This window comes from Hyperolius riggenbachi, chromosome 3, assembly GCF_040937935.1.
Source record: "Hyperolius riggenbachi isolate aHypRig1 chromosome 3, aHypRig1.pri, whole genome shotgun sequence".
NCBI lineage: Eukaryota > Metazoa > Chordata > Amphibia > Anura > Hyperoliidae > Hyperolius > Hyperolius riggenbachi.
The window spans coordinates 420,390,015-421,527,775 of NC_090648.1; the positions used below are offsets into that span (position 1 = coordinate 420,390,015).

At 44.4% G+C, this 1,137,761-nt stretch overlaps 6 protein-coding genes across 25 annotated transcripts; 3 read left to right on the forward strand and 3 right to left on the reverse strand.

The window, feature by feature from the left end:
- Positions 1–226,217: 226,217 nt before the first annotated feature.
- Positions 226,218–408,649, reverse strand: PRELID2 (PRELI domain containing 2). Its single transcript, XM_068277536.1, has 6 exons — positions 408,506–408,649; positions 317,585–317,642; positions 314,592–314,665; positions 276,308–276,468; positions 233,988–234,093; positions 226,218–228,345 (listed from the first exon to the last, which is right to left on the reverse strand). Exons 1-6 carry the CDS (start codon positions 408,578–408,580, stop codon positions 228,289–228,291), a joined length of 531 nt encoding a protein of 176 aa, XP_068133637.1. The 5' UTR covers positions 408,581–408,649; the 3' UTR covers positions 226,218–228,288.
- SH3RF2 (SH3 domain containing ring finger 2) lies at positions 303,681–781,215 on the forward strand. Of its 15 annotated transcripts, none has more exons than XM_068277521.1 (17): positions 313,426–313,484; positions 327,423–327,496; positions 356,362–356,420; positions 384,758–384,902; positions 424,291–424,407; positions 428,795–428,892; positions 433,627–433,706; positions 592,449–592,873; positions 678,563–678,832; positions 692,678–692,773; positions 696,092–696,415; positions 735,150–735,247; positions 748,244–748,414; positions 761,873–761,959; positions 770,785–771,020; positions 775,311–775,651; positions 780,333–781,215. In XM_068277521.1, exons 8-17 carry the CDS (start codon positions 592,496–592,498, stop codon positions 780,669–780,671), a joined length of 2,340 nt encoding a protein of 779 aa, XP_068133622.1. In that variant the 5' UTR covers positions 313,426–313,484; positions 327,423–327,496; positions 356,362–356,420; positions 384,758–384,902; positions 424,291–424,407; positions 428,795–428,892; positions 433,627–433,706; positions 592,449–592,495; the 3' UTR covers positions 780,672–781,215. The 15 variants fall into 15 exon arrangements, with proteins under 15 accessions (XP_068133619.1, XP_068133622.1, XP_068133623.1 ...); XM_068277522.1 differs by lacking the exon at positions 356,362–356,420 and adding an exon at positions 366,193–366,366; XM_068277518.1 differs by lacking the exons at positions 313,426–313,484; positions 356,362–356,420 and adding an exon at positions 303,681–303,775.
- GRXCR2 (glutaredoxin and cysteine rich domain containing 2) lies at positions 428,741–595,927 on the reverse strand. Of its 3 annotated transcripts, XM_068277533.1 has the most exons (6): positions 595,794–595,927; positions 580,579–580,689; positions 569,492–569,670; positions 455,386–455,824; positions 433,147–433,344; positions 428,741–429,006 (listed from the first exon to the last, which is right to left on the reverse strand). In XM_068277533.1, exons 4-6 carry the CDS (start codon positions 455,716–455,718, stop codon positions 428,788–428,790), a joined length of 750 nt encoding a protein of 249 aa, XP_068133634.1. In that variant the 5' UTR covers positions 455,719–455,824; positions 569,492–569,670; positions 580,579–580,689; positions 595,794–595,927; the 3' UTR covers positions 428,741–428,787. The 3 variants fall into 3 exon arrangements, with proteins under 3 accessions (XP_068133634.1, XP_068133633.1, XP_068133635.1); XM_068277532.1 differs by lacking the exon at positions 580,579–580,689; XM_068277534.1 differs by lacking the exons at positions 580,579–580,689; positions 595,794–595,927 and adding an exon at positions 573,198–573,282.
- A 71,187-nt stretch (positions 781,216–852,402) lies between the features above and the next one.
- On the reverse strand, positions 852,403–953,758 carry LARS1 (leucyl-tRNA synthetase 1). Its single transcript, XM_068277537.1, has 32 exons — positions 953,657–953,758; positions 942,190–942,308; positions 937,860–937,947; positions 935,287–935,367; positions 934,316–934,453; positions 930,548–930,709; positions 928,291–928,403; positions 927,109–927,172; positions 925,446–925,513; positions 923,757–923,982; positions 923,564–923,651; positions 918,531–918,607; positions 917,536–917,589; positions 916,109–916,249; positions 914,121–914,198; positions 912,436–912,521; positions 910,651–910,716; positions 910,489–910,571; positions 910,245–910,383; positions 908,549–908,761; positions 900,210–900,267; positions 900,057–900,120; positions 897,209–897,392; positions 895,353–895,443; positions 893,978–894,118; positions 892,147–892,287; positions 887,775–887,885; positions 885,839–885,949; positions 875,274–875,378; positions 870,702–870,797; positions 861,255–861,387; positions 852,403–854,013 (listed from the first exon to the last, which is right to left on the reverse strand). Exons 1-32 carry the CDS (start codon positions 953,660–953,662, stop codon positions 853,808–853,810), a joined length of 3,531 nt encoding a protein of 1,176 aa, XP_068133638.1. The 5' UTR covers positions 953,663–953,758; the 3' UTR covers positions 852,403–853,807.
- Positions 953,759–1,000,768: 47,010 nt separating this feature from the next.
- Positions 1,000,769–1,091,004, forward strand: RBM27 (RNA binding motif protein 27). 4 transcript variants are annotated; one of them, XM_068277538.1, is made up of 21 exons: positions 1,000,769–1,001,058; positions 1,031,705–1,031,823; positions 1,034,282–1,034,418; positions 1,034,762–1,034,844; positions 1,036,839–1,037,011; positions 1,042,625–1,042,888; positions 1,049,939–1,050,163; positions 1,052,420–1,052,557; positions 1,054,852–1,055,001; positions 1,055,713–1,055,863; positions 1,057,273–1,057,426; positions 1,058,209–1,058,457; positions 1,059,704–1,059,859; positions 1,068,549–1,068,671; positions 1,070,637–1,070,711; positions 1,072,010–1,072,165; positions 1,077,869–1,077,973; positions 1,080,747–1,080,938; positions 1,086,303–1,086,389; positions 1,089,504–1,089,614; positions 1,090,834–1,091,004. In XM_068277538.1, the coding sequence occupies exons 1-21, from the start codon at positions 1,001,000–1,001,002 to the stop codon at positions 1,090,918–1,090,920; spliced, it is 2,994 nt and encodes a 997-aa protein (XP_068133639.1). In that variant the 5' UTR covers positions 1,000,769–1,000,999; the 3' UTR covers positions 1,090,921–1,091,004. The 4 variants fall into 4 exon arrangements, with proteins under 4 accessions (XP_068133639.1, XP_068133641.1, XP_068133640.1 ...); XM_068277539.1 differs by having other exon boundaries at positions 1,000,770–1,001,058; positions 1,059,704–1,059,835; XM_068277540.1 differs by lacking the exon at positions 1,052,420–1,052,557.
- Positions 1,062,594–1,065,508, forward strand: LOC137564123 (uncharacterized). The gene is made up of 2 exons (XM_068277542.1): positions 1,062,594–1,063,090; positions 1,063,445–1,065,508. Exons 1-2 carry the CDS (start codon positions 1,062,661–1,062,663, stop codon positions 1,065,496–1,065,498), a joined length of 2,484 nt encoding a protein of 827 aa, XP_068133643.1. The 5' UTR covers positions 1,062,594–1,062,660; the 3' UTR covers positions 1,065,499–1,065,508.
- Positions 1,091,005–1,137,761: the final 46,757 nt, after the last annotated feature.

The window sequence follows — 1,137,761 nt, forward strand, 5'->3', positions numbered from 1 at the left end:
CAGTACAGGTATGCAGTGGGCTGAGGGCTCACTGAACAGAACAGGTATGCTGTGGCAGGATCACTGAACAGCTATGCAGTGGCAGGATCACAGTACAGGTATGCAGTGGGCTGAGGGCTCACTGAACAGAACAGGTATGCTGTGGCAGGATCACTGAACAGGTATGCAGTGGCAGGATCACAGTACAGGTATGCAGTGGGCTGGGGGCTCACTGAACAGAACAGGTATGCTGTGGCAGGATCACTGAACAGCTATGCAGTGGCAGGATCACAGTACAGGTATGCAGTGGGCTGAGGGCTCACTGAACAGAACAGGTATGCTGTGGCAGGATCACTGAACAGGTATGCAGTGGCAGGATCACAGTACAGGTATGCAGTGGGCTGAGGGCTCACTGAACAGAACAGGTATGCTGTGGCAGGATCACTGAACAGCTATGCAGTGGCAGGATCACAGTACAGGTATGCAGTGGGCTGAGGGCTCACTGAACAGAACAGGTATGCTGTGGCAGGATCACTGAACAGGTATGCAGTGGCAGGATCACAGTACAGGTATGCAGTGGGCTGGGGGCTCACTGAACAGAACAGGTATGCTGTGGCAGGATCACTGAACAGCTATGCAGTGGCAGGATCACAGTACAGGTATGCAGTGGGCTGAGGGCTCACTGAACAGAACAGGTATGCTGTGGCAGGATCACTGAACAGGTATGCAGTGGCAGGATCACAGTACAGGTATGCAGTGGGCTGAGGGCTCACTGAACAGAACAGGTATGCTGTGGCAGGATCACTGAACAGCTATGCAGTGGCAGGATCACAGTACAGGTATGCAGTGGGCTGAGGGCTCACTGAACAGAACAGGTATGCTGTGGCAGGATCACTGAACAGGTATGCAGTGGCAGTATCACAGTACAGGTATGCAGTGGGCTGAGGGCTCACTGAACAGAACAGGTATGCTGTGGCAGGATCACTGAACAGGTATGCAGTGGCAGGATCACAGTACAGGTATGCAGTGGGCTGAGGGCTCACTGAACAGAACAGGTATGCTGTGGCAGGATCACTGAACAGCTATGCAGTGGCAGGATCACAGTACAGGTATGCAGTGGGCTGAGGGCTCACTGAACAGAACAGGTATGCTGTGGCAGGATCACTGAACAGGTATGCAGTGGCAGGATCACAGTACAGGTATGCAGTGGGCTGAGGGCTCACTGAACAGAACAGGTATGCTGTGGCAGGATCACTGAACAGGTATGCAGTGGCAGGATCACAGTACAGGTATGCAGTGGGCTGGGGGCTCACTGAACAGAACAGGTATGCTGTGGCAGGATCACTGAACAGCTATGCAGTGGCAGGATCACAGTACAGGTATGCAGTGGGCTGAGGGCTCACTGAACAGAACAGGTATGCTGTGGCAGGATCACTGAACAGGTATGCAGTGGCAGGATCACAGTACAGGTATGCAGTGGGCTGAGGGCTCACTGAACAGAACAGGTATGCTGTGGCAGGATCACTGAACAGCTATGCAGTGGCAGGATCACAGTACAGGTATGCAGTGGGCTGAGGGCTCACTGAACAGAACAGGTATGCTGTGGCAGGATCACTGAACAGCTATGCAGTGGCAGGATCACAGTACAGGTATGCAGTGGGCTGAGGGCTCACTGAACAGAACAGGTATGCAGCCAGGAAGAAGTTAAGCCTAACTAATCTTTCCCTGAGAGACAGTCTGCAGCAGCTCGCCCTACTCTGACTAATGCAGGCACACGAGTGGCCGTAATGGCCGCCGCTGCCTGCCTTATATAAGGGGGGGTGGGGCTCCAGGGGCTAGTGTAGCCTAATTGGCTACACTGGGCCTGCTGACTGTGATGTAGAGGGTCAAAGTTGACCCTCAGGTGCATTATGGGGCGAACCGAACTTCTTCCGCAAAAGGTTCGCGTGCGGTACCCGCACGCGAACCACCTAAGTTCGCGCGAACCCCGTTCGCCGGCGAACCGTTCGGCCCAACTCTACCAACAATACAAGGTTTCTCAAATATATGCACAATTACACAGATATGAATCACATACAAAATATTATTCAATAGTAAACAATTGAAAGTGCACAGGTGGACAGTTTTAGTAAAAAAAAAAAATGTATCGATACTCTTCAAAAAAGGAGGATGGAAATGTTATATTATATCTAAATATATATGTAACGATTGGTGTCAACACGCAGAGAGAATCTGATTATTGGTGATCTGCAGATTCACCAGTAATGCAGATATACACCAGATTATAAATGATCTGCAGAATCACTAATAATCCAGGTATGTCTAACCTCTGGACACCTGAGATATGAGTGTACAATGTAACAGTAGCACTTTGAGAGAGAACCGCCAGAGGAACTGGAGGTATGAAGGCCAAAGGCTCCCTAGGAGAGGGGCCTAGGCTTGGTTGCAAGAAGCCCTGCTGCTAATATAAACAGGCTTGCCCTAACTAGGTGTGAGGGCCTATTCTCTATGCCCTGGAACCGGGTTATGGTATAACATAGAAATGACACAGTATCCTAGTCTTGGGTGTGAGGTCTGTAGTCACAACACCCTGGAACTGGTCTAAAGCATAACATAGAATAAGCATGAGAAAGTATTCTAGCTCAGTGTGGATTCCCAGGTCCTTCCTGGTTCAACCACACTGTAGGATCTGACTGAGGTCTGTGTGCTAACACATAAGCATTTGCAATGACAGATGATGTGAGACTGAGGGATGAGTGGTTATATAGTGCAGCGCTGGCCAGCGCCGCCCAGTCCCTTCCAGCCAATGCGCATACAAACTTGGATCAGCTGACCAAGGGAGTCAGCTGATCCCTCTCTGCTTCCCATAAAGCTTCTGTCTCGCCGCGCGCGCACGCGCGTGTATTCCTCAGCCTATGTGCACAGGAAGGCTGCACCAGGTCAGACACATGTCGCCGCGCGTAAACCACCGGACTGGACGCGGAGACGGCCGCCACGCCGTCAGAGCACGCGGCGGCCATTCCGCAATCCCTTACAATATATACAGTAATTACACGTGCAATAAAGTCACAAGCAATGATGAAATAAAGTGCAACAATATGGTCGCACTATAAGTGCAAAATAGGGAAAAAAGATGACCAAACAAATGTGAGAGCAAATATATTTATTTATATTCAAAATATTGATTCAATAATGAGCACAAACCCTATCCCCCATATCCACAAGAGTTTAGGGATAGAGGCAACCATCGTGTGAATACACCTAATGAAAGAGATCAATTGAGATAGATACAGTGCAGATAAACAAACTCAAAAATGGCTAAATAAACCACTTACAATAGGAAGAAGGGAGATGGGGATACCCCCAGGACACTGGAAAAGCCAAAGTCTTAGTGCACCTCACTGGACACCCCCTGCTTCTGAAGAGCCCACCAACACATATCAGAGGCTGCGGTTTTTCTGAGTTAAAAAAAGTTTCCCGTCCTCCTAATGCTTCCTGGAAGCGTGATCGTACGCTTCCAGGACTTTGTGACTGTGGCCATCTTGTGGCCAAATAGTAAAACTACACCCACATCCATTTTTTTATTAAATAAATACATTTTTTTTACATTTAAAATTAGCTGTTTAGCTTCCACACCAAAAATTATCCAAATAAAATTTTTAATACAAAAATTACAATACTAAAAAAAAAACATAGTTACCTAAAGGTCTGAACTTTTTAAATATACATGTCAAAGGAGTATATTAATATAATTTTTTAAATTATAGGCTTGTAAATAGTGATTAACTCAAATTTAAAAAATGCACCTTTATCTCCACATAAAATTAAAATATCGTAACCATACATTGTGATAGGGACATAATTTAAATGGTGTAATAAGCAGGACAAATGGGCAAATAAAATACATGGGTTTTGATTACGGTCGCTATAATGGCCAAAAACTGAGAAACAATGATTTTTTTTCCATTCCTTTCTTAATAATCCTGTTAAAATGGATTTAGAATAACTTCTTAGCCAAATGTATCACCCAAAGAAAGTGGTGGAAAAAACAATATATAGATCAATTCATTGTAATGAGTAGTGATAGTTATTGGCAAATGAATGGGAGGTGAAAGTTGCTCAGATGCAAAAAATAAACAACCCTGTGGGCTTAAGTGGTTAATATTCCAAAAATATATACATAAATGCTTGAATCCATAAATTCACCCACAGACATAGATCAGTAACAACTGTACAGTGCAATACACGTGGAAGATGACTTTTAAGGCAACAACGTTTACGTGTTTTTGATCACAAGGTTCCTTCTTCAGGCCTTTATAAACACAATTATATCTGAGTAGCATAAACTAAGAGCAAAGGGTACAAATCATCTGGACCATGGGCGTAGGGCCCGCGGTCGCAGGGGTCGCCGTGGCGACCGGGCCCGCCTCCTAAAGAGGCGGGGGAGGGGCCCGGGGGCCTGGACCCCCCAGGTGTTGATACTGATTCCCGGAGGCAGAGCAGGATTCTGCAGCGGAGCAGCCAGTTTCTCCCGGAGGCAGAGCAGGGCTACGGCAAGATGGCTGCCGAAGCCCTGCACTAGAGACTATTTGTGTCTCCAGTACAGGGCTTCGGGCTCCATCTTGCCGTAGCCCTGCACTCTGCCTGTCAGCGAGGGAGAAACTGGCTGCTCCGCTGCAGGATCGTCGCTGGAGGAGCTGCACGAGGGAGGCTGGTTGAACGTCGGGGAGCTCACGTCAGAGGCTGGCCAGGTGAGTGAATTTTTTTTATTTGTACAGGTTTATTTTCTGGTGACTGCCCCCACATAACGATTCTTTTTTCTGGTGACTGCTCCCCACATAACGATTATTTTCTGGTGACTGCCCCCACATAACGATTATTTTCTGGTGACTGCCCCCACATAACGATTATTTTCTGGTGACTGCCCCCACACAACGATTATTTTCTGGTGACTGCCCCCACATAACGATTATTTTCTGGTGATTGCCCCCACAACGATTATTTTCTGGTGACTGTCCCCACATAACGATTATTTTCTGGTGACTGTCCCCACATAACGATTATTTTCTGGTGACTGTCCCCACATAACGATTATTTTCTGGTGACTGTCCCCACATAACGATTATTTTCTGGTGACTGTCCCCACATAACGATTATTTTCTGGTGACTGTCCCCACATAACGATTATTTTCTGGTGACTGTCCCCACATAACGATTATTTTCTGGTGACTGCCCCCACATAACGATTATTTTTTTCTGGTGACTGCCCCCACATAACGATTATTTTCTGGTGACTGCCCCCACATAACGATTATTTTCTGGTGACTGCCCCCACATAACGATTATTTAATGGTGACTGCCCCCACATTGCGTTTATTTTCTGGTGAATGCCCATACATTGCATTTTTTTTCTGGTGAATGCCCCCACATTGCGTTTATTTTCTGGTGAATTCCCCCACATTGTGTTTATTTTCTGGTGAAAGTTCCCACATTGCGTTAATTTTCTGGTGAATGCTCCCACATTGCGTTTATTTTCTGGTGAATGCTGCGCACATAACGATTATTTTCTGGTGACTGCTCCCCATATTGCGATTATTTTCTGGTGAAAGCTCCCACATTGCGTTTATTTTCTGGGGAATGCTCCCACATTGTGTTTATTTTCTGGTGAATGCTGCGCACATAACAATTTTCTGGTGACTGCTCCCCATATTGCGATTATTTTCTGGTGAATGCTCCCACATTGCGATTATTTTCTGGTGAATGCTGCGCACATAAAATTTTTCTGGTGAATGCTGCGCACATAACAATTATCTGGTGAATGCTGCGCACATAACTATTATTTTCTGGTGAATGCTGCGCACATAACAATTTTCTGGTGAATGCTGCGCACATAATAATTATCGGGTGAATTCTGCGCACATAACGATTATTTTTTTTCAGACTAGCATCTTGCTACTAATTGCCCTATTTCCTCTGGGTGCTGCGTATGTTTGCAAATTGAACGTGGCACCCATGCTGCTGGAAAGCAGAATTGATATAGCCATGCACAGCTATGGGGATTTGGATATGTGTGGGCTTCGGGTGTTGCGAGGGGGGGGGGGGGGCGTTGTTGCCGGGAGGGGGGGCCCCACATCCAGATTCCGCATCGGGGCCCAGAGGTTTCTAGCTACGCCACAGATCTGGACAATCATAAAGCTAGGTAATACAACCCTTAAAATGCCCTACTTGGGAGCCGCATGGAATCGGGACAGCCTGGGACCTTAAAAATCATCTTGCACTTGTACTTGTATTGCACTGTACAATCGTTATTGATCTATGTCTGTAGACAAATGTATGGATTGAAGAAATGTATGTATATCTTTTTGCAGTTTTTGGAATGTTAAAAGAAGAACTCCTCTTTATGGTGGTTTCCTGATATTTTCTGCTTTGCCGATACATAATCCTTGTAGTGAATTAGGATCTTGACTGTTGGAGTGGCACACCATTAAAGAGTAACTGTTAGGCATACAATCTAAAATCAATTCTCTATAAGTAGCTGTTCTACAAGTAAAATGGATGCTAAAGAGGCAATATAAAAGTCTCACCTTTTTGCTAATTGATTTTTATTCCTCATGCCCCCTGGCTCTAATGTGGTACGCAGAGTAGCAGCCGCAAAAGAGAAGTGACGTCACATGCAACTTCAGCCTTGATTGGCTGAAGTCTCTGTCACTCTCTTCACTGCCAGCTGCTAGGACGCAGGAAGCGGGGCCAGAAGCTGTCCCCTGACACTGTCCTCGGCCCCCCCTCCTGCAGTGTGCCATGTCTGCACTCCCGCCGCATCTTTCTCCCCCTGCATACCCCCTCGGCATCCCTTCTCCTCCCCGCACTATTACAGAGCAGAGTGGGGAGGGATAAAGCCAGCACACACAAACTCACATCTTTATGGTTCCATGCGCTGGAGTTCCCATCTATACTCTCTGCACTGCCTTCGGTGGTAGTGCAGAGATAATGGACAGGAACTTCAGCTCTTGGAACTATTAGTAGGTGAGTCGGTCTGCACTGTCTTTATCCCTCCCCACTCTGCTCTGTAATAGTGCGTGGAGGAGAGGGGATGCCAGGGGGAATACTTAAGCATATGGGGTCCAAGATGGCCACCACCAGAACCAAAAGTTACTGGATTTTACAAGCGTTGTAAAATTTGAATTAAACCATGGACAGCGCAATACATCTGTTAAGTAAGCAGAGCAAGTAATTATCTACTTGCTTATGTGTTTTTTTTTATTAATGCATTGTATGGCTAACAGTTGTTCTTTAAAGTGGATCCGAGATAAATTTTTTTCATTGCATAATTGTGTTCCTCTCATATAGTTTATAGGGCTTTCCTCAAGCCAAATACTTTTTTTGTTTTGTTTTAATACTCTAATTCCCTATAAACTAAACAAGCCTCGCCCACAGCTTCTCCAGAGAACCTTGGCACTCTAAGCCTTAGAAGCATGGGCTAATGGGAGCTCAGTCTGGGCAGGAGGAGGAGGAGGTTACTAGCCAGAGATTTCAAAGCCAGAGGGGAGGAGGGGAGTGAAGTTTTCCCAGGCTGAGGGCTGGAGATGCTATCAGCTTGTCTGTGTGTGAGGTGACAAACAGAAGATGGCTGCCCTCATTGTATCACAGGGATAAATGATCATAAACTATTGAAGCTGTTTGCAGCTAGATGTGTTAAAAAATCTAAACTTTAGATAAGATATATAGACAAACTACTTGTTATAGTTAGTTTTTCATCTCAGATCCACTTTAAGGATATATTATATCTTACCTCCCAACATACCTGTATGCACTTACAGTAAATAACAAACCATTTGGACAGGTTCTAGAAGGGAGGAAACAGAGCAGACAAAAGATGAAACTATGTTCACAATAAGCATGAGAGGGTTAAAGAGGTGCCCAGGTGTAGTAAAACTACCATATGTTAAAAACCACAATAAAATTCAGAAAATGAAGGAGTGAGGGGGCTTAGCTCAATAAGAGCAGTCTCATGTGACAAAGACATTTTAATAAAGCTCAGGCAAAGTGTTTCACGGGTCAAACCCGCTTCATCAAGCAAATACAAGGGCCTAGAGGTACCTAATGTACAATACTCCGTATCCAATTTCACACATTATAAACAGTAATAGGTATATTTAAAAAATCTAGTTAGGTAAAAAGCATACTCTTAAGTATCATTTGAAAGGTAGGAGTGGGTGCACCTAAAAAAGGGGGGGTTTACCATCAAAATGAACACTTATTTGTATGTACTGGCAGTCATGCCGATACAATTCAGAAATACGCACTCTCTTGGAGTGTTTATGGACTTGGATATTATCCCTGATTGTATCTCATCTGAAGTTTATGAACCTATGGTTGCCACAGCATCTTCTTGTCAATGTACTGCAGTAGTCTTCTGTGACTTCTGGATTGTTAATAGATTTGTCTCTGATTTCTGATTTTATATCAACGTGACTTAATCTAGTTAATAAACTTTTGGTTGTACTTAGCAACCTGTCTTGTCAGTTTATTACCGTAATCCTCTGTTATGGGGGTCAGCACATCTAAAAGCCCATAACCTCCTATACCACTATAACCAGCAGAGATTAGTGGTCCCTGACATTTAGGATTTATGTAGAGTTTCCCATATTATTTGCATATCTACCCCTTATTATCTCACACATGGTTATTAGTGGCGTAGCAATAGGGATTGCAGAGGTAGCAACCGCATTGGGGCCCTTGGGTCAGAGGGGCCCCAAGGGGCCCTCCCTCAAGCACAGTATTAGCTCTCTATTGGCCCTGTGTTGGTAATAATCACTTCTATAGATGCTTTAAATAGTATTAATCATTAACAAAATTTTTCCCATCCCCTACTTGCACCTCTGACACTGTTGTTGTCCTTGGCAGGTTTTGGTGCGCCATATCAATTGTTATGTATAGGGTGCTTGGGGGGCCCCATGTAAAACTTGCATCGGGGCCCATAGCTCCTTAGCTATGCCACTGATATTTATCAACTTGCAAAATAGTCCACCTGATATTCTACATCTCTTTTGAGATATATTCAGAGCTCCACAAATACTGAGTCTGATGCTTTGTATCACTTGCAGTACTGTAGTATTGGCGTCCAGAAATTTTGTGACCAGACAATCTACAAACCTATCGTCTGCACTATCTGATAAAGCCCCTCCCTCGTCATCCCCACAGCTTTGAAACAATTATCTTGTTGACTTACGCCTTGAAGAATAATGCTGGGAATACACCACAGGGGGGCGTAGCAATAGCCATAGCAGCTGCCATGGGGCCCTGCAGCATAGCAGGCCCAGTTGGTACTTAATGTATTCGCCATTAACTTTCTTAAGTTTCTTCACCTTCTGGCTCTGTCTCAGTGCCCATGAACTATGTGCACGATAATGTAAATTGCCCAATTAACTCATATCCATAGGGTAGGGGCAGGTGGCTTTGCTTAATAATAATAATAATAATACCTTTTTTTGTATAGCGCTTTTCTCCTGTCGGACTCAAAGCGCTTGTGAGGCAGCCACTAGAGCGCACTCAGTAGGCAGTAGCAGTGTTAGAGAGTCTTGCCCAAAGAGCTCCTTACTGAATTACTGGCTTACTGAACAGGCAGAGCCGAGATTCGAACCCAGGTCTCCTGTGTCAGAGGCAGAGCCCTTAACCAGTACACCATCCAGCCACTGAGGGGTGCCTCCAACTGAGGGCCCATTGAAAGTTTTGCTATGGGGCCCCATGATCTCTAGCTACTCCACTGATACACCATGGGCCTGATTCACAAAGCGGTGATAACTCAGTTATCACACCTAAAAGACTTTAGGCTTGATGACCTTTGCACTGCTGAGTTAGCACCGTTTTGTGCTCTTTATCGCGTGCAAAGTCCCGTGCGCAAATTTTTGCGCGCGCAACTCCGTGCGCAGCGCACATAGGGTTTAATGGGCGCATTGCGCGCACTGCACCGTGCACTGTGCGATTGCGCTCGCAAAACCTTGCGAGCGGGAATTTCACGCGAGTTTTATTTTATCACGCCTAAACTGAGTTTAGGCGTGATAAAGGGCTTTTCACAGGCGTGCAAACATTTTGCACCGCTTTGTAAATCAGGCCCATGAGTTTTTTTGGCAGATGGCTCAATAGATCATGTCCGACAGGTCCAATCCAATTTCAATAGTTTTTCTGATCAATTTTCTCATAGAAGTGAATGGAAATCAAGCAGAAAAACAATCAGAAAATTGTTTGGCCAGTAAATCTGACAAAAAAACTAATTGTCTATACCCAGCATAAAACAGCATTACCAAACAGTGTGCAACAAGCTGATCTTGGACTTTGCTATTACTTTACGGGTGTGGCTTGACACCCAGGTTATGCACCCACCTTTACAAACGGTAAGGTGTGCCAGACGGTATGTGGCTGAATGGTATAATGGTTAAGGGCTCTGCCTCTGACACAGAAGACCAGGGTTTGAATCTCGGCTCTGCCTGTTCAATAAGCCAGCACCTATTCAGTAGGAGACGTTAGGCAAGTCTCCCTAACACTGCTACTGCCTATAGAGCGTGCCCTAGTGGCTGCTGCTCTGGCACTTTGAGTCCGCCAGGATAAAAGCACGATATAAGTGTTTGTCTTTCTTTCTTGTCTTTCACTCCAGAACTACTACTACACAGACACACTTATTGGGATGGGCAGATGTTTTACTGAGGATGTCAGATGGAAAGATAACTGTCCATCCACAAACATCCTGCAATCTTTTATATAATTTGCCCAGTGGCTGACATCAGGCCATTTCCAGCCAATCAGCCGCTTCCTTTTTCTAGAAGATGAGAAGATCAATACTTGTCACACAGAGATTTTATAACAATTTAAAGAAGTACCGGTATGTATGTGACAACGAGATAATTAACACTGCACATGGCTGGATCTTTCACGACTACAGAAAACCCATCTCTTAAAATTTATTTTGCAGATTATTTATTATATTTTCTTGTTCTGAGGTTTAAAAGGTTTACCGGAATGAAAAACTAGAAATTACGTTAAGTTCTGATTGAGCACTCCACTTGCAGTGCTTATTTTTTTAACTAAAATATATCTTCGAAGGTGCAAAGATAAAGATTTTACAGAAGGTTGCATGGTTTGCTGTCTACTTTCATTATTTCACAGGAGGCAGGCAAGAATGGGAGTGAAACTCCTTTTCCAGCAGAAGCAGAACTGGAGCATTGATCAGAATAGGTAAGATTTTCCTGTTTTTGCTTTGTCTTCAGAGGTCGTGTGTGTAGACACAGTGCCTGCAGCAGGTATACATGAAAAAAGGCACCTTGAAAAAATGGTACTTGGGATTGCTGCTAGTAGACTATAGCTAATATTAGCGATATTCTATTGCTGGATTCTAATAGTAAAATATCTGAAATGTTTCCCTATATTTTACTTTGGCTAAACACCCCTCTCTCACACACAGAACCCTCCCTCTACCGATGCCTAACCCTGAGACTCACTCCCCTGGTGGTGCCTAACCCTATATACCCTCCTCTCCCTGTGGCCCCTAACCCTACTAACCCTCCTAAACCTTAACACTTCCCCAACGCAAAGTCATGATATGCAGCAAAGAAGATACATTTTGGCACCTGGAGGTGCACAGTTAGCAGCAGACAAGTTGCGTTTGGGTGCGGAGTGGCCCCTATGCAATGACGCAATTTGCATTTCCACAGACCCCCAGCATCCGCGATGCTATCGAGTGCCACCTGGCATAATCAAAGGTGCCAGGTCCAGATGGCCTGACTGCAGAATTAATTAAAATTCTTTAGCAACAGGTGTCCCCAACACTATCTACCCTGTACAACTCAGCGATAGCAGCTGAATCATCCCTTCCTCGGGTGATGATGCTCATATCAAGCTGATTCATAAAAAAAATGAAAGGACCCCTCACAGCCTGGCTCTTATAGGCCCATATCCAATCACAATATCAAAATATTAACAAAATGAATGGCTAATCAATGTGTGTGAATCCTACTGTGACTTATCCACCCCAACCAATAACATTTATAATGAATTCCAAGACACAAAAGTGTGATAGAGCCCTGCCCTTGTGAGCTTACAATCTATAAAGAAGTTTTCAACAGGTGTAGCTCTTAACTTCCCCGGTGGTGCATTTCTGTCTGGAATTATGAGTCAAAAACGGTACATTGTTTTTCAAGAATTCTAGGCCTCCAATACTTAAAGGCCAAATGTCAAAAAACCGTCCGCGGCCTCCGTGCTGTTCCGCCGGGTCCCCGCCGCTCAATAGCCCCCCGGGCCGGTTCCCAACCTCATGGCCCGGGATGGGCTCTCCTGCCTGCACAAATATGCATGAGCTGGCCGCAGCTGCGCAGTCCGCATAGCCGCAAGTGTGGCTGCGCAGCTCTAGGGCCAACCCCCTGATCCACGCAACAGGCTGTTTCCTGTTGCGTGGATTGGGGGGTTGGCCCTAGAGCTGCGCAGCCGCACTCGCGTCCATGTGGACTGCACAGCCGTGGCCAGCTCATGCAGCCATCTTTGTGCAGGCAGAAGAGCCTGACCCGGGCCATGAGGTCGGGAGCCGGCCCGGGGGGCTATTGAGCGGCGGGGACTCGGCGGAACGGCATGGAGTGCGCGGACGGCGTCCTCCGTGCCTACAAAAGTGATGCAGGTATTTAACTTTTTTTGACATTTGGCCTCGGAAGTCCTTTAATTCATAACTCAACAAAATATGACAAAATAAAAGCCTGATAGACATTCTGCATATAAATAAAAGACTAATGCACAATTTTGTTGAATTAATTAAATTTATGAATTAACTTAAAACATTTTGAAACTGTACAAATAAAGCAGGCAGAGAGAAGTCAAAATCCAGGCAGACATCGGTGCAGGCGACAAGCAGAGAGAAATCAAAATCCAGGCAGACATCGGTGCAGGCGGCAAGCAGAGAGAAGTCAAAATCCAGGCAGACATCGGTGCAGGCGGCAAGCAGAGAGTAGTCAAAATCCAGGCAGACATCGGTGCAGGTGGCAGGCAGAGAGTAATCAAAATCCAGGCAGAAGTCAGTGCAGGCGGCAACATGTACACATGTATACACATGTATATTTATGTGTATATACATGTGTATACATGTATAAACATGTATATATACATGTACAGTATATACATAAAATACACTTTTCCTGCATATAAAGCTCCGGCTGCACTGATTGGCGCCGGGTCCCCGGAACAATAGTGAGGATGTGGGGATCCCGGCAGCCAGAGGAGGCTGCATGTAGCCAGGGGGAAAGGCAGGAGTCCCGCAGTGAAGGGCCAATCACGCGTGGGACTCCTAAACTGCATAGAAACAATGTGATTCCCTACCCCGACCTGAGCTCGGGCTTACCGCTCGCAGCATTTTTTTCTCAGGTCGGGGTTACCGCCAGGGAGGATAAGCTGAAAGCAATATGCCCGGAAACATTTTTACTGGACCTTGCGCTATGCCGGCTCTACTTTGTAGACACTCCTTCTCAGGATTCTCAACAGATTCAATTTACAATACCCCACCTATGTCTCAAATGATATTATTGGCAGCCAAAATGGTGATATTTAATCTACACCTCCTAACATTAATGATGTGCTTGACAAACTGAGCCGCCTACTGGATCTTGAAAAATTGGATGCTCTAATACATAAAGACGCAGGTATTAAAAAGTTCTTTAAGAGATGGAAATCATATCATCTCTATTATCTCAAGGGCCCACAGCTACATTCGGCCAATTGGAAATAAATCCAAACACAAGTCAAATTGCATAGACATCAGGGAGAAAAGGACTGAGAGAAGGAGGGGGGGAGGGGGGTTGCTTAATGTTACTATTGACTGTTGCTATAAGACACTGTACTTTTCCTTGCACACCCACATACGAAACCCCATTCAAGGGAGCATATGTGTTGATATCTATGTTTTATAGATTGGAACATGTGGATGAATTCTAGTATTACTTATTAGAAACTCCCAATAAATTATTGTTGGAAAAAAGGTTAAATTTTCAAATGATAAATCTAAATTTCCTGTTTTTATCCATATGTCGGTGAGGAGTGGCCGCTTTTCCTGATCAATTTCTATGAACATTGAATGATGTAGGATAGATTTCAATTTCCTCTATTTAAAATAATTTTTCAAATTTATAGAACGTAGCAATTTTTCTAGTATTCACTCATTTATTTTCTTAATTGGGGAAAAATTAAACACATATGTGATACATTGGTCAGACTTTTCAGATTGAGGCTTCTTGCACACCAAGACGTTGCATTAGGTGGCACGTTAAGGTCGCATAACGTGCACCTAACACAACGTATGGTGCTGCAAGAGCCGACGGTAGAGTGAGCCGCGTTAGGCGGCTCGAGTCCTATAATGTCTCCCAGAGTGGCGCTGATTGGCCAGCGGGACCACGTGATGCGGAGCGAGACACTCCGCATCACGTGGTCCCGCCGGCCAATCAGCGGCCGCCAGTGCAGTGAATATTAAGTAGCCATGTGCGCGGCTACTGTAGCTGGCTCTCCCCGCCTCCTCTCCGCCCCCCACTGCGCATGTGCAAACAGTCTAACGCGGCTATAGCCGCTCCAACGCCGTAGCATGCTGCACTTTACACAGAACGTGCAGCGTTACATGTAACGCAACGTGGGCTGTGTGAACAGCCCACTTGTGTTACATTGCTGTGCGTTGGGGGAGCGTTACAGGCGCACTAACGTGCGCCTGTAACGTCTTGGTGTGTAAGCAGCCTGAAAGGAATCAGCCAGGTAATGTGCATTGTTTAAAAGCAAATAAATATGTCCGCCTCCATATCTCTCTCTCCTTGGGTTCCTTTAGAGCAGGGGTCTCAAACTCAATTGACCTGGGGGCCGCAGGAGGCAACGTCAGGATGAGGCTGGGCCGCATAAGGGATTTCACAAAAAAAGTCAATCAGCAGATCCCTCCCCCCCCCCCCTTCCGTCCCTTGCATTGATCTTTATTTCAAAATCAAATTCACACTGAAGCGAACTATTTTGCCTATTTTACCTTATAATTCGCTTCAGTGCTCCCATTACAAGTAATCCTCAGTGTCCCCGCCACAAAACGAGGGCTGCAGAGCCCCCAAATCGCCCGGGGGGGGGCAATCCGCCGGCATTTCTTGGAAGGGACAGAGCTTTCAGCTTCAGCTCTGCCCCTACATGACGTGCATGGAGGCAGAGCTACAGCTGAAAGCTCTGCCTCCATGAGCAGCAAAATCCACGACCAAGAAAGTCGTGGATTTTGCAGAGGGGATTTGGGGGGTATAAACCCCTCGTTTTACTAGCTTAGTTTAGCAGGGCTAATAGTGCTTAACATGGCTACAAGTTAAAAAAAAAGTTAATTTAGACTCGCTTCAGAGTCTCCTTAAAGGACACCTGAAGTGAGAGAGATATTAGGAAGACCACTTGTTAGCACGACAGATGGTCAATGAAATGTTAATTATTTTAATTGCGTATGTTAAAATTGTACGCAAATGTAGCTGATGGTCCATCTCTAAGCTGCATAAAATTAACATAACATTTGCATCTGCTTGAAATTATTGGCATCTCATTGGCCATCTCTAATTAGTACTAGGTTTGTTCTACACTAAAAGAATCTATAACCTCATTTGAAAATCCCCAGGGTGTAGTTTATGTAAAATAAAATAACTTGACATTTATTGAATAAATGTCCTGGTTTCACAAACCCTCACCAACCTATTTTAATTGACGGCACTGGCATTCCTTGCAATATTTTCATAATATAGATGTAAATCTCAATGCAGAGCTCTGCATTTAAAACATTTTCTATTTTTCTCTGAATTTATGTCTAATTATTCTCAGAAAGCAAGGGCTCCAAATAACTTGAGCAACTGTCTCTCTTGGAATTGCCTTAGGTTAGTAACAGAGGTGGGAAATTGAACATACCAGTCCACCTGTTTGTGTGTGTTTCTTAACCCCCAATCCCCCCACCACCACCTTGAGCTCAGTTGCATTTTCCCTTTTTTTTGTTTAGTTTTTTTTTTGATTGTTTGTTTATTTGTTTTTTGTAATGGAGATGCAATTTGAATTGGATCTTGCACCTGATGTTCCACCTTTTCCCGACCACCGCCCCTTATTCCCTACATGGTTAGTATGTTCGGTTCAAAAAAGACATCCGTTCATTAAGTTAAACCATAAATGAAAAATAAGAGTACGTCTAATGTATACAACAAATCCCAGTTAATACTGGGAGGCCAATTATTCTTAGAATGGAAAAAATCCTTCCCGACTCCAGATAAATTCCTGGATCAACACCACAGGGAAAAACCTAATAATCGTAGTCAGGGATGTGCAAGGAAAGCATCCAAGCCCTCTTTAAGTTCAGATATAGAATTTTCTGTAACTCCTTCCTGAGGTAAGAGATTCAACATTTCAACTACTCTTACTGTAAAGAACCACTTTCTAAACAGATGGCAAAAGTGTTTTTTCTATGCACAGATCATGTCCTCTTGTCCTTTGTAAAATCTAGAGGTAAAAACTCACCTGCCCAAGCTCTTGTATTGCCCTCTGATGGATTTATACAGGTCTTCCTTAATGCTCTTGTATGAGACCATTTGAGTGTTAGCATTAGATATTATGTGGCTTCTCAAAGATGGGGTACAGCCAGCGATCCTCATCCTGGTCTTGCATGTTGTATAACTGCTTAGCCCCTCCCATGGTTAAATTATATGGGGGTGAAGGCGATTCAGAAGCTGATTCAAAAAACTTTTGAGAGGCAGATCCAGAAATCGTAGACTTCTTCCACAATTTGAATGCTCACGTAGCATTTTCCTATTTCCCCCATCAGTGTGTGCAAGTAATTGAATGGGATCTGACAGACTTAAAGCAAACCTGAACTGAAAATTAAAAATCAAAATAAACATACACAGGTCATACTTACCTCTCGTGTGGTCCTTTCTGAAGATGTATTGGTGCTGATCTTCGTGCAAGAGCACAACTGTGCTTGCGCAGTAGCACGGAGCTGCTCGTGATTGAGCTCCTCTGGCTTGCCACTCTCTGCATGAAGAGGAGCGTGGTCACAATCTGAAATCTGACACTCTATTGTCAGGTTTTTTTTGTAGGTCTGTGTGCAGTGACAAAGGGAGTCAGGAGGACGTGGGAAGCCGCTGCAGGATCCGGAGGCTTTCCTCTTCTTGTAGCTGTTTTTTTTTCACCTTAGGGTTGCTTTGGGTACACTTTAAAGAGTGACTTAAATTAAAAGATTTCACTTACCTGGGGCTTCCTCCAGCCCACTGTAGGCCACGAGATACCCTGGCGTCCTCCTGGCTCCTCTCCGTGTCCCTCTGGCGGCTCCTGTTACCAGTGATACCCAGGCTGGGTGTCAGGCCGGCTCTCCCTGGATCCTGACGCTTGTCATCATCACACCGGCCGCTACGCGTCATCACGCCGGCCAGCGTGACAGGTCTGCACATGCACGGAGAGGAGCCAGGAGGACCCTGATGCCTACGGTGGGCTGGCAGAAGCCCCGGGTAAGTGAAATCTTTTAATTTAAGTCACTGCTCCGGGTCCCTTTAACTGATTAAAATATAATATTACTCAGTGTAATAAAAGGTCAGTTCATTACATTTTACTCCAACTTCCCTACAGTGTGTCTAAAAACCTGTATGAAGCCCCATATGCATTACACAAACTAATTCCATAGTCCAAGTGTAATGTTTTCACAGGTATAAAGTGAGCAGACTAAGTGGTGTAATGCATGTTCCAAGGACAATGCTGAGGATGTCCCAGCTCACTCTCAGATGGATATAGAATGTAGTTGAAGTTCTCACAGCATATAGCAGTGAAGTGATGATGAAGTGTATATTTCACACAAAGGATATATTCTGGTAATCCCGACACTTTCTGCACAGTGGGATGAGTCAATTGTATGTGATTGAACATAGAATTCTCACAGCAGTAACTAAGTGTGTTACACCTGTCCGCCTCATGAAACTGCCACAAGATTAATGATGTTGAATGTAGGTTCTACAGACAAGACTTAAGGATCGCAGCTAGGTAGTAACTGTCAAACCTAAAGATTTTCACAAGCTTGTGAATGTTGGCTATAGATTCCACAGAAAAAAAGTCTTAAAGTGGACCTGAACTATAGCTCCCAACTGTTCAATTTTCGGAGGGCTAAGTCCCTCTTTGGGAGCCATGTTTCTCTGTCCCTCTTTCTTCCTCATTTGTCCCTCTTTCAGGACTGATGTAATATATGTATTTTTCTACTGAAAAAAATGTGTTGAAATTGTTTTAAACGTTATCCCCATTCATTGTATGTATATTTCTTATTTGTAAATGTTATAAGAGGGAACTAATGATAATAGAAGAGACCGGCGAGGCTTCAATTTTAAAACAACACGGTTTACATTTGAATTCTTTGTGGTATCCGTGGCTAGGGTTGTGGCAGGAACATGATTAGAGGTGTGGCAGGGGTGTGTCTTAAAGGTTTCCCCCTTTTTCCTCTCAAAAAGGTGGGAGGTATGCCTGAACTCTTGCATACGACAGAAGAAAAACAGAGAGAAATGCACCCAGTATGTATTTAGTTTTGTCTGTCCATTTCTCCCTCATCTGTGACTAATCATCAGTGTAATTTGAGCTCTCAGCTGTGGCAGCTGGCTGTCTCAGTAAAGCAGCTAATTTGTAAACACAGGATGTTAACCCTATGTCTGCTTCCATGAAAGCAGTAAATAGACACTCTGCAGATTTATTGCAGGATTTGTTTCAGCTGTAACAAAGAAATATTTTTTTTCTGTAAAGGTTATTAAGCTGTTGCTTACCTTTTAGAGCAGAGAGACAGTTCTGAGTTCAGGTCTGCTTTAAGGCTATCCCAGGGTAATGGAGGCCACATCAATAGTTGTATATGTATAGGGTATTCCATAGCATTTTATGTAATGTTTATATGCACTGTTATGGATTAACCACTTCATCTCCCCGGGGACGAGTAACTATGTCCCTGCAAAATGCCATAACTATGTGCAGGGACGTAGCTACTACGTCCCTCCCCACCGTGCGTTCCCACTCGCCCCCCAGCACCCTCCTGCACTTGTTACCGCCGCCAATGGTTAGCCGCTAGATCAATGAATGGGAACACAGTTCCCATTCATTGATCTAAGTCCCAGTGTGAATGGAAGCAGCCGTCCATGAGAAGGCGCCTCTATTCAGAAAGACCATCCATGCATCACTTCCTCTATGCATAGTAATACTACGCATAACAAAGTAAGCAGCAAGGTCATCTTGTAGCCAAAAAGTAAAATTACATCTACATTTTTTTTCAATAAAGGATCTATTTAGAACTTATTTTTACATTTTAAATTAACCTCCCACACTCCCCAATAGTTAACCCCCCAATTTATTATTTTTACTTTTTTTATTTTTTATTTTTTTTAAATTAAAAAAAAGATTTACAAATAAAAAAACATACATGAATAGTTACCTTAGGGGCTGAACTTTTTTTAATATGTATGTCGAGAGGGTATATTACTATTACTTTATAAATGATGGGCTTGTAATTAGGGATGGACGTAAAACTTGACAAATTGCATCGGTATTTCCAAGTAAAATATTGGCGCCATACATTGTACTAGTAAAAAATGTTAAACGTTGCAATAACCAAGAAAAATGGGCAAATAAAACGTGTGGGTTTTAACTACGTTAGCATGTATTATTTTAAAACTATAATGGCCGAAATCTGAGAAATAATGATTTTTTTCCATGTTTTTCGTATTTTTCCTGTTAAAACAGTTTTAAAATAAAATAACTATTAGCAAAAAGTACAACCAAAGAAAGCCTAATTGGTGGGAAAAAAAACAAGATATAGATTGTTTCAATGTGATAAGTAGTTATAAAGTTGTGGGCGAATGAATGGAAGGAGGAGGACAGGTGAAAATTGCTCTGTTTTTTTAAGGAGAAAAACTCTTGGAGGTGAAGCGGTTAAGTCACTTGAAACATAATGCATATGTAGGTGGCACTTGCATGCGAACTTCGCCATTAGACTGCCATGGACACCTATAGGCATTTCTGTGTTTCTGCATCTATATGCAATGGACACGGAAAGGTGTTTTAATACAAATCGCCTCTGTCCTGCTGCAGTCTTTTTGTTTCTCCATATTCTTTTCCCAGGTACAAATAATTCAGAGTTAGTGCAGAATTATGCAAATATTACTGAAAATCCATGTATCTTGAAAATGGACCAGTTAAGTGCTTTCCCTGCAAGATTTGACTTGTCCATTCTACAATAGAATTTCGTAATTCATCTGTATCATAATAATTAGTATCATTTTCAATCATCTTTAATTTATTTGCACCTCGATGACATCACTGCTGTGCGTCCGTACAAAAAGGGCATCGGGAAAAAAGGGCGCGGGGTGTAAACGATAATATTGTTTTGTATTTAGTGTACAAATAATGTTTTACAAATCTATAAATCATTAAATAATGTGTATGAAATCAGCAATAGTGAAAACGTTAATCTTCTCTGTTTCAAAGGTGAAACTTATAATTACGTTTGTTAAAAAAACAATAATATATGTTTAATTGTTATAATTGTATATTATTGTGATTAACCTTCATTTATGGTTTCTTCTTATAATAAAATCAGAAAATATTGTTTATAACGATGATATAAATATAACGAAGTTCGTAATGAGTGCTGTAAAACATTAGTAAGTATTACTAAAATTTTACTAAAACTATACCTAACCCTACTCTCACACAGAACCCTCCCTGTACCTATCCCTAGCCCCTAGACCCCCTGGTGGTGCCTAAACCTAAGACCCCCCTGGTGGTGCCTAAACCTAAGACCCCCCTGGTGATGCCTAAACCTAAGACCCCCCTGGTGGTGCCTAAACCTAAGACCCCCCTGGTGGTGCCTAAACCTAAGACCCCCCTGGTGGTGCCTAAACCTAAGACCCCCCTGGTGGTGCCTAAACCTAAGACCCCCCTGGTGGTGCCTAAACCTAAGACTCCCCTGGTGGTGCCTAAACCTAAGACTCCCCTGGTGGTGCCTAAACCTAAGACTCCCCTGGTGGTGCCTAAACCTAAGACCCGCTTGGTGGTGCCTAAACCTAAGACCCCCCTGGTGGTGCCTAACCCTAACCACCCCCCTTAGTGATCGCTTTATTATGTGGATAATAATGTTTTACAAATAGTGACTGTAAAAAATATATTGCAATTTAAAGTTACGTACTGATCGCTTTATTTTGTGAATAATAATGTTTTACAAACAGTAAGGGATAAAATGTTAAATAATGTTTTAGTTAAATAGGTTAAATATGTTTAGTTTTTTTATAAACGTTATTCGTCACGGGTGCATTTTATAAACGTAAATCATCACAAGCACAGTTATAAAACATTAAAAATCTCCGGCCGGCGCTTTTTATCTCCGGCGCCCATTTTCCTGTTCGGCACCCATTAAACGATATTTATTATGGGAGTGAATGGCAGTGCCCTTTTTGTCCACTAGCTACCTTCGCCCTTTTTTCCCAGCCCCCACTGCTGTTTATTGTAGACTTAAATGTATTGCCAAAATCTACATAAAGTATGCCAAACACAATTCATACAACTGGTAGGGATGAACAATGAGATGCAAATTAGTTTGAAATTATGCAAATCTATGCTGTTTGAAAATGGACCAATTAATTTAAACCCAGGGTTAAATTGATTGGTCCATATTTAAGCTGCATATATTTGCATACAAATGTGCATACATTTGCATCAACTCTGAAGAAGAAGCATATCTTTGATCATCCCTAATAGCTGGCACTGGCGTGTAGCTTTGTAGAAAAAAAAAAACATTGGCGAGCTAAAGGTAAATTATGCTATAGGTAGTCTAGTAGTATACTGGTGGTTGCAAAGATTTAAAAAAATGATTGTATAGTAGATTCTGATGATAAGGCATGTACTCTTCATTCACTAGTCATCACTTGTCACAGCTTGTGAGGGGAATTTAGACTTCTTTCCCTTTTTGTATTCAAAAAATTTCCAAAGGAATAAGTGACCACAACAACCTGTTACACTTTACATAGCTTACTTTACAATGAGACTGTAATCACTTATTCAAACTAATATGGCCCAATGCAAAGAATCCATTATTATAACAGCATAATCACCAGCCAACCAGCTAGCTTTTACCTATTTCCTGTAATAAATCTTTGTTGGTTGCTGTGGGCAACAGCACTACACCTTTGTTCGGCACCATATCACAGGAAGTGTGATAACTTGACTCTCATCACAGCAACAGCATAGGAAATAGAATTTCTTAGGCGTCGTCAAAGTTTCAGGAGTTTATTCAGTAAACAGATATACAGATGCTTATCTCTACATGTTCGTTACACCTCAGCGAAGCAATTGGTCTGTAGTAAGTCCTCTTTGCGTTACAGGCTCTTGGTCCATTCCTTTTAAATGGCAACCAGGCTTTCTCTTATGATACATCTATACTATGTTGCACTTAGGCCTCAATACAGCATACAGTTAGATAAGATAACAAGACATTACAAAAAGAGTACAAAGTGGAAGTCATCAGCCAGAAGTCAGAAGTCCCCCCCCCCCCCCCCCCGGGAGCTCGTTAGCTCTTCTTATACTAAACTCTAAAGAGTTATATGCGACATCATCTTAGCAGGGACAGATCAATAACTCATCGCCTGTTATTGGCTGACAAGACCCCGTGATATCATGACAAGCACAGTCTTTACTGTGCATGCCCTGGGAAATTACATCTTCCCTTGACCTGTCCCCTCTTCCTGGAAGAATATTTGTTTAATGTACTTGTGAGAATATTTTCATAACAATGGCTCATGTGTATGTTGTTCGTCACCAGCTGGTCTGTGCACTGGATATCTCTGATACAGCCTTGGGAGTTCCAGTACAATGTTCTACTGAAAATCAGAACTGTTTTTATTTATCTCTAAGAGAAATTCTCCTTAAAGGGAGATTCTGCACATCAAGTCTTTTAACTTAACTCAGTTAAAGTAACTGAGGCCTACAAATTCAAGCATATAATACTTAAATTCTAACATCTCCCACACTAAATCGAGCTCTGATACCCACTACCTCCCTATGCTGTCCAGGCCTTATGCCACTGGACATTGCTCCACTTATTTGTGGCAACCATTTTCTTCTATAGCCACCATTCAGTCAGTGGAGAAGCAGAACAACTGTTTTGATTGTGCCGTGAGTCCACTGGTTTCATGCAGTAACTCAGTTGCAATTGGTTGACCCCAGGATTCGGTCTGTGGTTAAGCTTGCACTCTCACTCTAAAAAATAGTTTCAGAAGGTAACACTGCTGTGCATCCCCTTCACTGATATGTTACTGCACCTGGAATGAAATAAGGGGAAAAAATAGGGGAGCTTCCTGTGTGTAAATGTAGTTCTATATGTGAATTGACCCACTATCAAAGCTGCTCACCTCAAATGTTGGCTGACATTTGTCTTATAACATAGATCAGCGATAAAGGTTTATGACGATGAGTGGTTGACAGACCTCGCTAACACGCCTACTACTACCTATAGAGCGCACCCTAGTGGCTGCAGCTCTGGCACTTTAAGTTTCCCAGGGGAAAAGTGTGATATGAGTGTTCTAAGTCTTGTCTTGTCATTTAAACATCATATTTTGATACAAACAGCAAGATGGTACATTTTAACAAAATGGCAACTAAAGACAACACATCATCCATTTTGGATGAAACAGACAGCTATTTTGTATACATCAATATTGTGACTTGAATAGCCATATCAAGAAGCAGTGGTCCATTTGATTTTTGTAAAACACAACATGCGGCCATTGGTCTTTATAAGTCTGGTACAGTAGGACTGAATCAGGACCGCACTGAGGAAAACTTATTACTGTTTCCTTTTTAATCATTTTCTGAAAGAGTAAAGCACAGTAAGCCTTCTCACTTCACTAAAAGTCCACCTGAATTGTTTATTACTGTTAATGCGTACAATACAGTAACTGCTGATGAATGGCTCAAATAATAAACAATGGACCTGTACGTTGTCCATCCATAATATAAATGATCTAACACAACTTTGTAGTTACAAGGTAGAAAATAGGTTTCTGCCGTGTGAATAGGTGAAATGTATCTCATTTGGACAAAGCCTTGTTCTTGTGTTTTCCACAGAACGACACCACAGGGCTGCAATGTAATAGAACATAAGGCTGCAAATGACAGAAAAGACTTTGGAATAAATAGGAATAGAAGGTACAATGATTGAATTCAGGATTGAGCTCTCACTACGCTTATTCGCACATCTTAACGGATGGACAAAAAAAATCACAGACACAAATTTTCCTTTTTTTCCCTCTTTTGCAACGTGGAAAAAAATCACACGCCACAGTGATAATTACATCTTTACAACTGTCATTTTCCTCAGACATCATTTGCCTTTCTGAAGGTAGCTCCTACTATTTTCCTTCACACACAATGACATGGGAATCAAAGCAGCCCTTGTCACACAGTCAAAAGAGAGCCCCATGGGCTGCAACAAAAGCCAGAGCCAAGGAGAACGGGGAACTGACAAAATCGCACACGTTCCCTGGGGAAGCTGTTGACAAAAAATCATAGTCGAAGCGGAGGGGAAGAGGAAATAAAAGGTCAGATTGTTCTCAGCAGAGATCCCACTAAATAGCTTTACAAAGGCAGTTATTTCCCGATTTCCTTGATAAACCTTTTAAAAAGAATGTACAATGTTTGTTACCATAATTTCTATAATATTGGCCTGCTGATTTTTTTTTAAAGGGATTTTCTCAAAAAATAGGAGTTTCCAGTTATTTTTTACTTGCAGCAGCACCTGCTGGGGAAATCAGGTACTGAGGCATAATAGCCAGTTAAATTCTTTTGGACTTCCTGAGTAAAGCCCTGGTACACATTTTCAGTTACGATTAGCCAATCACTGACCAATTGTACCATTTCCATGTTGTATGAGGAATTACCTACAAAATCTGCTCATACTATGTATAACCGATTGATCCTCATATTACGCAGAGGTAAAATTGGTCAGTGATTGGCCAATCAGTATTGACTATAAAACTAGAAATACATCTTATACAGTATATAGAAAACTGTCCGAATTAACAAGTGTTAGTTGCATCCCACTGTAGGTGGGCTTTGGGTGTGTCATAGGTTTCAACCACATTAGGAGCTTTCTATTGGCTTTTATGATTATGTGATTGACAGCTTATCCAGTGCGCAGGTACAGAACCCCAGACGAAACTGGGAGCTTCCATTTGACCTGTGCTCTGATTTCATGGAATCAGTCTTTTGCTACAGACTGTGAAAGTACAAGAAGGTTTATCATTCTCGTGCCTGCCAGTCTGTGTATCTGGGTAGATAAAGTCCTGTTCTCTAGAATACGTCTTTAAATTGGACCTGAACTCACAGCTTCCTCTCTGCTCTACAAACTAAGCAACAATATACTAATCTTTAAAGAAAAACATTATCTTTGTTACAGCTGATACAAATCCTGCAATAGATCTGCAGGGTGTCTACTGTCTGTTTTCATGGAAGCAGACATATTGTTAAAATCCTGTGTTTACCAATTAGCTGCTCTGCCATGGCAGCCAGCTGAATCAGTTGAGATAAAATTACAACTTGTGATTTAGTCACAGATGAAGGGGAATTAGACTTAAAGCTCTCTAATGTGCATTTCTCTATGCTTCTTTCCTGTGCAAGAGTTCAGGTCCACTTTAAGAAGAACTCTGGATATAATCTTCTGCTAAAACATTGGTTCTTAAAGGACTTCTGATGCATCAAATATTAAACAAATTTTACTCACCTGGGGTTTCTTCCAGCCCCTAGCAGTAGTCTCCGTCTCTCGCCGCAGCCACGGTCCTCCGTGTTGTCCCGCTGGCAAAGATTTTGACCACACCAGCGGGTCAAGTCTTCTGTGCCTGCGCGTGCATTCATGCCCACAGGTCCACTGGCGTGTTCTGCACCTGGGCACAACTACTGCACAACTACTAAAAGTCCACCTGAATTGTTTATTACTGTTAATGCGTACAAAACAGTAACTGCTGATAAATGTTTAAAATAATAAACAATGGACCTGTACGTTGTCCATTCATAATATAAATGATCTAACACAACTTTGTAGTTACAAGGTAGCAGTACGTGCCGGGTGACGTGGACACACAGGCGCAGAAGACCCAACTCGCCAGCGGGGTCGCAATCTTTCCTGGCAGCCAGCGGGACAACACTGAGAACCGGGGCTGCGGCGAGGAACTGAGACTACTGCTAGGGGCGGCTGGAAGAAACCCCAGGTGAGTAAAATCTGTTTAATATTTGTCGCATCGGAAGTCCTTTAAGTGATTCAGGGTTTTACATTGCAAGAACCTTACAGATTCTTACAATCCCCCCAAGAAGAGTTATGTACAGAATTTTCACACAAGAATCTGTATCTATCTTTTTACTATTTCTATTTAACCTATACCTAATCTAGCGTTCAGACAGTTCATATGGGTCTCAAAGGCATTTTTTTTTTCTTTTTATGTTTCACCTTTCCATTCTTATTCTTTCACACTCTTCCTTATATAGGTGTTTGTGCATTGGGAGAGAGAGCAAAACATCTTGACCCTAATTCATTGTGGTAATGTACAGAACCAAACTGAGAAAAAAAGTTGTCTGTTCAAATATTTATGATTAAGGACAGTTAGTCCGAAACATGTCAGCTACCTAATGCTTGCCCTGGATGTTTTGGATATGTCCAACAATAAAGGAAATATTTACTGACATGTGCGGACCCTCTCTTTTTCACAAATATTTATGGACCTAACTGTTTATGCACAGAGTCCGGGTCAGATTTAAGCCAAGGCCACATAGGACATGGCCTAGGTCACCACAGGATCAAGGGCGGGTGTGTGGCAGGCTATAATGGGAAGGGGGGGTCACCTGGCTATCTATACTGGAGAGTGGGGGTCATCAGGCTATCTATAAGGAGCGGGGTCATCTAAAATCTTCTACTGAAGGAAGGGCGGAGGAGTCATCAAGCTATCTAAACAGGAGGGTTTGCCCTTGGAGCAATCAGATTTGGCCCTCAGGTTGTTTTCCCACTTTGCATTATCTATAATAAACACAAACTGCGCCTGCCAAAGTACAAACGGGTGCAATAGCATATGCTTCAATCGAGTGTTCGCTATCACAAGTCCTTGAATATCAGTCTATAGTGCTGTGACAGCGCTCCTCTTCTTTTCTACAATTTAAACATAGAAAAAACAATCGCACATAGTGCATTACTGTGAATGGCAAAGTACAGTTCCCCACACGTGCATAAGTGCTCAATTGTGCATCACTCGTGGTCTCTACAGCCCCTCCACACTAGCAGCTCACCAGATTGACACCACCTCACAGTCCAGGTGGGTCTAGCGCTTAGCCTATAGAGCGGCCAACTCCAATGACACTTCCACGATAGTTTAGTTCACAATTGGATGATCCATATTTAATGACAAGTTCCACATGAAAAACATATAAGAACACACATAGCATAAAACCGTTGGGCTAAAAGTTATGGTCTGCGCAATATCAGCGCACTCACTTGTGTAGGAAGATAACAGGCATTTCAGGCATTGCAGCCTAGCAATAAAGCTTCTCTGCTGGCGGTGTCGGCGTCCCGAACTTCCCCGCTCCTCGTGGCAGCCTGTCTCCTGACCTTCCAGATCCCAGTGACGTCAGCGCTCCTGGTCACGCCCGACGCGTTTCGTCCAATGGACTCATCAGGGGCTGACGTCACTAGGGCGCTGACGTCTTTTATACTGAGGGCTAGCTCTATTGTGTAGTCTATGGGTGTCAAGGCATCCACTACTTCCTTATTATGACGTCATCAGTGGCCGTCTGGAACACTGATGTCCCAGCCCTATCTGATGACTAAAACCTGTGATGAGGGTTAATGCCATCTTGTGGCCAAATTACTAACTTCCACCCTTTTGGCTGAAGAAAATCTTACAGTCTAAAACAGTGCCATCTTGTGGCCATTTAGCTAACTTATTAAAGCTAGGTTTGCCAGTATATCAACTCATGATTGAACATAAGGGTGGAACACCCTTGTTTAAGAATATATTTTATATTTTGAAAAGTCCCAATGTTCCAGTTTTTTCTTGTTTTTTCTGGTTCAATGATTTTCATTATCTTTTTCATTCGGAATAAAAAATCTTGTTAATAAAAACCGAAAACTAAAAACTAAAAAGGACACATTTAAGATTTAATAGAAATCAACTCCTCCATCCTGCCTATTAATTTCAACATGGGGGACTGGTTAAAGGTGGCCACTATCACCATCCCTATGATACTCAAGGGGTCGACGAAGCCCAGATGAAAGGGGGCTTTGCACAAGGAGCTCAATATCTTTGCTTCTATTACTTACATGTTTCCATTAAGGATCTTCTACTTGAGGCACCTTGTTGTTTAATTGGGCAATAGCTGTTTATTCCTGGGCTGCAATACCTTGCCCTCTAATTACAGACAACAGTCACAAAAAGATTCCTTTACCCCCAAATATCAACACCTCCTCAGTTTACATGCTGTAGTGCCACCATTGGCACCCGCCTACTGAGTGAGAATGCTGTGTATCTCCTCCCCATCATATACTGTGCCCTTAATTGGCCTCTATGTCCCCTCCCCTTAGCTGGTGTGGTAATGTAAACAAGTGTGTGACCCCCACTTTAAATATACAAAGGAGCCACAGGATTCTCAGTGTTCAAAAATTCATACATCATTTGTAATAAAACAATTTAAATCAAAATCTACATTGAGTCCCCTCGGGGACAGTGATCGCATATTAAATATCCATCTCCCCTCCGCTTGGGAGATGTCCCTCACTACACTCGAACCTCTCCACCTCTTAACATGTGACTCTACCCCCATAAACTTCAGTCCAGCGGGGTCTCTATTGTGATGTGTTTTAAAGTGATTGGAAACACTATGTGTGGCCAGTCCTTTAATTATGTTTGCCACATGTTCCCCTATCCTTTTGTGTAATGATCGGGTGGTGCGCCCCACATATTCTAGCCCACAAGGGCATATCAAAACATATATCACCCCCTTCTGCGGCACGTGATGCATTGTTTTATCCTGTGTTGGTAACCTGTGTTTTTTGCAGTGAGAGTGTCCCCTCTACATGGCTGTGCCTCTCTACAGCCTCTGCAATCCCGGCAGGGAAAGAAGCCCCTTTGACCCAGGAGGTTGGCCGTATTTACCTTCAGGGGGTCCTGGAAGCTGGGAACTAGCTTCGACCTAAGATTGGGCGCCTTCCGGTATATAAATCCAGGTTTTTTTGGGAGTGCCCTCCCCAGCGTCCCATCCAGTTGCAGAATGCGCCAGTGTTTCATAATAATTCGGTTTTTATTAACAAGATTTTTTATTCCGAATGAAAAAGATAATGAAAATCATTGAACCAGAAAAAACAAGAAAAAACTAGAACATTGGGACTTTTCAAAATATAAAATATATTCTTAAACAAGGGTGTTCCACCCTTATGTTCAATCATGAGTTGATATACTGGCAAACCTAGCTTTAATAAGTTAGCTAAATGGCCACAAGATGGCACTGTTTTAGACTGTAAGATTTTCTTCAGCCAAAAGGGTGGAAGTTAGTAATTTGGCCACAAGATGGCATTAACCCTCATCACAGGTTTTAGTCATCAGATAGGGCCGGGACATCAGTGTTCCAGACGGCCACTGATGACGTCATAATAAGGAAGTAGTGGATGCCTTGACACCCATAGACTACACAATAGAGCTAGCCCTCAGTATAAAAGACGTCAGCGCCCTAGTGACGTCAGCCCCTGATGAGTCCATTGGACGAAACGCGTCGGGCGTGACCAGGAGCGCTGACGTCACTGGGATCTGGAAGGTCAGGAGACAGGCTGCCACGAGGAGCGGGGTAGTTCGGGATGCCGACACCGCCAGCAGAGAAGCTTTATTGCTAGGCTGCAATGCCTGAAATGCCTGTTATCTTCCTACACAAGTGAGTGCGCTGATATTGCGCAGGCCATAACTTTTAGCCCAACGGTTTTATGCTATGTGTGTTCTTATATGTTTTTCATGTGGAACTTGTCATTAAATATGGATCATCCAATTGTGAACTAAACTATCGTGGAAGTGTCATTGGAGTTGGCCGCTCTATAGGCTAAGCGCTAGACCCACCTGGACTGTGAGGTGGTGTCAATCTGGTGAGCTGCTAGTGTGGAGGGGCTGTAGAGACCACGAGTGATGCACAATTGAGCACTTATGCACGTGTGGGGAACTGTACTTTGCCATTCACAGTAATGCACTATGTGCGATTGTTTTTTCTATGTTTAAATTGTAGAAAAGAAGAGGAGCGCTGTCACCACTTTGCATTATGTTTGGCCTACTCTAGAACACCAGAGAAGCTATATTGGAGGGTAAGTCCTAGATTACTAGGGAAGCCATAATGGGATGGGGAAAGCACTAGATACCAGGGAAGTGTTTTGAAGATGGAGGAGCCCCCTAGACCAAAGGGAACTGTATAATTAAAGGAAGGGGCCACTAGACACTAGGAAACTGTATAGGGGAGGGAGAAAGGACACTTAGACATCAGGGAATTGTATAGGGGAGAAAGGGAAAACCACTAAACACTAGGGAACTGTATAGGGGAAGAAGGGAGCTATAAGACACCAGGGAATGTTATAAGGGAGAGAGGTGGCCACTAGAAATTGAGATTGGCCCGCAACTTGGTCTCAGAGCTCAATTTCAGGCCCATTTTGTATTTGAGTTTGACACCCCTGTACTAGAGGGAAGGGTCAACAGTCTACCTCTACTGGAGGTGGGGAGGGGTCACCTGGCTACCTATACTGAAGTGGCAACTGCTGACAGTGGTCTTGGGCAGTAAAGAGTACAAATCAGGCCCTGAACAGAGTGAGATACTGCTTGCTTTGCAATTGGAAAAAGCAGTTATATCCCACAATACAATGGGGTTCACAGATAAAATACTGTCATGGCCATGGACAGGACGTCACTCTGTGGCAAAGGTTTCAGCACAATACCAGCTACACCTTCCTCAGGTGTTCCTAAAGGCATTGTTTTCCTAAGAAAGTCTTATAATAATAATTTGTTTATAATCTTTTACATTGCTTTTGTAATTGTTTTCAGTAGCCTTCTAATCCACCATAAGCTTGATTATGTGCTGTATACTGTTAATGTGTCAGTATTTAGTTTAATATTGTTGTTTCAAGAGAAGGGATGGCAGAGAAGAGTAAAAACAGTTCCTGCGGACAAACCCAGCAGCAGGCTACAACTGTTCCCACGTACCTCTGATGAAACATGACGGCGTGATGCAGCTGCTACCTGATGCCTGCTGCCTTCCTAACCACACCACATGTATTATTTGTAATAACTGTGCTAGAATAATGCCATGTTTATACAAGAGTGCATCTGAAATTGATCTGCACAATAATTTCAGCAGTGTACTTTATTCTTCTGTATACAGAGAAGCATCAGAATAGGTTTGCCGAATCTACAGATTACGTCTGTAACTATCATAACCATGGTAAGTCCAACTTCACTGCGATTTCTTGCAGTTGGACATTTAAAAAATATATATACAGTATATGCCTTTGTTTAGAAAACACCAATTTTAACGTATTTGGACAGCAACATCTACAATCCCAAAGGATCAGGCGGAAATATATGCCCCTTCATAGAAAAATATTCAGAGGCATACTGCAGCTCATTACTGAAGCCCATCCATCATAAGGTAGTGGAGGTCATCTGAGATACAATCCTGGGTCATTTTGATAGAGGTCAGGTGGTAGACTACCTGTGGACAGGCAGGTGCATCTGTTAATACCATAACTTCACACTGACCACCCCTTACAATTAGAGGCCTAGCACCGTTACCGCATATCCTGCAAGCTTAGGCTATTGAACCAATCTCTGGACCAAGTGAGTCACTCACCAAGCTTGGTGGTGGATCTTCATATTAACTTCACTTTCACAAACCTGATATCCAGGCTGTTAATAGTGTAGCCTTGAGTCAAGGTAATGCAAAAAGATATGTCAGAAGCTGAGGTGTAAATGAACGCCCATACTAGAAAAATCTTATAGACAGACCTTTCAGTAGGTCACAGCTGTTGTGTACCTCTGCTGACAAGTAAGGATGGGCATATGCAGCTGCTATCTGATGACTGCTACATTCGGCTACACTAGGATTCTGTTGGTTTGGATAGCCTCCTAAGATGTTGCAGTGGTGCAACTTTCTTCCCAGCCCAAGTTGGATCACTGACTCCATCATGTCATCTGCCACCTCCTGCTCCAATCCTCCTCTGGAGAACAAACCTCAGATAGCAAGAACACAAACATACTTTTACAAGTCACAGACAAAATAGACAGACCACCCTTTTATTTGCGGTTTTATTTGAAATATTCTTTTGATTCAACACTTTAAAGCGAAGTCTGATTTTCGTTAAATAAATCTATGCCTGTCAGTTTGACATTATTTCAGAGACCATTGTGGATTGCTCTTTATTTGTGGAGGGAAACCAAAAAAAGTGTCCATGACTGTAAGCCTCACCACACAAACCAGTCCTGGTGATGATGAATAGTAACAGTAATGAACAGTTTAGACATATACTATACAGACAAGCAGAAGTGCTGCTCAATGCAGGGAGTAATTTGCAGAAGCAACATAGATCCATCTTGAAAATGGAAGTTGTAGTGTTATATTTTTAGTTCGTGTTAACTTGTTAGTGCATCTTTCAGGTAACATTGTTGGTATAGTTGGTATATTTAAATTTGTATTGTCCATTGGTGAAGAGGTGTAAGGCAGGGGTCCCTAACCTTTTTTGGCCCGGGGACCGCTTTCCTGTCCAAACACTTGTCCAGGGACCCGGGGGTGGGGGCGGGGGAAGAAAGTCGGGGGCTTGTTGTCAGCAAATAGGATTGAGCAGGGAACAGGGCTATGGTGCGGGCATATGGAAAAACCACTGGGCCTCAAAAACAATCTCACAGAGGCACAGATGTTCCACAAGTATTAGATAGCCTCCTCCCCAGTTTAGATGGCTAGATTTGCCCCCAGTGTTATGTAGTCCCCTCTCAAGTATTGATAGTTAAATTTACCCCCAGCTTTCTGTAGAACCCCCCCCCATCCCCAGTCAGCCTTACCACCATGGGTCTGGCATCTTCTATTTCCTTTCCATTGAGCAGCATGCAGCTGAGAGTTTTTCAGTACGGAGCCATACAGAGGAAGCACAACTGATGTTGTAATGAGAACTGCACCACCTACTGACACTCTGATGCATGCTGCTCTGCTGGAAGGGGAAAAAAAAGAGAGAGACAAGCACAAAACAGCCCAGGGACCTTACTTAGTGCCTTAGAGAGGAGAATTTTTTGTTCACAAGGCATGTAGGCTATTACCACAGTGCACGGAATTGTGGTACCCTACACATACTACCAGCAGATACTGCAACTTATTGACCATAAAATAAAAGGAAAATTAAAACTGAGTTAGTGTGATCTGATGCATTATAAGTAAACACTGCCTACAGCAGCCAGCTGAGTGAGCTTGCTTAGCAGACTTAAACGAATCCTACAGTCACCAGCAAAAACGGGATCCTGAGGCAGGGCTAATACTTGAGTCTTCAGAAAAATGGAAGTGTTTTTCTCACTTACAAATCTGCACTGTTGGCCAACAGTCAACTAAGAGCACTTTAATGTTGACAATAGGGAATTACATGCAATGTGAAAAAAAAAAAGCAGCAGTGCCGGCATTTCTTTTACCATGGTGGAAAATTGCACATCACTCCCACTGCACCGCAATTGTGCATTGGAAAGTATTGTGCTTTTTTGTGTGTGTTTTCACATTGCGAAAAACGCACACAATTTTTGGCAAGTGTGACTCCTGCCTGAATGAAAAGAACACATAGCCCCTCCCCACCCCAGCTTCAAGTTCTCCATACCCACAGCAGAGGTGGCTGACTCCAGAAATACAGGGGCAAAATAGCCCCTCCTCTCCATTTCAAGAGGTTCATCTTTAACACTTGTAGACAAGGAAGCTCTACAAACAGACTTTTGCAGGAACAGGGTGAGCCATTTTTCAGCTTCACCGCACGCCCACATTTCCTGGCGCCTTAATTAGATGTACACCTCCTGAGACCCTTACACACTGGCCAGCTGTGTAAAAGTTAGTCAGTAGAGATCACAGGACATTGTAAAGGTTTCTTCTGAAGTCTTTGTAGTTTTTCCTAGTACCCCACTTTTATTAGCAGTCAGGACTGCAGTACGGCTCCTGTCTTTTTGATAGGATGCTCCCTGTTGCCTACAGTCTTAAATGTTCCATGAAGCCAGGAAACTCCATCCAAAGGCGGCCTTTGGGGGGGGGGGGGGGGCGAGTAGGGCAATTGCCCCAGACCCCGCAGCTAAAGTTGGCCCTGAACCGTGAGTACATCATGCCCGTTGTGCTGGCCGGTCACCTAAAAGTCCCCCCTCAGGCTCACTGAGGCTCTTTCTGGTTGGCTCAGGCACTGACCAGGCGGCGCTCGTCCTGGATTGCACGCCCGCGGCCGGGAGCGCTCTGTGCATGACGTCACTAGGACTGTCACAAACGTATCCAGTGGTACTGAGTGTGCTGAAACTAATGTAGCCTGTAATTTGCCAACTACAGCAGCGGGGTCGGTAGAAGAAATTAGTGTGTTATGTACTTTGTTAATTTTGCGTACAAAATGTTTCTGAATCATTAATTCAGTTGGTTGAAGCCCACTAAAACAATATAAGAATAATTATAATACATAATGTAATCAATCGGCGAATGGTTGTACTATTGGCCATTTTATTACATTACGTATTTTAATTGTTCTTATATTGGTTGGCTTAGTGGCCTTTAACAAACTTAGTTATTTTTTAAATAATAATGAGTACAGCATTAGAGGGGGACAAGCCTGTGAGCGTGTTGGTATGGAATATGGTCCACACTTATGGCTCTAGGCCCTGTATATGACACTCACCCTAGGCCCCACATACTCAAAGGCCGCCTCTGCTCGATCCTCTTCAAACTCAGCTGCTCAACTAACTTCCTGCCACCAGCTCCTGTTCATATACTTTATCAGGTCTCCATATATAGGGCTTAGCTCAGTCCCTATGTCACACTAACTTCAACAGCTGTAGAAGTTAGATTCATTACTCTGTAATCAAACAACATAAAGGTATGCATGGATTTGTGACAAAATTACTGTAAGTCCATGTTCATCATATTAAATTATTTTGAAGGTAAAGTGAAGTACCAAAATCATTAAAATACTATCTATTAGAAGGTACAATAGCACCAGATAAGTTTGCTGAACAACCCAATGGTGACTTTAAGTCATCTTGCATCCTCATGCAGCCAGCTGTTTTCAGTATTTCAGAATGTGGTCTTCACTACCTTGCCACTGATTTATTTATTTACTTATTTTTTTCAGCAGTCAAGTTATACATTTGTTTAATGACACACTAGAACAAAAGTTTGCCTTCTTAAAACCACTTAACGACCGCCTAACGCCGATAGGCGTCGGCGGGTCGTTAGTGGTATAGCATGGAAACGGCCGCTCGATCGAGCGGCCTTTCCATGCCAGTTCACGGAGACTGTCTCGGTGAACAGTGTGCCAGCCGCCGATCGCGGCTCGCACGCATAATGTAAACATCCGGGGAAGAAATCCCCGCTGTTTACATCACACGGCGCTGCTGCGCAGCAGCGCCGTGACGTAGATCTGCGATCCCCGGCCTCTGATTGGCCGGGGATCGCCGGCATCTGATAGGCAGAAGCCTATCCTATCAGGCGCAGGACGGAACTCCGTCCTGCGCCACTCACAGGGTAAGGGAGAGGGAGGGAAAGCCGGGGAGGGCGGAAAGCGCTCCGGAGGGGGGCTTTGAAGAGCCCCCCCCCCCGGAAAGTGCGGGTAGCCGGCGGCGATCAGACCCCCCCAGCAGGACATCCCCCTAGTGGGGAAAAAAGGGGGGAGGTCTGATCGCCCTGGCTATTTCCTGATCGGTGCTGCGGGCTGGAGAGTCCACGCAGCACCGATCAGAAGAAACTACCCTGGTCCTTAAGTGGTATTTGCGATAATTCAGATTGCCCCAAGCATATGATGTCCCCCACGATGCATCACTGCTGAACATGCAAATCATTTGTTGTCCTTGCAAGCTAACCACATCTCCAGAACCACTGGAATGTAATGATGTCCCAGCTTGTTAATTGTACAGAGCCATAATAATAATTAACAAGCTGACACATCATTGCAATCCAGCGGTTTACATATACAATAAAGGATGATTTGCATATTCAGCAGTGATGCATTGTGGGGGACATCATCTGCTCAATCTGAAATATTGCAAGTAACTTATTTTTTATAAAGGCAAACTTTTGTTTTGTATGACATTTTGTTAGGAGAGCTTTTTGGTCCTTTGTAGTCCATTACCCACTCCTAGGAGGTCTGGTTCACCATGAGCTTGCTTAGTAATCTGTGTCACAGTACAGTGTCCTTAGTTTGTCATTAGAAATTACTCATAAGACTTCTCACAGAACTGTGTATCATAGGATAGGAAACTGATTTGTTTTCATCTACTGTATAACTATTCAAAGTTTTCATTCCAAGGTGCAATGATGTAAGAATTTGCAATCTATATAAAGATATATTTTATATAAATGGATCACACGTGTCTGCAGAAACTGCAGTTGATTCCCTGCGATAGCCCAACTCACTGGAATTCAATGCTCCTGATGTTTAACCGCCTGCTACAACCAGAGAAAGCCGTCAAACAATATTTGTATAACTACAGTCAAAGCACATGCTCTGGGGAGATGGGGTTGTTCTGTCCGAAGTACTGGACAATTATGTGAAATGCCTGCAGGCTCATGCGGCCATTTGAGGAGATGACAAACCTGGTGAGTCGCAGTGAAGGCGCCATCAGCAACTTGATCCCATATGCTTCCTGGAGCGTGCCATGCGTAAAGTGGTTGAACAAGCTGTGGAGCAGCGTGAACAGGAACAGGAGGAAGAGTTGTGGGATCAACTACCAGCAGAACCAGATGTTTCCTCAACGCCTGCAGCAGCACAGAGGAGGTGGGAGGAGGAGGAGGAGGAAGAGTCGTGTGGGAAAGAGGAGTCAGATGAGGAAGGTGTTTTTTTTTTTGAGGAGGAGGCAGAAGAACTACCACAGCAGGTGTTGCAGGGAGCTTGTGCTGCTTAAATTTCCCATGGTATTCTTCGTGGCTGGGGGGAGGAGGAGAACTTACCTGACATCACTGAGGAAGAGCAAGAGGAGATGGATAGTACGTCTGCATCCACATTTGTGTAGATGGCGACTTTCATGCTGTCCAGCCTGTTGAGGGACCCCCGTATGAAAAAATTCAAGGGGAAGGACCTGTACTGGGTGGCAACACTAGTAGACCCTCGGTATAACCACAAAGTGGCAGAGATGTTACCAAATCACCAGAAGGCAGAAAGGATTCAGCACTTGCACAACAAGCTGGCAAGTATGCTTTGCAGTGCGTTTAAGGGTGATGTCACAGCACAACGGAATAAAGGTGCCACTGCCAGTAATCTTCCTCCTCCCATGTCCACGCAGGCAAGGACAGGACGCTCTAGCGATCTCATGGTGATGTCGGACATGCGGACATTCTTTAGACTTAGCCCTTATGGATCCACCCTCCGCCAACTCCTGGACCGGCAGGTAGCCGACTACCTGGCCTTAACTGCGGACGTAGACAACAGCGATGATCCCCTGGACTACTGGGTGCACAGGGCTGATACACTAGGATAGTTTATCAGTAACAAACCATGAAGGATGACCAGCCAAGGATTCTGGGAGAACATGGTATTTATACTGTCAGCCTTCAAAGGAGGCAGCTAGGCAATTTGCATAACAAATGTATGCAAATTCCTCAGCAGCAGAGCAGGTCTGAAACTTGCAAGGAAAAGACAGGTCTCTTTTCCAGAGACCTGCAGCCCTCAGACTTAAGGAATGGTCAAACAGCTGTCTGTCTGTGCAGACAGCTGAGCGGATCATTACAGTGGGCTCCCTGTCACTCACTTCCTAAAGGGGGTCCCTTTCACTCACTACCTAAACGCGGTCCCTGTCACTCACTAGCTAAAGGGCTCCCTGTCACTCACTAGCTAAAGGGGCTCCCTTTCACTCACTACCTAAACGCGGTCCCTGTAACTCACTGCCTAAAGGGGTCCCTGTAACTCACTGCCTAAAGGGGTCCCTGTCACTCACTGCCTAAAGGGGTCCCTGTCACTCACTGCCTAAACGGGGTCCCTGTCACTCACTAGCTAAAGGGCTCCCTGTCACTCACTACCTAAAGGGAGTCCCTGTCACTCACTGCCTAAAGGGCTCCCTGTCACTCACTGCCTAAAGGGGTCCCTGTCACTCACTGCCTAAAGGGGTCCCTGTCACTCACTGCCTAAATGGCTCCTTGTTACTCACTACCTAAAGGGGTCCCTGTCACTACCTAAAGGGCTGCCTGTCACTCACTACCTAAACGGGGCTTCCTGTCACTCACTACCTAAAGGGGGTCCAGGCTGGCTACATATACTGGGGACACTGGCTGTTTGTCATTATGTGCATTTGCTGGTGAAAAGCTGTCTCTTATTATGTGCATTTACTGGTGAAAAGCAGTTTCTTATTATGTGCATTTACTGGTGAAAAGCGGTTTCTTATGTGCATTTACTGATGAAAAGCGGTCTCTTATTATGTGCATTTACTGGTGAAAAGCGGTCTCTTATTATGTGCATTTACTGGTGAAAAGCTGTCTCTTATTATGTGCATTTACTGATGAAAGGCTGTCTGTCATTACGTGCATTTACTGGTGAAACGCTGTCTCTTATGTGCATTTAGTGGGGAAATTTTGTCAGTAAAAATAATCTTTTCGTTATTCAAAGGAAAACAGAATGGTGTGGCACTTCTCCTTTAAGAGGTGTACTGCTTCCAGTTTCTGGGCGAGTTAGGTGTGGCCGAAGTGGTCAATCTGTTGCTGACAGGCTGTATGCTGCATGTGATGCTTACGTAAGACGTGTGCTCCGCTCTAACAGTTGAAGGAAGGAACTTGAACATTGCATGAAAAGAAACAGGATGCGTGCATCTTCCGTCTATAGCATATACATTTATTGCCAGTGTTCAACATTCAAGTGAATTCTGTGCATAGCATCATTCCATCGTTGCATATACAACTTGTAAATATTAAAGATGTGGTACCTTACAGTTCCTGGTACTAGCCTGTCAGCATGGGAGGTGGGAGTGCGGGACAGATGTGGGCCTGGCCAGTTGTATATGCAACGATGGAATGATGCTATGCACAGAATTCACTTAAATGTTGAACACTGGCAATAAATGTATATGTTATAGACGGAAGATGCACGCATCCTGTTTCTTTTCATGCAAAAAATAATCTTTTGTCAGTAAATTTTTAGGTATTTGTCAGTAAAAAATAACGTGAAAGGTTGGCAACACTGGCAGGCTGCGCGGCGTAACGCGAAAGATACAGGCAGCCCACCTCACGCTTGGGCTTCGCGGGGGAGGAGCCGAGGACAGCGAGCGAGAGTAGGGTGGCCGCAGGCAGCCATAAATACGCAGTGTGTGACTGCGTCGCACTCGCAGAGCCTCTCAACCTGAGTCAGTTCCGAGACTAGCAGACTCGCAGGCAGCCAAAGCCAGCCAGGAGCAAGCCCATGAAAGAGGGGTAGGAATGGGGTATCACATGCATGCGTAAAGAGGTGGAAAGTGTGGGTGTGATTAGGCAGGAAATGGGTGTGGTTATGTGGTTGGGCGTGGTTAATTTAACCATTCTTATAGGCGCCAGAGAAAATCTTGCACCCAGGTGCCAGGCACCCCAGGCTCACCCCTGACTAAGTCGGTCCCCAGTTCCCACACAGCATCTCTGCCTGCAGGCCGCTTGACTGCCTTCTCCGCCACCACCAACAGGGTCCAGGACTCCAGGTGGATTCCTGAATTTGCTATAATAATTTTTCTGGTGCGTGTATATGCCTGCCTAATTTTTCTGGCTACACTGTGGCTGCAACAACAAAACAAAAGGCACGTACATGTGTCCATTCTCCTTCGTGATCTTTACCTTGCTGCGGTGAAGGGGCTTGCGTATCACAATGAAGCAATGAACGCCGGCTATATGAAAGTGTTGGGGGGGCACACCAAAGATAATAAGGTTGTTGCTTCATTGTGAACAGACCAAATTCGATCAGCTGGACAGTCACTGTTGTTCTATCATTGACCTACCACAGCCCGGCGACCATATGGGCCTGAAAACCACCATGGTCTGCACTCTCACCATGATGCGCACCAGTCCAGCACGGCCGTCACTACACAAACAGCTGTTTGCGGTGCGTTACACAGTGCGTTTGGTGTGTCAGTGTGAAGCAGTACACTAATTACACTACCTGATTGATGTATACACATGCAAGATGTTTTAACTTTTAAATCACTTTAGGCCTCCAATTTAGCATGCAATTTGATTTCTGCCCTTAAAACGCTGCTGTGCGTCAAATCCAGATTTTTCCCCGGGACTTTTGGCGTGTTTCCCACTCCGCCATGCAAAACTCCAGGTGTAAGACCCTTAAACATCTTTTCCATCACTGCGGTTCGCGATATTTGCACGAACCCGAACTTTTGCGGAAGTTCGCGTTCGAGCTTCGTGAACCTAATATCGAAAGTTCAAGCAATACTCCTCACCCAGCCCCCTTACCTAGCCTCACCTCATCCATCACCCTCACCTACTTCACCCCACCCAGCACTCTCACCTGTCTCTTTACACCCAGCATATTCACTTGCCTCTCCCCACTCAGTACCTACATCTTCCTCTTACCCAGCACCCACACTTAGCCTCACCCCAGCTAGCCCCCTCGCCTACCTCTCCCACCTCTCCCCACCCAGCACTCTCACCTAGCCTAATCCCAGCTAGTGCCCTCTCCTACCTCTCCCCACCCAGTACACTTGCCTAGCCTCACCTCAGCCAGCACCCTCACCTACTGTACCTCTCTCCACCCAGCACACTCCCCTACCTCTTCCCACCCAGCACACCCAAATATCCTTACCCCACCCAGCACACTCACCTGCCTCTCCCCACTCAACACCTTCATCTTCCTATCCTACTCAGTACCCTCACCTAGCCTCACCCCAGCCAGCACCTTCACCCACCTCTCTCCACCCAGCACACTCACTCAGCCTCAGCCCAGCCAACACTCTCACCTACCTCTCCCTACCCAGCACCCTCATCTGCCTCTTTCCACTCATCACCTTCATCATCGTCTCTTCACCCAGCACCCTCACCTAGCCTCACCCCAGCCAGCACCCTCACCTACCTCTCCCACCCAGTACACTCACCTAGCCTCTTCTATCCAGCACACATGCCTAGCCTCATCCCAGCCATCACCCTCACCTACCGCTCCCCACCCAGCATTCACCTACCTCTCCCCACCCAGCAATACTTATTTGCCTCTCCCCACACAGCACCTTCTTCTTCCTCTCCTACCCAGCACCCTCACTTAGCTTCACCCAGCCAGCACCTTCACCTATCTCGTCCCACCCTGCACACTCACCTAGCCTCACCCCAGCCAGCACCCTTGCCTACCTTCCCCCACCCAGCACCCTTGCCTACCTTCCCCCACCCAGTACGCTTCCTTAGCCTCACCCCAGCCAGCACCCTTGCCTACCTTCCCCCACCCAGTACACTCTCCTAGCCTCACCCCAGCCAGGACCCTCACCTAACTCTCCTCACCCAGCGCACTTCCTTAGCCTCACCCCAGCTAGCACCCTCATTTAGCCTCAACTCAGCCAGCACCCTCACTTCCCACCCACCAACACCCTCACCTAGCTACAAGTGCATTCCCGGATAATGCAATTTATTTTTTTATTAATTTCAAGATTATTACTGTATTATTTGTTTTCTACTACACATACAGTGGAGGAAATAATTATTTGACCCCTCACTGATTTTGTAAGTTTGTCCAATGGCAAAGAAATGAAAAGTCTCAGAACAGTATCATTTCAATGGTAGGTTTATTTTAACAGTGGCAGATAGCACATCAAAAGGAAAATCGAAAAAATAACCTTAAATAAAAGATAGCAACTGATTTGCATTTCATTGAGTGAAATAAGTTTTTGAACCCCTACCAACCATTAAGAGTTCTGGCTCCCACAGAGTGGTTAGACACTTCTACTCAATTAGTCACCCTCATTAAGGACACCTGTCTTTACTAGTCACCTGTATAAAAGACACCTGTCCACAGAATCAATCAATCAAGCAGACTCCAAACTCTCCAACATGGGAAAGACCAAAGAGCTGTCCAAGGATGTCAGAGACAAAATTGTAGACCTGCACAAGGCTGGAATGGGCTACAAAACCATTAGCAAGAAGCTGGGAGAGAAGGTGACAACTGTTGGTGCGATTGTTCGAAAATGGAAGGAGCACAAAATGACCATCAATCGACCTCGCTCTGGGGCTCCACGCAAGATCTCACCTCGTTGGGTGTCAGTAGTTCTGAGAAAGGTGAAAAAGCATCCTAGAACTACACGGGAGGAGTTAGTGAATGACCTCAAATCAGCAGGGACCATAGTCACCAAGAAAACCATTGGAAACACATTACACCGCAATGGATTAAAATCCTGCAGGGCTCGCAAGGTCCCCCTGCTCAAGAAGGCACATGTGCCGGCTCGTCTGAAGTTTGCCAATGAACACCTGAATGATTCTGTGAGTGACTGGGAGAAGGTGCTGTGGTCTGATGAGACCAAAATAGAGCTCTTTGGCATTAACTCAACTCGCTGTGTTTGGAGGAAGAAAAATGCTGCCTATGACCCCCAAAACACCGTCCCCACCGTCAAGCATGGGGGTGGAAACATTTTGCTTTGGGGGTGTTTTTCTGCTAAGGGCACAGGACAACTTAATCGCATTAACGGGAAAATGGACGGAGCCATGTATCGTGAAATCCTGAACGACAACCTCCTTCCCTCTGCCAGGAAACTGAAAATGGGTCATGGATGGGTGTTCCAGCACGACAATGACCCAAAACATACAGCAAAGGCAACAAAGGAGTGGCTCAAGAAGAAGCACATTAAGGTCATGGAGTGGCCTAGTCAGTCTCCGGACCTTAATCCAATAGAAAACCTATGGAGGGAGCTCAAGCTCAGAGTTGCACAGAGACAGCTTCGAAACCTTAGGGATTTAGAGATGATCTGCAAAGAGGAGTGGACCAACATTCCTCCTAAAATGTGTGCAAACTTGGTCATCAATTACAAGAAACGTTTGACCTCTGTGCTTGCAAACAAGGGTTTTTCCACTAAGTATTAAGTCTTTTATTGTTAGAGGGTTCAAAAACTTATTTCACTCAATGAAATGCAAATCAGTTGCTACCTTTTATTTAAGGTGATTTTTTCGATTTTCCTTTTGATGTGCTATCTGCCACTGTTAAAATAAACCTACCATTGAAATGATACTGTTCTGAGACTTTTCATTTCTTTGTCATTGGACAAACTTACAAAATCAGTGAGGGGTCAAATAATTATTTCCTCCACTGTATGTGAGTTGTCACAGACATTAGACTGTTTTCCATCATACCCTATGTCATTACTTGAAAAAGGTTGGCAATTGCTTCTCTAATGCAACTGTCATTTGCCTTTTCAGTTCTTTCTTTCTGTGGAGTTAAGGCTTCATAAAGGCCAAAATACATTGGGCTTGATTTACTATGCGGTGCTAACCTACTTAGCACGTCTAAAGTCTTTAGGCGTGCTAACCAGGGTGCTGAAAAGGTTAGCACCGGTTTTCTCAATCAGATCGCACGCTAAGTTTTGCGCGCGCAAAGTCCTATGCGCGTGCTAAGTCCCATAAGCTTTAAAGGGCACTTCGCGCGGAGCGCCCTGCGCTCTGTGCAGTGCGTGCGCAAGAACTTTGCGCGCGGTACTTTGCGCACGATCACTACTTTTCACATTTAAACTGAGTTTAGATGTGCTAAGGGCCAGTGCTAAAGTTAGCACCGTATTGTAAATCGAGCCCATTGTGTGTTTCATATTTTTTTTAACTTTGCTGCATTAAAAGGCAAGAAAAAAACAAGAGCTACAATTTAGAGGATGAACATATTCAGCATTCCAATTGGATTGAGTTGATTGACCATTTTCATGATTATAAGCTGAGAACTTGATTTACAATTCTCAGCTAAATTAGCCTCTTCACTGCCGCCAGTACAAACACCTCTCAGTACTGGACCAATTTTTTGCTTTGGAACATAGCTCATTTGTAGTCTACAAACATTAGGCTGTCTTACTGTGGCAAATATTTAACCCTGCAAATGAAACAAGAAATAATAAAACAGCACATTTTTTTTTCAATTTGACATAACAAAATAATTTTTAAAGTTATTTTTGAGTTCGCATGTACCGTATTTTTTGGAATATAAGACACATTTTCTCCCCCCAAAAAGTCTTATATTCTAAAGACTGAGTCCCCAACTTACGATCGCCCACGGATACGAACCACCGACTCGCCGCAACTTCTGGGATTCTCTGATTTGTCCGGCTGTGTGATCCTCTGGCCTCCCGCATGTCACTGCTCCCCCTGTGTAAGAAAAATTAGTGGCAGCACCCGCTCATCTCACCAGTTATTCCAGAGGTGATCAGCAAACCTCGCAACTCCTGCACGGCTCCCACTAGTGAAGGCTTCTGCTGATGACATGATCAGCAGAAGCTCTCACTAGGGGAAGCTGCGTGAGTGATAAGAGATCTGCTGATTACCGCAGGAATAGGTGGTGAGGTGAGCCACACTGAAGCTAATGGATTTTACACAGGGGGAGTGGAGCCATGTGAGGGACCAAAGGACCACACAGGGGGGCAGGAGGACCACACAGGGGAACATGAAGGAACAAAGGGGGACTGAAGGATGACACAGGAGGGTAGAATAGGACACAGGTGGAAAATGGGGGAGAACATCTACAAGATGCTCCTGGAACATGGAATCACCGGGAGATATATATATAGTTTCCACCCTCTTCTAATTTTCTCTGAAGAGTCATGGGGGTCTCAAAACAACTCTAGAAGACATGGGCGTCTCAAAACAATTCTAGCCTCAAATGACCTGAAGACAGATTGTTCACCATCATGGTTTAGGGGAAGGATACAGAAAGCTGTCTCGGAGATTTCAGCTGTCTGTTTCCACAATTAGGAACATATTGAGGAAATGGAAGACCACAGGCTCAGTTCAAGTTAATGTTCGAAGTGGCAGACCAAGAAAAATCTTGGATAAACATAAGCTTCGAATGGTGAGAACAGTCAGTCAACCCACAGACCAGCAACAAAGACCTACAACATCATCTTGCTGCAGATGGAGTCGCTGTGCATCGTTCAACCATTCGGCGCACTTTACACAAGTAGATACTGTATGCGAGAATGATGCAGAGGAAGCCTTTTCTCCGCCCACGGCACAAACAGAGCCACTTGAGGTATGCTAATGCACATTTGTAGAAGTCAGCTTCATTTTGGAATAAGGTGCTGTGGACTGATGAAACTAAAATTGAGTTATTTGGGCATAACAGGGAGCGTTATGCATGGAGGAAAAAGAACACAGCATTACAAGAAAAGCAGCTGCTACCTACAGTAAAATATGGTGGTGGTTCCATCATGCTTTGGAGCTGTGTGGCCAGTGCAGGGACTGGGAATCTTGTCAAAATTGAGGGACGCATGGATTCACTTAGTATCGGCAGATTCTGGAGACCAATGTCCAGGAATCAGTGACAAAGCTGAAGCTGCGCCGGGGCTGGATTTTTCAACAAGACAACGACCCTAAACACTGGTCAAAATCCACTAAGGCATTCATTCAGAGGAACAAGTACAGTGTTCTGGAATGGCCATTTCAGTCAACAGACCTGAATAAGTTAATGAGAGTTAAAGAGAGCTGTCTATGCTCGGAAGCCATCAAACCTGAATTAACTAGAGGTGTTTTGTAAAGAGGAACGGTCCAAACAGGGTCGTAACTAGACATCACTGGGTCCCCTGCGAAACTTTGGATGGGGCCCCCCACCCCCCTCGCTTTCTGCACAGGAAAACTGAGGACCAATGTGTTTTCCCCATGCAGATAAAAACACTTAGAACTAAAGAGAGAGGTATATGGAGGCTGCCATGTTTTTCGTTTTAAGCAATACCAGTTGCCTAGCAGCCCTGCTGATTCTTTGCCTCTAATACTATTAGCCATAGCCCTTGAACAAGCATGCAGCAAATCAGGTGTTTCAGACTTCAAAGTCAGATCTGACAAGACTAAAACTTGATGCTGACAAAACTGAGGTTCTTGTTATCGAGGGCCAGGGCTCAACAGCAAAGCAGCCCAAGTCTCAACCAACACCGCTAAGGATAGGGAGCTCAGACCTGAACAACTCAGACTGTGTGCGCAGCCTGGGAGTACTGATTGATGGGAAATTAAGCTTCAGGAATCAAATCTCAGCTGTTGTGAAACATTCCTTCTTTCACCTAAGGAATATTGCAATAATTAAACGCCTAATTCCTTCAGAGGATCTTCCAACCCTAGTTCATGCCTTCGTCACATCAAGGTTAGACTACTGCAACGTCCTCTACACAGGCCTGCATAAGAAAGACTTACGCCGCCTGCAATTAGTACAGAATGCCGCCGCAAGGCTGTTAACGAGCCAACCCCGCCATTGCCACATAACACCAACCCTGAGCTCACTCCACTGGCTACCGATAAAATGGAGAATTCTGTTTAAGATTGGCTTACTGACATTCAAATCCTTGCACAATCTGGGCCCTGGATACCTGAAGGACTTGTTGCAACTACATCACACCCCCCACAATCTTAGATCCAAAGGACATAACACCTTAGTCACCCCCAGAGTCCACCTCAAAACCTTTGGAGACAGAGCCTTTTGTCATGCTGCCCCTACACTTTGGAACTCCCTGCCACACCCAATCAGGACAGCTCCATCTCTGGAAGCATTTAAGTCTAAACTGAAAACCTACCTCTTCAGTCTGGCATTCATGAACATCTGACTATCTCCTCTGTAACACAACCCAGCCTGCAACCCTGTATTAATCTGAGACACAGCTATGCGCTTTGAGTCCTATGGGAGAAAAGCGCTTTACAAATGTTATTGTATTGTATTGTATTGTACTAGCTGCATGCTTGTTTCTGGTGTTATTCAGATACTAATGCAGAGAAATACACCAGCAGGGCTGCCATGCAACTGGTATTGATTAAAAGGAAATAAACATGACAGTCTCCATATACCTGTAACGGTTGGGTGCTGCAACTCAGACGTCTGATTATAGGTGATCTGCAGTATCACCAATAATACAGACACTATACCTGATTATGTGGTGATCTGCAGAATCTCCAATAATGCAAGTATAGCTGGTAGAGATACAGACAGAGTTGTGTATTAGTGCAACCGTAACTTTAATAGTAAAGAGGAACTTTACCAGAGGAGCTGGTAAAGTACTATCAGTACACTGACTGTATATACTAGCACAGACCTTTCCAAAGGGCTGGAATAGGTACAATGGGGGAATAGGAAAACACAGACTAGTCCTTCACCAGAGGGACTGGCCAGTTACTAGTAGTGAAAGTGACTGTATAGACTTAATCAGACCTTTCCAGAGGAGCTGGAAAGGTGCTATCAGTCACTAATGGAGCAATAAGAAATTATCTCCCCAGAGGGCCCACTGGTGAGTAGAGAGGTCAGACAGGCTAGGTTCGGCAACAGAGAGGTAAGTATCAGTACAGAATCGTGAGGCAGAAGAGTAATCAGTAATCAGGCAGAGTTCAGCAACTAAGCAGATAGGCAGAAGTACAGAAGCGTTAAGCAGGAAGCAAGGTCAGAGATATAGCCAGAATCATACACAGGTAATCAAATACAATATAACAACAATCCTAGTCTTGGTGTGAAGTCCTTGGTTTCAACACCTGGCACTAGTCTAATTTCTGAGCGCTAACACAAAGTATTCACGACAGCAGACAGGGAACGAATGAAGACTGGAGGCTTAAGAAGTGGAGGCACGCTTCCAGCCACTTCCACCATGGAATCTGCCAATCGGCGCGGTGAGAGTCATCAGTGACGTCAGCCGACCGGCAGGTCAGCTGACGCGCCTTCTGCCCGCATAAAGGTCCTGTCTCCATGTGAGCTGGAGATAACATCGTTCCCGGCGTGCTAGATGCCAAGGGAATGAATAACGCTTGAGAGCCAGGGAGAGAGGCGGCTCTCAAGACCCCCCCCCCCCTGCGAGTCAGCTGCCGCCAGATCCATGCTTGTTACAATACCTCTCTCTTCAGTTCCCCTTTAAAGGAAACATCAGGCAATCTATGCTACCCCTAGATCTACTTACCCAGGGCTTCCTCCAGCCCCTTGCAGCCGACAAGCCCCTCCCTGTTCCCAGTACATACATACACACACAGCCTTATTATTTTACTACATGAGAGCACATGCTATATGGAGGAACAACAATGACATGCTGAACGTAAGATATAGCATCAATGTAACTTTGGCAAAACATTCAGAATGTTACTGATTGATACTGTTATTATGGAAATTTATGAGACAACAAGCTCTCAATGAGGCAGTGACAGTCAGACATCAATCTCCACTCCATTGTGTTGTAAAAGTATTCAGAGGCCATAAAGTCATTAGACAGTGTGATAAGCATCTAGGAATCCTTTTGTTGAAAGGGAAAGTCTACAAACAAAGGAGTCACATTTTGAAAAAAGTTGTAAATAGAGATGTCGCGAACTTCCGATTTTCAGTTCGCGAACACCATTCGCGAACTTCCATGGAAGGTTCGGTTCGCGTAAAAGTTTGCGAACCGCAATAACTTCAATGGGGAGGCGAACTTTGCAAAATAGAAAAAATCATGCTGGCCACAAAAGTGATGGAAGAAGTTTCAAGGGGTCTAACACCTGGAGGGGGGCATGGCGGAGTGGGATACATGCCCAAAGTCCCGGGGAAAAATCTGGATTTGACATAAAGCAGCGTTTTAAGGGCAGAAATCACATTGAATGCTAAATTGCAGGCCTAAAGTGCTTTCAAACATCTTGTGTTTGCATGTGTATGCATCAATCAGGGAGTGTAATTAGAGTACTGCTTCACACTGACACACCAAACTCACTGTGTAACGCACCGCAAACAGCTGTTTGCGTAGTGACGGCCGTGCTGGACTGGTGCGCAACATCGCCAGTGTGCAGGCAGTGGCAGTTTTCCAGCCCATATGGTCGCCGGGCTGTGGTAGCTCAATGATAGAACAACAGTGACTGTCAAGCTGATCAAATTTGGTCTGTCCACAATGAAGCAACGACCTTATTATCTTCTTGTATGTAGGTAGGCATAGGTAGGAGTCCCAGTATAGGTAGGTAGGTAGGCATAGGTAGGAGTTCCAGTATAGGTAGGTAGGCATAGGTAGGTGTCCCAGTAGTTAGCTAGGCATAGGTAGGAGACCCAGTATAGGTAGGTAGGCATAGGTAGGAGTCCCAGTATAGGTAGGTAGGTGCCTCAGTAGTTAGCTAGGCATAGGTAGGAGACCCAGTATAGGTAGGTAGGTGCCTCAGTAGTTAGCTAGGCATAGGTAGGAGTCCCAGTATAGGTAGGTAGGCATAGGTAGGTCCCCTAGTATAGGTAGGTAGGTAGGTGTCCCCGTATAGGTAAGTAGGTGCCCCAGTAGTTAGGTAGGCATAGGTAGGTGTCCCAGTATAGCTAGTTAGGCAGGGCTTGGCTGGCACAGTAATAACAATTACCAAGGTCCAGCTGCAACAGATAGGGCTGTATAATGTCAGTGTCAGTGAGCAACACACAAAAAAAAACACATCAGGAAAACATTAGAGCTCTCAAAAGAGCTGTTGAGGGGTGCTATTTTAGCAATAAAAATCAGCCAGGAGCAAGCCAAGAGCCTAACTAATCTTTCCCTAGGAGAAAAAATATGCAGCAGCTCTCCCTAGTCTGTCTATTTGCAGCAGGCACACGAGTGAGTGTCATGGCTAGTGAGCCTGCCTTATATAAGGGGGGGAGGGGCTCCAGGGCTTAGTGTAGCCTGAATGGCTACAATGTGCCTGCTGACTGTGATGCAGAGAGTCAAAGTTGACCCTCATAGTGCATTATGGGGCGAATCGAACTTCCGCAAAAGTTTGCATGGTCCAGGCAAACGCGAACCACCAAAGTTCGCCTGGAACCATTTGCAGACGAACCGTTCGCGACATCTCTACTTGTAAAGTCTTTGTCAAGTCTTTAGAACTTTGCAGCAGTGAGAGACAGATGTTTTTTACGAACCCTAGGGAGCAGGGACAGTGTACAAATTCCAAAGTGTGTATGAGTCCTTATCTGTGTGGTGGACACATGCAGTCAATATAACAATGCTGTGAGAGCAGAAAACTTTTTTTTTTCTCCATGCCTTTAGCTGTCAGTCTCTCAAACTTTCCCCCCACGGGCCCCCTGTGGCATCTGGGCCCCCATGCGGAGGCATCCCTTGCAGGGTCTATTGTTACGCCCCTGGACCGTCCAAAATACCTTCAACCAGAATCCAGACTCTCATTGGAACCTACAGGAAGTGTTTAGAGGCTGTAAATTCTGCAAAAGGAGGTTCTACAAAATATTGATTTCATTTCTATGGTGCCCAAATGTATGCACCTGCCTAATTTTCTTTAAACAATTATTGCACACTTTCTGTAAATCCAATAAACTTTTTCACTTCTCAAATATCACTGTGTGTGTGTCTCCTATATGACATATTTAACTGACATTCTTTTATTTAACAACCAACGATTTACACAGGAAAATCAGGACAATTAACAAGGTTGCCCAAACTTTCGCTTCCCACTGTATATACACACACAGTGCTGCCCATAATTATTCCTACCCCTGGTGGCAAATTTTAACTTAAAGTTACATTTATTTAATCAGCAAGTAATTTTTTGACGGGAAATGATATAGGTGTCTTCCACAAGATTAAAAAAAGACTACGTACAAGAGGCATTATTGTGGAAAAAAACATTTTTCAGCTTTTATTTACATTTGAGGAAAAAGTCTCCAGTCCAAAATTATTCATACCCTTCTCAATAATCAATATAAAAGCCTTTATTGGCTATTACAGCAATCAAACGCTTCCTATAATTGTAGACCAGCTTTTTGCATGTCTCCACAGGTATTTTCGCCTATTCATGCTCATCAATGAGCTCCAAATCTTTCAGGTTGGATGGTCTTCTTGCCATTACTCTGATCTTTAACTCCCACCACAGATTCTCAATTGGATTCAAATCAGTACTCTGGCTTGGCCACTCCAAAATGTTAATGTTGTTTTCTGCTAACCATTTCTTCCTTACTTTTGCTGTGTGTTTTGGGTTACTGTCATGCTGAAATGTCCACTGGTGCCCGAGGCCAAGTTTCTCTGCAGACTGCCTGATGTTGTCGCTGAGAATCCTCATGTATTGCTCTTTTTTATGGTGTAGTTTACTGTGATTAGGTTTCCTGGTCCATTGGCTGAAAAACACCCCCAAAGCATTAGGTTCCCACCACCACATTTGACAGTGACGATGGTGTTCTTTGGTTTGAAGGCTTCTCCTTTTTTACGCCAATTGAAGGAAACATCATTGTGACCAAACAATTCAATTTGTGTTTCATCTGACCATAACACAGAAGACCAGAAGTCTTTTTCTTTGTCCAGATGAGCATTTACAAAGGCCAAGCAAGCTTTTGCGTGTCTTATCTGGAGAAGTGGCATCCTCCTTGGTCTGTATCCGTGGAACCCAGCAGTGTGCAGTGTCCATTGGATTGTCTGCCTTGAGATACCACCAGCAGAGCCCAGATTCACCAGGATGGCCTTGGTGGTGATCCTTGGATTCTTTTTCACCTCTCTGACTATCCTCCTGGCCTGCACAGGTGTCACTTTTGACTTCCAACCACGTCCTCTGAGATTTTCCACAGTGTGGAAAATCTTGTATATTTTTAATAATACTTTGCACTGTAGCCATTGGAACTTGAAAACATTTAGAAATGACCTTGTAGCCCTTTCCTCACTTGTGAACAGCCACAATGCGTCCTCACTGAGCTCCTTTGTCTTAGCCATGACTGTCCACAAACCAACCGCAGAGAGCTGCTGTTTTTCACCTGTTGTGTTGATTAAAACAGCTGTTCCTAATTAATCAGGGTAATTAGGATGGTTTAGAACAGCTTGGGCTATTTGGAATGGTTTTTGGATTTTCCCCCAGACTGTGACAGTTTGTGAAGGATATGAATAATTTTGAACTGTACACTTTTTGCTCAAATGTAAATAAAAGTTGAGAAATGTTTTTTTTTCCACAATAATGCCTCTTGTACATCATCTTATTATCTTTTGGGAGACACCTATGTCACTTCTCTTAAAAAAATTACTGGTTGAATAAAAATATATTTAAGTCAAAATTTGCCAGGGATATGAACAATGTACACTGACTACTTTATGTTGTATAAACGTGTCATATCCTCGGTGTTGTCCCATGAAAATATATAATATACTGTATTTATAAAAATGTGAGAGGTGTACTCACTTCTTGGAGGTACTGTACCTTCTTGAATAATTTGGCAAAACTTTTTGGCATTTTTTTTTTTACTGGGGCCATAATTAAGAAGGATATTTAGAGCATTCATATGTCGCACTAAAGGGGGAATTCTTGCACAAGATAAACCAAATTGAATTCCATTCCCAAGAATGCTTTCAAACAGCATATTTTGAAAGCAGTGAGAATTAAATAATCCCACTGCAGATGTGTCATGATCGCTGCTGCAGCAGGTATTGCTGGAAGTAGTAGTGCTGCAGCTCAGGCAGTTCTGATCTCTTTCCATGCAAGCTGCATAGCTTTGCCTGCCTTTCCCTGCTGTCAGCTTGTGACTGATTATCATTCACCTGTGTGGGAATCTGCATGTCTGCTCCCATTGGATGACCTCAGTATAAAGATCTGCTTCCTGCAGGACTCCTCGGGTTATCATAGCTTCAGTTTAAGCCTGTCTTGCTGTTGCTTCAGCCCCTGATCGTGTTTCTTGTTCCAAAGATACTTTGCTGGTCTTTGCATCATATATTGGTTCATTGCCAATATATATGCATACCAGCACGTTTATTATTTTCCTTGTATTCGTGTTACGTTGATACATCAGTGTCGCTGATGTATACGTACACAAACTGTTTATATCCTGTGTGCAGTTAGTCAGCTTTCCAGCACGTTTTGGTAGTTTGCGCGTATCGTGATCACCCGTGCTGACCAAGTTATCCTGCTCCTGGTTCTGTTTGTGGATTGCGTTCATCTCTGCAAAGAGATAACGAATCCTTCTGAATTCTGTTCTGTTACTGTTTGTGGATTGCGTTCATCTCTGCGAAGAGATAACGAATCCTTCTGAATCCTGTTTTGTTACCGTTTGTGGATTGCGTTCATCTCTGCGAAGAGATAGCGAATCCTTCTGAGTCCTGTTCCCCGTATTACTCCAGTCCTAGTCAGTGTTCCTGCTTATGTCATATATCGGTTCATTGCCGATATATACATATGTTAGTCAGACGTTACAAATAGTTTCATTGATAGCTGTAATTGTAATACGCTAGGAAAACATACTTATTGTATATTTGTCTGTGTTACGTTCATCTATCTTGATCCTGCTATTTCCTGACTATCCTGTCCTGTCTTTGTGAGGCACACCATCTCTGCTACGCATTTCTGCCTCATTCCAGTCTGTCTTGTTGTGGACGCTTGCTGTCACTAAGTAGCGGCTAGCTAGCAAGCGTTCATTCTGTCTACCTGTCCTGATCTCCTCAGTCCTGGTTTATGCGCTCAGCACTACCTTGCGCTGAGACGTTATCGCAAAAGTATTGTTTGTGGCTGTCGGATCTGCACCGGCTCTGTGCGCCACAATCTCGTATTGGAGTCAGTCCTCCCCTCCACTATACTAGGGATAGCCTGTTTCCTTGTGCTAGTGTGTGTACCTCCTTCACGTCAGCTCATGCGTTGCATGCTGACTGTGGAGAATACACCACCAAGCCTTATAAGATGAAGACAAACCAGTACCACCACAGATTTTCAATTGGATTCAAATCAGTACTCTGGCTTGGCCACTCCAAAATGTTAATGTTGTTTTCTGCTTTCCATTTCTTCCTTACTTTTGCTGTGTGTTTTGGGTTACTGTCATGCTGAAATGTCCACTGGTGCCCGAGGCCAAGTTTCTCCGCAGACTGCCTGATGTTGTCGCTGAGAATCCTCATGTATTGCTCTTTTTTATGGTGTAGTTTACTGTGATTAGGTTTCCTGGTCCATTGGCTGAAAAACACCCCCAAAGCATTAGGTTCCCACCACCACATTTGACAGTGACGATGGTGTTCTTTGGTTTGAAGGCTTCTCCTTTTTTACGCCAATTGAAGGAAACATCATTGTGACCAAACAATTCAATTTGTGTTTCATCTGACCATAACACAGAAGACCAGAAGTCTTTTTTTTTGTCCAGATGAGCATTTACAAAGGCCAAGCAAGCTTTTGCGGGTCTTATCTGGAGAAGTGGCATCCTCCTTGGTCTGTATCCGTGGAACCCAGCAGTGTGCAGTGTCTATTGGATTGTCTGCCTTAAGACATTACCACCAGCAGAGCCCAGATTCACCAGGATGGCCTTGGTGGTGATCCTTGGATTCTTTTTCACCTCTCTGACTATCCTCCTGGCCTGCACAGGTGTCACTTTTGACTTCCGACCACGTCCTCTGAGATTTTCCACAGTGTGGAACATCTTGTATATTTTTAATTGATTAAAAATCGAAATCCGATTCCCATGTAGTGTGCAAGAGGCTTTAAAGTGATTTGTTTAAAAAAAAAAAACCTACCATGCGTCAGGCTTAGGTAGGCCACAAGTGCTGCGTAGTTTTAACTTGCGGCGGTCCTGGACCGGTTTTATAGTGTATAAAGAAGAAAGTTAGATTTATTATCAATTGTGCAGGAAAGTGTGGCAAATAGTTATTATAGCAGCATGAGCTAAACCATTATTCTGCTCTACCAATGGAACAACATCAGTTTGGCATTGCCTTTTAACAGAGGGCTTTTTGGTCATTTTAGCCCTCTATCCTTTCCAAGGGGTTCTGGGTCACCATGAGCTATCTGAGTATTCCTTGGGGACAATGTCAGCACAATCATGTTTAATCAGTAAAATAAGCTCATTCACAATTATGTTGTCTTTTCTTTTTCTTTTTCTTTTTGTCATTTTTTTTCTTTTTTAATATTAGCACTACTATGCGGTTTTACAAACCTATTTCGATCTGGATAGTGCTGCATTCTGTAATATTTGTACACTGTGAATAACTTTTAAGACAACACAAAAGCAAATCATTCATGGTTTACTCCCCAGACTCGTCCTGACTTTGCCTCTAGCCACTGTGCGTTTTTACTTTATAATGCCTCATTTGACAAGATGATTTCTCTTTTCGCTTCCGTCCTCTTTTCTTACACCTAGCATTGTGAAGTTGTGACTGACATGCTAAATATTTCAAAATATGGCTTTATTTCCCAAGAAGAAGAATACTGGAGGGGCACCAGTGTTCTTACACACCATTCACAGCAACTTTTCATGCCTCTGCAAAAGTAGTTTTATTTCAGCCCTTTCCTGTGGTAAGCTGGAATATTTCTCACTGATTACAGATGCTAGTTTTCTTTCACTTCACAAAAAAAAGACTACGACTATGTACGTAGTATAACCCGCCTAAATTACATAAAATAGTTGATGCTCCCAAAAGCCACCTGAAGCCCATCGGGACTCCATCAGGACTGTTGTATGGAAAGGGGATAGAGTTGTAAAGTTATTAGTAGGCAGCTTTAGGGTTGGTTCAGATGGTTATCTGAACCAGCAGCCACCCGCCGTCATGTTCACATGCTATTCTGCAAGCGGCGCTTCCCGTTGTTTGCTCCTTGTGTCATGTTTTTTAAACCAACAGAGGGGACACAGAAGTGCCGCAGTTGCAGAACCTGGACACTGCATGCTGTGTCCAGGAAAAATTGAAATGACGGGAAAAATGGGAAACAAAACATGACATTTGTGCAACGACCATAAATTAATATATATAGATCTCTTGGACCTAATATAATAATGCGGAAAGCGCAGCAGAAGCTGGAAGCCTTATACATTACCTGCTTCGGCAATCATGTTTCTTCCACTTCCTTGTTAGTTAGCAAGTGCCGTGCAGCCAGCCAATCACCATGCGACTACAATCCCCACATGGTGATTGGCTGGCTGCACGGCACTTGCTAACTAACCAGAAAGTGGACCAGGAAGTGGAGGAGAGCCACCTATAGTTACGCCCCTGCCAAGAGCTGTCTTTTCATTTGAATGGGAAGCACTTAAATGACAAGTGCTGCGGCCGTCATTTACCACCACGCAAGCATTAGTGTGGACCAGCTCGAAAAGCTCAAATAAACTAAACTGAACAAGGCAAATTCTAATAGCAGTCAGATTTGTAAGTAAATACTGTAATATAAAAGTGTGGGAAAAAATAACTTTTATTGCAGCTGCAGCTTTGTTTCGCCCCTTTGCATGTTCGGATAGTGAGTGGGTTAATCAGGAGTGGACATACCACTCCTCAAAGTAGAAATAATAGTTCAGACTAGAATATATTTAGTAACCTTATAGTAGAAAACATACTGAATGTGGTGGCAATGGAACGTGACTGTGGCAAAGTGACAAGGGTAAAGCCTGAAAATGAAAAGTATGGAGTATGCTAGATATAGTCATAGCAGTGGCTCGATAGTGTACTGGTTAACCTCCCTATCGGTATGATTAGTTCCAGATGTAGGATCTAAAAGTGGTGCAATTTTTTCACTAGCTTTTAGACCCTAAAAACAGGGAAAAAAATCATACCGCAAAGAGGTCTGCATCAGCCCCTGCATATAACTCACTCAAGCTCGGTATTACCACTCTGAGCTGCGGATTTCCATCCCAAGCCTGACCGAGCTTACCACTAAGGAGGACAAGGACTCTGTCTCTGACACAGGAGACCAGGGTCCGAATCTTGTCTCCTTTTCAGTAATCCAGCACTTATTCATTGAGGAGACTCTAACACTGCTACTGCCTATAGAGCGCGCCCTGGTGGCTGCATTGTCTGCTTCAGTAGCAGCTCTATTTTGAGCACTTTCTGCTGGTCTTTAAGTCCTTCGACAGCCGATTGCAATTGTAGGTTTTGATCAATAAATTGACCTGAGCTTCAGCAACCAGAAGATCATGGCACTGTGAATTTTTGGCACTGTGGAGTTCTCCTTCAGGGCTAAACTTTTCTCAGACATGGGGCCAGATGCAGTAAACAGAGTAAAGTTACACTTGTAAGGCCTTTTTGCATCTGTCCCTTGATAAGCAGAGCAATACTGAAAATGCAGTTTCTTTGTTTCTACAAAAAAGAAAAAAAGATTTTATGTGGTGTCAATATTTCAAATGAGTACTGACATATCACAGGCAGAAAACTTTGAGCCAGATATGTTACACAGAACATTTATAATGATTGTCACAGCATACACCAGATATTACGAATCTAAGTGGCTGAGCGATGGCCAAGAACATTGTCACCCCCCCAACCCACCCTGTGACCTACCTCGCACACTGCTACATTTGCCTTCCCATAGCAACAGGCTAGTATTGTGCCTGCAGAGCCTTAGCCCAGCACTGTCATTCCAAGGGTGTTCTATTGAGGTTGACCTTACTTTTCATGCTGGTGCCATGGAAGTGATTGGAACACTTGAATTCAATCATTCGGAGGGGCGGCCAAATACTTTTGGCAATATAGTGTATATTGGTAACAGCTAGTAGAGAGCAGAAGTCACAATTTCGATAGGGACACTGGAGGATCTCACTTAGGGATCTCTCAAGTCTTGGAGCAGGTATGCAGCCTGTCAGGACACAGGCATCTGTGTGTAGCAAGTGACAAAAAAAAGGGCACTGCTTGTGCAGGTAGATGAGAGATGTAACAAAGCCATAAGGGGCTTGATTCACTAACCGGCGCTAAGCCGGTTAGTGTGCCCTAAGACTTAGTGTGCGCAAACTACGGCGTTAGGTGGTTTGCGCCCACACATTGGATACAGCCCCGCTCACTGTGCGCGCAGCGTGGGTGCGCCTATACTAGTGCACGGTGCGACGATATCGTCGCACCCGCTGCCCCCTTGATAACGGTGCCCCCGAAGCGGCGCATTAATGTTATTGTCGCACCGCGCACTAATATAGGCACCCCCGCGCTGTACGCGTAGTGAGCGGGGATGCGCGCAAAGTAGCTTTGCACACACTAGGGGGGAAAAAAGGCTTTTCACACCGGCGCTAACACTTAGCGCCGATTAGTGAATCAAGTCCAAGGAATAATCCTCACCGGATCTGGTGGCTGAGAGAGTCATAGGACAACGAGCATCTTAAAGCAAATCTGAAGCAAAAATAAACTTTTCATGTTGCATCTATATAGTTGCGTGCTCTAACATCATGTCAGCACACTGTATTCAAGTCTGATGAAGGCTGAATAGCTGAAAGCATACTCCTAATTCTCAGGGCCGGCGCTACCATTAAGGCAAAGGAGGCAGCTGCCCCAGAGCTTGTAGGGGCCCCCAGTGGCTACAATAGGAAAAAAAAAATTCAAAATCGGCCTTGTAGTTTTTGAGAAAATCGATTTTAAAGTTTTAAAGGAAAAAAAAACACATTTAAAAACCTGCCGACTTTAATGGTTAATAGCAAATCCACTTTAAATGCTAGAAACCCTAAATTTGCAGGATATGTTAAGGAGATCATTAGGAATAAAAGGAAAAAACAATTTTTCAAAAAGACCTTATAGTTTTTGAGAAAATCGATTTTAAAGTTTCGAAGGAAAAAAAGTATACTTTTAAATGCGGTAAATGTCACTTTTAGTAGCAAACCTAACGGTAGTGTAATTTTACAGGCATCAAACGAAAGCGCAATAAATTTCCTGATGGGGTTTCCAGGGGGTCTATACGCAGCCGCAGCGCTTTGGCCAGGGATCGCTATACAGCCGCAATATGGCTGTATGAAGATCCCTGGCATGTTTTCCTATTTTCCCATTTATTTATTTTTTATGTTTAGAGTGTGGGAATTTAAAAAGAAAATTGTGGGGTCCCCCCTCCTGAAACTTTTTAACCCCTTGTCCCCCATGCAGGCTGGGATAGCCAGAATGTGGAGCTCCGACCGATTGGGACTTCACACCCTGACTATACCAGCTGCAAAAAAGGTCCCCTAATGTCGATTTTTGTTCCGGGGTATATGTTGGGGGGGGCCCCCCAGGTTTATTTTGCCCTGGGGCCCCATTGTTGCTTAAACCGGCCCTGCTAATTCTTTTAAGTTTGCCAATAAATGGTATCATCCTGATTCAAAACTTCTTGCTTAAACATAAACTTATGAGATAATAAATTGTATGTGTAGTACGGATAATTAATGGAATGTTAGTAGCAAATAAAAGAATCCCATATTTTTTTCCAGTACAGGAAAAGTTAAAAATTGAATCTCTAAGCTCTTCTCTAAGCCAGTCGACTAAAGGTGTGTACAGACCTTTTACTTATGTCGACCATCGGAGATCAGAACCCAATCCCCCTGGGTGACATTGCTGGGCTGGCCGGTACAGACACATTTCAGCTGTGTAGCGGACAACTCACTCTGTTGCTATGCGCCGGGGGGTGGGGGGGGGAGGTAACTTACACAAATCCATTGTGCAAAGCCATCTGCTAGTGAAGATCCTGAGACATTTAGTGCTATGCTACTTAAAGTTTTATATGAGGGTTAATCACTTGTTCGTTTTGTGGCAGTATATCTATGCTCCCGGAGACTTCATCTCAGCTCCGGGGGTAGATATATAAACGTCCCCAGAATCACTGCTCCACGCGCTCCCAAGCGGTCTCCTGTGTGCGATCATGTGGCTGCAAATTAGTAGATCAGTGAATGGGAATGGATGTTCCCATTCATTGATCAAAGTGCCTGTGATCAATGATCTCCAGCTTCTATGAGATGCCGGCGGGCATAGACAAAGTAAAAGTACTGTGAAAACATACACATTTTTTTTTATATGTATGTCATGAGGGTGTATTACTGTTATCCTTGCAAATAGGGGCTTGTAATTAGTGATATAGTCTAAACAAATGCAAAGCTGAAAAAATACACCTTTATTTCCATTTAAAATATTATTGCCATACATTGTAATAATATACCAATCCTGATGCACTCTCCTTCACACCTGCATTCCTGTAATAGACCAAAATAGCCTCACATAGCGTAATACAGTATAGATACACCAAATACAATTATTCCACAACAGGCAAGCGTCCCACAGCGAATGTGTGTCATACTGCGTCTTTCACACACGTGGGTCCACTGCACACTCCCTTCCACCAGCAGTTCACCTTGCCTAAGCCACCTTGGCTTTACAGGTGGATCATACATTTTTTGTAACACTCCATAGTATCATACGGAATGAGACAATCAGACTTCTATAGGAAAATACGTGTGCCCGTGCTCCTCCCACCTCCGTGTGCCCCTGGCCGCAAAGAACCTCCAGTCACCGCCGCTGTTGCGTTATCCCGCCAGCTGTGACATGCATTGTAATAGGGAGATAATTTAAATGTTGTAATAACTGGGACAAAATGGCTAATAGAATGTGTAGATTTTATCCACAGTAGCACGTTTTTATTTTTAAAATTTTATTTGAAAACTGAGAAATTATGTTTTTCTTATTATTCCCTTAAAATGCATTTAGAATAAAATAATTCTTTGTGAAAAGTACCCAAAGAAAGCCTACTTTGTGGCAAAAAAACAAGACATAGGTCATTTCTGTGTGATAAGTATTGATAAGGCTATCAGCAAATGAATGGAAGGAGCGCTGAAAGGTGAAAATTGCTCTGGTCCATAAGGGTAAAAAACCCTTAGTGGTGAACTGGTTAAAGCATTGAATATCGGAGGCTAGAATGTTAACACTGTTAATGCTTCATCCTGACAGCAGTTCTGTGTGTGGCACCAGATTCAGAAGCAAAGGGACTGGCTTGCCCATCAGTGTTAACTATCTGGACCATGATTTTTGAAAATATGAAAAAAAAAATCATTAATATATACCTTGTTTTGTTTGGAATATAAGGGTCAATCCATCATTAGTAGTGCACTGCACTTGACTAGCTAGATACTTTATTGATGTCAACGTAGTTGGGGGGGGGGGTTTTGCGGGGTTTTTTTGCGGGGGGGGGGGGGGAGATGGTTTTATTTAGGAAGTTTACAAAGAAAGTTATGATAGTTATGGTTTTCCAGTAAGTAAGGATTTCTACTGCATATTTTATAGTCACAATATTTATCATCCTGTACTTTTAAAGGGAGTCTGAAGCCTTTTTTTTAATAAAAAACAGATGCCTAAGGAGAGGAAAGAAGGCTCTGGACCCTATAGAGCCTTCCCATTCTCCTCCTGGTGTCTGTGTACCCCAGCAGGCTCCTCCGTTAGCAGTCCACGACCAAATTGGTCGTGGAGCTCTCTTCCAGTTTGGGAAGACTTCAGCAGTCTTCAAAAGCACTCGGGCTTCCAAAGACTGGGCGCACCGTATTGCGCACACACGAGCGCCCTCTTTTGCGCACTCCAGAGCTGCCAGTCTTCGGAAGCCCGAGTGCATCTGAAAATTGCCGAAGTCTCCCATGGCTAGAAATACAAACAGAAGAGCCTGCGGGGAACAAGGAGACCAGCAGGAGAACGGGAAGGCTCTGTAGGACCCAGAGCCTTTCTTCTCCTTAGGTGAGTATCTGTTTTTTATTTTTTAAAAATGCCTCAGGTTCGCCGTTCCAACACTGGGACCCTACGAGCCCTCTGAAATGCAGAAGGTGGATGTCCAAAGTTGCTGTGTCTGAGAAAAAGCTTGTCTAGAGGCTGAAAGTGGAGTTTCCTAATTTAGATTGTTTGCTAGACTAGATGGCAGGGCCAGTTCTAGCTACAGTGGGGCCCCTGGGCAAAGGTAACTTGGGGGGCCCTAGCAACACCCCCTGCAGCCCCGAGCCGGCTCCCAGGACCCATCCCACCACACAAAATCATTAGGTGTCCATCATATATCCCCAAACGCTTTGTTGGGTTCTCATTATTCCCCTTCTTCTTTCTCTTACAAATTCAGAGTTTACACACAGTGAAGTCTTAAAGGGACTCCGAGCAGTGCAGAAACTATGGAAAGATGCCTATCATTTTAAAGCTCTCTTTCTCCTCTTTCCAATAATATATAAACCACCACCCTACGCCTTTTAGTTTTCGCTATTTTCGCGATTGAAATTGCCGCGGCCGCGATTTCGATCGCGAAAATAGAGAAAACTAAAAGGTGTAGGGCAACGATTTAGGTGTCATCAGAAAGAGGAGAAAGAGAGCTTTAAAATGATATCCATCAAGCCATAGTTATATTGTATTACACAGGACGACACTTTCCCCAGTGTCAGCAGCTCCATTCTGCTGAATGCAGCTGCTGACTTTGACAAAAAGTCGCCCTGTGTAATACAATATAACTATGGAAAGATGGATATCATTTTAAAGCTTTCTTTCTCCTCTTTCTGGCGATACCTAAATCGTTGCCCTACGCCTTTTAGTTTTCTCTATTTTCGCGATCGAAATTGCGGCCACGGCAATTTCAATCGCGAATATAGCGAAAACTAAAAGGCGTAGGGTGGCGGTTTATATATCATTGGAAAGAGGAGAAAGAGAGCTTTAAAATGATGTGCATCTTTCCATAGTTTCTGCACTGCTCGGAGTCCCTTTAAATAATCCAAGCAGGACATGAGGCAGCACTGTGCTCTGCACTTCTCTCCACCAACCCCTCTTTTCCTCGTTCTCTGCAGGCATGTATAGGATGCACTCTTCCAATATTCACCTGTCACACACCTTCTAGGCCTAAGTCTAGGCCTCCGTGCCGGTGCTCGCCTCCTGCAGGTACACCACTCCTGCCTCAACGTAGTGCAATAGGACAAACTGAGACAGCACACAAATGGCTTCAGTCAAAAACTGTATTGAATAGCATGCAGAGGCACACGTACGACATGTTTCGGGCTGAGCCCTATCCCCACTAACCCCTCTTTAACTCGTTCTCTGCAGGCATGTATAGGATGCACCCCTACAGGCTCTGGGGCCCTGGGGCAATTGCCCCTTTTGCCTCTATGGTAGCGCCGGCCCTGCTAGATGGGATGAATACCAAACGTCCTCAAATCCAAAAAGGTTCTCGAATATCTCGAACCTTTCAAATTAAATGCAATTTCAACTTAAATTTACCGAATCCTGTACATAAGAATTGTGTGATCCATGTAAGGAACATACTTAGAAATCCAAACTCTTTATTCTTATGAACAATGAGTCCATACTTCTTTCTTCTACACAGAAAGAAAGTGACCTGAAAAGGACAACTGACATGAGATGTATATGGAAGCTGCCACATGAATTTCCTTTTAAAGCAGCAGGGTCAGCCATACTATGCCAGGAAAAATCACTATATAAGTAGATAACGACTTGCTCTACTTACATAACAGATGTATTGTACTGTCCACATTTTTATTTTAGTGAATTTTATATAGTAAAGAGAATTTTTTTCCTAGCATTTGCCATCTTTATTCCCTCCGACTGAAGCCAATACTGATGTAATTTCCTCCCTTACGTTTTTCTCCTAAAAACTGCTCTGTCATAGCTAGCTTGCTTTGTAAACATGTGTGCACAGCAAGATCAGATTTCAGCCTTGTGTCACACAGAACTGCCTCAGCCAGTCAGTGACGATCATGAACGTGGGAGGGGTGATGACAATCTTTCTTCTCATTGGCAATGTGCCAAATAGAGCTAGTCTGACTCAAGGCCAGTGCACACCTAAAACCTCTAGCAGATCTACAAAACGCTAGAGGTTTTTAAAGCAGATTTCAGAGCGATTCTAGGTTTTAGCGTTTTTTGGAGTGTTTTTGTGTAGCAGATTACAAATATTGTTACAGTAAAGCCATTACCGAACAGCTACTGTAACAAAAACGCCTGGAAAACCGCTCTGATCTAGCGTTTTTCAGAGAGGTATTCCACTGTCCTATACTTTAACATTGAGGCAGAAATGCCTCAGAAATCTACAAAATGCTGCAGCCCCTGAGTTTGCGTTTGTGGAAAAAACGAGCCACTCTGGTGTGCACCATCCCATTCACTTTCATTAGCCAAGCGGTTTTCCCCCTGCAAGCGTTTTAAAAAATGCTTCAGAACCACTCTGGTGTGCACCAGCCCTCTGATAAGATTTATTACAGCAGAAACATTCTGATTAGATTTGAGAGATTGCAATGCAGGGTGAGAGTCCAGGCTGCATAATGAATACAGTGTAGTGTGTAAATGGAATTTGATTGTATGTCTGACAATCCCTCTTTAAGCAATACAAGTTGCCTGGCTATCCTGCTGATTCACTGCCTCTAATACTTTTAGCCATAAACCCTGACAAGATTAGCTGCGTGCTTGTTTCTGGTGGGATTCAGACACTACAGCAGCCGAATACAACAGCAGGGCTGCCAGGCAACTGATATTGTTTAAAAGGAAATAAATATGGCAGCCTCAATATAGCTTTCACTTTAGCTGTCCTTTAGGGCCCGTATCCACTTGTGCGTTGAAGTTCCGTCGCGGAAAATGCGTCTACGAATCCGCGTGCGGGTGCGGATTAGTTCGCGTTTCCATGCGGATTTTCACGCGGAATCGTTTGCGGTTTGCGCTATGCGATTTTAACCATATCAATGCCGGTAAGCATTGACATGGGTTTTTTAAGCGGAAACGCCGGGAAAACCGCAAGACTAAAATGCTTGCGGTTTTCCTATTTAGTTACATTACCGACGAATCGCGTGCAGGTGTGCGGCATGCGAATTCTGACGGCTCTGCCGTACAGATTTTTTCTGCACAGCAGACCGCATAGAATTCCTGACAAGTGGAAACAGCCCCATCCACTTGTATTGGTTATGCGAATCTGCATGCAGAAAACGCATGCAGATTCGCTCTAGAAGAAACGGGCCCTCAAAGCATCTGACGTGAGGAGGAAGAAGAGGCTAACATATTTTTCCCAAACAATGCCTGCTGCCTAGCTGTCCAGCTGATTGTCTAGGGCATTATGAAAGAGTTGGGGAATTATGGGAGATCTCATCCTACCACCTTGAATTTAGGCAATATTAGTGTTTCTTCAGTTAGAATTAAATGACTGATGCTTGGATCTGCGGGTAAACTGAATGTGAACACAAACATTAAAGGTTTTTACTAATATTCAGAGTTGCAGTTGTCCTGCACGGGTACGACAATTAAAGGTTCGGGGAAAAAAGGGCACACGGTAACGTTGTTAGTAAAATATGGTTATTTAATACAGATATTTTTCCATTAAAACGTAAAATATCTATGTTAAGATATTTTACTATGGCCAAACCTAACCCTACTCTCACATAGAACCCTCCCCCGACACCTAACCCTTAACCCCCAATACCTAAAAGTGCAGACCACCCCCACCAAACACGTGAGAATAACCAGAGACTCCAGCATGGAGTAACCCGAGATGCAGAGTGCAGCGGAGAGAGCTCAGAGCCCCCCACCACTGGAGAGGACAAGCGGCAGGATGATCTATCCCCCAGCAATGGCTGTCATCTGCCAGCTGGAACAGTAATGTCAGCAGAGATCTTTGGGAAGTCAGTCTTGCTCCCATCCTACTTCATCAGCCCCCCACCCCATGCCCACCCTCTCAGGAGCCGTACCTTCTGTGTGGCAGCTGGAGGACAGGATGGTGTTCGGAGGTCTGAAGATGTAAGGCAGGTAGCGAGAAAAGCATTTCATCTTCAGCTGAAGATCAGTGTGCTCAGTCCATGATGAGCGAGGTGTCAGCAGGGCGCACATATTCAGCCATGTCTCCAGGGCACAGCACGCCAGGGAATCCCACACCGGTCCCCATCATTCCGCCTGCAGCAGCAGCAGCATTGTCAGCCTCCCATGACTGCAAAACAGGAAAAAAGGGCGCATGTGGCAAAACAGTAAATATTGTTTATAGGATGAAAACTATATTTATCGTCCTAATTAAACGTGCGCCCAAATTTCCGCTCCAGCAGATGAATCCCGCCCAATTAGCCCACTTGCCACATGTGCTCTTTTCCTGTTTCAGTCCTGCACTGCCAGATTGGTTGCAAAATGAATGACCCCAAACTATCAGAACCAAAATAGAAATCTCTATTCCAGATACATATTTTCAATCCTGCTTCCCGAAGGTTTCTCTGCAGTGAATGCCACTTTCTTATGCATGCCCTTATTTGCACACATTTAAAAATGGGGACCACAGAAATTTGTGTGCCCGTGAAGTCCGCAGGTATATATCTGTACTGTAAATCAATATTCTACCATGAATAACTTAGTAATGCTTAACCTAGTAGTGTTACCCTCACATGAGAACTCCCTTTCGATGCCTAATCCTAAGGAAGGACCCCCACCTCGCTGATAGCTTACCCTAAGAGTCCAACTACTGATGCCTAATCCTGAGGACAAATGCTGATGCATTATCCTAAGGACACTCCCTCTGGTTCCTAACTCTGAGAACAGCGCCCATGCCTAGTGCTAAAGACCCCCCAGCCAGTGTCTAACCCAGGCTTTCTCAACCAGGGTTCCCTGGAACTAGAGTTGAGCCGAAATTTTCGTAATTTTGCATTACTATAATTACGCATGCGAAATTTGCGATTACGATGCGAAATTACGGTAGCGTAATTGCCATTAAAATCGTAATTGAAAATACTGTAAGCGTAATTTTCAACGCATAATTTCGCGTTTCGTTCATACCGTAATTTCGCATTAAACCGTAACGCTCCCGTATAAAAAAGCCGCCGACTTTAAGGGTTAATAGCAAAGCCCCCTTAAATGCTAAGAGCCTCAAATTTGGAGAATATATTAAGGAGATCAGAAGCAATAAGAGAAAAAAAAGATCGATGTTAAAGTTTCAAAGGAAAAATGTATACATTTAAAAACCCGCTGACTTTAACGGTTAATAGCAAAGCCTGCTTAAAGTTTAGGAACACCAAATTCCCAGGGTATATTAAGGGGATCAGTGGGAATAAGAGGAAAATTTTTTTTTCAAAAAGACCTTATAGTTTTTGAGAAAATCGATTATTACGTTTCAAGGGGGAAAATGTCTTTCAAATGCGGAAAATGTCAGGTTTTTTTGCACAGGTAACAATAGTGTATTATTTTCATAGATTCCCCCAAGTGGGAAGAGTTTTACTTACTTCGTTCTGAGTGTGGGAAATATAAAAAAAAACGACGTGGGGTCCCCCCTCCCAGACCTCTTTAACCCCTTGTCCCCCATGCAGGCTGGGATAGCCAGAATGCAGAGCACCGGCCGCGTGGAACATACTTAGAAATCCAAACTCTTTATTCTTATGAACAATGAGTCCATACTTCTTTCTTCTACACAGAAAGAAAGTGACCTGAAAAGGACAACTGACATGAGATGTATATGGAAGCTGCCACATGAATTTCCTTTTAAAGCAGCAGGGTCAGCCATACTATGCCAGGAAAAATCACTATATAAGTAGATAACGACTTGCTCTACTTACATAACAGATGTATTGTACTGTCCACATTTTTATTTTAGTGAATTTTATATAGTAAAGAGAATTTTTTTCCTAGCATTTGCCATCTTTATTCCCTCCGACTGAAGCCAATACTGATGTAATTTCCTCCCTTACGTTTTTCTCCTAAAAACTGCTCTGTCATAGCTAGCTTGCTTTGTAAACATGTGTGCACAGCAAGATCAGATTTCAGCCTTGTGTCACACAGAACTGCCTCAGCCAGTCAGTGACGATCATGAACGTGGGAGGGGTGATGACAATCTTTCTTCTCATTGGCAATGTGCCAAATAGAGCTAGTCTGACTCAAGGCCAGTGCACACCTAAAACCTCTAGCAGATCTACAAAACGCTAGAGGTTTTTAAAGCAGATTTCAGAGCGATTCTAGGTTTTAGCGTTTTTTGGAGTGTTTTTGTGTAGCAGATTACAAATATTGTTACAGTAAAGCCATTACCGAACAGCTACTGTAACAAAAACGCCTGGAAAACCGCTCTGATCTAGCGTTTTTCAGAGAGGTATTCCACTGTCCTATACTTTAACATTGAGGCAGAAATGCCTCAGAAATCTACAAAATGCTGCAGCCCCTGAGTTTGCGTTTGTGGAAAAAACGAGCCACTCTGGTGTGCACCATCCCATTCACTTTCATTAGCCAAGCGGTTTTCCCCCTGCAAGCGTTTTAAAAAATGCTTCAGAACCACTCTGGTGTGCACCAGCCCTCTGATAAGATTTATTACAGCAGAAACATTCTGATTAGATTTGAGAGATTGCAATGCAGGGTGAGAGTCCAGGCTGCATAATGAATACAGTGTAGTGTGTAAATGGAATTTGATTGTATGTCTGACAATCCCTCTTTAAGCAATACAAGTTGCCTGGCTATCCTGCTGATTCACTGCCTCTAATACTTTTAGCCATAAACCCTGACAAGATTAGCTGCGTGCTTGTTTCTGGTGGGATTCAGACACTACAGCAGCCGAATACAACAGCAGGGCTGCCAGGCAACTGATATTGTTTAAAAGGAAATAAATATGGCAGCCTCAATATAGCTTTCACTTTAGCTGTCCTTTAGGGCCCGTATCCACTTGTGCGTTGAAGTTCCGTCGCGGAAAATGCGTCTACGAATCCGCGTGCGGGTGCGGATTAGTTCGCGTTTCCATGCGGATTTTCACGCGGAATCGTTTGCGGTTTGCGCTATGCGATTTTAACCATATCAATGCCGGTAAGCATTGACATGGGTTTTTTAAGCGGAAACGCCGGGAAAACCGCAAGACTAAAATGCTTGCGGTTTTCCTATTTAGTTACATTACCGACGAATCGCGTGCAGGTGTGCGGCATGCGAATTCTGACGGCTCTGCCGTACAGATTTTTTCTGCACAGCAGACCGCATAGAATTCCTGACAAGTGGAAACAGCCCCATCCACTTGTATTGGTTATGCGAATCTGCATGCAGAAAACGCATGCAGATTCGCTCTAGAAGAAACGGGCCCTCAAAGCATCTGACGTGAGGAGGAAGAAGAGGCTAACATATTTTTCCCAAACAATGCCTGCTGCCTAGCTGTCCAGCTGATTTTCTAGGGCATTATGAAAGAGTTGGGGAATTATGGGAGATCTCATCCTACCACCTTGAATTTAGGCAATATTAGTGTTTCTTCAGTTAGAATTAAATGACTGATGCTTGGATCTGCGGGTAAACTGAATGTGAACACAAACATTAAAGGTTTTTACTAATATTCAGAGTTGCAGTTGTCCTGCACGGGTACGACAATTAAAGGTTCGGGGAAAAAAGGGCACACGGTAACGTTGTTAGTAAAATATGGTTATTTAATACAGATATTTTTCCATTAAAACGTAAAATATCTATGTTAAGATATTTTACTATGGCCAAACCTAACCCTACTCTCACATAGAACCCTCCCCCGACACCTAACCCTTAACCCCCAATACCTAAAAGTGCAGACCACCCCCACCAAACACGTGAGAATAACCAGAGACTCCAGCATGGAGTAACCCGAGATGCAGAGTGCAGCGGAGAGAGCTCAGAGCCCCCCACCACTGGAGAGGACAAGCGGCAGGATGATCTATCCCCCAGCAATGGCTGTCATCTGCCAGCTGGAACAGTAATGTCAGCAGAGATCTTTGGGAAGTCAGTCTTGCTCCCATCCTACTTCATCAGCCCCCCACCCCATGCCCACCCTCTCAGGAGCCGTACCTTCTGTGTGGCAGCTGGAGGACAGGATGGTGTTCGGAGGTCTGAAGATGTAAGGCAGGTAGCGAGAAAAGCATTTCATCTTCAGCTGAAGATCAGTGTGCTCAGTCCATGATGAGCGAGGTGTCAGCAGGGCGCACATATTCAGCCATGTCTCCAGGGCACAGCACGCCAGGGAATCCCACACCGGTCCCCATCATTCCGCCTGCAGCAGCAGCAGCATTGTCAGCCTCCCATGACTGCAAAACAGGAAAAAAGGGCGCATGTGGCAAAACAGTAAATATTGTTTATAGGATGAAAACTATATTTATCGTCCTAATTAAACGTGCGCCCAAATTTCCGCTCCAGCAGATGAATCCCGCCCAATTAGCCCACTTGCCACATGTGCTCTTTTCCTGTTTCAGTCCTGCACTGCCAGATTGGTTGCAAAATGAATGACCCCAAACTATCAGAACCAAAATAGAAATCTCCATTCCAGATACATATTTTCAATCCTGCTTCCCGAAGGTTTCTCTGCAGTGAATGCCACTTTCTTATGCATGCCCTTATTTGCACACATTTAAAAATGGGGACCACAGAAATTTGTGTGCCCGTGAAGTCCGCAGGTATATATCTGTACTGTAAATCAATATTCTACCATGAATAACTTAGTAATGCTTAACCTAGTAGTGTTACCCTCACATGAGAACTCCCTTTCGATGCCTAATCCTAAGGAAGGACCCCCACCTCGCTGATAGCTTACCCTAAGAGTCCAACTACTGATGCCTAATCCTGAGGACAAATGCTGATGCATTATCCTAAGGACACTCCCTCTGGTTCCTAACTCTGAGAACAGCGCCCATGCCTAGTGCTAAAGACCCCCCAGCCAGTGTCTAACCCAGGCTTTCTCAACCAGGGTTCCCTGGAACTAGAGTTGAGCCGAAATTTTCGTAATTTTGCATTACTATAATTACGCATGCGAAATTTGCGATTACGATGCGAAATTACGGTAGCGTAATTGCCATTAAAATCGTAATTGAAAATACTGTAAGCGTAATTTTCAACGCATAATTTCGCGTTTCGTTCATACCGTAATTTCGCATTAAACCGTAACGCTCCCGTATAAAAAAGCCGCCGACTTTAAGGGTTAATAGCAAAGCCCCCTTAAATGCTAAGAGCCTCAAATTTGGAGAATATATTAAGGAGATCAGAAGCAATAAGAGAGAAAAAAGATCGATGTTAAAGTTTCAAAGGAAAAATGTATACATTTAAAAACCCGCTGACTTTAACGGTTAATAGCAAAGCCTGCTTAAAGTTTAGGAACACCAAATTCCCAGGGTATATTAAGGGGATCAGTGGGAATAAGAGGAAAATTTTTTTTTCAAAAAGACCTTATAGTTTTTGAGAAAATCGATTATTACGTTTCAAGGGGGAAAATGTCTTTCAAATGCGGAAAATGTCAGGTTTTTTTGCACAGGTAACAATAGTGTATTATTTTCATAGATTCCCCCAAGTGGGAAGAGTTTTACTTACTTCGTTCTGAGTGTGGGAAATATAAAAAAAAACGACGTGGGGTCCCCCCTCCCAGACCTCTTTAACCCCTTGTCCCCCATGCAGGCTGGGATAGCCAGAATGCAGAGCACCGGCCGCGTGGGGCTCCGCACCCTGACTATACCAGCCCGCATGGTCCATGGATTGGGGGGTCTCGGAAGGGGAGGGGCAGCCAAGCTTTCCCCTCCCCCTCCGAGCCCTTGTCCAATCCAAGGACAAGGGGCTCTTCTCCACCTCCGATGGGCGGTGGAGGTGGAGGCCGCGATTTCCTGGGGGGGGGGTTCATGGTGGCATCTGGGAGTCCCCTTTAAAAAGTGGTCCCCCAGATGCCCACCCCCCCTCCCAGGAGAAATGAGTATAGAGGTACTTGTACCCCTTACCCATTTCCTTTAAGAGTTAAAAGTAAATAAACACACAAACACATAGAAAAAGTATTTTAATTGAACAAAAAACATAACCACGAAAAAAGTCCTTTAATATTCTTAATTAACCATTAATACTTACCTGTCCCTTTAAATAAATGATCCCTCGCAATAGCCTCGGAAATGTTCTATCAGTTACAATGTAACAAAGTTATTACAATGTAACAACTTTGTTACATTGTAACTACGCCGCACCCGACGTCACTCGCCGCTCGGCCGCCGCATACACTTACGCGTCCTTGCAGGACGCTAAGTCCCCGCCGGCTCCCGCTGTCCACCCCGCCCACATCTGTCACCCACGTGTCACCCACATGTGGGTGACATGTGGGTGACATGTGGGAGAGGCGGGGAAGGCAGCGGGAGCTGGCGGGGACTTAGCCTCCTGCACGGACCCGACAGAGCTCTGAGCTATATAGCTCAGAGCTCTCTAAGCATCTTTGTATTTGGGCTCCAAGGAGCCCCATTGGTCCTTAGCAGACCAATGGGGTTCCTTCAAATCAGAAGGAACCCCATTGGTCTGCTAAGGACCAATGGGGCTCCTTGGAGCCCAAATACAAAGATGCTTAGAGAGCTCTGAGCTATATAGCTCAGAGCTCTGTCGGGTCCGTGCAGGACGCGTATGCGGCGGCTGAGTGGCGAGTGGTGTCGGGTGCGGCGTAGTTACAATGTAACAAAGTTGTTACATTGTAATAACTTTGTTACATTGTAACTGATAGAACATTTCCGAGGCTATTGCGAGGGATCATTTATTTAAAGGGACAGGTAAGTATTAATGGTTAATTAAGAATATTAAAGGACTTTTTTCGTGGTTATGTTTTTTTGTTCAATTAAAATACTTTTTCTATGTGTTTGTGTGTTTATTTACTTTTAACTCTTAAAGGAAATGGGTAAGGGGTACAAGTACCTCTATACTCATTTCTCCTGGGAGAGGGGGTGGGCATCTGGGGGACCCCTTTTTAAAGGGGACTCCCAGATGCCACCATGCGGCCTCCACCTCCACCGCCCATCGGATTGGACAAGGGCTCGGAGGGGGAGGGGAAAGCTTGGCTGCCCCTCCCCTTCCGAGACCCCCCAATCCATGGACCATGCGGGCTGGTATAGTCAGGGTGCGGAGCCCCACGCGGCCGGTGCTCCGCATTCTGGCTATCCCAGCCTGCATGGGGGGCAAGGGGTTAAAGAGGTCTGGGATTGGACCCCACGTCGTTTTTTTTTTATATTTCCCACACTCAGAACGAAGTAAGTAAAACTCTTCCCACTTGGGGGAATCTATGAAAATAATACACTATTGTTACCTGTGCAAAAAAAACTGACATTTTCCGCATTTGAAAGACACCTTTTTCCCCTTGAAACTTAAAAATCGATTTTCTCAAAAACTATAAGGTCTTTTTGAAAAAAAAAAAATTCCTCTTATTCCCACTGATCCCCTTAATATACCCTGGGAATTTGGTGTTCCTAAACTTTAAGCAGGCTTTGCTATTAACCGTTAAAGTCGGCGGGTTTTTAAATGTATACATTTTTCCTTTGAAACTTTAACATTGATTTTCTGAAAAACTATAAGGTCTTTTTGAAAAATTGTTTTTTCCTCCTATTCCTTCTGATCTCCTTAATATATTCTCCAAATTTGAGGCTCTTAGCATTTAAGGGGGCTTTGCTATTAACCCTTAAAGTCGGCGGATACCTAACATTGATCCATGCGTCAACTTTTCCGCTTGGGAGCATGACCATACGCATTAATTTCGTAATACCCACTGTAATGCGAAAATTATGCGAAAATTACGCTTACGCGTAATTTCGCGAAATCCTTCTTCATTACGATTATGTACTTACGGCCATAATCGTAATTACACTAATTACGCAAAATTTCGCGAAATCGTAATTACGTCAGTACGCTCATCTCTACCTGGAACCCCAGGGTTCCTCGAGTACTCTGCAAGGGTTCCTTGGCATTTTCCCCCATCGTGGGGGTAGTATAATAGAGCACATTATATTAGGTGATACTTCAACAAAAAGCACTAAATTGGGGGGTCAGGAGACAGTATAATGAGTGGTAGTGTAATAGGGGCAGTGAAATAAACAGCCACACAAACTTTTAAAGACCATGCCTCCTCCAAAATAAATGCAGGGGTTCCTCGAGATCAAAAAATTGTTTGCAGGGGTTCCCTGATATCCCAAAGTTATTTGCAAGGTTCCTCCAGGGTAGAAAGGTTGAGAAAGGCTGGTCTAACCCAATGGAAACCCCCCACACGCTAATGCCCAATCCTATGTGCTGATAATTTTGGGGGCCTAAGTTAATAGCCGCAATAAAATAATGGGTGGCCCCGACATCCAAATTATCTATAATAAGCCAATATGGCAGCACCTAAATCATCCGGGCACCTCTGGCACCCACATTTACTTCTTCGCCCTAATTTAGCTGTCTTGACATTTGATCCAGTTGGTCTTTTGTGACACAAGTGAGTGACCATAACGTGTCTTATCTTTTTTAACAGCATAAGCATATATATTTCAAAACTACATTTTCTAACCTTATTGCTGAAGTGTAACCCAAACTTTAAATATTAACTTTTGACTTTGTGTATCATAATTTATAGACCCAAAGGGATGTTACCTTGTAGAGTGATGTGTGATGGCAACTAAGCACCACAGCATAACATTGTCTTATTCAGCTCTGACTGTATAAGTTCTGTTGACACATGACAGGTTTGCTTTAATATGTTACCAGATTTTGATATACAAGACATTTTTGTGTTGCCGCTGTACCTTTCTGTCATTAATGTCAAATACACAAGATGACAGTAATAGCCTTCCAGCACCTAAGAATACAAAACAAGATGAATCTATAAATGGATTTTGTCAAGTTTCCTCAGTACTTAGTGAGTTAATAACACCAGCAGCACACAAAAGATGAATGGACAGTCATTACAGTCATTACGCCTTACAGAAAAGAAGCATGGAAGAAAACATTGTTTCTATAGTCTGCTCAGAAGCTATTGAGGTGAATTCACAGAAGGAACATTCTTTTAGAAGTTGTTTTGCTAGTTCCATTTACATTATTCTTGCGCATTCTTATATAACTTGTATGGTTCATTTATGTGAAGAAAAACAGCACTTACAAGCTCTGTTTATAAGTTCTAATTAGATAAGTTGTTATGATTATATTTTTGTATTCCATATCGGAATAAAAGTCTTACTGTGAAATTGCTAAATTTGCTTTTAGTATAGCTTTTTAATGTGTGTTTTTGTTAGTTGCAGGTTGACATGCAGAAACGAACTGTGTCATGTTGTTCCGTCCATTGAGTCTTTTAAAATCATGATAAACAAACAATAAAATGAGGAAATTACAAAGAACATAAACCAGGAACATTTCATTATGTTTCTGGGTATTCAGACACTGTTAAGTCTTTTTTTTGTCTTCCCTTTTTTGGTAGTTTTTAGGTTTTGTCTGATGGTCAATAGCGATGGTCAAAAAGATGCACATTTTGTAAAATATAATAATAATAATAATAATAATAAAAATAAAAGAACCAATTGAATCCCACCATTGATTGGTCCATTTTCAAGATGCATACATTTGCATTCAAAATGTGCATAATCTTGCATTACTGTGGAATGATTTGCATCTTATTGAGCATCCCTAATGGTCAAGTCAATGGGCATTATAGTGCTCTTAGCAGCAGTGTTTCAATCACTGTATATGAATTCCACGAGATGGCCAGCTTATTAGACATAAGTAATCATTTTATTCTTCAAAACCATAATCTACATGTGAAATGTCAATGTTTTGGGACTCTTTATTTATGTATTTGGTGTGCTCTTTAAAGTTACAGACTACCAACAAGCTCATGGTGAACCAGAACTCATTGGAGTGTAAAAGGGCTACAATGGACCAAAAAGCCCTTTTACTAAAATGCTATGGAAAAAACTCTGCTTTCCTAGATCAGAAAGTATTTGCAATAATTCAGGTTAGAGTTAAAGCCAAGATTTCTCCCAGTGCATCACTGCTGAGATATGCAAATTATCCATTGTGAGCTAAACACACCTCCAGATCCGCTGGAATGCAATGATGTGTCAGCTTGTTAATATTACAGAGCCACACTAATCCAACATGCATACAGACTGTGCGCTGTTCTAGGGTCCCATTTTTAAGGGAAGTGTCGGCCTTTAACTATGGACCCATGTCGCAATTTTGCAAGCGATTTTTTTCTGCGACTGACATTTTTGTGCGATGAGCAATAGCTTCCGTGATTTTGTGATGTGGGTGTTTGTGCGATTACGTTAATAGCATTTTACGATGCGTGGTGATTCTGTCCATCATGGCAGTTTGGATATTTAACTGGTTCCCCGCCGCCGTACAGTATATCTACGCTCCTTTGGACTTCACTTCCCCGCCCGGAGCGTAGATATACGTACCCCCGCCGCTACCGCCGATGTCCGCTCTCCCGCTCGCACTCCCGCGATCGTGCACGCCGCTGCCCGCTCGCCCGGAGATCAGTGAACGGGAAAATACATTCCCGTTCGTTGATCTCTGCCCCCGCAATGATCTGCTGCTTTCGCTAAGCAGCTCGATCATTGTGAAAAAAAAAAAAAAAATCCCAGCCTCTTTGTACTTCCTCCAAGCTTCCGGAAGGAAGCTTGGAGGTCGCATTAAACTGTTGCCATCTTGTGGCCAAATAGTAAACTACACCCTACACATTTTTCACACACACATACATTACTTATACACAAAAAATTAACTCATTACCTCCCACACTCCCCATTTTTTTTTTTTTTGTAATTAAAAAAAAAAAAAAAAATTTACAATTAAAAAAAATACATAAATAGTTACCTTAGGGACTGAACTTTTTAAATATTTATGTCAGGAGGGTACAACACTGTTACTTTATAAACTATGGGCTTGTAATTAGGGATGGACGCAAAACTGAAAAAAATGCACCTTTATTTCCAAATAAAATATTGGCGCCAAACATTGTGATAGGGACATAATTTAAATGGTTTTATACCCGGGACAAAAGGGCAAATACATTTCATGGGTTTTAATTACAGTAGCATGCATTATTTAAAAACTATAATGGCCGAAAACTGAAAAATAATGTTTTTTTTCCCATATGTTTTCCTATTTTCCCATTAAAACACATTTAGAATAAAATTATTCTTGGCATAATGTCCCACCTAAAGAAAGCCTAATTGGTGGCGAAAAAAACAAGATATAGTTCATTTCATTGCGATAAGTAATGATAAAGTTATAGGCGAATAAATGGAAGGAGCGCTGAAAGGAGAAAATTGCTCGGATGCTGAAGGGGTAAAACCCCTCAGTTGGGAAGTGGTTAAGATCCCAAATTTCTCCTGTACATCATTGAAACTCATGTGGTCCTCCAGGTAGGAAGATGGATAGGGGAATGTTTGTTCGGTGAGGGTTGTGCGATCCATCTTCCAATGAGTACTGGCCTTTAGTTGACTTTTTTTTGTGCTGTGTGTTTATCTAGGAATATTTAGCTTCATGAGAGACACCATGCACCGATTGGTTTTAGCAGTCACTTACAGTAAAGGTGGCTGCACAAGTTACAATTTTTGTTTATTTTGATTCATTTTGAACAATCCGATCCAATTTTTTGGGTGATTGGAAGTTTTGAAGAAATTGTTAGATTTATAGCGCACGTGTTCAAAATTGCCATAATTTCAGAAAAAAAAATTATAAATGCCCAAAAAGTTGGTTCAATAGAAAATACTTCTGCATGGCAACCTTTCACTTAGTAATCAACTGTTGATAATTTTTCATTTTGATAGAACTACATTTTCCTTTGTGACATTTATACTGTAGTTGTATTCCATCTCTGTACATCTATTTATTATCTCATGCAATCCTCATTTGCTGTTTAGCATTACAATAACCACTGAAAAAAACACTGCTACTTACAGCTGCATTTACCACACTTGATTGTGCTACAAACATTCAATGATTTCTGTTTATTAATTACCTAACAACCACATCATGCCAATGGGCGTGAACACGGCGGCAGCCCCAGGACAGCCTAACACAGATTAGCGTCAAGTCCAGGAGCTGCAGTTTAGCAGGGAACGTGCGCATGCACGCGCGATCGTTCCCTGCCAGTTCACAGAGCTCCACTCCGTGAGCAGCCTGCTAACTGCGATCATGGCTAGCAGGCCGTTAGTAAACGAAAGGGGAAAGAAATCCCCTTTGTTTCCATTTGTACATTGCCGATACTTGGCTGTCCCTTTAGAGTGGCGGTGGATCGAAGCCCTCTCATTGGCCATCCTAAGGAAATCAGGACGGGGCAGGGGGTGAGAAGGAAAGGGAGGGGGGAGGGAGGGAAAAATCAGGCACAGAAAGCCTGAAAAAAAAACAGGATTGAAGGAGCGATCAGAAGCCTCCAAACAAATGTCCTGTTAAGGACAATAAAATGAGTTAATATTCATTAGTGTACTTAGTAGTAGGGCTGTGCAGCAACCTGACAAAGCTGCACAGCCCTGTGTTGTGAAATATGGCCTGGTCACTAAGGGGGTGTAAGCCTGTGGTCCTGAAGTGGTTAATTACTTAATTTAACCAAGTACAATACAGTTACATATTATGATAGTGCTACAAAAAAAGCACAATTCTACTGTATATACAGCAACACCTGGCAGCCTTCCTGTACCTCCTAGCGAGGTCCTAGTGGCTTTCCGGCTTCCCCAGAACACCCAAGGCAGCGTGTCACCTGGTTGGTAACTGGAAGATTATATGGGATTTTTTTTCTCTTTTGATATTAACTTAATTTTTGGGGGAAATTTCCCCCACTCTAGACATAACAAAAAAAATTAAATAAAAAAAAATATTTTTTTTATTAAATATTGTTTCCCACTCTCTTTTTAACATATCCTGCAAATTTGGTGTTGCTAGGCTGTAAGGGGCCTTTGCTATTAACTGCTAAAGTCGGCGGGAACTGTTTCCCACAATCTGTCATTGACCGGCATTTAAAAGTATATGTTTTTTCCTTTGAACTTTTAAAATCGATTTTCTCAAAAACTATAAGGTCTTTTTGAAAAAAAAAATTCCTTTTGTTCTTAACATAACCTGAAAATTTGGTGTTTTTGGCATCTAAGGGGGCTTTGCTATTAACCGTTAAAGTCGGCGGCGGTTGGAACATTTCCCACACGCAGTAGAGATCTTTAAAATTGATTTTCTCAAAAAGGTCTTTTTGAAAAAACATGTTCCTCTTGTAGTAAGTGACCCCCTCCACGTACCCTGCAAATCTGGTGTTTTTACTATGTAAGGGGGCTTTGCTATGAACCATTAAAGTCGGCACAAATTAAAGTCTATGGGAAAAATGCGAACCCAATTTTTTGGGGAAAAAAAGGTTTGCGCAAACAAGTTCACTGGCGAACCGTTCAGGCCATCTCTAACAGGGAGTTATCTACGAAGTGTTGTGTACCAGGGAGAAGAATGTAAAGTATTTATTTCCTAAATTATGTACCCTCCAAATATCGACCAGTTTGTGGTATTTTAGTGCTTTGAAAGGGCTGCTGGGTGTGTCCTCGAGATGTAGGCAGTCCCCTTGAAAGTGTCTAATTGAGGGTCAAATGGGATGGTGAAATCGCAACCTATTTATTATTTTCTCTTTAAAGAGTAACTGTCAGGCTGCAGAAGCTAATTTAAACCTCTATTCTCCTGTGTTAAACCGTTTAGAAGGAAGCCAAAAAGGCATTAGTGAAGATAAAAATCTCTCTTACCTTTGATGTGTGCTTATCAGCAAAGCTGTTAGACCCAAGCAGGACGCAAGCCGCATACTATACTGCAAAGCATTCTGGGGCCCTCCCCTCGGCTGCTAATGAGACGTTACAGCAGCTTGTAATCAGTCCAGCGCGTAGCACTGATAAATCTCCGGGCAGAGTACACTGCAGGAGTCAGCTATTGTTCCTAGCCACATGGCTCATTAATATTCACTGCACACTGTGTTATTCAGTACGAGCTTTTCTGTGATCAGGAAGCAGGCAGGACATGACGACACAATTGGCTTCATAGAAGTCAGAAAAACATGGAACCTGCCATGAGCTGTCAGGAGCATCAATCTCTGCATATACTATATACAAATTCTGTGAAGTACAAACGTGGACAGTGAAATGCATATGTAATGTAAGTACAGCCAATCTTTAGCTACTGATATATGTGTTTATTTTCTCTGAGACCTTATACCTAACAGCTCCTCTTTAACTACATTCCTGACTTAATTTTTTAAATAAAACTTACCTGCCCCTTTCCTAAGGGGTATATATTTACCAACATTGCGCAATAGCCATTAAGATTACGGATTCCTATAAAGAATTGTGCTTCCTCATCTTATAAACTTAAACAAGTTTACAGCTCACTTTGGAACTGAAAATAATTGTTAATCCACAAGACTTCTCTTTAATTTTAGTGTTAACAAATCCATTGGTTGTATATTTTTTAGTGTTTGCCTGGATTGAAATTACTTCTAAAAAGTGTCTCCTGCAGGAATGTAATATCAACGTTATTTTACATCACATCAGTACATCATCACGTCACACCATCTCCCTGCATGAGTATGGAGAGTGCTTAGCTAAGCAATTGCTGCAGTTAAGACACATTCTCTCCTTCCTTACCACCCACAGAATCCTGGCGGAAGGTAGGGTAAGATGTTAGAGAGCAGATTGGAATCGTGTTGGCATAGTCGATCAATGGGTAAGCCCCCTATGAAAGTACCATTACAAAGTCAATAGTAGAATATCTGTAACAGTGCTTTACTGATGTAATACCTGAACTGTCCAAACTGACAGGCATACTGTATTAATCAAACATAAGCTACAATATACCCAGTTAAGCTATGAGGAATGACCAAAAGTAGTGCACTAAAAATACCACATTAATGAAACACATATGGGCATTTTCAAAGTAAATCATTTTCTAAACAGAACTTCTGCAGTTTACCATGGCTGGGTCACTCCTTGTCTCTTACTGAGAAGAAGGCGGAAGCGACTGATAATCTATACATTGCTGCACTCTGTCTAAGCAATCTTTTGTACTTCTGAGTAGAGATGGCCCAAACCTCTGATTTTCGGTTCGCGAACCGGGTTCACGAACTTCCGCAAAAGTTCGCTTTGTGCGATTTTTCTCGAATTGCAATAGACTTCAATGGGGAGGCGAACTTTGAAAACTAGAAACACTTATGCTGGTCACAAAAGTGATGGAAAAGATGTTTCAAGGGGTCTAACACCTGGAGGGGGGCATGGCGGAGTGGGATAGACGCCAAAAGTCCCGGGGAAAAGTCTGGATTTGACGCAAAGCAGCATTTTAAGGGCAGAAATCACATTGAATGCTAAATTGCAGGCCTAAAGTGCTTTAAAACATCTTGCATGTGTATACATCAATCAGGTAGTGTAATTAGAGTACTGCTTCATACTGACATACCAAACTCACTGTGTAACGCACCTCAAACAGCTGTTTGTGTTATGACGGCCGTGCTGGACTGGTGCGCACTATGGCGAGAGTGCAGGCCGTGGTGGTTTTCAAGCCCATATGGCCGCCGGGCTGTGGTAGCTCAATGATAGAACAACAGTGACTGTCCAGCTGATCAAATTTGGTCTGTCCACAATGAAGCAACGACCTTATTATCTTGGGTATGTCCCCCCCTCCCCTCCAAGACACTCATATAGCCGTCGGTCATTGCTTCATTGTGATACGCAAGCCCCTTCACCAGGGATGGTCGTAGTCAGCCAACTTTGCTACGCTGGAACTGCGCGTAGTTCTACGCAATTACACTTCGCAAACTATGGCTATGAAATCAGAGACTTCGCTACGTTTGCATTTCATAGACTACGCGTTAAAATACGGAAGCTTCGCGTAGTGCGAAGCGTAGTTTATGCAGACGCTAATGCCCTTATGCGGAAACATTTCTGCAATAATCCGCTAACTATGCGCATGGGCGAACTAATATATGCGTACATTCCACCTTCCAATGCGGAATTGTATACGTATAGAAGGGCAATAATATTTCTGCGCATGTGCAATGATCCGTATAGACGCAGTTACCGCGCGCGTAGTTGACTTCGCAATACATACGTCAACTACACGTAGTGTGCGAAGCTCCGCACAGCGGTACTACGACTACGCAGAAATACGTACGCAATGTTTTTAAACTTCGCCTATGAACTACGATGCGTAGTTGCGGACTACGACCCGTAGATTCGCACTGGCGTAGTTTACGAGCAACCCTGCCCTTCACCGCAGCAAGGTAATAATCAGGGGAATTGGTACATGTACATGCCTTTTGTTTTGTTGTTGCAGATGCAGTGCAGCCAGAAAAATTAGGCAGGCATGTACACGCACCAGAAAAACTACTATAGCGGTCGCTGCTAGCAGCGGCCTTAAAAATTCAGGAATCCACCTGGAGTCCTGGACCCTGTTGGTGGTGGCGGAGAAGGCAGTCAAGCGGCCTTCGGGTATAGGTGCTGTGTGGTGAGTGACTTAGTCTTGGGGCAGGCAGTCACACGGCGTGCAGGCAGAGATGCTGTGTGTGGGCACTGACTTAGTCTTGGGGCGGGCAGTAGCCCTCCGGGATCCATGCCTCATTTATATTGATAAAGGTGAGGTACTAAACACTTTTGTGACTTAGGCGACTTCTCTTCTCAGTGACAATGCCTCCAGCTGTGCTAAAGGTCCTTTCTGACAGGACGCTTGAGGCAGGGCAAGACCCAGTAGTCCAAGGGTTCATCGCTGCTCACAGTGTCTACATCCACACTTAAGGCCAGGTAGTCGGCTACCTGCCGGTCCAGGCGTTGGAGGGTGGATCCGGAAGGACTAAGGCGAGGCGTTTGACTAAAGAATGTCCACATGTCCGACATCACCATGAGATTGCTGGAGCGTCCTGTCCTTGCCTGCGTGGACATGGGAGAAAGATTACTGGCAGTGGTACCTGTATTGCATTGTGCTGAGACATCACCTTTAGGCTTCTTGCACACCAAGACGTTGTGTTAGGTGGCACGTTAAGGTCGCATAACGTGCACCTAACACAACGTATGGTGCTGCAAAAGCCGACGGTAGAGTGAGCCGCGTTAGGCTGCTCGATGCCCATAATATCTCCCAGAGTGGCGCTGATTGGCCAGCGGGACCACGTGATGCGGAGCGAGACACTCCGCATCACGTGGTCCCGCCGGCCAATCAGCGCCCGCCAGTGCAGTGAATATTAAGTAGCCATGTGCGCGGCTACTGTAGCTGGCTCTCCCCGCCTCCTCCGCCCCCCACTGCGCATGTGCAAACAGTCTAACGCGGCTATAGCCGCTCCAACGCCGTAGCATGCTGCACTTTGCACAGAACGTGCAGCGTTACATGTAACGCAACGTGGGCTGTGTGAACAGCCCACTTGTGTTACATTGCTGTGCGTTGGGGGAGCGTTACAGGCGCACTAACGTGCGCCTGTAACGTCTTGGTGTGCAAGCAGCCTTAAACACATTGTAAAGCATAGTTGACAGCTTGTTCAGCAAGTGCTGCATCCTTTCTGCCTTCAGGTGAGTTGGTAACATGTCCACCACTTTGTGCCTATACCGAGGGTCTAGTAGCTTGGCCACCCAGTAATTGTCATTCCCCTTGAGTTTTATTATACGGTGGTCCCTCAACAGGCTGGACAGCATGAAAGACACCATCTGCACAAAGTTCGATCCAGATGTACTATCCATCTCCTCTTGCTCTTCCTCAGTGACGTCAGGTAGGTCGTCGTCGTCCTCCCCCCAGCCACGAACAATACCACGGAATTGTTGAGCAGCACAAGCCTCCTGTGACACCTGCTGTGGTTCTTCTGCCGCTGCCTCCTCCTCCTCCTCCAAAGAAACACCTTCCTCATCATCCGAGTCTGACTCCTCTTCCCTACACGACTCTTCCTCCTCTTCCTTCTCCCCCTCTGTGCTGCCGCAGGTGTTCATGAAGCATCTGGTTCTGATGAGAATTAATACCACAACGCTTCCTCCCGTAACTGTTCCTGTTCACGCTCCTCCACAGCTTGATCCACTACTCTACGCACTGGTGGCTGCGGAAGATGAGGTGTTCTGTGTTAAATAGTCAACCATGTCCTGACAATCTTGGGAGTTGATGGGACGTGCCTTCTTCTGAGCACTGTACTTTGGTCCAGGGCCGGACGAAATCACATCAGCACGAAATCGCACAGACCTGCCGGGTGGCCTTCCTCTGGGTCTGCCTCTACCTCTGCCTCTACCTGTTTTGTCCGTTGTGTCCATATCGGGGGGGATGAAGTGAAAAGTATGCACTGACTTGACTAATACAATGTATAGTCACACAGGTGCAGTTAAGAGGTATGCACGGAGTGGTATATCACACTGCGTGCACTCACGTAGGTAGGTGGGTGCACTGAACACAACAGGTAGGTATATGCAGTGATGGGTATTACAATGTGCACCTGTCACACATAGTCAGACAGGTACCGGACAGGCACAGTGACACTGCGTGCGCTCACGTAGGTAGGTGGGTGCACTGAAGTGAACAGGTAGTAGGTATATGCAGTGATGGATAATATAATGTGCACCTGGCACAGCAGTAATTATACTACCAAGGGGCCAAAGGCCAGCTGTGACTGACTGACAGGGCTGTATATAATGCAAGTGGGCCACACAAAAAAATAAATAAAAATAGATCACAATAACAAGATTAGCTCTCAAAAAGCTGTTAAGGGATTCTTTTTTTAGCAATAAGAATCAGCAAAGAGCAAGCTAAGAAGCCTACAAGAGCCTAACTAAGCTTTCCCTATAGGTCTCTGCACAGCAGCTCTCCCTTCTGTAATTAATGCAGACAAACGAGTGAGTGAAAAGCCTGATGCTGCCTTCCTTTTATAAGGGTGGTGGGACTCCAGGAGGGAGTGTAGCCTGATTGGCTACAATGTGCCTGCTGACTGTGATGTAGAGGGTCAAAGTTGACCCTCATGATGCACTATGGGGGCGAACCAAACTTCCGGAAAAGTTTGCGGTTCTCCGCGATCGCGAACCCCGGAAGTTCGCCGGGAACAGTTTGCTGGCGAACCTTTCGGGCCATCTCTACTTCTGAGCCACCCATCATTCTTGCTCGGATACCCCAGCTGCTTCACGGTTTGATATCTTACATAAGCTGGCACATGTGATGCATCCTCTTTCAGGTTGGACAAGATCCAACTCCTACCCTATGGCCAAAGTAGAAATGTCAACGTTGACAGAACAGTTTGCATAAAGCATATTTTAGATACTATCCACAAACAAAATGAAACATTGGGTTAGTGGTAGCGAGTATAAAATGACTGGCAAGGTAAACAAATGGATGTACTGCACACTATTATTTCCTCTGCGTATCAAACAAATGCTGTCATGTCTAATCCCCTGGGGAATTACAACATGGTGCCAAATAGCCGAAACAAGCATTTCATATGACAGAAAATGCATTGAACCAAAATATGAAGAGACAATTTAATAGGATTAAAAATAGATGGCCTAAGGACACTAAGCAGGGAACTAAGCATGCTAAAGCTCAAATCAATGACCCTCGTGTTATTGACTTTAGTTAGAGATTCATGGGTACATATTTATTGCAGTTATAGCAAAATACAGAGAATGTTAGTTACCGTATGTCAAAGTTAGCTGGAATACAGTTATGTTATGTTCAATAAATTAGTGTACAAAAATGTTTGATTTTTGTCTTCTGCAGTGACAGAGGTATCATCTCATTGGTCAGTAAATCTAACTTGAGTGTGCATGATCCATGGCAGATTTCAGCAATCATGATTAAAAGGAATCTAAATTTTAATTAAAAATAAACCTACTATGCCATATCAATGCTACACAAGACATTTTGTCACTAAACGTTACTCTCAACCATTTTTATCCTGCTACAGTATATATACTGTATTATCTTGTCCTCATATTTCATCATTCTATGATGTAACCACATCTTCACTATACTTTGTGTGATATGAATATTAATCTCTGGATTGTATTGCATGTTAGATTTTTTCCCAAGATCTATTCTGCACTGATTGGTGGATATAAACATATTTTACACAAAGCCAATCAAATCAGAGCTACTCATGTGTTCATGATCACTGTTATAACAATTAGTGGTGATTATTTAGTGAAAATTTGTAAGAGCCATTTCACACTCAAAACGCAAATTACGATTTTTATTTTCTTTGCAGGCGATTAGCAAAGCACTGAAAAGTGCTCAAGTGTGAACCAGTCCAAAGTGTTTAAAGTTCAGTGAATTGAGATGAAATGGGCTGCTAAAATTTTGTTGTCAAAAAGATGTATTTTTATTTATATTTTATATTATTGTAGTCCGTATCTAGCCTAATCTGTTAAACTGCCCGTTCAGGAAGATGGCACCTTAATTGGCAGCCACAGAATTCTGGCCTTTTCTTCCTTTTTTCCTTTTTTCTTTTTTGCACCCCCCCCCCCCCCCCCCACCCAATGTGATCCAGTGTAGCCTGGGACATTGGTGCTGGTCCTCATGGGGAGTTCAGGACCTGGAGTTGTTTCCGCCTTGCCGCTGCCTGGGTCTGTTGTCTGTGCAGGTGTGGAGTCCACCGCTGCTACGCAGGAGGTCGAGGGTTCCACTGAGGTCAGAAAACACTGCACCGATTGGAACATCTTTGACCTTGCTGGATGCCGGTCTCCAAAGGTATTTTTGCCCATTCATCTTTATCAATGAGCTCTAAATCTTTCAGGTTGGAGTGTTTTCTTGCCATCACCCTGATCTTTAGCTTTATCCAAAGATTCTCAATTGGATTCAAGTCAAGGTTTTGACTGGGCCACTCCAAAACATTGAAGTTGTTGTCTGCTAACCATTTCTTCACCACTTTTGCTGTGTGTTTTGAGTAATTGTCATGCTTAAATGTCTACTGGTGCCCAAGGCCAAGGTTCTCTGCAGACTGCCTGATTTTGTCGTTGAGAATCCTCATGCATTGCTCTTTCTTCATGGTGCCATTTACTGCAATTATTCCCTGCTCTATTGGCTGAAAAACACCCCCAAAGCATTAGGTTCCCACCACCATATTTGACAGTGGGGGGTGGTGTTCTTTGGGTTGAAGGCTTCTCCTTGTTAACTAGTGTTGGGCAAACATCTAGATGTTCGGGTTCGGGCCGAACATGGCCGCGATGTTCGGGTGTTCGAGCCGAACTCCGAACATAATGGAAGTCAATGGGGACCCGAACTTTCGTGCTTTGTAAAGCCTCCTTACATGCTACATACCCCACATTTACAGGGTATGTGCACATTGGGAGTGGGTACAAGAGGAAAAAAATTTTAGCAAAAAGAGCTTATAGTTTTTGAGAAAATCGATTTTAAAGTTTCAAAGGGAAAACTGTCTTTTAAATGCGGGAAATGTCTGTTTTCTTTGCACAGGTAACATGCGTTTTGTCGGCATGCAGTCATAAATGTAATACATATAAGAGGTTCCAGGAAAAGGGACCGGTAACGCTAACCCAGCAGCAGCACACGTCATGGAACAGGAGGAGGGTGGCGCAGGAGGAGAAGGCCACGCTTTGAGACACAACAACCCAGGCCTTGCATGAGGACAAGAAGCGTGCGGATAGCAATTTGCATTTTGTCACCATGCAGTCATAAATGTAATACAGATGAGAGGTTCAATAAACAGGGACCGGAAACGCTAACCCATCACAGATGTTCATTGTTCATGTTACTTGGTTGGGGTCCGGGAGTGTTGCGTAGTCGTTTCCAATCCAGGATTGATTCATTTTAATTTGAGTCAGACGGTCTGCATTTTCTGTGGAGAGGCGGATACGCCGATCTGTGACGATGCCTCCGGCAGCACTGAAACAGCGTTCCGACATAACGCTGGCTGCCGGGCAAGCCAGCACCTCTATTGCGTACATTGCCAGTTTGTGCCAGGTGTCTAGCTTCGATACCCAATAGTTGAAGGGTGCAGATGGATTGTTCAACACAGCTATGCCATCTGACATGTAGTCCTTGACCATCTTCTCCAGGCGATCGGTGTTGGAGGTGGATCTGCACGCTTGCTGTTCTGTGTGCTGCTGCATGGGTGTCAGAAAATGTTCCCACTCCAAGGACACTGCCGATACCATTCCCTTTTGGGCACTAGCTGCGGCTTGTGTTGTTTGCTGCCCTCCTGGTCGTCCTGGGTTTGCGGAAGTCAGTCTGTCGGCGTACAACTGGCTAGAGGAGGGGGAGGATGTCAATCTCCTCTCTAAAGTCTCCACAAGGGCCTGCTGGTATTCTAAGGGTCCCTACAATGCTAGAAAATTTGCCACTGCTGAGCAATTGCCCTTTGAAAAGATGTGAGATTTTGGAAAGTGAAATAGGGAGGCAATGAAAGCCTATGGGGGATTTTACCAATTTTGGACCCCTGTAACTCCGGTTTGCAGAGATGTAGGGACCCCATCTTTGGAATCCAAGTCTAACAATATGTCTTCTACCTGCATGAGACATTTTGTGAAATTCAGACGTTGCTAACGGCCATGGCTGAGATTTATGTACGTCAGCATCACTACCATTGAAATAGCCCGAATAAACAGGTTTTTGTGACCCTAGGCTATGACCTCTTCGGCCTAGGGGCCCGAAACTCACCAGTTATGATCCCCCTAACAGTTCCTACAATGCTAGAAAATTTGCCACTGCTGAGCAATTGCCCTTTGAAAAGATGTGAGATTTTGGAAAGTGAAATAGGGAGGCAATGAAAGCCTATGGGGGATTTTACCAATTTTGGACCCCTGTAACTCTGGTTTGCAGAGATGTAGGGACCCCATCTTTGGAATCCAAGTCTAACAATATGTCTTCTACCTGCATGAGACATTTCGTGAAATTCAGATGTTGCTAACGGCCATGGCTGAGATTTATGTACGTCACCATCACTGCCATTGAAATAGCCCAAATAAACAGGTTTTTGTGACCCTAGGCTATGATCTCTTCGGCCTAGGGGCCCGAAACTCACCAGTCATGTTCCCCCTAAGGTTCCCTACAATGCTAGAAAATTTGCCACTGCTGAGCAATTGCCCTTTGAAAAGATGTGAGATTTTGAAAAGTGAAATAGGGAGGCAATGAAAGCCTATGGGGGATTTTACCAATTTTGGACCCCTGTAACTCCGGTTTGCAGAGATGTAGGGACCCCATCTTTGGAATCCAAGTCTAACAATATGTCTTCTACCTGCATGAGACATTTCGTGAAATTCAGACGTTGCTAACGGCCATGGCTGAGATTTATGTACGTCAGCATCACTACCATTGAAATAGCCCAAATAAACAGGTTTTTGTGACCCTAGGCTATGACCTCTTCGGCCTAGGACTGTATTGAACGCGACCCACGCATTGTGCGCATTCTGGACAACACCAATTACTGGGTTTATACCCTTCTGGATCCACGGTACAAACACAATGTTCCAAAACTGCTTGAAGAAAGAGTCAGACAGGTCAAAATGGAAGAATACCAGCAGGCCCTTGTGGAGACTTTAGAGAGGAGATTGACATCCTCCCCCTCCTCTAGCCAGTTGTACGCCGACAGACTGCCTTCCGCAAACCCAGGACGACCAGGAGGGCAGCAAACAACACAAGCCGCAGCTAGTGCCCAAAAGGGAATGGTATCGGCAGTGTCCTTGGAGTGGGAAAATTTTCTGACACCCATGCAGCAGCACACAGAACAGCAAGTGTGCAGATCCACCTCCAACACCGATCGCCTGGAGAAGATGGTCAAGGACTACATGTCAGATGGCATAGCTGTGTTGAACAATCCATCTCCACCCTTCAACTATTGGGTATCGAAGCTAGACACCTGGCACAAACTGGCAATGTACGCAATAGAGGTGCTGGCTTGCCCGGCAGCCAGCGTTATGTCGGAACGCTGTTTCAGTGCTGCCGGAGGCATCGTCACAGATCGGCGTATCCGCCTCTCCACAGAAAATGCAGACCGTCTGACTCAAATTAAAATGAATCAATCCTGGATTGGAAACGACTATGCAACACTCCCGGACCCCAACCAAGTAACATGAACAATGAACATCTGTGATGGGTTAGCGTTTCCGGTCCCTGTTTATTGAACCTCTCATCTGTATTACATTTATGGCTGCATGGCGACACAATGCAAATTGCTATCCGCACGCTTCTTGTCCTCATGCAAGGCCTGGGTTGTTGTGTCTCAAAGCGTGGCCTTCTCCTCCTGCGCCACCCTCCTCCTGTTCCATCACGTGTGCTGCTGCTGGGTTAGCGTTACCGGTCCCTTTTCCTGGAACCTCTTATATGTATTACATTTATGACTGCATGCCGACAAAAAGCATGTTACCTGTGCAAAGAAAACAGACATTTCCCGCATTTAAAAGACAGTTTTCCCTTTGAAACTTTAAAATCGATTTTCTCAAAAACTATAAGCTCTTTTTGCTAAATTTTTTTTCCTCTTGTACCCACTCCCAATGTGCACATACCCTGTAAATTTGGGGTATGTAGCATGTAAGGAGGCTTTACAAAGCACAAAAGTTCGGGTCCCCATTGACTTCCATTATGTTCGGAGTTCGGCTCGAACACCCGAACATCGCGGGCATGTTCGGCCCAAACCCGAACATCTAGATGTTCGCCCAACACTACACGTGACCCGTTTGGCCAATCACAGCAGTAGCCGAACGTTCGGGTAACGTTCGGCCATGCGCTCTTAGTTCGGCCATATGGCCGAACAGTTTGGCTGAACACCATCAGGTGTTCGGCCGAACTCGAACATCACCCGAACAGGGTGATGTTCTGCAGAACCCGAACAGTGGCGAACACTGTTCGCCCAACACTATTGTTAACGCCAAATGAAGGAAACATCATTGTGACCAAACAATTCCATTTTTGTTTCATCTGACCATAACACAGAAGACCAGTCTTCTTCTTTGTTCAGATAAGTATTTGCAAAGGCCAAGCGAGCATTTGTGTGCCTTATCTGAAAAAGTGGCATCCTCTTTGGTCTGCATCTGTGGAATCCAGCAGTGTGCAGTGTACGTTGGATTGTCTGCCTTGAGACATTGCCACCAGCAGTGCCCAAATTAACCAGGATGGCCTTGGTGGTGATCCTTGGATTCTTTTTCTCCTCTTTCACTATCCTTCTGGCCAGCACAGGTGTCACTTTCAGCTGCCGACCACACCCTCTGAGAATTTTCACAGTGCGGAACATCTTGTATTTTTTAATAATGCTTTGCACTGTAGCCACTGGAACATGATTTAGAAATGACCTTGTAGCACTTTCCTGACTTGTGCGCAGCCACAATGTACAGCCGCAGGTCCTCACTGAGCTCCTTTGTCCACAAACCAACTGCAGAGAGCTGCTGTTTTTCACCTGTTGAGTTGATTAAAACAGCTAATTAGGATTAGAGATGTAGCGTACGGTTCCAGGCGAACTTAGGGGGTTCGCGTTCGCCTGCACCAGGCAAGCTTCTGCGGAAGTTTGATTCGCCCCATAATGCACTATGAGGGTCAACTTTGACCCTCTGCATCACAGTCAGCAGGCACATTGTAGCCATTCAGGCTACACTAAGCCCTGGAGCCCCCCCCCCCCTATATAAGGCAGGGTCTGACGGCCATTAGCCTCACTCGTGTGCCTACTAGAGAGAGGAAAGGGACAGCTGCTGCAGACTTTTTCTCCTAGGGACAGATTAGTTAGGTTCTAGGCTGCTTTGCTTGCTCCTGACTGATTATTATTGCTTTTAAAGCACCCAGCAACAGCTCTTTTCAGAGCTCAACCTGTACATTTTTTTTTTCTGTGTGTCAAACTGACACTTTTGTTGCATGCACAGCCTTGCTAATTGATATTGTGTGTGCCACTGCCAGCAGCCCAGCACATTCAGTGACTACCTGTGTGTGTGACAGGGAGCTGCACATTGTACTACCCAGTACTGCATAAACCCCAGTACCTGTTGTGTTTACTTAACCCACCTCATCACTGCATATACCTAGCGTTGTGTTGAGTGAACCCAGCTCACTGCATCTAACTACCTGTTGTGTTGTGTGAACCCACCTGGCCACCTCGCTGCATCTAACTACCTGTTGTGTTGAGTGAGAACCCACCTCACTGCATCTTAAGTACCTTTACTGTTCAGTGAATCCAGCTCACTGCATCTAACTACCCAGTACCTGTTGTGTTTACTTAACCCACCTCATCACTGCATATACCTAGCGTTGTGTTGAGTGAACCCAGCTCACTGCATCTAACTACCTGTTGTGTTGAGTGAGAACCCACCTGGCCACCTCACTGCATCTAACTACCTGTTGTGTTGAGTGAGAACCCACCTCACTGCATCTTAAGTAACTTTACTGTTCAGTGAACCCAGCTCACTGCATCTAACTACCCAGTACCTGTTGTGTTTACTTAACCCACCTCATCACTGCATATACCTAGCGTTGTGTTGAGTGAACCCAGCTCACTGCATCTAACTACCTGTTGTGTTGAGTGAGAACCCACCTGGCCACCTCACTGCATCTAACTACCTGTTGTGGTGAGTGAGAACCCACCTCACTTCATCTTAAGTACCTTTACTGTTCAGTGAACCCAGCTCACTGCATCTAACTACCCAGTACCTGTTGTGTTTACTTAACCCACCTCATCACTGCTTATACCTAGCGTTGTGTTGAGTGAACCCAGCTCACTGCATCTAACTAACTACCTGTTGTGTTGAGTGAGAACCCACCTGGCCACCTCACTGCATCTAACTACCTGTTGTGTTGAGTGAGAACACACCTCACTGCATCTTAAGTACCTTTACTGTTGAGTGAACCCAGCTCACTGCATCTAACTACCTGTTATGTTGAGTGAGAACCCACCTGGCCACCTCACTGCATCTAACTACCTGTTGTGTTGAGTGATAACCCACCTCACTGCATCTTAAGTACCTTTACTGTTCAGTGAACCCAGCTCACTGCATCTAACTACCCAGTACCTGTTGTGTTGAGTGAGAACCCACCTCACTGCATATAGCTAGCATACCCCCGAGATGGACAAAATGGACAAACCAGGTAGAGGAAGAGGTAGAGGCAGACCCAGAGGAAGGCCACCAGGCACCGGCAGGTCTAGGGCTGTGCGAGGTGGTGTTGCTGTGATTTCTTGCGGACCCGCCCCAAAATACAGTGCTCAGAAGAAGGCACGTGCCATCACTTCCCAAAATCGTGAGGAGGTGATTGAGTATTTAACACAGAACACCTCATCTCCCGCAGCCACCAGCGCTACAACAAGCACCCCATCCGCTGCATTTGACACTTCGCAGGAGTTATTTGGTGGTGGTGGTGAAATCACTGATTCCCAGCCACTACTGCAACAACAACAAGAAGGCGCAGGTACACCACCTCATACGTCTGAGTTAGGTGGCGATAGTATGGACGTAACGTGTGTGGATGGGGATGATGGTGGACCACCTGAAGTTGGTGCACTTGAGGAGGTGTCTGAGGAAAGCGCAGCTGGCCAGGAGGATTATGATGACGATTATACGGATACCACATAAGTTCCCGGTAGAGGAGATGACCAGGTGGACAGTTCAGAGGAGGAGTCAGAGAGGAGTAGGAGGAGACGACTCCATGATAGAAGCAGAGGGAGCTCGTCCTCAGAAACAGCTGGGGGCAGTGTCCAGCGCCATGTATCACCAGCTATAACCAGCCAGCCAACATGCCCTTCAACGTCAGCTGCTGATGCCACCCTAGCGCCATCACCCCAGGGGGGTTCAGCGGTTTGGAAATTTTTTAACGTGTGTGTCTCAGATCGGAGCAAAGCCATCTGTTGTCTCTGCCAGCAAAAATTGAGCCGTGGAAAGGCCAACTCTCACGTAGGGACAAGTGCCTTACGAAGGCACCTGGAGAGAAGGCACAAACAGCTATGGCAAGAACACCTGAGGAAAAGCAGCACCCCTCAAAAGACAAGCCACCCTCCTTCTCCTCTTCCTCCTTCAGGTGCATCATCTTCATCCACTTTCTCCCTTGCACCTTCACAGCCACCCTCCTCCACACCGCCTCTTTCCTTGAGCGGTTCCTTCTCCTCTGCCCACAGCAGTACCCAGCTGTCCATAAAGGAAGTATTTGAGCGGAAGAAGCAAATGTCTGCCAGTCACCCTCTTGCCCGGCGTCTGACAGCTGGCGTGGCGGAACTATTAGCTCACCAGCTATTACCATACAAGCTGGTGGAGTCGGAGGCTTTCCGTAAGTTTGTGGCCATTGGTACACCGCAGTGGAAGATACCAGGCCGCAATTATTTTTCACAAAAGGCCATACCCAAACTGTACCGTGCAGTTGAGAGGCAAGTGGTGTCATCTCTGGCACACAGCGTTGGGTCAAGGGTCCACCTGACCACGGATGCTTGGTCTGCCAAGCACGGGCAGGGCCACTACATTACATACACAGCCCATTGGGTCAACCTGGTGACCGATGGCAGCAAGCAGGGAGTACGTGGCTGCGCAGAGGACCGACTTGTCACACCTCCACGGCTTGCAGGCAGGCCTCCAGCCACCTCCTCTACACCTGCTATCACCGCTTCACTGTCGTCATCCTCCTGCTCCTTGGCTGGTGCCGCCATCTCCTCTCCAGCTACACAGCCCTAGCACCCCAGGGCCTATGCTGCATGCCAGGTGCGACAGTGTCATGCAGTGTTAGACATGTCTTGCCTGAAAGCGGATAGTCACACTGGAGCAGCTCTCCTGGCTGCTCTTAACAAACAGGTGGAGCAATGGCTGACCCCGCACAAGCTTGAGATCGGCAACGTGGTGTGTGACAACGGCAGCAATCTCGTTGCTGCGTTGAATTTGGGAAAGCTGACACACATACCCTGCATGGCACATGTGCTTAATCTGGTAGTGCAAAGATTTGTGTCCAAGTACCCAGGCTTAGAGGACGTCCTGAAGCAGGCCAGGAAGTTGTGTGGGCATTTCAGGCACTCTTACAAGGCCATGGCACGCTTTGCGGACATTCAGCGTAGAAACAACTTGCCGGTGAGACGCCTGATTTGCGATAGCCCGACTCGCTGTAATTCCACCCTGCTGATGTTCTCTCGCCTGCTAGACCAGGAGAAAGCCATCACCCAGTACCTGTATCATTACAGTACAAGGACACAATCTGTGAGGATGGGGATGTTGTGGCCCAACAACTGGACACTGATGCGAAATGCATGCAGGGTCATGGAGCCATTTGATGAGGTGACCAAACTGGTGAGTCGCGATGAGGGCACCATCAGCGACTTTATCCCCTACGCCTACTTCCTGGAGCGTGCCGTGCGTAGAGTGGTGGATACAGCTGTGGAGGAGCGTGAACAAGAAGAGTTAGAGCAGCAGGAGTCGTGGGAGCCATTTACACACGAACCCGATGTTTCCACAACACCGGCGGCAGCACAGAGGGGGGAGGAAGAGGAAGAAGAGGAGTCGTGTGGGGAAGGAGAGGAGTCAGACGCTGATGATGGTGATGATGAGGAAGGTGTTTCTGTGGAGGAGGAAGAGGCGGCGGAAGGAGAACAACCGCGGCAGCCATCACAGGGGGCTTCTGCTGCTCCACGTTCCCGTGGTATTGTTCGTGGCTGGGGGGAGGAAGAGGAGTTGCGTCCCGTCACTGAGGAAGAGCAAGAGGAGATGGAGAGTTTGTCTGCATCCAGCTTTGTGCAGATGTCCTCTTTCATGTTGTCCAGCCTGTTGAGGGACCCCCGTATCAAAAAACTCAAGACGAATGACCTGTACTGGGTGGCCACGCTACTAGACCCTCGGTACAGGCACAAAGTGGCGGACCTCTTAGCAACTCAACAAAAGGCGGAAAGGATGCAGCACTTGCAGAACAAGCTGTAGATGATGCTTTACAATGCATTTAAGGGTGATGTGGCTGCACAACGCAATCAAGGTACCACTAGCAGTAACCCTCCTCCTCCCAAGTCCACGCAGGCAAGAACAGGACGCTCCAGCGATCTCAGGGTGATGTTGGACATGCGGACGTTCTTTAGTCCAACTCCTCACCATAGTCCTTCCGGATCCACCCTCCACCAACGCCTGGACCGGCAGGTAGCCGACTACCTGGCCTTGAGTGTGGATGTAGACTCTGCGAAAAGCGACGATGAACCCTTGGACTACTGGTTGCGCAGGCTTGACCTGTGGCCAGAGCTGTCCCAATTTGCCATACAACTTCTCTCTTGCCCTGCCGCAAGCGTCCTGTCAGAAAGGACCTTCAGTGCAGCTGGAGGCATAGTTACTGAGAAGAGAAGTCGCCTAAGTCACGACAGTGTTCAGTACCTGACCTTTATCAAAATGAATGAGGAATGGATCACGGAGGGCTACTGCACAACCGAAGACTCTAGGCGAATTCCTGAATTTTTAAGGCCGCTGCTAGCAGCGGCCGCTACACTAATTTTTCTGGTGCGTGTACATGTGCCCATCCCCCTTCGTGATCATCACCTTGCCGCGGTGAAGGGGCTTGCGCATCACAATGAAGCAATGACCGCCGGCTATTTGAGTGTCTCGGGTGGGGGTGGCACACAAAAGATAATAAGGTCGTTGCTTCATTGTGGTCAGACCAAATTTGATCAGCTGGACAGTCACTGTTCTTTCATTCAGCTACCTCAGCCGGGCGAGCATATGGGATGAAAAGCCACCATCACCTGCACTCTCGTCATGGTGCGCACCAGTCCAGCACGGCCGTCACTACACAAACGGCTGTTTGCAGTCACTGCATACCTTTCACTGCATCTGTGACTGCACATTATACCAGGCAGTCAGTGCATAACTTGCACTTGAATGGATACACTTTTAAACAATTTAAAAATACAACCATCTAAACTTTCAAACAATTTAAAAATACAACCATCTATCATTTTCAAAAAATTTTAAAAAAGGGCAAAAAAACGTACCCTCCGTAAAACATTCTTGGCAAATGCTTTCGACTTGGTTTGTCTTCCGCTGGCTCAAGGGTCCATCTGACCACAGATGCCTGGTCTGCAAAGCACGGTCAGGGCAGCTACAGCATGGGTCTCAGCAGGCTCCCACTTCGGGCCGGAATCCAACCTTCATTCCCCGCGGTGACAATGGCAGACTTGCCCTCCATAACGGATTCCCGTTAAAGGATTTAAAGTTAATTCATTTCAAATACACAGCAGGGCTTTGAAAGTCCGCCTCCTGTATTGTTATTTTTGGTCACTACCTCGGGGCGGGCGTGCATGCCTGCCTGCTGCCCTCCTTGGATGTGTAGTGGTAGCCGTTTCTCAGGCTCCACACCTGATTCCATCCCTCATTCCCCGGCCATTACCCGGGGTCACAAATGGCAGACTTGCCCACCTCCATATGATTCTCGTGAAAGGAATGTGGTGTCATCTTTGCCCGCCATAACTGGTTCTCGTTAAAGGATTTAAAGTACATTCATTTCAAATACACAGCAGGGCCTCGAAAGTCCTCCTCCTGTATTGTTATTTTTGGTCACTACCTCGGGGCGGTCGTGCATGCCTGCCCGCTGCCCTCCTTGGATGTGTAGTGGTAGCCGTTGCTCAAGCTCCACACCGGATTCAAACCCCTCATTCCCCGGCCATTACCCGGGGTCACAATGGCAGACTCGCCCGCCTCCACAGGATTCTCATTGTAGCGGTACTGAACAAGTACACAGCAAGTAGAAAATGTAATTTAAAAACAAAATGTAAGCTTTTTAACAATGCCATGGAAAGTTGAGAAGGAAGTCACACATTACCTGACATCACTGAGTGAGGAAGAGCAATCTCGCCATGTTGCGCAGTAGTCCAGCATGGCCGTCACTACACAAACAGCTGTTTGCCATGCGTTACACAGTGAGTTTGGTGTGTCAGTGTGAAGCAGTACTCTAATTACACTCCCTGATTGATGTATACACATGCAAGATGTTTGAAAGCACGTTAGGCCTGCAATTTAGCATTCAATGTGATTTCTGCCCTTAAAACGCTGCTTTGCATCACATCCAGATTTTTCCCCGGGACTTTTGGCATGTATCCCACTCCGCCATGCCCCCCTCCAGGTGTTAGACCCCTTGAAACATCTTTTCCATCACTTTTGTGGCCAGCATAATTTCTTCTATTTTTCAAAGTTCGCCTCCCTTTTGAAGTCTAGTGCGGTTTGCGAACTTTTCCGCGAACCGAACCTTCCGCGGAAGTTCGCGAACCGAAAATCGAAGGTTCGCGACATCTCTAATTAGGATGCTTTAGAAAAGCTTGGACTGTTTGGAATGGTCTAGAACTTTGGATTTTCCCACAGACTGTGACAGTTTGTGAAGGGTATGAATAATTTTGTACTGGACACTTTTTGCTCAACTGTAAATAAAAGCTGAGAATTTTTTTTCCCTACAATGATGCCTCTTGTACATCGTTGTATTATCTTTTGGGAGACACCTATGTAATTTTCTGTCTTAATAAATTACTTGGTGGATGAATAAAAGTAACTTTAATTTAAAATTTGCATGGATGAATAATTATGGGCATCACTGTGTGAAAATACCGTATATACTCGAGTATATGCCGAATTTTTGAGGCCCAAAAGTGGGGGTCTCAGCTAATACTCGAGCCAGTCATTAAAGCCCCCCTCCCCGTGTGCACCCTTCACCGCAATGTGTAAAGAAAAAAAAAAGCTGAGCAGCGCTAATGATCGCGCGGCCCTCTCCCCCACTCGCTATATGTAAAGTAATGCGCGTCCCTTCCAATTGCCGCTATGCGTATAGTAATCCACGTGCCCCCCTCCCTCCTCCGCTTGCCGCTATGTATAAAGTATGGTCATCCCCAGACTGGAGGGTATGGCTAACCTTTGAAGTGTCCTCCGTGTCCCCCGGGTATCAGGATATGTAGCCGCAGCGCGAGCGCTTCCGAACCACGCTTTGTCGGGATGCCTCTTTTCCTGTCCGTCGCAGGCGCTTTGCTATGACACTTGCATTGGCACACGTGATCAGAGAAGCAACTAGAGGGCGTCATAGCAACGAGCCTGTGACTGATAGGAAGAGGCATCTCAGCGTGGTTCGGGAAGAATCACTCATGGCGCGGCTGCATATTCTGATAACCAGGGGACACAGAGGGCACTTCAAAAGTTGGCCATACCCTCCGGTCTGGGGGTGAGGGAATATCCTGCGGATTACCATACTTTACACATAGTGGGTAGCGGAGGAGGGGCACGTGGATTGCTATATGCATAGCGGTAATCCGCGTGAGTGGGGAGGCGGATTACTTTACACATAGCAGCAAGCGGGGGACGGGGGCACTCTATCATTATTGCAGCTCAGCTTTTTTGCTACACATTGTGCTGGGGGTGCTCTCGAGGGATGGGGGCAAACTGTCATTCGTGAAAGAAAAGCATCTGATAACAGGTTAGAGCTTTTCTGGATTTTTACAAACTGTGTTACTTTGGGTTCAAAGTTCCCTCTCTTCCTTCCCCTTGGGCAACCATGTTTAGTTTAATTGCTATGGTTATTGTAGTCTATAGTAATCTTTATTGTGCTTACATTAAGATATGTATTAAAGGCACACAATGTGGTCTGGTTCAAACTGATCGCAATTGCAATCGCCTACCAAATGTGCCATCGCTGCAGCACTCTGCATGTGATAACAGCTATTTTATTGTACAAAATATGGATAGGAGGGATTGTGAGTTAAGTTCTCACTGGGCCTACATATTTTTACAGTGTTTCTCTCTATAAATACAGTCATTGTTACTGACCTAATGTTCTTGCATTTCCTATCCTAGGCCTATACTCGGGTCAATCATTTTTTCCAGGATTTTTAGGTAGAAGTTGGGGGGTCGGCTTATACTCGAGTATATACAGTGTGTGTGTATATATATATATATATATATATATATATATATATATATATATATATATATATATATACAAAATAACATTTTGTTTTTAATATTTAGTTTGTGTTTCCAATTAAATATAGTACCTAGAGAGTCAAAGAGTCAAACATTTTTTGAAACGGAGTGTCTGTAAATCGGGGTATGCTTGATTTCACACCGTGGTAATGTACGTGGTTTGATGTACGTATGTTCAAATTCCCCAGGGCAATATTTACATGGGATGTATGTTTTTTTAACAAAGCTTGTGCAGGTTTCCTATGCTTGCTTCAATCTCCTCCACCAACCTCAAAAATCATAGTGAAAGAATAATTGTCTTCCAGAATCTAAATTGTTATAGACTGTGGTAATTATTAAACTTGATTAGGAACCTGAGTTAAAGTGACTCGATCGCTCCCACGCCGCCGTCCTCCGCTGCCCGCAGCTTTGGGAACCTGGTTCCTTCACTGACATCAGTCGCGGCCAGCTACGCAGGAGAAGTGCGCCCTTCTTTTACGTTAGACTGGCTCCGGCTGACGGAAGTGCGGGGACCCGGTTCCCGAAGCTGCGGGCGGCAGAGGACGGCCAGGGAACGATCGGAGCGGATGGGGCTGAAGGAAGCCCCAGGTATGTATAACATCTTTTTAATTTTTCAGCTCCTGGTACACTTTAAGAGTAATATGGAGGCTGCATGCAAGTTGCCTGGCTTTACCCCCCCCCCCCCCCCCCCCCGATCCTGTGTCTCTAAGGCCTCTGGGCCACCCTATGAGAACTTTTCGACAAATAAAAAAAGATAGCATCATTTGGGACTGCGATTAAACACCACAAAGCTTGAGATTTCCGGAGCAATCTGAAGAAATGAATTTGCCCCTGCATTCCTTCAACGCGATTGCTCCGGGATTGCTCAAAAAAATTGTAATTAACCAACATTTAAAACTTTGCAGTGGAACCACCCTTATAGGATTCCACTGTTGCAGGGCTTTGCTGATTGCCAAGTGCTGCAAAAGCACTCATAATGGGCCCTAGCCCTAATGCCTGGTACACACGATGAGATTTTCTGGCAGATTTAATGCCATATTGATTATTTCCAACATATCTGATTTCCGATCCTTTTCCCATTCAATTTTATGTAAAATCGATCGGAAATTAGATCAGACATGTTGGAAACAATCGTCTGGCAGTAAATCTTCCAGAAAATCTGGTTGTGTGTACTAGGCATAATACTTTTAGCCATAGATCCTCAACAAGCATGCAGATCAGATGCTCTGACTCAAGTCTGATTGGAATAGCCACATGCTTGTTTCAGGGTTATGATTCAGATAATACTGATGAAAGAAGATCAACAGGACTGCCATGTGACTGGAATGGGTTAAAAGGAAATAACTATGGCATCCTCCATATCACACTCACCTTAGGTACACTAAAGTGGCACTTTGCTGTAAATAACGTAAAGAGACACTGAAGCGAAAAAAAAATGATATTATGATTTGTATGTGTAGTACAGCTAAGAAAAAAAACATTAAGATCAGATACATCAGTGTAATTGTTTCCAGTACAGGAAGAGTTGAGAAACTCCAGTCGTTATCTCTATGCAAAAAAGCTATTAAGCTCTCCGACTAACTTAGTCCTGGAGAGGGCTGTTATCTGACTTTTATTATCTCAACTGTAATTGAACTGTTTACTTTTCCTCTGTTAGAGGAGAGGTCATTAGTTCACAGACTGCTCTGAAAGACCCATTTTGAATGCTGAGTGTTGTGTAATCTGCACATATTATAGAGTGATGCAATGTTAGAAAAAACACTATATACCTGAAAATAAAAATATGAGAATATTTTCTTTGCTGCTAATCTTCTAGTAATTATTCATAGTAAACAACCAATTAATTATATCATATTTTTTTTTCGCTTCAGTGTCTCTTTAATGTAAAAAAAAATGTTTTTTGGTTTTTTTTTACAATATTCATTTTTAAATGATTTAGTCAATGCTTGTCCATTGTAAAATTTTACCTCACACTTGATTTACATCCCTATACATCCCTTCATTTATCACAGATGCTGGCATCTTTACAGCTGGCAAGGAGTAAAACTGCTGACTGCTAACTCCCCATCCCCTCTGAGTAGAAAAATCAGTTGATTTCCAGAGTGCTCTGGGGAAGAAGGGCAAATTACATCATTGCCATTGCAAAATATCCCTTGGGGGGGGGGGGGGGGGGGGTAAGGATACATACCAGATACCATCATCCTGCTACATATAGATATGAGGAGTTAGTGCTGCTTAGACCAGGATAACCAAGGTAAAAATGGGTATCCTGCATAACTTAGTACGATCTTCTTTGTGTCACCAAAGTGTCCCTTTAACCTATTTTAGTTCCTGGACGTAGAAACTACGTCCAGGAACCATGCGCGCTGCCGCGGCCAATCGCGTGCATGCACGCACGCTCCCGGCCTGCGGTTCGTTAGCCAGGCAATCAGTGAATCGGGCTATAGTGCCCGATCACTGATTCCTCTCCCCCGCTGAAAAGCGACAGCTTCTCTCGGAAGCTGCGCCTTTTCTTGCTGTTACCTCCCCCATGCGTCTCTCTAAGCGTTTGTTACGTTTAGAGTGATGTCATGTAAACAAACTCATGGCCGCCATCTTGTGGCCAAAAAGTAATACTACAACTAAAAGTAAAAAAAAAATAAAAATCAACACACATTTACATTATAAACCTATTGTTTACATCCCACCCTCCCAAAACTACCCAAATAAAATGTTTAATATAAAAAAAAAACATTACAATAAAAAAAATAAAATGTAAATATTTACCTAAGGGTCTAAACTTTTTAAATATCATTGTAAAGATGAAATATTTCTATATTTTTTTTATTTTAAACTTGTAAATAGTGATAGATGCAAAACGGAAAAAATACACCTTTATTTCCAAATAAAATATTGTCGCCATACATTGTGATAGGGACATAATTTTAACTGTGGAATAACCGGGACATATGGGCAAATACAATCTGTGAGTTTTAATTATGGAGGCATGTATTATTTTACAACTATAATGGCTGAAAAATGAGAAATAATGAATTTTTTTCCGTTTTTTTTCTTATTCTTCCTGTTAAAATGCATTTACAGTAAAGTGGCTCTTAGCAAAATGTACCCCCCAAAGAAAGCCTAATTGGTGGCGGAAAAACAAGATATAGATCAGTTCATTGTGATAAGTAGTGATAAAGTTATAGGGTAATGAATGGGAGGTGAACATTTCTCAAGTGAAAACGACGGAACGCGAATGGGTTAAGCTTCTGTAAAGAAAAGTAGGCAATGTGATTCAAAGTTCTGTGAAAAGAACTGTAATAAAAAGAACTGCACTACACAGGTATGTAAAGAGCATAACAATAAAAGATCTTATATAGCTAGCGGACTGAGAATGTCTTATCTATATATATATATATATATATATATATATATATATATATATTATATATATATATATATATATATATATATATATATTTGGACATATAATTTAAATACAAACTTCAACATAAGGGTATGAAACTTGGCATCACTAAAATGGAGAACCGCTTTAGAATTCCTGCATTATGAAAAGTTACACGGTTGTGCCGCATATTTTCATACAGCAGAACTTTTTGTATTTTCATCTCAGGCTTTTAAAGTACTCTGTGTAAGCTAAGAAATGCCGCTTCAAGATATATTTTGATGCAAATAAAAATGTCTGCTGTTTGCCATGTGGTCTTGCTTAGACCTTATGTTGGCGTTTTAGAACATGACGAATGCTATTTCAAGACTTTTAACTAAGCTCTAGCATTTATCCATTGCTGAACATATGGAGAACGGGCTAAAATCTTAGTTTTATCCAGACGTACGGTACTTTCTGATTTAATTTTCAAGTTACTGCATGAGAACTCATTTCAGTTATGCGAATGGCACAGAGTAAGAAAACAAGGCAGCGAGGCAGGATAATTGCATGTGATGGGATTTTTTATAGCTAGAATCAGACAAATGTATATGTTGTGGTCTAATCAGCTATTCCATATTCAGTGAATTTGTAGCAATATCTCTCATTATATTGTACAGCAGGCCTAGGCATTCCCATGATTGTAATGGTTGTTTTTATTATGTAATTTTTAAAGTACTTCTGTCACTTTCTCACATATACACCCTCACATATACTCCCAACTTTTTGAGATAAGAAAGAGGGGCACAAGCCACACCTCTGACACACCCCTAATCACACCCTTGCCACACCCTTAGTCACGCATGCCATAAAGATATATGAAAAATGTTATTTTATAATTCAAACCACACTGGTCTTTTCTATCCTGGTTCATTTCCCTTCCTGTTAACATTTGAAAATAAGAAATATATACATTTTAAAGGATGGGAATAAAGTTTATTGTCAATAAAACACAGAGCGACAGGGTTCCCAGAGAGGGACTGTCCCTCCAAAGTAGGGCCAGTTGGAGCTTTGACTAAGGGCTGGTTCAGGATGGCTGCAGGTGTCCATCTACGCCGTTTACTGTCAGTTGCATAAGTGCTGCATTGATCACATTTTCTGAGATGCCGAGTTTGTGGTTCTATATGCCCCTAATGCAGGTGTGTCAGACTCAATCACGTGAGGCACCAAAATCTAAAACCTAATTTAGGTCACGGGACAAATTTTTTATTAAGATTTAACATGTATTGCACAGTCTCAAATTAAGTGGTGTAACTATAATTAAAATGGTAGGGCAGCTCCTCCTCCTTCCGCAGAGAAGTGCAGAGGAGCAGTTTAAAATTTACCTGCACCTGTTGTGGCAAAAAAGTATGAAGGTGAAATGTGTCTCAGGGCATGATGTTAGCCTTTATTTCCCCTATTGTCTTTTTGGTAAGCTGGGGAAGCATGTTTTACCATCATGGTAATCATGGCGATCACGGTAATTTTGCTGAGGGGGGTCCCATGAGTTGTTGCTCAAACTGACAATGTTGTAACCAGAAACCCTGTCACTAGTGTACTCCTCTACTCCTCTGGATGGGAAGGCATAGCGCTGTTGTTTTTTACTGCTTAAAAGGAATCTGAGGTGAAAATAAACTTATGAGCTGAGGAATTATATGTGTAGTAGAGCTAACAAATAGAACATTAGGGCAGACAGAATAGAGCCCAATATAGTGTAGTATGTACTGGTATGTGGATATAACAAGTAAGTATCTATTTATACTCACAAACATTGGTTACAGTCCAGGTAACCACTATATCAGCAGGTGAGGAGATTAGACCTGTCCCTACTCAGGATTAAGAAGTCGCTCTCTGTAGATAGGAAATAAGGGGCAACAGGAACTGTATAAGCAGACAGAGGCACCAAAAAGATAAAATATTCTAAAACGTTTAAAATGAGGAGGCAGAGGTGGACTTACCTCCTCCAAGCAGACACACACAAGTGTTGGGTACATTCAAAACAACAAAAATTTATTTATATACTCCAGAAGTGCCAGTGCAACACATTTTGCGGGCATCTCCCGCTTCATCAGGCAATAGAAAAGGAGCATAAAACTCAAATAGGTCTGGTACAAAGCTCAGCGCCTCTCTCTCTCTCTCCACTGAGGCATGGACGGAAGAAGCCGCAGTTTGCGTCGAATTGCAACGGCACTGCACGCCTGCGCCTGTTCGCTCTGTCCTACTCTGGCAAGCCTTCTCATTGGGGTTCCTCACTTTAGGTTGGTTTCCACACCTCTATACCACTTTTTCTGGCACGGTTACCTGTACCCTGCCTTTATACACACCGCTTGTTTCTTTACTGGTGCGCAGCGCCAGCTTCTCTGTACTGTAATGCACTTTCTACTCTTCAGTGGTCATTCACTGCTTCACTTTCCTACACCCGTGCATACATTATGCAGGGTGCAAGTGCACATGCTGCTTCTGCTTTCTAGTGGCTTACACTTATTCTGCTTTCTCACACTTTCCAGTGCATGGAGGACTTTGCTATCTGATTATTGCTGATACCTCTTATATGGAGATCGTATACCATTGTATAGTATAGGGCCATTACAATTGTACAATTGTTTTTATGGTTTTAATTTTTATATGGATTTGATAAAGGCTTCATTATATTTTCAATTGTGTTGTGGTGCGGTTCATTGATGGCCATTCCCTGTTCTCTGTTGTTGTTCGCTGTATTTATTGGCCTTTCTGCACACAACTGGCTTTACTTATTGTCACTTACAAGCCTTGTGTGCATTCATGATGGTGCTTGTCCCATGTGTTGTGGCGTTCATAAGGGATTGCTCCTCTCGGCCGCAGTATGGTCTGAGACAGCGACAGAGGTAGCTGATATTTAGGCAGGGGTTTATGTAATAAACAATAATATATGGATGCTGACCCTGGCTGGGATTGAACCCTGGTCTCTCAAGTCGAAGGCGATGCTCTTGACCACTATGCTATAGCTCAGAGTTCCCCAACCCTGTCCTCAGGGCCCACCAACAGTACATGTTTTGCCAAAAACCACAAACATGCACAGGTGAGGTAATTAGTGTCTCAGCAGAGCTGATTAACTACCTCTGTGGATTTCCACAAAACATGCACTGTTGGTGGGCCTTGAGGACAGGGTTGGGGAACACTGCATAGCTGACACAGACTCAGGATGTTTGCAGGTTAGTACTGGTTACTCAGCTGACATGTATTGCCACCCGTGTCAGCTGATCTTTCTCTCAGCTGATACTTAAACAAGATTATGCCTGTGTGTGATTGGCTGCTGTGTGCATGTGGCCGGCCACTGATTGGATGACTGGAGTATTTAAGGCTGGTCAGTGCACTTGTTCCTTGCCTGTGATAGCTTCTAGCTTGCTGGTTGCTGGGTGTGCTGATACCTGCTGTTTATATTGGATTATCTGGACTTTGACCTCGGCTTTGATTACTGGACCTTCCTTGTCTGCTGCCTGAACTGACCTCTTGCCTGGAATATCGTAATGACCCTTGCTGCCTGGTTTGATTTCGGAAACGTTCTTTGACTACTCTCTGCCTTGCCCTCCGGTACTGTGATATTTCTGCTTACCCGTGTATGACCCTGGACTGTTGCTGGACTTTGTTATTCTGTTTCCTTGTTTGGCCTGGATGTTTATTCACTCACATTGCATTCAGCTCCAATACTTTGCACACTAAAGGCCTGGGTGTAACCGAAGTTGGGTAGGTGTTGCCTCCTCACCTCCTGTTCAAGTGGGGAAGCGCCACATAGGGTGAAGCATGTGGAGTTAGATTGGGGCATTGGAGCTGATTCGTGGGTGGATATCCCTACAGGCCTAACACTGTACTTTCAAATGATCTTATCTGCTATCTCTGCCATGGCAGTCAGGTGACAGGGGGAGAGATAAAATACAACTTGTGATGAGAGACAAATGAGGAGGAATTAGACAGGCTAAATGCGCCACACGCCACCCAAAGTCACGCCGTGCTGCTGCAAACCGCTGCTCGGCCATACTGATTGGCCGACAGGGAACCCTGGAAGAAGAGCAAAGAAGAAGGGTATCCCGGCGGCTGGGGGGAGATGCCTAGGTCCCGCTGGCAGCGCCGATCGCGTGCGGGACCCAGGAAAAGCCAGCACAAGGAAGTTTTGGGCCAGCCTGAGCTGAGCTTCTGCTTACCGCTCTGGGTAAGTGAATTCCAGCCCGAGCTCAGCTCAGGATTACTGCCAGGGGGGTTAAACTGCTATCAGTCAGCGAGGATAAAAATAAACAAACCTAACTACCACTTTCCCTATCTCCAGCAATATCTCTCCATTCCTCTCTCTATTCCAGCCAAAGACAGACTGCAACATCGCGGGCGCTGTGGCGTTTTATAGGGGGAGGGTGAGTCCATGAGGGAGTGCAGGCTGATTGGATGCCATGTGCCTACTGTGATGTAAGGGGGCAAAGTTTAGCGCCATGATGTTGTATGGGGCGGGTTGAATAGCGCCAAGTGCTTGCGGCGAGCACAAATACCTGATCTTGAACAAACACATTTGACAAGGCTTGACAAATATGTTTAGAAGAGTTGTAGTGCTGGAACAGTGAGGTTGAAGGAAATGGGGGAAGCCATGAGAATATCCAAAGGCTCCCCGCTACTGTGGTAAGTATTTTTTGTCACTGGTACACTTTTTAGGTATGCTAAGACATAGGTCTCAATTCACTAAGCTTATCTCCTGTCTTTAATAACGTTCCTAGGGGGGTCACCATGGTGATGAGGCATGTTGTATTCAGGAAATATTTTACCTCAGGCATACCTAAAGTTAACTCTTCTGTCTTTAAGTTAACGCTTCAATCCTTAAAATAACTCCACAGTTAAAGACAGGCTGTTTATTAACTGCATGTGAAACTAACTACAGAGGAGGTAAATTAACTACAAAGGAGGTAACTTAACTACAGAGGAGGTAAATTAACTACAGAGGAGGTAAATTAACTACAGAGGAGGTAACTTAAGGAATGAAGAGATAAGATTACTCTCTTAGGCCTCAATTCACTAAGATCATGCTGGAGATAATAAGGAAAGAGAAAACTTACCTCCACATAGTTCGAGAGTTATCTTATCTCTTCATTCCTTACGTTACCTCTTCTGTAGTTAATTTACCTCCTCTGTAGTTAATTTACCTCCTCTGTAGTTATTTTCACACGCAGTTAATAAACAGCCTGTCTTTAACTTTGGAGTTATTTTAAGGATTAAAGAGTTAACTTAAAGACAGAAGAGTTAACTTTAGGTTTGCCTGAGGTAAAATGTTTCCTGAATACTACATGCCTTATCACCATGGTAACAACTCTAGAAGAGTTATTAAAGACAGGAGATTAGCTTAGTGAATTGAGGCCTTACTGTGTGGAGGTAAGTTTTCTCTTGCCTTATTATCTCCAGAATGATCTTCGTGAATTGAGGCCAATGTCCAGAAATGTTTTAAGTTAATATAGTATACCAAGTTGTTGTACTGTGACATTTCTACACTTGAGTTTGCATGTTATCTTTTATCTACCTTTTTTTAATCTTTTAAATACAATATGGCAAATAAAATAAAGGGGAGGGATTTATTCCACATTTTATTCCTGATTATTGTCCAATTCAATCACCTATGGAAATGGGATATTATTATTTAGCACCAGCATCTTGCGTGGCACTGTACAACAGAGGGTACAAACAATCAACCATTTCAAAACAACAGGTTGAAAATAGATGACAATTTAACGGGTTATCAATGCATTGTACATAGCGGTGTAAAATATGTAACCACTTCACACAGCAGTTATAGCACTTCCCATTTGGATTTACAATCTGAGGGGTTAAGGAGTAGAACAATAGGTTGGGAGTAGCTGTGTGCCAGGTGGTAGTATGTTGGTCGATGGTTAGTTAGTGTCTTCGGTAAGGTTATATGCTTGCATGAAAAGGTGAGTTTTCATATGGTGCTTAAAGATGGTAGGTGTGGGTGAGTGACAAACAGATTGTGAAAGAGGGTTCCAGAGAAGAAGGGAAATTGAAGGGAAGTCTTTTATGTGAGAATGAGAAGAAGTGACTTGAGGACAAGAGAATCTTGTTAGCAGAGCAGAGATTACGTGCAGGGCGGTATCTGGAGACAAATGTTGTTAAGTAGGGTGGAGCTTGACCATAGAGTGCTCTGCAGGTGAGAGTAAGGACTTTGAATTGTATCCTTTGTGTGATAGGCAGTCATTGGAGGGACTGACAGTACGGGTTGGCATTTGTGATGTGATTGTGAGAGCAGAGATGGATTCGTGGCACAGAGTTCATGATGGACTGCAGTGGAGCCAACCAGCTAGGAGGCAGGCCACATATGAGGAAGTTGCAGTTAGAGGGACAGTCCCTCTTTGTGAACCAAATCCCTCTGCCCCTTTTTTTTCCTCATTTGTCCCTCTTTCAGGACTTGTGTGCAGACCTGTGTAAATATATGTTTTTTTTGCTGAAAAAATGTTTGACTACAAACTTTATTCCCATCATTTAATGTCCCTGTCCCCGTGAGTATTTCCAGATTTAGGGTCTAAAAGCCATGCAATTGTTTCAAAAGCTTTTAGACCTTAAAAACAAGAAACAAAACATTCCACAGAGAGATCTGCAACAGCTCCTGCATATAACTCAACCAGGCACGTGATTACTGCTCTAAACTGTGGATTTCCATCTTCAATCTGACTCGGGATCACAGCTAAGGAGATTAAATTGATATATCTCTTAATTTCAATTGTTAATATGAAGAAAAACTAGTGATGATAGAAAGGACCAGTGTGGTTTGAATTCTAAAAAGTGGCAGAGGTGTGTCTTAACCACTTCCCCTCCCCTGGGACGAGTGACTACGTCCCTTCATTTCCCCTTATCTTCTTGCAGGGGCATAGCTATTTTAAATGAACCCCTTACCTCTCACACTCCCCAGTAGTTCCAGTTGTAACCAACATAATTTTTGTAAAAAAAAAAAAAAAAAAATTACAATATAAACAAAAAATACATAAAAAGTTACCTTAGGGACTGAACTTTTTTAATATGTATGTCAGAGGGTATAAAACTGAAAAAAAATGAACCTTTATTTCTAAATAAAATATTGGTGCCATACATTGTACTAGGGAAAAATTTTAAATGTTGAAATAACCGGGACAAATGGGCAAATAAAATGTTTGGGTTAGAATTACGGTAGCATGTATTATTTTATTTTAACTATAATGGCCGAAAACTGTGCAATATTTTTTGCCATTTTTTTTCTTATTTTTTCCTGTTAAAACACATTTAGAATAAAATAATTCCTAGCAAAAGTACCCCCCAAAGAAAGCCTAATTGGTGGTGAAAAGAACAAGGTATAGATCATTTTGTTGTGATAAGTAGTAAGTTATAGGCAAATTAATGTAAGGAGCACTGACAGGTAAAAATTGCTCTAGTTTTTCAAGGGGAAAAACCCTTGGAGGTGAAGTGGTTAAAATGTCTCTTTTTCTCATCTCAAAAAGTTGGGAGGTATGTTATCAACACATGAAACAATCACGGCATCCACAAGTAATTTGTGTGAGAAAGTGGCAAATGCAGGAAAGGTTTTTAGATGAAGTCGTCAGGAGCGAATAGTGAATCAATGTGGCATATGGAGTTTTTTTGTTTTAGGCTATCCATATCCCTATATGCCTTTAGTTTACTTTTCTATTTTGGTTTTTCAAGTGAAGCTAAACTTTCAAAATCAAACTGACCTCCTCAGGTCAGACTATCCTCAGTTAAAGTAGACTTTAGAGAAAAAAATTCTACATGTTTTCCTACCAACATCCTTCTTACAAGACATATTACATTCATAGCAGCTCTAAATTAGGCCCATATTGCAGAGGGCCAGGGCAAAGTGACAGCATGAACAATAGCTGCCCAGAGATGTCAGCTGTGAACTAGAGAAGACCAGAGATGATCAAAGAAAGCCATCTAAGCTAGCCCATCAAATGCAGGCAGAGAAGTATTTTCTATAAGCTGAGACAGTTATTGCAGTGGGCAAACTCACCCATCATTTTTAGAAGAATACCCAAATAAAAATGTAATTTCCAAAGGAAGGACTTAGAGTGTTACAGCTGTGTAAGACTTTTTCTTAAAGAGGACCCGAGGCGGCATATTTAAATCCTAATAGGACCAAGAGGCATGTCATGTGCACAATGACATGCCCTTGTGTCATTCTATCGCCACTGCCAGCCCTACCTGTTGTTCACAGTGCACCCACCTACCTACATGAGCGCACGCAGTGTCACTGTGCCTGTCCGCTGCCTGTCTGTGTGTGTGTGACAGGTGCACATTGTAATACCCATTACTGCATATACCTACCTACTTGTTGTTCACAGTGCACCCACCTACCTACGTGAGTTGAACATACGCAGTGTCACTGTGCCTGTCCGCTACCTGTCTGTGTGACAGGTGCACATTGTAATACTTATCACTGCATATACCTACCTGTTGTGTTTAGTGCACCCACCTCATCACTGCATCTACCTACCTGTTGTGTTCAGTGCACCCACCTACCTACGTGAGTGCACGCAGTGAGATATACCACTCCGTGCATACATGTTAACTGCACATGTGTGACTGCACATTGTATTAGTCAAGTCAGTGCATACCTTTCACTTCATCCCCCGATATGGACACAATGGACAAAACAGGCAGAGGTAGAGGCAGACCCAGAGGAAGGCCACCCGGCAGGTCTGTGCGAGGTCGTGTTGATGTGATTTTGTGCGGCCCTAACCCAAAGTACAGTGCTCAGAAGAAGGCACGTTCCATCAACTCCCAAGATTGTCAGGACTTGGTTGACTGTTTAACACAGAACACCTTATCTTCTGCAGCCACCAGCGCTACTACAAGCACCACATCCATTGCATTTGACACTTCGCAGGAGTTAATTTGTGGGGAATTAACGGATTCACAGCCATTGTTGTTACAACCAGATGAAGGCGCTAAGCAAGTTACACTATGGACGTAACATGTAAAGATGATGAAGTACCTGCTGTTGGTGCAGTTTTTGAGGTGTCTGAGGCAAGTGAAGCTGTGCAGGAGGATTATGATGATGATACGGATCCCACGTATGTTCCCAATAGAGGAGATGAACAGGGGGACAGTTCAGAGGGGGAGTCAGAAAGGAGTAGGAGGAGACGAGTTGCTGAAAGAAGCAGGGGGAGCTCGTCGTCAGAAACAGCTGGTGGCAGTGTCCGGCGCCATGTATCACCAACTATGGACAGGCAGCCAACATGCCCTTCAACGTCAGCTGCTGATGCCACCATAGTGCCATCACCCCAGGGGGGCTCAGCAGTTTGGAAATTTTTGAATGTGTCTGCCTCAGATCGGAGCAATGCCATCTGTTGTCTCTGCCTCCAAAAGGAAAAGCCACCCTCCTTCTCCTCTTCCGCCTTCAGGTGCAGCATCTTCAGCCGCTTTCTCCCTTGCACCTTCACAGGCACCCTCCTCCACTCTGCCTCTGCCCTTGAGTGGTTCCTGCTCCTCTGCCCACAGCAGCCAGGTGTCCGTGAAGGAAATCTTTGAGCGGAAGAAGCCAATTTCTGCAAGTCACCCCCTTTCCCGGCGTCTGTCAGCTGGCGTGGCGGAACTGTTAGACCCTCGGTATAGGCACAAAGTGGCCGGACATTGTCAGGAGCCTGAATGGAGAAACAGGGTTTGACCACAGTTTGCAGTACACAGACACTGGAACCAGGAATTAAGGTGCAAAAAATAATGATTTATTGCAAATGCAATGGAGCACGCATACATGCAAGCGTAATGCAGTATCACACAAACATATGTACAGCACACAATATATACAAATAACCCGGGAAGCAGTGACAAATATGTGTAACACCTAACTATCTATCTATCTAAAGTGCACAATAATATATACAGGAAATATATTCACATCAATCACAGTACAGACAGGGATCAGGCAGAATATCAGAGTCAAACAGGAGAGCAAAGTCAGCAACAGGTTATCAGAAAGCACAGTACCAGGGATTAGACAAAAGCAAGGTCTCAGACAGCATAAACAGGTTTGGCAACAGGAAGGCATACATAGGAATCAGGGCAAGGAACAGGAACCAGGGTGTCCAGAACTCAGACCTGGGAACATAAAGTTCTGGCAATTAGCAAGGGGAAAAGGCAGTCCTTAAATAGTCCAAGTGATCAGCAACCACAGGATGCAGCTGGTGGTGAACAGTTTTAATGAGAGCTCCCATGAAGCCATCCAGAGGCCAAACAGGGAACTGCAAGTCTTTGTGAAGGCAGTAACAGGCCACCTGCTGGTGGATGGTGGAGGTTCAGGATAAGGCAAAGTCCTCAGAGCCCTCTGCTGGTGGAATAAAAGAAGTCCAGGACAGTCCTGTTCCATGTTGCCACCAGCAGGCAGAAAGTGACAATACAAGGTTCCTGACATATCCCCCCCCTTAAGGAGCGGCCTCAGGACGCTCCACCATGATCTATTAACCCTACCACCAGGGTCCCAAGAGGTGGCAGGCAGCAAACACCTTGGCAGAATGGATAACAGGTGCCAATGCTGGGTGGGCAGGGAGGGAAACAAAAAATAAAACTTTGCAACTTGGTCTGCAAGAAACTGGAACAGAAACTGGAAAACGAAAATATCAAACATAACAGCAGGCTGGTAGGTATCAGGCAGGATCCAAAAAAAAGCAAACAGAACACTGGATAGTGGATACCAAAACTGGGCGGGCAGGGAGGGAAACAATCTGAAAAAATAAAACATGAACTGGACCAGCTGTGCAATGAAAAGTTTCAAAACTTGGACCTCAGGAAGCTGGAACATGGATTGGAAATCATCAGACAAGGAAGCAGATAAAACAGGAGACTGGAGGACATCAGGCAAGGTATCAGGTTGGCAGGTCTCAGGCAACATAGCGGACTGGCAGGCATCAGGCTTGAAAACGGGTTGGCAGGGTTCAGGCAGAGCAGGAAACTGGCATGCATCAGGCTTGGCAGGAGACTGGAGAGGATCATCAGACTGAGCAGGAGATTGGAGAGGATCAACAGGCTGAGCAGGAGACTGGAGAGGATCCTCAGGCTGAGCAGGAGACTGGAGAGAATCATCAGGCTGAGCAGGAGACTGGAGAGGATCATCAGACTGAGCACGAGACTGGAGAGGATCATCAGACTGAGCACGAGACTGGAGAGGATCATCAGACTGAGCAGGAGACTGGAGAGGATCATCCGACTGAGCAGGAGATTGGAGAGGATCAACAGGCTGAGCAGGAGACTGGAGAGGATCATCAGGCTGAGCAGGAAACTGGACAGGAGCATCAGGTTGAGCAGGAGGCTGGACAGGATCACCAGACTGAGCAGAAAACTGGACAGGCTCAGGCTGAACGGAAAACTGGCAGGCACCAACATGCTTGGCAGGAAACTGGCATGCATCATCAGGCTGAGCAGGCGACTGAAGAGGATCATCAGGCTGAGCAGGAGACTGGCAGGCACCAACAGGCTTGGCACCAACAGGGCAGACAGCGGTTTTGGCACCATCAGGAGCGTTGGTAACAAGAGTCTGTGAAGGCTGGACAGGAGCAGAAGTCTGTGGAGGCTGGGCAGGAGCAGAAGTCTGTGGAGGCTGGGCAGGAGCAGAAGTCTGTGGAGGCTGGGCAGCAGCAGAAGTCTGTGGAGGCTGGGCAGCAGCAGAAGTCTGTGGAGGCTGGGCAGCAGCAGAAGTCTGTGGAGGCTGGGCAGCAGCAGAAGTCTGTGGAGGCTGGGCAGCAGCAGAAGTCTGTGGAGGCTGGGCAGCAGCAGAAGTCTGTGGAGGCTGGGCAGCAGCAGAAGTCTGTGGAGGCTGGGCAGCAGCAGAAGTCTGTGGAGGCTGGGCAGCAGCAGAAGTCTGTGGAGGCTGGGCAGCAGCAGAAGTCTGTGGAGGCTGGGCAGCAGCAGAAGTCTGTGGAGGCTGGGCAGCAGCAGAAGTCTGTGGAGGCTGGGCAGCAGCAGAAGTCTGTGGAGGCTGGGCAGCAGCAGAAGTCTGTGGAGGCTGGGCAGCAGCAGAAGTCTGTGGAGGCTGGGCAGCAGCAGAAGTCTGTGGAGGCTGGGCAGCAGCAGAAGTCTGTGGAGGCTGGGCAGCAGCAGAAGTCTGTGGAGGCTGGGCAGCAGCAGAAGTCTGTGACGGCTGGGCAGCAGCAGAAGTCTGTGACGGCTGGGCAGCAGCAGAAGTCTGTGACGGCTGGGCAGCAGCAGAAGTCTGTGACGGCTGGGCAGCAGCAGAAGTCTGTGACGGCTGGGCAGCAGCAAAAGTCTGTGACGGCTGGGCAGCAGCAAAAGTCTGTGACGGCTGGGCAGCAGCAAAAGTCTGTGACGGCTGGGCAGCAGCAAAAGTCTGTGACGGCTGGGCAGCAGCAAAAGTCTGTGACGGCTGGGCAGCAGCAAAAGTCTGTGACGGCTGGGCAGCAGCAAAAGTCTGTGACGGCTGGGCAGCAGCAAAAGTCTGTGACGGCTGGGCAGCAGCAAAAGTCTGTGACGGCTGGGCAGCAGCAAAAGTCTGTGACGGCTGGGCAGCAGCAAAAGTCTGTGACGGCTGGGCAGCAGCAAAAGTCTGTGACGGCTGGGCAGCAGCAAAAGTCTGTGACGGCTGGGCAGCAGCAAAAGTCTGTGACGGCTGGGCAGCAGCAAAAGTCTGTGACGGCTGGGCAGCAGCAAAAGTCTGTGACGGCTGGGCAGCAGCAAAAGTCTGTGACGGCTGGGCAGCAGCAAAAGTCTGTGACGGCTGGGTAGCAGGCCGTGTAGCAACAGGCTGGGTAACTTCAGACAGGGTGGCAACAGGCTGGAGAGCTTCAGACAGGGTGGCAACAGGCTGGAAAACCTCCGGGGTCTGGGCCGTTGGCTGAGCACCTGGCTGGGCCGTTGGCTGAGCACCTGGCTGGGCCGTTGGCTGAGCACCTGGCTGGGCTGTTGGCTGAGCACCTGGCTGGGCCGTTGGCTGAGACCCCGATACAGTCTGTGCGGGCTGGAGCGGAGCCTGTGCGGGCTGGAGCGGAGCCTGTGCGGGCTGGAGCAAAAATTCTGTAGACTGGATGCAAGATTCTGCAGAACAAACGGTTGGATTGGTTTCTGGTGTATGTAAAATCTGCAAGAGTTGTGAGATAAAGGCTAGAGTCTGTATAACTTGTGTCACAGGAACATTGGCTGGAGGCTGCACCAGACAGGAGTCGGCTGGAGGCTGCACCAGACAGGAGTCGGCTGGAGGCTGCACCAGACAGGAGTCGGCTGGAGGCTGCACCAGACAGGAGTCGGCTGGAGGCTGCACCAGACAGGAGTCGGCTGGAGGCTGCACCAGACAGGAGTCGGCTGGAGGCTGCACCAGACAGGAGTCGGCTGGAGGCTGCACCAGACAGGAGTCGGCTGGAGGCTGCACCAGACAGGAGTCGGCTGGAGGCTGCACCAGACAGGAGTCGGCTGGAGGCTGCACCAGACAGGAGTCGGCTGGAGGCTGCACCAGACAGGAGTCGGCTGGAGGCTGCACCAGACAGGAGTCGGCTGGAGGCTGCACCAGACAGGAGTCGGCTGGAGGCTGCACCAGACAGGAGTCGGCTGGAGGCTGCACCAGACAGGAGTCGGCTGGAGGCTGCACCAGACAGGAGTCGGCTGGAGGCTGCACCGGACAGGAGTCGGCTGGAGGCTGCACCGGACAGGAGTCGGCTGGAGGCTGCACCGGACAGGAGTCGGCTGGAGGCTGCACCGGACAGGAGTCGGCTGGAGGCTGCACCGGACAGGAGTCGGCTGGAGGCTGCACTGGACAGGAACTGACTGGAGTAATGGATGCTGTTGGAAAGTATTTGCGTTTTGTTTTATGAACCAATCTGGAAACAGGAACAGGTTCTTGTGAAGTAACCGGAAATTGCCATGACCAAGGTGTGGATTTGATGGCAGTTTGTAATTTTACAGGCTTTTTACTTTTTACAGGTTCTGAGCTCTGTACATGGTTGGAGATATATGGAGGGTGAGCAGAAGGAGGAGAGTGGAAACAGGAAGAAAGGATCTCACGCCAGACAGTAACCAACATAGAAGAAAATTCACGCTTACAGAGCTTATGCAGCATCAATGACTCAGTTGCATGTATACAGGCAGACACAAAACCTTCACTTTTCTCACAGTAATAATTAATAAATCCTTCTCTATCTTTTCTCAGAAAATCAAACAAATCATCAATCAGTTCAGAGTCAAAAATAAAATTAAATTCTTCCTTGCTGGAAGACTGACATTGGAGCTGTTTAACTGCAGTGGACTGGGAGTGAGTGGTATTCAGAGGATTAACAGAAGGAATATCTAAGGGCAGGATCTCTGAATAGGCAGCAATTAAGGCAGCAGCTGGTTCATGCTTACAACCTTTCTTATGCATTAACTTTTCCACGCTATTCTTACAACCTGAGACAAAATCAGTAGATTGTCTGGAATAGAATTCAAAGAAAGCACTTCTATCCCTCTTCAGATATCTATAGTACATATCTACCTGTTCAGATGTGAAATCAACATTAACTGGGTTTTGAGCAGGTAAAGCAGAAGCTACAGAACATGATGCAGAGACAATTCTCTGCCATGCAGTCAGCAAGAAGGAGGCTTTCCCATACTTGCATATTCCCTGATTGATCAGAGTCTGGAGGGAATCTATGCAAGCTTGAACAGTCTGCTTGTTTTTGTTTGAATAATAATCAAGAAATCCTGCTCGGTCACTCTCAAACAAATTAATCAGAACTGTTATCTTTTTATTGGTAAATGGAGGCAGGTAGTGGTCTCCTGGAGTGGGAAATGCAAGATCATACCACAGTTTGATTATGCATTCAAAATCAGGTGCATAAAAAGCTCCATCTTTAATATAACCATACACTTGGCTAATAAACTTTAGCAACTCTTCTCTGGGGTAGTTTGCAAAGAAATCACGACATTCATCCTCTGCATCCTCAGCCAATAATGCATAATAATCCAGATCTTGCGGACTCATTCTGACAGACAACAGATTCTCAGTATCCTGTATAACTGCAGTGGTCAGTAAATGTATGGCCAGAACTTTCTGTCAGGAGCCTGAATGGAGAAACAGGGTTTGACCACAGTTTGCAGTACACAGACACTGGAACCAGGAATTAAGGTGCAAAAAATAATGATTTATTGCAAATGCAATGGAGCACGCATACATGCAAGCGTAATGCAGTATCACACAAACATATGTACAGCACACAATATATACAAATAACCCGGGAAGCAGTGACAAATATGTGTAACACCTAACTATCTATCTATCTAAAGTGCACAATAATATATACAGGAAATATATTCACATCAATCACAGTACAGACAGGGATCAGGCAGAATATCAGAGTCAAACAGGAGAGCAAAGTCAGCAACAGGTTATCAGAAAGCACAGTACCAGGGATTAGACAAAAGCAAGGTCTCAGACAGCATAAACAGGTTTGGCAACAGGAAGGCATACATAGGAATCAGGGCAAGGAACAGGAACCAGGGTGTCCAGAACTCAGACCTGGGAACATAAAGTTCTGGCAATTAGCAAGGGGAAAAGGCAGTCCTTAAATAGTCCAAGTGATCAGCAACCACAGGATGCAGCTGGTGGTGAACAGTTTTAATGAGAGCTCCCATGAAGCCATCCAGAGGCCAAACAGGGAACTGCAAGTCTTTGTGAAGGCAGTAACAGGCCACCTGCTGGTGGATGGTGGAGGTTCAGGATAAGGCAAAGTCCTCAGAGCCCTCTGCTGGTGGAATAAAAGAAGTCCAGGACAGTCCTGTTCCATGTTGCCACCAGCAGGCAGAAAGTGACAATACAAGGTTCCTGACAGACATGTTACCAACTCACCAGAAGGCAGAAAGGATGCAGCACATGCAGAACAAGCTGGCAACTATGCTTTACAATGCGTTTAAGGGTGATGTCACAGCACAACGCAATAAAGGTACCACTGCCAGTAATCCTCCTCCCATGTCCACGCAGGCAAGGACAGGACTCTCCAGCGATCTCATGGTGATGTCGGACATGCCGACATTCTTTAGTCCAACGCCTCGCCTTAGTGCTTCCGGATCCACCCTCCACCAATGCCTGGACCGGCAGGTAGCCGACTACCTGGCCTTTAGTGTGAATGTAGACACTGTGAGCAGCGATGAACCCTTGGACTGCTGGGTGCGCAGGCTTGACCTGGCCAGAGCTATCCCAATTTGCCATCCAACTTCTGTCTTGCCCTGCCTCAAGCGTCCTGTCAGAAAGGACCTTCAGCGCAGCTGGAGGCATTGTCACTGAGAAGAGAAGTCGCCAAAGTCACAAAAGTGTTCAGTACCTCACCTTTATCAAAATGAATGAGGCATGGATCCCGGAGGGCTACAGCTAGACTAAGTCAGTCCCCACACACAGCATCTCTGCCTGCATGCCGTGTGACTGGCTGCCTGCTCCAAGACTAAGTTGCTCCCCACACAGCACCTCTGCCCACAGGCCGCTTGACTGCCTTCTCTGCCACCACCAACAGGGTCCAGGACTCCAGGCGAATTCCTGAATTTTGACCGCTATAATAATTTTTCTGGTGCGTGTACATGCCTGCCTAATTTTTCTGGCTGCACTGTGGCTGCAACAACAAAATAAAAGGCATGTACATGTGCCCATTCCCCTTCGTGATGATTATCATGCCGCGGTGAAGGGGCTTACGCATCACAATGAAGCAATGACCGACGGCTATATGTCTCAGGGGGTGGCACACAAAAGATAATAAGGTCATTGCTTCATTGCGGACAGACCAAATTTGATCAGCTGGACAGTCACTGTTCTGTCATTCAGCTACCTCAGCCCAGCGACCATATAGGCTGGAAAGCCGCCATCACCTGCACTCTCGTCATGGTGCGCACCAGTCCAACACGGCCATCACTACACAAACAGCTGTTTGCAGTCACTGCATACCTTTCACTGCATCTTTGACTGCACATTGTATTATACCTGGCAGTCAGTGCATACCTTTCACTTGAATGGATGGCAGACTTGCCCTCCATAACAGATTCTCGTTAAAGGTAGTAAAGTCTATCAGTGTCATATACAGCAGGGCCTCGAAAGTCCTCCTGTATTGTTATTTTTTGGTCACTACCTCGGGACATGCATGCCTTGCCTGCTGCCTTCCTTGGATGTGTGTGGTAGCTGTTCCTGCTCCTTTGCCCACAGCGTGCCTGCTGCCTTCCTTGGATGTGTGGTGGTGGTAGCCGTTTCTTAGGCTCCCACTCTGGACCGGAATCGAACCAGGATTCCCCGGCCATTACCCGTGGTCACTGGTCACTCATAATGGCAGACTTGCCCTCCGTAAAAGATTCTCGTTGCAGTTACTGAGCAGCAAGCAGAACAAGTATAAAAAAAAAATAGATGTAAGCTTTAACAATGGTAGAGAAAGAAACATCGAAAGTTGATAAGGCAGTCAGACATTACCTGACATCACTTAGTGAGGAAGAGCAATCTCCCCATGGTGTGCACCAGTCCAGCACGGCCGTCACTACGCAAACAGCTGTTTGTGGTGCGTTATACAGTGAGTTTGGTGTGTCAGTGTGAAGCAGTACTCTAATTACACTCCCTGATTGATGTATACACATGCAAGAAGTTTTAAAGCACTTTAGGCCTGCAATTTAGCATTCAATGTGATTTCTGCCCTTAAAACGCTGCTTTGCGTCCAATCCAGATTTTTCCCCGTGACTTTTGCCGTGTATCCCACTCTTACATGCCCCCCTCCAGGTGTTAGACCCCCTTGAAACATCTTTTCCATCACTTTTGTGGCCAGCATAAATTTTTCTAGTTTTCAAAGTTCATCTCCCCAATGAAGTCTATTGCGGTTCGCGCAAACTGAACTTTCGCGGGAGGTCCGAGAACCGAAAATCGGAGGTTCGGGCCATCTCTACTTGTCGCTAGCCTGCTTTGTTTATGTGAGGCTTGCTATTCAGCCTCCTCCACTCCCCCCCCCCCCCCCCTCCTGATAACATGTTCCCCCCGCCGCTCTCCACCTCTGTTAGTTTTCTCCAATAGGAAGCCAAGCCGTGACCCAGGAAGTACTTTTGGGTCACGGCTTGGCTTCCTATTTTAGGAAGCTAATAGAGGCGGGAGTGGTGGGGGAGCCTAGTAATAGAGGGGGGCGATGCGGAGGAGGCCGATTAACAAGCGGCACATAAACAAAGCAGGCTAGCGACAAGCAGCAGCGATAGAATGACACAGAGGAATGTCATTGTGCACATCATATGCCTCTGGGTCCTATTAGGGTTTTAAGGTGCCGCCTCAGGTTCTCTTTAAACTGGTTACATCGTTGAACTAGAAGATGTGAGTAAGGTAACCGCAGGCACATAGAGTTGGTTTGGATACCAAGTCTTTCTCAGGAAAGGTGCACATGCACACTGCTTGATATTCGGCATCAATATCCAGCATTTTCGATCATAATGATTCAATTCTACAAGAGACCGATGCCACAACATGGTGTTAAGCTTCCCATGCACTGGCAACGTTTAACATCACATGCAGTGCATAAGAATTGCAAGAAATGCAGGTTTTGTCACTACTGTGGAAATACAAAGAGACTCAAACCAGGGATAAGGAAAATAACAAAGTTTTACAATTGTTAACATAAATTAAGCAAGTGGCATCAAAACGTACATTGAATTCGTGTACGTAAACAATGCAAATAAACCAGGCAATCAAAATAAGGAATAATGCAACTGCAAATAAAACCATACACAGGACTAGCAATTGCAATCAGGGATATAAATGTTAAGTGCTCCATGCATACAGTGGATATGCAGGATAGCCTTAAAGCTGAATGAAACCCAGCATTTCTTTTTTGTTCTAAAAAAAATATTTACAGCATGTTATATACTACCACCATTTTTTTTTTTTTTACTAGAACAGCATTGAATTAGTTAAACACAGGGCTTGAAAGTTCAGTGCAGAGAAAGCTGGAAAAATCCAAAGTGGATATAATGTTATCGTGTGTTTACTTAATTGTATCAAGTGAGGAATGTGACACATTCTTTCTCTGGCTGTGCAGAAGCTCCTGGACACAGACAGACACTCAAAGCATTTCTGCCTTCAATACAAGATGAATAAAACCAGTTATGTATAAAATGCAAAGTCAGCTCTCAAAGCAAAACACTGTACTTTTGGGAACTTGTAATTTCGAAATGAATAATAATACTTATGCACAAATGCAAATATGATAACCGTATGGCATATAAAAAGTAGAAAAACATGTTTTTATTGAATATTATGTCAGGGTTTTGCTTTACGCAAATATTTTAGTGCGCACACTTAACCCTGGAACCTGGTTAATATATGCACATGAACTATATACAATATATACACATACAAGGCAACTAAACTAGATATCGACAAGCAATGAGTAGTCATACAAGCAAGTTCAAAACCAGAGAATCATACAGTAATATAATCCCTAGGCAAAGGATTACTCAAGGAATAGCAAAGGTCATACAGACAAGGCAACATGGATGCGCAGGGTACAGGAACAAGGCAGGGAGGGCTAGATCACAGGAATCAGGACCAGGTAATAGGCTTGAAGAACTACCAATGAACTGGTCAGCTGGGGCTGATTATATAGTATGCTGTGGGAGGTCAGATGACATTGTCTAGGTGATCGCAGACCTGCCCTCATTAGCAGTCTGCAACGGAATAGTTCCTGAAGCAGAAACCTCTGCTGGTGGGCAGAGAGCAGTTCAGGCTGCATAATCCCCAAAGAGAGCAAGGACATCTGCTGGTGAGACAGAGGAAATTCATCCAAATAGTTCATGATGTTACAAGCAGATGCAGATTGTGACACATGGACACTCGATCATAATTTCACTAGATTTCTGGCCAGACAAGATCAGTTTATCATGCTGGAAAGATCTTGCTTGGAAGGGCTCGGTTTGGTGCATGGCATTATCGGTAATCGATTAGCCAATGACCGATGAACCACTGTCCAGTCCCCCCCCCCATATGTAATGTGCCCCCTGGGCCTGTGGTGAGTGTTTAGGAGGTGCTTAGGTTCACCCTCTGTTGGCACACTCCTCCTGTGTCTTGTGTCTTCTCTTCATTTGTGCCTACACTACGTGACCTGAAGGCCCATATGAGGTCACGCACTTGCCAACGGGTCATAGGACCTTGGTGGTGATGTAGGGAAGACACATGAGAAATTGCACCAGCTGACAGGTGAGCTCTGCAACGTTCACCACGGGCCCAGGGGTACACAATAGATGAGGAGAGCTGTGGGCCCAACAGGCAGAGGTAGATTTCATGCTGATGGGTTTTAGCGATAGATCAAATGAAAGTTCATTATCTATCTAATGGTGGAATCTGCTGTCCTTCTGGCAGTGTATGACCACATTAACCAAATTATACCTCCTATTCACATGGTTAAAGTAGATTTACATCATATATATTTCCAATATCTCTTATTAATGGTGAAGTTAATCTTGCGTAATATGTTTGGATTGTCAGTGTGATTGGAATGGATGAATGACAAGCCTCCCAGGAAGTGTTAATTGGGCACTTAAGTAAATGTCAAATCTTTCTTGCTCAGTGAAACCCTTGTCACATTGTTCATATATTGTGAAGCCACATTCTGTAACATCCACTGCTCTGACACAGTCTGGCGTAGCATATGAGAAGTCAGTTCTTTCATCTTCTCTGGATACAGTAAAAATGTATATTGAGTCATCCTGTTACAGGTAATGCCAAAAAAATGTTTAATGATACAGTATGTCTGTCGTTCCTTTTCCCTCTGCTCTCTTTTACGTAAAAATGAATGATGACATTTTATCTTTTCATCTAAAAATGCCCTCATGACATTTTTCATAGGCAGTCTGTCATACAATGCACACTGCACTTGTTGAGTGTTATAAAAATATAGGGGATGAGGTGAAATCGAGGCATATTAACCCCCCTAACACTGGCACAGACTGTGTCACTGCAGCATGGTAGCAAACTGGCAAGCACCTTGCAGTATAGGATTCAAGAACCCAATTCTCATCTAGTCCACAGTATGTATGGAATCCTCATTTACTTTGTGTTTGCATGGTAATTTTCTTCCACATCATAAAAACATAATGACAGGTTAAATGGCTTTTTCCAAGCATACCTATGAATATGCCTCCAGGAGATTTGGGCACAGGATAAAGCCACTGGGAGACTTGGGCGCAGGATACAGCCAATATATGGCTTACCCTACTCCTGCACAAGTCCCGGCGGTGGTAATTACTATTCCCCTTCCAGGTCACCATGGATAGTGGGGGTAAGATGTAATTCGGCTTCCAGCTATTGCAGTGTTTTAAAAGTAATTTGAGCCCCACTTTTGACGGCACTCAAGTTGCTAACTGAGCGACGCTATCGCCATAATTCCTATTACAGCCTATGGTGGCGTCAGCTGCGCCCAAATCTCCTGCGCTGTTTTAACCACCCTGGCGTTCTATTAAGATCGCCAGGGTGGATGCGCAGCACTATTTATTTATTTTTTTCCCATCATGTAGCTAGCCTAGCGCTAGCTACATGATGCCCCCCTCCCTGCGCTATCCCTCCCACCCCTCCAATCGCCGCCAGCGCACTCAGCCCATAAGGAAATCCCGTTCTGAACGGGATTCCCTTTAGGGCTTCCCCCGTCACCATGGCGACGATCGTGACGTCATCCGGCGTTCCGATCTACCCCGCAGCGCTGCCTGCCACTGATTGGCCAGTCTGCGCCGGGGTCTCGGCGGGGGGACGGCGGTTACGCGGCGCATCGGCGGCAAGCAGCGGCGATCGGGACCAACATGCAGCAAGCAAAGTGCTTGCTGCGTGTTTGAAAAAAAAATTGTGAAAATTGCCCCAGCGGGGCCTGAGCGGCGCCCTCCGGCGGTAATGGACGAGCTGAGCTCGTCCATACCGCTAAGGAGGTTAACAGAGCTCATTCTCCTATATGGACCCTGTAGAATATTGAATTATGAGCCCTTCTAATCACATAATGAGTGATGTAAATTGTTGGATGCACCTTGTAAACTGTAGGGATGGTCAATAAATGAATTGAGCTGATGCAGGATTTTGCAAATTCTGTATGCAAATGCATGCAGCTAGAAAATGAACCAATACAATCACACCAAGGTGAAATTCTATTGGCATATTTTTAAACTCATAAATTTGCATAAATAATTTGCATAATCCTGCATCAGCTTGGAATGATTTGCCTCTCATTGACCATCCCTAGTAAACTGCTATACATGAGGGTCATCCAGAAAGTAATCCCTCTCCCCCTCCCCTCCAGCTGTCAGGGATGTTTATGGCAGCAGTATTTTCTGCATCGTTTTAACTCTTTCCTGGCTCATTTTAAGATCTTTCCTTCCATGCCTTGCCCTAAGTGCCAAATTGTCACTGTTTTAAAGGACACCTGAGCTGACTCTACATCTATGCCAGCATGTGTAGTTTGGAATCCTTCTACTTACCTGTAGCAATAAAGCGTTGTACCGTTTTATCCATCAGCCATCAGTGAAAGCAGAAAGTTTTAAATCTGGATGATACCATTTATTGGCTAAAAAAAGAGTAAGCTTTCAGCTAATAAGCCTTCTTTAGACTTTGTTCCATTATACTGACAATAGTAGAGCACACAGCTATACATACATTCAACATTGCAAATAGATCTATAGATATCATTCAGATGCCTTAATTACAACAGAACACACAAAGGAGGACAAGTACTGATCATACAGAAGCATCATTTCTCATGTATACATGATGCCCAGAACACTGTCGACATTCAGGCAGGAATGCAAAATTACAGGGAGCACAAGTGGACAGAGCATGAGCTGTTCCTTTGTTGAATGGGAGGCAAAGCACCACAACAGAAAGAAACCCATTAAAACCAGTGATCACTAGTTAGCGTATTGGACACAATGGTGTTGGGTAAGGGGGTGGCGGTTGGCGACAGCAGGCCTTGGACACTAGTAAGTACAAATCTGGCCGAGTGTAATTTATAGTAAAATTGTTTTGAAGCTTGATGTGAGAGTTTTCTCTTTGTGAGCGCTGGTGCATGTAATGCCTGTTTGCGTGTTGACTGGGGTGGCTAGACTATAGACCAATTCAAAGAAGGAGATTGTGTCCTGATGAACTGGCATAATGCAAACAAACTGGTATTGTATGATATGTATCGACTGCTTTGCAAAGAAAATGTAGCATTTCCAAGCAGATATATGGCAGACAAAAATTATAGCTTTAAAGTGAAAAATTACTTTTATGAAAGTTTTAGAATGCTTCAACAACAGAAAATTAGAGTTTTGGACTGGCTCAGCCAGAGCCCAAACTTATATCCAATAGAGAATCTGTGCGGTGACCTGAAGATGGCTGTGCACAAAAGATGGTCTCACAATCTGACAGATTTGGAATGCCCTAACAGCAATGGTAGAAGAAAAGCGCTGGGCATCAGTGTGAAGTCTCCAAAGTTTTAATCTATTTGGTACAGTACATAAACAGCAAAGAGAAACGGCTGTTAGGCCACACCTTTTTCTCCCTTTGCTGTTTTTGTACTGTACCAGATAGATTAAAGCTTTGGGGCAATGACACTGGTGCCCAGAGCTTTTTGTTCTAATTACCAAGAAGGCTTGTCTGGTCATGCCTTTGCTTGTTAACCACTTGCCGACCGCGCACTCATAACACGCGTCGGCAAAGTGGCAGCTGCAGGACCAGCGACGCACATCTGCGTCGCCGGCTGCAGGCTAATTAATCAGGAAACAGTCGCTCGCGCGAGCGGCTGCTTCCTGTCAATTCACGGCGGGGGATTCCGTGAATAGCCTGCGGGCTGCCGATCGCAGCTCGCAGGCTAAATGTAAACACAAGCGAAAATAATCCGCTTTGTTTACATTTTTACAACGCTGCTAACAGTAGCAGCGTTGTACTAGATCAGCGATCCCCGGCCAATCAGCGGCCGGGGATCACTGTCACATGACAGGAGCCTGTTAGAGGCTGCACAGGACAGATCCGTTCCTGTGCAGCCTCCAATCTCCGGGACAGGGATGGAGAAGAGGGAGAGGGGGAATCCTGCGATGGAGGGGGCTTTGAGGTGCCCCCCCCCCCCGCCACCCACACGCATGCAGGAGCGATCAGACCCCCCCCCCTCCCCAGCACATCATCCCCCTAGTGGGGAAAAAAGGGGGGCGATCTGGTCACTCTGCCTGGTATTTGATCTGTGCTGGGGGCTGTAGAGCCCACCCAGCACAGATCTTAGTAATCAGCGCTGGTCCTTAAGGGGAGGGGGGGGGGGGTAAAGGCTGAGTCCTGAAGTGGTTAAAGCAGGATTTTCAGCCACAAAATCAAATTCCACTTAAACAATGCACTGTGTTTATAATGCAGTCTGGAATCTTACCCTGCATTGCAAGCACTCCAATCTATTTAGAAATGTCTCTGCTGTAATTATCTTATCTCAGTCAGCCAACCAAAAGGGAGAGAGGGAAGCTTGTCATCTCCCCTCCCAAATTCCAGCTCCTCAGTAATTGGGCTGAGCACAGTTCAGTGTGACAGGCTGAGCTGAAACCTGATGCTGTACTCACACGTGTTTAAAAAGCAAGCCAGAGATGAAACTGCAGATTGGAGGAGAAAGTAGGGGAGGAAATGGCATCAGGATTTAGCTTCAGTCTGTGGGGAAAAAGATATGGAGACTGCCAGGAACAGAATTCTCTTTGTTTACTATATAAAATTCACTGAAATCAAAACATGAACAGTACAATATATCTGTTATGTAAGCAGATCAAGTATTTATCTACTTAACTATGTAGGTTTTTTCTTTCCTGGCATAGTATGGCTGACCTTGGTGCTTTAAAAGTGTTGCTAATCTCAGCTATTCAACTACTGATTTTGTCTACTGGTCCTGTTGTAGATTTAAGCCTGTCAATGCACCTATCCACCAACCCTGGTCGCTAGGGTCGGAGATGATTTGATCTGCCCCGCCCCTTTTAATTAGGCAGCCAGCTCACACTTCAAAACACAAGCAGACCCCAGAGACAGACAGCGAGCGACACTGTGCAGCTGGCAGGGAGGCGGACATGCCCAGCTGTACTAGTGTGGTTTTTATCATCTTCCTTCTCCTCATGGAGCACACCGCCCATGCTAGAGGCTTGTTCTGACCAGATGATGCAGCTGCATATGGATGTTTTGAGCAGGCACACCATTCAGAGAATAAAGACGATAGAACCTATGCATTAGTAAAGCCTAGTGGCACAGGATCGTGGATTAGGTATGTCCACCTCTCTGCCAGCTGCACGCTGTCCCTCACTGTCTATCTCTGGGGGCTTTCTAACACTGTAGAGAAGGAGACAGACAAATGGGGCACGAGGGTAGAGGTTGGGGGCACTAGCCCCAAACCTTTTGACCTAACGATGCCTCTGAACCTTGGCATGTGTAATTCTGTCCTGTTTCATCGAGCATCATGGACTTATCTATTTCTGAGCAGCCTATGAAGCTCGAGGGCAACAACTTCGGAGCAAAGCACCCAGTGCCCTCTAGAAGTACAATTCTATCACTTTATGTACCAAGGGACTCATTAGACCACATACATAGGGTAAGGCAAGCCTAATTAGCCTGCAGTGAACATGACCTTATTTTTAGTCTGATATTTTTTAACTCAAAGTCAGGTTGGCTTCTTTAATTTGTGATATTTCTTGAATTCTTTAGTGGATACTGAACTATTTCCTTAGCTGAGGGGGAACCATATAGTATCAGTCACCTTAGAAATGATGGAAAAACAACATCTAAATTTGGGCAGCCTTATTCTTTTTCATCATTCTAAATCACCGCATATTCTTTTGTGAAACTCCCATCCGCAATGTTTTGTTGCATTGTGCTTTGCTCTCGAGTTTGACAGGGCCTTGATGGATGTCAGCGCTTGGAAGTTTTATACTACACAGAAACAAGGGAACAGAGTGCAATTGCTACTTTCTGCTCATTCTTGTGTTATGCAATAAGCTATTGTTGTCTATCAATGCCACCAATTACTGTCAGTGAAACAATGTTTGTCCAACTGTGCCATTGTCAATAAAAATGTAAATGTGAACAAAACAGGTGATTAATTGAGCAGGTGAACTGTAGAGAACTCCTGCAATCAGCAATGGTTAAAGTAAGGATAAGATGTAAAATTCTCTCCTTGTTACAGTATTATAAAACTTCACATGTCCTAGTTTAAAAGTGTAAATGGAGTTGTGGGTGAAAAAATATGCCAACAAGAATAAAATACATTAAAAATGGAGGAGGACTTACCTCCGAACGTAAGACACTGTTAGGGCCCAGCCACACTATAAGCGCTTTTTATTATTATTATTATTATTTAGTATTTATATAGCGCTGACATATTACGCAGCGCTGTACAGTGTGTATATATATATATATATATATATATATATATATATATATATCTTATCACTAACTGTCCCTCAAAGGAGCTCACAATCTAATCCCTACCATTGCCATATGTCTATATTATGTAGTGTAAGTACTGTAGTCTAGGGCCAATTTTAGGGGGAGCCAATTAACTTATCCGTGTGTTTTTGGAATGTGGGAGGAAACCGGAGTGCCCGGAGGAAACCCACGCAGACACGGAGAGAACATACAAACTCTTTGCAGATAGTGCCCTGGCTGGGATTCGAACCAGGGACCCAGCGCTTTAAGGCGAGAGAGCTAACCACTTCACCACCGTGCTGCTTTTCTGAGCGTTTGTGATTGATTAGCACTTTCTGAGAGCTTTTTAAAAATCGCTCCCTTTCACTTTCATTATAATTGCGGTAAAAATCGCTGTGATTTACCACCATTTTAATGAAAGTGAATGGGAGCAATTCACACTCCAAGTGCTTTTCTAAGCACGAGTGATAGCTCTTGCTAATTACCCATAAAATTACATTAGCAGGTGCTTTTTAAATAACTGGCACTTAGAAAAGCACTTGGTGCCCTTTTCTAATAGCGGCGATTGCGATGCTGAATCGCAAAATCGCAAATCGCTAGTGATTTTTAAATCGCTACGGTTTGTCTAATAACATAGGAATCGCGGTAGGTAATTTCCAGTACCGCAATTCGTTTTTTAGTTAAGCGTGATAGCGCCGCGGAGTGATTTTTGTCACGGTTTTACTATGCAGTGCATTTCATAGCAAAATTGCGATAGCAATCGCCTGTAAAATGTGGAACTTTGCTGAATCGCAATCGCTAGCGTTTAGCACGAACGCTAGCGATTGCTAGTGGAAAAGGGCCCTTGCAGTGTTACCCAACCCTTAGGCCCCGTTCACATCACAAACGCGGATGGCCACGCATGCGGAACGCAACGCACGCCATCCGTGTTTGTGTGCGTTGCATGGCTGATACCATCACTGAAAAGTGAATGGGACAGCCACGCGTTTTTACAAAAAATGCCGCACAGGTTCGGGAACGCATGCAGTGTGAACATCAGACATTGCACTCTACGCAATGTCTGATGTCATGCGTGTCGGCCACCTGCACGCGTTTCCAAAACGCGGCTGGAAACGCGTGCAGTGTGAACGGGGCCTTAGTGTATTTAGAAAACCAACTTTATTAAGAAAATTTTACACATTTTGCGCGATGTTAACACTTCTTCTGGTGGAGGCACCAAACACACAAACTATCTGCTACAGATACTCTCTACTTGAAGAGTAGGGAACATCCTGCAAAACATGTTGCAATTGTAGTAAAATTTCTCTAATAAAGTTGTTTTTGAAATAGACTTACATAGTCTTACATTCAGAGGAAAGTCCACCACTACCTCCTTTCTAAACAGTTTTTTATGTATTTATTCTCGTCTGTGATCACCTATCATTCCATTAATTATCATCCACCCTTGGTGGTGGTGGTGTGTGTGTGTGTGTGTGTGTGTGTGTGTGTGTGTGTGGGGGGGGGGGGGGGGGGGGTGATACCCACTTTTTACCCACTTTTTACCCACTTTTTACCCACTTTTTACCCACTTTTTACCCACTTTTTACCTCTACTAAAGCAATGGCTGGACAGTGTAATGGCATGACACAGGGGACCTGAGTTCAAATCTTGGCTCTTCCTGTTCAGTTAGCCAGCACCTATTCAGTAAGGAGTCCTTGAGCTAGACTCCCTAACAATGCTACTGCCTATTGAGGGCACTCTAGTGGCTGCAGCTCAAGTGCTTTGAGTCCGCCAGGAGAATAATATAAATATTATTTGTCGACGAGACAAATAATATATACAGTGGTGTGAAAAACTATTTGCCCCCTTCCTGATTTCTTATTCTTTTGCATGTTTGTCACACTTAAATGTTTCTGCTCATCAAAAACCGTTAACTATTAGTCAAAGATAACCTAATTAAACACAAAATGCAGTTTTAAATGATGGTTTTTATTATTGAGAAAAAAAAAATCAAAACCTACATGGTCCTGTGTGAAAAAGTGATTGCCCCCCTTGTTAAAAAATAACTTAACTGTGGTTTATCACACCGGAGTTCAATTTCTGTAGTCACCCCCAGGCCTGATTACTGCCACACCTCTTTCAATCAAGAAATCACTTAAATAGGAGCTATCTGACACAGAGAAGTAGACCAAAAGCACCTCAAAAGCTAGACATCATGCCAAGATCCAAAGAAATTCAGGAACAAATGAGAACAAAAGTACTGTAATTGAGATCTATCAGTCTGGTAAAGGTTATAAAGCCATTTCTAAAGCTTTGGGACTCCAGCGAACCACAGTGAGAGCCATTATCCACAAATGGCAAAAACATGGAACAGTGATGAACCTTCCCAGGAGTGGCTGGCCGACCAAATTTACCCCAAGAGCGCAGAGAAAACTCATCCGAGAGGCCACAAAAGACCCCAGGACAACATCTAAAGAACTGCAGGCCTCACTTGCCTCAATTAAGGTCAGTGTTCGCAACTCCACCATAAGAAAGAGACTGGGCAAAAACGGCCTGCATGGCAGATATCCAAGGCGCAAACCACTTTTAAGCAAAAAGAACATTAAGGCTCGTCTCAATTTTGCTAAAAAAACATCTCAATGATTGCCAAGACTTGTGGGAAAATACCTTGTGGACCGCCGAGACAAAAGTTGAACTTTTTGGAAGGTGCGTGTCCTGTTAAATCTGTCGTAGAAGTAACACAGCATTTCAGCAAAAGAACATCATACCAACTGTAAAATATGGTGGTGGTAGTGTGATGGTCTGGGGTTGTTTTGCTGCTTCAGGATCTGGAAGGCTTGCTGTGATAGATGGAACCATGAATTCTACTGTCTACTAAAAAATCCTGAAGGAGAATGTCCGGCCATCTGTTCGTCAACTCAAGCTGAAGCGATCTTGGTTGCTGCAGCAGGACAATGACCCAAAAGACACCAGCAAATCCACCTCTGAATGGCTGAAGAAAAACAAAATGAAGACTTTGGAGTGGCCTAGTCAAAGCCCTGACCTGAATCCTATTGAGATGTTGTGGCATGACCTTAAAAAGGCAGTTCATGCTAGAAAACCCTCAAATAAAGCTGATTTACAACAATTCTGCAAAGATGAGTGGGCCAAAATTCCTCCAGAGCGCTGTAAAAGACTTGTTGCAAGTTATCGCAAACGCTTGATTGCAGTTATTGCAGCTAAGGGTGGCCCAACCAGTTATTAGGTTCAGGGGGCAATTTCTTTTTCACACAGGGCCATGTAGGTTTTGAGTTTTTTGTCTAACTAAATAATAAAAAACATTTAAAACTGCATTTTGTGTTCAATTATGTTATCTTTAACTAATGGTTAACGGTTTTTGATGAGCAGAAACATTTAAGTGTGAAAAACATGCAAAAGAATAAGAAATCAGGAAGGGGGCAAATAGTTTTTCACACCACTGTATTATATGTTTAATTCCTGCCATATTTATTTTCAGGAGTTAAATACTGCTCCAAATTTATGCATAAGCATTTTACATATTTATACAACAGGAGGTAATGGCAGCACTTCCAAATGCAGGCTGCACCCAAATTGACCAGCTGCATAGATGTGCAGAGCCCAGAACACAGGCAGATTACACAACTTGCATTCAATATAGATGCAGCAAATGGAGGATGATAACTTCCACAAATAGCAACAAAAAAGAGTTCATAAACGCTCTGAGCCCCTAGGCCTCATACCAGTCGGTGGAGGATCAGGTAAGCCAAGCCATGAAAGATGAATGAACAAAAAAGGAGGATCCGCAGGCCAGACCAGGTTGAAGTAAAAAAGGCCATATTTTATTTGAAAACCACAAGGGTAAGAGCCCACTGTGGCTAACCATGTAGGAGTACGAGAAGTCGAAGGAGACCGAAAAAGACTTGGTGAAAGAATGGACCCTAAAGTTCGGGCCCTTCTAGCAGAAAAATTACACTCTCTATCTAGGATGGTCTTAAAGGGAAGGTTCAAGCAAAATAAAAAAGAGTTTCACTTACCTGGGGCTTCTACCAGCCCCATGCAGCCATCCTGTGCCCTCGTAGTCACTCACTGCTGCTCCAGTCCCCTGCTGGCAGCTTACCGACCTCGGAGGTCGGCGGGCCACATTGCGTACATTTTTACGCATTCCCGCTAGTGCAGGAACATTAACGCATACATTTTTACGCGTTAGTGGTTCAATGCATACATTTTTACGCATTGAACCAGTAATGCGTAAAAGTGTATGTGTTAATGTTCCTGCACTAGCTGGAATGCGTAAAAATTTACGCAATGCGGCCAGCCGACCTCCGAGGTCGGCAAGCTGCCAGCGGGGGACTGGAGCAGCAGTGAGTGACTACAAGGGCACAGGATGGCTGCATGGGGCTGGTAGAAGCCCCAGGTAAGTGAAACTCATTTTTATATTTTGCTTGGACCTTCCCTTTAAGTTTTGTGTCCGGATGCAGCACCGGAATGTACTTTTTGATGATACTAGTAATCTTATTAAACTCCAGGCTGTAACCGGTAACAAAAGTAACCTTGTCCTCTCCGGTCTCACCCCAAGTCCTACTTTTCAGTAAGTCTGAACGTGGTCTCCTGAGACCCTTGTGTCGTCCCATGGCCAACTGTTTCTTTGTATATCCTCTTTGTTTAAGTCTAGTTTCTACCAAATTGCACTCTTGTTCCAAGTCACATGGATTCGAACAGTTACGTGCCGCCCTAGTAAATTCACCCATGGGGATGGCATTAATGGTGTGTCTGGGGTGGCACGAGTTAGCAAGCAAGATGGAATTGCCCGCTGTAGGTTTCCGAAAAATTCATGTAGAGACTGAGTGTAGTAAAGGGTCTCCCTTGAGGGTAAGATCCAGGTAATCAATTGTAACCGAGTTTGAGCTCATAGTAAATTTTAAATTGAGATCATTGTCATTAACATAAATCAGGAATTCCCCCAGGAGGGCAGGAGGACCCCCCGTCAATAAACCTACCATACCAAATGATATGGAAGGCATAGGGGTTATCATCCCCAAAGATGCGGAGCTCCTCCCACCACCCCATGTAGAGGTTCGCTAGGGAGGGGGAAAATTTTGCCCCATAGAAGCTCCACATCTCTGGAGATAAACCCTGAATCAAACATAAAATAATTGTGTGTGAGGAGGTACTCCACGGTCCTCCTGAGGAAAGCCCGTAAAGAAACATCAAAAGAAGAGTATATACGAAGATGAAAATCCATGGCCTCCAAGGCTAGGCCGTATGGGATAGAGGAATAAAGTGATGTGACATCCATAGTCACCCACAAGAACCCATTCTCCCACACAAACCCATCAAAACTGGAAAGGACATGGCGAGTATCCTGCAAATACCCCAGGAGTCTAGTAACAAGGGGATGTAGATGTGCATCAACCCACTCCCCCAGACGCTCACCCATGGAGCCAATCCTGGCCACAATCGGCTGGCCCCGGGGGGGAACGTTCAGTTTATGGATCTTCGGGAGGTGGTGGAAGACGGGCACAACCGGGTGCAATGGGCACAAGTATTCGGACATATGTTTAGTTAAAACACCCGTGCTGTGCCCGAAGTCCAACAGCCCCCGAAGATCCTGGAGGAAATCCTGCGTGGGGTCCCAGAGCAAAGGATAATACACATCCCCCAACTCTCTAAGGGCCTCCGCTCGATAGTCCAAACGCGTCCTGGACAACTACCGAACCCCCTTTATCAGCCGAGCGTATGACAATGTTAATATTGCTCTCTAGAGCAGTTAAAGCTTGTCGCTAGGAGACACGGAGATCGGACGGAGCCCTGGACGCCCTGGACAATATTGTCAGTTCCCTTTCTACAAGGTCCTGGAATAAATCTATCTCATGAGACCTGGCATTAACAGGGTAAAAGGATGGATTCGAAATGGTAACGGGAACCACCTGGTGTATTCCCACCTGGTCGGGTGCTACCTCGTCCAGGTCCCGTAATACATGGAGGGTCCTAATGTCCCGAAACGAGGAAACATCCTCAATACATTTCAAGGGCAAGGACTGTGAATCACGGGACCCCATGGGATCCAAATCATCCAATAGAAAATGCTTTCTCACTACTAAGTTCCTCACAAATTTGTTGAGATCTAATATAGTGTGAAACAGGTCAAAATGACAAGAGGGAGCAAAGGATAGTCCCCTAGACAGGAGTTTAATCTGATCAGGGGAAAGAGTATAGCTAGAAAGGTTAACAACATTGTGGGTGGAAAGGTGAGAATCCTCTAATAAGGATTTAGATTTTCTATGTTTACGCCCCACTCGCCGGGTACGTTTCTTTTTTGTTTCCGTTTTTTTGGTTTGGTTGTTCTCCTGGGTGTTCTGTAATAAGACGTTGGAGGAATGGGGACACCTGATGTCTGGAGTACCGTAGGGACCCCCGGTGTATGAGAATTGATAGGAAATACAGTTTGCAAATTGGAACGATGCGTTTCTGACCCTTCAAAAGTGTCAGACTGGGTGTGACATTCTGTGGAGATGCAGCTGCAGGCAGTCAGGATGCCCCCGCAGCTGCTTCGGTTTCCCTGTCGGGTGTTTCTCCTGTCCTCCGGGCGTCTAGCACGTAGATGGGATTGTCAGTGGCTCATAGATTGGCTTTGTCGCGCGCGCGCACAGACAGGACCTTTATGCGGGGAGGAGGCGCGTCAGCTGACCTGCCGGTCGGCTGACGTCAGAGGAGACTCTCGGCAGCTCGAATTGGCTGATGGCATGGGCGTGGCCGAGGGGTCTCCTCCGCTTCTTAAGCCTCCGAGAATCACTTGCAAATGGTCTGCTGTTGCAAATGCTTCGTGTGAGCACACAGACCTTAGATAGTTGCGGTGTGCTTTGATCTGGGAGGAAACCAGGGATTTCGCACAAGACTAGGAATTGTTATTACTACTGTTATTATTGCTTGATTATCTGTGTATGCCTCTGGCTCACTTCTGACTACTCTTATGCTATCTGATTCTGTACCTTTTCCCATCTGATTCTGTTGCTGACTCTGCCTGAAATACCTCTATCCTTCTGCCTGCCGATTTTGTACTGTATCCTCCTGTCTGTTGCCGAACCGATCTGTCTGACCACTCTACTCACCAGTGAGCCCTTGTCACTGGTGAGGTTCCTTACTGATAGTACCCACCAGCTTCTCTGGTGAGGTTCTGCCAAACTAATCAGTATTACTGTTGCACCAAGCACTGTACACTTGCTATTACCTTGTTAGCTATACTTGCATTATTGGTGATTCTGCAGATCACCATATAATCAGATATAGTGTCTAATTTATTGATGATACTGCAGATCACACAATAACCAGATGTAACGATTGGTGTCAGCAAGAACAGATTTTCTGATTATTGGTGATCTGCAGTATCACCAATAATGCAGATGTTATACCTGATTATGTGGTGATCTGCAGAATCACCAATAATACAAGTGTTTGGTGCAACAGTAAATATTGATAGAGATACCCACTATCCCAGAGGAACTGGTAAAAGGGGGTATCTTTAAAGAACACAGTAAACAGTACTCCAGCAGGCTGGAGACACAGAGGAGTTCACCCGAGGAGCGGGTGATGCACAGTAAGACAATATAGAGTGATCACTTGAGGAGCGAGTGATTCAAACTGTACTGCAGCAGGTGATCCCCTGAGGGGCAGGAGATCCAAACAGTACTGTAATAGCTAGTCACCTGAGGAGCAGGTGATTAAGACTGTACAGCAGCTATCAACCTGAGGAGCAGGTGATTAAGACTGTACTGCAGCTATCTACCTGAGGAGCAGGTGATTACTAAACTGAGAGTCCCTCACCAGGACTAAGCTCATTGGTGAGGGCAGAAGAGTCAGACAAGCAGGTTCGGCAACACACGGACAGATACGGTACAAAGGTAGAATACAGAATCAGAGTGAGGGATAAGCTAAGTCGGCAACTGGATCAGATAGGTAAAGGCACAGAATCACAAGACAGAAGAGTAGTCAAGGCTAGCAGAGGGTCATAACAAATAATACAATTCAATTAGTACTTTAAGCTATCAACAGAATCTGGCTAAGTGTGGATCCCCAGCTCCTGCTGGTTCTAGCACACTTTCGGATCTGACTATGGGTCTGAGTGCTAACACGTAGCATTTGCAACAGCAGACAAGGAACAACTGACAGGCATGTTCTATATATATTGGGAGCGCTCCTCAGCACCGCCCCAGTCACTCAGCCAATCAGGATCAGTGTTGGAGTCAGCTGACCGGCTGATCAGCTGACTCCCCTTCTGCTAGCATAAAGATCCTGTCTGTGCGCGCGCGCAGACCTCAGTCTATGTGCGACTGAGGGACCAGGCAAAGTTCCATCATGTAACAATGCTGGCTGAGATGCGGGGACAGCCGCCATGCCGCTCAGCACTGCGGCGGCCTCCCCCTCATTCATCACAGTCCCAGGCACAATTCCATCATGTACCCGCGCGGCGGAAACCACCGGCTGAGACGCGGAGATAGCCGCCATGTTGCGGCGGCGTCTCCGCTATCCTTTACACCAGACTTCTGTTTGCTACACCAATCGTTACAGAACAGCAGACCAAAATGTCAATGGATGCACTGTGCAGTCATGTTGAACTTTTGATTAACCATTTGACCCTTGCGGTTAACACCCAACATACTCAGATTAGTCAACTGTCTGAAGTAGTGCACACCATTCAAGCACTTAATGCACCAGTGTCATCCCCTCTTGTTATGGAGCCCAGAATGCCTCTCCCTGAAAGGTTTTCTGGGCACAGGGCCGATTTTCAGAATTTTAAGAATCGGTGCCTTTCATATTTTGAGTTATGTCCTACCTCTTCGGGTTCTGAGAGTCAGCGAGTTACCTTTATAAAGACTTTATTATCTGGTGACTTGCAGACTTGGGCTTACAGTCTCCCCACTGGTCATGAGGCATTAACATCAGTTCAAGAGTTTTTTAAAGCAATGGCTATTATATATGATGATCCAGATTTAGCTATGACGTCAGAGAGGAGACTCAAAACTCCCTGACAAGGTCAGAACACTGTTGAAATTTACGCAGCTGGGTTTAGAAAGTGGGCGGTGTCAGCCAGATGGGGGCAGTATGCTTTACTAGACTGTTTTTTATCAGGGTTATCTGATGCTGTTGCTGATCTGATGTTAAGCCACCCAGAACCTAAAACGGTAGACGAGGAAATCTCTTTAGCTGTCAAGATTGACCGTCGAAATCGTTATCAAAGGCAAACTCAAGGTAGAGCGTCAGGAAGGCCTTCCTCTGTTCCTTTCTCTGCTCCTACCCCTTCTTCTCCCCCTCACGACGAACTGATGCAAATCAAACAATCCAAACTCTCTGAGGTTGAGAAAAATAGGAGACGTACTTTGCCTGTACTGTGCAGAGAAGGGTCATGTGGTACCAACCTGTCCCAGGAAGGCGGAAAACTCTATCGCCTAGGTGTAGCTGGAGAGACTACCCTAGGCGATTCTGTGTTACCTCTAAAGAATAGTCGATTACTTCTCCCGTGTTCTATCGCCTGGGAAGATCAAATCCAATCTACCCAGGCTTTTATAGAGTCGGGTTCCGCAGCAAACTTTATGGATTATGATTTTGCTGTTAAGTTTGGTTTTCCTCTTCTCTCTTTAGGACGTCAGATTGTTGTTACTGCAGTGGATGATTCACCACTGCAGGGCAAACAACCGCTTTCTCATACTCCTGTACTGTTGTGTTAAATAGGGGCTTTGCATAAAGAACAGATACAGTTCTTTGTACTCAAGATGGCTACCTCCACTGTGATCCTTGGTATGCCGTGGCTTCAAAAACATTCCCTTCAGATCGACTGGAGTTCCAGGCTATTGTTGAGCTGGTCCTCCTACTGCCATTATCATTGTATGGAAAAAGTCACGGTGTGTGCTACCAAGGTTCAAGTGGAAGGGTTGCCTATTCAGTATTCTGATTTTGCTGACGTTTTTTGTCCCAAGGCGGCAGACAAACTTCCTCCTCATCGAAGTTTTGACTGTCCCATTGACTTGAGATCAGGTTGTATGCTCCCTAGAGGCCATTTATATAACCTTTCTGGGTCTGAAAAACTTGCCATGCAGGAGTATATTAAAGAAAATTTAGCCAAAGGTTTCATCCGTCCATCTAGGTCCCCGGCCGGGGCAGGTTTCTTTTTTGTACAAAAGAAAGACGGTGGCCTTTGGCCATGCATCGATTACAAAGAATTGAATAAAATGACTGTAAAAAATCGTTACCCTCTTCCTCTGATTGATGACTTATTCGCTCAGATTACTGATGCAGGTATATTCACTAAACTCGATCTCAGAGGGGCATACAACCTGATTCGCATAAGAGAGGGTGACGAGTGGAAGACAGCGTTCAACACACCCGATGGGCACTACGAGTATCTTGTGATGCCCTTTGAGTTGTGCAACGCACCCGCCGTCTTCCAGGAGTTGATTAACAAAGTCTTTAGGGAGGTTCTGGGGCGGTTCGTCCTAGTCTACTTAGATGACATACTCATTTTCTCATCTAATATTGCTGAACACAGGGAATATGTGAAGTACGTTTTAAGGAAACTACGACAAAATTCCTTGTATGCTAAACTCGAGAAGTGTTTATTCGAAGTTTCTGAAGTTCTTTTCCTGGGGTACATAATCTCCACCACAGGACTCTCTATGGACCCCAGGAAGGTTTCTGCTGTCCTGGAGTGGCCCCAACCTTTAGGGTTGAAGGCACTCCAGCGATTTCTTGGTTTCGCTAACTATTACAGGAAGTTTATCAAAGGATTTTCTTCTGTAGTCTCACCTCTCACTGAGCTTACCAAAAGGGGGGCAGATATATACAACTGGTCACCAGAAGTTCAGTCTGCATTTTCATCACTTAAAAAACTGTTCTGCTCCGCCCCCATTTTAAGACATGTGGACATTACTCTCCCATTCATTGATGAGGTGGATGCTTCAGAGATCGGGGTTGGGGCTGTATTGTCTCAGCACTTCCGGCCTGCAGGGCAGGTTGCACCCTTGTGCTTTTTTCTCTAGGAAGTTTTCCCCTGCTGAGAGAAATTATGATATTGGGAATCGAGAACTATTGGCCATCAAACTTGCGTTTGAGAAATGGCGACATTGGCTCGAGGGGGCTGAACATACTATCACAGTCTATACCGATCACAAGAACTTAGAGTATATTGAAGGGCCTAAACGCCTCAGTCCTGGACAAGCCCGTTGGTCCCTGTTTTTCATGAGATTCAGATTCATTATTACATACAAACCTGGTAGTAAGAACATCAAGGCTGATGCATTATCCAGATGTTTCGAGCCCGAGACAATACAGCCCTCAACTCCTGAAAGCATCCTCCCCGAGAAAGTGGTTCTGGCTGCTACTGAGACTTGGGAGGATTGGGCATCTACTCTGAAATCTTAACAGCAGGAGGTTCCAGAAGGGAAATGTTAAAGTAAAATTAACTTACTCAATGAGGCTTCTCCAATTCGTGCCAATGAAAATGAAATCTTTATTCACTCAGCTGAGGACCTTTTTATATACCAGCATTTATTAAAGCAAAAACAGGCTAGCTGCAGCCTGGCCAGTTACAAAAAGGTGCAGACTTCCTTCCTCTGTTGGTCTTTATACCCAAGTTAACATGCTAGTATATCCCTCCCTCCAAACAGTCTGTCATCCCATGAGTCCAATGAGCAATGTCCAAAGGAGACTGGACTTCTTCTTTGGGCGGGTTTTCCCTGTGTCTTTCAAGAAACTTCCTGTATTTTAGCTTTCACTTTCAGGCTGACTTTCGTTTCACTGGAAATGGAACAGTGGTGGAGTTTCGTTATGACCTCTAGCCAGTGATCAGCAAAGACAAATCCGCCCATGGAAATCTGGTTCAAACTGCCCTTCCCAGAGAATTCCTTCTCTCTGTGCCTGGTACGACAGACAGGAGGGGGGAGGGAGGTCGTTCTGGAATAGAGAGGCTTTAAAACAGTAACTGTATTCTTCATACACATTAATTTTGGTTACATTGTGTGATTCCTAAAACAATACTATGATCATATTCTTAAAGTGTCACTCTTACACACTGTTCTGATTACATGAATGTGGCTCTTATAGCCACGTAAGAATATAAAAGATATATCATGTGATTAATTATAAATCTTAAATTATTTCCACATTTCCCTCCTGTGGCTTGATTATATATATGAAAATATTTACATTCACATTTCTGTGCTCATGCTTGCTTAAGCCTCGGTTATCTGCAAATGTGTCTCCACTACAGGGATTGGAGACTCAAGCAAACACAGCCTTCTATTCCGCTTTACTGCAAATGGGTATGCACTACAGCAAGTCAGGGCATAGAAGTGAAATGGTCAAAAAGAAAATCAGGCTCTGGCCGTGAGCTGGAATAATTGCCTCACACGTTGGCCTGGTCACCCCCCTCCAGCATGCCATCATAATCTCCTCCCAGGTCACCGTATGATTCTTCATCATGCTGTGCTAAGGCTGCATACATAGTAGTACTCATATGCTTATCTATCAATCTTGCAAAAAATGTTCTCAGCATTGGAAAAATACAGCAGGCTAACAGGAACAGAACCATAAGAACAGTTAAAAATGCGATACCAAAACTCTGAAAAAATGAGGTCCAGCTTCCAAACCAGTTCTGTAACCAGTCTGTTACTGGGTTTGAAACACCTGAGTTTCGTTTCAGCTCTTCAGATAGGTCTTTTAACTGCTGAAGAGCCACTGGCACTTTTCCATCAGGGGACGTATTATCTGGAATGTAGGTACAACATTGTTCCCCAAAAAATTCACATACACCCCCTTTTTCTGCCAACAGCATATCTAATGCAATTCTATTCTGCAATGCTGTTAATGATGTTGCTTTCAGTTGCTCTGTCAAACCTTCGATAGCATCTCTAGTATAATTAACAAATCTTTGCTGATTGTAGTAAATATAATTAATCCAAGGCGCATGCGCGACGTCACGGAGATGGCAGCCTAGGCTCTGAGCTCCAGCCCATCGCTCTCTCAGAAGAGCCGCTCTCCGCTCCTCTACGCCTCAGATCCGCACGGCTCACACCGGGTCAGACGCCCTAAGACTCCCTCCACCTGATGGCCGCAAAAGGACCCTCCAAATCACCGCAGGCTCCGGGCACAATGGATCGCTTTCTCCGCCCCGCGCACACCCAAGATGGCGCCGATCAGCCAGACCACGCTGACAACACCCCGCAGGCCAGTATAACGCCGGACACTACACCGGTAACTGCAGCTTTCCTGGAATCTACACTAGACAGGCACTGTAAAGCCATACATGACTCCCTCCAGAACATATTTTTATCCGCTGTGAAAGACATTAAGGCAAACATAGTAAGCCTGGGCGAACGTACCAGCGCTCTGGAGGAAAAAGCAATCACTCTCTCTCAGAAGCAGTCAGCCATTGAGGACGAGCAGGTCATAATACAGTCAGATCTGAAAGCGATTCGTACTACACAGGAAGACTTTGAGAATAGGGAAAGAAGGCAGAATCTGAGGGTGAAAGGGGTCTCCATGTCAGTTAAGCCTGACCAAATTAAACCACACTTGCTGGAACTATTCAAATCGATTGTGACTGACTTTCCAGACGAGTTATGGCACATGGACAGAGCCCACAGGTCCTTAGGGGAACGCCAACCCCACAACCAAAGGCCTAAAGACATTATAGTCCGGATGCACTACTATGAAGCTAAAGAGGCCCTGTTGCAGGCATTACGCAAAGTCCCATCTCTCACTTTTAAAGGAGATGAGATCCACGTTTACAATGATTTATCCCTCATTACCCTGGCAAAGCGCAGAGCCCTAAAGCCAGTCACACAACTTCTGCGAGATGCGGCCATCCCTTACAAGTGGGGTTTCCCCTTTCGCCTAACTGTCAACCGTCAAGGGCTGACCTTCACCTTAACCGATATCGATGATGCCCCCCTCTTTCTCAAGCAAATGGGACTTAAACTACCACCTTTACAACTCACCCAGAATCCCAGATCTCCCTCTATGTCCTCCCCTCCCAGGAAGGCACGTCACATCTCGGATTGGACTCGAGTCCCCGTCCGGAGCCTCACATACAACCAGACCCAAGAGGGCATGGAAACCTCAACTAGCTGAACTCTCTACTACATCCCCTCTATTTCCTAACAGAGGGATCCTACACCCCCTGCACTATCTTTTGAGCCCCTAACAAGATGCTCTGATACCATCATTGCTGATACCACAAAATCATCTCTGTTCCCGGCTCTCAACGATCTAGACACTGGGACTCTGGTCCCTGGGCCGCTACCCTCCGGTACTTCCACATGCACCTCAGGAGATTCCCTTACGGGCTTATCTGGCTCTTTTGGAGTCTGGTACCCCCAAAGGCTTTCTCACCCAGGCAGCTCTTTTTGGCTGCTAATACCCATGGCCACTTACTTTATAGTGGCATAAGCTTTCTTTCTCTATATCAATCAGCATATGTTTATATCGATATGTTTCTATTACTGATATGGAAGTATGTTTTGTTAAGGTTCATATCTTGTTTGTTTCTTGTTTTCTGTGGGTCGCGATGGTCGGACCCTACCGCATACACCTCAAATGTGCTCCGCATTGCCACGGACTATGGTTAAGCTGATCACGTTAAATACGAAGGGCCTAAATATACCTCAGAAAAGACTCACCCTATTAAAAGACCTCAAAAGACTGGACATAGACATTGCTATGCTCCAGGAAACTCACTTAAGACAACGGGACTGCATTAGGCTGGGGAACAAGCTCTACTCTAAGGTATATTTGGCCTCCGCCTCGACTAAACGGGCAGGTGTTGCTATTGTGTTCAAATCAAATCTCCCCTTACAGATCACAAGATCCGTATGTGACCCAGATGGTCATTACCTCATACTTATCGGATCCCTGGCGGGCAAACCCATTACCTCCTTTCTGGATAAACTTCAAAAATTAAAAAACGGCACTTTAATCTTAGGGGGAGATTTCAATTTGGCTTTCTCAGCCGTCCAAGATAGAAGCCTTGTAAAAAATTCCTCCTCAAAAGGTACTCATGACCGCAACTCGCGTAATTTCAGGGCACTCATGAGAAAGCATACATTGCTCGATCTATGGAGAATCTCTAATCCAAAATCTATCGAGTATACTTTTTTCTCCCCTCCTCACGCATCTCACTCTCGCCTGGACTATTTTTTCACCAATTCCACCCTATTACCTCTTTTGGACAAGTCAGAAATACTACCAATGGCATGGTCCGACCACCAGAGTGTTGTCTTACACCTAAACTGGCTACGTAGACCCCATAAGCCTTTAAATTGGAGACTCAACGAAGTCCTCATACGGGACAAAACCTTTGCCAGTGAACTTAGTGAGGAGTTGCGGTCATTCTTCAACACAAATTCTACAACTGTATCCTCCTATGGCATTTTATGGGAGGCTCATAAGGCATTCATACGGGGACTGTTCATTGCTGAAGGCTCCAGGAGAAAAAAACTCTCCTCCCAAAAATTTCTTTCCCTCCATGCCACTCTGATTAAGGCTCAGTCAATCTATAAAACGTCACCTACACAGGAACACTTCACTACAGTACAAAATCTAAAACAAGAAATTCGTTCCCTACAAACCCTCCAACTTGAGAAAAGCCTGAGGTGGTCTAGGCAACTCTTTTTTGAGAGGGGAAACAAACCCCAAACCATACTAGCCCGAAAATTGAACCCCAAATCCTCCCAGCAACTGATCTATTCCATGAAAGACTCAGAGGGTACAATACACTATGACCCCCAGAAAATTGCCCATATTTTCTCTGACTACTATTCTCAATTCTATAGCCTACCAGATTTATCTAAGAAGCCCACCTTCATCCCTAAGTTAGACTCATTCCTTTCAGAACTCAACCTCCCAACCCTTACGGAGGCTCAATTGACCCTACTTAACAACCCAATAACAGACACTGAGATTCTTGAGGTACTAAAATTCCTTCCCTCCTCTAAAAGCCCCGGCCCAGATGGCCTCCCCTACTCATACTATAAGACATTTAAATCTGATCTAGTCCCACACTTAGTCAAACTGGCGAACAAAATACTCCAAGGAGACTCACCCCCCTCCTCCATGTTAACTTCCTTACTTACAGTAATACCTAAGGAGGGGAAGGATCCCCAACTCCCTCAGAGCTACCGACCCATTTCTCTTCTAAACTCAGACCTGAAAATTATAACAAAAGTCATGGCCAATCGTCTCAACCCTATCCTAACCACACTTATCAATAATGACCAGGTAGGATTTATCCTAGGACGCCAAGCCGGCGATAACACCAGGAAAGCAATAAATCTTATCTCACTCATGAGTCAGAGTGGCAGGCCTTCTCTGCTCCTAAGTTTGGATGCAGAGAAGGCCTTTGACAGATTATCCTGGCCTTATCTATTCCGGGTATTAGAACACCAAGGCTTCAAGGGACCCTTCCTCTCCTTACTTCAATATCTATACTCCACCCCATCCACCTCAATTAAGCTCCCTTTTGCCCCCACACAACCCTTGCGAATACAAAACGGCACTCGTCAAGGATGTCCCCTTTCCCCTCTATTATTTGCCATAAGCATTGAACCTCTAGCCTCAGCAGTTAGATTGAATCCGAATATACATGGGGTTCGACAAGGCAAACATGAACATAAGATATCTTTATTTGCTGATGACGTTTTACTCACAATCACACAACCTCTTATCTCTCTCCCGGCATTGCACTCCACCATAAAAGAATACGAATCCCTCTCAGGCTTTAAGTTAAATCAGGATAAGACAGAGGCCCTTCCCATTAAAATACCCCCCACCCTAATGTCCTCCCTTAAAGCCCACTACCCTTATAGATGGAAAGTCCACGCTCTCAAATACCTAGGAATAAACCTTACACCTACATATTCCACATTATACAAGCAAAACTATCCTACACTCATCCAGACCATTCTCAAAGATCTACACAAGTGGACCGCATATAAAATTTCTTGGATGGGAGAATATATTCCCTAAAAATGAACATCCTCCCACGCTTCCTATACCTATTCGAAACCCTACCAGTCCAAGTCCCCTCAACCCAACTCTCCAAACTACAGGCTGAGTTTTTCAAATTCATATGGAACCACAAACACCCGAGAATCCATAAAACTATACTTCTATCCCCACGAGAATCAGGAGGCCTGGCAGTCCCCCATTTGAAGCTTTACTATCAGGCTACCCATCTCAGACAGTTAACTGAATGGACTAGCCCAAAAGTTTACACTAAGTGGGGCCTAATAGAAGCTACAAGCATCCTACCAACCACTTTAGCCTCACTTATCTGGTCACCAGCTCCCCCAAAACTCCCCCCCCAACACTACATTACCCACTATACACTTCTCTACCCGCATATGGAGGAGCACCATGTCTACTGCTCATCTTAGGTCTACCCCCTCCCCACTCTTCCCAATACTGGGAAATCAATCTTTTCCTCCTGGAGCCTCAAAACAATTCATGACCCGCTGGTTCAGTTTAGGCTTTTTTAATCTTAGAGATTGGATTAATCCATTGACGGGTAAAATCTGGGACAGAACAGCACTAGAAGAAAAGACCCTGTTCTCCCCCCAGATGTACCTAGAATACTATCAGATTAAACACTTCCTTCAAAAAATCACCAAAGGAGCAAGCGTAATTCCTTCCTGGACACAATTTGAACGCCTATGCAACTCGAGAGGACATCAAAAAGGTCTGATATCACAAATTTACTCCCTCCTCCAAACCAAATCAAATTCCCACACCCCCTCTCACCCCTATAGGGCCAAATGGGAATCTACCCTCTCCACCCCTATTACGCTAGAGGACTGGGAAAACATTTGGGAAAATGCTAAACACAGCTCCATCTGCATACAAATAAAAGAAAATATATACAAGATCCTCTTCCATTGGTATTTAACCCCAGATAGACTCTCCAGAATATACAATGGACCTTCCGATTTATGCTGGAGAGGATGTGGATATAAAGGGACCCTTGCACATATATTTTGGTTCTGTCCTCTCATCGATACACTATGGAGAGACACCCAATCACTGATTCAACATGTTACTGGCACTCCTATCCCTCGTGACCCCCTCTACATGCTATTGGGCAAAACCATACCTGGTGTCCCCTCACACACAATGCACCTAATTACTCACATCCTGACAGCCACCAGACTCTCCATAGCAGCCGCGTGGAAACAAATAGCCCCACCTACAATCTTGGAGATAAAAACTAAAATCACTTGGTACAAAACTATGGAGAAAATGACAGCTTCCCTGAGAGACTCTGAGGACAGATTCCATAAGATCTGGGACCCATGGACTTTCAGCTCCTCAGACTACATACCCCCCTAAAGAGGGATCCTGACCACCCACCCCTCCCTAACATTTGCCAGAACCCTAATCACTATATCACGCCCTGTACACCCACCTCAAGGACTTTATATTATCTCCCCTTTTTTTTTTTTTTTTTTTTTTTTTAGGCCCTTCCTCTCTTCTACCTTTAAATAGGACTAACCTCGTATGAGGTAATACCCAAGGCTACTATGTGGAGTGTCTGACCATCGTGACTCACCTGGACCTGTTGTCCATCACTTCTTTATTCTCACTAGTTGTTATTTTCTTACATTTCAGCTGGTTGACCTTTAATGGTAAATAAACTCCATTTTCCCTTATCCCTTCCCCACCACCCCTCCCTCGCCCTTCCCCCTCCCTCAATCCCTCCCCCCTCCCTCAATCCCTCCCCCTCCTTCCCCCTCTCCCACACATAATGCTGTCTACTCCATCAAGGACTTATTTGTATTTTTAGGATCCATCTTAGGGAAGTAGACAAATATACGAGCCACATGAAGACTGGCTGAAGATCTTGTCACCTTAAGATTCCTACATCATAGACTCTTAAACTCTGTACGACTTGTAAATTAACTTCTACTCTCTTCACAGTCTTTTTGTTCCATCTTAATTATTTAATAAAAACCAGTGTTACAAAAAAAAAATATAATTAATCCAATCCACATTTTTGTTAACTGTTGGCCATAGGAAAACTGACTCAAACCCTGCAGCAATTTGGTTCCTAGCCTTGAACTCATCTGGCACCCCTCTGGGGACCCCTATCGCGTCGATATTTACATATGGGTCCAAACTCCCTTTTGGTGCCTCCCTTTTACTCCGGTGTACCTTTTTATCCACCAAAATTTTAAAAGACTCCTAGGGCAATATAGTTACATGTTCTATCATCCAGACAGGGGCACACAACCCTTTCCATTCTGGTGGCAATGATGATTCTGCTTTGTTAGGTTCACAAGTCCACCAAGTATCTTCTAACTGCCATTTTGTTCCTAGGCTCAACCCTTTATCATTTGTTACCTCCAATTGATTCACACTCATCATACTCTGTATCATACATTCTAATTCAGACCCACTCGCCACTACTGGTACCAGAGCAATCTGCGGTCTAGCCGCTGCACACACAATACAGTCAGACACATTCATTTGGTTTGCAGTAAAAATTGCCAAAGTAGTCCAAAAATTCCATCGGTCACTAGAACCTTGTTACTAGTCACGTTCATCTCATTAATACTGTCCGATGGGGATGGGTCAGTAGTCTCTTTGTCTATCCTGTCGTTGCTTGTTAATGGAGGTCGTTCAGTCATTGTCATTGTCATTCCAGGGCTCTTCTTCTTCTTCTTTTTCCCTTTAAAATGCTATGGTTTTAACCCAACTTCCCCTATGTAGCCTTTTAGGTATCTGTTCCCCCTTTTTTATCTCCTTTTCACCATGGTTCAAGATAAAGAACTACACCTGTGCCTTAGGAAGAATCTTCTAATATCTTCCCACAGCCTTTGAGATCGTGGTCGCACTGAGGCTCAAGCAAATGTTCCCGTCGCCTCAGGATCTCAAATTTCCACCCCTCTTTTCCCCGTGGTGCTAACTATCAAGAACAGATTGGATCTGGCTACTGTTTTAAAAGGAAATGACCGCTAAGCGTTCTTCTTGACCAAGATGCAAACAACATTTCTTTTATTTCAAAAACACCGAAGTTCATGTGAGTGTTCGTAGTAAGCTGTGGCTCTGGATCTTTAATTAATATGGACTCGGAAGGCCCATGTGCGCCCTCTTACAATAGCTCAAATGTTCCCATGTAGTGTTAAATCTAATTTAGCCACCAACCATCCCTCCTGTTGACACATGTAAGAACTCATGTGTCATAACCACAATTCAATTGAACATAGCCAGTCAAAGGAAGGTTAGTAGGTCAGCAGTGTACAGGGTGACCTAAAAGTAAAGTCTTAGACTGCAAGTCAGCAGAGGGAGCTGTAGTTGTAGACGTTAGGACTGCCAAGTCGTTGCCACGGGGGATGAGGGGACTGGGAAGTTGCACACATGTGAATGGCCAGTGTTGTGGGAGCCCAGAGAACATCCATGGAACATAGAAACAAGGCTGTGGGACGGGTGGGCTCCTCAGTTGCTGACACCTAACCCGCTGACGCCATTAAGCCGCAAGCGTATGCATGATGGGAAATCATACAGACTGTCAGTAAAAACAGTGGGGGACGGAATCCCATATAACAGGCTGGCTTAGGGAAAGCGATAAAACACACAGCTTGAGCAAAGACGCAGAAAGAAGCTTATCTATTCTACAATGTTCTTCAGCTCACTACTGTAAGACCAGCTTAGTTGTTGGTGTATTCCCTCCTGTGCACATAGAACTGATCCGCAAAGATTTGTTAATTCCTCTGCGGAAAAGTCACCGCGCAGATGCGGACGGGGAAAAACATCCTCTGGCCAATAGACAACAAAGAAAACAAAGGTGCAGGGGGGGGGGCAGGGTGGTGCAGCTTTGGACAATGATACGTAGGTGCCCAAGCAAACTGGCTGTGCAGTATAGGCGGGGCAGAAGGGGGGGGGGTGGTTGGATGGATGGAGCTGGTGGGGTGGGGCTGGTGGGGGTGGGGTGTGGCCGGTGGCGGGCTCTTGGCAGAGAACTACAGTCATGCATCCCTCTGCACAGTTCATCATTAGACAAAGCATTGTAGTCAAAATATTTCCATCAAAGTCATTTTACTTAACTTCTTCTAACATACCCATAAATTATATAAAAAAATGTAATCATGTGACAATCAGACAATCAATCAGTCGATGACAATGACCCATATTCCACAACAATGCAGCAATCAATTGTTCCCAGAAAAAAAAAAGAAAATCATCATATTTGCGTGGTTTCTTTTTTTTTTTTTTTTTTTATATATCCCGCTTTCTGGGTTTCACAAAATATATATATATTTCTTTCAAACAAACCTTTTATCTTGCTACATGCATTCTTTCAAATCACTCTGTTCTGCCTGTATACACACACACACACACACACACACAATCCACCATCTAGCTGGGATCAGTAGTCCATGAGGCTTCTTGCCCCCTCCTCAGAAATGTGGGCGTAACCCATACCTTCACACAGATCCCAGGCAGAGTCTCCACTCGAATTTCACAGAATTTAACATTATAAACACATTCCAAGTAACCGACATTCACAGACAGACAATTGCAGGCAGTAAGAATGCCTTTAAATCTCCAATCTTCAGGCAAAACATCAGACAAACAGATTATAAAACTTTTACAGACAAGCAAACAAACAGCAGCTCATAACTTGTACTGGTGGGGGGAAATCTCTCCTGTAGCCCCCCTCCTCTCCCTCTGTTGGATATATATACCTCCCAGGGCTCTAGTGATTTAGATTTCAGAGCTCCTGAATTCCCAGCTTCACATCTCTTACACAATCCTTTTAATACCACACTGTAACGTTCTATTTTGACATTCTCGTGTCCATCAATAAATTCACTTACACATTTGCCTTCTTACTAGGGTGACCTCAAGGTTGCAGTGATTTTCCACAACTGCGGTACCCTTACCCACACCACGTCACTGTGGACCTCGAGCCCTCTGGGGGCACTGTCGGGCCAGGTGACCTTTCAAACCACATTCAAAACATTCTCCGCGTTCTCTGCGACCTTCGTATTCTTTAGATCTGCGCTTTTGTGAGCGCGTGTGGCGGCTACCACCATTCACATAACAATTACTTTCATCCTTGTTGCAATCATAAACATATGCAGCAGCTTTCTTCCCTTTCTTCCCCTTCCTCTTAATCACACATACAGGGTATCGGGTGCATTCTAGAAAATCGCTCGGTCCGCAAATTCTATGATCCACCACATACTGTGTGACACACTTACATATCCCTTCAGTCAAAACTTCACGTATAGCAATCTTAAATCGTTCATACGAGGAATCTGTTGCTTCGGCAGCAGGGGGAGCTATACCTCTATATTTACTGAAAACCTCCATCACTTTATCCAGTAGCTCATCTATGTCTATGCCGTTTACATTATCTTTCACCTCATGTGTCTGGGAGGCCCTATCCACCTTTCGTGGGAGGGGCTTGGTTTGGTCTTGGGCTTGGGGAGGGTTCTGAGGAACCTGACATGCAGTACATGGTACCTCCTCCAAGTCTTTGTTCTCCGTTCCTAACCAATATGTTAAGACTTGGCCCCTCCTCGTATATGCCTCTAGTAGCCATCTTTGAGCCTCTAGTAAACCATATTGCTTTTCTAAAATCACATTACCCTGAGCATCACATTTAATTTGAGAAACAAGGTTTCTGCACCCCTCAGGGTGCAGGTGCCCTGAAAACCCATATTTACTTCTCCACAGGCTGCAATATTTTACCCATTCATCTATATACAGCACTATGATGTAACAATTCCTGCTGTTTCAATCCCGTTCACTCACTTATTGTTGGATTTACAATGTCCTGCGGTCCCCTCCCGGAAAATGTACTGCCTTCTATGCACAAAGATGTAACAATTCCTGCATTTACAGTGCAAAGATCTTACAATTCCCGCTGAGGCAGAGTGCCTGCACTAAGATGGAAACGTTCCTGCTAAGGCACCTCGGGGGCTGCAGCTGAGACCGGACAACACTCAACGTGATGAACCTCTGTGTGGGGCTGACACTGACTGAAGTACAGAAACAACCTGTGATCTAGATCCACTCCGATATTACTGCCTGTTACGCGGCTGTGTTCTATTACAAGAACTTACAATTCCGCTGAGGCACACGGTAGCTTAGGAAACTGACCACAGATTGTGTCATACAAAACAATATAACAACACATCAAAACTTATACTCTAATTTTGCGCAGCCCTGTGTATGAGAAGTTACAGAAATAAAAGGTAGTACTTACAATTAAGAAGCTTTCAGGACACCCGAGAACTTTGTTTTAGAATCCTAAGCAGGCGATTTCACCGACATTGGCTGAAGAAGTCTCACGGTTCGAAATAAACCGTATGTCACAAGGACATGAGACCTAGTTGCGTTTGGCCACCTTTTAGAAGGGAACGTTTTCCCCCGGTGGACTTTCACCGGCCTGCTATTAGATTGTTCGCCGGTCACAAACGCGCTCCTAGGCCTCAATTCTTTGTGACTATAGGTTCCCGGTTCGACAAGGACCAGATGTTAAAGGAAAATTAACTTACTCAATGAGGCTTCTCCAATTCGTGCCAATGAAAATGAAATCTTTATTCACTCAGCTGAGGACCTTTTTATATACCAGCATTTATTAAAGCAAAAACAGGCTAGCTGCAGCCTGGCCAGTTACAAAAAGGTGCAGACTTCCTTCCTCTGTTGGTCTTTATACCCCAGTTAACATGCTAGTATATCCCTCCCTCCAAACAGTCTGTCATCCCATGAGTCCAATGAGCAATGTCCAAAGGAGACTGGACTTCTTCTTTGGGTGGGTTTTCCCTGTGTCTTTCAAGAAACTTACTGTATTTTAGCTTTCACTTTCAGGCTGACTTTCGTTTCACTGGAAATGGAACAGTGGTGGAGTTTCGTTATGACCTCTAGCCAGTGATCAGCAAAGACAAATCCGCCCATGGAAATCTGGTTCAAACTGCCCTTCCCAAAGAATTCCTTCTCTCTGTGCCTGGTACAACAGACAGGAGGGGGGAGGGAGGTCATTCTGGAATAGAGAGGCTTTAAAACAGTAACTGTATTCTTCATACACATTAATTTTGGATACATTGTGTGATTCCTAAAACAATACTATGATCATATTTTTAAAGTGTCACTCTTACACACTGTTCTGATTACATGAATGTGGCTCTTATAGCCATGTGAGAATATAAAAGGTATATCATGTGATTAATTATAAATCTTAAATTCTTTCCACAGAAACCAGATGGAGTTTTCTTTGTACCACTACAATTTCGATAAAAAATTCTTCATGTCTTCCATTTTCATAAGAATGCAGGGCATACAGGGGTTGCCAGAACTCAGGAGCTGCTAGACAGATGTGTTTGGTGGCCATCCATTGTGTCTGATTGTAAAGAGTTTGTCGGAGATTGCTCTGTGTGTGCCAGGAGTAAGCCGTCCAGGCGTGCTCCTGTGGGTACTCTACAGTCGCTACCAGTGCCTGAACAACCATGGACCCATCTGTCCATGGATTTTGTGGGTGAGCTGCCCAGATCTGAGGGGAAAACAGTTATCTGGGTGGTAGTCGATAGGTTCAGTAAGATGGCCCAGGGCTTTATCCCGCTGGACGGACTCCCCTCTGCTCAGGAACTAGCAGAACTCTTCATTCACCACATTTTCCGGCTGCATGGTATCCCAGAGAATGTGGTGTCAGACAGGGGAGTCCAGTTCGTCTCCAAGTTTTGGAGGGCGTTCTGTCATCACTTAGGTATGAACCTATCATTTTCCTCTGGCTACCACCCACAGACTAATGGGCAAACGGAAAAGGTAAACCAGTCCCTTGAGCAGTTCCTCAGATGCTATGTGGCAGATGCTCAATTGAGCTGGGTGAAGTTTTTGCCATTCGCAGAGTTTGCCCATAGGGTAAGGGTAAGGCAGGGAACTTTGAAGGAGATTTGGAGTTTGGTCAAAAGAAACCTGGGAAAGGCCATTCAGACCCAGAAAAAACAGGCAGATTAGAGGCGCTCTGTGGAGTGGGATTTTGCACCAGGTGATACGGTGTGGGTGTCTACCAGGCATTTGGCTTTGAAACAACCTTCTGCGAAGTTGGGTCCCAGATTTATAGGTCCATACCCCGTGTCCAAAAAGATCAATAGTGTCACATATGTCATTGCTCTACCTTCCTGTATGAGAGGTGTGAAGTCATTCCATGTGTCTCTGTTGAAACTTGCTGTGCATGTGGATTCCTCCCCCCCCCCCCCCCCCCCCCCCCCCCCCCGTGGTGATTGATGGGAAACCTGAGTTTGAGATAGAGCAAATTTTGGACTCTCGACGGGTGCAGAACTCCATACAATACCTTTTTCACTTGAAGGGGTATGGGCCTGAGGAGAGATCTTGGGTACCGGGACATCGTATGCATGCGGAGGAACTTAAGGAAAGGTTTCATGAATTGCATCCTGAGAAGCCAGGTAGACCGTATCCGTACTCCACGCCTCAAGGGGGGGTTGGGTACTGTAACATTCTGTGGAGATGCAGCTGCGGGCAGTCAGGATGCCTCCGCAGCTGCTTCGGTTTACCTGTCGGGTGCTTCGCCTGTCCCCCCGGCGTCTAGCATGCAGAGGGGATTGTCAGTGGCTCATAGAGTGGCTTTGTCGCGCGCACGCGTGCACAGACAGGACCTTTATGCGGGGAGGAGGCGCGTCAACTGACCTGCCGGTCGGCTGATGTCAGAGGAGACTCTCGACAGCTCAGATTGGCTGATGGCATGGGCGTGGCCGAGGGGTCTCCTCCGCTTCTTAAGCCTCTGAGAATCACTTGCAAATGGTCTGCTGTTGCGGATGCTTCGTGTGAGCACTCAGACGTTAGATAGTTGCGGTGTGCTTTGATCTGGGAGGAAACCAGGGATTTCACACAAGACTAGGAATTGTTATTACTACTGTTATTATTGCTTGATTATCTGTGTATGACTCTGGCTCACTTCTGACTACTCTTACGCTATCTGATTCTGTACCTTTGCCCATCTGATCCTGTTGCTGACTCTGCCTGAAATACCTCTATCCTTCTGCCTGCCGATTTTGTACTGTATCTTCCTGTCTGTTGCCGAACCGATCTGTCTGACCACTCTACTCACCAGTGAGCCCTTGTCACTGGTGAGGTTCCTTACTGATAGTACCCACCAGCTTCTCTGGTGAGGTTCTGCCAAACTAATCAGTATTACTGTTGCACCAAGCGCTGTACACTTGCTATTACCTTGTTAGCTATACTTGCATTATTGGTGATTCTGCAGATCACCATATAATCAGGTATAGTGTCTAATTTATTGGTGATACTGCAGATCACACAATAACCAGACTTCTGTTTGCTACACCAATCGTTACACTGGGATCCTAAATTATCTGAAGAGCTGAAGCTCACATTCTTTTTTGGAGTGAATTTCTTTAAAATACATTCAGGCGACCTATAAAAAGATTCCCATCTCCCCCATTCATATACCACATTTTTGTTATAGTCATTAGTATCTCTCAGAAACTTCACACGTTTGGTCTCCATGATTATTGTCTCCAGCTTATTGATGTTAGATTTCAGCTTGGAGTTCAATTCAACATAAAGAGCCAGGGTGTCAAACGCCTTTAAGTCTTGATTCGTTTTGTCTATCTGAAGCTTCAGGTCTATAAGTTTTTGCTCTTCATATGTGATTATAAGTTTCATAAGTTGTAAAGAGCAATCTGATATTTTTACATCTTTTATATGTTATTTTTGATGCTATTATTGTATTTTTGCATTGTATCTTTTAAGGATGTATGTCCCTTTAAAGAATGATTTGCATGCTTCCGGGGGCGGGGGAGTTTTTCTGGAAACAGTAAATTCGGGCGCCTGAGGCTAGTGGACAAATCGGGCGCCGCCATTCACTTCTATAATAAATATCGTTTAATGGGCGCCCGGTAGGAAAAAAGGGCGCCGGAGAAAACTAACGTTTTAAAAGCGGCGCCCGGAGACTTAATGTTTTATTACTGTTTCTCATGATTACACATTATTTAATGATTTATACATGTTTAAATATTATTTTTAAACGAAAACCAGTACAATATTTTTCCCAAACATTATTTTTAAACGAAAAAAATAACAGGGGGGTCTTAGGTTTAGGCACCAACAGGGGGGTCTTAGGTTTAGGCACCAACAGGGGGGTCTTAGGTTTAGGCACCAACAGGGGGGTCTTAGGTTTAGGCACCAACAGGGGGGTCTTAGGTTTAGGCACCAACAGGGGGTCTTAGGTTTAGGCACCAAAAGGGGGGTCTTAGGTTTAGGCACCAACAGGGGGGTCTTAGGTTTAGGCACCAACAGGGGGTCTTAGGTTTAGGCACCAACAGGGGGGTCTTAGGTTTAGGCACCAACAGGGGGGTCTTAGGTTTAGGCACTAACAGGGGGGTCTTAGGTTTAGGCACCAACAGGGGGGTCTTAGGTTTAGGCACTAACAGGGGGGTCTAGGGGTTAGGGGTAGGTACAGGGAGGGTTACTTAGGCACCAACAGGGGGGGGTCTTAGGTTTAGGCATCAACAGGGGGGTCTAGGGGTTAGGGGTAGGTACAGGGAGGGTTACTTAGTAATTTTTTTTTAAACGTTATTATGCGTTTCATTATTTAAACGAAAGATTAACGTTTTTACAATTGCCGATTTAATACACATTATTTAATGATTTATAACGTTTAAAAACATTACTTTTAAACGAAATACATTTTTAAACGTAATCCATGTTTATCGTTAAAAACCCGGCGCCCTTTTTTCCCATCGCCCCTTTTTAACGTACGCGTTTTTCTCCCTCCTGGCCTCATATAAATTCTTCCTTGAACAGGTTCACTTTTAACTACGATTAAGGGCAGATGGTAGGCCCGATACGCGTGAGTTGATCCTGTGATTTTATTGCCATGTCTGTGGATTTTTCAAATAATTTATTTCAACCTGGTCTGGCCTGGGGATCCTCCTTTTTTGTTAATTCAGCTTCCACAAATAGTTGATGTTCAGTACTAGACTCTTCCACGATGTTCACGTGTCCTCACAGAAGAGACCTAAACACTAACAATTAAAACAAACCAAATAAATGGTCTACACATTTTCTTAAGAAAAGCAAAAAAATTGGCAGCGACTGAAATTAACCATTTCAGCCCGTGGGTATTTTTCACCTTATGGACAAGAGGAATTTTACCATTTCAGCGCTCCTCCCTTTCATTCCCCAATAACGTTATCACTACTTATCACAAAGAAATGATCTATCCCTTTTTTTTCCACCACCAATTAGGCTTTGTTTGGGTGGTACATTATGTTAAGAATTATTTTATTATTTTATTCTAAATGCATTTTAACTGGAATAATTAAGAACACAAATGCAAAAAAAAATAATTATTTCTCGTTTTCTTAGTTTTCGGCCATTCTATTTTCAAAATACCACATGCTACCGTAATTAAAATCCACACATTTTATTTGCCGATTTGTCCCGGTTATTGCAACGTTAAAATTATATCCCTAGTATAATGTATGGTAACAATGTTGTATTTGGAAATAAAGGTAAATGTTTTCAGTTTTACATCCATCACTAATTTTTAGCCCATACATTTATAATAATATGCCTTCTTGACATTCATATACATTTTTTTTATTCCCTAAAGTCAGTACAAGTACACTAACGCTACATAGGCTACATTGTAACTAGGGAAGTGACGCAGGCTTCAATGGAAGCCTGCATCACGGGTGGCCTGCGGGGAGATTAAATAAATCTAATGATCAGCTACAGGAATCGGCAGCGGAAGCAAGGGGGGGCGGCTCTATTTAAGAATAAACATTGTTTTTGAACAAAAATAGTGTTTATTCTCTGCGGAAATGTACGGATTGGCACAGCAGCCAATTCCCCCAGTTCCCGGCAACATCGCGATCGCAGATACCTGCCCACACAATCACCTGCACAGCCCCCCCCCCCAACTGCAGGGACATGACTAGCGTGTCCCTGTGGCTGTAGCAGCTGCGGACGTGAAGCTCACGGGTACTGACCCTGATCTTGGCATTCCACTGGCCAGATCTCCCTTCCGTCAGGGGTACCACTAGCTACTTAATACAAGAGATGGCTCAAAACTCAGATTTTGGGTTCGCGGACCGCGGACGTGAACTTCCGCAAAAGTTCGAGTTTGGGCGAACTGCCATAGACTTAAATGAGCAGGTGAATTTTAAAACCAAGACTGTTGCTGACTACAAAAGTGATGGAAAAGTTGTTTCAATGGATCTAACACATGGCAGTGGGATACATGCCAAAAGTCCCTGGGAAAATCACGGATTTGACGCAGAGCAGGGTTATAATCCCTAAAGGGCAGAAATCACATTGCATTCCTAAATTGGAGGCATAAAGTGTTTTAAAACATCTTGCGTGTGTATATATGGATCAGGTAGTGTAAGCAGTGTACTGCTTCACACTGACAGACCAAACTCACTGTTTAACGCTCCGCAAACAGCTGAAAAATGGGTGGACAATCATTCCCCAGAAAAATCTGATGGTGATCAGAATGGATCTACCATGATGCCGGCAAGAGTTACCGTTCAGTGACAGGCTTGGGGGGGCCAACATAAATTCTTTCCTGACACGCTGGAATTTCTGTGTAATCTTTCGACCACATTAGGAAAGTATGGATGGATGGCTTGAAGCTGTACCTTGTGGCAGCTCTCCAGAAGTACTACAAGGTAAATCATGTGCTGCCAGAGAAGATTGTGGTGTACCAAGATGGTGGGGAGTGGACCTTAATTATTCCCCCGGATATGCACTGGTATAATACAGTGTGCTAGGCCTGGCACGGTACAGCAAAGACCAGCTGCCAACTGTGGGCTGTATCTATGCAGTGTCACCCACAAAGAGAGCTATGGTATAGTAAGTTAAATCACACAAATACAGTGGAAAGATATGCACTGGTATAATACAGTGTGCTGGCGGGTGGACTACAAATGCCAGCTGGCAACTGTGGCTGTATCTATGTGGAAAGATATGCACTGGTAATACAGTGTGCTGGGGGGTCCCATGGGTTGTTGCTGCACCCCAGCTCATAGCGACAATGGCCTCAATTCACTAAGCTTATCTCCTAACATTTCAATCCTTAAAATAACTACAGAATTAAAAGAGAATCTGAAGCCACATTAAAAATGGCTTTTTAGCTTATATTCAGCAGGGGCATGTTTGCCCCTGCTAAAACGCCGCTATCCCGTGGCATAACAAGGGGTCTTTACCCCCCAAATCCCCCCTGCAAAATCCACGACTTTGTTGGTCGTGGATTTTGCTGCCCCTGTGCGCTTCCGTGTGAGGCAGGGCTATGAGCTGCAGCCCTGCCTCACACGCATCTGTCAGCGGCGGATCTCTGCCTCTCCCCGCCCCTCTCAGTGAAGGAAGTGAAGGGGCGGGGGAGAGGCGGAGATCCGCCGCTGACAGACTGGTGTGAGGCAGTGATCTCCGGGCACCATGGAGGGGATATGGGGTGTAAAAAAACCCTCGTTATGCCGCGGGATAGCGACGTTTTAGCAGGGGCATGCATGCCCCTGCTGAATGTAAGCTAAAAAGCCTTTTTAATCTGCCTTCAGATTGTCTTTAAAATGTTAAGACAGGCTGTTAATTAACTGCATGTGAAAATAACTACAGAGTAGATAACTTAAGGACTGAAGTGATAAGATAACTCTCTCACTGTGAAAACTTATCTATATACCTTAATAAGGCAAGATTGATGTGTGGTGATAAGTTTTTTCTTGCCTTATTATCATCTCGGCTCTCGGTTTGCCTTTTTGTTCTCCTAATATGATTATAAATAGTTTTCGTTACATCCCAAAATGTTGATTCTTGTGTTATCTTGTCCTTTGTTCTCTTATCTAACACCATTTGGCCTTTGCTCCTCTGAAAAAGGGCAGAGTCAGAGAGATGAACAGGTTGCTTCACCTCTTAAAGAACAAGCGACACCCATGCTAACCTAGGAATAAAAAACACATATATAAGTAGATAAATACTACTTCTACTTAAATAACAGATGTATTGTGCTATCCACGTACTGATTCCTGTGAATTTTATAAAGGAAAAGCAGAAAATCCTATTCTAGACAGTGGCCATCTTGCCAAGCTAATGCTGACACAATATCCTCCCTGACTGTTGTTTTCCCTCCTCACTTCTCTTGCTCATTGTATATTTATTAGCTGCCCTCCTCCCAGAGTCTTCAGACACTCCCACTGAGGTGTATACTAGGAACTACACTGTCTTATCCTCCAATCGCTGAGTCACCTCAGCCTTTCTTGTAAACACAAGTGAGCAGAGGTGTTTCAGATAAGAAAGCTAGGCAGGGAAATAAATGGAAGAGGAGGAATATATTATAAATAAAAAGAACTCCCAGCATTCAACTCTTTGGCACTGTTTGGCATTTGGGCCAGTGCTCATAAAGTATGTGATAACTCCAAACCATAACAGCAGAAAAAGTTTTGCAAGTTTTGAATGCAGAATAAGCATCTTTATCACTTAATACACTCAGACCAGTTGCTGTTGAAATTTGATTTTTATGGTGACAATACCGCTTTAAGGTGGCCATACATCAGGCGACTTGGCGGCTGATTGACCATCCGATTCGATTATTATAATCAAATTAGATAAAAATCAGTGCCGCCAAGTGCATGCCCGAACAACAGAGAGACCAATTTCGCGACAAAAATTGGTCGTATTGTCGATCACGCAGTGCTGCAAGATGGCGGGCCAAAATTGGTTGGTGGGGTGAGCGGCGGTTCGGCAGTTAATTTCAGAATGAGCGACGAAATGACGAAACCCCTGCCGCTGCCGGTGAATGTATTAATGTGTGTCGTGTCCCACCCGCCCCCCATCCTGAAGTACCTGACTTCATGTATGCGGCTGTTAGAACCCGGAGAGATGGACAGACACCGCGTGGAGGCTGCTTCAGGGCAGGTAATGTATAAATGCGCATGGGGGGGCCCATTAATACATTACGGCGGCAGTGTGGGGGGTTTTGTCGCTCATTCCGAAATCAACCACCGTACCGTTGCACGACCGACCAACCAACTTTGGCCTGACATCTTTGGAAATCTGACAAATCGGAAAAACGGAAATCTGAAATTGGCATTGGTGGAAATTGGAATTTTCGTGAAATCGTAAACGGGCATTTACGACCGTCCATAATAAAGAATTGACCAATACCATTGGCCAATTACTTTCAGACAGCAAATAATTGTTTTAGTCAGTTTCAGTCAGCATATAATTTTATGAGTGTGGAGGTTTATAGAAGAAAAAGAAGTGAAACAAAACAGCAGTCAGTTGGTAGGGGAAGAAAAAGTAAAGGGTACCTTCCCACACAGTTACATCATGCAAATGTGACAGGGCCACCATGAGGGGGGACAGCTGACACTACAGTGAGGGGCCCGAGCCCCCCACAACGCACTGGCAGGGCCACATGTGCTGGCTGCAGGCCTGTGGCTAACTCACCAGCTCCCCACGTTCCAGCACTGATGTCACTTTTCTCTCCCCACTGTTACCTGCCTCTGCTCTGCCTGTAGTTAGAGCAGGACTACAAGAAAATGGCTGCTGATGTCCACAAATGTGGACATCAGTGGCCATTTTTTAAAGCCCTGCTCTAACTATAGACGGAGCGGAGGCAGGGAGAGAAGTGTGATGTCATCGCTGGAACGTGGGGAGCTGGTGAGCGAGCCATGCCACCAGCACATACCACTGGGGGCACCTACAGCTGACAACCGATTCTAACTGCACCCACACCAGACTTCCTATACTGGGGCACCACCTATACCTGGCTTCAAGCTACTTATACTGTGGCACCACCTATACCTGGCTACCTATACTGAGGCACCACCTATATCTGGCTACCTATACTGGGGCAACACTTATACCGTAACCTGGCTACCTATACTAGGGAACCACCTATACCTGGCTATCTATATTGAGGGCACCACCTGTGTGTGGCTACCTATACTGGAGCACCTATAGCTTGCTACCTATACTGGGGGCACCTGTACCTGGCTAACCTATACTACTGGTGCACCACCTATACAAGGCTACCTATACTGGGAGCAACTATACCAGGCTACCTATACCAGGGCACCACCTATAGCTACAACATGCCATGGCCACGCCCACTTTATCGATTGTGCGCCGCTTTCTTCTGTGTCAGTCACACACATTTTGCCATGCTCTTTGTGCACGGGGTGGGGTGGGTAGTGGGTGGGCCCTGGGGGGGGGGCAGGCCTGATGATGTGTGAGGGGCTCCAAAATTTCTGATAATGGCCCTGAAATGTAATGTGATTTGGGGGCACCACAAAGTATTTACATTGTTTACATCTCAGATACAGATTGATTGATTTTTTTAAATTTTTTTTTTTTTTTTTGCATCCTGCATTGGGGTGACAAATGAAAATTCCTTTAAAACTGCTCATAGTATCTAAGGTGGATTTACCTTCCCATTCCCTCCAGCTTATTTGCACATAAATGTGATCTATTTATAAGTTTATATTCATATTTTTAATGATTGATGTATTCTTTTTTTTTTTTTACTTTTTTGGATACTTCACAGAGCAACGCATTTTGCAGGTGTGACCCGCTTCATCAGGCAGATTAAGTAGTACTGATACGAGCACTAGATAGACCAAATGCCTCTGTATATTATCCTGTTATTGGCATCTCTTTTCCAAATATTTTCTCCTAACCTAGCCCGCCCCTCTCACCCTTTTTTCCTATCTACAGAAAGTAACTTCTTAACCTGAATGGTGTCAGGTCTACGCTCCCCCCCCCCCCCCCACCACCTAAACATACACACCTACCTATTCAATGGTTGCCTTGGTGGTAGCCCTCATTTTTTAATACCATTACATACAAAATATGTTTATTTAACCCTAACCTACACACTATTGAGGGTACTCGATCTTTGCGTTGCTATGCCACTGGTCCACGAGTCACATTGAACAAATATTAAGTGACACATTGCAAGTTTTCTGCAACCATTTGCAATACATTGTTCAATTTTAATTAGCACTTCTACAGATGCAATATCTAGTAATATCCTTCATAAAGATTAAAACAATTTCAGATTTTGTCATATTTATGGTTTCCTGCCATTCTGTCAGTAATTTAAAGTTCTGCTTGCTTTTTACCTTCCCTGCAATTATAATTCAAGATATTATGATATTATATACCAGTCACTGCACCTGTTCACGGTACCTGTGTGTGTGACAGCTGCACATTGTATTGATACCAGTCACTGCATACCTGTTCACTGCACCTGTGTGACTGCACATTGTATTAGTCAAGTCAGTGCATACCTTTCACTTCATCCCCCCCATTATGGGCAAAACAGGCAGAGGCAGGCCACCCGGCAGGTCTGTTCGAGGTCGTGCTGTCATGATTTTGTGCGGCCCTGGACCAAAGTACAGTGTTCAGAAGGCGCGTGCCATCAATCCCCAAGATTGTCAGGACACAGTTGACTATTTAACACAGAACACCTCATCTTCTTCAGCTTCCGCATGGAAGCATGACATATCTTCCTCCTCCTGCTCTGATTCTGGCACCCCACTTAACACTCAGTCGGCCGCCACCACCAAAGGGCCATCACTCCAGGGCTCAGCGGTGTGGAATTTTTTTTGTGTGTCTGCCTCAGATGAGAGCAATGCCATCTGTACTCTCTGCCACCAAAAATTGAGCCATGGAAAGACCAAGACCCGTGTAGAGACAACTTCCTTACGAAGGCACATGATGACAAAGCACAAACTGCAATGGGATGACCACCTGAGGAAAACCAGCACACAAAAGCAAAGCCACACACCGCAGTGGAAGATACCAGGCCGCAATTATTTCTCAAAAAAGGTGATACCCAAACCGTACCGTGATGTTGAAAGGCAAGTGGTGTCATCTCTGGCACACAGCATTGGGTCAAGGGTCTATCTGACCACGTGGTCTGCAAAGCACGGTCAGGCCTGCCCGAAGACTGTCAGTCACCGCACACAGCATCTCTGCCTGCACGCCGTGTGACTGCCTGCCCCAAGACTAAGTCGCTCCCCACACAGCACCTCTGCCTGCAGGCCACTTGACTGCCTTCTCCGCCACCACCAACAGGGTCCAGGACTCCAGGTGGATTCCAGAATTTTTAAGGTAATTTATCTGGTGCGTGTACATGCCTGCCTAATTTTTCTGGCTGCACTGCAGCTGCAACAACAAAACAAAAGGCATGTAAATGTGTAAATTCCCCTTCGTGATCGTTACCTTGCCGCGGTGAAGGGGCTTGCGTATCACAATGAAGCAATGACAGACGGCTATATGAGTGTCTCGGGGGGGGGTCACACCCAAGATAACAAGGTAATTGCTTCATTGTGGACAGACCAAACTCGATCATCTGGACAGTCACTGTTGTTCTGTCATTGAGCTACCTCAGCCCGGCGACTATATGGGCTTGAAAACCGCTATCGCCTACACTCTGGCCACGGTGCGCACCAGTCCAGCACAGCTGTCACTACACAAACAGCAGTTTGTGGTGCATTACACAGTGAGTTTGGTCTGTCAGTGTAAAGCAGTACTCTAATTACACTCCCTGATTGATGTATACACATGCAAGAGGTTTTAAAGCACTTTAGGCCTCCAATTTAGCATGCAATGTGATTTCTGCCCTTAAAACGCTGCTGTGCCTAAAATCCAGATTTTTCCCCGGGACTTATGGCGTGTATCCCACTCTGCCATGCAAAAACTCAGGTGTTAGACCCCTTGAAACATATTTTCCATCACTTTTGTGGCCAGTATAAATGTTTGTAGTTTTCAAAGTTCGCCTCTCCATTGAAGTCTATTGCGGTTCGAAAAGTTTGCGCGAACCTAACTTTTTGCGGAAGTTCACGTTTGAGGTTCCCAAACCGAAAATCGTAGGTTCGAGCCATCTCTAGTTCTGGTAAATAATGATGTATACATTTCACTTGCTTATCTCTTTTGTTTACTGTATCATATTCCTTTCACTCTTAGGACCCATTTCCACTTCTGAAGTGATGCGAGTGCGGCTACATAGCCACATTGCATCACTTCTGCTTGCAGTCGCGTCACTTCCGCATCTCCCACTGCGGAAGTGATTGGAGGAGATGGGACGCGGATGTGGCATGCTGCAGATTCTCTGATCGCTCTGCACCACTCCGCATAACCAGCACATAATGGAAACTATCCCATTGCTGTGCATTTGTTACAGCTTGGCCGCAGTGCGATGCGGCTATGTTGCCGCATTGCACCGTGTACAGTAGAAACAGGCCCTTAACTGATACCAAAACGGACGGCCCAGTGAACCATGAGGGGAGGGGGAATCCCTCACACTGCATCTGTTAACCCTGTGTGTGAGAAAGCTCTCTCTGGCAGCTGCAGCTGCCTGTGTCCTGTGTCTCTGACTGAACTGTCTGCAGAGAGCAGAGGAAATGTAACTTGTTATAAACATTTGTAATTGTATGTGAAACCTGACACCACAGCTTTTCATACTTTTTTGCTTTGTAGTGTGATATGCAAAAAACACGGTCTGTGCATTGAAGCAGACACCCCTCTTGCGAATGATTTGTTTTAATAGAGCTAAATCCTACACACAATGAATTAAAGCTTTTGCGTCTGATATTTAACATGAAAAGTAGAAAAAGGTTTACACAGCTAGTTAGACATTGCTTGTACATTGTCATTTTAGAACACTTGGGTATTGATAGTGTTCCTTTAAGGAGAACCCGAGGAGGGGTTCTTACATCGCAATCCGCATACAGACTCTGGGTCTGTCTATAGAGCCCAGCCTCTGTTGCTAGTTAGTTCCCTCCAAAGCCCCCCTGCGCGCCGTCAGACCCCATAAAACACAGCCGCGCTATGCGGCTGTGTTTACCTCATGAATGTCAGTCTCGGCTGCTCCTCCGCCTCCTGAATTGCTCCGGTCCCCGCCCGCATCCCTTCCCTCCAATCAGCGGGGAGGGAAGGGACGTGGTCGGGGACCGGAGCGATTCAGGAGTGGCGTGGCGAGACTGGCATTAGTGAGATAAACACAGCCGGCTGCGACACGCTGCATGTCGCCAGCGCGGCTGTGTTTTATGGGGTCTGACAGCGCGCAGGGGGGGGCTTTGGAGGAAACTAATTAGCAACAGAGGCTGGGCTCTATAGGCAGACCCAGCCTCTGTATGCGGATTGCGATGTAAGAACCCCGCCTCAGGTTCTCTTTAAAGACCCTTTTTCTACTGACCGTGTTCCAATCTGAAATTCATATCAGACACAAATTTTTGATGCTTTGGAAATCACAGGGGCACTTTAACCTCTTTAGGATCCTTGGTAAGCATATCCACGCCCCTTTAAACTTCACGTGCGGATCAGGGGGGTAGATATGCGTACTGCTGCCTTACCGTCGCGTTCACCGCGATGTTTTCCGCTGATCCACCGTCGCAGCCCCCTCCATCTGTGATCAGGATGTAAGAATCTTTTGATTCTCAATCCCGATCACCGTTCCCGTGTCTTCGGAGAGCTTATTAACGTCGCATAAGCTCTCAGACCCGACACTTCCGTGTTCGGCTTTGTTCTATTAATAGAAACATGGTCTCAAGAAGTAAAATACACCTATTTATGCCACTATACTGTTTTCCATAGAAAGTTTATTATTTTTTTTTTTTACTTTTAACCCCTTCCATCACTGCCCCACAGTTACAGAAATAAAACACTTGTTAAAAAATTTTTTAAAAAAATTACATTTAATTTTTTTACATACATAGTTACCTTAGGGACTTTTGTAATACGGATGTCATGAGAGTATATTTTTTTCAAAAAAAGTTCTTGTAATAAGTGAAAAAGTATTAAAAATCCCTAAATGGCAAAATGCTCCTTCATTTCCAGTTAAAATATTATCACCATACATTGTACTAGGGACACAATTTAAACGTTGTAATAAACCGGACAAATGGGCAAATAAGATGTGTGGGTTTTATGTACCAAAGCACATTTTATTTTAAAACTATAATGGCTGAAGAATGAGAAATATTTTTTTTTCCTTTTTTTCCTTATTATTCCCTTTACAATGCATATAAAATAAAATAATTCAGAGCAAAAACTACCACCCAAAGAAAGCATAATGTGTGGCGAAAAAAACAATATATAGATCATTTCAGTGTGATAAGTAACAAGAAAGTTATCGCTGAATGAATGGGAGGAGCGCTGAAATGTGAAAGTTGTTTTGGTTTTTAAGGGGAAAAACCTGTGATCCTGAAGTGGTTAATGTTCACTAATTGCGGTGCCCCTTTCACTCTGTGGCGATCGGGTGTAATTCGATTTTTACCTAAACGTAATTGCGCTACTTGCTGAAGTTTTCCTGCAAATGAATTTAGCCTGCTACTGTGCAGGTTTCTTGCAATTTTCCTATGCAGCCTGAAACCCCAACCCTTTTCTTCCAAAAATCTGAATTGTGCAGTTCATAATGACAATACCACTAAAATCACACCGCATGAAAAATCACAATTGGAAAAAGTGGAATCATGTTCTTATCTCGATTTTAAAATTTGCAGTGGAAAAAGGCTCTAAGTGATGATTTCCAATGAAAAAATTGTACATAAAACAGGCTGTAAACACACTTTTTCTAAACCAACTCGAAGCCCACTGATTTATTACATGACATTAACATTCAGTTAACGGTGTATAAAAGAATTTTTAACTTCGCAATGAATTAACTGCTAATAGATGGCAGTAGCAAGTACAAAGATGAATACCTCAGCTGTATGACAAATGTCAAGGCAATACAGAGACATTCATTACAGAGAAATAACATCATTTTTCACCCGCCTGTGCTGTTGTAAATGGACCTAATCCATATTGTCTGAGCAAAACGTGGGCAAATGGCTCCAGCAATTTATTCATTTCATAAATATGTTATTAACCTGTGAAAATTGCATAATTTCAGCTCTGAAGAAAATATAAATAGATCATGAGATTTATATTACTGCATGGCTTAAAAAAAGATGGATAACCAGGAAACAAAAGTGATTAGTTATGTGTATTCCAGAGCTATAAGCAGCCCATTAAAAATTAACAAACTTTTGAACACGTAGTCTTTCCAGCAGCTGCTAAATTATTTTCTGTTGTGCTTATCCACATGATGGAAAGATATTTATGCCATAAAGAATTGCAATTAGCCTCAATTAGTTAACTTGACTTCATGTGTTCATCAAATGTATTTTTGTCTCCATTCGGCGTTAATCTTAATAGTTGACAGGTTGTGTTGGAATACACACCAGACATGATCAATAAATGGCAAATTTGTAACAATAAAGACAAAAGAAATACCGAGAGCCCAATATAGTGTAGTATGCAAAACAAGGGGTCTGAGCGCGCCCAGACTGGTGCTGCTGCTCTCTAAGGCTGCTCCAGACATTACATCTCATTTCTGCTACTTTAAACCTCTTAATGGAAAGACTGGACCGAAATTTCAGTGGATTCTAATGTATCACTTCTCCAGCAACACCTATAATCTTTCAGAACACCTGGATTACTTGGAATGGCAAAGATTTAAGCTGGATTGGATCTTCCTTGGGATCACACACTGCTGGACACTGCACACCTTCCTTGGAATTGACCAGAGACCTTAAAGACTTTCTGCCTCTTTGTGCCCACCCTCTCCCACCCTGTGAGTAACTTTCATCGATTATCTACAGCATCTATGCTCAATAGACTATATTTTTCTACATATACTATATATTATATCTTCAAACTCCTAAACAAAGGACTGTGTTTTCAAATCCACGCTGTTCATCCATACATCTCTGTGTAAGGACAATTCAGTCTATAGATGCCCTTTGATCTCTGCAGGATACCAGCCACAGCTGAGAAAGTTCACACCTTGACTCTAAATAGGGCCTTTCTCAGCAGGAGCCCTGAGCTGTCTCTTGTCCATCCTAATGTGTAAACATCAATATTCAGCAGAGAGACTTCTAGCTGTATGCCAACCAAGAAATATTTATCCAATTGACAAATCAACAATAATTCTACTTAAAGGGAAGGTTCAGGGAGGGTGGGTAAAAAATAAAAATCAATTTCCACTTACCTGGGGCTTCCTCCAGCCCGTGGCAGGCAGGAGGTGCCCTCGCCGCCGCTCCGCAGGCTCCCGGTGGTCTCCGGTGGCCGACCCGACCTGGCCAGGCCGGCTGCCAGGTCGGGCTCTTCTGCGCTCCAAGGCCCGGAACTTCTGCGTCCCACGCCAGCGCGCTGACATCATCGGACGTCCTCCGGGCTCTACTGCGCATGCCCATACTGGGCTGTCAATAGCCAATGTGGAAATTAATCCTGTTGCCTGGTCAGACCATCACACTATCCACTTCTCCCTCTCAATACCAGCCGTCAAACACCAGGTCAAGAATCAAATAAAATACCGCCGCTTAAAAGGGCTAACACCTCAACATATCCGAGATAACCTTAGTTTTGATGAATTGACTGACTCCAGCTTGGACCCTGATACTCTGGTGTTTAAATACAACAAATGTGTGTCCTCCACCTTTGAGACCATTGCTCCTCTGTGCACCAAATATCTTACTCCACACCATCATGCACAGTGGTTTGATAACGCTATAAAAGAGCTGAAAAGACAAGGCCGAAAACTTGAGAGACTGTGGTGCAAATCTCAGTCCCCAGAAGACAAACATGCCTTAATCCTCCACTTGAAGAACTACCAAAAGGTAATTACGGGAAAAAAATCATCCTTTCTATCACAAGAGATTGCAAATGCAGTTAACAAACCAGCCCAACTGTTCCGCACAGTGGAAAAACTCTGCAACCCGGCGTGTCAAAAACTTAATATCGAGTTTTCAAAGGACCTCTGTGACCAATTTGCCCATTTCTTCACAGACAAAGTCTCCGCTATAAGGTCCGCCATCCAACTTACAGCATCTGTGCCTAATATAGCGTTGAAGACCATTAGCAGAGACATCGTAACACCTTGGTCAAACGTCAAAGAAATTGATGAAGAAGTCACATCAAGCATCCTCCTTCACCTCCGCCTAACTACCTGTGACCTGGATCCTGGCCCAACACAGTTCATGTTGAACTGCCCCGACCTGTTCGTACCGGTATTCCTCAAAATTGTTAACTGTTCCTTACAATCAGGGATATTTCCTGCTTTACTGAAGGAAGCAATCATCAGGCCTCTCCTCAAAAAAACATCCCTGGACCCAGATGCAATGACCAGCTACAGACCTGTCTCTGGCAGGGTCCTCCACTCCCTAGTGTAATCTACAGGATCATGTGCTCCTGTCCTATGACAGCCTGTACTTGTATTACTGGGCCTACCTAACCAGCCCATATTGCATGATCATGTATTTTGTACAATTTGTATGTATAACTTTGTTCTATGTGTATAACCCTATGTATGTCATCCTTGTATCATTGTATATATTTATTGTCCAGCGCTGCGTAATATGTTGGCGCTTTATAAATACAATAAATAATAATAATAATAATAATAACCTCCCCTTTCTGGGCAAGCTAATTGAAAAAGCTGTTTACCTCCAGCTAGAAGCCAAAATCCTGCAAAACAACACTTATGACCCATTCCAGTCTGGCTTCAAGAAACACCACAGCACTGAAACTGCCCTCATCCAAATATGTAACCACCTGCTCATGGCAAGAGACAGAGGAGAGTGTCCGATCCTCATACTGCTAGACCTTTCTGCAGCCTTTGATACAGTTGACCATGACATCTTGATAAACAGGCTACAGGAATACTGCGGCATTGATGGCATAGTTCTTCAGTGGTTCCAATTCTTCTTGAGTGGCAGAACCCACAAAGTGTCTATGGGGCCCTCCCTGTCCACCCCTGTATCACTTAAGTATGGGGTGCCCCAGGGCTCAATCCTCTCTCCCCTGCTTTTCACGATTTACATGTTACCGCTTGGAAAACTAATCCAAAAACATGGCCTGACATACCACTGCTATGCAGACGACACCCAACTATATCTTTCCTTCAAGCCTGGTGTGACAGACCCAACTCTAACTATAAACGCCTGCTTACGTGAACTACAGCAATGGATGAATGACAACTGGCTGAAACTAAATGCAGACAAAACTGAAGTCCTTCTGATTGGAGGGCAGAGCATGATAACAAAACAACTTAACTTGCAGTCTTCATCACTGGGAATAGGAGGCACGGATCTACGCAGCTCTGATCATGTGAGTAGCCTGGGAGTTCTAATTGATGGGAATTTAAACTTCAGAACTCAAATCTCTGCTGTGGTGAAATCATCCTATTTTCACCTGAAGAACATTGCAAAAATCAAGCACCTCATCCCCCCAGAAGATCTGCCAACCTTAGTCCATGCCTTCATCACATCCCGACTGGACTACTGTAATGCTCTCTACACTGGCCTTCCAAAAAAGGTCTTGTACCACCTACAGCTGATACAGAATACTGCTGCCAGACTGCTAACCAACCAACCCCGTCACTGCCACATAACGCCAGTCCTGCACTCCCTTCACTGGCTACCTATAGAATGGAGGGTCCTATTCAAGATCGGCCTACTGACATTTAAATCCCTGAATAATCTGGGCCCTGGATACATGAAAGATATGTTGCAGCTGCGTAGCAATCCCCGCATTCTCAGATCCACAGGTTCTAATAATCTAGTCATACCCAGAGTCCACTTGGAAACTTTTGGTCCCAGAGCCTTCTGTCATGCTGCCCCTACGTTTTGGAACTCCCTACCTCAACAGATCAGGACAGCTCCATCCCTGGCCGTGTTTAAATCCAGACTGAAAACCCACCTGTTCAGTTTGGCATTTGCAGAATTATAACTTTTGTTGTGTGAATACTTCATCCTACTACCAACTACTGAATCTGAGAGAGCCTAAGCGCTTTGAGTCCTATGGGAGAAAAGCACTATAGAAAGGTTATTGTATATTGTATTGTATTGTAAAAGTATATAATGTATATACACACAAACGTGGGTTACCCCCTAGGTAACCACTGTATAGGCAGGTGAGGAGATTAGACCTGTCCTCACTCAGGATTAAAAGTCGCTCTCTGTAGATAAGGAAAAATGGTGATCAACCCCTCCACCAGGGGTGGATATTGATCATGTAAGAGTGAACAGAGGCGCCAGCAGGATAAAAGGTTCTAAAAGGCTTAAAATCCCTCAGGAGGTGGTGGTGGACTCGCCTCCCCGAAGCAGACAAGGTACCGTCAGTTTTATGACAACAGGTTTATTAATATACTCCAAAACAAACAGTGCAATGCGTTTCACGGGTATGTTCCCGCTTCCTCAGGTAATAAACAGATAGGAGTGCACTGTAAAGACAGAGACAGATAGCGTGTCCTTAGACCAATGTATATGTGTGCTGAGGATTTTTGGTGTATAGCTACGTTAACGTGAATAATGGGTAAACAATGCTGTGGTTAGAGGTATTTTGGGAGAGGGGGTGAGGGGCTGTGCAGGGATTGTTATAAGAGTAAAAATCGTAGTGAAAAAGGGGGGGGGGAAGGGACTATTAGGGGAGGGGAGGTTAGGGAGAAAACAAGGGTGGCAAAACACATTGCAATCAAATGTAGTAAAATGCAGTAAATACTACTGTAAATTACTGCATTTTACTACATTTGATTGCAATGTGTTTTGCCACCCTTATTTTCTCCCTAACCCCCCCTAATAGTCCCCTCCCCCTTTTTCCCTCTCCCCCCCCCCCCCCCTTTTCACTACGATTATTACTCTTATAACAATCCTCGCACAGCCCCTCACCCCTTCTCCCAATATACCTCTAACCACAGCATTGTTTACCCATTATTCACGTTAACTTAGCTATACACCAAAAATCATTAGCACACATATACATTAGTCTAAGGACACGCTATCTGTCTCCGTCTTTACAGTGTACTCCTATCTGTTTATTGCCTGAGGAAGCGGGAACATACCTGTGAAACGCGTTGCACTGTTTGTTTTGGAGTATATTAATAAACCTGTTGTCATAAAACTGACGGTACCTTGTTTGCTTCGGGGAGGCGAGTCCACCACCACCTCCTGAGGGATTATAAGCCTTTTAGAACCTTTTATCCTGCTGGTGCCTCTGTTCACTCTTACATTACAAATTGCAAATTTGGTTGCTATTTGTATGCAAGTTGAAATTGGACCAATCAAACACAGTTACAGTCAGATTTGACTGGTTCAGTTTCAATCTTCATGCAAATTGCAATCAAATTAACATCAACTTGGAAAATGTTTTCTCTATTTCACACAAGTTAATGGCTTGGGACGCAGGCACGCACGCACGCACGCACGCACACACACACACACACACAATATTTTGATTGCCCAATTTGACCTCTTTCATGTTGTATGAGGGCCAACAAATATTGAATACTATGAACAGATTGTGTATGTTAGCTCTCATACTACATGGAATGCAGACATAGAACCAGGGGTGTTGCTAGAACCAAAGATCAGTGGCATGTGCTATCTATTCTGGGGTGCCCCATATGTCTCCCAGGCAGAATCACAGCTGTGGAGCTGTAAAGCCTCTGTGGTGGCATACTGGGAGTTGTGATGCATAAATGGGGGGGTATGCTGGGTGCTCTGGTGCCTCTATGGGGGCATGTTGGGTGCTGTGGTGCCTTTATGGGGGCATGCAGGGATCTGTGGGTAATATATGGGGCATGCTGGGAGTTGTGGTGCCTCAATGGGAGGCGCATGGGAGGGGGTCCACCAGAAGGTCAGGGAATGCTATGGGGGACTGCTAGAAAAGCTGGCAGCAGGCCAGCCTGCCCAGCACAAAGCCAGACCAGCCAGCACAGAAGCCAAGTAACTCTGCCTAGTTATGTTTAAGTGGCACTGCTTATTTATGGGATGTGCTGCATTTATTTATTTATTGTATTAATGGGGAGGGAGGTTTCATCCAACATTTTGCTGGGCAGGCTGTCTTAGACCGCTGTTAAGTTCATGTACATTTGGCTCCACCTATGACCACACCCACACTCTGGGGCGTGGCCTCACCAATTTTTCATCTGGAGTGCCCAAAAGTGCCCAGGATCTCTTAGGATCCTATTAACGCCCCTGCATAGAACACCAGACCATACTCCAATTGCTATACTACATGGAAGTGATTCAGTTGGCCAATCAAATTTGGATGTATGTATGCACCTTTACTGAAATTCAGAACACATCCCCATTCTGTGTGTACAAACTGTGACATAGGGATTGATGCACTAAGGGCCAGTAAATCTATCTTGTGCAGACAGCACATGGGCAAGTTATCACCCAAGCTTTACCTAGGCTGCAGCCGCTGCAACATGCCTGCCCACAGAGCCTCCTTAGCTGTCTGAGTTCTGCTGATTATGGTCATAGGCAACATTTGGGCACTCTAAGGGCACATGTTCACTAGAAACGAATTCGTATTGCGTATTTCCACAAAGCCTCTGCAACTAATGCATATCAATGGAGTAGCTTCCACTGAATGCCATTGTGGAGTGATACTTGACGCTGCGGGGAGAAATATGGCACGCATCAGATTCCCCCCAGCAGTGAGTGACAGCCACATCCGGACTTCCAGGAGATAACAAGAAGACACCCACGGCTGTCAGCAATACGAAAAGCCGGATGCAGAAAGCATCTGGCTAATGGAAAACGGCCCTAAAAAAATTAGGTGGTATACTTAGAGTTGTGTCAGGAGATAGCCTGACCTCCTCAAGAAAGATCAGTACGGTTCCTTCTGCTCATCTTCTCTTACAGCTCCATTATCCCATCAGACCATGCACTTCTTAAATGATTAGTTTGACTATGTTTCTATGGGGTGTATACAACAAACCACGTAAGCAGAATTACGCGCCTAAAGTCTTACTGCATGATGAATAGCACAGAATGCAATACATTACATGCAATGCATTATGCTTTACTTTTCACATGTAATTCTGCTTATACCAATGTATTGCATTCACCCCTATGGGGTTAATGCACTAAAATACAGTAAATCTGCCTTGCCAGAAAGCACACGGGCATGTCTATTGGTATTCATGCCATCTGAGCAGCATGGGTTGCTCAATTAGCCAACACATGCTACTTGGGTTGTGCCTAACACAAATAGCATAACACGCGTTTTGCAAGCACCATGGTGTAATGTATTTACTTGTGTGTGTGTGTGTGTGTGTGTGTCTGTGTGTCTGTGTGTGTGTATATGTGTAAGTATTTTATTCTACCTTTTCATAGGACAATGTTGAAGATATGACACTTAGATACAATGTAAAGTTGTCAGTGTACTGCTTGTATAACAGTGCATATTTGTTTTTGGGAAAAAAAAACTGTAAAAGTAAGTGACAACACCCATAAATGAAAAAATATCTAAATTCTGCCCAAAGAGACATTTCCCTCCCTGGGGTTTTGTTACTGGTTAGGGTTACAAGGTCTCAGTTGTGGATGGGGTGCAAGTGTGTTAAATTTGGTGTTATTGCTTTTACAATGTTTCATTCTGGAAGTTAAACATTAAAGGAATACTATCTATTGAAAGGACTTTTTTTTTAATACTCTATATTAGTGTACACATTACCACTAGTGCTAGGGGCACTTTATTTATTCACTCAGGTCTCTCTCTCGCTATCCCTGCTTAAAAATTCATTTCTCACACAGCTCACAAATATATTTCACTGTGGCACTCACAGCATGCAGCAGACATGAGGAGAAATAGGCTGATCTGAGGTGATAGCAGGTAACTAAATGAGCTGTAATATTGCTGGAATATAACTAGGTATAACACTAGTCTGTGTTTACACTCAGACTGGTTGCCTGCTTGTGATGATTCACTCCAGTCTGCATCCACTTTACAAGCTGCTGAGAGGGGCAGACCACTGTCTACAATTAGCATTATTAGTATCTTTATCAGTCAAGAGAAGCAAAGATAATAAACACACATTGCTAGAATCTTTAACCCCTTACCACCATATCAATAAGATTCTTTCAGCAAGGTGATAATTAAACTATAAACTGAGGAGTTGATAGCAACTCCCCTGTGCAGAGACATGGTCTAGCCCTCTGGGAGCCCAGTATTTAGATACATTTTGTATCCAACACTGACACCAAAACTGATGGAGGATTTTAGAGCTGAGAGGAACAGCTGTGTGAGGAATCAAATTGCTCCTAGTACTTGTCCTAATGTGTGCTACAACATACAGCATTTAAAAATAAATGCATACATAGATAGTATTCCTTTAAGCCACGTGGGAGTAAACAGAGGATCTAAACCACTTCAGGACCACAGTGTTAATCCCCCCTAGAGACCAGGCCATTTTTCTGCTAATAGGCCACTGCAGCTTTAAAGGGAAGGTTCAGGGAAACCTGTAAAAAAATAAAAATCCCTATCCACTTACCTGGGGCTTCCTCCAGCCCGTGGCAGGCAGGAGGTGCCCTCGCCGCCGCTCCAGAGGCTTCCGGTTGTCTTCGGTGGCCGACCCGACCTGGCCAGGCCGGCTGCCAGGTCGGGCTCTTCTGCGTCCCACGCGGGCGCGCTGACGTCATCGGACGTCCTCCGGGCTGTACTGCGCATGCGCAGAACTACTGCCCGGAGGACGTCCGATGACGTCAGCGCGCCCGCGTGGGACGCAGAAGAGCCCGTCCTTGGAGCGCAGAAGAGCCCGACCTGGCAGCCGGCCTGGCCTGGTCGGGTCGGCCACCGAAGACGACCGGAAGCCTCTGGAGCGGCGGCGAGGGCACCTCCTGCCTGCCACGGGCTGGAGGAAGCCCCAGGTAAGTGGATAGGGATTTTTATTTTTTTACAGGTTTCCCTGAACCTTTCCTTTAAGGCTAAGCTGCAGGGCCGCACAACACAGCACACAAGTGATTTCCCCCCCCCCCTTTTCTCCCCACCAACAGAGCTCTCTGTTGGTGGGGTTTGATCGCCTCCACCATTCAGCCTATGACAGCCGATCACTCCCCAGCCTATGGAGGGGACAGCCGTGTCACATGGCTGTCCCCAGTATATCGCTGCTGCAGATCGCAGCGCTGTACTAACTGAAAAGATGGCGAAACAGTCTCCCGATTGCTGCTCGGAGACTGAAGGCGGGGCAGAGCTCTGCCTCCCAAGCAGGAGATGCACACACAGCCTGTGTGCAATCTGCAGTAGCCGGCCCCAGGACTTGACGCCCATTGGCGTTAGGCGGTCCTGGGGCTGCCACTGCAGCCACACCCATTGGAATGGGGCAGTCTTCAGGTAGTTAAAGACTTGTTGCTCTACATAACGATGGCCTAGGTTATAGGGCCATATGGACGTCCCTGATAATCTATTTGAGAAGAGGTAAAAATTTCACATGGGAAAGAGAATATCAGCTACTGATTGGGATGAAGTTCAATGTTCTATCATTATATACTGTATATATATATATACCGTATATTCTACAGCTCTAAAGCTGTACTTCAAATAACAATGCTAAAATGTAGTAAATAAGCTTTTTCTAAATTCTGATAGTTGAATGTATTCGTAGTTTAACAGTGGCTGGGAAAAATGTTGCCTTGTGTCTGTGCTGGTGTGTGGTGACAGACAGCTTGGATTGGCAGCAGCCAGACAGACTCACAGGCAAATGTCACTTCCTCCGAGGGAGCCACTTACATTCCACACAGCACTTATCAGAAATCATAAAATGCTTTTAAAAACCAGATGCCAAGATCCGTTCTATGACTGGAAAGTAGAACTTGGAAAATATGAGTGTTTGAAGGTCAGAGGTGTAAAAGTTACAGCAGACCGCCTAAGGGTTATTATTCCATCTAGAAAGTTGAAATGCATACAAGGCCTCTTTGCAGATCTGCATTTTTCATGCTTTTATTTAAACTTTCATTCTTGTCTCCACCCAGGCAATACAAATTACACTGTGACCTTGCCCTAAAATGCAAGTTTGTCTTGGGGTGCATACACAAATTAAATTTTGATTGATCAATGACTGCCCAATTTTACCCCCCCCCCCCCCCCCCCCCATGTAGTATGAGAGTTTTCCTAAACAATCTGTTCATAGTATTCAAAAATTGTTGGTCCTCATACTACATGGAGGTGGTAAAATTTGCCAATCATTGGCCAATTAAAATTGGAGGTGTATAGGCCATCTTAAAGACTGGTTCACACATGCAAATTTGTTTGACCAAGTATTGACCGATGTTACCACTTCCATCTTGTACGAGAGCTTACCTACACAATCTGTTCATAGTATTCAAAGTTTGCTGGCCCTCAAACTACATGTAGGTGGTAAAATTGGTCAGTGATTGGACAATCATGATTGAAAATGTGTCCCAGACTTAAGGGTTCATACACACATCCAATTTTGAAACACCAATGATTGGCCAGTTTTTACTACTTCTGTGTAATATAAGACCTACCTGCACAATGCTTGCACTGTTCATAGTGTTCAAAATATATTGACCCTCATACTACATGGAGGTGGTAAAATTGGCCAGTCATTGGTCAATCAAAAGTGGATGTGGGTACGCACCCTTAAGCCTGGTACACACTTTCTATTATGATTGGCTAATGACTGACCAATTTTATCACCTCCGTGTAAAGTGGGGGTCAACATATATTGAATACTATGAGCATATTGTGTAGCTAATCCATCATTTGGCATGGAAGTGGTAAAATAGGTCAGTGATTGGCCAATCAAAATTGAAGGTGTGTACTAGGCCAGAGGCAAATGATTAACTGCATTCAAAGTCCAAAATGTTTTCCAAGTCCCATGTAAGTCCTCAGTGAGAGCTTGTTTTTATGTGTGTATGCTCCTTGATTAGCTTATTTCCATTAGTAGCAGTAGGGTATTGTACTGTGTTAGCCATCAGTAAAAGCAAGAAGTTTTAAATCAGGATGATACCATTTATTGGCTAACTAAAAATGAATAAGAATAAGCAAGCTTTCGGCCTTGCAGCCTTCGTCTGGCTTACATCCTGTTAGTTTGCAGGCTGGTGGTACAGACAGCTATATACATGCAACATCAAAAAGAAAAACAGTTTCTTTTCAAGCATAAATACATGTCATTAAGATGCTGTTTACGATACCTCTATGTCAGTCCAACTCCCAGGTCTGTGAGCATGGAGTAAACAAGGATCCTTATCTCAGCTAACAACCTCTCACCCCATTTAAATGTTCTGTTTCAATTAAGGCATCTTAATGACATGTATTTATGCTTAAAAAAAACAAAACCTGTTTTCCTTTTTGATGTTGCATGTATATAGCTGTCAAAACTCACTTCTTCAAGGAGGCCTACCCGACCTCGATGCTGCCCTAACTCTCTCTGCTGAGAACCTCTTGATGCAACACCCCACCCCCCTGCTTTCATGTCACCACCCCTCCCTCTAGATTGTAAGCCTTTGGCAGGACCCTCTGCTCTTGTGTATCATACTTGATTGTACACTCTACTCAGAATATGTGAACTTGTATTATTAGCACTACCACTCCAGTGTATGATCTGGCATTGTATTACTACCTGTATTGTGTTGTGTATCTTATTGCTTTTTTATTGCCTGTATTGTTGTTTTTATTGTCTATTACCTGTATTGTGCTGTTGGTCACCCCTGTTGTAATTGTCTGTAATCCTATGTATTGTACAGTGCTGCAAAATATGTTGGTGTTATATAAATCCAATAAATAATAATCTTTGTATTCATAATCAAGCGAACTATGCATTAGTGTCTACTCCTGCACAACGCTGAAGAAAGACTAAGAACTTTACATGCAAACTAGCTACTATATTACCAATTTTCAGGATATTCCAGATCTCAAATTGTATAATAAGTCAATTTTTCAGCGTTTCAATCTGCAGCAGCTTCCCTGCAAAGCTACAAAAGTAGAAGTATGCTTATCCTCAGGAAAAAAAAAAAATCAAAAACCTAGATGAAACACTATAAACTGTTATTTATGTTCAGACCATTTGGAGAAACACAATCAAAATCTTTGATGCATCTCATTTCCTTTTATAATAACAGCTTCTCCTTGTCACCTCCCCTCTGGTACATGGACCATATCCAACAGGAACCAACGCAGTTGGGATACTGCATGGCCCATATGGAAGAAGTGCCTGGACACAGGAGTTTCATACTGGACCTCACCCTTAGCAAAGTGTGTCATTCTGGCTTGCACCACACTGGTAGTCATACCAACGTAGACCAACCCACATGGGCATTTCAGTCCATACACCACAAAGATACTGTGACAGATAAGACGACCACAGATCTACACTTTTGCACTGGATCTAGGATGACATACAAAATTGACTTTAATGGTGGAATTGCATTCCATACATGGAAAGGTACCTTGTCTCCCTTTAGGCACTACTTCCTTCCTCACTTTTCTCACATCCAATCTGCATGCTAGATCACATACGGTTTTTCCACATCTATATAAAAATAGTTCAATTCAGCAAACAGTATGCCAAACTTTGCATCCTGCTGCTGCAGAATCGACCACTACTCCTGTAATACATTTCCAACTTGACCATACATGAGCATACAAAGGAATGCGGCTGAACTTCTGACTATTCCTGCTGCGAATATTGTCCAGAAAGCTACTTTTTTTCAAGTGCAACCACTTTAATACTGATTTTTCACATCCTCTTTCTACCAACTTGCCAGTTATGCGATCCACTGCGACAACATGCTTACGCTCAGTGGAGCAAATATGCAGAGCCAGCAAATATTGTCCTTTAGAACTACCCTCCAGAGTGGAAACTGTCCATACGTAATAAATTAGTGTGCGCCATGGCTCATTCACTAAGTGGCAATGTGGGGAGGTAAACTCTTATGTGGTAAATATTATTATTATTAGTTGACAGAGGCTGAAAAGCCAGTATTAAATAAAGGTTTGGTATTAGTCCCTCTGCATGATATGGATTTTGATGGAATGGGAGATTGGCTTCTTTGAGTTTGTCAGGTCAGTTAAGCTGAAAATGTACTTTAAACATACCTCCCAACCTTTTGACATAAGAAAGAGGGACATGCCCCTGCCACACCCCTCGCCATTCGTATCACATAGAATTTAGAACCAAAAGATGTCGTTTTATCATTCAAAACTGGTCCTTTCTACCACCATTATTATTATTGTTATTTTATTTTAACATTTGAAAATAAGAAATATATGAATTTAATTGATGGGAATAAAGATTTGAGTCCTTTGAACACATTTTTCAGTAGGAAAATACGTGCTGTATATTAACACACATCTGTATATCAGTACTGAAACAGGGACAAATTAGTAAGGAAGAGGGATTCAATTGCCAAAGAGGGACTGTCCCTCCAAAGGAGGGACAGTTGGGAGCTATGCTTTATAGACTCCCATTGTAGTTCCAATGTTTTGTTCAGGCCACCTATAAGTTTCGGGTGCTGTCTCCAATTTTTTGCTGTACTACGTTTGAGTGCAGGTGTGGTGGACCTGCTGGAGGTTTGGCCTAGGCTATACCAAGTCCAGAGATTGTTCACACGGTTACACCAGAGGTGAGGTTGGAATTCCCCTCAACTGCCTTTTTATTGTGTACCTACACAGCAGGACATTAAGTGACTTGTGACAGGATGAGTGATGATGAGGCTTTGAATTTATATGTTTTTGTATAATTTGTGATTCTTGTATCTATGTTAACCACGTGACTTTTTGTTTGTGGTTTTCCCCTTTATAAGATGAATCGTGAGAGATCAGAACGCTCAAGACCCCCTATCAATTCGACCAGTGGGTGCAGGATCTGGGAAGCCAATCTAATCCAGGAATATGCACAAAAGGATCCGCAGGCCAACAGTGGTAGAAAAATGCTGGTATTCTTTATTCAGGAATTCCACATGGCAAATGTTAAAAATCACAAGGTTCAACTGACGCGTGTCGGGCTTACAATCTGCCCTTAGTCATAGTTCTAGCCTTAGTACTATGACTAAGGGCAGATTGTAAGCCCGACACGCGTCAGTTGAACCTTGTGATTTTTAACATTTGCCATGTGGAATTCCTGAATAAAGAATACCAGCATTTTTCTACCACTGTTGGCCTGCGGATCCTTTTGTGCAATTTCCCCTTTATAAGAAAGGGCTCTTGAAAGTAAACTTGTTCCTATTCACGATACCTGTCTCTGTGTATCATTTCATGTGCATAGGAGGCGGCATGCCATCAGATCAACTTATAGATCGTAGACTGAAGTTTCATATTTTATTTTCTGTTTATAAGTGTTAAGTTAGAATACAAGTAAAGCATCTACGCTTACAGGTACCATCAGGTTATCATATCATTTTTGGGCAAGATACCTCTTGACTAGTGCACTTTACAGATGGCAGCTTGGTAAACCCAGTCAGCCAGGGAAAAACTTTAATAATGAAACAAGAGTTTATGTGAAATGCACAAAACTTTGGGCATTGCAAATTATTATGTTTTCTACACACTATGCATTTAAAAAATGATCCTGAACTAGGGCTTAAATTAATTATATGATAGCCTTGTCTGAATTAGCACACTGAGATAAATGGCACATCGTTTAAAGGTCATACAAATCATTATGAAAATGTTACTAAAACACAAGTTTAGACACCGCTTTTATATGGATTTCATGAACTTTATTTTAACTTAATCATGCATAATGGGATTTGTTAGGGAGAAAAAATGTAGCTTTTTGCAAAATATCCATTGCATGAATTAATAAGACTCAAGCTCCTCCTCCACAACCTCCCTCTGTCTGTTTACTTGCCTGCAGTCTGAACCACTTCCTTTTTAGTCACGTGACCATGAAGAGGAAATTTGACTGCCCTGTCAGCTGCAGCCATGCTTCCCCAACAGCCTATCATGGTTGTAAGTCTCTAGGAAGGAGGCTTAGTTTCAGAATGATTAGAAGGTAGTGATACACAGGCAGCTAGAAGTTAATAAAGATACATTTATGTTAATGATTGCCTTCCCATCAGGGGCGTTGCTAGCCCCAACGATTAGTGGCATGTGCCCTGGATCTATTCTGGGGTGCCCCGGATGTCCCCCAAGCAGAGTAATGGCACCACAGCACCCAGCATGGCACCACACAGTATCCAGCATGCCCTACAGAAGCAACACATCACTCAGCATGGTACTACAACAGCACCCAATATGGCACCACAGCACCCAGCATGGAGTTACAGCACCCAGCATGCCCCATAGAGGCACCAGAGCACCCAGCATGACAAAATAGCACTCAGCATGGAAACACAGCACAGCAACGGGGGTATGCTGGATGCTATGGTGCCCCTATGTACACATATTGGGTGTTGTGAGGCCATGCCAGGTGCTGTGATGCCTTTATGGGGGCATGCAGGGAGCTGTAGTTCTTCTGTGGGGACATGCTGGCAGTTGTGATGGGGTAGGAGCATGGGGGGGGGTCCACTATAAGGTCAGTGAATGCTATGGGGTGGACTGCTAAACAACCTGGCATCAGGCCAGCATGCCCAGCAGCAAGCCAGACAAGCCAGCAGAGAAGCCAAGTAACTCTGCCTAGTTATGTTTAAGTGACGCTGCATATTTATGTGATATGTTGCATTTTTTATTATTTTTTATTATTATTATTATTAATGGAGATGGGACTTCATCCCACATTTTGCTGAGCAGGCCTATTTAGACCACTGTTAAGTTCATGTAAATATGGCTCCACCCATGACCACATCCACATTCCTGTGCATGGCCACACCCATTTTTCTTCTAGAGTGCCCAAAAGTGCCCTGGATCTCTTAGAATCCTAGCAACACCCCTGCTTCCCATCTCAATTAGCAGCCAACCATATTTTTATTATAATTGTCGTATTGCTGTCTTTTATATTAACGCTATAATTATTATTTATTTATTTAGCTGTGACACCTTCTGCAGCGCTATACAGAGTACATTGTCATGTCACTAATAATTCCTCTATACAACCAGCAAAGGACCGGCACCACACAACGTATTGTACAGCTCTTCTTAGTGCTTTATTGAAATAAGCATGATCGCAACAACAGACGCTGTTTCGGCCTCCTTAGGCCTTTTCAAGTTGCTTAGTGATCATCGTAAGTTTAATCGCGGGACACTGCTGATGGACTGTATGGATGAACTCATCCAATGTATGTCGTGGCCCCCTCCATATGCAGAACACGTCGTCAATAAAACGCCACCAGCATAATGCATGGTGGTGGAAAAGGGGGTTCAGATAAACAAACGTCTCCTCATATAACCCCATAAATAAATTTGCATAGGAGGGGGCCACATTAGAGCCCATAGCAGTGCCCTGCAACTGTCCAAAGAACCGCCCACCAAATTCAAAATAGATTGGTATCTTATGACACATTCTGATTGCACGCAACCACAGCGTAAGTTTCTCATTAGGCTCCTAGAGATAGTTCTCAGAGAGAACTATTTTGAATTTGTTGGGCGGTTCTTTGGACAGTTGCAGGGCACTGCTATGGGCTCTAATGCATTATGCTGGTGGCCTTTTATTGACTACGTGTTCTGCATATGGAGGGGGCCACGACATACATTGGATGAGTTCATCCATACAGTCCATCAGCAGATTTCTTTTCTTGATGTACAGGTCACTTTAAGAGAGGGGACTTTGTCTACTGATTTATTTACCAAGCCGACGGACAGGAATTCCACCTTACACTATGGGAGTTTACACCCTGGTGCTGTAAAGGATGGAATTCCTGGAAGTCAATTTATGAGGATAGACCGCATAGTGAGCGAGCCTGCTAGTCGTGCTACCCGGAGAATTGAATTAACAAATACATTTTGTTCAAGAGGCTATCCACCTGAGGTGTTACAGCAGGAAAGGCGGAGGCGCAGACGTGATACCCGTTTGTGTCGACCTTTAACACCTGTAGTGATGTTGTGGCTAAAACGTTACGCAAAAATTGGCATCTATTGCGGGAGAGTTTCCCGAGGGTGCCTGAATTTCGATATCTGCCTATGATGTTGTTTCGCTGCGCACCGGCGCTACGTGATAAATTACGCATCAGAGTGGCGCCTCCTGTTCAGGCTCGCACACACAGAACTGGAATGTTTCCCTGCCTGTCCTGCCATATGTGCAATAGTGTTATACGCAGTAATAGTTTTCAACATCCGACCTTGGGCACTGTTTATCATGTCAGGGGGCATTATACATGTGATTCTGATCATGTTGTGTATCCGTTGAAATGTCCATGTAGTTATATCTATATAGGCATGACGACTCAGAGTCTTAAGACTAGGATTTCTGCTCACAAATCTGCTATTAGGAATGGCACGGCAGGACAGGCAGTGGCAGAACATTTTAAGGCTTGTGGGCATAACGTCTCTCAGCTGAGGGTAATGGTTATTGATGGGGTGTCTCCCCAGTGGAAGGGAGGCAATAGGCAGAAAGAACTGCTACGTAGAGAGGCGGGGTGGATCAGGCGAATGGACGCCATGGGGAGGGCGGGGCTTAATAGAGAGCTGGACCTGGGGTTCTGTATTTGAATTGCATAGTCACTGCTGTTGCCTCTTTTATAATATTGATGTGTATCTGTATACCTTCTTACAGCTTCATTGGGATTGTTTTTAACTTATTTTTAACAATTTTTGTTTTATAGATCAATGGAAAATGCCAATTTGGAGCAACAGGAGAGTTCCCCTTAAATTCAGAACGGTTGGGTGAGTGCTGCGGCTTACACACTCTAGTGGTGTGTTTTGTATCCTAGGTTACAGGGGTGGACTTTGTGTGGTTTGAGTACCGCCCTCTGTATGTACGCATAGGCTGTTTGGTCATCCGGATTTTTGGCCGCTTTAGCACCGCCTGCCGGTTCTATGTATAGCTTATGCTGTTATGCGGAGAAATGGACGCAAGTGATTGGTAGGCATCGGTCAGCTGAGTGTGTCATGTGACTCCTCATGTGATTATGACGTCATACAGCTTGCCTCCGTGAATGGAGGCGGCGGTTTTTGTATCAAGATGCGCCCGTTTCTGCTTACTTCATAGATGGCTACAGGTGGTGCACCTTCCTGTTTGTCTGATAGGTGAGACGTGATTTGAAATGTATGTATCTCATTGGCTTGTTTGATTATGGGAAAAGTCTCCCATCAGGTCCTCCATTTTTTGGCTTTTCCGATTGGTCATTTGATCCTATTGGGAGGAGTGGTGTTATAGTATATATATGTGTGTATTGCACAAATGTTATTTGATGATCACTAAGCAACTTGAAAAAGGCCTAAGAAGGCAGAAACAGCGTCTGTTGTTGCTATCATGCTTATTTCAATAAAGCGCTAAGAAGAGCTGTACAATACGTTGTGTGGTGCCGGTCCTTTGCTGGTTGTATTGTCGTGACCCCTTGGTACCGGGGTGAGGACCTTGGCAGACCGCTCTATCTATTTGAGCCTGCAGTGTTGCTCCTGGGCACTTGGAGAAGATTCTAATATTTCCTCTGGGATCTCACAATCTAACCCCTACCTGGAACATGTTGCCATGGTGCCCCAGATCTAATGAGTGGCAGGAGGGGGCACTGGGTGTAGCGGCGGGGGGGGGGGGAGCGGGCAATTCAGTTAAAAACTCACCTGTCTTCAGATCGCCGCACACAGGCACAGCTTCCATGTGCTTCCAACTTCCTCCCCGCAGCGTCCGTCGTCTTGGTTACAGCGCCCCTATGATGAGCCCCCGCTGCTCTGCCCAGTGCTCCCTCTTACACTAGGGGAAGCTGCCTATCTAATCTATGCTGGGGGACCATACCTATCTAATCTATACTGGGGGAACCTACCTATCTAATCTACCCTGGGGAAACCTAGCTATCTAATCTCCACTGGGGGAACCTACCTATCTAACCTATACTGCGGGAACTTACCTATCTAATCTATACTGGGGAAACCTACCTATCTAATCTATACTGGAAGAATCTACCTATCTAACCTACGATGGGGGAACCTACCTATCTAACCTATACTGGGGAACCTACCTATCTAACCTACGCTGGGGGAACCTACCTATATAATCTATACCGGAGGAAGCTGCCTATATAATCTATACTGGGGGAAGCTGCCTATCTAACCTACACTGGGGTAAGCTGCCTATATAATCTATACTGGGGGAAGCTGCCTATCTAACCTATGCTGGGGGAACCTACCTATCTAACCTATACTGCGGGAACTTACCTATCTAATCTATACTGGGGAAACCTACCTATCTAATCTATACTGGAAGAATCTACCTATCTAACCTACGATGGGGGAACCTACCTATCTAACCTATACTGGGGGAGCCTACCTATCTAACCTACGCTGGGGAAACCTACCTATCTAACCTACGCTGGGGAAACCTACCTATCTAACCTACGCTGGGGAAACCTACCTATCTAACCTACGCTGGGTAAACCTACCTATCTAACCTATACTGGGGAACCTACCTATCTAACCTACGCTGGGGGAACCTACCTATATAATCTATACCGGGGGAAGCTGCCTATATAATCTATACTGGGGTAAGCTGCCTATATAATCTATACTGGAGGAAGCTGCCTATCCAACCTAGGCTGGGGGAAGCCACCTATCTACAGCCAAGCAAAGCTCCAGGGCCCCAGCCCAGCAAAGCAGAGCCCTCAGCAAAGCAAACCCCCCAGCCTAGCAAAACCTCCTGGTCCCAGCCCAGCAAAGCATACAGCCAAGCAAAGCCTAGTAAATCCCCCAGCCCAGCAAAGCCCCCAAAATACCCCCAGCAAATTGCCCAGCCCAGCAAAGCCCCTACAAGTCACCTAACAAAGCCAGGCTGGCTTAACATCACCGTCAGCCAGGCTGGCACAGCATCACCATCAGCCAGGCCGGCACAGCATCACCACCAGCCAGGCCAGCACAGCATCACCACCAGCCAAGTACAGCGCACAGGCCAGCCAGCCGAAGGCAAGACAGAAGCCAGGTGAGGGGCTTATATATGTGAAATACTGCCTATTGAATATATTTAAGTTACGCCACTGCTATGTTTGTTACTCCACTGCTATGTTCAAGTACATCTGGCCCCACCTATGACCACGCCCACAGCATGGCCACACCCACTTTTCACCACGGCTCGCTACGCACACCGCACAATCATTCCCTCTTGGTGCTCAGGGGTGCCCCGGATCTCCCAGGAACCTAGAAACGCCCCAGCATGGTTATATGTGTCCATTGTAGTCAGAGGGGCCCCAGTATTAATCCCTCAGTGTAGGTAGCCAGTGATACCACCCAATATTAGGTAGCTTCCTAGTATGCCAGAGGGGCCCCCAGTATTGGGTAGCCAGAGGTAGCCCCCCAGTATTGGTAGCCAGAGGAGCCTCCATTATCAGGTAGCCCCCAGTATAGTTAGCCAGAAATAGTCCACCAGTATAAGTAGCTAGCTAGAGGAGCCTCCATTATTAGGTAGCCTCCAGTATAGGTAGGCAGTAGCAGCCTCCAGTATTAGGTAGCATCTCCCAGTATAGGTAGCCAGAAGTAGCCCCCGTAATATAGGTAGATAAAGGAGTCTCCAGTATTATGTAGTATCTCCCACTATAGGTAGCCAGAAGTAGTCCACCTGTATAGGTAGCCAGAGGAGCCTCCAGTATTAGGTAGCATCTCCCACTATAGGTTGCTAGAAGTAATCCCCAGTATAGGTTGCCAGAAGTAGTCCCCCAGTATAGGTAGACAGAAGTAGTCCCCCGGTATAGGTAGCCAGTGGCGCCTCCAGTATTAGGTAGCCCCCAGTATAGGTAGGCAGAGGAGCCAATATAGGTTGCCATAAATGTCCCCTACCTCCATGCAGAGTTGTGTGAGCAGAGGAGAAACGTACTGTATTTTCAGATTATAAGATGCACTTCTTTTCCATCAAAAATGGGGAGAATAAGTCCCTGCGTCTTTTAGTCTGAATACAGGGAGTCCCCGACTTCCGGTTGCCAGCCAATACTAACCGCCGACCCACTACTTGTCTGATACTCCCTGCACTCCCTTGTGTCTGCCTCCATGTTCTCCTTTGTGTCTGCCTCCGTGTCCTTCAATCTCTGCCTCCGTGTCCCCCAGTGTCTGCCTCTGCGCCCCCCAGTGTCCGCTCCCTGTGTGTGCTGTAATCAGCGGCAGCAACTGCTTGTATCACTCACCTAACCAGACGATGCCCACGTGGAACAGCGGCTCCTTTCTCACTCACTCCTTTCCTCCAGTGCCGGAACTTCCTTTTTGCGTCATTACACCCATGATCAGCACTAGAGGGAAGGAATGAGCAAGAGAGGAGCTGCTTTTCCCCGCGGGCATCGTCTGGTTAAGTGAGTGATACAAGCGGCTACTGCCAATAATTACAGCACAAATATATTTCACTGTGGCACTCACAGCATGCAGCAGACATGAGGAGAAATAGGCTGATCTGAGGTGATAGCAGGTAACTAAATGAGCTGTAATATTGCTGGAATATAACTAGGTATAACACTAGTCTGTGTTTACACTCAGACTGGTTGCCTGCTTGTGATGATTCACTCCAGTCTGCATCCACTTTACAAGCTGCTGAGAGGGGCAGACCACTGTCTACAATTAGCATTATTAGTATCTTTATCAGTCAAGAGAAGCAAAGATAATAAACACACATTGCTAGAATCTTTAACCCCTTACCACCATATCAATAAGATTCTTTCAGCAAGGTGATAATTAAACTATAAACTGAGGAGTTGATAGCAACTCCCCTGTGCAGAGACATGGTCTAGCCCTCTGGGAGCCCAGTATTTAGATACATTTTGTATCCAACACTGACACCAAAACTGATGGAGGATTTTAGAGCTGAGAGGAACAGCTGTGTGAGGAATCAAATTGCTCCTAGTACTTGTCCTAATGTGTGCTACAACATACAGCATTTAAAAATAAATGCATACATAGATAGTATTCCTTTAAGCCACGTGGGAGTAAACAGAGGATCTAAACCACTTCAGGACCACAGTGTTAATCCCCCCTAGAGACCAGGCCATTTTTCTGCTAATAGGCCACTGCAGCTTTAAAGGGAAGGTTCAGGGAAACCTGTAAAAAAATAAAAATCCCTATCCACTTACCTGGGGCTTCCTCCAGCCCGTGGCAGGCAGGAGGTGCCCTCGCCGCCGCTCCAGAGGCCTCCGGTCGTCTTCGGTGGCCGACCCGACCTGGCCAGGCCGGCTGCCAGGTCGGGCTCTTCTGCGTCCCACGCGGGCGCGCTGACGTCATCGGACGTCCTCCGGGCTGTACTGCGCATGCGCAGAACTACTGCCCGGAGGACGTCCGATGACGTCAGCGCGCCCGCGTGGGACGCAGAAGAGCCCGTCCTTGGAGCGCAGAAGAGCCCGACCTGGCAGCCGGCCTGGCCTGGTCGGGTCGGCCACCGAAGACGACCGGAAGCCTCTGGAGTGGCGGCGAGGGCACCTCCTGCCTGCCACGGGCTGGAGGAAGCCCCAGGTAAGTGGATAGGGATTTTTATTTTTTTACAGGTTTCCCTGAACCTTTCCTTTAAGGCTAAGCTGCAGGGCCGCACAACACAGCACACAAGTGATTTCCCCCCCCCCCCCTTTTCTCCCCACCAACAGAGCTCTCTGTTGGTGGGGTTTGATCGCCTCCACCATTCAGCCTATGACAGCCGATCACTCCCCAGCCTATGGAGGGGACAGCCGTGTCACATGGCTGTCCCCAGTATATCGCTGCTGCAGATCGCAGCGCTGTACTAACTGAAAAGATGGCGAAACAGTCTCCCGATTGCTGCTCGGAGACTGAAGGCGGGGCAGAGCTCTGCCTCCCAAGCAGGAGATGCACACACAGCCTGTGTGCAATCTGCAGTAGCCGGCCCCAGGACTTGACGCCCATTGGCGTTAGGCGGTCCTGGGGCTGCCACTGCAGCCACACCCATTGGAATGGGGCAGTCTTCAGGTAGTTAAAGACTTGTTGCTCTACATAACGATGGCCTAGGTTATAGGGCCATATGGACGTCCCTGATAATCTATTTGAGAAGAGGTAAAAATTTCACATGGGAAAGAGAATATCAGCTACTGATTGGGATGAAGTTCAATGTTCTATCATTATATACTGTATATATATATATACCGTATATTCTACAGCTCTAAAGCTGTACTTCAAATAACAATGCTAAAATGTAGTAAATAAGCTTTTTCTAAATTCTGATAGTTGAATGTATTCGTAGTTTAACAGTGGCTGGGAAAAATGTTGCCTTGTGTCTGTGCTGGTGTGTGGTGACAGACAGCTTGGATTGGCAGCAGCCAGACAGACTCACAGGCAAATGTCACTTCCTCCGAGGGAGCCACTTACATTCCACACAGCACTTATCAGAAATCATAAAATGCTTTTAAAAACCAGATGCCAAGATCCGTTCTATGACTGGAAAGTAGAACTTGGAAAATATGAGTGTTTGAAGGTCAGAGGTGTAAAAGTTACAGCAGACCGCCTAAGGGTTATTATTCCATCTAGAAAGTTGAAATGCATACAAGGCCTCTTTGCAGATCTGCATTTTTCATGCTTTTATTTAAACTTTCATTCTTGTCTCCACCCAGGCAATACAAATTACACTGTGACCTTGCCCTAAAATGCAAGTTTGTCTTGGGGTGCATACACAAATTAAATTTTGATTGATCAATGACTGCCCAATTTTACCCCCCCCCCCCCATGTAGTATGAGAGTTTTCCTAAACAATCTGTTCATAGTATTCAAAAATTGTTGGTCCTCATACTACATGGAGGTGGTAAAATTTGCCAATCATTGGCCAATTAAAATTGGAGGTGTATAGGCCATCTTAAAGACTGGTTCACACATGCAAATTTGTTTGACCAAGTATTGACCGATGTTACCACTTCCATCTTGTACGAGAGCTTACCTACACAATCTGTTCATAGTATTCAAAGTTTGCTGGCCCTCAAACTACATGTAGGTGGTAAAATTGGTCAGTGATTGGACAATCATGATTGAAAATGTGTCCCAGACTTAAGGGTTCATACACACATCCAATTTTGAAACACCAATGATTGGCCAGTTTTTACTACTTCTGTGTAATATAAGACCTACCTGCACAATGCTTGCACTGTTCATAGTGTTCAAAATATATTGACCCTCATACTACATGGAGGTGGTAAAATTGGCCAGTCATTGGTCAATCAAAAGTGGATGTGGGTACGCACCCTTAAGCCTGGTACACACTTTCTATTATGATTGGCTAATGACTGACCAATTTTATCACCTCCGTGTAAAGTGGGGGTCAACATATATTGAATACTATGAGCATATTGTGTAGCTAATCCATCATTTGGCATGGAAGTGGTAAAATAGGTCAGTGATTGGCCAATCAAAATTGAAGGTGTGTACTAGGCCAGAGGCAAATGATTAACTGCATTCAAAGTCCAAAATGTTTTCCAAGTCCCATGTAAGTCCTCAGTGAGAGCTTGTTTTTATGTGTGTATGCTCCTTGATTAGCTTATTTCCATTAGTAGCAGTAGGGTATTGTACTGTGTTAGCCATCAGTAAAAGCAAGAAGTTTTAAATCAGGATGATACCATTTATTGGCTAACTAAAAATGAATAAGAATAAGCAAGCTTTCGGCCTTGCAGCCTTCGTCTGGCTTACATCCTGTTAGTTTGCAGGCTGGTGGTACAGACAGCTATATACATGCAACATCAAAAAGAAAAACAGTTTCTTTTCAAGCATAAATACATGTCATTAAGATGCCGTTTACGATACCTCTATGTCAGTCCAACTCCCAGGTCTGTGAGCATGGAGTAAACAAGGATCCTTATCTCAGCTAACAACCTCTCACCCCATTTAAATGTTCTGTTTCAATTAAGGCATCTTAATGACATGTATTTATGCTTAAAAAAAACAAAACCTGTTTTCCTTTTTGATGTTGCATGTATATAGCTGTCAAAACTCACTTCTTCAAGGAGGCCTACCCGACCTCGATGCTGCCCTAACTCTCTCTGCTGAGAACCTCTTGATGCAACACCCCACCCCCCTGCTTTCATGTCACCACCCCTCCCTATAGATTGTAAGCCTTTGGCAGGGCCCTCTGCTCTTGTGTATCATACTTGATTGTACACTCTACTCAGAATATGTGAACTTGTATTATTAGCACTACCACTCCAGTGTATGATCTGGCATTGTATTACTACCTGTATTGTGTTGTGTATCTTATTGCTTTTTTATTGCCTGTATTGTTGTTTTTATTGTCTATTACCTGTATTGTGCTGTTGATCACCCCTGTTGTAATTGTCTGTAATCCTATGTATTGTACAGTGCTGCAAAATATGTTGGTGTTATATAAATCCAATAAATAATAATCTTTGTATTCATAATCAAGAGAACTATGCATTAGTGTCTACTCCTGCACAACGCTGAAGAAAGACTAAGAACTTTACATGCAAACTAGCTACTATATTACCAATTTTCAGGATATTTCAGATCTCAAATTGTATAATAAGTCAATTTTTCAGCGTTTCAATCTGCAGCAGCTTCCCTGCAAAGCTACAAAAGTAGAAGTATGCTTATCCTCAGGAAAAAAAAAACATTAAAAACCTAGATGAAACACTATAAACTGTTACATAGTTACATAGTTTTTTGGGTTGAAAAAAGACATACGTCCATCGAGTTCAACCAAAGAACAAAATACAACACCAGCCTGCTCCCTCACATATCACTGTTGATCGCTGTTATTAATCTTCAGACCATTTGGAAAAACACAATCAAAATCTTTGATGCATCTCATTTCCTTTTATAATAACAGCTTCTCCTTGTCACCTCCCCTCTGGTACATGGACCATATCCAACAGGAACCAACGCAGTTGGGATACTGCATGGCCCATATGGAAGAAGTGCTTGGACACAGGAGTTTCGTACTGGACCTCACCCTTAGCAAAGTGTGTCATTCTGGCTTGCACCACACTGGTAGTCATACCAACGTAGACCAACCCACATGGGCATTTCAGTCCATACACCACAAAGATACTGTGACAGATAAGACAACAACAGATCTACACTTTTGCACTGGATCTAGGATGACATACAAAATTGACTTTAATGGTGGAATTGCATTCCATACATGGAAAGGTACCTTGTCTCCCTTTAGGCACTACTTCCTTCCTCACTTTTCTCACATCCAATCTGCATGCTAGATCACATACGGTTTTTCCACATCTATATAAAAATAGTTCAATTCAGCAAACAGTATGCCAAACTTTGCATCCTGCTGCTGCAGAATCGACCACTACTCCTGTAATACATTTCCAACTTGACCATACATGAGCATACAAAGGAATGCGGCTGAACTTCTGACTATTCCTGCTGCGAATATTGTCCAGAAAGCTACTTTTTTTCAAGTGCAACCACTTTAATACTGATTTCTCACATCCTCTTTCTACCAACTTGCCAGTTATGCGATCCACTGCGACAACATGCTTACGCTCAGTGGAGCAAATATGCAGAGCCAGCAAATATTGTCCTTTAGAACTACCCTCCAGAGTGGAAACTGTCCATACGTAATAAATTAGTGTGCGCCATGGCTCATTCACTAAGTGGCAATGTGGGAGGTAAACTCTTATGTGGTAAATATTATTATTATTAGTTGACAGAGGCTGAAAAGCCAGTATTAAATAAAGGTTTGGTATTAGTCCCTCTGCATGATATGGATTTTGATGGAATGGGAGATTGGCTTCTTTGAGTTTGTCAGGTCAGTTAAGCTGAAAATGTACTTTAAACATACCTCCCAACCTTTTGACATAAGAAAGAGGGACATGCCCCTGCCACACCCCTCGCCATTCGTATCACATAGAATTTAGAACCAAAAGATGTCGTTTTATCATTCAAAACTGGTCCTTTCTACCACCATTATTATTATTGTTATTTTATTTTAACATTTGAAAATAAGAAATATATGAATTTAATTGATGGGAATAAAGATTTGAGTCCTTTGAACACATTTTTCAGTAGGAAAATACATGCTGTATATTAACACACATCTGTATATCAGTACTGAAACAGGGACAAATTAGTAAGGAAGAGGGATTCAATTGCCAAAGAGGGACTGTCCCTCCAAAGGAGGGACAGTTGGGAGCTATGCTTTATAGACTCCCATTGTAGTTCCAATGTTTTGTTCAGGCCACCTATAAGTTTCGGGTGCTGTCTCCAATTTTTTGCTGTACTACGTTTGAGTGCAGGTGTGGTGGACCTGCTGGAGGTTTGGCCTAGGCTATACCAAGTCCAGAGACTGTTCACACGGTTACACCAGAGGTGAGGTTGGAATTCCCCTCAACTGCCTTTTTATTGTGTACCTACACAGCAGGACATTAAGTGACTTGTGACAAGATGAGTGATGATGAGGCTTTGAATTTATATGTTTTTGTATAATTTGTGATTCTTGTATCTATGTTAACCACGTGACTTTTTGTTTGTGGTTTTCCCCTTTATAAGATGAATCGTGAGAGATCAGAACGCTCAAGACCCCCTATCAATTCGACCAGTGGGTGCAGGATCTGGGAAGCCAATCCAATCCAGGAATATGCACAAAAGGATCCGCAGGCCAACAGTGGTAGAAAAATGCTGGTATTCTTTATTCAGGAATTCCACATGGCAAATGTTAAAAATCACAAGGTTAAACTGACGCGTGTCGGGCTTACAATCTGCCCTGCCTTAGTCATAGTTCTAGCCTTAGTACTATGACTAAGGGCAGATTGTAAGCCCGACACGCGTCAGTTGAACCTTGTGATTTTTAACATTTGCCATGTGGAATTCCTGAATAAAGAATACCAGCATTTTTCTACCACTGTTGGCCTGCGGATCCTTTTGTGCAATTTCCCCTTTATAAGAAAGGGCTCTTGAAAGTAAACTTGTTCCTATTCACGATACCTGTCTCTGTGTATCATTTCATGTGCATAGGAGGCGGCATGCCATCAGATCAACTTATAGATCGTAGACTGAAGTTTCATATTTTATTTTCTGTTTATAAGTGTTAAGTTAGAATACAAGTAAAGCATCTACGCTTACAGGTACCATCAGGTTATCATATCATTTTTGGGCAAGATACCTCTTGACTAGTGCACTTTACAGATGGCAGCTTGGTAAACCCAGTCAGCCAGGGAAAAACTTTAATAATGAAACAAGAGTTTATGTGAAATGCACAAAACTTTGGGCATTGCAAATTATTATGTTTTCTACACACTATGCATTTAAAAAATGATCCTGAACTAGGGCTTAAAATTAATTATATGATAGCCTTGTCTGAATTAGCACACTGAGATAAATGGCACATCGTTTAAAGGTCATACAAATCATTATGAAAATGTTACTAAAACACAAGTTTAGACACCGCTTTTATATGGATTTCATGAACTTTATTTTAACTTAATCATGCATAATGGGATTTGTTAGGGAGAAAAAATGTAGCTTTTTGCAAAATATCCATTGCATGAATTAATAAGACTCAAGCTCCTCCTCCACAACCTCCCTCTGTCTGTTCACTTGCCTGCAGTCTGAACCACTTCCTTTTTAGTCACGTGACCATGAAGAGGAAATTTGACTGCCCTGTCAGCTGCAGCCATGCTTCCCCAACAGCCTATCATGGTTGTAAGTCTCTAGGAAGGAGGCTTAGTTTCAGAATGATTGGAAGGTAGTGATACACAGGCAGCTAGAAGTTAATAAAGACACATTTATGTTAATGATTGCCTTCCCATCAGGGGCGTTGCTAGCCCCAACGATTAGTGGCATGTGCCCTGGATCTATTCTGGGGTGCCCCGGATGTCCCCCAAGCAGAGTAATGGCACCACAGCACCCAGCATGGCACCACACAGTATCCAGCATGCCCTACAGAAGCAACACATCACTCAGCATGGTACTACAACAGCACCCAATATGGCACCACAGCACCCAGCATGGAGTTACAGCACCCAGCATGCCCCATAGAGGCACCAGAGCACCCAGCATGACAAAATAGCACTCAGCATGGAAACACAGCACAGCAACGGGGGTATGCTGGATGCTATGGTGCCCCTATGTACACATATTGGGTGTTGTGAGGCCATGCCAGGTGCTGTGATGCCTTTATGGGGGCATGCAGGGAGCTGTATTCTTCTGTGGGGAAATGCTGGCAGTTGTGATGGGGTAGGAGCATGGGGGGGGGGCCACTATAAGGTCAGTGAATGCTATGGGGTGGACTGCTAAACAACCTGGCATCAGGCCAGCATGCCCAGCAGCAAGCCAGACAAGCCAGCAGAGAAGCCAAGTAACTCTGCCTAGTTATGTTTAAGTGACGCTGCATATTTATGTGATATGTTGCATTTTTTATTATTTTTTATTATTATTATTATTAATGGAGATGGGACTTCATCCCACATTTTGCTGAGCAGGCCTTTTTAGACCACTGTTAAGTTCATGTAAATATGGCTCCACCCATGACCACATCCACATTCCTGTGCATGGCCACACCCATTTTTCTTCTAGAGTGCCCAAAAGTGCCCTGGATCTCTTAGAATCCTAGCAACACCCCTGCTTCCCATCTCAATTAGCAGCCAACCATATTTTTATTATAATTGTCGTATTGCTGTCTTTTATATTAACGCTATAATTATTATTTATTTATTTAGCTGTGACACCTTCTGCAGCGCTATACAGAGTACATTGTCATGTCACTAATAATTCCTCTATACAACCAGCAAAGGACCGGCACCACACAACGTATTGTACAGCTCTTCTTAGTGCTTTATTGAAATAAGCATGATAGCAACAACAGACGCTGTTTCGGCCTCCTTAGGCCTTTTCAAGTTGCTTAGTGATCATCGTAAGTTTAATCGCGGGACACTGCTGATGGACTGTATGGATGAACTCATCCAATGTATGTCGTGGCCCCCTCCATATGCAGAACACGTCGTCAATAAAACGCCACCAGCATAATGCATGGTGGTGGAAAAGGGGGTTCAGATAAACAAACGTCTCCTCATATAACCCCATAAATAAATTTGCATAGGAGGGGGCCACATTAGAGCCCATAGCAGTGCCCTGCAACTGTCCAAAGAACCGCCCACCAAATTCAAAATAGATTGGTATCTTATGACACATTCTGATTGCACGCAACCACAGCGTAAGTTTCTCATTAGGCTCCTAGAGATAGTTCTCAGAGAGAACTATTTTGAATTTGGTGGGCGGTTCTTTGGACAGTTGCAGGGCAGTGCTATGGGCTTTAATGCATTATGCTGGTGGCCTTTTATTGACTACGTGTTCTGCATATGGAGGGGGCCACGACATACATTGGATGAGTTCATCCATACAGTCCATCAGCAGATTTCTTTTCTTGATGTACAGGTCACTTTAAGAGAGGGGACTTTGTCTACTGATTTATTTACCAAGCCAATGGACAGGAATTCCACCCTACACTATGGGAGTTTACACCCTGGTGCTGTAAAGGATGGAATTCCTGGAAGTCAATTTATGAGGATAGACCGCATAGTGAGCGAGCCTGCTAGTCGTGCTACCCAGAGAATTGAATTAACAAATACATTTTGTTCAAGAGGCTATCCACCTGAGGTGTTACAGCAGGAAAGGCGGAGGCGCAGACGTGATACCCGTTTGTGTCGACCTTTAACACCTGTAGTGATGTTGTGGCTAAAACGTTACGCAAAAATTGGCATCTATTGCGGGAGAGTTTCCCGAGGGTGCCTGAATTTCGATATCCGCCTATGATGTTGTTTCGCTGCGCACCGGCGCTACGTGATAAATTACGCATCAGAGTGGCGCCTCCTGTTCAGGCTCGCACACACAGAACTGGAATGTTTCCCTGCCTGTCCTGCCATATGTGCAATAGTGTTATACGCAGTAATAGTTTTCAACATCCGACCTTGGGCACTGTTTATCATGTCAGGGGGCATTATACATGTGATTCTGATCATGTTGTGTATCCGTTGAAATGTCCATGTAGTTATATCTATATAGGCATGACGACTCAGAGTCTTAAGACTAGGATTTCTGCTCACAAATCTGCTATTAGGAATGGCACGGCAGGACAGGCAGTGGCAGAACATTTTAAGGCTTGTGGGCATAACGTCTCTCAGCTGAGGGTAATGGTTATTGATGGGGTGTCTCCCCAGTGGAAGGGAGGCAATAGGCAGAAAGAACTGCTACGTAGAGAGGTGGGGTGGATCAGGCGAATGGACGCCATGGGGAGGGCGGGGCTTAATAGAGAGCTGGACCTGGGGTTCTGTATTTGAATTGCATAGTCACTGCTGTTGCCTCTTTTATAATATTGATGTGTATCTGTATACCTTCTTACAGCTTCATTGGGATTGTTTTTAACTTATTTTTAACAATTTTTGTTTTATAGATCAATGGAAAATGCCAATTTGGAGCAACAGGAGAGTTCCCCTTAAATTCAGAACGGTTGGGTGAGTGCTGCGGCTTACACACTCTAGTGGTGTGTTTTGTATCCTAGGTTACAGGGGTGGACTTTGTGTGGTTTGAGTACCGCCCTCTGTATGTACGCATAGGCTGTTTGGTCATCCAGATTTTTGGCCGCTTTAGCACCGCCTGCCGGTTCTATGTATAGCTTATGCTGTTATGCGGAGAAATGGACGCAAGTGATTGGTAGGCATCGGTCAGCTGAGTGTGTCATGTGACTCCTCATGTGATTATGACGTCATACAGCTTGCCTCCGTGAATGGAGGCGGCGGTTTTTGTATCAAGATGCGGCCGTTTCTGCTTACTTCATAGATGGCTACAGGTGGTGCACCTTCCTGTTTGTCTGATAGGTGAGACGTGATTTGAAATGTATGTATCTCATTGGCTTGTTTGATTATGGCAAAGTCTCCCATCAGGTCCTCCATTTTTTGGCTTTTCCGATTGGTCATTTGATCCTATTGGGAGGAGTGGTGTTATAGTATATATATGTGTGTATTGCACAAATGTTATTTGATGATCACTAAGCAACTTGAAAAAGGCCTAAGAAGGCAGAAACAGCGTCTGTTGTTGCTATCATGCTTATTTCAATAAAGCACTAAGAAGAGCTGTACAATACGTTGTGTGGTGCCGGTCCTTTGCTGGTTGTATTGTCGTGACCCCTTGGTACCGGGGTGAGGACCTTGGCACACCGCTCTATCTATTTGAGCCTGCAGTGTTGCTCCTGGGCACTTGGAGAAGATTCTAATATTTCCTCTGGGATCTCACAATCTAACCCCTACCTGGAACATGTTGCCATGGTGCCCCGGATCTAATGAGTGGCAGGAGGGGGCACTGGGTGTAGCGGCGGGGGGGGGGGGGGGGGAGCGGGCAATTCAGTTAAAAACTCACCTGTCTTCGGATCGCCGCACACAGGCACAGCTTCCATGTTCTTCCAACTTCCTCCCCGCAGCGTCCGTCGTCTTGGTTACAGCGCCCCTATGATGAGCCCCCGCTGCTCTGCCCAGTGCTCCCTCTTACACTAGGGGAAGCTGCCTATCCAATCTATGCTGGGGGACCATACCTATCTAATCTATACTGGGGGAACCTACCTATCTAATCTACGCTGGGGAAACCTAGCTATCTAATCTCCACTGGGGAAACCTACCTATCTAACCTATACTGCGGGAACTTACCTATCTAATCTATACTGGGGAAACCTACCTATCTAATCTATACTGGAAGAATCTACCTATCTAACCTACGATGGGGGAACCTACCTATCTAACCTATACTGGGGAACCTACCTATCTAACCTACGCTGGGGGAACCTACCTATATAATCTATACCAGAGGAAGCTGCCTATATAATCTATACTGGGGGAAGCTGCCTATCTAACCTACACTGGGGTAAGCTGCCTATATAATCTATACTGGGGGAAGCTGCCTATCTAACCTATGCTGGGGGAACCTACCTATCTAACCTATACTGCGGGAACTTACCTATCTAATCTATACTGGGGGAACCTACCTATCTAATCTATACTGGGGAAACCTACCTATCTAATCTATACTGGAAGAATCTACCTATCTAACCTACGATGGGGGAACCTACCTATCTAACCTATACTGGGGGAGCCTACCTATCTAACCTACGCTGGGGAAACCTACCTATCTAACCTACGCTGGGGAAACCTACTTATCTAACCTATACTGGGGAACCTACCTATCTAACCTACGCTGGGGGAACCTACCTATATAATCTATACCGGGGGAAGCTGCCTATATAATCTATACTGGGGGAAGCTGCCTATCTAACCTACACTGGGGTAAGCTGCCTATATAATCTATACTGGAGGAAGCTGCCTATCCAACCTAGGCTGGGGGAAGCCACCCATCTACAGCCAAGCAAAGCTCCAGGGCCCCAGCCCAGCAAAGCAGAGCCCTCAGCAAAGCAAACCCCCCAGCCTAGCAAAACCTCCTGGTCCCAGCCCAGCAAAGCATACAGCCAAGCAAAGCTTAGTAAATCCCCCAGCCCAGCAAAGCCCCCAAAATACCCCCAGCAAATTGCCCAGCCCAGCAAAGCCCCTGCAAGTCACCTAACAAAGCCAGGCTGGCTTAACATCACCGTCAGCCAGGCTGGCACAGCATCACCATCAGCCAGGCCGGCACAGCATCACCACCAGCCAGGCCAGCACATCATCACCACCAGCCAAGTACAGCGCACAGGCCAGCCAGCCGAAGGCAAGACAGAAGCCAGGTGAGGGGCTTATATATGTGAAATACTGCCTATTGAATATATTTAAGTTACGCCACTGCTATGTTTGTTACTCCACTGCTATGTTCAAGTACATCTGGCCCCACCTATGACCACGCCCACAGCATGGCCACACCCACTTTTCACCACGGCTCGCTACGCACGCCGCACAATCATTCCCTCTTGGTGCCCAGGGGTGCCCCGGATCTCCCAGGAACCTAGAAACGCCCCAGCATGGTTATATGTGTCCATTGTAGTCAGAGGGGCCCCAGTATTAATCCCTCAGTGTAGGTAGCCAGTGATACCACCCAATATTAGGTAGCTTCCTAGTATGCCAGAGGGGCCCCCAGTATTAGGTAGCCAGAGGTAGCCCCCCAGTATTGGTAGCCAGAGGAGCCTCCATTATCAGGTAGCCCCCAGTATAGTTAGCCAGAAATAGTCCACCAGTATAAGTAGCTAGCTAGAGGAGCCTCCATTATTAGGTAGCCTCCAGTATAGGTAGGCAATAGCAGCCTCCAGTATAGATAGCCAGAGGAGCCTCCAGTATTAGGTAGCATCTCCCAGTATAGGTAGCCAGAAGTAGCCCCCGTAATATAGGTAGATAAAGGAGTCTCCAGTATTATGTAGTATCTCCCACTATAGGTAGCCAGAAGTAGTCCACCTGTATAGGTAGCCAGAGGAGCCTCCAGTATTAGGTAGCATCTCCCACTATAGGTTGCTAGAAGTAATCCCCAGTATAGGTTGCCAGAAGTAGTCCCCCAGTATAGGTAGACAGAAGTAGTCCCCCGGTATAGGTAGCCAGTGGCGCCTCCAGTATTAGGTAGCCCCCAGTATAGGTAGGCAGAGGAGCCAATATAGGTTGCCATAAATGTCCCCTACCTCCATGCAGAGTTGTGTGAGCAGAGGAGAAAAGTACTGTATTTTCAGATTATAAGATGCACTTCTTTTCCATCAAAAATGGGGAGAATAAGTCCCTGCGTCTTATAGTCTGAATACAGGGAGTCCCCGACTTCCGGTTGCCAGCCAATACTAACCGCCGACCCACTACTTGTCTGATACTCCCTGCACTCCCTTGTGTCTGCCTCCATGTTCTCCTTTGTGTCTGCCTCCGTGTCCTTCAATCTCTGCCTCCGTGTCCCCCAGTGTCTGCCTCTGTGCCCCCCAGTGTCCGCTCCCTGTGTGTGCTGTAATCAGCGGCAGCAACTGCTTGTATCACTCACCTAACCAGACGATGCCCACGTGGAACAGCGGCTCCTTTCTCACTCACTCCTTTCCTCCAGTGCCGGAACTTCCTTTTTGCGTCATTACACCCGTGATCAGCACTAGAGGGAAGGAATGAGCAAGAGAGGAGCTGCTTTTCCCCGCGGGCATCGTCTGGTTAAGTGAGTGATACAAGCGGCTACTGCCAATAATTACAGCACACACAGGGAGTAGACACTGGGGGAAACTGAGGCAGACACAAAGGGGGACACGGAGGCAGATACTGGCAGGCACGGAGGAGGACACTAGGGAACAGGAGGAGGACACAGGATGACACTGGGGGGCAGGAGGAGGACACTGGATTATACTGGGGACAGGAGGACGACACTGGATGATACTGAGGGGACAGGAGGACACTGTGGGACAGGAGGACGACAACACTTGGGGACACTTACAGAGCGTTAATTAAAAAAAAAAAAAAAAAGTATATTATGATTTATTTGTTGATGGCTTTATATGTTGAAAATAATGATGAATGAAAAGTGATTATTTAAATATTACATTATGATTTAACTCAAAAATATAAATAAGTATTATTTTATGTGTAAACGTTACTGGTCACCGGCGAAGTTGGGAAACATAAATTATCACGGATGCAGTTTGAAAACGTAAATTATCACGGGCACCCTTTTTTCCTGTTCGGTGCCCGTCAAACCATATTTAATATAGGAGTCAATGGCGGCGCCCTTTTTGTCCACCTGCCTCATGCGCCCAAATGTCCTGTCACCCCTCTGGTATACTAATATACTACACCATATTGGGCTCTGTTGTCTCCTCCTTTTTGTCTTACAAGAGAGAGAAGTTTGTATGTTTTACAATGAGCTATACACTGTTGCCATGATTTCCAGCAAGTTTCCTAAAAAGATTATAGCATCTGGAGACTGAATTGAACTATAATATTTAGTGGCATATAGTTACACAATTACTTGTAAAGTGATTATAGATTTTTTGGGAATATAGAATATAGAACTTTTGGGAAGTGGGAATACCCTTTAACCACTTGAGGACCACAGGCTTTACCCCCCCCCCCCCCCCCCCCAAAGACCAGGCCATTTTATATATAAATTTTTTTTTTTTACATTTATTTACCCAGCCTGCCCTCTTTCCCCCCGCCAGCCAATCCCCGTGATCGGATGTCATAGGCTTCAGCCTGTGACAGCCGATCACTACTGAGCCTCAGGAGGGGACAGCCGTGGATCGTAACGCTGTACAAGCTAATTAGACGGAGATAGCAGCATCAGCGCTCACCAACTCCTGCACAACAGTTGGCTGATGGTGTAATGGTTAAGGGCTCTGCCTCTGACACAGGAGACCAGGGTTCGAATCTCGGCTCTGCCTGTTCAGTAAGCCAGCACTAATTCAGTAGGAGACCTTTGGCAAGTCTCCCTTACACTGCTACTGCCAATAGAGCGCGCCCTAGTGGCTGCTGCTCTGCTCTGGCGCTTTGAGTCCGCAAGGAGAAAAGTGCAATATAAATGTTATTTGTCTTGTCTTGTCACAACAGGCCCCAAGGACCTTACGCCAATCGGCTTTAGGAGGTCCTGAGGCTGCTGCCGCTGCCACGCCCATCGGCGTTACATTGGCGTTACGTTGTCGGCTACAGGTTAAAGTATCCCTGAACCAAAAAGCATAGGCAAATGCAGGGAGGATTACTGCTGCCCAGAATCCCTCCTCAGACCAGGGCCGTGCAGTGTCTGGGGACAGGCACAAATTGAGATACCAGAATATCTGCAAGCATCCTGCAGCTCACTGCACTGCCCCCTTTCTTTCCCTGCTACAGTTGACTTTGGATGTGGCAGCAGCATGTGTACAGAGCATGGAGCAGTAGCGTGTGTACAGAGCATGAAGCAGTAGCGTGTGTACAGAGCATGGAGCAGCTCTGGGGAATGTAACAGAGCCAGGTATAAGCACAGCCCTGTGCCCTGCTGTGTGAATGCTTCACTTTCCTCTTCATTAGCAATGTCAGCTGTCCCCATTATTATCTGTATCCAAACTGCTTCTGATCGATCCCTTTGTCGATCGGGAGCAGATCGGAAATTTAGGAAATAATTATCAGATCCTGTCAGTCGGACGGGAAATTGCATTGTGTGTACCCAGCACGATGTCCTACCATATTATTATACTGTACTGTGCATGGGTGAGGGAGACCTTTCAGGAATCCCCTCCATGAAAATCCTGTGTTTGTCCCTTAAGAAGGGTTCTGTGCAGTTAACTATGACTATGAAGATTGTGCTGTGTGGCATACATCACAGTACCCGTCTTACCACTCTGTGTCCCCTGGAGTCCCCACAATCTTTCTCTTAAATATTTGACTGGGCGCCTGTCGAATATGGAAAAGGCATCATCCTCCTCTGTCAGCAGCACCCAGTCCGTCTTACCTGATGCCCCTTTCTAACCCAGTTGCTGCCAAATTGTTCCCCCTTTACACCCCTTTGATAAGAGAGCGTGCGTCTTTTCAATGCACAATCGCAAGTGCTAGGCTTCCACATGTACAGTACATCATTGATGTGCATTAAGAGTGTGTGATATCGCTGACCTGGAAGCAGTTCCAAAGTTTATGCCATTTTTAAAATGGAAGAGCTAATATTCTAATGGGGACAGCGGCCGAACGGGATGAGGGAGGACTAAAGACAGCATGCTGGGCTGATTCTGTGGAAGATAAGTACTAAGAAAATAATCATTTCAGGAGGGAAGGGGTCGGGGGGGGGGGGGGGGGGGGTTGATTCAGGGGTACTTTCCTATCCTGATAGGGTTTTTCAAAATAAACCAGAGTAATATAGACTGAAAATCTAGGAAAAAAATGTTTTATAATTAGAAGATACATTAAGAGTGAATATCATGCTCTGGAGCAAGTAGTGAAAGTTAAACTGGAGAGAGAGGGGGATCTGGCAGTTTCTATATTAGAAAATACTCTATTCCGTTTTAAAGTGTTAATCCAATTCAGGCATATATGAGTGAAGTGGTGGGAACAAAAAATAACCCCCTTGACCCAGTATAAACCATAGTTTATAAATGTCTCAGGCCTCTTGACAACTGCAAATCGCAAATCCAATTTCTGAGTTGTAATTCCGATTTTCCCTCAATGCTATCAACACAAGAAGAAAAATGCAGAAAAAAATGCAGCAGGCAGGACCGATTCAAAACTGCAAACCAGAATCGCACGTAAAGAATCGCGTCAATTTGGTCAAAATCTCAAATCTGAATCACATGTAGTCTGCAAGAGACCTCAAGCCTCACCTAGGCCTTTATGCAATTAACTTTACTCATGAGTTTTCTCACAAGAGATACATTTTTTTTCTTATCTACTAAATACATTTTTAGCACGTGGCAATTCAAAAACTTCTAAAAACTATGTAAAGAAGTAATCTCCAATGCTTTGAATGGTTAAAAGACGGTTTATTGATAAGTTGTAAGAAAACTCTGGACAAAAATGTATGGAATAGAGTCCCTAGAAAGAGTTATGTTGTCAAATACACTTAAACAGAATCTGTTTAAAAAAAACAAAAAAAACAGCCTCTGGGGGTACTTACCTTGGAAGGTGAAAGCCTCTGGGTCTTAATGAGTCCTCTTTACCCTCCAGGATCAAGTGCTGGCTGTCCCGAAACATGTAAACGTAAATATTTGCCTTCCCAGCTCCAGCGCAGGCACAGTAGCAGCTTTCCAACAAGCTCCGGCACAAGTAGCCGAGCCCGATTGGGTCTGCTCTACTGCGCAGACACAAGTTGCCTGCGCAGTAGAGCAGACCGGGTCGGGCTCAGCTATTTCCACCAGAGTCCATCGGTAAGCCACTACCGCGCCTACGCTGGAGCCAGGAAGGTAAATATTGCAGGTTCTACTGTGCCTGCGCCACAGTGCTGGATCGGGGCCCGCCAGTGCTGGATCCCGGAGGGTAAAGAGGACAGGGGAAGCCTCATTAGGATCCAGAGGCTTCCCCCACCCGAGCCTGTTTTTCTTGCTACAGTTTAAAAATACTTCTGATTACTTTGGGATTTGGGAGAAAACACAGGAGAAATATAATTGAATGAGGGATCCTTTCTACATCGGCATGATCTCTATTTTCCATTGCATTACCACTGGGAACCACAAAGGGAATTATACAAGGGAAAATAAAAAACCTTAGAACAGTCCCAGCCACTCATGACTCCCACCAACTCCTGGTCATAAGTGGGAATCAGAGGAATTCGAGCAAGATAAGGGTACTATGCAGGAATTGATTAAAAAATGGTTTGTTTTCTTGCATGTCCAGAAATATAGGACAACTTTAGCTGTTAAACACTCAGTGGTTAATAAGAAGGAAAGTTTAGAGGGAAATCCAATGAACAAATCGTATACCTCCTAGAGGAATAAATCTTCATTCAATTCTATGCATATAAATAGTGATGTGATGAGTGTTGTTAATAGGTTAGTTTTTAGAAGCTATTAGTAAAGTTTTAAATATTAGAGGGGAAAATTAATTCCTAGTGGAAAAGAGCATGAGATAGATCAGAAAAAAAGATATCTCCATTGTAATTAGACTGGACGACAAAGGGAATAGTAGCAACTGATAATGAGAAATATTAAATAGAAACAGTGGGTTACCATGAGCAGATTTTAGCAGTGTCGGAATATTTATTTATTTTACAGCAAAAGAATATTATTATTATAAGAATTAATTCTTTATTATGAAGTATTTGCAATATGCACTGCAAGTTTTTCTTTTTTTGTACACTGTTTTCTATTTTCTATTTTCTTCTCCTCATTTCAACCTATCATACATTATTGAAGTTTCAGAAAAAAAACTGTCCACCAGGGGCCAATCAAATAATTTCAAATAATTAGAGGAAAGATTTTTCTCAAAGGAACAACGCGTTTCACAGGTCACGATCTACTTCCTCAGATCAATAAAAAAAATACCTTAATAGCATAGAGTATAGGTGCTATAAGATTAAGATTAGAGGCATATACACTCTATCCCCTATCCTATTAAGGAATTTTGTATTGACCTGAGGAAGCGGGCCATGACTTGTGAAACACATTATCACTTTGTTTTTGGAGTAAACTTTTTTCCAGTTGAACTGGTGTCTATATCATCTATAGATGTAAGCGATTATCTTTCTCTTTTTTATTTATAATTTTTAAAAGAAACCCTAAAATAGAATACACAGGTGGTGCCTCCATCCTCCTACCCAATATGTAAAAAGAAGGTTCTGGAAAGCATAGAGCCTTTCCTGTCCTAATTTAAGTCAGTTCCGTTAATCCAGCTCCATTACCCTGTTGAAAGTATTCAATTTGCTAGGTCGAATACCTCTTTAAGGATCCTTGTGCGGACTTTGGAAGTACTCCTGTCCCCTCGTGTACCTCCAAAAACTTTAAAAACCATACTGCGCAGACGGGAGTACTTCCAAAGACCATACCGAAGACCTGTGTGTGTAAATTCAACAGTGGTGGAATGACAGGACAAAGAGACCGGTAAAAGCCCTATGTTATCCAGAGCCTTCCCTCTACAAAGGTCGGCATCTAACCTAAAGAGAGTTTCCATTCTTAAGAGTTACTTTAACTAGAACAAAATAATCCTATATATTGGCAGAATATTATTTGTTCAAACTGGTTTGCAGCAGTTCTGAAAAAGGTAAAAGCAGTAATCAGTGCTGGATTTACATCACAGCAGCCTATAGGCACAGATGTCCTGGCACCCTGGACTTCGCCTTCCATGAACCTACAAACCCCTGCCAAACCGCACTGCAATTGTGCTGGCTGACCCAGCTGTCACTTCTTCCTTACTTTCCTTGCCCGTCACAGTTAGCTACATAGATAGCCAGAGGTACCCCCAGTATTAATTAGCTAGAGGCGCCCCCAACTGAAGGGAAATCTTATCAGAGGAATGCCGAGAGCTGGGTGGTCTCATTTACACTCCACTCCAGACTCTGCATAGGGAAGGAGGGAGGCATTTATAGAGGAAGGAAGCCGCCTTTCCCTCATCAGGCGCCTGTAGGCACGTGCTTACAGTGCCTTATGGTAAATACGGCCCTGGCAGTCATTCTTCTTTCAAAATGCCTATTACATGAAAAGCAACAATGAACAAGCTAGCATGTCATAGCATATGTAAGACATGAAAGACCAACACCAGGGGAAAATGTTTTCCAGGTGAAGGGACTTTTTTGTTTATCTACATACGTTTTCATTACATAAATACTGAGTTTTAACTTTTTACATTTTTATATGTTTATATCTCTCTAACTAAAACCTTCACACTTTTTTTTCAGATTAGAGTTAATATTATCAATTATCATAGTGCTAATTAGACTAAACTAATTAATCTACTAGACTGTTGCGTAGTTCAAAATCACTGAGTTCGGTGTGTGCTGATTGGATCATTAATGCAACACGGTGGTCTGGCGGATGGTATTGAAAGCCTGTTGCTGTATTATGATATGTTATCATTTGTTTACAAATGGCTTAACCTGCATACTATAGGCCCATACACACGTCTGATTTTTGCAAACAATGGGTCGTTTGAACGTCCCGTCGTTCAGTCGTTCGCCCGCCAAATAGGGCGTGTGTACAGACTGCCCGGCGGATCGCTCAAACTCAGTCTTATCACGCGAACGACAGTCTGTACACACGCCCGATTTGGCGGGCGAACGACTGAATGACGGGACGTTCAAACGACCCATCGTTCGCAAAAATCAGACGTGTGTATGGGCCTTAAAGTGAACCTCCAGACTAAAAATCGACTCAGCAGCACTGAAAGGGCTTGGTGTTTCTTTAACAGTTTCACAGCATCAGAACTTTGTTTCTCTTATACAAGCCTCATTTTTAGCTGCACAGAAGAAAACTGCCCGGGCATTTTTCCCCTGATGCTGTGCAAAGCATGATGGGATTTCTGATTTTGTTGTTCTCGTTCTGCTGTTTTGGTGCAATTTTTTTTTTTACATTTTTAATTTGACATTTGAAGCCTAGCGTGTGCAGCTGGGAGGAGGTCAACAGGACACAGGACAGTTGGAACGGTGTCTCCTGCTCCCTGTCACCTCCTTTCAACCAAAAAGATGGCTGCTCCAATGACAAAGATGGCAGCCCCCATGAATCACAAACATTTGCCTGTTCTTTTAAAACAGGGTGGGTAAAAAATGATATTACCTATCTATTCTAATTAACATAACTAATGTAACTTAATAACAGTATGTTTGTTTAGGCTGAAGTTCCCCTTTAAGGATACTTCAGCTCTAGAGCCTACATATCGCTGACTATTGTTGTTTTGAGGAGAGCATCAGCTTTTTTTTTTTACTATATCTGCTTTTCTTCACCTAACACAGCAAGCCCACTATTGTTTCCCTACTTGTCTAGGTATTTAGTGGAGCGTGGTCTATTTTTACTCTAAGTGTTTTTTATTCAGGTATCTGCTGTTTAATGTTAAATATATGTCCCTATAGAACTCTACCTCTTTAGTATGCATTGGAGAGAAAGTGTGTTTGTCAAAACGTGTAGTCATAGATTTGCATTGGGCACATCCAGAGGCGTATATCTAGAGGGATGCAGGTATGGCTCATGCCATGGGCGCCACAGCAACATGGGCACCACGTCTCCTCTTGCGCTGTGCTGCCATGCCTGCCCCTGTGTCTCTCCACAACGCGTAATGACAACACACGCACCTCGCCCATAGGCCCCGCCTACCGCCTCGCAAGACGAGCCTCCCGGAAACATCGGACACTGCGCTGCTGGCCACAGCGCGTGCAGCTTTGCCGCAGAGGGGTATAGCGGGTGGATTTCCCGCTGACAAGCAACTTTGAATTCTTCATTTTGTGAGTATTCTCTTTTAATGCGCAATAAAGTTCAAACCATTGGTAACACACTTAGAGCGCTCCTTTCTTTCTCAGATGCTTTTTGCACACTCCCTATTTGGAGCAGCACATCGTGTGATTGCCTGGTTTGGACAAGTGATATATTGGATCTGACTGGTTCCGGTTATCTGGAGTTAAAGCGCAAGGAACAAAGGAACACTTTTTTGTTAATCCCACAAGGGAGCTAACAAAATACATCCATGTGCACCTTACACACACCAGCATAGGCAGTGTGCACGCTGACAATGGTCACAGACAAGGAAAGGGGGGACACACTGAATTACACCTTGTCCACAGGGTTTAGACTTCAGTCAGAAACATCTAATCTACATGCTTGTTAACAGGGAATCTGAAGTGAAAATAAATGTATGATATAATGAATTATATGTGTAGTACAGCTAAGAAATAGTAGCAAAGATATGAGTCTCATATTGTTTCCAGTACAGGAAGAGTTAATAAACTTCAGTTGTTATCTATGCAAAAGAGCTTCTCTGAGCTCTCTGACCAAACTTGGTTAGCTACAGTGCTATTTTCTGAAGGACTTATACATCAAAGAAACAGTGAAAGACAACTTCAGATAAGATTTTACTGCAGGGAAGGTCAAAGGGTCATTAGCTCTGCTCTGCTCTATTTCATTAGAATAGAGTATGCTTTGTAATTGCAAGTATGACAGAATGATGCAATGTTATAAAAAAAAGCTATATAACTGAAAATAAAAATGAGACTCTTTTCTTTGCTATTAATTTTCTATTAATTATTCAAAGTACACATACAATTCAGTATATCATATGGTTTTGTTTTTTCGCTTCAGTGTCACTTTAAGGGTCATTGGCTAAAAGTATTAGAGGCAGAGAATAAGAAGGACAACCAGGTAAGTAGTATTGTTTAAATGGAAATAAATATGGCAGTCTCCGTATCCTTCATAGTTCAGGTGTTCCTTAAAGAGAAACCGTGACCAAGAATTGAACTTCATCCCAATCAGTAGCTGATACCCCCTTTCCTTCGAGAAATCTTTTCCTTTTCACAAACGGATCATTAGGGGCTCTGTATGGCTGATATTGTATTGCTGTTTACAGCTGTTTCCAACTGCCAAAAAAGCAAGCAGCTACATTCTATTATTGATGAGATCACAGTGGAGCTCTTGCATCCCTTGGGAGTTATTGCCAGTCAGCTTTGAGTGCCAGACACTTCTTTAACCCTCCTCCTCAGACTTTTCTTAATGGAACTGGCAGTTGTATAGAAGAATTCCATATCGGGCAGTGGGCTAAGAATGTACACACCAAACTACTCATGTGGGGATCAGAACCCTTGGGCAACATCGCTGGGGTGAACTGTACAGAAATGTCAACTGTTTAGCTGATGATGTGCTGTATTCCTATCCTGGGGGGAGAGAGACAAAGTGGCGCATGCGTGACATCACCTAGCTGGGGTGCGGTAGGAACAATGATGTTGGCTGTCACTGGAGAGTTGATCCGCCAGACAAATTACTTGCATGTTGAGGATCGGGAATCACACCACTCTATACACACGCCTGATTATTGTCTGAGGTGGTCGTCATCAGCCGCCTCAGCCAACTTTAGTAGTGTGTGTGTACGGCCTTTAGATTTCAAAGACCATATTCCTGTAAAGACCCAAGTTCTTCATATAAATAGCTTATTTTTTCTTAGAAAGTGGCCTCCTACTTAGAAAGGTCTTGTAATGATCCGGGGGCGATTTCCAGTCAGCGCACACCACGTGCGCTAAAGCAGATGGAAATCCCCACAATCACAAAAATTGGCCCTAGACTACAGTACTTACACTACATAATATAGACATATGGCAATGGTAGGGATTAGATTGTGAGCTCCTTTGAGGGACAGTTAGTGACAAGATATATATATATATACACTGTACAGCGCTGCTTAATATGTTGGCGCTATATAAGTACTAAATAATAATAATAATAACTAAACGCGGTCACCGCACATTATGCGCAACAGTGACAAGCACGTTAATAGTACGGTCACCGCACGTTAAGCGCAACAGTGACGTTTTGTACCAACCCTGACTAACAAATGAACACGAAGAACAAAAGACAAACAGATAGCGGGAACGCTTGCTAATCGGTTGGCTAACACCAGACAACAGCAAGCGTTCGTTCCAGACAAAACAGACTGAAGGAGTAACCAGTAGCAACCGCTGCTAAAGTTATACTCCAAGACACAGACAAGGGAGACCCACCGCCTCTAGCACTAGGGTAAATGCAATCAAGGAACAAGACTGAACTAGTCACTATCCGCCACCGCAGGAGATAGTACAATCGCAAGGACAGGACAAGACAAAACAAGAATAGGAAGTACAAATAATACAGAACCTGACTGCACTAGGAGTGCAAAATGCACTCCCCAAGAATTAACCACCCTAGAATATTAGCAACAAGATACAAAGAGGCTGAGGCTCTAAGGTTAGTCTCACTAGACAGAAACTATGACGAGCAAGGAATACTGGGAGGAAGTGACATTTATACTGAAAACCTTCAAGGAAAGCAGACAAGCAGATTGCAAGATAAGTAGATGCAAATCAGTCAGCCTTGCAAACTGACAAAAAGGCCTCTTTTCCCTGGACTGAACTATGCAACCTGCATAGGAAACCAAACCGTCCAGGGAATCAATGCCAGCAGAGTGGATTCTGAAAGGTCTCCTACTAAAAGTTATAGGAAAGGTTTATGTGAGTTCTATGTACCTGGCGTGGTAATAATTTGGGTATCCTTTTATACTTATTTTGAGAAACAATATCATTTGTGTATGTAACCTATCAATTTGTTATTGGTACCAGCAAATCTAGTTCATGTACAGTGGAATCTTTCTATTCACAAGATTGAGAAGGGGTGGTGGCAAAAGGTTCTTTGCCTATGTTATGATGTTTGCAGTTTTTCCATGTGCACTGTCTGCAAGCTGCTCTGCACTAAATCTCATCAGTGAAGGTTGTCATTTGTAGGACCTCACAGCACCTGTTATGGTCTGCTCCTCCAGCTGGTAGGTTTGGTATGGTGTGATTGTTCTGTCACCAGTGCTATGAACAATGAGTTGAGTGTTAATATCTTCATTTTTAAGATCTAATCACAGTAGTGGAAAGTGAATGATTTACAACCATTCACAACATCATTCAAGAGAGAGAGGCAGAGAATGTCATATGGTTTTATGCATTGTGTAATTCCATAACAAAATCTGCTGTGGCTTATAGCAAGTAAAAAGCATGATTCTATATACTAATAAAATAACAATTATACATACAATGTACCCTAAAACAATATAATACAACCCCCCCCCCCCCCCCCCCAAAAAAAAAAAGGTGGTAGGGACACTAGACTGGTAGAGATCAGATTGTCTGTCTGCTTCCCTGAGGGATAGTTAGTGATAAGATTATGTACCATATTTTTCAGACTTTTAAGATGCTCCTGACCATAAGACCCACCTAGGTTTAGAGGACAAAAAACATCCATGTTGAAGGGGCATCTTGTATATTATGCCCTCTTTGTACCTCATGCCCCCTTGCACCTCTTGTGTCTCCCTGTGTCCTCCTCTGTCCCCTTTGTGCCCTTGTGTCCTCCTCTGTCCCCTTGTGTCCTCCTGTGTCTGCCTCTGTCCTCCTTGTGTCCTTCTCTATGACAGTTTGTCATCCTCTATGCCTCTTTGTGTCCTCCATTTTTCCCTGTGTCCTCCTCTGCATGGGCACAGTACAGGGAGTCCACGACATTGTGGAGGATTTGAGGTTCGTATTGGCAGGCGTTCATAAGTCAGGAACTCCCTGCATTTGGACTATAAGATGCAGTGACTTTTTCCCCCCATTTTTGGGAGAGAAAAAGTCAGTCTTATAGTCCAAAAATACAGTATGTGCTCTATAAATGCACATAATAATAATCCTCTATAATAAAATTTCTGTGTCCCTGTGTGTGCTGTCTCTGTGTAGCTGGGTCTGTGTTTTTTACGCTACTGCGCATGTGCGCAGCACAGATCCAGCCTCACAGAGACAGGAGGACAGGGACGGGGCCAGAGCACCAGGCGGGCGTGTGAGCGGGCGGCCGGCGGATGCGTGAGCCCACGTGTGCGGCGGTTGCGCGCAGCATATGCGGCGGCTGGCGGCGAGAAACACAGACCCTAGAGCCTGTTTTTAAATGGGCTTGGGTCTGATAGTAATAATAATAATAATGTATGTAAAAGTGAAGCATTCTCACCATACAATAGCTCTGGGGGAGTAAAGCCATACTCTCATCTTCTATGGGGGTCACATTGTTGAGAGGTCCCTCAATGCTTTGCTTGGTGTCTTTTACATGCTGATTCCATTGACTGGCCTCCAGAGTTTGCAGATACAGATAGTATGGCCAGTTGGCCACAATGGCCTCAATTCACTAAAGGCAGTTTGGTAAAATAGTTAGGGTCAGTAAAATGCTGCATTCTGTATTTTACACTTTTTTGTAAATCTTACCAAGATTTCACCAATGCGGTAGAAGATTGGTAATATACCCCAAAAAATGGTTCATTTCCCTAAGCCCTGTTCGGTAGTCTCGCCAGCTGTGGAGCAGGTCATGCAGGAAGACATCAGTATTTTCTTATAAGTCTGTGCATGAGCCATTCTATTTCAGTGCATCACTGGTATCCCTTTAAATGTGCATCTGTGCTAACTAGAAAGAGCTCTTCTGTGTATCAGTATACAGATATGCACAGCTAAAGGGATACAGAAAAGCCTTTTTAAATGTTTCCTTCTTCTGTCTGGCTGTTCTAAAGTCCCACCCACCAGAGTATCAGATCAAATAGAGTGAGAAGCAGGGCTCTGTGGCTCTCCATTTTGGCTGTTTGGTTCTCCCTATTGGCTCTCTGCTACATCTGTCAACTTTTACTGCATAGAGATTGTGAGTTACTGGCTGGTCAGAGCTGGAGATAAATACTGAACACTTTTATTTGATTTACTGAATGTTTTGATCTTTGTGAATTGCTATTTCTTGAGGTATTTACCGTACAATTCGATAATGTACCTCACTAGTAGGTAATTTTTCTTAGGAATAGCCAGGTTTAATGAATTTGGCAAGATGATTGGTAAAATTAGCTGTTTTCTGCATTACTGACTGTGGTAATGCTTAGTGAATTGAGACCAGTGAGACAAAGGAGACCTTTTCAGCCACCACACCATTAGAGGGAATGGAGTAGTAAAAGGAAATAGATTGCAGGCAGTCTTCACAGGGTCACAGTGATGGGAGTTGGTGGTGGTAAGCAGAGCACAAGCAGGAGTAAAAAGAGGAAGATTTCAATGGACTAGTCATATATTAATACATTTTTGTTTTTACATAAAATGTTTCTTAAATTTTTAAACAAAACAAACGGTGGTAATATGCATTTTCATGTACCTGATGGTATTACCTGTTAAGTGTAACATATGACCAGTACAAAATGTACTGACCAAAGATAAGTACAAAATGACCCCAGATCGGGAGACCTTGGGGGCCATTCAACTGGCCCATGATGACCAATCCACTTTCCAGGAAACGGTTCATCTAGGAATGCTCGGACCTGTCACCCATAATGGGGTGGTGCACTATCTTGCTGGAAAAACTCAGGGAACGTGCCAGCTTCAGTGCATAAAGAGGGAAACACATCATCATGTAGCAAGACTTAGACTTTTATCTTTGGGGTGATCTGAAGGCAATTGTCTATGCTGTGAAGATACGAGATGTGCAGCACCTGAAACTACGGATACTGGAAGCCTGTGCAGGCATTTCTCCTGCGGTGCTGCTATCAGTGTGTGAAGAGTGGGAGAAGAGGGTTGCATTGACAATCCAACACAATGGGCAGCACATTGAACACATTTTATAAGTGGTCAGAAACTTGTAAATAACTCATGAAAGAATAAAGTTATGTTAAAACCAAGCACACCATAGTTTTTCTTGTGAAATTCCCAATAAGTTTGATGTGTCATATGACCCTCTTCCTATTGAAAAAACAAAAGTTGGATTCAAAATGTCCGACTTCAAAATGGCCGCCATGGTCACCACCCATCTTGAAAAGTTTCCCCCTCACATATACTAATGTGCCACAATCAGTAAGTTAATATCACCAACCATTCCCATTTTATTAAGGTGTAAAAAATGGCCAAGTAGTAGTTTCTTAGTTGTAAGTATCACAATACATCTTTTATTCCCTGATGTTATGTGTGTTGGATAAGGCTGGAAATAGAGATTAGTTTTGTTTCACTCAGCCCTATAGAGAGTGCTTCAGGCGTATGGTGGTTTATTTTGAACCTGATATTGTTCAGAACCTGTATACAGCGGATCAGTTCATTCTGAGAGCCGAGCGCCAAAACAGGGCGCCGTCATAGCAGCAATGCTACCGCCCCGAGTAGCAGTAATTCTGGGCTCTGGCGGCTGCCAGACCCCGAATTACATCTCCTTCCGAGTTGCGACAACTCGGAGGTGGAATAGTATTGAACGCCGCCTCGGAGTTTAGCAGCAGTGGGGAAAACCGTCATTTGGCTCTCCCCAAACCGAACTGAGCAGCGCCAACATAATATGCACCCTGTATACAGTATTATTTCACATAGGGCGGTGGGGTCCCATGTGGTGCCTTGACGATTTGTACCTTGTGTGGTTTATAAGAGAGCAACCACTTCCAGCACTCTCTGGACACCTGAGTGGAGACGGGGTTGTGAATCTCCACCTGCCTTATGTGGTCGGTTGCTCCGCCCCCCAGTGCTTTGTGAGTACTACTATTTCTATATTGCGCATATCACAATAAGTATGATTTGCACATAGCTTAGGGGATCATATTTATATGAGCCCTCAACAAAACAGATTGAATCTGCACTCTGTTAGCTATAGTCTTATTATATAGTGAGGGTGATTTAGGTGCCCAAAGATTAGAGGATCGCTTTTAATACATTCCAGCTGCCTGGGACTGCTGGTACCTGCTGTATGGTTCTTGGGTCATTTAGTAACTCCAACCCTTCCTGCGTCATTTTAGTTAATAGAATTCTGCAAAAGCATTGGTTCAGGGGCTACAGGGGCCCCTCCTCCTCCTGTGCAGGGAGCAGTGTAATATTTACCTGATCCAGTACTGTGTGTGTGTACTGTGATTCCTGGCATTTGCACAATCTGTGCCGCTATCCTACAGCTCCCAATCATGTGACTTGCACTGGTAAAGTGTACTGGAGCTGGAGGATGGAAATACACAGCGTGTGGTTGCCGGGAAGTACAGAGACCTGCAGCGCTGGAGAGGAAGGAAGTCATGTCAATAACATGATTTCTATCCGCACCATAGTGGAGACATGACTTCCTTCCTCTTTTAAAGTCTGAAGAGGATATTGCCATCAGTAAGAGGGGGAGATGATCATAAAGTCCTGCCAGCGAGGGGGATTTTTATTTGTATGTAGTTTTGTCTATTATTTTTTGGATTTGGGTCACCACTGTTGCCTATTTTTGGAGTATGAGCGGTGTTTCCTGCACTTTTAAAGAGAACCAGAGACGAAGCACCCGCATGTATTTTATTACTTCTATCAGTGGGAACATGACAGTAAACACCTACCCTGCTTTTAATTTCATTCTTCTCTGCTTAATCTGTCTGTTATCAGCTGTGATAAGAATCCCAGACTGAGCATTCAGTCTAGGTTTGACCTGGAATCATTATAACTGAGTCAGTCTTCTGTGGAGTCTTTTCAAGCCCAAGCCTGCCCCCTCCTGGCTCAGCTTTCCTACTTTGCATACTCAGAGCTGATGACATGGGAGGGGCTGCTCCTGCAGAAAGAAGCTCTGAAACAAGTGTGCCTCTGTGATCTGTGTGCACTGTGCAGCCAGTCATCATTATTATCTACTGTATGCAGTTTCATTTCTATGAGAGACACTTCCTACAGGCAGCCACACAGCATGCCAGAATAATAAAGTTAAAAGCACACAGATGAAAGCCTGCAGAAGCAGCCCTGCTTGACTATAGTTTCATAGAGTCTAGACAGCACATCCAGAACAGCTCATAACCTGGAAGCAGAAGGGATCTGAGCCGGTGGCCATATTGGATTTTTCCTAGAGCAATAATGGATAAAAAAAAAAACACTCAAAAAAGCACACCAGTGTGGTGAAATTATCAGGTAGAGCATTTATTCTTTACAAGCTATCTGCTGATGTTTATTTTGTGTGAATCGTTCATCCCTGGTTACCTTTAAACACCGACTAACTCCAGGATAAGAGTCTAGTTTCTATGCAGCGTTATTTTCAGCTATTGCTGATTGTGTCCTCCAAGGAAGAGTCATCACACAGTGTATCTGTTATCTCATCTAAGCTAAGCAAGCAGTGGGAGTGTGCAATTTTTTGTAATGATCATGTAATAAAGCTTGTTTGGTGTTTACACTGATTGCCAACTAATACTTATGACTGGATTTAGATATTCAAATTAATCTACGTTTTCAAGGTAAACTTTCTCCAGGCAATTGACTTTTACCTTCTTATGAGAACATAATGCACAACAACCCAATCATGGTAATTCATAGACTATGTTTACAAAGCATGCAATCATTATAATCTCGAAAAACCATGAACTAATGAGTTCAGAAAGATGCAAAGAGGCCATTGACTTTGAATGTATCCTTTGTTTACTAAATTCAGGACTTTGTCTGTTACAGACAATATGACCCCACACTATGAAAAGACTGAGTTGTTTTGTTTAAATACAAGTTTTATCCTTGGACACCATTATATTGAAATATTACAGCAGCAATATGAACATTGTACTTGATTTAATTACTTTTTTAACAAGCAAACTATGTTAAATTATATTCTTTTAAAAACTCATAGTGTTACCAGATATCATTTCTGTATTTACTTCCTGTAGTAATGGCACTGCTCCAAAACAATACCTCCCTCTTTTGGAAAACACAACAAGGGGGGAAACCAGGAGCCCAATATAGAGTAGTAGGCACTGGTGATAAATAATGTTGAAATAGTTCGTCGATCGTCGCGAAATTGCACACCGTTCCCGCTGCGCACCTGATCGAGCAAGTCAACATCTTGCAGCATGCATGATCGAGAATGTGAACAATTTTCGTCCAGAAATTGGTTGCATTGTCGGTCAGGCATGCACTTGGCAGCACCTATTTTCATCTAGTTTGATTATAAAAACCGAATTGGGATGGTCGATCGGCCGCCAAGTCGCCTGATATATGGCCACCATTACAGTGTGCAGATTCCACACTTGTAAAGAAAAGTGATGAGTCACCTTTGTAAATTCATAGTGGTCTGCAAACTGAATTGAAAAGATGAATGTGAATGTTATATTAATAAATGACGTGGGGCACAGTATGCGATTGCAAAGTTTAAAAGAAAATGGAATTTCCATTCAAGAACAACTAGTGAATTATTAAGTTGGAGTAATACCACAGTTTATTCCATTATAATGCAGCCCGATTTTAAAATAACCCTTTATTATTTTGCTTTTGGTGTTTTGTGTTCAAATGTAATACTACAAGTACCACAATGCCCTGTCCAACTTTAGATTTTATTAATGGTGCCCAATTTAAAGTACATTGAACTGAGAGGGATATAGTGGTTGCCATATTTATTTTTAAACAAAATCAGCTGACTGGCTGTCCGGATCTCTTAGGCTGCAGTAGTGTCTGAGTCACACACTGGAAACATGCATGTGGCTTATTCAATCAGACTTCAGTCATAAACATCTGATCTGCATGCTTGTTCAGGATCTAATGCTGGGAATAGACGGGTCGATCCGGCGGCCGATTAGCCGCCAGATCGACCCCCGCCGCATCCCAGCTCGTCCGCGCGGATCGATTACCGCTCGTCCCCACCGGCGCTTCCTTATCAGCGCTCGATTCCCTGCCATTGTCCGCAGGCGGGGATCGAGTGGGCGGGAGTCGAGCGGCTTGATCGGGCCAGCTGAATATTATCAGCTGGTCAATACACGGTACAAAAACGTACCGTGTATCCCCAGCATAAGGCTAAATGTGTTACAAGACAGAGGCTCCTCAAGACAGCCAGGCAATTTCTATTGTTTAAAGTAGACAAGGGGTGAGAGTGATTTGGAAGCTGCTGTTATAATTTAAGTAGGCCTCAGTTATTTGGACGGAGTTTAGGTAAAAGGCTTGGTTCGTAGAGTCTACCTTTAAGAAGAGTTTCTCACAGAAGAGATGATGCAGGCAGTTACCAGGAACATGTCCCTGGTGGAAGGCCATAGGCCTAAACTGCCCCAGACCGTTAGACGACAGAAAGGTAAACATAGCTAATATTTACCAAACATTGCATTCCTTGTAACTAGGTTATAAAGCAACCGGAATATTAATGAATTAGGTGCACGTCATGACATCACGAGGAGTCTGAGCCAATTGTAGGTTTGGGGGGATGGCTCAGATGATGTCACATTTAACTCTTCCCTGGTCAGTATTAAATCAGCAGTCGGCTTACGGAGAGGCACTCTTTGCTTCCTGTCACGGCTGGTTTCAACCTTTTACTTATTTATGTCTTGCCACCTTACCTAACTGTATGCTGTATATAGTAGATAGGCCTCCGGGCTATGTAGTTTAGATGTAACTTAGTATAGATAGACAGAAGATAAAGCCTGATTACCATTCACCAGGAATGGAATCAAGAAGCTGTAACGCAACGGACGTAATACAGAATAATCTGCTTTGCTAAGATGTAACAAACTGTACTGTCTCATCTGTTGACTGAATAAACTCCTAAACTCTGAGGACGCCTAAGAAGCTCTATCTCCAATGCTGTTGCTGTGAGGAGTCGTGTTTGCAGCTCTTGATAATGAGTTGCTGGTGCCGGAATAAAGGTGTAGTTTTGTTGCCAACAGCAACCAACGTATAGTTTCTTACAGCTGCCATATTTATTTCCTTTTAAACAATACTAGTTGCCTGGCAGCCCTGCATATCTATTTGGCTGCAGTAATGTCTGAATCACACCAGAAACAAGCATGCAGCTAATCTTGCCAGATCTGACAATAATGTTAAAAACACCTGATCTGCTGCATGCTTGTTCAGGGTCTATGGCTGAAAGTATTAGAGGCAGAGGATCAGTAGTACTGCTAGGCAACTGGTATTGCTTAAAAGGAAATAAATATTGCAGCCTCCATATCCCTCTCACCTTGGGTTCACTTTAAAAGGAAATATGACATCCTCCATATCATATGCCTAGATCAGGCTTTCTCAACCAGGGTTCCATGAGGACTCTGCAGGGGTTCCTTGGCATTTTCCCCCATCGTGGGGGAAGTATGATAGAGCACATTATAATAGGTGGTACTGTAACAAGAAGCACTAAATTGGGGGCTCAGGAGACAATAGAATGAGTGACAGTGTAATAGGGGGTAGTGAAATAAACAGCCACACATTCTTTCAAAGACCATGCCTCCTGCAAAATAAATGCAGGGGTTCCTCAAGATCAAAAAAATGTTTGCAGGGGTTCCTTGAGATCCAAAAGTTGTTTGCAGGGTTCCTCCAGGGTAAAAAGGTTGAGAAAGGCTGGCCTAGATTGACTATTTTATATGTCACTGCCTTGTGTGGCACAGCAGGCATGTACCATGTGTTGAGGGGTGCATATTAATTCGGCGCCGCTCAGTTCGGCGAGGTGAGAGCCGAACGACAGCTCTCACCACTGCTGCTAAACTCCGAGGCGGTGTTAAGTACTATTCCACCTCCGAGTTGTCGCAACTCGGAGGGAGATGTAATTCGGGGTCTGCCAGCCGCCAGAGCCCCGAATTACCACTACGAGCCCCGCGCAGAATAGCATTGCTGCTGTGGGGCGCCCAGTTTCGGAAACCAGCTAATCCGTGTGTTGAGAACCTATAGCACTGACAACTTGGAAGCGTCAGTTAGTATCTCATGGATGACACATTACGGTGCTGGCTGTTTGGTGTAGTCTTGGTTTGTTTCAGGTTCACTATGATATACATTAATCTCAGCATATTTTGTTGGCATCAAACAAGAAAATGTTCCATATTTCCTTTTTTTTCTTTTCTTCCACAGAGGACATCAATAATACAAATCTACCATAGTGGGACATCCACTATTCCCTTTTCTTTCATTTTGAAACTATGATGTCTCCTTATGCAGTTACTGCAGCAAAACATAACATATTGCTCACTTTAAATGAAGAGAATGTGAACATTACAAAGTTTTATGGCAAAAGAGAGAATAAAACAGTTTATTGTAAATGACAATAATTCATATGCACATGAGATGCATACTTCAAAGTACATTGTGAAAAACCTAGAACAACAAATACTACTACACTGAATATGGAAATACATATGCTGGCTAAAACAAAGGCAGATGTACAAATGTGTTGGGTCCCTGACCCCTGTCCCCATGACATACAGTCATAAAATAATAAACGTAACAATCTTTCTGCATACCACACTGGCTGTTCTTACGGAGCTAACCCTTGACACATTTCAAATATTGTGTGCTGTGTCCATTGAGATCAACTTTTTTTCTTAATATTGAAATACTGCAATACACTGGAATAGCACAGTTCCAGGAACTGTCCCTGGTGACTCCGGCTGGCAAAAGTAAAAGTGCATACATCTGCCAAATATATTCATAGGCGTTTAGGTCTCTTTAATCTAACTGGGTATTTCATAAAAAATGTAAATAGTGGCTTTTTTCATAAAAACTTTAAGTGTGGTTCATCTATGAAAACACTCCTAAAACGTTTCAAAGTGAACATTTTAAAGGTATGGACGGTTTCTCAGCATTTTTCTACCTCTACTCCCAAATCCTCTTAATGGTGTAAACAGATCATTGTGATACAATACCAGCGCTGAATGCAAATTTCCGTGACCCAATAACACCATTTTATTTCTAATTTTTTTAAAAAAAACGTTTGGCTACATGAGATTCATTAAAGTAACAAGTTGGCATCAGTACCGAATTGGTTTATGGCAGTGATATTTTATACTAGAAAACATATTCGTAGCTGATTTGTTTACTCGCTGACTTAAAATAAAAGTAATACTGTTCCCATGATAATAAGATTTCATGTTGCGCTTTCTGAATGAATGATAAAAGTTTAAGTGGAACTAAATTCTTGTCACAGAAATTTCTGAAACAAAAGCCTACTTTTTCTTTGCTATATTTAAAAACAAAACAAAAAACAAAACAAAAAAAAGCTACAAAAATGTGCTCACCGATTTGTGTCCACCATAACTGTGAAATGGTCCACGGTACCACGGCAGTAACTAAGCTTTGCATATCAGAACGGTGGGAGGGACAGACTCGGAATCTACATGATTGTATGTGATACATGATACATGGCTACATGCCAGTCACTCTAGAAGAAATTTCCCACCATCTTTCACACAAAGACGGTGATCTCGTTTTTGGGACAATCTCCCAACCCACTACAGGTGTTGCCTTACAATCATTGAGTGCAACATAGCACAATACATTTTAAATCAAATTCAAAGAACATTTTGTTTCAGTTATATAGAGTGTGTAACAGGGCTACAACATTTTGGGGTTGTTATTGCTGTCTGCGCCCAGACTGGAGAGGTTACATTCTTTCTGGGACCTCAATGAAGCTTTGTTGGTTTAATAATATGAAAACTAAGAGTTTTAAAGGGATAAAACGAGTGACAATAATGAAAAATAGTCTGACATTTTAATTTACCCTCACCTGGCATAAATAATTTAATTGTTGCTGTATATGTTATCCTTAAAGGACACCAGAACTGAGAGGGATATGAAGGCAGCCATATTTATGTCATTTTAAACCATACTAGTTGCTTGGCTGTCCCACTGATAATCTACCTATAATGCTTTTAGGCATAGAACCTAACCAAGCTTGCAGATCTGATATTTCTAACTGAAGTTTGACTGCATCAGCCTCATGTTTGTTTCAGGTGTGTGATCCACACACTACTGCAGCCAAATAATCACCAGGACTGCCAGACAACTGGTATTGTTTAAAAGGAAATCAATATGTCAGCCTTCATATTCCTCTTAGTACAGGTGTCCTTTAAAGTCATTGCCCCACTTTCTGTTTGGTCTTTGGACAAAAAGTGGTAGAAATTCTAACTGTAGCAGTACACGTGAAAGAGGTTTATTCCTTCCACCCTCCTATCACACTATTCAAAGCTACACTATTTCTATGAACAAATCTGTATGAGTAATATGGTCACACATTAACGGTGCTCAGAATAATAACATAACTAAGGACCCTTTTCCACTAGCGTTCGCGCTGAACGCTAGCGATTGCGATTCAGCAAAGTGAACACATTTTCCCGGCGTTTGTGATTGCGATTTTGCTATGCAATGTACTGTATGGCAAAATCGCTGCAAAAATCGCGTTTGAGTCAAAAACGAATCACGGTAGTGGAAATGACCTACCGCGATTCCTATGTTAAAAAGCAAACCATAGTGATTAAAAAATGCAATTTTGTGATTCAGCATCGCAATTGCCACTAGTGGAAAAGGGTCCTAAGTCATACTGTTCATCGCTGGCCTTTCTTGCCTGTAGCTGGCTGCAATGATTGCTGCTTGTAACCAGTTGTAAGGTATGGTGGCAACATTGTATTTTTTGGATAATGCAGCCACATGTAGGTGTGCTGATTTTTCAAAAATCATCAAAGCAACCTAGGCCTCATTCCCACTGGTGCGCTTCTGTCCGCTTTTCAGCAACATGTATCAATCTGTAACATTGCTGTGTTGATAAAAAGCGGACAGAAGCACACAAAGTGGAAATGAGGCCTTAAAGAGACATTGAAGCGGAAAAAAAATTATGATATCATTTGTATGTGTAGTACAGCTAAGAAATAAAACATTAGGAGCAGAGACATAGGTCTAATATTGTTTCCAATACAGGAAAAGCTAAGAAACTCCAGTTGTTATCTTTGCAACAAAGCCATTGAGCTCCATGACTTTCAAAATCGCAGAAAGCTCTGTCTTCCTAAGCTTATTATCTGAAGTGTCTGTCAATGTATTTTCTTTTTCTCTGCAGAGAAGGGTTCAAAAGTAAACTTGCCTGCTCTGTAAAATCATTTAGAATGCTGAGTAGTGTGTAAACTGCAAATATTAGAGAATGATGCAATGTTGTAAAAAACACTATAACTGAAAATAAAAATATGAGAATATTTTCTTTGCTACTAATGTTCTAGTAATTATCCGTACTACACAACCAATTCACTATATCATATATTTTATCGCTTCAGTGTCTCTTTAAGCTCCAGGCATGTAATCTAGAACAGGAAGTGACCGTGTAGTCTGCACGTTGTCCGGTGAATAAAAATGCTTTATTCAAACAGCCATAAGACAGGCACAAGTCCATCACCAACATCCTATCATGTTGGTGATGGACTTGTGCCTGTCTTATGCCTGTTTGAATAAAGCATTTGTATTCACTGGACAACGTGTGGACTAGACTTTCACTTCCTGTTGTTCAGGCTTGAGCACCCCGTTTCCTGCACCCCGGTTCAGTCTGTGGACGGAGGTTTTTGAGCAGAAAGTCACTTCTTGTCATAATCTAGAACAGGCCTATAGGTAGAGGAGTTTGTCTAGCATTCTGCCAGAATAGTACTGACAAAGGACAGCACAGCATGGGGTTTATGGTCCTGTATACTGTACAAGGCTAATGCTGGATACACACCATGCGTTTCCGCGTCGAATGCGTCCGTCGATACGCGTCGATTCGATTATTTCCAAACATTTCCGAACGAATTTCGATGATTTTTAGGTCGATTGCCATGTAAAGTATGGCAAATCGACCTAACGATCCATCGAAGCTTGAATCGGACATGTCGGAAATAATCGAATCGATACGTATCGACGGACGCATCGAGCGCGGAAACGCATGGTGTGTATCCAGCATAATACAGGCACAAAGCATTTTGAGTTTTTGCCATGTATAGTTTGCCTTAGATCCACCCTTTTCCATGATGTAATATATATATATATATATATATATATATATATATATATATACACTGATACAGATGTATACTTAATTTAGTAGACCCTTTATGTAGCTGCTTCTGGGAAAATACAAATCTATAAAAAAATATTTAAAAAGTTGATAATATGCCTGTTTTCAACGGCTCCTTGTATTCCTGAGGAACGCGATAACAATTGTAAATACAAAGTACAAATTACTCATACCACAAAAAAAAATAAAACATAATAATTTGCACTGTACTTATAGGAGTACGCTTTACAGCCCTGATTATTTACTACAGTTAGAGAACAGTGAAGTAGGTGGGTTCCAACAAACCTGTTGGAGTTCTTGAATTCCTTAACAAAAACTTGTTTTTCTGAAACCAGGCAAATTTTGCTTGCGGATTGTGGTTCTCCGTAAGATTCCATTAAACCTGTTCCCACTTTTTTTTTTTTTTTTAACGAAAACTGCATGCAGTTCAATGCAACTGCACAAAAATAGATAGTAAAATGCATGCCGTACTGAGGGGGGTGGGGGGTCACAGTCAATGAGTCTGATGCAGAATTTGTGCAAATTCTGTATGCAAGTTTATCCCACTTGAAATTGGGCCATGTGAATTTCACCTTGGTAGGATTCAGTAGGTCCATTTTCAAGCTACATATATTTGCATAAAATAAGTGCATAATCCTGCATCTCATTGATCATCAAGGTAAGTGAAATATATGCCATGCAGATGCGGTATATTTGCAGTGAGAATTTTAAAGTAATACTGAATAGAACTTGAAAAAAATTAGATACTCTCCTCTCATGCATAGAATTTCAACAGGGGACAGCAATAGAACAAAGGCATGGAGCGAGGGCCAGGAAAGATCTATGGGATAAGCCCAGTAACTTATTTTTTTTCAGGGTCACTCCGGTATTGCTTTAACTGCAAGTGATGCTGCTTAACTACTATTTTACCAACCTTTTTAGCAATCTTTACTATGATCTAATGTGGCACAGATACAGTTTGCAAGCTTCTGCTGGTGTTTACAGATTCTTTGGTATAAATTGCATTTTTTTTGCAGTTACTGTAAATGACAGGTGAACGGAGTGCTTGTGGTTTACGTTCTCAGTAAACAGGACTCATCCTCTTGTTTTACAGCACTTATCTTGGAATGTGTAACAGTCAAACAGAGTTGGTTTGAAGATTATATCATAAAACCATAGTAAAGCAATGATGTAGAAGGCTGGGCGTCTTTACTTCCTGGATGGATACTTGTCATCACATGAATCTGTCGGTACTTTGATCGATTTTCTACAGTAGCACGTGGAGTGTTCTAGTATGCTCGCTGCACTTGTAAGTCCGTATTGATGAACTCCTACTCTGTGGTTTTGAGGTTAGAGGTGAGGGAGCCAATATAATTGACTAGTTTAACCATTCCTCGAAAGCCTTGGCATTTAAAACACACTTGAGCCTTGAGAACATGCTGCATCAATAGAGCCTGTGAGATCCTCTGACTTGTCACGATGTAATTCAGTGTGGTGTCAGCAGACTGAGGTTAGGAAAAAGGGCAACCACATCTCTCCCGCAGCATAGTCTCCATAATGGCAATACTCTGTGAAAAGAGCACACCATTTACACTCCTGTTAAGAACACTGTGACCAGTCATTAAACACACTAGATTTACAACAAAGTTACACACAATCTGATGCTATAAACTATTCTAAATAAAATTGTAATGTACAAAGCTCCTTAAGGGCTCAGCCACACTATAAGCACTTCTCTGAGCGCTTTTGACTGATTAGCGCTTCTTGAGTGTGTTTTAAAAATTTTCTCCCATTCACTTTCATTAAAATCGCCGTAAAAATCGCAGCGATTTTTTGCGTACACGATTGCAGCGATTTTTACTGCTATTTTAATGAAAGTGAATGGGAGCAGTTTTTAAAAAGCTATTCAATCACAAAGCATTTAGAAAAGTGCTTACCGGTATATATAAAGACATGACATAACTAAAGTTGTTTGGGTAAAACCTTTAATGACTGACTGTACAAGATTTTTTTGCAAGCTTTTGAAACTTTAAGTTTCTTCTTCGGGCATGATACAGATCAGATCATGCCGTGGTTTTGGTCCTGAACCTTGTTGGATGTGTATGAGCCTTTACTGGTAGAGGATCAGCAAGACTGCCAGACAATTTGCATTGTTTAAAGAGGAGCTGTTAGGTATAGGGTCTCAGAGAAAAAAAACACATATCAGTAGCTAAATATTGGCTGTACTTACATTACATATGCATTTCACTGTCCACGTTTGGATTTCACAGAATTTTTATATAGTATTTGCAGAGAATGATGCTCCTGACAGCTCATGGCAGGTTCCCTGTTTGTCTGTCTTGTACGAAGCCAATTGTGATGTCATATCCTCCCTTACCCTGCTTTCTGATGATTCGACTCACAAAAAAGATCAGGATCAAAGATCCTAATGGTTCATGATTCGGACAACACTACTGTGCAGTGAATATTAATTAGCCATGTGGCTAGGAACAATAGTGGACTCCTGCAGTATACTCTAACGGAACGTGTGCCCTGTGAACAGCACATTGATTTTTCAGTGTTGTGAGCTTGGCTGCCTCTGAGAGGCTCCCTATGCTATATCTATCTATTCATTTGGCACTTTTTATTGGTCTGATGAAGCGGGCTCAGACTCGCGAAACACGTTGCCTGTGCTAAATAAAAATCTTTTGTGATATACAAAGATTTCGTCATTGAGGTAAGCCACCTCATATCCTTTTTTGTTTTAAGCTGTTTTTAGATGCTTTTATTCCAACCGGGGCGCCTCTTTATTCCTGTTGTGCTTAGTTTACCCCCACACACGTAGTGTTTGAGGGGTGGTGACAGACCACTGGTGGTTTTTACCACAGTGGACGACTGTCCCTTCTTTTTCCAACGAGAGCGACCACATCCAGGTCCCGGCTAGGACTACCCCTAATGGAGTCGGGTTTATGGTCTCCACCTGCTTCATATGGTCGGTTGCCCTTGCAACCCCCTTTTGTGAGTAGTAACTTTTCATTTTCCATTATTTATTTTCACACTGACATACTGCACTATTGGGCTCCCGTGTTGTCTCCTATATTCTTTCCCACAGGGTGCCGAGACACCCCCACTCCATTACCTCTGCCCAGAGTCAGTTTCACATTTATTCCAATAGACTAATGACAGATAATGGATCCTAGAATTAGAATGTAAAGAAATGCAACACTGGAGTGGGCAGGATACCTGCCATGTTTTAGAATAGGGTGGGTAATATTATCTGTGTAATACATATTATTCACACTGCTGTGCTGATTACTTTGTCATTGCAATACCAGCATGTGGTACTGTAATAGTCAGACACCATAACTGATAATGAATGGAGAAAATAAACTCCCTAGGCAACTGTATTTCACTTACATCTTCAAATAACAAAATCTGATGGTGTAAGTACAATTCATGCACTGTGCATGCTTATTTGCTGCTGCTCTTTTAGGGTCCATTTCCACTAGCCACCGCGCGCGGCTGTGAGACGTGCGGTGGCACTTGCTGACGAATCACAGAAGCTGTGCCATGCACGGCTATGGGATTTGCTGCCTCCCGCGCGGAAACTGAGGGCAATGCCGGCCGAATCGCTAGGGCAAGCGATTCGGTCGGCGCCATTATTTCCTATGCCAGAGTTTCCCTGAGCGATTTGCATGCGGAGAAACTCTGCGGATTCGGCACTAGTGGAAACAGGCCCTGATCCTTTTGACTTCAAGCTCTATTTCCCAATTATGCCTCCAACGTCTGCAACCCTGCATGATTGATTCCTCGCCTAGCTCTCAACCTCAGTTTCAGGCTGCCATGTTCATTTACCATCCTGCAGTTATGGTCCCAGTCTACATCACCAGATTACAGTTTTCAAGTATCTCTGCCTTCTTATACCTCCTTTCATTTTTCAGATCATCCTGAGAGTAAGGCCACATACACACATCAGACCATAGTCTTTTGAAAATGAAAGATCACAGACCAATCTTACCACCCTTCATGTAGTATGAGAGCCATACTCTACACAGTCTTTTCTATAGAGCTGAACTCCCCATCAGAAAAAAATCTTTGCAAGATGCTGCACACACCGATGCTGTACAGACACAAAAGATCAGGATCTGCAAAAGATCTGTTCCTGCCAAAAATCCATTCCTGCAAATTGCAATGATAGTCTATGAGATCTGCAGATCATCATACACACATGATTTAACTGACATTCATCTGCAGATCAGATCCACCAGGATGGATTTTCAGATCTGCAGATGATTGTTTGATCTGCAGATGAATGTCAGTTAAATCATATGTGTATGATGATCTGCAGATCTCATAGACTATCATTGCAATTTGCAGGAATGGATTTTTGGCAGGAACAGATCTTTTGCAGATACTGATCTTTTGTGTCTGTACAGCATCTGTGTGTGCAGCATCTTGCAAAGATTATTTTCTGATGTGGAGTTCAGCTCCATAGAAAAGACTGTGTAGAGTATGGCTCTCATACTACATGAAGGGTGGTAAGATTGGTCTGTGATCTTTCATTTTCCAAAGACTATAGTCGGATGTGTGTATGAGCCTTAAGGCTCCATATCCAATTTGACTTGCAATAGCCTTTTCTTTTTAAACACTGGTTCACATTTTGCCTTCATTATCCAACCAGATGTCTCTTCTTTCATTGCTGTGTCATCTGGCTTACTTAACCTTCTTTCACATCCACATTCCACCCCTTGTTACCTTCTCTTTCACATTCATGCGGTGCATTAGATTCATTTCGTGCCCTTTCACTTTTCTTTAACCACTCCACTCTCCTACTTCCCGTCATCAGATTCATTCTGTGCCCACCTACTCTTCTTCCACCACTCCATCCGCATTCCTGCTTCCTAACCTTCCTCAGATTCATTCTGTGCCCACCTACTCTTCTTCCACCACTCCATCCTCTCTCCTGCTTCCTAACCTTCCTCAGATGCATTACTGTATGTGCCCATTTATTTTTACTCCACCACTCCATCCACTCTCCTGCTTCCTAACCTTTATCAAAATTATTCTGCACCCATTTCCTCTCCTTCCACCACTCCATCCACTCTCCTGCTTCCTATAAGCTTCATCAGATTCTTTTTGTGCCCATTTCCTCTTCTATCACCACTCCATCCACAATGCTGCTTCCTAAACTTTATCAGATTTATTATGTGCCTATTTACTCTTCTTCCACCACTCCATCTGCTCTCCTGCTTCCCAACCCTCATCATATTCACTATGTGACCATTTCCTCCTCTTCCACCACTCCATCTTCTCTCCTGCAGCCTAACCATTATCAGGTTCCTTTTGTGCCCATTTGCTCTTCTTCCACCTCTTCATCTGCTCTCCTGCAGCCTGACATGCATCAGATTCATTATGGGCCTATTTCCTCCTCTTCCACCACTCCATCTGCTCTCCTGCAGCCTGACATACATCAGATTCATTCTGTGCCCATTTCCTCCTCTTCCACCATGCCATCTGCTCTCCTGCTTCCTAACCTTCATCCTATTCACTTTGTAACCATTTCCTCTTCTTCCACCACTCCATCTTCTCTGCTGCAGCCTAACCTTCATCAGATTCTTTCTGTGCCCATTTCCTCCTCTGCCACCGCTCCATCTGCTCTCCTGCAGGCTAACCTTCATCAGATTCCTTCCGTGCACACCTACTCTTTCTGCACCACTCCACCTGCTCTCCTTCATCAGATTAATTCAAAAAGTGCTGTATAAAGTGCTAGCATTATGATAAATATCTTTAGGCAAGGTGTGGGAACTAGTATCAATATGGCTCAGAAAAGGGAAATATTGGAGATATCAGGATTCATTTGCAACACTGGCATCTCTGCACCAAAATCCTTCAGTGATGAGATAGCTGGCTCAAAAGCAATGGGCTACAAATTTAAAGGACTGCTATAGCGAAAAAAGAAAGCAGTGAAAATCTGACAGAACCAACAGATTTTGTACTAGTCCATCTGTACATGGGGTTTTTCTCAGGGTTTTCTTTGTTATCAAAAGCATCCTAAACGGCAGTTGCTAAGTCCAACTGCCACAATACTAATATACCAGCCAGCCTCCCTACTCCCTTCTAAAGTCAGCCAGCTTTCCTACTCACTTCTAAAGCTAAACATCTAAAGCCTCGTACACTTCTTGATTTAAGTCGGCTTAGGCGGCCATTTAAGGACAACTGCAGTGAGAAAAATATGGAGGCTGCCATATTTATTCCCTATTATACAATACCAGTTGCCTGGCAGTCCTGCTGGTCTATTAGGATTTAGAAGTGTCTGAATAATGTCAGAAACAAGTATGAAGCTAATCTTTCAGATCTGACAATAATGTCAGAAACCCCTGATCTGCTGCATGCTTGTTCAGGGTTTATGGCTAAAAGTATTAGAGGCAGAGAATTAGCAGGATAGCCAGGCAACTGGTATTTCTTAGTGGACCCATATTAAAAATACAAGATTTCAGAAATAAAATCTATTTTCTAAATCATAATAATAAATAGCAGCCTTTTTTCAGTTGTATGATGACAAATATAAAATATTTTACATTTATTGGAGGAACTCCTCCCTTCCTTTCATATTGCCGGGACAGAATCCGACAAACTGGTGGAGTAGGTGGTGTCCAGCAATTGAGGAATTGCTAATGGCTGCCACCTGTATAACCCTAGTTATGAAAAGAGAAGGGTGAAAAGCATGCACTGAAATGCTCATAGGCTTGAAGGAGTGTCAATTATCTTTGTATGTGTCAGAGTGGTGCAACTAAATATTTTGAATTTAAAAAATTTTTGGTTTGGGTCCGCTTTAAGAGGAAATAAATATGGCAGTCTCCATATCTCTCTCTCGTTTCAGTTGCCCTTTAACAAGGCATGTGTACAGTAACCCCTGACCAGCGAGACCCGCAAGTGATTCACCTGGTGGATAATTCACCTCCAGCGACTGCCAACTTCATTGTGCTTTCCGCTCCCCTGCCTAATGGGCCACACACCCTGCTCCGGTGTCTGCCCCCCCATAGCAACACAGCATGTCGTCAGCTCCACAGCTGCTTCACATCTGTGCAGCCTGGCACAGCGATGTCGCCCAAGGGGATCAGGTAGCCATACCCAGTGGGCAACATCCAGCAAAAGGTGTATACACGCCTTGAGTGTCCGCACTGTCCCATCTTTCAGTTGTCAGTCATGTGTCACTGCTCAGTTAAGTTACCTTTTTGGCTCCTTGTTTTAAAAATCTTTGTGCAAAGGTTTCCAGAACACAGTTGAGTAATCCGGCACCGGTAATTGCTATGGTCCCTCGCTGACTGAATTCTGTCCTGTAATAAAAATAACATACTGTAATATGAAGCTTACTTCCAGAAATGATAAAATGTTGAAAAAGCTGAGTGGATCATTATGCCTGCTCTTTAAAATAGTAAAGCTGTTAAAAGAAAATAAATAAGTTACACAGTTTAAAAAGTAGTGTTTCATTAGCATTCCCGACACTCTTGAGCATCCCCCAGCCACCTATTAAGAACGCAAGAATTGAGCTGAATGGCGGTATTTGCATTAAGCTGGCCAGCAGTCCTGTGCTTGCACAGCAGCTCATCTGCAGGGGGGTGCCGCAGGCAGTGGATGTGCAACTGCATCCGCTCTACATGAGTAGGCCTAATGTCTGCATGGATCCATTCTATTCTTGCCTGCAGTGCTTAGTCCCATTACTGCAACCCCCCTGCCATGCTAACTACTAGCACTACACCAACTATACCTAGATACACTCACAAGAATACTAATAATTATCTGAACATTTATATAGCGCTTTTCTCCTGTCGGACTCAAAGCACTGAAGAGCTGCAGCCACTAAGCGCTCAAGAGGCCACCCTGCAGTGTTGGGGAGTCTTGCCTTACTGAATAGGCACTGACCCTAGCCAGGAATTGAACCCTGGTCTCCCATGTCAAAGGCAGTGCCCTTACCCAGTACACTATCCAACAATAGCTTATTAGAAAATTTCTGATCATAGCAAGTCAAGAAAGTCTCACACTCCTGCCTGATGCATACATGCAAAAACCGTGCTCCTTCAAAAGTTCCAGCTGTGTTAATTACTATTCGCTCTTCAGGCCGCCAGGGACTCAGGGGGAAAGACTTAATTACGCTGTTTTTAAAGTAATTTGGGCTCCATCTTTTGAGGGTGCCCAAATTACTGTCTGAGTGTTGCTACAGCAGTAATTCACATTACGGCCTATGGTGGCGCATTGTGCGCCCAAATTTCCTGGTGCCGTGTTGCTGTTTCGTGCCTGATCCTGATTTCATCTCCTTCTTTGTCGGTAATGCAGCAGCCAGGACAGTGACACCTAGTGGCTGCTGCGGGACCACCAGAGATACCCAGTGGGGAAGAGGTAAACTCCATCACTGCCGCTGCGCTGATCTGCAGGTCTGCATGAATGGAAACAACCAGGGGAGCACAGAAGGGAGGTCTGGTGGTGGAGGAGGAAGGAGGAAGTCTGGGCTCCTCCTCTTGGTTGTTGAGGGGAGGGCTGCTACCTTATAGTTAAGTCAGTGGCAGCAGTCTATGCAGTATTTGGTCCCACATAGGCAGGTTGAGTGATCTGTAAGTGGTTTATCAGAAGTTGTGCTTTTGTGTATAATTGTCTATGGAGAACCATGTGATCAGTTTGTTCAGGTGATAGATTTGTACTGCACTGTACAATGCAGCCATAGGTACACCCCCACCTCCCTCGCTTTCTGCACAGGAAAACTGAGGACCAATGTTTTTCCCCCATGCAGATAAAAACACCTAGACTTAAAGGAAACATCAGGCAATCTATTCTACCCCCAGATCTACTTACCCGGGGCTTCCTCCAGCCCCTTGCAGCCAACAAGTCCCTCGTTGCCGCTCTGCTCCCAGTACATACATACACACACAGCCGTATTATTTTACTACATGAGAGCACATGCTGTATGGAGGGACAATAATGACATGCTGAACATAAGATATAGTATTTACTGTAACTTTGGCAAAACATTCAGAATGTCACTGACTGATACTGTCATTACAGGATCTTGGACTCAGTATGAGACAACCAGTTCTCAATGAGGCAGCGACAGTCAGACATCAATCTTACCCACTCCATTGTGTTGTAAAAGTAATCAGACACCATAAGCCTGTGTGTGATAAGAATCTAGGAATCTCTTTGGAGTGATTGCTGGATAAGGGACAGTCTACAACTTTTTTTCAAAATGTGACTAGTCCTTTGTTTGTAAGGTTGTACATGAAGTCATCAGAACTTTGCAGCAGTGAAAGACAGATGTTTTTACGAACCCTAGGGAGCAGAGACAGTGTACAAATTCCAAAGTGTGTACGATTCCTTATCTGTGTGGTGGACACATACAGTCAATAGAACAATGGTGCGAGAGCAGAATACGCTTTTCCTCTCCATGCCCTTAATCTCTCAAACTTCCCCCCCCCCACGGGCCCCCTGGGGCTTCTGGGCCCCCCTGCAGAGGCATCCCTTGCAGGGTCTATTGTTACGCCCCTGTTACTTATTTTAGACAAACAATCTTAGGGAAATAATCCAGGAGCAACTCGCTACATGATAGCCTTTAAAAATTCATAACTTTAATTTCATTCTTCATAAAAATGTTTCAGCAGCAAAGAGACATAAAAGGTATACTTCACAGACAGGAGGCAGTATAACAGGAGGGTCGACGATCTTTTCGCCCTGCAATAAGGGCTTTCTCAAGTCAGTTTTTTTGAAACTAAAACAATCTTGAGAAAGCCCTTATTGCAGGGCGAAACGATTGTCGAACCTCCTCCGCACCACCTGTTATACTGCCTCCCGTCTGTTAAGTATGCAATTTTATGTCTCTTTGCTGCAGAAACATTTTAAGAAGAATGAAATTAAAGTTATAAGGCCATCATGAGGCGAGTTGCTCCTGGATTCTTTCCCTAAGATTGTTTGTATCTACTGTACTGTTCTCTATCCGGATGTTGCACTGCAGTTAAAGCATGGTTAATGGACATTGAGGCATAGGTGAGCACTCCCTCCTTTTTCTTCCCGTTTACATATAGTCATACTTGTTTTATGACCTTTTGTGAGATGGGCCCCAAAGCCATAAAGGGTGCCAAGGGGAGGCAATGGAACTGCATTCACATAAGCAGTTTTTCCTCTGGATGTGTGATATAAACAGAACTGTATGTACCTTTATCTTCCCTGGACACAATACTATTTTATGTCTGTATTGTAAAAATGATCAGAACATCATTAAAGTGCTCAGCTCTCAGACTGAACCATCAGCCATCTGCACTGTAGCAATATTATCAGCGCAAGTTATTTATCTCTCTGAGTGATGTGCAAATGGAAATTTGCTGGGAGAATATCGATTGTAGATCGATTGCCGTAGTATAACCCAACATTGAATCCCCATTGCAATGACTCAGCCACAGAAAGAAATCTATTAATGCGATTCATCTGATGAATTATTGACTAGTTAAGTACCAGAGCTCTATTCTAATTGTTTTCCAGATCGGAGTTTAATTAAAGTGCCTTTGATATAAAAGATAGAGCTACATCTCACAATAGGTCAGCTGGTCTCCCAAAGCCGAAGTTAGTGGAATAATGGACGCTAATTGAGAGTTCTGGCTCTGCATGAAAGGCTGTTCTCTAGAACTGTGGCAGCTATTGCTTAGAATCACTGCATCTGACACCGAAGCATTGATGGATGACTGCGCTAGTACAGGAGCTGGAGAGTGACATTTTAATCAGTGTAGTTACAGCCCAACCGGTTTAACATATATTTATTGATACATGTATTGTGCTATCCGCACTGTACAGCCCATGCAGCTCCAGCTTGTACTGTAATATGATAATTTCACATTCTGGAAGATTTTGCCTTAACAGGAAAACACTTTTAGGCCTGGGGCCCACTGTAAAGTGCGAATCGCAATCGCTGAGTACTTACTTTTTTGAGGCATTTTTCAGAGCATTGTCCGATACTTTTGAAGCCATGTTGAAAAAAATACTGGTGATTTAACAGCAATGTGAATTGTGCGTTTTTTTTGTTCTAGGCAGTAAAATTGCTGCAAAATTGATTTTGTAAAGCTACTGAAAAGAGATTTTTGAATTGGAGCACAGCCACCCAAAATTTGTGGCAGGAACTATAATTGTGATTTGGGGGAAATGCAATCACTGACTGTGGGATCACTTCAACTGACTGTCAATAACCTAGCGCTTTTAGAATCGCTGGTGATTCCATGGCTGAAAAAGTTAATGTAGGTCCCGGCTCTTACCCTGTATGTTCTTGAAGCAAAGAATACATACAGATGAAAGAATGTTCTTACACTTAACTGCACATACAGCATTAGTTTAGTTGTAGACAGGGCTGTGGAGTCAGTTAAAAAAGCATCCAACCCTGAACTCTCAATTTATGATTCCACCAACCCCGACATCCTATAATTTGCATATTGCAGTCTTGCATGTAGCATAAAATTAAAGCTATATTAAAGTCAATGGGAATCGTTTCTTAACCCATTTGCGTTCCCACTTGAGCAATGTTCACCTCCTATTCATTAGCCTATAACTTTGTCACTACTTATCACAATGAACTGATCTATATCTTGTTTTTTCCACCACCAATTAGGCTTTCTTTGGGGGGTACATTTTGCTAAGAGCCACTTTACTGTAAATGCATTTTAATAGGAAGAATAAGAAAACAAAACGGAAAAAATTCATTATTTCTCAGTTTTCAGCCATTATAGTTTTTAAATAGTACATGCCTCCATAATTAAAACTCATGTATTGTATTTGCCCATATGTCCTGGTTATTACACGGTTAAAATTATGTCCCTATCACAATGTATGGCGACAATATTTTATTTGGAAATAAAGGTGCATTTTTTCTGTTTTGCATCTATCACTATTTACAAGTTTAAAATAAAAAAAATATAGAAATATTTCATCTTTACATTGCTATTTAAAAAGTTTAGACCCTTAGGTAAATATTTACATGTTTTTTTTATTGTATTTTTTTTTTTTATATTAAACATTTTATTTGGGTATTTTTGGGAGGGTGGGATGTAAACAGTAGTTTTATAATGTAAATGTGTGTTGAGTTTTATTTTTTTTTACTTTTAGTTGTAGTTTTACTTTTTGGCCACAAGATGGCGGCCATGAGTTTGTTTACATGACGTCACTCTAAGCGTAACATACGTTTAGAGAGACGCATAGGGGAAGCAACAGCCAGAAAAAGCAAAGCTTCCTGTAACGATTGGTGTCAGCATGCAGAGAGAATCTGATTATTGGTGATCTGCAGTATAACCAAGAATGCAGATATATACCTGATTATTAATGATCTGCAGAATCACCGATAATACAGATATATTGCTAACCTCTGGACACCTATGGTATGTGAGTGTTTGGTGTAACAGTAATACTTTGAGTAATGGACCTGCTGAGCAGATGATCAAAGGCAGTAAAGGAATACTGCTCTTGAGGACACAGAAACCTTCCAGCAGCCTGAGACTCTCCAAGGGGTGGAGTCAGGCTGGAGGTAGGAAGGACCAGAAGGTGAGTGACACCTGAAGGTGGATGTCACTATCTGATCTGGAGACTATCTCTTAATGGGAGAGATAGCTCTCGAGGTCGGGCAAGCCAGGTCGGCAACACACGGTCAGATAAAGTACATAGACAGAAGGCTGATTCGGTATCCAAGGCTAGCAGGGTTTGGCAACAGAGTATCAAATATGCGAGGTACCGAATCAGAGGACAGAGGAGTGGTCAGGAAAGCAATAAGTCATAACAGATATCAAACAATGCCTAGTCTGGGTGCGAGGTCCTTGGTCTCTACACCCTGGAACTAGTCTGATGAATAACAGAATGATCGCACAAGTTCCCTAGTCTTGGGTGTGAGGTCCGTGGTCTCAGCACCCTGGAACTAGTCTGGAGTATAACACAAATGATAATGCAAGTTCCCTAGTCTGGGTGTGAGGTCTGTGGTCTCTACACCCTGGAACTAGTCTAAGCATAAACAGAATAACAATACAAGTAATCTGGTTCAGTGTGAATTCCCAGGTCCACCTGGTTCAAACACACTGTTGGATCTGACTAAGGTCTGAGTGCTTCCACGTAGTGTTTGCAACGGCAGACAACTTGAGACTGGCCAGCAGTAACTATATATGGAGTAGTGCTCTCGGGCACCACCCCTAAATGATCAACCAATAGAGTACTGCTCTGGAGTCAGCTGATCGGCGTGATCAGCTGACCTCTCCTTGCCCAGTATAAGAGTTCTGCCTCTCAGCGCGTGCGCGTATTCCTAAGCCTGTGTGCACTAACAGACTCAGCCACACGCTGCCGCGTGCAAACCGCCGCGCTGGATGCGGAACCAGCCACCTTACTGTTGTTACATGCGGCTGCTTTTCCGCGTTCTGCCCTACTACTAGATGCACGCTTCCGCGTGCACACGGCCGCATTGGACGCGGAATCAGCCGCCTCCTCAGCAGCACACGCAGCGGCTTTTCTGTGTTCTCTCACACTTCCAAGAGAAGAAGCTGGCGCTTTTTCTGCGGGGGAGTGGAATCAGCGATCGGGCACCATGGCCTGATTCACTGATTTCTGGGCTAACGATCCGCGGCCAGGAGCGTGCGTGCATGCGCGCGATCGGCTGCGGGAGCGCACATGGTTCCTGGTCGTAGTTTCTACGTCCAGGAACCAAAATAGATTAAAAAAGAAAAAAGCCAGATTCTTACCTATGGAGAGGGAAGGCTCCTCTTCCAGTGGCCTCCATTAAGCGATGGCTGTCCCGCTTGAATCCCCCAGCCTTAGAGGACTTTAAAAGTCTATGGGAGCCAAGTCCTCCCAAAGACAGGCAGCTCCATACAGCGCACATATGGAGCGGCCCGTCTTCAGAAGCAATGAGGCTTCCGAAGACTTCCAAAGCCTCCCTCCGGCGGCGGAGACAGCAGCATTTGACCATATTGGTCGAATACTGCCACGGGGGAGCCAGCGCTAGAACATAGACCGGGAGAGGAGCTTGAAGGCTCTACAGGACCCAGAGCCTTCCCTCTCCTTAAGCGGACCCAAACCAAACATTTTTTTAATTCAAAATATTTAGTTGCACCACTCTGACACATACAAAGAGAAATAAACACTCCTTCAAGCCTATGAGCATTTCAGTGCATGCTTTTCACCCTTCTCTTTTCATTACTAGGGTTATACAGGTGGCAGCCATTAGCAATTCCTCCTTTGCTGGACACCTCCTACTCCACCAGTTTGCCGAAATCTGTCCCGGCAATATGAAAGGAAGGGAGGGGTTCCTCCAATAAAGGTAACATTTTAGATTTGTCATCATGCATCTGAAAAAAGGCTGTTATTCATTATTATAATTTAGAAAATTGATTTTATTTCTGAAATCTTGTATTTTTTTATTTGGGTCCACTTTAGGTAAGCATCTTGTTTTTTTTTCAGCAACGATTCCCATTGACTTTAGGATGTTATCTGCTTTTGGGAGCAAAAAGCTCCTGGCCAGGAAGCTGACACTCTACCCTGTCGGCCAGCTCGGCCTGTTATTGCCAGTGTAAATGTCCCATGCACCGAAACCTAGCCGATACAGGTTTCCAGTGAATCATTTAAACAGACAATATTTGTTACATTCTAACTTTTAAAGTACCTCTGTGTGTTGTTGTTTTTTTTTTTTGTACACCAGAGATGCATTTCAAGTAAACTTAGGATATAGCTGTAGAATAGCTGTTAAATAGAAATCAAAACTAGTCCTTGGTAAGCGTACTTGTAGAGGACTCAGACAGCAACAAATAACATTGATCAGGCCTGATGGTGGCCATACGTGGTACAATTGTTTCATCCAATCTTACAATTTCTATGTAGTATAAGGGTAAATTAAGTGAGTATACTGAAATGATAATTTACATTACACAGAAATGGTAAGATTGGATGAAAAAAATTGTACCATGTATGGCCACCATTAGACAATCCAACTGTGGGTATAGCTAAAGGTGCCCACTAAACATACAATCTTTTTGAGCCAATTTTACCAAATCTATGTAGCATAAGGGTAAAGTGATTGAGTATATTGAATGGATAATATAATGAAGTTACCTTCTATTACACAGAGATGATAAGATTGGATGAAAAAGATTGTACCATTAGTGGCCAGCTTAAGAGTAATGTGCAGGTTCTCTGCAGGAGAATTAGGGGATTCTTTCTCTATTACACGTTCTTCATGCACAATCTTAACCAGGTTTACGGGTGATAGACAACACCTCCGTGTTCAATGTGCACAGCATTCTCAGTGGATTCACAACAGCTCTGTGAGGAGTGCATATGTAGAATATAGTACTACTTGGTAACTTAAAGAGAAACTGTGACCAAGAATTGAACTTCATCCCAATCAGTAGCTGATACCCCCTTTCCCATGAGAAATCTTTATCTTTTCTCAAATGGATCATCAGAGGGTTCTGTATGGCTGATATTGTGGTGAAACCCCTCCCACAGTGGGATGTCAGGACCATGGTCCTGACATTTTCCTGTCTGTGAACCTCATTGCATTGTAGGAAATAACAGCTGTTTACAGCTGGGTCCAACTGCCCAAAAAGCGAGCAGCATCTCCTTCCACTGACATCACTTGCCAGCAGTAAAAATGTCACAATGTGGTAAATGTCAGATGTAAATCATGGAGAGGAAAGATTTTACAATAGGAAAACACTGACTAAGGCCTCGATTCATCATTCTCTTTGAGATAACTTTTTCCAGTTTGTTAAATTACCGAATTCGAAGTTTAGCGATTTCTAGCTGTATTCATCAAGGTTTTTCCTCATTCGGTGTGAATTCGATAACAATTCGGTAACCATTCGGTAACGTGTCAATATTTCCATTTTACAGCGGTAATTTAACACAAGGCCATAAGATTCCCATGGAATTGTGGGTAAAAGGCAGTCCTTTGAGCACTACGTAGCAACATTCTGAATAGGGCTTTACACCTGGACCACGATTCTGGAAGTGGTTGGGACAATCCCACAATTTGATAGGAGCCTTTTCTAAAAAATTATAGTGCAGCTAGCAAATTAGTTAACCCTGACACTGCCTGTGTTCTCTTACAAGATGATTCAAGAGAAATGCAGATGTCGTGTTATAGCAAATAAATCTATTCTCTTACAAATTTATATGGTTGCAGACCTTATTCTTGCCCTTCTGCACCTTTGAATCACTCTCAGCTGATACATAACCACTTCAAATGGCTCCATCTTCTCTGTCAGCAATGATCTGACAGGAATAACGACAGAGCAGTGAAGGAGATAACTAATCCTAAATGTAACGCTAAACCACGCCCACTTTCTTTTTCATGAATTGCACTTTATTCCGTTTTAGCGAATCGTTACCTAATCGTTACCGAATGTTCGCTAACAGCTGTAGATAACTTTGATGAATCCTGAAATTAAGTTAACAAATTCGGTATTTTACCAAACTGTTAACAAATTTGCTAAGTGTTGATGAATCGAGGCCTAAATCTTTTATACATAATTACTGTAAAAATTGTTTTTTTATTACATTATTTTCACTGAAGCTCCTCTTTAAAGGGACACTTAAGTCAAACAAAAAAAATGAGTTTTACTCACCTGGGGCTTCCAATAGCCCCCTGCAGCTGTCCGGTGCCCTCGCCGTCTCCCTCCGATCCTCCTGGCCCCGCCGGCAGCCACTTCCTGTTTCGGTGACAGGAGCTGACAGGCTGGGGACGCGAGTGATTCTTCGCGTTCCTGGCCACAATAGCGCCATCTATGCTGCTATAGCATATATCATATACCATATAGCAGCATAGAGGGTGCTAATGTGTCTGGGAACGCGAAGAATCACTCACGTCCCCAGCCTGTCAGCTCCTGTCACCGAAACAGGAAGTGGCTGCCGGCGGGGCCAGGAGGATCGGAGGGAGACGGCGAGGGTACCGGACAGCTGCAGGGGGCTATTGGAAGCCCTAGGTGAGTAAAACTCATTTTTTTTGTTTGACTTAAGTTTCCCTTTAAAGTGAACCTAAAGTAAAAAAAAGCCCCTTTACTCACCTTGGGCTTCTTCTAGTCCCCTATAGGTCCTTTGCCATTACCCTGCGCTCAGCCATTCATCCGGCCGACTGACGAGCCGGCTGACCACTGCGCATGTTTGGGGCTGGCTGTGCGCGCCCTCTATAATGCTGTTATCGTGCTCCCGAGACTGGGAGCATTCTGCGCATGTGCAGCAGCAATTTTGCTTACTGAGCAAACGCAGCACTTGGCTTTATTCTTACAGCCAATATGTTGTTTATCATTATATGATTTTTGTGTACATTTCAGGTATACAGTCACTATCGGATATGTATATTGATTGGTTTATTCCATTTTTGTGAACCAAGCACTGCTATTACTGTGTATACAAGTTATTTATGATGACTTATCTGAGAAATGGAAATGTTATCATATTTTCTCTTTTAATTACAGTTTGTTAGGAGTCAGTGCTTTTTTCCCCCTTGACTTCAGGTACCCAAAAATTACTCCGGGCCAACTCCTCGACTCAAAAGCCCTGGTTATAGACCAGGAAATAATCAAAATATCTTCCACATATGAATCTTTCCCCTGGGCTACTACCTAACCCCAGAATAATTGCAATAAGAAAGCTCCTAGTCTTGTATTGCCCAAAGAAGTACACAATATGGAAACATTGAATGAATAATGCTCCCACGCTCATCTTCTCTGCACTCCTGGTGGTATTCATCAGGCAAATAATAGACATGAATGAATATGAAAAAAAGGGAGGTGTAATAAATATGCCCCCTGATACCCTAAAGTTACTGAATACATTAAAATGTTAGATACGCAGAGCTGCAAAGTAGGGTCTTTATAAGTGTGAGACTGTGGTATAGTAAATGTAAAGGACAATTTCTGGGCATAATGCAGCATTATAACAGTATCAAACTTTTTATTATATCAAACACTAAAAATGAATGAAGAGTGTAGTATAAAATACTTATACAAATGCACATGGATAGCCTCAGCTGAACACTTTGCTACTCCCGCCACTTTTGTATTGCACGTAGTCCTTCTTTGTTGCCTTTGTGGAATTGAACACTGCCTTGTGATGCATGCATCTTACATCTATTAAGAAATCTTCCTACATTGTGACTATTCTATAGAGCTCTATACATTTTGTATGTTTACATTTGTACACTGTTCCCTCACTGCGTAGGAGAGGTTTTATTCTCTTGTATTACATTTTTGAAAATCGAATGTACATATATCTAGGACATCTGCTAACATGGCTATCCACATGTTTCTACAAGTGTGACATTTAGAATTTTATACAGTATTCATGATTTATTTTTATTTAAAATAGTTTTCTTTCACATTATTGACAAATTGTTGTTTACATTTACTATATGATTTTTATGAACACCTATAAGGGCCCTACTTTGCAGTTTTTTTTGTTCTTTTTGTCTTCCCTTTACATTAAAACTGTAATTTCCAAAGTGAAAAGAGCCAGAATGACACTTACCACTATTATGACTGTTCCCCCTCCTTTTCACCTAATGCAGTAACAGCTAATCTCTGTATTAACCACTTGTGTAGAACTCACCTAGTGACCAGGCCATTTTTTTCCTAATTGGGCCACTGCAGCTTTGAGGCCAAGCTGCAGGGCCGCACAACTCAGCACACATCACACAGTCTGACTAAATTAGCCGCATGCTTGTTTCAGGTTTTGACTCAGACACTATTGAAGACTTCTGTAGTCCTGTTGCCAGGCAACTAGCATTGTTGAAAAGGAAATAAATATGGTAGCCTCCATATCACTATCACCTTGGGTTCACTTTAAGCAACAGGCAAGCACTGTTGCAGCTCCTAAAGGCCTTTACTGTATTTGGCAGTACAATACTCTCTTCACCTCTACTGTCTTTGAATATAATTTTTCCTTCTTAAAACAGAAGGTATTTACAATATTACACATTTTTTTCACTTTGAGCACAGCTGGACATGTCTGATGAACTGATATTTTGATTGTAAGAACAAAAAGACATAGTTTTAAAGATTTTCATTAGATTTGATGATTTATCAAATCTAGTGTAAACACAGCAGCCATATCTGTGTGACATAAATTCTGGTTCATTGAGCTCTAGCACTATACTGTTATCAGGAATGTGTAAGATCCTTAGTTTTCAGGCGGCGACAGACCCGGGCTACAGCTCGGACTTTCGGCGAGCCGCTGACATCACTGGAGTGCAGGGTGACTCTCAGACTCCATTGGATAAACGGAGGACCCGTTCCCAGTACGCGCTCCGCAGATGTAAACATTAGTTCACGTGTGCCTACGTGTCAGCTGACATGCTGATCAGTGATTGGTTTAGTTTCAATTCTGCTTTTATGTTGACTGGTTAGTCCTTGTATTTTAACACAGAGAGCGCCCCCAGTCATTGTTCGTGATAGCATTAGCTGTGGCTTGTTGCTGGGTATGCGCTCTCTTCCTGATTGATTCCTGTTGCAGGTTACTGCTTGTATCCTGACCACGCTAACCTCTGATTGGTTCCTGTTGCCAACTACTGCCTAATACCTGGATTATGCTTGCTGGCTACCTGGATTGACCTCTGCTTGGACACGGACTTGCATGAACGTTGCCTGGACGGACCTCGGCTTAACTTGACTACGCTATCTCTGGAAAGTAATATCTGGACTGCCTTGCCATTCTGGAACATCTGTCTCTGCAGTCATCTGACTCATTCGCCTGGATTGCCTCATCCTCTAGGCGACTATATACATATACTTGTGAATACTGTACCCATTGCATTGCTAAGTTATCAGGTTCTGTTGGTGGATTACTATCAGGTGTTACGGGCTGGGCTATAGGTCAGTCATATGGGCATACAGCCTGACCTATAGTTATTGAGCAGACAAGCCTGACAGAATGTTTGTTCAGCAAGATAAAAGTGTTTGGGCTACTATGTACTTTTGAGGAGAGCTGTTGCTTGCTGCAGTTCAGCTTCTCTCGGTTGCACTGGCTTGTTAACCCTTGCAAATAAAAATAAATGTGTATACAGACAGGTTCTACTTAGCCTTAGTAGTATATGTACCCATGTTTCTCATGCCACGTCAGCTACGTTTTAAAGTTTTCTTCACGAGGAAAGGGGATACCACAGACTATATGCTGCTTTCACTTAGAGTTGTACTATTTATAGGTATAGTATAAACTGGTAATGTCATTTTGCCATTAATACCAATCCCACTTTACAAGATTGAATTTTAGTTTTGTTTTTATGTATAAGCTTATGGCACAGTATTCCAGGGAGATACAGTGGTTTGCGAAAGTATTCGGCCCCCTTGAAGTTTTCCACATTTTGTCCCATTACTGCCACAAACATGAATCAATTTTATTGGAATTTCACGTGAAAGACCAATACAAAGTGGTGTACACGTGAGAAGCGGAACGAAAATCATACAGGATTCCAAACATTTTTTACAAATCAATAACTGCAAAGTGGTGTGTGCATAATTATTCAGCCCCCTTTGGTCTGAGTGCAGTCAGTTGCCCATAGACATTGCCTGATGAGTGCTAATGACTGAATAGAGTGCACCTGTGTGTAATCTAATGTCAGTACAAATACAGCCGCTCTGATGGCCTCAGAGGTTGTCTAAGAGAATATTGGGAACAACAAAACCATGACGTCCAAAGAACCCACCAGACAGGTCCGGGATAAAGTTATTGAGAAATTTAAAGCAGGCTTAGGCTACAAAAAGATTTCCAAAGCCTTGAACATCCCACTGAGCACCGTTCAAGCGATCATTCAGAAATGGAGGGAGTATGGCCGAACTGTAAACCTACCAAGACCAGGCTGTCCACCTAAACTCACAGGCCGAACAAGGAAAGCGCTGATCAGAAATGCAGTCAAGAGGCCCATGGTGACTCTGGACGAGCTGCAGATTTCTACAGCTCAGGTGGGGGAATCTGTCCATAGGACAATTATTAGTTGTGCACTGCACAAAGTTGGCCTTTATGGAAGAGTGGCAAGAAGAAAGCCATTGTTAACAGAAAAGCATAAGAAGTCCCGTTTGCAGTTTGCCACAAGCCATGTGCGGGACACAGCAACCATGTGGAAGAGGGTGCTCTGGTCAGATGAGACCAAAATGGAACTTTTTAGCCAAAATGCAAAACGCTATGTGTGGTGGAAAACTAACACTGCACATCATTCTGAACACACCATCCCCACTGTCAAATATGGTGGTGGCAGCATCATGCTCGGGGGGTGCATCTCTTCAGCAGGGACAGGGAAGCTGGTCAGAGTTGATGGGAAAATGGATGGAGCCAAATATGGGGCACTCTTGGAAGAAAACCTCTTGGAGACTGCAAAAGACTTGAGACTGGGGCGGAGGTTCACCTTCCAGCAGGACAATGACCCTAAACATAAAGCCAGGGCAACAATGGAATGGTTTAAAACAAAACATATCCATGTGTTAGAATGGCCCAGTCAAAGTCTAGATCTAAATCCATATCTGTGGCAAGATATGAAAACTGCTGCTCACAAATGCTGTCCATCTAATCTGACTGAGCTGGAGCTGTTTTGCAAAGAAGAATGGGCAAGGATTTCAATCTCTAGATGTACAAAGCTGGTAGATATCTGTAACGGACAAGGGGAAAAAAGGAGAGGGAGAGCGCACTCAATAGACAATTTGAGAAAACTGGTTAGCCATCCGTGGAATAATCTCACCTGAGATTCTTGCCTATTAGCCCATATGGGTTGGTCGGCTGAAGAGCTTTTGTCCCACTCAGAACCGGGGACCAGGTCTTTCCAGCGATCTTCCTCCACAAGATGTACTGGCACATATGCCCCTCCGTCTACTAAACTTCAGTCCTGGATCAGATGTATTTCCACTCCTCGCAAATGCTACCTACCGCTATAGGCGGCCACATTTATGCATAGTGTCTGCACAGAGGTGTCTTGGATGTGCAGGAGGAACCAACTTTGTGCCTAGATTACTCCACGCAGCTCTGTATGCTTAACACTTGTAATGCATGAGCTCGTGGAGCCAGGAGCTGGCTGTTTGTGTGAGGGGTAATGGCTGAGAGAAACTCCACTCTGCGTATCTTGCACAAGCAAGCAGCAGGCAGCTGGAGGGAGGTTTGTGAGCTGACAAGCAAGTGCGTGGTAGAAAGGATAAAAGGCGGCTGCCGTGTAGTGTAGTTAAAAGTATTTATTCTAATAAACAGCAACGCGTTTCCGAGAGCTCAACTCTCTTTCATCAGGCTAAAATATTGGTTACAAAGTAACAAGTTTTAAATACTTAAAGCGGAATATAACCCTGCATTTCAACTTTGCTCTAAAACATTATTTACAGTATATTATATGCAACCAGAATTTTTTTTTTTACTAAACCAACATTGGAAGGGTTACACAGGGCTTTAAAGTTCCTGGAGATTTCTGCAGACGCATCCAAAGCTGACATAGATACATTTATGTAAACAAAATGTATCCAAGTGTTGAATGTGACTCATCTCTCTCTGACTGAGAAGGAGCTGGAGGACAGCCAAAGAGTGTGTAACATTTCTCACTAGATACATTTAACTAAATAGAATGTAACAATCTGAACTTCTGCATATCTCTCCACGGAACTTTAAACCTCTGTGTTTAACCCTTCCAATGCTGATCTAGTAAAAAAAAATGCTTTTTGCATATAATATGCTGTAAATAATGTTTTAGAGCAAAGTTGAAATGCAGGGTTATATTCCGCTTTAATGTCACTTGACACAGGGTTTGAATTAGCCAATACCCCATCAGTATGCAAATGTGTTAATAGACCAAGATGCATAGCAGCTTAAGATAATGCTTATCTCCATTTAAAACCTTAAACATTTCATTTGGGCACTATACTGCCACCTTAATGGAATTCAGGTAACAGATACTGGCTTACAACCCTGTACAATGTTGCTTTTGCTGGTCCCAAAGCATTGAGTGCATATATCTTTAAATATTGACATCATATTCGGGAACACACCTTTCTCTCACAACACAATACCAGCCACAGTTCATAACCTTCTGTGATTGCACGGTAATTGTACAGGAAGGATCCAAGGTAACGAGTGAAGGACTATAAAATTACATTGGTCCAAGTTGTGATTTTCTATCTGGTAAATGGCCATTGTTACATAAATGTTATCATCACAAGCAGTTCTATCCGGCTGTGAATATGATATAGGCATGTAAAACAAGATGCATTGATAACATTTGATACATAACTGTTGGAAACCTATAATTTTGGGGGATTGGGAGCAGATGTCTGCAATCAATACGACTGTTTGGAATGTTGTCAATCATGTATATATTTAGCCTGATTCCAGTCTAGATGACAATGAAAATCAAATTGCTAGTAAGATTATGAGATATGATGTTCCTATGTAAATGAAAAACACAGTCATGCATACAGGCCGGAGAAAAAAAAATTCCCTTAATGATGGAAGTTTCTACTGAGCGTTTGTATCTACAGTTTAAAAAATGTAAATTATTCTGTACTGATTTAGTTTTCATTTAGTTCTTTATTATTTGTTCTGTATGAAATTATAAAGCTCAACCAAATCTCAAATTGGACAAGGCAATTTTTTTTCTTTCCCATAATAAACTATTTTTATTTCAAATGATGAAGCAAACACATGTAATGATTGCAATATTACAGTGTTCTCCCCAGGCTCTTTTAGTCGGGTGCTCCACCCGGCTAGTTTTGATGAGCATCCGGCTGTCATCGGCTCACCTCCTCCTATGCTATAAGCAGAGTTGCGCACAGAAGCACCGGCCCTGCATTCTCTCATATTGCCCCACCCGGCTACTATTTCATGCCACCCGGCTGTAAAAAAAATTCTGGGGAGAACACTGTATTATATTATAGAAGCGTCAGAGCAATCATAGCATTGTATATAGCATATGTACAAAAATGGCAAATTTATTACTTAGACAGCACTACTGCAATATTCAGGGATTACCTGAGAACAGTGAAGCATCCACTCATGAAAGGTATCAAAATAATATTTAACTTTATTACTAATCAGCCAAAAAGTGATAAACAACCTTAAAAACAAGTAAAAATACAGGGACCAGGAGATCCACACCACAGATATAGCAGATTTAAACATGTATGTATAGGCAAAGCTAATGTTCTCCAATAAGGGCTAACAAAAGCCTAAGGCGGCGCTGTTATTTCCATAAGAGCTCCTGCGCACTTTTTACCTGCTTTGATTCACAGGTGTAAAAACACCCACTCTTTACATTGCACTATGCATTAGCACTAGCACCTTATGGAATCGTAGTTTGTGTTTTCATTGATTAAATACTGTCACTTTTTATATCACTGTACTGTAATTGAATTATCCATGACGCGGGTCATACCCCATTGAGGGCTTTTGTTAGCCCTTACTGGGGAACATTAGCTCTGCCTATACATACAGGTTTAAACCTGCTATATATGTGGTGTGGAACTTCTGGTCCCTGTATTTTTTGTTGATTATTAATAATGTTTTATATGTAATTTGATACCTTACATGAGTGGATGCTTGACTGTTCTCAGGTAATCCCTGAATATTGCAGTGATGATGTCTAAGGCCTCGTTCACATCATTTAGCGCAGATGGCTGTGCAATCGGAACGCAACGCGTCCGATCGCACGCCATCTGCGCTGCTATGCGCTGCAGATCCCATTCATTACAATGAATGGGATCTGTGCTGCGATTCCCAAAAATGCATGCAGCACGCGATAGCGCAATCGCGCTGCCACGCAGCACATATGATGGGTACGGTAGAAGGGCTGTCTATGCCCTTCTACCGTTCTTGCGTGTCGCACACTATGCGCACTGCCAAAATGCGCACGGCAGCGCGTATAGTCTGAACGAGGCCTAAGAAATATTTTTGCCTTTTTATACATTTGTCTTCTCTATTTCTAGCACACGGATTTCAGCCAATATAATAATTTATATTACATAGTAGTGTGCACCCTTTCTATTCATAGGTAACGTATGGGTGAACACATTCCATATTACTCTTATCAGTACTTACTCCATACCATGCATCTTGTATTGTGCCCACCATCAAGTTGTCATTAACTAGGCCTAACAAGGCAAATTCTAATGCATAAAGCAGGAAATCTTTTTATACAGGTCCAATCTCCTTTGCATTAGCAAGAGATGATCAAGGATATGCAAATAATGTTGACATGCTTTTAATTTTCATATAAATTGTATGCGGCTTGAAACCAATCAGATTCAAGATGCATACAATTTACATGTAATATGATAAGATTATTTGTATCTCAAAAGATCATCTAAGACCATCTTTGCGAAATGGGAAAAAAAGGGCAAAGGAGCCCTTACGGAAAAAACGGTACAGCCATAGGCGCCCATATACATTGCTCCAATTTACATATCCACATGCCTTGGTACTCACCTCTGGGCGCCCAAATTTACCTGCTGTGCTGCAAATAGCAGCTTTGTGGAAGTGCCTCAGAGCGCCCAAATTTACATTCTTTGCCATGGGTGCCCAGGCTTGCCAATTTGCAGCAATTTGTTTATCGGTCAGTCTTGGTTCCTGCGATTTTATCACTGCCTCTGGGCACCCAAATTTACATTCTTCGCAGGAAAATCGCGGTTTTAGGGCGGTTCCTCGGGGCGCCAAAATAGGGTGGTTCTGTTAAGGTTAGGAGGTGGGTTAAAGGAAGACTTAAGCCAACCTAAAAAAATGAGTTACTCACCTGGGGCTTCTACCCGCCCCCTGCAGCTGTCAAGTGCCCACGTAGACTCGCTCCGATGCTCCTGGCCCCCGCCAGCAGCCACTTCTGCTGGTTTCGGTGACAGGAGCCGACAGGCCTGGGAACGTGAGTGATTCTTCGTGTTCCTGACCACAATAGCAGTATAGACGGTGCTATTGCGGCCAGGAACGCGAAGAATCACTCGCGTTCCCGGCCTGTCGGCCCCTGTCGCCGAAACCGGAAGTGGCTGCCGGTGGGGCCAGGAGCATCGGAGCGAGTCTACGTGGGCACCAGACAGCTGCAGGGGGCGGGTAGAAGCCCCAGGCGAGTAAAACTCATTTTTTTAGGTTGGCGTAAGTGACCCTTTAAGTGTTAGGCATCACCTGGGGGATTAAGGGTTATGCTTAGGTAGAGGGAGGTCTTAGGGTTAGGCATCAGTAGGGGGAGGGCTTTGTGTGAGAGTAGGGTTAGGTTAAGTCAAGACATCGTAATATATTGGTAAAGAGTACTGATATTTTACTATTGGAATTTAGTATATTCCAATAGCAGCCATTCTTACATAGATGTGCTTTGGGTGCTAAAGCAACCTTCCTTTTTTTTTTTTTTTTTTTTTTTTACTGGCAGCATGTTTGGCCCTTCTCCTTAATTCTTTCAGGCAGCAAAAAAAAAAAAAAAAAAGATAAACAGCCTGGTTATTAACCACTTAAAAAGTGAAGTGAACCAGAGACTAAGCACCCTCAAGTATTTTACTATAATATAATATAATATATATATATATATATATATATATATACACACACATTAGCGAAAGCACCTACCCTGCTCTCTGTTTCATCCCTTACTGCTCGGCCTGCTTGTTATCAGCCCTGATAAAATCCCTGACTGACCATTCAGCCTGGCTTTGCTCAAGAATCATTATAGCTGTGTCTGTCTTCTCTGATGTATTTTCAAGCCAAGCCTGCCCCCTTTCTGGCTCTGCTATAATGACTCAGCTATAATGATTCCTGAGCAAAGCCAGCCTGAATGCTCAGTCTGGGATTTTATCAGGGCTGATAACAAGCAGAATGAGCAGTGAAGGATACAACAGAGAGCAGGGTAAGTGTTTTCTCTAATATTCCCACTGATATATATGGTAAAATACATGAGGGTGCTTTGTCTCTGGTTCACTTTAAGTACCAGCGGTCTCTGCCCCCTTAAAGACCAGAGACCGCTGGTACAACAAACTGTGGAATACCGACGAATTGCCGCACATACCGAAAACTGCCGTCCGCGCCACACGCCGGGAACCACCCACTCTACTGTCTCTATGACGGCAGAGTCCATTGAGCCGGTCAGAAGTCGCTTTCGTTGGCTCCTGACCGTGTCTATCAATGTAAGCAAATGGGAGTTGCTTACGTTGATAGACTGGGCCAGGATCCAATGAAATCGGCTCCTGACCCGCTCACAGGGCTCTGCCGTTATAGAGACGGCAGAGTGAGTGAGCTGTAGCAGGGAGAGCACGGCGCGATTGGCAGGAATGATGAGAGCAGCAAGAACGCGCCGCGTCGGTGAGTTGAAATCTACACCCTGGCACCCAGATAAGCATCAAAACAGGGCGTAGATTTCAATTATCGTCATCCTGAAATGGTTAATGTTTTCACTGTACGTAAATGTTTATCTCGCCTTGGGTATACTTTAACCATAAATCTAAAGCTAGATGTAAGATGTAATAATTTCACTGCTAAGCTGCCTACCGTTTGGGATAAAGCGCTGTCAGAAATGCCTGGATGAAAGTGTAGGGCGGGATTCTTTTAAGACCATGAAAGACTTGCCCTTTTTCACACCATTCAAAAAGAAATACATTATTTATAAATCTTGAAACTGAGCGTTAATCCACAGAAAACAGTTGAGGGAGGTTTCATGAACAGGGGAGGTTAAGGTTAGGAGTCAAGATGGCAGATTTGGTTTAAGTGTACCCGAGCCAAAGCTCGGGTACAAAATCACATACTTTCCAAAAAAGTGAGAAGCCTCTGGATCCTATAATGGCTCCCCACGCCGTCCTCTGGTCCGCTGTTGTAGCACGTGGACCCTCCAAAGGTTACCTTTACAAGGCCTTAGTGTTTTTACAAGTGCTTATCAGGAATATGATTAGTGCTGCACTCCTCTTCAAGCATAGGCGCAACTATACTGTGCCTGTATGAGTACATCCGCACCTGCGCAGTAAGCCTCGCCGCTCATGCAAGAGCTGCCGTGCTCCTGCCAGAAGAGGAGTTCGGCCCTGATCAGCTGAAAAGTCCCAGTCAGAGGACAGTGTGGGAAGCCTCTGGAGGATCCAGAGTCTTCCCTCTTCTTAGGTAAGTATGTGTTTCTTTAAGAAAATCAATTAGCCCAGCGTCGGGCCAAGGCAGAGGCAAGAGAGGCTCCAGCCTCAGGGCCGCAGTGTAGGAGGGGGCGCACAACTCACTCAGCTATCATTACACTATTGTGTTTGAGCAGAGAAAAATAAGAAAAGGGAATACATAGCAGTGACTGCAAGCCAGATACCTAGAGTTTAAGGTGTTGGGGACCCTGGGGTGCCTCTTACAGTCTAATAGCAATCAGCGTGTGACGGCTGGGGTGGGAGGGATGGAGAGGCGCACTTTGGTTTCTCAGCCTTGGGTGCTGGAGGACCTTGTCCCGGCTCTGAATTAGCCTGAGAATAATGGGGAGAAACAGCAAAACCACTACCTCATTACCAAGATCGGAATTTAGGGTAGTGTATAGTCACACCCTGTGTTGGCATTGACCTAGCTAAGCCAATTCTAAGCATATTTGCCACTGCAGTGCTGAAAAATAAGACTAAGACTGCCATGCTGGATCTCCTTTAAGCTGCAAACAGCCAGCACAGTACTTAAAAACTAAGGAATCACTTTTGAATCAAATTCTTAAAAAAAAATAATGAATAAAACATCAAATGACGATGTAATATTCTTTCTATATTTGAATTATGTAGCTATGAAAAGAATGCTAGTCCCACATGAAAGCAAGGAGTCGATACTGCGGAAGCCTGTGATGACCAGTGCCCCGAGACGTAATTCACGAGGATGTTCCTGTACATGACCGGCTCCTGAACCAGGAGAAATGCATTCTTGTGCTGCTCTAATTTCTTCTCCAGCAATACAAAAGAACACGCACTGTTCATAAATCCTGTATGGTTTATGCAGCCTGTTTTAGGGACATCTTTTGAAATTCTGAACAAAATGCCTCAAAGTCATGTCTGCTTTGTAGACTTGCAGTAACAATACTTCATAATAACTATCTGCTCTTCACCGTGCATTCTGCTATAGATCAATACAGAGGAAAAAAAATTACCAGGCAAAAGAAAGCTTCACTGTGTATTTTTTCATAAACTATTCTATTCTGAAAAACAAAATGTACTGGTTGCAGTCACAATTCCTAAAAAAACAAACAAAAAAAACTGCTGCCTGTTACTAAAGCAGAACTGAAATAAAAAGATCACTTGTACTCCATTAGATAAGCCACATTATAATAATTTCTAGGAACAAAACTAATTTTTCCTTTAAAAAATAAAAGTTGCCTGAAAAGATTAATAGGTTTACTTTCATTATATCCTGGGAGCCTTATTAGTGTGCCCCATTAAGCTCTGCAGTAAGCTGTCCGTACTGCAGGAGTTTGCTATATATGGGGCCTATTTCCTCCAGCAGTGAAAGAGAAGATGGCAAAGAGTGTCTCTACCTTCAAATTACACTGATTGTAATTGTATGTTCCTGAATGCAAGGCTTGTTGACTGAACTAAATATGACATCATTATGCAAGGTGGCTGCTTACATACCAGATAAGAACATTACTTTTAGGGCAAAGACAGGTAGGATAACTATATAGGCATGAGGAGTTGGGAGACAGGTTTTAAGCCCCGTCTACACGAAGCGATCCGGCGGCTCGATTAGCCGCCAGATCGCCTCTTCCGCATCCCCGCGCGTACCCGCCGCGTCCCCGCTCGCACGTCGGATTCGATCCGCCGCTCGTCCCCGCCAGCGCCGCTTATCTTACGCTCGATTCCCTGCCATTGTCCCCTCGTGGGGAACGAGCAGGGAATTGGCGGTGGCGAAATCCGACCTGACTGATCTTCTCAATCGAGCCGCATCAGCGGCTCGATTGATAAGTCACATCGCCTCGTGTAGATGAGGTTTAAAGTTGTAAGCTCATGTCTCACTGTAGTTCCACTTTAAAGAGTCACTGCAATAACATACTGTATAGTCAGGCCCTGTACTAGACTTTTTGCTGCCTGAAGCAAACTTTTGAGGAGTCCCCTCCTTTCCCCCAGGAAAACACAGATATATATATATATATGTATATATATATATATATATATATATATATATATATATATATATATATATATATATATATATATAAATTGGAGCGCTCCATAGCATAAAATCAGTGGGGACGTTTATTGCACAAATAGAAAGACTACTTAAAAGATAAAAAATTTAATATCACCTGTAACAATGGTGGGGACCGGATCACTTCTCTTCAATGCGGCAGATCTAACCGGACTGTGGCCAGCAGCGTGTTGTCCGGTAGCTTCGGACGACCGGTGGCAGAGTATAAGGAACCTGCCTGTTAATGTTGAGGTTTCCGCCGAGACCCAGGCGCAATCCGCCACTTCCGGTTCTCTGCGCTTGTTCCCCGCTAATGACTGGAACATAGGCCGCACTTCCTGATAGGCAGAGGGCACGTTCTCAGTACGCCCTCCACAAAGGTAAACAATAGTCAGCTGATTGACACTTTGCAGACGCGTCTGCTGTGATTGGATGTGGGGAGTGTGGCCGGCCATTGATTGGATGAAAGTTGTATTTAAATGCGCAGAGTGCTCCCAGTCATCGCTCGTAATAAGCATAGCTGTGGCTAGTTGCTGGGGTGTGCACTCACATTGTCTGAACTATTGGAATTTGACCTTGGCTTGTATTTGACCATTCTGGTTTGCTGTTACTATTCCTTGCTTGATACCTGGATACTCTTGCCTGCTGCCTAGACCGACCTCGGCTTGTTACCTGGATACTCTTGCCTGCTGCCTGGACCGACCTCGGCTTTTTACCTGGATACTCTTGCCTGCTGCCTGGACCGACCCTTGGTTGTTTACTGGATACTCTTGCATATACCTGGACTGACCTTTGCCTGTTACTTGCATAATTTTGCATGCTGACCTTGCATGAACGCTTAAAGCTGCTGGGATCATCCACTGTCTGTTTCCTGAACCATGTGTCATTACTGACAATCGACGCTGAGGGACTCATCCTCCTAAATCAAGGTACTAGTTCTGTGTGGTACTTATGAACTATTGGACTGTGCTATAGTTTTCTCAGTGGGGTTCTGGCGGGTTATTGTCCTCTACCTCAGTCTGTATGCCTTGCACGTTAAGACCTGGGGTAACCGTAGTCAGGAGGCAAAGTGTCCTGATCATGCGGGGCTTGTCTATAGGTGAAGACCAGGGACCGGGCTCAGAGCCATGGCACTAGATTGGGGCATAGAGACTGATTGGGAACATAACCTGTCAAGCCTTACACAGAGAGGTGAGTGGGTCCTACCACTTCGTCAGGACGCTGAGGGCACGCTGGACGTAGGATCCACTCACCACTCCGCTGCTGATCATCCCAAGCTACCGGATACCGCGCTGCTGGGATTCAGTCCCCATGACTGTTACAGGCGATATTCAAATTTTTATCTTGTAAGTAGTTTTTCTATTTGTGCAATAAATGCCCTCTTTGATGTTACGCTATTAAGCGCTCTATTTTTCTTTAGTGTTCTGCTCTATTCAAAGTCAAGAGCAGTACCTGTGCGGATCATAGGAGACACTGGCCTCAATTCACGGAGCATTATCAAACGTTTATCAAACACTTTATCAAACGTTTGATGATTTACCTCATTAGTAAAATCTCACTAAGGCTCGTTACACACCAAAAGCGTGCAGGAGAACGGCTCCTGCACGCGTTGCGGCGTGTCGTCGGGAAACTCCGGTGCGACGCTGAGTAGCGGCGGTGGTAGTTAATTACCCCCGAAGGGGAAGCGCCGATTCCCGACGATAAAATGCGCCGGGACGCGTCGTACCGCAACGTATCGAAACGCAGCGTCGGGTGTGAAAGGTAAAAGGAAAGTCTATGGGCTTTCCTTCTACCTTGGTTAACGCAAAGTATAGACTTTGCGTTAAAACGCCAGAAGTGGGCTCTGGTGTGAAAGAGCCCTTAGGTGTTATATATTTGTTGAATGTTTTATCGGTAAAACATTCGATAAATATATAACACCTTAGTGAATTTAAAATCAGATTTTACCCATGAGGTAAATTATCAAACATTTGATAAAGTGTTTGATAAACGTTTGATAATGCTCCGTGAATTGAGGCCACTGTGGGCACTCCAGCTTGTTAGAGCACAAGGAAAAAAAAAAGGATTTTCTTGTTGGAACAATAAAGGCTGATAGGTGTTCAGCTGAGTGCAGATATGTAGTGGGTGGCTGTGTGATGACAGCTAAAGGTCACTGGCCGGGGCAGCATGCGCGCACACACACACATGCACGTACAGTATACTTTCCTCAGTCATACATGCACAGCAATAAGCTGCAGGGAAACCAGAGGGCAGAACGGCACATGAAGAGGCGGGGCTAGCAGAGAGCAGTGCATATTTAAAGAGAAACTCCAGTGAAAATAAATTAGAAAAGTGCTTCATTTTTACAATAATTATGTATAAATGATTTAGTCAGTGTTTGCCCATTGTAAAATCTTTTAAATCTCTGATTTACATTCTGCCATTTATTACATGGTAACATGTTTACTGTTGGCAGTTGATGTAGCTGCTGCATGCTTTTTTGGCAGTTGGAAACCGCTATAAACAGCTATTTCCCACAATGCAACAAGGTTCACAGACAGGAAATTGCCAGGAGTACCACGGTCCTCAGAGTTTCTTGTGGGAGGGGTTTTACCACAATATCAGTCATACAGCGCTCCCTGATGGCCTGTTTCTGAAAAGAAATAGATTTCTCATGTAAAAGGGGGTATAAGCTACTGATTGGGCTAAAGTTCAATTCTTGGTCGGAGTTTCTCTTTAACCATTTCAGCCCGCGGGGATTCAGTGTTCTCCCCAGAACTTTTTTTACAGCAAGGTGGCATAAAAAAAGTAGCCGGGTGGCATGAAAAAATAGCCGGGTGGGGCAAGATGAGAGAATGCAGGGCCGGTGCATCTTTGCTTATAGCAGAGGAGGAGTTGAGCAGATGACAGCCGGGTGCTCACCGAAACTAGCCGGGTGGAGCACCCGGCTAAAAGAATTTTTCATTTTATGCATCAGAGCAATTTTCACCTCCCATTCATTCGCTAATAACTTTATCACTACTTATCACAATTTATTGATCTATATCTTGTTTTTCCCACCACTAATTAGGCTTTCTTTGTGTGGTACATTTTGCTAAGAATTATTTTTTTATAAATGCATTTTAACAGGATTAATAAGAAAAAAATTGAAAAAATTCATGATTTCTCAGTTTTCGGCCATTATAGCTTTAAAATAATCTACGCTACCATAATTGAAACCTACAGTGGGTTGCAAAAGTATTCGGCCCCCTTGAAGTTTTCCACATTTTGTCCCATTACTGCCACAAACATGCATCAATTTTATTGGAATTCCACATGAAAGACCAATACAAAGTGGTGTACATGTGAGAAGTGGATTGAAAATCATACATAATTCCAAACATTTTTTACAAATAAATAACTGCAAAGTGGGGTGTGCGTAATTATTCGGCCCCCTGAGTCAATACTTTGTAGAACCACCTTTTGCTGCAATTACAGCTGCCAGTTTTTTAGGGTATGTCTCTACCAGCTTTGCACATCTAGAGACTGAAATCCTTGCCCATTCTTCTTTGCAACACAGCTCCAGCTCAGTCAGATTAGATGGACAGCGTTTGTGAACAGCAGTTTTCAGATCTTGCCACAGATTCTCGATTGGATTTAGATCTGGACTTTGTCTGGTCCATTCTAACACATAGATATGTTTTGTTGTAAACCATTCCATTGTTGCCCTGGCTTTATGTTTAGGGTCATTGTCCTGCTAGAAGGTGAACCTCCGCCCCAGTCTCAAGTCTTTTGCAGTCTCCAAGAGGTTTTCTTCCAAGATTGCCCTGTATTTGGCTCCATCCATCTTCCCATCAACTCTGACCAGCTTCCCTGTCCCTGCTGAAGAGATGCACCCCCCGAGCATGATGCTGCCACCACCATATTTGACAGTGGGGATGGTGTGTTCAGAGTGATGTGCAGTGTTAGTTTTCCACTACACATAGCGTTTTGCATTTTGGCCAAAAAGTTCCATATTGGTCTCATCTGACCAGAGAACCTTCAGAATCAGAATCAGGTTTATTTCGCCAAGCATGACTGGGTCATGCCCGGAATTGGGTTCGGTACAAAAAACAGAGAACTCAGCGGCACGAAAAGGCAATAACAAAGACATTAAAAACAACCATGACAACTTACAACAAAAACAGTAGGAAGATGTATGCTAAAAGAGTGTAGCGTTACAGAAGTATGGCACTAATAATGACAGGGGTGGCAGGAAAACAAAAAAAAAAAAAAAGACACACAGTCAGTGGATGACCTATCGCTCATATCAATGGACCATATGATCTGGCAGCTGGCCTGAGCGAGGGAGCCAGTGAATGGAGTTCAAGAGTTTAACGGCAGCAGGGAAGAAGAAGTTCATATGTCTGGTTGTTTTGGTGGAAATGGTCTGTAGCCTTCTTCCGGATGGGAGCACATTAAAGTAGCGGTTGCCTGGGTGAGAGCGGTCATTTGCGATCCTTTGTGCTCTGGAACGCAGTCTGGAGTTGTAGAGGAGGTCAAGCGAAGGTAGTGATTTCCCAATGATTCTCTCCGCTGACCTGATGACCCTCTGAAGCTTGTATTTGTCCCTGTTTGAGGATCCAGCATACCACACCAGGATAGAGGTGCAGATGACGGATTCTGTAGTGGCAGAGTAGAAGTTTGACATAAGCTCCTGTGCCATCCCGAACTTCCTCAGTTGGCGAAGAAAGAAGAGTCTCTGTTGGGCCTTTCTCTGTGTGGTGCTCGTGTGAGTCTTCCAGCTCAGGTCCCTGGAGATCTGGGTACCGAGGAGGCGGACACTAGATACCCTTTCCACCTTGGTGCCTTCAATGAAGATTGGAGGTGGGGTGGGGGCCTGCTTCCTGAAGTCAATAACCATCTCGACGGTTTTGGCTGTGTTGAGGACCAGCCTGTTTTCCTTGCACCAACGGCTGACTCTGTCGACTTGTTGACGATAGTCTTGCTCATCCTTGTTGGTCACAAGACCAATGATGGTGGTGTCGTCTGCGAATTTGACGACCTTGACCGAGTCTGCTGTGGATCTGCAGTTGTTGGTGTAGAGGGAAAACAGGATTGGCGACAGGACGCAGCCCTGTGGGGCACCTGTGTTAGTAGACCTTGCATGGGAGGAGATCTTGTCAAGCTTGACGACTTGTGATCTGTTGGTCAGGAAGTCCGTGATCCAGTGGCGTAGGGACGAGTGGACGTCAAGTGCCTCCAGGTTGTTCTGGAGGATGCGAGGGCAGATTGTATTAAATGCCGAGCTGAAGTCGAGTAGGAGGATTCTGGCGTATGAGTCAGGTTTATCCAGGTGGTCACTGATGAGCTCTAGGCAGATGTTGATGGCATCGTCAGTGGACCTGTTTGCTCTGTATGCGAACTGAAACAGGTCTAGTCGGGGGAGCGTGGAGTTCTTGAGTACGGACAAGACTGCTTTTTCTAAGGTCTTCATGATGACCGAGGTGAGGGCCACAGGCCTGTAGTTATTTAGATCGGACATGCCCTGCTTTTTGGGGACGGGGATGTAGACCTCTTGAAGCATTTTGGGACTTTGCCCTCCTGCAGGGACTTTGCATAGATGGAGGAGAGGACGGGGGCTAGCTGCTGCGAGCAGGATTTTAGGCATGCTGGTGACACTCTATCCAGGCCGGCGGCTTTTCTAGGGTTGAGTGAGGCCAGAAGGCGTCTGACCTCGGCCTCGCTTGCTCTCGGTAGAGGTGGGCTCGATTCTGACTCAGCATCTGCAGGGGGGGGGGGGGGGGGGGCGCAGGGTATTTGGGGCCCAACTGATTCTGGCTGGTTCTCGAACCTGCAGTAGAAGGCACTGAGCTCTTCGGCTAGCTTGATGCTGGGTATGGCGTGCTGAGGGGGGGGGGGGCTTATAATTGGTGGCAGACTTGAACCCCTTCCAGACGGCTCGTGGGTCGTTTGAGCTAAGATTGTGCCTCAGCTTCTCAGAGTATTCTTACTTGGCTGCCCTGAGTTCCCTGTTGAGGTTGTTCCTTGCTGCTCTATACTCGTCCAGGTTACCTGACTTGTGCGCTGTTTCTTTCAGTCTCCGCAGTTGCCGCAGTTTATTGGAGAACCACGGCTTATTGTTCGGGTAGACCTTGAAAGACTTGGTTGGAATGCAGGAGTCCTCGCAGAATGCGATGTATGAGGCGACGTTGTCGGCCCACTCATCCAGGTCTGGTACTTCCAGAGCCCTCCAGTCTGTGCTGTCAAAGCAGGCCTGAAGTTGAAGCTTCGCCTCGCTTGACCACACTTTAGTTGATCTCATGACTGGTTTCGCTGTCTCCAGTTTCCGTTTGTAGGTTGGAATCAGGAGGATGAGGCTGTGGTCCGAGGAGCCAAGATCTGCGAGCGGAACTGCTTTGTATGCGTTTTTTTGGACCGTGTAGCAGTGGTCCAGAGTGTTCAGATTCCTAGTAGGGCAGTCAACATGCTGATGATAGCGTGGGAGCTCTTGGCGGAGGTTGGCCTTGTTGAAATCTCCCATGACAATGAACAGCGCGTCTGGGAGGGACGCCTCCCACTGCGAGATGGTATCGCTGAGGTCGCTCAGGGGTTGTTTGATGTCAGCGTCTGGTGGTATGTATACTCCTGCCAGGTCTGCAGTTGATAACAGAAGCTCGAAGTCTGGCGAGCATTTCCTGGCGAGCACAGAACTGGAGGGACACCATAGTGAGTTGATGTAAAAGCAGATGCCACCTCCCTTCTTTTTCCCGGAGAGGGCGGTGTCGCGGTCAGCCCGGGTAAGATTGAAGCCTGGAAGTTGGAGGGCATTATCCGGGATGCTGTCGTGCAGCCACGTTTCCGTGAAGCAGAGGATTGGTGTGTGGCTGCTGAGGCCCCTCTTGTCGCTGAGAAGGCTGAGTTCGTCCAGCTTGTTTGGGAGGGAGCGGACGTTTGCAAGGAGGACTGAGGGGATTGATGACCTCAGCCCTTTCTTTTGAAGTCTGACTCGAGCTCCTGCACGACAACCTCTCCTGCGCTGTCTTGCCCCAGGGCTGTGAGTAGAACCTGCGATCATTAGAGCATGGCTCCACACCGAGTTGTACAGGTGCCAGTCCTTTGGGTGTAGGGCAGAATGTGCTTCCCAAGCGGTAAGCTGAGACTTGCTGAATGTGATGACAGGGGTGTTAGGAGGTGTGGTACGTGCAGGAGCTGGGGGTAATTGTGTAGGAGTACCCATTTCGACTGCAGAGGAAGTGGCTCTGAAATGCAAAAACAGTCCGTCATCTGTGCAATGAGCAGCGCAACACAGACCGTCGCCTGAGCTCTGTAACACAGACCATCGCCTGGGTAAACAGTCCATCACATAAGCAGTGCAACACAGTCCATCACATGAGCAGTGCCACACAGACCATCCCAATGAGCAGAGCAACACAGACCATCGTATGAGCAGCGCGGCACAGTCCACCCCTTAAGCAATGGAACACAGTCCATCATATGGGCAATGCCACACAGTCCATCACAAAAGCAATGCAACACCATCCTGTCCCTGAGCACAGACCAGCACATGAGCAGTGCGGCACAGTGAGCAAATAGGGAAAGATCGTCTCATGAGGCTCACAGCAGCCCAGCAACAAGCTGTGGGCACCTTCAAGTTTGGAGCCGGGGGACCCCCTCAAGTTTGGAGCCAGGAGGCAGAAAGTGGATACAGAAGGGGGGGGGGGGGATCAGCAGTAGTGCTCACCTGATGGTGCTGTAGCAGGGGCTCTGTGCGCTGGTGGTGAGGGGAGGCTGGAGGAGGTTGCAGCAGCGTGAGTAGGCCATGCTGCCTGTGCTGGATCCAGTGCGGCAGTGTGTGGGACCCTGACGATGGAGAGCTGGGGGACCGTTGTGGCCGCTATGCTGCTTGTCTCTGGTGGAGGCTGGAGTGGGGGACACTATTCCACATTGTTGCTGTGTCTCCCACATGGCTTGTGGCAAACTGCAAACGGGACTCTTTTCTGTTAACAATGGCTTTCTTCTTGCCACTCTTCCATAAAGGTCAACTTTGTACAGTGCATGACTAATAGTTGTCCTATGCAAGGAAATGTACAGCGCTACTTAAAAACAGGCAAGTGCCTACCTGCAAAAGAGTGCAAGCCCCACTTGTGGGATATAATACACACCGAGCATACACATGACCTGTCTACCACTGGAGGATGTTGGTTTCCTGTAACAGCTTGCATGCAACCTATTAAGTACTCGTCCCTCCCACTGCGAAGAAGTCAATCCTCCATGGGAGGGGCCTAACACTAACTAAATCCTAGCCTATGTATATGCATAGCCTAGGTGCGGCTAATCAAGTAAAATCAAAAATTGCGCAAAAGGTGGATCAGCGCAACACCAGGCCGCCTCCGAATGGACTTAATAGGTTGCATGCAAGCTGTTACAGGAAACCAACAACCTCCAGTGGTAGACAGGTCATGTGTATGCTCAGTGCGTATTATATCCCACAAGTGGGGCTTGCACTCTTTTGCAGGTAGGCACTTGCCTGTTTTTAAGTAACGCTGTTCATTTCCTTGCTATGTACTAATTTAATTTGCTTTTGGTCAGCTGCTCCCACTTAACAGCCATGCTTTTGGTGTATATGCAGAGCTTCTGTTTGGGTTCAAGGTGCGTTTGTGTTTCCTGGGGGGGGCTCAGCGCATCTCTGATGGAGGCCATTCGGAGGCTGCCTGGTGTTGCGCTGATCCACCTTTTGCACAATTTTCAATAGTTGTCCTATGGACAGAGTCTCCCACCTGTCGATCTCTGTAGCTCGTCCAGAGTCACCATGGGCCTCTTGACTGCATTTCTGATCAGCGCTCTCCTTGTTCGGCCTGCGAGTTTAGGTGGATGGCCTTGTCTTGGTAGGTTTACAGTTGTGCCATACTCCTTCCATTTCTGAATGATCGCTTGAACAGTGCTCCGTGGGATGTTCAAGGCTTTGGAAATCTTTTTGTAGCCTAAGCCTGCTTTAAATTTCTCAATAACTTGATCCCTGACCTGTCTGGTGTGTTCTTTGGACTTCACGGTGTTGTTGCTCCTAATATTCTCTTAGACAACCTCTGAGGCCCTCACAGAGCAGCTGTATTTGTACTGACATTAGATTACACACAGGTGCACTCTATTTAGTCATTAGCACTCATCAGGCAATGTCTATAGGCAACTGACTGCACTCAGATCAAAGGGGGCCGAATAATTATGCACACACCACTTTGCAGTTATTTATTTGTAAAAACTGTTTGGAATCATGTATGATTTTGTTCCACTTCTCATGTGTACACCACTTTGTGTTGGTCTTTTTGATGTGGAATTCCAATAAAAATTGATTCATGTTTGTGGCAGTAATATGACAAAATGTGGAAAACTTAAAGGGGGCCGAATACTTTTGCAACCCACTGTATGTATTTTATTTGCCTGTTTGTCTCGGTTATGACACCATTTAAATGTTGTCCCTATCACAATGTATGGCGCCAATATTTTATTTGGAAATAAAGGTGCATTTTTACCGTTTTGAGTCCATCACTATTTACAAGCTTATAATTTAACAAATGTTCGTAGTATATCCCCTTCAAATGAATATTTAAAAAGTTCAGACCCTTAGGTAACTATTTATGTCGTTTTTTTTTCTCTCCATTAAAAAATTTATTTGGTTAATATTTTGGTGTGGGAAATAAACAGTTAATTTTTAATGTTCTTATATGTGTAAATTGTAATGTGAAAAATATGTAGATGTAGTTTTACTATTTGGACACAAGATGGCCACCTTGAATTTTTTTTCCCCTCCTTGTGCTTCTCGTTCACTGATCCCAGGGCTACCGGGGGACACCACGTGGACACACGTGCGGCACCGCAGCAGAGCAGCTGCCCAGAGCTTCACGTCCGAGTGGCAGAAATGGTTAAAGGACTTATGAGCCGAAATAAAAAAAAAGTTAAGTGCCTGGCTGGCAGGCTACTGGCTGTTTCCTGTAGCGTGGATCAGGAGGGGGGGGGGGGGAGCCCTAGAGCTGCGCAGCGGCACTCGCGTCTGTGCGGACTGCAGGAGAGTCCAACCCAAGCTGTGGGGTAGGGAGCGGCCCAGGGGGACGATTTAACTGCGGGGACCCGGCGGAACTGCACGGAGGGCGCTGATGGCGTCCTCCCTGCATTCAAATTTCAGGCAGGTACTTAACTTTTATTTTTTATTTGGGCTCGTAAGTCCTTTAAGAGGTGTGCCAGCACACACAAACTAACAGCAGGCAAGCTCCATGCTTTGTGAGTCAAGTAGTAGCAGCAGAGCAGAGGGAGAGACTGAAATAGATCAGCTGTGTGTAGAGCTGGTGCTGTCCCCTACAGTCTGCTGCCCTGAATCACCTGATTGTTTGCTTCATGTATTCATATAGTATAATGCAGAGGTGCCCAACATTTTTTGACCGATGTACAATTTTAGGAGCACAATTGTATACTGTATATACAGAATGGAAAATATAGTGCAGTCTGGATCTATCCTTGAAGTACTTTACGATCTACTTAATGGGCACCACTGGTATTATGCAATAAATAATTCAGGATACTATCAAATACCACTAACTGCAGTCAACGTCTGGAGCTTGTCTACACAGTAGCCAAACTCCACTCTCACTACCTAATGTTTTTGTTGCTCCTTTTGGCTACATAGTACCTGAACTCCACAATCGCAATTTCTGCCCCTACAATGTTTGGCTACATAGTAGCTGAACTCCACCACCCAAATTAACATTTTTAATGAAACTTTGTTGCAAGTCTTTGCAACTTTTGTATGTGTTCATATGTAATGCCAATAAAAATGCATTTGTATCAATTTTTTTTTAAAATGGCCATTGACTTGCACTGAAATACAAAGTGCACACGTAAAAATGCAGATTTCCTGCCTAAATTTAAAGGGGACCTAAAGCGAGAGGGATATGGAGGCTGCAATATTAATTTCCTTTTAAACAATGCCAGTTGCCTGGCAGTCCTGCTGATCTGTCTATAATATTTTTAGCCATAGACCCTGAACAAGCATGCAGCAGATCAGGTGTTTCTGACATTACTGTCAGATCTCACTAGATTAGCTGCATGCTTGTTTCTGGTGTGATACACTACTGCAGCCAAATAGACCAGCAGGACTGTCTGGCAACTGGTATTGTTTAAAAGAAAATAAATATGGCAGCCTCCATATAATTCACACTTCAGGTTCCCTTTAAAATGCATAGAAACTGCAAAACACAAATTACACACAAATACAAAAATTGTGCTACCACTGAAAAACATTAGTGTGGCAATGGCCATGCTAGAAAACCATAAATAGCTTGTGCTTTCAAATAAGTGTGACGACCCCTGCCTAAGTGTTTTGTTGTTGAAAGTATTTGTTCACATAATTCCCCTTAAAGTTCCATAAGTCAAATTCCTCCCTGCTTATACTTTTAAAGTGTTCCTGAAATGACATGCGATTATATATATACACACACACACACACACACACACACCAGGGCCCTTACCTCACGCTGTGGGTCAGCCACACAGACACCAGTGATGGGATGAACTTTGGATGAAGTTCGATCCTGGGGTACAATCTCTCTTAATGTTTTATTTATCATCCGTACTGCACATAGAATTAATCATCTCATACGTTTCTTTTAACTTCAGGTTATCTTTAAGGCATTGCCAATTACTCAAGTAAAATGTTGTAACTACTTGAAAGGAAACCCGAAGACTGAAAAAAAAAAAGTTTCACTTACCTGGAGCTTCTGCCAGCCCCCTGCAGCTATCCCTGTGCCCGCAATGTTACCAAACGATCCCCTGGTCCCTCGCCACGGCTCACTTTGGGTTCTGGCAGTCGCCGTCCACTGCGTGGCCCTGGCCACGCGTGTCCTCATTCGTCTCTGTTCGCCAAATGCATACTTCTCTGGCGCAGTAGATTTTCGCATATGAGGACGTGTGCGCGGCCAGGGCCTTGCAGGCGCAGTGGCCATCGTCGGCGAGAAAGAAAGTGAGCCGCGGCAGGGGACCAGAGGATCATTTGGTAATGTCGTGGGCAAAGGGCGGCTGCAGGGGGCTGTCAGAAGCCCAAGGTTAGTAAAAAAAAAAAAAGTTCCCCCCCCCACAGTGTTCAGGTCCGCTTTAAATACCTATTATAGAGACTGAAGAGTATATTCCTTAAATTGCAACACTTGGTTCAGAGTTTTATTCTACATTGATTGATTCCCAATTTGACCACTTACCCTGGGAGAAGGTTCTGTGTCACTTCTACATTTTAGCATTCCAGGGTTAAAAGGATTCTTGATGCTTGTTGTGACATTTCTCCTCGTTTCCCTGATGAAAATGTGGTTTATATGGGGACATTTCCTATAAAGGAAATGTCTTTCAGACAGACCTCCAGCTCTGCGTTTATTTTTCAGAGAGGCTGTCAGGCTCTGTAAAACTCACAATTCTGAGTGCAAAACATCTCAGCAGGCCTGACAAGGGGAATCGGGAGGGTCAGCTGCGCTGTGTGATCAGAGCAGAGGACTGTGCTGATCAAGGTAATTTCATTGTCACATGGGTTCCTCTTAGCTAAATATCTACAACCCATTATGAGTTTCATTAAGAGCAATTTCCAACTTTATTAATGTTACTAAAGTGTACAGGCTTCAATATCACTACAGTTCTGCCTAGACAAAGAGAACACTCTGATGATCATTGATTTCCTATCAGCCATTCCCAGCACCGTGCCTCATACAAAACTTTCTCTGAAAAGCATTTATCCTGAAATGCAGCTCAACACTAAAAGAATATATATTTACCACCGAGAAGAACACAAGGAGGAAATGGATGGGATAACATAAAATTACTACTTGGCCACCGGTGTCACTTGCGTATGCATTCATCTGCATTTATCATTCAATTTCCAGCTTTATTAATACCACTTAGCTGTGCACGCTTCAAATCTGCCCGGACAAAAGGAGCATTGATTTCCTATCAGTAATTCCCAGCACCGCGCCTCACACAAAAAAAAAAAAAAAAACTCTGAAAAGCATTGGGCCTGAAATGTATCTAAACTGTAAAATAATGTATTTACTACCAAGAAGAATGTGAAGAGGAAATGGACAAAATAATAGAAAATGACTGCTTGGCAACTGTTGCCCTATACATGTGCATTCATCTGTGTTACCACACTAATGGCCTGCTATAAAATATTGTTAGTTTGTGAGTGAGGTATGGTACTATGTTAGTCATGGTGGTGCAGATCTGCCAACATCAAACAAAAGTAGATTTGATAAATAGCTTCAAAAACTAACTGTATTTAGTCAGCTTGCAAGAAAACTGAGACATCTAAAATGGGGGATAATTATACAATGATACTTACCTGGAGCTTCCTCCAGCCCCATGAGGTGCGTAAGCCCCCTTGCCGTCCTCTCTGACTGCTCTGTTGTCATGCAATTCCCAATTCCCCTCCCCCCCCCCCCAGTAATCTTGCTGACCGTCCTTTTCTGCACATGCGTGAGTCGTCTCGGAGCCCGGGGCGTGTTCTGTGCATGCGCAGTAGTACTGCAGAAGAACCCGTCTGGCCAGATTACCAGAAGGGTTTCAAGACAACGGAGTGACCGGCACGGAGCCCACGTACCTCATGGGGCTGAAGGAAGCCCCAGGTCAGTATAAATACCTCCATTATAGATGTCTCAGGTACACTTTAAGCCTTGTATACATGCTAGATGGTTCTCAACTGAGGCAACCCAATTGAGGCTTCCTCTGCTGCACTAAAAATAGGTGACACTCTAGTACTGCAGGGGAACGTTGCATTCCATTGATTAGTTTGTTTGAAGCGTCTGCTTGATTTAGTCTACTGTATGTATTGAGTTTGATGGTGGCATTTGATATGCCTGTTCTAGTTGTAATTTAAGTTTTCTAATAATAATACCAATACTCTACTGTCTAGCCTATAATTTGCTCATCGTTTAAAATGATACAGGGCTCACCACCTTTAGTTAGTTAGAATTTGCTCATACCTTATTTTATCTAATTACTCTACCTTGACATCAACAAACATGATGTCCTGATAAAGTGATCCAAGTGGTTCTGAAACATTAGATTATTAATTCTTACACTATTTTGTGAATGATGATTTGGTTCACTTACGTCCTAAAAAATTAGGTTCCAAACAGAAAGTAATGTATCCTAACCGCCAGTTCTACAGAGTTATATAAACTCATTGTGGCTCCAGACAAAGTGGTCACTTGGACCATGCCACATGTGGAGCATTCCTGCCTCTCTCATCTTACAGAAGACTATCCTATGGTATGCATCACGATTGTGATTTATGCAATTACCTTGTCTGGCATTTGTATGGTAGTCCTATCATTGCATAACAATATATAGGCAACTTTAGACTGTCAGTTCCATGACCATCTTCCCCATGCACCATCCCTGTTTTTTTTCATCATTGTTTAGCACTATTCTTTGTGACACTGCTGCATTGCTTGGGACCTGGGTTGATTCCATCATTGGATCATACAGATCCAATTTTGGTTGTCCTTGTAGGATTTGGCTTATTTGGTGAATGAGGCAGCAGATATTGGTCACTCCTTATTTCTTACATGACTGAGAACTACTGTAACCCGTAGTTTTTTGTTATGTGTCATAGCAATTTTAATTAGTTTTAAAGTTCTTTGTACATGTGTATGTAGGTAGAAAAAACCAAAGTCTTGTAAAAGTATTACCTTTTAGTGGCTAACTGATAAAGTTAAATAATGCAAGCTTTCTGGAATCTAGTCCCCTTCTTCAGGCATATTTCTAGATGTTAGCTGTAGTAAAACACTGATGCAGGGAAGCTGCATGAAGATGGCAGTTGTACTGGTTGCTGTTTAGCAGTTAGATGTCATGTGATCAGCAGGCTGGAGCCAGTGAGCTTATGCAAGCAAACATGAAATCTAGCAGGTTTCTGAAGATAGTGAAGCCAAGTCAATCATGTTACATAAGGAGTCATGAATCCCATTCCACAAGTTAAACCTTCTGTTAATGTCTTGAACATTTTCATAAATTTGTACTCAGAAATCTTTCTTGCTTGTTCATTTTTGAAGTTACCCTTAAAGAAAACCTGAACTGAAAATTAAAAGTCAAAATAAGCATACACAAGTCATACTTACCTTCCATGTAGTCTACTCCTCAGTGTCTTTCTCTTGCCCCGCGTCCTATTTGCTCACTGTGATCAAGGGAATTTTCCGTCCTCCATTTTGAAAATGACCATTACCCCATAACCGCTTCCTGGTCAGCACACAGTTAAACTGTAACATCGCCCACTTGAGCCATAGGAAATCGTGGACATTACCTGGTACATCAGTTTTCCTCTCAGCTATAACTGACAGCAACTGATATTTTACTGACAGCAACTGATATATTTCAGATCTGACAAAATATTGTCAGAACTGGAAGGGATTATTGTTAGAAGAAAATGGTGAGCTTCTGAGAGTAACTGATGGCAAGGTAACTATGTAATGTTCATTTGAAGTTACCTCATGTGTTTATTTTAAATATTTTTACTCAGTACAGGTTCTCTTTAAGAATAAATACTTTTAGATCTTGCATGCTGTGTCCTGGTTCGCAGAAGTGTTGGCCCACTGGTGTGTCCATTTTACCCTCATTAATTTTAAAGCGGTGATGGTTCATTCTTGTGCGCAGTTTTTGTCCTGTTTCTCCTATATAGATTCCTCTTGAGGGGCATTTCATGCAGCGTATCATGTATACAACATTGGATGATTCACAGGAAAATTGGTCTGATATTTGATGATATTTCTGTGAGTTTGGTATTTGTATTTGGCTTGTGCACAAGATATAAGGGCAGGTCTCACACCTTGCGTTATTACAGGGTAATGTGCCTGGAGTTTCTGGTGTAGATAATGCACTTCTGATAATCATTTGTCTCAAATTGGGAGGTTGTCTGAAAGCAAGCATTGGTAAATCAGGAAAAACTTCTTTCAGGCGTTTGTCTTTATGAAGTATCGGTTGCAGGGCTTTCGATATCTTCCTCAGTGTCTTTAATCTTGGGTTGTAGGTGACCACTATTGGGACTCTGTTGTTTTCAGTCTTTGGGGTGTATTTCAATAGTTCCTCTCTAGATTTTAAAGTTGCTCTGTGTATTTGATCATCAACGATTCGTGGATGATATCCCTGATCTATGAATATATTACGTAGTGACATAAGTTGTCTGTCTCTGTCCTCTGAAACAGAACATATTCGGTTATACCTCAGAGCCTGGCTGTAAACAATAGATTTTTTGGTGTGTTCCGGGTGGAAACTATTCCACTTGAGGTAAATATGCCGGTCAGTTGGTTTACGGTAGATGGATGTTTCTAAAAATCTATCTTGTATATAAATTGTAGTATCCAGGAAACTGACATGGGAGGATGAAAAGTTGAGCGTTAACTTGATGTTCTTGTGGTATTCTGAGAAGTTTTTGTGGAATGTGATTAATTCTTCCTGTGATGCTGTCCAAATTAATAGGATATCGTCTATAAATCTGAAGTAAGCCCATGGTTTAATTTCACACGTTGAAAGGAAGTTTTCCTCCAATCTGGCCATAAATAAATTTGCATACTGGGGTGACATTCTACTTCCCATAGCACTGCCCATTGTCTGTAGATATACATTATTCCCAAATGAAAAATAGTTATGAGTTAGTATATATTTGATAAGTTGTAGTGTGGGCTCTGTTGGTAGATCATTCAACTGAAGGAAATGTTGGCAAGCTGCAATACCATCCTCGTGTGGAATGTTGGTATAAAGGGATTCAACATCCATTGTAGCCAGGATAGCACCCTCTGGGATTGGACCCATGGCAGTCAATTTGTTAAGAAGGTCAGTGGTGTCCTGGATGTAGCTGGCTGTATTCCTTACCATGGGTTTAAAGATGTTTTCTACCCAGCCAGATATCTTTTCTGTTAGTGTCCCCAAACCAGATCATCTCTGGTTTGGGGACACTAACAGAAAAGATATCTGGCTGGGTAGAAAACATCCTTAAACCCATGGTAAGGAATACAGCCAGCTACATCCAGGACACCACTGACCTTCTTAACAAATTGACTGCCATGGGTCCAATCCCAGAGGGTGCTATCCTGGCTACAATGGATGTTGAATCCCTTTATACCAACATTCCACACGAGGACGGTATTGCAGCTTGCCAACATTTCCTTCAGTTGAATGATCTACCAACAGAGCCCACACTACAACTTATCAAATATATACTAACTCATAACTATTTTTCATTTGGGAATGATGTATATCTACAGACAATGGGCAGTGCTATGGGAAGTAGAATGTCACCCCAGTATGCAAATTTATTTATGGCCAGATTGGAGGAAAACTTCCTTTCAACGTGTGAAATTAAACCATGGGCTTACTTCAGATTTATAGACGATATCCTATTAATTTGGACAGCATCACAGGAAGAATTAATCACATTCCACAAAAACTTCTCAGAATACCACAAGAACATCAAGTTAACGCTCAACTTTTCATCCTCCCATGTCAGTTTCCTGGATACTACAATTTATATACAAGATAGATTTTTAGAAACATCCATCTACCGTAAACCAACTGACCGGCATATTTACCTCAAGTGGAATAGTTTCCACCCGGAACACACCAAAAAATCTATTGTTTACAGCCAGGCTCTGAGGTATAACCGAATATGTTCTGTTTCAGAGGACAGAGACAGACAACTTATGTCACTACGTAATATATTCATAGATCAGGGATATCATCCACGAATCGTTGATGATCAAATACACAGAGCAACTTTAAAATCTAGAGAGGAACTATTGAAATACACCCCAAAGACTGAAAACAACAGAGTCCCAATAGTGGTCACCTACAACCCAAGATTAAAGACACTGAGGAAGATATCGAAAGCCCTGCAACCGATACTTCATAAAGACAAACGCCTGAAAGAAGTTTTTCCTGATTTACCAATGCTTGCTTTCAGACAACCTCCCAATTTGAGACAAATGATTATCAGAAGTGCATTATCTACACCAGAAACTCCAGGCACATTACCCTGTAATAACGCAAGGTGTGAGACCTGCCCTTATATCTTGTGCACAAGCCAAATACAAATACCAAACTCACAGAAATATCATCAAATATCAGACCAATTTTCCTGTGAATCATCCAATGTTGTATACATGATACGCTGCATGAAATGCCCCTCAAGAGGAATCTATATAGGAGAAACAGGACAAAAACTGTGCACAAGAATGAACCATCACCGCTTTAAAATTAATGAGGGTAAAATGGACACACCAGTGGGCCAACACTTCTGCGAACCAGGACACAGCATGCAAGATCTAAAAGTATTTATTCTTAAGGGTAACTTCAAAAATGAACAAGCAAGAAAGATTTCTGAGTACAAATTTATGAAAATGTTCAAGACATTAACAGAAGGTTTAAATTGTGGAATGGGATTCATGACTCCTTATGTAACATGATTGACTTGGCTTCACTATCTTCAGAAACCTGCTAGATTTCATGTTTGCTTGCATAAGCTCACTGGCTCCAGCCTGCTGATCACATGACATCTAACTGCTAAACAGCAACCAGTACAACTGCCATCTTCATGCAGCTTCCCTGCATCAGTGTTTTACTACAGCTAACATCTAGAAATATGCCTGAAGAAGGGGACTAGATTCCAGAAAGCTTGCATTATTTAACTTTATCAGTTAGCCATTAAAAGGTATTACTTTTACAAGACTTTGGTTTTTTCTACCTACATATATTGTTTGGCTAACACGGTACAGAAACATTTTTACTACTATCATTTGTACATGTGTGAATTTTTTGATACCAATAAAATGATTTTTTGCATTGCTCTGGCTGGATTCTTTCCTTTCTTGTACTGTACATAGTCTTACGACTGGCACGCTTGCTATATTTGAGCAGTGCAGATATGTCTTTTGCATGAGTTATATTACACATACTTTATGCACATTTGAAATGATAGCTGTTGCGTAAACAGGGCCGGTTCTAGACTTTTTGCTGCCTGAGGCAAACTTGTGAGGATTACCCCCCCCCCCCCCCCAATTTGGAATGATCGCACTGCACCCAGCAATTTACTCTGCTTCAATTAATGTTCTTACATGACATGCTGCAGCTCAAAACAATAGCACACTGGCTGGCTTTGAGTCTGTGACAAAGAAATTGCTCACCCTCAGCCACTCCATACCTCCCCAGTCAGGACAGCAGTGCCACCTCCTCCCTTCTGCTGTAAAGTCAAATGAAACACTGCTGCTCTCTTGCCTTCCCCCTCCTCACTCACTGTCAGACTCCTCACACAGCACAACAAGCTGCTTTTCCCCAATAATGACCTCTTCTTAAAGTCGCTTCTCCTCCTACTCTGACTGCATGCTGTTATTGTAAACACACAGTACAAACATGCTGCCCCTGCAATCTCTGCACCTGATGTAAATGTTTCACCTTGCTTCATGAGAGAATCGTCCCTGTGCATAGCGGGTTTCTTACCAGTTAGGATTGTCTTTGCATTCCCTGTACACGGACTCCTCATTCATGGAGGCATACTGGACCCATGTCAAGCATCGGCTCTTCAAAGTCATAACTCGTGCCTTCATGTCCAGCCACGACTCCTCTTCCAAGTATACATTTGACACTTTCAGGATACCGCTCTGTGTAGAACAGGAAAGTCACATGACAGGTCAGGCTACATATGTATAGGGGGATGACACAAATTCTAAGTTCAGTACCATCTACACTATTTAACCACTTGAGGACCTAGGGCTTTACCCCCCTTAAGGACCGGCCACTTTTTTTCCATTCAGACCACTGCAGCTTGCATGGTTTATTGCTCGCTCATACAACCTACCACCTAAATGAATTTTGGCTCCTTTTCTTGTCACTAATAAAGCTTTCTTTTGGTGCTATCTGATTGCTCCTACGATTTTTACTTTTTATTATATTCATCAGAAAAGACATGAATTTTGACAAAAAATGATTTTTTTAACTTTCTGTGCTGACATTTTTCAAATAAAGTAAAATTTCTGTATACATGTAGCGCGAAAAATGTGGACAAACATGTTTTTGATAAAAAAAAAAAAAAACATTCAGTGTATATTTATTGGTTTGGGTAAAAGTTATAGCGTTTACAAACTATGGTGCAAAAAGTGAATTTTCCCATTTTCAAGCATCTATGACTTTTCTTACCACCTGACATGTTTCATGAGGGGCTAGAATTCCAGGATAGTATAAATACTCCCCAAATGACGCCATTTTGGAAAGAAGACATCCCAAAGTATTCACTGAGAGGCATAGTGAGTTCATAGAAGATATTAATTTTTGTCACAAGTAAGCGGAAAATGACACTTTGTGACAAAAAAAAAAAAAGTTTCCATTTCTTCTAACTTGCGACAAAAAAAAATGAAATCTGCCACGGACTCACCATGCCCCTCTCTGAATACCTTGAAGTGTCTACTTTCCAAAATGGGGTCATTTGTGGGGTGTGTTTACTGTCCTCGCATTTTGGGGGGTGCTAATTTGTAAGCACCCCTGTAAAGCCTAAAGGTGCTCATTGGACTTTGGGCCCCTTAGCGCAGTTAGGCTGCAAAAAAGTGACACACATGTGGTATTGCCGTACTCAGGAGAAGTAGTATAATGTGTTTTGGGGTGTATTTTTACACATACCGATGCTGGGTGGGAGAAATATCTCTGTAAATGACAATTTTTTAATTTTTTTTACACACAATTGTCCATTTACATAGAAATTTCTCCCACCCAGCATGGGTATGTGTAAAAATACACCCCAAAACACATTATACTACTTTTCCTGAGTACGGCGGTACCACATGTGTGACACTTTTTTGCAGCCTAGGTGCGCTAAGGGGCCCAACGTCCTATTCACAGGTCATTTTGAGGCATTTGTTTTCTAGACTACTCCTTGCGGTTTTAGGGCCCCTAAAATGCCAGGGCAGTATAGGAACCACACAAGTGACCCCATTTTAGAAAGAAGACACCCCAAGGTATTCAGTTAGGTGTATGGCGAGTTCATAGAAGATTTTATTTTTTGTCACAAGTTAGTGAAAAATGACACTTTGTGAAAGAAAACCAATAAAAATCAATTTCCGCTAACTTTTGACAAAAAATAAAATCTTCTATGAACTCGTCATACACCTAACAGAATACCTTGGGGTGTCTTTTTTTCTAAAATGGGGTCACTTGTGGGGTTCCTATACCGCCCTGGCATTTTACGGGCCCAAAACCGTGAGTAGTCTGGAAACCAAATGTCTCAAAATGACTGTTCAGGGGTATAAGCATCTGCAAATTTTGATGACAGGTGGTCTATGAGGGGGCGAATTTTGTGGAACCGGTCATAAGCAGGGTGGCCTTTTAGATGACAGGTTGTATTGGGCCTGATCTGATGGATAGGAGTGCTAGGGGGGTGACAGGAGGTGATTGATGGGTGTCTCAGGGGGTGGCTAGAGGGGAAAATAGATGCAATCAATGCACTGGGGAGGTGATCGGAAGGGGATCTGAGGGGGATCTGAGGGTTTGGTCGAGTGATCAGGAGCCCACACGGGGCAAATTAGGGCCTGATCTGATGGGTAGGTGTGCTAGGGGGTGACAGGAGGTGATTGATGGGTGTCTCAAGGTGTGATTAGAGGGGGGAATAGATGCAAGCAATGCACTGGCGAGGTGATCAGGGCTGGGGTCTGAGGGCATTCTGAGGGTGTGGGCGGGTGATTGAGTGCCCTAGGGGCAGATAGGGGTCTAATCTGATAGGTAGCAGTGACAGGGGGTGATTGATGGGTAATTAGTGGGTGTTTAGGGTAGAGAACAGATGTAAACACTGCACTTGGGAGGTGATCGGACGTCGGATCTGCGGGCGATCTATTGGTGTGGGTGGGTGATCAGATTGCCCGCAAGGGGCAGGTTAGGGGCTGATTGATGGGTGGCAGTGACAGCGGGTGATTGATGGGTGGCAGTGACAGGGGGTGATTGATGGGTGGCAGTGACAGGGGGTGATTGATGGGTGATTGATAGGTGATTGACAGGTGATTGACAGGTAATCAGTGGGTTATTACAGGGGAGAACAGATGTAAATATTGCACTGGCGAAATAAGGGGGGGGGTCTGAGGGCAATCTGAGCGTGTAGGCGGGTGATTGGGTGCCCGCAAGGGGCAGATTAGGGTCTGATCTGATGGGTAACAGTGACAGGTGGTGATAGGGGGTGATTGATGGGTAATTAGTGGGTGTTTAGGGTAGAGAATAGATGTAAACACTGCGCTTGGGAGGTGATCTGATGTCGGATCTGCGGGCGATCTATTGGTGTGGGTGGGTGATCAGTTTGCCCGCAAGGGGCAGGTTAGGGGCTGATTGATGGGTGGCAGTGACAGGGGGTGATTGATGGGTGGCAGTGACAGGGGGTGATTGACAGGTGATCAGTGGGTTATTACAGGGAAGCACAGATGTAAATATTGCACTGGCAAATTGATAAGGGGGGTCTGAGGGCAATCTGAGCGTGTAGGCGGGTGATTGGGTGCCCGCTAGGGGCAGATTAGGGTCTGATCTGATGGGTAACAGTGACAGGTGGTGATAGGGGGTGATTGATGGGTGATTGATGGGTAATTAGTGGGTGTTTAGAGGAGAGAATAGATGTAAACACTGCGCTTGGGTGGTGATCTGATGTCGGATCTGCGGGCGATCTATTGGTGTGGGTGGGTGATCAGTTTGCCCGCAAGGGGCAGATTAGGGGCTGATTGATGAGTGGCAGTGACAGGGGGTGATTGATGGGTGGCAGTGACAGGTGATTGACAGGTGATCAGTGGGTTATTACAGGGAAGGACAGATGTAAATAATGCCCTGGCGAATTGATAAGGGGGGGTCTGAGGGCAATCTGAGCGTGTAGGCGGGTGATTGGGTGCCCGCAAGGGGATGATTAGGGTCTGATCTGATGGGTAACAGTGACAAGTGGTGATAGGGGGTGATTGATGGGTAATTAGTGGGTGTTTAGAGGAGAGAATAGATGTAAACACTGCGCTTGGGTGGTGATCTGATGTCGGATCTGCGGGCGATCTATTGGTGTGGGTGGGTGATCAGATTGCCCGCAAGGGGCAGGTTAGGGGCTGATTGATGGGTGGCAGTGACAGGGGGTGATTGATGGGTGATTGACAGGTGATCAGGGGGGATAGATGCATACAGTACATGGGGGGGGGGGGGGGTCTGGGGAGAATCTGAGGGGTGGGGGGGTGATCAGGAGGGAGCAGGGGGGGGGGATAAAAAAAAATAGCGTTGACAGATAGTGACAGGGAGTGATTGATGGGTGATTAGGGGGGTGATTGGGTGCAAACAGGGGTCTGGGGGGTCTGATGGGTGCTGTGGGCGATCTGGGGCAGGGGGGCGGGGAAATCGGTGTGCTTGGTGCAGACTAGGGTGGCTGCAGCCTGCCCTGGTGGTCCCTCGGACACTGGGACCACCAAGGCAGGAGGCAGCCTGTATAATACACTTTGTAAACATTACAAAGTGTATTATACACTTTGTATGTGGTGATCGTCGGGTTAACATCCCGCCGGCGCTTCCGTATGGCCGGCGGGATGTTGCGGCGGGTGAGCGGCGCCAGGCGGAGGATCACGTCACTGATGACACGATCGCTCCGCCCATGCCCCTACAAGGACCGCCGCCATTTGTCAATACGGCGGTCCTTGCGGGGTCCACTTCCCAGCCGCAAATTGTATATACGGCGGTCGGGAAGTGGTTAACTTATAGTAACTTTCTACAGATTCAGACTGCTATAAGAAAATGAAATATAGCACATCCAATGAGCTTTCATTTTACTGTTACAAGATTGACTGCTATAGCCCATTCCAGACTAAGATAATATGTGAACCAGAGGTTTTTTGGTCTCTTTCAACCCCTTACACACTTCTAGGCATTCTGGTTCTTTATCAGCTCTCTGGGCAATCTGTAACTCTGGGTGTTTCAAGTCCTACCCCATAGCACCATATTAATCCATGTCATGCACTGATGATGACCAACCAGTCTAAAACAGTCTGTATGCATGTTGGATTATAGTGGCTCTGTAATATTAACAATCTGACACATTGTATTCCAGAGGTTCTGATGGTGTGGTTAGCGCACAGGGGACAACACTGGGTGATTTGCATACTCAGCAGTGATGCATTGTGGCAGACACCCATAACAGAAACACTCCAATCTGAATAATCTTAAATATCTTTTGTTTTAAGAAGGCAAACTTCAATTGTGCGTAGCATCTTAGTAAGAGGGCTTTTTGATCTCTTTCAGCCCCTTATACACTCCTAGGAGTTCTGGTTCACCGTGGGCTTGATTGGCAATCTGTATCACCAATACATCAGAAATGTATTTTCCTATACATAAATGCTAAAAAGACAGTTGGGATACATCTACATTAGCAGTTCCAGTTGCATGCTTGAGAATGTTTTTATAGTGGAATCAGCAAAGCCTCACGGAACTGGGATTCATTGAAATTTATGTGTCAGAATTATACATTCAATACATACTGTACAAGAAAGCTCACAGAAAGCCAAGAGAACCTTCTGTTGGGATTCATGGAGCTTACGGTACATGTTCTCCTAAGTTTTCTCTTCGGTGACAATTTTTGTAATGTTCTGTTTAAAGTAACTTCTAAGCACTCTGCAACTGAAGATTATTTTCAGATTATTTCCTAGCTTGTCCGTGGCTTAAAGTGTACCTGAGCTGAGGCTCAGGTACAAAATCACAAGAAGAAGGAAGCCTCTGGATCATAATGAGGCTTTCGTCACTATCATCTGGTTCCCCTACCACCAGGTGTGGACCTCCAAAGATTACTGAAAAGGGCTTGTTGGTAAACTGTTCGGGGTTGCGCTCCTCTTAAAGCACATGCGTAGCTGTGCTAATATGACCGTGCATGCGCAGTAAGCCAGAACCGCTCATGCACTACAGAGGCATGGCCACGCTTGTGCTAAAGGAGGAGTGCGGCCCCGATCAGCTTGAGGGTCCGCGAACAGCAAGGGAGATCAGAGGACAGTGAGAGAAACCTCATTAGGATCCAAAGGTTCCCTCTCCTTAGGTAAGGATGTGTTTCTTTTTAATAAATGTGGCTTTGGAGTTCTCTTTAAAGGGACTCCGAGCAGTGCAGAAACTATGGAAAGATGCATATCATTTTAAAGCTCTCTTTCTCCCCTTTCCGATGATATATAAACCGCTGCCCTACGCCTTTTAGTTTTCGCTATTTTCGCGATTGAAATTGCCGCGGCCGCGATTTCAATCACGTAAATAAAGAGGACTAAAAGGCGCAGGGCAACGATTTAGGTGTCGCCAGAAAGAGGAGAAAGAGAGCTTTAAAATGATATCCATCTTTCCACAGTTACATTGTATTACACAGGCCGACTTTTTCTGCTGAATGGAGCTGCTGACACTGGGGAAAGTGTCGTCCTGTGGGCCAGACCGATATCCCCATATTTTTCCTCCACTTGTCAAACATTTTTTATGTGCGTCTCACCTATTCAGTCCCCTTTTTCTTTATATCCGTCCCGCTTTTCTCCTGGATCCAAGGAAGGTCACCTATAGGGCTCCCTACAATTTCTTCCTCTGCCGATACCCACCTCTTCTCACCGCAATTCCTGTTCCAGTCTATAATTCAGACTAGGACAGAAGCCTCAGATTATTGTTTAAAATCGGGGACCGCGAGACCCCCCTTCTCTCTCTCCATCGTCTGCAATCTGTAACTTACCCGGGTTTTCTGGCCCCTCCCTATGAATCTAACAATAATGCTTTTCAGCTGCTTAAAGAAAGGTGAGGGAATCGGGACTGGCAAGGCCTGAAACCGATAAAGGAAACATGGGAGAACTTTCATCTTTACAATGGATATTCTGCCAAACCAGGGGAAGCACGGGCGATCCCATGCCTCCAGATCCTGCTTTATTCTTCCCAACAGGGGGATATGGTTCTCGTTTACTATATCCTTTAGATCAAAACCGATTTTTACTCCCAGGTACTTCATTATATCCTGCCGTTTAAATGGGAAGCTCTGAACCAATGTTTCCCTTTGTTCCCCTCTCACCCCCCCCCCCCATGCGATTGCTGCACTCCTATCAAAATTAATCTTCATATTGTAAAGTCTCCCCACCTTTTCAAATTCCCTCATTAAGCTTGGCAATGAATTATGGGTGTCCCTGAGATAGACCAGCATATCATCTGTGTATGCAGATACTTTATGCTTCTGTCCCCCGATTTCCAAGCCCCGTATGCTGGAGTCTCCCTGAACCCTGCACAAGAATGGCTCCAGTAACAAAGCAAATACCAGCGGAGAAAGTGGGCAGCCCTGGCGCGTCCTGATCTTAATTTCGAAAAGTTCTCAGGTCACCCCCATTGGCTCTTATCCTAGCATTGGGAAAGGTATATAGGCCCATTATTCTTGCACACATTTTTCCTTGTAACCCCACATGCTTTAATACACCTTCTATAAAGGACCACTGCACCCTGTCAAAAGCCTTTTCAGCATCTGTGGACAAAAATACGACAGGGTTGGAGTGGGCCCTCGTCGAGCATGCCAAATCCAGGGTACGGGTAGTGCCATCTCTGGCTTCCCGCCCCCCAATCAATCCCATCTGGTCTGGGTGTACTAACTGATTCATAAGTGGTGCCAGCCTATTGGCCAGGGCTTTCGCGAAGATTTTAATATAGACATTCAATAACGCAATCGGTCTATAGCTTTGGCACTGCATTGGATCCTTCCCATCCTTGTGCAGCAGCGAGACATAGGACTCCTGCATACGGGGCATAAACCCATGGCCCTCCCCCTCCCCCGTAGTTAGTCCATTAAATGTTTCTGCTAAATATCCCACTAGTTGCTCACAGAGCTTTGTATAGTATTCTGTTGTTAACCCGTCTGGCCCGGGCACTTTACCTGGTGGCATTTGTTTAATTGCTTTTTTAATTTCTTCAATCTGGATCCAAGATTCTAGGGTTGAGGCATTTCCTCTGACAGTCTGAGCATACCACTCTCCTCTATATATACCTTCTTATTTCCTCTCTTTTCTTTTCTCTCTCCCCCACTGTTGTCTCGGTTTTTAGATTATATAACCCTTTATAATATTCTCTAAACACCCAAGTTATTTCTCCCAGCTCGTGGACCAACCTCGTTTTCTTATTCTTTATACAGGGAATATAATTACTCCTTTGTTGTTTGTTATGGCCCTCGCCAGCATAGAGCTGCACTTATTACCATATTCATAAAAGGAATGGTACTGGGTCTGACTCAAAGTCAAATAAAAATAAAGTTAGGTAGCCTTAAAATTATGTCACTGAATGTCAGGGGGTTGAATATCCCGGAGAAGAGAACATCCATTCTTAGGCTATGTTATAGGGAGGGGGCGGACATAGTTTGCCTCCAGGAAACCCACTTCAAGGGCCCACGGGCTCCAAACCTCTATGATAGCTACTTCAAGACAATATACTTAAGTGGATTACAACCTTACAAAGTAAAAGGAACGCCCATTTTGTTGGCAAAAGATGTTACATTTGTTTTAAAGGAGGAATACGCCGATCCACAGGGGAGATTTAATTTAATTAAGGGAGAAATGAAGAATAGGATGGTCACGTTGGGATCATATTACGCGCCAAACACTAAACAAGTAGAAACCCTGGGGAAATTTATTAGTACGTTGGAAAAATTCAGGGAGGGCGGTGTAATAATATGCACAGATTTAAAACTGTCTTTAGACCCCCGGATGGATAAATCCGAAGGAAGATCAACGACATCTCTGGGGACTTATAAAAAAAAAAGTAGAGATTTATTACGTAAAGCACAACTTGTGGATGTTTGGCGTGTTTGTAATCCCACAGTGAAAGACTATACATACTATGCTCAGATGCATAAATGTTACACCAGAATAGATGTTCTGGTGTCACATGACATACTCTCTAGTAAATGGCTCGGAAATTGGCCCTATAACATTGTCCGACTATGCACCAGTAATAATGAACTTAAATTGGGGTGAAAAAAATAAGGGGACCTATGATGTGGTGCTTAAACAATTCACTGTTGAGAGATGAGGGGGTCGTTCAAAAAACGAGGGATGAACTGGCTTCATATTTTCTGCTGAACTACAGGGGTGAGGCATCTGAAATGACGGTCTGGGAGGCCCACAAATGCTACATCAGTGGTATTTTGATACAAGAAGGGGCTAGAAAGAAAAAGGAAAGGGATATGAATATAAAAGACACATTGGAAAATATAAAGAGGTTGGAACAACAGCATAAAGGTGAGAACACAGAAGGCCACTTGGATGAATTGAGGAGGGAAAGGGAGCATCTAAGGGCTCTGTTGTTCCACAGGGCTAAAAATATGGCACTAATGGTGGCCATATATGGTACAATAAAAACGTTCGATTATCCCGTTTATTCGATCTAAATGATCGAATTGAATGAAAGTTGAAAAAAAAAATTTCGATCAAGAAATTTGAACGATTATCTGTTTTTTTCGAGAAAAATCAGATTGGACATGCTGGAAAAATCTTTATATTCGATCTAACGGAATAATCGAACGAAATTATCTAATTGAAAAAAATGAAAAAATTTTACCATGTATGGCCACCTTTAGATACAGCTGCAAATTATGATTTGCTGATGCAAATTCTGAAACATCTGGGCTTTGGGATTTGCATATGTGCTCCCGCCCATATGTGATCACGCATGGACCTGCCCTTTTGTCACACATTAGGGGAGGGAACAGGTTGTTGAATACAGTCATGAGGTAGTGCAAGATTTGAGATCTGCAGTGCCAGAGCAGTAGTTCTCTACTAAAAAACCTTTAGCAACATGTTATGATGATGGCTTTGTATTTCAGTAGTTACATTACGCCGCTTGAATAATACTGATTTTAAGGTAGAAAGCTCCTCATCCAATCTGAATGATCCCAGTGATACCCTTGGATCTGGGACCATTATAGTAAGGCAAGTAGGTAGTCTTTATTTTTGCAGGAACAAAGGTCATTTAAATGAGGTGTACTATACAGTAAGAATACTTAACACTTAAATTTTATTAGCATACTTAACATTACTTTTTTTTTTTCCATTTTAAAAGTATTAGATACATTATGGTATGGTTACCGCCTGTAATTATGCCTTGGCAATCAGATATTAATTAGAAAGCACTGATAAGTGATAATTACAGGGGTGCTACCGTTCTATTTAATGATTTTAATGTATCAAGACCAAACTAGTAATGGTCTTGTAATTATAAAAATGCATGATAGCTGGCATGCAACACTTGGCATTCACCCTAGTGACAAATTGTTAAAGTGTGGACGTTATAAAAAAATACTTACCTGACCTAAATAGCAGCAGGTCATTTCATCTATTTAAAAGCAAGACATTTTTAATACTCTGCTGCTGATATAACTTCATCTAATTAAAGATTGTGTTTCTCTATGCAATACACACCTACAAACACATGTAGACTGAGTCCAACATAAATCATATCCTTTTACTGATTTGGTAATAGACTATTAGCTTAGGTCATGCCCTTATCAATATTGTCAACTTTCTATTTTTAAATGACATGAGCAAGGTTCCTCCCCTTGTCTGCTGATAGGACAGTGCAGATTACCAGTTCACTGGAAAGGCTAGTATCTCAATCTCACACTAACAGAATGGCAATACGCAGAAGAGCTTTCCCAATTCCAATCCATATTTACAGCTGCTCATGGATAACACACCGATATCGAAACAGAAACCTATACTTTGGCAGACATAACATCCATGTGATCATACATTGTGTATTACTTAATGTGCACCTGTAGAAACATGCAGCACGGTAAAATAAATATGCAGGTATAGTACCAACTCTACACATTTGCTTTCAGTCTTTTTTTCACAGTAAGGGTTAATTACTGGTGCTATAAATAACAGTATATCTGCAGCTAGATGAGGTCAGACTGCAGTGCAACCCTCCATGATACCTGGTAAAAAGGTAGTAAAATTGTATGTGGCTCTGACAAACATGACAGCAAGGGAGAGGAGAAAAGCCCAATAGGTTATTATAACTCTGTATGGGAGCTTACTAAACAATAATAAATAGAGCAGGATTGGAAATGTAATCTTCAAACTTAGAATTTTAACCCTTAAAGCCAAAAGAATATGAGACTACAGGTTAATCATCAGGCTAATTTCACTTTGAGATTTTAAACAATATTTTATATTTTTGTAGCGTACACTGATAAACATCCTGTTCTTAATCAAGTTTGTTGATGAACATAAATAAAACATGAAGGAGCTGTTTAGAGAAATAAAGTACTGTAGATTTCAGCCATTAATTAAAATAAGAATTCTAATTGAAAGCTCCAGTTTTCTTTGTGCGGTCTAGGTAAATCAGCAGCACAGTATGGTGAGAATGAAATAGAGCGCACGGGACATTAAGGCGTATTCGGGAGATACCATTGCCAATTTCCTTCTAAAAAGCTAGTTGTCACACGGTCATGCAGATTTTCTAGTTATAATTGTTGTCTCACACCTATAACAAATACGCAGGTTAGATATCTGTGGACATTTAGAACACTTTATTTGCACTACCTGTTCCAAGAGTGCGATATACAAAGTATTATATTAGGATCGGCACTACAGGCAGAAAACTAGTATTCAGAAGCTGGTCAGAAATGACCTCCACATTTCTATTGTGATAGACATGCTTTAAAGAGAAACCGTCACCAAGGATTGATCTGCAACCCAATCAGTAGCTGATCCCCCATTTCCCATGAGGAATCTTTTCCATTTCTCAAACTGATCATCAGGGGGCACTGTATGGCTGATATTGTGTTGAAATCCCTCCCACAGTGTGATGTCAGGACCATGGTGCTGACATCTCACAGTGGGAGCCTCGTTGCATTGTGGGAAATAACAGCTGTTTCCAAATGCCAAAAAAAGCAAGCAGCAGCTACTTCCACTGACATCACATGCCGGCAGTAAATATGTCCCCATATGATAAATGTCAGAATGTAAATCGGGGCGAGGGAAGATTTTACAATGAGCAAACACTGACTAAATCATTTATACGGAATTATTGTAAAAATTTAAACTTTTGTTCATCATGGTGTTTTCACTGGAGTTCCTCTTTATGGCCTGGGGTGCACTTGGCGGTTGTCTAAAAACGCTGCCAAAATCGCTCAACAACTCCAAAAAGCACTTTGTCAAGGAAAGTCGATGGGAAATCACTATAGTGATTGTGATTAGGGCAAATTGCTATCGCTCTGCCTGCAGGATTTTTGGAGCTATTGCACTCTAATGCAAGGTATAGGACTGCTGCAAACTAGCTTTTGAATTGATGTTCAAAAGCAGTTTTGCAGCAATTTTGTGTGCTGCGATTGTGCTTATAATAAAGTTTGTTACATGCCAGGTCTCCCAGTTTCCATGTACGCTAGCTCCTGGAGCATAACCCCGCCCCTTTGCACAGAGATGCAGTGACATTTAGTGCAAGGGGGCAGGGCAACGCTGCGCATGCTGATGGACACAGACACCTGGCATGTAACTAAAACGTTATTCAAAAGATTGGAATGCACAGTTCCACATGCAAATCACCGCCAAAAATTAGCGCTGCTCTCAGTGGGTCCCTGGCAGCATTGGAGAACAATTTCTGCAGCATTGGTGAATAATTTTTGTTGCAATTAATTCTATTTTCTACAGTGCTGGAAGCAAGGCCGGATTTACATTTTTTCCTCCCCTAGGCCAACTTTCTTGCAGCACCCCTCCTATTCCTTGAGCAGCCTCCGCTTCCCTCCTATTCCATGTACAGCAGCCCACTTCAGTTATATACAGATACCTTGGACAGAAGCTTCCTATTTCCAGGTGTTGCTCCTTATTTGCAAGCTCTTTATTCCATTTGCAGCCTCTTCTTCTGTATGCAGCAATCCCTCTACCATGTCTAGCAGCCCTTTGGCCAGCTACCGCCCAAGGTCCTGGCCTTGGTGGCCTTTCCATAAATGTGGCCTTGGCTGGAAGGAGTTGATTTTTTTAAAGCACACCTGAACTGAGAGGAATATGGCAGCTACCTTATTTATTTTCAAATACCAGTTGCCTGGATGCTGATCCCTTTGGCTGCAGTAGTGTCTGAATCACACACCTGAAACAAGCAAGTGGCTAATCCAGTCAGAAACGCCTGATCTGCATGCTTGTTCACGGTCGGTGACTACAAATATTGAAGGCAGAGGAACAGCAGGACAGCCAGGCAATCTGCATGGTTTAAAAGGAAATGCATATGTCAGCCTCCATATCCATCTCACTTCAGGTGTGCTTTAAAAATTCACTCCTTCCAGCTCTGTAGAAAATGGAATTACTTACAACAGAGATTATTCTCCAGTGATGTCAACGTTCCAGACAAAGGAGCACCAGCATTCATTCTCCAGGGGATTTTAATGAGGCAATCCGGAACATAACAACCTTCCTTATGTATGTAGGTGCTACATTTACTTTACAAAAATAAAAATTACCATTGGAAATGCCATTGAGCGAAGAGGATAATTTGACACGTGTATTTCAACACGTGTACACAAAGATGTATTGAACTCTCGGCCATTCGATTTTGTATCATTGCCATAAGTGTTGATGTACGCAATTGAGAAAAAATGACAATTTGTATAAGGAGCGGTGAGTGATGTGTTACACTTGGCAGAGCCTGAGGAATGAGGATTTGTAGTGTACAAAAGAAGTTAGAAAAAGAAGCTCTATAAAAGATTCAACAAAAAGGATCACAGATAACAATAGCAAGGAAATGTACAGGGATGAATGGGAGCCATTAACTATATTAGAGACCATGGATTTTCAAGGCCTTTTATCCTGAAGGACTGGATAAAAGCGAGGAAAAAAATTGAAATATCCCTAGTTTTCACTTTAAAATGTTCCCTGTGAGCATACTGTCCTTTCTCTTCCCTCATGTCAGTTTCTGAAAAAGCACAATGTTTACTTCTCCACCAACAACATAGAAGAGTTACCATTAAGAGGGTCAGTCCACTCTAATTTCATCTTCTGGTACATGAAAATTTCATTTACTGTATATGGTAGTTCAGCAGATTCTGATGAATACATATTAATCCACTGTTCCCAGAGAACTTATGGAACCACATCCCGCTGTCCCCTTTTCTTCATTTGTTCCTCTTTCAGGACCGATATATAGATCTATGTATATATACAGTATATGAATTAGTCTATGGAAAAATGTGTTTAAGTCTATCTTTCTTAAGGGTCCCATACACTGAACCGAAATTGATCGATCGCAAATCGATTGACCGGCCGATCTCGATCGATTTCAATCTGACATGCTGGAAAATCTAGGTCGATCTGTTGAGATTGCTTATCATTTTGCATTGGACCTAATCGAAATCTGATGGCAAAAAAATGCCATCAGATCGATTTTCAATAGATTCCATACTGAAATATAGTGGAAATCTGTTCCTAGTAAAAAAAATGTTCCTAAACACATCAGATAGATCAGAAATTTATATGATGATCTATCTGCTGCTAATCTAACAAGTGTATGGCCACCTTTACAGTATTTGTATGAGGGAAAATGATGGTCGAAAGGACCAGTGTTTTGAAATATAATATGAATTTGAAAATTACATCTATTGCTTATTAATTTCTTGTAATATGCATGACGAGGGGTTTGGTGGAGATGTGACTAGAGGTGTGGAAGGGGCGTGTCTTTAAGGTGTGCTTCATTCTTACCTCAAAGTTTTTTTCTCATCTCCTCATGAAAGTGAGGAATAGGAGCAAGAGCAGTATAGTCATAGCATCCTTATTGGAACTTAAGAATTAGGTGTGGAATACAGCCTAAGGGTGTTAACCCCTTTTTGATGCCTAATATCTCCACATTAACATGAGGGGGGGGAGGTTAGGGATAAGGTCCGTACACACGCCGGACTGCAGGCAACGACGGGTCTGTCGTCGCCTCCCGCTGGGCGAGTTTTCAGCAGACAGTCCGGCGTGTGTACAGTCTGTCGGTGGACTGATACGGCTGTCTCTGAGCGATCCGCCGTACCATGAAGATGCCACATCTGCCAAATAAGTAGATGGAAACACTGCTGCAATCCTGACAGAGTATCAGTAAGGACTTAGTGCAAATGTTCTTTTGGTTTGGTTTTCTTATAACCATTACCTGCTTCTGGTTTTTGAATTGGGATCTGTCCCAGTATTACCGATGCTCAAGTCTCCACAGGAACACCACCCCCTGTAATACAATTCTAATATAGAGACGGCAAACAACAAGTATAGCAACCTTGGTGTATTGAAGTAAGTCCAGAAAGTGCACAACTAGTTTAGGGCGGAGCCCTTCATCGTGTCATTTTGTTATGACCAACCTGACAGGTGACAGCAGTTAATGTAGCACAAATAGAGGTGTTTTAACCCTACAAAACTAAATGTTAACTTTGATTAAATTAATACTTAAGAAAACAAAAATCTTTTATGACCGGTACCTAGATTTAGTGGTGGAGCATGCATTTACTTACGGGGAGCTGCTTCATAGCCCTCTTTGTCCATATGGAAGTCTCCATCTTCTCTCCGCCTTAGGGGGAGGTTCGCAAAGAAAATTTTCCTAACTTAATGCTCACGTCCCTTTAAAGTGTACCTGAAGGGAAAAAGTGCCCAATTTGTAGAGACTTCCCCCTTCACCTCAGCATTCCAGCTCTGGGACCCCCAAAGCTTGTTGACTGGGCACGGGCTACTTGACAGGCGGTTTGCATTGCATCCTCTGCTTTTTCCACCGAGACAAAGAAGGGGCTGCATACTACTCTGCAGATGCTAGATGTCAAGCAACTGTGCGGTGAGGCTATACTTGTTCTTTTATGGGAGCACCGCCATCAGCTGCAGGAGGTCCCAGTGCTGGAAAGGTGAGTTGGAGTGGAGGTGTATGAGGAGGTATCTAAATTTTTGTCGAAAGTTTTGCACAGGCTTGCAGTGCAGTCAGGTTATAGCAGGGCTGCAATTTGCTGGTTGCAATCGTGTCCTAAAGCAGGAAGTGATCACAGTAAATCAGAGCCTTAGTGGCTTGATTCCACTAGGGGTGATTCGCAGCGTTTCCCCGCATACAAATTTGGATGGGGAATCAAATTCACATGCCTGGGCGTTGGAGTGGAGGTTTGGGGAATGACAACGCATGTGGATCCCCATATTGGTGCATGGCGTGACTAGAAGCATTCGGATGCACACTCCCATCGGGGCAAGTGCTGGCGTCCGTCTCGGAGACAAATGCTGGCAGAAGTTACGGTAGATACAGAGCCTTACAAATCTATCAGCCAGCCAATCTGATCACACTTTCTCCATCATTCTCATAGGTTCTGGTACACACAAACACTAATTATCAATCACCACTTCATTGAAATTAATTTGTCAATTCTTTGAAAGTGAAATTTGAAAAGAAAAAACCTGCAGGGGAAACTTTCATGCTTACTTCTTTCCATGTGCAACTGACAAGAAACTAGAACTACCATCAGTCACTGGCTGGCATACTAGGTCTGACTAATAGGAGCACTCTCTACATTACCTTTCCTGAATGTTAATGAACATGCCGCTAATTAGCATGTGATATCAAACAATTACTCACTTTAATTAAAGCTACATTAGCTTTACTGCGAAAATGGAATGCACTAAAAGTGCCTGGTTTTCCGCCAATGTGATTCATCTTCGTATGATTTGCTGCTGTTTACTACACCAATGAATTGATTAACCTCTACAGTGTGGTGTTTTTCAGTTCATTATGTTGTGAAAATGATCTGAATGACAGAGTGGCAGCATCCTGTTTATGGCTTTCCATCAGGTGCATCCTATTATTCCAACAGCCTCACCCACCCTCATTCCAAACTATCCAACATCAGCACCACAAGCTAGCTATACAGAGATGAAACTGTACTCTTCCTTCACTTGTACATCAATATTCCCAGACTACCCATCAATACATCAGTACACTAGTCAGCAATTTTAATATCTCTCTCAGATATGATTGAAGTGATTGTATTACTGTCAGGATGAGAAGCTCATCTCTCAATGTAACTTATTTCCACATGCAACCTAATGAAATGCGAGATGTGGAGGAAAAAAGACTTTGTATTCATCCTTGTAATTAGACTCGTGGATTAATAGTTAGGTAATGATGAAAGCTGACCGACTGCTGTTAGCACTTGGTATTCATATGTGCTCAGTGACCTCAACAAATGATGGCGAGGTCATGCAAATGTTTACAGATTTATGCAAACTGCTTGGTCCCCAATCTGATTCCCTTTACTGCTAAAAGCTAAGTAAATTATCTGCCCATTCCATGATTCATTTGGAGCCGCTTCCAGCTGGTTATAGCCTATTTAAATTGATGGATTTCAAAAGACCCCGCTTGGCAAATGCTGCATACAAGACATTGACAGGCAAGGCTTGTCTTCATACGAGCCCAGGTTTCCTACCTTGTAAATCCACTCTCGCTGGTCTGACATGGCGTGAAAGGAAAAGTCAAATGCAAGTATTAAGCCGGATCCATGATGCATTACCACGGCTATTTGTAGGCAGTATGAAGAAATGAGAATCTTAAATACACAGTTAAAGCATAAACACCGGACACTGATAGTAAAAGCATAAAACGGGATAAACACGGAGCAGCCCTTGTTCGTTTTACTGGGATTTATTTCTGAAACATTACTGATGAGGCAAGAACAGTGAAGGATAATAGGAAGATGTTACAAAGAATTAAAGGCCGGAAACTTTGGAATGGACAATATGCCATAATAGGGAAAGTGGTAGGTAGGAGGTGCCCAAAAAATAAATTAGATTACAAAGTTGTTGTATGTGGCGTGTAAAGGACTGATTCGACTGACTATCGGGTGCCCAAGAAAATACAAGGTTCAGATCCTACCTTCAATGAGCAGACTAAGCCAGTAAGCTAGTAATCAAAAGTTTTTTTCTTATTTTTATTATGCACTTAGCTGGACACCGTGTTTCACGGTAAAAAATGCTTCCTCAGTTCAATTCTCGCACCTTATTTCACTAAGGGTCTTGCTCTAGCCGCCCATTGGCGCCCCCCTGATATAGGGGTCGCCTCTTGGCTTAGCTCTGAGAGGAACCATGTGAAGCAGTGACCAGCAAAGGCTGAGTGAGGACAGTACTTCCCCGACATGCTCGTCCCAGTGGTTTCCTTCCAGCAACCCCTTCTTGTCAGTATATTTACACATTCGTTACCATAACATTGCGATTTGACAATATTGTACCAGACTGGGCTTCTGGTGTCTGTTATTTTCTTCACAAGTTTAAAGATCACCTATAATAGTTCTTGTACGATACAACAAGCTTGTGCGTGATTAAACACTGGCGGAAAGACATTGGATTAGAATGTGCATACTTTGTATGCGGAGAATGCTAGACAATCTTGGTCCAATTCATCTAGGAAATGAGGTGCTGTAGATTGTTCTAGAGATACCAGTTAAATTTAGAGTAAAATATAAAGTTGGATAGGAAATTCTGATCTAAAGGCAACCGAGCACATAGAATAGTTTTTTTTTTTTTTTTAATAAACCTTCCCATAATGGAGGTCTGTAATTTAGTGTGCTGTTGTGGTGGTTGGGGTAAGTGTCATTACTTACCTATGAAGTGCTACTGTCCTGGCCCTCCATCCATATCCTATTCACCATTTTGTTCAGGGAGAAACCACAGATGCCACATTTTTTAACTTCCCATCGTCCAGCGCAATGTGTGATGGAAGATGTAGCCCATGGATGCGAGATCATCTCTGTACTTGCATCCACAGACTATCTCCCAACATGCATTGCAGCAGGTGCAATTTCCCTGGAAAGTTGAACACATCGAAGCTGCAGTCTCATGTGGATGATGACCTGTCATGTCTGAGCATGACTGTTTTCAGATGTGACTCAGTAAGGGGAGTCGCCATTCTCCCACCCATGCTGAGCACTAGTAAGCTACTGGCCAGGGCACGGGAACAACTAACAGGCAGCGTGGTCACTGCATTTAGCCTCCCCGTGAGAGAGGCCTTCTGCATTTGTGCATGTCCAAATAATATCAAAGTTGTATATTTTATGTCTGCATGTTTTACAATAAATATATTTAAAATACCTGGCTGGCTGATTCTTCTAGATTCAATTCCTGTTAAGATGACAGTGTAATTTTATTGAAAAGATAGGTGTGCAAACTTATCCACTTATGCTATCATTACCCACATATAAAAATGGAAGGATCTGGGAGAAGGGAGAAGGCAGCAGCCAGCACTTCCCTGTGTGTGCAGATCACCTAAACCCCCTCCATCCCCTCCCTCTTATCAAAGATGATCTCTTTGTGGCCAGTACTGGAGCACTACAGGTGCAGTGGCGTAGCAATAGAGGGTGCAGAGGTAGTGACCGCATCTGCACCCTTGGGCCAGAGGGGCCCCGTCGGGCCCTCCCTCAACCACAAAATTAGCTCTCTATTGGTCCTATGCTGGTAATAATCACTTCTATAGATGCTTTTATTAGTAGTAATCATTAACTGTTCCCCATCCCCTTCTTGCACCTCTGACTGTCCTTGTCAGGTTTTGGTGCACCGCATCAATTGTTATGTATATAGTGCTTGGGCCCCTAGCTCCTTAGCTACGCCACTGTACAGGTGGGCAGTCATCTTTCTGTCCCAGCTCAGTATGTAAAAATCATTTAAATCAGACCTGAACTCAGAACTTCATCTCTGCTCTAAAAGATAAGCAACAACATAATAACCTTTAAAGAAAAACATTTCTTTGTTACAGCTGATATAAATCCTGCATTAAATCTGCATTGTGTCAACTTCCTGCTTTCATGGAAGCACACACAGGGTTAACATCCCGTGTTTTCCAGTTAGCTCTGTGCTGAGGCACCCAACTGACACAGCTGAGGGATCAAATTACAACTTGTGCTTAGTCACAGATGAGGGGGAATTAGACAGGCTAAACTCTTTAAATGCATACAGGGTGCATATCTCTGTTTTCCTTCTGTCCTGTGCAAGAGTTCAGGTCCACTTTAACCCTTTCCGCATCTTTCCTGGTGTCTTTATAAAAGAACTAAATAAAAGAGCAGTTAGAAATGATTTTGTATTGTAGGCAGAGCAAGGTCATGAGAGGGGACACGTGGCTTTTTATGAACGTGAATGGTTAAATACTTTATTAAACACTGAGCAGGGCCACAAAGAGGTAATGACAGCACAGGGAGCGGGGTGGGTGTATGGTGTGGTTGACTGCTCTGTGCTGGGAAAAGGGCTCCCTCCCAACCCTGTTGGAAACCGGAAGCTAAAAGACCAAATTAGGAGCAAACCAGGCTGGTATTTTACATACACAGAAAGTACAGGCATGCAATATACAACACTTAGGAAAGAAGTGGAGTTAGACAATGCCAGTTTCAGAAATTCACTGCTCGCTAAAGATTGAAAGAAATATGTTATCATTAAGGGGCACATTCATCATTACCCACAAATAAGGATTTTGATCTCTTTGCTGGCCCTAAATCTGTTGCTTTTAGATATTGCCCTGGCAAAAGGTAACTTATTGCACAATGCTTGCAGTTTCTCTGCTGCCCCTTAAGTAGAGTAACCAATGACACAGTCAGAAAATCCCAGGATTACTGGCCTGTGTCATATTGGGGGAAAGCAGCAAGAGTCTCATCACCTGCAGAATGAACTCGACTGTACTAAGCTTTGCCAACAACAAATGAGCCGGATGATGCCAGCGGGTTCAATTCAATGTTTGGATAGCTTGAAAAATGTAAATGCATTTTAGGTTTTATTTGTTTGTTTTCTTCTTATTTCTTTATATTGGGGCTGACACCAATAGTATTTAAATCCCTTCAAATTTAAAGGGATACTGTAGGGGGGTCTTTGGAAAATGAGTTGAACTTACCTGGGGCTTCTAATGGTCCCCCGCAGACGTCCTGACCCCGCGCAGCCACTCACTGATGCTCCAGCCCCGCCTCCAGTTCACTTCTGGAATCTCTGACTTTAAAGTTGGAAAACCACTGCGCCTGCGTTGCCGTGTCCTCGTTCCCACTGATGTCACCAGGAGCGTACTGCGCAGGCACAGACCATACTGGGACTGTGCAGGACGCTTCTGGTGACGTTAGCGGGAGCGAGGACATGGCAACGCAGGCGCAGTGTTTTTCAGACTTTAAAGTCTGAAATTCCAGAAGTGAACTGGAGGCGGGGCCAGAGCATCGGTGACTGGCTGCGCGGGCACAGGATGTCTGCAGGGGACCATTAGAAGCCTCGGGTAAGTTCAACTCATTTTCCCCCGACCCCCTACAGTATCACTTTAAGAATTTCACCTTAGGGTCTTTATTATTTATATAGGGTTATTTTTACCCATTTGTATTTATAAATGTATACAAAATAGATACATATATAATATGCAGTAGAATTAAATTATTTTAGGATTTGTTTCTCTGTCAGATTAGCTAATTGTAACTATTTGCATACATTAGAACATTGCTTTGGGATAGACTGGTTGTTTTTAGAAGGTGATCACATCCCTCTTTGTCCTGGAACTGCTAACTAGACATTCATTCAAATTTAAAGAACTGTAGGGTGGGGTGGAGGCTTACTTGAAACCTTCATATTGTGCAGTAACTCCTGTTTAGAAACAGTCTTTCTTCTAAAACTAAACCTACCCTAACTGCCTCAACCGTGTTGTAGCCCGGGGTTCTGCCTTAACTTGCAGATGATTGATATATGAAATTTCGAGCTTAAAAACAGTACAACCTGCAGTATTAGGGACAACAAATAATCTAAAACAGAAGCAACAGTAGGTACAGCTAGGCTGGGTGATCACTTAAGTCTTCCAAGTGAAATTTATTTTAACAATGTTAACATTTGTATAGTGCTTTTCTCCTGTTGATTTCAAAGTGCATAAAAGCTGTAGCCAATAAGGGGGCACTGAATAGGCCACCCTGGAGGTTGAGGGTGTCTTGCCCAAGGACTCCTTGCTGAATAAGTAACTGGCTGCAGAAAGGTGACAATCCAGCTTAATTCTATACACAATTTAGATTATTTCCAAAGACAAAGTATGTTTTTAAATTAACATGTTCATTTATAGACATACAGAAGCAGGTTGATGTGGTTGAAAAGTTAATGGAAATCATTAAATTAAATACCTGATGCAATTAATACACTAAACTCCTCGGCTGACATTTAAAAACCATTAGCACACAGAGGGAAGCAGCATCAAGCATGCTGTATAACAGATGAACACAGATGCGTCAGTGTAAGCACAGTGACTCTTATAAGGAATCTTACAATCTACCTCCAAGAATATTTTTCCCACAACCTTTCCTCCAGCCTCCAAATATAGTGACAACGTTTGCTAAAAAGACAGGGCTAGAGCCTGTTCCTGCACGCTTCAACGGCCTGGCAATTGAGATCACAATCCTGTCCTTTGTAGTTCTACATATGCTTGAACGTGTGGCAGTCCAGACCAGGGGCGCAACAATAGCCATCACAGGATGAGGGGGGGGGGAGGGGTCCTGTACAGAGCGGCAACTGAGCATTATACATTACCAGTTTACAAGTGGCATGCCGTTAGCCAATCACCATGCAGCTTTTGTAACCGTTACATGGCATGGTGCTGAAGCCACATGATTATTGGCTGGCTGCACAGCACTTGCAAACTGAAGAGGAAGTGAAAAAGGGACTTGTATTGCTGCTTGGAGCAGATAAATATATAACGCTGCTCTACCACTCTGCATTATGTACAGTACCACCCTCCCCAGCACCCCCCTTCCCCGTGACAGAGGTTGACAGTGTAAAATACATAGCTGAAAGTTTGATGATTGGAGTTTGATTTCAGTTGCTGTTCAAACTTGCCCAATTTGATTCACATTGATTTGAGACACTTATTTTCTTAGGATATGTAGTGGAGAACCGCGCCACTTAAATTATCAGCTGCTCCAGTGGACTAGGTGTTCCTCCAACACCCTAAATACCAAAAGATTAATTATATAAAATGTCCACAGCGCTATAGATTATATAAACCAATTTTATTGTTTTGCAATAAAAATCAATGGTACCAAAAAGACCTTAAACTAAAATAGCACCTGTCCCCACTTATTTTCTTAACTATGTCCTGGTGCCCTCGGGTGGCTAAACTGCTCGTTTGTCAAGCAGTTCAACCACCAGGGCTGTGAAGTTTTTAGGTACCTGGAGTCGGAGTCGGGAAAAAATGCACCAGCTCTGACTCCTAATGAATTTAAACTGTAATTAAAATAGGAAATATCATAAAATGTTCTATTTCTCAGAAAAGTCATCATAAATTATATATACAGTAATAGCTGTGCTTAGTCCACAAAAATGAAATAAACCAATCAAAAATAGTTACTTGTGCTGCTTCAATAAAGCAGTCCCCGTATTTTTGAAATCGGATATACATATCCGATTGTGACTGCATACCGTATATACTCGAGTATAAGCCAAGTTTTTGAGACCGAAAAAGTGGTCCAAAAGTGGGGGCCTCGGCTTATCCTAGTCATTTTTTTTAGTGAGCCCCCCCCCCCCCCCCCCCCCGAAGTGTAGCAGCCACCACAATCAATAGTTAGGCTGAGCGGTGACAGCTGCGTGTCCCCTGCAGTCGAGTGGAGTGAGTTCTGCAGCAGTTGAGTGTGTCCATCCGTACAACTCCCCCTGCCTCCTGCTTGGTTCTTCCGGTAGCTCCCGATGTCTGCGTACAGCTGCTGCTCCTATTTCCAGAAAGTAGTCACCACACTGACAACACTGTGACATGCCGAATACAGCTTATATCCAGTGCGTCTTGCCGTTCCGATTTCCTCTTCCACTACCACACGACATCCATCTCTCTATTTTCAGCATTCAGCAAATCTGTTCTCATGGTGACCGGCCCGCCTACTCACTGATGTATGTGGAAGAGGGAGATTGGAGCGGCGAGACATGCGCTGGATGTGAGCTGTATTCAGCATGTCCCAGCACTGTAAGTGTGGTCACTACTAGCTGCAAATAGGAGCGGTGGCTGTACACAGACTTGGGGAGCTATCAGAAGGACCGAGCAGGAGGCAAGGGGAGTTGTATGGATGGACACACTTAACTAGAACCGGCAGCTGTACGCGAATGGGAGTCCACTGAACTTTACGGTACCCTGCCTTTACCAGCCAGTGACTGAACACAGTTGAAAGCGACAGACTGGTAAGACAGAACAACCTGTATCCTCTTTTGTCCTGGCCTATAACATGAATATGTAGGCAATGGTTTCTGTTTTAAAGCCAATGGGTACCAATTTAAAAATAAAAAAGTCAGTTACTCACCTAAGGAGAGGGAAGGCTCGGTCCTAATGAGCCTTCCCTCTCCTCTCCCGGTGCCCTCGGTGCTGCGCTGGCTCCCCCGTTCGCCTCCGCCGCAGGGACTTCGGAGGTCTTCGGGAGCACTCTGGCTTCCGAAGACGGGCCGCTCCATACTACGTACGCGCGAGTGCGTCATAGAGTGCGCTTGCGCATGCGTACTATGGAGTGGCCCCGTCCTCGGGAGCCCGAGTGCTCCCGAAGGCTTCCGAAACATCCCTTCGGCAGCAGAAGTGGCAGTATTTGACCGAACTGGTCAAATACTGCTATGGGGGATCATGCACAGGACCGGTCACCGGGAGAAGAGAGGGAAGGCTCATTAGGACCGAGCCTTCCCTCTCCTTAGGTGAGTATCTGACTTTTTTATTTTTAAATGGGTAAACATTCACTTTAAAGAAGTACTGGCTGCCAAGTTGCACAGCTGTGTAACACTGCTCTGAGCGGCAGGAATCACTGTTGTTGGGCTTACATTTCCCTTGGCAGCTTTTTGTAAGTGTGCAGGTGCATACTATAGCTGCTTTTCTCCATGCAGACCCTCCATGTGGTCACAGTTTCTGCGAGCCCTGTTGCCATGCCAACCCTCGCTGCTAACCAATAGTCCGCTTGCATACATACAGCAAGCATAGCGCAGCTGATCCATATTGATCTGCACTTGTCCTCCTTGTCCGCCTGTCACAATGTTTACCTGTTACCACCAGTGTTACCACCTGCAGAGACCTTCCATGCAGATTTCATGTCTTCTGGGTGTCCCTCGGCTTATAGTCGAGTCAATATGTTTTTCAGGTAAAAGTTGGGGGGTCGGCTTATACTCAAGTATATACGGTATATGATGTGTACACAGGAATCTTTTATATATAATAAATAACATCTATGCTGTAAGAATAAAGCCTGATGTGTAGCTGTGTCACACAAATATGGTCAATGAGATGCAAATAATTTTGCGTTGATGCTGGTTTATGCAAATTTATGGACTCCTTTTGCTCATGAAATCAAATAATTTGATATGTTGTTAAAATTTGGTTTGGTAACTATGAATTAAAGGGTACCTGAGACGGATGAAAAGAAAAGTTTTATACATACCTAGGGTTTCCTCCAGCTCCCTTCAGGCTAATGAGTCCCTCACTGTCCTCTTCCACCACCTGGATCTTCTGCTAGGAGTCCCGGTAATTCAGCCAGTCAGCGCCACTTCCACAGCCAGGAGCATTCTGCATCTGCGCAATAGTGCTGCGCAGGTGTAGTAGGTTCCTGTCGGCGGAGTGTGTGCATGTGCACTGCGCCCAACTGGCTCAAGTGCCTGGACCCATAGCAGAAGATCCAGGTGGTGTAGGAGGACAGCGTATGTATAAACTTCCATCTGTCTCAGGTTTACTTTAAGTTACACAGTAGTACTATACTCTACATATGCACTCCCCACAGAGCTGCAGGGAGTCCACTGAGGATGTTGTGCACATTGAACACAGAGGTGTTGTCTATCACCCATAAACCTGGTTCAGATGGTACATGAAGACTGTGTAATAGAGGAAGAATCGCTTCATTCTCCTGCAGAGTACCTGCAAATCACTCTTACATGTACCCACATGTACATTGCCTAGGGCCTGATTAATGTTTTGTTCATGTCTGTACCTTCTACAAGTACTCTTACCAAAGACTAGTTGAAGGCCTCGTTCACATCTATGCAGCGCAAATTGCTGTGCGATTGGAACACAACGCATACGATCGCACGCCATCTGTGCTGCTACCCGTTGCACTGCTGATTCCATCCATTGACGGTGAATGGGTCAGCTCTGCGCTCGCAGGCAGAATGCATGCAGCATTACGCAAGCGCATCATACTGCTGCGCAGCGCATTTGATGTGAACGGCAGAAGGGCTGTCTATACCCTTCTGCCGTTCTTGCTTGTTACCACGTCATACGCGCTTCCAAACGTGTGAAAGCGCATAGGATGTGAACGAGGCCTAAGTCTGATTTAGAGTTAGAATATCAGCTGGATAGCCAGGTAACTGGTATTGTTTAATAGTAAATAAATATGGCAGCCTCCATATCCCTCTCAGTTCAGCTGTCTTTTAAAATTCCTAAGTGTTGGCAGTTAAGAGATGCATTTTATGTTACATACTTTCAATCAACAAGATTGTAATATGCAAATTAGAGGAGTCAGAGTCAAGGAATCTGAGTCAGTAGAATCCTAACCTGAGGGGTCGGAGTCAGAGAATTTTGGTACCGACTCCACAGCCCTGTCAACCACTCAGCTGCTGGCGACAAGGGGCATTCAATGGAAATATCTGGTATCTGTCACGCTTGATATACAACTATGTTACCAGGCGGGCAAAAAAGCATGTCGCATCTGAGCACAGCAACCCTGAGTATAATATTTGCTCAAGTGTGTGTGTGTAGGGAGGGGGGTGTAAAGGCTGCTGGTGGCATAAGGAAGCACTGGGGTGGGTAAAATGGGCACACAGGGACACAAAGAAGAATTAATGGGGGACATAGCTGCACAGGGGCACAAGGCAGCATTAGTGGGCGGGACAAATTAGCCACTGTCAATGGTAATATCGGTTTGTTACTAGAGTTATTTGAAGGTCTCTGCAATTTCTAATATTGACACTGTATAACTTAGCTATGACCATACCTCTTTCTTACAGAACAAATCTGTGGCAAGTATATATACAAACAGTCCAGAAAAGTAACAAAATGAGCTTTACATACCCGGAGCTTCCTCCAACCCCTGGCAGCCGACATATCCCTCGCGGCAGCTCCGGTGACTCCCGGTCCGATTCGTTGTGGATGCCGATCTCGCCAGGTCGGGATCCACTACGCCTGCGACACTGTTAACCACGCTTACCTGCGCAGAAGGCTCCAGACCAAGTGAGCGTGATTTACAGCGGTGCTCGCGCAGTGCCAGGTTGGCATCTGCAACTGAGAGGATCCTAAGTCATTGGAACTGCGGAGAGGGACATGTCGGCTGCCAGGGGCTGGAGGAAGCCCCGGGTAAGTAAAGCTCATTTTGTTACTTTTTCCTGATGTTTCCACTTAAGGACCGCAGTGTTGAACCCCCCTAAAGACCAGGCCATTTTTCACTAAATAGGCCACTGCAGCTTTAAGGCCAAGCTGCAGGGCTGTACAACTCAGCACACAATTGATTCTCCTCCACTTTTCTCCCCACCAACAGAGCTTTCTGTTGGTGGGGTCTGATCACTCCCCCAATGTTTAATTTTTTTTATATAAATATTTATCTGATTATTTTATGAATACATTTTGCCATTTATTTAACTTTTTTTTGCCCAGCCCTCCCTCCCTCCTCCCGCCAGCCAATCACTGTGATCAGCTGTCATAGGAATCAGCCTATGACAGCTGATCACTCCAGTGTCTCCCAGGGGGACAGCCGTGTCACACAGCTGTCCCCAGCACAGCACTGCCTTAGATTGCAGCTCTTTACACTTATTAGACGGCATCTAACAGTCTCCTAGTTTCCCCGTCTAACAGTCTCCTAGCGGCGGTTGCCACTGGGAGACTGATGGCAGAGTGGAGCTTCATCATTCATGCGGAGATGCTCGTGCATCGGCGCGTGCCATCTCATGCAAAACACGCCCTCAGGACTGCACGCCAATCGGCGTTAGGCGGTCCTAGGCTGTCGCCGTGTCCACGCCTCAAGAGGTTAAGTTACGTTTTATAGCTACAAAGTTTGTGTACAAAATATACAGTACTATTTTTATTACTGTTGTATTCAATTTAAAACATATTGAAAACAACCATAACATTGTTTATACTATATACAGTATGTCCAAATCCAGAACTGTCTGAAAGCAAGTCAATTATCAATATTTCATATTTCACAGGATTCAACTTACAGTTCTATTCCGCGAGTTGTAGTGTAAGTTGAAGTTATTTGTAATTAGGGCATCACTTGTATCCCCAAATATTGTATGTATCCAAGTTTAGCTGCTCTGGAAAGAATTCTACCAAATTCTTATCCTGTGTAATAACGGGCTGTATCTCCTTGTGCATGTAAGAGATTATGGGCTTGATTCACTAAGTGTTAGCGCCGTTGTGAAAAGCCCTAAGCTGCTAGTGTGCGCAAACCTACTTTGCGTGCAGCCCCGTGCACTGCGCGTGCAGCGTAGGTGCGCCAATATTAGTGCGCGGTGCGACAATAACATTGCACCTGCTGGCCCGGTGCGACAAAAATGGCGCATCCGCTGCCCCCGAAGAGGCGCATCATAGCGCTGCTCAACGGGCACCCAATGCGCCATTTTCGTCGCACCGGGTGTGACTTTTAAGGGCCAGCAGCGCGCACTATTACCTGCGCTGCGCGTGCAGTGAGCGGTTGTTGTTTCAAATGTGTGGTCGCAAACCATCTAACGCCGTGGTTTGCGCACACTAACACTTAGGGCACACTAACCGGCTTAGCGCCGGTTAGTGAATCAAGCCCCATATGAGCTACCAGTGCAATCAGGGGCGTAGCAATAGGGCTTGCAGAGGTTGCAACTGCATCGGGGCCCTTGGGCCAGAGGGGCCCCGCAGGGTCCTTACTCAACTGCAGTATTACCTCTCTAAAATCACCTGCGCAAAACAGTAGTGCTAAGCAATACTGTTTCGCGCTTTTAAGTGTGAATGGGCCTTTATAGAAAGGGAATTATAGATCAGGATGAACTGAATGTTTGTCTATACTCCATGCTGTATTTTTGGTTTGGGAAAGATGATAGGAATCTGTGACTTGCCGCAATCCCAACATTGCAAGGAATATACTTTACAGTACATTAATTCTACATCGATGATAACAAGCAGCGCATTAACGTGTACCTGAGGCAAACCTCTGGTCAAAAAACAGATACTGACCTAAGAAGGAAACCTCTGGGTCCCGCAGATGCTTCCCATGCCATACCCAGTTACAGTCCGGACCACTTTTTGTGTTGCTTGTTAGATTTCTTATCTTGACCACAGTTCTCATTAAGCACAAGCGCTGCCTAACTGTGCCTGCATGAGTACGCCTGTGCCTGTGCAAAAGCAGCTTTCTGCTACTGCGCAGGTGCAGCTGTACTTGCATGGGTGCAGCACGCCCAAGCTTATCCCTAAAGAGGAGCTTGTTTGCGATCTTCAGGACGATGGGACCCCTCTGCAGGATCCAGAAGCTTCCTTCTTCTTAGGTAAATTTTTGCTGTTTTGACCTGAGATTTGCCTCTGGTTCACTTTAAGTGGTAATTGCTGGTATCATGCAGGAATATAGCAGTGCATTTCACCAGGTCAGCATACCGATGTTGTGAATTTGTGTATTTTCTGGCACTGTGAGGCTGTGAATGTGGGTGGCTAGGTAGAGTGGTGAGAAGATCCTTTATTCTACAGTATTTTTGTTTTAATGAGGGGTTGTCTTTCTGATGTTTTGTCGTCTTACATATATTCGCTAGTAAAGGATGAGCAAGCAGAATTTCAAAAAGCTAGAAATGGGACAAATCTTCAATTTCTTCAAATCAAAAAAGAATCGAACAAATCCTGTGCGATTCAAATTGTGTGATCCATGTAAGAATCGTAGTTTGACTCCGAATATACGATTCTAAGTCTAACTACTGTTCTTACACGCATCACACAATTCTTATGTACAGGATTCACTAGATTAAAAAAAAAAAATCTATAATTTTTGGTATTTGGATTGGAGAAAATGTGGGATTTGACCCATCTCTACAACAAACACTTGTGTCCAAGGGGGCCTCCACAGAAAGGGCTAATTTACCTGTATGCTGTCTTTTTGCTCTGGTGCTTCATGCTGCTCTCCATCCTCCCTTGTTTCATACTGGAAGCTCTGGCTATGAAGCAGGAAGTACAGGGAGAGGAAATCATCCAGGTAAATGAATCCTCTCTGGCCCCCTCCCTGGACACGAGCAGGTGCAGCTTCTTGTCTCGTGAAATTATGCTCACTAATCCAGATTTGTTAGAGTTCATAAACGATTTCTCTCACTAGAAAGCGAAGATGTGATTTTTATGCAATTTACGCATGGCTGCTCTCTGATCTGATAAAACATGACATGGCACTTTTTCTGCTGAACGGATATTGATGTTCTCAGACTGAACCTGTAGGTGTCCAGTCTGGGGTTTCATCATTTTCAGGGCAGAACTATAGATCATGAGTCCATCCAGCAAAACTTTGATAGGTCCTTCCAGTGTTCACAACCCTTTCCCAGTCTCCCCCAGTGTACCCACAAACTGTCCGCCCGACTGCCAGGGTTCTTATAAGTGTGTCCATCATGATCACCCCACCCATAACAAGTACGGCCACCACACCTAATCTATTGGATGGACCCCTGTATGTAGTGGGATGCAAAAGTTTGGGCAACCTTGTTAATCGTCATGATTTTCCTTTATAAATCGTTGGTTGTTACGATAAAAAATGTCAGTTAAATATATCATGTAGGAGACACACACAATGATATCCGAGAAGTGAAATGATTGGATTTACAGAAAGTGCGCAATAATTGTTTAAAATTAGGCAGGTGCATAAATTTGGGCACTGTTGTCATTTTATTAATTCCAAAACCTTTAGAACTAATTATTGGTACTCAAGTTGGCTTTTTAAGCTCGGTGACCCCCGACCTACATACACAGGTGAATCCAAATATGAGAGAGTATTTAAGGGGGTCAATTGTAAATTTCCCTCCTTTAATTTTCTCTGAAGAGTAGCAATATGGGGGTCTGAAAAAACAACGCTCAAATGACCTGACAACAACGATTATAATTTAGGGAAGGATACATAAAGCGGTCTCAGAGATTTCAGCTGTCTGTTTCCACAGGCAGGAACATATTGAGGAAATGGAAGACCACAGACTCAGTTCAAGTTAAAGTGGAATGAAACCTAGCATTTCTTCTTTGCTCTAAATTATTATTTACAGCATATAATACATACGAATATAATTTTTTTGAAGTAAAACAGCATTCAAAGGGTTAAGCACAGGACTAACTTTTTCTCCTGCAGGGAGATTCCACATCCGAACTGGTGATAACCTTATATTGTGTTTACATTCTTCACTTGATACAATTAAGTAAACATTCTCTGACTGTGCAGAAACTTCTGCTAATGAGTCCTGAACTGAAACACTGCTCAGAAATCATTACTGGGTGCATTACAGTAGAATTGCAACAGTTATGAATAAAATGCACTGGCAGCTTTTAGAGTAAATAAACTGAACTTTGGGAACTTCTCATATCTAAATGAATAATAATACTTGTGCACAAAAGCAAATATGATAACTGTATGGGTTACAAAAATTAGTAAAACACATTTTTATTGAATATTATGTCAGAGTTTTATACCGCTTTTAAGGCTCGAAGTGGCAGACCAAGATAATCTCGGATAAATAGAAGCGACAAATGGTTAGAATAGTCAGTCAACCCTCAGACCAGCACCAAAGACCTACAACATCATCTTGCTGCAGATAGTCACTGTGCATCGTTCAACCATTTGGCACAATTTACACAAGGAGATGTATGCCAGAGTGATGCAGAGGAAGCCTTTTCTCTACCCACAGCACAAAAAGAGCCGCTTGAGGTATGCTAAAGCACATTTGGACAAGCCAGCTTCATTTTGGAATAAGGTGCTGTGGACTGATGAAACTAAAATTGAGTTATTTGGGCATAACAAGAGGCGTTATGCATAGAGGAAAAACACAGCATTCCAAGAAAAACACCTGCTACCTACAGTAAAATATGGTGGTGGTCCCATCATGCTGTGGGGCTGTGCGGCCAGTGCAGGGACTGGGAATCTTGTCAAAGTTGAGGGACGCATGGATTCCACTCCGTATCAGCAGATTCTGGAGACCAATGTCCAGGAATCCGTGACAAAGCTGAAGCTGCACCTGCTCAAAATCCACTAAGGCATTCATGCAGAGGAACAAGTACAACATTCTGGAATGGCCATCTCAGTCCCCAGACCTGAATATAATTGAAAATCTGTGGTGTGAGTTAAAGAGAGCTGTTCATGCTCGGAAGCCATCATACCTGAATGAACTAGAGATGTTTTGTAAAGAGGAATGGTCCAAAAAACCTTCAACCAGAATCCAGACTCTCATTGGAACCTACAGGAAGCGTTTAGAGGCTGTAGTTTCTGCAAAAAGGAGCATCTACTATATATTGATTTAATTTATTTTTGTGGTGCCCAAATTTATGCACCTGCCTAATATGGTTAAACAATTATTGCAAACTTTCTGTAAATCAAATAAACTTAATTTCACTTTTCAAATATCACTGTGTGTGTCTCCTATATGATATAATTAACTGACTTTTTATCGTAACAACCAACGATTTACACAGGAAAATCATGACAATTAACAAGGTTGCCCAAACTTTCACATTCCACTGTAGGAGGGAAGAGAGAGTATGTAGTTAGGAGATCCCCAAAGCTCTAGGTGCCACTGCCATTGCAGGGGCTGCCCCTGTATAGTTACACCCCTAATGAGGCAGCACTATTATGTTATTTGACCTGTTAATAAGTATAAAGCTTTTGGTTCAATTTTGTGCGTTGCTTGGATAACATTGCCTCGGGGTCAGGTGTCCTTTAAGAAAAGGTGGGGGGAAAGGCTTCGCATCCCTAAACACATGCTGCAATTGAATGGTTAAATCGCACAGGCATACACCGCCTCTGCTAGACTGAAAAATGCATGCCCTGCATCCAAGACAAGTGCTAACATTTATTAAACTAGGAGGAACTTTATCTTCCAATATGGTTTGCATGCAAAGTATATTATACTAGACACTTGCGCCACGGTGAGGCAAACCTCCGGGCAAGTGACCTAACCTAAATTTAAAACCTTAGGAGCAGCTAAGCAAAAAAAAAATGTGTAACTTACATTTGGTTGAACAGCGAGGAGAACGCCAGCGCATACCACTAAGGCTGCATCCGAAATGACTACCAGCTCAGTGTGCAGCACCTAAATAGATTTTCTGCACACTTTGCATTCAATTCAGATGCAAATCATATGCAAATCTGCTACTACTTATTGTGCAAACAGTAAATTCAGGAGGAGGGGCTGGGAGCAGCTAACCTGACAGTTACATAGTTACAAAGTTAAGAAAAGGTGGGGGGAAAGGTTGCGCATCCCTAAACACATGCTGCAATTGAATGGTTAATCGCACAGGCATACACCACCTCTGCTAGACTGAAAAATGCATGCCCTGCATCCAAGACAAGTGCTAACATTTATTGAACTAGGAGGAACTTTAGCTTCCAATATGGTTTGCATGCAAAGTATATTATACTAGACACTTGCGCCACGGTGAGGCAAACCTCCGGGCAAGTGACCTAACCTAAATTTAAAACCTTGGGAGCAGCTAAGCAAAAAAAATGTGTAACTTACATTTGGTTGAACAGCGAGGAGAACGCCAGCGCATACCACTAAGGCTGCTCCTCCTGAGTTTCCTGTTTGCATAATAAGTAGTAGCAGATTTGCATATGATTTGCATCTGAACTGAATGCAAAGTGTGCAGAAAATCTATTCAGGTGCTGCACACTGAGCTGGTAGTCATTTCAGATGCAGCCTTAGTGGTATGCGCTGGCGTTCTCCTCGCTGTTCAACCAGGTGTCCTTTAACCCTAAGGCTGCTTTCACAGTGAGACGTTACAGGCGCACGTTAGAGCAGCCTGTAACACAGCCCACCGCACAGTAATGAAAAAATCAATGGGCCATTCACAGTGCCCACATTGCGTTACATTGTAATGCTGCACGTTCTGGGTAAGTGCAGCATGCTGTGCGTTATACTGGGCTTTAGCTGCGTTAGGCTGCTTGCACATGCTCAGTGACTAGCCACATGGCTAATTAATATTCACTGCACTGTGGTGACGTAACCTGGACTCATAGTGTTGTCTGGATCATGAATGAATCGTTAATTTGATCCGGATCTTTTTTGTGAGTCGAATCATTCGGATCATCACAATAAATGATCCGGTTCACAGTGGATGTCTGTCTGGAAGAAACAAGAACATACAGAATGTACAGTGCAGGGAAAGTCCTGTCCTGCTAGTCATTTCACACCCAGTCTGCTTCCCTAGTAAAATGATTCAAATGATTCGGTTCAAAGATCTGGATCTTTTCAATGATCCAATTCGAATCATCCGAATCCTTGAAAAGATCCGGACTTCCCATCCCTATCCTGGAGCGGCTGTTCTATCAGTATAGATAGAACGAAAACAGCGCACCAAGAGCCGCATGACGCGGCTCAATCTGACGTCCAACTTCAACACCACCATGCGTTGCGTTAGGGGCATGTTATGCGATCCCTTAAAATGCAACGTCTTGGTGTGAAAGATGCCTTACAGTGAGAAAAAAGGAACATTGTCTAGTTCTGTCTAGGACTGGGATTGTTCATACATATGTTTATTTCATCTCACGTCAGTTCAGGTTCCCTTTAGGGGTAACCTAAAGTTAAAAAAAAATATGCCCATTTACTCACCTTGGGCTTCTTCCGGTCCCCTGAGGTTTTCCTGGTTCCTTGCTTTGTCCCCCTCCAGCACTGGAGGGCATCCTGTCCCACACTTGTCCTCTATGCGGCATCCTGTCCCACACTTCTCCTCTACCGTGCTCACATGGCCGTGAGTGCTCTAGCAATAATTGGTACCGTGCAATCGCAGAATGCTCCTGGCCACAATAGGACGCGTGTGGCCAGTGCTGCGCACGTGCAGTAGCCAGCCGTCTTGTCGGCCGGATTACGGGGGAGGGGGGGGGGCAGCAGAGGAACAGATGAGCTTGGTATGATGGTGAGGGACCAGGAAGACGTCAGGTGGCTAGAAGAAGCCCCAGGTAAGTAAATGGACATCTTTTTTTTATGTTAGGTTTACTTTAGCTGAATAGTTTAGCATAATCCTGAAGTTAAAGAGAAACCGTGACCAGGAATTGAACTTCATCCCAATCAGTAGCTGATACCCCCTTTCCCTCGAGAAATCTTTTCCTTTTCACAAACAGATCATCAGGGGGCTCTATATGGCTGATATTGTGGTAAAACCCCTCCCACAGTGTGATGTCAGGACCATGGTCCTGTCAGTTTCCTGGCTGGAAACCTCGTTGCATTGTGAGAAATAACAGCTGTTTACAGCTGGGTTCAACTGCCAAAAAAGCAAGCAGCATATCCTTCCACTGACATCACCTGCCAGCAGTAAAAATGTTATCATAATGTAAATGTCAGAATGTAAATCAGGGAGGATTTTACAATGGGAAAACTGACTAAATCATTTATACATAATTATTGTAAAAATGAAGCACTTTTTTAATTACATTATTTTCACTGGAGTTCCTCTTCAAGTTTTCTAAATATGGAAAGTATAAAAACGGACTTCTGCTTTTGGTAAAGCAGGGTTGAGCACATCCACATGAGGCGAGGTCCACTTGTCAGGAGAAACAGCAAACACGTAGCATGCAGCCTTACATTGTTTAGCGTCCGTAACCTCACTTCCTGGGGGCACAAAACTAGAAACATGCATACAGGGACAAGAAAGTAACAGATGCTTTGAAAAGTAACACAGTAAATAGAGATGATTACTGTTGTTACCAAAATATACACCTTATTTTAGGTGTAAATAAAACTCACATTCCTCCAGAAATGAAAACCGACTTCAAAAGTATTCATCTTCCATTGCTCAAGATAGAATGTACTGCTAGTATAGAATTTACTGCTAGTATTTCTGGAACTTTCCACAAGAGCAGAATTTAGAATAAATTCCAAACCTGAATGCATATATCCGTATATAAAATATTCATATTTAATGTGCATGCTGGGGAAGACATAAATCTAAAATAATTAGGTACCTTATCACCATTTGCCATACCCCATTCACCCTGCAGACGGTCCACAAATAGGGAGCCTATTACACTGACAGCTCAGCCCAGGCTTGCAAGACAGGCTGCTTTCTATTATTTCCTAAGCCAACCCCCCCCCCCCCCCTCCCAAGCATTTTTATGGTCCAATCACAGCCATCCTTTCTATATTCACTTCACTATTACAAGGATTTATGGTAGAAGTGCAGACAGCCAAGATGTGCAGCCACCTGACAAGGAGGTAGGATAAGTCGCTATGACCCCAATCTTATTAGTGTCCAGCGAGATAATAAAAAAACAAATTGGAGCCCTCACTGAAGGTGATTATTAGTTTTACTGCAGGATTTCTGTGCATGGAGGTTCTGTCTGCTCCTCCAGGCCTAGTGTCATTAGGTATAGCTGTCACTGAACCTCCTTAGAGCTACCTGTTATTGTACTCGCCAAGCCCACAGTAAAGCCCCAATCATATATTACTTTCTGACTTACTGGAGTTCAGCAATCTTAGAAGCAATACATCTCTGTCAGGCCTTAACGTATCTGGCACTCTACCTAGAGAGCTGGCTTACACAAACAACGTTCCCATATATATCTATTTCACAAAGAATCCATATATCTCACCTCATGTTGCCTGTAACCATGTTACGACTTCTGACATTCCGTTCACAGAAACCTAAGGTTTCAGTTCAATGATTTTGTTCTTAAAAGGATCATTAACAGCCTTTTTTGTTTACTCACAGCCTCAATGAGTTTAAAATGGTGTACACAGGCCCTGATTTACTAATATTGGAAAGCAATGGGGAGTATGTGTGGTGAAGAAAGCCTGGATTGGAATACTTTACAACTGCGTATTTAGTATATAGGATTTTAAACGCACTGCGTGGACACACTATTTCCAGTTAACACTTAAATTGACTGGGAGATAGAAAAAATGTATACATACCTGGGGCTTTCTCCAGCCCCCTCCGGTCTGATCGCTCCCACACCGCAGTTTTCCGCCTTCTGGATCCTTGGTAACTGGTCCCGTAAGTGTGGCCAGTTGGCGAATGCGCAGTGTGGCTGCGCAAGCTCCCCTGTCTTGCTCCCATGGCTGGGAGCATGACAGGGAGCGCACGGATGGCTGGGTATGCACAGTAAGCCCTGACTAGCCAAACTTACGAGAACAGTTACTGAGGATCCTTACTGCGGTGTGGGAGCGATCAGACCGGAGGGGGGCCTGAAAAATAAAAGTCAAAATAAACATACACATGTCATACTTACCTCTCGCATAGTCTGCACATGAATCTCTTTCTCTTCTCCCGTGTCCTGTTTGTCCACTGTGAATTCTGTGGCATTTGCCATCCTCCATTTTGAAAATGGCCATTACCACATAACAGCTTCCTGGTCAGCATACTGTTAAACTGTAATATCGCCCAGTTGAGCCATAGGGAAACATGGACATTACCTTGCTCATCAGTTGTCCTTTTAGTAATAACTGACAGCAACTGATATATTTAATTTCTGATAAAATCTTGACAGAACTGGAAGGAATCATTGTAAGAAGAAAATGGTGAGTTTCTGAGAGGAACTAACAGTGAGGTAAGCATGTAATATTCATTTGCAGGTACATCATGTGTTTATTAAACTAGGCATAAGCCCGCCCATTTAAAATGGGCACTAGGGCGCCCCCTTCACCACCTTGCCCATGCGGCGCTCAGCGCTTCGTGCACGGCAGTGCTCCCACTGCACCCGTCCTACCGTTCTCCAACATCCGCCCGCATGCTACACGTGTGCAGTAGCGCAAACGCACGGGCACAGGGTCAGGAGAGGACGCAGGGACACAGGGATTTTATTATAGAGGATAATTTTACTTGGTTCAGGTTCACTGTAAAATTCAGTTAGCAAGCAGCAACTGCTCATTCAACAGCCGATCTGCCAGGAATCCTGTATACTAAATTTAAGTTGTAATTACGCATGGACATACTACGGGAAGGGTGGTGCATTTTTGGTGGTGTCATTTGTGTTGTAGGCAGCGGTTGTGGTGTTCACACGCAGGCTGTCCTGTGTGCGCGTGCAGGCTTTGGGCTTCCGCGTTTGTGGTGTGCATGCGTAGGCTTGAGGTGGCATTTGCGTTGTATGCAGCAGAATGGTATTCACATCTAGGCGGTGGTTGTGGTTTGCGTTGCTTATTATATAGGATGATCGGGTTTACTTCTCTGACAGAAGCCACGTAGGGATGTTTTCATGAGTGCAATACATTTACCACATGATTTTTCCTGACAGAATCATAATGCCTGCAGCATTTTTCATGCGATTGAGTTCCTATACACAGTATAGGAGTGAAGGAAAATCACACACGAAAAAATAAAGATTTTTTGCAATTCGTCAATTCAGAATATTTTCCCATTCGTTTTTTTCCCCTCCTGTCTGAATGTGAAGCAAATGTACCGCAATCGCAACGTACGCCTGACTGATCAGACGAAAATCACAGTGCAAATGTTTCACAGTGGAAAACAGGCGAGCATGCAAAATGGACGTGGTGGAAATTGGGCCGCAGGAGCCCTCACTGTAGGCTAGTGGTATTTATTTCTGGAGGTCCGCTTTAAAATCTCAGTAGAAATAAAAATTGTGCATTTATGGTTGTGAGTTACAAAATGGTATGCCACTTACATGCAGTATTGTATTCCAGGAAAATATAGGACTTACCTTTCTTAGAAAGGATGGAATGACATTACTGCAAGTTGCAATCCTCCGCCTGTACACAATGCCTGTTGCTGGGTCTGTTCAGGAATGGGAAGAAAGAAAGCCAGCGGGAGATTAGACCACTTCTCTGTAAAGCATTGAATTTCTCTAGGCACATGGATGAAATACCGTAGATGCTTTTTTTTTTTTTGCACTAAATATTACTTGAACCAGGAATCATCATTGACCAAAGACAGAAGTTAGGCAGATCACAGAAAAGATATATATTTATTAAAGAGGAACTCTATCGAGAAGGGGGGGGGGGGGATCAATACATTGCAAAGTAAGTAGTTAAAAAAATACAATAAAGGTCAAGAAATGATTGATATTCACCATGTAATTTGTTCATATTGTTTGATCCACAATGAGGAGGCACGTGACCATCTTTACTACTGGCATACATGACAAAAAGACATACGGCACCAACCCCCTAACAATGCGATAGACTAAAAGGTTGTTTTTTTATGCAAATGCACAGCGGTAGATGCTGGTTGCTTGGCAGTTGAAAAAAAAAAGCCATTCATTCCCACAATGCAACAAGGCTCACAGACAGGAAACTGTCAGGACCTAGGTGCTGACATCACACTGTGGGAAGGGTCTCACCACAATATCAGCCATACAGACCCCCTGATGGTCTGTTCGAAACATGGTAAAAATGCCTCATGTGAAACAGGGTATCAGCAACTGATTGGGATGAAGTTCAATCCTCGGTTAAAGTCCCCTTTAAGTTGAATCTAATCTGCAATCAAATACACCCACCTAAATCTGTAAAGACAGGTGGACTTTACAGGCATTGTGTTTGTTTCAATTATGAATAAAACAGCAAGGCAAAACTAGGAATAATTACATGCTTACTCAAAGCATGGATTGCTATTAAATTGCTTTGCCTCAAGTGATTACTTCAAGTAAAAAGCATATAAAAAAGCATATAAACAACTCAATATCATCTCAGAAAAAAAGCAGGATATGCACTATGTAATTCTCAGAACACTATACACGGTATAATAATGGTTATGTGAGTGGCTAGTTGTCCATCAGAGTACATAGTACATCAATATGCTTTTAACTTGAGATAATCATTTGAAATAAAGCAATTTACAGACATTTTATACTTTTGTATCCATCATAATATTATAGTGTGTAAGCGTTCACAGAACCTACTTTCATGTTTTTCAAGGTACGAGGTGATGGTAAATACATTACATATATAGCCCCTACTATTACTTGTTACTATAACCGGAATGCATATTCCTTTGCATTTTCTATCAAGTAATAATAACTGCAATGAAAAAACTCACATGCTATATATCAGAAGTATAACTGCCAGCAGTAAACAGTAGAGAGACCATGTTTGAGGTCACAGAGAAAAAAAAAATACCCCCGCTGCTTTTACAATGTAAAAGAAATTCAAGGATACTTTAATCATTGACATGAAACTGTATAAGGGCTGGGGCCCACTACAAAGCACAAATCGCAATCACTGAGCACCTTACGTAGCGATTTGTGTTTTCTTTTGAAATTTTGTTTCTGTGGTTCTGGGTAGTAAAATTGCTGCAATATTGATTTTGTACAGTTATCCTACACTTTGTATTGAAGCGCAAATAGTGCAAAAATGCACGAGGACTCATGATTGCGATTTGCCAGTTTTGGAATTGCCCACTATTGTACCGGTGCCTCTGGCGCCCCAAATTTCCGTCAATATTACCATGGATGCCTATGGGGCACCCAAACTTCGGTGGCGCCCGCATTTATCATGTATAGCAACGAAGGTGGAACAGCTATTGGTGCGGGGAGATGGTCATGGCTAGGCATGGGTGGTGGGACGGTTAGAGATTGGGGAGATTGCAGGTTAGGGTGAAGGGGGAGGTTGTTATGGGTTATGGTAGTGATTGGTGGTGGGGTTGGATAAGGTAAGGCATAAGTGGGGGGGTTGGTTAGGGAGAGCTCGTGTGGGAATAGGATTAGCAATAGTAAAGTATCGGTATTTTACTAAAAGAATTACCATGGCTCAATAGTAGAATATTGGTAATTTTACCAATATCCTACTAGCGCCTATTTCAGGCAACTAAATTTCCACAACACCCGTTTTCCGTGTACATGTTAATCTAGGTACACACATGCAATCAATATCACCAGCAGGGCTCAGAATCAATCCCTCAGGGAACAGTTTGGGGCCTGATCCTGTCATTTCGGTGCTGCCATAGATTGTAATGTGAGCGGTGCTCACTGTGCAATTTGGGCGCTGGTAATAACAGGAGCCTGAATTACGATAAAATCACTGTAATTCAGGGTGCCAGCAATAGCTAGACCCTGAATTATGTGACTAAGGGTATAATTAGGTAATCAGTAGGGGAATAGATTTGCTATATTCCTTGAGATTACCTAGCACAGGAAAAACCATCTTTCAGCTTCTCCATGTGCCCAAATTACCATATGAATGAATCATATGTACTCCTGATCCTGTGAAAACACGTCGCTAGATGGGTAAGGGTGGAAACAAAGTTAGGTAGCATTCAGCTGAGAATGGAAGGTTGGGTGCTGCTGTACACACACAAGATTATCAGCAGAGGCGGTCTATAGCGGGCACCTTGGCTCCCGTCTAATATCGTTCCTCGCGAGATGACACCAAATGGCATCCTGGAGGAACAGAGCCACTTTGCCGCCGCTAATCTGTGTTAGGCGGGTGGCAAGAGGTTAATATAGTTTGTGTATGCATAAACCTGGGCCCTTTTCACACGTTGTGTTGCAATGCAATAATATTCCTACGGGGCTTTCACCTACAGTGTGGTAAGGTGGGTACCCATGCATTCCCAGTGTGGCACTCCACAGGTGTGGCACTCCAGAAAGGCGCAGCTGGGCGTGGCACTACACAAAGATTCTTTAGAGCTCAAACTATTAGAGAATTTCTGTGAAGTATTGTACTCTACAGAGATCCAATAAGTGGATTATGGACTTACCGGTCAGCTGTTCCACTGTTGTGATATCTGTAACTTGTTTCTCTAAAGGTGTTGGATACTAAAAAAGATAAAAATAAAAAAATAAAAAAAACTGAAAAAGAAAATACAGTACAGGATCTTCTCAAAAAATTAGCATATTGTGATAAAGTTCATTATTTTTTGTAATTTACTGATAAACATTAGACTTTCATATATTTTAGATTCAAATACACACAACTGAAGTAGTTCAAGCCTTTTATTGTTTTGATATTGACGATTTTGGCATACAGCTCATGAAAACCCAAAATTTCTATCTCAAAAAATTAGCATATTTCATCCGACCAATAAAAGAAAAGTGTTTTTAAAACAAAAAAAGTCAACCTTCAAATAATTATGTTCAGTTATGCACTCAATACTTGGTCGGGAATCCTTTTGCAGAAATGACTGCTTCAATGCGGCGTGGCATGGGGGCAATCAGCCTGTGGCACTGCTCAGGTGTTATGGAGGCCCAGGACGCTTCGATAGCGGCCTTAAGCTCATCCAGAGTGTTGGGTCTTGCGTCTCTCAACTTTCTCTTCACAATATCGCACAGATTCTCTATGGGGTTCAGGTCAGGAGAGTTGGCAGGCCAATTGAGCACAGTAATATCATGGTCAGTAAACCATTTACCAGTGGTTTTGGCTCTGCGAGCAGGTCCCAGGTCGTGCTGAAAAATTAAATCTTCATCTCCATAAAACTTTTCAGCAGATGGAAGCATGAAGTGCTCCAAAATTTCCTGATAGCTAGCTGCATTTACCCTGCCCTTGATAAAACACAGTGGACCAACACCAGCAGCTGACATGGCACCTCAGACCATCACTGACTGTGGGTACTTGACACTGGACTTTAGGCAATTTGGCATTTCCCTCTCCTCAGTCTTCCTCCAGACTCTGGCACCTTAGATTTCCGAATGACATGTAAAAGTTGCTTTCATCCGGAAAAAGTACTTTGGACCACTGAGCAACCGTCCAGTGATGCTTCTCTGTAGCCCAGATCAGGCGCTTCTGCCGCTGTTTCTGGTTCAAAAGTGGGTTCATGCTTCCATCTGCTGAAGAGCTTTATGGAGATGAAGATTTCATTTTTTAGCACGACCTGGCACCTGCTCACAGTGCCAAAAGCACTAGTAAATGGTTTACTGACCATGGTATTACTGTGCTCAATTGGCCTGCCAACTCTCCTGACCAGAACCCCATAGGGAATCTGTGGGATATTGTGAAGAGAAAGTTGAGAGACGCAAGACCCAACACTCTGGATGAGCTTAAGGCTGCTATCGAAGCATCCTGGGCCTCCATAACACCTGAGCAGTGCCACAGGCTGATTGCCTCCATGCCACGCCGCCTTGAAGCAGTCATTTCTGCAAAAGGATTCCTGACCAAGTATTGAGTGCATAACTGAACATAATTATTTAACCACCTGAGCGGTCTGGACGAGCTGAGCTCGTCCAACACCGCCGGAGGTCGCCGCTCAGGCCCTGCTGGGCCGATTTTAATCAAATAAAAAGCAGCACACGCAGCCGGCACTTTGCCAGCCGCGTGTGCTGCCTGATCGCCGCCGCTCTGCGGCGATTCGCCGCGAGCAGCGGCGAAAGAGGGTCCCCCCAGCCGCCTGAGCCCAGCGTAGCCGGAACAAAAAGTTCCGGCCAGCGCTAAGGGCTGGATCGGAGGCGGCTGACGTCAGGACGTCGGCTGACGTCGATGACGTCACTCCGCTCGTCGCTATGGCGACGATATAAGCAAAACAAGGAAGGCCGCTTATTGCGGCCTTCCTTGTTTATTCTGGGCGCCGGAGGCGATCGGAAGATCGCCTCCGGAGCGCCCTCTAGTGGGCTTTCATGCAGCCAACTTTCAGTTGGCTGCATGAAATAGTTTTTTTTTTATTCAAAAAAAACCCTCCCGCAGCCACCCTGGCGATATAATCAGAACGCCAGGGTGGTTAAAGGTTGACTTTTTTTGTTTTAAAAACACTTTTCTTTTATTGGTCGGATGAAATATGCAAATTTTTTGAGATAGGAATTTTGGGTTTTCATGAGCTGTATGCAAAAATCATCAATATTAAAACAATAAAAGGCTTGAACTACTTCAGTTGTGTGTATTTGAATCTAACATATATGAAAGTCTAATATTTATCAGTACATTGCAAAAAATAAAGAACTTTATCACAATATGCTAATTTTTTGAGAAGATCCTGTAAATGACTAAAGATCACTGCTGTGCATAGAGATAGCATGAGAAATATACAGGTGATCAAAACAGCAAGAACAAAGTCTACCCATTACTGGCCGCACGCAAGGCCATTTAAAAATGCAATTTTTGAGAAATCTTACCAACATGTAAATAGTAAGAGGAGACTTTTGAATTTTCTGCTTGAATTATTCAATGTACCCAATTTAGGCCTCTTTTCCATGGACAGTTGATAGGCAGTGAAATGCCTCTTAAAGGGAACCTTAACTGAAAATAAAAGTCAAAATAACCATACACAGGTCATACTTACCTCCTGTGCAGTCTACTCCTCAATCTCTTTCTCCTCTCCTGCGTCCCATTTGTCCACTGTGATCAATAGATTTCTCCGCCCTCCATGTTCAAAATGACCATTACCCCCTAACAGCTTCCTGGTCAGCACACTGTTAAGATGTAATATCACCCACTTGAGCCATAGGGAAACATGGACATTACCTTGCACATTCAGTTGTAACTGACAGCTGCTGATATATAACTGACAGCAACTGGTATATTTCAGTTGTGACAAAATATTGTCAGAACTGGAAGGGATCACTGTAAGAAGAAAATGGTGAGCTTCTGAGAGGAACTGACGGTGAGGTTAGTATGTAATATTCATTTGCAGCAATATCATGTGTTTATTTTAAATCATTTTGCTCGCTTCAGGTTCCCTTTAAACTCTCACAACTGTTCACTGCTGCCTGGCAACTGCTTGCTGCTGCATGGTAACTGCTCACTGCTGACTGGTAACTGCTTGCTGAGCACACAGTTCAACTGTCCGTGGAAAAGAGGCCTTACTAAGCTAAAGAAGGGGCAAAACAATCCTTTAGTACAATCTTTTTATCACAGTTGTTTAATCACTTTTTATTTCAGTAGTAAAATTCACATAAGCCACTGAGGGAGTCCTGTTAGTTTGGACCAGAGTTTAAGGGTATACAAGGGTAATATATATATTGCATTGGTGTTTTTAGCCCCATCCTTGCATGCCACAACTTTAGTAAATCAAACTCAAATGTGGTTAAATCTAATGCTGACATTATACTATGTAGTATAGCCGTCACAGCCTCCGTGGAAGCGCCGCCATGCAAAATGGCCATCAGGCTCTCCGGTCCCTGCACCTACCATTACCCTTGGAACCCGCACCAGTATGTGTGATGTCACTGTTGATGTGAATTAGAATTTCTATCCTTTGAGGACATGAATAAATTATCTTGCAAGCAGTGCCGACCTAAAAGTCTCTTCTTCCTACCATATGAACTTAACCCTGTTTTGTGGTCAGCGCACGCTACAGCAGCCTTTAACGGGGATCTGCCAGTGTCCTGTCTGTTGCTCAACACCTAACAAGGGTCCACAGTAGGAATGACATGTGGCAATTGGTGAAGGGGGAACATGTTCTTAAAAAAATTGAAGTACCTGGGAATGAATGGACAGGACCTGAATCACTAACCACGTCCATTCATAAAAGTGAAAGCAAAAAAAGACTGAACACTTCAAGGAGAGTGTATAGCGCCATCTAGTTTCCATCTAGTGGCGGTGCGCTGAAAGTATCAAAATCACAGAAATCCTTAAAGAGGAACTCCAGCCTAAACAAACATACTGTCATTAAGTTACATTAGTTATGGTAATTAAAATAGATAGGTAATATAATCTCTTACCCACCCTGTTTTAAAAGAACAGGCAAATGTTTGATTTCATGATGGCAGCCATCTTTTTGGTTGAAAGGAGGTGACAGGGAGCATGAGACACAGTTCCAACTGTCCTGTCTCCTGCGCACCTCTCCCAGTTGCTAGGCAACGTGAACAAGAACATAGGAAATCCCATCATGCTCTGCACAGCATCAGGGAAAAAAAGCCCGGGCTTTTTTTCTTTGATGGGTGGAGCTTAGCTAAAAATGCAGCTAAAGTAGATTTTTAGTCCGGAGGTTCACTTTAAGCAAAGTCTGCAGCATGTTACCGCATAATCCACCAAACAGATTATGCAGGAATGCAAGTCCATGGGCGACACAGTAAGTGTGCAAAACGGGAGCATGATAGGACGCAGCGCACATGTGCGGACCAACGGGAATTCCAGTGACTTACTTCCTGTCCAGCAGGGAGTATGTCCCTTGCTGGGGGTGGCGCTAAGCATATGACCCCATCGCCGCACCATAGCGCAGGGTAATTGAAGGCTGATTTCTGTGGTGCCATGCATCGCTGTGCTAACATTAGCAACTGGACAAAAAACCATCACTGGTACACAGGCACCACCATGAAGTGTCCTAGACACAGTCATATGGGATCAGGAGTCAAAATGCACATCTCAAAAACCTGAAAAATCCCATGATGGTCAGAGCACTAAAATGGAGTCACTCGGCCACTAAGGGGTTAGAACTGTTGTCTTGCAGTGCTAAAGTTCTAGGCTTGAATGGCAATGATATATAAATGAATAAGATCTATACCGTATAAAACAGATAGAGCTTGGTTTTCACGCTGCCATTTGTTGAGCTCATTGATTTTCAGTTCAGGTTCAGTTTAATCAACTATAAATTAAAATACACCAAATCCTGCTCCTTTTCATTATCTCCCCACAATGTTTGCTATAGTACGAATGCCTCAGGGCATACACGGAGTGCAATAACTAAACACTTTCACTATAAACTACATGCCAGCAGCCTTCAAACATAAAGCAGTGGGAGTAGGAAGCCAGCAAGGCTATGATTATCTGTCATCTTTACTAAAAGTGACATGAACAGGTAATAGAACCGTCAGACATTATATTCGTTGTGGTTAATATAATGGCCAAACAGGAGAAAATATTAGCGCTGTGTACACTGTTACAATCCTATTTCTTGAGTATTAGATTTATGGCCACCAGGTAAGAGAAGTGCTCACATAAGCATCTGCACGCACTGCGCTTTCTAGGTGTGCTACCGCACAAAAGCATAGAAAACAACTTAGGAACTCTGAGCCCCAGTACATGTTTTACGTTGCTGGGAGGGAGAAGGCGTCCCCAAAAATAGGTGTATGGGTGTAGGAGGGGCAGTTAGAGACCATTTCCATTGCATATCACCATCCCGGTTGCAATGTGCTGCAATTCTGATCCCGTTTTGCAGCATTTCCCAGACACAATTTCCCATACATTGCAATGTGATTTTCATGAGATCATTATGTACGGCAGCCTTCATGCCGCATAGGTAAATTGCATAGTACTGCGATTTTCGTCCACTTCCATAGACTACAACCTAAGGCCTCTTGCACACTACATACAATTCCGATTTTATCTGATCCGATTTTTGATTCAGATTAAAAAACGTACTGCATGCTGCCAAGTTTTTCAATCGGAATCAAAAATCGGACGTAAAAAAACAACAAATCGGAATCGCATGTAGTGTGCAAGAGGGCTAAATGCAATTGCAGGAAGACTGGAGCAAGCAGTGTGACTGCGCTTAGGTAAAAATTGAATCACGTCCAAGCGCCACAGTGGGAAAAGGACACTGCAATGACCCTGCGATTTTCTGAGTGTCGGAAAGCGGTCAGTGAAAAAGGGTTGTTAGTGATGTAAATTACTCAGTGCGGAAAATAAATAAATAATAATAACAGAATATTATTAAGTAGTTTAAAGGGAACCTAAAGCAAGTAAAATTATTTAAAAGAAACACGTGACGTAGCTGCAAATGAATCTTACATACTAACCTCACCGTCAGTTCCTCTCAGAGGCTCACCATTTTCTTTCACAGTGATCCCTTACAGTTCTGACAATATTTTGTCAGAACTGAAATATTAGAGTTGCTGTCACTTATATATCAACAGCTGTCAGTTACAACTGAATGTGCAAGGTAATGTCCACGTTTCCCTATGGCTCAAGTGGGTGATATTACAGTTTAACAGTGTGCTGAACAGGAAGCTGCTATGGGGTAACAGCCATTTTTAAAATGGAGGACGGAGAATTCCATTGATCATAGTGGACAAAAGGGACGCAGGAGAGGAGAAAGAGATTGAGGAGTAGACTACACAGGAGGTAAGTATGACCTGTGTATGGTATTTTGACTTTTTATTTTCAGTTCAGGTTCTCTTTAAAGGGACACCTCTATGAAGTTAGAATGGTGTTCGGGTAGGGATGGAATTAACCATATGATGTGTTCACCAGCAGCAAACTTCCTTCCCACAATGATCAACATGAAGTCAGCTGGGCAATGGCATTTATGAGCCTGTGTGCCGTGATGGAAACTCAGGTTCACAAATATGGCCACCACTGCTAACTCATTTCCTATTGATCTGCTGACTTCCTATTATGGGATGTAATTTTGCTGCTGGTAAACATGCCATAAAAAATGCCATACCTGCTAACAATGTGTAAAGTAGAACTACATGAATTGCCCATTTCTCAACAGTGGAAGAATTTCACCTTAACGTATATGCAGGGGTATAAAAAAATGAATTGATGCAAGTGCTTGTATACCAAGCCGTGCAGTACTGACAAGCACACAATATAATTGTACTGTTACTCAGCACCACAGGCAGGTGATTTTGCAGTTTTCTTGTGTGGTTTTATACACCTTTTAAAGAGACACTGAAGTGAAAACAAATATGATATAATGAATTGGTTGTGTAGTACAGATAATAACTAGAACATTAGTTGCAAAAAAAATTCTCATTTTTATTTTCAGTTGTACAGCTTTTTTTTTATAACATTGCATCTTTCTCTATTATTTGCAGTTTATACACTAGTCAGCATTCTAAATGTTTTTTACAGAACAGGCAGTGAACTTTTGACCTGTCCTGAACTGTTCTCTGCAAAAGAAAAAAACAATACAGTTAGGCAGGGAACACACTTGACAGTTTTCGTACGCGTTTTCTGCACAGAAAAACTGAGAACTCATGTTAATCAATGGGCTAGTACACACTTAATATGTTGTTCGCGCGGAGAAAAAAAACTGACATTCTGCATCATGACTCTGCACATGTTGTCAGTTTTTTGTATCAATTACATCAGCTGCTATGAAAAAACGCGCGCGGTTTCCTGCATAGAGACACACTTGGTGTGCAGAAAAAGTATGCAGGAAAACGCGCGCGGAAAACTGAAAGTCAAGTGTGTTCCCTGCCTTAAAGAGAATCTGTATTGTTAAAATCGCACAAAAGTAAACATACCAGTGCGTTAGGGGACATCTCCTATTACCCTCTGTCACAATTTCGCCGCTCCTCGCCGCATTAAAAGTGGTTAAAAACAGTAGGTTGATGTACAGTATTTCCACACATAGAAAATACATTCATACACAAGCAGGCTGTATACATCCTTCCTTTTGTATCTCAAGAGATCATTATACACAGGCAGTGTGCATAGAGGGGCCAGGAGGGGGGAGATGCATCACAGAACCACAACACTGAAGAACTTGGCAGCCTTCCAGACACAGGCTGACAAGTCTGACAAGAGAGAGATAAGTTGATTTATTGCAGAGATGGTGATAGTAGAACGTGCTGCAGTAAGTCAGAGCACATTAGAATAGCTTTTGGAACTTGTAGGATGATAAAAAACAGGATGTAATTTTTGTTACGGAGTCTCTTTAAGATAACAGCCTTGAAACACAGAGCTCTCTGCGACTTTGAAAGTCGTGGAGGTCAATGGCAATTTGCAATGATAACTGGAGTTTCTTAAAGCGGTATCGTCACCATAAAAATCAAATTTCAACAGCAACTGAACTGAGTGTATTAAGTGATAAAGATGCTAAGCCTGCATTCAAAACTTTCAAAACTTTTTCTGCTGTTACGATTTGGAGTTATCACATTCTTAAGGAGCACTGGCCCTTTAGTAGTTGCTGCCAAAGAATTGCATGCTGGGGGTTCTTACCTATAATCTATTCCTCCTCTTCCCTTTATTTCCCTGCCAGCTGCTTATCTGAAACCTAATCCCCTACTCACTTGTGTTTACAAGCAAGGCTGAGGCGACTCAGCGATTGGAGGAGACAAGAAAAAAAAATAAAGGGCAGAAATGACATCACGAGTTAGCCTTAACTGTGGGCAAAAGACATGGCCCCAACCAGGAACAGAATTCTCGTCATTTATTTTATAACATTCACTGAAATCAAAACGTGGATAGTATAATACATGTGTTAAGTAAGTAGATAAAGTATTTATCTACTTATATATGTGTTTTTTTCCCTGGCATAGTATGGCTGATCCTACTGCTTTAACTCTTCCTGTACTGGAAAGAACATTAGACTTACGTCTCTGCTCCTAATGCTTTATTTCTTAGCTGTACTGCACATACAAATCATATCATAATTTTTTTCCCACTTAAGGGTAGGTTCACCTTGCGACGTTAAAGTCTCGCGTTATAGCCCTTTCTAACGTGTACAAACGCACTGCAATGCAAAGTCAATGCTACATTCACAGTGCATGCGTTGCGTTATAGTGTAATGCAGCATGTTCTGTGAAAGTAGTGCTTGCAGTGCGTTTTCCACGTTATAGGCTGCGTTACTGCGTTTGCACATGCTCAGTGGATTTTGGTTTTAATTTAAAAAAAAACTAACGCATGCGCCGTTTGCCACGATAGCGGCGCATTTGATGTGATGTTAAGGTTGCATTGAAATGACAGCTAAACGCAACGCAATACACCATAATGTGTACTAACACATTATGCTTTTGCCTTGCGTTACTACCTGCGGTGGGACCTTAACGTCGCACCAAAAACGCAACGTCAACTGTGAACTTAGCCTCAGTGTATCTTTAACATTTTCTGCTAAAATAATGGATTTTGTTGTAGAATTGTTGGTTTTGTTCTGGTACATTTTTGGGCTCAGCCTTCCCTTCCCCATTTGGGGATTAAAAACCACATCAATTCTCCTAAAAACACATGCATACAATTCAATGAGCTGAGCACCATCGGTTGTTACCAGTATATACTTGAATACAAGCCGACCTCGTGTGTAAGTCGACTCCAATATTCGACCCTCTTAAGCTGGAATTTTTTTATTGACTCAAGTATGAGTTTACCCAGCAACATTAATGGCTGCACTTGGGGCTCAGGAGGGGTTAATGACTGCACTGCATACAGTATTGCAGCCATTAACCCCTCCTGTCCCTTAAGTCCAGCCAATACCTCCTTCAGGCCCCCAAGTGCTGCAATTATTTACTCCCTTTTATGCAGCCCAGTACCCCCCCCCCCCTGCCTTTTTCCTTGTTATTTGTTGTGGCCAGGACCTTCAGACTTGTGTTTTCTTGGCATTTCCTTTCCTCAAATTATCACTTACCACTGGGTAAATTGCTGCAAATGGGAATGTCACTGATAGTACACACATTGCTCAGTGTTGCCAGTGTCTCGTGTATAAGTTGACCCCTATACTTTTATGAAGTGAATCAGACCTCAATTTCTAGACTTATACTTAAGCGTATACAGTATTTTAGGATAGAAAACCACAGTTCTTTTGTGTTTTTTTTTTTTTTGCACAACCTGATCACTCTAGTCTAGACTGTGGACATCTGTAGCAGGGTTCCACAGGGTTCTGTTACATTTGATTTCATGTTTCTTCGAATGGGAAGTTGTCATGATGTGTTTTTAAACTGTGGCACTAATAATCTTTTGCAGACCATTATATTATTGGTCCTTAACATTCCCTTTGTATTTTGCAGAAGAGCTTAAACTTCACATCTAGAAAAACCCAACTTCAATGAGAATTCTGCCTGTGAGAGACCTTTTTGATGCAGTAAGTCCATTCTATCCCCTGTTGCTCTCCTTTGTCTTATTGTGTATGGATTCTTGCAATTAACTGCCTTCTGCAACCCCATCTTGTCATTGTAAAATGGCCTCCAAGTTTTAGGCATCCTTTCCACGAGCAGCTCAAGGTGGTGCTTCTACCGCCTGTCAGCTGCTCCCATTCAAAGGCCAGGTCCTTAGTAGCACTCAACATGGACGGTGGTTAACCCAACCCTGCCTCCCCCCAATGGAGTTACATCTGAGCACAGCAGATGTGACATGAGACGGTTTTTCATTGCCAGTTAATGCCACAGTGTGTCAAACATGACATGCGTGGTGTTACTACATGCATCCATTCATATGCATGCAATTGCTGCCAAATGATGCCTGTGGTCAGCAGCTGAAAGGTTGAACTGCTTGACAATGAGCAGTTCAGCCACCTGTGGAAAAGAAACGTGTGCATGCTACAAAACAGATTCTGTTTTACTACATTACTATTTTCACTTACATGTTGTTATTTTGTGGATTATTTCCACCTCTAAGGTATAACTGGTTTATTAGGCACTGGTCCATACGCCTGCAAAGACTTTGGCCTCTTTCACAGTGCGACGTTAAAGTCGCACGTTATAAAATATTATAACGCAGAGTAACGAACAGCAATACTAAGTCTGTGCGACATTCACAGTGCACACGTTGCGTTAATATGTAACTTGTAGCGTTATTAAAAAGTGCTGCATGCTGTGCATTTAGCAATGAATCTGCTGCGTTACGTGTGTTGCACATGCTCAGTAATGTTTTTTTTTCTGTTTTAAAATGTTTTGCATGCGCTGTTTTTGTTCCATAGTAAATACATTGTATAACGTGCGACTTTAATGTCGCAATGTGAAAGTGTAGATGCGTTGCGTTATGCCCGCGTTGTGCGACCTTAACGTCGCATCAAACACAACGTCCTACTGTGAAAGTAGCCTATGAGGCTGGTTTTACAATTGTGGATTGCGGTGCGAGCGTCACAGAAATCAGTGCAGGAAGTCAGTCAATGGGATTGCCGACAGTCCGCGCATGGGTGACACACTGTGCTCCTGTCCTTTACACTTACTGCGTCACCCATTGACTTGCATTGCTGCATAATCCATGCGGTAGGCACAGATCATGCAGCAATGAGCTGCAGACTTTGTGGCGGGAATGCGTCAGTTTGGATACTTATGGCACACCATGTTAAGTGTGTAAGACTCCATATACTTCCATGGCCCTTGCGGTGAGAAAGCGTAACAAAGGTGTGACGCAGTGGCCAAGTGTAATAGGGGGCCTAAAGTGTACTTTCAGCAGTGTTAAAACTGTTTAACCTGCCCCCAGTGAGTACGGCAGGCACGAGTCCAGGCGACCTCCGCCAACAAGCCTTTGTCAATGAGCTTCTGGGTTCCCAGTGCTGGAACGGTGAAGTGGACTGGGGAAGGCTCTGGATTATCCAAAGGCTTCCATTTATTTAGACGAGTACCCATTTGGGGCACTTTTTTCCCTTAATGTACACTTTAATGGAAGAATGAGCCATTACTATTTTAAAAACATTGAACGTGTACAATCCAAGGGGGTAGTGCAGTGTTCTACCAAGACATTTTTTTCCAGGCGGGTGGCATGAAATAGTCGCCGGATGACATTTGAAAAGCGCCAACATATTACGCAGCGCTGGACATTAGTTTAGGTTACAGACAATATTTAGGGGTGGCATGAAAAAGTAGCTGGGTGGAGCGAGTTGAGAGAATGCAGGGCCGATGCTTCTGTGAGCAACTCTACTTACAGAAGGTGGTGAGGACAGGAGGTGAGCCAATGACAGCCGGGTGCTCACCAAAACTAGCTGTGCAGAGCACCCGGCTAAAAGAGCTGTAGTGTTTGCGCTCCTCCAGTACTAAAATGTCCCACAATGCAAATATGACTCCACTCTGGTTCGCCACACCTCTAGGTAAGTTAACCCCCACAAGTATATGCAATTATGGTGTATAAGTGTTCCAGGTCCTCATAACCAATATCTCCAGCACTTGATGGTAGATGTTAGCAAAATGTTAGCAATTATTACTGTCCTCCTTGGTTTAAACAGCCATCCTATTCATCTGGCACAGGTCTATGGATGTCCAATATCCTCAGAAAAAAAATAGAGAAAGAACCACATATAGTGTAGCATTGTTATGATCATCAATGATAACCTTCAAATCAATGCTTGGTGCTCCGGGAACTAACAAACGCACCCAGAGCTGGAAGCAACCACCTCCACCAGCGTGGGTATGCAATGCATTAATCAAATGTAATTGCTGACCGGATTACAGCACAGCTTGATGAGCTTGGGTAGATATACAATTGGATCCTCAATTACCCTCCAGACAGACCAATCCCATGGAACCAGGGCTGTGGAGTCGAGAAGTCGGAGCAATTTTTGGGTACCTGAAGTCAGTGGTTTCATAAACTGAGCAGTCAGTGTTGGATGATTTTGTACTGACTCCACAGCCCTGCACGGTACATCCCAAAGTTTAATTGCAGTCTTAAAAACAGATAAAGAGCCTACATATTCCATGCTCCTCTGTTCTGCACAACCACTTCAAAAACTCAAATTCACAGAATTTAAGTGGAAGGGAAAATGGGGTTGAGTTTTTTTTTCTTTTTAATAAACCTACAGATAGGGTAACTAATAACTAAGCCTTTGGATGACAGGTCTCTACAGCATGAGATCTATAGTCTCAAAATACAACAGATTCCCTAAGCTTAGCATTTTTCCTTTTTGAACCATTGTTTTGCTACTTTCTTCATATTATTACAATAATATTTAGAAGAAAAATGTTTGTAGACATCCTCATAAATATTTCAGAACTCAAGGTTTCTGAGCAGTAAATATTTCATGCACCACTTTTGCGATTCGGCATTCTGTATCGAGCAAAACAGGAAACAATTTTGCCTGTAAACTATACAATTATTGATAGCAATACAACAGACCTTAACACAACTGCTTTGGGACAATGTGGCAGGATTTGACATGGAGCAGGTTAAAGCGACATTTTAGGGCCTTTTCACAATACAAAACACAAATGAGCTTGTGGAACACGTTTATATACAGTTTGTATTGCAAACATTTTTTTCTTACTTACCTACTGTATATGCTTCAAGGATACCTTAGCAGTCACAAATTTTCAAAATCAAGGAAGCAGTCATGTACAGGAAGCCTAATGCCCACTGCCCTTCCCATTCTCTTATAAAGGCCCTGCGAAGTTACAGTATATTCTGGCGTATAAGACTACTTTTTAACCCTTTGAAATCTTCTGAACAGTCAGGGGTCGTCTTATATGCCGGGTGTCATTGATGCCGGGGGATACGCCCTATCCTGTTACCGTCTCTCAGATCTCGCTGCTGAGGACTGTAGTGAAGCTGGGCAGGCGCACATGTGCGAGATCTGAGAGGCTGACAAGGAGGTAAATAGGATACAAGGGTTGGCCAGAAGGGAGAAAGAGGCGTGTTTTATGGGCACAGCGCAATCTATTCTTCCATACCGCTCTGATAAACAGGTAGAGCAAGGAGAGCTGACCAGTCCACTTAGGACTAACCAGTCATTCGCCTATATAATGTTATATACTGGGTACCACATACAGTACAGCACCAGTATCTGTTCATACATAGCACCAGCATATGATTTTTTTAAATTTTTTATTAGGTGTGCATTGGAAGAGGGGTAGTCTTATACGGCGAGTATATCCCAAACTATATTTTAACTAGAAAAGTTGGGAGGTTGTCTTATACGCCCAGTCGTCTTATACGCCGGAATATACGGGTACTTCCTGGTCACCGAAGTTGGTGACTAGGGCCTAGGCGCTGTCTTGGGAAAGCAAGTCTTTGGCTGTGCGCCCGCGAGTGCTCTGAGCATTTGCACTACATAGTCATGATGTAGTGCACATGTGCAGACTGCTCCCGGTCGCGTGGTCAAGGACGCGCTTAGCCAGGACAGCGCCTACGCCTTATTCACTGATAAGTAAGGAGGTAAGGAGGTAACGTCGTAGGGCTTTTATAAAAGAGGAGGAGAACAGAAGAAAACATTTTTTAATTTGTTAAGGTATCCATTAATGAAAAACGTAGATGCAAGCAGAATTGTCAGTCGATAACATGCTAATTTCAAGTTGATGCAAACGTTATGCATATTTATGCAAGTAGAACAAAAGCAGTCATTGATGATTTTTGACTGGTCCAATCATAAGGTGCATAAACTAGCATACCATTTGCATCAACTGAATTATTGGCATCTCTGGATCACTAACATCACTAACAGGCATGATGCCAGTGACCTTCCCAGTGTGGGAAGGAATTTGAGGGGGAAGGGGGGGAGGAGGGAATTGAAGCACTGAATATATACTTAGTTAGGTTTCTATAGCAGTCTCCGTCCATCTCACAAGTGTCCATTCACTTCATAATTGACGCTGCAAGAATGGAGAGGAAATCAGCTAGACAGCAGTAAAAGGCAGACTGAAGTGCCTCAGCTCTCCAACACTGTCAAAAGCTAGAAAAAGTACATTTAACTAAGTTCCATTTTAAAGGCCAAGAGAGAGGAAGTTCAATGTGAAAGACTGGAGAACACTAGAGTCTCTTATCTTTTAGCAAATAAAAAAAAACCAATTGCAGGTAGGCTTCTTATGCCGGGCATACACGGCATTTCCAGTCCTTATCAATCGAGCCGCTGATGGCTCGATTGGTAATATCCGACAGGTCCGATGACCTGCCGGATAGATTCCCCGCTCGATCCGGCGCGCACGAGCGGGGATGTGCCGGCATCGAGCCAGCGGCTCGATCCGGCGCATTATTGGCTAGGTGTATGCCGAGCATTACACCTGCTCTTTAGCTATTATTTTAAAGTGACCCATTCTTCATACATACTGTCTTTCAGTCACTTACAAAACTGCCATGTTTAACCACTTGAGGACTACAGTCTTTCTAACCCTTAAGGACCAGGCACTTTTTTTCCATTCAGACCACTGCAGCTTTCACGGTTTATTGCTCGCTCATACAACCTACCACCTAAATGAATTTTGGCTCCTTTTCTTGTCACTAATAAAGCTTTCTTTTGGTGCTATTTGATTGCTCCTGCGATTTTTACTTTTTATTATATTCATCAAAAAAGACATGAATTTTGGCAAAAAAATGATTTTTTTAACTTTCTGTGCTGACAGTTTTCAAATAAAGTAAAATTTCTGTATACATGCAGCGCGAAAAATGTGCACAAACATGTTTTTGATTAAAAAAAAAACCATTCAGTGTATATTTATTGGTTTGGGTAAAAGTTATAGCGTTTACAAACTATGGTGCAAAAAGTGAATTTTCCCATTTTCAAGCATCTATGACTTTTCTGACCCCCTGTCATGTTTCATGAGGGGCTAGAATTCCAGGATAGTATAAATACCCCCCAAATGACCCCATTTTGGAAAGAAGACATCCCAAAGTATTCACTGAGAGGCATAGTGAGTTCATAGAAGATATTATTTTTTGTCACAAGTAAGCGGAAAATGACACTTAATGACAAAAAAAAAAAAAAAAAAAAGTTTCCATTTCTGCTAACTTGCGACAAAAAAAAAATGAAATCTGCCACGGACTCACCATGCCCCTCTCTGAATACCTTGAAGTGTCTACTTTCCAAAATGGGGTCATTTGTGGGGTGTGTTTACTGTCCTGACATTTTGGGGGGTGCTAAATTGTAAGCACCCCTGTAAAGCCTAAAGGTGCTCATTGGACTTTGGACCCCTTAGCGCAGTTAGGGTGCAAAAAAGTGCCACACATGTGGTATTGCCATACTCAGTAGAAGTACTATAATGTGTTTTGGGGTGTATTTTTACACATACCCATACTTGGTGGGAGAAATACCTCTGTAAATGACAATCTTTTGATTTTTTTACACACAATTGTCCATTTACAGAGTTATTTCTCCCACCCAGCATCGGTATGTGTAAAAATACACCCCAAAACACATTGTACTACTTCTCCCGAGTACGGCGATACCACATGTGTGGCACTTTTTTGCACCCTAACTGCGCTAAAGGGCCCAAAGTCCAATGAGTACCTTTAGGATTTCACAGGTCATTTTGCGGAATTTGATTTCCAGACTACTCCTCACGGTTTAGGGCTCCTAAAATGCCAGGGCAGTATAGGAACCCCACAAATGACCCCATTTTAGAAAGAAGACACCCCAAGGTATTCCGTTAGGAGTATGGTAAGTTCATAGAAGATTTTATTTTTTGTCAAAAATTAGCAGAAAATTGATTTTTATTGTTTTTTTCACAAAGTGTCATTTTCCACTAACTTGTGACAAAAAATAAAATCTTCTATGAACTCGCCATACACCTAACGGAATACCTTGGGGTGTCTTCTTTCTAAAATGGGGTCATTTGTGGGGTTCCTATACTGCCCTGGCATTTTAGGGGCCCTAAACCGTGAGGAGTAGTCTGGAAATCAAATTCCGCAAAATGACCTGTGAAATCCTAAAGGTACTCATTGGACTTTGGGCCCTTTAGCGCAGTTAGGGTGCAAAAAAGTGCCACACATGTGGTATTGCCGTACTCGGGAGAAGTAGTAAAATGTGTTTTGGGGTGTATTTTTACACATACCCATGCTGGGTGGGAGAAATAACTCTGTAAATGGACAATTGTGTGTAAAAAAATCAAAAGAGTGTCATTTACAGAGGTATTTCTCCCACCCAGCATGGGTATGTGTAAAAATACACCACAAAACACATTGTACTACTTCTCCCGAGTACGGCGATACCACATGTGTGGCACTTTTTTGCACCCTAACTGCGCTAAAGGGCCCAAAGTCCAATGAGTACCTTTAGGATTTCACAGGTCATTTTGCGGAATTTGATTTCCAGACTACTCCTCACGGTTTAGGGCCCCTAAAATGCCAGGGCAGTATAGGAACCCCACAAATGACCCCATTTTAGAAAGAAGACACCCCAAGGTATTCCGTTAGGTGTATGGCGAGTTCATAGAAGATTTTATTTTTTGTCACAAGTTAGTGGAAAATGACACTTTGTGAAAAAAACAATAAAAATCAATTTTCCGCTAACTTTTGACAAAAAATAAAATCTTCTATGAACTTACCATACTCCTAACGGAATACCTTGGGGTGTCTTCTTTCTAAAATGGGGTCATTTGTGGGGTTCCTATACTGCCCTGGCATTTTAGGGGCCCTAAACCGTGAGGAGTAGTCTGGAAATCAAATTCCGCAAAATGACCTGTGAAATCCTAAAGGTACTCATTGGACTTTGGGCCCTTTAGCGCAGTTAGGGTGCAAAAAAGTGCCACACATGTGGTATTGCCGTACTCGGGAGAAGTAGTACAATGTTTTTTGGGGTGTATTTTTACACATACCCATGCTGGGTGGGAGAAATAACTCTGTAAATGGACAATTGTGTGTAAAAAAATCAAAAGATTGTCATTTACAGAGGTATTTCTCCCACCCAGCATGGGTATGTGTAAAAATACACCACAAAACACATTGTACTACTTCTCCCGAGTACGGCGATACCACATGTGTGGCACTTTTTTGCACCCTAACTGCGCTAAAGGGCCCAAAGTCCAATGAGTACCTTTAGGATTTCACAGGTCATTTTGCGGAATTTGATTTCCAGACTACTCCTCACGGTTTAGGGCCCCTAAAATGCCAGGGCAGTATAGGAACCCCACAAATGACCCCATTTTAGAAAGAAGACACCCCAAGGTATTCCGTTAGGAGTATGGTGAGTTCATAGAAGATTTTATTTTTTGTCACAAGTTAGTGGAAAATGACACTTTGTGAAAAAAACAATAAAAATCAATTTTCCGCTAACTTTTGACAAAAAATAAAATCTTCTATGAACTTACCATACTCCTAACGGAATACCTTGGGGTGTCTTCTTTCTAAAATGGGGTCATTTGTGGGGTTCCTATACTGCCCTGGCATTTTAGGGTCCCTAAACCGTGAGGAGTAGTCTGGAAATCAAATTCCGCAAAATGACCTGTGAAATCCTAAAGGTACTCATTGGACTTTGGGCCCTTTAGCGCAGTTAGGGTGCAAAAAAGTGCCACACATGTGGTATCGCCGTACTCGGGAGAAGTAGTACAATGTGTTTTGGGGTGTATTTTTACACATACCCATGCTGGGTGGGAGAAATACCTCTGTAAATGACAATCTTTTGATTTTTTTACACACAATTGTCCATTTACAGAGTTATTTCTCCCACCCAGCATGGGTATGTGTAAAAATACACCCCAAAACACATTTTACTACTTCTCCCGAGTACGGCAATACCACATGTGTGGCACTTTTTTGCACCCTAACTGCGCTAAAGGGCCCAAAGTCCAATGAGTACCTTTAGGATTTCACAGGTCATTTTGCGGAATTTGATTTCCAGACTACTCCTCACGGTTTAGGGCCCCTAAAATGCCAGGGCAGTATAGGAACCCCACAAATGACCCCATTTTAGAAAGAAGACACCCCAAGGTATTCCGTTAGGAGTATGGTGAGTTCATAGAAGATTTTATTTTTTGTCACAAGTTAGTGGAAAATGACACTTTGTGAAAAAAACAATAAAAATCAATTTTCCGCTAACTTTTGACAAAAAATAAAATCTTCTATGAACTCACCATACTCCTAACGGAATACCTTGGGGTGTCTTCTTTCTAAAATGGGGTCATTTGTGGGGTTCCTATACTGCCCTGGCATTTTAGGGGCCCTAAACCGTGAGGAGTAGTCTGGAAATCAAATTCCGCAAAATGACCTGTGAAATCCTAAAGGTACTCATTGGACTTTGGGCCCTTTAGCGCAGTTAGGGTGCAAAAAAGTGCCACACATGTGGTATCGCCGTACTCGGGAGAAGTAGTACAATGTGTTTTGGGGTGTATTTTTACACATACCCATGCTGGGTGGGAGAAATAACTCTGTAAATGGACAATTGTGTGTAAAAAAATCAAAAGATTGTCATTTACAGAGGTATTTCTCCCACCCAGCATGGGTATGTGTAAAAATACACCACAAAACACATTGTACTACTTCTCCCGAGTACGGCGATACCACATGTGTGGCACTTTTTTGCACCCTAACTGCGCTAAGGGGCCCAGAGTCCAATGAGTACCTTTAGGCTTTACAGGGGTGCTCAAAATTTAGCACCCCGCCCACTTGCCAGGACAGTTAACAAACCCCACAAATGACCCCATTTTGGAAAGAATACACGCTAAGGTATTCCATGAGGGCCATGGTGAGTTCATAGAAAATGTTATTTTTTGTCACAAGTTAGCGGAAAATGACATTTTGTGAAAAAACAAAAAAAAACCACAAAACCACAATTTCTGCTAACTTGTGACAAAAAATAAAACATTCTATGAACTCACCATGCACCTCACGGAATACTTTTGGGTGTCCTCTTTCCAAAATGGCATCATTCGTGGGGTCTGTCCTGGCATTTTAGGGTCTCTGCAATCATTACATGTATGGCCAGTATTAGGAGTTTCTGCTATACTCCTTATATTGGGCATAAGGGTAATGCACTGTGGGCTGAAAGGAAAAATTTACGTCAAACAATCAATCAATGTGGATGAAAAAATATCTGCCAAAAAATTTTGGAGAAAAAAAAAAAAAAAAAAAAAAAAGAGGAAGGCGTCTGCCAGGACATAGGAGCTGCCGCCCCAAAAATCCAAACCCACCAGCTCGTATGCCCTGGCAAACCTGATTTATCCATTCACACCGATCGATGTGGATGAACAAATCATTGCCAGAGTTCTTTTTTGATACAAAGTGTTTGCCAAAGCATATGAATCCCCAACACCACTCCTCGGCCCATATGCCTCGGCAAACGTATCTTTTTGACTGCGGAGGAGAAATCTCGTCCTGCAGCGCTGCATGCACCGACTTATGTGTAAGCTGACAGACGCGCATTGTTCTGTCAGGATGCACCATCAGTGCTGCAGCTGATTGGTCGGTCTGGATAGAAAAAAGAGAGAAGAAAAAAGACAAAACAATACAAAAAGGAGGAGAAGGCGTCTGCCAGGACATAGGAGCTGCCGCCCCAAAAATCCAAACCCACCAGCTCGTATGCCCTGGCAAACCTGATTTATCCATTCACACCGATCGATGTGGATGAACAAATCATTGCCAGAGTTCTTTTTTGATACAAAGTGTTTGCCAAAGCATATGAATCCCCAACACCACTCCTCGGCCCATATGCCTCGGCAAACGTATCTTTTTGACTGCGGAGGAGAAATCTCGTCCTGCAGCGCTGCATGCACCGACTTATGTGTAAGCTGACAGACGCGCAATGTTCTGTCAGGATGCACCATCAGTGCTGCAGCTGGTTAGTCGTTCGCTCGGTCCACCTGGAAGGTTATTGGATGGAAAAAGGAAAAAAAATACAAAAAAAAACAAAAAACAGGCAAGCAGCAAAGCAATTACTTCATTAACATTAATAAACTGAACTTTTTTAATAAAAACCTTAACATTGCAAACTAAACATTAGCTTCTTTGCTTACCTGTTTTTTGTTTTTTTTTGTTTTTTTTAACTTACCTCCCGAGGACAAACCTCTCCTCCCCCATGGGACAATGTGCGAAGTGCAAATCGCACAGAGTTGTGGCGAAGTACATTACGCATTTTGTCCCAAGTGAAAGGAGAGGTTTCTGGCAGCCCTGTGTATTACGCTCTCTCAAAACCAGATGTTTGGTTTCACACTGCATATTGACATATCCGGTGGGTCGAGCCCGCCGCACCGTATCGTCCAAAACAGACCTTCAGGGAATACCACAAGAGTAGCATTCGGCCTAGTAATGAACTGCGTCGCCATAGACTAACATGACTTCCGGGCCGATCGAAATTGCCACAGAAGCCACGCAGTAACGTAGGCATGCACTAGTGTTAAGTCAAGCACTTCCGGCGTAGGGGGGGACCGCAAAGTGTGACTTTCGCTAGGCATTTTGCCCTAACGCATCGCAGCAGTGTGAAATAGCACTGAGAGACCCTTGTGTGCCTACCGCTGTGTCTGTAGTTCCCTACTCTCTAATAGTGTACCTGCTCATGGTACCTCTCAAAACACTCCCCTAGGCATAGTCCAGGCTGGTCAGGGCAGCGGGGACAATAAACAGTGGTGTCACGCCTTGTTCCAGCCCTGCTGCAGACACGACAGCGTTTTCTTCGGATTCGGTGACCTGGGGTACTTGGAATCGGATAGGCGTAATGCCTTCCATGCAGCCTGCTAGTTGCATCTTGGGGTTGGGCCCGGGCACCTCCTGGATACAGGAGTTCCATAGTGATCTGTCTCTGAAATTGTAGAAACGATCCAGTTCTCCCAGCCTTACTGTAGAGAACAAAGCTGTTGTAAACTGCCAATTGAATTAAATAAAAGGACACTTTTTTATACCAGCGCCTTGTTTTGCGGGAAAGTAAATAGGGCGCTAACCTCTGGTCATTGAAGTCCACCCCTCCCATGTTGGTATTATACTCGTGGACGACAAGGGGTTTTTCAATGACCTCAGTTCGCCGTTGAATTTGGACTGTCGTGTCTGCGTGAATGGTGGACAGAAAGTAAACGTCCCTCTTGTCCTTCCATTTCACCGCGAGCAGGTCGTCAGCACTCAATGCGGCCCTCTGCCCCCGTTGAAGTTTGGTGGTAATGAGCCGTTGGGGGAAGCCCCGGCGACTATGCCGCACGGTGCCACAGCATCGGATTCCTTCTAACTTTAAGTGCTGATAGAGGGCCACACTTGAGTAGTAATTGTCCACATAAAGATGGTACCCCTTCTGGAACAAGGGTGACGCCAAGTCCCACACAACCTTTCCACTGCTCCCCAGGTAGTCAGGGCATCCGACCGGCTCCAATTTGGAGTCTTTTCCCTCATAGACTCTAAAATAAGATGTATAGCCTGTGGCCCTTTCACAGAGCTTATACAGTTTCACCCCATACCGGGCGCGCTTGCTTGGGATGTACTGTTTGATGCCAAGGCGCCCGGTAAAACGTATGAGGGACTCATCTACGCAGATTTGCTGTTCAGGGGTATAAGCATCTGCAAATTTTGATGACAGGTGGTCTATGAGGGGCCGCATTTTGTGGAGCCGGTCAAAAGCAGGGTGGTCACTTTCATGACAGGTTTCATCATCATTGAAGTGCAGGAAGCGCAGGATGTTCTCAAATCGTGTCCTGGACATGGCAGCAGAGTACAAGGGAACATGTTGTGATGGGTCTGTAGACCAATAAGACCGCAACACATTTTGTTTGATTTGACCCATGTTTAAGAGAAGGCCCAAAAAAATTTTAAGTTCGGAAACTTGGACTGGTTTCCACCGAAATGGCTGGGCAAGGAAGACATTCGGATTGGCGGTTAGAAATTGTGTGGCTTTACGGTTGGTCTCTGCCACGACTAGGTCTAAGAGATCCTGGGTGATGAACAGATAAAAAAAGTCTAGGGGCGATCCTAGATTATCTGTCATCACCTGGACTCCAGACTGGGCGGTGAAAGGGGGCAGTACGGGTGCGGCGGTATCAGGGGATTGCCAATTTGGATTTGCCAGCACCTCTGGTAAACTAGGGGTAGTACGGGCCCGTCTACTTGATGGCTGCGACTGGGGTGTTACTACACGTGCCACCGAACCAGTTTCAACTTCCACGCTGGTGCTCGCCACTTCACCAGGGTGTACGGAAGTACTGGTTCTAGGTCCAGGAGATGCTGTGCTGCCTGCCCCACCATGAAATCTCAGACCAGCACGAGCACCACTCTGCTGCCCTTGAGGCTGATCCTGCGCCACCTGCTGTCCAACGACATGGGGTGTGGTACGGCTGGCTCTAGCCGGGACCTCAACCTCGTCATCACTATCGGTCAGTGAGCCACTGCTCAATTCAGGTACAAACTCTGACCCAGATGATTCGTCGAATGGTTCGTCCCAATCGTCCTCATCCGACTGGGCCATGTACCTGAGAACCTCATCATCGGAATACCCCTTTTTTGCCATGGTGGACTGCTAAATTTAGGGGGTATTCCTCTGAGACTACCCAGAAAAAAGAGCACCTACTTAGCGAAAGGGAGTATTTGAGCGGTAGAAAGCTGTGATCACTGAGTTTTGATTAAAAAAAAAATCAAAACTGATGTTTACAGTGCACAGCTAGTGTACAGTGGTTTTTGCAGTGATCAGAAAAAAAAATTCTGTCACTGCGGTGGGGTGGGCTGAACGCAAGTGCAGGCGAGCGATCAGACCTGATCGGGCAAACACTGCGTTTTTTAGTGGATCCTAGTGACCCTAATAGATCTGACTGCGATCAGTAATGATCACTTACAGATACTATATAGTAACAATGTTGATTAGCGACAGTGATGACGCTAATTAGTGACTGTGGTGCAGTGGGCTGAGCACTAACTGACACTAACAAAGGGGCCTAGCTAACTGGCCTAACTGCTAACACTAGTGATACTAAAAAAGTGACAGTTTCCACTGATCACTGTTTTTAGATCACTAGGATAGTGACAGGGGGGTGGTGGCGAGTGGGGAATCAGAAGCAATCAGAAACAATCACAGGCCAATCACGGGACAATCAAAGCCAATCACAGGCCAATCACGGGACAATCACAGGCCAATCACGGGACAATCACAGGCCAATCACGGGACAATCACAGGCCAATCACGGGCCAATCACAGGCCAATCACGGGGCAATCACAGGCCAATCACGGGACAATCACAGGCCAATCACGGGACAATCACAGGCCAATCACGGGACAATCACAGGCCAATCACGGGACAATCACGGGCCAATCACGGGACAATCACAGGACAATCACAGGCCAATCACGGGACAATCACAGGCCAATCACGGGACAATCACAGGCCAATCACGGGACAATCACAGGCCAATCACGGGACAATCACAGGCCAATCACGGGACAATCACAGGCCAATCACGGGACAATCACAGGCCAATCACGGGACAATCACAGGCCAATCACGGGACAATCAAATACAATTACGGGACAATCAAATACAATGACAGCACAATATGACAGCACAATCAAATACAATGCACTGGGAAGGTGATTGGGGGGGGGGGGGGGGGGTCTGAGGGCGATCTGAGGGTGAGGGGGGTTGATTAGGTGCCCGCACGGGGCAGATTGGGTCCTGATCTGATGGGTGGCAGACACAGGGGGTGACCGATGGGAGGTCAGTGAGTGATTACAGGGGAGAATAGATGTAAACAATGCACTGGGGAGGTTATCAGGGGGGGGGTCTGAGGACAATCTGGGGGTCTGGGTGGGTGATCAGGTGCCCCCAAGGGACAGTTTAGGGTCTGCTCTGATGGGTGGTGGTGACAAGTGACAGACAGGTGATAGACAGGTGGTCAGTGGGTGAGGCAGATGCAGTACAGTATACAGTATACAGGGGTGGGGGGCTGGGGGGGGGGTCTGGGGGGATCTGAGGGTAGGGGGGGGTGATCAAGGGACCCTAGGGGGCAGTTAGGGACCTAATCTAAATAATAGCGTCGGCAGATAGTGGCAGGGGGTGATTGATAGGTTTATTAGGGGGTGCTTGGGTGCAAACTTGGGTCTGCTGGGGTGGTCAGGGGGGGTTCTGAAGGCTGGGGTGGGCGATCGGGGGGTCTGTGGGTGTAAAAAACCTGTTCTGTGCTTGCTCTAACAGGGCTGCCTCCTCCTCCGAGATCCGTGCGAAGATGCGTGCAGAGGAGGAGGAGGCAGCCTGTATAATACACTTTGTTACGTAAACAAAGTGTATTATACAATACTATTGGCCAGATCGTATTTTTAAACCCCGCCGGCGCTGCTAATTGGCCGGCGGGGTATCGGGCAAGGTGGGCGGGACCTTTCGCCGCGGGGAGCGCGCGTCATAGATGACGCGATCGCTCCCCGGACACGCCTTAAGGACCCGCCGCCGTCAGGCGTATTGCGGTCCTTAAGGCGTCCACTTTGCCGCCGCCCATGGGCTGTGGGCGGTCGGCAAGTGGTTAAAGAAAACCTGAACTGAAAATTAAAAGTCAAAATAACCATACACAGGTCATACTTACCTCCTGTGTAGTCTACTCCTTAATCTCTTTCTCCTCTCCCGTGTCCTGTTTGTCCATTGTGACCAATGGAATTCTCTGTCCTCCATTTTGAAAATGGCCATTACACCATAACAGCTTTCTGGTCAGCACACTGTTAAACTGTAACATCGCCCACTTGAGCCATAGGGAAGCATGGACTCATCAATTTTCCTCAACTGAAACTGACAGCAACTGATATATAACTGACAGCAACTGATATATTTCAGTTCTGACAAAATGTTGTCAGAACTGGAAGGGATCATTGTTAGAAGAAAATGGTGAGCTTCTGAGAGGAACTGATGGCGAGGTAACTATGTAATGTTCATTTGAAGTTACTTCATGTGTTTATTTTAAATAATTTTACTCAGTACAGGTTCCCTTTAAAGAGGAACTGTAGTGAAAATAACAATTAATCAAATGATTTATTGTTTACAATATTAGTTCATAGATGATTTAGTCAGTGTTTGCAGGTGACCTGGAACGTTAGTTACTGAGAGTTCTATGCACATTTCTTGCTTGGCAGTTGGAAAAAGCTGTTGTTATTTCCCACAATGCAACGAGCTTCACACACAGCAAACTGTCAGGACCTTGGTCCTGACATCACATTGTGGGAGGGGTTTCACCAAAATATCAGCCATACAGATCCCCCTGATGATCTTTGAGAAAAGGTAAAGATTTCTCGTGGGAAAGGGGGCATCAGCTACTGATTGGGATGAAGTTCAATCCTTGGTTAAAGTTCATCTTTAAATACTAACATGAGTCATACACTTTAATGTATGATGCGCAAAAGCACAATTACATACAGTATTTTAAAATATGCTAATAAATACATTATTTCATAGGCATCTGGTAGTGATGGTCACATATAAGAACTCACAGAGACGCATGTGATTTGTTTGATCAGCTGAAAGATTTGCAAAGCTCTGATTTGTTGTGATCACATTCTGCTTAGCACATGATCATAACTAGCGAATCAGAGACTTACATATTTATCACCTGACCAAACTGATCACGTTTCTCCAGGAGTTCTCCTAGACATGTCCATCACTAGAGTCTGGATAGTCTATTGGTTAACAACACCACTTTTGACACAGAGGACCAGGGTTCAAATCCTGCAGCCAGTTACCTATTCAGCAAGGAGTCCTTGGGCAAGGCTCCCTAACACTGGAGGGTGGTCTTCTGAGCATGCCCTTAGTGGCTGCAACTATCAAGTGCTTTAAGTCCCACAGGAGAAAAGCACTATACAAATATCAGCATTATTATTAACTCATTACATAGCTAAACATTTGCATCATCTCAGTTAACCACTTCCTGCAAAAATGACGTTTTAAAACGTCAGTTTTTAGTACTTTACAGTGCAAAACAGACATCTTAAAATGATCTGTTTTATAGGGCAGAGGACTAGGATGCACCCGTGGGTACGTATGTATGTGGCCACTTTCCGCCACCTATGGGCATTTGGGAAGTGGTTTAAATACAGCATAGCTTTGCATTAATGTAAAAAATATGTAGGCATACATAGAGACTTAGCCTTTTTTATGCCTGCACAGTAATATCAGTGTTATGTTTTCACGTTGTGGTTGAGTATTTCTTTCCCTCGTGAAGCGGTTAGGTTGTTTCCAGTATTGTCATCCCTTCTCCCTTCTTCAGAAGGCATTACTCAGCTGCTGTCTAGCGACCCTTCTGTACAGCATTCGATCAGAGCGGTCAACACAAATTGTTGGGAAATTGTGTGTTGGGCCATAAATTACCAGCGTATTGTTCAAATATAAATGATGCTCTGATAAACTGAACAAGAGAAGGATAGGCAGCTGTTTGGTCAGAAAACAGCATTGGAAGTGATGACCTGGGAGGCAATTAGTCACCACCACTAGATAGTAAATAAGAAGCTAATAAATCTGGCTTGCATGCAAACTGTATGCTGCTTTAAACTGGGCTAATCAAAAATGGCCAGAAGGGCATTTGTTTGGCCAATTCCAAGCTGAATAGAATTTGCTTTGCGAAAGAGAATGTCTAGGATCTCATTCACATTTCTGATGGGACACAACCTGATGTTCCTTTTAACTTGGTAGCAGTGCTCATGTCCTGGCCACCCAAGCTTGCTAACACCTTCATATTAATCGGTCCTACATAGCATACGCCAGGATCTATGCAGGACCAAGCAATATTGGCCATCATGTCCACAGAGGCATAGCTATGCTTTTCAGCACCTGGGGACAAAGACCTCTGGACAAATTGGGCATGACCATGAATCAGAATGTGGGTGTGGTCATGGGAGGAGCCAAATGTACATGCTGTAATGCTGTTTAGATCGCCAGATGTGCCTCCCTTCCCCACGTTTAGATAGCCAGATGTACCCCCTATAGTTATTCAGATGTGCCCCCCTTGTTCTGCAGCTGTTAAAAAGGAGCTGTCAGCCATACTATCTCAGGAAAAGAAAAAAAAATTATATATATATATATATATATATATATATATATATATATATATATATATATATATATATATATATATATATATATATATATATATATATATATATATATATATATATATATAGATAGATAAATACTTGCTCTACTTACATAACAGATGTATTGCACTGTCCACGTTATGATGCCTGTGAATTGTATAAAGGAAAAGTAGAGAATCCGATTCTAGACAGTTTCCATATTTACTGTGGCTATTTTGAAGCCAGTCGTGATGTAATATCCGCCCTTAGTCTCCTCTGCCTGATTTGCCTGCCCTTCACTATAGAAAGTGCATTGTTTCAGCATGAGAAATGTTGGCCAATCAGAAAGGAACAGAGGTGTGGGAGGGGAAAACAGGAGGGAAAGAGGCTTCAGCTAAACAGGCTGCATTAAAGGGGCACTACAACACCAAAAAACTGTAAAATTTAAAATATGTGCAAACATATACAAATAGGAAGTACATTTTTTTTTCCAGATTAAAATGAGCCATAAATTACTTTTCTCCTATGTTGCTGTCACTTACAGTAGGTAGTAGAAATCTGACAGAAGTGACAGGTTTTGGACTAGTCCAACTCTTTATAGGGGATTCTCAGGGATATATTTATTTTCAAAAGCACTTAGTGAATGGTAGTTGCTCGGTCCAACTGCCAAAAAACTGTGTAGGGAGCAGGGAAGCTGGCCAGCATCATTGTTTAAGTCCTTTTTCAGGAATATCTTTATAAGGAGTAAAAGCCTTGCTGAGAATCCCCTATGAAGAGATGGACTAGTCCAAATCCTGTTAATTCTGTCAGATTTCTACTACCTACCGTAAGTGACAGCAACATAGGAGAAAAGTAATTTATGGCTCATTTTACTCTGGAAAAAAATGTACTTCTTATTTGTATATGTTTGTACATATTTAAAATTTTACAGTTTTTCGCTGTAGTGCCCCTTTAAGCCTGAGGGGAAGTAGGGAAGCAAAAAAAGACAACCTAGCATGCCCTGCAACTTCTCTTTTGTGTACCAAATAAGAGTCATGTAAAGTCGGGAATGATAATTTATCAACAAGAAAAGTAATAGTGATTTTAACTTTTGGATTGCCTGATTAGCATCCTTATTACTTGTTTACCAGATAAAAATAAAGAATTGATTTTTGATTTTATGCCCGACAGTTACTCTAACACTTCTGCACTCCCCTGCAGAGGGAGGAAGAGAAGCAGGGGCACTTCAGGCAGCCAGTGAGCTGCCTCTCACTCAGTTGGGGGGTGCGGTGGCCATGTTCTGCACTCCCTTACAGTGCTGCGCCTGGGGACATGTGTACCCCTTTACCACCCATAGCTACGCCTCTGCATGTCCATCTGGTAAGCAGCCAAGAGAGTTGGTTTTTCAGTTGTTTTCAATCAGACTCTAGAAGAATTAATTCCTGATCAGTAAATGATCAGATGACTGGTAATGCCCCCATTTCTTATCAAGTAATTCCAATATATCCGCAGTTTGTATGGGGGACACAGGGCTCTCACATCCCCTAGTGCCAATTGAGGGGAAGCTGTAGCTGCTCCAAGCAGGGAAGAGAGCTGCGCGTAGTCTATGATTGGAGGATATGCTCAGTGCAGAAACAGGTGTTCTAAATATCTGTAAATGGCTGTGTTTTTAAGTATTATAATTCAGACACTATTGCAGCCAAAGAGATCAGCAGTACCGTCAAGCAACTGGTACTGGTTTAAAAGCAAATAAACGGCAGCCTTTATAGCCCTCTCACTTAAGGTGCCTTTAAGTTATCATTTCTCTGGATGTCGCTCCCAGCACAGGTTATAAGCATGCCCCATGACTGTTGCAGGTCTCTCTATAGGAGGTCTATACATGACCAGAATTTGGCATAGCTGGTGTCAATAGCCGATTCATTAGTAAAGTATATGGAACCAGCTTAAAGAGACCCTGAAGTCTCTTTTTTCCCCTGTTTTGCTCATATCATCCTGTTAAGAGTTAATGCCAGAGTGAAATCGCCACATCCCCATGGCAGATGAGTGATTTAATATAGAGAAAGTGACCTGCAAAGTTCCACGACTGTGCAGGTAACAGATCATGCTGCCCTGGCTCGCAGGGTTTTTCTTCCTGGAGAGGCTGAGCTTTCAGCTGTAGCTCTACCTCTCCGCAATCAATCTCCATGGATCTCCACCTCCTCTCTGCCCCTCTCAGTGAAAGAAGACTGAGGGGGGAGGGGAGAGGCAGCAATCTGCAGAGATTGACTGCGGAGGAGGCAGAGCTACAGCCTGAAGTTCTGCCTCATTGAGGAAGTGAAGCCCTGCGAGCCCTGGAGCTCTGCAGGGCTAATGCTACGTACACACATGCGACAACGATCGTTCGTTGAGAACGACGAACAAACTTTTAATTGATGAAAGAACGACCTATGTAAAGTTAGTTTTAAAAGGTGTGTAACGATCTGATCGTTAGAACGAACGTTACATCACGTAAAGCAACTATTGCGCCTGCGCATAAAAATTAGAAGTTTCAGGGAGAAATAGCGAAATGCGCATGTCAAGCCTAGTACGAACGACCGTTTCCAACGATGTACTACTTTTGCAAACGATCGTCGTTGGTTAAAATCCGCCGAGACAGAACTTTCTTTTGTAGCGATTTGTCTCGTTCGTCGTTTGCCTTAATAGTCGGTGGTTCGTTTTTTGTAACGATTGTCGTTGGTAAAGATCGGGGAACGATCGTTACAAACGACTATAGTCGCATGTGTGTACGCACCTTAATCCTCAGCAATAAATCTGTCATCTGCCACAGGGATGCTGCAATTTCACTTAAGCATTAACTCTTAACAGCACTATATGAGAAAATCAGGGGAAAAAAGAGACTTCAGAGTCTCTTTAAGGATAAATGCATGTTATTTTGATCTTTAATACAAAACAACCAAGAAAAAGGTTCCTACATAGCAGTGGCTTAACTACAATTCATGGGGTGCCCCAAATGTTCCCTTGCCTTCCCTTGGTGCCCCTTATGGCCTTGGGGCCCATCTCACAAGGGGCATAAAACAAGCGTGGCCACCATGGTCTTCACACTCAAAACAAGTGTAGCCACAAAAGCACCTGATCTGAAGTATCGTATGAAGGGATGGTTAGGAGATGGGGCCCCCACCTCTCTGGACTCCCCTGCGATCGCATGGGCTGCTTCCCTCTAGTTGGGCCCCTGCTACATAGATGTTGAAAATAGTTAATTATAGCTCAATATGGCGTATGGTTGTACCAGCAACGGACAAAAAAAAAGGCACTATTTTGGGGTAACAGTAAAAAAGGGTGCAGGAGGCTAGTGGACAAAGCGGGCGCCGCCATTCACTCCCATAATAAATATCGTTTAATGGGCGCCCGATAGGAAAAAAGGGCGCCGGAGAAAAATAACGTTTTAAAAGCGGCGCCCGGAGACTTAATGTTTTATTACTGCTTCTCATGATTACACATTATTTAATGATTTATACATTTTTTAATATTATTTTTACACGAAAAAAAACAGTACAATATTTTTTTCAAACATTATTTTTAAACGAAAAACAGTACAATTTTATTTTTTTTACATTATTTTTAAACGAAAAAACCGCACAATATGTTTTTGAAACGTTATTAATGCTTATCACAGGGGGGTCTTAGGTTTAGGCACCAACAGGGGGGTCTTAGGTTTAGGCACCAACAGAGGGGTCTTAGGTTTAGGCACCAACGGGGGGGTCTTAGGTTTAGGCACCAACAGAGGGGTCTTAGGTTTAGGCACCAACAGGGGGGTCTTAGGTTTAGGCACCAACAGGGGGGTCTTAGGTTTAGGCACCAACAGGGGGGTCTTAGGTTTAGGCACCAACAGGGGGGTCTAGGGGTTAGGGGTAGGTACAGGGAGGGTTACTTAGTAATTTTTTTTTTTAAACGTTATTATACGTTTCACTATTTAAACGAAAGATTAACGTTTTTACAATTGCCGATTTAATGCACATTATTTAATGATTTATAACTTTATAAAACATTAATTTTAAACGAAATACAGTACAATACATTTTTAAACGTTATCCATGCTTATCGTTTAAAACCCCGCGCCCTTTTTTCCCAGCGCCCCTTTTTAACGTACGCCTATTTTGGATATCATGACATATCCATTCTTAATCCTTGGCATGCCCTTCATGGCTGGAAATTGGATATATTCTGAATTAAAAGAATGTCTCCTCCCTATGCTGATTGCATCTACTCTGATGGCAAGTAAGGCATCCCCAGTGGCGTCCTTGGGGATAGCAGCCTTTGCATAGGAGCTATTTTCCTCAAGAGAGGTGCCTTAGATTTATCAACATACTATGAGGTTTGGAAGCATGCAAAGCTAGAGATGGCCATAGTTATTATACTCCCTGAACGAATCCTGTGCACACTCCCAATTAGCACTTACTCTTAGAAGCTGTGTATAATATTTATTACCAGCTGAGAAAGACGGATGAACGCAGACAAGCAAGTTGTTTTAGTAAAGTTTTGTAAAATATTTGCAATGCTTATAGCTTTTGTACAAATAACTTTCACTCCATAAAGATAAAGTTGTGCCTAAGGACTTCCACTGAGTGCGAAATTGCAATGCAAATTTTCACATTAATACTGAAACCAATGCAGTTCAATGGAGCCATCGAAAAATGTGTATACTAGTGGAAATAGGTCTTTAGTGTTGAGTAAATGGACTTTCTGACCAAAGCACAGTTCCTTCACAAGCAGTGGCATAGTGGATAGCACTCTCGCCCACCAGAGATGGGGTCCGTCCTCAGTTCAAATCTGGGCAAGAACACTATCTGCAGGATATTCTCCTCGTGTTTGTGTGGTTTTCTTCTAGACGCTACGGTTTTAGGGATTTGATTATAATTTGCCTTCTTAAAACCAAAGGTAATTGCCATAATTCAGCTTTAAGTGAACAACTGTGGTTTACCATGATGCATCACACCTGAATATGCAAATCATCTCTTTATGCCCCTGAAGCATGCTCGGAAGTGACTCATCATAGGAAACCACAGGGCTTACACCTTTCCTAGTGGCTATGGGCCATCTGTGTATTTTGTAGGGATTTGACTGTGATCCCCTAATGACTATATTCTCATCCAACCTGATGGAGCTTGAGAGGTGCTGCATAGATGAACGGACAAATCTGGCCAAGGACACCAATACTTGGCCAGATTTGCCCGTTCCTCTTTGCAGCAAACTTGTGGCATAATATTCAAATGAGCAAAGGCTGTGAATACTTCTGTACATGTGATTTCAATTTTCCATAACCTCAAGTAAACTTTTTTTCTTAGGCCCGGTTCACATCAGTGGTTTTTTCCGAAACGTAAGCGGAACGTATATTGTAAAAATGAAACAGTTGTGAATGGATCCAATTAACCTATGGATCCATTCATATGCGTCCGTTGGTATGGATACGTTCCGTTCCCCGGATCCAAAAACTGCTGCAGGCCCTAATTTTCCAGACCGTTCTGCCTAGCGGATTGGGGGCAATGGGAAACGGAACGTTTCTTCACACTAGTGAAGAAACGGACCGTTCCACAGGGAAGGGGGGGGGGGGGGGGACATGGGCCGGCGCGATCCTGAGCGACGGGAGGGTGAAGCAGCTGGGCTAGGGAGGCTAAATACATACCTAATCTTGTGCAGCAGCCGGCAGTAGAGGCTTCCGTCGTCTTCCGCATAATGTGACTACATGACGCATCATGTGACTAGTCACATGACGCACTGTGTACTCATGGCGGAAGAAGAGGAAGCCTCTACCGCCGGCTTTTGCACAAGATTAGGTATGTATTTGCTGAATGAAAATGGATCCGATCAATCATTGATCAGATCAGTTTTCACACAGGCCACGGGCCACGGACTGAGCCATCCGGATCCGGTGAAGCAGACATTGGATCCACTCACTGGATCCGTTTTGGCCCAAAACGCAGATGTGAACTAGGCCTTATTGTCATTATTGGAAAAAGTGATGCATTGTAAATACTTTCCATTCCGGATGCATGCATATCATATAATATAAATATAAAATATATATATATATATATATATATATATATATATATATATATATACAGTGGAGGAAATAATTATTTGACCCCCTCACTGATTTTGTAAGTTTGTCCAATGACAAAGAAATGAAAAGTCTCAGAACAGTATCATTTCAATGGTAGGTTTATTTTAACAGTGGCAGATAGCACATCAAAAGGAAAATCGAAAAAATAACCTTAAATAAAAGATAGCAACTGATTTGTATTTCATTAAGTGAAATAAGTTTTTGAACCCTCTAACAATAAAAGACTTAATACTTAGTGGAAAAACCCTTGTTTGCAAGCACAGAGGTCAAACGTTTCTTGTAATTGATGACCAAGTTTGCACACATTTTAGGAGGAATGTTGGTCCACTCCTCTTTGCAGATCATCTCTAAATCCCTAATGTTTCGAGGCTGTCTCTGTGCAACTCTGAGCTTGAGCTCCCTCCATAGGTTTTCTATTGGATTAAGGTCCGGAGACTGACTAGGCCACTCTAAGACCTTAATGTGCTTCTTCTTGAGCCACTCCTTTGTTGCCTTTGCTGTATGTTTTGGGTCATTGTCGTGCTGGAACACCCATCCACGACCCATTTTCAGTTTCCTGGCAGAGGGAAGGAGGTTGTCGTTCAGGATTTCACGATACATGGCTCCGTCCATTTTCCCGTTAATGCGATTAAGTTGTCCTGTGCCCTTAGCAGAAAAACACCCCCAAAGCAAAATGTTTCCACCCCCATGCTTGATGGTGGGGACGGTGTTTTGGGGGTCATAGGCAGCATTTTTCTTCCTCCAAACACAGCAAGTTGAGTTAATGCCAAAGAGCTCTATTTTGGTCTCATCAGACCACAGCACCTTCTCCCAGTCACTCACAGAATCATAGAATCATTCAGGTGTTCATTGGCAAACTTCAGACGGGCCTGCACATGTGCCTTCTTGAGCAGGGGGACCTTGCGAGCCCTGCAGGATTTTAATCCATTGCGGTGTAATGTGTTTCCAATGGTTTTCTTGGTGACTGTGGTCCCTGCTAATTTGAGGTCATTCACTAACTCCTCCCGTGTAGTTCTAGGATGCTTTTTCACCTTTCTCAGAACCATTGACACCCCATGAGGTGAGATCTTGCGTGGAGCCCCAGAGCGAGGTCGATTGATGGTCATTTTGAGCTCCTTCCATTTTCGAACAATCGCACCAACAGTTGTCACCTTCTCTCCCAGCTACTTGCTAATGGTTTTGTAGCCCATTCCAGCCTTGTGCAGGTCTACAATTTTGTCTCTGACATCCTTGGACAGCTCTTTGGTCTTTCCCATGTTGGAGAGTTTGGAGTCTGCTTGATTGATTGATCCTGTGGACAGGTGTCTTTTATACAGGTGACTAGTTAAGACAGGTGTCCTTAATGAGGGTGACTAATTGAGTAGAAGTGTCTAACCACTCTGTGGGAGCCAGAACTCTTAATGGTTGGTAGGGGTTCAAAAACTTATTTCACTCAATGAAATACAAATCAGTTGCTATCTTTTATTTAAGGTTATTTTTTCGATTTTCCTTTTGATGTGCTATCTGCCACTGTTAAAATAAACCTACCATTGAAATGATACTGTTCTGAGACTTTTCATTTCTTTGTCATTGGACAAACTTACAAAATCAGTGAGGGGGTCAAATAATTATTTCCTCCACTGTATTTTTAATTATTATATATACACTCTTTGGACAGCAGAGGGGGGACAGGCGGAGTGCAGGCGTGCGTGCGAGTCTTGACCACCATGCGCACGCGTCGTGGGCGTGCATGTTGACCATGTGTGTGCATTCGAATTGCAGGTGGCAGGCGTTGCGGGGGGTGTTGGGGAGTGATGGTTGTAGCCAAGGACTAGCACCCATTTTTAAATATGGGCCTTTCAACATATTTATATATACACCTTATATATACACTCACACATAAGCCTGCATAAAAAAAATGTGCAGAAAAGTTACCGCCTCTGATTATATGTGAGTCAGTGGAGCAGAACGGATGGTGAAGCAGGTTTCGTTACTGGCAGAGGAGCATAAGGATCTTTCACTAGTGGTCTTGCTCTTGCCAGCTGGCTCCCTGCTGTGTCCGTGCCCCCCATCCCCTGCAACATGGTGTGCAGAGTGCGCCGCTCAAGACTACCTGTGTCCCAAAGGCTTGTGGTGCTAGCAATGCAATAATCAGGTGTCCTTTCTGTATGGCAATTGCTGTGTCTCATTTCTATGATGTCAACTAGTGGCGTCTTGAGACAGCTGTATCATCCTTTGAGCACATCTGACTATGGGGAGAGGTGATGACTTGTACTGGGTGCACATCTGGCTACTGTAGTGCTGGGGGGGGAGCATACTAGGAAGGGGCGATTATACATGAGTCAATAACTTTTTCCTGGATTCTGAGGGAAAAGTGGGTACCTCGGCTTATATGCGGGTTGGCTTATATGTGATTATATACTGTATACACACAAAATACTGTAATACTAATAAAAGCAACAACCAGTTTACACATGAATACTAATAACTGCAGCAAGCACCAGTCCAGAAGAGCTCACCAACCAAAAGAATGGGAGGCCCAGAGACTGGAAGTTTTAGAACAGATTTGGCAATGTTCCTTTAGAAACCCTTAGTCATTTTTATAGCTCTGGAGAATTCTGTTGGACACTGTACAAAGCAATTATTAGATGTAAGAAGCCATTAACCAAATGCTGTTCAGACATCAATACAAATGTATTGTCTACATAAACTATAGTATCGGTCTGTGTCTCCTAATATTAACCTATGGATGGATGCCAGAGGATTAATAAAATCCAATACATTTCTACAAGTTTAAGTTAGAAGAAGTTGATAAAAATTAACAGAAAAGTTGCAGCGAGCCTAACGAACGGCCTTCAATTCGTAGAGCAAACATGATTAAGATTGTTCAAATCGCATTTATATGCAAAAATACTCAGTAAAAAGCTCAAAATGGAATACATCACTGTCTCTAGTAAAAATTGCTTTCATAAGATTAGTTTTAGCTATAATTTTAAACCCACCAAAGAAAGGATATAGTGTCATCTAAAGGCCACATGGAGAATAGCACTCTATCTACAAGTCATAATGTATTGAGCCAAGTAAGGGCATCATGAATGCATCAGTTAGTACCTTAGGCAACAAGCGCTATAGATAAATAAAGCCTATTCCTTTCAAAATGCACAAGTCTTGATTAGGTAAAGGTGGAATGTGATCTTGATTAGAACTGACAGCACAGAGGAACATCTGTACTTGAGCCATTACATGAATCAGAGCTGAGCATCTGATTTAAAGGCAAGGCAGAATATACTGTATATTCTATTTAAAACATGGAAATACACTTTCCTAAGAGCTTAAAGCACACCTGAACTGTTCTTAACTGCTTAACGACCTCTCCATGCCAATTGGCGTAGACGCGGCGGCAGCCCCAGGACCGTTCAACGCCAATTGGCATGAAGTCCTGGGGCGGGGTTTGCAAGAGATCGTGCATGCATCTCCGCTCCGTCATCCGATCGCCGCTAGGAGACTGTTAGACGGCAAAACTGCCTTCTATATACAACGTACAGCGCTGCGATCTAAGGCACACGGCTGTCCCCCTGGGAGGCACAGAGAGCGATAGGCTCTCATAGGCTGATGTCTATGAGAGCTAATCGCTGGGATTGGCTGCCAGGGGGAGGGAAGGAAATGAAATAAAACAAAATACACATTTATGTAAAAAAATTAAGTAAAAATAAACAAATACCCCAGCAGCTATCAGAGCCCACCAACAGAAAGCTCTGTTGGTGGGAAGAAAAGCCTACGGTCTTCAAGTGGTTTAAGTGAACCTTAAAGGAGTTATCAGGGAAAAAAAATATTAAACACAAGTGCTACTTACCCGGGGCTTCCTCCAGCCCCAAGCTCCTAGCATGTCCCTTATCGCAGTTCTGCACGCAGCCGTTTGCCGCAGCTCCGTCCCGGTCCCCGGCGATGACCTCCAGGTTGGCCTGTAATGCGCCTGCATGAGTGGCGCTGTCAATCACCGCCACATGGACCGGAGAGGACTGCGCAGCAGAACTACTGCGCCTGCGCAGTCCGCTACGGTCCACGTGGCGGTGATTGACAGCGCCGCTCGCACAGGCGCAGTACTGGTGGTCGGCCTGACGTCATCACCGGGGACCGGGACGGAACTGCGGCGAACGGCTGCGTGCAGAGTTGCGGCGAGGGAGCTTGGGGCTGGAGAAAGCTCTGGGTAAGTAGAGCTTGTTTTATTATTTTTTCCTACAACTCCTTCAAGTAAAAATAAACGGATGAGATGGACAATTGTATCTATCCTTTCACTCCTAAAAATGACTTTTAGATATCCCACAGTTTTATGTTATGTTTAAAAAAACTTAAAGTAGACTTATTGTTTTGTCTCAGTTCAATAACAAAGTTTGCCCTGTGTCTCAGAAAGCTAAAATATATTAACTATTTTATCTCCCCCCTGCTCTCGAAAACCCAGTGCTCTGCCAGGAACGTAATTCCTTATCAGCGAGGGACACTATATTGTCTGACCGGGTCCTTACTGGAAAGAAACCATTAAGCCTGGTACTCAACGCCTGACAGGTCCTGCAACATCCCCTTGACTATGCTCTTCAAGCGACGCTTCTTCCTGCTGGCGGATATGCACAATGTCACACGACGCTACATGTCGAGAGCAAACAAGACTTCAAGCGATCGCGGTACTTTGCGTGGGAGTCGTCGGGGATCTTAGCGATCCGATCTGCCGTGACAGTCATTATTGCGACAGTCATTATTGCGACGCTAAGCAACATTCATGTGGTCGCGTGACCCATACATCCAGACATAAATGCACCACCAGGGGATGTTAAACAGGGTATAAAGTGACACTGAAGCGAAAAAAAATTATATAATGAATGCATATGTAGTATGGATAATTAATAGAACATTAGTAGCAAAGAAAAGTCTTATATTTTTATTTTCAGTTATATAGCTTTTTTTTATAACATTGCATCATTCTCTAATATTTGCAGTTTACAAATGACACTCTGTATTTTAAATGATGAAACAGAGCAGGCTAATGACCCTTTGAACGTCCTGGCAGTAAAACCTTAAACACGAAACAGCAAGAGACCGGCTGAGGCAATTGCTCCAGAAAACAGCACTGTAGCCGACCAAGCTTAATCGGAGAGCTCAGAGAAGCTCTTTCACATAAACAACAACTGAAGTTTCTTAACTCTTCCTGTACTGGAAACAATCTGATACTATTTTATTTGCTACTAACGTTCTATTTCTTAGCTGTACTACACATATAATTCATTATCTCATAAGTTTTTTTTCACTTCAGATTCACTTCAAGGCCAAAGGTATTGGAGGCAGAAGATCAGGAGGACTTTCAGGCAACTGGTATGGTTTAGAATGAAATACATGTCAGCCTCCATATCCCTCTAACTTCAGGTTCCCTTTAAGTGTCAGCATACATAATATAAACAGGGTTGCTCATCCGGATCCCGGGTACCCGGGTATCCGACCATTTTTACGGTATCCGGATCGGATCCGGATACCTGGGCCACTATCCTGATATCTGGCCGCATAATCCGGATACCCGCGGATATCCGTTCTACTACCTGGATCGTGTAACTAAAGGGAATGATGTCATTCAGCCAATCAGAGGGCTCCCAGCAGAAGCCTTAGCAACCAAGCAACCAATCACATAGGGGAACCTTGGCCAGTCCCTCCTGTATATAAGGAGGGGGGCCATGATGAAAAAATCGTCCTTGCTGTGACTGCCACTGAGATAGTTTGTCCAGTGTGTATTGTTAAGCAAGTGCATTATCCCAGTGATAAACCCAGCGTTTTTGAACACCAACACCTGCTGTACATAACACTGTTGTCTATTGTAGTGTAGCTAGTAGTGTTTTATATTGTTATAGTTAGTTATTGTGTCAGTCTGTGCTGTCTGTGTGAGCTGTGACAGTCTCTGCTGCTGCAGCTCTGCTATTCTGTGTCTTAGTGTGCTGCTGTTTGTGCACATAGGCCAGTGCTGGTGCTGCCTCAGCTACACAGTTGGAGGATTACTGTGTAGTGTGTAATTGTATATTGTGTAGTTCAGTACTGCAGTCAGTGCTAGTTGTGTTAGCAGGGCCGGCCCTACACTTTTTGCCGCTTGAGGCAAATTTAGGAGAAAATTGCTGCTGCCCAAGCCCCCCCCCCCCCCCCGGAGGGGTAGCGGGCAGGTCGGGGGTATTGCGCCTAGCGGTGGGGAGGGGGGGTCGGACCCCCCCCTTCCTCGCCTGGGTCCCCTGATCTGCGCTCCCCTCCAGCTGTAATTAGGAAGCAGCCGCTTGCAGATCGTAAGAGGCACGGGCGGGGAGGACTCACCTTATCCGCGTTCCATCGTGCGCTCCACTGACGTCACTTCCTGCATCGCCGTCTACTTACAATAGAGTGGGCGGCGATGCAGGAAGTGACGTCAGTGGAGCGCTCGCTGGAACGCGGAAAAGGTGAGTCCTCCCCGCCTGTTGCCTCTTACGATCTGCAAGCGGCTGCTTCCTACCCCCGTCCGACCCCACTCCCCACTGCTAGGCCCAATACCCCCGACCTGCCCGCTACCCCTCCGGCTCGGCGGCCGGCCCCCCGGGCGGGTGCCGCCCCTAGAAGTTTGCCGCCTGAGGCAAATGTTTCACCCCGCCTCATGAGTGGGCCGGCCCTGTGTGTTAGACTAGTACTGTCCGTGTGTGTGTGACTACTGAATTTCTGCTGTGTCTTGAGTGTCAGTGTGACAGACCGTCCGTTAGTGTGCACACTGTGTTCTACTGTGCTCTGTCTGTATTCATCACCCCCCAATTTCAATAAAGTACCCCACATCCATCATACGTGCAGTATGTCTGCGGGCACTGGCAGCCGGGGGAAGGCCATCAAAGGCAAAAAGAGAGGAAATATTGCTGGCACAGTCACCGCCAGCAGTTCTGCCATACTGCCCATTCAGCCGGTAGCCACTGGCCGTGGACGCACTGGGCGCCAAGCTGATAGGGGGAGAAACGCTGCAGTGGTGCATCAGCGCGTAGCGTCAATTTTTCAGCAGGGCAGGCGGCGCAAATTGGAGGAGAAAGACGCCGAGCCTGTGATGCAGCTAATGTTGGATGAGCAGGGCACCAGCAGCTCTGCAACAGAGAGCTCCACCCCCACCACCACTCCTGTTCGCAGGAGCAGCAGCAGTCGCCCAGCAGCAGTGCATGGGGACTTGTCGTCGGTCATGTCGACCCCAGCAGGCCTACCCTCAAGTGCTGCTGAGTTGCTGAGTCCAGACCCCACGTGCACAATCAGGCCTGTTACCACAGAGGTTGAGGGTGATATGCTTTCCCAAATGGGATTTATGGCTGAGTCACAGATGGTGACGGTGGTTGTTGGGGAGGGGTCCTACTCCTTGCCCGATGTGTCAGACTCAGCAGAAGAGGAGTTGGGGTCCGCAACATCCCATCCGTTGTTTAAGGAGGGGGAGTCTGGCGATGATTATGATGATGAGGTGAAGGACAGAGACTACCACCAACCACAGGAGGGGCATGTTAGCTCCTCTGAGTCTGAGGAGGAGGATACGTCGGTGGGTCTGACACGGAGGATCATGATCTCGGACATTGGCAGGAGCAGCAGTGAGCAACAGCCTGCTGCTTTATCTTCTGCCGCTACCACCAGCCGCACCACTCAACCCAAGGCCCCAACCCCCGCAGCAACAAAAGTAACAGCAGCAGGGCGTAAGGGGACATTTTTATCCCCCATCTGGAATTATTTTAATCTGCCGTCACTGGAGAGGAAGTTTGTCACCTGTAAGGGGTGCCTGGTGAAGCTGAGCAGAGGTAGCACCCCCGCCACCTATGGCACCTCCAGCTTAATAAAACACCTGGCTGGTAAACATCACAAGGAGCATGAGGAGTTCTTGAGGCTGAAGGTAGTTGGCACTGTCAGTGTTCCACCCCAAACCACCACCGGAACCCCTTTTTCCACTCCTACTGACACGGAGGCCTGTTCAGGCAGCCAGTCCTCAGTGGTCGCCTCTGCTCCCTCCTTGGCTTCCCGTGCAAGCCAGAAGCGACACCAGACCCTGCTGACCGAGGCATTTGCTATCAGGGCTCAGCCTCCCAGCAGCCGTCGGATCCGCCTGCTCAACGGCCTGCTTACACCGGCCATGGCCTCCCAGCTCCTCCCGTACTCCTTTGTGCAGGAGGGGAGCCAGATGCGTGCACTCCTGCAGTGCGCAGCGCCGGATTGGCCTGTCCCCAGCCGGCACTATTTCTCACGGACGGCCATGCCAGCACTACACCGCTTCGCAAAGACCAATGTGTAATGTGGGCTTGATCAATCGGTGGGTGAGCGGGTCCATGTCACTATGGACTCGGGGAGCAGCCATTTCAAGACAGGCCGCTATTTGTCATTCACCGCACACTGGGTCAGTTTGGTGGAAGTGGGTGAGGAGGGGACAGCGACATCATCAAGCCAGTGGGTGGTGCCACCCCGCAGTAGGGTCAGGGGAAGTGCAGCTAGTTCCTCTGCTCCGGTTCCACCCTCCGGCACACCCTCCGCCGCCAAACGCCCCCGCCTCAGCAGCAGCAGTGTGAAGGCCCGCCACTGCCAAGCGCTGCTGGAGATGGTCAGCCTGGGCAAGCAAAGCCTGACCGCAGAGCACATTCTGGACAAACTCAAGGAGCAGGAGAGGCGTTGGCTGACCCCCAGAGTCGGTGTCCGATAACGGGGCCAACCTTGTTGCTGCCATCCGCCGGGGAGACCTCACCCACATCCTCTGTCTGGCCCACGTCCTGAATCTGGTGGTTTAGAAATTTTTTAGCACCTACCAGGGGATGGAGCCACTTTTAAAAGCTGCTCGCAAAACGGTGGGTTATTTCCGCCGCTTGGGCAGTGCCTCATCGGCCCTGGAAGCTGTGCAGCTGGAGCTGAACCTGCCACGGCACCATCTGATTGACGTTCCAACACGGTGGAATTCCACCCTGGCCATGTTGGAACGTCTGGTTGAGCAGAGGCAGGCTGTCAACCACTACTTGGCCAAAGCCACCACCATGTACAGGAGCAGCACCAGCAGCCACCTCCCGGAGATGATACGGATTGCTGAATGGAGAAAAATGCAGCTGGTGTGCATGGTCCTGGCACCCTTCCTGGAGGCCACCGACTTGGTCAACCGGGACAGGGCGTCAGTTTGTCAGTGCGTGACCATGGTGTGTATACTGCACAAGGCCCTGGATGGTCTGATTCAAGTGGGAGAGAGAGACTTGATCCAGCAGGAGCAGCAGGCACCTGCACAGTCCACCTCTGTGCAGCAGGAGGAGGAGGTTGAGGACTTGGAGGAGTTGGAGGTCCCTGACCTTGAGGATCAGGAGGCACTGCCGAGTGCAGCTGCAGTGGTGCGGGGGTGGAGAGAGCAGGGGGCGTTTGAGGAAGAAGAGGAGGACAGCACTTATGAAGATCATGTGCCAGCAGATATGGCAGCCCTCTTCCCCATGGCAGTGCACATGTTGCAGTGCCTGCCCAGGGACCCAAGGGTCAAAGAGATGCGTGGTCGGGAGGACATGTGGATCACCCTGATGCTGGACCCACGGTTGAAGGGGAAGCTGCATCAGTTCCTGCCTGCAGCAGGAGGAGACCCTGAGCGCCAAATGAGGAAGTTGCAGCGGTCCCTGGTTCGGCGCTTGGAGGAAGCCTTCCCCCAGACTCCCCCAGCCCCCCCCCCCTCCACTGTCACAATCCAGTCAGCACAGCAGCAGGTGCCTGCGTCCATCAGCAGCAGGCCCCCATCAAACCTGCTGTCTCTCACAAAGGAGCTGTACGCCACGCTGGTACAGTTGCCGAGTGGGGAGGTGCATGCTTCAACAGCATTTGGCTTTCAAAACCAGAACCAGCGCCTGACCCGGATGGTGGCAGACTATATGGGGTCCTACAGCGGCCTTGACAGCGACACCACTGTAGCCCCCTTTGATTACTGGGTCCAGCACCTGAAAATTTGGAGTGAGCTGGCGCAGTACGCCCTGGAAGTCCTTGCTTGCCCCCCTTCCAGCGTGCTGTCCAAAAGGTGCTTCAGCGCGGCCGGTGGTGTGGTAACAGAGAAGCGCTCTCGTCTGTCCACCCAGTCTGTGGACAGACTGACGTTTCTTAAAATAAACCAGGCTTGGGTGGTCGGTGAATTCCTGGCCCCTGTTGTTGGCAAGAGGGGGAAATGAAGCGGCTGGAAATCGCACTATGCCTGCCTTACTACCACCCTTTACCACCACAACCTCCAGGCTCCGCATAAGCCTGCTTCAAAATTTTTTGACAGCTGTAATACACTACCAACACACTAGGTGCCATGGTAAACACTATTAATGTGTAATTTTTTGGGGATGTGTCTGTGCTGTTCGAGTTGTGGGGAGGCCCCAACTGCGGCAGTACGACCGCTTCCTGACTGGAAACTCATCTAATTTTTTAACTTGCCAAGGCACCCAAGTGCCGTGGTGAACTATAATCTAAACACTATTAACCTTCCTGGCGGTAAGCCCGAGCTGAGCTCAGGCTATGCCGCGCAGGAGGATTTCTCAGGCCCTGCTGGACCGATTTGCATAATTTTTTTTGGTACACGCAGCTAGCACTTTGCTAGCTGCGTGTACTGCCCGATTGCCGCCGCCGATCGCCGCACCGCCCCCCCTCCCCCCTAGACCCCGTGCGCTGCCTGGCCAATCAGTGCCAGGCAGCACTGAGGGGTGGATCGGGACTCCCTTAGACGTCACGATGTCCATGACAGGGGAAGCCCTTCAGGAAATCCCGTTCTTTGAACGGGATTCCCTGATCAAAGATCGCCAATCGAAGCGGGCGGGGGGATGCCGCTGTACAGCGGCTATCATGTAGCGAGCCCTAGGCTCGCTACATGATTTTTAAAAAAAATGTAAAATTTAAAAACAGTGCTGCGCTGCTCCCTGGCGGATTCTAATAGACCGCCAGGAGGGTTAATGTCTAATTTTTTGGGGATGTGTCTGTGCTGTCCGAGTTGTGGGAGGGGAGGCTGCATCAACCTACTCATCCTGCTGCTCCTGTCTGTGGTACCCACCAACACCAGGGTCCACACTAAACTGCATCGTCTGCTGCCACCAGCTATTACGCCACTACAAATACAATAGCCTGCCACCAGCTATCACGCCACTAGCCCACTACAATAGCTTTAATTTTTGGGCGATGTCAGAGCTGAAAACTGCCATTTCCCAGTTGTGCGATTGGACACAATGTGGGCTGCACGACAGCTGTCTGGAACCTAGTCCTGATGTGAATTGACAGCTTTTTTTTTTTTTTTTTTTTATGTCCACCAAATAATTAATTAGTATTTCCCTTTAAAAAAGCATGATGCTACATGCATCATTTACCCTAAAAACCATTTTAAAGCTATTTAAAGGGCACTTCCGGGTTTTCTATCAGGATACCCGAATAGGTCGGGTACCCGCGGGTAATTTGGTCGGATATCCGGATCGGATCTGGATATCCGCAAGGTCGGATCCGGATACCCGGATATCTGGGTACCCGGATCCGGGCGGGTAATAAAAAGCACTACCCGAACATCCCTGAATATAAATAAAATGTAAAGGTTATATAGATATATAAGAAGTACGGTATATAAAATTATTCATGTATTAATCAGTGAGTTTTGCTACATGCTCCATTTTCTGAAAGTAATGGCCTTATAGCCCAAGTCACTTAGGTCACAAAGGCCTCGATTCATAAAGCATTCCCGCATGCGGATATGCTGAAAACAGCTCACTTTACCGACCACACAGCAAAATCTGTATTCATAAAGGCTTTTTCCGCATGAAAAGCCGACAATTCGCGAGCAGAGTGATAAATCACCGCCTTGAGCGGTGATTATCATAACAAAAGTAACAAGTAGTCAATTCATAAAGATTAGAGGTATCGGTATGTGGACGGGTATTACCGCTACCTCTGATGTGGCGAGAAGCGTGCGGAATACATTGCAGTGAATGGGACAGACCTCCCAAGCAGCTGCAGAGAGAACACCGCACGGAGGGACTCGGCCTGCTTCTCCTGTTTCCGCATGTCTCCCGACAGCCTAACGCCTGCCTACAGCGGAATATCTCCGCACGCCTGTCACATCTAGCTACATTTTTATGAATTAACACCCTGAAGGCTGAAATACCGACAGCGGTGTTTCCCCGCTCGACGTTACCTTACCAACAGCACTTTTATGAATCGAGGCCTAAGTTTCAGAAAATTGGAGTTCATATAGAGATTAGCAGTTAAAGAAAACATTCTAATTAGCCAGCTTTCAGCAAACTGTTCTGTTCCCGCTGCTCGGAATGTTTGCAAGTATGGCAGAACTAGTGGACACTGCTGCTCAATAATTCTGGCTGCAAACTGTATAATAAAGAGCAGCACGTCACTGGATCTGACTGTAAGGCAGCAGGACTTCATTCAGGCACCTGTTCTGCTGTTCTGTGGCCATTTTCTATTTCCTGCAGTCTTTTCTAGCCATATAATAGATATAAGATGCAGAAAGCTTGCTCCATTACATGACTGAGACCGCACACCAGCAGGCCAAGCATAGATGGCTAATGTGAGCTTCGAGGGACCCTGGGTGTGAATGGAGCATTCAAGACTATGCAGGCTGAGCTATTACCTTAAAGTAAACCTGTGAGAAAAAAAAGTGCCCGGGGTACTTACCTAAGGTGGGGGGGGGGGGAAGTCTCTAGATCCAAATGAAGCTTCCCCAGTCCTCCTTTGCCTTTTGTTTCAGCGCTGGCTCCCCCGAACAGCACACTGCAGCTTCCCATCAGGCTCCGGTAGAAATAGCCAAGCCCGATCGGGTCAGCTCTACTGCGCTGGCAACTGGCATCTGCGCAGCAGAATGGACCCGTTCGGGATTGGCTATTTCCGCTGGAACCCGAGGGAAAGCTGATACTGCACCTGCGCAGGAGCACAGATGTAAATATTGCCATGTGCTACAGCACACACCGCAGATTTTCACGGGTGCCAGCGCTGGATTGCATAAATTAGGATAAAGGGGGAAGTCTCTCCCCTAGGGGCACTTTTTTCCCCTACTGGTACACATTAAAAGTAATCCGAGGCAATTCAAACAAGGAGGCTGCCATACAGTGTACGGCATTAAACTTAAAGAGAGGTGGGCTCAAAAAATAAAAAAAGTAGGCTACCTGATCCGCGGGGCTAACCGGATCAGGTAGCTTCAAAAACCGCCGCTCCCGTGGCCTGCAATGGCCCACTTTTGTGACCTCTGCACTGAGAGACTGTGTGTCTCTCATAGCGTGCAGGGAGGCGGAGGAGCGGCAGGAGGCGTGGCCAGGGAGAGAGCTCCCCAATGGCAGCTCAGGAAACCCTGCAAACACACCCCTAGCGGGTGTTTTGATCAGGGAATTCCTCTCCCCAGCTTTTACCTCAGAGTTAGCAACAAATCCTGTCGCTAAACTCGGGGGGGGGGGGGGGGGGGGGGGCAGAGAGCAGCGGTTGGGGGACACAGAGCCTTGTCATTAGGCAGAGAACATGGGTCAGTGTCCCATCTGTCCCCATCTGAGATCCACCTTGGGTTCTCTTTAAACCTGAACACTGTACTATGTAAAAATCAATTATGAGGTAATACATTGGTATTGTTTGGATGAAGTAAAAACTAGCGTGTCTTTTTAGAACGGACACCTTATGTCAGTACCGAATACAAAATGTGTTACCCAGAGCAGTCACTTAATATTTTCTATTTGCTGTAGAAAACACAATAATAATTCTTTGTTGTTCCTAAATCAAGCTTAGTGCCCTCAAGACCACTGATTAAAATGATCCATTAAACAGTAGAGGCCCATAGTAGTTATTGGGGTACTTAAGCTGAAACGCAGTCTGGGATACTTTTTGCTTCCCAACTGCTTTTTCGCAGTTAAAATTTATATTACTTATGAACCAATTGCCGCCTTGTCTGCCTAAGGGCTATAAACAGCACAATCAAGTAACAGTTTTGCACCCTGCTGTAAAAACTGTAAAACAGCAAAACTTTACTTCAGCTCCTCATAAGAAAATACATAAAGGGTGAAACCGGTCTCCTGTAATGTCAATATTTGGAGAATGATTCCTTGGGGTCTCCAAGTCTGCTGCAATTTGTTCTGGCTGTAGGCCTCTGTATGTAGTAGGTACTAACCACCCACAGCTCTCGGCATTACCAGAGACAAATGTAGTCATTAATTGTATTGCTGCACTGAGCACTCTAGTAGAAGGTCTAAATATAATGGGAATGAGATCAGGAAACTAGAAGAGCTTCTATTGTCATTATTTGCAGGATACCGCGGCCACAGAGAAAATGCAGTATTTTTCATAGGCAATAGCATGAATAGATGTGATAATGTAATTCTAGGGAAAGAATCACTGCTGTCCTTTAAAGCTAAGAAATTTCCATTTTCATTATCCCGATCCATCTGTTTTGTATCTTTGAAAACTAAAGAGACCAAAAACTGGACTGCGCTCTGCATACTTTCATTACACAGCAGTCAAATTAGGTTTGTTGTTATGGATACTGCAGGGCATTGACAACATATACACGTTCATTCAGCATTTAAGGAATAGAGATTCACTGTGGGTACTGAGTGATGCCAATATCCTTACCAAACTGAGAATATATTTCATCAGATCTAAAGTATATTGGGAGAAATGGGTTGAAAGGTTCTGTCTGCCCAAAAGATAAAATACAAAACAGACCGCCCTCTCGGTTAGAGGCAAAGAAAGGATTACAAAGTCACTTATGGCTACTAAGCGAATCCAGTCCAGCTACACAATGTAAATCAAGACAGGTAAATCCATGCTCTTCAAATGCCCAGTCCAGCTCCTCTCATAACCATCATGGATATATGCAAGAAAAATTGAGAGCTTATAGTGTGAATATGTATGAGCTGTAGGGTTGCCACCCAGCCGGTATCTGGCCGGCCCAGCCGTTAATTTTGCTACAAAGCCGGCGCCTGAATTTTTTTTTTACCGGCAAGTCATTTGCCGGTAAAAGGCTAAACTGACTCCTGCCCTCCTTACTGCGCAGTGGCCGGGCTACGCATTGTACCAGGCTGCTCCGCCCCTTCTCCCTGTCACCTGTGAAGATTCGGCCACGTTGAAGCTCCGCCTCCCAGCAAGTTTTGAATGGAGCGTGTTCTTGCAGGGGGTGATGGGGAGCAGAAGAAGCTGCCGCCAAGACTTCAAGGAGAGGGCTGCGGGACCTGGCACTTCACCGCACTGAGGAGCGATGGAGCAGAACAGCAAACTGAGGAAGGGGAGAAGAAAGCCAGAGCCAGCAGCAGCGTGATGAAGAATGCATGTTGGGGAGGAGCCTGAGGTAGTATACGCTGTCTGGCTTTCAGTCTGGCTTGTTTACTTTTTGTGTCTCTCCCCCTCCTCCCCTCCTCTCCCTCCTGAATGTTGTGTGTGGTGTGGGCAGAAAAGGTATGTATGTGTGTATGTGTAGGTGTGTGTACAGTGTGTGTGTGTGTGTGTGTGTGTGTGTGTGTGTGTGTGTGTGTGTGTGTGTGTACAGTGTGTGTGTGGTGTGGGCAGAAAAGGTATGCATTTGTGTAGGTGTGTGTACAGTGTGTGTGTGTGTGTGTGTGTACAATGTGTGTGTGTGTGGTGTGGGCAGAAAAGGTGTGTGTGTGTGTGTGTGTGTGTGTGTGTGTGTGTGTGTGTGTATACAGTGTGTGTGTGGTGTTGGCAGAAAAGGTATGTGTAGGTGTGTGTACAGTGTGTTTGTGTGTGTGTGTGTGTGTGTGTGTGTGTATACAGTGTGTGTGTGTGTGGTGTGGGCAGAAAAGGTATGTATGTGTGTAGGTGTGCGTACAGTGTGTGTGTGTGTACAATGTGTGTGTACGTGTGTGTGTGTACGTGTGTGGTGTGGGTAGAAAAGGTGTGTGTGTGTACAGTGTGTGTGTGGTGTGGGCAGAAAAGGTATGTGTGTGTGGTGTGGGCAGAAATGGGTGAAGACAGAGATCTGTGTGTCTGTGTGCGTTCGTGCGTGTGTGTTTTTGAGTGGTGTATGTTCGTGTTCTAAATTGGGGTAGTGTTTTTGTGTCTCTCTGTTTGTGCCGTGTCCTGTGTGTGTCTGTGCCATATCCTCTGCGTGTGTATCCCTCTGTGCCCCTTCCTCTGTGTGTGCGCCTCTCTCTGTCGCCCGTCCTCTGTCCATCTCTCTGTGTGCCCATTCATGTGGCACTGACATTGTCGGCAGCACTTTATAGAGTATATAGGCATGTCACTGACTGTCCCCAGAGGAGCTCACACTCTAATCCTACCATAGTCATAGCCTAATGTCAGTCCATATTATTATTATGTATTTATATAGCACTGACACCTCCTGCAGCACATTATAGAGTACATTTAATTTAATTCTGCCATAGTCATAGTCTAATGCACTACCATATTATTATTATTATTATTATGTATTTATACAGCACTGGCATCTTCTGCAGCACATTACAGAGTACATAGTCATGTCAGGGTCTGTCCTCAGAGGAGCTCACAATCTAATCCTGCCATAGTCCTAGTCTAATGTCCTAACATTATTATATGTATTTATATAGCACTGACCTCTTCTGCAGCACTTTACAGAGTACATAGTCATGTCATCGACTGTCCTCAGAGGAGCTCACACTCTAATCCTACCATAGTCATAGCCTAATGTCCGATCATATTATTATGTATTTATATAGCACTGACATCTTCTGCAGCACTTTATAGAGTACATAGTCATGTCGCTGATTGTTCACAGAGGAGCTCACAATCTAACCCTACCATAGTCATAGTCTAATGTCCTACCATATTATTATTATTATTGTGTATTTTTATAGCACTGACAAATTCTGCAGCACATTACAGAGAACATAGTCATGTCACTGACTGTCCACAGAGGAGCTCACACTCTAATCCTACCATAGTCTAATGTCCTACCATATTATTATTATGTATTTATATAGCACTGACATCTTCTGCAGCACTTTACAGAGTACATAGTCATGTCACTGACTGTCCTCAGAGGGGCTCACAATCTAATCTTACGATAGTCATAGTATAATGTCCTACCATATTATCATTATGTATTTATATAGCACTGACATCTGCTGCAGCACCTTACAAACTACATAGTCATGTCACTGACTGTCCTCAGAGGAGACCACAATTTAATCTGTATAATAGTGTACCATATGTCCTAGACTTTTTTTTCCCACTGCATCTTGTTACTTAGCTCCCACTGCACCCTAGCACCTACTGCATGTCTGTCACCCACTACTTGTTAGCATCTTCTCATGCTGGATCTACACCATACAATTTTTTGGCAGATTTACGTGCCAGATCGATTATTTACAGCATGTCCGATCTGAGCATCAATCAATTTTTTTGAGCTATTTTCTGATCAATTTCTTTTCGTTTTTATTGAAATCTATCAGAAAATGGCTCAAAAAAAAAAAAAAAAATCGATCCTCAGATCGAACATGCTGGAAATAATCGATCTGGCATGTAAATCTGCCAAAAAATTGAGAATGAGAAGATGCTAACAAGTAGTGGGTGACAGACATGCATGGTGTGCATCCAGCATTACTACTGTCACTTGTCTCCTGCTGCCTGCCTATCACTACCTGCTTTCCACTAAAATATATTAATTAATATCTACCTTTAACTAGAATCTACTGATCACCACAAGCCTCTCATGTGAATCGACCAATCACTACCAACCTGCCACTTGAATAGTTGATTAATTAAGGTATTCAAGACGGGTAAGTTTACCTTTCTGAATTTGATTTGCCCCATCCAAAGAAGTGATATAGCCCCTGCGAAAGCTTATACTCTGTGCCTGTACTGATATTAAACTCACTGAAGTGTTGCCTGATCTTTGCTCCCTCCAGTATGTACAGTGTAAGCGGTTACTCTGTGCATGTACTGATAGTAAACTAGCTGCAGTGTGTGGTGATCTCTGCTACCCCCAGTATGTACAGTATAAGCTGTTACTCTGTTCATGTACTTATAGTAAACTAGCTGCAATGTGTTCTATCCTCTGCTACTTCCAGTATGTACAGTATAAGCTATTACTCTGTTTCTGTACTGAGAGTAAACTAGCTGCAGTGTGTGCTGATCTCTGCTACCTCCAGTATGTACAGTATAAGATGTTACTCTGTGCCTGTACTGATAGTAAACTAGCTGCAGTGTGTGCTGATCTCTGCTGCCGCCTCCAGTATGTACAGTATAAGATGTTACTCTGTGCCTGTACTGATAGTAAACTAGCTGCAGTGTGTGCTGATCTCTGCTACCTCCAGTATGTACAGTATAATCTGTTACTCTGTGCATGTACTGATTGTAAACCAGCAGTATTGTATGTACAGCATTAGCTGTAAAGCCTGATTCACACATACAATTTTGATTAGCCAATTTTACTACTTCTAGGTATTATGAGAGCTCAGCTCTGTTCATAGTACTGTATATAAAGTCTGTTGGCTCTCATACTACATGGGGGTGGTAAAATTGGTCAGTGATTGACCAATCAAAATTGAATGTGTGTATGCATCTTTACTCTACGCCTATACTGATAGTAAACTATCTAATTAAAGGATAGCGGCTCCGTCCAACATTTTGCTGGGCAGGCCCTTCATCTTTAGGTTACACGCTGCTAAGTTTATGTACATTTGGCCACGCCCACTCTCTGAATTACCACACCCATTTTTTCCGCTGGTTCTTCCTGCCTGGTGCCCGGATCTCCTGGGATCCTAGCAACACCCCTGCCTTTCACCCCTCTTCTAAGATTGGCATCAATTACAGCCAATCACCAGCGAGTGTTGCCGCGTCCCCTGGCTGTGTTATTCACTCGCACAGGCTGGGGTAGGAGGAGGAGTCGGCAGCTGACAGTTCTTGCTGCCTTTGTGAGCTGCACATGTGCCCGGTCTCTGTGCTGGCTGGCTCCACTGTACGCAACAATAATGGCTAGCTGTACAATAGATAGGACCTTTTTAATTTCTCTTCACCGGCTGGGAGTCCCATCTAAGGGATACCATGGATAGGTCTCTATATTTTAATGTTATGCCTATTAACAACCATAATCTGTTGTAATCATGCCCTCTTCTTACTGTTCTTGTTCAGTTTTGGCAGTCATCTTGTGCAATTTTGAAAAAAATAGGGCGTAACAGACCACACCCACTTTCAGGTCACACCCCCAAGCCGGTATTTTTTTTACTCAAAAGGTGGCACCCTAATGAGCTGGTACCCCTCACCACACTCCATGAAGCAAACACCAGCATCTGAAACACATAGTCCCACCAGTGTCAGGACACTCTCCCTCCCTGCCTGTTCTTACCCAGCTGTCCTCTTCAGGGCCAGATTTATACTCTTTACCACCCAAGGCCAATGTCACCAGCCGCCCCCTTTTGTATAGGACACTTGTATGGAGTGGACACCGCTACATCCCATCAAAATCCACGACAGTGCACGACCTGGTTAGCAAGTCCAAAAGTCACAAGAAGGAGAAATGGTCCGCACTTGTCAGTGAAGATTTCCTTTATTAATGGACATATCCAAGAACATCCAGGGCAAACATCACATAGCTGACATGTTTCGGACTAACCGTCCTTAATCATATGCTATGATTAAGGACGGTTAGTCCGAAACATGTCAGCTATGTGATGTTTGCCCTGGATGTTCTTGGATATGTCCATTAATAAAGGAAATCTACACTGACAAGTGCGGACCATTTCTCCTTCTTGCCCCTTTTGTATAGGTAGTGAGATGACCCCTCCCCCTTCCCTCCAGTATAGGTAGCCAGATGGCCCCTCCCTCTTTCGCTCTAGTATAGGTATCCCGATGACCCCCCTCCAGTAAAGGTAGCCTGATGACCCCTTCCCCTCCAGTATAGGTAGCCAGTTGACTCCCTTAATCCCTCCCTTTCCCATTCGCCCCCTTTCAGTACAGCTCGCATCCACACTGCAGCAGCCATCAGTATCACTCACTTCTCTGCTCGTCTCCAGTGCAGAAGCTTCCTCTTCCCCTCCGTCTCTAATGATGCCCAAGTCCGTAGCTGCCCACCACAACGCCAACGTGCACAGAGAGCAAGGTGGCCGCTGCACAGGTGACTGGCAGCAGGAAGATTAGGCACTCACTAGATCTCCCTGCATTGCAGTATTTGAAAGCTTGCAAATACTGCACTAGTTTAGTCTGCTGCTTTGGTGCCCTTGTTCCTGTGGTGGCCTAGGCCTAAATCTGGCCCTGGTCCTCTTATAAATCCGGAGGTGAGAAGTAATAGCGTTAAAGGGAAAGGCAATGGAATCCACAGATCACTCCTTTCACTGCTTGCAAACAATACGACTCAAAAGCAACTCTAATAGTGTAAAACAATCATATTATATAAAAACTGAATAAAAATTGCAATCACATGGATCAGTGTACCTCAAACATTTAACAGTAGAGTGACAAGGGTTTCCAGGTGGCCGCTTGCACCACTGTAGCTCCAAGACCCACGTGTCCATCCAGGAAGAATCACTGAGATCACTTGGGCCGTAGCTCCACCCTACGCATTCCATCAGACTTCTGATGAGCATTTTTTTAACCCCTCTGTTTTTAAGCCCCATTTAGCTGAGGTTATTTGTGCATTGCAAACCAGCCACTCTTGACTTGACTGAGTTTGACCAGGTGGACCCTTGTGTGCAGTATATTGCCCAGTCTGTCTCCACCACAGTCTTTCTATTGTGTGGTTTTATGCACATATAATTCAACTTGCCATCACTGTTCTATGTCTCAGGGCTAGCTACCTAGCTACACCCCACTCAAACACAGAGATGTCTACCTGTGTTTGACATACATATTTGTGTGTGTGTGTGTGGGGGGGGGGGGGGGGCAGGGGAATCAGCAAAGACACCCGCATAGACAGCGCTTTTTCAGAGGCTAGGTTCTTGTTTTTATTTTTACACTGTCCAACAGTCTCAATGACTTATTCGATATGATTGTAAGCCTTTGGGCAGTATCCTCCTCCTTTTGTGTCTTACCTGATCATCGGTTGGAGGAGATTTTAAACTAGGATCTGGGTGGAGGCGGGAGGATAAAGTCTCAATACGTAGACAAGATGAGGTAAAAAGACAGTGGGAGCCTAACATTATGGGGGGTGGAGACAGTGTAAAGATTAAGGAGGTTGGTAAAAATTCAAGTAGCCCATTTCATGTAAACAAAATTGGTAAATGTGGTGGTAAAAATATAAAGTGCATGGTAACCAATGCTCGGAGCCTTGCAAATAAAATAGACGAACTAGAGTTCATTCTGAATGACAAAGGCTATGACATTGTGGGAATAACCGAGACATGGATGGATGAAAGCCATGACTGGATAGCTAATTTAAAAGGATACAATGTGTTTAGGAGGGATAGAACAGGGAAAAAAGGTGGAGGGGTGTGTCTCTTTGTTAAGAATTCTCTTACAGCTGTCCTCAACGATGAGATGGAGGAAGATTGCAAAGATGTGGAGTCCGTTTGGGTAAATATTCATGGTGGAAATAAAAGTTGCCAATTGCTTATTGGGGTATGCTACAGGCCACCTCTTATTAATGAAGCTGCAGAACTGCGATTACTACAGCAGATTGAAAAAGCTGCAAGTAAAAATGAGGTCATAATTATGGGCGACTTCAACTTTCCAGACATTGACTGGAGTATTGAGGCTACCCATTCTGGTAAAAGCAGCAGATTTCTGGCAGCACTACAGGACAATTACTTGACTCAAATGGTAGCTGAAACAACTAGGGGGAATGCGTTACTGGAGCTGATCATTTCTAATAGACCAGATAATGTATCAAATGTGCAGGTTCAAGAACATTTGGGAAATAGTGATCACAACATGATAACGTTTGATCTGGTGACTGATAGGCCACGGGGCAGCGGGACCACTAAAACTATGAATTTTAGAAAAGCAAAGTTCAATCAAATTAGGCAGGCACTAAGTTTGGTGAACTGGGATAATGTACTACAAGGGGAAGACACTGAAGGGAAATGGCAAGCTTTTAAACTTATACTCAATCAATATTGTAGTATGTATATCCCATATGGAAACAAAATATCTAGGAATAAAAAAAGGCCTCTATGGATGAATAGAAAGGTTAAAGATAAAATGAAGAGGAAAAAGAATGCCTATAAGGTCTTAAAACAGGAGGGGACCGAGGCTGCACTAAGCAATTATAAGGAGTGCAATAAAAATTGTAAAAAAGAAATTAGGCAGGCAAAGATTGAAGCTGAAAAACAAATCGCTAAGGATATCAAATCTAACCCAAAAAAGTTTTACAAGTACATTAACTCTAAAAAAAGAAAGGTTGACTGTATAGGACTCCTAAAGGATGAGGGTGGGAACTCAATGGTGGATGACCAAGGTAAGGCAGAGTTATTAAATGCTTTCTTTGCTTCTGTCTTCACAAAAATAACAGCACTGTTGCAAACTACAGAGGCGGAAGAGTCTCAATCTTCTAACTGTAATATTAAATACTTAATGCAGGAAGAAGTGAAGGCAAGACTAAATAAATTAAAAATAGACAAGGCACCTGGCCCGGATGGCATGCATCCTCAGGTCCTAAGGGAATTAAGTTCAGTTATAGATAAACCCCTTTATCTTATCTTTTGTGACTCTTGCAACTGGCAGAGTCCCAGTGGATTGGTGTACAGCCCACGTTTTCCCATTATTTAAGAAGGGCAAAAAAGCAGATCCAGGAAATTATAGACCTGTAAGCTTAACATCAGCTGTATGCAAACTATTTGAGGGGTTACTAAGAGATACTATACGTGACTTCATAGTAGAAAATAATCTTATTTCTCAGCATCAACATGGGTTTACTAAAGACAGGTCCTGTTTGACTAATGAGGTAGTGAATGCTAATATGGATATTGGGAATGCTGTAGATGTGATATACTTGGACTTTGCAAAGGCCTTCGACACTGTTCCCCACAAAAGTCTGGTGCAAAAGTTGAGGATGCAAGGACTGGGGAAGAGTCTGTGTGCATGGATAGGGAACTGGCTAATGGACAGAAAACAAAGAGTTGTGGTCAATGGATCGTACTCAAAATGGGAGACTGTTAGCAGTGGGGTCCCACAGGGGTCTGTTCTGGGTCCAGTGCTCTTCAATTTATTTATTAATGACCTAGTAGATGCAGTAGTGAGCAATGTTGCTATTTTTGCAGATGATACAAAATTGTGCAGAATCATCAACTCTCAAGAAGATAGTGTCATATTGCAACAGGATCTGGATAGGATGGCTATATGGGCACATACATGGCAGATGAAATTCAATGTTGACAAATGTAAAGTCATGCATTTTGGACGTACTAATGGTCTAGCACCATACAAAATAAATGGGATACAGTTGGGGACATCAAACTTGGAGAAGGACTTAGGAGTACTCATTGACAACAAGTTAAATAATCGTACTCAATGCCAAGCCGCTGTAGCTAAAGCTAACAAAATTTTGGGATGCAATAAAAGGGAAATAAAAACTCGAGATGCTAGCATAATATTGCCCCTGTTTAACTCTCTAGTAAGGCCACATCTGGAATATGGAATTCAGTTCTGGGCACCAGATTACAAAAAAGATATTGCACTTTTAGAGCAGGTGCAGAGACGAGCAACAAAATTGATATGTGGGATGGAAGGTCTCGCTTACCAAGAAAGGTTAGATAAACTGGGTTTATTTAGTCTAGAGAAAAGACGCCTTAGAGGAGCTCTAATTAACATGTATAAATACATCAGAGGGCAATATAATAGCTTGGCGGATGAGCTTTTTGTCCCTAGGCCTTCTCTAAGGACTAGAGGACATGATCTGCGCATGGAGGAAAAACGTTTTAGCCATTTATTTAGGAAAGGGTTCTTTACAGTAAGAGTGATTAAGATGTGGAATGCATTGCCACAGGAAGTCGTTATGGGAAACTCTATACCTGCATTTAAAGGAGGCTTAGATGCTTTCTTTGCGTTGAAAGACATCCATGGCTACAATTACTAGGTAATGCCTAATGATGTTGATCCAGGGATTTTATCTGATTGCCATCTGGAGTCGGGAAGGAATTTTTCCCTTCAGGGGCTAATTGGACCATGCCTTGTAAGGGTTTTTTCGCCTTCCTCTGGATCAACAGGGATATGTGAGGGAGCAGACTGGTGTTGTACTTTATATTGGTTTTACTCGATGGACGTATGTCTTTTTTCAACCAAAATAACTATGTAACTATGTAACTATGCACCTCCATTACTGTGCACGCATGCTATGCATTTGAGTGAACCCAACGTGCCTAATCTCCATGCTCCCCTCCAGTGACTAAGCATTACCTTGTACTCATACTGTGCTGCATGATCTGCTCTTTCTTGTATTCAGGTATTGTCATTTTGCTGTATGTCACCCCTAAATATTGTCTGTAACCTAAACTAATGTCCAGCACTGCGTAATATGTTGGCGCTTTATAAATACAATAAATAAATAAATAGGCAGCAAATCTGTCCACACTCTATCTGTAAATAATAGGACTGATTGAGCCAATTTTTGACTCCTGTGTTGCAGCAGAATACTGGTCAAAAAGGTATCAGCTGCAGATATTAATTTCTAAGCAGTTGTCTACATAGCTTTCTAAGGAGAGGGGGAAAAATGTATAGCAAAGCCCTGTACCTTCAATCTGCTCATAGTATTCAAAATGTGTTCACTCTCATACACATTGAAGTGGTATAATTGGGTCTAAACAACCTTAAGTCTGGTACACAGAAGTGGTTGAGACTGGATCCGATGGGCAGCAGCTTGGGGTTGAGTTCTGTATAGACTTGTCACTAGTCCAGCGGCGCTATCTTGTTATCTTATGCTATGTGGAAAGTTGGAATGGTGGTGTGCATGACTGAGCAGTAGGACCGGCAGCACTCAACTAGGACATTCTGCCAGTCCGGGTCTCTTGCGGAAGCATGAGTGGGCTGTTGGGGGACACCATACTTGCTAGGTTCTTGGCAGAAGGGGCTCCTAAATGGACTGATGACACAATCAGCTCATAGTATTCAAAATCTGTTGTCGCTCATACTACATGGAGGGAGTAAAACTGGCTAGTCAAAACTGAAGGTTTGTACCAGGCTATATACTCTTGTGCAAAACCCAAACTAATAGTCAACTTACCTGAACTAACCAAGCCCAATCTATGCGCCACTGCACATTTTCCTTGACCATTTTTTAGAAAACATATTTGTTAATATTACCACGTTACCCCATGTTGTAGTTTACCTTTTAAGTGATCAGTGATAGTACTTTCAGCTCCTCGCTGTCAGCACCTCAACACTAAGCACTGGTCAAATCCTCACCGTTCAATTATTAAGAGCTTGTGAAGAAGCTGGGATTAACCCTCATCTCTTTTATGTGTACAGCAAACTGGACAAGGGGCTTTACGTGTTATCATCACAGACATGAAATTGGATTTTTTCCCCCTAAACACGGCCATAAATAGCTGCGTCTGCAACAGGTCTATTTACCCACCTCCCTACACTATATGGCTGTTTGTGAAGTCCCTTCACTGTAATGACAGAACACACAAAGCACAATGCCAACAGCAGCCAGAACTCAAAGATAAATAACCTCCCTGCAAGCCAACAGCAACTAGAACAATATAGTGCTGCCACCTCCCAGCCATCTGCTGCCTGGTGTATGTCAAGCACGCTAACATTTTCTTGTCTGTCTCCGTTCAGCAAAGCATTTTTATCTCAATTAAGACAATGTCGATTGGTAAGCTGCAGGAGCCGTGGTGCTCTATACTATCTCAGCAAAGTTGCACTCGCCATGATGCTTGTACTGACAGTGCAGGTTACCGATATACTTGCCAGGTGCTGTTTATTATAGATCCTCTCGCTCCATTAGTAGTACTAATGGAGTCAGATCTATAATGAACAGCACCTGGCAAATATGTCAAGTAACCTGCACTTTATTATCTAGCACAATAAAAAAAGCTGCCCTGCATTCAGGAAGTTCAGACAGGTGCTTTTCACTTATGTGTAGGTGTATTGGCTAAACGTCCAATCTTCCAGAGTAACCAAGGTAACACATTTTAGGATTTTCAATTGCCATGAATTTGTCACTAAGAAAGTTGGCTTGCTTCTTGGCACGATAATTTGCCTTCATGCAGGTTGTCACCTTTTTGGAAACCTGTAAATTACAGGGCACAATTTATTACCCACTAGGCCGTGGTCTTCTATGGCTTTCTTTCAAGATCAGTAGATCTATTGTTTATGGAATATGAATTTCACTGAATAGGACAGTCTAAAGTACTTTGCGAATTATTTTTATAGTCTAAGAATCACAAAATGGCTCCCGAGACCATAATAGTAATAGGTACAAGCAATCTGTATAAAGTATGCCACCTCTTGCCTTGTACTATCTTCGTGAGTTTGAACTCTGATAAATCATAGGTCATGGTGTGCTGCTGGTCTCTAGCAGTGAAGGCAAGTCATGCAGTAGTAGCCGAGAGTGTTTTCAGATGGCTGTTAACACAGTGCTGTCTGTACTGTCCTATTTGTACAATAAAATAAATAAATAAATAAAACATACCAATTGTAACGATTGGTGTAGCAACACAGATGTCTGATCATGTGTGATCTGCAGAATTACCAATAATACAGACAATATACCTGATTATGTGGTGATCTGCAGTATCACCAATAATACAAGTATAGCAGGTAAGCAACGAGGTATGTAGTGCTTGGTGCAACAGTAACAGAATAGTAGCTAAACCTCATCAGAGGAGCTGGTGGGTCCTTATAGAACAGTGTAACTGAGTAGTTAGACTTAACCTCACCAGAGGAGCTGGTGGGTACTATTAGAACACAGTAACTGATAGTTTGGCTTAACCTCGCCAGAGGAGCTGGTGGGTACTATTAGAACACAGTAACTGATAGTTTGGCTTAAAGAGAACCAGAGACGAAGCACCTTCATGTATTTTATTACATTTATCAGTGGGAACATGACAGTAAACACCTACCCTGCTTTTAGTTTCATTCTTATCTGCTTAATTAGTCTATTAGCAGCTGTGATAAGAATGCCCGACTGGCTCAGTCTAGGTTTGACCTGGAATCATTATAGCTGAGTCACTCTTCTGTGGAGTCTTTTCAAGCCCAATCCTGCCACCTCCTGGCTCAAATTTCCTGCTTTGCATACTGAGAGGTGTGATGACATGGGAGAGGCTGCTCCTGCTGAGAGAGAAGCTCTGAAACAGACAAGTTTTCAGACTAATATGCAATATGATCTGTGTGCACTCTGTCTGCATACTGTAGATACTGATGATGACTGCAGTTTCATTCCTATGAGAGAGACTTCCTACAGGCAGCTGCACATCATACCAAAATGAAAGCACACAGCAGCCTTTCTCATATAGCCTAGATAGCAGCATAGTCTCATATAGCCTAGACAGCACATCCAGAACAACTCATAGCCCGGAAGCAGTAGGGATATGAGCCGGCGGCCATATTTGATTTTTCCTGGAGCAATAATGGATAAAAAAAAACACTAAAAAAGGCACACCAGAGCGGCGAAATTATCAGGTAGAGCATTTATTCTTTACAAGCTATCAACTGATATGTTTATTTTGTGTGAAACGTTCATCTCTGGTTTCCTTTAACCTCACCAGAGGAGCTGGTGGGTACTATCAGGACACAATAACTGATAGTATCCACCAGCTCCTCTGGTGAGGTGAAGTCAAACTATCAGTAGAGCACCTCACCAGTGACAAGGGCTCACTGGTGAGTAGAAAGGTCAGACAGGCTATGATCAGTAACAAGCGAGCAGGCACAGTACAGAATCGACAGGCAAGAGAATAGTAAGATATCAGGCAGGGTTCAGCAACAGAGTTAGATAGGCAGATGAACAGTAACAATAAGCAAGAGCAGAGTCAGAGGGTAGCAAGAGTCATACACAGAATATCACTAACAGTATACAATCCTAGTCTTGTGTGAAATCCCTGGTTTCCTCCCAGATCAAAGCACACCGGATACTATCTAAGGTCTGAGCGCTAGCACATAAGTATTCGCAACAGCAGACAAGTTGCGAGTGAACAGAGAAGGCTTATGAAGCAGAGGAGACTCCACCGCCACGCCCACAACAATCAACCAATCCGGAGCGCAGTGAGCCTCCTCTGACGCCAGCCGACCGGCCAACTGACCCGCCTCCTCCCTGCATAAAGGTCATGTCTCCGCGCGCGCCCGCGCGATACGGCAACTCTATGTGCAAACGACAGACCCGTCCTCGGTGTACTAGATGCCAGAGGCACGGGCGAGGTCCCTGAACATGAAGGCAAGGCGGCTGCGGAAACACCTTGTGTCCGCAGCCGCCATTACTGCGGGTGTTACATCAATTAAGTCACTGTGATCTCCTGGAGTCCTCTTTGCAGTTTCCGCCACGATCCTGGTTTTTAATCGCCAGTTTTAGGCAGTGTTTACAAAGAAAATGGCCGCTAACCAGGAAGTGAGGTTTGTGTATACATATATACACACACACACACACACACACACACGTATGTGTGTGAATATATATATATATATATATATATATATATATATATATATGTATATATATATATATATATATATATATATATATATATATATATATTTATGTTACAGTATAATACAAGTTTTTATTACAAGTGAATTATCTGCATTCCAGTCTGGGATGCACAGTTTCTCAGCATGTGACAGGCAGCTCCCTCCCCTGCCCAACCCCCCAAATCCCCCTCCCCCCCCCCCCCAAGCCTCACAATCTGCATCACACAGACAAGCTGAAACTAAGAGCAAACAGCGAGGTGTAAACAAAGCAAACAAAGCCTGCAGGGGGCGTGCATTACTTGTATTCATTACAACAGCCCATTCCTCCCTGGGTCGACAAAGCTTGACGAAGAAAAGATTAGCTATTTTACAGACACAGCGCAACTAGAAAAGGCTGCAGTAATCCAGACCACATTAGAACAAGTATAGGAACTTATAGGATAGAAGAAATAAGGCTGAACATTTTGTTATAGAGCCTCTGAACCAAACCATCTAGGCTTAATTTAATAAGACAATGTTCAAACAGAAATCACTGGAAAGAAAATATAAGTCAACATGGGGCCTCCAAAGTCAAGCCCCCCCCCCCCCAACCTTGTTACAATGTTGTGGATTAAGGGGCTCTACTATTGTTCCAAAGTCCCAAAAAGATGTGAAATCGATTGAGCTACCTAGGTTAGCCCATGAAAATGGCGATCTAGACAGCCATCCTCAGATCTCAGATGAATAGGTTTAGGCACTTTCTCGCAAAACGTTTAATAAACCAATAAAATGCTAAGTATATATACTGTAGTTGAATATTTTAACACAGCCAGCACTCGAAGTCTGGCCACTTCACGATATGGGTGGCCAATGTGCGAAGTGGCCGGTTGAAGCAGCCAATATGCAAAGAAACTTGTAGTCAACTTAGATGTTAGGACTTTGGCCAGCCAGAATGCAAAAGTACAAAAAGGAGCTTCTCCTGTAGAGGCAACAAGCACAAATACAGCAGCGGTGAGCAAGCTGTACAATACTTTTGGGCGAGAGGGCTGCAATTGGTTGAGGATGGTGGTAGTAGGAAAGTAGAATTTACCGGGGATGGTCCAGGCAGCAGGGCAGGCGAGCAGTTTCAAGGTGACCATACATCTAAAGATTTTGCATCCTAATTGACCAACCGATTTGATAAAATTATCAAATCTGTTGGTCAAGTGCTGCAACAAGCATGCCCCATCGAAAGATTCAACTGATTTTGGGCCGAAATCAGTCAAATGTATTAATCGAGCAGGCTGTAATTCCTACGTTGAGGACGGTGGTTGATTGGGTGCGCGGCGGTAACAGCTTGTGAAATATTGAACAAGCGAAGGAGCCCCCAACCGTTGTCCCCCCAATGTTAATGTGCCCCCTCTGTTGCTGAACAGGTAAGAGATTTTAATGCACGAGCACCAGAATGTGTCCAGCTTCTTTCTTCATTCACGTCCCACGTGGCTGTAATGTATAGTACTGGTGCGCGTGACGTCACACGTGCTATGTGCGGCAGCCACGTGGAAGGCGAATGGAGACGAGGGAGAAGCTGGACACTCAGGGTGACCAGACAGGTGAAAGAAAAAAGAAGTTGTGTATCCTGCGCTAGCTTCAGCTCGGTATGGCCCTTTAAATGTGTGTTATGCCCACGGTGCTGCTCCCTCCACTGGGTGGTGCCAGAAATCTAGCGTATGGGGAACAAGAAAACAAGGGTGCGCTCCTATGGTGCATTAACTTTTTATTTGATAATTCCACGCTAAAAACAATTTGCACTTACAGTGTATGTGCAAGTTTTGCACATGTAGGAGGCCGCCAGCGAGTATCACCCACGTCTTGAGCCTGGCCAGGGCTTTAAGGATCCGTCTGCGATGGAAAGCAAGGGGACTGGGGACCAACCGCCGCCTCCTACACCTCTCGGCAAGCCGTCTGATCGTCACGGTGACGATCAGACGGCTTGCCGAGAGGTGTAGGAGGCGGCGGTTGGTCCCCAGTCCCCTTGCTTTCCATCGCAGACGGATCCTTAAAGCCCTGGCCAGGCTCAAGACGTGGGTGATACTCGCTGGCGGCCTCCTACATGTGCAAAACTTGCACATACACTGTAAGTGCAAATTGTTTTTAGCGTGGAATTATCAAATAAAAAGTTAATGCACCATAGGAGCGCACCCTTGTTTTCTTGTTGACCAGACAGGTGGAAGGAGATTTGAATGTATGGGCACATTAACATTTAGGGGGACAGCAGCGGATGTAGCAGCAAGAGGCCAATTACCAAGAGTTTTCATGCTAAAATCGATCGGGAATCGGCCTGCAGTATATGGGCAGCCAACAGATCTCTCGCTGGTCAGAATTGATCAGCGAGAGATTTGTCTCTTGGTCGATCTGCTCATACAGTGCTAGATTTTTTTTGTAGATCTTTTCCTAATTAATTGCTCCCTGTTCTCAGACCATATGGACAGCAATAAAACTGTTTCAACCCTGTGATTCCCTATCAAACAGTTGTGGAAATTGTTTGGTGGAGGCTCTAATTTAACCACTTTGTGGGATGCGAAGGTTTAGGCAACCTTGTTAATCGTTATGATTTTCCTGTATAAATCGTTGGTTGTTACGATAAAAAATGTCAGTTAAATATATCATGTAGGAGACACACACAGTGATATTTGAGAAGTGAAAAGAAGTTTATTGGATTTACAGAAAGTGTGCAATAATTGTTTAAACAAAATTAGGCAGGTGCATAAATTTGGGCACTGTTGTCATTTTATTGATTCCAAAACCTTTAGAACTAATTATTGGAACTCAAATTGGCTTGGTAAGCTCAATGACCCCTGACCTACATACACAGGTGAATCCAATTATGAGAGAGTATTTAAGTAGGTAAATTGTAAGTTTCCCTCCTCTTTTAATTTTCTCTGAAAAGTAGCCACATGGGGGTCTGAAAACAACTCTCAAATGACCTGAAGAGAAAGATTGTTCACCATCATGGTTTAGGGGAAGGATACAGAAAGCTGTCTCAGAGATCTCAGCTTTCTGTTTCCACAGTTAGGTACATATTGAGGAAATGGAAGACCACAGGCTCAGTTCAAGTTAAGGCTCGAAGTGGCAGATCAAGAAAAATCTCGTATAAACAGAAGCGATGAATGGTGAGAAAAGTCAGAGTCAACCCACCGACCAGCACCAAAGACCTACAACATCATCTTGCTGCAGATGGAGTCACTGTGCATCATTCAACCATTCTGCGCACTTTACACAAGATGATGCTGTATGTGAGAGTGATGCAGAGGAAGCCTTTTCTCTGCCCACAGCACAAACAGAGCCACTTGAGGTATGCTAAAGCACATTTGGACAAGCCCGCTTCATTTTGAAATAAGGTGCTGTGGACTGACTACTCTAAAATTTTGTTATTTGGGCATAACAAGAGACGTTATGCATGGAGAAAAAAAAAACACAGCATTCTAAGAAAAACACCTGCTACCTACAGTAAAATATGGTGGTGGTACCATCATGCCAGTGCAGGAACTGGGAATCTTGTCAAAGTTGAGGGACGCATGGATTCCACTCAGTATAAACAGATTCTGGAGACCAATGTCCAGGAATCGGTGACAAAGCTGAAGCTGCGCCAGGGCTTGATCTTTCAACAAGACAACAACTCTAAACACTGCTCAAAATCTACTAAGGCATTCATGCAGAGGAACAAGTACAATGTTCTGGAATGGCCATCTCAGTCACCAGACCTGAATATAATCGAAAATCTGTGGTGTGAGTTAAAGAAAGCTGTCTATGCTCGGAAGCCATCAAACCTGAATGAATTAGAGATATTTTGTAAAGAGGAATGGTCCAAAACACCTTCAACCAGAATCCAGACTCTCATTGGAACCTACAAGAAGCGTTTAGAGGTTGTAATTTCAGCAAAAGGAGGATTTACTAAATATGGATTTTATTTCTTTTATGAGGTGCCCAAATGTTTGCACCTGCCCAATTTTGTTTAAACAATTATTGCACACTTTCTGTAAATCCAATAAACGTCATTTCACTTCTCAAATATCACTGTGTGTCTCCTATATGATATATTTAACTTATATTTTTTATCATAACCACCAACGATTTATACAGGAAAATCAAGAAAATTAACAAGGTTGCTTAAACTTTCGCATCCCACACTGTAGGTGCACCATTTTGTAGGATGTTTTTGCGCAGTTCACAGACAAACTGTGCAAGCACAAAGTGCTCACAGCCATGGAAGCAAAATTGAGAGGGGCATGAAGGGCATTCTTATATGTACAAGAACAGCTCACCCTGCTGCCGCTCAAGTCCCTAGCAGTGTAAAATACTATTCCCCCTCAGAGTGTATTGCTGGAGCCCCGAATGGCCCTTATGCGCCCTGCGTAGTACAGCATTACTGCCATGGGGCGTCTAGTTTCGACGCAGAGTCGTGTGCCAAAACCACCTGCTTCGCATAGAGGCGCAGTAGCCGCGACCGCAGCTATGATCAGGGATCTTTTGGAGTGGACAGCGGAACCCTGGGAGGCAGCATAACTACAGCAAGGGACCGAATACTAGACTACAGGTGGCCACTAATGATCCAATCTTTTCATTTCTATGTAATATAAGGTAACTGCCCAATGTATTCATTCAGTATATTCACTCAATTTACCCTTATACTAAATAGATTTGGTAAGATTGGATGAAAAAGATTGGATCATTAGTGGCCACCATTACAGTGGCTGGAAGAAGCTCCACGTAAGTAAATGTAATGTTTTCCAGTCCAGCTTGGATATACTTTAAAGCAGTTAACTCCGAAAGTGCCTTAACGACATATCAGGCATGATGGAAGTGACTGGAGACAATCTCAATACTAGTGGCCTACTTGCATATTCCACTTCCGACTGTAAAAATATGCCATACGAGTTACGTTTGTAGAATCTGCAAATATAGCTCCCATCAGTTAAAAGAAAAAAAAACAAAAAAGGGAAAAAAAAAAACTGAAAGTAGACTTGCACTTTAACCCTGACTACAGCATAGATCATTTAAACAATGCAAAATAATACTGAGCACCACTTAGCTGCTCCGGCAACGAGAGAGTCTAAAATCATTCTTCCGGTGTTCTGTTTAGTGTCTTATGTGAACATTTGCTTTACAACACAGGAGATGGGAATCTTACTATTATTGTCTATTCTGTTTTATATTTGTCCCAGGTGACGCAGAGAATTGTACGTCTGCAGCGAAAGAAAAAAATGGGGCATCAAAGAATCTTAGTTAAGATTCTAGCAGCAGCGTCTTGTCCACGGTTATAGACCTTGTGAGACCCCGGTGAGCTGGATTTATGGCCCTATCTTCAAGGTGAACCTCTCATCTTTTATGTACTGTTACATGACATACGCGCTGAAGCACTGATTGAGGAGAGATTTGCTCATGGCAAGAACATTTTAATATAGATGCTTTCAAATTCTGCCAGCATTGTCACACTAAATAAATGCAAAAGACACACCAAGGGGACATTTCAATGCAAAATAGCACAGGTAACAGTCACTTCCCAATTACTGCATTGGAAATGTCCTTGCCATGTGTTTACTGGAAGCCCAAGATTGTGAAACACATTAGAAATATATAGTGGGATGTGGGTGTCAAAAACACCCTCTAGTTAAAAGATACAGGAGACAAAAGTGGGAGCCCAATGGTGTAGTATGTCAAAAACAATTGAACGTAATAAAAGTAAGACACTACTCATAAATCACTTATCAAATCAGCAAGAAATCTAGCGCGACATCTAGACCAGGTATCTCTTCTATCCACATGTAAAAAAGAACAACCCACCATGGCAACACAACCTTCTTTCATCACCCGTTTTTGTTCTAACCACAACAAGATTAGGTCTGTTTTGAATAAACACTGGAAAACATTACGGAAAGATCCCTACCTATGTCCAAACTTGGATGCCAGACCTAAACTGGTTTTCAGAAGAGCAGAAACATTAAAAAACATACTTGCACCAAGTAAACCCAGAGCTCTTACCTCAGGTGAACCTTTCGCTTACAACAGACCATGCATACTAAGATGTAATTCCAGCAAATGTCGGGCATGTGAATATCTACATCCAGGTACTCTTTCCTTCACATGCAATATTACACACGAAACATTCAATATTCGCCACTCTTTCAGCTGTAACACAACATATGTTATTTATGTGATAACTTGTCCTTGTGACAAGCACTACGTTGGCAGAACAAGCCAACAGATGAGAGCCCGTATAGGCCAACACAAAAGAAATATTAACAAAGCATACCCTAAACACAGCCTATCCAGGCATTTTGCAGAACATCATGATTCAAATTCAAAACTTTTTATTTTTACACCAATTGAACACATCCCAGACAACCTTTCCCCTACTGAACGGATGGCTCGATTACGAGCACGAGAGATGTATTGGATCTTCAATCTTAGAACACTTAAGCCAGAAGGGCTAAATGAGTGCCTGGAACACAACTTTTAACCCCCCCCCCCAAGCCACCCACTGTTCCTGCCAACACCACCTACAGCGTTACACTTTCCTTCACCTTCAACTTTACCCCTCCTTTAGTCCCTTCCAACCCCCTTTTTTTTTTTTTTTTTTTTTTCCATGCCTCTCCCCCACCCACCCCCTCCCTCTGCACCACTTCCCTATCCTTGCTATTGCCATAACCTTACCCCACACTTCTCACGATTTCTCTCATACCATGCTATCATGAGTAATGTGCATTTACAACCGCATACAAATTATCATTTATATGTCCCCATTTACAACACATCCCTATTCATTAGAGACCACATTGTCACCATCACCCCATTAAAGTTAATATAACAACTATTTACCATCCAAATACTGACCTCCTTTAATTTTCCTCCTATAATATTCCTCATATAAAAATACTCTTATCACCCCTTATTTACAGAACAACATGGTAGAAAAAAAAAAAATAAAAAAAAAAAAATAAAATATTTTTATATATTCCAACATCAATCTTCTAATTTCTGTAGCAACCACGACTAACTCTAATCCATTCATGGAAAAAAAAAAAAATTATATTTCTAATCCTATGCTGCCATCCAGTGGTGATAAAAATACATTACCTAGCATTTCTCTAAATCCATTCTATTCCTGATCCTATGCTGCCATCTAGTGGTGATAAAAATACATTACCTAGCACTTCTTGAAATCCAGTCCATTGAAAACATAGAAGGACTGGCAAACACATTGGGAGCCTATGAGGCGACCTCTTCCAAAATGGTGCCGCCTAAACTTCCTGTAGGAGTGGCTTGCGTGATGTCATCACAAACAAGCCACACCCCTCCTCAACCTCGGCAAGTGTGCAATCCTGCAGCTGCTAATTACATCCATAATCTATTTAGCCCAGTGAGAGATGCCTCCCACTAGAGGCTCCCTTTGCTGAATCTGTCATTTAGTTTGGTAAGTGAATCTTAACCTGCTCTTTATTACTGTCTGCCTACAAGCGCTCCCCCTGCTGCTGGACATTCAGATGATGCACATTATGTGTTTTTGTAACTTACTTAGTGACCAGCTCTTTTTAATATGCAGATAAGCGCAGACCATAGAGTCTAGCACTGTCTGCTGTGTGTTCCTTTCTCCCTAACTTCCCTCTCTATATAGAGCTGGCCAAGTCTTCTTAGTACCACATTTTTTTATCACCAATTGATTCATGTATGTAAATAATTTTATTACAACTCCTATGAATCCCCCTAGATTTTTATACATATAAACTTGCAGCAATTTTATTTTCAATGACAATGTCATTCCCTTAGGATTTTTATATACATTGATTTGCAACACTTCTATTATTTATTCATTACTTGTTCATTTTTTATAATGGTTTCTAGATGCATGCATTTGCAGCAGTATTATTATTATTATTATTGTAGTTATGTGTATGTGTGTATGTGTATGTGTATGTGTATGTGTATGTGTATGTGTATGTGTATGTGTATGTGTATGTGTATGTGTATGTATGTATGTATGTATGTATGTATGTATGTATGTATGTATGTATGTATGTATGTATGTATGTATGTATGTATGTATGTATATATATATATATATATATATATATATATATGTATATATATATATGTGTATGTGTGTATATATGTGTATATGTATGTATGTATGTGATTTTTTTTTTTTTTTTTTTTTGCTGCACGCCTCCTGAACACTAATAACTGTATCAGTTGTCATTACTCCCAATTAATGATAATATATATATGGACCTTAATTGTAGGCGTGCACAAGTGGATATGAAAGTATGTAAATATGCAATTCATGTGATAATAACGTTGTGTTGTATATATGTATATATATGTATATTGTAATATTCTGGTATGCTAAGGAGCCTCTTTTTACTGATGTAGGCACTGTTATTGGCCTGAGGAAGCGGGCTCTGACCCGCGAAACGCGTTGCCTGTGCTACTAATAAAAACCTTTGTTAAATACAAAGATTTTTTCGTCACTGAGGTAAGCTACCTCAAATTTATTTCCCGTTTTTAAACTGCTTTTAGATGCTTTTATTACACCAGGGCGCCTCTTATACCCTTATTGTACATTAGAAATATAAAAAGGAGCATCTGATTAACCACATTTGCATAATTCTGATTAGATTTAAAGGCCTAAATGTGAGTACTGTTTCCACCTGTGACCTGTACATAGAGCTATATAGTTCCAAAGTAACATATGTTGATGAAAGACCTATATCCGTCAAGTTCAACATACTCTACACAGCCTCATCAATTATGTTTCAGGTCTGCAGGACTAGATGACGTCCACAAGTATGCCATTACTAAAAAACAAAACAAAAAAATCCCTTTACAATTCCAGATAATACAGTGGCTTGCAAAAGTATTTGGCCCCCTTGAAGTTTTCCACATTTTGTCACATTACTGCCACAAACATGAATCAATTTTATTGAAATTCCACGTGAAAGACCAATACAAAGTGGTGTACATGTGAGAAGTGGAATGAAAATCATACATGATTCCAAACATTTTTTTTTACAAATAAATAACTGCAAAGTGGGGTGTGTGTAATTATTCAGCCCCCTTTGGTCTGAGTGCAGTCAGTTGCCCACAGACATTGCCTGATAAGTGCTAATGACTAAATAGAGTGCACCTGTGTGTAATCTAATGTCAGTACAAATACAGCTACTCTGTGATGGCCTCAGAAGTTGTCTAAGAGAATATTGGGAGCAACAACACCATGAAGTCCAAAGAACACACCAGACAGGTCAGGGATAAAGTTATTGAGAATTTTAAAGCAGGCTTAGGCTACAAAAAGATTTCCAAAGCCGTGAACATCCCACGGAGCACTGTTCAAGCGATCATTCAGAAATGGAAGGAGTATGGCACAACTGTAAACCTACCAAGACAATGCCGTCCACCTAAACTCACAGGCTAAACAAGAAGAGCGCTGATCAGAAATGCAGTCAAGAGGCCCATGGTGACTCTGGACGAGCTGCAGAGATCTACAGCTCAGTCAGGGGAATCTGTCCATAGGACAACGATTAGTCGTGCACTGCACAAAGTTGGCCTTTATGCAAGGGTGTCAAGAAGAAAGCCATTATGAACAGAAAAGCATAGGAAATCCTGTTTGCAGTTTACCACAAGCCATGTGGGGGACACAGCAAACATGTGGAAGAAGGCGCTCTGGTCAGATGAGGCCAAAATGGAACTTATTGGCCAAAATGCAAAACGCTACGTGTGACAGAAAACTAACACTGCACATCACTCTGAACACACCATCCCCACTGTCAAATATGGAGGTGGCAGCATTATGCTCTGGGGGTGCTTCTTTTCAGCAGGGACAGGGAAGCTGGTCAGAGTTGATGGGAAGATGTATGTAGCCAAATACAGGGCAATCTTGGAAGAAAACCTCTTGGAGTCTGCAAAAGCCTTGAGACTGGGGCGGAGGTTCACCTTCCAGCAGGACAATGGCCCTAAACATAAAGCCAGGGCAACAATGGAATGGTTTAAAACAAAACATATCCATGTGTTAGAATGGCCCAAAGTCCAGATCTAAATCCAATCGAGAATCTGTGGCAAGATCTGAAAACTGCTGTTCACAAACATTGTCCATCTAATCTGACTGAGCTGGAGCTGTTTTGCAAAGAAGAATGGGCAAGGATTTCAGTCTCTAGATGTGCAAAGCTGGCAGAGACATACCCTAAAAGACTGGCAGCTGTAATCAGGGCTGTGGAGTCGGTCCAAAAATCCACCGACTCCGACTCCTCAGTTTAGGATTCCACCGACTCCGACTCCACGACTCCGACTCCTAATTTGCATATTACAATTTTGTTGATTAAAAGTATGTAACATGAAATTCGTCTCTTAACTGCCAACGCTTAGGAATTTTACAAGACAACTGAAGTGAGAAGGATATGTAGACTACTATATTTATTCCCTTTAGACTAAAACTAGTCCTTGGTAAGAGTACTTGTAAAAGGTACAAACCGGAACAAAGAACATCTATCAGGCCCTAGGCAATGTAAGTGTGGGTACATGTAAGAATGATGTGCAGGTACTCTGCAGGGGAATGAGGAGATTGTAAACAGACAACACCTCTGTGTTTAATGTGCACAGCATTCTCGGTGGATTCCCTGTAGCTCTGTGGGGAGTGCATATGTAGAGTATAGTACTACTGTGTAACAAAGTAAACCTGAGACAGATGAAATTAAAGTTTTATACATACCTGGGGCTTCCTCCAGCCGCCTTCAGGATAATCAGTCCCTCGTTGTCCTCCTCCACCACCTGGATCTTCTGCTATGAGTCCAGGTACTTGAGCCAGTCAGGCGTAGTGCGCATGCACACACTTCGCCGCCAGGAGCATACTACACCTGTGCAGCACTATTGCGCAGGTGCAGAATGTTCCTGGCTGTAGGAGCGGCATGCGGCCGGACAGCGCTGACTGGCTGAATTAACAGGACTCATAGCAGAAGATCCGGGTGGTGGAGGACAGCGAGGCACTGATTAGCCTGAAGGGGGCTGGAGGAAGCCCCAGGTATGTATAAAGCTTTACTTTTCATCCGTCTCAGTTACCTTTTAATTTGTAGTCCCCAAACCAAATTTTAATAACATATCAAATTATTTGATTTCATCAGCAAAGGGAGTGCATACATTTGCATAAATCAGCATCAATGCAGAATTACTTCCATCTCATTGACCATCTCTATTAGTGACACAGCTACACATCAGGCTTTATTCTTACAGCATAGATGTTATTTAGTATATATAAGAGATTCCTGTGTACACATCATATATACAGTCACAATCAGATATGTATATCTGACCTTAAAAATACAGGGACTGCTTTATTGAAGCAGCACAAGTAACTAATTTTGATTGGTTTATTTCATTTTTGTAGACTAAGCATAGCTATTACTGTATATATACTGTATAAATACATTATTTTTAATGACTATTATCTGAGAAATAGAACAATTTATCATATTTTCTATTTTAATTACAGTTACAAATTCATTAGGAGTCGGAGTCGGTGCATTTTTTCCCGACTCCGACTCCAGGCACCCAAAATTGCCCGACTCCACGGCTCCGACTCCACGACTCCGACTCCGACTCCACAGCCCTGGCTGTAATTGCAGCAAAAGGTGGTTCTACAAAGTATTGACTCAGGGGGCTGAATAATTACGCACACCCCACTTTGCACTTATTGAATTGTAAAAAAAGTTTGGAATCATGTATGATTTTCATTCCACTTCTCACATGTACACCACTTTGTATTGGTCTTTCACGTGGAATTCCAATAAAATTGATTCATGTTTGTGGCAGTAATGTGACAAAATGTGGAAAACTTCAAGGGGGCCGAATACTTTTGCAAGCCATTGTAAATCTGCTTCCTAGTTCAAATAATACTGCATCTTCCAAAGCAACTGAAACGGATTTAAATTGAAAAGGTCAGCTAACCTCGTAAATCCAGTTATTGATTTTTCTATCTCTACTAGGGATGAGCTTGAATTCTCTTCAAAATTAATTTTTGCATCAAAATTTACATTTTCGCCTGATGTTACATTTGAGAGATATACACCATATTTTTTGCTCCATAAGACTCATTCTCCTCACCCCAAAAGGTGTGAGGGAGTCTGTATGTCTTATGGTCCGAATAATACACTATTTGGGTCGGTGCCAGACCCATAGCAATCCTCTGCAGAGTATAATGGCAGCAGGATTCCCTCACCTCTCTCCAGCCGCCACCCTCCTTCCTGTCTTGTGTCCTATCTTCATTGTTGCTGACCCCCCCCCCCCCCCCCCTGCCTTACCATGGACCCCATGCAGCATGTTTATACTCACGTACATGCCTCCAGGTCCCAGAGAGGGGGCTCAAGAGCCAATGAAGAGGAGACACTAAGGAAGGAGCGCACTGTCCAGAAAGGCCAGTGTATCCGCTGGCTTTATACTCTGCAGGGGTTACGGGGGATTCATATGGGGTATTGGAGAAACCGCTTGGGGGGGGGGGGAAGGGCGGACGGACAGGCACTGGCTACTGCTACCTTTGCTCCAGAGGACACCCCGTGGATTTTTTAAAATTCATTTTAGTATTTATATAGCGCCGACATATTACACAGCGCTCTACAGAGTATATTGTCTTGTTACTAACTGTCCCTCAGAGGAGCTCACAATCTAGTCCCTACCATAGTCATAGTCTTCTTTTTGGTAAAAAAAAAAAAAAAAAAAAAAAAGCTGTTTTTTTCATGCCCATTAAATTCAATGTTGCTGGCAAAACTGCCCTTTCACATACCCATATATTTATTATATGTTTATACCATCTGTGCAAAAATTTGAAATGTTGGTGAAAAATTATGGCGTAAAGAAAATGGTTACATTTGCTTATCTCTAATTTGTACTTGCAAAATTAAAACAAATTCCACTTCTTGACCACTTTCATGTAATAAAATCCATAGTTTCCATCGTACCTTCCTTGTAATTAGCCCATCCCTTTCTGCACACCCACAATGCATTTAACCCTTCCACAGATTATATGTCCAAACGGCTATGTGTAATGACCCAAGTTGTTCAGGAGCCCCTGAGAATAAATGTAATTTAAAACTACAGTATTCACAAAAAAAAACTAATAAGCTTTCTAAAGCTGTCTAAATGTAGCCACACACTTCATTTTAGTATATACAGTATTTCTCTGTAATATGGGAAGTACAAGCAATCTTTTTGATTGATTGAAACATTTGAAAAATCTGACCAATGTGTGTTCACTCTTTCCCCAATTATAGGTCTATGAATCAACAAATTGACAATCTGTCTTACACCATTCAATCTTGTGGAAAAAAAAAATTACAGAACTTTCTGTCACTCCTGAGTGAGTTTTATTGCAAACAGCCAGGTGTTTATCGCAATGCCATAAAATCTTATCTTTTTATTAGACTATGTGTGGCCACCTTAAAGAGAACCCGAGGTGGGGTTCTAGGAATGAAATCCCCATACATAGGCTGGGTCTGCCTAAAGAGCCCAGCCTCTGTTGCTATTTAGATTCCCCCTAAGCCCCCCCCCCCCCCCTGCGCTCAGCGAGACCCCATAATTCACAGCCGCGGGTTCCTAGAACCCTGCCTTGGGTTCTCTTTAAGGCTCCCTGCACACTGCGTCACATCGCGTTACACTTCCCTACCACAAGATCGATGCAACTATATGGAGACCTGCACACTTCGCGTGATGCAACTTTATGTGCCGGAAGTATCCAAATTGGCGCAATACCGACGCACAGTCTGCAGGGCTTTACTGCATGATCTGTGCCTACCGCACGGATTATGCAGTAATGCAAGTCAAAATGGGACTCAGTAAGTGTGTACAATGGGAGGGCGGTGCGACGCAGCGCACATGCATGGACTGACAGGAAACCCAGTGACATACTTCCTGCCCAGCAGGAAGTAAGTCACTAGTCAGGGGGCAGCTCTATGCATATGACCGTGTCGCTGCATCGTGGTACAGGGTCATATGTAGGTTGATTTCAGCAGTGCTACATGGGAGTGGTCAAATTGGCCAATCAAAATTGGATGTGTGTGCACCTTTAGTCAAAACGTTAGGCTTGAGAAAACATTCCTTAACCACTTGAGGACCGTGGGCTTTACCCCCCTTAAGGACCAGGCACTTTTTTTCCATTCAGACCACTGCAGCTTTCACGGTTTATTGCTCGGTCATACAACCTACCACCTAAATGAATTTTGGCTCCTTTTCTTGTCACTAATAAAGCTTTCTTTTGGTGCGATTTGATTGCTGCTGCGATTTTTACTTTTTATTATATTCATCAAAAAAAAGACATGAATTTTAGCAAAAAAATGATTTTTTTAACTTTCTGTGCTGACATTTTTCAAATAAAGTAAAATTTCTGTATACATGCTGCATGAAAAATGTGGACAAACATGTATTTGATTTAAAAAAAAACCCATTCAGCCTATATTTACTGGTTTAGGTAAAAGTTATAGCATTTACAAACTATGGTGCAAAAAGTGAATTTTCCCATTTTCCAGCATCTTTGACTTTTCTGACCACCTGACATGTTTCATGAGGGGCTAGAATTCCAGGATAGTATAAATACCCCCCAAATGATCCCATTTTGGAAAGAAGACATCCCAAAGTATTCACTGAGAGGCATAGTGAGTTCATAGAAGATATTTTTTGTCACAAGTAAGCGGAAAATGACACTTTGTGACAAAAAAAAAAAAAAAAAAAAAAAAAAAAGGTTCCATTTCTTCTAACTTGTGACGAAAAAAAAAATTAAATCTGCCACGGACTCACCATGCCCCTCTCTGAATACCTTGAAGTGTCTACTTTCCAAAATGGGGTCATTCATGGGGTGTGTTTACTGTCCTGACATTTTGGGGGGTGCTAAATTGTAAGCACCCCTGTAAAGCCTAAAGGTGCTCATTGGACTTTAGGCCCCTTAGTGCACCTGGGGTGTAAAAAAGTGCCACACATGTGGTACCGCCGTACTCAAGAGAAGTAGTATAATGTGTTTTGGGGTGTATTTTTACACATACCCATGCTGGGTGGGAGAAATCTCTCTGTAAATGACAATTGTTTGCTTTTTTTTTTTTACACACAATTGTCCATTTACAGAAAGATTTCTCCCACTCAGCGTGGGTATGTGTAAAAATACACCCCAAAACACATTATACTACTTCTCCTGAGTACGGCAATACCACATGTGTGGCACTTTTCTGCACCCTAACTGCGCTAAGGGGCCCAAAGTCCAATGAGTACCTTTAGGATTTCACAGGTCATTTTTGTTTCAAGACTACTCCTCACGGTTTAAGGGCCCTAAAATGCCAGGGCAGTATAGGAACCCCACTAATGACCCCATTTCAGAAAGAAGACACCCCAAGGTATTCCGTTAGGAGTATGGTGAGTTCATAGAAGATTTTATTTTTTGTCACAAGTTAGCGGAAATTGATTTTAATTGTTTTTTTTCACAAAGTGTCATTTTCCGCTAACTTGTGACAAAAAATAAAATCTTCTATGACCTCACCATACTCCTAACGGAATACCTTTGGGTGTCTTCTTTCTAGAATGGGGTCATTTGTGGGGTTCCTATACTGCCCTGGCATTTTAGGGGCCCTAAACCGTGAGGAGTAGTCTAGAAAACAAATGCCTCAAAATGACCTGTGAAATCCTAAAGGTACTCATTGGACTTTGGGCACCTTAGCGTACTTGGGGTGTAAAAAAGTGCCACACGTGGTACCGCCGTACTCAGGAGAAGTAGTATAATGTGTTTTAGGGTGTATTTTTACACATACCCATGCTGGGTGGGAGAAATATCTCTGTAAATGACAATTGTTTGATTTTTGATTTTTTTTTTTGATTTTTTTTACACACAATTGTCCATTTACAGAGAGATTTCTCCCACCCAGCATGGGTATGTGTAAAAATACACCCCAAAACACATTATACTACGTTTCCTGAGTACGGCGGTACCACATGTGTGACACTTTTTTGCAGCCTAGGTGCGCTAAGGGGCCCAACGTCCTATTCACAGGTCATTTTGAGGCATTTGTTTTCTAGACTTCTCCTCACGGTTTAGGGCCCCTAAAATGCCAGGGTAGTATAGGAACCCCACAAGTGACCCCATTTTAGAAAGAAGACACCCCAAGGTATTCCGTTAGGTGTATGGTGAGTTCATAGAAGATTTTATTTTTTGTCACAAGTTAGCGGAAAATGACACTTTGTGAAAAAAAATAAAAAATCAATTTCCGCTAACTTTTGACAAAAAATAAAATCTTCTATGAACTCGTCATACACCTAACAGAATACCTTGGGGTGTCTTTTTTCTAAAATAGGGTCATTTGTGGGGTTACTATACCGCCCTGGCATTTTACGGGCCCAAAACCGTGAGTAGTCTGGAAACCAAATGTCTCAAAATGACTGTTCAGGGGTATAAGCAAATTTTGATGACAGGTGGTCTATGAGGGGGCGAATTTTGTGGAACCGGTCATAAGCAGGGTGGCCTTTTAGATGACAGGTTGTATTGGGCCTGATCTGATGGATAGGAGTGCTAGGGGGGGGGGGGTGACAGGAGGTGATTGATGGGTGTCTCAGGAGTGGTTAGAGGGGAAAATAGATGCAATCAATGCACTGGGGAGGTGATCGGAAGGGGGTCTAAGGGGGATCTGAGGGTTTGGCCGAGTGATCAGGAGCCCACACGGGGCAAATTAGGGCCTGATCTGATGGGTAGGTGTGCTAGGGGGTGACAGGAGGTGATTGATGGGTGTCTCAAGGTGTGATTAGAGGGGGGAATAGATGCAAGCAATGCACTGGCGAGGTGATCAGGGCTGGGGTCTGAGGGTATGGGCGGGTGATTGAGTGCCCTAGGGGCAGATAGGGGTCTAATCTGATGGGTAGCAGTGACAGGGGGTGATTGATGGGTAATTAGTGTTGGTTTAGGGTAGAGAACAGATGTAAACAATGCACTTGGGAGGTGATCGAACGTCGGATCTGCGGGCGATCTATTATTGTGGGTGATCAGATTGCCCGCAAGGGGCTGGTTAGGGGCTGATTGATGGGTGGCAGTGACAGGGGGTGATGGATGGGTGGCAGTGACAGGGGGTGATTGATGGGTGATTGACAGGTGATCAGTGGGTTATTACAGGAATGAACAGATGTAAATATTGCACTGGCGAATTGATAAGGGGGGGGTCTGAGGGCAATCTGAGCGTGTAGGCGGGTGATTGGGTGCCCGCAAGGGGCAGATTAGGGTCTGATCTGATGGGTAACAGTGACAGGTGGTGATAGGGGGTGATTGATGGGTAATTAGTGGGTGTTTAGGGTAGAGAACAGATGTAAACATTGCACTTGGGTGGTGATCTGATGTCGGATCTGCGGGCGATCTATTGGTGTGGGTGGGTGATCAGATTGCCCGCAAGGGGCAGGTTAGGGGCTGATTGATGGGTAGCAGTGACAGGGGGTGATCGATAGGTGGCAGTGACAGGGGGTGATTGACAGGTGATCAGTGGGTTATTACAAGGAAGAACAGATATAAATATTGCGCTGGCGAATTGATAAGGGGGGGTCTGAGGGCAATCTGAGAGTGTAGGCGGGTGATTGGGTGCCCGCAAGGGGCAGATTAGGGTCTAATCTGATGGGTAACAGTGACAGGTGGTGATTGATGGGTGATTGATGGGTAATTAGTGGGTGTTTAGGGTAGAGAACAGATGTAAACACTGCACTTGGGAGGTGATCTGACGTCGGATCTGCGGGCGATCTATTGGTGTGTGTGGGTGATCAGATTGCCCGCAAGGGTCAGGTTAGGGGCTGATTGATGGGTGGCAGTGACAGGGGGTGATTGATGGGTGATTGACAGGTGATCAGGGGGATAGATGCATACAGTACACAGGGGGGGGGGTGATTAGGAGGGAGCAGGGGGCAGTTTAGGGCATTAAAAAAAATATTGTTGACAGATAGTGACAGGGAGTGATTGATGGGTGATTAGGTGCAAACAGGGGTCTGGGGGGTGGGCGGGTCTGAGGGGTGCTGTGGGCGATCAGGGGGCAAGGGGGGGGGGGAATCAGTGTGCTTGGGTGCAGACTAGGGTGGCTGCAGCCTGCCCTGGTGGTCCCTCGGACACTGGGACCACCAGGGCAGGAGGCAGCCTGTATAATACACTTTGTATACATTACAAAGTGTATTATACACTTTGTATGCGGCGATCCGGGTGCTAGTAACCCGCCGGCGCTTCCGAACGGCCGGCGGGTTACAGCGCAAGGGGGGCGGAGCCAGTTGCCGGCGGACGATCGCGTCACGAATGACGCGATCGCGCCGCCCATGCCCGTACAAGGACCGCCGCCATTTGTCAATGCGGCAGTCCTTGCGGGGTACACTTCCCGGCCGCCAATTGTATATACGGCGGTTGGGAAGTGGTTAAAGTACCCCTGAACCAAGGAAAAAAAAATATGAATAAAGCTCATGGTGGGCTAGATTACTTCCTCCAGAGTGTCCTGACACTGCTTGTTGTCCTCGGGGGTACCTTCCATTTGCAGTCCTGAAAGTATTCGATGGGATCTTCCAGTTGAATACTCAACCGGGAAGTTCCCCCAACTGGCGATGTGCAATTCAGAACTGTGCAGGTGCAGTTTCTTTTCAAATAATTTTATTGAGGTTTACAGTAACAGCTTATGGCAATACAATGAGAAAATAGGGAATAACATATCCCAATTAGCAGCACATCATGACCCTTGAATAACAGTATTTTATGCATACACCACAACTCAGTGCGAAACACTGGAATCCTAATAGGCTGCCTGATTATGTAAACTGGGGGGGGGGGGGGGGGGGACAGCCCCCCAATGCAACCAACCGGACTCACCAGCACAGAGTGACTGGGATGCCCTGAGTAGGGACATTAAACCCGTACATTCCACAAACCTGACCTCGGTTCCTCTTAAGGAGGACCGCTTTACACTTGGGGACAAAACATTAAAGAAGGAGAGAAAAGAGAAGAAAAGGAAATAGTTAGGGGGGGGGGGGGGGGATGACCAACTATGGTTCTGAGAGCGACTGTCCTTATAAAAGGTGACCTATAGTAAGTTTGTGCAGGTGCAGTTTCAAACCTTGCATGCACATGGAAAGCAAGCACTCTCCCATCAGTGCTTCCACTGCAGGCACAGTTTGAAACTCGCCCATGTGCAGTTTAGAATAGATTTCAGAAAAACTTCTAGAAGGCTTGAGGAGGAAAAAAAGGACTGGAGACAGGGAACAGATGACAACTGTGACAAACATCCGCCAATCCTGTTTTACTATGCCACAGTTGCCATTCAGATCTCATCCACTAGAGGCTTCTGAAGGCTAATACACTGTGAGCAAAGGAAACATTAAAGATTGAAAGGGTTTGCCCATACATGGTACAATCAGTAGAAAGAAATATTAATTTCGTGCTGGAAATCTGGTAATTTGCTGCCACCACTCTGCAGATTGAAATGAGGTGGAGCGACCTCAGACTAGCTATTCCTAAAGCAAGGAAAAAACTTATTTGCAGCCTAACTAGCCAAATCACACAATTTTTAAAGACAAAACAATGCGGTAGTGTCTCTATACACAAAAAATATACAGTACATGAAAACTGCCAAATATATCAAGCAGTTGGTTCAATAGACAAACAGAAAAGAATGAATAATTGAAGAAAGAAGAAATGAAGAAAGTCTGAAATATTCCGAATACAGTGTTTGGCTGTGTCCAATAAGCGGTTAAGTCTTTGTGCTGAGTAATCTGAAGTATTGCAGTTTGGCCAGTATCCGGCTCGCCTGTCGATAGATGGATGGATTCGATAAATGATGAACAAATGACACCAAGATCTGTGGTATCAGAGCTCTTAGAGGGCTTATCTGGATGGTAGGGGCTGATATGGGAGCTGATGCCCTCCTAGCAAGAAGGGTGTAAGGCATCCGGTAGTCACCAGTTACCCTTCAGATCCAATATCTCAATCTCCACCATGATCTTTACCTATAGCCAAGCCCCTGCTTGAATTGGAGACTGATTGCATCTACCTAACTTTGGTTGCCCCAGGACTTATTTGTGCAAAGTATTGGATCTGAGGCCAGGGTAAACTATGAAACACTCAAAACCCAACTAATACAGAGCTTAAGTTTATACACAGTAGATTAGATGACTTACTAATACAAGGGTTAAAAAAAACCTCCAAGTCTGAAACCAGCCAAAGGTCATACACAGAGGATGCAGAAGGCAGAGGGATAAACCAGGGGACGAGACAGAAGCGTGGTCAAACAAGTCGAGGTCCATTAACACAAAGGGCTGGTGCACACCAAGCGGGTTGTCTTGCGTTTTTACAGCCGCTTGCGGCTGTGGATACGCTAGGGTAATGTATTTCAATGGGGTGGTTCACACCAGAGCGAGAGGCGTTTTGCTGAAACGCATACTCCTGGGCTGAGGCATTTTTTGGATTGCGTAGGCGTTTCTGCCTCCAATGTTAAGTATAGGAAAAACGCAAACCGCTCTGAAAAACGCCAGTTCAGAGCGGGTTTTGCAGGCGTTTTTGTTACAGAAGCCGTTGAGTAACAGCTTTACTGTAACAGTATTTGAAATCTACTACACCAAAAACGCTACCCAAAAACTCAACGCTAGTTGAAACGCTTCATAAAAATAAGAAAAAGCATTTCAAAAACCGCTAGCGGTTTGCGGATCTACTAGCGGTTGTTGGTGTGCCCCAGGCCAAAGAGCAATCCCAAAACGCACCCGTCGCTGAACAGGAAACTGATCATAACAGGCGTGGAGCCCAGACAGAAAGAAACCTTTGTGTGATAAGTAGCGACAAGAAAATGATGCAGTTCAGTCTCACCAGGATCTTAATTTGCCCAGAATGATCTAGAGAGGAATTGGCTGTAAGCCAACTGCCATGCAAAGCAGAGACCTGGCAACTAATTAAACTAGTGAACCAGGTAAGCTACATCTAGAGCTGCCACTAGGTGACAGTAGAGCTCCTGCAAGCTTTCCATCCAACAGGCAGACGAGGAACGTAACAAGAACGCACAATACTACGATTCCTAACTAAGGTAAACTCCAGCCCCCTATCAAACAGGGAGAAACCTGGCAGAATATTAGACTGATTTTGCACATAAGTCATATCAATTAACAGATTGCATATTGGCATTCAGTAAAACGTTACAAATTCACATATTGAGACATGAGTATTAAAGAGTAACTGTTAGCCCCAAAAATGAAATTTAAATCTCTATGACAATGTTTTATTTACTATTTAAGTGAGCCAAAAAGGCAATGCAGCAGTTAAAAATCAATCTATTTTTTTACTATGTAGCCTTTTCCACCAGCTCCGGACGCAAAGCCGCATATCAGATACTGCTTAGCATGCAGAGCATGCCTATGTCTGCCCGACCCCCCTCTCCCCCCCAGGACCAGGTGCCGATATATTCGCACCACAAACAGCTGACCGCTCTGACACGGAGAGAGAGCGGGAGCACTTCCAGCGCAGCCACCGCAGAGCAGCCGCCGCCGTGCATCTCTCTCACATGTGATTCTCTTACATGTGACTCGGCGGCGGCTGCTCTGCGGTGGCGGCGCTGGAAGTGCTCCCGCTCTCTCTCCGTGTCAGAGCGGTCAGCTGTTTGTGGTGCAAATATATCGGCACCTGGTCCTGGGGGGGAGAGGGGGGGGGGTCGGGCAGACATAGGCATGCTAAGCAGTATCTGATATGCGGCTTTGCGTCCGGAGCTGGTGGAAAAGGCTACATAGTAAAAAAATAGATTGATTTTTAACTGCTGCATTGCCTTTTTGGCTCACTTAAATAGTAAATAAAACATTGTCATAGAGATTTAAATTTCATTTTTGGGGCTAACAGTTACTCTTTAAGCAGAAATCTACAACTCAGAACATGTATTGCTCAGTGTGTGTATGTGTCAGACTGACCTTAACTTCTGTAAAAATGGGTCAGCTGGCATATTTCTAGTTGTTCGACTGGCATACCTGCAGAACAGCTGTGTAAGGAACACAGATAAATATCTCTTTGAAGCTTCTGGTAAAGTGTAAAGGTGTGAGGTTTGGAGCCTGTCAGGCTGGTAAGAGTGTACTTTATGAGGTTCTGTCAAAATTGATGAATGCTTTTTTGTCAGTTGGGGTGCTGATAAGAGTGAAGAGCTGAAAGCTAATTAACTTAATTTTTTTCTGCTGAAAGTGATAGCTGGAGAGGTTTAACCAGTTGCCATGTTCTGTTGTGAGACTGCATAGGAGTCATTCATGATGTATTCGATATGAAATATAGCGAAGGCGTCACAACAACAAGTAGCATCAGGAAGCTCTGGAGAAGGTAATCAAGCCCACCATGAGCTTCATTAAATAGTTTTTTTCCCAGTTCAGGGGTACTTTAAAGCAGAGTTAAAGTTGCACTAAATTTTTGGACAGAGTGCTGTTCGAGTTTGAAAAAGCCAGTGGCATGGTAAAATGTATTTGTGATATCAATGATTATAAAACATGAAGACAAGAATTCTGCAAGCAACAAGTTCAGCTTGGTAACTTTTATTTATAAATAAACAGGGATTCATAATTTTTCACTCGGCTGTTACGGAGTTCTGTACAACTTCATGTATATCTGGATTGCTGCCAAGCAGAGTCAGCAAAAACTGCTTCCAAGCAACCTGAAAGGAATGTGCTGCTGCTTGTACCAACTAGCCTGAAGACATTAATATATAAGCCCTGACAGCAGGAGATCACTAGCCCTTCTACAGGGAAAGAATATCAGGAGAGCTGCTACCCAGGACAGGATGACCACAACACAGCATCATTTCATACAACGGAGAAATAGAAACGCATACAGTAATAGCAAAGTGCCTTTGATGCATAATGTAGCAAGGAAGAAACAAACAAGTGCATTAGTGTATAACAAAAGTAAATACCATACTTGGGCTTGGGATAGTAAATGAAATGCACAAATTCCGAGTTGATTCAGATTTGCAAAAAGGTTTTATGCAAATATATGCAGCTTGAAAATGGACCAATAGAATACCATCTAGGTTTTGCTGGATTGGTCCATTTCAAGATATATAAGTTTCCATGTAAGATTGGTATAGTCCTCCAGCAACTCATCATGCAGTTGAAGCCTGATAGGTCCAGCTACTGTGTGGAAGTGCAGACACGCCCCCTCTGATGTCATACTCCAGCCTCATGGTAAACGAGACGCTAATAATCATGGCTTGCAGAGAAATGTATTCCAAATTGTATGTAGCCTGAAGCCAGGACACATCAACCTCCTCATTATTTTGATTGGTCCAGTTTCAAATTTTATTCAATTTGCAATAATTAATAAATTAAGCAAGGATTATTAGCATCTTGTGGATCATTTGTGCTAATTCCTCACAAGAGATGGTCAATTAAATGCAAATTTTTCTAGCCTACAGGCAAATTTATGTTTACTCAAGTTCATTGATCCAATGACAACAAAGAAAAGTCAAAGTTTTCCAGGCAGTTAATCATCGACCAGAGTACATACAGATCAATATGACTAAATATTCGAGGTGTGAAACCATGAGATTGTTGTAAGATGAGATCAATAAAAAGTCAACAATCATAATATAAAACTTCCGAGTAATGCATTGTCTCAGTCAACATATATCCCACCTAAAGAAAAAAAAAAGGGGGGGTGGGGGATCAAATGGCTATCATTTTGGGGTAATAATATTGAGAAGGAGACTATCTGTGCTAGGTCAGTATCCCTGCTTCTAAAAGCTATGCATTCTACCCATTTAAAAAGGGGCATTCTCTTGCCAAGTTTATGCCAGCTTCTATGTCAACATAAATATGCTTGTACTGTGTATAGAGAAAATTAACAGTATAAAGTCCTTCTTCCATTAAAGGCAATCAGCCATTGGGCCACACCTACTATAGTAAAGAACCCATTATGAAAAACTTTGAGAACCTGTTGAGGAGGCACAAAAAATCAAGGCCAGGCCCCTGGTAAGAGCTATATCCACAGGAAAAGTTGGATTCCAATATATGTAGGTCAAAGATTGAAACCACGCCCTCTGAAGCAGGTACCAGAGACAGGTGGATACAGTATAGGCAGTCTCACTGGGGTGTTCCAGTCAAATTCTGAGATCTAGAGTTTCAAGCAATGCAGCAGTCCCACACAGACTGTTCATTTGTATATCAGTGACGGTGGTTTGGATAGCAGAGTCCCAAAGGGAACGATACTTAGGTTGTTGGGTACAAAAGTGATCTAGCAAGTGACCATAGATTAGGGAAATACTGTGAGGAGGTATTCACAAGCGATTCCAAAGTGTGGCTGATACAGCTACTGTGGGTACCAGTCCTAAAAGTCAAGTTGCAGTAGTACTTTCATTGTGGGGGAGGGCGGGAAATCTATTTTTTTAAGTGGGCCTTTTTTATGATCTGCTGTCAAAAGCTGTAGGTACAGAGTGAGGTAACATAAACAGGCCCACTATTTTCTTCTGGAGAAAACTAATGGCAGATGAGAGATATTTACCTAAACAGAGGGAAGCCTCAGGATTCTATGTCCCCCCTCCACATTGGGGCAGCGCTCCTCTCCTGTTACTAGCAAGTCCGTGCATGATGGAAGAGGAGGTGTGCGGCCCCGATATAATTGGAGACAATACCTTGTCGATAATCTTCTGGGAGGCCGTGCTCAGTGAGGGGGTGGGGGTGGGGGGGCATTAGAGCACTGAGGGAAGCCTCACTAGGATCCTGAGGCTTCCCTCTCTTTAGGCAAATATCTAATCTTGTAGCTGAGCTTCGGCTCGGTTACACTTTAATGAGAATGCCGATTTATATTTTCTCAGCAAAGTTAACTACGGTAAGTAACTATAGACTTGTTTAAAGTGTAATTCCCCTTACCAACTGAGTAAAATAATAATAGGTACTGAGGCAGCAGCAAACATTCCCATGAGATGCTATTCTTCTATGCAACTATTTTGTTGCTTTCAAAACTGTATACACATCATCAATGTGGCAAATTTGGGCATGCCCCTGGTAATTACAGTATTGTTATTGCAGCTATAGCGGCACCCAGTGTATAATTAAAATGGAGGTGTGAGATATAACCAAATGCTTTCCAAGTACGGTAATGATGGAGGGCCAGAGAGCAGTGGCGGGGGTAATTGATACGGTGCAAGGGGTTCAGCTATTATGTAGCTGACCCACCCATAGTGTTACTCAAGACAGGGGAGTTAGTTTTACAAGTATGTAGGTTACGGTTAGGAATAGGTAGGTTAGGTAAAGCAATAGTATAATAGATATTCTACTATCGGCATTAGCTAGCTCCCAATAGCGGCTTCACCCGGCACCCACATTTCCAGGAGCCTTTATTCAATGTACGCCCCAACATCACCTACGTCCAAGTCACGTAAACAGCATTCCACCTACTTTGTGGTATTCCAAATCTATCAGTCTTCAGAGTCTACTGCAGACTCCTTATCTGTCCTAACTCACTTCAGCAATGAAGTGTTTCCATAGACCTCTGGGAGATGAAATCCAGTGCTTACATGTCAGACTCACAAGTGGCATAGAAATGAGTACATCTGCACAAAGGCCATTTTTTTCCCTTTTTCTGGAATCAAAGCACATCTGGCCACAGGCGACATGCACAACCTAAACTTATCAAGGTGACACCCTGTCCTATTGTATCTGCACAGCAAAGGACAGATCCTAAATCTAAATATAAAGTGATGGCAGGTCAGATATCACAATGTAACTACCAATGTTTTGTATTGGCAAAGGACAGTGTACAAACAAAGCCTGGGATTGTTTCAGGCTAAAGGTCCGTTCACACGCCGGACTGCAGGAAACGACGGTTCCGTCGTCACCTCCCGCTGGGCGGGCTGTCCAGCGACAGTCCGGCGTGTGTACAGTCTGTCTGCAGACTGATACAGCTGTTTCTGCCGGGCGGATCGCTCAGAAACAGCCGTATCAGTCTGCCGGCAGACTGTACACACGCCGGACTGTCTGCTGAAAACACGCCCAGCAGGAGGTGACGATGGACCCGACGTTTCCTGCAGTTGGTTCAACTTATCATTCAGGCCTAGTAATTATAAAATGACTCAGTGGCATATGTCTAAAGGTGCCCATTCACGCTACAATAGTTTCTTCAGATTCAACACAATTTTTGCAATGAAATTGTACAGAAAAGTGCACACTTTGTGGAGAAAATAGATGAAAAACAATTCTGTGGTTGATTGGAATAGAAAATGTTGTCTATCGGAATGTTGGTTCTGAGATCACATCGGAAGAGAGAAAGGTGCCTTATTAACCACTTAAATACCAGCGGACTCTGTCCCCTTAACCTGCCTGGCGTTCTGATTCCCGCGGCCCTGCGGCCACAGGAACGTTTTTTGCACTTTTTTTCCTTCATGTAGCTAGCCTAGCGCTAGCTACATGATTCCCCCCTCCCTGCGGTGTCCCTCCCACCCCTCCTATCGCTGTCGGCGCAATGGCCCGCCCGGAAATCCCATTCTGAACGGGATTTCCTGGAGGGCTTCCCCCGTCGCCATGGCGACGCACGTCGTGACGTCGCACGTCGTGACGTCATCAACGTTGGCGACGTCATGACGTCACAGGGAGACCCGATCCACCCCTCAGCTCTGCCTGGCACTGATTGGCCAGGCAGCACACGGGGTCTTGGCTGGGGGAGCCCTGTATCGCGGCGGATCGGGTAAGGCACGCAGCAAGCAAAGTGCTTGCTGCGTGTTTTAAAAAAAAAAAATATTCAAATCGGCCCAGCGGGGCCTGAGCGGTCACCTCCAGCGTCTCTGGACGAGCCTAGCTTGTCCAGAACGCTAGGGGGGTTAAGGACCAGAGACCGCTGGTACAATACCGTCGGAATCCTGTCGAATCGCCGCAACCGCCACGCGCCGGGATCCTCAAGACATCCACTCTGCCGTCTCTATGACAGCAGAGTCATGTGAGCCAGTCAGGAGCCGCTTTAATTGGCTCCTGACCGTGTCTATCAATGTAAGCCTATAGCAGTTGCTTACATTGATAGACACGGCCAGGAGCCAATGAAATCGGCTCCTGACCGGCTCACAGGGCTCTGCTGTCATAGAGACAGGCAGAGCAAGTGAGCTACGACAGGACACAGCAGGGATTCAGCGGCGAGATCGCTGGGAGTGACAGACAGCGGATGTGTTGCAGCACTGATTAAAATCTACGCCCTGCCAGCCAGGTAACCACCAAAACAGGGCGTAGATTATCACCTCGTTACTAGAGATGGGAAGTTCGGATCTTTTCAATGACCTGGATGATTCGAATCGGATTATTGAAGAGATCCGGATCTTTGATCCGAATCTCGGATTATTTTACTAGAAGCATTCGGGGGTGAAATGAATAGCAGGACAGGTCTTTCCCTGCTGTGGACAGGAGAAGGGGAGGGGGGTGGACACAAATAGAAGGGGAGAAGATGGACAGAGGGCAGGGAGTGGACAGAGAAGGGAGGAAGGACGAGCAGAGAGCAGAAATGTTTGCTTGCACACAATACCCACATGCTGCAATCATATGCTTTACATACATTTCACCTATATGTTCATCTGTATACCTTGAATGGAAACGGTCGCACAGTGAAAGAAAGCATTCCCAGAAGTGAAGTGAAGTGCAGCTGTTTAGTGCCGAGTGCAGGAGGATCATATTGCGCTGCAATCACAGTGCCTGCAAAGTTACTGAGCTGTGCTGAGCTGAGCCAAAAGCTTCCCAATGTGCTCACTGTGCACAACTACGGAACAGACAGCCTATAAAGAGCAGCACGTTATAGCCAGTATGTGTGCTCTACACATATCTGGCAGTGGCACCCATGTCCCCTCTCTCTCAGCTACCTGTCTCCCTGCAAGGCTGCCTCCCCCCAACAGAGCAATCGATCTCAGCTCTGCTTCCAGGACCCCGCTGCCCGCTGAAAGGGGGCGTGTCACTCCTGGCCCCACCCCCTTTTGCGATCTGAATCGTTCATTTTAATGATTCGGATGATTCGAGTCACAAAATAGATTCGGATCAAAGATCCGAATCGTTCATGATCCGGACAACACTACTCGTTACTTAACCTCCTTAGTGGTATGACCGACACCGTGTCGGGCATATACTGCTCCGTGGCCCCAGGAGTCACCCATAAATAAACGTGCCAAATAGCTGTAAATCCTCTAGCTAGCACTAGGCTAGCTAGTAAGAGTGTCTGGCACCCCTGGATCCCCCCATTTATACATTACCCTCCCCCCCGGCACGCACAGCCCCCCGGCACAGCTCCGGTCTCTCTATGGGGAGGATCGGGTTTGCGCATGACATCGACGTCACATCATCTGCGATCCTCCCCATAGTGAAGACCAGAGCTGTCTGGGGAGGCTGTGCCGATCGCTGGATCCAGGCTGGGTAATGTATAAACGGGGGAGCGGCGGGGATCGGAAGGTGCCAGAGACTTCTTCTAGCTAGTGCTAGCTAGAGGGTTTATAGCCATTTAGCACATTTATTTAAAAATCGGGCAAAAAGTAACAAAGCCTCCTGAGCAGCGTAACACTCAGGAGGTTAAGTAGTTAACTGACTCATTTATGGGAACAATGAATAATTACCTTCTTTTTAATTTCAATCGTAAAAATAACATCAAATCATTACAGCTGATGAAAATATTGTAACGTGAATGGGCACTTAGAGAAAAACACACTTGTCAATGGAGCACAGCATTCTCTGGCATTACATCTGAGCTAATGATGAATTAATGCCAGCCAGGTGTTTGAAATAAAGAGAACTGCAATTAGTATAGGCCGGGTGTGCAGTGTGATGATCAGAGTAGTGGAGAGGGAGGACTGAGCTGATAGGCTGAGCAGCAGCAGCTCTGTTTTATTTCCTCAGTCTGTGCAGACAGCAGCCTGTATGATTCATCAGCAGCTCACATACTCACACTGCAGCCGTCCGATTGCTCTGGGCTCTTCTACTCTTACCTTATTGAGATAGCTGCTGACCACCTCGTGGAAGGGATAGTGATAGACCTTCTTCACGTCCACTGCGACCCCCATGCTTCACTCACACCACTTCTCCCTTGTCCCTTCCACTCTGTTTCTTCCCTAAAGCGCCATGTTTTTGAAGCTTCCTTTCGTATAACTTTATTGGTCGCAGACAAACCTAGCTGGAACATTCGAGAGAGCACAGAGTTAACTTTCCACTATGTCACTTGTATCATGTGGGGAGGGGGCTGAGAATGTAAACGTGCTTATCTGCAGCCAGCACAGGAGCTGCTGACATTGCGTGACCCTTGCAGTGCTTTGTTCAGTGCTGTGTGCTTGTTGCATACTTTAGATGGATAGCTGTAATGCAGTTCCCATAGTGGCAGTATGTGGCTTTATTTGAGTGTACTGTCACTGTAGCAATCTTTTTAATAAGCCAGTTCTAGGCACAAATATCAGAGTCATGTTGGTGCTTGGTATAGACTGGTTTATAACACATCGGTTTCTCTTGCTTTTAAACTGGGCATAATAAAGTTTTGAATTGGGCATATTAGATGATGGTAGTTAATTGATACCAAAGATTATCAATGATTTACAATTTGTTTTGAATTGATGCACATGTATACAGGTAGTCCCCAGTCAGGGGCGCCTCTGGCCATTTTGTCACTCCAGGCAAGAAAACCTGTGGCAAAACCCCCCTCCATGAAAATATTCGCAATGTGGCAGCTTTTCACCAGAAAATAATCGTATCACAGTAGTGGTTCATTGCAATACTAGGAGCCGCCGATCTACTGCCACCATGGGCGTCTGTAGAAAATTTTCCGGGGGGGGGCAAAACTGGGGAGAGGAAAATTTGGGGTGGTGTTGTGTGGCGCGTGAAAAATGGATGTTGTCACGAACCAGAATGTGGGTGTGGTCGTGGGTGGAGACAAGTTTACATGAACTAAGCAATGGTGGGACATTAGATTAGGACAGTGGTGGCAAACCTTTTGGAGGTCGAGTGCCCAAACTGCAAAGTCACTTTACTATCACAAAGTGCCAACAGCAATTTAAACTAAATACAAACGTTTTAACTCATACATGAACATTATGGAAAATCCAAGTTGAAAATAAACTGTGAATATAAACAATTTCATCCATCCTACTCCTGAAAAATGTATTCATTTTTTTAGAACCTCCCAGTTTTCATTTTCTGTTTTAAAAAGCGGAAAAAGTAGGTTTAATGCTATTGTCTCATATGATGATGATTCAGCTTTTTCTCGCAGTTAGCAATCATGTGACCCCCAACATGACAAATTCAGCAATCATGAGGCCCCCCCATCAAGACAAATTCAGCAATCATGAGGCCCCCAACAAGACAAATTCAGCAATCATGAGGCCCCCAACAAGACAAATTCAGCAATCATGAGGCCCCCAACAAGACAAATTCAGCAATCATGAGGCCCCCAACAAGACAAAGTCAGTAACCATGAGGCCCCCAACAAGACAAATTCAGCAGTCAGGAGGCACAAAAATAGACAGCATTTAACATAAATAGGCTTAATATTGTAGACACCTCTCACCTGGCAGCAGTTCCCCAAAATACACTCAATCTTACAGCAGTGGTTCCCCCAAAATAGGTAGCCCCAGGTCTATAGGTGTCCCCAGAATAGGTGGCCAGCGGTATAGATGTCCCCAGAACTGGTAGCCAGGGGTAGAGATGTCCCCAGAACAGGTAGCCAGGGGTTTATGTGCCCAGTATATGTAGGCAGGGGTATATGTACCCAGTATATGTAGTCAGGGGTATATGTGCCCAGTATAAGTAGCCAGGGGTATATGTCCCCAGTATATGTAGACAGAGGTATAGATGACCCCAGTATATGTAGTCAGGGGTATATGTGCCCAGTATATGTAGTCAGGGGTATATGTGCCCAGTATATGTAGTAGGGGGTATATGTGCCCAGTATAAGTAGCCAGGGGTATATGTCCCCAGTATATGTAGACAGAGGTATAGATGACCCCAGTATATGTAGTCGGGTATATGTGCCCAGTATATGTTGCCAGGGGTATATGTGCCCAGTATATGTAGTCAAGGGTATATGTGCCCAGTATATGTAGTCAAGGGTATATGTGCCCAGTATATGTAGCCAGAGGTATATGTGCCAGTATATGTAGGTAGCGGTATATGTGCCCAGTATATATTGTCAGGGGTATATGTGCCCAGTATATGTAGTCAGGGGGATATGTGCCCAGTATATGTAGGCAGGTGTATATGTCCCAGTATATGTAGGCAGGTGTATATGTCCCAGTATATGTAGGCAGGTGTATATGTCCCAGTATATATAGCCAGGGCTATATGTCCCAGTATATATAGGCAGGTGTATATGTCCCAGTATATATAGCCAGGGGTATATGTCCCCAGTATATGTAGCCAGGGGGTATATGTCCCCAGTATATATATCCAGGGGTATATGTCTCTGTATATGTCCCAGTATATGTAGCCAGGTGTATATGTCCCAGTATATATAGCCAGGGGTATATGTCCCAGTATATATAGGCAGGTGTATATGTCCCGGTATATATAGCCAGGGATATATGTCCCCAGTATATGTAGCCAGGGGGTATATGTCCCCAGTATATATAGCCAGGGGTATATGTCGCAGTATATGTAGCCAGGGGTATATGTCCCAGTATATGTAGGCAGGTGTATATGTCCCAGTATATGTAGACAGGTGTATATGTCCCCAGTATATGTAGGCAGGTGTATATGTCCCCAGTATATGTAGGCAGGTGTATATGTCCCCAGTATATGTAGGCAGGTTTATATGTCCCAGTATGCAGGTGTATATGTCCCAGTATATGTAGGCAGGTGTATATGTCCCAGTATATGTAGGCAGGGGTATATGTGCCCAGTATATGTAGTCAGGGGTATATGTGCCCAGTATATGTAGTCAGGGGTATATGTGCCCAGTATATGTAGTCAGGGGTATATGTGCCCAGTATATATAGCCAGGGGTATATGTGCCCAGTATATGTAGTCAGGGGTATATGTGCCCAGTATATGTAGTCAGGGGTATATGTGCCCAGTATATATAGCCAGGGGTATATGTGCCCAGTATATGTAGTCGGGTATATGTGCCCAGTATATGTAGTCAGGGGTATATTTGCCCAGTATTTGTCGTCAGGGGTATATGTGCCCAGTATATATAGCCAGGGGTATATGTGCCCAGTATATGTAGTAAGGGGTATATGTGCCCAGTATATGTAGCCAGGGGTATATGTGCCCAGTATATGTAGGCAGGGGTATATGTCCCCAGAATAAGTAGCCAGGTGTGCCCCAGCAGGAGGGGAGCAGCGCAGAGAAGAGGGAGAGCTATGGGCACAGTGGGGAAGGGCGGACGTCTCCCCCCCCCCCTTTCCCTCACCTTAGGGGTCTCTCCTTCCCTCGCTCTCCCCTCCGGAACGAAGTGTGCAGTGGCTGGCAGGGGGCAGAACTTACCTCGTCTCGTCGTCGCAGGCGCCGGATGGATTAGCCGCTAGTCTGGTCTGGACCAGACCAGAGTGCGGCATCAGAACTTCCGAAGCAGGAGCAAGACAAGGTAAGTTCCGCCCGCTGCCAGCCTCTGCACACTTCGTTCTGGAGGGGGGAGCGAGCGAAGGAGGGAGAGCCCCCTAAGGTGAGGGAAGGGGGGGAGACGTCCGCCCTTCCCCACTGTGCCCATAGGTCTCCCTCTTCTCTGCGCTGCTCCCCTCCTCCTGGCTGCACGGGCACGCGGCCAGGGGGGGGCAGCTGGCGGCCAGGGTCGGGCAGATGCCCGATTTTGTCATATGTGCGGACGCCCATGACCGCCACTATACCACTGTGTCCAATTGTAAAAATTTACTGCTTGATTGTACTTTTGGTACATTTTTGCCATGGATTGATGATTGATCGATGTGGTGGTTGATAATCGCCATATTCGATCATTTTGAAATAATCTGTATGTAAAAATGAATGCATGTATTGACAGCTATAGGCTAGGGTTACTAATAACAAGATTGGGTGATTCAATTGTAAGGGTAAGATTGGTGGGGCAAAGTAGAGAGTAACAAGGAACATTTATAATTACTTTTCTCCTGGCAGACTTAGTGCTGACTCGCTCAGTAGGCAGTAGCAGTGTTAGGGAGTCTTGCCCAAGGTCTCCTACTGAATAGGTGCTGGCTTACTGAGTAGAAAGAAGCAGATATTTGAACCCAGGTTGCCTGTGCCAGAGGCAGAGCCCTTAACAATTGCACTATCCAGAGAGAGGAGGAAACGACAGCCAGCACTAGGGGAAGGGGGAAAAGCTGAATGAGGGAGAGAGGAGGAGTGGAGAGAGACTGAGAATAGCCTGACATGGAGCAGAGATCTTATTTGTATTGCAGCCACATAACACAGAGGCGACTTGCCTGTAATGTGACTCCTGTCCTGCCAGTCTCTCACACAAGTCAGAAAGCAGCCCTCCTGGAGTCTAGGGACAGTCTAATTCTTTTCAACCCAGGGGCAAACGCAGGATTTTTAAGGGGGGGGGGATTCCTGAAAGGTCCAGAAGTACTTATGTCCCCGAGTGCTTCCGAATACAGGTGGCTCCATACTGCCCATGCACAAAAGTGGGCTGGCGTATTACGGAGCTGCCTATCTCAAGGACACGAGTGTTTCTGAGGGCTTCTGGTAGCAGCAAATTTGAACAGGGTACAGCGCTGGAACAACTCCCCAAGAGAGTAACGGGAGATAGACTTAGTTTGGACAATTCAGTGGAATATGCCACATAGTATCACATAGCGCAAGCGGTAGCCATATGATGCAGGGATATATGCATCTGCGGAAGATGGTGGCGCTATATAAATACTAAATAATAATTTTGCCTCACCAGGATTGCACTTTTATTTATCTTTCCTGTATGACAAGAAGACACAGACACCCAGCACTAAGGGAAGAGGGAAACAAAGGTGAATGAAGGAGGCTGGTGCACACCAAGAGGGCTTCTGGGCGTTTTTCAAATCGACAGTGATTTCAAAAAAGCGATTGGCTAATGTTACCCTATGAGGGTGTTCCCACAGCAGCGTTGTGATTTTTTAAAATCACAAGTATACTGCATGTTGCATTTTTTTGAGCGATTCATTCAGAAATAGCTCTGAAAATCGCTTCACAAAATCGCACTCACTAATTGCTAGCAATTGCTATTGTGATTTTGGTGTGCACTAGCCCAGAGAGAGGAGGAGTGGAGAGAGACTGAGAATAGCCCGAGATGGAGCAGAGAGCGTATCTGTATTGCAGTCCCACATCACACAGAGGCTACTTGCCTGTAATAGGTCTCATGTCCCTGCTGGTCTCTCACACAAGTCAGAAAGCAGCCCTCCTGGAGTCTAGGGACTGTAAAAAAAACTTTTCACCTTGTTTAACACCTTATCCACACATGCAGTCATTATAACAATGGGGAGAGACCAGATAGATTTTTGCCAATAGACCCTCCAGGCAAGCTCTGAATCATGCTGTGGATATTTACCAGCTTGCCTGCCCTCTAATTGCACTTTTATCAGCTAACCTAGTATTTTACATTGCCTTAAAGGGAACCAGAGAGGAACGAAAAAAAAAAAAAAGCTTTTATACATACCTGGGGCTTCTTCCAGCCCCATAAGCCTGGATCGCTCCCACGCCGCCATCCTCCGCTTCCTGGATCAGCGGTACCGGGTCCCGTCACTTCCAGCGGACGTGGCCAATTGTCCACATCACAGGGGCTCCCTCCATGTATGTACGCGTGAGGCTGCGCAGTAGGCAGCCTCACGCGTACATACATGGAGGGAGCCCTGTGTGATGCGGACAATTGGCCACGTCTGCCGGCCGACTGGCCGCCTAGCGGCCATGACGGGACCCGGTACCGGCGGATCCAGGCAGCAGAGGACGGCGTGGGAGCGATCCGTGCGTATGGGGCTGGAGGAAGCCCCAGGTATGTATAAAAGCTTTTTTTGGTGGTCTCTGGTTCCCTTTAAGCCTCATCTACACGTTTAGATGAGGCGGCGATACGGCGGCTCGATTAGCCGCCGGATCGCCTCTTCCGCGTCCCCGCCGCATGTGCGCCGGAATCAATACCTGCTCGATTCCCGCTCGTCCCTGTGCCACGCCGCTTATCTTCCGCTCGATTCCCTGCCATTGTCCCCCCGCGGGGAGCGAGCAGGGAATCGGCGGTGGGGAGATCCGTCCTGTCGGATCTTATCAATCGAGCCACATCAGCCGCTGATGCGGCTCGATTGATAAGATCCGACAGGTCGGATCTTGCTACTGCCGATTCCCTGCTCGTTCCCCGCGAGGGAACAATGGCAGGGAATTGAGCAGAAGATAAGCAGCGCGGCGCAGGGACGAGCGGGTATCGAATCCGACGCGGGCGAGTGGGGACGCGGCAGGGACGCGGAAGAGGCAATCCCCGCCGGATCGGAGCCTCATCTACCCGTGTAGATGAGGCTTAACATTAGGGAATGCCATACAAAGTGTTGTAAACAAAAGGTTCGTAGATTCCTTATTTCAGACTGAGCAGTTAGAGGCTTTCATTAGAACTTTTTATCTCTGTTCCCTATGTTTTCAGTCTCTAAGGACAGGAAAAATAAACTTTTTTTCCCCTCAAAGCCGCCCTGCCATAAATCTGGCGCTCTAGGCAATTAGCTTATCAGCTGGTCTCTAGAGGTGCCTCTGTCCCCAATTAACGAACGAGATAGGGACTGCATAGCTCCCAACTGTCCTTTGGAGGGACAGTTCCTCTTTGGGAGCCCTGTCCCTCTTTCTCCCTAATTTGTCCCTCTTTCAGAACTAATGTACAGATTGGTGTAAATATGTGTATTTTTCTACAGAAAAAAATGTTTAATTGACTCTAAACTTTATTCCCATACTTTAAATCGATTTATATTTCTTAATTTCAAATGTTAATAAGAAGGAAAATGAACCAGAATAGAATGGACCAGTGTGGTTTGAGTTATAAAACAACATTTGTGTTATAAAATCTTTATAGCATGTGTGACTAGGGGTGTGTCTGGACGTGGTTAAAGGTGTGGCTTAAGTGTCCCTCTTTCTGATCACAAAAAGTTGGGAGGTATGGGACTGTAAGTTTGTTCTTAACCTAAATATGTTCTTAAGTCGGAACATTGTGCCATCTCTGTCCCCTGTACCTCCTCTGTGCCTCCAGTGTCCCCTCTGTGTCACCTCTGCCCTCTGTATCTGCTTATACAAGTTTAAAAGCCTTTTTTTTTCTTTGCATATTTTTAAATTTCGATTTTTTTTTCTCAAAAACTACAAGTCCCATTTGAAAAAAAATATTTTTGACTTGTTCCCATGACAACACAGAATCCATGGCGTTCGTATAGGCGGGTCGTTCGTAAGTCGGGGACTACCTGTATGCAGTTACCATTGATTTTGATTGGCCCATGTTCAGTGTGCATATAAGGCCTCTTCTTTCATGGGTGGCTGAACAACTCGCTTGTCATGCTGTTTAATTACTCCTGACCTTCTAATAAAAAAAAATTGTGATGTGACACAAGGGTCACAGCACAATCCTTCCCCTTTAGCACCCCCCCCCCCCATCCCCCGCTCTGCTCAGCTGCTTGAGGATGGGCTGGGAAGAAGTGTCACCAGGAAGTGTCATCAGGCACGCCTCCACTCTCCGCTGTTAGTTCCTAGGTGCACAGTATGCTGTGGAGTTGCTAAGGTGATTGGGTGGGTGGCAGTCTCTCAAGTTGCTTGGTTTCCAAAAGGTTGTAGTAAACTATGCCCATACTATTTGGCCAATAACAACGCTTTACGCTGTATAGAGGGTGCTGTGATTGGAGAATTGTTCACTATGAGGTTTCCTTCTGGGTCCCCTAAAGTAGAGTAGTGTCGGTGAATGGGTGCAGCTGCCATGGAAAAGAGGCATAAATTCAAACGATACATTTGATGGATTATTGCAAACTGGAATGAAAACAAATTTATATCAACTCTGAAAAATGTGTATCTTGTATATCTTTGATGCCTGTTAGCTTGGTAAGCTGTTGGGTAAAGCTGGCATTACACTATTCAATCACCACACTATTTCAATCAATATTACAAGCATTAATATGGGCTATATTTCATTGAAAGATAGAACTGCAATGTTGGTTTTCAGTTGCTCACAAAATAATTGATCATGATATTGAATTGTAATTCAGGAAATAATATTGATCAAAAACAAAAAAAATCTATTAATAATTGAATACTGTAGGATCAGCTTGACCCTTAAGGTGGCCACACACGATACAATAAAATGATCCGATTTTACAGCTATTCGATAAAAACGATCGGATCTCCCGAAAAAATCGAAAGCTTTTTTTTCATTCGACTGAAAAATCTGATCGGATTTCACGTTTTTTTAGATTTTTATCTATCCGGAATGCCAGATATTTTTCTTCAATTTCTCTAAAGATTGTATGGTGTGTGTTAGATTGTCAATTTATGAATATACACACCCAAGCAATTTTTTCAGAGTTTCCAATCATTTTTATCATAATTGGGGAAAAATTGAACATAGGTGTGTGGTACATTGGTCAGATTTTTGAAATGTTACAATCAGTCAGAAAAATTGATTAATTCTTAAATTGAACAGATATTTAAAAAAATTGTATGGTGTGTGGCCACCTTTATTCAATCCGATGTCAGTTAGGGCCATTTTCCACCAGCGCGTTTGCGCTGGCTGAATCGCAAAGTCGCAAACCGCTAGCGATTTTACAATCGCTACGGTTTGCTTTTTAACATAGGAATCGCGGTAGGTCATTTCCACTACCGCGATTCGTTTTTTACCCGAACGCGAACGCGCGGCGGAGCGATATTTGCCGCGATTTTGCTATGCAGTGCATAGCATAGCAAAATCGCGGCCGCAAAACGTCGGGGAATCACCGGTTTTGCGATTCAGCAATCGCTAGCGTTCAGCGTGAACGCTAGCGACTGCAGGTGGAAAAGGGCCCTTAGGGCTAGTTATAACTGGAGAGCTTTTCAGTGCTTTGCTGATCGCTGGCTGAACTGCTATTAGACCATTCTTACTTCAGTGTTTCGGATTTGTATAAATTGCAAATGCACTGTATGCAGCATTTAGGCCGTAATTGCGATGCGATTCTTGGTCCCCCAAAAAAAGAATCGCAAAACACAATTGCCAGGAAACCACTGGAAATCCGTAAGGCAGCCCTCTTACACCCCCTGTGTGTACAACTGGATGACTAATAAACACAGCTGATGTATTCGGATTAAATTTTGTCAAGAGTTAAAGGAACTTGAGACTAATACTGGCCTAGATCAGGGCTTTTCAACCTTTTCACCAATTGTACCACTTTCATTGCCTGAAAATCTTAAGTACCACCAGTGTGCCTGCGCTGCTGCGCAGTAGATTGGACGTGATTGGGCTTGGCTGTTTCTGCTGGAGCCTGAACGGAGAGCAGCTACTGCGCATGCACACACACCGACAAGGAGAACTTTGGGGCTCCCAGCGCTGGATCCCATCTGCTGAGGAGGAAGGGGGAGACCTCTTTAGGATACAAAAATGGCGTTTGAAAAATGACAGTTGGAAAATGACAGTTGGAAGATGGAAGTTGGAAAATGACAGTTGAAAAATGGCAGTTGGAAAATGACAGTTGGAAAATGGCAGTTGGAAAATGACAGTTGAAAATGACAGTTGGAAAACGGCAGTTGGAAAATGACAGTTGGAAAATGGCAGTTAAAATTTGACAGTTGGAAAATGGCAGTTGGAAAATGGTAGTTGTAAAACGGCAGTTGGAAAATGGCAGTTAAAATGTGACAGTTGGAAAATGGCAGTTGGAAAATGACAGTTGAAAATGGCAGTTGGAAAATGACAGTTGGAAAATGGCAGTTGGAAAACGGCAGTTGGAAAATGGCAGTTGGAAAATGACAGTTGGAAAATGGCAGTTAAAATTTGACAGTTGGAAAATGGCAGTTGGAAAATGGCAGTTGGAAAATGGCAGTTGGAAAATGACAGTTGGAAAACGGCAGTTGGAAAATGGCAGTTGGAAAATGGCCGTTGGAAAATGGCAGTTAAAATTTGACAGTTTAAAAATGGCAGTTGGAAAACGACAGTTGGAAAATGACAGTTGGAAAATAGCAGTTGGATAATGACAGTTGAAAAATGACAGTTCAACTGTCATTTTTCAACTGCCAAATTTAAACTGTCATTTTATAACTGCCTTTTTTAAACTGTCATTTTCCTACTGTCAAATTTCAACTGTTTAACCACTTCGCATCCAGACCTTGTTTTCCCCTTATTGACCAGAGCAGTTTTGACGCTTTTGCGGTGTCCCTGTTTAATCACCAATAACTTCATCTGTACTCGTGCCACATAAATGATCTATATATCTTTTTTTTCAAGACAAACTAAGCTTTCATTGGGGGGTATTTGGTCCCAAGTAAAATGTTCCTCTCTATGCATGTTAATGGGAAAAAGGGGGGGGGGAAATAAAAAAATTTCACTATTTCTCAATTTTGACCAATTTCTGTTTAAAAATCAAAAGTACGATTGACATAAAAACTGTGCCACCAGTTAAAGTCGCCCCAGTATAGATATCCAGATGTGTCCCCAGTATCGCCCCATCCCCCCAGTATAGCCAGATGTGTCCCCAATATTAGCCCCCCCAGCATAGCCAGATGTGTCCCGTGTTTGCCACCCCCAGAAGAGATTAACAGATGCACCCCCTGGAATAGTGCCCCTCTTTATAGCCAGATGTGTCCCCCGATCAGGATTACCCCCATTATGGCCAGATGTACCCCCAGGATTAGCGCTGCCCCCCATTATAGCCAAACATGCCCCCAGTATTAAGTTATGGGCCCCCCCAGATGCCCAGATGTGCAAAATGTGTAACCCCCCCTCCCCTTGGTTCCTCAGATGCCCCCCAGTAAACATGTATACCCCCTTTGCATATTTCCTCCCCTCCCCCCAAGAAACTATAGCCAGATGTTCCCCCCCCCCCCATCAGGCAGCCCCCTCCGTGCACATAGAGTTAATAAAAATGCACAAGCAAGCAGCGACACTCACCTACCTCGGTCCTGCGACGAGCCTGAAGTCTGATCCTCCGATCCCCGCTCTGCAGTCAGCCGCATATTGCCGGTAACCCGGGTCCCAGCTTGATGACGTCATCAATCCGGGACCCGGGTTTCCGGCAATATGCGGCTGACTGCAGAGCGGGGATCGGAGGATCAGACTTCAGGCTCGTCGCAGGACCGAGGTAGGTGAGTGTCGCTGCTTGCTTGTGCATTTTTATTAACTCTATGTGCGCCGAGGGGGACAGGTGAAGGATCGCTGCAGTTCACTACTGCAGCGATCATTCATGGGAGGAGGGTATACTAATTGGCCAAAAGGGAACATGTTCCCTTCCACCAATTAGTATTGCAGCTGACAGTGCCGGAGGGTGCACTCTAAAGAGCACCCGACCGTGCACAGCAGGGCTGCAGCCAGGTCAGTATATCTACGTGGCTGTGGCTTGGAGGGTGCCACAGCTGACGTAGATATACTGTAGTGGAGGGGAAAGTGGTTAAAGGACCACTACAGTGAAAAAAGTAAGCAGTTAAAGGAGAATTGAAGTGAGAGGGATAGTGAGGCTGCCATATTTACACTCACCTAAAGGATTATTATGAACACCATACTAGTACAGTGTTTGACCCCCTTTTGCCTTCAGAACTGCCTTAATTCTACGTGGCATTAATTCAACAAGGTGCTGAAAGCACTCTTTAGAAACGTTGGCCCATATTGATAGGATAGCATCTTGCAGTTGATGGAGATTTGTGGGATGCACATGCAGGGCACAAAACTACCATTCCATCACATACCAAAGATGCTCTATTGGGTTGAGATCTGGTAACTGTGGGGGTCATTTTAGTACAGTGTACTCATTGTCATGTTCAAGAAACCAATTTGAAATGATTCGAGCTTTGTGACATGGTACATTATCCTGCTGGAAGTAGCCATCAGAGGATGGGTACATGATGGTCATGAAGGGATGGAGATGGTCAGAAACAATGCTCAGGTAGCCGGTGGCATTTAAACGATGCCCAATTGGCACTAAGGGGCCTAAAGTGTGCCAAGAAAACATCCCCCACACCATTACACGACCACCACCAGCTTGCAGAGTGGTAACAATGCATGATGGATCCATGTACTCATTCTGTTTATGCCAAATTCTGACTCTATCGAGCCTCATCAGACCAGGCAACATTTTTCAAATCTTTAACTGTCCAATTTTGGTGAGCTTGTGGAGATTGTCGCCTCTTTTTCCTATTTGTAGTGGAGATGAGTGGTACCCGGTGGGGTCTTCTGCTGTTGTAGCCCATCCACCTCAAGGTTGTGCGTGTTGTGGCTTCACAAATGCTTTGCTGCATACCTCGGTTGTGTGCGTGTTGTGGCTTCACAAATGCTTTGCTGCATACCTCGGTTGTAACGAGTGGTTATTTCAGTCAACGTTGCTCTTCTATCAGCTTGAATCAGTCGGCCCATTCTCCTCTGTCCTCTAGCATCAACAAGGCATTTTCGCCCACAGGACTGCCGCATACTGGATGTTTTTCCCTTTTCACACCATTCGTTGTAAACCCTAGAAATGGTTGTGCGTGAAAATCCCAGTAACTGAGCAGATTGTGAAATACTCAGACCAGCCCATCTGGCACCAACAACCATGCCACGCTCAGAATTGCTTAAATCACCTTTCTTTCCCATTCTGACATTGTTTGGAGTTCAGGAGATTGTCTTGACCAGGACCACATCCCAAAATGCATTAAAGCAACTGCCATGTGATTGGTTGATTAGATAATTGCATTAATGAGAAATTGAAGAGGTGTTCCTAATAATCCTTTAGGTGAGTGTATTTCCTTTTAACCACTTCACCCGAAAGGCGTTTTTACCCTAATGGAAAAGAGCGAGTTTCACCTTTCAGTGTTCATCCCTTTCATTTGCCAATAGCTTAATCACTACTAATCACAATGTAATGATCTATATCTTGTTTTTTTCACCACCAATTGGGCTATTTGGGGTTTAAATTTGTTTTCAGTAATTACTTTATTTTCTATGCATTTTAAAGTGAAAAACAAGGAAAAAATGAAAAAATACACTATTTCTCCAATTTCATCCCCTATAGTTTTAATATAAACACTGCTACTGTACATAAAACCAACACATTTTATTTGCCTATTTGTTCTGGTTATCACAACATTTTATTTATGTCCCTAGTACAAAGTATGGTGACAATATAGTATTTGGAAATAAAGGTGTATTTTTTCTTTGGTGTTTCCCCCCCCCCCCTCCTATTTTCACGTGTACATGCACAGGGATACACGTGCAGGCGCGGGAGCGCGCATGTGCACACGCACAGCGGCAGCAGCACTGTCTGACTTATAAAAACATCCCGGAGCCATTAAGAGTCTCTAGCAGGACTCTAATGACAAGTCAGCTTGTCATTAAGTGGTTAAGCAATGCCAGTTACCTGGCTTTCATGCTGATCCTCTGCCTCTAATACTTTTAGCCACTGCTCCTGAACAAGCACATGCAGATCAGGTGTTTCTGACATTATTGTCAGATCTGACAAGATTAGCTGCATGCTTGTTTCTGGAGTGATTCAGACACTATGGCAGAGACATAGATGAGCAGGGCTGCCAGTCAACTCATATAGTTTAATAGGAAATTAATAGCAGCCACCATATTCTTCTCACTTCAGTTGTCCTTTAAGGGAGTTATTTTGCATCCTAAAAATCAAACAAGCTGACACTTACCTGGGGCTTCTATCGGCCCCCTGCAGCGGTAACGTCCAACGCCGTCCTCTTCAGATGCTCGTTCCCCGCCGCCAGTCCCGATGTAATCACGCCAGTGATTATACTGCGGCTGTGCGCCCATGGCCACTCACGTGCTCGCTCCCGCACACATCATCGGGAGCTTATTTTGCAGGTGCAGTAGATAAATACTTGATCTACTTACATAACACATGTATTGTACTGTCCACGTTTTGTTTTCAGTGAATTTTATATAGTAAATGGCGAGAATTCTGTTCCTGGTGGGGGCCATGTCTTTTGCCCACAGTTAAGGCTAACTCGTGATGTCATTTCTGCCCTTTACTTTTTTTCTAGTCTCCTCCAATCGCTGAGTCGCCTCAGCCTTGCTTGTAAACATAAGTGAGTAGGGGATTAGGTTTCAGATAAGCAGCTGGCAGGGAAATAAAGGGAAGAGGAGGAATAGATTATAGATAAAAAGAACCCTCAGCATGCAATTCTTTGGCACCGACTACTAAAGGGCCAGTGTTCCTTAAGTATGTGATAGATAGATGTATGGACAGTGTAATGGTTAAGGGCTCTGCCTCTGATGTAGGAGTCCTGGGTTCAAATCCTGGCTCTTCCTACTCAGTAAGCCAGCACCTATTCAGTAAGGAGTTCATTGGGCAAGTCTCCCTAACACTGCTACTGCCTACTGAGTGCGCTCTTGTGGCTGCCTCGCAAGCGCTTTGAGTCCGACAGGAGAAAGGCGCTATACAAAAAAAGGAATTATTATTAATTAACTCCAAATCATAACAGCAGAAAAAGTTTTGAAAGTTTTGAATGCAGGCTTAGCATCTTTATCACGTAATACACTCAGACCAGTTGCTGTTGAAATTAGATTTTTATGGTGACGATACCGCTTTAAGTGAATTAAAACATTAGAAATAATTTGTGGAATAAGGAATTTGGTCCTGTTGCTTGTTGCCTTCCAGGTCCCACCTGCTCCTTACTTTGCACCATTTTAGTATTTCCACTGCCTGTGCAGTCTGTTGACCAAAAGCGCCCCTCTGTGCATGAGTGTATAGACACTAGCCATGTGTAAGTTCCCAACTGCACATGCTTAGTAAAAAGAAGAGCTTGCAAAAGATGCAAAAGACAACAGATACGAGAACTTCCATTGGACATGCACGGTTCGGAACTCACATATTCCAGGTAGAAAAAAAGAGCTTGTGCCCATTCTCTTTCCATTGGGCTTCTCAAAGCACCAGCGCCAAGTTTTGGGCTGGTTTCGCCCTGTCTCAAACATCACTCAGGGCTGGTGCACACCAAGAGCACTTCTGAGTGCTTTCTAAAATGCTAGCGCTCCCAAAATGCTTGGCTAATGTCTTTGTATGAGATGGATCACATCAGAGCAATGTGATTTTTTTTTTCTCCAAACGCAAATGCTGGTCCTACAGCATTTTGGAGGTGATTCAGCCTCAATATTAAGTATACGAAAAGTGGAAAATCAATCTAAAAACTGCTAGAACAGAGCAAATTTTTTTTCTAAGCGTTTTTTTTTTTTAAAAAAGCTGTTCACTTCCAGCTTAAACTGTAAAAAAAAAAAAAGGCTACAACAAAACGCACCAAACATTGCTAGGCATACCTAGAAAATCGCTAGGCACATGCCTAAAATCGCTTCAAAAAACACTTTGCCTTTGCAATTACACCCATGATTTTTGGTGTGCACTAGCCCTAATAAAGGACAAATCAGCCTAAACATTGTGTCAGTGCTTTGCTGTGCATTCTGCTTCAAAATAAATGAAGAATATTCTGCTGAAATTACTGTTGATATATCGCTGTCAAATACTAAGAAATGGATGACAGTCGCAGTGTCCAAATGCAACAATTGTCTTCAGTCTCTAACACGCCAGCGTGGAGGATATGACTCAGTGAATGTAATTGTATTATGGAATTAGGGGCTCAATTAACTTAGATATGATTGGTAAAAATTTCATGTGGTAACAAAACCTTGACTTGACTTGAGTTTTTCATACATGCTGTAATTTTTCAGGAATTTATCAAAAAAGACAATTCACAAAGGTTTTTATCTCATGCGATACATTTGATGGATTATTGCAAACTGGAATGAAAAATGGAAGCCAGATGTGATACAGATAGCATTATACTGGTAAGTAAAGAGCAAGTCCAAGCTGCATAAAATGAACAAAACATTTGTATCAGCTAAAAACCATTAGCATCTTATTAACCATTTTTAATATCTATACAATAATATTGTGGATTTGTGTTTTGCAGTACATGTGAAATTAGGAACATTCTTACTTTCCTGAATAGTTTAATTAAAGCAAACCTGTTATTTAAAAAAAAAAAAAACTATGAAAGTTAGATACTTATGGTGGCTCAGTAGAGGGAAGCCCCTGGATCTTCCAGAGGCTTCTCTGATCCTTCTTCAGCCCACTGCTGGTCGTCTGGACCCTTTTTTTCATGGCCATGCCCCATTCATAAATGAGTGTGGCTGAACTGTGCAGGCACACTGACCATAATAGCCTGGAGCTGTGTAGGAGTGGCTCTGAGCTACTGCACTGAGTCTTGCTGCACAATGCGGTTGCGCTAGTACACAGATGGAAGAACAGCCAGGTGAACCTACTTGACAAGCCTTTGTTGAATAGGTTCAGAGGGTTTCAGCCCTGGACAGGGCCGGATTTGTACTCTTTACTGCCCTAGGCCACTGTCACCAGCCGCCCCCCTTCAGTATAGGTAGTGAGATGACCCCTTCCCTCTAGTATATGATAGCCTGATGACCCTCCCCCCCAGTATAGGTAGTCAGATGACTCCCTTAATCCCTCCTTCCCCTCCCCCCCCACCCTTCAGTATAGGTAGCCAGCTTGCCTTCACACCACAGCAGCCATCTGTCACTCATTTCTCCGCTCTTCTCCAGTGCAGAAGCTTCCTCTTCCTTTCCGTTTCCAATGCTGCCCAAGTCCATAGCCGCCGGCCACAATGCAAACATGCACAGAGAGCGAGGCGGCTGCTGCACAGGCAGCTAGCAGCAGAATACCACAGTCAGGCACTAGCCTGAACTCCCTGCATTGCAGCATTTGCAAGCTTGCAAATGCTGCACTAGTTTAGTCTGCTGCTGCTTTGGTGACCTTCTTTCTTTGGTGCCCTAGGCCATGGCCTAGGAGGCCTTGGCCTAACCCCTGCCCTGGAACTGCGAGCTCAAAGGAGATGGGGGATGCCTCTGGAATAATAATAATAAAAATTATCAAACATTATAAACCACATTCCTGTACTATAAAGGGAAAAGATGACATTCTAAGTGTGGACTTTGTTATTGAACAAGTTTGCATTAGCAAGTGTATTTATAAACTGAAATGCAAAGAAAATTGAAGCAAAATTTCAGCAGTTGCTCAAATCAACCAATCAGAATCTTGGGAAAACAGATTTGAATTGATTTCCTTGGTCAAATTAGGTTACGCTAAGGCTAGGTTGACACTACTGTATATGTTGAATGGAAAATGTGTACAATTTATCTGACATACCTTCCATTCCTGTACATTTTACATCTGTCTGTATCAGTTTTGATTTGTAAACAGAACAGACAGAAAAGTCATTGCTGTAAAAGCCTTCTCCCCTCTCTGCATTGCTTTCTGTGCTGCCACCAGCCATTCCAGTTCTACTTGCAAAATGGATAGGAATGGCTTGCGCTGCATCTGTTGGTATTGGGTATTCAGTTAGTTTTTTTGCGGGTCAGGACTTTCCTAACAATAACATGAAATCCATTTTCATGCTCGTTCTTCTAGGTCTCTACAGTCTGGAAATAGTTTTTTTTTTGTGTTTTTCATTCATGTGTGAACCAGCCTTTATGAAGAAATTGACTTGAGGGTTGCTAATAGTTGATAGGCAATAGACAATGTACTGATGATCAACAGTACATAAAAACATTCATTAATATACTGCTCTGAATTCCAGCAACTGCAGCATTTCTGGGTGAATTTGCAGTTGATCATTTAGAGAAACTTGGGGTTGAAAATGTAGAAGCTGCCATCTTTGGACATTTTTTTTTTGTAATCCACTTGCTTGGCTGCATTACTGCTCTTGAAGCTACGTACACACATGCGACAACTATCGTTCGTTGTCAACGACAAACGAACTTTTAATTGAGGAAAGAACGACCTAAGTAAAGTTAGTTTTAAAAGTTGTGTAACGATCTGATTGTTAGAAGGAACGTTACATCACGTAAAAGCAACTATTGCGCCTGCGCATAATAATGAAAAAGTTCCATGGAGAAATAGTGAAATGCGCATGTCAAGCCTAGTTCGAACGACCGTTTCCAACGATGTACTACTTTTGCAAACGATCGTCGTTGGAAAAAATCCGCCAAGCTAGATAGTTCGTTTTTCCCGATCTAGCTCGTCCGTCGTTAGACTTAATGGTCGTTGGCTGCTTTTTTTAAACGATCGTCGTTTGAAACGATCGGGGAACGATCGTTTCAAACGACTATAGTCGCATGTGTGTACGCACCTTAAGGCTCAAAAGTTTGACACTTATCTCAAACCAGCATGCAGCCAGTAAATCAGTAAGGAGTCAGAAACCTTCATCTGTATACTTGTTCTGGGTCATTGTCACAGACTAAATATAGACTCGAGGATCAACACCATAAACGGGCAAGTAGCATTTCTGAAAGGGAACAGAGATGGCAGTTTTCATACCCCTGTCACTACAGGTATTCCTTAAAAGATAACCGAGGTGACATGATGAGATAGACATGTGGATGTACAGTGCCAAGCAAATAAATTACCATGTTTTTTGTTCCTTTTTTTTTCTTTCTCTGCCTGAAAGAGTTAAACATAAGGTATGCAAGTAACATTTTCTGTCTGGGTCGGGACTGGGTTGGGTTATACCATTACCCTCACTGATAAGGAATTATAACCATAAAACTTTACTGGCAGGTAATAGTTTCTGAGAACAGGAAAGAGATAAAAATAATCAATAGTTCATAGATTTTAGCTCTGGCATGCTTCAATGAATGTGTCATTGAGCAGAGACAATGAAACCGTAAAAACTTAAAAACTTGATTTAAATATAAAATCAGGAAATCTAAAAAAGTAATTTAGGAGAAAGGAGGAAAGATACAATTGTATATCTCATCAGGTTGTCACCTTTGATGTCTTTTTTAAAGTGAGATTTAAGTAAAAAAATGAGTTTAACTTACCTGGGGCTTCTTGCAGCCACCTGACATTGTCCTGTGCCCACGACGTGGGTCCGACTCCCTCCGGCAAGCAGTGGTGACTCCTGCTAAGCTGGCCAGTCAGCGGCTACTGGGCATGCATGGCCCCAGCGGCTACTGCGCACACCCTGATCGTGCTTCTGTGGCTGGAAGCTTTCTGTGCATGTGCAGTTGCAATTTTTGCATACTATCATGCGTAGAGCACTCCTGGCCACGGGAGAGCGGTGGGGATGCGCGTGGCCGGCTAGCATTGTGAGGGTCGCCACTGCCTGCCTTAGAGACTCTGAAAAACAGCGTGCGCACAGGACGACTGCAGAGGGGTGCAAAAATCTCCAGGTAAGTTAAACCTCACAAGCAGTTGTGAGAGTTTGAGAGGCTTTTCACTGCCTATCAACTGCTCATGGAAAAGGGGCCCATCACTCTGGGATGGAGATGGCAGTTGAGATGCTAATAATCCTGGCTTGCATGCAAATTATTTCCAACTTGGAACTGGGGCAACCAGAATGGGTTTGAAGTCCCAACTCCAACCTGCATATAATTTATATTAAATTTGAAAGTGAGCTGGATTTGCTAGCATTTCATTGAGCATATCTAGCCTGGGACAGCTGTTTATCTCAGTTTTTGAAGGGAGGAGCTGGAAAATGGAGTGAGAGTGCCAGTGACTATTAGAGATGGTAATTATTGTGATAATTATTCTATCCTTCATGTAAATAATGCAAAATGTATGCTGTTTGGAATTGGGCCAATCAAATCCTTCCTATCCAGGCCTCTTTCACATGGGAGGCTGAAGGTTGTGAATTTGCTGCCTGTTAGCTGCTCCCATCCACTGGCCTGTTGCTAGCCCTTAGTGAAGAGGCTGACCCCCATGGAGTTACATCTGAGCGCAGTAGTGCTCAGACTTGACAAATCACAGTTCACTGGGTAACGCTACCCCATGTCAAGCACTGACACACCTGGTGCTGCAAACACTGTCATTCAGCTGCACTGCACCCGAATGGCGCTCTTGGCCAGCAGCCAGGAGGCTGAACTGCTCGATTAGTGCTCAGTTTAGTCTCCCGTGTGAAAGAGGCCTTACTAGCTTTGTGTTTGCAGTTGTAGAAGCCCTGAGTGGAGGGTAGATGAAGCCAATGATCCTTTCTGCTGATTGGATGATGCACTGCTTTGGTTGTTCTGTGGAATTACGCCACTTTTGCTCCAGCTTTACTTGCTCCAGTTTTGGTAAATCTTCCCATCATACTGTTATTTTTGTCTAACCAGTAGTTCTGACACAATGGAATTTCTAATATTTATGCACTTTGAAATCGTATGTTACAATTTTTTTTAACAGCGTGGAGATAATGAACGACTATATCCCTCCGAATCCTCAGCACATATCGGGCAGGGCTGCAGGCCACTCTCATCACAAGCAGGACAGCGCAATGCACGGTAAGACTCTTTAAACCGATTGGCTAACATGGTGAACTTGCTGCCATGACATATAGCACAGGGGGAACATCCCGACCCTTTACACTGTATGCACTGGTGAAGGTCTTCATCATCCTGCAATGTTAAAAAGAGCAAAGTCAGACACCTAAGGAACAAAGGCCCATATACATTTAAATTTCGCCTGTGTTTTCTTCTACGTTTTATATTTTTTTACACCTTGTCAATATAATTCCTGTTAAACCACCGGCATGCAAGAAGATATAGCACAACCCCCGGTATTTGGCACAGGCAGAGATCACCTGATGCACAACTCCACGAAGCCGCCCCCGCCATGCTGTATAAAATACTTACTGAGCCTCTGGGTTTTCTACCCATCCTGTTGCTCCTTGCGGCTTCCCAGCGTTCTCCATCTACGGCTACCGGCATGTCACCTCTGACACGCACCGGATCACGTGACATGCCAGGAGCCATGCACAGACGCCGTACAGCCGCTAGAAGCTACAGGAAGGGTAGAAGACACTGGAGGCTTTGTAAGTATTTTATGCCTGCAACACCCCCCAAAGCCCTGCCCCTGTTATTCCCTCAGGCATGCTGGGTTAGTTGAGATTTCTGATTGCCTTTGTTGTCTGAGGAAAAAGCTATGAACTAGCGGCACCATGCTAAAGGACAGCTGCACTTCCGTCTGTGTACCCGCAGATGGGGGTATACAAATGTGAATGCAGCCATTCAAACATATTCAAAAAACTCTTGTTAAATATGTTTAGAGGGTCCCAGCGATGGGTGGGGTGGGGCGAGGGAGGATGGAGAAAATGGGAACAGGACCGTGAACTGTTCAGTAATAATCAGATCACGCTGCCATACACCACACATGGAACACCTGTCCTCGGAGGGCAACTTACTTCCTGCTTACTGATGCCCTCTTACTGTGTGACTCCAGAGGCACATGTGCGCTGTCAGGACACGCAGTAAGAGGGTGTCAGTTATCAGGAAGTGCAGCGCCCTCAGAGGAAAGTTTGTTCCATGTGTAGTATGGCAGTACGATCTGGTGTGTCTACTATCTCCCAGCTATGCAAAGAGCGGTGTCTGGCAACGGATATCCCACTGTGTTTGAACAGGCAGAAGCGCTGGTGGGTGGAGCCCTGCCTGTGATTGCACTGGCTTTGGGCGTTCTCTGAGCTGCTCTCTGCCCCACACGCCGTGGCCACTGAGAAGACGGAGGAATTATGGACATTCAGATTATAAGACGCACCAACGTCTTTTTCGGACACATCTTTGAAAAATACGGTATATACTGTACTAGATTTTTGTACAGAACACAGTGCTATTATGCAGCAAATCTTTATGGATGTTTAAATGTGTGAAGGGTTAAATACATTTTGTGTTATTGTATTATGTGACAGCGTGGGACCTCTTCTTGAGGAGCTAAAAACAGTTGCATACCAAGCTAATTTAGGCTGAGCTCTTATCTGTCATCAGTTGTTTCTAACCATACCAAGGTGCCTTTAGTCCAGCAGTAAATCTATTTAAAATAACTTCTCACCTACCATAGTTTTAGCTTTTGTTGGAAATGTATAACCTGTCTACCTCAAGCTTATGTGTGCAATTATTACTGTACTTGAATTTGGACTACGTAAATTAATGCTTAGCACGTCCTGAAACTGATCAGTTCACTCTTTTTGTGCACTCTGCCTATTTTTTTCTGTGAGGCAATAAAACATTTACTTGTATAATGTATTAACTTTCGATTATAGCTGTATCTTGGCTTAAGCAATATATTAGCTGTCATCCTAGTACGTCTATTGAGATGGGCTCAATTTGTAGCCTTGTGTATGGTTTTCAAAGATTGCCTTCACCTGTGAAGTAAATTTTTCTAGGTAAATATATTGTGTGAGATAAGGGGAACCTGGTGTAAATCATGCCACAGGAAGCTGAGTAGATCTCATACCGCTACTTAATCACCCAGGTTGCCCTGGTTTATAAGGTCAGAGATGGATTATAGCCTTATGTGCAGGTGGTTTTATATTGGATTAGAGCTATTATTTCTATCCTCTTCTCACAGGCCCGGACCATGGCCTTTTAGCATCAAACACACCATTATGAGCACCCACATTAATACTTATGGATGATTGCAGTAAACTTTAACTTTGACAGTATATATCAACATTTTTGTTTAGTTTGCAAGCTACCTAAATAATACAAAAAAACTTTTGAAAAATTACTGCATAATTAGTAATTTAATTAGTAAATTAAATAATTGGAAGGGGAATCTTTTAAGTGTAAACTCGTAGAAAAAAAAGACTTTCAGCAAAAACGTAAGTTTAAAATTACCCCTGTCCTCTTTATCAATAACTAATCTTCTGTTAGCATAAGAGAGAAACCACCTAGTTTCTTTAGGTAGAAAAGAAATTGTATAACTATTGTTTTTATCTTCCGGCAAGGAATAGAAATGAGGGCACAGTAGGCCACGCTGTCAAGATCTCTGTGTCTGGGCCTCCGAAGGAAAGGGGTGCAATTTTTATTTATTTATTTTTTTTATTGATGCACTTTGACAGCAAATCACATTTGTAATAAATTTTGAGGGCTAAACAGACAACTGTATTTATGTACAAAAGTACAATACTGCTTCAAATAAAGAATCCACTTTTTTGAGTTAAACAATAAACTCTTCAGATCAGCTTACTACGAACGTTACATCCACACGCTGAATTGTAAAACAGTGTTTCTCAACATTTTATTGATATGTACCCCTTTTAAAACCGTGTACCCACCAAGTACCCCCTAGCATAGTAAACATTATTACAAGTACCCCTTGACAAATATATATTTAATCATAATACATGATAATTGGTTCTAAACTATTACCAAGCATTTATTATTGCTTTTAATTAGCTAAAACATTAATTTAGGGCTGTTTAAATAAGATGTATCATTTTCTAAAACTCTTAATTTGTTATTCTTGGTAATGTATATCAAGCCCGAGTACCCCCTGGAACCATCAGAAGTACCCCTGGGGTACGCGTACCACACGTTGAGAACCTAGGTTGTAAAACACTACTGTCCTATCGGGAGCGTAAACACTGCAGCCAGTCACTAGTGCACGCGTGCTAATACTCCTGATCTTTATTGTAATTACACACGCAAGAAGATCAATATACCTGGACTGCCTGCACTGCTAACACATTACAGATTCCAGACTTTTATTTCATAGCTGGGTACACACATATACATACATACACAAGGTTGTGGAGTTGGAACAAAAAAATCATCATCCTCATCATCCAACTCCTTAGTTTAGAAAACCTACTTAACCACCCTGGCGTTCTGATTAAATCGCCAGGGTGGCTGCGGGAGGTTTTTTTTTAAATTAAAAAAAAACTATTTCATGCAGCCAACTGAAAGTTGGCTGCATGAAAGCCCACTAGAGGGCGCTCCGGAGGCGTTCTTCCGATCGCCTCCGGCGCCCAGAATAAACAAGGAAGGCCGCAATGAGCGGCCTTCCTTGTTTTGCTTACATCGTCGCCATAGCGACGAGCGGAGTGACGTCATCGACGTCAGCCGACGTCCTGACGTCAGCCGCCTCCGATCCAGCCCTTAGCGCTGGCCGGAACTTTTTGTTCCGGCTACGCTGGGCTCAGGCGGCTGGGGGGACCCTCTTTCGCCGCTGCTCGCGGCGGATCGCCGCAGAGCGGCGGCGATCAGGCAGCACACGCGGCTGGCAAAGTGCCGGCTGCGTGTGCTGCTTTTTATTTGATGAAAATCGGCCCAGCAGGGCCTGAGCGGCAGCCTCTGGCGGTGTTGGACGAGCTGAGCTCGTCCAGACCGCTCAGCAGGTTAATACTTACAAGGGGTGTGGAGTTAGTACAACAAAAAATCATCCGACGAAGCCACGGACTCCAGGTACCGAAAATTACTCCGACCATTCGACTTAGACTCCACAGCCCTGTGTGCGTGTGTATACATATGTATATATATATATATATATATATATCAGTGTTGCCAACTCATCCCTTTAATTACTGACACAGATGAATTATACAGGTTTCGTGGCTAGGTAGATGCAGTTAAGGCACTGATTATGTGTAAGAAGCCCCAGAACCTGTATAACTTAGATGAGTTGGCAACACTGATATGTGTGTGTGTGTGTGTGTGTGTGTGTGTATGTATGTGCAACACTGATATATGTTTGTAGCAATTTGTCAGCAACCCTCAAACCTAATATTAGGAATTCCATTTGAGAGTATATCAAATTCTTACTTGAATATTCAGTGACTTGATTCCATGAGTCTCGTAGTCTTCCACCGATGTGTACTGTAAATCTCTTTGAAGTGCTCGTTTTTGTTTGGGTGACCATTTTGGACTTTCAGGCTCCTCTTTATTGATTACTGGAGTTCTTATGATCTTCAAATTATTGGTGTAGATGATGATTTTGCCAAAATCGATAACATCGGAAGTCTATAAAAAATGCAGAGAAAATGTAATTGTATTGCTTGTATACAGTTATGGATAACCTGCTAAACCCTGCCGTGAAATGTAGACCCTGCCTTCTCTTAAAAGTTGCACTCATTTTAACTTTTCTTAAAGTGACACTGAATCGGAAAAAAAACGTAGGCTATAATGAATTGTATGTGTAGTACCGATAATTAATAGAACATTTGTAGCAAATAAAAGTCTCGTTTTTATTTCAGTTGTATAGCTTTATTTTTATAATATTGCATCATTCTCTAATATTTGCAGTTTACAAACTACACTCTGACCCTTTGAACTTTCCAGCAGTAAAACCTTAACAAACAAGAAAGAATGCGAGACGGGTTGAGGTAAATGCTTCAAGTTTGGTTGGAGAGCTCAGAGAAGCTCATTTGCATAGATAATTGATGTTTCTTAAAGGAGTACTGCAAAGGAGGGGGGGGGGATACAGTTTAACTTGCCTGGGGCCTGTGGCCACACAGGGACAAAAAGATACTCCGGTTCCCACTGTGGCTCACTTCTGGATTTTTTGCGACTTTAATGATGCAATTCACTGCACCTGCAGTCAGCTGGATCGAGGCAGCGGCCGCGCAGGTGTTGTGATTTGCGACATTACAGTCGCAAAATCCGGAAGTGAGCCGTGGTGGGGAACTGCAGCATCATTTTGTCCCAGCGTGGGCACAGAATGTCTGCGGGGGACCATCAGAAGCCTCAGAGAAGTTAAACTCCCCCCCCCCCCCCTTAAGTACTCCTTTAACTCTTCCTGTACTGGAAACAACGTAAGACTCATATCTTAGCTACAAATGTTCTATTTCTTAGCTGTACTACACAATACTACACTATGTGCTGTACAAATCATTATCTTATAAGTTTATTTTCACTTCAGGTTCCTTTTAAAGTGGACCTGAACTCTTGCACAGGACAGAAGGAAAACATATAGAAATGCAATCAAAAAATCAAAGCCGAGTGGCCCTGCATGTGCACCCTGTATCATGCATTTAGAGAGTTTAGCCTGTCTAATTCCCCCTCATCTGTGACTAATCACCACCGTAATTTGATCTCTCAGCGGTGTCAGCTCAGGAATCTCCTCTGCCACAGCAGAGCAGCTAATTTGTAAACACAGGATGTTAACAATGTTTGCTTCTTTGAAAGCAGGAAGTAGATACACTGCAGAAGTATTGCAGGATTTGTATCAGCTGTTACAAATAAATGTTTTTCTTTAAAGGTTATTATGCTGTTGTGTATCTTTTTAGCGTACAGAGGAAGTTCTGTGTTCAGGTCCACTTTAAGGTAAAAAAGAGCTTAATATTTTATCGTACATTGGGAGAGCTTTTGTTAGTCGGTTCTTTCTCTACGTCTATGTATCATATTTTTATTTTTTTAAACAATTTTTATTATTGGCATTGTCATAAAATGAACACACTTTTTAAAATAGCCAGTTGTAAAATAGCCAGTTGTAAAATAGCCAGTTGTAAAATAAGCATCATTTATTTCTTGTTTAATTTTAAATACAACTTATGTATGACAAAGGTGTCAACAGCAGAGAATCCTGAGACATACCATATAATCTATATATGTGGCCAGATGATGACCAGAGATAAAGCACTTAAGGCCTTAATTCACTAAGATCATGCTGGAGATAATAAGGCAAGAGAAAACTTACCACCACCCAGTGAGAGAGTTATCTTATCTCTTCATTCCTTAAGTTACCTCCTCTGTAGTTAAGTTACCTCCTCTGTAGTTAATTTACCTCCTCTGTAGTTATTTTCACATGCAGTTAATTAACAGCCTGTCTTTAACTCTGGAGTTATTTTAAGGATTGGAGAGTTAACTTAAAGACAGAAGAGTTAACTTTAGGTTTGCCTGAGGTAAAATGTTTCCTGAATACTACATGCCTTATCACCATGGTAACAACTCTAGAAGAGTTATTAAAGACAGGAGATAATCTTAGTGAATTGAGGCCTTAGGCTAGGTTCACAGTGCTCAGTTGCGTTGCAGGAAAAATCTGCATGTCAACTTACTGCCCATACAATTCTGTGGGTTTGTTCACAGTAATGGATCGCGTTATTCTAACTTGCTGCATGCAGGCTTTGCATTAAAGTATATGCCCAGTCTACATTGCAGTTCACACTCATTTTAACTCGTGCATTATGCAACTGGCCACTGTGAATCCAGCCTTAAAGGGAACCAGAGACGAACTGTATTAAAAAAATGAAAAAGCTTTTATACATACCTGGGGCTTCCTCCAGCCCCATAAGCTTGAATCGCTCCCACGCTGCCTCTATTGCCGCTACCAGGTTCCGTCACTTCCGGTGGATGCGGCCAATTGTACACAAGAGCAAGGACTCCCTCCATAGCCTTACGCATGCGCCTGCGTAGTGTGGAGGCGCATGCGTAAGAATATGGAGGGAGTCCCTGTTCTTGCGTACAATTGGCCGCGTCTGCCGGCAGTGACGCACTGCGATTGCGTCGACTGGCCGAAAGTACGGGTCTCGGTACCGGCGGATAGAGGCAGCGGAGGACGGCGGCGTGGAAGCGATCCAGGCTTATAGGGCTGGAGGAAGCCCCAGGTATGTATAAAATCGTTTGTCCAGTGTCTCTGGTTCTCTTTAAAGGACAACTGTAAGGGACAACTGTTCCACTAGCGGCGAATGCGATGCTGAATTGCAAATCGCTAGTAATTTTAAAATCGCTACAGTTTGTATTTTAACATAGGAATCACGGTAGGTAATTTCTACTAACGTGATTCGTTTTTTACTTAAACGCGATCGCGCCGCGGAGCGATTTTTGCCGCAATTTTGTTATGCAGTCCAGTGCATAGCAAAATTGCGATTTCAAACGCCGGGGAAATGTGTTACTTTGCTGAATCGCTAGCGTTCAGCGCGAACGCTAGCGATTGCTAGTGGAAAAGGGCCCTAATGAGAGGGATATGGAGGCTGCCATTTTTATTTCTTTATAAGTAATACCAGTTGCCTGGCTGTCTTGCTGATCCTCTGCCTCTAATATTTTTAGCCTTAGACCCTGAACAAGCACGCAGCAGATCAGGTGTTTCTGACATTGTCAGAGCTGACAAGAGTCTAGTTTTGATGAGCACCCAGCTGTCATCGGCTCACCGATGTTGCGCACAAAAGCACTGGCCCTACATTCTCTCATCTCCCCCTACCTGGCTACTTTATCATGCCACCCGGCTGGAAACTATTTCTGGGGAGAACACGAAAATAGATCAGTAGGGCTGCCAGGCAACTGATATTTTTTAAAAGGAAATAAATATGGCAGCCTCCATATACCTCTCACTACAGTTGTCCTTTAGGCTGGGTGCACACATGGCTGTGCGTGAAAGGCCGAGTCTGTCATGTAAGGGTTTTTAGTGCGTTTGCGTTTTTTTTTGGCATATGCGATTTTCTAGCCTTTTGCCTGCATTTTACGTGTTTGCGGTACGTTTATACAAAATGCATATTTTCCATGCATTTTTTCAATTGTGTTTTATGCAAATCACTAGGAATGCAACAAGAACCAGAAATGCATCAGAAAACAATAAAAAAATGCATAGAAAAACGCATTTCATTGCCTTGCCATTGACTTTCATTATGTGCGTTTTTGATGTGTTTTTAAAAATTATGCAACAAAACGAGCGTTTAAAAAAAAAAAGCATGTTTTAAAACGCATATGTGTTTTTAAAGAAAACCTGTAACTAAAAAAGTTCCCCTGGGGAGTACTCCCCTCGAGTGGGGGAAGCCTCCGGATTCTATCGAGGCTTTCCCTGTCCTCCTGTGTCCCACGGCGGACTTGCTGTGCCCCTCCCAACAGCGGGGATGTAAATATTTACTTTCCCAGCTCCAGCGCAGGCGCAGTATCGGCTCTCCGCTTGGAGATAGGCAGAAATAGCCGATTGCTGTCAGTCTGCTCTACTTCGCAGGCGCAAGCCTCCTGCTCCTGCGTAGTAGAGCAGACCTGACAGAGATCGGCTATTTCCACCTATTTCCGCACTGAGAGCAGCAACAGCGCCCCCACTGGAGCCAGGGAAGGTGAATATATCAAGCCTTGTCAGGCTTGTTGAGCTAGGAGTGCGGGACATTTCGGGGGAGCCAGCGATGGATTGCCTGCAGCTACAGGGGATGGGGAAGCCTCATTGGGACCCTGAGGCTTCCCCCTCCCGAGGTGAGTACCCCACAGGGGACTTTTTTTTTGTTACAGAGTCTCTTTACCCTCCTTAGCGGTAACCCAGAGTCAGGCTTGGGAGGGAAATCCGCAGCTCGGAGCAGTAATCCCAAGCTGGATCCGTCGAAGGTGTGGAATGTGCAGGGCTGCCACAGATCTATCAAGCGGTATGAGGTTTAGGATCTGACAGCTTGTGAAAAAATTGCACTACTTTTGGAAAAAAAAAAATCTGGAAATAATCATACCGCCAGGGAGGTTAATATGCGTTTTTTTTGATGCGGCCAATTGACTACCATTAGCGGCAAAACCGCTGCATTTTTCGCAATGCAAGTGTTTCTGCTAAATGTGTTTCTAGCCTTTAAGAGAACCCGAGGCTGCAAATTTTAATTAAATAATAACACTGCCTGATCTGTGGGGCTGGGCGGATCAGGTAGCCGCAAGTGCTGTGGCCAGCGATCTTCTAGTTTCCGTGACCCCTGGGATCATGACGCTGCAAGCTGTGCTCTGTGTCTCTCATGATGGCAATTTTAGGGCTCACAGCGCGGTGCGGGGGGGCAAAGAGTGGCGCATGGGGACATAGAGGCATTTCATGGATCATGCCTCTGTGTCCCATTCCACTTTAAGGATCTGGACACCCACTCACTATGGGGTTCAGACTAGTGAAGTTTCAGTGTATAGTTTAGTTTGTCAGTGTCCTTACACTTGGGTGGGCCTAAAATGGCCTTTATTCTAAACAGGTGGGGCCAGGTGCCAGAAGTCATTTGATGCAGGGTCTTCGGTGCGGGACAAGGCTGCTTAGTAGGGATGATCACATATGCAAATTCTTCTGAGTTGATGCAAATTTTTATGCAAATGTATGCAGCTTGAAAATGGACCATTCAATTTAAACCTAGGTTTAAATTGAATGGTCCTTTTTCAAGCTGCATATATTTGCATAAAAATTTACATAATTTCAGAAGTATTTGCATCTCATTGATCACCCCTACTGCTTAAGTAACTATCAGGCCTGGAACCCACTGAAATCAGCAAACGCGAAACGCTACCGCTAGCGTTTTGTCTGAGCGGTTTGCAAGCGGATTCATGCGCGTTTTCGGTCGCGTTTTGCAACATTGTATTTTTTTGCTCAGCGGTTGCGTAGCGTTTTGCGTTTCGCGTTTTTATCCTGATTGGTCCTGTGAATTATTTTTCATTTTGTTACAGTGTGCTGAACCGCAAAACGCTAGCAAAACCGCTCAGTTTAGGTTTTGCTGAGCGTTTCCGCTAGCGTTTCAATACTTTACATTGAAGCGTTAACGCTCCCAAAATGCTGCAGGTCCTGCGTTTGCGTTTCTGGGAAACGCAAACGCTCCTGTGGAGGTTGCCCCGGTACTTATCCGTTAGCCGGGCACATCCTCTAGGTGGAGACAAAACTCCACCAGAGTTACATCTTTCACTACTATCCATGTCGGCCTGGAGGGGGAATAGTAATTTGCGCCACCTGCCGGATGCGCCCGGCTAACGGATAAGTACCGTTGCCCCATCCATTAACATTAGCCCAGCGTTTTGGCAAAGTGGTGGCGTATCGCAGCGCTGCCAAAACGCTGCCAAAAGCGCTCCTGTGGGTTCCAGCCCTAACTTTTTTTTTTTTTTACTAGGAGGCTGCAGGATTTTGTTAAATACTCTGGAGGTTCGCTTCAACATAAAACGTATCAATTGGAACAAGACTCGTAGCTGATCCTCTTCTCATACTCTGTTCACAGAATTAGGCTTTGTTCACATTATAAATCCAAAACGCTGAATGTTTTTGTGCGCAATTTTTTTCAAGCGATTCCTGGCTTTTTTTGAGTGTTGGGTGATTTTGTGTAAGCGCTTTTGATGCACGATTGAGATTTTCACTTCCTGAAGTCAGTCAGGAAGTGAACTCTTTGACCCTGAAAAGAATAAATACAATCTATTTATTCTTAAAAGTGCTCGAGAAATCGCTATACAAAGCGATTTTTCAAGCACTTAGCGATTTTCTCTATACCTTCCATTGAGCCAAAGCGCTCAGAAAATGGTACAGGCAGCGCTTTTGGAAGCGAATCGTAATCGAACTGCTCATATGTGCACACACTCATAGGGAATCATTGCACAAGTGCTTTTAGGGCGAACTCTAAAATAGCCAGCGCTTAAAAAAATACACCAACGCTCATAGTGTGAACAAGCCCTGAATCCTTTCTAAGGACAGCTGTGGACGTGAAACAAAGTTTGAGGGTAGAACCACACTAGGCAGAATCACATATGCGTTTTTCACTATGTGCTATGGAAAACGCGTATGCGATTCTGCCTAGTGTGTTCCTACCCTAAAAGTGCTGCCAAGTCCAGCAGATTTTCTTTCAAGTGCTTTGCTGTTACGGCGCTCCAGAGTGTGTGTAACAAACAGCCAAAACCCACAGCTGAGCTGCCCCCAAGCTTCTTCTCAGTGACTCCAGCTAAGCAACAGACTGAATATAAAGCTTTCATAAATAAACATGCAATTTGAAATCAAAAGGTGTGTGTAGGCTACAATGCTGACTGCTTCCTAAAGTATTATTTCTAGTTGGTGACCCAAAGCTAGTATTCAGCAATTAACATCAGAGCACCTGCTTTGTGTACTTGTTTAGGGACAGTGATTTTGAAGGTATTGGGCCCTTTTCCACCACCCTGCATTTTGAGATCTAATTTCGATTGCTAACAGATCGTGCAAACGCAAGATACAGAAAAAATAGTGGAAATGGCCCCTTTCCATGTGTGATCCGATTGTGTAGGGATTTTGGCCCAAGAGCAAACGTCGTTCTGCGATTGAGCTCTACTCTACTATATGAGTATAGCAGCTCAAACGCAATCACATTAGTGGAAATTGGTTTAAAACGCAATTACGATCACGATTGTGATTGTGTTTCTTAGTGGAAAAGAGCCCTTAGTAGTAGTGTATCTATCAGCATGGCAACCGGTGGCATTTCTAGGAGGTCAGATAAAACAGCCTATGCAGTTCCTTCAGGCATAGTCATATTATTACATATTAGGAGTAACATTGGTGCCCCTTTTACACTTACAGGTTAAACCTGTGTTGCATAACACTATTTTACCAAAGTGACTGAAATACAATGAAAATCTATGGAGACTTTCACACCTGAAGTAACCAATCCAATGCAAGGGCTTCAGCGCATTACCGCAAGCACCACGCTTAACGCACCGTACTTGGGGTAATGAAAGTCTATTGGTGATGCAGTAAGTGTAAACACCGGAGTGCGGAGCATCACTCATGCGCAGAATGGCGGGTATCCAAGAGCCATACTTCATGACCATCAATAAAGTCTTAACGTAGATAGAAAACGGACAAGCGCTCAGGATAACTTGCACATCAGATAGCAGATGAAAGATAGGGCAATTAGCCCCCCTGATGAGTTGCTAAGGCAACGAAACGTTGGGCGGAGCTACGGAGTGACGTCATTCGCACAGCACCAGCCGGACGCGGCTGACTGTATGTGCGCAGAGTTTTGAATTTTATCTACAATATCAGCACCAGTAAATGGGGTTTCCCCGATACACCTAGGGGATTAGTTAAGAGGCAGAGGCGTACGCCTTGCCATCAGCTGAGCATAGTGCGACCCCTGCACCCCCTAATCCGCTCTAGTAGTGAATATTTTGTGAGAGTACTAGTTGCAATAAGATATCGAGATTTTTTTGTCTGCATTTTTATTGGAGTTGCCAGCCAAGCGGGCTGAGCTTTTAGAAGTTTATGCTTTTACGCTATGAGGAACTCTTTATTTGCTCATACAGAACTTCAACTGAAACTGGTGGATTGATCGTGAGGCTGCGGGGTGGCCAATACCCTGAAGGCCGCAACATCTGGTGAGTCACCCCCTGAAGGGGGGCTAATTGCCCTATCTTTCATCTGCTATCTGATGTGCAAGTTATCCTGAGCGCTTGTCCGTTTTCTATCTACGTTAAGACTTTATTGATGGTGCACGCATCTGGGAAGAGCGCTCCCACTACACAATCTTGTCCATTAGAGACTGATTAGTGGCTATATCTTGCCTGGACTTGATTTTCCACGTTTATTGCAATTTATTACTTGTATATGAGCGCAGTATTGGGGTGTTCTTTTGCTTTTGAGTATACTTCATGACCAGCAGGGAATATGTCCCTGAACAGGGGGAAGACGGTATGCATATGACCCTGTCGGCACTCTCTGCCACAGGGGCATATGCTTTTCGGTTTTTTACGTTGATGTGGGATGTGGCAGGAGCATCGCATTGCACCAAAACGCAACAATCAGGTGTAAAACTGGTCTCGCTCTCTAAGTTTTCTCATCACTTTTAGGGTTTTAAACTGTCTCTTTTGCTAACATTATGTTATTGTGATGATCAGTGAACATATTTCTATTATACAACTGGACTCACCTCTTGATTTTTGTTTTGTATCTTGTACTTATTCGGGCTAGATCAGAAGTCCAGTGGCATAATGATCAAAGAGCTGTTATTTCTATTTCGTATATTTGTATTTGTGTATCCAAGTTTATTTTATCACATTTATAAGATATGTTCCCCCCAGAGCCATGACTACAAATCATGGGATCCCCCTGCAAAAACATCATGGAGCCTCCCTTCTTAGCTTCCACCTACTTCCATTAAACAAGTGTGGACAACCCCACAAAATGTGTAGATCATTATCATCATCATTATTATTATTATTATTATTATTTAGTATTTATTTTTATTTATTTATTTTAAGTATTTATATAGTGCCGACATATTACGCAGCACTGTACAGAGTTTATTGTCTCGTCACTAACTGTCCCTCAGAGGGGCTCACAATCTAGTCCCTACCATAGTCATATGTCTATGTATGTATCATGTAGTGTATGTATCATAGTCTAGGGCCAATTTTAGGGGGAAGCCAAAACTCATCTGTATGTTTTTGGAATGTGGAAGGAAACCGGAGTGCCCAGAGAAAACCCACCCAGACACGGGGAGAACATACAAACTCCTTGCAGAAGTTGACCTGGCTGGGATTTGAACCGGGGACCCAGCATTGCAAGGCGAGAGCTCTAACCACTACGCCACCGTGCTGCCCATTTAGTATTTATATAGCGCCGACATCTTCCGCATCGCTGTACAGAGTATATTGTCTTGTCACCTAACTGACCCTTGGAGGGGCTCGCAATCTAATCCTTACCATAGTCATTTATAGTGATGTAGCGAACATCAAATTATCAGTTCGTGAATGCAAATTTACCGCAAATTATCACAAACCGGCTGTTCACAGCGGGCTCCATAGACTTAAAGGGACTCCGAGCTCACAATAAAAAAGAAAGTTGAACTCACCTGGGGCTTTCTCCAGCCCAGTGCTGGTCGGGAGGTCCCACGACGGCGTCCTGGCTCCTCTCCAACACCCCGATCCGGAATGGCTGACAGGCCGCAGCCCGGGCGACACTCTCCCGAGTGTCGGGCTGCTCCTTCTGCGTATGACGCGGATGACGTCACACGCCGGCCGCCTCGCGTCATCACGGCGGCCGGCGTGAAAGTACTGCGCATGCGCGATTAAAGCGCGCATGCGCAGTACTTTCACGCCGGCCGCCGTGATGACGCGAGGCGGCCGGCGTGTGACGTCATCCGCGTCATACGCGGAAGGAGCAGCCCGACACTCGGGAGAGTGTCGCCCGGGCTGCGGCCTGTCAGCCATTCCGGATCGGGGTGTTGGAGAGGAGCCAGGACGCCGTCGTGGGACCTCCCGACCAGCACTGGACTGGAGAAAGCCCCAGGTGAGTTCAACTTTCTTTTTTATTGTGAGCTCGGAGTCCCTTTAAAGCGGACCCAAACCAAACATTTTTTTAATTCAAAATATTTAGTTGCACCACTCTGACACATACAAATATAAATAAACACTCCTTCAAGCCTATGAGCATTTCAGTGCATGCTTTTCACCCTTCTCTTTTCATAACTAGGGTTATACAGGTGGCAGCCATTAGCAATTCCTCCTATGCCGGATACCACCTACTCCATCAGTCTGCTGGATTCTGTCCCGGCAATATGAAAGGAAGTAAATGTAAAATATTTTATATTTGTCATCATGCAGCTGAAAAAAGGCTGCTATTTATTATTATAATTTAGAAAATAGATTTTATTTCTGAAATTTTGTATTTTTAATTTGGGTCCACTTTAAATGGCAGCCGACTTTAGCAGTTAATAGTAAAGCCCCCTTATGTGGTAGAAACACCAATTTGAAGGGTATGTGGAGAAGGACAGTGGTTACAAGAGGAAAAAAAATTCAAGAAGACCTTATAGTTTTTGAAAAAAATCGATTTTAAAGTTCTTGTGCAGAGTATGGGAAATGTTTCACCGGCTGCCGACTTTAGCGGTTAATAGCAAAGCCCCCTTATGTGTTAAAAACACCAAATTTGCAGGGTATGTTAAGGAGGGCAGTGGGAACAAGACGGAAAAAAATTCAAAAAGACCATATAGTTTTTGAGAAAATTGATAAAGTTAGATGAAAAAAGTAGAAAAATTACTGCGCTAAAATGAGAGATAATGTATTAACATGTATATAAAAGTATTTTCAATTTTTTTTAAATATATGTTCAGAGTGTGGGAAATATTTTAAAAAAATGATGTTGGGTCCCTTCCCCCCTTCCCAAGCCTCTTTAACCCCTTGCCCCTATGCAGGCTGGGATAGCTAGAATGTGGAGCCCTGGCCACGTGGGGCTTCGCACCCTGAGCTATACAAGTACGCATGGTCCATGGTATGGGGAGCTCTGGGGTAGAGAGGCGGCCAAGCCTCCCCCTCTAATAGTACGGGGTATTAGTAAGGCATGGCGGAGCGGCTCTAGCTATACTAACTATAGCTGATGCTAAAGGCATCTTTGAATTTTGTCTCCAAGGCTCCCTATTGGTCTAATATCAGACCAATGGGGATCAGGAGGATCCCCATTGGTCTGTTATTAGACCCCCAGGGCCTTCCTCATACCATGAATCATGCAGGCTGGTATAGTTCAGGGTGCAAAACCCCACACGGCCGATGCTCCGCATTCTAGCTATCCCAGCCTGCATGGAGACAAGGGGTTAAAGGGAACCTGAAGTGAGTAAAATTATTCAAAATAAACACATGACGTAACATCAAATGAATATTACATACTTACCTCACCTTCAGTTCCTCTCAGAATCTCACCATTTTTTTCTTACACTGATCCCTTCCAGTTCTGACAATATTTTGCCAGAACTGAAGTATACCAGTTGCTGTCAGTTATATATCAGCAGCTGTCAGTTACAACTGAATGTGCAAGGTAAATACCATGTTTCCCTATGGCTCATGTGGGTGATACTACAGTTTAACAGTGTGCTGACCAGGAAGCCGTTATGGGGTATTGGCCATTTTTAAAACACGGATAATTCCGTTGATCACAGTGGACAAATGAGATACAGGAGAAGAGAAAGTCATTTTCGATTGGGCATGCACTTGGTGGCACCGATTTTCACCCAATTCGATTATAATAATCGGAATCGGATGGTCAATCGGCCACCAAGTCGCTTGATGTATGGCCACTTTAAATTTTTTCCTGCAACCCTTCAGGACAGACACATAGCAATATTTGGCTTCTAGGAACAGAAAACATTGGGAGAACTAGATACAAATTCAATGCAAACCATTAGTCAGGCAATATCTCTGTAGCATGCTGGTGAGCCCAGCATGCTACAGAACATGTAGGAACTCTGCATCATAGAACATGTAGGATTATGAATCGGGTACCTATCAATCAGAGTGTTTTCTACACATGCAGTGGCAGCATGCTGGGTCTTTAGAGCAGGAGCCTTTCCAGCAGAAATAAGCAAAGCGGCCACAGTTCATATTCAGGTTCTCAAGGCAGCTGTCCCACCCCAAGGTTGTCAATGTCTGTTGTTTTGCCGTGCAGCTGCTCTGGAGAGTTACTGAACATATTGTTACCAGATGTGCCAATCCCTGAGCAGAGCAGTGTCATTCATGCTCACCTTTTCATGTTCCCAAGCCACATCCCCCCCCCCCCCTCTTCTCCTCAGCGCTGCCTGATGTCCAGTCTTCATGGCTGCCGCCAGTATCTCTCACCATGTGGCTTGCTGATATGCACCGACGATTTATATAATGAGATTCTGGATGTGTTGGGAAGAAGAAGCTGAATGTGCTTTAGAAACCAGAAATGGATAGAGTTCGCTGCTCCACTCGCAACTCAAACTGGAGGACAGTGGGGGTGGCAGTGAGTAGAGGGGTGCACCCTCATGACTCAATCATCAAAAGACTGGCACCTCTCAAGCCTATGTCTCGGCCCAGCCAGTCACAAGCCCCCTAGTGGCCAGATCGCACAATGTCTTCCAATCGGTTCCAGCACACAGACCATGCAATCTGTTGGTGCAATCGGTGTGCAGAAATCACTGGAATTTTGGCAGCAGACAGGCTAGAACTTGTGAGTTACAGTAAGACAAATTACACACTATTTCAGGGTATAGAACTGCCACCACTCCTGCAGAAGGGCAGGAGACTTAACCTCACTGATACGGATACCTGCAAATAAAACGGTTAAAACACACTCTATTTTAACTAGCTATCAACAGTAGTAGCGACTCTGCAGAAGGCTAGGATTTGTTTTGTGTTGTTGAATAGTAGGCGTAGCTGAAAAATAACTGACTTTTAGAAGTCTTATTGCAATATAAATAATTAATATATACAGAAAATAATTAAAATCAACAATTATGGAGACAATAGTAGCGCAGCATAAAAATAAAAAAAGGAAGAAAATATGAATACTTAGGTTCAGGTAAAAATATATCCTTTCTGGGAAAACACACGTGAAGTTCTTTTGTTTCCAGAGTAAAGTTCAGACAAGATGGCTACTAACCACATGGTCCTCTGGCTAGCAGCAGCATGCTTTCATGATGATGGAATTTGGAGGACTCCAGGGAGGAGTCCCTGTCAAGTTGTTTTGAATAACCCACATTTTTGAGTGGGGTCTCAGGTTCAGCCCAGGGGCTGGACAGGGTGCAGTTAACCTTCTGGGTGGGTTTCTTGTGCCCACCAAATATGACACTTTCCATATCTCAGCTTACGCTTCCCGCACACACATAACAGTCACAGATTCAGAATCCTCAGAATATGACAGTACATATGACATCAAACGTGGTTGGTGTTGCAGATTCTGTCTTGAAGTATCGGAATACCTCGGGTTCTGGGTATGTCAGTGGCATCAATTTAATATTAAAATGTTCACCAGATCTCGACCAGCAGAATGATATAACTTTCGTACCTCTCATATAAACGGTATTCCTTAAACAAGCTAAAATCAAATATTACATTTATGTTTAACCTTTTCTCCTCCCCCGGGACGAGTAACTACGCCCCTGCAAAATGCCACAACTCTGTGCAGGGGCGTAGGTACTATGTCCCTCCCGCCGCTTCCCCCCACTCAGTACCACCGTTCATTACCGCCAATCACCCGCTGCTAGATCAATGAATGGAAAAATAATTCCCATTCGTTGATCTAAGTTCCCCTGTGAATGGCTGCAGCCGTCTATTCAGATGTCTCTGCCATTCATGAATCCCGTGCACGTAGTGCTTCCGTTTCTGTACTAACAGTACGGAGCTGAAGTCACCACTGAGGACATCTTGTGGCCAAATTGTAATATTACATCCTCTTTTTTTTCAGTTTATCATCCCTAATTACACTTTTTTTTTTAAATTAATCCCTGACCTCCCACACTCCCCTAAAGTTACCATTTTTGTATTTTTTTAATGAAAAAAATTACAAATTAAAAAAAATACATTAATAGTTACCTTAGGGACTGAACTTTTTTAATATGTATACAAAAAACTGTATACTACAGTTACTTTATAAATGATGGGCTTGTAATTAGGGATAGACACAAAAACTTAAAAAATGCACCTTTATTTCCAAATAAAATATTGGCGCCATACATTGTACTAGGGAAAAATTTTAAACGTTGCAGTAACCAATACAAATGGGTGAATAAAATGTGTGGGTTTTAAGTACGGTAGCATGTTTTATTTTGAAACTATAATGGCCGAAAACTGAGAAATAATGAATTTTTTGCAATTTTTTTCTTATTATTCCCATTAAAACTGAGTTAGAATAAAATAATTCTTAGCAAAAAGTACCCCCCAAAGAAAGCCTAATCAGTGGCCAAAAAAGCAAGATATAGATTGTTTCGTTGTGATAAGTAGTAGTAAAGTTATAGGTGAATGAATGGAAGGAGCACTAAAATTGCTCTGGTTTTTTAAAGGTAATGTCCAAGCAAAATAAAAAAATGAGTTTCACTTACCTGAGGCTTCTACCAGCCCCATGCAGCCATCTTGTGCCCTCGTAGTCACTCACTGCTGCTCCAGTCCCCCGCTGGCAGCTTGCCGACCTCGGAGGCCGGCGGGACGCATTGCGTACATTTTTACTCATTTCCGCTAGTGCAGGAACATTAACACATACTTTTTTATGCGTTAGTAGTTTAATGCGTAAAAATTTACGCATTGAACCAGTAACGCGTAAAAATGTATGTGTTAATGTTCCTGCACCAGCGGGAATGCGTAAAAATGTACGCAATGTGTCCCGCTGACCTCAGAGGTCGGCAAGCTGCCAGCGGGGGACTGGAGCAGCAGTGAGTGACTACGAGGGCACAGGATGGCTGCATGGGGCTGGTAGAAGCCTCAGGTAAGTGAAACTAATTTTTCATTTTGCTTGAACCTTCCCTTTAACAGGAAAAACCCTTTGAGGTGAAAAGGTTAAAGCTGATGGGAAGGCTCCGCCGTGTCTGGAGACCTGCTGTGTGGGATGCTCGCTTTTTGCTGGGATCACCAAATGGTATCCTTTCAAAGGGCATGTTCACACTTGGGTGTCACTGGCCCATGAAGGAACTTCTTTTGATCAAATTAATTACGCAAACAGGTCTTATCAGAAAGCATACTTGGCTCTCCTGAAAAGAACTCTGCTAACAGCTATGAAAAAAACAGACCCCCAGGCTTGACTGCAAGGACCTACACATCCAATTATGATCTGGCACTTCCATGACAGACGGTGCAGGAAACCGATTGCGATGGCGTTTTCTTTTCTCACGGTTCTTCCATGACACCTCCCCCGAGAATAGAGGCATAAGCCATGCATCCACAAGATGTGTGGCGTTGCCGCTTATCTGGCTGACAGGTCTCAAGCTGCCAGTATGGCGGGAAAACTCATTGGAGCCTGCGGCTCGGTTTACCTGGACAGGTCGCTTTCCTTTACCCTCGGGATTGACCCGACATGGACCTTTTTGGACACGCCACCGTGTCGGATGTGGGGTCTGTCAGGACTGCTGACAACGGGCAGTGGGTCAGGTTAGGTATATCAACAGCCACCTCACGCAAGGACTTCTTGCTAAGTGGCGGTGGACATAAGGGAACCCCGCGGGAATCCCTGGACCTTTCCAGCTCCTGACAGACTGCACATGTCTTGCAGTGTTTTGCTACATTCATGTTCATCCTGGGCCAATAAAACTGTTTTCGAATACAGTGTCTTGCACACCCCCAAGTGCCTGGCCAGTGGGCTGTCATGTGCGGAGTGCAGCATGTGCCCCCTGTATGCACTCGGTACCACGAGCCACTTGGTATACGCAAGTGGGTTACCTGCAGTGGGCTGTACAGACTCACTGTACAGTCTCCCACCTTCCCACTACACCTTGAAAGCAGCCCCATCTGCGAGGGGCTCAGAAGCTTGCTGCCTGAGCGCTTCCAGGCTTGGGTCACTTTGTAGTGCTGTTGTGAATGCTGCACGGTCAGTTTCAGCCAGCTGGCTCATGTCACATGAGGTCAACAGCTGAAAGCTTCTACTTCTGGGGTCAGCACGGGACGAGAAGTCCAGCACTGAGTCCACATCCCTTGCAGCACTCTGAGTGACGGCTAGCTCAGGTACAACATTAACACTACAATCAGTGACATTTCCCACTTCATTGACACATGCGTTATTGACAGTGACAGGTACAGTTACATTTTCATCACAACAGTTAGTGCATCAAACACAGGTACCTTTCACTCAGGTACTATTGAACCCGGTACCCTTGAACTGGGCACCTTCAACCTACCTCCCCCTGGTGCTCCCCCCAGTGTTTAAAGTACCTGGTGGTGGGCAGAGAGTCCATCTCCTTCTGTGAGCGTCGAGGCGGTTACGGCAGGTTCATAGTAGGACACAAGCTTGCCCAAATCGGTCCCCAACAATGCAGGGACCGGGAGATCATCCACAACCCCAACAATCCTTTCTTGAACCCCCACCCCCCCAGTCGAGCTTCACTCTCGCTTGGGCTATGTGTAAAAGGGTGCCCTTCACTCCAGTAAGGGCAAGGGATCGGTTGGAGCTGATGCTCTCTTTTGGAACAAGGTGTGAGTGAACTAACGTGATGTCTGCTCCGGTGTCTTGGAATCCAGTGACAATCTTGTCGTTCACTCTAACAGGCTGCTGCTGGTCGGTTCGGTTGCAGATTTCCTTTCCGCGGGCAAACAAAACAAACTCTGGAGATCCAGGCTGTGGTTCGCTGGTTGGTTGCATCTGCCGTGGGTGAAGTACTGGGGGTGCTGGTGGTGTCTGCCTCCACTCAGGACAGTCGAATTTCATGTGGCTGGGCTTGCGACAGTAGTGACAGGTGACGCGTACAAGAGATAACATCGCTGGAGACTTGAGCGCAGGATTCAGCCAGTATATGGCTGATCCTGCTGCCGCACAAGTCCCGGCCGTATTAAATACTATTCCCACTCCAGGCCGCCATGGATAGTGGGGAATGAAATAATTCGGCTTCCAGCAACTGGAAGCCGAATTATTATGTTTTAAAAGTGTTTTCAGCTCCGTCTTCTGACAGCGCTGAAGTTACTCCCTGTGCGTGCTATAGCCGTAATTCTCATTACGGCCTATGGTGGCGCCGGCTGCGCCCAAATCTCCTGCGCTGCCCCCAAATTTCCTGCGCTGGTTACAGTGTGTTCGCAGGTGACCTGCTCAGGCCTGGGCACAGCAGCTGCACTGAGTGGCCCCTGTGGTGGAGGGCTCACAGAGGCAGGAGGGTCGGCCCGGGTATTCGGCGGACCCCCGCCCAAGCTAAATGGTGCAGTTCTGCGTGTGTCAGGCAGCCGGGTAGTCACAAAGGTCTCAGCGAGGTCTGCAGCAGCAGTCACTGACTCAGGCTTCGGCTTCAGAACAAACTGTCGTACCTCAGCAGGGCAAATGTTCAGAAACTGTTCTAGTACGATCAAGTCCTCCAGGACATCATAAGACCCTTTGGCGAGGCCTACAGTCCACTGGCGGCATGTGGTGCGTAAACTGCTGACCACATACGGATAAATCCGTAGGCTTTTTCTGCCAGGACCTGAACTTCTAGCGATAGGCTTCTGGCGTCAGCTGGTATTTGGCAATGATAGCATCTTTTATAGCCACATAATTATTGTCTTTTTCCACAGGTAACTCAGCAAAAGCATCAAGCGCTTTGTAGCGCAGCAAAGGTGTCAGATGTCTGGCCCACTGGTCTTGGGACAGAAGATACTGACTGCATGCTTTTTCAAAGGATCACAAAAACAAGTCAATATCAGTGTCTTTTCAATAGTAACGAATTTAAACTTTGCACTTACAGGTGATGCGGCTCCTTCAGTAGAGAGGCTGGGCGATGAACTCCATCTGGCCTGTTGTACCTTGGCCATGTTCAGTTCATGCTGGCGCTCCCGCTCGGCGGCATCCCTCTCTGCTTGGCGTTCCGCAGCTTGGAGTTGCTCATGCGCTTGAAGTTCTGCAGCTTTGCGCTCCTCATGCGCTTGGCATTCTGCAGCAGTAGCTTGGTGTTCTGCAACAGTGGCTTGGCGTTCTTTACGCTTTTGCTCCACCATGTACTGCAGGTACTTTTCCAGGTCAGTGTCCATCAGCTTTTGTAATGCCTGCTGCATTACCAGGTCAGCACAAATGGACAGTCCAGTACTGGCCGGTCTCCTGCGTAGTCGTTGTAGCAGGGCTTCAGGATTCTCAACCTCTGTACGCATAGGATCTTCAGTCTCTGGTTTTCCTCGACTTGAGTGAGATTGGCTGGTGTCCACCTCAGCAGACACATCCCCCTCCCACAGTTGTTGGGTATCCCATTGAAACAAGTCTCTTATCATGTCCTGTTTTGTCTTGCGGAGGATGTCAATGCCCCTCGCTTGACAAAGATTTTCCAGATCTGCTTGGTGCATGTTCTTGTAGTTCCTGGACATTTTCATGCCAAATAAAATAAAAACTTTTGGGTAGGGGTACTGGGCTACACAGTCTCTCTGTATATATAAAAAATATGTTGCATTCAGCTAGCAACCAACGAATTGGTTCATTTCTCGACAGGGCTAATTCGATAGCACTATCTGAGATACTTTCAACACAACACAGAGCCCAAACACTGCCAAATACTGTCACTAGCCCCCTAGTGGCCAGACAGCACAATGTCTTCCAATCGGTTCCACCACACAGACCATGCAATCTGTGGTCGCAATCGGTGCGCTGAATCCACTGGACTTTTGGCAGCAGACTGACTATAAGGGAGCTTGTGAGTTACAGTAACACAAATCACACACTATTTCAGGGTATAGAACTGCAACCACTCCTGCAGAAGTGCAAGAGACCTAACCTCACTGATACTAATACCTGCAAATAAAACGGTTAAAACACAGCCACATTTCATATTCAGGTTCTCAAGGCAGCTGTCCCACCCCAAGGTTGTCAAGTACATGTCTGATGTTTTGCCGTGCAGCTGCTGTGGAGAGTTACTGAAAATATTGTTATCAGATGTGCCAATCCCTGAGCAGAGCAGTGTCATTCATGCTCACCCTTTCATGTTCCCAAACCACATCCCCCCTTCTCCTCAGCGCTGCCCCATGTCCAGTCTTCATAGCTCCCGCCAGCATCCCTCACCATGTCACTTGCCGATATGCACCGATGAGTCATATAATGAGATTCTGCCTGCAGGCATGGAGCTAAGCAGCAGTGGGAAGAAGGAGCTGGATGCGCTTTGGAAACCAGAAATGTATAGAGTACTCTGCTCCACTCGCAACTCAGACTGGAGGACAGTGGGGGTGGCATCCAAAGGCTTGCACCTCTCAAGCCTATGTCTTGGCCCGGCCTGTCACAAGCCCCCTAGTAGCCAGAACGCACAATGTCTTCCAATCGATCCCAGCACACAGACCATGCAATCTGTGGTCGCAATCGGTGCGCAGAAACCACTGGCATTTTGGCAGTAGACAGGCTAGAAGTGAGCTTGTGAGTTGCAGTAACACAAATTACACACTATTTCAGGGTATAGAACTGCCACCACCCCTGCAGAAGGGCAGGAGACCTAACCTCACTGGTACTAATACCTGCAAATAAAACTCTATTTTATCTAGCTATCAACAGTAGTAGTGACTCTTCGGAAGTGGTGGTGGTGTCAATGAGAACACTGGATGCTACAGGTTTACTTCAATAATTTATATATCTCTAAATTCAGTACTGTACATTTTTTCACAACTGCCCCTCAGTGGAATGGGACACAGACTGCACCTTCATTCTCCTGGGAGACTAGGTTCCCCCCAGGTAAGCTAACTGCCAGTTATATTGGATACTTGTTCCCAAAACTAGGTAACTTTCAACAGTGAAACAAGTTAGGATGGAGATGCATGAAACGGTCTCGGTCTGAGGTTTTTGAGGTCTGAATAACAGGAAGCCAAAAATTAGTACAAATGTATACATTATGTGTGTTATCTACATAAAGAGCCGTATAGTGAATCCAAAGCCCTGTGTATGGAGATGCAGTTCATGCATTCATGTTTGACTTTAGTGTACAGTTTTACAGTATTTTAAAATTGCTTCATTGATCGTATTGTCACATAGTCACAAGACAACTGCAATTGTAATGTGTGTGAAACGGCCTAAGGTCACTGCCCATGCGCGGCCCCAGCCTTGCGCCTCCTCAATCACACTCCTGTGGCTGGAAGGGCTCTGTGCATTCGCAGTTAGGCCTGAAACACACCAGAGGAGTTTTTCTGAGCGTTTTGAGTTTTTAAATCTGCTGCTAATGTTATCCTATGTGTCTGTGCACACTGGAGCAATGAGGTTTTGTAAAAAAACCCATAGCATTACATTGGGAAGAGCTTTTAGAGGTTTCAAAAGCTCTTCCCAATGTAATGCTATGGGGTTTTTTACAAAACCTCATTGCTCCAGTGTGCACAGACACATAGGATAACATTAGCAGCAGATTTAAAAACTCAAAACGCTCAGAAAAACTCCTCTGGTGTGTTTCGGGCCTTAGTAAAGATTTAAACTGCCATCGAGGAAGCGCGCAGCAAGAGATGCACATGCGCAATAAGAGATCTTTTGGAGGGGCACATTGAAGCAGATTGGGAGGAAACCAAGGAACCTTCAATGCTACTGGGGGGTTGGAAGAAGCCCCAGGCAAGTACCATGGAACTTAATCCCATCTTAGGTTTACTTTAATATCACAGCGTTTGCCATTTCACTCTCAGCTCATATGATATCTTTTTTAAACAGTGTCTGCTATTAGACAATGAGGGCCTGTTTACACTGGTAGTGCTGCAGAGCATCATAACGCAATATGCAAATAACCTGCACTTGAAAATGTGTCTGGTTTCTTGTAATGGGCAAGTTTAGATCTATTTGCTGTAACGCATGCTTTGTGATAACATACTGTTGCATCCATTTCTGTGTGCGTTATGTACATAGAAAAGCAGATGAAAATGCACAGCAACTGATGAGCAACTGAATCAGTTAAAACATATCAGATGTTACAAGTTACCAGTGTAAGCCCAGTCTAAAACCTCATACACATGCCTGAGTTAAAGAGAAACCGTAACCAAGAATGGAACTATGAACTTCATCCCAATCAGTAGCTGATACCCCCTTTCCCATGAGAAATCTTTTGCTTTTCACAAACAGATCATCAGGGGGCTCTGCATGGCTGATATTGTGGTGAAACTCCTCTCACAGTGTAATGTCAGGACCATGGTTCTGACATCACACTGTGGGAGCCTTGTTGCATGGAAAAAACAGCGGTTTACAGCTGCCAAAAAAAGCAAGCAGCTTCTTCTTCCACTGACATCACCTACCAGCAGTAAAAATGCCACAATGTGATAAATGTCAGAATATCAATCTGGGAGTGGAAAGATTTTACAATGATCAAACGCTGACTATATCACTTATACATAATTATTATAAAAATGAAGCTTTTTTTAATTACATTTATTTTCACTAGAGTTCCTCTTTAAGTCAGCTGAGGCGGCCGATAACGACTGCCTCAGCTGATAATCAGGCGTCCAGGGCAGCCAGCGACCCCAATCAGAAAGCGATCCGATGGCGGATCTACTCACCACCAGCTACGCCGATCCCATTGTTTGCACCGCTCCCCTGTCCGCCTCTTGACAGTGCGCTCACGCCGCTCATCCTATCTCCATTGCCCCCCTGCATAGTAACTCAGCGTGTTGTCAGCTACACAACTGACATGCATGTGTGCAGCCCGGCCCATCGATGTCACCCAAGGGGATCAGGTCCTGATCCCTGACTGGCGACGTGAGTTCTCAGGGTGTACACGGCCTCAAAAGAATAGTGGAAGGACTGATTAAAAGATAGTGAATTAGCTTTTGTGCCATTGTAGTTAAATAGAGCACCCACTGCACTTTTTTTTTTGTTTTAAACCAACTTAATTTGCTGGACCACTTATTTTCTCCAGCTTTGGCAAATCAACCCCATGGTGAGGTCTCTATATTGCATCTTATGTTTCAGGCAAGCACCACTTTGCTTTTAGTTGTATGTGAAGTGGTGTTTTTCTATGATACAGAACATCATGATATTGACAAATCATTACTGAATGCAGGACTTACTTTCTGGTCAGCTCCATGGCCGCTGGAAAACAGTGGATCGCCAGTTAGTCTGTAGGAGGTCCCATCTCTGAAGACACTTATCCTCTTAGCTGTCAGTCGGGCTGTTGGATAATACTGTGGATGAGTTTCCCCTGAGCTGAAATAGTGTTCTGACGACTCAAAACTGTCATGCAGAAAACTATGGGGATACTCTTCATCCGGCGACTCCAGTTCCTGGCCATCTTCAAAGACCTGTTTGAGCACCCGGCCACTGTATGCAGAAGAGATCTTAAATCTCACCTTTCTGGGTCTTTCTGCATATCTCTGGTTTAACTTTTTCTGCAGCTCATCCATAGGAAAGGTTTCTCTGTTGTGTTCTATTCATTTACTTGTTCAGTAAGTGCATGTGTACCTGTGTGCGTCTCAGTGCAGCTTCCCTGTATTTTGTCTTCATTTGTTCCTGCAACGATAAATAATTCACGCAAGGTCTGATATCTTCTCATGTAACCTCAGAACCAGCAGCACCTTATTAAGTATTAATAAATGCTCAGGAAAGCAGTAATTGTATATATGTGGTGACGAATGCTGCACTTTTGCCTCGACTTCCTTTAGGTGAGTCCTTTTGTAAACATTACAGGATCAGCAGCCAGATATGAAATGAAGCTTTTATTTACAGAGTGAATCTGAGACTCACCCAGTCTTGGATCATCCTGCAGGGCCATGATCTGCAAATTAATATCGGAGTCCTCAGGGAGTGGAGTATTTTCAGGGCATTTTCCCACCTGCTGCTTCTTGTTTGCATTCTGAGTTTAACATGTCTTTGAATAAGTTTTAACGTCGAAGTTGTTCACTATAATTAACAGAACTATGTTGGAGATATAGGATCTTGCAGTTAAACCTTGAGGGCCCTACCCACTCACTCAGCCCCCACAATGACCCTCATAACAAGTTAACCTATATGCCAGAGTCATATAATAAGTGCAGCCACCATGACCCAATCAGGAAAAAAGGCGCAGTAGAAATTACAGAAAAAAAATGGCAAGCCATAGGCTCCTAGTATAAAAGCAGCAAAATGTACCTTCTTTGTCGCAAATCGTGGATTTCATAATCGCCAAGTTATGCAGCAGTGAAGGTGAATTTCGGCTACGTGCCCCCTATGTGATGCCACAATGTGCATATTTGAATGCCTCGGCACCCATCATTCTATCGGGAACCACAGGGCGTCAAAATTTAGCTTCTTTGCCACCAATCGCAGCTTTGCATCAGCGCCTCTCGGCACCCAAATGTAATTTCTTTGCTGCAAATTGTGGGGGGTTAAGGTTTAGGCGAGGGGGGGGGGTTAAGGTTAGGCACTTCTAGGGGGGTTATGATGAGGCAGTCAAAGGTTTATGCACCACCAGGTTAGGCACCACTGGGGGAGTAGGGCGTCGGTAGGGGGAAGGTTCTGTGTAGGAGTAGTGTTAGGTTTGGCCATAGTAAAATATCCGTAAACATTACTGATATTTTACTATCGGAATCAGCAGTAGAATATTGCTAATTTTAGCAATATTCTACTAGCGGCAATCTCTTTTTTTCCTCTGCACAAAACTCTATACAAAAACTTAAAGGACAACTGAAGTGAGAAGAATATGGAGGCTGCCATATTTATTTCCTATTAAACAATACCAGTTGCCTGGCAGCCCTGCTGATCTACTTGGCTGCAGTAGTATCTGAATAACGCCAGAATCAAGCATGCAGCTAATCTTGTCAGATCTAACAATAATGTCTAACACTTGATTTGCTGCATGCTTGTTCAGGGTCTATGGCTGAAAGTAGAGGCAGAGGATCAGCAGGACAGCCAGGCAACTTTTATTGCTTAAAAGGAAATAAATATGGCAGCCTCCACATCCGTCTCACTTCAGTTGTCCTTTCAGTGACCTTTAGATCTGTTGGGGAGGTTAGTGTTAAATTTAGGCCCTGTCTGCTTGTCTACTTAAAAACCGTAGAGAACGCATATACGGCATAAGGCAATTACTATATGCCATATGTTACCAGAATGTCTCAATCTCAGTCAGATATGGATGTCCGTGATGGTTTTGGATAATTCTGGAACATAGAAAGTTGGGGACTTGCATGTGAAATGCATACTGAACAAAGACTGCTGCCATTATTTTTCTCCTTTGTATAATTAGTACCAACTCTATTCATCATCATCAAGGCCATGATCCCAAATAACCCAAACTGTGTAAAAGATGTATAGAGAAATAGCAGGTATTAGGAGTCCCAGCTACCATGGAAGGCCTGTCCAGTCAACGTACCAGAATCTTACTGAATTGCTTTGAATGGCGTGACAGAGCAATATCCAACCAACTAAGATCATCCTGAGATGGTTCTTAAAGCTACACACACACACACACACACACACACCGGAAGATGGATGGAGGAATCCATACCCATGCTACCCTACAAATGAGCATTCCTCAATCAATTTTCTTATTGTGGGAACATATGACGGCACGCGACGGGCGCGAACGAGAGTTCAAACGATACCGGCATTTTGCACGGGAGTCTTTGGGCATCTTAAAGTTCGGGACCGTGATGGTCATAATTGCCGCACGTTGCAAAACATTGTTAGTTTAAATGCACCCACATTTTGAAATCGCAGAAACAATCGCATGTCAAGTAAAACATTGCTGTGAAAAGTCGCATTGTGGGTACGTGCCTTAACTTACATGTATTTAAAGGTCTTACTTTTCTGCAAAATATAGTATATCTACTTTGCCTGTAACTACTGTTGTAAGTAAGCAGTAAAGATATGCTAGAGTGTCACACTAATGTTACATGACAGAATGTTTCCGCACCTTTGAAAGTCAGGATATGTTTCAATAAAACCTTTTTACCCCCGTGTTCTTTTTATGTGCATATACAAAGGCAGCCAACCAGGATTCCTGCCATCTACAGCTAATTACTAATTCAAGAAGATGAGTTTGTGCACAAAAGACTGTGGCCAGCCATATACTATGGCATGGTTACAAAAAAAAAAATTAAATGTAAAGTTCACTTAAAGTAACTTAAAGTGAAGCTATAATCAGTAATGTATCTGCATTATTGATATTAGTTCTATTTTAAAGTAGGAGCATATAAACTCTATCATTTACAATACAAAACTGACCAATACTACTATTTTTAAAATACAAAAAACTAAAATGTACCCTGTACTCCATTCTTGCTGAAGTGTTTACAAGATCTGCACGGGGGGGTTGGGGGGTGTTAAAGAGAGCATGAGGTGGGCTCAAAAAATGTAAAAAAAAGTAGGCTACCTGATCCGGGGGGCTGAGCGGATGTCATGAGGCAGAGAACATGCCTCTGTGTCCCATTTTCCCCCCATCTGCCCACCTCGGGATCTCTTTACTACCAGGAAGGGGAGGGGCGGTCCTTGCAATGAAATAAGAGTTTGGAAGAACATAGTTCATGAACTGTAACTAGTTTACTATCAGTAATATCACAGAGCACTAGCTTGTACTGTATAACTGTCTTAGGGGATAAAATATTGCAAGCATGTAGCATTATGCCCCATTTTAACAATGTATAATAAGTACCATAACACATTAAACTACCTAGCAATTGTAGGAATTCAGAGCTGCCTGCAAATTGAAAAAAAAGGTAATTTTTAATAACATATTATAAGTTATTTATATATATATATATATATATATATATATATATATATATATATATATATATATATATATATATATATATATATATATATTATTTATAATAACTTATAGTTTTCTAAAAGTGTATTGACCACTTAAGGACCACAGTCTTTTCGCGCCTTAAGGACCAGAGCCTTTTTTCCATTCAGACCACTGCAGCTTTAACGGTTTATTGCTCGGCCATACAACCTACCATCTAAATGAATTTTACCTCCTTTTGTTGTCACTAATACAGCTTTCTTTTGGTGCTATTTAATTGCTTCTGTGATTTTTAGTTTTTATTATATTCATCAAAAAAGACATGAATTTTGTCAAAATGAATTTTGTCAAATAAAGTAAAATTTCTGTATACATTTTTGTTCAAATTTATTGTGCTACATGTCTGTGATTAAAAAAAAAAACATTTGGTGTATATTTATTGGTTTGGGTAAAACTTATAGCGTTTACAAACTATGGTGCAAAAAGTTAATTTTCCCATTTTGAAGCATCTCTGACTTTTCTGACCACCTGTCATGTTTCATGAGGTGCTAAAATTCCAGGATAGTATAAATACCCCCCAAATGACCTTATTTTGGAAAGAAGACATCACAAAGTATTCACTAAGAGGCATGGTGAGTTCATAGAAGATTTTATTTTTTGGCACAAGTTAGCGGAAAATGACACTTTGTGACAAAAAAAAAAAGGTTCCATTTCTGCTAACTTGTGACAAAAAAAAAAATGAAATCTGCCATGGACTCACCATGCCCCTCTCTGAATACCTTGAAGTGTCTACTTTCCAAAATGGGGTCATTTGTGGGGTGTGTTTACTGTCCTGGCATTTTGAGGGGTGTAAAAATACACACCAAAACACATTATACTACTTCTCCTGAGTACAGGGATATCACATGTGTGGCACTTTTTTCAACCCTAACTGCACTAAGGGGCCCAACGTCCTATGAGTACCTTTAGGATTTCACAGGTCATTTTGAGGCATTTGGTTTCTAGACTACTCCTCACGCTTTAGGGCCCCTAAAATGCCAGGGCAGTATAGGAAGCCCACAAGTGACCCCATTTTAGAAAGAAGACACCCCAAGGTATTCCGTTCAGGGCAGTCTCTAGGCTAAATTTTACCCAGGGTGAGGGTGTAAAAATCGCCAACCCCCCCCCCATGGAGCCAGGCATAGGTGCCCGCAGTACAGGTTAGCTACATAGGTGCCTCCAGTATAGAGTAGCCTGTATAGTTGCCCCCAGTATAGATTAGATAGGTAGTTGCCCCCAGTGTAGGTTAGATAGGTAGGTGCCTGCTTTATAGGTTATCTACGTAGGTGCCTCCAGTATAGGGTAGCCCATATAGTTGCCACCAGTGTGGGTTAGATAGGTAGGTGCCCGCAGTATAGGTTAGATAGGTAGGTTCCCGCAGTATAGGTTCGATAGGTAGGTTCCCCCAGTATGGGTTAGATAGGTAGGTTCCCCCAGTATAGGTTAGATAAGTAGGGTCCCCCAGTATGGGTTAGATAGGTAGGTGCCCCCAGTATAGTTTAGATAGGTAGGTTCCCGCAATATAGGTTCAACAGGTAGGTTCCCCAGTATGGGTTAGATAGGTAGGTTCCCCCAGTATAGGTTAGATAGGTAGGTTCCCCCAGTATAGGTTAGATAAGTAGGCTTCCCCAGTATGGTTTAGATAGGTAGGTTCCCGCAGTATAGGTTCAATAGGTAGGTTCCCCCAGTATGGGTTAGATAGGTACGTTCCCCCAGTATAGGTTAGATAGGTTCCCACAGTATAGGTTAGGTAGGTAGGTTCCGCTGTATAGGTTAGTTAGGTAGGTTCCCCCAGTATAGATTAGTTAGGTAGGTTCCCGCAGTATAGGTTTAGTTAGGTAGGTTCCGCAGTATAGGTTAGTTAGGTAGGTTCCCGCATTATAGGTTAGGTAGGTTCCCGCAGTATAGGTTAGTTAGGTAGGTTCCCGCAGTTTAGGTTAGGTAGGTAGATGCCCCGCAATATTGGTGTTAGGTAGGTTCCCGCAGGTATGGGCGGCATGAGTTGGGCGCAGGAGAGGGGGAGCGGACATAATAGTAATAACTCACCTGCTTCCGCCGAACCTGCGCTGCTTCAATGTCCTTCCTTTCCCGGCATCTGTCTCATTAGTAACAGCACTTCCTGTGATGACATGCGGTACGTCATCACAGGGGGCGCTGTTACCAGGCGACGGACGCCGGGAGAGAAAAGATGTTGAAACTGCGGAGGAACGGGTGAAGAAGGTGAGTTATAACTATTATGTCCGTTCCCCCGCTCCGGCGCCCCCCCTCCTGCAGCACAATAAAGCTCCCCGGGTGATTGCACTTATCGCACGCCCATAGAAACGGGGCTGATTCCGTTAGGGGTATGGTGAGTTCATAGAAGATTTTATTTTTTGTCACAAGTTAGCGGAAATTGATTTTTATTGTTTTTTTCACAAAGTGTCATTTTCCACTAACTTGTGACAAAAAAATAAAATCTTCTATGAATTCACCATTCTACTAACGGAATACCTTGGGGTGTCTTCTTAAATGGGGTCACTTGTGGGGTTCCTATACTGCCCTGGCATTTTAGGGGCCCTAAATCGTGAGGAGTAGTCTAGCAACCAAATCCCTCAAAATGACCTGTGAATAGGACGTTGGGCCCCTTAGCACACCTAGGCTGCAAAAAAGTGTCACACATGTGGTATCTCTGTACTCAGGAGAAGTAGTATAATGTGTTTTGTGGTGTATTTTTACACATACCCATGCCGGGTGGGAGAAATATCTCTGTAAATGGACAATTGTGTGTAAAAAAAAATAAAAAAAAAAAAATTGTCATTTACAGAGATATTTCTCCCACCCAGCATGGGTATGTGTAAAAATACACTCCAAAACACATTATACTACTTCTCCTGAGTACGGCGATACCACATGTGTGACACTTTTTTGCAGCCTAGGTGCGCTAAGGGGCCCAACGTCCTATTCACAGGTCATTTTGAGGCATTTGGTTTCTAGACTACTCCTCACGGTTTAGGGCCCCTAAAATGCCAGGGCAGTATAGGAACCCCACAAGTGACCCCATTTTAGAAAGAAGACACCCCAAGGTATTCTGTTAGGTGTATGATGAGTTCATAGATTTTATTTTTTGTCACAAGTTAGTGGAAAATGACACTTTGTGAAAAAAAAAAAAACAATAAAAATCAATTTCCGCTAACTTTTGACAAAAAATAAAATCTTCTATGAACTCGTCATAAACCTAACGGAATACCTTGGGGTGTCTTCTTTTTAAAATGGGGTCACCTGTGGGGTTCCTATACTGCCCTGGCATTTTAGGGGCCCAAAACCGTGAGGAGTAGTCTGTGTGAGAAAACGCAGAAAAGCCGCCGCGTGTGCTCAGAACAAGGCGGCTGATTCCGCATCCAACGCGGCGGTTTGCACGTGTGGGCCTACATCTGCCAGTATGGCTAAACGCGGAGAAACCGCCGCATGCTCTGATAGGGGTGCGGCTGGTTCCGCGTCCAGCGCGGCGGGTGGTACACAACACATGTCTGGTGTGGCTGGGACTGATAGTCCACACAGGTTCAGAAGGACGCGCGCGCGCTGAGAGGCAGAACTTTTATGACAGCCAGAAAGGAGTCAGCTGACCAAGCCGGTCAGCTGATGATTCAACCAGTTCCCATTGGTCCAGCACTTAGGGGAGGCGCTGGAGAGCGTTGTGCTATATATACCGGGTGCTGGTCATTCACTGGTTGTCTGCCGTTGCGATCACTACGTGGAAGCACTCAGACCTTATTGTCAGATTTTGTGTTATCATTCTGTTATACTTCAGACTAGTTCCAGGGTGTTGATGATCAAGGACCTCACACCCAAGATTAGGGACTTGTGTTACCATTCTGTTATACTCCAGACTAGTTCCAGGGTGTTGATGATCAAGGACCTCACACCCAAGATTAGGGACTTGTGTTACCATTCTGTTATACGTCAGACTAGTTCCAGGGTGTTGATGATCAAGGACCTCACACCCAAGATTAGGGACTTGTGTGACCATTCTGTTATACTTCAGACTAGTTCCAGGGTGTTGATGATCACGGAGCTTACACCCAAGACTAGGCATTGTTTATTATCTGTTATGACTTACTGCTTTCTTGACCACTCTTCTGTTCACTGATTCGGTACTTCGCTATATCTGATACTCTGTTGCCAAACCCTGCTTGCCTTAGGATTACCGAATCAGCCTCCTGTCTTTGTACTTTGTATGTCCGTGTGTTGCCGACCTGGCTTGCCCGACCTTGAGAACTATCTCCTCAGTTAAGAGATAGTTCACAGATCAGTCAGTGACATCTTCCATTGGTGTCGCTCACGCTCTGGTCCTTTCCTCTCCCAGTCTGACTCCTCCCTGTGGGAGATTCTCAGGCTGCTGAAAGGTACTCATTCTATAGTGCAGTATTCCGTACTGCCTTTGTACCTGTCCTCCTGATATTGTTCTCAAAGTATTACTGTTGCACCAAACACTCATATTACTCAGGTGTCCAGAGGTTAGTATATATCTGTATTCTTGGTGATACTGCAGATCACCAATAATCAGACCCTCTCTGTGTTACACCGATCGTTGCAGTCTGGAAACCAAATGCCTCAAAATGACTGTTCAGGGGTATAAGCATCTGCAAATTTTGATGACAGGTGGTCTATGAGGGGGCAAATTTTGTGGAACCGTTCATAAGCAGGGTGGCCTCTTAGATGACTGGTTGTATTGGCACTGAAGTGCAGGAAGCGCAGGATGTTCTCAAATCGTGACCTGGACATGGCAGCAGAGAACATGGGCATGTGATGTATTGGGTGCGTAGACCAATAAGACCGCAATACATTCTTTTTGACTAGACCCATGGAGAAGGCCCGGAAAAATGTTACGTTCGGAAACTTGGAGTGGTTTCCACCAGAAAGGCTGGGCATAGTAGCTTATTGGATTGGCGGTTGCGTATTGTGTGGCATAACGGTTGGTCTCAGCCACAATTAAGTCGTACCAGCAGTGATCAGAAAAAAAAATTCTGTCACTGCGGTGGGGCGGGTGTGGGTTTGGCCGGGTGATCAGAAGCCTGCAGGGGGCAGATTAGGACCTGATCTGATGGGTAGCAGTTACAGGGGGTGACGGAGTGATTGATGGGTAATCAGTAGGTGATTACAGGGGAGAATATATGCAAGAAATGCACTGGGGAGTTGATCAGAGGGGGTCTGGGGGGCTATCTGAGGGTGTGGACGGGTGTTTGGGTGCCCGCAGGGGGCAGTTTAGGGTCTGATCTGATGGGTAGCAGTGACAGGGGGTGACGGGGTGATTGATAGGTGATCAGGGTGTGATTAGAGGGGAGAATAGATGCAAGCAATGCACTGGCGAGGTGATCAGGGCTGGGGTCTGAGGGCGTTCTGAGGTGTGGGTGGGTGATTGGGTGCCCAAGGGGCAGATTAGGGTGTGATCTGATGGGTAGCAGTGACAGATGGTGACAGGGGGTGATTGATGGGTGATCAGTGAGTGATTAGAGGGGAGAACAGATGTAAATATTGCACTGGGGAGGTGATAAGGGGTGGTCTGAGGGCAATCTGAGGGTGTGGGCGGGTGTTTGGGTGCCCGCAGGGGGCAGATTAGGGTCTGATCTGATGGGTTGCAGTGACGGGGTGATTGATAGGTGATCATGGTGTGATTAGAGGGGAGAATAGATGCAAGCAATGCACTGGCGAGGTGATTAGGGCTGGGGTCTGAGGGCGTGGGCGGGTGATTGGGTGCCCAAGGGGCAGATAGGGGTCTGATCTGATGGGTAGCAGTGACAGGTGGTGACAGGGGGTGATTGATGGGTGATCCGTGGGTGATTAGATGGGAGAACAGATGTAAACAATGCAGTTTGGAGGTGATCTGAGGGTGGGTCTGTGGGCGATCTGATGGTGTGGGTGGGTGATCAGATGCCCGTAAGAGGCAGGTTAGGGTCTGATCTGATGGGTGGCAGTGACAGGGGGTGATTGATGGGTAATTGACAGGTGATCAGTGGGTGATTACAGGGGAGAATAGATGTATGCAGTACACGGGGGTGGGTCTGGGGAGAATCTGAGGGGTGGGGGGGTGACCAGGAGCCCCCAGGGGGCAGTTTAGGACCTAATAAAAAAAATAGCGTTGACAGATAGTGACAGGGAGTGATTGATGAGTGATTGGGTGCAAACTGTGGTCTGAGGGGTGGGCAGGGGGGGGGTCTGATGGGTGCTGTGGGCGATCAGGGGGCACAGGGGGCCAGATCAGTGTGTGTGTGTGCTCACTATGTGGGCTGCAGCCTGCCCTGGTGGTCCCTCGATCACTGGGACCACCAGGGCATGAGGCAGCCTGTATAATATGCTTTGTATACATTACAAAGCGTATTATACGCTTTCTATGCGGCGATCCAGGGGCTAATAACCCACCGGCACTTCAGAACGGCCGGCGGGTTACTGCGCCAGGTGGGCGGAGCCTATTACCAGCGCAATCGCCGCATAACCGCGCCCCCCCCCGCTGGTCAGCCGATCAGCTGACTGCGGTCCTTTAGCCCCAGACATTGCGTCCGCCCATCGGCTGTCTGTGGACGCTATGTGGTTAAAGGGTACCAGCAATCGGGGGGGGGGGAAGGGGTGGTAGGAGTTAGACCTCCCAATATGGGTGTGCCTCTTTATAGTCCAGAGGCTTCTCCGGGGCCACTCTCGACCCTCCTGCTGTTTGCTGTGACCCTCTAAAGCACAGGTGTCAAATACAAGGCCTGCAGGCCGAATGCATCCTTTGTTGCCATTGTATGTGGCCCTTGAGAGCTTTAAATGTGCATCAACCCACAGGACCCCCTCCGTGAAATTAGCATGATCTAAATCTAAATCCCCCCTCCTCGCGCGCATTTGACTGGTAAAATACATATCTCCACACTTTTCCCCCACCACCATTTCCCCACATAGTAGTGCAGAGGAGCAGTGTAATATTTACCTGCTCCAGTGCTGCGTCTTGTCTTCTGTAACTGGATAGTGTAATGCATAACGCCTCTGACACAGGAGACCTGGTTTGAATCTCGGCTCTTCCTGTTCTGTAAGGCAGCACCTATTCAGTAAGGAATCCTTGGGCTAGACTCCCTAACGCTGCTACTGTCTACTGAGTGCACCCTAGTGGCTGCAGCTCACGCCCTTTGAGTAGGCCAGTAGAAAATCACAATATAAATGTTATTTGTCGTGTCTTTTCCATTCTTCCTAGCAGCTGCACGCGCTAAACCTTCTCACCTCCATCTCCTGTTTACGTGACATGCATTCAGAGCTAGAGGTATGCAGGATAGAGCATGTGTCAATCAGGAGGATTAGAGGAGACCTGAAGCAGCACTGGAGCAGGCAAATATAAAACTGCTCCACTGCTCTACTCTGCACTAGCGGGAGGAGAGGTGATCCAGAACCCCCATGGTCACTATAGATGTCAGTTTTATTTGTTCAATAAATGTTAAATCTTCGTTAACAATTTGGTCCCGACTTAGACTGTTTTAGATTTTGGCCTTTTAAGCGATTGAGAATTTTCTACAATAAAGTTGATTGCTTGTGGCCATACTCCCCTCTGTGTACAAGTGTGGATGGAAGCCAACTTTGGCTAGCTAGCACACATGGCCACTTTTTCAAAAAACACGAGCTATGTACACACGCTAGTCTACTGTCACCTGTTAGGAACAAGCTCAACTCTGTGGGTGATACTTTACTTTCAGTTACAGATCTGGTATGTTGGACCTTTAAGTGACCTCGCCGGACATCTATACACATACACATAATCTTGGGTGTGATAGCCCAGAACTGCCAACCTGGCTAAATTTAGTTTAACTTGTGTATGTAGCTTCGTACAGATGTCTGACAACCCAATTTCTTATATTTTAGTGGCTCTCCTGTTCAGAAAACGTTCATACAGTATTTATTATTCAGATCAGGAAGAAGGAGATAACTAGAGCTTGAATTCTTCTGATCCATATCATTAAGTAAATACGGGAGATTTAAAGTCTTGGTGGAAGATGCTGATGAGCTACTGCAAATTATTAGAGCTTCCGTAGATATTTGAAAAGGCTAAAAAGATTTGTATTGTTCAGGGTGAAATGTATTCAGAATTAGAAAAAGAGGAGGTTACAGAATTGCAAGAGCCTTAAAAGCATTTCTAGTATCAAACGATACATGGGGCTTCTTTCTGCCACCCTGCACTCTATCAGGCCTCTCTGAGTCCTCCCTATTCCCTCCAGTATGCTGATGTCCTCCCTGAACTGCACAGACGAGGCCCAGGTCACGCACCTCCTCAATCGTGCTTCTGTAGCCTAGAGCGTTCTGCACATGCACAGTTCATAAAGAATTAACAGCGCATGACCACACTGCTCCTGGCTAGAGACACACGGTCAGGGCAAAACATGTACAGTCGGTGATATTTTGGAGGTGGACAGCAGCACACTGGAGGGGAAAGCGGATCGGGAGGATTCCAAGTGACCTGACTGACTGACTGTAAGAGGGGGCTGGATGAGGCCACAGGTACGCAAGATTCATTCCCCCCCCCCCCCCCCCCTTGGGTTTTCTTTAAGGTTTTGTAGGAATGATACTTTGGCTGGAATAGTCAGTACTGTCCTGGTTGGCTGACCACCCCCAAAACAAAAATTTGATAGTATCAGAAAAAAAGATCCACTTAGCTGGATTTTCAGTTAAAAGATCCACTAAGCTGGATTCTTTTAACCGAAAAATCAGGAAAAAGACAGGCGCTTAGGGTTACATCAACCTGTGGTGACGGGGAGGTAACATTCACAGTTGCATCAACGATCCTTAGACTAACTAAGTTTGAAATCGGTCTTATAGGTCAGCTGCATTAACTATTGGCTGGTCTGTAGATGTCAGACAAGAAGCAGCTACAGTCAAACTAACGTGTTTGGCTATCTTTATTGGCTGAAAGCAGATGATCTGCTCCACTGCTTTAAACTTTAATTCAGCTACATCCTTGTTGATTTGGATAAGTGCCTTGGCTGTCAGGAGATGTGTCCCGCAATATCTACCGGTACATGCCCTTAAAAATGATAAATGTGATATTCCAGTTCATTAAAACAGTTGCTCTGAATATATGTCACTGCTACATTTTGTTGCATTTCAGGTTATTTTTTAAAACATTCCAGACGATCCGTTTTGTGATTTGCCAACAAATTTATAGTGTTGCCAACAATTTTTCTGATTTCTATTTGTGAAAGATCAAATGTAAAAAAAAATAGTTTCCAATATATTCAGATCTGTTTTTGGGCTTTTTGAAGATCTAATTATTGGCTTGGATAATATGTGGGGTTTTTATATCTTTCCATAAGTATGCCCTTTAGGCCTAGTTTGTCATTACATATGAGATGTAGTATGCATTTGTCTGGGCTGATGTCATCGTTTAGGGATCAGGAGTTTGTTAATGCAGGCTGAAAATCTGGATTATCACAGTCCACTAAGGATATTGGTCTGAAGTGGTGGTGCTGCATATTCACAGGTAAAATAGGTGAGTATCTTCATGTCATGAATAAAGATTCTGATGCAGATATTCTTGGATATGACTTGGTTGTCAATATTTAAAACTGGTAGGTAGTATTTCTCCTGCAAGATAATAAGGTTATAGCCCAGTGAAACGTTTATTGCAATAAGGCAAATTCCAATAGCAATCAGGATGTCAATTGATGATACAACTAGTATCCTGCTCTGCCTAAATTTAGTCAGTTGGTCGGTCAGTCGGGTGACCATGTGACTCCTAAATTGGGAAGAATAAAAGAGCTCAATCTAGTTGAAAACTGGATTGGAAGTGGTGCAAAGGTTGTGACTAAGGTAGTATCAAAAGTGGAGCATGGAATAGTGTGCACAACATCAGATGCTCCCACAGAGTGCTGCCTTTTGCTTGTCTAGCCTTCCCCTTTTCTTCAAGAGCGGTGCACACACCTTCACTGGCACCGATCAGTGTGTCTATATTGCAATTTCTCAAAGTGACACTGAAAATGATCTGTTCAGATTATTTGGGGTGACAAATCTTTCTGGTGTGTACATGTTTTTATTCTGACATGCCCTCTTTTCATGAGCAAAATCAAGTTATTTGATGCTCAAATAATAATACTCTGTGCAGTACATCAGTGAGGAAGTTGAAGTTCCCAACTAAAAGTTTGTTTGTACCTAGAATTCTGCTTACTCAAGAAAGTAAAAAAAATGTATCAAATATATAATTTCTATGAATCAGTAAAATGGCAAAATCAATTTTTGGGGATTAATTTCTGAATAATTTGCTCCTTAGATTTTTTTTTATTTGTTTGAATAGAAAGTTAATTTTTACCTGTAGCTAAAAATATGCCTTCCCTACTTTTAATGTATTGTTTATTAGAAAATGAATCCCGCTACAGACATCTACGGCAAGTCATTAACATAATGTCTACTCACATAGGTAAAGTTATGCATATTATGCCACCTTCATTATACTTAATGGGGATATGTTTCCAATAAAATTAAAGAGAATCTGTACTCTGAATTCTTGCAATAAAAAGCATACCATTCTATTCATTATGTTCTCCTGTTCCCCTCTGTGCTGTTTCTGCCACTCCCTGCTGCAATCCAGTCTTAAAATTGCCAGTTTTAGGCAGTGTTTACGAACAAAATACATGGCTGCTAACCAGCATGTGATAGGCTGAGAGAGGCTCAGTCTGTGACTCATACAGAGCCTGGAGGGGGCATGGAGAGGGTGTGTATAGCTTCTTCCTATCACAAGCAGAGCAGCACATTCCAGCCTGAGCTGACAAAGCTGACAAAGGAAAGAAGATTAGATTATATAACAGAGATAATACAGCCACTGTGCAACTAGAAAAGGCTGCAGTAAGACGGACCACATTAGAACAGGTATAGGATCTTATAGGATAGAAGAAATAAGGCTGAACATTTTGTTACAGGGTCTCTTTAACATGCTAACTCAAGAATAGCCTCTTAGTAAACGGACAACCTGTTCGTTTCATTCCGTTCTATTTTTCCTTCGTACCTGTAATCTACAAATATATCAGCAGGACTAAACAATTATAGATCTGCATTTTCTCCACAGATGAGTACGAGAGGAATCGTTATTTGTTTTCAAAGGGGGGGGGGGAAGTAAAATTGACTGGGATAATGATTATATCCTGCCTTTTTTCAATTAACAAATTATCATAAAAAATGTGGTATGTTTAAGAAAATGTAACCTAACATAACCTCCATGGAAATGCAGAGTCAAAATACCTACTTGAATTGGCTTATTTAATGGGGTAATTAAGAAATACTGTAGTTAAAAGAGTTCTGAGTTTTGAGTATTCATTTGAATGGGCACTAAACAGAATTTCTAATGTATATCTGTATGAGAAATGCAGGCTACCAGGTGTAAATAGCAGCATCAAGCTCAGTGCTGGCCATACAAGTATAGATTTTCATGCAACAAATAAAGAATAGTATGAAACATGGGAGGTTTTAAAATAGTTTACAGTATTTTATTTAGTCAGGTCTTCATTTTCCAGCTCTGCTGAAAGAATTACATTTTATTGAAATAATAATTAATCAATCGTTCTACTTTGCATACTTGGTAGTTCCACTTTGCGAACTAATACATTGTTATATTATACAAATATAGATATATGCTTTGTGATTCAGGCAGCACGGTGGGGTAGTGGATAGCATTCTCGGCTTGCATCGCTGGGTTCCTGGTTCGAATCCCAGCTAGGGTGCTATTTTCACTGATATTGTAAATTCTCCCAGTGTCTGTGTGTGTTTCCTCCAGGCACTCCAGTTTCCGCCCATATCCCAAACACGTACAGTTGAGTTAATTGGCTTCCACTCCAAAGTGGCCCAAGACTTGGATATATGACTATGGCGTGAATTACCAAGGACTCTCTCAGGGATAGTCTGACATAACTATATACTGTGTAAGAAATTCTACAGAAGATGGCAGTACTTTATAACTACAAAATAATAATAATGCTTAATTTTTTATGTTAAATGACACGTGAAGTGGGAGGGATTTGGATGCTGCTATAAATATTTTCTTTGAAATATTACCCATTAGCTTTGCATATCCGAGCCTCATATGTCCTGGCAAAAGTAGAGAGAGAATGATCTGGATAGCAGTGGCGTAGCTACGGAGCTATGGACCCCAGGGCAAGCTTTACAATGCCCAATCCCCCCCCCCCCCCAGTACTCTTTACATAACAATTGACACACGGCGCACCAAACCTGCCAAGGACAACCACAGTGTCAGAGGTGCAAGAAGGGGATGGGTTTGTTAATGATCCCTACTGTTCAGAGCATATATAGAAGTGGTTACTACCAGCACAAGACCAATAGAGAGCTAATACTGCAGTTGAGGGAGGGCCCCTCTAGCCTAAGGGCCCCGATGCGGTCGCAACCTCTGCACCCCTTATTGCTATGTCACTGCTGGATAGTTGAGGTGTACTGTAAGGTTCATGTTACATGTTGACCAGACTGCCTGTCCTCTTGACAAGTGGTATGTTTTGGTCTTAATCCTCTTTGCTGTCTTTTTTTTTTTAATCCAGTTTATTATTTTTTCTCTGGCTACAGTAGTAACAACTATTCAAAAAAACTATTCAGCTCCTCCACTATATAAGGCAAGGAAAAGCCCTAATTTCTTAAATGACACCTGAATTGAGAGGCATATGCCATATTTATTTCCTTTAAAATAATACCAGTTGCCTGGCAGCTCTACTGATCTTTCATGCATCAATAGTGTCTGAATCACCCACCTGAAACAAGCATACGAGGAACCTTGTCTAATTTAAGTCAAACATCTGATCTTCATGCTTGTTCAGGGTCTACAGCTAAACGTATTAAAATCATTGGATCTGCAGGACAGCCAGGCAATATGCTTTGTTTAAAAGGAAATACCTGTAAATATGGCACCCTCCATATCCCTCACACTTCAGATGTCTATATATTGCTGTATATTTGATATTTGTGTGTAATCTCACCCTCCCAGTGATGTTTCATCTATGCTATTTCGGTATACAGTCCTCTGCCCCCAAAAAATCATGGGACGCCAGAGCCTATATGCAATTTAATTTTTTCAAGTTTCCATCCAAGGTGATATTTTCACAGCTTGTCATAAAATGCCCTTTATACCACCTGCAAGCAAGAAAATATTAAACAAAGCACTTTTTCACCAACTTGTGGGTTCTTTTTCAATTGTAAAATGCTTAAAAGTTAGTTTAAACAGAGTATGAAAATTATCTCCTTGGAGATAACTCAGGAGAAAAAGTTAATTGCAAATGGGCCCAGGTGTTATTTCTGCTCACTTCAGAACACACAACAAACCATTGTGCAACAGTGATGCACCTTGCCAGCAGATGTCGCCACCTGTGATACATTTAAGAATGTAAGTTGGGGTTGGGGAGAGGAAAGATTTTACAGTGGGCAAACATAATGTACAGTAGAAATGAATATTGCAAATATAGGAATTTTAATAATTTAGTTACATTCAGTAAGAAGATCCTCCTTAGTTTGAAAATGTCATTAAACGGTCACTGCTGAGATGTGTAGCCAGCACTGCACTCAATGTTAAGGCCTCATTCAGATCATTCAGCGCAGATTGTTGTGCGAACTGAATGCAACACGTACAGATCCCATTCACTACAGTGAATGGGATCTGCGCTGCGATTCCCGATAATGCATGCAGCAGTGTGATAGTGCATTGCATATAATGGGTATGGTAGAAGGACTGTCTATGCCTTTCTACCGTTCTTGCGTGTCGCACACTATGCGCGCTGCCAAAATGCGCACGGCAATGCGCATAGTCTGAACAAGCCCTTAAGGTTTGCTGAAGTGCTGGTGTTGTTGCTTGGAACTTCATCCAGGTTCACAGACCTCTAAGCAGAACAGGGAGCACTCAAAAAATTGATCTGTGTTTTATGTTACTAGGCTTATCCAACTCTTAAGTGCACACTGCAGTTTGATAGCTCACCAGGGTAAATTTTGATGGAGGTAAGTTATAAGTTATACCCCACATTCTAATCAAAAAGCTCTCTGGCACAATCACCTGTGGACCAAATGTCACAAGGTCATCCCTTGAGGCGTTGTCCTGGATTGAATGCTTATTTATACATGGTACCTTGTAGGATGTCAGTGTTATTTAAAGAGAATCTGTACTCTAAAATTCTTACAATAAAAAGCATACCATTCTACTCATTATGCTTGCCTGGGCCCCTCTGTGCTGTTTCTGCCACTCCCTGCTGCAATCCTGGCTTGTAATTGCCAGTTTTAAGCAGTGTTTACAAACAAAAGACATGGCTTCTAACCAGAGTGTGATAGCGTGGAGAGGGTGTGTATAGCTTCTATCCTATCACAAGCAGACCAGCACATTCCTGCCTGAGTCCGACAAAGCCGTCAGAGGAAAGAAGATTATATTATATAACAGAGATAATACAGCCACTGTGCAACTAGGAAAGGCTGCAGTAAGACAGACCACATTAGAACAGGTATAGGAACTTATAGGATAGAAGAAATGAGGCTGAAAATTTTGTTACAGAGCGTCTTTAAGTTTCACTATTCACAATAAAAGTACTGCTGTCCTATTAAACCAGCTCACAACAAAAGGTTGTTTTAACGTATTGACCGGAGCAGTTTTGATATTTTAGCTATATCCCTACTGATATAGCAATAAATGTATCACTATGTTTATATTAGGTTTTGTTGTTGTTTTTTTCTCTGTTTTTTTCTGGGTGGTAGGAACTAGAGATGTAGCGAATGGTTAGCCGGCGAACGGTTCCAGGCGAACTTAGGGGGTTCGCGTTCGCCTGCACCAGGCGAACTTTTGCGGAAGTTCGATTCGCCCCATAATGCACTATGAGGGTCAACTTTGACCCTCTGCATCACAGTCAGCAGGCACATTGTAGCCATTCAGGCTACACTAAGCCCTGGAGCCCCACCCCCCCTTATATAAGGCAGGGTCCGGCGGCCATTATACTCACTCGTGTGCCTGCTAGAGAGAGGAAAGGGACAGCTGCTGCAGACTTTTCTCCTAGGGACAGATTAGTTAGGTTCTAGGTTGCTTTGCTTGCTCCTGACTGATTATTATTGCTTTTAAAGCACCCATCAACAGCAACAGCTCTTTTCAGAGCTCATCCTGTACATATTTTTTTTTTTCTGTGTGTCAAACTGACACTTTTGTTGCATGCACAGCCTTGCTAATTGATAGTGTGTGTGCCACTGCCAGCAGCCCAGCACATTCAGTGACTACCTGTGTGTGTGACAGGGAGCTGCACATTGTACTACCCAGTACTGCATATACCCAGTACCTGTTGTGTTTACTTAACCCACCTCATCACTGCATATACCTAGCTTTGTGTTGAGTGAACCCAGCTCACTGCATCTAACTACCTGTTGTGTTGAGTGAACCCACCTGTAGTTAGTGTATTTGGGATAAGCAAAACATACAAAAAAATCCCTGCAGGTGCACCACAAACACCAAGCTCAAAGTCTAAATAATTAATCAGGGATATACCAAAGACATGGAAGATCAAAAATTGAAAAATTACTTTTTCTTTTTTATTTGCAAAAAGGTGCAGAAATATGTACACAAAATCTTTAATCACGTAAAAAGTGCTTATAATTGATTGAAAAAAAGGCAACAACATCGATTTGTTTCGGGTTAGTAACCCTTCTTCAGGCCTTTAAATATAGTGAACATCTACAAAATATAAAAACACCACAATTAAAAACTGTAATACAATCAAAAGAACTGTAGTACAATCTAAAAGGACAATTCCCCTTAAGAGTAAGAGAAAGGGGGACACTTCCCCTTTAAGAACAAGTGTGAAAAATAGAGTAACTCATAGTAGCATACAGCGGACAAAAGAACACCAATTGACGTGAAAAAGTGAGGGAGTGAAACATGATGAAGATGAAAGTGCACTTCAAGAAAAAATTGTTTAAGAAGATGAAGTAAAGAACAATACAATAGTACATATTTCTGCACCTTTTTGCAAATAAAAAAGAAAAAGTAATTTTTCAATTTTTGATCTTCCGTGTCTTTGGTATATCCCTGATTAATTATTTAGAGTGAACCCACCTGGCCACCTCACTGCATCTAACTACCTGTTGTGTTGAGTGAGAACCCACCTCACTGCATCTTAAGTACCTTTACTGTTCAGTGAACCCAGCTCACTGCATCTAACTACCCAGTACCTGTTGTGTTTACTTAACCCACCTCATCACTGCATATACCTAGCTTTGTGTTGAGTGAACCCAGCTCACTGCATATAACTACCTGTTGTGTTGAGTGAACCCACCTGGCCACCTCACTGCATCTAACTACCTGTTGAGTTGAGTGAACCCACCTCACTGCATATACCTAGCATCCCCCGAGATGGACAAAATGGACAAACCAGGTAGAGGAAGAGGTAGAGGCAGACCCAGAGGAAGGCCACCAGGCACCGGCAGGTCTGTGCGAGGGGGTGTTGCTGTGATTTCGTGCGGACCTGGCCCAAAATACAGTGCTCAGAAGAAGGCACGTGCCATCACTTCCCAAAATCGTGAGGAGGTGCTTGAGTATTTAACACAGAACACCTCATCTCCCGCAGCCACCAGCGCTAAAACAAGCACCACATTCGCTGAATTTGACACTTCGCAGGAGTTATTTGGTGGTGGTGGTGAAATCACTGATTCCCAGCCACTACTGCAACAACAATAAGAAGGCGCAGGTACACCACCTCATACGTCTGAGTTAGGTGGCGATAGTATGGAGGAGGGGGATGATGAACCACCTGAAGTTGGTGCAGTTGAGGAGGTGTCTGAGGAAAGCACAGCTGGCCAGGAGGATTATGATGACGATTATACGGATACCACATATGTTCCCGGTAGAGGAGATGACCAGGGGGACAGTTCAGAGGAGGAGTCAGAGAGGAGTAGGAGGAGACGACTCCATGATAGAAGCAGAGGGAGCTCGTCCTCAGAAACAGCTGGGGGCAGTGTCCGGCGCCATGTATCGCCAGCTATGGCCAGCCAACATTCCCTTTAACGTCAGCTGCTGATGCCACCGTACCGCCATCACCCCAGGGGGGCTCAGAGGTTTGGAAATTTTTTCACGTGTGTGTCTCAGATCGGAGCAAAGCCATCTGTTGTCTTTGCCAGCAAAAATTGAGCCGTGGAAAGGCCAACTCTCACGTAGGGACAAGTGCCTTACAAAGGCACCTGGAGAGAAGGCACAAACAGCTATGGCAAGAACACCTGAGGAAAAGCAGCACCCCTCAAAAGACAAGCCACCCTCCTTCTCCTCTTCCTCCTTCAGGTGCATCGTCTTCATCCACTTTCTCCCTTGCACCTTCACAGCCACCCTCCTCCACACCGCCTCTTCCCTTCAGCGGTTCCTTCTCCTCTACCCACAGCAGTACCCAGCTGTCCGTGAAGGAAGTATTTTGAGCGTAAGAAGCAAATGTCTGCCAGTCACCCGCTTGCCCAGCGTCTGACAGCTGGCGTGGCGGAACTATTAGCTCGCCAGCTATTACCATACAAGCTGGTGGAGTCGGAGGCTTTCCGTAAGTTTGTGGCCATTGGTACACCGCAGTGGAAGATACCAGGCCGCAATTATTTTTCACAAAAGGCCATACCCAAACTGTACTGTGCAGTTGAGAGGCAAGTGGTGTCATCTCTGGCACACAGTGTTGGGTCAAGGGTCCACCTGACCACGGATGCCTGGTCTGCCAAGCACGGGCAGGGCCACTACATTACATACACAGCCCATTGGGTCAACCTGGTGACTGATGGCAGCAAACAGGGAGTACGTGGCTGCGCAGCGGACCGACTTGTCACACCTCCACGGCTTGCAGGCAGGCCTCCAGCCACCTCCTCTCCACCTGCTACCACCGCTTCGCTGTCGTCATCCTCCTGCTCCTACTTGGCTGATGCCGCGATCTCCTCTCCAGCTACACAGCCCCAGCACCCCAGGGCCTATGCTGCATGCCAGGTATGACGGTGTCACGCAGTGTTAGACATATCTTGCCTGAAAGCGGAGAGTCACACTGGAACAGCTCTCCTGGCTGCTCTTAACAAACAGGTGGAGCAATGGCTGACCCCGCACAAGCTTGAGATCAGCAACGTGGTGTGTGACAACGGCAGCAATCTCATTGCTGCGTTGAATTTGGAAAAGCTGACACACATACCCTGCATGGCACATGTGCTGAATCTGGTCGTGCAAAGATTTGTGTCCAAGTACCCAGGCTTAGAGGACGTCCTGAAGCAGGCCAGGAAGTTGTGTGGGCATTTCAGGCGCTCTTACAAGGCCATGGCACACTTTGCGGACATTCAGCATAGAAACAACTTGCTGGTGAGACGCCTGATTTGCGATAGCCCGACTCGCTGGAATTCCACCCTGCTGATGTTCTCTCGCCTGCTAGACCAGGAGAAAGCCGTCACCCAGTACCTGTATCATTACAGTACAAGGACACAATCTGGGAGGATGGGGATGTTGTGGCCCAACAACTGGACACTGATGCGAAATGCATGCAGGATCATGGAGCCCTTTGAGGAGGTGACCAAACTGGTGAGTCGCGATGAGGGCACCATCAGCGACTTGATCCCCTACGCCTACTTCCTGGAGCGTGCCGTGCGTAGAGTGGTGGATACAGCTGTGGAGGAGTATGAACGAGAAGAGTTACGGCAGCAGGAGTCGTGGGAGCCATTTACACCCGAACCCGATGTTCCCACAACACCTGCGGCAGCACAGAGGGGGGAGGAGGAGGAGGAAGAAGAGGAGTCGTGTGGGGAAGGAGAGGAGTCAGACTCTGATGATGGTGATGAAGAAGAAGGTGTTTCTGTGGAGGAGGAAGAGGCGGCGGAAGAAGAACAACCGCGGCAGCCATCACAGGGGGCTTCTGCTGCTCCACATTCTCGTGGTATTGTTCGTGGCTGGGGGGAGGAAGAGGAGTTGCGTGCGGTCACTGAGGAAGAGCAAGAGGAGATGGAGAGTACGTCTGCATCCAGCTTTGTGCAGATGTCCTCTTTCATGTTGTCCAGCCTGTTGAGGGACCCCCGTATCAAAAAACTCAAGGCGAATGACCTGTACTGGGTGGCCACGCTACTAGACCCTCGGTACAGGCACAAAGTGGCGGACCTGTTAACAACTCAACAGAAGGCGAAAAGGATGCAGCACTTGCAGAACAAGCTGTCGATGATGCTTTACAATGCGTTTAAGGGTGATGTGGCTGCACAACGCAATCAAGGTACCACTGGCAGTAACCCTCCTCCTCCCAAGTCCACGCAGGCAAGGACAGGATGCTCCAGCGATCTCAGGGTGATGTCGGACATGCGGACGTTCTTTAGTCCAACTCCTCACCATAGTCCTTCCGGATCCACCCTCCACCAACGCCTGGACCGGCAGGTAGCCGACTACCTGGCCTTGAGTGTGGATGTAGACACTGCGAAAAGCGACGATGAACCCTTGGACTACTGGTTGCGCAGGCTTGACCTGTGGCCAGAGCTGTCCCAATTTGCCATACAACTTCTCTCTTGCCCTGCCGCAAGAGTCCTGTCAGAAAGGACCTTAAGTGCAGCTGGAGGCATAGTTACTGAGAAGAGAAGTCGCCTCAGTCACGACAGTGTTCAGTACCTGACCTTTATCAAGATGAATGAGGAATGGATCCCGGAGGGCTACTGCACGACCGAAGACTAAGTCAGTCCCCACACACAGCATCTCTGCCTGCAGGCCGCTTGCCTTCTCCGCCACCACCAACAGGGTCCAGGACTCTAGGCGGATTCCTGAATTTTTAAGGCCGCTGCTAGCAGTGGCCGCTACACTAATTTTTCTGGTGCGTGTACATGCCTGCCTAATTTTTCTGGCTGCACTGCGGGCGGCTGCAACAAAAAAACAAAAGGCATGTACATGTGCCCATCCCCCTTCGTGATCATTACCTTGCCGCGGTGAAGTGGCTTGCGTATCACAATGAAGCAATGACCGCCGGCTATTTGAGTGTCTCGGGTGGGGGTGGTGCACAAAAGATAATAAGGTCGTTGCTTCATTGTGGTCAGACCAAATTTGATCAGCTGGACAGTCACTGTTGTTCTATCATTGAGCTACCACAGCCCGGCGAACATATGGGCTTGAAAAACGCCACGGCCTACACTCTGGCCACGGTGCGCACCAGTCCAGCACGGTCATCACTACGCAAACAGCTGTTTGCGGTGCGTTACACAGTGAGTTTGGTGTGCCAGTGTGAAGCAGAACTCTAATTACACTCCCTGATTGATGTATACCCATGCAAGATGTTTGAAAGCACTTTAGGCCTGAAATTTAGCATTCAATGTCATTTCTGCCCTTAAAACGTTGCTTTGCGTCACATCCAGATTTTTTCCCGGGACTTTGGGCATGTATCCCACTCCGTCATGCCCCCCTCCAGGTGTTAGACCCCTTGAAACATCTTTTCCATCACTTTTGTGGCCAGCATAATTTTTTCTATTTTTCAAAGTTCGCCTCCCCATTGAAGTCTATTGCGGTTCGCAAACTTTTACGCGAACCAAACCTTACGCGAAGGTTCGCGAACCGAAAATCGGAGGTTCGCGACATCTCTAGTAGGAACTGCAAGCTAGCTTGGGTGCTCTGGGTAGGTAGTATCTATGTGTGTGTGTGGGGGGGGGGGGGGGGGGGGGCGCATGGGATATTTTTGGTGGGTGAGAGCTACAGCCTGGTTGGTTGCACTGGGTGGGAGGGAGCTAAAGGGTGGATTGGTGCTGCAGGGTGGGAATTGCCTGCATCAAGATTACTGTGGTGGGCCATCAAACTGCATGCAGTATGAACTGGTTGGGTGGGAGCTGCATTGTGGTTGGGAACTGAAAGGTGCAGAAGTAGAATGAAAGCGCTGGGCACCAAAGTTGAATGCTTCCAGACTTTTAATCCAACAGGTACATACAGAAAAAAAACAGCTGCAGTGTGGGATATCTACCTATATAGCTAGTCTCACTTAGAATGCATATAAATAATTAAGAGGGAATAGGGAGCCTAAATATATTCATAATTGGTGTCTATTCATGTTTATTAATAATGAGAAAAAAATTGTACAAAACACAAACCCTCCCATGGCCATCTTTCATTCCATGTTAGTGCTTTTTTCTGTATGGTAACTGTTGGGTTAAAAGTCTGTAAGCATTCAACCATGGTGTCCAGTGCTTTCGTTCTACCGTACTGTGAGCACAAAGTCAGCTCATCAGCCCGATTGTGTACCAGCCGCCCTACCTCTTTCTTTTTGGAACTGAAAGGGTTCTGGGTGCTCTGGTTGGGAACTGAGTGGGTGGTGGTGGGTTGAAGCTACTGGGTGGGTGTTGGTGGGTTGAAGCTAGTTGGTGGTGGTGTGGGTTGGAGCTGCTGGATGGGTAGGAGCCTCTAGGTGGGTGGAAGCTGCATGGGTAACTAGTTGCTCTGAATGCGTGAGCTGCAAGTGGACTTGGTGTACTTATCTGTACTCCAGCAATATAATAAAGCCCTAACAAGTTAACTCTAACTCGCTGTGTATGACGTAGTCTTTTCAACTGATGAACCATCCAAATGTAATGTATTGTTCACTGTACAAATATTCCTCATTTTATTGCTTTTAATATTTGTAACATTAATTTGGAAAAATAAAAAACAAAATAAAACCAAAAAAACTTCAGAGAATTTGCACAGTAAAGACAAGCCCTGATCATGTATTTAGTATTAGTTGATGGAAATACCCTTGTTATATGAATGTATTGTGGAATAAAATTAGCTGTCAGCTGTCCTCTGAAATGCCTTACTGTTGTCATAGAGGCTTCTGTGGCTGACTGACAAGCTGACACTTAATAACAAAACACTATGCTGCAGCTCTGGAAATACAACATTTTTAAAACACCTTTATTAATGTCGCTAAGAGTATCCAAAAAAGCACAATACAATACTGCCCTAAAAACACTTAAAATAGTGCGGAGCGCTTCTCACACTTCAACATGCAGCCATCCACAAACACTCCATTCACTCTGGTACCGGTACCAACTGACAAACTGACGACAATATATAGAGATGTAAATGTTCTGTGTAGAAATGTCAGCCAGTGTAGATGTATAAGGGATGTTATATGAACCATTTATAATGATGGTAATTGGCTTCTTCTGCAGCATTGATGTCAGTCCTCAGTGTCTCCTGACTCAGTGCTTTCATTTTTAGTTGGAATTTAGAGGTAACTGCATAGGTACAGACCGCTTAATCTCTGAAGTGGAGGGAAGATCATTATTTAATTAAGTGATTATGAAAACAACTAATCATTATTCATTCATCAAAATAAATTGTAATTAAATATGGTTTCAGTGGGATACAAATTAAACTGGCATTAGACATAATATATTCAGTGAAACCATACAGCACTTGTAGGAACCGGTCTGGGTGATTGCTTTAGGTTGCTGCACCTTTCTTCTTCTGCTGACTAAAGAAGAACTCCGCCAAGTGTAAATAGCTCCAACACTGTGCAAAATGTATTTTTCTCCAACTTCAAGCACTCTTCATGCTTTTATAATGACTATACAGACTATACTAACAGCTTTTCCCTATTTTCTGTATGGACTATTTATAGACTTGTACAAGCTGAACATATTGTTATTATTATTATTTAGTATTTTTATAGAGCTCACATCTTCTGCAGTGCTTTACAGAGTATACGGTCTTGTCACTAATTTTCCCTCAGGGGTTCACAATCTAATCTTTGTCATAGTCCTATATGCCCATTTTAGTCTAGGGCCAATTTAGGGGGAAGCCAGGTAACTTATCTGTATGTTTTTGGAATGCAATAGGAAACCGGAGTGCCTGGTGGAAACCCACACAGACATGAGGAGAACATTCAGACTGCGTGCAGATGTGGTGTCCCCGATTCAAATCCCAGCCAAGGCACTATCTGCACAGAGTTTGTACGTTCTTCCCATATCTGCATGTGTTTCCTCTAGGCACTCCAGTTTCCTCCAACATCCTAAAAACATACAGATTAGTAAATTGACTCAACCCCAGTGCCCCTCTTAATTGGCCATAGACTATAATACATAAACTACACAATACATACATAGACATATGACCATGGTATGGATTAGATTGTGAGCCCCTCTAAAGGACAGTTAAGTGACATGACAATATACTCTGGACAGTGCTGCAGAAGATGTTGTCACTATATAAATACTAAATAATAATAATGTCCTTTAATAGTTCTGAAGTAGCAATGGTTTGCAAGAACAAGTATTTATGATAAAAGCATTGGCTAACAAAAGCTTTATCCAGCACAAATTAAAAAAAAAAATCTTGTTTACCATATAAAATATGATTCTATTTGGCAAGTACCATCTAAATGCTGCATTTGCAGACAATGCTTGTAGCGGTTTTACCAGCTGCTGTAATTAATTTTCAAATGAGGAAAATGTACGCACAGACTGAAAAATTGCCATGGCTGTTCCTCATATTTACTTGTGTAAAGTAGTACATTTTTTTTTCTTATTCTTAAGGGAAAAAACATACGGTATCTCCAGGCTTTCTCATTCACATTTTAGAGGAAATTACCCTATCATATTTTATATTTTCATTAACCGTATGTGTTGTTTCGCAAAAGGTAACAAGCATAAAGCATATCCAAAGTGTAATATCCAATAATGGGGCCTTAGGCCTCAACAAAAGTGTCTCAAACTCGCTAAATGAATTCCCTTTATTAATTAAGAGAAAAATGCTTAGCACGGAGTGAGGCTATTAGCTTGAATTAGACACACACTCTTTACAATATGCTTCAGTTTAGTTATTCCTTGCGGACATTCCTAGAGATGCCAGTTCAATTTTCTGAAAATGGTCACTGGGATTTGAGATTTATACCTTGCGAATCCAGCTCTCCCACAGGCAGTCCAGCATCATGCACAAACTGGTCTGTTCACATAGAGGCAAGGCATGTGCCAGATGGGAGCGTGGAGGAGGAAAATAGGAAAAATGGGAATCAGAATGAGGCATGAATGTTGACTTAAAGGGGCTCTGTAACAAAAATGTCATTGTGTTTTCTACCATCCTACAGGTTCCTAAACCTATTATTATGTGCTCTGGCTTACTGCAGCACTTTATACTATCACCATCTCTGTAATAAATCAGCTTATCTTTCCCTTGTCGGACTTGTCATCCTGTGTCTGGAAGGCTGCCAACTCTTCAGTGTGATCTGCTATGCATGCCCCCTCTATGCACACTCCCCTGTGTGTGTGTGTGTTATTTACATTAGCCAGCTTTTCTCTGCTCTCTTATCTTTTACAAGCTGGATAAATCCTCTGTTCACATACTGATGAGTCACATACTGCAGAATTACAGACAACCAGGCAGAGCTGTCTGCAAGAGTAAACAAACAATCAGCTTGTAATTCTTCAGTGAGCTTCATGGGGAAAGAAACACACAAAAGATCTCTTGAGATTCAAAAGGAAGGCTGTATACAGCCTGATTGTGTATGGATGTATTTTCTATGTGTGGGCATACTGTACATCAACCTACTTCCTGTTTTGGTGGCCATTTTGTTTGTTTACAAACAAACTTTTTAAAACTGTTTTTAACTAATTTTAATGCGGCGGGGAGCGGCGAAATTGTGACAGAGGGTAATAGGAGATGTCCCCTAACACACTGGTATGTTTACTTTTGTGTGATTTTAACAATACAGATTCTCTTTAATCATTTCCAAATGGAATGCAATAATTACTTTCCTAATAGATATGTGAATGACATATGGGGAAATATAAAAACACAGCTACAATCATTTTTTTCCATATACAGTTCCTTTTTGCTATGTATTAGCAAACTGGGTACTCTTCAGACCTGATTTACTAAGTCTTCTCTAGAGATTAGAAGGGCTTCAATTCATAAAGAATTATCGAATGCGGGAATGCAGAAAAAAGCTGATGTTACCAAACCTTTTGTAAAATGTAAAGGCTGATACCGCACGGCAAGCTGAAATTACTAGTAGGGATGGGCTCATGAGTAATCCGTAAGGACTCAAATTCATAATTAAAATGAGCCTTAATTGCCGCAGCAGTGCGGCTGGATGATAAAGGGTTATTTACCCATAATTCCGCCGTCCTGCCTGCGCTCCAAACAGCTTGCACGTGTCCTATTGGACGCGTTGCAAGCCTCACTATGCGCACTTCTTCCTTCAAGCTTGTCAACCTCCTGAACTCCCATTGTCCTCCCTCCTCCAGTGGCTCCCCCTTTTCCCCATTGGCTGTTGAGGAACCGTCTAGCATAACACTGTTGAGATGTATCTTGCCACTGCTGCTATTGTGTTCTACCTTATTATTTATATTATTTATATCGATTATCTATATTGTTACCACAACTATAAGCCATGTATGTGCCAAATGCAATTCAGGACATGACCCATTCATACTTGGCGAATAAATTTGATTCTGATTCTTCAGAAAAGTAGGTAAAAAAGTAAAATTTAACTATTCTGAATATTTACTTGCTCGTTCGGAGTTCAAAGGGAAATGTATTAATTTCTGAAAACTTCTTTCATGAGAAAACTCTGGAGACAGATTTGCATAAGGCTGTATGAGCCTGACATCTAGGCTTGAGGGAGTTTCCATGCTCGGAAGAGAGTTGCGGTTGACTTTCCTGGCATATAATCACATGTCAGTCTTTGTTTGAATGTGCAGTTCACTAAAATGTTTCCCTGTATTTGAAGTGATCTGTTTGCCCAATACGCAATTTTTTGATGCAGCTAATTTACAGTTTCAGTTGTGGAATTAGCATGTGGATTTAACCCATTATTGCTGAGATTTTAGTGTTGTTGTTCATTATCTCCACATGTGGTTGATTACGAGTAGAAAACATTGTTGTTCCATTTTCATGTTTATTGCCTTCACTTGAGGACTCGCATTCAAATGATGCAGGAGTTGTCGTGCACATTTTTCCACCAGTGCATGTTTTCTGATTAAGTTTTCTTTAAAGGATATCTGAGGTGATGCAATACATCTGTTTTTAATTACCTGGGGCTTCTTTCAGCCCCTAGAATTCACTTGTGTCCCAGACCCTCGCTGCAGCTCCGGTCTTCATATGGGCATTTCCAAACATCACAACTATTATTGCAGTGCCATTGTTTCCTGTATCACTGTTATACATTAATTATAGCGGAATATAACCCAGAATTTCATCTTTGCTCTAAAAGATTATTTACAGCATATAATATACTAACACAACGTTTTTTTTTTTTAGTAAAACAGCATTCAAAGGGATACATCACAGGGCTGACTCTTTCTTCTGCAGAGAGAACCCGCATTGGAACTGCTTATAATCTTATCTTGTGTACACATTCTTTACGTGATACATTTATGTAAACATTCTCTGGCTGTGCAGGACTTCAGCTGATGAGTGCTGAAGTAAAAAACAGATCAGGAATAACTGCTGGCAGCATTTACAACAGAATGACAACAGTTATAAATAAAATGCACCAGCAGCTTTCAACGTAAATTAACTGAACTTTGGGAAGTTCTAATATCTAAATTAATATTAATACTTGTGCACAAAAGCAAATATGATAATTGTATGGGTTATAAAAAGTAGGAAAACACATTTTTGTTTAAAATTTTGTCAGAGTTTTAAACCGCTTTAATATACATTGATAGGTAGGATAAATTCATACACACTACATATATACTTAACCAGTTCGGCCTATCTGGACGAGCTTCCTCGTCCAGATAGGCACTGGTGCTGCCGCCGGCTCGTGCGCGCGATCGGGCGCGCCCCCGCGCGCGCTCCCGCTGCCCGCCACTAGCCCCCCGATCAGTGAATGGGAATATAATTCCCATTCACCGATCTAACTTCCCCGCAGAAATACCGACGCTTTCTCTCCAGAGAGCGCGGTATTTCTGCCCCCAGGAAACAACTCCTCAGCATTTTAGTTCCTAGATGCGAGCTGGTTCGCATCTAGGACTTTTTTCACTGTGGCCATCTTGTGGCCAAATAGTAAACTGCACCCACATACATTTTTGATAAAAAAAAAACATTATTTTACATTTAAAATTAGCAGTTTCCCTCCCACACCAAAAATTACCCACATACACTTTTTTTATTAAAAAAAAAAAAAAACAATTAAAAAAAAAAAAAAAACAACATAAATAGTTACCCAAGGGTCTGAACTTTTTAAATATGCATGTCAAGAGAATATGTTATTATATTATTTAAAATTATAAGCTTATAAATAGTAATGGACGCAAATTGAAAAAATGCACCTTTATTTCTAAATGAAATATCGGCACCATAAATTGTGATAGGGACATCGTTTAAATGGTGTAATAACCGGGACAGATGGGCAAATAAAATACATGCGTTTTAATTACGGTAGCGTATATTAATTTCAAACTATAATGGCCAAAAACTGAGAAATAATTAATTTCTTCCGTTTTTTTCTTATTCTTCCTGTTAAAATGCATTTACAGTAAAGTGGCTCTTAGCAAAATGTATCACCCACAGAAAGCCTAATTGGTGGCGGAAAAACAAGCTATAGATCAATTTATTGTGATAAGTAGCAATAAAGTTATAGGCGAATGAATGGGAGGTGAACGTTGCTCGGATGCATGAGATTTTCGGCACTGCGGCGCTGAACCGGTTAAATGACATATACAAAACTGTGGAAGAAGGCTCATCCATGTATGAGCTTACAGTTGAAAAACACAGGTGACACAAACATCACATGAGGTAATATGTACGCTGTAGCTGAGGTTGCACTGAGGCAGTGTGTACGCTGTAGTCTGAAGTTGCATTGACTCAGTATGTGTGCTGTAGCTGAGGTTGTACTGAAGCAATGTGTATGCTGTAGCTGAGGTTGCATTGACTCAGTGTGTGTGCTGTAGCTGAGGTCGCACTGAAGGCAGTGTGTACGCTGTAGCTGAGGTTGCACTGAGGCAGTGTGTTGTACGCTGTAGCTGAGGTTGCACTAAGGCAGTGTGTACGCTGTAGCTGAGGTTGCACTGAGGCAGTGTGTACGCTGTAGCTGAGGTTGCACTGAGGCAGTGTGTGCACTGTAGCTGAGCCTGTGCTGAGGCAGTGTGTACGCTGTATCTGAGGTTGCACGGAGGCAGTGTGTACACTGTAGCTGAGGTTGCATGGAGGCAGTGTGGGCTCTGTAGCTGAGGTTGCACTGAGGCAATGTGTATGCTGTAGCTGAGGTTGCACTGAGGCAGTGTGTATGCTGTCGCTGAGGTTGCACTGAGGCGGTGTGTACGCTGTCACTGAGGTTGCACTGAGGCGGTGTGTACGCTGTCGCTGAGGTTGCACTGAGGCAGTGTGTGCGTTGTAGCTGAGCTTGCACGGAGGCAGTGTGTGCGCTGTAGCTGAGGTTGCACGGAGGCAGTGTGTGCGCTTTTGCTGAGGTTGCACTGAGGCATTGTGTATGCTGTAGCTGAGATTGCACTGAAGCAGTTTGTACGCTGTAGTTAAGGTTGCACGGAGGCAATGTGTATGCTGTAGCTGAGGTTGCACTGAGGCAGAATATACACCATAGTCTGAGGTTGCACTGAGGCTGTGTGTACACTGTAGCTAAGGTTGCACTGAGGCAGTGTGTACGCTGTAGCTGAGGTTGTGCTGAGGCAGTGTGTATGCTGTAGCTGAGGTTGCACTGAGGCAGTGTGTGCGCTGTAGCTGAGGTTGCACTGAGGCAGTGTGTACGCTGTGGCTCAGGTTGCACTGAGGCAGTGTGTACGCTGTGGCTCAGGTTGCACTGAGGCAGTGTGTACGCTATAGCTGAGGTGGCACTGAGGCAGTGTTTACGTTGTAGCTGAGGTTGCACTGAGGCAGTGTGTACGCTGTAGCTGAGGTTGTGCTGAGGCAGTGTGTATGCTGTAGCTGAGGGTGCACTGAGGCAGTGTGTATGCTGTAGCTGAGGTTGCACTGAGGCAGTGTTTACGTTGTAGCTGAGGTTGCACTGAGGCAGTGTGTACGCTGTAGCTGAGGTTGTGCTGAGGCAGTGTGTATGCTGTAGCTGAGGGTGCACTGAGGCAGTGTGTACGCTGTAGCTGAGGTGGCACTGAGGCAGTGTTTATGTTGTAGCTGATATTGAACTGAGGCGGTGTGTGCACTGTAGCTGAGGTTGCACTGAGGCAGTGTGTATGCTGTAGCTGAGGGTGCACTGAGGCAGTGTGTATGCTGTAGCTGAGGTTGTGCTGAGGCAGTGTGTACGCTGTAGCTGAGGTTGCACTGAAGCAGTCAGTTGCGCTCGGCGGATCAGTCAAAAATAGTCTTATCAGGCTGCCGACAGCTTGTACTCATGTGCAACTGTCGGCAGAACAACCGTCCCGCGGGAGGGTCTGAAGGACCCGTCGTTTGCAAAAGTACGGTGTGTGTACGCGCCTTAAATATACTATCCACTATCTACTAATATGTTACCTACTTTTTCTTATCTTCTATTCACTAATTTAATCTACTCACAATATGAGAAGGTGGGAGGAAGGTGTTGTTGTTTTTTTTAGTCTGTGCTTTTACTTAATCTACTATATATCTTAATAACCTAAACATCCATCCTCGCTCCAACCTTATTTCCATCCATCCCACCCACAAACACATGCTCCCCCTACCCTGCGGTCTGATCCGTCCGCAATTAACTTACAGCAGTCCACGACCTCTTCCTCTCCAAATCCCTCACCATCCTCGCACTCACTGAGACATGGCTCATCCCCTCTGACTCTGCCGCAGAGGCTGCCCTCTCCTACGGGGGGCTTCACCTCAGTCACACCCCCAGACCAGACAACAGGATGGGGGGAGGGGTGGGTCTCTACCTCACCCCACCTACCTCCTACAATTCACATCATTCTAGGCCCACACCATCCGCCTCTACCACCCCCTCCCTTCCATTGTTGCGGTCTTATTCCGCCCTCCGGGCTCCTCCCCACAATTTCTCGATGACCTGGCCTCCTGGCTCTCTCACATCCTTTCCTCTGACCTCCCCACCATCATCCTTGGGGATTTCAATATTCCGATCGATGAAGCCCAGAGCTCCGCTGTGACCCGGCTACTCACCATTGCCAACTCACTTGGACTAGTACAACATGCCAACACCCCCACTCACATTGCAGGTCACACTCTCGACCTTATATTCACTAAATCCACCACCACTGCAGACCTGGACATCGCACCCTTTTCACCCTCAGACCATCACCTTCTCACCTTCAACCTCCTCATGGAAGGCACCTCCAAATTACCTGCCCACCCACCTGGTCGATGGCAGCAAGACCTATGCAAGCTCAACCCTAGTGTCCTTGCTGACCCCCTCCATGCCCTCTCCTCCACTCTCCCCACCCTAACCTGTCCTAATCTTGCTGCAGCTCAGTATCGCCAAACTGTCATGAGCCCTAGAGAAAGCTGCTCCACCAATATTTTGCCGCAACCGACCCCCTAACCCCCAGCCCTGGCGCACTACCCATACTCGCAACCTTCAGGGGAAAACACGCGCCACTGAACGGAAATTGAGGAAAACTAGACTTAACCAGGATTTCCTACAGTGCAAGACCAACCTGCTGCAGTTCCACACTGCCCTTGCTCATGCGAAGCAGGAATACTTTACCAAGCTCATCGGAGCACAAGCTTCCAACCCCCGGCGTCTTTTTGCCACTTTCAACTCCCTGCTCAAATCCACCCCCCCACCCTTCCTTTCCTCCCTCTCTGCCACAGATTTAGCCACCCACTTCACCAACAAAATTGTCTCCATCCGCCAGGAAATATCCAATCTTCACCTCCCACCCCCTACCAACCAGCTCTTCCTCCACCCTATCCTCCCCTCACCTCCTTCACTCCTACTACCACCGAGGAAGTCAACCACCTACTGCAGACTTCCCATACCACTACTCCCCCCCCCCCCTTGACCCCATCCCTTCTGATTTACTCCAGCCTCACTTCACGGAATTGGCCCCAGTCCTCACTACCCTGTTCAATCTCTCCCTATCCACAGGCACCTTCCCCTCAGACTTCAAGCAGGCCACTGTACTACCCCTGCTCAAGAAACCCTCCCTCGACCCCTCGCTACCCTCCAACTACCGTCCTATCTCCCTCCTCCCCTTTGCCTCAAAACTCCTTGAGCGTCTGGTTCACAAACGCCTGACCCAGTACCTCAATGCCAACTCACTGGTAGACCCACTGCAATCTGGATTTCGGCCTGCCCACTCAACCAAAACTGCTCTCACCAAAGTGGTCAACGACCTTGCCTTAGCTAAAGCTGAAGATAAATACTCCATTCTCCTCCTCCTTGACCTTTCAGCAGCTTTTGACACAGTAGATCATCCCCTACTCCTCCAGTCCCTCCAGTCCTTGGGCATTCACGATCTCGCCCTGTCCTGGCTTTCATCCTACCTCTCCAACCACTCCTTCACGACGCCTTCAATGAGTCCTCGTCCACCCCCAACCACCTATCGGTGGGACTCCCCCAAGGTTCGGTCCTAAGCCCCCTACTGTTCACCCTATACACATCCTCCATTGGCAAGGTTATCTCCTCAATGGGTTTTAACTATCATCTGTATGCAGATGACACCCAGATCTACCTCCTCACCCCTGACATATCCACCACTACCATGGACAAGGTCTCCTCCTGCCTATCAGCCATCTCCTCCTGGATGTCCGCTAGGTTCCTGAAACTAAATCTAGACAAAACGGAATTTATGATCTTCCCACCCCGGCTATCCACGAACCTCCCAGCATGTCACTGTTAACCACACTACCATTCGCCCTACCTCTCAAGCCCACTGTCTGGGTGTCACCCTGGACTCCGCACTCTCCTTCACTTCCCACATCCAAAACCTCACAAAGTCCTGCAACTTCTACCTTCGTAACATCTGTAAGATTTGCCCTTTCCTGACCTCTGCCACCACCAAACTCCTCATCCATGCCCTCATAATTTCCCGCCTTGACTACTGCAATGCCCTGCTGTCTGGTCTCCCTATGACCCGAACAGCCCCACTGCAGTCCATCATGAATGCAGCAGCCAGAATTATCCACTCCTCCCATCGCTCCACCACGGCAGATCCCCTCCTAGAATCCCTCCACTGGCTTCCTATCCAGTCCAGAATCAGATTCAAGATACTGTGTCTGACCTGCAAATCTGTCCACAAAACCTGTCCAACCTACATTTCCGATCTTACTCAGAGGTACACACCTAGCCGCTCACTCCGCTCTTCCTATGAACTTCGCCTTACCGCCCCCCGCATCACCCAGTCCCATGCACGCCTTCAGGACTTCTCAAGAGCTGCTCCAACACTATGGAACTCCCTACCTCCACCCATTAGAGCAGCCCCCTCCTTCAACATCTTCAAGAAAGCCCTCAAAACTCACCTTTTCACTCTGGCCTACTACCCCTCACAAGTGCTCTAAACCCACAGCTGAACTCTGGTCCCCTACCTTTCGTGTCTTTACCTCTCCCTCTAGATTGTAAGCCTTTGGGCAGGGTCCTCCTCCTTTTGTGTCCTACCTGATCAAGCACCTCCATTACTGTGAACCCATGCTATGCATCTGAGTGAACCTAAGTTGCCTAAGCTCCATGCTCCCCTCCAGTGACCAAGCATTACCTGGTACTCATACTGTGGTCTTTCTTGTACACTTCCTGGAAGGATCGGCACCACACAAAAAGTTGTATTTATAAGCTCTTCAAATCTTTATTGCATAAAAAAATCGACAAGGCAGTGACAGCCTGCTGTTTCGGCCCAGAGTGGCCTTTCTCAAGTTGCCAGAATAGTCAAATGCATGCAAGCACACTTCATAACCCTGCTTATATAGCCCTATCCTTCCAGGAAGTGTGCATTTTTTGCCCCTTGTGGTATAGGGGCCAGGATCATGGCACACACTATATACCCTGAGCTTGGAGGGTGCTCCCAAGTGTTTGTTTATGTGGTCTTTCTTGTATTCATGTATTGTCATTTTGCTGTATGTTACCCCTAAATATTGTCTGTAACCTAAACTAATGTCCAGCGCTGTGTAATATGTTGGCGCTTTATAAATACAACAAATAAATAAATAAATCTACTGTCTACAAATATATGAGCTGCTGTCTCCTATTTCCTAATATTCCATCTTCTAATGTAAACTATTCGCAATTCTATGGGAAGGTGGGAGGTAGGATTTTTGTTTGTTTGTTTTCCATCTTCTATCTACTAATATAAACTATTCACAACTCTATGGGAAGGTGGGAGGAAGGTTTTTTTTTCTTAAGTCTATGTTTTTACTTAATCTACTATTATACTGCTATATAACTAAAGCATGCATTACCTGATCCGGCTGGCGCGAGTCCCCCGGTCTCCTCTGTCTTCTTATCCGCTCTGGGCTCCAGGGCTGCAGCTTCACTGTACTTCCTGTCCGGGGAAGTTTAAACAGTAGAGGGAGCTCTACTGTTTAAACTTCCTGTCGGGACAGGAAGAAGTGAAGCCTGCCAGAGCCCAGCGGAGAAGGAACAGCGGTGACCCAGGATAAACGCCGGCCGGCTCAGGTAATGTATTGCCGCTAGCGTCGGTTGTCGGACATTTGAATGCCGATATCGACGCACTCCCGACCCGCCGACGATCGAGCAAAATCTTCCGCACGGACGGATCGTTCGGTCAGCATTTGCACAACAATTTCACAGCAGATTCGATCATAGTGATCGAATCTGCTGTATATCGTTGGGAAAAACGTTAAGTGTATAGGCCCCTTTAATCTACTGTCTACAAATATACAAACTACTGTCTCCTATTTCTTAATTTTCTTATCTACTAATGTAAACTATTCACAATTCTACAGGAAGGTGAGAGGAAGATTTTTTTTTGTTTTCAGTTTTTTTTCCCTTAAATCTATCCTTTTACCTAATCTGTCACCCAGTCATCAACTATCACTACCTGCACTATCTGTCACCCAGCCACAGGTCCGGATTTGTACTTGCCCAACTGTTACCAGCCGCCCCATTGTCAACCACATCTCAACCAACACCCGCCCACCCCCCCCCTTTAGTAAAAGGATGCAGATGACCCCCCCCCACACACACACACACACACACACACTTCTGTATAGGTAGCCAGATGTTTCCCCCTCTTTCCCCTCTCCTGGGTAGCCAAATACTTCCCTCCTCCCTCCCAGGTAGCCAGATGCTTCCACCCCTCCCTCCCCTATAGCTAACCAGATGCCTCTCTTCCCCCTTCCTGATAGTCAGATACCCCCCCCCCCCCTCTCTCGTAGTCAAATGCTCCCCCCTCCCTCCCTTGTAGCCAGATGCTTTCCCTCTCCATCCCACGTAGCAAGAGCCTTCCCCATCCTCTCCCTCTCAGGTAGCCAAATGTTCCCCCCATCCTCCTTCCTCCGAGGTAGCCAGATGCTCCCCATCCTCTTCCTCGCTTCCAGATAGCCAGGCGAAGAGAGTGATTTGTGATTTACTCAGTACATATTTTCTTAAACAAGTTTGTGTTATTTCTGCTTTAATCTTTACATCTATATTTAGATCTAAATAGTCAGTAAGTGGGATTAGCTTGTCTGAATCCGTAAATGTTATATTAGAGAGTCTTGTAACGTTGAAATACCTGGAAAGTTTATCTTGGCAGAACGATACATTTGCCCCCCCTCTCCCAGTTTATCAGTTAAATAATTATTCAAAGACTAGTTTGCCTAAGCCCATTAACATAACAGGCTCTAGGCCTTACTGGCAACCCCCCTCCCCTGTGACCGCCGCATGTCCATGCACGCACAAGGGTGGGCGCGCGCACACACGTCCATCCGCGCACACGCCTGGCCCCTGTGATCTGCGCTGTGCGTCCCTGTTGCCGTAGCAACTACAGGGACACGCGCAGAAGCGTTGAAGCCGGAGAACTGTGTGCACATGCGCAGAAGGATTCTGCACGGACACACAGGAGACGCAGAGACACTTGCATATTATTTTATAGGATGTTGGAAATTCTCAGTCTAGTGGGCAACAGGAAGTGGGCAACAGGAGACCATAAAGCTTTAGGGCTGGTTCACCCGCGGGCCTGCCCGGCTTTCGGAGGCATTGCGTTCGGCGGCATTGCGGCAGCGTTGCGTTCGATCTTTCAGTGGCTTTCCCTGGCGTTCAGTTGCAGTCAGCGTTTTTCTCCCCCACAGTGGCACATTAGCCGCAGCGGTTAACCGTCCCAGGATGCTACATGTTGCATCCAGGGTTGCCTCAAACGCCAGGGAAAATTGGGATCTGAACGCCGCGTTCGCACAAACGCCTGTAAAAGCCTGTTTAACGCTGAGTCCCGAACACCTGCGGTAAACGCGGGGTAGACACCCGTGCGAACCAGCCCTTATACTGCTGCAGAGGCAGTTTGGCTGTTATCTGTGGGCTGTACTACAGTTGTTTAACAGCTGTGTGACCCCAGGATTCCAAAATTAGGCTACTGAGTTCTTCAGATAACAGGTCTAAGCAGCTGGGCTAACAGAGTTAAAAAGCCATATGCCCCTAGATACCAGAATTAGCTAGCCATTGAGCCCCTATATGCAGTATGTAAATTAAGTAGCCATTTTGCCCCCACCCTTTCAGATCCTGATTTTAAAAAAATATTAGGTAATCAGATGTGCCCCCCCCCCATATAGTATTAGATAGCTAGCTGTACCCCCATGTAATATTAGTTGGCCAGATGATGTGCTCTTATATAATATTATTTATCCAGACATGCCCACCGTATTGTAATAGGTTGCCATATGTGCCCCCCATATAGTATTTGTTAGCCAGATATGCCATCCATAAAGTATTAGGTACAGCCTGTACTTGTATTACTGGGACTACCTAACCAGTCCATAATCACATGATCATGTATCTTGTACCGTTTGCCTTGTGTAACTTTGTTCTATGTTGTATAACCTTGTTACGTCTGTCATTCTTGTATCATTGTATATATTTATTGTCCAGTGCTGCGCAATATGTTGGTGTTTTTTAAATACAATAATAAAAGGTAGCCAAACGCGCACCCCATATAGTATTAGGTAGCTAGATGTGCATCCCCGCTCTCCATGCAGACTAGCTGCAGCAAAGTAGTCAAAAATTAGTAACTTAGCTGCTGTGTTCCCTGTATCTGTTCAGCGCATGTACTCTGCTTTCTCATTCAGCTGCATCTAATGTCTGCTGGTGAAGTGATCACAGACACCACTGCATGGTAGCTATGGAGACTGTAATGCTGGAGGAGAAAGGAGGATCTGCTGGAGACTGAACAGGTCGGTTACCTCCAGAGCCGGGACAAGGTCCTCCAGCCCCCAAGGCTTAGACCAGGGGTCTCAAACTCAATTTACCTGAGGGCCGCAGGAGGCAAAGTCAGGATGAGGCTGGGCCGCATAGGGGATTTCACAAAAAAAGTCAATCAGCAACCCTGCCCCCCCCCCCTCCCCCGTCCCTTGCATTGATTTTTATTTCAAAATCAAATTCACACTCAAGCGAACTATTTTGCCTATTTTACCTTATAGTTCGCTTCAGTGCTCCCCTTACAAGTAATCTGCCGTGTCCCCACCGCAAAACGAGGGCTGCAGAGCCCCCAAATCGCCCGGGGGCAATCCGCCGGCATTTCCTGGAAGGGGCAGAGCTTTCAGCTTCATCTCTGACACTCCTGACTTCAATCGCGGCGCATCGCCGCCTCTCCCCGCCCCTCTCTGTGAAGGAAGAGTGAGAGGGGTGGGCAGAGGCGGCGATGCGCCGCGATTGACGTCAGGAGGGGCAGAGCTGAAGCTGAAAGCTCTGCCCCTTCCAGGAAATGCCGGCGGATTGCCCCCCGGGCGATTTGGGGGCTCTGCAGCCCTCATTTAGCGGCGGGGATGCGGCGGATTACTTGGGAGCACTGAAGCAAACTACAAGGAAGCTTTTGCCGGCGCGGGCCACAAAATATTGTATCGAGGGCCGCAAATGGCCCGCGGGCCGCGAGTTTGAGACCCCTGGCTTAGACACCAAAGTGCGCCCCCCTCATCCCTCCCAATCCAGCCGTCACACACTGATTGCTATTAGATTAAGAGGCGCCCCAGGGCCTCCAACACCTTAATCTATAGTTATCTGGCTTGCAGTCGCTGCCATGTATCCCTTTTTCTTATTTCTCTGCTTCAAACACACTAGTGGAATGAAAGCTGAGTGAATTGTGCTGGAGCCTCTCTCGCCTCTACCTTGGGCCGGCCCTGTAAATGGGGGAGTATTAAGTATACATGGGGGAGTATTTAGTATAAATGGGGCAATATTAAGTATAAATGGGGGAATATTTAGTACAAGGGGGATTATTTAGTATAAATGGGGGAGTATTAAGTATAAATGGGGGAGTATTTAGTATAAGGGGGGAGTATTTAGTATAAATAGCTGTGTATTTTGTATAAATGAGGGAATATTTAGTATAAATGGGGGAGTATTTAGTATAAATGGAGGAGTATTTAGTGTAAATGGAGGAGTATTAAGTATAAGTGGGGGAGTATTTAGTATAAATGGGGGAGTATTTAGTATAAATGGGGGAGTATTTAGTATAAATGGGGGATTATTTAGTATAAATAGGGGATTATTTAGTATAAATGGGGGATTATTTAGTATAAATGGGGGAGTATGAAGTATAAATGGGGGAGTATTTAGTATAAATGGGGGAGCATTTAATATAAATGGGGGAGTATATTAATTATACATGGGGGAGTATTAAGTATAAATGGGGGAGTATTTAGTATAAATGGGGGAGCATTTAATATAAATGGGGGAGTATATTAATTATACATGGGGGAGTATTAAGTATAAGTGGGGGAGTATTTAGTATAAATGGGGGAGCATTTAGTATAAGGGGGGAGTATTTATAGCTGAGTATTTTGTATAAATGAGGGCGTATTTAGTATAAATGGGGGAGTATTTAGTATAAGGGGGGAGTATTAAGTATAAATGGGGGCGTATTTAATATAAGAGGGAGTATTTAGTATAAATGGAGGAGTATTAAGTATAAATGGGGGGGTATTTAGTATAAATGGGGGAGCATTTACTATAAATGGGGGAGTATTTAGTATAAATGGGGGAATATTAATTATACATGGGGGAGTATTAAGTATAAGTGGGGGAGTATTTAGTATAAATGGGGGAGCATTTAATATAAATGGGGGAGTATTTAGTATAAATGGGAGAGTATTAATTATAAATGTGGGAGTATTTAGTGTAAATGGGGAAAATTAAGTATACATGGGGGAGTATTTAGTATAAATGGGGGAGTACTAAGTATAAATGGGGGAGTATTAAGTATACACGGGGGAGTATTAAGTATAGGTGGGGGAGTATTTAGTATAAGGGGGGGTATTTAGTATAAATGGGGTAGTATTTAGTATAAATGGGGGAGTATTAATTATACATGGGGGAGTATTTAGTATAAATAGGGGAGCATTTAATATAAATGGGGGAGTATTTAGTATAAATTGGGGAGTATTGATTATACACGGGGGAGTATTAAGTATATGTGGGGGAGTATTTAGTATAAGGGGGGAGAATTAAGTATACATGGGGGAGTATTTAGTATAAATGGTGGAGTATTTAGTATAAATGGTGGAGTATTTAGTATAAATGGGGGAGTATTTAGTATAAATGGGAGAGTATTTAGTATAACTGGGAGAGCATTTAATTTAAATGGGGGAGTATTTAGTATAGGTGGGGGAGTATTAGTATAAGGGGGAGAATTAAGTATACATGGGGAGTATTTAGTATAAATGGTGGATCATTAAGTATAAATGGGGGAGTATTTAGTATAAATGGTGGAGTATTAAGTATAAATGGGGGAGTATTTAGTAGAAATGAGGGAGTATTTAGTATAAATGGGAGAGCATTTAATTTAAATGGGGGAGCATTTAGTATAAGGGGGGATAATTAAGTATACATGGGGGAGTATTTAGTACAAATGGTGGAGTATTTAGTACAAATGGGGGAGTATTTAGTATAAATGGGGGAGTATTAAGTATAAATGGGGGAGTATTTAGTATAAATGAGGGAGTATTTAGTATAAATGGGAGAGCATTTAATTTAAATGGGGGAGCATTTAGTATAAGAGGGGATAATTAAGTATACATGGGGGAGTATTTAGTACAAATGGTGGAGTATTTAGTATAAATGGGGGAGTATTTAGTATAAATGGGGGAGTATTTAGTATAAATGGGAGAGCATTTAATTTAAATGGGGGAGTATTAAGTATAAGTGGGGGAGTATTTAGTATAAGGGGGAGTATTTAGTATAAATGGGGGAGTATTTAGTATAGTGAGTGAATTGTGCACCCCCCTCCTACACTGCGCCCTGAGGCTGGAGCCTCTCTCGCCTCTACCTTGGCCCGGCCCTGGTTACCTCCCCGCTTGCTACTCTCCAGTTCAGTGAAAGTTTGTGGTACTTCAGGGGCGTTGCTAGGATCCTAAGAGATCGGGGGCACTTTGGGGCACTCTAGACAAAAAATGGGTATGGCCACGCAGCAGAGTGTGGGTGTGGTCATGGGTGGAACCAAATTTACATGAACTTAACAGCAGTCTAAGTAGGCCTGCCCAGCAAAATGTTGAATGAAGCCCCCTCTTCATTAATTAAAAAAAAATACAGCATATCACATAAATAGGCAGTGTCACTTAAACATAGCAAGACAGAGTTTCCTGGCTCCTGTGCTGGCTGGTCTGGCTTTCTACTGGGCGGGCTTGCCTGCTGCCAGGTTGTCTGGCAGTACCCCCTATAGCATTCCCTGACCTTCTAGTGGACCCCCTTCCATGCTACCATGGGCATCCCATTGAGGCACCACAACTCCCAACATGCCCCATAGAGGAACCACAACTCCCTGCATGCCCCCATAAAGTCAGTTATTTCATTTTTAAAAGACAAGCAACATTTTCACCAAGCACATAGTTTAAATGTAAAAACATCAGGAGAAATGGCAATAACTATACATTACTTATTATATAATACGAAAAACTTACCAACTCCTCCCACCACATTTACTCCTTCTCAAGTTGTGAGCTAAAGGTAGAACATCTTTACAAGAACATAGGTTATCACAACAAATGTCTTAGCAGGCTTAAAGTGCCTTTCAGCTGTTCATAGCAATATCAGGAGAAATATTGGAAGGGTTCCTTAAAGTCTCTGAGATCGTCATAAAGAAAAAAAGATAGAATGTAGGGTTTCTATTTCCAAAATAACTTTTTTCCACATGTAATTTTGCACCTAACCCATCCAGGTGTAACAGGAATGGGAGTTCACCGTGTATGTCTTGAGTAGAAGGTGGAGAACTATAAATCCAGCAGTTAAAGATTTCTTCCTTTGCAGTAGCTAGAAAAGGATGACCAATATCTGACAATTCAATCACTTTGTCAGCAGGAAGTGTGCCCTCATTCTTTGGGCCCATACACATTCCCAACTGATGTCGCCCATCAGGGACAGGAACTGATCCCCACTGGAGACATCGTTGGGCCGGGCTGCACACAGGCATGTCAGCTGTGTAGCTGACAACACACTGTGTTGCTATGCGGGGTGGGTGAGGGATGATGAGCAGCACATACGTAAAATGACACGGTGGGCAAGAGAGTGGTACGAACAATGGGATTGGCGGGGAGATTGGCAGCACTGGCTTTGAGTAGATTATCCTGGTGGATCACTCCCGAGGTGGGGTTGCCAGCTGCCATACATAGGCCTGATTGTTGGCTGACGCAGTCGTTATCAGCTGCCTCAGCCGACTTAAGTCAGGCATGTGTACAAGGCTTTTGGCTCAGAACCGTGAAAAAGAAAAATATCTATTCTTTACACACCTGCTTTTTGCACACCTTGTGAAAGAGAAGCGAGCCCCTTTCCCAGAATCTACTGATTACAGGGCAGTCCCATACAAAATGCAGTCTGCGTCATTTTGTTTACATTTAGGACATTGATTGGTGTAGTGTGGTGAGGGCTGTGCATATTTTTGAAAATAATGATAAAAAAAAATAATCAAAAACATCTAATGACAAAAAGGAGAAACCAACAAAGTCAGACAAAGCAATCCACAAACTAATTTTGGGTTAGCAACTTATGAATGGAAAAAAACAGCATGGCAGGTAGTGCCCTCACTGTAGGTTTCCTTTGAGAAAGAGCAAGCTTATTCTGCTAGCAGTTGGGCAATCTTTACAGCAGCTTGCAGTGGTTGGAACAAGAATGAGCAGAGCTTTTAACATTGTTAGAATAGAACTGCAATGACAAGCCTAGAGAACATGACTACAGGGTTAGGTAGGTCCTGAATTTGAACACCATTAAATAGAATGGGGCATTGTGACTAACATCCCTCTCAGCCCAACCTGGCACATAGGTTTTCATCATTTAGGGCCAATCCTTGTACCAGCAGACAGAGAGGATTTTGTAACATGAAAAAAAGGAAACGGTGCATTGATAATAACAGAAAAATAAAACAACCATTAACAAATAAATAATATACCCATAGTAAAATAAAGTAACAATATTATAAAGCAAACCTGAACTGAAAAATAAGATACAATAAATATATACACATTACATAAACAGAATGTGGGATATCTACCTGAACTTGTCATAAAGTCTCACCGACAGAAGGTAACATATAGAACAAAGTAGAAATTGTAGGGAGCCAATGTGACAGTTACAAATAAGGCACTTTATTATAAATACACAGCAAATCCATAGTTACCCTCCCCTTTAAAACCATAAAATTAGCTGCCAGCTTGATATGAGAATAGGACCTATACTCTAAAGGAGTGCTCTCCAATTATCCGTATACCGGTATATAATTTATCTTCAGGGCCCCCAGGAAATGTTTCCGCAATTTTAATTCTGATACCCGACTTGCTGCTACTGCAGACCGGCTTTCGCCGGGACTCGCGTGTCCTTTGATTTCTGGAGCTTTCAGGAGTTCTCGGGCGGGTACTATCGGCAAAGCCGGTCTGCAGTAGCAGCAAGTCGGGTATGCGGCTATGTAATTAGGCCACGCATGTAATGAGGAGCGTAGAGGCTAGAGGTGTGCAATATCACTGTGAAATGGATGGCTAATTGAGGACTGATACTATCTATGTCACCTGACTTGCTTTATGAGGATTAAAATTGCGGAAACATTTCCTGGGGGCCCTGAAGATAAATTATATACTGGTATACGGATAATTGGAGTGCACTCCTTTATTCAATTCAAGTCACTTTATTGTCATTGTGTAACACAACGAAATTACTTTTCATGACAACCCCACGGTGCATATAGGGAACATAGTGATAGTAACAAGTATAGGTCCTATTCTCATATCAAGCTGGAAGATAATTTTATGGTTTTAAAGGGGAGGGTAACTATGGATTTGCTGTGTATTTATAATAAAGCGCCTTATTTGTAACTGTCACATTGGCTCCCTACAAATATATACACATCTTTCTTACCTCCCACGTAGTCTAATTATCAATCTCTTTATCCTCTCCCACATCCTGTTTGTCCACTGTGATTGGTCGAATTCTCAATTCTCCATTTTAAAAATGGCGATTACCCCATAACAGCTTCCAGGTCAGCCCTCTGTTAACCAGTAATATTGCTTGAGCCATAGGGAAACCTGGACATTACCTTACACATCAGTTTATATAATTGATATAGAGGAAAAGGGCCCTAAGGCTTTCAGCTTCCTGAGAGACAAGTCTGACAAGACATTGGCTATCATTCATAAAGCATTACCGCATGCAGTAATGCAGAAAACAGCTGACTTTACCGAGCACTTAGCAATATGTCAATTTATAAAAGCAGTTACCGCATGAAAAGCTGAAATTCCTAAACAGTGAGGTACATTACCGACTTGTGCGGTAATTACCTCAACATGTGTCAGTAAATGTCAATTCATAAAGATTAGAGCAGGCGGTAATGGCACGGAACATACCGCCTGCTTTGAAGAGGTGATAAGAGAGGGATAGGAGCAAAGTTAATGGAGATTCACAAGCAGAAGCAGTGAGATCTCCCCCAGGTAGAAGCAGCGAGAGCAGGACAAACAAGGTTTCCCCTAAATATTTTAGTCTGTGTGTTTAACCTCTTGGGTTCCTGTTTTTAAGATGTGTATCAAAAAGCCTGCCATGTGTAACGTTTCTTGGAGTTTTTCTACGCTATGGCAATTAAATAGATTGTTAAGAAAGACTAATAGACAGATATAGAGCAGATTCAGGGCAAGCATAGGCAGTATAACAAAACATGCACATCTAAAGGGAAGTTGGGAATGCCTCTTTTATTGTAATGCTGTCTCAGCACAGAGAACAGGAATGTAACAATGTAACAAAACTCTTCTTGACAGTTGGGCTTCGGTAAAACACTGCACTTGTTTTGCAGCTGTGAAAATGTTTATGAATTAGCACACAAAAGTCTGAAATATCGAATGCGGTATTTTCCCGACCACATTTTTTTACCGCACAGCCTTTTATGAATGATAACCATTGTCAGAACTGGAAGGAGTCATTGTTAGAAGAAATGGTGAGCTTCTGAGAGGAACTGATGGCAAGGTAAGTATGTAGTATTCATTACCAGGTACATCATGTGTTTATTTTAAATCATTTTACTTGGTTCAGGTTCACTTTAACCACTTCGCCATATCTGAACGCATATATCCGTCCAGATAGGCAGTGGTGCTGCATCCATGTGGTGCGCGTGATCGGGCGCGCGCCCGCGCGTGCTCCCGCTGCCCTCTCCGATCAGTGAATGGGAATATAATTCCCATTCACCGATCTAAGTCCCCGGCAGAAATACCGACGCTTTCTCATCAGAGAGCGTGGTATTTCTGCCCCCAGGAAACTTCTTCTCTTCATTTTAGTTCCTAGATGCGACATCGTTCGCATCCAGGAATTTTTTGAATGTGGCCATCTTGTGGCCAAATAGTAAACTGCACCCACATACTTTTATTAAATAAAAAAATACATTATATTACATCTAAAATTAGCAGTTTCCCTCACAAACTAAAATTACCCAAATACATTTTTGTATTAAAAAAAAAAAAATTACAATTAAAAAAAACAAAACTACATAAATAGTTACCTAAGGGTCTGAACTTTTTAAATATACATGTCAAGAGAGTATCTTATTAAATTTTTTAAAATTATAAGTTTGTAAATAGTGATGGACGCAAATTGAAAAAATGCACCTTTATTTCTAAATAAAATATCGGCGCCATAGATTGTGATAGGGACGTAATTTAAACGGTGTAATAAGCGGGACAAATGGGCACATAAAATGCATGGGTTTTAATTACTGTAGCATGTATTAATTTTAAACTATAATGGCCAATAACTGAGAAATAATGATTTTTTTCCATTTCTATCTTAATCTTCCTGTTAAAATGCATTTACAGTAAAGTGGCTCTTAGCAAAATGTACTACCCAAAGAAAGCCTAATTAGTGGCGGAAAAAACGAGATATAGATCAATTAATTTTGATAAGTAGCGATAAAGTTATTAGCGAATGAATGGGAGGTGAACATTGCTCGGATGCATACGATTTTCGAAGATGTAGGCTGAAGTGGTTAAAGGATACCCGAAGTGACATGTGACATAATGAGATAGACATGGTTATGTACAGTGCCTAGCACACCACTAACTATGCTGTGTTCTTTTTCTTTCTCTGCCTGAAAGAGTTAATTATCAGGTATGTAAGTGGCTGACTCAGTCCTGATTCAGACAGGAAGTGACTACAGTGTGACCCTCACTGAAAGAAATTCCCCTTTTTACCTCTTTCTTGCTCTTAGAAGCCATTTTCTGCTAGGAAAGTGTTTTATAGTTGAAATTTCTTATCAGTGGGGGTCACACTGTAGTCACTTCCTGTCTGAGTCAGGACTGAGTCAGCCACTTACATACCTGATATTTAACTTTTTCAGGTAGAGAAAGAAAAAAAGGAACACAGCATAGTTATTTGTGTGCTAGGCACTGTACATACACATGTCTATTTCATCATGTCACATGTCACTTCGGGTATCCTTTAAATTTCTGTTGGTCTGATCCAATCGGGTCCTTTTACATTGAATCAGTTGCTTTCAGTTATAACTGAAAGGAATGGACAACTAATGTGCAAAGTAATGTATATGTTTCACTATGGCCTTTACACTCAGCGCTGAAAAACTGAATATGTTTTCTACAATGTACTGCTATGGAATAACTGATCAGTTAAAACGCGTAATTTTTTCAGCGTTCAGTTTGTCCATGGAAGCTCTCTGCCTAGCATCATCACACTCCTTCCCCTTTATCCTCTGTGGTAGTGATGCGTCACCATGGCAGACACATCGCTCATAAACGGACTAAACTGTGCAGCTTTCACTGGCACAGTCAGACAGTCAAACAGTCCTGCTGTTACACATAGGATACATTCAGACTTCTGTCAAATGTCCATTGCAGTAATGGAACTCAAAGTTCCAACCTGCACACCTTTTTGATATATGACTATCGTAGGAGCAATGCTATTATGACATGCCTAATGCAACAGACATATGTGATCGTTGGTTTCATGGGTGTTCCATTCCATGGACAGTGACTGCATACAGGGGCTTCTCTAGCCATTTTGTCACTCCAGGCGAGAAAACCTGTGATCCCCCCCCCCCCCCCCCCCCGTGTGGTGCCCCCGATGAAAATAATCGTAACGCAGCAATGTTTCAACGTAAAATAATCGTAACGCAGCAATGTTTCACCATAAGGTAAAAGTAACGCGGCAATCTTTCAACAGAAAATATTCATAACGCAGCAATGATTCACTTAAAATAATCGTAATGCGGCAATGTTTCACCAGAAAATAACCATAGCACAGCAATGATTCGCCATAAAATAATCGTAATGTGGCCAGCGTTCACCAGGAAATAATCATAATGGGCCAGCGTTCACCCTAAAATAATCGTAATGTGGACAGCGTTCACCAGGAAATAATTGTAATGTGGCCAGCATTCACCAGAAAATAATCGTAATGTGGGCAGCGTTCACCAGGAAATAATCGTAATGTGGGCAGCGTTCACCAGAAAATAATCGTAACGTGGCCAGCGTTCAACCGAAAATAATTGTAATGCGGCAATCTTTCACCAGAAAATAACCAAAACGCAGCAATGATTCACCATAAGATAATCATAACGCAGCAATGATTCACCAGAAAATAATTATAACGCAGCAATGATTCACCAGAAAATAATTATAACGCAGCAATGATTCACCAGAAAATAATCGTAATGTGGGCAGCGTTCACCAGTAAATAATCGTAAAGTGGGCAGCGTTCACCAGAAAATAATTGTAACGTGGGCAGCGTTCACCAGAAAATAATTGTAATGTGGGCAGCGTTCACCAGAAAATAATCGTAACGTGGGCAGCGTTCAGCAGAAACTAATCGTAATGTGGCCAGCGTTCACCAGAAGATAATCGTAACGTGGCCAGCATTCACCAGAAAATAATAGTAACGTGGGCAACGTTCACCAGAAAATAATCGTAATGTGGCCAGCTTTCACCAGGAAATCATCGTAATGTTGCCAGCGTTCACCAGGAAATTATGCTAATGTGGGCAGCGTTTCACTAAAAATGTATAATCACCTGTAAAAACAAAAGCATTTACTCACCTGCAGAAGACTCCTGTAGCCAGCCGGCGGTGGCACTGGTCCCTGGTGCGTCACACGGTGCCTTCAAGTCATGTGACAGGCGGGGGCGGAGTTAGGGGCGGCACCGCACGTATAGACAAACTAGCGTATGGTCGCTCGCTCTGCAAGGAGAGGGAGATGGGGCGGACCAGTAGGCAGCGGCAAAGCACATATAAACTAACTGACGTGCGGCTGCTCGTTCTGAAGGAAGAGGAAGGGGGCGAACCAGTAGGCAGCACCGGGCACAGGCTGAGCTGCCTGTCACAGCCGGCGCCGACCTGATAATGAAAAAAATAAATAAACACACAGCGCGGTGAAAGAGCGCCCATTTCCACCCACTGCGCTGCAGGCCACAATTTATAGTTGCCTGGTGACAGAGATGGCCATGACTGTGCGGTCATCGACCACTGCAAGTAACACAGTAGTTAGAAAAAAAGACTTATCCCGCAGAAACGCGTCCTGTCTTTTTTTGTTTTGCTTGTGGGTACTTTAACAAAGAGACAGTAGGAACATGTTGATTGGACTGTGCAGATCAGCAGCACAATGATTACTCACTGCTGTAGGCAGAGTGTATGACCAACGATGCAGGCAGCTTCCTCCTTCATTCCACAATCCTCAAGGAGGTATTACAAGAGACAGAGTGGCTCTTACATTACTGAACTATCTTATCAATTCTTAAGTAAGTGAACCTGTGTGTTTTGTTTGCCTGGAGCTTGGAATGAATAGAGCTCCTATATCTATGGCATAGTATATCCTATATCATAGACATTCATACATGACTGCTTTTTCACAGTTGTGCCTTACTATTTTTAAATAACCTTCACATTATCTGTAGATACTTTAGTACTAGCAGCGAGGTCATGTTACAGCTCATGCTAATTATATATGTTTGGACTAACAAGCCTAGCACTTTAGGAGAGTCTGGCAATAGTTATGTTTTATAGTTATGTTTTATTATTGTACTTCCTGTAGCTTTGTGCCATTCTAGGCAATGCAGAGAGGTTGAACTGGTTCATCTTTTAGACAGCACTCTTGCCAGCATCACATAAAGGTCACAATCAAGTTATTTCGCTAGAGTGCCCATATCAGTACTCTTTTATTTTTAGAGGTACTGAATCGATTGATTTCATATTAAGTTTCTTTGTTTTGTGTATAAAACATGCTGTTTTTATATTTGTATTGTAGTAGAGCACATATTGGCAAATGCTTTCAACTCATCCAAAATATCTGTATTTCAGAGCAGAACAGTACATCATTTCACATGTATACTTCTATTTACGAACGCGTACCCGAACCGAAGCTCAGCTACACAACATTAGATACTTTCCTAAAGAGAGGGAAGCCTCAGGATCCTATTGAGGTTTCCCACGGTCTGCTGTCACCGTTGCTGAGCACAGCATCCCCCCCCCCTTCGAAGATTAGAAACAATGCATTTTGGCTGATTCTATGAGGGTCACGCGGCTTCTCTTCCGCATTTATGGCAGCAGATGCACAGTAGCATGGAGTACAGGGCTCTTTGCTACTGCACATGCACGGGCAGGCTCGAGCTTATAATGCGCGGTCATGATTGCGGAAGAGGAGCCGCATGGCCACAATGAAGAGGGGGTCCGCGCTCAGCATCAGGGGCCCTGCGGACCACCAAGGGAAGCCTCGAAAGGATCCTGAGGCTTCCCTCACTGCAGGGTAAATATTAATTTTGAACCTGAGCTTTGGCCCGAGCTTGCTTTAAGAGAAAAACATCACCCAGAGCTGTATCATCCACAAGGCAATCAAAGAAGGTGCCTAGGTCCAGACTGAGTGCCTTGTGGAACACCTGCCACCCCTTCATTATTATTGCTTGTTAAATTAATAGTTAACACAAAGTAAAATTCTTAAAATCATACTGGGAATTCATGTAGCGGTGATGTACTCATTGATTCTCTCATTGCCCAGAGGTAAGGGTGGGATCACACTTGCATCTGCAGAAATCGAAGATGATTCCTCGAAGAACATTGAAACTGGAACGCTCGCGGCGTGAAGCTGGGGTAAAGAAGAGGATGCAGGGGGACATTGGAGAACACGGGAGACAGCACGATATGGAGCTGCGGGCAAGAGGAGTATGCAGGGGGACATGGCGGACACCAGGAGGACATGCGCGACAGCGAGGGACAAGGTGGACTTAGGGGGACATGAGAAAGGATAGTGGAGAACACTAAAGGTACAAGGGGGACACGGGCGCTCAAGAGGTGGCTCCAGCAAGGAAGAGGTGGCACAGTGGGGAAGATGAGGTCACACAGCACAGGAACTTGTGTGTTCATAGAAATATAAGACATCCCCTGAAATAAGCCCTAGCACATCTTAAGTTAATATAAGACACTGTGTTATTTTTGGGGGAAACACGGTGAACATAATTATTCAAACCCCTGGCAAATTGTGCCTTAAAGTTACTTTTATTCAACCAGCAAGTAATTTTTTGATGACAGTTTTTCACTGTGCGGAACATTGTGTATTTTTAAATACTTTGCACTGCAGCCACTGGAACTTGAAAACATTTAGAAATAGCATTGTAGCTCTTTCCTGACTTGTGAGCAGCCACAATGCACAGCTGCAGGTCCTCACTAAGCTCCTTCGTCTTAGCCATGACTGTCCACAAACCAACTGCAGAGAGCTGCTGTTTTTCACCTGTTGAGCTGATTAAAACAGCTCTTCCCAATTAATCAGGGTAATTAGGATGCTTTTGAACAGCTTGGACTACTTGGAATGGTGTAGAACTTTGGATTTTCCCACAGACGGTGACAGTTTGTGAAGGGTATGAATAATTTTGGACTGGACACTTTTTGCTCAAATGTAAATAACAGCTGAGAAATGTTTTTTTCCCCACAATAATGCCTATTGTACATCGTCTTGTTATCTTTTGGGAGACACCTATGTCATTTTCTGTTGAAAAATTACTTACTGGTTGAATAAAAGTAATTTTAAGTCAAAAGTTGCCCGGGGACTGAATAATTATGGGCAGCACTGTATACGGTCTATAGATAGATAGATAGATAGATACGCACTCGCGCACACTTCCTCCTAGTCCGTGGATTGATGTTGCACAGGAATAAAATGTACCGTAAGTCATCGGCTATAATTCAGGATATTGCTTGAAGTAAGCTTGTAAAATCTGAAATGATCTCTTTGCAATTTTAATGCTTGCAGAAAAGCTGTTATTTTTTGCGTGAAAAACTTTAGTTAAAATATAGATGACAACTTAATTATGCAGTCATGACATAAATCTCAATTTGAAATTAGAAGATAATAAGCTCTCTTCACTGTGTCGTTAGCATTTTCTCGGTGCATTCCTTTGCTTTTAGTTTGTTCAAGATGGAAAGAACAGAGATGTAAAATTCTAGTTAAAAGCTCTCTTTTTAATTATCCTTTATTATCTTGATTGCATATTATACAGTTAAACCTACCACAAGTTACTTATCTCAGGTGATGTTAAATTACATATGTATGCTCACACATGCAATTATCATATTTGTCATAGTCGCTTTGTAATTCTTCTTTTTAAGCTTTTCCTAGGATTATGTAAAGCTGGTCACAGTTACTGGTTTTACTACACACCGGACTATGTATATGTTTTACCTTTGTCTATAACAGAGCTATATACCACAAATTGAAAATGACAGGGACAAATTAATTTGCATCAGTGTCGCCAATTATGAAGGTGCCAGTTTTCATAAAGCGAGGATTCCCATGTTATAATAAAGTGGGCATGTCCCACGATTAAGGGTACAAAAAGCTTGGGGTTTGAATAGCTTAAAATCACTGCGCACTGGTTTGTGGGCATTCAATAAGAACTAAACTCAGAACTTATTCTCTGCTGCAAAAAAATAGCCACAGTATTATGGGGAAAAAATTCATTAGTTTATGGAAATTCGAAGAAAAAAAACTGACATTTTAACTTTGTTTCACTTTCCAAGGAGCACTGTAAGGGTTAAGCGTCAATGTTTACTATAAAAGGAGAGCACCTGCAGTCTTTTCACAGATGCTGATAAGAATTAATTAGACACTTTGAGCTGGCTAAAAAAAGCACAACATAGAGCAGTGATTTTCTTCAGCAGCTGCATGTGGAATAAAGACTTTTCATTGTGTGCTGTGCAAGATTTCTGGTCCATTTTAAGGATGAGTGAACTAAATGCAGTTTTGCACAAGGGGAAACTGCTGGTGGATGCAGGCCATGGCAAAAGGGGTTGCTGTCTCTAGTCGCTCTGCTCCACAACGCTCTCCATCTTCCTGACCCTTTGCCCTCATAGCGGAAGTCCTTAGTGGACATCTTCACTAGTATCACAGGCCTAGAACTTCTGTCAGATTTTACTGCAGTCTGCATCCCCACTTGTAGAAGTTCTCTTGCTTACTGTTCCTTTCATGTGATTGGAAATTAGTGGAAGCTCTTCAGAAGGTAGAAGAAATAATCACAGACAGAAATGTCACTGAAACAGTAGTCCCTAAGGCTGGTTTCACAGTGGGACACTACAGGCGCACGTTAGAGCAGCCTGTAACACAGCCCACCGCACAGCAATGAAAAATCAATGGGCTGTTCACAGTGCCCACTTTGCGTTACTCAGTAACGCTGCGCCATAACAGAACGTACTGCATGCAGTACTTTATAAGCGGCAGAGCCACGTTAGACTGCTTGCACATGCGCTGTAATGTTGGGGAGGAGCGGAGAGCGGCCAAGCACATGGCTAATTAATATTCACTGCACTCAGTGACATGCAGTGTTTACTTCCTGGAGCGGCCGCTCTGTGCGGCGATTGGCCGGGCGGGACCACGTGATGCCGCATGCGTCCAAAAGTGCGCATCACGGACGCCAGAGTGAGCTGCACAACGCGGCTCACTCTGACGTCCACATTAGAGAGCAGCAGGCGTTGCGTTAGGGGCATGTTATGCGACCATAACGTCCCCTAAAACGCAACGTCCTGGTGTGAAACCAGCCTAATAGTAACATCTGAACAGTAAAAAAATGTGGATCTCACTTTGCTTTTCTATCATATTACCAGCTGAGTCTAGGAGACAGGAGAAATGTTCCCAATAAAACACTTAGGGCCTGTACACACTGCTGCGCTTGCGTTGCGTTTTTAAAAACGCATGCGTTTTTAAAAACGCAAGGTCTTTTGAAAAAGAATGAAAATCGTGATGACTTGTACACACTGGTGCGATGCGTTTTTAAAAAAACGCAAACGCATTGCCTGCTGCGCTTTTTTTTTGCCTGCGTTTTTGCCTGCGTTTTTCAGAAGTCAGTATCCCAGAAGACTCTGCAATGTCCTGATTCCTGTTGAAATGTAAACTAGAAAAAAAACAAAGGATTCTTTAGCCAATCAGCAATTACAAGAAAAACGCAAACGCACAAAAAACGCAGGCAAAAGCGCATGCGTTTTTAAAACTACAGGAACTTTAAAAACGCATGCGCTTGCGTTTTTGCCTGCGTTTTTCAGTGTGTACAGGCCCTAAGAGCAGTGATGGCTAACCTTGGCACTCCAGCTGTGACAAAACTACAAATCCCATCATGTCTCTGCCTTCCCTGAGTTATGCTTGAGCCTGTCAGAGTATTGCAATGCCTCATGGGACTTGTAGTTCCACCACAGCTGGAGTGCCAAGGTTAGCCATCAGTGACTTAGAGAAATGGAAAGTCGTCTGACCCCTTTCTATGTATCACTCGATAAAAAAAAAGTTTTGTTTTTTATTTTTGCTTGCTGGAAGAGAAACATAACTCTTTCTTTAAAGGAAACATGTAAGTTTTAAAAAAAAAAGTTAGATACTTAAAGAGAACCCGTACTGAGTAAAAATATTTAAAATAAACACATGAGGTAACTTCAAATGAACATTGCATAGTTACCTTGCCATCAGTTCCTCTCAGAAGCTCACCATTTTCTTCTGACAATAATCCCTTCCAATTCTGACAACATTTTGTCAGATCTGAAATATATCAGTTGTTGTCAGTAAAATATCAGTTGCTGTCAGTTATAGCTGAGAGGAAAACTGATGTACCAGGTAATGTCCATGTTTCCCTATGGCTCAAGTGGGCGATGTTACAGTTTAACTGTGTGCTGACCAGAAAGCTGTTATGGGTAATGGCCATTTTCAAAATGGAGGACGGAGAATTCCCTTGATCACAGTGAACAAATAGGACGCGGGACAGGAGAAAGACACTGAGGAGTAAACTACATGGAAGGTAAGTATGACTTGTGTATGCTTATTTTGACTTTTATTTTTCAGTTCAGGTTTTCTTTAAAGTGGTCTAAAACAGAGAATTTCCTTTTTTGTTCTAAAATATTATTTACAGCTCCTTCTGCTTGTGATCTGCATTCGAAGAGGTGATAACATTATCTTTTGTTTACATTTCTCAGTTACTACAATTAGTCACAGCCAGCCACATCCTGAAACGAAACTGCACTAAGTTGTCAAGCAGAGACAGATGAGAAATTATCACTAGATAGCTGCTGTATTTATATATTAAAATCTAGTAATAAAATGCAGTGGCAGCTTTCAGAGCAGATAAACTGTACTTTGGGAACTTGTAATTTGTAAACAGACAATATTACTTGTGCACAAAAGCAAATATGGTAACTGAAGGGGTAATAAAAAGTAGGAAAATGCCTTTTTATCGAATGTTATGTCAGAGTTTTGTACCACTTTAAGAGAGAAACCTCTTGATGGTGTACTGTAGAAGCTTCCAATCCATCTCGGAGCATACTGCTGCTGTGCAGTGCCCCTCCGAATATATCTGCTAAAAGCTTGTCTGATCTGTTCCCATGGCTGTACCCTCAGGTTCATTTTTTAAAAATAAACTGTTAAAAAAATTGCAACAGGAGTCAGCACGTATGAAAGTTACACAATCTATATACTGTAACATGTAATGTACCGCACATTATGTAGTTTACACAAAACCCTTTTAACTTTTGTGCTAGCATGTAATGTTTACCAGTGGTTAATGAACACAGCAGTATGTCTGCTGTCCTGCATTTTACCACAGCGGACAAACAGACATGCAGAAAGTACCCATGCTTTCTTATAGGTCCTTTCACATGTAAGTTCCAAAAACATACAGATAAGTTAATTGGCTCCCCCTAAAAATTGGCCCTAGACTACAGTACTTACACTACATAATATAGACATATGGCAATGGTAGGGATTAGATTGTGAGCTCCTTTGAGGGACAGTTAGTGACAACATATATATATACACTGTACAGCGCTGCGTAATATGTCGGCGCTATATAAATACTAAATAATAATAATAATAATAAGTTGAGTTATTGTCCATTCTTGTCCACTGCAGAAGAAAGTTCTTTCTTCTCTGCTTAAGTTCGCTTTAAAACGTTTAAGAAATAAAGATTTCAGAGGCTGTAAAACAAGTTTTTATATAGCAATCACATCAGTATTCTAGCCCTGCTGATTTAACCTTCCTGGCGGTAAGAAGCTCAGGCCCCGCTGGGCCGATTTGCATAATTTTTTTTAGCAAAGTGCTAGCTGCGTGAGCAATCCGAACAAGCGGCCCAGCCAGTAATCCTCAATGGATCCTCCAGTGTGTCTCCGACCATGTGCAGATCATATAAAGAAGGAAACAAAGCCTATATGGCGTAGTATGTTTGTTTTATCACCACAAAGTGCTCAACATGCAATATTTCACAGTCCGTGGCCCAGCACCATAGCATCCTCCTTATACAGGCATCACCACATTACAACAGGTAGCCTCTTACCAGATATCATGGCTGACCCCACTAGACCAGCATAACAAGGTGTTGGACCAGCTTGAATCTGTTATTGCAGCACAATGGATTTCTCAGCTCCTTAAACTGAGACACAAACTCGCATAGCGTAATACTGCTTTATTCCCAATAAAAAGAATTAAAAGTGCACTCACTGGGAATAAAGCAGTATTTCGCTATGCGAGTTTGTGTCTCAGTTTAAGGAGCTGAGAAATCCATTGTGCTGCAATAACAGATTCAAGCTGGTCCAACAACTTGTTATGCTGGTCTAGTGGGGTCAGCCATGATATGTGGTAAGAGGCTACCTGTTGTAATGTGGTGATGCCTGTATAAGGAAGATGCTATGGTGCTGGGCCACGGACTGTAAAATATTGCATGTTGAGCACTTTGTGGTGATAAAACAAACATACTACGCCATATAGGCTTTCTTTCCTTCTTTATATGATCTGCACATGGTCGGAGACACACTGGAGGATCCATTGAGGATTACTGGCTGGGCCGCTTGTTCTGATTGCCAACTGTTATAATTGGCACTGATATCTGGTGAGCATGACCGTTTTTCTCAAAAGGATAACGTCTGGAGGTGTGCCAAGCGTATAGGTTCATCAATTCAGAACTTTTTTTGAAAATTGGAACTTTTTTTATATTTAGGACTTTGTAACTTGGACTTTTGTTGGAAAGTTAATTAAGCATTCATAGTCGTGGACATTACATTAATCAACCTACTGCCCGCATAGAGCTGTTGGGACGTATGGGGAAGGTCTGTTATTGCGTTTTTATATGTGGGTCCTGGAAACTAGGTCATTTATATTAATGCAATATTGCTGGATTCCATCAGAGCATTAGTGAAATATTGCATTGGATATACATGTAATTTTATATTGTTATTCATAAAGTCCTGCTGAGCGCTAATATCATTTTAATATAAATATTAGATTTAGGGTATACACCCCTTGTTGATTACAGCGCACCAGGCAAAGAAATTCGCATTTTTGTAGTATTGGTTAGCACAACTACATCTTTGCCGTGAGGAGCGCACTATTCTTCCGATTTAGTGCGTGAGCAATCCGATCGCCGCCGCTACCCACCGATTCGCCGCTGCCGCCCCCGCCCCCCCCCCCCCCCAGACCCCGTGCGCTGCCTGGCCAATCAGTGCCAGGCAGAGCTGTGGGGTGGATCGGAGTCCCCTTTGACGTCACGACGTCGGTGACGTCATCCCGCCCGTCGCCATGGCCACGGGGGAAGCCCTCCAGGAGATCCCGTTCTTTGAACGGGATCTCCTGATCTCCGATCGCCTCCGCGGCTGTCATGTAGACAAGGTCTCGCTACATGAAAAAAGAAAAACATTTTTTTTTTAAACGGCTTTGCTGCCCCCTGGCGGATTTTCATAAACCGCCAGGAGGGTTAACCCAGCAGTAAGGCTACTGGGAAGAATCAATGCCTCCTGGACCAATTTCTTAGTGGAACCTTTACTAGACTCCCCATAATCTCTAGTGGTGACTGGTAGCTGTTACATGGCTGTTGGTTGTTAGATGCCTAGTGTCATTTTGTAGTTCTGGTGGCCTTGCTGTGTCAGGTGTTTGTGTGAATGTTTAGCTAATAAAGCTAAGCAAACAGTATGAAACCTTTTTAATAGATTAGATACAAGATTTGATTAAAAACATCAACTCTACAGAAACTACATAATAAAATAGGGAAAAACTAATCAATATTTTATTGAATTCCACAGGAAGTTGGGTGGTGAACACCCTAGAAAAAAACACAGAGACAACGGGAGCCCATTAGTGCAGTATGTCACTTTTTTGTGGAGAACAGAGTCTTAGAAAGAACATATACTCACAAAGGTGGGTGGAATAAAGGGGCAACCAACCACATGAAGCAGGTGGAGAACTTTAGCCCGTCTCCATTTGGGTACCTCCAGGTATGTCTGGAAAAGAATTACGACCTGCAAGTGGTGGACTCCCAACAGGCCTGAAATTCCCTCCCCTTTGTAAGAGAAGGGGAGGCGAGACTAGCACAACATGGGAAAGAGGTGCCCAGGGTAGATTAAAACTAGAAACATTTAAAACAATGTAAACTCTAAAAGCTAGAAGTGGCTTACCTCTTAATATGACCCAATCAGTTGAAGTAAGCAATTTATATTTGTACTGGCTAATGAATTGAATGGCAATGAATGCACCATTCATTGCCATTCACCTTGCTGCGCTCCCCACCTTGCTGCGCTCCCCACCTTGCTGCACTCGGGGCCGTATGTCTGCGCCCGCCCCCCCCCCCCCCCAAGCTACGCCTCTGGGAGGATAAGCAGAGGCAGCCAGGAATGCACCGAATAGAGACAGTGTAACATGTAGTTCTTTTTTTTTTCTTTTTTCTTTTTTTTGCAACTTTCCTCACTAAGACCATCTATTTGCAGTTTTTTTTCTCTTCTCTACAAAGTCTTAGATAGATATCAGGTTTTGTTTTTGCAGAAACATTTTTTTTTCTGCAAATCAAAAACTTATATAAAGTCTTATGCAGTCTTACATAAGGAATTTGGGGAACAATAAAAATGTTCTTAGTACTGAAACCACTTCTTAATAGAAAGCTCTCCAAGTAGGCTGTAACACTATGGAAATGTCTAGCCTTGCTCAGTGCTTTCTAATACATATAATCAATGTAAAATTAAAGTGGACCATGCAGTGGGACACTTCCTCCCTGTATAAGTTGTATAATATACATTCTCACTACCTCTGCAGCATTACCTGCACTGACAAACTGTACTGAGCTCCACTACGCCATTATAATGGCAAGAGGATTCAACTATGGCACGGCTAAATCTTTTTCCATTCTCTGCATGTAATCCCTGCTTGGCCGCAATACTGCTCCAGACCCAGGATATCATAACATCAAGGCACTGAAGGGAGTGTGGCTAGGCAAGGCAGAAGGATTGCAATCAGCAGATGTGGATGTAGCTGGGTTTCTGAAGTGGCAAGTCCAGTCAGATGCCAGCATTCTCTGAGGCACAACAGAGTCTTGTTAGGCTAGGTTCACATTACACATAAAAATGGCCATATACTCGAATATGAACTGATCCAAGTATGAACCAAGGTACTTAGTTTTTATTCACACACCGGAAAAATAGTTTGACTCGAGTAGAAACCTAGGCTGCTACTTTCAACATCCCTAACCTAATATTACTTCTCTAGTGATCTACTTCCCCCTTCCTCCACTTTTATAGTGTTCTATGGTGTCTAGTGATCCTCATCTCCCTTTCCTATAGCACGTTCCCTGGTTTCTAGTGATCACCCTCCCTCTCCCATAGCGTTTCCCCTGATGTCTACTTGCCGCCCTTCCTCTCCCATAGCATGTTCCCTAATGTGTAGTGTCCGCCCTACCTCTCCCATAGTCATTTCCATGGTGTCTAGTGCTCTTATTCCTTCTCCAATACAGCCTTACTTGGTGTCTAGTGGTCCCCCCCCTCCCCATCCTCCACCATACAGCATACCTGGAGTCTGGTGGCCCCCTGTCCCTCTCCCATAGCATGTACCTGGTGTCTTTAACGCTAGTTTAAACTGAGATTTTGCTTTGGGTGGCATTTTAGGAGCAAAAAAATATTTATTATACTGAAGAATGTACGGTAGTTTGCATTACTTCTTGTTTCCTATTCCTTTAGACTGTAAGCAAGGGCAAGAGTTCTTTCCCTGCTGTTTCTTGTAATTATAAAATATTTTGTTAGACATTACCTAAATTGGTTATTTTTTAAAAATTATTACATTAAAGACAGTGGCATAGTTAAGGAACTACAGGCCCCAGAGCAAGTTTTACAGTAACCCCCCCCCTTCCCCCCCAAATACTCTATACATAGCAACTGATACGGCGCACCAAAACCTGCCAAGGACAACCACAGTGTCAGAGGTACAAGAAGGAGTTGGGGAACAGTTTGATTACTACTATTTAAAGCATCTATAGAAGTCAGAGTACTGCTGTACTGTGACAGGAGCAATGACGAGCTGGGGTTGGGGTTGAGGCAGGGCCCAGGCCTGGATTTACATCATAGGAGCCTATAGGCACAGATGTCCTGGCACCCTAGACTCCATAGACCTACAAATACTGCCAAACCGCACCAGAGGATGGCTGGCTGGCCCCGCTGTCACTTCTCCTTAGTTCCCTTACTCATCATATGTAGCTACCAGTGACCTTTAGTATTAGGTAGCCAGATCTATCCTCAATATTAAGTAGCTAAAAATGCCCCTAACTGGAGGGAGATCTGGTCAGTGGAATGTGAAGAACGGGTGAGAAACCTCTCATTTACGCTCTGCTCGGGACTTTGCATAGGTAAGGCAGGAAGGAGGTAGGATCTATGGGAGGGGAGTGAGCTGCCTTTCCATCATCAGGCGCCTGTAGGCACGTGCCTACAGTGCCTTATGGTAAATCTGGCCTTGGCAGGACCCCTCTGGCCTAAGAGCCCCAGTGTGGTGGCATCCTCTGCATCCTGTATTGCTATGCCACTGATTAAAGGAACAACTGGCAGGCAAACGAGGTAGAGCCAAGCCATCATCTTAAATAAAAAGTTGAAATTTAGAAATTTGCATATTAATTCAGTAAGGCCCAGTGCACACCAAAACCGCTAGCAGATCGTCAAAACGCTAGCGGTTTTGGGAGCAGAGAGCAGATATTTGGCCGGGTGCACACCAAGCGGATTTTGTATGCGATCCACCAGCTGCATCAGCCAGTGAAAACGCTTGGCTATTGTATTTCAATGTGTGGTGCACACCGGCGGTTTGAGGTTCTTTAGCAAACCGCAAACGCGCAGCAGGAGGCGCGTTTACAGCTTGGCAAAAACCTCAAACCGCCGGTGTGCACCATCCCATTGCAATACATTAGCCAAGCATTTTTCCAGGCGGATGCGGCCGGCGGATCGCTCCAAAAACCGCTCGGTGTGCACTGGGCCAGAGTTGGAATTACTTATTTTAACTATATACTATAAACAGAAAATGTCAGAAAGGTAAGCTTGTGGTTTATCTATGTCACTTCCTGCAAATATGACTTTCTGGCACATTGACTCCTTCCTGTCAATCTACTCTAAATACAAGCAATCTTATATAGATTTCTTAGCAATGCAAGAATGCCATTCTATATTATTTCATTAAAGGCAATCTGTCAGGACAAGTGCTACCTGTCACAGCTCAGCCTTGTATCCAGCCTCAACTGTGACAGGTAAAGAGCCTTTCTGGCAGGGTTTCTTTCATGCCTCATACACCTTATTTTACTAGCTTTTAATTTGTTTTTCTCCGTACCATGCTTCCCCTGCTTGTGTTGCTTCCTGTAAAGTGTTGGTATATTCAGTAAAGTCACAGAAACCACTGATAGGAGCATACCATTTCATGAACACTTTTTGGGCCTTCCGCGCTGAAAATCCCACTTTACTCCATGATAACACATAGGAGGGGCTTTTTCATAATCCTGTGTGCTGATTAGGGGATCAGCTTTGTCTCCATAATTTCATCCTTAGAAGAAATCATGTAAAAGTGTAGATGATGCAATAGCAGTACTTGAACATTGTATACATACCTGACAATATTTCCTTTGCTGGAGCATATCCATGAAGGAGGCATACTGATAGGATGATTTTGCTCCCTTCACTCCTTCAGGTCAACTTATTCTATCATTTTTGGTTCTTACCTGCTACCATGATTCTTACATGCTACCATGATTCTCGGACCACTGGATAATGGGATGCTCCAGACAGTCTAGAGCTAAATAGCAGCCCCTAAAATGTTCTGCTATCTGTAATCAGACAGATAGTACATCCCACAAACTGTATAATACAGTGTATATTCACAAAACCTCAACTTCTGAAAACATTTGTTTCAGGTTCATTATGACAGCAGAACTCCATGTGGTGGTCATTGGCTCCTCATCCTGTGATTATTGTAAGCCCATCACAGTTATACCTGTTGAAATAAGGGGAAAGGATGGCTCTGGTCATTTAAGGGCCAGAACTGTCCGTTCCCGGAGTGGTTAGGAAAAAAACATGAATTGGCCCCAAGGGAAGGTTGATGGAGGTCACCAGTCAATAACTCTTATACCGGCTTGTAGGCTGACTATTTGCATAGAAAATTGCCCTTGTTTAGCAACACAGCGACAGAATGGCATGCACCAAGGCAGATCTACTCCCACTGACCAGTAGACCATTATGAAACCTCCAAAGGCCTGCTCCGCCACACTGCAATACCATTCATCCCGCTCTTTACCTATAGCTTATAGGCCAGTGTTTCTCTTCTATTGCAGGTGGACAGATTTTTGTGTAAGCCAGTGTTTCTCATACCTGTCCTCGTGACTCCCCAATGGTGCATGTTTTGCAGGCAACCTCACCTCAGCACAGGTGGGGTAATTAGTGTCTCAGCTACAATATGGCCGCAGTTACATCATCCCCATTGCCATCCCAAACATGGCCGCCGCCAACCTGGCTACGCGTCATTTTATTACGCCTCTGGCCGCAGCGCCCTTGACGTCATTTCCGTCCCTTTCACTTCCGCCGCTGGCCGGTTCAAATGGATCCTGTTGCCGCGCAGGGCTCTCTGTCCAGGCGCACCAGGATACGCACACCGTTCACACGGTAAGTCCTCTTCTCTGCCGACCCTCGAACATAGATTGCTTCCCCTCCCCCTATTAGTGGTCCTTTCGCCTCCATCACTTACATTAGATATCTCCACTCTGTCCTGGCGCCATCTCCACCTTAGGCTTTATACTTACGTAGAGGTCCTCCACCACTAGTTTAAGTATTAACCCCTTACACTCCTTACCACACATATAGTATGCTATTCAGAGATTTATTCTATTTGCACTGCTGGTTTAACCTCCTTGGCGGTAACCCCGAACGTAGTTCGGGGTAAGCCGCCGGAGGGTGCCGCTCAGGCCCTGCTGGGCCGATTTGTTTAATTTTTTTTTTTGCTGGACGCAGCTAGCACTTTGCTAGCTGCGCCAGCACACTGATCGCCGCCGCCCCGCGCACGATCGCCGCTATCAGTCGCGCCGCACGCCCCCCCCCCAGACCCCGTGCGCTGCCTGGCCAATCAGTGCCAGGCAGCGCCGAGGGGTGGCCCGGGACTCCCAATGACGTCCCGACGTCAGTGACGTCAGTGACGTCATCCCGCCCCGTCGCCATGGCGACGGGGGAAGCCCTCCAGGAAATCCCGTTCTTTGAACGGGATTTCCTGATCGGAGATCGCCGAAGGCGATCGAAGAGGGCGGGGGGATGCCGCTGAGCAGCGGCTATCATGTAGCGAGCCCTGGGCTCGCTACATGATATAGGAAAAAAAAAAAACTGCTGCGCTCCCTCCTGGCAGATTTTTTTATACCGCCAGGAGGGTTAACTAGTGTGGGTTTTTCTATACTCATATCGGCTGTCTTGGAATGTACTGGTATTATACATTGGGTGTTTTTAGTTTTATTTATGCTGACAAAGATCTTATTAGACTATTTTACTCATTGAATTGGTTTTAATTTCAAAAAAATTGTTATTAACACTAGATTAATAATAATTTTAGGTTTCTCTCTGGATAATATTTATTGAACTTTGATGTAGGGATGCCTTTTTGAGCATGTATGAATCCTAGTTGGATACTAATTTTACTTGATTTTTGTATGTATATATCTATTTTGCATGTATATATCTATTTATTTTCTAATGTGTTTTTTATCTATGTGGCTTGCAGTATCCTAAGTGCCACTTCTTATATATGTTACGGCCAGAACCCGAAGTGTGGCCACTTCTAGTTCTGGCCGGCCACTTCGGGTTCTGGCCGGCCAATGCGCGAAGTGGCCGCAGCGCAGCGGCCAATGTTAGAAATGGAATGTTTCCTTTTATTATGAATGTAGTTTTCCGGCCGTCTCTGGCCAAAATGTAGCAAAACAGTTCGTTCATTAAATGAAATGAAGCTGGCGGCAATGTAGAAGGATGAAGCCGCCCGGCTTCTGCTCCGCCTCCTCTCCTCTGCCCCTGCCTCTCTCTCTTCTCCCCGATACTGGCAGCAGGGGACATGCATGTCCCCCCCAGAGTCGTTCGTCGCGGCAGGCAATCCTGTCGTTCGTCCCTGCAGAGCGGGTGCTGGCAGAAGCAATGTCTGCAGCCTCCCCGCTCTGCTTTCCTGGCGCCACGAACGACTCTCGGGGACACGCGTGTCCCCGCCGGCTACCCGAAGAAGAGAGAGAGAGAAAGAGAGAAGAGGCAGGGGCGGAGGAGAGGAGGCGGAGCCGCCAGCTTCATTTCATTCAATGAACTAACTGTTTTGCTACATTTTGGCCAGAGACGGCCGGAAAACTATATTAATATTAAAAGGAAACATTCCATTTCTAACATTGGCCGCTGCGCTGCGGCCACTTCGCGCATTGGCCGGCCAGAACCCGAAGTGGCCGGCCAGAACTAGAAGTGGCTACACTTCGGGTTCTGGCCGTAACATATATATTTTTAGGCACTCACTCGACCTGAGGAAGCGGCTTACGCCAAGAAACGCGTTGTCATTTACTGTGCTTTTGCAACCAATAAATGAAATTATATTTCAAATCTTTGATATCTATTATCTGATTTGATTTGGTTACCCAAATATTCATTTAAATTTTACACAATCTCATAACTATCTTTGCTGTGCTTGAAACCATTTGCTTAATAAATGCTTGCTAAAATTCTGCTATTTCTATCTCAATCTTCATATTGATTTTGATATTTTATTCTAGAATAGTATATAGCGTAGCTTAAAGCTTTCCACGCAAGTTATTCAATGCCAATACATTATTGTGTTCTATTTGAAGTTCAAAAGTTTCATTGAAAAGCTGACTAAGAAGTGTGAATATTAAATCCATAAACAGATAGTTGCTTACATTTTTCAAGGTTAACCCGATTGCCTGAAAACTTGATTTATGGACTATAATACATTTTTTGTAGTGTTACTTGTTTCTTGTTTCTTCATGTGTAATGTCTTTAGATTTCTCTGATTACTCAAAGTTCAAAGCATAGACATGAACCCTGGGAACAAAACACGACCAGATTAGTAAATCTACAAATGTGTAAGAACCCTCTACCCTCTAGTGCCAATAAGCTACTTATGTAAGGCTCTGGTCTGAACTGAACACTGCATTGTCTTACACTACATAATATAGACATATGGCAATGGTAGGGATTAGATTGTGAGCTCCTTTGAGGGACAGTTAGTGACAAGACAATATATATATATACACTGTACAGCGCTGCGTAATATGTCGGCGCTATATAAATACTAAATAATAATAATAATAATAATTGTCTGAACTTAAAATGAAAATCCACCTTTGCTGAGAAATAAGCAATACATTGAGTTAAAGGGAACCTGAGGGGAGAAGGGTAATGAGGATATGTTTCCTTTTAAACAATGAAAGAACTCAGATAGAGTGACCAGATTTTTGCGGGTCCAACCTGGGAGGGGGAAGGGGGGGGCGCCGCGGCGTAAAGTGGGGAGGACTGAGGAGCGCGCAGCGATGAAGACTGTGGGGGGGGGGTTGCGGCGCGCGTAGCGCCGCGGCGGAAAATGGGCGTGGCCATGACATTGTATGGGCGGAGCTAACGTAATGCTGTAACAGCGAGGCATAAGAAAGCAGTGTTTACGCCATGATGTGGTCAAACGAGACTTTGCATCATGGGTGTGCAGAAACTGTGTGATGCTAATAGTATACCGTAATCACAAAGCAGCAAACATAGGCATCTATGACCATTAAATAATAAATGCAGTAATAGTTACCCCGGACACCAGAAAATAAACGCAATGGGCAACATGTCAGCACAAAATAAACGCAATGCGGGCAACATGTCAGTATAAAATAAACGCAATGCGGGCAACATGTCAGTACAAAATAAACGCAATGCGGGCAAACATTTCACCAGAAAATTAACGCAATGCGGGCAAACATTTCACCAGAAAATAAACGCAATGCGGGCAAACATTTCACCAGACAATAAACGCAATGCGGGCAAACATTTCACCAGACAATAAACGCAATGCGGGCAAACATGTCAGTACAAAATAAACGCAATGCGGGCAAACCTTTCACCAGAAAATAAACGCAATGCGGGCAAACATTTCACCAGACAATAAACGCAATGCGGGCAAACATTTCACTAGACAATAAACGCAATGCGGGCAAACATGTCAGTACAAAATAAACGCAATGCGGGCAAACATTTCACCAGAAAATTAACGCAATGCGGGCAAACATTTTACCAGAAAATTAACGCAATGCGGGCAAACATTTCACCAGAAAATTAACGCAATGCGGGCAAACATTTCACCAGAAAATAAACGCAATGCGGGCAAACATTTCACCAGAACATAAACGCAATGCGGGCAAACATTTCACCTGGAAAAGAAAGCATTTACTCACCTGGCAAAAGTCTCCGGCCTCTGGCGCGCTGCTCCCGGGACCACATTCCTCCTGCTCGTCTCCCGCGCTGACAGGGCTACGGCAAGATGGCGCCCGAAGCCCTGTACTGGAGACACAAATAGTCTCCAGTACAGGGCTTTGGCAGCCATCTTGCCGTACCCCTGCTCGCCTGCCGGTGTCGGAACAGACACCAGAAGACTAAGGAGGCTGGAGCGGGGCTGCAGGCAATGAACTGGCACGGCGTCAATAGACGCCGCTGCCAGTTCATGAGGATAGAGTGGCCAGAGTCCCAAGGCCGGGACGTCCCGCTGCTGAAAGCGGGACGTTTCCCGGGACCTCATGCTGCCTGGGACAGCGGACCCCGAATCCGGGACGCGTCCCGGGCAATCCGGGACGTCTGGTCACTCTAGAGTACACTGGGTGGGGCCTAGGGTGACACTGAGTGGGGAGGGTACACTAGGTGGGGAGGAGGGTGACACTGAGTGGGGAGGGTACACTGGGTGGGTGAGGAGGGTGACACTGAGTGGGGAGGGTACACTGGGTGGGTGAGGAGGGTGACACTGGGTGGGGAGGGTACATTGGGTGGGTGAGGAGGGTGACACTGGGTGGGGAGGGTACATTGGGTGGGTAAGGAGGGTGACACTGGGTGGGGAGGGTACATTGGGTGAGTGAGGAGGGTGACACTGGGTGGGGAGGGTACACTGGGTGGGTGAGGAGGGCGACACTGGGTGGGGAGGGTACACTGGGTGGGTGAGGAGGGTGACACTGGGTGGGGAGGGTACACTGGGTGGGTGAGGAGGGTGACACTGAGTGGGGAGGGTACACTGGGTGGGTGAGGAGGGTGACACTGAGTGGGGAGGGTACACTGGGTGGGTGAGGAGGGTGACACTGAGTGGGGAGGGTACACTGGGTGGGTAAGGAGGGTGACACTGAGTGGGGAGGGTATACTGGGTGGGTGAGGAGGGTGACACTGAGTGGGGAGGGTACACTGGGTGGGTGAGGAGGGTGACACTGGGTTGGGAGGGTACAGGGTGGGTGAGGAGGGTGACACTGGGTGGGTGAGGAGGGTACACTACATGTGAAGGGTACACTGGGTGGGTGAGGAAGGCGACAATAAGTGGGGAGGGTACACTAGGTGGGTGAGTATGGTGACACTAAATTGGAAAGGGGGGATAAATTGGAAAGGGGGGATACACTGTGTGGGTGAGGAGAGCGCCCTCACCTTCTTCTTTTTGCCCACCTACAGCAACACTGACCTTCTTCACCATCTCGTTGGCTCTGTCCCCTCGTGGCCCGGCAGCTGTGCATCATCAAACAGCATGCTGGGGGAGGGGCCGGACAGCCGTGCGGGACATTGCCAGCTCGGAGGAGGAGGCGGCCCAGAGAGTCCAAGAGGCAGCCTGGAGGGCGGAGGAAGCGATCTGAGGGCGGCTCCTAGGGTGGAGGAGGCGGCAGCCCAGCTGATCAAGAAGCCTGGAGACACTAGTGGAGAGCAGAGGAGGCGGATCGGAGGGCGGAGGAGGCGGATCGGAGGGCGGAGGAGAAGGGAGCATTCAGCCACTGACCAGAGTCCTGCGGCCGGGACGTCCTGACTGAGCAAAAAGCGGGACGTTACCTGGGACACCAGCCAGCCTGGGACAGAAGACCCCAAATGCGGGACGCGTCCCGGCCAAAGCGGGACGTCTGGTCAGCGTAACTCAGAACATCCTCTCTGCTCTAAAAGATACGCAACAACATGATAACCTTTAAAGAAAAAAAATTTTGTTGCAGCTGATACAAATCCTGCAATAAATTTGCAGTGTCTACTCCTTGCTTTCATGGAAGCAGACATATTGTTAATACCATGTGTTTACAAATGATTTATCTGCCGCTACCGTGGCAGTCATCTGACACAGCTGAGGTATAAAATTACAACTTGTGCTTAGTCACAGATGAGTGGGTATTAGGCTAAACTCTCTAAATACATACAGATTGAATTTCTCTGTGGTTTCCTTCTGTCCTATGCAAGAGTTCAGGTCCACTTTAAAGAGAATCTGTATTGTTAAAATCGCACAAAAGTAAACATACCAGTGCGTTAGGGGACATCTCCTATTCCCCTCTGTCACAATTTCCCCGCTCCCCACCGCATTAAAAGTAGTCAAAAACAGTTTTAAAAAGTTTGTTTAGAAACAAACAAAATGGCCACCAAAACAGGAAGTAGGTTGATGTACAGTATTTCCACACATAGAAAATACATCCATACACAAGCAGGCTGTATACAGCCTTCCATTTGTGTGTTTACCTTCTGTCCCCTGCAGCTCTCATCCACTAAATAGTGACAGGCTGATTGGTTCTTCCTGCAGACAGCTCTGCCCGTGTCTGTAATTCCTCAGTATGTGTCAGCCAGCTCCTTTTACAGCCTAACAGAGGAGGATTTTTATCCAGCTCTCTCACTGATATCAGAGAGCAGAGACGCTGCTGGCTTATGTACATAACACACACATGGGAGTGTGCATAGAGGGGCCTGGAGGGGGGTGTGCATAGCAGATCACACTGAAGAGTTTGCAGCCTTCCAGACACAGGGCGATAAGTCCGACAGGGGAAAGATACATTGATTTATTACAGAGACGGTGATAGCAGAAAGTGCTGCAGTAAGCCAGAGCACATTAGAATAGGTTTAGGAACTTGTAGGATGGTAGAAAACAGGATAACATTTTTGTTACAGAGTCTCTTTAAAGATAATCTGAAGCCTCGTAAAATGTCACTTTTTATTTAACAATTCCCTTCTACACTATCACCCCAGCTAAAACGCTGCATTCCCGTGGCAGATCGCTGTATCTAAACCTTCCAAATCCCCAAGGCAATATTGGGGGAGCACTTTCTTGTAGAGGCAGAGCTTAGTGCTGTAGCTCTGCCTCTACTCACATCAATTCCTGCTAATCGCCGCCTCTCCCTGCCCCTCTCAGTCGTCTTTTACTGAGAAGGGCGTGGGAGAGGCGGTGATCAGCAGAGATGATGCTAATGGAGGCATAGCTACAGCAGTAAGCCCTGCCTCCCCGGGCAGCAAAATCCATGACTTTGAAAGTCTTGGATTTTTGCCCCGGTATTTGGAGGGTTTAGATACAGCGATCTGCCGCAGGGATGCCGCGTTTTAGCTGGGGTGATAGCGTAGAAGGGAATTGTTAAAGAGACACTGAAGTCTCATAAAAATCATCTTTTTATTTCAAATATGTCTTTAACATGATAGCCCTAACTAAAACGCTGCATCCCCGCGGCTGAAATCGAACTAAATCCCCCCTAACACCCCCTCCCTCTCCCCCGCAAAATCCACTACATTTTTGGTGCTGAAAGAGGCAGAGCTTTCAGCCGCAGCTTTGCCTCCTTACGCGTCAATCAGCGTGTATCAGTGAGGGAAGACTGAGAGGGGCGGGTGGAGGCGGTGATCTGGCGCTGATAGACGCGTGGAGAGGCAGAGCTGTAGCTGAAAGCTCTGCCTCTCACGGAAGCGCTGCCCGGATTGCCTACCCCGGGGAGTTTGGGGGGATTTAGTTAGTTTACAGCAGCGGGGATGCAGCGTTTTAGTTAGGGCTATCATGTTAAAGACATTTATGAAATAAAAAGATGACTTCAGAGTCTCTTTAAATGAAAAGTGACATTTTAGGAGGCTTCAGAGTCTCTTTTAAAAGAAAGTGTACAGAAGGATCCGCAAACCAGGCAGTGGTAGAAAAAATGCTGGTATTCTTTATTCAAAAATTCCACATAGCAAAATGCAGTAAAATCACAGGGTTCAACTGACCCGTGTCGGGCTTACAATCTGCCCTTAGTCACTATGACTAAGGGCAGATTGTAAGCCCGACACGCGTCAGTTGAACCCTGTGATTTTACTGCATTTTGCTATGTGGAATTTTTGAATAAAGAATACCAGCATTTTTTCTACCACTGCTTGGTTTGCGGATCCTTCTGTACACATTTATGGATTGGCCTGGCTTCCCAGATCCTGCACCCACTGGTTGAATTAGTAGGAGGTTTGAGCGTTTTTGACTTTCTGACTTTAAAAGAAAGACATATATGGCAGCCTCCATATCCCTCTCACTTCAGGTTCCTTTTAAGATGTACTTATTGTTAGGATTAGTAGGACATATTATTTCAAATTGCTTTCCTTTTATATTTGACTTTCAGTGCTCTGCTGATTCCTTCAAGGCTGGAAGTGTCAGAGATTCCTGTCAGTCACTTAGTTTGTGCAGTTGTGAAAAATCAGCAACATCTGTTGCTGCTCTGTGAGCAGGTAATTACTAACGTCGGTAGATTACACACCTTGGCTTTTGTGATGACTACACTACCATGCACTTGTCCTATGCATCTTCAGTATTTCTTTGTCTGTGTTTCCTCGTGCCATGTGTGTTGTTTTTGGATTTCTGTGCCTGCCTTCTGTTATACTGTTACCTGATCTAGGTTTTCTTTGTTTCCCTTATACTATGCCTTCCTGTATCCAGGAAAATGGTACCTTGCAGCACATTCTGATGAACACTAGTGGGCACTTACATTCCACGCTCTGGGGAAGCTTCACAGTTTCCATCAGTGCAGAAATTAACAGTGCCCTAACAGGTTAACAGTACATACAGTTTTCTTTCCACAAGTATACAGCTCTGCTATGTAGTACTTTGTACTCCTCCAGTTGCAGCATTGCGACTCTGAAAATAAGCCCTAGCATGATTTTTGAGGATACTCAAAATATAAGCCTTACTCCAAAAATAGACCCTAGTTACAGTTAATAAAGTAAATTTACAGTGGGAATCGAAAGTTTGGGCTGCCTTGTTAATCGTCATGATTTTCTTGTATAAATCAATAAAAAATGTCAGTTAAATATATCATATAGGAGACACACACAGTGATATTTGAGAAGTGAAATGAAGTTTATTGGATTTACAGAAAGTGCACAATAATTGTTTAAACAAAATTAGGCAGGTGCATAAATTTGGGCACTACAAAAAAAAAAATGAAATCAATATTTAGTAGATCTTCCTTTTGCAGAAATTACAGCCTCAAAACGCTTCCTGTCGGTTCCAATGAGAGTCTGGATTCTGGTTGAAGGTATTTTGGACCATTCCTCTTTACAGAACATCTCTAGTTCATTCAAGTTTTATGGCTTTCGAGCATGGACAGCTCTCTTTAACTCACACCACAGATTTTCAATTATATTCAGGTCTGGGGACTGAGATGGTGATTCCAGAATGTTGTAAGTGTTCCGCTGCACGAATGCCTTAGTGGATTTTGAGCAGTGTTTAGGGTCATTGTCTTGTTGAAAGATCCAGCCATGGCGCAGCTTCAGCTTTGTCACTGATTCCTGGACATTGGTCTCCAGAATTTACTGATACTGAGTGAAATCCATGCGTCCCTCAACCTTGACAAGATTCCCAGTTCCTGCACTGGCCACACAGCCCCACAGCATGATGGAACCATATTTTACTGTAGGTAGTAGGTGTTTTTCTTGGAATGCTGTGTTGTTTTTCCTCCATGCATAACGCCCCTTGTTATACCCAAATAACTCAATTTTAGTTTCATCAGTCCTCAGCACCTTATTCCAAAATTAAGCTGGCCTGTCCAAATGTGCTTTAGCATACCTCAAGCGGCTCTGTTTGTGCTGTGGGCGGAGAAAAGGCTTCCTCTGCATCACTCTCACATACAGCATCTCCTTGTGTAATGTGCGACGAATGGTTGAACAATGCACAGTGACTCCATCTGCAGCAAGATGATGTTGTAGGTCTTTGGTGCTGGTCTGTGGGTTGATTCTGACTGTTCTTACAATTCGTCACTTCTGTCTATCCAAGATTTTTCTTGGTCTGCCACTTCGCTCCTTTATTTGAACTGAACCTGTGGTCTTCCATTTCCTCAATATGTTCCTAACTGTGAAAACAGACAGCTGAAATCTCTGAGCCAGCTTTCTGTATCCTTCCCGTAAACCATGATGATGAACAATCTTTATCTTCAGATCACTTGAGAGTTGTTTTGAGACCCCCATGTTACTACTCTTCAGAGAAAATCAAGAGGTGGGAAACTTACAGTTGACCCCCTTAAATACTTTCTAATAATTGCATTCACCTGTGTGTGTAGGTCAGGGGTCACTGAGCTTATCAAGCCAATTTGAGTTCCAATAATTAGTTCGAAAGGATTTGCAATCAATAATAACACATTAGCCTGTGCTAATAAAAATCCCTTGTAATAACTACAGAGGTTTTGTCATTGAGGTAAGCTACCTCATATCACTTTTCGATTTTAAGCTGATTTTAGATGCTTTTATTACACCAGGGCGCCTCTTTCCCTTTTACGTGCAATCAATAAAATGACAACAGTGCCCAAATTTATGCACCTGTCTAATTTTATTTAAACAATTATTGCGCACTTTCTGTAAATCCAATAAACTTCATTTCACTTCTCAAATATCACTGTGTGTGTCTCCTATATGATATATTTAACTGACATTTTTTATCGTAACAACCAACAATTTATACGGGAAAATCATGACGATTAACAAGGTTGCCCAAACTTTCACATCCCACTGTATATCGTATCCAGGCAGCTTCTGTATGCATGTAAAAACAGTAATCAGTTGGTAATAGAATGCAGCAGAATAAGTAGACCCTTCACCAAGAAATGCAGACACCCCCTTTAAAAGAACCGCAGTCCAAAGACCCCACATGACCCTAAACAGTAAGGGTTGATAAAAAATATTTTAAAAATTGTATGGTTTGTGTGGCCACCTTTAGCCATTAGTAACATCAAAACATCACGTTTAGTGAAACTGATTATTTTTGAAGCAATAGAATAAACTATTTAGGATGTTTTTGGAATAATTTTAACCACTTCACAACTGAGGGGTTTTACCCCTTGAGCACCAGAGCAATATTCAACTTTCAGTGTTCCTTCCATTTATTCGCCTATAACTTTACCACTACTTATCACAATGAAATGAACTATATCTTGTTTTTTTCACCACCAATTAGGCTTTTTTTTTTGGGGGGGGGGGGGGGGGTACATTATGCCAGGAATTATTTTATTCTAAATGTTTTTAACGTGAAAATAAGAAAAAACTTGAAAAAAAATCATTTTTCAGTTTTTGGCCATTATAGTTTTTAAATAATTCATGCAACCGTAATTAAAATCCACGTAATGTATTTGCTCATTTGTACCAGTTATTACACCTTTTAAATTTTGTTCCTATCACAATGTCTGGCGCCAATATTTTATTTGGAAATAAAGGTGCATTTTTTCCATTTTGCATTCATCACTATTTACAAGCCCATCATTTTTAAAAAAAATAACAGTAATATACCCTCTTGACATACATATTAAAAAAAAGTTTCAGTCCCTAAGATAACCATTTATGTATTTTTTGTCTTTTTTTATTATTAAAAAAAAATGTGATTACCTTGGGAATAGTGTGGGAGGAAAATAGCTCATTTTAAGTGAAAAAAAAATGCTTGTAATGTAAATAAAAAAAAGAGGATATTGATATAATTTTAGTATTTGGCCACAAGATGGCCTCAATCTTTTTTTTGTGTGTTTTCTAAGCACACTATGTAAGCTTACAGGAAGCGCACTGTGAATTGGAAACTTTTGTTTTTCACAATGATCACGCGGCACCTCATGGAAGCCGCAGATCATTGCTTCCAGGACATTGATCAATGAATTCACATTCATTGATCTCCAGGCGAGCGGTTGGTGACGTGAACGAGTGCCAGATTGCGCGGGAGTGTGGACAGCGGCGGTAGCGGCAGGGGCGGGACCATCGCGGCCAATCAGGAGAGGAGAGGAGGCAAAGGATGGCTGTGATTGGCGGTCAGGGACAGCGCCCCCCGCCTGATTGGATAATGGTCTAGGAGATAGAAGAGGGTGGGCGCCATGTTCCCGTTCGTGGATCTGCGGCGAGGGGGGCCCGCGGATGATATGCGGACATACAGCGGGATGAAATAACTAGAGAGCCGGTGCACAGATGCACCGCTCCGATGTCAGCCACCAGCAGTGGTGAAGATCGTATGGATGAGGCGGACACAGAAAAAGACCAGGCTCGTGCCAGAGCCACCTATGCAGCAAGTCGGCTGATACCATCAGCGGGGACAAAGTCTGTGATCATCACTTGCCTGCAGGGAAGGTGAAATAGGCAGATGCAGCACTCAGAGCCGGGATTGAGTAAGTGAGTGCACTCTAGTCTGCCCACGCACTTCCTTCTGGGGGACACATGGATGCACATTCGGACTATAACACGCACCCACTTTTCCCCCCCACTTTTGGGGGAGAAAAAGTGCGTCTTATAGTCCGAAAAATACGGTACTTTATTTTCTATGCATTTTAAAAGGAAAAACAAGGAAAAAATGAAAAACTACACTATTTCTCCAATTTCATCCCCTATAGTTTTAATATAAACATTGCTACTGTACATAAAACCCACACATTTTATCTGCCTATTTGTCCTGGTTATTACAAGATTTGAATTAAGTCTCTTGGACTAAGTATGGTGACAATATATTATTTGGAAATAAAGATGTATTTTGTCTATGTTGTGTTTTTTGTTGTACTTTTCTCACGTGCGCGCCAGTGATGCTCATCCGAGCTAGGATATCCGAGATACTCGGATATCCTAGCTCTTTTTTCACTATTCGAGCTCGAATACCGAGCTCGAATAGTATTAGCTATCCGGGCTGTGCTATCCGAGCGCACTAGGATAGCAAGCAGCTATCCGGAGATATCCTAGCTATCCGAGCTCGGATAGCGTCACCAGCTCGGATAGCGTCACGTCAGACGTCACCTCAAATCCTCACAAGCGAATCAGAGGGCTCCCAGCCCTCTGACTGCAGCCAATCACAGAGGGGGAGCCTGGCCAAGTCCCCCTCTATAAATAGTGGGCGCCATGTTGCCTCACTCGTCCTGCTTGCGACTTACTGACTGACTGTACTGAGAGACTGCTCCAGTGCTTTTTGTCTGTGTGCAAGTGCATTTATTGTGTTCTAAACCAAGCGTTTTTACACTCCAACACTTGATATTCAACTGTATTGCTTTGTATTGTAGATAGATTGTATTTTAGGCAGTTTAGTTTGTGTGATTAGGGACTAGGGAGGGAGACTGTCACTGGTGCTGCTGCAGCTGCAGCAGCTAGGCCCTGTGCCTAGGCAAGGCAGCCTGCCCTGCTCTGTGCTCTAGTCTCTAGTTACCTGTGCTCTCACCTGTCCTACTCTACTGTACTACTTCTGTGTTAGATAGATTTGTACTATTTTGTAGTTAGCAAGGCCCAGCTTTACTGCTATACCTGTCCTGTATCTGCTCTCTGTAATATAGTCACACCTGTTCTATTATTTAGCTAGATTCTTCTATTGTTTAGCTAGTACTGTAGTGTACTCTAGTCTGTGTATAGGGACCGCCCATCACTGCGTTACCTAGGGTCTTTGTGTGCGCAGTGCACGTCTGCGATGTCCGCACCCTCTCGTTAGTGCTACACCTGTCCTATTTGTTTATATTACTTCTATTGTGTATTCGCTGAATTTTGTACTGTACTGTAGTCTGTGTATAGGGACACCATCAGTCAGCGTCAGCTAGGGTCTTTGTGTGCGCAGTGCACGTCTGCGCTGTCCGCACCCTCTCGTTAGTGCTACACCTGTCCTATTTGTTTATATTACTTCTATTGTGTATTCTCTGACTTGTACTATACTGTAGTCTGTGTATAGGGACACCGTCAGTCAGCGTCAGCTAGGGTCTTTGTGTGCGCACTGCACACTCTCTCATTAGCGCTACATCGATCTCTGCTGTAGAGTACACCGGTCCGTCACCTCACACACCCACCACCACCACCAGTCCCACCCCATTAAAGTACCCCACTTGTCCCACCCGCCTATACATAACTTTTTTTTTTCATTTGTATAATATTAAAAATATACAATGTCTGGCACTGGCAGCCGCGGTTTGGGCAGGGGCAGCAAGGGCAGCGGCAAGAGAGGAGGTCGTGGGCGTGGCAACCGCGCCACCACCACCACCATGCGCAGTTCTGCTTCTGCACCAGTGGCTATTCCGCCATTAGCCACTGGCCGTGGATGCCTTGGCCGCCCAACAGCTGGGAGTCACGCTGTAGAGACACAGCAGCAGCAGCAGCAGCAGCAGCGTGTGGCGCAGATGTTCCTCCCACCGCCAGGTCGTAGCCGTCTTATTGAGGAGAAGGACGCAGACTCTGTGGTGGAACTGATGGTGGATGAGCAGGCCACCATTAGCTGTGGAACCGAGTCCTCCACCCCCGCCACCACTCCTGTTTGCAAGAGCAGCAGCAGCCAACCAGAACTGCCTGGGGAGGAGGAGGAGGAGTGCAGTTCTCCAGCCCCAGCGGGCATCACCAGCACACTGTCACTCAGCAGCACCTTCTTCTTGTTATCCCCAAGCACAGCGGGGCTATGGAGTGCTGTTGCGGCAGAATTGGAGGAGGAAGAAATGCTGATGGGCACTTTGGGGGATGATGCTTTGGACAGTCAGACAGTGGTGACTGTCCCTCAGCCCATGCATGCAGAAGGGAAGTTTGTGGGGTCATCCCAGCAGGACATGTTTGCGGAGGGAGAGGATGATGATGACAGGGTGAAGGACAGAGACTGGGTGGCAGATCCTGAGGATGTCATCAGCTCTGAGGAGGAGGAGGAGGAGGATGCATCTGTGGGCCTTGCTAGAAGGATCAGCATCGCAGGCATAGGCAGGATCAGAAGTGGGCGTGCTATGCAGGCAACACAGGGTGCTGATCCGGAGGCGGAGAGTTCTGCCAGTGCCACCAGCCGCACCAAGGACCCCCCCCCCCAACCACCACAGGGAGAGCAGCGGCAGCAGCACCTTCCAGCCGAAGAGGCAACTTCACCTCCCCAATTTGGAGTTTTTTCACCCTGCGATATGTGGAGTGCAAGTATGCCACCTGCAACCAGTGCCGCCAGCAGCTCAGCAGAAGGAAGGAGCCCTCTGCGTACGGCACCACCTCTCTGGTCCACCATCTGGCAGGGAAACACTTCCATGAGCATGAGGAGTTCATGAAGTTGAAAGAAGCTGGCAGTGGCAGACCCGCCACCACTGCAAAGCCGTCGGCAGCAGCCACCCGCCCTCCTCCACCTCCTCCAGCAGCACCAGCAGGAGTGCGTCAGCAACGCACTGCTCCTCCTCCCTCTGCAACTCCTGCCGCCGACACTGAGGCCTGTTCTGGCAGCCAGTCCTCAGTGGCCTCCTCTGCTCCCTCCAGTGATTCCCATGCCAGCAAAAGGCGTCGCCAGACCCTGCTCAGCGACACCTTCCAGGGGGTGGTCAGGGTTCTGCCTCCCAGCAGCCGTCGCGTGCGTCAGCTGAACGGCTTGCTGGCACGGGCCATGTGCTCCCAACTCCTGCCTTATTCCCTTGTGCAGGAGGGGAGCGACATGCGTGCGCTCATGATGTGTGCAGCCCCCGATTGGCCAATCCCCAGCCGACATTATTTTGCACGCATGGCCATCCCTGCACTTCACCGCTCTGTGATGGACAATGTCGGGAGAGGGCTGGATCACGCGGTGGGTCAACGGGTCTATGTCACCATGGACTCGTGGAGCAGCCGGTTTGGGACAGGCTGCTATCTGTCCTTCACCGCGCATTGGGTCAGCTTGGTGGAAGGGGGTGAGGAGGGGGGAGCAGCATCAGGCACTGTCAGAGCAGCAGCAGCAACAAAGCAGTGGGTGGTGCCACCATGCAGGGTCAGCGGAATTGCAGCAGGTTCCTCTGATCCGCTTCCATCCTCCGACACACCAGCCCAAACCCCCCGCCTCAGCAGCAGCGTGAAGCCCCGCCACTGCCAAGCGCTGCTGGAATTGGTCAGTCTGGGGAAGACCAAACTGACGGCGAACCATGTCCTGGCCAAACTCCGAGAGCAGGAGAGGAATTGGCTGACCCCCAAAGGCCTCAGAGTTGGAAAGGTGGTGTCCGACAATGGGGCAAACCTGGTTGCTGCAATCAGCAGGGGAGACCTGACCCACATCCCCTGCCTGGCGCACGTCCTGAACCTGGTAGTCCAAAAGTTCCTGCGGACCTACCAGGGGATGGACCGACTCCTTGAGGTGGCAAGGAAGGTTGTGCGTCATTTCCGGCACTCGCCTGCAGCCGTAGCGAGCCTGGAAGAGGTGCAGAATGAGCTGCACCTGCCACAGCACCGGCTCGTGATCGATGTTCCAACTCGCTGGAACTCCACCCTGGCAATGTTGGAGCGTCTGGTTGAACAGAGGCAGGCTGTCAGCCAGTACCTTGCACGAGCAACAGTTGCCTCCATCACTGCAACTGGGCGTGCCGCCACCAACCTCCCATCCATCATCTCCACGGAGGACTGGGGACACATGCAGCAGGTGTGCTCAGTCCTGGCACCCTTCCTGCAGGCCACCAACATGGTAAGCAGGGACCATGCAATGGTGTGCGAGTGGGTCCCCTTGGTGTGTGTGCTGGACAGGGCCCTGTATGCACTGCTGGAAGAGGGAGCGGCAGCCTTGGACGAGCAGGAGCTGCAGGCAGCTTCACAGGCCACCTCTGAGGAGGAAGGCTTGGAGTTGGTGGAGGTCCCTGACCTTGCTGCTGATGAGGGGGAGAAGTGGAGCGTGGAGAGAGGATGAGGTGGAGGAGGCAGAGGAAGAGGAGGACAGCACTGTCGGCTCTGGGCCTGCCGATGATGTGCCAGCAGACGTGGCCAGACTCTTCCTAATGGCAGCGCACATGCGGAGGTGCCTGTGCAAGGACCCAAGGGTCTTCCAGATGAAGCAGAGGGAGGACATCTGGATCTGCATGATGCTGGACCCACGTCTGAAGGGGAAGCTCAGCCAGTTCCTGCCTGCAGGAGGAGACCGTGCGCAACAAATGAGGGATTTGCAGCTGTCCCTTGTTGAGCGCTTGGAGGAAGCCTTCCCTCAGCCATCCACCACCACTGTCCAGCCAGCATAGAGGCAGCAGCAGGTGCCTGCATCCACCAGCAGCAAGCGCACGCGCACCACAGACCTGCTGTCTCTGACCAACGAGCTCTACATGAGTGTAGAGCTGCCAAGGACTAGAGAGGAGGTGCCTGCAGCAGCATCCTTCTCCAGTCACAGGCAGCGCTTGACCCGCATGGTGGCTGACTACATCAGGTTCTTCAGCGGGCTTGACAGCGTTGCCCCTGTTGATCCCATGGAGTATTGGGTCAAGCACCTGCCGATCTGGAGCAAGCTTGCGCAGTACGCCCTGGAAGTGCTCTCCTGCCCCCCTTCCAGCGTACTGTCAGAGCGTTGCTTCAGTGCAGCCGGTGGAGTCATCACTGAGAAGCGATCTCGTCTGTCTCACAAGTCTGTGGACAGACTGACGTTTCTCAAAATGAACCAGGCTTGGGTGGAAGGCAAATTCCTGGCCCCTGTTGTTGGCGAGAGGGGGACATGAAGTGGCGCGCACACATTACACCTGCTGCTGCTGTATTTCTTCCTGCTGTCTGTGTCTCCACTGCCAGGGAACACATTACAAGGTGCTGCTGCCCATGCGCCACCAGCTATTACGCTCAAAAATAGCTGCCTGCCCTGCATTATTTTGAAAAAAAAATTAAATTATTTTAGAGGTGTCCGGGTTGAAAACTGTGCTGTCCCAATTGTGTATTGGACACAATGTGGGCTTCACGACCGCTGTCTGGAACCTCATAGTGTTTATTTACGGCCCTGGAACCACCGCTAGGACCCAGGGCCTATTATGTCTCGCTGCTTGCCCTCCTGCTTCCTGCTGCCAGTGTGCCACACACTCATCCTCCTCACGCTGCCTGCTGTTGTATTTTCTCCTGCTGTCTGTGTCTCCACTGCCAGGGAACACATTACAAGGAGCTGTTGCCCATGCGCCACCAGCTATTACGCTCAAAAATAGCTGCATCAATTTGAAAAAAAACATTTTTTTAATTAATTTAGAGGTGTCCGGGTTGAAAACTGTGCTGTCCCAATTGTGCATTGGACACAATGTGGGATTCATGACCGCTGTCTGGAACCTCATGGTGTTTATTTACGGCCCTGGAACCACCGCTAGGACCCAGGGTCTATTATGTCTCGCTGCCTGCCCTCCTGCTGTCTGCTGCCAGTCTGCCACACACTCATCCTCCTCACGCTGCCTGCTGTTGTATTTCCTCCTGCTGTCTGTGTCTCCACTGCCAGGGAACACATTACAAGGAGCTGTTGCCCATGCGCCACCAGCTATTACGCTCAAAAATAGCTGCATCAATTTGAAAAAAAACATTTTTTTAATTAATTTAGAGGTGTCCGGGTTGAAAACTGTGCTGTCCCAATTGTGCATTGGACACAATGTGGGATTCACGACCGCTGTCTGGAACCTCATGGTGTTTATTTACGGCCCTGGAACCACCGCTAGGACCCAGGGTCTATTATGTCTCGCTGCCTGCCCTCCTGCTGTCTGCTGCCAGTCTGCCACACACTCATCCTCCTCACGCTGCCTGCTGTTGTATTTCCTCCTCCTGTCTGTGTCTCCACTGCCAGGGAACACATTAAAAGATGCTGCTGACCATGCTATTACGCTCAAAGATGCTGCTGACCATGCTATTACGCTCAAAAATAGCTGCCTGCATTATTTAAAAAAAAAAATTGTAATTAATTTAGAGGTGTCCGGGTTGAAAACTTTGCTGTCCCAATTGTGTATTGGACACAATGCGGGCTTCACGACTGCGGTTTGGAACCTCATGCTGTTTATTTATGGCCCTGGTACCACCGCTAGGAACCAGGGCCTATTATGTCAGTCACATCACACTGCCTGACACACACTACTCCTCCTGTAGGTGCATTAGGCTTCTGCAGTCTGTGTGCTGCTACCACTGCCAGGGAGAACAGAAGAAGAACTATTTTCTGCTGCCAGCCTGCCACCTGCCCACCCACTCTCCTACCAGCTATTACCACACTACAACTTGCAACTACTTCCTCCTCCTGCTGATGTCTGTGTTTTACCACCGCCAGGGTACACAAAAAAAGGCGCTGTGGCTTGCAATATGCCACTACCTACCTATTATGCCATCAACACAAATATAACTATGGTGTTATTAAAATAAAATATTTCCACAAATGAAGTAAAAAAAATATTACAAAAGAAAGGAAAACCAAGACACATAATATAATGATAGAGAAGAAGAGGAAGAAGAAGAAAGAAGAAGAAGATATAGAAGAAGAAGATGAAGAAGATATAGAAGAAGAAGAAGAAGAAGATATAGAAGAAGAAGACAAAGAAAAAGAAGATATAGAAGATGGAGGAGGAGGAGGAGGAGGAGATAATTGAAGAAGATGAAGATGACGTAAATGAAGACTTCCAACTTACAACCATTTTGGACACACCTTCTCATGCAAACACTTTTCATGAAGTTAATTTACTATTTTTGATACCTTTTTTTTATAACTACTACATCACCACATAATCACTTGATGTTTTTCTTCATAAAAAAGATGGTTTCATGCATCATTGACCTCCAATACAAGTTTTAAAAGCTATTTAAGGCCAGCTCGAATATTTTACTCGAATACAGACTCGGATAGTGACGTCGGATTTCCGAGGTCGAATCGGATATTTGATTAACTCGAATATCGAACTTCGAGTGAATTCGGATAGTTTACTATCCGAATTCGACCAAACACGAATAGGATAATGAGCTATCCGATCAACACTGGTGCACGCGCACGGGAGCATGCGCATGCACACGCATAGCGGACCTAGCGTTAGCAGCGTTACTTAGCTTATAAAAACATCCTGGAGCCGTTATGAGGCTCCAGTAGGACGATTTAATACGCTTGCTTGTCTTTAAGTGGTTAATAGAGAAGGTCAATTAATAATTTTATTATGTAGAGGGTAAGGTTTAAAAATTGGGAGTGGTTAAACCTGTTCAATCTCCCTTATACAGATCTTCCTGGTAGTTTATTGGTCCCCCATATGTTTCCCTGGTGGTCTAGTGTTCCACCATAAGCTTCCCTGGTGGTCTTGTGGTTCCCCATATGTTTCTTTGGTGGTCTAGTTGTCCCCCATACATTTACCTGATAGTAAAGCTCCCTTGGTAGTCTTCTGGTCTTCCATATGTGTCCCTGGTGGCCTCTCCCATATACCTGTCTGAGGTCTAGTGGGCCCTATATGCTTCCCTAGAGATCTAATGTCCCCCTTTATGCTTCCCTGGTGGCCTAGGGGCCCCCAATATGCATCCCTGGTAGTCTAGTGGCCCCCTATATGCTTCCCTGGTGTTTTATGGCCCCCCAATATGCATTGTTGGTAATCTAGTGCCCCCCATATGTTTCCCTGTTGGTAGAGTGGGCCCCCATCACTTCATTGGTGGTCTAGTGGTCTCTTATAGCTTTCCTGGTGATCTAGTGGTCCCCATAGCTTACCTAATGGTCTAGTGGTCTCCAATACTTCAATGGTGGTCTACTTGTCTCCCATAGCTTCTCTGGTAGTCTGGTGGTCCCCCAAAGCCTTTCTGGTGGTCTAGTTGTCTCCCATATCTTTCCTGCTGGTCTGGTGGGTTCCCTGGTGGTGGAAAGGGGGCCCATATGCATAGGTTTGCAGCAGGAAGCATGGCGGGTATATATTTACTCATCTCCCCTAGTTGCAGTGGTGGGCAACTCTTTACCTCAGCTCAGATCGGCATCCAGCTTCCTACTGCAGCTAAGTACTAAGTCTGGGACCAGACACTATAGACAGTGTGATGCTGATCTGGAGTGGAGCAAAGACCATCACAGGAGCAACGAAAGGTGAGAGCCATTCCTGCTCTGTGCCAGCCGTTGGGGATTGCTATGATAAGTGCTCATCGTAGTGATCACCAAACCAACTGGCACGGCTCCTGATCCATTCAGGAAGAGATAAGCTGTCAAATGACAGCTAAATCTCCGGTGCTGGAAGTGCGTGAATGTGGCGGGAGACCTGGCAGAGATTGCTGGACACATAAAGGGCAGATATTTTAATTAGCTGCATCTGTAAGTGGTTAAAGCACATTGGGCATGATTCACAAAGCTTTTTCACCTGTTTTTCTCTGTTTTCACCTTATCTATGTTACATTTTTAAGCTTCCAAAGAGCAACAATATAATTAAGGTAAGAAAAGTAATATTGAAAGGAAGTTAATCAGAAACAACTTTGCTTTGAGTGATTATTTTGTGTGTAAATGTGGTGAAAGGTTATTTTTATCAATTAGGTGATAAGTCATTTATGAGAAGTTTTGTGAATAGAGCCCATTAAAGACAAACATACTGTATGTCCAAATCCAGATTGCATCTGACGAATTCATGGTCGCTCTGCATGCAGCATTTTCAGAGTGATTTCATGAGGGAAAGCAGGGACCAAAATTGCTTTCCCTTACATCACTACGCTTTTAAGTAGCAAAATCGCTCTTAAAAAAACAGTGTTCTTTAAAGTGGGTCCCAGGCAAAGTTTAAGGCAGGTTAAGTAATTTGGAGCACATATGTAACATACAACTTTCCAATTCAGAAAGTAAATAAAATGTTGTTTAAGCAACACTGCAATCTAGTGGACAAACTATAGTATAGATGAATCCCTGGTTAGAGAAATGTGGTCTTGTTATGGATCCTACTCATGAAAATATCGAAAACAAACCACTAATTTGCCAGACCAATTAAAACTGACCACCAAAAACAAGTAAATACCTGAATAAAAAAAAAACATGTATTTAAAAATATATAAAATTATTATTATTATTAAATGGTACTGATCCATGAAAAGGTAACCCAACAAATGTGATGCCTGTAATCACTGCGGCAAAAAAAAAAAGAGTTAAAAAAAAAAAGTGAAAACCTGACAAAAATAACAAGTGTTAAAATGAAGTCTGTATTAACTCTATATCATGAAATTCTGACAATAAGTAACCGAAAAGGGCAACCACAAAGAACAGTGAGAGAGAAAAGACAGCACAGAAAAGAAAAATCTTTGCTCATATCTAAGGGTGTCATGATTTATAAATTATATTGGGAGAATGCTCCAGCCAACCAAGGAATAGCCATGATTGTGGTATGCAGATAATGTAAATGTGTTTGCCCAAAGACACATCTTGTGTAGTTATATCCCATATACTAACCAAAGGTTGTAAGTATGTATGGGACCTGTGGGTGGAGACTTATGGTGTCCATACATGATACAATTGTTTTCATCCAATCTTACCATTTCTATGTAGTATAAGGGTAAATTAAGTAAATATACTGAAAGAAATAATTTATATTACAAAGAAATGGTAAGATTGGATGAAAAAAATTGTACCATGTATGGGCACCATTAGTGTGGGCAGCAGCTTAGTCTTAGTGTGGGCAGCAGCTCAGTGTCAGGGTTGTGGTATGCATGGATACACCTGTGGGTGGCAGCTTAGAGTGGGTGGTGCAGTTGTGGGGGACGGCTTAAGGCCTGAGCTCACTAACACAGTTGTGTCCACTTTTGTCTGCTTTGAAGCATTTGTAACATTGATGTGTTGCTGAAAAGGGGACACAACTGTGTTAGTAGACCTGGGTCCCTAGAGTGGACAGTGCAGCTATGGGTGGCAGCTTACAGTGAGTGGTGGCTTTGTGTGGTGCCTGATGCTTTTGCGAATCGGTGGTTTCCTAGTTGTTCATAAAAATATGGAAACTATGTCAGACCTCATTTAAGAAATGAGATCTATATTTGTAGTCCTACAATACCTATACTATAAGACAATGGTGTGTTTAAAGTGTACCAGAGACAGCCCTTCACAAATAATTTTTACTTACCCGGGGCTTCCTCCAGCCCCGTAAGCACTGATGCCATTCTATGGTTAGCAACAATCAGCCCCGGTATCTGGCTCAGTCGCGTCAGTCGAGGTTTGCGCATGCACAGAAGACCCTGACTGATGCAACTGAGCCAGATACCGGGACAGACCGCGGGATGACGGCGAGGGACTTATCCATGCTTATGGGGCTAGCGGAGGCCTTGGGTAAGTAAAAAATCTTTGTATAGTGCTGTCTCTGGTTTCCTTTAAGGAATATATCCACATATCATATAGTTTACTTACTTAGCATGGAAGGAAGCTCGTGCGCCCCTCCGACTCCGCCCTACACGTTTCGTCACGCACCGTGACTCATTCAGGGCCTGAATGAGTCACGGCGTGTGACGAAACGCATAGGGCGGAGTCGGAGGAGCGCGCTGATGTCATCCGGAAGCAGGGGATGTGGTGGGAGCGAGCGACTCTGTGTTGTCCGCAGTGGAGCCGATACTTCTAACTGTGAGCCTGCGAGTTTGCTACTATCTTATTAAAATAATTTAATCTACATTTGCTTCATACTCCTTGGCTGGCAAAGCAGTGTGGATGATATATACAACAGTTCAAGATGCGATTTTGGTGAATGCAATCACAGATGGGGGACCCGCTGTATGTTCCCTATAAGGTGGTGGCACTACCCCCTGGTGTGCTTCACAGGGTGCAATCTATAGCCTGATACAAGCAGTACTGGGCACTATGTGCATTTTTTAATAGCTCACCTACACTTGCCATGGTTGGGGGAAGGGGGGTTGCTATACTGGCAGGGGCGTAGCAATAGGGGGTGCAGAGATAGCGACCGCATCAGGGCCCTTGGGCCAGAGGGGCCCTCCCTCAACTACAGTATTAGCTCTCTATTGGTCCTGTGCTCATAATAATTACTTCTATAGATACTTTGAATAGAGGAAATCATTAACAAGCTGTTCCCCATCCCCTTCTTGCACCTCTGACACTGTAGTTGCCATTGGCAGGTTTTGGTGCGTCGTATCAATTGTTATGTATAGAGTGCTTGGGGGGGCCCCATTGTAAAACTTGCATCGGGGCCCACAGCTCCTTAGCTACGCCACTGTATACTGGCCATTCTTTTTTATTTGAGGGGGAGGTAGTGTAATAATACTGCTCTCACTTGCTATGTGGGGGAGGGATGTCAGGCTAACCACACTTGCGACAGATGCAGAGCCTTACAAATCTATCAGCTGATCAACTGATCACATGCTTCTCAATGAGCTTTCCTAAGTATCTCCATCCATAGTTACCAGCCTGCAGGCTAGCGATGTTTCTGTACAGCCTTGGTCCTGTAATGTTATCTGAGGGATTGAGTCCTGATCCCTCCCAGGGGACACGCCTCCCTACGTGTGCACGGGGCTTATGCACTGCAACGCAGGTGACCACGCTTTCTTCAGAAACATACAGCATTTGTGTTTCTCTCTGTAGCAGTGCTGACCTTATTCAAGACATGGAATGTGACACTGCTTCATTGCATGCAGGAATGCGTGCACTAGTGCATTCTAGGAAAGCACATAGCATATAGCTAGCCATACATCTAGCGATTCTGACTCAATCCACAAAGCGATCAACTTTATTAAGGAATCGACTTCAATATGGTTGATCGAAAGTCGATTGGCTAGTGACCCACACACTACAAACGATATCCCATGCGATTCACATTCGATCTGACCAATGTTGTGTCTACATGCTCTGAATGCATAAATCTATCCAGAGTTGATCGATTGACATGCAAACAGTAGCCGATTCCTGTGGGATCGACCGATATCTTCCATCCTTCTCGATCAACTAAGCTGGTCAATTCGACATGTAATCAGCCACTTTCATTGAATGGGAATTCTGCAACACACTCGATTCTCTCTCAATTCTATAAAATGATCGAATCGATTAGCGGATCATACAGCCAAATTGCTAAATGTATGGCTACCTTAACCACTTGAGGACCTAGGGCTTTCTACCCCTTAAGGACCGGCCACTTTTTTTCCATTCAGACCACTGCAGCTTTCACGGTTTATTGCTCGCTCATACAACCTACCACCTAAATGAATTTTGGCTCCTTTTCTTGTCACTAATAAAGCTTTCTTTTGGTGCTATTTGATTGCTCCTGCGATTTTTACTTTTTATTATATTCAGCAAAAATATAAAGTAAAATTTCTGTATACATGCAGCGCGAAAAATGTGGACAAACATGTTTTTGATAAAAAAAAAACCCATTCAGCGTATATTTATTGGTTTGGGTAAAAGTTATGGCGTTTACAAACTATGGTGCAAAAAGTGAATTTTCCCATTTTCAAGCATCTATGACTTTTCTGACCCCCTGTCATGTTTCATGAGGGGCTAGAATTCCAGGATAGTATAAATACCCCCCAAATGACCCCATTTTGGAAAGAAGACATCCCAAAGTATTCACTGAGAGGCATAGTGAGTTCATAGAAGATATTATTTTTTGTCACAAGTAAGCGGAAAATGACACTTTGTGAGAAAAAAAAAAAAGTTTCCATTTCTTCTAACTTGCACCAAAAAAAATGAAATCTGCCACAGACTCACCATGCCCCTCTCTGAATACCTTGAAGGGTCTACTTTCCAAAATGGGGTCATTTGTGGGGTGTGTTTACTGTCCTGACATTTTGGGGGGTGCTAAATTGTAAGCACCCCTGTAAAGCCTAAAGGTGCTCATTGGACTTTGGACCCCTTAGCACAGTTAGGCTGCAAAAAAGTGCCACACATGTGGTCTTGCCGTACTCAGGAGAAGTAGTACAATGTGTTTTGGGGTGTATTTTTACACATACCCATGCTGGGTGGGAGAAATATCTCTGTAAATGACAATTTTTTAATTTTTTTTACACACAATTGTCCATTTACAGAGGTATTTCTCCCACCCAGCATGGGTATGTGTAAAAATACACCCCACAACACATTGTACTACTTCTCCCGAGTACGGCAATACCACATGTGTGGCACTTTTGTGCACCCTAACTGCGCTAAAGGACCCAAAGTCCAATGAGTACCTTTAGGATTTCACAGGTCATTTTGCGGAATTTGATTTCCAGACTACTCCTCATGGTTTAGGGCCCCTAAAATGCCAGGGCAGTATAGGAACCCCACAAATGACCCCATTTTAGAAAGAAGACACCCCAAGGTATTCCGTTAGGAGTATGGTGAGTTCATAGAAGATTTTTTTTTTTTGTCAAAAGTTAGCGGAAAATTGATTTTTATTGTTTTTTTCACAAAGTGTCATTTTCCACTAACTTGTGACAAAAAATAAAATCTTCTATGAACTCACCATACTCCTAACGGAATACCTTGGGGTGTCTTCTTTCTAAAATGGGGTCATTTGTGGGGTTCCTATACTTCCCTGGCATTTTAGGGGCCCTAAACCGTGAGGAGTAGTCTGGAAATCAAATTCCGCAAAATGACCTGTGAAATCCTAAACGTACTCATTGAACTTTGGGCCCTTTAGCGCAGTTAGGGTGCACAAAAGTGCCACACATGTGGTATCACCGTACTCGAGAGAAGTAGTACAATGTGTTTTGGGGTGTATTTTTACACATACCCATGCTGGGTGGGAGAAATACCTCTAAAGGGCCCAAAGTCCAATGAGTACGTTTAGGATTTCACAGGTCATTTTGCGGAATTTGATTTCCAGACTACTCCTCACGGTTTAGGGCCCCTAAAATGCCAGGGCAGTATAGGAACCCCACAAATGACCCCATTTTAGAAAGAAGACACCCCAAGGTATTCCGTTAGGAGTATGGTGAGTTCATAGAAGATTTTATTTTTTGTCACAAGTTAGTGGAAAATGACACTTTGTGAAAAAAACAATAAAAATCAATTTTCCGCTAACTTGTGACAAAAAAAAAAATCTTCTATGAACTCACACAAAGTGTCATTTTCCACTAACTTGTGACAAAAAATAAAATCTTCTATGATTAAGGGCCGAATGGCCTGAAACATGTCAGCTTATGTACTTTATATTTGCTGTAAGGACACGTCCTAAATAAATTACGGAATCTGTGTAGAGAACTTGTTGCGGACCACATCTTTTCTAATCCTGGTATTGCCGTACTCGGGAGAAGTAGTACAATGTGTTTTGGGGTGTATTTTTACACATACCCATGCTGGGTGGGAGAAATAACTCTGTAAATGGACAATTGTGTGTAAAAAAATCAAAAGATTGTCATTTACAGAGATATTTCTCCCACCCAGCATGGGTATGTGTAAAAATACACCCCAAAACACATTGTACTACTTCTCCCGAGTACGGCAACACCACGTGTGGCACTTTTTTGCACCTAACTGCGCTAAAGGGCCCAAAGTCCAATGAGTACCTTTAGGCTTTACAGGGGTGCTCACAATTTAGCACCCCGCCCACTTGCCAGGACAGTTAACAAACCCCACAAATGACCCCATTTTGGAAAGAATACACAACAAGGTATTCCATGAGGGTAATGGTGAGGTCATTGAAAATCTTATTTTTTGTCACAAGTAAACGGAAAATGACACTTTGGCCTAGTGCACACCAGAGCGGTTCGGCTGCATTTTGCGATCCGCTTGCGGGTGCGGATCTGCTAGGGTAATGTATTTCAATGGGCTGGTGCACACCAGAGCGGGAGGCGTTTTGCAGAAACGCATACTCCCGGGCTGCTGCAGATTTTGGATTGCGGATGCGTTTCTGCCTCAATGTTAAGTATAGGAAAAACGCAAACCGCTCTGAAAAACGGCACTTCAGAGCGGTTTGCCAGGCGTTTTTTGTTACAGTAGCTGTGCAGTAACAACTTTACTGTAACAATACATGAAATCTACTACACCAAAACCGCTACACAAAACCACAAAACGCTAGCTGAAACGCTGCAGAAAAATAAGAAAAAGCGTTTCAAAATCTGCCAGCATTTTGCGGATCTGCTAGCGGTTTTTGGTGTGCACTAGGCCATAGTTAGAAAAAAAATTAAAAAAAAATTCTGCTAACTTGTGACAAAAACTAAAATCTTTTATGAACTCACCGTGCACCTCACATAATACTTTAGGGTGTCCTCTTTTTCCAAAATGGGGTCATTTGTGAAGTCTGTCCTGGCATTTTAGGGTCTCTGCAATCATTACATGTATGGCCAGTATTAGGAGTTTCTGCTATACTCCTTATATTGGGTATACGGGTAATGCACTCTGGGCTGAAAGGAAAAATGAACGGCAAACATACCTTGCTCCACATCAATGGCAGATCTTCCTCCACATCAATGGCAGTGATAACCTCAGGAGAGAGACACCCCGTGCCACCCTGCACTCAGGGTGAGCCACCAACTTATGTGACTGGGCCTCAGAACTTTAGTATACAGCATTATGCCTGTAGGATACAGCAATATGCCTGCCAATAGAGATGACTCTGTGTGGCATTAAAGGGACACTTAAGTCAAACAAAAAAAATGAGTTTTACTCACCTGGGGCTTCCAATAGCCCCCGGGAGCTGTCCGGTGCCCTCGCCGTCTCCCTCCGATCCTCCTGGCCCCGCCGGCAGCCACTTCCTGTTTCGGTGACAGGAGCTGACAGGCTGGGGACGCGAGTGATTCTTCGCATTCCTGGCCACAATAGCGCCATCTATGCTGCTATAGCATATATCATATACCATATAGCAGCATAGAGGGTGCTAATGTGTCTGGGAACGCGAAGAATCACTTGCGTCCCCAGCCTGTCAGCTCCTGTCACCAAAACAGGAAGTGGCTGCCGGCGGGGCCAGGAGGATCGGAGGGAGACGGCGAGGTCACCGGACAGCTGCAGGGGGCTATTGGAAGGCCCACGTGAGTAAAACTCATTTTTTTTGTTTGACCTAAGTGTCCCTTTAAAGCATCATCATAGGCCCAAATCACATATAAACCGGGGGTGTCCACACTCAAGGGAAATTCAAACATGCCGTCTTATATCGCCAACCCAGGACAGATCAGCAATATCAAGCATGGAAACCGATCCTTCTTCCGACTTTTATGCTTACCCGTTTGGTTTTCAAGCTTACCTCTCCTCTCCCTGCGACAATGTGAGAAAGACCACTGAGTGTGTGCCTACTCCTGTGTCTGGAGTTCCCTAGGTTCTAATAGTGTACCTGCTCGTGGTACCTCTCAAAACACGGCCCTACGCATAGACCAGGCTGGTCAGGACAGCGGGGACAATAATAAACGGTGTCAGTCCTTGTTCCAGCCCTGCTGCAGACACGGCAACATTTTCTTCGGATGCGTTGACCTGGGGCACACGGAAGCTGATAGGCGTAATGCCTTCCATGCAGTCGGCTAGTTGCATTGGGGGGGGGGCCTGGCACCTCCTGGATACAGGATGTCCAGAATAATCTCTTCCTGAAATTGGAGGAAAGATCCAGTTCTCCCAGCCTTACTGTAGAGAACAAAGCTGTTGTAAACTGCCAATTGAATCAGATAAAAAGACACTTTCTTATACCAGCGTCTTGTTTTCCGGGAAATTAAATAGGGCGCTAACCTCTGGTCATTGAAGTCCACCCCTCCCATGTTGACATTATATTCGTGGACGACAAGGGGCCTTTCAATGACCTTAGTTGCCCGTTGAATTTGGACTGTCGTGTCTGTGTGAATGGTGGACAGAAAGTAAACGTCCCTCTTGTCCCTCCATTTCACCGCGAGCAGGTCTTCAGTACGCAAGGCGACCCTCTGCCCCCGTAAAAGTCTGGTGGTAACGAGCCGTTGGGGGAAGCCCTGGCGACTAGGCCGCGCAGTGCCACAGCATCGGATTCCTTCTAACTTTAAGTGCTGAAAGAGGGCCACACTTGTGTAATAATTGTCCACAAAAAGATGGTACCCCTTCTGGAACAAGGGTGACACCAAGTCCCACACAACCTTTCCACTGCTCCCCAGGTAGTCAGGGCATCCGACCGGCTCCAATTTTGAGTCTTTTCCCTCATAGACCCTAAAACGACATGTATAGCCTGTGGCCCTTTCACAGAGCTTATACAGTTTCACCCCATACCGGGCGCGCTTGCTTGGGATTGATGCCAAGGCGCCCGGTAAAGCGTAAGAGGGACTCGTCTACGCAGATGTTCTGTTCAGGGATATAAGCATCTGCAAATGTTGATGACAGGTGGTCTATGAGGGGCCGAATTTTGTGGAGCCGGTCATAAGCAGGGTGGCCCTTTTCATGACAGGTTTCATCATCGTTAAAGTGCAGGAAGCGCAGGATGGACTCAAATCGTGTCCTGGACATGGCAGCAGGGTACAAGGGAACATGATGTACTGGGTTCGTAGACCAATACGACCGCAATACATTCTGTCTCATTAGTCCCAAGTGAAGGATAAGGGCCAAAAAGATTTTAATGTCGGAAACTTGGACTGGTTTCCACCCGAAAGGCTGGGCATACATGCTCTCCGGGTGCTCGGTGATGAATTGTGTGGCTTTACGGTTGGTCTCAACCACAATTAAGTCCAGGAGAACCTGGGTGATGAACAGCTGCAAAAAGTCTAGGGCCGTTCCTAGATGAGCTGTCGCCACCTGGACTCCAGACTGGGCGGTGAAAGGGGGCACTACGGGTGCGGCGGAATCAGGGGATTGCCAATCTGGTTGTGCCAGCACCTCTGGGAGTCTATGGGTACTACGGGCCCGTCTTCTTCTTGGTGGCTGCGATGGGGGTACTACTGCACTTGCCACCGTACCAGTTTCAACTTCCATGCTGACGCTCACCACTTCGCCAGGGTCTACGGAAGCACTGGCATTAAGTCCAGGAGATGCTGCGCTGCTGGTGCCTGCCTCACCAAGAAAAGTATCATCAGCGCTAGCACCACCCTGCTGCCCTTGAGGCGGATCCTGCGCCACCTGCGGTCTAACGACTTGGGGTCTGGTACGCCTGGCTCTAGCCGGGACCATAGCCTCGTCATCACTTTCGGTCAAGGAACCACTGCTTTCTACAGGTTCAAATTCGGACCCGGAAGATTCGACGGATGATTCTTCCCAAAATAACTCATCCGACTGGTCCATGTACCTGTATACCTCGTCATCGGAAAGCCCCCTTCTTGCCATTGTGGATTACTAAATTTATGGGGTTTTCCTCCGAGACTACCCAGAAAAAAAGAGCACCTACCTAGCAAAAAGGGAGTATTTGAGAGGTATTGGGGTTGGTGGGAAGTGGGGTCTCAGAGGCAATCAAACAATCACGGGACAATCAAATACAATTACAGCACAATCGAATCCAATCACAGCACAATCAAATCTGATGCACTCGGAAGGTGATGGGGGGAGGGTGGGATTGGGTGTGGCGGGAAGTGGGGTCTCAGGCAATCAAACAATCACGGGGCAATCGAAGTCGATCACGGGACAATCAAATACAATTACAGCACAATCGACTCCAATCACAGCACAAGCAAATCTGATGCACTCGGAAGGTGATGGGGGGAGGGTGGGATTGGGTGTGGCGGGAAGTGGGGTCTCAGGCAATCAAACAATCACGGGGCAATCGAAGTCGATCACGGGACAATCAAATACAATTACAGCACAATCGACTCCAATCACAGCACAAGCAAATCTGATGCACTCGTAAGGTGGTGGGGGGGGAGGGTGGGGTTGGGTGTGGTGGGGGGGAGGGTGGGGTGGGGTGTGGTGGGAAGTGGGGTCTCAGGCAATCAAACAATCACGGGGCAATCGAAGCCGATCACGGGACAATCAAATACAATTACAGCACAATCGAATCCAATCACAGCACAATCAAATCTGATGCACTCGGAAGGTGATGGGGGGAGGGTGGGATTGGGTGTGGCGGGAAGTGGGGTCTCAGGCAATCAAACAATCACGGGGCAATCGAAGTCGATCACGGGACAATCAAATACAATTACAGCACAATCGACTCCAATCACAGCACAAGCAAATCTGATGCACTCGGAAGGTGGTGGGGGGGGGGGGGGGGTTGGGTGTGGTGGGGGGGAGGGTGGGGTTGGGTGTGGTGGGAAGTGGGGTCTCAGGCAATCAAACAATCACGGGGCAATCGAAGCCGATCACGGGACAATCAAATACAATTACAGCACAATCGAATACAAGCGCAGCACAATCGAATACAAGTGCAGCACAGTCAAATACAATGCACTTGGACGGTGATTAGGGGGGGGTCTGAGGGCGATTTGAGGGGGTGGGGGGTTGATCAGGAGCCTGCACGGGGCAGACTGAGTCCTGATCTGATGAGAGGCAGACACAGGGGGTTACTGATCAAAGATCAGTTAGTGATTGCTGGGGAGGACAGATGTAAACAAAGAGCAGGGGATGTAATCAGAAGGGGGGTATGAGGGCAATCGAGGGCCTGGGCAGGTGATCGGTTACCCCCGCGGGGCAGTTAGGGTCTGCTCTGATGGGTGGGGGTGCTGAGGGGTGATGGACAGGTGATAGACAGGTGATCAGAGGGGGATCAGAGGGGGATCAGGGGGTAAGATAGCTGTATACAGATGTATACAGTATACAGGGGGGTAGTCTGGGATGGGGTGTGGGGGTGATCTAAAGGTGGGGGGGAGGGGATCAGGGGTGACTAGGAGGCAGTTAGGGACCTAAACTAAAGGGCAGCGTCGCTAGTTAGTGGCAGGTGGGGGGGTGGGGGTTTTACAGGGGTGCAAGGGTGCTAGGCAGGGGTCTGCCGGGGTGATCAGGGGGGGTATGAGGCCTGGGGTGGGTGATCAGGGAGGCTGTGGGCAAAATCAAGCTGCGTGCAGTGAGACTTACAAGTGCTTCCTCCTCGCTGGTGGTCTCAGGAACAATGGGACCACGAGGCGAGGAGGAAGCACGTATAAGGCACTTTGTTTACCTAACAAAGTGCCTTATACACTCTGATTGGGCAATTATGCGGATTCCTCCGCTCGCCGGCTCTGCTAAGTGGCCGGCGAGCGGAGACAAAATGCCCGAGTAACGATCCCGGGCGGAGGATCGCGTCACGGATGACGCGATCGCTCCGCCCATGCCCTTAGAAGGACCGCTGCCTCTGTGGGTGAGCCGGTCCTTCAGGGCTCCACTTCCCGGCCGCCCCTGTGCGTTAGGCGGTCGGGAAGTGGTTTAAGGACACGTGAGGTGAAAATAAACGAATGAAATAAACAATTGTATCTATTCTCCTTCTCCAAAAAAATGACTTTTTAAGATATTCCGCAGTTTTCTTTTATATTTAAATCTACTGTTTAAGTTTTTACTATTTTATTGTTTTTGCTCAATGACACATTCATTGAAGTATGCCAGAGCTAAAATCTATGAACTATTGACCATTTTTATCGCTTTCCTTTTTTCCATTTTCTGCTACGGAAAGTGTTTTATAGTTGTAATTTCTTATCAGTGTGGGTCACACTATAGTCTGACCCAGTCCTGACTCAGACAGGAACTGCCACTTACATACCTGCTGTTTAACTCTTTCAGGCAGAAAAAGAAAATGATGAACACAGCATAGTTATTTGTGTATAGCAAAGAAATGAACAGCGCTACTTAAAAACAGATAAGTGCCTACCTGCAAGAGAGTGCAAGCCCCACTTGTGGGATAAAATACACACCTAGCATACACATAACCTGTCTACCACTGGAGGATGTTGGTTTCCTGTAACAGCCTGCATGCAACTTGTTAAGTACTAGTCCCTCCCACTGCGGAGAAGTCATCCCCCTATGGGAGGGGACCTAACACTAACTAAATCCTAACCTATGCATATGCATAGCCTGGGTGCGCTACCAAGTAAAATCGAAAATTGAAAATTGCGCAAAAGGTGGATCAGCGCATCACCAGGCCGCCTCCGAATGGCCTACAATCAGAGGTGCGCTGAGCTCCCCCAGAAACTGCAAACGCACCTTGAACCCAAACAGAAGCTCTGCATATACACCAAAAGCAAGGCTGCTAAGTGGGAGCAGCTGACCAAAAATGAATTAAATTAGTACATAGCAAATATGAACAGCGCTACTTAAAAACAGATAAGTGCCTACCTGCAAGAGAGGGCAAGTCACATTTTGGTGTATATATAGAGCTTCTGTTTGGGTTCAAGGTGCATTTGCAGTTTCTGGGGGGGGCTCAGCGCACCTCTGATTGTAGGCCATTCGGAGGTGGCCTAGTGATGCGCTGATCCACCTTTGCGCAATTTTCAATTTTACTTGGTAGCGCACCCAGGCTATGCATATGCATAGGTTAGGATTTAGTTAGTGTTAGGTCCCCTCCCATAGGGGGATGACTTCTCTGCAGTGGGAGGGACGAGTACTTAACAAGTTGCATGCAAGCTGTTACAGGAAACCAACATCCTCCAGTGGTAGACAGGTTATGTGTATTCTAGGTGTGTATTTTATCCCACAAGTGGGGCTTGCACTCTCTTGCAGGTAGGCACTTATCTGTTTTTAAGTAGCGCTGTTCATTTCTTTGCTATGTACTAATTTAATTCATTTTTGGTCAGCTGCTCCCACTTAGCAGCCTTGCTTTTGGTGTATATGCAGAGCCTCTGTTTGGGTTCAAGGTGCGTTTGCAGTTTTTGGGTTGGCTCAGCGCACCTCTGATTGTAGGCCATTCGGAGGCGGCCTGGTGATGCGCTGATCCACCTTTTGCATAGTTATTTGTGTGCTAGGCACTGTATGTCTATCTCATCATGTCACATGTCAACTCAAGTATCCTTTAAGCATGCCCACCAGACAGTACAGTCTATTGAATTGTCTAATGTTCTTGTGTATTTCACACTGATATGCACTGCTGGAATCAGTATAGCCATGTGTAAGTGAGCACAAGCCAACAAGAGTTGTATTTGTTCCACTTTGCATCAACAGCGACCACATATGGCATTGGTACTGTATTACCACTTCCTGGGGTATCTTTGCAGGCAAAATAATTAGCAGGCATCAGTCTCTATTTCTACCTAAAATGTGTATTTCCAACTATACTAGCAATGTTTAGGAGTTCAATTCCTTGAAATCGTAAGTATCAACATTTATTATCCTATTAACATCATATTGAAGTTTAAGATTTGCTCATTTCTGCCCCAGAAGACGCTATCCAAACAACACTATTTTGGCAGGTGTTAAATATATAGTCCAAGCTGCCACTAGAGGCCAGTGCAGCTCCACATGGCTGCATCCTCATTAAATCCATATGCTGGATGACACAAATTATAATCATAATTAAAGTCCCATTCACTTCAGACTATCTGCTGTGTATCTTGCTGACACTGATTGTACTATGTGTAAAACTGGTTAAAAGAAGACTAGCAAAGCCAGTCATATGCCTATTTTGCCCTCACCAGTTTGGAAGGGGAGAGGCTCAGAGTTATTCACCCAAACTCTGAATAAATCTGTTATGATTTTCTCACCTTTCTGTACAAACAGGAAGTGGGTAAAGATCTCCAAAACTGACAAGACAGTATTTTCTGAAGGATGTTGGAGAGTTAATATTTTCTGACCCGTATTTGTCGCATTTCCTGTCAGTTTATGTCTCCAGTGGGGTCACTAAAAGCAGTAACAATACCTCAAAAGCCTATAATCCCTTTCTACACTATCAAAAACTAAAAGTAAAAAAAAAAAAAAAAATCCTTAAACTGGACTTTATAGCAAACACGTGGTGGTGAAAAAAATAAGTTATATACTTCCCTAAGAATAGGAACCAGAAACTACACACATCCTCCTAGACTCCACCACCACTGGCCTGGACCCTCTTCTCTGCGTCTGGCAACGGTGGGGTTGAGGAGAAGACGGAAAGCCTCTCAACTATCTAGAGGCTTTCCTCTACCTAGGCAAGTATATAACTTTTTATATACCTCTGGTTCACTTTTAAAAAATAAGGTGTGTAATGATATTTACTAAAATGTGTAAATCTTAATTTGGGATATGGAGATAATGTTGAGATGAAATACTCAAAATCAAAAGTAGAAGAATCCTACCTAATAAAACCTACAGTGGAGGAAATAATTATTTGACCCCTCACTGATTTTGTAAGTTTGTCCAATGACAAAGAAATGAAAAGTCTCAGAACAGTATCATTTCAATGGTAGGTTTATTTTAACAGTGGCAGATAGCACATCAAAAGGAAAATCGAAAAAATAACCTTAAAGAGAATCTGTATTGTTAAAATCGCACAAAAGTAAACATACCAGTGCGGTAGGGGACATCTCCTATTACCCTTTGTCACAATTTCGCCGCTCCTCGCCGCATTAAAAGTGGTTAAAAACAGTTTTAAAAAGTTTGTTTATAAACAAACAAAATGGCCACCAAAACAGGAAGTAGGTTGATGTACAGTATGTCCACACATAGAAAATACATCCATACACAAGCAGGCTGTATACAGCCTTCCTTTTGAATCTCAAGAGATCATTTGTGTGTTTCTTTCCCCCTGTTCTCATGCACTGAAGTTTTAGGCTGCTCTTTTCTTCCTGCAAACAGCTTTGCCCTTGTCTGTAATTTCTCAGTATGTGAAAGCCCAGCCAGCTCAGAGGACGATTTATCCAGCTTGTAAAAGATAAGAGAGAAGAGAGAAGCTGCTCTAATCTAAATAATACACAAGCAGTGTGCATAGAGGGGCCTGGAAGGGGGAGTTCATAGCAGAACCACAACACTGAAGAACTTGGCAGCCTTCCAGACACAGGCTGACAAGTCTGACAAGAGAGAGATACATTGATTTATTACAGAGACTGTGATAGTAGAAAGTGCTGCAGTAAGCCAGAACAGATTAGAATAGCTTTTGGAACTTGTAGAATGATAAAAAAACAGGATGCAATTTTTGTTACGGAGTCTCTTTAAATAAAAGATAGCAACTGATTTGCATTTCATTGAGTGAAATAAGTTTTTGAACCCTCTAACAATAAAAGACTTAATACTTAGTGGAAAAACCCTTGTTTGCAAGCACAGAGGTCAAACGTTTCTTGTAATTGATGACCAAGTTTGCACACATTTTAGAAGGAATGTTGGTCCACTCCTCTTTGCAGATCATCTCTAAATCCCTAAGGTTTCGAGGCTGTCTCTGTGCAACTCTGAGCTTGAGCTCCCTCCATAGGTTTTCTATTGGATTAAGGTCCGGAGACTGACTAGGCCACTCCATGACCTTAATGTGCTTCTTCTTGAGCCACTCCTTTGTTGCCTTTGCTGTATGTTTTGGGTCATTGTCGTGCTGGAACACCCATCCACGACCCATTTTCAGTTTCCTGGCAGAGGGAAGGAGGTTGTCGTTCAGGATTTCACGATACATGGCTCCGTCCATTTTCCCGTTAATGCGATTAAGTTGTCCTGTGCCCTTAGCAGAAAAACACCCCCAAAGCAAAATGTTTCCACCCCCATGCTTGACGGTGGGTACGGTGTTTTGGGGGTCATAGGCAGCATTTTTCTTCCTCCAAACACAGCGAGTTGAGTTAATGCCAAAGAGCTCTATTTTGGTCTCATCAGACCACAGCACCTTCTCCCAGTCACTCACAGAATCATTCAGGTGTTCATTGTCAAACTTCAGACGGGCCTGCACATGTGCCTTCTTGAGCAGGGGGACCTTGCGAGCCCTGCAGGATTTTAATCCATTGCGGTGTAATGTGTTTCCAATGGTTTTCCTGGTGACTGCGGTCCCTGCTAATTTGAGGTCATTCACTAACTCCTCCCGTGTAGTTCTAGGATGCTTTTTCACCTTTCTCAGAACCATTGACACCCCACGAGGTGAGATCTTGCGTGGAGCCCCAGAGCGAGGTCGATTGATGGTCATTTTGTGCGCCTTCCATTTTCGAACAATCGCACCAACAGTTGTCACCTTCTCTCCCAGCTTCTTGCTAATGGTTTTGTAGCCCATTCCAGCCTTGTGCAGGTCTACAATTTTGTCTCTGACATCCTTGGACAGCTCTTCGGTCTTTCTCATGTTGGAGAGTTTGGAGTCTGCTTGATTGATTGATTCTGTGGACAGGTGTCTTTTATACAGGTGACTAGTTAAGACAGGTGTCCTTAATGAGGGTGACTAATTGAGTAGAAGTGTCTAACCACTCTGTGGGAGCCAGAACTCTTAATGGTTGGTAGGGGTTCAAAAACTTATTTCACTCAATGAAATGCAAATCAGTTGCTATCTTTTATTTAAGGTTATTTTTTCGATTTTCCTTTTGATGTGCTATCTGCCACTGTTAAAATAAACCTACCATTGAAATGATACTGTTCTGAGACTTCATTTCTTTGTCATTGGACAAACTTACAAAATCAGTGAGGGGTCAAATAATTATTTCCTCCACTGTAAGTGTCTCTGGGTCCCATGTTTGTGTGTGTCCCTGCGCTTGCGCTACTGCGCATGTGCCACAAGGACAGCCATTGTGTGGACAGGGCAGGACAGACAGGGGACCGGGCGGGCGTATGCGCGCATGCGCTTACACGTGGTGGCAGTGACAGACCTAGAGCCCGTTATTAAACGGGCTAAGGTCACTAGCCATGTATAATACAGTAACTTTTATTAAGAGCTCATCTATATGGATCCTTTTAAAAATGCCCATTGCCCAAAGCTATAGATAAAAGCTGAAAGAAAATCTTAACTAAACTTACAGTATTTCAGAGATGATTAGCTAATTTTTTTTTCCAATTTGATGCAAACTGTAATGCAATTCATATGGAACTTGGAATTAGGCTAATCTGAATTGGAAGTGGCTGCATTTTCAAGTTGCATATAAATTGCAACATAATTTGCATCATGTTGGAAACATTTCCAATTCATTGAATACCTCCCAACCGTGATAACATCATTATAAAAGTGTGCAGTGGCATCTCACCTGCCAGAGCTGCAGTCTCTGTTTCTCGGGGCTGCACATAGCATATTGGATATTATGGATTACGGTACCTTGTCTAACAACAGCTTGAAGCTCTAAAGGGTTTTTTTCCACCACTTCCACTCCCTTGCAAGAGGTTTCTTTACAAATGAAGGACACAGCAGGGTCAAACAATCATGGTGTGTTGTACACTTCACAAAGACTCAGCCTTATAAGATCTTCAGCGGTGTAAAGAAAAGGTATTTATGGGATCATATTTGTGAGGAGGGCTCACCCGTAGCTTGTTTGCAGTATATATCTTTAACTAAAAAAGGTCAAAGTAAAAATAAACATACAATACTCACTTTATAGCATGAAGCAAAAAGAATAAGCTAAAATGCTTAGAATTAATATATAGAGGAGGTAGTGCTAGACTTACCTCCTCCAAGCAGACACAGGGAACCGTTGGTTTTGACAGTCAAGCAAAATTGTTATTTACATACTCCAAAGTTTTGTGCAACACGTTTCACAGGCATGACCCTGCTTTATCAGGCAATAAGGTAGGAGCATATAACTGTGATGTCAGAGACAACGGTTTATGTAAGATTTGCATGTTGGTACGGCAGTATGTTAAACATACATAGATAGGAAAATAACCCAAAAGTTCAAAAATAACAAATATGACCTTAGACATATTCATAGAGATAACCCAATTTACAGTATAAAATAATGCATGTGAGAGTGTCCATGCATATGCGTAAGTAACTTTGTAAGCACTTGCATACAGTTGCTCAATTACTGTGGCCCCTACTTTTATCACCATTCCCCCCCTTCCCCCTTTTTTCTTACTTGTCCCCCTTTCTCTAGCTTGCACTATTATAGACACTTACGTATATACAGTGGCTTGCAAAAGTATTTGGCCCCGTTGAAGCTTTCCACTTTTTGTCACATTACTGCCACAAACATGCATCAATTTTATTGGAATTCCACGTGAAAGACCAATACAAAGTGGTGTACACATGAGAAGTGGAACGAAAATCATTCATGATTCTAAACATTTTTTTACAAATAAATAACTGCAAAGTGGGATGTGCATAATTATTCAGCCTCTTTGATCTGAGTGCAGTCAGTTGCCCATGGACATACCTGATGAGTGCTAATGACTAGAGCACCTGTGTGTAATCTAATGTCAGTACAAATACAGCTGCTCTGTGACAGCCTCAGAGGTTGTCTAAGAGAATATTGGGAGCAACAACACCATGAAGTCCAAAGAACACACCAGACAGGTCAGGGATAAAGTTATTGAGAAATTTAAAGCAGGCTTAGGCTACAAAAAGATTTCCAAAGCCTTGAACATCCCACGGAGCGCTATTCAACCGATCATTCAGAAATGGAAGGAGTATGGCACAACTGTAAACCTACCAAGACAAGGCCGTCCACCTAAACTCACAGCCCTAACAAGGAGAGCGCTGATCAGAAATGCAGTCAAGAGGCCCATGGTGACTCTGGACGAGCTGCAGAGATCTACAGCTCAGGTGGGGGAATCTGTCCATAGGACAACTTTTAGTCGTGCACTGTACAAAGTTGGCCTTTATGGAAGAGTGGCAAGAAGAAAGCCATTGTTAACAGAAAGCATAAGAAGTCCTGTTTGCAGTTTGCCACAAGCCATGTGGGGGACACAGCAACCATGTGGAAGAAGGTGCTCTGGTCAGATGAGACCAAAATGGAACTTTTTGACCAAAATGCTATGTGTGGTGGATAACACTGCGCATCACTCTTAACACGCCATCCCCACTGTCAAATATTGTGGTGGCAGCATCATGTTCTGGGGTTGCTTCTCTTCAGCAGGGACAGGGAAGCTGGTCAGAGTTGATGGGAAGATGCATGGAGCCAAATACAGGGCAATCTTGAAAGAAAACCTCTTGGAGTCTGCAAAAGACTTGAAACTGGGGCGGAGGTTCACCTTCCAGCAGGACAACGACCCTAAACATAAAGCCAGGGCAACAATAGAATAGTTTAAAAGAAAACATATCCATGGGTTAGAATAGCCCAGTTAAAGTCCAGATCTAAATCCAATCTGAAAACTGCTGTTCACAAACGCTGTCCATCTAATCTGACTGAGCTGGACCTGTTTTGCAAAGAAGAATGGGCAAGTATTTCAGTCTCTAGATGTGCAAAGCTGGTAGAGACATACCCTAAAAGACTGGCAGCTGTAATTGCAGCAAAAGGTGGTTCTACAAAGTATTGACTCAGGGGGCTGAATAATTGCGCACACCCCACTTTGCAGTTATTTTTTTTTTAAATGTTTGGAATCATGTATGTTTTTCGCTCCACTTGTCACGTGTACACCACTTTGTATTCGTCTTTCACGTGGAACTCCAATAAAATTGATTCATGTTTGTGGCAGTAATGTGACAAAATGTGGAAAACTTCAAGAGGGTCGAATACTTTTGCAAGCCACTGTATAGCTGCTCTCCCCTACTTCTACTACCACTAAGGCTATATTGTTGGGTCATGTTTTTGTGTTTGTGTGGGTGTGTACACGTGGACACATATACTGTGTGTGTGTGTGTGTGTGTGTGTGTGTGTGTGTGTGTGTGTGTGTGTGTGTGTGTGTGTCTGTGTGTACACATTTGCACATATAAATGGATACTCTCACATGCATTATTTTAATACTGTTTATTGGGTCATCTCTATGAATTTATTTATGACATATTTATTATTATCTGAGATTGCGGGGATTGCTACGCAGCTGCAAAATCTTGTCAGAACTGGAAGGATTTTTTTCTAGAAGAAAATGCTGAGATTCTGAGAGGAATTTACGGCGACAAGGTAAGTGTGTGATATTCATTTGAAAGTATGTTGTGTGTTTATTTTAAATCATTTTACTCAGTTCAGGTTCCCTTTAAAGTACCCATGTCCCGTTTCCTTCCTCCCCTTAAACTTTTAATAGTGTTTTACTATTGGTGCTGTGACTAAGTCACATCCTCTCCTCTGGTACACCCTGTGGCACCCGTTATGCTCAGTTGTAGTCTTTGACTGAGGCAGAATGTTGAATATGAGCGGGGAGAAAGTGTTATTCCTCCCCTGTGCGCATCCATAATTCTGCCCCCTCCACCTGCTGCTTTAGTCCCACTTTATGTTTCAATGCACACAGCACGGAGGGGAGCTGCAATTGTGTGCGGGCATCTGATTATTGAGGTTGGATATCCTTCCGACCTCAATTAACACAAGCCCGGACACAGCGCGGCTACCCTGTGCGCTGTTTGCAGTGAAACATATAGGGACCTAAGGCCACGAGTGGAGGGGGCGAAGTTAAGGACGAACAGAGGGGAGGAAACACTGTCACTTCCTCCCCGCTCATAATTATTGCCAGAACGGTGCCACAGAGGGCGCTGGAGGGGGGAGGATGGTGCTGTGTGCTGTGACAAAGTCACAGCACCAGTAATACAACAATTTTAAAAATAAAAGGACCAGGTCAGGTGTACTTTAAAGAGAAACTCCGACCAAGAATCTAACTTTATCCCAATCAGTAGCTGATACCCCCTTTTACATGAGAAATCTATTGCTTTTCACAAACAGACCATCAGTGGGTGCTGTATGACTGATACTGTGGTGAAACCCCTCCCACAAAAAGCTCTGAGGACCGAGGTACTCTTGGCAGTTTCCTGTCTGTGAACCTTGTTACATTGTGGGAAATAGCTGTTTACAGCTATCTCCAACTGCCAAAACCGCTAGCAGCAGCTACATCACCTGCCCACAGTAAAAATTTCACCATGTAATAAATGTCAGAATGTAAATCTGGGAAAGGAAATAATTTACAATGAGCAAACAATGACTATATCATTTATACATAATTATTGTAAAAATGAAGCACTTTTTTATTACATTATTTTTACTGGAGTTCCTCTTTAAGTGCACTTTAATTTCTGTTTCTGCTCCTCCTATATTTGATGTGAGCAGGCACCTTAGCTGTTGGAGACTCGTTGGAGACGCTGCTGCTGTATTTAAATGTAAACAGCCATTTTGTTCAGTTGAGTACCACACCTGTCAGTATTTTCTGAAATGTTTTGAGAATATGATAGTTTGCTTATTATTTGCATATTGTTATGCAGATGAATATGACAAATACCAGTAAATAACTGTCACTTGCATTGCATGCTTCTTTTGTCTTGTACACATCACAAATAATAAACATCACCGATGACGAAGGTTACATATTCAGCTGCGTGAAGCGGAAAATGTACAAGTATTTTCATTCATTATTCACAGGTAGACCTCCAGTCAATGCAGCTTTGTTGGCGTAGTTTGTTTACGCAACCTTTAGAAGGTTAGGAAAATGTTGTAAAACTTTATAATTATTTTATAATAGTTCTATTTATCCTGAAGGTCCAAAAGTAAATCCACTCGAGTTTAAACCTTCTTGAAGGCATGAGGCATGAGCAATATTACATGTAGTCCTGCTATGTTGCAAAAGACCTTACAATATATATATATATATATATTTTTGGGGGGGGAGTGGGGAAAGACTTGAACATCTTTCATATTTTACTGCTCTCTGTGTCCCATCTGAGGAGATTTTCCCTTAATTCCTGTTCCTGTCAGTTCCTGTGAAGGGGACAGGAAGAGAAAACATTTTCTTAAAGGGAAGCTGAGGAAGTTTAACTGAGAGAGAATATGGAGGCTGGCCTATTTAGTTTCAAACAATACACTTTGCGTGGCTGTCCTGCTTATTATCTGCCTCTAATACCCAGAATAACATGCAGATTTCTGACAAAAATCTTATAAGATCAGCTGCATGCTTGTTTCAGGTGTGTAAGTCCAACAGGACTGAAGCTAGTAAGATCAACAGGACACTGGGCAATTTTTTTTGTTGGAGGTAGGGGTAAATGGACAGAAAAAAGCACCATGCTGTATGCAGGCAGATATAATAAAAAGTGCATCCCAGAAAATCTCATAAAAACACATTGGAAATCATACGCAAAAAAATGCATAAAACACAGAAAAAAAGCACGTGTAAAATAGTTCATGGATTTTTGCATACAAAAATCAAGTATGGATTCAGGCTAGCACACCGGCTTCAAAGTGCAAACAATTCAGTTTAATGCTTCATCAGCACATATGCAATGACAATTGTTTTGGGGCCACGGCTGGTCCCCTTTACATTCTGGAGAAGTGGACCAGCCGTGGCCCCAAAACAATTGTCATTGCATATGTGCTGATGAACCAATAAACGGAATTGTTTGCACTTTGAAGCCGGTGTACTAGCCTGAATCCATACTTGACTGTTGATGTACCGGGTGCTTTGGCTTAGCACCCACAGGCTATGCACCCATCCTTTGGGTAAGGTGTGCCATCTCCACGATTTCCTTGTTCTCGTTTGCATACAAAACGTTTGTTAGTTTAAAGAAATAAATGATTAAATTAGGAGATATGTACATGTAGAGATGGGCCGAACCTCCGATTTTAGGTTCGCGAACCCCGTTCGCAAACCTTCGCGGAAGGTTCGGTTTGTGGAAAAGTTCGCGAACCGCAATAGACTTCAATGGGGATGCGAACTTTGAAAAATAGAGAAAATTACGCTGGCCACAAAAGTGATGGAAAAGATGTTTCAAGGGGTCTAACACCTGGAGGGGGGCATGGCGGAGTGAGATACATGCCCAAAGTCCCGGGGAAAAATCTGGATGTGACACAAAGCAGCGTTTTAAGGGCAGAAATCACATTGAATGCTAAATTGCAGGCCTAAAGTGCTTTAAAACATCTTGCATGTGTATACATCAATCTGATTCAGGGAGTGTAATTAGAGTTCTGCTTCACACTGACACACCAAACTCACTGTGTAACGCACCGCAAACAGCTGTTTGCGTAGTGACGGCCGTGCTGGACTGGTGCGCACCATGGCGAGAGTGTAGGCCATGGCAATTTTCAAGCCCATATGGTCGCCGGGCTGTGGTAGCTCAATGATAGAACAACAGTGACTGTCCAGCTGATCAAATTTGGTCTGACCACAATGAAGCAACGCCTTTATTATCTTTTGTGTCCCACCCCCACCCGATACACTCAAATAGCCGGCGGTCATTGCTTCATTGTGATACGCAAGCCCCTTCACCGCGGCAAGGTAATAATCACGAAGGGGGATGGGCAAATGTACATGCTTTTGTTTTTTTGTTGCAGCCGCCCGCAGTGCAGCCAGAAAAATTAGGCGGGCATGTACACGCACCTGCCGGTCCAGGCGTTGGTGGAGGGTGGATCCAGAAGGACTATGGCGAGGAATTGGACTAAAGAATGTCCGCATGTCTGACATCACCCTGAGATCGCTGGAGCGTCCTGTCCTTGCCTGCGTGGACTTGGGAGGAGGAGGGTTACTGCCAGTGGTACCTTGATTGCGTTGTGCAGCCACATCACCCTTAAACGCATTGTAAAGCATCATCGACAGCTTGTTCTGCAAGTGCTGTATCCTTTCCGTCTTCTGTTGAGTTGGTAACAGGTCCGCCACTTTGTGCCTGTACCGAGGGTCTAGTAGCGTGGCCACCCAGTACAGGTCATTCGCCTTGAGTTTTTTGATACGGGGGTCCCTCAACAGGCTATACAACATGAAAGAGGCCATCTGCACAAAGCTGGATGCAGATGTAATCTCCATCTCCTCTTGCTCTTCCTCAGTGACGGGACGCAACTCCTCTTCCGCCCCCCAGCCACGAACAATACCACGGGAACGTGGAGCAGCAGAAGCCCCCTGTGATGGCTGCCGCGGTTGTTCTTCTTCTGCCGCCTCTTCCTCCTCCACAGAAACACCTTCCTCATCATCATCATCATCAGAGTCTGACTCCTCTCCTTCCCCACACGACTCCTCTTCTTCCTCCTCCTCCTCCCCCCTCTGTGCTGCCGCAGGTGTTGTAGAAACATCGGGTTCGGATGTAAATCGCTCCCAGGACTCCTGCTGCCCGAACTGTTTTTGTTCACGCTCCTCCACAGCTGTATCCACCACTCTACGCACGGCACGCTCCAGGAAGTAGGCATAGGGGATCAAGTCACAGTTGGTGCCCTCAGCGCGACTCACCAGCTTGGTCACCTCCTCAAAGGGCTCCATGACCCTGCATGCATTTCGCATCAGTGTCCAGTTGTTGGGCCACAACATCCCCATCCTCCCAGATTGTGTCCCTGTACTGTAATGATACAGGTACTGGGTGACGGCTTTCTCCTGGTCTAGCAGGCGAGAGAACATCAGCAGGGTGGAATTCCAGCGAGTCGGGCTATCGCAAATCAGGCGTCTCACCGGCAACAAGTTTTTTTCACGCTGAATGTCCGCAAATACTTCCTTTACGGACAGCTGGGTACTGCTGTGGGCAGAGGAGAAGGAACCGCTGAAGGGAAGAGGCGGTGTGGAGGAGGGTGGCTGTGAAGGTGCAAGGGAGAAAGCGGATGAAGACTTTTCACCTGAAGGAGGAAGAGGAGAAGGAGGGTGGCTTGTCTTTTGGGTGCTGCTTTTCCTCAGGTGTTCTTGCCATAGCTGTTTGTGCCTTCTCTCCAGGTGCCTTCGTAAGGCACTTGTCCCTACGTGAGAGTTGGCCTTTCCACGGCTCAATTTTTGCTGGCAGAGAGAACATATGGCTTTGCTTTGATCTGAGACACACATGTTAAAAAATTTCCAAACCGCTGAGCCCCCCTGGGGTAATGGCGCTACGGTGGCATCAGCAGCTGACGTTGAAGGGCATGTTGGCTGGTTGTTCCTAGCTGGCGATACATGGCGCCGGACACTGTCCCCAGCTGTTTCTGAGGACGAGCTCCCTCTGCTTCTATCATGGAGTCGTCTCCTCCTACTCCTCTCTGACTCCCCCTCTGAACTGTCATCGGTCATCTCCTCTTCTGGGAACATACGTGGAATCCGTATAATTGTCATCATAATCCTCCTGCCCAGCTTCGCTTTCCTCAGACACCTCCTCAACTGCACTAACTTCAGGTGGTTCATCATCCCCCTCCTCACACGTTACGTCCATACTATCGCCACCTAACTCAGACGTATGAGGTGGTGTACCTGCGCCTTCTTCTTGTTGTTGCAGTAGTGGCTGGGAATCAGTGATTTCACCACCACCACCAAATAACTCCTGCGAAGTGTCAAATGCAGCGGATGTGGTGCTTGTGGTACCGCTGGTGGCTGCGGGAGATGAGGTGTTCTGTGTTAAATAGTCAAGCACATCCTGATCTTGGGAAGTGATGGCACGTGCCTTCTTCTGAGCACTGTATTTTGGACCAGGTCAGCACGAAATCACAGCAACACCAACTCGCACAGACCTGCCGGTGCCTGGTGGCCTTCCTCTGGGTCTGCCTCTACCTCTTCCTCTACCTGGTTTGTCCATTTTGTCCATCTCGGGGGGATGCTAGGTATATGCAGTGAGGTGGGTTCACTCAACACAACAGGTAGTTAGATGCAGTGAGGTGGGTTCACTGAACAGTAAAGGTACTTAGATGCAGTGAGGTGGGTTCACTCAACACAACGGGTAGTTAGATGCAGTGAGGTGGGTTCACTGAACAGTAAAGGTACTTAGATGCAGTGAGGTGGGTTCACTCAACACAACAGGTAGTTAGATGCAGTGAGGTGGGTTCACTGAACAGTAAAGGCACTTAGATGCAGTGAGGTGGGTTCACTCAACACAACAGGTAGTTAGATGCAGTGAGGTGGGTTCACTGAACAGTAAAGATACTTAGATGCAGTGAGGTGGGTTTCCTCAACACAACAGATAGTTAAATGCAGTGAGGTGGGTTCACTGAACAGTAAAGGTACTTAGATGCAGTGAGGTGGGTTCACTCAACACAACAGGTGGTTAGATGCAGTGAGGTGGGTTCACTGAACAGTAAAGGTACTTAGATGCAGTGAGGTGGGTTCACTCAACACAACAGGTAGTTAGATGCAGTGAGGTGGGATCACTAAACAGTAAAGGTACTTAGATGCAGAGAGGTGGGTTCACTCAACACAACAGGTAGTTAGATGCAGTGAGGTGGGTTCACTCAACACAAAGCTAGGTATATGCAGTGATGAGGTGGGTTAAGTAAACACAACAGGTACTGGGTATATGCAGTACTGGGTAGTACAATGTGCAGCTCCCTGTCACACACACAGGTAGTCACTGAATGTGCTGGGCTGCTGGCAGTGGCACACACACTATGAATTAGCAAGGCTGTGCATGCAACAAAAGTGTCAGTTTGACACACAGAAAAAAAAAAAGTACAGGATGAGCTCTGAAAAGAGCTGTTGAGGGGTGCTATAAAAGCAATAATAATCAGCCAGGAGCAAGCTAAGCAGCCAAGAACCTAACTAATCTTTCCCTAGAAGAACAAGTCTGCAGCAGCTGTCCCTAGTCTGTCTCTAGCAGGCTAGCAGGCACACGAGTGAGGCTAATGGCCGCCGGAGCCTGCCTTATATAAGGGGGGTGGGGCTCCAGGGCTTAGTGTAGCCTGAATGGCTACAATGTGCCTGCTGACTGTGATGCAGAGGGTCAAAGTTGACCCTCATAGTGCATTATGGGGCAAATCTAACTTCCGCAAAAGTTCGCCTGGTCCAGGCGAACGCGAACCACCAAAGTTCGCCTGGAACCGTTCGCCGGCGAACCGTTCGGCCCATCTCTATGCACATGTAACATGTCACTACTTCACTAAGTGTGCCACGAAAAACACCTACAAGTACAAATAGTATCAAATTCCAACCACATTCCAGCTCTGGCAACATCATCTTTATTCGCTGTGAGCATAGCCAATAAACCCAAGGATCATGTGAACATACCTCAAAATATTTCTACAGATGTTGTGGCTGGAAGTGGGCTTTAAAAAAAGAACCCGAGGTGACCCTAAAGCAAAAAATGAGATACTTTCCTAAGAAGAGGAAAACCTCTGGATCCAGCAGAGGCTTCCCACATTCTCCTTCAGGCCTCGTTCAAATTGTGTTCCGTTCGCGTGTCCGTCCGGGTTGGCCTTTTTTTGAGGCAATTTTTTTTCCTTTCCCGGTGCTTGGGTGGGTGATGCGTTTTTGTTAAAAGCGCTTTTCTAAGCGATTTTCCCGAGCGTTTTTTTAATTCAGTCCCTGATACAAGTCAGGAAGTGAACTCTTTGACCCAGAAAAGAATAAATGTATTTATTCTATTGTATTTATTCTTAATAACACAAACACAATCACTACATAAAGCAATTTTGTGAGCGTTTTGTGTTTCTCCTATACTTTCCATTGAGGCCGAATCGCCCAAAAACTGGCCCACGCCCTGCTTTGCCGACACAGCGACTGATATGACTGATTTGCACGACCCGCGCTGATACGAACCTTCTCATAGACATTTATTACGCAAGCGTTTGGTGGGCAATTTTAAAAATTGCCTGCGTGTAAAAAAAAAAGCCAAAATCGCCTACAGTGTAACGAGCCCTCAGACTACCGGCGCAGTAGCATGGAGCCATGCATGGAGGAATGGCTTTGGCTTGGTGCGCAGGTGCTGCTGCACTCACACAGGTACTCCAGTCTGGTTCCAGGGTGCTTCCAACTTCTGCTCCCCACTCTCACTTCAGCTCCACCTGCTTACCATTTCTAGGCCTGGCTTCAATGTCCAGCGCCTCTGACTTCAACTCCACTGTGCCTACTACTGAACCTTCGGCAGGGTTTGGCACTCAGTGCCTGTGAGGTCTAGCTCCCACTTACGGTAAGTTCCTGGGTGACTCCTACTGAGCCTTTAGGGGAGAGGGTTAATTTAACTACCGCCATAAGAGTTCGAATAACGGCAACAGTGCCCAAATTAACTTCCCTGGCGGTGCATGTTTGACTGGAATTATGAGTCAAAAGCGGTACATTTTTTTCAAGAATTTTAGGCCTCCAATTCTTAAGTCATAAATCGCCAACATATATTGGAATAAAAGCCTGGTAGACATTCTGCATATAAATAAAATAGTGATCAATTAAGGTTCGCAAATGCAATCAAAGTTATAGGCCAGGCAGTGCGATCATATATTAAAATTGTAGAAACAGTCAAGTTGTATGTAGCGCAACACAGTCCTGCTATTTGGGGGGACCAGTGTTCCCTAAACCATCCAGTTGGACCAAAGTTGATCAGTTACTTGTTCATCTGTGACGTTCTTTAATTAGGTTGTCACCTCCACCACACCAAAAATTGGAAAGGGACTCACCCTTTACTAAGACCCCCAATTAGGTCTCAGTTACGCCTTGGGGTTATTCCCAGGTCACCCCCGACCTCTGCGATCCCCACCGTTGTCTGTTCCACTGTGTAAAATTTGGCATCAGCTGCTTGATTACCTCCATATAAAAGACTTCTCATAGCATAATACTGTTTTAATGGTTAAAACTTTAAAATGTATTGCACTTACAATATCCTTCGATAAATGAGCTTTATAATGGGCTCTCCCCCGTATCGGTGGCCTCTGGAGTGCTCTCTCGATCAGTGTTGTTGAAATGAACGGCCGTTGCGCACACAGCCGTCCGTGTCACCACGCATCCACCCGCCCGGTTCTACACTCCACGCGGTTGCATAGGGTCCCGCCTAAGACTGGAACACATAATTGTTGAATTAATTAAATTTATGAATAAACTTACAAAAATGTGAAACTGTACAAATAAGGCAGGCAGAGAGTAGTCCAAATCCATGAAGAGGTTGGTGCAGGCGGCAGGCAGAGTGTAGTAAAAATCCAGGCAGACATTGGAGCAAGCGTCAGGCAGAGAGTAGGTAAAATCCAGACAGACGTAAGTGCAGGCAGCAGGCAGAAAGTAGTCAAAATCCTGAACGACAACCTCCTTCCCTCTGCCAGGAAACTGAAAATGGGTCGTGGATGGGTGTTCCAGCACGACAATGACCCAAAACATACAGCAAAGGCAACAAAGGAGTGGCTCAAGAAGAAGCAAATTAAGGTCGTGGAGTGGCCTAGTCAGTCTCCGGACCTTAATCCAATAGAAAACCTATGGAGGGAGCTCAAGCTCAGAGTTGCACAGAGACAGCCTCGAAACCTTAGGGATTTAGAGATGATCTGCAAAGAGGAGTGGCCCAACATTCCTCCTAAAATGTGTGCAAACTTGGTCATCAATTACAAGAAACGTTTGACCTCTGTGCTTGCAAACAAGGGTTTTTCCACTAAGTATTAAGTCTTTTATTGTTAGAGGGTTAAAAAACTTATTTCACTCAATGAAATGCAAATCAGTTGCTATCTTTTATTCAAGGTTATTTTTTCGATTTTCCTTTTGATGTGCTATCTGCCACTGTTAAAATAAACCTACCATTGAAATGATACTGTTCTGAGACTTTTCATTTCTTTGTCATTGGACAAACTTACAAAATCAGTGAGGGGGTCAAATAATTATTTCCTCCACTATATATATATATATATATATATATTTACAGTACTGCCCATAATTATTTATACCCCTGGCAAATTTTGATTTAAAGTTACTTTTATTCAACCAGAAAGTAATTTTTTTGACAGGAAATGACATAGGTGTCTCCCAAAGCATAATAAGATGATGTACAAGAGGCATTATTGTGGGGAAAAACATTTCTCAGCTTTTATTTACATTTGAGCAAAAAGGTGTCCAGTCCAAAATTATTAATTCCCTTCTCAATAATTAATAGAAAAGCCCTTATTGGCGATTACAGCAATCAAACGCTTCCTATAATTGCAGACCAGCTTTTTGCATGTCTCCACAGGTATTTTTGCACATTCATCTTAAGCAATGAGCTCCAAATCTTTCAGGTTGGAGGGTATTTTTCCCATCACCCTGATCTTTGGTTCCCTCCACAGATTTTCAATTGAATTAAAGTCAGGAGTCTGACTGGGCCACTCCAAAATGTTAATGTTGTTGTCTGCTAACCATTTCTTCACCACTTTTGCTGTGTGTTTTGGGTCATTGCCATGCGGAAATGGCCACTGGTGCCCAAGGCCAAATTTCTCTGCAGACTGCGTTGAGGATCCTCATGTATTGTTTTTTTTTTCATGGTACCCCTGTGATTAGGTTTACTGGTTCATTGGCTGAAAACACGCCCAAAGCATTAGGTTTCCACCACCATCTCAGGATTTTGACTACTCTCTGCCTGCCCTTGTGAGGGAGGGTAGCTGATGACAAGCACACCCATGATCTAAAACCTCCTACTAAGCTCAGAAGTAATGGCTGCCACCTGTATAACCCTAGTTATGAAAAGAGAAGGGTGAAAAGCATGCACTGAAATGCTCATAGGCTTGAACGAGTGTTTATTTATCTTTGTATGTGTCAGAGTGGTAAAACTAAATATTTTTAATTAAAAAATGTTTGGTTTGGGTCCACTTTAAGAAAAAAATTGAAAAAATTCATTACTTGTCAGTTTTCGCCCATTATAGCTTTAAAACGATACATGCTACCATAGTTAAACACACTTATTTTATTTGCCCATTTGTTCCAGTTATTGCACCATTTAAATTATGTCCCTTTCAAAATGCTAATATTTTATTTGGAATTAAAAGTGCATTTTTCCACTTTTGCGTCCATCACTATTTACAAGCTTATAATTAAAAAAATAATAGTAATATACCCTCTTGACATGCATATTAAAAAAATTTCAGCCCTTTAGGTAATTATTTGTGTTTTTTTATTGTTATATATATATATATATATATTTATACACAAGATGGCCTCAGTCATTTTTTTTTCTTCCTGTAAGCGAGTGATCACACTTACAGGAAGTGAATGGAGGACGTGTAACTTTTTTTTTCTTTAGACAGATTGCGGCTTCTCATAGAAATCAACGGTCTTTCTAATGGGGACTTAGATCACTGAATGGGAACTGCATTCCCATTCATTGGTCTCCGGGCTAATGGGCGGCACGGGAGCGCACAGGGGCGCACACGAAATGCTACAGGAGTGCGCAGCTGCAGCCTTTTGGACGTAGCAAATACGTCCAAAAGGCTTAAGTGGTTAAGGTAATAGTTGAAAATGCCATCGATTGATCACGCTTACAGGAAATGAAGGGAGAACGTGCAACTTTTTATTTTCTTTAGACAGATTGTGGCTTTTCATAGAGGTCGACGGTCTTTCTAACGGGGACTTAGATCACTGAATGGGAACTGTGTTCCCATTCATTGATCTCCGGCTAATGGGTGGCACGGGAGCACGCAGGGGTGCGCGCGATTGGCCGCAGGAGCGAGCAGCAGCAACCTTTTGGACATAGCAAATACGTCCAAAAGGCTTAAATGGTTAAAGAAACAGTTGAAAACGCCATCATTCAGGATCGATTGGGCCTACCAGTTTCTTTGTTTTCATACAATACGTTTCTTCACTAAAAATTGTAGCGTTAATGGGCACCTTGAGTCATAATGTATGCATGGAGTTCTGCTTTAAATGAGACCTTGCAGTACTTTGTATTTTATATTCTGGCATTGTTTCAGCTCTAAGATAAACAAAATTATGCAGTGACATCGTTATAAATTTATATCCTTGTAAACTAGTGTAATCATACACTCTGCAGCTGAAAAGCTCTCATTTCTTTGACGAAAGTACACTGCTGGGACTTGTTTTATTGCGGATATCGTAAAGGGAATTGAAGAATTTAGCCTAATTTCTCATGAACCTTCAGCAACCATACCCAGACAGATAGGAATCAGTGCAGCACTCACAACTTCCTGCTTGGGAATGAAGCCAGTGCTCTGAACTGCTTGTAAAGGGTTAAACTGGGCTGAGCATGTAAGCCGACAGGTTCAAACAAACTATGTGGAAGTTTTTAATGCAGCCACAGCTTCAGGGACGAAGCTTGTTTATCCCCTGAGAACTCACGCTTTGCAAGAAAAAGGTTAGTAGCGAAAACAAATTATGTTTGTTGCTCACTTACATTAGCAAACTCTTCTTTGGGACAGATGTGACCTTTCAGCCTCAGGATGTAAAGTATATAGAGTGTTAGGATATGCTGATAAAAAGACTGGGGTGACATTAAACTTTTTCAAAGCTAGTTAGTTGATTTCTGTGACTGAGCATCAATTAAGCGCTTTAAGGTTCTCATTTATTAAAGGTGCCAATACTACACATTGATGGTATCCAGTACTGGGGAACACTGCTTACTAAAGCTATAGGTGAAAGTAATGGAATGATGGATGGATGGATGGATGGATGGATGGATGGATAGATAGATGATACTCCCATCAAGATGCAGTCTTAGGAAAGGTGATCACTTCAGTAAATTGGTCATTCTGTAAACAAATCAAATTGAAATTGCTTCAGATCAAAGGTATATAAAATTGATCATTAGATTGTCAATTTAGATTTTCTTGGCATTGATTTTATGTTTATTTGTGATCATTTTAAAGCTGTACAATCAAAAAAAATTCTGATGGTATGGCGATTTTAGGTTAATGAACAATGTAATTCAAAATGAAGTCTACATTCATTTTTGTTTTATTTCATCACTAAAGAACGAGTGCTTTGCTGAATCCCAATAGTCTAATCTGCGAGGCGAGCCAGTCAGTGCTGGTCATCTTGGTATTAGTGTTGTGACAGCGCGGTATAGGAGTATTTCTATGAGGGAGGCTCTGGTGGAGCAGACTGCTGAAACTATTGTGGTTAGATGACTGACAGTGAAAACACTCCACCAACTGTCACTGCACACCTGAGGCCTGATCCCGTTGAATCTATTGCTAGCATTATGATAGTCTGCCTTATGTGTTCTCACATGACGCAGCTGTAATATCAGTGTCTTGTGAGTTCAAGATGTCTAGTGAAAAGTTACCATGTTTTCTTTTAAAATCATTCTGGCATTCCTTTCTATTGATCCAATTTAGGTTTTTTATATAGAGAGATTGTTTATTATGAAAAGTGGGGGCAAATGAGAGAATGTTTTCAACTGCTCTGCCTAGGGAAAAATATACCTTACTTGTGTTAGGATGAAGACTTCTGTTTATCAAGTGTAAAGTCATTGGGAACCGCTGATTAAAATAAAAAACAGATACTTACCTAAGGTGAGGGAAGGCTCCGGGTCCTAATGAGCCTTTCCTCTCATCCCTCAGTGCCCGTTCCAGCGCAGGATCTCCCATAGCAGTATTTGACTAAATTAGTCAAATACTGCTCTCTCCAGCGCCAAAAGAGGTCTTCGGAAGTCTTTAGGAGGACTCAGCTCCTGAAGACTTCCGAAGTCCCATGCAGCGGGGGATTCAAACGGGGGATTCTGAGCTGCATCAAAGGCACCGTGAGAGGAGAGAGAAGGCTCATTAGGATTCATTACCTCTCCTTAACCTATTTTGGTTCCTGGACGTAGAAACTACGTCCAGGAACCATGCGCGCTACCGCGCCCGATCGCGCGTGTGCATGAGGTTCGTTAGCCAGGCAATCAGTGAATCGGGCTATTCCTCTCCCCCGCTGAAAAAGCGACAGCTTCTCTCGGAAGCTGCGCCTTTTCTGGCTGTTACCTCCCACATGCGTCGCTCTAAGCGTGTGTTACGCTTAGAGTGACGTCATGTAAACAAACTCATGGCCGCCATCTTGTGGCCAAAAAGTAATACTACAACCAAAAGTAAAAAAAAATTAAAATCAACACACATTTACATTTTAAACCTATTGTTTACATCCCACCCTCCCAAAACTACCCAAATAAAATGTTTAATATAAAAAAAACCATGTAAATATTTACCTAAGGGTCTAAACTTTTTAAATATTAATGTAAAGATGATATATTTCTATATTTTTTTTATTTTAAACTTGTAAATAGTGATAGATGCAAAACGGAAAAAATGCACCTTTATTTCCGAATAAAATATTGTCGCCATACATTGTGATAGGGACATAATTTTAACGGTGTAATAACCGGGACATATGGGCAATTACAATACGTGACTTTTAATTATGGAGGCATGTATTATTTTAAAACTATAATGGCTGAAAACTGAGAAATAATGATTTTTTCCGTTTTTTTCTTATTCTTCCTGTTAAAATGCATTTACAGTAAAGTGGCTCTTAGCAAAATGTACCCCCCAAAGAAAGCCTAATTGGTGGCGGAAAAAACAAGATATAGATCAGTTCATTGTCATAAGTAGTGATAAAGTTATAGGCTAATGAATGGGAGGTGAACATTTCTCAAGTGAAAACGACGGAACACGAATGGGTTAAGAAAGTATTTGTTTTTTATCTTAAGCAGCAGTTCCCAATGCCTTTAAAGAGGAACTGTAGCCAAGGAATGAACTTCATCCCAATCAGTAGCCGATATGCGCTTTCCCATGAGAAATCTTTTCTCCAGTGGATCATCAGGGTGGTCTGTGTGGCTGATATTGTGGTGAAACCCCTCCAACAGTGTGATGTCATGACCTTAGTTGTGACAGTTTGGTGTCTTTGAACCGTGTTGCATTATGGGAAATAACAGCTTTTTCCAACTGCCAAGCAAGCAGAATCTCCATCTGTGCATAGAACTCTCAGAAACAAACATTTTGCACAGATCACATGGCAGAACTAAAGATGTCACCTCCTATGATAAATTTCAGAAAGTAATTCAGGGAGAGGAAAGATTTTTACAAATGCACTGAGGGAATAATTTATAAATGAATATTGTAATAAAAAATAAGTAATTTTATTTATTCTTATTTTCACTACAGTTCCTCTTTAACCTTTATTTTTTTATATTTAAACATTTTTCTTACCAGTAAAAGACGGTGTTCCATCAAGCCTTATTAAATTCTTATACCCAGTGAGGTTGGTATTGTTCAGGAAGTTTAAGTCCACCATAGCTGCGTACCACTACCTGGTTCATACCAGTTTACATAAATCTTAACATTAGACTTTGTAAGGAGTGGGACCTCCCCCCTTGCAAAGCAGCCTTGTAGAATGTTAACAATAGGTTCTTTACTGTCTTCATGAAAACCACTAACAGACAATAATTCATTAACAGCTAATTAATTCACAAAGCTGTCAGCTAACTGATCGCTGATTTACATGTAAGGAAAATTTTCCCCTTTTTCCCTAGCTCTCAGGGTACATTACAACTAAGTATGCTGATATTCCAGTTCAGTGGGTACTGGAATAGGAAAAATGCCTTTTTGTCCTGTTATCAAACACTCTGGGATCAGAGTGGAGGTAAACATCATATGGGCGGCGGGCCCCTTTCTTCTAATATCTTGCATGGCAATGATAGAGTTCCCCCCTCTAGAGTAATATTTGTAACAATGCACTGTCAAAAGTGTGTTGTTTTTTCTTTTCTCCTATGAAACAAGATACTGTGATTTCTGTGCTAAAAAAAAAAAAAAAAAAAAAAAAAGGTCTTCGTTCACATTCTGTAACTGTTAGAGATATTTCCATTGTCAGAAAGTTTGCTTCCATTCAGTTTTCTCTGAAGCAGATAAAAATTGCGCAGGAGGAGCTCCGTCAGGCGGCAATGTTAAAAGCTTTGATAAATGGTAATTATGGCACCGATAAACTATTGGGCACAAGCTATTTTATTGGGTGCCATAATTATAATTGATAGCCGCTACTTGTGGCTTTTAACATTACTGGTGGTAACATTATGGTGGCAAAAATGTTGGGAGATGGGGTAGAGAGCGGTAGTCCTTAGGGGATAAGGTTAGGCACCACAGCAGGTTAACATTGGCTGGGGGGGTTAACGTTAGCTGGGGGGTTAAGGTTAGGCACTGGGGAAAAGTTAAGGTTAGTCACCACCAGGGATGTCTTGGAGTTGGGCATCAGTAGAGGGATGGTTCTGTGTTAGAGTAGGGCATGGCAGGGCCGAGGCGAGAGAGGCTCAAGCCTCAGGGCGCAGTGTAGGAGGGGGCGCACAACTCACTCAGCTATCATTCCCCTATTGTGTTTGAAGCAAAAAGAAATAAGAAAAGGGGATACATGGCAGTGACTGCAAGCCAAAAAACTAGAGATCAAGGTGGTTGGGGGTCATGGGGCACCTCTTAAGGTGGCCACACACCATACAATTTTTAAAATATCTGTTCAATTTAAGAATTGCAATCAATTTTTCTGACTGACTGTAACATTTCAAAAATATGACCAATGTACCACACACGTATGCTCAATTTTCCCCCAATTATGATAAAAATGATTGGAAACTCTGACAAAATTGCTAGGTTGTGTTTATTAATAAATTCACAATCTAACACACACCATACAATCTTTAGAAAGATTGAAGAAAAATATCTGGCATTCCCGATCGATAAAAATCGAAGAAAACGGGAAATTCGATCTGATTTTTCAGTCGAATGAAAAAAAAGCTTTCGATTTTTTCAGGAGATCCAATCGTTTTTATCGAATTACTGTAAAATCTGATCATTTTATTGTATCGTGTGTGGCCACCTTTAGTCTAATAGCAATCTGTGTGTGATGGCTGGGGGGGGATGGAGGGGCGCACTTTGGTGTCTCAGCCTTGGGTGCTGGAGGACCTTGTCCCGGCTCTGGAGTAGGGTTAGCTTAGATCATAGTAAAATGGGTTAGCTTAGATCGTAGTAAAATGTCAGCAAAGATTACAGATATTTTACTATAGTAATTAGAAGAATATCAATAATTTTACCGATATAGACTAAAATTACCAAGTAGCAAGGTAAATTACCGACTTGTGAGGTAAATACCTCATAAATGTCAATTCATAAAGACCTCCAGGCTGGAGCTGTCCTGAATATAACAAACAGCCATTTTATAAACTATTTAAATTATTCAGAAAAATAATATAAAGTTAATAATAAAAACATATTTCCCTAATTTCACAATATTATTACGTAGCAATTCAAAATCGTTAAAAAAAATCATAAGAGTTTTGAGCTGATACAAATTTAATATTGATTTTATGCACCTTGGACTTGCACTTAAAAAAAAAATTAAATACGGTACATTTTTTAAAAAAATGCTATCTCTTTATCATATGTTTCATCCATTTTCCATGCACTGCAATAATCCATCAAATACAGAATGAAATACCATGACGTATAAATCTTAGTGAATTGCCATGCAGATTTTGGTAAATTGCTGAACTATTACCGCATGTGTGAAAATCTTTGTGAATTCAAAGAAGTTTAAGGGCCCATTCACACTAGAGCGTTTTGCTAGCGATTTTGTCAAAATGCTCAAACGCTAGCGCTTTTCAAAGCGCTAGTGTAATTAAAGTCTACGGGCCCGTTCTCATTTGGGTGACTTGCTAATCTCCGCAAATCGCTAAACGCGTAGCCTGCACATTTTCAGGCGATTTCCCGGTAAATCGCGTTTTAGTGCTATAGAAGCGCAAAACGCGGTCGCTAAAAAATCGCCAGGTGTGAATGGTGATTTTTTTTTTTGCCAAAAAACGCCAGAGCAAAACGCTAGCAAAATCGCTAGCGTTTTGCGATCAGCAAGTGTGAATGGGCCCTGAAACACTAAAATATATTTAAAAAATAACCCTCTGTATGCTACACAGACTATGTGAAATGAAAAACTAGCTTAAAACTTGCTGCACAGACTTAAAAAGGGCCTTTTTTATGTCAGCCCTCATATTTTTTCTCATTCTTCTATTCACTCTTGACCTCACAATGAGAACAAACAGAACATGATGACATTGGCCATCACGTCCTCTGTGAGGTTTCTCTACTCTCTGATCTCAGAAGATGTGGAGGAGTCTCAAGTAGTTGATTACATTCATTATTTTTGTGCAAAGACTGACTGTACAATTGCTTTAAAATAAATGTGGGCAGGTTTTGTTATGAAGCACTAGTAATTTGATGAAGGCAGTTTCTTAATGCTGATTTAGCTCCAGTCATCTCAGTTCATGCCCTTTAATCATGCTGCAGAGGAATACTTCCTGTTGTGAAGTTGTGTAGTGAGTAGTGTCTTGTACAGCCTATTGCTAGACTGTTTGTGCCACAAGAACCAGTGTTGCTCGGATACCCCCAATCACGAATTCGAGTAAATCCAGCCACGGCAGTATCGAAATCCGGATATGCTGTGATCGTGATCCGGATTTGAAACGGAATTCCGAATGTGAATTCTGATTTTGATTTTAGCTGTGATTGCATGTAGAATCCGTGATCATGGCCGTGAACACGGATTTGACTTTAACGTTAATAGCAAAGCTCCCATACAAGCTACAATCACCAAAATTGCATGGATTATAAAGGTGAGAAGTGGCTACCACGTAAAAAAAGATTCAAAAACAACTTTTCGTTTTTGAGAAAATCGATTTTAATGTTTCAAATGAAAAAAGTATTTGTCTAAAAAAAAAATTCGCCTAAAAAAAAAACCACACCAAAACCCGCCGAATGGCAAATATATAGTACATGGTAGAAACACCACATTTGCCAGATATGTATGTAAGAAGAACGGTGGGAACAAGAGGAAAACATTTTTTTTTCAAAAAGACCTTATAGTTTTTGGGAAAATCGATTTTAAAGTTTCAAAGGAAAAAGTATGCATGTAAATGCGGTAAATAATTGTCATTTACCGCATTTAAATATATCCTTTTTTCCTTTGAAACGTTAAAATTGATCTTCTCAAAAACTATAAAATCTTTTTGAAAAAAAAAATCCTCTTGTTCTCCCTGTTGTTTCTTAACATATCTGTCAAATTTCTGGCATGTAAGGGGGCTTTGCTATTAACTATTAAAGTCAGCGGGTTTTTTAGGTAATATTCTGGGCCATGATCAGGAGCCGGATTTGAACCACGAGAGGTGATCACGAATTGGGAGTCCGACCTTGTGATCAGGAAAAACAGCTTGTAATCACGGGTTACCGAGCCGTGGAGAGCAACACTGACAAGAACCAGTATAGCTGGAATGTTGGGCATTCTCTTCTGCAGGGAAAGATCAAATCCTGCAGAATGTTGGGAAAGGTGGATAATTTGGATAGCATTAGTAAGTGAATAGTAAATGCACTGTCAGTCTGCAAATAACCTTCAAGGTAGACAACGTTTTTGGTATTTGAAACCTATCAGGCTGATAAGGCTGTTGGATAAAACGTATAGAAAAACATCCCTAGCCGAAGCCCAGTATTAAGATTAATGTGGGTGTTATCTGTCTTTCACAGCACTATTGACGCAGGAGGATGGAATGTTCACCTTTCATCACCTTCTGCTCCTTATTACAACTGTTTTAACACGTTATGCTTCTTTAATGTCTATTCCTTTTATACCCATATCCTTGATTTGTCTGAAGATGCAGAACTTTGCGAAAGAGAAAGATATGTTTTTGTTACCCTGTCTTGCTCTAATTTTGAGGGCATGTAGTTTCAATACACATTTATACTAGGTGTGATGCTTAACTACTTATTAAAAGTACAATAATTGTTCTTATAAAGGATATTTCTAAAGATGAGTTTGCTTTCTCTGATAAGGGCATGAAAAGTAGTTTTAGAGATGTACAGGGGGGTACAGAGAAGCATCACCCTGTTCAAAATAGTTTCATTACTTTGCAGCCTGTAATAAAGTCACACACAAAACTTCTGGATTTACTTATTCAGCGCTTCGCTACCAACTCTGTACGTCTAGATTTTGTGATATTTACCAGTCTTTACGGTACTGTTCAAGCTCAGTCAAATTAGATGGTGATGATGGACTGCCATCTTCCCGTAATCATTCCAACGATTTTCATTAGGGTTTAAAGCGTCCTGAGCAACTATTATAAAAAAAAAAATATTTAAAGCGAACCTCCCCATAATCATCCTGCATCTTCTGGCATGCACTAGCGACCCAGGAACACTAAATCTCCCAGCATGCACGATCGGCCGGTGACGCACTGGACTTGTAGGCACTTTGAACCGCGGCATTCACAGTTGCAAGATGGATGCACTGCTACGGAGTAGCCCTTGTAGGTAAGTTAATTTAAAACTGCCCCTTCACATAGCACACATACTTTACAAACCAAGCCATCTGAGCACCTCTTATAAAAAAAAAAGTATTTTAAACAAACCTCCCCTTTAGGGGAGGTTTGTTTAAAATACTTTTTATAAGAAGTGCTCAGATGGCATCAAGTCTGGACTCTGATCAAGTCACACAAGGACATTTCACCTTTTTTCTCCTTTTAGCACAAATGTGGTTAAAGTGGACCTGAACTCAGAACTTCCTATCTGCTCTAAATGATATGCAACAGCATAATAACCTTTAACCACTTCAGCCTTCAGTCGTTTTCACTTTATGCATCCGAGCAATGTTCACCTCCCATTCATTAGCCTATACCTTTATCACTACTTATCACAATGAACTGATCTATATCTTGTTTTTCCGCCACCAATTAGGCTTTCTTTGGGTGGTACATTTTGCGAAGAGCCACTTTACTGTAAATGCATTTTAACGGGAAGAATAAGAAAAAAAACGGAAAAAAATTATTATTTCTCAGTTTTCAGCTATTATAGTTTTAAAATAATACATGCCTCCATAATTAAAACTCACGTATTGTATTTGCCCATATGTCCCGGTTATTACACCGTTAAAATTATGTCCCTATCGCAATGTATGGCGACAATATTTTATTTAGAAATAAAGGTGCATTTTTTCCGTTTTGCATCTATCACTATTTACAAGTTTAAAATAGAAAAAATGGAAATATTTCATCTTTACATTGATATTTAAAATGTTTAGACCCTTAGGTAAATATTTACATTTTTTTTTATTTTATTTATTGTAATGTTTTTTTTTTTTATTAAACATTTTATTTGGGTATTTTTTGGGAGGGTGGGATGTAAACAGTAGTTTCTTAACCACTTAACATCTCAGTCGTTTTCAGCTTATGCATCCGAGCAATGTTCACCTCCCATTCATTAGCCTATAACTTTATCACTACTTATCACAATGAACTGATCTATATCTTGTTTTTTCCGCCACCAATTCGGCTTTCTTTGGGGGGTACATTTTGCTAAGAGCCACTGTACTGTAAATGCATTTTAACAGGAAGAATAAAAAAAAAAATGAAAAAATTCATTATTTGTCAGTTTTCGGCCATTATAGTTTTAAAATAATACATGCCTCCATAATTAAAACCCACGTATTGTTATTGCCCATTTGTCACGGTTATTTCACCATTTAAATTATGTCCCTATCACAATGTATCGCGACAATATTTTATTTGGAAATAAAAGAGCATTTTTTCCGTTTTGCATACATCACTATTTACAAGCTTATAAAAAAAAAATAGAGAGAAATATTTCATCTTTACATAGATATTTAAAAAGTTTAGACCCTTAGGTAAATATTTATGTTTTTTTTTTTTATAGTAATGTTTTTTTTGTTTTTTTTTATTAAACATTTTATGTGGGCATTTTTGGGAGGGTGGGATATAAAAGTGTTTTATTTGGGGAAATATTGGTGTATTGTAATGTTTTTGGGAATTTACTTGTAGTTTTACTTTTTGGCCACAAGATGGCAATCTCGATTTTTTTTACATGACGTCACTCTAAGCGTACAATGTACGCTTAGAGAGACACAGCTTCAGAAAGAGCGAAGCTTCCGAGAGAAGCTGTCGCTTTTTCAGCGGGGGAGAGGAATCAATGATCGGGCTCCATAGCCCGATAAATTGATTCCGTGGCTACCGACTCCGCGGCCGGGAGTGCGCGTGCACGCGCTCGATCGGCCGCGGGAGCGCGCGGGAGCGCGCCTGTCCTCCTTGACGTTTTTATACGTCAAGGAGGACAAAGTGGTTAATGTAAATGTGTGTTGAGTTTTATTTTTTTTTACTTTTTGTTTTAGTTTTACTTTTTGGTCACAAGATGGCGGCCATGAGTTTGTTTACATGTCGTCACTCTAAGCGTAACATACACTTAGAGAGACGCATGGGGCACGCAACAGCCAGAAAAGCGAAGCTTCCGAGAGAAGCTGTCGCTTTTTCTGCGGGGGAGAGGAATCAGTGATCGGGCACCATAGCCCGATTCACTGATTGCCCGGCCTACAAACCGCGGGCCGGCAGCACGCATGCACGCGCGCGATCGGCCGCGGGAGCACGCGGACGCGCACATGGCCTCCTGGGCGTAGCTAGTACGTCCAGGAGGTCAAAGTAGTTAAACAAAAACATTTCTTTGTTACGGCTGATACAAATCATGCAATAAAACCTACAGGTTCTACTTCCTGCTTTCATGGAAGAAGACATTAACATTCTGCGCTTTCAAATGAGCTTTTCTGCCGTGGCAGTCAAGTGACACAGGGGAGAGGTCAAATTACAACGTGTGCTTAGACACAAATGAGGGGGAATTAGATAGGCTAAACTCTCTAAATACATACAGGGTGCATTTCTCTATGTTTTCCTTCTGTCCTGTGCAAGAGTTCAGGTCCACTTTAAATCTACAGTGTGCTTTGAGTTATTTTTACGTTAAAAGGGAATTTTTATTGTTACGTTAAAAGGCATTTTTTCCACAACAATTTGGTTGTATTTTACCCTGTTCATTTTTCCTTTTACCCTTACAAGGACCCCAGTCCCTTTTGCAGAGAAACACCCCAGGATGTGAACACCATCATGCTTCACTGTAGGTATAGTGTTCTTTGGATGATGAGCTGTGTTGGCTTTCCACCATATGTATAATTTAGTGTTAAAGGACAACCGAGGTGACATGATGAGATAGATGTGTTTGTACAGTGCCAGGCACAAAAATGACTATGCTGGGTTCCTTTTTTTTCTTTCTCTGCCTGAAAGAGATAAACATCAGGTATGCAAGTGACCGTTTCTGTCTGGCCGGGACTGGGACAGACTATAGCATAAACTTCACTGATATGTAATTACAGCCATAAAACACTTTCCTCTCAGTAAATGGTTTCTGAGAGCAGGAAAGGGATAAAAAGGTCAATCGTTCATAGATATTAACTTTGGCATACTTCAAATGCATGTGTCATAGAGCAGAGAGCATGATACAGTACAAACTTAAAAACTAGGTTTAAGTATAAAATAAAACTGTGGGATATCTAAAAAAAAGTCAGTTTTAGGAGAAGGAGGATAGATGCAATCTCATCAGTTTATTTTCACCTCGGTTGTCCTTTAAAGGACCTCTGTCACGAAAATCTTAGAATGTAAAATATATGTAAACATATACAATTAAGAAGTTTGTTTCTTCCAGAGTAAAATGAGCCATAAATTACTTTTCTCCTACGTTGCTATCACTTACAGTAGGTAGTAGAAATCGGACAGAACCAGCAGGTTTTGGACTAGCCCATCTCCTCATTGGGGGGTTCACAGGGATTTCTTTATTTTCAAAATGCACTTAGTGAATGACAGTTGCTCCATCCAACTGCTAAAAAAAAGTGTGGGGGTAGCAGGGAGGCTATTCAGCAGCTTTGTATGAATCTTTTTCAGGGAGTGTCTTTAAAAAGAATAAAAGCCATGCTGAGAATCCCCTATGAAGAGATGGACTAAGCCCAAAACCTGTCTGTAATGTCAGATTTGTACTACTTACTGTAAATGCCAGCAACATAGGAGAGAAGTAATTTATGGCATATTTTACTCAGAAAGAAACATACTTCTTATCTGTATGTGTTTTAAGTGTTAAGATTTTTGCGACAGGCCAAATAATTTTAATTTGGACTCATATGACTATAACACCTTTGTAATTAGACTTAAAGCGGAATATAACCCTGCATTTCAACTTTGCTCTAAAACATTATTTACAGCATATTACATGCAAAAAGCATTTTTTTTTTATTAGACCAGCATTGGAAGGGTTAAACACAGAGGTTTAAAGTTCCGTGGAGAGATATGCAGAAGTTCACATTGTTACATTCTATTTAGTTAAATGTATCTATTGAGAAATGTTACACACTCTTTGGCTGTCCTCCAGCTCCTTCTCAGTCAGACGGTGAGCCACATTCAACACTTAGATACATTTATGTAAACAAAATGTATCTATGTCAGCTTTGGATGCGTCTGCAGAAATCTCCAGGAACTTTAAAGTCCTGTGTAACCCTTCCAATGCTGGTCTAGTAAAAAAAAAGGCTGGTTGCATATAATATATTGTAAATAATGTTTTAGAGCAAAGTTGAAATGCAGGGTTATATTCCGCTTTAAGAGTATTTAAGGTGCATTTTGACAAAGCTCAATCCAGACTTAACATGGCCTTTCTCAAAACAGTCTGGCATAACATTCAACAAAACATAACTCTTTAGTTTGCATACAGTTTAAAAAAAAAAATAAAAAAAAATTAAAAAAAAGGCTTGCCACCTCTTTTCAGAATGTTTTGCCACCCATAGTTACTGGTAATTGTTTACTTTTTGTTGCACTATTGAGCACTGCAGTGCTCCAGAAATAGTTGCAGTGCTTCATAAACATGTTTTTATGCTAAACTAATGAAAATAATTACAAGTGATCACAGGTGGAAGCCAATGAGCTGGGTGTGAAACCGAGAAGGTGATTAATTACAGCATGCTTAAGTTTGCAAGTAAGGGCGATCCTTTATCCATATCAATAAGTATGGTGTTTTTTTCGACACTATGTATACCTGCAGTTACCAACTGCTACACTGCGCTTGGATCTATCTTCTGTTAAACTTGGTTTTAAAATCAGCAACAAAATGCTAATACATATATGGTATGTCAGTTTGTATAGATGCAAATTGTTAAACCTATATACACAGGAGGAGCGTTACACAGTTGTATACAGAGGGATCAGATGCTAGTTCCCCAATTGTACACTTATAACACTGTCCCATATAGGCACAATTGCTGCACTGCAGTCTCTAGGACAAATTGTTCCTTTAAAAACTTGCAGAGGAAATTTTGACCAGCGCTGCAGAAAATGTTCGTCACCTTCACCAGCACTCGAAATCTACAATGGTTATTAGCAAGTGCGGGGTATTCTCAGGCTCCCTCACCTAATAGTTGTGCTCCACGTCAGCAACTGCCACCATATACAGTGGAGGAAATAATTATTTGACCCCTCACTGATTTTGTAAGTTTGTCCAATGACAAAGAAATGAAAAGTCTCAGAACAGTATCATTTCAATGGTAGGTTTATTTTAACAGTGGCAGATAGCACATCAAAAGGAAAATCGAAAAAATAACCTTAAATAAAAGATAGTAACTGATTTGCATTTTTATTGAGTGAAATAAGTTTTTGAACCCTCTAACAATAAAAGACTTAATACTTAGTGGAAAAACCCTTGTTTGCAAGCACAGAGGTCAAACGTTTCTTGTAATTGATGACCAAGTTTGCATACATTTTAGGAGGAATGTTGGTCCACTCCTCTTTGCAGATCATCTCTAAATCCCTAAGGTTTCGAGGCTGTCTCTGTGCAACTCTGAGCTTGAGCTCCCTCCATAGGTTTTCTATTGGATTAAGGTCCGGAGAGTGACTAGGCCACTCCATGACCTTAATGTGCTTCTTCTTGAGCCACTCCTTTGTTGCCTTTGCTGTATGTTTTGGGTCATTGTCGAGCTGGAACACCCATCCACGACCCATTTTCAGTTTCCTGGCAGAGGGAAGGAGGTTGTCGTTCAGGATTTCACGATACATGGCTCCGTCCATTTTCCCGTTAATGCGATTAAGTTGTCCTGTGCCCTTAGCAGAAAAACACCCCCAAAGCAAAATGTTTCCACCCCCATGCTTGACAGTGGGGATGGTGTTTTGGGGGTCATAGGCAGCATTTTTCTTCCTTCAAACACAGCGAGTTGAGTTAATGCCAAAGAGCTCTATTTTGGTCTCATCAGACCACAGCACCTTCTCCCAGTCACTCACAGAATCATTCAGGTGTTCATTGGCAAACTTCAGACGGGCCTGCACATGTGCCTTCTTGAGCAGGGGGACCTTGCGAGCCCTGCAGGATTTTAATCCATTGCGGTGTAATGTGTTTCCAATGGTTTTCTTGGTGACTGTGGTCCCTGCTAATTTGAGGTCATTCACTAACTCCTCCCGTTTAGTTCTAGGATGCTTTTTCACCTTTCTCAGAACCATTGACACCCCACGAGGTCAGATCTTGCGTGGAGCCCCAGAGCAAGGTCGATTGATGGTGATTTTGTGCTCCTTCCATTTTCGAACAATCGCACCAACAGTTGTCACCTTCTCTCCCAGCTTCTTGCTAATGGTTTTGTAGCCCATTCCAGCCTTGTGCAGGTCTACAATTTTGTCTCTGACATCCTTGGACAGCTCTTTGGTCTTTCCCATGTTGGAGAGTTTGGAGTCTGCTTGATTGATTGATTCTGTGGACAGGTGTCTTTTATACAGGTGACTAGTTAAGACAGGTGTCCTTAATGATGGTGACTAATTGAGTAGAAGTGTCTAACCACTCTGTGGGAGCCAGAACTCTTAATGGTTGGTAGGGGTTCAAAAACTTATTTCACTCAATGAAATGCAAATCAGTTGCTATCTTTTATTTAAAGTTATTTTTTTGGATTTTCCTTTTGATGTGCTATCTGCCACTGTTAAAATAAACCTACCATTGAAATTATACTGTTCTGAGACTTTTCATTTCTTTGTCATTGGACAAACTTACAAAATCAGTGAGGGGTCAAATAATTATTTCCTCCACTGTACAGTATAAGCGATACCACTTAAAATTAATCCAGGGTATTACTCATAGAAACCTTAAAGATAACCCGAGGTGGGATTTAATTATGTTAGTGGGGCACAGAGGCTGGTTGTGCACACTAACACCAGCCTCCGTTTCCCCATGGTGTGCCTCCAGGACCCCCCTGCGCGCCGCTATACCCCCAGCAGTGCTAGCGACACACAGCGTGTCGCCAGTACAATGTTTACCTATGCGGTGTCAGTCAGCGCCGCTCCCCCGCCTCATCTGTATCAGCGCTACCCGCCCCCGTCCCTTCCCTCCAATCAGCGGGAGGGAAGGGACACGGGCGGGTAGCGCCGCTGCGGAGGAGGCGGGGGAGCGGCGCTGACAGACACGGCATAGGTAAACATTGTGCTGGCGACACGCTGTGTGTCGCTAGCACTGCGGGTGGTATAGCGGCGCGCAGGGGGGTCCTGGAGGCACACCATGGGGAAATGGAGGCTGGTGTTAGTGTGCACAATCAGCCTCTGTGCCCCACTAACATAATTAAATCCCACCTCGGGTTCTCTTTAAAAAACACTGATGTTTTATTTAAGGTTGTGCTTACAGTAACGCAATGAATTGTGCTCACTTTGTTTTTTTAAATTTTTTTTTTTTTTTGGTGTGAACTTTATATCTTTCACTTGGCTGTTATAACTTGCATTGAGAAAAAACAGCTGGATAAATAATTTCTGTGTGTGGATACATGCATGTGCGTTCTCTAAGCCCACTGTAGGATGCTAATTTAGCCATTTTTGCTATGTGCATTTGAAGAGCCAATCTCTAGGGATCACTTGATTAAAGACCACATTGATTTGCTTTAGATTATTAAAATTTTTTTTTACTAAACATCAGTAGAAATAGATTAAACGTAACTGTAGTGTTTAGTCTCCCAGCAGGTAGATGTAATCGCAGGGTAGTGTGTAGACTCCTAGCAGATATATGTAATCACATTAATAGACTACATTTCCCAGCATGCATTGTGGCTGCTGGGGGCATGCAACATCACCGTGGTTGCTTTGAACTGCAGTTTTGTGGCACAGTAAGAAGCAAGATGGAGGCACGTGGCTATACAGGGGTGCTAGAGAGCAGTACATGATCGATAATGACACACACCATTTACAAACATTCCTTTGGGGGAGGCTAGAGTCATTTCTTGTTCGATTCTGGTGCATAGGTAAACTTGAAAATATTAATACAGAGCCTCTGGTGCTCAAGTGGGCCCTCTGCCAACAAGCCACACAGTGATGCAAACTACTGAAATATTCATTAATTGTTCTGCAGGCTCTGTTTGCTTATGCATGGATATTTTTAGTCAGAATGAAACACTGGGCAAAAAAAGTGCTCGCCAAGATTAAATCTTCTAATACAGTAAGAAGTAATGGGGCTTATTTATAAAAGTGCACCGTGTTACATCATTGACAAAAACCTACCCTAAGTTCAAGTGCTTACCACAGTGAGCCCCAGCTTTCCAGTGCCCCTAATATGTTCCTCAGCCACCCAGTTCACTTTTAGTGTGTTCCGTGTTTGTAGCATGTGCCAGATTTCTAGCATCTCCCACAGTGTGGCCCAGTTTTCCAGCTGCTCCAAAATGGATCCCAGCTGTCCAGTTCCTCCACTTTGTAGGTACTCTTACAGTGTGAGTCCAGCTTTATAGTACCTGCTACACACTGAAAAGACTAGGACCACACTGCTAAAAGACGGGAATAACTGTGGCAGAAAGATTATAGAGGAGATACAGTAGTGCTGCCAAGGATTGTGGAGAACTGATTTCAGGCAATTGGTAAGGGGACCTGTTTGTGCTGGCAGAGGTTAAAGAGACTCTGTAACAATTTCTTTCAGCCTTAGTTCTTCTATCCTATGAGTTCCTATGCCTGTTCTAATGTGCTGGGGCTTACTGCAGCTCTTCCTAATTACACTGTCTCTGTAATAAATCAATGTATCTTTCCTCTGTCCTGTTTGTCGGGCTAAGGCTTTGATTGTGTGGAATGTGCAGGGCTGCTTGTGATTGGTAGAAGCGATACACACCCTCTGCAGGCCCCCTGCATACTCACACACTATGCTTAGCTGAGCCTATTAGAAGCTGGTTAGTTTGTTTGTAAACATTGCCTAAAACTGTTAATTACAAGCCAGGATTGCAGCAGAGAGTGGCAGAAACAGCACAGAGGGGCACAGGAGAAAATAAGGAATAGAATGGTATGCTTTTTAGTGTAAGAATATTAGAGTACAGATTCTCTTTAAGTGGGAAGTTTCTACATATGCTAGATGAGCTTTGAGAGCCTTATGTGATTGCTGGCAGAGACTGGGGAGGGGGGAGACAGCTGGAATAAGTAGGGTGGCATATATATCTACTGAGATGGCCTATGAGGAATATGAGTGATTTGTGATTACACACTTTGGCATCCAGGGGTCTCTGACCGCTGAAGGGATGCTATGATTACTCAGTGAGCTCCTAGGATGTCTAAGACTAGTACATTAGAGGAGCGAGATTAAGTGGCTGAGTTTCCTGGCGCGTACTAAGTTTCCCCTGCACCCTCCTTTTGTGACTGCTGTTGGTGACACCTCTGACTGCTGGAGGGCGAGCATGACTTGCGGTATTAGAGATGTGTGGCCATTGCTACTGTAACGGGTGTTACTAACTTGCATTATTGTTAGTATCGCACATTACTATAGCTACGGTAACGCCACTCTAGTACCTCAGGTCACGTTAATGGCATAAGTGATGGTGCTGCAGGCGGGAGTGAACGTAATATTGCCGTGCGCTATGTGTGCACCGCAGGGATATGGGCATTTGATGCATCAACCCCTTGATGAGATAACCATATACACATATAGCCCTACCAAGAAATGAACTGAAGTCCCTCTCTTTTTTTCTAGTACAGGAAGAGTTAAAAAAAAAAGTTATCTATGTAAAAGAGCTTGTCCACAGCTTGGCAAAGTCAGTCCAGTTTCCTGAACAGTTAATAGAAGCTAAAACACTGAAAAACACTGAGCTAAGACATATAATGAGGTTGTACTGCAGGAAGGTTCAAAAGGTCATTAGTCCTGCTTCTTTAGCTTAAAAGACTATATATTGTTAAAAAAAAAAGTTTACAATGATCCTTGTGTGCGCTCCACTTCTGGTGTGTAGCCCCTCCCCATTTCAGACAAGTGCTGTGGTGCTAATGTGGCACTTTCTCTCGGGTAATGAGTTCCATGGCACTTCTCTGAAAGGGGGCAGGGCTAGGTGCTGGAAGTCCGGTGCCCACAGGGATTGTGATTGCATAAAAAGAAAAGGACCCATAAGTCATTATAACTTTACCTGAAAAAACAAAAGATAAAAAGTTTATATCACGCTGTATAGTTGCATTAAAGAAAACCAGAGCTGAAGCTCTGGTTCAGAAACAAATACTTATTTATTTATTTATTGTATTTATAAAGCGCCAACATATTACGCAGCGCTTACCCAAGAAGAGGGAAGCCTCTGTAACCTATTGAGGCTCCCCTCACTGTCCTCCAGTCCCCTGTTGCTCGCCGGGACCCCCTTTAACATCGGGGCTGCACTCCTCTTCTGTCATGGCTCTGGCTTACTGTGTGGACATGGCCGAACTCGCGCAGGTGCAGTAGAGCCCCGCTCGTGACAGAAGAGGAGCGCAGCCTCAATGTGATTTCAGCACTTGTGAGCAATTTTCTGGGGGTTTGAGCGAGGGTACACTTTAAATCCAGAGTGTGGCTTCTAAGCTGCAACTGTGACAGTCTGATACAATCTTAAAAATGAAGCTATAAAACTGGAAATAAAAATGGTTAAAACAGAAGTTGAATAATTTAATAATAATTTAAATAATAACATATATTGTATCTTTTACATTGAAGATGTACCGATTTGCAAACATAGATGCTCTTCTTGGTCTTTAGGAAGTGTTGTGGTCAGTGTTATCTATGTTACGGCCAGAACCCAAAGTGTGGCCACTTCGCGTTCTGGCCAGCCTCTTCGGGTTCTGGCCGGCCAATGTGCGAAGTCTCCGCAGCGCAGCGGGCAATGTTAGAAATGTTATGTTTATGCCGTCTCGCTGCGGCCAAATTTATGACAACTTGCTTAATTTAATTAAATATAGCCGGCGGCAATGTAATAGATGAAGCCGCCGGCTTTCGCACTGCCTCTCTCCTCTCCACCCCCCCCCCCTCTCCTCTCCCCGCCTCCCATACAATAAGTAGCAGCCGGCGGGGACACTCGTGTCCCCGAGAGTCGTTCGTCGCGACAGGGGAATCCTGCCATTCCTGCAGAGCGGGTGCTGGCAGAAGCAATGTCTGCAGCCTCCCCGCTCTGCTGCCCCTGCTGCGACGAACGACTCTCCGGCTGCATGTCCCCACCGGCTGCTATTTATTGTATGGGAGGCGGGGGAGGAGAGAGGCAGTGCGAAAGCCGGCGGCTTCATCTATTACATTGCCGCCAGCTATATTTCATTAAATTAAGCAAGGTTGTCATAAATTTGGCCGCAGCGAGACGGCGTAAACATAACATTTCTAACATTGGCCGCTGCGCAGCGGCCAGTTCGCACATTGGCCGGCCAGAACCCGAAGTGGCTGGCCAGAACGCGAAGTGGCCACACTACGGGTTCTGGCCGTAACATATACATCACTTGGGTGCTGCAAGGAACCCATATATTCCCTCTGTACAGCAAAGCTCGCATTCAGACAGGCACACAATGAGAAAGCAGCAGCATTTTATAAATTATTTTGTGAATCACAAATGACTCACTTGAAGCTGAGCTATAAAAGTAAGGTGCACATCTGCAAACTGTCTCAAGGAAGAGTGCATGAGAGAGAATTCTCCTTCAGATCATTGGTTTTGTATTCAAAAACACACAGTCTGTGCCAGATAGTTATCCTAAAAACCATGACCTGATTTTAAAACCACCATTTGTTTGTTTCTCTTTTGCAGTCTGGAGGCTATACTGATATGACCTTCCTGGTGAATACTTGGCTACCATGGGTGATTTAGTTATTCTTGACCTACTGGATTGCTCTGTGTGTTTAGGAAAACTGGACGCTACTGCTAAGGTGTTGCCATGCCAGCATACCTTCTGCCAACCCTGTTTGCAGCGGATTCTGAAAGCCAGGAAAGAACTGAAGTGCCCAGAATGCAGGACTCCAGTGCATTGCAGCATAGAGGAGCTGCCAGCAAACTTGTTGTTAGTACGCCTACTGGAAGGCATCAAAAGTGGGCAAGGCCTGGTGAGAAAGAATTCCTTCCAAAGGATGGGAGGGCTTTTTACTAATGACTCCTTCAAGAAATCTCCAGAGCAGAAATCTTATCATGCATTCAACTACAGATTGTTTCCAAAGACCCGGATGCCTTTAGAAGGGGTAAGAAGCACCAGATTTCCATTTATTAAAATCTAGTATTATTCTTGTGTTTTGATGATAAAAAGCTGGTAAATTGATGCATATTATTGTAGAATTCTCTTTGTTGAAAACTGTTCCATCAATCTCATTGTTTAAAGTACCTCTTCAAGCCAAACTTTGAAAGCCAAACTTTGAAGGCTGCCATTACCGCCCATCTTCTTAAAGGACAACCGAACTGAGGGATATGGAGGCTGCCATATTTATTGTCTTTGAAACCTTACCAGTTGCCTGGCTGTCCTGCTCATCTCTTTGGCTGCATTGGTGCCTGAATCAGACACCTGAAACAAGCATGCAGCTAATCAGGTCAGATTTTTGTCAGAAACACCTGATCTGCATATGCTTGTTCAGGATCTATTGCTAAAAGTATTAGAGGCAGAGGATCAGCAAGACAGCCAGGCAATGTGTATTATTTAAAAGGAAATAAATATGGCAGCATACACATCCCTCGTACTTCAGTTTTCCTTTAAAGAAAGAATGTTTTCAAATACAAGCTGGTCACTCCTGCTTACATTGCAAAATGACTCATCACTTGTTGGTAGCCTCTATTCTGTTCCTGCACATCTGCACAGAGATGAAATGATGCATCAAAGCACAAATTACAGCCAAGCATAGCAGGGAGGTACTTAGAAAGCAGTAAATAAGGGTAAGCACACTCTGCAGTTTGTTAACCATCAATATGAGCACAGTTTATATTAGATATAACATTGTTGACATGTAAATATGTTGAAAAGCAGGTAAAATTACTGATACAGTACATTGATCGTGCTCTCTGCCCTATCCCTGTCAAGAATATGAACAAAGGACCATATTGTAGAGTGCACTAACATCATCCATCTTGCCTGGTACTGCCTGTTTCTTAACAAAAAGGCCAATTTGACTGCAGCTAGCAGCTGCAGGCAAAGCTCAAGGTATTAATAGAACATGTGATTTTATTGTACATCACTAGAGGGCCATTGCAAATGAGTCTATGCCTCCTTAAGGAGATCACAAGGAATTCGGTAGAAGTCCTGCCCTATTGGCATCCACTCCTGCCCTTTGGATTTTTATACCTTCCTAATCTTAAAGGGAACCTGAAATATATATACATATATGGGGGCTGCCATCTTTATTTTCTTTTCAACAATACCAGTTGCCTGGCGGTCCTGCTAATCTGTTTGTCTGCAGTAGTATCAGAAACATTGGATCTGCATGCTTGTTCATGGTCTATGGCTAAAAGTATTAGTGACAGAGGATCAGCAAGACAGCCAGGCAACTGTTTAAAAGGAAATACATATGTCCATATCCCTCTCACTACAGTTTCCCTTTCAGAGGATTTAATGAACTACTACCATTGGGGTTGTATAAAAAGCAAATATTGGTGCAAAACAGCACATCCAGATGAGTGGTGTGTAAAAACATATGCTATGCCCATCCTATTACTGTGGTCTCATAATTAGGTCATCAGAGTGTGGTGCTATGTGTTTGTCATAACCCTTCAACCCACTCTGGGACAAAACCAGTTACATTCTACTAAATGAGAAATGGCTTTAATGTACATCACTGGAGGGGTCCAGAGATTTGGGAGTAACTTGTGCCCCAATACATGGAATTGGAATGATAGCACAAGTCCTCACTCCTGTCACCAGCACCCCAGGACACAGGATGCTTAGAACCTACAATCACTAGAAGTGTCCTGAGACTGAAGGACTTCATAGAAAATAAAACTGTATACAATTCTGAATAGTTTAATCCTCTGAGTGTGTGTTTTGTTCTTAACACAATAACTAACTAGGACACACACACACACAGCCATCTCTTACTTGTTCCTACAAAGCAAACTAAACAGAGTATGTCATGTCTGGCATTTGAAAACAGCCCAAGTATGTTTGCTTTGGCCTAAACTTCAGAGTGCTGAGAATATTAAACAGTATTGCTTCTCTGCTTGTCTGTACAAGGATTATATCATAAACTACTTTGGAGGATAAATATTCATAGTTTCAGTGAGAAAGTCCAAGTAAGTTATAAAATGTTACAGTATGCTGAAACGATCTGCTATTATTTAGCATAATTGTGCGTAGAAATGGTTTAGTTTAATAAAAGTATCTAGAACTTTTGGTATCTGGTTTAACTTTTAGGGAGCTCCTCTAACACAATGCTTGTTAACACAGCACGTTACCACATGTGAGATCACTGCAGATACAGCTGTATGGGCATGTTCACATCACTGCGTTGTAACAGATCTCTTTACCCTAATGCGCTTTTACAGTGCTTTCCTGGACAATGTGTGCAAAAACAATTCTGGGAGGTTCAGTAGTTGGATTTTAGGTTTGAAAACCAGGTACGGGTAAGAAAAGGAGACAAAAAGAGCACCAGAAGGGCCTATAGTGTAGTACAGTGATCTACAAACTTGGCTCTCCATTTGTTAAGGAACTACAAGTCCCACAATGCATCGAGGGAGTCTGACAGCCACAGTCATGATTCATAAAGGCAAATGCATTGTGGGACTTGTTCCTTAACTACTGGAAAGCTAAGTTTGCAGATCACTGGTGTAGTATTTCTGGGAAATGTAAAGAAATAACTACTCACAAACGGGGGTTGCTATAGGAAACCACAATTTCGGGCATGTGGAGGAGGACCGTCTCCACTCAGTTGTGATGACTTGGTTGATCAACGTGGGTCTCCAGAAAAAAAAACAAAGGACCACTGGATGTAGTCGCAGAGGTAATACCTGGGGGGAGGAGACAATGCAAGATGGAAGGAGGCTTCCCAATTGTGCTACAGTGTGTGGTGAGTGGAGGTAAGTAATATGAACAGTCTTACCTTGTGATAAGAGGTTAAGATTTTTATTGTTAGACACCAGTATATAGGTAGAAAAAACAACGTTTTGTAAAAAAAATAATACCTTTTAATGGCTAACTGATAGAGGTAAATTATTCAAGCTTTCTGGGATCTAGTCCCCTTCTTCAGGTATATTTCCAGATGTAAGCTGAAGTAAAATACTGATGCAGATAAATAGTAAACACGAAGATGACAGTTGTGCTGGTTACTATTTATCCGTTAGGTGTCAGGTGATAAGCAGGCTGGAGCCAGTGAGTTAGTGCAAGCATACATGAAATCCAGCAGGTTTCTGAAGATCATGAAGCCAAATCAATCATGTCACTGGCTCCAGCCTGCTGATCAACTGACACCTAACGGATAAACAGTAACCAGCACAACTGTCATCTTCGTGTTTACTATTTACCTGCATCAGTGTTTTACTCCAGCTTACATCTGGAAATATGCCTGAAGAAAAGGGGACTAGATCCCAGAAAGCTTGCATAATTTACCTCTATCAGTTAGCCATTAAAAGGTGTTATTTTTTACAAAACATTTTTTCTACCTATATAATTTGTTTGGCTAACACGGTACAGAAACTTTTTTGCTACTAGACACCACTAAAAAAACAACACATTTCACGGGACCTGTCCACATCCTCAGGTCAATACAATACAGTGTCTGAGCTGTGTAGCTATTACTTACCTCTACTCACTACACATTGGGCTCTATTCACAAAGATGACAAAACACCGAAAAATTTTACCGAAAAATTTCCGCCAGCGGTAGACTCCGTATTTTTTCCACATTCACTAATATTTTCCGCATGTTTTCCGCATGCGGGAAAAAAGATGCGGTAACAGCCATTATTCATGCGGAAATCATGCGGTAAAAAGGTCGCATGAAAAAGTGTTTAAAAAAAAAAAGTCCAGCAAGCACAGCCCATAAGCCTCCAGACTTCATTAAAGTCAATGGGATGCGGAATATATCACCTACCGGTACTACTTGTAGGTGATAAAAAATCGGTAAATAATGATGAAATTATGCGCCTGAACAGTTTTGAGAATTGATTTTTCTTTTCCAGAAAATACCGACTTTTGCGGAAATTTTTCCGCATGAGTCCCACACTTTTACCGCACTTTTTCCGCATGCAGAGAAAACATGCGGAAACCTTTGTGAATGTGAACTTGCCGATGTTTTGGTTGAAAACTTTCCGCATGTACTTTACCGCATGCGTACGGTGACCAGACGTCCCGGATTGCCCGGGACGCGTCCCGGATTCGGGGTCCGCTGTCCCAGGCAGCATGAGGTCCTGGGAAACGTCCCGCTTTCAGCAGCGGGACGTCCCGGCCTCGGGACTCTGGTCACTCTCTCCTCAATGAACTGGCAGCGGCGTCTATAGACGCCGTGCCAGTTCATTGCCCGCAGCCCCGCTCCAGCCTCCTCTTCCGGTGTCTGTTCCGACACCGGCAGGCGAGCAGGGCTACAGCAAGATGGCTGCCGAAGCCATAGACGCCGTGCCAGTTCATTGCCCGCAGCCCCACTCCAGCCTCCTCTTCCGGTGTCTGTTCCGACACCGGCAGGCGAGCAGGGCTACAGCAAGATGGCTGCCGAAGCCCTGTACTGGAGACCTATTTGTGTCTCTAGTACAGGGCTTCGGGCGCCATCTTGCCGTAGCCCTGTCAGCGCGGGAGCTATGCAGGGAGAAGGTGGTCCCGGGAGCAGCGCGCAAGAGGCCGGAGACTTCTGCCAGGTAAGTAAATGCTTTTTTTCCAGGTGAACTGTGCATTGCGTTTCTTGTCTGGTAAAATGTTTGCCCGCAGTGCGTTTCTTGTCTGGGGCAATGTTTGCCCCAGTGCGTTTCTTTTCTGGGGAAATGTTTGCCCGCAGTGCGTTTCTTTTCTGGTGAAATGTTTGCCCGCAGTGCGTTTCTTCTCTGGTGAAATGTTTGCCCTGCAGTGCGTTTCTTCTCTGGTGAAATGTTTGCCCGCAGTGCGTTTCTTGTCTGGGGAAATGTTTGCCCGCAGTGCGTTTCTTCTCTGGTGAAATGTTTGCCCGCATTGCGTTTCTTGTCTGGGGAAATGTTTGCCCGCAGTGCATTTCTTTTCTGGTGAAATGTTTGCCCACAGTGCGTTTCTTGTCTGGGGAAATGTTTGCCCGCAGTGCGTTTCTTTTCTGGGGAAATGTTTGCCCGCAGTGCGTTTCTTTTCTGGGGAAATGTTTGCCCACAGTGCGTTTCTTTTCTGGGGAAATGTTTGCCCGCAGTGCGTTTCTTTTCTGGTGAAATGTTTGCCCGCAGTGCGTTTCTTGTCTGGGGAAATGTTTGCCCGCAGTGCGTTTCTTTTCTGGGGAAATGTTTGCCCACAGTGCGTTTCTTGTCTGGGGAAATTTTTGCCCGCAGTGCGTTTCTTTTCTGGGGAAATGTTTGCCCGCATTGCGTTTCTTTTCTAGGGAAATGTTTGCCCGCAGTGCGTTTCTTGTCTAGGGAAATGTTTGCCCGCAGTGCGTTTCTTCTCTGGTGAAGTGTTTGCCCGCAGTGCGTTTCTTTTCTGGGGAAATGTTTGCCCGCAGTGCATTTCTTTTCTGGTGAAATGTTTGCCCGCAGTGCATTTCTTTTCTGGTGAAATGTTTGCCCGCAGTGCGTTTCTTGTCTGGGGAAATGTTTGCCCGCAGTGCGTTTCTTTTCTGGGGAAATGTTTGCCCGCAGTGCGTTTCTTTTCTGGGGAAATGTTTGCCCGCAGTGCGTTTCTTTTCTGGGGAAATGTTTGCCCGCAATGCGTTTCTTTTCTGGGGAAATGTTTGCCCGCATTGCATTTCTTTTCTGGGGAAATGTTTGCCCGCATTGCGTTTCTTTTCTGGGGAAATGTTTGCCCGCATTGCAGTAATTTTCTGGGGAAATGTTTGCCCGCATTGCAGTAATTTTCTGGTGAAATGTTTGCCCGCATTGCATTAATTTTCCGGTGAAATGTTTGTCCGCATTGTGTTTATTTTGTACTGACATGTTGCCCGCATTGCGTTTATTTTGTACTGACATGTTTGCCCGAATTGCGTTTATTTTGTACTGACGTTTGCCCGCATTGCGTTTATTTTGTACTGACATGTTGCCCGCATTGCATTTATTTTGTACTGACATGTTTGCCCGCATTGCGTTTATTTTGTACTGACATGTTTGCCCATTGCGTTTATTTTCTGGTGTCCAGGGTAACTGTTACTGCATTTATTATTTAATGGTCATAGATGGCTATGTTTGCTGCTTTGTGGTTACGGTATACTATTAGCATCACACCCATGATGCAAAGTCTCGTTTGTCCACATCATGGCGTAAACACTACTTTCTTATGCCTTGCTGTTACATCATTACGTTAGCTCCGCCCATACAATGTCATGGCCACGCCCATTTTTCGGCGCGGCGCACAGCCCCCCCCCCCAGTCTTCATCGCTGCGCGCTTCTCAGTCCTCCCCACTTTTCGCCGCGCCCCCCCTCCCTGTCCCAGGTTGGACCCACAACAATCTGGTCACTCTACGCATGCGGGAAGTCATTGAGAATAGAGCCCAGTGTATCACAATTGGGTCGCCTCCTACCATCTTGCATTGTGCAAAAACAAGCGCTTTCCATAGCAAATGACAAAGCTATGAAATAACAAGTGCATTTACTCACACAATGTGCGCTGCATGTTATGGATTTTCAAGTGTGCACAATATCCAACACACAAAAGTCCTTATTCAATTCACTTTTCCTGCTGCATTTTTTTCCCAGGAGATAATTTTTCAGCTTCTGTTTAAAATAACTTTTCAGCACTCTGCAACTAAAAAGGTACCAAAAAGTGGCAAAAAAAATGCTATCAAAATTATTTTAAAGTATTTTCTTGCTTGTTGGTGGCTTAAAGGGCATTTTATTGATAAAATATCACCTAGGAGAAAAAGTGAATTGCATAAGGGCCATAGTGTGAATGTGCCTGTAAAGATTTGAATTCACAAAATTCCAGTTAAAGTGCTGTGCGCTGGCAGCATATGACTGTTTTACTGGTGTTTACCCAATGTACATGAAGCCTAACATGAGCAAAGCATACATTACATAGATAACCATTACGTATCTTGTGATATTTGCAAATCTTTGTGTCCACCTCTGGACATCTTCACTAAAAAATCTTTTTAATAATGCTTGGCTTGTTTAAGTGCATGAAACAGCAGCTGTTATCCACAGCAAAGTAGCTAGGTACTCTAGCTGCTGTGGCATGGCTTGCTGTAGTCATTTCACTCCGTGGACTAAAAAAACAAGGCCCTGGCACTTTTACTGCAAAAAGCAGAACCTCTGTGGAGCATAAAATACAATTATAAAACTGTCTCCCAATTCCTTATTGACTATATAGTAATCATACCTGTCTTTGACCCAAAGACCTCCTTCAATGAGTCCTCGTCCACCCCCAACCACCTCTCAGTGGGAGTCCCCCAAGGCTCGGTCCTTGGCCCCGTACTGTTCTCCCTATACACATCCTCCATTGGCAAGGTTATCTCCTCCATGGGTTTTAACTATCATCTGTATGCAGATGACACCCAAATCTATCTCCACACCCCTGACATATCCACCACTACCATGGACAAGGTCTCCTCCTGCCTATCTGCCATCTCCTCCTGGATGTCCGCTAGGTTCCTAAAACTAAATCTAGACAAAACGGAATTTATGATCTTCCCACCCCGGTCATCCCTGGACCTCCCAGATGTGCAGGTCACTGTTAACCACACTACTATTCACCCTACCTCTCAAGCCCGCTGTCTGGGTGTCACCCTGGACTCCGCACTCTCCTTCACTCCCCACATCCAAAACCTCACAAAGTCCTGCAACTTCCACCTTCGTAACATCTGTAAGATTCGCCCTTTCCTGACCCCTGCCACCACCAAACTCCTCATCCATGCCCTCATAATTTCCCGCCTCGACTACTGCAATGCCCTTCTGTCTGGACTCCCTAAGACCCAAATAGCCCCACTGCAGTCCATCATGAATGCGGCTGCCAGAATTATCCACTCCTCCCATCGCTCCACCAGGACGGCTCCCCTCCGTGAATCCCTCCACTGGCTTCCTATCCAGTCCAGAATCAGATTCAAGATATTGTGTCTGACCTACAAATCCATCCACAAAACCTGTCCAACCTACATTTCTGATCTTACTCAGAGATACACACCAAGCCGCTCACTCCGCTCCTCCAATGAACTTCGCCTGACCGTCCCCCGCATCACCCAGTCCCATGCACGCCTCCAAGACTTCTCAAGAGCCGCTCCGACACTATGGAACTCCCTACCTCCACCCATTAGGGCAGCCCCCTTCTTCAACACCTTCAAGAAGGCCCTCAAAACTCACCTTTTCACTCTTGCCTACCACCCCTCACAATTGCTCTAAACCCACAGCCGAACTCTGGTCCCCTACCTCTCGTGTCCCTACCTCTCCCTCTAGATTGTAAGCCTTTGGGCAGGGTCCTCACTCCTTTTGTGTCCTACCTGATCATGCACCTCTATTACTGTGCACCCATGCTATGCATTTGAGTGAACCTAACTTGCCTAACTCCATGCTCCCATCCAGTGACTGACTAAGCATTACCTTGTACTCATACTGTGCTGTGTGATCTGGTTTTCTTGTATTCCTGTATTGTCATATTGCTGTTTGTCACCCCTAAATATTGTCTGTAACCTAAATTAATGTCCAGCGCTGCGTAATATGTTGGCGCTTTATAAATACAACAAATAAATAAATAAAATAAATAAATAAATAAATAAATAATGTTTGTTAAAATCTGAATTCAATTCCTGGTCACAGTAGCTAGTGTGAGTACCCATTTGAACAATACCAGGCTGCATGGTCCATGATGTGGAACAAACCCTGCACGAGGAAGCAGAAATATTTCCTCTCTCTTTTATTTCAATTAGTCTTTTACATTTAACCCTATATATGAATAGTTAGGGGGTTAAAATGATCCCCTTAACTGTTTACCTGGGAAGGGGAGAACATCCAGGGACCTCCTTATTACCCTGAAATGTGACACAAGGTGGATGGGTATGAGCCCCTTGTCCTTCATATGAAAAAGGCGACTTTGCAAGAGGGGGAAAGATTTTGCATTCAGCAAGCCATTTATCCCTTGGAATTGCATCAGGACCTCTGTTCGGGCTGGTGCACACCATGGACTTGATTCACGAAACCGTGACAGCTGCTATTACGGTCGCGCTAGCGTTTTGTGCGCGTTATAACTCGCATAATGTTTTTTCCGTGCACAAATGCGAATTTTCGCGTAAAAACATGGCCGTTTTTGCACGAAAAATTGCGATTGTGTGCAAAATTTCATGATTGTGCACAAAAACTGTTAAGAGCATTATAACGCTCGCAAAATGCTAGCGCGACCATGATATCAGTTATCACAGTTTAGTGAATCAAGCCCCAAGAGCGGTTCTGAGCGTTTTTTAAAATGCTTGCATAGTGAAAACCGCTTGGCTAATGAATATGAATGGGATGGTGCACACCAGAGTGGTTTGTTTTTTCCCCAAACGCAAACTCGGGTTCTGCAGCATTTTTGCGGTTTTCTGAGGCGTTTCTGCCTCAATGTTAAGTATAGGAAAGTGGAAAATCGATTTAAAAATTGCTAGATCAGAGTGATTTTCCAAGCGTTTTTGTTACAGAAGCTATTCAGTAATAGCTTTACTGTAACAAAATACAAAATCTGCTACACAAAAACTCTCCAAAAAATGCTAGGCATGTTTAGAAAATCGCTCTAAACATGCCTAGAGTTGCTCTGAAAAAACGCTTCAAAAAACGCTAGCGTTTTGTGGTGCGCACTGGCCCTTTCTCTGTTTCTGCTTTATACAGTATTAGACTTACTTTTGTATCTCATTTCTATTTGCCCCTTCTCTTTCTAATCCTCACAAACCATAGCTCAGTATTTTAATACTTTTACCAATATAGTTTTACAAATATAGTCTATAAAAACATGCCAGGTTTGAAAAAAACTGCATTTTTTAAGATTTTCATTCATAAGTAATAGCAACACAGTGAATTTGTGAAGCAGGAAAAATGATTTGCAGTAAGGGTGTAATAAATAATTATAATTGTATATCATGCTAACTTAATTTAGCAGAATCAACGAAATTAAGCTGACCAGCATAATAAGGAAGTGTTAAGCGTCCCCTGTGATCCCTCAATGATTATACTCCAGCAAAATAAATTCACAGTAGAACTTGCAAATTTTATTGACTATATAATGAAAAGGTTAATCACACATAGTAAAAATTCCTCTAGAGGAATAAAATATCTGCAATGGTTACAGATTTTAAACTTTTATTTAGTGTGATCACTTGATTAAGGATATGTTCTCAGTGGGAAGGGTAAAAGTCACATCACATGTTGTGAATGCGGCAGGATGCATACGGCGAAGCATACAGTACATAGAAAGTATGCTTCACTGCTACTGCTGATGCTCACATTATGCAGTTCCCCACTCCATGCATAATGTTATGCCTCCACGGATCCACCGCACTTCTAATGTACTGATGTGACCATGCTATTGCAAAATAATCGCATCACGTTTGCAATGCGATTTTATTGTCCTACGCACCATTGTGAGCATAGCCTAAGTGAAAGCAATCAAAAATGTCACTTTAAATCTTTACACAAATGCATCCATTTTCTGTTTTGATAAAATGACTTGAACTACGTAAAAAAAAGAAAACTTGATAAAGATCGACCGAAAAATTTAACAAAAATGCTCATTATCCTGACAGTTGTACCTGTCTCAGTTCAATAACTCTGGAGAGAGTTCATTATTTCTCTTTTTGTTTTCTGAAGATAAAAATGATCACGCCAGTAAAAACAATCAAATCAAATAAAAACTGTAGCATTCAGTTTTCATGACTCACTATCAAATATCAAATTGACTTTGTAATATCACCGAGTACCTGCACAATGATAAACTAGGTGCCTTTGAGCTGGGAGCACACTGCAGGCCAATCTTCAAAGCTGCTGTACAACTAGAGCACTGTAGAGCTGCAGCACAAAGGAGACTGGAAAGCTGACACAAAATACACACAATTTTCCTGGATCAGAAAAATGGCATATCCTATAACAATATCATAAATCATGACTACAAAATGGTGTAGTTTTAAAATGTGTAAAAAAAAAAAAATGTTACTACGTCTTTACTTCCATCATATGACTTCAGTTCATCTGTAAAGTGTAACTGTAATTATATGGATGTAATTATCAAGCAGCTACTGTTGTTACAGGCAGTAGTTTTTTTTCTAGGTTAAAGCGGTATGAAACCCGGAATTTCTTATTTGCTTTAAAATAATATTTGCAGCATATAATATACTACCACAATTTTTTTTATTTTTTTTTGCAGAACAGCATTCAAACAGTTTAACACAGGACTTTTTCAATAGAAAGCTCTACGTTATCTTGTGTTTACTTAATTATAGCAAGAGAGGAATGTAAACATTCCCTGGCAGTGCAGAAACTCCTTCTAACTGTCCAGATCAAACACAGTTCAGAAAACTTCACTGGGTACATTATAATATATAAATACTGTAGCTATGAATAAAATGCAATGGTAAGACAATTAATATCGTTAGTAAGACAATGTCCTAATGTTTTCTTGAATTTAAGGCTGGATTCACAGTGGTCAGTTGCATAACGCACACGTTATTAGTGTGAATTACAATGGAGACTGGACATAGAGTTTAATGCAAAGCCTGCATGCAGCGAATTAGAATCACATGATCTGTTACAACGCAGTGCTGTAAAAAGAGCATAGAACTGTATGGACAGTGAGTTGACATGCAGAATTATTCTGCAACACAACTGACCACTGTGAACTATTCCTAAAGGTAAAAATTCTATTATTATTATTATTTACACAGCGCTGTACAGAAGATATTGTCTTGTCTTGTCACTAACTGTCCCTCAGAGGGACTCACATTCTAATCCCTACCATAGCCGTATGCATTGTTGTCAGCATGGCCAATTTAGAGGGTCAATTAACGTCAATTAACGTATCTGTATGTTTTGGGGATGTGAGAGGAAACTGGAGTGCTCAGGGGCAGATGCTGGGAGAACATATAAAGTCCATGCAGATTTGAACTGTGTACCCAACGCTGCAAGGTGAGAGTACTAACAGAAACCGTTCATATTGCTCCTCATTTCAGGCATAATGTAACAGACATAACAGAATTATAAAGATGTAAAAGTAAGGAGAGAGAGGGCGCGGCACTGCCATTATGAACTCTTCATTCCTGCAGCTGTGGGCTCAGCAGTATGACTGTAAACAAAACTCCCAGGGTAAATGGTTTGGAGATAAAACAACAGCCGTGTGCCAAACCACCAGAAAGCAATTAGAAATATGACGATATGAACTTAAAGGATACCACAGCCCACAGGCTGTGGTAAAATAGAAGCTGCAATGTGGAGGGAAAGAAAGACACATACTTACTGCTTCCCTCGTTCCCTGCCGCCGGGTCCCGCTCATCTGCTACAGCTGCCGGTACCGACCCGACTCTCCTGACCCTTCACCCGGACATACTACGCTGGGCATGCGCAGTATGTCACTATACTCTTCGCTTCTGCCGTCGCATCATGACGACAGAAATACGGACACTCCCCCGCCTCCTCCTCTCCCAGCGTGTGCGCTCCAATCTAAAGCTAGCGTGACATGCTAGCTGGAGTTCACACTGGGACAATCGATGTGGAGAGAGCGGAGGGGGAGTAAGTTACAAAAACACGGCCGGCTGGAGGGAGGGAGGGAGCGAGTGAGTGGGGGGGGGCGGGCAGGCAGCGAGTGGGCGGGCAGCGGCAGTACAGTCCAAGCATTCTGTACATAGATGCAATGACATCTATGGTACAGCAATTAAAAAATTATCCCCACATTTATCTCTGCATATATGTATATACATGCAAATATGCAGAGATACATGTGGGGATAATTTTCTTGCTGTACTATAGATGTCATTGCATCTATGTACAGAATGCTTGGACTGTACTGCCGCTGCCCGCCCACTCGCTGCCTGCCCGCCCCCCCCCCACTCACTCGCTCCCTCCCTTCAGCCGGCCGTGTTTTTGTAACTTACTCCCCCTCCGCTCTCTCCACATCGATTGTCCCAGTGCGAATTCCAGCTAGCATGTCACGCTAGCTTTAGATTGGAGCGCACACGCTGGGAGAGGAGGAGGCGGGGGAGTGTCCGTACTTCTGTCGTCATGATGCGACGGCAGAAGCGAAGAGTATAGTGACATACTGCGCATGCCCAGCGTAGTATGTCCGGGTGAAGGGTCAGGAGAGTCGGGTCGGTACCGGCAGCTGTAGCAGATGAGCGGGACCCGACGGCAGGGAACGAGGGAAGCGTTAAGTATGTGTCTTTCTTTCCCTCCACATTGCAGCTTCTATTTTACCACAGCCTGTGGGCTGTGGTATCCTTTAAATAGCTCTAATACTTACAAAATTCAATTTGGCCCTAGGAATGCACCTTAAAAAAAGAAGCTCTGTTCACCCACTATGTTCATATTCTGTATAGGGTAGTGTTGGCTGGTCCTCCATGGCATGGCCGACTGTTCAGAACCGCCCTGGGTTTGCATTTCCTGCCAGGGGCGTAGCAATAGGAGTTACAGAGGTAGCCACCGCATCCGGGCCCTTGGGCCAGAGGGGCTTCGTAGGGCCCTCCCTCAACTGCAGTATTAGCTCTTTATTGGTTCTGTGCTTGTAATGATCACTTCTAATGCTTTGAATGATAATAATGATTAACAAGCTGTTCCCCATCCCCTTCTTGCACCTCTGGCACTGTGGTTGTGTTTGGTAGGTTTTGGTGCGCTGTATCAATTGTTATGTATAGAGTGCTTGGGAGGGCCCCATGTAAAACTCGCACCGGAAGGAATCCATAGCTCCTTCGCCACACCACTGTTTCCTGCCCCCACCTAGCCCCTCTGCAATTTCCTTGGATGGTATGGGGAGAGTTATGTTGCTATTTTTTGTTGAAACTGGCAGACACACAATGGGGTAAAGGGCAGAATTATGCCTGTACTTATATTTTGTAAGAGCAGCTATCATTTAAAGAGGAACTCCAGTGAAAATAATGTAATGCTTAATTTTTACAATAATTATGTATAAATTATGTAGTCAGTGTTTGCCCATTGTAAAATATTTTAAATCCTTGATTTATATTCTGACATTTATCACATGGTGACATTTTTACTGCTGGCAAGTGATGTAGCTGCTGCTTGCTGTTTTGGCAGTTGGAAACAGCTGTAAACAGCTCTTTCCCACAATGCAACAGGGTTCACAGACAGGAAACTGCCAAGAGTAGGTACTCAGAATTTCTTTGTGGGAAGGGTTTTTACCACAATATCAGTCATACAGCGCCCCCTGATGGTCTGTTTGTGAAAAGGAATAGATTTCTCATGTAAAAGGGGGTATCAGCTACTGATTAGGATAAAGTTCAATTCTTGGTCAGAGTTTCTCTTTAAAACCTCAGAAGATGGTGAATTTGGCCCAATGTGGTCATCTAAACATTTCAACATGGATTTCTCAAGAATATGCCCCCTGCTTCATTGATTCATGGTTGTCCAAAACTAAACATAGTGTGTTCATCTGAGCTCATTGGTCAGTGATTTTTTTTTTTGTTAGACTAGGTTCACTGTGGTGCGTTGCACTGTGGTGTGACGACTGCATTGTAACAGGGCTTGTGGCACTGCAATGCACCACCTATACAGGTACGGTGTAATGGCGTGCAACATCCCAATGCAGTGCATTACCGCATAATGCGCGCGTTAACAGTTTCAGTGAAGCATACTTTTCATTGACTGCTTTACTATATACGACACCTTGCATGGTTAACGTGTGGTACCACTTTCCCTCTTCATTGCATTGCGTTCCTGCTGTTACAGAAAACGTAATGCCCACTGTAAAGCTAGCCTAAACCAACTGCTGAAGGACTGTTAGCAACTGTACAGCACAGCACTACATAAATTGTAATACTGCTTATGGTATACATCGTGATAAACACATTTCTTTATGCTAAATTGAGTGCTGAGGAAATCGTTTGGAAACTGCCCATTTAGGATCATACAGGCGTTCAGTTCAATAATTGGTTTTGCTGATATTTTAAAATGACACCTAATCTAGTCAGACAAGTCGCAGACATATCTGGACTTTGAAGTCTAACTCTGAATTTTCAATAGGTAAAATTATTCATATGAATGATTTCCATCTTGAAGACCTTACCAGTGCTTTTGAGCATAAAATTAATTTCAGCGAGTGACTGGTTTTAAAATACAACCTTTTAATGTAATATCTGGTGCTCAATTTTCAGTCTGAAGGAAGTCTTTCGAAAGGTGTTTTATAGATTCTCAGAGGTTTCCCTCTCTTCCTCTTAGGAGCGATAATCACAAGAAGGTTTTAGCTCTGTTCTCTGAGGTGACTATAATATAAATGGCAATGCTTGCCGAGCAGGGAATTTATGTGAAGTGTCATGGCTTGCACAGTGAAGCAAATCTTGTATTTGCTATTTTATTATTGTGCCATATGAGCAAGTAATGAGGTTACTAGCATTCCTAGCAGATACTTAAAGGTAAGCTTAAGTGACATGTGACATGATGAGATAGACACATGTATGTACAGTGGCAAGCATAAAAATAACTATGCTGTGTTCCTTGTCTTCTAATTCTTCCTCAAAGAGTTAACATTCAGCTATGCAACTTAAAGTTTCTCTCCAGTCGGGACCCAGATGGACTATAGCATAATTCTCACTCATAAGAAATTAGGCTGGGTTCACACATACAATGTGTAAAGTTCCATTCCAGTCCTGTCCTGTCCGTTTCAACAGTTTTGTTTCAGTTTTCTATCAGTTTTAACTGACCGTAACAGAACTGATAGAAAACTGATTACAAGAATAGATACAATTGTTTATCTTATCCTTTTTTTAACTTAAAATTCACTTTATGGGCCTTTGGGGTGGGAAAAGTCCAAAACTACCACCTTGCTGTGCTTTCACAGGCAATGTGGAGGCCTCATCACACATCACGGAAAGTGGACGCCGTCTTCTCTACATTCATTCTTTGGTGTATCCAAGTAGCTTGTTCCAGACCACTTGCGGCCAGTGGGAGCCGAAGGTCTGCCAAGGTCCAGCTGTAGCCCAGGGCAGATGTGCTCCCCAATATGCAGGAATGGATCTGTGTTTCCGGGACTATAGCAGACTGCACAGCAGTGAGGTCCGATTACTGCATTGGATGCCGCTGGTCTGACTCAGAGTGACAAGTGTGAACGACTTCTATTTATAAAATAGGAGCCGTTCACTGTGGAGCAGAGAATGAACAAAAAAGTCTGTTTCTCCGCTTAAGTGGGAACAGAGCCTAATAAGATTTTCCCTTTATCTTGGACAAAACTACTAACATACATCTGAATCCAGGGGTGTTGCTAGAACCCCAGAAATATATCTCTTGGCATCAGCAGAGGGAAAGCTATGCTCCACACCAGAAATTCCAAAAAGTGAGTGTGGTTGTGGCAGTTTGTGGGCACAGCAAACAACATTTGTGATCCTAGCAGGGAGTCTAACAAGAAATCAGTCACCTCCTCCAGCCAAAAAGGAAGAAAAGGGCCCCTCATAGCTTTCCAAAAGTAGTCCTTTATTTACCACTATAGTGACCAATGGGAATCCTCATTGGGGAGGATTTGAGATGCTTTTGCTGGTGCTCCCTTAGTATAGTGGCATCTGGCAGAGGTTTAGTCTTATCCTGTGGTGGTGCGGTTTGGTACAGTAATGTTTTGAATGGCTCTGCAATTACAATTGTAGGAGAGAACAACAACAGAAGTTAGTTTATCATGCTAAGCAAGTTACAGGAACTGGAGCGATAAATGTGTAATTTAATCAGCCAGTAACTAATGTGCGATTCAGAGCAAAAGGAGACCACGTGCATGTTATCTCCTGGAATGTAAGCAGGCCAAGGTACTGTGGTGAAATCTCACAGATTTTCCATAGAGGAACATGGGGGATAGAAATAATACGTAGTCTATTTTGTGCCCTTGTTGGATGAAGTTTGTAGAAAAGTTGGGAAGTTTCTGTAAAGTGGCTTCACTTCTCTTGTTGGGCCATTGGGTTCAAAAATATGAAGAAAAACTTTCCAGGTACAGAACTTTAAAAGTAGGAATTTGAAATACAGCATTCTTTACTTTATAGAAATTCTTTTAAAACCTGTGAAGTTTAGGAAGTTAGCATTCTTTTTTAAAATGAGCCTCTTTGTTTAACGGCAGAAGTCACATGGTTAAGATCACCTTAACCCTTTAGCAGCTAATTTATTTAGATCCTTGCAAGTGCTCCATGCCAATTTATTTTAGTACATTTTTATTTGTTACATTTTCTCGCTTCTAATTAGTACTGCCGCCATGTGTATCCACTTAAGGACCAGGGGATTTTCCTATGATCGGTGCTGCATGAGCTCTCCAGCACGCTGCCTCGATCAGGATTGAGCCAGGGCGACCACACTTGCCCCCCTTTTTTCCCCACTAGGGGGATGTCCTGCTGGGGGGGTCTGATCGCCGCCGGCTATTTCTGCTTAGCGGGGGGGGGGGGCTCCTCAAAGCCCCCCTCCGCAGCGATTTCTGCCCTCTCTGCCCTTACCTGCCTCTCCCGCAGGCTATGGGCTGCACAGGACGGATATCCGTCCTGCGCCGTCTAGGATAGGCTTCAGCCTATCAGATGCCGGCGATCTGCTTTACGGGCTGCTGCGCCGTATGATGTATACAGCGGGGATTTCTTCCCCGCGTGTTTACATTTCACGTGCGAGCCGTGATCGGCGGTTCGCAGTCTGTTCACGGAGACACCCTCCGTGAACTGACAAAGAAAGGCTGCTCGAACGAGCAGCCGTTTCCATGTAATACCACTTACGACCTGCCAACGCCTATCGGCGTTAGGCGGTCGTTAAGTGGGTATTTATGGCCACTTGTCACTAGCGGGCAGTGTGAGACAATAGCAGAGAACTTCTGCTTTCAGTTTGTATAGTTTCTGCTAGTAGAGGGAGGTTAAAGCATTCCTCATAATTTCTCTAAAGAACTGGCTGATCAGTATGGCAAATTTTTCATATATTTGATCGCAATTAAGATTGTAAGTTGGATTTGTTGATGCTGCGGATAAATTACATACAATCTTTTCTTTCAATCGGAATGCTCTTATCAAAAATATGATTGCTTGCTAAAAATCGCATTGTTAATTGGCACCTTAAGTTATTCTTGATGAAGTGATTAAAGCTGAGCTTCAATACCAGCTTTCCATTCAAATTTACACTGACTTGAAAATGAGCTAATGAAGTCCAGTACTTAGCTGTGAGCTAATTAACCATCCAGCTTTATTGCTTTTGTGATTTGCATTGGAATCCAAAACTGAATCACTATTAGTGAGTGTGTGAGACAGGTCATTATGGTGCGCACTAACACCTGGTAATTTTGGCACATGAAATTTCGGCTTTACTATGCGCCAAACTTTCCAATTGTTATTTTTACATGTACGATGATTGTGAATATCCCCCTCCTTTGCTGAACATCTGAACAGAAACGCTATCAACCAATAAATGTTTTTAGTTGACAGTAATACTTTTCCGGAGATTCTGATTTTAGCTTTGGCTCCCTGGTAAGATAGTTGTTCAATTTACAGTACATGCGGGCTTTACGTAGATGGGGTACAGAAAGAAGATCTTTTTTTTCCAATCCATTTGCCGCTAGCCTGGTGTCAATTAGCCAGCAGATTGAAACCTGCAAAACTGCTGTGTGGCAGCATACTTTGTTATCCGTACATCGTGATTTACTGTGCTAGACTTCTGCAGTCTTTATTTACCAAATAGATAGCAAACAAAATCCATCCGAGGCTTCTTGTACTTCAGCAGGTTTCCTTGTGTTTCATTAATCAGTTCATTGACTTGTTTTATTTCGCCTAACGGCAAAGGATTTTATCAGAGATAGGAATGTTTTGTCATTCTTCTGGGGTCTGCACCGAACGGCACAGTCCGTTCCACATAGTAAATCCTGTTGTCATGCTTTTATAAAGGGGGACTTAGGTAAGCTAAGCGGAGTGTAGATTGCAAATGACTCGCATTTATTTGACGTGCTTAGGGCCATGTCGCAGGTGGAACTCACTAGTAGTGGCAACTAGACTTACATTGCATGTATTTTAATCACTTGAGTCAATGCTCTGTTCCACAACTCCATGCCCAAAATGGAGGTGGCGTAGTACAATGAGTGGGCTTATGGGGCTATTTAGTCACCCCCTGAGGGAGAAACTGCTGAATGATGATGTGGCCAGGTTGTGTTGGTGGCTTATTTGTACTCCTTAGACAAAATTATCAACCCTTTGAAAATTCACTGACCCAAAGCATACTAGTTGCTCAAATGCAGCCAATTTAGAAAATGGTTACTGTCCCTATAGTTAAATCAGACATATTTACAAAAACATGCATTATTCCGAGTCGGGACAATTGAACCATTACCACTCTCATTGTATTACCCAGCCTCTTTTTTTTAGATTTTTAAGGAGGTTAGCAAAAGCCCCTTGTCTTTAACTTGAGACTATAGTGTTTTGCAGGGGGGCTAGGTGTGCTTTTCCATTCTCCTCTTTCACTTGGTACCCTCCCTCCATGTAGGTTGTCAGTTGTAGGGAGCAGCATTCTTGTATGCTCCGCCTCACTGGCCACCCAACTATATGTTTGCTTTAGGGCCCTTTTACACTAGCAATCGCAAAAGAAAATCACAAACGCAAGCGATTTTTCATCAATTTTGTTATGCGATTGTGATTTTGCATTTAACATTAAAGTACAATGGCAGGTTAAATTGACATTGATTTGCATGCATTACTGCATAATCCGTGCGTCACGCAGTAATGCACGGATGACTTTCTGTGTGTAAATGGCAATTTAACAACTTCCGTTGCACCGCAACACATTAAAGGGAACCTAAACTGAGAAGGATATGGATTTTTCCTTTTAAAACAATACCGGTTGCCTGACTCTCTTGCTGATCCTGTATCTCTGATACTTTTAGGCTACTTACACACCAAGACGTTGCGTTAGGTGCTACGTTAAGGTCGCATAACGTGTACCGAACGCAACGTATGGTGGTGCGGGAGAGGACGTTAGAGTGAGCCGCGTTAGGCGGCTCTATCCGCATAAGGTCTACCAGAGTGGCGCTGATTGGCCGGCGGGACCTCGTGATGCGGAGTGAGACACTCCGCATCATGTGGTCCCGCCGGCCAATCAGCAGCCGCCAGTGCAGTGCATATTAACGGGACTCCGAGCTCACCCAAAAAAAGAAAGTTATACTCACCAGGGGATTTCTCCAGCCCAGTGCTGGTCGGGAGGTCCCACGCCGGCGTCCTGGCTCCTCTCCTTCTCCCCGCTCCGGAATGGCTGACAGGCCGCAGCCCGGGCGACACTCGGCAGAGTGTCGGGCTGCTCCTACCGCGTATGACGCGGCTGACGTCACACGCCGTCCGCCTCGCGTCATCACGGCGGCCGGCGTGAAAGTACTGCGCATGCGCGATGAAAGCACGCATGCGCAGTACTTTCACGCCGGCCGTCGTGATGACGCGAGGCAGCCGGCGTGTGACGTCAGCCGCGTCATACGCGGAAGGAGCAGCCCGACACTCTGCCGAGTGTCGCCCGGGCTGCGGCCTGTCAACCATTCCGGAGCGGGGAGAAGGAGAGGAGCCAGGACGCCGGCGTGGGACCTCCCAACCAGCACTGGGCTGGAGAAAGCCCCTGGTGAGTATAACTTTCTTTTTTTGGGTGAGCTCGGAGTCCCTTTAAGTAGCCATGTGCACGGCTACTGTAGCGGCATCTCCCCGCCTCCTCTCGCCCCCCACTGAGCATGTGCAAACAGTCTAACGCGGCTTAAGCCGCTCAGAACGCACAGTACGCTGCACTTTGCCCGAACGTGCAGCGTTACTGTGTAACGCAACGTGGGCAGTGTGAACAGCCTCATTGACTTTGTAGTTCTGTGCGGTGGGCTGCGTTACAGGCTGCGCTAACGTGCGCCTGTAACGTCCTGGTGTGTAAGTAGCCTTAGAGCATGAAGATCAGGTGCTCTGACTGAAGTCAGACTGGATTAGCCGCATGCTTGTTTCAAGTGTGTGATTCAGCCACTACTGCAGCTGAAGGGATCAGCAGGACTGCCAGGCAACTGGTATTGTTTAAAAGAAAACATCCATATCCCTCTCAGATAAGGTTCCCTTTAAGTATGAAAGTCTCCATAAACTTTCGGTGACTAAGCGGCCTCTTGCAGTAAAATTGCTTACCGCAATGCCATAATTTAAAAGGGGCTTAAGGGTTTATGATTCTGGAGAGAGTAAGGCCTGGTGCACACCAGAAGAGTTTTCCTGAGCGTTTTGAGTTTCTAAATCTGCTGCTAATGTTATCCTATGTGTCTGTGCACACTGGAGCAGGGCCGTGCCGAGGCAGAGGCGAGAGAGGCTCCAGCCTCAGGGCGCAGCATAGAAGGGGGCACCCAACTCACTCAGCTATCATTCTCTTATTGTGTTAGAAGCAGAGAGAAATAAGAAAAGGGGATACATGGCAGTGACTGCAAGCCAGATAACTAGAGGCTAAGGTGTTGGGGCGGGTTTGAGGGCCCTGGGTTGCATCTTAGTCTATTAGCAATCAGTGTGTGACGGCTGGGGTGGGAGGGATGGAGGGGCGCACTTTCGTGTCTAAGCCTTGGGTGCTGGAGGACCTTGTCCCGCCTCTGCACTGGAGCAATGAGGTTTTGTAAAAAAACCCATAGCATTACATTGGGAAGAGCTTTTAGAGGTTTTAAAAGCTCTTCCCAATGTAATGCTATGGGTTTTTTTTTACAAAACCTCATTGCTCCAGTGTGCACAGACACATAGGATAACATTAGCAGCAGATTTAAAAACTCAAACCGCTCAGAAAAACTCCTCTGGTGTGCACCAGGCCTGAAATTGTTTTTTCCTCATTATTGAAGGAACCCTGTTGTGGATCCAAATAGTGGTGGGATCACAAGTCCCTAAGGACTCAAACTTGTGATTTAAATGAGGCTTAATTGCCTCAGCTGTGCAGCTGGGATAGAGGGGGTTAGTTACCCATAAGTCCGTCGGACTTGTTGCGTTTCAAGAGTCTTGCACGCGTCCTATTGGACGCATTGCATTACTCACTACCGCGCACTTTCTCCTTCAAGCCAATAGGATGCGTGCAAGACGTTTGGAGCGCAGGAAGTCAGACGGACTTATGGGTAACTACTAACCCCCTCTCCCAGCCACACAGCTGAGGCAATTAAGCCTCATTTAAATCACAAATTAGAGTCCTTAGGGACTCGTGAGCCCATGCCTGGATCCAAGTATGTAAATCCCTTGCTATATCCTGAAAGACAAGTGTTACCAAGACTACTATTAAAGGACCACTATCGCAAAACTTTGTAAAATTTAAATTACATATGTACACATACTTATAAAATACTTTTTACTATGTTGCTATCACAGCAATCTTACAAGTCTGACAGATTTTGGACTAGTCTATCTCTTCTCGGGGGATTTCCTTTATTCTTTACAAAAGCACGTCCTATAAAGGATTTTTACAAAGATGCTGTACACACTCATTCGCACACAATTTTTGTTGTCGTACTGAGTTAAAAATAAATAAAACACTGAGATTGCCCTATGAGGAGATGGGCTAGCCCAAAAACTGTCAGATCTGTCAGATTTTTACAACCTATTGTAAGTGACAGTGCCACCCCCCAAAAAATGATAGCGTCCTTTTTCTCTGGAAAAAAAAATGTACATTTTTATCCTTATACGTTTTATATCTTACAATTTTTCGCAATAGAGTTCCTTGAGGCCCCTTTCACATTTACCACGTTGATGTGCATTGTGGTCTGCTCTGTTGCAAGGGCCATTAGTCACAATGAGACTATTCACACTACCCGCGGTGCCATGCAATGTGGTAGAAGTAGCTAAATCAATGCTAAGCCGCCACAAACTCTGCATTGCGTTGCTGCATGATCTATGCCTACCTGCACGGATTATGCAGCAATGCAAGTCTATGCCGATGCATGGCGACGTGGTAAGTGTGCATGATGAGCGGCGATGTTATTGGCGTAGTGCACAAAGCGACAGTAAATCAGTGACCTACTTCCTGTCCAGCAGAGCAGGGAGTCACTGAATGGGGGGTGGCGCTATGCATATTATCCTGTCAGCGTTCTCTGCTGCAGGGTAATGTGAAAGGGAGCATGGAGTGGCTCCAAGCTCTCCTGCTGCAGGGTGATTGCACCGCATCAAGTGTGAAAGTAGGCTAAAAGTTTATTACCTAATTAAAGTATTCCTCTTCTTAACCCAACCGGCTGAATACAGTTTTTAGACACAGTAATTACGTGTTAGTTTACATTAAACCAGCTTGGTTTCATTGGTTGGGAATCGCCCAACAGTGTTTCCTGTTGTTATATGGGTTCATAAACTGTATGTTGTTTGCTTTGGATCTATTTAAATCACATGCATAATGCAGCCTCTTTTGTTTAATTATATATTTATATTTTAATATTTATCCATATTTATATACGGGGCCACTGCAAGCACACACTGGAGTCCTGACGACCACCAGTGGATTGTACTATATAAATATATGTATGGTATTATGTATGGTAGTTTATGTACTTGCCCCTACTCCTTGTATCTCTGGTATTCCAATGACATGACTTTGTTCTAAACTGGGGAACAGGAAGCATACAAAAACATGTCAAACTGTGGCATAGATGCTAATAAAAACACAGTTGTGCCCCACACATACTTGTTAGTAAAACATACATAATACATTTCAGCTAGAAATGCTATTGAGGTGCATGGACATTTTAGTAGCATACAACTTCTACTAGAGAAATCTTAATAGTCCCAAAAGGACCTCTTTAGCTGGGACACACACCATGAAGAGAATTTCTGTAGTAGAGGAGGAAAGGTTGGAACCATGGTTGGAGTTTCTTCTGTTTGTAGTCTCATGTTTTACATTTTGCTGAAATTCAAGTGTAAAATTAAAATTCTGTGGAAACTCCTTCATACAAATAACATATATTGCAAATACTACGTATGAGAAATATTTATATGGTACAGTAAAACAACACACACAAAACAACAAAGACTGAAGAATAAGAACACTGGTTTGGTTTGTGATAAAAAATCGTTTGAAAGCGAAACGAGAACTTGGCAACACTTCGATGTCCTACATCTAATGCCTGACCTGAAATCTTTTCTATGACTGCAGCAGATAGCTTAATGATATATCCACCCACACTACTAATTATCAGTCTTGCTAGTTTTGTCGACAAAATGAGGTGTTCTCTCTTCATTATACACATGACTCACCTGCTGCTCTAGATAGTATTTTAAAGCTTCACCCGTGTGATATGTATTCAAAATGCATTATTTGGTCACTGCGTTACATTTATATAGCTAGTTTATCGTTTTTTCTTTTTACATAACTATGCATTATTTAAACAAAGACATAATCACAGCTCTCTGTTATCCCTGTGTTGGAGGGAAAGCACTTCTCTTATGTCCCACTCTGTCATGTTTCCATTTATAATTGGCACATTTTCTGTTAAATGTGTTTAAGTTTGCTTCTAATAGATAGATCTGTATAAATTAATATTATTGTGTTCTTCTATAGTGCTGGCATCTTTCTCAGTGCTTTTACACTATATGTAGTATAGTCAGGGTCGGACTGGGCCACAGCAGTACAGTTTTTTCCCTCGGTGGGCCCCGCCTCCAGGTCTCTGGTGGGCCCCCCTCCTTGTCTGACAGAGCTGCAATTGCTGCCTGCAGCACAAAAATTCTCTTCTCAGTGCTGTAATCACTCATGCTGAGAGCAGTGGCGTAGCTAAGGAGCTGTAGGCCTCGATGCAAATTTTACAATGGGGCCCCCCAAGCACTCTATACATAACAATTGATACAGCGCACCAAAACCTGCCAATGGCAACTACAGTGTCAGTGGTGCAACAAGGGGCTTGTTAATGATTACCACTGTTCAAAGTATTTATAGAAGTGATTATTATGAGCACAGGACCAATAGAGAGCTAATACTGTAGTTGAGGGAGGGCCCTTTAGGACCCCTTTGGCCCAAGGGCCCCGATGCGGTTGCAACCTCTGCGGTTGCAACCTCTGCAAAGTAGGACATTACTTTATATTGATGTAATGTCCTACTTTGCAGGCAATTACACCAAGCTTTGCTTTTTTAGTAGGAGGGCTTTTTGATTCCTTTCATCCCCCTATACATTCCTAGTAGTTTGGGTCACCCTGAGCTGCTTGGTTACTCTGTTGTACTTTATATTGAAGGAGGGGACTCTATGCAAAGTTTTGCTGAGCAGCAGTGTCTCTGAATTACAATGCTGCTAAGATCATGTACATTTGGCCCTATCCATAATACATCATGACCACGCCCACCTTCCGGTGCATGGTCACGCCCTTTTTTTACCGCAATCATGGGATGTGTGGGCCCCAGGTTGAAATTTCTTTGGTGGGCCCCCAGTGTCCCAGTCCGACCCTGAGTATACTCATGCCACTAGCACAGGAGGGATGAAAGTGGGTTGGGGAGAAAAGCAGGTCCCTCTCACCCCCGGGACTACTTTTACGCCCTTGACTTGACGAACAGCATATGTTGCTAAAAACCCTCCAAACACTTCAAGTTACCTCTCCTTAATTGGTTAATTTGCATATATTCAGCAGTGGTGCTCTGGGAGACATCTCGAGCTCACTCCAACCTGAATTATCGCAAATTCTTTCTGTTTTAGGAAAGCAAATTTTTGTTTTACCTCTCCTTACAACAGACAAAGCACTAAAGTTTGCTAAAGCATCGCAATGTATGTAATTCTACTTGTGGTAGTTGCAGGGCCGGATTTCCATAAGGCACTGTAGGCATGTGCCAATAGGCACCTGATGATGGAAAGGTGGCTCACTCCACTGCATGAGCGCCTCTCTCCCTCCTTCCTATGCAGAGTCCTGAGCAGAGCGTAAATGAGAGGTCACTCACCCAGCTCACTTTAGTCAGGGGCACCGCTAGCTACTTAATACTGAGGTTCCTTTAGCTACCTAATATACTAAGGGGCACCTGTAGCACTATGATGGGCAAGGGAAGTAAGAGTGGGAATTAAAGAGGAACTCCAGTGAAAAGAATGTACTAAAAAAAGTGCTTCATTTTTACAATAATTATGTATAAATGATTTAGTCAGTGTTTGCCCATTTTAAAATCTTTTAAATCCCTGATTTACATTCTGACACTTATTACATGGTGACATTTTTACTGCTGGCAGGTGATGTAACTGCTGCTTGCTGTTTTGGCAGTTGGAAAAAGCTGTAAACATTTCCCACAATGTAACAAGGTTCACAGACAGGAAACTGCCAGGAGTACCACGGTCCTCAGAGTTTACTTTTGGGAGGGGTTTCACTACAATATCAGTCATACAGCGCCCCCTGATGGTCTGTTTGTGAAAAGGAATAGATTTCTCATGTAAAAGGAGGTATCCGCTACTGATTGCAATAAAGTTCAATTCTTGGACGAAGTTTCTCATTAAGAGAGAAGTGACAGCTGGGCCAGCCAGTACACTTGCGGTGCAGTTTGGTGGGGGTTTGTAGGTTCATGGAGGGCAAATTCTAAGGTGCCATGTGAGGTAAATCTAGGTCTGGTTAGTTAGTAATTTCTGCATATAAATAGGACTTTGCTATGCAGGAATTTCCTTTGTATGTTATCGGGAGGTTGTATGCCTGTATTAAATCTTAATGCACTGAGACTGTCTCATGTTTTTATTTTTTTTTTCCTGTATATTTTTGGAAACAGTGATCAATGCAAGACATGGGTATGATCCCAGGCAATAGCTATGACATGATCTTTGTCTCCTCTATGTGTGATAGGAGTCATGCTTGTACTCGCACAGAGCGCTTGCTGGGAGAATAGCCAGCTTTCAGTATCAGTAAACAATGTTTATTTCTCAGGAATGACTCATTGATAGGAAGTTGATCTACGGCCATGTTTGGATATTAAAAAACACAAAGCATAGGTTGTTTGCAGGGATTACCTTTCTGTTTGTGAGTGTGGTGTGGTGTGGTTCTTGTTCTAAAATGAAATGTTAAGATGTCTTAAAGACCTCTAAGTAAGGGATTAGGGTTCTTTGTAATAAATAATGTGTTAGATATATTTAAAAACATCTTCTAATTATCAGTCTAGGATTTATAGATAATAACATAAAACAAAGGGCAATACCAAAGGCATGTAGCTAGTGGAGGAGAAGGGTCAGGGCATTATCACAGGCCTTTGGAAACTCTATGAACTCGTAACATGCTTGGAGATTATTTCAGATGATAAGTAGAGGTTGCCAATGAAATGCTAATCATTTTGTCTTGTATGCAGATTTAATGCAAGATTGTAATTGGGAAAGTTCAAAATGCATAGAAAGTGCATTTGACTGACTCAATTGCTTATGCTGGGAATACATCATGAGTTTTTTTGGCAGATTTACTGGCCGATCGATTAACCAATTGATTTTCTGATCAATTTCTATTCAATTTCTATTCACTTCAGAAAATCAGATCGGACCTGTTGGAAATTGTGTATGGATCGTGCTTCAGCATGTATCACTACTTGTCCTTGCTCCGGCTTGCATGCTCTAGTGTCCTGTGCAGCTTCTGAACTGGCCACTAGAGCTCCAGGGTGTTGGGGCTTTACTCTGTTTTTAGTTGAAGTAAATGTTAAGTTTTGGTCACTGACCTACCATGTTCTGTTTTTCTTTATTAGTGCAGCAGTTTTTAATAATCAGACTTTTTATGCCCACTAATAGTGTCTTTTGATGCTGCACTTGGAGTATGGGATTGGTAGTTACTAATATTATTACTGTAGTCCTAATTGGGGTCCTTTTCTACATTGATAAGGCTGCTTATTTTGGACACAGCAGTGGAGTTTGCTATGAAAACCACTATCTGGTTCTGGATGCAAGTAAATATGTCATTTAGGAGCTTAGCATTTGCTCCAGGCTCTTGTGGGCCATAAATTAGGATGAAGCTACAAGGAGTCCAGATGCCTGCAGCGCCGGTATCAGAAATTATATATCCTAGCTGCAGCTTAGTGCTGTTTCATTTTACTGTATTAAACTACGAAACTGCATTCCTGTGTACTATCATGAAAACTCTTGGCAGCTTCACAAACAACATTGCATATTATCAGCTTCATTATTTTATGCGATGCAGACTTAAGCAATCATTTCCACATTAAAACATGAGTGTGATCATTTTACTTTGCCTAAGGCTACCACAGTTTTCTACCAACCAACATGCAGAGTACAATTAGGTATCTGCATAGGAGAGCTGTTCCATGTAGTAAAAGTAACTCCCATATAGCATTACTTAAGAACAGTGGACAGAGCAAAACACAGTTCTGTTTCTTATGGGTCTCAATGACTTAGGGCTTGTTTCCACTTTGCATGTCATACGTCGGGGGGTGGAGCTTGCAATCCCATTCATTATACTGAATGGGATCGCAGGCTGAATTGCCCCGAAATGCAGCAAATGATGCGCGGTGATTCAGCTGTGAATTGCCGCGATTGAGTGGAAACGGCAGACAGTGCAGTCTATGCGCTGTCTGCTGTCCCTGCAATCGCGTTTCCTTAAGCATACCTAGAAGTGTGCTATATGGAAACAAGCCCTTAGGCCTCGTTCACAATAGGGACGTTGCTATACGCTTTTCACAGCACATTGCGCTGTGCAGTTTGCTAGGTACAGCTTTTTCCATTGATTCTAATGTAACAAGTTCACATCTATGCACTTTGTTATTGTCTGTTTGAGAAACGTGGTGTTGCAGGCATTTCTGTGCATTGTGCTGTAAAGCGCACAGCAATGCAAATAAATGGATGCACTTTTTAGCGCATAGAAAAGCATAGCAATGCGCTTTGGAGATGCGTTTTGGTTTTTTTACCCCTAATAGAAAAAAAAAATCAAATAAAAACAAATCTTTATTGACAGCTGCTACATCAAATAAGCAAAACATGCAGAACAAAAACGCGTTTAAGCACATGTTAAATGTATGGGTCCGCTTAAAAAAAGCGCATCTCAACGCACTGAAATGCATTATGAAATGCGCATCCCGGCATGCATTTTTTTTATCATGTGTTTAAATACATTTCTGAATGCACCCAATGTGAACGAGGCCCTATGTGTATGTTCTCACTGGAGTGATGTGATTTTGTAAAAATCCCTCATAGCATTGCATTAGCAAGAGCTTTTCAAAATCACTAGCAGTTAAAAAGCTCTTGTAGTGTGAAAAGGCCCATAGTGTCAAATCCAAGCAGGTTGTGTGAACGTGGCCCTGAGTACTACATCTTAGAGCATCCAAGCCTCATGCAGATAGTATCTTTGGTGGGAATCAAACTCAAGAGATGTAAGCCTGAGAGTTAATAACCACTTAGCCACTATATTGTCATTCATCAGCAACCAGGAGTGCCTATGTAGGAAAAAAAGTGCCAGTAGTTTGGGGCGTCAGGTAAAGGCGCTAGAATATTGGGGATAATGCTGATCATCTATGAACGCTTTAGCCAACCTACTTTCCACACTAACCCTCCCCCTACCTATTTCTAATATGAATTTCCCACTGTAGCTAACTCCTATAACTAACCCCTACTATTATAATACGCCTAACACTACTAGTCTCTTCTTGCACCTATTCCCCTACCGGCCATTAGAGATGTCGCGAACCTCCGATTTTCGGTTCGCGAACCGGGTTCGCGAACTTCCGCAGAAGGTTAGGTTCGCGGAAAAATTCGCGAACCGCAATAGACTTCAATGGGGAGGCGAACTTTGAAAAATAGAAAAAATTATGCTGGCCACAAAAGTGATGGAAAAGATGTTTCAAGGGGTCTAACACCTGGAGGGGGGCATGGCGGAGTGGGATACATGCCAAAAGTCCCGGTGAAAAATCTGGATGTGACGCAAAGCAGCGTTTTAAGGGCAGAAATCACATTGAATGCTAAATTGCAGGCCTAACGTGCTTTCAAACATCTTGCATGTGTATACATCAAACAGGGAGTGTAATTAGAGTACTGCTTCACACTGACACACCAAACTCACTGTGTAACGCACCGCAAACAGCTGTTTGTGTAGTGACGGCCATGCTGGACTACTGCGCAACATGGCGTGATTGCTCTTCCTCACTCAGTGATGTCAGGTAATGTGTGACTTCCTTCTCAACTTTCCATGGCATTGTTAAAAAGCTTACATTTTGTTTTTAATTTACATTTTCTACTTGCTGTGTACTTGTTCAGTACCGCTACAATGAGAATCCTGTGGAGGCGGGCAAGTCTGCCATTGTGACCCCGGGTAATGGCCGGGGAATGAGAGGTTTGAATCCGGTGTGGAGCCTGAGCAACGGCTACCACTACACATCCAAGGAGGGCAGCGGGCAGGCATGCACGCCCGCCCGCCCCGAGGTAGTGACCAAAAATAACAATACAGGAGGAGGACTTTCGAGGCCCTGCTGTGTATTTGAAATGAATGTACTTTAAATCCTTTAACGAGAACCAGTTATGGCGGGCAAAGATGACACCACATTCCTTTCACGAGAATCATATGGAGGCGGGCAAGTCTGTCATTTGTGACCCCGGGTAATGGCCGGGGAATGAGGGATGGAATCCGGTGTGGAGCCTGAGAAACGGCTACCACTACACATCCAGGGAGGGCAGCAGGTAGGCATGCACGCCTGCCCCGAGGTAGTGACCAAAAATAACAATACAGGAGGCGGACTTTCGAGGCCCTGCTGTGTATTTGAAATGAATTAACTTTAAATCCTTTAACGGGAATCCATTATGGAGGGCAAGTCTGCCATTGTCACCGCGGGGAATGAAGGTTGGATTGCGGCCCGAAGTGGGAGCCTGCTGAGACCCATGCTGTAGCTGCCTTGACCGTGCTTTGCAGACCAGGCATCTGTGGTCAGATGGACCCTTGAGCCAGCGGAAGACAAACCAAGTCGAAAGCATTTGCCAAGAATGTTTTACGGAGGGCAAGTTTTTTTGCCCTTTTTTTAATTTTTTTGAAAATGATAGATGGTTGTATTTTTAAATTGTTTGAAAGTTTAGATGGTTGTATTTTTAAATTGTTTGAAAGTTTAGATGGTTGTATTTTTAAATTGTTTGAAAGTTTAGATGGTTGTATTTTTAAATTGTTTAAAAGTGTATCCATTCTTCCTCCCCCCAGCCACGAACAATACCATGGGAACGTGGAGCAGCAGAAGCCCCCTGTGACGGCTGCCACGGTTGTTCTCCGCTGCTTGTCTTTTGAGGGGTGCTTCTTTTCCTCAGGTGTTCTTGCCATAGCTGTTTGTGCCTTCTCTCCAGGTGCCTTCGTAAAGCACTTGTCCCTACGTGACAGTTGGCCTTTCCACGGCTCAATTTTTGCTGGCAGAGACAACAGATGGCTTTGCTCCGATCTGAGACACACACGTGAAAAAGTTTCCAAACCGCTGAGCCCCCCTGGGGTGATGGCGCTACGGTGGCATCAGCAGCAGCTGACGTTGAAGGGCATGTGTGCTCCCTGGCCATAGCTGGCGATACATGGCACCGGACACTGCCCCCAGCTGTTTCTGAGGACGAGCTCCCTCTGCTTTTATCATGGAGTCGTCTCCTCCTACTCCTCTCTGACTCCTCCTCTGAACTGTCCCCCTGGTCATCTCCTCTACCGGGAACATATGTGGTATCCGTATAATCGTCATCATAATACTCCTGGCCAGCTGCGCTTTCCTCAGACACCTCCTCAAGTGCACCAACCTCAGGTGGTCCACCAACATCCCCATCCACACACGTTACGTCCATACTATCGCCACCTAACTCAGACGTATGAGGTGGTGTACCTGCGCCTTCTTGTTGTTGTTGCAGTAGTGGCTGGGAATCAGTGATTTCACCACCACCACCAAATAACTCCTGCGAAGTGTCAAATGCAGCGGATGTGGTGCTTGTTGTAGCGCTGGTGGCTGCGGGAGATGAGGTGTTCTGTGTTAAATACTCAATCACCTCCTCACGATTTTGGGAAGTGATGGCACGTGCCTTCTTCTGAGCACTGTATTTTGGGGCAGGTCCGCATGAAATCACAGCAACACCACCTCGCACAGCCACAGACCTGCCGGTGCCTGGTGGCCTTCCTCTGGGTCTGCCTCTACCTCTTCCTCTACCTGGTTTGTCCATTTTGTCCATCTCGGGGGTATGCTAGCTATATGCAGTGAGGTGGGTTCTCACTCAACACAACAGGTAGTTAGATGCAGTGAGGTGGCCAGGTGGGTTCACACTCAACACAACAGGTAGTTAGATGCAGTGAGCTGGGTTCACTCAACAGTAAAGGTACTTAAGATGCAGTGAGGTGGGTTCTCACTCAACACAACAGGTAGTTAGATGCAGTGAGGTGGCCAGGTGGGTTCACACTCAACACAACAGGTAGTTAGATGCAGTGAGCTGGGTTCACTCAACAGTAAAGGTACTTAAGATGCAGTGAGGTGGGTTCTCACTCAACACAACAGGTAGTTAGATGCAGTGAGGTGGCCAGGTGGGTTCACACTCAACACAACAGGTAATTAGATGCAGTGAGCTGGGTTCACTCAACAGTATAGGTACTTAAGATGCAGTGAGGTGGGTTCTCACTCAACACAACAGGTAGTTAGATGCAGCGAGGTGGCCAGGTGGGTTCACACTCAACACAACAGGTAGTTAGATGCAGTGAGCTGGGTTCACTCAACACAAGGCTAGGTATATGCAGTGATGAGGTGGGTTACGTAAGCACAACAGGTACTGGGTAGTTAGATGCAGTGAGCTGGGTTCACTCAACAGTAAAGGTACTTAAGATGCAGTGAGGTGGGTTCTCACTCAACACAACAGGTAGTTAGATGCAGTGAGGTGGCCAGGTGGGTTCACACTCAACACAACAGGTAGTTAGATGCAGTGAGCTGGGTTCACTCAACAGTAAAGGTACTTAAGATGCAGTGAGGTGGGTTCTCACTCAACACAACAGGTAGTTAGATGCAGTGAGGTGGCCAGGTGGGTTCACACTCAACACAACAGGTAGTTAGATGCAGTGAGCTGGGTTCACTCAACACAACGCTAGGTATATGCAGTGATGATGTGGGTTAAGTAAACACAACAGGTACTGGGTAGTTAGATGCAGTGAGCTGGGTTCACTGAACAGTATACAGTAAAGGTACTTAAGATGCAGTGAGGTGGGTTCTCACTCAACACAACAGGTAGTTAGACTTAGATGCAGTGAGCTGGGTTCACTCAACACAACGCTAGGTATATGCAGTGATGAGGTGGGTTAAGTAAACACAACAGGTACTGGGTAGTTAGATGCAGTGAGCTGGGTTCACTCAACACAAAGCTAGGCATATGCAGTGATGAGGTGGGTTAAGTAAACACAACAGGTACTGGGGTATATGCAGTACTGGGTAGTACAATGTGCAGCTCCCTGTCACACACACAGGCAGTCGGTCACTGAATGTGCTGGGCTGCTGGCAGTGGCACACACACTATCAATTAGCAAGGCTGTGCATGCAACAAAAGTGTCAGAAAAAAAAATGTACAAAAATGAAAAGAGCTGTTGCTGGGTGCTTTAAAAGCAATATTAATCAGTCAGGAACAAGCAAAGCAGCCTAGAACCTAACTAATCTGTCCCTAAGAGAAAAAGTCTGCAGCAGCTGTCCCTTTCCTCTCTCTAGCAGGCACACGAGTGACTGTAATGGCCGCCGGAGGCTGCCTTATATAAGGGGGGGTGGGGCTCCAGGGCTTACTGTAGCCTGAATGGCTACAATGTGCCTGCTGACTGTGATGCAGAGGGTCAAAGTTGACCCTCATAGTGCATTATGGGGCGAATCGAACTTCCGGAAAAGTTCGCCTGGCGCAGGCGAACGCGAACCCCCAATGTTCGCCTGGAACCGTTCGCCGGCGAACCGTTCGGTACACCTCTACCGGCCATAAGCTGGTGCCCAAATTACACATTAGGCACTGTTGTAGCCAAAATTAACATTGCGATCTATGGTGGCGCCCAAATAAACTACCTTGACCATGAGTACCTGCAGGGCCGGGCCGAGGCATAGGCTGGAGAGGCTCCAGCCTCAGGGCGCAGTGGAGAAGGGGGCGCACAATTCATGCAGCTGTCATTCCTAATTGTGTTTGAAGCAGAAATAAATAAGAAAAGGGGATACATAGCAGTGACTGCAAGCCAGATAACTAGATATTAAGGTGCTGGGGACGTTGTGGGGCCTGTGGCCCTCTTAGTCTAATAGCAATCAGTGTGTGACAGCTGGGGTGGGAGGGATGGAGGGGCACACTTTGGTGTCTCACTCTTGGGTGCTGGAGGACCTTGTCTCAGCTCTGAGTACCTGTGCTTTTATTTTCCCCATCATTGACAGAAAGCCTGCATCTTGTCTGTATGGGCAGCTAGAAACCATGTTGAATGCTCAGTTTTCTAAATACAGTATAATCATTGCATTGTAGTAACTGTAGACACAGCTTCTCTGGGAAACAAGTTTTTGCTTCATTCTCATTGGGCCTAAACGACTTGGTCCCAGAGCTTAATTTTGGCCCACTTTGTATTTGAGTTCGACACCCCTGGCCTAAAGGATATGAATGAAAAATGTGATGGAGCAAGATTTTCAGTAAGTCTCAAGGACAATGTTTATTGATTCAACATCCTACCTTAAAAATAAGACAAATTTTGAATAAAAAAATGACACTTTAACTTTCTGTATTCCATGATGTTGCAGTCAAGCTGTGTGCTGAAATGAGAAGGAAATACAGCGTATGACAGTGGAAAGCCTGGAATTAAATTCTGAGCCTGTTTTTCAAGCTTTGGGAAGCTACAGCAGAACAAATTAAACCACGGCAGGTCAATTTTACTTGTCTGCAGAATGACTTTTAAGGCAGTGAAAGTATTGTCCTGAAATAATAATGCAGTGGAATGAGGTAAATGGTTCAGAGGAGTCATGTAGGAGTTTTTATTTAATAACTAACACATGCCACTTGGGAGTATACCATAAAATCCTCTGATAGAACCTTCACGCTGAAGGTATTAATAACTCTGAATTGGCAATGCACTCCTGTATGTGACATCACACTGTTTTCCATATTAAATGTTTCCCTTATGAAATAAGTAGTAAAATGAAGGCACTGAACATGTTTTATGCTGCTAAGTTGTTGATGGTAATTTTCATCATGTTAGCTTTTATTTTTTTGGTCAGTGGTATTGGCCTGACTGTTTAAGAAAGTTGTTGTGAGAAGAGATGTCTTGGATAGTAAAGCCTTGTACACACATTCAACTTTGATTGGCCTTAACAATTTTCCCACATCCATGCAGTATGACACAATCTGACTGCTTATAGTATACAAGACGTTTCACCCTTATACTACATGAAGGTGGTAAAATTGGGTGTAAACAACCTTGAGTCTGGTACTCACATATATCTTTTGATTGGACATTTCCCCACTTTAATGGTGGCCATACATGGTACAATTTTTTCATACAATCTTACCATTTCTATGTAGTGTAAGGGTAAATTAAGTGAATATACTGAAAGGATAATTTAGGCAGTTACCTTATATTACATAGAAATGGTAAGATTGTATGAAAAAATTGTACCATGTATGGCCATCATAAGGTGTGTATATCTATGTGCACAATAACCGAAGTGGTCGACGACAGCTGGCAATCTCACTATAGGATTACAGCGCCACCCGGTGGATGGAGGGAAAACTGCAGTACTGGATCCCAGGAAGGTGAGTGAGTGCTGAGCTGCTGCAGACTCTCTCGTGGTGTGATTTTTTTGTGGTATGATTTTTTTCATGCTTTTAGGGTTTAAAAGCACATAAAAAAATTGTACAGCTTTTAGATCCTAAAATCAGAAGGAATCATATCACCAGGGAGCTTAAAGGACAACTGAAGTCAGAGGGTTTTGGACGCACTCATATTTATTCCCTTTTAAACAATGCATATTGCCTGGCTGTCCTGCTGATCCTCTGCCTCTAATACTTTTAGCCATATACCCTGAACAAGCATGCAGATCAGATGTTTGAATGGATTTGGTTTTAGCTGTGTAATTCAGATACTACTAATGCTTGAAACTTGAACAACATCGGGCAATTGGTATGGTTTAAAAGAAAATAAATATGGCAGCCTCCAAGCGCCTTTACCCAGATGCTATTGCTACCATAAATGGAATCAGACCCTGCTGGGTCACCTGTGGTGCGGAGTACAATAACAGGCAGGTGATCTTTTATTATTATTTAGTATTTATATAGCACCAACATCATCTGCAGCGCTGTACAGAGTAAAGGCTTGTCACTTAAAGCGGTTTAAAACTCTCACAACATTTTCAACAAAAATGTGTTTTTCTACTTTTTATAACCCATACAATTATTATATTTGCTTTTCTGCACAAGTATTAATATTCATTTAGATATTATACTTCCCACAGTTCAGTTAATTTACTTTGAAAGCTGCTGGTGCATTTTATTCATAACTGTTGTAATTCTGTTTTAAATGCAGCCATCAGTGATTTCTGATCTGTTTTTCACTTCAGCACTCATCAGCTGAAGTTCTGCACAGCCAGAGAATGTTTACATAAATGTATCAAGTAAAGAAGGTGTACACAAGATAAGATTATAAGCAGTTTGGATGCGGGTTCTCCCTGCAGAAGAAAAAGTCAGCCCTGTGATGTAACCCTTTGAATGCTGTTTTACTAAAAAAAACATTGTGTTAGTATATTATATGCTGTAAATAATCTTTTAGAGCAAAGAAGAAATTCTGGGTTATATTCTGCTTAAACTGTCCCTCAGAAGGGCTCAGAATCTATTCCCTACCAAGGTCATATGTCCATGTGTGTATCGTGTAGTGTATGTATCATAGTCTGGTGCCAATTTAGGAGGAAGCCAATTAACTAATCTGTATGTTTTTGGGACATGGGAGGAAACCACAGTGCATGGGAGAAACCCACACAGACAGGGGGAGAACATACAAACTCTGTGCAGATAGTGCCCTGGTGGGGATTCGATCTGCTATGGTTTCAGTCATGCCTTATTTCTATCAGTAGAAGTATTCTCATGTGTAAGCAGGAATTACCTGTTGTCTCAGTTCTGATGATGTACTTACATTGGCTCCCAAAAGGCATGTAAAATGCGGGAAAAAATATTCACAGAAGCTTTTTGTCAGATCAGATAAAAGCTGTTTGCTTAATTTATGGATGACTTGTGCAGGTCAAGCACCTTGTGTAGCACTCCCCTTGCATATGAGAAACAAGCTTTGAGTATGTCAGCGTCTAGACCTCATGTTTAATGCAGGTGAGGCGCATACCATCCCCATGAATCTGCAGGGATTGGTTGTTGTCTGGTAATGAGGCCATTTGTATGATGTCTTTTCTAGCCTACTCATATTTTGCGAAAATAGCAGAGCTTATTATTAAAAGATCAAGACGTTTCTCACTAATTCTGACTAGTAATACAATACAGGTGATACCTGATTATGCAGAACACAGAGGAAGGAATGCCCCCCAGGATAATGAAAAAGAAATATAATATGTGCATCTGTGCTTGGAGATTTAGCAATATTGTAGATTGTATTTACAGGATTAGTGTTTTGTGACGTCTTAAAGAGAGCTGGAATTCATCCCTTGTGTCATTTTATGGATATTTATAAGCATCTGTAATTTAAACAGGATTGCCTGGATACAGTTTTCATGTTTAATATCATTCAGACAACTGTTTCCTGTATTCTGTGTTAGCCACAATCCTTGCTGGAATACCCAATGTAACACAGCTAATTTGGGCACAGCCATAGGCCAATAGTGACCCTCAATGAGTAATATGGGTGCTGCCAGGTGAATTACGGCTATAGTGGTGCTCACTAATTTTGGACTGGCAATACCGGACCCAAAGCATAGGTACAAAATTTGATACTTACCTTTACAGAGGGAAGGCTCAGGATCCTATTGAGACTTCCTTCGGTGCTCTGATGTCCCTCATCGCTGAGCATGGCACCACAGAAGATTAGTGACAGGGCATTGTCGCTAATCATATTGGAGCCGTACGGCTCCTCTTCTTGTAGCGTGACTGCGCAATAGCTGACCCAACCTGCCCGCGCATGCGCAGTAAGCCGGAGCTGCGGGCAGCGTGTTACTGCTCATGCGCTGCCTTGCGCAAGGTTACTGCTCGTCCACTCTGCAAGAAGAGGAGCTGAGCGGCCTCCGGCCTCGGTGTGGAGAAGGGCCGCGCTCAGTGACGGGGGACATTGGACCACCGAGGGAAACCTCAATAGGATCCAGAGGCTTCTCTCTCTTTAGGTTAGTATCTTATTTTGATCTGTTTTACAATAGAAACTGTAATTCGGGGGCCAGCAAGTTATGCAGGTAATAAAATAGTTAGCTTATCAGTAGGAGAATAGATGAGAAAATAGGCAGGAGAATAGCTAGATCAGAGTGTACCATCTTTCGGCTTCACCCTGTCTAAGGCATTATCGGATAATGTAAATGATCCAGAAAACCTGCCCTGAATGTTTAAAAAAATGTCTGCTGTTAGCTGGAAGAAGTTACACTTGGCTGGTGTCACAACTTAGCAAAGACTGATGTGAGGTTAGTAAATCAGCATTTGTACAGTCGCATTATTGTGCATGTACCTGTCCTACAGTGATCATTTGACTCTGTTATGAGATGTGGCTGTTGTTATTTTCTACGCATTCTTAGAAAGGAACATAAGAAAAACCCAACTCAGATCATCTACTGTTTCTTCGAAACAAGTGTGCCTTCTTAAAACAGAAGGTATTTGCGATAATTCAGGTTGGAGTGAACATATGATGTCTCCCACAATCAGGGCCGGGCCGAGGCAGAGGCCAGAGAGGCACCAGCCTCAGGGCTCAGCGTAGGAGGGGGGCGCACAACTCACTGAGCTATCATTCCTCTATTGTGTTTGAAGCAGAGAGAAATAAGATAAGGGGATACATGGCAGTGACTGCAAGCCAGATAACTAGAGAGTAAGGTGTTGGGGTGGTTGGGTGCCCTGGGACACCTCTTAGTCTAATAGCAATCAGTGTGTGATGGCTGAGGTGGGAGGGATGTATGGGCACACTTTGGTGTCTCAGCCTTGGGTGCTGGAGGACCTTTGTTGTCTCTGTACTCTAAACACACCTCCAGATCCACTAAAATACAAAGATGTAGTAGCTTGTTAATTGTACTGAGCCCCTTACACAATCCTAGGAGTTCTGGTTCACCATGAGCTTGCTGGGTAGTCTGTAACTACTGTTTCTTCTAATAGAGTTCATGCTTTCATCAGAAAAGTAGGAAACCTCCATCGAGAGCACTGGCTACGGGTGTCATCTGGACAACCAAGAGCTCTAGCAATGCACAACACAGTCCCGACTTGGAGACGCATCAATTCTAGGTCAACACTGAAGGAAAAAGGGGAAAAACTTCCTACGTTTTGATAAAAGTGAAAGACATCTGTGATATAGTCCCGTAATCTAAATAAAAGCATGTCCTAGTGTAATCATGTATTTCTGAATGCTTGGCTTTCTTTGTGCTATTGCCGTAGGAAGATATTTTTTGCCCTTGAATGAAGTCAGGTATTATGTGACACTTCTGTTGCATTTTTTACTAGAATCAATCGCGCCGTTCCACTCCGCTTGCCAGCACCAGCAGTTTGTTTCTCATCTGTGACACGTAAAAGAGCAGATTGCAAGTGCAAATATAAATCAAGCCTTTGATAGCAATTATTTGAAGACACCTGTTATTTAGCCCAGGTGATGAATTCGGGATAGTTTGCTTCCCTTTGGGAAATGTCTACATTTCATGGCAAAGTTATTTTTAGCAGTCTGTAATTTTCTAGGCATGTGTTGTGTAAGCTAGCGATCTCCAGCTAAATGTATATGCATTTGCTCACACGCAAGGCAGTCTAATCCACAATGATGTCCCAAAAATGAGGATGCTTTTTGGCAGTGGCGGGCGGCTACGTTCTTATTAGGTGATCAGCGTTAAACACATGCCTGTCTTGCTTTGGAACTATTTTCTGAGACCGCATAGCCAGTTGTAGTCCAGGGCTATGATTTACTGGAGTGCAATTTCAGCTTTACAATTTCCAGCATCAGGACACCTAGTGCAAATTTTTATCCAAAACAGGATTTAGAAAACATTACTAGCAATGCTACTCCCAAAAGAGAAATATACTCTGTGTAACCTTTTCTGTCATTATTATTAAAAGATAACTATTGCAAAAATTAACAAAATTTAAAATACACCTGTATAAATTACCTTTTTCCTATGTTGCTGTCACTTACAATAGGCAGTAGAAATGTGACAGATCTGACAGATTTTGGACTAATCCATCACCTTCACCGGGAAACCTCAGTAATTCCTTTATTTTCAAAAGCACCCCCTGAGTGGCAGTGGTACAGTCCATCTGCCAGAATAGTGTGTACACAAGAAGACTGGCTTTTCAGTGCCACTGCAAAGGTCCTTTACAGGAAGAGCTTCTGAAAAGAATGAAGAAAATACTCAAAATTAGAGTTGGGCCGAACCTCCGATTTTAGGTTCGCGAACCGGGTTCGCGAACTTTCGCGGAAGGTTCGGTTCGCGTTAAAGTTCGCGAACCGCAATAGACTTCAATGGGGATGCGAACTTTGAAAAAAAAAAAAAATTATGCTGGCCACAAAAGTGATGGAAAAGATGTTTCAAGGGGTCTAACACCTGGAGGGGGGCATGGCGGAGTGGGATAGATGCCAAAAGTCCCCGGGAAAAATCTGGATTTGACGCAAAGCAGCGTTTTAAGGGCAGAAATCACATTGAATGCTAAATGACAGGCCTAAAGTGCTTTAAAACATCTTGCATGTGTATACATCAATCAGGTAGTGTAATTAAGGTACTGCTTCACACTGACACACCAAACTGTTCACTGAACAGAACAGGTATGCAGTGGCGGGTTCACTGAACAGGTATGCAGTGGCAGGATCAATGAACAGGTATGCAGTGGCAGGATCACTGAACAGGTACGCAGTGGCAGGATCACTGAACAGGTATGCAGTGGCAGGATCAATGAACAGGTATGCACTGGCAGGATCACTGAACAGGTATGCAGTGGCAGGATCAATGAACAGGTATGCAGTGGCAGGATCAATGAACAGGTATGCAGTGGCAGGATCAATGAACAGGTATGCACTGGCAGGATCACTGAACAGGTATGCACTGGCAGGATCACTGAACAGGTATGCAGTGGCAGGATCAATGAACAGGTATGCACTGGCAGGATCACTGAACAGGTATGCAGTGGCAGGATCACTGAACAGGTACGCAGTGGCAGGATCACTGAACAGGTATGCAGTGGCAGGATCAATGAACAGGTATGCACTGGCAGGATCACTGAACAGGTATGCAGTGGCAGGATCAATGAACAGGTATGCAGTGGCAGGATCAATGAACAGGTATGCAGTGGCAGGATCAATGAACAGGTATGCACTGGCAGGATCACTGAACAGGTATGCAGTGGCAGGATCACTGAACAGGTACGCAGTGGCATGATCACTGAACAGGTATGCAGTGGCAGGATCAATGAACAGGTATGCACTGGCAGGATCACTGAACAGGTATGCAGTGGCAGGATCAATGAACAGGTATGCAGTGGCAGGATCAATGAACAGGTATGCAGTGGCAGGATCAATGAACAGGTATGCACTGGCAGGATCACTGAACAGGTATGCAGTGGCAGGATCAATGAACAGGTATGCACTGGCAGGATCACTGAACAGGTATGCAGTGGCAGGATCAATGAACAGGTATGCACTGGCAGGATCACTGAACAGGTATGCAGTGGCAGGATCAATGAACAGGTATGCACTGGCAGGATCACTGAACAGGTATGCAGTGGCAGGATCAATGAACAGGTATGCACTGGCAGGATCACTGAACAGGTATGCAGTGGCAGGATCACAGTACAGGTATGCAGTGGCAGGATCACTGAACAGGTATGCAGTGGCAGGATCACAGTACAGGTATGCAGTGGGCTGAGGGCTCACTGAACAGAACAGGTATGCAGCCAGGAAGAAGTTAGCCTAACTAATCTTTCCCTATGAGAGACTGCAGCAGCTCGCCCTACTCTCACTAATGCAGGCACACGAGTGGCCATAACGGCCGCCGCTGCCTGCCTTATATAAGGGGGGGTGGGGCTCCAGGGGCTAGTGTAGCCTAATTGGCTACACTGGGCCTGCTGACTGTGATGTAGAGGGTCAAAGTTGACCCTCAGGTGCATTATGGGGCGAACCGATTTTTTGCGAACTTTTGCCGCAAAACGTTCGCGTGCGACACCCGCACGCGAACCACCTAAGTTCACGCGAACCACGTTCGCCGGCGAACCGTTCGGCCCAACTCTACTCAAAATACCTACAGTGGTTTGCAAAAGTATTTGGCCCCCTTGAAGTTTTCCACATTTTGTCACATTACTGCCACAAACCTGAATCAATTTTATTGGAATTCCACGTGAAAGACCAATACAAAGTGGTGTACACGTGAGAAGTGGAACGAAAATCATACATGATTCCAAACATTAAAAAACAAACAAAAAAAAGTGCAAAGTGGGGTGTGCGTAATTATTCAGCCCCCTGAGTCAATACTTTGTAGAACCACCTTTTGCTGCAATTACAGCTGCCAGTCTTTTAGGGTATGTCTCTGCCAGATTTTCACATCTAGAGACTGAAATCCTTGCCCATTCCTCTTTGCAAAACAGCTCCAGCTTAGTCAGATTAGATGGACAGCGTTTGTGAACAGCAGTTTTCAGATCTTGCCACAGATTCTTGATTGGATTTAGATCTGGACTTTGACTGGGCCATTCTAACACATGGATATGTTTTGTTTTAAACCATTCCATTGTTGTAGAAGCTTTCTTGCAGGTTTGTTGCTAGAAGTCTGTTTCTGTGTTGCTTGAAGAATCTGTCATTTTGCATGTAGCCATTACTTCCCCAGTGTCTTTCCAGTTTGCTTGTAATTACCTTTGTTGATTGAAAGCAAATTGACAGCAGAATCGGTCTTCTTTACATTGCACCACTCAACTGATGTAATCCTACTGGCCTCACCCATATTTATAGACTCTGCACAATATTGCTGCAGACTGATTTGTTTGGGTTATGTTAGTGGCAGCAGTAATTTCAGATACGTTCTTGTCTCCGTGCAAGACACCTTCTCCCCCCCCCCCCCCCCCACATGTTTAAAGCCATGTGGTTATTGCTAGTCATTGACCATGTCTGGTCACAGTGCTATACAAACGCCAGTGCATATGGAGCTATACAAGCAAGTAGCTGTGCTCAATTCTAGTGTGCTTCATTACAATGACTCTGGAGAGATGAGTGAGCAAGGCAGACAGCAGAGGAAGGTGGGGGAGCTGGCTAGATTTTTCAGACTATTTAGATCTCTCCTCTGAGATAAACTTTATTTACAAGCAAGCAAAGGTATACCTAGAGGCGCCCAGAGCTGGGGGGGGGGGGGGGGGGGGGGGATGGGCGCTGTTTCAAATAGTAACCTTCCATTTCTCTGATACAGGTGACTATACCTCAAGTCAGGTGTTTTTGTGGCTACTCTTGTTATGGGTGTGACGATTATGATGGCCACACTTAGTGCAGGAATACATACTGGGGCAATTAGCAGCTTTTTACTGCTAATCGCCAAGTCACCAGCAATCGCTAGTGTAATGTAAAGTATATGGCAGTGATCTCAGTGCTCTAATTGCCATTGATTCGCAGTGCATGCATCACTTTTTCATTATTTTTGAGCAATTGCGATTGCAATGTTTTAAAAGCACCAATAGTGATCACAAAATCGCAAAAATGTACACCAAAAAAAAAATCTGCGTTTTACCGTGAAAATCACTGCCACAAAACACTAGCACTAATCACTAGCATTTTGTGATCCCCAGTGTGTATGGGCCCTCATTTTATGATCCTTGTGAAATGGGCCCAAGGACATGAAGGGCATCAAGGGGAGGTGGGGGATGGGTTGTGAAAACTAGGGGGGGGGGCCCATCAAAGTTTTTCTGGGATGCCCCATGAAGTGTAGTTACATCACTGCAAGCAAGTCAGGTAGTGACAAAAATAGTTAGAAAAAAAAAATACCTAAAAATGGACTAGTGTTCATACTACAGCAGTAATAAAGGTCAGGTATGCATCTTGCTGTGCCTGTTTGGAAACTGATACAATTCTCAGAATCTGAATCAATTCACAGTATCAGCCTTGCGTGTTTACTTCATACCCTCCAGCAAAACATGTGCATCCAAATAATCCACTAACCAGGCAAGCCAGATTTTGGTACGAGTTTAATCATGCTTGTTCAGACAAAAGCCCAGAGCAGGAAAACGATGAGCTTGCAAGAATAAAAGCATGTTAATTAGATCGTAACCTAATTTAGGCAAACTGTAAGGAGAGAATTGTGACTTGATTCTTTATTTGATTGCTAATAGAACTGAATAAATGATATACATCATAACAGTTATAGGATTCAGTCTACTGCACTTGCTAAACAACATCCCAATGCAGTAAGTCAAATCATATAGGATACATATTGGTTGGCAAGTGTGGATGAACAATTTACTTTCACACAACTGTAGATTTGGACATACAGTATAAACAATTAAAATCTTTTGTCTACAAAATGTATTTCACTTTAGCCCATTACTATTATTATATTTTATAGCATTGACCTCTTCCAACAAGCTTTGCAGAGTGCATCGAATAATTGATGTCACTAACTGTCCCTCAGAGGAGCTCATCATCCTATAGCCTTACCATAGTCATACTCTAATACCCCTACTGTAATCTATGCTCAGTTTGGGGGAAAACCAAATAATCTACCAGTATGTAATATATAAACTCCACATGGGAAGCACAGAGGCGTAGTGGCTAGTAGTCTCACCTTGCAGCACTGGGTCCTAGGTTTGAAACTCAGCCAGGGCACTATCTGTCCAGAGTTTGTATATTTTCTCAGTGTCTGTGTGGGTTTCCTCTGGGCATTCCCGTTTCCTCCCACATCCCAAAAATATACAGATAAGTTAATTGGCTTCTTCCTAAAATTGGCTCTAGACCAGGGCCAGATTATCGACCAGGCAACAAAAGCAGTCGCTTGAGGCCCCATCCGGAATCTGAGGGGCCCCATCAGCAATGCAGAACCGGCCTTTGGGCTGTGAAAAGAAGAGGGCACAGCACAGGAAGGGGGAGCAGTGGGCACAGAGCAACGAAGAGGGGGGCAGACTCCCCCTCTCACCTGAGCCCCCCTCCAGAATCCTGCTCAGTGGCAGCCAGCGGAGAAAAACTTACCTCTTCCTGGTTCCGGGCACCGGAGCTCTGCATGCTGCTAGTCTGGTCTTTTCAGTTGTCCAATGCCTATAGCTGGCTACCTATACTGAGGGCACCTATAGCTGGCTGCCTATACTGGGGGCACCTATAGCTGGCTGCCTATACTGGGGGCACCTATAGCTGGCTACCTATACTGAGGGGCAACTACACTCGGCTATGGGGGGGGGCAAATCTGGGAGCTTTGTAAAAACAGTGCAGGAGGCGCCACCATAGACCGTAATAGGAATTACGGCTATATCAGCGCTCAATGAGTAATTTGGGCGCTGTCAGAAGATGGAGTACAAATCACTGCAAAAACACTGTAATTTGGCCACCAGCAATAGCTGGAAGCCGAATTACGTCTTTCCCCCACTATCCATGGTGGCATGGAGGGGGAATAGTAATTAATCAGGCTCTGCCCCAGACTACAATATATACACTACACAATACATACATAGACATGTGACTGCGGTAGGGATCTGAGGGACAGTTAAGTGACAAGACAATATACTCCCTACAGCACTGAGAAAGATGTTGGAGCTATATAGATACTAAATAATAATAATAATAATAATAATAATAAGTGTTGCGTCCTAGCCAGGACACACGCATAAGACTGAAAGGTGAGAGCGATAGCTCTAGCAATGCAAAGTGAGAGCGCTAACCATTTAGCTCATTGTATAAGGCCTGGTTCACACTTTTGAGCTTTTCAGCGCTTTGCTGATCGCCGACAATCAACTAATTGCTGTTACTAATGTCTCCCTATGGGATAATTCTTACTGCAACGTTTGCAATTTGCATAAATTGCAAATGTGCTGCATGCAACGCTTGGGGGTGATTGCAAAGTGATTCTCATTCTGTTGAATGAGAATCAGCGCAAACCATGATGCAAAATTGCAATCATGATTCGCGATTGTGTTCAAAGTGTGAACAAGCACTAATGTTCAGGTAGGTGGCTGTGTTTCCAGCATTAATTACAAATCTTGCCACAGTAAGAAAGTTTATTAGACTTTGTTGATAAATGGTAGCCTCTGTTTTGGTGCCCATTGGCTGGCAACTACCACTTCTCTCTTTCATGTCTCTTTTGCCTCTCGCCATCTGACCACCACAGTTCAGGGACCTTATTCTGAATTCATTTATTAGAAATGTATTTCATATTTTAACTGACATAAAATGTAAAGTACATGGTGCTTTATAGGGGTCCTATAAAGTCTAGTTACGCCACTGATAGCAACTGCAAAATGATGACCAATAAATGTATAATGAAACTTTCTGATGGTAAGTAAATACTGGCATATGCACACATGGGGAGAAAAACTTGAGCTAAGTACTTTAAAATCGGAAACTGCTATCTATTGCAACACTGAAAGTGACTGGAAAATTGGATGATTACAGTGGGCCACTCGCTGTAATTTCCGTCTGCCATTGCCATGTCACTCTGAGACCACTTCACATATATTAGCAGTACCTGCCACTTTTATTCTGTTTTATGATTACTTTGTCTGTCTGTCTGTCAGGTACGATCGTACCCTTATTACCCTTATCATGAAGTGTTATTGCAGGGCTCAGGTGCTTAGACTGTCATTCAGAGGATCATTTGCAGAAAAAGAAAAAAAAAACGTCGAGTAGATTGCTAATTTAAATTACAGTCAAGACTGACTTTGTCTAGTCGGGATGTAATATTCATTTTTTTTTTATTAAATTGAAAGTTCAAAATGTAGTTTTCACAAAAGCCAAAGGCTCTGCCTAATGTAGTCCTATCTACATGAGAAGGCTGTAATAATTCGTGACGTCAAATGGAGGCAGACATTCCAAATAAGATTGCTCTCTAGGTAATCAATATTCCATTAGAGCAAACTTTATGAAAAATGTTTGCAATAAAATTTATTTTTATAGGACTTGTATATCTCCAACAGCTGCCAATGTAGCTTGTATTGGGAGAGGCTGGAGAGTGCACAGCTTAGACAACACACAGAACATTTATATTGTGCTTTTCTCCAGGCGAACTCAAAGCTCCAGAGCTGCAGCCAATAGGATCATTAGGGAGCCTTGCCTAAATACTCCTTACTGGTTTATGCACTGGCTTGAGCCGGTATATGAACCCTGGTCCAAGGCTCAAATCCCACATCAAAGCCAGCAGCCTTACCAGTATCCTATCCATGTGGCTTATCACCGATTACTATATAAGCAGCGTACGTGAATTTCGGGTTCCAGGGAAAATCGGGCGCAGGAACAGTGCCGATAGTAGAATATCTGTAAATTTACCGATACTCTACTATTTAAAGTGGTAATTTTTGTTGGTAAAATATTGGTAATTGTTACCGATATTTTACTAAAGCTAAACTTAACTCTACTCTCACACAAGACCCTCCACCACCAATGCCTTACCTTAATCCCCCTGGTGGTGCCTAACCCTAACTGCCCCCCCCCCCCCCTGCACAAACCCCCTTCCTGACTCCCAATTCTTCCCAACACCTAACCGATCCCCCTCTCCCCGCACAAATGCCCTTTTTGATGCCGAACCCTAACCATACCACTACACCAAAAATGGCCAACGATATAATTACCTGGCATGTGCCCTATTTGCCTGATACCATATAAGCATTCTATGTTAAACGAGGAAATAAACACCTACAGGTAGCAACAGCATTTTTGGATATCATATGATAGAAGATTACTAATGGCTGATACTTATCCTACATAATAATGTGCAAGTGCCTCTGCGTCCCATCCCTCACTTCCTGTGTGTGTGGGTGTGTCCCGTGTTTTGCGCTACTGCGCATATGCAGGGAGGGTCAAGAGACACTGAGGAGAGCTGAGGGACAACGGGGCCAGAAGGGGCAGGCGTGTATGTGTGCGGGTGGGCTCGTGCACGCAGTGGAGTTGTAACAGCCTAGCCTATTTTTAAACGGGCTAAGGTCACTTGTAAGCAAATAACGACAAACAGTTGTTGGTTTGAATGTTTATCATTTCAGTATCTAGTTTGGAACCATACAGAAATAAATCGAAGCACATGCAATGCTACACACAATATACCAGGAGAGATCCTCTTACAGTTTAACTTTTGAAAGTCTGTGATCTATGTAAAACCCTGACACAGGGTATCCTTATACTTCAATTTAATAAAAACACTACTTGTCAAAAAGATCAGTAGTTATATCTAGATGAGTTGTTTATTCTGTTTGAATGCTTCAAATAGTTCAATAAATAGAAAATGAAAGAGAGTTGAGTAGACATCTGCACATATCAGATCTGAATATCTCATATTCTCAAATTAAACTATACATAACAAATGGTTTTATTGTTCGATATTATACAAGGGGTGGCTCCTATCATCCTATTTCCTTTATGTATCAGGGTTTTATGATCTGATACAAACTGAATGACCAAAGGACAAATTGTATGTTTGAAATGAACTTTGTGTATTACCTGAACATCTCTCTTTCAGTAAAAATGTATTACTCAAAAAAAAAATTGTCCAAAAATAACATCGGTATGCAATGACTATAGAGAAGTCACTCACTGACGGTGTATATGTTACGGCCAGAACCCGAAGTCTGGCTACTTCAGGTTCTGGCCAGTCAAAACGCGAAGTGGGCGTGCACCTGCGGCCAATGTTAGAAATAAAAAGATTTCCGGAACAGTCATGCATTTTGTGGCCGTCTCGCTGCGGCCAAATGTATCCAAGGTGGTTAATTTAGTTAATTCCTCTGGCAGCAATGTGATAGATGAAGCCGCCTCTTCGGTTTCATCTATCACACATGCGCACTCGCCCGCCGAACATCGCCGACATCTTCCACCGCAGCATCTGGGGGTCTCCTTCAATAAGGAGACCCCCAGAGCTCCCCGTCGGGTCACCGCACACTGTAGAAGTCCCCCATGTAGCTGCGCCTGCTCCCCTGCATACATACCGCTGCAGATCACCCGACGCCTCTCGCCGCAAAATCCGTCGTGTAATTACAGTGTATCTGACACTGTAATTACTGTGCGCATAGAAGGAGCCCGGGCAAAGCATCTTTGAATCTGCAGCCTGGGCTCCCCATTGGTCCGCTGTGTGAGCCATTTTATTGGTTCAGACAGCGGACCAATGGGGAGCCCAGGCTGCAGATTCAAAGATGCTTTGCCCGGGCTCCTTCTATGCACGCAGTAATTACAGTGTCAGATACACTGTAATTACACGACGGATTTTGCGGCGAGAAGCGTCGGGTGATCTGCAGCGGTATGTATGCAGGGGAGCAGGCGCAGCTACATGGGGGGCTTCTACAGTGTGCGGTGACCCGACGGGGAGCTCTGGGGGTCTCCTTATTAAGGAGACCCCAAGATGCTGCGGCGGCGACGTGCGTTAGCCAGTTTAGACCTGCTTTTTGCAGGTCTAAGCTAACGCTCATGTCTGTCTGAAGTATCGCTTCCCGGAGGCATGATAAGGGTATTTGGATAACGTGTTAAGAACTCGCTGGGTGATTATATCGTCCAAGCGAGTTATTTTCCACCTGGGGGGGGGTCTAAAGTTTTATAAGATTAGGCGATGCTCCCATCTCCTAAGTTAAGAACTCGCCAGTGCTTAGCACTGGCGAGTTCATCAATAGAATATGGCCCTTAGAATGGTGTATAATCATCCAAGCATATTCAGAGTTACACATATGCCTGTGTGAGACATTGGTCATGCTCATTGTAAGCAATACGACTTTGTAAGGGAGCTCTGGACATTGACCAGTACCATAGATGAATGTAGGACCTGCCAATATTGTAGGTATGTACAACGTTCAGGGTAGGTTGTAATTTTCAAAGGATCATTCCAGCAAAAAAAAAAAAAAGCAGGTAAATCTTTGGACTACTAGTCCATCTCTTCATGGGGGATTCTCAGGGCTTCCTTTTTTTCCATAAGCATTTCCTGAACGGCAGTTGCGAAGTCTAACTGCCAAAATAGCGAGAAGGAATGCTGGCTGGTATGTTTCAATTTTGTGAGTTAGATTCAGCAACTGCCATTCAGGAAATGCTTTTGAAAACAAGGAAAACCCTGAGGCAGGGAACACACTTGACTTTCAGTTTTCCGCGCACCTTTTTCTGCACACCAAGTGTGTTTCCATGCAGGAAAACGCACGCGTTTTTTCACAGCAGCTGATATAAATGATAGAGGAAACAGAGTCATCATGCACAATGTCAGTTTTTTTTCTGCGTGCGAACAACACAGTAAGTGTGAACTAGCACATTGATTAACATGAGTTCTCAGTTTTTCTGTGCAGAAAATGCGCACAAAAACAGTCCCCTGCCTCAGAATACCCCATGAGAAGTTGAACCAGTAAAAATCTATCAGTTCTGTCAGATTTTAACTGCTTACTTTTGTTACTGGAGTGGTCCTTTAATTCTGGGTGTTCTTTTAACTATGGAATAAATGAACTGCTCACCACTGCTTCTTCTATCATCAGTTTCACACAATCTTATTAAACATAATTTTGTGTCTAAAATAAATTGTGATTTACTCTGTAATGTTCTGTTTCTATAATGTATTATATTTATCGCCAGGTGGTTACCATATCACTATGTACGGTAGTCTCAGTGATTTTATTTAGAGCATATGTCCATAGAAGTTGAAATATATGTATATTTGCATACAGCGAATGAAAATAAAGCGTTGTGTCTGGTCTATAATGAGATCTGGGTGTGTCGGCCATAAATTAGTGTTGGTAGTAAATTTACTCTTTAACAAGTCTGCCCTGTTTCTTCCTTGCCACTCCCCGGAGTCTTGTTGTATTTCAGTGTTCCATGGGAGGAGTGTACATAGACAGTGCGGTAATTATAGATGAATGCACCAATAATCAGAGTGCCCCATAGAGATTGTTTCCTCCAGGATCAGCCTTACATAGACAGAAAGTTTTGAATCAGGACGATGCCATTTATGATGAGTAAAGCTTCCCAACATAACTATTATGATAGTTTAGTATTTATATAGTGACGACATTTTCCGCAGCACTTTACAGAGTATATACAGTATATATTGTCTTGTCACTAATTGTCCCTCGGAGGAGCTCACAATCTAATCTCTACCTAGTCATATGTCTATGTGTTTATTGTGTACTGTATGTATCATAGTCTTGGGCAAGATTCTTTTTTTTTTAGGGGGAAGCCAATTAACTTATCTGTTTTTGGGATGTGGGAGGAAATTTGAGTTCCCGGGGAAAACCCACGCAGACACGGGGAGAACATAGAAACTCCTTGCAGATGTTGACCTGGCTGTGATTTGAACAGGGGACCTAGCAATGCAAGGTAAGAGTGCTATCCAATATGCCACCATGCTGCCCTACCATGGTGCAATCCTCTACTGCTGCTTCCATAATGGATTTTTGCCATATGAAATTTAGGTATTTCATCTGCAGCTTTATAATTACCAACAAGTAGTAGTTAAACTGCAATGTCAGAAACTTGCCCTGGCAGAGATAAAAGACTGCAAACAGTGCGTAGATTTCAGTAGTCTAGTCTGAAAGACATTTGGTTGCAAAGCAATGATTTAAAGGAACACTATCAAACCAAGGGCCATATGCAATTCACTTTTTCACCTGAGTTTTCTCCTAGGAGATCATTTTTCATCTTCGATTTAAAATAACTTTCCAGTACTTTTCAACTAAAAAAAAGTAGGAGAAAGGGTACTATCAAAAGTATTTTGAGTATTTTCTTTCTTTCTGATGGCTTAAAAGGCATTTTATTGACAAGTTTAAAAATATCACCTATGTGAAAACTCAGGAGAAAAAGTGAATTGCATATGGGCCCCAGTGTTCTAAAATGACAATGCACAAATAATGTCTGAGGCCCAGCTCACATTGCCTTTTTAAAGGGATACTGTAGGGGGGTTGGGGGAAAATGCGTTGAACTTACCCGGGGCTTCTAATGGTCCCCCGCAGACATCCTGTGCCCACGCAGCCACTCCCCAATGCTCCGGCCCCGCCTCCGGTTCACTTCTGGAATTTCAGACTTTAAAGTCTGAAAACCACTGCGCCTGCGTTGCCGTGTCCTCGCTCCCGCTGATGTCACTAGGAGCGTACTGCGCAGACATAGACCATGCTGGGCATGCGCAGTGCGCTCCTGGTGCCATCAGCACGAGAGAGGACACGGCCATGCAGGCGCAGTGGTTTTCTGACTTTAAAGTCAGAAATTCCAGAAGTGAACCGGAGGCGGGGCCAGAGCATCGGGGAGTGGCTGCGTGGGCACAGGATGCCTGCGGGGGACCATTAGAGGCCCCAGGTAAGTTCAACTCATTTTCCCCCAACCCCCCTACAGTATCCCTTTAAGCCAAACTGATCCGGTACAGCGGATCTGGTCTCTGCTTCACCAGATCCATATGGCTTGGTGCACACTGGCAAACGGATCTGTGAAAACTGATCTGATCACCGATCGATCAGATTAGTTTAAACTCCATTTGCCAGGTGAGGGAAGGTGCAGCAGCAGGGAGGATGGGTGAGCGAGGGTTAAGACATACCGATTCCTGAAGCTGGCGGTAGAGAGGGTCTCAGGCTTCCAACTTCGATCATGTAGTCACATGACGCAAAAGATGACGGAAGCCTGAAACCCCCTCTAAAGCTGGCTTCAGGAACCGGTATGTTATAAACCCTCGCTCTCCCACCCGGCCAGCTGCTGCTCCCTCACTCACCCACCCAAAGGCAGTGCTGGGCCGAAATTACGCATGAGCGTAATTACGCATCGTAATTCAATGCAAATTTACTTACGCGTAATTATTTATTATTTTTTATTATTTACGCGTAAGCAGTAAAGTGGTATCGTAATTAAGCTGTCTACCGTAATTGCTAGGTATGCGTAATTTTACGAAGACTTCAGCGTAATTTTACGCGTAATTACTAATGTAAAAACTCCCCTTTTCTAAGAGTAGCCAATCAGTCAACATCCTAAGCAACCAATAGTATCTTCTCCCGCCCTTCAGTATATAAGCGTACGTTTTGACGTATACGAATGATGTGTACGCAATAGCTGTCACATTGACGGCTATTGCGTACATATCGTCCGTATGCGTCAAAAAGTACGCATTAATGGGTATTACGGCACTACGCGTAACATCGTAGCGTAAGTGCCTACATTACAGTATCCTTACGCGTAACTGCGTAAGTTTACGCGTAATTACAGTGATGACCCGTAGATAATTTAGTACGCCGTAACCGTAATTGCTTAATGTGTAATTGCGTAGAATTACGCGTAATGACCCGTAAGCGTAGATTTTTCCATTACGACCAGCACTGCCCAAAGGCCCTGCTCATGTCCCCAGACCACTCACCCCCTGTGGATTTTGCCCCTTACCTGTCAATTTCTTCATTAGTGTGTAGTCCAGAAAAATAGGTTCTGCAGCATTTTTTGGGGCCATTGAGCGGAATGTAGGCAACGGATCCATTCAAGCAGATGGATGTGAACAGATCCATAGGTTAACATTGGATCCATTCGCATCCGTTTGTACAGTATCCGTTCCGCTTTTTAACTCTAATGCGAACCGGGCCTAAGTAGCTGTGTAAACTTTTTCCTACTTTTTATGTTAAATATCAGAGGCAAAAGCTGTAATTCATTGTGTGTAGATTTTAGCTACATTTGGAACGTCTCATTTGCATAGGTGAATCTCCGCAGTCTGACATGCTAAGAACAGTGTAATATTGGAGCAGAGTTATATGCAATGGCTTTAGTATCAGGTTTCATCACAGTATTAAACATTTTTTTGTTGCACATAAGATACTTTCTGCAGAGAGCTCTCAGAGACAGGCAGTGAAAGCTCTCTCTCACACACAGGGTTAATGGATGTGGTGTGAGGGAATCCCCCTCCATTGATGATGTAGTCCATCAGATTTTGTCCATCACTGAGGCAGGGAACACACTTGACTGTTTTCGTGCGCGTTTTTGGACAGAAAAACGGAGAACTCGTGTTAATCAATGTCCTAGTACACACTTAATATGTTGTTCGCGCGCAGAAAAAAAACTGACATTCTGCATCATGATTCTGCACATTGTGTCAGTTTTCTCTATCAATTACATCAGCTGCTATGAAAAAACATGCGCGTTTTCCTGCATAGAAACACACTTGGTGTGCAGAAAAAGTATGCAGGAAAACGCATGCAGAAAACTGAAAGACAAGTGTGTTCCCTGCCTGAAGTGTGAAAGGAAATTGATAACAGTAAGGGCTTGTTCACGCTTACAAGCGCTAGTGCAATGTTAGCTTAAGTGAGTGTTCTCACATAAGTGTTGAGCTTTGTATCCAATCGCAAATGCAGCTCCTGCACCATTTTCTGAGCTTTTGTGATTCAATAGAAAGTATAGGGAAATTGCAAATCACTTGAAAAAGCGCTTTGAATTGCGATTTCCCAAGCATTTTAATGAATAAATACATTGTATTCATTAATTTCCGGGTCAAAGAGTTAACTTCCTGACTGATGTCAGGAAGTGAAAAAAAAATTGCTCCATAAAAGCGCTTAGAAAAGTGCATTTCTAAGCGAAAATTGCTCAGAAAGCGCTTGGAAAAGCGATTGGGAAAAAAACCCTATAAATCGCTCAGCGCTTGCAATAGCGCTGGCAATTTATAATGTGAACAAGGCCTCAACAAAGAGATAAGAATTCAAGTGTTTACACCCGTACTTAGCAGCACTTCCCAAACAATTCTTATCTCAATTGAAAAAATAAAACATGTTAATCGATAGCGTTCAGTGGAGTTGATACCACTCTCAAAACACTGGGTCTTCTGTTTGAATCCCACCCAGGGAACTATCTGCATGGAGTGTGTATGTTCTTCCCACGTCTATGTGGGTTTCCTCCAGTCACTCTAGTTTCCTCCCATAGCCCATAAACATATTGATAAATTAATTACCGTATTTCGCGCCGTATAAGACGCTCCGGAATATAAGACGCACCCAGGTTTAGAGGGCAAAAGCCAGGGGAAAAAAAATACTAAACCTGGTGCGTCCATATTCCAGGAGTACATGTCGTCCTGTGTGTCCTCATGTGTGCTCCTGTGCCCCCATGTGTCCTCCTGTGCCCCCATGTGTCCTCCTGTGCCCCCATGTGTCCTTCTGTGCCCCCATGTGTCCTTCTGTGCCTCCCATGTGTCCTCCTGTGTGTACTCCTGTGTGTCCTCATGTGCCCCCCATGTGTCCTCCTGTGTGTCCTCATGTGCCCCCCATGTGTCCTCATGTGCCCCCCATGTGTCCTTCTGTGCCCCCCATGTGTCCTTCTGTGTGTTCTCATGTGCCCCCCATGTGTCCTCCCGTGTCCCTATATGTTCTCCTGTGCCCCCCATGTGTCCTGTGTGTGCTCATGTGCCCCCATGTGTCTTAATGTGCCCCCATGTGTCTTGCTGTGCCTCCTCATGTGTGCTCCGGTGCCCCCCAAATGTCATCCGGTGCCCCCATGTGTCCTAATTTTCCCCCCTTGTCTTAGTCTCCTGGCCCCCCAAGGAAGGTCAATAGCGGCGGCAACTTACCTTTGGCAGGCTCCCGCGGTGATCCTAGATGATTGCGCTGCCCCCCTGTGAGAAAACGCGGAAAAGCCAGCGCGAGCGCTCAGGATAAGGCAGCCGATTACGTGTTCAACATGGCGGATTCCGCGTCCTACGCGGCGGTTTACACGCATAGGCCTACATCTGTCCGCATGGCGGAGCGCGGAGAAACCGCCGCGTGCTCGGATAGCGGTGCGGCTGGTTCCGCGTCCGGCACAGCGGATACATTGCAAAACAGATCTGGTGTGGCTGGGACTGATAGTCCACACAGGTTCAGAAGGACGCGCGTGCACGTTGAGAGGCAGAGCTTTTATGACAGCCAGAAAGGTGTCAGCTGACCAAGCCGGTCAGCTGACAAGTTTACCACTTCCCATTGTTCCAGCACTTAGGGGAGGCGCTGGAGAGCACTAGGGTATATATACTGGATGCTGGTCATTTCTCTGGTGTCTGCCGTTGCGATCACTACGTGGTAGCACTCAGACCTTTTGCTATCTGTGTTGTTATTCTCAGTTATACTCCAGACTAGTTCCAGGGTGTTGATGATCAAGGAACTCACACCCAAGACTAGGGAATTGTATTATCGCTCTGTTATACTTCAGGCTAGTTCCAGGGTGTTGATGATCAAGGAACTCACACCCAAGACTAGGGAACTGTATTACCTCTCTGTTATATATCAGACTAGTTCCAGGGTGTTGATGATCACGGAGCTCACACCTGAAGAATAGGCATTGTTTATATCTGTTATGACTTCCTGCTCTCCTGACCACTCTCTTGATCTCTGAATTGGTACTTCGCTATATCTGATACTCTGTTGCCAAACTCTGCTTGTCCTTGGATTCCGTTTCTGTCTCCTGTCTTTGTACCTGATCTGTCTGTCTGTTGCCGACCTGGCCTGTCCGACCTCGAGAACTCTCTCCCCGGTTGGGAGATAGTTCACAGACCTGTCAGTGACACTTCACTTCGGGTGTCACTCACACTCTTGTCCTTCCCACTCTCTGCCTTGGGGAGCCTCAGGCCATTGGAAGGAAGCTGTTCTTTAGGCAGTATCTCCTACTGCCTTGCACCCCCTGTACGGGGTGCTTTCCTCAAAGTATTACTGTTGCACCAAACACTCAGTTGTTACTCAGGCGTCCAGAGGTTAGAGATATATCTGATTATCGGTGATACTGCAGATCATCTATAATCGGGTATATATCTGTATTCTCGGTGATACTGCAGATCACCGGTAATCAGATTCTCTCTGTGTTACACCGATCGTTACACCCCCGCTTGCCTCCTCTGCCTCCCCCCTGCTTATCTGGCCCCCCCAGGTGTAGCAATAAGTATCGGTAGCTTACCTCCGCAGTGCGCCCGCGATGACTGCAGACATCCGTCTTCCAGGCACTTCTCGCTCTAGTGACCGGCTTGAACTGATGACGCGAAGTTCAAAGCCGGTCACTAGAGCGAAAAGTGCCTGGAAGACGGATGTCTGCAGTCATCGCGGGCGCACTGCGGAGGTAAGCTACCGATACTTATTGCTACACCTGGGGGGCCAGATAAGCAGGGGGGAGGCAGAGGAGGCAAGCGGGGAGCAGCGCAATCATCTAGGATCAGCGCGGGAGCCTGCCAAAGGTAAGTTGCCGCCGCTATTGACACTCTATGGGGGGGCCAAGAGACTCAGGCAGGGGGGAGGAAGACAGGCACAGAAAGGCAGGGAATCCCCGACGTGGCGGCAGGTCACGGTTCGTATTGGCGGGCGTTATTAAGTCGGGGATTCCCTGCTTTTGCCTTATAAGACGCAGGGACTTTTTCTCCCCATTTTTGGGAGAGAAAAAATGCGTCTTATATGGCAACAAATACGGTAATTGGTCCTAGACTACAATCGACATAGGACTATGGTAGGAGTTAGATTCTGAGCCCCTCTGAAGGACAATTAGTGGCAAGACAAAAGACTGGGGAAGATGTAAGCTATATAAAAACACAATAGTAAATGAAAATTTCATGAACATTTTCACAAGATTTTTGTTATGATGCTCCATGACCTGCTTTCACCTGATGTGTATATGGAAGGGCTGCTACATCTGAATAATCAGCGCCTATTTTTACTTGGAAGCAGACATTCAGAAGTACTCGGAACATCTGACTGGCCAATGGTGATATAAACAAAGGTGCTAATTGGCCAGAGCTCCTGGACTCTCAGTATCTTTGTTTGAATCCCAAGTGGCCAATCTGAGGGCTTGCATATTTCTGAATAGCTGTTGCCAGGTATAAAGAGGTGCTGATTATCAATTGTTGTTCAATCATTCCAGCTGCAACCACTTTGCATATACTGAAACACTGAAACTGAGAAAGTTTCATTTTAATTTTTAACTAGTTGTTGGCTGTGCTAAATTTATTGTGGGCTCTCTATACCCACTTTCAGGTCCATGGCAATAGAAAAGTTGAATGGACCCTGAAGGGGTCACCCTGTAAAAGACACACTGATTTAAGTGATTTTTATTTCACACAATGTGAAAGTTTGCACTTATGGAAACTTGTTTTTGCTGAAATCAAAACCTAATGATATTGGATAGCCTTGCCCAAATTAAAGATGCAATGGCCAAGTACAAGTGGCTGCCGCCAGCTCCGATGTACATGAATAGGTAAAGCACCATGCCATCGTCTATGCTGAACATTTGCAGCTGCCTGCAAGCCCCCAACAGTTCTATTGATGCCGTAAGAGGCGTTGGACCCACCCCTGTCTACTGCATATGGGCCCTTGGTGCAGCATCCAACAATTCTCTTAACCCTTTTTAATCCAATTTCTGGATCCCCTATATCCCCTTTCCCCCATCATTGTTTTCCAGTGTAGAGGGGGAGGGATGTGATTGATCCAGGGAGTGCAGCAGGATCTCTACCTCCTTGCATTAGCCAAACTCCTTCCCCATTACACACATGCCAGAATAATTGCACAGCCCATTGTGGTGCCAGAAAGGGGGATCAATGTTGAACTTTCTGTGACACTTTGATCCACATAGGGTGACTCCATGCCAGACTACTTTCTGCAAAGTTGCAATTTATCTGGCAAAAGTACCATTTAGCGGCGGCTGTTTTTCCTATGTCGCTACTCGCTAGTTGATGCTATAACAGGAGGCAACTTACTAATCGTAGTCAGCAGTTAAATAACTTAAAGAGGAACTCCAGTGAAAATATTGTAATAAAAAGTGCTTCATTGTTACAATAATTATGTATAAATATTTAGTCAGTGTTTTCCCACTGTAAAATCTTTCTTTTCTCTGATTTACATTCTGACATTTACCACATGGTGACATTTTTACTGCTGGCAGGTGATGTCAGTGGAAGGAGATGCTGCTTGCTTTTTTGGCAGTTGGACCCTGCTGTAAACAGCTGTTATTTTGCACAGTACAATGAGGTTCCCAGCCAGGAAACTGACAGGACCATGGTCCTGACATCACATATCAGCCATACAGGGCTCCCTGATTATCCATTTGTGAAAAGGAAAAGATTTCTCATAGGAAAGGGGGTATCAGCTACTGATTGGGATGAAGTTCAATTCTTGGTCACAGTTTCTCTTTAATTAGGCAACCCTGCACATAGACAGCAGAAGCTATGGACACACTGCACTAGTAATCACATTTCAGAGTGCAAAATCTTTTTCCTTGACCTCTTTTACTTGCCTGTTAATTCCCCTGGTTTAGTATAAATGTAGCAGTGAAATAATATCTAATTTACCCTGCCAAGTTTATGGGGGAAAAAAAGTACTTCTTTAATTTGTTATCACTTTTTCTACTTAAGTATCGTTATAGAAATTTGTAGCGTATGACATTTTGGCGCTAGTACACAGAACGAGCTAGTTTGTGACCAATATGTATTTGGCGTGTATGCTTACAATGCATGTGAGGGCCCAGCATGGCAATACTTGTACAAAAACTGATAGCTGAGCCTTTTCAGGATAGGGAAACTGTTTAGATTAGAGACAATGAAATGCTTAATGATATGGTAAACAGTATGCGTGTGTTTCTAATGGATGTCCATTTCTATGTGAATGAGCTTGATAAACAATAAAATAAAGCAGTCTAAAGATCCTACAGAAAACTGAAAGAGGCAGGAGTGGCAACAACAGAACAACATGTTACAAAGACAGCAAATACTACATCTGGGTCTACACTTGTTGACTACGACTGAAAGACATTGCGGGCCCAACCTTGCTGTGGGATTTCCATGAAAGGAATCGGGGTTTAAGGTGTAATTCTGCTGAGTATCTAAGGATTTACTAATTGGATAAGCTTTACATGAGCGATGAGAGACATACACTATTTTAGAAGCAGGTTTTATTGTAAAGCTAAATGCAATCAGTTAAGTACAATAGGAAGAAATTAGGGAAGGGGGTTACAGTAAGGACATGAGTAATAATTCATATCTAAACATGTGTTTTATTGCAATACAAAGCTACAGTAGTCCTCTTTCTTTCACAAGGCTTATGTGGGATCTTCATAAGAAATGGAAGGGGGAGGGGTGATTACAACTTGCCTCGACTTCACCACAAGTACTAACGCTGCCAGCAGACGCACTTAGCTGCAAGCTGACACTATCAAAATATTTGGTCTAGCAGCATTCAGCATGCTACCTAATATGGGAAAAACAATGCCACAGCATTGCTTGTCGTCTGTTATAAATAACCTAGTACTTCTAGCTTTCTGAAAAGAGGGAGCGACATCGTTCGGCTCCAGCATTTGTGGACAATTATAAACTCTTGCCCCCCACCCCCCAAATCCCTTCAGTCAACTACACTGTAAAGAGCTCAAACATATATTCCAAATCTTATTAGTCCTTTTCTACATTAGTGTCTTCTGCTAGCATGTCAATCATTCAGAGGTTGGACAAACGTACAGCTCAGTACCAGGGCCTGTTCTAGTAACAATGGGGCCTCAGGGCAAAGTTAACATCTGGCCCCCCAACAGACACCTTGCCCAAAAACCCGGCATTAGGGGCCCTTTGTTGCAGCCAAATTTCCCTCCTGGGCCCCTGAGCCAGCTGCTGACCCTCCCTCCCAACCACCTCCCAACTTGACTCTGCTCCCTGGGGCCTCTGCAGAGTCTTTGGTAGTGTATCGTTTTACCTGCCCACCAGCACAGAGGCCCCTCCCTACTCTGCCAAAGATTCTGCAGAGGCTCCCGGGAGCAACAGCTAAGATGGGGAACCTTTGGGGCCCTTACGGGATCTGGGGCAATCGCCCTCTTTGCCTCTACGGTAGTGTCGGCTCTGCTCAGTACTGTATAAGAAAATACACCTTTTAATTGGAGGAATGCATTTATTTATACAGATGTTTATATCAGACCTAAAAGAGAGACAACACAAGCATCAGAGATGGAGGATTTGTGTGAGAAAACGTGGAAAAGCCTCTGCGTGTGCTGATAGCAAGGTGGCTAATTCCGCGTCCAGCGCGGCGGTTTGCACACAGAGGCATGCGTCTGGTACTGGGTGTGAACGCGGAAAAGCCGCCGCATGTACTGATAGCGGGTCGGCTGGTTCCGCGTCCAGTGCGACGGTTTGCATGCAGCATGCGGCTGGTGTGGCTGGGTCTGTTAGTTCACACAGATTCAGGAATACGAGCGCGCGCGCTGAGAGGCAGAACTTTTATGATGGCCAAGGGGGGGATCAGCTGACCAGGCTGGTCAGCTGACCTCAGAGCTAGTGGCTATTGGTCTATCACTTAGGGGTGGCGCCAGAGAGCGCTACTCTATATTTAGTTACGGCTGGACACTCACAAGTTGTCTGCCGTTGCGAACACTACGTGGAAGCACTCAGACCTTAGTCAGATCCAACAGTGTGTTTGAACCAGGAGGACCTGGGAATTCACACTGAGCCAGATTACTACTGTATTATTATTGTGTTATACTTCAGACTAGTTCCAGGGTGTAGAGACCACGGACCTCACACCCAAGACTAGGGAACTTGTGTTATCATTGTGTTATACTTCAGACTAGTTCCAGGGTGTAGAGACCATGGACCTCACACCCAAGACTAGGGAACTTGTGTTATCATTCTGTTATACTTCAGACTAGTTCCAGGGTGTAGAGACCACAGACCTCACACCCAAGATTAGGGAACTTGTGTTATCATTCTGTTATTCATCAGACTAGTTCCAGGGTGTAGAGACCACGGACCTCACACCTAAGACTAGGCATTGTTTCATATCTGTTATGACCTATTGCTTTCCTGACTATCCCTACGCTCGCTGATTCGGTACCACGCATATCTGATTATCTGTTGCCAACCCTGCCTGTCTTGGATACCGAACCAGCCTTCTGTCTTTGTACTTTATTTGTCCGTGTGTTGCTGACCCGGCTTGCCCGACCTTGAGAGCTATCTCTCCTCTTTAGGAGATAGTCTCCAGATCAGTTAGTGACATCCTCCTTCAGGTGTCACTCACTCTCTGGCCCTTCCTACTTCAGCCGGAGACTCTACCCCTTGGGAGATCTAAGGCTGCTGAAGGGTTCTCGTGATTCTCTAAATAGCAGTATTGTCCATACTGTCAAGGACCACCTGCTCATCAGGTGGATTACTCAGAGTACATACAGTTGCACCAAACACTCACGTTATATACAGGTGTCCAGAGGTTAGTACTATATCTGTATTATTGGTGATTCTGCAGATCATCAATAATCAGGTATATATCTGTATTCTTGGTGATACTGCAGATCACCAATAATCAGATTCTCTCTGTGTGCTGACACCGATCGTTACAATTTGGTTCTGAAATAGGAATCAGTAACTTTGTTGTCTTTGGGGTGGCTGAGCACAGGTCTCCTTACCACTAAAGTAAATAAAGGCACCCATAAATGCAAAAATGGCAGTGACAGAACAAGGCCACAGGCCAGGGGCAATAGCACCCCACAAGCCACAACCTCCAATACAGACCAAAAATAAGTCCTCTGTCATTATGCTCGAGTCTTCAGCAATTTTATTTTACCACATCACATGTAGGGTTGGCGATGCTTAGGAGAACTCATGGAGAATCATGTGATCAGTTTGATCAGCTGATAGATTTGTAAGGCTCTGATTGGCTGTGATGACTTTCTGGTTTAACGCATGATCATGGCCAGCAAACCAGAACCTTACAAATCTATTAGCTAATCAAACGGATCACATGCTTCTCCATTAGTTCTCCTAAGCATTGTCATCCCTATTCACATTTTAAAGGGCACTTGAATTGAGAAGGCTATGGAGACCGCTATGTTTATTTCCTTTTTTTTTTTTTAAATCTTTCTATTTATAATTTCAAGATATAACAAACAAACATTGCTGATATCCACACGCAGGTGGTTTACAGCAACCATACAAAAAAAGACAAGAACAATATGCGCATGTCTCAGTCTCCACTAACATTTACCAACTATCCTGGTACCCCCCCTCCCCCTCCCCCTCCCATACAGAACAGTATCCTTCATACACTGTATATTGCACTTTGGACATCCATCAAGATATAAGCCAAGGTTAGAAGTAATTTCAGTGTCAATAAGAAACATATAGCTATATTGGTTTCTAGGTATATTAAAGAAGTATACGGCACCATAAGAATCACCAGTTGGTTCTTTAATTTGTATCCTTGTTGCTAGTCCAGGGTTTCCAGATTTTCCCAAATTTTTGTGGACAGCCTCTAGCTAAATACGCAGCTTTATACAAATGGAGGGAATAATTTATTAATTTTTTCCAGCATTGTACTGATGGTGGGTCTGCCTTTTTCCACTTCAACACTATTGCTTTAAGGTAATAATAGAGCAGTAGTCCAATTAATGTTCTCTCCGCACGTGTGTTCGCTAGTTTTGTGGTGTCACCAAGTAAACAGTACTAGGGGTCGCAGGGGGTATTTTTTTTAGTAATTTTTGTGATATACTCACATATGGATTTCCAGAGAGGAGACACCCCAGGGCAGGTCCGCATAATGTGATCTAGATCTGCATCTGCTGCACCACATCTCCAGCACAGCACCTGATTATTAGGGTCAAATTTAGATATCTTAGCCGGGGTCAAATATGCCCTATGCAAGATTTTGAATTGTATTAACTTTTCTCTAGACACTATGAGGTATCCGAAGGGCTTGATCCAAGCGTCCTCCCACTCCTCATCATCAAGGTTAGGGAGAATATTAAGCCAAAGCTGTTAAAATGAGGTCACATGCGGTTCAGTTAATAAGAGATTATTTTGATATATTACAGATAAGACCTTTTTTAGGGTCTCATTCAGTAGTATTCTTCTAGCTCCGTAGTATTAAGGCGAACTGGTATCTTAGCAAATTGGGAATCATAGGCATGCCTTGAAGGTTAAAGGAAAGTTGAAGGTAGCGGAAGAAATACGAATTTGGAAGGGTAAATCGTTCTTTAAGGGAATTGAATTGTACAAGAGATCCGTCTTGAATAATGTGCTCAATGTGAGTCACCCCTCTGGAAATCCATATTATTGGGTCTGAAATAGAGAAAAAGTGAGATAATTTCGGATTGTTCCATAGAGGAACATCTTTATTTCCTTTTAAACAATACCAGTTGCCTGCTAATACTCTGCCTCCAATGCTAGGTACACACGATGCGTTTTTATTTTACGATTTTCCGTCCGATCGATTCTCCGCTCAATTCGCTTATCTTTCCTAATCAATTTCCATTTACTTTTATGAGAAATCGGCCAGAAAAATGATCGGAAATAATATCTGACATGACAGAATTTATCTATCGAACCATCTATCTGTCAAAAAAAAACGTATGGTGTGTACCTAGCATTATACTTTTAGCCATAGACCCTAAACAAGCATGCAGATCAGCTGCAGGGGGGTTGATCAAGTGAACCTTGACAAAAGAATGCACACAAAAGAGACAGGAGCCCTATATAGCATGGTCAGTTTAGAGAAATTAATATATGGAAAATGGCGGTGCTCACCAAACCTTCAGCGTGTGTGGGAAACACCCGTCCCACACTCATACCATAAAGTAATGGTTTATTAACCATTACAGAGAAAAAAAAGTAAAAAACATAGTTCTAAGTAGCGTTGGTACAATAAATATGCATGCTTATCTTCTCATGCTACATATCACTTCAGGTATACTTTAACTCACTTAATATCGTCTCACTTTGATGTAGGCCATGCCACTTTGATGTAGGACCTAACTCCAGGGTTTCTTAGATCAGAGTTCCCCAACCCTGTCCTCAAGGCCCACCAACAGTACATGTTTTTCAGAAAACCACAAACATGCACAGGTGAGGTAATTAGTGTCTCAGCAGAGCTGATTAACTACCTCTGTGGATTTCCACAAAACATGCATTGTTGGTGGGCCTTGAGGACAGGGTTGGGGAATACTATCTTAGATAATTTATGCATATACACATGATGATGCTTGAGTTTGGTTAATGAACATTGTTCTGGGAGAGGAGGGCAGCCATTAAAAGCTAGGAGACAGTTGGGGATGCTTGACTAATAGGAACAGTGGTGGACACTGGACACCATAATAGGTGTAATTGTCACTCAGCCTACACCCTATGGTGTCTGCTGTGTTTACAGTGGAGTAGATAATTTTGGCGCAGGCAATGCTTCACTAAAATGGATGCCCAACAGAGCGTGCCCAGAGGGTCATTTGGGTGCAATAAATATTGTAAATCAACAGAGCATGAGCTTAGCAGCAAACACGGTGCTGCTATCGGCATATATTGCCAGAGGAGGGGGGGGGGGGGTCAGTTAGGGTTAGGCATTGGTGGAGGGAGGTTTATTGTAAGCATAGAGTTAGGTTTAGCGATTGTAAAGTATCAGTAAAAATTACCGATATTCTTTCTTCTTATTCCCCAGTAGTAGAATATCAGTCATTTTACTTATATTCTAGTGACTTTTCCCAGCATCCAAACTACTGCGTCGCCCTTTTTAGATTTACGCTTTTACAGTGCCCACCTGATTCTTGTCTTGTGCAGTTTGTTCACCGTAAAGGAAATTTTAAGCTAAGATCCCTCTACTGTCAAATGCCAACGTTAGCCTGTTGCCTGGTGAACACTAGACAAAAATAATACAATAAGCTTCAATGACAGCATTCATACAGATGTTCATGCTTGAGGTTTAATCAGCATTGCATCTGGTGGATTCAGTGGCGTAACTAAAATTCTTGGAGCCCCCCAGGAAAACTTGCACAGACCTGATTGGCTATTTCCGCTGGAGCCCGAGTGGGATGGGGCTAGCGCGCATGTGCAGGGAGGCAACACTTCAGGGATCCCATCGCAGAATTGAGAGGATGGGGTAAGCCTCTTTAGGATCCACAGACTTCCCCCTCCCGAGGTGAGTACCACCTAGAGGAGATTGCAGTGTACTGAGTCTACTGTGAAATGCACAACTCCCCCTGACCCTATCTGCTTATTCGGTACTGAGGTGTGGTGTTTGGCAATACTCACTTAGCCAAATTCAAACACCAACACTATGTAAAATATCAGCTATAACGATCTTTTAACTGGTTCTAGACCGCGCTAATTGAAATATACGCCCTGTTTGGGACTGTGAGCCAATCACATTGGTTCACGTTGATCACAGGGTCAGGAGCAAATTAAATCGGCTCCAGACTGGCTCAGAAAACTCTGCTGTCATAGCGACGGCAGAGCGAGTGAGCATCAGCGATGGGAAAGCGCGGTGGGTCCGTGACATTGCTGTCCCCTGTTTTTTGCACTAGTGGACATTGGTCCTTAGGACCAAAGGACAGGTGCGATCAATAAAAAAAAAAGGATCTGCTTACATAGAGGTTCCTCCAGCCCCTGGCAGCCTGTCTCTTGCCACAGCTCTGGTGTCCCTTGATCACCTCGCCAGGTCGGCATCTTCTGCACCTGTGCGAGCACCTTGCCATACCGCTCGTGCTCATGTGGCCTGGAGCGTTCTGCACAGGTGCAGAAGTACTATGCCTGCACAGCAAGCTCCAGGCCATGTGAGTGCGAGCGGCACGGCAAGGTGCTCGCACAGGTGCAGAAGATGCCGACCTGGCGAGGTCATCATCTGCAATGGAGAGAATCCAGGGACACCGGAGCTGCGACAAGGGACAGATAGGCTGCCAGGGGTGAAGGATGCCCCAGGTAACCAAGTAAGTAGATTTTTTTGTTTGTTTGTTTGTTTGCTTGCACCTGCACTTTAAGGGGCCAGAGTCCACTGGTGTTGAAGTGGTTAAGAGAAAAAGAAATCTGCAGCTAATGCAAAATACTGGGCTGCATTGTGTTTATTAGAACTTCAGCGGTTTGTAGCAGCATTTTACTGGACTTGCTATCAATGTGAAGGGCTGCCTCACTGAACAGTACTACAGCAAAGGAGACAACATAATAGAGTCCTCTTTTTATTGTTACAATGTAGGCAGGAATAGAGAAATACTTCTGCTATAAAGTAAACCTGAAGTGAAAATAAACGTATGAGATAATTAACGTTATGTGCAGTACTAATAGAGCATTGGTAACAGAACGGAGTCTGATATTTTTATATTCAATTTAATGGCTGAATGTGCAAGGCTGCATTCTAAACAGGAGCCATGACAGTCTGATGTACAATCTACTTACTGGTAAATTAGTTGCAGAACAAATAGAAATATGACTCTCAGAACTTTCCAGCACTAAAATGTCTTTTCAGGACATCAGGCTAAATTTGACTGTGTTTGACTGCTATACTTGCATAGATAGAGCTAGTTTTTTTTTTTGTAGCATTTACAGGAATACAGAAAGGGACAGACAGTTTATCACTAGTCCTATAAGCACCTGTTTGTGTCATCATGTCACATCAGCTGTAGAGAGAAGGATATGGAGGCTGCCATATTTATTTCCTTTTAAACAATACCAGTTGCCTGGCAGCCCTGCTGATCTTTTTGGCTGCAGTAGTGTATGAATAACACCCGAAACAAGCATGCAGCCAATGTCATCAGACAACACAATAGACAAATATATGCGCGCTGCATGTTACAACCAGGACTAACGAATATTATGTCCAAAGTAAATGAGTTCTCTAATACCAGTGTCTGACAATGAAAGGAGGAAAGGTAGCATCCAGTGCAGCTCTCTCAGCGGTGGGATTTGACAAGTGTCTGTATCTGAAAAAATTCTGAAATTCCAGAAGTGAACCGGAGGCGGGACCGAAGCATCGGTGAGTGGCTGCACGGGCACAGGATGCCTGCGGGGGACCATTAGAAGCCCCGGGTAACTTCAACTCATTTTCCCCCAACCACCCCTACTGTATCCCTTCCGTTTGCAAATTGCAAAAGAAATGCAGATACAGGATCGCATACATTTGCAGCATATCTCACATGCTCAATGTTCCACTCCTCGGACATCGACAAGGGTCCGTGGTAGGTCTGGGGTCCAGGCAAGCCCTGTGTGCTTAGTTTCGACACACACACCAGTGTGTCTTTGTCAAGTCAGGAGCTGACTTGACAAAGACACACTGGCGTGTCGAAAACGTGTCATCATTACAACCCGGCACACGGAGATGGCCTGGACTCCAGACCTACCCTTGACCCTTGTTGATGTCCTCCGCTGGCCACGGTCGATGTCCGAGGAGTGGAACATTGAACATGTGAGATTTGCTTGCAAATTTATGCGATCTTGTACGTGCATTTCTTTTGCAATTTGCAAACCGAATTAAAGGTATTGCACCATAGAGACACTTTCTCCTTTTTTTGATACAGCTAATGTCAGCAGATCTTACAAAGTCAGAAACACCTGCCTGATCTGCTGCATGCTTGTTCAGGGCGTATGGCTAAAAATATTAGAGGCAGAGGATCACCAGAATAGCCAGGCAACTGGTATTGCTTAAAAGGAAATATGGCATCCTTCATGTACCTCTTACTTCAGTTGTATTTTAAGGCTGGTTTCTCACGTACACCTTAGCATCCACTTGCAAACAAAAAATGTATATACACCCCCACATTGGAATTGATGCCCAAAAAACTTGAATCCCTGTTATTTTTTCTGTTTTGTTAAGATTTACTATTAACAGCTGTAAGAAACCTTTTGTGATAATATGGTATTTAACCAGTTGACCACTGAGGGGTTTTACCCCTTGAGCACCAGAGCAATTTTCACCTTTCAGCACTCCTTCCATTCATTCCTCTATAACTTTATTATTACTTCTCACAATGAAATGAACTATATCTTGTTTATTTCGCCACCAATTAGGCTTTCTTTAGGTGGGACATTATGCCAAGAATTATTTTATTCTAAATGTGTTTTAATGGGAAAATAGGAAAACATTTGGGAAAAAATAATTTTTCAGTTTTCGACCATTATAGTTTTTAAATAATGCATGCTACTGTAATTAAAACCCATGACATTTATTTGCCCATTTGTCCCAGTTATTACACTGTTTAAATGAAAGTCCCTATCACAATTTTTGGCAACAATATTCTATTTGGAAATTAAGGTGCATTTTTTTCAGTTTTGCGTTCTTCCCTAATTACAAGCCCATATTTTATGAAGTAACAGTGTTATACCTTCTTGACATAAATATTTAGTGTTCAGTCCCTAAGGTAACTATTTATGTATTTTTTATTGTAATTTTTTTTTATTACAAATTTGGGGAGTGTGGGAGGTAATGAGTTAATGTATAATGTAAAACTATGTATATGTAAAATGCTTTTGGGTGTAGTTTTACTATTTGGCCACAAGATGGCCACAGTAACTTTTTGTGAATGTGGGTATACTTTATGGGTTGTTTCTCAGTATTGCATTGTAACTGATCGCGTTATTCTAACTTGTTGCATGCAGGCTTTGCTTTGTATTAAAGTCTGTGTCCAGCCTCTATTTCAGTTCACAGGCATTATAACGTGTGCGTCATGCAACTGTCCACTGTGAATCGACCGAAAAAACTCATCGTGTATTCCCAGCATAAGACCTGCACAAAGCAGGCATTTGAATCCTCTTCCAGCCTTTCCACTCACCTGACATCTGGTTAGGAAAAATTTTTTTTGCTCATGAATGCTTAAGCATCATACTATAGGTGGATAAGCTGAAACATTTAAATGAAACATCTGCCTCTATACAAATTCCTTGGGCGACCACTCCCGGCTGAGTTCTTTACAGATGTGTTGCTACGCTGTAGGTTAGCAATGCATTCTGTTGCTATGGAGGCACTTTCACTGGTGTATTAAGGGAAGAACCATCTAGGGCATGTACAAGTCAGGTCATTTCAGCGCCAGATTTGGGTGCTGCAATAGGCCATAATGTTAATTATGGCTATTGCGGCACGGCCCGAGTAACTTAAAACTACTGCAATTTGGGTGCTGGCAGTAGCCAGTTTTTTTGATCATTTAGGGAGCACTTTCAATCGCTAGCGATTTCGCTAAACGCTTTGCCAATGTAAATGGATGGGACAGATTCCACTAGAGCGATTGTGAATTTGCGATTAAGCAAATAGCAATCGCAGGACATGCAGCATTTTGGGAGCATTTCCATTCTAATAAATTGTATAGGAGCATGGAACACGCTCCCAAAATCACTTGCGAAATGCTATCACAATTCGCTAACGATTGCGATAGAGCTTTGTGCTTTTTAGTGGGTTCTAGCCCTCAATTAAGCATCTTAAAGAGGAACTGTCGCGAAAATCTTAAAATTGAAAACGCATACAAATTAAAAGTACATTTCTTCCAGAGTAAAATGAGCCATACATTATTTTTCCCCTGTGTTGCTGTTACTTACAGTAGGTAGTAGACATCTGACATTACTGACAGGTTTTGAGTTAGTCCATCTCTTCATGGAGGATTCTAAGCATGGCCTTTATTCTTTATAAAGACATTCCCTGAGGCCTTGTTCCCATTGTGTTCCGCTCGCGTTGGGAGTTTTTGGAGGCAATTTTTTTTTCCTTTCCCGGCACTTCGGTGGGCGATGCGTTTTTATAAAAAGCTTTTTTGTAAGCGGTTTTGTAAGTCACTCCCTGACGCAAGTCAGGAAGTGAACTCTTTGACCCGGAAAATAATAAATACAATGTATTTATTCTTAAAAATGTTCACGCAATCGCTGCACAAAGCGATTTTGTGAGTGTTTTTCCTATACTTTCCATTGAGGCGGAATTGCCGCAAAAATGGCCCATGCAGCACTTCTCTTAGCGGATAGGAAACAAACCGCTCAGATGTGAATTCCGTCATAGAGAATCATTGCACAAGCGTTTTTAGGGCGATTTTAAAAATCTCTCGCGTTTGAAAAAAGGGCAAAAACGCGAGCCCTTAAAAAGATTTATACAAAGATGCTGACCAGCCTCCCTGCTCGCTGCACTCTTTTTCGGCAATTGGACGGAGCAACTGCCATTTGCTGAGTGCTTTTAAAAGAACCCCCCATGAGAAGATGGGCTAGTCCAAAATCTGTCTGTAAAGTCAGATTTCTACTACTTACTGTAAGTGACAGCAACATAGGAGAAACGTAATTTATGGCTCATTTTACTCTGGAAGAAATGTACTTCTTATTTGTATATATTTACATGTAACTAACATGTAACTATTTTAAATTTGAAGATTTTCTCGACAGAGGTCACTTTAAAGAGAAAATTAGGTAATCAGTAGGGGACTATATTTGAGATTGCCTAGTGCAGAGAGAGCTGTACCTCGTCCTCAGCTTCTCCCTATGCCCAAATTACACGCAGCAGAATAATATGTACAAGGCTTTATGGTGTGATTGGTGGTATGTGTAGCAGGGTGAGTATTTTACCCAAGTATTCATGCTTAAAGAGAAACTCCAACCAAGAATTGAACTTTATCCCAATCAGTAGCTGATACCCCCTTTTATATGAGAAATATATTGCTTTTCACAAACAGACCATCAGGGGGCGCTGTATGACTGATTTTGTGCTTAAACCCCTCCCACAACAAGCTCTGGGACCGCGGTACTTTTGGAAGTTTGTTACAATGTAACAAGGTTCACAGACAGGAATTAGCTGTTTACAGCTGTCTCTAACAGCCAAAACAGCTAGCAGCAGCTACATAACCTGCCCACAGTAAAAATGTCACCATGTAATAAATGTCAGAATGTAAATCGGGGAGAGGAAAGATTTTACAATGAGCAAACACTAACTAAGGCTCGTTACACACCAAAAGCGTGCAGGAGAACGGCTCCTGCACGCGTTGCGGCGTGTCGTCGGGAAACTCTGGTGCGACGCTGAGTAGTGGCGGTGGTAGTTAATTACCCCGAAGGGGAAACGGCGATTCCCGACGATAAAATGTGCCGGGACGCGTCGTACTGCAACGTATCGAAACGCAGCGTCGGGTGTTAAAGGTAAAAGGAAAGTCTATGGACTTTCCTTTTACCTTGGTTAACGCAAAGTATAGACTTTGAGTTAAAACGCCAGAAGTGGGCTCTGGTGTGAAAGAGCCCTAAATCATTTATACATAATTATTGTAAAAATGAAGCACTTTTTTATTACATTATTTTCACTGGAGTTCCTCTTTAACCTGCTGAGCGGTCTGGACGAGCTCGGCTCGTCCAGTACCGCCGAAGCCTGCCGCTCAGGCCCTGCTGGGCCGATTTGGCTCAAATAAAAAGCAGCACACGCAGCCGGCACTTTGCCAGCCGCGTGTGCTGCCTGATCGCCGCCGCTCTGCGGCGATCCGCCGCTCTGCGGCGATCCGCCGCGAGCAGCGGCGAAAGAGGGTCCCCCCAGCTGCCTGAGCCCAGCGTAGCCGGAACAAAAAGTTCCGGCCAGCGCTAAGGGCTGGATCGGAGGCGGCTGACGTCAGGACGTCGGCTGACGTCCATGACGTCACTCCGCTCTTCGCTATGGCGACGATGTAAGCAAAACAAGGAAGGCTGCTCATTGCGGTCTTCCTTGTTTATTCTGGGCGCCGGAGGCGATCGGAAGAACGCCTCCGGAGCGCCCTCTAGTGGGCTTTCATGCAGCCAACTTTCAGTTGGCTGCATGAAATAGTTTTTTTTTTATTAAAAAAAAAAAACCCTCCCGCAGCCTCCCTGGCGATCTTAATAGAACGCCAGGGTGGTTAAAGATGGTGTCCCTCTTTCCCATCTGAGAGGCAGGGATGACACTTACAGAGAACCCGAGGTGAGAGACATATGAAGGCTGACATATTTATTTCCTTTTAAACAATGTAAATTACCTGGCAGCCCTGCTGATCTTCTGCCTCTAATACACTTAGCCACAGACCCTGAACAAGCATGCAGCTGATCAGAGGTTTCTGAAAAAAATCTGACAAGATTAGCTGCATGCTTGTTTCAGAAGTGTGATTCAGACACTACTGACCAGAAAGATCAGCAGCACTGCCAGGCAACTGGTATTGTTTCAAAAGAAATAAATATATTATCCATGTCTCTCATGTCGGTATCCTTTTAAGGGAATCGCAGGCAATTTCATGCAATTCCATATTGTGCTGCAAAACGCAAATGATGTAGTCCTATATTCCTGGATATTCACGATTTTCTGAAGCATGTGCAATTTGGCAATGTTATTTTAAAATGCTGCATGCACTACTTTTTTTGCTACTAAAACGAAAAAAGAAAAAAAAAAAAAGAATGCGATACATTGTTTGCTTTTCCCGCTGACCCAACTGTGATCCCTCCCATAAAGTTATGAGCTATGCGGCTATTTTTTTTCCTTTTGGGCTGCATTGGAAAAATGTATTTGCATCGCATTGCTCATGTAAAGATTGTTCTTGGAAAGAGCTGCAGTTTGTTTTTCAGTATGACAACCAATGATGCTGCTTGTTATCTCCATAGTGCAGCTTTGGCCATACTGTATAATACTGATTTGCACACAGCAAACAATTCCACTTTCTCATATCTCCAATAATACACCTATTACTTTTCTATGGGGAAAGGACAGAATAGATATATTTGTTTTTTTCCGAACGGTTAGTATCGGTTTGCAGAAGTGTTTCCAGCAAACCCTGCCCCAGAGGCAGTGGTGCTCACCGCCAGGTCGTGATCACGCTTACGCGTGGATTCACGACCATTTTGACGCATTCCGCCTCGGACACGCTAAGCCGTGAATAGATTTTCAACCACGAAAATCTGCTTCGGCTTCGCGTGAATGCGGACAGAAATCCGCATTCACGCTCGTGAAACCCGGTGCTGAAGTCGTGGTTTGCGGAAATGCGTCAAACTATGCGGAAGTGACACATTGCAGGCCAATCAGAGTGCCCCGGCCAGGCCCTAGCAACCAATCACAGGAGGGGAGCTATGCCCTCCCCTCCTGAATATAAAGCGGCAGCCATGATGGAAAAGCTCTGTCCTTGCTAGACTGTGGTGCTGAGAGGATTATCTCCAGGCCATTGTTGTTTGAGCAAGTGCATTTATTGTGTTAAAAACAAAGCGTTTTTTTTGCTAACACTGCTCTTATACTGTACACAGTTAGCTAGTCAGTGAGTGATTGCTGTAGTTAGTTGTAGTCAGTGTAGTGTAGTGGGAGTGTGGGAGTCTAGTGATTATTTAACTGTGTGTAGTGCAGGCAGGTTCAGTGCTGCAGTGTAGTCAGTGTAGTGGGAGTGGGGATTATCTGTGTGTAGTGCAGGCGGGCAGGTTAGTGCAGCTGCAGTGTTCACTTGTATATTCCAGTGACAGTTATACACTTGTACTATTTGCAGGCAGCCAGTCACACCGCCGGCGCTGCCACTCTCTGCCAGCGCTTTTCATTCATTCTGTCAGTGACCTTGTGCCATGCCCAGTGCCCACTGCTCGCTCGCTGGCATATAAGCATCTCATTACACAGTGTGACATCCTTGTGTACCCACTGCATCCTTCAGTGACCTAGTTGTATATCCAGTGCCCACTGCTGTGCCCACTGCATCCTTCAGTGACCTTGTACTGTGCCCACTGCATCCTTCAGTGACCTAGTTGTATATCCAGTGCCCACTGCTGTGCCCACTGCATCCTTCAGTGACCTTGTACTGTGCCCACTGCATCCTTCAGTGACCTAGTTGTATATCCAGTGCCCACTGCTGTGCCCACTGCATCCTTCAGTGACCTTGTACTGTGCCCACTGCATCCTTCAGTGACCTAGTTGTATATCCAGTGCCCACTGCTGTGCCCACTGCATCCTTCAGTGACCTTGTACTGTGCCCACTGCATCCTTCAGTGACCTAGTTGTATATCCAGTGCCCACTGCTGTGCCCACTGCATCCTTTAGTGACCTTGTACTGTGCCCACTGCATCCTTCAGTGACCTTGTACAGTGCCCACTGCATCCTTCAGTGACCTAGTTGTATATCCAGTGCCCACTGCTGTGCCCACTGCATCCTTCAGTGACCTTGTACTGTGACCACTGCATCCTTCAGTGACCTAGTTGTATATCCAGTGCCCACTGCTGTGCCCACTGCATCCTTCAGTGACCTTGTACTGTGCCCACTGCATCCTTCAGTGACCTAGTTGTATATCCAGTGCCCACTGCTGTGCCCACTGCATCCTTCAGTGACCTTGTACTGTGCCCACTGCATCCTTCAGTGACCTAGTTGTATATCCAGTGCCCACTGCTGTGCCCACTGCATCCTTCAGTGACCTTGTACTGTGCCCACTGCATCCTTCAGTGACCTAGTTGTATATCCAGTGCCCACTGCTGTGCCCACTGCATCCTTCAGTGACCTTGTACTGTGCCCACTGCATCCAGTGATTCATTACTAGCAACATGTCTGGCAGGGTTTCGCGGGGTGAGAGGAAAGGGAGTTCAATTGCCTCAGCCACTTCTGGGACTGCTCCACGTCCAGGGAGAGGACGCCCAGCTGTACGTGGTCGTGATGCAGCAGAAAGGAGGGCAGCAAAGCCTGGGCCGAGTCAGCGGACGCCATTGTCCAAATATTTTAAAGTTTCTGGTCCCCGTGTGGTGGTTGAGCAAATGGAACCTGACGTACTCATGGACATCATGACTTCCTCCCAGACCTCTACTGTGAGCACCACTCCAAGCAGCAGCAGCAGCAGCCAATGTCCCACGCTTGTTGTGACATCCACCCCAGCACCCACTGGTCAGCAGCCCTCCCAGGATGACAGCGTTCTGTCCCTCAGTCCGGCATCTGGGAACCTGCTGATGCAAGAAGCTCAGGACTTACTGGGGACTGATGTGGCAGAGATTGATATCGGGCCACAATCACAAGCGTTGTTGAGTTCTGGTGATGAAGAAGAGGGGTCTGTGTCTGGGGATGTAGGGACAGAAGAGGAGGCGGGGGAGTCAGAGGAAGAGCTGGATTATGATGGTGCTGATGATGACGACGTTGTGGACCCTAACTATGTGCAGCCTGCTGAGTCCGTGGAAGAATGGTCAGAGCAGGATGACGAGTCACCTCGGCCTAGGCAAGGATATCGCCATATGTCAGGCAGGGGCAGGGGCATCGGCAGCAGTGGGCGTGGAGGAAGAAGACAGGACACTGCTTCAGCCGGCACCACCACCATGCAACCCCAGGCAACTACTACCACACATTGTTCCGCTGCACCCTCTGCTAGTGGGGGCCGCAGTAAATTAAAGTCACCAGTGTGGGATTGCTTTGACGAATGTACTGATGACAAAAGGTATGCGGTGTGCAGGTTATGCAGCAAAAGATTGAGCCGTGGGAAAAGTCTGAGCAAGATGGGTACCTCATCCCTCCAGGGCCACCTGAGAAGCCGCCACTGCCGCGAGTATGCAGACTTTAAGAGGAAGCAGGCACTGCTGGCAGGGGTTCCTGAGAGCAGAAGGCCCACCAGCGCAGCAGCATCATCCCTCCCTCAGGGTCGTGAATCCCCCACAGCAGCAGCAGTAGTAGCACGCAAGCGCTCTTCCACCTCGGCTACTCAGGACACAAGCATTGAGGCTGGCAGCCAGTGTTCGTCTCTCTCCTCTGTCTCCCCTGCATCCCAGCGTCGTCAGACCCTGCTGAGCGACACCTTTTAGGGTCTGACCAAGCCTCTGCCTCCAAGCCACAGACGTATCCGCAAACTAAATGGCTTGCTGGCCCGGGCCATGGCATCATAGCTGCTTCCCTACTCCCTGGTGCAGGAGGGGAGCGCCATGCGGACGCTGCTCCAATTTGGCATCCCCGAGTGGCAAGTCCCCAGTCGCCACTATTTCAGCAGGAGCGCGATCCCAGCACTCCACAAGTTTGCGGTGGAAAACGTGGCCCGTTCCCTGGACTACTCTGTGGGCAAGTGGGTCCACGTGACCATGGACTCGTGGAGTAGCAGATTTGGGACAGGTCGCTACCTGTCCTTTACGGCCCACTGCGTGACACTGATGGAAGGGAGGGAGGACAAGAGCGCATCAGCCCAGCTAGTGGTGCCACCACACAGGATCAGGGGGGATGCAGAAGGGTCCTGTCACGACAGTCCCTCTGCACCCGTAAAGCAAGCCTGCCTCGGCAGCAGCAGCGCCAAGCCTCTGCACTGCCAAGCTCTTTTAAAATTGGTGACCCTGGGGAAGGAGAGGCTTACGGCCACCAACGTCCTGGCCGCCCTCAGGAAGCAGGAGCGGAGGTGGCTGACCCCCAGAGGCCTGGAAGTGGGGTATGTGGCAGCCGATAACGGGGCCAACCTGGTGGCAGCAGTGCAGCAGGGAAACCTCCAGCACATCCCCTGCTTGGCCCACGTGCTTGATCTTGTGGTGCAGCGCTTCTTGCGCACCTACCAGGGGATGAGCGAGCTGCTGCAGGATGCCCAGGCGGTGGTACGCTTTTTCCGCCTGTCAGCCACTGCCTCTGCACTCTTGTCCACCTTACAGCAGCAGTATGGAAGGCCACAACACCGGCTGATCATCGACATGCCAGTTCGCTGGAATTCGACTCTGGCCATGTTGGAGCGGCTGTGTCAGCACAGGCTGGCTCTTAGGGCCTACATGCTAGACCCAAGTGTCCCCAGTAACCAGAAAGTCCCCATGATTACTGCCACTCAGTGGACACTGATGCAGCAAGTATGCCTGGTGCTGAGTCCCTTCCTGGAGGCAACCAAGATGGTCAGTGAGGAGCGGGCCTCTGTGTGCCAGTGGGTGCCCTTGGTTTGTCTACTGGAGCAGGCAATGGACAATTTAATTGAGCGTGGGGATGAAGCCCTGAGGCAGTTGGAAGAACAGGAGCAGATGGCAGCACAGTCCAGCTCAGAGGAGGGCTCACAGCAGATAGTGGAAGAGTTGGAGGTCCCTAACCTGAATGAGGAGGAGGAGCAGAGTGCAGCAGGCGTTGTACGTGGATGGCGGTTTGAGGACAACGACATGGCACAGGAAGAGGACAGGCATGCGTTATGGGACAATGGCGAGGACGAGGAAGATCTTGCTGGCAGGGCCCACTTGTTTCCCATGGCTGTGCACATGTTGCGCTGCCTTCGCAGGGACCCCGGGTGATCCAGATGCGTTCAAGGGAGGACATCTGGATTACCTTGATGCTTGATCCCCGTCTGAAGGGGAAGCTGGGAGACTTAATGACGCCATCCACCACCGAGCAACGCACAAGGGAGTTGAAGGAGGCCCTTGTGCGCAGACTACTGGAAGCATTCCCCCAGCCTTCCACCCCCACTGTAACTGCTCTGCCAAGCCAGCAAGAGGTGCCTGCCATTGCCACTAGCAGCACAACAACAACCACCAGCACCAGCAGCAGCAACTGGCGCCCCGGAGACCTGAAGAGCCTAAGCAAGAGCCTGTATGCAGTGCAGCTGCCCAGAACAGAGGTGCCCGCCACAGCATCCACCACCAACCAGCACAAGCAACGACTGACCACCATGGTGTCTGACTATATGGGGTCATCCAGCGGGCTCAATGACACCGACAGCCCCGTGGACCCCTTGGAGTACTGGGTCAAGAGACTGGACATCTGGAGCGAGCTTTCCCAGTACGCCCTGGAACTCCTATCCTGCCCTCCTTCCAGTGTCCTCTCAGAGAGATGCTTTAGTGCGGCCGGTGGCGTGGTCACAGAGAAGCGCTCTCGGCTCTCCCACGCCTCTGTGGACAAACTCACCTTCCTGAAAATCAACCAGGCTTGGGTGGAAGGTGAGTTCCTGGCCCCTATTGTCGGACACAGGGGGACATGAAGTGGCTGCTGCATGTGCTGTTGTTAACTATGCCTGCCTTTATAAAGACAGTTACTACCTGCCTAGTGCCTACCTTGGTTAATTTTTTGGTGTTATGGTACTACTACCAGTAAGTTGCCATGGTCCTCCTTCTGAGCTGCTGAACTGACCGACCGCTTTGTCCTCCTGACTCAGTCGCTACTACACTCTGCGTTCACACTGCCCGGGTCACTGGGTGCATTTAATTTTTTGGCCAGCACTATGACGCTGTGCTACTACTACTACCACCAGTATGTTGCCATGGTCCTTCTGTGCTGCTGAACTGACCGCCCGCATTGTCCTCCTCCTCCTGACTCAGTCGCTTCCACCAATGTACTCTGTCTGCGTTATCACTGCCCGGGTCACCGGGTGCATTTAATTTTTTGGCCAGCACTATGACGCTGTGCTGCTACTACTACCACCAGTATGTTGGCATGGTCCTTCTGTGCTGCTGCTGCTGCTGAACTGACCGCCCGCATTGTCCTCCTCCTCCTGACTTCCCGCTGCTGCACTCTGCGTTCACACTGCCCGGGTCACCGGGTGCATTTAATTTTTTGGCCAGCACTATGACGCTGTGCTGCTACTACTACCACCAGTATGTTGCCATGGTCCTTCCTTCTGTGCTGCTGCTGCTGCTGAACTGAACGCCCGCTTTGTCCTCCTCCTGACTCTGTCGCTACCACGGTACCACCAATGCACTCTGTCTGCGTTATCACTGCCCGGGTCACCGGGTGCATTTAATTTTTTGGCTAGCACTATGACGCTGTGCTGCTACTACTACCACCAGTATGTTGCCATGGTCCTTCTGTGCTGCTGCTGCTGAACTGAACGCCCGCTTTGTCCTCCTCCTCCTCCTGACTCAGTCGCTACCACGGTACCACCAATGTACTCTGTCTGCGTTATCACTGCCCGGGTCACCGGGTGCATTTAATTTTTTGGCCAGCACTATGACACTGTGCTACTACTACTACCACCAGTATGTTGCCATGGTCCTTCTGTGCTGCTGCTGCTGAACTGACCGCCCGCATTGTCCTCCTCCTCCTGACTCAGTCGCTTCCACCAATGTACTCTTTCTGCGTTCACACTGCCCGGGTCACCGGGTGCATTTAATTTTTTGGCCAGCACTATGACGCTGTGCTGCTACTACTACCACCAGTATGTTGCCATGGTCCTTCTGTGCTGCTGAATTGACCGCCCGCATTGTCCTCCTCCTCCTGACTCACTCGCTTCCACCAATGTACTCTGTCTGCGTTCACACTGCCCGGGTCACCGGGTGCATTTAATTTTTTGGCCAGCACTATGACGCTGTGCTGCTACTACTACCACCAGTATGTTGCCATGGTCCTTCTGTGCTGCTGAATTGACCGCCCGCATTGTCCTCCTCCTCCTGACTCACTCGCTTCCACCAATGTACTCTGTCTGCGTTCACACTGCCCGGGTCACCGGGTGCATTTAATTTTTTGGCCAGCACTATGACGCTGTGCTGCTACTACTACCACCAGTATGTTGCCATGGTCCTTCTGTGCTGCTGAATTGACCGCCCGCATTGTCCTCCTCCTCCTGACTCACTCGCTTCCACCAATGTACTCTGTCTGCGTTCACACTGCCCGGGTCACCGGGTGCATTTAATTTTTTAGCCAGCACTATGACGCTGTGCTGCTACTACTACTACCAGTATGTTGCCGTGGTCCTTCTGTGCTGCTTAACTGACCGCCCGCATAGTCCTTCTCCTGACTCAGTCGCTACCACCACTGCACTCTGCGTTCACACTGCCCGTGTCCACTGACAACTCTGCTGCGATGTCATTGCTAATTGCTGCAAAAAAAAAAAAAATTACAAAAACCTCTCTGGGGCCTTTTTGGCGTCAGCCACTCATCCTCCTCCAGCGGTACCTTCGCCGCCAAGTGCCATTGGAACTCGCCTTCACCTCTTTGATTGCTTAACGCGTATATCCCTTTTTAAAACCACGTATTACCAATTAATAGCCCCATTTACAGTGGTGATTTGTCTTTAAAAGCCATTAAAAAAAATTGTAGCATGTATGGGGGCTTTGTTATTAACATTAAAAGAAAATCCGCCTCCGGGCGGGAATCCACGCGTGATTACGCCATTCACGGCAGAAAATCCGCGTGGTTGCGTGGACGCGGACGAAAATCCGCATGCGGCTGGGCCGAATGCGGATTTTTTTTTTGCAACCACGCGGATTGCCGAATTCGTGGATGAGGCACATCCGAGCATCCCTGCCCAGAGGTATTAGCAAAGTGAAAGCAGTAAAAGGGGCCTATTCATCAATGCAGAAATTAACAGTATATACCAAAATTCAACTCTCTTTCCTCTTTTCTTTGTTGTCTCCTATTTACTAACAAATGTGGCTTTTAATTTAGTCAGGGTTTATGCCTCGTACACATGATGCAATTTCCTGTCAGATTGACTGTTAAATCGATTATTTCAAACAGATCTGATCTGGTTTCCAATTGCTTTTCTGATCAATTCTGTATAGAAGTAAAATTATGTGAAAATAACAGGCTCATTTCAAAGGATATCTTCCAAATACCCATTGCTACGAAAAGAACAGTTTGGGTATCTAAGGCTTGAAAATCTTATCCAAAAAACGAATATTATTAATGTTCCACTACATAGAGAAATATTCAGATTACTGTACTTCCACTTAAAGGAACCTCTATCATATACAATATCATATGGGGAGATAACTTCAACAAACATTGGTTTATACGTAAATGGGAAAAAGATTTAAGGACTACACATACAGACACTCAATGGACCAGAGCCATAAAATCTTTAAATAATACCACTCAATGTGTAAACCACAGAGAATAAAATCACAAACTGCTATACAGGTGGTATTACCCACCAACAAAACTCTATTCCTTCTTCCAAACCCATTCAGACAAATGTTGGAGAAATTGTAGAAAAATAGGAACACTAATACATAACTGGTGGAAGTGCCCATATGTTGCGTCAACATGGTGTAAAATATTTCACTTAATTAGCTACATAATAAATAAAAGGATTAATATGGACCCAGACCTAGCCTTGCTAAATCTGGGAATTGACCACTTTCCTTCAACACAACAAAAAATAATCTCAAACATTACCTTAGCAACAAAAATAGCAATAGCTAGACACTGGAAGGATATGAATTCACCAACATTACAAGAAACCATAAAGATAATAGATACCAATTATGATTATGAAAAATGTTTTGCAAATCTGCACAACTCAATAGAAAGATTTGAACAAAATTGGGATTGGTGGGACAAAGAAATCTTTAAAAATTTCCAGTAAAAAGGTGCAAGGTTCATACTAAGGGGTGTATTGGAAAGCTATAAACTATAATCTAGGGGAGATACTAGATACTAAATACTAAATATCGATACTAAATATTGATCATTGAATACTGAATACAAATGGTTAGATCAGGAGATATTAGAATAGTATTACCCATCTACTGGAACTGAATACCTCAAACAATATTTGGCATATGATATAAGAATTGTTATATTGTTAACCTCTTTATATCTAAATCTTCTTTCCTTCGTTTTTTTCTTTTCTTTTTATGGGCTAAACAGCCTTAACTTTTGCCCGTTGACTTACTTTATCCTTATGCTATCTTGTTAATTCTCAGTTTTTTGCAAAACTGAGTGATTTGTAATAACAGAACCTAATGACTGTTATATATGAAATTGTTCACTCAATAAAAAGATTCCAATTCGGTTGAATGTCATCGAGACCACCGACGTTTGCATTGTAACGCGATGTGAGGCGCATTTCATGTGTTGGAAACGCATGCACAAAATTGTGTTTGTGCATGCTGCGCATTGTGAATGAGCCCTAAGGAAGGTACAATTGATGACTGCCTTTAAAAATATGCTAGCTGTCTGGTTGTCACCTCAGTCCTCTGCCTCCAGTACATGGAGGTGCTAACACAGCATGAACATGCAGTCCAGCTGCACTCTGCACTGACTACCTGCTCATTGCAGGGGTCTAACTTGGAAACGGGTAAAGGCAAAAGTCTTAGCATGACAGCCATTCAATTCAGGTATTACTAAAAGGAAAAAGGCAAGTCTTCATAATTCTTTCACTACCGGTATCCTTTAATGACCTGCATCACCCTTCTGGAATACTGGTATTATAATTTGTAGACTGCATTACTATTACATTAATGGTGAGATGTTTACCTGCTTCTAAGCACTCCGCTGCACTGGAGCAGTTTAACATTACACCACTCCCTGCGCTATACTGCATGTGGGTGGGGAAAGGGAGGAGCCACCAGTCCCTGAACCTTCCTGTGATCACCACTGATAACTACTGCTACAACTACTACTATGACAAGCTATTGGGCTGCTCTTCATTAGTGTCTCTTGCCAAAGTGGAAGCTCATGAAGGTAGATGTGAAGCTTTGCCAAGGGAATATAACCAGGCAGGCACAGATCTAAGAGTTCTGTTCTTCATTGCCCTTGAGTGCAGTAGTTTCTCTGACCGTCCTTGAAAATGGATGAGGTTACGAAGCCATAATTATGAAATATTGAATTAGCAAAAAGGAACAACCATGTACAGTACAGATGCTGAAAGTATGTACTGTATGCTGCAAATTTTCCTTTTCGGTTTCCAAGGTGACAGAAACATTTATGCTCTATGCCTTTACTGAAATTACAAAATTGTCCAAATATTCATAATGCTGCGTGCAGTGTTGTGGAATTTTATCTCAGCTTGTGTTCCGTTGTAGTGACTTAATTATGGCAAGCAAACGCAAATTAAATAAGACATATAAACATACCATTATCTACATTCTGTGAGAAAATATTGCTCTCTGCCGGTCTGTTGCTTTACTGCAATATTCGCATGTTATGCTACAGTAATTAAATAAACTGGTACCCACCTTATTGACTTTTGATCCTAAATGTTGTCTGATTAAACTCTTAAAGTGTACCTGAAATGAAATAAACATAAGCATTTATACTTACCTGGGGGCTTCCTCCAGCCCCCTGTAGTCCTCCTAGGCTCTTTCTTCTGCTGTCTGTTCCAGTTAAGACCCCGACTGGACCAGTTGTCCACCCCTGTACACGTGTGGCCTTGGCCGCACACCATCTTGGTCGGTATCCTGTGGCTGGGAGCATTCTGCGCCTGTGTAGTCACAAGCCATAACTAACTGCGCAGGCATTGAACAATCCCGGCTATAGGAGCGAAACCAAGGACACACGCAGCCAGGGCTGTGCACCTGCAGCAGTTCCTGACTACTGGGGCAAACTGTGAGGGAGCACAGCCTACAGGGGGCTGGAGGAAGCCCCAAGTACATATAAATGTTTGTTTATGTCATCTCCGGTTTCCTTTAAGGCCTTTTTCAGACGGATGTCTGAACTGCACATTTGACAGGCAGTTCAGACTCCAGACTGCAGACCACCAAAATCCTTTAAAGAAAACCTGTGACTTTAATGGAGGGAAATACTCAGCCTCTGGGTTCTTTGAAAAGTAAGAGTCAAAAAGCCCCTTTTACTTTTGTCACACATAATGAGGTAAACTAAGGTTTATGAAACTCAAGATTTTTTTGTTTAGCATGCTGTCATAGCCTAAATGTACGAATGTGTTGATAAGATGGACAAAACTGTACATTTGTACACACTCCTGTTGGATTGAACAGGAAGATTGGGGGAAATGTTTATCTGGACTTATTATAATAAGTGTCAAGATTCATCAGTTAAGAAAGCCAGGGAAGTTGGTGTCGAGGTAAGAATGAGGTTGGTACTGACAAGTTTTAAATATTAGTACTGTATTAACTTAAGGATTAGCAATAGGTCATCTGATAAAGGTAGAACTTCAGAGCTGATATTAGGAGTTTGTCACAGAACACTGTGCGAACAGGTTTATGGTTATGGCTGAGATAGTATTAGGCAGCACTAGCTTTTCCTGGTGCAAGGTTGGATTTGTAAATCTACAGTATATTCAACAGCACACAGTAAATGGTGCTATAAATTTGGTTTTCAGATGGATTGCTGAACTTCGCACTTCTCAGGCAGTTCAACATCCCATCCACCAGGCAAAAAAAGGTTATTCCGCTACACCGAGGCTGGGTAAAAAACTTGTCTTCAACTTTATTAGCACATCAGTAAACACATACAAGGCTGACGTGTATCGGAGCTCTGAAAGGCTCCTTAATCATAGCCTACATCCCATCCACCAGCCACTGAGCACCCTTCAACTGTAGTCTAATGCCAGCAAATGACAGTATCTGTAACGTCACACATGTCAGCGTTTGAAATGCAGTTTGGTTGCCCAGCAGAAAAAACTGCATCATGTCATGACCACACTCAGATGTCACCTGCTACCAAGGCCACGCCAAGCACTGCATGTCGTGAATTCACTGCCTTTAGCCTTCCGTGTGAAAGAGGCCTTATAGTAAGTTGACTCAGTCCACTGTATCTATACTATGATGGCTGATACTGGAGCTACTTTGGTTATATGACTTCAATTTTGCTTTACCGTAAACCCCAGAGAAAAAATTACATAAAACAGGTACTTACGTAAGAAGAGGGGAGCCTATAGATCCTCCAGAGGCTTCCTGTATCACCCAGGAGACGACCATCGCTACCTGGGATCCTCTTGTAAATCACGGCCAAGCTCCTGCTTGGCCACTTGTTGATGTGTGGCTTAAGCTTACTGCACATGCGTGGCTGTACTCGCACAGGTGACAGGCCACATAACTTATCCAGTCCCGGAGGACGTGAAAAGCCACTTCAGGATGCAAAGGCTTCCCTTTTCTTAGTTAAGTATCTGTTTTGTTTACCTTTGGTTCACCTCGGTTATACTTTAAAGCAGCTGAACATGAGATCAAGCTTTTTTCTACTTGTATTACAATGGCATCATGGTGTGTTATAATGGATGAATGGGAATCTCTTCAATGTTTGTTGTAACCTTTGGGTTAGGGGGCTACTTCTACTGCACTTGAAAAGGAACAAGAGATAAAACATTTTGTTAATTACTGTATTTCTGAGGATAAAGTCCATAAAAAAAAATACATAAAAATCCCTAACTTTTGTTTCCTTTTATCCAGGTGCCATATGCAAAAGGTTTGCTAAACTACAAGGGCCAATCACCCAGTGACTTGTCCTTCAGCAAAGGAGACATCATCATCCTGCACAGGCAGCTGGATGAGAACTGGTACCACGGAGAAGTGAATGGAGGCAGTGGCGTCTTTCCCTCAAGTTCAGTGAAAATTGTTAAGAAGATAGATCAACCCCCAGCACTCTGCAGAGCTTTGTATAACTTTGAACTGAAGGATAAAGACAAGGGGAAGAACAAGGATTGTTTGAAATTTGCAAAGGTACAGTGCTGATGTCTAATGCATGGGAGCCTAGAGACAGTGTTTGTCATGTGTGGCTTATTATGCTGCCCTGTTGTAATGACTATAAAATATTTGATCATATGCAGCATAAATTTAATCACAGATTGGCAGATTGCTAGGAAGGGAATGTGGCTAACATTGACCCTCCAGCTGCTTAGCTAGGGGGCACTGAGGATACCTGCTTGCCAATGAAATAAGGCGGCACTAAATATGGATCCCACAACGTAACTCGATATCCTCCTTATGCCATAATTTATTTCCCAAGTAATAGAGCAGTTCTGTAGTGCGATTCATTGTTGAGATGTATGAATATGGCCTAACCTGGTGTCCAGTTGTACTGCATTTCAAAATGCAGTACTTAAAGAGGAACTCCGACCAAGAATTGAACTTCATCCCAATCAGTAGCTGATACCCCTTTTTTCATGAGAAATCTATTTCTTTTCACAAACAGACCATCAGGAGGCATTGTATGGCTGGTATTGTGGTGAAACCCCTCCCACAAAGAGTACGTACTCCTGGCAGTTTCCTGTCTGTGAACCTTGCTGCATTGTGGGAAATAGCTGTTTACAGCTGTTTCCAACTGCCAAATAGAGATGTAGTGAACGGTTCGCCGGCGAACGGTTCCAGGCGAACATTGGGGGTTCGCGTTCGCCTGCGCCAAGCGAACTTTTCCGGAAGTTCGATTCGCCCCATAATGCACTATGAGGGTCAACTTTGACCCTCTGCATCACAGTCAGCAGGCACATTGTAGCCATTCAGGCTACACTAAGCCCTGGAGCCCCCCCCCCCCTTATATAAGACAGGGTCCGGCGGCCATTACACTCACTCGTGTGCCTGCTAGAGAGAGGAAAGGGACAGCTGCTGCAGACTTTTTCTCCTAGGGACAGATTAGTTAGGTTCTAGGCTGCTTTGCTTGCTCCTGACTGATTATTATTGCTTTTAAAGCACCCAGCAACAGCTCTTTTCAGAGCTCAACCTGTACATTTTTTTTTCTGTGTGTCAAACTGACACTTTTGTTGCATGCACAGCCTTGCTAATTGATATTGTGTGTGCCACTGCCAGCAGCCCAGCACATTCAGTGACTACCTGTGTATGTGACAGAGAGCTGCACATTGTACTACCCAGTACTGCATATACCCCAGTACCTGTTGTGTTTACTTAACCCACCTCATCACTGCATATACCTAGCTTTGTGTTGAGTGAACCCAGCTCACTGCATCTAACTACCTGTTGTGTTGAGTGAGAACCCACCTGGCCACCTCACTGCATCTAACTACCTGTTGTGTTGAGTGAGAACCCACCTCACTGCATCTTAAGTACCTTTACTGTTCAATGAACCCAGCTCACTGCATCTAACTACCTGTTGTGTTGAGTAAACCCGCCTCACTGCCTCTAAGTACCTTTACTGTTCAGTGAACCCAGCTCACTGCATCTAACTACCTGTTGTGTTGAGTGAGAACCCACCTCACTGCATCTTAAGTACCTTTACTGTTAAGTGAACCCAGCTCACTGCATCTAACTACCCAGTACCTGTTGTGTTTACCTAACCCACCTCATCACTGCATATACCTAACGTTGTGTTGAGTGAACCCAGCTCACTGCATCTAACTACCTGTTGTGTTGAGTGAGAACCCACCTGGCCACCTCACTGCATCTAACTACCTGTTGTGTTGAGTGAGAACCCACCTCACTGCATCTTAAGTACCTTTACTGTTCAGTGAACCCAGCTCATGGCATCTAACTACCTGTTGTGTTGAGTGAGAACCCACCTCACTGCATCTTAAGTACTTTTACTGTTCAGTGAACCCAGCTCACTGCATCTAACTACCCAGTACCTGTTGTGTTTACTTAACCCACCTCATCACTGCATATACCTAACGTTGTGTTGAGTGAACCCAGCTCACTGCATCTAACTACCTGTTGTGTTGAGTGTGAACCCACCTGGCCACCTCACTGCATCTAAATACCTGTTGTGTTGAGTGAGAACCCACCTCACTGCATCTTAAGTACCTTTACTGTTCAGTGAACCCAGCTCACTGCATCTAACTACCTGTTGTGTTGAGTGAGAACCCACCTGGCCACCTCACTGCATCTAACTACCTGTTGTGTTGAGTGAGAACCCACCTCACTGCATCTTAAGTACCTTTACTGTTCAGTGAACCCAGCTCACTGCATCTAACTACCCAGTACCTTTGTGTTTACTTAACCCACCTCATCACTGCATATACCAAGCGTTGTGTTGAGTGAACCCAGCTCACTGCATCTAACTACCTGTTGTGTTGAGTGAGAACCCACCTCACTGCATCTTAAGTACCTTTACTGTTCAGTGAACCCAGCTCACTGCATCTAACTACCCAGTACCTGTTGTGTTTACCTAACCCACCTCATCACTGCATATACCTAGCGTTGTGTTGAGTGAACCCAGCTCACTGCATCTAACTACCTGTTGTGTTGAGTGAGAACTCACCTGGCCACCTCATTGCATCTAACTACCTGTTGTGTTGAGTGAGAACCCACCTCACTGCATCTTAAGTACCTTTACTGTTCAGTGAACCCAGCTCACTGCATCTAACTACCTGTTGTGTTCAGTGAACCCAGCTCACTGCATCTAACTACCTGTTGTGTTGAGTGAGAACCCACCTCACTGCATATAGCTAGCATACCCCCGAGATGGACAAAATGGACAAACCAGGTAGAGGAAGAGGTAGAGGCAGACCCAGAGGAAGGCCACCAGGCACCGGCAGGTCTGTGGCTGTGCGAGGTGGTGTTGCTGTGATTTCGTGCGGACCTGCCCCAAAATACAGTGCTCAGAAGAAGGCACGTGCCATCACTTCCCAAAATCGTGAGGAGGTGCTTGAGTATTTAACACAGAACACCTCATCTCCCGCAGCCACCTGCGCTACAACAAGCACCACATCCACTGCATTTGACACTTCGCAGGAGTTATTTGGTGGTGGTGGTGAAATCACTGATTCCCAGCCACTACTGCAACAACAACAAGAAGGCGCAGGTACAACCCCTCATACGTCTGAGTTAGGTGGCGATAGTATGGACGTAACGTGTGTGGATGGGGATGATGGTGGACCACCTGAAGTTGGTGCACTTGAGGAGGTGTCTGAGGAAAGTGCAGCTGGCCAGGAGGATTATGATGACGATTATACGGACACCACATATGTTCCCGGTAGAGGAGATGACCAGGGGGACAGTTCAGAGGAGGAGTCAGAGAGGAGTAGGAGGAGACGACTCCATGATAGAAGCAGAGGGAGCTCATCCTCAGAAACAGCTGGGGGCAGTGTCCGGCGCCATGTATCACCAGCTATGGCCAGCCAGCCAACATGCCCTTCAACGTCAGCTGCTGATGCCACCGTAGCGCCATCACCCCAGGGGGGTTCAGCGGTTTGGAAATTTTTTCACGTGTGTGTCTCAGATCGGAGCAAAGCCATCTGTTGTCTCTGCAAGCAAAAATTGAGCCGTGGAAAGGCCAACTCTCACGTAGGGACAAGTGCCTTACGAAGGCACCTGGAGAGAAGGCACAAACAGCTATGGCAAGAACACCTGAGGAAAAGCAGCACCCCTCAAAAGACAAGCCACCCTCCTTCTCCTCTTCCTTCTTCAGGTGCATCGTCTTCATCCACTTTCTCCGTTGCACCTTCACAGCCACACTCCTCCACACCGCCTCTTCCCTTCAGCGGTTCCTTCTCCTCTGCCCACAGCAGTACCCAGCTGTCCGTGAAGGAAGTATTTGAGCGGAAGAAGCAAATGTCTGCCAGTCACCCTCTTGCCCGGCGTCTGACAGCTGGTGTGGCGGAACTATTAGCTCGCCAGCTATTACCATACAAGCTGGTGGAATCGGAGGGTTTCCGTAAGTTTGTGGCCATTGGTACACCGCAGTGGAAGATACCAGGCCGCAATTATTTTTCACAAAAGGCCATACCCAAACTGTACCGTGCAGTTGAGAGGCAAATGGTGTCATCTTTGGCACACAGCGTTGGGTCAAGGGTCCACCTGACCACGAATGCCTGGTCTGCCAAGCACGGGCAGGGCCACTACATTACATACACAGCCCATTGGGTCAACCTGGTGACCGATGGCAGCAAGCAGGGAGTACGTGGCTGCGCAGAGGACCGACTTGTCACACCACCACGGCTTGCAGGCAGGCCTCCAGCCACCTCCTCTCCACCTGCTATCACCGCTTCGCTGTCGTCATCCTCCTCCTCCTCCTCCTCCTTGGCTGGTGCCGCCATCTCCTCTCCAGCTACACAGCCCCAGCACCCCAGGGCCTATGCTGCATGCCAGGTGCGACGGTGTCATGCAGTGTTAGACATGTCTTGCCTGAAAGCGGAGAGTCACACTGGAGCAGCTCTCCTGGCTACTCTTAACAAACAGGTGGAGCAATGGCTGACCCCGCACAAGCTTGAGATCGGCAACGTGGTGTGTGTCAACGGCAGCAATCTCATTGCTGCGTTGAATTTGGGAAAGCTGACACACATACCCTGCATGGCACATGTGCTTAATCTGGTCGTGCAAAGATTTGTGTCCAAGTACCCAGGCTTAGAGGATGTCCTGAAGCAGGCCAGGAAGTTGTGTGGGCATTTCAGGCGCTCTTACAAGGCCATGGCACGCTTTGCGGAGATTCAGCGTAGAATCAACTTGCTGGTGAGACGCCTGATTTGCGATAGCCCGACTCGCTGGAATTCCACCCTGCTGATGTTCTCTCGCCTGCTAGACCAGGAGAAAGCGGTCACCCAGTACCTGTATCATTACAGTACAAGGACACAATCTGGGAGGATGGGGATTTTGTGGCCCAACAACTGGACACTGATGCAAAATGCATGCAGGGTCATGGAGCCCTGTGAGGAGGTGACCAAACTGGTGAGTCGCGATGAGGGCACCATCAGCAACTTGATCCCCTACGCCTACTTCCTGGAGCGTGCCGTGCGTAGAGTGGTGGATACAGCTGTGGAGGAGCGTGAACAAGAAGAGTTAGGGCAGCAGGAGTCGTGGGAGCCATTTACACACGAACCCGATGTTTCCACAACACCGGCGGCAGCACAGAGGGGGGAGGAGGAGGAAGAAGAGGAGTCGTGTGGGGAAGGAGAGGAGTCAGACTCTGATGATGGTGATGATGAGGAAGGTGTTTCTGTGGAGGAGGAAGAGGCGGCGGAAGGAGAACAACCGCGGCAGCCATCACAGGGGGCTTCTGCTGCTCCACGTTCCCGTGGTATTGCTCGTGGCTGGAGGGAGGAAGAGGAGTTGCGTCCCGTCACTGTGGAAGAGCAAGAGGAGATGGAGAGTACGTCTGCATCCAGCTTTGTGCAGATGTCCTCTTTCATGTTGTCCAGCCTGTTGAGGGACCCCGTATCAAAAAACTCAAAACGAATGACCTGTACTGGGTGGCCACGCTACTAGACCCTCGGTACAGGCACAAAGTGGCGGACTTCTTAGCAACTCAACAAAAGGCGGAAAGGATGCAGCACTTGCAGAACAAGCTGTCGATGATGCTTTACAATGCATTTAAGGGTGATGTGGCTGCACAACGCAATCAAGGTACCACTGGCAGTATCCCTCCTCCTCCCAAGTCCACGCAGGCAAGAACAGGACGCTCCAGCGATCTCAGGGTGATGTCGGACATGCGGACGTTCTTTAGTCCAACTCCTCACCATAGTCCTTCCGGATCCACCCTCCACCAACGCCTGGACCGGCAGGTAGCTGACTACCTGGCCTTGAGTGTGGATGTAGACTCTGCGAAAAGCGACGATGAACCCTTGGACTACTGGTTGCGCAGGCTTGACCTGTGGCCAGAGCTGTCCCAATTTGCCATACAACTTCTCTCTTGCCCTGCCGCAAGCGTCCTGTCAGAAAGGACCTTCAGTGCAGCTGGAGGCATAGTTACTGAGAAGAGAAGTCGCCTAAGTCACGACAGTGTTCAGTACCTGACCTTTATCAAAATTAATGAGGAATGGATCACGGAGGGCTACTGCACGATCGAAGACTAAGTCAGTCCCCACACACAGCATCTCTGCCTGCAGGCCGCTTGACTGCCTTCTCCGCCACTACCAACAGGGTCCAGGACTCTAGGCGGATTCCTGAATTTTTAAGGCCTCTGCTAGCAGCGGCCGCTACACTTATTTTTCTGGTGCGTGTACATGTGCCCATCCCCCTTCGTGATCATTACCTTGCCGCGGTGAAGGGGCTTGCGCATCACAATGAAGCAATGACCGCCGGCTATTTGAGTGTCTCGGGTGGGGGTGGCACACAAAAGATAATAAGGTCGTTGCTTCATTGTGGTCAGACCAAATTTGATCAGCTGGACAGTCACTGTTCTGTCATTCAGCTACATCAGCCGGGCGAGCATATGGGCTGAAAAGCCACCATCACCTGCACTCTCGTCATGGTGCGCACTAGTCCAGCACGGCCGTCACTACACAAACGGCTATTTGCAGTCACTGCATACCTTTCACTGCATCTGTGACTGCACATTATACCTGGCAGTCAGTGCATAACTTGCACTTGAATAGATACACTGTTAAATACAACCATCTAAACTTTCAAACAATTTAAAAATACAACCATCTAAACTTTCAAACAATTTAAAAATACAACCATCTATCATTTTCAAAAAATTGAAAAAAAGGGCAAAAAAACTTGCCCTCAGTAAAACATTCTTGGCAAATGCTTTCGACTTGGTTTGTCTTCTGCTGGCTCATGGGTCCATCTGACCACAGATGCCTGGTCTGCAAAGCACGGTCAGGGCAGCTACAGCATGGGTCTCAGCAGGCTCCCACTTCGGGCCGGAATCCAACCTTCATTCCCCGGGGTGACATTGGCAGACTTGCCCTCCATAACGAATTCCCGTTAAAGGATTTAAAGTTAATTCATTTCAATTAGGGCCGCAAAAGGTCCTCCTGAGTCCTGTATTGTTATTTTTGGTCACTACCTCGGGGCGGGCATGCATGCCTGCCTGCCTCCCTCCTTGCCTGGATGTGTGGTGGTAGACGTTGATCAGGCTCCAACTCCGGAACGCAATACAAGAGGGAGCTCGTCCTCAGAAACAGCTGGGGGCAGTGTCCGGCGCCATGTATCGCCCGCTATGGCCAGACAGCCAACATGCCCTTCAACGTCAGCTGCTGATGCCACCGTAGCGCCATCACCCCAGGGGGGCTCAGCGGTTTGGAAATTTTTTAACGTGTGTGTCTCAGATCGGAGCAAAGCCATCTGTTGTCTCTGCAAGCAAAAATTGAGCCGTGGAAAGGCCAACTGTCACGTAGGAACAAGTGCTTTACGAAGGCACCTGGAGAGACGGCACAAACAGCTGTGGCAAGAACACCTGAGGAAAAGCAGCACCCCTCAAAAGACAAGCCGCGGAGAACAACTGCGGCAGCCGTCACAGTGGGCTTCTGCTGCTCCACGTTCCCATGGTATTGTTCGGGGCTGGGGGGAGGAAGAATGGATACACTTTTAAACAATTTAAAAATACAACCATCTAAACTTTCAAACAATTTAAAAATACAACCATCTAAATTTTCAAACAATTTAAAAATACAACCATCTAAACTTTCAAACAATTTAAAAATACAACCATCTATCATTTTCAAAAAATTGAAAAAAAGGGCAAAAAAACTTGCCCTCCGTAAAACATTCTTGGCAAATGCTTTCGACTTGGTTTGTCTTCCGCTGTCTCAAGGGTCCATCTGACCACAGATGCCTGGTCTGCAAAGCACGGTTAGGGCAGCTACAGCATGGGTCTCAGCAGGCTCCCACTTCGGGCCGAAATCCAACCTTCATTCCCCGCGGTGACAATGGCAGACTTGCCCTCCATAACGGATTCCCGTTAAAGGATATAAAGTTAATTCATTTCAAATACACAGCAGGGCCTCGAAAGTCCGCCTCCTGTATTGTTATTTTTGGTCACTACCTCGGGGCGGGTGTGCATGCCCTCCTTGGATGTGTAGTGGTAGCCGTTTCTCAGGCTCCACACCGGATTCCAGCCCTCATTCCCCGGCCATTACCCGGGGTCACAAATGGCAGACTTGCCCGCCTCCATATGATTCTCGTGAAAGGAATGTGGTGTCATCTTTGCCCGCCATAACTGGTTCTCGTTAAAGGATTTAAAGTACATTGATTTTAAATACACAGCAGGGCCTCGAAAGTCCTCCTCCTGTATTGTTACTTTTGGTCACTACCTCGGGGCGGGCGGGCGTGCATGCCTGCCCGCTGCCCTCCTTGGATGTGTAGTGGTAGCCGTTGCTCAGGCTCCACACCGGATTCAAACCCTCATTCCCCAGCCATTACCAGGGGTCACAATGGCAGACTTGCCCGCCTCCACAGAATTCTCATTGTAGCGGTACTGAACAAGTACACAGCAAGTAGAAAATGTAATTTAAAAAAAAAACTTAAGCTTTTTAACAGTGCCATGGAAAGTTGAGAAGGAAGTCACACATTACCTGACATCACTGAGTGAGGCAGAGCAATCTCGCCATGTTGCGCAGTAGTCCAGCATGGCAGTCACTACACAAACAGCTGTTTGCGGTGCGTTACACAGTGAGTTTGGTGTGTCAGTGTGAAGCAGTACTCTAATTACACTCCCTGATTGATGTATACACATGCAAGATGTTTTAAAGCACGTTAGGCCTGCAATTTAGCATTCAATGTGATTTCTGCCCTTAAAACGCTGCTTTGCGTCACATCCAGATTTTTCCCCGGGACTTTTGGCATGTATCCCACTCCGCCATGCCCCCCTCCAGGTGTTAGACCCCTTGAAACATCTTTTCCTTCACTTTTGTGGCCACAAAATTTTTTTCTATTTTTCAAAGTTCGCCTCCCCATTGAAGTCTATTGCGGTTCGCAAACTTTTCCGCAAACCGAACCTTCCGCGGAAGTTCACGAACCCGGTTCGCGAACCGAAAATCGGCAGTTTGCGACATCTCTACTGCCAAAAAAGCAAGCAGCAGCTACATCATCTGCCCACAGTAACAATGTCACCATGTGATAAATGTCAGAATGTAAATCAGGGATTTAAAAGATTTTACAATGAGCAAACACTGACTAAATCATTTATACATAATTATTGTAAAAATGAAGCCCTTTTTTTATTATGTTATTTTCACTGGAGTTCCTCTCTAAGACTTTAAAGATAAAGCAAAGCCGCTTCTAACCGCGTAGATTTGTCAGTGATTGATAATCCTTGACCATGGAGTGCAGAATTAAACAATCATTTGCTCTTTCCCACACCTATGCTAATCAGCAACGTCCTGATCTGGCTGCAAGGAGTTGTAAAAGGATTTACAAGATTAGCTACCTAATACAGGAATGATGATTAGATCTGTCTGTGTGAATCCTGATTGTCACTGTGCATCTCATTGAGTGTGTGCTATTCTGTTGAACAAGCCACTTTCTGCTTACTCAGCAGCAATGGCAGCCAGGTCAGAGGCAAATCAGACAGAAGTGAGTGTGCATGACCTTGTTCCAAATATATTCTATGCACTAAAACATCCAGGAAATGTTGTTGTACATTAAGGGGAACCTACAGTGAGAACAATATGAAGGCTGAAATTTGTATCCCCTTTAAAATTATCAGTGACCTATTTAGATTTACATGGGCAGATAATGGCCTGACTCAGTAAAGGTGGCCATACGTCATGCAATGTATGGCCAGATCACCATTAGATAGATTATGTTGCCTGCCCACTGCACAGTGCTTTCCAATAGATTTCACCATGAAAAAAGTAAGACCAGCCCGACTGTGCTGCAGATTAGCAGACAGCTGGCAACAGTCACCTAAAAGTAAAATAAATAAGTCTCAGTAATGCAGCCCTATAGCCCAATGTTCTGGACTCCTGGACAACTGTCTCATGTCCAACAATGCCATACCGAGAGTTTGTATGGATTACCCTTGGGCTTGGGTAGTAGTTTCCTCACAACTGAACATTAGCAGTGATTGACTGATCATTACTAAATGACTTCCTTGTTTCAGTTAGACATTTGCATGGAGTCACGCCTAGCGGTATGTCAGAGCGTGCCAAATATGATCATAAATACAGAACTGACAGAAGATGTTCCAAAATCTGAAGATAATACAGCTATGCGCAGCAGGGAAGAGGCCAAGTGAAATAGCAATGGTATTTGCACAAGCCTAGCATACCAATTCTGTTGGGAATCTTTATATGTATAGTTACGTTAGCACTGTGCTAGGTCTTTAATGCAGCTATGCAATAAATCGCTTTCTAACTACCAGTTAATTCTACATAAACTACTTAGTACTGCAGGTGAAGATAAACAATTGTATATATCACCCTCATTCTAAAGGTTCATACACACGTGCAACTTTTCCACCCAGCTATCGTTTAAGCTTGGTCTGATGAAAGTGCGAGCGTGTGACAAACAACTAGATGAGCGACTGATAACAGGCGGTTAACCCAATACAACAGGCGGATCAACTCACATGACTGTTGGTCTGAAATCGTGCAGTTGGTCATGTATGTACAAGTCATTTGAATGTACTTGTTTTGAATGTGGCCGTATCGTGCAGTCCGCCATTCGTGTGTGTGCATATTATGCAGATGAGTTGGTCTTCAGTTGGTTGGTGTGCGGAAAATACAAGTCATACAATTGCTTGGTTGTGTGGTCGGTCATGTCGTTGGGTTGGTCATGCCGAAAAAGTTGCACTTTTTTTAGATATCCCATGGTTTTATTTTATGTTTAGACATTTTCAAAGTAGATTTAATTTTATTGTCTTTGCTCAATGGCATCTGTTTGGTGTCCCAGAGATAAAATACATGAACTCTTGACCTTCATTATCTATCCCATATACTCAAAATTGCAGGAAAGCGTTTTATGGCTGTAATTCCTTATCAATGAGGGTTATGCCATAATCCCACAAGGGTCCAAAATGTTAGTTGCTTGCCTGAATGTTAACTTTTTCAGGCACAATAAGAAAAATAACAGCTTTATTATTAATAGGTTTGGCACTCTACATACACGTCACCTCGGGTGCACTTTAATACTACAGCGAACACCTCTCACTGGTGAACATCGTTTTATGAAATGTTTTGGGCTGAAGACTGATTGCTTTTAATTGATCCACATGAGCATCTCAAACAGCTTCTTATTAATGGACGGTTCCCTGAATCTTTTTCTATGATGTTATGATCTCTGTATACGTGCTATGTGTCTCATTTTCATCATATATTGTAACTATCAACACTAATCAGGGAAGGACTGGGACCTTTTGGCCTGGAGGGAAAACACAAACTAGAGGCCCGGTTTCATGTCAGCCCCAGCCCAAATGACGTCACATGCGCCCCACGTGCTATATACCGGTAGTCACATGGTCATGCCAATGCAGAAATACAGGAAGGATACTAGAGGGACAGCATGACAGGTAAAGTATAAATGCACAGGCACCGTGGGGTACATAATAGATTTTGAGGGAAAACGCCGGGATTTCCATTGTGTACATAGTTAGTTATTATCGCACTTAACGAATACATCGGCCCGAGATTTACCAGCATCTCAGATTGATACATTCAACTACTTTCCACCCAAAATAAGTCAAATTGTTGATTGAGCATTCTTGTGACGGCACAGATTTTCAGATTGGATAATTATCAAAGCAGTTGGTGGATCGCCCAGCCCGAAATCCTTAAAGGAGAGGCAGCCTGGGGGGAAATCTCCCCCCTTCCCCCTTGGCCAGTCCTCCCCTGACACTAGTACTAGTGCCTTTTCACATGGGCAGCTGACAAGCGGTGAAGTCACCATCAGTCCGCTGCTCTCCTGCAGTCGAATTGCAGCTGCAGATCACAGCTGCAATTCGGCTGCATATAAATTGCACCCTAATTGCACGGGCGGCAGACAGGTCGCTGAACTGCTCAGAAAACGTACAGTTTAGCCTTCTGTCTGAAAGGAGCCTTATGTGTTTCATGTGGTAGCTGCAAAGTCTATCCTTTATGTCCTAGTTTTTTAAACCGTTAATAATGTTTGTTATATTTTAATCTCTGAGTTGGAGACAGTTGTACTATATTACTGGCTCTGCCATTAAAGTTCCCTTATAGGCCCCATTTTGTATACATTATTAACAGCTCTAAATAATTTTTTCTGAATAAAAGGCAAATGTTTGGATAGCATTGTTTCACAATCATGGACTAATAATAATATTTATATATATATACAGAATCTCCCAGATGTGCATGTCACTGTTAACCACACTACCATTCGCCCTACCTCTCAAGCCCGCTGCCTGGGTGTCACCCTGGACTCCGCACTCTCCTTCACTCCCCACATCCAAAACCTCAGAAAGTCCTGCAACTTCCACCTTCGTACTATCTGTAAGATTCACCCTTTCCTGACCTCTGGCACCACCAAACTCCTCATCCATGCCCTCATAATTTCCCGCCTTGACTACTGCAATGACCTTCTGTCTGGTCTCCCTATGACCCGAATAGCCCCACTGCAGTCCATCATGAATGCGGCAGCCAGAATTATCCACTGCTCCCATCACTCCACCACGGCGGATCCCCTCCTTGAATCCCACCACTGGCTTCCTATCCAGTCCAGAATCAGATTCAAGATACTGTGTCTGACCTACAAATCTGTCCACAAAACCTGTCCAACCTACATTTCCGATCTTACTCAGAGGTACACACCTATCCGCTCACTCCGCTCTTTCAATGAACTTCGCCTAACCGCCCCCCGCATCACCCAGTCCCATACACGCCTCCAGGACTTCTCAAGAGCTGCTCCAACACTATGGAACTCCCTACCTCCACTCATTAGGGCAGCCCCCTCCTTCAACATCTTCAAGAAGGCCCTCAAAACCCACCTTTTCTCTCTGGCCTACTACCCCTCAAAAGTGCTCTAAACCCACAGCTGAACTCTGGTCCCCTACCTTTCGTGTCCTTACCTCTCCCTCTAGATCAGGGGTAGGGAACGTTGGCTCTCCAGCTGTTAAGGAACTACACGTCCCACAATGCATTGCAGGAGTCTGAACGCCACACTCATGATTAATAAAGGCAAATTCATGCTGGGATTTGTGGTTTTATCACAGCTGGAGAGCCAAGGTTCCCTACCCCTGCTCTAGATTGTAAGCCTTTGGGCAGGGTCCTCCTCCTTTTGTGTCCTACCTGATCATGCACCTCCATTACTGTGAACCCATGCTATGCATCTGAGTGAACCTAACTTGCCTAATCTCCATGCTCCCATCCAGTGACTGACTAAGCATTACCTTGTACTCATACTGTGCTGCATGATCTGGTCTTTCTTGTATTCATGTATTGTCATTTTGCTGTATGTCCCCCCTAAATATCGTCTGTAACCTAAACTAATGTCCAGCGCTGCATAATATGTTGGCGCTTTATAAATACAATAAATAAATTATATACTGTATGTGTATTCTCAATTCACACAGTTCTCTTATCTTACTAGCTATAGCTTCATAATCTACGGTTTCATGGACTGTCACCTTGATTTTCAGAAATTCTAGAACTTTCTGCAGAGTTTGTTCTGACAGTTGTTCCTCAGATTATAGGGTTATATTTGCATCTAGAGCTCCCTTGTCAGGTGTTTGTTTATACTAGAGGGGCGATAGAGATTTTTAGGCAGTCTTGTTGACTTTTTCACTGAGGTCTTTGAGAGCCAACAGTGAAAAAGATCAAGTCATGAAAATAATTACAGATGCGCAAACAGACACATGCAATCAACATTATGAGAAGAATTTATATTACCAAGAGTTTCTGAATTCAGATACACTATTATAAAAAAAAACTGTGTGATAAAAATACTGATTGCTGCATCTATTTTTCTGAATCAATCTCCTTTCTTTGTTAACAGGGTGATATAATCAGTGTAATCCGCAGAGTGGATGATAACTGGGCAGAAGGCAAGTTGGGAGAACAAGTGGGCATCTTCCCTCTCCTCTTTGTCGAGGTACGTAGAGCGTATCAGTGTAATTTATGTACTATTCATCGTTCAGTTGCTCATTTGTTTGCAGCCATTTCAACCCTTAGCTGTATTATTAGCCAATATTTTTTCTGTCACACGTTTGATAATTACAGTCTCAGTCACAACACAAAACATCTCACATAAGAGATCTTGCCTTCAAATGAATAGCTTAACTGAACACCCCCCAGTCTCTCTGCAGAGAGGAATAACTTATGACATTGCTGTTGCCAGCATGGCAGCGTGAAGGAACTACAGGATCAAGCAAGTTGTTGTGGTAGAATTGGTGCGGGGATAAGATTGATGATCAGATCAGCAAAAACATAGCTTTGTTGGGCACTGCCACTTGGCTAATATATAACTGAACTGTGAGTCCTGGTGATTGATGGGGAGAACTGATAACGCCACTGACACAGCATCACCTATATGGAGTACCTAATATTAGCAAGTATTTTGCTGGTATTCAGCATCGGTTCTAAATCCAGCAGTGCAAACTCCAAATGTACACATTATAAACATGCATCAGTGTCATTCATGCAGAGCATTTCTATAAGCCATGTTTACTTCAGTACAAATCCTAAATGGAAGTATGTGTATTTTATATCCAGATAATTTGGCACAGCTTAAACATAATGGGGAAGGGGCTTGGCTTAATTGATGGGCAGCCACTAACAATCCCAACCAATACCAACAGAGATGCCAGCACATATCAATTTTGTATGTCTGCATGGTATGATTTTTTTTTTTTATATAGTGCTGACCTTTTCCGCTGTACTTCACAGAAGTATATATAGTCTTGTCACTGACTGTCTCTCAGAGGGGCTCACAAATGAATCTCTACCATAGTCATAAGTCCACCATAATCTAGGTTCCAGTTTAGGCAGAAGCCAATTAACTTATCTGTATGTTTTTGGGATGTGTGAGGTAAAAGGAGTGCAGGAGGAAATCCATACAGACATAGGGAGAACATACAAACTCCATGCAGATAGCTGCAGTAATTGTGTTTAACAGCTATTTATGAAGTTGGATAATTTGCAAATTAAAGTGGTCTGAAACTCAGCATTTATTCTTTGCTCTGAAAGATTATTTACAGCCTTAAACCTACTATAGAAAAAAATGAATCAATACAGCATTCAGTTAAACACAGCACTTTGTTCTGCAGTGGAAAGCTATTTCAGCTTGTGAGTGATCCGCATCTGAAGATAACATTATCTTTTGTCTACATTCCTCTTTTGTTACAATTAGTTACAGCCAGCCACATGGTGAAACAGAACTGTACTGAGCTCACAAGCAGAGACAGATGAGAAATTATCACTAGATAGTTGGTATATTTATTTATGAAAATCTATGAATAAGATTCAATGGCAGCTTTCAGAGCAGATAAACTGTTCTTTGGGACGCTGTAATTTGTAAACAGGCACAAAAGCAAATATGGTAACTGTATGGGTAATACAAAGTTGGAAATCACATTTTTATTGAATGTTATGTCAGAGTTTTATTCCACTTTAATTTAATGAGCAGGGCCGGGCCGAGGCATAGGCTGGAGAGGCTCCAGCCTCAGGGCGCAGTGTAGGAGGGGGCGCAGAATTCATTCAGCTGTCATTCCTAATTGTGTTTGAAGCAGAAAGAAATACGAAAAGGGGATACATGGCAGTGACTGCAAGCCAGATAACTAGATATTAAGGTGTTGGGGAGGTTGTGGGCCCTGTGGCGCCTCTTAGTCTAATAGCAATCAGTGTTTGATGGCTGGGGTGGCAGGGATGGAGGGGCGCACTTTGGTGTCTCAGCCTTGGGTGCTGGAGGACCTGAGCATAATGCATTAGATTAGTGTTACCTCAGTGTGTTGGCTTTTGGAAAATATGGTATTCCTGTTAAGCACAAGTGGGTAAGGTATCACGTAAAGCTATGTATTACCCAAAGAAGTTGTATATTGGACTACCGGGCAATATGAAATCGCTAGAAGGTGCCTAAGTATTGTTATTTCAACCATGAGACAAATCTCTCTCGGATCAAATCTGAAAATGCCACCCCCTCAGTGTATTTTCTCACGTGTACCACTGGCGTGGCTCCTGGCCTCATCAACCATCACCCCGGAGTCCGTCGATACCGCGAGCACCAAAACGTGGTGGTGCATGTCCCACTCTGGGCGTGTTATGTCACACCTGCCTGGTGACTGTGGAGGAGGCCAGGAGTAGCACCAGTGGGACAGGTGAGAATGTACACAACACACAGGTAACAGGAGGGGCACTTTATACTTGAAGGCAGTGGCTGGGGGCTTATCACGTATGTCAGTCACCGTAATATCAGACAGTTACTGCCACGCACCTGATTGACCATGTTGGTCGTTGTGACATTATTTTCCAGCATGCTCAATCAATAAATTCTACCAATTTTGGCCTGAAATCGATCAAGTCATCAATCGAGCATGCTTGTGGCAGCACAGATTATCATTGCGATTCCATAAAATTATGCAGAGTCAAATAGTCGATAGGGCTGCAAAATCGGTAGATGTATGAGCACCTTTATCCCCGTTTCTAGAGACATGCAACCGCCCTGAGTGCTGTGAGGAGGGGGGAGCCACGGCTTCACTGGGACTCAGCCGCGGGGAGGGTGGCCCGAGTTCTCCCTCCGTGCTCTGCCCTCCGCTGCAGAGTAAGCGCAGGGAAGCCTCGTTTTGAGAAGCTCATCCCCTTCCCGCTGGTATCCTCTGCATAGCCGCCTATACACGTTCTACTTCCTGATAATCAGGAAGTAGAGCGTGAATACACGGCTATGCAGAGGAGTCGAGGCTTCCTTGCACTTACTCTGCAGCGGAGGGGAGCACAGAGGGAGGCCCTGGGGAGAGGAAGGGAGGGAGAAGTCGGGCGCGCCCTCTTGCCGGCTGAGTCCCAGTAAGGCCATGACTCCCCCCTCTATAACCTATGGGGGGGCATCTATCTATCTAACATATACCGGGAGAGCCTACCTATCTAACCTATATTGCAAGCACCTACCTCTCTAACCTATACTGGTGGCAACTATACTGGCTACCAATATTGGAGGCACCCACCTAGCTAACCTATACTGGAGGCACCTGCCTATATTTAACCTATACTGGAAGCACCTACCTGGCTAACCTATACTGGGGGACCTATAGGTGGCTACCTATACTGGGTGCAACTAGACCTGGCTCCATGAGGGGGTGTCGCAATTTTTACACCCTTGCCCTGGGTGCAATTTAGCCTAGAAACTGCCCTGGGTACCTTAAAAAGGACTGAATTGACCTCATCTTTAGCCTGGTTATAATCATGTTTTTTACTATTACAGCTGAATAGCACTGCTAAGCAACTACTGGAGTCAAATAACAGTAAGAGGAAAGATGCAAACAACATGTTTATGACCCCTTCCCCGCTGAAGAAGTCTCCCTTAAGCATAACCTCTCCTGAATCGGCTACAATGAGGCGGGTCCCAGAGGGCAGAAGAAAAAGCAACAAGCAGTTCCTGCTCACAAATGCCCTGAATACACTGAACAAGATGGTACATTCTCCATCTGGAAGGCAAACTCCAGAAATCAGCACTCCGATCCTTATAAGTTCAAGCAACACAGCAGTCATCGAGAGGGCCAGGTCACTGGCCAGTTCAGCCAACCAGGTATACTAATATGTATCTATGCAATAGTTTAAAGAGGCACTGCAGTGACAAATAGTAGAATGTAGTAAATTATTCAGGATACCCACTTTTACATTAATTATCCTGGTTTGAGCACATGAAACACTTCAAAATCTTTATATTGCTGTACCATACAGTGGATTGCAAAAGTATTCGGCCCCATTGAAGTTTTCCACATTTTGTCACATTACTGCCACAAACATGAATCAATTTTATTGGAATGCCACGTTTACAAATCAATAACTTCAAAGTGGGGTGTGCGTAATTATTCAGCCCCCTGAGTCAATACTTTGTAGAACCACCTTTTGCTGCAATTACAGCTGCCAGTCTTTTAGGGTATGTCTCTACCAGCTTTGCACATCTAGAGACTGAAATCCTTGCCCATTCTTCTTTGCAAAACAGCTCCAGCTCATTCAGATTAGATGGACAGCGTTTGTGAACAGCAGTTTTCAGTTCTTGCCACAGATTCTCGATTGGATTTAGATCTGGACTTTGACTGGGCAATTCTAAAACATGGATATGTTTTGTTTTAAACCATTCCATTGTTGCCCTGGCTTTATGTTAAGGGTTGTTGTCCTGCTGGAAGGTGAACCTCCGCCCCAGTCTCAAGTCTTTTGCAGACTCCAAGAGGTTTTCTTCCAAGATTGCCCTGTATTTGGCTCCATCCATCTTCCCATTAACTTTGACCAGCTTCCCTGTCCCTGCTGAAGAGAAGCAACCCCAGAGCAAAATGCTGCCACCACCATATTTGACAGTGGGGATGGTGTGTTCTGAGTGATGTGCAGTGTTAGTTTTCTGCCACACATAGCATTTTGGCCAAAAAGTTCCATTTTGGTCTCATCCGACCAGAGCACCTTCTTCCACATGTTTGCTGTGTCCCCCACATGGCATGTGGCAAACTGCAAACAGGACTTCTTATGCTTTTCTGTTAACAATGGCTTTCTTCTTGTCACTCTTCCATAAGAGCCAACTTTGTGCAGTGCACGACTAATAGTTGTCCTATGGACAGATTCCCCCACCTGAGCTGTAGATCTCTGCAGCTCGTCCAGAGTCACCATGGGCCTCTTGACTGCATTTCTGATCAGCACTCTCCTTGTTCGGCCTGTGAGTTTAGGTACACGACCTTGTCTTGGTAGGTTTACAGTTGTGCCATACTCCTTCCATTTCTGAATGATCGCTTGAACAGTGCTCCGTGGGATGTTCAAGGCTTTGGAAATCTTTTTGTAGCTTAAACCTGCTTTAAATTTCTCAATAACTTTATCCCTGGCCTGTCTGGTGTGTTCTTTGGACTTCATGGTGTTGTTGCTCCCAATCTTCTCTAAGACAACCTCTGAGGCCGTCACAGAGCAGCTGTATTTGTACTGACATTAGATTAAACACAGGTGCACTATTTAGAGCATTAGCACTCATCAGGCAATGTCTATGGACAACTGCACTCAGACCAAATGGGGCTGAATAATTATGCACACCCCATTTTGCAGTTATTGATTTGTAAAAAATGTTTTGAATTATCTATGATTTTCGTTCCACTTCTTATGTGTACACCACTTTGTGTTGGTCTTTCATGTGGAATTCCAATAAAATTGATTCATGTTTGTGGCAGTAGTGTGACAAAATATGGAAAATTTTAAGGGGGCCAAATACTTTTGCAAGCCACTGTATATACTCGACTATAAGTCTAGAAATAAATAATAATAATGTCGGGGGTAAAAGTATGAGGGTCGACTTATACATGGGTTAAAAGCAACACTGCACACCCTGAGTAATGTTTGTACTATTAGTGACTCTCCCACTAATTTTCCCAGTGGTAAGTGATGCTTTCTTGATAAAGAAAATGCAAGAAAGCACAGGTCTGAAAGTCCTGGCCACAACAATTAACAAGGAAAGGGGCGGGGGAAATACTGGGCTGCAGGAAGGGGAGTGAATAACTGTTGCACTTGGGGGCCTAGAGGAGTTATTGACTGCATGGGTTAATGGCTGCAATACTGTATGCAGTGCAGTCATTAACCACTACTGGTCCCCAAGTGCAGCCATTAACTTTGCTGGGTAGACTTATACTTGAGTCAATAAAAAATTCCAGCTCTATAGGGTCAAATATTGGTGTCCACTTATACACAAGGTCGACTTATATTCAAGGATGTTGGAATGATACGGCACCCTCCCAGTGATTCTTAGCCTAGGCTGTTTAGCTACATGGAATTCTTCCACCAGGCATTCTGGGAGAACATGTATGATTAGTACTGACTTCGGAACACTGAATATACAAACATTCTGCAACTATGCACCTGCCAGCAGTAAAGATGACACCACCTGTGATACATTTCAGAATGAAAATCAAGGTGAGGAAATATTTTACAAAGGGTAAACACTTACTAAATAATTTATAAAAGAATATTGTAAAAAACAAGCAGTTTTATTATGTTATTTTCAGTACAGTTCCACTCTAAGTTGTTCCTATTCCTACAAAAGTAAATTTTATGAGTTGGGATTTTGAAACATAAAAATATTGAATACTCCTGATGACAATGTGTCAGCGCCGATGTTCATCGGGGATTCCCTCTTGCACTACAGTATGCTAACAGTTAGTTCAAGACGGATACAACTCAAGAAACTGCCATACTAACTTATGGTGACAATTTTAAAAATGGAATAAAACCTTTTTTGCGCACTTTCAAGCAATACATCTTCAAGTTATCTCATGAAAATGTGATGGGTCCTAAGTAGGAATGGTCAATGAGATGCACATAATTTCAAGTTTTGTATGCAAATGTATGCAGTTTGAAAATCAATCAATTAAATACTGCTGAGGTAAAGCCTGATTGGTCCATTTTTAAGAAACAGAAATGTATCACCCAGTCCTTGTCATGGCTCCAGTGATCATGAAGGCAGTGGGCTAGCCAGGATAGTTATATTATTAATTACAAAATGACAGATTTGTTAGGTGTTCTCACAGCCTTCAATTATAAACAAGTTATTTTCTCTTGAGTTTTTATTATGGGTGTACCGCTAATAAAGCCAATGTAGATCTTCAGAAGGTGTAGAAGGCAATACAAGTGTAATAAAAAAACAAAGGAGATGTTTCAAATTGAAACAAAAGAGTAGTATCTCTAAATTGTAGACCGTCTTTTATGACTTAGAAATATTTGTCGGCTTTGATGTAGAGAGTACTAATGTTTGTGAAGTTTCACGGGCTACATTATATGAATTGGCAAATTTCAATACCAATAAAGAAATCAATATTAAAAAGATTTGGCATTGGTTCAGGTTTGGCACAACCTTTTTCATGTACTTGATACATGAGAAAGATACTATCTCTTTCCTCTACCCAACAATAAACTTAACCAGGATTGTATTTAGGGTTCCTTGAGTCATGAGGCCCCCATTCCCGTGTATATAGAAGAAATACAACGGCATGGGAATTGATATTACCAACCAATGAGTTAATAATAATGATGGTGCCAGCAGAGAAACTATGATGGGGGAAGGTCATGAAGCATAACTGGAGCTGACAGATGAAAGGTCAGAAGGTGTGACACACCGGCACTAAGCGTGGTCTTCAGGAAATACAGGCAAGAACAGCAGCCAGCCAGAGTGTGACCATAGTTTACCAGTATACTTCAGAAGGTGTGATCATAGTGTCTCAGTACAGGTGTGATCATAGTGTCCCAGTACAGGTGTGACCATAGTTTACCAGTATACTTCAGAAGGTGTGATCATAGTGTCCCAGTACATTTCAGAAGGCGTTATCATAATATGATGTTCTGGTAGTGGAGTGGCAGACACCAAAGCTAGCTCTTTTATAGGAAGAGATGTGAGTGTTGGAATCTGGTATCATTTTTCAAAGCAGCCCTGTTTGCAACCCCACTGCGGTTCCCTCCACTTAATGATTGTAGATAAGGCAGCAATCCCATGTCTGCAGGAGCCTAGGTCCACCCCTGCCTGCACTTTATGTATAACAACTGCACAATGAAGTGTGCCAAAATCATCTTTTCAAATGCAGCCAGGATGAGAGAGGGGCGAAACTTAATGATTACTACTATTCACATACATGTAAATGCTCACAAATAGCTCCACTGAAGTGCTAATTCAGCAGTGGCTGGATAGTGTAATGGTTAAGGGCTCTGCCTCTGACACAGGAGACCTGGGTTAAAATCTCGGCTCTGCCTGTTCAGTAAGCCAGCACCTTTTTCAGTAAGGAGTTTCTTGGGCAAGTCTCCTTAACACTGCTACTGCCTACTGAGTGTGCTCTAGTGGCTGCCTCGCAAGTGCTTTGAGTCCGACAGAAGAAAGGCGCTATACAAATACTGCAATTATTATTATTTGGTGAGCACTCTGGTGGTCCCAGGTGCAGTCTCGACTTCAGTCTCCCCTATTGCTAAGCAGCAGCTGCAGCCAACTGTTTAGAATCTTTTTGAACAGCTGTAGCTGCCAGCATTTACTGAAGGTGCTAGCGGCAGTAGTGGGGTTAATAGAAAGGTCTGCTATTTGCTCTGTTGGTTTACTTCCAGCTCCTGAGCTGGCTAATAGGTGTTGCTAGAAACCTCTGTTACACTGTAAGACTTCTAATTTCACGCTGGCAGCTTCCAAGGCAGAGCGGATAGCTCATCTCTCCTCTATACCCAAAACATCTTCGGATGAAATACAATGCAGCACATCACAGACACACCGCTGCTTTTAAAATGAAGAATGCTCATGCAGTTGTGAGACAGATAAACCACTTTTATACTTGCCATTTTTTTGGCAAGCAGACAGTTTTGTGTTTGCACACACGTGTTGACCCCTCTCTGGGCCTTGGCAGACGGCATTCAGCTCTGATGTGCATAACCTTTGTGAGTCAACTGTTAGTAAGTGAAGATCAGTGTTTGACTTTGGTTAATGGTGGTCTCGCTAAAGTGCTTTAGCCATTAGCGGCCAGTAATGATCATTCATTTAAATGGCCATTAATGGGCAACATAGGCTAATGTTTTTCGCCTGGACCTTTACTTGTGCATTGTATAAGGCAAGTAAAGTAAAAGGGAAACATTAAACAAGGAAGGCAAATCCATAATTTATTGAGAGGCATATAGCAGTTGGTAACAGTCACTTAAAAAACAAAAACAAAAAAACAGCTGACTGATGATTTAAACCCCCACAAAACTCCAGGGAGCTGCAAGTAACCCCAGTAAGTTATTCTGCATTTTTTTTTTTTACTTAAAGGACCACTATTGTGAAATGTATAAAATATACTAAAAACAGATTTATACTGAAGATAATGCTAGTAAAAGGGATAGTGAATTAGTTAAAAAAATAAATCACCCTGCTGTTTACACATTCATGACAGTGTGAATGTGAGGGGAGCTTACTGACGGAGGCCGTACTCCGGGCTGCGTGCATCTGCCTGGCTAAAATTATGAGACAGTTTTACGTCTAGCTGAAATACCATTGGACAGCTAGCAGTTCAGTCTCCCATCCGGTCAGTAAGCTCCCCTCACATTCACGCTGTTATGAAGATAAGATATTTAAGATAAATGTGATATGAAAAAAATAAAGAATATTTCTGCTGGTTTCCATTTTTAATGTTTCTCCGTGATGCAAAAGTGACAACACTTCTGCCCTATGCTTTTTTTCTTTACTAAGCCAACAACTGCCTACAATGTGGAGACCAGTGTTGCCAACCGCCCGTAAATTTACGGGCAGCCCGTAAATTTTGATACAGAATGAGCTGCCCGTGAATTCCGTAAGGAATTCAGCAGCGTCCGTAAGGGCGGCCAGTCGGCCGCCCGCCCTGTTCCAGGAGGACAGCAGCGCAGTGGAGGAAGAGCTGTGGACAGCGGTGCCCCCTTCTCTTACCTTAATGCTCTCCCTCCCTCGCTGGCTGTCCCCTCCTGATCTAAGTGCGGAGTGGAGTTTGGCAGGGGGCGGGACTTACCCTCCGTCTCGCTCCTGCGCCGGAAGTTCTGCTGCTCTGGTCTGGACCAGACCAGAGTAGCGGCAAATCATCCCGCGCCGGCGACGAGACGCAGGTAAGTTCCGCTCGCTGCCGCCTGCCAGCCACTCAGCACTTAGATCAGGAGGGGACAGTCAGCGAGGGAGGGAGAGCACTAAGGTGAGAGAAGGGGGGTAGATTGCCTCCCTTCTCCACCGCTGATGCCACAGCTCTCCCTCCACTGCTCCGCTGTCCTCCTGCTGGGGGGGAAGGGGGGTTGTCACCTGGCTACCTATTGTGGGCACATATACCTCTGGCTAAATATACTGGGCACATATAACCCTGACTACATATACTGGGACATATACCCCTGGCTACATATACTGGGCACATTTAACCCTGGCTACATATACATGTGGCTACATATACTAGGCACATATACCCTGCCTACATATACTGGGCACATATACCCTGTCTACATATACTGGGCACATATATCCCTGGCTACATATACTGGGCACATATAACCCTGACTACATATACTGGGACATATACCTGTGGCTACATATACTGGGCACATATACCCTGCCTACATATACTGGGGACATATAACCCTGGCTACATATACTGGGCACACATACCCCCTGGCTACCTATTGTGGGCACATATACCTCTGGCTACATATACTGGGCACATATAACCCTGACTACATATACTGGAACATATACCTGTGGCTTCATATACTGGGCACATATACCCCTGGCTACATATACTGGGGACATATACCTCTGGCTACATATACTGAGCACATATACCCCTGCCTACATATACTGGGGACATATACCTCTGGCTACATATACTGCGCAGATATATCCCTGGCTACATATACTGAGGACGCTGGCTGTTTGCCATTATGTGCATTTACTGGTGAAAAGCTGTCTCTTATTATGTGCATTTACTGGTGAAAAGCTGTCTCTTATTATGTGCATTTACTGGTGAAAAGCTGTCTCTTATTATGTGCACTTACTGGTGAAAAGCTGTCTCTTATTATGTGCATATACTGGTGAAAAGCTGTCACTTATTATGTGCATATACTGGTGAAAAGCTGTCTCTTATTATGTGCATTTACTGGTGAAAAGCTGTCTCTTATTATGTGCATTTACTGGTGAAAAGCCGTCTCTCATTATGTGCATTTACTGGTGAAAAGCTGTCTCTCATTACGTGCATTAACTGGTGAAAAGCTGTCTCTCATTACGTGCATTTACTGGTGAAACTCTGTCTATCATTATGTGCATTTACTTGCCATGCCCAGTTTTGTCGCCGCAAAATTTCCTCGAACATGTTGCCCCCTACCCATTTGACTGCCCCCTCGTATGTGCCAGTCTAGAACCGGCCCTGTACCGCTGCCTACATATACTGGGCACATATACCCCTGGCTACCTGTTCTGGGGACATCTATACCCCTGGCCACCTATTCTGGGGACACCCATAGACCTGGGGCTACCTATTTTGGGGGAACCACTGCTGTCAGATTAAATGTATTTTGGGGAACTGCTGCCAGATTATGTGTATGTTGGGAGAATCGCTGCTGCCAGATTACATCTATTTTTTGGGAACCACTGCCATATTGTCTGTATTTTGGAAGAACCTTTGCCAGATTACGTGGATTTTTGGTGAAATGCTGTAAGATTACATGTATTTTGGGGGAAGGGGGGAAAAACTATGGCAGAGCTCAAACTTCCCTGGCAGACCTTTTACAGCAATACTAAAATCATGTATATTTGGCCCGACCCATGACCACGCCCACATTCTGTTGCGTGACCATGCCCATTTTTAGGCGCAGGAGATTTTGTCAGTAAAAAAAATCTTTTGTCACTAAATTTTTAGGTATTTGTCAGTAAAAAATAACATGAAAGGTTGGCAACACTGGTGGAGACTGCACGGAGTATCACGGCCTTCTGCACACCACATGCCATGTCCAGATCTATTGGAATGAATAGGGAAAAGTGCTCACAATCCATGATGTTGGGCATCACTCCTCTAGGTAGACAAGCTGCTATATATTAGCCCAGCCTTTCTCAACCTATTTAACCAGGAGGAACCCTGAAAATAATTTTTGGATCTCAAGGAATCACTGCATTTATTTTGAAGGAGGCATGGAATTTTACCACTTCCCCTCCACCGGGTTAAGTATCTATGTCCCTGCATTGCCCCCACTTCCCCTCCCCTGGAACTACGCCCCTTGCTTTCGCATGCTCCCACTCACCCCCCACCTCCCGTGCTCGCCGAGCCTGGGCGGGTGCTGCGGGTGCAAGGCACCCAGGCGCCTGCCTCTGAGAGGCATCGCCCGGCCGCCGCTCTCCCCCTGTGGCCGCCGCTCCCTCCCTCCCTCTAGCCGCCGGCGCCGCCGCGTCAGACCTCGATCAGGCGGGCGGGCGCTAGGACCTAGCATGCCGCACTGATATGCGGAAGTGACATCACTTCCGCATATAGAGCGGGTGCGTCCGGCGCCTTTTTACTGGTCGGGTCGCCTGCTGATTGAGGTCTGAAGCTGCTGCAAGGTGAGGGGAGAGCGGCGGCGGCAGCAGTGGTGGGAGGGGAGGGTTGGGTGCGCTCCTGTCACTCACTACCTAAACGGGGACCCTATACCCCCTGGCTACATATACTGGTCACATATACCCCCTGGCTACATATACTGATCACATATACCCCCTGGCTATATATACTGGGCACATATTACCCCCTGGCTACATATCCTGGGCACATATTACCCCCTGGCTACATATCCTGGGCACATATTACCCCCTGGCTACATATCCTGGGCACATATACCCCCTGGCTACATATCCTGGGCACATATACCCCCTGGCTACATATCCTGGGCACATATACCCCCTGGCTACATATCCTGGGCACATATACCCCCTGGCTACATATCCTGGGCACATATACCCCCTGGCTACATATCCTGGGCACATATACCCCCTGGCTACATATCCTGGGCACATATACCCCCTGGCTACATATCCTGGGCACATATACCCCCTGGCTACATATCCTGGGCACATATACCCCCTGGCTACATATCCTGGGCACATATACCCCCTGGCTACATATCCTGGGCACATATACCCCCTGGCTACATATCCTGGGCACATATACCCCCTGGCTACATATCCTGGGCACATATACCCCCTGGCTACATATCCTGGGCACATATACCCCCTGGCTACATATCCTGGGCACATATATACCCCCTGGCTACATATCCTGGGCACATATACCCCCTGGCTACATATCCTGGGCACATACACCCCCTGGCTACATATCCTGGGCACATACACCCCCTGGCTACATATCCTGGGGACATATATCCCTAGCTATATATTCTGGGGACACTGGCTGTTTGTCATTATGTGCATTTACTGGTGAAAATCTGTCTTATTATGTGCATTTGCTGGTGAAAATCTGTCTTATTTTGTGCATTTGCTGGCGAAAAGCTGTCTTATTATGTGCATTTGCTGGTGAAAAGCTATCTTATTATGTGCATTTGCTGGTGAAAAGCAGTCTCTTGTTATGTGCATTTGCTGGTGAAAAGCAGTCTCTTGTAATGTGCATTTGCTGGTGAAAAGCAGTCTCTTGTTATGTGCATTTGCTGGTGAAAAGCAGTCTCTTGCTATGTGCACTTACTGGTGAAAAGCAGTCTCTTGTTATGTGCATTTACTGGTGAAAAGCAGTCTCTTGTTATGTGCATTTACTGGTGAAAATCTGTCTTATTATGTGCATTTGCTGGTGAAAAGCTGTCTTATTATGTGCATTTGCTGGTGAAAAGCTGTCTTATTATGTGCATTTGCTGGTGAAAAGCAGTCTCTTGTTATGTGCATTTGCTGGTGAAAAGCCATCTCTTGTTATGTGCATTTGCTGGTGAAAAGCCGTCTCTTGTTATGTGCATTTGCTGGTGAAAAGCCGTCTCTTGTTATGTGCATTTGCTGGTGAAAAGCCGTCTCTTGTTATGTGCATTTGCTGGTGAAAAGCAGTCTCTTGTTATGTGCATTTGCTGGTGAAAAGCAGTCTCTTGTTATGTGCATTTGCTGGTGAAAAGCAGTCTCTTGTTATGTGCATTTACTGGTGAAAAGCCGTCTCTTGTTATGTGCATTTACTGGTGAAAAGCAGTCTCTTGTTATGTGCATTTACTGGTGAAAAGCCGTCTTTTGTTATGTGCATTTACTGGTGAAAAGCCGTCTCTTGTTATGTGCATTTACTGGTGAAAAGCCGTCTCTTGTTATGTGCATTTACCGGTGAAAAGCCGTCTCTTGTTATGTGCATTTACTGGTGAAAAGCCGTCTCTTGTTATGTGCATTTACTGGCGAAAAGCCGTCTCTTGTTATGTGCATTTACTGGCGAAAAGCCGTCTCTTGTTATGTGCATTTACTGGCGAAAAGCCGTCTCTTGTTATGTGCATTTTACTGGCGAAAAGCAGTCTCTTGTTATGTGCATTTGCTGGTGAAAAGCCGTCTCTTGTTATGTGCATTTGCTGGTGAAAAGCCGTCTCTTGTTATGTGCATTTACTGGTGAAAAGCTGTCTCTTGTTATGTGCATTTACTGGTGAAAAGCGGTCTCTTGTTATGTGCATTTACTGGTGAAAAGCGGTCTCTTGTTATGTGCATTTACTGGTGAAAAGCGGTCTCTTGTTATGTGCATTTACTGATGAAAAGCGGTCTCTTGTTATGTGCATTTACATGGGGAAAAGCTGTCTCTTATGTGCATTTAATGGGGAAATTTTGTCAGTAAAAATAATCTTTTGTCAGTAAATTTTTAGGTATTTGTCAGTAAAAAATAACGTGAAAGGTTGGCAACACTGGCAGGCTGTGTGGCGCAACGGGAAAGATACAGGCAGCCCACCTTGGGCTTGACAAGGGGGAGGAGCCGACGTCAGCGAGCGAGAGTAGGGTGGCCGCAGGCAGCCATAAATATGCAGTGTGTGACTGCGTCGCACTCGCAGAGCCTCTCAGCCTGAGTCAGTCCAGAGACTCGCAGGCAGCCAAAGCCAGCCAGGAGCAAGCCCATGGAAGAGGGGTAGGAATGGGGTATCACATGCATGCGTAAAGAGGTGGAAGGTGTGGGTGTGATTAGGCAGGACATGGGTGTGGTTATGTGGTTGGGCGCGGTAAATTTAACCACTCCCATAGGCGCCAGAGAAAATCTTGCACCCAGGTGCCAGGCACCCCAGGCTCACCCCTGCCGCCGCCGATGCCTAGATGGGAGATCAATGAATGGTAACAGTTCCCATTCATTGATCTAAGTCTCCATGTGAATGACATAAATGAGATGGTGCCGTCATTCACAAAAACGATACTTACACGCCCACGCATAACTTCCTGTTTGTGTAGTAATACTACGCATAGGAAAGTCATGTGGCCAAATAGTAAAATTACATCTACAAACATTATTTTTCATTAAAATACTTTTTGCACATTTAAAATTAACCCCTTGCCTCCCACACGCCCCAATAGAAATCCCCAAAATTAGTTTCCTTAGGGACTGAACTTTTTTTTCATATGTATGTCAAGAGGGTATATTACTGTACTTTTAAAATTATGGGCTTGTAATTAGTGATGGATGCAAAACAAAAAAAATGCACCTTTCCAAGTGAAATATTGGCACCATGCATTGTATTAGGGAAAAATTGTAAACGTTGCAATAACCGGGACAAATGGACGAAGAAAATGTGTGGGTTTTAATTACGGTAGCATGTATTATTTTACAACTATAATGGCTGAAAACTAAGAAATAATGAATTTCCATTTTTTTTTCCCTTATTTTTCCTGTTAAAACGCAGTTAGAAAAAAATAATTCTTAGCAAAAAGTACCCCCCAAAGAAAGCCTAATTGGTGGCGATAAAAAAGATATGCAGGTAGATTGTTTAGTTGTGATAAGTAGTAATAAAGTTATAGGTAAATGAATGGAAGGAGCGCTTACAGGTGAAAATTGCTCTGTTTTTTTAAGGGGAAAAACCCTTAGAAGTGAAGTGGTTAAAAGTAGGTGTAACTGTTTATTTCACTACCCTCTATCACAGTGCTTCTCATTATTTTATTCCCCTTATTCTAGTGCATTTTATTAATGTGCTCATTAGTGATTCTTTTCACATTATCCCCTATTTTAGTGTGCTCTATCATACTTCTCAGACGATGGGGGGAAATGCCAAGATACACCTGCAGAGTACTCAAGAAACCTGTTGAAAAAGTCTGTATAAGGCCTTTTGCACACTGCAAGTATTTCCGATTCAGATTACGCTTTTTAATCAGTTTTTACATCCGATTCAGATTCCGATTTGCAGCGTGCAGGGAGCAAACTGCAAATCGGAATCGGAATTGGAATCGGATGTAAAAACTGATTAAAAAGCGGAATCTGAATCGGAATCCCTTGCAGTGTGCAAGAGGCCTTAGCCAAACCCCGGGGCCCAAGTAACTTTCACTGCTTAAGTTTAGCTATTCTGGCATCAAAATTACTAAGCACCTCCATTGTCAATAATTCCATTTTGGTCTATGACGGCGCCATATCTTCCAAATGCCCTTCTTCCTTAATTACCTGCTTCATCCAGATGGCCCCCATTTTATTAAAGCGGTTTAAAATCCTGACATAATATTCAATAAAAACATGTTTACCTACTTTTTATATGCCATACGGTTATCATATTTGCATTTGTGCATAAGTATTATTATTCATTTAGAAGTTATAGGCTTCCAAAAGTACAGTTTTTTGCTTTGTGAGCTGACTTTGCATTTTATTAATAACTGGTTTTATTCATTCATTCAGGCAGGGATGCTTTGACTCTGTCTGTGTGGAGCTGCTTCTCCACAGGCAGAGAATGTGTCACAGTCCTCACTTGATACATTTAAGTAAACACAAGATAACATTATCTAAAGTTCGGATGCCTTTGCATTTCACTGCACTGAACTTTCAAGCTCTGTGTGTAACCCTTCGAATGCTGGTCTAGTAAAAAAATGCTGGTTGCATATAATATGCTGTAAATAATGTTTTAGAGCAAAGATGAAATGCTGGGTTATATTCCGCTTTAACAACTTGTGCATCCCTTATTGCCACACCACTGCCTGAACTGGTTGATCAAGTAGAACAGTTTTTATCCAGGCCAGTCAGCTATTCAACTTCAAAGAGCAATAGGCTACAATATCGGTGACATTCAAATTGTCTTTAATCCAACCATATTAGGTGGTAGAAAAAAAATGTTCTTACCAGTTTTGAAAATAACTCCGTTTAGTTGCGCTGTATGAATATGGCGCCTTGCTGTATTGGCCATGTGTCATAATAGCAGCGTTTAACAGGCATAATGCCATTTCCAGGTGCTTATTTTTAGCTCTGTAAAACACATCTTATCACAAGTATTAGTCTCAAAAATGTCATGGTCACATAACTTTTATTTATTGGCTCGTCTGTTGCAGAAGATATATTATCTGCTGCTCATTGCTCAGCTGCAGCTTTGGTGTTATTTTTAACACGCTCTACCCATTTGAAGTGCTTATTTCAAATGTCTGAACCGTGATAAGGTTGAAGTCTGCGAGGAGTAAATACAGGTTTCCCAGTTATCACCTAGCACACACTGTGTTGCCGGAGGCTTTGGACGTTATCTGGAGCTCTTTGGGGCCAAGAATAAAAATGAGCCGGGTGACAAACATGCTCAGGCACCTCATTTATTGTACAGCACACTCTGCACCGTGAAGATATTTTGCGGTACATAAATATAAGCGCATATGTTTGTCAACTACATTATTGAGACTAAAAAAATTGCCATATGCTAATTAGCTTTGGTGGCGTAGTCCTGATAATTAATTCTTGTGGACCATTCGTCTCTGCATAAGTGATGAGAGGAGAATCGTCACCATTCAGGGCACATAACGAATAGATACTAAACACTCAGAACCGGTTACTTTGCTCTACTTAAAGTTTTGTGGATTGGGTGATTATCGATAAAATCAGTCTACATTTAGTTTTCTTTTTTTTATTCATTCATTCTTTACCCAATGAAACTGTGTTTTATTAGTCCATGTGATTATTTTCTGGAGAACATCTACAGGAATACATGAAAAAAAAGGAGCCTGGTAAAAAGGGCACAGGGGATTGGCGCTAGCAGAATATCGTTAAAACTAGTCATATTTTAATACCGGATTCTGATATTTTACTATGGCTAAACCTAACCCTACTCTCACACAGAACCCTTCACTAACGACGCCTAACCCCCCATGCTGCAGAGCTGCCATTTGCAGCAAAGAAGGTAAATTTAAGTGGCCAGAGGTGCTGCTGCAAAGCCGTGATTTGTGGCAAAGAAGGTAAATTTTGGCAAGAGTTTACCTTTTTTTGCCACAATTTGCACCCATTATAAAAGCCACGATTTGCAGCTGAAGGTGGTAAATTTTGGCGCCTGGAGGTGCTTATGCTCCCAATTTTCTCTTCTTTGCCACGAATCACGGCTTTTATAGTAGGCACCTATAGTGGCGCCCTGTTTTCAGTGAGGGCTCCAGCACCCTTTTTTTCTGGATTCGCATCTATGGTCCTCTTTGTGTATTTACCTGTGATTGAGGCTGTTGCCGAGTCTGTGTACTACGGATTCAGCATGAGGAAAGTTGGCGATGATCTTACCTTGTGATCTTTTCTCATGTGACTCAACCTTCTAATGTGGGTCATTGTCAGCTGATGAACCCCCTTATTTCTTGATATTGGGTGATGGTCAATATTGGAAGTGTACACTGAGGGGACATTGAAGTTGATCGAATCATCATGAGATTGTCTCTAAATCTTTTGGGTTTTGTGATCTAACAGACTTTGGACATGTCTTCATTCAGCAGCGGTTATTATACTTTACCTGATTGTTTTGCTGGTGCTGATTCTTCCTTCATTTACAACGATGGGGATAGATTGAGCAGTTTGGATTTCTGATAGACTGCTGTTTTGTCAGCTAAGCAGCACCGGTGTCTGATACGTGAAGACAGTTTTGTAAACTTAGCCAGACATGCAAAAATAATTACTGTGCAATGCCCAAAACTACTGGCTTATATTTTACACAGTATGCATTTAACAAAAACGGAAACCTTAACTGTAGCTTTAAGATACACTCCAGTCCTGAGTAAGACGTGAGAAACGACAAACTGTTCGATGACTTAATCATTGTTTGGAGGTTGCGATTCTGCAAAGGCGTTGTTGGAAATTACAAGTTGTCAAGCTGCCCAAACCTTCCTAATTTTGTCTTTTATTTTCCTTCCCATCTGTTATCTTTTCTAGTTAACTACAAAAACAGCAAATGTGATTATTTTCATTCTGCTTGTTCATTAATGAAGCCCACTATGTTTTCCATCTCTATTATCCATATATTTTATTTTGCTTGATCAGTATGCATCCCACTGTGTTTTCCATGTATCTGTTATGTGTATATTGATGATGTTTAGCCAATTTGAGGACATTGCTGGTTAATATTATATGTATGTAAATGTCTTCCTGTCACATGGTTTTCTGGTTTCCCTAGACAAGGCTGTGGGCTGCAGCATGTCTCATGTAGACACAGAATTGTAGGCTGTCACTGCGCCATCCCACACTGATTATAAGACGTGTAGTAGAGATGTACGCAAAACATGGTGGGCACATGTGATTGCTTTGTAGAGTAAAAATAAACAGCTGATGGTGGGACAAGAAATAAAAAGTTCAATGTGGGACCTGTTTCTAAGGAAGTGGTGATACAGAAATGTTATCAGATCATGCCTTCTTTGTTGTCCACTCCACCTTATCTCATCACCCCATCTGGTAGCTGAATGCTGGCTGGGGCAGAGTGCAAGGCACTGGCTAGGGCAGAATGATGGCTGAGGCAGGGTACAGGCTGGGGCAGGGTTTGCTTTAACAGACCTTAGATCAGCGGCGACCGCCGGTCCTTGTTTTGCTCCCGCCTCCCGGTGCCGCTGCCTGAGCCCACTCTGTCACAACAGACCTCAGAATCTGCGGCGACAGCAGAGCCAGATACGGTGCACACACTGCCCGCATCCAGCATACTCCAAATGGAGGAAGTGACCAATGACGTCACTTCTGCATTTGCAGTACACTGGATTCTGTTGTGACGGAAAGAGTAGGGCTCCGGCAGTGGCACTGGGAGGTAGAGATGGGAAGTTCGGATCTTTTCAATGATCCGGATGATTCGAATCGGATCATTGAAGAGATCCGGATCTTTGATCCGAATCTCGGATCATTTTACTACCGGAAGCATTCGGGGGTGAAATGAACAGCAGGACAGGTCTGTGGACAGGAGAAGGGGAGGGGAGTGGACACACAGAGAAGGGGAGAAGATGGACAGAGGGCAGGGAGTGGACAGAGAAGGGAGGAGGGACGAGCAGAGAGCAGAAATGTTTGCACGTAATACATGCTGAAGTCATATGCTTTACATATATTTCACCTATATGTTCATCTGTACACTTTGAAAGAAAAGGTCGCACAGTGAAAGAAAGCATTCCCAGAAGATAAGTGCAGCTGTTTAGTGCCGAGTGCAGGAGGATTGTATTGCCTTTCAATCACACTGTCTGCAAAGTTACTGAGCTGTGCTGAGCTGAGCCAAAAGCTTCCAATGTGATCACTGTGCAGCACTACGGAACAGCCTGCCTATAATGAGCAGCACGTTGCAGTCAGTATGTGTGCTCTACACATATCTGGCAGTGGCACCCATGTCCCCTCTCTCATCTACCTGCTGTCCCTGCAAGGCTGCCTCCCATCCAACAGAGCGATCTCTGCTTCCAGGACCCCGCTGCCCGCTGAGAGGGGGCGTGTCGCTCCTGGCCCCGCCCCTTTTGCGATCCGAATCGTTCATTTTGATGATTCGGATGATCGACTCATAAAATAGATTCGGATCAAAGATCCGAATCGTTCATGATCCGGACAACACTACTGGGAGGTGGTGGGAGCAGTGCAACAGACAACAGTGGAAGAGGGCAGGCATGGTGCAGTGCTGCACATGGCACGAGTCATGGTTGCTAAATCATTGCTGTAGCTGAGGAGTTGTGTATGCTGGCTATGTACGGTTAACTATAATACTGATTTATTCTAGGCTGTGCATTTTGGTCAGTATTTTCTTTTTACAAACTTGTAGAAGTATGTTTTTTCCCTGCACAGGTGGTGTGTGACTTTCCTATTATTTGGCTTTACCCTGTTTTAGCAATACACCTGATGAGAAAACCGCTTTTTTTTTTTTTTTTTATTGCTGTATACAGACATGTAATTGTGAACGCTATGAACCATGGCAAATGCATGGAAAAATCTAATTATTAACTTATACTTTAATGAATTAAACATACACAAAAAGCTATTTAAAGTTAACCCGAGGTGAGAGTGATGTAGAGGTTGCCATATTTATTTCCTTTTAAGCAACACCAGTTGCCTGGCTGCCCTGCTAATCCTCTGCCTCTAATACTTTCAGCCATAGATCCATGAACAAGCATGTTCAGATCAGGTGACATTAGATTAGCTACAGTACATGCTGTTGCTGGTGTAGCCTAAAGCTACATGCATACGCAAGATAATTGTCATTTGAAAAGTCCAATGAAGGACAGACATTGCCATATCAGACGCTCACTGTAAAAAATGTAGCCAAATGACTATAAACAATGATGAGCAACAGTCGTTTTTGGAATATCGGTGTGTGTGTGTGGACAACATTTAGGCTGCTTTCACAGTGGGACGTTACAGGCGCACGTTAGAGCAGCCTGTAACGCAGCCCACCGCACAGTAATGAAAAATCAATGGGCTGTTCACAGTGCCCACGTTGCGTTACATTGTAACGCTGCACGTTAGGTTAAAGTGCTGCATCCTGTGCGTTATATGCGGCTAAGCCGCGTTAGACTGTTTGCACATGCTCAGTAATGTTGGAGGAGGAGGAGGTCTCCCCTCCTCGGCCAGCCACATGGCTAATTAATATTCACTGCACGGTGTGACGTGCAGTGTTTACTTCCTGGAGCACCTCTCTGTGCAGCGATTTGCTGGCGGGACCACGTGATGCGGATCACGTGGTCTCCGCAGTCTATAGCACGAAAAAGGCGCACCAAGAGCTGCATAACGCAGCTCTAGGTAGCGTCCTCCACCAACACCACCAGGCGTTGTGTTAGGAGCACGTTATGCGACCTATAACGTCCCTTAAAACGCAACATACTGGTGGCAAAGAGGCTTTAAAAGACTTGTGATTACTTTTTGCCAGGTAATGTTTGAGAACATTGCTCATTTATGTGCACCAACTTATCTACCATGTGTATGGAGCTTACTAGTGGCTACCAGCAAAAGTGTCATATTCTCTTTAAAGCACACACCTGAAGTGAAAATAAACTTATGATATAATTAATTGTATATAGTACAGCTAAGAAATAGAACATTAGTAGCAAAGAAAGTCTTGTATTGTTTTCCAGTACAGGAAGAGTTAAAAAATCTTCAGTTATCTGAGCTTTTCTGCGACCCACTGGGTCGAATACAGTCCTGTTTTCTACAGCACTTAACCTAATTAGCGATAATCCCGAATCAGCCTCGGGGCTGGAAATCTGCAGCTCAGAGCAGTAACCCTAAGCCTGACTTGTGCTAGCTGCTGGGAGGTTAATGTAGAGCATAGCCTGCAGCAGGGGTTTCAACTCGCCTTCCCTGGGATCCAGACGCCGGCAGCCATTGTCCTTCCTGTCCTCTGAAGCTCTGGTTCCCTCTGGTGAGATTGCAAGGTGTCGTCAGGATGACAGCTGGCGATCTCACTATAGGGTTACATCACCACCCGGAGGATGGAGGGAGAACTGCAGCGCTGGATCCCAGGAAGATGAGTTAGTGCAGCGGCTGCTGCAAGCTCTATGGAGGTATCGTTTTTTTTTCTTGCTTTTAGGGCGTAAAAGCTAATGAAAAAATTGTACTGCTTTTAGACCCTAAAATCAGGAAGGAATCCTACTGCCAAGGAGGTTAACTTCTTGCCGACCGCTCCACGTCAATTGGCGTGAAGTCCTTGGGGGCGGAGATTGCAGGGTATCGTGTGCGCATCCCTGCTTGAATGACGGAGCTGAGCACAATCTGTCTCCCAGCGGCGATTACCATCTATTTAAAATGTGCAACGCTGCGATCTAAGGCAGCCCTGTACTGGGGACAGCTGTGTGAAGGGCGGGCACAAAAAAAAATCACATTTTATAATAACAATGCTTTATAAATTAATAAAAAAAAAAAAACAGCAGCGATCAGAGCTCACCAACAGAAAGCTCTGTTGGTGGGCAGAAAAGGTTGGGGGGGAGATCACGTGTGTGCTGAGTTGTACGGCACTGCAGCGAGCCCTTAAAGCTGCAGTGGCCTAATTTGTAAAACAATAGCCTGGTCACTGCGGGGTAAAGCATGTGGTCCTTAAAGGGACACTTAAGTCAAACAAAAAACATGAGTTTTACTCCCCTAGGGCTTCCAATAGCCCCCTGCAGCTGTCCGGTGCCCTCGCGTCCCCAGCCTGTCAGCTCCTGTCACCGAAACAGGAAGTGGCTGCCGGCGGGGCCAGGAGGATCGGTGGGAGATGGCGAGGGCACCGGACAGCTGCAGCGGGCTATTGGAAGCCGCAGTTGAATAAAACTCATTTTTTTTTTGTTTGACTTAAGTGTCCCTTTAAAGGGAATCTAAACTGAGAAGGACATGGATTTTTTCTTTTAAAATAATACCAGTTGCCTGACTCTCCTGCTGATCCTGTGTCTCTAATACTTTTAGCCACAGCCCCTCAACAAGCATGCAGATCAGGTTCTCTGACGGAAGTCAGACTGGATTAGCTGCATGCTTGTTTCAGGTGTGTGATTCAGCCACTACTGCAGCCAAAGGGATCAGCAGGACTGCCAAGCAACTGGTATTGTTTAAAAGGAAACATCCATATCCCTCTCAGTTTAGGTTCCCTTTAAGTCAGTGGTTCCCAACCTTTTTGGAGTCGTGACACATCACATCAAACGTTCAGATCTCCGTGACACGTACACTAGCGACTGCTGGTGAGTGGCAATTACTGCTGCTGGCATAGTGGTGTGGGTGCTAGTGAGTGACCATTACTGCTGCTGGCATAGTGGCGGCTGCTGGTGAGTGGCTTTTGCTGCTGCTGCTGGCATAGTGGGGGCTGCTGGTGGGTATCTTTTGCTGCTGCTGGCATAGTGGGAGCTGCTAGTGGGTGGCTTTTGCTGCTGCTGGCATAGTGGGGGCTGCTGGTGGGTATCTTTTGCTGCTGCTGGCATAGTGGGAGCTGCTGGTGAGTGGCTTTTGCTGCTGCTGGCATAGTGGTGTGGGTGCTAGTGAGTGACCATTACTGCTGCTGGCATAGTGGCGGCTGCTGGTGAGTGGCTTTTGCTGCTGCTGGCATAGTGGGGGCTGCTGGTGGGTATCTTTTGCTGCTGCTGGCATAGTGGGAGCTGCTGGTGGGTGGCTTTTGCTGCTGCTGGCATAGTGGGGGCTGCTGGTGGGTATCTTTTGCTGCTGCTGGCATAGTGGGAGCTGCTGGTGAGTGGCTTTTGCTGCTGCTGGCATAGTGGTGTGGGTGCTAGTGAGTGACCATTACTGCTGCTGGCATAGTGGCGGCTGCTGGTGAGTGGCTTTTGCTGCTGCTGGCATAGTGGGGGCTGCTGGTGGGTATCTTTTGCTGCTGCTGGCATAGTGGGAGCTGCTGGTGGGTGGCTTTTGCTGCTGCTGGCATAGTGGCGGCTGCTGGTGGGTATCTTTTGCTGCTGCTGGCATAGTGGGAGCTGCTGGTGAGTGGCTTTTGCTGCTGCTGGCATAGTGGTGTGGGTGCTAGTGAGTGACCATTACTGCTGCTGGCATAGTGGCGGCTGCTGGTGAGTGGCTTTTGCTGCTGCTGGCATAGTGGGGGCTGCTGGTGGGTATCTTTTGCTGCTGCTGGCATAGTGGGAGCTGCTGGTGGGTGGCTTTTGCTGCTGCTGGCATAGTGGGGGCTGCTGGCATAGTGGCTTTTGCTGCTGCTGGCATAGTGGAGGTTGCTGGTGTGTGGTGGCTGCTAGCATAGTGGCTTTTGCTGCTGCTGCTGCTGCTGGCATAGTGGGAGCTGCTGGTGTGTGGTGACTGCTGGCATAGTAGGGGCTGCTGGCATAGTGGGGGCTGCTGGCATAGTGGCTTTTGCTGCTGCTGGCATAGTGGGGGCTGCTTGTGTGTGGTGGCTGCTGGCATAGTGGGGGCTGCTTGTGTGTGGTGGCTGCTGGCATAGTGGTGGCTGCTTGTGTGTGGTGGCTGCTGGCATAGTGGGGGCTGCTGGCATAGTGGGTTTTGCTGCTGCTGCTGCTGGCATAGTGGGGGCTGCTTGTGTGTGGTGGCTGCTGGCATAGTTGGGGCTGCTTGTCTGTGGTGGCTGCTGGCATAGTGGGGGCTGCTTCTCTGTGGTGGCTGCTGGCATAGTGGGGGCTGCTTGTGTGTGGTGGCTGCTGGCATAGTGGGGGCTGCTTGTCTGTGGTGGCTGCTGGCATAGTGGGGGCTGCTGGCATAGTGGGTTTTGCTGCTGCTGCTGGCATAGTGGGGGCTGCTGGTGTGTGGTGGCTGCTGGCATAGTGGGGGCTGCTTGTCTGTGGTGGCTGCTGGCATAGTGGGGGCTGCTGGCATAGTGGGTTTTGCTGCTGCTGCTGGCATAGTGGGGGCTGCTGGTGTGTGGTGGCTGCTGGCATAGTGGGGGCTGCTGGTGCGTGGTGGCTGCTGGCATAGTGGGGGCTGCTGGCATAGTGGCTTTTGCTGCTGCTGGTATAGTGGGAGCTGCCGGCACAGGGGCTGCTGCTATTTTGGTGGTGGTTGCTGCTGGAACGGGAGCTACTTAATTTTTTTGCAGAGAGGTGGCATGAAAGTGCTTTACTCACTGTCCTCCTCACTGCAGATTGCCTCTCCATCCGCTCCTCCTCCTCAACCAGGACGCTATCTTCCGCGCTGTTCTGTTGCCCTGCTCTGCCAGTGCCTTCCCCTTTTGTTCCGTCCCATAGTAGATAAAGGACTACAAGAAAATGGCCACCGTTGTCCACAAATGTGGATGCTGGCAGCCATTTTCTTGTAGTCATCTACTAACTACAATGGGACAGAACGAAAGGGGAAGGCATAGCAGGGCAACAGAGAAGCGCGGAGGGAGACAGAGCACTAACACGGCGACACATACCCGGAGCTGCCGCGACACATGTATGTGTCGCGGCACATGGATTGGGAACCACTGCTTTAAGTGGTTAAATAGCAAAGAAACAGTGAGACACAGCTTGTGATAAGGTTCTACTGCAGTTCAAAGAGTCATTATTTCTGCTTTGTTTTATAATTTAAAAGACAGAGTATGTTTTAAAACTGCAACTATGACTGAATGATGCAGTGTTAAAAAAAAAAAAAAAAAAAAGCAGCTATATAACAAAGTAAAAATGAGACTTTTGTTTGCTGCTACTAATGTTCTATCCCTTATTCGTATTGCACATACAATTATTCATTGTATCATACAGTGGGGGGGGCACTTTAGATTTGCTTTAAAGAGAACCTGTAACAAAAAAAAGTTCCCCTGGGAGGTACTCGCCTTGGGAGGAGGAAGCCTCTGGGTCCCAATGAGGCTTCTCCGTCCCCTGTAGCTGCAGGCAATCCAGCGCTGGCTCCCCCAAAGTGTCCGGCAATCCTCCCTCGACAAGCCTTACCAGCGCTTATTTATTTACCTTTCACGGCTGTTGCGGCTCTCTGCAAAGAGATAGGCGGAAATAGGCGATCTCTGTCCAGTCCGCTCTACTGCGCAGGAGTCTTACGCCTGCCCAGTAGAGCGGGCCAACAGCAGTCGGCTATCTCCGCCTATCTCCGAGTGGGGAGCCGATACTGCGCCTGCGCTGGAGCTAGGAAGGTAGATATTTATGGCATAGGTAGAGAAATAGATCGGCACAAAGTTCTGCATAAAATTAGCTTTATTTTTCTGGCTAATGCAAAAAGCAGTCAGCAATGCGTATAGTTGTACATGTAGGTGGGACCTGGTGCGCATTGCCTCTGAAGACGCTCAGGAGAGCGAAACGGTCGTAAGGCAGCCCCCATCTCTCCCACCTCACCCCACAGCCATAAAATATCGGGTAGGACTACATGTACAACTATACGCATTGCTGACTGCTTTTTGCATTAGCCAGAAAAATAAAGCTAATTTTATGCTGAACTTTTTGCAAGTGCCGACCTATTTCTCTACCTATGCCATATTGAACTGTTTTGTCTCCAAGGCCTGAGTACGCAATATTTCAGCCTATATACCCGATATTTCCTCCCTGAAAGGACTCTGGGAAAACATGGCTTTTATACTGCCAGCCTACCAAGGAGGCAGCTAGGTGATTTGCCTAACCAATGTATGCAAATTCCTCAGCAGCAGAGCAGATCAGAAACTTGCAAAGGAAAGACAGGTCTCTCTTCCAGAGAAAATTGAATATAGAACAAAAATGGTATTAAGTGTGTGCTCTATGTGCAGGTACCAGCACTGGTATAAATATGACACTTGCAAAAAGAGAAGAGGACAAACCAGTAATTGCTGCTCAAAAACTGCACTTTTATTTTTTGGTAATTAAAACACACACATGAATTACATGAAAATGTCAGGTGATTCCTGACAGTAAATAGTACTGTAAATACAATATACGTGCTGCAATCTAAAAGGACAGTAAGGAAAAAGTCCCTTTTGAAAAGCCTATTTGTCTATATGGGGATCCATCCCTACCAAGCTGAGTTGAAGGTGCATAGGAGTGGGGCACAGCTAATAGGTCCAGCAAGTGTGCAGCTGCCAGCCCACCCCTAATGTAAGTGAAGCTGGTATGTTGTCTTTGGTGACGTCCCAACTGTGACCCCGAGAGGGGACCCAGGTATAAATATCCTGGGGGCAAATACCACTCACAGAGGGCAGAAAGGACGTGACCAATATGATCAATGATCAGTCAATCAGCAACCTGCAGTAGAAGGGGAGGACACCCAAACAATAAGACCAATACTATACAATGTGTCAAAGATATTGAGGACACCCTATCCTGACCTGTGAGGAAACCAACATTTGGTATTTTTATAAAGGTTATAACCACTCACAGAGGATAAAAGGGTGTGACCAATATGATCAAAAATAGGCTATTCATAGAATGCAAGAGAGCCGGTAAACACAGCAATATATGCAGATGCCGCCAAAAATCATTTGTGCCAATACCACACTAAGATTCACAACAGCTTTTCAATTCAAAACCGCTGAAATTGGATTGTAAATGGGAGGGCGCCACATGTACTGCAGACCTAAAAAAATTCAAAAATTAGAATCGAATTGCAGCATAATAGGTGATGTAGCTGGGAGCAAACAGGAGGGCCCTCCTGTGCTAGGTCAGCAATTAGTTGATGTACAGTTCTCAGTCCAAGCGTACTCCTTCAATAGTAAATCATCTCCACATAAATGTATATCACCACACCGTTACATATAGGTCGACAGAGGGTTTTAAATTGCCGGATAGTCTTTATAATATGCCAAGTTCCACCTGGGCCAGCCAAACCACTGCTATATCCACGAAGGTCGCCCAGTTTAGATATAGATATTCTTGCGGGCAGTTAGTGGGCAGTGGATAGGGCGCTATAGAGCAAATCTTCTGATGTTATCAATAAAGAAAAGTCACATAGTCAGTTGCGCATAGCAATTAGCACCTCAATTTGTTTGTGGAATTGCTGACATTTAACAGTCATCTTGCTATTATTATGGCGCTGCAAACAAAGCTCCAGGCGTTTGTGATAGTAGCAGGCAAGATAGCCTAATGCGGAAATACTAGGCATCCAGTAGTTATAAGATCAATATCCGTAGTATGCCATTAATGCAAGCTATAAGTGGCAGCAATACGTTGAAATCACTTATCTGGTCCAGTGGTGTGCTGTAATCAATAGGCTGCATACAGGTTCAGTGAAAAGCGGCTGCTGGTGGCTTGGCTAGGCAACGGCAGGCAGGCTCTCCCACGTGTGGTAATGGCGGCGGCTCACATGAGTTAGACCCGGCTGTAAAGTGTAATAGAGCGTAGCATGACGTCTACGCGTTTCGCCCCGCCCACCGGAGCTTCATCAGGACGTGCTACGTCATCACGTCTGCTGTGTAAAGGTTCCCTCTATTTATATTACTCGGTCTGAACTTGGCGAAATTCCAAGCAAACCCCATCTAGTGGTGGGAACCTAACACAGCTGGTATTGCATTTATGGAGACATCTTGTGGTCAAAAAGGGGTAGAACAACCCCCTAGTAAAGGGACAAACCAAAGTATGGTATTATATGCACCCAATTGGCAAAAAATGGGCTGAAAAAGGAAAAAGGAAATAATTAGATCCTAAAAAATAATAATTTAGGGATTCTATTTTAGAAATACCTTAAGATTAAGATCCACATTAAGCCCCAAAGGAACCAAAGTCTTTAACTGATATATCCAAAAACTCTCCTTTTTAATTAGTTGAGCTTTCATATTTCTGTACCTGATGCCCGGGTCTAGACGGTAAATGGCCTTAAATTTTAAACCCGATGGATCAGAACTATGGAACTCTGCAAAATGAGAGGCTATTGGAGTTTTATCTCTTTTTTCTTCCTCTGCTGAGTCAACAATCGCTCGCACATGTTCCTGAATTCTGGTTCTTAATTCCCTTTCCGTCTTGCCCACATAATGCTTATTGCAGGGGCAGGTCATTTGGTATACCACAAAAGTACTACGACAATCAAGGGGGCACCTAATATTATATGTCCTGTCACCTGCAGAGTTTACAAAAATGTCAGTACTGTCTACATATTGACAAACTGAACATTTTTTACACGGCGTCATCCCATTAGATTTTTTGAAAAAGGGGGATTGCTTACTTTTGAATTCGGATTGAGTGAGGATATCGGCTAGATTTTTATTTCGTCGCGCTGTTAGTAATGGTCTAGGCCCTATAATTCCAGCAATTTTTGAATCATTAAGTAAAATGGGCCAGAAACGCTGCAAAGTCTCTCTGAATTTGTTCCAATGGGGGCCATAAGTGGCTATCAATCTTGGGTAAAATTGTGGATTGGTGCGTGATTTTTTGATTAACAGATCCTCTCGGTTTGTTTTAAGGGCCCTATAATAAGCTGACTTAAGGAGTTTATTTGGGTAACCTCTGGTTTTTAGTCTCTGTCTCAAGTCCAAGGCCTCTTTTTTAAAAGTATCAATGTCACTGCAATTTCTTCTAAGGCGCAGAAATTGTCCTATTGGGACTGCGGACTTTTGGGAATGCAGATGAGCACTCTGGTAATGTAAGAGAGTATTACCAGCAGTGCTTTTTCTAAAAGTAGACGTTGTGATGCCATCACCCTCTCGTATAATCCTTATGTCCAAAAATTCAAGTTCACTAGGACTTGATTTATAGGTCAAAAAAATATTATAAGTATTGACATTTAGGCGAGATATAAAATCCTGTAAGGCTTCAGGGGACCCTGTCCAAAGTAGGAATACATCATCCACATAGCGCAGCCAGAGGGCGGCATGCTCCCGATACGCCCGATCCACATAGACCACTTCCTCCTCCCATGCGCCCAGGTGGAGACAGGCGTACGATGGAGCGCAGGCCGCCCCCATGGCCACGCCCCGCCGCTGGCGATAATACCGATGATTAAAAGTAAAAAAATTATTCATCAAAATGAACTGGAGCAGGGTATCCACAAATTCATTGTGTCCATCCTGATCAGGATAAAATCGTGTCATGAATTTTCTAACCGCACGTCTGCCTACGTCATTGGGGATGGATGTGAAAAGGGATTCAACATCCAAACCCACTAAAATCGCATGACTAGGAACCGATACAGTTTTGAGTTTGTGTAGCAATTGCATGGTATCCAGGACAAAGGATGGCAGCATCTCAACCATAGGTTGTAATTTTTTGTCTACATATTGTGCTATTTTTTCAGTTGGAGAGTTTATAGCAGCAATAATAGGGCGCCCAGGAGGACAGACTGGATCTTTATGAATTTTAGGCTGTATGTACATAGTCGGAACAACATATTGGTCTACCCTAAGGGCTTTAAGTTCTTTTTCGGTAAGCACGTTGTCCAAATATCCCCACTCTAGCCTTGTATTTAGTTCATCTTTTAATTTGACAAAAGGGTTGGAAATAACTCTTTCATAACAATTAGAATCTGCCAATTGTCGATTAATTTCCTTTAAATACATTTCTTTTGGCATCAGAACTATATTCCCGCCCTTATCACTTTTTTTGATGACAATATTATCAAGGTTCTTCAATTTTTTCAGGGATTTACGTTCACCTATAGATAAGTTGTCCCAACTAGGATCTTGCTTCTGCCAAGTCTCTATTTCATTCATAACACATTCGTTAAACAATGCAACATGTTTGTTTTTTGTCATTGAAGGAATATACTCAGAAACTGGTCTCATATCTGTATGTAGGGGGAATTTTTGTTCAAAACCCATCTCCTCTTCCTCCATCCCCTCAATGATTTCAAAATCATCAACGTCGGTAAACCCCATGTGATCTCCCACTAACCCCTGAGTCATGACATCTCCATATTCCACCTTTAAAAGAATCTTACGTAAGTAAAGTTGCATATCTTTATAAATCTCAAAGTTCTGGACAGCCTCTGCCGGACAGAACGAGAGACCCTTGTTTAACACAGAGATATCAGTAGACGTCAGGGTTAAATCGGTGAGATTGATAATATTATTATCCACAGATTGAGAAGCTGGATTGTCATCCTGCCTCAATCTAAGTGACCTTGTTTTTCTCTTCCGCCTCTTTTTTGACTTCTCTCTAAAAAAGTAGTCTGTCTAGTTGACATTCCCTCTGATCTTTTGAGTATCCCTCTATAATCTTTCTTACGGGGATTAGGGCGATTGGGGGTACTAGACGCTGAAGTTGAGGTGTCATCCTGGGATTCACCCGAGGAGGACACCCAACTAATCTTTCTTCTTCTGGATCTACTACGCCCCCTAGGTTTCTGTGTATATTCCACAAACACTTTTTGTGTTGCAAAGTCATCCACATCTCGTTGAAACTTTTTTTGTTTGGCCGCTTTCATTTTATCGTTTTCACTGTCTAACGCTTTCTTCATTCTAAGATTAAAGGGGCCAAAGGCCTCGTTATTCTCATATTTATCCAGTTCTGCTGCGGATTTGCACAACTGTTTTTCCATTTCAATTAGCTGTATAGTCTCCTCTTCAACCATCATAGTCATAATATATATACCATTAGATATACTGTGTTCCCTCCATTGGGGCATGAATCTATCATTTCTTAAATGCTCTGCGGGGATAATTCTCTCTCTCAATCCTCGTGGTATAATCTCAGCTTTAATATACTTCTTCAAGGATATAATGTTCCACTTCCGCCTAACAATTTTTAATGCCAAGTCCTCATGTGTACGAAACATTCCCTCTAAAGGATCTGGCAACGTCTCAGTCGGGGTTTGTGCCACACTCACCACCTGACCTGAAGCATTTTCAAAAGATTTAAATGCATTTTCCACCTCATCCACTATGTCGATTTTGGGTATATAGGCCATGTCTAAAGACCACAAGATGTCTCCACAAATAAAGGGACTGTACCTAATCTGTCCAAACAAGATAAATTGCAGCACTGGAAAAACCCCTTAAAGCAGAGGTGCTAGACTAGAAAAAATTGAATATAGAACAAAAATGGTATTAAGTGTGTGCTCTATGTGCAGGTACCAGCACTGGTATAAATATGACACTTGCAAAAAGAGAAGAGGACAAACCAGTAATTGCTGCTCAAAAACTGCACTTTTATTTTTAGGTTTGGGGTTTACCGACGTTGATGATTTTGAAATCATTGAGGGGATGGAGGAAGAGGAGATGGGTTTTGAACAAAAATTCCCCCTACATACAGATATGAGACCAGTTTCTGAGTATATTCCTTCAATGACAAAAAACAAACATGTTGCATTGTTTAACGAATGTGTTATGAATGAAATAGAGACTTGGCAGAAGCAAGATCCTAGTTGGGACAACTTATCTATAGGTGAACGTAAATCCCTGAAAAAATTGAAGAACCTTGATAATATTGTCATCAAAAAAAGTGATAAGGGCGGGAATATAGTTCTGATGCCAAAAGAAATGTATTTAAAGGAAATTAATCGACAATTGGCAGATTCTAATTGTTATGAAAGAGTTATTTCCAACCCTTTTGTCAAATTAAAAGATGAACTAAATACAAGGCTAGAGTGGGGATATTTGGACAACGTGCTTACCGAAAAAGAACTTAAAGCCCTTAGGGTAGACCAATATGTTGTTCCGACTATGTACATACAGCCTAAAATTCATAAAGATCCAGTCTGTCCTCCTGGGCGCCCTATTATTGCTGCTATAAACTCTCCAACTGAAAAAATAGCACAATATGTAGACAAAAAATTACAACCTATGGTTGAGATGCTGCCATCCTTTGTCCTGGATACCATGCAATTGCTACACAAACTCAAAACTGTATCGGTTCCTAGTCATGCGATTTTAGTGGGTTTGGATGTTGAATCCCTTTTCACATCCATCCCCAATGACGTAGGCAGACGTGCGGTTAGAAAATTCATGACACGATTTTATCCTGATCAGGATGGACACAATGAATTTGTGGATACCCTGCTCCAGTTCATTTTGATGAATAATTTTTTTACTTTTAATCATCGGTATTATCGCCAGCGGCGGGGCGTGGCCATGGGGGCGGCCTGCTCTCCATCGTACGCCTGTCTCCACCTGGGCGCATGGGAGGAGGAAGTGGTCTATGTGGATCGGGCGTATCGGGAGCATGCCGCCCTCTGGCTGCGCTATGTGGATGATGTATTCCTACTTTGGACAGGGTCCCCTGAAGCCTTACAGGATTTTATATCTCGCCTAAATGTCAATACTTATAATATTTTTTTGACCTATAAATCAAGTCCTAGTGAACTTGAATTTTTGGACATAAGGATTATACGAGAGGGTGATGGCATCACAACGTCTACTTTTAGAAAAAGCACTGCTGGTAATACTCTCTTACATTACCAGAGTGCTCATCTGCATTCCCAAAAGTCCGCAGTCCCAATAGGACAATTTCTGCGCCTTAGAAGAAATTGCAGTGACATTGATACTTTTAAAAAAGAGGCCTTGGACTTGAGACAGAGACTAAAAACCAGAGGTTACCCAAATAAACTCCTTAAGTCAGCTTATTATAGGGCCCTTAAAACAAACCGAGAGGATCTGTTAATCAAAAAATCACGCACCAATCCACAATTTTACCCAAGATTGATAGCCACTTATGGCCCCCATTGGAACAAATTCAGAGAGACTTTGCAGCGTTTCTGGCCCATTTTACTTAATGATTCAAAAATTGCTGGAATTATAGGGCCTAGACCATTACTAACAGCGCGACGAAATAAAAATCTAGCCGATATCCTCACTCAATCCGAATTCAAAAGTAAGCAATCCCCCTTTTTCAAAAAATCTAATGGGATGACGCCGTGTAAAAAATGTTCAGTTTGTCAATATGTAGACAGTACTGACATTTTTGTAAACTCTGCAGGTGACAGGACATATAATATTAGGTGCCCCCTTGATTGTCGTAGTACTTTTGTGGTATACCAAATGACCTGCCCCTGCAATAAGCATTATGTGGGCAAGACGGAAAGGGAATTAAGAACCAGAATTCAGGAACATGTGCGAGCGATTGTTGACTCAGCAGAGGAAGAAAAAAGAGATAAAACTCCAATAGCCTCTCATTTTGCAGAGTTCCATAGTTCTGATCCATCGGGTTTAAAATTTAAGGCCATTTACCGTCTAGACCCGGGCATCAGGTACAGAAATATGAAAGCTCAACTAATTAAAAAGGAGAGTTTTTGGATATATCAGTTAAAGACTTTGGTTCCTTTGGGGCTTAATGTGGATCTTAATCTTAAGGTATTTCTAAAATAGAATCCCTAAATTATTATTTTTTAGGATCTAATTATTTCCTTTTTCCTTTTTCAGCCCATTTTTTGCCAATTGGGTGCATATAATACCATACTTTGGTTTGTCCCTTTACTAGGGGGTTGTTCTACCCCTTTTTGACCACAAGATGTCTCCATAAATGCAATACCAGCTGTGTTAGGTTCCCACCACTAGATGGGGTTTGCTTGGAATTTCGCCAAGTTCAGACCGAGTAATATAAATAGAGGGAACCTTTACACAGCAGACGTGATGACGTAGCACGTCCTGATGAAGCTCCGGTGGGCGGGGCGAAACGCGTAGACGTCATGCTACGCTCTATTACACTTTACAGCCGGGTCTAACTCATGTGAGCCGCCGCCATTACCACACGTGGGAGAGCCTGCCTGCCATTGCCTAGCCAAGCCACCAGCAGCCGCTTTTCACTGAACCTGTATGCAGCCTATTGATTACAGCACACCACTGGACCAGATAAGTGATTTCAACGTATTGCTGCCACTTATAGCTTGCATTAATGGCATACTACGGATATTGATCTTATAACTACTGGATGCCTAGTATTTCCGCATTAGGCTATCTTGCCTGCTACTATCACAAACGCCTGGAGCTTTGTTTGCAGCGCCATAATAATAGCAAGATGACTGTTAAATGTCAGCAATTCCACAAACAAATTGAGGTGCTAATTGCTATGCGCAACTGACTATGTGACTTTTCTTTATTGATAACATCAGAAGATTTGCTCTATAGCGCCCTATCCACTGCCCGCAAGAATATCTATATCTAAACTGGGCGACCTTCGTGGATATAGCAGTGGTTTGGCTGGCCCAGGTGGAACTTGGCATATTATAAAGACTATCCGGCAATTTAAAACCCTCTGTCGACCTATATGTAACGGTGTGGTGATATACATTTATGTGGAGATGATTTACTATTGAAGGAGTACGCTTGGACTGAGAACTGTACATCAACTAATTGCTGACCTAGCACAGGAGGGCCCTCCTGTTTGCTCCCAGCTACATCACCTATTATGCTGCAATTCGATTCTAATTTTTGAATTTTTTTAGGTCTGCAGTACATGTGGCGCCCTCCCATTTACAATCCAATTTCAGCGGTTTTGAATTGAAAAGCTGTTGTGAATCTTAGTGTGGTATTGGCACAAATGATTTTTGGCGGCATCTGCATATATTGCTGTGTTTACCGGCTCTCTTGCATTCTATGAATAGCCTATTTTTGATCATATTGGTCACACCCTTTTATCCTCTGTGAGTGGTTATAACCTTTATAAAAATACCAAATGTTGGTTTCCTCACAGGTCAGGATAGGGTGTCCTCAATATCTTTGACACATTGTATAGTATTGGTCTTATTGTTTGGGTGTCCTCCCCTTCTACTGCAGGTTGCTGATTGACTGATCATTGATCATATTGGTCACGTCCTTTCTGCCCTCTGTGAGTGGTATTTGCCCCCAGGATATTTATACCTGGGTCCCCTCTCGGGGTCACAGTTGGGACGTCACCAAAGACAACATACCAGCTTCACTTACATTAGGGGTGGGCTGGCAGCTGCACACTTGCTGGACCTATTAGCTGTGCCCCACTCCTATGCACCTTCAACTCAGCTTGGTAGGGATGGATCCCCATATAGACAAATAGGCTTTTCAAAAGGGACTTTTTCCTTACTGTCCTTTTAGATTGCAGCACGTATATTGTATTTACAGTACTATTTACTGTCAGGAATCACCTGACATTTTCATGTAATTCATGTGTGTGTTTTAATTACCAAAAAAATAAAAGTGCAGTTTTTGAGCAGCAATTACTGGTTTGTCCTCTTCTCTTTTTGCAAGTCTCTCTTCCAGAGACCTGCAGCCCACAGACTAGAGGAATGGTCAAACAGCTGTCTGCCTGTGCAGCTAGCTGAGCGGATCATTACAACTACCTTGGAAACATGTAAAGGATATCCTGACTAGGTAAACCATTAGATCTACCTTCAGCTTATTTTATGTACGACTCCCTTAGTATTTTTACATTTGACATTGTTGTCTCTGAGCATCTCTAAGAGAATCAGCAACAGACATTGACTCAGAAGGCAGCCGTGCAAGTTATTTTACCTTTAAACAATGCTCCTAAGTAGGACAGGATTGTTTGAGATTAAACATTCATGCAGTTTGCAGCTATAGGTGATGATTGATCTCGGATCCGCCCTAATATTTTGAGTTCAAACAAGCTACTTATAATGCAGGCGCTGTGCCAACTTTGGCTAGAAAGAGTTCAATTTAAAAACTACTTACAACTACTTGTTGCCTGAAACAATTCTTGAAGTAGACCTCTGCTGCAAATTCCAACGTGAAAAAGAGCCAGAATGACATACTGTAACTGTTCCCCCTCTTTTTTTTACCGATTGCAGCAATTGCTGACTACTTCATTAACTAGTTCGCGTTCCACGGTTTTTACCCCTTAAAGATAATTTGTAATGTTAAAAATAACCCTCTGGGGGATACTTAGCTTGGGAGGGGGAAGGCTCTGGATCCTAACAAGGATTCCCCATCCTCCTCCATCCCTCCGTTTAAGCGCCGGGACCCCCGAAGCACGGCGAGGTAAATATTTACCTAACGATCCTGTGCAGGCGCACTAGCGGCTCTTTGGGTTAGACGGAAACAGCCTAACCCGATTGCATCCGCTCTACTGTGCAAACGTGAGTCCTTTGTGCTATTTCCGCATATTCCAAATGAAGAGACGCTAGTGCGCCTGAGCAGGATTGCTGAGAGGTAAATATATAACCACGTGTCAGGGGAGCCAGCGCTGGATTCCTCCAAGCTTCAGAGGTCGGGGAATCTTCATTGGTATCCTGAGGCTTTCCCCTCCCGAGGTAAGTATCCCCAGAGGGGGTTTTGTTTTTTTTACAGGTTCTTGACACTTTAGCTGTGTTGTTTTGATACAGCTGTAACTTTTTAATTACTGATGCCATCTTAGTGATATATCTTGTTTTCTTCAGTACAATCTAGGCTTTCTTTAAACAATATGTTTCTCCCAAAGCTATGTACTTTTATAGTCACTTTATGGGGAAAAATTATTTGGCACTTCCCGATTAAAACCATACCTCATATACCATATTTTACTTCTAGCTGGGCATGTGGCGGACCGTTATCCCCAACCTTTGCAGCTGTGGTGATCAAATGCATTCGCTAGGGCGACATTTTAGGGGCCATAGAGCTGTAAAGATGCATCGCTAGGCAACAGCAGAGCGTTACATCTGTACAGGATTGGGGCCCAAAACTTTTTCCCTAGCGATTGCTACAGGCAGCAGTCATTAAAAGTTTATAAACAGGTAGGTAGGTATTGCAGGGGTTAATAATAGGTTAATTGGCTAGGGTTAAAAATTAAATGGGAATTTAAAAAAAAAAAAAACATTATGTTATTGGGACCACGTTACTTTAAATTTTTTTCTTCAACTTTTACAACTTTTTTTCCCTAACTTTATTGAATGATTGTTGCAAATAGCTAGCAGACAAGCAGTCAATAGTTTTTTGTTTTTTTGGGGGGGGGGGGTTGTCATCAAAGAGCAACTATTCCGTATATTTGGTTGCATGATTCATTCAGGGTTTTTTTTAAGATGTTATTAACAATGGGTAAACTGTATTCAAAGATTAGTAACTATAAATGATACAGCTAGTACTTTTAATACTTTTATTAACATGTCCTATAGTTTTGTTGAAAGCTTTTGAGTTCCCCTATTGGCTACTGCAGCTATCTATCACATTAAGCCCTTGTTTCCATCTGTGTGCTTCTGTCTGCTTCGGTCTGCTTTTCAGCAACATGTATCAATCTGTAACACTGATGTGCTGATAAAAAGCAGACAGAAGCACACCGATGGAAACAAGGCCTAAAGGCCAATCTGAGACTCAGGAGGTAGAAGAAATGGAGACAAAGTCAAGTTCTACAGGAAAGGTCATCGTGTGCATATTGCCACAGCAACCTACATGTACAGATGCAGAACTCTAACGAGTATTTCGGAGTTCCCCAACCCTGTCCTCAAGGACCATCAAAATTACATGTTTTGCAGAACACCACAAACATTCACAGGTGAGGTGAGTAATGTCTCAGCAGAGCTGATTAACTACCTCTGTGGATTTCCACAAAACATGCACTGTTGGGGGGCCTTGATGACAGGGTTGGGGAACACTGGAGTATTTGGCATGATCTGTTCATTGAAGATGACCTCTTATCATCAACATATTCTATTGCTCAAGTTCTAAGATTGTCCCAACTTTAAAACATGCCTGAACTTACATGTACCGTGTGTCCCTGAAAGTAAAACCTCCCCCGAAAGTAAAACCTAGCTCAGATTTCAAGCAGGCTGGAAATGTAAGCCCTACCCTGAAAATAAACCCTAGTGGCAGAGAGGAGGGGACACAGCTGTGCAATAGGAAGAGGCAGCCAGGGAAGCAGTGTGTGGATGGACAATGTCAGACTGGGCTTTCGCGGTCCCTTCCCATCCACCAGTGTTGCTGTCACCCCGGTGTATGAGATGTGCAGGCAACTGTTATCTCTTTTATTTGCTCTGGGACAGTGGGAGGGTGTGAGAAAGAGCTGCTGTGTGGAAGGAAGAAGGAAACTGTATGGAGAGGGAGCTTCTGCCAGCACCACTTTGCTACCATGGGCTCAGCAGCGTTAGTATGGAGAAAGATGTGACTCGTTCTTTAGCTGCATATGCTAGCTGTCCTCTCTCTCTCTTCTGCTCAGCTTGTACCTCAGACAATACAGCAGTGGCAGGAATTTCAAGTATGTGCCTGTCCTCTCCTTACAATAGATCTGAGTTAGATAAGAGTGTGAGTCTGGGAGTAGAATTCTGAACCTCAGCAAACAGTACAGTTACTTTGCCATTGTACTCTATCATTTGTCTTTTATCAGCAAATGTGAAGTGAAATTCAGATGTTGTATAAAACTCACATATTGTGCACAAATACTGCTGTTTAAGTTTTCCCAATAGCCATGTGTTCTTCCTTAGTGTGTTTCTCCCAAAATAAGACATCCCCTGAAAATAAGCCCTAGCACATTTTTTGTAGCAAAAATTAATTATTTTCGGGAAAACACGGTAGTACATAAAGTATAGTACGCCTACTTAGAACCTGCTTGCATCAACTTTGTTTCATTTTTGCATTTAAAGAGTAAAGACCAGTGCAGCTGAAGCTCTCATGAAGAGTAAACTAATGCAAATTAGGTTTATCTGGGTTTGCAAATACTGCTGATTACAAGAGAGCTTAAAGGGACTCCGTGCAGTGCAGAAACTATGGAAAGATGCATATCATTTTAAAGCTCTCTTTCTCCTCTTTCCAATGATATGTAAACCGACACCCTACGCCTTTTAGTTTTCGCTATTTTCGCGATTGAAATTGCAGCGGCCGTGATTACAATGATATCCATCTTTCCATAGCTACATTGTATTACACAGGACGACACTTTCCCCAGTGTCAGCAGCTCCATTCAGCAGAATGAAGCTGCTGACTTTAGGAAAAAGTCGCCCTGTGTAATACAATGTAACTATGGAAAGATGGACATCATTTTAAAGCTCTCTTTCTCCTCTTTCTGGCGACACCTAAATCGTCGCCCTACACCTTTTAGTTTTCTCTATTTTCGCGATTGAAATCGCGGCCGCGGCAATTTCAATCGCGAAAATAGCGAAAACTAAAGGGCGTAGGGCGGCAGTTTATATATCATTGGAAAGAGGAGAAAGCACTGCTCGGAGTCCCTTTAAATATTTACATGTTCATTATTTCTTTTTGTTGGCAGCTGAATGAACTAGATTGTAAGTCACACTGAAAAAGCTGTTGTGCAGACTTCAGAGATCAAATGTAACACCTTAAAATGAAAATGGCAATATAAGACTGCAAGGAGGCTTTATATACTATTGCTGGCACACATAATTCAATATCTCATACATTTATCTTTGGTTCAGGTTTGCTGTAAGGTTGCAAGAATGAACCATAAAACAGGGCTAAAAACATACTTTGTAAGTAGTAGCCTGAATTAAGAGGAATGATAAGAGTGCCAATCTATTTATTTGAAAAAGTAACTTGCTGGTCTGCAAGATAAAATCTGACTCTAGTATTCTCTAAATCATTGATCACTAAGGGCCCGTTTCCACGTTTCGGAAACCACTCCGATTCCGCAGAGTTTCCCAGCAGGCAAATCACACGGGGAAACTCTGTCATAGGGAACTATGGTGCCGCCGGCCGAATCGCTTGCAATAGCGATTCGGCCGGAACCTTCCACAGAATTCGCTCGGGAGGCAGCGAATCCATGCACGGCTGATGGAATTCGCCTGCGATCCCACACACCCGGAAGAGCGGCCGTGCACCTCGCAGATGCGCGCCGCTCAAAAGGAAACAAGCCCTTACTGTGAACCTGTATGCAAATGAGTTTCTTACCTCTGTCTGGTTCCAACATCTGTATCATTATTGCAGGTGTGGCTCCAAAAATATTTCAATGAAAATATCAGATCGACAGTCAAGCAGTTGGTATTTTTCGTTTCAATAGTTTTTATTGAAGGTTGAGAAAATGGCAAAAAATATCCATTTAATAAGGCACAGTAACCGCATATAGGGCATAGATAATCACGTAAGGCTCATATAGCAAGATAAATAGAACAATCTGATTTATGTAAAAGAGAATAACTTACGGTAATTATGAAATAAGTAGAACAAGAAAAGAAACAAACAACAAGAAGAGAACATATCTTGATCATGACTTCGACTGCTGAATAACCAACCATTAATAAAGCTAAAAAGACCAACCACTTTAGGGGGACCAGCTAGCACTACTCACTGTGACTGATGTGAGAACAAAAGAAATGTGGACAAAGATTTAAATATCAAAAATAGCATATACTGTATGCCTCATATCAGCATAATCAACCCAAAGGTCCAGGTCTTATTGAACTGTAGCATTTGGGCCTCCACAATTACAATCATGCGTTCAAATATAACTCTGTGGACCCCAGCAATAATATGCTCCAAGTATAGGATAGGGTCTTTCCGGTGGAAGGCAAGGTATGCTTTGGCAGAATTTGCTATATGCTGAAGTAGCCAATGTGCTGGATGTCTCACATTACTCTTTTTGTTACCAAATAATATAGAGGGGTCTTTAGTAAAGGGGACCTGGAGAACTGAGGCCACTAGTGCACTGATTTGCATCCAATATGCAGAGACCAACGGGTAGATCCACCATGTGTGAGATGGTACCCCTAGCACCGCAACCATGGTAGCATAAGGGGGAGGCCTGTGGATAGAACTTGCACCAGAGTAAGATATGCTCAGTATTGAGTAATACAAACTCCCCTTCATAAGTTTCAAAACAGTGAGTCCATTTTAGAGGGGAGAAGTGGAAACCCAGGTCGCCCTCCCAATTTGTCAGAACCGGAGTCATACTGGACTATGGCCTGGCCTGGTAGCAAGTAGACCATACAAATAGTAGATCACACCACCTTCCAATAGAGTGGACTTACACCAATTTTCAAAGTAGGTGGGAAAGGCATTAGGAGATAAAAGACCAAGTGGTGCTATAAAATGATATATCTGGCTTATATGGAAAATTTGGTGAGATCTGTGAGACAACGTTTCAGCTACTGTAGAGACTGGGACTAGTTTTCCATTGGAATAAAAGTTAGACTATTTGGTATAGTAAGCAGTTGGTATTTTTAAACGGAAATAACATTCTCTATATACATAGCATTATACAGTTAAAATCCTTTAGACAGTGAAGTAAGTGGCATTAGATTCACATTTACTGAGTAATTTGCTTCAGAACTTAACATTTGTTATTGAATTATTTGATTGTTGATAAATAACATTGTTTTCTCTGTCTGTTTTCATAGGCCAATGGTTCGCTTTATTATGCTACTTTGGGAACACAAGGGACAGCCCCATTACTAGCAGATGTTCCAAATGGTCCTAACAATATTTTGGCTAACATGTAAGTTTATTTTTTAACCAGTTTAAAAATTAAAACATTTGTAAAGTACTTTTCTCATGTTGAAGCTTGTCTCAGATCAATACATACAGTAGTTGTGGTTTGGAGCTGTCCTGATTGGGTTGGAGTGTTGGGGCTGGCATGATTGAGTGTGGCAAATAATTCCGAAGGGTAGGGGCAAACATGACCGAAGGCTCTGTTTATGCCAGAACTCCCAGATAACCACAAGTATTGGCTTAACCACTAGGCCGGGTTGGGTGTTGGTTGAGGATGGCAACTTGTATGGTCATTAATACGTTCAAGAGGAAGGATTTTAAATGAGCATGTATTGAATTTTTAAATGTGAAGCTCAGATCCAGAAAAAAAATATGTGATAAGGTGTTGAATTTTGGGTGATATTAACTCTGGTGGTTCTAAGTGCATGAGATCAAAGGTGTTAAGAAAACCTTAATGGGAGTTCTAACTCTTCCCTCTGCAATAAGAAATATGTTTGTTCTCATTGGAGAGCTTTGCTCACTTTCTGTCAGGCATAAGCCCAGAAATGATATCAGGAGGGGGCTTATCTACATTTCCACTACCTGGAAGTGAAGGTGTAAGTGGGACATACTGGTGCTCACACATCGACTATTTGAACAAGCCAGAGTAAAAAGGTAGGTAAAGCTACAGCTAATGAAGCCCTGATCCACAGGTCAAGAACTTAACACCAGGTTCCAAATGGTTATGCAAATTATATTTTTCTCTGATTTTCCTAAATAGTTGATGCAAGTGGCAGTCAGCATACATTTTGAGTCATCAACCATTAGAGTATAATTCAAATTTTACTCAACAAACTTAATGATAAAGGTATACTGTATTTTTTTATTTAAAAAACACCTTAGCAGGTCAAGTTACATATTAACATAGGACTCATTTGATAGCAGCTTCATAATTCTTTCATCCATTAAACTTGTGAGATTTTTGGATAGTTTCTGCTTGAATTTTTTTGAAAGATGTCAGAATACCCTCCCAGAGATACTGTTTGGATGTAAACTGCCTCCCGCCCTCATAAATCTTTTGCTTGAGGATGCTCCAAAGGTTCTCAGTAGGAATGAGATCAGTGGAGAATGGGGGCCACACCATGAGTTTATCTCCTTTTATGCCAAAAGCAGCCAATGATGCAAAGGTATTCTTTGCAGCATGAAATGGTGCATTGTAATGCAAGAAGATGATTTTATCATGGAAAGCACAGTTTTTTTTGTACCATGGAAGAAACTGGTCATTCAGAAACTCCACATACTTTTCAGAGGTCATTTTCACACCTTCAGGGACCCTAAGGGGCCGTACAGCTCTCTTCCCATGATTCCAGCCCAAAATGTTATTCCATCACCTCCTTGCTGATATTGCAGCCTTGTTGGGATGTGGTGGCTGTTAACCAACCATCCACCACTCCATCCACGTGGACCATGAAGAGTTCCATGGCACTTATCAGTACACAAGACTGTTTGAAAATTAGTCTTGTAGTTCTGCGCCGCACTGCAGCCGTTTCTGCTTGTGAGCTTAGGTTAGAGGTGGTTGAATAAAATGTTTATGCACCGGGGGTGTGGCTTGCTCATGGCGCGCTGAAGACGTCTCCTCTCTGAGCTCCCGCTCCAACATCTCTCAAACTCATCCATTTGCTATATTTAGCGACCCAATTGCAGCCAAATGGGTAACAAGAAGAAGGAGAAAGAAGACAAGACCCCTGCCAAAAGTTCTGCGGCTTCCAAGGACCATGTCAAGTGCTTTCTGAAGCCTTTAACTCGGGCGGCTAGTACCTCAGACATACCTAAGATGGCGGCAGCGCTCGAGATCCAAGACAAGGCCGTATCCCCAGCTCCGGGTGCAGTAGCGTCCCCAGCTTCGCCTGCTCCTACTCCGCCAAGAGATTCCAGCACCCACTCATCTCCGGCCAGATCAGAGGGCACGGACTCTTTCAATTAGGTCGACCTACATGAATACATTCGTACTCTCCCTACTAAAGATGACCTCGAGAGGTATGTGAGCCGCATTGAGGAAACATACAAGAGGGAGTTAGAAGGGGTGAAGCAGGAGATCCGCCACATAGGCAATAGGGTGGAAAAGTTCGAGAAAGACATTGATAATATTGATAACACTTTCATTGTTCATCAAACTGCCATTGATACACGCACACCACCCAGATCCACAATATATTTATGAAGATCGATGACCAGGAAACCCGCCATCGGCAGAACAACCTGAGGGTCAGAGGCCTACCCGAGTCAATACAGACAGCCCATCTTCTCCCTATGCTCCTCCGAATTTTCAATAAACTGCTGGACAAGCCACCGGACTCGCCGATCGAGATTGGCCGCGCTCACCATTTATTAGGTCCCGTCACAAATAACCCTGAGAGACCGCGTGATGTCATCTGCCGAATCCACTACTTTACCATCAAGGAAGCTATAATGGCGGCGGCCTGGAAGACAGAGCAATTTGAAATTGATGGAGTTAAGATAGCCATCCTCGCTGACCTCTCCAGGCTCACACTTCAACTACGGAAGGCGGTGAAACCATTACTGGATGTTCTCTGTGACAATTGCATTCCTTACCGTTGGGGTTACCCGTTCCAACTATAGGTTAGCCATGAGGGAAAATCTGCGTTCCTGGCATCTCCACGTGACCTGCCCCGCTTCTGTGAAATCCTGGATATTCCTATCCCTGATCTCTCTGAGTGGCCTCTGGATCTGCCGCCTGACAAAGACAAAGCTGATGCAGGCTTACCTCAGTGCCCAGCATGGCGCACAGTGTCCCGTAGAGGGAGAAGGAAGAAGGGCCTTGCTCCGAACGCAAGCATGGACACTGGGTGAGATAACTCCCATTTTTGTTTCTCTGCTCCACACTATCCCAAGATGTCACCCTGAACTTTATTGTTTCCTATGAAGCTGCTGCAGTTCACTAGGCTACCCAATAACTATATAATGTTTGTCCCTCTCCCCTCCCGTGTTTTTCTTTGACTTTCACTTATTCAAATAAAGACAATACACCATTTGCCCTCACAGCCAGTGACGCAGCAAGGACTTTCTCCCCACTTAAATAGCAATAGGTCACATATACACCTTCTCCGCAACTAAGCTACGATGATCCATAATTTGCCTTTCTTAAGTCGGTGACACAGCAAAGACTTCCTCTTAACTTAAGCTCTAATAAGCCTTCATACTGCACTGTCAAGGCTGCTGTTTGCATCCCGACGAGTAACCCAGCTTTTGACAAGTTATTCCCTACTGTTTTGCAATCTCCTCGTCCGCTACTTTTTGGACATGCTTTGGGTTATATTGCATGAGTCGTGTGAGTTGGAGGGGCCTCAGTGCGACCTGGGCCTCCCCACCCCACTAGATCTTTACCTGACTCTTGCCAGTTACACTTCAATGTTGATGATGCTACCGGTTTCTTATAGAAATGTTATTTTTCTGTTAATCCTTATTTTGATATTTGATTTAAATTGTTCTACCCCCCCTCCCCCCCTTCCCTACAGGTACCTTATCTTTTCCTCACATGGAATTGCCCAGCCACTCATATATGCTCGGTTACTGCTAAAATTCTCAGGGGCTTTAGCCCCATCAATTGGTTTAAGCGTTCTACACCCCTCTTCCGATGGTGTTGAGTACTAGGTCTGTTGGAAGGCAATGTAAATGTGCCACACTTAATACTAAAGGATTTAATAGCCCGGCCAAAAGATCACAGGTCCTATACAATATGCATAAAAATGAGGTCAAAATTCTGTTTTTACAAGAGACCTACTTACGCTCAGATAATATCCCGCACATTAGGAATAAATATTACACCTCCTGGTTTCATAGCACCTTCCCCCACTCTAAATCAAAAGGAGTCTTGATTGCACTTCACAAAAGCTTGCCTTTCTCGGATGTGGAATCGCTTTCCGATCCCTTAGGTAGATACCTCTTCCTACGGCTTAAGTTGGGAAGTAGATACTTCACACTAGCCACCCTTAGTCCCAACCAAAACCAGGGACAATGGCTTCTTCGCATTCTTCCCAAGCTAGAAACCTTTGCTAAAGGCCCGATTATCCTGGGTGCTGATTTGAACATGTGTCTTAATCCCGATCTAGATTCCTCCACCGGTCATTCCAACATACCCTGGGGGGTCCACCTCCGGGTAAAGGCTAAGCTGCACGAGATGCACATCAAAGACTGTTGGAGAGTTCTCAATCCAAAAAAAAAGGATTTTTCCTTTTTCTCTGCCCCTCATGGTTCCTTTAGTCGTATCGACTATATTCTTATCTCACATGGCCTACTAACAAGGCTGTTGTGTCTGATATAGGTATGAAGTTATGGTCAGACCACGCACCAGTTTTCTGTTCCTTGGATATCCTGCAGAACACCAAGGGTGAATTCATCTGGAGGCTCAATAATAATCTACTCAAATATCCCGAGTGCCTGCAGGATATACGGAGGACTATCTCAGATTTCATAGCAAATCACGCGAATGACGAAATGGCTGAGATAGTAAAATAGTAAGCTTTGAAATGCACTATTAGGGGCCAGTTTATATCTTATGGAGCAAGACTCAAAAATAATTAAGAATGTGAAGTTATCTCAATTACTTAATAAGTTAGCCATGTTGGAAGCTAGGCATAAGGCAGAGGACAGTAAAGTCCTGTTAACTATTACAGAACTCTCTAAGACCCGTTATCAGATTCTTTCCTTGTTGGATGAGCAATCTCTCAGACAACGTGAACGATTCCAAGGTAAGCTTTACGCTCAGGCGAACAAATGTGGTACCGCCCTGGCTCACTACTTGCACTCTAAAAATGGCACTACCTTTGTCCCTTCCATCTCTTCCCCAGCAGGTACCCTCAATCACAAACCTTCTGATATCGCAGAGTCATTCCGCAAATATTACCAAACACTATATAATCTTCCAGGCAAATTCAAACATCTGGAGCACTCTGCTTTAGCAGATAAGATCAAATCATACATAACAGACACCAAGTTACCCATGCTTTCTCCCGACAACATCAAAGAGCTTGAGGAGGACTTCTCTGAAGCAGAGATCCTTTTGGGGATTAGCATTATGAAAGCCAACAAAAGCCCAGGCCCGGACGGTTTCACTGGGGAATTTTACAAGACATTTTCCAAAGAACTCGCCCCTTTACTTACCTCTGCCTTTAATTCTGTGTGACATGATACTCCTTTCCCTAAACAAACACTCCAGGCGCACATAGTGGTTATTCCAAAACCAGGCAAAGATCCTAACTCATTTAGCAGCTATCGCCCTATCTCGCTCATCAACCTGGACATTAAACTCTACTCCAAAATTATTGTGGGTAGATTTAAAGACTCCTTGCCCCATATCATTAATACCGATCAGGTAGGATTCACACCTCTTAGAGAGGCTAGGGATAATACCCTGAAAACAATATCCCTGATCCATAGAGCTCAATCCCACAAGGTCCCTATGTGTGTCCTCTCTGTTGACACAGAGAAGGCGTTCGACAGGTTCCATTGGGACTTTATGAGGGGATCTGTCACAGATTAACATCGGTCCCATCCTCTTACAAAAAATTCGGAGCCTTTACAGCTCCCCCTCAGCTCGAGTACGTGTCAATGGGATCCTGTTGGATGCCTTCCAAATAGGCAATGGAACCAGGCAGGGATGCCCCCTTTCGCCTCTCCTATACATTTTGTGTATGGAACATTTTGCCAATGCGCTCAGAGCTAATCCTGATATAAAAGGGGTCCAGGTTGATGGGCGAGAGGCTAAATTATCGCTGTATGCGGATGATCTCTTACTTTATATAACATAACCACATATTTCCTTCCCCAATGTTCTTAAGGAAGCTGAAGCATTTGGCAATCTTAGTAATTTCAAAATTAACCTCTTCAAGACGGAAGTCCTAAATGTCTCCCTCCCACCCTTCTCAGTCCCGAATCTCAAGAATTCCCTTCCCTTTAGATGGCATGATGATGCCATCAAATATTTGGGAATTAGGATTCCTGCAGACCTTTTGAAACTTTATACTCTAAACTTTCCACCGCTTTTAGACAAAATTCACAAAGACCTACAATCATGGGACAAACTACGCTTGTCTTGGCTAGGCAGAGTGAACGTTATAAAAATGGATATTCTCCCTCGATTATTATATGTACTTCAAGCTATTCCCATTTCGCTGCCTCACTCTTTCCTAAACTTGATAGGACATAGGATCAGCGACTTTATTTGGAATGGCAAAAGACCCAGGGTCAGACTTAAACTACTCCATACTGTAGACCTAAAGATGAAGGTGGACTAGGTCTACCTGATATTGGCAAGTATCACGATGCTGCTCGGTTAATCTTGACTCTAGACTGGTTTCATGGTAGACAGCAAAAACAATGGGTCTCTCTATAGAAAGAATCCCAACATCTAGATCAGAGGGCACTACTGTGGACTCCGAAACCCAAGCGCCCCCCACATAACTCTCTGCCCTGTTGGTCAGCTGCAATTATATCAAAATGGGATCTACATTGTTCCAGATATCACCTTTCCACGATACCCAGCCCTCTCAACCCCTTATTAGACAATGTGGACTTCGGTACAGGAGTACATTTTTGGGGCATGATAGATCCAAATGGCCACAGATTAGACACTTCATTAATAAAACCACATTAATTTCCCCAGAGCTGTGGAAAGCTAGCCCCCAACTAGCCAATCCAGATTGGCTTACAGATTCCCAGATAAGAAAGTTTCACGCCTCCCTTCTCCCAAAACTCAATGTACACAGAGATCTTTCCCCTTTTGAACAATTGTGTTGCCTGCAAGATAGACCTTCTCATATGCTAGCCCAAGTATATGCTATTCTAAATGCGTCCTCTGGCTCAGAGTGCTTACAGAAAATATAAGACACGTGGCATAGGGACCTAGGCAGAGAGCTAGATACTGAGGAATGGGATAAAATATTTACCCATAAATTGTCACCATCCATAGATGCTCAAGAAAGACATTTTAAGATTATCTGCAGATGGTATAAAGACCCAGCTAGACTGGCCACATTTCAGCCCTCCTCTTCAAACCTTTGCTGGAGATGTGGTTCTGAAATTGGTGATTACTATCATATTTGGTGGAATTGCAAACATATTCGCCCGTTCTGGTCGCATGTTTTTGACCTGCACGATTTACTGTATTTGACCCCCATGCCTTGCACTCCAGAGATAGCCTTGCTCTCTGCTATACCTGGATCCATTGCCAATGCTAAAAAATCCATTTTCAGATTCATTCTTATTAGTGCACACCTTTTACTCACCAGAAAATGGAAGCAACAGGTCCTTCCCTCTAAAGCGGAATTAATTGTGCAGGTCAATCATCTCAAAAGAATGGATTAATTACTACTAACTGCCCAAGATAAACATGACATTTTTGTAGCACGTTGGTCAATTTGGATTGATTTTTGTGACTCAGATACCTTCACTACATACATGTCATAACTCTCGCAGGACCTGTAACCCTTTTCCAAGAGGCTGCATCCCTCTTCATCCACCTCTTTGTTGGGCAATGTCCATTTAGTTATTTAATATGTATGGACCTCATAGTGTGGTACCTTTCCCCCCTCCCTCCTCCCCCCTCTCCCCTTCTGTAAAGCCCATGTTTCAGGGGTTCCTCCCCCCTGGTTCCCCCCTCTGTCTTCTTACGTCTCTTCCCTCCTCCTCTTCCCCTTCTCCTTGTATGTTTTCCCTTTACCCAATTAACTTCTCCAATTTATGGAGACATGTTATTAGGTAAAGTGCCTCTGTTTTTAACAATACTCTGTGCAGATGCCTCTATTCATGTTCATGTGCATTGGCTTAAAATTAGCCGATTAGTTGTATCATTGTACCCTGTTTATAGAAAAAAGCACTGTTATTTGTACCTTTCATAAATTCAATAAAATATGATTTTTTTTAAAAACGTTTATGCACCGAAATCCTCTGGAGAATCTTGCACTTGGATGTTTGCGGTACTCCAGTGGTACTAGCAGCTTCAAATATGTGTTTGCTGGTTTGTAATGGCATTTTAGCAGCTGCTCTCTTAGGGATGGTTCACACTGCAAGAGCTTTTTAAACTTTGTTGATTTTAAAAGCTCTTGCTAATGCAATGCTATGGGTAATGTTTACAAAATCACATCGCTCCAGTGTGTACACTCACATAGGATAACATTAGCAAGAGCTTTTAAAACCACAAAGCATTTAGAAAAGCTTTTGTAGTCTGAATAAGCTCTTAATCGGATGTATTTGTTTGTCAGAAGTCTTTCTCCTTTTGCTTTTATCTGCACAAACCCGTGTGTGCTCTGAGTCAGCCACAAATCTTTAAACAGTACGATGTTTATGCTTAAATTTTCATGAACTATAAAGGTTTTCACACCTTGTCCATGGCATTCAACAATTTCACACTTTTTAGCAGCAGAGAAATATTTCTTTTTAATATTGCTTGAAAATGGTGGTCTGCTTAATAATGTGAAACACCCTTCTTTAGTAGTTTTTCCTTTAATCGGGCTCGCCTGGCAACCTAGTTATCAGAGGTGCCCAATATTAATTTCAGTGATCAAAAGACACTTAGACACTATACCATCCATGCGTTTAATTGAAAAAAAAAATATTTAATCTTTATGACACTTAAAGGGACACTTAAGTCAAACAAAAAAAATGAGTTTTACTCACCTAGGCCTTCCAATAGCCCCCTGCAGCTGTCTGGTGCCCTCGCCGTCTCCCTCCGATCCTCCTGGCCCCGCCGGCAGCCACTTCCTGTTTCGGTGACAGGAGCTGACAGGCTGGGGACGCGAGTGATTCTTCGCGTTCCCAGACACATTAGCACCCTCTATGCTGCTATATGGTATATGATATATGCTATAGCAGCATAGATGGCGCTATTGTGGCCAGGAACGCGAAGAATCACTCACGTCCTCAGCCTGTCAGCTCCTGTCACCAAAACAGGAAGTGGCTGCCGGCGGGGCCAGGAGGATCGGAGGGAGACGGCGAGGGCACCGGACAGCTGCAGGGGGCTATTGGAAGCCCCAGGTGATTAAAACTCGTTTTTTTGTTTGACTTAAGTGTCCCTTTAAATACAATTTGCATAATTATTTGGAACGCAGTGTATTCCTTTAATTAGTCTTTCAACATCACAACCATACCATGACATTGCCCCACCCCTTCCATCCAGAAATCAATCTCTTTGTCTAATTCTGGGCTTCTTCGAGTAGCTAGGAGATGGCATCTCGATTGTTATTAAGTGTGGATTGGAGGGATTGGAGGGTCTATACTGGCAGGATAGATAGACTGGCAGAAGATATTTGGGTACTCTGGCAGGATATGGCTAACTGTCCCTTGCCCAGCTGCTTTCATGGGCTCAGAGGGCAGTAAGCCAGTTAAATCTGTATTAAGACATAGGAGGAGTTCCAGGTGACATAGGTACACTTTTGGGGTGTAGGAAGGCGGTAAATAGAGAACTGTATTTGTATTTAAGTACAATTATCCTTTAACCTCCTTAGCGGTAACCCTGAGTCAAGCTAGGGGCTTGAAATCCACAGCTCAGAGCGGTAACCCCGACAGAGCCGTATTAAGGCTAAATGGGGCCCTAAGCAAAGTAATTTGGGTCCCCCCCCCATATTAGAATGGGAAGATGCAGCTACTGTGTGCACAGTAGCATGCTGGACACACCGGGGCAGTCGCTCTACTGGTTGCTATGGGCAACAGCCCGCTTTCCTCTGCGGGTGCACAATGTATGGAATAGCAGCGACAACATGCAGAGGGAGAGATGAATGGCCGGGACGTTGTCACTCGGGGCACCCCTGTAAAGAGGGTGCCAGATATCACAGCAGCAGCACTTTGCCCCTGCCTCTCCAGCCTGGCAATAACAGAAAGCTCTGGACACCGCCAACCCGGAAGCCGCCCCCAAGACAGAAATCCATAACCCCCCCCCCACACACACACACCGCCACCAAACAACCAATTTCCTCCCAAACTAGACAGCCACATCCACCATATAGCCTCCACCCCCGTGAATACGGTAGTCTTGCAGAGAAGGGCAGCCACAGTGGGGGGAAATGACAGCACCAGATGACTCGCATTCACCTATTGCCATCCAAGCAATAGAGGTCCTGTCATCCGGAGCCCATCTGTCTCCACTAGAGTGCCGCTGCTCTGTTATTACTACTATTACTACTTCCTACTTCCTGTCTGATCTGAGAATCAGGAAGTTCAGAGCAAGCAGCGGCACCATAGAGGAGACAGATAGGTTTCGGATGATGGGCCCTCTATCGCTTCTATCACGGGTAGGTGAGTGGGTGTTTGTCATCTGCTGCTATCATTCCTGCCCACTGCAGCTGTGGTTCTCTGTGGGAAGGGAGGGAGGAGCGGACAGCGGCAGAGTGCACAGTAGCAGGAGAGGGACCCAGGAGGAGAGCCCGGGGAGCCCGGCTCTGAAGACAGTCAGTAGCGGGCAGCAGGCATCCTTTGACAGGATGGCGAAGGCTGGATCGGGCCCCTTTGACTCTGAATGGGGGCCCCAAGCGACTGCTTCTGTTGCCTCGTCGGTAATCCGGCCCTGAACCCCGAGCCTGACTCATGGTAGCCACCACGAGGTCAATGCATGCATAGCGCGCAGCAGACATTTCAACTCACCTCCCCTGGGCTTCAAATGCCGGCTGCCATTCTCTTTCCTGTCCTCGGAGGCTCTGGATCCCTCTGTTGAATTTGCCATCTGTCACCATGACGACAGCCAGCAATCTCAATATAGGGTCACAGCGCCACCCGGAGGACAGAGGGAGAATTGCATCGCTGAATCCCAGGAAGGTGAGTAAGTGCAGGGGCTGCTGCAAGCTATCTGAGGGTATGATTTTTTTCTTGATTTTAGGGTCTTAAAGCTAGTGAAAAAATTATACCGCTTTTAGACCCTAAAATCAGGAAGGAATTATACTGCAAAGGAGGTTAAAGGACAACTGTAGCAAGAGGGCTATGGAGGCAACCATATTTATTTCCTTTTAAGCAATACCAGTTGCCTGGCTAACCTGCTGATCCTCTGTCTCTAATACTTTCAGCCATAGACCCTGATCAAGCATGCAGATCAGGCACTTGACATTATTGTCAGATCTGACCAGATTAGCTGCATGCTTGTTTTTGGTGCAATTTAGACACTACTGCAGCGAAATAGATCAGATGAGTTGCCAGGCAACTGGTATTTTTGAAAGGATATGAATAAAGCAGCCTTCATTAACTTAACAGTTGACTTTTAAGCTATGCTAAGCATCCTTAAATATAAAAACACTAATGTTCATGTTTTCATTCTAGCCGATTACCTATAAAAGGTAAACACATTGTTAAAAAAAAAAAATATGCATAATTTGCCCACCAAAAATTTGAAAATCTCCCACAAATAATTAATTTACCTGTTAATCTGCACAATCATGACTACTCCACTGCAGCCCCTTCTGTAAATTATGATGCAGTGTAGCACACAGCTTCATGCGAGGGGACGCCAACATATCAGACCCTCCCTGATAGTAAGGTGGTGGAAGGAATGTGGTCACATGGATGTGCAATATGGCGTTTGCAGGGATAATTTGTAGATGAAAGATAGTATCTTGATGTACTTAGAGGTTAATTGCACTGATGTCAATACACTGACCTCAGTGTGAACACATATCAGAATGAAAGTAGCAGCTAACTAAAGCTGGCCATACACTTATCATTGTGGCCAGATTCCTCTCAGATTATCTGATGAGCACACGATCTATCTGATCTAGTCCCTCCACACACTGTACACGGATTTTCAATACATTTCAGCATGAACAGGGGCACCATCAGATATTCCTGGGCCCCATACTGGGAAAACTTACTGCACCCCCCTCACCCCAAATCACAATCTGCAGGAGAAAAAAAGCTCTTGAAGGCCTGAACCCACCAATGCCCTTGTGTTTGCTTTACATCATCTGTAACATTGATGTGATTAGTACTTAGTTTGTTCTAAAGTATAAATAAACTTCTAAATTTGATTTATACTTTAGTGAAATATATCAAAGTAGTTAGCGCTTTAGAGTAGCAGCTTTAGGGTATAATATGACAATCAGTGCCACGGATTATGTGGGCACTTAATTCAAGAATAATGACAGTAATGCATAGACATTGTATTTTGGGTTTGTGTTGAATTCAACAATGACATACTGGTAGACGAAGATAGGCAATAAGGGAGCCATGTGGCCGCTGAGATTTGGGCGCCGCCTTAGTCCATAATGTGAATTACAGCTATAGTGGTGCTCAGTGAGTAATTTGGGTGCTGGCTGCCAAAAGCCAGTGCCCAAATTACAATAAAAACACAATAATTTGGCCATCAGCAATAGTTGGAAGCTGAATTACGTCTTACCTTAGGGCCCGTTCACACTGCACGCGTTTCCAGCCGCGTTTTGGAAACGCGTGCAGGTGGCCGACACGCACGACATCAGACATTGCATAGAGTGCAATGTCTGATGTTCACACTGCATGCGTTCCGGACCTGTGCGGTCCGGGAACACATGCTGCACGCAGATTTTGCTAAAACGCGTGGCTGTCCCATTCACTTTTCAGTGATGGGATCAGCCACGCAACGCACACAAACGCGGATGGCCATGCGTTCGTACGCGTTGCGGTCCGCACGCATGGCCATCCGCATTTGTGATCTGAACGGGCCCTTACTGAAGGATGGCTTCAGAGAGGGAATAGCATTTAACGTCACATGAAAGTTTGCCACAGCAGGGTGAGACTTTTTTGGCTTAACCTGGTGCCTACATGCACGCCTAGTAAATTAGTTTGTTAGGCTTCTCCCCAAATTGGCTGTAAAGCATGGCAGGGTCATTAGATTGGGAGTGTCTTAAAAACAGAGAGTGATCTGTTCTATGTACTCTGTAATACATTGTGTTGTGTTGGCAGAATATATAAATACAAGAAATCATAATACATTCTACCATTTGCACAGAGATTAATTATCCTTCTTGTACTTCTCTTTGTATACTTCTGACAGGTGTATAGCTCTCCATCCGTACACAGCTCATGGGCCAGACCAGATAGACCTACAAAGAGGAGAAGGTATTCGTATCCTAGGGAAATTCCAGGAAGGGTGGCTGCGGGGGATCTCTCTGGTCACAGGGAAAGTTGGTATCTTTCCCAGCCATTGTGTTCATTCAGTTTCAAGGTTAGTATGCAAACTCATAATTTAGGGAAGTTCAAAAGACTTCCTTTAAGGAATGGTTACTACCATGTAATGCTGAATATCATGTTTGCTACACAGATTCAAATCCTGGCACTGATTAAAATACTCCACCGGCTGCATGCACATGGGGGTGGTCTCACTCCACTGGCTGCATGTTTATGGGGTGGTCTCACTCCACCCACTGCACACTGATGGGATGTTATCACACCACTGGCTGCATGCTTGTTGCAGGTGTGAGTCGGACACTGCAGAAGAAAAAAAAATCAGCATAACCAAGGCGCTGGAATGCTTATAGGAGAATACTGATGGCAGATTCCATACCCTTACATTTCAGGTTTCATATGCAATTTGCAAAGAAAAGCTATACTTACACTAGATTTCTGTTGCCAACAATGATCATTTGTGATAATTGGGGTTGACAATCTACTAAGATTTACTCTACTAAGACTTGATCTAAGCCACAAGGACGTAGATATAAGTCTTGTAGCTGAAGTGGCGCTGTGCACAGTTGGGCATTATCCAGAGGCGTAGCTAGGGTTTTCAGCGCCCAGGGACAAAGACTATTAATGCGCCCCCTAAGGTGAAGGGTCGTGACCAAATGTGGGCGTGGTTATGGGTGCTCCACATTTGGTCGCGCCTCTTCAAATGTACATGGAGGTTAGCAGGCTCACGCTCACCCACCCTCCCTCAGTATGTACCTTCCAGCATGTTCCAAGACAAATTCAGCAATCATGAGCCCCCCCCCATCAAGACAAATTCCGCAATCATGAGCAAACATGAGGCCCCCAACATGACCAACTCAGCAATCATGAGGCCCCCAACAAGACAAATTTAGCAATCCTGAGGCCCCCAACAAGACAAATTCAGCAATCATGAGGCCCCCAACAAGACAAATTCAGCAATCATGAGGCCTCCAACAAATCATGAGGCCCCTAACAAGACAAATTCAGCGATCTTGAGGCCCCCAACAAATCATGAGGCCCCCAACAAGACAAATTCAGTAACCATGAGGCCCCCAACAAGACAAATTCAGCAGTCATGAGGCACATAAATAGACAGCATTTCACATAAATAGGCAGAATGCCCCCTTAATATGGTAGACACCTCTCACCTGGCAGCGTTCCCCAAAATACACTCAATCTGACAGCAGTGCTTCCCCAAAAATAGGTAGCCCCAGGTCTATAGGTGTCCCCAGAATAGGTGGCCAGCAGTATAGATGTCCCCAGAACAGGTAGCCAGGGGTAGAGATGTCCACAGAACAGGTAGCCAGTGGTATATGTGCCCAGTATATGTAGGCAGGGGTATGTGTCCCCAGTATATGTAGCCAGAGGTATATGTGCCCAGTATATGTAGCCAGGGGTATATGTGCCCAGTATATATAGTCAGGGGTATACGTGCCCAGTATATATAGCCAGGGGTATATGTGCCCAGTATATGTAGCCAGGGGTATATGTGCCCAGTATATGTAGTCAGGGTTATATGTGCCCAGTATATGTAGCCAGGGGTATAATATGTGCCCAGTATATATAGTCAGGGGTATATGTGCCCAGTATATGAAGCCAGGGGTATATATGCCCAGTATATGTAGCCAGGGGTATATATGCCCAGTATATGTAGCCAGGGGTATATATGCCCAGTATATGTAGCCAGGGGTATATGTGCCCAGTATATGTAGCCAGGGGTATATATGCCCAGTATATGTAGCCAGGGGTATATGTACCCAGTATATGTAGTTAGGGGTATATGTGCCCAGTATATGTAGGCAGGGGTATATGTGCCCAGAGTAGGTAGCCAGGGGTATATGTGCCCAGAGTAGGTAGTCAGGAGTATATGCCCAGTATCTGTAGTTAGGGGTATATGTGCCCAATATATGTGGGCAGGGGTATATGTGCCCAGAGTAGGTAGCCAGGTGTATATGTGCCCAGAGTAGGTAGCCAGGGGTATATGCCCAGTATATGTAGTTAGGGGTATATGTGCCCAATATATGTAGGCAGGGGTATATGTGCCCAGAGTAGGTAGCCAGGGGTATATGTGCCCAGAGTAGGTAGCCAGGGGTATATGTCCAGTATATGTAGTTAGAGGTATATGTGCCCAATATATGTAGGCAGGGGTATATGTGCCCAGAGTAGGTAGCCAGGGGTATATGTGCCCAGAGTAGGTAGCCAGGGGTATATGCCCAGTATATGTAGTTAGGGGTATATGTGCCGAATATATGTAGGCAGGGGTATATGTGCCCAGAGTAGGTAGCCAGGGGTATATGTGCCCAGAGTAGGTAGCCAGGGGTATATGTGCCCAGAGCAGGTAGCCAGGGGTAAATGCCCAGTATATGTAGTTAGGGGTATATGTGCCCAATATATGTAGGCAGGAGTATATGTGCCCAGAGTAGGTAGCCAGGGGTATATGTGCCCAGAGTAGGTAGCCAGGGGTATATGTGCCCAGAGTAGGTAGCCAGGGGTATATGCCCAGTATATGTAGTTAGGGGTATATGTGCCCAATATATGTAGCCAGGGGTATATGTGCCCAGAGTAGGTAGCCAGGGGTATATGCCCAGTATATGTAGTTAGGGGTATATGTGCCCAATATATGTAGGCAGGGGTATATGTGCCCAGAGTAGGTAGCCAGGGGTATATGTGCCCAGAGTAGGTAGCCAGGGGTATATGCCCAGTATATGTAGTTAGGGGTATATGTGCCCAATACATGTAGGCAGGGGTATATGTGCCCAGAGTAGGTAGCCAGGGGTATATGTGCCCAGAGTAGGTAGCCAGGGGTATATGTGCCCAGAGCAGGTAGCCAGGGGTATATGCCCAGTATATGTAGTTAGGGGTATATGTGCCCAATATATGTAGGCAGGAGTATATGTGCCCAGAGTAGGTAGCCAGTGGTATATGTGCCCAGAGTTGGTAGCCAGGGGTATATGTGCCCAGAGTAGGTAGCCAGGGGTATATGCCCAGTATATGTAGTTAGGGGTATATGTGCCCAATATATGTAGGCAGGGGTATATGTGCCCAGTATATGTAGGCAGGGGTATATGTGCCCAGAGTAGGTAGCCAGGGGTATATGTGCCCAGAGTAGGTAGCCAGGGGTATATGCCCAGTATATGTAGTTAGGGGTATATGTGCCCAATATATGTAGGCAGGGGTATATGTGCCCAGTATATGTAGGCAGGGGTATATGTGCCCAGAGTAGGTAGCCAGGGGTATATGTGCCCAGAGTAGGTAGCCAGGGGTATATGCCCAGTATATGTAGTTAGGGGTATATGTGCCCAATATATGTAGGCAGGGGTATATGTGCCCAGAGTAGGTAGCCAGGTCAGGTGTCCCCCTCCCCAGCAGGAGGGGAGCAGCGCAGAGAAGAGGAAGAGCTGCTCTCCCTCCCTCGCTCTCCCCTCCAATGTCCGGGTGGCTGGCAGCGGCGGGCGGATCTGCCATTACTCTGGTCCAGACCAGAGCAGCGGCTGCGCACCCGAACTTCCGGCCGGCGCTGGAGCGAGACGGAGGTGAGTTCCGCCCGCCGCTGCCAGCCACCCGGACATTGGAGGGGACAGCAAGGGAGGGAGAGCACCTAAGGTGAGGGAAGGAGGGGGGAGATGGCCCCCCTTCCCCACCGTCCGCACAGCTCTCTCTCTTCTCTGCGCTGCTCCCCTCACCCCCCCCCCCCCGCAAAAAAACCCCCCAAAACTCAGCTGGGCGCCCTTGGGGACCAGGCGCCCCGGGGCACTTGTCCTACCCCGACCCCCCCTAGCTCCGCGCCTGGCATTATCTGCTGCAGCACTAATTGGTGAAAGGGAATACATGTTCCCTGAGCCAATAAGATTGATTTTTACCATTAAAAATGCTTATATTTTCTCAGTCCATAGTGAAAAATACACACTGTAGCATTAATCAAAATTGAGGGAAAGAAATGCCATACGTTTTGAAAAAAAAAACCTATATATTTCATTTAGGTGTAATAAGTATGGATAAAGTTATTGCTGGTTAAATAGGGACATAGCTAAAATGTCAAAACTGCTCTGATCCATAACGGGGAAACAAGGTCTGGATGCAAAGTGGTTTAGGAGAGAGCCAAACATAGCTGATCATTGGTACACGGCCACCTAAAGCAGTTGGGGAAGAGTATTTTATATAACATTTATTCAGTGTATCATGTGTATAAAGCAAGAGTTATATGGAGGCTGCTCAGATCAGAAACATCTGATCTACATGCTTGTTCACGGTCTATAACTAAAAGTATTAGAAGCAGAGGTTCAGCAGGATTGCCAGGCAACTAGTATTATTTAAAAGGAAATAAATATGTCATCCTCCATACCCCTTCAAAGAGCTAGAGGCTGGTAGCCCTGCACATTTGTGAGTGCATTTAGATTGGTTCACAGAATGTCTGTGTTATGGGGACTTTAACCACTTGAGGACCCACCCTTTACCCCCCCTTAAGGACCAGCGCTGTTTTAGCTGATCTGTGCTGGGTGGGCTGTGCAGCCCCCAGCACAGATCAGGGTGCAGGCAGAGCGACCAGATCGCCCCCCTTTTTCCCCCACTAGGGGGATGATGTGCTGGGGGGGTCTGATCGCTCATCGCTCCTGCCTGCCTGGGTGTTGCGGGGGGGGGGGGGGGGGGGGGCACCTCAAAGCCCCCCTCCGCGGTGAAATTCCCCCCCTCCCTCTCCTCCCTCCCTTCCCCGGAGCTCCTGCCTGTCATGTGACAGCGATCCCCGGCCGCTGATTGGCCGGGGATCGCTGATCTGGTACGAATGTAAACAAAGCGGATTATTTCCGCTTGTGTTTACATTTAGCCTGCGAGCCACGGTCGGCGGCCGGCAGGCTGATCACGGAGCCCCCCGCCGTGAATTGACAAGAAGCAGCCGCTCGCGCGAGCGGCTGCTTCCTGATTAATTAGCCTGCAGCCGGCGACGCAGAACTGCGTCGCTGGTCCTGCAGCTGCCATTTTGCCGACGCGCGGTATGAGTGCGCGGTCGGCAAGTGGTTAAGAAAAGTTTGTGGGAAAAAAAAATTCATTTCTGTATCCTTTCTTATATGCTCCTTTTTTATACAATATCTTAAAAGCGTTTATTGTATCGGAGAACTGACCATAAGGTACACATTTTTACAGACCAGCTTTCCTACTTTGAGATGATATTATTATGTGCAATCAGACTCTATATATCCAAATTTATGGGTGTTTAAAGCATGATGGTAGTAAAGCTTTTTAAATGTTATTTGACGTGCTAAAAGTGCTTTAGCTCTGAATGGCTTTCATACTACATATTGAACTGAAATTTCATACTGCGATTGCATAATTATACATTCCGCCGTCACGATGCATTCTGTTGGCATCCTGTTTTCCTACACACTGTTATAAAAGTAAGTGTGAGGAGAAAATGAGCTCTACTTTGAGTAAATGCATATAGAATTATGTGGGAAACACAAAATCAGCTTGAGAGAAAATGCATTAGTTCGTTTTTTAAGTGGTTACATTACTAGCCACAGTGCCAGGTGGTGGTAATGCACTGTGAATAGCTGATATGAAGGGATGTAATCTTATAACTAAAGACTGTACATGCTGCACCAGTAATGGAAAAAAAGTGCCTTGAAAATGTCAATTCCATTTTAAAAGGAGGAACCTTGAATATTTAGAATTGTGGGATTTTTGTGCCTGTTCGCGGATAAATTGTTTTTCTTTGTGTTTTCGTCTTATTTTGGCATTTACTGTGGCTTTATAAACCATTTAAGCTCTGTAGTTAAGACAAATGCTGCTAACTTGAAAAAGAAAAAGGAGTTTGGGATCATTGTTCTTTTCGGTATGTGGTTTTTCTCTGCACAATCTTTGCTGAATGCTTTCTATTAAACATCTTCATGGTACGACAAGATTATATGGATATTTTGGTCAGTGACTTTAGACAGTCAGTTTCCATCATCTAGGGCCGATTTAGTTTTATGCATTTAACCATGTGTACAGTGAAGACAGCAGTTTAACCACTTGACGACCAGCCCATTTTTCTATGAGCTGTGCTGGGTGGGCTCTTTAGCCCCCAGCACAGATCAGGTCTCAGGCAGGGCGATCAGACTCCCCCCCCCCCCCCCTTTTTCCCCCCTTCGCAGCGATATTTCCCCTCCCTCTCCTTCCCTCCCTCTCCTTCTCAATATAGGTGGTACAGGACAGCGATCCGTCCTGTACCGCCTCAGATAGGCTTCAGCCTATCAGATGGAGGCGATCCCCGGCTAATCAGAGGCCGGGGAGCGCCGATCTCCTTTACAGCACTGCTGTTACAGCAGCGCCGTAAAATGTAAACACCGGGGATTACGTCCCCGGGTGTTTACATTTAGCCTGCGAGCCACAATCGGAGGCTCACAAGCTGTTCATGGAGCCCCCCTCCGACAGGCCGTTTCCATAGAAACACAGGTGCGACCAGCTGCCGCCGATAGGCGTTGGCTGGTCGTTAAGTGATTAAAATGGACCTGTACATAGCGTTATGAAGACTGCCATTGCTAACTTTGCTGCTTGCCTGACTTTCATAATCATACTCTACTTTTAAGATACAATAGAGCATACACGGTTGCAATTCCACAATATCGAACTGATACTGGCCAGTGCTAATGTCTACTTTATAAATTATGCATACTTACCTGCTATCAGGGCTGGATTTGCCATAAGGCACTGTATGCCTACAGGCGCCTGATGATGGGAAGGCATCTCACTCCCCTCCCCAAGCGCCTCACTCCCTCCTTCCCTATGCAGAGTCCTGATGAGAGTGTAAATGAGAGGTTACTCACTCTGCTCTCGGCATTCCACTGATCAGAGCTCCCTTCAGCCAGGGGCACCTCTAGCTACTATCGAGGTTCTTCTAGCTACCTAATACTTGGGGTCACCACTAGCTACTTAATATTGAGGGTACTTCTGGCTACCTAATACTAACGGGCACATGTAATGGTAGCTACCTATGAGAGGCGAGGGAAGTAAGGGAGAAGTGACAGCTGGGACAGCCAGCACACTTGTGGTGCGGTTTGGTGGGGGCTTGTAAGTAGAGATGTCGCGAACCTCCGTTTTTCGGTTCGCGAACCTCCGCGAAAGGTTTGGTTCGTGAAAAAGTTTGCGAACCGCAATAGACTTCAATGGGGAGGCGAACTTTGAAAATTTAATTAAAAAAATTCTACCGGCTGGAAAAATGATAGAAACCATGTTTCAAGGGCTCTAATACCTGGAGGCACACCTGATTGAGTGAAATACACATCACTGCTCGAGGCCCGCCCCCCCCCCTCCCTCCTCCAAGCAAGGTCCTTATACCATTTGACTCAGTTGTCTGCCTACACTAATTAGTTATGGGACAGCTGCTACACACTCTGCTAGGGAGATTTTAATTAGCCTCTTGTGGGTCCACCCTCCTCCCCTTCTACCCTCCTCCCCTTCTACCTATTCCCTCCTACCGGAGGGAGGAGGGGCTCATCTGCCAGGGAATTATACTATTTCAAAAACCAGTTTACATACCATGGCTGGGAATCAAACCCAGGTTTCACTGTGTGGTGGGCAAGTCACCCTAACCGCTGTACCACAACAGTACTAACTGAAGCTGGCCTAGCATTTACCATTTATGCTCAATGCAATAGAAACATTAGGTTGCTTAAAGGGAACCTTAACTGAGAGTGATATGGATGTTTCCTGTAAACAATACCAGTTGCCTGGCAGTCCAGCTGATCTTTGTGACTGCAATGGTGGCTGAATCACACCCTGAAACAAGCATGCAGCTAATCCAGTCTGACTTCAGTCAGAGCACCTGATCTGCATGCTTGTTCAGGGGCTGTGGCTTAAAAATATTAGAGACACAGGATCAGCAGGCAATTCAGGCAACTGGTATTATTTTAAAAGGAAAAATCCAGAACCTTCTCCGCTTAGGTTCCCTTTAAGGATTTGTAGCATAAAAGCCAACTCACATTGGCTGGGATTTGAACCTGGGTCTCACTGTGTGGTGGGCAAGCACCCTAACCACTGTACCACAACAGTACTAACTGAAGCTGGCCTAGCATTTACCATTTATGCTCAATGCAATAGAAACATTAGGTTGCTTAAAGGGAACCCTAACTGAGAGTGATATGGATGTTTCCTGTAAACAATACCAGTTGCCTGGCAGTCCAGCTGATCTTTGTGACTGCAATGGTGGCTGAATCACACCCTGAAACAAGCATGCAGCTAATCCAGTCTGACTTCAGTCAGAGCACCTGATCTGCATGCTTGTTCAGGGGCTGTGGCTAAAAGTATTAGAGACACAGGATCAGCAGGCGATTCAGGCAACTGGTATTATTTTAAAAGGAAAAATCCATATCCTTCTCCGTTTAGGTTCCCTTTAAGGATTTGTAGAATAAAAGCCAACTCACATTGGCTGGGATTTGAACCCGGGTCTCACTGTGTGGTGGGCAAGCACCCTAACCACTGTACCCAAACAGTACTAACTGAAGCTGGCCTAGCATTTACCATTTATGCTCAATACAAGAGAAAAAGTAGATAAGACAAATAACATTTATATCACACTTTTCTCCTGGCGGACTCAAAGCACCAGAGCTGCAGCCACTAGGGCATGCTCTATAGGCAGTAGCAGTGTTAGGAAGACTTGCCTAAGGTCTCCTACTGAATAGGTGCTGGCTTACTGAACAGACAGAGCTGAGATTTGAACTCTGGTCTCCTGTGTCAGAGGCAGAGCCCTTAACCATTACACCATGCAGCCACTGCTTACGGATATGTAGCCAGACATGGCCTTGTCTTTTGTGTTCAACAGTTGTCCAAAGAGAACCCCAGATAACCAGGTAGATTCATCTCTCTCTCTCTCTCTCTCTCTCTCTCTCTCTCTCTCTCTCTCTAGTAGGGATGGTCACCACTTTCCGCGGAATTGTATTTTTGAGCATAAATAGATTGAGCATAAATGGTACACGCTAGGCTGGCTTCAGCATGTAGTGTTGGTGAGAGAGAGAGAGAGAGAGAGAGAGAGATGAATCTACCATGGTATATAAACTGTTTTTTTGAAATAGTATAATTCCCTGGCAGATGAGACCCTCCTCCCTCCGGTAGGAGGGAGGAGGGAAATAGGTAGAAGGGTAGAAGGGTGGAGGGTAGAAGGGTGGAGGGTATAAGGGTGAAGGGTAGAAGGGTGAAGGGTAGAAGGATGGAGGGTAGAAGGGTAGGAGGGTAGAAGGGTAGGAGGGTGGAGGGTGGAGGGAGGAGGGTGAAGGGTGGAGGGAGGATGGAGGACCCACAAGAGGCTAATTAAAATCTCCCTAGCAGAGTGTGTAGCAGCTGTCCCATAACTAATTAGTGTAGGCAGACAACTGAGTCAAATGGTATAAGGACCTTGCTTGGAGGAGGGAGGGGGGGCGGGCCTCCAGCAGTGAGAGCAGGGTGTTTGGCAATAATGTGTCTGCTGACAGTGATATGGAGAGTCAAAGTTTTGCTCAATAGAGCATTATGGGGCGAATCGAACTTCCGCAAAGTTCGCCTGGTGCAGGCGAACGCGAACCCCCAAAGTTCGCCTGGAACCGTTCGCAGGCGAACCGTTCGCGACATCTCTATTTGTAAGTTCATGAAGGGCAAAATCTAAGGCGCTAGCACATCTGTGCCTATAGACTCCTGTAAGGTAAATCCAGGCCTGCCTATTATAAACTTTTCATTTATTATTCTTGACCCTCATTTTCACCGTTCCTGCTGTAAAAAAAAAACCTGATCCCCTTCTGCCGTATGGTCCCGCTCACTCCACCCCATGTGAAATTCCTTGCCCAACCTCCCCCCCATATGACCACATACCTGCATTTTGTGTAGGTGTATGTAGAGAGGGCAGTGTAAAAGTGCCTGACAGACTTGGTCACAGTCCTCGTGTACAGAATTAAGGACTGGAGCCCAGTCAGCAGTCACATGACTGAACTTTATGTGGGAAATCATCTATTTACACAATTTTTAATGTATAATTATTTCTGTGTTGTCCAAGGGGTGGGAGAAGTTAACATGTAATGGAATATCTTTAACCACTTTTGCCTCCTGGACGTAGTAGCTACGTCCAGGAGGCCATGTGCGCGTCTGCGCGCTCCTGACCCGCGGTTCGTTAGACCAGGAATCAATGAATCGGGCTATGGTGCCCGATCACTGATTCCTCTCCCCCACAGAAAAAGCATCAGCTCCGCTTTTTCTGGCTCTCGCTTCCCCATGCGTCCCTCTAAGCGTATGTGTTACGCTTAGAGTGACGTCATGTAAACAAACTCTTGTGGCCAAAAAGTAAAACTACAACTAAATGCAAAAAATAAAAATCAACACATATTTACAGAAAAAAATACTGTTTACATCCCACCCTCCCAAAAATACCCACATTAAATGTTTAATATAAAAAAAAACATTACAATTAAAAAAAAAACACATGTAAATATTTACCTAAGGGTCTAAACTTTTTAAATATCAATGTAAAGATGAAATATTTCTATTTTTTTTTTAATTTTTATTTTAAACTTGTAAATAGTGTTGGATGCAAAACGGAAAAAATGCACCTTTATTTCCAAATAAAATATTGTCGCCATACATTGTTATAGGGACATAATTTAAATGGTGTAATAACCGGGACAAATGGGCAAATACAATACATGAGTTTTAATCATGGAGGCATGTATTATTTTAAAACTATAATGGCTGAAAACTGAGAAATAATGATTTTTTTTCCGTTTTTTTCTTATTCTTCCTGTTAAAATGCATTTACAGTAAAGTGGCTCTTAGCAAAATGTACCACCCAAAGAAAGCCTAATTGGTGGCGAAAAAAGCAAGATATAGATCAGTTCATTGTGATAAGTAGTGATAAAGTTATAGGCTAATGAATGGGAGGTGAACATTGCTCGGATGCATAAAGTGAAAACGACTGAAGGCTGAAGTGGTTAAGGATCAGTTTCAATGCTCATTCATACTGAGCATTCAGCCTAGTATTTGGCTAGTAGTTTGTTAATGATTACCACTATTCAAAGCATCTATAGAAGTGATCACTACTAGCACAGAACCAACAGAGCTAATATTGAGCTTGAGGGAGGGCCCCGATGCGGTCGCAACCTCTGCACCCCCTATTGCTACGCCACTGTATATCATGGTTAGAACGGAAGGCTTTTGCTATCAAACACCATGGAAGAAAGGAATGAATGTTCTTTCCACAAATCTACACTATGCCCATTCACTCTCAGAACCGAATACTTATATTTTCATATCCATGTGTGATTATGCTCTGTGAATCCTTGCCGAGCACACTTGATATATTCAGGTGTTGGAATAGTATTTCTAATTTGTGTTCTTAATGCTCCTTCTGCATCCTGTTGATTGTCCCTCTCCTACACTATAACAATAAAAACGAACAACAAGAGAAGACATAAATAGAACCATAATAAGCATCACAATCCTGCCGCTGAGCAGGCAGATCTGCTTCACAGAATCTTATTTTATCTTCCCCAAAATGTTTGTACTAATGAAATGAATTGGCGTTTTGGGTGCTTTGCCAGGGAGTAGCCGTGTTATTAAACTATAAATCAGGCTCACTCGGCAGCTGCATATAACACCAGCCAAGAATGTGGAAATTGTACCGTATGGCACAATTTAGGTTGAGTTATGAGAACTTAAACTTAAACCGCATGCTTCAGGGAAAAGAGACATGTCTGTGCATCTTTCCCAGTCACATTTACACATGCCTCCTCCTTTAATTAAAAAACATAAATTTGCTGTAAATGATTGGATGGGTTGCAGAGCTCAATGGCTTCAATGCAAGTATTACTTTTAGCACCACCCACATCCTCAGTAATCAAATCTGCAGCAGAGGGTCAGAACTGAGCTGTAAAAGAGGCACTTATCAGAATTCACACATACTGAAGCTATGCCCAGTGGTGGCAATTGCTAGACAGTGTTCAAGCTATAACAGAGTCAGGATATACTGTGATATGTCAAGTATACATGTGGTAAGGCTTCTTGAGGCTATAAAATCCACCTTAAAGTGGACCTGTCCTGAACTCTTGCACAGGACAGGAGGAGTACATAAAGAAATGCACCCTGTATGTATTTATTGAGTTTAAGCCTGTCTAATTCCCCCTCATTTATGTCTAATCACAAGTTGTTATCTGATCTCTCCCCTGTGTCACATGACTGCCTATGGCAGAGTTGGCAGATAAGCTCATTTGAAAGCACAGGATGTCAACAATGTCTGCTTCCATGAATCAGGAAGTAGAAACAGTGCAGATTTAGTTTAGGATTTGTATCAGATGTAACAAAAATGTTTTTTTGTTTAAAGGTTATTATGCTGTTGCATATCTTTGAGAGCAGAGAGGAGTCTGAGTTCAGGGCTGCTGCATATGCTTGGTAAACTTGTATTACCTGATATGTTCACTTGTGAGGGTCTTGGGTGAAAATCTAGCAGATATACAGACATCAGCTCAGCTGAACTCCTAAGGATCCGTTGGTATTCATTAGTACACATTAGTATGCGTTATTTCCAAAGCAGTGCATTGTGAAAAAGCTTTCAGTTAAAACACGTATAGTGGGAGCTGTGCCATAGTAAAACTTGTACATTACTTTGAAAATTAATTGTCTTTCAGTTATAACTAAGAGCAAATGATTAAGTGTAAAAGGGCCCTAACCCCTCCCTCCAGCAATCTGCTGCTTTGAACACTGCTTATCTGACTGCTGTCGTAGTCCCTGTACTGGGCCACCTCCTGACTTTCCCCTCACCATAGTAAAGAACAAGCTGCTTTGCAGTCTGTCTCTACTGTGATGGTCACTAATCAAAAAAAAAAAAAAAAGCACAAAAAAAACACAATGCTCATCTTGCTTTGCGACCAGGATTTTGAAAGGGAAAGCTGGTTTTGATTGGAGTGGTCAATTTATATACACTCAAAATACTCACAGCAAGTGAGGTTAAAAACAACTAGGCTGCAAAATTGTAATTTGTTGCAAAAATGGAGGACATCGCTTCCAAAATGGATTGCATGCAACAACGTTCCATTCCATTTCAACAGCATTGAGGTTCTTACTGTCGAAATTGTCCCTACTTTACCTATACCAGTCAGCAAACAAACATTGCATACTTGTGAACCTGAGATTCATACTGAGTAAGGTCCTACCATTATAGGGAAAACATGCCTCAGTCATATCTCTAGGAAGCGACAAACTATGCTACTCACACCATTAAATAAATGGGCTGCTCTCGCATAGGGGAAAGAGCTACATCAGTCTGCCAGACCACGTTGGCTGCTGAAATATACACACAAGAAAGGATAACTATCCTCATCTTGCTTTGTGACCAGGATTTTAAATGGGAAAGCAGTTGCAAACAAGCATTAACTCTCTGCACTCAAAATACAGCAAGCTGGAGCTCTAGTAACAAAAATAACTACGTTAGATTGCAAAAGTGTACTCTGTTACAAAAATGAAGTATTATGGCTTCCAAAATATATTGCAGGCAACAACATTCTGAACTGGACCATCTCAACAGCGGTGAGGTTCCCTCCATGGAAATGGTCCCTTCTCTGCCTATAGCAGTAAACAGGCAAGCAAACATTTCATGCTCTTGAACCTGAGATTCACGATGAGGTGCCATCAGGTTCTACCTTTCAAGGGAATACATGCATGCACACAAATCAGTCTAATTTTCCCAGGGAGCGACAAACTCTGCCCGTTTTTATTTTGGGGGGGATATCTTTATTTATATTATTGAAAGGGACACTGTGCCTACTTATGTTTTTGTGTGGGTATGCTGCCTATATGTTTTTATAGTAGACACTGCTAGTTTGGGGGGGATATACTATCTTTATTGTTATACCCGCTTGGCCATGCCCACTATTTACCACATCACCTTACCCTGGTGCAGTAAAATGAAACAATTGAAAACGATCAATAAAACATTTTATTAGGCGGTTAAAATCAAAACATGTTAATGTCAATAGGTTATAATTTATGATTGTTTACAAGGATAATCCTGTTATAACCTCATTTTCGTCTTAAACGTGGCCGCATGACGAATTTGACGGCCAGTGCCAATTTTGCAAGAATTTAGCTAAGCAAGATTGGGGCTGAGTCACTGTGAGACCTAACTTTAAAATTTTACTTGCTAATCCCTATTGAGCGCCATTTGGACTAATCGATCTTGTGCAATCTACTAGTTTGTGATTTTCATAAACAGGATATTGGGGCATAGTTGTAGGAGTGTGAAGGATTGCGGAAAAGCCGCCGCGTGCTCTGACGGCGCGGTGGCTAGTTCCACGTTCAGCCCGGCGGTTTCTGCGGGGCGACATGTGTCTGATGTGGTTCAGCCTTCCTGTGCACATAGGCTGAGGAATACGCGCGCGCCGAGAGGCAGAAGCTTTATGGGAAGCAGAAAGGGGTCAGCTGACTTTACTGGTCAGCTGATCCCAAAACGAGCGGCGGTTGGCTGAAGGGGACTGGGCGGCGCTGATCTGCGCTGCACTATATAGCTGCTTGTCCTTCAGTCTCACGTTGTCTGCCGTTGCGAATGCTTATGTGTTAGCACACAGACCACAGTCAGATCCTACAGTGTGTTAAGAGCCAGGTGGACCTGGGGATTCACACTGAGCTAGATTACTCTTGTGGCTTTACTGTTATGCTTTAGACCAGTTCCAGGGTGTTGTGACTACGGACCTCACACCCAAGACTAGGATACTGTGTCAGTTCTATGTTATGCTTTAGACCAGTTCCAGGGTGTTGTGACTACAGACCTCACACCCAAGACTAGGATACTGTGTCAGTTCTATGTTATGCTCTAGACTAGTTCCGGGGTGTTGTGATCACGGACCTCACACCCAAGACTAGGGTATTTGGTAGGCTAGTTCAAGGGTGTTGTGATCACGGACCTCACACCCTGAGCTAGGATTGTATTGTATGTGTATTTGCCTTAGCCCGGTTCCAGGGCATAGAGAATAGGCCCTCACACCTAGTTAGGGCCAGTCTGTTCATATTAGCAGCAGGGCTTCCTGCAACCCAGCCTGGGTCCCTCTCCTAGGGAGTCCTCAGGCTACAGGAATATTCCCCACAGTCAGGGGAGTATTCCTCAAGTCACTCAGGCCACCGGGGTCCCTGGTGGTCTATGCTCAGAGTTGTACTGTTACACCAAACACTCACATTATACTCGTGTCCAGAGGTTAGACATACCCGGATTATTGGTGATACTGCAGATCATCCATAATCTGGTGTATATCTGCATTGCGGGTGATTCTGCAGATCACCAGTAATCAGATTCTCTCTGCGTGTTGACACCCATCGTTACAAGGAGGCGTGATATTAGGTATGGCTGGTCGGGAAGAGAACTGTTATGAGATTAAGATTAAAAACTACAGAAACAACAAAGCTGTGATTAGTTAGACCGGTAAGTGAGACATGAAAGCACAGATGTGAGCAAAGCCTGTGTGCATGATGAGAAGAGGTTGTCAAAGAATTGTTAAGAATTCTGACTTGACATGTAAATTTGATGCAAATTATATGCAGCTTCAGTTCTTACATTCTATTTCCAACCGCTCTTTACCCCTTCCTCTATTCTTAATAGTTACCCAGATAATTTATTAAAATACACCAGCGGAGAACCTTGGGTACAAATAGAAATATTTACCTAAAAACAGGGAAATGCTGTCCTCCACTCCCCTGTTGCGGAGCGCAGACCCCCTGAAAATTATCAACAAATGGTTGTCGCTAGGAACCTCAGGGGCCACGTGCCTCTTCAGGCACAAGCATGGCTGTACTGCGCCTGCCCAAGTATGGGCTGTGCCTGCGTAGTAAGGCGGAACCTCTTGTGCCTGAGCTGCTTGTGCAGCATGACAGAGCTCCTGCCAGAAGAGGGGTGTGGTCCCAATGGAAAGGAGGGTCCCTGCCAGCAGCCGAGGACCTGAGAAAAGCATAAAAAAAAACTCTGGAGGACCTGGCTTCCCTCTCCATAGGTAAATATTTACTTTTTTAGTTAGTTTGAGGCCTCGGGTTCTCTTAGCCACCCCCTCCGACAGTTATATTTCAGATATTTATATATAAGGCAAATAAGAGGTTCTGTATATGCATCTGTATTAACAAATACTGTTGATTTCTTTATTTCTTAGTACTGTCGATTTTCTTCCAAATTTTGAATTTGCTGAAGGCAGAAGTAAAATGGCACATTGTCCATTCCTTTCTGATGCATTCTCCCCTAATCACTAGTAATCATTAAACCAACATGTAGTCCCTTTTAACAGATGTCTATCTCCAGAAGAGAAGGAATGTAATAGCTGAAACTTATTAAGCTTTTAATTACGGTAACCCCACCAACACCTGCATAATTACACAGCTATAATTATTCTTTGCAGTTCTGTAAAGACAAGTACCATTTCCACTGAACAATTTGCTACTGTAGCTCATTTACTGGCTGTCACAGTTTATCATCTAATACGTAATAAACGATAGTATAGAAAGTAAAAAGAAATAATGTGAGGTGAAACAAAAGTGTGCGGTACATAGTATGTACAGTAATAGGTTGTCAGTATAATTCCAGCCACAAATGTAGTACAATACTGCTGTCAGTTTCAGGCTGAAATTGAATAGCCTATTAAAATAGAAATAGTTTTAATTATATACTGACATTCAGGTTTACAAATTGGTGTATGAGTTTCTTAAAGAGGAACTGTAGTGAAAATAACATAATGAATACAATTGCTTATTTTTTACAATATTCATTTATAAATTCAGTCAGCATTTACCCATTGTAAACTCTTTCCTCTCCCTCGTTTACATTGGCGTCAATTCATCAAAGGCTGTTCGATAGAAAGAAAAAAGAAAAAAAAGTCGGGACAATACAGCATTCGGTATTTTAGACTTGTGTGCTAATTCATCAATGTTTTCACAGGTGCGGTAGAAGTTTGGTAATTTACCAAAGCCAATTGTCAGTAACAGCAGAAGAGTGTAAGTCTGTGTTGTTACATGCTGTTCTCTCCATGCAGAGACTGCATTACAATAGTAAGAGGCATCCCGACATCTCTTTAGATGTTTGTTAAACTGCCTCTGCTTGCTCTAAATCTGTCTATAAGTCTCCATTAGTCCTTAACATTTTATTTAAATTGCCACAGCTTAGAAGAACTTCCAGGATCACAAACACTGGGTTACCTAGAGGGAGATGTACCTACACGGGGTGTCCCTGTAACCGATGCAATCTATGATTGCGTCCAACTGAAGCCTCCAACCTGAATGCTAATTTATGCAATTCCTGCTAGATTTGGTACAGCAGGAAAAGGGTGTATAATAGTACACCTCATTGGCTGACTGGCGTCTGCTGACCAGATAAAGGCAGGAAATTGCTCTAGCTGGGAGTTAGCAATTGTGTTTGTTGCAGTTAGCATTCCGTTTAGAGGCAGTGGGGTGAGTTCCCTGGAGGTGAGAGGTCCAGGGCTTGCCCGTACTTCCCTCTAGTATCGCATGGTGGTTTGGGGGCCCCAGCCAGTGAGAGAGACTGGGGGCCCCGGCTGTCGTGCGGACCAGTGTTTGTAATTTTAAATTTCTTTTTTGCAGCTTCTAGGATGCGGTTGACAGGTGAGTGGTTAGAGAGGGGACCGTGTGGGAGATGTGCCTAAATGGGGTGTCCCTGTAACCGATGCAATCTACGATTGTGTCCAACCGAAGCCTCCCACCTGAATGCTAATTTATGCAATTCCTGCTAAATTTGGTACAGCAGGCAAATTGTGTATAATAGTACGCCTGATTGGCTGACTGGCATCTGCTGACCAGATAAAGGCAGGAAATTGCTCTAGCTGGGAGTTAGCAATTGTGTTTGTTGCAGTTAGCATTCAGTTTTTAGAGGCAGTGGGGTTGAGTTCCCTGGAGGTGAGAGGTCCAGGGCTTGCCCGCACATCCCTCTAGGTATCGCATGGTGGTTTGGGGGCCCCAGCCAGTGAGCGAGACTGGGGCCCCCAGCTGTCATGAGGACCAGTGTTTGTGATTTTACATTTCTTTTTTGCTGCTTTCAGGATGCTGTTGACAGGTGAGTGGTTAAGGAGGGGACCGTGTGGGAGATGTGCCTACACAGGGTGTCCCTGTAACCGATGCAATCTACGATTGCATCCAACCGAAGCCTCCCACCTGAATGCTAATTTATGCAATTCCTGCTAGATTTGGTACAGCAGGCAAAGGGTGTATAATAGTACACCTGATTGGCTGACTGGCGTCTGCTGACCAGATAAAGGCAGGAAATTGCTCTAGCTGGGAGTTAGCAATTGTTTGTTGCAAGAACTTCCAGGAGACAGTGCACATGCCCTGCTTAGGTGATTTCCCCACTAGCTCATCCGCATCGTCAAACAGGAACCTAAGAGGTTGAACTGCTGGAGGTTGGCAGGGGAAACCTGTTTTGTTCAGTGTTCTCTCTAATCGCTGCCTGGGGAGGGGTAGAAAAGCTAGACCCGCCGGAGAAGTCTATGGGTCCTATCAATGGGACTTGGAGGAGACAGGAGCTATTTCCATTGGCTTCTGCTCCTGTCAGTCATAGGTAATTGTATCTGCTTCTGTGATTTCTGTGAGTCCCGCACTGTTCCAACAGAGGATAACTGCCAGTAATGGAACTGTGTTTTACTGCATGCTGTAACCTTTATGAATTGACATTTGTTGAGGTGTTTACCACACAAGTCAGTAATTTACCTCACTGCTCGGTAATTTCAGCTTTTCATGTGGTAACAGCCTTGATGAGTGAAAAATTGATCACAGGTGGTGGCATTTTTAGTCCTGTCAGGTTATCTCTGCAGAATGTTTGTTTCTGAGAATTCTTTAGCCAGTGAAAATAATGAACTCTCCCTCTACCCATGCTTAACCATTAGGGCCCATTCTCACTAGGGCGATAAGCAGGTGATTCCCGCTAATCGCTAAAGCGCTACTGTTTTTTAAAGCTCTAGCACAATCAAAAATACTGTATATTGCAGTGATCCCACTGCAGCAATTGCCGCCGATCGTGGGCATTCCGCGATTAACTGCAATCGTGAAACGTTTAACCTGCAGCATTTTACTGCGATTTCAGCGATCGCGGTACAGTGCGTAAACAAGCGCTGATCGCAGGAGTGTACAATGATTTTACCGCGCTGATCGTGTTAAAATCACCCGCCGGGAAATTTGCAACCGCAGAATGAGACATTTTTCAGCTTCACAACCCGCGCCCAAATTTCCCGGCACCCTTTTAACATGTATGCCCTTGGTAGTACCTAACCTTGAGGGCCCGTTTCCACTAGTGCCGCGCGCAGCTGGTAGACGCGCAACGGCACTACCTCGGCTGCAGGAATGCTGACGAATCCCATAAGCCGTTCCATGCGTGGCTATTGGATTCGCAGCCTCCTGCACAGAAACTGATGGCAATGTCGGCCGAATCGCTAAGGTAAGTGATTTGGCCGGCGGCAACATTGTTTCCTATGGCAGAGTTTCCCCGCGCGATTTGCCTGCGGGGAAACTCTGCGGATTCTGCCCGGTTTTCACGCTTGTGGAAACAGGCCCTAAAGAACAACTGAAGTGAGAGGCAGGGCCGACACTACAATTAAGGCAAGGGGCAATTGCCCCCGGGCCTTAAAGCCCAGGGGGGACCCTCAAGCCTGTCCCATCTTCACCATTTAAAAATCTAATTCGGCCGGCCTACCGGGTATCGCGGCCGTTAGTTGAGCAAGCAGTGGCAGGCAGGGGAAGAAGGAAGGGCCTCCCTGAGTGCCCCCCCTCGCCTGCCCATATGGAGGGTGATGCAAGGGGAAGCGACAGTAAAACTCACCTGTCAGCACTGCAGGGAACTTCTGCAAGTCTTCTCCCCATCCCACAGTTACGTGTCTCTTCTCTGATGCCCCCTAGTGGTGCCTCTTATTACTGCACCATTGGAGGAGTCAGAAAGGAGATACGGAACTGTGCGACGTGGAGAAGACTTGCTTACATTTCCAGCGGTGCTGACAGGTGAGTTGTAGCGTCTGCTCTGCATATAGAGGGGAGACTACTTAAAACAGGGAGACATCTGGCTATCTATACTAGGGGGGGACTACCTAATACTGGGGGGTACATCTGGCACATTATATTTGGAAAGGCTACCTAATCCTGAGGGGCAAATCTGGCTATCTGCACTGTGGAGAGGCTACCTAATCCTTGGGGGTACATCTGGATATATATTCTTAGGGGCCAGGGGCAAACCCAGGATTTTCAAGGGGGGGGGGGGGATCCTGAAAGGTCTCCCTCAGCTTGTACAATACAGTATAATAATATGGTAGGGCATCATGTTGGGTACACACAATAAAATTTCCCGTCCGACCAACCGACCACAGGATTGATCAGGAGCAGTTTGGATACAGATAATGACATAGACAAATGCGGGAGGGGGGGGGGGGATTACAGCTGCCCAGAATCCCCTCTCAGACCAGGGCCAGTGCAGTGTCTGGGGACAGGCACAAATTGAGACACGAGAATATCTGCAGGCATCCTGCAGCTCACAGCACTGCCCACTTTCTTTCCCTGCTACAATTCACTTTGTCGGAAATAATTGTCAGATCCTGTCAGTCGGACAGGAAATTGCATTGTGTACCCAGCATTGTGTCCTACCATATTATACTGTATTGTGCATGGCTGAGCGAGACCTTTCAGGAATCCCTCCCTTGAAAATCCTGGGTCTGCCCCTGAATGAGTACAGCCGATATTGGAAATGAAGGGGAAAGTGAAGCATTCACACAGCAGGGCACAGGGCTGTGCTCATACCTGACTTTGAAATCAGAGAGCTCCAGAGCTGCTCCATGCTCTGTACACACGCTGATGCCACTTTCAAAGCCAACTGTAGCAGGGAAAGAAAGGGGGCAGTGCCTGTCCCCATACACAGCACTGGCCCTGGTCTGAGGGGGGATTCTGGGCAGCTGTAATCCCTAGCTGCGTTTGCCTATGGGGAAGCTACATAATCCTTGGGGACACAACTGGCTATCCTGGGGGGAGGCTTTCTAATCCCGGGGGACACATCTGGTTATATATACTGGGGGCTATCTAATCCTGGGCAACACATCTGATTGTATTGGGGGGCTACCTTATCCTTGGGGGCACATCTGGCTTTTTTTACTTGGAGGAGGCTACTAACCCTGGGGGCACATCTGGCTATCTACACCTGGGTGCTGAACTAACTATGTTAGTGCATTGATAGAAGTGGCCAGGGGAAGGGGGGTGGTCAGGAGGGTCCCCAAGTTACTTTTGCCCCGGGGCCCCATTGGAGTGAGAACAGCACTGATGAGAGGGATATGGAGGCTGCCATATGTATTTCCTTTCAAGCAATACCAGTTTCCTGGCTATGCTGCTCATCCTCTGCCTAAAATACTTTTAGCAATAGACCCTGAACAAGCATGCAGCTGATCAGGTATTCCTGAAATTGTCAGATCTGACTAAATTAGCTGCATTCTTGTTTCTGGTGTTATTCAGCGGAAATAAAAAGAAATAAATATGGCAGCCTCTATATTCATCTCCCTTTAGATGTCCCTTAACCCCTTAGGGCCCCTTCCCATACTCCTAATACAAAAGACCCCCGCCTTTTAACCCTAGCCCCAATATTTTCGCTGCCATTGGTGGCAATGTTAAAAGTTGCAAGTATCTGCTGTAAACGGTAAATAGCGGTTGTAAGTCACTATAAACTGTAAATAGCGGCTATAAGCAGCTAACACTCATTGTTTTATCTGATGCCCAAATTACCATTTATACCGCAATTTGTTTAAATTTAAGCATAATATTACTTGTATCTTTGAAAACAAACATCGTAATGATAGCTGCCCTATTTGTATAAGGAGAAGTTAAATTTAGAGTTACAGAGTACCTAGCCAGCTCATGGTGAACCAGAACTCTTAGGAGTGTGTAAGGGGCTAAAAAGGACCAAAAAGCCCTCTTACTAAAATGTTAGGCAAAACAAAAGTTGACCTTCTTGAAATAAAAGGTACTTGTGATTATTCAGATTGGTGTAAGCATATGATGTCACCCACAATGCATCACTGCGTAATATGCAAATCATCCTTTGTTGTCCCTGTAAGCTAGCCACACACGCCAGAACCACTGGAATGCAATGATGTCAGCTTGTTAATTGTACAGAGCTACAATAATCCAACATGCATATAGACTGTTTCAGTTTGATTGATCCTCATTAGTGCATGGTATGGATTAAAGCTGCTCTATGGTGTAGGACTTGAAGCACCCAGAGTTACAGATTACCCAGCAAGCTTGTGATGAAACAGTACTCCTAGAAGTTTGCAAGGGGCTACAAAGGACCAAAAAGCCCTCTTACTAAAATGTTATGCAAAACAAAAGTTTACCTTCTTAAAACAGGTAAAAAAGGTAAATTTAGCGACTGTTATTTACAAATATGTTTCTGTTTTGTAGCAGAAAATCTTCAAACTATCCTCCTGATGCAAAGACATCACCTCATCAGACTAAATGGATTTCCAGCAACGCCTCTGTGTCCTCACAAAGCAGCATGTCAGAGACTGGAATCACGAGACCCATCAGGACTTTCTATGTTCCCCCCAGTGGAGTGGAAGCAATGAAAAAGGCCACAGCATCCTCCTCTGCCCTGCTACCCGTGACTCTTCGACGAAGGAACAGCGACTTAAAGAAAAGTTAGTTCTTCATCTATTATTTAGTGCCCTTTTTATAGTTTTCCAAATGAGCTAACACAATTTACCTCGCCTTTGTTCAACACTGAAGTCAACACTGAAGTAGAAAAGCAAGGTCAAATAAATGTTGCTTTCCCGTTATTTAGTCATAACAAGTCCTTTTGTAAGGTTGGTAATGACTGTTGCTATCAATTCCCCAACCCACCTAGTTTATATACAGAGTTGTGTGTAACCTTCTCTGGGTCTACTGCCTGAACAGAAAAAAAAGGAAAAAAATACGCATTCTGAAATCACCTGAAGTTAATAGATTTCTGCATTTGTTCTTGGTGTGATTTGGTGGAGCTCTCAGACAGCTTATCAAAGTGGTTGTAGGTTAGATTGAAATGTAATGCAGTTTCCAGTTCTCGGGGTATATCCTATGATGGTGGAAGTTTAAGATGTCCGAGATAAGGGCCTCCCCTCCCAGTGTTGTCCTCCTGCTGCTCCTTGATAATGTGGATACGAGGTAAATAGGACATAACTGTAGAACATGCATCCATCTACGGTTAGCCCAGCCCATGCCCATACAGGACCAGTAGCTGAGGTTTGATTACTATATACCTCTGATTACAAAGGAATAGAATTTATCTGCATTTATCTTTAAGAATGCACTCAACTTTGTAAAAAGTAAATATGGCCATCAGATTATCAATACAGTAAAGGTGACCAAATCTAAGAAGAGAGAGTTCCGTCAGCTGCCCATAGAAGCATGAGATCTCTGGGGAATTAGCCAAGCCCGCCGCATCCGCCCACTGTTCCCCTAATGTATAAATGTTTGTGCATTTATACATTACCCATCTTGTGTCTTGGTGCCCGTCCGTCTTCTGAATCCACCGCTCTTCCATAGCTGCATACACGCTTGTATGGGGCCACTGCAAGAGTGGGGATTCGGAAGACAGACAGGCACCGCGACACAGGACAGGTAATGTATGAATGCACACACATTTATACATTAGGGCAACAACGCTGGGGGGTTTCATCGTGTTCATCGCTCCTCCTGATATCGCTCGTGGTTACCACCACGCACCCGACCGACCATGACAAGCGACCTGTATATCCGACCAATTTCGGCCCGAAATTGTCGGCCGGGCATGCACTTGGTGGTACTGATATTCATCCGAATCATATTATAATAATCAAATTGGAAAATCTACTCAGCAGCACTGAAAACGCTTGATGTTTCTTTAACAGTCACAGCATCAGAACTGTTTTTTTTACCTAAGCCTCATTTTTAGCTGCACAGACGAAAACTGCCTGGGCATTTTCCCCCTAATGCTGTGCAAAGAATGATGGGATTTCTGAAGTTCTCGTTCTGCTGTTTTGACGCAATTTTTTTTAAATTTGAGATTTGAAGTCTAGCGTGCTTAGCTGGGAGGGGTGATCAGGACACAGGACAGTTGGAACTGTGTCTCATGCTCCTTGCCACCTGCTTTAAACCAAAAAGATGGCTGCCCCCATGAAATCACAAACATTGGCCTGTTCTTTTAAAACAGGATGGGTAAGAGATTATATTACCTATCTATTTTAATTAACATAACTAATTAAACTTAACGACAGTATGTTTGTTTAGGCTGAAGTTCCTCTTTAATAGTTTTGTCTCAGTAAAGCTTTTTACACAATCTTACACATTAATACCATGTTCGTGGAGACAACATGAGGCCTTCAGCTATTTATTGGATATATATAGCGCCAACACATTATGCAGTTCTGGACAATAAATAAAAGGCTACATACAATGATAATAGGGTTGACAGGCAACACAATACAGATACTAAGCAGTAAGACACACAATGCCAGATTATACAATGGAGTAGTAGTCCTGATAATACAAGTTCACATTTTTCTGTGGGCAGGTTGCACGATCAAGTAGGATATATAAGGAGGCAGGGCCCTGCCTGAAGCTCAAAATCTAAAGGGCGGGGGTGGGAACACGATAAGAGGGGGGCTGCATTGAGAAGTTAGGGCACTGGCGAGGTGGGGTATGCTTTCTGGAAGAGCTGAGGTTTGAAGGTATTAAAGGAGGAGGTGGCTGTGGGCACATATTGTCTCAGTAGATTGCAGGAGTACTGTGGCATCTGTGGCTTAGTCCTCCAGTGGTTCAGATTGTGACAGAACACAGAGTATCCCTAGGACCTGTCATGTCCAACCCTGCACCTCTAAAATTTGGAGTGCCACAAGGCTCAATCCTTTCCCCTCTGCTATTTGCAATCTACATGCTACCACTTGGTACAATTATCCAACAACATGGCCTGACGTACCACTGCTATGCCAATGACACGTATTTGTACTTGTCCTTCAAACCTGGTGGAACAGACCTAACTTCAAAAATAAATTCTTGCTTAGCTGAACTACAAGAGTGGATGAATGATAACTGGCTGAAACATAATGCTTGTTGTCCACAGCCAAAAGTTGGTTTCAAAACAGCTCTATTCTAAATCAACACCAACCAGGATAGAATAGCTCCGACCTTGTGCACAGCCTTTGTGTGGTAATCAATTGGGAATTGAGCTTCGGAAACCAAATCTCAGCTGTAGTCAAATATTCCTTTCATCTAAGGAACATTGCAAACTATAAACATTTCATTCCCCCAGAGTATCTTCCAACCCTAGTTCATGCCCTTCAAATTACGGCTGGACTACTGCAATACCCTCTATGCAAGCTTCCCCAACAAGGACCTGTACCACCTGCAACTAGTACAGAATGTTGCTGCCAGATTACTAATAAATCAGTCTCGCCACATTGCACTAATTCTTCGCTCACTTCACTGGCTCCCTGTAAAATGGAGAATATTCTTCAAGATTGGACTGTTGACATTCATCTCCTTACACAATTTGGGCCCTGCATACATGAAGGACTTGCTAAATCTGCATGACACCTCTCAACCTCAAATCAGCGGGATCCATAAACTTGGTCACTCCCAGAGTGCACCTCAAACCCTTTGGAGCCAGAGCTTTCTGTCATGCTGCCCCTACCCTTTGGAACTCCCTACCACACCCAGTAAAGACAGACCCATCCCTGGAGTTATTCAAATCCAGACTGAAAGGCCACCTGTTTAGCCTGGCATTTGCAGACTTGTAGAATTCTTCCTCTGTACCAAAATTTACCAATCAACCAATTACTGGTCTGGGCCATGCTTATGTACTTTAAGTCATATGGGAGAAAATCACTTTACAAATGTATGTTGTTGTAGATCATTATTTGCCCATGGAGAGTCAGCTGTAGAACAGTAGATGTCACATCAGGTATTTTCCCATGCTGAAATAAGTAGAAATCACCTGGTGCCTGAGCATAACTTTAATATTTTGACAATATTTTATGTTTAATGTGCGATACTCTTCACAGATTGGTGTAATCATTCTGCACCTGCAGTTTCTCCAGGATCAACAGCAAACAGTGTATAGAGATAGAATAACAGCAGCAAATCATATTAGTACTTCGCTGGGAGATGATTCAAAGGGCAGGAGTACAGCCACCTTTCATGTGTAAGAGTACAACTCATACTTGGAGTCACCTTTCTGGTGTCTGGTATTGATTTTATGAAGCTTATTCTCTCTGTATCAGGTGCTACATGAAATGCTGGACTGTGTCTAGGAAGTTATGAATTTAGAAAGCGATTACTCACAGGAAGATGGCCAGTGCATAAATATCTACTGTTCCCATCCAGTGGCGTAGCAATAGGGAATGCAGAAGTTGCAACTGCACTGGGGCCCTTGGGCCATAGGAGTCCTCCCTCAACCACAGTATTATAGGTCCTGTGCTGGTGGTAATCACCTCTATAGATACTTTGAATAGCAGTAATCATTAAACCGTTCTCCATCCCCTTCTTGCACCTCTGACACTGTTGTGGTTCCTGTGCACCATCTCAATTGTTATGTATGTATAGAGTGCTTGTATGATGAAATCCAACCTCCCTGGGAATGTAGAAGACCTGCCCCCTGGTCAGGAAGAGGTACCAAATCAGAAATAAAGGAACTGACTTTTGCCACAGCCTTGGGTATTTAGCTTTGGGGCTCCACTTGCTCCCCCTAACCCCCCAAAAAAATTCGATTGGGTTATGAAGAACCTAATCATAAAAACAAGGCATTTCCATATGGTGGTCTCCTCGATAGTTATATATAACATGTGTGAATGCCACTTGAAATATGTCACCAGGTAAAAGTAGCCACATCAACTGATAAAATCACTGTTTGCTTTTATTTATATCTGGATTACATTTCCAAAACAGAATTTGACAGAGAAGTCTGTGTTTTCCAGGTGGGCCTTTTCAGAAGAACATGCAGAACAGTCCAGCATTGCAGTCTATGAGCACCATGAGCAGGCCAGCCTCCACAGTGCCTCAGCAGATCATTATCAATGCTGATCGCTACAATGTAGGGGCCAGTGCAGAAACATGGACCAGGCCCAGCTCACAGTATGATTTTCTACCCTTTACCAGCAGACCAGTGGATTATAGGAGATATTCCGCTGCCAGCTCATTTGCATTTGAGCCCAGAGAGCCATTATCTAGAAACAATTCCATACGGAGACCTCTGACATATGCCCCTCCATCTATACTGGTGAAGCCTGACACGCCTAAAACACCAAGCAATGAAAAGGTAATTACTGTAAACATCTTATAAGGTATAGATAAAAAGATATGTCCTCTTTAACAAATCCTTCCTCTATAATTATTAATGCTGAACTCCAGGTGAGTAAAAAAGGGGTTTTCATTAAATCCCACTGCATTTATTTATGTGACTCAGTACTGACTCAGAATAATTTGATTTATCTTAAAGAGAAACTGTGTCCAAGGATTAAACTTCATCCCAATCAGTAGCTCATACCTGCTTTCCCATGAGAAATCTTTACTTTTTCGCAAACGGATCATCAGGGAGCTCTGTATGGCTGATATTGTGTTGAAACCCCCTCCCACAGTGTGATGTCAGGACCATGGTGCTGACATCACACTGTTGGAGCCTTGTTACATTGTGGGAAATAACAGCTGTTTACAGCTTAAAAGCAAGCAGCAGCTACTTCCACTGACATCACCTGCCAGAAGTAAAAATGTCACCATGTGATAAATGTCAGAATGTAAATTAGGGAGAGGAAAGATTTTACAATAGGCAAACACTGAGTAAATCATTTATACATAATTATTGTACAAATTAAGCACTTTTGTTCATTACATTATTTTCTACCGGAGTTCCTCTTTAACTACTTTGGCCTCCTGGACGTACTAGCTACGCCCAGGAGGCCATGTGCGCGTCCGCGCACTCCCACGGCCGATCGCACGCGTGCACGCGCGCTCCCGGGGGTGGATCGTTAGCCCACAAATCAGTGAATCGGGCTATGGTGCCCGATCACTGATTCCTCTCCCCCGCAGAAAAAGCGACAGCTTCTCTCAGAAGCTCCGCTTTTTCTGGCTGTTGCGTCCCCCCATACGTCCCTCTAAGTCACAAAGTGTCAATATGGTACTTATTGATGGTGCCTATCAGAGCTGGGACAAGGTCCTTCAGCACCCAAGGCTGAGACACCAAAGTGCGCCCCTCCATCCCTCCGCTCCAGCCGTCACACACTGATTGCTACTAGACTAAGAGACGCCCCAGGGCCCAGAACCTCCCCAACACTTTAATATCTAGTTATCTGACTTGCAGTCACTGCCATGTATCCCCTTTTCCTATTTCTTTCTGCTTCAAACACAATTGGGAATGACAACTGAATGAATTGTGCGCCCCCTCCTACACTGCGCCCTGAGGCTGGAGCCTCTCCAGCCTCTGCCTCGGCCCGGCCCTGGTGCCTATTAATGTGTAGATACGAGTCTAGGGTGAGCATATCATGGTTGGAGGCTAGTTAGGTGTGTCTGTATCTGGGTGGCATTTGGTCCGGTTTTAAACAATATATTTGTGTAACCTTAAAGGGAACCTAAAGTGAGGGGGATATGGATGTTTTCTTTTAAACAATACCAGTTGCCTGGCAGTCCTGCTGATCACTTCAGCTGCAGTAGTGGCTGGATCACACACCTGAAACAAACATGCGGCTAATCCAGTCTGACTTCAGTCAGAGCACCTGATCTGCATGCTTGTTGAGGGGCTGTGGCTAAAAGTATTAGAGACACGGGATCAGCAGGAGAGTCAGGCAACTGGTATTATTTTAAAAGAAAAAATACATGTCCTTCTCAGTTTAGGTTCCCTTTAAATATATCTAATTAAAAGGAACATTTTGCTGCAGTTTTTTTCCCTTTCTTTATACTGTTTCCCCTTTAGAAATTTTGTGTTGAAATAGTCCTATAAATAGGCCTCAGGCGTTGGGAAATACATTTTTTTCCACTATAAAGTTTAAACCTGACAGTGTTTTCTTAGTGCACAATATTTAAATTGGAAGCCAACTGGTTTTTTTTTTGTGGTTTTTTTTTATTATAAAGTGTACAGTGATCGGGGGTAAGGAAATAAGTGAATGTTTTTATTTATAATTTTTTTTACTATTTAATGTAAACAAAATCCTCAGCACTTTAAATTACCAAAAACATCCTATATAATAACAAGTGTTTTACAATCGCTAGTGTGAATAAGCACTTAATCATGTCCTGAACACACCTCTTCTCCATCACGCCATGCCTCTACCAACCCCTACCCCTTCCTGGTGCCCTGGTGATGCTAGCATGTGGCCTCGGTATCAAAACTGAGACCAGGTAGCTGTCACATCCACAGTCTAATTCATGTCTAAGGGCCTGAGCCCACTAACGCAGTTGTGTCCGCATTTCAGCATCTATAACAATTATAAAAATTGATGTATAAAATCTATCAAAGCACTATAGCTAAAAGAAATAAAAGTCCAAACGGAGTGCGCTACCACAAGGTCAGACAGGACCTAAAAAACTTGTACACAATCGTTTAAGCGCACATCCTAATTCATATAAAAGTCCACATGGAAATCACATAAAAGTCCACATATGCAGTATCTTGATTTCTTGTGCCACCATCACCATGGACACCCAACAGTAAACAGACTCACCAGATGTATTGGCCACTGCTAGACTGGCCAACCATGCACAAATCTAGGAGCCTCAGTACTTCAGGATCCTGGTGCCACTTTAATGCTGTCCTTTTAGGCCACCATCATTCTCCACATTATCCATGCATAGTACCTCAAAGAAATAGCCTGCATAGCGTAACTCCGTATGACACTTAAAACTTTAATTATAAAATTGCACTCACATGCTCCAAAAGTATTGCACACATAGAGTTTTACGGGCTCTCCCCCATTGCCAGGTAGGGCTCTGCTTGTATTGGGTCCTCCAGCTCCCCCTCCACTCAGCTTGCAGACACCACCGCCTCCACCGGCCGTTCACTTCCTGGTAATCCAACCTCCCGCCCGATCGATTTCCTCACTCCCTCGTGACTCATCAGGGGCATGGGGGTTGGACTCATTACCAGGGTACTCATATTCTTTTCCTTAGCGCTGATTGGCCGCTTCCGTCAACGTCATATGCGTGGCTCCGTACGCCTGATCACTTCCTGTTGTATCATTGGTCGCGTCCGCACACATCATATGCGTCATTACGTCCGTGGTTAATCACCCATTTCCGCATCATACGCGTCAACCTTCCACGTCATACGCGTCAGTACGTACGCATTATCACATGTTGTCTTTTGGGCTACACTAACTAGCTGCCTTCATCCGCGTCGTACGCGTCATTATGTACGCATCATCTTGACTTTATTCAATGGTCTGCATGCTGATTGGGCGCCCCCACCCCTACTTCCTATTGGCAGGGCCTCCCCCTATTCTACTTTGTGGTGACCAACCGAAGTAGAATAGGGGGAGGCCCTGCCAATAGGAAGTAGGGGTGTGGGTGCCCAATCAGCATGCAGACCATTGAATAAAGTCAAGATGATGTGTACGTAATGACGCGGATGAAGGCAGCTAGTTAATGTAGCCCAAAAGACAACATGTGATAACGCGTACGTACTGCCGCGTATGACGTGGAAGGATGACGTGTACATGTTGATGCGTATGATGCGGTAATGGGTGATTAACCGCGGACGTAATGACGCATATGATGTGCGCGGACGCGACCAATGATACAACAGGAAGTGATCAGGCATACGGAGCCACGCATATGACGCGGACGGAAGCGGCCAATCAGCGCTAAGGAAAAGAATATAAGTACCCTGGTAAAGAGTCCAACCCCCGTGACTCATCACCCCCGTGCCCCTGATGAGTCACGAGGGAGTGACGAAATCGATCGGGCGGGAGGTTGGATTACCAGGAAGTGAACGGCCGGTGGAGGCGGTGGTGTCTGCAAGCTGAGTGGAGGGGGAGCTGGAGGACCCAATACAAGCAGAGCCCTACCTGGCAATGGGGGAGAGCCCGTAAAACTCTATGTGTGCAATACTTTTGGAGCATGTGAGTGCAATTTTATAATTAAAGTTTTAAGTGTCATACGGAGTTACGCTATGCAGGCTATTTCTTTGAGGTACTATGCATGGATAATGTGGAGAATGATGGTGGTCTAAAAGGACAGCATTAAAGTGGCACCAGGATCCTGAAGTACTGAGGCTCCTGGATTTGTGCATGGTTGGCCAATCTAGCAGTGGCCAATACATCTGGTGAGTCTGTTTACTGTTGGGTGTCCATGGTGATGGTGGCATAAGAAATCAAGATACTGCATATGTGGACTTTTATGTGATTTCCATGTGGACTCTTATATGAATTAGGATGTGCGTTTAAACGATTGTGTATAACATTGATGTGTAACTGAAATGCGGACACAACTGCATCAGTGGGCTCTGGCCCTAACTATGGGGACCTGCTGAGGCTCAGAAGAGCTCCGTTTGTGGCAGTAAGTAGCCTGCCATAGTGTTCAGCCTTCACCAGATAAGCAAAAAAAGCCATTTGTTTGCAGGGTCTATGATTTAAAGTATTAGAGGCAGAGAATCCGCAGGACAGTCAGGCAATTTGCATTGTTTAAAAGGAAATATGGCAGCCTCCATATTCCTCTCACTTCAGGCGTGAGCATGATGTTTGACACGATTACAATAAAACCTTGCATGCTTTGCTAGTTGAATAGTACAAATTCACCCTATAAAATACCTTGTACAATATTACCTGAATAATTCAAATATGATACAGAATCCAATTCTAAACTCATAAACCTTAAAATAGCCAGTATATCTTAGGAAAGAAAAAATGAAATGGTTTGATTTCTTATGTTGTGCTTTTGTGGCAGGCTTGTCTATTCATTGTTGCTATGGGTATTTGTCTAGATGGTGTTCTATCACGTGTCCCTTTATTCAGCAGGTGAAGACTGTGAGATTTATGAACTTTAGTCCTCCGGCAGTGAAACGGCACAGCGGTCAGTTTGATGTGAAAGATGAAGAGGCAGCCGGCCACAATGTCGTGTCAGAGAGCTCTCCGACAGCAGAAGCTGTATTGACTGTACTACCCCTGCGGCCCAATCCCAGCTTAGTCCAGAGGACAGAAGGCCGTAAGATACAGAAGCTTAAGAGTACACTCAATGACATAACCCCTCTGCCTTCACATGCCACGCTCTCCTTTCCCAAAAAAAGGACCCTAAGTGATAACTCAAACAGGGGGAGTGCAATCTATCAAGCTCAAGAGATCCCGTCATCTTAATGCCACTACCTTCATTCAACTTGGGCTGATTTTTTTTTCCATCTTGGCACATTAAATTAGATTTTGTGTCGGAGAGTTTCACTATAATTTTCTCATCAATCCATTTTGTCACACCAGACAGACTTACCGTGACAAACAAAGGATCACTGGCACCTGCAATTATGAATGTCTCTCTTAAACCCTCATTTTTATTATCAAGACAGGCCTGTGTCAGACATCCTGTCATGCTCTTTGCTACATGAAGATGTATGGTGGATTTTTCTGACAAGCTGACTGGGTTATTTTTCTCAGCAGGAAATAAGGTCACTCGCTCAACAAGGTGAAAGAAGGAAAACCGTGAGATGTCCCTTTGCTTTTGGATGGCACACATCTAAAGTTTTTTTCTTGTTTGTTTCCGTTTTGGCCTTGCAAGCGTGACTTTCTTGCTAAAAATTTATTTTTATGCTTTTCAGTGAACTGCGGTTATTTTAAGATGCAATTCTGCCTTATCGGTCAGCTGCGGTGGCTTGTATGTCTGCAGATTAAATCTGAGAATTGTTAAATTCTTCCTTTGTAGGTCTTTTAAACTCATCTATTACCATAAATGCTGCCTTTGCTTTACAATTAAATTTATGCTGATAAAATGCATGCATACTGGCAGTGCTAGATTTTTCCATTAGGCACTGTAGACGCATGCCTACAGCCACCTGAGGGTGGAGAGGCCGCTGACTCCCCAAGTGCCCTCTCCTCTCCTTCCCTATCTATGCAAGGTCACGAGAGGAGCGTAATCACCTGGCTCTCTGCAATCCACTTGTTGAGATCTCTCTTCAGCGGCATGGCCAGCATCTCGTCATGTGACGCACCAGTACATGCTGGCAGGTCACATGCCCAGTGACACTATATAGCCATAGAGAGGACACCGGGCACACAGATGAATGGTAGAGTCAGTTGAATGCAGAGAGCCAGGTGAGTAACCTTATTTACGCTCTGCTTGCAACTTTGTATAGGGAAGGGGAGGTACATCTAATACCTATACTGGGTGGCACTGCCTCGAACTGCCTAATACTGGAGGAACATTTGCTACCTATACGTTGGAGGGGTGGAAGGCTACTTAACCCTGAGCACACATCTAGCTACCTAAACTGGAGGCCCATCTAATACTAGCGCACATCTGGCTTCTTATACTGGTTATTACTGGGGGCACATCCCCTCCCTATATTGAGGGGCAACTTAATACTGGGACATATGGCTTCCTATACTTGGGGTGGGGGGGCGCTCATCTGCTACCTATACTGGGGTTGGCATACTGGGGCATATCTGTTACCCATACAGGGGAGGGAAGCTACTTAATACTGGGGGCACATCTGGCCTATTTTGGGGTGAGCCACATCTGCTACCAAAACTGGGGGCATACCTAACACTGGGCAGACATCTGGCTTACTATACTGGGCAGGCAAATCTGCTATCTATATTGAAGGGGTAGCCAATATGGGGTCACATCTGGCTATCTGGGTTTCTTCAGGTCAGGGTGCCCCCAAACTGCTCCGGTTTCTGTCCAACCTCAGAAAGATGCTAGTATGTTAGTTGGCTTGCCCCACCAAAACCACCTTGAACTCTAGTAACAAGATTAGATTGTGAGCCCCATGGAGGAAAGTTAGTGAATAGCTCAATGTACTCTGTAAAGCATTGGAGAAAAAGTGTTAGCACTACATAGACACATAATAATCCAATCAGCAATCCTGCAAATGTCAGTTATCACCGGTCTGGAACAGTTTCATTGTGGTGAGTAATGCATCATAATGAGGAACTACAGGACATTCAGGATTTGGAACATTAGTGGTAGGGAAAGGCTCAGGCTGACCACATACTGATCTGTGCAATACATGGGTTTACAGGCCAGGTATAATTTTAATTTATTTATAAAGCTTACATAATATGTATATGCTGTGAAAATCGCACAACCAGATTATAAGGTATGTAGGCAACTCTAAGGCTTCCTCTAAAGTTAGTACTAAGGGTTGATTATAATTCTCCTATGACCATGTTCTAATGTCCTGGTCCCTGCAATCCCTTTCCTGGGTAGGGTTGTACCATTGGTTGCTTTGGGAAAATGCAGTCACATGGTAAATTGCATCAGATCCGACTTCCATCTCACAACTGGTTTTTGTTTGCTTTTTATCCCATTGATACATATTCAGAAAATACCGTAATTATATAACAAGTACAGTTATAAGGGCCACCATAACTGCAACAATAAACCCATTCATGTAAAACGTGCAGCCATCTTTTCCCCTACATGACGTAGGATATATAAGTTCATAATTTCATGCCCCCAGCAGTCACAATTTCCCAATATAACAATTACAGGTATGATGTTTTTATCCTCATAACAAATGTGCCTTGATGAAGTGTACCCATTATGTCCCAATGCTCCCGACCCCCCCCCCCCCCCCTAACTCCAACAACTACAGCCATTGTTTTCCATATAACATGTAACCATTTCCACCATGCAGCATTTCCACTATAACTATATACAGTAAGTGCCACCATCATTTCCCTTCAACAAGTACAGGCATCATGTCCACTATAACAAGAACCACCATCATTTACCTCACATAATTAAAAAAAAAACATCAATTCCCCCATATAAGAATTTTAGGTGGTATGTCTTACATAAATGTTCCCAATATGCCCACCTTATTCAGTGGCGTAGCTAGAGATTATGGGGCCCCATAGCAAAACCTTCAGGTGGCCTTCAGATGTAGGCATTCTTAAGCAATGCCACCTGCCGCTACCCTATGGATATTAATTGAGCAATTTAAATTTCCATGCAATCTACACTGCTTAGGCACTTAGACAAATGCATAAGATAGAGGAACACAAGAAAGCTAATAGTGAATACATCAAGTACCACCTAGGGCCCTCTCTGCTCCAGGGCCCCATAGCAGATGCTATGGCTATTGCTACACCCTTGCCCTTATCACATGTGTCATTTCCTGCGGGCAATGCAGAATGTGCAAGAGCATTGTACTTAGAATTGTATATAATTACATACTTGGCCCTTCCCTTCCTAGATCAGTCTCGTCTGCTAAACTACCATTACATCTTCTGTCTTTAATGTGACCAAGTCACACGACAAGCAGGAGACCTAATGGATGTGTAGGAGGGGCAGAGAGAGATCTAGAGAAAAGCTATAGGGTCGGGATGAACAGGTAATATACACTATTCTAAGTGCTTCCAAGTAAGGTATGGTCCGACATTAGTTGTGGAGCAGAAATGCCAACACCAAACCAACAGTTGATTCAGGTAATACTAAAACAAAATTTAGGATTTTTTCTCTCTAGAAATTACTGCATTTTATCATTTTAGTATTGCCTCTCAAACGAATGCATTTTTTTTACATATTTATTTTTTTTACATATTTTTGCTTTTGCTACTCTTAACAATACAAATGTATGCAGCTTATATGGACAGGTTAACATGGTATCATGATTATGGGATTATGTATATTAATGTAATGGGTGTTAAACAAATAGATACAATGATATGCACTTTAGTTGTATAGACAATTATTTGTCTCACATCAAGTTTATGTCTACCAGGGACAAGCTTTATTAAGTATTTCAATTATGGTATTTCTTATACAATAATTGAAAAAAATAAATGTGTCGCTATTGAGGTAAGGCCTTGCCTCTCGTCCTTATATATTGATTTAGATATAATGTATCTCAGTCAGAAACTTACACTGGGAACCTCCACCCAAACTTTTTAGACTAACTGTACAGTTCGTCATTAAAGGTATTACCTGAATCAACATTTTTTTGTTTAATTTTGGCCTAAAGCCATACACACACACACTGTCACCCAACGGGGATCGTGACCCAATCCCTCAGGTGACATTGCAGGGCTGAGGCTGTGCAGATGCGTCGCTCTCTCGCAAGTGGATAACATGTTCTGTTATATGCATAGAAGTGACATCATAAAGAGGGCGGGGTAAGCTGAGAGAACAATGCTCTTGGCCGTCACTCAACTGAAGTGATTTACCATGAGGAATCGCTAGCAGAGTGGGTCGGGGCTGCCATACACATATGCTGGATTCTCAGTAGAGGCAGTCATCAGCCATCCAGAGTTTCATCTGGTGTGTGTATAGAGCTTAAATGGAGTAGTGGTGGATAGAGCCAAACTCAACCACCTCTGTAGCACCATCTGCCACTGGGCTCCTACCATGCCTAGCAGTAGATTCAGCCCAGTGTATACTGTATAAACTTAGAGTAGACATGGAGCCCATTGCTACCATGTTTTCCTTCCTTTTATTATGTATCTGACACTAGAGAAATATCTTGTAATTTACACACATCCTGGCTCCTAGTCACCTGCATTGGCTCTTCTGTCTACTGGTGAACTGTGTGCAACAATCAGAATGTTTATTGCTTGTCAGTCATGATTAGTATAGTTCAGCACCGTCTGAAGTGAAGTCTCAATAATTTATTTTCTTAGTGACATTTAATCATATTAGATTTGCAGCGTCACCGCTCTGCAGCCAGCCAATGACTAATACTGTCTGTCAGCAATCGGAGAGGAAGAGAATAATAAACAGTTAATTGAGTGTTTTATTGTGCATACCGGTATTGGGCATAGAGAGATTTATTTACCACACCCTCATTTTACAATTCCGTTTGTGTGCTTGGATTTCACTCAGGCCATTAACTTCCTGTCTAATAGTTCCCCCCTGTGTCATTATTCAGTGGTCACATTCCATTGAGACTTAATGAAATTGTGAAAAAGTAAAGCGTTTCTTGCTGGCTTGAAGACTTGTATTAAGAGAAACATAAAGAAGATCTATGTGTGCATGTTCCTGAAGCCAAATAGAGGCAAATATATAGAGACATTTAAGATCATGTTGTCCCTGGTTCTACAGGTTTTATTTTAGTTAGCACCTCATTTGATTTGCCTGGATTTATGGCACGGTTTGTGTGCTGTGGTCTCATCTCTGCGATATTATTATGGTTATGACAGATTGATATTGCACTTTTACTGTGAGAATGTCCTGCTTTCTGAGCAAGCTAAAACTCTTGTGTTCTGTTATGTTGCTGGCAATAATAAACACGTTATATTAGGTTGGGGGATAGTTTTCTCTCCTGCAGTGGTTATAAAGCAGGCATATCAATCTGCGCTTGTGAGCTGATGGACTCAAAAGGCCAGTATGTGTAAGTCCTAGAATTAGTGGGACAAACGGTTCTTCGTTAGCCTCAGGTGTGTTCAGCTGTGTACCTGCTGGTGAACTGGGTGGGGTTTGCTCAAGAGGCAGGGCTTTTGAGTGGCTTTGTCCCCAGGTGCTAAAGAGCTTAGCCACACCCCTGCTCATTGCAGCTTCCCTACTGGTTTTGCATCGAGTACCCACTGATTTCCAAGTCTCCTGCATCCAGTGGCATAGCTAAAGAGCCATATAGGCTCAGCGCAACTTTTACTGTGATTTTTAACTGTAGAGGAAAATTATTTTGGAGCAACCAACAGTGGGCCCCTTTGCAGAATAAATGAAACGGACCCCATGCAAGTGGAAGTGATTATAAATCACAAATGGATCCAAAATGTGTGAACAACAAAAGTATGTGAACCTAGATTGCAATAATGTAGCACATATTTTCTACCTATTTGTTATGTCTCATACAGAGCTGGGACAAGGTCCTCCAGCCCGCAAGGCTGAGACACCAAAGTGCGCCCCTCCATCCCTCCCACCCCAGCCGTCACACACTGATTGCTATAAGACTAAGAAGCACCCCAGGGCCCCCAACACCTTAATCTCTAGTTATCTGGCTTGTAGTCACTGCCTTGTATCCCCTTTTCTTATTTCTCTCTGCTTCAAACACAATAGGGGAATGATGCTGAGTGATTGGTGCGCCCCCTCCTACACTGCGCCCTGAGGCTGGAGCCTCTCTCGCCTCTGCCTCGGCCTGGCCCTGGTCTCATACACGACAGAGCCCTAAATAATTATCACTACTCCTAATGCAGCGATGTCATACATGTTACTACGAAAAAGCTGAAACATGTGAAAATGTAAATGGTCAAAAAATACTACCATCATTTATTAATATTATTCTGTATATTTTTGGACGGCTGTCTTCCACTTTGCTATTTACAGAGCAGTGGCATAGCTAGAGACTATGAGGCCCCATAGCAAAATGTTCTTGGGGCCCTCACAACTAGGCACTCTTGAGCAATTCCACCTGTTCCTACCCTATGGATAGGAGTGGATTGGGTAATTTACATTTTCATGCCATGTACACTGTGTACTGCTATGGCTATTGCTACTACGCCCCTTTTACAGAGTACAGTCATGTACCTCACAGGAACCTTCTCAAAATCTAAAGTCTCTCTCTACTATATTATTGTGTATTTATTTAGTACTGAGATCTTCTGCAGCACTTCACAAAGTACAGTGGTGTAGCTAAGGAGCTATGGGCCCCGGTGCAAGTTTTACAGTGGGGCCCCCCAAGCAATCCATACATAACAATTGATATGGAGCACCAAAACCTGCCAAGGACAACCACAGTGTTAAAGGTGCAAGAAGGGGATAAGGAACAGTTTGTACATGGTTACTAGTATCTATAGAAGTCATTACTACCAGCACAGGACCAATAGAGAGCAATACTGTGTTTAAGGAAGAGCCCCTCTGGCCCAAGGGCCCCAATGCGGTCGCAACTTATGCAGCCTCTGGGTCTCTGCTCCCCGTGCATTGTGTCCCCCCTCTCTTCCGACCCCTGTGACCGCTCTGTCCCGCCCCCTTGTCGGTGTCCCCCGCTCCCCGTGCACGCAAAATGTAATGGCAGCCAGCGTTTCTTACTGTAGCCATGCTGCCCCGAGATCGCTGGCGTCCTCACTTGTCCCTCTAGTAACCGGCGCTTGTGTAGATGACGTCATCTACACAAGCGCCGGTTACTAGAGGGAAGAAGACAGGAAGCCAGAGATCTCCGGGCAGCATGGCTACAGTAAGACACGCTGGCTGCCATTACATTTAGCTGCACGGGGAGCGGGGGACACCGACAAAGGGGCGGGACAGAGCGGCCACAGGGGTTGGAAGGGAGGGGGACATGATGCAGGGGAGCAGAGACCCAGTCAAGGAGGCGGGACAGAGCGGCCACAGGGGTCGTGAGGGAGGGGGACATAATGCAGGGGAGCAGAGACACAGGCTAAGGGGCTGGAGCAGCCACACTGAGAACAGAAGGGGACACATCGTGCAGTGCCGATCAGGCACTTGTCATGTCATCCTTGCACACAGCAGGTTTATCATCTGTGTGCAGGGATGACATGACAGGTGCCTGTTTGGCACTGTGACATTACAATGAGCAGCAATAAGAGGTGGCCAGCATGGGACATATCATGCAGTGCCAATATAAGACATCCCCTGAAAATAAGCCCTAGCACACTTTTTGGAGCAAAAATTAATATAAGACAGTGGCCTCAATTCACTAAGATCATGCTAGAGATAATAAAGCAAGAGAAAACTTACCTCCACACGTGAGAGAGTTATCTTACCTCTTCATTCCTTAAGTTACCTCTCCTGTAGTTAATTTACCTCCTCTGTAGTTATTTTCACATGCAGTTAATTAACAGCCTGTCTTTAACTCTGGAGTTATTTTAAGGATTGGAGAGTTAATTTAAAGACAGAAGAGTTAACTTTAGGCTTGCCTGAGGTAAAATGTTTCACCATGGTAACAACTCTAGAAGAGTTATTAAAGACAGGAGATAAGCTTAGTGAATTGAGGCCATTGTCTTATTTTCAGGGAAACACGGTAGTTATAATGAGAGACAGCCGCAGTGGGGGAAATGACATGGAGAGAAATATAACTACATGGAGGGGAGCGGCACAGGGAGGGAGAGACAGGCTGGATGCCGATGCATACATGAACATAGACTAATCCAGCCTCAACTGTGGTGCAGCTGCCTGGACCCTTGTGCGGCTGCATGGGCCCATTTCCTCCTCTGTGAAAGAATATCACAGGAAAAAAAAATGTCACCTCAGATTAGATCATTTTAAAATCGTTTTGGAGCACAAAGCAACTGGTTTGACAATGATCTGAGGGGAAAAAAACAACTTGTATATTGAAAAGCTGTGCTACGTTGTCTCCTGTATGATCAGTCGTATATGTAATATATTCACAGCATAATGCTTTGAAGCAGAAATCCTGCAGGATGACAATAGAGCCATTGTGAAACCTACATATTTTTATATTTCAATGTCTGTTTTGATCTCAGCGGTGAGCAGATCTTGTATTTTATAGGATTACAATAATGGTAGATTGCATAGAGTCTTCTCAGTGGGGTAACCATTGTTAAGAACGTAGCTGGATAGCAATACATGAAATCCAGCTGCTTTACTGCGCTGGGAAAATCTGATGGCCAATTCACTGTAAATCTCTGTTAGTAAATGGCTCCCAAATACAGAATGTAAACCATCAGCGTCGCAGGATAGGGATGGCCAATGCAATGCAAATAGTTTTGAGTTGATGCATGAATATTCAAATTGTGTATGAAATTTAGGTAACAGCAATAGACATCAAGTAACTATAGGGCTTTATTAAAATCGACACTTAAAATATTCTTGCAGGTGTAGTGACTTCTACAATAACTGGCCATAGTGGTGACTGAGAATTTGAGTGCGAGTGGTGCTTGAGAAATTTGGGCGCTCCATAGGGGCCTATGAAAATACCAGCGACAGACAGAAAATGTGGGCGTGGAGAAAAATAGTGACGTCAGAGCATCGCTACAGGGTGGTGGAACTCTGCTGGAAAGGGTCCGTGCATGCTGGGAACAGTGGTGCACCAGAGTTCAGCTACACTGTAGTCGAACTCTGGTGCAAAATAGCAGCAACTGCGGGTGGTTAGTATTAGGCATAGGTGAGGCGTGGTTAGTTTTAGGCATCGATGGGAGAGGCTCCCTGCTCTCCTGTGGGGGGGAAATTTAATTTCCCTGTCCTGAGAGACTGACAACTAATGGCAAGGAGAGAAAGCTTTATGCTCTCTGCACAATTGTTCTAATGACTGCATCTGCTCAGCCACTGATAAGGAAAACAAAGATTTGTAGACAGTCCCTATTCAGGGTGCATCAGGCTCTTGTGTACAATGCCCTCCCCCAGCTTCTTCTTCCCAAGTGCTGTGTTCTGTAGTGATGCTGGAGGAGTCTGCAGAGCCAGTTCTACTCCATCAGAGATGGACAGAGTGAGTGTAATCAGCTGAGGCTGGGAGGACACTCGTCTGTTGGTTTTCTGTATGCGTTTTATGTACAACGTGTGTCTGTGTGAAAACATGCACATTTATTACAGTAGCTAATGCAATTGATAGAGAAAATGCATTTAGTGCTTCACTGCTGTCAGTTCATATCTGTATGGGTCACATTGTGAGCTCATTTAGGGGCATGTTTCTGTATACTGCTTAAGCTGTATCAAAAGTATGTTAATGATTGAAACAGATGCATAAATAGAACTGTCATTGACATAGTTTCATATTCATGGAATGAGTCAGACAGAGATGTCACAACCAACTGCACTGCTGCCCATGGTGTGTCACTGGCCTCACCTCACCCATGATGTATAAAAATCCGTGAGGCAAGACACCAGCCATCCCATATAGCTTCCAGTTGGCCCATTTGCACTCACATTATGCACACAAATTGCAAATAAAGGGAATCTGTTATTAAGCTAGATAGCTTTCTAATGGAGGCTGCCATGGCCTGACTCTTAAACTGAAGACTAGTTTCAGGGCAGTGACACATCTCAGGACCATTTTCCATCAGATGGGTTATAAAGGCATGAATAAATGGGCTAACAATGAAGATTCTTAGCACACTAAGCTCCAGTGAAAGGGACAGTGGTGGATTTAGCTGTAAATTTGCACTTCGCGCCGTCTCTGGCAGGGACAGTGTTAAGCAGTATTATAAAAAATAAAAAAAAATTCTTGGCAATTATATATATATATATATATTATGGGATAATTTACTGTGACATAAGTAAAAGCATTTTAGTCATTTGGCAGTGCTGTGAATGATGTTTCCATGGAAGCAGCAGCGAGTGAGAGCTAGCTTGCCAGAGCTGGTACAGTGTATGTCGGGTCACAGCTCAATAATAATTCAGTGGATGACCTTGTTCTTCATTCATCATGTTCATTTGTTCATGTATTGATAGTGAACATGTTGAGGACCCTTTTCCTTCATTTCTGTCCAAAATTATATGGCAATATTTTAACAATTGTGAAAGGTATTGTAAAGTTGTATGTCTAAAGGTGGCCCACTCACCATATCAGTTTTTGCATTCCTGTAATTCAAATCTGACCAATGTATTACACACATGCACAATTTCTCCCCTCTATATAGCTCTATAGCTGGCTGCCTCCCCCCCCTCCCCCCCACCCCACTCCCACACACACATATTTGGCGTGGGCCAGGAGCTAGGGGCCCAGTCTTGTGCTCACTGTAACAATATAGAAAGTTCAGAAGCCTTATACATTACCTGCTCCAGCGATTACATCTCCTTTACTTCCTGGCTAGTTAGTAAGAGCCGTGTAGCCAGCTAATCACCATGCAGGGACTGAAACCGCATGGTGATTGGCTGGCTGCACGGCACTTGCTAACTAACCAGGAAGGGGAGAAGACGTGATTGCCGGAGCAGGTTTTGTATAAGGCTCCTGTTGCACTTTCTGCATAGTTTTATTAAGCTACGAGACTGCTCAAATTTTTGCCAATATCAATCAATAGTTCATCAAAACAAAAGTTGCGTTACAAAACAAAACAATGTCTATTCTGTATGGTCACAAGTTAGTAGATCACAAGACATTTTGATGTCCACACAGCCTCCTTTTACAAAGTTTTGAAGCACTTCCTGCCACCTTCAAATGCCTGTGATACTTATTAAAAAAATATGCCATGTTTGACTTTAGTAATGCATTTATATTCTGTTCCAGTTGTCTTACTACTGAGTTGTTAATGCTGGGAATAAGGAAAGTGTACTGCAAACCCCATGACCCCAGCATCCTCCTCCAATTAGCTGCTGTCTTGAGAAGCCAGCAGTCAGAGTTGCCAAATCAACACTAAAATCTAACTTACAGATTTAATTTTATCCCAACCTGTAACTGATGCCCGCTTTCCCATGAGAAATCATAAACTTTTCTCAAACAGATCATCAGGGACATCTATATGGCTGATATTCTGGTGAAACCCCACTCACAGTGTGATGATGGGACCATGGCCCTGACAGCTCCTGTCTGTGAACCTTGTTGCATTGTGGGAAATAACAGCTGTTTCCAACTGCCAAGCCTACAGTATCTCCCTGTGCAGAAAGGTTCATTTACTGAGAATTTTATGCACAGACTTCACCTCGCAAGACTAAAGATGTCACCTGTGATAAATTCAGGATGATAAAGTATTTTAAATAGGCAAGCATAAAAATCATAATATATGAAAAATATTAATTGAAAATTAAATATTGAAAAAAAAAATAGACAAATGTTATGTTATTTTCACTACAGTTCCTCTTTAAGTGTTGGCTTCCAGATGTTCCCTTGAACAACAGGATTGGCAGCTGTTGACTGGTGATATACCAGGATTGTGTGCACGGGAGTCAAAAACAGAAAAAAAAAAAACCATCTCTACACCTTTGATAAATATGGCTATTTAAGTACCAGAGTTTGTTGCATCTTGGCTTGATAAATCTCCCATGATGGAGTTTTCTCTTTTAAAAGGTCTGTAAGTAACTCAGCTGCCGTTACATTGACTGGTTGTTTTACCATAAAACTGAAAAGCACACACTCGACAAACTCATTAATACTCCCCCCAACTCAAGCTATAATTTGCGTAGAGCCTGTTTTCTGTATCCTCCTTTATGCGTAGCGAATGCATACAATTTCCAGCTCCGTAAAATTCATACAGTGAAACTGACTTGATATGCAGCAAATGTACTTTTTAGAATTAATTTTGAGATTTAAAATTACAAGTACAGTTCTACTGCTGTGTACAATCAAGTTTCCAATCAGAGTTTGCGTTTTTTTTCCTCACAATTGTGATGGAAGATATTGGAAAGGAGAAATGTATTTAGTTTAGGGGCAATGTTGACAGACAGGAGACACCGTGCTTCCCAGGTAGTGTTCTTCCTTGACAAATAAGGATTGTCATGGTCTTTTATAATGAAGTCTAATTTACAAAATCTGCAGAAAATTAACTGTTTTGTACTTGTGATTTTTACACAGATGACATTACTTTGGAACAAAAGCAAGAAGCATTACTGTAAGGGAATAGAGAGTAGGAGAGTGTACGTTTTTATTGTAGGATATGCCAGACTGAACTTCTAATTTAAGGTTGTGCATGATAAATAATGCCATATGAACTAAATAAGAACCATATGAACTGAATGGAAACAACTCGAGGACAACTCAAGGACTAGTTGATAAGTTAAACAATAGTATGGAATACAATGTCAGGGTATCAGCTACAGGGGAAGTAATCTGTATATGAGCAACTCTTGAGCTACAAGGGAAGTACGGTACATCTTTCTTTTCTTTTTGAAGTGTTTTCAACAGCAAATTATTATTGATTTTGAAATCAACCCAGTCAAGTTGTTTTTTGATGTTTTCTATTTGCCAAACATGTCTTTAATTTTAGATTTTCTGTGCAAGTTATTTTTGTAAGTGTTTTTTGCTTCTGCATTGGATAGCACTCCTCTTGTGGCAGTAAACTGATTGTTACATAACTGCTGTCTTTGTTGCTGATATAACATGGCGGTCAACATGAGTCTGCAACACAAAATAAAGCTTTTATGATTTCATTTTGCTACATTTAATAGTTAAATGCATTTTGTGCAATTGCAGAAATGGTTTCACCAGCAGCAACCTTAAGCCTAATGCCAGTATGCCACATTTTGGTTGTAATATACACAGTTAAAGGACAACTGTAGGGAGGCTGCCATGTTTGATTGTTTTTTCCTTTTGTGCAACCAGTTGCCTGGCTGTTGATCATCTGTCTCTAATACTTTTAGCCAAAGATCTGGAACAAACATGCAGCAGATCAGGTGTTTCCAACATTATTGTCGGAACTGACAAGATTAGCTGCATGCTTGTTTCTGGTGTTATTCAGACACTTCTGCATCCAAATAGATCAGCAGGGCTGCCAGGCACCTTGTATTGCTTAAAGGGACACTTAAGTCAAAAAAAAAAAAGAGTTTTACTCACCTGGGGCTTCCAATAGCCCCCTGCAGCTGTCCGGTGCCCTCGCCGTCTCCCTCCGATCCTCCTGGCCCCGCCGGCAGCCACTTCCTGTTTCGGTGACAGGAGCTGACAGGCTGGGAACGTGAGTAATTCTTTGCGTTCCTGGCCACAATAGCGCCATCTATGCTGCTATAGCATATATCATATACCATATAGCAGCATAGAGGGTGCTAATGTGTCTGGGAACGCGAAGAATCACTCGCGTCCCCAGCCTGTCAGCTCCTGTCACCGAAACAGGAAGTGGCTGCCGGCGGGGCCAGGAGGACCGGAGGGAGACGGCGAGGGCAACGGACAGCTGCAGGGGGCTATTGGAAGCCCTAGGTGAGTAAAACTCATTTTTTTTGTTTGACTTAAGTGTCCCTTTAAGGGGGAATAAATATGGCAGCCTCTATATACCTCTCATTACAGTTGTCCTTTAAGTGGCACTTTATAGGCAAGGGTTATGTTTTACATGTTGAAAGGGAAACTGTTTAATAAAATATAGCAAGTTGTTCTACCCGTGTACAATTTGTGGCTTTATTTCATGGCGCATGCTAACCTGTTTTCATGTTTTTCTATAATAACGCAAAACTTAAGATAGGTAAAAACTTATCAATAGTGACAGTCATGTCTAGGAGACAGCCTTGTTTCTATAGGTAGGTGTCTCACCGGGACACAGTGATGGAGGGGGGAGCTGCAACCACACTGGGACTCAGCCGCAGGGGGCACAACTTCTCCCTCCCTCCGGGCCCCCTGCTCCACCCTCCACTGCAGCATTATAGCCAGTGGCAATCCTCCTAGAAACAACTTACCTCCTTCTGGGCTCCAAGCAAAGTTCACTTGCCGCTGGGCTCCTCTATCTGCAATGCTGCTTACTCTCACTACTTCTGCTAATCAGGAAGTGGCTGTGTGCCAGTGCGGCTGCTGCTCCTCTTCCATCACCTATACTGTTTTAGATATATAGTTATTTGGGTTGAAAAAAGAGATACGTCCATCGAGTTCAACCAGAGAACAAAGTACAACACCAGCCTGCTCCCTCCCATATCCCATATCACTGGGGGCACTTATACCTGGCTAACCTTTACTGGGGGCTCCTCTTCCTGACTGCCTATACTGGGGGAACCTACCTGGCTAACCTATACTGGGGCATCTATGCTTGGCAAACCTATACTGGGGGCCAGGGCCGGATTCACCATAAGGCACTGTAGGCACCTGCCTATGACGGGCAAGGGAAGTAAGGGAGAAGCGACTGCTGGGCCAGCCAGTATTTATTTATTTATTATTTATTTATTGTATTTATAAAGCGCCAACATATTACGCAGCGCCAGTACATTTGTGGTGCGGTTTGGTGGGGATGTGTAGGTTTGTGAAGGGCGAAGTCTAAGGTCCCAGGACATCTGTGCCTATAGGCTCCCTTGATGTAAATCCGGGCCTGCTGGGGCAACCTATGCCTGGCCAACCTATACTTGGGGCAACTAGCCCGCAGTATAGCTACCTATACTGCGGGCACCTATAACTGGATGCCTATACTACTGGGACACCTATACCAGGGGGCTAAATATTGCATTGCAAATAATGTTTAGTCGTGATGGGGCACAATTTTTACACCCTCGCCCTGGCTGCACTGATTTGCTAGTCTTCATCATGTCCTAAAGTAGGATGTGATGTCAGCAAATCAGCTGATCAAACAAATCGTATGCTTCTCTTTGAGTTCTGGACATGACCATCACTTCTTATGGACTCCAGTCCACCTGTACTTTTAGGGTGACTTTACAGTGGGATGCGAAAGCTTGGGCAACCTTGTTAATCGTCATGATTTTCCTGTAGAAATCATTGGTTAAGACAAAAAAGTAAATTAAATATATCATATAGGAGACACATACAATGATATTTGAGAAGTGAAATGAAGTTTATTGGATTTACAGAAAGTGTGCAATAATGGTTTAAACAAAATTAGACAGGTGCATACATTTGGGTACCACAAAAAAATAAATAAAATCAATATTCAGTAGATCCTCCTTTTGCAGAAATTACAGCCTCTAAACGCTTCCTGTAAGTTCCAATGAGAGTCTCGATTCTGGTTGAAGGTATTTTGGACCATTCATCTTTACTTCAATGCTAATACTGAGTGGAATCCATGCCTTCCTCAACTTTGATAAGATTCCCAGTCCCTGCACTGGCCACACAGCCCCAAAACATGATGGAATCACCACCATATTTTACTGTAGGTAGCAGATGTTTTTCTTGGCATGCTGTGTTTTTCCTCCTTGCATAATGCCCCTTGTTATGCCCAAATAACTCAATTTTAGTTTCATCAGTCCACAGCACCTTATTCCAAAATGAAGCTGGCTTGTCCAAATGTGCTTTAACATACCTCAAGCAGCTCTGTTTCTGCTGTGGGCATAAAAAAGACCCTGCATCACTCTCACACACAGCATCTCCTTGTGTCAAGTGTGCCGAATGGTTGAACAATGCACAGTGACTCCATCTGCAGCAAATGGTGTTGTAGGTCTTTGGTGCTGGTCTGTGGGTTGACTCTGACTGTTCTTACCATTCGTCGCTTCTGTTTATCTGAGATTTTTCTTTGTCTGCCACTTCGAGCCTTAACTTGAACTGAGCCTGTGGTCTTCCATTTCCTTAATATGTTCCTAACTGTGGAAACAGACAGCTGAAATCTCTGAGACAGCTTTCTGTATCCTTCCCCTAAACCAAGCATGGGCAAACTCGGCCCTCCAGCTGTTACAGAACTACAAGTCCCACAATGCCTTTGCCTTTATGAGTCATGACTGTGGCTGTCAGGCTCCTGCAATGCATTGTGAGACTTGTAGTTCCTTAACAGTTGGAGGGCCAAGTTTGCCCATGCCTGCCCTAAACCATGATGTTGAAAAATCTTTGTCTTCATGTCATTTGAGAGTTGTTTTTTTGCTACTCTTCAGAGAAAATTAAAAAAAGAGCAGGGAAACTTACAATTGACCCCCTTATATACTCTTTCTCATAATTGGATTCACCTGTGTATGTAATAATTGGATTCACCTGTGTATGTAAGCCAATTTGAGTTCCAATAATTTCTAAAGGTTTTGGAATCAAAATGACAACAGTGCCCAAATTTATGCACCTGCCTAATTTTATTTAAAGAATTATTGCACACTTTCTTTAAAGCTAAAAGACTTCATTTCACTTCTCAAATATCACTGTGTGTGTCTCCTATATGATATATTTAACTGACATTTTTTTGTCGTAACAACCAACGATTTATACAGGAAAATCATGACGATTAACAAGGTTGCCCAAACTTTCACACCCCACTGTATATGGACAGCTGAGAGCAGTACACAACCACTCTGCGACCACCTAACGCCAATTGGGGGCTGCAGAGTGGCTCTTCCAGGATGACCTAACGCCGATTGGCGTCAAGTCCTGAGGGCGGAGATTAGCGGGGATGCACGCACTTCCCGCTGAGTTACGGACCCCGCTCTGTAAACAGCCTGCCAGCTGTGAACAGAGCTGGCAGGCTGTAAATAAAAAAAGAACGTCCGCAATTACTTGCGCAGCGCTGCGATCTAGTGCAGCGCTGTACAGGGGAGGCTCACAAGCTGATGCCTATCAGAGGGGATCTCGGGGAAGGCATAAATTAATAAGAAAAAAAAATTCAGTGCATGGGGTCCCTCACCGTCCTCCCCGTCCTCTCCGTTCTCTCGTAAATTTCCCCGATAATCCATCCAGCCGCGCTCTTCTGCATGTCAGGTCGCACCCCAGCCACGCTCCTTGCTGCAGGAGCACGACTGCTGAGCTGCGTATGCGCAGAAGAGTGCAGCCGGACGGATTACCGGGGGGGGGGCATTTACTAGAGTACGGAGACACCAGAGAGGACGGCGAGGGACCCCACACACCTAATGGGGCTGTCGGAAGCCCTAGGTAAGTATAAATACACCCACAACGCACATCTCAGGTTTCCTTTAAGGAGAGCATGAAATCTTTTGCACACACACACGTACACACACGTGGTTGAGATGACCCAACAAGAAACTTCACTGAGGGCTGGAACCCACTAGAGCGATTTTTATTTGAGCATTTAGGGAGGTTTTCAAAATGCTAGCGATTTCCCTAAACACTCAGCTAATTTTAATGGATGGGCCAAATTCCACTGGAGCGACTGCATGCAGCATTTTTGGAGCGTTAGCGTTTCTGCAATGTGAAGTATATGCTGGCGTAATCGCTCGTCAAAACCTACACAGAGCTATTTGGTAGCATTTTTAAATTACTGCACACTAAAAAAAATAAAAAAAAATTGAAAGGACCAATCACAATTAACATTGCAAATTGCTACACAATCGCTGGCAAAACTATCACACTTTTTAAAACCGCTAACAAAATCGCCAGAAAAAGCCCAGTATACGTAGCAACCCCCAAGACATCTTGGCTACTTATACTGGTGGCCCCCTACAGTGTAGGTAGCCAAGGTGTCCCCCCAGGACATCATAGCTACCTATACTAGGACTATAGGTAGCCATGGTGCCCCCCCAAGTAGAGGTAACAACCCCAAGTATCGGTAGCCAAGGTGCCCCCCAAATGTTTTAGATTCCCAAGGTGCAGGATCGATTGTAGTTAAAATGGAGCCCCTGGGCAAAATTAACCTGGGTGTGGCCCCTGAAACTCCCATCCCGGTAAGCAGGATTAAATACCTTTTACGACAAGCCCCAGGGCCCCCGAGACAGCTGCTGGGCTCCTTTTGGTCTCCACCCAACTTTATTTTGGTCCCTGGAGCCCCACAGAGTTTTTGCTAGCATAGTGACTCACTGATCCCAGCCAGCAAGCTCTTCCATTAGTCTGTAAATTTCAGATTTTCATTTTCACAGGGGCACCCTATGACCCGACGCATGTTATGCAATACCATGGCACTGGGTCACTGAGACCATGAAGACAGCGTGCGCACTCCCTCTAGCCCCATAGAAGGCCCCTTCTGCAGCTGAAATGTACTCAGCGGTCCCTGTGCTGCTTTTGCCTCTGCTGATCTAAGCAGTGTATGTAAGTGATGGCCGAGGAGGCAGCGGTGGCCATACAAGTAGACAGGGTGTCCCTGGCAGCACTGGAGGCCCTGCTGTAAATAAGGGCCTCAAGTGGTTGCTTGGTTCGCCTGGGCTGAGTGGCGACACTGGCAGACACTCTACTGCCATCAAGTTCGCTGGATAAAGTGCTGGGTGATGCATTGCATATTAGATCAATTCACTGGTTGCATCAGTTGAAGAGTGGGACTATTTTGTCCCACGAAAATGGGGAAAGTGGGACTGTTCTGTGCTGCAGAAGTGGCAAAATGCTGAGAAACACAAAAGAGTTTCTGCAGAACTTAAGTTGAAAAAATGCTGCATTAAAGTGATATTACTCTAATAATTACAATTTTCAAATTTAACATTCCATTTGCTGAAGCGAGGTGAAGTGAAGTAAACATCTCAAGTGAAGAAGCAAGAATATACTCACAGGTGGGTTGCAACCAGCGCTCCGTGCTTAAGGCTATACATTTGCTGGCAGGCTCGGACTGAGCCGCCGAACCACCTATTTTTCCATCGGGGGGCTCCGGCTGCCCCGCCTCCTGGGGGCCCCAGTGCTGATAAGGAGGGGGCACAGCGCAGGAAGGGGGGAAAGTGGGCACAGAGCCGCGGGGAGGGGGGAAGCCTCCCCCTCACTCACCTATGCCTCCCGCCAGAATTTCCCCCTCCTTCATCGCTCCCCCCTCCAGACTTGCAGCCAGCCAGCGGAACGGCTTAGCGAGAGCGATAGCTCTGTGTGCCGCTGGTCTGGTCTTCTGCACTGACACTGTCTAATCACGCTCTCGCAGTACTTCCTGTGAGAGCGGGATGGGACAGTGCAGTGCAGGAGACCAGACCAGCAGCGGCACGCAGACCTCTTCTCTCGGTAAGAGATTCCCGCTTGCTGCCGCTGCTGGCTGCAATTTTGGAGGGGGGAGCGTGGAAGGGGGGGCCCTAGGTGAGGGAGGTGGGGAGGCTTCCCCCCTCCTGCCGCTCTGTACCCACTGCCCCCCTTCCAGCATGGGGGCCCCCACTAACTGGGGACCTGCCTACCTGAACTGGGTATACTGTATCTATACTGGGGACACCTATATACCTGCCTACCTAAACTGGGAAATCTGCCGGCTGCCGCCAATCTGATTGCATTTTGTGGGGAAATCTGTTGCCAATCTGATTGCATTTTGTGGGAAAATCTGTCGCCAATCTGATTGCATTTTGTCGGGAAATCTGCTGCCATTTGACTACTTCATGAATTATCATAACTACTTTTATCTAAAATGTATCTGGTCGGTCCTAATCTCTGTAAATAACACCACTACTTGATTTGTGGTTTTTTTGTTTGTCTGCCCATGACCCATCATGACCACGCCCATGTTCCAGTGCATGGTAACACCCATTTATTTTTGCTGCGCGTACCGCATGTGGACATATCCCTATTGGAGACTGTCCTCAGAAGTGCTCACAATCTATTCCCTACCATAATCATGCACAATTTCTAGAGTACATGTGTATGTGAGCCCAAAATGGGGGCCTGAGGAAGTGGCCTTGCAGCCACAAAACGCATTACCTGTGCTAATAAAACTTACTTTTAATGCATTTTATCTAGGCGCCTCTTAAACCCTGTTGTATTACAAGTGGCTGTTCAGTATATTACTTTTGCAAGGAAAGGATCTATAGAACGATGCATCAGAAATGCTGTGTGCATTTAGCCAGGAAACTCACATTCTTCTCAACACTTGCTGCCAAAAGGTGCCTGGCAGAGTTCTTAAACACTAATTTAGATCTAACCCATTACTTCTCAATAATCTCTGGAGATGACAACCCACCATGTTCCACAGCCAGGAACTAACCCCTACCAATCATTCTCAATCTAATCTATATCAGCAGCACTAGTGGTAAAAAGGCTAAATTGTTGCAGCAGAATCAGTATTTCAAAAACACTTTTTACTCTATCACAATTAAAACCGGTGTTTCTTGCACTCTCCGTTTGTATTTTCATGCACTGGCTGTTCCTGTGACCACCCCACTTCCCCTAAAGTGGTCAGTGTAATGATTGGCTGCTCCCATGTTGCCTGCCTATGTGGCCCGTAAAATGATTGGCTGTTCCTGTGTCCCCCAATGTGATCAGTTTAGTAAAATGCCCCAGTAGGTTTAGGAATTAGGAACACTTGGTAATCCCAGAAGGATTAGGAACACCTGAGGATAACAGACTTATTGGGAATGGCAGTTGGATATAGCAGGCTGACTGGGAGCGCCTGGGGGATAGGAGGTGGGCTACGAACACCTGGGGATAGCAGAATGTTTGTCTGCACTCAAAGGTGGACAGGAAAGATCAGAGAACTACAGTATGAGTGGTTTCTTGAAATTGAGTGACTCATCTTATTAGTCAAATATTCATTCCTGCTCAGGAAGCATACAACATAAATATAACCGCGCTCCAAGAATATATGTCAGCAGTATATGTGACCTCCACCCTTGGTGACTAATCCTATAATGTGAAGGAAAAAAAATCTTGATGTTAAATGGCGAGGAACACCCTGATATAATTAAACGATGACAGTTTATTGTGTATGTGGTGTTCATACTGTCATTAAAAGCACATTACTGCCTTTATGTGCTTTCCATATTGCTAACTTTATACAAGATTATATAGTAGGCAAAGTAACATCTGTGGGAGGAAGAAGTATTTTATTGGATCTCAGTATCTTTAGTATCTAAGCAGATTAAAAGCCTGTGGGAGGATCTGGTGCCTGCCTCACGCAGTCGGGACACGGTCTTCCAGCACCCGAGGCTGAGGCACCAATGTGTGCCCTTCCATCCCTCACACCCCAGCCATCACACACTGATTAGACTAAGAGGCGCCCCAGGGCCCCCAACACCTTTATCTCGAGTTATCTGGCTTGCAGTCACTGCCATGTATCCCCTTTTCTTATTTCTCTCTGCTTCAAACACAATAGGGGAATCATAGCTGAGTGAGTTGTGCGCCTCCTCCTACACTGAGCCCTGAAGCTGGAGCCTCTCTTGCCTCTGCCTCGACCTGGCCCTGGCCTCACGCCATCAGGTGCCCACAAACGGCAGTTTTTAGTTTCAGTCACACTCAATATCTGCTGCAAACAATCACATGCCGTCTTACAAAAGGCACAAGTGTGGCAATGCAATCCCATCATTTTCAACTAAAATATAAATAGGATTGAATGGAAACAATCCTAATGAAAACATCTGCTTTTGAGTTAATTTGATCAAGTGTTTGTATATTGACTCATAGAAAATCAAATGATTGAGTTGCCGTGACTGAGAATCATTCCATAAAAATACCGTATATACTCAAATACAAGTCGATCTTGTAAGTGGCGTAGCTAGACATTATGATGCCCCGTAGCGAAATGTTAACAGGGCCATCCTATCTAAGCACTCTTGAGCAATGCCCTTTACTCTATGAATGAGTTGACTGGTGAATTTACATTCTCATGCAATGCACACTGTGTATAGTCCATGAGCACTGACAGTCAGGAGGTCGAGCAACAAAGCAAAGTAAATAGTGAACACCAAGTACTATCTGGGCCCCCTCTTCTCCAGGGCCACATAGCAGTTGCTATGGCTTCTATGGTTATTGCTATGCCCCTGGATCTCGTGTATAAGTCAACTCCAATATTCAACCCACCTAAGCTGGAATTTTTTATTGACTCAAGTATGTCTACCCAGCAAAGTTAACAGCTGCAGCTGGGGACCAGAAGGGGTTAATGACTGCACTGCATACAGTATTGCAGCCATTAACTCATCCTCCTATCCCTTAAGTGCAGCCATTACCTGCCCCCGGGCCCCCAAGTGTTAATTGTTGTGGCCAGGACTTTCAGACCTGTGCTTTCTTGGCATTTTCCTTTCCTCAAAGTATCACTTTCCACTGGGTAAATTGCTGCAAATGGGAATGCTACTATTAGTACACACTACTCTATGCTCAGTGTTTCCAGTGACTCGTGTATAAGTCGACCATGAAGTGAATCAGACCTAAATTTCTAGACTTGTACTCGAGTGTATACAGTAACTATAGATGACTCTATAGGGGGCATTTCTAAAAGACTACAAACTCTTTTAAAGGACCGCAGTTTAAAGTAGTATAAAACTCAGCATTTCTTCTTTGCGCTAAAAGATTTACAGCATATAATATCACTATTTTTTTTTCTTTTATCAAAACCACGTTCAAAGGGTTGAAACACAGGACTTTTTCAATAGAAAGCTCCCTGCAGGGAGATCCACATCCAAACTGGTGATAACATTATCTTGTGTTTACTTAAAGGGATACTTAAGTCTGCGATAAAAAAAAAAAAGACTTTTACTCACCTGGGGCTCCCCTCAGCCCCCTGCAACTGAACGGTGCCCTCGCCGTGTCCCTCCGAAGCGCCTGGTCTCGCCGGCGGCCACTTCCGGTTTGGCCGTCACCGGCTGATTATCCGCGTCCCCGGCCGCAATTGCATTATAGAGGGAGCTATTGCGGCCGGGGACGCGGATAATCAGCCGCGTTCCCAGCCTGTCGGCCGGTGACGGCCAAACCGGAAGTGGCCGCCGGCGAGACCAGGCGCATCGGAGGGACACGGCGAGGGCACCGTTTAGCTGCAGGGGGCTGAGGGGAGCCCCAGGTGAGTAAAAGTCATTTTTTATCGCAGACTTAAGTTTCCCTTTAATTGTAGCAGAGAGGAATGTAAACATTCCCTGACTGTGTGCAGAAACTTCTGTCCTGAATGGAAACGGTACTCAGAAATAATCACTGGGTGCATTACAATATAAATACACCAGTTATGAATAAAATGCAATGGCAGCTTTCAGAGCAAATAAAATTGTACTTTGGGAACTGGTATTTTCTAAATGAATAATACTTGTGCACAAAAGCAAATATAACTGTATGGGAAAGGAAAACACATTTTATTGAATATTATGTCAGTTTAAGGGCTCATTTCCACTATATCGAATCTGCATGCGTTGTCCGCATGTGGATTCGCACAGCCAATACAAGTGGATGGGCCTGTTTCCACTTGTGCGTTGTGCTGAGCGTTTTTGTGTGCGGGGAAAATCTGCACGGCAGAGCCGTCAGAATTCGCTCCCCGCACCTGCTAAGCGAATCGCATACAATGTATCTTAATAGGGAAATCGCATGCGGTTTTGGCATGCGTTTTCCCCTGCGATTTCGCATAGGAGGTAATGTTAATTTACACAGGCAGTGCCATGGTTAAAATCGCCCACCTACTACCCTATGCGAAATCACATGCGAAATCGCATGAAAAAACGCATGCAAAATCGCACCCGCATGCGATTTCGTCTGCGGCGATTTCCCGGCGATTCCGCACCGCACAAGTGGAAATGCAGCCTGATGCTTATTTAAAATAAATGCATAGATAAGACATACATGTGTCCCATAGTACAATGCACTATAAATTACTTTTTCCTATGTCTGTGTTACAGCAAGTAGTTAAAATATGACTTTTGGACTACGATGGTCCTTATGGGGAGTTTCAGTATTTTCTTTATTTACAAAAGCACATGCACTAAGCACTTTTGAAAAATAAATCTGAGAAACCCCAATGAGGAGTTTGACTAGTCCAAAACCAGTCAAATCTGTTACATTTTTACAACCTAACATAAAAGTGATAGAAGCCATTTAGTGCTTGCCATTTAGCTTTTAACTTTGTTCATCTATTCCCAGCGCTTGGATGGGCATTGCGTTTTTGTGAAAGGCGCTTTTGTAAGCGCTTTTCCCCAGAGTTTTTTAATTCACTACCTGACGCAAGAAGTGAGCTCTTTGACTGGAAAATAATAAATACAATGTATTCTTAAAAACACGAACGCAATCGCCGCACAAAGTGATTTTGTGAGCGTTTTGCATTTTTCCTATACCTTCCATTGAGGCAAAATCACCTCAAAAATGGTACATGCACCGCTCTGCTGAGCGAATCGGAAATTAAATGAACTCTCTCATAGGGAATCGTTGCACAAGGGCTTTCAGGGCGCTTTTGAAAATCACCAGCGCTTTAAAAAAATCAAACGCCTCTAGTGTGAACGAGCCCTTAGGGCTTTTTCACAATAAAAATCTCTGCAAAAATGGGGAGATTTTTAATGGCGATTGCATTTGCGATTCTTTATGCAGTGAAAATTGCTGCCGCCGCCCTTTAGGAATCACAAGCGTGGCTGAATTGCCGCTGGTTTGAAACAGTCCTTATGATACATTTTACTCTGGGACAAATGTACATCTTACATGTATTTTAAATGTACCTTTTTTTTTTTTTTAGATGACCTTTTAAAGCAAGTTTGAAGCCAAACCTAAAAGTGCAGTGTTTATACATGCCATAGGGCCCTTCCCTATTGCTGTGAATTTGCAGCATTTCCCCGCATATGATTTGGAGGTGGAAACACAGCCTGTTGAAATCAATAAGCTGCTGAGTGAATTGCATGTGGGAGAAGATTTGGATGGCATGCTGCATTTTATTCGCATTATGCATGATTCCCTCTAGCCGTGCCATGCAATCGCACGCATATACGCATTGTACAAAAGCCTGTATGTGATTCGGAAACACTCTGGGCACAAGTGGAAACGGGCCCTATTAGCGCATTCCTGGTCTCCACTCAGTCTTGTTGTTACCGTGCTGCTGTTGAAAGCTACCCTCTTTTCTAGGTCCTTGGCACGCCTAGTACAGCCTTCAGAAGTAGGGATGAGCAGAAATTGTGCTTATAATTACGCATCCTAATGCGTAATTTCAGCAAACAGCGTAATTTTGTATGTAATTAGCATTCGCAATTATGCATGAATTTACGCATAATTTATGCATCATTTTATGCCGACTTTTGGTAGCAATAGCATGTATGGGAGCTTTGCTATTCACTGCCAAATTGCTACATATGTTAGGTTCAGTGCACTCAAAACCGCTAGCAGATCCTCAAAGCGCTAGCGGTTTTTGGAGCAGATTTCAGAGCGATTTTAGGCATGTTTAGAGACATTTTCTAAACATGCCTAGCGTTTTTGGGAGCGTTTTTGTGTAGCAGATTACAAATACTGTTACAGTAAAAGCTGTTACTGAACAGCTTCTGTAACAAACACCTGGAAAACCGCTCTGATCTAGCGTTTTCCAGAGCGGTTTGTTTTTCCTATACTTTACATTGAGGCAGAAACGCTTCTGCAAACTGCAAACGTGCAGCAGGAGACCCATTTGCGGTTTGCTAAAAACCTCAAACCGCTGGTGTGCACTATCTCACTGAAATACATTAGGCAAGCGTTTTTCACAGGCGGATGCAGTTGGCGGATCGCTGCTAAAACCGCTCGGTGTGCACTGGGCCTCGGAGAATAGTGGGTACAGGTAAAAAAAAGAATTTCAGAAAGACCTTGTAGTTTGTTAGAAAATAGATTTTAAAAATACAAAGTTAAATGGTGTTTACACTGTCCTTTTTAGTGTGGTTTAAAAAACACATTTTTTCTTTGCAATTTTAAAATTGATTTTCTCAAACTGCAGTCTTTTTGAAAAAACTTTTTGACCTGTACCTACTATTCTCCTTAATATAGGTGGCAATTTTGGTAGCAATAGCATGTATGAGGGCTCGGCTTTTAACTGCCAAAGTCGGCATGAAATTACGCATAAATTATGTGTAAATTGATGCGTAATTAGGAATGCCTAAACAAAATCGATTGAACTACGAATTTGTAATTGCAAAAATGTATGCGAAATTTTGTGTAATCGTAATTAGCTGATTATGATCATCACTTTTCAGAAGTACTCTCATCCCTGCGTACATCTGAAGATGAGCACACCCATATTGCGCATGTGTGAGCCCAGACTCATGCATGCTCGGTACAGATGCACTCTTCGGCGAAGTCCTTGGGGGTTCTGAGTATTTCTATAAGCTGTACAAGCAGTACTGAAGAGCCATTTGACCTAGCAGGTTGAATAACTTCACCAGGTAGTGCACAGAAACGTGGGAGGGAGTGAGGAAAGTTCTGGTATCCAAGGCCGGATTTAGGATAAGGCCTCCTAGGCCATGGCCTAGGGCACCACGGGAGCAAGGGCACCAAAACAGGCTAACCTGGTGCAGCAATTGCAAGCTTGCAAATGCTGCAATGCAGGGATATCAGGAGAGTGCCTGACTGCGGTACTCTGCTGCTAGCCGCCTCTGCAGCAGCCGCCTTGCTCTCTCTGCACGTTTGCATTGTTGCCGGCAGCTATGAACTTGGGCAACATTGGAGACGGAAAGGAAGAGGAAGCTTCTGCACTGGAAATTAGTGGAGAAACGAGTGATACTGATGGCTGCTGTGGTTTGAAGGCAAGCTGGCTATCTATACTGAAATGGGGGGTGGGAAAAGGAGGTATTAATGGAGTCATCAGGCTACCTATACTGGAGGGAAAGGAAGGTGGGGTCATATGGCTACCTATACTGGGGGGTCATCAGGCTACCTGTACTAGAGGGAAGGGGGGAGAGGTCTTCTGGCTACCTATACTGGAGGGAAGGGGTCATCTTGCTACCTATACTGAAGGGGGGGCTGCTGGTGACAGTGGCCTTGGGCGGTAAAGAGTACTAATCCAGCCCTGGTGGTATCCATAGCCTTTCCGCTACATATTGCAGGTATATATTGAGATGTAATTTTTTTTATTTTGCTTCAAATGTCTTTCAAAGCCTCTGTCCTGCGCTAAGATTTCTGAACTAATCATGCATTGCATGTTTCCTATGTTTGCCTGAATGTTCTGTGTATGTGTTACAGGGGTGAAGGTAGACCGCTGACTGTCCAGCTACTAAAGCAGATAAATATATTTACAGCTCCACTGTGCTCTGCAAGGAGTAGACACAAGAAGTCCTCATAGCGTGGGGTGGGGGGCGCTGGTTGCTGCAGGGGGCCTGGGATGGTTGTGCTTGCTGAGGGCCCTGGAGGGGTATAATCACCAAGGCTGGATTTATAATTTTTCCGCCCCCAGGCCAACTTTCATGCAGCTTCCCTTCCATGTGCAGCACCCCCTCCTTTTCCTTGTGCAGCCCCCTTTTCCATGTCTAACATTTATGTACAGCAGCTTCCTTTATTTCTATACAGGTCCCTTAGGTAGCATCTCCCTATCTCCATGGGTTGCTCTTTATTTGCAACATTTGTATTCCATTTGCAGCCTCTTCCTTATGCAGCAATCCCTCTTCCATGTCCAGCTGCCCCTTGGCCAGCTACCGCGCAAGATCTGGCCCTGATGGTCACACCCCTGGACTGCAAGTAGATTTGCCACCTCATTCCTCTTGAAGCATACCCGAGGTGACATGTGATATAAGACATGGGTATGTACAGTGCCAAGCACACAAATAACTGTTGTGTTCCTTTTCTTTTCTTTCACTGCCTGAAAGAGTTAAATATCAGGTATGTAAGTGGCTGACTCAGTCCAGACAGGAAGTGACTAAAGTGTGACCCTTACTGTTTTATAGTTGGAATTTCTTATCACTTTCCTAGCAGAAAATGGCTTCTGAGTAGGAAAACAATAAAACGGTCAATAGCTCATAGATTTTAGCTCTGGCATACTTTAATTGAGTAAAAGCAATAAAACTGTGAAAACTTAAAGTAGATTTAAAGGGGAACTGAAGAGAGAGGTATATGGAGGCTGTCATGTTTATTTCCTTTTAATCAATACCAGTTGCCTGGCAGCCCTGCTGGACTATTTCTCTGCAGTAGTATCTGATTAAAACCAGAAACAAGCATGCAGCTAGTCTTGTCAGATCAGACTTATAAGTCTGAACCACTGAAACACCTGATCTGCTGCATGCTTGTTCAGGGGTTATGGCTAATAGTATTAGAGGCAGAGGATCAGCAGGGCTGCCAGGCAACTGGTATTGCTTAAAAGGAAATAAACATGACAGCCTCCATATACCTCTCTCTTCAGTTCCCCTTTAAACATAAAATAAAATTGTGGAATGTCTTAGTCATTTTTAAGAGAAGGAAGATGGATACAATCGTTAATTTCATTCGTTTATTTTTGCCTCGGGTGTCCTTTTTAAGACAGGCATGTCCAAAGTTTAGCCCTGGGCCAAATGCCACCCTCCAATATTTTTCTGGTTGCCCCAAAGCTCTCTACAGTTAATTCCACGCAGACCTTAGCTGTGGTGCCGCATGCAGGGTGCCACCTTGTGTTGCCACTCTGCCCCCCCCCCTTTGCTCGTGGCTCACTTGTAGGTTATCAGCCACCACTGTAGCAGTAACAATGATTGGCAGCTGTCACTGTGCTAACTGCACACAGTATATGGGTTATTTCCGGTGGAAATGTGTTATTTGTTAATGTCACAGGCATAGTGTATCTAACAGCAATCAGCTAAAATTTTAAGAATTCCGTATATGCTTTAAAGTACCTATGAGGCCCAATGCTTTGTCATTATTTAGACTGTTAATGACTTAGCTTTATTTAATCAGTCATGCAGCCTGTACAATTCCCATGTGCCAGATTATAAAGGGAACAATAGTACAATACAATTTTTATTTTATTTCTTGAATACATGCTAATTGGTTAATTTTATAAAACCCAAACCCTATGATAACTGACATAAACACAGCATAAAGCACAGCTGGCAGCAGAACTGCCTGCATTTTATGTTTCAGTCCTATGCTGCCACCTTGTGGCCAGTGGTAACTGTACATGTTCCTGAACAGTAGATGAATTCTTAGTGTCACCTGTAGTCAGTATGTCATCAAAAAAGCATGTGTCTGAAAACCGATTCAGATTTAGAAAACACATCACTTCTTTAAGGCCTGGTGCACACCAAAAGCCGCTAGCAGATCCGCAAAACGCTAGCGGTTTTTGATCCGCTTTTTCTTATTTTTATGGCGCGTTTTAATAGCATTTTGCTAGCGTTTTGTGGTTTTGACGTGCGTTTTTGATAGCGTTTTTGTAGCGTTTGCGTTTTTCATGGGAAGAGGTTGAAATACCTTAAACAAAGGGTTAAAGTGAGATATATTGATGACACATGTGAAGTAAATTGAGCAATTGAAGTCAAATCACCAATATAAAAAGGGTAGGGTCCTTCACAACATTGTGGGTTAGTTGAGGAGAGGTGACACTGTGTTTTTGAGAGAAGAGTTAGTGGGTTTTTAAAATGTTTACTGATGTGCTGTTATTGCTCTGTGTAGCAGCATATATGAGACGTAGGCCAAGGACAAGGAGATACTGGGTGCATCCCATGCTACAAGAGCGGCGCCGAAAGGACCAATTTAGGACCCTGTATAGAGATTTGAGGCAGCATCCAGACAAGTTTTTGGGCTACACCCGAATGTCTGTGTCCAGGTAAGATTTGTTTTGTGTTATCTTTAACATGTGGCTAAGTATTTTGTGGAAGAATGCAATTTGTAACCCTTTTTGTCCCTTAATTAACAGTGTTTTACTGAAATCCTAAACCCAACACATTAATCAATCAGGTGTAGATGTTACGGCCAGAACCCGAAGTTTGGCCAGAACTAGAAGTGGCCGGCCACTTCGGGTTCTGGCCGGCCAATGCGCGAACTGGCCGCTGCGCTGCGGCCAATGTGAGAAATGAAACAATTCCTGTAAGGTTTAAATGTGATGTTGTGGCCGCAGCGCAGCAGGGCAAAATGTATCACACATCTTTACTTTATTCAATGGCATTAAGCCGCCCGGCTTTTTCCTCTGCCTCTCTCTCCTCCCCCCCCCCCCCCCCGCCTCTCTCTCCCCTTCTCTTATGGGCACAGCCGGGCGGGGACACGCGTGTCCAGGAGAGTCGTTCCTCGCGGCAGGAGAGCAGAGCGGGGAGGCTGCAGACATTGCTTCTGCCAGCACCCGATCTGCAAGAACGGCAGGATTCCCCTGCCGCGACGAACGACTCCGGAGGGACACGCGTGTCCCCGCCCGGCTGTGCCCATAAAGAGAAGGAGAGAGAGAGGCGGGGGGGGGGGGGGGGGAGGAGAGAGAGGCGGGGGGGGGGGGGGGGAGGAGAGAGAGGCAGAGGAAAAAGCCGGGCGGCTTAATGCCATTGAATAAAGTAAAGATGTGTGATACATTTTGCCCCGCTGCGCTGCGGCCACAACATCACATTAAACCTTACAGGAATTGTTTCATTTCTCACATTGGCCGCAGCGCAGCGGCCAGTTCGCGCATTGGCCGGCCAGAACCCGAAGTGGCCGGCCACTTCTAGTTCTGGCCAAACTTCGGGTTCTGGCCGTAACATATACATGAAATAACAAAATTACTGTTATGCTTGTTCCTGGTGTGTTATGCATACACTGCAGAAGGCCTCCAGCTTATTGTGTGAAACCAGTAACTACTATAGTATATATCCATTGTTTACACATGTGATTTGGGATATAATATGACCTTCCATACTCCTGGAGCATACTTACGGTACTTAAATATATGAATGTCATGCAACAATCAGCATCTGGGACACAGTAATGAAACAATTTTTGAACATTTTTTCCTTTAATTGTTTTTTCTTCTGCCCAACTATGTTATTGGACATGTGGTGACCATACTTGGTTTTCATCCACAAAAGCAATATGTCACAAATAAGAAATGTTTATATAACAAACAGCATTATATAATAACATAAGCATGCTACTTTTTTCCAGTTTTGATGACCTTTTGGCCAAACTGAAGGATGCCCTTCAATGCCAAGACGCTAACTATCGGCTAGCAATCACACCAGCTGAACGACTCCTCATAACATTGAGGTAAGTAAAATGAAGCAAAACATGTTAACATAACACAAAATATAAAAGTGTCAATAAATAACTTCCTCATGTTGTGAGAGAAAATCACACAAACTACCAGGGCCATGATTGAAAGCAGGTGTAGCTGATTCAGCAATTGTTTGGGGCTGGCTGTGAGATGATAAATCAGTGTACACTGAAGAGTCACTGTGTATAGATGATGTCTGAAACCTAGTACCTTGATCAGAGCGCTGAGGTGGAGCCAAAGAGTAATGAGGCTGTTGACCATATGGCATGTTTGACATATGCATTGGTGGGTAATGCGGTGGGTCATAACTACGTTGCGTATGGTAAGAGAGTTGTGGGTATGCATTATATTGTTGACTGGAAGCAGGCAGGTGTGGTTGCTGCAAGTAGTTGTGCACATTGTCTTCTGCACGGCTCTCAGGTAATAAAAATGTACCCAGTGTCTTAGAGATAGCATGTCTGGCTGCCCATTGTTTATCAGGTGGCACTTTTTGTAATAATGGCACCAAACTTAACAGATACTGTGTGCATGGCTCTTTTAGTTGTTTCATTTCTTCCTCTCGCTTCTCCATATGATCCTTTTCTATTGAACTAATCAGCTTCTGATTGTATTCAGCCTTGCTCATACCTCTTCCTATTCTCCTGCCTTGTGTAGCTAGCCTCACACCTCTACTACACCTGACAGTTGTGCGTGTTCGAATAGTTTGTGGGCTGTGTGGTATGTGATCTGGTGTAGTAGAGTCACTGTCATCCACTGTAGCTGTGTCACCATCCTGTGCAGTGATTTCTTCCCCTTACAAATCACTGTTTGTGTGCTGGGTAACCTCTAATTCATCCTCCTCAGGATCAGGTGGTAGGCTATCTTCAGTTCTTTGGTAAGGGAAAAGCACAAAATTAGTTTGTGTAATAGTGCCCATTGATGTAAAAGGAAATCTAAATTCACAATGCTATGGATGTTTCATTGCCAAACATTAGCAGTTGCCTGTCTATTTCTGAGATAATTTTTGTACATAGCTTTTAGGCACAGCCCCTGAACAAGCATGGAGAAAAGCTGCACTGAGTAAACTTGGAATGGCTTAGCTAGATGTGTGTTTCAGGTGTGTGATGCAGACACTACTGCAGCCAAACATATCAACAGGACTGTCAGGCAACTGGTATGTTGGGTAATGAACAGTCCATATTCCTGTCATTTAAGATTTAGTTTAAAAAGTCCCTATTCCATTGTCAAATTAAGCTACGTCCTCCAATACATTCACTTGTCTGATTGCACTTTATGCATGACACACTAATTCAATGCATTGTGGGGCTAGTACTTCCTTCACTGTTGTAGAGGGCAATTTTGACAGAAGTGCAATAGGTTAACATTTGCGCCATACTTACTCAGCAGGTTCATGATGTTTTCGTAGAAATTCTAAGATGCCACAATATTTATATCTGGTTCTTTACGAACTTCCAGACCCACTCATGGATACATTATATTGCTTTTCAATCTCCTTTTTGTAACTATCTCTCACCGACTTCCATCTTGTCCGCAGGAGGCCAACTATGAATACAAATAAACATACAGGGCCGGATTTGTACTCTTTACCGCCCAAGGTCACTGTCAGCAGCCGTTCCCCTTCAGTAAAGATAGCCAGATGGCGACTGCCCCCTCCCCCCCGGTATAGGTAGCCAGATGACTCTTCCCCTCCTCCAGTGTAGATGGCCTTATGAACCCCTCCCCCTCCAGTATACGTATCCTGATGACCCCTCCCCCCTCCTTCTAGTATAAGAAGCCAGATGACCCTCCCCCTTCCGTATAGATAGCCTGATGAACCCCCCGCCAGTATAGGTAGCCAGATGACTCTCCCCCCCCCCCCCCAGTTTAGGTATCCTGATGACCCCTTCTTCTAGTATAAGAAGCCAGATGACCCTCCCCCTTTCGTATAGTCTGATAACCCACCCCCTCCAGTATAGGTAGCCAGGTGGCCCTTCCCTTCGCCCTAATATAGCCTGCTGCCCACCTGTCCTTGATCCTGTGGTGCCCTAGGCCATGGCCTATGTGGCCTTGGCTTAAATCCGGCCCTGTAAACATACCGTATTTTCCGCCGTATAAGACGCACTTTTTCTCCCCAAAAAATGGGGAGAAAAAGTCCCTGCGTCTTATACGGCAAAGGCAGGGAATCCCCGACTTCCGAACGCCCGCCGATAGAAACCGCGACCTGCCGCCACGTCTGGGATTCCCTGCACTGCCCCTTATGTGATGCACTGCCCCGTGTGTGCCGCTCTCTGCCCTCAAACCGTGTTTATGCCCGCAAACACCCGCTGCCGCTTGTGACTATGTTCCCTATGTGGTCCACAACTGCCGCGTATATGTACGCAAACACCCGCCACTTGTGTACATGTCCCCCCTGTGTGGTCCGCAACTGCCCGCTTGTGCCCTCACTTGTGTCGCCGCTTTCCCCCGATGTAAATAGGTGGACCGCGCTGATCTTACCTAAGTCAGTGCCTTCTGCGGGGATCGGAGACCCGTCTTCACTTCCGCACTTCAGCTCTAGTAATTGCTTCTGCTGCGTCATCAGCAGAAGCCTTCACTAGGGGGAGCCGCGTGTGTGAAGACAGGTCTCCGATCTCCGCAGAAGGCACTGACGTAGGTAAGATGAGCGCGATCCAGTTATTTACACCGGGGGAAAGCGGCGACACAAGTGAGGGCACAAGCGGGCAGTTGTGGACCACCCAGGGGGGACATGTACACAAGCGGCGGGTGTTTGCGGACATATACGCGGCAGTTGTAGACCACCCAGGGGGAACATAGTCACAAGCGGCGACGCAGATGTTTGAGGACATAAACACGGGGAGGTACATTGTAGTCAGAATGGGGACACCTAGGGACAGAAAGACACACACTAGGGACATAATGAAGACAGCAGGACACGTACTGGGGACATACAGGGAACACCTGGGGACAGCAGGACATACACTATAGGGACAGCAGTGAACATTCTGGGGACAGCAAGACACACACTAGGGACATACTGGGGACAGCAGGGTATGTACCAGAGACACACTGGGGACATACTGGGGACAGCAGAACACACATTAGGGACTTACTGGGGGCAGCAGGGGACATACTGGAGACAGCAGGACACACATTAGGGACATACTGGGGGCAGCAGGGGACACACTGGGGACAGCAGGACACACAGTGACATACTGGGGACAGTAGTAGACACACTTGGGACAGAAGGGGACACAGGATGACACCAATTGGGGGAGAACATCAACAAGACGCTCCGGGAACATGGACGCACCAGGTTTAGTATATTTTTTTTTTTCCTTGTTTTTTGCCCCCTAAACCTAGGTGCGTCTTATATTCCGGAGCATCTTATACGGCGCGAAATACGGTACATGTTTTTTCTATTCTTTTGCAGATTTCTGGCAACAGGGCAATTATATGCAGCACTTCATTACCAATTCCTCATGGGAAGAACTACAATAAGATACATAGTTTTGGACACCTGCAAATTGATCTGGAAAGTACTGCAACCAGAATTTATGCCAACTCCTGATGTACCAATGTGGGAGGCTAACATGCAGCTTTTTTGGCAGAAGCATGGTTTCCCTAACTGCCTTGGAGCAGTGGATTGGAAACATGTTCGACTGCATTCACTGGCAGTCTGTATTACAATTATAAGAGATTTTTCTCACTTGTGCTCGTGGCTGTGGTGGATCATAATTTGAAATTTATATATGTGGATGTTGGCGCTTACGGTAGTTCCCATGATTCGTCAGTATTCCAGCACAGTCGATTTGGCTTAAAGCTTCGCACGGGCCAGATGACTTTACCACCACCACGCCCCTGGCCTGACACCCAAGAACCACCTTACCCGTGTGTGTTTGTGGCTGATGAGGCTTTTGCACTGTTTGAACATGTAATGAGACCTTATGCACAAAGAGATATGTCTGATAAAAAACTTGTCTTTAATAACCGCCTGACCAAAGCCAGACAAGTAGTAGCATGTGCTTTTGGAATTCTGGCTAATAAATGGCGGATTTATCACACTGCCCTAAAAATGCAACCTCAGTATGCTATAACAGTTGTGAAGGCAACATGTATTTTGCATAACTATGTGAGAACACTAGATGGCATGACCATGGAGGAGGAGGAGAGGGATATTACAAATAGTGCTCTCCAAAATTTACCACCTGCTACTTTACGTGGTCCGATTTCTGCAATTCAAAACAGACAAACTAGCAGATTATTTTGTGCCATAACATTATTCAATGACAAACCTGCAGGGTGCTATTTACTTTCATTACATGATGATCATTATTGTAAAAATAAATATTAGTTGAACCTGGTTGTATGTCTATATCATTGATTCGACTCTTAACTTTAATATAGCACCCTATTTCATAATACATGTGCATACATACACACACATGTACCTGCTGTTTCTAATGAGAGATGGCTATAGAGAAAACAACATTGCAACAGACATGTGATAATTACACTTCTAATTGGCAAATTAGGCATTTAGGGGAAAGGTGCTCACATATTGTAGGCAGAGTGCAGGAATACAGAACTTAAAACACATAACATACAAATATACTTACTTTTTGAATCCTTGCCCTTTTGACTCAAACTATTCCATTTTTCACCCAGAAATTCTTTAGCAATGTTGTTCCAGATTTCATGAAGCCTTTGGTGGTCTTTATATCCAGGCAATGTCTTATCATACAGTTCTGGGTTGTTTTGTATCTTAATTATTAAGTTTTCAGTGGTAAACCACCTTGCTGCCATCTTCCAACAGCGCTCTCTGCAATCCCTGATGCAAATCTGCCATACATGAAGTACACTTTGACCTGGAAGAGCTAATTATTTCGAAAAACGCATCCGCCTCAAAAACCGCTATATCAAGCGGTTTTACAGGCGTTTTGCGTGTTTCCTATACTTAACATTGGAGGCAGAGACGCATCCGAAATCCAAAAAATGCCTCACCCCGGGAGTATGCGTTTCAGCAAAACGCCTCCCGCTCTGGTGTGAACCACACCATTGAGAAACATTGACCAAGCGGATCCTCAGCCGCAAGCGGATCTGAAAAAGCTCAAAAAGCCGCTCGGTGTGCACCAGCCCTGAGTCAGGTTTTTCTCCCTGGTAGAGATGAGTGAGCAAGAGTTAAATAGAACTTATAAAAACTTTTTTTAGTAATACCAGTTGCCGTGGAGTTCTTTGGCTGCACAAATGTTTGAATCGCACACCTGAAACAAGCATGGGCTTATCTTGTCAGATAGTTGTCAGAAACATATCTGTATGTTTGTTCAGGGTCTGTGGCTAAAAGTACAAGAGGCAGTGGATCAGCAGAACAGCCAGGCTATGTGCATTGTTTTAAAGGAAATTAATTTAACAGCCTCCGTATTCTTTTCACTTCAGGTTCTCTAAATGTTCGATGTTGTAATATATTCATGGTGATTTTGCCTACCTATCTTTTCGGCAAGATCAGACCTGAGATTCACTCTGCTGTCACTCTTTCACCAAAACAGCAGCATGGAGGGTGGTATAGCAGGAAAATGTAATCAGGAAGCGCTGAATATTGGGATTGTGCGGACAGGTTAGGCAGTCCAGTAGGAATATTTGCTGTTGTACTTCCATACGTAATAAAAGGGCACCTAGAAATTTGGGCGCCCAGGAAAGCTGACATTAGAATACTGGTAAATTTTCCTAAATTCTACTATTAAAGAGTAAAGGACAGTAAAATATCGGAATTAAATACAAATATTTTGCTTTAACATAACCCTACTCCCTATCTCCCCTCCCCCCACATGCCTAACCTTACCCCCCCCCCCCAAAGGGAGGGGGGAATGTGGAAGGGGGGGCCCCTAGGTGAGGGAGGGGGGGAGGCTTCCCCCCTCCCCACTGCTCTGTGCACAATTTCCCCCCTTCCTGCGCTGTGCCGCCCACCTTCTCAGCTCTGGGACCCCCACTAACTGGGGACCTGCCTTTGTGGGGATATCTGACGCCAATCTGATTGCATTTTCTGGGGATATCTGCCGCCAATCTAATTGCATTTTGTGGGGAAATCTGCCGCTAATCTAATTGCATTTTGTGGGGATATCTGCCGCCAATCTAATTGCATTTTGTGGGGGTATCTGCAGCCAATCTAATTGCATTTGGTGGGGATATCTCCTGCCAATCTAATTGCAATGTGTGTGGATATCTGCCACCAATCTGATTGTATTTTGTGGGAAAATCTGTGCAAATCTGATTGCATTTTCTGGGGATATCTGCCGCCAATCTAATTGCATTTTGTAGGGAAATCTGCCGCCAATCTAATTGCATTTTGTGGGGATATCTGCTGTCAATCTAATTGCATTTTGTAGGGAAATCTGCCGCCAATCTAATTGCATTTTGTGGGGATATCTGCCGCCAATCTATTTGCATCTTGTGGGGATATCTGCTGCCAATCTAATAGCAATTTGTGGGGATATCTGCCGCAAAACTAATTGTATTTTGTGGGGAAATCTGCAGCCAATCTAATTGCAATTTGTGGGGATATCTGCCACCAATCTAATTGCATTTTGTATTGAAATCTGCCACCAATCTAATTGCATTTTGTGGGGATATCTGCCGCCAATCTGATCGCATTTTGTGGGGATATCTGCCGCCAATCTAATTGCATTTTGTGGGGATATCTGCCACCAATCTAATTGCATTTTGTGGGGATATCTGACGCCAATCTAATTGCATTTTGTGGGGATATCTGACGCCAATCTGATTGCATTTTGTGGGGATATCTGCCACCAATCTAATTGCATTTTGTAGGGAAATCTACCACCAATCAAATTGCATTTTGTGGGGATATCTGCTGCCCATCTAATTGCATTTTGTGAGAATATCTGCTGGCAATCTAATTGCATTTTGTGGGGATATCTGTCGCCAATCTGATTGCAATTTGTAGGGATATCTGCCGCCAATCTGATTGCAATTTGTAGGGAAATCTGCCGCCAATCTAATTGCATGTTGTGGGAATATCTGCCGCCAATCTAAAAGCATTTTGTGGGGATATCTGCCACCAATCTAATTGCATTTTGTAGGGAAATCTACCACCAATCAAATTGCATTTTGTGGGGATATCTGCTGCCCATCTAATTGCATTTTGTGAGAATATCTGCTGGCAATCTAATTGCATTTTGTGGGGATATCTGTCGCCAATCTGATTGCAATTTGTAGGGATATCTGCCGCCAATCTGATTGCAATTTGTAGGGAAATCTGCCGCCAATCTAATTGCATGTTGTGGGAATATCTGCCGCCAATCTAAAAGCATTTTGTGGGGATATCTGTCGCCAATCTGAATGCATTTTGTGGGGATATCTGCCACCAATCTATTTGCATTTTGTGAGGAAATCTGCCACAAATCTAATTGCATTTTGTGGGACTATATGGCGTCAATCTAATTAGATTTTGTGAGGATATCTGCCGCCAATCTGATTGCATTTTGTGGGGATATCTGCCACCAATCTAATTGCATTTTCTAGGGAAATCTGACGCCAATCTAATTGCATTTTGTGGGGAAATCTGCTGCCAATCTAATTGCATTTTGTGGAGATATCTGCCACTGATCTGATTGCATTTTGCAGGGATATCTGCCACCAATCTATTTGCATTTTGTGGGGATATCTGCCGCCAATCTATTTGCATTTTGTGGGGGTAGCTGCTGCCAATCTAATTGCAATTTGTGGGGATATCTGCCACCAATCTGATTGGATTTTGTGGAGAAATCTGCTGCCAATCTAACTGCATTTTGTGGGGATATCTGCTGCCAATCTAATTGCATTTGGTGGGGATATCTGCTGCCAATCTAATTGCAATTTGTGGGGATATCTGCCGCCAATCTGATTGTATTTTGTGGGAAAATTTGCCGCCAATCTAATTGCATTTTGTGGGGATATCTGCCGCCAATCTAAATGCATTTTGTGGGAATCTCTGCCGCCAATCTAATTGCATTTTGTGGGGATATCTGCCGCCAATCTGATTGCATTTTGTGGGGGTATCTGGCGCCAATCTATTTGCATTTTGTGGGGAAATCTGCCACCAATCTAATTGCATTATCTGGGAATATCTGCTGCCAATCTAATTGCATTTTGTGAGGATATCTGCTGCCAATCTGATTGCATTTTGTGGGGAAATCTGCCGCCAATCTGATTGTATTTTGTGGGGATATCTGCCGCCATACTAATTGCATTTCGTGGGGATATCTGCCGCCAATCAGATTGCATTTTGTAGGGATATCTGCCGCCAATCTATTTGCATTTTGTGGGGATATCTGCTGCCAATCTGATTGCATTTTGTGGGGATATCTGCCGCCAATCTGATTGCATTTTGTGGCGATATCTGCCGCCAATCTGATTGCAATTTGTAGGGATATTTGCTGCCAATCTGATTGCAATTTGTAGGGAAATCTGCCGCCAATCTAATTGCATTTTGTGGGAATATCAATGCTAATTACAACTGAGAGAAAATGTGTGCATCAACCAAGTGAACCTGACAAATCTGGCTTTGCAAATTTGGCCTATTGGCTAATCACGAGACATTGCTCATGCAAATATGCATTTGCTTTCGCATGCCTAAATATGCAGGGTCAAAAACCAAAAACCGCAAAACAATCGCCCTGCGGGAATTAGTTCATGCTACATAGCACTATCCAGGGGCGCCACGAGGAGGCTTCCCATTGCCCCCATACAACCGGGGGGCCGCGGGGGTCCCAGGCTCTCTCACCGCCTGGAACCCACACAGCGGCACCTCGGAGGTGGAGGCTGGGGGGTGCAGGCGATCTCCCCAGCGTGGCAAGCGCCGGGAAGAACCGCCCGCACACACCTCCCAAGAATAAAAACAGGCACTTACCTTAACGTCCATTGCGTTCTGCTATATGCGCATGACCTGGGCGCGACACATAAGGGGAGGACAGGCGCAAATAGCCTGCTCCAGGGCTCTCACCTCCTAAAACAAGCCATTCACCACTTGCCTTCCTGTGGGAATATCTGCCGCCAATCTAATTGCATTTTGTGGGGATATCTGCCGCTGATCTGATTGCATTTTGTGGGGATATCTGCAGCCAATCTAATTGCATTTTGTGGGGATATCTGCCGCTGATCTGATTGCATTTTGTGGGGATATCTGCCGCCAATCTAATTGCAATTTGTGAGGCTATTTGCTGCAAATCTAATTGCATTTTGTGGGGATATCTGCTGCCAATCTGATTGCATTTTGTGGGGATATCTGCCGCTAATCTATTTGCATTTTTTGGGGATATCTGCTGCCAATCTAATTGCAATTTGTTGGGATATCTGCCGCCAATCTGATTGCATTTTGTGGGGATATCTGCCACCAATCTATTTGCATTTTGTGGGGATATCTGCCGCCAATCTATTTGCATTTTGTGGGGATATCTGCTGCCAATCTAATTGCAATTTGTGGGGATATCTGCTGCCAATCTATTTGCATTTTGTGGGGATATCTGCCGCCAATCTGATTGCATTTTGTAGAGATATCTGCCACCAATCTAATTGCATTCTCTAGGGAAATCTGCCACCAATCTAATTGCATTTTGTGGGGATATCTGCTGCCAATCAAATTAGATATTGTGGGGATATCTGCTGCCAATCTATTTGCATTTTGTGGGGATGTCTGCCGCCAATCTAATATTCTCCAAAAGCAACAGCACCAGTGGAATAAGACGTGCAATGATCGACCCTGGAGTGCACAGGGTAATTAAGTCAGATAAGGTCTCAGGATCTGCACCGTCTAAAATCAATATTTATTTAAAGCTTTTTAAAAATCCATAGCAAGCATCTTTCAGTGTGGCCGGGTCACCATGACGCACGGCGTTTCAGAGATACAGCTCTTTCCTCAGATGGTATTGGCACACACTCTACCATTCATCCATTCAACTTGCTATTTAACATCAAACTGCGGACCTGATGGAAGACTGTTAGTCCAAAGTGCATTAGCATATATACATATTTATATCTCTGAAACGCCGTGCGTCATGGTGACCCGGCCACACTGAAAGATGCTTGCTATGGATTTTTAAAAAGCTTTAAATAAATATTGATTTTAGACGGTGCAGATCCTGAGACCTTATCTGCCGCCAATCTAATTGCATTTTTTTGGGATATCTGCTGCCAATCTGATTGTTTTTTGTGGGGAAATTTGCCGCCAATCTATTTGCATTTTGTGGGGATATATGCCGCCAATCTAATTGCATTTTGTGGGAATATCTGCCGCCAATCTAATTGCATTTTGTGGGAATATCTGCCGCCAATCTATTTGCATTTTGTGGGGATATCTGCTGCCAATCTAATTGCAATTTGTGGGGATATCTGCTGCCAAGCTAATTGCATTTTGTGGAAAAATATCTGCCGCCAATCTATTTGCATTTTGTGGGGTTATCTGCTGCCAATCTAATTGCAATTTGTGGGGATGTCTGCAGCCAATGAAATTGCATTTTGTAGAGAAATCTGCTGCCAATCTGTTTGCATTTTGTGGGAATATCTCTCGCCAATCTATTTGCATTTTGTGGGGATTTCTGCCACCAATCTAATTGCATTTTGTGGGGGTATCTGCTGCCAATCTAATTGCATTTTGTGAGGATATCTGCTGCCAATCTAATTGCATTTTGTGGGGATATCTGCCGCCAATCTGATTGCATTTTGTGGCGATATCTGCTGACAATCTGATTGCATTTTGTGGGGATATCTGCCACCAATCTGATTGCATATTGTGAGAAAATCTGCCACCAATCTAATTGCATTTTGTGGGAATATCTGCCGCCAATATGATTGCATTTTGTGGGGAAATCTGCCGCCAATCTAATTGGCAGCAGATATTCCCACAAAATGCAATTAGATTGGCGACAGATTTCCCCACAAAATGCAAATAGATTGCATTTTTTAGTGATATCTGCCGCCAATCTGATTGCATTTTGTGAGGATATCTGCTGGCAATCTAATTGCAATTTGTGGGGATATCTGCAGCCAATCTGATTGCATTTTGTGGAGATATCTGCCCCCAATCGAATTGCATTTTATGGGGATATCTGCCACAAATCGAATTGCATTTTGTGGGGATATCCGCTGCCAATCTAATTGTATTTTGTGGGGATATCTGCTGCCAATCTGATTGCATTTTGTGAGGATATCTGCTGCCAATCTAATTGCATTTTGTAGGATAATCTGCTGCCAATCTAATTGTATTTTGTGGGGATATCTGCTCCCGATCTGATTGTATTTTGTGGGGATATCTGCCACCAATCTATTTGCATTTTGTGGGGATATCTGCCGCCAATCTATTTGCATTTTGTGGGGATATCTGCCACAAATCTAACTGCATTTTTTGGGGAAATCTGCTGTCAATCTGATTGCATTTTGTGGGGATATCTGCTACTAATCTAATTGCACTTTGAGGGGATATCTGCTGCCAATCTGATTGTATTTTGTGGGGAAATTTGCCGCCAATCTAATTGCATTTTGTGGGGATATCTGCCGCCAATCTAATTGCATTTTGTGGGAATATCTGCCGCCAGTCTAATTGCATTTTGTGGGGATATCTGCCGCCAATCTAATTGCATTTCATGGGGATATCTGCTGCCAATCTGATTGCATTTTGTGGGGATATCTGCCGCCAATCTAATAGAATTTTGTGAGGATATCTGCTGGCAATCTAATTGTATTTTGTGGGGATATCTGCTGTCAATCTAATTGCACTTTGTGGGGATATCTGCCGCCAATCTGATTGATGGCAGATATCTCCACAAAATGCATCAACCAAGTGAACCTGACAAATCTGGCTTTGCAAATCTGGCCTATTAGCTAATCACGAGACATTGCTTATGCAAATATGCATTTGCTTTCGCATGCCTAAATATTTTGTGGGGATATCGCCCTGCGGGAATTCGTTCATGCTACATAGCACTATCCAGGGGCGCCACGAGGAGGCTTCCCATTGCCCCCTTACAACCGGGGGACCGCGAGGGTCCCAGGCTCTCTCACCGCCTGGAACCCACACAGCGGCACCTCGGAGGTGGAGGCTGGGGGGTGCAGGCGATCTCCCCAGCGTGGCAAGCGCCGGGAAGAACCGCCCGCACACACCTCCCAAGATTAAAAACAGGCACTTACCTTAACGTCCATTGCGTTCTGCTATATGCGCATGACCTGGGCGTGACACATAAGGGGAGGACAGGCGCAAATAGCCTGCTCCAGGGCTCTCACCTCCTAAAACAAGCCATTCACCACTTGCCTTCCTGTGGGAATATCTGCCGCCAATCTAATTGCATTTTGTGGGAATATCTGACGCTGATCAGATTGCATTTTGTGGGGATATCTGCCGCTGATCTGATTGCATTTTGTGGGGGTATCTGCCACCAATCTAATTGCATTATCGAGGGAAATCTGGCGCTAATCTAATTGCATTTTGTGGGGATATCTGCTGCTAATCTAATTGCATTTTGTGGGGATATCTGCCGCCGATCTGATTGCATTTTGTGGGGATATCTGCCGCCAATCTATTTGCATTTTGTGGGGATATCTGCCGCCAATCTATTTGCATTTTGTGGGGATATCTGCTGCCAATCTAATTGCAATTTGTGGGGATATCTGCTGCCAATCTGTTTGCATTTTGTGGGGATATCTGCCGCCAATCTGATTGCATTTTGTGGAGATTTCTGCCTCCAATCTAATTGCATTCTCTAGGGAAATCTGCCGCCAATCTAATTGCATTTTGTGGGGATATCTGCTGCCAATCAAATTGGATATTGTGAGGATATCTGCAGCCCATCTAATTGCATTTTGAGGGGATATCTGCAACCAATCCAATTGTATTTTGTGGGGATATCTGCCACCAATCTATTTGCATTTTGTGGGGATATCTGCCGCCAATCTAATTGCATTTTTTGGGGAAATCTGCTGCCAATCTGATTGCATTTTGTGGGAATATCTGCTACTAATCTAATTGCAGGATATCTGCTGGCAATCTAATTGTATTTTGTGGGGATATCTGCTGCCAATCTGATTGTATTTTGTGGGGAAATTTGCCTCCAATCTATTTGCATTTTGTGGGGATATATGCCGCCAATCTAATTGCATTTTGTGGGAATATCTGCCGCCAATCTAATTGCATTTTGTGGGGATATCTGCCGCCAATCTATTTGCATTTTGTGGGGATATCTGCTGCCAATCTAATTGCAATTTGTAGGGATATCTGCTGCCAAGCTAATTGCATTTTGTGGGGATATCTGCTGCCAATCTGATTGCATTTTGTGAGGATATCTGCTGCCAATCTAATTGCATTTTGTGGGGATATCTGCCACCAATCTGAATGCATTTTTGGGGATATCTGCCGCCAATCTAATTGCATTTTGTGAGGATATCTGCTGGCTATCTAATTGTATTTTGTGGGGATTTCTGCTGCCAATCGAATTGCAATTTGTGGGAATATCTGCAGCCAATCTGATTGCATTTTGTGGGGATATCTGCCCCCAATTGAATTGCATTTTGTGGGGATATCTGCCACCAATCTAATTGCATTTTGTGGGGATATCCGCTGCCAATCTAATTGCATTTTGTGGGAATATCTGCCGCCAATCTAATTGCATTTTGTGGGGATATGTGCCGCCAATCTAATTGCATTTTATGGGGATATCTGCTGCCAATCTGATTGCATTTTGTGGGCATATCTGCCGTCAATCTAATTGAATTTTGTGAAGATATCTGCTGGCAATCTAATTGTATTTTGTGGGGATATCTGCTGCCAATCTAATTGCACTTTGTGGGGATATCTGCCGTCAATCTTATTGATGGCAGATATCTCCACAAAATGCAATCTAATTGCATTTTCTAGGGAAATCTGCCGCCAATCTAATTGCATTTTGTGGGGATATCTGCCGCCAATTTAATTGCATTTTGTGAGGATATCTGCTGGCAATCTAATTGTATTTTGTGGGGATATCTGCTGCCAATCTAATTGCAATTTGTGGGGATATCTGCAGCCAATCTGATTGCATTTTGTGGGGATATCTGCCACCAATCTAATTGCATTTTGTGGGGATATCCGCTGTCAATCTAATTGTATTTTGTGAGGATATCTGCTGCCAATCTGATTGTATTTTGTGAGGATATCTGCTGCCAATCTAATTGCATTTTGTAGGATATTCTGCCGCCAATCTAATTGCATTTTGTGAGGATATCTGCTGCCAATCTAATTGCATTTTTTGGGGATATCTGCTGCCAATCTAATTGTATTTTGTGGGGATATCTGCCGCCGATCTGATTGCATTTTGTGGGGATATCTGCCACCAATTTATTTGCATTTTGTGGGGATATCTGCCGCCAATCTAATTGCATTTTTGGGGGAAATCTGCTGTCAATCTGATTGCATTTTGTGGGGATATCTGCTACTAATCTAATTGCACTTTGTGGGGATATCTGCTGCCAATCTGATTGTATTTTGTGAGCAAATTTGCCGCCAATCTAATTGCATTTTGTGGGGATATCTGCAGCCAATCTAATTGCATTTTGTGGGAATATCTGCAGCCAATCTAATTGCATTTTGTGGGGATATCTGCCGCCAATCTAATTGCATTTTGTGGGTATATCTGCTGCCAATCTGATTGCATTTTGTGGGGATATCTGCTGCCAATCTGATTGATGGCAGATATGTCCACAAAATGCAATCTAATTGCATTTTCTAGGGAAATCTGCCGCCAATTTAATTGCATTTTATGGGGATATCTACTGCCAATCTAATTGCATTTTGTGGCGATATCTGCCGCCGATCTGATTGCATTTTGTGGGGATATCTGCCTCCAATCTATTTGCAATTTGTGGGGATATCTGCCGCCAATGAAATTGCATTCTGTGTGGATATCTGCCGCAAATCTATTTGCATTTTGTGGGGATATCTGCTGCCAATCTAATTGCAATTTGTGGGGATATCTGCCGCCAATCTTATTGTATTTTGTGGGGAAATCTGCCGCCAATCTATTTGCATTTTGTAGGGAAATCTTCTGCCAATCTAATTGCATTTTGTGGGGATATCTGCTGCCAATCTAATTGCATTTTGTTGGGATATCTGCCTCCAATCTAATTGCATTTTGTGGGGATATCTGCCCCCAATTGAATTGCATTTTGTGGGGATATCTGCCACCAATCTAATTGCATTTTGTGGGGATATCCGCTGCCAATCTAATTGTATTTTGTGGGGATATCTGCTGCCAATCTGATTGCATTTTGTGAGGATATCTGCTGCCAATCTAATTGCATTTTGTAGGATAATCTGCTGCCAATCTAATTGGAATTTTGTGGGGATATCTGCCGCCGATCTGATTGCATTTTGCGGGAATATCTGCCACCAATCTATTTGCATTTTGTGGGGATATCTGCCGCCAATCTAATTGCATTTTATGGGGATATCTGCTGCCAATCTATTTGCATTTGGTGGGGATATCTGCCGCCAATCTAATTGCATTTTTTTTGAAAAATCTGCTGTCAATCTGATTGCATTTTGTGGGGATATCTGCTACTAATCTAATTGCACTTTGTGGGGATATCTGCTGCCAATCTGATTGTATTTTGTGGGGAAATTTGACGCCAATCTAATTGCATTTTGTGGGGATATCCGCCGCCAATCTAATTGCATTTTGTGGGAATATCTGCCGCCAATCTAATTGCATTTTGTGGGGATATCTGCCGCCAATCTAATTGAATTTTGTGAGGATATCTGCTGGCAATCTAATTTTTGTGGGGATATCTGCTGCCAATCTAATTGCACTTTGTGGGGATATCTGCCGCCAATCTGATTGATGGCAGATATCTCCACAAAATGCAATCTAATTGCATTTTCTAGGTAAATCTGCCGCCAATTTAATTCCATTTTGTGGGGATATCTGCTGCCAATTTAATTGCATTTTGTGAGGATATCTGCTGGCAATCTAATTGTATTTTGTGGGGATATCTGCTGCCAATCTAATTGCAATTTGTGGGGATATCTGCAGCCAATCTGATTGCATTTTGTGGGGATATCTGCCGCCAATCTGATTGCATTTTGTGGGGATATCTGCCACCAATCTAATTGCATTTTGTGGGGATATCCGCTGTCAATCTAATTGTATTTTGTGAGGATATCTGCTGCCAATCTGATTGTATTTTGTGAGGATATCTGCTGCCAATCTAATTGCATTTTGTAGGATATTCTGCCGCCAATCTAATTGCATTTTGTGAGAATATCTGCTGCCAATCTAATTGTATTTTGTGGGGATATCTGCCGCCGATCTGATTGCATTTTGTGGGGATTTCTGCCACCAATTTATTTGCATTTTGTGGGGATATCTGCCGCCAATCTAATTGCATTTTTTGGGGAAATCTGCTGTCAATCTGATTGCATTTTGTGGGAATATCTGCAGCCAATCTAATTGCATTTTGTGGGGATTTCTGCCGCCAATCTAATTGCATTTTGTGGGTATATCTGCTGCCAATCTGATTGCATTTTGTGGGGATATCTACTGCCAATCTAATTGCATTTTGTGGCGATATCTGCCGCCGATCTGATTGCATTTTGTGGGGATATCTAACTCCAATCTATTTGCAATTTGTGGGGATATCTGCCGCATATGAAATTGCATTCTGTGTGGATATCTGCCGCAAATCTATTTGCATTTTGTGGGGATATCTGCTGCCAATCTAATTGCAATTTGTGGGGATATCTGCCGCCAATCTTATTGTATTTTGTGGGGAAATCTGCCGCCAATCTATTTGCATTTTGTAGGGAAATCTTCTGCCAATCTAATTGCATTTTGTGGGGATATCTGCTGCCAATCTAATTGCATTTTGTTGGGATATCTGCCTCCAATCTAATTGCATTTTGTGAGGATATCTGCTGCCAATCTAATTGCATTTTATAAGGATATCTGCTGCCAATCTGATTGAAATTTGTAGGGATATCTGCCACCAATCTATTTGCATTTTGTCAGGATTTTGTGGGGATATCTGCCGCCAATCTATTTGCATTTTGTGGGGATATCTGCCGCCAATCGAATTGAATTTGTTGAGGATATCTGCTGGCAATCTAATTGCACTTTGTGGGGATATCCGCTGCCAATCTAATTGTATTTTGTGGGGATATCTGTTGCCAATCTGATTGCATTTTGTGAGGATATCTGCTGCCAATCTAATTGCATTTTGTAGGATCATCTGCTGCCAATCTAATTGTATTTTGTGGGGATATCTGCCGCCGATCTGATTGCATTTTGCGGGAATATCTGCCACCAATCTATTTGCATTTTGTGGGGATATCTGCCGCCAATTTAATTGCATTTTATGGGGATATCTGCAGCCAATCTATTTGCATTTTGTGGGGATATGTGCCGCCAAACTAATTGCATTTTTTTGGGAAATCTGCTGTCAATCGGATTGCATTTTGTGGGGATATCTGCTACTAATCTAATTGCACTTTGTGGGGATATCTGCTGCCAATCTGATTGTATTTTGTGGGGAAATTTGCCGCCAATCTAATTGCATTTTGTGGGGATATCCGCCGCCAATCTAATTGCATTTTGTGGGAATATCTGCCGCCAATCTAATTGCATTTTGTGGGGATATCTGCTGCCAATCTAATTGCATTTTATGGGGATATCCGCCGCCAATCTAATTGCATTTTGTGGGAATATCTGCCGCCAATCTAATTGCATTTTGTGGGGATATCTGCTGCCAATCTAATTGCATTTTATGGGGATATCTGCTGCCAATCTGATTGCATTTTGTGGGGATATCTGCCGCCAATCTATTTGCATTTTGTGGGGATATCTGCTGCCAATCTAATTGCATTTTATAAGGATATCTGCTGCCAATCTGATTGCATTTTGTGGGGATATCTGCCGCCAATCTATTTGCATTTTGTGGGGATATCTGCTGGCAATCTAATTGCAATTTGTGGGGATATCTGCCGCCAATGAAATTGAATTTTGTGGGGATATCTGCCACCAATCTATTTGCATTTTGTCAGGATTTTGTGGGGATATCTGCCGCCAATCTATTTGCATTTTGTGGGGATATCTGCTGCCAATCTTATTGCAATTTGTGGGGATATCTGCTGCCAATCTAATTGCATTTTGTGAGCATATCTGCTGCCAATCTAATTGCATTATGTGGGGATATCTGACGCCAATCTAATTGCATTTTGTGGGAATATCTGCCGCCAATATGATTGCATTTTGTAGGTAAATCTGCCGCCAATCTAATTGGCAGCAGATATTCCCACAAAATGCAATTAGATTGGCGACAAATTTCCCCACAAAACGCAAATAGATTGGTGGCAGGTATCCCCAAAAAAGCAATCAGATTGGCAGCAGATATCCCAACAAAATGCAATTAGATTGGTGGCAGATATTCTCACAAAATGCAATCAGATTGTCAGCAGATATCCCCACAAAATGCAATTAAATTGGTGGCAGATATCCCCACAAAATGCAATGCGATAGGCGGCAGATATTCCCACAAAGTGCAATTAGATTGGCCGCAGATGTCCCCACAAAATGTAATTAGATTGGCGGCTAATTTCCCCACAAAATACAATCAGATTGGCGGCAGATATCCCTATTTTGTGGGGATATCTGCCGCCAATCTAATTGCATTTTGTGGGGATATCTGCTGCCAATCCATTTGCATTTTGTAAGGATATCTGCTGCCAATCTAATTGTATTTTGTGGGGGTATCTGCTGCCAATCAAATTGCATTTTGTGGGGATATCTGCCGCCAATCTAATTGCAATTAGATTGTCGGCAGATATCCCCACAAAATGCAATTTGATTGGCAGCAGATTTCCCTAGAAAATGCTATTAGATTGGTGGCAGATATCTCCAGAAAATGCAATCAGATTGGCGGCAGATATCCCCACAAAATGCAATTAGATTGGCGGCAGATATCCCCACAAATTGCAATTAGATTGGCAGCAGATATCCTTACAAAATGCAAATAGATTGGCAGCAGATATCCCCACAAAATGCAATTAGATTGGCGGCAGATATCCCCACAAAATAGGGATATCTGCCGCCAATCTGATTGTATTTTGTGGGGAAATTTGCCGCCAATCTGATTGCATTTTGTAAGGATATCTGCTGCCAATCTAATTGCAATTTGTGGGGATATCTGACGCCAATCTAATTGCATTTTGTGGGGATATCTGCTGCTAATTTGATTGCATTTTGTGAGGATATCTGCTGCCAATCTAATTGCATTTTGTGGGGATACCTGCAGCCAATCTGATTGCATTTTGTGGCGATTTCTGCTGCCAATCTAATTGCAATTTGTGGGGATATGTGCAGCCAATCTGATTGCATTTTGTGGGGATATCTGCAACAAATCTAATTGCATTTTGTGGGGATATCTGCTGCCAATCTAATTGCATTTTGTGAGGATATCTGCTGCCAATATAATTGCATTTTGTAGGATAATCTGCTGCCAATCCAATTGCATTTTGTCGGGATATCTGCCACCAATCTAATTGCATTTTGTGGAGATATCTGCTGCCAATCTAATTGTATTTTGTGGGGATATCTGCTGCCAATCTGATTGCATTATGTGAGGATATCTGCTGCCAATCTAATTGCATTTTGTAGGATAATCTGCCGCCAATCTAATTGCATTTTGTCAGAATATCTGGTGCCAATCTAATTGCAATTTCTGGGGATATCTGCCGTCAATCTGATTGTATTTTGTGGGGATATCTGCCTCCAATCTAAATGCATTTTGTGAGGATATCTGCTGCCAATGAAATTGCATTTTATAAGGTTATCTGCCGCCAATCTGATTGAAATTTGTAGGGATATCTGCCACCAATCTATTTTCATTTTGTCAGGATTTTGTATGGATATCTGCCGCCAATCTATTTGCATTTTGTGGGGATATCTGCTGCCAATCTTATTGCAATTTGTGGGGATATCTGCCGCCAATCTAATTGCATTTTGTAGAGAAATCTGCTGCCAATCTGTTTGCATTTTGTGGGAATATCTGTCACCAATCTAATTGCATTTTGTGGGGATATCTGCCACCAATCTAATTGCATTTTGTGGGGATATCTGCTGCCAATCTAATTGCATTTTGTGAGGATATCTGCTGCCAATCTAATTGCATTATGTGGGGATATCTGCCGCCAATCTGATAGCATTTTGTGGGGAAATCTGCCGGCAATCTAATTGCATTTTGTGGGAATATCTGCTGCCAATTAGATAGGCGGCAGATTTCCCCACAAAATGCAATCATATTGGTGGCAGATATCCCACAAAATGCAATTAGATTGGCGGCAGATTTTCCCACAAAATGCTAATTGCATTTTGTGGGGATATCTGCCGCCAATATGATTGCATTTTGTGGGGAAATCTGCTGCCTATCTAATTGGCAGCAGATATTCCCACAAAATGCAATTAGATTGCCGGCAGATTTCCACACAAAATGCAATCAGATTGTCAGCAGATATCTCCACAAAATGCTATCAGATTGGCGGCAGATATCCCCACATAATGCAATTAGATTGGCAGCAGATATGCCCACAAAATGCAATGAGATAGGCGGCAGATATTCCCACAAAATGCAATTAGATTGGCGGCAGATGTCCCCACAAAATACAATCAGATTGGTGGCAGATATCCCCATTTTGTGGGGATATCTGCCGCCAATCTAATTGCATTTTGTAGGGATATCTGCTGCCAATCTATTTGCATTTTGTGGGGATATCTGCCGCCAATCTGATTGCAGTTTGTGGAGATATCTGCCACCAATCTAATTGCATTTTGTAGGATAATCTGCCGCCAATCTGATTGCATTTTGTGGGGATATCTGCCACCAATCTAATTGCATTTTGTGGGGATATCTGCCACCAATCTAATTGCATTTTGTGGGGATATCTGCTGCCAATCTAATTTTATTTTGTGGGGTTATCTGCCGCCAATCTAATTGCATTTTGTTGCGAATATCTGCTGCATATCAAATTGCATTTTGTGAGGATATCTGCTTGCAATCTAATTGTATTTTGTAGGGATATCTGACGCCAATCTAATTGCATTTTGTGGGGACATCTACCGCCAATCTAATTGCATTTTGTGAGGATATCTGCTTACAATCTAATTGCATTTTGTGTGGAAATCTGCCGCCCATCTAATTGCATTTTGAGGGGATATCTGCCACCAATCTGATTGTATTTTGTGGGAATATCTGCCGCCAATCTATTTGCATTTTGTGGGGATATCTGCCGCCAATCTAATTGCATTTTGTGAGGATATCTGCTGCCAATAAAATTGCATTTTGTGAGGATATCTGCTGCCCATCTAATTGCATTTTGAGGGGATATCTGCCGCCAATCTAATTGCATTTTGTAATTACATTTTTAGGGAAATCTGCTGCCAATCTAATTGCATTTTGTGGGGATATTTGCCGCCAATCTAATTGCATTTTGTGGGAATATCTGCCGCCAATCTAATTGCATTTTGTGGGAATATCTGCCGCCAATCTAATTGCATTTTGTGGGGCTATCTGCTGCCAATCTAATTGCATTTTGTGAGGATATCTGCTGCCAATCTAATTGCATTTTGTGGGGATATCTGCTGGCAATCTAATTACATTTTGTGAGGATATCTGCCGCCAATCTAATTGCATTTTGTGAGGATATCTGCTGGCAATCTAATTGCACTTTGTGGGGATATCTGCCTCCAATCTGATTGCCTTTTGTGGGGATATCTGCCATCAATCTAATTGCATTTTTTAGGGAAATCTGCCGCCAATCTAATTGCATTTTGTGAGGATATCTGCAACCAATGTATTTGCATTTTGTGGGGATAACTGCCACTAATCTATTTGCATTTTGTGGGGTTATCTGCCTCAAATCTATTTGCATTTTGCGGGGATATCTGCCGCCAATCTATTTGCATTTTGTAGGGAAATCTTCCGCCAATCTAATTGCATTTTGTGGGGATATCTGCCACCAATCTAATTGCATTTTGTGGGGATATCTTCCGCCAATCTAATTGCATTTTGTGGGGATATCTGCCGCCAATCTATTTGCATTTTGTGGGGATATTTGCCGCCAATCTAATTGCATTTTGTGGGGATATCTGCCGCCAATCTATTTGCATTTTGTGTGGATATCTGCCGCCAATCTCATTGTATTTTGTGGGGAAATCAGCCCCTAATCTCATTGCATTTTGTGGGGATATTTGCTGCCAATCTGATTGCATTTTGTGGGGATACCTTCAGCCAATCTTATTGTATTTTGTGGTGAAATCTGCCGCCAATCTAATTGCATTTTGTGGGGATATCTGCCGCCAATCTATTTGCATTTTGTGTGGATATCTGCCGCCAATCTTATTGTATTTTGTGGGGATATCTGCTGCCAATCTAATTGCATTTTGTGAGGATATTTGCTGCCAATCTGATTGCATTTTGTGGGGATACCTTCAGCCAATGTCATTTTTTTTTGTGGTGAAATCTGCCGCCAATCTAATTGCATTTTGTGGGGATATCTGCCGCCAATCTATATGCATTTTGTGGGGATATCTGCTGCCAATCTAAATGCATTTTGTGGGGAAATCAGCCCCCAATCTAATTGCATTTTGTGGGGATATCTGCTGCCAATCTAATTGCATTTTGTATTGAAATCTCCCGTCAATCTATTTGCATTTTGTGGGGAAATCTGCCGCCAATCTATTTGCATTTTGTGGGGAAATCTGCCGCCAATCTAATTGCATTTTGTGGGGATATCTGCCGACAATCTATTTGGCGGCAGATATCCCCACAAAATGCAAATAGATTGGCGGCAGATATCCCCGCAAAATGCAATTAGATTGGCGGCAGATATCCCCACAAAATGCAATCAGATTGGCAGCAGATCCCCACAAAAAGCAATTTGTATTCTGTGGGGAAATCTGCCGCCAATCAAATTGCTTTTTGTGGGGCTGTCTGCCGCCAATCTGATTGTATTTTGTGGGGCAATCTGCCGCCAATCTAATTGCATTTTGGGGGGAAATCTGCCGCCAAACTGATTGTATTCTGTGGGGAAATCTGCCGCCAATCAATCAGTTTGGCGGCAGATTTCCCCACAAAATGCAATTAGATTGGGGGCAGATTTCCCCACAAAATGCAATCAGATAGGTGGCAGCCCCACAAAATGCAATCAGATCGGCGGCAGATATTCCCACAAATTGCAATTAGATTGGCGGCAGATATCCTCACAAAATGCAATAAGATTAGGGGCTGATTTCCCCACAAAATGCAAATAGATTGGCGGCAGATTTCACCACAAAATACAATGAGATTGGCGGCAGATATCCACACAAAATGCAAATAGATTGGCGGCAGACATCCCCACAAAATGCAATTAGATTGGCGGCAGATATCCCCACAAAATGCAATCTAATTACATTTTGTGGGGATGTCTGCCTCCAATCTATTTGCATTTTGTGGGGAAATCAGCCCCTAATTTAATTGCATTTTGTGGGAATATCTGCCACCGATCTGATTGCATTTTGTGGGGCTATCTGCCACCTATCTGATTGGGGGCAGATTTCCCCACAAAATACAATCAGATAGGTGGCAGATAGCCCCACAAAATGCAATCAGATCGGTGGCAGATATTCCCACAAAATGCAATTAGATTAGGGGCTGATTTCCCCACAAAATGCAAATAGATTGGCGGCAGATTTCACCACAAAATACAATGAGATTGGCGGCAGATATCCACACAAAATGCAAATAGATTGGCGGCAGACATCCCCACAAAATGCAATTAGATTGCATTTTGTGGGGATATCTGCCGCCAATCTAATTGCATTTTGTGGGGATATCTGCTGCCAATCTAATTGCAATTTGTGGGGATATCTACCACCAATCTGATTGTATTTTGTGGGAAAATCTGCCGCCAATCTAATTGCATTTTGGGGGGAAATCTGCCACCAAACATTGTATTCTGTGGGGAAATCTGCCGCCAATCAATCAGTTTGGCGGCAGATTTCCCCACAAAATGCAATTAGATTGGGGGCAGATTTCCCCACAAAATGCAATCTAATTGCATTTTGTGGGGAAATCTGCCGCCAAACTGATTGATTGGCGGCAGATTTCCCCACAGAATACAATAAGTTTGGCGGCAGATTTCCCCCCAAAATGCAATTAGATTGGCGGCAGATTTTCCCACAAAATACAATCAGATTGGTGGTAGATATCCCCACAAATTGCAATTAGATTGGCAGCAGATATCCCCACAAAAAGCAATTTGATTGGCGGCAGATTTCCCCACAGAATACAAATTGCTTTAGGTGGGGATATCTGCTGCCAATCTAATTGCAATTTGTGGGGATATCTGCCGCCAATCTATTTGCATTTTGTGGGGATATCTGCTGCCAATCTCATTGTATTTTGTGGTGAAATCTGCCGCCAATCTAATTGCATTTTGTGGTGATATCTGCCGCCAATCTATTTGCATTTTGTGTGGATATCTGCCGCCAATCTCATTGTATTTTGTGGTGAAATCTGCCGCCAATCTAATTGCATTTTGTGGGGATATCTGCCACCAATCTATTTGCAATTTGTGGGGATATCTGCCGTCAATCTCATTGTATTTTGTGGGGAAATCTGCCGCCAATCTAATTGCATTCTGTGGGAATATCTGCCACCAATCTGATTGGCAGCAGATATTCCCACAAAATGCAAATAGATTGGCGGCAGATATCTGCTGTCAATCTAATTGCATTTTGTGGGGATAGCTGCCGCCAATCTGATTGCATATCCCCACAAAATGAAATTAGATTGGTGGCAGATATCCTCACAAAATGCAATTAGATTGGCGGCAGGTATTCCCACAAAATGCAATTAGATTGGCGGCAGATTTCCCCACAAAATACAATCAGATTGGTGGTAGATATCTCCACAAATTGCAATTAGATTGGCAGCAGATATCCCCACAAAATACAATCTTATTGCAATTTGTGGGGATATCTGCCACCAATCTGATTGTATTTTGTGAGGATATCTGCCGCCAATCTATTTGCATTTTGTGGGTATATCTACTGCCAATCTAATTACAATTTGTGGGGATATCTACCAAATCTGCCGCCAATCTAATTGCATTTTGTGGGGATATCTGCCACCAATCTGATTGTATTCTGTGGGGAAATCTGCCGCCAATCTGAGGTTTGAGATTGAATATCCACTTTCCTTCTGCTGTTGATATTTTTTTTCGTAAGATTTGACTATCTCCATTTCTTTATATATCTCTCTAGGGCCAAGAACTTTAATCAGGTAGGGGAAAGGGAGGGTGGTGGGGATGGGTCGGTGAGGAAGGGTGGTGGGGAAGGGGTGGGTGGGATAGGGGAGGAAGGGTGGTGGGGAGATTGGAGGGGAGGGGTGGGTTGGAGAGGAGGTAGGGGTGGGAGGGTGATCAAGGTAGGGGAGGGGTGGGAAGGAGGGAGGGAAGGAAGGGGTGGAAGGAAAGGTAGTGGGGAGAGTAGGGTAGAGGTAAGGGTGGGAAGGAGGGTGGGGAGAGGTAGTGTGGTGGGAAGAGAGGGTGGTGGGGAGTAAGGGAGGGTGATGTAAAGGGTAGAGTGGGTGGTGGGGAGGAAGGAAGGGAGGACCGGGTGAGGAGAGGAAAAAAGGGAGAAGTGAAGGGAGAAAGGAAGGTGAAAGGGGTGAAAAGATGGAGGGGGGATGAGGAAATGGTTGAAGAGAGGAAGGAAGGAAGGAGGGATGGATGGAGGTGAGGAAAAGAATAATGGAGGGAGCCAGGAGGTGAGGAGGGAGAAAGGGAGGGGTGTGAAAAGAGGGAGGGGTGGAGTAGGGCTGTAAGAGGAGGAAGTGGGGGTAAGGAGAGAAAGGAGAGAGAGGGAGGGAAAGGGGTGAAGAGAGGAAGGAGGGGGAAGGTGAGGTAAGGAGGGGGGAAGGTGAGGTAAGGAGAGAAAGGTTTGAGGAATGAAGGAGGGAGGGGGAGTGAGGAAAGGGAGGATGGAAGGGAGGGGGGTGAAGGGAGGGAGGAAAGGAAGAGGGAATGAAGGGAGGGGGTGAGGAGAGGGAGCGGTGTGGAAAGGGAGGGGGTGATGAGAGGGAAGGGGTGGGGGGGAAGGGGGAGGAGAGAAAGGAGGAAGAGGTGGAAGGATGTCGGTGAGAAAGGATAGTGAGGGAGAAGGAAGCGGAGGTAGGGTGGGTGGCAGGAGGTAGAGCGGGGGGGGGGGGGTAAGGGGAGGAAGGAGAGAGGGAGAGCAAGAGGATGAAGGAAGGCAGATGTGGGTGTGGAGGTAGGTGTGGGGAGGGAAAGGGTTGGGGGGGTTGTAAGAAGTGTGGGGAAGTTGAGGGGACATAAGTACGTGTGGGGGAGAAGGGTGATGGGGAGGGGGTATGGAGGAAGAGTAGGTAGTATGTAAGGGGAAGAGGAAGGTGTAAGGGAAGTGTGGGAAGGAGAGTGTGAAGGTGGGGGAAAGAGGTGAAGGTAGGGGGTTATGGGAGAAAGGAAGGGGAAAGAGGGAAGAGGGAAGATGAGCAAGTGAAAAGGAGGTGGTTGAGGAAAGAAGGAAGGTGGGAGGGGAGTGAGGAGAGGATGAAGGGAAGGAAGGGAGGTGAGAAGAGGAAGGAAGGAGGGCAAGAAGAGGAAGAAAGGGATGAGGAGAGGAAGGAATGGAGGGGGTGAGGGGAGAGAGGGGTGCGAAGAGAGGGTGAGGAGAGGGAAGGGGGGGAGGAAAAGAGGGAGGAGAGAAGGAGGGTGATGAGAGAAAGGAGGAAGGATGTAGGGGTGAGAGGGATGAAGGTGGGAGATGGGTAAGTGGAGGAGGGAAGGAGGATGAAGGAAGGCAGGAAGGAAGGTAGGTGTGTGGAGGGAAAGGGTAGGGGGTTGTAAGGGGTGGGAGGAAGTTGAGGGGAGGTAGGTACATGTGGAAGGGAGGGAGGAAGGGTGTCAGAAGGGTGGGTGTGTAAAGGCAGTGTGGGAAGGAGAGGTTGAGAGAAGGAAGGGGGTGCGAAGAGTAAAGGGAGGGGGTGAAAGGAGGAAGGAAGGGAGTGAGAAGGAAAGAAAAGGGAGGGCAGGAGGAGGAAGTAGGGAGGAAGGAGGGGAGAGGTAGGGAGGACTGGGAGGAGGTAGGAATGTGGGTGGAGGGAGGAGGAATGTGGTAGAGGTAAGGAGGGAGTTAGGCGAAGGGAGATGAAGATAAGGAAAGTGGGGGTAGTAAGGGTAGGTGAGGAAGGTGTGAGTGTGGTAGGAAGAGGGGGAAGGTGGTGGGGAAGCAGGGGGGGGGGGGTACTTGTGAAATGGTAGGGGGAGGGTGGTTGGAGGAATTTGAGAAAGATGAAGATGGTGGGGAGGAAAAAAAAGGTAGGAAGAGAAGTAAAGAGGGAGGTAAGAAGCAAAGGAGGGAGGAAAGAGAAGGAAGGGAGGCAGCGAGGGTAGGGGAATGGTGGGGAGGGAGGTAGAGGAGGTGAAAGAGAAGGGAAGAGGTGACAGGAGAGGGAAGGGAGGGTAGAGTAGGCTGGAGGGATGGTGGAGAGGGAACATGAGAGAAGAATGTAGAGATGGAGTGAGTAAGGGAAGGAGGAAAAGGGAAGGTGGGTGGGAAGGGAAAGGAGGGAATAAAGGAGAAAGTAAAGGAAGGTAGAATGAGGGAAAAGGAAGGGAGATGAAGGAAAGGCAGGGAGGCTAGCGTGAGAGGAAAAGGAGGGGGAATGCTATATGGGAGGAAAAGAGAATGGTGAGGGGAAGAGTGACAACTTGAGAGAAGGAAGAGGGAGAGGAAAAGGAGAGTGGGAATGCAAGAGAGTCAGGGGACAGAGGGAAGATAGCAAAAGAGAATAAAGGAAGAAGAGCAGGAAGAGGAGGGGGAGAGAGAAAGTGGAGAAGGGAAGAGGGAGGGATAAGAAGCGGTAGAGAAGGGATAGGTGAGAGGAAAGGTTGGGTGGGGGAGGGAGGGAATGGTGCAGGAGTGGATGAATGTGTGAGAGATGAAAGGAAGAGAGGGGATGGAAAGAAGCGGGATGAAGTGGAGGGAGTGGATAAAGGGGAGGGGGAGAGAGAGCTAAGGGGAAGAATAAGGGGAGAGATGGAAGGAAAAGAGAAAGCACAGGAAATTGAGTAAAGAAGGTAAGGAAGAGGAAAGAGGTAGGCAAAGGGAGAAAGGGAGAGGGAGGCAGTGGGAAGGAGAAAGGGACGAAGGGAAGAGGAAGGAATGAAAGGGAAGGAGAGGATGGAAAGTGGAGAGAGAGGTAAGGGGAAGAGTAAAAAAAAGGAGGTGGAAGAGGAAGGGTGAGCGGGAGATATGGCAGGAGACGATGGTAAAGAGAATGAAGGGGAAAGAGGGCAGGGTAAAATAAGAGAGGGTAGGGGAGGAGAGGGAAAGGATTGGAGGGGAAAGAAGAAAGGGACAAAAGGGATGAAGGAGAGAAGGGCAAATGAAGAGAAGGGAGGAAATGAAGGGGAGAGAAGGAAGGGGAAGATGAGGGAAGGAGACAATGGCGAGAAGAGAGTGAGCAGGGGGAGAAGGAAGGAAGGGGAAAGAGAGAGAGAGAGATGGAAGGGGAAGAGAGGGATAGGAGAGGAAGGATGGTGAAGTGGAAGGAGAGGAAGATTGAGAGGAAGATCGTGATAGGTAGGGGGGGGGGGGGGCAGGCAGGGGAGCGAAGATAGATAGTGGTGGGTAGGGAGGGAAGGAGGGGGAGATATGAGGAGAGGGAGGGAGGAGGGGAAGGAAGTGGGTAGGAAGGAGACTGGGAGGAGGAGGGAAGGGAGGGGGAGAAAGGTGGTAAGGAATGGAGAGAAGTGAAAACAAGGGAAGCACCACCTCCTGCTTATCAGCTGGCCTTTATTAGAGAAGGAGGAGGCTACCCAGGGGGAAATTCCCCCACCAACTTAGGACAAGCCACATCTGATAACTGATCACCACTCCTTTTGTCTATTGTCTGCTGACCACCAAGCATCTTCCAGCTGAAATTTAATGCAGCCAGAACAGCAGCATTTATAACCACATACGATATGGTACCTTGAGGCAGATCTACTGGATAAGCGCACTGTGTGTAATGTGACAGATGTCTCCTATACCAAGTGCTTTCTCAGCGCACAGGTGCAGCCTTTACCACCTTCAGCCTCACTTGTGAAAGAGGCCTTACATACAGCCAGAATAAGGAGCAGTCCACAGCTCATTGATGTTAATTGCACCACTACTTTTTAGAGGTGATTAGAGGCAAAGTGGCAAACAATGGAGAATGGTGAAACTTGATTCAAACACATTTTCCTATGGCATTATGCACAATAAACGTAGGGCTCAATAAAGTAACAATCGTGCTGAAATGTATAGATATGGATTACAATACCATAATTTACAAAATCATGTTTTCTACCCTGTTCCTGCTTTGACGCAGTTTAATACAGAGTGTCCTGTACAGATGTACAAAATTACTCTTACTGGTAATGGGATTTCCATGTAATCCTACACAACAGGGAATAGAGATTGTTGTTCCCACTTAAAAGTAATAAGTAAAGCAATGGGACACTTGTGTGAGGTAGGGTCTTATAAACTCTGTGCTTCCTGCCTCTTTAAGAATGTACTAGACTTACTGCCTAAGGGCAGGGATTAGGCCTGTTGTGGAGGACTACATGAAAATTCTATTACCAGTAAGCACGGTTTCACACCAAAAGAAGCTAATGAGCGTTTCTGTTCACCAGCGCTCATTACAACTATGGGGTTGATTTTATAAAACTACCACACTCAAGCAGCACGTGTTAATACTAGCTTGTACATGCTACGCACAGCCCCGTCAGTGTAGTGTGCGCTGTTCACTTACACGCAATCCTTGTAAGTGTGGCGCAATGAGCTTGTAGCATAATCACAATACTTTAGTCGCACGGCCGCCACTATGTTAACCCTACTACGCTAGTGAAGTATTGCGTCGTGCTACAAGCTCATTGCACGGCTGTTACAAGGATTGTGTGTAAGTGAACAGAGCACGCTATGCTGACAGGACTGCACAGCATGCGTGCGCTAGTATTAACACATGTTTTTTGAATACAGTAGTTTTAATAAATCAGCCCCCATTTTACACCAAAAGCACTTTTTTCCATTAACCCTCCAGGACAGGTATACATCGAGATTTGGCCCCTCCCAGGAAACAGGAAACATCCACAAGCCTCTCTATAAATAAAAAACTGTCAGGTATCCGGCAGTATGGATGTTTCCTGTTCCAGGGACAGGTCTCTCTATACCTGCGCTGCATGTCCTGGAGAGCCTGGGGGGCTAGGGACTGTTGGCGCTGCGGGGACAGGTGAGGATCATGAGGCAATGTTATCTGCTGTCAGCCGCTTACCTCTCTCTATAGCCGCTGTGGAGGGTCTGGGGAGAGAGATGGCTGTGGTAGCTTCTTGCTTGGCAGGCGCCGCCGGCTGGAAGGACGAGGGCACGCTGCAGGGAAGGCGGAGGCCGAGCGGGCGCAGCGTGCCAGTATCCATGATGGCGGACGGGACACTTCCGTTTCCGCTTATGTCGTCACTTCCGCCCGCCGGATTGAAGAATGCGCAGCATTCCCCGCGTCTGGGCACTCGTGCAGGACGCAAGATGGAGCACAACCAGCGCCTGGGACGAGCGGAAGCCTGTAGGCTGCTCAGGAGGTCCCAGGGCACATGAGCCTAAGCCGGATACTAAGGTATCGCGTTTTTCACATGTAAAACAGTTGTTTGTGTGAAGGCTGTTCTAAGGTGGCTCACTGGACTGGCTGTGTTATGGGGAATTTTTTGGTTGGTGAATAGCTTCTTGTGGGAAGTTGCCTCACACTGTGGCGGATTGTGGTTACTCTGGCTGCATGGCAGTTAAACAATATCTGTATTATGTTTATTTTATTACAGAGTACAGCAGCTTCATCCTCTGCTCCATCTGCTACTGCTATTGAAGCATTGGATACTGCTAGGCCTAAAGAACGCTGTCCCTCTTCTAATGGGAAGCTACCGGTGCCTTGGAATAAGTTATTATGTCAGCAGTGTGCAACTTGTGTTTTGAATGAAGAGTCTGTTGTGGCTTATAAAGATTTCCTTAAAATGGTTCGCAAGGAAATGACAGTCAATGAAAGTGTTTAGAGAATCCATGTCGGCTCAATCTGGTGTTAATCCTCTACCTATTATTATTATTGCACAAGTGCCGTCTGGATCTGTTTCTTCAGCTGCTACGGTGCCACAGCCAATTGTACAACAACCAGTAGTCATTGCTCAATCACCTACTGTTATGCCTAACTATCCTATAGATCAAACAGCAGTACCTGCTGACAGGAGCTGCTGGTGGACCTATGGAAGAATCCTCACCATCGGCAACAGGGCATAAGAAAGCATCTGCTAGAACAAATCATCCTGTCTTGTCAGATTCTGAACCAGAGGAATACTCTGATGATATCTCTGAGTGTGACTGATGAGGACTTGTCTGAAAAAGATCAGAATAAAATGTCTAAATTTAGATTTTCTGCTAACGAGACAGAGGAATTGTTAAAGGCAATTTATGATTCTTTAGGTTTGAAGGATGACGCTCTTTCTTCAGTGTCTACGCATGATGCATTATATACGGGCATGGAAGGAGAGAAACCAATGGTTTTTCCAGTACATTCATCTACTAAACAATTGATTAATAGTCAGTGGAAGAACCCTGATAGGAAGGTCTTTTTATCTAGAGGCTTTTAACCCCCTTGGCGGTATGAAAAATACCGCCAGGGGGAAGCGCAACAGTTTTTTTAAATTTTTTTTTTTTTTTTATCATGTAGCGAGCCGAGGGCTCGCTACATGATAGCCGCTGCTCAGCGGCATCCCCCCAGCCCCGCCGATCGCCTCCGGCGATAGGCGATCAGGAAATCCCGTTCAAAGAACGGGATTTCCTGGAGGGCTTCCCCCGTCGCCATGGCGACGGGGCGGGATGACGTCGGGACGTCATTGGGAGACCCGATCCACCCCTCGGCGCTGCCTGGCACTGATTGGCCAGGCAGCGCTCGGGGTCTGGGGGGGGGGGGGGCCGCGCGCCGCACCGGATAGCGGCGATCGGGCGCGCGGCGGCGGCGACCGGGGTGCTGGCGCAGCTAGCAAAGTGCTAGCTGCGTCCAGCAAAAAAAAAATTAAGCAAATCGGCCCAGCAGGGCCTGAGCGGCACCCTCCGGCGGCTTACCCCGTGTCACACACGGGGTTACCGCTAAGGAGGTTAAAGAAGATTCCCTTTTGCAGAAGAGGACTGTAAACAGTGGGATAAATGCCCTAAGTTGGATGCAGTCTTTTTGCAGGTCCACTAGGAAAATGAATTATCCTTTGAAGATCTAGGTTTTCTAAAAGAACAATCAGATAAAAAAAAGCTGAATTTGCCTTAAAGAAAACTTGGTCAGCTACCTGCGCAAACTTCCGTCCTGCTGCTGCTACTACATGTGTAGGCCGTACCCTAGATTTATGGATGCATCAAGTAATGCGTCGCATTAAGATGGGGTCAAGTTAAGAAATTATTTTAAATTCATTTACCGTAATGTTTAAGGCTATAAACTTCATTATAGATGTGGCAACGGAATCTATCCGTTTGACCGCAAGAGCGGCGGCGTTGTCTAACGTGGCCAGAAGAAATATCTGGATTAAAACCTGGGAGGGTAGTAATGTTTCTAAAAACCTGTTAGGTATCATTCCTTTCTCAGGTGACCTATTGTTTGGTCCCCAGTTGGATGAAATCCTTGAAAGGACATCAGATAAAAAGAAGGGTTTCCCTAAAGAAAAGGCAATTTAGACAGGGGAAAAAGTTTTTTCGTAAGGACAAGAGAATAAAACCAAACCCCAAGACGGACGTAAACCCTGGTCCTTCGCTCGCGAGCAGAACAAGCCAAATGCATTGTTTGGTGGTTCAGACTCCACTACAAGAAAGCAGCAGTGACAGCGAAGAAGCTGTGGGAGAAAGGTTGGGCTCCTTCCTCCCGCAGTGGCAGAAGTTTGCGACCAGCCCATTCATTCTCAATCTGATCGAGTTGGGATACCATATTGTATTCCAACAAAGACCTTCAACAAAGTTCATAGTGACAAAAGAGTTGAGGTCAAACCAAGAACAGAGGGCCATATCTTGCATTCTACAAGATATGTTAACAAGAGAGGTGGTCACTCTGGTGCCAGTTCTGGAGCAGGTAAAGGGTTTTTTATTCAAAAATCTTCCTAGTGAAAAAACCGTAGGGCAAGTATCGTCTAATTCTGAATCTCAAACCACTCAAGCCTTTCATAAAGCATCAGGTTGCCTCCCCTTGGGCATACTGTCCGCTCCGAGAATTTTCACCCGAGCTGATCTCACATCTGCACAAAAGAGGTATTATGATTGTTCCCTATTTGGACGATCTTCTAATTATGGCAGAATCAAGGCAAACATTTTTGCTCTACAGAGATAGTTGTAAAGGAACTCCAGCAAGCAGGATGGAGTGTAAGCCTGGAAAAATCATAGTTAGAGCCCACTCAGAATATTATTTTTCTGGGATTCATAATTAACTCAATAGAACAGAAGATGTTCTTACCGGAGCAAAAGCCTGCGAAGGTAATACAGCAGGTGGGAAATCTCAAAAGATTGGATGTCATCTCGATACGGGATGCAATGAGACTCCTGGGACTGTTAAACTCAGTGGCACCAGCAGTACAGTAGGCAATGAAGCATTCACGAATCCTACAGAGTTGGGTCTTGAAAAATTGGGCAAGACAATCGAAACTTTGGATCAGTTAGTACAGATTCTGGTGCAGGTAAAGGAAAGTCTAGATTGGTGGACTATTTCCCACTCGTTATCTCAGGGCAGACCTTGGCAATTTCCAACTCAGGTAGTCTTGACCACAGACGCAAGCTTGTTAGGTTGGGGGGCCATTGTTCAAGATTTCAAAACACAGGGTCTTTGGCAGCATCATATGAAAAATCAGTCTGCAAATCACAGAGAATTGATGGTGGTGAAGTTGGCTCTGATAGCATTTCAACATTTGATAGCAGTCAAGCAGGTGCAAATAAGGACGGACAATTCCACAGTAGTGGCGTATATAAATCGCCAGGGGGGAACAAGGTCACACAAGCTATTGACCCTGGCGTTGAAAATACTGGACATAGCAGAACAGATTCTGTTGTTAATTACAGTAATTCACTTGAAAGGGTCTATGAATGTACTAACAGATCTACTAAGTCGAAAACAGCTGTCGAATACAGAATGACAATTGAACCCCGACGTATATCAATGGATAACGTCTGTGTGGGGGACGCCTGTCATAGATCTGTTTGCCAACAGGGAAAATACAAAGTGTCGTCAATTTTTCTCCCTTAACGCCAAAGACAATCCAACGGCAGTGGATGCTTTGTCACAGACATGAGATTTCAATCTAGCATTTGCATTCCCTCCGCTTAATCTGTTACCATGGGTATTGAGAAAGATTGCAGCATCCAGGACAAAGGTGATTCTTATTGCTCCAAATTGACCACGAAGGTCGTGGTATCCTCTGCTTCTGAAATTAAAAGTGGCGGAGCCGATGCTACTTCCTTTTCTGGACAATTTAATTTTAATTCAGAGGCAGGTTGTTCCAGACATCAACAAATGGAAGTTAACAGCCTGGTTACTGAAGAGCACATTTTAAAGACGTATGGACTATCAGATAAGGTAGTAGATACTCTGATTAAGAGTCAGAAAAAGAACACTAGAACAATATACCTGAAATATTGGAAAACTTATAAATTATGGAAGGAACAGTCAGGATTTAGATCTAATGAAGTTGCTACTGTTTTAGAATTTCTCCAGAGTGGAGTTGATAAGAAATTGGCCTTAAGTACGATTAAGGTGCAAATTTCAGCGCTTTCTGTTTTTTTAGACAGACAATTGGCTGGTCATCCCTTGATTGCTCGGTTTGTTAAATCAATAGAGAGAAATAGGCCAATTGCTGTTAAACCATTCCCGAACTGGGATTTATCTTTGGTTTTGAAGGCTTTGACAAAGCCTCCTTTTTGACTGTGCCAGTAACATGAATTTACGTTTGTTAACGTTCAAAACAATATTTTTAGTAGCAATCACCTCAGCAAGGAGAGTGAGTGAACTTGAGGTCTTATCCTGCAGGGAGCCTTATTGTATTTTTTATAACGATAGGGTAGTCCTTAGAACCAGTTCAGAATTTATTCCGAAAGTTGGGGATATTTTCTATCGATCGCAGGAAATTATACTACCAACCTTTTATCCTAATCCAACAAATGATAATGAGAAACTACATTTGTTGGACATAAGACAAATTCTTAAAGATTCTGGAGAGAGTAGAGTTTAAGGAAAACTGAAGCCCTTTTTTTGTAAATTTCACCGGAAAACTAGTGGAACAGAGGGCTTCGAAGAGAACGATAGCTAACCGGATCAAATTATGTATTATGGAGGCCTATAAAGTGATGGAAACGACTCCGCTGAAAGATCTAAGAGCTCATTCTACTAGAGGGACAGCAACTTGAGCCTTCAGAGCTGTTGCTTCTCCTATGGAGATCTGTAAGGCAGCAACGCGGAAGAACTTGGGAACGTTCATGCGGCATTACAGATTGGATCGGATATCTTCATCAGACCAAGACTTTGGAAGAAAAGTCTTGGAGGCGGTCAGCCCACCCCAAAAGTTAGTGTTTACTTGAGAATCATCTCGATGTATACCTGTCCTGGAGGGTTAATGGAAAAAACTAAACATTAGCTTACCTGGTAATTTAATTTTAAGTAACCCTCCAGGACAGGTGGGGTAACCCACCCCATTTCCTTTTATGATACATAGTGTTTAAAAATGCAAAGGTATAAATTATATATAAATGTATATAAGACACTATTATGAATGGTTAGGTGTCAGGTAGTTGAGACCTGTTGGAATGTTTCTTTATTTAATACTGCCGGATACCTGACAAAGTTTTTTATTTATAGAGAGGCTTGTGGATGTTTCCTGTTTCCTGGGAGGGGCCAAATCTCGATGTATACCTGTCCTGGAGGGTTACTTAAAATTAAATTACCAGGTAAGCTAATGTTTAGTTTTCAGCATTTTACCAATCGCTAGAATTTTGAAACGCTCTTGGAAAACGTATGCTTATGAGTTATTTCACACTGGAGTGATTCTATTTTGTAAACCTCACGAAAGGCCTGCATGTAGCATTTTTTAAGTGATAGCAATTCTACAGAAAGTGTAAGGCCCAGTGCACACCGAGCGGACTTGGATGCGATCCGCCGGCCGCATCCGCCTGTAAATCCGCTTGGCTATTGTATTTCAATAGGCTGGTTCACACCGGCGATTTGAGGTTTTTAGGAACCTGCACAAGCCCATTGAAATACAAAAGCCAAGCGGATTTACAGGAGGATGTGGCCGGCGGATCGCATCCAAATCCGCTCAGTGTGCACTGGGCCAAATCTCTGCAATCCGCACCAAAAACCGCTAGCATTTTGGGGATCTGCTAGCGGTTTTAGTGTGCACTGGGCCTAAGAAAGCAAAAGCACTGCTAAAATAAACCCAAGGTCCTTAATCACACATTTTCATAAAATGCCTTTTAAACCACCGCATGCAAAAAATACTATGCAAAAGAATAATTTTGCACACTTTTTCATCTACTTTTTCTCTAAAGATTTCTCCTAGAAGATCATTTTTCATTTTTTTTTTCAGAATTTATAACTTTGAAAAAGTGAATTGAATAAGGGCCCAAGAGTATTTATTGCTAGCATGTTTTGGTGTGAAACAGTCCTTAGAGTAATTTCCAACTGCCATTGTCCTTCATGACAGGAATATGATATATTATCCTCTCCTCAGGGCAGGAGCAATGCAGACAATACTTTTCTTCCAAATTTCATGCCCTGACTTGATTGAAGATCTTACAGTAGATGACGGCACTTGATGAAGGTATTAAAAATGATGACCATATTGCTGTCCTGCAAATTTCGGTTACTAAGGTAGAATCACTTTCTACCCTGGAGGAGGGAGGCCTGGTATAGTGAGCTTTTTACATTTTCTGGAGGATTGAAATGTAACTTTGTATGAGGAACAAAAGGCAGCAATAATAACGATTATATGTGAGTGATAATGGGTGTTTAGGATGTGCCTTGTGTAGCACATGTCTTAAAATAGAGACATTTGGCCAGTGGGAGCAGGTTAGTGAGGTATGACTGGCCTGAATCTCATCCTCACAAACAACAAGATTAAATACAGTAAAACCTTGGATTGAGAGTAACTTTATTTAAGTGCGCCTTGCTATACAAGCAAAAATGATTGTGAAATTTTGATTTGATATACAAGCAATTGGATTGTACTTAATCGTAATTAATCAGACACGGTGCAAAGTCACATTTCCAAGAAATCCTCAAAAGGAGGCAAAAGCAACTGTTATTGGAGAAGTTCCTTGTTAAAGACACACACACACACACGTGTTGGGGTGAGCCAACAGATGGTAAGGATTCTATTAGTTATAGTGACATTTTTATTTTATACTATTTTACTATACAGTATATGTTTTTGGTTTGTGGAACAAATCAATTGAGTTTCCATTAATACTTATGGGGAAAAATCGCTTCAAGCGTGCTTTGGATTACATGCACGTTTCCAGAACGAATTATGCTTGCAAACCCAGGTTGCACTGTAGTTTAAACTGATGCTCTGTGTTTATGTTCTTATTTTTGTCCTCTGCACCCTTCAGCAGCATTTACGAGAGGAATGCTTTATCCCAACTAGTAATGCCTTGCCTCAATTGTTGGGAATCAGTTTGCCCTGACAATATACTTTCAATTACTGATTTTAACATTTAATACAGAATTCATGGAATGTAGATAGTGTGGATACAGTAATGTTAAAAATAGGCCTAGCTCATACAGTGAGTCTCAAGCAACCAGAAAGTAGACTTATCCAGCAACAGCCAATACCCATCGGTGCTAGGAAACCGAGACTCTACTGTGCATCTTTTAGATATGCAGTTAAAAAAATTCCTGGACTGTGGGCAACCATGAACCGAGACTGGTAATGATTTTCCTAACACACTGAATACCAATAGAAATTAAGATTGCGACCATGGAAGGGTCCTTTCAATGTTTAATACCTAGTATTGCCAAACTGCTGCCAGTTGTGAACTGAATGTAGCTAAAGATGAAAAAAAAAAAGTTTCAACCCCATTCAAAAAGGTAGTAATAAGGGGCAAGGCCAAATTAGATTGCCAATGACACCTATCCCTTGATTACAGCTCCAGCACCTTTAGTGAACATTTTATCCAGCGCAGTATACCAACGATTAATAATATATAACTACATGGTGGTGTCCTGGCTCACGTAGAAACCATAGATTTATATAAGACTACACCCAAACCCCTTCTTCCAACCCGATTCCTAATTAATTTCCCATTGGCTTTGTTTTTTACTTTGGATGTAGTCTTGAGGCTGATGCCAACAAGCGTAGAGGGTTGGCCTTTTTTGTTTAAAACTATTTCTCAAGCTGATATTTCAGTGATAATATAGGCATAAACTTATTATTGGTTTTCTTAGAAAATAACCAGATTTATTTATTTATTTTAGGGGTTGGAACAGAAAGAAATCGATGCTCTAAAGGGTGGCCATACCCATTCCATTTTTTAAACAACGCTTAGTAGAAAGAGAAAAAAAACCAATATACAGCTAGGAAATTGCATAAGTACAATATAACAGCTTGCTCAAATGAGAAGCACTTATTGATTGTCTGTAATACCAACTACAAATGTCTGATTGTCTTGTCCATTCTAGCATGGTGTGGAAGATAAAGAGCTGGGGGGGGGAGGGGGGGACGTATTTCACCAATATCACAGTTCATGCCAATTCATTTTTTAAAAAGGTTTGTTCATTTCCATTGACTGATACAATTTGTTGGTGGGAAAGAGGCCTTAATCAACCAAGACGTTGCGTTTTAGGGGACGTTATAGGTCACATAACGTGCCCCTAACGCAACGCCTGGTAGTGTTGGAGGAGGACACTACCTAGAGCTGCGTTATGCAGCTCTTGGTGCGCATTTTTTGTGCGATGCGGAGACCATGTGATCCGCATCACGTGGTCCGGCCAGCCAATCGCTGTACAGAGCGGCCGCTCCAGGACGTAAACACTGCATGTCACACAGTGCAGTGAATATTAATTAGCCATGTGGCTGGCCGTGGAGGAGGAGGGAAAACCTCCTCCTCCAACATCACTGAGCATGTGCAAACAGTCTAGCGCGGCTTAGCCACATATAACATACAGCATGCAGTACTTTAACTTGACGTGCAGCGTTACAATGTAACGCAATGTGGGCACTGTGAACAGCCCATTTAGTTTTCATTGCTGTGAGTTAGGCTGCGTTACAGGCTGCACTAACGTGCGCCTGTAACGTCTTAATGTGAAAGCAGCCTAAAAGCTCCAAAGAAATTGTTAGAGGTACCACACACCTATGTTCGAGATTGCCGCAATTTCGTAAGGAAAGATTGTATATGGTGAAAAAGTTGGATTGAAAAATATTTCTCAGTAATCAATCACTAAAAAAAAAAAAAAAAAAAAAAAAAAAAAAAATAGAAATGAGGTTTTTCTGATGCTAGTGTAAATGTTATCCTGCAATTGAAAGCTGCTTGCGGCAGACCGACCAAATTCTTAATGTCATTTTCCACCTGAATCACCAGTATTGTGGCATAAAACTTAACATTTAAAGCGATGACAGAGATCGGTTGATAGTTGGTGCAGTCCGTGTGGTATATATCCCTTCTTTCAGAATAAGAGCTGTATTGGCCATGCTGGTAAAATCAGAGTTTTCCATAAAACTGTTGGAATTAAGCAAATCACAAAAAACATTTCAGCCAGTTCTCGTTTAAAGTCTGCCACATGCCTGTCAAGCCCCAGACTTATCTGCTGCCTATTACTGGAGTACCTTGTTCAATTAATTCTTAGTGATATGTGTTGCCAACATCCTCATAATAGTGTGCAAACACTTAAGTGATTTTTTTTATTTTTTTTTAATGTGAAACTGAATGTGGCCATTTTTATCCCCAATACTTAAATTTGTTGCCGCTTTATTTCCTAAGTGAGTTATCCAGTATCTCTGCAGACTTAAACTAATCTTAAGACTTTAATTGTCGATATTGTTTTTGACATTTAAGAATTTTATTCATTTCATATTGGATTTGTTGCATCTAATTTATGGTCATTTGAAGAAACGTTGGTGTTATTTAAAATTGTTTGAAAAACAACAAAGCATGCAGAACAAAGTGTTATTTTCTTCTTCCTCATCCTACTGGTATGGCTAATTAGATGGCACCTTATTAAGCCCCACACCGTCCTGCTACTTATCTCGGGATTTTCATTTAAACTAACAAATTCCAAAATCTTCTCTCTTGCGTCTTTATATTGATCTACTTATAGATGAAGAGTGTGTGTGCGCGCGAGTGTGTGTATGTATATATACACAGCACAGTGGTTTCCAAAAGTATTCGGCCCCCTTGAAGTTTTCCACATTTTGTCATATTACTGCCACAAACATGAATCAATTTCATTGGAATTCCACATGAAAGACCAATACAAAGTGCTGTACACGAGAGAAGTGGAACGAAAATTCCAATAAAATGGATTCAGGTTTGTGGCAGTAATATGAAAAAATGTGGAAAACTTCAAGGGGGCTTAATACTTTTGCAAACGTGTGTGTGTGTGTGTGCGCATGCATGTGTGTGCGTGTGTGCGTACACATACATCCATATAAAGATTTTACAATGTGCAAACACTGACTAAGTAGTTAATTGAATATTGTAAAAAAAAAAACAAAAGTGCTACAAAAAATACATTCAAAAAATGAAATACTGGCACTCAGTTTATACAAGATTTGGTTTTATTTAAATATCTGAGAAACTAGGTAACAGAGCTGAAAACATGATGGAAAACATTGAATGCTTTTCAACAATCTTGTAGCTCCAGTATTATCAGCAGTGTCATCAGTAAGCTTCCCACCATACTAGAACCTCAAAGTGTACCCTGAAGGCATTTTGGGAAAAAGATAGATGCTTACCTCCGTAGAGGGAGGCCTATGGATAATTCAGAGGCTTACCCCATCCCTCTCGAGCTTGCATTCCAGCACTGGGACCCTCTGAACATATATGTCAAGCGCTCGTCAAATAGGTTTGCTCAGCCACACTGCCTAGTAGCACAGAGCGCTAATGCATGGCTTTTTCCTCCGTGCATGAGCAACTTAATGCTAATGTGCAGTCATGCTCGTTCATGGACAGAAGTGCAGCAGAGAAGGAGAGGGTACTGGCCACCAGCCATGGGTTTAAGAAGGATCAGAATAGCCTCTGGAGAATCCAGAGTCTTTCCTCTATTGAGGTAATTATCCAACTTTTTTGTTTTTAAAAGGTTTGCTTTAAGAACTTACATGTATTTGTGTTTATTATTGCACAAGAAACCAACAGTTAGGTTTACAATGCATTAGAAGGCCAATCTTACAACAGAGTTTCCACCAAAAACCAGTGTCTGATTGGTGAATAGACGTGGATAAAATAAATATCCACTAGTGTCGAATATTTCTCTTGCTGCAAAATCTCTACCAGAATTTCTGGTACTGAACAAAACCAGGTCAGACTTTCACTACTGATCCTGATCTAACAGGGATAGAGAGTTCACCTCTTAAGGAAAGAGTTGGGTTCAAAAAAATGATGATGATGCTCAGCTCTCTAATAAGACTCCTAATAGACCTCAGCTTCTGTAATCAGAAGTAGCCTTTTCCTCCCTCTTTCATATTAAAACGTTTGCCCATTGTATCTATGGGGAATGAAGAATGCTAGTGGTTCTGTTGATCAAAACCACATCAATAACATTTCCATAGTTCTAGGACTAGAAGAAATGGGACATATTGGCCATATTGGAAGAGGAATCACAGCTGTCACCACAAATCTTTTAAACAGCATAGATTCATTAAAAGATAAACCAGCGACAGGAAACTTTAGGGGACTGAAAAGTGAGGGACATCTGCCTTTAGGATTCTTTTTGTAATGCCTGAAGTTCTGCTTTAAAAAAACGACAAAAGCTGAGTAAGCCACATACCTTTGTAACCACAGTCTCTGAGAAGCATAAGTAACTGGTGGATGATGTAAACCACTGGCATGCGAGCTTTGGGTGGACTGCTTCTTGAAGCAGGTGATGTATACTGCAGTGTGGTTTTAATTTGACAAGGGTTCTACTAAGGAAGCATTTCTGTGTGAAGCACTGTATAAACCTTCATTTTAATCAACCATATATAACAAGGTGTCTCCAATGTCTGCCTTCAGACCATTATCTGCAACATGCACTCTCTTGTCATTCAGATCAATGTGGAAGGCAGCCTGTGCAGAGATCACAGTTTTACCAGATTCCTCTTTTCCAAGAATTGGAACACGACGGGGCCCCAGTACTGGATCATCGTATCTCATGAGCTTCACCTTTGTGACATCTACAGACAGATAAATACAAGGACATGTAACAACTGAATCTACATTTCAACACAAACATTAGTAACTCCTGAGCCAAAAGATGTCTGGTGGGATGTGTCACGTTGCCAAATGTTTCCTCAAGCATGATGAGACAGCAGATGTTTCCCAGGTACTACGTAAGAGCATTAATTATAAATACAAAATATACAGCATAGCCTTGTGTTGCTAAAGTTTCATACTTCCAAAATCTGACATGGTTGGATTAATCAGGAACACATATTCCATACGAGTCAAAGACTTATGCTAGGTACACACCATAAGATTGTTCGGCAGATAGATGGTTCCATAGATCATTTACTTCATGGCCAATCTTATTTTTGATCATTTAATAGATTTCTCATACAAGTAAATGGAAATTGATAAGAAATAAGAAAATCGATCAAACGGTAAATAGGCTGAAAAATCTCATGTGTACCTAGCATTAAAATGTTAGTGTAGTTAAACCAAAGTATGATTAAATTAATGAAAAATGAGGCCCTGATAAATATTGCAATGTACTTTCATCACTGATTTAGCTCGGTTATAAAAGACTGGCTTGTCGCTACCGCTATGTGCACAAAAAATGAGTCACCAAGCCATACTCCTGTACTTTGTTTTTGCTTTTTTTTTTATTTTTTTTTTAGTAGAAGCAGCTGAGTGTTGTACCGTGTTAAGGTGGCCACTAATGATCCAATCTGTTTCATCCAATCTTACCATTTCTATGTAATATAAGGTAACTGCCTAAAGTATCCATTCAATACATTCACTCAGTTTACTCTTCTACTACATAGATTTGGTAAGATTGGATGAAAAAGATTGGATCATTAGTGGCCACCTTTAGCCATCAGTAAAAGCAATTTTTGAACCAGGATGATACTTTTTATTTATTTCTAAATTAGCCAATAAATTGTAAGCTTTCGGCTAATAAGCCTTCATCGGTCTTGGTTCCTGCATATACTGACAAGATTTTTTAAAAACACAGTTTATATACACATATAGACACAGAGAAAAAACAGATTTTTTTGTGCTTCAAAAAAAAGTATAGAGTCACACTTTGAGGCACATTTTTTAACCTGCTGGGCGGTCTGGACGAGCTCAGCTCGTCCAGTACCGCCGGAGCCTGCCGCTCAGGCCCTGCTGGGCCGATTTGGCTGAAATAAAAAGCAGCACACGCAGCCGGCACTTTGCCAGCCGCGTGTGCTGCCTGATCGCCGCCGCTCTGCTCTCTGACAAAAAAATAAAAACTTCTATGAACTCACCATACTCCTAACGGAATACCTTTGGGTGTCTTCTTTCTAAAATGGGGTCATTTGTGGGGTTCCTATACTGCCCTGGCATTTTAGGGGCCCTAAACCATGAGGAGTAGTCTTGAAATCAAATTCCGCAAAATGACCTGTGAAATCCTAAAGGTACTCATTGGACTTTGGGCCCTTTAGCGCAGTTAGGGTGCAAAAAAGTGCCACACATGTGGTATCGCCGTACTCGGGAGAAGTAGTACAATGTGTTTTGGGGTGTATTTTTACACATACCCATGCTGGGTGGGAGAAATAACTCTGTAAATGGACAATTGTGTGTAAAAAAATCAAAAGATTGTCATTTACAGAAGTATTTCTCCCACCCAGCATGGGTATGTGTAAAAATACACCCCAAAACACATTATACTACTTCTCCCGAGTACGGCAATACCACATGTGTGGCACTTTTTTGCACCCTAACTGCGCTAAAGGGCCCAAAAACCAATGAGTACCTTTAGGATTTCACAGGTCATTTTTGTTTCAAGACTACTTCTCATGGTTTAGGGCCCCTAAAATGCCAGGGCAGTATAGGAACCCCACTAATGACCCCATTTTACAAAGAAGACACCCCAAGGTATTCCGTTAGGAGTATGGTGAGTTCATAGAAGATTTTTTTTTTTGCCACAAGTTAGCGGAAATTGATTTGAATTGTTTTTCTTCACAAAATGTCATATTCCGCTAACTTGTGACAAAATATAAAATCTTCTATGACCTCGCCATACACCTAATGGAATACCTTTGGGTGTCACCTTTCTAGAATGGGGTCATTTGTGGGGTTCCTATACTGCCCTGGCATTTTAGGGGCCCTAAACCGTGAGGAGTAGTCTTGAAACCAAATGTCGCAAAATGACCTGTGAAATCCTAAAGGTACTCATTGGACTTTGGGCCCCTTAGCGCACTTAGGGTGTAAAAAAGTGCCACACATGTGGTACCGTCGTACTCAGGAGAAGAAGTATAATGTGTTTTGGGGTGTATTTTTACACATACCCATGCTGGGTGGTAGAAATATCTCTGTACATGACAATTGTTTGATTTTTTTTACACACAATTGTCCATTTACAGAGAGATTTCTCCCACCCAGCATGGGTATGTGTAAAAATACACCCCAAAACACATTATACTACTTCTCCTGAGTACGGCGATACCACGTGTGACACTTTTTTTGCAGCCTAGGTGCGCTAAGGGGCCCAACGTCCTATTCACAGGTCATTTTGAGGCATTTGTTTTCTAGACTACTCCTCACGGTTTAGGGCCCCTAAAATGCCAGGGCAGTATAGGAACCCCACAAGTGACCCCATTTTAGAAAGAAGACACCCCAAGGTATTCCATTAGGTGTATGGCGAGGTCATAGAAGATTTTACTTTTAGTCACAAGTTAGTGAAAAATGACATTTTGTGAAAAAAAACCCAATAAAAATCAATTTCCGCTAACTTTTGACAAAAAAAAAAATCTTCTATGAACTCGTCATACACCTAACAGAATACCTTGGGGTGTCTTTTTTCTAAAATGGGGTCACTTGTGGGGTTCCTATACCGCCCTGGCATTTTACGGGCCCAAAACCGTGAGGAGTCTGGAAACCAAATGTCTCAAAATGACTGTTCAGGGGTATAAGCATCTGCAAATTTTGATGACAGGTGGTCTATGAGGGGCCGAATTTTGTGGAACCGGTCATAAGCAGGGTGGCCTTTTAGATGACAGGTTGTATTGGGCCTGATCTGATGGATAGGAGTGCTAGGGGGGTGACAGGAGGTGATTGATGGGTGTCTCAGGGGGTGATTAGAGGGGAAAATAGATGCACTCAATGCACTGGGGAGGTGATCGGAAGGGGGTCTGAGGGGGATCTGAGGGTTTGGCCGAGTGATCAGGAGCCCACACGGGGCAAATTAGGGCCTGATCTGATGGGTAGGTGTGCTAGGGGGTGACAGGAGGTGATTGATGGGTGTCTCAAGGTGTGATTAGTGGGGGGAATAGATGCAAGTAATGCAATGGCGAGGTGATCAGGGCTGGGGTCTGAGGGTGTGGGCGGGTGATTGGGTGCCCTAGGGGCAGATGGGGGTCTAATCTGATGGGTAGCAGTGACAGGGGGTAATTGATGAGTAATTAGTGGGTGTTTAGAGGAGAGAACAGATGCAATGCACTTGGGAGGTGATTTGACTGCGGGTCTGCAGGCGATCGGATGGTGTGGGTGGGTGATCAGTTTGCCCGCAAGGGGCAGGTTAGGGACTGATTGATGGGTGGCAGTGACAGGGGGTGATTGATGGGTGGCAATGACAGGGGCTGATTGATGGGTGGCAGTGACAGGGGGTGATTGATGGGTGGCAATGACAGGGGCTGATTGATGGGTGGCAGTGACAGGGGGTGATTGATGGGTGATAGGTGATTGGCAGGTGATTGACAGGTGATCAGTGGGTTATTACAGGGAAGAACAGATGTAATTAATGCACTGGTGAATTGATAAGGGGGGGTCTGAGGGCAATCTGAGCGTGTTGGCGGGTGATTGGGTGCCCGCAAGGGGCAGATTAGGGTCTGATCTGATAGGTAAAAGTGACAGGTGGTGATAGGGGGTGATTGATGGGTAATTAGTGGGTGTTTAGAGGAGAGAATAGATGTAAACAATGGATTTGGGAGGTGATCTGATGTCGGATCTGCGGGCGATCTATTGGTGTGGGTGGGTGATCAGATTGCCCGCAAGGGGCAGGTTAGGGGCTGATTGTTGGGTGTCAGTGACAGGGGGTGATTGATGGGTGATTGACAGGTGATTGACAGGTTATCAGGGGGGATAGATGCATACAGTACACAGGGGGGGGGGGAGGGTCTGGGGGGGTCCTGGGGAGAATCTGAGGGGTGGGGGGGTGATCAGGAGGGGGCAGGGGGGGGGATAAAAAAAAATAGCGTTGACAGATAGTGACAGGGAGTGATTGATGGGTTATTAGGGGGGTGATTGGGTGCAAACAGGGGTCTGGGGGGTGGGCAGGGGGGGGGGTCTGAGGGGTTCTGTGGGCGATCAGTGGGCAGGGGGGGGCAGATCAGTGTGTTTGGGTGCAGACTAGGGTGGCTGCAGCCTGCCCTGGTGGTCCCTCGGACACTGGGACCACCAGTGCAGGAGGCAGCCTGTATAATACACTTTGTATACATTACAAAGTGTATTATACACTTTGTAGCGGCGATCGCGGAGTTAACATCCCGCCGGCGCTTCCGTATGGCCGGCGGGATGTTACGGCGGGTGGGTGGAGCCAGTTGCCGGGGGAAGCGCGCGTCATCAATGACGCAATCGCTCCCCCGGCATAGGAAAAGGGCGCAACGCCCTAAGGCGTATTGCGGTCCTTAAGGCATCCACTTTGCCGCCGCCCATGGGCTGTGGGCGGTCGGCAAGTGGTTAAGCCACCAGCGAGCAAGAAAATATTGCAGAGTAATGAAACGTTATTTTACATAGATGATGAAAAATTATATGCTAGGAGAAAAACTTCAGAGAAAATGAATGATATGATTTGTATGTGTAGTTATGTGTAGTATAGCTAAAAAAACATAGGGCATTAGCAGCAGAAATAGGAGTCTACTATTGTTTCCAGTACAGGAAGAATTAAGAAACTCCAGTTATCTATGCAAAAGAGCTTCACTGAGGTCTGTCTTCTAAAGCTTATCTAACCTGTCGGCGACTGTATTTTGTTTTTTTTCTGCAGAGGAAAGTACAAAAGATCATTAGCCTGCTCTGTGAAATCATTTAGAATGCTAAGTGTAATGTGTAAACTGCAAATATTAGAGAATGATACAATGTTATAGAAAACAATATAACTGAAAATAAAAATATGAGACTTTCTTTGAAACTAATGTTCTATTAATTATACGTACTACACATCCAATTCGTTATATCATAGTTTTTTTTTCGCTTCAGTGTCACCTTAACACCCTGGCGTTCTATTTAAATTGCCAGGGTGGCGGCGGCGGCAGGGTTTTTGCATGTCGTCTTTTTTTTTCATGCTGCCAACTGAAAGTTGGCAGCATGAAAGCCCACTAGAGGGCGCACATGGTGCGCCCTTCTGATCGCTTTCGGCAATCACAAGTAACAAGAAATCCCGCGGAGAGCGTGATTTCTTGTTGGGCCGCCATGGCCATGGCGACGATCGGGATGACGTCCTGACGTCAGACGCCCAAGATCCAGCCCTTTGCACTGCCCGAAAGTGTTTGGTTCGAGCAGCGCAGGGTTCTGGCGGGGGCCTCTTCCGCCACTGCGTGCGGGCGATCGCTGCTAAGCGGCGGCGATCGAAGACCACACGCAGCTAGCAAAGTGCTAGCTGCGTGTGGCACAGTTTATTTCAAGTAAATCGGCCCAGCAGGGCCAGAGATATCAGCCTCGGCGGCTATGGAAGAGCTGAGCTCGTCCATACCGCCAAGAAGGTTAAGGGCCAGTATGCTCTATGCCTGTCATTTTTTGTATAGGTTTTGTACGCTGACCAAAACACTGCCACATAATGAAAAGGCAAGAGTCATTGGAGAAGGTCCTGATGATGGGAAAGATTGATGGCAAAGGAGGAGGTAACAGCAAAGAATGAGATGGTTAAATAGTATCATGGAAGCAACAAACAAGAGCTTGGACAAGCTTTGAGAGGCAGTAGAGGATAGAGGGTCCTGGCGTGCTGCGGTCCATTGAGTCGCAAAGAGTCGGACTTGACTGAATAGCGACCGAAATACAACAAATTAAATACGTAGTTGAATGAATAATTTGCAGGCTCATTGGTTAGATGATCGTTACTTCCATTTCTGCATTAGCAGAGATAAACATATTTGCTGGATTCCCTCTTTAATACCAGTTATTTCCAATCTCAGTGTTAGTTGTCATTTATTTTCATGTATATATTTCTGATCATTACCAGTTCCTCCTCCCAATAAAGAAACGGTAGAATGGTTATTTAAACCTTTAAATACACAATTTTAAAGGGATACTGAGCAGTAGCTAAAAATGGAATTCTGAACTTACCTGGAGCTTCCTCCAGCTCAGTGTAGTCTACAAGGACCCTCAGCGTCCTCTGGGTCCCCTCCGCGCTCCTGCTGGAGGCTCCGTAAGGTGTGCGACTTTGCCCGGAGCCAGTTAAATTTTCCGAGAATCACGCTTACGCAAAATGCTCACGCCGATGGGCTGCACATGCATAGTTGCGCACTACACCGGGCAAAGCCGCGCACCTTATGCAGCTGCCAGCGGGAGCATGGAGGGAACCCAGAGGATGCCGAGAGACCTCGCAGGCTACAGGGAGCTGGAGGAAGTCCTAGGTGCATTCAGAATTTCATTTTTAGTCACTTCTCAGGGTCCCTTTAAGATTCCTGTATATAAAAAACAGATACAGTAGGTTCATCTAGGATGTGTGCCTTTTTTGAACACCCAAAAACTTTTATAACCCAAGAATAAAAAATGGGGGGAAAAAATATAGACTACTCTTGCCCTCTGTCCTTGTAGTGTATTGTTTTCTTACACTATCCTCTTTCTAATGTAGAGGTTTCTTCAATTCCTTCTAAAAATCCCAAACGGACATCATTAAATCCGAAGGAAGAGTATGAATTGCTGCTGGAGGGCTGCAATGTAATCGAGAACCAGCTTCTCTTAAAATTAAAAAAAAAAAATAATATAGTGCAGAGAATTAAACACATTCTGTGTGATCTTTGCAAATTACCAGGCCTCATATTAGCCCCTATACTGAGCTTTCAAGAGCTCTCCCGTGTGTTTGGTCATCATGCATAGTAATAAGAGAGTTACGGAAAGCCGTTGTCTTCTGCCTTCGCAATACTGATCATAAAAGCTGTATTCCACTCAGGCTGCAATAATTGCTCATTAAATCCATCCTTGCTGCCAGTGATTTGCTCTCATCCTTAGAGACCCATAAAGAACAGACTTCCCAGCTCATCACTATACAGCCCCCTTACTGTTTCTAAGTTACCTTTGATCCCCCGATCAGTCTTCATTAAGCGTCTTATTATTGAATCTCTGCTGTCTCCCTGCCGGATCTCAATCTTCATGGAGAAGTGGCCATTTGAGGGTTGTGGGTTCACCAGATACACCGGCACTCCAGGCTAAACAAAACACGACAAAAATCTATTAAGGTGGTCCTCTATCTACATACACTCAGCATTGCAGTACAATAGAACAAACAAGCAATGGGCAACAACATGCTTTATTGCCTACATCAATAAATCTAAAAAAAAATTGGTAGTACAAACAAAGCCTGGCGGATCAACTCACAAGACTGTGGGGCTGATATTGTGCAGTTGACCACATGTGTAGTTCAAGCGACCTGCGCTTTTCGTGATTGCAGCCATATTGTGCAGTCCATCATTCCTCTTGCATGTGCAGTATGCAAGTAAGTTGGTCATTGAGTTGGTTGGTGCGCAGAAAATACAAGTCTTGTAAACAGTTTGTTGTGGGGTTGTTCATGTTGTGGAGTTGGTTGTGAACTTTGTTGGACGTGTGTACAAGCCTTTATAATCAACAACTGACAGCAACTGATATATAACTGAAAGCAACTGATAGATTTCAGTTCTGACAAAATATTGTCAGAACTGGAAGGGATCATTGTCAGAAGAAAATGGTGAGCTTCTTAGAGGAACTGATGGCACGGTAACTATGTAATGTTCATTTGAAGTTACCTCGTGTTTATTTTAACCCCCTTGGCGGTATGAAAAATCCCGCCAGGGGGCAGCGAAGCAATGTTTTTTTTTTTTTTTTTTTAAATCATGTAGCGAGCCCAGGGCTCGCTACATGATAGCCGCTGCTGAGCGGCATCCCCCGCCCGCTTCGATCGCCTTCGGCGATCTCCGATCAGGAAATCCCGTTCATAGAACGGGATTTCCTGGAGGGCTTCCCCCGTCGCCATGGCGACGGGGCGGGATGACGTCGGGACGTCATTGGGAGTCCCGGGCCACCCCTCGGCGCTGCCTGGCACTGATTGGCCAGGCAGCACTGGGGTCTGGGGGGGGGGGGGCGCGCGCCGCAGCAGATAGCGGCGATCGGGCGGGGGCCGGCGGCGATCAGAGTGCTGGCGCAGCTAGCAAAGTGCTAGCTGCGTCCAGCAAAAAAAAAATTATGAAAATCGGCCCAGCAGGGCCTGAGCGGCACCCTCCGGCGGCTTACCCAGTGTCCAGCACGGGGTTACCGCTAAGGAGGTTAAGTAATTTTACTCAGTCCAGGTTCCCTTTAAAACAGCATTCTGGAGCCTGCAGCACAGTGACTGATATGGCTATTGAGCAAAGTGAAACTAATTCTATGAATTTTTTAAGGCACCTTTTTTAAACAGGAGTTGGCTCCTAGATTTTCTTATGGTGTGACTAATTTGTTGGAGCAGAGGGTATTATCTGTACTTCTGCTTTAACATTACAGGACATGAACGTTAAAGTAAACCTTGCGTGAGAGTGATATGGAGGCTGCCATATGTATTTGCTTTTAAAAACCATACCGGTTGCCTGGCAGCCCTGCTGATCTATTTGTCTGCCATAGTGTCTGAAATAAACCAGAAACAAGCATGCAGCTAATCTTGTCAGATCTGACAATATTGCCAGAAACACCTGATCTGCATATGCTTGTTCAGGGTCTATGGCTGAAAGCATTAGAGGCGGAGGATCAGCAGTAGGATTAGCCATACTCTGCCAGTGAAAAAAAACACATATATAAGTAAATACTTGATCTACTTACATAACACGTGTGTTGTACTGTACAGGTTTTGATTTCAGTGAATGTTATATAGTAAATGAAGAGAATTCTGTTCCTGTATGGAACCATGTCTTTTGCCCACAGTTTAGGCTAAATCCTGATGTCATTTCTGCCCTTTACTTTTTTTTTTCTTTTCTCCTCCAATCGTGACCTCAGCCTTGCTTGTAAACACAAGAGAGCAGGGGTTTATGTTTCAGATAAGCAGCTAGGCAGGGAAATAAATGGAAGAGGAGGAATATATTATAGATAAAAACAACCCCCCCCCCCCCAGCATGCAACTGTTTGGCACCGACTACTAAAGGGCCAGTGCTCCTTAAGTATGTGATCCATCCAAATCATAACAGCAGAAAAAGTTTTGAAAATTTGAATGTAGGGTGGGGGGATGCATCTTTATCACTTAATACGCTCAGACCAGTTGCTGTTGAAATTTGATTTTTATGGTGACAATCCCGCTTTAAAAGGAAATACATATGGCACCCTCCAAAACCATTCTTCACAGAAAGGTTTAAAAACAATTAAAGAAAACCTGTAATTAAGAAAAAGTCCCCTGGGGGGTACTTACCTCGTGAGGGGGAAGCCTCTGGATCCTAAGGAGGCTTCCCGCATTCTTCTCTGTCCCTCCGTTGTCCAGCTGCAGCCCCCCGAAGTGCGGGAAGTGTAAATATTTACCTTTCTGGATCCAGCGCAGGTGTACTAGCGGATCTCCCTTTGGGTTAAGGTGGAAGTAGCCGAACCCGATTGATCCGCTCTACTGCGCAGGCGCAAGTCTTTTTGCGTCTGCGCAGAAGAGCGGGACGCTTCGGGGAAACCAGCGCTGGACTGCCTGCAGCTACAGGGATGGGGGAAGCCTCATTGGGACCCTAAGGCTTCCCCCTCCCGAGGCGAGTACCCCCAGGGGACTTTTTTTTAGGATAGGTTTTCTCTAAAGCAAATAGCTTGGACTGTTGATTTTGCCTCCCATTAGCAGCCTGCACTGGGCACTGGGGAGACAATTTAAATAGAGCTGACAGTTCTGTCCTCTTGTCTGTGAGAAAGCATCCAGTGAGATGTCAAATGAAGTCCTGTTTCTAATTCCCCATACTATAAGCTGTCCTGTTCCTGACTCAGGAAATGTTGCTTCTCTGTAAACCTCAGTAGCTTACATAGGGCTTCTGGGGTCATCTGTACCACCCTTTAAAGCTGTGACCTTCAAAAGAAGAAAGGCCCCTGCTATCAGAGATAATTTAAGTGCAATTATTTTTAAACCTAAGTAAAAACCTATTTGGCAACCTGAATGCATTTTCATCTAGTTCACACTGAGCTGCTTTATTGCATTTTTATTGGATGTTATTTTTAAAATGACTATTTTTTACTTGCTTGCTGTGACATTTTATTATCTAATTTCATATACAAGCATATAGTATGCAGATTCTCATTCTAGTGGCAAACCTTGTCAGGCAATGCAATTAGCTTCTTTTCTGAATTATTGCCCAAAGGAAATCTGTTTAAGGATAATTCGTTAAAAAACTGAATTATATTCAACTGATTGTTAAGGGTCTGAGCCTACCTACAGATGCAAGACAATGGAGCAATAAAGTACAATCACTGTGTCACTCTACCATATAAGAAGCATAGCCTATCTCTTTAGCAGGCAAAAATGTCTGCCCTATGTAAATATTTAATTCTATACGGCCAATAGTGGCTGGATAGTGTACTGGTTAAGGGCTCTGCCTCTAACCCTGGTGACCTGGGTTAGATTCTCAGCTGTTCCTGTTCAGTAAGCCAGCACCTATTCAGCAAGGAGAACTTGGGCGAGACTCCCTAACACTGCTACTGCCTACTGAGTGCAACCTAGTAGCTGCAGCTTTGAGTCCGTCACAAGAAAAACGCGATATAAATGTTCTGTGTCTTGTCTGATATGAAAATGTAACTGCAACTGCAACAAAAACCTTCTTCTTAACCTTCCTGGCGGTAACGTTCGGGGTAAGCCGCGCAGGAGGATTTCTCAGGCCCTGCTGGGCCGATGTGCATAATTTTTTTTTTTTTTTTGCTACACGCAGCTAGCACTTTGCTAGCTGCGTGTGCATACCGATCGCCGCCGCTACCTGCCGCGCCGCCTCCCCCCCTCAGACCCCTTGCGCAGCCTGGCCTATCAGTGCCAGGCAGCGCTGAGGGGTGGATCGGGACTCCTAATGACGTCACGACGTCCGTTGCCATGGCGACGGGGGAAGCCCTCCAGGAAATCCAGTTCTTTGAACGGGATTTCCTGATCGCAGATCACCGGAGGCGATCGATGCGGGTGGGGGGATGCCGCTGCACAGTGGCTACATGATTAAAAAAAAAAAAAAAAAAACTGCTGCGCTGCCCCCTGGCGGTTTTTAACCACTTGCCGACCAGGGGAATTTTCACTGATCGGTGCTGCGTGGGCTCTACAGCCCGCAGCACCGATCAGCAGTGCAGCAGGGCGATCAGACTACCCCCCCCTTTTTTCCCCACTAGGGGGATGTCCTGCTGGGGGGGTCTGATCGCCGCCGGCCATTAGTGGGTAGCGGGGGGGGGGGGCTCCTCAAAGCCCCCCTCCGCAGCGTTTTGTGCGCTCCCCTTACCTCCCTCTCCCTTCCTGGGCTGCGCAGGACGGATATCCGCCCTGCGCATTGTGGGATAGGCTTCAGCCTATCATATGCCGGCGATCCCCGGCCAATCAGAGGCCGGGGATCGCCGATCTGACTTACGGCGCTGCTGCGCAGCAGCGCCGTATGATGTAAACAGCGGGGATTTCTTCCCCGCCTGTTTACATTTTGCCGGCGAGCCGCTATCGGCGGCTCTCCGGCTGTTCACGGAGACACCCTCCGTGAACTGACATGGAAAGGCCGCTCGATCAAGCGGCCGTTTCCATGGTAACCCGCAGACGACCAGTTTACGCAAATCGGCGTTAGCTGGTCGTCAAGAGGTTAATAGACCGCCAGGAGGGTTAAACAGTTCTAACCAGCAGGCAGTTCTGCATGATGATCAGAAAATTCTTAAATCCTACTTAATAGCAGCAGTTTAGCATGAATTTCTAGGACTGCACTACAGTTACGAAAAGTGCAAATCCATTCCTAAACTGCCACACACAACTGTAGCGAGAGGCATATGGAGGCTGCCATATGTATTTCCTTTTAAGCAATGCCAGTTTCTTGGCTATCCTGCTGACTCTCTGTCTCTAATACTTTTAGCCATAGACCCCGAACAAGCATGCAGCAGATAAGGTGTTTCTGACATTATTGAAACTGTAAAAAGATTTATACATATCTGGGGCTTCCTCCAGCCCCATCCACTCGGATTGCCCCCATGCCGCTGTCCTCCGCTGCCCACAGCTTTGGGAACTGGGCCCTGTCACTTACGTCAGTCGGCTCCAGTCTACGCAGGAGAAGTGCGCCCTCTATGTATCTCTTCAGAGTCCCATTAACCATTTCACTACTGAGGTTTTTCCCCTTCGTTTACCTTTCAGCACTACTTCCATCAATTCGCCTATAACTTTATTACTACTTATCACAACAAAACGATCTAGATCTTGTTTTTTTTCGCCACCAATTAGGCTTTTTTTTGGGTGGTATGTTTGCTAAGAATTATTTTATAAGGAAAAAAATAAAAAAAATTCATTATTTCTAGTTTTCGTCCATTATAGTTTTCAAATAAGATAATACATGCTACTAGAGTTAAAACCCACACATTTTATTTGCCCATTCAGTTACAATGATCGCGGCATCTCATTGATGCCAGTGATCTTTGACACGGTGACTTATATTAATGAATGGGAACGCATCTACCCTCCAACGGGCGGCGACGAGTACCTGCTCCGGGGCGAGTGGTGGACGTACATGGTAATAGACATATATCTACGCCCCCGGGTTAGGAACCGAAGTCCTGTGGAGCGTAGATATACTGCCGCGATCGGCATAAGTGGTTAATAACACTTCTACACAGCTTGTGCAGGGCAGGCTATACAAGATTTTCGAAGTGCCCCTCCCCCCTGCTGAATCCTGTGAAGCTTTTCTGTGCTTAAACCTTCCAGTGCTGAGAATTACTGCAATACAGCAGATTTATTGGTTACCTCTGTAATAGCAATTTCCCTCACACACTGTACTGTCTGAGGAGGAGATTTAGCAACGCATTACCGACAGTTTTTTTTCCTTAATCTGTTCTAACTAGCAGGGAGAACAGTTCTGCATGAGAAGAACCTTCTTAAATCCTAGGTAATAGTGGTAGTTTAGCATGAATTTCTAGAGCTGCACTACAGTTAAGTGCAAATCCATCCCTAAACTGGTGCACATTAAAGGGGAACTTCAGCCTAAACAAACATACTGTCATTAAGTTACATTAGTTATGTTAATTAGAATAGATAGGTAATATAATCTCTTACCCACCCCATTTTAAAAGAACAGGCAAATGTTTGTGATTCATGGGGGCTGCCATCTTTGTCATGGGGCAGCCATCTTTTTGTTTGAAAGGCGGTGACAGGGAGCAGGAGACACAGTTCCAACTGTCCTGTGTCCTGATCACCCCTCCCAGCTGCACGTGTTAGGCTTCAAATGTCAAATTCAAAATGAAAAAAAAAAATGCACCAAAACAGCAGAACGAGAACATCAGAAATCTCATCATGCTTTGCACAGCATTAGGGGCAAAATGCCCGGGCAGTTTTTTTCTGTGCAGCTAAAAATGAGGCTTGTATAAGAGAAAAAAAGTTCTGATGCTGTGAAACAGTTAAAGAAACACCAGGCCTTTCCAGTGCTGCTAAGTCAATTTTTAGTCTGGAGGTTCACTTTAAGAAGTGCTTGATAGCAGCTCTACATATGTAGAACTGCTGGCTAGACATGATTGCAGAGTTCAGGCTACACATGATTTGTGATGTGCTCCTCCCACCTGCTGAATTCCTCCTCAGAGCCTGCTGCTATCAATACAGTAGGTGTGTTGGTTACCTCAGCAACAGCATTTCCCCTCACACACTGCACTGTCTGAGAGACCTTCCTAGATCCTCCTATTATACAACAGTTATTGCCATTTGTGTACTTCTATACAAAAAAAAAAAAAAAAAGAAATGCAGGTGAGGTTTGCTTGAATTATATCAAACTTAAAGAGAACCCGAGGTGGGTTTGAAGAATATTATCTGCATACAGAGGATGGATCTGCCTATACAGCCCAGCCTCTGTTGCTATCCTAAACCCCCCTAAGGTTCCCCTGCACTCTGCAATCCCTCATAAATCACAGCCACGCTGCTGACAAACAGCTTGTCAGAGCTGGCTGTGTTTATCTCTATAGTGTCAGTCTGCTGCTCTCCCCGCCTCCTGCTGAACTCCGGTCCCCACCTGCATCCCTTCCCTCCCTGCTGATTGGAGGGAAGGACGGGGCAGGGACCGGAGCTATGCTGAGGCGGGGGAGCAGCTGAGACTGACACTACAGATGTAAACACAGCCTCACAGCATGGCTGTGATTTATGAGGGATTGCAGAGTGCAGGGGGACCTTAGTGAGGTTTGGGATAGCAACAGAGGCTGGGCTGTATAGGCAGATCCAGCCTCTGTATGCAGATAACATTCTTTAAACCCACCTCGGGTTCTCTTTAACATTTAATTCAGCACAGTAAAATACAGTCCCATATACAGGAGAGACCGTTCCTTCAAAGAGATATAAAACCAAAAGTATGTACAGCTGTGTTTTAACAATTAAAACCAATGCTTGGTGTGCGCTTCACTGCTGCTTCTTCATTGGCTAATTTGGGATTAATCCACAAGCTTGCCAAATTACTAAAAAGAAGTCGGACAGGATGGAAAATGTAAAACAATTTGGGACGGGCCACGGGCATTGGCAGTTGAGCAGAGCAACTTCTTAGTTCTTCCAGCAAGTTGACACTGTACCAGTAAACAGTATGTGGTAATCAGAGTGATCTCACCCAATTTCAGGATGTTGGTAGGGTCCCCGTGTGAATAGACATCGGGTGCGTCCAAAAATGTCACCAATCCAACAAGAAGAGGATCACAAGTAAATCCACCAGACCATATAGATGCTGGATTGATCCACGTGTCGCGCAGATTAAATGTATATGGACATAATTTAGCTCACTGGGTATTTTCTATAATGAACTATGCTCTAAGCATATGCTGATACACTGAATTGCAAGAATTTTAGTTCATGGACTTTTATCTGTAGAACTGCTATTAAAGGGGCACTATGGCAAACAATTGTAAAATTTAAAATATGTGCAAACCTATACAAATAAGTAGTACATTTTTTCCAGAGTAAAATGAGACAAATTACTTTTCTCCTATGTTGCTGTCACAGTAGGTAGTAGAAATCTGACAGAAGCAACAGGTTTTGGATCAGTCCATCTCTTCATGGGGGTTTCTCAGGGATTTATTTATTTTCAAAAGCACTTAGTGAATGGCAGTTGCTCTGTCCAACTGCCAAAAAAACTGTGTAGCGAGCAGGAAAGGTGGCCAGCATCATTGTTTAAATCCTTTTTAGGGAATATCTTTCTAAAGAATAAAAACCCTGCTGAGAATACCCTATGATGGACTAGTCCAAAACCTGTAGCTTCCTGTCAGATTTTTTACTACCTACTGCAAGTGACAGCAACATAGGAGAAAATAAATGTATGGCTCATTTTACGCTGGAAAAAAATGTACTTCTTATTTGTCTATGTTTGCACAATTTTTAAATTTTACAATTTTTCGCCATAGTGCCCCTTTAACCACTTCGCATCCAGACCTTTTTTCCCCACTTATGGACCAGAGCAGTTTTGACAGTTTATTCAATCAGAAATAACTTTATCCCTACTTACGACACAGAAATGAAATATATATTGTTTTTTCAAGACAATCTAGGCTTTCATTGTATGCACTTTTTTTCCCTCAAACAATTTTAATGGGAAAACAAAGAAAAAAATAGAAAAACATTTCTCAGTTTTACCAATTCCAGTTTAAAAATAAAAATTGCTACTGTAGATAAACACAAATTTTGTTTGGCTATTCTTACTGCTTATCAGAAAACAGATTATGTTCCAGTCACAATTTATGGTGAAGATACTGGATACTGAGAGAATGCTACAGAGTGTATTTTTCACTATGAAATGAGAAAATAAAAGTATTTTTAATAGTAAAAATTAATCTCATTAGCTCAGGAAACATGTATTCCCATTCACCAATTCATGCTGCATCAGATAGTGCCAGAATGTGCACAGGAGCAAGCCCAATCCTGCACAGCACTGCTTTTGCTACAAGACGTATATCTACTGACTTAAGGCTTAGATGAAGTCACAGAGGATGTATATCTACTGACTTTTGGATAAAGTGGTTAAGAACTTCTTAATCTGCAGCTGTTTAGGGATGGATCTGCAGTTTTTTTTTTTTACTGCAGTGCAGCTCTAGAAATCCACGCTAAACTGCCGCCATTACGTAGGATTTAAGAAGTTTCTTCTCATGCAGAACAGTTCCTCTGCTGGTTGGATCAGTTTAAGAAGAAAAAACTGTCGGTAATGCTTTGATAAATCTGCCCCTGTGACTTGTCTGCTTTATGTATCCCTACATTGTTACATCACTATTTTGTGCACCGTTGTTGAACGCTATGTCACTGTGTAATGCTGTAATGTGTACCCTATGTATTGTACAGCTGTGTAATATGTTGGCACTTATTCAATAAAGTGTAATAAAATAATAATAATGGACATACCTCTGTCCTGAAGACAGAATAGGGTTTCCCAGGACAACATTCTTCCCTTATTTTTTCCTCTGCATCAGAAGCAAATTTTACTTCAATCTGGTCCAGCTGGGGAAAGAAAAAAAGGCAAGCACTGAAAAAAGTCTAGGGTTTTCGGAGTTGCAGAGTACTTCAAAACTTTATTTGGGGTGTAAGTGTGAATAATTTACTTTTTCAGTGAACAGTCATGCAACATATAAATACTACTAAAAGTAAATATTAGAAAGAATAGCTCAATGCTCACTGCAGAAAAACTAAACATTTTTAAAGTGACTTAAAGGGGAACTTCAGCTTAAACAAACATACTGTTATTAAGTTACATTAGTTATGTTAATTAGAATAGATAGGTAATATAATCTTTTACCCACCCTGTTTTAAAAGAACAGGCAAATGTTTGTGATTCATGGGGGCAGCCATCTTTGTCATGGGTAAAAGAAAAGGAGAGGAGCGCTCTCTGGTGCATTAACTTTTTTAATATCGCTACTTTGCGCAAGGTTTAAAAAGTAAAACTTACAAGATTACATATAAAATCAAGCTCATCGCAAATTTCACCATGTCCTATAGATGGAATCACCGGTCTGGTCGCTCCCACACTATGGCCAGTAGTAGTGGTGGTCCAAAGGATCCAATAACGCCAGCGGGGTCAGGGACACGGGAATGTTGGTGGCAGCTGCCCTGCGCCTAATACGTCATTACGCGTTTCGGCGTTTCCACGCCTTCGTCAGATGACGTCAAGGCGCAGGGAGGGTGAATTTATAGAGTATGGGAACTATAGTAGTGTGCGCCGCCGGAAATTACATCGCCGTAGCGGCGTTACATGTGCGCCAATGATGACCCATCTGGGGCAAGAGAATACAGAAGTGCGCGTAACCGGCCCCACCGCGCAAGCGTCAAGTGTCCTGGTCGTTGCTATGGCTACGATCCAAGCGCATTGACGATGGTCTAATTGGACCAAAAAGCGTGACGCATACTGTGCGGCGCGTGGGACGCAAGGAGGCGTCTAGTTTCTAGGTTACACATTAAGCAGCATGCCGAATGAGATCGGCTTGTGGAAATGTTTACAGTTTCGGCTCCAAACGTATAATAACAGGAGGGGCAAGGCATTTCTACATCACATATAAATTAGGTCAACGTATTAGGCGCAGGGCAGCTGCCACCAACATTCCCGTGTCCCTGACCCCGCTGGCGATATTGGATCCTTTGGACCACCACTACTACTGGCCATAGTGTGGGAGCGACCAGACTGGTGATTCCATCTATAGGACATGGTGATATGCAAAATTTGCGATGAGCTTGATTTTATATGTAATCTTGTAAGTTTTACTTTTTAAACCTTGCGCAAAGTAGCGATATTAAAAAAGTTAATGCACCAGAGAGCGCTCCTCTCCTTTTCTTTTACTTGTTTACTACAGTTGGTTTGCTTTAATCCCAAAGTAACGGAGGAGCTGCACTTATCGGTGACATTATTGTTTGTGCGTGGAGATCCATCCAACTGAGCGCAGTGGTGCTTTGCGTTGTCATTTTTTTGTGGAAATCTTTGTCATGGGGGCAGCCATCTTTTTGGCTGAAAGGAGGTGACAGGGAGCAGGAGACACAGTTCCAACTGTCCTGTGTCCTGATAACCCCTCCCAGCTGCACATGCTAGGCTTCAAATGTCAAATTCAAAATGTAAAAAAAAAAAAAAAAATTGCACCAAATCAGCAAAACGAGAACAACATCAGAAATCCCATCATGCTTTGCACAGCATCAGGGGAAAAAAGCCCAGGCAGTTTTGTTCTGTGCAGCTAAAAATTAGGCTTGTATAAGAGAAACAAAGTTCTGATGCTGTGAAACTGTTAAAGAAACACCAGTCCTTTTCAGTGCTGCTGAGTCGATTTTTAGTCTGGAGGTTCACTTTAAAGAGGAGCTGTTAGGTATAAGGTCTCAGAGAAAATAAACACATATATCAGTAGCTAAAGATTGGCTGTACTTACATTACATATGCATTTCACTGTCCACGTTTGGATTTCACAGAATTTGTATATAGTATATGCAGAAATAGATGCTCCTGACAGCTCATGGCAGGCTCCATGTTTTTCTGTCAAATGTGTCCTCATGTCCTGCCTGCTTCCTGATCACAGATAAGCTCGTACTTGAATAACACAGTGTGCAGTGAATATTAATGAGCCATGTGGCTAGGAACAATAGCTGACTCCTGCAGTGTACTCTGCCCCGAGATTTATCAGTGCTACGCGCTGGACTGATTACAAGCTGCTGTAACGTCTCATTAGCAGCCGAGGGGAGGGCCCCAGAATGCTTTGCAGTTTAGTATGCGGCTTGCGTCCTTATGGGTCTGTAACAGCCTTACTGATAAGCACACATCAAAGGTAACTGAGATATTTTATCTTCACTAATGGCTTTTGGGCTTCCTTCTAAACTGTTTAACACAGGAGAATAGAGGTTTAAATTAGCTTCTGCAGCCTGACAGTTACTCTTTAAGGCTGCCATACACTGGTCAATTGCCACCAGATCGACTAGCAGATAGATCCCTCTGTGATCGAATCTGATCAAAGAGTGATCTATTGGCTGCCTACACTGTAAACAGATTTTGAATCGATTTCACTATGAAACTGATTTACAATCTGTAGAGCTGCGGCTGCCCCCCCTCCCCCTGCATACATTACCTGATCCGGCCGGCGCGAGTCCCCCGGTCCCCGCTGTCTTCTCCACTCTGGGCTCCAGCTGCACTTTACCTCCTGTCTGGGGAAGTTTAAACAGTAGAGGGCGCTCTACTGTTTAAACTTCCTGTCGGGACAGGAAGAAGTGAAGCCTGCCGGAGCCCAGCGGAGAAGGAACAGCGGTGACACGTGCCGGCGAAGTAGATGATGTATTGCCACTAGCAGCGGTCGGACATTTGAACGCCGCTATTGACGCACTCCCGACCCGCCGGCGATCGAACGAAATCTTCCGCGCGGACAGATCGACGGGAACGACCTATTTTGGACAGAAATCGATCGTTCGGTCAGCGTTTGCGCAACGATTTCACAGCAGATTCGATCACAGTGATCGAATCTGCTGTATATTGGCGGGAAATAGTATAAGTGTTTGGGCCCCCTTTAGTCACATCACTAAAAATCACTTAGCTAACAATACTGGTGAAGTGCTGACACATTGTGGAGCATTCAAGTATGTGCTCTAATACCCAGATATCTGTACACCAGGAAAAATCAGTTAACAGAAGCTGTTTTAGGGCTGGAACCCACAGGAGCGCTTTTGGCAGCGTTTTGGCAGCACTGCGATACGCTAGCAGTTTGCCAAAACGCTGGGCTAATGTTAATGGATGGGGCAACTTCCACAGGAGCGTTTGCGTTTCTCAGAAACGCAAACGCATGACCTGCAGCATTTTGGGAGCGTTAGCGCTTCAATGTAAAGTATTGAACCGCTAGCGGAAACGTTCAGCAAAACCTAAACTGAGCGGTTTTGCTAGCGTTTTGCGGTTCAGCACACTGTAACAAAATGAAAAATAATTCACAGGACCAATCAGGATAAAAACGCAAAACGCTACGCACCCGCTGGGCAAAAAAAATACAATGTTGCAAAACATGACCAAAAACGCACATGAATCCGCTTGCAAACCGCTCAGACAAAACGCTAGCGGTTGCGTTTTGCGTTTGCTGATTTCAGTGGGTTCCAGGCCTTAAGGACTGCTGCAGGTACTGGTAGGCACCATGGGGTGTCTGTACTTCGGCAGTATTTTTTTTTTATTTTTTTTTGTGACAATTTGTAAAATAAAAAAGTAGAACTCCAGTCAGTTATGAAACAGAAGGGACAAACCAAGTGGAACTATGACGGCCGCCATATCCCAGCTGCCAACAGCTCTGTTGGTGGGGGGGGGGGGAAAGGGGGGGGGGAAATCACTCGTGTGCTGTGTTGTGCAGCCCTGCAGCTTGGCCTTAAAGATGCAGTGGCCAATTAGGGAAAAACAGGCTGGTCTTTAGGGGGGTTTAACACTGCGATCCTCAAGTGGTTAAGGCATGCCTATGAATGGGCTGCCGGGAGATTTGGGCACAGGGTAACGCCGATAAACGGCTTACCCTGTTCCTGCAGAAATCCCGGCACTGGAAATTACCATTCCCTGTTCAAGCAGCCATGGATAGTGGGGGTAAGACGTAATTCGGCTTCCAGCTATTGCTGGTGGGCGATTATACTGTTTTTGTAGTAATTTGTTCGCCGTCTTTTAACTGCGTTCAAATCACTCACTGAGCGCTGCTATAGCAGTAATTCCTATTATGGCCTATGGTGGCGCCGGCTGCGGGCAAATCTCCTGCCCCGATTTCACAGTGTTCGCCTTTAAGGAAGTCGCATACACAAAATGGAGATTTGCCATCCAGAGGACCCCAACAGACAGTTCATGTCAATAGAAAAACACACTTTGATGTTTATCCCATCTCTTCAATACTAAAAGTAATTTTGACTGGGATGGAGAATTCCGTTTGCTCTGTACTGCAGATTAAATAGGATGAGAAAAAAGCATTGTTTCATGAACACAGCTATGGGCATACTAACATCAAGAGAGTTAGTCAGGTAGACAATGTTTTCTAAAAGAACAGCACGCTCATCAAACTCCAGCTCTAGATCCAGAATACGAGGTCCTTTCTTTTCCAGGTTCTCCTAAAATGATAAATAAAACAAATGTCACATACAACAGCTTTACAGAACACTACTACATATGCACTTCGTAATAATTTTTTTTTTTTTTTTTTTTTCACAGAGGCAAGTTGGCCTATACAGTGGAAATTAATGTTTACCCAACAAAAGTTAAACCCTTTTTCTTCATTTAAATGCAGCCTAGGAGACTCCGTTTTCTTCCGTAAGCATAGCGACACAAAAGCATATCAGGATACCTTCTAGATACCTCACATTGCAGACTGCACTCTCACTTCTTTCAGCCAACCTTCTGTGACCTTCCTTGCCTCCATCTCCCAGCACTGCGTGTTATGTCACAACAGCTAATGAGAGAAGCACATAAGTGCCGCAGATTGAAGTGCAGCCCACATCATGACAGGAAACAATAGGCTTTCCCAATATACTTTTCTGCACTTCTCAGCATGGAGGAAGTGGACTGCAGGGGTCACTACTTGTGGCAGGCCCTGGAAAAGCATGTTCATAAATGGCGGTACTCAAAGTGAGTGTGGAGCCCTGCATTAATTGTGGAGGAACCTCACAAAACAATATTTGGGTGTTAGGAAGTGGCAGTACATGTGTAAGGGTACCTGGCAATACATTTGGTGTAATAATTGTGGGGAGACATGGCCTAACCAATGAGGCAATATAGCAATGCTTGTTGCTTGCGTACACATGTAGGTCAATGTTAATTTCGTGCTTAAAGTGGGATTATACTAACAAAACTAAAATTTCAGTAACTACTCTGTTACATAAAACAGAGTAACCAAGCAGCTCGGGGTGACCCAAACCACTAGGAAAGTATAGGAGGGTAAAAGAGACAGAAAAGCCAACTCACTAAAAAGCATTGCTTGGTGTGATTTGCCTTCTTAAAGGGAAGGTTCAAGCAAAAAAAAAAAATGAGATTCACTTACCTGGGGCTTCTACCAGCCCCATGTAGCCATCCTGTGCCCTTGTAGTCACTCACTGCTGCTCCAGTCCCCCGCTGGCAGCTTTCTGACCTCGGAGGTCAGGGCCACATTGCATACATTTTTACGCATTCCAGCTAGTGCAGGAACAAAAATTTACGCGTTTCACCACTAACGCGTAAAAATGTATGTGTTAATGTTCCTGCACTAGCGGGAATGTGTAAAAATGTACGCAATTTGGCCCTGACCTCCGAGGTCAGAAAGCTGCCAGCGGGGGACTGGAGCAGCAGTGAGTGACTACGAGGGCACAGGATGGCTGCATGGGGCTGGTAGAAGCCCCAGGTAAGTGAATCTCTTTTTTTTTTTGCTTGGACCTTCCCTTTAAAACAGAAGGTAACTTAGCCCCAAAACAGGCTGTCTACATGTGGGGTTGATATGGCTGTGTAAAATTTAAAGCTATAGGCTTGCTATATACCAGCGGTTCTGGATGCTAGCCTGGTTACAGGAGCATAAAGAAATAATTTGCATATTCAGTAGTGGTGCATTGTGGGTAACCACAGATGTTCACTTGAAGCTGAATTATTGCAAGTTTCCTTCTGTTTTAAGAAGGCAAATCACACCAAGCATTGCTTTTTAATAGGAGGGCTTTTCTGTCTCTTTTAGCCCCCTCTACTTTTCTAGTGGTTTGGGTCACCCTGAGCTGCTTGGTTACTCCGTTGTACTGGTCCAAGCCCTAACCCATACAGCCATATCAATCCATGCCATGTACCGAGGAGGACCAAAAGTCAGAAACAGGAAGTCTACGTGTGGGGTTAATGTGGCTGTGTAAAATCTAAAGCTATAGGCTTGCTATACAACAGTGGTTCTGGATGCTAGCCTGGCTACAGGGGTATAAAGAGATAATTTGCATATACAGTACTAGTGGTACATTGTGGGTAACCACAGATGTTCAGTTACATAAAAATTGAAAGGATTCACACACATTCCCTATGCTTTAAAAAACATTTTCATTGCAGAAAGCAGGGGATGCTTGCTTATTTCTGGTCATCTGCAACAGTGGCGTACCTAGGGTATTTGGCACCCGGTGCTGGTTATCCACAGTCCCAACCCCCTCCCCCCCCCCCTACCCCCCAGGGCTGTGGAGTCGGTACAAAAATCTTCCGACTCCTCAGTTTATGAAACCACGACTCCAACTCCGACTCCGGGTACCCAAAATAGCTTCGACTCCGACTCCTTAGTCTAATACTTAACAGGGCTGTGGATTTTGTACCAAAATCGCCCGACTCCTCAGTTTATGAAATCAACGACTCCAACTCCGACTCCAGGTGCCCAAAATTGCCCAGACTCCGACTCTTCAGCCCTGCCCCCCCCCCGTAATTGGGGCTACGTTGCGCGAAAAATGTGTGTGGTCATATACCAAAATGTGGGTGTGGTCACGGGTGGAGACAAGTTTACATGAACTTAGCAATGGTGGGACATTAGATTAGGACAGTGGTGGCGAAAAGTCACTTATCTATCGCAAAGTGCCAACAGCAATTTAAACTAAATACAAACATTTTAACTCATACATGAACATTATGGAAAATCCAAGTTGAAAATAAACTGTGAAGATAAACAATTTCATCCATCCTACTCCTGAAAAATGTATTTTTTTTTTAGAACCTCCCAGTTTTATTTTCTGTTTTAAAAAGTTAAAGAAAAAAAAAAAAAAAAAGTAGGTTTAAAGGAGTTATCCGGGCAGTTTTAATAAAATGAACGCTACTTACCGGGGGCTTCCTCCAGCCCCAAGCTCCCAGGACCTCCCTCGCCGCATCTCTGCTCTCAGCCATTCGCCGGAGCTCCGACCCGGTCCCCGGCGATGACGTCAGAGCGACCTGGAGGTCGCTTTGTACTGCGCCTGCACGATCGGCGCTGTCAATCACCGCCACGTGGGCCGGAGCGGAGTGCGCAGGCGCAGAACTACTACCACCTGCGCAGTCCGCTCCGGCCCACGTGGCGGTGATTGACAGCGCTGATCGCGCAGGCGCAGTACAGAGCGACCTCCAGGTCGCTCTGACGTCATCGCCGGGGACCGGGTCGGAGCTCCGGCGAACGGCTGAGAGCAGAGATGCGGCGAGGGAGGTCCTGGGAGCTTGGGGCTGGAGGAAGCCCCCGGTAAGTAGCATTCATTTTATTAAAACTGCCCGGATAACTCCTTTAATGCTATTGTCTCATATGAGGATGATTCCGCTTTTCCCATAGTCTCGCAGTTAGCAATCATGAGGCCCCCAACAAGACAAATTCAGCAATCTTGAGGCCCCCAACAAATCATGAGGCCCCCAACAAGTCAAATTCAGCAATCATGAGGCCCCCAATAAATCATGAGTCCCCCAACTAGACAAATTCAGCAATCATGAGGCCCCCAGCAAGACAAATTCAGCAATCTTGAGGCCCACAACAAATTATGAGGCCCCCAACAAGACAAATTCAGCAATCATGAGGCCACCAACAAGACAAATCCAGTAACCATGAGTCCCCCCCAACAAGACAAATTCAGCAGTCATGAGGCACATAAATAGACAGCATTTCAAATAAATAGGCAGAATGCCCCATTAATATGGTAGACACCTCTCACCTGGCTTCTGAATTCTCCTCTACTGGCTGCTGTGCCTGGCTGGCAAAACTATTTTTGTCTGGATTGGCAATGATGTGTGAGCTGAAAGGCCTGGCAGTGATGCTGTGGCCTGACTGGCGGTGATGCTGTGGCTGGGCTGGCTGGCGGTGATGCTGTGGCTGGACTGGCTGGTTGAAGTAAATGCTGGCCTGACTGGTGGTGATGCTGTGGCCTTTATGTCAGTGATTCTGGGCTGGTTGGCTGGTGGTTATGTTGGGCTGGCTGGCCTAGATAGTTTAGGTAGTGAGAGGTGCCCCCCAGTTTAGGTAGTGCCAGGAGCCCCCCAGTTTAGGTAGTGCCAGGAGCCCCCCAGTTTAGGTAGTGACAGGAGCGCCACAGTTCAGGTAGTTACAGGAGCCCCCCAGCTCAATTAGTGACTGGAGCCCCCCAGTTTAGATAGTGACAGGTGCCCCCCAGTTTAGATAGTGACAGGTGCCCCCCAGTTTAGATAGTGACAGGTGCCCCCCAGTTTAGATAGTGACTGGCGACCCCCCAGGTTAGACAGCGACCCCCCCCAGGTTAGACAGCGACCCCCCCCAGGTTAGACAGCGACCCCCCCCAGGTTAGACAGCGACCCCCCCCAGGTTAGACAGCGACCCCCCCCAGGTTAGACAGCGACCCCCCCCAGGTTAGACAGCGACCCCCCCAGGTTAGACAGCGACCCCCCCAGGTTAGACAGGGACCCCTCAGGTTAGATAGCGACAGGGACCCCCCAGGTTAGATAGCGACAGGGACCCCCCAGGTTAGATAGCAACAGGGACCCCCCAGGTTAGATAGCGACAGGGACCCCCCAGGTTAGATAGCGACAGGGACCCCCCAGGTTAGATAGCGACAGGGACCCCCCAGGTTAGATAGCGACAGGGACCCCCCAGGTTAGATAGCGACAGGGACCCCCCAAGTTAGATAGCGACAGGGACCCCCCAAGTTAGATAGTGACAGTGACCCCCCAAGTTAGATAGTGACAGTGACCCCCAGGTTAGATAGTGACAGCGACCCCCAGGTTAGATAGTGACAGCGACCCCCAGGTTAGATAGTGACAGCGACCCCCAGGTTAGATAGTGACAGCGACCCCCAGGTTAGATAGTGACAGCGACCCCCAGGTTAGATAGTGACAGCGACCCCCGGTTAGTGAAAGGGACCCCCCAGGTTAGATAGTGACAGGGACCCCCCAGGTTAGATAGTGACAGCGACCCCCGAGGTTAGATAGTGAGAGCGACCCCCAGGTTAGTGACAGCGACCCCCGGTTAGATAGTGACAGGAACCCCCCAGATTAGATAGTGACAGCGACCCCCCAGGTTAGATAGTGACAGCGACCCCCAGGTTAGTTAGTGACAGCAACCCCCGGTTAGATAATGACAGGGACCCCCCAGGTTAGGCAGTGACAGGGACCCCCAGGTTAGTTAGTGACAGCAACTCCCAGGTTAGATAGTGACAGCGACCCCCAGGTTAGTGACAGCGACCCCCGTTTAGATAGTGACAGCAACCCCCATTTAGATAGTGACAGCGACCCCCCAGGTTAGATAGTGACAGCAACCCCCCAGGTTAGTGAAAGGGACCCCCTAGGTTAGATAGTGACAGCAACCCCCAGGTTAGTTAGTGACAGCGACCCCCAGGTTAGATAGTGACAGGGTCCCCCCAGGTTAGATAGTGACAGCGACCCCCAGGTTAGTTAGTGACAGCGACCCCCGGTTAGATAGTGACAGCGACCCCCCAAGTTAGATAGTGACAGCGACCCCCAGTTAGTGACAGGGACCCCCCAGGTTAGATAGTGACAGGGACCCCCCAGGTTAGATAGTGACAGCGACACCCGGTTAGTGACAGGGATCCCCTAGGTTAGATAGTGACAGGGATCCCCTAGGTTAGATAGTGACAGGGACCCCCCCAGGTTAGATAGTGACAGGTGCCCTTCACACGTTGTGCAAATTTGGGATTTTACACCCCCCGTGGCCGTCCCCGCTGACAACCTACCCCCCCCCCCCCCACCTCACCTCACCTCACAGGCCTTCCCCGGTGACAGGCAGGAGCAGCCCAGCTTCAGACCTCAGTATCAGCCGGCGACCAGTATGCGGGCGCACCGAACTCAGTGAACACCACGCTGTATATGCGGAAGTGATGTCACTTCCGTATATCAGTGCGGTGTCCGTTGGGTCCTAGCGCCCGCATACTGGTCGCCGGCTGGTCGGAGGTCTGAAGCTGGGCTGCTCCTGAGTCCTGCCCGTCACCGGGGAAGGCCGGGGGGGGGGGAAGCATAGGTTGTCAGCGGGGACGGCCACGGGGGGTGTAAAATCCCAAATTTGCACAACGTGCGCACTGACTGCAGCGGCAGCAACACAGGACTCCGGGTGTCACCCCCTAAGCATTAAGACACCCAGTGCGGGCCGCCCCTGCCGCTGGACGGTAGGTACGCCACTGATCTGCAAAGCTCTCTGAGGCATGTGTCTTCTGTCTGCCCCCTCATTTTCTGAAGTCACTCAGTTGTTGCCAGGGTGATCTGTCTGTTCAGCATAGAGAAGGGGTAGAGGGAAGGTACATTCACCAGAGAGCTTCATCTGACACGGATTACCGTACATTTGTCTTTGTAGATTAGTAGAGATTAGCAAGCTTCTCCTGCTCCCTGCAGTGAACAAAGATTTTACACACAGAATATTTGGGAATGCTTTGAAATGTTGTTTGCTTCATATAACAGTAGTTACAGAAATGTTACTTTTGGGAGTATAATCCCACTTTAAGAGAGTCAAATAAGGCACAGACTAACCAGCAAGCTCATGGTGACCCAGAACTCATTGGGGTGTGTAAGGGACTACAATGGTCCTAAAAGCCCCCTTACTAAGATGTTAAGAAAAACAAAAGTTTGCTTTCCTAAAACAGAAAGAATTTGCGATAATTCAGGTTGGAGTGAGCTCGAGATGTCTCCCAGGCACCACTGCTGAATATATGCAAATTAACCATTGTACCCTTAGAAGCTAAACACACCTCCAGAACCGCTGGAATGCAATGATGTGTCAGATTGTTAATATGTACAGAGCCATAATAATCCAACATGCAAATGTCAAAAGAGTCAAATGTTATGAGGTTTACTTCTACTCAAACTTTATTTTACTTTGACTATATACAGTAAATACTTAATAGAGTACTCGGGGGATTCGTATAGGATAAGTGTTCCCTGAACAGGGTTAGGCCCCTAGCGCACTAAAACATAACTTTTATTAGTTCTATTAAAATCAGGTATATCAAAGGTACAGCATTTATAAAACATAAACAGCTGCGTTGGTGTTTGACACTATTGTGTCACATATGTATCATATCACTGGGATGGATCACTTTCAGGCAGATAAAGATTGTACATCTATGTGCATGTGTCGTGGAGAGGAAAGGGATCTCCTCTCCAGCACCTATGCACAGCTAGTACATGCACAAATGGGACCTGCTGATCACACCCTCTTGCACCAAACACAGGTATAATGGACAGTAGAGGATCACACCATGCAAACAGTGTACAAAATTACAAATAACTCGACATGTTTCGGCTAAACGCCTTCGTCCGGAGTGAATACATATATACAGTGCTGTGCATCAAACATATACAGTGCCCCTGCCCCACATAACTGTCAGCATATATAGCCCCTATCAGAGCTGAATGCCGCCCTTAAAGAGAGTCTGAAGCGAAAATAAATCTCGCTTCAGACCTCAGATAGCAGGGGTACGCGTGCCCCTGCTAAACCGCCGCTATCCCGCGGCTTAACGGGGGTCCCTGATCCCCCAAATCCCCTCGTTTCAGCGGGGGAGCGCTTCCTGGTTGAGGCAGGGCTAACCGCCGCAGCCCTGCCCCACGCGCGTCTGTCAGCGCGTATCTCCGCCCCTCTCAGTCTTCCTTCACTGAGAGGGGCGGGGGAGAGGCGGCGATGCGCCGCTGATAGACGCGACTGGAGGCAGGGCTGCAGCCGTTAGCCCTGCCTCCAGGAGCAACCAAGTCTGTGACCAAGTGTCGCAGTGGGGGGTTTGGGGGTGAAGGGACCACCGTTTAGCAGCGCTATAGCGGCGGTTTAGCAGGGGCACACGTGCCCCTGCTAACTATGAACTCTGAAGCGAGATTTATTCTCGCTTCAGAGTCTCTTTAACTCACAGTCTTATATACTGAGCATTTCCGCTCTCCCCTGGGTGTCGTCCAGCAGGGTGTGTCCTACCTGTCGATCAGGTAGTATATCCCATTGATTATCCAGGGTTCTCCTATCTCCTCATAGTTCCTCCATATCCCCCCTATTATCTGCGCATATGGCTGCATGTTAAAGCAATCTGATCGGCGCATTTGTCACCTATAAATCATGATCAGGCGTGCATAACTGTTAGACATTCGCCCCGATTTATCACTGTGATCCATCCCAGTGATATGATACATATGTGACACAATAGTGTCAAACACTAACGCAGCTGTTTATGTTTTATAAATGCTGTACCTTTGATATACCTGATTTTAATAGAACTAATAAAAGTTATGTTTTAGTGCACTAGGGGCCTATTCCTGTTCAGGTGACTATATACAGTAGTCTACTGTCAGATCAAAATTAAGCCTTGAAAGATTCTTTCAAACTCCAATATTTTATACTGTGTGATAAAGTGTTCCAGCTAGAAATATGCTACATGCACAGTAACGCTCCTTACTTACTGTGCATGTTGCATTGCAAAAAGATTGCAATGAAACCAAAAAGTCACTTCGCACGGTAGTATTGTGACCATACAGTAAAATAAAAGCATGTCTGACAGCCCCTGTAAATGCCAACGAAACGCACCACAATCAATGTGATCACTCTATAGGAATATCATTGCATTGTTGTAAGGAAACGCGGAAAGGCCGCCGCGTGTACTGACAGCAAGGCGGCCGATTCGGCGTCCAGCGCGGCGGTTTGCACGCAGCAGCGTGCGTCTGGTGTGGCTGGGTCTGTTAGTTCACACAGATTCAGGAATACGCGCGCGCTGAGAGGCAGAACATTTATGACAGCCAAGGAGGGATCAGCTGACCAAGCGGGTCAGCTGACCTCAGAGCAAGTGACTATTGGTCAATCACTGATGGGTGGCGCCGGAGAGCGCTGCTCTATATATAGTTACTGCTGCTCAGTCTCAAGTTGTCTGCCGTTGCGAACACTACGTGGAAGCACTCAGACCTTAGTCAGATCCTACAGTGTGTTTGAACCAGGAGAACCTGGGAATTCACACTGAGCCAGATTACTTCTGTTTATCATTGTTTTATTATTCAGACTAGTTCCAGGGTGTCGAGACCACGGACCTCACACCCAAGATTAAAGAACTTGTGTTATCATTGTGTTTTTATTCAGACTAGTTCCAGGGTGTCGAGACCACGGACCTCACACCCAAGCTTAGGGACTTGTGTTATTGTGTTATACTTCAGACTAGTTCCAGGGTGTAGAGACCACGGACCTCACACCCAAGACTAGGCATTGTTTGATATCTGTTATGACCTACTGCTTTCCTGACTATCCCTCTGCTCTCTGATTCGGTACCTACGCATATCTGATTATCTGTTGCCAACCCTGCCTGCCTTGGATACCGAATCAGCCTACTGTCTCTGTACCTTATCTGTGTGTTGCGGACCTCGCTTGCCCGACCTCGAGAGCTATCTCTCTCCTTTAAGAGATAGTCTCCAGACCTGCTAGTGACATCCACCTTCAAGTGTCACTCACTCACAGGTCCCTCCTACCTTCAGCCTGGGACTCCACCCCTTTGGAGGTCTCAGGCTGCTGGAAGGCTCTTGTACTTCTCAAAAGGCAGTATCGTCCATACTACCAAAAACCACCTGCTCCTCGGGTGGTTCTACTTAAAGTCATTACTGTTGCACCAAACACTCACACTTTATAGGTGTCCAGAGGTTAGTTATACTTGGATTATCGGTGATTCTGCAGATCATCAATAATCAGGTATATATCTGCATTCTTGGTGATACTGCAGATCACCAATAATCAGATTCTCTGTGTGCTGACACCGATCGTTACAATTGTGTTACGATATTGTCAATTTGCGACACAACAGACATGGGGCTTCACTTACCCAAATAGCGTGAGTAACCTGCTGTTATTCACGCTATTTAACCCTGCGTGCCTTAATGCACGCCATTGGCAGCATAGCGTGCATTATTACCTGCTGTCAGAGTAGTTAACTCTGGCTATTACCCATTAAAAGTGCTCCGAACATCCCGCCCTGCAACCCTTCGGGTCCAGTGACTTTAAAGGAAGTGACCCTGGCACTCTCATGGGCCCAACAGATTGCCTGTCAAGTGATGTCACATGACAAGCAGCCTATTGGGCCACTCAAAGTGCAGGGATCACTTCCTTTAAAATTACTGGACCAGAAGGGGTCCAGGGCGGGATGTTCAGTGTGCTTGTTAATGGGTAATAACCACCGTAAACTACAAGCAATCCCTATGCTGGGCATAGTGAGCATTACTCTGACAACAGGTAATGTACGCTATGCTGCCAATAGCACGCACGCAGGGTTAAATAGTGCGAGTAACAGCAGGTTACTCACACTATTTGTCTTAGTGAATCAAGCCCATGGTGTGAAAAGAGCCTATGGCCTCTTTCACACTATACGCTGAAAAACTGACAATGTACTGCTGTGAAAAGCTAAAATGCATTAAAACACATCAAGTGTACAAGGACCCTAAGGGTTTCAAAATAACTGAAGTTTACCTATACAGATACCATTGGGTATGGGCCAGAGTCTGACAGCTTGCCATTCTCTGCCAGGTATCTGTCTGTATCTGGACAGCCTAAAGACCTTGATGAAGACCATCATTTTATCCTCTATTTGTAATGCAGTATCAACCGCATCAGCCACTTCACAGCCTGTGGATAGAACACTCATCAGAAGATTACCTTAATCATGGCTACAAATGGCATTACTCTCTTCATGTACTTCTTCAGCTCTGGCAAGCCATTCAGCTCTGTAGCGATAACTTTATTGTCTGGCAGACTTCCAGCATTTGCCTACAAAAAATGTTAAACAAAATGCATCACATAAAAACTATGAAACATGGAAATTACTTGTTAGGCTGCTTTGTTTTTAAGTGATAAATAAAACACAACAGGCTACATGAGGGCTGGGCAAACTTTGAGCGGCCCGGGCCGCATACTGCGGACTTACCGCATTCCTCAAATTTCTCCCCTTCACCCTCACTGCAGTCACGACCGGAAGAATACAGACAGTTAAAACTCACTGCTTCCTGCGTCGGGTCTTCATGGCAACAGGGCGTCACATGGCATGCCCTGTTGCCATGGAGATGTGTGAGTTAACCCCGTTATCGCCAGCTCGCAATTCTGCGGTTGGGGGGGGATGAGGGAGAGAGGAATCCAGCCACCAGTTGGTGGGCCAGATGAGCAGCGCAAGTGGGCCAGATACAGGCCATAGTTTGCCCATTGTTGGGCTACATAATACAAATATAAAAAAAAACAAAAAAAACAAAAAAAAAAGTGTTCACTCATATCGATAAATGGTTTCTTAAAGTACCGTAACTTGTATTGATAGTCGTTAAATGATTGCTCCAGATTTAGGGATGGAAAGGGTGCCACTCTGCACCCGGGAAGTCAGTTTCAGTATCACAAGAATGTAAACCTAACATAAATAATTCAGCAATGGCAGCGCCCATGGTTTTAATCTAAAAAGTTAATTTTAAAGATAAACTCAGGGAATAAACAACTTCCTAGTCCTATCTAGACATTCATTGGCACATTTACTATTTATCTATGTGTGAATTTTGGGAAAACAAGTCACTTTGCAATGCCAGCCTGAACGGGCATTTTTTGAAGTGCACACATCTAGAACATTCCTATCCAGTCACACCCCTCACAGGCTGAGCAGCACAATGCAGACAAGCCAGGCTAGAGCCTCCGACAACAGAGCCTTGTGCTAAGAGCTTAGATGGGCTGCTTCACATTACATTGTCATTTTTTTTATGAATCTCACATATAGTACAATGCAAAAGTTATACCAATATGCCTTTACTTTGTGTATTTAGTTTTTCTTAATTTTCATCCTGGGTGAAAGCATTCTGTTTTGTAGTATACTGAAACTGAACCATCAACATGAAAGGAACATAATTCAGTGTATAAGATATCTGAAGATTAGCAAGTTGTCTTTCCACAATCAGTTGCTCCACTGATATAAAATAAATAGATGTTAGAAAGCATATGGAGACATTCTAGTTAGTAGGACAGGATTACAGTCATTAATCTGTGCCTGGCTGGCCCCACTAGCGGCTGCATTTATGATTCGGGAATCAAATACAATTTCCAAAGCACAATTTTCAGCAAGATTTAGAATCACAGCAAAAATGCAGCTGAACCACCCCATAGGGGTCAGAAAAGAGCTTCAATAGTGGATATTGAAGCTCTTTTCTGATCGCTGGCTGTCAGAAAAGCGCTGCTAAAACCGCTGTAGTGAGTCCCAGCCCTAAGACATGTTTCAAGGTAACAGACGCTGGCCCCGATTCAATAAACTTTTCTACGTAGTTTTTTCAGAAGTTATCCATTAAATATGCTTTATGTTTTTACCCCCCCCTCCTAAAGTCATATACCATGTCCCATAAAATAAAAAAATAAAAAATGGAGCACGGAGAATGTCATTGATCACAGTGGGTAAACAGGATGCTGGAGAGGGGAAAGATTGATGAGTAGACTCTACGGGAGGCAAGTATGACGTGTGTATGTTTATTTTAACTTCTAATTTTCAGTTCAGGTTTGCTTCAAATTATCATCTTAACTGTGCAAAAAGGTAATGGAGTATAAAAATTTCCAGAACGGCCCATAGGTTTACCTGGTAATGCTTGCGCAGAACTGACAGACTGATGTGTTGCCATGGTGGATATGTCTTGGCTACATAGATTGTGCAATGGGACGGCTTCTGGGGTGGCTGTTTATCTCCTTTCTAAAGAAAAATCAGAAAATTACATCACTTCTGTATAAAAGAAAAATTTCTTGAAGAAAAAAAAAAAAAAAACATTTGTCCTGCAAATATGGACTAATTTCTTGGTACCCTTACAGCTTACTGAAAAAGTGCTCAACCTTCCTTTAGCCACTTGCCAACCGCCTTAAGCTGATGGGCGGCGGCAAGGGCTGGGCCCAAACGACCGCAATACGCCCATCGGCGGTGGCGGGCGTGGTTATGCGGCGATCGCGTCATTTGTGATGCGATCAGCCGCTGGCGACAGGCTCCACCCCCCTCGCGCTGTAACCCGCCGGCCGTTTGGAAGCGCCGGCGGGTTACTAGCACCTGAATCGCCGCTGAGAATAGGTATAATAGGCTTTGTAATGTATACAAAGCCTATAATACAGGCTGCCTCCTGCCCTGGTGGTCCCAGTGTCCGAGGGACCACCAGGGCAGGTTGCAGCCACCCTATGTCGCACCCAAGCACACTGATCTCCTCCCCCCCTGCCCCCTGATCGCCCACAGCACCCCTCAGGCCCCCCCCTGCCCACCCCCCAGACCACTGTTTACACTCAATCACCCCCCTAATCACCCATCAATCACTCCCTGTCACTATCTGTCAACGCTATTTTTTTTTTAACCCTAAACTGCCCCCTGCTCCCTCCTGATCACCCCCCCTCCCACACCCCTCAGATTCTCCCCAGACCCCCACCTGTGTACTGTATGCCTCTATCCCCCCTGTAATAACCCACTGATCACCTGTCAATCACCCATCAATCACCCCCTATCACCACCTGTCACTGTTACCCATCAGATTAGACCCTAATCTGCCCTTTGTGGGCACCCAATCACCCGCCCACACGCTCAGATTGCCCTCAGACCCCCCTTCCCCCCTATCAATTCGCCAGTGCATTATTTACATCTGTTCTTCCCTGTAATAACCCACTGATCACCTGTCAATCACCTATCAATCACCCATCAATCACCCCCTGTCACTGCCACCCAATCACACCCTGTCACTGCCACCCATCAATCAGCCCCTAACCTGCTCCTTGCGGGCAATCTGATCACCCACACCAATAGATCGCCCGCAGATCCGACATCAGATCACCTCCCAAGTGCAGTGTTTACATCTGTTCTCTACTCTAAACACCCACTAATTACCCATCACTCACCCATATATCACCCCCTATCACCACCTGTCACTGTTACCCATCAGATTAGACCCTAATCTGCCCCTTGCAGGCACCCAATCACCCGCCCACACGCTCAGATTGTCCTCAGACCCCCCCTTATCAATTCGCCAGTGCATTATTTACATCTGTTCCTCCCTGTAATAACCCACTGATCACCCATCAATCACCCCCTGTCACTGCTCCCATCAATCAGCCCCTAACCTGCCCCTTGCGGGCAATTTGATCACCCACCCACATTAATAGATCGCCCGCAGATCCGACATCAGATCACCTCCCAAGTGCAGTGTTTACATCTGTTCTCTCCTCTAAACACCCACTAATTACCCATCAATCACCCATCAATCACCCCCTATCACCACCTGTCACTGTTACCCATCAGATTAGACCCTAATCTGCCCCTTGTGGGCACCCAATCACCCGCCCACACACTCAGATTGCCCTCAGACCCCCCCTTATCAATTCGCCAGTGCATTATTTACATCTGTTCTTCCCTGTAATAACCCACTGATCACCTGTCAATCACCCATCAATCAGCCCCTGTCACTGCCACCCATCAATCAGCCCCTGTCACTGCCACCCATCAATCAGCCCCTAACCTGCCCCTCGCGGGCAATCTGATCACCCACACCATCAGATTGCCCCAGACCTACCCTCAGATCACCTCCAAAGTGCATTGTTTACATCTGTTCTGCCATCTAATCACCCACTGATCACCCATCAATCAGCCCCTGTCACTGATACCCATCAGTTTAGACCCCTATCTGCCCCTAGGGCACCCAATCACCTGCCCACACACTCAGAACGCCCTCAGACCCCAGCCCTGATCACCTCGCCAGTGCATTGCTTGCATCTATTTCCCCTCTCTAATCACACCTTGAGACACCCATCAATCACCTCCTGTCACCACCTAGCACACCTACCCATCAGATCAGGCCCTAATTTGCCCCGTGTGGGCTCCTGATCACTCGGCCAAACCCTCAGATCCCCCTCAGACCCCCTTCCGATCACCTCCCCAGTGCATTAATTGCATCTATTTTCCCCTCTAACCACCCCCTGAGACACCCATCAATCACCTCCTGTCACCCCCCTAGTACGCCTATCCATCAGATCAAGCCCAATACAATCTGCCATCTAAGAGGCCACCCTGCTTATGACCGGTTCCACAAAATTCGCCCCCTCATAGACCACCTGTCATCAAAATTTGCAGATGCTTATACCCCTGAACAGTCATTTTGAGACATTTGGTTTCCAGACTACTCACGGTTTTGGGCTTGTAAAATGCCAGGGCAGTATAGGAACCCCACAAGTGACCCCATTTTAGAAAAAAGACACCCCAAGGTATTCTGTTAGGTGTATGACGAGTTCATAGAAGATTTTATTTTTTGTCAAAAGTTAGCGGAGATTGATTTTTATTATTTTTTTCACAAAGTGTCATTTTCCACTAACTTGTGACAAAAAATAAAATCTTCTATGAACTCACCATACACCTAACGGAATACCTTGAGGTGTCTTCTTTCTAAAATGGGGTCATTTGTGGGGTTCCTATACTGCCCTGGCATTTTAGGGGCCTGCATTCAAGTGTGACCTAGCCCATTGATTAACATAAATTATAAGTTGAAATCAGTATTTCTGCGCAGACAAGTGTGACCACTGCTTCTGAGATCATTCTGGATGACATTTGACTAATGTAATGTTGTTTCTCCCACCCAGCATGGGTATGTGTAAAAATACACCCTAAAACACATTATACTACTTCTCCTGAGTACGGCGATAACACATGTGTGACACTTTTTTTTGCAGCCTAGGTGCGCTAAGGGGCCCAACGTCCTATTTACAGGTCATTTTGAGGCATTTGTTTTCTAGACTACTCCTCACGAGTAGTCTAGAAAACAAATGCCTCAAAATGACCTGTAAATAGGACGTTGGGCCCCTTAGCGCACCTAGGCTGCAAAAAAAAGTGTCACACATGTGTTATCGCCGTACTCAGGAGAAGTAGTATAATGTGTTTTAGGGTGTATTTTTACACATACCCATGCTGGGTGGGAGAAACAACATTACATTAGTCAAATGTCATCCAGAATGATCTCAGAAGCAGTGGTCACACTTGTCTGCGCAGAAATACTGATTTCAACTTATAATTTATGTTAATCAATGGGCTAGGTCACACTTGAATGCAGATTGTGCGCGCAGAAAACGGACATCCTGCACATTTTGTCGGTTTTCTCAATAAATTCCATTAGCTGCTGTAAGGCAGGGGTCACACTTGTCTTTCAGTTTTCTACACTTTTCAGAAAACTGAAAGACAAGTGTGATCCCTGCCTTACATTCTCTGAGTTTGTGTGTGTTCATTTAGTTTTCTAGAATGGCAAATAAATGTTTCCTACCAAACACTGGGTAAATACCAAAGCTTCCAAAGGGTCCACCCAAAACTTAACTTACAGGAAATGCAGCTAATGTTGAGTTAGCATTACTTTTTAAAACAAACTTCTGCCAATCTAAAAGAAAAAAAAAAGTTCCCAGCTCACCATAGTAGGTCTACTATACAGACAGATGATCAAAGGGTTTGGCCAATTCAAAGTCCCACATGATCCTATACTATCCTCTGCACTGATAGTGTGATGCCAATTTTACTTCCAAAAATATGTTGAGTGCAGGTGGAGGTGGCAAACCACTGGCTGCAAGTTTGGGACCCCTTTATAAGATATACGAAGTCGGCGGCATAGCTAGGTCAACATCTGCAAGGAGTTAGGATGTTCTCCCAGTTTATGTGCAGGTTTCCTCCAGGCATTACGGTTTCCTCCCATATCCCCAAAACATACAGATAAGTTAATTGGCTTTCCCCTTAATTGGTCCTAGACTACGATACATACACTACATGATAATACATAGACATAAGACTATGGTAGGGATTAGATTGTAAGCCCCTCTGAGACAGTTACGTGACAAGACAATATATACTCTGTACAGCGCTGTGTAAGGTGTCGGCGCTATACAAGCACTAAATAAATAATAATAAGAAGACTCTGGATAACTACAGCTGTAACACTTAGCAGATAGTTGCGTACCTTCCCCTTAGCTGGTGCCATGTAATTCTTCAATCTTAGTCGCAGATCATGAGCAGTTTCGGTTAGGTATTGGGAGGATCGGATCAGTACCTCATCTGCTGGACCTGCCACAGGCCATGAAGCTTTCATGAGGGAATCGGGCTGGAATAGAAAAACAATGGACTATTCAAACTTGCATTCCTTTCACACCAAATAATCAAAACATGCTTCACATTTTGTTGTCACTTCAGGGGCTTGATTCACAAAGCGGTGCTAACCTACTTAGCACGTCTAAAGTCTTTAGACGTGCTAACAAGGGTGCTAAGTAGGTTAGCACTGGATTTCTCAATCAGATCGCGCGCAAAGTTTTGTGCGTGCAAAGTACTATGCGCGCTAAGTCCCATAGGCTTTAATTGGCACTTCACGCAGAGCGCCCTGCGCTCTGTGCAGTGCACGCGCAAAACTTTACGCGCATAACTTTTTGCGGGATGCAAAAAAAGCTCTTTTAGACACGCTAAGGGGCTTTTCACAGGCGTGCTAACAGTTAGCACCGCTTTGTGAATCAAGCCTCATGTGTTACTGCGCAACTGGAAATATTTAGTTTGATCATTTGTGCTACCTACATGTGCATCACATTATAAAGCATCATGTGACATAATTAAGCTAATTTAACAGTAAAAAAAAATTGTCAGTATCTTAAAATAAACCAAAGGCGGAATAAAATCACAAAAAAAAAAAACAATACAAACAACCTCCAGAAGCTTCCAGTGTCCTCCTAGAAACCATGGCCACTGCCTAGGACCAGCTTTTAAATGCCAACCACGGTGGCGTAGTGGTTAGCTCTCTCGCCTTGCAGCGCTGGGTCCCTGGTTCGAATCCCAGCCAGGGCACTATCTGCAAAGAGTTTGTATGTTCTCTCCGTGTCTGTGTGGGTTTCCTCCGGGCACTCCGGTTTCCTCCCACATTCCAAAAACATATGGATAAGTTAATTGGTTCCCCCTAAAAAATTGGCCCTAGACTACTGTAGTACAGTACTACAGTACTTACACTACATAACATAGACATATGGCAATGGTAGGGATTAGATTGTGAGCTCCTTTGAGGGACAGTTAGTGACAAGATATATATATACTCTGTACAGCGCTGCGTAATATGTCGGCGCTATATAAATACTAAATAATAATAATATTAATAATAATAACCATGCTCCTCTTCGTGCACGACCGTGGCCGTACTGTGCCTAAGCAAGTACGGCCGCACCTGCACATTAGCATGGAGCAGCGCATGTACAAGCGGCTTTGGGTTACTGCACAGGCGTGGCTGCATTCGCGCATGGGAGCACAGCCACGATTACATATCTGACAAGCTCTTGTCAGATATATTCTGGGGATCTGTGCACGGCACCGTTGGTATCCAGGAGGAGGATGTCACTTTAGGTTTCCAGTAAGCCAAACATGAGGTCTAATCACGTTTTGCATAATGTCCATATTGCTGCAAATATAGTTGATCACAGATGTATCAATCTGTTTACGGCCCAACAAAACTTAATGGAGAAGAATAAAGCGGTGTAGAGACATAAGACAGCTGTCAGACACGTAAAGCATGACCCAGAACCATTGTGTCAGATACACCTACAAGCATTAGTTTGGCTAAGTGGAATATTCATGTTTATAAAAAAGAGCAGAGGAAAGAGCAGAAGACTTTCCCAGTAATAAACAGGAAAAAGTCTCAGACAGTTCCAGCAAACATGGCCAATTCAGGTGATGACCATATGTCAACATAGTACAGAACTAGTATGTCTCTAAAGTGTTATAACCTGTGTTAAGATAAAATACCAGAATGCATCATATACCTTCCCAAGTAATGACCACACATATTCACACAAGTGTGGACAGATGGGTGCCAGCAGCAGCGTCTGGGTTTCAATGAAGCGGAATACGAGGTCTCTGTGCATGCCTTCAATGGCCAACTCTCTGTATTTATCCTTGGCAGCCTGCAAGACAATGGTGGATCCAGTAGTGCAAAAATTCACAACATTTCGACACCACTGAACTGTTCTCAGTACACTATGCTTTATGGAGTTCTTCTACACAACTGCTACTTCCAAAAAAAAAAAAAAAAGTAAAAAGGCCTGAATAGTAAAGCAATGATAACACGTATCATCAACGTGCTAATTAAGCTAGATTTTGTTTTTGTACATTTGTCCTGTATTGATTGTTGCAACTTTTCTGGATTTCCAGAGACCGGTAAATATCCACAAACTGTATAATAAAGGTTTATAAACTGGATACAACCCCCTTAATTATAAGAATGGTTTGCTATGTGGATTCAGTGAATAATGCAGCCTGGTCATATTGTGTTTTTAGGTTTCCCTTTTTGGGTGGGGGGAGCTGCACGCTGTGTACGCTGATCTGTTTTGGAAGATGTTCTTTGAAAAGGCTTCGAATTGCATTGACCATTATCGTGAATTGCATAATTAGCGTGACTCGGTGTTCATGGGTAACGTGAGCACTGCTAGGATCATGCATAATTACATTACTTGTGTAACGTGCATTACTGCTACGTATATAATCGTAGCAACGCTCACGTTACTCATGTGCCCCAGCTCATGCTAATCGCACAACTCACGGTACTTTGCTAGCAGAAGTATCGGTAAGATGTGCTGTCTGCACAAAGCAATATTAACAGCTATTAGTAAATCAACCCCCTAGGATCCGTCTTCCTAAGTGATGGTAACATTTGCAAACATTCAGTATGGAACTGGCTAGTAAAGACTCTGTTTGTAATGTAAACAATTTTCAGCTGATATGGTCTTCAGGGATAGTATGGGATTAAGAACATTGTAAGTGTGTAAGTAGCTTTATACAGTTTGCAGTTGGTCAGTTGTCATGAAGGTAAAGAAGCCACTGGGTTGGTGCCATTAACCAACTGCTCTACAACTTCTTTGCTTTCTTTGTTGCCTTAGCAGACTTACTCTCCTTTACTTCTATAGGTTATTTGCTTTCTAGGATGTGACTACATGCAGGTATACATGGGAAGATGCCTTTGAAACTTGATTTTATATTGTCCATTTAACTGCCATTTTCTGTCCATGTAGTACAGAAGCACAAATCATTGGAGGAACAAAAAAAACAATGAACCACTAATTAACTGGACTAATGAAAGACTATTAATATGTCATAACAATACTGTCATCACAGAATAATCACTAAATCTGATAAACTCACCTGAAACTCAAAGAATCCAGTTTTAAGAGCTTCCTTAAACATCATTTTTTCATAGTTTTGCTCAGTTTTTAGGATTCCTGCATTCATCTCACTGTAAGAAAAGCTTCCATTATATCATGGCACCAATCAATGACCCTGCCTAAAATATACAGAATCTACTACAGGTGGTTCTAGGTCACCAGCAGCTAACTGGGTATTCCTTAGTAGTGGTCTGAACCCTATATCCCATAGAGCCATGTCAATCCATGTCATGCACTGATAAAGACCAAAAAGTCCAAAACAGGCTGTATGCATGTTGGATTGATTTGGCTCTCCTAAGAAGGCCTTCACTAAGATTAAGAAAACTGCTACTGCTGGGATTCCTAAAAATAAGTACTTTTAACATCCCTGCTAAAAATGTTATAGAAGTTAAAGGACCTCCTCCCATGACCCAGTAATAATACAAGGTTAAAATGTTTAAAATAGTTGGAAATACCTTTATATTTAGAAAACAGCGGTAGTCATGTGACATTTCTTTATTGATCACAGCTCAGAATTTTGTTACAGCTAGGACCCAGATGCCAATCATAAACCTCTCTTTCAGAGTCTCAGAGGGGAGTGGGTTTACGGGGGTTGGCACAGCCAGTGGTGGGGAGGGGAAGAGTTAGGGACAACAAAGTTCTAGTAGTTTGCAAACAAGAGCTGTGCCATTATTGGTGGATTACAGGAACCAGCAGGGAGCACACATGACTGTCGTGTTTTCCTGAAATGAAAGTCATCTCTAGCCATTTTTAATTTATATTGTTACTGCAATGAGATGTTGAAGACTGTTCAGTGTTGAGTAAAAAAACCCACATGTATCTGGACAGAAGCATACATCGGTAGAAATACACCGGCACATAAGAGCTCCTATACAAAGAGGCTGCATACAGTGTTCAACGATGTGTTCTAATACTTCATGTTGTATATAAACAGCTACAGGTGCCCCCAGTGTAGGTTAGCCAGCTACAGGTGCCCCCAGTGTAGGTAGCCAGGAATATGTGCCCCCAGTATAGGTAGCTAGGCATAGGTGAACCCAGTATTCAGGCATAGGTGCCTCCAGTATAGGTAACCAGCTATAGGTTCCCCCATTATAGGTAGCCAGGCATAGGTTCCCCCGGATATAGATTAGCCAGCTATAGGTGCCCCCAGCATAGGTTAAGTCAAGTCTATAGGTGCCCTAGGTATAGGTAGCCTGGAGGAGGAGCAGTGGGCACACCAGCAGGGAGGGGGCCCAACTCCCCCCCCCCCCCCTCACCTCGGGCCCCTCTTCAGCGCTCCCGGTTCCTTCCTCCATAAATGTTAGCCGTGGCAGCAAACTTACCTTTTCCTGCAATGGAGCTCTGCGTGCCGACGTCTTGTATGTCTACAACGCCGCTGACAGGGAACAGCGTCAGCAGCATTGGAGACAAGAAGACGGAGGAACGCAGAGCTCTGTCACCGCCTGGAACGTGGAAAAGGTGAGTTTCCCGCCTACATCAAACATTTCTGGAGTGAGGAGCTGGGAGCACCTAAGGAGGAGGCACAAGGTGAGGGGTTAGTTGGGCACCCCTCCCTGCCACTGTGTGCCCACTGCCCTACTTTCCTGCGCCCCCCTCCTGTACCTGAAAATGAACCCTTGCTCAGTATTACTGTAAGTGCTGTGGCTGCCTTGGAAGTAGCTGCTGCTTACATAGTGGCTTCACTTACTGACATATTCCCTACAACATGCACTGTAATTGGAAACTGAAGAAAAACTGTTTCATACATCTATATTAGATGCTGTGTGCTCATTATATAAGCTGCTATATTATACTTGGGACAGGCTCCCTTTATAAAACATGCATGTTACAACATACCATTCAAAAACACGGTCATTGAATGTATGGTTGGGACCACTTCTCAAACTGTCAAAGTTTGCCAGCATCTCTTTAACCCACTCCACCCATGTGTACAGGCGCAGAATTCCAGCATCAGCCATGGCTTCAACAAAGTTTGCATCTTCCACGGTATCACCGGCATCGGCAAGTGCAAGACGCATGCCTAAGAAATACAAGGAAAGAACTGCTGTGTACCATTTACTTAATAAATTAGCAATGAGCAACATAAAAAGGTTTAATTTCTCATGTTCTTAGGTACAAGACGACCCCAGTTTACCTGGGACAGGTTTTAAAATTTGTGTCCCCCAACCCAGGCACAAATATGTCCTAGGTGGGTCACCAAATCTCTCGGTTGCGGGACTGTGGCCGGACAATTGGCTCCCTTGCTCTCCTCCTGACAATATTGGCCCGTTCCCTCATTGTGCATAGCCTATAACCACTGAGGGGACAGATCTGCGGGCGGGCCAATATTGTCAGGCGGGCTAAGTATTGGTAGATACTTGCTATGGACGTGTCCAACCAGAAACAGCGACAGATACAGAGTTTCTAGCTGCTGAGCTGCTGGTGTGCCAAGCAGCCACAATATTTCACTAATGTTATAAATGTGAAAGTTTGGATGTTTGTTAATCACGCAACAATGGTTGAATGGATTTGGATGAAATTTAACACACACACACACACACACACACACACACACACACACACACACACACACACCCCATTACCTGGAATCAAAAAGTGGGCGGAGACAAATACAGATTTCACTGGGAAAATGTAAACTGCAGCCATTCTTACACTGTTAATGGCAGGGTTCTAAGGCCTCTTGCACACTGCATGCATTTCCGATTCCGCTTTTTAATCGTTTTTTACCTCCGATTCAGATTTTTAATCTTTACTGCATGCTGCGTTTTTTGATCCGTTTTTCTGTTGAATGTATTCAGGGAAAATCGGAAATTGAAAATCGGTATCAGAATCAGAAAACGGATTTGCAGTGTGCAGGGAGCCTCAAACTGTGTGCAGTTGGTCATTGGGTGACGGAGTAATATTCAGAAAATTGAGTGGAGCCTACAAAAGCCAATCAAAATTCATCTATTGATTTTCAAGGGGAATATTTAATAATTTTTGCACTGTTAATGGAACAAGCCTCAAACCTGGTACAGTAGGTCATTGGGTGACTGGGGTTCAAATTCAGAAAAGGGGGTGGAGCCACAAACAGCCAGATTTGTTTCATTTCAAAGCAAAATATTGATGCCAAAGACTGCAAAGCTCACAAACTTGGTCACTGAGTAATTGAGTGTTAGGGTTAGAAAAAGTTGGTGCAGCCAACACCAGCCAAATACATACCCAGGCAACGCCGGGCCATCAGCTAGTATATAATAGGTATAATTCACATACCGATGGTAGGGATTGTACAGGGAGAAAGGTCTGTAATCTACCTAACCAATAGCCTACTGACGCTGAGATTGCGTGGAGGAAAGCCTTCTTACATATACATGGAAGGCAGCTGCTTGTAGTCACACGCTAGACGTATTTTCATAGTATGGTAATGGCTTGTCCAGCATTAGAGAGTAAATTTGCTGCAAATATACAGTAGATCAGGTACATAGTTTGTGAATATTTTCTTTATTGTTTTGTGATGATGTTTCTAATGCTGGGAATACACCATGCGTTTTTCCAGCAGATAGATGGTTCGACAGATAATTTTGACATGTCCGATCTCACGTTTGATCGTTTTACCGCTCGATTTCTCATAGAAGTGAATTGAAAAAGATAAGAAAGATAAGCGGAAGATAAGAGAGTCGAGTGGCAAAACCGATCAAGCGGGAAAAAAAACGCATTGTGTATTCCCAGCATAATGTTCTGTAAAATGATATTTAGAAGCAGCTGATTTCTCTGCCTGCCCTATATATTAACTTTAATATGTGTTGGTGTGTAATATCACATCACCTCCTCACATTCACCCCCCACCCCCTGCCTCTAGGAAATGCCTGCCTCTATCTACCCCCAGGATATCAGTCAAGAGTAAATAAGGATTTGTTTTAGCCAAGAGTAAAGTTCTGTTTTAGACTATCAAAATTGACTCCCCAGGCAGCAAACCTGCTGATGCCAAATACAAGTACAGTATGTCTGGGCTTAGGTGTTGAATATGCTTATCAGCTCATAGAAGATAGATGAGCAAACATCTATAATCTGGTGGGGGAACACATAGCACTTAGCAACAACCTCTTTTCTGACAGGGAACATATACGGCAGTGTGAGGTCTTTCTTTGCAGACCGGCATAATATACGACAGGTCTATCTTTGCAGACAGGGAATATATACGGCAGTGTGAGGTCTATCTTTGCAGACAGGGAATATATACGGCAGTGTGAGGTCTATCTTTGCAGACAGGGAATATATACGGCAGTGTGAGGTCTATCTTTGCAGACAGGGAATATATACGGCAGTGTGAGGTCTATCTTTGCAGACAGGGAATATATACGGCAGTGTGAGGTTCATCTTTGCAGACAGGGAATATATACGGCAGTGTGAGGTCTATCTTTGCTGACGGGGAATATATACGGCAGTGTGAGGTCTTTCTTTGCAGACAGGGAATAGATACGGAAGTGTGAGGTCTATCTTTGCAGACAGGGAATAGATACGGCAGTGTGAGGTCTTTCTTTGCAGACAGGGAATATATACGGCAGTGTGAGGTATTTCTTTACAGACAGGGAATATATACAGCAGTGTGAGGTCTTTCTTTGCAGACAGGCAATAAATGTCAGTTTGGTGCATTTCTGCATTTGTACACATTCTAAAAGACAGCAAATATCTCAAAAACACAAACCATCTGCTGAAAACTTTCCAATTGCGTCACTCAGAGTGAGAAAGTTTCCTGTAGACTTGGACATCTAAAAACAAGATAAAAGGGAAGGTGTAAAAGAGGTAGAATAACATATCCATACATACTCTGCCACAGAGAAAGACTATAAAATGATACCTTTTCTGAATTCAGCAGAAGGTGTCCATTTGCTCGGACAGCTACAGGCCACTTGCCACTAAATTGTGTAAAGAAAAAAAAAATATTATACAGGTAGTCCCCGACTTATGAACGACCTACCCATACGAACAGCATGGATTCTGTGGGAACAAGTAAAAAAAAAATATTTTTCAAATTGGATTTAGTTTTTGAGAAAATGATGATCAACAATTCAAAAGAGCTTTTAAACTTGTATAAAGGGGCAGAGGTGACACGAAGGGGGACACTGGAGGCACAGGGGACAGAGATGGCAGTGTTCTGACTTAAAGGGAAGGTTCAGGCAAAATAAAAAAATGAGTTTCACTTACCTGGGGCTTCTACCAGCCCCATGCAGCCATCCTGTGCCCTCGTAGTCACTCACTGCTGCTCCAGTCCCCCGCTGGCAGCTTGCCGACCTCGCAGGTCGGCGGACCGCATTGCGTACATTTTTACGCATTCCCGCTAATGCAGGAACATTAACACATACATTTTTACGCGTTACTGGTTCAATGTGTACATTTTTACGCATTGAACCAGTAATGCGTAAAAATGTATGTGTTAATGTTCCTGCACTAGCGGGAATGCCTAAAAATGTACGCAATGCGGCCCGCCGACCTCCGAGGTCGGCAAGCTGCCAGCGGGGGACTGGAGCAGCAGTGAGTGACTACGAGGGCACAGGAGGGCTGCATGGGGCTGGTAGAAGCCCCAGGTAAGTGAAACTCATTTTTTTATTTTGCTTGGACATTCCCTTTAAGAACAGATTCAGGTTAAGAATGAATCTACAGTACTTATTCTGATAGTCTGACTGCCTAAATGGGGGACTCTCTGACTACCTACATGGTTGGCTACCTGACTGATCTTAAAACTGAATATAAAAATATCAGACTCTATTCAATCTCATAAGTTTATTTTCAGTTTGGGATTGCTTTAACCATTTTTAAAACATGGCTTGTAGATGGCGGCAAATTTAGCAAATTTTTGCACTTTACAATCAGATCACTAATTGTTCTGTAGTGTGCATCACGATCTACTTTTCCTACCACATTCTGGGGTCAGTTTCAAAAGCCGCCAAATAATCTGCCAGTATTTCTTTGGATTGGGGTGGTAACTGGAGCTCCTGGCAGGAACCCAAGTAAACATGGGAAATTACATGCAAAACATAAGGTATGTCTGGGCAGCTTATACCTGGCCTTATGAAACCAAGACAGTTTCAAATTCTATAAGGATCACTATCGTGACAAATGTTAATTTAAAATACATATTTCTATGAAGTTTGTAGTAAAATGCAATACAAATTATTTTCTCCTATGTTGTGGTCGCTTAGAGTAGGCAGTAAAAATCAGTTATCTGACAGATTTTGGACTATTCCATATCGTCATGGGGATTTTCAGTATTTCATAGGCATCTCCTCAAAAAGATCTATTAAAAAAGATTTATTTTATAGATAAAGTTCTAAATAAAATAGCAGCTTTTAACTGTCCTAACACTAATAGGAGGGGATTTTAATTTGTTTTTTCCCCCCACTAGAGATACAAAATCGACTACTAGGCCGTTACATTTCTCTGAAATTTGCGAAATCTCACACAAGTTTAGGGAGCTTTTAAAGGAATATGGGTTATTAGATGCCTGGAGAGTACTACACACTCTAGATAATGATTTCACATTTTACTCTCATAATCACTGAACTTTTTCCAGAATTGATTATATTTTTATATCCCCCACCTTGCTCTCATCTTTGAAAAACGCCCATATTGGCCCTATATCTTGGTTGGACCACGCCCCAATGGATGTTGATCTTTATTTAGCATGGACTGGCCAAATACCTACTGCTTGGAAATTAAATAACAGCCTACTTATTGATGCTTCTTTTTCCATAGAAATTCTAGAGGCTATTCAGGAATTTTTTTACTCATAATGAGGGCTCAGTTAACTCAATAGCAATATTATGGGAAGCACACAAAGCTACAATAAAGGGAAAGATCATAGCATTGGCATCTAAACGCAAGAAAGAGGCTCAGTTACTTATAGATAAACTGTATTCTAAGCTAATTTCGCTGGAAGAAAGTTTCAAAAAAGAATCCTCTCCCTGAGACACATTCCCATTTACAGTCTGTAAGACAAGAACTTTCAGAAGTTCAGTTTAAGAGAGTAGAAAGATCTATTCTATTCACACGTCAATTATTTTATGATAAAGGAAATAAGGCCCACACGTTGTTAGCTAAAAAGTTAAGGGAAATGAAATCTCGAAATGCAGTGTTTACTCTCAGGGATAGTCAGGGCATTATTCAGCATGATATAGGTAAAATTGCCAATATTTCCAAAATTTTGCTTCCATCTATAATTTACTGGATTCAGATCCCTCTCTAAACTCTCCCATTAATGAAATCCAAAACTATCTTAGGAGCTGTGGTCTCTCCAGGCCAGCGCTGTCCAACTGGCGGCCCGCATCCGGCCCGCCAGGCCTCCAGCTGCGGCCCGCTCGTCTCCCTGAGTTGCAGGCATGGCTTCCGCTATAGGCGCCATGCCTGCAATCTCAAAACGCGCACTTTCCCGTGTCCCCGCTGGCCTGCATCAGCGCTGTCCTCTCCCGTGACCCCGCTGGCGCTGCCTTAGCTCAGACCTCACAGATCGCGGCGACTGAAGAGAGCAGAGTGCGCATGTGTAGTACCCGCATACACGGAGTACTTCACATGCGGACGTGACATCATTTGTCACTTCCGCATGTGAAGTTCCTCCGCGCGGGTGCTATGCGCACTCTGCTCTCTTCAGTCGCCGCGATCTGTAAGGTCTGAGCTAAGGCAGCGCCAGCGGGGACACGGGAGAGGACAAGGCTGACAGGTAACGGGGACTGGACACCTCGCTATCTAACTTGGGGGGCACCTGTCACTATCTAACTTGGGGGGCACCTGTCACTATCTAACTTGGGGGGCACCTGTCTCTATCTAACATGGGGGGCACCTGTCTCTATCTAACATGGGGGGCACCTGTCTCTATCTAACATGGGGGGCACATGTCTCTATCTAACATGGGGGGCACCTGTCTCTATCTAACATGGGGGGCACATGTCTCTATCTAACATGGGGGGCACATGTCACTATCTAACTTGGGGGGCACCTGTCTCTATCTAACTTGGGGGGCACCTGTCTCTATCTAACTTGGGGGGCACCTGTCTCTATCTAACTTGGGGGGCACCTGTCTCTAACTTGGGGGGCACCTGTCTCTAACTTGGGGGGCACCTGTCTCTAACTTGGGGGGCACCTGTCACTATCTAACTTGGGGGGCACATGTCACTATCTAACTTGGGGGGCACATGTCACTATCTAACTTGGGGGGCACATGTCACTAGCTGGGGGGCACCTGTCACTATCTAACTTGGGGGGCACCTGTCTCTAACTTGGGGGCACATGTCACTATCTAGCTGGGGGGCACCTGTCACTATCTAACTTGGGGGGCACCTGTCTAACTTGGGGGGCACATGTCACTATCTAACTTGGGGGGCACCTGTCACTATCTAGCTGGGGGGCACCTGCCACTATCTAACTGGGGGGCACCTGTCACTACCTCAGCTGGGGGGGACACCTGTCACTATCTAACTGGGAGGCACCTGTCACTACCTCAGCTGGGGGGACACTTGTCACTATCTAACTGGGGGGCACCTGTCACTACCTCAGCTGGCCACACCACAGCATCACCGCCAGCCCGGCCACAGCATCACCGCAAGGCCTTTCAGCCCACACATCATCCCCAATCCAGCCAAAAACACTATTGCCAGGCACAGCAGCCAGTAGAGGAGAATTTAAAAGCCAGGTGAGAGGTGTCAACCATATTAAGGGGGCATTCTGCCTATGTATGTGAAATGCTGTCTATTTATGTGCCTCATGATTGCTGAATTTGTCTTCTTGGGTGCCTCATGATTTGTTGGGGGCATCATGATTGCTGAATTTGTCTTGTTGGGGGCCTCAAGATTGCTGAATGTGTCTTGTTGGGAGCCTCATGATTTGTTGGGGGCCTCATGATTGCTAAATTTGTCTTGTTGGGGGCATCATGATTGCTGTTGCCACTTTGCGATAAAGTGAGTTTTGGGTTGCAGTTTGGGCACTCGGCTTCCAAAAGGTTTGCCACCACTGTCCTGATCTAATGTCCCACATTGCTAACTTCATGTAAATTTGTCTCCACCCGTGGCCACACCCACATTCTGGTCCATGGCCACACCCATTTTTCGGTGCGGCGCGCTACGCGGGCCGCTCTACGCAGAACGGTACCCTTGTTTTTCAGCGCGCGCAACTTCAATGACCTCTGGAATTGCATTTTGTGGGGATCTGCTGCCAATTACATTGCATTTTGTGGAAAGTGCTGCCAATCTAATTGTCCTTTAATTGCATTTTTTTTACTGCGGGAGGGGGGGGGGGGGGGGGGGCGGCTGCGGCTCCAGCAAGAACCTTCGGCCCTCCACCATGGGGTCAGAAAAAAAAATGGCCCTCCATGCCCATGAAGTTGGACAGCACTGCTCCAGGCTATCTGAATCCCAGGCTTCATCACTTCATAAACCCATTAGTAGGGAGGAGGTTGTGGAAACTTTGAAAACTCTGAAACCACACAAGTCACCTGGTCCGGATGGATTTTCGGGGGCATATTATAAAAAATAGGCAGATGTTCTCATTCCAAAAATGGTTCATTTGTATAATGTGTTCTTATTATCAGAACAAATCCCATCTTCTTTTCTGAATTCACATATGGTCGTCATTCCTAAACCACAAAAGGATCCACTAGATTATAGGAGCTATGGACCAATATATCTTCTGAATGTGGACCTGAAGATATTCACTAAAATTCTTGCCAATCGTCTTTCACCTCTTATGCCCTCGTTGATCCATCCGGTTTAGGTTGGATTTATCAGGGGGAGGTATGCTGGGGATAATTTAGGAGAGCATTTAATGTAGTTGATTTAATTAACCACAAACATCTACCTTCGGTCCTGCTTAGCCTTGATGCAGAAAAGGCTTTCGACCGTTTGAGCTGGCCTTTTCTGTATCAATGTCTTTCTCAGATGGGATTTTCTGGAATTTTTTTGAATGCAATATTCAAGCTGTACTCCTCCCCAAAAGTAGCTCTAAAAATACCCTACTCGAATCCACATGATTATTTTTCTATTTCAAATGGTACTCGTCAGAGTTGCCCCTTATCCCCTTTATTATTTGCACTATCAATTGAACCTTTGGCTGCCAGGATAAGGGGCAACCCTGATATTACGGGTATAGAACATGGGGACTCTAGTTATAAACTATCATTGTTTGCAGACGATGTTCTTTTGACATTATCTAAGCCCCTGCTTTCCTTACCAGTGTTGCAGAGGGAACTTCAGGAGTATGGTTTTTATTCAAACTACAAAATTAATAATTCAAAATCAGAAGTTCTATCTTTCTATTTGTCCTCCCTGGAAGCTACTTCTTTAAGAGACATATGCATATAGGATTCAATCAAATTCCCTAAAATACTTGGGGGTTCTTATTCCCCGAAATACTAAGGAGGCAGTACAGCTGAATATTACTCCAACAATTCAGAAAATTAGTAGGGATCTTTTGAAATGGGATTCTTACCCCCATTTCGTGGGTGGGTTGAATGACATCATTCAAAATGAACTCTCTGCCTAAACTGGTATATTTAATGTCTGTTATGCCCTTATGGCTTCCACGTTCTTTTTTTCTACCTCTACAGAAGAAGCTTTTTCATTTCATCTGGAACCACAGACCTCCTAGGATAGCTAGAGGTACTCTTATGCTTCAAAGGCAGTTCGGAGGTCTGTCTGTTCCAAATATTTATAACTATTATATAGCATGTCAGCTTCGGCAGATGTTAGCTTGGGGATCTAAGGTTCCACATGCCCCATGGGCCAAAATAGAATTTTTACCCTGGCACCCTAGTTCGGCTCTATTGAATGCAAACTGTACTGTTCCTTCTACCACTAAAATACTTACCTCAATTACTGTCAACCTAAAGCTCTGGAATCGCTTACGTAGATCAATAACTTTACTCCCCAAAGACACAATCCTTCAACCGCTGTTTGGCAACCCACAATTTCCACCTGGAATTCCAGAGTTCTCTTTCCCACACTGGAAAGCCAATCAAGTATTATGGATTGAGAATATTCTGGTCCCCTTTACCAATCGTTTGTTTACATTTGAAGTCCTGAAAGAGTGATTACATCTGACTGACTCACACTTTTTGCAATATCTTCAAATTCGAAGCTTTCTTTACTCAATCTCTCTGACATTGACTTTCCATGCAAAATCGGATTTTGACCGAATTTGAGAGATGGGCCCTACTTCAAAAGGAATTATCTCACAGCTCTATTCATGGCTCAACAACCCTACCAAGGATTCGTCGGATTTTCAACTAAAATATATGAGATACTGGGATACTGTATGCAATACAACTACCACTTTAAAACAGTGGGAAAAGATCTGGTCTAACATTGCTAAAACCTCGTTATGTGTAACAACTAAAGAGAACATATATAAAATAATGTTATGGTACAGAACCCCAGAACGTTTGCACAAATGCTACCCTACAGTATCTCCATTATGCTGGCGTGGGTGTGGTCAAATTGGCTCAATGTATCATTTGTTTTGGGATTGCCCAAAAATACAGGCGTACTGGTCTATGATTATTGATACTATTCAATCTCAGATTGATATTTAGACTCCTAAAGATCCTTGGATATGTGCTCTGGGTAAACCAATCCCTAAAATTAGAGCACATACCCAAAGATTAATAAACCACTATCTGACAGCTGCTAGATGCCCAATAGCCTTGCACTGGAAAAATTCTAGCTGTCCTACCAAACAGGAATTTTTGGCAAGAGTGGCCTATGTTTATAAAATGGAATATCTTTCAGCCCAACTATCGGATACCATTCATAGGTTTAATAAGATCTGGGAACGATCCCCATTGTTTGTAAGTTGAGCATGGATAATTGAGACTTAATTATGTATAATCTCCTTAATTAGGGTTTGGCCCAGACACTCGTCTCTTCTTTTTTCTATTCTTTCTTCTTTCATTCCTTCTTTCCTTTCGCTTTCCTCTCTTTCTACCCTATGGGTACTTCTCTCAAAAAAATAATTGAAAAATTTCCTGAGAAGTTATCTGGTAATTTCTACATTCCAGGGTTATCTGTATGTAGTTTGGTTGTGTGCTTGGGAATCTGGGTATTCCTACAACCATTCCTTTCTGAACATTCTATATAGATGGTTTGATATCGGATACCCTGGTATTTCTCTGCACTCTGTTTCTTTATTGTTCTATTTGAAAATGATTGTTTGTACTGTATAATGGCTTTTTTACTGTGCAGTACATATTGTTACAAGCTTTTACTTCTCAATACAAATTTGAGTAAAAAAAAAAAATGCCAGCCTTCTTACTTGCTTGCACAGAATTTTGGCAGTTTGACTGCACAACTGCCATTTAGGAAATGGTTTGGAAAATTAACAAAAACACAAAGAACCCCCCCCATGAGAAGATGGAGTAGTCCAAAATGTCCCAGAATTTTACAACCTATTTGCAAGGGGCAGTGATGTAATTATTTACTGTATTTATAAAGCGCCAACATATTATGCAGCGCTGAATGTATGAAAAAATAAAATGTATAATGCATTTTACTCTGGGCTGTCTATCTATCTATCTATCTATACACACACACACACACACACACACACACACACACACACACACTTTAAAGGCCAACTGTAACGAGAGGGATACAGAGGCTGCCTATTTATTTCCTTTTAAACAATCTCAGTTGATTTGCTATCCTGCTGATCGTCTGCCTCTAAAGCCCCGTCTACACGGGGAGATGTTGTGGCGATCGGCGGCCTCTTGCGCGTCCCCGAGCGTGCCCGCCGCGTCCCCGCTCGCCGCGCGTGCGCTGCATTCGATTCCCCGCTCGTGCCCGCTCGTCCCCGCTTATCTCCCGCACGATTCCCTGCCATTGTCCCCTCGCGGGGATCGAGCAGGGAATCGGCGGTGCGGAGATCCGTCCTGTCGGATTTTATCAATCGAGCCGCATCAGCGGCTCGATTGATAAGGAGCATCGCGGCCGCATCTACGCGTGTAGATGCGGCTTAATACTTTTAGCCATAGCCCCTAGACAAGCATGCAGCAATTCAGAGGTTTGACATTGTCAGATCTGACAAGATTAGCTGTATGCTTGTTTCTGGTCTTATTCACCCTACTGGGCTGCCAGGCAACTGGTATTATTGCAAAGAAAATGGTTTGACCCAAATTTCATGATCCTTTGTGGTCAATGAAAAGTATGACAATCTTACCTGTCTTCCGGCCACATAGCCACATGGTTGTACAAAAAGTAGGACAAGTGATTTGGGACAAGATCTTTTCCAGACACTCTCAGATCTACTGGATACCAGAACTCAAATTCATTCTTTAATTTGTCCAGTTTCTCCTTGGGAATGGTGGTTTTTGGAAATGGAGCCTTCTTAAAAAATATATAATCCCAGACCTCCTTGGTCATCAGCTCTGGCCTGTAGATTAAATAGAAACAACGACATCAACACAGCATCATTAATAAAAGCCCAGTAGTGAGGTTTGTGCTTCAGTATAAAGATGAAGGGCATGCCATGAATCCGACTAGTAGGCTTCTGATTCCTTCAAGCTTAAAAGTAAACAATGCCTAGTTGCTATAAGTTATTGTAAATCTCTGTTTTCTCCACTGCTGGACACACTTATCCTCATTAAAACTGTGCGTAAAGGTCCAGCAAATAAGAACTATGACAACCTTAAAGGGTACCTGAGGCAACACGTGGCATGATGAGATAAACATATGTATGTAAAGGACATATTAATAACCAGGCTGTTTCACTTGATTTATTTTGCTGCCTGAAAAAAAGTTAATAAATGACTGCTTCTGCCTTCTGGGTACCTTGTTGCAATATAGTAAACATCACTGATAAGCAAATTACATCCATAGAGGTTTTCCTAGCAGAATACAACTTCTGAGAGCAGAGGATGATTTAAAAAAAAAAAAAAAAAAAAAAAAAAAAGGTGAAAACATGTATTTTAATTAATAGTCTGCAATTGATTAGAGACAGTAAAACATTCAACCTACTTTGTAAGTGTTTAAATAGAAAAAGTGACATTTAAAGTCATTTTTAGGAGTAGGAGGATAACTATAATTGTTTATCTCATCAGTTTATTTTCACATCAGGTTCACTTTAAAGGACACCCGAAGCGAAAATAAACTAATGAAATAAACAATTGTATCTATCTTCCTTCTCCTAAAAATTACTTTTAAAGATATTCCACAGTTTTATTTCATGTTTAAATCTACTTTTTAAGTTTTAACTGTTTAATTGTTTTTGCTCAACAAATTCATTGAAGTACGCCAGAGCTAATCTATGAATTAGTGACCCTTGTTATCTCTTTCCAGCTCTGAGAAGCCATTTTCTGATAGGAAAGGGTTTTTAGTTGGAATTTCTTATCAGTGAGGGTCACACTGTAGTCACTTCCTGTCTGAGTCAGGACTGAGTATGCCACTTACACTGTAATCATCTTCAAGCATATTTCCAGATGATAGCTGAAGTAAAACACTGGTAAATTACAAAATGCAGTACATTGATTGTCAGGAATATTGTCTGCTAAATGATTTTGGCCAGTGATAGGCTTTAAAGTGAACCTGAGATGGCCCAAAAGGATAGATCAAATCGTTCGAATTCGGCTGCAAATCGATCGAATGGGGAATTTAATAGAATCGATCGATCGCTGAAATCGACCCGTGTATGGGCCCCTTAAGAAGGATATTAACATCTTGTTTTCTTTTCCATACCCCTTAAAAGTGATTTTACTGGTCTCTGTGTCCCCATTAGAGTGCTTTCAACTGACTTCCATTTTTTCTGCGACAAAAACAATGCAGGAACCATCCCAAGTAGTACCAAGACAAATGAAGTTGGCGTTCCACTTAATTGCTTGGCATAGTAAAAAGTTAAGCAAAATAGAATACAGCAGTACCTGATGCCGATTGGAGATTCCGATTGGCCACTAAGATCATTGCCTTGTAAAAGATGACAAACTGTGTAATAAGCCATGTAAATTGTGGAGTCAGAAAGAGACTCAATAAGCCATTGCTCATCCCAAGGTAAGCGAGATCCTAAAACAACATTATACAATAAAATCAACATAAATGGATAATTGTAAACTATGAAATAAGGCAGCAAAAACAATTAAATGAAACCAGCAGTCTGTAAAGCTATACCCAGGCCATAGGTCCTAGAGCAGGCATGCTCCTTTAGCCAGTCCAGAGTAGCTTCAAAGTTTCTTCTGGTCTCCTCACAGAACCTTTAAGAAGAGATGAAAATACAGTCATGATTTGAAACAACTTATTCACAAAATGAATTTGAGAACCAGATTTACTTACGTCTCCAAGCTCTTTAAACATTCTTTAGTTTGAGTCTTCCAGCTCTCATCACCATAGTCCAGGTACCTTTGCAAAATATTAGAAACAGTTTGTATGGTACAGAATAGGTATAAGAAATGTCTCGTCATTAAAATGACCCTGAAGTCAAAATAAACTGCTTATATAAACTGTATTTAACCCCTATAGGGCTGGTTCAGGAAGGATGGCTTCCAGTGGCTGTCCTCAGTGTTTACTGCTTGGAATTCACCAAGTTGGAATTGCGTCTTCGTTGAGATGAACGGTATCGCTTATCTCACGTCGTTAACTGGCATTTAGTCAAGCACCGTGGTTGATCAAGATTTCCTGAATGCTATGTGTAGCTACTGGCAACAGCAGTGTTTGCGGTTATGGGCTACCACCAAATGCTCAAATGCGATGAGAAATCAACAGCAAACAATGTTAAACTCTTTACTGCATCGTAGCAGAAAAGTGTTATGCCACAGCGAAACTAGCTGCCGGCAGCTGGCTGTATGGACCGGCCCTATCTAAAGAATTTAAAGAGACACTGAAGCGAAAAAAAATTATGATATAAACAATTGGTTGTATAGTACGGATAATTACTAGATTAGAAGCAAAGAAAATATCCTCATTTTTATTTTCAGTTATATAGTATTTTTTTTTTATAACATTGCATCATTCTCTAATATTTGCAGTTTCTCCACTACTCAGCATTCTAAATGCTTTTTACAGAGCAGGCTGTGAACTTTTGACCTCTCCTGAACTGTTTTCTGCAGAAAAAAAAGCCTGACAGCTGAGATAATAAACTTCAGATAACAGGGCTCTCTGCGAGTTTGAAAGTGGTGGAGCTGAAAGGCTTGTTTTGCATACATAACAACTAGAGTGTCTTAACTCTTCCTGTACTGGAAACCATATTAGGGCCCGTTTCCACTAGCCACCACACGCGGCTGGTAGATGCGCGGCGGCACTTCCGGGTCTGCGAAAACGGCTATGGGATTCGCTGCCTCCCGCGCGAAAACTGTGGGCAATGCCGGCAGAAATAGGGCAAGCGATTCGACCGGCAGCGCCATTATTTCCTATGGCAGAGTTTCCCCGAGCGATTGGCCTGCGGGGAAACTCTGCAGATTCACTCGCAGAGCCCGGTTTCCGTGCTAGTGGAAACAGGCCCTTAGACTTATGTCTCTGCTCCCAATGTTTTATTTCTTAGCTGTACTACACATACAACACGGGAGTCAAGATCTGACTCAAGGTTCCTCAAAATGTACTCGAGTGGTGTCGTAGTTCACACCACCTTGTTGTCACAGGTCTACTAAAAGACTACCACATCCTTTATTTGCAATACTCATAGGGTTTAAAATATATGTTGGTGCATAGATTGCAGACCAAAGCGTACTACACATACAAATCATATCATCATTTTTTTTTTTTTCGTTTCAGTGTCTCTTTAAATGACAGAGTCAAAATAAGTATGTTGGATTCCAGTAAAGTTATAAGGCTTATAAAATCAAGGTTTAAAAACCAAAATGTATAGCTGTCATATGTTGCTGCACTTTGTGTTTAGCTCCTGTGCAAACTACTGAACCTCTCATCAGTTCCCTGCCATCATAGACAGTCAAAGTGTTATTGGTACAAACAAAAAACTTTTTTTACTGGGCTGAAAAAAAAAAAGCAATTCCTGTCTTCATTATTAAAATCCTTTTCAGAATATTGCTTCCTGTGATGAAACCGGTGTGATCTAGTAAAAATAGGGCAGAATTTAACTACACAAAAATCCTGCAATGAACTTACCATTGATCGCACAATGCGACCACACACTCATCAGCAGAGCGGGATATAACCTGCTTTTCTGGCTCCATGTAAATCAAGGCTTCACCCTGTAACCAGATTCAGACATTACTGCCTACAACCAAAATAAAACTGCACCTGACAGATACAGCACAAGAAAATCTAAACTAAAAGCTTTAGCACCTAGATTCATTTTTGTACATACAGTACCTCACCCGAAGTGTATAGAAATGTAAAGAACAGCATTCACAAATAATGCAAGGCTTATGAATTACTTTGACGCAAGTAGCAGATGGAAGCAAACCTTTTTGAATTATCAAAACGTAACCACTTCAGGACCACAGGCTTACACCCCTAGTAACCAGGCCATTTTTCACAATTCAGTGCGGTTCGCTGCACAGTCATACAACTTACAACATACAACTGCACACAAATTAATCTTACCTCCTTTTCTTATTAGACACAGGCTGGTCTTTTGGTGGCCTCTGATCGCCACAAACAATGACGAGCAGGACTATCGCCGTGAGGTTGACAGAATTTGCCAGTGGTGTAAGGAGAACAGGCTGGTCCTCAATACAGCCAAGACTGTGGAGTTGATAGTGGACTTCAGGAAGCAGGCCCCCACCCCATCGCCAATCTACATTGATGGCACAGAGGTTGAAAGAGTGGCTAGCGTCCGCCTTCTGGGCACCACCATCTCTAAGGACCTGAGATGGAAGGCAAACACCGCCTTGACCCAGAGGAAAGCCCAACAGAGGCTCTTTTTCCTCCGACAACTGAAGAAGTTTGGCATGGCTCAGGAGCTGCTGACGAACTTCTACACAGCCCCCATTGAGTCCGTCCTCTGCTCATCCATCCTTGTCTGGTATGCTGGCTCCTCCAACGACGACAGATACAAGCTCCAGAGGGTCATTAGATCGGCGGAGAGAATCATCGGTAGACCTCTCCCCTCGCTCGACCTCCTCCACAACTCCAGATTACGATCTAGAGCACTGAGGATTGCCAGCGACCCCTCACACCCGGGCCACCGCTTTTTCAGCCGGCTCCATTCAGGCCGCAGGTTTCGAGCCATTTACACCAGAACTTCAAGGCATAGAGACTCCTTCTTTCCCTCTGCCGTCAACCTCCTGAACTCCCTTCAGGCCATCCCATCTCTAGCGCTGTTCCCCGCCTAATGTTGCAGTTGCTGACCTGATGGACTGTCTAGTGTAAAACTGTTTAAACCGCACCCTGCAGACTACCGTTATACCGCTGCACATCTAACTATTAATATGTACCACTGATTATGTTGTATGATTGTATGACTAAGCCCTTTTCTTATGTTGATACTACTTCTACTTCTCTCTCTGAGCAACTGAATGTGCCAAACCCAATTCCGGGCACGACCCAGTCGTGCTTGGCGATTAAAAGATTTCTGATTCTGATTATCAGCAGAATCAATTTATTGTAAGTGAGAGCCAATATCTACAAACCACAAGCTCTGTGCATGCTGCTTGTGTTTCAGCATGGCATGCAGTATATACATTTTGTATAGGAAACCTACCAGTGTTTCCCCCAAAAATAGAACATCCTCTGAAAATAAGCCCTAGCACATCTTTTGGAGTAAAAATGAGTACAAGACAGTGTCTAATTTTCGGGGAAACAATACATACAAAAGAAGTAAGAGGGAAACTAGATAAGACGCTTACACTGTCAACCATTCTCTTCTGGATTGGTTTTTTGACATCTTGCACTTTCTGGCCTTCATATCCAGGAACTAACATGATCTAAAAGAGAATACGTGCCAGAGTCAATTCATGAAAACATATTACTAACAACAAAAGTCCTGTGGACACAGAAGAGAACAGTATGATTAGTGGAATCTGTTATATCTGATAATCCGTTACAGCTGAACACTTGGCCTGCATCCCACTGCACTGAATTCCTCAATCTACTTCCTTCCTAGAGCATAAAATGTATTGACTTGACCATCTCCATTACCCAACTAACTTTCCACTGCATACTTGCAAAACCAGCGCCAGGAAATTTGGGTGCAGCCAAAATACAGCACACCCTACTCCTGCAAAAGTCCCGGCGGCATTAATTACTGGTACTACTCCCCCTCCAGGCCGCCATGGACTTGGGGGTAAGATGCTGTTGCTGGCGGACGAATCACGCAGCTTTTAAATTAATTTGGGTGCCCAAATTACTCTGAGCACCACTACAGCGGTAATTCACTTTACGGCCTATGGTTGGCACATGGTGGGCCCAAATGTTCCTGGGCTGTTTTCTGCATTTTTTCTTCCCAACCTTCCCATCAGTATGCCAGAAGAAACCCCATCTGCGTCTATGGTGTTTGTATCACACACTGTGCTTGCCACTTTTTGGATACAAGAATCTTCCCCAGGTACATTTATGATAGTGTGCCATCCACATTTTCTTTTCTTCAACACTTAATGTACTCCTTTAGTTTAAGGCACTTTGTTCCCAACATTACAGGAAAAGTTGAAGTAAACTGATTTTTGTTCACTCTCCTTTCCATTGCTGGACTTTTTTATACTTCCAAAAGGGTTACTCTACATCCAAGGAATGAGTACAGGAAACTATCCTTTTGGACTTGCTGAAAATTCTCTCCTCATGAAAGAATGTTTGGAGACATAATTACTACAATGGCCTCAATTCTGGCAGGGTTATCAAACAAATTACGTCATGTGAGGTAATTTACCTCATGAGGTAATGACATTTAGCAATTCTGGTAGGTTTTAGTCATGTTTTACCTCATGAGGTAAATTATGAGGCAATTCATGAGGTAATTTACCGAAAATAGCTATTCTCATGGAAATTAGGGGGCATGTTAGCACATAAATTACTGATCAGTTTAAGACCTGCCTGTAACCTGGGGGTAAAGTCAATTTCTATGCATTTTGCAGTTTTTAGTGGAGTTCCTATTGCTGTTTTAGTGTCATTCCTATTCAGGCTGTGTAATAGAAAAGAATAGTAGAAATAAAACTCCAAATATTTACTGGATTTTTTTTTAATAAGGAATGCCGATAAATATACTTTTAATAGATTGCTACATAATCAAAAATACCTCCCCCCCCCCCCCCCCCCTCAAAAAAAAAAAAAAAAAAATTCTTCGAAATGCCATCCTAACTTATGGAAGACAGTTAAATACTACTATTATTTATTTACTGCATGCTTATCACTGAAATACATCATGTTTTACCCCACTTTATGCATTTACCTCATGTTCAGAAAGAGAAAAATCTTTCAGAATTGCTATTAAAAAAAAACAAAAACAGCAAAAAAAAAAAAAAAAAAAGCGGGGGAGCGGCGGAGATTGATAGGCAATTGTAAACAGTCGGCTGGTGACACGCTGCATGTCGACAGCAAGGCTGTGATTTATGGGAGGGGGGGCAAAGCAGAGCGCAGGGGGGCCCTGGAGGGACGATATATAGCAACAGAGGCTGGTGATTATATGCACAGCCAGCCTCTGTCTGCTATTAGGATTCTTAGAACCCACCTCGGGTTCTCTTTAAGGAAGGCAAATTTATATTTATGTAAGCATAAATGAAAGAATCAAATGTATTCAATCAGCAAACTACAATTCCTCTGAAACTTTTGCAAGTGTATGTGTGTGCGCATGAATCATAATACTAATAATAATAATAATAAAAAAACCTATAAGCATACATACTCCTTCATAGAATCCTTTCAGATAAAGCTTCTCCTTAGCTTCAAGTAGTTTCTCACGGTCATTTTGGCTCTGAATTTTAAGTTCATCACAGATCTGAGGAGCAGACAGGTTTCCGTAGCCAGGGACCTCAATGAGGGGCACCTAGAGAGAAAGAAAACTTTTCTAAAAATATGGCAGTGAGGCTTATATTTGCAAAGTTGTATCTGATCAAACCACAAGACATCTAGGACCGTGTACTTTGGACAGATTAGACCAAAGAGTCGATGCTTGGCCATAATGCACATCATCACATTTGGGGAAAGCAATTGCAGCATATCAGCACAAACACTTCATACAAGCTATCAAGCATGGTGGTAGAGGAGCGATAGCTTGCGCTTATTTTGACGCTACATGACCTGGGCACCTTGCAATCATTTAATTGACCATTAACTTCTCTGTATACAAAATATTCTTCAGTGTGGGGTCGCCTGTGTTATTGCTAATGCTCATCAGAAATAGGGTCATGCAACAGGACAATGATCCCAATCACACCAGCCCAGCAAATCTACAAGAGAATGGTTGAAAGAAAAGAAATAGTGTTGCAACTGTCCAGTCAAAGTCCAGACCTCAATCCAATTGAAGTGTTGTGGTGAAACCTTAATGCATAAACAAAAGCCCACAAACCTCAAACTCAGCAATGATGTAAAGAGTGGGTCAAAATTCCAACACTCCAAACAGTGAGAGACTGATAACTCCACACAGAAAAAAAAATTGTTTCAAGCTATTATTGCTAAAGGTGGCTTACTGAATCCTGCGGTGTACCTACTGTAGTGTTTCCACACATGGCTGCTCCATTTTGACTTCACTTTTGTTAAAGTTGACCTGAACTCCGAGCTTCCTCTCTGCTCTAACACATAAGCAACAACATACTAACCCTTAAAGAAAAGCAATTCTTTTGTTACAGCTGACACAAATCCTGCAATAAATCTGCAGTGTGTCTACCTTCTGCTTCCATGGAAGAAGACATATTGTAAACATCCTGTGTTTCCCAGTCAGCTGCTCTGCCATGGCAGCCCGCTGACACAACAGAGATAAAATTACAACCTGTGATTAGTGACTGATGAGGGGGAATTAGACAGGCTAAACTCTCTAAATACATTCAATGTGCATTTATCTACGCTTCCCTACTGTCTTCTGTGCACATATTTAGGTCCACTTTAAATAAAGACACAGTGGAATATGCGGTTTTACACTTGAGCTCAGATTTCAATCATTTTAGAACCCGCTGAAGACCAGAAGATTTATTTAACTATGTGCTGTAACAAAAAACGTTACAGTTGAAAAAGTGAGTACTTTCTATGTTACATACTACTAGTCTTATCTGGAAGAAGGTACGCCAAATTATAAACATATATCACTGCTATAACAGGGAGACACTTTATACTCACAGGCTCAAAAGGTAACACCATTTCATCTTTTATCCCGTATTTTGCTCTCAGTGCCTGCAAAGATAGGGAGGAAATATGAGCAAGTCTGCATTACAGTTTGAAAAAAAAAAATCTGTTTTGCTTCAGAGTGTTACTGAACAGAGCGGATTTTTTCATTTTGCCCCTCATTTTTAAATGCCCAGATGAGGCTAGGTTCACAGTGGTCAGTTGCATAACTCACACGTTATAATGACTGAACTGCAATGAAGACTGGACATAGAATTTATTACAAAGCCTGCATGCAGAGAGCTAGAATAACGCGATCAGTTACTGTGAACAGCCCCATTATATTGTATGGGCAGTGAGTTGACATGCAAAATTATTCTGCAACACAACTGACCACTGAACAGGGCCTGAATGACAATTTAAAAATACATCTAAAGCTATGTACACACAATAGAATAAACGTAGCCACATCCAATCATCAATAGCTTACATATAAAATACAGTGTACCTAACACAGCCAAAAGTCTGCCAATAGTACAAAAGTTAACATGAAGCAAACAGGGACATGGCAGAGCAATAATCATAGTCCCATATGACTTCCACAGGTGATCAATACAAGAAAAAGAAAGCAACATGGCATAAAACTCCAATGCAAACAGTAAATAAAGAACAATCAATCCAATGCCATCTATGTGCCAGGACTAGCACGTGCTCCTAGCTTAACTTTCATGGACCTGAATGGGTATTTGATGCATACACAGTTCAGTAAAACTGTATCTTGTTAGTGTACTGGCCCTGAGTACTTAGAGAAAGCTCCGATTGACTCTCATGAGCAGAGCATACTTTACAGATTTGCCATAACAAAAACACAAACTTCAGATGTCAGTGCAAGTTTAAAAGGGAGAAATAAAATCCAAATTGCTGTCTTTTTCCCCACTGTCAAAATATGAAGCCCATTTAGTTGCTAGTAAATTAGTGGGATATGATGCAATCAAAAGCATGGAACTAACCGGCTTCTTCTTCAGGTCTCTGAAAGCTGCTATGTCATCTGGAGAATCAGACGGTACGCAGGTCACCACCCCAGTGCCTGGAATATACAACAAATAGTTTCTGAAGTAGCTTGATCGCCTCATTACCCAAGGTACATTTTTTATGGTTCATCTTTCATAAATAAGAATCATTATATTTGGCCAAATACATTTGCACTTTCAAGGAATTTGACTTAGCATTTGCTTAACAGACACAGACAATAATGATATAAGGAAGTCACAATATAGATATTACAAATCAAAGACAGGATAGGAGTTAAAATACTTGAAATGGTGATGTTCCATTTGCACCACTGTACAGAAAATCTTTGAAGTCCTAACAGTTTCAGAATTACTGTTTAAGCTGGATACATAGCCTGGTACTGCTTTAAAGAGGAACTCCAGTGAAAATAATGTAATAAAAAAAAGTGCTTCATTTTTGCAATAATTATGTACAAATGATTTAGTCAGTGTTTGCCTATTGTAAAATCTTTTAAATCCCTGATTTACATTCTGACATTTATTACATTACATTACATGGTTACATTTTTACTGTTGGCAGGTGATGTAGCTGCTGTATGCTTTTTTGGCAGTTGGAAACAGCTGCAAACAGCTATTTCCCACAATGCATCTAGGTTCACAGACAGGAAACTGCCAAGAGTAGTACTCAGAATTTCTTTGTGGGAGGGGTTTCACTACAATATCAGCCATACAGCGCCCCCTGATGGTCTGTTTGTGAAAAGGAATTGATTTCTCATGTAAAAGGGGTATCAGCTAATGATTGGGATAAAGTTCAATTCTTGGTCGGAGTTTCTCTTTAACAGGGCTACTGCCTGAGAGAAGAAGCTGTTCCTGTGCCTGGAAGTTTTCATTACAACTGACCAGTATATCATCCGTGAAGGCAGAAGTTGGAGTGGGCAGGGTGAGAGGGTTCAGAAGAAATCTTGGGCGCTCTCTTTCTGCACCTGCTAGCGTAAAGTAAGTTGCAGACTATTTTTCCAAATGTTTTCCGCTGAGCGGATGACGGACTGAAGGAACACCTCATACGGAGAAAGAAATGAGCCATACAGCCATTAGTTGCACATTTAAAACAGGTAGGGACCAATGAAAGTGACAGTGATATGTCAAAGATGTCTGAAAACCCGTACCACCTGATCAGGACAATATTTTGAGCACTTGACAGAGACAGAGTTTGGGCCTGCTGATTTCTTAGTGTTTTGTTTCTGAAGTCTGCTTACCTCTAGTTTGCATATTGATTGAGAGCACAGTCTGGGGGCAGGTCAGCCAAATGTGACTAGGGTTGTGTGTTGTAAAGGTATAGAGACATAGCAGGGAATGGAGACATTGGCCGGCTGTGGTAAGAAGTGTCTGCTTGTCTATAATGAGATGTGAATCCTGCAAATGGCCTAGGAGTGAAAGGCTTTTAGTGGTGGTGTCAAACCTGCAGTAGAATGTGTACAACTCATTTTCAAGCTGCAATGTCTGTCTTCTGATTATGGAACTTTTTTTTTTTGCAATTGGTAATTTCAGGAAAGATTTAGATGAGTCCAGATTAGTGCATTTTTCTTTGAGATTTTTTTTCTTCAACATTCTTTTTTGCTCCTCTGATACTCTTCTGCAGTCTGTACAAGCATCGAGCAGCTTTGTAGAAGTCTTTGTTCTGATGTAAACCAGGGCTGAGGTAGACCAGGGCTTGCATTTATTTTGGTGCTGATGCAGATTTCTTTGCACAAGGTAAGACATAGGGCTTGATTCACTAAAGGGGCCCATACACCTAATGATTTTCCCGCTGATATACAGCAGATTTGATCGAATCTGCTGTAAAATTGTTGCGCAAACGCTAACAGAACGATCGATTTCCGTCCGAAATCAATCATTCCCGTCAATCCGTCCGTGCGGAAGATTTCACTCGATCACCGGCGGGTCGGGAGTGCGTCGATATCGACGTTCGAATGCCCGACGATCGACGCTAGCAGCAATACATTACCTGCTCCGGCCGGCGTGAGTCCCCTGGTCTCCGCTGTCCCTTCTCCGTGCTCGACTCATCGAGCTTCACTGAACTTCCTGTCCCAGCAGGAAGTTTAAACAGTAGAGTGCCCTCTACGGTTTAAACTTCCCCGGCATGAAGTTCAGTGAAGCAGGAGGAGCTGAGCATGGAGAAGACGACAGCGGAGACCAGGGGATACGCGCCGGCCGGATCAGGTAATGTATGCGGAGAAAGGGGGCGGCGGCAGCTTCACAGATTGTGATCGGTTTCATGCTGAAATCGATTCACAATCTGTTCGCAGTAAAGGCAGCCATACGATCCCTCTCTGATCAGATTCGATAAGAGAGGGATCTATCTGTTGGTTGATCTGATGGCAAATCGACCAGAGTATGGCTACTTTAAGACAAATAGCATGCCTTATCAGAGATAACACGCCTTATCAAAGTTATCACACCTTACAGAGTTGCATAGCGAGCGCTACGAACCCACAAGGGTTCAGGGCAGGATGAGTGGAGTTCTCGTCATTGCTGATTAGCAGGCATAAGTTCATAGTGCTCGCTATGATACTCTGATAAGGCGTGTTATTTCTGATAAGGCGAATTAACTTGGATAAGGCATGTTATTTGTCTTAGTGAATCAAGCTCATAATGTCATAGTATCAGTAAATTAATTCAGATCACTAGTGGATTCTTTGAAGACATCTCACTCTGTTGTGCCAAAGCAGCTCTGTAATGTTTCCATCACTTCACTTGTCAATTTCATAACTGTGCACACTTAAGTTTTTAGTTTTTCTCTGTATGTTGGAATGAACCATATCACAGAATGATCAGAGTTCCCCAGAGGTGCTTTGTAGACACAGTGATAAAAATCCTTAATGTGGTATAACAGCGATCAAGTGTTTTACCTTCTCTGGTTGAGCATGTGATGTGTTGCCTATATTTTGGAAGTTCTTTGCTTAGGTTGGCATCGTTAAAGTCTCCTAGAATGATGTCATAAGAGAGTACTCCCTTTCCACCTCAGTGATCTGATCTGTGAGTAGGGTTGACTTCTTACCAATGGGAGGGGTGACATTAACAAACCCTTGCCACCTATAGCAAACACGCTCCACTCACGTTCCACGCCATTCCCATGCTTCCTCGTTGAACTCGGAAGAAGAAAGCATGGGAGTGACATGGAACATGAGTGGAGCGCATCGGCTATACACTCAGTAGCATGGGTAAGTTAACCCCCCTCTCCCGCGGGCAGGAAGTGCTACTCGTAATTTCAAATATGAGCAACCCTATTTACGAGTTCTCGGAGCACAGATTGCAAGCACATTTATGGTCGGATGTACACAGCATCCAGAATGAAGAAAACTCACACGGTAAATATAAGCGTCTGCAATTTATGAAGAGTGTTTCAAGCCAAGCCGAGCATGTCCTCTTAACACTAACATCCTTGCACTATTTATTAATATAGCAGAGTCCTCCACCTTTGTTTTTTCCAGAAAGAAGTGGGTTCCGGTCAGATCTGCAGTGCACTGTCTGGAATAGGCTCAGACAACAAGGTTTCTGTGAAGCAGAGTGTAGCAGAGAGATAAAAAATGTCTCTCTTTAGATCAGTAGCTATAGATCATCTAATTTGTTGGATATCGACCTGATAGAGAGTATAATTCAAGACATTGGTGAGCGCAGTCCTTTAACCACTTTATGACAACCTGACTTATAAAAACGTCCTGCTAGAGCCTCTTAATGGCTCCAGGATGTTTTTATAAGTCAGACAGTGTTGCTGCTGCTGTGCACAACTGTGCGTGCATGTGAAAATAGTGGGGAAAAAAAACCACACCAAGCTAAAAAAAAAAAAAAAAAAAAAAAAAAAAAAAAAAAAAAAAAAAAAAGGGACACCTTTATTTCCAAATACTACATTGTCACCATACTTTGTACTAGGGACAAAATTAAAATCTTGTGATAACCAGAACAAATAGGCAGATAAGATGTGTGGGTTTTATGCACAGTAGCAGTGTTAATATTAAGGCTAGTTATACACCAGGACGTTGCGTTTAGGGGACGTTATAGGGCACATACCGTGCCCCTAACGCAACGCCTGGTGCTTTCTGATGTGGACGCCAGAGTGAGCCGCGTTGTGCAGCTCACTCTGGCGTCCGTGATGCCGTGATGCGTACTCTTGGACGCATGCGGCATCACGTGGTCCCACCCGGCCAATCGCCGCACAGAGCGGCCGCTCCAAGAAGTAAACACTGCACGTCACTGAGTGCAGTGAATATTAATTAGCCATGTGCCTGGCCGCTCTCCGCTCCTCCCCAACATTACTGAGCATGTGCAAGCAGTCTAACGCGGCTTAGCCGCGGAGAACGCACAGCATGCAGCACTTTGCTGCGTTACAATGTAACGCAACGTGGGCAGTGTGAACAGCCCACTTGTGTTACATTGCTGTGCGTTGGGGGAGCGTTACAGGCTGCACTAACGTGCGCCTGTAACGTCCCTGTGTGCAAGAAGCCTTAAAACTATAGGAGATGAAATTCCCTTTAAAACGCATAGAAAATAAAGTCATTGCTGAAAACAAATATCAACCCCAAAAAGGGGTGGTGGTGGTGAAAAAAACAAGATATAGATCATTTCATTGTGATTAGTAGTGATTAAGCTATTGGCAAATCAAAGGGATGAGCAGTGAAAGGGGAAAATCGCTCTTGTCAGTTAGGGTAAAAACGGCTTTGGGGTGAAGTGGTTAAGCCAAAAGCGCACCTGAATCTCATAACGTTTATCTTCTTCTAAACCTCACTGCCTGATTCAACACTGTATCTTCATTGATTAGAATTTCAAATAGTATAAGAGTACAAGAAACATCCAAGTGTAAATCAAGTACAACTAAGTTCCGAATGTTCAGTATTTGTTCCTGAAGGTTATTCAGCTTTGGTTGAACAGAGCAATGTTAAGTAATGAAAACATAAAACAAGCAAAAAAATAAATAAAGCAACTTTCTGAAGGCTGCCCCTCCCGATGCCATTGAGGATTAACTGTAATATACTTACCTTTTTCTTCTTTAATAGTAAGCATAGGAAGAGCATAAATCACTTTGTAAGAAGTCAGAGGAGCAGACAAAGCAGCACCCAGGAGGTCCTGAGACAATTAAAAAAAGAAAAGAAAGTATTAGAAGAAACAAAGAGAGATATCTGGGCAGAAATATGGCCACCTCCTGAAATATGCCTGTGAATGAACACCCACCTCTCCCATGAGCTCTTTGACGACTGGTACAACTCCGGTGTCTTTGGTAAAACCCTGGTACGACATGTTCCTGGCAGCTCTCTGAGTGCAGACAAATATATCACCAGTAGCAGTCTCAAACGCTATGTACGGCATGTCAGGCCGTAGCCAACAGTTGGTCTGTCCAAACATGGTTTCTGGACGCAGTGTAGCAGCTACTAGGAAAACATTCTTTCCTTTCAATCCACTGGAAAATAGAAATACAAAATACTATAAAAATCAAACTTGGGATCATAGATTATTTACATACAACTATAATTATTCTATTAAGCAAACACATTATAACATCAATACCACTATCATATTGCATGAGAAGGGCAGTTCAGCTCACAACCATCCAGCTAGCTAACAACAAAGCCTAATGCAAAAGTACAAAACAAAAAAAAAAGTTTAAATACAGAAGGACTGGAGCTGACTAGTTCAGCACTGCCTTGTAATTATCTCAATTACCTGTTCTCTATAGTATAGAAAAATGTCTAAATGCCTGCCCCTGCTAGGACCATGATGTTCAATCCTTTAACAAAAGTCTTAGCTCCTGTAAACTAACAGGAGCTGCATAAACATGCACATACACTCCCTAGGATAAATACAGTATATGGAAGCCAGGACTGATGGAAATTGAGTGCAGTGCCATGGCTTTAGCAGGGACGGGGTGGACACTTAGCGCAGGGAACGGGCTACACATGGAAGAAATTTGGTAACTGCAGGAGCTGGGAAGTTTGGGAGCCCCAAAGGCGTTGCGTTAATTGCAGCCATGAGGTGAAATTTGGGCACCTGAGGCACTCGATAAAAATAGCGGACAGCTCCAAATAAAACAGGTGAGTAATGTAATGCTTTAGCTGTGGACAACTGACTTGCTGTCGTGCTGGTCTTTTGGCACCAGTAGTTTCTAGGGGATTGTACTCCTGTACAAAGCAGGTCACCTCTATGGGGGGTCAGGGCCTGATCCCTGTGGCGATATTGCACGGCTGAGGTTATACAAACATGTCACTAGCCTGCAGATTAGCCACATGTTCTTTTGCTATATGGGGGCAAGGGGGGCAGAGGGCCGACAAAGAGGCGCAGGTGTGACATCATGCGGAAGCTGGGCGAGTAGGGAGAAAAATGCTCTCGGCCGGCACTGGCTGAAGCTACCCACCAGGCTGATCACTGACCAAGCGGGGTTGGGGGCTGCTGTACTGTATTCTCGGCAGATTATTATCAGACGCTTCGGCTGAGGAGTTTCATCTAGCATGTGTACACAGCTTGAGTCACAAACCTAGAACAAGTAGAGTCAGTGGAGTCAGAACCCCTGACCTGTACAATCACTCCAGGTTACTGAATGAAAACATACTGGGGTGGAAGATCAGGAAGCCAGCCAAGGATGTACTCTAGATTGAAATGTAATACAGAATGCAGCTGTCAGACTTCTCTCGCTTCAAGTTTTCTGTAACGTGGAAAGCCCATTTTATCTATCCAAGTTACACAGGTTAATATGAGGTAAAAGACTTTCAGTGACACAGATATTCTTAATGTGTACAACTCTTAAAAAGAGAGGACAGGATGGTTCCTGCTACAAATTAACATAGTGGACAGGGGTGACATACATTGTAGCACTATGCAGACTTAAATGTCACAGACATGCACTCTAATTATCTTTAACAGACTTACCTTAGTTTTGGTGGGTACGGATCAAGGACCTTGATTTTTACCAATGTGTATTCCTGAGGACCAACACCCTAAATAAAATACACCAAAACTAAATACATTTTTCAGAAAACGTACATATGAATATGATGTATATGTTTGCTTGGCAAACAATGTGACCATACATGAGACAGATTGGTATGTGATTTGTAGCAAAGTGTCTGACTGTACAGCATACAGATCATATTTCTATACATCTAGCAACCAGTCAGCTCCTTTCTCTTTTGTTACTATAAAGGGTCACAGCAGGACAGCGAATTTTTTTTTTTTTTTTAATCCCTGATCCCTTCCTCCCCCTACCATCCAATCACAGCGTTTACACGCTATTTTGGAAGTTGGACTGGAGAGATACCATTAACCACTTAAGCCCAACTGGACAAATATATTTGTCCAGTGTTGTTGGGGAGAGTGTACCACCAGTTTGCTACTAAATGAGGCACATGTGGTATCATTTTAACCGTGACGAGTTGTGGAATCCATTTTGGTGTGTCTAAAACCTGTGAACCACGTCACATGAAAAATAGGTAGGGACAAACTCAATCAAATATAAAAAGTCATTTTCAGAATTATGATCAAACTTGGGAAAGTTTTAGCAACACTACAAGAGACTTATGTGGTATCATTTTAACCGTGATAAGTAGTAGAATAGAGTTTAAAGAGTTTTAGGGTTGAGGCGCATGTCTCCTGTATTTTTTTTTGTCACAAACAATCAAAAGAAATTACATTTTTGCATATTCTGTACCAAAATAAAAGACTTGTAAAATGAAAACAAAGTGACAGAATATGAAAGAAACAACATATATTGTTACCTTAGGAACCTGGCTTTTTAAATATGTATGCCATAAGGGTATATTACTAATATTTTTCAAAATAAGGCCTTGTAATCATTGACAGTGTACAATGAGAAAGCAAAAAACAAAAAACAGAAAAAAGACACCTTTATTTCCAAATACAATATTCTCTCCATACATTGTGCTAGGAACATAATCTAAATGTTGCAATGATCAGGATGGATGAGCAAATAAAATTAGTGGGTTTAACTTATAGTCAGCACTGTTTAATTTAAAGCTATAATGGATGTAAATGGAGAAATAGATCGTTTTTTTCATCTTTTTCCCTTATTTTCCCTTTAAAATGCATAGAAAATAAGGTGATTACTAAACAAAATGAACACACACTAAAAGCCGAATTTGTCCTGAAAAAAACAATATATAGATCATTTAGTTGTGATAAGGAGTAATAAAGTTATTGGCAAATGAATGGGAGCCGCGCCTATATGTGAAAATTGCTCTCGGGCTGAAGTGGTTAAGTAAGTGAGTTTGTAAATAAAGAAATATATAACAATCCCTCATGAGGAGATGGACTAGTCCACAATATGTCAGAAAAGAAAAAGGTTCTGAACATACAGCTTGCTGGCTGTCACAAATCATGTTGTGATTCTCCAGATGCGACAGTAACTGAAAGGCAGAGGATGACTGCAGATGTGCTTTTGCCGAGGATTTATATTTCTTTTACAGCATATTTAATAACATACTGATTGCTAGTGACCATATATCAACATCTTTTCCTACCAGAGTACAAATGTACCAGTACTGCACAAGGTTTATAATGCAAGCAAGAAGCCAACCTCTCCAGTCTGTCTGTCATGGTCCATACATGGCTGGCCATCCCTTGGTGAGTAAATGGTGTACCTAAACAGGCAGAGAAAGTCTCAGATACAAAAAGTATAATCACAGGTCGCTAAAGCTAAATTAACCTTTTTCTCTACTCAAGCACATCTTTCAAATGTTTTACATATTTAAATAACATTTTCCCCTCTGACTTTTCTACCCAATCTAATCTGCATTCTTGAAAGCATTACAATCAGATGATCAGCATTGCGAAGAGGAAATCTGCCTGTTAAAAAAAAAGGAGGTGGAAATGGCAGCCTCTACAGCTCTTGACTGATATAAACAAGCAATATCAGTGAATTCCTTTTTCAAAAATTAGAGGCGTGCTTAAAAGCAGACAGATGTACAAACACAGCTCCTCTCTATGTCCTACGGCCCATGCAAACGCTCAGTCAATGTAGTCCTGATCCCTTGGTGCAGAGGGTGTACAGATGAGCCACTCACAAGACAGCAACGTGTTCTATTCTATGTGGGACAGGAGGGCACAGAACAGAGTGGGAGTGGAGTCATGTGGCCGGTAGGCTATATGGGGAGAACAAGGCTCGTCGCTCAATGCCAAGTGGTCAAGGGGGGGGGGGGGTGCTGGCTGCTGTGTTTATGGAGCTTAAAGCCTCATACACATGTAGAAAGACCGTTCCTTGGCAGAAGTTGGGGCTCAATTCTTCGGGCAACATTGTGGGCTGAAGAATCATTAGAGACAGTTTAATTGCTATGCATGGTGGAGGAAGGCAGGTGGGGTGAGTGGGGAAAATATTGCCCTTGGCCATCAGGCTGATCATTGACCAAGGCACCAGTGGAGGTCAGGAGCTGTATGCATGCTAAATACTAGGCAGAGGCAGCCCTGACAAAGTGCCTCGGGCCAAGAACCGACTAGCATGTGTGCAAGTGTTTACAGTGAGACTCTGGCATCTGCAATATACAGAACTGAATGTGCCTGCATAGTAACATGATCAAAAAAATGTAGCTCCTACAGATACCCATATATTATCTATGGCAGTGTAAAACTGCACTGCAATACCCTGTGATGCGGTCTAGAAGGTGAAAAAAGCATGCATATGATTTCTTTTAAAAAAATAAATAAATAACTTGTCTAGGAGATGTGCAAGCTATGATTTTTGACAAATCAGCGAAAGTCCTACCTCTTGCCAAATTTTATTTTATTCCTTTCCTTCAAGGTCACAAACTGCCATTTTACAAAGGAGTCATAATAGGGGTTTACATCAGTGGTGATGAATGAACGACGCCAATCGACCTGGAAAATGACAAGGTGCAGATTAAATGCAAAACTGCCCTCCAAAGACCCAGAGAATAGGACATAGTTACTGTATTATAAAGTGAAATACCAGAATGTTCGTTTACTCAGCATAAAGATTTAAATAGCATTCTCATAGCTGCACACCTAAACAGGCCAAAAGTCTACCTTGAACTTCTTACAACAGTATACGGTATCTTAACGCATACCAAAAATTAATTAAATTCAATTTAAGATTAACGCATATATTTTAAGAATTTTAAAAAAAAAAGTGATATAGCCCGTCATTAAAGGGAATCTTAACTAAGGATATGGATTTTCCCTTTTAAAAAATACCAGTTGCCTGACTCTCCTGCTGATCCGGTGTCTCTAATACTTTTAGCCACAGCCCCTGAATAAGCATGCAGATCAGATGCTCTGACTGAAGTCAGACTGGATTAGCTGCATTCTTGTTTCAGGTCTGTGATTTAGCCACTACTGCAGTCACAGAGATCAGCAGGACTGCCAGGCACCTGGTATTGTTTAATAGGAAACAGCCATATCCCTCTCCGGTAAAGAGACACTGAAGCGAAAAAAAAAATTATGATATAATAAAATTGGTTGTGTAGTACGGATAATTACTAGAAGATTAATAGCAAAAAAAATATTCCAATATTTTTATTTTCAGTTATACAGCTTTTTTTTTATAACATTGCATCAATCTGCAATATTTGCAGTTTACACACTACTCAGCATTCTAAAGGTACATACACACCTCGGATTTGCACAAACGACCCATCGTTTGGACGTCAAATCGGGGAGTGTGTACAGTCTATCGTTCAGCTGATAAGAGCGGAATTGAGCGATCCGCTTGGCTCAAGTCCGCTCTTATCAGTTGAACGACACTGTACACGCCCGATTTGACGTCCAAACGACGGGTCGTTTGCGGAAATCCGATGTGTGTATGTACCTTAAATGTTTTTACAGAACAGGCAGTGAACTTTTGACCTGCCTGAACTTGAACTGTTCTCTGCAAAAGAAAAAAACCAAAACAGTTCAGATAACAACCTTCAGAAAACAGAGCTCTCTGCAACTTTGAAAGTCGCGGAGCACAATGGCAATTTGCATAGATAACAACTGGAGTTTCTTAACTCTTCCTGTACTGGAAACAATGTTAGGCTTATGTCTCTGCTCCTAATGTTTTATTTCTTAGCTGTACTACGCAACCAACTCCTATCATAATTTTTTTTGTCGCTACAGTTTCTCTTTAAGGTGCACTTTAAAAGCCATCTCATTCTTTGGTGCAAGGAATGAAGTATTGGTTCTTACACACATCCAATCCTGACTGAAATTAAAGGCAAAAAAAAAAACAAAAAAAAAGGAAGAAGAGGGCCCATAAGCCACTATCTCTCCTGAGTTTTCTCCTAGGAAATCATTTTCATCTTCCATAAAATAACTTTTCAGCACTCTGCAATCGAAAAGGTATTAAAAAGTAATCAAAAAAAGCACTATCAGTCTCAGACATTCTAAGTATTTCCTTGCTTGCTGGTGATTTAAAAGGTATTTTATTGACAAGTTTGAAAATCTCACCTAAGAGAGAAAAAAGTTATTTGCATATGGGTCAAGGTTTTCTAACTTATCCCACAAAGGGTCTTGGTGGACCATAAAGGATGGAAGCACTTTTTTGAGCGTATAGGGAGCGCTTTAAAACGCTAGCGATTTCCCTAAATGCTCTGCCAATGTAAATAAGCGATTGTGATCAGCAAAATCGCAATCGCAGGACATGCAGCATTTTGGGAGCGTTTGCGCTGCAATGTAAAGTATATCACTTATGAAGTGCTACATATAGCGATTTGTGTGTGATTTTAAGTTACTGCAAACTATAAAAAAAAATAATTTGAAAGAACCAATCAGAATTAAAATTGCTAATCTCAAATCGCAATCACAAATCTTACACTTTTTAAAATCAATACCAAAATTGCTGGAAAAACGATTACAAAACGCTAATTAAAAAAAGCTAGTGATAGCGCTTTGTGATTTGTAGTGGGTTCCAGGCCTTACAGAGATCAAAAAAACAGCAGAATGCCTATTCATTCTTGGGAACAAACAAAAATAATAAAAAGTTGTTGCAGCAATGACACTGAGTTGTACTGTGCCAGTCTTACCTTTAATCCCATATATTTGAGATCCGCTAAAGCTAGAGAGGGGAAATATCCAAGCCAGTGTTCAGCTTCAGCAAAACGTACTATTTCTTCATCTGAGAGTCCAAGAGACTTCATGATTCCCCACTGGTACTTTGATGATCCAGACTTGGCCGCTGCTTTACTCTGACAAACAGTGAATCAAGATGAAAATATAGACAAAACAATAATCAACCATCAATGCTAAAAATCTAGCAAGTAGTCTAAGGTAAGATATACAGTACAATACACCAATGACTTGGGGGGGGGGGGGGGGTTTAAAATGACAACGGGGGGGGGGGGGGGGACCTCTTACCACCCAGCCACCTGTAAGCTGGTAAGCAAAGGTCCTGAAGTCAGAACAATATGGAGGCTGCCATCTTTATTCTCTAACAATGCCAGTTGCTGAATTGCTGTGCTGATGCTCTGCCTCTAATCCTTAGAGTGACTGTTAAGTAGGGGAAGGGCAAGAAAAAGTTGAGTTGTACTTATCTGGGGCTTCTTCCAGCCCCCAAAGTATAAATCTTTTGGTGTTCTTTCCATTGTGCCACTCTCAGCCCCAGAAAAGTTTTCAACTGGTTCAGTCACGGACTACTGTGCATGCTGCGTGCATCTTCAATTGTGCTCTAGTAACTGAGAGCATTCTGCGCATGCACAATTACAAGTTTCAAGAACAGTGCATGAGCAGAATAGTGACAGCCACTGGGGCGCAATCAATCAGGCTTGTGCAGGCGGAACAGCAGCACAATGCCAGGGACCGGGAGGACATAAGAGGGTTCTCACTGCTGGATGCTGAAGAAGCTCCAGGCAATTAACTTTTTCTCCCCACTTTAAAGCAGACCCAAACCAAACATTTTTTTAATTCAAAATATTTAGTTGCACCACTCTGACATACAAAGATAAATAAACACTCCTTTAAGCCTATGAGCATTTCAGTGTATGCTTTTCACCCTTCTATTTTCATAACTAGGGTTATACAGGTGGCAGCCATTATTTCTGAGCTTAGAAGGAGGTTTTAGATCATGGGTGTGTTTGTCATCAGCTACCCATCCATGTTAAATCTCACACAAGCTGGGATCACCTCCCCTGTGACATCATCAGTAGCAGCCGCCTGTGTTTTGTTTTTTTATCTCCTCCACCAGTTTGCCGGAAAAATCCCAGCGAAAGAAAGGGAGGGGTTCCTCCAATAAATGTAAAATATTTTATATTTGTCATCAAGCAGCTGAAAAAGGGCTGCTATTTATCATTATAATTTAGAAAACAGATTTTATTTCTAATATCTTGTATTTTTAATTTGGGTCCACTTTAAGGTTGCTAGATGGTAAGGGTTGGTAGATGGTATGCAGGTTGTGCTAGCGCATGTTTCCAAGGCTGCAGTGTGGAAAGATTTTACATAATTTTATGGTGATCCCCTTTCCTGTCCCAAGGCTCACAAGTTCTGGCATACAGTGGGTTATATCAGATTACATACACTAGCGTTTTTGTCCAGGTCCCTAAGCACACAGAGGTGGCACTGTTGGGTATGAAACCACAACAGGTATCTATAAAAAAAACTATTTCTATTGCTTACACATATTGTAACACCTGCCAAACAAGTGACTGCAGCTTCCTGGAAGAAAAGCGCATTGCCTAGAATTAATTATGCCCTATTTTTTTTTTTTTTGGGGACCAAATCAATCCAAGATAATAAAACTGACATTTTGAAACCATTTGGTTGCCCTACTACACCAGTTATCTTCAGGAAAGCCAATCCTTCAGTCTAACCATGGTATAATATAATTTCAGCATGGGCTCAGTTGCCGTAAAAGACGATCTTATAAATGGTGCCGTCCAATCTTAGCTCATCCAGTTCCACAGACTACATCTTCTTTAACTTTTATATCTAATCTTATTCTGCCTCTTTTCCTCACTTTTAATCTGCTCTCTTAAAGAGTAACTGTCAGGCTGCAGAAGCTAATTTAAACCTCTATTCTCCTGTGTTAAACAGTTTAGAAGGAAGCCAAAAAGGCATTAGTGAAGATAAAAATCTCTCTTACCTTTGATGTGCGCTTATCAGCAAAGCTGTTATAGACCCAAGAGGACGCAAGCCGCATACTATACTGCAAAGCATTCTGGGGCCCTCCCCTAGGCTGCTAATGAGACGTTACAGCAGCTTGTAATCAGTCCAGCGCCTAGCACTGATAAATCTCCGGGCAGAGTACACTGCAGGAGTCAGCTATTGTTCCTAGCCACATGGCTCATTAATATTCACTGCACACTGTTATTCAGTACGAGCTTTTCTGTGATCAGGAAGCAGGCAGGACTTGACGACACATTTGACAGAAAAACATGGAGCCTGCCATGAGCTGTCAGGAGCATCTATCTCTGCATATACTATATACAAATTCTGTGAAATCCAAACGTGGACAGTGAAATGCATATGTAATGTAAGTACAGCCAATCTTTAGCTACTGATATATGTGTTTATTTTCTCTGAGACCTTATACCTAACAGCTCCTCTTTAAGGGGCCCATACAATGGTCGATTTCAGCCATTGATTAATCAGTCAACTCTATGGAATGGAATTGATCGGCCGATTTCGATCAATTTGATCTACAGTATATGACAGAATGGAAAATCTAGGTCGATCTGCTGATGGCAGCAGATCGATGGCCCATAGAGTTGCATTGGATCTAATGGTGCAGATTACATTCTGAAATCTATTGGAAAGCTGTTCCTAGTGTGTGGCACACATCAGATAAATTCTTGTCAGATTCGACTTGACAGGCATCTGACAGAAATCTATCTGATGGACAAATCCGCTGCAAAGCTATAAGTGTACGGCCACCTTTAGATTGTTTTTCTCCTTTTTTTGGTCTCTTTTGGTACTACACAGATGCACACAGCTTTTTATGCTGTAACATAGATTATTCTCCAACTGCTGACGCTCAGGGGAGCCAAGCAGCAGGCCCCGCAGTTGAACATACACAGCTGCTGCAGTTAAGTTTGTTAGTGGACAACAGTTCCCTAGATACAGATTCGTTTGTGGATACTCTAAGGAGGGTGGATGCAAGGTTATAACACCCCTCCTTCAACAAGCTGCAACCTTGTATGAGATCTTTTTGTATCCAGATCTATAAGAAGGGCATCTTTAAAGTAACTAGCCCATTATAAGGCTTGTTAGTTAAGTGGGCATCATGGTGGCATAGTACAAAGCACCCTCGCCTTGCTGGGTCCCTGGTAGTCTCCCAGCCAGTGCTCTCTCTGCAAGGCATTTGTATATTCTCCCCGTGTTTGCGTGGGTTTCCTTTGGGCTATCCGGTTTCCTTTTGCATCCCCAAAAGATACAAACATGTTAAATGGCTTCCCCCTATATTGGCCGTAGACTACAATGGACACATGACTATGGAAAGGATTAGATTGTGAGCACCTCTGAGGTACAGTTGGTGACTAGACTATATACGCTCTACAGTGCTGCGGAAGATGTCGGCACTATGAAAATATTAAAAAAATAAGTTAAGTGATCATATATTAAGAGGGTATCATTCCGACTCAAAACTTTTTGCTCAGATGTCTGTGGGAATGCTTTCTCTGTGGAGCAATTCAGAGAAACAGATTCTGGCTTTCTATGGTTGGGCGTAACTACACTCAGAAGGGGGACTATTCTTCCCAAGATCCCTGCTGGTTTTATAATAGGGGTACACAAATAGGGGGTGATACAAAAAGGCAGTAGTGAATTGGAAGAGGGAGAACCAAGTATTTTCCCCTTCTTACCTTTTTCCCTTTAGCCTTGTCCTTGATAACCAGGTCATCCTCTTTCTTTTCAGGAGTCTCCTCATCATCCTCCTCCTCGGGAAACTGAGGTGGGCAGCCATACAGCTCCATCTCTCTCTTCAGTTTATCTGCACATGCCTGAAAAATTCATATTAACAAGCACAGGTAAATTAGACAAGACCATGTGACAGTACCAATTGTCTGGGTGTTGGCGCTTGGCTAACTTTGGATGTACAGGGATGGACTGAGTGCGCCTTGCTGGTGCTGAAATTACTTTGGCACCCAAGAGTATCATACTGGGCACTGGAACTGAAGCCAAAGGAAAATACATACACAAAGAAAAGTAATTATAAAAGTTTAGGGTAGGCATCCGTTAGCACAGAGTCGGGTTGTCTTGTCGGTTTTCAAGAAAAAAGTCATGCAAGACAGGACTTTGCATTTTGCTATCAAAACAACAGACAGGTTGATGTTGGACATTTCTGAATGGATCCTATGGAGTACATAGAATCTGTCAACTTGCCCATTTATCCATTGGTCTCTGTTGAAGAAAATGGTCCGATCTCAAGTGGAGTTAGGAGTTGGCAAGGGTGTTACTTTAAAGGAGAGAAGTTCAGTTTAACTGGATGGGGAAGAGAAACCAGTGGTCCCAAATGCTAAGGACACTGAATCATATAATAATCCGAATATTTGTATAGCGGTTTTCTCCTGTTGGGACTCAAAGCGCTCAAAAGCTGCAGCCAGTAAGGACATGCTCAAGACACCACCCTGCAGTGTTGGGAAGTCTTACCTAAGGACTTCTTACTGAATAGGTACTGACCCTAGCCAGGATTCCAACCCTGGTCTCCCATGTCAAAGGCAGAGCCCTTAACCAGTACACTATATCCAAAATGCTGCACTGGCACCCAGCCCACCAGTGCCGAATCGAATCATACCAGTTTCACAAACTCTTGAACACAGACACTGGAACTTACTTTGATAGGCATGCCAGTACAATGCAGTCCAAATGGAAAAAGGCATGTCTTCCCCTTCAGCCTCTGAAATCCTACAGAAAACTTAAACATCAAAATAGAATAATTAGTATTTTACCTGAAAAGGCCTACAATCACATAATACAGTTAGAAGAGCACTTCTGGTGGTACAGGAACCCTATATGCACAACATATGACATAATACAGGGTAAATACTCAGAAATGTAGTGAAACAGAATACAGTAAAACCTTGGAATGAAAGTAACTTGGTTTAAAAGCACTTTGCAATATAAGCAAACATTTTTGTGAAATTTTGAGTTTGATATACAAGCAAAAGCAATAAAAGGAAAAAAAAAAAAAAGGATAAATGTGTTAGGTCATCACAACTGAGCCGATAGTTCTTCTCCCTTTGGTGCTGCTGGATTGTACTTCATCTGAGCGTAGAGACTGTATAAAATCACATTTCTATGAAATCCCTAAGGGCCCTTTTCCACTAGCGGCGTTTGAAATGCTGAATCGCAAAATCACAAACCGCTAGTGATTTTTTAAAATCGCTATGGTTTGCTAAATAACATAGGAATCGCGGTAGGTTATTTCCACTACCACGATTCGTTTTTTCCTCAAACGCGATCGCGCTGCGGAGCGATATTTGCCGTGATTTTGCTATGCACACTACAGCATAGCAAAATCGTGAACGCAATCGCCGGAACTTTCCTGCACTTTGCGATTCAGCAATCGCTAGCATTCAGCGTGAACGCTAGCGATTGCTAGTGGAAAAGGGCCCTAAAAGTAGGCAAAAGCAACTGTCAATGGCTAAGTTCCTTATTAAAGCTACACTAAAAAAAAAGTTGGGGCGAGCCAAAATATAGCAATGATTCTGTTAGTTACAGTAAAATCATTGGACATTTCTACTAAAATGTAATATTATTAACACTGAAAAACTATAACGAGAACAGTAAATGATATTTACTTATATCACTTGCTCTTCCCCAGCTACAACCTATACAGGTGAATACCTGAAAGCAGACCACATACAATGTTTGACTTATATGCTCACTCAAACAATTGGTATGGACATATGCATAGATTAGTCAACCTGGTTTTCTCCCTTGTGTCAAACCAGACACCGAAGTTTGTATTCACTGCTTTCTGTATATACACATTTATTCTCTAAGGGAGGATAAGCTGTAGTCTATTGTACTTTATGCTCATGTCTCAGATTTTTGTATGTCTATACTTTAATAAAAACTTTTTAATACAAAACTCTGGTAAGGAACAACCACAAGAAATTAAAAACATGAGATCACCGAAATCAGCAAGTTGAGGGCTCAATTCACTTGTTTGGGATACATTTATTATGAGGTAAATCACCTCATGCGGTAAAATTTCACTAAGATTTTTACACCTGTGGTAGTAGTTCAGTACGTTACTGAACAACTTCATGACAATTTACAAAGATTATTTTTACCTCGTGGTATTTGATGGATTATTGCAGTACATGGAAATTGGAAGCTAGATTGACAAGAAAAGAGCAAGTCCAAGCTGCATAAAATTACGGTAATTTAAAATGTTTATCAGCTCAAAAGCATTAGCAGCTTATTAACCATTTTTAATTACTACACAAAAATATTGAGGATTTGTGATCTACACCACGTGAAATGAGGGAAAACAAAATGTCATGAACTTTCTTACTCTCCTGAATAGCTTAACTTTCCTCATTTCTCTACCTCCGTTTCTGCTTCTCTCTCCTTATAACACCCTTCTGTAACCTCACAAATGGCTGTTTGTTATATTACCAACAGCTTAAAGAGACTAAGAGAGGAGTCTTCCTGCTGTATTTTTACTTACCCGGGGCTTCCTCCAGCCCCCTAAGCATGGATGTGTCCCTCGCCCTCCTCCGTTCAGCAGCAGTCAACTCTCGGTAAGCAGCTAATTCGGACTCAGTCTGACTGAGTGACGTCAGCTGGGGCCTTCTGCGCTTGTGCAGAAGGTCCGCCACTGAGCCGCTTACTGGGGAAGATTGCGGCTGTACGGAGGTGCTGAGGACGACAGCAAGGGACATATCCATGCTTATGGGGCTGTAGGAAGCCCCGGGTAAGTAAAAAAACAGAAGGAAGCCTCAGCCCTGAGTTTATTTAAGGCTGGAGATAAAACACAAGTTCTCCCTTGTTTTACTGCATACCAGGTGAATTGACTTCTTTGTGAATTAACATCTTTGAGGTTTTTACCTCACAAGTTTGGTAACTTAACTCACGAGTCAGTCATTTTAGTTTTCCATGTGGCAATAGTCCTAGTGAAAAGTCATTTGACAAAAAGTTCAGTAAAATCTGTTTTCTGCTTTACCGCATGCGGTAAGGCTTTGTGATTTGAGTGCTTAGGCATGTATTATGTCTCATCTGTGCATACTGTGCCCCTGTGTACATGTAACATGGTTACTGGAGCAAATATTACATTAGATTTCAAGCAATATACACAAAGCCAGAGATTACCCGATACACACGGATGACAAACTGTCCCAGATAAACATGCACATTGGACTGCAAACTTCCTGCAACAATAGTTGTTGCAAACCTTACCTCACATTTAGACAGGGAGAATGTGTGACCCAGGTGAAGGCGCCCATTCATATATGGGTAAGGGAAAGTGACAAGGTACTTGTTTTTGCTGTAGTGAAAAGAGGAAAGCTTTTGTTAGCATTTAAATATTTTTATACTAATACAGAGTAGCTTACCCCAAGACATAGATAAATTATACAATAATAGCGGACCCGCAGCATAGCATTAGCCACATAAGAGGGTAGCGGGCAGGAAGCGGGTATTGGGCACAGCGGCGGGGAGGGGGTCGGACTCCCCCTCCCTCACCTGGGTCCCCCATCTGCGCTCCCCCTCCAGCTTAAGTTCAGCAGCCGCCGCTATTAGTAAGAGGCAGCGGGCGAGGATGACTCACCTCTTCCGTGTTCCAGCGTGCATTCCACTGTCGTCACTTCCTGCAATGCCGCCCACTGTATTGTAACACACTGGAAAGCGGAAGCGGTGAGTCATCCCCACCCGCTGCCTCTTACTAATAGCGGCTGTTGCTGCTGAACTTAAGCAAGAGGGGGAGCACAGATGGGGGACCCAGGTGAGGAAGGGGGGTTCCAACCCCCCTCCCCGCCGCTGTGCCCAACACCCCCTTCCTGCCCGCTACCCCCTCCAGCTCGGCGGCAAGTGTAGGACCGCCCCTGCAGAGTGCTACTTCTTGCTTGACCAGTCCCTCCTTGCTTGGACCGGCCCTGGGGGCAGGGCGCTACTTTTTCTTGCTTGAAGGTTGAGGCCATATATATATAGATAGATTGTTCAAAGGCCATAAAATACAAAATTGATTTCACCGTAGTTAATAAGTATAAAATATAACCTTTACTTGTGCATGTAATATCCAGTGATCACAGGTAAGCTTCAAATGACATGAGCCTGACACGTTTCACGACTTAATGGTCACTTGATCAAAGGCTAGATGCACCATGGAGTGGAACTCCCTGGGCAGGAATCGGGGCTGTGGGATTTTCTAGACTACAGTAAAGTGTCTAATGATGCAGTATAAGTCTGCTGTGGCAAAAGTGCATGGATTAAGGCCCATACACACGTCGGATTTCCGCGAACGACGGCGGATCGCTCAAACTCACTCTTATCAAACGAACGATAGTCTGTACACACGCCCGATTTAGCGGGCGAACGACGGGACGTTCAAACGACCCGTCGTTCGCGGAAATCCGACGTGTGTATGGGCCTTTAGGATCTGGCAGACTTGCCCCTCCCACCCCATCTCTGCTGGGTTGCGATACATGAACTTTTGCTGTTGTATGCATGGTGGTGATCTCCACGGGCCCTTGTAGGTGGCAACTGCATGTAATGACGACTTCAAAAAAAAGCAGTGAGCTGCATGTACTTGCATACAAATCATACATACTCCTGTATGACCTCAGAAATATTAGCAGCTCTTTGATCATCCCTACCGTACACACTCCCCATACAATCCAGTGTGTGTACAGCAGCCCCCAACCAGTGATGGCTGATGGTTTTCCCCCACACTTCGTGTGACAACTGCTCCACTTCATTGGCGCCATATCGGTGGAAATATTTGCATCTCACTGATTATTCCTAGTGTACAGACGGAGCTTTATTCTTCAGCAACTTGAACTGCATAGAGTGACAATTTTCATCTTATGGTGTTAGAGATAGCTTAACTCTGAATAAAAGTTTACATTAGCAGGATTTGAAGGATACCTAAAGTGACATGTGACATGATGGGATAGACGTGTATGTACAGTGCCTAACACACAAATAACTATGCTGTGTCCCTTTTTGTCTTTCTCTGTCTGAAAGAGTTAAATATCAGACTGGTAAGTGGCTGACTCAGTCCTGATTCAGACAGGAAGCGACTACAGTGTGACCCTCACTGATAAGAAATTCCAAGTATAAAACACTTTCCTAGAAGAAAATGGCTTCAGAGCAAGAAAGAGGTAAAATGGGGAATTTTTTATCAGTGAGGGTCACACTGTAGTCAGGACTGAGTCAGCCACTTACATACCCTGATATTTAACACTTTCAGACAGAGAAATAAAAAAAAGGAACACAGCATAGTTATTTGTGTGCTAGGCACTGTACATACACATGTCTATCTCCTCAGTGTGTTGTCAGAGCGCCCTGGGATGTCAGAGCGCCCTGGGATGTCAGTTTACTTTCAGAGAGCCCCAGGATGTAAGTTTACTGAAAGTAAACCGACATCCCAGGGTGCTCTGACAACACACCGACATCCCAGGGTGCTCTGACAACACACCGACATCCCAGGGTGCTCTGACAACACACCGACATCCCAGGGTGCTCTGACAACACACCGACATCCCAGGGTGCTCTGACAACACACCGACATCCCAGGGTGCTCTGACAACACACCGACATCCCAGGGTGCTCTGACAACACACCGACATCCCAGGGTGATCTGACAACACACCGACATCCCAGGGTGCTCTGACAACACACCGACATCCCTGGGTGCTCTGACAACACACCGACATCCCAGGGTGATCTGACAACACACCGACATCCCAGGGTGCTCTGACAACACACCGACATCCCTGGGTGCTCTGACAACACACCGACATCCCAGGGTCCTCTGACAACACACCGACATCCCAGGGTGCTCTGACAACACACCGACATCCCAGGGTGCTCAGGCAGTAAAATGACATATCAGGGTGCTCAGGCAGTAAAATGACATATCAGGATGCTTTAGCAGTAAAGTGACATCCCAGGATGACTATTATCTGAGAAATAGACCATTGTATCATATTTTCTAATTTTAATTACAGTTTAAACGAATTAGGGTTCTGAGTCGGAGTATTTTTTTACCCCAACTCCAGGTACCCAAAAATTGCTCCGACTGACTCCTCTACTCCACAAGCCTGTTTAACATTGTGACGACCTTCTATATTATTAGCTTCTATAATTAAAAGATTAACCTGTACAGTTTTGAGAAACTTGTCCCTCGCACCCTATACTCTTGGCACTGCATCAGGACCACCACACTACTAACACTTCAGATGCCAACAAGTATCACTTGCCACAGGAGTTAGGCAGGTCATCTCAGGTTAGGGGGAGGGTTAAAGGGACTTTTCATCTAATGTTATGCTGGGCACACACTGGCACCTCTCAGATTTTTATTAGCTCAGCAGAATGAACCCACAGTGATGCTATTTATTGAACAAAAATGTGCAATTAATTGTGGTGAAATTAAACATCTAATCAGATGCTGTAGGAGAGGGTGGAGATGCTCCATTGCTTATGGCAGCTTGGATAATGTTATCCGAATGGTCAATGAAACCTAAATGACAACTGAAGTGAGAGGGACATGGAGATTTTAAATAATGCACATTGCCTGGCTGCCCTGTCAGTTATCTGCATCTAATACTTTAAGCCATAGACTCTGAACAACCATGCAGCTTAGATGTTCCAGGTGCGCTGGCTAAAGTTTAACTGGATTTGCCACACGCTTGTTTCAGGTGTGCGATTCAGACACTACTGATGCATAAAAGATCAGCAGGGTTGCTAGGTAATGTTTAAAAGGAAATAAATATGCCAGCATCTATAACCCTCTCAGGTCAGTTGTAATTTAACCTGTACCTGAAACGAGGGGGAATAAAAGTTTTATACATACCTGAGGCTTCCTTCAGCTCTACATACTAGGAGCAACTATACTGCCTATACTAGGAGCAACTATACTACCGTAGCTACCTATACTGGGGGCAACTATACTAGCTACCTATAATGGGGGACCTATATTGGCTACCTATACTGGGGGCAACTATACCTGGCTACCCTATACAGGGGGGGGGGGGGGGGCACCTATACCTGTCTGGCTACCTACCTATCTATACTGAGGCTGAAAATTTTCAGGCGCTGTGCGATCATTCCAAATTGGGGAGGGTGGGGGGGCGCATCATCACAAGTTTGCCTCAGGCAGCAAAAAGTATAGAACTGGCCCTGACAGCGTGTTGCTCTTCATGTAACCTATCGACACGTACTGGTGGTGGATCACATGACAAAAAGCCACAGCAGTCATGGAGATGGGATGCTGGACGCTTGGATGAAGGGAGATCGGCGGTGGAAGCTAAGAGCCGGCAGGTAACTTCATTTATACTCTGCTCGGGACTCTCGGGGAGGGGAAAGGGAGAGGAGGGAGGTACGGGGAAAAGGCAAGTGAGCTGCCTCTCCTAGAGCAGCAATGAATCCGGCCCTGCATCAGCGGGCAGATTGAAAAACGAAATGGGCCTGGTATGGCCCATAGGCTGTATTTTACCCATGACTGATCTAGACTATATACGAATATGGCCATGAAGGCCTCATGAGTTTGAGCAATAAAGAAACCCACCTGTTCAGGTTCTGATGGTCCGAAGCATTGACCTCGAACACTTTTTGACTCTCCCATTTTGCTTGGACGTCTTTTTCAATTTTCTTAAGGAAGTCAACCTTAGCAGTTCCCTTTCTTTCCTTTACCAGATACAAATGAAAATACAGTAATTACAAATTTAACAGTCTTCATTCTAGTATCAGTTTACAGGTCCAATCATGAGTTTGTACTTAAAAGGATGATGGTCAAAACTTGTCCTACAGCCTTGATTCAAATTTGTGGATTTTATAGTTCTATTACACATACGTTAACTGCTATAATAAAAACGACAACAACAAAAAAAAAATAATTTTAAAAAATTACCGTATATCACTAAAATACTTAAAGGAATACTATCGATACCCAAGTGTTCTAAAATGACAATGTGAAAATAATGTCTAAGTAGCTGACTGTGTAAACATTTTCCTACTTTTCATGTTAAATATCAGAGGTAAAAGCTGTAATTTATTGAGGGTAGGATTTAGCTACATTGGGACAACTCAATTGCAGAAGGGGTGTCTGCTTCAATGCACAGCCAGAGTTGCATATCAGACTACAGAAAGCAAATAAACTCTGAAAGCAAAAACAGTATGAAAAGCTGTGACAATTAGTTACAATTCCTCTGCTCTCTTCAGACATGTCAGTCAGAAACACAGGACACAGAAGCTGCAGGCAGCTGTTCTTTCTGTCACACACAGAGTTACACATAGAGTTAACTGATCAAGTGTGAGGGGAATTTCCCCTCTCCTCATGGCTCAGTCAGCTGTAAAATTTGAATGTATTTTGATAACAGTAAACAAAGAAGTTGCTACTAAAATGTATACACCAGTACTTAGCAGCACTTCCCAAACAATTCCTGTGTCAATTGAAAAAAATATGTGAATCGATAGTATTCCTTTAATTTTTGCAGTAAAAAACACTAAAACAGGTGGAAAGATACAAACAGCGGTCGTGGAGAACGGTGATGTGAGTCACTGACCACTTCCAAAACGTGGATTGTGTAACTGCAGTACCAAATGGCCTGCCACAATGTAAATCAGCGTGGAATGGGTGCCAGGCAAGTATAGGGAGGCTATATAATGTATTGGGAATAAATAGGTTTTTTGCAACAAATATGCAGTATTGAGCTGCTCATACTGGTTTGTTCTTCTCTTTCCCCATTGTAAAGTATAGGGAGGCTGCAGGATGTCTGGTGGTAATGAAGAGGCCACAAGTTATCCTTGGCGACCAAAACTTTAGCTTCTAACATCATTTTAAAGACAAGATTCACTTCCATTTTAAAACTGCCCCCCCCCCCCCAAAAAAAAAGATGGGTGCTAGCTTTATTTTTTTGTCTACCACCAGCTCTGGTGCCTTGTCATGAAAAATAGAGTCCCTTCGACTAAACTGAACCTGTTTACTAGCGCAAAAATACAACAGCCATGGGGCTTGATTCACAACAGAGTGCTAACTGTTAGCATGGTCGTTTTCGCGCAGATTTTCGCGTTTGCGCGCGATCAAGAATTTTCATGCGCAATTAAACGTTTTCGTGAATTTCCACGCGAAATCGTTTAATTGTGCACGAAAATTCGCGATCACGCCGTGCTAACAGTTAGCACTCTTGTGAATCAAGCCCATGGTCTGTTTCAATAATTTACGGTACATGCAAACATGTGCCACACTATGTTTAAACAGAAAAATTGAGTTTAACATCAGTCCTTTTTGGATCTGTCTTTTTGGACTAGTCATGAGATTTTATAGCTGAAAGTATTTTCTTTTTTTAACTTTCTGTGCTGACATTTTTCAAATTAAGTAAACTTTCTATATACATTTTTGTCTAAATTTATTGTGCTACATGTCTTTGATCAATAAATAGACACTTATTGGATTTTTTTGTTTGTTTGGGTAAAAGTTATAGTGTTTACAAACTATGATGCAAAAAGTGAATTTCCCCATTTTGAAGCATCTCTGACTTTTCTGAGCACCTGTCAGGTTTCATGAGGTGCTAGAATTCCAGGATTGTATAAATACCCCCCAAATGACCCCATTTTGGTAAGAAGACATCCCAAAGTATTCACTAAGAGGCATGGTGAGCTCATAGAATTTATTTTTTGTCACAAGTTCGCGGAAAATTACACTTTGTGAAGACAAAAAAAAAAAAAGTTCCCATTTCCGCTAACTTGTGACAAAAAAAAAAATGAAATCTGCCACAGACTCCCCATGCCTCTTCTCTGAATACTTTGGAGTGTCTACTTTCCAAAATGGGGTCATTTGTGGGGTGTTTACTGTCCTGGCATTTTGGGGGGTGCTAAATTGTAAGCACTCCTGTAAAGCCTAGAGGTGCTCATAGGACTTTGGGCCTCTTAGCGCACCTATGCTGCAAAAAAGTGTCACACGTGGTATCGCTGTACTCAGGAGAAATAGTATAATTTGTTTTGGGGTGTATTTTTACACATACCCATGCTGGGTGGGAGAAGTATCTCTGTAAATGAGAATTTTTTTTTTTTTTTTTTTTTTTTTTTTTTTAACACACAATTGTCCATTTACAGAGATATTTCTCCCACCCAGCACGGGTATGTGTAAAAATACAGCCCAAAACACATTATACTACTTCTCCTCAGTACGGCAATACCACATGTGACACTTTTTTGCAGCCTAGGTGCAAATGCCTCAGAATAGTTATTCAGTTCAGGGGTATAAGCAGCTGCAAATTTTGATGACAGGTGGTCTATGAGGGGCCAAATTTTGTGGAACCGGTCATAAGCAGGGTGGCCTCTTAGATGACAGGTTGTATTGGCACTCAAGTGCAGGAAGCGCACGATGTTCTCAAATCGTGACCTGGACATGGCAGCAGAGAACATGAGCATGTGATGTATTGGGTGCGTAGACCAATAAGACCGCAATACATTCTTTTTGACTAGACCCATGTTAAGGAGAAGGCCCAAAAAAAAGTTAAGTTTGGAAACTTGGAGTGGTTTCCACCGAAAAGGTTGGGCATGGTAGCTTCTCGGATTGGCGGTTACGTATTGTGTGGCATAACAGTTGGTCTCAGCCACAATTAAGTCATAGAGATCCACGGTGAAGAACAGATGGAAAAAGTCTAGGGCCAATCCTAGATTGTCTGTCTCCACCTGGACTCCAGACTGGGCGGTGAAAGGGGGCAGTACGGGTGCAGCGGAACCAGGGGATTGCCAATTGGGATTTGCCAGCACCTCTGGGAGACTATGGGTAGTACGGGCCCATTTTGCTGGTGGTTGCGACTCGGTCTTAACGCACGTGCCACCGATCCAGTTTCTACTACCATGCTGGTGCTCGCCACTTCACCAGGGTCTACGGTAGTACTAGGTCCAGGAGATGTTCTGCATGCCTCACCAAGAAAACTCGGATCAGCGCTAGCTCCACTCTGCTGCCCTTGAGTCTGAACCTGCGGTCCGGTGACATGGGGTGTGGTACGCCTAGCTCTAGCCGGGACCTCAACCTCGTCATTGCCATCGGTCAGAGAGCCACTGCTGTTCACTGGTTCATATTCTGACCCGGATGATTCGTCGGATGAGGCTTCCCAATCGCACTCACCCCACTGGGCCAGAATCTCGGCGGCCTCTTCAGCAGAATACCCCTTTTTTGCCATGGTAAACTGCTAAATTTAGGGGGTATTCCTCTGAGACTACCCAGGAAAAAGATCAACTACCTAGCAATAGGCAGTACTGGAGAAGTAGAAAGCTGTGGTCACTGAGTTTTGATTAAAAAAAAAAAAAAAAAAAAAAAAAAAAAAAGGTGCCACAGTTATTGTACAGCATTTTTTTTACAGTGATCAGAAAAAAAAAATTCTCACACTGCGGTGGGGCGGGTGAGGGTTTGGCCAGGTGATCAGAAGCCCGCAGGGGGCAGATGATTAGGGCCTGATCTCAGGGGGTGATTAGAGCGGAATAGATGCAATCAATGCACTGGGAAGGTGATTATGGGGGGTCTGAGTGCGATCTGAGGGTGTGTGTGGGTGATTGGGTGCCCACAAGGTGCAGATTAGGGTGTGATATGATAGGTAGCAGTGACAGGTGGCGATGGGGTGATTGATAGGTGATCAGAGTGTGATTAGAGGGCACAATAAATGCAAGCAATGCACTGGCGAGGTGATCAGGGGGGTCTGAGGGCAATCTGAGGATGTGGGCAGGTGTTAGGGTGCCCGCAAGGGGAAGATCAGGGTCTGATCTGATGGGTAGCAGTGACAGGGGGCGACGAGGTGATTGATAGGTGATCAGGGTGTGATTAGAGGGGAGAATAGATGCAAGCAATGCACTGGCGAGGTGATCAGGGGGGGGGGGGGGGTCTGAGGGCAATCTGAGTGTGGGCGGGTAATTGGGTGCCTGCAAGGGGCAGATGAGGGTCTGATCTGATGGGTAGCAGTGACAGGTGGTGACAGGTGGTGACAGGGGGTGCTTGATGAGCGATCAGGGTGTGTATAGAGGGGAGAACAGATGTAAACAATGCACTTGGGAGGTGATCTGAGGGCGGTCTGCGGGTGATCTGAGGGTGTGGGCGGGCACCTGATCATTCGATCAGGTGCCCGCAAGGGGCAGGTTAGGGTCTGATCTGATGGGTGGCAGTGACAGGTGGTGACAGGGGGTGATTGACAGGTGATCGGTGGGTGATTACAGGTGAGAATAGATGTATACAGTACACGGGGGGGGGGGGCAGTTTAGGACCTAATCTAAAATATAGCATTGACAGATAGTGACAGGGGGTGATTGATGGTTTAGGGGGGGGGGATTGGGTGCAAACAGTGGTCTGAGGGGGTGATCGGGGGGGTGTGTGAAAGGTGCTGTGGGCGATTGGGGGGGGCAGGTGGACAGGATCAGTGTGTGTGTGCTTTTACATACAGAGCTGCCTCCTCCCCTGGTGGTCGCTCGATCACTGGGACCACCAGGGGAGGAGGCAGCCAGTATAATACACTTTGTTAGCTTAACAAACTGTATTATACTATTAGTAACGGGGAGATCAGGTGTTTACAACCAGCCGGCGCTGCTAATTGGCCGGCGGGTTAATGTCGCGGGGGGGGGGCGGAGCCTAATACCGGAGGATGCACCTGAGCGGGCCATAAGTGGAACTGAACGGATACTGTACAAACAGAACGGATGCAAACAGATCCAATGTTAACCTATGGAACCGGTCACATACGGCCGTTTGGTTCCGTTGCGTACGTTCTGCTGAACAGAACGCAATTTTGCTGCAGCACCTAGTTTTCCGGATCGTGGAGCTCAGCAGGCCGGAAATGGAAGATGAGGCGCTGCATTGGGGGTTCAAGTGATGATATGGACCATTTGGAGGGCTAATCCATTGGGGGTGTGGGTCGGGGGTTGGTTGATGTGGGGACGCTTCATTGGGGGTGGGGGATTGTGTACCTGAGTGAGCAGCAGGCGGATGAGGAAGGGTTTCTTACAGTCTTCTTTCCCTGTTGTGTCCCACAACGTTGTGTCATGCGACTACCAAACTTCCTCCTTCCGGGTTGAAGGAGGAAGTGTGGTAGTCATGTGATGCGACAAGAGATGCACAGAGGAAGACAGAAGCCTGGTAAGTTAACCCTCCCTCACCCACCCACTCAGGTGCACGGATCAAAGTGAAAACGGATCCGATCGAATGGTGATCAGATCTGTTTGCACGGATCCTTTAGCCAGTGTAAACGAAGCCTTACGGATCCAGTGAAACGGAAACCGGATACGCATTACCGAATCCATTTGGCTTTCAAGAGACTCTGTAAAATCAAAAACATCCCCTGGGTGGTACTCACCTCGGGTGGGGGAAGCCTCCGGATCCTAATGAGGCTTCCCACGCCGTCCTCTGTCCCACGGGGGTCTCGCTGCAGCCCTCCGAACAGCCGGCGACAGACCCGACTGTCAGTTCAATATTTACCTTTGCTGGCTCCAGCGGGGGCGCAGTGGCTGCTTTCGGCTCCGAACTACACGGAAATACCAGATCTCAGTCGGGTCCGCTCTACTGCGCAGGCGGCGGAAACTTGAGCCTGCGCAGTAGAGCAGACCCGACGGCGATCGGGTATTTCCGCCTACTTCGGAGCCAACAGCCGTCAGAGCGCCTGCGCAGGAGCCGGGAAGGTAAATATTGACGTCATCTTTCACGGAGGGCTGCAGCGAGACCCCTGAGGGACGGAGGACGGCGTGGGAAGCCTCATTAGGATCCGGAGGCTTCCCCCACCCGAGGTGAGTACCCCCCAGGGGATGTTTTGATGTTACAGATCCTCTTTCAAATCCAATGTGAAGCAGGCCTTACACCTGATACAAGTCCTACAATAAATCTGCACTGTTTCTATATCCTGCTTTCATAGAAGCTGACATATTGTATTATGTGCTTTCAAATGAGCTCATTTGCCTTATCTGCCATGGCAGTCAGGTGACATTGGGGAGAGATCAAAATATAACTTTCGATTCAACACAAATGAGGGGGAATTAGACAGGCGAAACTCTTTACATACATACAGTGTGCATTTTCTCTATGTTTTTCTTCTGTCCTATGCAAGAGTTAAGGTCCACTTTAAAAGGAATATTGTGTGCTGCAAAAACTGCCAAAACAGCCCAAGTGACTTTATAGACATGAGAGTGTAAGTAGCCTGATGGCTATGATTGGAGGTGATAAGGTAGATGCAAATGTATTTGCAATTTGTATGTTATTTAGAACTGGGCAAATCCAAAATAACCTGAAAACAGATGATTAAGAATGATATACTGTATAAACGCATCACATGATATGATATAGCCCCACATCAAAAACAGAACAGAGGAATGTCACAATAAAAAAAAGCGCCAGCAAATACTGTATATACTCGCTGGAGCCTAATTTTTCAGCACAAAAAATGTGCTAAAGAGTTACCCCCTCGGCTTATATGAGAGTCTGTGGAGCAGAACGGATGGTGGAGCAGGCTTTGTTACTGGCAGAGAAGCGCAAGGATCCTGCACTATTGATCTTGGTCTTGCCAGCTGGCTCCTTGCTGTGTCCGTCCCAGTCCCCTGCAACATGGTGTGCAGAGTGCGTTGCTCAAGACAACCTGTGTCGCCTGGACTGTGAAAAGGAGCGCGCAAGCAACGTGTCAGTGGTGCAATGATCAGGGATTCTTCCTGTGTGTCATTCGCTGTCTCATATCTATGACCCCATCTAGTGGCGTCTTGAGACACAACTATCATCCTTGTGGCACATCTGGCTATGGGGTGGGGTGCTAACTTATACTGGGGGCACATCTGGCTCCTGTGGAATAGGCTACAGTGTTCTCCCCAGAATTTTTTTCTAGCTGGGTGGCATGAAAAAGTAGCCGGGTGGGTGGGGCGAGATGATAGAATGCAGGGATGAAGCTTCTCTGCACAACTCTACTTACAGCAGAGAAGGAGGTGAGCCGATGACAGCCGAGTGCTCACCAATACTAGCCGGGTGGAGGACCCGGCTAAAAGAGCCTGGGGAGAACAATGGGCTATACTGGGGAGGAGGCTTATACGCGAGTCAATCACTTTTTCCTGGTTTCTAAGGGAAAGGTGGGTACCTCAGCTTATACGCGGGTTGGCATATATGAGAGTATATATGGTACTGGCAGGCCATGAAAACGTAAGGTAAACAGTACACAGCCAATGTAAAGCACACACTCACAAAAAAAAAACAAAAAAAAAACACACACATCAAGATTATAGGTCTATAGATCCCTACAGCTAAAGAGCTTAATTTGCTGGGTCTCTGTAAAACGCACTTTTTACCCTGATTGCATGTATAACCTTGTGCTACCCTATAGTTTTTCAACCACTGTTCCGCGGCACACTAGTGTGCCGCGGAACGTTGCCTGGTGTGCCGTGCTCTTATCCCCCCTCCCGCCTGTCCCCGCGGCCGCTGCTGTTATTACCTTAGCAGCGGCCGCTCTCCCCTCTCCAGCGCATGTATATTCTAGCAGCGTATCTCCGGCTGCTCTGTGTGATGCACTGATGCGCAGGAGGCAGGGCTCGGTTACCATAGTAACGGCGATACATATCGCCGTTACAGGAAGCCGCTGCCCTCCTTTCTTCCGCATCAGTGCATCACACAGAGCAGCCGGAGATACGCTGCTTGAATATACACGCGTCGGAGACGGGAGAGCGGCCGCTGTTAAGGTAATAACAGCGGCGGCCGCGGGGATGGGCGGGAGGGTACTAAACTGGCTATACTGGGGCACTATTCTGGGGTACTATACTGGCTATCCTGGGGCACTAAACTGGCTATACTGGGGCACTATTCTAGCTATACTGGGGCACTATTCTGGCTATACTGGGGCACTATTCTGGCTATACTGGGGCACTATACCGGCTATACTGGGGCACTATACCGGCTATACTGGGGCACTATACTGGCTATACTGGGGCACTATACTGGGGCACTATACTGGGGCACTATACTGGCTATACTGGGGCACTATCCTGGGGCACTAAACTGGCTATACTGGGGCACTATACTGGGGCACTATACTAGGGCACTATACTGGCGCACTATACTGGCTATACTGGGGCACTATACTGGCTATACTGGGGCACTATACTGGCTATACTGGGGCGCTATACTGGCTATACTGGGGGGCTATACTGGGGCACTATACTGGCTATACTGGGGCACTATACTGGGGCACTATACTAGCTATACTGGGGCACAATACTGGCTATACTGGGGCACAATACTGGCTATACTGGGGGGGCTATACTGGGGCACTATACTGGCTATACTGGGGCACTATACTGGCTATACTGGGGCACTATACTGGCTATACTGGGGCACTATACTGGCTATACTGGGGCACTATACTGGCTATACTGGGGCACTATACTGGCTATACTGGGGCACTATACTGGCTATACTGGGGCACTATACTGGCTATACTGGGGCACTATACTGGCTATACTGGGGCACTATACTGGCTATGCTGGGGCACTATACTGGCTATGCTGGGGCACTATACTGGCTATGCTGGGGCACTATACTGGCTATGCTGGGGCACTATACTGGCTATGCTGAGGCACTATACTGGCTATGCTGAGGCACTATACTAGCTATGCTGGGGCACTATACTAGCTATACTGGGGCACTATACTAACTATACTGGGGCACTATACTAGCTATACTGGGGCACTATACTAGCTATACTGGGGCACTATACTAGCTATACTGGGGCACTATACTAGCTATACTGGGGCACTATACTAGCTATACTGGGGCACTATACTAGCTATACTGGGGCACTATACTAGCTATACTGGGGCACTATACTAGCTATACTGGGGCACTATACTAGCTATACTGGGGCACTATACTAGCTATACTGGGGCACTATACTAGCTATACTGGGGCACTATACTAGCTATACTGGGGCACTATACTGGCTATACTGGGGCACTATTCTGGCTATACTGGGGCACTATACTGGCTATACTGGGGCACTATACTGGCTATACTGGGGCACTATACTGGCTATACTGGGGCACTATTCTGGCTATACTGGGGCACTATTCTGGCTATACTGGGGCACTATACTAGCTATACTGGGGCACTATACTAGCTATACTGGGGCACTATTCTGGCTATACTGGGGCACTATTCTGGCTATACTGAGGCAACTTAACTCCCTACACTGGGGCAACTATGCCAGCTAGGCAGCCGCACCCCAGCCCCCCCCCCCCCCCCAATAGCCTGCTGCGCACGGCACTGTCCACTAGGTCGCGCAAACAACCGGGGGGCGCATCCCCCCCCCCCCCCCCCGCACGAGCGAGCCGTTCCCCGGAGAAAAATTTGGTCGGACAGTGTTCCCCGGGCCGGAAAAGGTTGGGAAACACTGCCCTATACAATAAAATCCCTGGGTCGTTGCGTCCAGCTGTCCGTGTCTGTTTTTTTGGAACTGCGCATGTGCGCAGTAACGGACAGCTGGACGGGACCATGGAGTGAGGCAGGCGGGTGAGCGCGGGACAGGTAAAAATGGCGCACAGCGCCAATAGTGTCAGAATGGCGCTGCAGCATTAACTTAAAACTATATTTATCGTTTTATATTTTAATTTTTTTTTAAGAGGGATCGGGCTGGAGAGGGAGCGGGCAGTAGGCCGGCAGCGGGGATCGGGCTGGAGAGGCAGCGGGGTGGAGGGAGGATTACGTAGCCTTGGTATACATTACCTTGTCCCCGGCCGGTGCGATCGCTCCTTCGCTTCATAGCTTGCAGGAGTCCTGCATCCAGCCAATCACCATGCGGAAACTGAAGCCGCATGGTGATTGGCTGGATGCAGGACTCCTGCAAGCTATGAAGTGAAGGAGCGAATAGCGATTGGTGCCGGGGAGAAGGTAATGTATACCAAGGCTACGTAATCCTCTCTCCACCCCGATCCCCGCTGCCAGACTACTGCCGGCTGCCTCTCCAGCCCGATCCCCGCTGCCAGCCGACTGCCAGTGTAGGTTAGATTGTTGGAGCACCGGCTGCCTCTCCAGCCCGACCCCCGCTGCCAGCCGACTGCCCGTGCCCGCTGCCTCTCCAGCCCGACCCCTCTCCCTGCATTTTTCAATGGTGCACTGTTTCGCTGTTTTATAAAACGCTATTTACCGGTTTAATGTATGTACATTAAAACGGTAAATAGCGTTTTATGATCGGCAGAATGGTGCGCCATTTTTTACTGTATGCGGTGAGCGAGGTTGGCCGGCGTGGGCGCGCGCATGCTCACTGGCGGCAGAAAAAAAAGACCTAGAGCCTGTTTTTAAACGGGCTTGGGTCTACTAGTATTGTATAACCGTTTGCTACCTCTCTGTCTGTCACCTCTTGTTACAATGTATGTATCCCTATTTATTGTCCAGCACTGCGTAATATGTTGGAGCTTTATAGATACATTACATAATAACAACAATAATAATACAATTTTGTGTACAGGCCCAATTTTCAGGTCTGCCCTTGAATCTGTCAGAATGCCCCTTTATAGTTTTGAGAAATGCAGGGTTTAATATTTTGTTTGTAAACTTCTCCATGCATCTACAATCACACCTATCTCAGCTAAACTTAACTCAGAAACCTATTACGATCAGAATGGTACAGAAGACTGCAGTGTGTGGCAAAAATAGGTGTTAACCGATTCTATGGTCGACTGGTACAGAAAATGTAATTGATCCGAAAGTTGGATTTTACATACAAATGGGTAGAGAGAAAATGCCCTAATCAACCTATTTATGGGAATAATCAATAATTATCTTCCAATTACAGTACTTTCAATCATAAACATATTACTGATAAAATATGGAAATAAAGCAACATAAATTGAGTAATCAGTAGTTACAATAATGTGCCAGCTGTCAGAGCCCCATGTGACTGTCCATAAGGAGAGCTAAATACAAATGCTGAACTATCTACAATGCCAATGTGAGCGCGGCCAACCACAAGCCTATAATGACTGGGTGCCCCCGCCAGGCTTTTCTGCATGCACTGCTCACTCACCGTCATTCTGAACCCCCAAGCAGCTCACACCAGCAAGCTAATCTCCCCTCTCTGCTGCCACACGTTGCCGGCTAGAAAGCGGAAACCGCACTCCCCCCGCAAAGCCTACTGGTCAATGTAGTTTTCGCCTTGTGGTAGGGCGTAGAGCAGGATACTGTGAGAGACTGCAACTCCCGCCATGCCCGGGACCGGAGGTTGCATCAGTTCTATTGACAAGCGTGATCTCCGTTTATCGCAGGCTTCTCAAACTCTCTCCTATACCCCCAACCAAGAGAGGAGGTGTAATGATGTCAATGCTAGGGGACCGGGCATCTGCTGTCATTCAGACTGGAAGAACAGCTGCTGTAGTGAACTACATGGTGTGCTATACACCTAATCAGCACCATTAGTCCCCAGCTCCCTGGAGGGAGAGTCTAGCTTTTAGAACCTATTCTATCTGTTCTCATGTTACCCCTCTAATTTCTCTGTCCTTTTCATCCTCATTTGTTCCTCTTTCCAGACTGATGTAACGACCTGCATAATACATTTATGTTGTTTGTTTTTCTATTGAAAATGTGTTTACTTGACTAAGCTATAAACCCATCTTTATTTATTCAACTGATTTTTTTTTTCTATTTTCAAATTCTAATACAATATAAAGGAAAACTGTTAGGCCCAGTTAACATCTTTTTTTTTTTTTTTCGGGCCGTACGGATCCGGCCATCTGGATCCGGGAAAACTGTCCATTTTACAGTCACTGGGGGAGATTTATCAATGCATTACCGACAGTTTTTACTTCTTATCTGTTCTAACTAGCAGGGAGAACAGTTCTGCATGATAAGAATGTTCTTAAATCCTAGTAATAGTGGCAGTTTACCATGGATTTCTAGAGCTGCACTACAGTTAAAGAGACACTGAAGCGAGAATAAATCTCGCTTCAGTGCTAATATTCAGCAGGGGCATGTGTGCCCCTGCTAAAACGCTGCTATCCCGCGGCTAAACGGGGGTCCCTTACCTCCCCAATCCCCTCGTGGAGTCCCGGGCAGCGCTTCCGCATTGAGGCAGGGCTAATGGCCGCAGCCCTGCCTCACGCGCGTCTGTCAGCGCGTATCTCCGCCTCTCCCCCGCCCCTCTCAGTCTTCCTTCGCTGAGAGGGGCGGGGGAGAGGCGGCGATGCGCTGCTGAGAGGCAGGGCTGCAGCCATTAGCCCTGCCTCAAGAGCAGCAAAATCTACGACCAAGCTGGTCGTCGATTTTGCAGGGGGGGGTAAGGGACCCCCGTTTAGCCGCGGGATAGCGGCGTTTTAGCAGGGGCACACATGCCCCTGCTAAATATAAGCACTGAAGCGAGATTTATTCTCGCTTCAGTGTCTCTTTAAGAGAAGTGCAAATCCATCCCTAAACTGGTGCAGATTAAGAAGTGCTTGAAAGCAGTTCTACGGATGTACAACTGCAGGCTAGACATGATTTGTTATGTACCCCTCCCACCTGCTGAATTCCTCCTCAGAGCCTGCTGCTACCAATACAGCAGGTGTGTTGGTTACCTCAGCAACAGCAATTCCCCTCACACACTGCACTGTCTGAGAGACCTTCCAAGCTCCTCCTATTATACAACCATTTTAGAAGGAATCTGCACTACCTAATGATTTCTTAAGATGCCTGAGACAGTTCTGCACAAATTTCTAAAAACCCACAAATTTTTTGTCTCAGACACTTTTGATAAATCTGGCCCACAGTGCTGTAAAAGTCCATTTTCATAGGTTCCTATTGTGCTGCAAAACCTTCAGTTTCCGTTCCGTTAAAGAGACACTGAAGCGAAAAAAAAATGATGATATTATGATTTGTATGTGTAGTACAGCTAAGAAAAAAAACATTAAGATCAGATACATCAGTCTAATTGTTTCCAGTACAGGAAGAGTTGAGAAACTCTAGTTGTTATCTCTATGCAAAAAAGCTATTAGCTCTCCGACTAACTTAGTCGTGGAGAGGGCTGTTATCTGACTTTTATTATCTCAACTGTAATTGAACTGTTTACTTTTCCTCTGCTAGAGGAGAGTTCATTACTTCACAGACTGCTCTGAAAGACTCATTTTGAATGCTGAGTGTTGTGTAATCTGCACATATTATAGGATAATGCAATGCTAGAAAAAACACTATACCTGAAAATAAAAATATGAGAATATTTTCTTTGCTGCTAATCTTCTAGTAATTATTCATAGTACACAACCAATTCATTATATCATTTTTTTTTTTCGCTTCAGTGTCTCTTTAAGTAAAACGGTCCAGGAAATTAGGTCCTGCAGCATTTTTTTTGTCCGTGCAATGGAACGGAAACCAGAACCGTAAGGCTGGATCCGCAGCTAAAAGCTAATGTGAACCGGGCGTTAGTGATTTAACAACACTATAAGCAGCAATTCCATCTTCAAGGGAACATATAAAATCCTTAAATAAAAAATTATTTATTATTTTTATTGATATTGCCCTATTATTATTTTAAATGGCTTCATCATCTTCCGCAGAGCAGTATAACCGTAAAGTACAACATATCCGTGAATCTCTCCACTGGCTTCCTATCCAGTGCAGAATCAGATTCAAGATACTGTGTCTGACCTACAAATCTGTCCTCAAAACCTGCCCAACCTACATTTCCGATCTTACTCAGAGGTACACACCTAGCCGCTTACTCCGCTCCTCCAATTAACTTTGCCTGACCGCCCCCGCATCACCCAGTCCCATGCGTGCCTCCAGGACTTCTCAAGAGTTGCTCCAACACTATGGAACTCCCTACCTCCACCCATTAGGGCAGCCCCCTCCTTCAACATCTTCAAGAAGGCCCTCAAAACCCACCTTTTCAATCTGGCCTGACCCCCTCCCCCACAAGGGCTCTAAACCTGGCACTGAACTCTGGTCCCCTACCTTTCGTGTCCCTACCGCTCCCTCTAGATTGTAAGCCTTTGGGCAGGGTCCTCCTCCTTTTGTGTCCTACCTGATCATGCAACTTCATTACTGTACATTTGAGTGAACTCAAAATTGCCTAATCTCCATGCTCCCATCCAGTGACTGACTAAGCATTACCTTGTACTCATACTGTGCTGCGTGATCTGGTTTTTCTTGTATTCCTGTATTGTCATATTTCTGTATGTCACCTAAATATTGTCTGTAACCTAAACTAATGTCCAGCGCTACGTAATATGTTGGCGCTTTATAAATACAATAAATAAATAAATATGTGTGAAAATTAATACAGACTGTTTTACAGTAAACACACAGCAAGATGTTTAGCAGAATATATGCAGAAAATGATCTGCTGCTGCACCCATATCATGTAGCTGTGCCCTACTGCCCTGGTAAGCTGGTGTGTTGCTCAAAAGGGCTCACATCACTTGGGCTTACAAATGTCAGAAGAAAAAGGGGTATACTATTAGCTGCAAACATTGCTTTATAGAGCAAAGTTACATAACTGCTGGTACTTCATCAGGTAAGTAGGGCAGGTGTGATCAGTGAGTGGGAAAGGAGAGGTAGCAAATTCAGGTCAAGTGTATGACTGATCTGTGTGAGTTGATGCAGAGGACCACTGGGAGAGGTTACATAGTTATTTGGGTCGAACAAAAGACATATGTTCATTGAGCTCAACCCGAAAATAAGGTACAACACAAGCCTGCACCCTTACACAGCTAAGATGATCCAGGGGAAGGTGAAAAACTCTTACAAGGCTTGGACCAATTAGCCCTAAGGCCCGGTTCACATTAGCGTTCGCTATCCGGATTTTCCGGATCTGATCCGGACCACATACTGTACAAACGGAACGTACGTTCCGCATAGCAATGCAAAGGCTATGCGGACGTTCACATACGTACGTTCCGCACAGTACGGAGCCGGACCGGATCCGGACTCTTTTCCAACATGCGCTATTTTTTGTGTCCGGATCTCCGGCCCACGCATCCTGACCGGAGCCTGACAGCACCATCAGGAACACAGAAACGAATGGGAAACGGAAGGCACAGAACACACTGCCTACAAAAACCTGACGTTCTACCCCACTTCCTATGCGTATCCAAGCGGCCATTTCGGATGGGGACACATGGGCCAAGCATGTCTGGCGTGGAGCAGCAGTGACAGACGTGCTGGAGCTGTTTGGCAGAATATCGGAGGTGGAGGTGATGCCTACAGCGGAGGAACCTGATTGTACATGTGCACCAGGTGCACCTTCTGCTGACCCCAACATTTTTTTATTTATATTTAACTATTTTTTGCCCACGGATCCGGATAGCAGCCTGATGCATGCCTGATACAAACGGACCGGATCCGGATCGGAACCGTACGGTTCTGATCAGGATCAGGTTAGGATCCGGTCCGTTTTCTTGCCAAAACGCAAGTGTGAACGGGGCCTAAGGGCCCATTCACACTAGGGCAAGTTGCAGGCATTTACCGGGGATCGCCTAATTGCCAGTGATTGCTAGCGCTTTTAAAAGTGCTAGTGTAATGTAAAGTACACGATCGCTGTTGTTTCGCAGCAAACGCAGTGCATGAAGCATTTTTGGCTATTTTACAGTGATTACAATGTAAAAAAAATAGTGTATCACGATTGCTCGAAAATCATGAAAATGTACAGAAAAAATATGTGCTTACTGCGAAAAGAATTGCAGCCGCAAAACGCTAGCGATTTTGCTAGCGTTTTGCGATACCTAGTGTGAATGGGACCTCAAGGGAAAAAAATTCCCTCCAGACTCCAGATGGCAATCAGAATAAAAACCTGGATCAACACTGCCTGGAATTACTTAGTATTTATAGCCTTGGATATCTTTCAATGCGAGAAAAGCATTTAAGCAGCAGATATAGAATTTGCCATAACTATTTACTCCTGTGTTAATACATTCCACATTTTAATCACTAATGGTGCCCATACATGGTACAATAAAAACGTTAGATTTTCCTGTTTATTTGACCAAAACGATTGAATCGAGTGAAAGTGGAAAATAATCTTTTTTTTTTCTATTGAGAAAAACACGATTATCCAATTTTTTTCAATAAAAATCCGATTGGACATGCTGGAAAAATCGTTACATTCGATCTAACGGAATAATCAAACAAAATCATCTAATATGAAAAAATTGTACCATGTATGGGCGCCATTACTCTGAAGAACCTTTTCCTAAATGTTAAAAACTTTTTTCATCCATACGCAGATCATATCCCCCAGTCATTTATACAAGCCTAGGGACAAAAAGCTCATCTGCCAACTTTTATATTGCCCTCTAATGTACTTATTCATGTTAATTAGATCTCCGCTAAGGTGTCTTTTCTCCAGACTTAATAAGCCCAGTCTATCTAACCTTTCCTAGTAAGGGAGACCTATCTCTCTATTCAATTTTGTTGTTTCTGTACCTGCTTTAAAACTGCAATATCTTTCCTGTAATGTGGTGCCCAGAAATGAATTCTATATTCCAAATGTGGCCTTACAATTGAGTTAAACAGGGGAAGTATTATGCTAGCATCCCAAGTTTTTATTTCCTGTTTAATGCATTCCAAAATGTTATTTTCTTTAGCTACAGCGGCTTGGCATTAAATACGATTTACTATAACTTATTGTCAACATGTACTCCTAAGTCCCTCTCCAAGTTTGATGTCCCCATCTGAATCCTTCTAGATTGTAAGCTTGCAAGGGCAGGGACCTCCTCCTACTGTTATTTTGCTGTAATTTATCATATGAATGTATACCAAGTTTAGTGATATCTCAGACCACACATCAACTATGTATGTATCTGTACTTGTATTGTTGGATGTCCTGATTATACAGTGTTTTGAACTTCCCGTGTACGTTCCCCAGTATTTGTATTGTACTATGTGCAGCGCTACAGAAGATGTTGGTGCTTTATAAATAAAGAATAATAATAATCCCTGTCAGGAACCGGCCCGCGGCACGCCTGCGTATACGGTTCCCGACTGCGGGTTTGACCAGATCAAGCGGGGAGCAGCCTTATTCAAGCTACAAACAAGGCTGTGACCCCTCAGAACACTTCTCAATGCCACGACTAGCGGTTTGCTAGACACGTCCACTCGGCTGTCGAGTCCTCAGCACGCAATCCGCGTTTTCGTATCCGGGTCAGCTTTGCGCTTTAGGCCGAATACGGGAACGCCACGCACCCACACACACAGTACAGTTGTACAGTAACACAGCACAATCAGGCACTGACTTGTAATGCAAGTTACACTGTCGTGCAGCAAAACCACTAACAGTCGTTCTAAACGATACTGTTAGCCACTCTGCTGTCGAGAGCAGAAGTGCCCCATACACACAATGCAATTACAATTTCATATGGTAGTGTTGTTCAAGCATACAATTAGGCATGGACTTATACACAGTTACACTGCAGTCTCTTCTAGGCTGTGAGTGTTAGTTTAGTACAGCAGAAGTCAAGCTTATTAAATAACAATTTAATATTCCAGGAAAAAAAGTGGAACAATGCAGAAAGTAATATATACAACAGATCTACAAAAAACAAAGTAAAAAGTTACAAAGTAAAATTTACAAGATAAAAGTTACAAAAATACACACAAGGATATTTGTGTAAAAATAAAATGGGGATTAAAACGTTACCAACTTGAAGGTCTAAACCTTGTTGGCGGGATCACGCCATTTTTTCGACCAGGAGTCGAGATCATCCTTAGCTATGCGCTATCTCCAGGAGAAGATACCTGTGACTGTCCTGGACCAACTTAAATAGTCTGAAGTGTCCCCTGGGGCATTTAATGTCCAGCCCCCAGGAACAAATGCAATTTCCCCATTTGTGACATCACCGAACGCTTGTCCTAGTCTTCCTGTGATATGCGAACTTTAAAGGGTTCCTGTTTTAGCTTTTTAAAGGTTGCAGAATTCAACAGGTAAGATTGTATCCTAACAGACATCAAAAGGCTTCCTCAACATTATTTCCTAGCATCAAAGCTTTCCTGTCTCCGTTTTTAAAGTCTGCAGAGATTTCCAACCCCTTCCAGCCGGCTGTCATGTAAATTTCAAACCTTCAGGTGTCAGCTTCCCCTGTCCCCAAGACTCGGGTAGGCTTGCTTTGTATAATGGGACAATGGCTGACTCCAGAGTTCAAAAGCCATGCCGACCAGCCTATTCTTCCTCAATTGGCAGCTAATTAGCAGTAGACACAGTTTCCCCTGCTGGACAATGAGGGCAGAGGTAATGTACATTTACATGCAGACTCACATTAGCCTTCAGTTTACTCTGGCCAGGTGACCAATTACACATACACATCTGAGGTTTTACCCAGTAGACAGAAAAAGGACAGAAATATGTTCTGTTATTAACCTTAACATTATCAGCACCCCAATATATCACCACACCTCCCCTCTTTAGAATGGTGCTGGGAGGTGACTACCATGAATCACCTTGCCAGCGCCTACATTGCCGGCCGGGCCTGGGGGGGCCAGTGACGACCGTGAATTCGCAACCATAGAGACAGTGCTGCAGCTGGGGAAGGGTTCCAACCGTCGCTACACGCACTTTCTCTATAGTGGCAGGAGCTATCTCTCGGTCCCTTTGGGGAACGATTATCTGCCGGTCTGCCTCCTCCACTTCGGACAGCTCCGAGGGAATAACTTCCCAGAACCCTCTCAGCCCGCCCCTCCCAGCTGGTGACCTGCTGGCCAGACCCCTGAGCTGTTCCAGGCTGCTGTCAAATCCAACAGCCCCAGAGAGCTCAGTGCTGCCTGTCACACATTCCAGGAAGGTTGCAGACGGAGAGGCTCCTGGGCCCTCAGGGCCAGGTTCGAATTGGATGTGGCTGACCCAGCAACATTTGTCACTTCAGTGGACAGTCCCTCTGCTGTAAACCCGCTAGCGCTGCGGGTTACCACTGCAGCTGAGGGAGCGTCCACATTACACGTATCATAAACCACATCACCTTTGGTCTTGAAAACATCTGAAGGGGGAAGATCTGTCCTGGTGCCGTCTGCCCCTTCAGTGGGCAATCCATCTGCTGCAGCCCAGCGAACCCTGCTGGTTACTCCTGCAGCTGACGGAGTGTCCACATGACACACAGCATTATGTAGCACAACACATATGACATCAGCATTATCCGTCTTACACATATTGACATTTAGAACATCGCATTCCACATCAACATTATCTGCAGCATTATACACAGTGCTACTCAGCACTTCATAAGTAGCATCAACAGTTCCTTGTAACGATAGGTGTCAGCAACCAGAGAGAGAATCTGATTCTTGGCGATCTGCAGTATCCCCAAGAATACAGATATACCTGATTATTGGGGATCTGCAGAATCGCCAATAATCAAATATGTCTAACCTCTAGACACCTGAGTGTGTAAGTGTTTTGGTGCAACAGTAACCTTTGGACCACCAGGTGCAGGTGGTCCAATAAGTAGAGAAGACTCTACTGCAGTCAAGGACACCTGGAGAGGGAGTCCCTGACTGATAAGGAGCAGTGTCCCCTCTGAAGAGCAGGGGACCCCTGCGGAAAGGCTGGACACCCTGCGGAGGGTGACAGCCAGAAGGTCAGACAGGCCGGGTCGGCAACAGAGTATCAGATATGCAAAGTACCAAATCAGAGATCAGAAGAATAGTCAGGAAAGCTACAGGTCATAACAGATATCAGAACAAGGCCTAGTCTGAGGTGTGAGGTCCGTGATCTCAACACCCTGGAACTATGCTAGAGAATAACACAGATGGTATACAGTATTCCTAGTCTGGGGTGTGAGGGCCGTGATCTCAACACCCTGGAACTATGCTAGAGAATAACACAGATGATATACAGTATTCCTAGTCTGGGGTGTAGGGCCGTGATCTCAACACCCTGGAACTATGCTAGAGAATAACACAGATGATATACACAGTGGCCTACCTAGGGCATTTGACACCCGGTGCTGGGTATTATAAGACACACACCCCCCCCCCCCCCACAAAAAAGTAAAGGGGCAAAAAATGGGTGGCGCTATAAGGCAAAAAAATGGGCGTGGCCATGACCGGATGAGGGCGGAGCTAACTGTAATTTGACGTGAACCCGGGTGAGAGTGATATGGAGGCTGCCATATTTATTTCCTTTTAAACAATACTAGTTGCCCTGCTGATCTATTTGGCTGCAGTAGTGAACTGAATCACACCAGAAACAAGCATGCTTGTTCAGGGTCTGTGGTTGAAAGAATTAGAGGCATAGGACCAGCACGGCAGCCAGGCAACTGGTATTGCTTAAAAGGAGATAAATATGGCAGCCTCAATATTATTCTCACCTCGGGTTCCCTTTAAAAGTGCAATGCAAAGACAGTGGACCCAAGTTTTGGTGACCCTTTCCCCAGAAAATTCACATAATTGTGCAGGTTTTCTGAAGAAAATACACGTAATGTGTGCAGATTTGCCCAGAGAATACGTTCAATCATGTCGGCAGATTTGCCCAGAAAATACATGCAATCATGTCGGCAGATTTGCCCAGAAAATACATGCAATCATGTCGGCAGATTTGCCCAGAAAATACATGCAATCATGTCGGCAGATTTGCCCAGAAAATACATGCAATCATGTCGGCAGATTTGCCCAGAGAATACGTTCAATCATGTCGGCAGATTTGCCCAGAAAATACATGCAATCATGTCGGCAGATTTGCCCAGAAAATACATGCAATCATGTCGGCAGATTTGCCCAGAAAATACATGCAATCATGTCGGCAGATTTGCCCAGAAAATACATGCAATCATGTCGGCAGATTTGCCCAGAGAATACGTTCAATCATGTCGGCAGATTTGCCCAGAAAATACATGCAATCATGTCGGCAGATTTGCCCAGAAAATACATGCAATCATGTCGGCAGATTTGCCCAGAAAATACATGCAATCATGTCGGCAGATTTGCCCAGAAAATACATGCAATCATGTCGGCAGATTTGCCCAGAAAATACATGCAATCATGTAGCAGATTTGACCAGAAAATACATGCAATCGTGTGGCAGACCTGTCCACAAAACACTTCAATCGTCAATAGTTGCCCCCAGTATAGCTAGTATAGTTGCCCCCTGTATAGCTAGTATATTTGCCCCCTGTATAGCTAGTATATTTGCCCCCTGTATAGCTGCCCCCAGTATAGCTAGTATAGCTGCCCCCAGTATAGCTAGTATATCTGCCCCCAGTATAGCTGCCCCCAGTATAGCTAGTATAGCTGCCCCCAGTATAGCTAGTATAGTTGCCCCCAGTATAGCTGCCCCCAGTATAGCTCCCCCCAGTATAGCTAGTATAGCTGCCCCCAGTATAGCTGCCCCCAGTATAGCTAGTATAGCTGCCCCCCAGTATAGCTGCCCCCAGTATAGCTAGTATAGCTGCCCCCAGTATAGCTAGTATAGCTGCCCCCAGTATAGCTAGTATAGCTGCCCCCAGTATAGCTGCCCCCAGTATAGCTAGTATAGCTGCCCCCAGTATAGCTGCCCCCAGTATAGCTAGTTTAGTTGCCCCCAGTATAGCTAGTATAGCTGCCCCCAGTATAGCTGCCCCCAGTATAGCTGCCCCCAGTATAGCTGCCCCCAGTATAGCTAGTATAGCTGCCCCCAGTATAGCTGCCCCCAGTATAGCTAGTTTAGTTGCCCCCAGTATAGCTAGTATAGCTGCCCCCAGTATAGCTGCCCCCCAGTATAGCTGCCCCCAGTATAGCTAGTTTAGTTGCCCCCAGTATAGCCAGTACAGTTGCCCCCAGAATAGCTAGTATAGCTGCCCCCAGAATAGCTAGTATAATTTCCCCCAGTATAGCTAGTTTAGTTGCCCCCAGTGTGAGGAAAGCCTGGAAGGAGGGGTGGCGGGGAGGGGGGCCGGACCCCCCACCTCCCTCACCTGGGTCCCCTCCTTCTGGCGCTTCCCCCTCCTAATTAGCAGCAGCGGGCAGGAGTGGCGAAGAAGACTCACTCACCTGCTCCTGGCGATAGCGGCGGCGCATAGCGTCATCCTCACGTGACGCTGGTCTCCGACTTCTCTGTTGCTCACTGTGCTTCCGCCAATCAGGGAGCACAGTGAGCGGTGGAGAAGGCGGAGACCAGCGTCACGTGACGATGACGCTATTTGCCATCGCCTGGAACGCAGGAAGGAGGTGAGTAAGTCCTCTTGCCCGCTGCTGCCAATTAGGAGGGGAAAGCGCCAGAAGGAGGGGACCCAGGTGAGGGAGGTGGGGGGTCCGGCCCCCCTCCCCGCCGCTTTCCCCGCCACCCCTCCTTTCCGTGCTGCTTCCCCCTCCTGTCCTGCACATTACACAGGCCTCTGTGGGAGGCCTGATGACACCCCCTGGGGCGCCCGACACCCGGTGCGGGGCGCCCCCTGCCGCCCTATGGTAGGGACGCTACTGGATATACAGTAACTGGCTAAGTGTGCGTTCCCAGGTCCTCCTGGTTCCACCACACTGGAGATCTGACTAAGGTCTGAGTGCTAACACATAAGCATTCGCAACGCCAGACAACCAGCAACTGAACAGCAAGAGATATATATAGTAAAGCACCCCACAGCGCCGCCCAGCTCCCATCAACCAATCAATAGCCGAGCAGGAATCAGCTGGCCGTCCCAATCAGCTGATCTTCCTCCTATTGGTATAAAGAGCCTGTCTAGCGGCGCGCGCGCGTGTAGCTCTCCATCTGTGTGCACTACTAGGTCTAGCTAACCCAGACGCATGTTGTTGCGGGGAACCCGCCGCACTGGACGCGGAATCCGCCGCTTTGCCGTCAGAACATGCGGCGGCCCCCACGCCACTCTGCCCATGGGCACCACCAGCTCCAGACAAACCAGACACATGCTGACGCGGACAAACTGCCGCATCAGACGCGGAATCAGCCGCCTTGCTGCCAGAACATGCGGCGGCTTTTCCGCTGTTTATCACAGTACCCCCCCCCCCCCCCCCGAGGGGTGGACTCCGGACACCTTCCACCAGGCTTTCCAGGATGTAAATCATGGAACTCTTTCTTCAAATCCTCCGCATGCATGCGGCAATCTGGCACCCAAGATCTCTCCTCTATGCCATATCCTTTCCAGTGGACCAGATACTGCACGGAATTCTGCACCAGGCGAGAATCCAGAATCTTTTCAATCTCATACTCAAACAGGGACACATGGAATTATCTCACACCTTTCATACTGGCTGGGAGATCAACAGCATATGTGACACTATTAATTTTCTTGGCCACTGGAAATGGTCCTATAAACTTAGGACCTAACTTGGGTGACAATTGTTTCAAGGCCAGATGACGAGTAGATACCCACACCAGATCTCCTGGGGAGAATCTCCACTCTACAGACCGATGTTTATCTGCCTGCTTCTTTTGGGTTTGGAAGGCTTTCCCTAGGTTCCTCTTAACCATTCCCCAAATCTCTTTCAGGGCCCTCTGCCAGTCCTCTAGAGCTGGAAAAGGAGTAGATGCGACTGGCAGGGGAGCAAATTTAGGTGATCTACCAGACACCACTTGGAAAGGGGAATACCCAGAAAAAGAGCTCTTCATATTATTGTGCGCAAACTCTGCGAATGGCAAAAACTTCACCCAATCAGTCTGTGCATCAGCAACATAGCACCTGAGAAATTGTTCCAGAGATTGGTTAACTCTCTCGGTCTGGCCGTTGGTCTGAGGGTAGTAGCCTGATGAAAATGCGAGTTCCATGTCTAATTGATGGCAAAAGGCCCTCCAAAATTTGGAAACAAATTGGACTCCCCGATCTGACACTACATTTTCCGGAATGCCATGCAGCCGGAAGATGTGCTGGATGAAGAGATCAGCCAATTCCTGGGCCGAGGGGAGTCCTTTCAGAGGGACAAAGTGTGCCATCTTACTGAAACGATCAACTACCACCCAAATGACCGACTTGCCTTCAGACGAGGGAGTTCACCCACAAAATCCATGGAAATATGAGTCCAGGGTTCATTGGGGACTGGTAAGGACTGTAACGTGCCTACGGGCGCCTGGCGAGAGGGCTTACTCCTCGCACAGATCGAGCACTCTCTTACAAATTCCTTACAATCAGAAGCTAAACTAGGCCACCAGGCACATCTAGCCAGTAGATCCTGAGTTCTGGTGGCTCCAGGATGACCGGCATTCTTGTGAGAATGAAAAAACTGAAGAATTTGTAAGCGAAAGGGCAGTGGCACAAACATGACCCCCTCTGGTTTCCCCTCTGGAACATCCTGTTGGTAAGGACTCAAAGTGGTTGACCAATCTCTCCAAGTCTTAGTGGCTGCTAGGACTACCTTTGGAGGCAGGATAGTCTCAGGAACAGCGGACTGCACTGACTCGAATCTAAATCTTGCAAAAAACAGGGACCACCGGGCCTGGCGAGGGCTGAGTCTCTTAGCCCCCTCGATATACTCCAAATTCTTGTGGTCTGTGTAAACCGTGATAACATGTTCTGCACCCTCCAGCCAGTGTCGCCATTCCTCAAAAGCTAACTTGATGGCCAGGAGCTCCCGGTTGCCGATGTCATAATTTTTCTCGGCAGGTGAAAATCTGCGAGAAAAGTAAGCACATGGGTGCAGCTTGCCCTGCAATCCTGACCTCTGTGACAACACTGCTCCTACCCCCACCTCCGAGGCATCAACCTCCACGATGAAAGGAAAGGTGACATCAACATGTCTAAGTATTGAGGCAGAACAAAACAGTTTCTTTAAAGTCGAGAAGGCCGTATGAGCCTCAGGTGACCAATGATGAGTATCAGCCCCTTTTTTGGTGAGACTGGTGAGAGGAGAGATGATAGTAGAGTAGCCCTTAATAAACCTTCTGTAGTAATTGGCAAACCCTAGGAACCTCTGGAGTGCCTTCAGCCCCATGGGCTGAGGCCACTCCAGGACAGCGGAAACCTTCCCTGGGTCCATCGAAAGACCAGAAGTGGAGATGATGTAACCCAGGAAGGCTACTGACTCTACCTCAAAGAGGCTTTTCTCTAGTTTGGCATACAGCTGATTCTGTCGTAACCTCTCTAATACCCATCTGGCATGCCTGCGATGTTCAGCAAGATTGGACGAAAAGATCAGTATATCGTCCAAGTATACCAGAACAAACTTCCCCAACACTTCCCTGAACACCTCATTAATTAACTCCTGGAAGACGGCCGGCGCATTGCACAACCCGAAGGGCATCACCAAGTATTCGTAATGCCCATCGGGTGTGTTAAAGGCCGTCTTCCATTCGTCACCATCTCTGATGCGAACCAGATTGTATGCACCCCTGAGATCTAGCTTGGAAAAAATCTTGGCGTTGGTCACCTGTGTGAACAAATCTTCAATCAATGGTAAAGGGTAGCGTTTTTTTACAGTGATCTTATTCAGCCCTCTGCAATCAATGCAAGGGCGGAGACCTCCGTCCTTTTTCTTGACAAAAAAAACCCCTGCCCCTGCTGGTGACCGAGAGGGACGTATGAACCCTTTCGCCAAGTTTTCCCTGATGTATTCCTGCATAGCTAGTTTCTCCGGCCCAGATAGGTTATAAAGATGACCCCTGGGCGGCATACAACCAGATCTCAGATCGATAGGACAATAAAAGGCATGATGAGGGGGAAGTTTGTCTGCAGACTTTGGGCAAAAGACATCTGCAAATTCTGCGTATTGTCTCGGTACACCTTCAACCTGACTGTTGGTATTACCCATGGTTACTTTCGCTAAACAATGATGATCACAATGGGACGACCAGCTCGTTAGCTGACCTGAAACCCACTCTATCTGAGGTGAGTGGATTTGTAACCAGGACATGCCAAGAATTACGGTAAATGTTGCCATATGCAAGACCAGGAATTGCAGACTCTCCCCAATCTTGAGATGCACATTAGGAGTGCGGGACAAGGGGCGTTTACTCTGCAGAGGAGAGTCATCTACCGCAGTGACCAAGATAGGTTGATTCAAGGGAAGCATGGGTATACCCAATTTCTTTGCAAACTCGTAATCGATAAAATTAGCTGCTGAACCAGAATCAATAAAGGCTTCCGTGGAAGCAGTTTGACCCTCCCATGTAACCGAACAAGGGAGTAACAGACGATCGTTATGTAGAGGTAAAGACTACGCGCCCAGGGTATTACCTCTGACTACACCTAGGCGGCAGCGTTTCCCGACTTGTTGGGACAATTCCGCACTATATGACCATCCTCTGCACAGTGTAGACAAAGCTGCTCAGTTTTTGTACGATTCCTCTCTGAACGAGTTAATTTGGAGTGACCAATCTGCATTGGCTCAGGTGGCGGTGAGGCAGGTGGAGAAGTGGCATAAGAGACATATCTAACCCTGTCCCTACCACGGGTTTGCTTTTGGTATCGTAACCGCCGATCAACACGTACTGCTAGAGTGATTGCTTCCTCAAGTGTTTTAGGTTCAGGGTATCCCAACATCAGTCCAGAAACTGCGTCTGATAACCCCGATAAGAAACAATCCAGCAGTGCAAAAGCCCCCCACCTAGCCGACACTGACCACTTCCTGAACTCAGCCGCATAAACCTCCACTGGATCCTTGCCTTGACGCAAGGTTTTTAGTTTCCGCTCAGAGGTAGAAGCAATGTCTGGGTCGTCATAAATTATGGCCATGGACTTGAAGAACTCTTCAACTGACCTAAGTGCTTCATGCCCTGTTGGTAAATTATATGCCCAGGTTTGAGCATCCCCTGAGAGTAAAGTCTTAATAAAAGTAATTCTCTGTGCCTCTGTCCCTGACAAATTAGGCCTCAAATCAAAATATGACATTACACGATTCTTAAAATTCTGAAACTCAGATCTATGGCCAGAAAACTTTTCAAGTACAGACATTCTCAAGTCTGTGACTGGAGGGGATTGCACTGAATTTACAGTCATCTGAAGGACTTGTAGTGACCCAGATATAGCAGAGATCTGGGCCTGCTGACCGTCCATCACTCTGATGAGATTTTCCACCGAGGTGGTGAGTGTGTCCAAACGAGTGCTAAGTGCATCCATATTGTTTGGGTCTGGCGTTCTGTAACGATAGGTGTCAGCAACCAGAGAGAGAATCTGATTCTTGGCGATCTGCAGTATCCCCAAGAATACAGATATACCTGATTATTGGGGATCTGCAGAATCACCAATAATCAAATATGTCTAACCTCTAGACACCTGAGTGTGTAAGTGTTTTGGTGCAGCAGTAACCTTTGGACCACCGGGGTGCAGGTGGTCCAATAAGTAGAGAAGACTCTACTGCAGTCAAGGACACCTGGAGAGGGAGTCCCTGACTGATAAGGAGCAGTGTCCCCTCTAAAGAGCAGGGGACCCCTGCGGAAAGGCTGGACACCCTGCGGAGGGTGACAGCCAGAAGGTCAGACAGGCCGGGTCGGCAGCAGAGTATCAGATATGCAAAGTACCAAATCAGAGATCAGAAGAATGGTCAAGAAAGCTACAGGTCATAACAGATATCAGAACAAGGCCTAGTCTGAGGTGTGAGGTCCGTGATCTCAACACCCTGGAACTATGCTAGAGAATAACACAGATGGTATACAGTATTCCTAGTCTGGGGTGTGAGGGCCGTGATCTCAACACCCTGGAATTATGCTAGAGAATAACACAGATGATATACAGTATTCCTAGTCTGGGGTGTGAGGGCTGTGATCTCAACACCCTGGAACTATGCTAGAGAATAACACAGATGATATACAGTAACTGGCTAAGTGTGGATTCCCAGGTCCTCCTGGTTCCACCACACTGGAGATCTGACTAAGGTCTGAGTGCTAACACATAAGCATCCGCAACGCCAGACAACCAGCAACTGAACAGCAAGAGATATATGTATAGTAAAGCACACAGTGCCGCCCAGCTCCCATCAACCAATCAATAGTCGAGCAGGAATAAGCTGACCGTCCCGATCAGCTGATCTTCCTCCTATTGGTATAAAGAGCCTGTCTAGCGGCGCGCGCGCGTAGCTCTCCATCTGTATGCACTACTAGGTCCAGCTAACCCAGACGCATGTTGTTGTGGGGAACCCGCCGCACTGGACGCGGAATCCGCCGCTTTGCCGTCAGAACATGCGGCGGCCCCCACGCCACTCTGCCCATGGGCACCACCAGCTCCAGACAAACCAGACACATGCTGACGCGGACAAACCGCAGCATCAGACGCGGAATCAGCCGCCTTGCTGGCAGAACATGCGGCGGCTTTTCCGCTGTTTATCACATTCCTGCATCGATCGCCTCGATAGTCCGTGCGTCATGAATGACATCATCAGTTTCTGCATTCTCTGTATCAACCTGTCCCACTCCAGGCCTAGGCACTGGATAATCACTAGGGCTGGCTCCTAGTACACAGTCCATAGCCCCTGGGGCCTCACCAGCACTCCCCACTTGCCCAGCATTATCAAACAGTACCTTGCAAGAGTCCGGAACTTCTGCTGGGGATGCAGGCTCCACGGGGTTTGGAGTAGGCTCATACCGGGCCACTAACCGTCCCAGGTCAGTACCCAACAAAACGTTCGTGGGGATGCAATCCGTTACCCCCACTTCTTTAATTCCGCTGCCTGCCCCCCAATCCAGGTGGACCAAGGCGGTGGGTATGGCTGGGGTGACACCCCCAACTCCTCTGACAGCAATCATTTTCCCAGGTATGTACTGCTCCCAGTTCACAAGCTGGGGATGTATGAGAGTCACTTCTGCTCCAGTGTCTCTCAGCCCAGTGGCAACTGTACCCCCAACCGTGACAAGCTGCAGATTCTCTGCATAGCCAGTGGCATTTCTGGTAGCACACAAAGCAGTTGGGACTTCACTGGGGTTTGAGTCCTCACTGGATTTTGGGGCCTCCCTCTTCCTCTCTGGGCAAGTCATGCTGATATGACCCACCCTGTCACATACAAAGCATTTCCGAGTGTCAGTGGTTGGTTGCTTGAATCCAGGAGACAGCGGTGCTTGCCTCCTCTGGGTGCTAGGTGAAACAGGTTTAGCAATCTGTTCTCCCCTCCAGCTGGGCGTAGTAGTCCTCCGTGACTCGGGTGCTCTATGGGCGGTGTAAGAATCGGCCATTTCCGCAGCCTCATCCACTGTCTTTGGTTCTCGATCCAGCACAAACAGATGGACCTCAACAGGACAGGTGTGTAGGAACTGGTCTTTTATCATCAGCTCCTGCAGGGCGTCCAAGGTTTTGACTGACAGTCCTTTTAACCACTGCTGGAAGGCAGTGCACAGGTTGCAAGCATGATCCAGGTAGCTGTCATTAGGACCTCGCTTCACTGTCCTGAAACGTTTTCGATACACCTCTGGCGTGAGGTGGTATCGCGCAATGATGGCTTTCTCTCCTGGGGGAGACTCACAAACGCCTCCAGGGCCTTGCCTCTCAGCCCTGGTGTGAGGTATCTTGCCCACTGCTCACGGGGCACCCCATACTGCCAACAAGTCCTTTCAAACCCCTGTAGGAAAGTGTCTATGTCAGAGTCCTTGTCCATAGCGGGGAACTTATCCAGGGGGATTCCGTGGACTCGCTCACCTTCACGTTCTGTGGGTCCAGCAGACCGGTTCTGCTGCTGAAGTTTAGCCAGCTCCAGCTGGTGTTGACGCTCAGCAGTTTCCCTCTCGGCCTGGTGTCGGCGTTTAGCTCTTCCCTCCTCTGCCTGTCGGTGTAGTAGGATCAGCTTTAGGCGCAGTTCAGGATCAGCCGAGTTCAGTAGCTGTAGATCAGCTTCCAGAGATGGCATCTCCCTGTTCGGTGGATCGTCCAGGACATCGTCTCCACTCGCATCCTGTGGCGGGAGCGATCCTCCTCTGGCTTGTCATGAGCTGCATTGGCTGGCGTTGGAGCACGGGCTTGCTCTGCCTCATACTCCTCAAGGGCACAAACTAACTGCTTCTCAGTCTGGCCGTTCGCCGTCTCAATGCCTCTGTGCTCACACAGGTTGAGTAGCATCTCTTTGCTTTGCCTTGCGTAGCTGGATGCTTTCTGAGCCATCGTGTTGCAAAATAAAAAGAAAAAAGGGGGGAGGGAAAGCAAAATACCAAGTGTGAATCTTTGAAAAAAAAAAAAAGTATATCGATTCTGCACTGAGTAGACTTCTGTAGGCTAGTCGCTTCTAGCAAGCTTCCAGCCTTTAGTACTCAGAATAGCGAGCTAAACTGCGTACTAATGTACGAAACATTTCCACCACTGCCAGCCAATTATGTTAGGAACCGGCCCGCGGCACGCCTGCGTATACAGTTCCCGACTGCGGGTTTGACCAGATCAAGCGGGGAGCAGCCTTATTCAAGCTACAAACTAGGCTGTGACCCCTCAGAACACTTCTCACTGCCACCACTAGCGGTTTGCTAGACACGTCCACTCGGATGTCGAGCCCTCAGCACGCAATCCGCGTTTTCGTATCCGGGTCAGCTTTGCGCTTTAGGCCGAATACGGGAACGCCACGCACCCACACACACAGTACAGTTGTACAGTAACACAGCACAATCAGGCACTGACTTGTAATGCAAGTTACACTGTCGTGCAGCAAAACCACTAACAGTCATTCCGAACGATACTGTTAGCCACTCCCACTCTGCTGTCAAGCGCAGAAGTGCCCCATACATACAATGCAATTACAATTTCATATGGTAGTGTTGTTCAAGCATACAATTAGGCATGGACTTATACACAGTTACACTGCAGTCTCTTCTAGGCTGTGAGTGTTAGTTTAGTACAGCAGAAGTCAAGCTTATTAAATAACAATTTAATATTCCAGGAAAAAAGTGGAACAATGCAGAAAGTAATATATATGTTACGGCCAGAACCCGAAGTTTGGCCACTTCTAGTTCTGGCCGGCCACTTCGGGTTCTGGCCGGCCAATTCGCGAAGTGCCCGCTGCGCTGCGGCCAATGTTAGAAACGGATCACTCTGATATGAATGTATCTTCTGGCCGCAGCGCAGCGGCCAAACGTATTAATTTGTTGCAATTTTTAAGCCGGCGGCAATGTAACGATTCAAGCCGCCGGCTTTTTCATCTGCCTCATCTCTCTCCCTCTCTCTTCTTATGGGCAGCCGGGCGGGGACACGCGTGTCCCTCCGGAGTCGTTCGTCGCGGCAGGGAAGCCTGCCGTTCTTGCAGAGCGAGTGCTGGCAGAAGCAATGTCTGCAGCCTCCCCGCTCTGCTGCCCCTGCTGCGACGAACGACTCCCGGGGGGACTCGCGTGTCCCCCCCCCCCCCCCCGCCGGCTGGCCATAAGAAGAGAGAGGGAGAGAGATGAGGCAGATGAAAAAGCCGGCGGCTTGAATCGTTACATTGCCGCCGGCTTAAAAATTGCAACAAATTAATACGTTTGGCCGCTGCGCTGCGGCCAGAAGATACATTCATATCAGAGTAAACGATCCGTTTCTAACATTGGCCGCAGCGCAGCGGGCACTTCGCGAATTGGCCGGCCAGAACCCGAAGTGGCCGGCCAGAACTAGAAGTGGCCAAACTTCGGGTTCTGGCCGTAACATATACAACAGATGTACAAAAAACAAAGTAAAAAGTTACAAAGTAAAAGTTACAAGATAAAAGTTACAAAAATACACACAAGGATATTTGCGTAAAAATAAAATGGGGATTAAAACGTTACCAACTTGAAGGTCTAAACCTTGTTGGCGGGAGCACGCCAGTTTTTTTCGACCAGGAGTCGAGATCATCCTTAGCTATGCGCTATCTCCAGGAGAAGATACCTGTGACTGTCCTGGACCAACTTAAATAGTCTGAAGTGTCCCCTGGGGCATTTAATGTCCAGCCCCCAGGAACTAATGCAATTTCTCCGTTTGTGACATCACCGAACGCTTGTCCTAGTCTTCCTGTGATATGCGAACTTTAAAGGGTTCCTGTTTTAGCTTTTTGAAGGTTGCAGAATTCAACAGGTAAGATTGTATCCTAACAGACATCAAAAGGCTTCCTCAACATTATTTCCTAGCATCAAAGCTTTCCTGTCTCCGTTTTTAAAGTCTGCAGAGATTTCCAACCCCTTCCTTCCAGGCTGTCATGTAAATTTCAAACCTTCAGGTGTGAGCTTCCCCTGTCCCCAAGACTCTGGTAGGGTTGCTTTGTATAATGGGACAATGGCTGACTCCAGAGTTCAAAAGCCATGCTGACCAGCCTATTCTTCCTCAATTGGCAGCTAATTAGCAGTAGACACAGTTTCCGCTGCTGGACAATGAGGGCAGAGGTAATGTACATTTACATGCAGACTCACATTAGCCTTCAGTTTACTCTGACCAGGTGACCAATTAGCTCCCAAGCACAATACACATCTGAGGTTTTACCCAGTAAATAGAAAAAGGACAGAAATATGTTCTGTTATTATCCTTAACATTATCAGCACCCCAATATATCACCACAATCCCATTTAAATATTATGGCGCTAGATCATTGGTATGACCAAGATGCATGACTTTACATTTTTCAACATTAAATGCCATGTGCCATTTACATGCCCTTATTGCCATCCTATCCAGATCCTTATGCATAATGTAACTAACTTCCTGTGAGTTGCTAATCCTGCACAACTTTGTATCATCTGCAACATTACTTTATACTGTGCAAATTTTGACAGAGGCGCCAGGCAGGTTAAAATGATCTAAAAACAACTAAAAAGGAGGTGTACAGGTGGGACTCTGAGGCAGAGGCGCATTGCCACTATTGGACCTTTTTGAGCTTGCACTCCTTGCCTGATGAAGCGGGTTATACCTGCGAAACGCGTTGCGGAGTGCCAAAATAAATTGTTATTTGCGATTTGAACAATCTCGATTGTCCATCATTTCAGGAGGTAAGTCCACCTGTACTCCTCCTTTTTAGTTGTTTTAGATCATTTTAACCTGCCTGGCGCCTCTGTCCAAATTTGCACAGTATATAGTCCACCTTGGGTGGAGGGGACTGTCCCCTTCCTTCTATCTACAGAGAGCGACTTCTTAAACCTGAGTGGGGTCAGGTTCTAATGCTCCCCACCTGCATTTCAAGTGGTTGCCTATGTGGTAACCCGTGTTTGTGAGTATATCCACATTTGTTAATTATTTCGCCAACAATTGTTAGACTTACTGCACTATATTGGGCTCTTGGTTTTTCTTTTTGTTTCAAGTGCAACATTACTTTATACTTCATCTACTAGGTTCTTAGGGCTCATTCACACTGTGTGAGTGTGCGTTTTTTAAGGGAACATGAAAGTCTATAGACTTTCATTTTATCATTCACGTACAACAGTGAGTTGCTGTGCAGTGCATTTCAACTCAGCAGGAATTAAAACTCAGGGAAATGCACAGCAACTCACAAACCCATTCACATGTTTTTCTATTCATGCATTTTCATGCATTTCAACTCAATGACTAGTGTGAATGAGCCCTTATGAAAATAATGGACCCAGTACAAATTCCTGTGAGACCCCACTGCTAACAGTCACCCATTTTGAATGTGATCCATTGAACACAACTGTTTGCTTTGTGTCCATTAGCCAGTTCCCTATCCATGCACACAGACTCTTCCCCTGTCCTTGCATCCTCAACTTTTGCACTAGACTGTTGAAGGGAACAGTATCATCTGTTGATATACGTACTTGCAAACCTTTGGATTCAATTTGATTTTCCTAGTGATTTTGATTTTCAGGTCTTTTGTTAATATACCCCATTATGGGTAATTTTAAATTAGACAAAAACATATTCTTTTTTTTTTAATTGTAAACTTTTATCCACAGCAGGAAATAAAGATAGAAAAGATGAACAACAATAACATGAAGATGCAACTCACATGTGAATGCTAAACATCTTCCCAGTTTCCCAGTTAGGACATGGCTACATATTGATGTTTTGACTGTAACTGTTTTCACTCTCTACCTTGAAGCCCTTGGTGATCTTCCTTTCTCTTTTTTAATGTTCAAAAGGTCACATCTTTCATGGACTGGAGTGACAGAAATTAAGAATCCTACAACCCTTTCTCCAAGATGGTTGCTTCATAAATTCCCATCTGAAGCTAAGTTCTCATAGAGTGACTGTCCCTCTGAAAAGAGGCAGTTGGAATCTATGCCACTACCTGTGAGCGTCTCCCTGCCACCAGAACCTATTGACCACTATCTACCTGCCATCAACATTTCTACCAAATCCCTCTGTCCCTCTTTTAGGACTAATGTACAGATCTCTCTAGATATATGTATTTCTCTACCAAAATATGCCTATGGCCTCAATTCACGGAGCATTATCAAACGTTTATCAAACACTTTATCAAACGTTTGATAATTTACCTCATGGGTAAAATCTCATTTTAATTTCACTAAGGTGTTATATATTTGTCGAATCTTTACCGATAAAAAGTTCAACAAATATATAACACCTTAGTGAGATTTTACCCATGAGGTAAATTATCAAACGTTTGATAAAGTGTTTGATAAATGTTTGATAATGCTCCGTGAATTGAGGCCTATGTGTCTAAAGTTTCTGATCCTCTAAATTGATGTATAGCTTATTTTACTTTTACTCAAAATAGTCATGGTATGTATGAGAAGGGGTGCGATGGAAGCTTCAGGGGCGTGTCTAAATGTATCCCTCTTTCGTATCTCAAAATGTTGGGAGGTATGGCAACATCAGTGGTATGGGAAACAGACATGCAGCTAATGATTAACCAGAGGAGATGTGCTTATAAGATAAGGAGAGAGGTCATGGCAGCAGCAGGACAAGTAAGTTACAAGTTAAGAATTGGACACATCTAGCTACCTAAAATAGTATGGATGGGGTGAGGTACAACTGGTTGCCTAAGAGAGATGGCTCGAACCTCCGATTTTCGTTGCGCGAACTTCCGCAAAAAGTTTGGTTCGCACGAACTTCCGCGAACCGCAATAGACTTCAATGGGGAAGCAAACTTCGAAAATTAGAAACATTTATGCTGGTCACAAAAGTGATGGAAAAAGATGTTTCAAGGGGTCTAACATCTGAGTTTTTGCATGGCGGAGTGGGATACACGCCAAAAGTCCCGGGTGAAAAAATCTGGATTTGACGCAAAGCAGTGTTTTAAGGGCAGAAATCAGATTGCATGCTAAATTGGAGGCCTAAAGTGCTTTAAAACATCTTGCATGCAGTGGTGCTCAGCAGAGCTCGAATATTCGAGTAGCTCGAATATTCGAGCTCTTTCTCAGCTATTCGAGCTCGGTATTCGAGCTCCGAATAGCTAGAGCTATTCGAATGGGGTATTCGAGTACACTCGAATAGCCCATTCACTATTCGAGCTATTCGAGCAAAACGGCGCTATTCGAGCTCGGTACCGAGCTCGAATAGCGTCATAGCCCAGATTGATGTCCTTAGAGCCAATCAGAGGGCTCCCAGGCCCTCTGACGGCAGCCAATCACAGAGGGGGACCCTGGCCAGCCCCTACCCTATAAATAGCGGCCGCCATGTTAGGTTTCTCCGTGCTTGCCTGAGACTTGTACAGAGAGAGAGTTGCTCCTTTGTGCTTTGGCTTAGCAAGAGCTCTATTGTGGTCATTTACCTAGCGTTTTTGCTCACATACACCTCCTATATACACCTATATTGTTGTTAGTTAGATAGAAATTGTATTTTAGTTAGTAGCTTTTGTGTTACATAGACAGAGACACAGCTGCTGCAGGCTTACACAGCTTTAGGCCTCAGGGCCTGCCTGTGTGGGCAGCTGTTCTCTCCTGTCCTCTGTTAGTATATTTCTCTCATCTATACCAGTATTTCTGCTGCTGTCCTTTACTACTGATTGATTCTGTATTTAGTATTGTAGTTAGGCTAGCCTAGGACACTCACTGTCACTGTTCATAGGCTAAGGCTAAGGCTACTAGCTCCTGCGTGTGTGCACTCACAGTCTTGTACACACACACTCTATTTCCTTCTGATTAGTGATTGATTATTGTAATTAGTTAGTTACTTACTGTTACTACTTGTTACTCTTACTGTACTAGGAGTCTAGGACACTCAGTCACTGTTCATCGGCTACTAGCTCCTGCGTGTGTGCACTCAGTGTCTGAGTACACACTACACACACTCTATTTCCTTCTGATTACTGATTGATTATTGTAATTAGTTAGTTACTCACTGTTACTACTTGTTACTCTTAGTGTACTAGGAGTCTAGGACACTCAGTCACTGTTCATAGGCTACTAGCTCCTGCGTGTGTGCACTCACTGTCTGAGTACACACTACACACACTCTATTTCCTTCTGATTAGTGATTGATTATTGTAATTAGTTAGTTACTTACTGTTACTACTTGTTACTCTTACTGTACTAGGAGTCTAGGACACTCAGTCACTGTTCACAGGCTACTAGCTCCTGCGTGTGTGCACTCACTGTCTGAGTACACACTACACACACTCTATTTCCTTCTGATTACTGATTGATTATTGTAATTAGTTAGTTACTTACTGTTACTACTTGTTACTCTTACTGTACTAGGAGTCTAGGACACTCAGTCACTGTTCATAGGCTACTAGCTCCTGCGTGTGTGCACTCAGTGTCTGAGTACACACTACACACACTCTATTTCCTTCTGATTACTGATTGATTATTGTAATTAGTTAGTTACTTACTGTTACTACTTGTTACTCTTAGTGTACTAGGAGTCTAGGACACTCAGTCACTGTTCATAGGCTACTAGCTCCTGCGTGTGTGCACTCACTGTCTGAGTACACACTACACACACTCTATTTCCTTCTGATTACTGATTGATTATTGTAATTAGTTAGTTACTTACTGTTACTACTTGTTACTCTTACTGTACTAGGAGTCTAGGACACTCAGTCACTGTTCATAGGCTACTAGCTCCTGCGTGTGTGCACTCACTGTCTGAGTACACACTACACACACTCTATTTCCTTCTGATTACTGATTGATTATTGTAATTAGTTAGTTACTTACTGTTACTACTTGTTACTCTTAGTGTACTAGGAGTCTAGGACACTCAGTCACTGTTCATCGGCTACTAGCTCCTGCGTGTGTGCACTCAGTGTCTGAGTACACACTACACACACTCTATTTCCTTCTGATTACTGATTGATTATTGTAATTAGTTAGTTACTTACTGTTACTACTTGTTACTCTTAGTGTACTAGGAGTCTAGGACACTCAGTCACTGTTCATAGGCTACTAGCTCCTGCGTGTGTGCACTCACTGTCTGAGTACACACTACACACACTCTATTTCCTTCTGATTACTGATTGATTATTGTAATTAGTTAGTTACTTACTGTTACTACTTGTTACTCTTACTGTACTAGGAGTCTAGGACACTCAGTCACTGTTCATAGGCTACTAGCTCCTGCGTGTGTGCACTCACTGTCTGTGTACACACACTACACACACTCTATTTCCTTCTGATAACTGATTGCTTATTGTAATTAGTTAGTTGTACTTCCTGACTGTTACTACTTACTTACTGTACTAGGGACACTCACTCAGTCACCTCACCCACCAACCCACTCCATTAAAGTACCCCACTTTTCACCCGCCCTTTTAAAAAACTTTTGTCTATACGCCCAAAACATCGAAGATGTCTGGAAGTGGCAGCCAGCGCGGTTTGGGCAAGGGGAAGGGCAGCAAGGGAATCAGGAGGAGAGGGAGCAGCATTGTGGCAGGCCGCGGCCGCGCCACCATGCACAGTTCCGCAGCAGCAGCAGCAGCGTCAGTGGCTAACATTCCTCCCATAGCCACTGGCCGTGGACGCCTTGGGCGCCGCCCAGCAGGAGCATCTGCAACTCACGCTGCAGAGACACAGCAGCAGCAGCGTGTAGCACCTGCTCCGATTTTCCTCCAGCCGGGTCGGAAACGTCCCATTGAGGAAAAGCATGCAGACACTGTGGTGCAACTCATGACGGAGGATGAGCAGCCCGCCATCAGCTCTGCATCCGAGGCCTCCACCCTCACCACCACCACCACCACCCCTGTTCGCAGCAGCCACCCAGCAGGGTCTGGGGAGGAGGCCAGTTCACCGTCACTCGCCGACCTGTCATTCAGCAGTCTTTTGACCCCAGGCATCATGAGTAAATTGTCTGCTGTTGTTGGCGATCTTGAGGAGGAGATGCTGATGGGCACTTTGGGGGATGAGGGATTGGACAGCAAGACTGTGGCGACAGTCAAGCAGCCCATCCATGCATCAGGAGAGGAGTTTGGGGGGTCATCATCCCAGCAGGACATGTTTCAGGAGGGGGAGGATGATGATGACCCGGTGACAGACAGAGACTGGGTGCCACCACCTCCAGGGGATGTCGTCCTCAGCAGCTCTGAGGAGGAGGAGGAGGATGCGCTTGTGGGCCTTGCAAGGAGGCGCATCATTGCAAGCATTGGCAGCAGTAGGCAGGTCCCACAGCCAGCTGGTGTCTCAGGCTCAGCAGCAGCAGCAGCATCTGCCAGTACCACCACCAGCCGCACCCAAGCCCCCCCCCCCCAACCACCACAGGGAGACAGGCAGCAGCGCTTCCATGCCGTAGGGGGATGTTTCTGTCACCAATCTGGCGATATTTCACCATGCCCACTGTGTACAGCAAGTACGCCACTTGCAACCACTGTCAGCGGAAGTTGAGCAGAGGTGCAGACCCCTTAAAGTTCAGCACCAGCTCGCTCATCAACCACCTTGCTGCGAAACATTTCCACCAGCATGAGGAGTTCCAGAGGCTGAAGGCATCTGGTGCTGGCAGTGGCACCACACCCATCACTGCACAGCCTTCAGCAGCAGCAGCAGCAGCAACAGCAGCCACCCGCCCTCCTGCTCCTCCAGCAGCACCAGCAGGAGTGCGGAAACGCACTGCTCCTCCCCCCTCTGCAACTCCTGCCGCCGACACTGAGGCCTGTTCTGGCAGCCAGTCCTCAGTGGCCTCCTCCGCTGTGTCTGCTGATTCCCGTGCCAGCAAAAGGCCACGCCAGAGCCTTTTGAGCGAGTCCTTCCAGGGGGTGGTTAGGGCTCTGCCTCCCAGCAGCCGTCGCGTGCGGCAGCTGAACGGCTTGCTGGCACGGGCCATGTGCTCCCAACTCCTGCCATACACGCTCGTGCAGGAGGGGAGCGACATTCGTGCGCTGCTTGCTTGCGCAGCCCCAGACTGGCAGCTCCCCAGCAGACACTTTTTCTCCCGCAAGGCCATTCCTGCACTGCACCGCTTTGTGATGGCCAATGTGGAGAGAGGGCTGGAGCACGCGGTTGGTGAAAGGGTCCACGTCACCATGGACTCCTGGAGCAGCCGCTTCGGGACAGGCCGCTACCTGTCCTTCACTGTCCACTGGGTCAGCTTGGTGGAAGGGGGTGAGGATGGGAGAGCAGCAGCGGGCACAGCAGCAGCAGCAACACAGTGGGTGGTGCCACCCCGCAGGGTCAGGGGAACTGCAGCAGGTTCCTCCGATCCTCTGCCATCCTCCGGCACACCTGGCCAAACCCCCCGCCTCAGCAGCAGCGTGAAGGCCCGCCACTGCCAAGCGCTGCTGCACTTGGTCAGCCTTGGGAAGACCAAGCTGACAGCAACCCATGTGTTGGCCAAACTCCAGGAGCAGGAGAGGATTTGGCTGACCCCCAGAGGCCTCAGAGTCGGAAAGGTGGTGGCCGACAATGGGGCCAAGTTGGTTGCCGCAATAGACAGGGGAAACCTGACCCACATCCCCTGTCTTGCCCACGTGCTGAACCTGGTGGTGCAAAAGTTCTTGCGCACCTACCAGGGGATGGGCGAACTGCTGGAAACGGCAAGGAACGTTGTGCGTCACTTCCGGCGCTCGGCTGCAGCCTGTGCGAGCCTGGAAGACGTGCAAAAGGAGCTGGATCTGCCACGCCATCGGCTGATCCTTGACGTTCCGACTCGCTGGAACTCCACCCTGGCGATGTTGGAGCGTCTGGTTGAACAGAAGCACGCTGTCAACCAGTACCTTGCCCTGGCCACTGTTTCCGCCGCTCAGAGAAGGGACAAGACCAGCAACATCCCGTCCATCGTCCCCGATGATGACTGGAGGCACATGCAGCAGGTGTGCTTAGTGCTGGCTCCCTTTCTGCAGGCCACTAACATGGTGAGCAGGGACCATGCTATGGTCTGCGAGTGGGTGCCCTTGGTTTGTCTGCTGAACAGGGCCCTCGATGCTTTGCTGGAACAGGGAGCGGCAGCCTTGGACCAGCAGGAGCGGCAAGCAGCTGCACAGACAGTCCACCTCTGAGGGGGAGGAGGAGGAGGACTTGGTGGAGGTCCCTGACCTTGCTGCTGATGAGGGGGAGCAGCACAGTGCAGCTGAGTTGGTGCGGGGGTGGAGAGAGGATGAGGCTGACGAGGCAGAGGAGGAGGATGAGGACAGCAGCACTGCCGTCGATGTGCCAGCAGACGTGGCCCGCCTCTTCCCAATGGCAGCGCACATGCTGACGTGCCTGCGCAGGGACCCCAGGGTGATCCAGATGAAGCAGAGGGAGGACATCTGGATCAGCATGATGTTGGACCCACGCCTCAAGGGGAAGTTGAGCCAGTTCCTGCCGCCTGCAGGAGGAGACCCAGCGCAACAAATAAGGAGCTTGCAGCAGGCCCTTGTTGAGCGCTTGGAGGAAGCCTTCCCCCAGCCTTCCACCCCCACTGTCCAGCAGCCAGCACAGAGGCAGCAGCAGGTGCCTGCATCCAGCAGCAGCAAGCGCCCCACAGACCTGCTGTCTCTCAGCCACGAGCTCTACAGGACTGTAGAGGCTCCGGCAGCAGTGACTAGAGAGGAGGTGCATGCAGCAGCATCCTCCTCCGGTCACAGCCAGCGCCTGACCCGCATGGTGGCTGACTACATGGGGTCCTACAGCGGGCTTGACAGCGATGCCCCTGTTGATCCCATGGAGTATTGGGTCAAGCGCCTGGAGATCTGGAGCGAGCTGGCGCAGTACGCCCTGGAAGTGCTGTCCTGCCCCCCTTCCAGCGTGCTGTCCGAGCGCTGCTTCAGTGCAGCTGGTGGCGTGGTCACCGAGAAACGCTCACGTCTGTCTCACAAGTCTGTGGACAGACTGACGTTTCTCAAGATGAACCAGGCGTGGGTGGAAGGCGAGTTCCTGGCCCCTGTTGTCGGCGAGAGGGGGACATGAACTGGCTAAGAACCATCGTTAATGTGCCTTACCACCCTTTACCACCTCCTGGCTCCTGCTCACTAAGCCAGCCTGGTTCACTTTGACTATTACGTCGCCTGCAGCCACACATTTTACACCTACAGTGGGCTGCTGTGTGCTGCTGCTGCTGTCTGTCTGTGTTTCCCACCGCCAGGGTACACAGATTTACCTTCTGCTGCCACTCTGCCACCAGCTATTACGTCAAACAATAGCTATATATCTGTGTAATTTCTTTTACAAACAAAACCAAAAAACCATTAAAAAAAAAAGGTTTAATTTTTCTGAGGTGCCCGGGTTGAAAACTGTGTTGTCCCAGTTGTGTATTGGACACAATGTGGGCTGCACGACCGCTGTCTGGGACCTCCTGTTGTGTTTATTTACGGCCTGGTATCACCGCTAGGTACCAGGGCTATTATGTCACGCTGTCTACCTGCTGCCACACTCACACTACTCCTCCATTACTCCTGCTGCTGCTGTCTGTCTGTGTTTCCCACCGCCAGGGTACACAGATTTACCTTCTGCTGCCACACTGCCACCAGCTATTACGTCAAACAATAGCTGCTCACATAATTACTCCTCCATTCCTCCTCCTGCTGCTGCTGCTGTCTGTCTGTGTTTCCCACCGCCAGGGTACACAGATTTACCTTCTGCTGCCACTCTGCCACCAGCTATTACGTCAAAAAATAGCTATATATCTGTGTAATTGGTTGTAAAACCAAAACTACAAAACCATTACAAAAAAAGGTTTAATTTTTCTGAGGTGCCCGGGTTGAAAACTGTGTTGTCCCAGTTGTGTATTGGACACAATGTGGGCTGCACGACCGCTGTCTGGGACTTCCTGTTGTGTTTATTTACAGCCCTGGTATCACCGCTAGGTACCAGGGCTATTATGTCACGCTGCCTGCCTCATTGACTGCATGCTGCCACACACTCATCCTCCTCCTCCTGCTGCTGAATTTACCTCCTGCTGTCTGTGTGTTTCCACTGCCAGGGAGCACATACAATGGCGCTTCCAACATGCGTGCGCCACCAGCTATTTGTTGTTACGCTCAAAAATAGCTGCATTTCTTTAAAAAAAAAAATGAAAAGAGAAATAAGTGAAGAAGAAGAAGACGATATAGGAGAAGATGAAGAAGAAGAAGATGAAGAAGAAGAAGATGAAGAAGAAGAAGAAGAAGAAGAAGAAGAAGAAGAAGAAGAAGAAGAAGATGAAGAAGATGAAGAAGATGAAGATGAAGAAGATGAAGAAGAAGATGAAGAAGAAGATGAAGAAGATGAAGAAGAAGAAGAAGAAGAAGAAGAAGATGAAGAAGAAGAAGAAGAAGAAGAAGAAGAAGAAGAAGAAGAAGAAGATGAAGATGAAGATGAAGATGAAGATGAAGAAGATGAAGATGAAGAAGATGAAGAAGAAGATGAAGAAGATGAAGAAGATGAAGAAGAAGAAGATGAAGAAGATGAAGATGAAGAAGATGAAGAAGAAGATGAAGAAGATGAAGATGAAGAAGATGAAGAAGAAGATGAAGAAGATGAAGATGAAGAAGATGAAGAAGAAGAAGATGAAGAAGAAGAAGAAGAAGACAATATAGAAGAAGAAGAAGAAGATATAGAAGAAGAAGAAGATATAGAAGATAAAGAAGAAGAAGAAGAAGAAGAAGTATATACAGTACTGAACAAAATTCTGGACACAACTTCTCTTTTCACCTTTTTTTTTTAAAGGAACATCCCCACATAATCACTTGCTGTTGTTACTTGGAAAAAAATATGTTTCTTGCATCATTCACCCTCAAAACAAGTGTTGGGAAGCTATTTAAGGCCAATTCGAATAGTCAGCTCGAATAATGAGCTCGAATACCGACTCGAATAGTGAGCTCGAAGTCCGAGGTCGAATCGAATAGTAAAATTTATTCGACTCGAATATTCGACTGACCTCGAATAATTTACTATTCGAATTCGACCAAACTCAAATTTTAAAAAGGGGTATTTGAGCACCACTGCTTGCATGTATATACATCAATCAGAGAGTGTAATCCAAGAGAGTACTGCTTCACACTGTCAGACCAAACTCACTGTGTAATGCACCGCACACAGCTGTTTGTGTAGTGACGGCCGTGCTGTACTGGTGCGCACCATGGCGAGAGTGCAGGCCATGGTGGTTTTCAAACCCATATGGTCGCTGGGCTGAGGTAGCTCAATGACAGAACAACAGTGACTGTCCAGCTGATCAAATTTGGCCTGTCCACAATGAAGCAACTGCCTTATTATCTTGGGTGTGCCCCCCCCTCCCCCCGCCCCGAGCTCATATAGCCGTCGGTTATTGCTTCATTGTGATATGCAAGCCCCTTCACTGCGGCAAGGTTACGATCACGAAGGGGAACTAATTGACACATGTACATGCCTTTTGTTTTGTTGTTGCAGCTGGTACTGCAGCCAGAAAAATTAGGCAGGCATGTACACGCACCAGAAATATTATTATAGGGGCCGCTGCTAGCAGCAGCCTTAAAAATTCAGGAATCCGCCTGAAGTCCTGGACCCTGTTGGTGGTGGCGGAGAAGGCAGTCAAGCGGCCTGCAGGCAGAGATGCTGTTTGGGGGCAGGCACATGGGCGTCCGCAGAAACTTTTCCAGGGGGGGGGCAAAAAGGGGGGAGAAAAAAGCTGGGGTGGTGTCGATGGGGCTAGCTGGAAAAATGGGTGTGGTCATGAACCAGAATGTGGGTGTGGTCATGGGTGGAGACAAGTTTACATGAACTAAGCAATGGTGGGACATTAGATTAGGACAGTGGTGGCGAACCTTTTGGAGGTCGAGTGTCCAAACTGCAAAGTCACTTTACTATCGCAAAGTGCCAACAGCAATTTAAACTAAATACAAACGTTTTAACTCATACATGAACATTATGGAAAATCCAAGTTGAAAATAAACTATGAAGATAAACAATTTCATACATCCTACTTCTGAAAAATGTATTCATTTTTTTAGAACCTCCCAGTTTCATTTTCTGTTTTAAAAAGCGGAAAAAGTAGGTTTAATGCTATTGTCTCATATGATGATGATTCAGCTTTTTCCATAGTCTCGCAGTTAGCAATCATGTGACCCCCAACAAGACAAATTCAGCAATCATGAGGCCCCCCCATCAAGACAAATTAAGCAATCACGAGGCCCCCAACATGACCAACTCAGCAATCATGAAGCCCCCAACAAGACAAATTCAGCAATCATGAGGCCCCCAACAAGACAAATTCAGCAATCATGAGACTCCCAACAAGACAAATTCAGCAATCTTGAGGCCCCCAACAAGACAAATTCAGCAATCATGAGGCCCCCAACAAGACAAATTCAGCAGTCATGAGGCACATAAATAGACAGCATTTCACATACATAGGCAGAATGCCCCCTTAATATGGTACACCTCTCACCTGGCAGCAGTTCCCCAAAATACACTCAATCTGACAGCAGTGGTTCCCCAAAAATAGGTAGCCCCAGGTCTATAGGTGTCCCCAGAGTAGGTGGCCAGCGGTATAGATGTCCCCAGAACTGGTAGCCAGGGGTAGAGATGTCCCCAGAACAGGTAGCCAGGGGTATATGTGCCCAGTATATGTAGGCAGGGGTATATGTGCCCAGTATATGTAGCCAGAGGTATATGTGCCCAGTATATGTAGGCAGGGATATATGTGCCCAGTATATGTAGGCAGGGGTATATGTGCCCAGTATATGTAGTCAGGGGTATATGTGCCCAGTATATGTAGGCAGGGGTATATGTCCCAGTATATATAGCCAAGGGTATATGTGCCCAGTATATGTAGGCAGCGGTATATGTGCCCAGTATATGTAGACAGGTGTATATGTGCCCAGTATATGTAGGCAGGGGTATATGTGCCCAGTATATATAGCCAGGGGTATATGTGCCCAGTATATATAGCCAGGGGTATATGTGCCCAGTATATGTAGTCAGCGGTATATGTGCCCAGTATATGTAGCCAGGGGTATATGTGCCCAGTATATGTAGCCAGGGGAATATGTGCCCAGTATATGTAGGCAGGGGTATATGTGCCCAGTATATGTAGCCAGGGGTATATGTGCCCAGTATATGTAGGCAGGTGTATATGTGCCCAGTATATGTAGTCAGGGGTATATGTGCCCAGTATATGTAGGCAGGGGTATATGTCCCAGTATATATAGCCAGGGGTATATGTGCCCAGTATATGTAGTCAGGGGTATATGTGCCCAGTATATGTAGGCAGCGGTATATGTGCCCAGTATATGTAGCCAGGGGTATATGTGCCCAGTATATGTAGGCAGGGGTATATGTGCCCAGTATATATAGCCAGGTGTATATGTGCCCAGTATATGTAGGCAGGGGTATATGTGCCCAGTATATGTAGGCAGGGGTATATGTCCCCAGAATAAGTAGCCAGGTGTGCCCCAGCAGGAGGGGAGCAGCGCAGAGAGGAGAGAGAGAGCTATGGGCACAGTGGGGAAGGGGGGCCATCTCCCTCCCCCTTCCCTCACCTTAGGGGGCTCTCTCTCCCTCGCTGTCCCCTCCGGAACGAAGTGTGCAGCAGCTGGCAGCGGGCGGAACTTACCTCGTCTCGTCGCACGCGCCGGATGGATTAGCCGCTACTCTGGTCTGGTCCAGACCAGAGTGCGGCACCAGAACTTCCGGCGCAGGAGCGAGACGAGGTAAGTTTCGCCCGCTGCCCAGCCGCTGCACACTTCGTTCCAGAGGGGACAGCGAGGGAGAGAGAGCCCCCTAAGGTGAGGGAAGGGGGGGGGGAGACGTCCGCCCTTCCCCACTGTGCCCATAGCTCTCTCTCTTCTCTCCGCTGCTCCCCTCCTGCTGGCTGCACGGGAACGCAGCCAGGGGGGGCAGCGGGCGGCCAGGGTCGGGCAGATGCCCGATTTTTCCATATGTGTGGACACCCATGGGCAGGCAGTCACACGGCGTGCAGGCAGAGATACTGTGTGCGGGGACTTACTTAGTCTTCGGGCGGGCAGTAAACCTCCGGGATCCATGCCTCATTCATTTTGATAATGGTGAGGTCCTGAACACTTTTGTGACTTGGGCGACTTCACTTCTCAGTGACAATGCCTCCGGCTGCACTGAAGCTCCTTTCTGACAGGACGCTTGAGGCAGGGCAAGACAGAAGTTGGATGGCAAATTGTGACAGCTCTGGCCACAGGTCAATCCTGCGCACCCAGTAGTCCAAGGGTTCATTGCTGCTCACAGTGTCTACATCCACACTTAACACCAGGTAGTCGGCTACCTGCCAGTCCAGGCATTGGTGGAGGGTGGATCCGGAAGGGCTAAGGCGAGGCATTGGACTAATGAATGTCCACATGTCCGACATCACCATGAGATCGCTGGAGCGACCTGTCCTTGCCTGCGTGGACATGGGAGAAGGATTACTGGTAATGGTACCTTTATTCCGTTGTGCTGTGACATCACCCCTAAACGCACTGTAAAGCATAGTTGCCAGCTTTTTCTGCTAGTGCCGCATCCTTTCTGCCTTCTGGTGTTTTGGAAACATCTCCGCCACTTTGTGCCTATACCGAGGGTCTAGCAGCGTGTCCACCCAGTACAGCTCATTCCCCTTGAGTTTTTTTTATACGGGGGTCCCACAACAGGCTGGACAGCATGAACGACGCCATCTGCACAAAGTTGGATGCAGACGTACTATCCATCTCCTCTTGCTCTTCCTCGGTGATGTCAGCTAAGTTCTCCTCCTCCCCCCAGCCACGAACAATGCCACGGGAAAGTTGAGCAGCACAAGCCCCCTGCGACACCTGCTGCGGTTGTTCTTCCGCCTCCTCCTCCAAAATAACACCTTCCTCATCATCTTACTCCTCTTCCCCACACGACTCTTCCTCCTCCTCCCCCCTCTGTGCTGCCGCAGGTGTTGAGGAAACATCTGGTTCTGATGAGAATTGATGCCACAACTCTTCCTTCTGTTCCTGTTCACGCCCCTCCACAGCTTGATACACCACTCTACGCACGGCAAGCTCCAGGAAGAAAGCATATGGGATCAAGTCGCTGATGGCGCCTTCACTGCGACTCACCAGGTTTGTCACCTCCTCAAACATGAGCCTGCAGGCATTTCGCATGAGTGTCCAGTACTTCGGCCAGAACATCCCCATCTCCCCAGACTGTGTCCTTTGACTGTATGAGAGATACTGTTTGACGGCTTTCTCCTGTTGTAGCAGGCGGTCGAACTTCAGGAGGGGCGAATTCCAGCGAGTCAGGCTATCGCAAATCAAGCGTCTCACCAGCAAGTTGTTTCTACGCTGAATATTGGCAAAGCGTGCCATGGCCGTGTAGGACCGCCTGAAATGCCCACACACCTTCCTGGACTGCTTTAGGACGTCCTGTAAGCCTGGGTACTTACAAACAAATGAGATTGCTGCCGTTGTCACACACCACGTTGCCAATCTCCAGTTAGTGCGGGGTCAGCCACTGATCCACCTGTTTGTTAAGAGCAGCCAGGAAAGCTGCTCCAGTGTGACTCTCCACTTTGAGGCAAGACATGTCTAAGATGGCGTGACACTGTCGTACCTGGCATGCAGCATAGGCCCTGGGGAGCTGGGGCTGTGTAGCTGGAGAGGAGATCGCAGCACCAGGAGCTGGGGCTGTGTAGCTGGAGAGGAGATCGCAGCACCAGTAGAGTTGAACTGCCACTCAGCCAAGGAGGAGGAGGAGGACGACAGCGAAGAGGAGGATGACAGCGAAAGGGATGTAGCAGGAGGAGGGGAGGTGGCAGCAGACCTGCCTGCAAGCCGTGGAGGTGTCACTAGGTCCGCTGCACAGCCACGTACACCCTGCTTGCCAGTGGTCACCAGGTTGACCCAATGGGCTGTGTAAGTAATGTACCTGCCCTGACCATGTTTGGCAGACCAGGCATCCATGGTCAGATGGACCCTTGACCACACGCTGTGTGCCAGAGATGACACCACTTGCCTCTCAACTTCATGGTACAGTTTGGGTATCGCCTTTTTGGAGAAGTAATTGCGGCCTGGCATCTTCCACTGCGGTGTCCCAATGGCCACAAATTTTCGGAAGGCCTCAGAGTCCACCAGCTGGTATGGTAACAGCTGGCAAGCTAACAGTACCATCAAGCCAGCTGTCAGACGCCGGGCAAGGAGGTGACATTGGCTTCTTCCGCTCAAAGATTGCCCTCACAGACACCTGGCTGCTGCTGTGGGCAGAGGAGCAGGAACCGCTCAAGGTGCGAGGCGGAGTGGAGGAGGGTGGCTGTGATTGTGAAGGTGCAAGGGAGAAAGAAGCTGAAGATGATGCGCCTGAAGGAGGAAGAGGAGAAGGAGGGTGGCTTTTCTTTTGTGTGCTGCTTTTCCTCTGGTGCTCTTCCCATTGCAGTTTGTGCCTTTTCTCCATGTGTCTTCATAAGGCAGTTGTCCCTACGCGGCTGTTGGCCTTTCCACGGCTCAATTTTTGGCGGCAGAGAGAACAGATGGCATTGCTCTGATCTAAGGCAGACACGCAAGAAAAATTTCAAACCGCTGAGCCCCCCTGGGGTGTGGGCACTATGGTGGCCTCAGCAGCTGACGTTGAAGGGCATGTTGGCTGAATGTCCATAGGTGGCGATACATGGCGCCGGACACTGCCACCAGCTGTTTCTGAAGACGAGCTCCCCTTGCTTCTTTCAGCAACTCGCCTCCTCCTACTCCTCTCTGCCTCACCCTCTGAACTGTCCCCTTGGTCATCTTACCTATTAGGAACCCACGTGGCATCCGTATCATCATAATTATCCTCCCCAGCTTCGCTTGCCTCAGTCACCTCATAAACTGCACCAACAGCAGGCACTTCATCATCATCCTCCTCACACGTTATATCCATAGTGTCGCCTAACTCAGACATATGAGGTGGTGTAACTTGCTTAGCGCCTTCATCTTGTTGTAACAATAATGGCTGTGAATCAGTTAATTCCCCACCAAATAATTCCTGCAAAGTGTAAAATGCAGCGGATGTGGTGCTTGTAGTAGCGCTGGTGGCTGCGGAAGATTAGGAGTTCTGTGTTAAATAGTCAACCACGTCCTGACAATCTTGGGAGTTGATGGGATGTGCCTTCTTCTGAGCACTGTACTTTGGGCCAGGGCCGCACGAAATCATGTCAGCATGACCCCGAACAGGCCTGCCGGGTGGCCTGCCTCTGGGTCTGCCCCTGCCTCTGCCTCTACCTGTTTTGTCCATATCGGGGGGGATGAAGTGAAAGGTATGCACTGACTTGACTAATACAATGTGCAGTCACACAGGTGCAGTGAAAGGTATGCAGTGACTGGTATTACAATACAATGTGCAGCTGTCAGACAGGTGCAGTTAACAGGTATGCACGGAGTGGTATATTACACAGCGTGCGGTCACACAGGTACTTTGAACAATAATGCAATGACTGGTATTACAAAATTGCAGCTGTCACACACACAGGTATCGTGAACAGGTGCAGTGACACTGCATGCGCTTACATAGGTAGGAGGGTGCACTGAACAACAGGTAGGTATATGCAGTGATAAGTATTACAAATGTGCAGCTGTCACACACACACACAGGTACCGTGAACAGGTGCAGTGACACTGCGTGCGGTCACGTAGGTAGGTGGGTGGGTGGTTGCACTGAACAACAGGTAGTTATATGCAGTGATGGGTATTACAAATGTGCACCTGTCACACACACACAGGTAGTCACTGAATGTGCTGGGCCTGGCAGTGGCACAGTAGGAATTACCAAGGGGCCAAGGTATATGCAACACAAGTGTCTGTGGGACACACACACAAAAATTAGATCACAAGAATAACATTAGCTCTCAAAAGAGCTGTTGAGGATGAGGAGTGCTTTTTAGCAATAAGTATCAGCAAGAAAGAGCAACCTAACAAGCCTGACTGTAGCCTAACTAAGCTTTCCCTAATGTCTCTGCGGCACCTCTCCCTTCTCTAATTACTGCAGCCACATGAGCCACTGCAGCCACTCTGCCTGCTTTTTATAAGGGGGGTGGGGCTCCAGGAGGGAGTGTAGCCTGATTGGCTACCCTGTGCCTTCTGACAGTGATGTAGAGGGTCAAATTTGACCCTAATGATGTAGTATAGGGGGCGGGTCGAACCGCCATAAAGTTTGCGGTTCACCGCGAGTGCGAACCACAGAAGTTTGCGTGAATAAGTTTGCGGTCGAACCGTTCGGGCCATCTCTACTGCCTAATACTACAGTGCTTCATGTTTTTGTATAAGTGTAATGAATAGCGGAGATGCCGTCGCGCGGGCAAGCGGCATGGCGGCTATCTCCGCATTCCAGCCGGCGGCTTCTGCCGCGCAGCAACACGCTGCTGGTTCGCCTGGTCCTTCTAGTGCACACAGATTGAGAGCTACGCACTCACGCGCCAGGTGACAGGACCATTATGCTAGTAGAAGGGGAGTCAGCTGATCAGGCCGATCAGCTGACTCCAGCTATGCTCCGGATTGGCTGAGTGACTGGGGCGGCGCTGCGGAGCACTCTGGGTATATATAGGACATGCCTGTCAGTTGCAAGTTGTCTGCTGTTGCGAAAACTTACGTGTGAGCACTCAGACCCCAGTCAGATCTTACAGTGTGTTAGAACCAGCCGGAGCTGGGAATTCACAGATTCCGGTGATAGCCGTTAAAGTATTACTGTTTATCTGTTGGACTAGTTCCCAGGTGTTGAGACTAAGGACCGCACACCTAAGACTAGGAGATTGCTACATTGCTACTGTTATCTATTAGACTAGTTCCCAGGTGTTTAGACCAAGGACCTCACACCTAAGACTAGGAGATTGCTACATTGCTACTGTTATCTATTAGACTAGTTCCCAGGTGTTGAGACCAAGGACCTCACACCTAAGACTAGGAGATTGCTACATTGCTACTGTTTATCTGTTAGACTAGTTCCCAGGTGTTGAGACCAAGGTCCTCAAACCTAAGACTAGGATTGATATATATACTGTTACCTGTTATGACCTCTGGCTTTCCTGACCACTCTCCTGCTTGCTGATTCGGTACCTCTGCCTTTCTGATTACCTGTTGCCGACATTGCCTGAACCCGGATACCGAATCAGTCTTCCGTCTCTGTACTTTATCTGTCCGTGTGTTGCCGACTTTGCTTGTCTGACCTTTCTGACTGTCACCCAACCCTTGGGTGATCAGCCTTACTGTACTATCTGTGACACTTGCTCTTCAGGTGTTCATCAGCTGCAAGCACAGGCTTATGTTAATTGCTCCTCAGGGGGCCATCCTGCAGCTCGGTCAGTGGTCTCTATCCCTTAGGAGTTCACTGGCTGCAGTACAGTCTGATTCCCTGCCCTCAGGGAATCACTGGTTGCAGTACAGTCTGATTCCCTGCTCCTCAGGGAGTCCCTAGCTGCAGTCCAATCATTGGATTGAAGTTTGTGATAACAGAGGCGCCAAATTAGAGTAAAAACATCTAAAATCAGTTTAAAAGGAGGGGGGTTGGTGGATGCCACCCTCAGGTATATAAAGGGACCTGATGAAGCGGGCATTTGACCCGTGAAACGCGTTGCATACCTGGAGATTTTATAATAAATTGTATTATTTATTTATATATAACGGCTCATTGGCTGGTCCCTTTATATACCTGAGGGTGGCATCCACCAACCCCCCTTCTTTTAAACTGATTTTAGATGTTTTTACTCTAATTTGGCGCCTCTGTTATCACAAACTTCAATCCGATCTAGTCCACCCTTGGTGGAGGGGTATAGTCCCCTTTTTTTCCTATCTACAGAGAGCGACTTCTTAATACCTGAGTGGGGTCGGGTTATAATTCTCCCCATTCGTGCATCCAGTGGTTGCCTTTGTGGTAACCCAGACTTGTGAGTATATTACTTACTACCGTTATTTTATACAACATTTGTCGTGACATACTACACCATATTGGGCTCTCGGTTTCAAACTTTTGTATTTCTCCATGCAGTCCAATCATATCTCTCATTACACCAGTTATCACTCTTGCAGTCCGGTCAGTGGTCCCTGCCCCTCAGGTGTCCACTGGCTGCAGGCCAAGGGAGATGGTGGTCTGTTAAAGGGCGAGGGGGATATCAGAGATGGAAGAGGGGGGTATTTGAGGGATTAGTAGATATGGTGGTGAAGGGGAGGACATAAATGTGTGGGGGGAATGAGCCTTGGGTAATTAAAGTGGCTATACATCTCTCAGCTTGATGGCTGATCCACCAACCATTTTGATAATTATTATTGAATGGGATGAAAATCTGCGTCGCCACAAGCATGCCCAATGATTTTGGGTAGAAATTTGTTGAATGTATCAATCTGAGATGCTGAGGAAATCTCAGGCCGATGTGGTCGATCAAGTGCGATAATCACGAACGATGAATGTGACGGAAACCCTGGCCATTGTAACTCAAAATGTATTATGTGCCCCCCGAAGCCAGTACATTTATACTTCACCTCACCTGTCATGCTGTCCTTCGAGTGTGCTTGCTGCATTTTTCACGTGACTACTGCCAAATGAATCATACCTCCTTTTTTTGCCACCAGCAGCTTTCTGTTGGTGGCATTTGATTGCTGCTGCGACGTCATTTTTAAAAAATATTAATTTATGAAGAATTTTTTAAAATTAAATTGTAATTTTGTATTATTTCACCTCCCTTGATCCACCATTACATCACCTGTCATAGGCATCAGGACTCGATTGTGTGTCTCTCTTGGGGACAGCTCAGTGACAGAGCTGTCCCCTGTACAGCGCTGCGCTAGATCACAAATTATTTTTGCTTTTTTTATATTTACAGCCTGCCAGCTCCAATCACGGCTGGCAGGCTGTTCGCGGCCGTCACCCCATTCCTCCTGCAGTGAACGGGCACTCGCGGGAGCACTCGTTCCCTGCTAAACTCGCGCATCGAGAGATAGCCCACCAGTGCATGGTGGAGGAACAAGAGAGCAAATCTGCGGCCGCCATTCTGCGTTAGGCACAGTGGTTAACAAGATTCACTGGAACACCGTATCAGCTGAGTTCCGGTGCATAGATCTGCCCCTTGCAGGAAATGGCCCTGGCCTTTTCTATACCAGATATAGCAAAGGTAGAGGCCTTTTTATGTAAGGTGTCAGGGATACACACTGGAACCCAGGTGAAATGGGGCTCCGGTGATTCGTATTATGCAGACAACATACTGGGGTATTCAAACTGACAATGACAGGCCAGGATGGCTGACAGGGTAAAGTGTCAGCTTCCTGACCAGGAGATTTTTGTTCCCGAAAGCAGATGCCATCTTAATATAGTTTTAAAGGACAACTCAGGTGAGAAGAATATGGAGGCTTCCTGTGAAGCCTGGTGGATTCACTGCCTTATATCAGTTCCTATGCCCCAATCTCCTACTCAATCTTCACCTTACGTAGTTACATAGTTATTTGGGTTGAAAAAAGACATACGTCCATCGAGTTCAACCAGAAAACAAAGTGGCGAGTACCCGGTTAGCCGAGGGATGACTAGTGCACCGTCCCAGCACCCGTTTACACCCAGGCCTTGATATGCGCAAAGTATAGGAACTGAAGGCTGTAAGACAATGGTACCACCAGAACCCACTAGACAGGGAACAGGCAAGTCCTAGTCAAGAACAGTCCTGGTTGGCAACAGATAATCAGATGAAAAGTACAAAATTGTAAAGTGAAACAGAATCCAAGGTCCAAGGGTCATACATGGGATACCAGAAGTATTACGGTAACAGGGGATAAGCAAAGGCAGGTCAGGTACAGTTTCAAGGTCAGTCCAGGTAGCAACCAAAACAAGGTTAATAGGTCAAGCACAGGTCAAATACGGGAACACAAAATATTAGCACACCCAGCACAGCAACCCTAAGGCAACTGAACCTATAACGGGCAAGAACACACTGCAAGGAGGAGCCTTAAACAGGTAAAGGTCAAATCACATACCTGGCTGTCCTGCTGATCTACATGGCTGCAGTAGTGACTGAATAACATCAGAAACAAGCATGCAGCTAATCTTGTCAGATATGACAATAATGTCAAAAACATCTGATGTGCATGCTTGTTCAGGGATTATGGCCAAAAGTATTAAAGGCAGAGGATCAGCAGGACTACCAGGCAACTTGTATTGTTTAAAGGAAATAAACATGGCAGCCTCCATATCCCTCTCATTACAGTTGTCCTTTAAGCCTTGTACACATGCCAGATGTGGTGGCTAGTGAGTGCCTCTGCCGAGAATCTAGTATATGTACAGCAGCCCCCAGATGCTTCCCGACTACTCAGCAAGCCCTCAGCCTGGCAAATCGATTTGTGCATTGTTCTTCCGCTCACCCGCTCGCTACATGACATCACTAGTGCGCCATCCCCTTGCAAGAGAAGAGAACATGTTGCTAGCCTGCAGGCTAGTGATGTGTCTGTACAGCCTTGACCCTGCAATTTTGCTCACGGGTGACATGCTTCTTATGTGTTAGTGGCACCAACAGATTACAGGAGGGGAGGAGCAGATATTGCAACAGAGTACATTGCCGGGCTCCCTACGAGTAGTGAAATGTGTCATGACAGTAGTGTCTAGAGGTAGGAGAAAAACTAGTTGCCCTGAAGAGCATGGGCCTGATCACAATCGTAACCACAGGCCCTACACCACTGCCCCTCCTAACCCTTCAAATCTGTGGTCTGCAGAAGATGGTTACAGAGGTCCCAGGGCTCAAATCAGATGAATTGGGGTACATTTTTGCTGCGCCGCTGAAGCCCCCCCCCCCCCAAAGTAGCAAAATCATTGCAGTAAAATTGGATGCACAGCCCAACTGATAAATTAGACATCACCATAAAGCACAATATAGCTATGGAGTCGCCAACTGAGCAAACCGGGTGCCAGGTTTCAGCTAATATATAGCCGAACTACAGATACAGGTGTGGTAAAGGGCAGGAATAGATAATCAGTGCCAGAGGTTTGGCTATTATATATGCACATGTACACACTTGGGAGCACAGCAGAATATGAACAGGGTCCTGTGCAAGAACGGCGGACTTGAAGATGATGTGGGAGCCATCTAGTTTCTTAACACTATTATAGCATGTACCCCTGTATTAATTACAGCACTGACCAAATACCCCCTACTGTGAGTAACATCACTTCAAGTTCCCCTTGACACGTGTTAGTACTTCATAATTGTATATAAACACTTTTTAAACATTGTTTGATGCTGTTAACAAAATATAAAATGTTGTTTGTTCATATAAGATTTATCCTTTTCTATAATGTATTGACCAGGACAATTTCAAGTATCCCGGTCTTAAATACCCCCTGGGGAGCATGCCATGTGCCCCCTTCCTTTACAGGTTTGTTTTAATTCAGCTCTGGGCTGTAGTGTAGTTGAGGGGATCCAGTGGGAAACTTCATAGATAAATGGCCGCTCTCATTTGTAAGAAATAGGGGACCCAGCAGGAATCAGTATCCACGCAACAATGAAATAAGTTAAGTAAAGTTGTGGGAGTGAATGAAGTAGCCGAAGCCAGCACCATGCCCAAAGCCAGGTGAAGGTCCCAGTGTGCAACTTAAGAGTCGGTGTGGATAGTGTTTTTAACTGGAACCCTTCATTCCTCCAAATTAGTGCAAATGTAATAAGGTTCCCGCCACAGGAAGCGGGCACTTATCTATGGGAATTTTTGTTAAGAACCTGCAAGTAGACTAGCGTCCAGCTCTGTTACTAGTATTCCTGGAAAGAGCAAGCATGCTAGTCAAAAAATAATCCTTAATAATAAAATAACTAAAAATACTTAGTAAATTCTGAAATGGAATATAATCGCACACAACTTCCAAAAAGCAAAACTCCCCACTTAGGCCTCTTTTCCACGGACTGTTGAACGGTGTGCTCAGCAAGCAGTTGCCAGGCAGCAGTAAGCAGTTACCAGGCAGCAGTGAGCAGTTGTGAGAGTTTGAGAGGCATTTCACTGCATATCAACAGTCCGTGGAAAAGAGGCCTAATGCTGGGCATACACGGACAGTTTATGCGCCGGTATCGAGCCAGCGGCTCGATGCCGGCGCGCCACCGCTCCTCCGCATGTGCGTGCGGATTGATTCCCGCTCGTACCCACGGGCATGCCTTATCAGCCACTCAATTCCCCGCTATTGTCCGCCCGCGGAGATCGAGCGGGCAATCTATCCGGTGGATCGGACCTGTCGGATATTATCAAGCGAGCCATCAGCGGCTCGATTGATAAGGGAAAAAAACTAACCGTGTATGCCTAGCATTAGGCTTGGTTCAGATGGACACTTGCAGGGCTTCTGCCGGGCAGCTCATTTGAATGCTGTAGTTTGAACGGCAATGTTAACAGCTGAAGCTTTTAAAGTCTTTGAAGATGTTTGCGTGACAACTGTAGCGTAGCAAGCAAAAGAAACCGACTTGTGGATGCGACATATAGTATACAAAAGGAGACGACGGATCTTCCTCTACATTTACACGAACACCGCCCACTGCTGACACATTCTGTTGAAAGGAACGGCGATTCATTAGAATGGCAGTGTTTTGTAATTGCCGGTGCCAACATTTGGTGTCATTCTTTTAAATTCCGAGGTAGATCCCATTGTCTCCTCTTGGACACTACATGTAGCGTTCAAAAGTCAGTTTCTCTTGCTCGCTACAGCTGTCGTGCAAACATCTTCAGACGACTTTTAAAAGCTTTAGCTGTTAATGCTGGTGTACAAATGAGAAGCCCCGCAAGCATCCACATGAACCGAGCCTGAGGCCTCGTTCACATCATACGCGCTTCCTGTGCGCATTTGGAAGCGCGTATGATGTGCATCACGCAAGAACGGCATAGACAGCCCTTCTGCCGTTCACATTATATGCGCTGCGTAGCAGTACGATGCGCTATGATGCGCTTGCGTATTGCTGCATGCATTCTGCCCGCAAGCGCAGAGCTGACCCATTCACTGTCTGTAATGAATGGGATCAGCAGCACAGATGGTGTGCGATTGCGTTCTGATCGCACAGCCATCTGCACAGCGCCAGCTAGATATGAACGAGGCCGTTCACATCAATTAGTGGGGATGGCTGTGCGATCGGAATGCAACGCGTACAGTGGGATAAAGAGTATCGAATGGCCCTACATGAGAGCAGTCCTTATGCACATGCCTGGTACTTGCCCAGACGGTACAATGAGTGATGTGTTCCACAATCAGCACTCACACACCATTTTCTGACAGACAGCCTCACTCACACTACACTAATACCTCCCAACTTTTTGAGATGAGATAGAGAGACACTTAAGTCACACCCCTAATCACGCCCCCATCACACCCCTAGTCATGCATGCAATAAAGATTTCATAAGAAAAATATGTGGTTTTATAATTCAAACAACACTGGTCCTTTCTATCCTGGTTCATTTTCCTTTATTTTAACATTTTAAAATTAAGTAAGATATCAATTTAAAGTGAGCCTTAAGCCAGGAAAAAAAAAAGAGTTTTACTCACCTGGGGCTTCTACCAGTCTCCTGCAGCAGTCCTGTGCCCTCGCAGCCACTCACTAATCCTCTGGTTCCCCCAGCTAGTTTCAGTTTTTCCCGACAGGCCCGGCCACGCGTATCTTTTTCTACATTCCCGAGTCCGACTGTAATTAGCGCTATTGCGGACCACAACGCGTACATATTTTTGTACGCGTTGCGGTCTGCAATAGCGCTAATTACAGTCGGAAATGCGGAAAAAGATACGTGTGGCCAGTCCTGACGGGCCTGTCGGCAAAAACGAAACTAGCTGGCAGCGGGACCAGAGGATTAGTGAGTGGCTGCGAGGGCACAGGACTGCTGCAGGGGGCTGGTAGAAGCCCCAGGTGAGTAAAACTCATTTTTTTTTCTGGCTTAAGGTTCACTTTAAAGGATGGGAATAAAGGTTAATGTCAATCAAACATTTTTTAGTAGAGACATGTATATTTACATAGAAAGAGGGACAAATGAGGAGGAAACAGGGACAGAGAGACTGTCCCTCCGTAAGAGGGACAGTTGGGAGCCCTGTACACTGGTGTAAGCTGCCTCCCCTACAACTACTGCACGCTTCTCCAACACACAGCGCACACCATGCGTGCTTCTCTCCTTTCACCACTCCTCCCACTACCACACACAGCACACACTGGAGCAATAGTCCCTCCCCCGGAGCTCCTCATTGGCTTCCAAACGTCACATTCTGACTTGTGATTGGCTGTCCTAAGCTGTCCGTCTTCCGGTCTCATCGTAGGCCCAAGTGCCTGGCTAAGTTGCCCTGTGCCCGGCTGCTGGCAGTTCTTGGCCGGTGATCGGGGCTTCAAGCGTTAGAAGTGATTAGCCGTTGCAGACTTCAGGAGAGGAGCGGCGCGGCCGGGACAGGAGAATGAACGTTGAGGCAGCGTTGCTGGATTCATAGCGGTTCCCACACGCCCCCCAGGCCTGCTCCATCCGCCGTCATGCTGATAGAGAATGTGGAGGCCTTCAAGACGTGGCTGTCTAACTTACTAGAGCCCATGTGAGTAGAAGGATAGGGAAACTTCTGTGCTTGAGGGCAACAAGTCCTGGCGGGGACGGAGGGGAGGGGGGCAGGTGAGTGGCAGTGCCAGCACCCCCCCCCCCCCTTTCTCCATGTGAAGTATGGCTGTTCTAGTAATGCCATCTAAGTGTTTATAGTAGTACACCTCATCCACTAAATTCAGAACCTTCACCCAGAGTGGAATTCCAGGCATCGTTTGGGCCATAGGTGTTATTCTTGCAAGTAGCAGGAGTGATGTTACTCCATTGCCACTGTGGTGAACATTTTTGCAACTTTATAATATTTTGCAACCGGTTGCAACGATTTGTACTTATAACTGTCAGAAAGTGCAACCTTACCATTGATTTCAATGTACTTGTATCAGAAAATGCAACCCCCCCCCCCCTTTTTGACACAAAATCTGACAAGAAATTGCATGGTGTGTACCAGACATTCTGGTTTGACTGGGCGCCAGTATGGTTGAGGTGACCCAGTGGGCAATCTCCTTGGAGAAACCAAGAAGGAAATGAACTTTTCATTAGGACTAACCAGGTTTAAAAATGGGTGATTATTAAGTGTCAGCTGTACAAACTGATTTTTTTTTTTTCTGTGGCTTATTCTGGTTTCAGGTGAAACAAAATGTGCTGATTGCTCAAGGAGGGATCACACTTCTGTTTGCGGAAGCTGCAAACGATTCCTTGCAAGTGGTTTTCCATACGATATGTGTGTTTATCTGCGATTGACTGTGATTTTTTTTTTTTTATTGTACAGTACAGCCAGTGAATTTTGATGAAATTACATTCATTGTGCAAAAAAGTAGAGCAGGTTGCATCTTTAAAAAAAAAAACGGTACTTATCCGTTAGCCGGGCGCATCCGGCAGGTGGCGACAAAACTCCACCAGAGTTACATCTTTCCCTACTATCCATGTCGGCCTGGAGGGGGAATAGTAATTAGCGCCCCCTGCCGGATGCGCCCGGCTAACGGATAAGTACCAAAAAAAAACCTATACAGAATCACAGCTAGTTCCTGAAAATGCAGTAGCGGCAAAACTCCTGCGATTTCAACAAGTGTGACCCCTGCCTCAAACTTTTAGCTCAACACTACTCCTCAATAGTTATCTTCAAGATCCAGACATTTATGTACACAAGCTAATCAGGTTTGGAAACTAGTAATCACTGAACCTGGAAATGATTAATGCTGCGGGTTAATTGATCAGTTCCTGAATCTGATTAGATTGTGAAAATGTCCCAGTCATCTGGTGCAGGTTTTCACTCTTATGCTGGGCATACAGCTCGATTAGCCGCCTGATCGATTCCTGGCGCGTCCGCCAGGATCGATTCCCGCTTGTCCCCGCCGGTTCTTCTTATCTTCCGCTCGAATCCCCGCTATTGTCCGCCCACGGGGATCGAGCACGGAATCGATCCCTGCGGTGATCAGACACGTCTGATATTATCAATCGAGCCATCAGGCTCAATTAATAAGCCTCCCTCGATGCCGTGTATGCCCAGCATTCGGGCCTTTTTCCACTACCCTGCGATTTGCGTTTTGATTCTAATCGCAAGGTACATTAACCAGTTCACCCCCAAGTGGTTTTTACCCTAACGGACCAGAGCAAATTTCACCTGTCAGTGCTCCTCCCATTTGTTCCCGAATAACTTTATTACTACTTATCAAGACAAGACAAATAACATTTATATTGCGCTTTTCTCCTTGCGGACTCAAAGCGCCAGAGCAGAGCAGCAGCCACTAGGGCGCGCTCTATTGGCAGTAGCAGTGTAAGGGAGACTTGCCAAAGGTCTCCTACTGAATTATCACAACAATCTGCGGGGTGCGCGGAGGGCCAATGCAGCACATGGCGGACGGGAGCGGTGTGGACGTCGCTGGGGAAGAGCTCACCAATTTGGGGTCCGCTTGCGGGTCGGGGACCTGTGTACACACACTTGATGATCAGCTGAGGTGGTCATTATTGGCCACCTCAGCTGACTTTAATCAAGGATGTGTACGAGGTTTTGGCTAGGAATTTACATATTCTGGGAGATCTTCTTAGCTTACTACTGGTCATAACCAGTGGAGATATTAACTGCTCTGTTGATATTGATGACATCAGGAGAGTATGTAGTTACAGTATTTTGTTGGTTCTTGCAATTTTCTTGTGTACCTGTGCAGCATAGCTCCATCAGTGTTGCACCCACCAGCATACATCACAATTATAGTGCATAGGTTGTAAAGTAAATACCTTGGCTGAAAATTATGAATAATGCTGAAATTATGAATTGCCAATAAAATATAAAGTTGATACCAGGGCTCTTTTAGCCGGGTGCTCCACCAGGCAAGTTTTGGTGAGCACCCGGCTGTCATCAGCTCACCTCCTTCTCTGCTGTAAGCAGAGTTGTGCAGAGAAGCACCGGACCTGCATTCTCTCACCTCTCCCCACCCGGCTACTTTTTCATGCCACCCGGCTGGAAAAAAATTCTGGGGGTGGCACTGTTTATGATAAAATGTTCCTTTTCTCACACAATAGTCATGATTAATAACTTATATATATACTGCAATAGTTGTGCTTAGTCCACAAAAATGAAATACACTGATCAAAAAACAAGTTATTTGTAGTGCTGCAATAATAATGCAATCTGTAATTTTTAAAATAAGCTATACATATCTGATTGTGACTGTATATCTGATGTGTACACCATAATCTTTTATGTATGACATAATCTCTGCTGTGGGAATAAAGCCTGATGTATATAGTTATGTCACTAGCAGGGGTGGTAAATGAGATGCAAATAATTATGCTTGACGCAGGTTTAGGCAAATTTATACACAACTTTTGCTCATGAAATTGATATATTGTCTATAAATTTGGGGTTATTGACTAATTAAGTTGCACAACAGTACTAAACTCTACATATGCACTCCCCGTAGAGTTGTTGTGAATCCACTAAGAATGTTGTGCTATCACCCATAAACCTGGTTCAGATTGTGTATAAAGAATGTGTTCTAAAGGAAGAACCGCCTCATTTTCCTGCAGACCAAAAACCTCTAGCAGATCTGCAAAACGCTAGAGGTTTTTGAAGCTGATTTCAGAGCGATTCTAGGCATGTTTAGAGATGTTTTCTAAACATGCCTAGCATTTTTTGGAGCATTTTTGTGTAGCAGACTACAAATATTGTTACAGTAAAAGCTGCTACTGAACAGCTTCTTTAACAAAAACGCCTGGAAAACCGCTCTGATCTAGCGTTTTTCAGAGCGGTTTTCCACTTTCCTATACTTTAACATTGAGGCAGAAACGCCTCAGAAATCTAAAAAATGCTGCAGCCTCTGAGTTTGCGTTTGTGGAAAAAAACGAACTGCTCTAGTGTGCACCATCCCATTCACTTTCATTAGCCAATCGGTTTTCCCCCTGCAAGTGTTTTAAAAAATGCTTCAGAACCGCTCCTGGTGTGCACCAGCCCTACCTGCACATCACTCAGACGTGCCACAGTTAGATTGCCTAGGGCCCCGATTGATGTTGTCTGCACCCTCTACAAGAACTCTTACCAAGGACTAGTTTTGATTTCTGTGTAACAGCTACTCTACAGCTGTAGCCTAAGTTGAAAGGGATCTCTGGTATACATAATAAAAAAACAAAAAACATACAGATGTACGCTAATGCTTAAAGGAAATCTGTAACTAAGAAAACTTAATAAAGTAAACACATCACCCTGTTTGTAGCGCTCTCCTCTCCCCCTCTGTGTTAATTTCGCCGCTCCCCGCCGCTATTTTGGCCATAAAAAAACACTTTTATAAAGTGTTTTGTAAACAATCAATATGGCCGCCGAAACCGGAAGTACATCGGGCAGAGCGTGTGCCCGCTTCCAGTTACTGTGCATGAGAGCCGTGCACGAGAGGAGCGCTCAGGGTGGCTGGCTGAATCTTGTCACCCGATCAGCGCCTCAGAGCCAGAGCCGGCTGCAATGCACAGAGGCAGAGCATTCATTCTCTGCACAGCGCAAGTATTGCAGCCGGACTTACTGAGACTCTGATACATGCCTCATGACGTAACTCACGAGATCGAGCATAAAGGGGCGTGGAGGGGAGGCCTGCCTAACAGAGGGACAACACTGAAGAGTCAGCCCCTTCCTGAGACAGTACGACAGAACATAGATAAGTTGATTTATTACACTGACTACTGCAACTACAAAGGGCTGCAGTAAGCCAGATCACATTACATTAGGTTTAAAGAAAGATGAGTCCCGCACCATCCAATGTATTGCTCTTTTAGTTTATTAGGACATGACTGACATGTAACGACGTTTCGGAGGACTAACCTCCTTTCTCAAGCTCAGTCAGCATCTACACATATATTGAACACATACCTGCTTATATAGTACATTCAAACTGACATGACCAATCAGCTTTGCTGTCGCTCAATAGCGACCAATCCCCTGCTATCCTAAAGTCGGACCTAATGGGGAACTTCTTCTTACTATGCAAAAAGCTGCTGCTCCAATTGAAAAGCAGCACAACGTGGCTATCCGCATTACGCTAGGAGACAGACCTCCCCTCACCACCCGCCGTGGCGCCGACCAATGGGGAAACAGTCTGCGGTGGTGAATATGTCAGGCCACGCCCCGCAATAGAGCGGACCTGACAGGCGACTGTATCCCGTAAGGCGGAGGATTCCGCCTATGGTCTGCGTCATCTGACGGAGGAGGAGGAGAGAGCCACGTCGTGGCGCGCTCCACCCACCGTCGCTAGGTGACGAGAAGGACGCCCTCTCCCAGCGCATACGGTGCCACTCACAAGTACAGAGAACATGTAGCGGAGATAAGCAAAGTAGCTTATCATGCCTATATCCAGTGGCGATCCTTGTGTAACAAGCAATATGAATAAAAAGGAAAATAAATAATAACCACCAAAATTGGCAACAAAAGAAAAAGAAATAGAAAATGAAAAATGAAAACTCTGCAAATTATAATCAGTGTATCATACGCGGCAAATATGGTATACTATTCAGATCAATGGCAACATATCATATTCTCTGTTCATGCCCCTCGGCTCTAATGTATCCAACCTACGTATCCACAACGCCTCTCTATACAATAATCTTCCTCCCTACGTCCTCCAGGACGGCCCTCCTGAGATTGTGTAGTCTCCCCTCCCAAATCGGAAACACCTGACAAGAATTAGAATAATAATTAGTATAAATCCCACCCCTCCACAATCTCCCCTCAGTTTTTTGTATGTTTCCTACACTCACCACGGAAGCACCTACGGAGTCCTGGTGGTAGGGGAGCCTGATGGCACCTACTTTGTCTAAGGATGGCCAGGCAGGAGGATTGAAAGGATGTCGTTGGAAAGCGGTACGAGTCAGCGCTGGGCGCGACCCGTCTGGTGGTTTTTTAGGCAGCCAGACCTTTTCTCCACTTGGGGGTGGGGGAGGTTGTAGGATTTCTCCCATCCCACTGCTCTCCTAGACGGCATGGCGGCTGGGTGACGCCGTCTCCTCTTCCGCATTGAAGTTCCGGAAGTTGGAGGCGGAAGTGACGCGGAGGCACGCCGCATGGCGCAGAGAGCGGCGGCGTGCGCGTACATTAAAGGGGCGGTTCCGGCGTGCCAGCGGGGGTCATTTGCACGCAGTCTGGCCACGCGTTACAGCTCTATCTCCGCACAGCACAGCCGCAAGCAGGAACGCCAGATCACCCAGCACGCCAGCAAGTTTGCACTGAGTGCAGCAACACTCTGCAGGGGCCATGCAGCAGCCAACAGAGCCCTCTCCAGAGACGAAGCAGACGCCTCCGGCTGGCACTGAGGAGTCAGGTCAGCAGCCGGTAAGGTTCCTTGCATTCCTGTTTTATTATGCTACAGTGTGCTAGTCTGTTACTAGCTAAAACATTCCCTGGATTTGTTTGTTTTCTTACAGAAGCCAGTCAAGAGCTCAGGAAAATCTAATAAGTGTACTAAATGTGGGGGCAGGCTACCTGAGGGAACTTCTAAATCTTTATGTACTGATTGTTACAATAAATCAAAGTCTCATTCTCCGAGACCCGAGAGCACTACTGTAGCATTGTTAGATTTAATGAAATCAATGAAACAGGAATTAGCTACTACATTTTCTGCATTTAGAGCAGCTCTACCTCCTTGTCCAGTCCAGATGGTCCCTCTTCCACAGGTTCCGGCAGCTTTACCAGCATCATCTACTGCCCAGCCTGTTGTAATAACTTCCCAATTACAGGTTCCACAGACTGGTTCTGTCCCTATCGATCAGAGTATATCCTTGCCTGTACTCCCTAGTACCCAGAGGGTGGATACGGAGGTTCCCCAGAACGTTGGTATTGAGACTCCCTCACCGTTTTCGGACGTTTCTGAGGCATCAGATGAGGGAGAGCTGGCTGAGTCTGACGCTTCAGGTAATACATCAGCTACAGTTCCTAGGTATTTGTTCAATGCTGAGGACACGTCTGAGCTGCTGAAAGCAGTTTATGATTCGGAACAAATTGAACAACCCAGGCCATCCTCTACTCCACAAGATGATATTTATAGGGGACTAGAGGATCGCGGAGGTCGGGTTTTTCCTGTCCATAGAGCTGTCAGGAGTATTATTTCCGCTCAGTGGAAGGATCCGGAGGGAAGGCTTTTTATCCCTAGATCTTTTAAACGGCGTTTTCCCTTTAACATGGAGGAACATGAATCATTGTTCAAGTGTCCTCGATTAGATGCTCCTCTTTCTCAGTGTTCCAAGGATACTGATTTATCCTTTGAAGATATGGGGACCTTGAAGGACCCGATGGATAGGAAGGCAGAGGCCCTGCTTAAAAGAGCGTGGGATTCAACGTCCTTCTCTTTTAAACCGGCCATTTCCTCGGTTTGTGTAGCCCGGAACTTGGATAAGTGGGTTCGTGGGCTCCAGGAACGTCTGGAGGAGGGCACTCCACATGCTAGAATCCTAGAGAGCCTTCCGGTTATCATCAAATCTATTGCCTTCCTGGCGGACGCAGCAACTGAATCCCTCAGAGCTGCCGCCAAGACAGCGGCCTTAATTAACTCAGCACGAAGGGCCGTTTGGTTAAATACGTGGCAGGGAGATGTTACCTCCAAGCAGAAGCTTTGTGGAATGGCGTTTCAGGGGGATCTTTTGTTCGGACGAGATTTGGACTCGGTTTTGGAAAGATCTTCCAATAGAGCCAGGAAATTCCCGGATAAGAATAAGAGCGGGAAGCGGTCCTTTCAGAGCAGGAAGCCCTTTCTTAGGCAGGACCAGCCGAATAGAGGGCAAAGACAAAATAAGAAATGGACCTATAATGCAGGCAGAGGCAGGCCATTCCTGTTCAATAAACCCCAGCCAGCCCCGTCCACTGCAAAGTCCGCCAAGTGACAGCCAGATCCCGGTGGGGGGGAGACTTCTCCACTTCTTTCCGGAGTGGCAGAAGATAACAAAGAACGACTTTATTCTATCTCTGATCCAGCTGGGTTACAAGATAGAATTTGTATCTCCTCCTCCCTCCCGGGTGATAGTCACTTCTATCCCCAGGGACCAGATCAAGGCAGAGGCCCTTATGGACTCGGTTTCCTCTCTTCTGCAGAAGAACGTGATTCGACCGGTTCCAGCTCAGGAACAGGGGAAGGGGTTCTATTCGCGGGTATTTTTAATCCAGAAGAAGTCAGGGAAGTTTCGAATGATATTGAATTTGAAACCCTTGAATCCCTACATTGTAGTGAAGAGGTTCAGAATGGAGAGCATTGCCTCAGTTCGCAACCTCATATCTCCAGGGGATTTTCTGGCATCAGTGGATCTGGAGGATGCTTACCTCCACGTCCCGATACACCCGCTGTTTCAGAAATATCTGAGATTTGCAGTCCGGACGGGGGAGTCGATATGCCATTTTCAATATCAGGCTCTCCCGTTCGGAATTTCGTCGGCCCCAAGAATCTTTACGAAGATTATGGCAGAGGTGATGTCCTTTTTACATCTCCACAATATAAGGGTCCTGCCTTACTTGGACGACTTCCTTTTTATGGCAGGGACCCGAGAAGCCTTGCAGAGGGAGCTAAATTTTTCACTCCAGCTCTTGAGCAGTCTGGGTTGGATAGTGAGCATGGAAAAGTCTCAATTGCACCCGGTTCAGAGCTTAATTTTTTTGGGGCTAAGTTGGGACACGACGGTCAGACGTGTCTTTCTACCCAAGCAGAAGATAGACAAGCTGAGGTCAGAGATTCAGGGAATCAGATTGGATTCTCAGGTTCCTCTTCGAAGGTTAGTATCAATCCTGGGTTTAATGTCGTCTGCCATTCCAGCAGTAGAATGGGCCCAGGCCCACTCTCGGGGCCTACAGACTTGGGTCCTAGCGAATTGGGACAGAGATCACCGGTCTTTAGACAGGAGAGTGATGTTACCCGACCAGGTTATACAGTCACTTCTCTGGTGGGATCATTTGATCAATCTAGACCGGGGTCGCAGATGGAACCAGGAGATCCCATTAAAGTTGTATACGGACGCGAGCGCCTGGGGTTGGGGTGCCCACTGTTTGGGTCACCAGGCTCAGGGACGATGGGACGAACAAATGTCTCACAAATCATCCAATTACAGAGAACTCAGGGCGATCCTTCTGGGATTACAGGCCTTGCATCCGGTAATCTCCGGCTCGGAAGTCCTTGTGTTCTCGGACAACTTTGTGTCGGTCTGTTATGTCAGGAAGCAGGGGGGCACTCGTGTTCCGGACCTGCAGGGCCTGACAGAACAGATCATGTCATGGTCAGAAGCCAACCTGGAGTCGATATCAGCGGTCCATGTTCGGGGGATCCACAACAAACAGGCAGACTCTCTGAGCAGGGGCGTGGTACAGGAGTCAGAATGGGAGCTCAATCCCGATGTTTTTCAGGAGATCACAGAAAGTTGGGGATCTCCGGTTCTCGACCTGTTTGCCAATCCAGAGAACGCAAAAGTCAAAGATTTTTGTACCCTGGATCCTTCTGTTTCAATAAACAGAATAGATGGCCTGTCGATTCCGTGGCCAGAGGGACTGCTTTACGCTTTTCCACCGTTCAAGTTGATTCCAAGGGTTCTCAGGAAGATCCTGACAGAACATGCGGAGGTCTTACTGATCGCGCCTTGGTGGCCGAGGAGAGCTTGGTATCCTCTCCTTCAGTCCCTTGTGATCAGGGGCCCTTGGCATCTACCATGCAGACCGGACCTGCTGTTACAGAAGGGCCAGGTCCATCCGAGCCCAGAGGTCTTACATCTGACCGCATGGATCCTGAGGAGCAGATTTTGAGGCATCACGGATTTTCCAGTGATGTGGTTAAAACATTACTGGCCTGTAGGAAGCCAGCGACTAGGAGAAAGTACAACAAAGTTTGGTACACCTTCTCCGCTTGGAAACAGAGGGATGTTTCCAGGTCAGATAACATTATCTCAGTTTTGGAATTTTTACAGCACGGGGTGCAGTTAGGCTTATCTGTTAGTACCCTAAGGGCCCAGGTGTCGGCCCTTTCGGTTTTTCTTTCTAGGCGACTATCAGCCGATGTTTATGTTAAAAATTTTCTGAAGTCAGTAGAGCGTTCTCAACCGATCCCTCAGAAACTGGTTCCTCCATGGGATTTGTCATTAGTATTGGATTTTTTAACCTCAGACAGGTTTGAACCCTTGGATTCGGTCCCGTTAAAGTTCCTTACACTTAAGGTTGTTTTTTTGGTGGCCATCACTTCGGCTCGTAGAGTCGGTGATATTCAGGCATTGTCTATTAAAGATCCGTACATGGTGGTCCATACTGACAGGATTATCTTTAAGCTAGATCCGTCATACTTACCCAAGGTATCTACGTCCTTTCATAGGACTCAGGATATTGTACTGCCATCCTTTGTGGCTAATCCACAGAATGACAAGGAGAGGAGGTTGAGCTCTTTGGATGTTAGAAGGGCAGTTTTGATTTATCTGGATAGAACCAGAGAGTGGAGAACTTCCACTAGCCTTTTTGTATCATTTGGTGGTTCTAAGAGGGGAAGCCAGGTTTCCAAGATAACAGTGTCTAGATGGATTAAGCAGCTAATATCCCTAGCATACTCAGAGGCTCAGTTAAAGGTACCTGACCACATTACGGCACACTCAACAAGATCCTTATCAACGTCTTGGGCGGAGAGATCAGGAGCTTCTCTGGAGCAGATATGTCGGGCCGCGACCTGGTCCAGCCACTCGACCTTTGTCAAGCACTACAGAGTGGAGCTTCTTTCAAGCCAGGATCAGGCCTTTGGCCGCAAGGTTCTTCAAGCCGTTATCCCACCCTAGAGGTAAAATTTCTCGCTAAATCTCAGGAGGGCCGTCCTGGAGGACGTAGGGAGGAAGTGCCGGCTGCTTACCTGGTATCAGTGTTCCGGCGAGTCCTCCAGGACGGCCGCCTAAGTTCCCGACCCTATTATATCTATTAATGGTATGGTAGTGGTTGGTGGACTAGTTGTTTCTCTTCATTAAACTGAGGGGAGATTGTGGAGGGGTGGGATTTATACTAATTATTATTCTAATTCTTGTCAGGTGTTTCCGATTTGGGAGGGGAGACTACACAATCTCAGGAGGGCCGTCCTGGAGGACTCGCCGGAACACTGCTACCAGGTAAGCAGCCGGCACTTTTTACCCTATCTCCTCCACGTCTAAGGGGCAATACTTGTTCCAAAATCTGGAAGCGCAACTGACTCACATTATGATTAGCCTTAGCAAAATGTGAGGGAAAAGCTAATTCAATGGCATTTTTTCTAATTGTACTCTTATGTGCTGACAATCTAACCTTCATTGGTTGTGTGGTCTGCCCTATATAGAGCAGACCACACGGACATTTAAGTGCATATACAATGTATCGCGAGTTGCAGTCAAACTGGCCCCTAATTCTAAACTTTGTACCTAAATGGGGATGGAAAACACTGTCCCCCTTAATAACACTATGACAATGTACACAGTTGAGGCATGGGTATGTACCATTGGGGCGAGCCGACTGAACACCCCCAACTTTCTGGGTGCCCATGTCGGCCCGCACCAATTTATCCCGCAACGTAGGTGCGCGTTTATAGGACATGAGAGGCAAATTTTGAAACTCCTCAATATGAGGAAAAGCTGTCTTTAACATATGCCAATTGCCGCGTATGATACTCGCTATAGATCCACTGTAGACATTAAATTGACTCACAAATGGTATCCTATTGTGGCTCATGGGTCTATGGTGTACCCGATCATTCTTAGATACCTTAATATTACTCCTAGCTTTATCAAGCAATCGTTGTGGATACTGTCTTTGATTAAATTTTTTCTGCATTTCATCCAAGCGAAATTCCCTAAGTTGCTCATCTTCCACTATTCTGGTTACTCTTTGGAATTGGCTAGCCGGAATAGAGCGTTTAGTGGCCATAGGGTGAAAGCTATCAAAGCACAATGTCGAATTGGTGTCCGTAGGCTTAATGTATAGGTCTGTGACCAGCCTACCCCCAGACAGCCTGACCATTGTGTCGAGAAAGCTCACCGCCCGATGGTCACTATGAATTGTTAACCGTATTGCAGGACATTGGACATGCAGGCTGTCCACAAAACTTTGTAGACTCGAATGTGACCCCCTCCATACGCAAAAGACATCGTCAATAAAACGAAGCCAACAAAGGGCATTTCCAGTAAACAACTCACTAGTATAGACAAATGTCTCCTCATACGTATTCATAAAGATGTTTGCATAGGAGGGGGCCACATTCGAGCCCATGGCTGTGCCCCGCAGCTGTAAATAGAACTGGTCCTCTACAAGGAAATAATTACAAGTTAGTAACAACCGTAACAAATCACATAGAAATCTCACTTGGTTCCGATCAAAGTCAGATGCACACATAAGCATAGTTTCTACAGCCTCTACACCCCCATCATGAGGGATGGAGGTGTAGAGGCTTTCTACATCCAATGTAACTAATAGTGCTCCCTCAGGTACATCAGGAAGTTTCTTAATTGTTTCAAGGAACATTGTTGTATCCCTTAGATATGACTTTCCTGACACCACATATGGTCGCAGAACTACATCCAGATATCGGGCAATAGGTGAAAATATAGAGTCTATCCCGGCCACTATGGGACGACCCGGTGGCCGGGATAGACTCTTATGGATTTTAGGGCAGATATAAAATACTGGCGTAATGGGATGTTGTTGTATCAAATATTCCATTAACTTATCGTCAATAATCCCATTATCTACTGCACTTTTAAGTAACATCAAAATCTTTTCTTGGAAAATCTTTATCGGATTCTGCTCTAGCTTAGCATAAGTTGTTGTATCTGATAATAGGCGATATATTTCCTCCTTATAATCAGTTGAATTCATCACCACTACTGCCCCTCCTTTGTCCGCCTGTTTTATCGTAATACTATCATTATCACTCAGTTCCTGGATAGCTCCTCTTTCCTCCGCTGTAAGGTTGTGTTTAATGTGAACAGTTCTATCCAAGGTCACGGTTCTCAACATTCTATCTATCTGATCATTTGTCTGTTTCACAAACTGATCTATCATCTGACAAGAGGGAGGATTGAATCTACTTCTATTCCTTAAAGGGGTGTCACGTAGAGTTAATTGATCCATCTCTAATTGTTGACTCTGACTAAACATATGCATTTGAGGAGTGCTAAAATAATACTTCAATCGGATCGATCTGTAGAACCTTTGTAAATCAATATCAAGTTCCACCTGTTGAGGCCATGCCGTAGGGGCAAATGACAGTCCCTTTTCCAACAACGATTGCTGGGCTGGAGAAAGTTCAACTGACGAAATATTAACCACAATGGTCTCCGCTACATGTTCCTGTACTTGGATTTCTGCTGTTGTCGCGGCCGTTGTCTCAACCGATCTTTTATATTTGTGCTTCCTGCCCCCTCTGCGTGCTCGTCTGTACTTGGAGGGTGATCTGAAGATGATTGGGAATTTGATGGCAAAAAATCTGACGAATCTTCAATAGGTACATTACCACGTTCTTCAGATGGTTTGGGACGCAATGGCCTTTTACGTTTGGTTATAGGTTTTTGCCACGGGTATACATATCCCGTAGTGTAATCCATGGCGTCCCGTTGAAATTTTTCTCGTTTGATGACTTGAAGTTGTTTCTTATGAGTTTCAATTTTGTTATCGAGTTCCATAATGTATTTCCCACATTCGTCAGCATCCATGTTGTCCATAAGTTTACGTTTTAAATCTATAATCTGGACATCCAATTTCGGTATTTCCTCCATAATACGGTCGATTGTTAACGTCATCGAATCAAAGGAGGCTTTATTCCAGATTTTGGTCCAGGTTTGACAAAACTTAGTGTCATTAGGGAACATAAGTGGACTCACATTGGATCTTATTCCACGGGGAATCCTTCCCACCTTCAGATACTCGGCTAGTGTAGTTGCATGAAGTTCTAGCGATATGCGTATTTTTGAGAGCTTTTCCAGTTGTCTTGCTACCGCTTTTTCATCAACTGTACTCAGGAACGCCACTTCCGCTGTCACTTTAGCCACGATCCTCGCAGTATCCTCCGGTGTGTAGGAGAAAATGTGCTCATCAATTGAAGCAGTGGCCATGATTGCTGGGTGCAAGCAAATGGCTGTAGATACTTGAGAAGTAGATCTTGTTCGCACCTCCAGCCTGGAGGTGCGAACAAGATCTACTTCTCAATTACATTAGGTTTAGGAACCTGTAGGACAGATGAAATACGGCTGAAAATTTTGTTACAGAGTCTCTTTAAAGAGTATCTGTACTGAAAAAACTCTTACATTAAAAAGCATACCATTCTATTCATTATGTTCTCCTGGGCCCCTTTGTGCTGTTTCTGCCACTCCCTACTGCAATCCTGGCTTGTAATTGCCAGTTTTAGGCAGTGTTTACAAACAAGACATGGCTTCTAACCAGTTTGTGATGGGCTGAGAGGAGCTCAGTCTGTGACTCACACAGAGCCTGCAGGGGGTGTGGAGAGGGTGTGTATAGCTTCTATCCTATCACAAGAAGAGCAGCACATTCCTGCCTGAGTGCCTGAGCCCGACAAAGCCGTCAGAGGAAAGATTAGATTAGATTATATAACAGAGATAATACAGCCACTGTGCAACTAGGAAAGGCTGCAGTAAGACAGACCACATTAGAACATGTATAGGAACTTATAGGAAAGAAGAAATAAGGATGAACATTTTGTTACAGAGTCTCTTAGTTAGAATGTCCCAACACATTGTCTAATAAGATTTGCTGGAACCCTGTATCAGCTGGGTTCTGGTGTATAGATTTACCCCCTTGCAGAAAATAGCCCTGACCTTTCCTTTATAAGATATAGAAAATGTAGAGACCTTTTTCTGCAAGGTAGCAGAGCTACATGCTAGAACCCAGTTGATTAATCCAGTTAATAATGAATCTTATTATACAGATGATATGCTAGGGCATTCACGTTGCCAATGACAGGCCAGGATGGCTGACATGGTAAAGTGTCTGCTTCCTGGCCAGGAGCTTTTTATTCCCAAAAGCAAATGCCTTCTTAATATAGCTTTAAAATTCCTAAGCTTTGCCGGTGAAGAAAATACCTTTTTAGTATGAGGGACAACAGATATTGAATACTAGTAATAATAGAATAGCTTTATAGTATTGCTCTTGACAAACTACGATAAGTGCAGATTGTAAATCTCACCATCCATACCTTGTCATACAGGTCAATTGTCAGGAGATGGCAGAAATATGGAGACTGTGATTTCTACACTCCTGAAAACAAACATAACATTTTTCTACCTGATCCTGGGTTCACACTGAGATAAAAAAAACATTCTGCAGCTGAGGCTGGGCTCATACTGAGATAATGTAACATTCCGCAAATCGATAGGTATCTGCTAGTCATTCGCATTTGTTCACATCTCTCAGTACGGTACAGATCCGTTTGTTCAGTTCTGGGTCCTTATTGTTGACACTGGGGATACCGACGGAAACAATGGAAGCCTATGGCAACAGTGTACGTTCTCACGACTTTTTACTCACCTGTCTTCTGTCACCTCACTGCTCAATCACTGCTCAGGTCTTCTGTGAAGTACGAACGCTGGTGTACAGATCAGAATCCCCAGCAGAAGTATTGGGGTCCCGATTGGATTGCAACAGACCAAAACAAACCAAGAGAGGGAATCCTCTCTCAAAGGGAGTGCTAGTGAAAAATTCCAGCAAGGTTCAGCTTCTCAGACCTTCACAATCATCATAATAATAAAACTGCTGCTTGAAATCTGAATTTACTGGGGAACTGTTAAGATTACCTTGGTTGAACACGGACTAAAAATAACATTTGTAGTTGACGCTTTTGAATTTCTAGTTGTGTTGATGCCATTAGTTGCAGAAATCCTTAATAAAACTGACCCAGCAACCATGATAAAAACATAGATACTTTCCTCAGTAGAGGGAGGAGCTGAACGTCCAGAAGCTTCCCCAGTCTCCCTACACCTATGAGCTGGATCCCTCTTTGCAGTATGATTAATATATCTTGTGCCTGTGTTCCCCTCTGTGTGCGAGCGCTGCTGTGCTGCACAGTACCATGGTGCCACTCAAGCCCGGCTTTTCTCTCTGTGTACGAGCGACTACTGTGAAGGCATACGGGCTATCCGTGCACCTGCGCAGTGTGGCTATGCTCATACAGGTGAGGGAGAGGAAAAGGGTCTGGCCGACAGTGGAGGGTCATGGCCATCAAGAGGCTTCCCCTACTGATGTAACTTTTTTTGGTACTGGGGGAGTCTGAAGCTAATTTAAAATAAGAGATACTCACCTAAGGAGAGGGAAGGCTCTGGGTCCTATAGTGCCTTTCCGCTCTCCTCGCGGTCCCTGCATTCCAGCGATGGATCCCCCATTAGCAGTCTCTGACCGGTCGGTGGCTGCTTTCCGCCGCTGCCCAAGGCTTTGGAAGTCTTAGGAAGCCCGAGTGCTCCCGAAGACAGGCCGTTCCGTACTGAGCATGCATGAGCACCCTGTCTTTGGGACAAAGACTTCCAAACCTCCCATGACAAGAAATTTGAACCGGGGATCCAGAGTTGGAACGCAGGAACCGTGAGAGGAAAGGGAAGGCTCATTAGGACCCAGAGCCTTTGCTTAGGGCTCTTTCACATTAGGGCAGATTTTCTGCGTTTCAACGCAACGGGTAAAGTTTGCGTTACCCAAGGTGAAATGAAAGTCCATAGACTTTCATTTTAGCTTTCACATATAACGCTGCGTTTTTGTACGTTGCGTTACACTGCACCCAGGCGCAGTTTTTCGGCCGACGCTAGCTTTATGCGTTACAATGTTAGTCAATGTAAAACGCACACTATGCGCTTTTTTAATCCGTTAACGCAGGCAATGTAGAAAGTTGAAAACTAAAAGAAAAAAAAATTACCTGCGTTTTCCTATGTGCTGTAACGCATTAAAAACGCACACTCACTGCAGTGCAACGCATATTAAAACACATACAACAAAACGTATGCTTTGAGCATTCTCCAACGCAAGCTCTGATGTGAAAGAGCCCTTAGGCAAGTATCTGTCCTGTTAGCTCTTAAAGGACAACTAAAGTGAGAGGAATATGAAAGCTGCCATATTTATCACTGCAGATTTCACATTACGGTTAATTTAAAGAACAGTAATTTGAGGCAGCTTATAAAGTAGCCTCTAACCGTTGATGGCCACAGGGACAGACAATAGTTTCCCTTCTTTATAATAAGTATGACCTAAGCTCCACTTTCACTTTTGTTGTCCTTCAGCCACCTGAATGTTTCAGTGTGCAGTTGCAGTGTCCTTCAGCCAGCTGAATGTTCGGTTGCCATTGCAGTGTCCTTCAGCCAGCGGAATAATATGGTGCCCCTGCAAAGGATGGTTCCTTTTTTCAATAAATATAGTAAATGTTTATTAAACTGAATCAAATCTCAGGGAATCCTTGTGGAGAAAAAGTCCCCTGATTCCAGGGGCATTCACTGTAATGAATGGGATCAGCAGCGCAATGCAGATGGCGTGCGCTTGCGTTCCAAATCCACGGCCAACTGCGATGCTTAATGTGAACAGGGCCTTAGTAGATTGTCTTATTAAAATAGGGGGCAGACCTACGGGCTGCTCCTCCCTGCAGGTACTTCATTTGAAGTTCCACAGAACTGAGACGTTGAACAATACTATCTATCTACATAGGTTCAGTCAAGCGATAGAACTAGCACCTAAATGCTCAGACTACATCCAGAAGAGTGTAGTGTATGGTAAATGGTGAATATGGTCATATACAGGGGGCTGATTGTTTGAAAATGAGATTGTTGGTTTCACATTTCTAGAACATTATCTGCCTGACTGTAAACTTTTTGCTAAATTTAATGTGAAACAGTGTCCATACCCTGTGTGGTAAAGCTCAAGTGTTAAAGCATTAAACTGTGCCATCTTGGTCCAGATCCATCTAGCGTGTGTGCAAGGTTTTACTACTGCAAACCAGTCTAGTAAAATGACAGATGTAAGCTTGTGGGCAGGCAAATGTTTCAGAGGAACCTGCAGTCAGCCTTACGTAAACTGAGGAAGACAAATGCAGGACACAGGCAGGTGTGAAATAAGGGCTCTGTTGTACTGAACTTGCCCAGTTAGTGCCGCTTGACCTTTGCTTAGCAGCTGTGTGCACAAATCGTAGCAGTGAGTGAGGCAGTGTTTGTACCTCTGAAAACAGTGTTGTTTGTTTGATGAATATGTGCAGGAGTCTGTTTGGCTTATTTTGTTCCGTTTCCCTGAAATTAATTAGATACTTAAGAAGAATCACAGTGAGCTTTAAGGCCCAGTTTACATTGGACAAAAAGAAAAATCCATTTAGGGCCCTTTTCCACTGGCTGTGTTCTTCTTCAAAAAGCAGATTGCAGCCGTTTTGCTGATTGCTAGAGCACAGCGATTTACATGTAAACCGCGGTCCTCATTTCCCACCACTGCGCGTAGCTTTTTTTTCCCCGCACGCAAATGTCGAGCTGCGCGATTCTCACCACAATTGCGCTCAGTTCCCGACAGGTAAATGGCATCATTCAGGCTAGTGCAAAATGCTGAAAAAATGGAAAAGCGGAGGAGCGCTCCATAGTGTAAAACAGATTTATTTAGATTAAAAAGCGCATAAAACAATTGCACTTACTAGAAAGTAGATGCATAAAAGCATATCAATTGAGGGCAGAGCCCTATTCCTGAAACCCTGGGAGGGGGCCGCCTTCTACGTACTCCGTGGCCTGCGGAGATCGTGGTCCAGATGGAAGGGACAGGAAGTGGCTGACCCGGAGGGTTGGAGCGTGCTGGCAGCGTCACAACGCGTTTCGGCGAATCCTCGCCTTCATCAGGTAACGCTGCCAACCAGCACGGTGGTTTAAATAGAAGTGAACAGTGGGTTGGCCCAATTAGGGTTGCCCCGGCGACCAGTGGGAGGTCACAAGGGTGGGCAGTGGTTGTTGGACTGCTGTGGAGTAAGGCCAATAGTCTGGCTGGCAGTGATGGGAGTGTTTGTCCCAACGGAGGGAAAGTCCACAACTGGCTGGATAAGCTCAGCTGACCGGCCAGGGGGATGGGCGGGAGTGTCCCCATTGCCTGGCAACGCAAGTAAATATCTCAGGTAGAGGACATACCTAGTTCTCAGGCTGTAGTGTCGGTGTTGGAGTGTAAGTTATACAATACAGCCAGAGCTGTGTCATAGATCAAAGGGAAAAAGTAAAAACTATATAAATATATAAATATGGATAAAAAAACTGATGCAGAGGGAAATCTGTCTATGAAGAATATATACACATGTAGCCACGAGCGGTGGGCGGGGTCGTGGTGTGCTCCGTGATCTAGAGCAGCTGATTGGTGGAGTAAGCCCAGAGAGGACAGACCCGGGGCACTTCCCATCTCCATCACAACGAGGGCTGGACTGGGGGCGGGCCAGAGGAGCGCTCCCTACGGTGGCAGGGGAGGATGCCGCTGGGTCGCAGAGACCTTAGGGATATGTGTATGTGGGCGGGCCAGGGGGGTGCTCCATTGGGTGAGAAGACGGATGCCGCTGGGAGGCGGGGACGTGGGTTGTATGACAGCCGCTGTCATGCAGGGGGCGGGTGCTCCGATTGCTGAGGGAACTGTTGCTAGGCAGCGAAAAAACTATACGGAAATGGTATTCCGCATTAGCTGGTTAGGTGTAGTGTCTCCGCAAAGATGCGGACAGCTGAGGGAAAATGTGGTGCATGGGTAACAAGAATGACGAATATGCACTTCATCGGGGGGACATGGGGCTGGCACAGGGGGGGGGGGGAAAGGGGGAAAGGCCTGTGAGCAAAAAGATGATCCGTGTGTGGGCAAGGCGAGGGCCTCTAAGGGGCGGGGACATTATTACATGACAGATCGTCTCCCGCAGAGGGCAGATACTCGATGTAGTAGAAAGGCTGTGTCTAAGCAGCCATAAACAATACTACAGGGGTGGTCCACATTGGGTAATCACATATAATATCGCCGCAATAAAGCGGGCAACTGATCAGGTTGAAAGTACAGTCCATACCTAACACGAGTAAGGAATATTGGTCCTCATCAGAGGACGTGGTGTAAACAGGGAAAATGGATAATAGGGCTAAGGACAAGCCGGAGGGAGAGGGGGGATAGACACCACTTAGAGGCAGAAGCACTAATGTAGGACAGCTCATGTCTTGCGGAGGGGGGGGGGGGGGGGGGCACAGGTATTCATTGTGTTAAAGGGGCTACTCGTGTCTTGCGGGGGGAGGAGAAGGAAAAAGGGGGCACTCAGGTGCTCCTGATGTTGCAGGGGCTGTACCTGGGCAGCCAGAACCTGTGCGGGAAGGGCACACTTCAAAAAAAGGGGGGGTCTAATGAAGTGTCTCCATATTGTCAAGGGCAACTAGTATGTGCATGGTGAAAACGGGGGGCTAGGCTCCTCATTAGAGGGGCATGGGGGCGGGAAGGGGGGGGGCGTGGGGTGAGGGGAGAAGGAAGGGAAAGGGATAAGGGTTGGATGGGCCGTGCCCCATGTCATTGACAGTACATGGCCTGTCGATCACATGCAGCATTAGTCGGCCTCCACCAGGAACCCATCAATTGGCAATGAAACAAATTGGGATGGATTGAAATGAATCGAAAACGATTCCAGCTTACACTAAATAAAAATTCAAAATTCGAAATGCACTTGAAAAGTATAAACATAGCATGATGCTACTTAACATCAAACCCTTACAGGAACATAAAACGTGAACATATAAAGTATATGATCAATAATATAATAAATACAATAGATACATGTATACACATACACGTATATGTATACATGTATACATGTGTACCCACATACCCATCCACATACTCGATGTGCATATGACACATTACAGACCATTGGTGGACCGAATCTGTACAATTACATACATACGCTGATACTGTTCCTAAAAACACAGACAGACAGTCCCTGGTGTGTGGAGGAACCCATAATGAAAGTTGGAACAATATATTGGGGAAGACCAAGTGTTTGTGTGTGGAGAGCTGAAATGACAAAGGCGACTGAGAGGAGGGGGGTTTGGAAAGGGTTTGGATGGGACTGGGAGAGAACCAGGGAGAATGGTTGTGTGTAGACAGGGAATTTAAATGAAATTAGCGGTTTCTACTTCCTCATTGAGGCCTATAGGCGACAGCGAGTCGGTCTTGAAGATCCAGTATGCTTCTCTCTCACAGAGCTTCCGGAACCTAATGCCTTCTGGAAGTTCCGCCGATATTGCTTCTAATCCCACCACAGATAGACTGGCTGTGGATTGGCTGTGTTTTTCATAAAAGTGTCTTGGTACACTATGACCCTGCAGGCCATCTTCTATTCCTCTCCGATGTTCTCCAAAGCGCTCTCTTAATGGGCGTGTGGTTCGGCCCACATAGGGTTTAGAACATCCACAGGATAATAGGTATATGACAAAGGTGGTGGAACATGTGATAAATTGCTTGATCTGTATCGTTGTATTTACAAGTTCCACCGTTTTGCATCGGTTTTTGAGAAATTTGCAACATTTACAACGGGGTTTTCCACACATGAAATTACCTCTGATCATTGATGATTCATCATGCGTGCTTTCACTATTTATCCCGACATTGCTTCTAGCTATTTGGTTTTTCAAGGACCTAGCTTTCCTGAAGATCGTCCTAGGTTGATCTTGAAGACACTTGGCTAATATGGGATCTCTGAGAAGAAGGGGCCAATTGGATTTGATGATGCTGTTGATCTGCCCAGATTTGCTGTTATAGGTGGTTACAAATTGTGGGCCCTTATTCTTAAGAGAACCTGTTTTTATTTTTGTTTTGGTTTTGTTAAGAGCTCCTATATTTTCATATTCTTTTCTTGCTTCTGTAACTTTAAATATCTCATGCCCCTTGTCTGTGAACTTCTTTGTCAAGTAGTCTGCTTGCATATTATAATCTTTAGTAGTTGTACAGTTGCGTCGTAGACGGCAAAATTGACTCCGGGGCACATTGCTGATCCATCTTGGGTGGTGGCAACTCTTTGTGCAAAAAGGAGTTCCCGGAGGTGGGCTTGAAATGAGTTCGTGATTGTATACAACCATGTGTATCATGCATGAGCTCCAGGTCTAGAAACACTATCCTGTCTTTATTTTGTACTGAAGTGAACTGAAGTCCAAAATTGTTGGTGTTGCAATGGCCCCCAAAATTTTTTTTTCACCATCCAACCCTTATCCCTTTCCCTTCCTTCTCCCCTCACCCCACGCCCTCCCCCCCCCTTCCCGCCCCCATGCCCCTCTAATGAGGAGCCTAGCCCCCCGTTTTCACCATGCACATACTAGTTGCCCTTGACAATATGGAGACACTTCATTAGACCCCCCCCCTTTTTTTGAAGTGTGCCCTTCCCGCACAGGTTCTGGCTGCCCAGGTACAGCCCCTGCAACATCAGGAGCACCTGAGTGCCCCCTTTTTCCTTCTCCTCCCCCCGCTAGACACGAGTAGCCCCTTTAACACAATGAATACCTGTGTTGTCCCCCCCCCCCCCCCCCCCCCCTCCGCAAGACATGAGCTGTCCTACATTAGTGCTTCTGCCTCTAAGTGGTGTCTATCCCCCCTCTCCCTCCGGCTTGTCCTTAGCCCTATCATCCATTTTCCCTGTTTACACCACGTCTGATGAGGACCAATATTCCTTACTCGTGTTAGGTATGGACTGTACTTTCAACCTGATCAGTTGCCCGCTTTATTGCGGCGATATTATATGTGATTACCCAATGTGGACCACCCCTGTAGTATTGTTTATGGCTGCTTAGACACAGCCTTTCTACTACATCGAGTATCTGCCCTCTGCGGGAGACGATCTGTCATGTAATAATGTCCCCGCCCCTTAGAGGCCCTCGCCTTGCCCACACACGGATCATCTTTTTGCTCACAGGCCTTTCCCCCTTCCCCCCCCCCCCCCCCCTGTGCCAGCCCCATGTCCCCCCGATGAGGTGCATATTCGTCATTCTTGTTACCCATGCACCACATTTTCCCTCAGCTGTCCGCATCTTTGCGGAGACACTACACCTAACCAGCTAATGCGGAATACCATTTCCGTATAGCTTTTTTGCTGCCTAGCAACAGTTCCCTCAGCAATCGGAGCACCCGCCCCCTGCATGACAGCGGCTGTCATACAACCCACGTCCCCGCCTCCCAGCGGCATCCGTCTTCTCACCCAATGGAGCACCCCCCTGGCCCGCCCACATACACATATCCTTAAGGTCTCTGCGACCCAGCGGCATCCTCCCCTGCCCCCAGTCCAGCCCTCGTTGTGATGGAGATGGGAAGTGCCCCGGGTCTGTCCTCTCTGGGCTTACTCCACCAATCAGCTGCTCTAGATCACGGAGCACACCACGACCCCGCCCACCGCTCGTGGCTACATGTGTATATATTCTTCATAGACAGATTTCCCTCTGCATCAGTTTTTTTATCCATATTTATATATTTATATAGTTTTTACTTTTTCCCTTTGATCTATGACACAGCTCTGGCTGTATTGTATAACTTACACTCCAACACCGACACTACAGCCTGAGAACTAGGTATGTCCTCTACCTGAGATATTTACTTGCGTTGCCAGGCAATGGGGACACTCCCGCCCATCCCCCTGGCCGGTCAGCTGAGCTTATCCAGCCAGTTGTGGACTTTCCCTCCGTTGGGACAAACACTCCCATCACTGCCAGCCAGACTATTGGCCTTACTCCACAGCAGTCCAACAACCACTGCCCGCCCTTGTGACCTCCCACTGGTCGCCGGGGCAACCCTAATTGGGCCAACCCACTGTTCACTTCTATTTAAACCACCGTGCTGGTTGGCAGCGTTACCTGATGAAGGCGAGGATTCGCCGAAACGCGTTGTGACGCTGCCAGCACGCTCCAACCCTCCGGGTCAGCCACTTCCTGTCCCTTCCATCTGGACCACGATCTCCGCAGGCCACGGAGTACGTAGAAGGCGGCCCCCTCCCAGGGTTTCAGGAATAGGGCTCTGCCCTCAATTGATATGCTTTTATGCATCTACTTTCTAGTAAGTGCAATTGTTTTATGCGCTTTTTAATCTAAATAAATCTGTTTTACACTATGGAGCGCTCCTCCGCTTTTCCATTTTTTCTGTTTTTATCCAAGAATGCCTCCCAGCCGGGCATGAAGGAGCTGCCCTCTTTGTGAAACTATCATTCATCCATTTGCCCGCACACCCACGGTGCCCAGAAGCGCAAGATTTCCCTTCGCTCCCTAGTGCAAAATGCTGCTTGCTTGTACGCAGTGCGATTACGGGCAGAAGCACAAGTAGCACTGGAAAAGGGACCTCAGCGGACCATGACGCAACAGACCCTAACGGAGGTGAATTTATCCTATGTTAATCAATAGGATCCGTTCACATTGCTCGAATGGATCCGTTCAATCCGCTCCGACGAACAGAGCGCAAGTTTGGGTCTGCAACAATTTTTTTTTTCTTTTCCCAGATCGATGGAAAACTGATGGGACGGATTCGTTTTTATACAGATCAGTTTTCCATCTGTGCCGGTGTGAACAGGGCCTTGGCAATCTTTACTGGACATTACCTTAGGTGGCAATTAACCAGTATAATTCTCTGGACGATCGAGCGGAAACGATTGCTTGGGCCCACCAACTAAAAGAAAGCTGCTATGCAATTTGATCAGATTGATGGAATTGATCCAAATGGATCAATTCCATAAATCTGATCAAATTGCATTGCAGCTTTCTTTCTGTTTAGTTGGCTATATGGTATCAGTCTTACAGCTCAAGACAAGAGTGTGGATTCTAAACTTCAACTGTGAGGGCCCTTTTCCACTAGAGCGATTGTGATTGCTGAATCGCAAAATAGCAGATCGCTAACGATTTTAAAATCGCTAGGGTGTGCTAAATAACATAGGAATTCGATTTTTACAAAAGCATGATCGCGCCGCGGAGCAATTATTGCCACGATTTTGCTATGCAGTGCATAGCAAAATCGCAATCGTTGGGGGAAAAAAAGGACTTTGCTGAATCGCAATCGCTAGCGTTCAGCGCAAACGCTAACGATTGCTAGTGGAAAAGGGCCCTGAGGGCCCATTCACACTATTAATTGCAAAATGGCAGCACTTAGTGCTACTGGTTTTTGCGGGTGATCTTTGCCATAATTAGCGTGGTAAAATCACTGCTCACACTCCCACGATTCAGAGCGATCGCGGTCAGCGCTGTATGAGCACTGTACCGTGATCGCTACATAATCGCGGCAAAATGCTGCATGTAACACGTTTTGCGATTGGTGCAAATCGCCCATGATCGGCGTCAAACGTGGCGGCGAGATCACTGCCCTAGTATAAAATAGCACTGGCGCTTTAAAAAAAAAATCACCCTTTATTCGCTCAGATGTGAATTGGGCCTAAGGCCTCGTTCACATTATCAAACGGAGATGGCTGTGCGATTGCAACGCATATGATCTCACGCCTTCTGCGTTTGTATACGCTGCGTGGCTGATCACATTCACTGTAGTGAATGGGACAGCCATGCGTTTGGACAAATATGAGTGCAGCATGCGTTCGCTGACCGCACTGCTCCGCAACGCATGCAGTGTGAACACCAGACAGTGCAGTCTATGCACTTCTGATGTCGTGTCTGCCGCCTGCACGCGTTGCCGAAATACGGACGGCAACGCGTTTAATGTGAACGAGGCCAAACAGTTGCAATGTTATCAATAAAGCTATATAACTGAAAATAAAAATGAGACTCCTTTCTTTGCTACGAATGTGTGTTATCACATACAATTCGTTATCTCATAGGTGTGTTGCTAGGAACACACCATACAATTTTGTGTTCGATAGATGGTTGGTTAGATCATTTCCGTCATGTCGATATTATTTTCAGCAGTTTTTCTGGTCGATTTCTCACAGAAGTGAATGGAAATTGATAAGAAAAGAGAATCGAGCGGAAAATCAAACAAAAAAAATGCATCGTGTGTACGTAGCATCAATCCGCTTTAGATTTGCTTTAAAGAGAACCTATACTGAAAAAAGGGCCCCTGGAGGGGTACTTACCTCAGGAGGGGGAAGCCTCTGGATCTGATTGAGGCTTCCCCCGTCGTCCTCCGTCCCACGGTGGTCTCTCTAGGCTGCTCCGAACGGCGCCCATGTAAATATTTCACTTTTCCAGCTCCAGCGCAGGCTCAGTAGCAGCTTTTGGCTTGGATCAAGTGGAACTAGCTGATCCCAGCCGAGTCTGCTCTGCTGCACAGGCACAAGTCGCCTGCTCAGTAGAGAGGGCCCGACTGGGATCAGCTATTTCCGTCTGGTCCGAGCCGAGAGCCGCTACTGAGCCTGCGCTGGAGCCTGGGAAGGCAAATATTGGCTTCAAAGGGGCCTAGAGAGACCACCGTGGGACTGAGGACAGGGGAAGCCTCAATTGGATCCAGAGGCTTCCCCCTCCCAAGGTGGGGAGGTTTTTTCCAGTACAGGTTCTCTTTTTAAAGGACAACTGAAGTGAGAAGTATATGGAGGCTGCCATATTTATTTCCTTTTAAACAATACCAGTTGCCTGGCAGCCCTGTTGGTCTATTTGGCTGCAATATTGTCTGAATCACACCTGAAACAAGCATGCAGCTAATCTTGTCAGATCTGACAATGTCAAACACCTGATCTGCTGCATGCCTGTTCAGGGTCTATGGCTAAAAGTTTAGAGGAAGAGGGGCAGCCAGGCAACTGGTATTGCTTAAAAGGAAATTAATATGGCAGCCTCCATATCCCTCTCGCACCAGTTGCCCTTTAAACACTTATGACTAGGGTTGCAACGGTATGAAATTCCACGGTATGATTAACTGTCTAAAAAAATACCACGGTATTATGGTATACCGTATTATACAGTATTTGGATCCAGCCTGCTAGCTGAAATGCCATTGGACAGCTAGCAGCCCGTAGTACAGACTCCTTCCTCCGTTGGCAAGCTCCCCTAACATTCACGCTGTCAGAATGTGTAAACAGCAGTGGGGTTTATTTTTTAATTTTATAGATTTCGCTATAGTAGTCCTTTAAAGGATACCTAGATGAGACGGATATGGATGTTTCCTTTTAAATCATGACTCTCAGGCATAAAATCAAAAATCAATGATTTATTTTTATCTGGTAAACAAGTAATAAGGCAATCCAAAAGTTAAAAACCACTCTTACTTTTGCTGTTGATTAAAGATCATTCCCCCAGTTTAGGCCTCGTTCACATTGTGTGCGTTGAAAAACGTGTAAAACCGCATGATGAGAACCGCATGCGCTTGTGCGCGTTTCAGTACGTTGCGGCGCGCTTTTTTTAAGCATGTTTTACTTATTTAGGCAGTTGTCAATAAAGCTTTTGTTTTCATATGTAAATGTTCTTTTTCAATGCGCTTGTATGCGTTTCTATGCTCTAAAAAAGCTCACCCATTCACTTGCATTGATGTGTGCATTACAGCTGAACGCACAGAAATTCATGCAACACTAGGTTTTTGTAATGCAGCGCAGCGCCTAGATGTGAACCAGGCACATTTAATTACATGGGCAAATCGATACCTTGCAGGACGCACAGAGAAATGCGCTGTGAAAAGCACATAAAAACATACCTAGTGTGAACAAGGCCTTACCTGGCTCTTATTTTGTACATTGCTGCAGGAAGGAAGTTGCAGGGCATGCTGTTTTTTTTTTTTTTTTTTTTTTTTTTTTGGTTCTTTACTATCCCCTCAGACTTAAAGAGGAATTCCAGCCTAAATAAACATGCTGTCATTAAGTTACATTAGTTATGTTAATTAAAATAGGTAATCTCTTACCCACACTGTTTTAAAAGAACAGGCAAATGTTTGATTTCATGATGGCAGCCATCTTTTTGGTTGAAAGGAGGTGACGGAGCATGAGACACAGTTCCAACTGTCCTGTGTCCTGAGCACCTCTCTGTTGCTAGGCAACGTGAATAACATGGGAAATCCCATCATGCTCTGCACAGCATCAGGGAAAAAAAGGCCGGGCTTTTTTTTTCTTTGATGGGTGGAGCTTGGCTAAAAATGCAGCTAAAAATGATGCTTTGGTAAGAAAAACAAAGTTCTGATGCTGTGAAACTGTTAAAGAAACACCAAGCCTTTTCAGTTCTGCTGAGTAGATTTTTAGTCCGGAGGTTCACTTTAACTAATGCAGACTGATTGGCTGAAGCCTCTTTCCCTCCTGTTTTCTCCTCCCACACCTCTGTTCCTCTCTGACAGGCCAACATTTCTCATGCTTCTCAAGCTACAGTCACACAATGCACTTTCTATTGCAGTGTTGGGTGGGAGTGTCTGAAGACTATCTGTGTTTGCATTGGACGCCCTCCTCCCAGAGTAAGGGAGGAAATGACATCAGGATTGGTTTCAGACACAGGGATTCCAAAATGCCAAATGCCTGAAACAGTTTTCTCTTTTTTTTTTTTACTATATAAAACTCACTGAAATCAAAACGTGTATGTTATGTACATAGAGCAAGTATTTATCTACTTATATGTGTGTTTTGGGTTTTGTTTTTTAGATAGTTTAGCTGTCAGCTCTTCCTTTAAAGAGCAACTGTTAGCTTGTTATGCCCCCCCCCCCCCCACAGCGGGGGGGGGGGGGGGGGGGAGGGGTGCGGACATGCCACTGGAGGAGGGGGGCAGAGGACAGTGACAGAAGATAGCCTCTGGCCCCTCTCCGTGCACTTTAACAGCGGCTAGATCAGGCATGGGCAAACTTGGCCCTCCAGCTGTTAAGAAACTACAATGCATTGCAGGAGTCTGACAGCCACAGTCATGACTCATAAAGGCAAATGCATTGTGGGACTTGTAGTTCCGTAACAGCTGGAGGGATGAGTTTGCCCATGCCTGGGCTAGATCCACCGCAGAGAAGGGGAGACCAGGTGGCCAATCACTGCACAGAGAGGTGAGTGACAGAGGCTTCAGCCAATCAGGCTGATACATCATACCATGTCACTTCTCTTTTGCGTCTGTTAGTCAGCGTACCATCTTAAAGCCTGGGGGCATGGGGAGAGAAGAACTAATTGGAAAACAGTAAGATTGATTTGATTTGCCTGGTTAGCATCCTCTCTAACATTGTAACAGCCTGCAATAGAAAATTTATTTTGTATTTAATGCCTAACAGTTACTCTTTAAACAATACCAGTTGCTTGTCAGTCCTGCTGATCTCTTTGGCTGCAGTAGTGGCTGAATCACACGTCTGCAACAAGCATACAGCTAATCCAGTCAGAGCACCTGATCTGCATGCTTGTTGAGGGGCTGTGGCTAAATGTATTAGAGACACAGGATCAGCAGGAGAGTCAGGCAACTGGTATTATTTTAAAAGGAAAAATCCATATCCTCCTCAGTTTGGGTTTCCTTTAAAGAACGAGCGACACCCATGCTAACCTAGAAATAAAAAACGCATATATAAGTAGATAAATACTACTTCTATTTACATAACAGATGTATTGTGCTATCCGCGTAATGATTTCTATGAATTTTATAAAGGAAAAGCAGAAAATCCTATTCTAGGCAGTGGCCATCTTACCAAGCTAATGCTGACATCATATCCTCGCTGACTCTTGTCCCCCCCCCCCCTTCTCTTGCTCATTGTGTATTCATTAGCTGCCCTCCTCCCAGAGCCTTTAGACACTCCGACTGAGGTGTATACTAACTGCACTGTCTATTTTTTTTTATTTACACATGCAATCACTGAGTCACCTCAGCCTTGCTTGTAAACACAAGTAATCAGAGGGTGTTTCTGATCAGCAGCTAGATAGGGAAATGGAAGAGGAGGAATATATTATAGATAAAAAGAACTCTCAACATTCAACTCTTTGGCACTGTTTGGCACTAGGGCCAGTGTTCCTAAAGTATGTGATAACTATACACCATAACAGCAGAAAAAGTTTAGCAAGTTTTGAATGCAGGATTAGCATCTTTATCTCAGACCAGTTGCTGTTGAAATTTGATTTTTATAGTCACAATACCACTTTAAGTGTTAAATTGCTCCATACTATATTTACCATTCTAATGCTGGGCATACACGGCTCGAAGCAGGCTTATCAATCGAGACACTGATGGCTCGATTGATAATATCCGACGTGTCCAATCACCGCGGGGATCGATTCCGCGCTCGACACCCGCAGGCAGACAATAGCGGCGAATCGAGCGGAAGATAAGAAGCGCCAGCGGGGACGAGCAGGAATCGATCCCGGCGCACGCGGGGATGCGGTGGGAGTCGATCCGGCGGCTAATCGGCCGCCGGATCGGCCCGTGTATGCCTAGCCTTAGTGGTCTTATCACCTGTAGAGTCAGTTTGGCACGTAGGGTGAGGTGGGGCTGAAGGCTCCCCTACTGTGTTATTGAAGAATTAGGACAATAGCATCCATAGAAGTGTTTCTTAGCACCAGTTATACAAATTCCCTACTAGGTCATATTACATACAGAGAGGGAAAAAACTGTAAATTTGTTTGTAAGTTGGAGAAATCTCTGATTGAATCCCTCCACATGCTACATACAGATTTTCAATAAATTTCAGCTAAAATGGACCCCGTCATATTTGCCATATATTGCGAACATGTGCACATTGTCTAGTGTGAATAAGCCCTAAAAGACAAGAAATACAGCAGCCACCTTATCTCTCTCACTTCAGGTGTACTTTAACTATTGTTACTACTTTGACTTTGCTGTATGCTGGGCTGTTTACTTGACTTTCTGTTCTTTGTATCACAAATATCAGTGCATGTTAAAGTAAATGGGAATCGATATATTAAAAAAAAGCCAGATACTTGCCTAAGGAGAGGGAAGGCTCTGGGTCCTATAGAGCCTTCCCGTTCTTCTGCCGGTGCCTGTTCCAGCGCTGGCTCCCCAGTATTCAACCATTTTGGTCAAATATTGCTCTCTCTATGCCACGAAGGAGGCTTGAAAGTCTTCGGGAGCTCCCTAAGATGGGCCTCATACTGCGCAGTATGGCACTGCCTGTCTTTGGAGGACTCTGCTCCCAAAGTCCCCTGCAGTGGGGTATTCAAACGGAGGAGCTGCCACTGCAACGAGGGGAGAGGAGAGGGAAGGCTTTAAAGGAGCCAGGGCCTTCCCTCTCCTTAACTGGTTTTTTTTTTTTTTTTTTTTTTTCTATACGATTCCCAATGACTTTAAAGAATTTTTTTTCTCTGTTCCCAGTAATATTTTATATATTTTCTTCCCAACAGATGTGATGCTGATCCTACAGCACTTGCAAATTATGTTATAGCCCTGGTCAGAAAAGACAAGTCCGATGAGGAGCTCAAGGCCGTTTGTGCTGACCAGCTGGATGTCTTCCTTCAGCAAGGTAGGCTGCATCTTCTGCTTCCTAGGGACTTCCATTAGTCATACAGAATGCAGGGCTTGCTGATGGGTTTTCATGATAGGTTAGATTGCTTCCGCTTCTACAGCGGTAATAATACATGCTCTTCTGTTTTATTTATGGTATCTACCATATTTTTGGGAATCTAGGATGCTCCAGAATCTAAGACGCACCTAGGTTTAGAACCAAAACAAACAATACCAAGTGCTAGGCAATATATGTGGACTGTAAATACACTAGATCAGGGGAGCCTCACCGTGGTAATTTTCATCCACAAATACCAATAAATCCACTGAAGTCTGAAAATAACAATCACTATTTATTGTTTACTGCGTACAAAACCCCCAATAGCCCACTAAAGAGAGCAGCCTGTGATGTAAGATACACCAAATACACAGCTGGCATGTGTCACACAGACCGCACACAAACCACACACCCATGCAAACCGTCCATGTAACTCCCGTAACGCCATCATCATAAATCCTTTGATCAAGAGGTCTGCTGGGAAGTGTAGTTCAGTGACAACTCTTCATTGAACTTTGCTGGAAACACTCTAACACAGCTCAGTGTCCTGCATCCAAATGCTCTGAAGTAAGCACCTAGCTATGATACTGTTCATATCAGCAAGGCAGGCGGCCAAAAAAGCTTGAAGCATAAGCGAAGCAAGCAGGCAGACACACAACAGCATATTCAAGAGGGCTCTCACCACCTCCTGTCAGTGATCAATGGTACCCTGGATGGCTCTCACCACCTCTGCCAGGCATCCACCGCGATGGTAATCACTCAATCGGCATCCTCTCTGCCAGACTCGCGCTGAAACGAGCTGTCCCCACTCGCCACCGGCGCTACTAGTGTCCAATTCCAAGCTGTCTCCAGACATGTGCAGCCGTGACGTCACCACGCTGCTCTCTAGCCGTGACTAGTATCGCCCACCCATCCGGGCTTCGTCTGACGGTCATGTGAGCGGCACCTAGGTTTAGAGGGCAAAAATCGGGGACATTTTTTTTCCTATACTAAACCTGGTGTGTCTGTTCTAGGAGCATCTTGTACATGTTCTCCCCCATTGTCCTCCTATGTTCACTATGTGTCCCCTTCTGTCCCCCTGTGTAGTGCCTCCAGACCCCATGTATCCCTCGCCGTCCTCCGCCGCCTGGATCCTCAGTTAAAAGCCCCATTAAAGAGAACCCGAGGTTTTTTTTTGTTTGTTTTGGGGGGGGGGGGGGGGGGCGCTTGGTCAGATTGGACACAGAGGCATGTTCTCTGCTTAATGACACACCTCTGTGTCCCCACACTGCTGCTCTCTGCAGCCCAACGCCGCGCTAAAGCCACCTAAGATTGGCGTTGTTGCCATCTCGGAGGTAAACGCAGTGGAAAGAGATTCCCTGTTCAAAACTCCCGTAAGGGATGTTCCTACAGGGTCTCCAGAGCTGCTATTGGGTCTCCAGAGCTGCTTCCTAAGTGTAGGACGTGATTGTCATGTCCTGGAATCCTTTAGAAGGACAAATCAGACCGTGACAGTCAAGTCAAAGAATCTTAACTGGTTAAACGTTGTTTGCCATTGGCACATGATTCCTTCTAGCTCAGTAGTTCATAAATTATATTTAAAGGAATATACTGTAGATCTTTCCCCACTGGTGATCTAATCCTAAAGGAAGTAGAGTCAGAGAGGTCTGCAGTGCACCTTACATGTTTCTGTCACTTACATCTTTCTCCCAGCTGGTGAGACTTGCTGTATATACTGGACTAGAAGTCTAGAAATGTAAGTCTGATTCACGAAATAAAAGTATAGGGGTAGACTTATACAAGAGTCACAAGCAACACTGAGAGATGTGTGTGCTTTCAGTGACATTCCCATTTACAGCAATTTACCTAGTGGTAAGTGACATTTTCTTGATAAAGGAAATGCCAAGAAAACACAGGTCTGAAAGTCCTGGCCACAACAATTAACAAGGAAAGGGATTTTTTTTTTTTTCCTTGTGCTCGGCTATGTCCTTTTTAATGCATTGTTCCCCAACCCTGTCCTGAAAGCCCACCAACAGTACATATTTTGTGGAAATCCACAGAGGTAGTTAATCAGCTCTGCTACAACACTAATTACCTCACCTGTGCATGTTTGTGGCTTTCTGTAAAACATGTACAGTTGGTGGGCCTTGAGGATAGGGTTGGGGAACTCTGCTTTAATGGCTTCAATAATGTATGCAGTGCAGTCATTAACCCCTCCTGGTCCCCAAGTGCAGCTATTAATTCTACTTAGTCACCAAGTGCAGCCATTAACTTTGCTGAGTAGACTTCTACTTGAGTCAATAAAAAATTCCAGCTTGACTAGGTCACATGTTGGAGTCGACTTGTACACAAGGTCGACTTATATTCAAGGATGTACGGGTATACACTGGGTGTATGTTAAGATGCTGCATTACGTGAGCAATGTTCTCTTGTTTTCTAGAAACAAATACGTTTGTAGATAAACTCTTTGAAGGCCTGCAGACAAAAAGCTACCTTCCTCCAGATGAAACTGTGAAAGAAGAGGAAAAAGAGGAAACCTATGAGAGTCAAAACATGGCTGTGCCAGGAACTGCGCAGGTTAGCTTACTTCATTTATATTGGTTTATTTTCCTGCATTACTAGTTTGTGAGCCCTTTTTGTGTTGAAGTGGATCTCCGCACCGTAAAAGTGAAATTGCCTGTGAGAAAAAGAGCTCTACTTGCTACCACCGTTACAGTCCCAGAGAAGTGAGATCCCCTGGTGCAGTTTCTCCCTGTGCTGACAGCTGCAGACTCTTCACTGTGACCTTTAACCCTTTGACGGCCAAACTCTCCCAAAACAGCACTTCTTCTGTAGTTATGTCCGGATCCATTCTAACCCCTTTTCAATGATGCCTGTAATTTATAGGACTATTTATATTGTTTAATATTTTTTTTGCCAGGAGTCCTTAGAGGAAGAGAGGGACAGCAGAAAAAGAAAACACTCAAGTCCTCCCCGAAATCCTTCTGAACCCAATGACAGAAGGTGAAAATGCTTGTTTTGTACTGTCTTCTGTTGTCGGTATAAATGGGAGTTCTGCTATGGTCATCATGTGCATACAGTATCATGAATGCTAATCCACTAAAGCAGCCTTCACTATTGTCTGGACTAACGCATGCAAAGGTTGTAAACATTTGTCATCTTACATCAGGTTTACTTTAATTATGAGAACTCGTAATTTAGGCATATAGGTTAAAACAGGTTGCATCCAGGCCAGGGTTACAAGATTCTCTGTGTTCTCCAGTGCAGGAGTAATAGCTCCGTACACACACATGACCGGCGTCCTGAGTTTAATTAAAAATCGATGTGCAGTGTGTGGCAATAATGGATCCCTCTCTGATCAAATGATGATCAGAAAGGGATCTATCTATTGGCCACATCAGGCGATTATCGGTTAGTGTTTAGCTGGCTCTAGTTTTATACTGTGTTTTAGTCAAAAAAAAATATAACCAATTTAAGCTCTGGTGTCCCTGAAGTTTGATCTGACTTCTCATTGTGCTGCAGCCATGCCCCCGTCATATGTGTTATAATTTCTGCCTTCAGCAGATGCCAGTGTATGGTGGGGCTGGATCTCTGTAAACAACTGACCTTCCAAGAACCTGATAGAGCTCAGGAATGCATACATGGTCAAACTGACAGAGGTGCATAATTGTTGTTCCTATTTTTATATAAATCACTGACCCAGAACAAATATGCAAATGTAATTTTGCCTCACCTGGCTGCATGCGTGTCATGTGTTGGCATTATTGAAACCAAAAGATAAACTTTTGAAAACCACTTCTTATGGTTACAATTTTCTTTCTGCCTGTTCTAAAGTAGATATTATTTAAAATATTGGGTACTTGCGTATTATACCATCTACTGAATTTGACTGCCCCCTGTTTAAAAGATATTTACTCCCCTTTGGAAATCTGCATATACAGTATCTTTGCAAAGTGGAGTCTTGGCTTTCGTTTGGGGTGTTTGGGAGTTTTGAATGAGGGGTTTTCACTCCTTGTAAAGGAACTCATAGCTGAATCTATAAAAAAAAAGTTTTATACATAGCTCTGGCTGTATAAAATTTTTTAATAGATTCAGCTCTGGTACACTTTAAACTGCTATTCCCCGCTTTACTGGAATCCTTGTCCCCTTGCCTGTTCGTTGGGCTGCAGGCGTGGTCCTCGCTTTGCTTGGACGTCTTTTTATCCTAACTCCGTCCACTTAGATATTGGACATTGTTAGCCAGAACCCTTGCCCACTTACTGGGCTTCAGACTGGAAACTTGGGTTTCCAGGTTAGTGCTGCTGGCAGCCAGGTGCAGCGGACAGCTCTTGTTCAACACCCCCTAACTTGGGAACGCTGCATCGCACCAACCTGGGGCATAATGCACATGAACGCTGAGGGCTCATCTCCACTATCGCGAATTCACATGCGTTTTAGCATGCAAATTCGCATAGCAATACAAGTGAATGGGACTGTTTCCACTTGTCAGGATTCCTTTGCATTTTTGTGTGCAGAAAAAATTCGCATGGCAGAGCCATCAGAATTCGCATACCGCATACCGCTATGCGAATCGCATACAATGTATTTAATAGGAAATTCGCATGAAGTTTGGGTATGCGAATTTTCATGCGAATTCGCATAGAAACAATGGAAAAGCACACCAGCACTGCCATGGTTAAATTCGCATACATCTTCATCCGCATGGACCCGCATGCGAATTTCGCATCCGCATGCGAATTTTTACCGCGGCGATTCGCACCGCACAAGTGGAAATGCAGCCTAAGATTCCAGGCTTTCCAACAAGATGAAAAAGGGGAGTAAATATCTTTTAAAAAGGGGGCAGTCAAATTTGGTAGATGGTATATAAAGCAAGTACCAATGATTGTAATTTTAAAAAAGGTTTTGCCGACCATGCCAAAGCCCAGGTGTACTCAAGATCATAATGTAAGATACTGTTCTGTGTATGGAATTAGTATTGTTGGTTTTTCATTTCATAGGTTAAAAGAAAAAAAGAGAGAAGATGGTAAATGGAAGGATTATGAAAGGCATAGAGACAGATACGACTGGCGAAGGGGTGGAAGTAAAAGCCCGTCCAAAAACAAGTCTTCAAATAATAGTAGAAGCCGAAGCCGAGGAAGAAGCCGGGAGCGGGAGTCAGCCAGGAGCCGAGGTAACACCTCTTCAACATAGATGAGCTGATTGGACTGATCAAGTAATACTTGGCATTGAATCTGACCAGTTCAAAACAAAATTACTTAAAGAGACACTGAAGGGAAAAAAAAATATGATATAGTGAATTGGTTGTGTACTATGAATAATTACTAGAAGATTAGCAGCAAAGAAAATATTCTCATACTTTTATTTTCAGGTGTATAGTGTTTTTTCTAACATTGCATCATTCTATAATATGTGCAGATTACACAACACTCAGCATTCAAAATGATTCTTTCAGAGCAGTCTGTGAAGTAATGACCTCTCCTCTAGCAGAGGAAAAGTAAATAGTCCAGGAACAGTTGAGATAATAAGTCAGATAACAGCCCTCTCCTTAGTCGGAGAGCTTAATGGCTTGTTTGCATAGAGATAACAACTGGAGTTTCTCAACTCTTCTTCTGTACTGGAAACAATTACACTGATGTATCTGATCTTAATGTTTTATTTCTTAGCTGTGCTACACATACAAATCATAATCATTTTTTTTTCCGCTTCAGTGTCTCTTTAAAGAGAACCTAAAAGAAAACCTGAACTGAAAATTAAGTCAAAATAAACATACACAAGTCTTACTTACCTCCCGTGTAGTCTACTCATCAATCTTTCTCCTCTCCCGCATCCTGTTTGTCCACTGTGATCAATGGAATTCTCCGTCCTCCATTCTGAAATAGCCATTACCCTATAACAGCTTTCTGGTCAGCACACAGTTAAACTGTAACATCGTCCACTTGAGCCATAGGGGAACATAGAAATTACCTGGTACATCAGTTTTCCTCTCAGCTATAACTGACAGCAACCGATATGTAACTGATATCAACTGATATATTTCAGTTCTCACAAAATGTTGTCAGAACTGGAAGGGATCATTGTCAGAAGAAAATGGTGAGCTTCTGAGAGGAAGTGATGGCAAAGTAACTATGTAATGTTCACTTGAAGTTACCTTGTGTGTTTATTTTAAATAATTTTACTCAGTTCAGGTTCCCTTGAAGTGAGAAGGGTATTGAAGCTGACATTTATTTAATTTTAAACCATACCAGTTGCCTGATTGTCCTGCTGACCCCCTGCCTCTAATACAGACCCTGAACAATCATGCAAATCTGAGGTTTCTGACACAAATCTGAAAAGACTAGCTATATGCACGTTTCAGGTGTGTGATTCAGACATTACTGCAGCTAAAGCAATCGGCAGGTTGCCAGGCAACTAATATGGTTTTAAAGGAAATCTATGTATCTATCTATGTCATGTCAATCTTCAAGCCAAAGACAGGTGCACCAGCTCTTTGCAACTGATCATCACCAAAATCTATTGAAAACTCAGAATAAATACATCATGTTTCTTAGGATCATTGGTTCCTAGTGTGCTGGTCTACTCAATAGGCTTAGGCTTAGGTCATTCATTGTCTCCCACTAGTGTTACCACATTAATTTTGTGGGTACAGACTGGGATTGTGGAGTCAGTACAAAAATCATCCAACTCCGACTCCTCTTATTTGCATGTAACAATCTTGTTGGTTGAATATGTAACATAAAAGGCATTGTATCACTGCCAAAGCTCAGAAATTTTAAAGCTATGTTAAGATGGCATTTTGGGAAAAAAAGCTCCTGGCTAGAAAGCTGATATTTTGCCCTTTCAGCCATCCCGGCCTGTTATTGCCAATATGAATGTCCCGAGCCCCGTATCAGCTGGGCTCCAGCGTGTAGCCCTCCCACCTTGTAGAAAAAGGCCTTATTCATACAGCTCAGATTATTATTATTATTATTATTATTATATATAAAAGATTCCTGTGTACACATCAGATATACAGTTATAATCAGATATGTATATCTCATTTTATAAATGCAGTGACTGCTTTACTGCAGCAGCTCAAATGACTTGTTTTTTTTGATTGGTTTATTTAATTCTTGTGAATTTCTGCTATTACTGTATATATGTTATTTATGATTACTATCTGAGAAATGGTGTTATCTAGTGATCCGCAAATCCCTGATTGGGAGGAGATGCACTACAGCTATGTACACACCGGGAGATATTATCATGTGACGTGACTAATGAACGATCGTTCCACAATGCAACCAACAGATCAGTAAGATATTTGTTGAGAACGATGGCAGAAGACCGTAACACAGAATGCCGTTAAACAATGCATTGTGCAGATTTAGCGACAATAGTCTTTGCAGACACATCATTTAAAAATCGTGCATATCGCTGTATGGACTGCGGACTATAAAATACTATTTGCTAAAGTGATCCGTCATGACGATCGTTCATAGCAACCGAGCATCATCGTTGAGCCTTCGTTGGTCATTCACTGAAGCCATTGTTTGTGCCCTGCATATTCTAACGAAATCTGAACGATGTGTTGGCATTGTTCGCTTTGTAGTGATTTTTCCACCCTGTGTGTACAAGGCTAGGTTTGTTAGCAGTAGTGATGTGCAGTAGGTAACTTGGTCCTTTTTTTTTATCTTTATGGTACAGTTATCCTTTAAAAATGAAGTGCCTTTAACGCCATGTAGTGTGTGTAAACAAACTTTAAGTTTATCACACATCCTGCTTTGTCAGCAATGCTAGGCCATTTCTTCCAGGCTGAACATATCAATTTATATTCTGTCAAGATAAATCTATTCCCTTTGGAACTGTAAGATCCTTGTAGGCCTGATTTTGGTCAGCCAGTTGTACCAACCATTTACTGCAAATGTGATGGTTCATTTGCAGATTGTTCCTAACCAAAGACCCGATCTGCTATGACAATATCTTTTAGCCAAGCATCAAGTGTATCTGTGGCTACATTGACGAGTATGGAAACTGCATTCATTGCTGATCCACATCTACAGAGAAAACTCTTGCTAGGAACAGTTTCTGGAGACATTACTCTGGGCCTATGGGCTTCTTCCTGTTGATATGTTACAAAGTTTTGTATAAGTACAGTATATGCTTGGGAGTCTCCATTTAATAAGGACAAAACACACTTAGACCTTCATAGGGTAATGAAGGAGCCATCCCAAGTATATTCTTATACAGATATGTTACACAGTACCAGTCTGCAATCTGTAAAGTAGATGTTCCCTTACTGAAGTGGGGCAAAAAAAAGTGAGATATTAACCTATGGAGAGGAAATGCTTTGGATTTTATAGTGTTCCTCACTGTGCTGCGTTTGCAGCCCCAGGCCTTGGTGAAATATTCAACCAGCTTGGTTGAATACATCTTCAGCCCTCCTCAGCCTGTCTTTGGAAGTAATTGTGTTCTGAGTAGTTCTAAAGACAAGCAGATCCAAACTGTACACACTGGATTTAATTCAAGTAAGCATGAGATGGGCTTACTAAAAGATTGGATACATACCCCAGGGCTTCCTCCAACCCCATGACCACCGATGTGTCCCTCGCCGTCCTCCCGAGTGCCTCCGTTTGGGCCACAATGAGCCCTGGTAACTGGCTCAGTCGGGCTCTTCTGCAGAGGGACGTAAATGCGCAAAAGAGCAGACTGACACGACTGAGCCAGATTACCAGGGCTGATTGCGGCCGAACAGAGGCACTCGGGAGGACGGCGAGGGATGCATCTGTGCTCATGGGACTTGAGGGAGCCCCATCACTTACTCAATTATCCGAGACAAGATACCTAACATACTTGTTCCAACCAAAACCTATCCTCTAATAACAGATAAACGGAATATCTATATAAAGTGGTACAACGAAGGGACATAAATGGGTTCAACATGATAGTGCATTATAATTAATCACAGAATATATCTTCCAGAGGCATTTAGCAGTTTTTTTTTTTTGTTTTTTTTTTAACCGAGTTCCTCTCTGACATTGTTTATTTGTCAAGGCAACATCATAAACGTATAACATTCCAACCCCTACCTCTAAGCCCAAGTCAGCAGTTGTCCCTTTCTCAAGTTTTCTTGGGAGGGGATCCATCTGCCAAAGACACATGTAAGAGCTCCTCAGTACATTATATTTTTGTTTTATATTTTTTGCTACATTTAAGAAAAGTAATGTTTTTTTTCAGGCCACCAACACACACGTTAGTTAAATGTTGTTTGAAACTACTTTTCATGATCACTTTGGGTGACCATTTACCTATTTACCTACAGTCAGTGCAAACAAATGCTGATGCGCTGCACATTCAGCCCTATACAAGGAGCCCTGAGCAGGAAGTGTCTTAAAGTGGACCCAAATTAAAAATACAAGATTTCAGAAATAAAATCTATTTTCTAAATTATAATAAGTAGCAGCCTTTTTTCAGCTGCATGATGACACATATAAAATATGTTACATTTATTGGAGGAACCCCTCCCTTCCTTCCTTTCAAATTGCCGGGACAAAATCCAGCAAACTGGTGGAGTAGGTGGTGTCCGGCAATGGAGGAATTGCTAATGGCTGCCACCTGTATAACCCTAGTTATGAAAAGAGAAGGGTGAAAAGCAGGCACTGAAATGCTCATAGGCTTGAAGGAGTGTTTATTTATCTTTGTATGTGTAAGAGTGGTGCAACTAAATATTTTTAATTGAAAAAAAGTTTGGTTTGGGTCCGCTTTAACTGGAGCGAACAGTTGGAGCTACAAAAGTGATTGATTGAGTATTCTCCAACCTTGTGGGTTGCTGAAGAGGAATAAACCTGAATACTTGCTGGATTGTGACCAGGGACTAGCAAATAATCAATTTGGATGCACAAAATGTGCCTATGTATTTCTCAAATTGATTTTTTTTTTTTTTTTTTTTATTGCTGTCCTTGGTTTTTCAGATATGCTACTTTGTGATACATTTTTTCCGCTTGTTATTGGTTTGATACTGTGCAGGCATCATATTTGTTTTTTCTCTCTCTCTGGCACAGAGAAATGCTTTTGCTTTTATGGCAATTAGGTACCCTTTACATGTAGCTTCAGCTCAGGGAGTTTGTCCAAATATAACCTAGTTTGTCTAATTTATTCACTGGTGTATTCCAGCAAATGTGCACATTTTCATAGGTGTGGGTTAGTTATCCTTCAGCGGAGAGCAATGTAACACTGCCTGCATCCATAGACTGGTGTGGGTGCTGTTCTCAATGGATCGCTGGTTCCACAGCTTTGAGTGGTCCTGCCTGCAAATGAATCGTGTTACACAAGTGATTACATTGAGAAGTAATGCATTTTCCTTTTATGTTTTTTTTTTTGTCCTGGGTAAATAATCACTACACCTTTTTATAGCTATTGTATTGTTTAATCTTCTTGTTTTTCTTGACGTTAACAGCTGTCTAGTATTGGTGTGATTAGATGGACTGATTTGATTAGTGATACATTTGGTTAATAATGAACGAATGATGATCTAAATAAAAATGTCTAAGGTTTTTTTTTGGTTTTGTTTTTTTCTAAAGGTGGTTTGATTTTATTCCTAGTTTCCCTTCATAAATTTTTCTTGTTTTGGATGTTTGTTCAGCATGATTCAGAGGGTGTATGGGAGGCTTGTTTAGATTTTGGTTTTCTGTTGCTCTTTCTGTCGTTGTCTGTCTCTGACTTTCTCCTTGAATTGGTTTTTGATGCTTTGATGTCGCCATGTTATTGAAGGCAGCATCCATGACCTGGACTGTTTATGCTTTGACAGATCATCGAGAGAGGACGAAATTTGAGTCTGAAAGAAATGACTTGGAACCTGTATTCAACCCAGTCTCCCAGGCTGCCAGTAGCTCTGCTGAGCAGCAGTATTCCTCTGGTGGGCAGGCTATCCCCAGCACTGTGACTGTTATTGCACCTGCTCACCACCCCGAGAACACAACAGAGATCTGGTCTAATTACTACAGCAACCACAACCCTCCCAATTCATTCAACAGAAACCCACCTCTTAAACGACGCTGCCGAGACTATGATGGTGAGTGGCTGTCTCTAGCCTGACTGAGGGATCTGTGTGACTGTCAGCCATGGTGGAATTTTTATTGTCATGTTATCATACTTGGCTGCAAGTTTGTTACTCAGTGCTTTGCAGTGGTGTAGCTCAGGAGCTCTGGGCCACAGTTTGACTTTTACTTAGGACCTCGTCAATACATAACAATTCATATGAAGCACCAAAGCCTGCCTAGGACAGCTGCAGTGTAAGCAGAAAACAGTCTATTAATGGTTACAACTAATCAAAGCCCATATAGAGGTGATCATTACTAGCCTAGCACCAAGAAAAAGTGTGAAGGAGGGGCCCTCTGGTCCAGGGGCCCTGATGCAGTCATTACTTTTGCAACCCCTATTGCTGCACCGCTGGTTTTGTGCAATAAAAGTATGTAGATCGTAAACTTGAGACTATAATACCAAAACTATCCAGCATGAGAGAAGCACCCTGCTCACAAGATTTACAGTCCTGTGCTATATACACAGATTTGAATATGCTTAATCTATTTAAAGAGACTCTGAAGTCTCCATAAAATGAGGTTTTTACTTTAAAAACCTCTTTAATATTATTGCCCCTCCTAAAACGCTGCATCCCTGCAGCTGAAAACTCCATAAATCACCTCAAACTCCCTGGGGCACATCACGGGGCTCCTTCCGCATAGAGGCAGAGCTTTTGGCTTCAGCTCTGCGTTTACACGCGTCCATCAGCGAGGATCGCCGCCTCTCCCTGCCCCTCAGTCTTCCTTCACTGAGAGGGGCGGGGGAGAGGCGGTGATCAGCACTGATTGACACGCATGGAGGCAGAGCTACAGCGCAAAGCTCTGCCTCCTTAGGGCAGCAAAAACCACGACTAAGAAAGTAGTGGATTTTGCCGGGGGAGTTAAGGGTGATTTATGGAGTTTTCAGCCACGGGGATGCAGCGTTTTAGGAGGGGCAATTATGTTAGAGGTTTTTAAAGTAAAAACCTCATTTTTAGGAGACTTCAGAGTCTCTTTAAAATCACCGATCCTAACCTATCACTGAGAAGTGTTTTAAAATGGTTAATTTAGTTAAAGGACACCTGAAATGAGAGGGATATGGAGGCTGACACTTTTATTTCCTTTTAAACAATGCAAATCTCCTGGCTGTCTGACTGATCCTTTGCCTCTATTACTTCTAGCCATAAGGTGCGTACACACATGCGACTATAGTCGTTTGTAACGATCGTTCCCCGATCTTTACCAACGACGATCGTTACAAAAAACGAACCACCGACTATTAAGGCAAACGACGAACGAGCCAAATCGCTACAAAAGAAAGTTCTGTCTCGGCGGATTTTAACCAACGACGATCGTTTGCAAAAGTAGTACATCGTTGGAAACGGTCGTTCATACTAGGCTTGACATGCGCATTTCACTATTTCTCCCTGAAACTTCTCATTTTTATGCGCAGGCGCAATAGTTGCTTTACGTGATGTAACGTTCGTTCTAACGATCAGATCGTTACACACCTTTTAAAACTAACTTTACTTAGGTCGTTCTTTCATCAATTAAAAGTTCGTTTGTCGTTCTCAACGAACGATCGTTGTCGCATGTGTGTACTTAGCAATAGACCCTGAACAAGAATACAGATCAGGTGGTCTGACTGAAGTCTGACTTTATTAGCTTCATGCTTGATTCTGGTGTGTGATTCAGACACTACTGAAGCCATAGAGATGTCAGGATGTCTAGCAACTAGTATTGTTTAACCTCCCTGGCGGTTAATTTTTTTTTCCCAATGGGAAAAAATCCTTTAAAAAAAAAAAAAAATAAAAATAATAATTTGTTTCATGTAAAGCTACCAGAGTGGTAGCTACATGAAACACCACTAGAGGGCGCATGTGTCCCTCTAGTTCGATCGTCGCCGGCACTGATAGCAAACAGGGGAGCGCGTATATAACGCGCTCCCCTGTTTGGCTTCTCCTGTCGCCATGGCGACGATCGGAATGACGTCAGCCGACGTCAGGCGCACCCGATCCAGCCCATAGCGCTGCCCGGAACTCATTGGTCCGGGTAGCGCAGGGCTCTGGCGGAGGGGGGCCCTCTTACGCTGATGCGTGCGGGCGATCGCCGCAGAGCGGCGGCGATCGAGCTGTGCGCGCGGCTAGCAAAGTGCTGGCTGCGCGCACAGCACTTTGAATGGGGCGAATCGCCCCAATAGAGCCAGAGAAATCCTCCTGCGCGGCATAGCCCGAGCTCAGCTCGGGCTTACCGCCAGGGAGGTTAAAAGGATATAAATATGGCAGACTCCATATCCTACTCACTTTATATGAATCAGTTTTTCAGCTTTTGATACAAAGATCACATTTGTCAAATTGTTTTGTTTATACATTTACAGATTTATTTGGTTTAATTGATGCAATAGTTCAATCAAATCAGCCATCAAACTAATTTGATTTAAAGTGGTATGAAACTCCACATTTCTTTGCTTTAAGATATTATTTACAGCCTTAAAGGGGAACTGAAGTAAGAGGTATACGGAAGCTGCCATATTTATTTCCTTTTAATCAATACCTGTTGCCTGGCAGCCCTGCTGGTCTATTTCTCTGCAGTAGTATCTGAATAATACCAGAAACATGTTACACCACAGTCGATAGGCACCCTTGTGAGGGTATCCGTGTGCTAAGCTGATATGGCGCTGTAGTCCAGCAGCTCCCAAAGTATAGGTAGAAGAGATCAGCAGCACCACGTAGATGTATCCAAGCTCTTTATTGCATAAAGATAACGCCCAGGGACAGCGACAGACGCTGTTTCGGAGACAAGCTCCTTCCTCAAGCTGTATAGGCTCACTCAAAAGAGATAACAAACACAAAGGCATTTATATACAGTTTCAACTGGACCAATCAGATAACATCACAATACAAAAAAGCATGAATATCCAATCACAGGGCAAAGCATAATGAGAGGACCTGATGGGAAACCGATATGTAAATCAGCAGCCGTTATCACAGCATAATTTAAAAAGTGTCATATCCCTAATGGCCAATCAGCACTTACCAAGTCAGGAGGACCTGATGGGAAACCACAGCACTGTCATAACGCTCCTCCCAATCTCCCAGAGGGCAATGCGAGAAGCGTACTGCCGAAAAACGGAACTCATGACGTCAGCCGTTTCCATGCGTAAAGCGTCCTAGCAATGCGTAAAACATACGCGTAAGATCCCTAACAGCATCCATGCGTAAAAGCGTCCTAACGAAGCGCAAAAACATACGCATAAAGTGAAATGCGGAACCATATAAAATAGCCGCTATGCCAAACGCAAAAATACGCAAACTGACGCGTAAAACGCATATAATGCAGAACATGCTGACAAAGTCAGCACCGTAAGTCATCAGATGATGACCAAAAGCAAAAAATGCTAGTGCTGTGGTAAAGTAAGGCGGAGTGTGCCATTATAGATAACGACCCTTATAGATAAATCGTTGTATTAGATGTAAAAAATACAATAACAATAAAGAGACCCACACATCAAAAAGTAGCAACTCCCAGTATACTCAAAGTGTAACCCACAAGGGAAACACACATAGCTGGACTCGGCAGTCAGCACACCACCAACGCGGCACAGCAGACCGCACAAGAACATGTAAGGGCACAATATATCAATGAATCTTACACTCAATTAAAATATAAAAGTTTAAATGCAAAAAGAAAGGTCATAATCCCGGTTGAGACCGCCCCCTCCCAAGGTACCCAACCTCGTGATCCAACCCGCCTCCCGCCTAAGTAATTCCTTTTCCCTGTTTCCTCTAAAATAAACAGGAACCCCATCAATGACTTGCACACGGAGCTGTGGTATAGAGTGGCGGAACTGGGTGAAATGGGCCGAGACAGATTGAGACATGTTCTTGGTCCTAATGGGCCGATTTATGTGAGGAGATACGTTCACGCAGTCGCTGAGTGGTCTCTCCCACATATAATATCCCACATGGGCATTTAAGTAAATAAACTACATATAAAGAATCACATGTATACAGACCACGTATGCTGAACTCAGTACCTTTGGACGGGTGCCTAAACTTATCTCCCTTAGAAATCAAGCCACACATATGACTTCCTAAACATGGAAAGGTGCCACTTCGGCCACTCTGTACCACAGCTCGAGGAGTGCGGGCTCGAATCTTGTCCCTAACTGTAGGGGCTCGTTTGAAGGATAACAAAGGAGGAAATTTAAACTCAGGAACCTGAGGAAAAGCACTTTGTAAGAGGCCCCAATGCTGCCGTACAATGGACCCCAGCTTATAGCTGCAGGCATTGTACCTGGAAACAAAAGGGAGTCTCACTCCTCCATGGCGTCTTCTGGTGGGTCTATTGCAGGGGTAGGGAACCTTGGCTCTCCAGCTGTGATAAAACTACAAATCCCAGCATGCATTTGCATTTATTAATCGAGTGTGGCTGTCAGACTTCTGCAATGCATTGTGGGATTTGTAGTTCCTTAACAGCTGGAGAGCCAACGTTCCCTACCCCTGGTCTATTGGATACCAGGGTGTGTTCATGGTACCCCCTTGACCTAAATCTGTCCCTCATTTCATTAAGCCGAATCTCGCACCGGCCAGAATTTGATACAATCCTGGTTTTTGCCCTCTAAACCTAGGTGCGTCTTATAGTCTGAAAAATACGGTAGATAAAACGCATTTTTATTTATTAGATTTGAATGTTTTACCCCAAATTAATTGCAATCAAAACCATGCCTTCCCATTATATAATATAACTGGGCAGAATCCTCATTAAATCCCTATATGTAAATAGGCACAAACTCAGCACCATCCTTAATCCACACACATAATTAGGTAGAGCTTGGAGGGGGACGCTGCCTACTTAAGTGGGGGGGAGGGGGCACGGTCAGCATAAAGGGTATTCTGTCTAAGGCCCATTCTTCCATGAGCAGTTGATTGGCAGTGAAAAGCCTCTAAACCCCTCACAACTGCTTGCTGGTGCCTGACAACTGCTTGCTGAGCACACAGTTCAACTGCCTGTGGAAACGAACACTAAGGGCCAATGCACACCGAGCGGATCTTGATGCGATCGGCCGGCCGCCGCCGCCTGTAAAGCCGCTCGGGTAATGTATTTCAATGAGCTGGTGCACACCGGCGGTTTGAGGTTTTTAGCAAACCGCAAACGTGCCTTTTGCTGCACGTTTGTGGCTTGCTAAAAACCTCAAACCGCCGGTGTGCATTAGCCACGTGGATGCGGCCGGCGGCTCACATCCAAATCCGCTCTGTGTGCACTGGCCTAAATCTCTGTCATCCGCACCCAAAACCGCTAGCGTTTTGTGGATCTGCTAGCGCTTTTGGTGTGTACTGGGCCTTACAGATTGAAACATTTCCTTTATTTAGCATAGTTGTGGAAGAGATCACTGTGAATTAAGGGCCTGTTTCCACTAGGGTCCAATTCAGTCTGAATCTGCAGCGTTTCCCTGCAGGCAAGTTGCACATGGAAACCCTACCTATGTGGCCAATGACTTGCGAATCTGGACAGTAAACTGCAGATTTCTGCAGCACGCACCTGAATCCCTAGCCACGCATGGCACAGCTCAGTGATCTGGATGCATGCTCGCATCACTTCAAGTGCTGGCAATAGTGTCCTGCAAGAAGCTCGTCGGCTAGTGGAAACCATCCATAAAACAAAAGCTTGTGTGATGGCTCTATGTCCATTTCACATCTCCGCACTTCTTCTGAAGGGGGCTACGGTCTACCAAAAGAGGACACTGCCTATCTAGAGGGGGGCACTGCAAACCTAGCGGAGAAACTGCTTTATTAAAATGGAAAAATTATAGCCCTAAAAGGAACAATGTCTATCTAAATGGGGACAATTCCTAACTTAAATTGGGCACTGCATACCTTAAAGTGAACTAAGCAGCTCCTGGCTTCAAATAGCTGCAAGGGCTGCCATTGTTCAACAGCTCAACCCCTGCTGTTTTACAACTAGCATTGTCCAGACTAGGTGTGAAATTCTTCAACTGTAACTGATGTTTTCTGTTTGAAGTACAATGGGGGTTTGTTTGTGATCAGTTAAGTCTAATGAGGTGATTTCTTATCTGTGTTCAACAATCTCCTGCTCAGTGACCGCAGGTCCTTTGCGGATGGACAAAGTGGCTATTTTAACCCTTAGATGTAAAAAAATGAGGTAAATTGAAAGTTTTTTTTTTTTTTTAATACTAAACCACATTTTTAGAATGCATTTTTAATTTGCTATAGAGCTACCCTGGGTGTTAAAAATGATGCTCGGTTCACTTTAAGGCCTCTGTCACATTGGGATGTTGCGTTTGATGCGACGTTAAAGTCTCACAACGTGCCCCTAACGCAGCGCATGTAGGTTATGAAATTGGACGTTATTTTGCACTGCATTGTGTCTCTCGGTGCGCCGTTTTCGTTGCATACTGATGGAACGAAAACGGCGCATGCGTTACATTTTTTTTTTAACAAAAAAAACCTTACTGAGCATGTGCAACACGTTGTGTGTTGCACATGCTCAGTAAGGTTTTTTTTTTGTTAAAAAAATGTAACGCAAATGCATTGCTAAACGCACGGCATGCAGCACTTTCTAAATATTGCTACACGTTACACACAACGTGTGCACTGTGAATGTCGCACAGACTTTTTGTAATGCTGTGCGTTTAGTCTGTGTTATAAAACTTTAACGTCGCACTGTGAAAGAGGCCTAAAGAGGACGTTGCCTAACTGGGACCCTGTGTAACTAAAGCAGGACACTGCCTGAACATATCTGCGCTGTATGTGATGTTTAATATGGTGTTTGCAATGCATATTATTGGGCCATATTAGATGTGTAATATAGTTACTGTGCATTTCGGTAGTTTTTTTGGCCAAGGGGTGCCTTAAAAAAGTCTTTCATCAAAGGTGCCTTTTATCACCACCTCCTCTCTACAGTGTACCACAACGGCTTTGCAGAGTCCATTCCTGTTACTACAATAGTGACTTAGTATTGCATTTTCTGTAGAATGTTTTAAATATTACCATGTTCTACATAAATGTTCCTATGCTAATCCTTTCTTTTTTTTCTGTTCTCAGAACGAGGGTTCTGCGTTCTCGGAGACCTTTGCCAGTTTGACCATGGAACTGACCCATTAGTAGTTGATGAGGTTTCTTTACCCAGTATGATTCCTTTCCCACCTCCCCCTGGTCTTCCACCTCCTGGTATTTTGTTGCCGCCTATCCCTGGACCAGTTCATAATATGAGAATACCGCTTGTTCGGCCAATCACCCAGCCGCCTCCTCCTGTCCATCCTCCTCCTAGTGAGTAGACTTCTGCATAAATTATGTTTTTTTCACACGATCCTCTCCACCTGTGAAGGTATAATTACCTGCCTGGTCTTCTTGTAAATTAGTCCCAGGGGTCCGTGCCTGGCAACTTCTGGCGTGTAGCCCCGCCCCTGCCAAAAACAGCTATTGTTTTCTTTATCTCAAGTACAGAAAGCAAATGGCGTTTTTCAGCAGGGGGGGGGCCTACATGCTGGAAGTTGCTGGACACAGACCCCAGGACTGATTTACAAAAAAACAGCAGCAGACTGATCAGATAAATATAACTGAACAGGCAAAGAGGATCCCATGGATGTGTGTTGTGGCTGGATGTCTGCTTTAATTGGAATATAAAGTGATGCTTTTTTTTAATCTTAGATCCTTAAGCCCAGTTAACACTGGCATTAAAAGCAGTCAATTTAGCTGAACTAAACGCACTGGATAATAACGGATGTCAACAGATGCTATGTTAATGAATAGGATCCGTTCACATTGCTCTGTTAGAATGCATACATTTATCCAAACAGAATGCAAGTTTTGGGTGGGAGCGTTTTTTCCCTGATCGGATAGCTCTATGGTGACATACAGTATAGGGCTTCATTATCAGTTACCATATATACTCGCATATAAGCCGACCCGTGTATAAGCCGAGGTACCCACTTTTCCCTCAGAAACCAGGAAAAAGTAATTGACTCGCATATAATCCCCCTCCCTAGTATAGTAGTAGCCAGATGTGCCCCCAGTACAAGTCCAGCTCCCTCCCCATAGCCAGATGTGCCCCAGGATCATACAGCAGTGTCTCAAGAGGCCACTAGATGGCGTCAGATATAAGACAGGTATTGCCACACAGGAAGAATCCCCGATCATTGCACCACTGATGTTGCTTGCACGCTCCGCTCCACAAGCCAGGGGACACAGGTAGTCTTGAGCAGTGCACTCTGCACACCATGTTGCAGAGGATGGGGGGCACTGACACAGTAGGGCGCAAGCTGGTAAGCGCAGGATCATTAGTGCACAATCTTTATGCTCCTCTGCCAGTAACAAATCCTGCTCCACCACCCGTTCTGCTCCACTGACTCGCATATAAGCCGTGGGGGTAACTTTTCATCACATATTTTATGCTGAATAATTAGGCTTATATGCGAGTATATACAGTATGTCTTATTAGAGACTAGTGTCTTGCTGCACTAATGCTAGGTACACACATTACGTTTTTCCGCTTGATAGATGCGTTTGTTTGATAAATTCCGTCATGTCCAATGTTACGCTCGACCGCTTTACAGTTCGATTTCTCATAGAAGTGAATGGAAAAAGATAAGAAAAACGAGCGAAAGATAAGAGAATCAAGCGGAAAAAACGTATTGTGTGTACCCAGCATAAGGCTCCTTTCAGATTATGAAGGTTACAATGTGACGCGATAGTTCTTCAGTCGCATCACTGGTTATCCGAAAAGTCGCATTGGTGCGACCATGAAGTGAGGCACACAGTACAGTGAAAGTATGCCTCACTGCTGCTGCACGTTACCCCAATGGAACCCGCTGTACCGCAATTAATGTTATCACCCCATAGGAATATCATTGCATCTGTGTTTTGATCAGGGCTGTGGATTCGGTATGAAATCATCTGACTCCTCAGTTTATAAAACCTTTGACTCCAGCTACCTAAAAATTGCTTCGTCTCTGACTCCACAGCCCTGGTAGTGATGCAATGATGATGTCCATTGCATAGCAACAGACAGGGCTTGATTCACAAAGCCGTGATAACTCTAATCATGGTCACGCTAGCGTTTTGCATGCACTATAACCCGCGTAACGGATTTCACGCGCAATCGTCAATTTTTGCATGCTAACGCGAAAATTCACGATTGTGCATGAAAAACACTAGCGCAACCATGATATGTGCTATCACAGCTTTGTGAATCAAGCCCATAGTGTGAAAAGACCGTAAAAGAACATTTTTGAATGCTTGCCCGCCAATACCCTAAATTATATACATTAAAAAAGAAAGTTAGTGTTCTGCGCAGTACATAAACATAATAAATTTCACTATACATTCTATTTAAATTTGCCCTTTTTTTTTTTTAACCTTTGTGGAAATGTTAAAAGAACTGTGTAAGCTAAAGAATTAATACTGATTTATAAGTTGTACTGTACTGAACAATATCAGGCAAATGCATTGATGCTGTATATATAACCTCACCTGGAGAATAATAATATGGAAATGTAAAAACCTATTTTGCTTTTAAATATGCAGGGCTTCCATTAACGCATACAGGTGTGCTAAATAACCGCGAACATCCCGGGACAAGTACTGTGCCCAGTCTTGCACCAGTAGGAGGAAGACTGCCTCCTCCCTTACCTCCTCAGAATCTTCTCTACTCGGTATCCGAACGTAAGCATAGTCTGCTACTCCCCTTCTTCTATCATATGCCAGGAGAGCTGGTATACCATCTAATACATCATCATTGTCATGTCAGGGGACCCCCAGGTGTGTGGAGATGAGGCAGAACACCCTAAAATCTGCTGCACCTTCTATCTTTTCCTAACCACTAATAACCTTCATTTTCCTCAGTTCTGACGTGGCCTACATGAAACAAAGCGTACGGGGCCTATTCTGCTTGTGGGAAGGATCAGCTTGGCATAATTATGAAAGAATTGGACTGCAAAGGAAGGTAGATCAGCACATCACCAGGCCACCTCAGATTGGTAGACCTACAGAGATGCGCTGAACCCCTCCCCCTTAAGAATCGGAATCGCATGTAGTTTGCAAGAGGCTCCCTGCACACTGCAAATCCAATTTGCGATTCCGATTTTCCCTGGATGCTATCAAAAGAAAAACGCAGCATGCAGTACCGATTAAAAATTGGAATCACATGTGAAAATCGATTAAAAATCGGAAACTCATGTAGTGTGCAAGAGACCTGACACTGTTTAATCAGGACCTGTAATAAATATTTAATGTAAATGAGAACTCTGGGGTTTTCTATATTAAAAAGTATTCCTCTCTAGTTAAATAATTTTTTTTCAACTCATTTTGACGATTGCATTTATTTTTGCTTGTTAACACACTTGGCCCTGCAGAAAAGCATTCGTTTTATGTTATGTGCGTTTTTGCTTGTTTTTCACATGTGGTTTTTATGTGGGTTTTTTTTTTTTGAATTTATTTTTTTTTTTTGCAAAAGCACATAAAAAGCATGCAAAGACTCCTGCATTTTTTATCCCCATAGGGTAAACCATTGGATGTAAAACGCATGCGTTCTGCATACAGCGTGCAGAAAGAATGATCATTTTCATCAAAAAAAAGCTTTGATAAAATGCAAACCAACGCGTTTTTTGTGCTGCCCATAGATTATGTGCATTTCCACCCACGTTCTCTGCTCTGCGACAAATAAAAACCGTGGTCCAACTTTTGTAATATAATGTAAAATCCCTCTTTCTCCCTGAATCATTCAGACACAAAGAAATCTCCTTAATAGAGGCAACCAATATTAAAATTGACCTCTGCTGTACCATTCTGGTCTCTGTGGCCATCCTCCTCTCTCTATCTCTCTCCCTCTCTTTCTCTCCCCCCTTCTCCCTCTCCTTTTCTATCCAAAATACAGGTAAACCTTGGGAAGGAATATACTTTAATATTACAAACAGAAACTTTGCGCTAATATCTTAAATTCACAGCAGAATGAATTGTTTTAACCATTTTGACTCTATGGGGCATTTTATGCAACCAATAAAAAATAAAACCTGTAGAATAGTTATGTCACATGACCCATCTGTAAGTTTTCCATCACACTATGTCTGCCTTTCGGTGGCTGCAGCATCTATTGATATGTGGACCACTTCATATAATTTATGTTGCTTGGGACTGCATTGTGTACTGCTTAGAAGTATGTTACCATTTTTTGACTGTCTACTTTTAATGTGCATATTCATCTTGTTGTGTTTTTGTTTTTTGTGATGCGCCTTCCTTAAAGAGAGTCTGAAGCGAGAATAGATCTCGCTTCAGACCTCATAGCTAGCAGGGGCATGCGTGCCCCTGCTAAAACGCCGCTATAGCGCGGCTTAACGGGGGTCCCTGTCCCCCCAAACCCCCTCCGTGCAGCGGGGGAGCACTTCCTGGTTGGGGCAGGGCTAACCGCCGCAGCCCTGCCCCATGCGCGTCTGTCAGACGCGTATCTCCGTTTCTCCCCCGCCCCTCTCAGTCTTCCTTCACTAAGAGGGGCGGGGGAGAGGCGGCGATGCGCGTCTGATAGACGCGCTGGGAGGCAGGGCTGCTGCCGTTAGCCCTGCCTCCAGGAAGGATCTCTCCAGCGACCATTTTCCGACCAACATTTGCGGGGGGTGGGTTGGGGGTGAAGGGACCCCCGTTAAGCCGCGGGATAGCGGCGTTTTAGCAGGGGCACACGTGCCCCTGCTATATATAAGACCTGAAGCGAGATTTAGTCTCGCTTCAGTGTCTCTTTAAGTGGTTACTTAAAATGTGCTAGAAGAAAAGCGCTGGACCTACTGTTATGTTAAAAATATGTATCTAAGTAAATTAAATTATACCAATTCAGTCCCATACCGAAGGTGCCAGACATATGTGGTGCAAACTACTGTAGGGATGACCCTAGACCCTTTGGGCTTCATGTCTTTCAGTATCACCTTTTTGCTCATCATGTAGGTTTCTGAATTTACATTCTTTTATTATAGACACATACGAACCTGATGGGTACAATCCAGAAGCTCCCAGCCTTACAAGCACAGGTAGAACTGGCTACCGGCCATTTTATACGAGGCCACAGCAGCAGAGATCAAATCTGATCGGTTTGACGTCGGGTGATATGGACACACCACCAAGAGGTAACTGTAATGCATCTTAATGTGTATCTTGGGCTAGTACCTATCCTAGGCTACCTTTTTAAAGGGTAATCTAGTTAATCTGCAATCATGTTTTTGGAATGTGGGAGAAAAAAAAAAAACAAAACAGATTGATCTGAGGAAAAAAACAAACCTGCACGCACACATATACACGCGCACGCACACACACGGCTGAAATGCTAAGTTGTACAAAATACGGAAAGACAATCCAGAGGCTTCCCGCTAACAAGGCAAGTATCTTTTATTCCCTGACATAAGGCCCCGTTCACACTGCACGCGTTTCCAGACGCGTTTTGGAAACGCGTGCAGGTGGCTGACACGCACAACATCAGACATTGCATAGAGTGCAATGTCTGATGTTCACACTGCATGCGTTCCGGACCTGTGCGGTCCGGGAATGCATGCTGCACGCATTTTTTGTAAAAACACGTGGCTGTCCCATTCACTTTTCAGTGATGGGATCAGCCACGCAACGCACACAAACGCGGATGGCGTGCGTTCGCATGCGTTGCGTTCCGCATGCATGGCCATCCGCGTTTGTGATGTGAACGGGGCCTAAGGTTGCTTTACCGGCCGCAGGCACTGTGCCAAGTTTGACAGAAGTTTGTTGGTTGAATATAAGCTTGATAAGATGTAGATATGCATTGTTTTCCTTATGAGACTTTTTCAGTTTATTCTGTTTTTATTTTGTAGCTGCTAATATTGTAATCCAGACGGAGCCACCTCCAGCTCCTGTTGAAAACATTAACATGAACATGAATAGGGTAGTGGTGGAACCAGAAAGGAAAAGGCCACTTGGAAACATGAATGATGGTCCTTTCGCTAAGAAACCATGGGCAGATAAGTAAGCATTGTGACTCTATTCTGACTGTTCGGTGCAAGTTACTCTCTGTAATTGCTTATATAGAGTTATTTGTGATTTCGGAAACCTTATCACTGGAATTCTGCTATTTGAGTATAGGAGAACATTTTCTGTACATGGAATGATTGCAGAGCTTGAAAATTGCAATATCCAGACACAGAGTAATGAGGGATAGACCACTGTATGTAATGCCTCACTTTTGCACATTGCTTAGAAAATGGTCTAATTTATTATACATCTCTTTATACCCATTTTAACTCATCCAAATGGTAGCATCTCCCAGTGCAGAATAAATATTTTACATCAAGCCATGCATTGAAAGACATATGGAATACGCCATAATAGTCTGTTTGCGCCTCATCCAAAATTTGTATACAATATAGTTTAAAAAAGCGCAAAATAAGGTGAAAACCGAAAGAAAGTTGGGGTTAGACTACCATAGGTTGATCCAACCATAGTATTTTAAATGGGGGAAATATTAGTTCCCAAAAGACAATTATCAAAAGACAATAATTTGCTTAAAGTGTACACGAGGCAAACCTCTGGTCAAAAAACTGATCCTTCTGAAGAAGGAAGCCTCTGGATCCTGTAGATGCCTCCCACACCGTCCTCCAGACCGCGATTGCTGCTTGCAGACCTTCAAAAGAAAGCCGACGTGAGCTTGTCGGATTTCTGATCTGGGCCCTGCACCACTTTATGCACTAGTGTGGCTACACAGAATTAACTTATGCATGAAGAGGCGCGTGGCCCAGATCTTGCGCAGCGTCGTGTTGAGTGGTGTTGGGGGAGAGGAGGACATGGAAAGCTGGAGGCTTACCTCTTATGTAATTATTATTTTTTTTACCTGAGGTTCGTCTCGGGTTCACTTTAAGCTGGTCAGCGTCTCTATCACTTCCCTTTTACTACCCTACTAACCCTATTCCATGCAAGACACTGTAAGCAGACTTTTTGTGTGTTGTCCCTTGTCGTATCGTTTACTGTGTGTCACAAATACACCGCTGGGCTTGATGCATCTTCGATTGTAATTATGCTTCACAACATATGAAGCAAGCACGATCATGCTTGTAGAATACCTGGCAAGACCTCCTTGGACTTAACCAGCACTGGATAGTAGAGAATTTCACTCTTCTTACCTACTAAAGGAAATAAAAAGCGACAAACTCCCATTCAAAAGGCAACACTGACAACATCTCATGTAAAGAATCCAACACTGAACTGAGGAAGGTTCTAGGTAGAAACTTGTGGTTGTAGACCTGGGTCTCAAATCTCCTATAACCTCAGTAGTTATAGGATAGTCTGAGAGAGAGCACATAAACCCTCAGTTTTCACAAATGCGCAAGTATGCCAAGCATAAGGAAACCTTTATACTTTTTTTTTTCTATATATTTTAGGCAAGGCAACAATAACCTTAACAAACCAGGGTTTGTGAAAAAGATTCTCTATACGAATACCAAACTTGAAGTTCGGAAGATTCCTCAGGAACTGAATAACATCACCAAGCTGAATGAGCATTTCAGCAAGTTTGGTTCCATCGTTAATATACAGGTGAGTAATTATTGGGATACAAAGTTTTGGAAACGTACAGAGGACACAGTTTTCAGGAAATCAAAACCGCACCAGTCACTGATTTTTATATAAAGATTATGTTAATGACTTATGTCATGAATAATTCATTTTATAGTTAAAAAGTCTTTTGTGAGTGATTATCAAAGGCCATTAAAAGCAATGTCTTCCAGTTCTAGATTTAACACAATAGCAGTGTCCTAAACCTGTTCCCCTTGTTTATTGCATATTATTCTTTCATAGCAGATCTGAAGGTTTGTTGTACAACATTTTATAAACTGTAAAAAAAAAAAAAAAAAAGTATGATCACGTAATTAGCCTTTGTACCGCAGCAGAAGCAGATATAATTTGTTTTTTTACAACGTTTGATATATTTGACCTCCTGAGCTCTACATAGTGCAGTGCAGATACTTGCCTGCATGCAGTTCTATGTGTTAAAACCCGTCGCCAACAAAAGTTAGGTTTTGTTTTGAATAGTGTGGGGGATGGGTTTTGAATCTCAGTGGTGTGTACAGCTGCCTATTCCCCATTGCAGAGATTTTTCATCACTTTCTGTCTTGGAGACCTCTGTAGCATTAATGTGAGCCCTGATAGGCTCGGGCACAGGCAGTGAAGAACAGGTGAACAAGCAAATAGAGATTTATATGTCAAAGTGCTGAATATATTATACTGAGAATTGCTTTGAGTCCTGTTAGGAGAAAAAATGCTTTCAAAATGTTGTTGCTGTTGACAGTCAATCATATTGTGTGTATTTTCTCTCCAAGGTTGCTTTCCAAGGAGACCCAGAGGGGGCTCTCATCCAGTACTTGACAAATGAGGAAGCCAGGAGAGCCATTTCCAGCACAGAAGCTGTTTTGAACAACAGATTCATACGGGTACTTTGGCACAGAGAAAACAATGAGCAGCAGTCTTCACAACAGCCCCAGCAGCACATGACTCATCACCACACAACGCACACACTTCAGACCGGACAGCAGAATGCTCCACATGTGGGGACAGGACACCTCCAAAAGGTAATGTCAGAGTGGCCTAATGAAGGCCTGCGGTCAGATTTTGTCAGTCTTAGTAGATTATGGGTGAGAATAGCTGAGAAACATGGGCTGCAAGAAATACTGGCTTTATATTCAGGATGTGTTAAACAGATGCACAGATTCATAATATCTGTTATTGCCAATTTATTTTTCAATGCGTTTTCTCTTACTTTTGATGCTGGAAGGCACCTTGTGGTGGCAGGAAATGGTGAGAACTGCAGGGCAGTGGAGGACTAGTCTGCATGCAGGGCCGGCGCTACCATTAAGGCAAAGGAGGCAGCTGCCCCAGGGCCCCAGAGCTTGTAGGGGCCCCCAGTGGCTACAAGAGGAAAAAAAAAATTTTCAAATCGGCCTTACAGTTTTTGAGAAAATCGATTTTAAAGTTTTTCAAAGGGGAAAAAAAATACATTTAAAAACCTGCCGACTTTAATGGTTAATGGCAAATCCACCTTAAATGCTAGAAACCCTAAATTTGCAGGATATGTTAAGGAGATCATTAGGAATAAGAGGAAAAACAATTTTTCAAAAAGACCTTATATTTTTTGAGAAAATCGATTTTAAAGTTTTGAAGGAAAAAAGTATAGTTTTAAATGCGGTAAATATAACTTTTAGTAGCAAACATAACGGTAGTGTAATTTTACATGCATCAAACGAAAGCGCAATAAATTTCCTGACTGGGTTTCCAGGGGTCCATACGCAGCCGCAGCGCTTTGGCCAGGGATCGCTATACAGCCGCAATATGGCTGTATGAAGATCCCTGGCATTTTTTCCTATTTTCCCAATTTTTTTTTTATGTTTAGAGTGTGGGAATATTTTTTTTTTTTTTTTTTAATTATGTGGGGTCCCCCCTCCTGAAACTTTTTAACCCCTTGTCCCCCATGCAGGCTGGGATAACCAGAATGTGGAGCTCTGACCGATTGGGACTTAACGCCCTAACTATACCAGCTCCAAAAAAGGTCCCCTAATTCCGATTTTTGTTCCGGGGTATATGTTGGGGGGGCCCCCCAGGTTTATTTTGCCCTGGGGCCCCATTGTTGCTTAAACCGGCCCTGTCTGCATGTTAACTTTTTTTTTTTAAACCTCAGATTTTTGATTATTTTTATTTTTTTTAATAGAGAAACTGTCACTATTAAAACACAGGCATTGGCAGCAACAGTCAGAAGCAGAAATGCATGTGACTTTATTTTGCATGATAATTTACATGCAGTGTTTTGTTCCTTCCCCCTAGGGCTCATATGTCATCAACAAATTACCTGCAAAACATCGACTTGGAATGGTTACCAGTACTCAGTCTGATACTACAACAACAACAGTGACGAGCGTGGCTTCAAATCTGAATAGCTCAGGGGAAGAAAATCCAGTACGTACTTTAATGAAGGCAGTTGTAAGCACATTTTAATAGCCTATTAACAAAAAAGAAGCAACCTTGACAAATGAGAAAGCCATCCTTGTTTACAATAGTATGTAAACCTTAGCTTCTACAGTATTTTGGAGACACCGAGGACCTTGTTCCTTTAGAGTGGGCTGACATCCACTGATAGGAAATGGATCTTCAGTCTCTGCCTAGTGACTTTGTTTTTTTTTTTATTAACCATTGCATGTCTTTGCAAGGCACAATTAGTTTCCAGCAAGAAAGCCAAAGAGGTACACATCCAGATCAAGATATAAAATATTTTTTCCCAGGGTCGTCTCCAGGACAGCAACCCAGATGAGAGATTACCCTTCCACCTACTATTGGACAGGAAGAGGTTAATCCATGGAACCAGGCAGGGTGTATATATATATCTGCCCCTACCAGACATACCTCAGTTTTATTCCTGTCCACGGACGGAGGAGGTCATGGATTTTCTGAGGGCTGACGCCAGATGGTGGGGTCCTGGAGCGGGGGTCTTCCGTGCATGCTGGCCAGAGCGGATCAGCTAGGGAGAGCGGCCGTCTCCCTGTCGTTACAGTTTGTGAAATGTCCAGCCGCTTTGAACGCGTAGACGCGCGGGCAGGGCGGCTGTGATTGGCTGGGAGAGTCAGATGACTCTTCATGACGTCGGCAGGTCCTGGAGCGGAAGATTGACCAGGGAATGCGCTGTGATTCGCGGCGGCGGCAGGGGGCGGCAGCGTGGTGGCAGGACACGCCCCCTAGTCTTCCCGGAAGCCGGGTTAGCGTGGCCACGAGGGGAGGAGGAATTAACCCCTTCAGCGCCGGAGGCTTCAGAGTGGGATGCGCAATGATGTTCCAGGAACCCTAAGGTTGGTTATGGTTGCTGGGAGAGAATTTTTGGATGCGCAAATACCAGTTCCTTTTAAAGCGTCTTCCTCTGCTGGATCATTTTGTGGTAAGCCAGCATGGAGACATCTGAAAGCACACCGGACGCTGGGGCAGTGGTATGTGCTGTGATTTATGACTGCACATGTGTGTGTGTATATATATATATATATATATATATATATATATATATATATATATATATATATATATATATATATATATATATATATATATATATATATATATATATATATATATATATATATATATATATATATATATATGTGATTATATATGTAGTTTCTGTGAACAGGTTGGGCTCATTGGTTCTTTTTCTCCCATTACTTTTTCAGCCAAAAATTGACAAGGCTGCCAGGGGGAAGGAACCCAAAAAGGGTAGCCAGAGTCAGGCTCGCCCCTCCGGCGATTCAGCTGCTACCCCTATGACATCTGTAGCTGTTGCAATGCCAGAGCAAAAAAGAGATAAGAAGAAATGTGTTTTATGTGCTGCTAAAATACCTCAAGCTTCTAGTAAGCCTCTATGTCAATCCTGTGTCCAGGAGATGATTAAGGAGGAATCCCCTTCTATATTTAAGGATCTTATGGGCTGGATGAAGTCGGAAGTAGCATCAACCTTACAGGCGTTTAAAGAGACTCCAGTTTGTCCCTCTACTTCCGCTACTACCAGTACTTCTCCTGCCTCTAATCCTGTTCAAAATTCCCCTAATAGGATATCAGGATCCACGCCAGTCACAGTGTCCCCGAGGGTATCTGCTCAGCCACTACAGATGCTACAGCCAGTTAGAAGGAGGCATCATGCTGAGAACTCTGAGATAGAACTTTCAGAGGGGGAGATCTCTTCCTTAGAGGAAATGTCTGATTCTGATGAGGAGGAGGAAAGACCTATGGAGGGGATTAAAGTGCAAAGATTTGCCTTCGCCACTGAGAATATGGATAGTTTATGTGCTATGTATGCGACTATGGACATTAAGGAGGAGGAGCGTAATCTGTCCACATTGGATAAGATGTACCAAAGTTTAGCAGAAGGCAAGAAAAGTTTCATTCCTGTTCATAACTCCCTAAAAGAAATGATTAAAAAAGAATGGGAATTTCCAGAGAAAAGAGCCTTCTGGCCCAGATCTATGGGTAGAAGATATCCCTTTAGACCAGAAGACCAGAAGTATTGGGGCCCGGTCCCAAAAGTAGATCCTGCCCTGTCTAGAGTTTCTCGAAGATCAGCTTTGCAGTTTGAGGACTTTGGTGTATTGAAAGATCCACTGGATAAGAAGGTTGATAATCTTCTAAGGAGAGCGTGGGAGTCGGCCACCCTTAATTTCTTACCGGGCATTGCAGCCACAGCTTTTTCTAGGTCACTTAAAGTTTGGTTGTCGCAGTTAGAAATGCATATTGCAGGAGGTTCTTCCAGAGAAGTTATCTTGAAATCTTTGCCTAATATATTTCATGCTGTAAATTATCTCTGTGACGCTGCAGATGACTCAGTTCGGTTAACAGCAAGAACAGCAGCCTTAGCAAACTCTGCACGGAGAGGAATATGGGTCAGAACATGGAATGGAGATACATCATCTAAGGTGAAGTTGTGTGGAGTACCTTGTGAAGGCGCTTTGTTGTTTGGCACCAAGCTAGATGAGACATTGGATAGAACAGCAGACAACAAGAAGAACTTCCCGGAAAGAAAGAAAGTGTTTAGGTTTAAACGGTCCTTTCGCTCATCAGGAGGTCAAGATCCAAACTACAGGTCCAATAGGAGGCAGTGGAGACCACAAAAGGATCAGAAAGGGAAGCCCTCCACCCCCTTCATGCATAATCCCTCTAATCAACCAAAGAAGCAATGACGCCAGGATACCAGTAGGGGGAAGACTGGCACACTTCTTCGAGAACTGGGAGTCCCTATTCCAGAACGAATGGTTGCTGAAGATCATTTTGGAAGGTTACAGGCTAGAATTTACAGAAGTCCCCCCAACCAGATTCTTTCTGACATCACTTCCCCTATCTCAAGCAATGTCCTCAGCTCTACAGGTGGCTGTGTCAGATCTGTTGGAGAAAAGAGTCATAAGGCAAGTTCCTCGATGCCAAGAAGGGAGAGGATTCTACTCGCCAATCTTTCTAGTACAAAAACAAGGAGGCGATTACAGGCTTATTCTCAACCTGAAGCTTCTCAACAAATCCATCAAATACAGGAAGTTCAAGATGGACAACATCCGCTCAGTGCTGAGCCTACTACAAAAGGATGCATTTATGATGTCTCTGGACCTCCAAGACGCTTACTTACATCTACCGATCCATCTGGACTCACAGGCGTACCTGAGGTTTGCGGTCCGTCATCACGAAGAGGTAAGGCATTACCAGTTCACGGCATTACCATTTGGCTTGTCATCTGCCCCCTGGCTTTTTACAAAAATAATGACTGAAGTGTTAGCCTATCTGAGACTGAATAATGTACAGGTGATTGCCTACCTGGATGACCTGTTCTTTTGGGGGGACTCCGCTTTGGCGGTTACTACAAGGGTCCAGACCTCACTGGAGGTGCTGGAATCCCTGGGTTGGATTATTAACTGGAAAAAGTCTTCTTGGGAGCCATCACAAACTATTTTGTTCTTAGGCTTTATTATTAACACTGTCAATCAGAAAGTTTATCTACCTTCACCCAAAAAAGACTTGTTACTAACAAATGTTTTCTCCTTTCAGGAAGTTTCTACCATCTCCATAAGGGGCGCTATGTCCTTACTAGGACTTATGACATCCTCATTCCCGGCTGTCCAGTGGGGCCAACTGCATTCCAGACAGCTCCAACTGTGGATTTTGCAGGTTTGGAACAGGGGAGTCAGAAATCTGGACAAAAAGGTGTTCATCCCCTATTACATAAAAACCTTGCTTCAGTGGTGGTCGGAACCAAGTCAGCTCACAGTGGGTTGCCTGTGGGACTTTCCAACCCAGAGGATCATCACTACAGACGCCAGCAGTTGGGGGTGGGGTGCTCATATGGACAGTTCACCAATCCAGGGGACCTGGGACAGTTCCTTGAGGCTAGCACACTCCAACATCAGGGAGCTGGAGGCAGTGAGACAAGCTTTGTTGCATTTTCAGGATCAGATAAGATTTCAGCATGTAACCATCAGGTCAGACAACAGCACAGTTGTAGCTTACCTAAATCATCAAGGGGGAACAAGGAGCAGGACCATCATGATGAGAGCAGAGAGGATCCTCTTATGGGCGGAAAAGAATTTAGCTTCGTTAAAAGCAGTACATCTCAGGGGTATGTTGAATCAAGTAGCAGACTTTCTCAGCAGGTCAGAACTGAATCAGGACAGTTGGTCCCTGAATCAGGAAGTCTTTCTAGAAATAGTGTCCGACTGGGGAATGCCGACAATAGATCTTTTTGCAAGCAAGCAGAATGCCAAGTGTCAGATGTTTTGTTCCCTGTGCCCGAGCGACAAGCCCTGGGCAGTGGACGCTTTCTCACTCAGATGGAACTTCCCTCTTCTATATGTGTTCCCTCCTTTCAATCTGATTTCCAGGACTCTCAACAAGATCAACCGGGATGGTTCGGTGGCAATAATGATCGTTCCTTTTTGGCCAAAGAGATCGTGGTTTTCACTGCTGAGGAAGCTAGCTGTAGCGGAGCCAATACTGCTGCCAGATCGCCAGGACTTGCTGACGCAAGGTCCAGTCTGCCACCCTCAGGTAAAGATGTTGCATCTATCAGCCTGGATGCTGAGAGCGAACTCCTGAGAGGTAAGGGATTTTCTAAAGACCTGACAGAGACTTTGTTACTGAGCAGGAAAATGGTTACGAGAAAGATATATCTCAAGGCTTGGCGTGTTTATAACAATTGGTGTATGGAGAATAGTAGGAACAGAGAGGAATCCTACTCTGCTTTGGAGTTTCTGCAGTCTGGCCTGAAAAAAGGACTGAGTGCAAGTACTCTGAAAGTACAAACTGCGGCTCTCAGTGTTTTTTTGCAGAGAAAACTGTCAGAAGATGAGTTTTTCATTCGCTTCTTTAGAGCAGTGAACAGAATTAGGCCGGTGATTAGAAGTCAGGTTCCACCTTGGGACTTAAATCTGGTTCTGCAAGCACTCATGGATGAACCTTTTGAACCATTAGAGGAGATTTCAGAAAAATTATTGACTTTAAAGACTGCCTTCTTGTTGGCCATTTCCTCTGCAAGACGTGTGGGGGAGATACAGGCCTTATCCATTGCTGAACCTTACTGTATCATTTCAGAGGATAGAGTGACTCTTAAGCTTGATGCAGCTTTCTTGCCTAAAGTGTGTTCTCGTTTCCACAGGTCTCAGGAGATATATCTACCATCATTTTGTAATGAGCCATCTAATGATAAAGAGAGACGGTTGCACTGTCTTGATGTTAGACGTTGTGTTATCAAGTACTTGGAGGTTACAAAACCTTGGAGGAAATCTCAGGCATTGTTTGTTCTTTTTTCAGGTATCAATAGAGGTGGTCAGGCCTCTAAGGCTACCATCGCAAGATGGATTAGACAGGCTATCGTTCTAGCTTACCAATCTCAGGGCAAGGAAATACCGAGTATTGTTAGAGCTCACTCGACTCGATCCATTTCCGCCTCTTGGGCGGAGAAGGCTGGAGTATCGATTGATCAAATTTGCAGGGCAGCTACTTGGTCTAATAGAAATACTTTTGTAAAACATTATAAGCTGGATTTAGATTCTAGGAGGGACTTGACCTTTGGAAGGAGAGTTCTTCATGCTGTGGTCCCACCCTAATGCTATGTAATCTTTGATTCTCATCTGGGTTGCTGTCCTGGAGACGACCCTGGGAAAGACACTGAGTTACTTACCGGTAACGTCTTTTCCAGGAGTCGGAAGGACAGCACCCTTACTACCCGCCCTAAGTGGGTTATTTGTATTTGTAAATAAAGTTTGTTGAAGCAGTATTTATGATATCTTTGTTATTTCTGAGGTATGTCTGGTAGGGGCAGATATATATATACACCCTGCCTGGTTCCATGGATTAACCTCTTCCTGTCCAATAGTAGGTGGAAGGGTAATCTCTCATCTGGGTTGCTGTCCTTCCGACTCCTGGAAAAGACGTTACCGGTAAGTAACTCAGTGTCTTTATTTTTCGACAATTGTCTCTCTGCACTGAGTCTCCAGTCATCACTTGTGAGTTGTAGCCTGCTTTTATTTTACATGGAGGAATAAGAGTTCTATTGTATCCAGATCTGGATGAGCACCTCTCCTGCACCCTTGTTGGAGAGAATTCTAGTCCTCTTGGACTATAATAATAAGGTAGCAGTACATTTGAGATATTTAATTACTAGATTCAGGCATGCAGGTATGATTCAACCACATTTTGGGCACAGTACCTACCAGTTAACCTATAGTCTAAAATGAAAGATTCAGTTTAACATTTTGCATTTCCCTGAACATGACATTTTGGGCAACGAACTATGTACTAAGTATCTTTAGCCACTGTAAGTCAAATGCAATTCCCCAGAAACTTATAATTTGATGCAAGTTGTTGTTGATACATGACTATGCAAATTCTGTATGCAACTTTATGCAGCTTGAAAATGGAACACCTTGGCAAAATTTCATTGGACTATGCATCGATTCTGGATTATTTGCATGTCATTGATTATCATGTTAGGCATGCTTACTGTAGCGGGTGCTCATTGAAATTCACATTTTTTTCTTTCATTTCATTTATTTCAAGCAGTGCTGGTCGTAATGGAAAAATCTACGCTTACGGATCATTACGCGTAATTTTACGCTATTACGCATTACGCAATTACGGTTACGGCGTAGGAAATTATCTACGGTTCATCACTGTAATTACGCGTTAACTTACGCAGTTACGCGTAAGGATACCGTAATGTAGGCGCTTACACTACGATGTTACGCGTAGTGCCGTAATACCCATTAATGCGTATTTTTTGACGCATACGGACGATGTGTACGCAATAGCCGTCAATGTGACAGTTATTGCGTACACATCATTTGTATGCGTCAAAACGTACGCTTATTCTAAAGGGCGGGAGAAGATACTATTGGTTGCTTAGGATGTTGACTGATTGGCTACTCTTAGAAAAGGGGAGTTTTTACGTTAGTAATTACGCGTAAAATTACGCGTAAGTCTTCGTAAAATTACGCATACCTAGCAATTACGGTAGACCGCGTAATTACGATACCACTTAACTGCTTACGCGTAAATAATTACGCGTAAGACCGTAAGTTACGCGTAGCGCTTACGCGTAAATTTACATTGAATTACGATGCGTAATTACGCTCATGCGTAATTTCGGCCCAGCACTGATTTCAAGTATAAGTGGACCTGAACGGGTGATTAAAAGATACCAGGGCTGTGGAGTCAATGAGTGAGAGCAATTTTGGGTACCTGGAGTTGGCGGTTTCATAAACTGAATCGGATGATTTTTGAACCAAATCCATAGCCTTTGTAAAAATTAGACTGAGTCTGAGTCAGAGCTATTTTGGGTACCTGGAGTCGGAGGTTTCATAAACTGAGGAGTCGAATGATTTTTGTACCGACTCCACAGCCCTAAAAGAGATACTTAAACCTAGGTACAAGGGAAGTACAGAGACTTCCTCCTTGACCTCACAGTTGCCGCACATGGACCTTCTGAACCTATCCGAAAATAGCTTTTTGGATATCCTCTCATAGCTGCGCTCCCTTCCGCATAACGTCGTGGCCATACTGCGCCTGTGCAGTTAGCGAAAGCTGCTCGTCCACAAGCACATTTCGAGGAGGACTTGGGTACCCTTTGGAGGGGCAGTTAGGACTGGGTCTCACTAGTAATTGCAAAACGCTCTAAAAACCACTTAGTGTTGTAGAGCGATTTCCAGAGCAATTTAAGGGAATGTGATTTTGAATTATGCATTCCCTGAATTTAATCCAATAATGCTGCAGCCCAATTGCTGTTCGCAAGTGTTAGCGATTTTCTGAGTGGAATCACTCTCATAGGGTTCTATTGGAGTAGCATTTTTTAAATCGCAGGTGATTCCAAAACTGTGCTGAAACAACTATCATTCAGCTATAAGATTACTGAACCCACAAATTATGAGGTGCCCTCCTATTATTGTCTAATGCTGTGTTTGCATTTATTTTCTTGTGCATGTCAATGTCCATCTGTAAAGCTTCTTGACTCTTTTCGGACTGGCAGGCTCTGGCCCCTTAAAGTAAACCTAAGATGGCGTAGTAAAAAGATTTGATACTTACCCAGGGCTTCCTCCAGCCCCAAGAGCACCAATGCATCCCTCGCCGTCCTCCCGAATGCCTCTATTTGGCCGCTATCCGGTAATCTGGCTCAGTTGTGCCAGTCAGCTCTTCTACACATGCACGGCCCCTCCGCGCATGCGTAGGAGAGCCGACTGGCACGACTGAGCCAGATTACCAGAAGTGATTGTGGCCGAACGGAGGCACTCCGGAGGACTGCGAGGGACGCATCGGTGGTCATGGGGTTGGAGGAAGCCCCGGGTAAGTATCAAATCTTTTTATGCTGACATCTCAGGTACACTTCAGAGCCTTTTTTTTTTTTTTTCTACCAGTTTTGGTCACTGTGATTAGCTCACAGTGATCACCTGGTAAGGAGCCAATGAAACTGGCTCTTTACCCATAGGAGGAAGCTCAACTGTCGCATGACTGCCAAATCAGCGGCTGCAGTGAGCAACGACCGTCTCTGGACCACGGAAAACCGCCGCTGTAAAATCTACGCCACATCAGAGATGGAGATTATATTGCGTGTGGTCCTGAGCGAGTTAAGCTAACCAGTGCATTTGATGTTTTATTTCACCAGACGTTACCGATTTCTACCAGTCTCTCAAAATCCATATATACTACTACCACCACAAAGCCAGCTAATAAGAATGCAGTTCGGTCAAAGCCAGTCGATGTGCAGGATGCAATGAAAAAGAAACAGGTACGGTTTATGTTCGACACAACCTATACTGGAAGTAACACACAGTGCTTTTTTATTGCATGTCATTTTTTAATTTTTTTTTTTTTTTGCAACACAATTATGCTATATTCACTGGAAATAATTAAACCTCCCATACAAATAATGATACAGTCAAAATGGTGCACTTAAATATGTATTGGCTATATGTGTTTTTCAGCGAATAAAGCATCTGGTCAGTGTTATACAGACCTGGTCGATCCTCCAGCTGCTTATGTTCCGAAGCAGACGAGGAAGAAGTCTCTCCTTTGCTGTGCATTCCACCCCCCCACCCCCCCTTATTTTTTTCTTTTCTTTCCTGAAGTCGTGAGAGGTACCAAAGTCTAACAAGACTTCCTCCGTGAGCATTCATTTTTTTCATCTGCAGTTTCCTCGTTCTCTGGCAGCACAGTACTTTAGCCACATACAGCTGTGAGTCAAAGTGCAGCCAAACACAGAGGGAACTGCAGAAGATAAATTTAAAGGGCAGCTGAAATGAGAGGGAATATGGAGGCTTACTCCTACCCCTTCAGGCGATCGCTCCCTCACCGTCCTCCGGTGGCACCTGGATCCTTTGCTAGTCGTCCACCTCTTTTTATTTTACATTGGTCTGTCTAGGACTGTGTGTGCAATCAAGTCAAGACTTGGCATCGGCCCTATTCCCAGGTTCTGTACCTGAGGTGCTGACTCCGTGGAAATCCATTTAGACATTGCTGAACCTGGGACTGGGACGCCCTGTGACCTAATGGGCCTGATGCACCAAATTCCAGTTAATGTGTCAATAACAAGATACTAATGACAGAGGAGCAGCGCCTTCTAGTGTTACTGGGGTAATGATGGCTTATGTGACGTTTCATTTTTTTTTCTGTTCAGGCTGGGTGCACACATAGCATAGCGTAAAAGGCTGCGTCTTATGTCAGTTTTGATGTTAAAGGAATACTTAAGTCTAGAAAAAAAAATGACATTTACTCACCTGGGGCATCCCTCAGCCTGCCGAAGCTGGATGGTGCCCTCGCAGCCCCGCTCCGATCGTCCTGTTCCCGCCGGCGGCTACTTCCGGTTCGGCGACAGCCGCCGACAGGCTGGGAACGCGGCTGATTTTCCGCGTTCCCAGCCAGCGGCTACTTCCGGTTCGGCGACAGCCGCCGACAGGCTGGGAACGCGGCTGATTTTCCGCGTTCCCAGCCGCTGCTATCACTCTCTATGCTGCTATAGCGTATATATATACGCTATAGCAGCATAGAGAGTGATAGCGGCTGGGAACACAGAAAATCAGCCGCGTTCCCAGCCTGTCGGCGGCTGTCGCCGAACCGGAAGTAGCCGCCGGCGGGGACAGGACGATCGGAGCGGGCTGCGAGGGCACCATCCAGCTTCGGGGGGCTGAGGGATGCCCCGGGTGAGTAAATGTCATTTTTTTTTCTAGACTTAAGTATTTAATGTTGTGTGCGTTTTTGTGCACTTTTACAGCGTTTTTGGTACGTTTATGATGCGTTTTGCGTGCGTTTTAATGCGTTTGCAGTTCGCATATAGGTTTTGCATAAGTTTTTCATCCATCTTTTATATTACCATTTATGCAGATCTCTAGGAAGACAATAGGAAGTGTAAAAAATGCATATAAAAAAACACATGGAAAAAGCATACCATTGTGTTCCCATTGACTTTCATTGTGTGTGTTTTTGATGCATTTATGAATATGTGTATATAAAAGAATATATGTACCAGACCCTAGGACACATTTTTACACTTTTTCAATAAAATGCATTTTAAGTTACCAGCAAACAAGAAAATACTCAAAATAATTTTGACAGTACCTTTTCGCATGCTTGTTAGTACTTTTTCCATTCCTAAAAAGTTATTTGCAACAGTTTTTTCTCCTGTGAAAAAAACGAGAATTGAATAAGGGTTCCGTTGTGGAATTATTTCCTGATCATTGAAATGTTTTGTTTTTAGGAAGCTTTGAAGCTTCAGCAGGATATGCGCAAGAAAAAGCAAGAAATGCTAGAAAAGCAGATAGAGTACCAGAAGGTATGTAGCTCTGTTTGTGACACACATTGAATGCTTCAGTATGTTTTGCCAGTAACAGACATTAGGTTTGCATGTATGAGTTTCCTTTGTTGACATGATGATTTTGGTATCTCTGTCTACACAAACTGCCCTGTAATCATGTGTATGCAGTACTGGTGTCAGGGAGGTGTATACGTCGCTACTTCCTAATGTAAGTGTTAATTTAAGCTGCAGTTCCTTGTTCTGCTATCCTTAGGGCCTGAGCCCACTAACGCAGTTGTGTCCGCTTTTCAGCATCTGTAACATTGATGTGTTTCTGAAAAGCGGACACAACTGCGTTAGTGGACTCAGGCCCTTACGGTATGAGATTGTCGTTTCTCTTGTGTCCTAGACTGCCTCTTTGGCAGCCATGAACAGACCCTTGCCTAGAGGCTGGCATATGTATTTCCTTTTAAACTGTGAAAATTGCCTGGCTGTCCTGCTGATCCTCTGCCTCTAGACCCAGGACAAGCATGCACATCAGATGTTTCTGACTGAAGTCTGACTGGATTTGTCACATGCTTGTTTCAGGTGGGTGATTCAGACACTACCGATACATGAAAGATCAGCAGGATACCAGGCAACTGGTAATGTTTAATGAAATAAATAACATCCTCCCATCATTCTCACTGGAGGTGTCCTTTAAATAGCTTCTGTTCTACACCTTTAAAAAGTGCATAAAATGGTTTGCGAGATTTTACTTTATGGTCAACTAAGCTTTTTGCCTATACACCAGGTATTACGAAATGTAGTCCTACATGCAGGTTCCTAGTTTAGTTACTATAATTTAGATAAGCATTTTCTTTCTCTGTTGCCGTTTTATTGGCATTGAGCTGTGCCTGGTGTGATCTCCTTAATACATCCTGGCAATACTGTTTTTTTTAAAATTGTTGTTACTTTTTGTACTGAAAAACGGGTGATTTTTAAATCACCCCAAACCTGAATTCAATCTTGAGTGCCTTATGTATTTCTGGGGGGTGCGCTGTATTTGATCATCTCTGGTAGGATACCATTGGTACCGCTGGCCTTCTTAAATTTTATCAGCTTTTTTCTTTTATTTCCTGCACTATGATCGGCGTATCCTGGGGTTTTTATGATTATTCAGGTTAGAGTGACACTTGATATGTCCCATAGTGCATCACTGCTGAATATGCAAATCATGCCTTTGTTGCCCCTGTAAGCTAAACCCTCCTACAGAACTGCTGGTATGCAATGTGTCAATGATGATTTGCATATTCACAATGTGGTGACTGGTGAACTTGATACACATTTTCTTGCAGATGTTGATATCAAAGCTAGAGAAAAACAAAACCATCAAGGCAGAGGAGAGAACCGAGATAATGAAAACACTGAAGGTACTTGATGAGAAGATCTCTCAGTTGAAAGATGAGCTGAAGATATTATCTGCACCCTCAAAAGTGAAGTCTAAAACTGAGGTATGTTTAACAAATCTAAAGTGCCAGCACAATTGTAAAACCTCACTCACCTGGTTCTGTTTTTTACAATCCCGATCCCAGGGCCTTAAAGGGAAGGTTCAGGGACTAGCTAAAAAAAAAATAAAAATCCATTTCCACTTACCTGGGGCTTCCTCCAGCCCGTGGCAGGCAGGAGGTGCCCTCGGCGCCGCTCCGCAGGCTCCCGGTGGCCGACCCGACCTGGCCAGGCCGGCGGCCAGGTCGGGCCTCTTCTGCGCTCCATGGTGCGTTCCACGCCGGCGCGCTGATGTCATCGGACGTCCTCCGGGCTGTACTGCGCAGGCTCAGTAGTTCTGAGCCTGCGCAGTACAACCCGGAGGACGTCCGATGACGTCAGCGCGCCGGCGTGGAACGCACCATGGAGCGCAGACGAGGCCCGACCTGGCCGCCGGCCAGGTCGGGCCGGCCTGGCCAGGTCGGGTCGGCCACCGGAGACCACCGGGAGCCTGCGGAGCGGCGCCGAGGGCACCTCCTGCCTGCCACGGGCTGGAGGAAGCCCCAGGTAAGTGGAAATGGATTTTTATTTTTTTTTAGCTAGTCCCTGAACCTTCCCGTTAAAGAGGAACTCCAGTGAAAATAATGTAATAAAAAAAGTGCTTCATTTTTACCATAATTATGTATAAATGATTTAGTCAGTGTTTGCTCATTGTAAAATCTTTCCTCTCCCAGATTCACATTCTGACATTTATTACATGGTGACATTTTTACTGTGGGCAGATTATGTAGCTGCTCCTAGCTGCTCTGGCTGTTACAGACAGCTCTAAACAGCCATTTCCTGTCTGTGAACATTGTTACATTGTGGCAGTTTGCCCAGAGTACCATACGGTACCAGAGCCTCTTGTGGGAGGGGTTTCAGCACAAAATCAGTCATACAGCGCGCCCTGATGGTCTGTTTGTGAAAATCATTATATTTCTCATGTAAAAGGGGGTATCAGCTACTGATTGGGATAAAGTTAAATTCTTGGTCGGAGTTTCTCTTTAAATCCCTCCAGAGAACATGTGGTCCAAATACAGATTTTTAGTCCATCAGATCTATCTATCTATCTATCTATCTATCTATCTATCTATCTATATATATATATATATATATATATATATATATATATAGCCGCTAGGTACCGTTAAACACCGAAACCGCCGTCTAATAACACTGTACAGTGCTGTGATCTAAGGCAGCGCTGCACTGGGGACAGCCGTGTGACACGACTGAAGCCTATGACAGCCGATCACGCTGATTGGCTGGCCGATGGAGGGAGAGAGGGAAGCATTAAAAAAATAAAAATAGGAGATGTATTATAAAAAAATATATAAACATTTGCAAAAAATAAACACTTTGGGAGTGATCACAGCCAACAAACAGAAAGCTCTGTTGGCAGAAAAGGGGGAGGAATCACTTGTGTGCCGAGTTGTACAACCCTGCAGCGAGCCCTTAAAACCCAGCACAGATCAGGTAGCAGGCAGAGAGATCAGATTGCCCCCCTTTTTTCCCCACTAGGGGGATGATGTGCTGGGGGGAGGGGTCCGATCTCTCCTGCCTGCGTGTGGCTGGCAGGGCGGGCACCTCAAAGCCCCCCTCCGCGGCGAAATTCCCCCCTCCCTCTCCTACCTGCTCCCCCCCGGAGATCGGGGCTGCACAGGACGCTATCCGTCCTGTGCAGCCAGTGACAGGCTGTCCCCTGTCACATGGCGGCGATCCCCGGCCGCTGATTGGCCGGGGATCGCCGATCTGCCTTACGGCGCTGCTGCGCAGCAGCGCCGTACAATGTAAACAAAGCGGATTATTTCCGCTTGTGTTTACGATGGCGGCCCGCAGGCTATTCACGGAGCCCCCCGCCGTGAATTGACAGGAAGCAGCCGCTTCCTGATTAATCAGCCTGCAGCTGGCAACGCAGTACTGCGTCGCTGGTCCTGCAGCTGCCACTTTGCCGACGCGCGTTATGAGTGCGCGGTCGGCAAGTGGTTAAAGAGGAACTCCAGTGAAAATAATTCAATAAAGTGCTTCATTTTTACAATAATTATGTATAAATGATTTAGTCAGTGTTTGCCCATTGTAAAATATTTTAAATCCCTGATTTATATTCTGACATTTTTCATATGGTGACATTTTTACTGTTGGCAAGTGATGTAGCTGCTGCTTGCTGTTTTGGCAGTTGGAAAAAGCTGTAAACAGCTATTTCCCACAATGCAACAGGGTTCACAGACCGGAAACTGCCAAGAGTACGTACTCAGAATTCCTTTGTGGGAGGGGTTTCACCACATCAGTCATACAGCGCCCCCTGATGGTTTGTTTGTGAAAAGGAATAGATTTCTCATGTAAAAAAGGGTATACGCTATTTGATTGGAATAAAGTTCAATTCTTGGTTGGAGTTTCTCTTTAAAGGAAACCCGAACTGACGTGACATAAGATAGACATGTGTATGTACAGTGCCTAGCACACAAATAACTATGCTGTGTTCCTTTTTTTTTTTTCTTTCTCTGCCTGTAAGAGTTAAATATCAGGTAAGGACTCAGTCCTGACTCAGACAGAAAGTGGCTGCAGTGTGACCCTTACTGATAAGAAATTCGAACTATAAACCACTTTCCTAGCAGAAAATGGCTTCTGAGAGCAAGAAAGGGGTAAAAGGGGGAATTTCTTATCAGTGAGGGTCACACTGTGGTCACTTCCTGTCTAAGTCAGGACTGAGTCAGCCACTTACATACCTGATATTTAACTCTTTCAGGCAGAGAAAGAAAAAAAAGGAATACAGCTAGTTATTTGTGCGCTAGGCACTGTACATACACATGTCTTTCTCATCATGTCACATGTCAGTTCGGGTATCCTTGAAGACCGCGGTCCTCAAGAGGTTAAAGTTTCTTAGGGTTCATCTAAGCCATGGAAAATAAATAAAATGTTGAGACTAATATATTTAGAGCAAGCAGAGGGAGTATAACTAACGTACATTCTAAAGGGATGACTGGATGCCTCGTACTATTGTATTGCTGTCTCTGCGAGAAGAACCGAGACTAATACACACTCTTTTGCTGTTACTGAACGGGTTTTTGTCAATGAGCTTCGTTAAAATACCGAACTTATACCGCACCTGAGAAAATATTGATGAATTCGCTAAAAAGGTCTTAAATACCGAATGCGGTATTTTCCCAAATTATTATATATTTTATCGAACAGACTTTGATGAATTGACACCAAAGTGTTCTGGTCCGCTCCAGAAAATAGTTTTCAGAGATGAGGCTATATACAGTTCCTACATTGCCATCCATCTAGCGTCTGGCCAATGAATGCCAAAAGATTTTGTAACTGTCCAACAAAACCATGATTTATTAGGGACGTACCCCCCAAAAAATAAAAACAAAAAAAACACAACTGAATGGAGAAAGGGTATACACTATAAAAGTATCTCAATGATCCACATGATGATCCACACAGAGACAGAAATTAAGCGCAAACAATGGTCCCTGGGTGATCCAAGAATATAGCCGCAGGCTGAACAATAAATATAGCTAATGTGCAAATTGAGCAAAATTACTGGTCAGAAGAAGAAAGTATATAAAGCAGAACCTATGAAGGAAACCTGCTTACCCAGTGGGGTCACTTTGTGTTAGTTCCCCAAGTTCACTGCTGCGTTAAACTAATGCGTTCTGCAGATTGGTCTGCTTTCCTCGGTGATGGGTAAGCAGGTCTCCTTTATAGGTTCTGATTTATATACTGGTTTCTTCCTTTGTCCATTCTATTGTGATTTTCAATTGTTTTTATTTTTTGGGGATACATCAATCATGTTTTGTTGGACAGTTACAAACCTGTTTTGGTATTCATTGGCTAGATGGATGGCTTTTGATATGGTATTAAGCTGGTGTCATTGCACACATGTAAGAGACAACATGGCATGCAAGGCTGTTCCGGGGCTCTCTCTACCATCTGCAACAATTGAAGGGCCAGAACATGCCTTCCACCGGATAGCTAGGCAGACAGGTGGGCTGCATCTTTATTGGAAATTACTTTATTCAGTTCCTAATCTCTGTATAGTTCATTTCAGAATCTACATCATTTGGTGAGCACAGGGGTGTTAAACTCAAATCACATAAGGGCACGAAATCTAAAACCTAGTCTAAGTCATGGGCTAATTTATTTTATTTTATTTTTTATCAGGATTTAACATTTATTGAACAGTCTCAAACGAAGTGGTGTAACTATAGCGACCGTAGGGAGTCCCACTCCTCCCCCTTCTGCAGAGTAGTGCAGTGAAGCCGTTTAAATGGATTCTTTAACCTTTTTTTTTTCTTTCTTTCAAAGCCTCACTTACCTGGCACTTCTAACGGCCCCCCTGCAGACGCCCTGTCCAACACCGGTCCTCAAGGATCCTCCGGTCCCCGTGCCGCAGCTCACTTATTGATTGTTGGTCTTAAGAGATGAATGCCGCTGTCCCTGTGCGTCCGTGCATGTCCTCGCTCCACTGGGATTGTCCTGCGCAGTACGAGAAAGCTCCGTACTGTGCAAGACACTCCCGGCGACGGGAGCGAGGACATGCACGGACGCGCAGGTGTCTAGTGTAGTTTGTTGTGTAAGACCAAAAACATGATAAGTGAGCCAAGGCACGGGGACCGGAGGATCCATGAGGACCGGTCTGAGAAAGGGCGTCTGCAGGGGGCCAGTAGAAGCCCCCGGTAAGGGAAACTGAAAAAAAATAATTAAAGAACCACTTTAATATTTACCTGCTCCAGCACTGCTTCGGGTTTTCCTAACAGCCACACATGCTATGCTGCATATCTCAGGCTTTTGAGGCATGTCACATGATCGGGAAAAGGAGGTATGCAGCACAGAGCGTGTAACTTCCAGGGGGGGGGGGGGGGCGGAAAAGAAGCAATGCATTGCTGGAGCAGGTAAATATTACATTGCTCTGCTACTCCACACTGCAATGTGGGGAGATAGTAAGGGGGGGGGGTGTTGTGTTTTACCCACAACATTGGGGGGAGGGTGGTCTTAATGGTTTTACCAGCCACATGGAGGGGGGTCGAGAGGTTCGGATCCCCAGAGCAGGCCCCACACATTTTTGGAGGGAGTCTGGTGGGTTAATGCTGCATCCCAACTTAAACTGACAATGTTTCAATCTGAAACACGGTCACTGATGTGCTCCTCCTGGATGGGAAGGCAGTGTGCTGCTGTTCTTTTACTGCTTACAATGATGCACTATTGAAGCTTTCAAAAGCCACATAAAATTGCAAGGAGGGCCACATTTGACCCATGGGCCTTGTTTGACTCATGTGGGTTAGCTTATCGACTCACCACCTGTCTTAATTGTTCCTGGTATACTCCAGTTAAATCAATCAGGGAACTAGCATGGTGTAATCATTAAGTCTAGAAGCAAAAAATAAAAAATTAAAATCTGATATACAGTAGTTCTCGCTAGAAATATTGTTCCTTACAATTACAACTATAAACAACTGTAAAGAAGTTTCTTGGGCTTCAGGTGTTGTGCCTAAAAAAAAAAAGTTAAAGATTTATATTTATTTATTCCAAGTCTTTTTGACAGTTCCTTATAAATGTGTAGCTTGAAGGGGGTATGTGCGTTGAGAGTATAGGGATGCATGCTCTTCTGAGACCTATACTGCTTGGCTAATGTAGTTTATTGTGAACGTCACAATCAGTGTTTCCCCCTTCTCTGGTTATAGGCACAGAAGGAACTGCTAGATGCAGAGATGGATTTCCATAAACGTCTGTCTTCAGGGGAGGACACAACTGAACTAAGGAAAAAGTTGAATCAGTTACAAGTTGAAGTGAGTATTTCTGTGACACAAAAATGTTGCATTGTGTTTTAGGTTCTATTTATGAAGGAGAACAACTTGGCCAGAGAAAAAGGGGAATGGCCTAAGTTAGAATGTATGCTTGTCTGAAAAAGTGAGTTTTGAGGGAACGCTTAACCTTCCTGGCGGTAAGCCCGAGCTGAGCTCGGGCTATAACGCCGGAAGGCACCGCTCAGGGCCCCGCTGGGCCGATTTGCATAATTTTTTTTTCTGCCACACGCAGCTAGCACTTTGCTAGCTGCATGTGCAATCCAATCGCCGCCTATCCGCCGCACCCGACCCCCCCCCCCCAGACCCCGTGCGCTGCCTGGCCAATCAGTGTCAGGCAGCGCTGTGGGGTGGATCGGAGTCCCCTTTGATGTCACGACGTCTAGGACGTCATACTGTCCATCGCCATGGCGACGGGGGAAGCCCTCCAGGAGATCCCATTCTTTGAACGGGATCTCCGATCACCGGAGGCTATCATGTAGTGAGACCTTGTCTGGCTACATGAAAATTTTTTTTAAAAAAGGCTTTGCTGCCCCCTGGCGGATTTTAATAAACCGCCAGGAGGGTTAAAGAACGTTGGAGAATGACTGTGTTTTGGAAGGGGATTCCATTGTAGGGGTGAGGCTTATGAGAAATTTTGCTAGCTGAATGCAAGGAGATTCTACAGGAGGTGAGCGGAGATTGCAGTTGGGTTGGTATCTGGAAACTAGTGAGATGTATGGCGGAGAGTTTTGTAGGTTAGGGTCAAATGTTTGAAGTGGATCCTCTGATTAATTGGTAGCCAATGAAGAGCACAAAGAGAGGAGCAGCAGAGGAGGCACAAGAAGAAAGATAAAGGAGTTGAGCAGTTGAATTTGGTACAGGTTGGAGCAGTGCCAGTCTGTTGGTAGTCTGCAAATAAAAAGTACATTACAATAGTCCAGATGAGATATAAGAGCAAGTGCTAACATTTTAGCATTCTCCTGGTTGAGGGATATGTTTTTGAGCTGGAGATGACAGGAGCTGGTTAGACTAAATAAGAGCGATACGGGGACAGGATTTAAATATTACACCTAAGCAACATGCTTTAAGAAGTGAAGTTGTAGGGATGTTATTAACATTTATTTTATTAGGCAGAGAAGTGGACAGACCTGGTGGAAAAATTATTATTTCCACTTTACTTGTAGAGTTGTAGGAAGCGAGAGGTCCTGAAAGGGTATAGCGCAAACAATGAGGAACACATAAGGAGTGAGTAAAGGTCTGGGGCTGAGATGTACAATTGTGAATCATCTGTTTTCTCTTAAGCTCAACACACACCATACAATCTTGGTTGTACAGATTTACCAAATCTATGTAGTATAAGGGCCAACAGATTGAAAATACCTTGAATGATTGATTGGATAAGCTCTTATACTACATGAAAGTTGTAAGATTGTACAACCTAGATTGTATGGTGTGTGTTGAGCCTAAGAGATATCTAGGTGGGGGTGCTAATAATGTAAAAATAAAGTTACCTTGCCTCCAGTCCTTAACCACTTGAGCCCTCGGTCGTTTTCACTTTTTGCATCCGAGCAATGTTCACCTCCCATTCATTAGCCTATAACTTTATCACTACTTATCACAATGAACTGATCTATATTTTGTTTTTTCCGACCACCAATTAGGCTTTTTTTGGGTGGTGCATTTTGCTAAGAGCTACCTTACTGTAAATGCATTTTAACAGAATACGAAAAAAACTGAAAAAAAATCATTATTTTTCAGTTTTCGGCCATTATAGTTTTAAAATAATACATGCCTCCATTATTAAAACCCACGTATTGTATTTGCCCATTTGTCCCGGTTATTTCACCGTTTAAATTATGTCCCTATCACAATGTATGGCGACAATATTTTATTTGGAAATAAGAGCATTTTTTCCGTTTTGCATCCATCATTATTTACAAGGTTATAAAAAATATAGAAATATTTCATCTTTACATAGATATTTAAAAAGTTTAGACCCTTAGTTAAATATTGATGTGCTTTTTTTTTTTTTTTTTTAATTGTAATTTTTTTTTTTATTATTATTAAACATTTTATGTGTGTATTTTTGGGAGGGAGGGATGTAAATAGTATTTGATTTGGGTAAATATATGTGTATTTAAATTTTTTTTTTACTTTTAGATGTAGTTTTTTTGGCCACAAGATGGCAACCTTGAGTTTGTTTACAAGACGTCACTCTAAGCGTAACATGTACGCTTAGAGGGACATAGGAGTCAGAAGTTTCCGAGAGAAGCTGTCGCTTTTTCTGCGGGGGAGAGGAATCAGTGATCGGGCACCATCGCCCGATTCATTGATTCCTGGGCTAACGATCCGCGGCCGGGAGCGCACGTGTCCTCCTTGACGTAGAACTACGTCCTCCTCCTTGACCTAGAACTACGTCAAGGAGGACAAAGTGGTGAACTGATAAAATATATGAAAGTATGAACTCCCCATGATCATGATCTGGTTCTTTGATGATCCTGATTCCAAGCCATCCATATTTCAGGGGTTGTCTAACACCCAAACTCCCCCACACACCCCAGACACACACTTGGCTTTGATCACACACTTTGGAGAGAGTTGTTGCATATCACTATCCCATAACAGAGCTGCAGGGTCAAGTGACCAATTTGTGGTGTGAGACTCAAAGAATTACATTAATTTTATTAAAGATAGTCCGAGTGATTGTTCTGTCTTTAGCTTTTCTTAGTGAGGAAAAAGGCAGGTAAACTTGACCATTTTTTTTTCTTTATCTCAGGCTGCTCGGTTAGGAATCTTGCCTGCGGGCCGAGGCAAGTCTATGCCGACCCAGGCCAGAGGACGAGGAAGAGGTCGTGGAGGAAGGGGCAGAGGGTCATTAAATCACATGGTTGTAGACCATCGAACCAAAACTATATCTGTTGCTGGCTTTTTTGAGAAAGAGAAAGAAGAGCTGCTGCAACATTTTGCTGTAAGTAAAACATTCAAAACTTTCTCTATTGGTTTGTATACATATTATTAGACGGTACATTTTATTTATTTTGTATTTATATAGCACTGACATCTTCTGCAAAACTTTACACCCTATATAGTCATGTCACTGACTGTCCTCAGAGGCGTTCACTATCTTATCCTGATTATAGTCCTAAGTGCATCATAGTCTAAGGCAGTGGTATCAAACTCAAATCACATAAGGGGCCAAAGTCTGTGTTGTGGGACAAATTGTTTGTAAAAGTGGGTGCGGTGGTTTCTGGTGGGTACCTTAAGGTGGAACAGAGATGAACTTTTACTCATTGCATAAGTGTTTCTTTCCTATTGTTTATAGGGCATTCCTCAAGCCAAATACTTTTTTTTGTTTTAATGCTCGAATTCCATATAAACTAAATAAACCACTCCCACAGGTTTTCAGAGAGCCAAGGCACTTTCAGACAGTAGCAAAGGCTCATGGGAGCTCAGTCTGGGCAGGAGGAGGGGGAGGTATTACTAGCCAGAGATTTCAGAGGGGAGGAGGAGGGGGGATTAGTTTTCTTTGCTCAAGATGCAGATAAGCCTGCCTCTGTGTAATGTTTACAAACAACATGTCTGCTGTCATTGTATCACAGGAAGAAATATTCCTATTCTATTAAAGCTAGATTTGCTGTGAAAACTATCTAAACTTTAGCTAAGATATATATAGACAAGTTACTTGTTATAGTTAGTCTTTCATCTCGGATCCGCTTTAAAATGTCCGAGGCCATAATTGGAAGTGTCCACTGCACTGGTGTGCTAGTGTGCTGTCATCTGCAGCAAAAGAAAGGAGGAGATGGAGAGCACCAACCAGTGCTGTATACTTTATTCTATGAACATGCTCACAGCAAACCTTTACATTGTAGGATGCCCAAGCAGGTGGTGATAGGGGATGGCAGCTCCACACAGCGCATAGCTGTTTTGTATAAAGATAATGCTTGCACACAACCTTCAGGGGTATGGATGGGAAGGGCAAAGATGTTATGCTTTTAAATGCATGGCGCACATGGTTAAACTGTAAACCTGCACCATCTCCATTGAATCATCAGGCCCTGCTGGTGAAAGAGCTGGGGCGTCCTATTATGTTGTAACTTCCACATTGCTGCGAGCATGTATACAGCACAGGTTGGTGATCTACATTTCCTGCTTTATTCACCTGCTTACAATCATGAATAGAAAATGGTGATTTGGGCCATGCCATAGGTTTGACACCTGTGGTCAAAGGTTTATCTTTTAGGAGGGGGCGCACCATCATATGTAGGTTTGCACCTTATTTCAGCCTGTAGGTCGGGCTCAGAACAACCCAGACCGAAAGGTCTCAATATCTGCTTTACAGTTCCTGTTGTAAGAAAGCAGATTCCAGGTGCTGAGTGCTGCTAAGCCCCTTGTCCTCTGAGGGACATTTGCCACTACCAGGTACTCCTAAAAGCAAAAAGCAGCGCTTCATTCTACTCTACTAGCCTCTGTTGCTATTTAGATCGCCCCTAAATCCCCCCTGCGCTCAGGGAGACCCCTTAAATCACAGCCGCGCTGCGCGGGCTGTGTTTACCTTTGTAACGCCAGTCTCCGCTCTCCCCCGCCTCCTGCAGTGCCCCGGTCCCTGCCCACGTACCTTCCCTCCAATCAGCGGAGAGGGAAGGGACGCGGGTGGGGACCAAAGCGATGCAGGAGGTGGGGGAGAGCGGAGACTGATGTTACAAAGGAAAACACAGCCCGTCTGACAAGCTGCGTGTCAGCAGCACTGCTGTTATTTATGGGGGGGATTGAAGAGCTCAGGGGGGGCTTATGGGTGATCTAAATAGCAACAGAGGCTGGGCTCTATAGACAGACCCAGCCTCTGTATGTGGATTTCATTCTCCGAACCCCGCCTCGGGTTCTCTTTAAACTAACTTTTTATTTTTCATTGCCTAAGGTGTACACTGTATTAAAATAGCTTTTGTGTTGTACAACTATATATTCGTTAACCAACGTTGCTGCACCAATGGACTTGATGTGCAGGGACCACCCCTGGAGTCACAGGGGAAAGTTCAGCAATCACCAAAGGTCCACACCATCCAACGTTCAAATTTCTTTATTTATAGCTCTTTAGTAAAAGACATCAATAAAACAGGTCTGCATGATGATGACGCACAGGCGTTTCTACCCTTCTTTTTCAAATCATTGCAGAGTCTGACAGCACACTACAAACGCACATCTTTTATAGGTCTCAAGAGGATCTGATGGAAGACTTAATTTGCATACAGTATTCATGGATGAATCCACCAATCACATATTTATATGTAAATATACTGGCAAATTAGAGTAAGATCTCACCATAACATATTCAATACATTTAAACCACCTATAGTTTTTTTTTTATTCTTACTTAAATCCACTCTCTGTCTAAAATTACTCTCTCACAGTGTCTCTCACACTTGGCTTATCTAAATAAAGGGAGAAAATTAACATAGCATGGGCAGCACAACTAATCACCTGCATAGCGACAACGTCCGCCTATAAACTACGCAAATACGTATCAAAATATGCATAGAGCAGGCCAGTCGTCAATTTGCTGACAACGTCCGTCAAAAGACTTCGACGCATCATAACCGTACAAAAGTACACGTGGATCCATCCAATCATAATCGTGCCTACAACGTCCGCATAAAGACTAGCTGCGTCGTCTCCACACATAAGTACGCTCGGAAGCGTCCAAATATGCAAGTGTGTTCAGAAGCTGCCAGTCGATTAAATTTTTTTGGGGGGGATTTTTTTTTTGTCCTAATATTAGACTTATGAGAAGCAATACTGTCCCCAAGGCATGCAGATGTGGACATAATGGGCTCTATTCATAAAAAAATTGCGGTAAAAAAAATCTTGGGGGGAACACACTGCATCGGTATTTTAGACTTTTGTGTGCTAATTCATAAAAAAAAAGTTTACAGTTGCAATAAAAGGTCGAGGAATTCCCAAACTAAACTAGCGGTGCTGCCTGAGTTGATACATTTTCTCTGTGCAGAGACAGAGTTACAATAAAAGATGCAGCCCCAACTTCCCTTTAGATGTGCTTTTTTTAAAACTGCCTCTCCTTGCCTTGAATCTTTTCTGAATCTATTAGTCTTTCTAAACAATCTATTTAATTGCCGCAGCTTAGAAGAACTTCAAGAAATGTTACACATGCAGGCTTTCTGATGTAAAATTTATCTGAAAACAGGTACCCAAGAGGTTAAAAAACACAGCCTGGGTATTCCGGAAAGCCAATGTAGCCCAGTTGAGGGTGCAGGTTTTGGAAGGGGTACCACCGCAGAGGAAGGGAGGCAACAGATTAAAAGAATTGCTGAAAAGGGAATATTTTTGGATAAAGAGGCTTGATATTTTGGAACCTAAGAGTTTCAATCGTGAATACGATATTTGTAAATTGCTTATATAATGTGTTTATCTCTAGTTGAGTTGATTGATACTTACTAAGAAATTTGGATTAATCAGTAATTTGTTCTAGGAGTGATGACTATTCATGGGGGCATTGCACAATCACTGCATTAAATTTGACATTTTACGCTTTGGAATGTGGATGTTTTTTTTGCGTGCTAGTTGTTATGCGAACGTTGTAGGCGCGTTGTTGATTGGACGCGTACTTATGTGCGGATGGGACGCTGCTAGTCTTTATGCAGATGTTGTAGGCGCGATTATGATTGGACAGATCCATTCGTACTTTTGGACGGATGTGATGCCTCAAAGTCTTTCGGTGGACGTTGTCTGCAAATTGAGGTTTGGCCAGCTCTATGCGTATTTTGACACGTATTTGTGTTGTCGCTATAGAAATGATTGGTTGTGCTGCCCATGATATGTTAATTTTCTCCCTTTATTTAGATAAGCCAAGTGTGACACACTGGAGAGTAAAGGTAGCCATACACTGGTCGATTTGCCATCAGATTCGACCAACAGATAGATCCCTCTCTGATCGAATCTGCTCAGAGAGGGATCGTATGGCTACCTTTACAGCAAACAGATTGTGAACGGTTTCGGGCTGAAATCGGTTCACAATCTGTTGTGGTGCTGCTGCCGCCGCTCCCGCCCGCATACATTACCTGCTCCACCGGCATGACTGCCCCCGGTCACGGCTGCTCCGTCTCCGCTCTGGTCTCCAGGTCTGGCATGCTTTACTTCTTCCTGCCCGGCAGGAAGTTTAAACAGTAGAGCGCCCTCTACTGTTTAAACTTCCTGCCGGGCTGGAGGAACTGAAGCATGCCGGATACCAGAGCGGAGACGGAGCAGCGGTGACCGGGGGCAGTCGCGCCGGCGGAGCAGGTAATGTATTGCCGCTCTATTGCGTCGGTCGTCAGGCACTCGAACGCCGCTAGCGACGCGCTCCCTACCCGCGGGCGATCGACGGTAATTTTCCGCACGGAGCGATCGACGGGATCGGACGAAATGGATCGAAATTCGGCGTGTAGCGCGAACGATTGGCAGCAGATTCGATCCCAGTGATCGAATCTGCTGTCGAAACGGCGGCAAATCGGGCCAGTGTATGGCCAGCTTAATTTTTGACATTTAGAGAGTGGATTTAAGTTGGAATGAAAAGCTATGGGTAGTTTAAATGTATTGAATATGTTATGGTGAGATCTTACTCTTATTTCCCAGTAGATTTACATCTAAATATGCGATTGGTGGATTCATCCATGAATATGCAAATTGTAAGTCTTCCATCAGGTCCTCTTGAGACCTATAAAAGATGTGTGTTGTTTGTAGTGTGCTGTCACTCTGCAATGATTTGAGAAAGAAGGGTAGAAACGCCTGTGCGTCATCATCACGCAGACCTGTTTTATTGATGTCTTTTACTAAAGAGCTATAAATAAAGAAATTTGAACGTTGGATGGTGCGGACCTTTGGTGATTGTACAACCATATATTCAGCATGAATTTAAAATGTGCTGTAGTAGTTGCGATTGAACAGAATTAAGCAGTAATAGCAACGGCAATAGGCAAAATCCTTGGTTTTCAAAACCCCTCACCAGGCACAGATGTTACTGTAGTTCTGTGTAAGCTCACAGCTGCGTTGCTGGTTTCTGTCTGTAGATCAGCTCCTGGATTGGGGATGTCAAGTCCCTTTTACACCTGCCCAGGTGCCCCAACACTGACCACTTCCTGCTCCACAGATCGTTACTCCTATAATCTTCTATCTTCTCAGGGGGTATTCAGTCTGTGCCTTTCCCCTCTTGTCACTCAGCTACTTATGATTGTGCAGTGAATATAAAGTGTCATTTTTCGATGCAGAAGCCTCTATAGGACATTTTTACAATCTTTCTTTATTGTAAAAAAAAAATAATTATCTTTTTCATTTTAATTTGTAGAAATTTGGAGAAGTTGATGATCAGAGAGAGGAAGAATACCCACCAAGTATCATTTTAACGTTCAGAACAAGGCAAGATGCAGAAAATGTAAGGGAAAAAAATCAGAAATGTTTTCCATTTCAATGTAACTAAAGTATTACAGTACCTTGGGATGCTTTTGTTGCAGGTTTTGTTGCTTTATCTCGGATAGCTGTATGTTAGAATTGAGCATGTAGTATATCATTTACTAGCATAAAGACATGCTCCAGAAAGGTACACATATGAGTGGGTTTGTATAGACTTTTTGGAATTTTCTGAGCTTCTTTATGACTTAACCCCGAAAACATCTTTATAAAAAAAAATGATTAAAGGGAACCTGAACTGAAAAAGTAGACATTTACACACATCATAATTTACCTCCTGTGTAGTCTACTCCTCAATCTTTCTCCTATCCACGTCATGTGTGTCCACTGTGCTGGATGGAATTCTCATACTCATTTTAAAAATGGTGATGGCCCGTAACAATGTTTGGATCAGTACACTGTTAACCCGTAAGGTCATTCACTTGAGCGTGAATGCACACAAGCCCAAGGTGGTTGATCCTAAAGAGGGGGATTGCACGCTGATGAGTTTTAAAGGGGCACTATGGCAAATTAGTGTTTATACAAGTGCTGGGTAAAATTAAGCCAACATGTGAGAGAACCTGCAATAAAAAAAAGTGAATTTAAGGAAAACAGGCAGGGGTCTTTCTTCACTCAAATTATCATTTGCCATTCTGTCACTTCTGAACTAAAGGACGTCCCAGCTGATCTGCCCATTATCTTGTAGGGGAGCTTCTGTTGTAACTGACTTGTTGCTCTGATCTATTTATGCATCGTTACCTCCCTTCATCTCCCTCTAGTAAGGCTGTAAGCTCAGTGATACTTAATAGACTGCTATTGAGCAGACAAACATTATACCTACCATGTATACTCACATATAAGCCAAATTTTTCAGCACAAAAAATGTGCTGAACAGTCCCCCCCCCCCCCCCCCCCCTCGGCTTATATGCAAGACAGCTGTCGGTGCCTCCCCATATCTCGGTGCCCCCATGCCTTGGAAAGCGGCAGTGTGCTGATTATGCTGTCCCCGATCTGTGTGGCATTGCAGGCACAGCCTCTTTGATGATTTCACTCTCCGCCGGAAAATTTCACTTGTTTGCTCATTGCTGCATCCCCGCATCGAGGCTGTGCTGTTGTCTGCCGGGACCTGTGTTGTGTGATCGGCGGCTGAACACTCCACAAATTATGCTTGGAGCTGTATATGGCCGTGCTTGCAGCGCACTACCAGTGCTTCTGACATGGTAGTGAGCTGCAAGCACAACCTTATACAGCTCTGAGCATAATACCAGTGTTCAGCCGCCTGTCACACAACACCGGTTCCCAGCAGATAACAGCACAGCCTCGATGCGGGGATGTAGCAATTAAGAAACAAGTGAAAGTTTCCCAGCTGCAAGGGGAGGGAGGGGAGTAGAGAGTGAAAAATACAAGGACATGTCATAAGGATCTTCTTTAAGACTTCATCTCCCTGCATGCTTTGCTGTATTCTGCACATGTGCAGTAGGACACAAGATGTCAGGAAGGCAGAACGTGAAGAGGGAGATGTAAAGTACAGAGGAGATTAGGCTCTACTGTGGAAGTGATCTATTGGAGCAGTTACAGTTCCCTGGTGAGTCCACATACAGTTCATCCTTCGTTAGTCTAATTACAGTCATTCCGGAGACTCACAAGTAAATGTACTTTTAAGCTTGCTGGTGTTTGCAGAACTTTTATTCACATTGTTGAACATTTCTGAAGCAAAGTTCTGAGGGGTACTGACAATTAGCGGATGTGGGTGCACATCTGACTTTAGGGAAGGAGGCTGTCTCACACTGAGGGTCAGCTGCATGACATAAGGCTCATACAACATGCTTTAACCTCCCTGGCGGTAAGCCCGAGCTGAGCTCGGGCTATGCCGCGCAGGAGGATTTCTCCGGCTCTATTGGGGCGATTCGCCCCATTCAAAGTGCTGTGCGCGCAGCCAGCACTTTGCTAGCCGCGCGCACAGCTTGATCGCCGCCGCTCTGCGGCGATCGCACGCAGCGGCGAAAGAGGCCCCCCCCCCCCCCCGCCAGAGCCCTGCGCTGCCCGGACCAATGAGTTCCGGGCAGCGCTATGGGCTGGATCGGGTGCGCCTGACGTCAGGACGTCGGCTGACGTCCAGGACGTCATCCCGATCGTCGCCATGGCGACAGGAGAAGCCAAACAGGGGAACGCGTTATATACACGCTCCCCTGTTTGCTATTAGTGCCGGCGACGATCGCACTAGAGGGACACATGCGCCCTCTAGTGGTGTTTCATGTAGCTACCACTCTGGTAGCTTTACATGAAACAAATTTTTTTTTTTTTTTAAAAAAGGATTTTTGCCCATTTGGCAAAAAAAATTAACCGCCAGGGAGGTTAAAGGAGTTATCAGGCACTTACAGTTGAAATAAGGGCTACTTACCCGGGGCTTTTTCCAGCCCCAAGCTCCCAGCACGTCTCTCGCTGCAGCTCTCCCCGCAGCACGCTCCCAGTCCGTGGTGATGACGTCAGGCCAACCTCCAGGTCGGCCTGTACTGTGCCTGCGCGAGCGGCGCTGTCAATCACCACCACGTGGACCGGAGCATACTGCGCAGGCGCAGAACTACTCATTAATGATTGTAAATCACTTGTACTTAAACTGCTGCCCAAAACAGACTCTACTCACTTCCATGTTTAGAAGCCTGTGCTGTGTGGGCATCTGGCCATTTATACTGGGTATTGGGAGGTCTCATACTGGGGGCACAACTTGCTATCTATACTGTAGAGGGGGCTATACTGGGGAGGGGGCTTATCCACGGGTCAATCACTTTTTCCTGGTTTCTGAGGGAAAAGTGGGTACCTTGGCTTATACGCGGGTCGGCTTATATGCGAGTATACACAGTACTTTCTAAATGTTTAAACATAAAATAAAACAATGGGATACCTAAAAAATAAAAAAAAGAAATAATGTAAAAGATGCTTTTTTTCCCAAGTGAGAAACTGGGTTAAATCAGTGAATTAAACATCATGCTTGTTTTACAGATATACATAAATTGAGACTTGAAGGTTGTGAGGTAATTGGTCATCCTGTGTTTTTATTTACTTTTTCTTTACTAACCATTTTTTTTATTTTTATTTTAAGGCTGCGAACCAAGGTTCAAAATTTAAGGGTCGAAAACTTGTAGTATGTTGGCACAAACCAAAGACTCCTTCCATATCCACTGAAATTGAGGAGGAAGAGTCCAAGGAAGAGGTATAACAGTGTTTATGTCATGGGAAATTGGATAGTGGTGAATGTCTGTTAATACTCACTGTTGAATTTTTTTTATTTTTTTTTTACTGTGTCAATGCTAAAGCTATTAGTACTACAGTACTAATCATTTCATTAACGTTTACCAGTACTTGCTTACATAAAACCAGTTATCTGTGTTCCCAATTGTACATAGCTGTCTAGAATGTAGGTTGCAGGTCCTCCTGTCCACACTGGCAGCTGTAGACCATATTGTCATCTCCTGTCTACCCAAGCATAACTGAAAACAAACAGAAGTGAGACTTGACACTTTCAATTATGATTGGCTAATTACTGGCCAATTTTACCACCTCCTAACTGAAGGTGGACAATCATCTAGCGATTTTGGCAGCCAATCGACTAAGAGACAACTCTTTCCCTCCCTGATCGGATCTGATCAGGGAGAGATCTGTTGCCTGCCATAAACCGCAGACCAATTCATGATCAATTTCAGCATGAAATCTTTTGGGAATCGGCCTTTTGACGCTGTCCTTCTTATGTAAATACTACTCCTTTTACTACTACTCCTTGCTACTACCTTTACCTAAAAGCACATGTGTTATCCTTAAAACCATATTGGAAAGATGAGGTGGCACAGCACTAGCTACAAAGATTACTTGTATTATGGAACAGATACACTACATGTTTCTGACCTAACAAGTTGGAGTAGAGCTCTTATGTAGAGCATCTGTTCCATAATGCAGAGGATTTTTGCAGCCAGTTGTGTGCCGCCTCTTCTATTTGGTATTCACCTAAGCAATCCGACCAAGGCTCAGGCACCAGCATATCCCCTGGTATAGGCTACGGGAGTCACTGTCTCTATGGAAACCTGTTTGTGTTTCGCTAAAAACATTAAAAAGTAAAAAGTTTTTAAATGGCCAAGGGACGGAGGAAAAGCTCATTTTGGCAGGATGCAGAAGGAAGGAGTTTCTAATAATTGTAAGAACTAGTTCTGAGGTACTTGTAGCTGTCCAGAAATTCGGTGAGCTCTTGTCCCCTTACACTAGGCATTTAGACAAAGCGCAGTATCCACATTCAGACAAAGCTACTGACAGTGCAGAGTCCACATGATGGTCACTGCAATACCAGTCATGTGAAATGTAAGGCTGCACCTTCCAAACCCTGTTTTCCCATGCTACCAATATTTAAGTAAAGTAAGACGTTTTTCTCTTTGCCCATCTAGGAGGCAGAAGCACCAGATCCATTTCTTCGTGAAGATGATGACGAAGAAGATGAAGACGAAGACGAGTCTCGCTCTTGGAGGAGATAAACCAGCAAATTTGTATATAGTACATTTTCTCTTGAGGACTTTTACCATTAACACAAGTGGAAGAGTAAAATCCAATCCAAATGATTTTTTTTCCCTTTCTCCACATTATATAAAGTAAATATTGACTGTGTTAAACACTGAAGGAGCCACATTTATATGGAAGCCAAAGGCAAGATTATTTTTTTCTTTTTTGTATGACCGTCTCCATGCAGAGCAAAGTGGACTATTTTGAAGTCTTTAACGTGCATAATTTTATTTTTAAAATGTTCTAAATTGACCCGATTTTGGGTAGAACCTAAAATATTTAACTGTATAGTATCACAGAATTTAAAGGTAAATTAAGAACAATCCATTTGAACCCTTGAATAATTCACAAATCTCTATACTTTATCATTTAAACCTCCTTAACACTTTCCCGCCACACCCATATTTAAATGCTAAACACAGTTGGCCAATCACAGTGACCTCAGACGGTCACATGAACGCATTGATGGGTCTACTGTTGCTCTTTGTAAGCTGCAGTACAATAGGAAGATACTGTGTTTACTCAACTTTACTACTACCAAATTGTGTAACTCTAGACTAAACTTTTGTTTTGTATGGAGCAGGGAAGGGTTAGAACCATCTTACTCTGTCCATATGGGGAACATTTTTCACCAAACTTCCCTTTCTATGAAACTAAAGTGGAAGACTATTGTGCAAGATTGGGAAGCCTTGTGAATGTTGGTGTCCCAGCTATAGAGCTTTCCTTTTATGTCCTGTTCTGCCGATGATACAGGACAGAAACCTCTTTAAAGCTAATGGGATCCCATATGTAAATAAAAAAAAAAAGTCAGATACTCACCTAAGGAGAGGGAAGGCTTGGTCCTAATGAGCCATGCCTCTCCTGGTGCTGCGCTGGCTCCTCCGTTCACATCCCCCGCTGAGGGGACTTTGGGAGCAGAGTCCTCCCGAAGACAGGCGGCTCCACACTGCGTATGCGCGAGTGCGTCATAGAGGGCGCTCGCGTGTGCGCAGTGTAGAGCGGCCCATCTTTGGGAGCACTCGGGCTCCGGAAGGATTTCCGAAACCTCCCTTCGGCCGGGAAACAGCGGTATTTGACCGAAACGGTCGAATACCACTACAGGGGAGCCAGAGCAACAGCGGGCATCGGGAGAGGAGAGGGAGTGCTCTATGGGACCCAGAGCCTCCCTCTCCTTGGGTGAGTATCTGATTTTTTTTTTTTTTAAAACGGGTTCCCATTCACTTTAAAGGTGTCAAGAATGCAGGGGTAGTTTTCCTCAGCAGGGACACTGTAAACGGGAATACCTTCATACTGTTCAGAAGCAGAAGGAAATTAAGCAGGAGTTGAGCTTAAGCTGATTTCTGGGAGGAAGGATTTCTGTCTAGGTTTTATTGACACTCGCTAACTTGCCATTTCAGGTCAAGATGAATTATGTGCAGATAATGGATAACACTGATTTCCACACAACCCCTGGGCACCATTTTTTTGAACTCTGTACTTGACAATGCAGATGTGTGAAACCCTCTTCCTTTTACATGGAGGCATTGAGAAAAATGGTCACTACCTGTGGAAGGGTGTATGAATATTATGATCCAGGCATCAAATGGTGGTTGTTATTAAGAAAAAAGGTCAATTTGAGGAAAGGGGCGAAGTGAGCTAAGGTTCCCCCTTTTTAAGAATGGGTTTACATGTCTGTCCTTTATACATATAAAGAGGGCTGAGTCAGAACTAGTGAACTTAATAATGAAATCCTGAATCCATACCTGCACATTGTACCCCTTTATAGGTTAGACACTGGGAATCTATTCCCAGTACTACATTTTTGCTTTGAGTTTCATGTCAGACTGCACCTGTGATCCTGTGCCCAAGACAGCATTACAGTTCATGTCTGCCACTGGTACCGTTCACATTGTGTGAGTTGTATTCTGCACTGGACTTGTAATGGGAACATTGGATCACCTCTTAGTCAGGTGTTCTATATGACATGCAAACAGATTTTGCTGCATGCATGTTAACATACCCCAAATCCTAGGGCTTTCTGTTAGAGCAAAGCACAGTTGCTTTTTGTAGTTAGCTAGCCCCTGATCCTTGATATTGGCCATTTACAGTGAGCAGGAAAACCCCACTATCCCTAGAGGATGCTGAGAAATGGACAGCTCTCTTGATAACTGGAGAAAAAATAATCATGTCCTAGATGCAAACATGGAACAGCTGCCTGTGCCAACTTTAGGTGCTCTTATGGTGCAATTTTCAGCAAAGAATCGCCCCAAGCGATTGGATAAATGCGATTCAAAATAAAACGTAAGGCATTATTTCACCATCGACAAACCAATCGGTACTCCCTATCCATCACAACCAATTATAAAAAATATTTTTTGCGATCTGCTAAATTGTCAACCAAAAATCACCATTAGAATTGTTCACAGTTAATTAAAAAAAATCAATGTTTTATTTTCTGCCAATCTGATCGCTCTGGCAATTCTTCACTGAAAATTGTACTGTTAGTGGGCACTTTAAGGTTTCTTTAAAAAAAATGTAGCCCTGTATCCGTTTCCTATGGGTAGCTGCCTCTGTTTTTGAAGGTCATTTCCCAGAGTGCTCTGTGGCCATTACAAGATAATACTGCTTCTGTATCTTTGAGCACATGTTGCAACAGCATGACCCGATTTTCTTCAAAAAACAAAACAACCCCCCTCACAGATTTGGAGTAGTTGGCTCTGGAACGGTTTGTGCCTGGCAAATGTCTGGCTTTTTTTGTGTAGCCTGTCTATTGTTAACAGCATAATGGAAACGGATACATCAGGTTATGTGCCACACAGAATGTTTGATGTACGAGCTGGCACAAATTATACATATGTTGAACACTCATTACCAAGGATTATGTACACCTGTCAAATTAGATGGACTTGTTGATGGCAAATAAGACAAATCTATGCCTTTGTTGTTATAAGCAGATTGTTGTATGGCATGACATTGCTCAGTGAACTTACAGTAATGTAGCTGTGGATTTTATTTAATACAGAGAGGTAGTAGTGAGTTGTCAAACCCTGTATAAAGCTATACGTCAATCTGTGTGAAAATGCAGCAAGAATGAAAAGGTTCTGGAATGGGTCTGGAGATATTCTGTACTGTGAACTGCAAGACCTATGGCCACCAGAATGCAAGAGCGGCAAAATTATCAAGGGGAGTTGTTTAACTTGCATGTTCAGCCAAAACTGAAATCTCAATAAGACTGGATTGATTGAGAACTGTAGTCCAGTCCTTATCTGATGCATCATCTGCTTTTCACTGCTGTGTGTCATGGCAACACCTTTATACATGGAACAGGGGTGGGGAAGCAAAGGATTTATATATTCTGTACAGATGTTTTCTTAAGATGTATAATTTTGTACATAACTTTCTCTTTTCTGTGTGCTGAGATTCCCATTGAATATATGCCCAGAAATGTTTTATTTTTGTACCAAGAATGAGGAGCGAGAAGACCAAACTTGTGCGAGAGAAAGCTGAGGGGTTTGACTTTGAATGGCCACATTAATGCTAGGCAAATGCTTCATCACAATTCTAAATGGCCAATAAGAAGCAAATAAGTCCGGCTGGCATGCAGATGTAATGCCAGTTGCATGCTGCTTGGAATTGTGCCAGTCAGAAATGGCTGGAAGTGAATTTAATTGTCCCAGTTCCAAGCTGCATGTGATTTGCATTACATTTACATCCAACCCGAAATTGTTTGCATCTCATTGTCTTTATCGAATCATTATTCTTATTCAGCATTTCCATACCCAGATGTCGAACATTTCAGTCTTTGTTTTGGAACAGTGTTTTTGTGTCTTTCTTTTTGTCATTCTAATGCTCTAAAGTTATAAAACATGTTATGCGATACTACATGCTTAGCCTGAGTAACATGTGAGTCTGTTCTCCTAAAAGGACCACTATCTCCACAAATTGTAAAATTTAAAATATTCATCTTTTTGCATATGTATAAAATATTTACTATAAATTATTTTTTGCCCCCAATGTCGCTGTCACTTACCGTCACTTAGAGTAAGTAGTAAAAAGCTGAGAGATCTGCCTGGTTTTTGGACTAGTCCATCTCCTCATGGGAAATTCTAAGTGTTCTCTGTTTTTTCAAAAGCACTTACGGAATGGCAGTTGTTCAGTCCAACTGGCAGAGAAGTGTGCAGTTTAGTAGGGAAGCTGGCCAGCATCTTTGTGATGAAACAGGAAAAAGGGCACATTAGCCCTTGTGGAAAAAAGGCCATTGCCACAGGCGCCCATTATAAAAGACGCAAAGAAGGTAAATTGAGGCGACCTCTATGCAATTATGCAGTTTGCATACCGGCATGTCTCGGTGCCCGCAATTTTATTAGGTGTCAAATTTACCCTCATTGCTACAAATCACGGGTTTGGGGGGGGGTGCATGGGGGTTGGTTTTTCGCTTCATACGTGACATCAACATAGAGGAGTAATTTATACCGGTAGTGCATTTTACTCTGAGATAAATGTACTTCTAAACAAGTGTTTTTACATGTACTTTCAATGCTACAATTTTTCTTAATAGTGGTCCTGTAAGTTACACCATCCCGCTGAATCTTTTTTTTTCATTGTGAAATGCTTGCCAAGAGCATGGCATAGACTTTTATTTACTATTGAACTTTTTAGTTGACAGGTTTTTTTTTTCAGCAAAATTTTGGTTTGGTTTTTATTTTTTCCAACAATTTTGGTGATGCCCTGTTTAAAGGAGAATTTTATCACCTTACAGATGGATTACCAGAATTAAATATAACAAACCCCCTGCGCATTAATTGCTCTTTTAGTCGATAGAGGTGTCTGTAAATTTCCTGATTAACACACTGTGGGAATCTCAAAAGATCTAAAACCTGGTACACACTTTAAATTTTGATTACCCAATCACTGACCAATTTTACCACCTCCACACAGTATGAAAGCTTACAGATTTTAAATACTATGAACAGATTGTGTATGTAAGCTTTTGTACTATATGGAAGTATTAAAATTGGCCAATCAAAATTGGGCACAAAGTATTTAGTCCAGGAGAATACATAGAGGATCTGCAAATAATAATCACCTGTGTTTTCAAAACTGTCCCCCATCTGAACTGCTATGACAGAATTCTCCTTTAACTACATCATGCATTTGTTACCAGCTGTGTTTGTGTTAGTTGATCAGACTGAAAATGTATCTATAACTTGAAGCTGTAACCCATATTTCCTGTTTGCAAAAACAACAATGTCCATTCAGATAAATGGGCCATAGTACTTACATGAACTGTTGCTTACCAGTTTGTTTTCAGTATTGCAATTTGTGCCTTACATAAAATGCACTTGGATTCTTAAGTTGGCTCATATTGCTGCTCCTTAGGATAAAACAACCTTAACTAATCAATTAGTAGGCTATATCGTATCACATAGAACCAAATATCCCAGAACGATTCTTATCTGCTGTTGATAAAACATCCATGGAGTCCCAACACATAAGCCCATGGTTTTCACCAATCCATTGGTACTATATGAACAGCACGGATTTGTTTCAAAGTAGATTGTTTAGAAATGTTTTTGATTTTTCTCATTTAAGTCGAGTGCTTCTCATCCTACTAAATAACTAGTGTTAATGAAGAGAGTGAGAACGAAGGGACTTGCTAATTTCTTCCTCAGAACACAACTGGCCTACATGCAAGATCCATGGACATAATGGCTTCACATAACATGACTCTAGAGATTTTGTGAAAAGAATCATGGGTCGAATTTGGTTCTTCTGATGTACTATATGTGTATTATAGTTTTTACAATATGGTGGACTTGTGTCATAGTATGATAGGCAATATTGTTGAATTTCTAACTGTTTATACATTTAAAATCATTCAATGTAATGTCTGTTTTATTGATTTACAAGTTGAATTTCTTAAGGCATGTTCATTTTTTTTTTGCAATAAAGAGACATGGTTCAGTGGTTCCAGACACACACAAAAAAAAAACATATGAAGAAAAAAACTATTTAAAAAAAATTGGTTTGAAAAAAAAAAAATACATAAAAGAAAATAAGTCCAAATAGACTTATTACAAGCTATATGAATTTGACATTAACAAGAACCACACCAAGAGATTTACAACTCTATACCTGTGTTTTGTGTTATTGTATTTGGTGGGCATTGTTGTACGGGTTTTCTTCAAACTTCAAGCCAAACTTGCAGCCTTTTCTAAGTGCTAGTTATTTGAAAAAGCTCTTGCAATGCTGTGGTTTTTTTTTTTATAAAATCACATCCCTCAAATGGGTTCACACCCATAGCATTACATTAGCAAGAGCTTTTCAAATCACAACTGCTTAGTAATGTACTGCTAGGGGGTTCCAGACCTAAGGCTGGCTTTACATGTAATAATTTTTTTGATCGCTAATTGTATGTAGCTTGGAATTAGACCAACACAGAGCACAAATTGGAGTGTGCTGGTGGGTGCAGAGTGCGCACTGGAGTGTGGAGTATTTATAGCCACCTGTATTTCCACGAGGTGTATAATCTAGTGTCCTGTGCAGCTTCATAGCTGGTTGCTCGTCAGGTGACTACAGTGAGTCTGGAGCTCTAGCTGCCAGTTCAAAAGCTACAGCAGACACTAGAGGATGCCAGCTGGAGTGAGGACAGGTAGTTGAAACATACTCCCAATGCGTACTCCACGTGTGCGTTCACTTGTGGGAAAATTGCTCCCACATGCTTTACATCCAAAATTCAGGTGTTAAAAAGTTGCCTTATCTGTGGTGATATTCTGTATATTTCATTGGCTCCAGTTTCTAGCTACATACTATGGAGAGTGAAGGCTTTGGATTCTATAGAGCCTTCCCTGCCCTCTGTGTTCTGGTCCCAGTGCTATCCTGTTACGATTTGCCACCTCCTGAGCCCCTTGGAAGGATTTGCATCCCTGAGTGCTTCCAAAGTCAGGTGGTTTCCATACTGCGCAAGCTTCAGAGTATCCACAAAGGTGTATTTGACCAACTAGGGAAGTAATCTACAAACTTGTCTCTCTAGCTGTTAAAGTGGATCCGAGATGAACTTTAACTCCTTGCATAATTGTGTTCCTTACATATAGTTTATAGGGCATTCCTCAAGCCACATACTTGTTTTGTTTTGTTTTAATACCCTAATTTCCTATAAACTAAACAAGCCACACCCACAGCTTCTCCAGAGTGCCTTGGCGCTTGCAAGGGATTGTGGGATTTCAGTCTGGGCAGGTGAAAAAGGTGTTAGTAGCTATAGATTTCAGAGGCAGAGTTTTCACATTCTGAGAGCTGCAGTGCAGATACAGAGCAGTTGCCTGTGTAAGGGCTGGAACCCACAAGAGCGTTTTTTTGAGCATTTTGGCAGCGCTGCGATACGCTAGCGTTTTGCCAAAACGCTCAGCTGATGTTAATGGATGGGGCAACTTCCACAGGAGCGTTTGCGTTTCCCAGAAACGCAAATGCAGGACATGCAGCATTTTGGGAGCGTTAGCGCTTCAATGTAAAGTATTGAAACGCTAGCAGAAACGCTCAGCAAAACCTAAACTGAGCGGTTCTGCTAGCGTTTTGCGGTTCAGCACACTGTAACAAAATGAAAAATAATTCACAGGACCAATCAGGATAAAAACGCAAAACGCTAGGCACCCGCTGGGGAAAAAAATACAATGTTGCAAAACACGACCAAAAACGCGCATGAATCCGCTTGCAAACCGCTCAGACAAAACGCTAGCGGTTGCGTTTTGCGTTTGCGGTTTTCAGTGGGTTCCAGGCCTCATGGAGGAGATAAGAGTGGAGTTTTCACAGAATATGCAGATTAGCATGCCTAGATACAGATAAGCTTGCCTGTGTGTGTAATTGTGTAATAGTGACAAGCAGAAAACATGTCTGCTCCCATTATATCACAGGAAAAAATATTAATATACTGTTTAAGCTGTTTGAAGATAGATTTGCTGTGTAAACTATCTAAACTTTAGATAAGATCTATAGACAAGTCACTTGTTATATTTAGTTTTTCATCTCGGATCCGCTTTAAGGAACTAGAAGTCCCACAATGCATTTGCATTTATGAATCATGACTGTGGCTGTCTGCTGAAACTAGGACACTGAGAGAGGACTGGGAAGGCTCAATCGGATCCAGAGATTTCCCTCTTCATTTTCATAGGCGAGTATGTGACATTTTGTGTTTCAATTTTACTTTAATATTAAATTTGCATGAAAGTTGGAAACATATTGACCATCCCTAGTGACTCTGCAGTAGGATGGGTATGGATGTTGCCCTAAATCTTTCCTTTTAAACAATGGCTTAGCTGTCCAGCTAATCTTTTTGGCCACAGTGGTATCTGAATCATACTTAAAACAAGTCTGCAGATGGTGTAGTCAGTAAAGATGGTAATATGTCCAGCTTGTTTGCAGCTTATAATTTGGCCTAATTCCAAGATGCATGTATTTAGTATTACATTTGCTCACAAGTTGGAGTTATTTGTATTACATTGATTCTCTGTGGTAGTCAGAGCACTAGGTCTGGTTACTTATTCAGGGTCAGTGAATTTTTTAAAAGGCAATAATTATGGCATTTTGCGCATCTTTAACTGTAGGGTCAATTTAAAATAGCAGCATGCTTGATTTAAATCTTACCTGAACTGAGAGGGATATGGAGGCTGCCATATATTTTTTTTTCCTTTTAAACAATGCTAATTTCCTGGCTGTCCCTGCTGCTCCTGTGCCTCTAATGCTTTTAACCATTGACCTTAACATGCATTCAGATCAGATGTTTCTGACTGGATTATATGCTTGTTTCAAGTATGTAATTTAGACACTACCACAGCCAAAGAGAATAGTAGTGATGCCACACTGACGTTCTAAAACCGGGGTCAGTGCAGGCGCAGTAAGTCTGCAGGAGTATTGCACACTTCTGTGGTGAGACATAGTTGACGCGTATTATTCACCTGACCCAGACCTACTGCGTGCTCATGTGCAGTATGTTCACTTTGGCACCTGGTGACTGCACACGCCAGCTTCATCTTCCCGCAGGAGAAGCACATACTCCTGCAGAATTACTGTGCTGACCAGGGCTTTAGAATGGGGCTGGTTACAGATGAATGGAAGAAGAATCTGGGACACAGGAGATGCTGTAAGCCTATGTGCACTGCCCTACACACATACTGGGCATCCATTTCTGATTCTATTTAGGACTAAGGTATCCTTTAAAGATATCAAAGGTTGGAGAGAGACTGATGGATGCGTTGTAGGGCATTCCAGACGAGGGGTGAAGCACGTGCGCAATCTTGTATACGTGAATGCAAGGAGGTAATTCTAGAGGAGGACAAAAGTAGGTCGTGCAGTTCTGAGATTGCGATTGGGTTGGTATCTGGAAACAAGTGAAGAGATGTACAGGGGAGATTGTGGAGAGCTTGGTAGATTACGGTTAAAGTACAACTGATAGGGATATGGAGGCTGCCTTATTTATTTCCTTTTAAAGGAGTGATCCAAGCACCTGAAAAAAAAATCCACTTACCTGGGACTTCCTCCAACCCGTGGCAGCTGTGCCCTCGCCGCAGCTAAGGTGGTTCCCGGTCTTCTCTGCTGGCGCAGCCGACCTTGCCAGGTTGCGTTCCAGGTCAGCTGCTTCTGCACTCCACCGCGCGGGTCATGTGGTCTCTCAGATGTCATCAGGAGGCTGCCATATTTATATCTTTTTATACAATACCAGTTGCCAGATCTTTCTGGTCAGTAGTGTCTGAATCACGCACCTGAAACAAGCATATGGATAATCCAGTCAGACTTCAGTCAGAAACATCTGATACGCATGCTTGTTCAGGGTCTATGCCTAAAAGTGATAGAAGAAGAGGACAGCCAGGCAATGTGCAATGTTTGAAAGGAAGTAAATGTCAGCCTCCATATGTCTTCCACCCCAGGTTCCCTTTAACTGCTTGTCCACTGAGGGGTTTTTACCTGTCATCGCTCCTCCCATTCTTTTGCCAATAACTTAATCACTATTAATCACAAAACCTTGTTTTTTTCGTCACCAATTGGGCTTTCTTTGGGAGGTACATTATGATAAGAATTATTTTATACTAAACACATTTTAATTGGAATAATAAGAAAAAATAAATGGGAAAAAAATATTTACTTTTTGGCCATTAGTGTCAAAATAAAACGTTCTGCTGTGGATAAAAGCGACACATTTTATTTGCACATGTGTTTATTGCAGTGTATAAAAAAATTTCCATAGTACAATGTATGGCACCAATATTTTATTTGGAAATAAAGGTGCAGTTTTTAAGTTTTGCGTCCATCACTAATTACAAGCCTGTAAATTAAAAATGAACAGTAATATACCCTCTTGATATACTTATCCTGATAAATATTTTAAAAAAAACAGTTCAGTCCTTAACCACTTGCCGACCGCACGCTTATACCGTGCGTCGGCAAAGTGGCAGCTGCAGGCAGCTGCAGCCTAATTAATCAGGAAGCAGCCGCTCGTACGAGCGGCTGCTTCCTGTCAATTCACGGCGGGGGGCTCCGTGAATAGCCTGCGGGCCGCCGATGGCGGCTCGCAGGCTAAATGTAAACACAAGCGGAAATAATCCGCTTTGTTTACATTTGTACGGCGCTGCTGCGCAGCAGCGCCGTAAGGCAGATCGGCGATCCCCGGCCAATCAACGGCCGGGGATCGCCGCCATGTGACAGGGGACGTCCTGTCACTGGCTGCACAGGACGGATAGCGTCCTGTGCAGCCCAGATCTCCCGGGGGTGGCAGGTAGGAGAGGGAGGGGGAGGATTTTGCCGCGGAGGGGGGCTTTGAGGTGCCCCCCCCCGCAAAATGCCAGCCAGGAGGAGCGATCAGACCCCCCCTGCACATCATCCCCCTAGTGGGGAAAAAAGGGGGGCGATCTGATCGCTCTGAGTGCCCTTTGATCTGTGCTGGGGGCTGCAGAGCCCACCCAGCACAGATCACCTAAAACAGTGCTGGTCCTTAAGGGGGGGTAAAGGGTGGGTCCTCAAGTGGTTAAGGTAGCTACTTATATTTTTTTATGTGAATTTTCTTTCCCTATACAAAAAAAAAAAAAGTTAGGGTACTATGGGAGGGAAATAGATAATTAAAATTAGTCAGTGTTGGAATTTTTATTAAATAAGTGATTTTTGGTGTAATTTACTATTTGGCCACAAGATGTCCTCAGTCATTATTTCCAATTTTAAAGGGAACCAGAGCTAACCTAAAGAAAAGATTCTATACATACCTGGAGCTTCCTCCAGCCCCATACGCGCTGATCGATCCCACACCGCCATCCACCACTGCCTGCATCTAGGAGAACCGGCTCCCGTCAGTGACCTCATCGGAGCTGCGCTACGCAGGAGAAGTGTGCTCTCTCTACGTATCTCTCCATACACTGCTGCAGAGATATGCAAAGAGCGCACCTCTGCTACGCTAGACTGGCTCCGACTGGCGGCAGAGCGGGGTCCCTGTTCTCCTAGATGCGGGCAGCGGTGGATGGCGGCGTGGGAGCGATCAGTGCATATGGGGCTGGAGGAAGCCCCAGGTATGTATAGAATCTTTTCTTTAGGTTAGCTCTGGTTCTCTTTAAAATGGATCCGAGATAAACTTTTACTCATTGCATAATTGTGTTCCTTTCGTATAATTTATAGGGCATTCCTCAAGCCAAATACTTTTTTTGTTTTGTGTTAATACTCGAATTCCCTATAAACTAAGCAAGCCTCGCCCACAGCTTTTTTAGAGTGCCTTGGCACTGTAGCAAGGGCTTATGGGAGCTCAGTCTGGGCAGCAGGAGGAGGTTACTAGCCAGAGATTTCAGAGGGGTGGAGGAGAGGGGACTGCATTTGTCACATTACACACAGGCAAGCTGATAGCATCTCCAGCCCTCAGCCTGTGACAAACAGAACATCTCTCCCCTCGTATCACAGGAATAAATAACCATAAACTATTCAAGCTGTTTGCAGCTAGATTTGCTATGTTATCTAAACTTTAGATAAGATATGTATAGACAAGTTATTTGTTATAGTTAGTTTTTCATCTCGGATCCGCTTTAAGCACATGAATCGGAAGTAATGCGTGGCACTGTAACAGGAAGATACAATGAATGCAGGCTTCTCATCGAATCGGGGACTTAGATTAATGAATGGGAACTGAGTTCCCATTCAGTTATCGGTCCGCTGACAGGCGAGTACGGGAGCGCGCACATGAGTGCACAGCAGCCGCCCGCTGCTTAGGACTTACATTCGCGGCCCTGTTACTTCAAGTGAAGTTTTGACGGGCTGTGAATATACTGCACAGCATGCAGTAAGTAGTTAAAGGGACCCGAGTAGTGCCTGTAATTAATAGATTACAGTTACCTGGGGCTTCTTCCAGCTCACCGTAGGCAGCGAGGTCCCTCGGTGTCATCCTGGCTCCGCTCCTTGTGCCTCTGCCGGCCCCCGTTACCATTAATGACGGCATGCGTCATTAACCAGGAAGAGCTAGGCCCAGTGGTAACGGGGCCGGAGCAGGCACAAGGAGAACGCCGGGGGACCTTGCCGCCTACGGTGAGCTGGAAGAAACCCCAGGTAAGTGTAATCTTTTAATTTCAGGCACTGCTTGGGGTCTCTTTAAAGCATACACCTTGAAAATAGCATATTCATTTAATGGTGCGATTGTCATGTCAGTAAAAGTTGTAATTACATGCTGGCTCTGTTCCTCTCATAAACCTGAGGTCAATGGGTTTTGGTGGGTAACCCTGCTCCTATTTTGAGTAGAGAAAAGGCATTATTCTACTCGAGGGGCTAGGCTATGCGCCAAAGTCGCCGACTGCCGGGTTTGGGAGGAAGGAAGCTGCAGGTAATTTTAATTTTTAAATGACATTAAAATGTTATTTTCAGGCTGTACAGTCACTTTATGCATATTCATCAGTGTTGCAAACTAGTGGCATTCCTTATCCAGTAGCCCCATCTTGTGGCTAAGTACATTTACAACAGTCAATTCATTTGCTGTACTCTATAGTTTATTCTGTCCTATCATTTGCTAAGTAATCCAATGATCATTAATCATAATACAGGTCTTCCCTGCATATATAGGACATTATTGCATTTAATACAGCTAATATACAGTACAATACACCGCTTTCCCCGAGTCAAGCGAACTACAATTTCTCTTAACATGATCCTGAACCAAGCAAAATTATCTTGCAGTCTGTTCCACTCAGCTCACAATTTTCTTCTAACAATTAAACCTTCCAGTGAAATATATCAGTTGCTGCCAGTTATAACTGAAAGGACAACTGATTTACATGTTACCCTATGGATCAAGTGGGTGATATCAGGGTCAGGCCGAGGCAGAGGCTGGAGAGGCTCCAGCCTCAGGGCGCTGTGTAGGAGGGGGCGCACAATTCATTCAGTTGTCATTCCCAATTGTGTTTGAAGCAGAAAGAAATAAGAAAAGGGGATACATAGCAGTGACTGCAAGTCAGATAACTAGAGATTAAGGTATTAGGGAGGTTGGGGGCCCTGGGGCGTCTCTTAGTCTAGTAGCAATCATTGTGTGATGGCTGGGGTGGGAGAGATGGAGGAGCGCACTTTGGTGTCTCAGCCTTGGGTGCTGAAGGACCTTGTCCCAGCTCTGGGTGATATTACAGTTTAACTGTGTGCTGCTGAACCAGAAGCTGTTACGGGGGTCGTGTATGACGTGTGTATGTATATTTTGACTTTTATTTTTTTGGTTAAGATTTGCTTTAAGCCGGAGACATTGTACCATCAGGGCCGGTCCTCTCTTGAGGCAAGGTGAAACATTTGCATCAGGTGGCAAAGATTACAGGGGCAGCATTTATGTACTGTGTTTACACTAACAACACGTAGGAAGAGAACGAGACTCACAGCCAACCAGTGTGCTATTGTGTTGAGCTGCAGCATATCATGTGAGCACATTAATTGAACCAGAGTAAAGTGTTGGGTGCTGTACGATCATTCCAAATCGGGGGGGGGGGGGGGGGGGGGAGTGCATCCTCACAAGTTTGCCTCAGGCAGCAAAAAGTCTAGAACCGGCTCTGTGTACCATAGTTACTGCTTTGACCTGGGTGGGAAAGTCAGCACTATTATAGTGGAGTAGTAAATCTCCTGCTGACTCTTTTCTCTAGGTAGAGGTGATAGTGTTACCTTTCCTCCTAATCCAAACATTGCATAGAATATTTATCAGCTTTAACTGTTAAGAAAATATTTCTCCCGTATCTATTTAATCTTTCAGCAAATGTATGTAGTCCTATTGTACCCATCATCTGGAAATATGCCTGAAGAAGGGGACTAGATCCCAGAAAGCTTGCATAATTTATCTTTATCAGTTAGCCAGGAAAAGGAATTACTTTTACAAAACTCAGTTTTTTTCCACCTACTTATATTGTACTCATCCAAATCATAAATACATCATAGTTACATAGCTGCATAGTTATTTGGGTTGAAAAAAGACATACGTCCATCGAGTTCAACCAGAGAAAAAAGTACACCACCAGCCTGCTCCCTCACATATCCCTGTTGATCCAGAGGAAGGCGAAAAACCCTTACAAGGCATGGTCCAATCAGCCCCAAAAGGGAAAAAATTCCTTCCCGACTCCAGATGGCAATCAGATAAAATCCCTGGATCAACATCATTGCGCATTACCTAGTAATTGTAGCCATGGATGTCTTTCAACGCAAGGAAAGCATCTAAGCCCCCTTTAAATGCAGGTATAGAATTTGCCATAACTTGCCATTCTATGTATCTAAGCTGGGTGTGTGTGCTCCTGAACATCTGTCAACACCTTCTCCTCACATGAATCCAGGTGGAGAAGGGCATATGCTGGTGAGCATGCCATCCCATGGCCATGCCCCTTTTTTGCCTATAGAATTGACCATCAATGATAAAGTTATTTTTCAGTATGAATTTCAACAGACTTTCTATGAACTCATTATGGGTTTCTTGGTTAGCATAAAATCTCTCCAAATACTTGCTAGATGCTTGCATACCCATATTATTATGTATAGATGTAAATAAGGTCCAAGTTTACAGGGTAAGAATCATCCGGTACTTTAATTTGGTACAGCTTATGCAGAAGTCGCATTGTATTCATAACATAAGATGGTAATCTGTTAGCTAGGGTCTTGAGTTTTTCATCCACATATTAAGCTATTTTATCCGTAGTCCACTAGGGGGATTTTTTTTTTATTAATAACTATCAAAGTATATGTCAGTGTGTATAGGTTTATAAATTATATTCCATGGGCTCCCAAAAAACAGGAGAGCTCAAACTATGATTTGTTTCATTTTTGAACCTGTGTCTAAAAAGCTGATTGATCACATTTGTAAAATAATTTACTGTACTATATGATGTATGTTGATTGTTAAAAAGACAGGACAGCACACCAAGGAAAAAAAGGGTAATAAATTTAACCATGTTATATTATATTTTATCCACTAGATGGTGGTAAAAGCTAAGCAATGAAAATTACAACAAATACATTGGCTGTTGAACATTTATTTAGCCACAAGATGGTGATACAGGATGAGGAATACAGTAGTTTGAACTAATCCTATGAATTGAAAAAAGCAGATAAAACTGCCTCCAAACAATGCAATTCACTTTTTCTCCTGAAATTTCTTCTAGGAGATAATTTTTCATCTTATATTTAAAATAACTTTTCAGCACTTTGCAATTGAAAAAGTACCAAAAAGTAGGTGAAAAATACTACCAAAATTATTCAGAGTATTTTCTTGCTTGCTGGTGGAATAAAAGGCATTTTATTGACAAGGTGTAGATAATATCACCTAGGAGAAAACGTAGGAGAAAAAGATAATTGGATATGGGTCAATGAGTCATAAAGTAGTTCTATGGTGTAATTAAAGGACACCCGAGGCGAAAATAAACTAATGAAATAAACGATTCTATCTATCTTCCTTCTCCTAAACATGACTTTTCCACAGTTTTATTTTATGTTTAAATCTACTTTTTAAGTTTAAACTGTTTTATTGTTTTTTCTCAATGACACATTCATTGAAGTATGCCAGAGCTAAAATCTATAAACTATTGACCCCTTTTATCTCTTTCCTGCTCCCAGAAGCCATTTTCTGCTAGGAAAGTGTGTTAAAGATGGAAGGTCAGTGGGGGTCACAATGTAGTCACTTCCTGTATGAGTCAGGACTGAGTCAGCCGCTTACATACCTGATATACCTTTAACCACTTGCTGACCGCCCACAGCCGATGGGCGGCAGCAAAGTGGCCCGCAGAACGACCGCAATACGCCGTTCGGCGGAGGGTCGTTCTGCTGGGGATCGCGCACTTATTGCACGCGCATCCTCCGGCAATAGGCTCCGCCCACCCGTGATGTCAACCCGTCGGCCGTACGGAAGCGCCGGCGGGTTGTTAACCCTCGATCTGCCGCAAGTAAAGTGTATAATACGCTTTGTATTGTATACAAAGCGTGTTATACAGGCTGCCTCCTACCCTGGACCACCAGGGCAGGCTGCAGCCCTCCCTATGTGCACCCAAACACACTGATCTTCCCCTCCCTTCCCTCTGATCGCCCACAGCACTCCTCAGACCCCACCCCCCCAGACCCCTGTTTGCACCCAATCACCCCCCTAATCACCCATCAATCACTCCCTGTCACTATCTGTCAACGCTATTTTTTTTAGGATAGCTCCTAACTGCCCCCTGGGGGCTCCTGATCATCCCCCACACCCTCAGGTCCTCCCCAGACCCCCCTCCCCTGTGTATTGTATACATATATTCTTCCCTGTAATCACTCACTGATCACCTGTCAATCACCCATCAATCACCCCCTGTCACTAACACCCATTAAAGAGAATCTGTACTCTAAAATTCTTACAATAAAAAGCATACCATTCTCTTCATTATGTTCTCCTGGGCCCCTCTGTGCTGTTTCTGCCTCTTCCTGCTGCAATCCTGGCTTGTAATTAACAGTTTTAGGCAGTGTTTACAAACAAAAGACATGGCTTCTAACCAGGGCCGGATTTGTGGGCAGGCCCCCAAGGCACAGAACTAGGGCGGATCTGCCTTCCGTGGGGCGGCCGCAGGTGACAAGTTAACTGCTACTGCTTCTGTCACTGTCAGCTGATCCACCGCAAGTGTCCGCAGCCGCGCGCCCCCCCCGCCCGCTGCTCTGCTCTGACTGTGTGTGCGAGTGCAATCTGAGCAGAGGCAAGGCAGGTCTGGAGGAGGCGGCCGCAGTTGCCTAGTTACGAGGAGGCGGGACCCGGAGCCCAGGGCCAGTCCAGAGACTGAGGAGGAGGAGATGGTGGAGGACGGACGGAGCCATGCAAATATGGTGGTGGGAGGTAAGCTGCTGCCCCTCTGGCCTGGACTCGAGCGAGCTTGTCTGCATCTCATCTGGCCACAAGGCAGACTTTTTCGCTCGTCTCCAGTGAGTCCCAGGCAGGCAGCTGCTCAGAGCTTCTACTTGTTGTTGTGCCGGCGGAGAGAGCGAGGGAGAGCGCCCACGCTGTCAATCAGTGTGTGACGTCACAGCGCTGCGCTGGCCAGAACACTAGGATGGGAGAGGTCTCGCGGTGCCGCTGGGGCTGATGGATCCATGACAGCCTCAGTGCGCAGGCGCGCGGGAGAACGAGACCCCCTTCTCTAATTCTTCGCTGCGCACATCCCTGGCTCCAGCTTAGTGTCTGCACCCAGCCACCACCCTGCCTGGCTGCACCTTCAGACTTGACTGTAAGTTAAAGTCTGCTGCAGCCCCTCTGCCCTGCCTGTGTGTTCCTGATTGTGTTAATTAAATGTGAAATAATTCCTGGGTGGTGATATTTACTGAGGGCCCCCCTCCCCTTTAGAACTTAAATGTTACCTTGTGTAACTTATTTATATAAGTAAATTATTAATATATTAGGAAATTATATATGCGCGGGGAGGGTCTTCATACCAGTCCCCATCCTCTGTCTTTGCTGACTGTGGTCTCCTAATGCTCTGCTTCTGCCCTGTCCAGCCCATGCTCTCTGTTTTGTTTAGTCACTCTTTACAGTGTTTGTGCAGTTTGCGGACAGGGAATGTACTGCGAATGCGCATTTTAAACTGTAACTGCTTGCGGAAAATGCTGTTAATGGTATTTTTGCTTAGGGGCCCTCCCTTACCGCACATGCACTTTGGCGTGCGAATGGGCTGGATTGCAGACCCCAGGTAAGTATAAATAAATATAAAGTATCCCTGAGACGGTAAAAAGTTAATTTACTTACCTGGGGCTTCCTTCAGCCCCTCGTAGCCTTACATGTCCCCTGGTTTCTTCACGGTCTGTTAGGCTGTGTCGATGTCCCCCTCTAACAGCTTGTCCACTAGACCAGTCGTGGCTACTGCACATGCTCGACCCAGGCTGTGCTCCTCCTCAATCACGATCCCACTGCTTTGAGAGTTCTGCGCATGAGTAGAATTCTCCTCGCCATGGGAGCACGATCAAGGAGATGTATGACCTGGGCCACACATGCGCAGTAGCCCACGACTTGTGATCTTTCAGAGGAGGTAGCGACACAACGGAATGGATCGGACGGTAACCTAGGGACTTGTAAGGCTATGAAAGGCTGAAAGAACCCTCAGGTAATTAAAATAGAACTTGTCCCCCTCTCAAGTTTACTTTAAAATCACACTCGCTGAAGGAGTTGCTGCTTTTTCTTTGTTGGGAGCAGGGAAATTAATTAAACAAATACGCACTGTGGACGTTCAGTTAACTCACCCTTGTCGCCACTCCTGTACGCTGCTCTCCACGTTGCCTTTCAGTTTTTCCAAATGTGAACGATGAAGTAGCTGGAGAGCTGAAAGGCTATGTGCAGGGCAGCGCACAGAGGTGGCAACAAGGGTGAATTAACTCCTGTTGTTATCGAGTGCATCAGTTTAAATTTGAGTCCTGTTTCAAAGCATTCGAAACAGAGGTACCGATTGTAATGCTCATCCCTAGTTGGGACTGTAATTTGACACCAGAGAGGATAGAGCAGGCGCTGGATGAAGCAGTAAAGTGGTCACAGCGCAGCAACAGAGAAGCCACTAGCAAAACAGAGAAGCCATGTACTTTATGGGGATTGGTATGAAGCCCCTAGATAGTATGGCTACTTATTTAAAGGAATAATCAGGGAAAATGGACAAAATGAGGTTTACTCACCTGGGGCTTTCTCCAGCCAACTGGCCCACGCCGACTGCTCCGCTCTCCGCCGCTGTCCCGGTCTCACCGCACAGTGCAGAGGCCGACCGCGGGGTCGGCCTTACTGCGCCTGCGCGGACCGCCGCTGTCAATCATCGACACGTGGACCGCGGCGCACTGCGCAGGTGGTAGTTCTGCTACTGCGCAGTGCCCCGCGGACCACGTGGCAATGATCGACAGTGGCAGTTTGTGCAGGTGCAGTAAGGCCGACCCCACGGTCGGCCTCTGCACTGGGCGGTGAGACCGGGACAGCGGCGGAGAGTGGAGCAGTCGGCGTGGGCCAGTCAGCTGGAGAAAGCCCCAGGTGAGTAAACCTCATTTTGTCCATTTTTCCTTTAAAGGCTATATGAGGTAAAATAAAGAAGTGAAACTTTACTTACTTGGGCCCCTTACCTGCTCCAAAGCTGAAGTTGTTTTGTCATCCAGACTGCTTCTGTCCATTCCCTCCGTAAGATCACCCACTCATGGATGGGTTGCGGGCTTCTGTGCAAGTGTGGATGTGCCGTGTGACTCTCGTGATCGCACTCCCATGAATGGATGCATTCTTTGCGAACAGCGCAAACACAATGCTATGGGAGCACAGTCACAAGAGGCATGCATGTCCAGCCAGGGGTCGGCAATCTTACAGAGGGAACAACGGCAGCCTGGAGGACAGCAGAACTTCAGCACAAGAGCAGATAGACTTCTAGGGGCTGTACAAAGACCAAATAAGTAAAGCTTCACTTCTTTATCTTACCTCATATATCCTTTAAGGGTATCTGAACTGTATACACTCACCTAAAGGATTATTAGGAACACCATACTAATACGGTGTTTGACCCCCTTTTGCCTTCAGAACTGCCTTAATTCTATGTGGCATTGATTCAACAAGGTGCTGAAAGCATTCTTTAGAAATGTTGGCCCATATTGATAGGATAGCATCTTGCAGTTGATGGAGATTTCTGGGATTCACATCCAGGGCAGGAAGCTCCCGTTCCATCACATCCCAAAGATGCTCTATTGGGTTGAGATCTGGTGACTGTGGGGGCCATTTTAGTACAGTGAACTCATTGTCATGCTCAAGAAACCAATTTGAAATGATTTGAGCTTTGTGACATGGTGCATTATCCTGCTGGAAGCAGCCATCAGAGGATGGGTACATGGTGGTCATGAAGGGATGGTCATAGTCAGAAACAATGCTCAGGTAGCCCGTGGCATTTAAACGATGCCCAACTGGCACTAAGGGGCCTAAAGTGTGCCAAGAAAACATCCCCACACCATTACACCACCATCACCAGCCTGCACAGTGGTAACAAGGCATGATGGATCCATGTTCTCATTCTGTTTATGCCAAATTCTGACTCTATCGAGACTCAACAGACCACAGGGGCAAACCCAGTATTTTCAAGGGGGGATTCCTGAAAGGTCTCCCTCAACCACGCACAATACAGTATATTAATTTGGTAGGACATCATGATGGGTACACATAATGCAATTTCCCCTCCGACTGACAGGATCTGACAATTATTTCTTAATGTCCGATCTGCTCCCAATCAAAAACAGGATCAATCAGGAGCAGTTTGGATACAGATAATAATGAGGCCAGCCGAAATTTCTAATGAAAGGGGAAGTGAAGCATTCACACAGCAGAGCACAGGGCTGTGCTCATACCTGACTCTGTTAAGTTACCCAGAGATGCTCTATGCTCTGTACACACACTGCTGCTCTATGCTCTGTACACACGCTGCTGCTCCATCCAAAGTCAACTGTAGCCAGGAAAGAAAGGGGGTGGGGCTGTGAGCTACATGATACCTGCAGATATTCTGGTGTCTCAACTTGTGCCTGTCCCCAGACACTGCACCTGCCCTGGTCTGAGGGGGGATTCTGGGCAGCTATAATCCCCCCCCTGCGTTTGCCTATGAGACCAGGCAACATTTTTCCAGCCTTCAACTGTCAAATTCTGGTGAGCTTGTGCAAATTGTTGCCTCTTTTTCCTATTTGTAGTGGAGGTGACTGGTGCCTAGTGTTGGGCGAACACCTAGATGTTCGGGTTCGCGAACGTTCGCCAAACATCGCCGCGATGTTCGGGTGTTCGCGCCGAACTCCGAACATAATGGAAGTCAATGGGGACCCGAACTTTCGTGCTTTGTAAAGCTTCCTTACATGCTACATACCCCAAATTTGCAGGGTATGTGCACCTTGGGAGTGGGTACAAGAGGAAAAAAAATATTTGAAAAAGAGCTTATAGTTTTTGAGAAAATTGATTGTAAATGCTATATAGTGTGTCTGAGCGAGGTACACAGAGTGGCAGTAAACAGAATGCTATATAGTGTGGCTGAGCGAGCGGTGTACTACTATTCCCAGCAGACACAGAGTGGCAGTAAACAGAATGCTATATAGTGTGGCTGAGCGAGGTACACAGAGTGGCAGTAAACACAATGCTATATAGTGTGGCTGAGCGAGCGGTGTACTACTATTCCCAGCAGACACAGAGTGGCAGTAAACAGAATGCTATATATTGTGGCTGAGCGAGGTACACAGAGTGGCAGTAAACACAATGCTATATAGTGTGGCTGAGCGAGCGGTGTACTACTATTCCCAGCAGCGACACAATGACTGGGGGGACCCTGGCTAGCGTGGCTGGAGCGCGAACTACCCTGCCTGCCTACCCAAAGCTAAACCCACAGACAAATGGCGGAGATATGACGTGGTTCGGGTATTTATTTACCCGAACCCCACGTGACAGTTCGGCCAATCAGAGCGCGTTCGGGTCTGAACCACGTGACCCGTTCGGCCAATCACAGCGCTAGCCGAACGTTCGGGGAACGTTCGGCCATGCGCTCTTAGTTCGGCCATGTGGCCGAACGGTTTGGCCGAACACCATCAGGTGTTCGGCCGAACTCGAACATCACCCGAACAGGGTGATGTTCTGCAGAACCCGAACAGTGGCGAACACTGTTCGCCCAACACTACTGGTACCCGGTGGTGTCTTATGCTGTTGTAGCCCATCCGCCTCAAGGTTGTGCGTGTTGTGGCTTCACAAATGCTTTGCTGCATACCTCGGTTGTTACGAGTGGTTATGTCAGTCAACGTTGCTCTTCTATCAGCTATCAGATAGTGTATTATTTTGTAACAAAGACTCTGGCTTTTATCTTGCTGTAGGCATAGCAGTGGTCCCTGGATTATTTGTTTGGATGATTTTTTCATACCGCTGTTATGCTGTTAGTATGACTCACAACATACAATATTGCTGTGACATACACTGTCAATGTAAGCGCATTAATCTTATACCACTCATCATTGCACTGTGTAAGCACTTTACATATAACTGATTTGTATCAATGCTGTCTAATTTAATAGTGTAATATACATTGATGAAGTGCTGATATTTTGATGTTTCCATACAGAAAGTTGGCAATATTAAATGAGTAACTAATGGTATTCTTGCATTAGGGTATCCTTACCTCAGGTCATCACAGTACATATATTTAACATATTCTTTTTTAAAAGCACTATTCCACAAAAAAGAAGTTTATAATGGTGGTTCAGAAAGACATCAGACCTCAGGTAAGAGGTAGTAAGGAAGGTCCGCAACGATGTCTCTTACAATGCTCAATCTTTATTCAGGACATATCCTCAACAGTTAAAAAGCACAGCTGACATGTTTCGGGCCAGACATGCCCTTAATCATAGCTAAAAAACATGGCTGATCTCCTTTGCTTTTATAGGTAGTGACAACCCAGGGCGGAGCACAGACCACTCCTGCAAGGGAGGGGTCGAAAGCAAGTGTCATGCTCCACACATGGGAGTCACACCATATACAGACATATGTTAATACTTTAAAAGCTATACAAATAAAGCATAAAAACAAGAATGAAGCAAAACAGAAAAAGGAACGACAAAATTATGGAGTCACACAAATGATGTAAAGGCACAACAGAAAGCCAGATACACGCTATAGTATCTTAAAGAATGTTCACAATTGAAAAAGTGTGTGTTTTAAGCTGTCACTAGAGCCAGATCCCACCTTGCATTTAGTCCCATTGGGGCTCTGGTTCCAAGGCGGAAGATCCATAGGGCCTCTCTTTTACGGATTAAAGACAGTAGATCCCCTCCTCTTATGGGTAGAGAGACCCTCTCTATGCCCTGAAATATAAAACCAGACATATTACCCCCATGTAATTCCCGAAAATGTTTCGCAACATTAGAAATGTTTCTAGTGGACCAAGAGGCCCCCAAATAGTGTTCCGCTATCCTAGCCTTTAAGGGTCTAGTAGTACAACCCACATATTGTGTGGAGCATAGAGTGCATGTTACCAAATATATAACATTTTTGGTGTTGCAATTAATGAATTGTTTGATGGGGGCCCCATAACCATTTGTGAGTGACCTAACTGTCTGGGTGTTGTTGTGAACTACACAGTAATGACACGTGGGAAGTGCACATTTGTATGACCCCTTGGTCGAGAGCCATGTGGTGGCAGTCACATCGGAACCAAAAAGGCTAGGAGACAAAACACTACCAAGGGTGGGTGCACGTAAATGTTATATATTTGGTAACATGCACTCTATGCTCCACACAATATGTGGGTTGTACTACTAGACCCTTAAAGGCTAGGATAGCGGAACACTATTTGGGGGCCTCTTGGTCCACTAGAAACATTTCTAATGTTGCGAAACATTTTCGGGAATTACATGGGGGTAATATGTCTGGTTTTATATTTCAGGGCATAGAGAGGGTCTCTCTACCCATAAGAGGAGGGGATCTACTGTCTTTAATCCGTAAAAGAGAGGCCCTATGGATCTTCCGCCTTGGAACCAGAGCCCCAATGGGACTAAATGCAAGGTGGGATCTGGCTCTAGTGACAGCTTAAAACACACACTTTTTCAATTGTGAACATTCTTTAAGATACTATAGCGTGTATCTGGCTTTCTGTTGTGCCTTTACATCATTTGTGTGACTCCATAATTTTGTCGTTCCTTTTTCTGTTTTGCTTCATTCTTGTTTTTATGCTTTATTTGTATAGCTTTTAAAGTATTAACATATGTCTGTATATGGTGTGACTCCCATGTGTGGAGCATGACACTTGCTTTCGACCCCTCCCTTGCAGGAGTGGTCTGTGCTCCGCCCTGGGTTGTCACTACCTATAAAAGCAAAGGAGATCAGCCATGTTTTTTAGCTATGATTAAGGGCATGTCTGGCCCGAAACATGTCAGCTGTGCTTTTTAACTGTTGAGGATATGTCCTGAATAAAGATTGAGCATTGTAAGAGACATCGTTGCGGACCTTCCTTACTACCTTGTACTTGGATTGGATTGAGCAGCTAAGGGTCCAGCACTGTCTCTGGCAGCTCACAGTGCAGCGGTGAACCTTTCCTTTACTACATAGACCTCAGGTAAGATACATGTTATATGTTGCTTGAACTAGACCTTGTAGTTACAATACCACTAACCCCCCTGCATGTTATAGCAACTATATAAGCATATTGTTTATTAAAACTAATTTTTATAGAACTGACATTTTTGTTTCTTTGATCAAGACTAATCTTGTTTTTTCCCTCTTAACAGATATGAACCACAAAGTATGTCTGAAAAGAAGAAAAAGCTGAGTGGCCATGGATTCCGCCAGATTCGAAAAGAAAAGGCAAGAAAGCAGAGTGAAGAGTTGGAGCAAATTCCAAAGCTTGAAAGCTTTTTTTCAAAAACACAGAAAGAAAAGGAACCCTGTGATGTTCATGTAGAAGAAGCTCCAGAAATGCCGGAATCTTCAGCTGAAGTAACCTCAGCTATTGCACAAGAAGAGGATTCTAGTGTGACTCCAATATCTGACCCTGCTGCCTCGTCTACTGATATCCCAATGCAGGAATTATATGAAGGAGAACCATCTGAAGTGTCAGTAGCCCATTCAGAAAGGCCCGAAGTTAGAGATGACTTTCATTACTCCAGTGATCCTGCGGACTGGAATATACACAGTGAAAAGCTGAAGGACTACATTGCTTCGAATGGTGTCAAACAGAACAAAGACGCTGACTTCTCCCTTTCAGCTAGACAATATTCAGACAAAGCAAGGTGTATGACTGACAAACTGTTTACAAGTGTGCATCGTAATGGAGAAGTCAGAACGCGACCATGGCTTGTATACTCCATCAAGTCAAGAGTGATTTTCTGTGCTGCTTGCCTTTTGTATGGGGGTGTAGGAAAGCTTTCCAATGAAGGTTTCAATGACTGGAAAAATGCTTCTGCTCGATTAATAGAACATGAAGATTCAAAAACCCACAAAGACTGTTATCTGAAAATGCAAGAGCGAGCAAAAACTTGTGGAAGAATAGATCATCATTTAGTTCTGAGACAGAAAGAAGAAATTAACTACTGGAGAGAAGTCTTAAAACGTGTTGTGACAGTCGTGAAATCTCTTTCAACTCGAGGTTTGCCTTTTAGAGGCACTATTGAGAAGTTTGGCTCACTAACCAATGGCAACTACCTCATGATGTTGGAAGCAATTGCCACTCATGATCCATTTTTACAAGAGCACATAAAGAAGTATGGACATGCTGGATCAGGCACAACATCTTATTTGTCAAAAACTGTGTGTTACGAGTTTATTGATATTGTTGCCTCAAAAGTGCTGAATACGATAGTAGGAGAAACAAAGGAAGTGAAGTATTATTCCATCAGTGTTGACTCAACACCAGATATATCCCATATTGACCAGTTATCAATCATTCTTCGATATGTGAGTAAAGATGGAATCCCCAAGGAACGTTTTTTGAAATTTATGCCGAATGTAGGTCATAAATCTGAAGACTTGTTTAAAGCTGTCATGGATACACTAGAATTGTATGAGCTCAACATCATGGACTGCAGAGGCCAATCTTACGATAATGCAAGTAACATGTCTGGTCATTATTCTGGCCTACAAGCTCGGATAAAACAGGTCAATCCCCTTGCTGTTTTTATTCCATGTTCCGCTCATTCCCTGAATCTTGTTGGAACTTGTGCAGTGGACAGCTGTAGAGAAGCAATTTCATTTTTCCGCTTTATTCAGCACTTGTACAATTTTTTCTCAGGATCAACAGCTAGGTGGGCAGTGCTCGTTTCTCACTTGGAGCCTAGAGCAGCACGTATAAAAGGTTTATCCACTACAAGATGGTCAGCAAGAAGTGATGCTTGCCTCAGCCTCAGAAAATCCTGGAAGAATGTCATTGAAGCCTTGCATGACATAACAGAAGACACTAGCCAAAAAGCTGAAGTCCGCAATGAGGCAGAAGGTTTAAATCTGAACTTGCAGACACTGGAAACTGCTTTTATGACAGTGTTTTGGAGCTTTATTCTTGACAGATTCAGTGCTACAAGCAAGCGTTTGCAAAGTGTTGAAATTGAAATTGCTTCTGTTGAAAGGCACTATGGAGGTCTCCTCACATTGTTACAAGATACAAGGGAAGAATATGACCGATTTGAACAAGAAGCCATAGAAATGTCTGGAGTAGAGGAATACAAAGCAGGTACAGAAAGACGGAGAAAATTAAAACTGCCATTTGATGTGAGCCACCAAGGACATGTTGAACTGACTCCAAAAGAACAATTCCGAGTCCAGACGTTTCTGGTGATGGTGGACAGGCTAACAACTGAGCTTCAAAAGAGAGCGGACGCATACCAGCAATTTAACAAGGATTTCATCTTCCTTGAAAACATAACAGCTCTTACCAATGATGATTTAGTCACTCATGCCACAGCCCTTTGCAAACAGTACCCTGATGACTTACAAGACAATCTACCAAATGAGTGTCTACACTTCTCAGCCTACTTGAAGAGTGCCAAAATGTTGGCTGTTACCATTCCAAATTTAATCAAAATTATTGTGGCAGACTCACTTCAAATTATCTACCCAAACATACATGTTGCTCTGCGGATTTTTCTTTGCACAATGGCAACTAACTGTAGCGCTGAGAGGTCTTTCTCATGTCTGAGGAGACTAAAAGACTACTTAAGATCCTCTCTTACTGAAGAAAGGCTTAACAGTTTTGCCCTTCTTGCTACTGAGCCACAGCTTGTAATGGGTCTGCCGTACGGGGAAATCATCGATGACTTTGCAAACAGAAAAGTGCGTTCCAAGAGGCTGTAATTTTGGATGTGGGCAAGCTAACATGCTTGTAAAGGCACTTTTATAGCCATTCCTTACTTGGTACAATTTTCAGTGTTATCTGTTCAGCATTAAGTGTCTGATGTTTACAGTGTTAAGTTGTTGTTGTTGTTAACTTAATTTTGGATGTCGGCAAGCCAACAAGGCTTGTAAAGGCACTTTATAGCCATTCCTTACTTGGTGCAGTTTTTTAGTGTGAAGTGTCTGATGTTTACAGTATTAAGTTGTTTTGTTAAATTATTATAATTTATTAGTTGGTTTATTATTGACATCATTTATTTTAAACATGTCCTGCAGTTTTTTTCCTGTTATTTAAATAAACTATAAGTTTAATAATAAATAAGCAACATTTCGTGGTTTATTTTAAAGTTATAAGTGTTAGTAGGAAGTGTTGTGTGAAAAAAAAAATGGGGGGGGGGGGGGCGGTTGGTGATACTGGGCCTAGGGTGGAAAAAAGTACAAATCCGGCCCTGCTTCTAACCAGAGTATGATAGGCTGAGAACAGCTTACTGTGTGACTCATGCAGAGCTTGGAGAGGGTGTGTAAAGCTTCTGCCAATGACAAGCAGTGCTGCACATTCCACACATTCCAGCCTCAGGCCAACAGAGGAAAGAAGATAAGATTTATTACAGAGACAGTGCAACTAGAAAAGGCTGCAGTAAGACAGACCACATTAGAACAGGCATAGGAACTTATAGTATAGAAGAAATAAGGCTCAAAATTTTGTTACAGGGACTCTTTAACTAAAATGTCTACACTAATACACCTCTATCTTTTGAATTTGAGGGACAGCTGAAAGCAGGTGACAACTTGGAGAAGTGGACATCTATATACTTGCTATACATATTGGAATGACAGCTGAACTCTGGTCCCCTACCATTCGTGTCCTTACCTCTCCCTCTAGATTGTACGCCTTTGGGCAGGGTCCTCCTCCTTTTGTGTCCTACCTGATCTGGCACCTCCATTACTGTGAACCCATGCCATGCATTTGAGTGAACCTAACTTGCCTAATCTCCATGCTTCATCCAGTGACTAAGCATTACCTTGTACTAATACTGTGCTGTGTGATCTGGTTTTCTTGTATTCCTGTATTGTCATATTGCTGTATGTCACCCCTAAATATTGTCTGTAACCTAAATTAATGTTCAGCGCTGCGTAATATGTTGGCGCTTTATAAATACAATAAATAATAATAATAATAATAATAATGACAAGCACAAATCCATTTAGGGCAGGGTTGTCAGACTCTTGTCCTCAAGGGCCATATCCACGCCTGTGTTTTAGGATGGACTGAGAAATGGAGAAGTGTGTTCTACTTGATGGAGCACACCTTTCCTGATTCAGTCCCATCAATTAATTTGAGCTGTGCCAAAGGTATGTGATGTTCTTGACCCTTATGGACTGGAGTTGGACATCCCTGATTTAGGGGGTGCAGCACTTTAGCCTGTGCAAGCAGTAACCTGAAACCAGTGGAGAAGACCAAGATTGACTGCTAGGGAAGCATTCAGCCATACAACCAGGGCTGTGGAGTCGGTACAAAGATCCTCTGACTCCTCAGGTTAGGATTTCACCGACTCCAACTCCTCTAATTTGCATACTACAATCTTGTTGATTGAAAGTATGTAACATATAATGCATCTCTTAACTGCCAACGTTTAGGAATTTTAAAAGACAACTGAACTGAGAAGAATATGGAGGCATATTTATTCCCTTTTAAACAATACCAGTTACCTGGCTATCCAGCTGATCTTCTGCCTCTAATACTTTTAGTCATAGACTTAGGCCTCGTTCACATCATACGCGCTTCCGTGCGCATTTGGAAGCGCGTATGACGTGGTAACATGCAAGAACGGCAGAAGGGTATAGACGTTCTGCCGTTCACATCAAATGCACTGCGCAGCAGTACGATGCGCTATGATGCGCTTGCGTACTGCTGCATGCATACTGCCCGCAAGCGCAGAGCTGACCCATTCACTGTCAATGGATGGGATCAGCAGTGCGGCGGGTTGCTGCGCAGATGGCGTGCGATCGTACGTGTTGCGTTCCAATCGCACGGCCATCTGCGCTGCATAGATGTGGACGGGCCTAAAACTAGTCCTTGGTAAGAGTACTTGGAGAATATACAGACAGGAACAAATAACATCTATCAGGCCCTAGGCAATGTAAGGCCTGGGGCACACCAAAAACCGCTAGCAGATCCGCAAAACGCTAGCAGTTTTTGAAACGCTTTTTCTTATTTTTATGAAGCATTTCAGCTAGCGTTTTGCGGTTTTGGGAAGCATTTTTGGTGTAGTACATTTCATATGTTGTTACAGTAAAGCTGTTACTGAACAGCTTCTGTAACAAAAACGCCTGCAAAACCGCTCTGAACTGGCGTTTTTCAGAGCGGTTTGCGTTTTTCCTATACTTTACATTGGAAGCAGAAACGCCTCCGCAATCCTAAAAATGCCTCAACCCGGGAGTATGCGTTTCAGAAAAATGCCTCCCGCTCTGGTGTGAACCACCCCATTGAAATACATTACCCTAGCGTATCCACAGCCGCAAGCGGCTGTAAAAACGCCAGAAAACCCGCTCTGTGTGCACCAGCCCTAAGAGTGCTGTGCAGGTTTGGCCTTCCTAGTTTGCTGCCTGTATTGACCTCTGCTTTGTACTGACTATGCTCCTGTTGCATCCCCTGGTTAATCCGCCTGTCTGCTTGATCATCTGTGTAGGACCCCTGGCTGGTTCCTGACTTAGTTTGCATAACCCTCTGATTAGTAAGTCATCTGACCACCTAGGTATGAACTTTGGGCTCTATTTACAATCACACATGCAGTAAGAGATTCTGTACTGCTATATTACTGGCAGTGATACTTTCCGCATTTTTTCCACATTCACTTTCAATCTTCGGTACTTTTCCGTTAGCCGGGCGCATCCACTAGGTGGCGTTAATTACTATTCCCCCCTCTGGTGGAGTTTTATTGCCACCTAGTGGATGCGCCCGGCTAACGGAAAAGTACCAAATGTTCTGCATGTTTTATGCATGTGGGAACAATGTGTAAAAAAAATTGGGGAAACATGCGTAATTATGTAGTAAACATGCGAAAAACATGCATAAAAAAGTGGCATAAAATTGTCAAAAAAAAATGAAGTCCAGCAAACACAGCGCTCAAAGCTCTAGACTCCATTTAAGTCAATGGGAAGTTAAATATATCACCAAGTACTTGTAAGTGATATAAAATTGTTAGTACAATTTTATGCATGCGGTAAATAACCATGTGTAAAATTTAGTGAATGTCAAGATGGTCTTACTTCAGTCGGGAATTTACCAGAAGTGCATTTCCGCATGCAGAAAATGATTGTGAATAGAGCCCTTTGGGCTCTATTCACAATAACATGTGCGGTAACTCTTTTTTTGGTCTTAAAATTACCTCCAGTGATAATTACTGAATTCTTTGAGTATTCACTAAAAATTTACAGAGTGTGATTAATGTTTGATAAAAGTGTGGTAAAACGGTTGATAAACAGTTGATAATCGTTCGGCAATGTTGAGGTAAATATGTTAAGTGTTCGATAACTTTGCGGCAATTGGTCGGTAATATGTGCGGAAATAAAGCTTTTTTTGACCACTGTAGGGCAGCCCATATGCTTGCCACCCATTACACAGAGACGGCCCAGGAAAGCCTGTCACATTTAGGGCTGAGGCACACCGAGCGGGTTTTCAGGCGTTTTTGCAGACGCTTGCGGCTTTGGATACGCTTGGTTAATGTATTTCAATGGGGTGGGTCACACCAGAGCGGGAGGCATTTTGCTGAAACGCATACTCCCGGGTTGAGGCATTTTTTGGATTGCGGAGGCTTTTCTGCCTCCAATGTAAAGTATGGGAAAAATGCAAACCGCTCTGAAAAACGGCAGTTCAGAGCGGTTTTGCCGGCGTTTTTGTTACAGAAGCTGTTCAGTAACAGCTTTACTGTAACAATATATGAAATCTACTACACCAAAAACGCTTCACAAAACCGCAAAATGCTAGGTGAAACGCAACAGAAAAAGAAGAAAAAGCGTTTCAAAATCTGCTAGCATTTTGCGGATCTGCTAGCGGGTTTTGGTGTGCACCGGGCCTTAAAGTGGGACTTCAACTCTTGTGCAGGACAGAAGAAAAACCTAGAGAAATGCACCCTGTATGTATAGAGAGAGTTTAGCCTGTCTAATTGCCCCTCATCTGTGTATAATCACAACTGTAGTTTGAGCTCTCAGCTGTGCCAGCTGGCTGCCTCGGCAGAGCAGCTAATTTGTAAACACAGGATGTTAACCCTATGTCTACTTCCATGAAAACAGGAAGTGCAAACACTGGAGATTTTTTGCTGGATTTGTATCAGGTGTAACAAAGAAATGTTTTTCTTTAAGGGCCTGTTTCCACTTGTGCCGCACGCGTCAGCGAGACACGCAGCGGCACTTCCAGATCTGCGGGTAAACAGACGAATCCCATCAGCCGTGCCATGCACGGCTATGGGATTCACAGCCTCCTGCACAACTTTGGATGGACGGCGCTATTCATCCCTATGGCAGAGTTTCACCGTGCGATTTGCCTGTGGGGAAACTGCGGATTCGGCACGGTTTCCGCCCTAGTGGAAATGGGCCCTAAGGTTATTATGCTGTTGCTTATCTTTCAGAGCAGAGAGGAATTTCCTCCTCGGCATCTATGAAATCATCTAAAAAACTGTACGAGGTCTGAAAGTGCGCCTTCAGATAAGACACACTCACCTACTCTGCCTCCTTCTATGGACATAAACTCAAGCAAAACAAGCTCAAAAGTCTCCATCCTAAAGGCCAACAGCAGAGAAGTGAAAATTATCATCTACCATTTGCAGATGATAAAAAATCCTTAATTAACACTGATTCAATTGAGAATCTCAAATTGGAGATACATTTGGAGATAATTACCTCACTTTTAATGCAAGAGGTAATTTAGGGAGAAAGAAAAATGTGAATTTCAAAAAGGAGATATTTTGGTCGGTATTTATCACTACCTAAATTACCTCATGCGGTAACTCATTGTGAATAGAGCCCTTTGTGTTTGCTTGGTTTGTGGGTGTTTCATTGGTTTCTCCAGCCCTAAGACCGGTACACACATCCAACTCTGATTGTCCAATGTTACCACTTCCATGTAGTATAAAAGTTTAACTGCACAATATGATCATAGCAATAAAACTTTGTTGGCTCTTATAGTACATACTAGCAGACCCAAGCCCATTTAAAAACGGGCTCTAGGGTCTGTGTTTTTTGTCGCCGCCCGCCGCATGTACTGCCCACGCGCGCACCTGCCGCACATGTGCACGTGCCGCACACCCACCCGCCCGCTCACACGCCTGCCTGGCTCCGTCCCTGTCCTCCTGTCTGTGTGAGGCTGGGTCCGTGCTGCGCACATAGACAGTAGCAAAAAGCACGAACCCAGCTACACAGAGACAAGCATACAGCAGGTACAGTTCCCTATTATTATATAGGATAGTTAGTAAATTTGGCCAGTCATTGGCCAACCAAAATTGGATGTGTGTACCAGGCTTTGGATCCAGTACTTAGTACGAACAAGTCCTTGGGGCAACTGAAGTCTTGTAGACTTATTCAGTCTCCCATTCAAGCGGGGGCTTGACTATAGGTGGAGATTGGGGTATTGGATCTGAAGGGTAACTGGTGATACCTTGCAGCAGGGGTCCCCAAACGTTTTTGGGTCAACATACTTCAGACTGCTGGGGGGCCGGAGCATACATAAAATGATGTAGAAGTCTTTGTGGGCCAGACAGTGAAGCATACCCAGGTGACAACCTGCAGTGCGATTGGACAACAGTGTTGCCTGATGTGGAATTTGATTGGAAACCAGCGAATTACTGCTTTCTGGCTTCATTCTATATGTGAACCACCAACATTTAAAGATGTAGCTGACCGCATCTATCATACATTTTGTGTGTGGGGGGCTGGTAAAAAAGCCTCAGGGGGCCACTTTTGGCCCATGGGCCTTAGTTTGAGGACAACTGCCTTACAGTGTACATTTACTTGAACAAATCCGTTTCTAAGGAGCTATGAAAAATGTTGTCCAACAGGCTGGAAAAGTTTAAAGAGCTGCTTTTTTTAATTTCAAACACCCCAAATCCACTGTCAGGTAGATTTACACATTGAGACAATTCAACACAATTGTTACCCTTTTGGGGTGACTGACCAATAAAGATCATACCTAGAACAAATGTGTGCAATGCTCCAAGATATTTCAAAGCACCCCAGAACAGTGGCGTACCTAGGGCATTTGGCACCCGGTGCTGGGTATTAAAAGACCCCCCCCCCCCCAAAAAAAAATGGGCGTGGTCATGACCAGATGAGGGCGGAGCTAACTGTAACTTAACGTATTAGCTAGTATAGTTGCCCCCAGTATAGCTAGTACAGTTGCCCCCAGTATAGCTAGTACAGTTGCCCCCAGTATAGCTAGTACAGTTGCCCCCAGTATAGCTGCCCCCAGTGAAGCTAGTATAGTTGCCCCCAGTATACCTTGTATATTTGCCCCCAGTATAGATAGTATAGTTGCCCCCAGAGTTGCCCCAGTATAGATAGTATAGTTGCCCCCAGTATAGCTAGTTTAGTTGCCCCCAGTATAGCTAGTTTAGTTGCCCCCAGTATAGCTAGTATAGTTGCCCCCAGTATAGCTAGTATAGTTGCCCCAGTATAGATAGTATAGTTGCCCCCAAGAGCTGCCCCAGTATAGATAGTATAGTTGCCCCCAGTATAGTTGCTCCCAGTATAGCTAGTTTAGTTGCCCCAGTATAGCTAGTATAGTTGCCCCAGTATAGCTAGTATAGTTGCCCCCAGTATAGCTAGTTTAATTGCCCCAGTATAGTTGCCCCCAGTATAGCTAGTTTAGTTGCCCCCAGTATAGCTAGTTTAGTTGCCCCCAGTATAGCTAGTATAGTTGCCCCCAGTATAGCTAGTATAGTTGCCCCAGTATAGATAGTATAGTTGCCCCCAGAGCTGCCCCAGTATAGATAGTATAGTTGCCCCCAGTATAGCTAGTATAGCTGCCCCCAGTATAGCTAATATAGCTGCCCCCAGTATAGCTAATATAGCTGCCCCCAGTATAGCTAATATAGCTGCCCCCAGTATAGCTAGTTTAGTTGCCCCCAGCTAGTATAGTTGCTCCCAGTACCTCTGCAGGAGGTGGAAGCAGCGCTAGAAGGAGGGGCAATGGGGGCAGCGGTGGGGAGGGGGGACATATCCCCCCCTCTCTCACCTGGGTCCCCTCCTTCTGCCTCTCTTCCCCTCCAAATGATAGCGGGGGCAGCGGGCAGCGAACAGTCAGGTCGGGCAAGCGGGCGGGCGGAGCCTACTCACTTTACTTCTGCGTTCCATCAGCTGGAGCGCTCCGTCGCCGTCACGTGCCTCTTCTGCGCCTCCAATGCTGCCTGTGACACGCATTGGAGGCGCAGAAGAGGCACGTGACGGCGACAGAGCGCTCCAGCTGATGGAACGCAGAAGTAAAGTGAGTAGGCTCCGCCCGCTTGCTCGATCTGACTGTTCCTTGCCCGCTGCCCCCGCTGTCATTTGGAGGGGAAGAGAGGCAGAAGGAGGGGACCCAGGTGAGGGAGGGGGGGGGATCTGTCTCCCCTCCCCGCCGCTATCCTTGTCACCCCTCCTTCCAGCGCTGCTCTTCCTCTCCCGCACTGCAACAATGGGGGGTCGTGGCGACACCCCCCTGGCTGTCTGTCACCCGGGTCACCACGCCCCCCTGCGCCCTATTGTAGGAACGCCACTGCCCCAGAATAACTTCACTATCAGACATATTATGGTGTACATGGCAGGAAATGAACACAGCTCAACCTAACCTCCAACAGTCACCAGCTGTGCAGGATCAAGGCTCAAACAGGCCTATATACCGGAAGAATAAGCGATCTTCACAACCACCCAAAAATAGTATACTTTATTGGTAAATTCAGCAACGTGGCACTATAGCTGCAAAGCCTTATACTGAAAACACTGATAAAGTATACCCCAAAACCAAACTTATGTGTTAACCTCCTGGGCGATAATCCAGAGCTGAGCTCGGGGTATATTATGCAGGAGGATTTCTCAGGCCCTGGTGGGCCGATTTGCATAATTTTTTTTTGTTACACGCAGCTAGCACTTTGCTAGCTGCGTGTAACTTCCGCTCGCCGCCGATCCGCCGCTACCCGCCGTGCCGTGCAGCCCCCCCCCACCCCTTGCGCAGCCTGGCCAATCAGTGCCAGGCAGCACTGAGGGGTGGATCGGGACTCCCTCTGACGTTACAACGTCCATGACGTCGGTGACGTCATCCCGCCCCGTCACCATGGCGACCGGGGAAGCCCAGCAGGAAATTCCGTTCTGAACGGGATTTCCTGCTTACTATGATCGCCGAAGGTGATCGGAGTGGGTAGGGGGATGCCGCTGCGCAGCGGCTATCATGTAACGAGCCTAGGGCTCGCTACATGATTTAAAAAATTAAAAATTAAAAAAAAAAGTGCTGCGCCCCCTCCTGGGCGATGCAATTGTATCGCCCAGAGGGTTAATATGCACATTGGGCTTGATTCACAAAGCTTTTTCATCTGTTTTCACCTTATCTATGTTACACTTTAACCCTCCTGGCGGTTAATTTTTTTTGCCAAAATGGCAAAAATCCTTTTTTTTTTAATTTTTTTTTTTGTGTTTCATGTAAAGCTACCAGAGTGGTAGCTACATGAAACACCACTAGAGGGCGCATGTGTCCCTCTAGTGCGATCGTCGCCGGCATCAATAGCAAACAGGGGAACGCGTATATAACGCGCTCCCCTGTTTGGCTTCTCCTGTCGCCATGGCGACGATCGGAATGACGTCATGGACGTCAGCCGACGTCCTGACGTCAGACACCTCCGATCCAGCCCATAGCGCTGCCCGGAACTCATTGGTCCGGGCAGCGCAGGGCTCTGGCGGGGGGGGGGCCCTCTTGCGCCGCTGCGTACGGGCGATCGCCGCAGAGCGGCGGCGATCAAGCTGTACGCGCGGCTAGCAAAGTGCTAGCTGCGCGTACAGCATTTTAAATGGAGCAAATCGCTCCACCAGGGGCTGAGATATCTTCCTGCGCGGCATAGCCCGAGCTCAGCTCGGGCTTACCGCCAGGAAGGTTAAAGCTTCCAAAAATATAATATAATTAAGGTAAGAAAAGTAATATTGCAATTAAGTTAATCAGGAACAACGTACTTTGAGTAATTATTTTGCTTGTAAATGTGCTGAAAGGTTATTTTTATTAGGTAATAAGTAATGTATGAGGGCTCGTTTCCACTAGTGTGGCGTGCGTCTCGCAGACGCACGCTGGCACTGAGCGGGTGGGCGGGATCGCAGGTGAATCCCATGAGCCGTGCCATGCACGGCTATGGGATTCGCAGCCTCCGCCGCGAATTCTGCGGGGGGTTTCGGTGGCACCGTTATCCCGTGGCACCGTTATCCCCTATGGCAGAGTTTCCCCGTGCGATTCATTTGCGGGGAAACTCTGCGGAATCGCGGCGGAAACCGCGATAGTGGAAACGGGGCCTAAGAAGTTTTGTGAATAGAGCCCATTGTGTGGAATACAGTATATATCATTCATAATCTGCATTGCACTGCACAGAAATCATTGTTGTATATTTTTATTATTACCAGGCTGGGTGGATTCGCAATACTGACTTCCTATTTTAATGTCAGATATGAATTGGCTAGAAAGCCCCCCTCCCCCTTCCTCCAGCATTATCCACAAGAGAGTCAGGGAGGAGCACCGGGTAATCTTTTATTTCTGTGAGCACCACCTCCTATTTGTTATAGTTAGATTGGTTGAAAAGTCCCACTAGGAGGAAGAAAAAACAGTAAAAATAAGGTACAATTCTGTGCTGCACCCTCACTTATCCTAGTTGGTCCAGAGGAAGGCAAATAGACCCTTACAAGGTTTGAGTCAATTAACCTTTAAAGGACTACTGTAGCAAGAGGAATATGGAGGTTACCATATATATTTCCATTTAAATAATACCAGTTCCCTGGCAGCCCTGCTGATCTATTTGGCTGCGGTAGTGTCTAACACCTGAAACAAGCATTCAACTAACCTTGTCAGATCTGACAATGTCAGAAACACCTGGCCTGCATATGCTTGTTCACGGTCTATGGCTAAAAGGATTAGAGGCAGAGGATCAGCAGAATAGCCAGACAATGGGCACTGTTTAACCTCCCCGACAGTAATCCCAAGCTATGCTCAGGCTAGCCACGGGAGCTCTATGCAGAGTAAAGCGGGCAGCAAGAGCTTTTACTCACCCCCCGGGGCATCTAGCCGTCGGTAGCCATTCTCCTTCCTGTCCTCAGAGGCTCTGAAACACTCTGGTGAGATCGCCGTCATTGATCTCTCCAAAGAGTTAAAGCACCACCCGGAGGACGGAGGTTAAATTGCAGCGCTGGAGCCCAGGGAGGTGAGTGAGAGCAGGGGCTGCTGCTGGTGCTCTGGCAGCATTATTTTTTCCTGATTTTAGGGTCTGAAATCTTTTAAAAAGACCCTAAAATTGAAAGGAAATAAATGTGGCAGCCTCCATACCCCTCTTCAGTTGTGGTGTTCCACAGGAGTGAGCAAATAAAGGAGGTGGGTGGCTCAGGTGATGTCTGTGTAAAGGAAGAACCTCCCACTCTGTTAGCAGCTTCAGACTTTGAGCACAGATCCCTGGGTCATGTGACTGACTTTTGCAAAGGAATTTCACCAGAACAGGTGCAACAAATACTTCAGTAGTGCTACTGTTGCTACGGTGATAAGTGCTACTAAGGCTATTTTGGCACAATGATTGTGGTAACATTTGTAAATGTATTTACTTTTATAAGAAAAAATGTCAGTATTCCTTCTAGCTTAAAATTATAGTTACAGAAAAGTCCCCATAATCTCAAGTAACGGGTATGCCAGAGTGATAATGGGTACTTTGTATTTGGACGGGTTTTGAGGCTATTTAATTATTTATCAAGCCTCCAGCGACATGTAGCAGCCTTCCGGCAGCACCTAGTTCTGCTCATAGTGGCTTCTGGCATGACCCGATGTGGGTCAGCTGACATGCCATCTTGCGTGCACAGGGGAAGCCGGAAAGCCACTGGCAGCCCGCTAGGTGATGCAGAAAAGCTGCTAGACATCGCTGGAGGCTTGGTAAGTATTTGGGGGATGTTTGTGCATTTTAGGCCAGTTGCTCGAGCAACCGACCATAACATGTATCCGGCGTCAAGCGATCCCTGCTGGTGCCGGCTATTAGGGACTATGCTATATCTAGGTTCAAAATAAGATGTGTCCATGAAGTTCAGTCTCTTGAGCCTCACATTTCATTAATCTAGGACAGTGGTTCCCAACATGTTTCAAGTCATGACACATAACACCGAACATTCTCCATGGTGGCTGCTAATCCGTGGCTGTAACTGCTGCTGGCACAGTGGTGGCTGCTAATCAGTGGCTGCTACTGCAGCTGGCACAGTGGCGGCTGCTAATCATTGGCTACTGCTGGTACAGTTGTGGCTGTTAATTGGTGTCTGCTGTTGGCATGGTAGCGGTTGGGGACTGGGGTTTGGAATCCCAGATCTAGAGGAAAGAAAGGCTCCAAGGGTAAAAATGATCTTCCTGATTATTGCCTTCTTACACCTAGTAAACATAGCTAATAATACCCTTCAAAGGAACCCGAAGTGACAGACATATAAAGGCTGCCATATATTATTTTTTAATTCTACTAGTTGCCTGGCAGTTCTGCTGATATTTCTGATCAGTAGTGTCTGAATCAAACACCTGACACAAGCATGCAGATAATCTTGTGAGTTTTTTTTATCAGAAACATCTGATCTGCATGCTATGCTCAGGATCTATTGCTAACAGTGTTAAGTTGCTAAGCAGAATAGCCATGCAATGTGCATTGTTTATAGGAAAAATTTCCGAGTCCGAGTCCATATGGTTCCCATGGTACTTTTCCGTTAGCCGGGCGCATAGACTAGGTGGCGATAATTACTATTACCCCTTCAGGCCGCCATGGATAGTAGGGAAAGATGTAATTCTGGTGGAGTTTTATCGCCACCTTGTGGATGCGCCCGGCTAACGGAAAAGTACTGTTCCCTTTAAAGGACTTCCGAGATGAACTTAAAAATCTACTTTGTACTCACCTGGGGCTTCTTCCAGCCCCGAGCAGCAGTCTCAGTCCCTCACCGCAGCCCCGGTCCTCCTAGGTGTCCCCACTGGCCACCCGCAATAATGTCAACCCAATGGTGGGGTCGGCAGTATGCGCCAGATGACATGGACATGGGCACTGGCGCAGAAGAGCCAACCAAGCTGGGGGGTCGCGATCCTTACGGCTGGCCAGCGGGGACACCGAGGAGGACCGGGGCTGCGGCGAGGGACTGAGACGGGCTGGAAGAAGCCCCAAGTGAGTACAAAATAGATTAAAGGGAACCTAAACTGAGAGGGATATGGATGTTTCCTTTTAAACAATACCAGTTGCCTGGCAGCTCTGCTGATCTCTTTTCTGCAGTAGTGGCTGAATCACACACCTGAAACAAGCATACAGCTAATCCAGTCTGACTTCAGTCAGGGCACCTGATCTGCAAGCTTGTTGAGGGGCTGTGGCTAAAAGTATTAGAGAGACAGGATCAGCAGGAGAGTCGGGCAACTGGTATTATTTTAAAAGGAAAAATACATGTCCTTCTCAGTTTAGGTTACCTTTAAGTTTGCAATGGAAGTCCTTTAAGTGAAAATATCCAAACCCTCTTGGAGTCCTAGTTCAGCCTCCCATTTTTTTAAATGCATATGACAGTTGCACTTATTGGCAGAGCATGTCTTGTACATTTCTGCTTTTGCAATAGATGCATTGAACATACAGTACCTGTATGGCTTTTAGCAGGTTTTGCCTATTGGCTCCTGAGAAGAGTGGGGACCTCCTTCTCCAGAACAGAACACACTAACTGCCCCTGACTACCTCCCACTGCTGAACAATTTTGAATTTACCATTTGTGGCCATCACTGTACCTACAGTTGCTCAATGTTCTGTGTGTAATAACGCATTTAACCCTTCTCACACCCTCTCCAGTGTATTTATCAAAGTAGTGTGTGTGACTTTCTTCAAACACATTGAGGAGGGTGCGGAAAAGGTAACTGCAAAAAGCAAGGAGGAGATAGACAAGAATAAATGATGAGCTGTAGTGCTGGCCAGAAAGAGTTTACCATCAGAAGCATAAAGAGGAGGTGATGGGGTCAGGTGATCAGTCCTGTGTTGACAGCCAAAGACAAGCTGGTGCCCTTTCCCAGCTCATCCTTAACCTGATACTGTGGGTGGTAATATGATAGTGGTAAATGTTTTGATGGTTCCCAGCAGTGGTGGGCAGGAATTTTGCATCGAAATTCGCAATTACGCATAGTAATCGTAATGCGACATTTCAGAGAAAATCATAATTAATTTCAAATGTAATAGTAGCATTTCAAAATTTCGCATCATTTTGTGCCGAATTTAGAGGTTAATAGCAAAGCCTTCTTACATGCTATTTGTACCAAAATTGCTAAATATGTTAAGCGGAATAGTGGGTATAAGTCAGAAAAATAATTTTTCAAAAAGACCTTGTAGTTTTTGAGAAACTCGATTTTGAAAATGCAAAGAAAAATGTTTTTTAAACTGTAATTTTTCTGAGTTTAAAAACCATTTTTTACTTGCATATTTAAAATCGAGTTTCTCAAAAAATATACTTTCTTTTTGCAAAATTCTTTTTTTGACGTGTATCCACGATTGTCCTTAACATATGTAGCAATTTTGGTGTCAATAGCATGTATGGGGGCTTTGCTATTCACTGCTAAATTCGGCAATAAATTACGAGAAATGTTATGAGAAATTATGAATGACTACATGAAATCAATTGAATTTGCAAATCGTAATTACATATAAGCGTAATTGTGAAAATGTATGCGAAATTGTAATTTGTTGATTACGATCATCACTAGTCCCGGATATAAGGATCTCCTCTTATGTGTTTCATGCCCCAGATATAAGGGTCTCCCCTCATGTGTTTCATGCCCTAGATATAAGGGTCCCCCCTTATGTGTTTCATGCCCTAGATATAAGGGTCCCCCCTTATGTGTTTCATGCCCCAGATATAAGGGTCCCCCCTTATGTGTTTCATGCCCCACATTTAAGGGTCCCCCCTTATGTGTTTCATGCTCCAGATATAAGGGTCCCCCCTTATGTGTTTCATGCTCCAGATATAAGGGTCCCCCCTTATGTGTTTCATGCCCCAGATATAAGGGTCCCCCCTTATGTGTTTCATGCCCCAGATATAAGGGTCCCCCCTTATGTGTTTCATGCCCCAGATATAAGGGTCCCCCCTTATGTGTTTCATGCCCTGGATATAAGGGCCCCCCTTATGTGTTTCATGCCCCAGATATAAGGGTCCCCCCTTATGTGTTTCATGCCCCGGATATAAGGGTCCCCCCTTATGTGTTTCATGCCCCGGATATAAGGGTCCCCCCTTATGTGTTTCATGCCCCAGATATAAGGGTCCCCCCTTATGTGTTTCATGCCCCGGATATAAGGGTCCCCCCTTATGTGTTTCATGCCCCAGATATAAGGGTCCCCCCTTATGTGTTTCATGCCCCGGATATAAGGGTCCCCCCTTATGTGTTTCATGCCCTAGATATAAGGGTCCCCCCTTATGTGTTTCATGCCCCGGATATAAGGGTCCCCCCTTATGTGTTTCATGCCCCAGATATAAGGGTCCCCCCTTATGTGTTTCATGCCCCGGATATAAGGGTCCCCCCTTATGTGTTTCATGACCCGGATATAAAGGTCCCCCCTTATGTGTTTCATGCCCCGGATATAAGGGTCCCCCCTTATGTGTTTCATGCCCCAGATATAAGGGTCCCCCCTTATGTGTTTCATGCCCCGGATATAAGGGTCCCCCCTTATGTGTTTCATGACCCGGATATAAGGGTCCCCCCTTATGTGTTTCATGCCCCGGATATAAGGGTCCCCCCCTTATGTGTTTCATGCCCCAGATATAAGGGTCCCCCCTTATGTGTTTCATGCCCCAGATATAAGGGTCCCCCCTTATGTGTTTCATGCCCTAGATATAAGGGTCCCCCCTTATGTGTTTCATGCCCCGGATATAAGGGTCCCCCCTTATGTGTTTCATGCCCTGGATATAAGGGTCTCCTCTCATGTGTTTCATGCCCCGGATATAAGGGTCTCCCCTTATGTGTTTCATGCCCCAGATATAAGGGTCCCCCCTTATGTGTTTCATGCCCCGGATATAAGGGTCTCCCCTTATGTGTTTTATGCCCCAGATATAAGGGTCCCCCCTTATGTGTTTCATGCCCTAGATACAAGGGTCCCCCCTTATGTATTTCATGCTCCAGATATAAGGGTCCCCCCTTATGTATTTTATGCCCCAGATATAAGGGACACTGGGGCATGAAACACATAAGGGGGACCCTTATATCCGGGGCATGAAACACATAAGGGGGGACCCTTATATCCGGAACATGAAACACATAAGGACTTGCTGTTCAGTCCAACCAAACTGCATGTAGCATTCACACAGGAAGTCATATCTGTAAGCCCAGATCAAGTAATAGAAATGAATAATGCAAAAATGGTTTATGTGAAATGTATAAAACTCGATGTATTAAAACTATTATATATTCTATCAGGACTGGATTTACAGCTCAGGTGCCTATAGGCACATAAGCTCTGGTGCCCTAAACCCAGCCCCTTAACACAGGCCACACCCCTCAAGTCACACCTCCTTTTCTTATTAAAGTATACACAAAGTGACGTGTGACATGATGAGATAGACATGTGTATGTACAGTGCCTAGCACACAAATAACTATGCTGTGTTCCTTTTTTTCTTTCTCTGCCTGAAAGAGTTAAATATCAGGTATGTAAGTGGCTGATTCAGTCCTGACTCAGACAGGAAGTGACTACAGTGTGACCCTCACTGATAAGAAATTCCCCTTTTTACCCCTTTCTTGCTCTCAGAAGCCATTTTCTGCTAGGAAAGTGTTTTATAGTTGGAATTTCTTATCAGTGAGGGTCACACTGTAGTCACTTTCTGTCTGAGTCAGGACTGAGTCAGCCACTTACATACCTGATATTTAATTCTTTCAGATAGAGAAAGAAAAAAAGATACACAGCATAGTTAGTTGTGCTCTAGGCACTGTACATACACGTCTATCTCATCATGTCACATAAAGGTATCTTTTAAAAAGTACCTCCCATGAGCCCTTATAGTCAGATGTGCCCCATCAACCCCTTTATAGTGAGAAGTTATAGTCAAATGTTCCCCCTTCAGCCCCTATAAATAGATGGGCTCTAATCAGTCCCTATATATAGTCAAATGTGCCCACATTAGCACTATAAATAGCCAGATGTGTCCCCCATTAGCCTCTATAGCAGGGCTGGATTTACCTATAGGCACTGTAGGCTCGTGCCTACAGGCAGGCCTTGCATTAGAGGTGGCTTGCTAGCCGCCAAAGTGCCCTTTCCTTCCCTCCCCTCCCTCCCTGAAGAGTGCAAGCAGAGTGTTAAAGAGAAAATGAACTTCATCCCAATCAATAGCTGAGACCCATGAGAAATCTATTCCTTTTCTCAAACGGATCATCAAGAGGCTCTGTATGGCTGATTTTGTGGTGAAACCCCTCCCACAGTGTGATGTCAGCGCCTCACAGCTCTGAGGTCCTGACATCACACTGTGGAACCCTTGTTGCATTGTGGGAAATAACTGCTGTTTCCAACTGCCAAAAAAGCAAGCAGCATCTCCTTCCAGCAACATCACCTGCCAATAGTAAAAATATCACCATGTGATAAATATCTGAATATAAATCAGGTAGAGGAAAGATTTTACAATGGGCAAACACTGACTAAATCATTTATACATAATTATTGTAGAAATGAAGAACTTTTTTATTAAATTATTTTCACTGGAGTTCTGCTTTAAAGAAAACCTGTAACGAAGAAAACCTCCCCTGGGGGTACTCACCTGGGGTGGGGGAAGCCTCCAGATCCTATTGAGGCTTCCCCCGTCCTCCTCGGTCCCACGGCGGCGGCGAAAATCCTTCCGGAACGGCAAGTCGCCTGCGCAGTAGAGCGGACCCGACGGAGATCTGCTATTTTCGCCTATCTCCGTGTGGAGAGCCACAACAGCGCCCCCGCTGGAGCCAGGAGAGGTAAATAGATCAGTGCTTATCAGCCCTTGTCGAGGGAGGATTCCGGGACACTTCGGGGGAGTCAGCATGGACTGCCTGAAGCTACAGGGGAGGGGGACCCTGAGGCTTCCCCCTCTCGAGGTGAGTACCCCCCAGGGGAACTTTTTTTTTGATACAGAGTCTCTTTAAGCATCAGAAGACCCACCGGGTCTGACATGCCAGAGATAACAGCTTCTCTTCTCTGCAGCGCCACCAGCGTCATCTCCTAGGTAACAGTGGCATCTCCTTACTATGATGCGCCGCCGCCAGTACATCTTAGGCAGGCACATCATAGTATGGAGACCCGCTGTTACCTGGGCGCGCTGCAGGGGAGTGAAGCTGTCATGTCAGACCCAGTGCGTCTTCTAATACTTGCACTCTGCAGGGAGGGATGAAAGGGCACTTTGGCAGCAGGCAAACAAGCTGTCATTGCTGACATGTTGGACCCGGTGAGACTTCTGATGGGAGTCATCAGGGGGTTTTAAGTGCTATTTCGTCCAGCCCCAAGCTCCCAGCATGTCCCTCGCTGCAGCTCCGCGGTGAGCCGTTCGCCTGTGAAGCTTCCCGGTCCCCGGCGATGTCGTCAGGCTGACCCAGAGGTCGGCCTGTACTGCGCCTGCGCGAGCGGCATTGTCAATCATCAGTATTTCTGCACCTGCACAGTACACTTTATACATTTATACAGGAAAATCATGACAATTAACAAGGTTGTCCAAACTTTTGCATCCCACTGTATTTTACAATAGGCAAACATTGACTAACTCATTTTATACAATACAATAATACAATACAATAACATTTGTAAAGCGCTTTTCTCCCATAGGACTCAAAGCGCATAGTTGTGTCTCAGATTAATACAGGGTTGCAGGCTGGGTTGTGTTACAGAGGAGATAGTCAGGTGTTCATGAATGCCAGACTAAAGAGGTAGGTTTTCAGTTTAGACTTAAATGCTTCCAGGGATGGAGCTGTCCTGATTGGGTGTGGGAGGGAGTTCCAAGGTTTTGAGGTGGACTCTGGGGGTGACCATGGTGTTACGTCCTTTTGATCTAAGATTGTGGGGGAGGGGGGGGTGATGCAGTTGCAACAAGTCCTTCAGGTATCCAGGGCCCAGATTGTGCAAGGATTTGAATGATTTTATAAATTAATGTTGTGGCAAAAAAATTTTTGGGTCCATAAGACACACTTTTTCACCCCACTACATAACTATTTCACAGTGGAGCAGTGCGGAAGCCGCTCAAAAGAGGTGCCCACAGCTGTGACTACAGACTTGGGCACTTTGTTATTGACCTCAGGAAGCGAGCCAGTACCTGTGAAACGCATTGTCTTTTTTTTGTGCTCATTAACTTGACTTTTATTCATATGATTTGTCTGTTTATGGAGGTAAGACGAATTACCCCTATACCTTATAATTTAAGATAATTATAATCTGGGCGCCTCCAACAAGTTTTCTTAGTGGTAGTCCAACCCTTTGGGGTAGTATATGGTACACCACGTGTCCAAATACCTAAGGAGAACGACCGACCAGCACCTGCCAAGCGGATCTGGGATACCGAATGGGAACAGTTTATTTCCTGTAAGCTCTGCTGGAGGTTGCAGGAGTGCAACCCACCTGTAACGATATGTGTCAGCAAGTAACAGAGTTCTGATTATTAGGCGATCTGCAGTATCACCTATAATGCAGATATATACCTGATTATATGGTGATCTGCAGAATCACCAATAATACAAGTATACCAGCAGCTAATGTGATAGCAAGGATAGTGCTTGGTGCAACAGTAGTACTGATAGGTATAGCTGTACCTCATCAGAGGAGCTGAAGGGCACTAACAGTACAGAGCTCCTCACCAGAGACAAGGGCCCTCTGGTGAGAGTAGAGTGGTCAGACTAATCGAGTTGGCAACAGACAGACAGATACGGTACAAAATCAGAAGGCAAAGGCAAGAAGGTTTAAACAGGCAGAGTCGGCAGCAAGATCAGATGGGCAGAAGTACAGAATCACTGAGAGTAAGAAAAGTCAGAACGAGCCAGAGTCATACACAGATAATACACAGTATTCCGTTTAAATATTATAGCTATCAAACAAATCCTATCACTGTGTGAAATCCCCGGTTTACTCCCGGATCAAAGCACACCGGATCTATCTAAGTGCTCACACAAAGTGATCGCATGCAGCAGACAAGTTGCGAGTGATTCCTCCGGGCTTAAGAGGCCGGAGAGACCCCGAGGCACGCCCCCTTGCGCCTGGCCAATCAGCGGCGAGGGGCGCATAGTGTGGCATCAGCCGACCCGCAGATCAGCTGATACGCCTCCTTGCCGCATAAAGGTCGTGACAGTGCGCGC

What these genes read in the sequence shown, in the direction of transcription:
- PRELID2 (XM_068277536.1), bottom strand. Translation starts at nt 408,580, where the DNA reads ATGGGGGTCGCAGTGGACGTGAAGAAGGTCTATCACTATCCCTTCCAC. An exon ending in TCAGCAGCTATCTCAATAAG is followed by an intron (nt 317,643 to 408,505) that starts GTAAGAGTAGAA and finishes TATCTTTTTTAG; the next exon opens with TATCCAACACCTTTAGAGAA. An exon ending in AACAGTGGAACAGCTGACCG is followed by an intron (nt 314,666 to 317,584) that starts GTAAGTCCATAA and finishes ATTCCTGAACAG; the next exon opens with ACCCAGCAACAGGCATTGTG.
- GRXCR2 (XM_068277532.1), bottom strand. Translation starts at nt 455,718, where the DNA reads ATGGATGAGCTGCAGAAAAAGTTAAACCAGAGATATGCAGAAAGACCC. An exon ending in GCCATGGAGCTGACCAGAAA is followed by an intron (nt 433,345 to 455,385) that starts GTAAGTCCTGCA and finishes CATTTTTTATAG; the next exon opens with ACTTCCGATGTTATCGATTT. An exon ending in TCAAGTCACTGAATATTCAA is followed by an intron (nt 429,007 to 433,146) that starts GTAAGAATTTGA and finishes TTAACATTGCAG; the next exon opens with GATGATGAAGACCTTCACCA.
- SH3RF2 (XM_068277518.1), top strand. Translation starts at nt 592,496, where the DNA reads ATGGGTGATTTAGTTATTCTTGACCTACTGGATTGCTCTGTGTGTTTA. An exon ending in TGGCCAGTTCAGCCAACCAG is followed by an intron (nt 696,416 to 735,149) that starts GTATACTAATAT and finishes CTGTTTTCATAG; the next exon opens with GCCAATGGTTCGCTTTATTA. An exon ending in GAACAGCGACTTAAAGAAAA is followed by an intron (nt 771,021 to 775,310) that starts GTTAGTTCTTCA and finishes TGTGTTTTCCAG; the next exon opens with GTGGGCCTTTTCAGAAGAAC.
- LARS1 (XM_068277537.1), bottom strand. An exon ending in TCAAAGAGCTCATGGGAGAG is followed by an intron (nt 923,652 to 923,756) that starts GTGGGTGTTCAT and finishes TAATTGTCTCAG; the next exon opens with GACCTCCTGGGTGCTGCTTT. An exon ending in GACTGATCGGGGGATCAAAG is followed by an intron (nt 854,014 to 861,254) that starts GTAACTTAGAAA and finishes ATCTGTCTGTAG; the next exon opens with ATGTCACAAAGGTGAAGCTC.
- RBM27 (XM_068277538.1), top strand. Translation starts at nt 1,001,000, where the DNA reads ATGCTGATAGAGAATGTGGAGGCCTTCAAGACGTGGCTGTCTAACTTA. An exon ending in GTACTTTAATGAAGGCAGTT is followed by an intron (nt 1,059,860 to 1,068,548) that starts GTAAGCACATTT and finishes TTATTTCACCAG; the next exon opens with ACGTTACCGATTTCTACCAG. An exon ending in AGCTGCTGCAACATTTTGCT is followed by an intron (nt 1,080,939 to 1,086,302) that starts GTAAGTAAAACA and finishes TTTAATTTGTAG; the next exon opens with AAATTTGGAGAAGTTGATGA.
- LOC137564123 (XM_068277542.1), top strand. Translation starts at nt 1,062,661, where the DNA reads ATGGTTGCTGAAGATCATTTTGGAAGGTTACAGGCTAGAATTTACAGA. An exon ending in CGGTCCGTCATCACGAAGAG is followed by an intron (nt 1,063,091 to 1,063,444) that starts GTAAGGCATTAC and finishes TTCTCCTTTCAG; the next exon opens with GAAGTTTCTACCATCTCCAT.